The sequence below is a fragment of the Podarcis vaucheri genome, assembly GCF_965113315.1.
Source record: "Podarcis vaucheri genome assembly, chromosome: 2".
NCBI classification, from domain to species: Eukaryota; Metazoa; Chordata; class Lepidosauria; order Squamata; family Lacertidae; genus Podarcis; species Podarcis vaucheri.
Window position 1 is genome coordinate 64,526,665 of NC_138760.1, and position 862,279 is coordinate 65,388,943.

At 41.2% G+C, this 862,279-nt stretch overlaps 10 protein-coding genes and 2 long non-coding RNA genes across 62 annotated transcripts; 6 read left to right on the forward strand and 6 right to left on the reverse strand.

Annotated features, from left to right (window-relative positions):
• Positions 1-17,028: 17,028 nt before the first annotated feature.
• Positions 17,029-426,062, forward strand: SPOCK1 (SPARC (osteonectin), cwcv and kazal like domains proteoglycan 1; the record flags this gene model as incomplete). The annotated part of the gene is given in 12 exon segments (XM_082211637.1): positions 17,029-17,059; positions 17,062-17,297; positions 17,848-18,015; positions 149,490-149,535; positions 239,589-239,703; positions 285,824-285,956; positions 341,843-341,957; positions 400,900-401,016; positions 409,171-409,392; positions 412,018-412,080; positions 414,293-414,430; positions 417,284-426,062. Coding segments are annotated over 12 exon segments (1,575 nt in total). The 3' UTR covers positions 417,475-426,062.
• LOC309525903 (neuropeptide Y receptor type 6-like) lies at positions 398,595-610,628 on the forward strand. Of its 14 annotated transcripts, none has more exons than XM_082211666.1 (5): positions 600,673-600,723; positions 605,242-605,297; positions 606,244-606,370; positions 607,573-607,685; positions 609,314-610,628. In XM_082211666.1, the coding sequence occupies exon 5, from the start codon at positions 609,358-609,360 to the stop codon at positions 610,441-610,443; it is 1,086 nt and encodes a 361-aa protein (XP_082067792.1). In that variant the 5' UTR covers positions 600,673-600,723; positions 605,242-605,297; positions 606,244-606,370; positions 607,573-607,685; positions 609,314-609,357; the 3' UTR covers positions 610,444-610,628. The 14 variants fall into 14 exon arrangements, with proteins under 14 accessions (XP_082067797.1, XP_082067791.1, XP_082067801.1 ...); XM_082211672.1 differs by lacking the exon at positions 600,673-600,723 and adding an exon at positions 601,132-603,659; XM_082211673.1 differs by lacking the exon at positions 600,673-600,723 and adding exons at positions 601,132-601,904; positions 602,771-603,659 and having other exon boundaries at positions 605,242-606,370.
• KLHL3 (kelch like family member 3) lies at positions 538,434-590,928 on the reverse strand. 7 transcript variants are annotated; one of them, XM_082211600.1, is made up of 18 exons: positions 590,893-590,928; positions 588,310-588,365; positions 584,842-584,898; positions 583,114-583,321; positions 571,834-571,947; positions 567,589-567,695; positions 563,507-563,628; positions 558,758-558,920; positions 556,652-556,761; positions 553,834-553,950; positions 552,541-552,690; positions 551,016-551,133; positions 549,964-550,161; positions 549,304-549,444; positions 547,688-547,816; positions 547,022-547,162; positions 545,577-545,720; positions 538,434-544,513 (listed from the first exon to the last, which is right to left on the reverse strand). In XM_082211600.1, the coding sequence occupies exons 3-18, from the start codon at positions 584,888-584,890 to the stop codon at positions 544,485-544,487; spliced, it is 2,040 nt and encodes a 679-aa protein (XP_082067726.1). In that variant the 5' UTR covers positions 584,891-584,898; positions 588,310-588,365; positions 590,893-590,928; the 3' UTR covers positions 538,434-544,484. The 7 variants fall into 7 exon arrangements, with proteins under 7 accessions (XP_082067726.1, XP_082067728.1, XP_082067727.1 ...); XM_082211602.1 differs by having other exon boundaries at positions 549,343-549,444; positions 590,893-590,925; XM_082211601.1 differs by having other exon boundaries at positions 588,293-588,365; positions 590,893-590,911.
• Positions 593,624-596,544, reverse strand: HNRNPA0 (heterogeneous nuclear ribonucleoprotein A0). Its single transcript, XM_082211699.1, has one exon. The coding sequence runs from the start codon at positions 595,970-595,972 to the stop codon at positions 595,049-595,051; it is 924 nt and encodes a 307-aa protein (XP_082067825.1). The 5' UTR covers positions 595,973-596,544; the 3' UTR covers positions 593,624-595,048.
• A 28,860-nt stretch (positions 610,629-639,488) lies between the features above and the next one.
• Positions 639,489-698,862, forward strand: MYOT (myotilin). 20 transcript variants are annotated; one of them, XM_082211576.1, is made up of 19 exons: positions 647,119-647,181; positions 653,744-653,847; positions 654,108-654,169; positions 666,116-666,188; positions 666,299-666,431; positions 668,453-668,515; positions 669,507-669,648; positions 671,935-671,958; positions 672,940-673,059; positions 674,145-674,406; positions 683,521-683,685; positions 686,858-687,014; positions 689,046-689,147; positions 692,430-692,479; positions 693,261-693,393; positions 695,474-695,681; positions 696,534-696,699; positions 697,428-697,561; positions 698,259-698,862. In XM_082211576.1, the coding sequence occupies exons 1-19, from the start codon at positions 647,134-647,136 to the stop codon at positions 698,432-698,434; spliced, it is 2,322 nt and encodes a 773-aa protein (XP_082067702.1). In that variant the 5' UTR covers positions 647,119-647,133; the 3' UTR covers positions 698,435-698,862. The 20 variants fall into 20 exon arrangements, with proteins under 20 accessions (XP_082067720.1, XP_082067702.1, XP_082067715.1 ...); XM_082211589.1 differs by having other exon boundaries at positions 692,433-692,479; XM_082211587.1 differs by having other exon boundaries at positions 686,861-687,014.
• On the reverse strand, positions 647,195-663,188 carry LOC309525930. 3 transcript variants are annotated; one of them, XR_014216577.1, is made up of 3 exons: positions 660,664-663,188; positions 654,456-656,182; positions 647,195-647,475 (listed from the first exon to the last, which is right to left on the reverse strand). It is a non-coding gene; the product is annotated as an uncharacterized lncRNA (long non-coding RNA). The 3 variants fall into 3 exon arrangements; XR_014216578.1 differs by lacking the exon at positions 647,195-647,475 and having other exon boundaries at positions 654,177-655,307; positions 656,068-656,168; XR_014216579.1 differs by lacking the exon at positions 647,195-647,475 and having other exon boundaries at positions 654,177-655,307; positions 656,068-656,182.
• Positions 698,863-700,454: 1,592 nt separating the features above from the next.
• LOC309525946 lies at positions 700,455-704,023 on the reverse strand. Its single transcript, XR_014216598.1, has 2 exons — positions 703,945-704,023; positions 700,455-700,730 (listed from the first exon to the last, which is right to left on the reverse strand). It is a non-coding gene; the product is annotated as an uncharacterized lncRNA (long non-coding RNA).
• Positions 703,128-735,745, forward strand: PKD2L2 (polycystin 2 like 2, transient receptor potential cation channel). Of its 3 annotated transcripts, XR_014216563.1 has the most exons (16): positions 703,128-703,497; positions 704,486-704,587; positions 707,284-707,417; positions 710,021-710,277; positions 712,939-713,160; positions 714,123-714,351; positions 716,820-716,990; positions 720,515-720,696; positions 721,619-721,739; positions 724,423-724,524; positions 727,235-727,311; positions 728,441-728,495; positions 728,820-728,899; positions 729,978-730,098; positions 734,859-734,897; positions 735,516-735,745. XR_014216563.1 is itself a non-coding variant. In XM_082211608.1 (15 exons), the coding sequence occupies exons 1-14, from the start codon at positions 703,446-703,448 to the stop codon at positions 730,078-730,080; spliced, it is 1,887 nt and encodes a 628-aa protein (XP_082067734.1). In that variant the 5' UTR covers positions 703,128-703,445; the 3' UTR covers positions 730,081-730,098; positions 735,516-735,745. The 3 variants fall into 3 exon arrangements, 2 of the variants coding, with proteins under 2 accessions (XP_082067734.1, XP_082067735.1); XM_082211608.1 differs by lacking the exon at positions 734,859-734,897; XM_082211609.1 differs by lacking the exons at positions 704,486-704,587; positions 734,859-734,897.
• FAM13B (family with sequence similarity 13 member B) lies at positions 733,083-791,673 on the reverse strand. 6 transcript variants are annotated; one of them, XM_082211487.1, is made up of 24 exons: positions 791,310-791,672; positions 776,363-776,468; positions 775,177-775,366; positions 773,041-773,253; positions 771,548-771,722; positions 770,304-770,445; positions 768,839-769,002; positions 760,895-760,936; positions 758,987-759,133; positions 757,255-757,381; positions 754,553-754,617; positions 753,523-753,577; positions 753,038-753,185; positions 750,543-750,608; positions 749,013-749,220; positions 743,885-744,017; positions 743,434-743,515; positions 742,787-743,016; positions 741,624-741,707; positions 739,079-739,174; positions 738,266-738,349; positions 737,841-738,013; positions 737,201-737,302; positions 733,083-735,712 (listed from the first exon to the last, which is right to left on the reverse strand). In XM_082211487.1, exons 2-24 carry the CDS (start codon positions 776,378-776,380, stop codon positions 735,595-735,597), a joined length of 2,862 nt encoding a protein of 953 aa, XP_082067613.1. In that variant the 5' UTR covers positions 776,381-776,468; positions 791,310-791,672; the 3' UTR covers positions 733,083-735,594. The 6 variants fall into 6 exon arrangements, with proteins under 6 accessions (XP_082067613.1, XP_082067617.1, XP_082067614.1 ...); XM_082211491.1 differs by having other exon boundaries at positions 776,302-776,468; XM_082211488.1 differs by lacking the exon at positions 791,310-791,672 and adding an exon at positions 789,456-789,534.
• A 22,416-nt stretch (positions 791,674-814,089) lies between these two features.
• On the forward strand, positions 814,090-824,826 carry WNT8A (Wnt family member 8A). Of its 2 annotated transcripts, none has more exons than XM_082212058.1 (6): positions 814,090-814,290; positions 815,865-815,898; positions 816,113-816,251; positions 817,924-818,049; positions 818,376-818,518; positions 821,040-824,826. In XM_082212058.1, the coding sequence occupies exons 2-6, from the start codon at positions 815,884-815,886 to the stop codon at positions 821,607-821,609; spliced, it is 993 nt and encodes a 330-aa protein (XP_082068184.1). In that variant the 5' UTR covers positions 814,090-814,290; positions 815,865-815,883; the 3' UTR covers positions 821,610-824,826. The 2 variants fall into 2 exon arrangements, with proteins under 2 accessions (XP_082068184.1, XP_082068183.1); XM_082212057.1 differs by lacking the exon at positions 814,090-814,290 and adding an exon at positions 815,096-815,747.
• An 11,102-nt stretch (positions 824,827-835,928) lies between these two features.
• NME5 (NME/NM23 family member 5) lies at positions 835,929-846,419 on the reverse strand. Of its 2 annotated transcripts, none has more exons than XM_082213136.1 (6): positions 846,256-846,419; positions 845,459-845,620; positions 841,967-842,172; positions 839,844-839,944; positions 836,731-836,849; positions 835,929-836,200 (listed from the first exon to the last, which is right to left on the reverse strand). In XM_082213136.1, the coding sequence occupies exons 2-6, from the start codon at positions 845,585-845,587 to the stop codon at positions 836,120-836,122; spliced, it is 636 nt and encodes a 211-aa protein (XP_082069262.1). In that variant the 5' UTR covers positions 845,588-845,620; positions 846,256-846,419; the 3' UTR covers positions 835,929-836,119. The 2 variants fall into 2 exon arrangements, with proteins under 2 accessions (XP_082069262.1, XP_082069263.1); XM_082213137.1 differs by lacking the exon at positions 846,256-846,419 and adding an exon at positions 846,015-846,243.
• A 7,570-nt stretch (positions 846,420-853,989) lies between these two features.
• On the forward strand, positions 853,990-861,429 carry HNRNPAB (heterogeneous nuclear ribonucleoprotein A/B). Of its 2 annotated transcripts, XM_082213134.1 has the most exons (8): positions 853,990-854,172; positions 854,310-854,654; positions 856,487-856,655; positions 856,742-856,900; positions 857,564-857,695; positions 859,693-859,780; positions 859,874-860,026; positions 860,105-861,429. In XM_082213134.1, exons 2-8 carry the CDS (start codon positions 854,335-854,337, stop codon positions 860,170-860,172), a joined length of 1,089 nt encoding a protein of 362 aa, XP_082069260.1. In that variant the 5' UTR covers positions 853,990-854,172; positions 854,310-854,334; the 3' UTR covers positions 860,173-861,429. The 2 variants fall into 2 exon arrangements, with proteins under 2 accessions (XP_082069260.1, XP_082069261.1); XM_082213135.1 differs by lacking the exon at positions 859,874-860,026 and having other exon boundaries at positions 853,998-854,172.
• Positions 861,430-862,279: the final 850 nt, after the last annotated feature.

An 862,279-nucleotide genomic window follows, 5' to 3' on the forward strand; every position in this document is an offset into this window, starting at 1 on the left:
GGAACTCTCGCTAATTGGGTGTTCTGGGAAGATGGATTCCATCTCTCTCATTGCCCCTTCTTTACCAAACAGCTAGTTGGTGGGATTCTAACCTATAAAAAATTAAGAAAGGCTGCCTGCTCTGCTTTGTGAGTGCTACATTGGATTGAAGTTATAAAGTACAAGTGCATATGTGTGTACTAAATGGAAGAAGATATCTTTTTTAAAAAATAATATTTATTAAGTTTCCAACAAATTAAGCACAACACTACAAAAAAACAAAAAAAATACAATACAATACATAATATATAAATAATAATAATAATAATAATAATAATAATAATAATAAAAGAAACAAACAAGACAAAACAGAACAAAACAAAAACCATTTAAAATTTCAATTTCAACATCTTATCTTTCTTTCCCTTATTTCCTCGACCTCCTCACACCTCCCTTTTTTCTATTCCACTTCTGTTAATTGTTTCAGCAATTCCTTTCCATCTTCCTCTGTTTTATATCCTATACAGTGGTGCTTCGCAAGACGAAATTAATTCATTCCACGAGTCTTTTCGTCTTGCGATGTTTTTCGTCTTGCGAAGCACAGTCTGTCGCAACTGCGCCTCTTCAAGCGGCTTTAAGAAAAAAAGCGAACAAACTCGCAAGACGTTTTCATCTTGCGAAGCAAGCCCATAGGGAAATTCGTCTAGCGAAGCAATGCAAAAACCGAAATACCCTTTCGTCTAGTGAGTTTTTTGTCTTGCGAGGCATTCGTCTTGCGGGGCACCACTGTAGTTATCTTAACGCATTCTAACCATATTTTTCCCTTTAAAGCTCAATTAATCTATTTATACTTAATTCCAATTCCTATCCATCTTCCCCTGTTTTCTATCCTGTAATTATCTTAACACATTTTAACCTTATTTTCCTTTAATACTCTATTAATCTATTTATACTTAATTCCTTATAACATTTCTACTGAAGCCATATAACTTCATTCCAACGTTCTTCTAACATTCATTAATTTTGCAGTATTTCTGTAAATAGTCTTTAAACTTTTCCCAGTCTTCTTCCACCGACTCTTCTCCCTGGTCTCGGATCTTGCCAGTCTTTCCCGCCAATTCTATCTAGTCCATCAACTTCATCTGCCATTATCCAACACTTCTGTACTTCCAGGAGACAACCACTCTCTCAGCCAGCAAAGAGCAGGTGATTCACAACAAAATTTAAGGGTCTGGCAGGGCAGGTCCACCTCCTTCTTTAGCATCCGTCAATATCTTAAGTTTTACTCGAGGCTTCCTGCCCTGCCAAACAACTCCAAAAACATCCCTCTGCCACCTCCTGATACAATCCATCCCATCCCAAACTTGCACTGTTTGAAACGAAAACAACATCCCCGGCATCCCAGCAACCCTCATCCCCACCACAACAACTCGGCCCAACAATAGCAACTTCAGATTTGTCCATATTTCCCAATCCCCCTTCTCTTCAATCCAACGTCCTTCACAGTTACCCTTAAATAAATTCACATTTTTGGCGGTCATATTGGCCCCCAAAAGCCTCTTTCTCAACCGATGTTAGTCCAGTCTCCTCCTGAAGCTCTGTCAGGCTTTCCTTTCACAATTCAGGTAGGGCTCTGGTCCTCAAATTCTTCTGTTTTCCTTTAAGTTCCATCATAACAGATGTCACATCGAATTGCCTTTGAATAGATGGGGCTCTTTCACACTCCAGTTGTATTATTTTACATTCAGCAGCAAGGGTTTTCTCCCTGACTTCATCCACAGTTTGCCGTGTCGACGTAAATTCCTGTATCGATCTCTGAATGGTTTCTGTTTTAGTGTTCACCTTTTGTCCCAGATTGTCTATTTTCCTGTGAAGCTGTTCCAACGAATCATTTATTTTCACTAAAGCAACCACTATGGCCTCTTCTGTCGACATTTCACCTGTTTTTTTTCCTTTCCATTTACCATAACACTTGAGAAATTCAAGGTCAATCCAGAGTCTCACAGTTCTTATCTTGCAGCTGGAAGTCCCCCTAGCCCACCTCTTATAAAGTAACCAATTTCAGAGATTTCCACTAGGGGGAAACAATGTCCCCTTTAAACACAACTCATACAGTCCAAAGTTAATTTCAGATTTCAGATACTTTTTACTCCTTTTTAGAAGCAGCCGGAGACAGTAGAAACAATGTATTTCTCTTCCTTTGCTAGCTGTCAAGGAATGTTCTAAATGCTATCAATGAACATTCCAAAACGTCAGTCCTACTGGCAGCCCGTTTCCAGGGTCAGAGTGGCTTTATTTTAACTCCTTTCACTCTCTCCTGCAGGCATACTCAGTCCACAACTTCCCCCCCTCTTCTCCTGCCTCCAAGGGGGGTTTTGTGCTCTTTACCGATGGAAATTTAGGCTTTTACAAAAGGCTTTCCAAGACTTCAGCCTACAGCCTCCTTGCCTCAGTCTGTTTACAAGTAGGGAAGGCGGACTTCCTGTTTTGAACCTCCCCGTTTCGATGCCAAATTAAACTTTTAAAATCCGATTCTCCCATCTCAGCTCTACTCATGGGTAATTACTTTGGGGTCAAATTGTCCACAGGAAAAAGTCAATGCTCTCCGGCAACAGCTATGTGGCTTCACTCCGTGGAAGAAGCAGACGATTCAAAGCACCGCGCCGCTCACCCCACGTCGCTCCGGATCCCCAAAACCAGGCTTCCCCGCGAGTAGGGGAGGCGCAAAAGGTGCCCGCCGAATCCCACGTTCACAGGCTTCTCCCGCCTTTTTTTCGGGCCTCCGCCTTCGCCGCGGCGGTACAGACCCAAATTCCCACGGGGCAAGTTCCTCCCGATCAGAGGAACTCCGCCATTGCCGGGGGCACCAACCCGGAAGTCCTAAATGGAAGGAGATATCAACCTTGGAGAACAGATCACATATCTTTTTATTAAGAAAAGCTTCTGGGATCAGAGACACTATTTCTTTTTATTTTTCTATTTTCATATTTTTCCATGATGAACAATTACATTGCTAGTAATATGCCCATCATTGTGATTCATGAGACATGTCTGGAGGCAGGGCTTTTTATTTCAATGATCCCTGTGCTGCTGCTCTAATCCCATTCAGGGGGCAGAGGAAAGCTACTTCTAAGTTAAAATCAAAACCATCAGGAGATCAGAACAAGAATCTCTTACATAACATATAGTTTGACAGTAACTTGTCCAATTAATGTGAAAGTTACTTGAGAACTATATTTCTTGACTGGGGCCATGCATTATTGGTTATTTCTTTTTGTGTAGCTATGGCACATTTCTGCAGGAAAAAGAAAAGAAAAGAAAAGAAAAGAAAAGAAAAGGGAAATTGAAGGCTCCAGAGGCAGGTGGAATAAAATAACTTCCTGGGACACTTTTTCTCCCAATCATGGTAAATAACATCCCTGACATTTTTCAATGTTCATTTTTCAGTTAGTGCTGCATAGCATGGTTGTGTACAGAATTGCACAGAAAGACGAGCCATTTCATATAAAGTTTCAAAGGGTGGCACAAGGTAGGCCAGAAAAAGTTTGCTTACCAGCTTGTTTAGATTCCTTCTGTTACAAAGGCCTTCCAATAACAGAGCAGAGACTATTCACTTTTTAGGTTCATATGCAGAGCGGGGGGGGGGGGGGATGGACAATTGCAGCACTGTTTGTTCTTGTTGGTTTGCAGGATTGTATGTGTGTGTGTCCATCAACCATGTCAATGCAAAATCCTGTTTATTTTGAAACAGGCTGCTGATTCCCCAGACTGAGAAAGGTCATGTTTTCCTGTGGGAAACAAAAGGGAAATCTCCAAGTTAATTCAAATTAAAAAGAATGATATATGTATACCAAGAAGGGGGGTTTTAAGAAAAAATGATGCAATGTATATATATATATATAATAAAATTGTAAGGATGTTGTCAGAACTAAAGCATGAAGGCAGAAGAACAGGAAGGGGCCCCGGGTAAGCAGTGTAGGTGTTGGGTAGCCCAGGTAAGCTGCAGAATGAATCCTTTATTTGTGCACACACCTTCTCTGGCAGAAAAAGACAGGTAATTTTGAGGTACATATGTATATAGTTTTATTGCTACAAATTGTCTGATCATGAAATGCTAATTAATTAACTGGCAAGGATCATAACATGGATAGTCAAGCTGTAGTGTGGGTGTCATTTTGTAATGGGTCGATAATGATGAGTTATAGGCACAGACTGAAAGAAAACATCCTCTTCTGTGGGAGCACACCTTTCTATTAAGAAGCTAGGTAGGTAGCTTGGCACATCTTTTGGAGCATGTTTGTTTGGCCTGGAAAAAATGCAGGTTTATATAGCTGATTACTTCATAAACACCGGTTGGCTTGTTCCCTTGGGATGTAACAACAGAAAAAGAATACTTAATTCTTCGAACAAGCAATTTAATATGCCAGTTTCAGATAAAAATTCTATATACAATACATTTTCGGCTTTTGAGGGTTTTATTTTGCAGCCACTACTATATTTCCACAGCCCTCTGTTTCCTTTGCTTTTCATGCCAACATGTCTAAATTTCATCAGGATTTAGTATTTTAAAACCGTGCCTTCTAATCATGTCTCATCTTCCTTGTATTGTAATAGATGGTGCATGCTGATCGCCATGCCTTCCGCAAATTAAGATTTCCAGCTTTGGAGCCCTCCAGATTTTGTTTGTGGCATTTTGATTGGCTCATCAGTATTCCTAAGCCTTTTACACTGTCTTTGTTTCTCACTCTTTGTGGCCAAGTTTTCAGTTGCGAGGGACAAAAACAGCAATGGGAAATGGCTCTGCTAATCACAATACTGTTACTTCTTTTTCTTGATTTAGCTCATTGCGAAGTCTATCACAATAGCAGCGTTGCTGAATTCAAAACTAATGGTGGGCTCTCAGCCTCACCTGAAGAGATCCTCATCTCACAGTAATTGACATTCTCAGCACCTGCGTTCAGCATGGTGGCACTACTGGTGTGGTATTCTGGCATATTTATTTATTTTAAACATTTATATCCCACCTGTCCTCACACAGAGTTCCAGGTGGCTAACAAAGGCAAGTTAAATCAAATAGGAGTGAAACAAAAAAAAAGGACAAAAACAACAGAGGGGGAAATGTAAACACAAAATAAAAAGTAAAATCAAATATGGTTATTAAAACAATTTAATCAAGCAGTTTCAGCAAGGTAAAACAATTCAGTGCAGAAACTGAAAAACCATTTTTTTTCTATGAAGGGAAGCTTTTGACAACCCAAGAGAAGACCATGATAGAAGGAGGGAAGGGAGTTCCAAAGCCTGGGATGTTAAACTGAAAAGCCCCCCCCCCTCCTAATCCCAAGTATGCATACTTCAGGTGTAGACAACAGAATATCCAATGAAAATCTCAATAGACAAGTGGCAGGATCATATTGGAGTTGGGCTTTTGAATTAACCACGCACAGTCCCCTTAATGATAGTCCAGCCTCCAGGCTCCTCGGTCTCTCTCTGCCTTTGGACTAGGACAAACCTTGTTGTAGGCTTGTGTTTTTAAGGTCCTGCCAGGGAGCAACATATATAAGCCTGTTATGTTGTCAGCTTTGTGCAGAGCTGAAGTTCAACAGACCACACAATGTTGCGCTATAGATACAAATGTTTGTCATTGCCCTTCTGATGATGTCTGTCAGCCTTTTGCAGAATTTTGGAGGAGCATATGACTAACAGTAAGATCAGAGCCACTTATTGTTCTGGGTTAGTGTTAAAATATTATTAGTGCATCACCTAGAAAATGTACTATATGTGGGGCATCTAATAAATATTAAAGAAATTAGTGTGTAAGAGAACAAAGCAGTGAAGAATAGCATCTACTAAATATTTTTGAAAGTGATTTGTCTGTTTGTCCATCTGTTCTCAATAGGTTCAGCTGCCTCTCAAGATATCATTCCAAACTCAGGGTTCCTGTGGTGGTGGTTTTCATTCATACTGGGCAATAGGCCACCATTTTGGCTCAGAGGGACTTGATAAGAGCCAACAAACTGAAGCTCAATCCAGATAAGTCTAAGGCACTGTTAGTGGTTGGTTCCCTAGACTGGATAGATGGGGAGGTGGCCTGTTCTCGGTGAGGTTACACTCCCTCTGAAGGAACGGGTATGTAGTTTGGGTGTGCTCCTAGATCCTTTACTGTTGCTTGAGGCTCAGGTGGCCTCGGTGTTGCGGAGTGCCTTACATCAGCTTTGGCTGTGCCCTTAACTGAACAGGGATAGACAGTCTGAGCATGTTATACTGATCCTGTCCTGACTGCACTGGCTGCCAATTACCATATTTTTCCGTGTATAAGGCTAGGGTGTTTTTTTTTAACCAAAAAATTAGGTTTGAAATTGGGGCTCGTCTTATACACAGGTAGTGCTGGGGGGATGTTTTCTTAATTTGGAGTCCCCCAAAATAGAGGGCGTCTTATACACGGGGGAGTCTTATACACCGCAAAATATGGTAGTTTCCAGGTTTTGACCTATAAGCCTTTAAATAGCTCAGGTACTGCCTCTCCCCACATGAGAACAAGTCCTTTCTGTGGTGGCTCTCCATTTGTGGATTGCTCTCCTCAGGGAGGCTTACCTGGCACATATATTTAGGCACCAAGTAAAAAAGGATCTCTATAACCTGGCTTTTGGATAATTAATCTGTGGCCTTTAAAATTTGTTTGTGGGAGGGGTACTATTGGTTTGTTTTTGTTTTTATGTATTCTGTGTTATCTTTTTGTATTTTTGTATTGTGAACTGCCTTGTGATCTTTGAATGAATGGCAGTATATAACTTTAATAAGTAAAATTAATCTTTTTGGGTGCGACTTGGGTGTTTTCTTGGCATTATGGACCCAAACTGCACCAATTTGGATGCTTCTGAAGATATCGGTTTGACATGAAATGATGCAACTCTGCCAATTTGGACGCCTCTCAAGAGGGTTCCTGTTGTGGAAGCAGCAATATTTGTCTATGTTTGGATGCTGGCTGCCATTTCAAAGCAAGATGGCAGACCGAAATGTGACTTTGGTGTAACTTCACCCAATTTGCATGACAGTAACAAACAAGGTTTCCCAAGGTGGAGGAGGCATTTTTTGACTACATTCTGGAAGCTGTTAGGTGCACTGAGCTTGGCATTAGTATGTGTGCGCGCACACGCATGTGCACACAGCCAACACATACCCCATTTCACATTTTGAATGTTGGAAATCCACATTTTGAATGCTGTAAATGCAGTAGCTGGAGCGTGGAGTTTAAAAATCACAACATTTTGGGGTTCTTCTAATTCCCAGGCAGCGCCAGGTACTTCCTATTAGTAAGAATATAAAAGGAACCCTGCTGGATCAGACCAAGGATCCAGTTCCAAAACCCTGTTGCTCACAATAACCAACAAGAATCCTCTCCGAAGCCCACAGGCAGAATGTGAAGCTGATTGCTTTCTCCTATCTTACTTCCCAGTAGCTGAAACTGGAAGGTGCCTGAAACCAGTGATACTAGTAACCACTGATTGACTGCAGTGCTAATTCAGCAAGAAATATGGATATGTGCAGAACCCCACTTTTAAACCTGTCTGTCAAAGTAAATGGATTCAAACTGTCTGGCACCCTAAACCTGAACACAAACAGAAAATATTTTTGTAGGATTTTGAAGTGCGTGATTTGCCCCTCCTTCTGCAAGCAGCCTCATGAACATGCAGTGACACCAATCTACAGTTTATATGTTCCAGACTGCTCCTTGTTGGATCATAGCAGGTTGGTCTACAATTGTTGCTAATCATTATAATTTTGAATTTTTCAAAAAAAAATCATCTTTAGTATTTCATTACTAAATAACCTGCCATGGTAGAAATGATAAAAAACAACAACAACCAGTATATCAGAAAAGTCCTTTGGAAATAGGCACTGATTTATTCTTTTTTTTTTTTTAAGTAAGCATCACATCTTCAAGAGGAGCAATCATAATTTATCCTATCCTACCTACCCAAGGTACAATGAAATACAGTGAGATACTGGGGAAGATGCTCACAAATGTTAAGTGATGGATGAAAATAATGGGAACAATTTAACAAGACTGACTCAGATAGAAACTGGAAAGGGATGCAATTCAAGTCACAAAAGGACTTGAAAAAATAGGCTGGATTTCTTTTAAAAACTAAGGGTGGCATTCACCTAACAAACCCCATCAGCAGAATGCCTTCAGGGAACAGATATCAGCCAATTGATTAGAAACGACAGAAATAACTAAACTCAGTGGTGTGTACAGTATGAACAATGGAAAAGATATTATAAGCTCAATGTCTGACATACATTAGATTAAAGTGCCTTCAATTATAAATTAGATTAGTATTATAGCTGTTTGAACTTCTCACTTAAAACACCAAGGGGGGGGATACTACTTTTACTTTTATTTATTGTTAGCATTGCTGAAATGTTGGTTAAAGAATGTTTGTTTCACAAATACAATGAACCAGGTAATATCCAAATCATAAACCTTTCTTAAGAAAAGAAACAACAACTTTGTTTTTAAGTAGTTCAAATATTAGATTTTCTCAACCAGACAATCATAATTCATAACAAACAAGCAAAGCAAGTGATGTAAATGTACTATTCAAATACTTAAATTTACTTAATAGCTAATGCAAGACGAGTTTTCTTAAGTGTTGCTTAGCAATGGATTAAGATGCTTCATTCAGCATATCAAGGCAGGTTTGGGATAATAAAATTGCCTCCAAAAGAAAATAGTTTTTAAGGAGTTGTTCTTTAGTACTTGGATATAAGTTTTATTTATTATCCATTGCACCATAGCTTGTAAGTACTCCTGGATCCAACGCTGTCTTGGGAGACTCAAGTAGCCTTGGAGTAAAGTGTTAACTTCCAGCAACAGCTCCTTTTGCACAGAGATGACTTGACCCCTGTAGTCCATGCACTGGTAACCTTCAGACTGAAGTTGCAATGTGCTCACTTTGAGCCTGTCCTTGAAAATGATTTAGAAATCAAAATGCAGCAGGTAGATTCCATTTGGAACTGATATAGCTACACTGGTTGCCATTTTGTTTCTGGGCCCAATCTAATGTACTCACGTTTGTGTTTAAAACACTAAACAACAAATATCTGAAAGACCATATCCATCCATATCGATCTTCACAGCTATTAAGAGTCACAGAGGATGTTCTCCTGGTAACTCCACCACCCTCAGTGTGGGGAGTGGCAGTAAGGGAGAGGGCATCTAGATGATGCATCTAGCATCTTCATGGTACAGCTTCTGCCATATGCTAGAGACACACCTCTTTACTTTGGGCTTTGACATTTCGAGTATTTTGTTCTGTGGGGCTCCCACCCCTTTAACATTGTTCTGTTCCATTTGCAATGGTTTTATGTGATTTATAAATTGTATTTGTAATTGTATTTTCTATGCTGTAACTTATAGTGAAAGGTGGGCAAGAAATCTTTAAGCCCTTTTCAAGCTTCTGGGGTATTTTACATTCAAGAAGCATATAAATTTTATGAAATAAACAAATAAAATCGTAGTGTGTTTTAAAACATTTTAACAATTGTTCTATGTAAGCTTGTAAGCTGCCTTATGAGGATTATGCAGGTTCTAAAAATATGTAAATATATTAAATATAGGCTTAATGTAACATATAGTTTGACCCTGGAGAATAGAAGAGGCTTCCACTGACCTCCTACTTCAGAGATTGGGACCCTGGGCCCATCTGAAGTTTGGTGGTCTGAGATGATGGTAGTCATAGTTCAACAACCTCTGGAGGGTCTCGGCTTCCCCATCCCTGTCCTATGGTGACAGCTCCCTCACATGCATGGCTATGCCCACATGGGGATCGTTTTACATGACTGTAATTTGAATTGAACTAAAAGCAACCGACCAAAGTGATTAATAGATTGTCTGGCACACACAAGCATGCACAGACACCACCAACCAAATAAAACTTAGAATCTGCAAGCGTAAATCTATTCAGCAAATTCAAGTCTCTTAAATATTCATTAGAATGGATGCCAAGCTCAACCCGTGAAGGTGATAAGTGCTTTGGGAAACTGTCCAGTGAGGAGTGGGGATGGGTTGCGATGAGTTCTGTTATGTATAGGAATCCCTCAGAAATCAATTAAATCGTCCTAAAAAGGGCACTCAAATGAACCAGAGAGGCAAACCAACAAAGTAAAGTTACAGAGCAAGAGGCTGGTGTGTGGCGAAAGCTAAAGAAAAGGATGATCATATATGGAAGACATTAACTTCTCCTTCCTCTGCCGCTGCTTCAGTAACATGTACTAGATAAATAGGGCAGATCTCTTCAGCATCAGTATTTTTAAATGGTACTGGGGAGACAAACATACTCTGAGAAGAAGAGGAATGAATGGTAGCAGCCCTTCCATATCCTCCACCTGTTTTCTATACCCCTTGCACTGTACAGAAGCTTATTTAGTATGCTGGAATAGTGCCATCCATCCTAGAACAGCAAAAGGGTTCATGCCACACTGCTCTGGCAAAAGGAGAACGTACTTCTTTGTATTGTCACTGAGGCTGTGTCACACAAGATGCTCTGCTTGAAACCTTGGCCAGCCACTTCCAGTCAATGTAGACAATATTGAGCTAGACGTGCCAATAGTCTGACTCAGTAAAAGACAACCTCTTGTGTGCCTATGTTTCAGTGTCTATTGAAATCATCTGAACAAATTAATCAGGGCTAACCTAAGAGCCCATTGATTTTAACGGATCAGGGCCACTATCTTTAAGCCACTGATTTTGCTTGGTTTCTATGTGGGCTGGTTGGAAAAAAAGTTAAGTACTGCTCTTGATGTCAACAGGAGGCTTAGGATTAAACTATATGGTATGTTGGACCTCTGTGTTTAGAGTTCGCATCATATATTCCTTTTTCTTAAAACAGGCACTAGAGGGTCAGTTCAGATTAGGCTCACCAGCTGAAGCTGATTGAAGGCACTCAGTGCCACTGTGGCCCCAAGAGCCCCAAGCAGCCTTTCCCCTACACCAAGGCCCTAATCCAGATGAGTAGGGGAATTTGTGGGTGATTTTACAGAAATGAGATTACTTTGGGAGCTCTAAAGTCAGAACAATGTTACATGTAGTAGTCCATTGAATGCATGCTCTAATGCTAATCAATGGGAATTAATGGTATTTAAGGTTTGGATTTGGAATTATGCCATTTGATCAGTTTTGTCTCATTAATTGCCAAATGGTGATCTGACACTGACCATGCCATGGCAAAAGCTTCATTTGGAAATGCCATACAGTAAGAGTCTATATAGACTCCGCTGAAGATAGTTAATTTTAATTCAATCATTTAATTCATCTTAATATGCATTATTATGCACAATTCATTTTATCTTGGTTTATGCTATTTCTGATTAATGATGATCAACTTAAATGACAACACAGTTTTTCAGTTCTGCTCAAATTACAACTGTTGCTGGATTGGGATGGCATTGCCAGGAGATCACTGTAGGGCATCCATCGCTATGAGCAAACTATTTCCACATGCCATACATTTCTAAAAGTGATGTCTCTTGTTGGTACTGATGAGATTCATTAGTAAGCTCATAGGGATCAACGGTGTACTCCCTTAACATCTAGTCTGACTCATATCAATAAGACTTTCACAGATGTTCTTTATTGGTTGTGCCCTGTTGTATCAACAAAAGAGCATTTTGCTTTGAAAAAGTTGCACAGAAATTTGGCAACAATTTACATTTATTTATAACAACCTTTGCATGGTTTCCAACTTTTCCTCCCCCTTGCCCCCCACCCCCGCCGCATGCACCCAGCCAACACCTGTGTTGACTTCAAGCTTGGCAGCTGCAGTAAAGTCTTAAATTGGATTTTTTTTTCTCAGGTTATTATAACTAATTAAGGCTAATGAACTGTTTGCAGAATCTGCTAATTTGGTGGAGTCCAATTTTGCTGCTCCTATTAAAGTCAATGGGATTTCTCCCACTGGGCCATTGGGAGTATGCAATTTCAATACGATAGTATCTCTTACTGCTGAGTACAGGGGAAATCTGCAAAGTCTAATATATGGTCAGTGGTTCTCTGTTCTGTTAGCACGTTATTTTTCATGCCAAGTACCATTTTTCTTTAGTTCTCCTTTAATTATGTGGATATGGCAGACTCTTGACAAGATCCATGTCCTTCGACTGTAAAATATCCTTGCACAGCCATATGGGACTGAAAGCATGCCTGTCTTAACATTGTGGAAGCTATGAATTAAGTCCTTTTCACTGCCTGCTGCTTTGTTTAAAATGTGCTTCCAACTTCAGAGCAACAGACAGATAGGGGAAGAATTGCAGCTCAGTGAAATGTGGAAGACCATCTAAGAAACATTTCATTGCCTCATAATCATTTCCAGTAGGGGATAAATGAGCTTTTCTGTATTGCTCTGCATCACAGCTAACAATGCTGAAGTTGCAATCTTGGAAATCTCAAGGGTGTGGGGTGGAACCATAGTATGTGACTTCGTGCAAATGTCACAAATGGAATATCTATGCCATGTAGTCCTGAGGTCCAGTGATGTGTGCATGTAAATGATATGTGCATGTAGGTTAAAGTACTGGGGGGCGGGGGGACTAGAGATACCGTAATTTTTTGTGTTATTTCAGAAGTGTTTTCATTGCTAAAGAAACAACTCACTTTTAAAACCAAATACTAGTGTGTGTGTGTGTGTGTGTTTAAAAGTGGAAACTACTGCAATGAAAACAATTACAGTAATGGAACTGTAGCAGAATATGTGGATCTCTCTGCTCTACTTGCACAATCACTTTTTTGCACCCTGGTATGGTACTTATTTTTGGTTTTTGTGTTGGTGCTAGATTTGGGGGGGGGGACCCCGAACATAATTTGGCCCAAATGCCATATTTATTTGTTTGTGAATCTTAGCCTGGGACAAACAACCCTCTCCTGGCACCAACGAGCAGGAAAAAGCGTGCCTTGCTGTGGTGCATTTCCATGTCCAGAAGGGGGTGTGAAACAGCTTCATGAATTGTGTACATTTCCTACCCATAAATTACATTCCCCATAACAGGAATGCTCCTTGAAGACCTGAAGACATTACAAAAGTCACTACCCATTCCCCCACCCCAAAAAGTGTTATCCTTACTGTCTTTCCTTTTCAACAACTGTATTTCATGGAATTACAGTCATGTCCGACTCCCGAAGAGTCAGATAAGACTAAACAACAACAACATTTCATGGAATTGCATTTCATGGAATATTAGTTTCAGCAGCCTGTCACTCTATTATGATATAAGTAAGAATCATGATAGTCCAACAGGAATTAGGTAGGATTAGGGCTGTATTAAGCAGACATTTTATCCCTTTAGGAGGGCATATAAAAGGCCATGGTGATTATCAGCCAGTTGAAGGTGCAGGTGGAAAGATTTTCCAAGGAGGCATTGCTTCCTGGCCCTTCAGTCTGGCAAGTGGCCAAGGCAAAAGAATGAAATGAGGAAGTTCAACCTTCTCCCCATTTAGACCCAGACTTTGGGAACATGCCCTCCTACCAAATCTTTTACTAACTGAACACCCATCCTTGAACATTGCTTTTCATATGTGCCTTTCATACAAATCTCTGAGTGGTGCAAGGTTCCAAAGGTTCTAGGCACTTACCTAGGATTTGTGTTTCCTTTTGGATTGAGGCCCAGAGGCATCTTTGTGATATATGGTTTTTTTTAACATCTATATATACAACCCGAGCCTACGATGGAGGGGTTCACAGCAAGGTCTTGTTTCTTGGATTCAAACAGAAATCAAATGTTGCTCTGAGTCTTTCTTGGAGCTTTACTTCTAGGTCACATCACCCCCACACCCAACTCCAAACTCTGGCTTTGTCTGTTGAGGGAGCAGCCATTTGCCATCTCCCACCAGAGTCCCTTTATCCGCCATCACCTCACCAGAAAGCTGTGAGTACAGGGTACAATGAGTACCCTGTTCAGTGCCCCCCTCCCGTCACAACACTCTTCCTGCAACTCTCTTTTGTGCTTCCAGCCCCTCCAGCATTGTTGTAGCTACTTTCAGTAACTACAAAGAAAATGGCACATGCTAATCTAAAAATTGAATCTACAATATACAAGAAGGGAATATACATTGCTGTGCACCCCCTGAATTATAATTATGTTTCAGTTAGAGCTTTAGTTGGTGGTAAATATATTATTAAATCTACAGGCAAGGGTTTATATTTTTTTACTGCTACTGTAAGTAATAAACAGCTGTGATATACTGCAGCTGTTGAAGGATGTGAAACACTGTCAAAGATTAAACCTAGAATTGCACACTTAGTAGGATCAAAACGGATTAGAAGCATTTGAAATATGGAATTATGGCATAATTAGGCAAATGGGAACACATCTTTCTTGTGCAAACATAATCCATGTTACAATGTTCAGAATATACAAGCGAAGCACAAAACTGTTTGGTAAACTTGACAAGTATAGTAGAACAGTAGGGTTTCCAGTACCTTGAAGGTTATGTTTATATGTCACCCCCAGAATTTGCACCCTTTAAAAGTCCCAAGCCGATTATTTTGTTAATTGCCCACATCTGGCTCAGATCTATTTTCCACCTCCACAATTCAAATGTGATGTATTGCATTAGGCTTATGTGGATCAATGCCACCGTCCTGCTCATCCCTTCTTTTCTTGAAGTAAATATCACATTACACACCTTGTTTAAACTTCAGAGCTTCTGGGACTGGGTGAGGCCTGGGGGCACTCATGCTGGAGGGCATAACAGCAGGTGTGTAAGCAACTCCCATAGGTGCAGCTGTCATTGCCATGCTTTGCCACAACCCTACCTTGCCTTTGTTGGATCAACAGAATATGTTTGCATGGGTGTGACTGTACAGCACAGGAGAACAGAAGTAGATTAGGATCTACTTGGCATTTTCAAGTTTCAATTGGGACTATACAGCTTGGGACAAGGATCACCTCTCATATGCCCAATCAACAGCTTCAATGTGTACGTGAGAGCATCCTGCAGATACCATCTTTGTAGGAGGTCTATTCCTCACAATATAGGAATTGGGTCCTTGGTGTTCTGGCACCTACCTTTTGGAATTCCCTCCTGTTAAATATTAGACAGCAGCGTCCTCTGTTGTCTTTTGACTTTCCTCTTCAGAAGAAATTGTTCCCAGTCTGCACTGGTAATGGAAGTATGTTTAAATGCATTACCATTTGCATATTTGCCACCCTGATCTTCCTTGGGAAGAAGGGTGAGATATAAATTTAACTATAAACAATGTTTTCAACAATGGATCCAGGTGCACAGCCTGGGAGTCATTTTGGACTCACAGTTGCCCATGGAGGCACAGGTCAATTCTGTGTCCAGGGTAGCTGTCTACCAGCTCCATCTGGTATGCCAAATGAAACCCTACCTGCCAGCAGACTGTCTTGCCAGAGTGGTACATGCTCTGGTTATCTCCCGCTTGGACTACTGCAATGTGCTCTACATGAGGCTACCTTTGAAGGTGACCCAGAAGCTACAATTAATCCAGAATGCATCAAACATATGCAGAATGCATATAACACTGGTCTTAAAGGATCTACATTGACTCCCAGTACATTTCTAAGCACAATTCAAAGTGTTGGTGCTGACCTTTAAAGCCCTAAAAGACCTTGGCCCAGTATACCTGAAGGAGTGTCTCCACCCCCATCGTTCAGCCAGGAAACTGAGGTCCAGCACCGAGGGCCTTATTGCAGTTCCCTTACTGAGAGAAGCGAAGTTACAGGGAAACAGGCAGGGGGCCTTCTTGGTAGTGGTGCCCGCCCTGTCATCAGATGTCAAGGAAATAAACTACTATCTAACTTTTTGTCTGGCCCAGTCGGGGCTGAAGAGGTTGAGCCCAGTCGTTGGCACTGGCTCAAAGGCGAAGCTGACAAGAAGACATCTGAAGGCAGCCCTGTTTAGGGAAGTTTTTTAAAAATATTTGATGGTTTATCATGTTTTTAATATTCTGTTGGGAGCCGCCCAGTCAGATGGGCGGCATACAAATAATAAAATTATTATGAATTATTATTACCCTCCTCCCAGCTTCATTGCTGAAATAAAGGCTTGGGGAGTGTATTTTGTGGGTAGAAAGACTCGCTCACTTGTGATACAAAGCCCTGGTATGTGTACAGAGACACCCTATTCCTCAATTCTGAATACAGTGGTACCTCAGGTTAAGTACTTAATTCATTCGGGAGGTCCGTTCTTAACCTCAAGCACCACTTTAGCTAATGGGGCCTCCTGTTGCTGCCGCGCTGCCGGAGCACGATTTCTGTTCTCATCCTGAAGCAAAGTTCTTAACCTGAAGCACTATTTCTGGGTTAGCGGAGTCTGTAACATGAAGCGTATGTAACCTGAGGTATCACTGTATGTTCAGTCACTGCTTGGTGCCTTGCTCCAGTTCATGGAGTTAATACGCCTGTCCCAAAATAGATCCCACAAGCCCTAATTCTGCTTATACATTGCTATAGAGCAATGTATCCCAACCTTGGGTTGCCAGCTGTCTTTGGACTACAACTCCCATCATCCCCAGCTACCAGGACCAGTGGTCAGGGATGATGGGAACTGTAGTCCAAAAACAGCTGGCGCCCCAAGGTTAGGGAACTCTGCTATAGAGAAAGCACACCCACTGCTTTTTTCAGCCCTCAGTTCCTGCACTTCTCAGGTGGGTGCTATTTTGCCATTACAAGGGAATGTGTGAGTTCCGGCGCCTCTTTTTCTAGAACAATAGCACCGACCACACGAATGCAAGTCTCCCATGCAGGTGCTGAGCTCAACCGCTGAGGTCCCCAAAGTATTTTGGGTCCTCGACACAGAGCTTTCGCAAGCCAACTTCGTGGCCACTGGACCTCAACAACACACACCTGCATTTACAAACCCCAAGCCTTGAGAGCCTGACCCCTGGGGCAAGAGTGTTGCAAGACGCAGAGACGGTTAAAGAAGCTCTGCTGTTGCACACAGTACTTTTGCGTTGATGAGGCAGCGAGCAGAGAAAGTGCCAACATTTTCCCCAGCGGACGCCTCTGCAAAGGAGCTAGCTAGGCCCCGGGATGCAGCCCAGCCGGGAAGAGCCGGCTCCTTTCCTCCGCCTCCGCCATTCCACCGATCGGTCAGCAAGCGGCGCCAGATTTCGATGATTCACGCCGAGCCGGCGAGGAGGCACGCGCGCGCACACAGCCCGACACTTACACAAGCGCACACAAAGCGGCTGGGCGAAGCTGGAGCGGGGCTCCGACGCCGAGCCAGCGGGGAACGGCGGCGCAAAGCCAGGCGGAACGGGTGGCAGCGCGCGGAGGACGGCAAAGCCCTCTGGCCGAAGGTGAGTGCGCCTGGAATAGCTCGGCAGGGAAACTTGCAGGCTGCTTCTCGCGCCGCCTTCGAAAGGTACCCGCGTCTCCCTCAGAGCGCCCTTTGATTCCCTCAGCCCGAGGGGCGGCTGCTTTCCTTTGGGGAGGAGGCGCAGGGAGGGGCTCCCAAGGTAGGTCAAGCCCGTGAGGAGAATCCCTACTTCTGCCACTCAAACTTTCCCGGGAACCCGCCGCCCTCCCCTCCCGGTAGGACTGCTGCTGCTGCCTTGGCAGTTTTGGTTCCATCTCCAGGTTCCTCTGACGGAGCGCCCTGTGCGGCGGAGCTGCTCAGGAGACCGTCAGCTGCGTCTCCCATCAAATGCGTGGCTCACCCGCCTCCCTTGCCCCTCCTAGAGCTATTAAGCCGCTGTGTTTTGAACGCTTGCCTTTTTCTTTTTCTTGTGGACTGATTGACTGAGACAGGTATTTGTCCCTGTTCTCCCCACCACCACCACCTCCTCACCACCTTTCTTCTCTTCCTGCTTTCTCCCTCTCCTAACCACCCCGCGCCCCGTTTTGCAGATGCATAGGATATTGGCCATAGTTGTTTGGTGTTTTCTGCAAGTGGAAGGCAGGCATCCAGAAATCATCCCCGGGAGCAGCAACAATGGGAATTTCTTGGACAATGACAAATGGCTGAGCACTGTTTCCCAATACGACAAAGATAAATATTGGAATAAGTTCAGAGATGTAAGTACTCCTACTTTCCCCCCCTCCAAGCTGGTCCTTAGAGATCCCCCCCCCCTTGCTAGGGTCTGTCTGATGGTTCAGGTGTGTTGTTTCGGTGGGGTCAGAGGGATGGGTATATCTTTCAGTATATGTCAATGGTTGCTGTAGATTTGGAAGAAGATCCTCATCCTTTAAGATCAGCTGTGTTTCAGTCTTCTTACTATTAGTATTCTGTATATGGTTAAGGACTCATTTTCTTGGTCTTCAGTTTTTCCTTAGGGCATAACTTTCAGAGAACTTTCTGTGTGCCTGTGTTAAGAGATTAGTTGCTGTTAAATGCAACCTTCTGGGGGGGGGAGGATGCAAAACTATTTACCCACTCAAGCCACAAGGTGGTAAACACCTGAAGCTCTCTTCATGCACATGTGGCAGGAGACCAAAGCAGAAGATTCTATTATCTCAGTTCTGCTCTCAGGGGTATTTGTTATGGTGTCTGTATTTCTCTGTCTTGGCATACTAAACATTCAGGAATGATTTCAGCTAACATTGTTACTCCAGTTTATGGATTGTGCTGAAACTTCATGCATTTGTATGGGCAGGGAAAATGTATTTCATAAGCAAAACTTTAGGGAAAATGAACACTTCGAGAAATAATTCCATTGTGGTTAACTGCCCCAGGATCAGTAAGGGGGGGGGATGTAATGGCTTTGTTACTAAGGCTAGGTATTTGAGAAGCTTAATGTAACCCATTTAGAAATGTCTAAAGGAATATTGTGGTAAGCTATTAACAGATACCATTCCATTCCCTTGCAGTTGGTATAAGCAAGGGCATTCTGCCAAGTGGATTGTAGGGCTGGGAAGAATTGGTCACCTGGTGTTCTAAAAACAATGAGGCAGATTCACAGCAACATTTATCTGCTTATGTCAGGCCTTATGGGAAAAATAAGACCAGATTCTTAAAAAGATGGCATTTACTTGACTATGACTATTACAATCTGTTATTTACTGCAAGCAGTTCTCCAATTGAGTAAAGCCTCAGTTCAGTCCCATTGATGTTATTTTCATTTTTATTCAACTTCCTTATATATATTAAACAAAATTCTAAGGATACCTTGAACCATCATGATAAATGTATCTAAGCTGGAGGAGGTGTTATGATTCAGTTAATGTTTCTGACTGAAGAAGGATTGATCTTTATGGTCAGAAGTCAACAGGAATTTTGCTATTGAGTCTAGTGGGTTTGACTTGCAACCTTTTTAAGAATTTTATTTAATGAGTGGCCTTCTGCAGTCTTTGAGCGGATTCTCCAGGAGATGGCAAAAGATTCTCCACATCTGCTCATTTCAAACCACCACTATGCTTGGCCTGTGGTTGCTAACTGGCAAGGGGGAAGTGTGGTCTTTATCTGCCCCCTTAAGAAAGGTTTTATGTGCAGAAAAGAGAAAATTATACTTTCCATGGTATGAAACTAAATATATTTAGCAGTATGTAGGAAGCAGCAAGAGATAGCAGCATAGCTAATGGACTAAGTCCAAAAGTTGGCAGCCCTTTGCTTAGCACACATCAAGTATACTAGTAAGGAATGCAGGTTTATTTTGCATAAAATATGGGGAAGGAGATAAGTAAGGTGTGTAACACATGGATGCTACATTTATCTGTTTATATATTTATTGACCATCCATTAACAGCACTCTTGGAGTGGCTTGCAGGTGGCTCAAAACAACCTAACATTTAAAGGAGTTATAACACAAACACCAGTACGGAAACCAGTACAAAGCATTTGAAAAATATTCCTTCCACATACTTGATAAATCAGCCTTGCAAATAAGTCCACAGCAGTTCCTAGTCTATTAACCTACCTGCTCAATAATGCCATATAAGTAATTATTTTATGGCACAACCATAGCCTTCCAGTGTGAGGAGTCAGGTGGGGGTTATTCCAATTAAGGGCTTATCCATTCTTGTCCTGCTCCTCCTCCCACCCTCCAGGGGAAACTGCTCTTTAGTGCTCAGTTGGAGTAAATGGCAATTTGGTTTTTCTCTGGATTGAGACTTGTTTGGTTTTAGCACTAAAGAACTGATTTTTCTCTGCAAAAGGAGTAGGGCAAGGGGAAAACCACTCAGATCTATGCCTAGAAAGTGCGGGTCAAACAGAAAACTGCTTGGGCCAATCCTTTCTAGGCATGGGACAAGTAGAAGTACGACGGAATGAGTAGAAGTGTGAATGAGCCCTTCACTAACAAAATTATTACCTACTTGATCATCTTGTCGCAATTTTTATTTGTCATAGCATAGGTGAATGGGCAGGTGGGCTATTCTTGATGAAACTTTCTAGTTACTACATTTTATGTATTCCCACTGTGATTTTTGAAGACCAAAAGATAGTAATTTACATAAGCACATTTAAGAGTTGGTACGGTTTAGTGGATGCGAGTGAGCTGGGAAGTTGACCTGATTGGTTTCAACTCATTGTTTAGATTGGATTTGGATGTTTGAATTTTTCTTTTAAGTAAAATTACAAGCTGATTTTTGAAGTTTCCTCTGTTTTCAAAGTGGTTTGTTGTAAGCTGGCCGAGAAACACAAACACAAAATGCATTTTGCTTTGCATCTCATTTTTTAAATATATCTTTCATTATTCTTCTCCACACCTCGTAGAGGAGTATACAGTAGTTTTGGCTGTTTGATTGGTCCAGTATGCTGTGCTTGAAGAGAGCTATTTATTTAATATGATCTATTTTCCTCAGAGATGAAAGGAGGTAGCAAAGGCATACTCTACTATGACATTTGGGCCATTGAAATGAGCATTACCCGGAGCAGCTCTAACTCACGTCACTGGGCCTAGCACACCAGAAAACTCGTAGATTGTTTCTTAGAATGTCAGGAGAAGATTGCTCACCAGTCTTCATTTTTCTTCTTGAAGAGAAGTGCACATTATTCAAATTCTGCATGGCATATATCTTAAAAGGAGATTTGAGTACCTCAACTCTGGCAGTAGTAATGCTGTCAAAAGATTATTTATCAAAAGACAGGAAAACATTAGGGTTTAGTATGTAGGTGAATGGCCCTGTGTGTACTAAATCTTAAAACCACATAAGTAATTAACAATCATGCTTCTTTCATGACTTGGATATTTGGTGTTTTGAGCTATCATTTGGGGAATGCACTTCGTCAGAATAAGAAACTTAAGTTGCCAAACGAGATGTGCTGGGAAGTGTTTTTGCTTCAGTGAATGCCCTTCCATGAAAACATATGTTTTTCCCGATCCTATGAGCCAGCACATTTGCTTACCTCTGCCCTCAAGGCAATGAAATGTACTTTGGTGCAGTAGAAGAGAAAGGAAGAGCAAGCCATCTCAGATCCCTGTGGAACGTTGCTTCCCCCTCATGAACGGTTAACTAAATTTCATAAGGGATGTTTACACATTGAATTCAGGTAGTGTACAATCTCAGTATGCAGATTGTTGAGCTGTAGACTTGTTTATGCAGTTATTTGCATGTAATGCTTAACAAGTGCACAGTCTGTGTACCTGGGTAAATAATACCTGCACAAACCAACAGGCTGCACACTCTTTTACTTAAATGCTTGTGCATGTGTAGAAAAGGCTTTTACCTGGGTTCAGGGTAACATGTGAACAAACCCATGGCTTACCATTATCCATTTAAAGTCATAGCCATCTCTTTTTACTATCCTTTTAGTCTAGGCCTGTGAATTTTAATTATCCCACCACAATTGCAGTACTGTAAATAAAACCACAGTTTCTAAAATAGCACCAGGGTTCCAGTATGAGTTGTAATATATGATGCATTATGCCTGAGCAGGGAACTGCAACAAAAGTAGGGGCCAGGGGTTATGAAAGCTGGTCCCTCTCCAAGCATCCCTGTCCCCAACCTTGAGGAGGAAGGTCTGAAGGGTGTTTCTATCATCAGTGCACACACACACACTTCCCTCTCAGAAATAAAGGGAGGACTCTCTCACCAGATAGCAGGATGTGCATTTGCTTTTCTTCTCTTGTATCTTAAAGGCATTTTGTCATTAGATTGGGGAGTCTACTTCAATTGCCTGGGCTCCACCATACCTCTGTCTTGCCTCAGCATTCTAGGATGAAAACATTGATATCCAGCAAGGAGGATGTTAATAAAAACATACATATCCTGCAAGAGGATATTGACTAAGAGGGCAGTTTAGCACAGCACTACACCTCACCCCAACCCCCCATCACCAGCTAGAATCCAGAGCTTTCCACTTCCCCAGACTGGCACTTTGTGTTAACTTCCCCTGTTTCGATCAGTGGACTTTTCTCCTAGGATATGGAGAAGGAATGGTGTTTGCTACCACTTTTTTTAGTTTAGAGTGAATGTGATCCACTTCCATTGAGTTCCAGACCCTCCAAGTGTCCCTATTTTCCAGGGACAGTGCCGGATTTACAGAAGCCGACCCGGTTTCTTATTTGATCCTGGAATGTCCTGCTTTTCCTTAGGACATCCCTATTTCCATCAGAGAAATGTTGGAGGGTCTGGAGTTCTGGATCCGAATAAAAAATACCTTCCATGCTAAAATTTAGCAGCGTAGAACCCATTCATACTTTCAAGAGAGAGAATCATGTTTTATTTTGAAGGCCACTTCCTTGAATATAATAACTCAGTGGTCAGCAATCCAAATCAGATTCATTTGGCTTCAAAATAGAAGAGCAACTCATGGCAGGAAATCTAAATTAATAGTACAGCAATGCTTTAGCAGGAGTGATAATAGGCTTCTCCATTTGCTTTGTGCTCATAAATCAGTATTTGATAAATCAATTTGGAATAATGAATTTTAATCCAAGGAACACATATTCTGCAACTTGTGTATGCAAGAGCTATGAAAATATTTAGACAGAGAATATTTCTAGCTTCCAAATATATAAAAAAATTGGGGAGTCTTAGAGCATGCATTAAGAAAGGTGTCATGGTCAGTGCAAAACTGAAAAGCTTGAGTGATAACAGCAGAAACCTTGCAAATGTGTCAGTTTAGTCACATGTATTCAAATATTTGAAGATAAAATAGTCTAGGTTTGTATTTGCTTTATAATGCTTATATAGAATAAAGAATATGTTTGGCACAAGTTTTTAACCCAGTAATCATTAGCAGTGAAGATGTAAATGACCCACTGAGATCATTAGAAATGTTTTATTTTTAAAGCAGTTGGATTGTAGCCACAGAGGTCCAAGCAGTCAAATGATTATGTATTATGCCTGCATATAGATATTTTTCATATCTGTATTTCCTGCTGCTAGGTTATTGACATGCCCAAAAAAGTGTTTCTTCATATTGCAATGTTTGAAAGTAGAAAATACATTGGGTGCAATGGCTTTCAGGGAGCTTTCTTTTATACAATGAGAAATGTTGAACTGAATTATGAACAATTACAGTTATAGAACTGGACAGGGTTATCTCTGTATTTGCCAGTATGTTTTTAAGGTAGTTTTCATCAGCTTGGGCTGCATTTTTAAAAATTATGCCCATGTTTCAAATTTGTCTGTCATCTTAGAAAAAAAGTTATAGTTTGCTTTCTGGATGTTGGTTATAGGTACCAAAAATAGCCAAGCTGCAGGGAACTATAATGATGTTGAGATCATGCTATCTTCATGTTGTGGATGGAGAAAGAAAAAGAAATATTTCAGCTTTTGGTGAATTGTTGGGTAAAATAAAATGAAGAAACTTGACAACCTTTATATGGAAGATGGATGCCTTCGAGGATGATAAGGGGCAAATGGGCAAATTAGATCTTAGCCAGATGTGCTTGAGATGTGAATTGTTTTTAGATTGATGAAATCCTAAACCCTTGTTAAATAAGCAGCCTCTGGGCAAAATTCTCTTTTTCAGTAACATTGGCAAAACCTAAACAGAAATGAAACAGTATTGCCAAAAGCACTTCTGTGTATCTCCTCATTAAAAAGTTGGTAAGAGACAAAACAGGTTTGGAAAACAGACCCACATTCTAGTATACAACAGTGTAGCTGTGGGTTTGTATAGCTATAAAAGAGTCAGCTTTTGAAAGTACACTACTCTGTTGGGACTTGATGCTGCCCTCCTGCCATGTATTTGTGAAGAGACCATTTGATGTAGCAGCTGCAATATTAGGTTCAATATGAGAAACTTAAATTCATATCCCTGGAGAGCAATGAAGTTCCAGTGATGGTTATAATAAGTCACTTTCTTATTCTAAGGTCCTTTCTGGTCTTTTAAAGAGGCCCTGATACTGTCTAGTTTTGTGGAAAAGAAGCTTCCCACCCTTCAGGGCCATCTACACTGGCTGCCCCTCTTCTGGTTAGATGTTCTGCCTCCCTTACAGTTACATAGAGAATAAATCAGACTGGTAACCTCTTGCTGAACATATAATCCAATGTCATCCTGGTTTCTCTTTTCCTCTGCTCCCTTTGCTGACCTTTGTTCTTAATTTAGATTGTAAGTTCCTTGGGGCAGGAACCTGTCATCTTCATTTGTTACTCTGTAATGCTCCATGAAAAAGCAGGTGGTAAAATATTATAGAACCAAGAAGTAATATGAGGCTGGAGCTTAGTGCAGCTTGGGGACATCCCCAAGCTGTGCTAGTTCCCACTTTGCATGATCCATTGACCCCTAGCTGAGAGGAGAAGTGATGGCATTATTACTTCCTAACTTTGCTGAATGCATTGAAACATATAAAACAGGTATAGCAAAACAAGGGAATGCCTGCAGGCTGAGCTGGTTTCCGCCTTGCATGTGACGGGGCTTTATTTTTCTGTAGATTATCGGAGGTGGGGTAAATTTAGAGATCAGTTCAGAACCCAGAACTAACATCCGGAGGGATTCAAGGAACCGGGGAAGAAATTTCAGTAAATGGGATGCGGAAAGGGAAAGCAGTACATCATAAAAATTAAAAAACCAAGCACTGTAAGCATTTATGAGATGTTAGCATCCATCTGTCTTGAGAGACAATGGGGTGTGCCTCCGGGGGTGAACTCCAACTGCTATGTTAGCAGCACCAAAGTGACCTCCCTGTTGTGCAAGCCTGGGCAGTGTGTATAGAGGTCCTGGGCTGATGTCCAAAGGAAAGCAGAGCAATATGTTTGGCTGCAGGAGACATACAAGGTGCCATCCAACAGTCTTAGGGACTCTACTCCAGATTTGTGTAGGGTTTACTCCTTAGCCTTTTCTTCTCCTGAAGATATCTAGGAAGGCAGCAGAGGTTTGGGATCAGAATTTTCCTTCTCTTAGAAGGGCTGCCTTCCCAGGCTGACAAGCTTCATCTGCCCCTCCCTTCCCTCTACAGTCCATGCAGAAATCCCATCTTCTTGACTGTTGGACCCACTGTTGATCTAAGCTGCTCAATCTTCCAGAGCCTGTTTTCACATTCATGGGAAGTCCATAACTCGCTGAGGATTTGAGATCCATCGGTTACCCTCACCTGGTTTAGCCAACTTGTTTAAGCCCTTTCCTGGGGTGTAGGCGTGTTGAATGGTGATAGCTTCTAGAAGACACAAGTGAGATCTGAGTGCAGGGTGAGTACCAAAGGTGGACAAACTACCCCAGAAGGAGCATGATGTGTCCCCTACCACAGGCACTACCCCTCCCCTAACCATCCCATAAACCCCATAGTTTATGAACATGCCTGATCTCATCTCAACTTGCAAGCTAAGCAGGGTGCTTGGATAGGAGAAAACCTGAGAATACTGGGTGCTGTAGGCTTTTATCTCATGAAATGTATATGTTATATAATCTTGTTAATTAATTTGATCTAGTTTAAAATGACCTAATAACAAAGTTACTGTTTGTCCAGGATGATATAAAGCAGAATTTGGTATGCTACCTATACTTTTCAAGATCTCGTATAGTTAGCATACCAAACACTGCATATCTAATTAATTTTTTATATATACCCCTTCTCTCAATTATTTCCCAGACATTATACTCACCATGTTGTTAACCAGTGTATCTAAACCTTGATTTCAGTTTTACCAAATTACTTGCCCCTTAAATTCCTGAATATTGTCACTTCTTTGTTATTGCTTGAAGAACTTTGTTCTGCCAGTCTGACATTTAAAAAACTGAATGTTCATTTGAGCAGGGTTGCTATTCCATAGTGGGATTCAAGGGCAAGTGGCATTTTAAGAGGCAGCTTATAGTTAAAATAATTCCTAAATTTGTGCAGCAGAGGCTTTGTCAGGGAGGCATCTTGGGTTAGTAGACCAGTCTTTTATCTGTCACCTAAGCTGTTTGGTTTGTAATCCATTGTAGCAGAAAATCAGTCTCATTAAATGGGCGCAAGTGACTTAAATTAATTTGTGGAATCCTATTCATATCTACTCAGAAGTAAGTACTACTGAGTTCAGCTGAACCTACTACTCTTAGGCAAGTGTATAGTATTGCAGCCTTAGTTTACTTAATGATCTACAGTAAGCACCATAAATTCAGCCCGCTCCTTCAACATATTGAGCCCTTCTCTGTGTTTTCTCAGAATGCACACATTTTAACATGGGTATGAAAACTTTTTCTTCTGTATTTCTCCCAGGCTAGGACTCTGGAGAGTAAGACAGCAGATGATAGATGTATAAAAATGTCCTTGGTAGTGTAAACACTGAAGTCAGTTCAACTGTCTCCTTGTTTGGTGTGCTTGCTATATGCTTGTAGCAGGGCAAGGAGAGGACAGCGAAAAACTTTTGAGAGGCATTTGCAATAATATTGTGTTGTATCCAACTTAACTATTATATGCCCAGAACAACTTTTGCAAGGACAGTGGAACTTTCCCTCTGCCTCTTGCCCCTTCATTCCCCCAAAAATTCTATCTGCGGTTTTACCCAACCTATGGAGCAGACTTAGAGTCCAGGGGGAGCAGAGGGAGGGGGGGTTCTTTTGTGCTTGCAGAAGTCATTCTGTGCACAAAATGATTTAGTTTGGATATAAGCCAACATTATCACAGCACTATTGGGCAATATGTATTTATATACAATCTTACGTTTTTGGCCTGCTGTCTGAAATTGTCCTGTAAATAATTTGAGATTGCGATGAAAACCACAAATCTCTATTTTGTTAGTTTGGGGATATGTTCTTACAGAAGGTTCCAAAGCAAACTCTTAGTAGCACCTTTTTTTGCTAACAGAAGCACATGAATAATCCCCACACAATCAAGATTTTATAACTTGGGTATCCCAAGTGATAGCCAGCTTTCCCAAACCTATTATACTCAGAACATCCTGACCTGTATAAGAATTCTATTACTTTTCTAGTGCTCTCATATGTACCAGGATGCAATATACTGTGTCTTAGATTTCATTGAAGCTTTGCAAAGCTTATTCATTGTGCTATGCAAACACTTTGGTGTAGCTATGAGTAATAATCATAAAACATAGAAAAGAGATTGCCTTGTAAAGATAAGAAAATGAAAGATAATAACAAAATGAAATTGAGAATAACATTTTCAGTGAAGGTGTGCATTCTGTCTTCCAAATGTAATTGTATTAGACTTGGGAAACCTTGTTTCATGCATGCTTATCCAACTTTCTTCTCTTCCTCAACATAAGAAAAAATAAGTGTTACGGTGAAAACTGGGACCTCCTGTTATAACACCTAGGGGGGAACCTCGTGACCCAGAGTGTATTTGTAAATCCACCTAGGCTTCTTGGAGCTTGGGTTTTAATTCTCATGTAGATAAAGTTCCCATACTGTGGTTTAACTATGCTCAGTGGAAACAAAACAATGCCAAACCAAAACTAATGAATCTGGACTGCTTTCACCAACCGTAGATAAGATTAAGCTCAATTTAAAGTTTGGACGGCGTTCCGTGTGCGGCTCTGGCTTGCCAGAGCAGCGTTGTCACGCTGGCCACGTGACCCGGAAGTGTCTCCGGACAGCGCTGGCCCCCGGCCAATAGATGTGAGATGGGCGCACAAACCCCAGAGTCTGGCAAGTCTGGCCCGTTCGGGCAGGGGTACCTTTACCTTTACCTTTAAAGTTTGGACGACATGCTAAATTTTGGTAAATCTAAATGGAAAAAGAAGCTCTTGAATTCATTGCCACATGGCAGTTGTTGTCCATCACATCACACTGACGTTCAAGCTTCATTCTCGATAGATGAAATCAGATATAATTACATTTTTGTAATTTTATCAATGTATTATATGTTCATACTTTTTGGAGAGGGTTAAAGATGCATTTCATTATTGTGCACATGTTAGTAGTACTTTACATAAGTTTTTTGCTATTTCCAAATTCTAAGTTCAAATGTGGATTTGCAAATCCTTCTTTCTCTTATCAATATGACCTAGGCCTCCGTAGCTTCTGAGTGCTATCCAACTAACATGTCCATCAGTGCAAGAATGTCCCTTTCTGCAATGGAATTCCCCTTTCACTCCTTGCAAGCCTCACACCCTTGCGAAAGCTGTTCTGGAGGGTAAGGGGTAGCAAGAAAAACAGAAGATTGCAAAATTTGAACCTAAGAATCTTCTGCATGCAAACCATGTTCTCAGTGGCTGAGCTATATGCACCCCCTGCAATGAACTACTGTCCCAGTTGAAACTGAACTGACAGCTTCTCATTTCTAAGGCATACTTTCTTGATTAGGGACATTCCCATGGAATTCTGTATTAAACCTGAATATTTGCTCAATATTTTAACAGCAAGGCTTATTTTTATTATCTGATCCTTTGTAAGCTTAATATCACAGATGTATCAACCTGATGCCTTGCTCATCCTCATTGTTCTGTCCTCATCTGCTGCTTTTTATATAATTGGCCACAGAGGACCTTGTTTTAGCTTTCTGCTCTCCATTATGCTTATCATGCTATTATTGAATGACTTTCAAGGTAAAGTCTTGTACAGGTTTTTCCCCCTTCAAAGAGAACTGTTGGTTTCATCATTTAGTTGTTAAAGAGCATATAGAATTCAGCTTTAAATAGTTGGTACATAGAAGTAGTTTTAAAAGCTGCATCCACCAAGGTGAGCATGACTAGCTAGTTAGTTGTCCCCCAGGTTTCATAAGCCTGACTTACTTAAACTTAGAAGTCAGGCATTTAGAATTGCTGTTTCTATGCTGTGGAACACTCTTCCAGTAGACATTCAGCAGGCACCCTCACAGCGGACTTTCAGGTGTTTTTTGATTACCTTTCTTTATGCCAACAAGCCTAATTATTTGTTTAATTTTTCTTACGTCAAGCTTAATGACTTAATGATATTTTGTATTGTTTTCATATTTTATGTTCCATTGTATTTGTGATTGCTGTGCATTTCCTTGACATTTTATGAATGGCAAGTTTTAACTATTTCTTGTTTTTGATGCCTGCATGAGACCATGGAAACAGGTCAAACACCCAACAGGTCATGATACATAGCTAGTGGGATGCATTTGGCTTCTTTCCATACTTCAAATTGAGGAATAGGGTACTAGGAATTGCATCCAAGAGAAGGAAAACGTCTGCATAGCATATTCTAAGGCCCAACTGCTACAAGCTGAATTTTGCATATATAATTAATGCTGATATGCATTAATTCTTTCTGTAATCTGTAGGTGATAATTATAAAGCGCTTTGATCATAAGATGTACCTTTTAAATAATATGTATTGAATCATTAGTTTTAATTTCAGTACATGCTTTTTCAGTACAGTATATTGGCCAATTAAAACTTGTCCTGGAAAACTAGAGCTTTTTCACTTTTTCACTTCTGTAATAAAGTACTGGATGATCACTGGAAACGCAGTGTGTAGTATTATTATCCCATGTGTCTTTGTAATTATATGTGTGAAAGTGGTTTCCTTTTTTTGCGTGGTGTACAACTTAATCATCAATGAGCAAATACCTGCAAAATAAGTAATTTTCTTTAAATATTTTGACAGTTCACATTTCTTTCATTGTACATTGGTTCATTACCCAAATATCAGGGTGTATGTGTATAGCTATTTCAAAATCTTCAACACTTAAACCAGGCATTTCACTTCACACAGCATGAGGATCACCTGATCTAATCTTTAATAGTTTTCCTCCAGTTCTTACGTATTCCATACTGAAGTTCAGTGAAGTGGACACACTGTATTTATTAGTTTTAAACTGCAGTTTAAGATTGCAAACCACAAATAGCTCATTCTGGAATGATCCCAAGGAGTTAATTTGGAATACACCATAGAAGAAATATATTGTCATTGTGCCTTCCAAGTGACATTTAGTTTGGTCTCCCTTGTGTTTCTGAAAAATGTGAAACCTTACAGGGACTACTCTCCTTATTTCTACCTGTCCCAAAACTGAAACATCAGCAGGAGATGTATAAAACCATGCTAATCAAACCAACCCACTTGCAGATGTAGACTGACTAGTTTCTGCCTAACTCTCCTAACATCTGTGTCTACTGCACAAACTGTTATGTTGGCATTCAGTAAGTCCAGTTGCTTTCATCTGCAGTTTTATTTCTCTACAGATGGAAGAGGATGCTTTACTGCTACCATTTTAGATCCACAGTTGTATATAACTCAGTGCTGAGCTTTCACAATGATGATTATTCCAAATTTTGTAGAAACCACTAAATTTGAAGAAGAGCTGTGTGTGTCATAAATTAGTTTTCTACATTTAATTTTATAGCCATGTGTAGGAGTCCTGTGCAGTTACTTGGACACATTACTACATACACAAAACTTAAGAATGTACTATTAACAATAACTCATAATTTCCCTTTTTTCAATGATGGGTGGCATAAACATGTTTTAAATAACTAGAAATTATCTAAATTAGAAGTTTTTGAATACCAAACATTTCTATTAACTGTTGCTACTTCACCACCCTCTTATAAATTATTGTGTTTGTGCCCTTAAAAATGTATGTTGGTCCCTTTACCATATATTTTCTTTTAAAGAACTTGAATTTTTCAATAATGCACCCTTTTTCCTGCCTGGTTTTGATGCCACAAGGAGCTGTCCAGTGCTGAATAATTCTACAAGCACCTCATTGAGTTACTGAGGAAAGCCAGATTGTACAGGGTGAGTCTTTTTAAAAGAGGCCCCGTGGAACATGTGTACTCTGTATCCACGGGGCCTCTTTTAAAGGACTCACCCTGTATTACCAGAAGAGTGCTTTAATGTAGGAAAGGTAACCCAGTCACTGACTCCTAGGTATAATTAGCATTGTCCTTGGTATCCCCCACTCCACTACCATGTAGGAGCGCCTTAAGCAATATTTTGCTGAATGCATGTCAAACACCCCATTTTTATCATGTCATCTCTCCCTAGGAGAGCTGCACAACAGCAAACAACTTTAATATTAGTCCCCTCTCATTCTGTCTTGCCTGTCTAGGCTTCACTTTAAATGGAGAACTGCAAGTCCATTTGTGGAAGGAGCACATGTTAAATTACTAAACATTTTTGCTGAGGTAATGGCAAAAGTTTGTTACATTCGTAATCAGAAATGGAACAGATGGCAAAGTCCTAGTTTTACCCACTAAACATTCCAATAATACATACTTAGTTTACGTTGCTTAGGTTTATACAAAGACAAAACAGTGCTTTAAAACAGATACAAAGTACTAAAAGAAATACTTTTGGCTAATTGACTGAGCAAGCCAGATCAATGTGCATAAAATATACTGCCTTGTATAAAGCACCGTACTGGCAGGGTGATGAGAATTCACACTGTGAGGGTGGGAGGGGAGAAGCAGTAAGGATATAGATGCTGAGGGCCAGGATCTAAGAAGCATTGGGAGGGACAGAGGTATTCAAAGCAGAATAACTCATCCTTTTTCTGCTTGTCAACTTCCAGTTGTTTTTCTTCACAATTGTGACAACTAGAAAATTGAGCAACCCAGATTTTATTTAGCTGACTTTTACTGTATTTGCTTATTGGAAAGTGATACTTTTTTGTCAATTTTGAAATTCGTAACAGTTTCAGAGAAATTGGGATTGTATATCTGATGTGAAAAACATGTCACTAGTGCCATTATTTGGCCAACCTCTAACCAAAAGTTGTTACTTTTGTGTAATGCAGAATAGCAAAAGTTTTCAGTTTGGTCTTGATTTATCAGTGATATATTATAATGTGTTTACTTCCTCCTTTTGGGAAAACAAAAACATTTATTCTCATCTTTCCTGTCTTCACATTAGCTCTTTAAAGCCAGGAAATGTGTGAAGGAGTTTTGTGAGCATTTCACAGTGATACTAGTTCTACATAGAAAGCCAGAGGGCAAAACAAAGTGGTTTCTTTTGGTCCATGTAATCTACTTAGAAAGCAGTTGTAGCCTTACGGGCACAATCACAAGGGTCCATGTGAGCTACTGTTCAGGAAGATAAGATTTTAGATGCAAAAGCTGTGTCGTGATTAGTTGTGAGATGGTCCTTTGTACAAATTTCAAGTGGGGGAAAAATGAGTTTTTCCTCCCTTCTGTGTGAGAAGGAGAACCACTCTAAAGTACTCTATTTCTCTAATCTAACAGATATATTATTTTTATATCCTGAAGAGACTCGATGGATTATTGCATCCTGTCCTATATTGCCAGGATCAGTTGGTTTTATTTTCCCAATTTCTTCTTGGTTCACAATCAGATGGCTTCAAAAAAAGCCAAAGATAAACGACATTTTGGATGCTTATCTTGTAAGATAGCTTATATTTATCTTCAGGCTACAATGAATAGAGCATTCTGATAAACATAGCAGCCATGTTTTATACTGTGCTTTCATTCCTTGGACTTCTAAAGGAGAGAGAGAAAGAAATGATTTTGACAAAACAGGGACGGCATCTTCAGGTATATACAATTAGAACTTCTAAGTGTATAGTATATATTTCACTTCCAGATGAGTAATATTTTGTGATGCATGCCTCTGTTCTGTATGTTGAACTGTAAATTTTGATGCTACATTGCAGACAACATCTTCTGTGTGCCACTAGTAATGTCCTGTATTTCTTCACAACCAGAATCACAAGAAATGCAGAAGCAGAAATATAAGAGTTACAGTGTTGGGCAGGAACAAAGTTATTCTATCTCCTAGGGCAAATTGTTGGAAATAGTGGTCAGGGATGGTGAGAGTTGTAGCCAGCAACATCTGGAGAGCATCAGTTGCCCTATCCTCCTCTTGAGGAATCAAAGTTAAAAAGAAATACCACATACTTTAGATAGCAGCTGAGAAGTTCAGCTCAGCTTTAAGAGTTTTGTGAAGTCTTTTAAAGTAACAGTCCATGACATATTGCTCTAGTTTTGCATGGTGTTCATTTTTGTCTTTTATAAACATATCGGTTTATTTTATTGAGCTTGCAGAACTGGTGAATAAGTGAACTGATTCTTCTTAATTCGCTTTTTGTGTAAGCATTAAAAATATGTTTGAAATAATAAGAAATAGATGCTTAGATGTTTTATCACACTAGCTAGGCTCTCTATGAACACCAGAACTAAGCCTGTGAGCTAGTGACTTTTTTCATACCCACTCAATATAGGAATGGGCATATTTCTGCAGTATGGTAAGAGTAGCCCTAGATTGTATCCTACTAAATTAGTCGTGTTCATTAATTTCATTGTGTCTACTCTGAGTAGGATTTCTGAATTGCAAGGACTGTGTCTTGGAGTTTTCAATTGTTCGCTCTAGCCTGGGATCCTATGCACAGTAACAGCTAAGAGCAATTTCCAGGTAGGCATACAAGACTTGTGTTATAGCTACCCTCTTCTCAAACTTTTATTACTTGCTATTTTCTCATGAAGCATGAACTTGTACATGTTGAAATAGGGGTCCAAAGCTAGGGAACTAATACTGGCACAAGTACTATATGAATATATTGTATATATCATATAGTCCTAAGTGAAGCCAATCCCTGCCAAAAGAAGGGTTGGCAGTCAGAGTTGAATTTAAATGTGGTGTCAAATGCAAGCCCTGCTTTAAGCAGGAATCTTAGCAGCCCTACCTTGGTTTCAAGCCATGGCTGCAGTAGAAGAAAGGAAGAATCAGCAGTGCTCTTAGTGTTTGAAATTTGCCACCTGACATCTCATGACATCAGGTGATTAGGTGGCCCTGCCCACCTGTCAAAAGTGGCCTGTGGAGGGTGGGCCAGATCTCCCCTCTGACCTGTACACTGGCGCCAAGGATTGATTCAGATATTCTTGAAATCACTTCTCCACGTTTCCTTTTCTTGCTACACAGATAGGCAACTGTGAAGCACAACATCATCTCTTTCTTTTGGGTTATGTTAGCTAGAAGCGCATTTGGAGCAAAAAAATTGAAAAGCCTTTTCACGTCTGAGTGTCCAGCACAGAGTTCCTCTTGGCTATATACAGTTAGTTACAGACCTAGGAATTCCCAGTATCATGACCCTTTTATCGATCACCATACTTCATGTTATTAGTTTAGTCTGTTTGTGAACAAAGAACACTTTGCTAAAGGCTAGAAGGCAGGGTTTATTTGAGAGTTGCTGAGAATATCAGGTTTTTTAAAAGCTGGCTTCCCATCTCAGTTCTTTTTCTTTCTGTGCTTTTACTTTGCTCTCTTCCTTCTTCAGACATTGACAAGGCCATCTGAGCTCATGTATCGCTGTGGGCTAGACTTTAAACTGCTTCATGAGTCAAGTACCTTCAAGTTAATAGTCGTTAACTTAAACGCCTTCTGCACTATTTGGGGAGACAGCATAATCATTTCAACACACTTTTGGTCCTGTGGTAACCCTCAGTTGTACAATTGCATTCTAAATGTTTTCATTTGCTACTTTGCAACTCATCCAAGCTCTGAGCAACCTTAAACTTAGGGGACACATTTTCAAGCAATTTGTGGTCAAGTTCATACTTTAAGAGGACAACCACTGCACTGAAATATTTTAAACTGTCTGCTGTTCTGGAACTTTCTTATACATTTAAATGGTCATTTCCCTTAAATCCAAAAATCAAGGTGGGTACTACAAATGGATGTAAATCGTGTTGCAGTCTGAGGAGGAAAGAATAGTGCATTCCATATTCAGTCTCTATATTTCTTTTAGTACAGAAACAATCTCTACATGTATGTAACAGTGTACAACATGCTGATGGAGGTAAAGGGCAAGTCTGAAGTGAACTTGAGAATTAGATTAAAGTTTGCTTCAGATCTAGAAAATGGCTAAGAGAGTCTTCCTTGGTAGTGCATCATTTTAGTCCTGACTCCATGAGGCATAATGCCATCTTCTGCCTCTATTTTATGCAGGCTAGTATGTAGGACTGTGCATGCTAACCCCCTCCATAAGATGTGATTCCTCTGTAATTAATTATTACAACTATTTGGAGATAGACTTTCTGACTTTTGATAGACCATTTACAGTTACAGAGCAGCATAAATGACTACAAATTGTTTTGGGTCCACCCAACCTGTTCTGTAACAATTAGTGGCTATCTCAACTTCATCCCAATTCAGCACAAATCAGTACAAGTTGACCTGATTTGGTTTGTGAGTTGGTCAAATCAGTTGCATAGCCACAAGACAATTGCCTGCATGTTTAGGGGTTGTTGTTGTTGCGGGGGGGGTTGCGGGGGGGGAGTAGGTGGCAATACTAACGTGGAATGGCAGGCAATGTGTCCAGTGCTAGGGGTAAGACCAAGGGTGCAGTCTTGCTCCTTAGTACTTGCATGGTGCCCCTTCATATCTTTAATATATTTAGGGGCCTTCTGTGTTCTTATGGACAGATGACATTCTTATGCAACCTTTAATCAAATAAGATTCTAGGACAGTGTACAATACATGTAGATCACAAGCAGAAATCCAAATATCCTTTAAAGAAAACCCCAGAAAACATTGAGGCGTTGCATATAGTTTAATAATGGATGTGTTAATAATGTATAAAAACTTGTAAATCACATATAGCTCTTCTGGGAGGGCATTCCAAAGCCAAGACACACCATTGAAAAGGATGTATAGAGGACTTAAGGATTTTATCCTTAAAACTAATTTTCTAATATTTAAGCTACTGTTATTGGCTATAAAGATCAAGAGAGACATCTTTAAAAGTGCACTATCCATCAGACTCAGATTAAACTCAGAGAGCTAGAGGTGCAACAAATTAAATTGTAATTTATAAGCATCTGTAGCTGCCCTTTAGTTTTGCCCAGTTCTACCAGCACACCTGTCCTTCTAAGAGCAAAAGTCACTGGTTGACTTTCGTTTCACACCCACTCAATACCCTAAAGCAGGCTTGCCATCGCATCCATTTTTTTTAGGCAAGTTCCTATAAATATTCAACAAAGGCCTCCAGTTTGTGTTAGCAAAAAACTGTGTCCCCTGGAATTCATATTACATTGCAGTGTGTTGTAAAGAACTCTGATGAGGATGAAGTTCAGGCTGCTAACTCAAAGGGAGAACCATCAGTATCATACTTGGGGACCTCCTGGCCACAATGCCACCTTCCTCTGATTCAGATAATGAAGACTCTGCAACACCTGTCTCCCCCACCCTCGCAGAAGTAAAGTACTGCAGATTAAAGCCCTTGAACCTCTCAACTCCTCTAGCAGGTTAGAGCCTACCACACTCCAGGTCTGGTCAGCCTACACAAAGCTTCAGAATCTGTGTATCAAGCTTCATCTGCCATTTCCAGGCACTACTTGCTATAATGGAACTATCACTCACCTGCCACCGATGCAGTAAGAAGGACATGATTCATTGTGTATCCATTGAACTTTGTTTGATGCTTCCTTTCTGTGGGCATTCTACTAGGTGGTAATGATATGTGTATATTTCAGAATAAAGTTGATAACGAGAGAGAACACAAAAGGAAGCATTTGTTGCTCTAAAAGCATCAATCAAGAAAATATTAGGTGTAGCTTTTTAAATGCTCTAGGTAGCCTTGAAATAATTTGGAAGTTAATGATATATGCCAAATGCCAATATTATACAAGACCCACTTTTTATTTCTGAAGACAGAGAGGGAGAGTGATTGGCATCCTAATGAGAGTTGAGCTCTCTTATCTCTTGCAGCCCTGTGTACACTGCTGGAACTGGGACATATGCTTTAAAGAGATGTCTCATATTTTGAAGGACATTCCTGTTAGCAGAAAAACAGTGCACCATAAAATATTCTAGTTTCCTCTTACTTCAGAAAGCAGCTACTCTGTTGTAGCTCATCAAATATTTGTGCCATAGATATCCATGTTGTAAAACGTTTTGTTCACATTTTAAACATTTAGCTCAACAATAAATAACGTCTGTATGAAAGGGAAGTGGCACCTGGTTGAACATTCCACAGGAATACTGAACCTGCAAGTGCTTGAACAAGTAAAATTCCAAAAGTGTATTCATAGTGCTGGTGAAGGTGGGTAGTTGTTGCCATCCTAGGTAATATCATCTGATTAGTGCTGGAATTGTTGCTCTGGTAATCATTTTACATTCTTCCACCTGAGCAGAACCCTATTTAGAAGATGTGTTATCAGCACTTTGTTGTTGGGGTGCAGCCTTTAAGAGGATTACCCCATAGCAATTTGGAAATGCCCTTATTGAGCCTTTAGCTTTTGTAAAGTCAGCTGCGGTTCTGAAAATCCTAGATGAGGTCTTCCATTTCTATCCTATCCTATCCTATACTGTACTGTACTATACTATATATACATAGGAAAAAACCAAAGCAAGAAACAGTATATGTGCAATATGCTTTTATTGTATTATCTCTCTGTTTTCTAAGATGCCTTACTTTGTTTCCTAAGTTTCTACTGTTCTCTCTTAGATGCATTTCAGTAGTTGACTTGAAAAAAAGAATCCTCTCTCAAAGAAAAACACCTTTCAGCTTGTTTACAGTGGGAGTTAATGGTTCTTAAACACACACACACACACACACACACACACACTCCCCCCCCCTTTTTGACTTCTTTTAAAATGAGCCAACATGGTAACATCAGTTGAGTCATTCTCTGAGTCACATAACTAATCTTTGTTAAGCAAAGCTATTTACAGTACTTGTTTTACAGTATTTGTCTCACTTGGCAAGAGCAGTAATAGGGCTCTTATTTAATGGCGCATGGCAGTGGTTTTCAACCAGTGTGCTGTGGAACCGTGGGCTTCCTTGAATGATGGTCAGGGATGGTCACCGGCAACTCTGACCTCTGTCTCTGGCAGGCGAGGGACCCCAGCCAGCCAGTCCACCAGTCCTTGCTGTTGGGAATGGACAGACAAGTCCCAGGCCCCTGTGGGACATTGTGAGGAGGCACCTTTCTTTGGGGTGGGAGGCATTTAAGTTTTTAAAGAATCCAAGAGAGCCCCTCGGAACTCTGCAGGCAGTGTTCTAGACACATTGAAAGGTCTATTGCATGGGTAGGCAAACTAAGGCCTGGGCGCCGGATCCAGCCCAACCGCCTTCTGAATCTGGCCTGTGGACAGTCTGGGAATCAGGGTGTTTTTACATGAGTAGAATGTGTCCTTTTATTTAAAATGCATCTCTGGGTTATTTGTGGGGCATAGGAATTTGTTCTTTCCCCCCCTTTTCAAAATATAGTCCGGTCCCCCACAAGGTCTGAGGGCTAGTGGACCGGCCCCCTGCTGAAAATGTTTGCTGACTCCTGGTCTATTGGGAAACTTGTAAAGGTCCATTCATTGATAAAAACAACCACTAGAAGGAAAGGCTGGTGTGAATTTTAAAGGAAAAATACAAACAATAACACACACTACTTGCCCACCTCTTAATTATTTTAAGGGAGGAAAGAAACAAATCTCCTCTCCCCCACCTTAAAGGACCATGGATGAAAATTTATCTGTTTTACTTCCCTGACAAAAAGATTATTGGCCTATTTGTCTGCAATTTGGCAGGCTTAATTGATTGGGGAAGGGTTCCTGTGTCCATAAATTTCACTGACTTTGGTCAAAATGTGGAAATGTATTAGCTATTTTTAGATTCCTCAATATACTGAATGGAAAAACACAGCTTGTCTTGTACAAAGAGGCTCAGAACTGATGTGGAGACAGCACGGAGTGACTCAGAACCAGAATGGAATTTTTTAAAAGTACACAGGTGGAGGTCATATTGGGCACACTCCTAGTATACACAGTTTAGCAAAGGTGTACTTACAAACTCTAATGCAACTCGCACTTCTTTAATTAGTCTTGGGCTGCACTTGATTATTTGGGTTTTTTACTAACAGCAAAATGTGGATACCTGATTAAGATGCCATATGTACCAGTTTATGCAAATAACACCTCATGTGAACTGTTTTCAAAATTTTATCTCTCTCCACATAAAATTAAGTCAATGTTATAAAACCATTTATTTGAAATATGGCAAACCTTATGTGATACATTTTTAATTCTATGTTCATGTGATCAGAGTGGCTTAACATATAAAGACAATCATTAAGAAAGTGGAGCTAGACTAGTAAATTTCTGATCAGCTACATTGGCCACTGACATCAGAGATGCAGCAGATCTCATGATTGGACCAAACACCCATTTTAGGATTTTCTAAGATGAAAGACATGCCTCTGAAGCTTTTACTGGTTTCAGAGGTGCCCCCCTCCCCTGAATAGCTGAGGCTTTACACTGTCCTTGTGTTCCTGAAACCATCTGATCAGGAAACCAAGGATACTGTCTCTCAGAATCTCTCTTCTGCAAGGAATTTTGCACATGCACTGAAACCCAAAAGTCAACTGGAAAATGATGCCACCATTCTTTCCTTTTAACTTAAATGGGCTGAGAAGCCCTGCGGGGACTGGTCAATTCCATTTCACTAAATATATCCCATGATGGCTTTTCTATGGACTGAAGTGTCACATATATTCAGTCCAGCAGCATTCAGTGCACAAAAATGAGATATGGAGAACAACATGACTAGATCACAAGGCATCCTAGAATGAACCGATTGAAAAATATTACTTATTACTGAGTAATTCTAAAGTCAGAAAATGAAGCAAGTGGATATTTTTCTCACTGCAACATATTTCAAGGCAGCACACTGAAATGGTTATACATATTGGCCCTAAATAACCTTTGCTGTGGAAGTTTCCACAGTGCATTGCAAGATATATTCAGTCCTATTGTACGTGCATAGGATGAAGGCATTTTTAATGACTGAAGAAAGAGCTTGTTAGCTTTTTCACAAACCTTTTTGGGTGGTATATGAACATGCAGAGATCTGCTGCTGCACTGCTTTTGTTTTATTTGAACATATTATATGTAAAGTTATATTTCATCTGGTTGAAAAGTTGTATGGAAAGAATGTAACAAACGGCAAGAACTGAGATATGGCTTTGAAACTGTGCTCTGCAACTTAAATGACAAGGGAGTTGAAGGTGTGCTAAAGGAGGATAGGGAGATTGCTGATAAGCTGAATGAATTCTCTGCACCTATCCTCACAGCAGAAGATATTAAACTGTTCAGGCTGTTAAAACAAAAAAGGGGGAGGGAAAGAAAAAAGAAATTGCAAAAGGAAAGGAACAGAGTGAATAGGTAGTAAAATGGCAAATGCTGTTCATTGTAAACAAGTGTAAAGTGATACATGTGCTTGGGGTTGGGGGGGTGTTAATTTCACATACAAACTCACAGGCTCTGAACTGATGACAACTGATGAAGAATGAGACCTTGGGTTTGTGGTGGATAGATGGATGAAGATGTTGACCATGTGTGTGCAGCTGCAAAAAGAAAAGGCAAAGTCCATGCTAGGAATCATTAGGAAAGTAATTAGAAATAAAACTGCCTGTATCTTAAGGGCCATTATACAAATCCATCGTTCAACTCCATTTTAAATACTGTATACAGTTCTGACCACTTCTCCTCAAAAAGAATATTGTAGAGTTGGAAAAGGTTCATGAAAGAGTAACCAATAAAGGGATGGAGAAATTTCTCTGTGAGGAAAGGTTGGGGGCTTTGTAGTTTAGAGAAAAGGAGAATAAGAGGAAACAGATGTGTACAATATTTAGCATGACATGGAGAAAGTAGTAAGAGGAAACACTAGAACTCCTGGACATCCAGTGAAGCTGAGTGTTGGAAAATTAAAGACAGACAAAAGAAAGTACTTATTCACGCAGTGCCTAGTTAAACTGTAATTTGCTTCCACAAGAGGTAATGATGGTTTCCAAGCTGGATAACCTTAAAATATGATTCGACAGACTGATGGAGCATAAAGCTATCAGTGGCTGCTAGTCATGATACAGCCAGAGGAACATGCTTCTGAATGCAAGTTACTGGAAATGGAAGGGTGAAAGAGTACTGTTGTAGTCAGGTTCTGCTTCCAGGCTTCCCTTGGGTTTCTGGTTGACCACTCTGAGAACAGAATGCTGGACCAGGTAGGCCTCTCACCTGATACAGCAGGGCTAGTCATATGTTCTTACTTGCCATGATTCCACTCTGAGCTGACCGATGTCTAAAAGTATATCTGGGTGGGGGAAGGGGAAATGGAAATATGAATATCCTAAATGTCAAATGCAATGTTTCATTTAGAATTCTGTGTATGCTCCGGAGTTAGTATGACCCTGTTTTTAATCTGTATTAAACCCCATAGCAAGATTTTTATCTCTATTGTGTGCATGTGCAAAGTCATACATTTTCAATGATGAGAGCAAATTAATCAGAGCTCTCTCTTTTTTGGAGTTGAGGGAGAGAAGCATGTTTAAATAGGTTACTGAAAACATATTTCACTTGTTGTTCTTATTGAAAATATGATCAAACGATGAAAGGCCTTCCAACAAGCTTCATTTCATTTTCTAGTTTTTCTCCAAGGAGCCCATATAATTAGTTCCTTTTTCTGTGTACAGATAGAAAGCTTTCCCCTGGAGCTTAAAATGCACTGTGTGTTATTTTATCCTGGGTAACAAGATACTGTTGCAATTCCTGTAAGCATAACATGAATGTAGCAGCTTATTAAAACAATACATAATATAATTTCATCTATTAAGAAACACAAGATAATTTATTGTTATTGCTGCCCTAGATGCAGTTAGGACAGCATGGAGCATTTATGGTCTCTGCTGGACAAGTGGGGGAAGTAGAATAAATCTTCACAACTGTTCATTTAATGGTCACAATCAATCATTTAACTGTTCTCCCAGATAAGGCCATTCTGGACCACAGCTGAGACTTGCAGCCACAAAGATATACCTAGAATCTGGCCACCATTAACTGTGAGAAATGTTATGAGTCATACATTGCCACAGAATTTGCTTCCTCTGATTTCTGGGTGCTGGGGGAGTAAAGAAAGGCTGTTTATCATTTGACTGGGACTGCCCCTCTCTATATGAGAAGAGGGATCACGTGATTAGTTAAATCGGTTCTCTGTTCTTCATTGCCTTTTGATTCAATCCTTGGGACTTCAAGAAATGGTTATTATTTTTTAAATGTAATACTTGCAGACTTTTATCTATGCTTCTGGCTAGCATCTACTTTAAGCAGAGCCAACATTAATAGTAGACTGGTAGCAGAAGCACAGACTGCCAGACCCTGAAAAGAGACACAGAAGCCAGCAAACATCGCCACTCATTGCTGTCTTTGTTCTGCATTGTGCACATAATCAGACATATGCATAATGAAGTTGTTCCTCTCCTGCAAACAATAACAAGCAAAAGGGGACAGTGTGGTATGACAATGGCACTTTTAAATATAGGAGCCATCATCCTATGACTTTGCAATACATTCAGCCTCCTCTGTCAATTGAGAAGAAGGGAGAGGAGATGCTATGTTGGAAAACATCACTGCTTCCATTCATGGGAGCCAAAGCAATCTTCAGCTGCAGAAATGAGAGGGAAAGTAAAATGTGCCACAACTGCCGCCAAAGTACTGGATGTAGCCCTGGCTGGGAACATAAAATGCAGCTGCTCTGCTCACTCGTCCGCCACATGGATTGCTGGGAAGTTTAAATAATCCCCTGGCTGGACGTAATGTGTGGCAATCAGAGGTGATGAAACACTGAAGAGCCAGTTTCCAGACTCCTTCTCTGCACACTGAACCTAGAGTACCAGTTCCTAGAAAGGGACACTTTTTAGAAGTAATAAATACAGGGAAAGAGGCCCCAAAGACCATACAAATCTGGAGCCAGTCCTCCATTTAAAGCTGTACCATTATAGTTTCTTATTTACAGTACCATTTGGGGCACATTATTAAAAAACGAGTACCTGTGTTTTCAGGTGTTGGATGCTGAGTGGCATTAACTAAGAGCACAACTGATGAATGTGCCATTCCCAGCTAGGCTCACATTTCTTCGTTCCCTGCCCCATTACGCTTTGTGTTTTTGTTTGTGGCTGATTTGGTATACAGCTGTCCATGGTCATTCAAGTGTGTGGCGAGCTTCTTCCTCCTTGGTGTAAATAGATAACGGCTAAACACAAGGGGACGTGAGTGACACTTTCCATAACACAGTCCTGGGGTGTCATTTACACAGAAACAGTTTGCTTCATTTGAAGAAATCCTCTTATGGATTTTTTTTCTCTCCGCCTTTTGTCATGAAGAATGCTATGTGGCATTTGCTGATACATTACCCTGCATGACAGTGGAAATAACGTGCTGTCGGGTGTGATTAATAATGTGCTGCTAAGCTCTGTACAATTAAATGTTGCTACTTAATGAAATATAGTTAAAACCTGAAGCCAAAATCTAACTACTTTTGTGAAATGCTTTCATGACTCGGTGTGTAAAATGTATAAAGAAAAAGCACATTTCAGCCCTAGAGAAAAGAATTTGCTAGTCCATGGCTATGATGTCATCTATATTTTATGTTCCACCTTTGGGGATGCTACCTTTTGCATCAGCTTATAGCTAACTGAACTACTGTGTGTAGTGAGGCTGAAATTGATAGTGGTTGTGGCAGCTGGGTTAGTACCATATTTTGTATAGCAGCATTTCCTCAGCCAATGATGGGTAGAAGTGAGGCTATTGCAGTGTCATGGCTACTTCTAACTATGTAAAAGCCTCAGAATAATGGAGCTATAAACTTGGAAAGTGCATCTAGGAGTTTTCTAATTTACTCCTGCCCCCAAGTACAGGGTTGGCATTTATCGGGGTGAGTGTCTTTCAATACCCTATGTAAACCTAGTCAGCCCCAATTCAAGGCAGTAATACTGTCTGTTTTCAAGGAGTTCCACCAAAACACATCACATTATAGTAGATTGGAACAAGCTGAGGTAGATAGTAAAGCTAAGTAAGGTGTTAGCTAGGTACATGTGCCATTAAAGTTCTGGGTTTTTATACAAATTGCTAGTTTGTGGGATTAAGAATCCAGTGGGTGAGGTAGGGGGCATTTTAACCCTGTGCATTCTTCTTGGGCCCCAATTTGGATTGGCATTCATGGCTGCGATTTGTATTGGGGGTGGGGGCTCCCATTACTTAACATGTTTAAAATGTAACTTCTCTGAAACAGTAGATTTAGTGATGTGCAAATACGAGTGCCTTTTCTTGCAGAAATATGAGTATTAGGGATTAAATGGATATCCCCAACTCTCTGGGTTGCAGCCATAGTTTTCAGAAGGTGTACAAGCATTTTTGTAATGGTCCCATGACCCATTTATTTCTTCCATTGGACCACAATAACTCCTGCCTGCCATGTGGTGCATTGTCTTTCTTGACTTTCTTGAGTGCCAAGTGAAAAAGTTTTTATTCTGATAACTTGATGAGGGTTTTTTCCTCTGCTGCTACTGCTGTTTGTAAGCCAAATTTTTAAAAATGATTTTAGCAGACAGGCAAGACATAAATATCTTAATAAAAACTAGTATGAATTATATTTTAAAAACCTATGGAATATTTGGTCACCTGAAGAGTTGTTGTTGGGGAGTTGCTGTTTACAGAAAGTGCATGTGTTATTGGATTGGCACCTACAAATCTATTATATTGCAAGATAGCTAGCTTAGGAATGGAGACATGTTTGCACGTGAAGTCATGCAATGGTTTTCTGTAGAAAAGAAATTCTAAACACTATGAATGACTAGATTGTAGCATTTGAAAGGCCAGTGTCTTTCCTAGTTGAAAACATTATCACAGGCAAAAAGTGTCAACACTGACCTTGCCATTCCTGTCTATTTTCCTTGGGGCACAAGGGTATGAGCACATTGGAAGGTGTAAATTAATGCTCCTAGCACATGCTGAAAGTTTAATGGTAGGTCCCTGCCTCTGTATTTGGTAGATTCCTGAAAAGGCATAGTTAGCTTACGGCATGACCTCACTCCTACTGAAGCTAAAGGCAAATCTCCTACTGGCTTCAATGGTGCTGGATAAAGCCTGCAGAATTGATTTCCTATAGTGCCTGCGGTGCTCAGAGTTGTTAAAGAAGCTATAGAGTTTGGCACATTGTTCATGACTGCAATACTAAACATTTCTGAAACTCCTTATAAGAGAATTTCTTGCTTTGTGTTTTATGGCTTTCATGTAGAATTCTACTCTTGATGAAATTGCCTGAAATGGCCAGTAATTTTAATCAAGCAATTTAGTGTCAAATAGGCTGCGGCTTAATCCAGCAGTCATTTCTGCGTGCATGCGCAAGCAATCCATATAGGACTGATTTGGGATTTAACTTTAAAACTGTGGAAATAAAAAAGCTGCATCTTGCTGTTTAGGTTAACTTAGCAGTTGTAGAGTTTGCAAATGAATGATGGAACTGGTCATGTTCCTGTTGGGAAAAGGCTCAGCTGGTATATCAGATGCTCTGGGGGATTGTTCATTGGATAATCCTGTCCAGTTGAAGATCCTGCCAGAACCCTGGTGTCACTATGGAATGATGAGATTAAATGTACAGTTGACACAATTGCTCCTGAATGTCTTCCCCAGTGCTGTGGCGCCAAAGTGGCTACTTGCCCCAACCTCTAGTCTCTGCTTCTCAATTTGTATTGTATTATTTTATGTATTGTGGCTTGCTGTTGTTTTATTGATTATAGTTTAGAAATTATTTATTGTAACGAGTGGATTTCTGTTTAACTTTTATATGTTGATATTATTATTTTATACTATTCTAATAATTGTTGAATGTTACTTTTTTGATGTAGGTTGCTTATTTTAAAGTTTTGTTTAATTATCACATTTTTGTATTGCATTAGATTGTTACAAGATGTACATTTTTTGTTTCTTCAGCTTGTAAACGGCCTTGAGTACTGTAAGATAGAAAGACGGTATACAATTAACGATGGTGATGGTGATGGCAGTGCAGGCAGTGAAGAAGGCACATTTTGCAGTTTGCATTGCATCTTTTAGTAGGCGGCCAGTGAAGTTATTTCGGACTGTGCAGAGTTTATTGACTTGCAGTGTGGTGGAGGAACCTGTGGAGCATTCAAGGAACTACTGTGACCAACTGACTACAGATTGTTAGGATAAAAGTCACTTGACTTCAGAGGGGGAAAAGCTACCCCCTTCCTCGGGAAGATGGACGAGAGGCTTGTAGTGGGGCAGCTACAGGCATTCTTGGAGGACACAAACCGTCTAGACTCATTCCAATCTCAGTTTAGGCTGATGATACTTAGCTCTCTTTATCCATGTCGTCTGAATCAGGAGAGGCTGTGCAGACCCTGGACTAGGGCCTGGATGCAGCAATGAGATGCAACAAGGAACAGCAAGCAGAATTCCAGCAATGCTTTGATGATACAAGCACATCTACCAATAGTGGGAATTTGGCATAATTCTAGAATTGCTGTTCATATTTTTTAAAATTCCGTTTCATAGTCTAGTGAACTGCATCTCTGGTACTGTTCCTTCTTGCACAAGAAATTATTAACCACCTAGTTAGTTGTCACGCTCTAAAATATGACTGAATAGTAAATTATACTCCTGAGATTAAAAGACAACTTGATGTTCCACTTACACCCCTTCATGGGAAGCATTTTTTAAAAAATGGTATAATAAGTTTTAAATCAAATACAGATTAACAGACATCTGAAAATGAATCCAGGGAGAGCCTTTAAAGTCACCTTCATTTTTAATGGAGCTTGGCTAACATTCAGCACCTTCTGTATACAATCAGAATAAGATAGGGAATGAATATTCAATTTAAGATTTATTTACATATAATTCCACTCAGATGGGATTTAGAATTGCTCAACCAGACACTCCTGTCAGCTAGCAGCTAAAACCTGTCAGTCTCAGCTGTTTTGATTTGATGCCTCCATTCCTAATCATGATGTGACTGTGCAGCAGTATGTGGAGTAGGATTTAAATTTTAGTGAGAAGGATTAAAAATTTGATTTTAACTTCAGGCAGCTGAAATCTTGCTTTATATCAAAATATTTGAAGCTAGCTTTCAAGCAAGATTCATAGGAAGTGCCATGTATATGGAAACGTGATCCAGACCAGAGCTCTACATAGATGATAGAAATCAGGTCAGAGATGTATCTAAATCTAGGCATACTTAATGAACCTGACATAGTACACGAAGGCAGGAATGGAGAACCAGTGAGTCTCCTGATGTTGTTGGACTCCAGCTCCCAGCAACCAAAGCTGCCATGGCCAGTGGTGAGGAATTGTCTGGGTTGTAGTCTGGCAGCATCTGGAGAGTCATAGGCTTCACATCTCTGCACTAGGGTTTCCATAACCAAGAGTGTGTCTGTACTCTAAATGCCCAGGTGTGTTCTGCAATAGCACCTGCTGGCTTGTTTCTTACCAGTTCCTCCACATGTTCTTTTTCCCTGCCCCTTGAAATAAACAGAATGCTTACTTTTGTTGATGAGTTTTAGAACTCTTCTCTTCTGTCCTCCACACTCTGATTCAGGAAAAAACAAGCTGTTCTCGTTTATTATTGCTGACTATGTTTAGGGTAGGGGATGCGGGTGGCGCTGTGGGTTAAACCACAGAGCCTAGGACTTGCCGATCAGAAGGTCAGCGGTACGAATCCCCATGACAGGGTGAGCTCCCGTTGCTCAGTCCCTGCTCCTGCCAACCTAGGAGTTCGAAAGCACATCAAAGTGCAAGTAGATAAATAGGTACTGCTCCGGCGGGAAGGTAAACGGCGTTTCCGTGCACTGCTCTGGTTCACCAGAAGCGGCTTAGTCATGCTAGCCACATGACCCAGAAGCTGTCTGCGGACAAACACCGGCTCCCTCGGCCAATAAAGCGAGATGAGCGCGCAACCCCAGAGTCAGTCACGACTGGACCTAATGGTTAGGGGCCCCTTTACCTTTACCTTTATGTTCAGGGTGTTCTTAACTGCTCCCCGCAGTGTGTTTTCTAGCTGTAGTGATGGGAGTAGATATAGGTTGAGCACAGAGATTTCGTGAGATCTGATGTTTCTAGTGCAGAATGTCATGGGAATAGCTGCTTGCAAGGATTTCCAACCCATTACCAGAAACAATGGTCAACTCAGTATGGTCCACATTTGGTTAGGAAAAGCAGCTCTCTTGTTCACTTCCCTCTCCTATCATGCTGCTACAAAATAGTTCTGGAAGAAAGAGGGCTAAGGTGAGCCTTGCAAGGGGAAGAGGAAGGAAGCTGGTTATAATGAAGATTGAAAAGAGAAACGTTTGGAATGGACTAGGCAGGGGCAAACTTTGGTCTTTCAAATTTTCTGGCAACACACCTTAAGACTTACTGACTGAAGGATGCATAACTAACTCATCTGCAAAAGAAATGTGAATGTGTGTATGCATGTGTTCTACCCTTATTGTTGTATATGAAACTTATAAGCAGTGTCATGGCTCAGCAAGGATACTAATAGTCATAAATTGTCCTGCTTTATATATTCTTATTAAATGTGCTGGACTGTGAATTCAACTCTTGCATGCATAGTAATCCATGTCAGCTCTTGGTAACAGCTGTCACTAGGTGGAAGAGATCCTTTCACCTCCCTTGTCTCTGATTTTGTGCTGATGAAGCACAGTGTGCCAGCCATCTTAGCTGGGTGCATGCATGCAGCCCACTCCTGTGTCCAAACTTCTCTAGATCAGCCACATAGACTCCCTATAAAGGTAAAGGTACCCCTGCCCGTACGGGCCAGTCGTGTCCGACTCTAGGGTTGTGCGCCCATCTCACTTAAGAGGCTGGGAGCCAGCGCTGTCCGCAGACACTTCCGGGTCACGTGGCCAGCGTGACGAAGCTGCTCTGGCGAGCCAGCACCAGCGCAGCACACAGAAACGCCGTTTACCTTCCCACTAGAAAGCGGTACCTATTTATCTACTTGCACTTAGGGGTGCTTTCGAACTGCTAGGTGGGCAGGAGCTGGGACCAAAAGACGGGAGCTCACCCCGCCGCGGGGATTCGAACCACCGACCATACAATCGGCAAGTCCTAGGCACTGAGGTTTTACCCACAGCGCCACCCGCGTTACAGTATGTAGTCGAGAAAATGAAATGAAGGGGACTGAGGAAGGAATGGTTTGGGGGTTTTTTAACCCAAGTTGAAGGAATTATGAAATATGCCCAGGACCCCCTGCTTTCTTGGGTCTTCAGGCACATTCCAGAAATAAGAGAGGTGGCATTGTGTGCTCCATAATATGCTCAGCCTATTCTTTACCCGTCTTCCATGTCTGAAAGCCTCCCATCATGCAGAGCAATATCAATAGCTGGAGGGCTCTAGAGTGGATGATGTAAAGTGACTTGAGATTTTTCCAGGCTGAGCTGAGACTCCCCAATCCCCACTCTCCGGAGTGCTACAATGGCGATAATATCTGCTGAAGCCTGAAAATAGATTGAGGAATTCATTTCAGATGCCCCCATCTAATAAGAGATTCATTAAAATAGAGTGAGTTGAATCCATTCTTCATAAAAGCTTTCTTGCAGCAGAACCTAGTGATTCCACTCATCTGTAAGGTCATAGTAACATCACATACAAAATGGCGGGGGGGGGAGTTAATATACTTCTTAATAGTGGTTAATTAACCCTGGAGAAAAAAAGAATGTTGGCAATCCTATTGAGGGTACAAAAGCTAATCAAGTGAAATAATTTTCAAGTTGGTGATCTTAAAACTAGAACACAAATGTCCCTTCTCCTCTGGGTGATGATTTTATTTTTCTGCAAAGTTCCTTCTCCTTTTATTTTAGAGGTCATCAAGATTGGGTTTTAAAACCAACACACGGATCAGCAAATTCCCCATTTGGAACCTTCTGTCTGGAAGTGCTATCGGATCTATTTAATTAGGTTTCAGTACAGCATCTGTAGCACCAGTAAATTCCAATAATTAAGCTCCATGATTTCTTCTGTATTATAAATGTCACTAAAATTGCTGTTGCAGAACAGATAATTTCTTTTTATAATTGGAATTTGTCATGAATTGTTTCCTCACTTACCGCTATTACAAGTTACAAATAATTCTATATAATTGGACTCCTTTTATTATTTTAGTTTATTTCCTTTTTGGTTTTGTATTTTAAATATATAATGCTTTTCTGTGTTCCTATCGTCCAATGTGCCCCCTTTCCTCTACTCTGTACAGCATGTTGGTGAGCTGCCACATTAAGGCCTGTCTTGTAGATAAACTAGAATAGAATGGTTACTGCCACCTGGTGGTTGCTCTCTCCCAGTGTCCCAAAATATTTGCAACCTATCAGGAGTGGAATTAAGATCTTGGCTATTAAAATAGGTAAAACCTTTTTTGTGAACCACCCTGAGACCTCCGGGTATAGGGCAGTATATAAAACAAACAAACAAAAACAAACAAACAGACAATTAAAACAGTTTATTATTGATATTTTGAGGAGGGGGTACATGAAAAACATTGGTGCATGGCTGATTTCTCTTTTTTAGATTTGCATAATTGGAGCCAACATCTGTCATTCATGGACTAGGAAGCTTCCTTGTCAATAGCTCTCCAGAGTTTCAGACATGAGTCTTTCCCCCTGGAAATTGCAGAAATACATCTGGGAGTTTCTTCGAGCAAAGCATGCCCTCTACTGTTAAGCTATGCCCTTCCCCAGTGATTCGTATGATGTTGAAATCACAGTGCAGTCATCTGAGTTATTTCCTTTTGCCAAATGCAAAGAATACAAAGCAATTTCTGGTTCTTCTTTTTCCTATTTCTCTTGCTGTTTTATGCTGCCCAATGGAACTAGAAGTTCTGCTTGTTTACCAATCCCTTTCCAGAGCCATTTTAGCTCATGGGGTGAGGAATGTATTTAGTGTAACACAGCAGTAGGTAAATCTGTGTGTTGAAATCAAATAATAGTAACTCCAGATGTAAGTTGAAGTCAACTAATATCATCTCCAGTCAGCATTACCAGTGGTCAGGAGTTGTAGTCCAGCACCATCTAAAGCAGCCTATTTCTAAACAACTGGGTCCCCAGATATTGTTGGACTACAACTCCCATCATCCCTAGCTAGCAGGACCAGTGGTCAGGGATGATGGGAGTTGTAGATGACTGTATTAGGGGACTACAGAAATGAGGAAAAGAAAGGCATACAGGCAGGAAATGTGCAAATGGGTCCAGCAGAGGTTGGGGGCAGATGTAATTTCTGGAAAGATTGCGGCAGAACAAAGTAACAGTAAAGAGTCCAGGGTTCTATCTTATAAGAATGGGCAGAAGCTTTCCAGAGTTTTAGATAGGAGCCTTTTACCCAACCGTCCAGGGACTGGACCTTGGAAGTTTTACAATGTGCTCTATGCTCTATGAGTGAGCTGTGGCCTTTGTTTCTAGACGAGGCACAAATCAAAGAATCTTTAAACAGATGGAGCCAGTCTTGTGATTACTCCCAATGCCTATGTGATATGTCTGCCACAAGTACATGTAAACTTTCTTCTAGGAGACTTTTCAGGACTGAAAAATGTATTGTGAGCATGGGATACAAGATTTCCCAGGATTTCCCTGGAGGGGCTGAACTCAGCACATTAAAACAATAGAATAGAATGAGAAATTCCATGGGAAAAGAGAGAGAATTGTAGCTTTTGAAGGGGCCTCATAGGCCATCTAGTGCAACCCTCTCCTGGTTCTACTGGTCCATGTGATAGTGCAACTGGACTCCTTTGTAAGACATTGGAATGCCAATGATGTCCAAAGGCTGAAAAAAAGGACTTTTGCTATTTTTATTTGAGCTTTCTCAATTTTGTGAGGATGGGTGTTATGATTAGATGATACAAATATGTAAACTAAATAAGTTGAAGCAATTGCTGTGATAGAAACTTAAGGCCGAGTGTATCCAAATCTTAAATTAAGCTCTGTGTCTAGCAGTGCCAAGTCAGTAATACACATTAAAAGAAAATATTGATCAGATCCTTTGATACGATATGTTACATTAAGATTTATGTTGGATTTTTTTCCCTGGCAGGTTTCTATTAGTTCATTTTGCTGTGATAAGAACTTACACAAGACTGTGGCAAATAAAAAAAACCCAAACCATCCAGATCAATAAAAGCATTAGTAATAAATGCAACTCTCCTGGGTGAGCTAATCCATTGCGCTACACCAAAATGAAGTGTTGGTTGGAATATATTGGCCAGAAAAAGCGCATTATAGACCAATCAATACAGAAGCCCTCCAGATGCATCAGCTTAACATTAAGTGCTATTATTGGCCTTAATAAAATATGTGATACTCTACAGTAAATGCTGGGATAATGTGGTAGTAAAGCAGGTCTGAACTCTGGAAATCATTTTGCCTTAAACCTAGAGCTTATGATCTCCAGGAAAGTTAGGAGTGATCGCTCCCTGCCTACAATGGTCAGTGAAATCAATGAAACGGAGGAAAGTTTGGCTGGAGTGGGTTCTGCTATGGATCTTGCTTTGAAAATCTGGAAGTATACAAAAGCAACAGTGGGTCTGATGCCAGCTAGGGATCAGCAGCTTTGAGTTGCTATGTGCTGAATGCTAAAAGTGCTGACACTAAGACATAATACATAATTCTAAGGGAGCCTACGGTGTGTGGTATGCATTCCTGTGTTAATAAAGTTTGTGATGTTATTAGGTGTTTGTGGTTGGGTGCCAGTTTAGTACCTGCCAGTATATATTTACGGCTTTTGACAGCATGGAGAAGAAGGCTCTTCTTAAGTTATTTCCCAGTTGCCCCTGAATAGTTTAGAAGAGTTAGATAATCTAATAGTTAAGATACCAAGAAGAATCTTTATACGTTCATCATTTGGCTGCTCTGCAATGTGTTGTCAGTTGTATAAGAAAAGACAGGAATAATCCTTTCTGCATGGTAATTTGCAGTCCTGCTATATTCTAGAACATATTTCTGCTGTGTGTTCCATTAGCAGTATCATTCAAGTATCACCTCAGTGTTTAATTGTAGCTCTTTATTTTAGCAGTCGCATGCTGTTATTTGAACACAGTAATTATTTCCCAGTGGAATATTGCTAATATAACAAATGCAATTTCTAAACAAATACAGTCAATATTTTTCATCTCCTTTACGAATTTTGTCACTGTCTAGATGAGGATAATCAAATTCTTTCAGAAACATCAAGATTACTGCTAGTTTATAATATAACTTCCATACCATGTAATGTTGCAAATCTTGCATTCCTCCAGATGGCATCCTGTTTTAAATTGCATTCAGGAAGCTGCTTCAGTAAACTCTCCAGGTTTTGTCAGCAGATCATAATTGTTGCTGTAATGGAAACTGCTCTTGGCTATTTTATAGTATTTTTGAATTTTTAAACTTGGAAATGGCTTTGAGACTTTTTTTCTATGAAAATGATGACTAAAATTTAATAAATAGAAATATAATCAACTCAAACTCTTTATTCTATTATTATTTACTTCTGCTGCAGTTTGCTTTTTGAGTCCAAGTGTATTATGGTAAGTTAAAAGGTAAAGGACCCCTGGATGCTTAAGTCCAGTCAAAGGCGACTATGGGGTTGCGGCATTCTTCTCACTTTCAGGCCAAGGGAGCCGGTGTTTGTCCACAGATAGTTTTCCAGGTCATGTGGCCAGCATGACTAAACCACTTCTGGTGCAAGAGAGCACTGTGACGGAAACCAAAGTGCACAGAAACACCGTTTACCATCCTGCCGCAGTGGTACCTATTTATCTACTAAACTAGTGTGCTTTCAAACTGCTAGGCTGGCAGAAGCTGGGACAGAGCAGTGGGAACTCACCACCTTCAAGCGAATTTGAACCCCTGACCTTCCAATAGGCAAGTCCAAGAGGCTCAAGTGGTTTAGACCACAGCTCTGAGCACAAACATTCCACCCATCATAATGGGAGGCATGTCACTAGAAATAAAGAGTTCTGAAGTGCTTTTAGGCTATTTCAAGTAGACAGCGATGTCTGTTTAATTCAACTAAATGTAGAAATACTTTGCTATCCATGTTTCCTAATCAGACATTTAACAGCATTCTAGTCATAATTGAACTAAATAATCATATATGATCTTGGCAGGCAATTTTACTTTAACTGATGAATTTTGAGGAAAAGAAATTTGAGCCTCTGTAGTTGTTATCTGTGCAGGAAATGATCTGCAAGTGGTATGTAGTCCAGATTGCACCTTCAATCTTTAAAGAGTCCATCATATGGGGGGGGGGAGAGAGAGAGAGAGAGAGAGAGAGAGAGAGAAGAGAACAAACATATGAGGCCAAGACTCACTAAAAACCATGGTTTGTGACTGCATCTAAACTGGGCCTAAATGTCCTATTTTGAATCTGTTAAGTAGATAGAAAGGGTAAGCAGCTCAAAATCTTAGTATCGGATATAGCTGTTGGTTAATAGCTGCAGTGGATATGTAGCTTGCCATTTTTGGTTTAGATGGACAAGAATGTTTCCCAGCTGCCTGATCTTTTGATGTTGAAATGTCATCCAGGAGCATTCTTCTCAAGCCTGTATGTGGGCTATTGGTTCAGCTTCACCTCCTGCCTTGAGTTTTTTATATCTACGTCTGAAATTGTCTCTAAAAATCTTTGGACCCTACTTATATGTATACAGTACGCTTATTGAGAAGTCAACTGCAATGCCATTTCACAAATGCAGGCGCACTGAAGAACAAATCTGAAATGGCTCCTACTTGCACTAACAGGTACTTAGTTTCCGTACTGTTTAAACTTGATCTTTGGCAGCATATCAGGTCATGGCCTCATTAGTATCTGACAGTGATGTATGTCGATACATATTGGTTTCTGTTGTATTTAGTGGGAAACATTTATGTTCTCACCCATGATCACTGAACTCTTGATATAAGAAGGGTTCTGGGGCTACTCCAGAGTCCACAGGATACACTGCCAGTGTGTTAATACACAGTATATGTTTCTTCAAATTAGAAGATAGCAGCTGCATTTGCAGCATGTCTGTTAACTTACCTAAGCATGAATGTGAAGTTATTTGCAGCAGAGTCCACATCTTCTGTGGTTGACTCGAGTGGCGCTGTGGGTAAAACCTCAGCACCTAGGACTTGCCGATCGCATGGTTGGCGGTTGGAATCCCCGCGGCGGGGTGCGCTCCCGTCGTTCGGTCCCAGCGCCTGCCAACCTAGCAGTTCGAAAGCACCCCCGGGTGCAAGTAGATAAATAGGGACCGCTTACCAGCGGGAAGGTAAACGGCGTTTCCGTGTGCTGCGCTGGCTCGCCAGATGCAGCTTGTCATGCTGGCCACGTGACACGGAAGTGTCTGCGGACAGCGCTGGCTCCCGGCCTATAGAGTGAGATGAGCGCACAACCCTAGAGTCTGTCAAGACTGGCCCATATGGGCAGGGGTACCTTTACCACATCTTCTTTACTCATAAATAAGCACCACTACGTGTTCCCAAAGCTACCAGCATGAGTTTAACCAAACTGTGGGAGGCGGTGGAAGACAGGAGTGCCTGGTGTGCTCTGGTCCATGGGGTCACGAAGAGTAGGACATGACTAAACGACTAAACAACAACTTGTTTCCTGTATTTCATTTCAGCATGTAAACTAATTGTTTTTATTTATGCAAAAAGATGCATCAAAGGAAAGATTACCCATTTCATCTTTTAGCCCTGATCTGTAACATAGTGTTGTTCATAGCTAAACATTTACCATTGATTCAGTATTTAAAATTAAGATAATATGTGACCTTAGGCGAATAGCTTGCATTTCCATGACATATGATTATTGTTTTTCATTTTCCACATTATAATGACTACCTTGTCCTTTTCCATAGCTGCTTTGCCTGTTGCTTTTCCTCGGTCATTATACAGAGAAAAATAAAGGAAAGTATATCTTAAAAGTGAGAAATGAATAAGATTTAGGATTTAAAGTGTGATCTCTAGTTTCCTCTGCTTCAGAGGCTTAATTTTTCCCAGTCAAACTTCTTGGGAGCTGTAGGTAACCTGGTGGTTACACCTTTATCCATCTTTTGGAGCTTTGCCAGTGAGAATTTTCTATCATGAAAAATCCTGGTGGACCTTTTATGGTCCTGCCAGTTTCCAGCAGGTGCTCCTCCCACTTGGAAACTGCCTCTCCTGGAAGACCAAACTTAGCTTTCCCCCTGCCCTGCCCTTTCTAGCCACATTAAACTAGGTTTTTGCCCCTCTCTGCTTCCCAAGTAGCAAACGTTACACCTTGATCTTTCCATTTATTTGATAGCATTGTAGATGCAGACAGATGAAAGTTGGGTACAGCTGAGTATTTCACATTAATTAATGCTAGGCATTGTTGCTAAAATGCTTAGGTATTAGAGAATTTAAATTAGTACAGCTGGTAGACCCAGGAGGCAATCAATAACATAAAAAAAGCTGCCAACAGGTTAAAGTATCGAGATTTATTATGACTGAAAAGTTCAGTAGTGATACTTGAAGTCTGCAAATTCTGATATTGAGTTTTGAAGTGTTTTGCTTTTTGGGTTGTTGTTGTTTTTTGCCTATTAGGATGAAGTAAGGGAAGTTATAATATGCTGCCCCTTCCCTTAGCATATGGCAAAGATTTTTCATTTGCTCTGCACTTTTGCCCTGGGAGACCTGTGATATTTCTGAGTGGAAATTCTCTGTACTGGTCATCTTTTCTCTGGCAAAGCTTTTTCTCTGGCTTCAGGATACATTAGTTTTTGACACCCACAAAAATATATGATAAGAGAGAGAGAAGCATAAAAGGGTAACGGGTTCTAATTGCATAAGAAACCCAATAAATAAATAAATATTAATTAAATAAGGTATATAACAAGGCAACAGTAGCATTTAATAAAATTCCCTAAAAACTAGATAAAGCACTGAACAAAATTATATATCACAAATAAAATTGAGCCTTTAAATGCTTCTTTTAAATATAACTTTAAAAGAAGCATTTAAAGGCCATGACTATCTTTGCCCCAAAAATGACCTGACAGAGGAAACTCTATCATAGAATGGGTGCTGTTGCTGAGAATACCCTGCTTCTGCATTGTCACCAAGTGGCAAAACCCTTGTGGTTATTTATTTGTAGGAGAAAATGTGGTGTCTGTCTTGCCAGCAGTTACCTTCAGCACTGGAAGAATCCTTTTGGGGAAAGGGGTAGGGAAAGGAAATTTAGCTCTGAGGACATGAACCTGAAGGGAAGCATGATTTTATTCTAAACTGTCCCTAAAATGTAGGTGTAAAGTGATAGCAGCAGTGTTCTGTTGGAAGTTCCTGTGCTGCTGTGGCTTAAGTCATTGTCTTTAAACACTGTGACATCCCATGAAAGTGTAAAAAAGGTGGGAAAGCATAGTCTGATTTAAACATATGGTTAGAAGCAATAAATATCAACACCTCATGGAATTTAATGGATGGTAAGAGAAGACCCAATTCAATTTAGGGACATAAAAAGAGCCTGCTAGATCAGACCAGTTGTCCATCTAGTCCAGCATTCTGTTCTCATGGTGGTCAACCAGATGCATGTAAGAAAACCTTAAGCATTGTTGATGTTGCTGTTATTGTTTATTAAATTTATATACCGCTCTTCATCCTGTCTTTCCTTTTCATTCTTTCATTTGTTGTTGTTTTCTCTGCCTGAGAAGCAAATATGTCTGATGTATAATGGTTTTGGCTGCATATTGTGGTGACGATGATGATGATTACTGGTAATTTTTAACTATCTGAGTTGACAAATATCAAAATGAAAATTTTAGGTCCCTGAAGCTCAGAAAAACTAGTTGAATCGCTGTCATGTCTTAGAGACCCCCCCCCCAATGAGTTGCATTTATCTTTGAGTAGAATCTCTCATAGGAATGTTCTGTGAAATAAACACCATTCATAGTTCTTCTTCTTTTGCATGTTCAATGAACACATGAAACAATGAGGTGCAGGACAGAAAGGGCTGTCATTGGTGCCGTCATTTAGCCCATGTCTCTGACTTTTGCATTTAGTGTCAAAGGTCTGAAAAGCAGGAACAACTGAAAATCCAAGTGCCCCTTTGAGGACCTAAGCGCTTGTTGTGAAAGTTGGGGGCAGGACCAGACAGGTTTGCAACACTGGGGGATTTTTACCATACACGTGTTCGCCATAAACATGGCTATTCTATGAATGTGACCATAGTTTCAAATATATGACCAGGTAATAATGAGATGGTGATAACCACACATGCCTACTTTTAAAGGTTTCTGCTACACATGTATCTGTCAAGGGTATACTGTACATGGCAACATTTAGACCAGGAATGGATATGTTCTGATCCTCAAGATGCTTTTGGACTAAAACTCCCATCCATTTTAGGCAGCATGACCAAAAGTCAGGGAGGATAGGAATTTGCCACTACATTGGCTTCTCTTGATATAGACAGATTGAGAATATGCATTGGGCATGGGTAATAACATTGTTTAAATTATTAAGCCTGTGGAAGTTGTGTTAAATAAATACATATCTTTCCTATGCCGATTTTACTTGAGAAGTATTGGAAACATTTTCAAATATGGTGTTCACATCTTTCTTATAGCCTGAAGCACGTCACATAAAGGTGACGTTAAGCAGAAGGCAGAGAGCCTTAGGATGGCTTCAAGATTAAAGAAATTAATTGCTTTTACAGAGGGTCATGACGTTGTTACACTTGATCAAAATATTCATGTACTAGAGGAGTATATGATTTTTATAATCTGGTATTTGTACACTGTGGGGAAGCAGGGAAATGAGGGCAGCAACAACTGATGCAAACTCAACCTATGGTAGAGGACAAAAATAATATTTATGGAAGCATCACTACCATCTTTATCATCATCATCATCAGATTTATTTTAAAGAAAAACTGCTGAAAGCAGCTCTTAAGAACAGTGAGGACGAAAAAGGAGGATCAGTTTCAGGAAGCTGAAGAGTATTTCAATTTTTAATAAACACAAAAAAGATTATTGAGATTGGTTCTCTCTCTCTCTTTTTTTGTCTTTCATATGTTTCATTTTTGCAAGCGTTTCTCAAACTATAGTGTAGGTACATCAAAAATATAGTCATAAATGGGACTTCCGGGGTGGACGCGATCTGGGAATGGCGGATTCCCTCCGAGCTCCGGAGGGAATCGGCTCAGCAGGGGACGGGTCTTGCCGTGCCGGCGACACGGGGACCCTTAAAACCGCAGGCGCGGTGCCTGCGGACTGAAGACTCGGCGGGTGCCTTAAGCGCCCCCCCTGATTCGCGAAGAGCCTTTTTAAAGGCTGCGGAGGGGATACGGGGGGTGGCGCGGCACTGAGAGTCCATCGCTACCTCTGCTGAGCGAAGCCGCGAGCCATGACCGGAGAGCGCTGACTTCCTTCCTTGAAATTCGGCTGAAAAAACAACCCGTGAGTAATTTGGACTTGGCTTTTAAGAAATTTATCCACTGAATTTGAGACGATCGGGGGATGTGCTAAAAGGAAGTCCGCACCCCCTACCTTGCAGACGATCTAGAGCAACGAAAAAAGAACTAAGCTGGAGTGCCTACCCTGTAAAGGGTGAGTTTTAAAAAAGACAGTGACTTCCAAGATTTGGAAATTTTGAGCAGGAGAGAGGAGTGTTGGATGTTTTATGCTCTGTTGTAAACAACCCCCCCTCCCGGGCCCGGGAGCGTCCTGCTTTGGAGCTGGTTTAAGAAGTGCAGAGTTTGACAGCTGTCAAAGCTGTCAAACGGACTGTTAATAGTGGAAAATTGCTACCTAAGTTACCTCTGGATTAAAAAGAGTTACAATTGATCTAAAATTGTTGGAAATAAAGAAACAATAACAAGACAGAGGACTGTTGGGGGAAAGAATACTAAGTAACCAGATTCCCTCTAGAGGGAATTCTGTGGAACTACAATGGCTGTGGATGGAAAGATACTGGGAGAAATCGAAAGGATGTTTTATTTGGTTGGAATCTTACAAGAGCAGACTACGGCTATGAGTGAACAATTGATGACCTTGACTTCTGAAACAAGTAGTCCTGCTGAATGTAACGAGGACCTCAATGAGAAAGAATCCACAGCTGAACCAGAAATGATAATAAAAGAAGAGGAGAAGACAAAACAAGAAAGAGAAGAAGTGATGTGGGAAAATACTGAGCAGAAGCTGACGCCTGTGGAATACAAACAAGGAGATTATTGGAGTAAATCTACTATAAATCCACGAAAGATGCAGAAGACGAAAGTGGAGGCCCTGGGAGTCTATGAAATTAAGGAATTTAAAATAAAGAAATATAATCGGGGCCTCCACATAGACTCTGACTTTGATTACCTTCAAGATTCATGCCTTGTGGAAACTCTTCAGCAGCTGTTTGCAAATATGGGAAGAGACTTTGGATTGATGGTGAAAGAACTCTTTCGAGATGTGACGACTGGCATAAAGGATTACCAACAAGACCGGCGGAGAGGGACTGAAAGAGACTGGAGGGCCTCGGACGTGAGGAACCCGGGCTAATAACTGTTATTTTGGACATGCTTTGGGAAGGGACGCAAACCGGGGATGGGAGGGAGGGAAAAATTAAGTTCTAACAACACTCATGATTATGGGATTTGGTTAAAAAGATCATTATTCAAGACAAAATGGGAAATCGATGGAAGGGAATTGAGGTCCAACTTAGAAAAAATTAATTTTGTTTGCTTTTATAAAAGGACTAATATTAAGACAGGGAAATGCCAATTTGCTGACATAAATTTGGAAATGGGGATGCAAGAGAGGGGGTAGGGGGAAGTCAATGACCAGGGTTAGGAAATAACATTTTCGGGAAAGTATATATGTTTGTTGTTGTTTTCTTTTTTTTTTCTTTGTTTATGTGTTTACTTGTTTTTTGTGTTTTTGTTTTTGTCTATATAAAATGTGAAAACCCAATAAAATTTTTTTTTAAAAAAAAAATATAGTCATAAATACATAATTTCCACAAAAATAGTATTATACACCCACATTAGCAAACTGACTAATATTCATATTCATAGCTAGGCACCTAATAATATAAAAAGAGCCTACTGGATCAGACCAATGACCCAACTAGTGCATCACCCAGATGCCTGTGGGTATCACCTCTAGCTGCAGTAGCTTCTTTTGTGGCTAGAGAATGACAGGGCTATGCTCCTCTAGTTCAGGTGAAAATGGGCAGGGACAAGGTCTTCAATGACTCACTACAAGTCACTATTGTGCATAATGTGTTTTGAGTACAGCATGCTCTTAACTGGAGGGAACTGCCGCTACTTTTCTCCAGAATCAGGAGCTGCTTCCCCTTCTGTGATAAATGCTTCCATAAGGCAAGGGGTGCTTCCATAAAAGAGTCTTTCAGCTCCACTGAGACTTTGCTTTTTCATAATTATCTGGAAAAAAATTAAAATACACACAGGATTTAATATAATGCCATATTACATATTTCCCCATAGCCAAGATCTTTCTATAATTACTCGAAAGTTTTCCATTCAACCACATTCCTCAAAACTTCAAATAAAAGACCAAGTTCCTCTTGAACAGCCCTTCATCACATATGTTCAAATGACCATTAATTGTTAATAGGAATATATAGTTTATGCTTGCTTTACTGTTCAATGTATTAACCAAGAACTGGCTTTAGATGACACCGGTTTTATTTGAAAAGCTGTGTAGTTCTAGAAATGGTTATTATACCTATTGTCGCCTTTTCCTCATCTCCAAAGTGATGACTCTGTGTATGTGGCATGACTTACTGTTTTTTAAAGAAATAAAGTGACAGCTCAGAATTTCAGGGGGTGGATTCCTATTAAAAAATTGGGTGAGGTATGGGTCAAAACCAAGCATAATTAATAAAATGTACATTTCTGCCTCTCCCCCCCCCCGATGTTGCAAATACTAGTATTGTGCCCAAAACCTGACCTCCAATTTTTTGAAAGTTTTCTCCCATCACCCCACAGTGAAAGAGGCTTTGTTTTTCCATTTCATTTACAGAGGGATTTCCAGTCATTAGAATATCAGTGGAGATATACTGTATTTTTCTGTCTATAAGATGCCCCCATGTATAAGACGTCCCCTATTTTGAGGGACTCAGATTTAAGAAAATGGGGGGGGGAGATGTATCTGTGTATAAGACACCCCCTAATTTTTGACATTTTTAAGGGAAAAAACCTAGTCTTACACACTGAAAAATATGGTACTTTATTACAGTACAAGCAGACCAGTGGTAGAGTGTGTGCATTTCTTATTCATTTATTTATGTTCCTGGATTATTTTTTGTTCCCAGCAGCATTGTCTCTGAATTTTTTTTCCTTTTGGTATTATCATCAACATCCAACAACCAACCAAGTTGTCAAAGTACTGGTATTTCTCTAATTTAACTTAAGTAACAGCCTGGCCCACACAACCAGGAACTGCATCCATCTGTTCGGGTTTTTTATTATTATTATTAATCTTGTAGAAATATTTTTATGAGGCTGGCATAGAAAAGGAACAACAAAAATTTCATGTGGCTTTTCACCGATACAGGATTTGGAATAATTGTTCATCATTAAAATGTTGGTAGCAAAATGTCTGTTTATGGCGTTTGGCATCCACACTGTGTGTGTGCACGTGCTCGGGAAGATTTCCAAAGCCAGATGCACAGGCCTCTGTGCACAAAGTCCCCTTGCATTCCTTTCTCTGAGTGTGGTGTTTGCGAGTGAAGCTCCTTTAAGGAACAAGGAGCAAAGGGGTGTGGAACAGCAGAAGCTGGAAGATTAATCGTGATGGAATTCTTTAGTACTGAAGCAAAATAAAACATTTGTCATTTGCTTACAAGTTCCTAGCTTTGTTCTTTAATACAAGGAACAACACAGTGCTGGAAGCTGGGTCATTTTTGCATCAGGGTTGGAATGTGTTTTTCATTTATAAGGGAGAACTGGAAGGGTCATAATCAGACACCCTCATGAGAGGGGTGCTTAAATGAGCTTTATAACCATAATTTGCATAATCATATCCCTTTTTCTAATCCTTGGTGATGCACCAAAACACAGACCGTACTTGCATGCATAGATTTCCCGCTGCTTCCCCATTCCATTCAGTACATTACAAGGCAGGGCCTGTGTATCTTTACCACTACCCTTTTGAGCTTTCATTACTTGCCTCTGTGTGTTCGTATTTAGAATGTTTTATATACAAATCTGACTTTTAAAATGCAAAAGCATGATTGATTGATTGATTGAAAGTAGTACTTCAGTGGACAGCAGAACAATACTTAAGCTTGACAAAAAAAGTATTACTCTTATATGCTTGGCATAAGCACTGAACTTGTTATGTATTACTTTTGTGCGTAATCATTGTGTGTGTAATCATTTCAAAGATTACAGTATGAGAGGTATTTTGTACAAGTTCAATGTGACAGCTGTGGCTGTAGCAGACTATGCTCCTTTGCTGACCCTCACAGATTGATGCCAGAAGCTGGTTAACTATGTTCTTGGATGAAGTAATGGCAAATCTTTGACCCACAGCCAAAACAATAGATTCTGTAGATTCAGAAAAATAACTTGGGGATGTTGCTTAGAATAAATGTTTGTGCTGCATTAGATGTGCCAGTTTAAATATCAAGGGCTGCTTTAGTTTGTCCTCTCTCAGACTTCTTACTTTGTAGCAAACATCACTGTTATACAGCCCGTTTATGATCCCTCCATTTCATAACCTTAATGTCATCGGGCCTGGCTGCCTGGTAATTTTATATCCCCAAGGGGAAAGATTAGACCAAATGGTCAGTGTTTCATTGAACTTATTCATATGGACTGCTGAAACAACCTTTCTCAACCTAGTTCCTTATAAATGTTTTGGACTGCATGCCCCATCATCCTTGACAATCAGCCTTGTTGACCAAGGTGGATGTGAATCTTAGTTCAAAGCATCTGGAAGGCACTAAGTTGTGGAAAGCTGGCCGGAAAGACTGAGTGCACATTTACGCCTTCTTGATTGAGGAATCAGGAAAGGCTCCTGCTCACATGAAAACCTGTGTTTGATCAGCTTCTCATGCATAGGTTTCTTAACTGCAGATGTGGGAATCTGGGCAGGCCAGCAGTGCAGCATTTTCACCAGTGGTTATGTGGTGCACCCAAGGCTTTTTTTCAGCTGGAACTCAGTTCTGGCACCTCTCAGATGGGCTCCATTGCCATTATAAGACAACAAGGGAGGCATTCAGGTGAGCTCCGGTACCTCTTTCTCTAGGAAAATATCACTATTATACACACATGAAAGGAACTTGTGACATATGCAATTCTCTGTCAAGAAAAATGTAAGACAGCACAGCATTTTGCAAGCTATTTTATGTCAAGCTTTACAGGATTTCAGACAGAAGTGTTTCCAAGTGCTGCCCGGAGGTGCTAGGAATTTAACCTGAGACCATCTGCATGCAAACCCTGTGTTCTACCATTAGGCTAAGGCTCAAAAATTGAGAGCTTTTGCTGGCTCAGAGCAGAGTGCAGCATCCAAGTGGGACTATGTCCATGGTGTGTTTATTTGACAAGTTATGTTCATGTCACTAGGGTAGATTTAAAAGGCATTTGTAAATAGATGCAAAGGAGGTGTGTTACAGCACACATGTTTTAATGGCTGTAGAGGAGCTCAAATCTGCTTGCCATATCTCAAAAGTATCCTGATATATTATTTTTATCAAATTTCTATCATTATAAAATATGAGACAAATGAAAATATATAAGTTATGCAATCTTGTTATATGTATATTTACTTGGAGGAAAGTCCCACAGAATACAATGGAGTACTCATTTTGCTTTGTTGCATTGTGTATTGAATGTGTCTGATTAAGGCAACTATCATTTTACCCTTGGAGAATCATCAGTCGAAGTTCATCGTATATCCAGTGCTCTTGATAGTTCTTTTTGATATTCTTTGCTTTGGTTTGCCAACATTTCAGGATCAGATGCTGCCATTTGCATAATAGATTGTATAGCTTTTTCCTCTCAATTGGCAGTTGCAAGCATCATTATGTCAAATGCCACTTAGTGGAGCTTAAAACTGATTTAGCATGATTGAAAGCCCAATCTTGATATCAAAGATGTGGATGTTTTTGTAAAATGGTATGCTGATATTGCTTTGGAAAATGAATTGAGGCACAATTTTTCAGTTTCTCAATTTGCTTATGGCAGTAAGTAGCAAATGACAATACTGTGCTCGATTCATTTTACAAAACTAAGTGTCATTTTATTATCATGTCTCATGTTTATTAAGCTACTGTTAATAAAGCCTGAACCATTTTGCAAACCCATTCATGCACTATTCAGGAAGCAAGCCTTCAAATGAGTCAGTAGGGCGTAAGACAGTCATTTGAAACAATGGTGATGTAAAGGTTTGTGTCTACTGGAATGCTTAAGCTTTGCTTGGTAAATGGAATTGCTAAGCATAGATTAGCTGCATACATAATAAACAGTAGATAAATTGTGTATGGATATTGAAGCAAGCATATTTAAACTATTCCTTTGTCTTCTCTCTGTGAAATCATACAGCCATTACATAGTAATGTATCTTGAGTCTCAGAACATTCTTCACACAAAATAATATCCATAAAAAGGAGCAGCCTTTTTTTTTAAAAAAAAGTCTGAGCTTTTAAACTTTTGAATGCTCAGTAAAACATTTTATAATAGTCTGAGAATTCTCTTTGAGGCAAAGATGAATCTGTATGTTTTAAATCTGTTTTATAGTTTAACAACGTTAGCATTATATTCAAGATAAGAAAATCTTTTCAAATGCTTACTATATCTTTGTTGTGATGAAAAGGTTATATAGGCTCACTACCAACGTCTGGTGTACTCTGTGTTTAATTGTTTTGGGACGAGGCCTGCAACAAAAACATAGTTCTTCTGATTTTAAAGGAACATGCTAGCATTTCGCCCCCATACCAAGAAAGAAGACTCAAGACAACATGTTGGGTGGTTTTTAAAACAGCTTATGTTTTATAAAATACAATGAATTAGAAGATTTGCTGGTTTGCCAACTAACTAAATGCAGGCAGAGGAATCAACGATTACATGTGAGGAACGTATCCCTCATCCTCCAGTCATGTGAGCTACCAAATTATCCCCCCCCCCGCCAAGGATTGGGAGAAGTTTCACCTTGCTAAGTGAAACTTTGATAATTAAAGTTCAACCTGTGCACCTGGGCCCTGCTGTCCATTGTTTACCATGGTGCACAGGTCAGGCCCTAATGGCACCCCAAAGCCTCAGACTATTGAGTGATGACTGAAGGCTTCCCTTTATCCTCATAATGCCTAAGGTTGGCAGTGAATTAAGGTTTTACCTGCCTACACTGAATGCCAAACAGCCAAATTTTGCCAGATCAACACAAGGTGCTATACAGTGTGAAGTCTGTGAAAACAGGGAGACCAAATTGCTCATCAGAGGTTCCCCCAAAATTCCTACTCGGGCCCAGAAAAAAAGGCAGCTAGGCAAAGCTCACACTATAGAGGGAGGGAGGGTATTTCAAGGCAAAAAGAGAGGGAACAGGGGATGGAGCAGCCTTAAATGTCAGACAGTTCTGGCCTTTTGCTCTGGGCACTCTGGCTGGCCCATGTAACTCACAACCCTCTCCCCCCAAGAGAGATCAATTTGAGACTCTCTTTGCCCCCACTGAGAACACCATGACCATACATGTTCTATTTGCCTGTCTGCTGTCGTGTAAATGTTGGCTACTGTGCTACAAATGGGGAAGTAATACATTTGCCAAATCCAAAGGTATAGAAGGTACAGAAAGTGTGTTTTGGGGGCTGTAGCTATGACAAGCTACCTGTGCATTGCTCATTTGTTTCCACAGAATTCTCCAACTGCATAAATCTCCTGGCTTGCAGAGATGAGCTCTTACCTACTTTGCTTCTCCCTGGTCTTTTTGGCTTAGCAAGCTTCAACTTAGTGTGTCATTCAAACACAGGATAGTGTTTAATCTCTCACCTCATTGCCCATGGTTTTATAGCCTGATCATAGTGGTTGCTTTGTCATTTGAAGGTGTCCTTATACTCCCACCACATGGTTGTCCTTGGAGATTGGCATCCTTAACCTGAGAAGCAATAGATACAGGATTTAAAGGGACAGGTAAATAATTGGTTGGTTTTATTGGAGGAAGGGCAGGCTACAAGTGTAGTAAAGCAGTTTCTTCTCAAACTATAGTTTGTGATCTGTCTAGTTGGTAAATCCCATCAGATTATCTGATGGACCTGATAGCAGGCTAAGTGCATAGAACAGCCAAGAGGTCCATACTTTTCTATCTGCAGTTCTTGTCTATTAGTTCCTCCAATCCATTTTGGATGTCCTTTGCAAACATGGAGAAAAGGGAGGGGAAGCAAACTGTAGACATTTATTGGAAACCGAACCACATTTATTGGTTCTGCTCCATACTTTCCAGTCATTACAGAAAATTTCAGATGATGCTGTTACCTAGTGATATATTTTACATCACTATCAATCTGTGCTGGGGTGACTAACCTGTGGCCTTTCAGGTGTTCCTGGTCCACAGCTCCCATCATCCCTGACTGTTTGTTGCTCATGCTGGATGGGGCTGATGTGAGTTTGACTCCAAAAAGTATGAGGGTGGGGGCACAGGTTAGCCACCCTTGATCTATGCAAATGAGACACATAGAGCTGTCTTGTTACTGCACAGTTTTGGAACTCAGTGTTTCAGCTGTGTGTTGACTAGATGTTTTCTGTAACTTTTGAAGTGCTTTCATGTTTCCAAAGACATATATAGTAGATAGAGATACTATTGCACTCCACCCAAGTTTCTGTGCAGTGCAAGGTTCCAGGGATTCCAGGCATGCATTCCCAGGGTTCGTGTTTTCTTTTGGGAATGAGGCACAGCAGAAAATGTAGTGTCTTTATGATACATGGTGTATTTACACATATATACAACCTGAGCTGATCATGGAGACACGTACAGTATTGATACTCTCAAGAGGGTCTTGCTTCTCCCATAGCTGCAGCCATGGATTCAGACAGACACCAACCATGGCTGTGACTCTCTGCAGCTGGCTTGACTTTTTCAGATTGCAAACACTTCCCCCTGGGTCACCTCACAGCTAACTCTGAAACTACTTTTAAACTCTGCCTTGTCGTCTTATCTAAACTATGAGCTGAGGGAGGGGCTCCTCCCATTTTCTGTCTGGCACAGAGTCCTCTCTTTTTGGCTTTCCTAATGGCTCATTAACTTCCCTTTGTGTTTCTTAATGGCTTGTCTCCCATGTGATTTCCTGACACAGGGTTCTGGCCTGGTTTATCCAGTTTTAACACTCTAAACATAAATTAAAGTCTGGCATTTACGTAATCCAGGAATTTAGGGTGTCTGGCATGCAGAAACTCATATCAATACATACCATTTAGCCTTGGCCAATCACTGTGCCCCAGCAGCAAGTTTTACTGTAGTTTCACAAATATCCTTAAGATGTTTCAGAAAGTACTCAAGATTTCAGGTACTCCTTTGATACTGCAAACCTTAAAGGAGTGAAATTGTTCATAATCAAACAGTTTTCTGGGAGACAAATTTTCTAACGTGTTAAAGTTATGATTTCCTTTTCAAAAACTATCCTAGTTGGAATTGAAGGGAGATAGAGAAAATCAATTGCAATGTTATGCCACCTTGTCAGCCTAAATTTCAATTTATACTAAGTTCCTTATTGCACTTGACTTGATTCATTAGTACTTTATCTATTGCTTCAGAGATATCTATGCATATGTCATCTGTGAAGTTCAGTGTTCTCACATGATATCTGGCAAGCTTTCATTTTGATAAAGGAAAAGGGCATTATTAAAATATGTTTCAAACTATGATTTGTCCATTTTAAAACGATCAGCTGCAAATCTGGTGATGCAAATAATTTGATATTGAACCTTGGACATTGCTTCCCAATATGCAAAAATTAAATGATTCTGTTCCAGGGCAAACTAACATCACCAAGAAAGAGAGATGAGTGAGTGCATAATTTATCATCCCTTCCTTTACCAAATATACTACTTACCACCTGTAGGTTAAGAATTCTCATGCTACATTAAATACCTTGGTCACGCAGGACCTTGTTTTGGTGTTGCAGCAAAAACTGCACAATCTACTCTTAAATTTGCCATTATGTATTTATTATTTACAAATTACAATTTTCAAAATATTAGTTTCTTTTATTTGCAGTTTCCAAAATGCACAGTGGCCTTTAATCTAGTGCACCCTTTCTCAACCTTGGGTCCCCAGCTATTGTTGGACTGCAACTCCCATCATCCCTGACCACTGATATTGCTAGTTTGCAATGATGGGAGCTGTAGTCCAGCAACATATGGGGACCCAAGGTTGAGAAATCTGCTCTAGCAACATCAGTAGAACTGAAGCTTACTTCCAAAGTTTCTTTCAAGTTCCTTTTGGCAAGCTGGTACCAAACATATTGCTCTGCTTTCCTTTGGACCACATCTGTGAGGCCAAGAGGGGAGTTTTGTCTTCTCGGAAGCCCAGGACCTCCAAAGACCTTGTCCAGGCTCATGCCCCAGAGTGGTCACTTTAGTGCTGCTAACACAGCAAAAACAATGCAGGAGGCCACAGTTATGAGTTACTGGTTTCTGCAGCCACAGCAGGTGCCGTGATTCTCCAGTGGTTTTACTTCACCCCCAGAGGTCTGTTGAGACAGACAGATGCTAACAATTATTTGCAAAGCATTTCCACTCAAATGCTTTATCACATTTCAGATTAAAATTGTATATGATGAATGTGGCAAATTTGTTGACTCTGAAGTAAGCATTGGTGTAGTGCCATGATTAAAGCAAACAAAATGTTGCAGGGTGACGTGTATGTTTTGGAAGGTTGCTTCCAATTTGCAGACCCTGGCTTACAGATTGGCAGTGTTATATCTGTCTCTTACCACAAACTATATTTCAGATTTTGCATTTTTTAAAACTTCCTTTTTAAATAAGTCTTGTGTAATAAAATAAGAGGCATTTGCAGACATAGGCTCAGTGAACCAGGGTTTGGAGGTGTGAAGGTATCAGTAATGACCTGGGAATGAAATAGCCCCAACTTTTATTGATTACAGACAGTGGCGGAGGAACCCTCTCCGACACCTGGGGCAGCGCAGCCCATATGGAAGGTGCATGTGGCCTACATGCTTACCATACAGGCAGCGCACGCGTGGAAGCCCATACAGTTGCCGTGTGAGAAGCGGCATGTATGGACTGTGGGCGCCTTTGGCCGCTCTACAGCTGTGGGGAGGCAGGGGCCATCTTGTCACCCCTCCCAGAGAGGCACCCGGGGCTGACCGCCCCCTCCATCCCCCCTTCCTACGCCACTGATTACAGATGTATGTAGACTTTGGTATAGGCAGTGGGTATGTATCCTGAATCAGTCCTATTCAGTTGTTGGTTGATTGCTTCATTAGGATCAATCCTGCTTTAAAGGATTTCCCCCCTGACATAGATCAAATGGGGCAAACCTGCCAGGCCACCACTTGGAAGAGTGTTATGACCCATTAGCCCCTGTCTGGGCCTTCAGACAGAACTATCCCCATGGACCCTTTATTGGGGTACCCTAAACCTTTGTTCCAATTTATCTAAGGATCCAACTTAGGCCTTTTCCTCCGAAAGCTGTGACAGTAGCTATAAGGTAGGCAAAGCCCCCAGATAGGCCCAATTTATCTGCAGGCAAATTCCTCCCTTGCCCCGAGTACAGCAACTGATTTATTCCACAGCACGAACATGCAAAGCACTCTCCGCTTACCTTCAGAGAGTGCACAGATATACAGAGTGGGCAGGTGGGATATATGGCAGAGAGACATACCTGAGTGGAAACAGGCTCCCGCAGGTCTGTCTCCAAACACTATGCCCCCAAACCATCCCCGATCGGCCATCTTGAATTTGAACTTTTGGCAGGAAGCCTCCATGACTAGCCAAGACTGAAGACACTATCAGTCATGCAACAGAGGATCCTCAGTCCTTCTGCAGCTGTGCTGGACTGCAACTGCCCCTGCCAGAGATATGGTAAGCAGTGTTTCTAAGCTGCTTGTTCTCAATGCACTGAGGCTGCCATTATGAAAAGCAAGTCAGTAAGAACCTCCCCATAACTTCTTCGTCTAGATTATCGCTTCTCAAAGATACAGAAATCAGTCTTTATTTCTGTTTCCCAGAAAACTTTGAGACATTACATTCTGTTTGCATTTCCAACAGATTACAGTTGACAAGTGTTTGTGATTATCAGCTTAATCTAAAATGAACCTTCCTATCAAAATAACACAAAGGTAAATGCTCTGACAAAAAATAACTAAAATAGACACACAGCTTTGGCTTGGTTGCTCCAGGGGAATATGTCATGCATTGAAATTATGTTTCAAGAGAAAAGAATGATTATGATAGGAATTTTATTATTATAGAAAAGAACCTAATGGGTTTATACATGATGGGGAAATGCAATATCTTTCATCTAAAGGTTCGATCTTAATGCATGGGTGACTTTACCACATCAGCTAAATGTGAAAAAAGATGCATGTTGTGAGGTTAAGCATCTTGATTACAGCAGTCTGTTTTGCAGATCTGAGAAAAAGCCAAATAATGAGTCCCTTACATCTGATTTATTTATTTTAAGTAATTCATTCTTGCTTGCTTGCTTGCTTTTTCCTCTTTGTTTAGTCCCTGAGCTCTTTCTGAGCTTCCATATTTCTTAATTTCATGCCTTGTGATAACTCTTAGAAATTTGTTTTTTAAGTCACCCAGTTCATACGTTTACTGAGCTGGCAATAGTCTTTCTGTGTTGAAAGGACACGTACTCTCATTCCTCTCCACCAGTGCTTCCCAAAAGTTCCTCTTATAGGAACTGCAAGCTAGCTGCTGTTCAGGTCCAAATTAAGCAATTTCTATTTTGCATTTGGCCAATATGCTTTCAAGTCTGAATTCACAATATGGAACGGCTCCTGGCCCATATGTGTGTTTTATGGTGGTTTGCAGCAGTGTGAAAAAAGCAAGGTCCTGTTTGTGGTAGCATCTGCATATCAACACGGCACCATTGGCTAATGCACCAGGCAGCCACAGAGCAGCTGCAGTTAGAGCTAGATAGCTTATAGTACAATGTATTGTATTTTAAACATACTGTACTTTCCCCTGTATACAAGGTTGGCTGCATTTTTGGAGTTGTTCTTGTGCTCGAAGAATAGCTTGGTTAAGAATTGCAAACTATATGACACCCTCAACTTTTGACCCCACCCTTATTTTTGGCAAAACGCTTGTGGCTTTTAAGCTTCCAAGTCTGTATATGATCAGTTGAGCTGAGAAATACATATGGTACTTATGACCTTCTGGTTTTGCACTTTAGTATTCAAATGGTCAGGCTTCTGAGCTTTTATTGGTATCCACATAACTGAGAAATGTAATCTTTCAGGTTGCTAAATGTAAACAAGTTAATAAATCGAGGAACTGCAGGCTCAAGAACTATTCAGAGGAAGAAACATGTAACTAACTCTGTCTTCCTGCTGTGGAAAAATTGATTTCTCTAAAAAGTAGATGTCAGCAGATGGGCCAAACAAATTAAACCCAGTTGAAACAAATCTACATTGATAATTATACAAATCCCATATAAATTAACCAGTGAATACTTTGTCTGCTTTATTTCCAAAGATATAATGGCATGCTGGATAACATTTTATCCTAATATATATATATTTTTAAAGCATCTGTAAGGCTAGACCATGGAAGCTTGCCTCCAAACCCAAGTAATACAAATACAGGTGAGAGATTCAATGGCCTGTTCTTACTGCTGGAACATAAGCGTATACTGGGATATAACATTTGTGAAACTGAACTTTATATAGTAGATATATTAAAAAATTCAGATGATTAATGCTGCTGTATTTGTTCAAACAAAATGCCATCTAGTCATTTTAATATTGTGAAGTGATTAAACACAGGATTCTGTTTTTTCTTTAACATGCTCTGTCTCCTATGTCTATGAGTGGAAATTAAACAAAGAAAATGAACTTAAAAGAGATTTTTTAAAAACCAGTCCTATGAATATTCAAATAGGCAGACCAGAGAGAGAGAAATGAGCTGACTTGTTGGAGAAAGTCAGCATGTGGAAAAGGAACAACAGAGAAAAAATTGAAAAGGCAAACATTTCATTTAATTTTTTCTGTCATCTTACTCTGCCATCTAGGGAACCAGTAAGGCCAGCCTGGACAATTTCGATTTCCATGCCGCTGCTTGGCCCTAATTAGAGAGCTCCTTTTGGCTCACATTAGATTGGTTCAGAAATGAGACAAGCTATTTCCCTGAAAGTTGAGGCATGGCTCTGTTAGTTTCTGAAGAAATCTGAATTCGCCAGCTTATCCTTGGGGAAGCCCTTCAAAGGAACCCTTGATGTAAAACAACAAAGATGCTTCTCAGTTGCTTTGCCCAAGGCAGGGGTTCCCAAAGTGTGCTCTGTGGACCACCCATGGTTTGTGAACTTCATTCAGGTGGTCCACGATGCGATTGTAAAATTGTTGATGATGACAGGAGATGGCATATCCATCGTATTCGATGGAATTCAAATTTCCCTAAAATACAATATACAAAAAATAAAATGAAAGCAGCAATATAAATACAATTTAAAACCATACAGCATCTCACATAGTATATTACAATTGATATACTGTAACAGGCACAAAAATAATTAAGTGGAGAAAGTTTATGAACCACTGGCCTGAGATTTTTGTATTAATTACTCCACTTCCAGATCAGTAAAAAAAAAAAAAAATCCTCAGACAATCAGACTCACACTGTAAGAGAGATGGGGGGGGGGAGAGAGAGAGAGAAACTTTCCCACTTATTTTAAAAGTTACACTGTACAGCTGTACCTTGGTTCTCAAGCATAATCCGTTCCAGAAGTCTGTTTGAATTCTGAAAATGTTTGAAAACCAAGGCGCGGCTTCCGATTGCCTGCAGGACATTCGGGTTCCAAAGAACATTCGAAAACCGCAACACTCACTTCCTGGTTATCAGTGTTCAGGAGCCAAAACATTGGAATGGCAGTGCCTATCAGTTTGGGGGGGTGCCCCCCTCAAGGGGCGAAGGCTCCTCAGCCCCTAGGAGTTGGCTCTTTTGAATGAGGTTGCCCAGGAATGAAAACTGGAGCTGGAGGGTAAAAACATGAGAGCATTGGGACATGAGCAGAAGGACAGTTTTGAGCCTATTAATTCTCATCTGCATTGCCAAGTCCCGAAACTTAGTTTCATCAGTGTTTGTTGTCATAATAAAGGTATCACCACCACCATATCCCCAAATAAACCAAGTTAGTGCAAGTTTCTGGTCCCATCACCTGCTGGCAAATAGAAGGGGAAGAAATGGAGGCACTGAGAGATTTTACTTTCTTGTGTTCCATGATCACTGCAGATGGTGACAGCAGTCACGAAATTAAAAGACTCCTACTTCTTGGGAGAAAAGCAATGACAAACCTAGACAGTATCTTAAAAAGCAGAGACATCACCTTGCCAACAAAGGCCCATATAGTTAAAGCTATGGTTTTCCCAGTAGTGATGTATTGAAGTGAGAGCTGGACCATAAAGAAAGCTGATCGCCAAAGAATTGATGCTTTTGAATTATGGTGCTGGAGGAGACTCTTGAAAGTCCCATGGACTGCAAGAAGATCGAACCGATCCATTTTTAAGGAAATCAGCCCTGAGTGCTCACTGGAAGGACAGATCTTGAAGCTGAGGCTCCAATACTTTGGCCACCTCATGAGAAGAGAAGACTCCCTGAAAAAGACCCTGATGTTGGGAAAGATGGAGGGCACAAGGAGAAGGGCACGACAGAGGACGAGATGGTTGGACAGTGTTCTCGAAGCTACTAGCATGAGTTTGACCAAACTGCTGGAGGCAGTGGAAGACAGGAGTGCCTGGCGTGCTCTGGTCCATGGGGTCACGACTAAATGACTAAACAACAACAAGTGCAAATTTTGCAAGCTCAGGGTGAATCAACTGATTGAATCTTAACATCATATTAAATTGTGATGGTTAAAAATACCTTCTGGTAGAGCATTCTTCTTTTATGAACCTAAATATTTGTTCTTTGTATGGAATCCCATTTTGTCCAACTCTGACTAATATACAGAATATTTTTTGGTGAGTTGGGGAGCTTCATTTTTATGTGTTTCACAAATACTGGTCATCCAGAGCTCTGGATAGAAATCAGGATAAACTCTGAGAACTGTAGCAAATCACCCTGGCTTGCCCCCGCAATTGAGGAAGTTGGCGCTGCGCAACATGCTGATGTGTCATGTGCATGCTGTGCAGTGTGTGTGCATGACATGAGCACGTTGCACGGCTTTCAGGTATTTTGTGTGCATGTCACCATGGGATATCAAGGGGGCCCAGTCCCCTCCTTGAAATTTTCAGGGAGAAAGCCCCCCGGAATCCCCTAGATACCCCCTCCCTGAGTGTAACACATCTCTTCCAAAAACTCAGTTCTTCTTAATTGATATTGCTAATTTCACTCATACCTCTTTTTGCCAATCTCATCCACACCTCTTTTATCGCTTGTATTTCTTTGGCTCAAAGAAGTATGAGGCATTTTACAGGCTGTGTTGGATTATGACTTCAGAGAAGAAGTTTAACTTCCCTTCTAATTTGCATGCTTGCAGCTGCATCAGTTATAAGGCTTTCTAGGGCTTTGGATGTGACTTCAGGTCAGACAGAAAATGACTTGAACTGTTTAATTGAAAAAGGCCGAAATGTTCTTGTCTAGTTTTTCTGGTGCTACTTCCTTCTGTCCATAGCTATAGCCCTTATTGCCCTTGCACCTGTTCCTGGTATCCACATTTTTTATTGTTGTGCAGCTGTATTTTTGGTACTTCATTTGATTTTGATTTTTGCGAGCCACTTCGGGTTTATTTTTGGAGAGAAGAAGGATATGCTATAAAAAATAAAGTAAGTTTTTTTTTTTTACAGCTATGCATATTCAAAACACATCAGAGCACAGGAAGTAGCAGTCGTGCTATAGGAATAAGTGCAGCAGGAGGAGACCAGGTGTCTGTTTAGGCTTTTTGGAAGTCTAAATATTAGAACACAGAAACAAATACTCCTGAGTTGAAAGCAAGTGCAGATGCACTTGGATGTAAAACAAATGGGCAGCTACACTGTATTGCTTATGTCTGTACAGCCTGCTGATCCATTTTAATGCTGTGACTTGCTTTGTGCTCAATACATGCAATGTTTGGATAGCTGTCAAGCAGATGACTGTAGTTCAGTTCTCTGCATGGTGAGTTTTCATTGTATCATGTTAACTCTTTGGAATTGTTTGGGTGACTAAGCTTACATCACACCGAGACCTACACAGATGTTTGCTGGAGACCTTTGTCCATGCTGTGGTTTTCTCAGCTGCTAAATATGAAGCAATTAGTACTGATTCATGCTTTTTAAGTAGTGCCTGAAAATTCAGTTAAGGGGGATACATTTTGGGGGGGAGTGTAAATAAGTGGTGCAGCAGCAGTTTTAATAAGGTCAGCTGTAATGTTACATGAATTGATCCAGAGGGGGGTGGGAATTGTGTGAGTGACAACATGCATACTAAAAAGGGAGCTGTATAAATATTGTTGAATTCCAGAAAGGTTTTAACATGAATAAATTTGCATGAAAGAATACCTTGCATCCTCTCTGAATGAGGGTAGTGATTCAGCATCACAAGGCAGAAATAGATTTCTCTCTATATGCAAAATTTCCAGTAATCTGGACTTCAGCATTCTGCATGCTTACTCTCAAGAAAGTAGACATCCTTAGAATTGTGCTTTAAGACATGACCAGAACGACAGAGTGGGGCTATACTGCATTGCATAATTGTAAAGCAGCATGCAGAAATCGAATTTTGAGAGAATCAATCTACAGCATTCATAGGAGGTGAAAACAATAGTTGGGCCCAGTGATTTTGAATTCAGTGTTGCTCCATTGACTTGAAGGAAATTGACAATATTTGGGGCCATTCATAGCTTGCGCTAAAGATTTGTGTCAACGCACCTAATGGTATTCATATTTTATTGTTGCTGATCAAGAATTATTTCTCACCTTCATTGTATTTCTTCTGATTTACAGCAGCATGCTAGTGTGTTCCATTCAGTATTGATCAGGCTTGTATCTCAGAACCCATAAACAAATTAAAATCCATTTGCAACCCACCAGCTATACCTAAGAGTGCCATTGTGCAGCCCAGAAGACAGGTGGCTCTGTCTTGCTGTGACACCGGCATTCTTCAAAAAGTTGTCCATTGTTGAGGCCACAGCCCCTCTTTCTCTGGGAAAGGTGAAATAGAAGCCTCATTACTATGGGACCCTACTATGTAGTTTTTTAACTGGGAAGTTAAAAAGGACTTAAATATGACCAAGTAAGTTCCTTCTTCAGCTAATGGGCATGTCACTCAATCGTTCTCTTTGTCAAGTTGGCTAGATTTGTCACCCCAAAATGCCAGTCATTGTTATGATTCCCTGCCTTTTAGTGTTTTTAGCCAATGAATGAAGAGGCTAGTCTCTCCTTCTCCTTCTCCATCTTTCACCCCCACCTTTGGATATCTATTGTTCCAGTAATGAAATTGTTGTGATTATCTCTTACATTGGAAGCTAGATTTTCTTTAGCAATTTAAATCAGTATTCTTTGTGGCCACCAAATAATTTATGGATTTGGTTAGAAATGATCAGCTGGACTATTCTTTTCAAATAGGCTTTTAACCTCCAAGGGTAATGGAATGTACCTGTGTTTATGTTAGATAATGGTGCTGATTTCTTGTTTGTATTTATCTCTGCCTTCATGGTTGTGTTTAAAGGTAAAGGTACCCCTGCCCGAAGGCCAGTCGTGTCCGACTCTAGGGTTGTGCGCCCATCTCACTTAAGAGGCCGGGGGCCAGCGCTGTGTGCGGAGACACTTCCAGGTCACGTGGCCAGCGTGACGAAGCTGCTCTGGCGAGCCTGCACCAGTGCAGCACACGGAAACGCCGTTTACCTTCCCGCTAGAAAGCGGTACCTATTTATCTACTTACACTTTAGGGGTGCTTTTGAACTGCTAGGTGGGCAGGAACTGGGACTGCAGACGGGAGCTCACCCCGCCACGGGGATTCGAACCGCCGACCATGCGATCGGCAAGCCCTTGGTGCTGAGGTTTTACGCACAGCGCCACCCGCGTCCCTCCACAGCGCCACCCACGTCCCTTGTGTTTATTTTTAATTAATTCCCCACTTTAAGGAAGAATATGAATAAAAAAGTAAGTAGACAATCCATAAAATAGCATTAACTGTTAAAGCCTTCACGGATATAAATACCTCAGCCAACCTATTTATTAGGAACATCAAAGATTAGGTGGTTGCCCATCGTATGTTCTATATGTGTTCTTTCTTGAATGAACAGAACCTCTGGATAGAGCAGGAACATTTTGCCAGTGTGTATTTTCCCCCAACTAACTTTAGCCTCCCAATTCACAGGCTTTGTGTTTTCACCTAAAATAGCAAATGCCTGAGCAAAAGATCCACCTACATCTGTAATAAATAAAGCTATGGCCATTTTCAATCCAGATTGTGTTTACTGGATTGAGGGGGCCCCACTCTGACTGCTATTGCAATCACCTTGCCCTGATAAGCTGCGTTCTACAAGATGTGTTGTTTTAACGTTATGTTTCCTAACCTAGACTCCTTTGGGAGGAAAGGTGAGATACAAATGTAATAAATTTGGCACTAGCAAGACTCTCTTTCTCTGTGTCTCTCTGAGATACGGTTTGTTACTTTCAAACTTGTACCTTCCCGAATACACGAAACCAAGTTCTGAGTAAACCCGATATAGAAAGTTGCATGTTGAAATGAAAATGTGCAAGCCAAACTGCACCTAAGTTGCAGAGTTTCTGAATGCTTGTCACATGTCTACTTACTATTGGTTCCCAGTGGTCTAAACAGCCCACTGGATTCAGATGAATTGCTTACATTTTATTAAGTCTGGCAGTTCTGTATTTCACCATTGATTAGATGACCTAGGAGCACTGTAGGTTGTTGTCTGCGGATTGAAGAAGGATTGGCGCTGCCTGACAAATTAGGCTGAATTGCTGGGAAATATCAATGTATGCTTCCAAGGATTTGACAGAAATTAATAAAGTCAAAAGTTTATTCAAGGTAGTCTGTAACATAATGAGAGCTATTTATTTTCTTTCAGTCTAAGCAAAGCAAGGCACTATTTTTATTGGTGTAAAAAGCAGCATTTAAAAGTGACTGTCGCTTATTGTGAGCACAGTGCAACAACAACAACAACAACAACAATACCCCATCCAGCTTGGTGGCAATAAACTAAGCTAAGCAATATATCCCTCTTTGGATGACCTGATACATTATTCCCATTAAGAATGGAGATTTCAGTACCTATATTGAAAAGAGAAAGAGCCCAAAGTGTAATGCCTCATTCTTCCCCATATAATGTTATGAATACCAGTGATCATGATGGAGCACATATTTTTTCTAAACAACTGTGCTATATGAAGTTAACATACCCTAGAACTGCTTGGCAACTTTGAAGAATACGAACTGACCTGGCATAGTGATTTCTTTTAAAAATTGAGTCCTCTAACTGCATTAGTTAAGCACAGGATTCTTAACCAAAATGCCATATTTATTTTCCTGTGCTCTGAAAGTAATATTACAGATTTGGTTAAAGCAACGGCCTAAACCCTGTTCCATTACTTACACACAGTAGCATCCACACTTTAAAAAAAACCAAATGTTTCTGCAGTGGAAAATATTGGGACTCAGTCACCGAAACTGAATTTTCCAAAATTCGCAGCTTCACTCATACAGTTAACAGACTCCCAAACCTGTTCCTATGGCAAAGGATCAGGTGTGAAATCATGTCTCTCTGCTATGCATAGCCCGTTGGCAATCTTTGAGGTCACCAACCTTGTGAGCCTGTGGGCACATAAAGCATTCTGAGAGAGAGGAATTGTGGGCATCCAACACATTTCACCCCCTCTTTCCCATGTAAGAATTAAGAGGCCCACTTGCCACCTCCACACACATACTGCACACAGGTGCATAATATTACACACACATGCAGCACACACCATGCATATACAGATGCAGACACACAAAACATTCATGCATGCATTAACTAGACATACAGATATGCTCACTCAGTCCCATTCCCTACACCCAAACAGGCTTTTAAAAAGTATTCTAGCTTTTTCAAGGCTAATGGGAGGGTGATCTTCGCAGAGGAATGGGTTAAGCTCCCCCCCCAGCTTTAATCTCCACAACAACCCTCATAACAAATGTGAGCTTAATTGATGCTGGGGGATTCAGTTCATATGGAGGGGTCTCATCTAAGGAGTCATGACTCCACCCCCCAAAACAACTCCTTTTCAGGGGGCCTTTTTTGGGGCACAGCTGGGGAGGGCACAGTCTCAGAATGCACCCTTTGCCACATTCTGGCATGAAAGATGCTTTCCGTTGGCTATGATCTTCAAGCTATGATCTTCAAGCCTATTTTCAGCAGGCAGGAAGGCAGGTGGAGAAGCACTAGGGTCCTCTCAGTGTATGTGTGTGTGCATGCCAACAATCTCAACTTCACAGAGGTGGTGTGTCCCCTTGCGCCACTTGAGACAAAACAGGAAATGCTGCCCAGCACTGCCACCACCAGCAATGTAGAAACAGCTTCAGCATCTCATGAGACCTTGCTGGAAATCAGCACTGAAGCCAGCACTGCTTCTATGCCACCAACAGATGTGGTCTGCAGGGGCACTGCCTCAGGGACTTCTGCTGCCCAAAATGGCTGCTTCAACCCACCTCATGGGTGAGCCAGGCCTGCAATTTTAATATCTGTCAGTAGGACCTGGGATGTGCATGCATCTCAGGAAGAGACTTGGAAACCTTGTGATGCAAGAACCAGGTTCTAGGTTTTCATTTCTTTGACTATCATTTCAGGGATCATGGGGTTGGGGGGCAGTCTGTGGTGTGTGTGTGTGTGTATGTGTTAAAGTGAATGTCAGTTCAGAAATGTGCCACCCACACTTCCCTGAGCTGCTTCTGCCCCCTGTTGACATCTGTCTGTCTTGGGAAACAATGAGGAGTGTGCCTTTGGCAACTGAAGTCAAAGCTTCTGCCCCGCAACCTAATCTTACATTACCCGCACCCTATCTTCCCAGTGATGAGCTGAGTAGCAAGGGGACAGTGTGGGTCTTCATGAAAACAGCAGTCTATCCTACTTTTCACCACTGTCACTTATTCCTTTGGCTGATGTGGCCAAGGATCAGCCTCTGGAACACTCAGCCGTAAGTTGTGAGTGATTTGCGTGGCACTTTGGGGATAAAGTTGCTCAGCTCCATAGTGCGTTAGATATCTTGAGTAAGCAATCAGTGTGTAGTACAACTTAATGTTTAGGCTGCAACAAACAAATGTTGATGCAGTCTAAATTGGAGAAAGCAGGTCTAAAGTACAGTAGTGTTGTTTGGTTTTGTTGTTTTTTGGTGAAACCTAGGCTTATGCATGTTTACTCATAAGTTCCACTAAATTCAGTGGGGCATATTCACAAGTAAAAATTACAGCTTCTTGAAACTTCTTTTTAACTTTAAAAATACCACTTATTCAGTGTCCTTGAAATTACACGACCCATTTATTATTAATTTTATACATTTCACACCCCCTGGGATTTCTTCCAATATAGATCTCATGCCATAGACTCCCCAGCTGACAGGCTGTAAATAGTCTTCCTTTGAGGCTAATTGGCTATGATAGACAATTTTTAACCATCCATTCCCAAAATGGAATCTTAAGAAGTAGTCCTCTATTATCTGTGTTCTGTATGCTTTGTGATAAGTTTGTCATGGGGAGAACTGACAAGAGTGCCTATTAAACTGAAGTTCAAAGTATAGAGATCCTTCATCTGATCCTGCAGTTCTCGAACATTTTAGCCAGGAGGTATAGGTACAAACCTTTTGCATTCTTCATTTTTTATCTTCCATGGCAAAGTTTCATTAAAGCAACTGGAAAGGTATATCAGAATTTTTCTATATCAAAATATGAAGGGGAAAAAACCCTTACCTCTTACAAGGGCTTGTAGCTTCTGCACAAAAAAATAATGGTATGATAAAAGGTGTCAGAACAGGCTGGCGCTAGAGTTGAAAGAGTGATTAGAAAATAGTAATTCTAATCTAAAGAACATTCAGCGTGTTCTGCAAAAGAGGCTGCACTGTATCGTGTATTACTTTTCATATCTTCAGGAGATATACCGGCATATAAAGTCAAGCTAACTTTATGGTGATCTTAACAGCCAGAATTAAAGCACGTTCAGGCCTGTGGTATGGAACACTGTGAAGCAAGTGGTTCTGTGTTTCTATTCTGATATCCACATTAATTTTTACACAGAATGTATTGGGCATGTATATAAAATATTTGAATCATGCTATAGCGATTATAAAACGAGAGAAGGGGATTATTCTCTTATTGCCAGCAGAATAACTTTCAGCCACCACAGAATATCTCTTTCTGTTTGTGTGGAGTGATGTGTATAAATGGAGGGACCCAAGGTGTAAATCGAGAAACCCAAGGGAACATGCTTTGGGACCTCATTGTGGTGAAAAGTGGTTCGTTCGTGTGTGTGTGTGTGTGTGTGTGTGTTGAGTCTTTTGGTGCAGTCCTACTGGAAGCATTTTTCTGATTTGCTTATGTGTCAGCTATATGTGTTCTCTTGTTCCTTCTGTCATAGCAGGAAGAATCAACACTAGTCCTGCATATTATCTGAAGCTTGGTCCTTTTGATTTGTAGGATTGTGTGCTCCAGACATAAAGATTGTAGTTTATGCTCCCTGAGAGCTGCAACACTGCAGACTTCTGAGACAGGGTGTCTCCTCAGTGATAAACCCATAGACACTCTTGCTGGAAATTGACCGTTTTCTGATCCATAGTTCTCACAGAGATGGTAATCTTGTCTCTGGGCTGAACCACTTCAAGCTGCAGGTGAGACCTCACGCAGAACTGGGACCATGAAGGGGCTTTAACTATTTGCCTATGCCTTGGTCCCAATCTGAATTGCAGGTGTTTCTGACAGCTTTTTACAATTTGAGGAAGGTGAGAGATAAACCCAACCTCATAAAACCAACATACTTAACTCTAATTAATGCATGAGGGGATTGAAACCAGAGTATGCTGTCCTGAAAGATTTAGCTAAGTAACGCCTTTGGGAGGAAGGGCTGCCAAACTTTTTGTTCTCCTACTTTCCACAATTCTTTTTTTCTACCATGTAACCAACCAGTAAGGCTGTCTGAACTGGTTGCTCCAAGCCCAGACCTCATGACTTTGGTAAGCCATCTTTGTATTTCTATACAAATAATTTAGAAACATTTACTAATTTTGAAACTAATTTACCAATTTTGAAACTAAGTTGTACTGCCTGTCTTTTCTTGCTGCTATATGGAAAAGCACATGAATCTGATCTTTGCTTCGTTTGTAAGTAAATCATAATTAAGTTACCAAACATGTGGTCTCTTCTGATGCTAAGGGAAAGTGCGAAGCTTTGGAAGAAACCTAGAAGGGGATATTTTAAATGTCTAACAGCCTATATTTCCATGCTTCACTTTGCTGCATGTTTTGTGATTTTAAATCTTTGCTGGAGTTTCCTCACCAAAGAATACTTGTCCCAAACCTGGATTTAGGCATCCAGGGAATTCCCCTTTTGTTCTTTAACCAAATTTACTACTAAAAATCAACAGAAAATTTCCATCAATGGAAGCTTTTATTCCATTGCAAATAGCCTAGATGCCTTCCCCCCACCACACCACAATGTGGACCATGGATCAGAATCATGGTGTGGGCAGAGGTCTAAAGCCTGCTTTTAATAACCAGGGGAGGAAATGCATGTCTTGGCTAAAGATGAGAATAAAGTTTAGTCTAGCATGGCCCTAAATTTCTTCTTCTTTGCCAGTTTTTGTATTTCTTCTCCTGGATTTCTGCAGTGTCCTTCTAGAACAACTTATGTAATATACTCTTCTGTATTGAAAATAAATTTAAAAATTCTTTGTTTTCTGTGAGCCAGACAGTAGATGTTATTGATCATCAGAACTGATACCTCTGTGGTGGATTCCCTGTCTTTTACCCATTTTGTAGCATGAATTAGGGCTGCCCCATAATATTCATGTCCATGTAACAGGAATGGGGACTTGTAAGAAGATGATAATTTCTACATTGGCTCTAGTCTAGACATTCCTGAGTTTGTGATAAATTGGAAAGTTACATAAGACCTGATTAGAGTCTCAGCCAATGAGTGTGAAACAAAATGGGTGAACAGAATGCAGTGTAATAATCTAGACAGAAATGTCAGATTCTGGGAATTACAGCAAAGCAACGTGATATTTATGTAGTGAGCATTTTACTTGTATCACTGGGCTGGATCAGCAAAATATTCTGGTCACATGATTTCTTTTGCAGCTTAACTTATAGGGGGCATGAGGAAGCTTTTTGTGTCTTCTGTCTTCTATGAAGCATAAGATATCTGCTTTGAAGCAAAAATTATATTGTATGAAAGTCTCTGTTGAAGATTCATTCAGGGATTTTCATGCAATTCATTAAAAATTCCAAAGGACTGAATGTAGGTAAAGACAGTAAGAGGCTTTTGTGATAATTATCAGGGAAAAGAATTTTAACATTATAATTAACTATGGTGTGATTTAAAATAATTTACATTTGGGCTGTGAATAAATGGTTCCAGTAGATGTACTTCACTATCCATTCTTTTTATTTGCATTTTCACCCAAGAAAGAAGAGAGTAGAACATTTCATAATGGACTGAACTTGGAAATTGTAACACAGGTTTCTCCTAAAAGCTGGTAGTTTAACCATTAATTATAAAATTAGAGATTGAACTATCCTTTCTTCCTTTAGTGTTTGCCTTCAGAGCTTTCTCTCCCTTTGCAGAGGGGGCATGCAGAGAAGTAGCAGGTGGGAAAGTTGTCAACCTTTTCTTCACCTACCACTTCCCCCTCTCAAAGCACATAATAGTGACACTGAAAAAGCTCTGATTTATGTAGGTCAGACCTGGCCTGGATCATTTGTAATCTACCAAGCCAAAGGCAACTCACCAGCCTTGTACTGTGGCCTGTCAGGTGCTGGACCACTCAGTTGCTTGTCACCTGAGAGAGCTAGTAAAAACAGGATTATCAAGCCTCAGCCTGCTTGCCCAGTGGACTGCATTGGCCTTGGTATGCAAGCTTGTTACTGGTTAACCAAATTCTGAGAGAGTCAAAACACAAAGCAGAGTTATGCCTAACCAAATTATAATTCACAAAAAGCCTGGAAGAATAACAAAAAGTCTTAACTGCCCACCTAAAATATAAGTAAAAAGGAGAAGTCTAAATGTCAGTTAAGTCTTAAAGCTCCCTTGAGTTTGATGTGAAGATAAAATAGATAGGCGGAGAAAAAAAATCACCAAGCTCAACAGCAATAGATTTATTTAGTGCCTCTTATACTCCCCTGCCTCCAAGGAGTTCAGGGATTGATAAATAATAAGCAAATAAGAATTATGTTGAATCAAGCCAAAGGCTGATCTGATTTGTCAGGTTTCTCACAGGAGACAATAGTAGGGCTTTAACTAGGGGTACAAATAAAGCCCTTCATGGGCAGCAGCATGGTGTTTGTAGGTGCTGGGTTGGTAGCCCCCAGACTACAGCCTCCCCTAAGATTGGCAGTGGGTGAACCCCCTGGGGATCATTGGGGAGGGGTGCATGACTAGTAAAGAAAGAGGGACACCAGCAGCCTATTCTCTAGACTGAACCATTCGCTTGCTAAACTAAGGCAAGAGCTAATGTTTGAGGACAGAGGGAGAAAGCATTGAGAAAAACCAGCCGTAAACACTGCTGTTATATAATAATATGTAGCACTTCATTACTGTTCATTACTTTGAATTTATTTTTAAATTTAATATTGGAGCACCTTGAGCTCCCCCATCTTAAAAACACATTTTATGTTTGAATTTTCCACTATATCAGTGACTTTATATTCATTATCTTTAAAAGGGGTGGGGATCATCAGGTTGTCTTTATTTTTATTATGTATTTTGTGTTTTTTATATTGTGATTTTATGTTGTGAACCTCTCTGAGATCTATGGGTATAGGGTGGTATACAAATCTAATAAAAAAAATAGCAATAACAATAATCTCCTGTAACCATATGGGTATGGTTTTAAATTCCATTTCTTGCTTTTTAAAAAATTGAAGTTCAACTCAAGTTTGGGGGGAAAAATTGTCTGTCTAATACTTTTCCAACTATATTTTCCACATCATTGGCAAAAATGACTGGCTTATTTGCTCTCCCCCTTCCTGTCCACTGATTTAGCAACAAATTATCAATATCTTCTCTGGGTTAGCTTTTCAGCTGACTGTGTATTTGCCTAATGTTGCAGTACAACTCAATTTTTTATATCTGGAATTGTCAAGTTTCTTAGTGATCCTGATACACATTACATATAGATTCTTTCATCTTCTCAGACTGGTTAAACTATTAAAGAAAAAAAATCACTGGACACAATCCAGCCCACCTTAGTTCTGCGCAAGGAGGGCTGGGTGTAGATGCCTTCAAATGGATGCCTGGTGCTTATCATGAAGGTCTGCATACCATAATAGTGGCAGACCCTTCCATCCCACCCAGTGGGAAAGGGTAAGAATGACCTCGAAAGCTGCGTGAATGAGCTATATTGGAATTATTCCTATGAGAGATAGTCACATAAAACTTCATTATAGGATAGCAACGATTTCTAACTTAATATTGGAATACTTTGATTTGAGCATTGCGTAGAGCAAGCCAAATTCATATCTCTCCAAAGGGGTTGAATTTCTTTTTATCCTAAACTTTTCAACATTAATTTTAACTTCAAAAGTGTCATTAAGGAAGTTGTAATCAAAGCTATGATTAAAGTACAGAAATAAAAGATGGTATCGAATATTGCTATGTTCGCATAGATGTTTCTGTTTTACTTATGGGTATGTTTGATAGCAAATAGGGAGCAGGAGGCTCAGAATCCCTAGATGGGTCCCTAGATGGACATGATTTCAGTTTATGTTTAATGGACTTACATGCACATGGCCCCAGTCATGGGTAGTCCTGCTCCTCTTCATAGCAAATATAATTTCCTTTTCACTGAGTAAGACGATGCTATGGAGAAAGAAATCTGTTTTCCAAGAATTCCCTCCCAGGTCATAATGATGCTGAAGGTAATGTCACTGTTATATTGTCACTGACCCTTTGAAATTGTAGTTGGTTTAACTTACACCAACTATAGCAACTGTAAATTCAGTGCTGATCACAGGCCCATCACCATCTGCAAAGAAGAATCAATTGCAATAAACAATCAGGAGAATTCATTAGCCCAAGTAAAGAAGATACTTGGAAAAATAGTTTGTTTGATCAGGTAGTTCTGGTTGGTATATTACATATCCGTAAAAAAGAGTTTCATTCAATATATAGGGTTGACTTCAACAACTTTTGCACCTGTAAAGCAGCTGACTTGGGGCAGCTGGTCTGCTGAACTTCGTACATCTGTAAATTTTATTTAGGATACTGAGCCAGAGAAGTGTTCTCCCCCCCCCTTTTTTTAAACATGGCACTCAGTAATATCAAAAAGGAAATTTTGTCCAAGTGTAGTACAGCATTCATTTTATTTGATGGAGAAAACTTCCCTTATAGAGATTTGGGTTGCTCAAACTATCTACAAAATAATATTAAGATTTCCCCCTTGATTAACATTGATTACCAGGGAATCATTACAGTGCCAGAGGCAGTTTTCTTACATTAATAACTATTTTATATTTAATCATTAAATATCTGCTTACAGGACAATGTGCTCACATACACCATTTATATGATGTAACAAACAATAGCTTTACACAAACATTTAAATCCTGATTAGCTTTAAGCAGCTATTTCTATTATGTTCTGCCTTTGCTGGATGATAGTATAATCTTAGTGGTGCCGTTCAGCAGCTTTACTCTAGATTTTATATTGGTGTAAACAAAGGAAGCAGTTGGTGCTGCTGTTTTGACACTGAAGTTTATAAGATTTGATAGGACAGCCCATCACAACTGTGAGACAATAGTAGTGTTGACAAATATCTGAAGTCGATTTGTTTCCTTGTGTGATGCCAAAGGGCATGCTATCCAATGGTATCTGCAACTATGTTAATGTTGGAGGGGTGTTGGTTACAAATGTCTCTCATTTTTGTAATTTTTACTTGTGGTCATGTTTAGATGTCTTCCCTAGCTATTTAAAATCTATTGGGTTATACTCAATGCTAGTCCTGCTCATAGTAGACCCATTAATGTTAATCAACATGACTAATTTAGGTTCATTAATTTCAGTGGGTTTAATCAGAATAGAATTTAGTTGACTACAATCCCATTTTGACAACACTGTAGAGAATATTATTGCCCAAATAAGCATCTAGGGCTGGTAGGAAGCATAAGTATTGTTCGTAATTGTTCACAGATTACCTGGATAATGTTGAGTATGAAAATATCAGCCAGCATTACCAGCAGGCAGAGGTGATAGAAATAGTAGTCAAGCCATATCTTGGATTTCTATAGATTTTCACTTTCTCATCCAAGGCCTATCTCCTCTGGCTTAAATATATTTATCACTATAAATGATAGTAAGAATACAACATAGCTGAAAACTATGGAAGGAAATGCTCTCTAAGAGAAAGCTGACAAGGAAAATACTTGATCCTATTATGTGCCTGATCAGTCATTGGGAACAGAATAAGACCAAATTGGCCTAGGTTTGTTTTAAAATTGGATTAATTTGGGACATTTGTTCTCTATATTAATCTTATTTCAGGGGATCCTTTCTTGCACAGGATGTCTGCCAATCCCCGTGCTGTTTAACGATACCTAGTAATCATAGTAGGGACGCGGGTGGCGCTGTGGGCTAAAGCCTCAGCGCCTAGGGCTTGCCGATCGAAAGGTCGGCGGTTCGAATCCCCGCGGCGGGGTGCGCTCCCGCTGCTCGGTCCCAGCGCCTGCCAACCTAGCAGTTCGAAAGCACCCCCGGGGGCAAGTAGATAAATAGGTACCGCTTACCAGCGGGAAGGTAAACGGCGTTCCGTGTGCGGCTCTGGCTCGCCAGAGCAGCGTTGTCACGCTGGCCACGTGACCCGGAAGTGTCTCCGGACAGCGCTGGCCCCCGGCCAATAAATGTGAGATGGGCGCACAAACCCCAGAGTCTGGCAAGACTGGCCCGTTTGGGCAGGGGTACCTTTACCTTTACCTTTTAGTAATCATAGTATAAAAGCATGATAGTGGAATTGCTCAGAACCTGGGAATATGTGAGTGTACAGATGAGAATTGGGGTTTTTTTTCCACATTTCTTAGGAACAACTGTCAAGCTTCCACATCTTGGCCACTTGCATGGAGCTCTGTATAGCTGAGTATGCACTCTGCAAGATCTGACCCTCAGGATTGTTTTGCAGCCATCAGTGGAATTCTATATCCAGTAAACAGTGATTGAATAAGATTTGACATTGTCCTTTGTGTTTGTGTAAACACATAGAAGGTCTGGAGATGTTGCACAGCAGGGGAGCTGAGCAAAATAATGCTGCCTGTTCAGGAATTATTATTATTTTTCAATATGAGGAAAACATCTGATTCTGACAGCTTGTCTTCTCATAAAAGGAACAGTCTAGAATGAGGCTACAGTGGCAGAGATGAAAAATCTCTTCCCACCTTGTGTGGGCAGAAGGGACATGGATTGACCTTCTGCCATGTCAAAAGTGGGATTTCCCTAAGAATCTATGCTGGGGCTGATGTTTTTGAACTTGTTCATAAATAAGGTTGCCAAGTTCACAAATCATGCTACAGAATCCAAGGCGGTTAGAATAAAAATAAGAAAAGATTGTTAAGAGCTGCAAAAGGATCTCTCCAAATTGGGTGAATGGCAATAAAATGGCAGGTTTTGGTCAGTGTAGCTGCACATTGAGAATGGTGAGGGGTGGTCTTCAATGCACATAGGCAGTGTAGGGTCTTCAGAATAACTCAGTGAAAACATAAAGCCAGTGTGTGACAGCTGTGAAAAGGCAAATCCAATCCAATGACTCATTAGGGAAGGAATTGAAAATAAAACTACCATTACCCTAATGATGTTATACAACTCTGTGTTGCAATGGCACTTGGAATATTGTCTACCATTCTTGCTCCCTCGTCTCAAAATGTACAGATGGAAAGGGACAATCAAAATAATCAGAGTGACTTCCATATGAGGAAAGCTTATAACTTTTAGGACTTTTTAGTTAGAAAAAGTGAGCGAGAGATGTATAGAACTATGCACAGTATGGATAAAGTGGATAGAGAGATGTTTTTCTCCTTCCCATCCAATGAAGCTGAATCTTGGAATTTTCTTCACACAGAGTATAGATAACTAAAGTTATTCTTGATCACAAAATGCGGTGGTGGAATTATACAAGCTCATAGTAGATAACTTGACATCATACCATGTGTTTTCTTTTGTCAGATGTTTCTAGGAGTGAGAGGAGGCAATGTGTGCTTGTTGCTTTCAGCGACAGCTGTGCATTCATCTTATTTTACTTCTGTGCATGAAACACAAAGTGCATGTACATCTGTGTGTACCTATCTGATGCTGTACATAGTTGCCAAAATCCTTAGTAGGGATGCTCACCCTTGTTTGAATGATTTCCAGAAAGATTGAGGTGAGTAGGGCTGTGTTGACCTGGCTATAAAGGCTAAGAACTTACCTTTGGGTCCAGTGAAGGGGAAAATGGCAACAGAAGCTGTGATGGGCATTCCCAGAGATCTGGTAGATCATGTTTTCCCACCAGGAATGGAAGTGGGGCAATCAGTCCCAGAATCACCAACAGTAAAACACTATTTACTTTTCTGCTGGGGAGAAGGGCACAGTTTCATCCCCTTTCTTATGACTTCCTCTAATAAGAGGGCCTTCTCCCCAGGTGAAATTTTGTGAATAGCAGAATTTTTCTGCCAGGGATTCTGGGACTCGTAGTCCCAGTCCCATGTCTAGTGGTTTAAGCAGACTTTGGGAGTGCTCAACTCTGCCATTGCTTGGGAACTGGAGTACAGCACAGCAGTGAAAAGGTCCTAAATGTTTAACTTACAAAACATGTGCACCAGTGACTCCACAGGTTTCTATCAGACGCAGGGATAAAAGAATCCAATAAACTATTTGGATTCAACATCTTTTGTGTCTCCAGGACTTTAAAAAGATACTATTGATCTTTACCATCAGACACCCAGGCAATCAGTCATGTGCTGACAGTCACACATATGCAAACTAGAAGTTATCATATCTAGCAGTCTGCTCCCCAGAGAGATATTGATTTTGACTTGGTTTGGAGAGTTTTCCAAAGATACCCTAACAACTTTTCTTTTTTCATGCTGTAAATGATCTGTGTGGAAGGGACAAATATGCAGAGCTGGACAGCGCAATGCTTTCAGTGCTATCGACATGCTTGTAAAACCTCAGGCCCCGGAGGCTAGTTTAAAAGTGGTATTGATTTTTTTCAGGAAGGTTATTGAAGTCTTAAATGCTTAACTACATTCTTTCCATTCAATTATATTGAAATCACCAGTCTTAACAATTAGCCAAGTTGGTATTATTAGCTGTTGAGAAAGATTTATACTGAATCCACTGCACTGTCCTTCACAGAACATCAATAGTATGTATATTTTAGCCAAAAGTGTTTCAAAGTATACCATCCAACCAGGGTAATGGTCTTAAAAGCAGCACAAAGATCTCCCAATGTATTTTATTCTATAGCGTTCTAAGGCGGTTGCCTTGTGCACATTTCTTTCAATTGAACAGAGTGCAGCTTCTGAGTAAACATGCATAGCACATGGCTTTAAATGGGAGTGTTCTTAAATGTAATGTTTTCAGCATAGTTGTGGTAACATGAAAGAAAAGAGAGTAATCTCTTGTTCATTCAACTTTCAGTATCATTAAGTATTCAAATGCATTCACTTTTGGATAAGGGACTGGAATATGAACTGCGGGTTATATTATATTAATTTAATCAAGCGAAAATGCCAGTGCCGTATTGATTTCAGTGGGCTTTGGGTGGCTCCTATCAAAAGTGACAATAATGAAAATGTGTCACTTTCTACAAGCAAGGATAATTAAGTGCTGTAAATCATTGCCAAGAAAGATTATCAACTTTTTGCATTGATTATTATATGCCTGTTTATAAAAGATTAATTCAGCATTCAAACAGTACAAAAATTGAGACTGCAGATATTGGCCGGGTTTCAGTGCTCTCTGACCACCAGCACAAGGGCTGTTGCACTAGCATAAGGATGGAAGTAAAGGTTGTACAATATGAAATGCAGTTGCATTAGCAGAAGCTTGCTGCACAGCAACTTGAGCAAGTGGAAGTACTTGGGACTACAGCAGGACATCGAATTGGGCATAAGGTGCAGACCATTCCACTAGTCCAACTTGAAAGAAACATCAGTGGGTGAGGACAGTAGCTCTCAGACTGGACCAGAATCTCCAGCATCCACACTCCTCCAGCCTGAGAGATCAAATTGCCATTCTCTGACCCTGCTGTTGTGTGGCCCAACTAAGCTACACTAGATTCTGTGCCATTGGGGTCAAATTCAATGACTGTTAAGGCAGTCAGTGTCTCATTAACCAAAGAAGCTTTGCTCATTGTGAGGAGCTGGCTAATCAGATGGAGTTGCAGCTTTATCTGAGGCTCAGTCTAGGTTTGGTGTTGAAACCACAGTCAACCCTGCTACCTGATGCTTCAGCCTGTCCTCTGCATTGCTTGCTGTGTCATTGTTTTGACTGACTCACATCAAACCGGGATTTGGCTTGGCTTGGCTTGCTTCTCTGGAAATTGAACCTTGTCATTCTCTACCTTACCATGCTGGTTGTGCTGAATCCAAACCAGTCCATAGCCCTCACCACTAGAATCTCAAATGTCCAACTGAACCCCCCACCCAATGCTGGTCTGAGGAGTCCCAAATGTTTCTAACCAACTTTATGCAACCAGCCATTCTCCCGATTTCTGGGAAGGGTGCTGCTTGGGGTGCTTCCTACCTTTTTGGGGGGGTTGCTGCTGGTCACCTTTCCAGATGCTAGAAAAGGGTGGGGGGAACACACACACACACACACACACACAGAGAGAGAGAGAGAGAGAGAGAGAGAGAGAGAGAGAGATTTCAAAAGAAAATAAATCTATGAGAAAAGTATATGAACCATAAAATAGAGACATAATTTTGAGAAAGGCACCCCCTCCAATTCCACCTACATATATACCCTGCTTAAAAACATGCAGACAGACTAACCTGTTTTATTTTAAGGGTTGATTAAGCAATTTTTAACATTATTGCTTATGAACTGTGATTCTAAAGCAGTATAATTTTTTCTGTGGGATTATTTTTCTTTTCCCCTTGGTATTTGGATATTGTAGATGTAGGTTTATTGTTTGTTCTCAAGTTGCTATAAAAAAACTCTTTTTTAATTAAAAAAAATCCATATCAACAGCTATATAATCGCATTTGGCTCAGTTAGCTCAAAGTGAGAGCCAGATACAAACTATTTGAATTGAACTGTGGGTTTTGAAGCTACACTGATAAGGCTGGAGTTGCCTTCTATTAGAGGATGATAAATCATTCAGGAGAAATCTCAAGTTAGTTTAAACTAAGTCACGTAGGCAGTAGATTTGTTGTCAGAGAGAGAAGAGCTTATCACTAAAAGTGGGTTGAGAGCTGAAGCCAACTGTCTGCAAGTTGTAAAATGAAGCAGTAGCTCTTACAGTCCAAAACCTTGGAAAGAGAGGAAAATACAAAGTTTTTAAGCATGCCCTCAGTCTTTGAGGTTGTGGTGAAGCGTGTTATTTTCTCCTCTAATATGATATTCTCTGCAGGACAGCCGTAGCCCCAGGGAAACACACCAAACACTTAACAGAACTTAATCCGTGGAGAGTAGTTCAAGGTGGTGACACAATTCATTTTGCATTTTCTCTTCAATGATACATGGAAGTTTGTATGCTGCTAAAATTCATACAGAACTGTTTCTTTTTTATTTTTTTGCATTGTGACTGAAGGCATGATTCTGCAAAATGCTTGAGTTTCTCAGTAAACCTCTGTCTATAAGTTGTAGTGACATCTATAAAAGTAGCTGTGGGAGCCGAATTACAGGTTTTCCAGTGTGATACACTGCCTAATCCTGTATGGGCTTCTTGCTCTCGGGGGGCATAGATGATACACCACACATAAGCAGCAGCCTTACATATTCCACTTTAATCTGTTGCTCCTCCCATGATATGTGCTAAAACTCAACATGAGTATTCAATGTTACATATTTTGTTATAGTTATCCTGTTGTCATACTTATTCACTTAAATTGAAATAACACAGCACTTTCACCCTTTATTTATTTGTATGTTAAATTTCTCAGCTCCCTTTCAGCATAAGGTCCAAGGGCAGCTTACAACAATATAAGAATACAATATCATTTTTGTCAAACATGTCTAAAATGTTATGTTTCTTCCACATGATAGCAAATGCTTCCTGTCCCAAATTTCTGTCAGTGTTTTATAATCTCTGTACTTCTGATGGTGATCTTGGAGCTGCCGATATGAATGTTAATGTCTGGCAGGTATCCTCGCTGTGCTTTGCCAATGGTGTTGTGGAAATAAGGTTTAAGCAGCTCTGGGACTATATGTAAATAGGTTTCCTTGTAAATACTTAAGTGCAGGAATGCTTGTCTGGTGTTGAATTTTACACCCCTTCTTCACTTGTTCAGTTGAGAGGATGGAATCATTTCGCTTAATTCCAGAGAAGGTCATTAGTTTCTTGTTAAACTTTGTTAGTCTGTTTTTATTTTGCTTTTTGCTATTGGGGGGGGGGTTTCTGTTTTTGAAAATGATATTTCATTTTTAAATAAATGTTGTATTATAAGTACTTCCAACAATGCAAGACTACAATATAAAAATCAGTTAAAACAAATTATATTAGATGAGTGTGTGTGTGTGTGTGTGTGTGTGTGTGTGTTTCAGCTGTCAAAGACCTAGGTAATGATTCACAAATTGTCCTGTGTGTGACTGAGTTCTGTTCTAAGCCAAGTGAAGAGTGCTGGGTGGGTGCTTCAAAGGAAGAGGCCATGGGCGTATCCACAGAACAATTTGAGAAGCCCTTAAACATGTACCTTGGAGTCCATATCTCTCTCATATCTAAATGGGCCAAACATTTAGTATTACTATTTTTACAGCCTGGCATTATTCTCCTCCTAATGGTTAAACAACAAAACATGGGTTTGTCTGAGTTGCTAGGCTATACCTTGAGTGGAAAGCAGGCAGCATGGTGTATGTTTTAGTATTGTCACTATAGTATTACCCTAAAATATCAGGGCTCTAAAATGTGCAAGGAGCCTATACAGATTCAGCAGACTCTGATGATGATGATTGCCCTCTAGTTCCTGGCTAGGGGATAGCAGTGGTGTCAGCAGGGTGAGTACTTGTCTGCACTTCCTTTTCCATGTAATGTTAATCACATGCATAAAGGGGCTCCGGAACATGGCTATTGTCTTCGGCTCTCAGTGGTTATCCTACTGTTAAAACGAGGAAGATAACTAGAACTGACCTTCTCTATGCCTTGCATTGTTTTAAGCTTATACCATGCCACTTCTTATTCACCTCCTCACAAAATTGTCTTAACCTTTTAGAGCTTTTCTCATGTGGAAGACTTTCCATGCCTCCAGTTATTTTTGTTACCCTTGCCTGAACTTTCTCCAATTTGCCTCTTCCTCTCAGAAATGGTGTGACCAGAATTCAACACAGTACATTAATGTCAAGACTTATTAGTATAATATTTTTTCCTTCCACTCAGTGTAGCAGAACACTATGGCTTGTTTCTGAAATCATTGTCTTTGTTTAAAATCAGAAGAAACGTCACCAAAGTCTGTTGAGTAAAGTCTGATGAAGGTGGGTTCAGTAACAGCTTCTTCTTGTCTTTAAATAAATAAAATCTGCCCCAAACCCTTCCTTAATATCATTGTCATGTGGAGTTAAGAATGTATCCTATTAAGGCTATAGGAACCACATATAATCTTATGTAAGTTTTTCTACCTAAGGCTTCCCTGTAAGTCTCATTGAATTTAAGGGGGCTTGCTTTTGATTATTTGTGTATAGGACTGCACAGTGAATGGATCAGCCTACCCCTTTCACTAGTGGCAAATTTGCACATGGTTGTCATTTGTGGATCATTGTTTCATCTCACACACCGAATGTGCATTGACGAGTACAAGCCTAGATTTGGCCTTGCAAGTGTCCCATACCAGACTTTACCAATCTGGTGCCCTTCAGATTTTTGGGCTGCAAGTCCCATCAGCCCCAGTTCCATTCACCAAGCAGCTGAGAATGAGGACAACAATTTGAAGAGTAGATTGAGGAAGTTTGTCCTATCTAATAGAACCAGTCTTAATTCAGGTCCCATCAGTTTCATAACAAAGTCCCCTATAATATGCATTTACGGTGGTAAGGTAAAGGTAAAGGTACCCCTGCCCGAACGGGCCAGTCTTGACAGACTCTGGGGTTTGTGCGCCCATCTCACATCTATTGGCCGGGGGCCAGCGCTGTCCGAAGACACTTCCGGGTCACGTGGCCAGCGTGACAACGCTGCTCTGGCGAGCCAGAGCCGCACGCGGAACGCCGTTTACCTTCCCGCTGGTAAGCGGTACCTATTTATCTACTTGCCCCCGGGGGTGCTTTCGAACTGCTAGGTTGGCAGGCGCTGGGACCGAGCAGCGGGAGCGCACCCCGCCGCGGGGATTCGAACCGCCGACCTCTCGATCGGCAAGCCCTAGGCGCTGAGGCTTTAGCCCACAGCGCCACCCGCGTCCCCCTATTTACGGTGGTACCTCTGGTTAAATACTTAACTCGTTCCGGAGGTCCATTCTTCACCTGAAACTGTTCTTAACCTGAAGCACCACTTTAGCTAATGGGGCCTCCTGCTGCTGCTGTGCTGCTGCCGCACAATTTCTGTTCTCATCCTGAAGCAAAGTTCTTAATCCAAGGTACTATTTCTGGGTTAGCGGAGTCTGTAACCTGAAGCGTATGTAACCCGAGGTACCACTGTATTTTCTACAATTCAAGCAATTCCATTTCCACGACAGCTCACATAATTTTATCAAAAGAATTAACATCAAAAGATGAAAATATATTAAAGCTCTGAAAGAGACAGCAGTATAAAAAAGCAGATTTTTTTAAAAAAAAAAACCTTCCGAATAGTAAATGGCAACATCATTTATTTATTTATTTACAAAATATGTTTATGAATAAATTGTGATGCTTTGAAGAAATAGAGCTGTGTGTTATCAGTACGCTGATAACATTGTGCTCCTAAATTCTGACGTCTTCTAAAAGCTTCATATAGATGTTAAATAGCCTTGGCGACCAAATGTGCCCTCTGGAATCCCATAGCTCAAGTGCCCCCCAATGAAATTCTCTGGACTTGCCCATGCAGATAGGAATGAAACTACTGCAGTGCAGTGCTTCCAAAACTCATCCCACACCATCAGTTCAGATGGAAACCATTGCCGGTGATATCAAAAGCTGCTGAGAGAGTAAGAGTAGCACACCCCTCTTGATTAAGGTCATCTATCTGGGCAAGCAAGACTAATTCAGTCCCAAACACAGCCCTGAACATAGGTTGAAGGGGGTCCAGTTGTTGCAAGAGTTGCTGAAAATGTACCATAACCCTCTAATATTTGATGGTTAGAGATGGTTAGAGAAGCTAGATCATTTTTTCTTGGCAATAGCACAGTTATCTCTCTCTCTCTCTCTCTCCTCTCCCCCCCCCCCATGCAAGATGGTTATTATAATTATCACTATCATCATCACTGAAATAAACTTAAGATAGCAGAAGAGTACAGGTTGCCAAATGTATTTATGTGAAAATCAAATTTGGCCACACATTTTCATCCACACAAATGAATCCAAAAAAATCAAATTTCCACACAAGAGACTGTGTGCCTTTTATGTTCTGGTACCAATTTTGCAATAAGTTTTGAAACAAATGAGCCATGTTTGCAGAATTAAATTTGAGGTTCAGTTGATTTAAAGCAAGCTCCTGACAGGGAGTGTTATTTGTTTTTTATGAGCTTTATTAATAAGTAATAATTCTTAGAAACTATACAAAAGTTACAGTAGCACAGTAATCTAAATGAACATTACAGTATTAATTCTCCAAAGTACCTAATGTGAAATTATTAAATACTCCATAGCATTACTTTACAGATATATTTATAATATTTATTCTAACAAATACAAGACTTGGTAATAATAATAAATACTTCAACTGATGACCAGCTTGTTCTTCATTTAATCTCCCTCCTTTTCCTGGATATTTCTTCACTGCAGAACATCATGTGTTGTCTATAGGATACTTGTGCATCCTGTATGCTAATAAGGTTCTTAAAACAATACTTGCAAAGTAGTTTTGATGTTAAGAGATTGCCTTTATTTCTAAACCATAGAAAAGAAGTTAACTTTAGCAGTGAAAAGTTTTTTCCCCAGACTCTTCCAAATAAAACATTAGTCTTTTATTCTGTGGTGGTGTAGAAGGATAATACTGTGATCATTCTACTAGGTAATAGACTTTATCATTACTGGAAGCCAGTTCTTTATAAATTCATTTATCAACTCCCTGCACCCTCAGAGCTTTCCCCTTCTTATATCTCTGGGAATTAAATTTAGTTATAGCTGTGGTAATATTGCTTTCCTCTGTACATCATTTTCTCATGGTGGGAGAAGATGTTTATTCAGTCAAATAAAAAAGTGGTTTTCTGGCAATACGGTCAAAATGCAATCACCAAATAACTGTGTGATTGATGTGGATTCCAGTTCTAATATCTAAGGGACAATGAAGGCCTGTGGTGAGAACAGACGCAAAGCTTATTGTTCCATCTTTCTGACCTTTATGCTGAGATCCAGCACTCAAATGTCAAAAGGCTTGGAAAAGCCCGTCGCCAGAGATTTTGCTTTATGTTTTAGCTACATTTTCTACAGAAACGGTGGCAAGGGTGGATATGGACTTTTATATCCATTGGTATTGGTGCAATCCTTTCAGCTGAGGATGGATCAAGGTTTTATTGATTTGCCCTTGAGAATATGTGTCAGGAGTAGACCAACAGAGTGGAAATTAGTACACACTCTTTTTCATAGTCCTAGTCTTTGATTGCCTCTAAAAAAATCTAGGTTCCATTTCATTTCTTTATTTTTCTTAACATGATTTGTATGCAACTTAACCATCAAAGCCCTCTTACACGAAGCAATAAAAATAAATGTTAAAAGTATATGTTAAAAACAAGTTGACACTCCTGCCCCCCCACAAAGAGAACCAGCAGTTGCATTCACGATGTATTTGGGAAGGTGGTTTCTGTCAGTCAATCTTTTCTCCATAGCCTTGGGCACCTTTTGAAATATTGTCATCAAACTTGGCACAAGGTTTCTTGAGCTATAGTGGGAGTTAAGGTCTTGAGCTATGATGTTGGATGCCAGCGCCATTTTGAATCAAGATGACGGACTAAAATGTCACTTTGGCGTGACTTAGCCCATTTTTGGCTTAGGTTCAACCACCTCTTGTGATATCACCAAACTAATCATGAGGGTTCCTGAGGTGGGGGTAACAGATTATGTTTTTGTTGGAGTGCTGAGCACCGTTTTGAATCAAGATGGCAGACCAAAATGCAACATTGGTGTGACTTTAGGCATAGGTTCAGCTGCCTCTTGAGATATCATCACCAAACTCAGCATGCGGATTCTTATGCTGGGGCTGGGGGTCTTCATTGATGTTTGGATACCAGCCACGAATTTGAGTCAAAATGAGACTTTGGCGTATCTTCATCCATTTTTCGGCATGATGGGTCCAAATTCACAAATTAAACTATCCATTTTTTAACAACATCGTTTTTGGTTTCTACAAATTCCTGGGCAATGCTGGGAACTCCCCACTAGTACATAAAAATAAATAAATTGCATGCTAATATATATGTCAAAACTTCATATCTGAGTGGACTTTTAATTGGGTTTTTAAAAAGTTTTATTAAGATTTTATCTATTGTAATGAATGTCTATCAATAGGTACCTTCTATTAATTTGTGTAATCTTATAAAGCCAAACACGCGACATGAGCACATCTATATTTCCTTTTTGTGTGTACTGGCACTTGCTGCCATTCACTTATGCTGAATTTTCAGCTCCCATTTTACTTCTTTTTTTATGGAATTCTTTCATGAAATACCATTTAGTTCAACACTTTTAAACATGGGACGCAGGAAGCTCCCATAAAGATGCACCCTTGAAGTGTTTATAGGAATGAGCAACTTATAGACTCTGCCAAGTGTGCTAATAGCCCTTTGTTTGTTGTTAAGACATATTTTACAGTTCATTTGATTTTAAGTATTTCCTGAATAAAATGGCTTTTTTGACAGGTGTATAATAGAAATTTTTCTCATATACCTGAAGACAGGGCAGCTTTAAAATCATACCTCAAATTGACACTAAAGCAAAGAAATTATTTTCATACCTTTTTGACATGGCTTTTCACTTTGGAATTGAGTCAGCTACCTATAAGCATTCAATGAATTGATATATTATTGCCATGCTATTACTGTCAGTCATTGCTTTCTGGTGCAGCTGCATATATAAAGATAAATGAGTGATTAAAACAGACTTGCTACTGCATTTGTGCTCTCGTGAAATATATTGTTTGTTACAGCTTTAGGATATCCGGCTTCAAAGTGCATTTCAGATTTTCTTGTCGCTTGCCCGGGTTCTTTATTTGAACTTGCTAGCTAGCCTTTTGTTTTCTACACCTTCCCAGATTGGCATACCAGCTAGGACATGAGTGGCCTTCAAGAAAATATGGCATAGCTTTTAACAAAAGTGTTCTTGTCTAGCACTCCAGCCAGCCATGCTGTCCTTTAGGAAATTCTATTACATGGTTTATGTTTTCTTTTCCATCTAACACTAAACATTCTATAGCTATTGAGCATGCTAGTCAGCATGTTTTTGGGCTGTTCTTTGCTACCTAAGGTTTTTTGTTAAAATATTTTTTTTCTGTACTTCTGAAAACACCTGGGTTCACACAACTCTCTGATATATCCCTCCATCCCTAACTAATCCAGTTTTTGGTTCATTTTTGTCTGCACTCACCAGCTGGGTTCTCTGTTGGAAAGAGTGATATTAAGCTGTTAAGCACAAGGTCCCCATTTCAAATCCAGTTGCTGTGTGCAAAGTCTTATTCAAATCACATACTCTCAGGTTCAACCCTCCCCACATACAATCTGTGAGGTAGGGGCTGTATCATATCTGCATTACTGTATGTAACTTAGATTAATTAAGTCATATCAGTCTAACAAATAGTTTTTATTAACAGGCCAATCAAATCACATTAATTCCAAATCACATTAGTTCCAAATTATACAGCCAAATTTTTAAAATTTTGTTGGGGGTACCCATACTTCGAGCTCCGAAAGGGATCCAAACATCACTCTTGTTGCTGCTTTAATTACACAGTTCTGTCCAGTTCTGTCCAGATAGTCTCTTTGTTATTTTCCTCATCTTCTTGTTGTTATCATATATTCCTTTCTTTGTGATCTCTGATAATCTTCACAAGCGGGTTGAAAACAAACATATCCTGTGTGGATTTTACACTCTCCAAGAGCCATATCACATAAAGGACAGACGCCATTTCCACACCTCCACAAAAAAACATTCCCACAGTCTGTCCGTTGATTTTCACAGGCCTGCGAAACTGTATTTCAGGAGGCCCTGCGAGGTCAAATCCACATTCCCATAACCATACATTCACATTCCGATGACCATGGTCCTCCTCCCTCTTGTCCTCCTGTGAGCAGGCCTGTCTTAACAAATCTCCATTTGAAACTGCGTCACAAAGCTTTCTTTCCATCAAACGTTCCCACCAGTCCTCTCTTTGATCAGTAATTTATTTCCACACAGTTCTTAATCTCCTGCTTGTGATTAGTAATTTGCAACGATTCTTTCTCTCTGGGAGGGAGGATTATTAGGTACTCACATAAGACAAAAAAAGAAAAGTTTCTGTTTCGCTCCGACATACCGATCTTTTAATGATGAGTCTTCACTTGATTTATTGTCCAGCCCGTCACTCTGCTCACAGAGATCCCATTAATCAGCAGTCTTTACTTCCGATCTTCACTTGAAGTATGTGCATTTGCTTCTGTTTCCAATTATATATTTCGAGTTGATGCAAACCAGTGCGCGATCAGAGACAGCGTCCGGGAGAGCCAGACCCACCCAAGGGCTTCATGCCTAGTGCCCTCACCCCATTCTTTCAAATCTGGGGGTGAATTATGGGCACAGCAGGCAAGGCAGTCCCCCCCATTCCCTTGGGGGGGGGGCAAGGGAGGCTGCATACTCCCAAAACAGCCTCTTAATTACCTAGTGTGTGTCGGAGAGATGTTATTGTCGGCCATCTTCCAATGCGCCCCCTGGTGGACCCCAAGTCATATCAGTCTAACTATTACTTTACCGCATAATCAAAGGTGGTAAACTCTGGTCATCAGGATTGGCACACTTTTTCTGACCTTGATTCAATTTAAGCCCATTAAGCTCTTCTCTAATTTACTTCATACCAGAAAAAGCTTCATCTACTAAATTTCTGTGTGTTGTGCTACTTTTGAAGTCAGGCCAGTGAAATGTGTCTGGCCAGTAAATAAAATACTTTAGAAGCTTTTACACACTCAAGGACTGTGGGGGCTAATGTAATGCACACTGATGCTGTCTAAGTTGACATTGAAACTCCATGGCAGATATTCTCCAAGAGGCTCCATGAGGATTTTCTCAGATACTTGAACCCACTGTGCTGACTGTATACATTCTCTTCGGCACAGGTTGGCAACAGGCCAGGAGTACTACTTTAATCATCAGTAAACATCTGCCCAGCATTACTTCTGGTACTTAATGTAGTAGATCCCATATTTCAAAATTACTTTGATATCATAAATCTGTGCCACAGTTTTTTCTTCCAGTTTATAAATACCATCTGTGATATTGGCACCTTAATTTGGATTCAGCTTAATTTCCTCACACAACTAATATAATCAGAATGTGATTAATAATAAGACATTAGGAATGATGATGCTTCCATTATTGCAATTATGTATTTGTCAGCATATATTAGTATCGAAAACTACATTGTTTTGTTTCTTATGTTTTCACCTGGCATTTTAAATAAAAAGGAGCAACTATTTAGAAATGTGCAGAAGAATATAACAGGCAATAACACAATTGGATCAGATGATTAAGTAATGTATGACTCAAAAATATATAAGAACTAAAAGACGGATGCTTTTGCTTGGCAGGTTTCAGAAGTGGAATATATTTCTGCTCCAAAATCTGAAGTGAAGCAGTGTGGAATATTGGTATTTTATTAACATACTAACTCATAACTGTCAGGTGTCTTTGCGGTATGAAAAGGGGATGAATGAATAAGCAAACAAAAATGCACAGAAACTTAGAGAGTGGTCCTCGAATCTTATATAAATCATTGGAACTATTGTGAGGGAGAAATGGACTGTATTATGGTGAATACTTGTTGAAATTGACTGCTTTGAAAGTTAAAGTTATAGAAAGACTAGATTGAAGGCTAAGTTTGACTCATCCAAAATGATCAGCAAACTGAAATATCATTCCTAGCTTAATCCATGTTCTGTCCTTGGGATTTGTCTGAAACTGAATATTTCCTTTCTCCATGGGTTTTGAGGTGACAGAATTGTTTACCAGAATTATGCCAGGATCTGTTTCATCAACAAAACCTCTGAGCAAGTGTGATGAAGTGATTAAAGTATTGGACTAAGTGGTGGGAGATCAGGGTTCAAATCCCCACTTAGCCATGAAGCTTGGTGGGTGACTACATCATTCACAGGGCAGGATTTGCCTAACAACTTCCAGGGCTTTGGCTTCTGCAGTGGTGCTCTCCCCTTTATTCCTGTTCAGGAGAACCCCCAGAACAGTGTGGTGATGGAGGGGACGTTGCACCATCTTGCAAGTTGCAATGCTTGTGCTGATGGGAAGTTCACCATAGCATCACATTGAAATCCACTCAGTCTCTCAGCCTAACCTTTTCTCACAGGGTTGTTAATGGAGAGGGAGATGAACCATGTCTACCACTTTGAACTCCTCTACAGACCTAAAAGCAGGTTTTGACTCCATTCCCAAGTTTAACCTTATTGTTGATAAAATACTTTTCTCTCTTATTAAGGCTCCGCATAGTAATGTTATCATTGTTACAGTTAATGAGCCAGGATTGATGATATATGGTCAGACCACCTTGCCCCAGTGACCAACCTTACCTCTGAATTCTGCACCAGCAGAAGTTTTCAAATCGTCTTCAGAGGCAGCCCCACGTATAACACACTGTAGTCAAGTAACGTAGAGGGCCCTTGAGTATAGACAACAGAAGTTTAGGTTATCCCTGTACAGATAGGGGTGCAGCTGGGTTATCAGCCAAAGCTAATAAGAGGCACTCAGTGCCACCAAGGCCACTTTAGTCTGAAGCAATAGCAATGGATCCAGCAGTACCCCCAAACTGCTTACCCGCTTCCTCAAAAGAAGTGTAACCCCATCAAGAGCAGGCAACCTCCCATCCATCAGCTCTCAGGAACCACCCATGAAGAGTGCCTCAATCTTATCTAGATTGAGCTTCATTTTATTGGCTCTCATCCAGTCTGTTACTGAGGCAAGACAATGGTCCAGCACACCCACTGCCACACCTGCAGATGTAAAGATGCAGAGCTATGTGCCATCAGTGTGTTGCTGACAACATAGTCCAAAATGACCCCATCCTGCGGTTTCATGTAGATGTTAAACAGCATAGATAATAAAATCAAACCCCGAGGAATCCCATATTGAAGGCTCCCTGGGGCTGAAGACCACTCCCCAAGTATCACCCTCTGGAAACAACTATCCAAGTATGACCGGAACCACCGCTAAGCGGAGCCACCAACCCTTAGCTTGGACAGCCACTCCAGAAGGATATTGTGGCTGATGGTATCAAAAGCCACAGAGATGTCAAAGAGAATTAACAAGGACACAATTCTCCTGTCTCTCTCCCAAGAGAGGTCAGCATACAGGGCAAACAAAGCAGTTTCTGTGCCCAAACCAAACCTAAACACCAATTGAAATGGATCTAGAAAATCAGTTTCCTCCAAAAGCACCAGTATCTTGCCCACAACTCAGAACTTTGCCCAGTAAGGTGAGATAGGCAACTGGACGGTAATTACTTAGATTTTCCAAACCCAGGGAGGGTTTATTGAGGAGTGGCTTTACCTCTGCCTCCTTCAAACAGTTCTTATATACCTGGGTATAAGAAACACAGATAGATGAGTATTTACACCAGGGCAGAATCCAACCCAGATCTCGGCACATTTTAAGTCCATAAGATTCAATTGCCTACATATAAGGGATGAATATATTTATTTACAGGTGGAACAAGTGTCCTGAATCAATCAACAGCTTTTACAACTGATTGTAGATTCACAAATAAAATAATAAGTAACATTTTTTGTGCAATAAATTACAAAATCAAGCCAATTAAACAGAATGAAAGAACATGAAATAATCTGCTCTTTTGAAAACAGTTTGGTACAGTGTGAAATAACAAGGTGGATAAAACTGAAGGGGAACTGTGATACATGAAAGCCCATCAGTACATGAAATAGCAAGTCAGTTGATAGCATGTGCACATTATGCTGAAACTAAGTTGTAGTCTAACAGGAACGACATGTTCAGAATATCCTGCCATTACATATCCACTTTTTTGGATTAATGCCCTGAATTTGCAGCATCACACTTTAGCAAACTGAGAATTTCCATGGAAATAATACTCATCCCTACCATACCTTTATTTCATAATGCCCCATGAGTGAGAGTTACATTGTGGGGTATACAGAAAAGCCAACAGGATATTTAATCGTAGTACCTATTTACACTCAAAACTATAATCGGGATAGCACTTGTTTTTGATGTGTGTTTTCAAATCACATTGTCCCTAAAAATTAATTAATTAATTAATTCCTGGCTAGCACTTCAAAATGTGCTCATTTTTATAATAAATTTTATGGGCATATGGTATGTTTAAACAAGCAAATTGACAGCAGGTAGAGCCAGCCTCTTGGGAAATTGACATTCTTAGCACTCTCTTATCTACAAAGCGTGATTGCTTGGATGGTGATGCTGTCTGAAGATAAAATACACTACAGTACTGTGGGTAAACTAGCATGGGGAAATGTCTCAGCAAAAAAGCCTAAAATAAGGAAGTGGGGATCCTTCTGAAATTATGTTATCTGGTTACCATTATTACCATTGTAACAAATGTTAAAGAAATCTGTACTCTGAAAAGGAGAGAGTTCCTCAGAATCACAGAGCTTATGTTTATTTCCTTTTCTTACCCTGCAGCAAAAACGCTTCACCAGTAAATTTTAACACGTGAATGAACCAGCATTTTGAGTTGACTCTGGCATGACTGAATTACAAGGGGGAGCAATACTTTATTTTTTGATCAGCACTTAACCCATCACATTAAGTATAGCATGTTCTAAAAATGGTACGTACAAAGTAATGGCAACAGCCTTGCTACTAACAAGCTTCATTCTGAACTCATTCATTTAACCCAGGGAGGGGTTGTCAACCTGGTCCCTACCGCTCACTAGTGGGCGTTTCAGGATTCTAGGTGGGCAGCATAGTTGTCAACCTTCCCTTTTTTGTGGGAAATTCCCTTATTCTAGTGCCGTTTCCCGCTACTTCCCGCTGCTATCCCAGATTATTAGATATCCCGTAGACTGTCCCCGGGACAGGTGAGGCTGCTGATCCCTTATTTTCAAATCTGAAAGTTGACAGCTATGGTGGGCGGTTGGGGGTTCTACGGCACAAGCTGAATCCTTCTTCCATTGAGCACTGGTGGGCGGTAAAGAAATTTTACCATCAAGAAAGATTCATTAGTGGACGGTAGGTATAAAAAGGTTGACTACCCCTGATTTAACCCATTGTTAGACCCAAAGATCCAGGGATTAAAGTAAGGGGTGGATGGGTGGCAGATGTGGCTGGCAAATTCATTTCTTAAGCTCTAGCAGTCTTTATGTTTTCTTCAAATCTTGAAAGAGTAGCTATATAAAGCCTGCTTACATTACTCTCTGTGGTAGACATTCTATTTGGTGATTCTATAGCTCAGTGGCAGAGGTTATTTGCATGCATATGGTCACATGGTGGCAGTTAAAGGCTGCACAATACAAGGGCTATGCAAGAGTCATTATAAGGTGGTTTCATACCTTCGAGCCAAATACACATCTGGATTTTTGTCCCCAATTTTGTTTGTATGGAATGACCATCCACACTGGGCTAACTACATCTTTTGCTAATTTATCACTGGAAACTGTTTCCTTTTAAAGTATTGGGGGGGGGGAGGGAATGACCAGGTCCATGGTTCGAGCCTTTTACCATGAATGAATAGCTATGTGAACAATTTAAAGGAGTTTTCATAGGGCTTCTGATTTATGTGCTGCTGCTGCTTCATCTCTAAGAAAGTATAATACCAACCCTCTCTGAGCACGCTGCATTTAATTTACTGGCTTATTTATTAATACAATTAGTTTTGTGTTAATAATGACTAACTTGAGATGGATTCAGGTTTCTAGATCAGGATAGCATAAGTTATGCATATTCAGTGTTAGCACTCAAATCCAGATATTTGTATTAATAAATTCTTGCCGTGAGATAATTGGTTTGTAAAACATTTGATTCAACTAACAATTCTGTATTCCTGGGTGAAGAGCTGCAGTCAGTGTGTTTCTTTGCTCAGTACATTGGGTACATTGTTTGAACAGGAAACTAAGGAAGATGCTTTTCACACAAAACTGAACTGTTAAATATCTTCATCCTTTTGGATTTGATTCAAAGTATGTAGGGATATTTTTGCATCCAACTATAAAAATGCAGACAAAACAACTTTTGAATGAAATATGTGTTCACAAACACATTGAAGTTAAGGTTAATAAAAGAGATGGTAAAGGGATTAGGGGATCTATTGAGTAAGATCAACAATTAAAATTAATAGTGATTTGGCAGCCACAATCAAAGAACCCATTCACAGTTCAGTCAAAGTTCTCAATTTGTACTTATCACATCTAATCCTCTCATCCAGGTATATGAATGACTGGAACTTTGAGACATTAAACCACCTGAGAAAATGACTCCAAAAAGATGGTATAATTTGGCTAAGAAATGGTTTGATTACTTTGGCTAAGTAGTGAAGAAGGCAGAGAAGGTTGGAACAATTTTATTATTAGATAGAGAGGATTATTTTAAAGAGGTGTTTAGACATTTGCAGGATGATTCCTATTGTAAATTTATTACCGTTGATGCCACTAAACATATTTCTTCTATTATTACTACCATAGTGATTGAGAGCACTATGAAAACACACATACATTTCTTCAAAATACACATCCTCATGAACCAGTTTTTTTATATTTTCCCCAAGATACATAAACCTGGCTTTCCACCACGGGGGCGCCCCATTGTTTCTGGATCTGATTCAGTATAACAGCCTTTGTCTCAATATGCCCCTTTGTTTTTATAATATTTTCATATATAAAAGACAGAAATATTTTTATAAATAAGGTATAGAGCCTGTACATTCCAGAAAATGCAATCCTTGTCTCTATGGACATTAATTCTTCATATACTAGCATTCCACATGATGAGGCCCATGCTTATTTTCTTTTAGAACTGATGGATATGATTCAAGAAAAAAGAATATATATATAATATCAGATTTACTTTCAGATTAGAGGATGGCCATGGGTTCATTTGCCCCAGTGTGGCTAATTTATTTCTGGCATTTTTTGTTTTTTTGTTTTTTTAAATATTTTATTATTATTAAACTTTATTACAGACGCATAGACTTAAACATACAAAGAAGAAATTTATACAATAAAAAAACACGAAACAAACAACAAGATAAAACACATACATCTAAAGGAAAAAAAAAAGAGGGGAAAAAAACAACAAAGAAGAAAATTCCAATCACACCCTTACACACTTTGACTTCCATTAACCTCAGCTTTGGATTAAGTATTCTACATAAATCTTCTGCAGTTATTTTCATTTATCTTTACATGTCGTAGGAGTTAAACATCGTCTACTGTTAAATTGTTAATTCCCAAGTTGGTCTCAAGGTAACTTAAGAATTTGGACCAGTCTTCTATCTTTTTAATGGGGTTATCCCGCCTAATATATTGTGTAAGTCTCGCCAATTCCAAATATTGATACAATTTCACCTGCCACTCTCTCATTGTTGGTATTTCGGAGGATTTCCATTTCTTAGCTATTAAAATCCTCGCAGCAGTGGTGGCGTACTGGAAGAAGGTCTGGTCCATCTTTTTTATTTCCTCCCCAATCATCCCTAAGAGGAACGCTTCCGGTTTCTTGGGAAAATTGTACTTCAAAATTTTCTTTAGCTCCTCATAAATTTGTCCCCAGAAACCCTTCACTTCCTCACAGGTCCACCAAATATGAAGGAAGGTCCCCACCTTATCTTTACACCTCCAGCAAGTGTTGTCTGCTGTTCTATACATTCTCCCTAGTCTGGCCGGGGTCAGGTACCAACGGTACATCATCTTATAAAGATTCTCACGTAAGTCAGCACACACAGTAAATCTCATACCTTTCTTCCACAAAATTTGCCATTTGTCATAGCCTAGTTCATATCCTAGATCTTTATTCCATTTAACCATTACCTCTTTAATCAACTCTTCCTTATTTTCACTTTCCAGCAGTTGCCTGTACATTTTAGATAATAGTTTGTTATTACTCTCCATAATCTCCACTTGAAATCTAGATTTATTTTCTCCCATACCTATTCTCTTATGCTCCCTCCATAGTGCACAAACTTGGTGCAGGTGAAACCAATCCTTAATTTTCTCTTTCAGTTCATCCTGCGATCTTAATTTCCACCCTTCTTCTGACTTAATTAATAGATCCTCATACGTCCACCTTTTACCTATCATATTTAGTTTCTTTATTTTGATGATATCCACAGGTGAGAGCCACCGAGGGATACTTTGTTCAATCACATTTTTCTTCCTGTTCCAAACTTCTAAGAGTGATCCTCTAACTATATGATTATAAAAACCTCTATGGACTTTATCTTTTCCCTGCCAGAGGTAGGCATGCCACCCGAATCTTAAATCAAATCCTTCCAGATCTAATAAATCAGTATCTTTCAGGGTGGCCCATTCTTTTATCCAGAGTAGGCATGCCGCCTCATAGTAAAGTCTTAAGTTTGGTACACCAAAGCCCCCTCTTTCCCTAGAGTCCGTCAAGTATTTAAGTTTCACCCTAGGTTTCTTCTCCTGCCAAATGTATTTGGTCAAAGTCCTTTGCCAATTTTTAAGGCAGGTGGTACCTTTTATAACTGGTAGGTTCTGGAACAGGAATAACAGTCTCGGGAGGATACACATCTTAATCGATGCCATCCTCCCTGTCCAGGATAGGTTCAGTCTACGCCAGGTGTCCATATCTTTCTTAATTTCCTTCCACAATTTATTATAATTGTCCTCTACCAAGTTAATATTCTTTGGAGACAACCAAATTCCCAAATATTTCACCTTATTTACTGCTTTAATATCCACCTGTTGTTCCAGCTGTAATCTCTCCTGTGCTGTTAAATTCTTTGTCAGTATTTTGGTTTTTCCCCTATTTAACTTGAATCCGGATAATTTACCGAATTCTTCCAAGAGTTCTATCGCTCTGCTAGTGCTTTCAATTGGGTTCTCAAAAAAAAAGACCAGATCGTCAGCGTAAGCTTTTAATTTGTATTCTTTCTCTCCGATTCTTAGTCCCCTGATGTTCGGAGTCGCTCTTATTTTATTTGCGGCTGTTTCCAACACCAAAATAAACAATAAAGGTGACAGAGGGCAACCCTGCCTTGTACCTTTCATAATCGAAAAGTATTTAGTCAGATTGTTGTTAATAATCAGCCTAGCCTGCTGCTCTGTGTAGATCGCCTTGATGCCCTTCAGATAGGGGCCCCCTATTCCCACCTTGTCAAGATTTTGTAGCAGAAATTCCCAGGAAACACGGTCGAAAGCTTTTTCTGCATCAACAAAAATAAGGGCCGCTGGCACATCTGGTCTTGCCTCCAAATACTCCATAATGTCTAATACATGCCGGACGTTATCCCTTAATTGCCTACCTGGGAGGAATCCAACTTGATCTCTATGTATGTATCTATTTAATAATTTTTTAAGTCTGCCGGCCATGATATCTGCAAAAATCTTGTAGTCACAATTTAAGAGTGAAATTGGCCTGTAGTTTTTTATATCTGTCTTTTCGTTTTCAGTCTTGGGGACTAACGTAATGTACGCCTCCTTCCAGGAGCTGGGTATCCTCCCTTCTTCAAGAGTATTATTTATTACCTCTGTTAAAGCCGGCGCTAACAGGTCTACCAATTTTTTATAGTATATTGCAGGCAGACCGTCCGGACCAGGGGACTTCCCATTCTTCATCTTATTAATAGCGTCCCGAACCTCTTTTACAGACACCACATTGTTTAATTGTATACAATCCTCTTCTGTAAAAAATTTCCTTACTTCTTGGTCTAAATAGTTCTCTATTTCTGCACTGCACTCTTCTCCTTTTTCATACAGCTTTTCAAAAAAAGTAACAAACCTGTTTTCAATTTCCACTGGGTCTTCTATCGCTCTATCATCTACAATAAGTTTATTAATCGCATTTTGTTTCTTTCTTTTCCTAAGCTGCCATGCAAGTAACTTCCCCATTTTATTGGCCGACTCGAAATATTTCTGTCTTGTAAATTTAATTTTCTGTTCTACCTCTTGATTCAAAATAGCTGAGTATTGGGACTGCAGCACCTTCGCCGCTTGATTAGTCATTTCATCTGTCGGGTTAAGAGCCAGTTTCCTTTCATAGTCCCTCAATTGGGCCAAAATGCCTTCCTTCTTTTTTTCCCTTAGCTTCTTTCTATAGCTATTTTGCTGTATTAAAAAGCCCCTTAGGACAGCCTTACCGGCATCCCATACCAACTCTATTGGGGTGTCTCTATTCAAGTTTGTCTCCAAATACTCTCTCAAGGTTTTTTTGGCCATGTCCAATACTTCCTCATTCTCGAATAGATATTCATTCATCCTCCACCTGGGCTGCCCTTTCAGTTCATTTTTTATTTCCAGGGTCTCAGGGGGCAGTGATCTGACAGGGTCCTGGGTAATATCTCACATCTCTTAACTCTCCATACCATAGCCCTAGTCACCCATATCTGGTCGATCCTACCCCAGCTCTGGTGGGGCTCTGAATAATGGGTGAACTGTTTAGTGGTGGGATTTCGGTGCCTCCAGATGTCAATTAGATCTAAATTTTCCACTAACTCATTAAATGAGTTAGGGAGCTTCCCCCTATTTGCGTTCCTCTGGTTCTCACTTCTATCCACACTCGGTGTTGGGACCCCATTCCAGTCTCCCAATAAAATTAATTTATAAGGTTCCAATTCCAGCAGCATGCTTTCAAGTTTTTCAAAGAACTCTGTTCTTTTTGTATTTGGTGCATATACCGACACTACATTAATTCTTTCCCCTCGGAAATTTAATTGAATACCTAGTATTCTACCTTCCTCGTCTTTACAAATTTGTGTTGGTTCCCACCTTTCTTTGGCGTATATTACCACTCCTTTTTTTTTGTTTACATCCGAGTTTACAAATTCTACTCCCAGTTTTTTATTCACCAAAATATGTCTATGTCTTTTTGCTATATGGGTTTCCTGAAAACAGATTACATCATATTTCTTATTTCTCAAAGCTTTTTGAATTTTATTCCTTTTAACTTTCTCATTCAACCCATTCACATTCCATGATAAAAATTTTAAAGTGTCCAGTGTTGTCTTAGTTCTCCAACTACTTTACCTCAAATCAAAACTCGAGTTAAAAACCGGCGCCTTTGTTTCCTAGGAGCCCCTCCTCTCCAACCGCCCCTTCTCCCACTGCGGCTTCTTCATCTTCATCTCCTGAGTTTAACCCCCTCTCTCCTTGGTCTTTCGCGCTCCCCTCCCTCTCCTCTTCCTTTTCCCGACCATTCCCTTTTACCTCTTCTTTGCTTCGTACTCTATATTCTGTCCTTCCTAGCTCTTTTTCATATCTTCTCAAAAACTTCTCTGTTTCCTGTATGTCCGTTAGTTTGAATTTCTTATCTTTATAGAAGAAAGTAATCCCCTCAGGGAACTCCCACCTAAACTGTATTCCGTTTCTCTTTAAGACAGCAAGCACTTGTCTATAGCCCTCTCTTTTTCTTAATAATCTAATTGGAATCTCTTTGTAGATGATAATGGGCCTGCCTTCGATTCTTAGTTTGTTACGGTAGCTTGTCCTTAGAATTAGATTTCTCATTTCTAAGGAGTTGAATATCACCAGACAGTCTCCCAAAAAATTGTTGATTTTTAGGTGTTGTGGTCTGGACATTCTAAATGCATTATCTATTGTTGAAGCTATCTCTTCTTCTTCCAGACCCAGCCATTTAGAGAGCTCCTTAATCATTTTCTTTCTAACATCATCATTTCTTTCTTCTGCCACACCTCTAAATTTTAAGTGAAGCTGCTTTTGTCGCATATCGGTCATGGCGAGGTTGTCCCAGATCTTATCCTGTGCTTTATGTAATTCACCCAACTCTTCCCTCATCCTCCCTGTTTCCTTTTTCTGTTCTCTCATTTCTTTCTGTAATTTCTTGTTAGACTCCTCAATTATCTTAGATTTTACTGACAAATCTTGAATTTTGGATGAGAGCTCTCCTACCGCTTCCTCTATTTTTTTGTCAATCAGGTCTTGCATATCCCCTAGCCTATTTTCCATATATGTTTCATTTTGTTTAAATTCTTCCTTTATTTTAATCCATAAGCTATCTAGATCTTTAATCTCCTCTTGACGCGATATCTTTCTTTCCCCTGGAGTCCCGCCCGCTTTCTTTAAGTCCTTCCCCTCCTTCCCCATCATTATCTGTAACCCTCCCCCTTTCTTCACCGTTAATTTCTTCTTATAATCCTTTTTTTTTTTCTACAGTCCTAACCTTTCCTCCTTTCCTCTCAAAGAGCGCTCACCGGGGGTAATATATATAATATCTGGTCTAACAACGTCAAATACCCCTACAAACACATATAAACCCCGGGAGGGCAACAGTTCCGCGGTATGCTCTTTAAAAAAAAACAAAAAAACCCTGGGGAAGGTATCAGTCCAAAAGTATCAATTAGTCCGCTCCGGGCTTTGACCTTTTCTTTTAATTCTCTCAGTCCTCTCCAAGTCCTTTACGTACCCTCACCTGCGTCACGCTCAGCACCCAGTAAAAGGGTGTAGGGCAGAAAGAGTGAAGGGCAGAGGGAGGATGGGATAACTCTTAAACACGTATTTGTCCTACACCACTTCTTATCCAATACAATCAAATTTAGTCCTAATTGGTTTATACCCGACTCTTCAGAAACTTCAGGGAATTCCAGCTCCTCAAGGGCTTCAGGCACTTTAAGCACTTTACACACTATAGTCTCCTCTCACCAAGAAGTTGCAGTCCCGGTGGTGGTCACCGTTGCAGTCCCGGATTCAGTTTAGGCTCCCACTCAGGGTCACATTCCCCCTCTTCACCCCCTCACAGATCCAGCCCAGTCGTAGAAAGGGATCTGTACCGTTGGTTAACTCCGTGTCCAATTTCCTCCGCCAAAAACCAGCTGCTTATAATAGCACCCTGGCCAGCTGTTAGTGTCACTGCATGGGGCGTCTTTAATGTACCTCAGGCCGCAAACCGGATATCAGACCCCTGCCGCACCTCCCTTGTCGTGTTCTTACCAACTTATCCAAATAAATGTCCTCAAGGGAAGTGGGTAGCTTTGGAAAATCAAGGAGGTTCAACGACGTAGCCAAGGTAAAACCTCTCCGAAGGGCTTGAAAAAGCACTAGTCACAGTTTATACCCCAGGATTGGCGTTATACTTGTTTAATAAAGTCAATGAAAAACATTGTAGTCCGTATTTATTATCAATTCGGCTCTAACTCACTCAGTCAGACTATTCACTAACCTCCTCACTCCTGCGACTCCCCTTCTGCGCCATCTTGCCTCCGCTGCCGAGGAAAATCCCGAAAGTACACAAACAAAAAGAAAAAAAGAAAAAACCTGGGCGTCTCCTGGCTTCGCGTCAACTGTGCGCTTAACTAGTAAGCACTTCAAACCGGAGATAAAACCTCTTCATACGCCAGAGACCCCGTTCTAATCTCAAAGGAGTTCCGACGCTGCTCGCAGTTGAAGCTCTGGGTGTTTCGCTGTGGAATCGGCACTTCCCAATTTGCGCCAGCGGTCGCCGTTCTCTCGCGCTCTCTTCTGTCCTTCCCAGAGGAGGTAGGACGACCACGTCCGCGCTGCAGGTGGCCTCTCCCCCAAGGGTTCCCCCCCTGAGGTTTCGGGGTACGCTGCGCCCTTGCGTCTTCCCCACGCTCCCCACAGCGCCCAGAAAGCCGAGAGCTGGCTTTCTGTGCTTCCTCACTGCTCGCGTCCGGAACCGGAAGTCCCTATTTCTGGCATTTTTTGGAAGATAATGTAATTTGTGTTCCTATTCATAATCCCTTCTGTGTTAATATTTTATTTTACAAATAGTGTATTGATGTTTTTTATTCCCTTTTTGTAAATGAATAGCTTGCAAGACTTTTAAAACTGAATCAACACCATTCATATTAATATAAAATTTTCCTTTCATTCAGATCAACATAGTATTTAATTTCTAATGATGCTGAGGTGTACAGGCATCATAATCAATTATGAACTTTCATCAAGCCCACAGACAGGAACTCTCTCTTGGATTTCACATACTTTCATTCACTTCAGTGATGCAGAAATTTGCCTTATGGACAATAGCTTTGTCTTAATGTAACTCCTCAAAAGAAAGGGATTTTGCCACATGCACAAAAACAAGATTTAAACCTCCTTCCCTCACTCTGTTGGCCTTAATTCCATTCCATGGCAAACATGCTTCAAAGCCCTCAGCTGTGTCTCCTCTAGAACGCAGCAAATGTCTAGGTATTTGTCTGGCTATTTAAATACCAAAAGCTGGTTCGCCCTTCCACTTCTCCTTATGTATACTAAGCTTTACCAACTATATCATCCCTCTTCTAGTTTACCGCAAAGTAAATCAGTGGCTTTATGCTTGCTCTCTGTCTGTGAAATAATGTATCTCCTCTAATTTGTTTATCTTATAACATTTACTAATTCAATATTTATTTTGATGAATAATTGTTTAATAGGTATTTAATTGCTCATTTTCTGTATTTCTGTGACTACCACCACCTCAACCAAAGGACATTTCCATTACATGTGCAGGCCTTGGTTAGTTACTATGAGTGAACTATACAAAACACTGAGGGAAGGAAAATTCCAGTGCCAACAGAGTAAATTACACTGTGCTCCCACCATGCTGGGGCTGAGCTCAGAAATGATTAATGTAGTATAGATTTTGTACAGCAGGCCAGAAGGGGAAAGAAAATAATCCCTTCATTCTCACCAGGAGTCACACCCCTCTGTTTGGTGTGTTCATCCACACTTTGACTGTCCAAAGGATACAAAACAAATGGAGAAAAGGATATTGATCGCAATTCTGTTTAACTTCTGTTTAGGGAAGTTGAAATTAAAGTTTCATTACGGAAAGTACTAGAACCACAGTTGCAGTCCTGCACATGTTTTTGTGTGCTGAATGTGCAAGTTGTGCATGTGGCCACTGTGTGGTTGATTTACGCCCAGGATGTGTAGATTTCAATCTGTTTTGTTTATATATCACCAGATATATGGAAAATACACATTTCTTTAAGAAATCATTCCGCTTTGGTTTTTTTTTTCTTTCCTTTTAAACTGTCTTCTATGTTACCAGTAATTCTACAGTAATAAGAGAAACGCACACTCTCTTCCCTTACCCTAATCACATATTAACTAATACTGTTAGTCCTTGTCTAAACTTAAACCACAGATGTGGTGCATTTCTTAGTACATCCCACAGGACTGGGAAAGCTCATAAGACCCTGGGTATAAAGAAGACTGGGTGAGTGCAGGGGTTCAAAATTAGATTATGAGGTTTGCAATAGTGTTGTCTGAGAACCACTGTGATGTAGTTGTATCTGTATCTAGTATAGTGCCAACTTGAAATGCCTTCCCCGGTTTTGTCGTTCCTATTCAAAAGCTGAGAAGATCAGTATTTGGGCATCTTTTCAGGAATCCTATAAAGTTGGGACAGGAGGTACTGCATTCACACCAGTTGGATTCAGGATGAAACAATGCTTTTTACCCTCATTCTGTGACTTTCTGAGGGGAAAACTGGGGGAGCTAGGCACTGCCATTACCAGAAAAAGGTAACACTAGTGGTATCTAAAAAGGGGAACCAGGGGGAGCAGTTGCATGAAATATTTCACCTTGCCTCCATTTTCATCCCTAAAGCTCCACTGTTGTTTAGCTCTAGTAATGATCCTAAGAGAAAGCAATGAGCTTTACCCCCCCTTTTCTTGATATAATAATATAATAGAATTTATATTTTCCAAATACAATAGAAAGTGGGAAAAGATTAAAAACACTGCCAGCTCACATTATGAATAAGAATAGTCTATGAATTCCAATTCATAGTATAGTAGATTACTATAAGCATCTTATAAGTCCAAATAGGTATCTAAATGAGTTTGATTATTATAAGCCATGCTTTTGAACATAGAATTCTTAGTGTCGATGTAATTTTAAATATTAAAATCTGTGAATAATAGTTTTTTTAAAATAATTGTTTGACACTTAAATGTAACTCTTGCCAAACTTTTCCTACCAGATATTTTAGCAATTTCCCTATTTCTAGTAACATATGTGTGTTTTGTCTATCCAATAATGTATGGAACTGAATTATGTAACCTAAGATTATTTTGACAATGATCCACAATTTGTATTCTTTCTGTTCCTTGAGACAAATTGCCAAGTATAAAAAAACATTTCGGCTTTGTTGATTTTTTTATAAAAATAAAATGCACCAGAGTAAACACAACTTAATATAATACTGTTACATATTTCCACTTCATTGCTTTCATTATTGAGAAATAAGCAACAAAGTAAAGCGTACACTGTAATCCTAATCAAAAGTGAAATCTTGAGTTTATTTTCAGATTCAATATTTCTGTTTAGCTTTCCACACAATGCATCTACATTCTTTGAGGAGTGGGGTGGGGTAAGCTAGAAGGGTCCCCCCCCACTCCCATCCATTACTGGTATCAGATTGCAATTTAAATGAATTGGGTTTATGGATGGCTGCAGAAACTGTCTTTATTCACACTCCATAAACATCCATCAGACACTCTGCAGAATTTTACTGCAGCAGTAGGGGAAGAGCTAATCAGAATCACCCAGTGGAATGTTATGATAGGAAAAAGAGAAGAATAGATTACATATTTATGTAGTCTCCAGAAATGCATTTGGACAGAGAGAGTGCTTATAATGTAGTCGGCACTTCCATTACATGGCCAGCCATCCTAAGCAATAATTTGTGAGCTAACTTCACTGGAGTTAGATGTGGGATATTTTATCTCAGGTGAAACTTCTGTTAAACTTGGGACATGTATTGTCCTGAACATATTGAAGTTTTAATGAGTTTCCTCCATTACATTAAAAATACAATTTTTAGAAGGTGACATTTTATACTTGTAAAAATAAAGCAAGTTCTCTCCATCTTCTCTGCTGAAAGATCAGCTTCATCAGCCTTCTCCCTCAACTATCATCTACAGTAGTGATTCCATTAGACTGTAGGGAGGGGTGGCGCTGTGGTCTAAACCACTGAGCCACTTGGGCTTGCTGATCAGGTCAGTGGCTTGAATCCATGTGACAGGATGAGCTCCCATTGCTCTGGTCCCAGCTCCTGCCAACCTAGCAGTTTAAAAGCACACCAGTGCAAGTAGATAAATAGGTATCGCTGCAACTGGAAGGTAAATGGCGTTTCCGTGTGCTCTGGTTTCCGTCAGTGTTCCCTTGCACAAGAAGTGGTTTAGTCATGCTGGCTACATGACCCAGAAAGCTGTCTGTGGACAACCACTGGCTCCCTCGGCCTGAAAGCGAGATGAGCACCGCAACCCCATAGTAGCCTTTGACTGGACTTCAAGGGTCCTTTACCTTTTACCTTTTTAGGAGCGGGAGGGATATATGACTGTAGGACCTCTCCCTCAAATCTGATGAAACCTTTAGTTGTTCCTCTACTTGGAATACCTTCGTTTCAGGGACTTCCATTTCTTTTCTCCCCCCTTCTCAATTCCTTTTTCCATTTGTGTTGTGTCTTTTACATCATAAACCTGAAAGAGGTAACTGCCTTTCTACTAAGATTTAAGAGTTGCTTTGGAAGCCTTCCTTAGATAAACAGCAGAATAAAGATGCTTGTTAAGTAAAATAGATCAAGGAAGATTGTAGAATTTTATATTCAATTCAAAGAATACTGGAGAGAGAGAAATCTTTCCAATGTTTTTAAATATCCAAAGACTTAGTGTTAGTTCACACGTATGGCAATCCTTTCAAAAGTTATTATTTGTTACATTTCTTAGTCGCTTTAAAAAAACACACACAAAGGGACCCCAAGTGACCTACAACAATAAAGTTTTCCTTCCCTGAGCTGTTGTTTGAATGAATTTCAGAGGGATGAAGTAATATTTACACAGGTAGTATATATGCTGGTTTGTATACAGTATAAGAGGGACGCTGGTGGCACTGTGGGTTAAACCACAAGCCTAGGACTTGCCGATCAGAAGGTCAGTGGTTCAAATCCCCACAATGGAGTGAGCTCCCGTTGCTTGGTCCCTGCTCCTGCCAACCTAGCAGTTCGAAAGCACGTCAAAGTGCAAGTAGATAAATAGGTACCGCTCCGGCGGGAAGGTAAACGGCGTTTCCGTGCGCTGCTCTGGTTTGCCAGAAGTGGCTTGGTCATGCTGGCCACATGACCTGGAAGCTGTACGCCGGCTCCTTCGGCCAATAAAGCGAGATGAGCGCAACCCCAGAGTCAGCCACGACTGGACCTAATGGCCAGGGGTCCCTTTACCCTTTACCTTTTATACAGTATAAGACTGTGGTAATCCTTGCAGTTCTATCACAATAGAGGGAATTAGTGCAATCTTGTGTAATTGTGTATAACTACATAAGAGCGTAAGAAGAGCTTGCTGGAGCCATCCAAAGGTCCACCTAGTCCAGTGCTCTGTTTTTCTCAGTGGCCAACCGCATGATTCTTGGGAAGCCCACAAGTAGGACAAGAAGGCAATAGATGTCTCCTGTTCCTGCTCCTCAGCAACAGGTATCAGCTGCTTGATGATTACAAGTAGTCATCAGGGTTAGAAGCCATTGTTAGATTTTCTTCCAAGGATTTATCTAATCCCATTTAAAAACTGTCTAAGGTACACACAACACACACACATTGGAGAAATAGCTCTGCTTTTATGAAGGTCCCAGGTTCCATCCATGGCATCTCCGGGTGGGCTTGGAAGAAGCTCCCTGCCTAAAAGCCCAGAGAGGCAGTGCCACTCAGTGTGGACAGTATTAACTGGATGGACCCAATGGTCTGTCGCAGTGTAAGGCAGTTTCCTATAAGCTGAAGAACACTTGCATGAAAGAAATTAAACAGTAGAGTCACATGTGAATTAGCCTTGAAGGAGGTTGGAATTCTATAATCCAATGACAGTTTAACAGGTGGCTTAATAATGATCCCCAATGCTGCAGTCCTGAATTCAGTGAAACGTACTTCTGAGCAGACATGTATTTACATTTAAAAATCATTAAAACTTAAAAAAACATGGAAGCTGAGGACAAATACATTATTTTTAGAATTGAAACAGGGAGTGTAACTTCACATGTGCTGAAAATTTTGATCCTCCATCATTTTCAATCTTTTGATCAAGAGCTGTTTTATGTTGAAAAAGGATAATACTTTAGGCATATATACTTTTGTAAGTGATGTAGTCAGAAAAATTACCAACTTCCTTCCTTCCTGACATGGGGGGGGCAGAGCTGGCAGGGTTTTAAGAGACTTGTGCCTTTTGATAACATACATTTATCATGGATTTTTCAGTGAGTTTAGACCAAAGTAGTATTGATATTTATTCACACAATTAGCAGTTGCATCATTTTTGCATGTGAATGAAGTAGCATCTGCCAAGGATGCAGTGGTCCAGATCAGGTTCACAGGATAGGCTTTGATATTTTACCACACTCTCAGTCTTTACTGATCTGGATCAGCCCTCCCCAACCCAAGTTGTGTTAGGGAAACCAATCACATAATTGCTAATTGAGTGAATAATGTCAGGTCTAATTTGGCCCTAAGAAGTTGAGACGTAAACATGTTCAGCAAAGTTTGTCACCCTCAAAGACACAATCTAAACTATTAAGGGCATGTTTTTTAAAGAAGTGTTGAGCTGGTGAATTCTTTTGTACTGCCAGGGAAGTTTTGCCACTGAACTAGATCAAAGTGGTGATATGTCAATGTTGCGTTTGTATTGGAAATCCTACCTTAATGGCATTGTAATTGAGTGCCTCTTGAAACTGCATATGCAGCTATCCAAATGTTACTGTTAACTTTTAGGATGACCCTGAGTAAGATGACCATTTGCTAATTGGCTGAAAATATTGGCCAAGAGATTGACTTTTCTCAGATCTGAGGCTGAATCAGAGGGTGAGCATTGCTGTGTATAATTACCTCAGCAAGACAACATGCAGCTCAGGACACATGAAAATGAATTTGAGTTCACTTACCAATTTGCCCTTTTGACTGCCACAGAAAATTACATACAATTTGGCATGGCTGGTGGCCTTTTTAACAACATAAAATCGAAGTAGCAAAGACATTACTCTCCAGAATAGGAACTGCACTAACAAATACATAAAAACAAAAAGCTGAATGGCCAATAAGGCTCTAATGGGTACTGCTTTTTTTGGGGAGCCACCTGCATTTTAAGCCCCAGTTCAGGAGACCAGAAGCACACAAAAGCTAACTTGGCTGGCTAGAATTGTTGCAAATAGTCTCCTCAAACAGCAATAATCAGCTTGAAATAAAACAATAGCAGTAACACTCATCACTGGTATGGAATGGATAAAGATAATCCACATTCCTTGCATATCACATAACCCCTAAACTTCAAAATTTTCCAGTGGTTCCATACTTCTTGACTAGAAGTGCAAGCAGTAGCAGGTGGCATAGTGGGTTGGTGGCACTTGCCTGAGAGCTGAGTTGCTGCTGCTTACTGGGAAGAAGAATGGGAGGAGAAAGGCAGAGGTTGGCGTGGCTGGAAAAGATGACCTGACACACTGGCTAGTATGCCTACACCACACTGACCTTCCTCCCTCCCCTCTCATCCCCCTCTCCTTCCCAGGAAGCAGGCCCCCTCACCGTCCACTACTGAGTGTAGGTGAATCAGCCAGGTTATATGGAATAGCATTTAGAGGTCATGGAGGGGAAGGGGAGGGGAACACCCTCTTTGCAATGTTTATGGGACAGCTCAACTAAAGACCTAATTAGCTGATGAGAACTGACTGTTTTCTCTTGGCAAGCCCCTAATAGCACCATTTTATTCGGAAAGGCACAGAGTAATTTGACCAAAACAACTGCTGAGTGTCCATCCAGATTTCTCAGCAAATACTAATGATGCCATAATCTATGCTGCCCGCATGCCGCTGCAATAGTTAAAGGCTCTGGTATTCCCATTCATAGTAGTTTATATGAAAACTGCTCCCACATCAAGATGCATTAACAAGTCAATATGCTCTTCAGCTTACTTTAAATTCCAGAAACACAGGTTGTTAGATCCCTGTGCAAACTCAAATCTGACAGTAGTTTTCTACTTTTGCACATTTAATCTTCCATCAATTTCACTGCTCTCTGAATATTTCATCCAAGCTGAAGACTTTATCGCACAAGGAGCCTGAGATAGCTTGATATTATCTCATGGGAACACCTCGCTATTGCCTGGTTTACATCAAAGTGCACTTGATGAGTATTATGCCTTTGACACTGTGCAAGAGCAAGGGACACAGCACAGTCCCTTGTGCAAGTTCAAAGAAGCTGAAGCCTTTGACTCTTCACACTGAATAATCTGTACTAGCAGAACCTAGTTTTTTCTCCATTCCAGTACGCAACAACTTAGTTTCTCAATTTCAGATAAAGGTTTTCCAACCCACCAGTCAGAAATGCTTCAGCTGAGGTTACAGTTATCTCCAATCACAGAGAGCCTCAGCCTTTTTTTGTTGTGCTGTCAAGCTAAGATATGTTGTTGTGTGGGGTGGGTATTTGGCCAAGAGGATTTTGCTTCATTTTGCTCTTCTCTTACCTTCTCACATTCACAGTCATAGACATTTGCAAAATATACAATAATGTCACAGAGTCATGCTTTGAAAGCTCATCTTTTTTATCTAGCTGCTAGGACTATGGCAGCACTTTATATGCTATCTTAACTAACAGTGTGCCCATCTTATGTATGTTGCTATGAAGATATTCTGCAGTGGGTTGTCCAGATCCACAGGCCCAAAGGAGAGCTTGTTTGAGTGGTTTAGTGCAAGGATACCAAAGAAGAATGCCAAAGACACCAAAATGACCAGTTCTAAGGCTTCATTAGCTAAAAGTGTGAATTTACAACACAGCCTGCAAAGCCCTGCTGCTGTTATAGACTCAGGACGGACACAGAAGCAATAGGACTCTTTCATGTCTTAACTGTGAAGTGCTAATATATTAAGCATTACTTATACAAAAAGCAAGCTACATAAGCTGCACCAGTAGCCCAGTTAACTCATGCCTCGAATAGAGGCCCCTCCCCAATTCTCATCCATCTCTTGGATAAGGGAGTAGCTGACAGGCAGGCAGCATGAGAAGCCTCTCCTTTCCCAACTAACTGAAGAAGCTACATCTACATTTACAGCATGAAGAAGCTCATGCTGTAAAGAATTTGTTAGTCTACTGGTACGTCCAGACTGTTGCTGTTTTCAGGTGGAATTCAATCATGAACCAGCAAATTTTGTTTGTGCTATTATAGCTGGTTTGGCAGTCATTTTGCACAATCAATCTGCTTCCCACCATAACTAAAAGGAACATAGCTGTCAAGTGTCCCTTATTTGAAGGGACAGTCCCTTATTCCAGCGCCATGTCCTGCTGCTGTCCCTTATTGATGGATGTCCCTTAAATGATGTCCCTTAAATTTCAAAGGAAGCAGCTCCTCTCCCTCCCTCCCTCCCTGCCGGCCAGGGAGGAGGGAGGCTCCAACTGTGTTGCTTGGCTGTGTTGCTCACCCAATAAGAAGTCTAAGAATGACTGGGGGGTGGAGCTTGCATGCCTTGTGTGTGGCTAGTTAATGCAAGCTGAGGGGGTTATTGAATGCTGGACGCCATTTTGTTGCACGTGCTGCTGCAAACTTTGCAGTGCAAAGCCAGGCCGGAGAGCCATCTTAAGTTGAGGCTGCATAGGCCTTGTGGTGCATGTGATTCAGATTCTATTCAGTTGAACCTCTGGTTACAAAGTTGGTTGGACAGTGTTCTCGAAGCTACCAGCATGAGTTTGACCAGACTGCAGGAGGACAGGAAGACTGGAGTGCCTGAAACAGGTGAGGCTGCAGGTCCCTTATTTTGGCTGCTGGTCCCTTATTTTCGAGGCTGCTGGTCCCTTATTTTCAAATCTGTAAGTTGACAGCTATGAAAAGGAAAGGGATGGGGAAATATACGGGAAAGTGTGGGATAACAATTGCTTGATGCAATGTTATATAACTTCCCCACAAACAAATCAGAACAAATGCTCAAGTAAAAAGCTGATGTCATCTGACTTCCTTGCAACCTAAAGGGTTATTGTTGGTTTTTGTTGTTGTTGTTTCCTATTTAATGCTCTAGAGTGCCAGTTACAAATCATAAGATGGTAGTTCTGCAAATGGTCCCTATATGTGGCCTAAGCCATTTACAACAACACTCAAATAAACAAGTTTAAAATCAGATGGTACCTGACATCATTTGGCTTCTGGATTTTAGTGATCTAAGGGTGATGGAGAAAATTAACATATATAGCTGAGCTGACTTAGTAGATAGGAAACGCAGAAAAATAAACTTTGTTATGCTGAGAAAGAGACGTCGCCTTTCCTATCCTACTCACATCCTCAGCCTTTACTTATGCCAGCCCACACAACCTTATTTGCATTTCAAATATCTGGATGCACTAAAGGCAGCTAGACCTTCCAGCGTCACAAATGATGGGACATTTCAACTAGCAGGTTGCTGACAGCGAGTTCAGAAATTTCCTTTAAGGCTTTATTTACATTTGATTAATGCGCCTCACAGTTCTGACATGACAAGGAGTAGATCTCTTGGATCAGCTTTCAGGCTGTCAAGCTGAAACTGAAGCTTAGTGTTTTTCTTTCAGCATACTGCAGGTTCTTGCAAGTTTGGCTCTGCAATGATACTGTTAAATTTTGGGTCAGCACAGGAAAAAACGTACAGGGGGAAATTGGTGTATCCAAATTGGTCTTTCTTGTACAGTAGTAATATTCCAGGATATAACCCTGCTGCAAGGTTGCTGGCAGCTATCCGTGTTATTGCAAGCTCATGCAGTTACAGAATTAAAACATTTTGCAGGTCAGGAACCTAGGAATGCCTTACTCCTGGTCAGACAACTTTCCTTTGACCCCAGCATTGTCTACTGACTGGCAGTGGCTCTCCAGGGAATTAAGTAGAGGTTGTTCACACCACCTACCACCCAGTACAGTTAACTGGAGAGCCTAGGGATTGAATGCTGGGATGCTGTGCATGCAAAGTATGTGTTCTGCCTCTGAGCTATGGTCCTTCCTGATTTAATATTACATTTAGAATGCAATTGAATGCTCTCAGATTATCCAAAGGAAATATCTGGCATTGTGTAAATTAAAGACAATTTTGTATCATTAGGCTTTTTAAACTAAGAATGCATTGGAGGTTCTTACAATTCTTACTAACAAACGGTAAGATTTTAAAATGCCTGGTTCTTTTTATTATTATTATGGATTGCTTTGGGAGGTCATCTTACATGTACAAGGTGACTGCAGGCTCTTACTATTTTGTGGGAGGGATCTAAGTGCAAACTGGAAAGTTAGTTGCATAAAATTCCAATGGGTTGGTGCACTCTGTCACTCTAGAGCACAAATCTACTGGGGGCATGGAAAACTTTGTTGTAAGGAAGGTAATGGGAAAATGCACTGAAAAGTGTGGGATGAATGATTATTGAGAAGACATGCAAACACTCATCCAGCAAATCGGGATGAAGGCTCATTGTTGTATAACCACCCTTTATACAAATAAAAATAAACGCTCCATAAAGGCCAGACATAGGCTAGTCATTGCACAAACAAATCAGGATGATTGCTGAATAAACAGGTCATCTGGAACAGCCCACAGATACATGATTAAAAATAAAGTAGCATCACATTTCAATAGCATTCTGTAGTCTGCTAGGTTCAATTTCTAATGTGATCATTGCCTCTCCTTATGATTTAATTTCAGTTGCAGGGGCAGGGGGCTTATCAGCATATTTACATGTACACTCCTGTCATCATGACGGGAAAATGAACAGAAAGCCCACGGCAGCTGCACTGATAGGCGTTGTCATTGAGAAGTTAAAGGGAGGGGAAAGGGTACCTGCTGTCCTCTGTGGAGGTAAATGCACCTGCCGTATCCAAATCAGAGACCGATTTCCCACCACCCCTCTTAGGAGGAAATGAACCCCCACCTCTGTCCACTTTGCTGCAGTCCTAGTTTCATCTCTGCTATTCACAATCTTTCAGGTGGCAACTGTGCAATATGCAATCCCTGCTTAAGGCCAGAGAACTGTGTACAAATGTGTACAAATATAAGTGGGGGGGGGGTGTCTAGCAATCTCATAGTTACCCTTTCCTGACTTAATAATTTCCAGAAATCTCTGGTACATGAAGTAGCATTTTGGTGTATTTGTTTGAACTTATTCTTGTGAGTTTGAACTTATTCTTGGTAGAAATATCAAGATAATTGTCCCAATATTCATTTTCAGATTTGCAGCTTATTAGTCCATTCTTTGAAGGATGTTTGGAGATAACAATATGAATTATATCACTTTGAGTTAATCCCTGTTTTGTTTCTAGTGGGAAGAAAGTTCTTTATGATCATAAAACTGTTGTATTGTGGAGGAGCAGAAATTAGCATATGTACAGATTAGCCTACAAGATACATCAAGTCTCTCTGGCTTCCATCAAACTTCTATAAACATCTCAAGGGTTTGAAAAGCTTAAGAATATTAAGCCTGCAACTGTAAACTTTTAAACTTATCTGAATAGTATATTTCTGAAACTTTTTGAACTCATCCATATGAAATACAATGGGGACATCATGAGACAAACATTTTCAGTTGTGAAGGACTAGTCGGCTCAAAGTAATTAATAGACAGATTGTTACCCTTCATGTAGCTAGTTAAGTGTGTGACATCCTATTCTCATCTAGATCAGGGAGGGCAATTGAAGAAGTTAGGATGTAAATCAAGGGCTTACTATCTGCCCCTAGTCACTAGCTAGGCATCACTGTTCTGTCTAACCAAGAGGCAGTTTCCCATTCCCACATTGGCATAGCACTTCCTTATCCTAACATCCATCAAGCTGGAACTGGATACAACCAGCACACAGCACATTTGAAGGTTAAAGCAAGAGGTAGCCTAGTAGGTGGTCACCGGTTGGGCTACAGGTGAAGGTGGAAATTGTGGGAAGCAACCAGTAATTTATTTCCTATTGCTCGGAAGCCAAAAGAACACCTAGTGATTACTAGGCAGCTTGCACTCTACACTTACTTTCTCTAGAAAGCCCCTGTCTGCTTTCTGAAATAAGCCTGCTCCTGGAAAAGAACTGGCTTTCTGATTCTGCCAGCTGTAACCTGTGTTGCAGTCAGGCGCCCGCGGGGGCGGGGGAGCCTTGCTTAGAAGCTTTGTGGTTGGCACTAGCAATGCACATAGGAATCAGCAGATATGTTTTGGTCTACATTAACCCATACGTTCACTCTGCCCCTTTTCCACATTAATCTGTGATTTTTTAAATAGCACAGAGACATTTCTGTTAAAATATGTTTCAGCATATTCTCTCAAAATACGCATCTCTAAATGTATTTTGATGCAGTTCCTGGTTAAGAAAATATGTTGGAACATTTGTGAAGTGTGAAAACTAATGGATGGTGAAGTTCTGTTCCACACTTCAGTCTGGCCCCTCAGATCATCATGGTTTCTAGAAAGTTCATCAAAGATCTCTAGTTTGCAGTGATGCTGTAACAGCTTCATTTGCACATTTATTTCCACCTTGTTTGGAAGAGTTTATTTATCTATTACATTAATATCTCAGGATAGTGCACATGCGTCTCCTTCCCCCTCAGCCATTTTTATCTTCACAACAGCTGTGTGAGGTAGGTCAGAGTGAGAGGCAGTGACTGGACCATGTATGGTGCATTATACCCCTTTAACAAATTGTCTTATTGGTGTGGCATTGACTTCCTCTGTGGTTCGTTTCCTCAACTCCATTCTAGAAAGGAGTTCCTAACTGTGGTTACTCGTGACTATAATATATTGGGAGTAACCTCAGGTTACATTCGCTTCAGGTTACATACGCTTTAGGTTACAGACTCCGCTAACCCAGAAATAGTGCTTCAGGTTAAGAACTTTGCTTCAGGATAAGAACAGAAATCGTGCTCCGGCGGTGCGGCAGCAGCAGGAGGCTGCATTAGCTAAAGTGGTGCTTCAGGTTAAAAACAGTTTTCAAGTTAAGAACGGACCTCCGGAACAAATTAAGTACTTAACCTGAGGTACCACTGTAATTGCATGGCAGGAGCTATATACATGGTCCTAGCGTGATGTAAGAGCAACCAGGAAGATTGTATTAACCACCCTGGTGAGAGAACATATGAAGTGTGTTTTAATAGGACAACTGCATATTGGTGTTTACTATGTTTTGCTAAAAATAGAAGAATCAATTGTTTCAAGCCCTAAGTGTAAGTTAACAGCTTATTAGAATTCCAGGCTTCTCATGTTTGACAAGTTCTGCTGCTGTTAAATATCACATTCTCACCTTTGGATTTTCAATAGCTGTTTTGGTTTGTTTGACACACCTCCTGATTTTCAATCTTTTTTGCAGGTAGTAACTATAATGTCTCAAAAACAGGAAGACATTTCTGTCTTTATAACTTCAAGTTGAAAATTGCTTCTTGGTGATTCGGGAGCTCTATATTCTCTTGAGCAATAGCTATCTGGTTAGGAAGCCTTCTGAAATAATATTTTGTTTCATTTGATTTCCTTGTGTCAGAGGTCAGGCTATGCTGAGGAGAAAGGAAACCCTGACCTTTTATCACTGAAACACAGAGGAATGTATTCTGGAAAGTTCAACAGAATGACATTTTTTTCTCTGTGATCAGACTTCATTGCTTGTCTGTACTGGATTAAAGAAATGTGCAACTTTTGTACAAGGAAGCTGTTTTTAGTTGTTGAAGAGCTAAATCTCCACTTTTGTTGCTGTTTGCTCTGTTTTTTAAGTTTAATAATAATAAGAATAGTTTATTATTTATACCCCGCCTATCTGGCTGTGTTTCCCCAGCCACTCTGGGTGGCTCCCAACACAATATTAGCAGTAGTAGTAGTAGTAGTAGTAATAGTAAATACTACTACTACTAATAATAATAATAATGTGATAAAACAGGGCTGCCTTCAAATGTCTTCTAAAAGTCAGATGGTTGTTTGTGGGATTTTGGAGTAAGTATTTTGTATATTGTGAATACCATCCCTTTCCCGTGTCCCTTTGGTTTGCCGGGTTTTTATCTGGAGGTTTTGTGCTGCGTGATGGAACAATGGGTGATGTGCCAGGGGAATTTGTGGGGATGGGGTTGGGGACAGTTTACCTACTTCTGTTTTCCATGCTTTAAGCATGGTCTGTGTGAACCTGTTTAGTGTTGTGGGAATTTTCTTTAGTTTGTTTGGGAGTTATGGGTATGCTGTGGTGCAGGTATTTTCAATTGTGTCCCTCTCCAGGTGTACCCATTGTTTTGTCTCGTCTTCTAGTATATATGGGATTATGTGGCGTACTTGGTTGAAGACTGACTGAGTTGTGGATCAATCTCATTGCTATGCCTTATTAACTAGGCTAATATAAAAATAGGTGAAATTAAGGAAGCTTTTTCTTTTTTAAAGAGCAAGAATTTATTATAAGGTCAAGTTAAATATATATATATATAATTTGTCCATAGACTCTTTATTGGATGAGATAATTTTTGTTGATTTCTCTTCATACCCTTGCACAGTCTCTAATGCTGATTAGGAGGGTTCATTCTTCATCTGGAACTGTTTGGGGCCACTGGGGAAGAGGAATTGGTGAAAATTGATCTTCCTCCATTGTTGGTGCAAGTCTACTAAGTGCAACGCTTGCTCCAACTTGATAAGACTCTCTTATGACTTGTTTTTTACCTGGGTAGATAATCTAACTATTCAGTTTAAAAAAAAAGATAACAATACAAACAGAATATTGGGCTATACTTCCTATACAATGATGTGAAATCACATATATTTTTAAGTGGTTGATTTATTCCAGCCAACATGGTTCTTGACATTTTTGTCTTTACCCCATTACCCTGACATTTCTGCACATACATTAACTGCATTCTGTTGATGGAATATCTGGGATGCTGTTGTATTATTAATGGACGTATATGTGGGCACTGCCATTCCCAGTCTTGAATGAAGAAATGGGGTGTCCTTTTGACCCTGCTAACAATGGTACGAGCATTCATTTGGTTTTGTCCTGATCACTAACATGAAAAAGTGAAACTCCCTCCTTTATCTTCTTTCAGGAAGATAACAGGGAACAAAAAAAAACCCCATGTTATGTCTACCACCCAAATGCAATGTTTGTCCATATTCAGAGGCCTAGCTAATATCCCATCAAAATTGTGGTCTTGGGCATTAACCACTTAGCCAGTCATTTTCACACTGAATACAAATTGAATTGTCATTCAATAGCTGCAGCTCAAAGGATTGGGAATTACCTTTATACTCTGCAATGTAGAGCGCTCATGAGGAACAGACTATGATAAAAGTAGGTAGTCATATTCTACTCCCCTCTCCCCGCCCCAATAAAATTGAATCTGTCTCCACGGTAATTCTGCTCTGTGGATACTAACAACCTTTGCATTTGAGTCTCACTGCAATCGTTATTGTAGTTTAGTGGTGCATCCACTGAACCAGTATATTATGCTTTTTGTCTATTTATCTTATTTTTATTTCCTCTTTATTGACTATTCTAGCAAGCTCTTTCAAATTCAAACACTGTTCAAGCTTACAAAAAGTTTATCTTGGGAATATTATTGCCTCAAGCAGATGACACCATGCAATTTTATGGCTTATAACTTTTTGTCATTCATTATTAGTCTTCCCACACAGGTGCTACAACAGACACTGCTAATACATTTCAGTTATTTTCTGCCTTGCAATTTGAAAGTCCAGATACGTATCAGCAAGTGCGTATAAATATACTTTCAAACGTTTGGAGGCCAGTTCACTTAATTCACCTATCTGGAATTACATGTGATAGATATTCGGATCAACTTCACACAGTTGGAACAATCAATTTCTACAAAGAATGATATTTTTTGATAGCGCACAGCCTAAAAATAATAAAAATAATGGTAACATAGGTGAAGTCAACAAGCCAGCATTACAGCGGCTGCAGTAGGCCAGTACAGTTCCAGGTGATCTAGAGCCAATCGTGATCACCTCTAGCCATTCTTGTTCCTCTTTAGACCTTGAAATATTGACATGGCCCTTATTTGTTTGCCACAACCACAAGGTTTTGTGATAGCCCAAGCTTCATCTAGATTCCTAAGGAGCATGGCTGGAGACTTCCTCAAAGGCCAGGGGTGATGGTACTGCATGAAAAACAAATTTAGCAGATTAAAAGAACTAGCATATTGATATATACTTCCTTTCCTCAATGTGATTGGGAACCTACTACTAAAAAAGATGGGAAAGTGCTTCTCCTGCCCATAATCACACATATTTATGTGAAGAGAGGCCTCCCTCTATTTTATGACAACTCATTGTGTGTGGGAGAAGAGGAGGAGTAGGGAATTGTGTACATGTGTTCACAAGTTAGTTCTGGTGTCAGCTCTAGATGAATGGACAACAATATGGCAGGCATTAGTGGTACAACAACAAAACATGAACTGTGAAGTACTTCATGGAATGAAACAAAAAATAGTGATTTCACACAATGATTCAAGATATAAAGCTTTGTCCTCACACTTTAGGATAAAGAGGTGTTCCTTCCTGAGGTAAATTGCCATTTGCCACAAAAGTGAATGTTAATGAGTGATTGGTTCTTCCACAAGATCCTGGTCTCCCTTTGCCACATTCTTTGAGGCTGCTACTTAACTCTTTTGAGGGCAAGGAGACAGAACATTCTGTCATGCAGCATGTGAAAGTCTGTGTGGCTGTTAGTGTAAGAACACAAAGACTGAGGAGATGCATAAAAAGAAGGCATAAAGGGAACACATATACAGTGGTACCTCGGGTTAAGTACTTAATTTGTTCCGGAGGTCCGTACTTAACCTGAAACTGTTCTTAACCTGAAGCACCACTTTAGTTAATGGGGCCTCCTGCTGCTGCCACGCTGCCAGAGCACGATTTCTGTTCTCATCCTGAAGCAAAGTTCTTAACCTGAAGCAGTATTTCTGGGTTAGCGGAGTCTGTAACCTGAAGCGTATGTAACCCGAGGTACCACTTTAGTAGCAGGAGAACCAGGATATTCAATTGGAAAAATAGAAAAATCTAATTAAAGCGCGTGTGTGTGTGTGTGTGTGTGTGTGTAAGAAATTAAGGCCACAAATATAGATGTGGCAGAGTTTGGAAGCAGTGAAGTTTGGGAAAGAATCTGAGCAAAGAAACCAGTTGATATAAAACTACAATAGTCTAAATAAGAATATGGTTTTAATTTACTCTTACAAGGCAAGATAATAAAAACACCTGCCTATTTCACTGGACTGGCACCTTTAGATCATGTGCCAGTCCACTGAGTCCCCCCTTTCATATCTCTTATGGCTTCCCTTTATTTCTCCAGCAGGTATCAAACCCAACAGAAAGCAGTGGTCATGGGCTACAAGTGACTATGGTTCAGTCTCTTATCCAGTTAGTATGCTACTCTGATTTCTAATCAGCAGCAGGAAGAAGTTTATTAACTGATTAGTTTCCTGACTCAGAGCAACCTAAGTATTCAAGTACCTTCATCAGATTTCTAATATCAGTGTTTTCTACTATCAGTGAAGCTCTGTATAATTATAAAATGTGTGGAGTAGTACTGAGTGACCATAGCTAAAGATCCTTGAATCAAATTTGCTTTGTGTACTATTCTACACGCAAAGTTCACATGTGAACCTGATACTAGTTGACTGTCATCTAGAATTCATAATGATCCAACTATTGTTGGAAGTTTAAGATTGTAGTTTCCTGCTGGATAATTTGTTGCTGTTTATTGATGGAGGAGTTGGGTGGGCTATCTCTGTGCAAATTCCCATACCTTTTCGTTTAAATTATTGGCATGGTGTGCATGGTGTGCTCTTGTCTCTGACATGGCTATCAAGAAATAAAATGGATTCCGCTTGTGCTACTTGTATTAATACAGTAACATGGATTCATCTTGACCAATGTTTAACTGCTAAGCTTTCTGCTGGGAAGTTTTCAGGCATACAAGGAATCTAGGCATCTCACCTGCCAGAAGCAATAATTTCTGTGCAGATTTGTGTTAGGGGTGGCACTGTGTTAGAGGTGGCACTGTTCTACCTATTAATTTTGAGATGATGATAAGGTGATAATGACAGAACTTAGCATGATATTAAATTTGTGAATGGATGTAGAGAGGCATTAAAAGCTACCCAGCAAAGTCATCTAGACAGAGCAGTAATAATATTATCAAACTTTAGAGGAAAATAAGAGGAGGAAAGTTATTTATTAAGTATATTTTCAGCCTTTTTGATGTGTTCCAGTGGTTGGTTACAATATAATTGCACAAGAACCATTCCAGACACTTAAAGATACAGCATTGAAAGTTCAGTCATAAGAACCACCAGAAATGCAGTGATGGCATAAGTGCACAGAAAAATGAATAGGTCTTTGCCTGGTGCCAAAATCATATATGATTCTAGGGGAGGTTATTCTAGAGTCAAAGTGTTACCACAGAGAAGTCCCATGTGATGAACTGATGTATTTCCCCTCAGTGGTAGGACCCAGGCATGTTGATAGAAGGAGAGGCATTCCTTCAGATATCTGGTTCCCCAACTGTTTGGGGACTTCATAGGCCATCCTGGAAGCAAACAGGCAGCCAATGTAGATCTGTCAGGATTGGTGTTTTATGATCCCAGTTCTGAAAGAACTCTGGAGAAACAATAGGAATTAAGGGTTGGTAGGGACAAGGACAATAGTGATCATCAGATAGCAACACATGCTGGAAAGGTCTGGTGAGTAGAATAGCAAGCAGTAACTTGGGGAGCTATTCATCTTGGAATAGATTGTTACCTGGCTATTGCATTAAAACCCTTGAAGCATTTTCACACACACCCTCCTTTCAGAGTACTGCCTTCAACACTTTCTCCTTCCAGAGCTGGCATTTTTTCAGGCTCTTCATCTTTCTTACAGTGTGTTCAGCACTGGCCAAGCTGAAAGCATAATTCATCACTGCCATTACAGAAGACAGTGAGCCTTGGTATTGTGAGAAAACATGAGTTCACACCTAATAATGGGCTAAAAAAGATTAAATGAGATTTCCATTCCAGGAGATGGAAAGATATAAATTTAATATTAAAAGCAATAAGTTAAGTTGGGAAATAAGATTCAGGAATAATTCAGCAGCTACAAAAGTATTGTCTGATTATGTAGTTTTTATGAGCTATCAAAGTATTCAAGCGACAGTAGCTATGGTGGCAGGGTTGTTGTTTTTCAAAGGAAAGCATTTCTAATTAAATATACTTGATAATAAGACTAATTCAGTAAGCATGATGAACTAAGCAGGGGAATTGATCATGTATCTATGATAGCCATGGCTGGCAGAATCAAAGTGGATTTGGCAAGCTTATGCAATGAACTCTCTTCCAAAAATAAAAAATAAATATGGAATTTTTTTGCTGTTAGGTCCTGTAAGCTCTCCACAATCAAATCTCAATGAATATTCTATAAACAGTAGCCAGTTTATCACCTCCACACAAGCTTTGTGGAAACAAATCATACAGAATGCTGAAAGTGATCTAATTTGCAAAAGTGACAAATTATAGAAGGAAAGCAGTGGTAAACTGTTACAGGAAAAACAACAAATAATCCCGTGATACTTTTAAAACTAACAAACATGTCATAGCAGTAGCATTAATGGGCCAGAGACAAGGGTGGGGGAGAAATTAGATTCAGTTTGCATATAAAGGCGAACATACCTAATTCCCTGGAGCCGAATTGCCCAGGGGCAAAAAGCAGATCATGCTTTTTTTTTTTTTTAAGAGGGAAGTGGATGTGGAAACAAAGCCGCTAATCAGCAAGCAATCAGGGAGGGAGATAAGGGCATAGGCGCCGACTCCATGGGGCCTGAGGGGGCCCGAGCCCCCTCAAAAATTCGTTTGGGGGGCTCAGCCCCCCAATAATCTCGGGCGCCCCTCCAGCAGAGCGCCGCCGCCATCCCCCGCCTCCTCCCCACCTGCTCCCTCGCCAGCCAGACAGACAGCCAGCCGCGCGCCCTAGCCGGAGAGCCCCGGCCGTCCCCATCGCGCAATCGGCTGGATCTCCCTTCAGCAGGCCGTGCTCACAACTCGGCCCAGGGACCCCCCAGCAGCGGATCTCCGGCCCAGCTGAAGAATCCTGCAACAAGCCCCCTCCTCCCCAATCGCTCCGGCTCCGCCGAAATACTTTAAAACTCACTAATTTTCATCTAAAATTTAGAAAACTTCCCGGGGCAGGACCCCGGTATGGGCCCCCCCAATATTTTTTATAAGTCGGCACCCCTGGATAAGGGATGCCAGAGATAAAGGAGGCTGCCTGGGAGGGGGGAGGTAAAGACAGCAAACTTGAAAAGGGGGGAAACAGGAAGACTAAATCAATGAGGAGAGAAATTGGAAGAAAAGGAGGAGCAAAAAACTGCTCCAGCTAAGGAAAAGGCACTAAGGCAAACAAGAGGGAATGGAGTGTTGAAAGGAAGCAGCTGATTGGTGGGATCGGGAGAGAGATAAGGGACGCTAGCGGAGGCTGCCTGGGAGCGGGGAGGTAAAAGCCCATGGATCCTCAGGATTTTTACATTGGGTCACCCCAAATTCACCATCAGATCACATAGCATGTCCATGGCTACAGCCTGCACCAAAAAAAATCATACTTCCACTGTTTCGTTCAGAATATTTTTTCTTGTTTTCCTCCTCTAAAAGCTATGTGCGTCTTATGGTGCAAAAAAGATGATATATTCTAGATCAGAAAAGGTTGCCCGTCTTAGTTAAAGTTTGAAAATACGTTTTATATTGTTATTCAGTGGGGGGGGGGGAACACCCTACTAGTTAACAAAAGTTAAGTTTATCTCATGTTGGCTCAAGCTCTACAAGGCCAGGAAAGTGGAAGCTAAGGCTGATGTCTTAACAACAACAACAACAACAACAACTATATTTAACTGCTAACCACATGGCATCTCATTTTCAGACTGAGAGGAAGCCTTTAAATTCCATTATGTTCAGTAGGCTAGCACAGACAAATCTGGTCCAGATCTGGAAGCCACCTTCACAATCTAAAAGCTCAGGATCATAACTGATAGAGGTATCCTGGCTTCAGGACCACTTAGTCTCTCTTTCTTTCTCGCTGTTTCAGGATCAGTTAAAAATAAAGATTACACTTTAAAAACTAACAAACATGTCGTGGCATATTTACACAGTCTCTCATGCAACTAGTTAGTGCTTAGGATCCTTACAAGTACGGATACAGTAGCCCCGAAGTTTTTCCAGTTTATTGAAAGAAGCTGGAGGTAGGAGAGGAAAGAGACACCAGCAAGTCATTGCCTGTGTAAACGTTTGCAAGTGAATAGAAATGACCATCTGCATTCAGAAAGATTTAATTCTGGATAAGTCTGCTTAGGATTGCGCTTTATTCTTCTTATGTGAGATCTTATAGTTAAATTGCACAGTGAGAACAGTAGCTTGTATATCCTTGTGACTGTAAGAAGAAAGTATTGTGTGATCTAGCAATGCATGTGCTCATTCTGCCGCTGCCGCAGAATAACAGTGTTAACAGTGTTAACAGTAGCTTTGCAAAATAACAGTGTGCTTTGTGCTAGGGGAAAATGTCAAAAATCAGACAGAATGCTTGTCATCCTTATTTTGCACCAAAAATGAAACTTACCATTTTGAAGTGTCTTCACCTTTTCTGTCCATCCTGGAGAAATATGCTCATTACTGTGTTGTTGCTTCTACCGTGTTGTTCCCTGTTTAGGGAAGTTTTTAATATTTAATGTTGTATTTTGTTTTTAATATTTGATTGGAAGCCACCCAGAGTAGCTGGGGAAACCCAGCCAGATGGGCGGGGGCATAAATATATTATTATTATTATTATTATTATTATTATTATTATTATTATTATTATTTCTTTTAATACCTCATGTAGGAAATACCTCCAAAGGAGAGAAAAAAATCTTTTCCCCATAGATACATAGTCTTCATGGCATCCATATTCATATGAGAACACTTTTTGCTACTTTACTTACTGGAGAAGTAAAAAGAGTCAGGAAGAGTCTTGTGAGTAATGAATATTCACAAATTTTTGAATCCTGAAGAATTTTCAGGCAGAAGTGATCTGAGCGCTGTGGTGGACAAGGAGCAGCCCATGCTTCGTATGCCAGGTTCAAAAGCCAACATCTCCCATTACAGCAAGTAGAGTTGGGAAAGATGCCTATCCTGGGACCCTGGAGATATAGACTTTAAGCCTGGCTCTGCATGCATCTTCATCTGATTAGATGACCATGAGTCCAATTCCTAAAAATCCCTGCATCAAATAACCATTCATTCCATGGTCTAGAGTCATTACCATTTCTAAGTCTGTTTCATATCATAAAACTGCTCTGATAGAACATAGATAGATAGAACATAGATAGTGCTATATGTTTAGGTAAAGTGCATGACAATGGTACTGTATTGTTCAGAGTGTTGTATGGTCTTTGATGAAGGAAAAATTAGGGCCAGATTCAACTAACACGTACTAACAGAAGTTAATGCAATAGACCTTTCCCCCTCTCTCCTCTCTTGCGCCCCCACAGCTCCCCCACATCTGCTTCAAAGGGTCAGAAGAATCCCAGAACAGCATGCAGGAGAAGGAAAGAGGAGATTGTCTCATTGGGCAAACATAAACGTTTGCACTGATGAGACAATCTCCTTTGCATTAGTCAGCTCCCCCTTTTAGGAGGGGTTGCTTTGCGGGTGGGAATCCGGGTCCTCGCAGCAACCCTGGAGTCTTATATTAGTCACCTAGTTGTCGGGGCCGGGTATGAATTTTTCCACTAGGCAAAATTGGTTTTCACCTACCTAGTAGCAATTGTCACAACTTTGTAAGGTTAGGTATTGGGTAAGCCTTATTATGGGAGGAGAGGTTGTTGCCTCCACCTGCCCCTTCTCGTTAAGGGGATCCCGTTAAAGGGATCTGGGGGTGTGGTTCCTGTCCAAAGCCTGGGCGTGGGCTAGGGTCATGCCACAACCCCATCAGTGACCCTGGGGGTGCTCTTAATTGATGTACATCATAGGGCTCCCCCTTTCAGTGGTTGACCCTTAAGAGACTTCCTGCAGTTAGGCAGGAGTCAGGATATAGTCTTGCTTCACCCAATTGCCTAAGCCAAACCGCTCACATTTGTAACCAATAAAGTTGTGGCCTTATTTATCCCATTAACCCATATACTTGTGTTGGTGTATGGCGAGAGCTAGGGGGTCCAGGGCCTCGCCACACAATATTGTAGTCCATCCTTAAAGCTGAAATTTGTGTGCATTTTTAAATATTTGTCTATCACAAACAGCAGAAATTAGTTGGTCATTTATACAACTCCTTGAAAAACTTTCCACATAGTGTTTTCAGTTATCTCCATTGAGGTAGAACACTTGTAACACTAAATGTCAAAATGAGATAAACTTGTTGTACTTGACTGGTATTTGTTTCCCTATAGATTTTAACCAGTGGGGCTTGTAGTTCTTTGTGGAACATAATTACAATTTGATTTATAATTTAACTTGCAGGGAACCATGACTTCTGGAGAGCACTCGTTTTATCTGATATTAATTATTCTCAAAATGATTAAGAGTTAAGCCAATAAAAGCAAAACTTTGAGTTGCTTCCATAACACAAAGCAAAAACTATGGACATATATTTCATTACTAGCCATTGTTACCCATGTTACTTGCTCTGGGTAGCTCAATAGTGAATGAGGCTTTAATTTTATGTTCTTCTTTGACCTCATATATTTAGATATCATTCATGGGAAAACCAAGAAATTACAGGCCTGTTAAAGTCTGTCATTACGTTAGTGAAAGGCATTATTAAATCTCAAATTCTAAGTATATAGGCCTTGCTGAGGACAAATCAACATGGTTTCTGTAAAGAGCAGTTCTGCTTCATGAACATCTTTAGGGTTTTCTTAGAGAAGAAATGGCAGCCGGCAGCCACCAAAAGACCTAGGAGTGCCATGAACAGGTTCTGCAAACAAGCAGTGAGCCAATGGTGGTTCCAGGGAAGTTCTCATCCAACTAATCCCACAGTTTTAAGCTCCTCTAGAAAATGGCTTTGGAAAGACACAATTTTCAGGGAAGATAGTATAGGTGAGAGGAGGGATACTTAACTCTTGCCCCATACATCACTTCTTCACCACAGTGGCTGTCTACCTAATTAGGGTTCCTAACCCATGTCTTTGTAAGGGATATGTGAACACAGTCTTGCTCACCCCCCAAAATCGATGAGAATTTTTAGGGTGTTGCTATCGGATGTTGAAAGAAAAAAACCAATGCAAGAATGCTCAAAAGCATCAAATCTTATAAACCTTTAAAATCACCTTGATATCATAGCCTTAGGCTGTTATGCAACTTGACTGGGCCTGAGAAGGTTTGTATATTGGACTGCTACAGCTGGGGATCCCATGCTATCCTCTGCTTTGCAGAGGAGAAGTAGCCAGGGTTTGGACTGTCAGTTTCGCCTAGTTAGTGAAGAGACAAACATTTTATCTGCAGGAAGAGTCCATAATTTTAAAAGGCCTCGGAAATGAAGTATGTTAAAAAGGAAGAGGCTTAGAGGAATAGTCTGGTTAATTATTAGATCCCAAATAAGAGAGACTCAGTGTCATACTGTGCAGAAGTGTATGATTTTATCTTCATTGTTTAACAAAGTAAACAAAATTTATATATTTATAAACTTATGAAAAGCAAGCATTTATACATATAGACACATTCAAATGCATACCCAAAGCATCTTCAAACTGGTGACTCTACTAAAATTTCGTAAGCAATTGAGGTGCAGCAACCTCCGAGATCTTGATTCCCCCAGATCTGTACTGCTATCCAAAATCGTCCCTGCCATATATATTTTGCATTATCTTTTCATGTGCACAAGTAGTATCACCTGACTTCCAACTGCCTTGGCAAATGTATCAGCATGTCTTCAATTATTCCTTCTGCCAAAGGGTGGATGGAGGGATTTCAAGAAATATCCCAACAGTATATGCAATTCATTCACTGTGGAAACCAACCTAATTGAATGAATATTCTCCACCTCCCAAGAGACAGGGCAGAAAATGATAGCTAGGAAAATTACAGTGTGCTTAGAAGGTTGAGAGACTAACCTCTCTTACTAGAGCAGGCTCAACTGGGAAATCTCCATTTGAATTAAGAGGGGGAAATGTGTAATTTGCTGGTACTAGAGTTTGCTTTAAATGGGCATTAGACCTTGGGGAGATGTTTATGGTATAGGCTAGGTTGGTTTCAACAAGCAGCTGCTCCAACCTTTCTTTGATGTTGAGATGATTTTCAATATTACAAAGCAAGGACATCAAAAAGCACAGGTGTAACAAACAGCCTCAACAAAGATGGATGCTGGGTATTGTGAATGATATTGTGTGTGTTCTACTAGATAAAGATTTCACTGCACCCACACAGTATAGGTCTACAGTTAACTGTTTGAGGTAGCGTTCATGTTTTAACAACAGCAAGGTGTTGTATCTCCGTGAAGGCTACCCAGTGACAACTCACTCTCAACTCGGAGGTTCAAAGCATGAGGAGGCATTTATGGAACAAAACAATTTTTTTATTTAATTACAGTCAATGAATGTTTAACATTTTCTGGTTTCAAAAGTGTGGCACAAAACTTAGTTTAAAATACAAACTCTTTACATAGGAACTTTTAAACAGCAGTCTTTTACAAACCAAGTCACAGGTAGACAACACCCCCCGCACCAAAAGTCTATCAGTGTTCTAACCAGCAACACCCACTCTTCCTTTTCTTGGATTTAACTTGCCCTCGGGGAATGAAAACTGAGTTGCCCTGCCTAGCTAACTGCTCCCAGTTCTGATCCCAACTGTCCACACTGTTAGTCCCTCTCCCACTGAGAGTCAAATCCCTATCTTTGAGAGCCAATTCACTATCTGTCCCTCCTGACAGATACGTGTTAAGAAGACCGCTCAGACAGAAAGTCCCTATCTGCCTGTTAAACTGTCAGCAGCTCATTTAAATTCCACAGTCACTCTCCTGATTGGCTGATTGCCTCAGCTGCTATCACTGCTTCAGCTCCTATGATATTATTGATCTGCCTGGAAAGTAATGGTCACCAGGCCTTGGTCTGCTGTTCCAGGACACTGATGCACAAAAGGCCATTTCTTGCCATTTACTTAATGCAAAATTAAGATTAGCATTTCAGTCGCCAAATATGAGAATGTATTGAGAGTAGTACACTCGCTGTAGAGCTCTTTTATTCATCTCATTGCTGCTAGATTAGTGTACAATGGATAACTGCAATTTATCCAACATTTATAGTCCTATTTAGCTAATGTTTTTGCTATTCATAACCTAAGCATTTTATGTAAGCTTCCTTTTTTTGACAAGTTTGCAAAACATCTGTGAAATGTGTTCCTGTGTAATAAAGAGTTTACTTGCTTCAAGGAGTTTAATTATCAGGTTTATAAAGCAGAAGTTACAAAAACAAGAATGAGATTCTGGGTGGAGTTGCATATATTTGGAACTCATCAAAGTTAATCTGAGCAAGAATTTTTTTGTGATTTGATTTGACTTTACTTCTGTTGTGATCTCTATGTCTAGGATAGTTGCAGGAGAAGTTAAAGCTAATTTCACCTTTCACATGGTAAGGGGCAAAATACAGGCTGAAATCTTTTTAAGCAATCTATAAGCTGTTCCAGGGGCCTTTTTTAGATGAAGAGTGGAACAAACATTATTTTAATAAATGCTGATGGTGCTATGCCACTTGGTATGTGTATATTGAACATTATTAATGCTGCTACCCATGCCCACCTTCAAAGCTTTCACTCTGGTGTCTTACATTAGCAAGTATAATGTTCTGAAGACAAGTGTGTGAAATACAGGTGAAACTCGAAAAATTAGAATATCGTGGAAAAGTTCATTTATTTCAGTAATTCAATTTAAAAGGTGAAACTAATATATGAGATAGACTCATGACATGCAGAGCGAGATATGTCAAGCCTTTATTTGTTATAACTGTGGTGATCATGGCGTACAGCGGGTGACAACCTCAAATTAACAATCTCAGAAAATTAAAATATTAAATGAAATCAGCAAAACAAGGATTTGCAAATAGAGCAATTCTTCCCAGCATCCAGCACCCAAAGCTGCTGAGAACTTTTGAAAGAAAACATTCACTAATTGATGTGCAAAAGTGGAGAATGGAACTTAAGATTCAAAAAATGAGAAAGTGAAAGAAACAAAAATGGACAGATTCTCCTATCCCATACTATGACTGAGCAAGAATGAGTACTGCTGTCATAATACATTTGGACTCAAAAAGCCAACTGCAGTAAAAGTAAGTCAAAATAGAATAAATAAGAAAAGAAGAGCTTGGGAAAGGTGGGCAACAAGAGTTTGGGTGTATTGACTGGAATGAGAACACAAAAGAAACCTCCAGAGAATCCCACCAGAACTCTTCTTGCATCCTGCTCCTTAGAGACAGGACTTTCCTGAAGAAACACTGAAGAGCAAAGTTCTTTATTTCATCAGACCTCTTCTTCCCAAAGCACTGTGATTGAAGAGCACTGATAAAATTATTCCCTCAGATTACAAAATAGATCTGTAATCTGGTTTGGAACCCTCCCTTTCACATTTTCCCCCTATAGTAAGCTTAAATACATAGTTTGACTTTTTAGCAGATGCGCTGTAATTGTGTCTTTGACACCCACATCCCCAGTGCACCACAAAACACTTCAGGGGACATTGCTTTGGTTGAGGGCATGTTGGACAGATCCTGTTTCACCTTGAACAACATTATTATCCCTCCAAAGCATTCTGCTTGGGATTCATCTGGATCCCTGCACACCACTAAGATTAACATATTAACATTTTAAATTGGTATGTTTCAATATATTACAATTTATTTCTTATTCCCAATGGTTTATAATCCTCCCACCTTGCTGGTTTCATTACATAAATGTTACATGTCTAAATAATATGTACTGTTGATGTAAAGGTAAAGAAAGAAAGGTAAAGGCGGTGCTGTGGTCTAAACCACAGAGCGTAGGGCTTGACAATCAGAAGGTCAGTGGTTTGAATCCCCGCAACGGGGTGAGCTCCTGTTGCTCGGTCCCAGGTCCTGCCAACCTAGCAGTTCGAAAACATGTCAAAGTGCAAATAGATAAATAGGTACCCCTCTGGCGGGAAGGTAAACGGCATTTCCGTGTGCTGCTCTGGTTCTCCAGAAGCGGCTTTGTCATGCTGGCCACATGACCCGGAAGCTGTCTATGGACAAACGCCAGTTCCCTCGGCCAGTAAAGTGAGATGAGCGCCACAACCCCAGAGACGTCCGCGATTGGACTTAATGGTCAGGAGTCCCTTTACCTTTACTAGCCACTTATACTAGTGAATTAAGATTCCAAATGCTCAGATGGGCAAAGACCCTACTGAGGCCACTACTGATCAATTACTTTTAGGGAGTATAGTTCTAATTGTAATTAGCATTGGGGGGTTTTCTCCCTCCCCCTACCCTTTCTAACACAACTATGGCAAAATCATTCAACATAACATTAAGAGCTCATGAAAGATAAGCTCATTTCTGTTTAGTTTTCCTATACTTGTCAAGCATGACATTTTATTACAGTTTTGTTTTTTAGAAATAGAATTTTATTGCCTACAGAACTGTATATTTATTTAGGTAATGGAAATAGCTAGATGACTTGCAATGGAATTTAGAAAGTATAAATGGATATTCTGATTTTAAATTTTGTCTTGCATCAAATGTTTCTTTGAATTGTTGGGGGGGGGACTGAAAAATGTTTGCATTCTTTCCCAATATTTAAATTCATTCTTTTATGTTTCCTCATTTATTATGCTTACGTCATCAGGAAGTTGAGGTATGTTTGCTTCTTCTTCTTAACAATTGAATACCTAAAAGGTACTGCATGGCATTTTATACACAGTCAACATTTTAAATAATGGTTTAGCCTCTTTGTTCCAAAACTTGTTCATTTTCTGGTCTCTGGTCTATGAAATAGACTGGAAAGTATTGAGCAAGAGTTCGTTCTGTTTGGAAACTATATCAGGTGATATTCAACTAAGCTTTCCTCGGAGTAGACCCACAGAAATGAGCAAAATGTAGCTGAATGCTGCCCATTAAACTTCTGTATTGTCATCCCTGGTTTAACATCTAGGTACAAAATGGCTCTAGGCAAACTGATCCAGTAGGGAGGGAAGATCAAACTGGTACAGGCATTTAATCACACAAGCTTCACTAAGTGAGCACTCCTCGAACTTTTCCAGTGCTCAGTTAATAAAGCAGTAATAGCACAATAAATGCTGTTGTTAATCTTTATTTATTTAAAATATTTATAAAGTGTCTCCCATTAACATAGTATCACCACTTCAGTGTACAAGAAAGCATGTCCTTTTCTACATGCTAAAAGTTTATATATCAGAGAAGGTTTGTCTAAAAACAAAAACAAAAACCCCCACAGTTCCCTTATCTATGTATTTTCCCCCATACACAAACATGCTTTTATTCCTAAGAGACTTTGAGTTGTATTGAACATAGCATTAAAACTAAGGTTCCATCAGTGCCCCTCCTCCCCCTGTGTGCTCCCTAAATCTGTTGTTGGAGCTCCCCCAACTTTCCAGAGCAGAACTGGGGATAGCATTCTCATCACACTAGATGGAATCATTGTGCTGCCTTCCCCTACAGTGCAGTGGGTTAAATGAATATGTTCCTCTCAATTTAGATAATGTAAGTAATGAATAGCTTGGGGAAGAAAAGACACTTAAGAAATACTAAAGCATTGTATTTTGTAGAGGAATAAATTAAAAGCAATTAAGCTTAAAGCGGGGGTCAGGTCTAATAATACTTTTTGTGAGAGTGAAATATGCTTCTGCAAGTCATTTGTTCAGTTGAGCAGTAAAACTTCGTAGTAGTGAATCCACTGCATTAGAAGAAGCCCTGGGATGCAGAAGCTGCTAAAATAAAATGATGCTAGTTTAGAATATGTACATTGAAAATATCTTATTCTTAACTAGCTGTCATTTCCTGCTTCGTGTGATTAGATCTGCATTTGATCAATTTCCCACTCCAGCTCACACTTTTTATATACCGCTCTGCCCTTTTGTAAACCGCTTTGAGGTTTTATTACAATCAGGAGGTATGTAGATCTTATGGAAGGGGAAAAAACCCATTAGTATCACCTTCAAAATATGCCTAATGCCATATAAATTAGCAAGTTGCACACAAATTAAGCAAGCTTTGTCTGTAGGCTTGCAATCTAACAAAAAGGCACGATGATATTAGGGAGGAAATGGAAGAACGGTAAAAAGGGGTTGAAGAGCAGCAGTTGGGAGAAGCAAGAATGTAAAGGAGTTTTTACTTCATTGTAAAAGAGAGTCAGCTGTTAAATGGAAGAGCACTCCAGGGAACGAGAAATGGAAGTAGGTGGGGAATAGAAAAAGTGTACTTAGGTTTAACTAGGAAATTGGTACCTTTAGAGTGAAGGTTTTAGGAAGAAGTGTGTATAGAAATAAGAGATGATAGAGAGGCGAAAAGATAATGCAAAATTATTTAAATACAAGTAGCTTAAAGCACTGATGAGAAGGAAGAGGAACCAAGTGACAGGAGCAGTATAACCAGAGTGGGGTTGGGAATTGCATGAGCTGAAAGGCAAGTAGAATATATCAGGCAGGTGGCAGAGTTGAATACAGACTATAGAATTTTGAGAGCAGAAACAGCAATACCAACAAGAATAATGCTACAATTTATCTGTGCAGAAAATGGAGGAAATAATAATGACCATGAATAAGTGCAGTCTACTTCATTTGGTAGTGAATGGTTTATCTTAAAAGTTAAGACTTTGAAAGACCATGGACATATGGAGGAAATGAGAATGCCTAGATTTTAAGCTTGAGGAGAAAAAACAATATGAACATGCGTAAGAGAAAGTTCTGCATAAGAGGAAAAATCAGAAGCTCAATTTTGACCCAAATTAAGTTTGAGAAAATGGATATTATTCATATGAATATGAATACAAGGGTATCAGAAAACCGCAGGGGGTTGGAACATGAAAAGAAGAAATGGCTTGGGTGTAGGTGAGTATAGTTGCAACTCAATATAAATGTGTATGTGAGAGGAAAAAAGCAGATAAAAGAGCTAAAAGGGAGAATGTCAGGGATGAAAAGAAAAGGGCCCAGTACTCAGTTCTTTCAGAAAGCATAAGAGGTGGTTAAGCAGAACCATTGTTAGAAACTCTGAAGTAATGACAAGAAAGTTACTGCTTAACTCCAATACTCAAGCAAGCAATGGAAGTGGGTCAGTCAGCTGGACTAGAGGCTAAAGAACCAGAAGAAGGAATACAGAGAAGAGATATTGCTGCAATAAGATTACTAGAAATAGAAGTGAGAGAGTGAAAAGAACTAAAACCAATTTGAAAACGACCTATGGAAAGACTATACTTTCTAGAATTATCTCTGTACTGTCAAACAAGGGCTGTAATCAAAACATTTGGCCAAGTGAACTGTGAGGAGCAAACCTTTTCTGAGCTGGAAGCAAGTGGGCAGTGTTGCATTCATGTAGCTGTTACTTGCTATTTTTTGACCCTTAAGCTTTTTTTTTCTCTAAGAGGGTTGGAGGAAGAGAAGATAGGCTGAGCAGCTTTAAAAAAAAAAGTGACAACATTTGGAGGAGGGAAAGTAAGACATTGGAAAAGAGCAGTATCCTCAAGAAAGAGAGGAACAATGAGAGAGAGTGGGGAATGAGAATCAAACACTTTTTTTGTGTGTAACAAGGGTAGACTTACAGGAATGAAAAAGAGAACATATAGAGAAAAATTACAAATATGCAATAAAGAGGAATGCTAGGGCAATGGATGTCAGGAAGCAAGAGAAAATTGAGTGAGGGGCATGAGTAGTAGAGTGGAAAGAGAGAATCATGAAAGACAAATATGAGTGAATAATCACAGAAAAAGAAGCAAATAAGGAAACCTCAGCTAATACAGGAGAGGAGGAGGAGGAATGTAGATGGGGGTAAAGGGAATGGATTTTTAAAATCTGTTTTAAAATGCTTTCACCAAAAACTTCTGGAGGAAAGGATGAAAGGAGCACGTGAAGAAGTTATACAATGTTCACAGCAGCAGGGGACTGAAATGGAAAGAGAGATGAAGAGAAGCTCTCAGAATCAATTGACTGAAGGTTGCAAAAGGGACAAGTAGCAATAATTTTGCTTCATTAAGAGATAATAATTTGTTTTTTATTTGAACAAAATGATGTCCAATATTAGTGATACTCAGATTAGACTCACTGAAATCAATAGATTTTATAACTTAAATCCATTGATTTCAATGGGTCTACCCCAGAGTGTATTGGCTATAATCCAAGATCACTAAAATTACCACGTGCAACTTTAATTCATTTTTTAAAATGTAGATAAATGTAGGGGGTGGGTAATGTACTAAGGTTGACTAGTTAAACTGTTAAATTAAAGACAGCTCACTAAATCCTTTGCTTGTTAAGTAGTTGAAAATATTGGGTTTTTTAAATGTCATTTGCATGCCACCCTTCATGACTTCTTTATTATCCCAGAGTGCTTTACAGGAGAGGAATACCTAGTAAAAAAAACAACAACAAACCTGTGGTATTTTTATCATCTCTAGCACAGAAATATGAGGCCTACACCCAGTCAATTCTCTCCCATGCAGGATATGCACACCCAGGAAGAGCCATTTGCCATGCTTACAAAATCTGGTATTGTAAATTGAAATCCTGGTTGTGCATCTTGAGGAGGAAGAGCTAATAGCAGCCAATGTGTGGCCCTGTTGAGAAAGGAAGCAACCTCTGCCTCTGCTTGTCTTGTGCACACTACTTGCACAATATTACAGTTCCTTATGCATAGCTCTTAAACAGATGCCTTACCACAAAGGCCAGTTTCACAGACTTCATTTGTAAATATGTTGCTAGTGCTGATTTTTACAGGTATACATGCCAGAGACAGAGGAAAGGTCACTTACCACTAACGTGTGTAATGGGTAAAAGAACCTTTGCTATCAGATTTAGTCACTGCAGTTCATAATGCCTTTGCTTTGAATATGAATATCAGCAAATTAAAAAGCCCAACTGTAATATGAAGCATTATTACTTCCAGAGTTTTCCTCTAACTCAGATATAACCCAAGTTAACCCTTTTCCTTTCCCAATCCATTCCAGGTATAAATTTTGGAATGGAGTAAGGGAGAAAAGTGAACTGGTTATGGGGAAGGATTTCAACCATGTCATTCTCCACATTATGTCATTGGGTGTGCAATGATATCCTGAAAAAGTTTGGGATTGCACTCAAAAATAACCAAGATCTCTGCCGAGTTTAAAAGAAAATTGGTTGGGCTAGATGAGCCCAATTCCAAATGAAGCCGAGAGGAGTTTTCCCTTCACTGGTTAGGCTTCTTTGAAATTCCCTGGATATATACACAACCCTGGAGCCACTAAGATAGCACAGTATTTTGAAATATATCTTCATTTTCTGTGTTATATTTTGTGTGTATATGTTTGAAAGCAACATTTTAAATTTTTAAACTTTGTTTTATCTTGAGGCCAAACAGTAAATGGATTACAGAAAAAGAGTTTGCATGTTTGTTTAACAAAGAAATAAATAAAAGACCTGCCCAAAAGAATACCTACGTTTCATTTTAACAGTTTAACTGTTTTCACTCCTATTTTCTTCCCTTTAGGATGATTATTTCAGAAACTGGAATCCAAACAAGCCTTTTGATCAAGGTAAAAGAAATATTATATTCACTCTATAAAATTGCTTTGTTTTATAAGTATCAATATCCATAATGCTTGGTTTCTCAACAACATAGCTTCACCTATTGGTTTAAAACAGCTACTGACAGGAGCAGCCAGCCTGGCTTATTTCATAGAAATTGCTTACAAGGGTACCTGCACATTTTGCTTCACAACTTCCTTTTCCAGGAGGGCTAGAACCTTAAAAACACTAAAGAAAGCAAATAAATCTTAACATCTAGATGCTCTGCCCAGGAGCACCAGTGAAGGCCTTCACAGTTATCGTAGTGACTGTGGGCGCTAGGTTGGTGACCCCAGATTAAACAATAAAGTTCCATTCTTTCAACTATACCGTAGTCTCACTGAATTCATATTATTACAAAGGGTCAAAGTAGTTGCAACATGGAATTAGGATCTTCTGTGATACTTCTTTTACTCATTAGCAGCCCAGTGGGAATGCTTTGAAAACTGAGAAAGTGGTGCTTTGGAAGAGAGTGTCTAATTTACTGTTGTGCCTTTCCCCAATATAAATTACTTTCTCATGAAGACTGGTGCTTCGCATGTTCTGTAAAGATCTCATTTTTTGCAGTAACCTTTCTATGATCTCTCATCTGTATTGGAATAGTGTTGTGAAAGTAAAAAAAATAATGCACTGCAAAAAAAACAATGCATATTTGTTATGTTTTGTGATTCTTTCACTTGTAATATCTTTAAATGCATTTTGTCAAAGTTGCCAGTTTATGATGAAACAATTGTGCCAAACATGGCTTTAGAATTTCAACAGCATCATCTGCTGTATTTTCATTTTTCTTGCTACATTTCTGTTCTTTTTCCTTTTCCCTTTTTTGTGTGCTTGTGTGCAAGAGATATTTTAGCTTGCTTCCTCATCTGAAAATAAAAGGTCACCGTAAACAATAGTGTAATGCTACCCCTGGAAAGACTGCTGTTAAATGCAATTTTTGTTTCATTGTGAGTGCAAAAAAATCTCCCACAGCAAAGAGTACACCCATCAAATGTGCTAAAGGAAAAGGTGTCAGAGCTGTCTTGCTCTCATGTGCAGTATACAGAAATAAAAGAGTCAGTGCTGTGATGCAGTACCATATGTTGGCAAGGAAATACTGGTAAAGTGTTGATGAAATCTATCACTCAAGAAAACAATGTTACCAAATGATGGAATCATTAACCTAGCAGACCAAAACTCACCTGCCTTGAGGAAAGTAAAATGGTAAAGGAATATCTGGCCTGCCATTACTCTATAAATTCATATAGCCGAATAATAACCTGTCTATAACGGTAACATATGCCTGGATTCGTAAAGAATATAGAGCAGCACAGTATATTCACGATCCATTTCTAGTCAGATCAGTTTTGGTAAATCACAGATTCATGGAAGCCACAAGTACTTTAGGAAAGGTATTTAATAAATTCTGATTGGCTGGAGCACATAGAGATTCTACATGTGGGTAGTTTAGAAGTTTATCATAGCATCTAGAATTTCCAGAGACTCTACAGCAGTTTCTCAAACTTTTAGATCATCCTCCATCCTTAATGCCTGACTCTGGCTTCCGACCCTTTTATCTTTGTGCTGTCATCTGTTGTACAGATGAACATGCCAAGATCCTTGGTTATAACCTCATTTATACGGCCTGTTGCTGCTGCTTGTGTTGATCTGTGGGATACTAATCTGAACACTGGCACTATAAGAGGAATAGAACATATCTCTAATCCTATCCATAAACTATAGTCAGGAAAATACCGTTAACCACAAAGTGACTACTCTCTCTAGCTCCCTTCTTTTCAAATCATATTAGGATGTTATGAAAGTGGGGGTGCTGTCACAGTCCTCTGTCAGGGATATATAATGCACCCAGGTCTTGGCTGGAGGTCAGGAAGGCATTACTTGCTTAACGAACATACATATCCATGTTCCTTTCAAGGGGGAAACCACCATATTGAGAACCCCTTCTATACAGGGTTGTGCAGCAGATTCTTTCCAGATCTCATACGGAGAAGATAATAAGGCACATTAGCAGTCCTGCTGGGGTTGTACATATCAGTTTCTGCCAGTTGAGTAAAAAGCAAAAATCTGCAACCATTCAACTGGAAAGTAGTTTAAGTGCATATTATAAACTGATGGTACCACACTAGATTTCTAACAATGTGACGGCCACATTTCTCCCTTAGAACTTAACATTTCTGCTGCACCCAACAGCACGGCAGAAGAATACCATTCTGCACTGGTGTCCTGAAAACCCTTAAATAAGAAAAAAAAAGCTGCTTGAAATAGTTTTTCATTAAGACTCTGTTACTAGCAAGGAGAACATGTGGGACAATTAACCTTCCCTGGGTCTTGCCTCATTAAAATTTTAGCAGATGCTATTGATCATCTTTACACTGCATGGTGTCTACTGCAAACAAGCACTGCTGGCACTCTGGCATATATAAGAGGACAGCTTCCTAGGCTGGTGACCAGCATTATAAAGCATGCAGTTTTGTAAATTACTGTGCAGTAACCAACCAGTTCCATTACAAATTTTTAAAATCCCTGACATTTCACTGGCACATTACAGACAAATAGTATTCTCTTCCATATTTATTGCTGTATTATGTGATGTACATCACAGTAGTTACTGACCAATATGTGTCTGATGAAGTGCTAAAAGTATCCTTGAGATCCAATCATTTCTACAAAAACAGCTGGATTGTGCTGTTGTTCTACCTCGGAATTTATCTCCTGTGTGTTTCTGGATGCAACTTAAGGACAATCCACTCATGCAAGTTTCAGGTTTGCCACTACTGGAATACCAATGAAATACATCTCTGTTTGGATTAGATGTTCAACAGAATGTCTGTAGGCTACCTAAATCCCTCCTTAAGCCTTGTGTTTCCAGGATTTAAATTTGGTTTTTTTGTTTTTCACTGTTGATTGGCACAGGAATTACTTTCCTCTGTGGACATACAATGATTTGAATGTGCAATTCTTAATGCATAATTATCTCGTTCATGCAAAGAAGGTATTTGTGAAAGGACTCGCCCATTTTCTAACCGGTACATAATCACAAGCTTCCCGGCTGTATTATGTGGTGATTGAATGTGCGTGTGTAATGGTGATGTGTGTTGGGGTGAGTTCAGGAGGGCTCGGTTTCATTCTTTACTGAAATGTGACCATTTTATATAAGTAAGCCTTATGCTCCTGCATTGCATTGCTGGTTTTTATTGTCTTGTATTTCCTGGGATGCTAATGTATTTGTGCTCTTGGAATTCTAATGATGTCAAGTTCTCTCTCATATTTGTAATTGCCTTACTTTCAAGCCGCTAATCAGTTTGCTGTTATTGTGAATGCCACGTTTCCTCTCCAGGGCTTCTAAAGCTAGTCTGCACATTTTCTCCCCCTCTCTCTAAAAATCCAAAGCACAGCTATTGCACTCTGACATATAATCAGTGACCTGTTTAAAATTATTGATTTAAGCTGTTCAGAAATCAGACTTCATAAACTGGGCAGTTTTAATACAGATAATTGACTCTTGGCAGTTAGGTCCCGTTACCTTAGGCCAAAATAAAGCAGGGCAGGGAATGATAGTGTTGTTGATACAATGCTACACAACATACACCTCTGTATGTCCTAATTGTTAAGAGATTCATGTCAAAGCCTCCATTGTTAGATGGGCCAAGTAATCCTTCTTCCATAGTTTCCCATCATCAGAATACCACTCTGTGAGCTCCAAGTACATGTGAAATGAAGTCAGAGAAAAGGGCCCCATGTCATGTGTCTTATAGTCTCCCTATATGGGGTTTTATATTGGTGGTAGTGTGCTGTGAATGGGAGTTGTTATGCCATATCCTATGCTCTGCCACAGCAATATTGGTAGGATGGAAGGTGACCGGAGGTGGCTACTTTGTTTTGGGAGGTAAATTCCTTACACCAGGTTGGCAGCTTGTCTAAAGCTTTGCAGCCATGTTCTGGGTGCATAGAAGATTTTGCATAAGTGTGCCCTTACGCTGTCCCATCCACAGCTCACCCCAATTTCATCAACATACTTTCACTGGTGAAATAGCTCTGCAAGCAGAGTATTCTACAGGTATGTCAGAGGATTTCTACTGGCAGATCTGTCAGGACAGTAGCATATTTTGAGTTCCACCAGCATAATTAGGCTTCTGCCACTTCACAATATACCTCTGCTGGTGGATCGGACTCCACCCTGAAAGTCTCACATAATTGATCAGTAATCAGCAAAAGTACGTAGTTCTAATTTCAAAGTCTGGGTTCCTTTTAATGCTGGGAATGTGTATTTTTGACTGCTCGCTGTGACTAGGAAGTAGGATTGGGGGATAGGAATTGCACAGGTGGAAGGTTTGCCAACTTGAAGTCTTATTCCTGAATTTAAAGTGGAGGGGGGAAAGATATTGGCAGAACATGTTTATAGTCATAAAATGGAAGGGATTTATAGCCAACAATTAAGCTATTAAAATAACCATTAGGATTCTATTCTCCTCTGAGATTACAATATTGACTCACTTTTCTCCCCTTAGAGAATGTGGGAATTCTTTCACTTCATATGTGAGGACTTGACAGAGAATGAGAGAACAGGTACACAGGCAGGAGGATGAAAGGGAGATTTTTCTTCCACTGTTAGCCCCGTAGACTAACAATGGCACCCAGTAGAGATAGAGAAAACTCAAGGGTTGGAAGCTTAGAAGCCGCAACACTCCATGCTCTTTTGCTCTTGGATGTAACACATTCAGAATTAAAGATAGCTCCAGGGACTGGAAAAGAAACCAACAATCTGTACTTTGTCCAAAGCAGTTGTGGATTTGAGCCAAAAGAGAAGCGCACAATGGAGGTTTCTTCTGATATTATGGAACGTAGCAGTTACAAACAAATGCAGATGGCCCACACTGCCATGCTTCCACATCTTTCCTCCTTCATTCAGAATAAAAGGTTCAGATTTATATTGTAAGCCACTCTGTGATCCGTGGTATAGAAATGAAATAAATAAATAACTTTTCCAAATGAGAATATGCCTGTACCTGTCCCTGAGAATGGAGGGAGAATGCAGAGGTTTGGCTTTGCATGATAAAAGAGAAGTGCAGGGTATTTGTACTCCTCTCTGCCTGCCACCCATGTCCCATGATGATGGAGGTTTATTGCCTGCTAAAATAAGGAAATATGTACATAGGCCACAAATGCACCCCTGATTGCCTATTGGCAGGAGGTGTGACTTCACTGTCCTATTTCTTGTTCCTAGAAGAGCAGCAAATACAGCTTAGTCAAAATACCACTGCTTGCCCTTCAAGTCATTCCAGAACTTGGGTGTTGTGTAAATGTACCATATATTCCAGTTGTGCAGCCTGACCCCCCCCCCCCGCACTTTTTTGCAAATAGTGTCCTTCCTGTCATTTTTACTATAGCTGTTCTGCTACTGCTCACTGAACTACATTATAGGGCCGGCTCTCAAACATAAAGAAACCCATTAAACATGCTCTATGGACTTGAACAGTTCACCTTGTTACATTTGAGTCCTGATCCCTGCAATTATTTCCTCTCTTTTTTAATAAGATGGTGCCAGATTTTAAAGAAAGAGCTGGAAAAGTGGTTGTATACCTTTGCTACATACTTCATAAGTACAAGAGAAAAAGTCAACAGTAGGTGTAGCATAACAGCAACATTTCAGTGTAATCACTATGAGCAATAATAATAATATATGTAGATTATAGAGTGTTTGGCTCTATAAATAATAATACAGACATTTGCCCTATCCTCAATTCTCAATGCAGTAGAGATGATAAAGGAAGAGGAGTTGAAGGTGAAGGTAAACAAGGGAAGGATATGTTTTAGTTCAGTTATAGGTACTTCAGCTTCACCACACTAGAGGATAAGAACTAAGAAGTTGTGCCAACAAAGTTGTTGTTAAGAATAATATTTATATCCTCCCCTTCCTCCTGAAGGAGCTCAATAAACACATCAGTGGTAGAACAATACAATAAAACAAAATGAAAACAATCCTTGATTAAAAACAATTAAATATATCTGTATAAAAATAATTACAGGTGCAAATCAGCATAAAGATCTCCATTTAAAAGTCTAGTTGAAAGAAGAAGGAGATTTTTTTATGAAGGGTTTGAAGGAAGGATGTGCCATCAGAAATGTGTTCATTTTTATCAATGGTTAACTGTTGAAATGTTAAAAGAACATATATCCAGCACAAGAAATCTTACATGCTACTGTAGCAGAGGTTCATTTAAATTCTTAACAGATTTGCAGAATCCTAGATATGCAAGCAGATGCTGTTAATTTTTCTGGTAATGTGCACCAATAAAGAATAAACATTGATAGCCTTAAAATCAGTGAACCAATTTAGAATGGTTTATAATTTGTTTGCCATATGGCATTTTAAAAAGCATCATTACCCAAAAGGCAGAAACACTGGAAGTAATGGGATGCTTTTTGTACTGCAGAAATATGCTTTGAATTAAAAAATACTGGTCTCACTGAATGACCATTATTATTTCTAATAAGCAAGCAGATGGATACACTGAAAGAAGAAAACCTGTCTCGTAAATGAGACTATATCCAATTTCTCCAGAATGTTGGGTGCAAGAGATTATAGAACTGCCAGATATAATAGATGTAGGAGGTGCAAGTGTCATTCACCTATTTGGCAGGACCTTTCGAACTACATTTCCCACACGCTCCACGGCAGTTTCTGAAATTGCTCTAGTGAGGGTATACAAACATTTGTAATTAACCCCGAATAAGCAACCCAACCTCTCAAAGTTCACAGTTACATTAAAGCAAAATATCAACTTAAAAATGGCATGGTGCATGAATCTTCATTAATATCTTATTTCTGTATTGACTAAATACCAAGGATAGCATAAATGAAAAGGCTTGATGTCACGATGGGTCTCAGTGGTTCAGCAGAATTGGCTGCTTCCATAAAGAGCTCTCTGAGACCCAGGCTAGACATACTAATTGGGACTGAGGAAGGGGAAGTTTAAGTCTTTCCTTTCTTGCCATAGTCCTGACAGAAATCACTCAGTGACCCAGTTTGCAAGTAATGCTAATGCTGAGCCAAACCCTGTCTCAGAGTGAATGAACAAATGAGAGGCTTACAGAGTGATATCATAGCTGCAGGACTCCTCCCCACAGTCTGACCGCTACCACATTACCCAAGGCTAACAATGGGTTGGCTTAGTGTTACTGAACTAGGCTTCACCAACATTAATTGCAGGGCTCCATACCTTAAAAACAACTTAGGTCAAACTAGGCATGGCAGTGGCTCAGTTTACATGTAAAGCTAAGGCAGATCTTGTCTTAGTGCATGCAGGCTCCCAGAGAGATTATGATGCCTTTGCTGCTCCTCTGGTCCTCCTGCTGCTGTCAGCTAAGTCATAGCCATTAGTGTGTTACCTGAACCCAAGTTTATGGTTTTGTCTTACACAGTCTTTGCTTGCCAGCTTTCTGTTTGATTGAATGTTGAACTCTAGAGCATGGATAGCCAATGTAGCACCCTCCAGATGCTGTTGGACTACAACTCTCACCATCCCTGGCCATTGGTCATGCCGTCGGGGGCTGATGAGACTTACCGACTAACTACAGCATATGAGCGCATCGTTTCTGCTACTCCTGCTCTAGAGCCTGTACCCTTAAGGAAGACCAACCAGTTCCCAATACCAATATTCCAACTGGTGAAAATCCTCATCCATTGTGTTTATGGTATTCTGATTAGATCCACTAAGTTTGTTCTGGTATAAGCTTTCATGTGCATGCACACTTCTTCAGATACCTTCAGATGCTACTGGACAATTTTTTAGTCCCCTCTCCTGACTTCGTCAGACCAACACGGCTACCTACCTGATTAGATCCAACATCTTTGTATCCTTTTCATGGCTCCACCTTTTGAACCTTTTCTCATTCTTCCCTAATTTTGAACAGCCACTCCTATTCATTTTACCAGGCCAACTCGTAACTCGTTATTTCTTGCTATTTGATTTTCCACACCCTGTCATCAAAAATTATTCATTGCCTTTTAGCTCTGTGTTTTGTGCAGGAAGCAAATTCCATCTATGCATTCAGGTCATTATGCCTTCTTGTTCTCTCATGTGTGGAAGAGAAGAAGTGGCTGGCAGACACTTATGCCCCGTTTGCGGCACCTAGAGCTTTAACCCTCTATGCCTCTTGACACCCACAGCTAGGCAGTACAGCTGGTACTGCCTAAAAGGCCCAAGAATGCCAAAACTGTTCAGATTTTTAAAGGGCCAGTGAGCATGCAGTGTAGTAGATTATTCTCTCTTCCGGATATTGTCTTTTCCCCAAAAGGGGGGGGGCTGTTCTCAGACACAGGTATATACTATAGTAGCTCATCCTTTCTATTTTCACAAGATTCTTTTTTCCAAGAAGGAAGGATAATCATCAGAGATATCCAAGCATCCTTCTGCACAGAAACTCCTTTATGCTTCAGCTGGAAAATATGATTCATCCTCTGCTCCCTTGTTCTATTGGTATGCTAGCTGGTTTCTGGGCAGCCTTATATAAACTGGTGCATGTGAGACAGCAATATGCCCACTGGTCCAAGGAAGAAATGTCTCCAAGAAGCACGTTAAGGTATTTAGCATTGTATCAGCTGGGAGCCCCTGGCATCTGTGTACGATCATTAAAGCTTTTATCTACAAACACCTGAATGTAGATCAGTCCTTCCACTTTGCCATATGAAGTAAGAATAGGACCCACATCTTCCTAGTGTCTGACAGCTGAATTATGACCCACAAAATGGTTTCTCTCAGTACTTCTGGGGGGTGGGGGAGGGAGAGAAAGAGAAAGATGATGACTGGAGTTAATGAATATCCTTCCAGAAGGAGATAATGAGAGAATTGTGATGCAGGGCAAAATCATGGAACCTGCAATTATTTTTGAAGGCTTCAATTTTCGTTTAGCCCTAGCCAAGATGTGCTTTTTGAGAAGCCACTCATAAATCCATTTTCTGGAATTGTTTATTTCTGTATCTATTTTGCTCCCCATAAATGTGCAGTTTCCTAAAATCTTTCTGTTATTTCTGTTTCACTTGGCAGATTTTCTGTTTGGCCACTTATACCATCCCCCTCCCCCCAGTACTCTGGGTTTTGATGTTTATTAATAAGAGTGATTGCCCAATAAATCAGCTTTATTTTAATAGTGCTTGAATATGCAGAGAACAATAACTGAAACTGTGAATGAAATGAAGTACTTAGCATTAAAAAATATAGTTGGAATAGCTGTAGGCTCTGACAAACCACATATGAGCAAAATCTATAAGGATGTCTTCCTGTATTATTTAATTCTTCAGTACGCCATATCAGAATGTCTCTGTGTTTGACTTGCCATCAGATTTGCAATTCAGTTTGACATTAACAGAGCAATCCTAACCCCAGCCAGGCAGCAGCAGGGTGTGACCAAGCAGCACAGCCTCGGCTGCATCCACCACTCTGCCGCTTACACTGGGGCTGGGGTAGAAGACAAGGCAGGCAAACCAGGAGCGGACACAGCAGCTGAGCCCAATGATGGCATGGGATGGCAGAGGATCCAGCTCTGGGGATCCTATGTTGCCTTCCAACATGCTCTGTTTGGGGGAATTCCTACAGGTTGCACACTGGGGAACAGAAGACAGCAGAGCTGTTTGGGGCTGGGTAGAGCAGAGGTCGACAAATTTTTTTAGCCGCAGGCCGGCCGACTGTCCCTTGTGGTGGGCCGGAGAAGCGGCACCAGTGGAGGGGTAGCTGGAAGAAGAGGCGAAGAAGTAGTCCTCTCCCCACCCCCCAGCCCCAGCCACTGTGCTTACCTTCCCTGGGGCTACCACCACTACCACCACCACTGCTTCATGTGGGTAGGCAGAGCGAGCTCGGCCGCTCCGCTCTCTGGGCCACAGGAGCACCAGGACGGCAGTTGCGGAGGGAAGATTAGCGGTGCGAAAGGGCTGGATCCGGAGAAGGGCTGCTTAAAATGGCGCACAGTCAGGTTAGCCCAGCCCCCTTCCTCCTCTAGGCAGGGTGGGAAGAAGGAAGGAGGAAGGAGGTGCCGCCGTGGTGTGGGGGAAGGAATGGAATGGCGCAAGGGGAAAAAATGGCACAGCCTGAACGAACAGAATCCCCACGCCGATCCACAGACAGTCTGTGGACCGGGTCCTGAAAGCATTTTGGCCTGATCCGGCCCACAGACCTTAGTTTGCTGACCCCTGGGGTAGAGGGAGATTTCCACCCCATCAAATCCTGTGATAGCAGGAAGCCATGAGTTTAATTTCATATGGTGGTGGGATAAAAAGTTGGGGGGGAAATCAGGATCTATAGGGTCAGGTTCAAATGATGAATTTCAGCAGCAGAAGTCCACACAATGACTTCTGCTTGTGCAGTGGGTCTCCCCACCCCAGAGGTATAGGATTGCAATGTAAATATGTATTGTATACTAGTGAAAATTGAATTAAAGTTGCAATTAGGAAACATTAAGCACCAGTATTGAAACTGTCAGGCACCGGTATTTTGAGGAGTGTAATAATATTGCAAAGTATTATTGGCATCATCCAACCAAAGTTTATAAACAGCTTATGCTTAACCCTGTCATTGAAATTAATTGAAATTAAAAATGCTTAATTTTGGCTGTCTCAAGATTTATATATTCAGATGAGACACAAGATCTGTATAATTTGTGTTAACTTTCTGCTTTGATTTTTACATTCAATTTTCTGTGTGTGACCTTACTTAACCCAGAGTGTCTGTGTCTCAATTTGCTCATAATTAAAACAGAGGGTAATACTTAGGCTTGCACTCAGAAATAAAACACTGTGAAGTAAAATACTCCTGTTAAGTGGAGGGACATTATTTTAATGCTGTGCATATTTTTAGATTATAGATTCTGAAAATAGATGAAAAGCCTGATTAGAAACACAATGGTAATTTTAAATACCTAAATTGCCTTTGTGTCACACAGTATGATGTGCTATAAAGATTTATTTAGATTTTTTATTTATTTACTGTCTACATTTTTTATTAGAACAATAAATGAAGAGGTGAAATGATTTGGATGGTGAGGCAGCCAACATTTCGTTTAATATCCAGCCTGATCTTGATAGATTACCTTACTCATTTAGTATGCCTTTCATTGCAAAATAACACCATTACCACTTAAATAAATTTGCATTTCTTTTCTTGAACTAACAATGAGAAAATATCATTTTTTAAAGTATTTTTGGTGACAACTTCTACAACTTTCATGTTGTAATAATTTGAAGTGTCCAAGGAAAAGAAAGGCAAACCAAGATTACAATAAAAAGCTCGGATAACCCTTTCAACTATTAGACGTCCAGGTGCTATTTTAACACAGTGCAATTTGTTTTAATGCAAGCAGTAATGACGATAACTGCAAATCACTGCATCAAGAAGCTTTTAGAGACTGAGCGCATGAAACAGAGGTCAAATGTTCTATTTCCCGTTGTGAATTTTACATGAGTTTAATACATTGGCATTTTCAGTACTGAAACCTGTGAAATACTGGCCAATACTTCAAAGGCACAATCTAATAGAGCCTCATAAAAATTGGACTTTAAATGTGCAGATAATTTCCTCTTATATTTTCATTTGCATGGACCACATTGCATGTGCAAATAAAGCGTTTCCCTGCTTTCACATTCATATAGATGTATCCATTGAAGTTTTGTCCTCTAATATGATCAGTGCAGTTAGTGTCTGGAACACAGCGGAGGGAAAGAATTGGCAGCTCCAGCAGCATTAATGGTGATATCCGTCTTGCCCACAAAACAATGGAGACTGCCCGTCCAAACTAGGTGCACATCTGCCCATTTCCCTACTCTCCTCTCGTACAGAAGTTGAGTTTGATGCCAGCAAGTAACACTGTGGGTTCCCAGAAGAAGCAGAATCACCGTGTTGGATAGAGGTACCTGGACTGGGAAACCACCACTCCCACCCACCATAACTGGACAAAATACCAACATAAATCTACTGTCGCTTTGCTTCTTAAAGCTGCAGACAATACACAATTTTTGTAGAACATGCTTGATAAATTAAGAGTCTTGCCACAAATGTGTAGCATGGATAGATTGTGTAGTGCATTACAAATGAACTTTTGATCATATTATTACTTAAAAAATGCAGTAAGGCACATTAGAGCCAGTGTGGTGTAGTGGTTAAGAGCGGTAGTCACGTAATCTGGGAAACCGGGTTCGTGTCTCCGCTCCTCCACATGCAGCTGCTGGGTGACCTTGGGCCAGTCACACTTCTGTGAAGTCTCTCAGCCCCACTCACCTCACAGAGTGTTTGTTGTGGGGGAGGAAAGGAAAGGAGATTGTTAGCCGCTTTGAGACTCCTGAAGGGGAGTGAAAGGCGGGATATCAAATCCAAACTCTTCTTCTTCTTCTTCTTAAGTATTGCGCTCAGTGGGTTATACAATTAGCTCAAAGTGGAGATTCATGATGTGTTTATCTTGCCATAGTTGCAAATATTTTTATTTTCAAAAAACAAATACACAATGGACTTCATTCTGTTCACAGGATGGGTGGCCAGCAGAAGAATTTGTTGCATGGAACTGACTTCTTCTCATGTAACCCTATCTTCAAGTTATAAAGTAATGTGGCTGACAGTGAAATCTGTGTCATATTATATATTTAAGCTGTATTTAGAGCTAAGGGAAAGTTGGCAGTTCTCAGTAGTGTATGGATTTTATGTCTTATAAGACTGTGGCTCAATACAACTTCAAAACAGACCCTGCCTAAAATGTTTGTTTCAAACCAGTGCATTTCCATTGTCTAGTACATATCAAAAGCAATGCACAATCTTCTCAGGATCTGATATGCAGTTGGTGACTCTTAAGAATGCTGGCCTGTGATGACAGTTGGAAGACCCTGGTGCATAATATAGAAGGGGCATTGCCCATAAGCTGTCCATCTTCTTTGATGATAGATAGCTGAAGAATCTATTCCAAGATTGGCAAGCCCTGCCACAGTTCTTCCATCTGTGTATTTCATTGGAAAAACCATGAACAATGCTTTGCTTTCTTGTGCTCACTTCTGTGCTAAAATTGTAGGGGTAATTTCTCATCATAATTTTGAGTGCCAGCCCAGTGCCTGTAATGCCAGATGTTTCTGTTACTCGCCAGACTTTTCCACTCATTGGTGTCAAATTCTTTTAAGTCACTTTTACAAACATCCTTATATCAGTCAGAGCATTGAGGTCTGACTGGCTGGGCATATGGCAGGTGTATAATTGCTTCAGAACATGCACAAAGTAGAGAGTTGTGAAACATCCCAGAGAAATTTCACTAGAAGACCAGCTTGCATACATCTCTAGAATTGGCATAGTGAGTAGTGTGTCAGATTACAAATCTTATATGGTTCTATTGACCTAAATTTACAGTACACAAATTGGGGCGTGTGAATCGTGTTTCATACTATGTGCTTTATCAGTGAAAGGGCTAGCAAGACATAATATTTGAGAAGCTTTGCCAGAAACAACGTTGTGCTGTATTTTTAGACCTTAAAAAATGAAACTGTATCAACAGTTTGGTGCCAGCGTTAGAAGAAGAAGAAGAAGAGTTTGGATTTGATATCCCGCCTTTCACTCCCCTTCAGGAGTCTCAAAGCGGCTAACATTCTCCTTTCCCTTCCTCCCCCACAACAAACACTCCGTGAGGTGAGTGGGGCTGAGAGACTTCACAGAAGTGTGACTGGCCCAAGGTCACCCAGCAGCTGCATGTGGAGGAGCGGAGACGCGAACCCGGTTCCCCAGATTACGTGACTACCGCTCTTAACCACTACACCACACTGGCTCTCAATACATACACCCCCCCCCTTTGTCCTTCACCCAGAGAAGCAAGAGGCATTCTGAGAGTTCGATTATATATTCCATCCAGGCAAAACCAGACTGTGTCAGTGTGGGGTATGGCCTGGAGAGAATTCTGAGGGCCAGAGCTGAAGGTCTGCATTTGGCCCCTGGCCCTGAGGTTTCCCACCATTGAAATATATGCTAAAGTACATGATACATCTGTATTAGTTACATTCAGGCTTTCTCGTGTGTCAGTTTCTCAGATCAGATACACACAATCCCATTTTGTCAGTTTTCATTTGTTTGAATTACGAAACATCTAGTGATCTGCTTAAGAAAAAATGGTTAATTCACATTCTTTTTTTCTAGTTGCTATTGTAGTGGCAAAGCAGCTTATGCTTGAGAGTCATGGGTCGCCAAAACAGTGGAATAGCTGGTGTCCTTACAGTGATACTTTTCCCCATATAGCTCCCAGGGCATATAGTGAGCAGGTTAACCTTACAAAAAAGGATGCGGGTTGAACAAAGAGGTCACTGGAGCACTAAATCTTCATACCATAGTTTCCTAGTCTCCTCCTTGCTCAGCAAAGACAGCACACACACTCTGCCATCCCTCAAAGGTTAATATTGTGCTGTACGTTCAAGATGTAAGACATGGCATTCAAAACAATTTTGAGAGCTAAGGTTTGGCTCAGATAGCACACCAGCTTGTTATCTAGACATGGAGGTCATATGCAAGCTTAGTGGCAATGGTATGCATTTAGCTGTACCAGGTCATACGTTTTATCAACATATGTTCACGGTTTAAGTTAAAGGGCAGTCATTTGTGGTCATGACTAATGGTCTCAAAATAATAAGAAGTACAATTTAAGGATGCTCAGTGTAGATCATTATTTTCTATCCACATTCACTGTCATGTTTTAAAGGCAATATTCACTTCAAAAAATGCTATAATTTAATGCACTGATGGTGATGCTGATTCAATTTTCTGCTTGTATAAATATCTTCCAAATCCCTTATTATGAAAGAACATGGTTGGCCCTAGGTATAAGAATTCTTTTTCTAATCACGGAAGCAACCAGAACTAATGATTTGGTAATGACTCTGTCATTTGATAAACTGATCAATCTGACCTCATATACTGTACCGTGCCATTGTGTGTGCATCAATTAGTAGAAGGCATTAAATAAGACAAGATCTGTTAGTACTAAGCAGGATTAAAGGATTATTTAATGGGAGAGAAGCAATGAGGGTGAAATTATTTCAAACAATGAAGAAACCAGCTTGCTGAAAGCTAGGAATTGTAGCAAAACGTTGGTGAAGGCAATGACTTGCTTAGGTTTGAAGACGAACCTAGTTTTGATTCACTCATGTGCAATACCTTTTCATGTAAGAAAAACATAGCAAATTAATTTTGTTCATTAAAGTTGTAATGAAGAAAGTGTATGATCATCAGTGTGTAGCTGTCAGGGTGGTACGTTCCTCTCTTCACCACAATCACCACTTCCACAAGGTGAGGTTTTATGGTCTTTATACACAAGTATTTACAAAAGTCATTACAAGCTCATCACCATTAGTCTGAGTCCGAGAGATCAGATACCCCCAATGATTTACGATTCTGTTTCCAGCATCTAAAGTGTGGGAACTTTACAACTCTTCTTTGACTCTGTCTCTTTTCCTCCTGCCTGGCTCCAGCAAACATAAAACTCCCTCCAACTCAGAGCTTAACCCTCACAGTGCCTGCGAGACTGCTTGCTCATCTGCCACTTCTTCCTGCTTCTCTGCCTGCACCAACTCCAACCCTTCTCTGCTGGGTCCTGCTTCCCCCCACTGGCGGAGGAAGAGGAGGGCAGGGGGAGCACACCACCCCCGCAGCACGATCCCGGTGGGGTGCCATCGCGGCTGCCCCTCCCTCCACCTGTGCTGGGCACCACGCCCCCGCAGGTGGTGTGCCATGCCCCCAGGACGCATACCACGCCCCTACGGGTGGCACACCATGCCCCAGAACGCACACCCCACCCCGCCCCTGCCTGCTCTCTGCCCCCCGGTGCCAGGGCGTAAAGCTCCGCCACTGCTTCCTTCTCCTCTGTACCCACACTTTCCTCTGCTGCTTCTGGCTCTTGCCAAATGTTGTCTTCCATGTCTGGGGTCTCTGGAGCTCTGACTCAGCCCTGACAGTAGCAAATGAACTATTAACAGGAAAACATACTAACAGTGAATTCACCATTAAATTTACATCATACAGGTTTGATACGCAGGGAAGAGATCATTTAATTTTACATTTGTTTGCGGACCATTGATTCACCTATGCCAACTTATATTCACATAGTGATAGTACAAGCATAATAAAGTGATATTTCTTAGCTGTGGTTACACACGTTTTTTCATCCAACTCTGCCCCAGAGCAACTGATCCCCTGCCAAGTTAACCATCATGGGGCAATTGAAATTCAAATTACCCCTGCTTTGTGCCATGCCTGGCAGCTGGACCTCACTGTTACCAGTACAACAAGGAGGTGCCAGCCTGGATTCTGTGTTTTATTCTGGCTGGATAAGCAGTGGCAGCAATGGAAGTAGCATGGTGAAACCAGGCTGAGCCAGGCTGTCTGTCTTGGGCAGTCGCACACCTTCAGCCACTGTCGGGACATCCCAAATAACTGCACTAGTAGTGGCCTTATACTGCTGCTGAAGGGTTGCATCAGAAGGAACAGGTGGAGAAATAATAACATGGCATCCCATTTGAGCAAAGGACTCAATCAACACATCCTTGGCATGGAGAAAGAAGAGGTGCAGGTGTGCATCAGTGTGTTCTGCAGCCAGGGACCTCAAACTCCCACAAGCGCTTTCTAAAGGTCCCCTCTCATTGAACAGATACTTTAATTTCCTCTGGATTCATTACTTTAATGTGCAGCAAAGCTGGATCTTGTTTTGTATGGCTCATAGTTGCTGTGAGTAGCAGTTCAGGGGCAGATACTAATTCCTGAATCTCTGAGGAGATTAATGTTATAATATCCCATTGCTTAATCACGATGCATCTTACTGTGAACAGACATAATCCTGCCTATTTGGCAGGCTGGCTTCACATAACCATATTTCTTTCATTTGTTTTTCAGCTAAAGGTAAAAACAACTTCTACCGTTATTTAGGAAAAAGCTTAAGAATGTATTTCACTCAAGAGTGAGTAGCCTGACATAGGAAGGCCAACAAATAACTGCTTGAATTTTCTGAAGAAGTCTAGTTGCTGTAAAAAGAACTGGGAAGAGAGGATTTTGTGTGTGTGTTTGTTTGTGTGTGCGTGCATGTGTGTGTCTGTCTATCAGGAATGTTTTAGTTCCAGGTGGCTAACTTGTGGCTCCCTGTATTTTGTTGGACTCTGAACTACAACTCTCATCGCCCCTGACCATTGGCCATGGGGTTGGAGTTGACATCTGGAGGAACAGAAGTTCCCCACCCACTTGACTGTTTACACCTCAAGCCTGAGATGAGAACCATGTGAATCACATTGTGCCTGGCCATTGGGCTTCTGTATTGCCATAGCAGTAGTAAGCAGGAGTCCCTGGTAGACTACTTCACTAGCAACAGCAAAGGCATTATAGAGAAACAGAGCTGGGTGACTGGCAAGTCGTATCTTTTAGAGCCACCTGTGACACGCCCTTTGACCGCTCTACCCCAGTTAAGAAAACTAGCTGTGAACCAAGAAGCACTTATTTTAAATCTCATATTCAGTCACAAGCAAGGGCCCTGCCTTTGGAGAAGCAATGTTTCTCAGTTCCCTGTATGTAGTATGGAGACAGTAATATCGTACACATGTGGCAACTTACAAGGTTGTTTATAAAAATGACTGGTGCAATGTATGTAGAATACGGAGGGTCTAGACAGATTTAGCAACATTAAGACTGTTGAAGCAACCTAAAAGTGAGGGATAATAAAAACCATGGAAGCTAGAAACACTTGACCTGCATCTGTTTTACAATGATATAAATTAGAGCCGCACAAAATGGTCTGTTTTGATTGTTTGACCCTATGAAGGTGGGGAGCAGTAATATCCTGCCCCCAAAAAACCTTTTTAAATGTGTGAATGTTTACCCCCTTTCCCCCCAAAGGTGTTTGCTGCCCTTGTTTCTCTTATCTGATGTTCCTTTTTCTTGGTTAGCATTTATTTCTCCTTATCAGAGTGATCTTGAAAGTCCTGAGGTCATGGAGTAAATGTCCTGGCTTTCAAGAATGCTATTCAGCCAATGAGGTTTGGCTCTGTGCCAGCAACACAGAGGGCAAGTGAAGTTAGCTTAAAGAGAGGACAAAACTGCCTGCACATGTATGAATCTAAGTAGTCAGGTTACTGACAAAAGGAAGAAAGACAAGAGAGTGAAAACAATGTTCTCTGAATAGTTTTCGGTACATCTCTCAACAATCCTTTCTAAAAAAAACATTAAAGGGGAGGGCCGGTGTCTTTCAGTACTGGCTAATTTTCTTCTTCTTCTGAATGCTTCTCCTCCACTTCAGCTCAGCTGTGTATAGAGCAGCTTGGTCATATAAAGAAATCTGGTACTAAAGTACATTGGGACTTGTCATTTTGGAGAAACTAGTGATATAAACAAGCACTGGTTCTTCACATATTTAGAAGGCAATATATTTTCTAGGCCAACAGAGTATTAGCCTTTTGTTACTTGCAGTTGGATGTAACACAGTGCTTTGCCAGGGAAAAAAACCAACCTCCCAATGGAACTAATAAAACAAAGTGAAATAGCTTGAATATTATCACGCAGTTATGCTCTACTAGATACCTAGAAAAGCAATTAAAGGGACGCCATCAATGAGAGGACCCATTGGAATGAAAATGAAACCCAATATTACCATTGTTTACCTTAAGCTTCTCTGAACTGAAATTACTTTTTGTTGCTTCTGTATTCAAACACAATGACAAGAGCAATTTAATCTAATTTATGCCTTTTCAGAGGCTCCCGAAGGGAATGTTCTTGTTCCCAATCAGCCTTAGATTTATTCATCCATAATAATGAATAGTACTGTGATCAAAAATGCATCAATTTTAATACTGTCTTTCATTTCCAAAGCGTGCCACTTAGAATTTTTTCCTCCAAGGCTTTCCTCCCTCTTTCTCACCACCATTTATGGCTTTATTGAAAGTCTTCCTGTAGAACGCAATGTATGTTTTTCATGAAACCGCCATTTAGTCCTGAAGTGAGTGATTTACATTCTATAAAAGGTTGCTGGTGTAAAAAGCAGGCTCAATGGAATTAGAGTTGCAACTGAATTTAGCCTAAATGAAATACAGAGCTCCATCAAGACACAATTATTTCCCAAAATATGAAGTAACATGAGCTATATCTGTCCTACTTCAGAGGATTCAGACTCGCTTCTTTTGCACCTTTTAATTTGTTGGGGTCATTGTAGTGATAGAAACAAGAGATCTGATACAGCCAACCCAATGAGGAAGAACATTCCTGTGCTTTTTATTTTCTTAACTTACTGGGTTTGCCAAAGACGAAGCACAGCAATTAAAGCTTTGGAAGAAGGCATTGACCCAAAGGAATTTTTCTGTATATTTTACATGACCATGCAGACTTCAGATAACACAGACACATATTCCCAAGCAAGGATTCCTAACTGCACGGTGCTTGGAAGCAAAGGTAGTTTTAGTGCATTGTTTGCTGGAACTTGTTCCACTGTCACTTTAGAAAATGCAGAATTAGTTTATACATAGTGTAGACAACTGTGGAACTTTAAATATCCAGCCTTAATGCAAAATTGTAGATAGAGAACATCTGTTATGATTATGAACATTTAATATATTTCTATTAAGTAGTACTATACTGAAAATGGCTGGTGTATCTCTGAACGATTCATGAGTCTTGCCTTATCCAGTCATCATCTACTGGGACTTGGTCTTTTTGTATATTCAACTCTATTTCAGAGATGCAGCAGGGTTAACTGCCCTCATAGGATATATTTTGCATGCCAAGACTTTCCTCGTCTTGCCTCCTTTCAGTTTGGAGGCATGGTCACAGCCACCCAGAGACAACTTCCTTTCTGTTTCCACTGCCCAAGACAGAAATCTCAAAAGCGCTCTCTCTCGCTCTCGCTCTCTCTCCTTTCATGTGGGGTCTGGGTAGAAGTCAGATCCAGCAGAATGAAAATAGATCATCTTGAATTTGTATGATTTCACACAGAGTCCGACCTCCCCCAAATCCACCATTAAATTAAAGTTTACGCTTGTAGACTGGGGGTGGGGCAGGGTTGTTGAGTGGACTGTTTATCTACCTGTTGCTAGTTCTTATTAATTTCCTCACTATTTCAGTTCCCACGTGGGAAGAGATTTAGTCTCCCCCCCCTTCATTGGAAAAAAACACAAAATAGTACCACTCCCCTAGAACAAATAAAAGATAAAACACTTTCAAAATCCTGAGTGAAGTTACATGCAACTTCTTTGAACATGTAATTTGGTCCTAAGGATTTGGACTACTGGACGTTTTGTACCTGTCTTCAGTAGAGAAGGCAATCTTGAATGTTATATCTTAGACCCTAGGAATCACAAGTGACTTGTGTATTCTCTCTTCGCTTGTTTGTAGAATCACAAGCAGAACTTGTGCCTCTTCCTCCCTCAGAGTACATTTTAATTCAGGTGATGAGCAAGAGCAGCAGCACACATTCCTGCTTGCCCTGCAGGAGCTTCTCTGAGAATGAATTCTTTTGCCTGGGTACTAAAATGGAAACTATATTTTATGAAACAACTTTAAAAGAAATGAATGGTAGTGAAGGAGTAATAATAACACTCCTCAGTTTGCCTGTTGGTAGCTCTGCTGTGATATAGGTTTCCTTTTGTTTGTTAATTCCTGTAAAGTACTAGTTTGGGAAAGGTATCACTCCATCCTTGAACATGAGTTAAGAATTTGAGGTATGTACCAAGCAGTGTGCTGAAGTGGCATTGTTAGTGTCTGTAACATACCTCACAGATCTTTTGTGACGGTGAGCACAATCAAATTTTGTGCTATATAAATAATAAACAGTGGCAGTACAGAAAGGAGGCCACTCTTCGAAATGCTCTTATAGAGCAGTCAAGTGTTGACTTGATCATCCTGAGTTATTTACAGCCTGAAAGCCCGAAAACTGGAATCATACATAATGAAATTTAGCACAGAACTTGTTGATATATGTTTTGCATTTTGTGAACTGCAGTCCCCCTTAGTAAAATAGGGTTGTGTGGTATTTTTCACCTGAGCACGTGCTTCAATATTTTTTCTTGGTATGCTTTTTGTAATCAGACCTGCCAAATAAGTGTTGACACCCATAGAGTATCTGTTTAGTCCTAAAGACAGTGCGCGCTCTCTCTCTCTCTCTCTGTGTGTGTGTGTGTGAGAGAGAGAGAGAGAGAGAGAGAACACTTTAATTTGTGGCTGCTACATAATGACATTTTGAAATATGCACTGGCATTTCTGCTTGGTTGCTTCTCATCATTTTGTTTCCTTGACATGAAAAATAAAAGCTTACTAACTCTGGAAAGAATTAGCATGAAACGTGTCCATCAATCTCCATGAAGAAGCATTATGCTGTAGAATTATATTAACTTTGAAGTAAAGGTGGCATAATTGAACAGAAATGTGTGCAATCACTGATACCTGTATAATGAGAAATTCTCTTCAATACCATATTTGCTCTGTCCAAAATTTAATTAATTCTTACCTTGCATCTTTCTGTTGTTATACTTTTATTTTTTTATATAAAAATACATCATTCCAATATATAAATGTTATATAAATGTTTTGTGTTGTGAATAATTTTACTTTTTAGTATATTACACATTACTTCCTTTTTGGATAAAAGGGTCCAAATTTCCATATATTTTGGAAATGAATTTTAGATTATTAGAGTGGGACAATTTTTTTTCTCAACTAGTCTTTTATCTGATCTACCTTCCTGTTCTGGGAATCAGATATAGGAAAGGAAATAGAGCAATGGGAAAAGATTTGCAGCTCAGCATTTAAACTGACCATATGCATTATATTCCTTTATTTACTTCATATGTCAACAGAAAACTGTAAACAGTTTTCAAAGTCCAATGAAAGAAATCAGCATAAGAAACACAATTTCCACATTCTAAACCAAACAATTCTACAACTAGTTATAGTAATAACAATAATTATATATTAATAATTGTACACTATTAGATGCAAACTAGAACTGTGAAGAAATAGTGTTTCTACCCAGAATTCATGAAACAGACAAGTAGAAATATTTATGTTGAATTTATCTAATTGAATTCTATTTCATTTAGAGGGCTCTTTGCTGGTTTTCCTTGGGCAAAAAGGGAGGTGCTAAAGATGACTTTCCTGAGGACATTGGCTAATAAGGAAAAGAGTAATAGCTAGGACCTTGCTTTTTCTGGTTGCCTAGGCAACACAAGAGAAGGTTACTCTCTGCAATTCGTGTGCAGTAGAACCGCAGGCTGCAGCAGGAAACTAAGTTTGTCAAAGGCATTTCAGACTCACAACCACAAGTGATTCTGAATCATACTTACTTGGGAGTTAGTGGATTTACATGTGAGTAAATATTGTTCCTGTTGTAGATTGTGGTTATTGGATGGATAGCACGGATGACCCATGTGTTGAAATTTTCACTTAGGTACAGTCATTCAACTAGCCAATTTTTTGTTTGGTTGACTTGGTTATAAGAAACTCTGAAATAAAAAAAAATTGTTGTTAGAAATTCATTTTCTTCTTTTCTGATTCCTTTGCTTACAGTTTAAAATGCAATACTTTCTTGACAACTAAACTTTCAAACGGGAAGAAAGTGGTTTTGAGCACTTCTAGCCATGGTGGTAGTAAAAGAGATGGTTTGATTCCTGGTCACACTATTATTTTGAAACCTAAATAAATAAATAATATTTTAAAGCCAATTGGCTGGCAGTGAAGTTGATTACTCTGGAGGCTGTAATCTTGAGGTGGCTGGTGTCCATTGGGACTGATAGGGTCAAGCAGAGCCAACGAATTCTAAACTTCTCCCCATCCTCCTCCCTGACAAGTTCCACAAGGGCAACACTGAAACACTGAAGGACAGAAGCTGAGAGGCAGTGCTGTTAACCTGGACTAGTTGCAAGCAGGTAGGCCAAGCCAGGTGGGGCTGACTGGCTGAGGAAAGACTGAGTATGTGGGGCAATGCCCCATTTTTCTTAATAGAGCAGCCTCCTGTGGCAGATTTCCTCAGTGAGATGGGAGCTAGGCAACATGACCAAGTCAGGTTGCTGTTTTGTTTTATTATTATTATTATTATTATTATTATTATTATTATTATTATTAATACCCCACCCATCTGGCCGAGTTTCCCCAGCCACTCTGGGTGGCTCCCAATCAAGTGTTAAAAACAATACAGCATTAAATATTAAAACTTCCCTAAACAGGGCTGCTTTCAGATGTCTTTTAAAAATAGGATAGCTGCTTGTTTCCTTTAACCTTTGCCAACTCCTGCCTACCATTCAGGGGTGCTATATATGTGGCTTCATATCATATAAATCAGCAGCAAAGGTTCTTGATATTGGAGTTCCTTTGACAACTTATTCTATGATCTAAATGTAAACTAAAGGTGAGGGAACAATGGAAACAAAAACTGTATTTTTATTAACAAATACTCAATGAGGTATACAGCTTGACATTTTCACTATGAAGGCACAGTACTTATTTTCTATCACAAGTTGTGTTTCAGGTTTAAACAAGAACTTTTCTTATAATTCTTCACAACAGAACTGTTGCTGTTAAATCTGTTCCTTCCTAGAATGGCTGTCTGCTTTTACTTCCCTAGCCAGGCCCCATTTGCCAGTTCAACAGTTTTAACATCTTCACACTCTCCTGATTGGTAGTTTCTCCTCCTTGCCATGATTGGCTAAGGGTCTCCAGGAGGACAACCCAATGGTTTGTTTGTCACCCTTCCATTTCCAGATGCCATATATCCTGCAAGTAATCCTTGTGAGTTGCTTCTAGCTAGCAAGTTTGTTGGTGAGCTGAGATTAGAATTTGGTTCATAGCTCATGTGCTCAACCACTGTGCACTGCCATTCCACAGCTACACATTTCACTATAGCTAGGTATAGTTCTTCATCCTTTTATTTATTTTGTACAGTCCGTAAGTCAGTATTTCTGTGAAATACCAAGGTGATTAATTGTGGCATAATTTATTGTCTACATCCAAATAGCATTACTATATTGAAGCTTTTTCTGCAAAGGCATCACATTCTTAAGATACCAACTTCCATCTCATTGTCATTGGTTTTGAGAAGTATAGATGAATGGTGCCTTTATCCTAGTGCTGCATGGCCTATTGGAAGAGCTTTGGGTGCTTCATCCATTTCAAGATCAAGCTTGCGGGCTCATCTTCAGACGCAACTGTGTGTTAAAATTCATGAGAACTGCCTTTTAAGATTGGTTATGCCAAGAATGTAAATGCTGACTACTGTGCAAATAATTTGGAATTAAAGATTACTTAGCTTGACTATTACCAGCCTTGTTCCCATTAAAGGAGTGTATTTTATTTTAACAGATTGCCAGACAAATTGTTAGACTGATGAAAGCTTTTCCTGTAGGCAAGTGTGGAGAGTTTATATAAAATTTGTAAGGGCTATGAAATGTGGAGCAGCAAAAGACTTTGCAGCAAGCATATTGATGGCCTGGCCTAACAGCAATCCCTAGAATAGTGAATTTGGGATTATAATTCATTTTAGGTTACTATGGGTTAAAGATTTCCCTCTAAACCCAGTGTAAAGAGAGAGAGCCTACTTTGACTTTGAAAGCTATGTTCATAAGGTTAATTAGGGCGCAGTTGAAAGTGTGCTAACCTGCTGTCGACATTTGCAGACTGTCTTCAAATGAATTCACACAAGATTGGCCTAAAACAACCACATGACTCTATCATATTTCTGAATAGAGCGAGATCTTCAGACTCATGGGTTAACCACAGAGTCTGTCAGAAGGGCAAGTGGTTTCATCATATGTCATGAAACTGTATATCAGGCTTCCTCAACCTCGGCCCTCCAGATGTTTTTGGCCTACAACTCCTATGATCCCTAGCTAGCAGGACCAGTGGTCAGGGATGGGAATTGTGGTCTCAAAACATCTGGAGGGCCGAGGTTGAGCAAGCCTGCTGCATATTACATGCATGTTAGTATATAAAGCCCGTGAGCACTTGGGACCAGTTTTCTCATGGGATTGCCTTACCCAATATAAGGGTAACCACTTCGATATGCAGAACTGACGCTTGTAAGAAATTGATCCAGTGTGACAGGACCTACACTTTGGAGCTCCATTTCTTTTGACACCAGGCAGGCATATTTGCTGTACTCCTTTTGGCACTTGCTTAAAACAGTGTAGAAGTAATTTGTGTTTTTGTTTCTTTTTAGCTACTGTTGATTTTAATCATCTTTTGAATATTTTTAATACCATTTTTTCACTGTTTTTTTTAAAAAAACAATAATTACATTTTATTTTATTGTAAACCATTTAGATTGAATTTATTTACAATGAAACGATTTAAAATTTTTGATAAATAAAATGAGAGAGGTAAACCAGGGACAGAGAGGAGAGAATCTTTAAGGGAGCTGCATTGTTACAGCTAATACTTCTGGAAAAGCTTGCACATGAAAAGTGTTGCATGCAGTATCTGGGAATCTGCTAAACATATCACATAGAGTAGAGGTCAATAGCCATTTATATTTGTGTTTGAAGCATCTGAGCAAGAAATGAATATATTTATAGATTAATGAGATTGGAAGCAGGCAGCCTGCTTGAACTATTCTTGTCTCCTGCATTTACAAGTGTCTTTGTGTATAAAATGGACTGAGCGTGTGAATAGTGGATCAGGTTCTCTCTGGCTTACATGTGTTGGGTGTCATTTGTTGGGTGTCTAAGCCTAAGATATACCGCTTTGGTTATTACCATTGTTAAAGTGCTTATCAGCGATCATTCAACAATCATGTTTCATTCCAGCCCATGTGTGTCCTGGATGCTAAACACGGCTGGAACCAGGTTTGAGTCAGCAGTGAGGAGAAGCCTCAACCATTTTAATTTCCCACCATGCCTTGTAGGGTCATTAGACTGGATGCTCCGGGACACTGTGGAATTTTTTAATGATGGCTTAGAGACACCTGGCAAAAGGACCCAAGGACAGATTCAGTACCCCTGTTGGGATACTGGGGACCTGTCATCTGCCTGTGGGTGCCAGTCTTCAGCAAACCTCCCCTGGGTCGCAGCTTATGTTCCTGCTACTACATCACTGAACGTGTATGTACTTTTCTACTTCACAGGGTGCCTTTCAGCTAGAGTTTATATACACCTGTAAAGTACTCTGGATAGCAGGAATTGCTAAATGCAATTTGGGTTTATGTGAGCCTTCTGAACACAGCACTGGGAGCAAAATATTTATTTTGATGCCAGGTAAAAACAACAACACCTTTTTCAGGCTTTTAGCAGCTGGTGGATGAAGTCATTTCTGAGTTTGGATGCTGCTAATTATGAGCATTGTTTTAATGTTTATGTTTATTATGTATTACATCTTGTATTGCCTTATTCTGGTGTAAACTGCCCTGTGATCATTCTGGTGAAGGGGAAAATAGAGATAAATTCAACATTGTGCTAAGTCAATTGCTCTGTCAGGGCAAGCATTTCAGCTTGCCAGACAGAATGATCCCCCTCTCACCCTCTCACGACACACACCCCAAGCCAATTTTGGGGGGTGCAGGGGGCACGAAGAGGAGGACAGGAAAGCCCCCCTGTGCAAGCAGAAGTCCTACTGATGGGACTCATTAATTGAATCTGCCCATAAATAATATATAAATCAATCAATCTATAGCTATGTGACATTCAAATTCCTAGGAATCTCTTCCTATTTTCACACAGATATCTGCATCTGCTCTGACTGACAGTAGCACTAAAGCCTTTGGAAGCATTTTATTTTATACATTATGTACAGTAAATCGGGGGTGTTTTTTTGTTTTGTCAGATTCAATCAAGACTAATGGTATGTTATCTACTTCGCAAACTGGGAGAAGAGTCTCTTGATACTTGACTAAACAAATTGTTATGAAAATTGTATTCCCTGCCTGGGGTAATGTTCTTCTTCTCCTACTTGTACTAAGTAAATTTAGAGTGTTTTATAGAAAATGCAGAGGGAGGGGCATTTCTTTATGTTTTAAAATACCATACTATAGTAAGCAATTCATTCACAAATTACACAATGCTGCTTTCAATATTTCTACCAGGAGGTTTGCGGAGTGTTGTTTTTGTCTTTTGCAAATTTCACTTTTGCAGTGAATGCCATTTGTGAGCTATTCTTCTGTTATTGTTGGGAGTATGAATTCCTTACTGGATGTATTGAGAAAGCTGCAGCCTTTCCATTTAACCAGGGGTGAACAGAATGTTAATAGAATGATCTTTGGAACCATGTCTATCTATGATGAATCCATTAACCAGCTTATGCTGCAGAAAAAGAACTATAAATGCTATAACCTTGAGGGTTCTCACTGTTGTTGTTTTTTGTTTTCTTTCATATTTCTTTTCTCATAAAGGCTTAGAATACTATGCTTATTGTTGCCTGTTTGTTAACAGAAGTTAATGTTGTGTACAGTGTCAGTATTGCATGAATTACCTTCTAAAATGAAACATCAGCTGGGTAGATAGTTACCCAGAGAAATAGCAGAGGGGAATTCTCCATCACCACATAAGTGGTGGTAGAAAAGTGAATAGACTGAAGTCCATGGGCTCACCCATGGAGCAATGAGAAAAGCACAATATTGTTTGCCTAGAAGTAGTGCTTAGGAAAGGTTTGTTCCATTTATGTTTGGCAGAATTTCATAGAAGTAACTTAAGGCAGTATTGAGAAAGCCTTATGATTACTGACTTCTTTCCTTTAACCCACATACCATCTTGCCATAGTACAAATATTTAATTATTTTTAAAAAAGAACCTGTTATAGTTTCCATTGTGGTTTGGGAGCAGGGGTAGTTGAGTCAGGCTCTTGTCAAAGCTCATGGGTTTGCTTGCTCAGCAAGGCTTCCAAATGCTTAGCTTTAGAAGTAGCAGTTGAAATGAAGGGGGAAAGTACATAATGAATTGCTATGGTCCTGATGTGGTATAATGGGACTGTACAACACCTGACTGCAGGTAGAAGGATTTCACTTTTTTTTTAAAAAAAAGCCCCCCTAGACTCCAAAATGGGGGCATATATTTGTTATAGCACACGGTTGTAATTCTTAGTAGCTATTATAGCAAAGCAGGGAAAGTCATGGAGATCAGACTATCCTCAGCAGATTAGCCCTATTTTCTGAATCTTGACCCAAATCCATTGGAAATTCCATTGTTGTATTGCTTCAACCACAGACTGTAGAAAGATGAAAGTGTCTAGTGTTCCCTCTACAGCTGCATAGAGAGAAGGAGAATTTTTTAAAAAAACTTTGCAGCGGGGAAACTCCCTCCTATGACCTGTGCAAAATGCACATTAGTCCCCCCCCACCCTGTAATCCTTTTGTATTTCACATAGTTTACAGACCCTCAGCAAATGGTTTCTGCAGAGGGTACCTTTTCAGGTCTTTACTACAGGCAGATCAGTCATCCATATGTGATATGCATAATATAGGTCCATTCTCAGCACAGGAGGGAATTTGAATAGCTAGATCCTCAGACACTTTTAACCAGATGTTAACACTACTCGTTCCTGAGCTTTAATTTTTTTCAAAACGGGGTGAAGAGTATCATAGTCTAGCTTTCCTGTGCTACTGCAAGCTGTCGATCACAACTCCTGCACTAATTGTTTTTTAAAAACAAAAACCATCAGGGGGGAGGGAGCCCCACCTTTGGAAGACTGAGTGCTTTATAGATGTAGAAGCCAGTAAAATCTCAGGGACAACCTGAAATTCAGACCAATGTAGAGACAAAAATCTGTGCTGTAGTTGCTGAAGGAGAATAATATTCCATTGCTATTTTTAAAACAAGTTAGGAGCGAAACGAAGCTTTATTTCACCCGCGTGAAAGCCTCAGTTTGGTACACACACACACCCGGCACATTTGCGTACACACACACACACACACACACACACACACAGAGGCTGGGAGCCTCAATGGCACCCTTCTGGAGCCTCCACCCAGAGCAAAAAACCTGGGTAGTCCCCCACCCCCAGTGATGGCACCATTTAAAGTCATGATATAATGATCCAGCAGACAAACAAAATCTGATCATCTGGCTTTCCCAGGCACTTGACATTCACGCTTGGTAATCAAAGTAAGCAAGAGATGAGTCATTGCCCATGTTGTTTTCCAAATAACAAGCGTTCACGAATCCCTGTCTTATGGATGAATGGAAGTGTAACAATGATAATCTTTTTTTGAGAAAAGCATGAGGCAATATTCAGATTGCAAAGTCACACATATTCCTTCAGAAGGAAACAAAAACTAGAGAAGGTTAATGTTAAATGTAGCTTTCTTGCCCATGCTTAATCAACAGACTTAAGACTTCCAGTCTGTATTCTGCCATCTTATTAAAGAGAGAGAAGAGGGGGGATTTCCTAGTTTCATTGCTAGATTATGGGACATTCAGCTTTTTAACCATTTTACATGTGTAATGGAGGAGAGATATTTCAACTTCCCAAATCTCAAAGCATATAAGAGCATTTACTTTCATCTCAGACTTCATAGTGGTTCTCCAATTGTGTTATGTATAAACAGTTGTATTGTGTGTGTTAAATTATTACTAGTTTCTTGTGGGTACTATATAAGCACACAGAATATTTCGAATAACAGTTTTTTAAAAAAAGATTCTTGGTACAATCAGTGTGGGAAATACTCTTGAAGCACCAATGTATTCTTGTGCATACATTGGATTGGGGAGAACATAGCATGGCATGGATGCTTATTCTTCAAGCAGGAGATGAAAAAGTGGGAACCACAGATTGAAGGTGCCAACAGAGAGTAGGGTGACAGCAAAAAGGGGACTGAAAATGAGTGGCATAGGCTGTTTGGTAGAGAGATACAACTATATTAAATTAGACTAGAGCAGGCAGGGAAGGGAGGTCAGAAGCATATGCAATTCTGAGGAGTGAAACAATTGATCCATTAGTCATTTGAAATGGAAATTTTAGTTATTATAATTCCAGCTACTGTACATGTAGAATCAGAAGCTGAATGAAGGTTTGTCTCAATTTTGAAGGAACTAAAACTCACACAGTTCTGAATGTTTATGACACTGCCTTTTCAGGGGAGAAGTTTCCCAACAAAACAAAACTCTTTTCTATTACTTGGGTTGCACCTATTTCCCCTCTGATCTCCTGTTGTACAGTTGTGAGTGTGGAGCAAGAAACTAATTCCCATGATCAGAGCAGCAGGATATAGATCACACTGGGATATAGATTCCAACGCACATCATGTTCTGCATTGCATTGTTCTCAATAGAATCCATACAGTGGTACCTCGGGTTAAGTACTTAATTCATTCTGGAGGTCTGTTCTTAACCTGAAACTGTTCTTAACCTGAAGCACCACTTTAGCTAATGGGGCCTCCCACTGCTGCCGCGCCGCCGGAGCACAATTTCTGTTCTCATCCTGAAGCAAAGTTCTTAATTATACTGTATTGTTTAATTAGTGTTTTTATGGAGCAGTCAAGTAATTTCATTGTCCCCGAAGGGGGCAATGACAATAAAGATATTATTATTATTATTAACCCGAGGTACTATTTCTGGGTTAGTGGAGTCTGTAACCTGAAGTGTATGTAACCTGAAGCTTATGTAACCCGAGGTACCACTGTATTTGGATTTATTAATTTTATTCATTTCATAAAATTTATATGCTGCTTGATTGTAGAACAAAAACAACAATCCTCAAAGTGAATTACAGGGGAAAAACATGATTCATGTTCCTGTTTAAGAAGTGTGGATCTAAGCCCCTTGACAAGGACACATCTTCCCCCTGGATGCCCATGTTTTATAGTTTCACAGTTTTCCAAGAGATGCAGAAAATTATCAAAAGGGACTTCTTAGAATGTACACAGAATGCTGCCATTCCATTTCTGGTCAACATTAATTAGAAATCATGTGCCACTCTGAAAAATCTGACTTCAAAGCTTTAAAAATATATCTCAGATTTGTATATTTTACAATACGAACCTTAGAGAGCAGTGATATTTCCAAGCATGCCCCATTTTGCTGACGAATAGCATTAGGTAGCAATGGCTCTGGTAGAACATTTCAGTTTGCTGCTTGAAGATTTTAAGAAGTAATAGGAATAACAGTGGTTTGTCTTAATCTCTTTGATTTAATCTGATTCTGTTAAAATATGTTGTGCCATCAGTTGAGAATTATATGAGGAGATGAAATTCCAGTGTAAGGTTTGCAGATAGTAGTGTTACCGTTGAAACATGAAGGTGACCTTGGTCAAGTAAAAACTGCTGACAGGAGAAAAAAATCCTTGATGTTGACAGTGATCTACAGGAACTCTTATTTAGAAGTTTTTATTTTTCCTTTTCTTTGGGGTAGCTGAGAGCAGTATTGCGCAAGAAGTAAATGTATTGGAACAGGTAGCCTTGAAATTTTATATAACCATACAAAGAAAATTAACTGCTCCAAGGGCACTGCAAATTTCAGGTTGGATGTGGAGTTTTTATCCAGTATGGGAGAATGTAAGCAACTCTTTATTGGGTAAAGGCTTGTTTTAAAAAACAGAAAAAGCTTTAAGGTTCATTCAACTTTTTTATTGTGTAAACATCCTTGTACAAGTATTGTTTTTACTTCAAGTGGATGTTTAATGTTAGTAGAAATTTGTTCTACTTGTTTGACATAGGAACATGCCTCACATTTGAAAAAAATGGGAGGGGCTTTTGGGCACTGTGACTAATATGATAAGTCAGTGTAAAGCAGTGATGCAATGTTAGTGTACTACAGCCTCCATTGTCTCTCACCACCAACCATACTAGCTAGGACTGATGGGAGTTGGAGTCCAACAACAACTGTAGGGCCACAGGTTCTTTACCCCTCATGCTCATTTAATCATTTAAGCGGCAGGAGACAGAAATACAGTTTTCTAGCTATATGCAGTTCATATCAACTACAACAACACTCAAGATTATAAAGTTGATAGATCTCCACAGTAAGATGCTAGAAATGTTAGAGGGTGCCACAGTAATGGCATTTCCACCCCAGCCTGTCTCTGACAATACAAAATGCTTTGGGGTCTTAAGAACTACTAAATTGGCTCAGTATGACTTGCTAAGAAGATCACCCAACCTAACAAGGACCTAAAATTTTGAGGAGTGGAAGTAAGCCATTGTTCCTGTCCTTTGCCAGCTAAATGTGGTGTTTTTTTTGGGGGGGGGGACATTCTGCGAGGCAGTAGGAAATCCTAGTGTCTAATCCTAGTTGGGGTTTTCCCTAGGGTCAGTCAAAATAATGGTGTTTTTTGGAAAACTGAGATATCCAAAGATTTTGCAGTAGTGGGCAGTACTTGATAGTAGCAGTAGCAGAGTTGAAATCAGATGGTGTCTAACATGTAGCGGTTAGTAGCATCCTACAGCTGCTGGTGCCTTATGTAAAACATGCAGCAGCATTCAGAATTTGACAGATCTGACAGCTTGATCTCAGCAGACTTTAGTAATATTTATATTGACAAAAACGTGACTTTCAAATTTAGACGGCAAAGTGTGATTCTGAAATTCAAATGGAAAGGAAAACTTTGTAATCTGAAAAGCTGCTGCATTTTGAAATTTGGCATGTTTGTTTGTTTGTTTCCAAAATGCCCGTAACTGTGGTGGAAGCACCAGCAGTCTCACAGTTGGCTTTGTAGCTGGGCTGCGAATTATCGCCTGGAAATTCATTTCTATAATATATACTGTTTTAAGCATTGGCAGCTGTAGCTACATTGTCCTGATTACAGTTTGCCACTGTTTATGATTTCTGTAACACCAAGAGCCTGCTGCTCTCTGTGCTGCTGCTTCCTTTCTTGTGTAGCTAGCGTGTGGACTGCGAAAGGAATCAGCATCTAGAACTGTCAGTTCAGTACAGCACTTTTCAGTAGTATTCACTTAATCAAACCCAGTGAAGTCTGGCTTCAGGAGGATGAATATGTCTCTCAAAGTGACAGTGTACTAAAATTCCTTTTCATATCCTGACAGCAGCATACATGATGGAGCAGAATTGAAAGGCACCCCCTGATGTTCTCTCCACTTCTGTCTTTTTCTTTTCTTTTCTTTTTTTGAATTCATTTAATGTGTTCTGTTCTGATATTATAGCAATCATTAATTTGTACCTGGTGTTGTTATAAACATCATTTCTCAGTATTCTTTGAAATGCCACTCAGATGAATCACAGAGGTTGCATTTTCTATTAAAGAGTATGTATATTTGCATACACAATATTGTAGCAAATGCTTTAAATGTGGAAATTGTAATGAGTAATCTTTTAGACCCCTGAATTAAGAGCCTGAAGCCCCAACCCTGAAATATTTACAAACTGAGATTGAATCATAACTTTCCTGCTGAAATATTAAAGAGATTGAATCATAATCTTTTCTTCCACCATATAGATTTGCAACAGTCATATTGTGGAAGTTAATCACTGAAGCCCAAATCTTTAATCAATTCAGATATGTATGTGGATGCCCCATTGCACTGTATTGGGCTCCTCTGTGAATTATTGTTCAGACTCTAGCTCAAGTCCCAATCATATTTCTAATAGGTCATGGTTCTGAATCCATCACACATGCTCAGCATACAATGACTGAAATACATCTGAGCCAAAGAAGAATTCCTGACTTCTTTAGCCCAGCCGCATCCAGCTTCCCCTGCCTCATATGTCCTGCTAGTTTATCACCACCACAAAATGTGGTGCACAAGAAGAAGGAATAAGATGACTTTTGGACACACATGTATAGAAAAAAGAAATTCTCCTAAATATAGAATGTCAACCTTATGCAAATCTCCTTTGAGGGAGATACTGAAAATACAAAGAAATATCTAGTGTACACACGCATCATATGCATGCACGATAGGGCTAAAAATACAGCAAGAGAATAAATGGCTCTATGAATATTGATGAATTGTCAACATTTGAAAGTTGCTGGACAAGTGGTTCAAAAGGAATAAGCCCACTAAACTGGAAATGCTTGTTTTAGGAGTCTCATGCATATTCAATAACTAGATGTTTAATCAACTAATCAAAGCACTTCAGTAATTGAATGCTGATTGCCTGATGCACTAAGGGGGAAAGTCAGCTTTCCAACCATGGCTGAAGGTGGTCTAATAACTAATCATAGAAAGAGTTCTTTTTTTAAAAAAAAATTAGTTCTTACTTGTAATACAAATATTAACCTTTTAAAACACCATCCTCACCTATTGACTATTAATGTATTAATTTCCCCTGCTTTTTAGAGGTTCAGAAGTCACTCCTGCATTTGTATTATTGGGAAACAACACAGAAGCTTCATTACAAATGTAGAATCCCAGAAATAGGCATTCACAAAGTTTATGAATTGGGCAGAGAGACATCCAAAGAGGGGCTGGGGGAGAGGGAACTGAAAGTTGATGAGCCCTACTTTTTATGCAGCAGTGGAACAGAAGAGAGTGTTGGGTGTTTTTCTTTCCCCCTTGCCCCGCAGGGTTTTCATTCTGGAATATTGCTTCTTTCATTGGAAACAATCCACCAACTCCTTTGGGTCTGTGCTCTTCTCCCAGCAGAGTTTGCGGAAATAATTTTTCAGGTTCCTGGCACTTGTGTCATGGGATCTGACAGGGTTCCATCTTGCCCCACCCCCATTCCATTTAACCACAGTGTGAAGCCACCAGGAAGTGTTATCCAAAGCCTTGAAATAAAATATCAACAGTATTCAGACAATACATAGATCTGTTTTTCCATGTTATCTAATGCAGTTGAGGCAATGAAAGGGTCAAATTGTTGACAGAGCTCAGTAGTGTTCTGATGTGGGGAGGGCAATAAACAGAAGCTTAAACTTGATAAGACATGGGCATTGTGAGTAGAAGCCAGGATTCATTTGTCTGGTAAGGAGGTGAGGTTCAGATGGGGCTGTACTTTCCTGTAAGATCAGGTTTAATTGATCCAGCTCTGTCACTAGAGACACAACTGTACTTGGTGGCAGTTTTTGCTTTTTTCCACCTTAGACTGATAATACTGCTGCAATTTCTTCTAGACAGGAATAGTCTGGTTAACAGTTTTCTAGTATCAACCCGATCAGACTAGTGCAATGTGTTGTGCCTGCAGTTATCCTTAAATACAGTTCAAAGGCTGCATTTAGTTCATAATATGGCAGCTAGAATTCTAACTGGGATGGCTCACTGGGAACATTCCACTTTATTTCTAAAAATTAATTCAAGGTTCTTGTTATATCCTATAAAGTCCTTCATGGCTTGGAACCTAGAAACCTTAAGAGGTGTTCTCTTCCATATCAACCTGCACAAGAGAGAAGATCTTCCACTGAGGTCCTTCTCAGGGTGTCACTGCCATAAGCAAATAGCAGCAAGAGCCTTTTTTTTCATTATATAATTCTCTCCTCAGGGAAGTTAATCTGGTTACCTACACGGTGGTTGTTTGGGCACTAATTAAAACATTTTTTTCTTTTCCGAAACATTTTAAATGAAATGAAGTTTTTAGATGTGATGGATTAGAAAGCTACCGTATATTTTGAACACTAAGGGTGGAATTCAGTATTACTGTCTTATAAGTGTTTCTCCAAAAGCAATTGCAGAAGGCACATGGGGTGGGGGTGGGGAGCCCTATTGCAAGGCTTCCACTGACAGGGCTGGTTAGGTGAATCCCACTCTTCATAACTGGATCATAACCATTGCCAGAATTGATTTGGAAGCTGTAGCGAAGTTGTGAAGTGTTTCAATTGGGTTGCGGTTGGTTGGCTGTGTGCTTTCTTTTTATTGTAATTTCTTCTTTTGAACCAACTTGGGATGTATGGAGGTCTGTTTGTAAAAAGAGTGAGATACAAATATGTTTCATAAATAATTCCTTTTGATCCATATTATGCAGAGGCTTTAAAAGCTCATTTTAACCAAGCTTTTATGAGTTCTTATCTGAACTGGGCTTGTAGCAAACTGTGTGTGTGTGTGTGTGTGTGTGTGTGTGTGTACGTGTACGTGTGTACAAAATATACATGCATATACTGCATATACAGTAAGTATTATACCCAAGGCGAACTTTTCTAACTGTTGTATTAGTTTTGGTATTGCTGGACTGAGTACACTATTGCATGCAGAAGTTTTCAATAATGCTTTGCATGCTAACAAGGGAAATATTAAAATTCCCATAAAAACAAATTGAAATATACTAATGTTGCATTTTTGATAAACATTAGAGCAAGGGAGCATGCAAAGTCAATTCAAAAACAGATCCATGCAGCAGGGGTCCCTTTTTAATGTTATATAAGGGTGATGAGTGTGCATGATTTCTGCTGTGAGTACCTTGCTTGTGGGTGTGCTCAGGAAGACCTTAATGTTGTTTCTGTATTAACAAATATTCATCACTGGCATTTGCTGTTCAGGAATAATTATGCTTCTGTTCTTTGGGCGCTTTCAGAAATCACTGGTGAATCATGCTACATCCAGTGATGCTACCATATCTAAGGTGGAGGTTCAGACAGCCTAACGGTCTATCAACATTGGTTTGATTCTTTGACAAAACAAGCATTTAACAATAGGATCACAAGAAATAATCTAGCTATGCAATCATAACTCTGAAGGTGGGAATACACAGTAATAGGGATCAAGATTTGTCACATGAATTAAAGTCTGCTTTGTGTTAACTATGTAAACAGATGCTATCTTAGCCACTGCTTAGTGACACAAGTTTCAAAAAGCCCCCGGTTAGGAGCAGTAAACCAGTTGTATCAAAGTTCCTCTCAAGAGAACACAATAAATATATTTATTACAGAATGGCAAGAATGTGGCCCTCCAGTTGTTGCTGGACTTCAACTTCCATCCCTGACCATGCTGGCTGGGGCTGATGGGAGCTAGAACCCAGCAACATCTGGAAAGCCGTAAATTCGCCAGTCCTATTGAATTAGGACCAACAAAAATGTCACAAATTCACACTCTCTATAACTCCTCTAAAGGAGTGAGAAATTGATTACGATAGAAAATCCCAAAGCCTGTAACTGACTCAGAAACAACATGGCCTCTGGAGGCAGCATGTGTTCTACTTGATAAGGTTCCATAGGAATGCCAGACTGTCCTAGAATCATAGATTGTAGAGTTGGAAGGTATCCTAAGGGTCATCTAGTCCAGCCCCCATATAACGCAGGAATCTCAGCTAAAGCATCCATGGCAGATTACCATCCAACTTCTGCTTAGGAACATCCAAGGAAGGAGTCTACAAACTCCCATGGGAGACCATTCCACTGTTTAACAGCTGTCCTGTATGAGGCAGTACTGATGTATGGACACACAAGGGCTAGCTGGGAAGTCACTCATGCATACATAGAGATTTTTGTTTTAAAAAACAGAGTATTTATTTTTGAGGAGGGTTGTTTCATAACCCATTGGGATAAACTGTTGACTCAGTGGGAGGTGGTTTAAGATCTGCACCTTCCAGAATCATTCCGTGTTTTAGCATATTTTGACTTTTTAAAAAACCAAACCAATTGTTCAGCATTTCAGTATGACATTCAGTTTGTTTACTCCCCTTAGCGGCTTAGTGCACCAACTCTCTTCTGCCTTACATCTTCCTGCAACAAAATAACTCCCTTAAGGGAACAAAATATAAACCAGTCTTATTGTGAACATATATATGCAACACAGAGTGAATTCATCAAAGGCAGTAGGATTCAAAATATTTCTGTGAATATCTAGACGCCCAAGACTCAGACACACAATGAAGACCTGTAATCACTCCTCTTAGGGGGGGGGCATATTACAATCTGTGAAAATCTTCTGGGTTTCGAGCAAGGAAAGCAATAGTTTCTTTGGTATTTATAATAAGAAAAGAAGTTCATAGTAAGAAGACAATGCTCAAGAGCTGTGTGTGTGTGTGTGTGTGTGTGTGTACATGCACTTATTTATATATAGTGCCCTTGGTGCAACTTTACGTAGTTTCTTAAGCAGAAACACAAACAAGTCTCTGCCCTCAACCAGGGTATAATCTGAAACACAGAGACAATGGGGATAGAACCAAGGGTATGGAAGAGACACAAGGTTTGGAAAGCATTTTGAATACCACTCCTGTGTTTCTCTTTCCTCCTGTAGACAAAAATAGGTATAGATATATCATAGAAGGACCTTTCCAAGTTCTCTCCAATCAGATTAATGCAGTTGGTGACATTTATATAGCACTTGAAAAATAGACAAATGTGCAAAGTTCTGATAGTTATCTTTTAATACAGCTATTTTCCCAAAAGGATCTACAAAGCAGGAAGAGAGTCCTGGAAGAGAGGGGGACTTAAAGAAACTTCCTGGTATTCAATTTTCACAGTTTTCTGAATTTTAGAGATAATTCCCTCCCCTGAAATAGCACTCTATGGCAGTAACCTGTTTATCCCTTTTAAGTCACAGAACTTGTCGTCTAATGTAATCATGGAGATATGTCTTGGGGCAGGATTTGTGCACCAAGGCCAAACTTGTGTTGCTGTAGTTTCCACTCCAAAGCCTTAAATTAAACAAGTTTGAGTCACGTTAAAGGATTCCAATGTAGCGAAATAAAATGAAATAAAATGAGGAGCATAAGAAAGAAAGACAGGTTTGGAGTGATTCAGGGTGTTTATTGCATAGACAAGAAGGAAAGCATTTCAGCTGGAGTAGAATTACTTGTCCAAAATTGCAGTAATACTGATGAAAAGTTTGAACTGGGCTGCACTTGCGGTGAGCTGACTGTGTTATCATTTAATCATTGTGGATTAAAACACACACATGTTCTTTTTTTCCCCAACTGGTGGTCACAGCCAGGTGGAGATTTCATCAGGAGTCCCAGTTCAAGACAAGAGTTCAGGTTCAAAGTAGCACCATGGACAGCAATGAGTGATGCTGAGATTGAATACAAGGAGAGTCAAATGTTTTTTCAGAAGCCGAAAACTCTAGTTTGGGACTTAAATGTAGTTTGGTCTGGATTTGCCTCATCTGGAAGAAGACTCTTATAGTTAAAGAGGTCTTGTCTGATCTATTGGCCATTGGCTCTGATGGCATGGGAGAGACTGTGGGGAGACTGTAAGGAAGCTGTGGAAAGATGGGATCCTCATGAGCTGGAGCTTCTAGAAAAGTGTGGTCAGCCAGGTCTGGTGCTGAAGGAAATAACCTCTCCATCTCAATCACCTCCTGGTGGAGAATCTTACTCCAGAGCCATGACAGTGTAGAACATACCAACCTTTCTCTATGCAGCCATGTACCTATGCATTATGGTTCTTATTGTTATTATTTAACAGTCTATATATATTTTTAGTGATCAAAATCTAATGGGGGTGATATGTGAGCCTTTCATTAAAGATACTGAAATGACAAATATCTCCACTGTCATTTCCATTCTAGCTGTGGAGTATAAATTCCTTCTGTTCTGAGGAGGAGAGAGGAGTATTTATTGAATAAGCCACTGAGTGTTTTACAGCACTTCTCCCCCCCCCCAAAAAAAATAGTATTCATTTTTACATGCTTCTCTTCATTCTCACTGTATCTTACCTATTGCCTCCCTCATTATGTTTCAGTAGCATGTGGAAATACTAATAATTGTGTTGCTGTGACTCAGTAATATACATTGCCTATCAGCTGTAATTGTTTGTTTGGTGGTGGCATCTAGCATCTGTACAGTACAACGCTGTACATGTCTAGCCAGAAGCACTCACATAAGCAAGCAACTGTAATGAACGGACAGGACAGTGGGGAAGAGGAAGAGGATCCTGGTGAGGGTTGTAGCCAGGACTGGGACACACCAGGGAAAGCTGGAGATGGGGAAGAAGAAGTTGGTGTAAGGTTACCAGATTTTTTTCAACTTCAATTGATTTTGTATGGGGAGTGATTTGTAAATCCGGGAACTGTCCCTGGGAAACGGGGACGTCTGGTAACCTTAAGTTGGTGTAGTAAAAGTACTCATGGAGTGACAGAGGATGATGACAGGATGGGGTTCAGTGCACAGGAACCAGAGCAGCAGGACCCATCACCAGAGCCAGAGGGGCTGCTGTCTCCATGAACACTCTGAAGTATAGGGGCAGTGGATAGGACACTCCAGGAAGCTGAGGCAGGCAAGGGCCTACAGCCCAGCTCCCTGTAATTCCTCAGCTGGAATAGGCTTGGACAGGTGAGAGTCATGTGCCTCATCAAGCCCAGATGCTGCCATCAGCATGCAGAGTATAAAAGGGCAGCAGAGCTGAGGTGATGTGTCTGCTCAACTGCCCATGTTGATGGACCTCAGCAGGATGGTGTTTTGATTTGGACTTTCAGACACGTGGATTGACCTTGGACTGGACACTTGACTGACTGATTTGCTGCCAGGTAAGTCAGGGGTCCAGGACAACAAAAAACATCAACACTGGACCAGGAATGGTAACTCTCAAGTTCATGTAACTGGCCAGCCCTTTGGGTGTCTCCATTAGCCAAGACATTAGTGTGTGTACATGTGTATTTGCCATCAGTTACTGACTGCAAACATTTCAATAATAACACCCTTTGTTGTTCAAGATAGAATAAAATACCCCCCCAAAAAAATAATAATTCCCAACTGTTCTTTGTAAGAGATGAAATTGTGAAATTTGTGTGGGTGTGGGTGCCTGTGTCTGTCTGCCTTTCAGCATTCCTTGATCAATGTATATTCATCTATACATCTAAACAATGCTTCATTAATCATAGATGGTCTAAATGTAGCGCTCCATTTTGTTGTTTCCCTTCTACTATGAGTGTCATTTATTTTCATTAAACTTTTATCTAAATGAAAAACTATCCTTTTTCATTTGTGGATAGTTGAGGAATTTATTTGTTCCAGTAAAACTAGTTTAAAAGGGAGAAATTATAACCCTGCTATTTCTTTTTTTTAAATTAATATTTATTAATATTTGCATAGAGTTCCTATGCAACTGTCCTGCACAGTCTCTGACTTGCAAGATAGAGGCTATATTGTATTATATAGTGATTAGTATATAATATGTATGTATGATTCACAGTCATATATCTGCTCAGAAATAAGACCCAATGAGTTCAATGGTATGTGTTAATAGGATTAGCTAGATAAGTGTTAATAGGATTAAAGCCTTTGAGTTGGCTCTCAGTGTGCCAGCATCCAAATAAGAGTTGCACATAAACACAAGACTTATTCACAAGAGCATAAACTGAGGAGGAGCCATCATGTTGCATGGATTTGTGACTTAATTGGCATTCTGCTTGTGTGAGTAAGCTGCACACAAGAACACTGCTGCCCTCTCTGTGTACCATGGGAACTGAGTCTGGCTTAATTGAATTGATTCTGGCAATTGCAGAATAGTAAACTGTACCAAACCCTTTGAATACAAAAGAGCATTGTGCCTGCCAGAATAGTGAAGACTTATTTTCTGTCGTAGGGTAAAACTTCTATGCTGGTCTTTTTTGTGTCAATGCTCACTGTTTCACACTACCCATCATATAATTCCCAGCTGAAATGGGAATTGAAGGTTTTCTATTTGACCCATTTAGAATGGGTTTATAAGATAGCTGCAATGGAGGAGTGTGTCTTTGGAGGTGAAGTTAAAGCTGTTGGAAGGTTACAAGAGAGCCAGTGTGGTGTAGTGGTTAAGAGCGGTGGGCTCGTAATCTGGTGAACCGGGTTCGCTTCCCTGCTCCTCCACATGCAGCTGCTGGGTGACCTTGGGTTGGTCACACTTATCTGAAGTCTCTCAGCCTCACTCACCTCACAGAGTATTTGTTGTGGGGGAGGAAGGGAAAGCAGATTGTTCGCTGCTTTGATACTCCTTAGGGTACTGATAAAGCGGGATATCATATCCAAACTCTTCTTCTACAACACCTGCTGTGGCTGTAGAGACCGATACATCCTGTTGTGCTGCTGCAGATGCACAGTGATGTATTTTCTCTCTTTGCCCCTCCCAGCGGTCATTCCTCCTCTGGTCACTGCTGTGGTTACATGACCTGTCTCCAGGCATTGCAGTCATTTTCTTGACTGTTGGTTCAAAGGCTTTCTTCATGCCTTCATATATTTTGCAAGTGTTTCTTGTGTCAGCAGTGAGTTGAATGCTCTGGCACAGCTTTAGCCAGTAGTCATTGGCACACTGTCTACAAAACATTATTAGTAGTAGTAGTAGTAGTAGTAGCATCATTGCATGTCCAGGGCTTGAAACAGCAACAGTACATTAAAAGCATGCATAATAATGACAATCAGCTGAATTTTTTGAAATGAAACCAAATAAATATGAAAATCCAACTCTACCTGGTCAACTTAATCATAGGAACCAAAAGTCAGACACCCTCACCACCACTTTAGGAGAAGGCTAAGACTCTGATGTGGCCACATCTGCAGCACATGATAATATCAAAGCTGAGGGCACACCACCCTTCATTGAAGTGTCCTAGATCTCCTAACCTAGCACACAGTAAGTACGCTCAAGAAGGGTGCTCCTGGCAGAACGGAGATTGTGATGAGGAATTACTGTTCAGTCTTATGCAGTGTTGAGCAGAGTCAATTGTGATACTAGAAATGTGTATTCAAGTTGGAAGTTATATGGAAACCAATAAGTTCTTAATAGCGGGTCAACTTTATGGTGCTCTGTTTTTCTAGGGTTTAGTTGTTCAAACTGTTGACCCAAGAATTGCAGCCGTATTTCTACATATACATATACATATTTCTGCAGGTTTTGGTGTCTTCGGGTGTCTTCCCGTGTAAGAGTCGGGGTGTCTGTGCGACGTTTCGACGAGGTCTCACTCGTCATCTTCAGGCTGGTGCTTTCGGCTTCTTGTTACTGTTCCAGTAACAAGAAGCCGAAAGCACCAGCCTGAAGATGACGAGTGAGACCTCGTCGAAACGTCGCACAGACACCCCGACTCTTACACGGGAAGACACCCGAAGACACCAAAACCTGCATTCCTGTACCCGTGAAAATCTACGAAAGCAAATACATATTTCTACATATACATGCATTTCTACATATACATATACATATTTCTTTGTATTTTAAGATTTAAATAAGGAAGTACCGTACTCTGTGCACACACAGTGTAGTATAACTTATACACAAGCATATGAGCAGGCTGAAAAAGACAACAACAGACAGTTTAACATTCCTGTTTGCTTCTCTAGTGCAGTATTTTAATCCTGCAACTAGATAATTGACATTGGAGAGAGAGGAGCACACCAATGCTTGAGCTTTCTTCTTTTTATTTGTGTTACTTGACTGTAGGGCCTAGTGGGAACAAATAGGGGCTCATACACACAAAACATGATAGCACTCTAAAGTGCTAGGCAGGCAGCTACCCAACTAGGGTAGACTTCAATTAGCATGCATTATCCAGGGTTGCAAGAACTCTTCATTTTGGCAAGAGCTCAGGCATTCATTCTTTGCACTGGGAATTTGCTCATCTCTTTCAGAGACCGTTTAATGAGCTTTATTCAACACAACAATACAGAAAACAACTGTTCATGCTAGCTCATAAATAGATGGAAAACCAAGATACAACACAACAATTTTTTTGTTTTCATTTCCCCTTAATTATATCCCATTTAACTAAAATTACATCAATAGGTAGAAAATATTTTGGACGAATGCAGGAAGAAAATATGAATTTAGGTAAAATAAGTATTTAATCCAATTTAGAGAAGCAAACTTTCATGTTATTTATACAGATTCCTTTCTACTTATTTTGTCTTTCCCCCCATGTCAATAGCTACAGGGTTAATGTGGTGTAGTTTTTAGAATGCCAGGGTAGGCTTGGTGACCCCTGGGTTCAAATCCCCACTCAGCTTGGAAGTCCATTGAGAAATCTTGAGCAAGTCATTCTCTCTCAGCCAAAACCTCCTTCAGCACAGTAGTTGTGATGATAAAATGAAGGGGTAGGAGAAGACTCATATAGACCACTTTGAGATTTGTGAAAGAAAGGTGGGATAAAATATATAAATAATAAAAATTAAAATAATGTACAGTGGTTCCTCGAGTTACAAACGCCTCAGGTTACAAACGCTTCAGGTTACAAATGCCACTAACCTGGAAGAGTTACCTCGAGTTGAGAACCTTGCCCCAGAATGAGAACGGAAATCGTGTGCCGGTGGTGCAGTGGCAGCAAGAGGCCCTATTAGTGAAAGCACGCCTCTAGTTAAGAACAGTTTCAGGTTAAGAACGGACCTCCGGAATGAATTAAGTTCATAACTAGAGGTACCACTGTATGTTATATAAATACATCCATAATCTAGAAGTCTGAGAAATATATTTTATTTATCAACTTCTTGAGTAGCCTAAAGTCTTCACGGTACCACATTATTTTTTTATAAGTCCACTATATGATTTCTTTCCAAATTTTATATGGATGATGAGAAAACACCAGTTTTGTAATCTAATGAGTGCAGTCATGCCGCAGTACTTTTCTGAAAGATTTCGTTAAGTGATTATAATTCCTTGATCTGCCAATCTGCACATCAAAAGAATCTGCTTTGTTTAAATACTGTATCTACCAAGATTAATTTAACAGAACAGGTGAGGAAAGATACTCTACAATCTAGTAAATTTTAAATTTGGGGGCCTGTGTTAAAATCTCCAACAGCCCCATTTTTATCTAATGCTAGATCAGCAGCTGCTGTGGCAGCAGAATCCCCAGATGAAAGGCAGAAGAGATAAAAGGAAAAAAAGAATGTTTATTAATTAACTTCAGTTATTTAATGGGCTGCTCTTCCAATTCACTCTATCTAAAATTACTGGCATGTATTATGGTCTGCAGATGGGTTGACTGAGGGTGTGCATATGGCTGTGAATTTCTAGCACATAGATCATCATTTTGAGCATGTTGAATGACTGGATTCTGGGAATGGAATTGTCCACAGTTGTTTAATACAAAAAGGAACATAACGTGGTGCATTGCATGAATTGTTGCAATAATTCACATAAAGCTCTGTAAAGATTCACCTATACTTCTTTGTGTATTGGTGATCTGATTTGAAGAAAAAATACTCCCAAGTAGTAGTCATAGCCATAGTAGTAATATAATGCTTACAACAACAACAACAACAACAACAACAACAACAACAACAACAACAATAATAATAATTTTTATTTATGCCCCGCCCTCCCCAGCCAAGGCCGGGCTCAGAGCGGCTTACAAGCAATAATAAAAACAAGATGAATGATTACAACTTAAAAACATTAGATATTGATAAAATAATAAAATAAAAAGCATAATAGTATGACAAATTCTTCATGCCACTGGTGCAAAATATCACATTTTAAAATCATCCTATGTTTGCCACTCCCCCCTCTCTCTTCATTGCCTATGCAAAAGTTAAAGGAAGGGAACTCTGACACATTTTTTTTCATTGATTATTCTTGGAAAATGAAAAGGAGACATCGACTCTGCCTCTGTATGCAAAATCGAGCCATTAATTCTTTTTACTATGTTTTATTTAAGATTTGGTGCTACCTTGACCTTGTGTTGGCCTTCTGTGTATAGAATTAATTGTATAAAGATCAAGTGCTTAGTTTACCTCATTTTAATTCAAAAGTAAACCAATATATCCAACCATTGCTATAAATATAGAAGGGCAGTGTAAAAAATCTGACAAGTATTGAAGAAGCACATACTTACAAGCATTTTCTTCTAGAGAAGGTGTATAACAGGAACACAGGAAGCTGCCTTATATTGGGTTAGACCACTGGTTGTTGCACTCACAGAACAATTTCCATTTGAACAATTTCCTCTCCAGACCCCACCCCACCCCTTCAAATCTGCCCTAAGGGTTCCCCCAACCCCCCAGAGCAGATCTGAGGGTGAGTGGAAGGAGAAAAAGGAGAAGTTCTGTTGTGCAAATAGAAGTTGTTTGCAATTGCAGTGACTTAGTTGGATACAACTCTTAGGCCAGTGGGAATTTTTAAGTATGTGCAGAATTAGGCACCCCTGCTGCTGAGGGGTCACCAGGTGCATGGTATACATTGTTAACTAAGAGGATACCTTTGAAATGTGACTACAAACAATTAATTGATATTGTTGAATTCAAGTATTTTAATATCATTTATTCTACTCCCAAGTAAAGTCAATGGAGGCTGATCAGATAGAGTGGAGATCAGTAGCCTTCACTGGCACCCCGAGTTGCCAGACTGAGATACCTTCCCCACTCCACCTTTTTTAAGTAAGGGGTTGCCAACCCAACTCAAGCAAAGGGACGAGTATAATTATTATTTTTGCTCTGCAGCCAGAGCACTTGCAGTGGTTGGAAGGCCCCTGTCACTTCCATCTCCCCTTGGCTATGATGTTAACTCCTCCCTTCTTTTCTGGAGGGAAGGATTTCCTTGGGCAATTTTTGCAGGACGAACATGGAGAAGAAAGAATTGGCAAATGTTGAGGGTGTGGGGGAGTGCTGAGGTTGGTCCACTTCTGTTTTGGCTACCCATGAAGAGAGGAGCTATGAAGGGCTTTGCCTGTCTTGTCTTGGGAAGAGAAGCTTTCTTGTTGCTGGAGAGGCTTTTTGAAAATCAGGAAGAAGTGTCAGGGCCTCTTTTCCCTCCTCTTTGCTGCCCACATAATAGGGAATTGCTGGGCTAAATCCTGTATACCTAGTATGTTATCTCTACTTGCACAGTAATTTTTATAGAAATAGAGTAGCATTCAGAACTGATATCATCATGTGAAGTTTAAAACAGTAATCTACTGCTTCTTACCACTGAGTAGCTCACAGCTCAATCTGTCTCAGAAACCAATATACTGTAGCAAATATGGAAGTTCATTTTGCTTATCCCCAGCTTTCCTGCAGTACTAAAAATTAAGCTGACAAGGTAACAGCCGAGTTAGTCCTTTCCTTTGTTGGTTATTGGAATTAATGGCCTCAGTATTTTTTTCACAGGGTCTTCAGAACTGGCAGTATGCTTTTGCTCTGTGGGATTATCTTGTTCTGAACAGCTTGTTTAGCACTGATAATAGGTATGTATGTCTACAGAGTTGCCACAGAGGTGGTAACGTGCCTCTTGGTTTTACAGAACCAACTGGAGAACTTACTGGGAATGAACAACATTGTTGAACTATTGGTTCTGTGATCTCTTTTTGTTTTGGCAGTGTCTCTTGTCTGTGAGTGCAGACTCAAAACTGATGCCTGAGAAATGTACTTCCGCATTGTGGTTAGCAATTAACATTGTGTTGCCATTTAAACACAGCAAAAAAATTCAGAAAGTTGTGAAGTGGCTTCTGATTGCTCCTGCATGACATGACATGTTAGTGTTGTGTTCACTGTTGCTATCTGATGTTGTTCTACCCAATTGTGATCCTACTTTGCACCTCCAAGAAATTACAAAGGAACTCCTAAATGTTAAGTAGGAGGCTGTTTGACTGACCCTAGGAAAATGCACGAGGTACTGGGTGAAAAGTGCAATATAAAAAAAAATGTATGAAGTCAAATCAAATATTTGTTTGCCTGCTGGTAGCTAGGTGCTGTACATCACAAGACTTCACCAGTGAAGATCAGTGGTGCTACTAGAATTTGTTAAACTCATTGTGAAGCATCAACCTCATAGCATATGAAGGCTTCTGAAAAACTAGAAGGAAGCAATCCATCAAGCAAAGCTGCTGCTGCTCAACTTCCACCATGCAAGTTCAATTTTAAACTAATAGGACTTGTATGAAAATTGAAAGTTCAGTCCATCTTCCCCGGGGCTCCTAATGGTCTCCTGCCCAGAGACTGATCAGGCTGCTGCTGTGGAAATTTAGATGGCAAGCTTTTTGGATAGGAAACTGTTGTTTTGTCTATATTACTTTGTAAACCAAAATATACAGTGATATAATAAGAACTCAGCATGGTTTGAGCATTTCTCCAAGCTTACCAACTGAGGTGGCTATGAAAAGATTGCCTTAGAAGGCCACTCGTAGACCATAGCACTTAGGCTCTTCTACCTCATCTGTGAGACATGATAGGCAAGAACTGAAATATATTGCAATACTGCAGAGAAGAGTTTGGATTTGATATCCCGCTTTATCACTACCCTAAGGAGTCTCAAAGCGGCTAACAATCTCCTTTCCCTTCCTCCCCCACAACAAACTCTGTGAGGTGAGTGAGGCTGAGAGACTTCAGAGAAGTGTGACTAGCCCAAGGTCACCCAGCAGCTGCATGTGGAGGAGCGGGGACGCGAACCCGGTTCACCAGATTATGAGTCTACCACTCTTAACCACTACACCACACTGGCAGAGGTATTCATCTCTCACACTGACATTTTTTACTTACTTATGCACACATATGTTCTCTTTCACAGATTGTTGTAGTTTAGTCATTTAGTCATGTCCTACTCTTCGTGACCCCATGGACCAGAGCATGCCAGGCAGTCCTGTCTTCCACTGCCTCCCGTAGTTTGGTCAAACTCACGTTGGTAGCTTCGAGAGCACTGTTCAACCATCTTGTCCTCTGTCGTCCCCTTCTCCTTGTGGCCTCCATCTTTCCCAACATCAGGGTCTTTTCCAGGGAGTCTTCTCTTCTCATGAGGTGGCCAAAGTATTAGAGCCTCAGCTTCACGATCTGTCCTTCCAGTGAGCACTCAGGACTGATTTCCTTAAGAATGAATAGGTTTGATCTTCTTGCAGTCCATGGGACTCTCAAGAGTCTCCTCCAGCACCATAATTCAAAAGCATCAATTATTCGGCCATCAGCTTTCTTTGTGGTCCAGCTCTCACTTCCATACATCACTACTGGGAAAACCATAGCTTTAACTATACAGACCTTTGTCGGCAAAGTGATGTCTCTGCTTTTTAAGATGCTGCTAGGTTTGCCATTGCTTTTCTCCCAAGAAGCAGGCGTCTTTTAATTTCACGACTGTTGTCACAGTCTGCAGTGATCATGGAGCCCAAGAAAGTAAAATCTCTCACTGCCTCCATTTCTTCCCCTTCTATTTGCCAGGAGGTGATGGGATGGGACCAGTGGCCATGATCTTCGTTTTTTTGATGTTGAGCTTCAGACCATATTTTGCGCTCTCCTCTTTCACCCTCATTAAAAGGTTCTTTAATTCCTCCTCGCTTTCTGCCATCAGAAAATATAGGCAGAGTACAAATCTTCAGTGTTGTGCTGTAAATCAGAAACAAGCCATTAAAGGAAAGTCCAACTCACCTTAGCTTGTAATAGTTTGGTGTTGACATTCTCATCTACTGTCCCCCCCCTTTCTGAATTACCATACTTTTGCTGTATACACGTACACACATATATGTCTGTATACAAGTACTTCTTTTAAAAAAAACATTTTTGTGGGTTTAAATGTGCTTTATCAGTAAGTTTATTCTGTAAACTGCTTAGGGAGTTTTGTGATTAACCAGTATATATATTTTCCTAAATAACATAAATAAATGTCAAGTTGTGAAGAGATGGGAAAAGGGAAATGACAACCAAAGCATAAGCCAAGAATTGCTTCTAAGCTGCTCTTGTGTTGCTGGTATGCATTATGGGAAGCATAAGGAGGGGGCTTTGTCATGATTTGGAAGATTCAATTGTTTCATATCCATTATAGTTTCCAGTGTCCCTATCCACAGTGAAAGGTCAGAGCTGTTGTGTTTATCATAGAGACATTTCTTGATTCACATCAGGATTTCAGAATGCTCTGACAGACTAGTCCACCACATGACTTAAAGTAGTCTGGCAGTGCAGTGGGTTTTCTGGAAAGAAGAACACCAGTCTGCATGTGGCCTTACACAAGGAAATAGAACTACAATACACAATGTAGTCTGAATCCAGATTCTTATTTCTACGAGTTCTGTGCCTTGAAATAAACAGGAGCGTGCTCCAAAACCTGCATTACAGAAAGCTGGAGTGAAGCATCCAGGAGCCGGGAAGGCTAAATGATTGAAATCCTGAACAGAAACAATTTGTTGCAGTCCCACTTGCAATTTTGTAAAGTTCAATAATCCTAACTTTCATCACCTTGGCTCCTCAAGCCAAAAGAAAACTCAACCTCATTATTTACTTTCCTCATAAGGAAGGGACTCCAACCCCTCAGTCATTTTGGTTTCCCTATTCTGAACCCTATATATCTCTTCAAAGATAAATATATTGAATATATAAAGGCAGACATATACAGAGGAGAGAGGGGCAGGCAGACACAAAGTGCCTAGGGCTATGTTGTTGAGGTTGGTTTTTATTTAATGCTGTTAGTAGCCTTGTGAATTTTGTAAAGCAGGACACATGTTTTAGGAGAAAAGTATTTGTTTTAACGGCACTGGAATACATGTTGCTTTATTTTCAACATTACGTTCATCATTTTTCAGTGCCACATCATACTGTGTTGGTGTCTGCAGTGAGCTCTACTGCTTGGATAGCCACGGCCAGCTCAGATGCAACTGTGTGTATGTGGGAAGTTAGGTTTGTTTGGGGATTTTTGGTCTCAGTATTCTTCACTTAAACACACTGAATCTCATTTGTTTTATCCATTCACCCAATTTGGAAAGGTCATTTTGAAGCTCCTAACGTCACTTAGGGAATAGGCTGTAGCTCAGCAGGTACAGCATATGCTTTGAATGTAAAAGGTCCTAGATTCATTTCCTGGCATGTCCAGGTAGGACCAATGACTGTCTAGAATCATTGGGAGACACATAGACAGTACTGAACTGGAGGGGTCAATGGGTAGGACTCAGTGTAAGGCAGCTTCCCATGTTTTAAATATACTGAGAAAATTGTTGTCATCCACAGACTTGAGTGTCTCACTGCTCACCCCTGACTTGAGACAATTATGAACTGGTTGAACATTGTCTGTCTCAATAAAGATTCTTGAAGGACACACTATATCAGCAAAGCAGATGATTCAGGGGATTAAAAGCCTCTCTTGAAACTGAATGTCAAAAGCCACATTTAAAAGTTTTCAGGGGTTGTATTCTGAAATGTTTGAGTATGTGTGGACTTTCAAAATATTCCCTTTTAAGAGTTACTCTGGTGAAATCTGAATGATCTGAGAAAGAAAAAAGGAACTGTGTAACTGGGCAGATTTTTCATACGACAAGTTATTATCTTCTCTCTGCTTATGCAAATAAATAAATAAAAACCTGACATCCTCTGAGAATATGAGAAAGTAAGCAGAAAATTCAGCTCTGATGTTGATGGTTAAACCTGGAATCAGAAGCTTACTGGAAACAGAAATGCATTGCACTTCTTTTATGATGAGAGAACAAGACCTTTTCATAAGTCTAAAATAAATGAAATACTCTTGCAAAATTAGGTATATGCTTTTCATTTGCAAGAAATAATGGAGGGAGATGCTTTGTCTCCTGTTAATAACTTTACTTCAGTCTCCATTGTGGAGAATTAATGGACCACCACAGCAAGTTAGGCGAAAGTACTTGATTGTATACAAGAAAATGACAAGAGATTTTCATAGGGTCAGTGTTTATTGAATGGAGAGCAGTATGCCTCAGCTTTACATATAGAACCATTCTTGGAAGCATTTAGAAATATTGTGGTTAATATCAAGCAATGTTGAAATTGTTTATGCAACCGTTTACCACAGCCATTGTTATCTGTAGCTTTGACATGAATGAGGCGTGTTTAGTTGCCTCGTGTATGTATTTAGAAAAGCATTTATATCCTGCCTATGGCCTTTATAATTGTAACTATAAAAAACAGACAAGTCAAAAAGAGAAAATACCCTGGAGTCGGAGAGATGGTTACGAAACAATTTTAAAGAATTGAAATAGGAGGAAAATGGAGCCCACTTTGAAAGGAAGATGCATGGGGGACCAGTTTGACGCTGGGAAGCAAATAGCTCTTATAGGCCTCAGTGTCGGTGTAGCCGGTGTGGTGCCCTGCAGGTGTTGCTGCTCTACAGTTCCCATCATCCCTGACCATTTCCCATGCTTGCGGAGGCTGATGAAAGTTGAAATCCAGCAATATCTGAAGGGCAGCTAAAAGATAGGCTGCTCCAGTGGAAGAAATCAAGAATCTTGCCATGGGGGAGTAGCAGGCAGGAAAGTATCTCTATACCAATTTCACACTGTCTTTGTTGGGATGAAGGAGGAAAGGGGGAATTTCTGCCTGTCGGCCTTACAGGCCTGACAGGTATTATGGCAAGCCCTAGCCTAGGCATTTTCCCAAAGCCAAAGCCATGGTAGGAGTAGCAAGAAAAGGAAGAAATTGGGACTTCTTCCATAACTTGCGACAGATGCAAAGAGCTCTGTGGGCTTGGCACACAGAAATGTGCACAAGGCAAGGCAACAGACAAAGAATCACTTCACAGAGAGACACAATTTGATTAGAACTTTGATTTGATCGCCATTGAAATCTGGGTAGAGGCTCTTTGCCAAGCAGCAAGAGTCATATAACAGACATGGAATTCTATTCAGAACAACACAAAGAAGAACACATCTCAAGGGGAATGTGTTGTTGATGTTAGAATTAAGTGGGTTGTAACTCTAAGATAAGTTTATATTCAGAAGCAGCAGGGAGGGGAAAATGCAAACCCATCTTAGCTGGTACAGAAAAGAAATGCAAATGAGATGAAACGAATTTCCTTGAGACATCTAGATTCCCCGTCCCCCCTCCAAAAAAAAAAAAAAAATTGAATGTAGCTCTGATATGGCAAAGTGAATTTTGTTCCCTCCTCTACCCATGTAAGGGAAACACATTTTTTCTTTTTTCTTTTAAAAAAACAACGATCAGATGTAAGAAATGAAAGAGCGAAGCCAAAACCCTACATTTTACAGCCACATTTGTGGGAGCAATTTGGAAGCGGGTGGTGGACAAAATGGCAACAGCGAGAAGTTCTGTTTCCGGTGATTGGCAGCTGGTAGAAGACATCTGGGAATGGTAGTGTGATGATGAGGCATAGCTCCCAGCAGTTTTGGAGTGGGAAATGACAACCACCTGAAGCAGTACTTCTTACTACCACTGTGCTACAGGCACGGTGTCCCCTTTTCTCCCTTATATCATCTCATTGGACTTCAGCCAATCTGGTATTCCTGCTAGTGCATTTGTGCCAGTGGCGGATCTTGGAGTCTCACATTTCAGTGGCACCCTGTGCGATAGGAAAATTCTGCACTCCTCTGCCTCTCACGCTCCATTCTAAAACATAGTTGTGGCATCCCCAATGGTGCCCCCAAAGCTCTGCCCCCAGTGTGAACGACTATGCCTCTCTCCCTGTCCATCCTAGTATTCTGCACTTACTCAGGTGGCTGGAGAGCTGCTGCTGTTTGGAAGCCTAAAAGGATGTTTATCTTTGCATACCTGGATGTGGGACAAGGGCTTTAGGTAAAGGAGAAAAACCTTTCCTTGTCCCTTACCTCTACTGATGGTCTGACTGGGGATGTTTTTGTCTAAGAAAAAGCACGTTTATTAGTTAATGGAAAAATCATTTAATATGTGTGAATAGCTAATTATCTTTTTGCCTTTTATGTTTTTAATTTTTAATTTTTCTTATTCCCAAGACACTTGCAGCCATTAATAATTTAAGGAGTCTCTGTACAGTTGTGGAGTCTTACCTGGCAGGGGGAATACGTAGGGTTGTGAGTTTGGCTTTCTGATTACTGTGAATGGATCTATCACTTTGTTTTTGCCTGAAGTATCACCTGATTGAGGCCTGCGTTTGACAAAAGAACTTGAATGTTCCATTAAGGGCTGTGGATGTCTCCTGAATGGGTTATTCACCTGCAAGAGCACAGACTCAGCCCAGTGCTGTTTCAGTGTAGATTTCTGTGAGATCATATAAAAGCAGTTTCAAGTTTGGAGATGGGGGGAAATGGTAGTTGATTAAACTTGAATCGTTTTAGGGTTCAGTGTTCCTTGTGCCCTCCCTTTCTCAGTGGAGATCTGTCTATCAACATGAAATTATTTTTATTTATTTAGAATAATTTTTAATTTAGATCCCTAAGATGTGTATAGAAAAACAAAACAAAAGAAATCTCACCAGTATACAAGCAAAAAAATTAAAATCATGTATATATCTAATAAAACAAGTATGCTGAATTTAGAAAATTCAGTAGCAGTGGCAGGGAATATGTTTTGTATGTAGAAAGCTCAAGCACCAGTCCTTAGTATTTCAAGGTTCATTGGTTTTATTCTTCTTATATTCATCATATCGGTGCTATTTTCTCCTCATAAACAAGTTTATGCACATTTGGGTAACGTACACATTTTTTGCAAGCAATTTATCCTAATATAATGCAAATTGTACATTGTTTTCACCACTCTTCATTTTTGTGCATATTTTAAACTAATATATGCATATTCCTAATTATTGGTTGGTTGGACAACTGCATAGCAAGATTTAGATAAGTGTGAACTTTGAAGGATGGTTATAATTCAATTTTTGTATTGTTTCAGAAATTGTGAATTTGATAAAATCAGCTTTGAATGCAAACTGAATCAAATTTATCCCCCATCCCTAGCTGGCACCCATGGCACTCTTACCAATATACGAGCAGCAGCACCATTTTATTAAATCCAAAAATCACTGTCTAGAGGGGTCAGCAAACTTTTTCAGCAGGGGGCCAGTCTACTGTCCCTCAGATATTGGGGGGGGCGAACTATTGGAGGGGGTGAATGAATTCCTCTGCCCACGAATAACCCAGAGGTGCATTTTAAATAAAAGCACACATTCTACTCATGCAAAAACATGCTGATTCCCAGACTGTCCTCAGGCCGGATTTAGAAGGCGATTGGGCTGGATCCAGCCCCTGGGCCTTAGTTTGCCTACCCATGACTTGGTAGAAAACTCTAGAAAACTAGATCAGGGCTCATAATTAGGCCCAGCGTTGGTCCCAATTTGACCATTTCCCCCAAACAATGCCCTGTTCCATAGCTGATGTCATTTGTGGTTTCAGGTGTGGTGCAAGTATGGATGCAGCTACAGGGGAAACGTCAAGCGCTTATGATGAGCTCCCAAGTCTTCTCAGCAAGTAGGGCTTGTTCTGGTGTCAATTAGCTGACTGGCACTGACAGTGAGCCCCACAGGGACCAACTGTTCTACGGAATGTCCCATTGGGAACTCCTAGTAAAGACAAAGGGACTCAATGTCGGTACCAAACTCTACTGTCAATGAGTCCCTTTGAAGGCACACTTCCATTATCAATGCTGTGAGTTCTGCTTTGGCAGTTTGCAGGCATGGTTTGCACTTTGAAGGTGTGTGTGAATCCAAGCCATGCCTGCAAATGGACTTCAAAAGGACTCATTGGATCCATAGATCAGCTGAGCAGTGCTTCCAGTGATCTCCTTTGAAGACACACTTCCCAACCAAATCTAATAGATAGATATTAGTATTATGTGACACTGATACTGGTATTAGTGACAAATGCTGTTGGGGTTTTTTTTAAGTCCCAAAGTGAGTTTGAAAATACTCTCCAATTACAACAATAATTACCCCCACCACAACAGATTTGATGCTTAGTTCTTTAAGACTATGTATGAGTTGAAGCCTATTTTTCCTAATGTAGATAGGATTAATAATATTTCCCATCTTTTTAATAGGTAATGGATAAATTCAGTATTTTTATTTGGCATGTGTATTACTGCAATGTGCAAAAATAATTTCCTCAGCAAAATGCCTGTCATAAAGCAATATGTCTGCTTTAATAGCTAGGCCATGTAAAGTTTGTAAGACAGAACATTTCTGAACCAAGGGAAAGAGAAAGATGAATGCTGAAAATCTGAATACAGATGTGAAATGTGAATTTTTCAAATGTAATTTTAAAGTTTTTATTATTATTACCATCCATACTCATCTCTGGCATTAAATACGTGTGTCACTGTGTAGTCATAGTAGCATTAATTTTTAAAGCATCAAGTTTTTTAAAAAGCTGCTTAACTGCTGCAGAAGATGTCTATTATACTACAGTGGTACCTCTGGTTAAGAACCTAATTTGTTCTGGAGGTCTGTTCTTAACCTGAAACTGTTCTTAACCTGAAGCACCACTTTAGCTAATGGGGCCTCCTGCTGCCGCTGTGCCGCTGCCATGTAATTTCTGTTCTCATCCTGAAGCAAAGTTCTTAACCCGACTCTTCTGGGTTAGTAGAGTCTGTAACCTGAAGCGTTTGTAACCTGAAACGTCTGTAACCCAAGCTACCACTGTACTGTTGTACAAGCCCACATACAAATTAGCAGTTAGTATCTCACTGGTGAGGAATGACACTTTCTCTCCTCAGATGTTTTCCAATGACTGTTTCCTTACTTTGGAAGGTACAGACTATATCCACAACTAAACTTTGGCATTGTAGGAAAGATTCTCTCCTGCTTTTACTTTTAACCTGTGGTCGTTGGCTGACTGGAATTGTAGCATTTGCTGCTTGACTGGCAGAGCAAGACACAAAGTATGATTTGAAATTGCTTCACAGTACATATCTGTAATTAATCAGCGGAGGGCTCTGAGCTCAGGAGTCCAGTCAGCATCTCCTTTAAGATTTACTGTGTCACATTCAGAGCGCTATTCGTATCTCTGGAGGAAAACAAAAGTTCATCACACAGTCTCTCACACGCCTACACCTCTCTGCACACTATAGCAAAGCAAATAGGTTGCAACTGGGAGCACATGGGGTTGGAAGAAGGCATCAAATCGTGCTCCGACCTGTATTTGTTACAATCGGGGCTGTTTCCATTCTGCTGAAGTTTAGTTTCTGCCAAATAGTTTGACAGAATTATTTCTGCCAAATAGTTCCCCTGCACTTTGGTTTTTCATCTCACTTCCCACTGTTAAAAAAATATTATGCAACTAGTTACATGAGTTGCATTACTTTCATTTAAAATAAAAACATGAAAACAATGTTTTTAAAAGTCATTAATTACCTTTCTTGCAGACTTAAAAACAACACACCAAAGTTCTTTCTTTGGGAATTCTCTGTAATCGTGGGAGCCTGGGCCAGGTGGTTAGATATAGATATATATTGAAGAATAGATATAAAGCCAAGGACTGAAAAGTTGAAGTAAAGGAACAGAAGACAAAGGGGAAATATGAGCAATCAGGGGCGTGGATGAAATTGTACTTCAAGGTCAGAGTCTCACTCGAGGCTAAGAAATGGGAAAGAGCCTCTTAGTCAAGGCATGTTATGCAGCCACCTTGCTCAAACTATGCAAATGTGGGCCTGTTCAGGGTCTGGACACTGAGAAGCTGCCTTGGAACCCTATATATGCTACCTTCATTGTGAAAAAAAGGAAGTTTATACATGTACTAAGTCAGTGAAGAAACCTCCCATGCACTTAGGTATGTCCTGGGATCATTTTGTGAAGCTGCTTTCCACATGGTGCAGCCATGATTCTAGAGTTGCATAAGCAGGGCCACAGCTCTAGATGAACTGATCAGCAGGTGACAGGGCAGAGATATCCACCAAAGATCCTGGAAAGGTGGTTTTACATGTTTTAAAACTGTAATGGTTTGTCTGTTTTTATAATGATATGCTACTGTTGTAGCCTGTCATAGGGCCTTCAGGTGAAGGGCAGGTAAGAAATCATATATATAAATAAATATAGCTATCAACAATTTTGTGTACGTTTTTCATTCCTTATGACAATGAACCAATCCAAGGGAAGAAACCCCCTTACCAACATTATCTAAACTGCAAGGTAAATGAAATGCCTATAAATTCCTTGTCTCCACCGTAGAGGTAATACAGCCAACCTCTCTATAATTGGATTCACTTCATGGCAGCAGAGATAGCACAGAAATTTTGTTAGTATTTACCTTTGACTTATCAGCTAATGCATATTAATACAGGAACTGACTGAACTCATCCTGATTTTTCTTTTCTCCTTTAGGCCTTATTTCATTATCAGTGAGTTTCACTGGCACTGCTTTAGTAAATGTTCTTCTGATGCCTTTACAGAATATTATATATCAACTCCACTCTGTCAGTATAGTTTTGGAGTTTGTTTAACAGAGGCTTCCAATAGCTAGGCTCTGATTTGATTTCCACCTTCTAGTTTACCCTGTCATTAATAGGTAATGGAATAAGAAACAATTATCCCTGATGACTGATGATATGATAAATGAAGGTAAGTTCACACAACTAATTATCACGTGTTAGTTTATCAATTATACAGTGGTCAATGAACAGTTGCCCTCTCCCTTCCACTCTTTTTTTCCAATATAAATTTGGAAGCGCAGAGAGATTCATACGGGGCAAAAGGAATACATGCAGATAGTACATTCTTCTGGCAAAACAAGTGGGATAATGAAGTCGTCTATTGTATTTCAAGAAATCTAAGCAATTTATTCTTTTCAAGAGAGGGCAAGGATAGAACGAAATATATTGCACCCCTCCTGGTCTCCTTTGCAAATTATCAGTGAGCAATCTGAAAGCTCTTTTTTAAAGGCTAAGATAATTTCATCTAAGTGTGTTATTGAAATGCCAGTTTCCATTACCAGCAGCAGTCCTGCCCAGAAACATTGTGAAGGGTATTTTAGCATGTAATAGCACAGGTGTTTTAGCTTCTTAAATTTGCCTTTTAAATTTCATGAAACTGGATAGCATCAAATCTTTAGGGCTGTATCTGCACCCTTCATTTCTGAAATTCAGTACTTCACATGTTGCTACAGCACACTATTTACTGTGCATTATCAGCATTAAACGCAGCATAGTTTCACTACCATTTTCAAAAAGAGGACCTAGGTGTAAAGAATAACTGATTCCAAAGTGATAATTCTAATCTGTAATACAGAAGGCTCATTGGAGGCTAGAAAACTTGCATTGTTGCCCTAAAACTTTTCCTTTAACAAAAACAAACAGCCACCTTTCACTGGGAATGGTATTTCCTTACATCTGAATCCATACGCTTCCTAGCCTGGTCTTGTATCTTTTTGCAGTCATTGTGTAGAATGTCAAAACAGGCATGGGGATAAACATGTGCCCGTTTTTCACATGTTTTTCATGCAGAAACTCCCATGTTCAGTTTCTGGCATCTTAACGAAAGGAATCAGGTAGGAGGTGATGGGAATGACCTCTGCCAAAAATCCTGGAGAGAGGCACCACCAGGGTAGATGGTCAAGAAATCTGACCTAGCATAAGAGGGTCAGAAAGATTTGAAGGCTGTGATTTGGTGAATATATTCTGAGGCTGGTTATGATTGTGTACATAGCATTTCAACTCCATGGTAATTGGTAACATGTTGGTAATGAAATGTGTGTACACAGTGGTTGTTCAGCAAGTATCTGGGGTGAGTAGCTATTGTGTGAGCAGCTTAAGACACAGAAATCATAACACTGCGTACCCTCAGTTTGCAGGTGCTTAGGACAGCTGCAGACAGGAGAATATTTTTCCAGCATCAACCAAAAAAATTATGATGGAAAGATGCTCTGCAGCCTAGAAATTCTATTAATAAAATGTAATACAACAGCAAGAACATATGGTACAATAAAGTAAATAAAATTAGAAACAGAACTGTTAGAACCCAAAACTAAGATTTTGTCAAAGATGTATAACTTGCTGTTGAAATGGAATACTCAGGATGAAACGGTGAAATCTGCTATGATTAAATGGGCACAAGATGTTGAACATAACATAATGATGGCTGACTGGGAACAGTTATGGACCACAGGTATGAAGTTTACGGCATGCAATGCCTTAAGAGAGAATATTATGAAAATGATATATAGGTGGTACATGACACCAGTCAAGCTTGCAAAAATCTATCACTTGCCCGACAATAAATGTTGGAAATGTAAAGAAACTGAAGGTACATTCTTTCACCTTTGGTGGACGTGCCCAAGGATTAAGGCTTTCTGGGAGATGATATATAATGAAATGAAAAAGGTATTTAAATATACCTTCCTGAAGAAACCAGAGGCCTTTCTCCTGGGCATAGTCAGCCAATTGGTGTTACAGAAGGATAGAACTTTATTTATGTATGCTACAACAGCAGCAAGAATACTTATTGCAAAGTACTGGAAGACACAAGATTTACCCACCCTGGAAGAATGGCAGATGAAGGTGATGGACTATATGGAATTGGCGGAAATGACTGGCAGAATCCGAGACCAGGGAGAAGAGTCGGTGGAAGAAGATTGGAAAAAGTTTAAAGACTATTTACAGAAATATTGTAAAATTAATGAATGTTAGAACGATGTTGGATAGAAATTAAGTGGTTTTTAGCTGTAATTTTATAAGGGAATATGAAAAATGGATTACTAATAGGTAAAAATTTAATGTTACAATATTTTAAGATTAAAGACTAGGATAAATAAAGAGGGGAAGGATTTGCTGAACTAACAAATTGAACTGGAATACAAAAAAGGGAGACGTGAGGAGGTCCGGGAAACAAGCTAATGAAAAATAAGTAATAGAAAGATTGAGTTGTTTTTTTAACTGTTTTTTATTTTGTGTTTTTCTTTTTTTCTTCTTTCATTTTGTAATATCTTTAAAATTTTAATAAATATCTTATAAAAAAACCAATAAAGTATATTTCTTTTCCCAAATAAAGTTCTAGAGCACAGGTTAATATTTTATAACTTTCACCTTTTAAATATTTAGCTGATACGATTCTTCATATTTCAAATGAATTTATCGCTAGTCAGTATGCTAAGCCCTTTTATGATACATGTGGAATGCAAAAGCCTAAGATGTATGATGTAAAGAAAATGTTAACACGCTGTTAATTAAGGCCGGATCTTGAAGAGGGGCTGAATGTCTCTCTGCTGTTTCAGTGGGAACCAAAGGTGCTCTGGACATTCTCCAGCCTGACACTGAGCTGCCTGGAAATGAAAGTTCAATTTATATTAATGAGGAAAATTGTTCTTTGTGCAGTACATCAAGATGATAATCTGTAATTTATAGAATACACTGTGGGCAGGAGCATACAAATTTGAGGGCTATCAAGATAGCCGCCTGTCTCTCCATAGTAGTGGCTGGAAAGTGCAGGGTGGGGGAAGCTTATTGACAGAAGTTATATCACATTAACAACTTCAGCTATGTGCCCGTATCCTTTTATTGCTTTTAATTTTCCTGATGTAGTCTGATAGCATTCAGCAGAATCAGACCAGGACAATTTCCAAATCACTTTCTCTGGCTTGAAAGCACATGTTGAGAGCTCACTGCACTGTGAAGGACATGTTGGGAGCTCAGCCTTTTTTATATTAATGTCAGCGTACAAACTAATCAAATGTTGATATCGAATCTTGTCTGCGCTGGCTTGCTCACCTGCCCTGTTGCTTCTGCTGCCCATGCTGCCTTCTTTGGCAAGGAAGCAAAGCAGCAGCAGGCCTGCTATTTAGCTACCTTTTTGGTCCATTGAGGAAACTATGTTTGTGTTCTCAAGTCTGGAAAATGTCTAGCCTGAAGCCTGGCGAACAGAAATATGCAAGCAAACTAAGCAAGGCCTCCTCCCATATACCTTATCATGAGCCGAGGCTAACCAGAGACTTTAATGCAAGTGCTTTGTGGCTTTGTAGTACTGGGGAGGAGGATTGCCAATTCTGCACATCAAGGTCTTGCATATATCAACAATATTGTACCGCTTATCATTATTTCGTTGTCTGTTTCCCCACACACACACTTTGGGTCACAGCAATGGTTATCACTATAGCTGTGGCTGCTGGTAAAGAGGAACAGATTCTATCTAATGTTGTTCCACTTGTGCAACAGACTTCCACCTGTGCAATGTAAGTTTTCCCTTCTCTGCAGCTCCCGTCACCACCACATACACCCTCAATATATGCTTCAGAGTGTTGGGGGACCCTCCTGGGATATTTGGGGGGTACAGGAGTGTTGGGAAAGCGCTCCGGGCTATCTGCAGCCTCCCCCCCCCCCCCCCGGATCTCCAAGCGTCCTCCAGGGAGCATAGCCCTGGAAAAGGCATCACCTTCTTTTCCAAGGCACTCCAGTGATTTATGCACACTAGCCTTCTGGCTGAGCACAGCAAGAAGAATGAAGCATTGTAGTTCTAAACTACTATTTATTTAGACTATATTGCACAGACAGGGAATCAAGGTGCTCTCTCTCATCCAGGTCTGAGAGAGAACAGGCAAAAGTACAACACAAAGTACATACAGATAGGACTATACCTGGTTCTCACGCTTGCTCTCAGACAGACTGTGTGATTTCCACTAATCACAAAATATAGCCTCGGAGGAGTGAAATTACTAACATCCTCCCCCATTTAAAGTAACCGGTGCTTCATAGGCTAACACAGCAGTAAGTGAAGTTAGCATACAGTTGTCATACACATAGTATACCCCTGTACAGTGGCGTAGCGTGGGTTGTCAGCACCCGGGGCAAGGCAAGTAATTTGCGCCCCCTAACCCGTGGAGCCAGGTAGGGGCAGAGAGCTGCGAGTGTGAGCGAGCGCCCCCCAGATGTTGCGCCCGGTGCGGGCGCCCCCCCTGCACCCCCACGCTATGCCACTGCCCCTGTAGTACCCATTCCACCTTTGGAACTCCCTGTGACCAGATTGGTCTCGAGTTTGACCTCCTTGCACCTCTGGTTACCTCCCTTCCATGGTACTAGAGCCTTAGCTAACAAGGAGAACAGGGAAGGAAAGAGAAGTCTTGTTGTGTGAGTGGAACTCTGTACACATAGCTTTAAATGCAGCCCAAAGATATGAGAAATCCAGGTACAAAACTTTTTCACTCTATAAAGGTTCAGAGAATAACTCACTCTGGATCAGTTCATTGTGTTGCAGCCTAAAAAGCCTGCTCTGTGCTTCAAATCGTAGCTAGCATGTGCAGGCAAGTACTAGGCACCATAAACTTTGTGGAGACGTAGGATATAGAAATAGTTGTAACACTAGTCATATTAATAGTAGTATGTGACTAATCATTTCCATTTGCTGCATGTACTGGGAGCAATCAGAAGTCCATATGGGCTAGGAGTATCTATGGCTGCAACGTAACTGAAGTTCCCAAACCTATATTAGTCTCCTACTTCATAAAGTCATCATGAGCAGCAAATGAGCAAAAGCTATGTTAATGGAACCCACCCTGAGTCCTTGGAATAGTGTGGGAAAGAAATTTAAATAAGGTATAAGTAACAGTCAGGTTTACAGACTCTTGATTGTATGTTGGGTCTGTGAAGTGATTTCAAGTGAATCACAGCTACTTGTGCAACCAGATTGGATGTTTCTTAGCGTTCTAAGGTCTTATGTGACTTGGATATATGCAATGAAAACAAAAGGTGTTGAATGCTGTTCACAAAAGTGTTCGAAGTATTAGAGATAGGGAGTGAAGGTCAATCAACTCACTTTGCATGATCAGTTATGTTCCTCCAATACTCTTCTTCTAACGGTTGAAGCACTTTCAGTTTTCCCCGTCTCTGTCTTCCCATTTTGAAATGGTGACTCACCCGCTAGGTTGGTGGAGCACAGTATGTAAGGCCCTAAACCATTTACAAATGACAAGACATATGTTGGTGGCTGTTTAATTATCCCATTTCTGTGTTGCTCATTGGAGATTTGCCTTAGGAATTTTAGTTATTTCTGTTAGATGAACTGATATTTCACCCTTGCCTGAGGGCCTTTATAGGCTGTCATATTGTTTGGTGCTGTCACTTTGCATTGCATTAACTGTCCTGCTCTAATTTCCAGTCCTATCAAATTGCTAACCCCCGTCTCCTCCCCACTGTGCACATCTCCTTGGCAATATCAGTAAGCCTTTTTAAGGCTGGCTATAAACAGCCATGTTTCGGGACTACTTAGCTCTGAATAACATTTTCAGAACTATACACTGCAGAGGCTGCTGTTTTCTGTTTCACGTTGCTGCCTGCAACATATAAAACCTTAAAATAGATAACCTGTTGCCCTGAAAAGTAGGGAAGTGAAGGGATTCATTTAATTTTGAAGATCACTAGCATACAAAAGGATTAAGTCTGTGTGGGAGTATACCTGTACAATAGCCATACACAATAGGAAAAAGGTCAAAACCAGCCAGCATAATTGATCAGCGCAGTCAGTGAAATCAGCACATAATTGTTTATTAACATGTTGAGAGTTTATCAAGTACCCACTGGAAAAGCTCTCGGAATCTTTCATTTGGTTATACATAGTAGTTGGGGAACGGGGAGGGTAGGAAGAGATGAGACCAGTTCAAAACACATTTATCTGGCTCTGAACACTACTTACATAACTTAGCATTAAAAAGTAACAAAATAATGTTTTTCTTCTTCCCCATCTTGCTTTAATTCAAAGTCAGTGGTGCCCTTGGAGCAGATGTCAAGGTCCACACTTAGCAGAATGAACAGGAAAGCATCCAGTAGCACCAGGCTAGGCACACCACATTTTGAACTAACATGTATTAGCATCTAAAGAGCCCCCGCTTCCCCATAAAACCATAAAATCCAGAGTCTAAAATTACCTAAGTACACCATATTCAAATTGTACTGAAATCTGTATTCCTAGCATTTACATTCCTTTGGGACTCTCCATACTAAATTGTTCATCATTCCACCCCCCTCAAGTAGCTGCAACTTACATATAACTTACATATAACCCTCTTCTGAAGAAACACTTTTAACACTTCAGTTTTAAAAAACACAGTGTGAAAGTGGATCTCTCCTCTGTGTTCTGTGCTTCGCTTGTTCCCTTTTGAGATCATGGTAATACTTGGCAGGAATCAGCATTGCGTGCACAAGATTTAGCATCAAATCAATAATGCAGAAATATTCTTACACTGGAAATTAAGTAGCTTGTTCTGTAACCTCATGCATGCAGAGTTTTCTGCCCACCTACCACAGTATATAATCCTCATCTGAAGAAACAGCTCAGGTTTGCACCATGTTCCTCAAGCCTCATGTGAACCATGCACAGACTCAGCATCAGCACCCAGCACAGTCAGACAAATGCAGTTGTCTACATGCTCTGGGGCAGTGGCCCACAGTGGCTCCCACCTGGGCTGGTGACAGCCTCTTTTTAATGAACAATTTTTTAATTAAACCAGGATTTAGCAAAAGTATTTGGCAAGTCAACTACAGACTCTGTGGCTATCTTTTTCTTTCCAATGCCTCTAGGTCACACCCCAAATATGTAGCGCATGGCAACTCTTATGTTGGGGGAGGTCCAAAAAAAGACCACTCCCGGATTCTGCTATCGACTGAGCCAGACATGAGCTTTGGGGCTCTTGACTGTAAATAGTTAGCACCAAAATAAAGCCTGTAAAACACAGGTCGCAGTCCTGCCTGGTTACTCTTGAGCAACTGCAACAGCCACCTGATAATGCCACAGGGTCCACAATGGTGGCACTCACTCCTGCATCACTGTTGCCAAAAAGCCTCTGCAATGATATTCCAAATGGTTGGCCTACCTCTAAATCCCTTCATAAGTGTGACTCTGTTTTCATGCCACAATACAACAGAAAGCTCTATAGAGCCTGTGCTTTTACTCAGCTCACAGACAAGAGTCCCTAAGGAAGTGAGAAGATATTTTCATAGAAGTTGGAAGATACTCATGGCAGATAACGTTTGCAATGTTCAATCTCACTTGGAGAAGAAGCATCTAGGGAAATCTTTGTTATAAGAACCATGTTCTTGAAATTCTTCACCCCAAATAATTATCCAGATATTTAGACAGTTTGACAGATTCGTCACTAGCTGTAGGTTGTGTCTGAAAAGCATTTCACAGTCTTTATGGTAGATAAATAATCTCACATGATGTTAACAAAACAAGAAAGGGGTAACAAAGCAGTCCTTTGGTCAGAATGTATGCCTCTGTCACCTTATTTTTTGGATTGAGAGTGTACCACAGAATCTTCCTAGCTAACACCAGTCTCTTCTTGGAAATAGACAAATGACTCTAAAGTGACTGTGTTGTTGGAGAGTCTATTATACTTGCTAAGAAGTGTGGTTCCCCAGCTGACAATTCACCTTACATTATAGACTATAGGTACTGTCGTAATCTTGTGGATGATGAGAAAAAAACAAAGCATGGAGATTTGTGGCTCATTTTAAAAACTACAGGGCATGAAATTGATACTCTTATGAGGAACAGAGAGAGAAAATCCCTCATTAGCTTCTGTATGTCGGTGCAAAGCTTACAGTGACTTTATTGTTTACTGATGTGTTGGTGGATTTTTTTATGCATCTTCACAGTCGCACACTTAGACATTCCACAAGGAGTAATACTTGTGAAAGATTGACATTTCTCCTTGTTGTGGTTCGCAAATGGTTTAATTTTGTTTTTATGCAAGCAATAAACATGGCCGGAGAGTGATCATTACATAAATAGTTCCATTGAACACTTACCAGGTCAGAACCTCCAGAGACTTGTTTTACAGTGAAAATGTTTACACTACAGACCACAGGCGACTAAAGAGGAGTCCTTGCGTTTCAGATGGCCTAAACATATTGAGGTTAATCAGAATGTCCTGGCTTTACATGCCAATAAAGTGGCATGAACAGTTTGTGGATCAAGTGCTTAAATTCTGAAGCAATGCTTTAAATATATCCTTTGGGTTGTCCACTCAGGCATACATTCATAGCTCATATTAAACCCTAGTGCTCATTCTGAAACATAGTAGAAATTGTGACCCAGGATTGCAACCTGTCTTGGATGGGGTTGTGCTCTCTCTGAAATATCAGGTTTGCAGTTTTGGAGTGCTTCTGGATCCCACATTGCTCCTGAATGGCCCAATGGCTGCTGAGGCTAGGAGTGCCTTTACCAAAGCACAGCCAGTGCGCCAGATGCATCCCTTTCTTGGGAAATCAGATCTGATGCATGGTTACATATGCCTTACCAATATCTAGGTTAGGTTACTGCAACACACTATCCATGGCCCAGCCCCTGAAAAGTTCAAAAAGTGGCAGTCTGCGTAGCCGTTATTACACCAGTCTTGTTACAGTTGGGCTGGCTGGTGCTTCATTTCCATGCTGAATTCAGAGTGCTGCTTATTACCTACAAAGCCTTGAATGGCTTTGGAGTGAGGTGTTTAAAGGACCACCTCTTCCCACATAGACTTTCCCATCATTTGCAATCAGAATTGTAGTCCAGCAACACCTGGAGGGAGCTACCCGTGCCCTAATTGCACCTGTCACTACTAGATTCAATAGAATCTAGTATTTATTTCTGAACACTCAAGTCGTTGCTAGGATTTCTTTTTAAAGATGAAGACAAGAACTATACTTAAAAGTAAACCTGGGATTCTGAAGGTTCAGGCAGAGATCTCAAGGTTTGTTGCTGCTTCTTCATCAAAATGGTTCTTGTAATCATCCCACAATCCTTAGTTGATTTCTGTGCAACAGAAGTGGTGCCTATATAATGTGTGTGTGTGCCTGCACATAAAAGATATACGTAGTTAAAATGTGGGCCATGCTAGAAGCGGTGAGAGTGTTTAGTTCTGTTGCACTAAACAAAATTCAAAGACAGTTTGTTGAATTCTATAGACCAATAAGGATTTAAAATTATTGATTGCACTGAAAGATTCATATGATTCAACTCCAAGACTTGTGAATGTTGATTTTCCCTCTCCCAGTGGCTCAGATTATTCCAAGATAAGATTAATGAAAATATGGCTGGCCTATGTTGGGCCCAGAATTTAACGGGTGTTTTCCAAGTGTTGCCTTCAAGTACTTGCAGAAGCTTTACAGATTTTGTGTGACCTTGGAGAAAATGCTTACAAAACACTGATGTGCCTATGGAATTCAATGGAAAGAGACAGTGGTTTCCACTAATTTCAGTGGGCAAATTTAAAGAAGTGGCATGGCCACTAATAACAGAGGGGGGTGGTACAGTGAACCAGCCCTCTTTCACTTAGAATCTTTAGGAGTATGATTGCTCCTTGCATTTCACCATCCATTTTCAGCCATAGAGCATGCTTAAACCTGCCTTTTGAAATCTGTATATTGATTTAAACAAACTGGCATGCCTGGAAGCAGCTGGTGGGAGGAAAATAGCAAACAGACAAACCCAAAGATGATCATGTCACAGGGCTCTTCATTGTCAGGTCACTGCACCCACCACCACCCATATTTTTGGAGCTGCAATCTTAAAATCATTTGAGCCTTTGTGTATATATCAATTTCAATCTGAGAGCACTGCAGCTGCAAAATCAGCTGCTATGGGGTAAAAAGAAATATCCCAAGGGGGTCTTCGGTGGTGGGTTGCTTTTTTCTTTGCGCCTGGTGTTTTTGCAGCTACAGGCTTTGCAGCTCTAGGGCCAAAGGTGCTGGCAGGTATTGTCAGCAGTCTTGATCTTAGGCTGCAAAAGGCAGCCAACCCCAGCACAGCCTTGGGGAAGGGGAGACTGGCCTACGATGGAGCGCAAGCAAAGAATAGATAAGCAATTTCTCTGCCTCTGATTACAAAATACTTTGAGAGCAGCACCGTTGTTGGAAAATGGAATAGCATTTTTTAAAAATCTTGAGAGATCCTTCCACTGACTATCTGTGAAGCTATCTTTACAGCAGAGAACAATGAAATCAAGAAAAATAAAACTATCATATATTATTGCTATTGTTGAAAATACCTGGTCTCAGGAAATAAGCCTAAAGCTCCAAACTGACCACAGTGGAGAGTAAAAATGGGCTGCAAGACCAATTGGCATGCTGTCTCAAACCCCAAAATAGAACCCCCACCCCATAGGCACATCATGAAAGAGGGGATGCTGAGATCTTCCTTCTCCTTCAAAATGAGGGATTTCTCCCTTGTATTATATAGGGTGATTATTCTTGCTGTACACCTATTAGTAGGAATGGTGTACAGACCCAAGTCTGTTCTATCTTATTTCTGCATGTGTTCTAACTCAAGACTGCCTGTTCTGTTCTATTCTATTCTATTATATTCTATTCTAATATATAATATCAGCTGTCAGGAATGACTAGCACATGGAGCTCCTCCCATTGTACATTTTGAAAATAGTGTAGCATTTTCCCCTGGGAATTATGGGATCTGATGACATACCATTTCTCCCAAGGAGATTGTACAGAAAACAAGCATGACTACTCACATAGCTTTATGTGGGCTGTTTCCCAGTACAACCTTCCTGGGTATCGTGGGATGTCATCAGGACCCATTGCTCCCAGGGGTAATTGTTGCGTTATTTTCAACATGCATAATCCATGGTGTCTGGTGTCTGTTGGGGCTTGTAGTGCATAAGACAGGGGGACATATGAGGCTGCTGGTTCAGGCTAATGAATCATCTGGTCCAGCATCTTGTTCCCACAGTGGCCACCCAGATGCCAATTGGAAGCATGCAAGCAGGACTAAAACACATCAGCACTCTCCCATCCTGCAGTTTGTGGCCAACAATAAGTGGAGCCAGAGCCAGTAATAGGTGCAACCACAGCTAAGGATGGGCTGAGCAGACTAATTCTTATTTTCTCCCCATCCTGCTTCTTGCTGAATTCTACAATGGCAAAGAGCCCTTTTGGGTGACTGGTTTTATCTGGCGAGAGGTGGCCATTAGACAACCTCATCATGAAGTCCATCAGGAGTGTGGATTCTGAGGTGGACCTACATCCAATCTACATATTGGTCTGGATGGTACAGGTGAGATGAGTCTGCTGAGGAAACTGAGCTCACCAATTTCCAGCCCCACCCCTACCTATAAGTGTGCTATAATGCAAGATCAGTCTTTGGAGGTTTTCTGGCTGCCCTAAAATGACTCAGAGCATTAGTCTATTTAGCTCAGTATTCTTTACACACTGAATGATAGTGCCTATTCAGGGTTTCAGGTAGGAGTTTTCCACAGCCTGAGCTGGAGATGCTAGAGATGGAACCCAGGGCCTCTTGTGTGCATGTGCCTTGCCACTGAGCTGTGGTTCTTCTCCTTACTGTGTTTAACAGAACAGAAAACATCAGTTAAAATGTCCATGAGTAGCATATACAACCTTTGATTTTTAAAGTCCTCTCTTAAATTGTAAAATATGGGGATATTTATATCAAAATATATATTACCTGTAGAAGTTCATTTGGGGTTCTGGTTCATTTGTTTTAAAGAGTTGATTGTCCTGATTGAATGTTACATTATTTTCTGTCTGACGGATTTTGGTCTATCAATTATATCACAATGGCATGTTATCTCTACAGGGTCTGTATTTTAGTACAGTGATTTCTCTAAAAAGTGACCAAAAATGAACCTGGAGAAGCAAGTTTCATCCCTGAAGAACTGGATTTTTTTTACCCAGCATAATTTTTTGATTTATTCCTATATGCATACAAGTCACAAGCATAATAACGGCAGCACTTTAGCCATGTATAATAGCTGCTTTAGAAAATGTCATTAGAAATGTATGGTGCAAACTTTGAGCAGAAGAAGTGGGGTGGTGAAGATTCTGTGCTCCATCTATGAAGAGAGAGATCCATAGCATCCTATCTCCACAAACAGAAACAGTAATGCTTCTGATTACCACTTGCTGGAAACTTCAGGAGAGGAGAGTGCTGTTGTGCTCAGTTGTTGCTCATGGATTTTCCATAGACACCTTGTTGGCCACTGTGAGAATGGGATACTGGACTAGATGGACCAGTGGGTTGATCCAGCAAGCTCTTCTTATGTTCTTAACCCCTTAGCTGCCACTCAGCCTCACCCCCTGGAAGCATAGGCTTGCTCCCTAAAATATAAGTTCAGATCCGCCTTATAGGCCCAGGTTATTAAAAAATGAATCTAGATAAAACAGTGGTGCCTGGGTGATTTAATTTTTTTTTGGGGGGGAGATCATCCTCTGGCTCAAAGATCAGCATTATTCATTTCACAAAATGTACCTTGTATTCAGATACATTCCTTGGCAGTAAGAGTATTATTTACACGTCACTGGAATAATTTGACTCATTGTGGGACTTCCGGTTTCGTCCTATGTGGAGTACTGCATATGCCTAAATCCATTGAAATGTATGTGCTTACACATGCCTAACTCTGCATGGACTTGAGTGGTAGTTCTGCTGCATCATGCTAGAGAGAAAGAGACCGGGATGTGTGAATCATTTCTTCATTCATGAAGATTTCTAAAGGATGCTCTTATTTCCATATAAAAGAAACATGATTAATCTTTGAAATTTCCCCTCTCATTTTTGCATTTGGTTTTCTCAGTGAAGACTAAAATTAACATAATGTGGAAACAAGTCTTTAATTGTTGATAAAGGAAATAAAATGCTTCCCCACATTTCCTTGGTAACAGGCAGAAAGCTATGATGAATTATCATGGCTCTGAGCTCTGCAGGGGTTTCTCAGCTGTTTTGTATAATTTCTTTATCAAAAGTAAACAGAAACTTGGCTTATAGACGTGGTAGCATGGCAAAAGGTGCTCTGTGAGAACTCAGGTAACCTACAGGTAGGCATTATTGCTCTTATTTTAAATGTGGGGGGAAATGAGAGGCAACAGTCCTAAACCATACAATGGAAGAAGAGAAGCAGAACTTTGAATGGATTTTCTGCCACAGTGAACTAATACTTTATTTCTAGCAGTTCTGTCTTATATTCTCTGCCAATGTGGGGGTTGGTAGAGACAAAGTAGCTTGTTGTGTACATACTGAGATCCAAAGGACAAAAATAAAATCAGATTTGATGCCCACTTAACCTAGCAGTTTGAAAGCACACCAATGCAAGTAGATAAATAGGTATTGCTGTGGCAGGAAGATAAACAGCGTTTCTGTGTGCTCTGGCTTCCATCATGGTGTCCCGTTGCATCAGAAGCAGTTTAGTCATGCTGGCCACATGACCCGGAAAGCTATCTGTGGATAAATGCCGGCTCCCTCAGCCTGAAAGCAAGATGAGCACTGCACCCCATAGTTTGCTTTGATTGGACTTAACCATCCAGGGGTCCTTACCTTTACTAGGGAGGGAAATCAGTGATCTCTAGAGACAAAAGAGAATGGACTATAAAGTCATTGAACCCACCTCCAGATTCAAGAGTGTACTTGGAAATGTAGGTATATAACATTAAAGTGGATTAAAGTGTTTTGTTGCCGTAGCGCAAGAAATCCACTTTAAAAAAGAAACAAACCTTTTTGCATTTAGGAAAGTGACAAGGAATTGCTTTGAGAAGCATTGGATGAACAAATGATCAATACAAAGCCATAGAAACACCACACAAGCTAATGAGGATGGATGCTAATTGTCATATACGCGCCCCACAACAAATTGGAACAAAAGCTCAGTAAAGACCAGATATGGTCTAACCTCCTCAAGCAAATCAGGATGAATGTTTAATAAATAAGTCATTGGGAGAAACACTGAGTCTAGATACATAACTTCCTTCCTAAGTCAACCTCTGTTCTCTTCCCATTTCTTTTCTGGCAAATTGGCTGGATACTCCCCCCATTTGAAGCCCCATCCTCTCTTTTGTGCTATTTCCTTGCTAGTCAGATTGAGCCGGTTCTTCACTCAGTTTCTGTGTTGGGTTCTCTGGAGATTCCCCAGAGGCCGCGTATGTTACAAGAGACTTGTGCTGCATATTTATGGCATAGACAAAAAGTAACAGTTCAAGATGCTTTTCCTGCCCAGTGAGACTAGAAGCTATGCTATACTGCTTTCCCAAGAGGACTGAGTAACCACCTCTATTAGATGCTAACAAGGTGAAAAGCGTATGAAGACCACCAATTTTGTTCTCACTATTTCGTTGGAAGGAGGGGGCCAGAACCAGAAAAGCACCGTTGAAAGAAGGTGAAATATTACAGTTGCCCTGGATGTAGTTGAAAATATAACACAACCTATCATTATACCTAATTGCTTTTGTAATTCTGAGTGTGTTTTGGATGTATAAGATTGATTCCCTGAATGGGAATTACAGGCACAGTAATAACTATACCACATAGCTTGTCAACTCCCTATGCAATTCCACTCCGCATATGTGACTCAGCCTTTAGGGATATGAATTTTCAAAAGCTCATAGGGACTGTGGTGTTTACTAGGAAACAGCCTTATTATTCCTGCTGAAGTTCAGATTCATAAGCTTGATAATTTGTTGCTTAATTTTCAGCAAATCATAATGGGCTCAGGTTTATTAATGAGGGCTCCCCCCCCCCCCCGGAGACATAGTCTGCATGCAAATCTGGAAATTAAACATTCATGTGGTTCATATGTTTTCAGTAGATATAACGATATAAATGGCTACTGCAGAGCTATATTGTAGCTCTGGTTAGGATCTCTTATTTAAGAATGACAAAGAAACTATATAACCAAAGTAATTTATTCCAGTTACAGTGTATTATAACATGAAACTTGCAAGCACCTGAATGCAGCTCATTTGAATGCCTGCTAGCACCTCCTACACTCTCTCTTATTTAAGAACAATGAAAAAAATGACATAACCCAAGTAATTTGCTCAAGTATTGCAACATGAAACTTGTAAACTCCTGAAAGCGCCTTATTTGAATGTCTACTAGCTCATCCCCCACTACATTCTAAAATTTACCAGATATGGATGCAGACATGAACAGCTAAGTAGCAGCAGCAGCAGCCTTTCCCTGCCCTTCCCACCCTTAACTTTTTTAGACATCTAGTGTTATAAAGAATTATCCGCAACTTGAAAGTTTGCACACTGTCTTATGACATTTCTGTTCCTTCCCTGTATGGGGTTGGGGAGGGGGGCACATTTGCCACACCCTCCACCCCTGAAAGGAGGAGAGATGATCTCTTCCACAGGAGTGACATGAGCAACCGCATAGGGGTGATTTGCCCTATAGAGGAGAAGTAGAGATCAGACTACAGTGGTACCTCGGGTTAAGAACTTAATTCGTTCTGGAGGTCCATTCTTAACCTGAAACTGTTCTTAACCTGAGGTACCACTTTAGCTAATGGGGCCTCCCACTGCCTCCGCGCCGCCGCCATGCAATTTCTGTTCTCATCCTGAATCAAAGTTCTTAACCCAAGGTACTATTTCTGGGTTAGCGTAGTCTGTAACCTGAAGCATCTGTAACCTGAAGCATCTGTAACCTGAGGTACCACTGTATTTAAGCCCGCTCCATCACATGTTCTCCCCTCTTCTCACTGAATCAGGCTAGGGAGAGTGTGTTAGTGTTTGGCCCAATCTAGGCCAATGCCTAAGCCTTACTCTCCTCTCTCCCTTTTTTGAACATTATCTTATGACATTTTGATTGGCCTAATAAAGGTATTGGTCTAATGCTGCTTTGGGGGAGATTTCTTATGGGCCAGCATGACTACCATTGTTCTTAGTATAATATAGCTCAGTCAGGCATTGCAATCTTAGTTGTCTGGTTACATAGGTTCCATCTCACACCAAAGATTGTGGGTGCCCACAACAATGGGCTTCAACTTTGCCCATTGACTTTGAGGTGGCCTAGTCCCCACCAAGATATTATTGTGGGTGCTGAAGCACCCACGGCCCCCTGGAGTTGGCTCCAGTGTCCGATTAGGATTGTGTCATGGCTGGGAATCTCAAAAGACTTCTACCTTTTGTTAGCTCATGTCTCCTAATAATCATTGTAGTTGCTAATTGAAGAATGGTACCGCAGTCTGACCAAATGTAGGTACATGTAACTCGTTCGGTTTTCAAAGGAAGCTCAAGCATGTGCTTTAATCTCTAGCATTTCTATCAATGGGGTTTAGAAGCACAAAACTTTGGTCAGACCATGCCCTGCGCATCATATTTAATGGAGCATCAGAAGCATATAATTATCTTAACCTTCTTCAGCAACATTGTGGGGTGTAGAGGAGTCATCTCAAATGATTTTTATTATGACTGATGAAGTGGAGTCTAGCCCATGGAAGCTTATGCTACAATACAGTTGTTAGTCTCTTAAATTCCATGGGATTCTATGTTATTATTAGGGTTGCTTCTCATATTAGCCCTAATCCAGGTATCTGCACATACAGCTATCAAAGAAAGTGGTCTGCTTTGAAAGCCATATGTAGGGAAAGGTCTGAATTAGTAATTGCCAACTTAAACTGATAACTGTTGCTCAAGGCTACTGAACACTGGTCTTCAGCTGGTGGGTTGGGATTTGCCATTTTGTGGCCTGATCCAAGGTGGGTTGTAATAAGAGCACTACCACCATGCAGATGTATGGTAAAATATTACAAAATTGGTCTCCAAATGCATGTTTGTTTGTTTGTTTGTTTGTTTGTTTGTTTGTTCAGAAAGTCCTAGTTCCTGGGTGTGAAAAGGTTGAAGATACCTGTCCTAGAGGATGCATATGTGGAGCTCATTTAGCTCAGATGGCAATATGTCAGTCCTGAATTCTGGAGGTGGGGTTAGGGTATTTAGTGTACTCCACATGGTACCCTGTTGCATGCAAGACACAATGGAGCAACATGATTCTACACAGAGCTCTCCTTCTGGGCATGAAGTGATATGGCAAGCTTTTAAAAACATGGATGTACCCTTGAGAATCATATCTTAAAATATGAAAATGAAGCTCATGCTTGGAGAAATAGACAAACTGGTATGAAAAGGCTCTGACATGAGGAACAGGCTTAAACTCCAGCCTTTTAAGTAATTCCTCATTTGTATTCTCCATACTTTGCAGAGTTAATAATTGGGTAAACAGCCAACCACTGACCTTGTTTCAAATCTATTTAGTTTCAAACAGAGTTTGGCCTTGAGCTTATCAGGACATGTGGCATAGCTGCCATAGAGGGAGAAGCATCCAAGAACAAATTAACTCTCACAGACAGCAACTGGGACTTAAGGGACCAAGATGCTACAGATGTCAGATTATAGATTATTAGTCTAAAAAGAATGGTCTTTGCATCCATTCGTTAAATGTTTGCATTTCAGACCTCATCCTTGTTCCATCCTTTAGTTTTAAAGCTAAAATATACTGCAATAGATGCTTTTGCATTTCTTTGTTACATTTTCAAAAAGTAGCATTTCCAACTAACTTGATAGTTGCAGTACAGTGATTTAATAGTCAAATTAAGGCAGCAATTCTGTTCAGCCTTACATGGGAGTATGGCCTATTTGACTTATTTATTAGTAAAAATGAATAGGGTGGGGCTGTATGACTTTATTCTACTGTTTTTGCTCTTTCGTGTAAATCTGTTTTACATAATCTGTTAACCATCTTGGAACACTGAAGGGGCAAGGTTTGTACAATTAAACAACACGACAGCTGCAGAGAAAGCTGGATCCATCACTTACCCATCAACCTCTGACAAATACATGGGGTTTTAGCCAATGCTTTGTGAACAGAGTTCCGCTTGAGCAATCGGACTTCCTCTCCTTGTGTGTCCCTGAATCCTGCTCTGGAGGGTCTCCCAACCCCCTGAAGCAGTTTTTGAGGGTGCACAGATGAGAAGTGAGGAAAGGGGAAGTCCCGTGGCACAAGCAGGTCTGCTGTGCAAGTGAAATAGTAGCATTGGTTTGCAACCCACTGAACCCTACCTTCAGAGCAGAAATCAGGCCATCCAATTGCTTTCAAAGTTCTGTTCTGAAAGTTGGGCTCTTTTCAACGGCTTGACATCATACGCCACTGGTTTGGTGATTCATGTCTTGTTATTGGAGACAAGGAACTTGTTTCATTTTATCCAGGTGCACTTGCATACAATGTGTTTCCTCTGAGCCTTGTTCGCTACTTCTCTGTTTTGACATGCTGATTAATTTTCAGGATGTGAGGAAGATGTGACTCTTCATGAGATAAACTGAAGTGTGTGCCACACATTGATGTACTTAGACAAAAAAGGACCACAATTTTGCAAGGTGCATGTATTCTCAGTAAGTCCATAGATTGCTTGGATGTCATTTGCATTCTTGAAAACATTAATATTATTAATGCACATAAATGTTCATATCAGCATGAAATTCAGGACCATATATTTGTCATATTCATTGGTGTTTATCTCAGGCATCCAGCCTGGTGTTTTATAGCCATCACCTTTTATAGCTGCCTCTCGTATACCTTTTATCAAACAGGCTGTTATTACTTAGGTTTCTTATCACAGTTGGGAAGCAAATCTGCCCAGTCCTTTTACAGTATATTTCGCGTGGATATCCATCAGCACCTTCATACTTCAACAGTGAAAGGTTATTTTGGAAATGCCAATGTAAATAAAATAAGTGCATTTTCCTCTCTTTCTTACTGTTCATATGCTATAGTTTATATAAAACAAAGCACGCTGCAGAAAATGAGTAACCCAACAATTTAGTCTGTCTAGGTTGTATTCAACATACTGCTGGGTTAGGGTCCCATTAGCCAAAGGATTACTGCTAGTACAAAGGGACTTCTCCCTTTCCTCTTTCCACATGCCCCCTAATTCTGTTCTAAGGGTTTCTCCAACCCTCCAGAGCAGATTTGGGGGATGCATAAGGTATGTGCAGCAAGAGGGAGGAGTCTCATTGGACTAGCAGTACTCCTTGTGCTAACAGGTCAACTTAGTTGCATACCACCTTCTATTTTATTTTTATTTTTTACAATGTGAAGTTTACTTACTTGAAATTAATTCCTTCGTGTGTCTGAAGCATTCATATCCATGATCATACATTAGTTAGATCCATTTCTATATGCAAATGACTATAAGCAATAATGGGCTAGAGAGTGTTAATCAGAGCCTCTCCCTTTACAGTAAGTGGTACCTCGGGTTACATACGCTTCAGGTTACAGACGCTTCAGGTTACAGACTCCGCTAACCCAGAAATAGTACCTCGGGTTAAGAACTTTGCTTCAGGATGAGAAAAGAAATCGTGCTCCGGTGGTGCGGCAGCAGTGGGAGGCCCCATTAGCTAAAGTGGTGCTTCAGGTTAAGAACAGTTTCAGGTTAAGAACGGACCTCCGGAACAAATTAAGTACGTAACCAGAGGTACCACTGTATATGTGCTGCAGGAGGGGCACTGAGAATTTCTTTTACTAATGAAGCAGGATGGTTTATACCAGGATTTGTAGAAGGAACATACAAAAACTTACTTATATGCAACTTATTTTTTCCTCTAATTGGTGCTACTAAATAGCATTTTGTAAAAAAACAAACAAACCACTATATACTGTAACATTGCTATTGAGATCTTTAGATTACTTCTTCATCAAGCTCCATGTAAACTGTAATCAAGGCAATGTCTTGACTTACTAAAAGGCATTAAAAACATGTTTTATCTTGAATAACTAACTATTGACTGCATTGCTGAATGCTTGTTAGGACAAAGGATTAATGGTTTGGTCTTAAGGGTTCTGTTCCCTCTTTGTCACTGGCAATGCTATATATAGGTCTTGCTCCCATGAAGGTTATAACATTGGATTTTAATAGCATTTTAATTGGGCATTTCATCTTTTTTTATCATTGTCCTCCCAAGATGTCAGGATTCATTTGGCTATAAATACAAATAGACTGGACAGGGGGACATTTTTCTCAAGACCGCCAGTATTCTGATCAGCTTTTATTTTTTCACCAAGGCAATGTAAACTTTTCCTAAATCAGTTCTGTGGAGCACCTACCCAAACAAAGGGGAGTTGTTTAAGAGCTTTTATAGGGACTGGGACCCCATATATTTGGCTAGTTTGGGGTACAAGCCTTTCAACTCTTTTGACTGATGTTTTCAGACTCTGCTTGATATTACTTGTTTTCAGACTGTATTTTTATTTCACACACAGCTTTTCCTGGTTGCCTGAGTACTTTGGGACACAATAAGCCACACAGATAACTAATATATTGTTCACGGATTCCAGACTAGATTGAGGGGAAAGTTGAGCCAAACAGCCCTTGACAGACATGTGATTCACCATAAGTAAATAATAATAAATAGTGTCTGTTTCTTTCCCATTTTTAGAGACTGTTTCTCAGTGACAGGGATTTTCTCACCTACTTATTCTTGTTAACTCATAACATGTCCATTTGCATTAGTTGCTCTATGTGAGCAAGATGGCAATATACACAATGCAGAGCTGTACTGTAGGGCAGGGATGGGAACCTCAAGTCCTGGTGCCAAATGCAGCCCCAAATGCAGCTTTGTGAACCCCCAGGCCACAATCTTCATTGACCCTGCTCTGTGGCCTCCTTGAGTGCATTTCTAATCATGCTTCTGCTTGCCTCAAGAGGGGAGGTGTGGGGCAGCTGTAGAAACCTCTTTGCATGGCTGGAAGATAGCCTGCTGCACCAAGCTGTAAGTCACACCCCAATTAATCCCATCACCTGAGAGTAAGGGTGTGGTGTCAAGGAGACAGGCAATCAATTCGTGCATCCGTAGCAGCAACCAGATGAGAAATGACTGCTGGGAGGAGCATGGGGAAGAAACACCGTGGTGCGTCTGCAACAGCACAACATCATCTGCCCCAGCTGTCTTTACAGCCACAACAGGTGCTGTAACCATCCAATATGACCTCACCCCCAAATGTGCACACCTCCATTGTCTCTTGAGACTGACAGATGCCAACGAAGGGTGTGGTGCCAAGCCCCACCCGTTCAGACACACCACCTACAATGTTCTAAATACATTAGACGTGTCCACAAGTACAGGAGACTCCCACTTCAGACCTTCATCCTTCAGCTTGTGGAGGGCTATGATGTGCTGTAGTGTGTATGTGATTTTCAATCCCTAAATAGAACTAGAGTAAAAGCTGAAAGCTAGTTGTGAGCACTGAGACACACTGGTCGTGAGCGCTGAGACACACTGGGTATGTGGGTGACGCTGTGGTCTAAACAACTTAGCTTCTTGGGCTTGCTGATCAGAAGGTTGGCGGTTTGAATCCCCGCAATGGAGTGAGCTCCCATTGCTCTGTCTCAGCTCATGCCAACCTAGCAGTTCAAAAGCACACCAGTGCAAGTAGATAAATAGATACTGCTGTGGCAGGAAGGTAAATGGCGTTTCTGCGTGCTCTGGCTTCCATCACGGTGTTCCGTTGCACCAGAAGTGGTTTAGTCATGCTGGCCACATGACCTGGAAAGCTGTCTGTGGACAAACGCCCTCAGCCTCAAGCACGATGAACTCCGCACTCCATAGTCGCCTTTGACTGGACTTAACTGTCCACAGGTCCGTTACCTTTACCTTTTTTTTTACCTTGGGGGTCTGATATGAGGTAGCAGGTCTAGTGCCTACTGGGAGTGAGTATGCTGCTTGCTTTCACTTAATTTCTAGTTGTATATTTATTAATAAATCAGTTATTACAAAAAATGCCATAAGCTCCTGAGAATATTTTCTCCAAAAAGGAAGCCAAACCCGAGGAGTGTTGCTCCTGGAACATCTCAGAGCTCAGGGAAATAGGGAGTGTGTAACATTATTTTCCTTCAGTCATTTCTGAACAGATGTTCTTTCTTTGTCTTACACCAATAACAATTTCAAAGGGATTATTTGAGGCAACTCTTCTTGACATTTCATTATATAAAAGTCCTTTTGCTTTGGAGTGATCATGCTAGTTACAGTAGGGCAATATTGAAAACAGAGAGTGTTTACATAATGCCATATTACCTTTGATTGCCGGCTTTTAAAGAAAAGCTATACTGTATCGTTGTAAGCTGGATGGATTTTCTTAATAAAAGGATGGCTGTGAAGCAAAATCAAGTTCATAAATCATCTTGCAAGTGTGTTATAAAGTTCTGTAGAATTGTGCCTCTATCGCAGAAAGCTTTTGGGAGTATTTATTTGTTATCACCCTCACATGTATGAAGAATAGATTTGCTGTGTTGTGTGTTTAAAACATATCCTAGAGCTACAATATACTCAATATGCGAGCCCTCCAAAGGATTTCTACTATCTTGACTTGAAAAAAATTTCTCTCAGGTCTTATGTCTGTCTTTATAGCAGCTATATATAAGCATGAAATATAATGGGAAAGTAGTTCAAGCACTGTTGTTAGCTCTTTGTCCAGCAATGATTTGTATTAAGTTACTCATTTTGCAATAGGTAAGGGACAAAGCAGCCTGTATTATTCATAGCAAAATGTTCTGCTCTCTGGATCATAAGAAGGCAAGACAAGTAGGGGTCTGAAATGCAGCTCGCATTGCGTGTGTATGTATGTGTTTCTATTTATTTATTTATTTATATACCTACCTATAACAAATTCTGGTTGGTAGTTTGTTAAGGACCTAGTACAGTTGTTGGCGTTTACTTCCCAATTATTTCGATAGCTCTGAGAACGAGCTGCAGAGGATTTATAGATTTAATAAGGGGCTTAGAAAGCTATGAATAACAAAAGGTCAGCTGGAAAACACTGAAAGAAGATGCTCTCCCTGCATTTCACCCTTTAATACTTGAAGCCAGAAATTTGCTTGGATAGCTTGGCTTTGGACAGGAATTTGAAACACTGTACATAGATGGAAGAATCTTTTAATCTTGCCTTGGGTTTAGCTGACCTTTTGCCTGCCTTTCAGCCAGTGTGGCCTCTCAGCAGGTTTTGGTAGCCATAGAAACTCTATATCAAGTGAGTTGTTGACCTTGAGTTTAAACTTGCTCCCAGCCATGACATTCCTGTGAAATGTTCTTAATTCCTCTCATCTGTTGTGAAAATTTGTATTGTTTCATCTTGGTCAACTTAGTGAAATTTCACAGGCCTGGCAAACTCTTTATGTTCCCACCAAAGAAAAAGAAAGTTCACATTTTCAGGGGAGGTGTTATTTTTATTCTTTTAATTCCCTTTTCTGCCCTGCCACTAGCACCCTACACAAATATATTTTATGACCCATTTTATGACCCACTTTGTGTGTGCATGTAAACCAGGCATAGGCAAACTTGGCCCTCCAGGTGTTTTGGGACTACAACTCCCATCATCCCTGGCCACTGGTCCTGTTAGCTAGGGACGATGGGAGTTGTAGTCCCAAAACAGCTGGAGGGCCGAGTTTGCCTATGCCTGATGTAGACAGACAGACACACATACACCCTGATACCAGCTGAATGACATCTGTATGGGAAAGATTTGTACAACTGGCACTACCCATATGGTGCCGGTTCTTTAAACATTACCACAGAGCTTTGGGATGAAGCTATGGAAGGGTGGCTGCTACACAAGTTCTGAATCACAAAAGGGCACCAAAAAACAATTCCCAAGCCAAGAGAGAATACACATTTTAATATTCTGAGCTCCTTCCATACTGAGCAGAAGAAAAGTACTAAAGAACCACAGTTGTAACAGACGTCTGTTGGTTGAAGGAAATATTAACTGACTCAAGGATGCAGTCAAAACCAGCTCCCCTGGAGAGCAATTTCTGCAAGATTTGAGGGGCGCGACCCCATGAAGGGCTTCATACTACCTCACAATTCATGTACAGTTCATGTACAATTCATGTACAGTTTCTTAAACTGTGGGTTGCCCTCTCCCTGCACGCAGCACTTGCACACATATATAAGATTGGATCCAATGTACAAGCAGAATGGATATTTGCTCATGCAACAGCATTTTGCCTTTCTTGCCTCCTCCTCCCCTGCAGCCTCCCATCTTGGGGAACACTCTGGGCAGATTCTGGGGGCAAGAATGTCTGCAGAAGGGAGGAGGATAAGGTGAAATCCCATTGCACAAGCAGAACACTGAATTCAGCCTTTAGTTTACTCCTGGAGCACTTACAGTATCGCTCATGTGAGAGCGCTGCATTAAAAGGAGTCAGTCGCAGGTTAAGGACTCTGTAGACCAGTTGCTTGTTCACGTGACACACAGCACAAGTATTTTGCTTCACTGCATTTTTTTTTTACTGAAAATGTTGCTGTATTTCACGAGCAGGCAGAAAATAAGCATGTAATCATAGCCAAGCAAACCTGTGTGTTTAAAAATCAGTAGGCACAATTCAAATCTCCTATTGGGGCCTCAGAAAAAACATAAAAACTTTACAAGGTAAACGTGTCTTTCCAAAACGAGCTGTCGTTTTTAGTAAAAAGTGAGGTGAATACCTTATTTATTTATTTATTTTATTCAAATCAATGGTTATATTCCCATTAAAGAATCTGCATGAAATGATCAGTCACATGCCTTGAGTCCTGGCCTACTTATGCAAGCAAACGAAAATTGGATTGGGAATGACTCTGCTTCTGATGGCAACAGACTGCTCTTCTGAAGAAAACACCACATCATATACTGAGTGAATATAGAACAGTCTGTGCATTCCTCCATTTTGCAAACATATGGCCTTATGTTTCTCTGTCAGTTTTAGTGAGAATCACCCACAGAGAGAGAGACAGCTTACAATAATTTCTAAACACTGCAGGAATCTTCTGCTCAGATATTAGATTATATATTACACCCTGTTGTCTCTCAGAATTGTTTCTACAAATTATGTATCTTGACGTGGTAGATGCAACTCCAGCATATAGGTATGGTGGCTTCTTTGATACCAGCATACAAATGAAGGGTGGATGGGTGTGGAAACGTTGCCTTGTTTGAATTCTGTGGAAAGGAATTAATGAATTCTGAGTCATGGTGGTAAAGGGCGCTTCCTTTGAGTGGCGTGGCAAAATTTTGACTATTCTTTCATAAAACTGAAGCACAGCAAGGAAACTATCCATGTAACATCACCACTGTGAGCTGCTGTACCACCTTATTATAGCACTTATTTGCATTTCTCTTGCCAGGTCTTCATGAATAAATCCTTCATGCTCTTGTCTTCCTTCCTTCTCTTCTTCTTATGTGCCGAGATTTGCAACTGTTCGCTTCAAAGCTTTCACGTTCAACGCTTTAGGACACAAAGAACTGTGATGACAAAATACAGGATTTGTTTCTCTTTAATCTTTTTCCCATGGGTTGCCTTCCCCTACAGATGATGAGCATCTGCTCCTAGAAACTGATTAATGGCACATGATCCATCATTAACATATTTCAGAAAATGTCTCTTATCCTGTTCACAAGGCAGATGGGATTGAGGTGTTGTCTCTTAAAAGAGTGACCTAGCTTAATCCTTTAAGGTGCTAAAGAAGTACTATCAGTCCTAGGAAGTGTTCAATAATCAGAAAGAAAATACCACCTTTTTGTTTTTGTGCATCCCAAGTTAGTGGAGCTAAGTACCATGGTGGTATGACAGTTTTGGCTAAGCAATGGGTAAGCCAATATGGTGCCCTCCATAAATTGTTGAACTACAATTTCTGTTATTCCTGATCATTGGCTATGTAGGAGCTGGAGTCTAGCCATATCATTCCTAACAATGAGGAGAATCAGAAGTTCATTTGCTTACGATGATAATGATATGGAAATTATTTATGATTCAAGTATATAAATAAGTTAAAGCTCTCCAGTTCATTCTGCATAGGCCCAAGTACTTTGCTACTTTGAATATAAAGAAATCTGTCCTAAACTACAGTGGTACCTTGGGTTACATACGCTTCAGGTTACAGACTCCGCTAACCCAGAAATAATACCTTGGGTTAAGAACTTTGCTTCAGGATGAGAACAGAAATCGTGCTCCGGCAGTGTGGCGGCAGCAGGAGACCCCCATTAGCTAAAGTGGTGCTCCAGGATAAGAGCAGTTCCAGGTTAAGAACGGACCTCCAGAACGAATTAAGTACTTAACCCGAGGTGCCACTGTATAGGTGAAGCATTTTTTATTTGTCTAATTTTCAGCTATTGTTCTTTCTATCCATGAGAGGAGACAAGTGATAAATTTGAATGTTGCTATGCAGCAATGAATCTGAAGTGCTGTGATGAGTCAGCAACGGAGGGTTTTGTTTCCAAACTCTTCTTACAGCTAAGCTGAACCTGTGTTTACAAGTTCCTTCAAATTATACATAAATGTTTCCTTAATGGAAACTAATGGAACGTTGGCACTTAACCCCATAATGAACTTCTGATCCACCTTCTCATTACCTTCTCCTACAGACTTAATTGTATTAAGGTGCCAAAACTATTGACACTTTTTAAAATGTTTATTTTGAAGACTTCCAGTGACTTGTGCTAAATGTACCATATTCAGTACACTTGAACCAGTTGTGCTCAGTTACCCAGCCTACATTTCAAAGGGGTGTTAATGCAGAACACTATTGTAGTTCTAAATACCTGAGCCAACAGTGAGCAGCTACAATACTCAGCTCTGGGGGAGGGGACTGAGGAAATTGCTAATTGTGAGACAGTCATCTGCAAAGTTAATATTGGTGATAACTGAGCTGAAATACGGAACAAACAAAGGTTCCAGTGATTGTTTCTTAGGTAACTATTCCAGAATAGCTGCAGACTTTGCTAATGTGCATATGAATGTGGAACTTGGGGGCCGCTCTAGTAAGTGCAAGCAATGTGTGCATTTGTGCTTGTGTATGTATTTCAGATTTTTCACATGTGTATTTATTTATGCACATACTTTCTCCACCGTTTTATGTGCCCACTCCAGGTGCCTTGACTCAAATGCTTCCATTTTGCCTCCCTGGGAAGGAAAGCTAATAGAGATGTAGCTAACCAGGCAGATCAAAGTTTAAAAATTTCCCACTGAAATGCTCCACTGATGGACAACTGTGTGGCCCCTGTCACTATTCAGCTAGTATGGGACCTCCTCAGATTATAAATTCCAAGCCTTTCTCCTGTTTGCTGTAGTGGTTAAGAGCGGTAGTCACGTAATCTGGGGAACCGGGTTCGCATCTCCGCTCCTCCACATGCAGCTGCTGGGTGACCTTGGGCCAGTCACACTTCTTTGATGTCTCTCAGCCCCACTCACCTCACAGAGTGTTCGTTGTGGGGGAGGAAGGGAAAGGAGATTGTTAGCCACTTTGAGACTCCTGAAGGGGAGTGAAAGGCGGGATATCAAATCCAAACTCTTCTTCTTCTTCTTCTTCTGTTCTAACCAAAGCCTCACTATACCACCCTTTTGAATTGGCCATTGAGAGTCCTGAAAAATTAAATGACACTATACCATAAGTACCATAAATCCCACTGCAACCTAGACAGTGGGAAATAGCTCTCCTATTTCAGAACATCAGGCCTATTGGATCATGCCATCTAGTTTAGCACCCTGTTCTCACAGTGGTCAATCAGATGCCCATGGGAAGCACGCAGGCGGCGCCTTTGTTTTCTGTAACTCTTGATTAAGCACCAAAACACACACTTCTCCTGTATTTGTGCAGTCAGTATTCACAGGACTGGAACCCAGACAAAAATGGATCTAGATAACTTTCTAAAGTTATCTTTTTTCTTTTCTAAAATCATCTACAGCTGAGCCACATGATGAGGCACTTCATTCAAATAAATCTTGACTGGCCAGTAGTTGGCCATATCAGAAGAGTCCACTGTTTTAACTGGTTGAACCATTTCTTCCTTCAGTGCTGGCATTTTCTCCATCCACCCATTCTATTCTGTCTTGGCAGTTCTGGTTAGCAAAGCTGGGCAAGTGTTGAGAACGCAAGTCATACTTCCTAAGGACAACAAAACAGTTATCTCTGTTTAAAATAGATCCTGAACAACAGGGCAAGCAGACTCTTCAGATAGCAGACATTGGGCCACAGACAGCTGCTCGTGTCCCATCTCTGACACTTCTCCCAATTGAATTATGCAAGCTCTGAAGAGTGATTTGTGTTGAGATGCAGCAACGAGCCTTCTTTGCTGATGGGCAATCATTTTGCTGCACCGCTGCATCAGGAGTGATTCAGTGAGATCCAGTCATGCGTGATAGCGAGACAAATTAAAAATTCCCCACCCCAGTGAAGTCTGACATTAAGGACACAAGGCTCAGAGCAGTAAATAATGCAGATGGGTAATGGGTGACCTCCTTTGTGGGTGGTGTATTTTGGGCTCACAGGAGCAATTATTCGGTGCAATCCAGTGCATGTCTACACAGAAGTAAGTCCCACTGAGTTAAATTAAGATTATTCCAAAGCAAAAGGGTAAGCCTGCCTTGAACATAGTGGGACTTAATTCTGAATAAGCATGTTTAGGTTAGCACTGGCAATTACTAGTTTTATTCCTTAACAGTACCCTACCTTGTGTATTATTGCTTTGGATTGACAGTTTAAACAGTTCATCCTGATGGGTTCTTCTAGAAATTGGGGGGGGGGCAGGGTTTGCATGCGTAAACAGCAACAATATACAAGATAGTCATTATGACAAAATAACTGATTGTGTACATTTTACAGTATCAGCTGATTGTTGGCCCTTGCAATGCCTGACTTGATACCATGCCTTCAAAGTCCATTTGCAGCCACAGTTTGTTCTCCAGCTAACTCTGCAATTGGAAATGAAAAACATCTGTTTGCTGGCATAGTTTGAGTTCAAGCCACACCTGAAAATGGAGTACTTTCCTATCTCTTTACAGATATGGTTTAAATGCAAACCTGCAAACAGACTTCAAAGGGGTCCTGTGCAATCAGTGTTAATCAGCTCCACTGGTGCTGAGAGCAACCTCCTTTGAAGTTGTCATCTGACACCAGGTTTTGACAAATGGGAGGACCCACTCTCCTATCAAATTTGCTATTGGGGGAGGTAAGGATCCAGCCCACCAGCCAGATCCAACTCCACTTTTTTATGAGCAAAGTTGTTTGTAATCCAAATTTCTGGTCTTTCACCTTCTATTTTACACTGCCTGTCACGCCTCATTTCCAATGCTACCTGAATTTTGAGTATCTGGTGTATTGTGTCAATATGACTTCAAGACTTTCTGCTGAAACCTGCTTGATGTAGAGATTTACTAAAGGGCTAAAAATGAGGTAGAAAAGGGAAGATATTAGTAAAGGATGGAATGGCATCTTTCTGAGCGGTGGCAGAATGAAACTTGGCTTGAGAATGGTTACTGCATGAGATTTGGCTCCAGAACATTTCTCACAGGGTCAGATGATCAAAGTCTCAAATGGTTTCATTCCTCTTTCTATCCACTACTAATTTATCCTTGTCAGACATAATTTATCCCTGTGCCTCATAAGCATACATCTGAGAGCATGCAGTTTTCCCCTTAAGAATAGATGAAAGCCAATGTGAGGAACTCATTCACCTCTGTGAAATGCTGTGAATATGTATCATAGGTGGCAAAGTGCAGCTATTCTGCATATTAAATTGACATGTAATTAGATTAATTGGTGTGACTCTTCTGGGATGCCATGCCATGGCTATTATGCATGTGGTACATGTTCTGAAATACTATTTGCACAGTTTTAGAGTGACAGAAAAGCATTTCTAAAATTTCTTGGAAGATGGCTCTCAGTTAATCAGAACATGAATTTATGCACTCTTTATGGCTCAGCAGATATATTTACTCAGAAATCTATACAGAATGTCAGAAAGAGTTAAAGATTTCAGTGTAGCACTTAATGTGGGGAAGCACATTCTAAAATGCTTGAAAGTAAAACAAACCATTTCCATGCCATGAATTCCATTTTTCCAAATAATAAATTGTATTGAAAAATGTAGTAGAAACTTAGAAATATTACTGTATTTGCAATAGTTCTCACCTCAACAATGAAGCTTTAGAAGGCCATGGAGGGCGGACTCTCGGGCCCTCTCCTCTTCTACAACAGAGGGATAACAATACTGACCTTTCAAACATTGTTATTCTAAAGATAAATGAAGTAATAAATGTCAATTGCTTCAGGCTGCACAATTTCACTAAATAACATGAATGGGAAGCAGGACCATACTGCTGTCTCTCATTGAGTGAGCAGCCCAAAGCCTGATAGAACATGCAGCACATTAAGCCTTCTGCACTAGACAGCAGTTTGGGAGGGTGGCAGAACAACCACCAATGCCTGCTTGCATACCACCCGTCACCCACTTGTCCACTGCCCACCCATGGCTGCAATTCAAAATGAAAGCCAGTTGCAAGCCCACAGACTTCATCCTACCTAACTTCATTCAGCAAGTGAGGAGGAAGCAGCACCACACCTGCTGGCTGTGTCTTCCAGTGTCCAGACATTTGTCCAGGAGGTGATAAGAGTTTCTGAATGCACTGAGGAGTCTTTCATACATTCAGCCATGCATTCATAGACTTACACTGACAGTAAACACATGGACATTGGAGGCAGAGCATGCAAGAAGGATGCCGTGCTCGCCTGGTGCATTCAGTATGCACACAGGATGAGTGTATTTGAAGTAGCTTGGATAGAAAGCAACAATGCAAAAATTGGTCCAATAATAATACTGCTCTTGAGTTTCAGGCACTTCCCTTCTTCTACCCTTCTGTTATGTTCACATATTCATGCTGCATACAAAAAAGGTTTATCATAAGCTAAATGGGACATTTTCATAGGAGCCCCATCTAATTGTTGGCAGAACATCAGTGGGCTGCTTACAGTCCCTCGAGATCTTTTTTTGGATGTGAAAAGGTTTTAATCCTTGTGTCCTGGCAAAATTCCAGATTTGTAATTATTTTTCTTTCTGTGGAATTAAAAAGACAGCCTGCAGTTTAACCACGATATGACATTTATTAATTCCTTTGAATCTACATCCTGGATCGGTGCTGCCTTGTTCTGCGGAGATGGGTACCCAGGTGTAATTGTATTTAACAGGCAAATGGAGCGTCATCCGCATGTGTGTACAGAGAACTTCAAAGGTTCTTTTGGATTCTTTGTGAGTTAATGTTTAAAGGTGTGATAGCTGCAATAATGATAGTATCTCTATTCTACACTAGTATTTGCATGTCATGCTGGCACTAGCTAGATCTGGCATGCTGTGTTTTTGTTGATTTTAGAATTATGCTGAATACAAGAAATCACACATTGTAGTAATACAAGATTGCTTCTATTATATGGGGCTGAGCAATCACTACATGTCCTGCTGCACAGTAGCAATCATTAAGTAGCTGGCTGTACAATTGTTATTTCAATAGATAACTGTGGCATTTTGCTACAGTCCAGAGTTCCATGCATGATAGACTGGTGATATTCTAAGCAGTATTCTTCTTTTAAAAAAATATAGAGTGATCTATCTAAAAATAGTTTTAAAAATCAATTAGGATGTGGATGTTAAAATCAAAGGAACAATGCATAATGAATACAGAAAGCAGTTTTTCATGCCAAATATTTTGGAGTCCAGGGAGAATTGTGATTCGGCACCTAGTTTTTCATGCAGCCTGTTTTTGTTTCTGTTCCTCACCCTGAGCAGTAGGGCACCTTCACTACTTTTTTATTTATCATATCAATTGCTATTGGCTCTGTACTTATCTATGATCTAATAATAAATAGTTATGTCCCACTTAAATGGTGGCATGGGGAGGCAAGAGGTGGATTCATCCAGCTGTGTACAGTTCTGTGATTCTGCAGATCCAAGCAAAAGTCTATGTAACTAGCAAAAAACCTGTGATGTTGCAGTGGTTAGAACACAGGGCCTGGATAACAGATCTATGTAGCTTTGAATCCTAATTGGATGGCTATAAAGTACATTGGACTGTATCTGAGCATAATCTTTCTTGCAGAGTGGTGAAGATAAATGGGGTAAACATTTTTACACTGAAAAGTGTTTCCTCATGAGATGCTTGGCTCATTATTTTGGCTAACGAGGGAGGAGAGATAATTTTCTAAACTATTTCTTTATATCTTGCTTTTAATAGCTCTTGATCCTTCCAAAGACCCATGCTTGAAGGTAAAGTGCAGCCCACATAAAGTGTGTGTCACTCATGACTACGAGACAGCCATTTGCGTAAGTCGCAAACAACTGGTACACAGGTAAGAACGTTGTGATTTATAGTTTCAATTAAACAGCTCTGATTGGTTTTCAGAATATTCTGGGAGCTGAACCTATCAGTGTCCTGATGTTATGGCACCACATAGCCAATGTCAGTGAGAGGAAATGAAGCTCCTGATTTGGGAGAGAGAGGAAAGAAGGAAGAAGGGAGGCTTCCCCATAATTGAGACAATCAGATGGTTCCAGTCTTGATATGTTGTGTGGGTGGTTTCATTTTCTTGTAGCAAAACAGGAAGAATTGGTTTGGTTGCTTGAACCACAGGGGCCCAGTCCTTCTCTCCCTCGACACTGTTCACCCTGCACAGTAGGCAAACACTGTTTGCAACTCTCAGAAAATTATCATGTTTTTTGCAAGGGTCAAAAGGACCAGTGAAAAGTCTCCTCAGTGCCACCACTGTGGGTTCAGTTCTAATTGCAAGTGTATGAGAAAGAGGCTTCTGAGAATAATATAAAATATAGAATAATATAGAAGATAAAAAGTAAGAATGTCCATGTGTTACAAGAACTCGATCCTGACAGTATTAAGTATCCAGCAATTTGTCTGTTATGTTGACTCAATGCTGTTGAAGCCTTTGTTATGGACCAAAGAGGCAAATAGTGCGAACGTGTGTGCGTGTATGCATCTGCGTATGTTTTAAAGATCTGGACAAGTTCCCAGATAAAACATCTGTCCTCCTACATTGCAAATCAAGGCCTTCTGTTGAGTAGAGAGGCAGCAGGCAGCACTGGCAACTGCATTTATCCCAAAGAAGTGGAGCTAATCTTTCTTTCTTTCTTAAAAAAAAATCTAATTCCACTAGTTAGTTAGCTCCCTGTGGCAAATAGAAGCTGCAAAGTCATTTCTTCCATGCATGCTAAACTATAGTTGCTTCCCTCCTAATCTACAGGGTGTTTCATCCAACTGTGCCTAAAAGGAAAATTTAGGAAGGGAAGATACTAATCATTGCAATAATTTCTTATCCTTGACCACTTTAAAGAGATGAAGTAGCATTTGGGGCATTCTGTGTCCTTTTTAGGCTTTCTGGATGGGTTTTAACAGTGTGTTATTTTTAGTTTTTTCCTTCCTGTGTGTGTATATATATATATATATATGTACACACACATATATAGACACCATTTGCATTTTCTTTTAAGATTTGTTGAACATAAAGTCTATAAAATTGAACAATGTGTCATTAATCTTTTTTTAAAAAATCACCTATACATACCCATGCTTCACTCTTTTATGTTCATGCTTTACCAGAATGTTAATTAAGAGCTGACTTGCGTCCAAGCACTCATTTGGGGGCAGTTTTTCCATGTATTAAATGTCTGACCCTTTCCTTTTTATAGCCAAGACAAGGTGAAATGGCGCATGATTCTTGAGGCATTCCTCATTTAATTCTGAGCAACATACAAATGAGTAGCTATTTATGGTTTTTATATTTATATTTATATTTTATTTATTAAATTTGTATCCACACTTCATCTGAAGCTCTCAGGGCAGTTCACAGCATTAAAATACAAGATAAAAACACAAAACACATAAGAAAAACAAGAAGAAAAACAAAGTAAACCCCGCCGCCACTACCATCATACTCACATATACACACACGAAAGAGACTGGTTGAAAAGGCAGTTTTTGGCCTGGCACCGTAAAGGTGTATAATGAAGGTGGCAGGTGAGCCTCCCTCAGGAGGGCATTCCAGAAGTAGGGAGCTACTGCAAAAAAAAATCCTGTCCTCATGTTGCCACCTTCTAGACCTCTCATGGAGGAGGCACACGAAGAAGGGCCTCCAATGGTGATCCAGGTCAGTTCATAGGGGGAGAGGCAGTCAATCCAGCTGGATGCTTGCAGAAGCCCAGCAGCAGGACTCATCAATTGTCTTCTCCCATTGTTGTTTCCCAGGAACAGTTATTCAATGGTATAATGAAGCTGGAAGTTCCACGTAGCTATCTTGAGCCATAGCTACAGATAGATGCATCCTCCATCAACCTGTCTAATCCACATTTAAAGGCATTTACCACATCTGTGGTAGCAAATTCCTTAAGTTCATAGGCATTGTGTGAAGAGATACTTTAAATGTCCTAAATCTTTGTTTCAATCTATTAAAGCAGTGGTTTTTAACCAGTCTGCCGTGGCACCCTGGGGTGCCTTGAATGTTGGTCGGGGTGCTGCAGGCAACACTGGCCTCTGTTCCTCTTTCCTTCCATCCCTACATTGATGCTGTCTCACATCTCCGCCTCCCAAAACATTGCACAGCTGTTCGTTGCAGCAAGCCTGGCTACAAACTCCCCAGTCGAATGGTGCCTCTGGGGCTGGCCCAGGGGTGCTTCCCAAGCTCCTGTGGCGGGGGGTCAGCTCAGAGACAAGGAGTGTCAGCTGGACTGCCAAGGAGAGGGGAAAAGAGAGGAGGCTGAGGGAACACTCCACAAGGAAGGGTTCAAGAAGGGTTGAGGGGCTGCCAGCTCTGCAGACAGGGGGTAACATAACTGGGCTCCTGAGCCTCACAGGGGTGCTACAGAATGTATGTAGTTGGTCAAGGAAACCATGGACCCAAAAAGGTTGAAAACCTCTGTATTAAAGCACTCTTGGAACTACATTCAAACAACCAGGTAGGTTGCCGAAACTCCTTCTCTTCCTTTGCATGTTTGGGAAGGAGCTTAGAAGCTTCCCCTTCTAACTGTAGTAAATAATACTTGGCTTGTTTCTCTTAATGTAGCAAAATATGGTTAGCGCAAACCATAGTTTTCCCTCAATCCAGGATCCCATACCATGATTTGCCATACTGCCTTGAGAGCTATGTTTTGTGCAAACTGCAATTAGTTGTATTTGGACAAAATTGTAAAGTTATTGTTCGCTGAGGCATCTAAACTCTCATCACCTGTGAAGGAAGAGGAGGCAAGTGCCTGCAAGCCCAAATCTTAGTGCTCCACATTATTATACTGACAAACCATGATTTGTTATTACATCCAAATTGAGCCTCTAACCTCTAGACCCCAAGGGAAAACTTGAGAGTGGATCTGTATCCCTTCGGGAGAGCCTTTGAGGCTGAGCAGTACAGGAAGTGATATTCCCAGGGAAGGGCTGGAGTTCAGTGTTACAGCATGTGTCTTGCATACAGAGAGCCCCTTGTTCATTCCCTGATATCTCCAGATAGGCCTGAAAAAGTATTTCTGTTTGAAACCCTGGAGAACTGCTGTGAGTAGCTAAGCGTAGACAGTCATGAGCTAGATGTATCAATGTTCCTATTCATTTCCGTTAAACCTGTACATATTTCTTTTTCATCCACTGTGTATGGGAATGTTGTAATTCTAGTTACACCAACAAAGGCTGGAGCTTCCTTTGCCTGTGGAGACATTCTATAAATTTCAGTGGCTCAAAAGAAAACAATTCTGTAAACTACTGTTATTGGGATGTGTTTGCTAATGTACAGTTTCTCTAGCTACACTCCAAGTTACAAGAAAAAGGAGAGTGCTCATAACTACATTTTTATTTATACTGCTATGTTTTGAGATTTAGAGCTCTTTAAACTTTTGTTGCTGTAGAGTTGGTTTTAGAACCCAAAGAGAACATTCAAATATTGGGTTCATCCCTTACGGGGGAAAAGATCATTAGATTTCTTTGTAGCTGGGGAAGAGTGGAGAGAATATATTCTGGTTTCATTAAATGAACATATGAGCAGTAACCAGTAAGCATTCTTCCTCTCCGGTCTATCTTATAATACTTCCTAATTTACATGAAATTTGCACATGTACTGGAAGTGCAATGCGGGCCAGGACTGACTTCAGCATTTTAAAAGTTCTTCTTTTTATATTTATAATATAATTCCTTGCAGTACGTTCCATACTTTACTATTAAAGGTAAAGGTAAAGGTACCCCTGCCCGAACGGGCCAGTCTTGACAGACTCTGGGGTTTGTGCGCCCATCTCACATCTATTGGCCGGGGACCAGCGCTGTCCGAAGACACTTCCGGGTCACGTGGCCAGCGTGACAACGCTGCTCTGGCGAGCCAGAGCCACACACAGAACGGCGTTTACCTTCCCGCTGGTAAGCGGTACCTATTTATCTACTTGCCCCCGGGGGTGCTTTCGAACTGCTAGGTGGGCAGGCGCTGGGACCGAGCAGCGGGAGCGCACCCCGCCGCGGGGATTCGAACCGCCGACCTTTCGATCGGCAAGCCCTAGGCGCTGAGGCTTTAGCCCACAGCGCCACCCGCGTCCCTACTTTACCATTAGTACTCACCAATTGTACATTTAAAAGTACCCGATTATGGTTTATATGATCAGGAGAAAGTTGATCTGGAGGTCAAGGAAAAATGTATTACCAGACATGAAAAGAAAAGAAGAGAAACATATTGAAAAGCAGAAAGATGTATAAAGCACTGAATCTTTTGCCTATTTTACAAGATGGCTAGACAATTTATTACTATGCACTGGAGCTTCAAAGTTTATGACAAAGAAATAATAGCCAGCTAGAAATATCAAATGTTTTGGTTCTTTCTCTGCTTATGGAAAATTGCAATAAAATGTCTGTTGGGTAGATTCTGTTTGGACCTATTTTGCAGCAGTTTTGTTCAGTCAAATGCCCTTGAGAAGTTTATTTTTAAAATACAAGAAATGGTGTCTGCAATTGCCCCATTTGAAAGTATGTCATTGGTTGAATTTTAACTATGTTACAGATATAGTATGTTAGTTGTTGTACATTTCTGCATTGATACATGAATGAGTTCAATAGTAGGCAACGCTGAAGGTGTTATTTGAGCCAGATTGTTGATTTTCTTTAGAAAAATACTTCTAGTAGAGACACCCGTTTATCAGTTCACTTCCAGAACAGTTGTAGATACAGCTGGTCTGGATTCCTACACACTTTTTTGGGGAAGTGAAATTTATTTCTAAGTAAAAGTATTTAGATTCCAAATTTAAGAATTTTTTTTGAATTTTCTGATATTCCTTAATATTATCTGAGCTGTGCTTCACAATGTTTCCGCAGGAGTGGGCAGAAGGTAGATCAGAATCTACGTTTGTAGATTTCTGGGTGATTTGAAGTCACTCAACAGGATTTCTGACTCCAAAATGTCTAACAATTGAAACATTTTTATTCCAAATTAGGCTGCTGAAATGAATAAAGCTTTGGGAGAAACCTAGAATGGATTTTTGTGTGAACGGGCCATGAGCTCAGTTCTGGTACTGAAGACAAATTCTTCAGAGGTGCCCTGTTCCTTACTTCTAAGCCACTGTTTTGTACTTGGCTTCAGCTTGTTTCAGCCTGGGGTCCTGGGGAAAAATAAAGTAGATCCCACAAGCAAGAAGTCCACTCACCCCTGACTTACAGTCTAATTGCCTTTTATTGTCTAAAAGTCCCTTTTCCCCAAGTCTAATGTGTTATCCTTCTATCTGAATGCTTTAGCTTATTCCAGGGCAACTGGGGAGTCCTTTAGGATGTAAGCCTCAAATCTACTTTTCTTTCATCTTAAAAAAAAAATAATACGTCTCTGGCAATCAGGAAGTCATTTCACTGTTGTACTGTGGTACAGTTCTACTGCATTGCAACAATATGATTGAACAAACATCCATATTTTACAGATTTGGTAGCAAAATGCAGTACATGCCCCAATATGAATGTTTGTGATTTCTAAATAGTTGTAGCAGCTCTGTGGAAAGATGGCACTTCATTGTGCAAGATGTTTCACTATTAGGACTGCTTTGTGGAACATTAGCCAGTGTCCTGTGCTGTAGCAAACCAGAACTTTCTATCCTAAGCAGGGTGGGCAAGACTTTGTATGGGGGAACTAGATGAGAAACAGTAAGTTGGTCAATTCTTTAAGTGGGAGGCCATGTGCAATTAAGCCTCACCATTGTGAATAATCATAATCTTTTCATAAGGGGAGAGATGTGTATGTTGTTACCAAGTATTCATTTTACATGTGTCCCATGCCTTCTTGGCTCTAGAAATCTCAATACAAAACTGGAAAGCTTGCAAAACAGAAGCACAAACACCCAGGGCAAGAAAGCTTCCCTTGGCATTTATTGACCTTGATGAAATTGACCAATGAAATGCACACAGTGGGTATGCAAGCCAATGCCTTTCTCTACTGCCTAATTAAGCCACCCCGGATATTTCCTAGTTTACAGTGTAAGCTTAGCAATGGGGCTTACTTGCAGGTAAGTCTTGGTCATCTTCAATTCCTGAAGAAGGAAATGGCATGCACCAGCGCCACTGGAAGGCACATGAGTGCCAAATAGCATATGGGTCATTCCACATCATTTCAGCAAGGTCATGTCACCCTCCATCTCAGATGTTGATGAAATTTGGTTTACACCCTTCCCTTATGGTTGAAAGAAACCCCCTTAAATTTTTCCCCTCTATCTCAAATGATTTTAATTTTATAGCACTTCAAAATTTCATTAAATCTGCGTTGTCTGTCACTCTTGAGAACTTCGGCACAAGGTACCCTTGTGTACATTTTATTTAGTTTTCCCCCCATAACCAATGATGACCAAGTTTCATCAAAATCCGAGATGGTGGGTGACAAAACCCTTGTTTTTTGCATTGATTTGATGTGGAATAACCCATTAGGGATAGAATCCTCCGCTGTAAGTAGGTACACCGAATCATTTCTACACCACAACATTCCTTTGCCCTCAGCAAGAAAGCAATAACAATTTGGTTTACAGTACAGTGGTACCTCAGGTTACATACGCTTCAGGTTACATACGCTTCAGGTTACAGACTCCGCTAACCCAGAAATAGTGCTTCAGGTTAAGAACTTTGCTTCAGGGTGAGAACAGAAATCGTGCTCCAGCGGCGCGGCGGCAGCAGGAGGCCCCATTAGCTAAAGTGGTGCTTCAGGTTAAGAAGAGTTTCAGGTTAAGAACGGACCTCCGGAACGAATTAAGTACTTAACCCGAGGTACCACTGTACATAACTTTAGGGCCTCCCAGTACCATAGATTCTCCTCTTCCTTTGTTCTGGGTAAATTCCTCTCCTTATGTAGTCTAAGATTTAAAACTTCTCTTCTTTGAATCTTCAGCATAGAGACTATGAGGGATCTCCACAGATTTTTTTCCCCAGTCTTAGTCAGCCTGCCTCCCCCTCCTAGTTTTCTCCACAGTATCTCTTCTTCCTTTTTGTTACTCTATATTCTGTTCACTTTGGGCCTGAATTCCTCTCTCTAAGCCTTCATCAAGGGATGCTCTAATTTTCTTTTCCCCACTGTCTCTTTCCTCCTCTATTCCTCTAAGCAAGTTAAGCCAAGCCTGCTCCCAGCCAGCACTGTTTAAGTCTAACCTCTAACTCCAGTTTAACTCCTTGCATGCCTGCCTGGTATCTCTTGCCCTCCTTCCACCATTTGTTTTAGATCCTTTCCTCTACTGGCTTCTGAAGTTAAACCTGAGATTGCTGCTCTAATTTAAGCTGCCAGCATATCCACTCTTTTACTTCTGAAATAGTTTGCATACCAATCAATCTTTTTTCTAATGTTGTAATACATTTCTACATTATTTAATTCCAAACACTGAATTATTGTCTGGCTGATAAATCTCCCCGATGCTAGGGTGTTTGGAAGTGCCAGAAATAAAACTGCTAGCACATTTTGCAAAGCTAAGCAGGGTCTGGTATGGTTTCAAATTGGATGGTGGGCCACCGTGTTAAGATTCCAGATGACCTTCTGGGGTCCTTCCAGCTCTCCAATTCTATGATTCTGTGCTTCTAATGTTAATGTAATGAATATAGGGGTTGCTCGTGCGTAAGTTGCCGCCACTCCTGGCTGTGTTGCCTTGTTAAACCTTTCTGTCTGGACAGCCCTTCACTTCGTGGCTGCCTCAGTCGCTAGCAGAATCCGTCAGTGGGCGTCTCTTAAACCTTTTCCAGCATAAAAGCTGTTTGACGCCAAGTCTCCTCCTACTCTCCCTGCGTGGAAGTCTTCTGCACAGTGAGGGTGTGGGTAGCGGAGGACCCGTGCTCTCCCCGCTGGTGTCCGGCGAGGAGTCCTGGACCCTCTCGCCGATTCCCCCATCTGCCCCCCTTTATCCCTGGTGTTGCACTGATTTCGTTCCCCAGCTGATGAGCTGCCTCTCTCCCTGCTGGGTCCCTCTCCAGCATCACTTGGGAGCCTTTCCTCCGCTTCTGGCTCCGATGTCAGTTCCCTGACAGTTAATGTAAGTGTAATTTGCTCTATTGTACATCGAAAGATATATGTATCAGTTGAGTGTAGTATGCTTTGGATTCCATGTACATGTGTAGAAAGGACACATGATAACGTCTGTTCATATGCACTTTTGCAAAAAAAAAACCAGTTACCATATATTTCCCTGTATAAGATGCCCCCATGTATAAGACGGCCCCTATTTTTTGATCCCAAAATTAAGAAATAAATAATCGCAACATTCCATGTATAAGATGACCCCCAATTTTAAACTTAAAAAAATTGGAGGGAAATATAGTCTTATACAGTGGTAGCTCGGGTTACATACGCTTCAGGTTACATATGCTTCAAGTTACACACTCCACTAAGCCAGAAATATTGCTTCAGGTTAAGAACTTTGCTTCAGGATGAGAACAGAAATCAGGCTCTGGCGACGCGGCAGCAGCAGGAGGCCCCATTAGCTAAAGTGGTCTTCAGGTTAAGAACAGTTTCAGGTTAAGTACGGACCTCCAAAATGAATTAAGTACTTAACCCGAGGTACCACTGTACATGGAAAAATGCAGTATGTGCTTTTATGGGAGCAGGTAACAAGGTGCAGTAATGATCTGAACCCACTTGTGAACCAACAAATAAGAAAACCCTACCCTCATGAAAATTCCTGACCCTAGAGATGTAGTGCCAGTTTTGACAAGAATAATAAGGAAGATTTTACCCATCATTGCACCTAAACATCTCTGTTGATTATGCCAAAATATCCTAGAAGGAATACAGGTCAGTAGTTAGAGCACTTCAGTGTTTTGCTTCCAATAAGCATTCTCCCTTCTTCTTCATTCAAGCTCTTACTTGTCCGGCTATCTTCCCTAGCCATTATCTTACTATTAATCTTAACAGTTTGCCCATTTCAGAACTCAGTAGATAGTTGTCAAGTTATCAGTGTGTTGTTAACTGTAGCTGAGAAATCCACAAAACTGGTTCTTTGATTTGAATGCTTTTTGTCTTTTCCCCTGTTTTTGTCTTATTATCATCAAGCTCTTAAGAGCAGAAAAGGGCAATGTGAACTCCTTTCACACTGGGGACATCACTGTAAATTAGTTGTAAGTAGATGGTTGTCATAAGTGTCTTCCTTTGGACAAATCTTGAGAGACCACTACTAAAGAGCAATAAAAAGGTTATGCTAGTAAATATATGCTAAGATTCTTTTAGTGCATCTTTTGTGTTTAGGGAGAGAATTAAGATTACACATGCTGCAATAACTCTGACATTTTCTTGACTGATGAATGCTTCATTGAGCAACCTTCATGTTTCATTACTGCATGGTTTGACTACATTATTATTATTAATCATTTCAAAATAAACATCACCCATCACACCTATCAGTTTCCAGCATGGGCAAAAAGTGATACAAAGGCAGTCATGACATAATCTTGAAGGTTCTCACCATTTTAAATTGCACCAATTCCCTGTATACCCAACTCTACATTTCTTGGCTGTAAAAACAAAAGCTGTCCAGCATGACTCTTGCTTAAACTAGAGACCAGACATGATGCACTAAGGCAAGGTTGAAAGAAGTATTGTACAAGGCCTAGCAGAAAAGCACCAGGCAAAGGCATTCCTTTTCGCCCAGCCCTTTGGCAGATTTAACAGTCATAGAATCATAGAATCATAGAGTTGGAAGAGACCACAAGGGCCATCGAGTCCAACCCCCTGCCAAGCAGGAAACAAGTCTATGGCCTTTTTAATGTGTTGTGGAGTGTTATTGTTTTGTCATTGTTGTTGTCGTATGTATTTTGTGTTTTTATACTGTGAACCACCCTGTGATCTTCAGATGAAGGTTGGCATATAAATTTAATAAATAATAATAAAAAGAAAGGCATTGGAATATTAGGCACCATTATACGCTCCAATTATTTGACTCCCACCAGCATTCAAGCCAGTTGCATTTTGTACCAGCTGTGGATTCTGAACCATCTTAGTGACACCCCCACATAAAGTGCATTGTAGTAGTCCAGCATAAAGTAACCAGGGCATGTATAACTGTGCAAGATCCACTTTCTCTAAAGAAAGTCACAATTGGTGAATCAGCATAAGGCTCTGATACAAGGTACCTCTGTCTGCCAGTTTCCTAGTTCTTTCCTCAGCTAGACTATCAATAATAATAATAATAATAATAATAATAATTTATTATTTATACCCCGCCCATCTGGCTGGGCCTCCCCAGCCACTCTGGGCGGCTTCCATAAAAACCAAAAATACAGTAAAATATCACACGTTAAAAACTTCCCTGAACAGGGCTGCCTTAAGATGTCTTCTGAATGTCAGGTAGTTGTTTATCTCTTTGACATCTGATGGGAGGGCGTTCCACAGGGCGGGCGCAACTACCGAGAAGGCCCTCTGCCTGGTTCCCTGTAGCTTTGCTTCTCGCAATGAGGGAACCGCCAGGAGGCCCTCGGCGCTGGACCTCAGCATATGGGCAGAATGATGGGGGTGGAGACGCTCCTTCAGGTATACTGGACCGAGGCCGTTTAGGGCTTTAAAGGTCAACACCAGCACTTTGAATTGTGCTCGGAAACGTATCAAGACTTAGTTTGAGGGTCACAAAAATGTAACTGATTCTACTATGTCAATTGTCAGCTTTGACCCATTGGGTCAATTGACTAAAATGTTTCCGGCAAGAAGAGAGCTTCCATAATTCCATGGTTCGTTGTGATAGGGACATGCTGCCTAAAATTCCCCATAATGTTTTTAACATATTGATAGTTGTAACAGTTGTGAGTGGCATGGGGGAGTGTTGTCACTCGCCTGCCCTCCTGTTGGCTGCATTGCTGCTGCTGACCAGAAGCAAGGAGTAGGAGCAAGGTGGCAGTGAGGTTGGCGTGGTAGTGCAAATGCACCACCACCATGCCAACCTCCCCACCGTCTCACCCTAGCCTCTCTACTTCCCAGTAAGCAACAGCAGCATGAATGTCCAGAGGTCAGGTGAGCATCATGCTATCCGCTACTGAGTTATGATAACTGTGACGTAGCTGGCAGTGATGCTGAACACAACTATTTATTTTTATTGTTTATCCATGACTAAAATTGGCTGAGCAATTCACTCAAAAAGAAATTGTTATTTAATGTTCACAAATGACCACCAATGTTGCTTCAATAATTTTTTATTTATACAATAATCTACTTACAAGAGTTTCTAAATTTATTGCTTTCCCCCCTGTAAAGCCTCGGGACATGAATGTGTTGAGCAGGAAAGTCTTTTTAGTGCTAATAAAAGGCATGCTTTTATAATATTGAAATTGAAGTTTACAGGGAAGGGATTTTTATTAAAGCCTTTCTTCAATTCCTAACATCCATACTATATTGGTGGGAAAGTGTTAAACGTACAGCCTTTTAAATTACTATCTTTGGGCAGATGATATTACAAACTCCTGTAGCAGTATAAATTATGAACACAAAATATTTCATTCATATGAAATATGCAGATTACCCTCTTTAAAATATTGCAGTTCCCTTCAAGGTGGTCAGTATATAAAACCTTTTCTGCAGCTTTTTATCCGTTATGAATTAGAGTTTTCTTCTCATAGTGTTATATCATGTTAAACATAATCAGATGGTAACATTTTATTTTTTAAAAGTGGAATCTACAGAGGAGTGTTTTTATCTTTTTAACCACTTTGGAAAGGTCATTCTTCCTTTCTACACACAGGCCTAATTTGCCCAACTGTTTCATAAATTCATTCACAAACCATAACATGTGTGAAGTACCAACAATGGAATCTTGAACATTCTACATACCTATTGTTGGAACATGTTCCATTAATTTCTGGAAGGCTTACTTCTCCTCTGAGGTATGGTTGGTGGTATCTCTCTTTGCTTTTTGACACCAACCGAAAGTATGTTAGTTCAATCAGGGATTTATGGAATTGTTTAGTGTCCAGACTAAAGCACTAAGATGTATTTTAGTGGTTCTTGCTCCTCTGATCTGTCCCCCCCTCCATTTTATTCTATGATGGTCCTGTTGCTAATATCCCTTTTAACTGAAAGGTGATAGAGGGGGAGGTTCAGCACATGGGAATGGGTGTGCATGTTGTACTCCTTAAAGTTCAAACCTGCACCTAAACAGATGACCAAATCTAACAGGGGCATGGCAAAATTATGTGTGTTTTGATATGGGAAAGGCAGATCAATACTCCATTCCTATAGCCATCTTCCCTGCATTTACCAAAGAGCTGAATATACCAATTATGAATTTGCCCTCACTTGAGATCAAGTGTTCAAGTATCCCCAAAGCAGACTAGCTAAGTTGGTAGTGATCCAAATACAAAAAGGAACATAACAAGATCTATGTGTGTCCTGATGTTTCAGATTCCCCACGTCTCCAAAGCAGCTGTTGTCATTGCCTGATATACTGCCCCCAAATTCAGGGGTGGGTGGGGGTTTAAAAACTGATTCCAACACAATAAACAGAGATTTGTGTTACCAAACAACAACAAAGCTGTAGTGAAGTATATCCATGCAAAGGATCATTGACATCAAAGGCTCAAAACATAGATACCTTTAACACTGCACATTCAAAGGTCATGAGGCTTTCGACAGGCCAAGCAGGAGTCAATTTAGGCTTCGGTCCTGTAAACACATACCTGAAATGAAGCACTGCCAAACTACAGTGGTACCTCGCAAGACGAATGCCTCGCAAGACGGAAAACTCACAAGACAAAAGGGGTTTTGGTTTTTTGAGTTGCTTCGCAAGACGATTTTCCCTATGGGCTTGCTTCGCAAGACGGAAACGTCTTGCAAGTTTGTTTCCTTTTCCTTAAAACCGTTAATACAGTTGCGACTTGACTTCGAGGAGCAACTCATAGCACGTGGTGTGGTAGCCTTTTTTTGAGGTTTTTGAAGACTTTGGTGATTTTTGAAGCTTTTCCAAAACTTTTCCGACACCGTGCTTCGCAAGACGAAAAAATCGCAAGGCGAAAAAACTCGCGGAACGAATTAATTTCGTCTTGCGAGGCACCACTGTAAATGGGACTTACTTCTGAGTAGACATATGTAGGACTGTGCTGTCAAGAGTTGTAACACTAAATAATTTAGTGCAGACCCGGAGCTGTTGGACATGCAGAGATGCAAATGAGAGTCTCCTTCTCAGAAGGTGGGTAATTGTGCTGCATCTGGAATGATTGAATGATCCAGTTATAGTTTATGCAGCGATGTGGTACAGCTTCCCCTGTCAGTGGGGTCTTCTTTTATTTATTTATTGCAGGATACTAGCAGTTTTCTAACAGTAGAGCAGAGGAACAACTGGCTTAAACATAGGAAAATCCCAACAATGAATGCTGTATAAAGAACGTCGATTAAGCAGGGGTGGCCCAGCCCTTTTCACCACCTGAGGTGAAATGGGAAGCTGTCATACACATCACCACCACAGCCTTGCTTATTGGGGTTGTGCTGTGGCAACAGTCGCTTCCGGTGAGATCTCACAAGAGAAGATCTCACTGGAAGCCACAGCAGCAGCTGTGCAACCCCAGAGGTAGCAGAGGTGGGCAGGAGCAGTCTTCTATCCAGCTTTGCTTGCCAATTATTTGCTCTTTTAAGTCTTGCTGTGGTCCTGATACAAATTCCACCCACCTACAATCTGCTACTTACATTACGAGAAAAGCTTCATTGATGTGTACTGTGACTTCGCTCCTGATGCAAGTAGCAGCTACTAGGGGAATTGTTTTTTTATGGAGACCATATTGTAGAAGTTAAGCTCCCCCTCTCCATTCCTTGTGGTTCTATTGCTTCTCCTCCAATACCATGCTTTAAAAATATTTGCCTTAATTACAGTCACACTCTTTTTAAAGTGAGTTTTCACAATGTAATCTGATTCCAAGAGAAGTATCATCCAGCAATCACCAAACATTTCGGTTTTTAAGTATGAGGAAAGGATGTGTGTACATTGAGTGGTTAATGTGCATAACAACCGGTCATTATGCACATTCCCCAGGCCCCTATGCATAATGACTGGAGAATGTACAAAATATATTCAAATTCTGCAAGGCCTGTTGGAGAGTCTGTACACAATTCCCACTTGATGGTCAGACCATGAGTCCTGGTTAATGTGCGCAATGACTGGTTGTTATGCATATTAATCGCTCAACTTACATTCCTACTAACACACATATTCCTCTGGGGTTGGCAGTGTGGCACCCTCCAGAAGTTACTGGATTCCAGTTCCTGTAAACCCCAGTCAGACTCGGGGAAGATGAAATCCAAAAGCAACTGGATTGTTTGTTTGTTTGTGCACACACACATTCTACAAAGCTCATGGTAAAATCCTGAGCTGACAATACTAAAATAAAAGGATTTAATGCAACAACATTTTTCTGTTTGACATATGTGGTCTTACCACATTTATCTTCTAATCTGTTACTTCCTAGTACTTTCATTTTTCAGTTTCCTCTCATCTCCTTTTCAATTAATAAGCCTGCAATTGCCTGCTTAGCATTCTGCCAAAACTCATCACGAGTTCAACCCACAGATTTTCAATTTAGTCATTTTCTATCAGATTAATTTGACCAATGAACCATGAATGACATTATTTATGGGCATCAGCCATATAAGTGCAGTCTCTTTCAGGCTCTGAGCTTATGGGTTATATTAATGCTTGTCTAAGATTAAACCACATGGATTTGCTTGTTTAAAATAGATGCACTGATATGCCATTGTTTTAGTTATAAATTATTTCCAAAAAGGTCACTAATCAGGTCTGCACCATGGTCAAAGAAACGCACCATGTTTCACATTTAGGAGAAATAGATAGTTTCATACTGTGAAGTCAAAGAATGTTGAACATAAACTTTACAGGATCATGTGTGCCCTTTTTAGCTCCTTGGGGCAATAAGACACTGCTGTCCTGATAATTTCAATGCTACCCTCTTGCCATCTGCAGCAGTGGCCATGAAACAGAGCTAGCCAGAGGGCCGTCCCCCCGTCCTCAGTAAGCTACTGCAGCAACAACAGGTAGGGTGCAAGAACCATCTGCACCTTGCGGTACAGTTACTCAATATGTATTTTCATGCTTATGTAGTTTGCTGCCGCCGCCTGTTGATCTGTATGCACAAAGCAGCTCACAACATATCAAATGAAGAGCAATAACAATTTCAAAAAACATATTAAGAGCAATTACAATTAATCATAATGCCAATAGTGCATCGATGTGTGTAACATTCTGTAAAGCAATACCTACTTTAACAGGCTGAAATTAAACAGGGGAGAACATAAAACCTAATAGAGGAATAAAAGCAACAGCACAGATGGTCCAAAATAACTTCATACCACTAGGCATTCCACAAAGGTTCACAATTAGCTGACCTGTGTTAGATGGCACTTTTCCGCTCTTTCACCAGCCATCTCTTCTACCAGTTCATTCCCCATTTCTTACTGGGGGAATAAATATTACTCCTTCCCCCCCCCCAAGCCCCACATAGACTCAGTTTTGTTATTGCTCAATTTCTCTTATTTAGTTTGCTAGTTAATTAGCTGGGTGAGTTCATTGAGAGTCCTTATTCTCTGAGCTTCCAAAGTAGTTTGTAGAAAGAGTAGGACACAAATTATCATATGTAATCAATGGGTGTGTGCGTGTAAAATATATAGGTGGGTGATGAGCATTTCTGTCTTCTCTTTGTCACCAAATAGCATACCTTTATCTTATCTATACAGGAAACCTACTACTTGCTTATTTTTTCCCTTTTGCTTCAAACCTAGCCAAAGAAACTTTTAAGATTGTTTTTAACTTTTCTTGCAAGCCTGAATTCATTCTGAGCTTTGGTCTGCCTGACCTTCTCCTTGCAACTGTTGGCTACTCATGTATACTCTTTCTTCATGATTTCCCCTTTCTTCCATTTCTTATACATGCCCTTATTAAAGCTCAGCTCATTTGTGAGCTCCTTATGCAGCCACACTGGGGTTTTTTAGATGCCTCCCACTTTTCTTTCCTTCCGGAATTGTCTGTATTTGTGCCTTCAATATTTTGCCTTTAAGAAGTTCCCATCCATCTTGGACTTCCCTTTCTTTGAGTATTTCTGATCAGGGACTCTCACCTAGAAGTTCCTTAAGCTTGTTGAAATCAGGCTCCTTGAAGTCCAAAGTGCATGTCCGACTACACTTAGCTTTCCATTGCTTCTGTATCATGAAACACAAGAGAACACAATCACTTCCTCCCAAATTTTAATGCACTTCTACCTCATCAATCAGTTCTTCCCTATTGGTGAGGAGCAGGTCCAAGAGAAATGATACTCTTGTTCCTTCTTTTACCACCTAGGAAATGAAAATGTCAGTGTGGTAATTGAAGAATTTGTTGGTCCTTACATTCCTGGCAGAGTTTGAGTTCTAGTCCTGACACTGCAGCAGCTCGCTCCCAGGCCATGTCTCTTGGTTCTAAGCACAGCATGAGGCAGCACTCCGGGCCTCCCCCTCAATTTCCCCTGCTAAACACCCTCGCAGATGTCCCTGTTTACAAGTCCTGTTCATGATCTCCCATAGGATCAAAATCTGTGAGCTACCCTTTCTGATAGTTGCAACTAAACTACTTTACAGATAGGTAGCCATGTTGGTCTGTCATAGTCAAAATAAAAAAATTCCTTCCAGTAGCACCTTAAAGACCAACTAAGTTAGTTCTTGGTATGAGCTTTCGTGTGCATGCACACTTCTTCAGATACACTGAAACAGAAGTTGCCAGATCCTTCTATATAGTGAGAAGGTGGGGAGGGGTATTACTCAGAAGGGTGGTGGGAATGGGAGATTGGCAGATAGCTGAGATGAGCCTGTTGACGACTCTTAACGACTGCAATAGGTCTTACAGGAAAAGGCAAGGGGTGAGAAGGTGAAAAATGGCTTAGTCATGTATAATGAGATAAGAATCCAATGTCTTTGTTCAGACCAGGTCTCTCCATGGTTTTAAGTTTGGTAATGAGTTGCAATTCAGCAGCTTCTCTTTCCAGTCTATTTCTGAAATTCCTTTGTAGTAAAACAGCTACTTGGAGATCTTGTATAGAATGTCCTGGGAGATTGAAGTGTTCTCCTACTGGTTTCTCTGTTTTGTGATTCTTGATGTCAGATTTATGTCCATTTATTCTTTGGCGTAAGGTTTGGCCTGTTTGTCCAATATAGAGAGCTGAAGCACATTGTTGGCATTTGATGGCATACACAATGTTAGACGATGAGCAATTGAATAGTCCCGAGATGGTATATATCACAAAACAGAGAAACCAGTAGGAGAACACTTCAATCTCCCAGGACATTCTATACAAGATCTCCAAGTAGCTGTTTTACTACAAAGGAATTTCAGAAATAGACTGGAAAGAGAAGCTGCTGAATTGCAACTCATTACCAAACTTAAAACCATGGAGAGACCTGGTCTGAACAAAGACATTGGATTCTTATCTCATTATACATGACTAAGCCATTTCTCACCTTCTCACCCCTTGCCTATTACAGTCGTTAAGACCTATTACAGTCGTTAAGAGTCGTCAACAGGCTCATCTCAGCTATCTGCCAATCTCCCATTCCTACCACCCTTCTGAGTAATACCCCTCCCCACCTTCTCACTATATAGAAGGATCTGGCAACTTCTGTTTCAGTGTATCTGAAGAAGTGTGCATGCACACGAAAGCTCATACCAAGAACTAACTTAGTTGGTCTTTAAGGTGCTACTGGAAGGATTTTTTTTATTTTGACTAAACTACTTTGAAAGCTCAGCAGAGGAGTCTTGATGATTATGAGCTGCTGTTTGGAAGTGGGTGGGAGGGGAGAAGCCTGGTGGATGCCCAAGGAGCTGCTGTGCAGACTGTTTCTTAGTGAAACAATAATTGGTTCCATGGCATCTAGAAACATGCCTGAGAACGCTTAGTGATGTGCCCATTGGGGCCATTTTGTAGATTGGTTCCCACAGGACACTTCATTGTCTTCACAGTAAATACTCTCTGACAGTTCATCTTGGAGTCCCTTTGATTTTGTCACCATCTAACCTGCCTAGGAGCTGGGGACTTTGCAAAGAAATGACTGCATCCCTATAGTGTAAAAATAAGTGTTGCCTCATATATCTGAGTCAACATGACCCTATACAACCTGCCTTTAAACAAGTGTGTGTGTGTGCATGCGTGCATGCGCGCGCGCACACACACACACACGCACACTATTCCTACTGCTAGAGGCTTTTGTAGTCATGTGCAATTTTGTATTGATGCTTTCCTTGTTGAAATGGAAAATAAGCTGCTCCATTACTGTGTTCTTCAATGGGGTCCAGCTGTTTTCCCTGTGATGAATACCATGGTTTATATATATTAATTACACATATTCATTTAAAGAAAATACACATTTCTGTGTGATACCTTATTCTACAACTCCCTTGCATTTAAGAAAGTGCTTTTGTCTCCCAACAGCTGCCATCAGGAAATCAGTCATTTTGAAACTAATCTGAGCCCAAACAAAACTAGTTTTCTTGTTTCCTAAAGTATTTGCCTTTTCATTTTTTTGTTTTGTTTTGTGTACTCACTATGACTAAGAAAAACAACAATGATTGGTGTAGTTGTGTGTTTTTCGGGGGGGGGAAGCACATTTATAAACCAGCCTGAAGACACTTAAGTCTTAAAATTACACTTTTAAAATGCATTTTGTTTCAGCTTGATGCCTGTGGCTTGGTTGGTAGCCAAGGAAAATGCAATAGGATTTAAAGGCATAAAGGGTGATAAGAGTTGCAGAACTGGTTTATCATATATCTATTGAGAACAAGATTTTGAAAAGCAACCATGGCAAAATGACAGCTTGAGGAGAAGCACTGGAAAACCATGATTATTGGTCAAATTACACATAGGTCCTATCCAAATGCTCATTATGTGAAAATTCACTTATCTAAACACAAGGAATTAGTACCTAAACCTCACTATACACACAGCAGATTCAGCTATCTAAACAGCTGGACCTGTGTGTAGTGCTGTAAACTAATAAGGAGCCTTAAACAAGCCTTCCTTTTTTGTGTTTTGCTGGTGTGCAGCAGCTGTTTTGCCAGAAACAATAGTGGGAGGGAGGGAAGGAAGAGACCAATAAAAGAGCATTTTTTCACTTTATTGCTTGCCTTTTGCAAGGTTTCAGAGCATTTTCCTGGGTTTGCCTGGGCTTTTTCATCATTTTGGGCTCAAAGTTCCATGGTCAGGAACACATTAGAAATTTCTCCATAGGAACCAATGGAAATTGTCAACTCGTTGTGCAAACGCTTTTCTAACAATCACATTCCAGTCATGCAAAAATACTGAATGAAGGCCTAGAGGAGGCCAAAGTAGGATGTGGCCTGGGGAGAATCCTAAGGACCAGATCAAGGCACTTGGAGGGCCTCATTTGGCTCTCAGGGCTGACCCCTGTTGTTAACCATTCAAAATCTGTGTGAGTACTTTATATGAATGGTGTTTGAATGTTTGCATGTGATGATACAACGAGCTGCATTTAACAGTAATATGCTAATTTGATGCAACTATTTGTTTGAATGTATCCTAAAAGGATGTTTAAAAGTTTATTTTTAATATACTTTAGTTCAGCCATACTGGGGCCAGTCAAACTCAATCGACAATACCCGGCACAGCTGAATTCCAGGAGCTTTAGGATAATTAGAAAACTTCCCCAGGAAAAATACAACATGTCCTTTGTTCCCAGTTGCAACTCTTTCTTTCCTACTGTACACATAAATGTATGGTATTTACTTGTGTACATTGTAGTGTCTCCTTCCTTTATTTCATTCACTTGCATAGAAAAGCTCAGCCAAAGCCTTGAGAAAGAAAGAAAGTCTCCTGACCCCACAAGATGCAAGGAATTAAGATAGCCGTGAGCTGACCCTGGCTGCTGCAAGCCAGACTGGATGTGCATTAATAGGCTGCTGGTTGATCACTGTGTCCCTGTTTTGCAAGCTACTTGTGTGTGCATGAATAGCTTGCAGAATGCAGACCATGTTGTAGCATATTGCAATACTACAATGTATTATCAAGAGACACTCCAAATGAGAATTGCAGTTTTCTTCCAAAACTGAACTTTTAATGATTTGCCATGATACCTTTGTTCTGGTGGGCCTATCATAGTTTATACCATAACAACAAGAAGAAAATCCTAATAAAGACATTGCATATCTAGGATGGCAGTTTGGAGTGTTGTCTTGTTAATTTCCTTGACCTCTATCATTCGGCTTTTGATTACCAGACAACATATCTTCTTTCATTAACAATCCCCCCCCCCAAATCCTGAATAATTACCTGTTATCAGTAGTTACCATCAACTACCAGGGACTAATTAATGTCAGGAGTAAGTCAGGATGTTTAATTCATTCTAGAATTGTATTTTATGCCAATTCACTGGGTGTCAAAAAGATTGCTTAAGAACTTTCAGTACTAAGTTACATTACTCCCACTAGTAGCACAGTAGTGGGACTTCACAATGCCTAGAGATGTCAAATGATGATGCAAGCAACATTTGACTTTCTGAATGATTTCCTATGCCCAATTCTTTTTTCACCTTAATACTTGTTTTGCTTTTGATGCTTGGGTTTTCCATTTGCAGCGATCTAGTTCTACAAGAAGTCTGTTGTTGTTTGTTGTTTAGTCATTTAGTCGTGTCCGACTCTTCGTGACCCCATGGACCAGAGCACGCCAGGCACTCCTGTCTTCCACTGCCTCTGCAGTTTGGTCAAACTCATGCTGGTGGTTTCGAGAACACTGTCCAACCATCTTGTCCTCTGTCGTCCCCTTCTCCTTGTGCCCTCAATCTTTCCCAACATCAGGGTCTTTTCCAGGGAGTCTTCTCTTCTCATGAGGTGGCCAGAGTATTAGAGCCTCAGCTTCAGGGTCTGTCCTTCCAGTGAGCACTCAGGGCTGTTTTCCTTAAGAATGGATAGGTTTGTTCTTCTTGCAGTCCATGGGACTCTCAAGAGTCTCCTCCAGCACCATAATTCAAAAGCATCAATTCTTCGGTGAGCAGCCTTCTTTATGGTCCAGCTCTCACTTCCATACATCACTACTGGTAAAACCATAGCTTTAGCTATACAGACCTTTGTCGGCAAGGTGATGTCTCTGCTTTTTAAGATGCTATCTAGGTTTGACAAGAAGTCTAAACGATGTCTTTTATTTTATATTATTATGCTTCTTACATTGTACATGCTTCATACATTTACCAAGATGCTGCTGTCGCTGAACTTACAGTTGTCCACAGGGATATTTCCAGCAGCTGATTACAGGTGCCCTGTATCAAATGCTTCTGAGCAGAACAAGGTGAACATAGCCCTAGATGCAGCCTGCTGCAATCCATGGGAGCAAAGTTGTTTTTACTCCGGTCCTTCTAACTGATGCCTTCCCCTTCCATTGTTCCAAGGTGATAAAACTTACCTTCACTCAGGCAAAGGGGATTGCCCAGTTTTACTTTCACATTGAGAAAGTGACTGAGACTCCCAAACACCAGCATCCCCACTGGGAAAGAGAAGCTGCTTGTGCCCAGGACTACACATGCTGGGAGCTGATGTTCCAGTTCTCCACCACATCAGTAAGAAACTGATGCACTGCATCTGTCTCCACCTTCACCTGCCCATATGTACATTTCTTTAGAGAGAGTTGGAAGCAACACAAGTGCTCTTGCTGCTTCTTTTACCTTGGGCTTCCTTTGGACGAATGCAAAGGTGATGGTGCAGCCCTAGTGCTCTAGTCTTTAAAGTTAAGATAAACCAAGAACAAGTGTTACAGATTGTGTTTATCAATATTTTTGCATTTACATGTGTGGCATGTAATGTGTTTATATATTTATTCCATTTCTACTTCCCTTTCAATGCAGAAGGATCTCCAAAGCAGCTTAACACAACAATTAGAAATACTGCTATGCTAGTCACAGTCATTAAAACCACTTCAAAACACAAATTCCAAAACCTGTAAAATGAAGGTGTTTTTTTTTAAAAAAAAGCAGAGGTGTCCACTAACTGCACCAACCCACTATGCATGAAGTAGAAATGTTGTCATCCTCCACAGCACTTGGATAGCTTCGTGGGTGCTCTTAACCAGGGAGTTTTACAGATAAGGGGGAGCCGTTTAAAAAGCTCTGTTGCTTGTAGCTACCTTCTGAGGTACAGAAACCTGACACAAATAAAATAATATATTATTGGTTGGCCATAAATATAGTGGGAGATTTGTACAGAACTTATTTGGCGTTTAAACGATTAAAATTGGTGAATTTCAGAGCCTGTCTGAAAAAGACAAAAGCGCTCTGAAAAGTGGAGGCTCTTTTTGAAAATAAGAAAAATGAAAGCAAAACTAAGCAGATTGTTTTGTCTTGGCTCTAGCGTTAATGCCAAAGATATAATGAGATAATAAATCGCTGCAGAATTTGAGCTATATATAGAACAGAAAGAGCTACTTGAACTTCATCAGTCTGCAAATGGACTAAAATAAAGCTCTGAGGGAACACAGAAGATACAGCAAGTTGTAAGACAGCACATGTTGGAAGAGCTACCTGAGTGACAGGAAGACAAAAACTACAGAGAAGAACAAGACAGGTCCAGGGGGTGACATTTGTATAAAAATGTTCAGTCAAGATAACTACGATATATTTTTGTGCAGCAGAATGGATCAAGTCATGCCTTTTGTGACAACATTCCAACTCATGTCCCTCCTCACCCATCCCCTATTGCCCGTGGTTTGATCAAGGTTAAATACATGTTGGAGTTCCTTTTTAGCTTACGACTGAAGGGCACTGAACTATACAAGTAAATATAAGAAAGAGAAACCACCTTCCTTCAGACATCAAAGACTTATCCTTTGTCTTGGAAGTCCTGTGCAAGTTTCAGAGGAATTATTGGCATAGTCTAACCCTTAGGGAGAAGTCTTCACAACATTGGTATTTAGGCTATTCTAACTTGCTCAGGTAATCAGGCGACATTTTGAGAGGACGTAAAAGTATTATTTTTCCTAGGAGAATTTGAGCAAATTATTTCTGAAAAGCAAAATGAACACGCAGAAAAAGTTTCCCGTAAAGCTAGTCAAAACTCACTACAAATGAAAAAGAGAGATGTTTTCATGGAGCCCAACTTTATCTCAGAACCTGTTCCAGAGAAGAGGGTCAGAGAAAATAGGTTCTAGGCATTCATTTTACAACCTACCTTCTCTGAGCTTCTTTTTACATCACTCTTAAGCTGGAAAAAATTCCAGAGGCAGTTTATAGAGATCAGCTCTTTCCATCAGGTTTACAATCTAAACAGCATGAAACAAAAGGACTTTAGAAGGTAGGATAAAATGTTTAATACATGGCATTTGATTGCAAGATCATTATAAAAAATGTTTAGAACATAATTTTAGAGAATTTGCAAAATTATATATTTTGTACTAGTATCACATCACAAGTTATAATCTGAACACACACACACAAACACACGCACACACAACCTAAACACAGTTTCTATAATGTAAATATACTGAGTGATCTAGCATCAGTCATACTCATTGTAGACCCATTGAGAGCAATGGACTTCATTTCAGTGGGTATTTTCTAAGTATGAGTAGCACTGGATATCACCAATAGTTCATTTTGAAAATTGAATTACATTTTACTTTTTTTAAAATGGGATAAGTGGGTTGTTCTCAATGTAGTGCTACATTAATGTTCCATCAGCACAAAGATTTTTGCTTGCATAATGTAACATTCCTTTCCTCTCCTTCCCTGCATGCCTCCTAAATCTGTTCCAGGAATCCCTCAACCCCTTGGATCTGATCTGGAGAGGGCATGGGGTGCTGAGAGCAGGGAAATCCCATGGCATAAGCAAAAATTATTGTGCTGATGGGATGGGTTAGTTGAATGCCACCCTATGTTTATTTTAAAAAATAAAATATTGCATGCAACTTTCCCAACATTTTTCCAAAACAGCTTACTTGACACACAGGGAGAGAAATGCAGTTGTACCTCTGTGTGGAAATCATATATATTTTTGGTAGTGGACAGAAATTGTTTTTCAAATATCCTTATTGTTTAGTGTTCTGTAGCTTCTTGAGAATGCAGTGTTTGCCTCTTTAAGGCAAAGTGTCAGAAAAGGCAAGCATTTTGCTAGGACTTATTTAAGCTCATTATTTGTTTCACAGTGGTCTGAGAGGGTGTCAGATATTATGCAGCACATATGAAATGAAATATTTGGTTTCTTTCTCTTAAGAGCTAAGAGCACTTTTGTTTCCTAATTGTTCTGGGATTCCAAAACCCCTTTCCAGTTTAATTCATGCCAAAATTTATAATTCCTGAAAGTAGCTGGGGGAATTTTTCACATGTGCCCTTTACCTTAATCAGAAAATGTGTTGTGTGAGATTTTTGTAGTTTTATTTCTTTAAAAAAAAACCACTGCATTGGTGAAATTGGGCAAATGATATGTATCTCCATCTCCATTATTTTGGGTTTTGTATTGCTTTGTTTTAGGGGAGGGAAGAAAAGGCTTTGTTTGGTGGGCTTGGCTTTTATAAAATCTTACTTTGAAACAACTTCTGTAACCATCATTTGTAGATTGCCCAGTATTATTCATATTGATTCTAATGTAAGGGTAAAACAGAATGGCCAAGAATGTATTAGCAACAAAAGCAAGTCTTTGAAAGAGATGCATTCTAGTTGCCTTAAGGTGTTTGGGAGTTCAACTCCTGACTATTGGCCCCACTGGCAAGGGCTGATGGAAGTTGGAATCCTAAACATCTGGATGCCTTGTGGGGACGACTGCCTGGTTTTTGGTATGCAGTGGTGGTGTTTTAAGCCAGCAGGGGGGGGAAGCCTCCAAGAAGCAAAGTACTATCAAAAAACTTTAACAAAGTTGTTGCTTATGCTTTTGTGGCAGCAAGAATATGTTTACACTTTGTAATGGTGTATATGGTAACTATTCATAATAATAAGTAACTATAATAACTTACAATTTTATGTGCTGCATTTTGTATATTTGGCTTCATCATGGCTCATAGATTAGACCAGTATTCATTTACAATGGTACCTCGGTTTTTGAACGTCTCCGTTGAAGAACATTTCGGTTTTCGAACGCCGTGAACCCAGAAGTAAATGCTTCGGTTTTCGAACACGCCTCAGAAGTTGAACATGACACGCTCTTCCACTGAGCCAGTGTGGTGTAGTGGTTAAGAGCGGTAGTCACGTAATCTGGGTAACCGGGTTCGCGTCTCCGCTCCTCCACATGCAGCTGCTGGGTGACCTTGGGCCAGTCACACTTCTGTGAAGTCTCTCAGCCCCACTCACCTCACAGAGTGTTTGTTGTGGGGGAGGAAGGGAAGGGAAAGGAGAATGTTAGCCGCTTTGAGACTCCTGAAGGGGAGTGAAAGGCGGGGTATCAAATCCAAACTCTTCTTCTTCTTCTTCTTCTGAGTGCAAGATCCTGAGAACTAGCTGTCGGCTATTGAGTTTTCAGTTTTTGAACATTTCAGAACTCAAATGGTCTTCCAGAACAGATTACATTCAAAAACCAAGGTTGTGGGCTTCTTTGGTTCCTAGAGATGGTGGTTGTAAGCTACCACTTAGTGATAGCAGCTGGAAAATACAGTGTGCCCATGCGCCCCTCCATGGGACTTAATGTTCAAATCACACTGTTATGAAATGCCCCTGGTCAAATTATTGTAGACTGGAAGAGTTAAAACAGAGCACTTTGACTTTAAATATTAACATTTCTCCCATCCCGCAGGTTCTTCTGAAATTCTAAGCTCCCCTTGCTATTTTTTCTGCATTTTTGTTTTTCATTAACATTAGTATAAAAATAGTAATAAAAAGAAAACAGTTGTGTGTTTTTTAATGTATGAAGTCCAGGAAGGTTGTGAAGCTGTGTTGTATGTTCAGTAGATCACAATGGTACAAAACAAAACAACAAGGCTTTTTTTCCCCCGGGGTGGGGGTGTTGGGCCAGTGCCCCTTTAATATTTCAGTTTATCTGAGTATGCATGACACAGATCAGAAAGAAAGAAGAACAGATATCGCATGGAATGGTAATAATATGATCCTTTGAGCAAAGTAACATCCTTTTGAAAAGAAAAAGTTTATAAAGAGTCCAAAGCCAGCAATATACCAGCTGCTCCCATGACCTTCAAACAGCCTAGTTTCAGTCCAGAAAACAGCACCATTGGCAGGATGCAATAACTAGAAGGGTGTTTACATTAGAAAAATGGGCTCATAACACAGCAAGTCAGCACTGTGATAATAATTACTTGTCAAATGTTTATCTGGATAGCTACTTCCTTAACAATTGTAAAACCTTGAAGATAGATGAGTAGCCCCACATGGCCTTGCTTGCTGAGGAGTGCTGATGCTGAAGGATGATGATACCATGCTTGCTAATACTATCGGAAATGTTTTAGTTCTTCTACGGGGAGGTCTGGGTGGCAGAGTTTCAATGAGCAGCAGGTGGGAGGAGGATGTGGGTGCTAGTTGACTCCACAAGCTGACATAGATGCTTTTATTGTGCTGTATTTTGAAAGATGTAAAGAGCTGGATGTTGTCCTGACAGGAATGAGATGGAATGGTCCCCCGTGGGGCTGGATGTGCTGATTGACAGCAGTAGGGAGGAAATGATCACTCTTCCTCAAGGAATGCCCAAAGCAGTGCTTAATTCAAAGCGTATATAAATTTAATAAATAAATAAATAATAAACATAAATAAAAAGCATAGCAATTTGGTTCTATTTGCACAACCCTGTTAATTTTTTCTTACTTACACTTTGGAAGAACCAAAAGCCTTTTTTTCATAATCTAACCTTAGCATAGCTCTGTTGGACTGAATTACAGTGGTACCTCGGGTTACATATGCTTCAGGTTACAGACACTTCAGGTTACAGACTCCACTAACCCAGAAATAGTACCTCGGGTTAAGAACTTTGCTTCAGGATGAGAACAGAAATTGTGCTCCGGAGGCACAACGGCAGCGGAAGGCCCTATTAGCTAAAGTGGTTCTTCAGGTTAAGAACAATTTCAGGTTAAGACCGGACCTCCGGAATGAATTAAGTACTTAACCCGAGGTACCACTGTATATCTAGATTTTAAACATGTGCTTTAGCAGCTGTGCCTGATGCTCTATCACCTATGAAGTAGGAAGCATGAGTAAAGTCCCATTTAGAAGTGTCTTCTCTAAGTAATCATTATGTGGGCACATGGCTTCTGATGGCTCAGCTCTCCAAGTAGCCCACTGGGGTGGAGGAGCTCAGAAACTGAAAAGGTTCTGCACCCATGCCTTAGGTCCTTAGGGATACACTAGACAAGGGCACAACTCTCTTCCTTCCCTCAATTCAGAAGTCATCTAAAATGCATTTTTTTTTTCTGCTGTTCTTCACTCCTACAAGTCCCATAGCTGAGTCTGGCCTTTACATAACCTTACCTGTTGAGAGAATGCCTGTGTTAAATACTGTTATAGTCCTATTAGACAAACAGGTGTGATTTCACTGCTATTTAAGAGCTTTCAGTAGAAGTGGATTTGGACCATATATTGAGGCACAAACAGAACAACCAGAGCGATAATCAGGGGTCTTCTCTTGTCAAGACTGTTCTCAGTCATTGTGTATACTCAACAGCAAGCCAACAGGCCTGCAGTTTATTATTTCAGATGTTTCTGGGAGAAAACCAAGGGAGTAAAAGCAATCACTTGCCTGAAAGCGTGTAAAATGGCAAAATCATTAATTTCATTCAAATCACAGAAATACCATTCAAATCTTCTATGCTGATGGTGAAACAGCAAGACAAATCCTCCCATTTTTGTTATTATTCTTTGCAAATGTATATACTCCAGGTGGGAAATGACTAATTTGTGCCTTTCACTTTACGGTGTTAAATGAAGAGTTTATGTTTCATTCAAAATCATGCTTTATTGCTCACAAACAGAATACAGGTGGAGATTATTTTTTCCTCATGAAATGATATCTGTGCAGAGGGCTCTTACAGCAGCTGTGGATCTATGCTGCATTTATTTAAAAATTTAGAAGACTATTAGAATGTGCCTTACCCCCACTGCATCAGTAAATGTGCAGAACAGTGATGTAAGACGAGAACATAGCTTTGACATTTATCCGAGCAAATTCAGAATCTATCATTTCCTCTGTTGAAATCGCAAGAAACCTCTTACACAAGGTAAAGGCAAAAAGAGGCCAGGGACTAGTGGTTCTCCTGTTATAATAATAAGTTCCTTTCCAGGAGAGAAGAACACTGCGTGCACAAGGAGCAGTCACTTTAAACAAACAAAAAAAAAAAAACTTTGCTGTTTTTTTAACTATGAATCATTTCACTGGCAGTGAAATATTTGAATTCTACTTTGACTCTCAAAATATTTTAGTAGAAGTAAATATTTAGTGGCAGTTTTGCTCAATTTTTACTTATATTTTTACAATTCTCTCATTTGCTTTTATACACAAAGGGTGCCATCCTGTCCACACTTGCATGGGAGTAAGTCCCACTGAACTCAATAGGACTTACTTCTGAGACGACATTCATTTTCTTTTTTTATCAAACCCTGCCCTTTGTTGTAACCTGCCCTGGGGTCTACAAACAAGGAGCACAAAATTATTAAATATTTAAAGGAGTTGAAATAAACTTTCCTTGACCAGCAGTCTGTGGCCCAGGCATGTACTGTATCAAAAGCATGTCAAAAGACCCACCTTTTCAGTTTCTATCTAAAGCTAAGCCGGGTTTATACCAACCAAATGTCCCTGGCAGATATGTTCCAAAACTAAGAAGGCCCTGTGTTGAGTTATAGCTCATCAAGCGTCTCTCACAGATGGCACTGCCATCAAGGCCTTATCATCAAGTTATGGGGTGGTTGATCCAGGGAGAAGCTGCCTCATAAGTAACGGAGTCCTAAGCCGTGTAATACAGCATTTTATAGACTAAAAGTAGTGTTATGCCACTAAATTTGCCCTGCTTTGTGCTTTTCCTCAATCAAATGAGACAAGGAATTGCAGTTGAATTGATAATTCTATGTGTATACACACACACACACACACACACACACACACACACTGAGTGGAATGCAGAATTTTGTTCTATTTACCTTACATTCAAGGTTGTCATGGAGTGTTTGTGACTAGTGACCTTTCTTTCATTCTATAAACCTCCACGCGGTAGCCTTCTTGGCTGCTTGCATTTCCTGAGGAAATCCCAGGAAATCCTCAGCTGGGTTTTCACATAAGCACAGGAAAGCAGGAAGGCTGCCAAGTGTGCTCCTAACAGTTGTTTATTATTTTTTAAATAAAGCCATTTTACTTTTAAGTGAAGCCTTTTCTTACTAGAAATCAGTGTGGGAAGATAGTTTATAGAGGTTAAAAGAAAATCAATCGGCATACAAGATCAATTGGTATCCAGCATCCCATGCTTCAGTTAAAGCCCAGGGAAAGATGCCATGAGGTAACCCCTCCCATGAAGCTTTTTCCATTCAGGGATATTGGGCTGCAGAATGGTGGGGTAATGTTTAATAGAAACATTAAACATTGCCCATGGCCACTTTGCAACAATAAAAGTCAGCTCAACCGTGTACCCACCAAAATTCTGAAGAAATTCAAAGGAAATTTGAAAGCATCCCGAGACAGAGGGGAAAAAATTGAGGTCTCTTCCGCAGGGGAATTGATGATGACGATGTTGATGATGGAGAAACTGAACTAGATGTTTCAATACAGCACTAACTATAAAACATTGAATTGGGCTCAATTGGCAGTGAGTGCAAATGTTGTGGCACTGCATGTGAGCTCTTTGAAACTCTTTACCACTATATTCCCATTGTTTGTACAGTGGTACCTCTGGTTAAGTACTTAATTCGTTCCAGAGCTTCGTACTTAACCTGAAATTGTTCTTAACCTGAAGCACCACTTTAGCTAATGGGGCCTCCTGCTGCTGCTGTGCCACCGGAGCATGATTTCTGTTCTCATCCTGAAACAAAGTTCTTAACCTGAAGCACTATTTCTGGGTTAGCGGAGTCTGTAACCTGAAGCGTATGTAACCCAAGGTACCACTGTACTTTGAGTAAGCATGCATCAATAGGTCACATGTGTCAATATTATTTACATTGAATTTAGCTTGGATAAAATATTGGAACAGGTGTAGAATCAGCATAGGACATTATTTATATATTTAGACTTTTCCAGCATTGGTACATTTTTTCAGAGTTGTGGCTATAAAATAGTTTTGATTGTTGAACTGGTTTTGCTACTCTGATTTCCTGCATACTACATACTACATACTACAGTACATTGTCCCTCCCCCCCCCTTTTTTATATTCTTTAAATTCCCCATCATTTTAAGTTTAGGAATAGAGCAATAGCCCGTCCTTCAACATTTCACTTTGCTGAAGGCCAGAGAGACCAAACCAGGTTCCCGTCTGTCTCTTGGAACAAAAGAAGCTGATTGCAGAGGTGTCACCAACTGGTGCAACCCTCTGGCCAAACCGGAGTAATTCATAAGCTACTTGATTCACAAAGTTGAATGTCAATGCTAAATGCACTGTCTGTAGTCTGAATCCCTTTTTTAAAAAGAGAAAGAAATCTTAATAACCATTTTTAGAAATAGATTTACTTGTCTTCCACAGTAATCCCAAAGTCAGAATAGCTTTGCAGTTTGTTCACTTTGATTCCACGTTAATCACTTGTTACGTTTTAAAGGTCAATATGTAACTACTACTATTACATCTCAGAACACTAAAAAAGGCTTTGTTTACACATATTAGAATTAGACTCACTTAATATTTAAGTGTTCCTTTTTAAGGCAGATTGAATTCTTTAAAAAAAACCCAACGTAATTACAATTTTAACCCCCTTAATTGCTGCTTCAATTACTGATTTGGCTATTTTGAATCACCAGCAGCATAATAAAGAAAGTGGAAAGGTTGTCTGTGGATATTGTTTGTCATTTAAAATTATAGTATAATGGCTCAGCTCTTCTGTATCAGAGTCATTATGTTGAGGATGAAATTATTTTGCTTGTTAAAGCTTAATAGGCTCGTGTTACATGATAAGCTGTTTTCTAGAACACATGCACTTGGTTTTGTTTGTTTGTTCATTCCATATTCCATATAAAGGCATTCTATGAAAAAAACTGCAAGTCTCTACTTGTGGGCAGATTTCAAGCCTGCTACTGAATAAATTATAAACATCATACAGAATAGATTGTCTGAAGTGTTGGTCTGGAATTTTAAAGATGTTTTCTTCATCTTTTCTTGAACGAAATCTTAATCTGGACCTAAGCTGAAGCACAGTCAGTTTCTTCCCTTGTTAGACAAAATGAAAGAACATATCAAAGAACAGAAAATTGCATATTAAGAGCATGGTTTTATTTTATTACTTTTTCTGCTTCCTGCTTAGCTGGAAATCTTGGGGGAAGTGCTCTTGTGCTCAAATCCTGCTTGTGAGTTTCCCACATGTATCCAGTTGGTGACTGTGAGAACAGGTTTCTGGACTAAATAGACCATTGGCCTAGGCAGGCATGCTCTTCTCATGTTCTTACCCCAGTTGGATCTCTCTTGCAATAATCCTGCTTTTTAACTGAGTAGGTGTCAGGAGTAATGTTTATTTCAGTATTTTGGGGTAGATCTAGAACTGAAATAGATAGGTAGCCGTGTTGGTCTGTCATAAAGGTAAAGGTACCCCTGCCCGAACGGGCCAGTCTTGACAGACTCTGGGGTTTGTGCGCCCATCTCACATCTATAGGCCGGGGGCCAGCGCTGTCCGCAGACACTTCCGGGTCACGTGGCCAGCGTGACAAGCTGCATCTGGCGAGCCAGCGCAGCACACGGAACGCCGTTTACCTTCCCGCTGGTAAGCGGTACCTATTTATCTACTTGCACCCGGGGGTGCTTTCGAACTGCTAGGTTGGCAGGCGCTGGGACGGAGCAGCGGGAGTGCACCCCGCCGCGGGGATTCGAACCGCCGACCTTTCGATCGGCAAGCCCTAGGCGCTGAGGCTTTTACCCACAGCGCCACCCGCGTCCCGTTGGTCTGTCATAGTCAAAAATAAAAAAATTCCTTCCAGTAGTACCTTAAAGACCAACTAAGTTAGTTCTTGGTATGAGCTTTCGTGTGCATGCACACTTCTTCAGATATCTGAAGAAGTGTGCATGCACACAAAAGCTCATACCAAGAACTAACTTAGTTGGTCTTTAAGGTGCTACTGGAAGGAATTTTTTTATTTTTGAAATAGATAGTCAGCTATCTAATTTTCCTTACCCATTTACCTCCTGGGTTGCCATGCTAAGGATGAGGGATATGGAAGTCCAAAGGGCTCCTAGAACACCATATGTCTGGTCAAATGATGTGCACTGTGGAAGAGAAAGGAACCCTTACCCACTTGGCCCCTGCCCATTCAATAGGCTGAGATCATTCGCAACTGTGGGAGTTCACTGGGAGTTCAGACGAAGTAGAAGAAAGTCCAGCTCCAGCAGCTGCACATAAATCTGGACATAAAAATAATTATCTGCTTGACTGTTTGTGCATGAATTGAGCAGATAATGTGAATAAATTCTGTGAATGTTGCCATCACGTCTGGCTTGATGATTAAGTCAACATACATGAAAATGCCCCATCATCTTGAATGTGGAGTCATGTAATCTGTCAATCACCATTTCATTTGTGATTGCTGAACTCATTTGAAATTTCTCCAGTGTGAAATGACTTCTCCTTAGGTATTGTTGTTGTTTTTTTGTAAATAAATAAAAGACAGGTTAGAAAGCTTCATGGATAGAACAGATGGGAGAAAGAAACTAGAAGTACTGTCTTTGCTGGGGCAAAGCAAGCTGTTAAAACAGTTCCCTTACTCCTTTAAACTGCAAAGGGGGAGTGTTTCAGCAGCTTGGGTCCTAGGAGTGTGGTAAGCAGGGGTGGACCACCCCGTATGACCACCTGAGGTATAATGGGAATATGCTGCCCCTTGCCCACCGCCCACTACCACACACCACCTCACCTGCCACCCTGCCCTGCCTGCCCCACCATTTCTACTACTGCTGGAATGCCCCCCTCTTGCTGAACTTGCCAAGAGGGGGGCATTCGGCAAGACTTTGCTGCTCATCTTCTCCACCCCAGAGGTGGAGAAAATGAGTGGCAAGGCCACATGCTGGAATGCCTCCCTCTTGCTTAACTCTGTGTGAGGACAGCTGTTCTAGCAGCACTGGAAGTGGTGGAAAGGGCTGGGTACCACCTCTTGTACTTTTGCCACCTGAGGCAACTGCTTCTCCCCACTTCATGGGTGGGCCAGCTCTGGTGGGGGAGGATATAGAAGATAGATGCAATGGGAACTGCCTTGTACCACTTCAAACCATTGGCTTTCCATGGATTGAGGCAAGATTCTTTCCTAGCTCTACTGTATGTTCCTGGGGGTGAACCTGAGACCTTTTGCATAATAAGCACATGTTATACCACTGAGCTGCAGCCCTTTAACTCTAGGCTTTGAGCGTGTCTGCTTAAATGCATGCTTTCTCTGTGATCAATTCCCTCTTACACTTTGGTAGAACCACTTCCTTCCATGATTACCTGCTGAGCTGCCAAGCTAAGATCTGTCTGCCAACTTTTCTCTGCCATTAGTACTCACAGGCCTCTGCACATTTTGTGGATAAAATATATCTGCATACCTGGGAGGCCCCATGATATGTATGGATCTCCTTTCTTCTCATTCCCTCCTTTTTGCAGCCAGCTTATTCTCACATGGTATTTCCTGTTTGAAAACATGGGGTGTGATTGTGGTCTGCATGCAGTATACCTGTTCAACACTATATCCTATTTCAGAGATACTAGGCACCTCAGAGTCCTTTATCCCATTTCCAGCTGGGTGAAAACACTCACAGCAGAAATCTCAGACACTGCCTTAGTTCTTAACTGCTATACCTTATTATATTCTTTGTTGATTAGTAGGAAGGTGGTAAAGGTATAGCACCCCATCAAAATATTCATGAATTTGAAAATAAATTGCATGGAGATAAAGGTTCACATGTTTCTAGTTGCTCTTGAAACTTCCCCACCTCTTCCCCCCTGCATATTGCAAACATTTCCTCACTGAATAGAAAATGCTTTTCTTCACTATTCACTGCTGAGCCTGCTGCGGAATTACAGTAGATTCTTTCAACTGTGGATCTTAAAGCAAGGATTACAGGCTGTTAAGTTTTTCAGCAAAATAGAACTTCATTTGCCTTGGCCCAAGATGTTTCAACACATTTATTCATAAGCGGGATGATTGGCATACCAAAGTAGATTCACAGTGTGTATTTGCCCTTCCATTGAGAAGAGATTTGCAGTCTGTCAATTTAACTGTAGCCGACATTTCAGTCGAGGTTTTAATTTGTTTGTTTGGGATTTTGAATTGCTGTTAGGGGTTATACTCTTGAAAAGCATCCCTCCTCCCAAAAAATATTTTTATTCTTGCTCCATAAAGAAGAGTATTCACTTATTCGGTTCAGCAGCTAGTATGGTGTACCTTCCATACTCTTGCCATCAGAAATAGATCCCATCATTTCAGAAAACTATGTTAACACAATTAGAGTCAACCACAATGAAGTACCGTAAACTGTGTCTAACATACTTTGACTTGTGAGTCAAGGCCCCATGGCCTGCTTTATGATGAAATAAGACACATGGTATTTTAGGTTAATGGGCTAAAAATGGCCACGACTTTATTGGTTACAGAATGTGAGTAGTATTGGCTTAGGCACAGGATCTGAACAGACTACATTTGACTCCTGCCTGCTCTGTAGGGAGTCACACAAGAGTTAACAACCTGTAGGGGGAGCCTGTTGATGTAAATCAACTGGAAGCTTTCCCCTAGAGTCACCGGAATGTTGTGCCATGGCCCTAGCCACCACCTGGGCATCAGACAGGAACCATGACCACCAGATTCCTTTAACGGAACACCCATAAAGGGGAGGGGTAGGTGATGGCCACAGCCTCCCCTCCAACACACAATTCATTTTCCAATGCCTAACCGCCTAACCTTATAAAGTTGTGACAATTTGCTACAAAAAAACCAAATGGCTGGTGCCAATCTGCCAAGTGGCCCCTTCAACAGGCAACCAACCGAGGTCCATAGCAAGGTCAGGTGTGGAACGCATGAGAATAGAGGGAGGGAGGGAGGGAGGGAGATCCATGTGTGCAGGAAACAAACAGGCTGAGCCACAGTCCCGCACTCGTATTGGCTGACTGTGGGCCTGACACAGGCCAGGGACTCTCTGTGACGCAGTGGGCCATCCACGCCCACTGCAAAGCGTGGGAAGCGAGACCCGCTCACAGCCTCTCCCCTCGGGGAAGAAGAGAGGCTTTGTTGGCTAAAGTTTGCCTAATTGACTTCAGAAAGAGTGGTTTAACTGTCAGAATAAAAAAATGTAAGTGTGTTTTTACTTTGGAAACACAAACTGTTGTATGTTATTAAGGGCATTCTTGTTGCGTAATATAAACTCAGCTGGATCTGGCCTGCCAAACCACAGGAAGTGGTCCCACAGCTTTATCTCCAGATCTGATTGGGAGATAACATTTTAGAGTGATCCCTAAGTAGCAGACAGAGTGCTTTATCTCTCAGTTGGATAGGGAGATAAAAGATCCCTTTAGAGAGGTGCCTTCTAAGAGTAAATCCCATAGACAGCCTTCCTCCTCCTCAGCATCTTCAGTATCCATATCTTTGCCAGACCTCTGAGTCATCACAGAATTGTAGCCCCTCTCTTGCAGGGCACCTGACTGTGGCAAGCCAACTGGGCACATTGAGACTGCTTCCCCCGCCCTGGCCAAATTACAGCATAGCGCCTGGTCTTTATTAGTTGCCCAAGGACTAGTAAAATTCTACCTTCATTGAGAGAGGATGATGGTATCGGGATATGCCTTAATTTTTCTTTCAAGAACTAATGTTTGCTTTTGAGGCAGCTGTGAAGAGGGCATCCCAAGTCACAAGCCCTTTGCATTGTTTCTTTATTCTCTGTAAACTGCTGGGGCAGATCTTCAAATTTAGTGAACCACTCAAACCACTCAAAATGACTCTTAAAACTGTATTTCTAAATGACAAGAGGGCCAGAGGAGCAGAAAAATGTTATTAGCACTAAGATTCATCTCCTATTAAAGGCTACTCCTGAAAATGCCTCTCATATGAGTGTGAATGGGAAAGAGCATGAGTTTTCAGCTGGGGTGTGACGAAAACCTATGTAGAGACAGGACTAATTAAACTATCAGTGAAAATACACCAAATTATTTCAGATAGACTGAAGGTTTTTATTGTTTTGATTAGATTGTGATAAATCAAAAATTACAATGGAGGTGCACCCATAATAAATTGAAGAATTAGCATGTAGCATAACAAAGCTGTCAGGTTCTGGCATATGAATGAGAAGGCATCATCAGAATGCACTACCACTGGCTTGCCAGTGATGGGGTAGACAACAATGCTATGCTGTTTTAAAAAGAAAAAGGCCAAAGCTTTACTTGGTTGTATAATGTCGTGTGTGTGTGTGAGTGAGTGAGAGAGAGAGAGAGAGAGAGAGAGAGAGAGAGAGCGCTCCTACCAGTTACCTACAAATGTGTTGCAGAGCTGAAAGGAGGCACACTCTGCCCCCTGTCAACAGATTGGTGACATAGGACCACAGACAGACCACATCCTTGTATTTAAGAAAGAACATCATGGCAAAGGGAAGACCAAACTAGTCCTATCCATTGTGGCTTGAAGCTCCCATGGAAGGAGCAGCCTTGGCCCAGTATACCTGAAGAAGTGTCTCCACCCCCATCGTTCAACCCAGACACTGAGGTCCATCTCCAAGGGCCTTCTGGTGGTTCCCTCACAGCGAGAAGTGAAGTTACAGGGAACCAGGCAGAGGGCCTTCTTAGTAGTGGGGCCCACCCTGGGGAATGCCCGCCCATCATATGTCAAGGAAATAAACAACTGTCTGACTTTTAGGGACTTTCAGGGAAGTTTTTAATGTCTGATGTTTTATCACTTTATTATTATTGTTGTTGTTGTTGTTATTATTATCATCATTACTTATGTTGGGAGCCTCCCAGAGTGGCTGGGGAAAGCCAGCCAGATGGGCAGGGTATAAATATATTATATTATTATTATTATTATTATTATTATTATTATTATTATTATTATTGCTGCTGCTGCTGTAAGGCTTGCTTTCCTCTCACCACCTCTCCCCCCCCTTTTGTGAAGTATTAGAATCCGAACCTGGGAAAGAACTGTCTCAACTTTTGAGTCAGTGGAAGAAGATTGGGAAAAAATTAAAGTATACTTACAGAAATATTGTAAAATTAATGAATGTTAGAAGGATGCTGGAACGAAGTTATATGGCTTTAGTAGAAATGTTATAAAGAATTAAGTAAAAAATAGATTGTTAATGGACCAAAGTGGAAAATTTAAGGTTAGGGTGTTTTAAGTTAAATTTTAGAACGAAAATTGAGAAAGATGGAAAGGACTTGCTGAAATAGTTAATTGAACTAGAATACAAAAAAAGGGAGGTGTTAGGAGGTCAATGAAACAAGTATATAAAAGGTAAAGACATGGAAAGGTTAGATGTGTTTTTAAATGTTTTTGTTTTGTTTCTTTGTGGTTTTATTGTATTGTTTTTTTTTCTTTTTTGTTTTTTATGTATTGTATTGTATTGCTTTGCTTTGTTTAACTCTTTTTCTTCTTTTTGTAATTTTTGTAATTCTTAAACTTTTAATAAACATTACTTTAAAAAATAACTGTCTCAACTTTTAATACGTACAAAATTTAAGAAACTTTGGACAAAATTGTTAAACTTTTTTTAAAGAAGAAAACTACTGCTACTACTTATTACTATTTTGCTAATAAGTATTCATAATAGGTTGTATTCGTTGTTAGTTCTATGCAGAGTAAACCCATTTAAATTAATGGGCATGACTAATCTCAGCCAATGAATTTCAATGGATATACACTGCATAGGACTTACCAGTAGTTGGAGTCATCATGCCAAATAGAAAATCAAGTTGCTATAGTTATATCCGTTGTACAATGAAACTGGCAGCTTTAGCTTTAGGTGTGACTTTAGCCTTGTGCAGATTACATATTCAGAGACAAGGAAAGTGTGCCCTTTGGCCTGCCCTCCAACCTTCACATATTAATTCACCTTTGTGACCAAAGCAGACTCAGTACAGCATGCAGACTCAGAAGGCTGCATAAACACAGGGAACTGGGATGAATAGTACTGGTGGCACAACCCTGACCCTTCCTTTAGTTATTTTCTCTGGATATGTTGTCTGCACAAGGCTACTGAACCAATGGCTTGTGCTGCTGAAGCAAAACAGTGAAGAAGCTTCTAGGATCGACAAAAGCCATGGGATTCAGTTCAAGCAGGGTGAAAGGAACCATGCTTCACACCTGCTGGAGTGGCACATATTTATTTAAATCTTTGTTTTACAGCACCAGTCATGAAAATTCATAGAGGGGAAAAACAATAAAAACAACATTCAGTAAACCAAAACAAATTACATCAATAAATCAGCGAAAGCAACAGTCCCAGTAAACGGCCACTAAAATAAGCACAACTACCCTGAAAGTAAATAGTGTTAAAGATGAAAGGTCCTCTGAAAAGGGACAGCCTTCAACTGCCCCCCCCCCCAAAAAAAACCTAGCAGGGAGGAGACTATCCTCTCTTTTGGAGGATACTTCTAGAGCATTGGGGCTGATCCTTGTAGACTCCCCATAGAATGTTGCTAAGTTGATCCCAGAGAACACAAAACGAAGAAGAGATAAGAAAAGCATGCTTGCTTCTTAATGAGGTTTTCACAGCCATAACCAGTGCTTGCTGACTCTAAATGTTTACATTGTTTTTATCAATCTGCAATGCCATGGGTACATCCTTGCAATGAGTGTGAAACTAATATGGAGAAGGTTTGGGTGGGAGAAACCTAAGTTAAAATCCTCATCCCTGCCAAATTGCATGTTATAGCAGATCTTGAGCTGTAGCCATATATGGCTGGCCAATGCCATGTTCTTCACTTTTGCATTTCAGTGTAGGTTTGCTTACTTATACTGTTACTACATCATCTCAACATTAATTTACCAGCCTCTCGTCGGCAGTAGCCAACAACCTGGAGAACTGGGGCAGGGCAATGCATGATGTGACAATGGGAAGACTTGGGGTAAATGTTGGGTTCATTTGTCCTTGTTTGCTGTAATATACTCACTGAGGTAACTTAGGGCCCAACCCTACATCCCATAGTCACCAAGAAGTAAAAGATGCCTCTTAAGTGTTTTAAAAGTGGGTGAGAAGTAAATTGTTCAGCGTGAGTAATTGCACTTATCAATTGGTATTTCCCTAACTAACCTTTGCTTGTTTCTTCTTACACTCATATAGCCATTATTTCCTCCTATTTTTGGCATGCTGCTAGCTGGCTTCTTTTTGTTGTTGTTTGCTTTGGGGTTGCAAAAAAGCCTAAGATTCAGCAGCACAGGCTTTTCTCACATGCTTTCTTCCCAGATCCATTAACCACTCCCCCACCACAGTTTGACATAATAGGAAATCCAGCTGTGCAGGTGGGAAAGGAGGAAAGACCAAAGAACTCTGGGGAAATGGGCAGGAGAAGACATAGTTGTTGAGTCTCTCAATCAATAAATGTAAAGATATAGCAACAATTTCCAGGTTGTAACTGACAACCCTAGTTACACCTTCTGAACTACAGCTAATTAGGTCTTGGTCCAATAAATCATTTTAAAACATACATTTTTGCACAATGTGTCTCTCTGTTTCATGTCCACATAGTAAATTATTATAGGTATGAAAATGTTACAGGCATTAACATTGTTACAGGCATTAACATTTTCCAGCAATCCTACATGAATTCTATTTACCTACCAAGAACAGCCATAACTTGAACACTATCTCTAGAGAGATGTACAGCAAGAACCCTTCTATGCGTGTTTAAAATCTAGTCTTTTTAAACCTGTGAGATAATATGAATGCTGCATAGGTGATAACATCCCCAGGCAGGCAGAAATAAGATAATAAAAAATATTTTTTTCTGTCTGGGTTCTGAATGCTGGCAGGTCATACTTTTGACTCAAAGCACATACGCTTCTGGAACTGAGCAAGACAGAGAGATAAAGTTAAAACGAACACACGTCTCTGTCAAGCTGAAAAGACAAAACGTTCATAATAGAAGCCACTCTAAAGCTATTTTGTTTCTGACGTATTAGTGGAAACGGCATTAATACAATGCCTTTTCCACTTAAAAGATTTGCGATGTATTTTTTTTCTTTTAAAACCCTGTTATTAATAAATTGAAGTTGCTTATCAGACCATTTCTAACAGCTAGAAGAAAGTGAAATCTTGAGAAAAGCCAGTTTAGCTGATAACCATATTTTATACTTTATTTTAAATCTGAAGGTTTTTGGGGTTGAGAGCTGTTTTTCTGCCACCAAGTACTAAGTATAGATTTGGTGGTGGTGGTGGTTTTTTACCTTTTCACTTCAAAATGATCTGATTTGTATATTGAATATTATATGAACTTGTGCAAGAGGGCTGTGCAGTATTTCTGCTGAGAAGTTCTGGGTGAAATGACTAGTGGGTTGAGTGTGGCAATTAATACCTCACATTTGCGTTTGCTATATCTTAACATAACCTAAGCCCAACTTATGTTTTCTGTTGGTCTTTTGGTCTAAAAGCCCAATAGGGAATGCAATCCAGGCTGTTAGAGCATTTGGCAGGCTTCTATGTGATATAAAAGTTAAAACAACGATATATTTTTAGATGATCAATTCAGACTCACATCATAAAACTAGCACCTGCTATGCAAATTGTTCCCCTCGGGAAGTTGGCACTCTTATTTTTCCTTTTCCATAGCCAGTCCTCATTCAGCAACATTTCCCTCGCATTTTCAACTATAGAGCATGCCATAATAATATCCATCCTTGATTATTCTTTGGCATCTACGGAGCCGCATTAGCAATCACATTGATGGATTAAGTGGAACACATGAATGAAGAAGCAGACAATATTAACTAATTGCAGTTGTTGAGTAGATGGAAAAGAGATGGATGTGGTGTGGTAGGACTCAATCGATCATCAGCTTGAAGGAACAAGTAGAAGGTTATGACCCCTCATGGTTGGACTTTTTCAAACAAAAGCAATGTTGAACACCTCAGGGACTAAATGCCTATTTCAGCTGGTTTCTAGTTTTAGGGCTCTTCCAGACAAGTTGCTTGTTGAGCATTCCTTCTGCTGTGGTTGCTTACAGGTAATATGACATTGCTGTCATCCCTCACTTTCCAGTTCATTTTCCTGTCACTTTTCTTAATACAGAAATGTTGTTGTATGCAAGAGGGCCAAATTTGCTTTAATTGCACAAAATTTGCTGGCAGAGTACTGAGTATCATCTACAAAATAGTGTAGTCTGAAAGTAGCCTGAGACTATGTTTGGAAGTTAGCACTTTCACAGCATGTGTTCAACCAAATAGCAACAAACATGTTGCTTAAAAAAACACACACCATGCAAAGCATGACACTGCTCAGTAGCCATCTAACCAGGGCACTTCGTTAGAGTTGAAGATGAACTTGAATGCCACCTTTTGAAATGTTCAAGTTAATTAGCAACTTAATAATCTGCAACCACAGCAACTAATATTTTTTTTTTAACCAACCCATAAGATGGAGTAGTTGATTTCTTCTAGCGAGATTCTGTACAGAAAAACATATGTGCAAGTTACACAAGGGGACTGTGTGTGGGTTGCACATATGGCTTGCAAACTTTTCTTCCCCCTAATGCTCCTGCTCCTGTGATCTCAGGTCCCTGGTAGTCACACCTTCTTGTGCTTTTGCCTCCTAGCTATGATTATATGGCATGGTTTTTAAGATACTTAATTTTTTGCAGGCATTCTTTCGTGCAAAGATGTAGACATATTGTAATATTTGGATAGCATCACTGTGAGCTTTATGAATTTGGACCCACCCGATTTCACAAATCATTTGCAGAAGTTTTAATATGTATACCTCACCCTTTTTGGTTCAATCCAGAGTATTTTACTATTCACCTATCTTAATTAATGAGGAGTTAGTTTGTTAAGGAAAGTGAACGCATTCTAGAAGATTAACACTGCTATATACTGACAGAACTGGTTTTTGATACTAAGGCTTTGATTGCAGGCTTCTCTGTCTCTCTCTTTTTGGTTGGCTTTTTTATTTTATGATATCGTGATGGGGTTGCTTCTGTAGATGCAAGCTTCCTAATAGTACTATTTATCACTGTGACAAAGGCTCAAGCAGAAGAAAGCTTTAACTGAAATGAAAGAATAGCATTTTTATTATTTTAGCAGCTGAATGTGATATTACAAGAGAGTTTGAATTGTGCAGCAAATTGCAAACTGAGGCAAAATTGCTTTAAAGAGCATCCATATGTTTTTTCTAAACCATGATAAAGGCATTCGGTGATGTTTTAAAATGTTTTCCTTGTCTCGGCTAAACTGCTCTGATGTGCTTTCATATTAGGGCAAAGCAGTGGGATTGCTATTTCTTCCAAATGCTTGAGGTAGAATTTATATATTGTTATGAAACCTAGAAAGCCAGTAACACATGGAGCTACTTCACACATGATATTTACAGTCCCTCAATCATGGTTAAAGGGGTGGGCCATTAGACCTTGGGAGGCCCTCTGTCCTTACTAGAGCATATTTCCTCCATATGCCCTCCTATCCTTACCCTTGATTAGGTGTAATGTTAGCCAGGGCTTACTCTTAAGTAGGATTCAGGTTCATTATTTTTATTTTTTAACACAAAAACAAAGGGCTGATTTTTTACAAAAGCGTATGAGACATACAAATGGACCCTGGATGGGCGTGTCGTAAAACAAGTTAGTAATTGAAAATACTTGAGAATTACTTTTCAGTCCACTCTGTCCTGGTCACTTTGAATTCAAAATATTGCATTGAGTGCATGGACTATTCCAGTGGCGTTGCTGAGGTTCTGCTGTGCAAAGGATGGTGAGCATATACTTTTAGTTTGAAGGTGCCCCCAAAATGAAGGAATTACCAAAACTATGTACATAATCCAGGTGTGCATATTAGGAATGAATCAATCAATCAATCAATCAATCAATCAATCGCAAAAGAGGAGAGGACACAAACTATTTTTTTGAGATCTTTGGTGCCCCAGCAGTATAGGCTTTGTCTATATTCATCCTCAACAGATTATGACTACCTATCCCTGGCTTTTTTCTTGATAGCTCAACTTGCTCCTGGATTCAGCGACAAAGTCAACACCATCTTCTGTCACTTGGGTTAGAAAAAGCAACCAGCTACATTAAAGAGGCTTCTAGATCATAACTTGAAAAATTTGTCAAGTCTGACATATTGGGGGTGGGTTTTTTCACCACTGTCCTTTAGTCTAGAACCTAAAAGAGATCATTGATTTGCTAGGTATTTAGCAATTTTGAATATCCCTAGGTAACAGAAGAACATTTCCATGTGCTGGTTCAGTGCTTTGCTATCAGCATTTAGGGTCAATTTTCCAGGCTGCCCTTGGCACTTGACAGTTTGTCCCTTGCAAAAACAGCTCAGTTGAAACAATAGCTCATGTCCTCCTATACTGTAACTTTTATAGAAAGATACCAATCTGAGCTAAAGCTTTTAGAAGGAATTACTATAGCAGGCACCAAATTGACAATAGGCATTATCTCTATTTATAACTCTTTCTGATTATTCATGGATTTTCTTATACTCTCATGTTAAAAGGTGCATGCATGTATTGTCTTGATAACTGTATGTACTGTATTTGATGTTATGATTTGTAGACCAGATATACTGAAAGTGATCATAGAAAAGCACAACCTAAAACAATATAACATTTAGTAACCTTAATAATACTTAACTAGCACAACTATGCAAAATATAAATGAATCTTAAAAATAGAGTTGCCGTTACCCTTAACAATTATTTAAAAGGCTATCAGGAATGCCAGTCCTATTTTTAAGGTGCTTATATTTTATTTTTAGATAGAAATATAATATTTTTAAACAGACATTTATATGGCACTTTGTTCATTGAATGCCCTTTAACTTTAATTTCATAAATCATGCAGTGGTTGATTTTTCTTATTTCTCTTGGGCAGGATCAGTAGCCAGCTTCAGAACAATGGTTTCAAATCCTGGGTACTGCTAAATTCTGCTTGGCACCAAGACCTTGTGGATATGTTTGTATGCTAAGAAGGGATACATCTTTATTTAGTTGACCATGCTAATTTGATAAACTGTAACATAGCAAATGTACAAAACTACTCATACAGAGGAATCTTAGTATTGTGCGACTGCAACAGATCGGAGGGTGGGCACAATGTCAGTGGACATTGGACTGCCAAGTGTCAAATTTTATTTTATCCATGGTGTTATTCACTCCTGTATGAAAAAGGAGGCCATAGTTCTCATACCATTGGTGATTCAGGGGTAGCAGAGGCTTTCAATATCACAATATAGAATCTAAAATCCAACAAGTTAAAAAAGACCCTAGATCTGAAACCCTATAATGTAATAGTTAAAGTACTGAAGAGAGGAAATGAGAACATCAATGACACAGTCAAGATAGCGATTCATTTTTGAAGTTTCAGATATCCAGAGTGGTACATTGCAGGCTTTTCAGTAGGTTTAGAAACATTCATAATCCAAAAATGGGTACATTGCAAAGCACAAAGAAATGTGAACATTGTAGTAGATAAAGTCATAGGAGTGACCTCAGCTGTGCATTGCCCCATTTTAGAATATTTCCTATGAGATTATAAAATAAAATCAGCTTAACAATATATTCCTTAAATAGCAGGCCACTGGAAACAGAAATATAAAATCATAGTATCTAGCTCACTCATCAACTGAATGAGCTTCTCCGTACATACCAACTTTAATATTAAGCTAGTTGTCAACATTGGTTATACTGAATGGAGTTTTCTTCTTGTTACTTTTCATTTAAGAAGAATCCCTAAAATAGTTTAAAAGCATATAAAGCTACATTGTAAGGCTGTCTTCCTAGCTGAGTATTAGCAGCCCTGACTGGCAACTGCAATCCAGGGTGTCAGGCAAAAGTCTTTTCTCACCCTACCTGATGCCAGAATTCAAATATGGTGCTTTCTGCATGCATGTGCTCTAATAACATGTTAGGGAGAATGCTAGACAAAAAATGCTTACACTTAAAATTGTAGCTCTCTATGCATAATCTGTTTGGGACGCGGGTGGCGCTGTGGGTTAAACCACAGAGCCTAGGACTTGCCAATCAGAAGGTCGGTGGTTTTAATCCCTGTGATGGGGTGAGCTCCCATTGCTCGGTCCCTGCTCCTGCCAACCTAGCAATTTGAAAGCACATCAAAGTGCAAGTAGATAAATAGGTACCGCTCTGGCGGGAAGGTAAACGGCATTTCCGTGTGCTGCTCTGGTTCGCCAGAAGTGGCTTAGTCATGCTGGCCACATGACCCAGAAACTGTACGCTGGCTCCCTCGGCCAATAAAGCGAGATGAGCGCTGCAACCCCAGAGTCGGCCACAACTGGACCTAATGGTCAGGGGTCCCGTTACCTTTACTATGCATAATCTTAGCTTCACTTTCCCATTCAGTACATCAATCTCTTATCTAAAACATATAAAATACATTCTGGATATCCCTATCATCCACATTGTTATTACTGTACCTTAAATTGTTGTTGTTGCTGCTGGTAGTGCTTTTTTGTTATTATATGCTGTTTTTATGCTATTGCTAGTTTTCATGTTTATGATTTACTTCTGTCTTCTTCTGTCTCCTATGGCTTTTATTGTTTTTCTCATACAACCAATAACAGTAATCATTTTGTTATATAACTACTGGAAATAAACAATATTGCTTTGCCAACAATTATAAATTCACCCTTTAGCTGGCCCTGAAATGTGCTTAGGCAGAATTAGATCCAAAAGGATTCCATGCACAAAATTTAGATTGTTTTCAGGCTTCAATTTGGCAGAGACTTGTCTTAGTTGTCTATCACATTCACACAGACCCCTGCCTTCTCTTCCAGCCTTCGGCAAAAGAAAGGAAACCTTCCCCAGAGGCACTGGAATGGACCAGCTAATTTAGTAAAATGCAAGCCATGCCCTCTGATGCATTCCAGTGCGGTTTGTGGCTCCGATGGACATACTTACACAACAAAGGTAATGACAAAAGCGCTTCTGTCGTAATTCGGGCATTTGCAAAAGTACCATTTAGGAATGTGAGCTTTCAAACCCAAGCCATTTAATGAAACATGTAAGACTGTGAGTAAGGAAGGCTGTTACCCTGATGCTCCTCATGTCAACTGAAACTGCCAGTAGTTCAAGAGAGTTCCTCTACACCCCAGACTGGAAAGTGAAAGGGGGATCCACATTTAGAAGCATTTTTTAACGGTATTGTAAGATTGCCAGATTGGATGCCAAACTTCCTGCACAATGGAAATAACGTGGATCTTGTGTTTAGAGTGTGCAGAAAAAGCAGTAACAATTGATTGAAGACACCTGTTATGTGAATCTGTGGCTTTATGTTTCCCTATATTTCCTTTTCTTTATGGTGTAGCATAACGCATTAAAATGAACGATGTGCACTGCATTTATATCACTCAATGCATGGTTGTTAGAGAGTAAAAACCTTGGTGGGAAGTGTAACATTTGACTTTATAGTGAAAATATAATTCACTTGGTGTGCTGCATATGTCATATATATATTCTAAACCAGTACACCAAAGACATAGCTAAAATACTAAAGGATTTCCACATCTGAGAGCAGATAATGCAGTCAGTGGATATTTTTTATTGGCCTGATTATTAACGCCTTAGGTGTTGATTTGGTTAAAAAAAAATCACCTCCTTAGTCCTGTTTAATTCAAGTGTTGATACCTCACTTTTTAAGTGGAATTAAGATTTTCATGTTTTGTTCTTTGCGGTGTACTATGTTGGATTAATCATTTATTCATACATTCATTGCTATAGACAAATAATATACCCTATTCACAAAGGTTTTGCTTGGATATGATACTTTATGATAACAAGTCTGAAAACATAAATATAAAGAAGAAAAGATAAAATGCATCCGTATATACCATATAAAAAGTGCCCCAAAGGGCTGTAACTGTGGTGACCTAACTCACTTTAATGTATATTTAGCTCCTACATTGTATTAGCAAGTACCCAGGTGATAAAAATTGCATGATCCATGCACCAAGGATTTATCATCTATATCAAGATAGAGAAGTTTGGCTTCAATTGTGTAAAGGAGATGCCATAACAGAATCAAGCAGATGCAGTAGGTGAGGGTGTGAGAAGAAATGTGGGTTAGAATGAATATATAGTGATGGGGGTGGTTACCATGCAGCATAGTCTGTGTCCGGTCCAAGGCTGAAGCGGGGTCCAAGGCAGGGAGTCGGGCATGGTCAGGAACTCTGGCAGAAAGCAGGACAGGGTGCCGGCAGGAACAGGTAACCAACGATGTTGCTCCCGCAATCTGGGACTGGGCTGACTGGCCTTTATCTCCTCTGAGGCATAGGGCAGCCCCGGTCCACAGGTGACTCGCCTCTCCTGGCCTGGAGGCGATCACGCCTCCTGCGAGAACTTAGTTCCCTCCACCTCTCTGCCCTAAGCCTCTGCAGCTCAGGAGAGGCTGGAGGGTTACTGGACCCAGAGACAACCTCACCTTCCCCTGACGGGGCTGGGAGAGGAGCACCTGCAGGAAATGGGTACTCAATCACCTCCGGAGCCAGAGCGGATTCAGCTGGTGTCTGCTCCTGAGGATCCAGCACAGGTGAGAGCCCTTCACATTCAAGCCCCTACCCTGGCTCAGCCGGCCCTGGAGGTGGGGACTCCTGTACAGGCTGGGATTCCTCAGGTTCAGCCTCTGAAGCCAGTTCCCAGGCAATCACACAGAGCTAGAGAGGAGCAGAGCTAGGGGGGAAAACCTTAGTTTTTGAATTAAATGTGGAACATGACAACATGACAAAGAGGCAAATTGATAATTGTGGAGAAGCTGAGTTATCCATAGTGATAAGACAGACTAATTTTGCCAAGATATGCTCAATCAAGCACTAGAGGGCAAGGTGTATATTGGGAAGTTTCATTGGCTGAGCTAGCACTTGGCTGTCCATCTAGGTTGGGTGGCAAAATAACATCTGTGAGCTGTGTGCATGTGTGTGAATGTTTCCAAAATATTAGAGAATATTTAATCACATATAACGAGATAATCCCATAGTAACAATGAATTATTGCACTTGAATATGTGTTGTACATTTAAGGGAGCAGTCATAGCTTGGTGATATAGCACACTCTTTTTATAGGTTCAGTTCATATTATCCTCAGTGCCGGATTAAACCCTGTGAAGGCCCCTGGGCAGTCGAAATCTCGAGGGGGGGGGGCTTGCAAATTATATCTGAATCCTTTTTCTAATTTTATTTCAAGAGCAAATAAATATTATTTTGATCCATTGTTGCAGAGCCCCTAATAGGCCCATAGGCCAGTGCCTACTCTACCTATTTGGTAATCGGGCAATGAATATCCCCAGCCAAAAGTATGTCCAGTACCAGGACTGGAAAATGTCTTTTCCAGCAAACCATGAGAGTTTCTGTCTGTCTGGGGAGGCTGTACTGAGCTCAATGGACCATTGGTGTGAGTAAGACAGCTCCATATGAACCAGCACTTGCTTTCATATGGCACTTATGTATGCACCAACTAGATTCTCTGTTACTGATTCCTTTAAGTCTTCTTTCAAAAATACATTTCCATTCTCTTGTGATTATCTTGCTCTTCCATGCTCTTCTTAGCCACTTAGAATATGCTCAGATAAAACAAAATGGGATTGACTTGATAAATCCATGGTAAATGCCTTTTATTGTATATTCAGTCAATCTGTTCCACTGGCTTATCGTGCCTTTACTGCATGATTTAGGCTGAGCCCCAGATCTTTCAGAAGCCCCTTTGATTATTTATCACTACATCCAAATACTTTTTTGATCCAGAGCCATTGATATTGTTAGTTCACTAGCCTTCTCTGGCTCAGTTTTGATTCTGCTAGTTATAATGAAGACGTCTAATGCCTCCTGCTGTTGCCTATAGCTGTCTGGGAAAGGCAGGCTCTTCCACCCCTCATTCCACTTTGAAAGAGATCTAGGTAAAATCAGTGTGTGGATGGAAGGCCAGCATCTCACCCATTGGCATCATTTCCTCCTTACTTCCTATGTATTAGGTGTGTAGACTTGACAAGGTACATGTGCAATTATACGCAGCATGCTTGCAAGGTAGAGATTTCACAGGGTATAGATTTTCCATGCACCTTGTACATACATATGCTCTATTAGAAGAAACATGTGGAAGGTGGGGTCAAGAAGAAATAATTGATAATTAATAATTAATTAGTGTTTGGTGATTGGTGATTAGTAATACCACCACACCCATCTGATTAGGTTGCCCCAGCTATCTCCCAACTCCCCACATATTCATTCTACTGTGTTTTTATCTGTACAGGACTTAAGTCTTTTAATAATGTGTTTAAAGAATAATGTCCTATAATTCCCATTTCAGTGGCTTGTGGTCCCCACAAGGATTGTAAGGAAACTTATTTTGACACCAGTTTCTGGAAAATGCGGCATGGATGACTCTGTTAATTTCCCCTCAGTAGTGTACTATACGCCTTCCCATGTGCTGGGCAATTATAGTTTCATTGGCTTTCATCAAAATAAAAAAATTCCTTCCAGTAGCACCTTAAAGACCAACTAAGTTAGTTCTTGGTATGAGCTTTCGTGTGCATGCACACTTCTTCAGATACACTGAAACAGAAGTTGCCAGATCCTTCTATATAGTGAGAAGGTGGGGAGGGGTGTTACTCAGAAGGGTGGTGGGAATGGGAGATAGGCAGATAGCTGAGAGAGCCTCTTGACGACTCTTAACGACTGTAATAGGTCTTACAGGAAAAGGCAAGGGGTGGGAAGGTGAGAAATGGTTTAGTTATGTATAGTGAGATAAGAATCCAATGTCTTTGTTCAGCCCAGGTCTTTTCATGGTTTTAAGTTTGGTAATGAGTTGTAATTCAGCAGCTTCTCTTTCCAGTCTATTTCTGAAATTCCTTTGTAGTAAAACAGCTACTTTGAGATCTTGTATAGAATGTCCTGGGAGATTGAAGTGTTCTCCTACTGGTTTCTCTGTTCTGTGATTCTTGATGTCAGATTTATGTCCGTTTATTCTTTGGCGTAAGAATAAATTTCACCAGAAATTTAATGATTTTCACCCCACTATCAACCTTACAATGAATCAATCTATGCAAGAAATACATTTTTTGGACACTACTATAAAAATACAGGATGGGCGCATAGACACCACCTTATACCGCAAACCAACTGACCGACAAACATATCTACATGCCTCTAGCTAACATCCCAAACATACCAAACAGTCCATTGTATATAGCCAGGCACTACGTTACAGCCGCATCTGTTCCAATTCTACAGACAGAGACTCTCACCTAAAGGATCTACAGCAAACCTTCTCAGAACTAAAATACCCAGCAGATGAAGTTAGACAACAGATCAACAGAGCCAGACTGATACCCAGAGAGAACTTGCTGCAAGACAGACCCAAAAAAGAAAATAACAGAACACCTCTAGTCATCACATACAGCTCCCAAGTTAAAACAGTACAACGCATCATCAGAGATCTACAACCTCTCCTGGACAATGACAGTTCTCTTTCTCAAGCTCTGGGAGGAAGACCTTTCATTGCCTACAGACAACCACCCAATCTTAAACAACTCCTAACCCACAATAATACTACAACCAGACTTAACACAGACACTGGCACCAGAGCCTGCAATAAACCCAGATGCCAACTTTGCTGCCACATACACCCGGACAACACCATTACTGGCCCCAACAACATCACACATACCATCTCGGGACTATTTAATTGCTCATCGTCTAACATTGTGTATGCCATCAAATGCCAACAGTGTCCTTCAGCTCTCTATATTGGACAAACAGGCCAAACCTTACGCCAAAGAATAAACGGACATAAATCTGACATCAAGAATCACAGAACAGAGAAACCAGTAGGAGAACACTTCAATCTCCCAGGACATTCTATACAAGATCTCAAAGTAGCTGTTTTACTACAAAGGAATTTCAGAAATAGACTGGAAAGAGAAGCTGCTGAATTACAACTCATTACCAAACTTAAAACCATGAAAAGACCTGGGCTGAACAAAGACATTGGATTCTTATCTCACTATACATAACTAAACCATTTCTCACCTTCCCACCCCTTGCCTTTTCCTGTAAGACCTATTACAGTCGTTAAGAGTCGTCAAGAGGCTCTCTCAGCTATCTGCCTATCTCCCATTCCCACCACCCTTCTGAGTAACACCCCTCCCCACCTTCTCACTATATAGAAGGATCTGGCAACTTCTGTTTCAGTGTATCTGAAGAAGTGTGCATGCACACGAAAGCTCATACCAAGAACTAACTTAGTTGGTCTTTAAGGTGCTACTGGAAGGAATTTTTTTATTTTGACTATGGCAGACCAACACGGCTACCTATCTACTATTGGCTTTCATTTTAATCAAGTCCAGAATTCTTCTGCTATTGCTATTTTTTCCCTCCTTCTGTTGCATGTTTCTAGCAGGTTTGCTTGAAAATTTGGATTGAAGTTTCTGCAGGTGACAGTTATAATGAATAGCAATTTCTCAAAGGATATGTCAATCACAGCTACCAAACACAGGATTCTTTTGACCTTTATACTACAAGGAAGTGGTCCATTGTCAGAGTGCTTTCTTGTAATAGTACTTTGTTGCAAATTATGCAAAACAAATGTGTATCAGGTTTCACAGCTTGACTTGGGTAACATTAAAAATCTCTGACTCCAGTTTGTTGTTTCTTTCAATATAAACTTTTCATCACTCACCCAACATAAGTAGTATTTTTGTACAGTACTTCTCTTGAAACCAGTTCTTTCACATGTTTATTAGTAAATCATAACAAAGTCTTAGATTCTCCAAAAAAAATAAGCTAAAAGTCAGAATAGAATAAGAAAATTTATAAGAAATAATAATGCATACAAAAGACTTCGTGGTTTGCTTGTTCGGAGATTTCTAAACCACCTCTGAGGGTGCGTGGCCCTCACAAGGCACTGTACAACATTCTGCCACAAAAATATATGATATAAAACCATCTGAATAAAGCAATGTTTCAGCCGCGTTGTTTAAAACATGATACTACATAAAAACCATTGTTCCATTCCAAGTGACAGCTCAGCAGTATAAGGCAAAAGTTTATGTTCAGGCAAGCTGAACCAAGTAAGGAATAGTAGGGGAAGACTATTCACTGGCACATCAAGAGTCTATCTAATCCATAACTCACAATTGCCCCTAGACAACCTGACGTGCCTCAAATCATTGATGTCTCACTTGGGCTTTGCATAATACCTACATCCACATGTTGCAGCCTGTCTTGATCCCTAATTCTTCTCATAGTCCACTGCATTTCTATGGTACAACTTATAAATTTTGTAAATATGCAGATATATGGGGATGAGAATGTTATATCTACCACCATCTCAAGTAGGAGGGAAATCTTTTGAAGTAGAATGCCTGCTTACACTCATAGAGGATTCCCTCACAATTTAAAACCCAGTTTTCCAGTGTTCTAAATGTGTGTGGAGCCTCCATATGCACAGCAGTTTCTCTGCATCAGAAAATGACCCTCCAACTCATGGAGAGTGATCTGAGGAGTGACAGAGAGGTAGAGCATGTTCCTATAGTGTTTACTGAACTCATTCAAAGGATGTCTGAAGTGTGCTCATGTGTCTGAGATTCTGTGCAACAGACAAACTCCAGCTCTCTTCCCAGACACAGAGCGGCAGCAGAGGGTGATGAATTGTCCCGGACTTCATACTGAATTTCAGAGCCCTGTCCCATGATCCTCCCCATAGGGCAGACCAGGGTTATTGCAACTACAACATTTGATTAGCAACCAATGATCTCTGTATGTACATTTTGGTCATTGCACAGATTTTCCATTTTCTGGGCGCATAATTTTAGTTATATGGAAACCTTAGTATGCCATAGAAACCAACTTCTACCCTTTGCTGTTTGAAAATTTCTGTGTTTGCAATGAGTAAATGGTTTACCAGGGCCATTCTCTAAGGAGAAATGTAAAACTGACAAGTGTAATGCTGGATTCCCCCTCCCCCACTCTAATGTTACCCACATGGTTCTCAGCAGTGCCAGCTTTTATGGGCTTGGCATTTATTTCAGCTGTTTGACTTCACACAAGGTTTCATTTCCCAGGCAGTCTAAATTGTTTCAAGCAACTGCTGTGAAACTAAAGGTCAAGATTTAATGTCCTAGCAAATAAAATGTTGATGATTGTAAGTAATTATCAGGAAATTCTAATGCCTGCCCAAAATTTCAGGGAATGTTCTAGGCTTCAGCAAGCAAATGTCTTAATGAGCTTTACAAAATTCAGAATAGCAAAAGTGGCATTTGTGGATTATCATTGTTTTGAAATGTAACACAGAAGACACAATGCATCTGACATAATAGAGATAACACTGTCGTATCATATAGCTTCCATGTGTATCTAGAGTGGAGAAAATTAGTTGTCCTCCAGAGGCCAAACTTATCAGAAGAGCTAAGAATTGGTGTCCCTATCTAGGAACATGATTTGCAGGATCCCCTTTGTTGTCTATTTGTTAGTCCCCACACCCCAGGAATATAATGTCAGAATGCATGAATATCCACAAATATAAAGGATTTATCCAAAACAAAGTTAACACAAACAAAAATCAGAAGGAAGACACCATGGGACATCATGCATCTCAAGGGTACGGTTTCAGCATTACATTTATTGCATCTATCTGAACTAGTCAGTTATTTCCCATAAAGGTGCTATAAAATCCAGTATACCCAAAACATCATTTTTTGTGGAATCAGTCTCAGTTTTAAATCTAAGCACTACTTATTCTTCGAAGGACAATAAAACTGTGTAGTCCTTTTAAACTGGAATGCCAGTACATTACATGACGGAGTGGGTTTATGATAACCAAAGCCACTGTCAGATGAATATCAGCTCTTCGGTTGCTTTGGCTGTCCACAGCAGGGCAACCTCTTATAATAAATGGCCACAGTGTTTCTGTTTTCAAGCGCTCCCGTGGCTCCTACTGTGCTGTCAAAATTATTGCACAGACTGCAATCACACAACAAGCCACCACAGAGACTCTTTCCAGTTTCAGCAAAGGTTGAATCTCACCAGCTGCAGTTCTGTTGAAAGTTGTTGGCCAGAGGGGACAATGATATTTGTGAATTACTGTTTCGTCCTTGTTCAAACACACAGTACCTGGGCAGCTGCATGTAACCCAATTGTCAATAATGACGGCTGCATCCCAGCACATTCCCATTCGTCATTCTCTGGTAATGATGGATGGCGATGTTTGTACCATATTTTGTTGCTGTTGGTTGTTGCAGATTAACACCAGTAATAACATTTTGGCTTGCGGTTCACTCACTGGCAATCCAGCTTTTGTATCTGAAAATTGGATTTTGGATGCTTTCTGTCATGAAGCTGTAGAGCACACGGGTTGAGTACATAATAGCAAAACAAAACAAAATTCTGATGCCAGAGACTGACTTGATTTTGTACAATAATTATTATTTCAGAACATTTATGATAATTTTATAGAATTCTCCGCATTGAAAGTCTGGCACAAATGTTAATTACAATCTCATATAACGAACCAAAATCTGGACTTTGATATGCTACTCACAATAACAGTAGCAAGTCCTCCAAACCATTGGTGGCACCAGAGGGGGCGGAAATGATGGCTGCTCCCTGTGGTTATTTGAAGAACACTCACATTTCACATACAAATTGTAACTGGATCATAAACTTGAAATTAAAAATAAGGCTGCCATTCTAAGCATGCTAAATCCACCTAAGTAAACAAGGCATATTTCACATTGGGGCAAAGTTTGTTCCATTCAGTTACCTTTTCACACACACACCCTTTCTGGTGCCACCATTCTCAATATTGTACCACAGTGTGGATTTCCAGTTCATTTGGATAATAAGGCACTGAGACTCTGCACTGAATGGAAACAATGTCTATTAATGATAATGGCAGTAAAATGGAATTGCCAACTCAATATAGCATTTGCCTGGAACAGCAGGAGATCCAGGGAAAGAGAATTTAGCATACATTCCTGCTGTGTATTATATGATTCTCAAATCACATCCCATGATGCACGAGCTGGCAGGGTTCTAAATTCTAGAAGAGGAGGAAATTAAGAACTGCAAAGTATTCCTGGATTATCTCCATTTCCTGGACTTTGTTTGTGACAATATTGGGTGTACATCTTGGGTATAGCCTCTTTACTAAATTAATTTCAAGACGTTTTTATAGTTAAATGACACATTGTGGTTGTAGAGTTCACTTTAAAGAAAGTAATCTAAAAGATAAAAAATGTAACACAATGCAGTTTGTAGTTCGTAGCTCTTTCCAAGCTACAACTTCTCCAGTACCCTTACAAACTTATGGCTATTCTTTAAAGGACACATTCCCCTTTCCTCAAAAACAAAACAAAAAAACCCATAAACATCTGTCGGCAGCAGTTCTATTCCATCCAGTGGAACCTACCCACCTATATCTGATATCGCATTCAAAATTCATATTCTTGTACTTCTAAACAGACAGTGCACTAATTGTCAATTTGAAGATACCCCGGATCATATTCCTATACATCTTTGAATTGTCAAGTTCTTAGTACACCAAAATCGTAATTAAATTAATTAGACACTGGGGAAAGGCTGGGCGGCATATTACTTCTCAGCTTGACCTTGAACACATTTTTTGTGGAAACGAAGACCTGGGCAAATGACATTAAAACTAGTGATGGTGAACATATGGAGTGTGAGACCGGGGCTGTGCCTTCTGGCCCTTCTCCTAATCTCATGGTGTGGATCTTCTTTATGGACCGAATACACAAGTTGTATCCTGTCACCTGCCCAGGGCTGATGCTTCAATGGAGCTTGTTTTTAAGGAATTGGATTTAGGTTCAAAGCCTTTCCCTGCTTGTTGAAAGAATCATAAACCATACAACTGATGTTCAGGTAGAACTTTATCTTGTTCTCTGGCATCACACCAAGTACCAATTCATAGCATTTCCACCATAGTCTTCACAAATGAATTATGCCAGCAAATATTCCAGGCGTCTAAAAGGAATATGTAAGCAATTAGTTAGCACTTTTTCCTGAGCAACACATTAAGCAGAATAACTGCGTAGCTGCCACTTTTACAGGATGTGTAATTAAGCTAGTTAATAAAGCAATTACCTGAACATGACGATGACTGTTCTTCACTAATCAGAAAATGAAAATAAGGGTAATCTTAAATTACCAAATACTTCCTCAGTGACTAACAGCCCTTTCAGTGATTGGAAGGTACACATAGGTATAATTATTGTGCCTCCAAGTATGTACATTGTTGTTTGGCAAATTTAATTAAATGATTGTAAACAAATTAATCCAATTATCAAGCCTCTTGTTTGAAAATAGGAACAAAAAAATGCCCACTGTTGTCATAGCACTCACTAATTCGTCAAGAAAATTGGAGGCAAGCAGTGTTTCCAGAAATTTGGGAGGGGAGACGATGCAGTAGTTGATGCCTTAGTGAACCAGTGAATTTGAATTTCTCTTTGCTTTATTGTATTCACCAATGGTCACCTCTACACTGTCACTATTTTATGAGAGGGATTTAGTCACATACCAGACATTTAGGTTTTCACAGTTAAGTGGCTTAGAATGTTTCTGGTGTTCTAGCACAACAAATCCACTTTTTTAAAAAAAAAAACTTGTGGTAAAGAAAGCGACAGGAAATGAACTAAAAAGTGTGGAATAACTATTGATGGATGAGAAGTCACATAACCTCCAAGCAAACAGATCAGGTGGAATGTTCACTAAACAGGTTATCAGGACAAGCTATGCGTCTGCATATGTGACTCACTAACAATGGAGAACCTGCTTAGTCCATGATAGGCATTAATGGCCAGAATCAAAGGAAGATTGTGCTCCTGTATTTTTAATGGCGTGTAGAAGAGGAGAATTCCAGTAGTTGCAACTTTGCTCGCCCCAGGGGTGGATTTAGGGCTGTATGAACAGTGCACATGCACTGGGCGCAGTCTCAAAGCCAGATAAGTGACTCACTGGGCTTTGAGAAGGAGGCTTGAGGCTCTCACAAGGTCTTAGAGTCCTCCCCCTCCTTCCAAAAGCCAAGTTAGTGTTTTCCTGCCTTTGGGAAGGCAGCACAAGGATGGGGGGAGTGCGCCACTGCTTACCCAGCATGTCAGATGCATTTAGTACCTGTAGGAGTTTAGTATTAGACAACTATTTGTATCTCTTTCTGCCAAAGTCACAACAGCCAAGTAAAGCTGCTTCTGTTCCTAGACTGTACTGTATCACCCAGTTTACAAAAAACACACCCATAAAGCAGACCTGGGAAGCAATGAACTGGTAGAATGCTCATACAGTGGTACCTCAGGTTACAAACTTAATTCGTTCCGGAGGTCTGTTCTTAACCCGAAACCATTCTTAACCTGAGGCGCACTTTCGCTAATGGGGCCTCCTGCTGCCACCGCCACACGATTTCTATTCTCATCCTGGGTCAAAGTTCTCAACCCAAGGTACTACTTCCGGGTTAGCAGAGTTTGTAACCTGAAGTGTTTGTAACCCAAAGCATTTGTAACCTGAGGTACCACTGTATTTATCTTCAACCTGATTAGGCAAATTCAGAAAGCATGGGCAGGTGAGGTTCTGTGGAAATCTGGTAGGTGTCCTGCTCTGGCTCTAAAACACACAAGCAGAAGCTCTTTCTTATAAGGAAGGAAGGAATATCTACTCAGGCAGGTAACAGTGCAGCTTAGCAACAGACACATTGCTCAGGAATCATGGTTTAGGAGCTCAGGAGCAGGGCAAGAAGTTCTGAACTGGAAGAAAATGACAAAAATATCCTGACAAGTTTCCACACTCCATCTGCCAAGCTTTTAATGATGAGTGCTCACTCACCTTGTGGGAATATCAGGATTGCAAAGATGTACACGTGCTCAAAAACTTCAACCTTTACTGGCTGGAGGAACACAACGGTACGTAAGGGGTGTGACTACATCCACAGAACTTTTCTCAAGTTAGTTGCAACCCATCACCAGTGTGGATGGGAAAAACCACTCTCACTCCCTAATAACAGTGACATGTGACCAAAGGTGCAGTCAGTCCGTTTCAGATTAAAAACATCAAAGAGCAACTGTACCACTATAGAAGATGTACAGAAAGGCCCTGAGTCTTCTTAAGTCCCTTAAGGACACCAAGCTTTTCCCCTAAACATGATGTGCCTGCCTTTTTATTCTCTCCACCCAGAACCCCCTATCCAATCACAAGGTTCTCGGAATTCCGATATCTCATGGAACTATAACTAAAGACCAATAAGTTTAAATGGAATGGCCACTGAATGATCACACTTTGCCCTTTTTGGTTTCTACTGACCTCTTATCAAAATTGGGTTCCACAACTGTTCTAATGGAAAATCTGAAAAGATTCAGCCTCCTCTTTAGTAATTGTATCAGCCTAGCTGTTTCTTGCCAAACTGGCAACTGAAGAACCCCTATACAGCATATCTCCTTTATTGAGGTGACATATGCTAACCAGTTTTTATATCATAATATTGTAACATTGACTTTTCTGCTCAAAATGACAGCATTCCACCTCACTAGGCATAGGGAATAAAATGTCCGTGAAAGTAAGCGGAACTTCATTATCTTAAAATATCCCAAATATAAGACCATTTGCCAGTTCAAATGTTTATTGTTTGTTGCAAACCTACTTTATTTCCTCTTTGCATGCTTAGTATTTGTTTCCTTTACTATGTAATAAAGATTTCAATTGCCCTTTTCTGAGGTCCCAAATGTCTTTCTGATTTTGTTGTTGTTAAGATTGGCGTTAAGGTTGAAATTGCCCAATATTTGAGATCAAGCTTGATCAAGGTAGCTGAAACTAAAGAGGAATCTCACTGGGATGATTAAGTCATGCTAGGCTTCCTTCTGTCAACTCTAGTTGCTCCTTGTCTTAATGTAATAATCTAGTGTATACTTCACATGTCATCCCCCTTCTCTTCAGCTTTCCTGGGCGGCTAACTCACAAAGATCAAAGACAGAGCACACTATTAATCCACTGAAAGATGGTTGAGGAAGTGCTGACACAGGCAATAATAAACTATGCATTGCAACGTTTGACACTGTAAACAAACATCACCATCATCAGTGTAGCTGCTATAGCTTCCAAATAAATCTTGCAGCATTCCTTCAGGCTGTTTTTCACATCTGGATTATCATGCTTATGTAGCATGATGAGTGTAATGGCACTCAGTAACCCAAATTCTCATTTGAATTGGACCAAATTATTGCTTCTGTTGTAACTGGAGCAGCTCCATCACCCCTTTAGCATCTCACCAGTTTATACCAGAAGCATGGAGAAGGCAAGTTCTTTTTCAAGTCATCCTGGAGAGAAGTGCCAGCCTCCCCCATGGCTACCAAACTGAGACCCAATAAGAGGCAACTAACAGTGACCCAAATGAGGTCCAGCCGGGATGCAAGGACTAACAACAGGAAGTTCAGGTCCATCCATTCAATTTGATAGGTTCTACAGCATTATTGAAAATCGTTTCACCATATCTATATCTCTATATCTATCTATTGATTGAGCAATCAATCAATCAATCAATAGAAGATAGATAGATAGATAGATAGATAGATAGATAGATAGATAGATGATAGATAGATAGATGATAGATAGATAGATAGATGATAGATAGATGATAGATAGATGATAGATAGATAGATAGATAGATAGATAGATAGATAGATAGATAGATAGATAGATGATAGATAGATAGATAGATATAGATAGATAGATGATAGATAGATAGATAGATAGATGATAGATAGATAGATAGATAGATAGATAGATAGATAGATAGATAGATGATAGATAGATAGATAATAAATAGATCTACTGAAGTAATAAGCAGTAATATCCAATAAAACAAAGGGTTACTTGAGGATGGGATACGTTGGAAGAAGAAAAATATTACTGTACTGGTGAATGAAGCAAACTATAAGCTTCTAAATCCTAATGTGATAGTTAAATGGAGAGGATGGGGTAGCCCAGAATTATTAGTTTCCAAAACTGGGCTAAAATGCTTTGTAGCTGTGAGAAGATCTGTAGTTGTGATTTTTAGAAATATTTTACTTTCATGTTTGAAAGTGCCTCAGACGTATGTATCTGGTTATATTAGGGGGCTATTATGTGAATTCTCGTCATTGCATAGTTCAGGGGTCTGCAACCCGCGGCTCCGGAGCCACATGTGGCTCTTTTACACCTTTGCCGCGGCTCCGGGGCGGATACTAGCGAGGGGAGGAGGCGCATTGTGCGCCCCGACACTCCCCACTGTTGCGGGCGCTGTACTGGCTGTGACGTCGCATGGGGGCAGTGCGTGCGTTAGTCATGCACCGTTCCGACGTCACCTTCCCGCTCGCCCGCTACATTGTAAGGGGCATGTATTCTGGTCACTGCATTGAAAGGGGGCATGTACGCTGGTCACTGTTTTGAAGGGGAGTGAAGAACACACACACACAAAAAGGTAACTTGTTAATTTAATGTTTATTTCTATGAGGAGGAGTAATTCTGAGGGGTCAAACAAAGAAATAATAAAAAAGTGACAAAAAAGTTATTTTTATAATGACGAGTTTTGCGACTCCCAGGTTTTTTTTTTTCTTCAGAAATGGGTCCAAGTGGCTCTTTTTGTCTTAAAGGTTGCAGACCCCTGGCATAGTTTATATTGTTTCCTTTCCACTTCCTTTTCACCTGGCTTTTGAGTAATTGCTAAATTGGAAGGATTTTCACCCAAGGAACCAGTAAGATTCAGTGACATTCTTCCAATGTGTTTCCAGAAATTTAAAGAAGTAGCTCACTTTCTCCCTCAGATACTCAGCTTAGATGTGAAAAATTCGGCAAATCCCGCAGCCAATTACAATAATGGAACTCTTCCCTATTTCCAGATATATATTTTAAACAAAAACTGATATTTTTGAAAAGCAGAAACATTGTTAGAGATGCCTGTGCTTTGTTTGGCATTTAATAAGTGTTTCATTTTATATGCTGAAGAGGGTCTCCCTGCTCTCACACTCAACACGCAGTCTTTGGCAATGGAATTTCTGTTCTCTGTTGTGACTTATGATCCAAATAGTAAAAACTGACTGAGTGCAGGCTTTCCCAGACATTTAGCATGATCTAGAAAAAGAATTCGCCATACAGAAGCAGGCTCCTTCTTATGCATCTCTTCCTAACTCAGAATGGGTATAAATAATATGCGTATTCAAATTATTGGAATACACATCTAAGTGTGAATGCCATCTATTCACATTTACACTGCTTTTACTTGAGTGCACAGTTCAATGCTTATCACCATCATGGCAAAACTAGTTGTGTGTAAAATACCAATACTAAAGAGTGACTAGAGCAGATCAGGTGATCAACCTTTTTATTAAAAATAAAAAGTATGGAACTATCTAAATTCAGCATCTCCAGCCCCTTTGTATATGCACCTGGTGCTGATAAATTCAGGAGTTAATATGTGGCTAAGGAGGAAGGAAAATGGTGGGAGGAAAGATGGACTAGCCAACACAGGAAATTGATTAGTAGAGAGCCAATACAGTTCCTATTGATTAGTAGAGAGCAAAGCTAGACACCTACAAAAACAAGAGATACGGTGGAAATTTTGAACTTTGTGTATTTTAATTGCAAAATGGAACAAAGCCAGAGTCTAGAGATGATTCTAAACCTAAATCTATGTCCTTTATCTGTTCATATATTGAACCCTGGCAGTAACTTGTCACAGGATAGTTAAAGAGGAAAAGGTGCCTTACGGCCAGTCCTTAGATGAGCCATTCATTTTAGTGCTGCCAGAGAGCCCTTGTCCAGATGATGTGTGTAGAAGTCTGGTTTTGCCTGCCATCTCAGTGTCTTCATAAAAAATCTGAAACACTGGAGCAATCTATTTAAAGAAAAACAAAGTTTTTGGAGCTATAGCAGCTACTCCATTTTGTAGAGAGTTTTGACCAATCCATCATCAAGCAGGAGAGCTGTGATCTTTGCCTTCCCTCTGCGCATTTCCTACTATGGCATCCTGCAAGGATTGACAATATTATTAATGTATCATTATTTCCTGCCTTGAGTATGGCTGTTGAAATAGTTTTCCTCTGAAGGGAAAAGGATCCCTTCTGTAACTCACTGCTCAGCGATGACAGGTACCATTCAGCTCTCTCATCTTCACAACACCCCAATGCTAGCCTTTAAGTCCAACTCTGAATGTGTGTGTATGTGATAATACGAACTAAGCAGCCACCTGATCATTGATTCCTGGTGTTAGAGGAAAGCTTGTTTTCACTGGTTAGATGCTTATTGTCATTTATTTGCCAGGACTCTGCATACTCCTTGCATATGCATTTTGGTGGAATTAGGTACCTTTTAATCATTCCTTTCTTACTCCTTTTTAAGCCCTTTTGTTTGTGCAAAAATGCTTGGAGGTATAAATAAAATGTCTTGTGAGTCTTTATAAAACAAGAAGTGTTTCTAGAGCTTAGCAGATAGCATTTCAGTGTCTTGCTGTACACATGACTAGTATTCTTCCATAACTCTTCTTGTGCTGTCTCACCTCCCAGCTACTTGATTCCCCATCTCTTTCTGTTCTCTCCTCCCCAGTATCCCCTTCCACTCTTAACATCACCAAAATATGAACCCTAACAGACTTGTTAACATCACAATTAAAAAATTGTATTTACGCATTATTCATTCATTCATTACTGTATCTATACCCCCACCTTTCCTACAAGATGCTCAAAGTTGAGTCCATAGTTCTCTTCATTTGATCCTCACAACAACACTGTGGGGTGGGTTAGGTGACTGAGAGAATGACTGGCCCAGTGAGCTTCATGGATGGCATTATCCACAGAGGCATCCATTACTCAAATAAGTATATCATAAGACAGGCATAGACAAACTCCGGGCCTCCAGATGTTTGGGACTACAATTCCCATCATCCCTGAACACAAGTCCTGTTAGCTAGGGATGATGGGAATTTTAGGCCCAAACATCTGGAGGGCCAGAGTTTGCCTATGCCTGTCATAAGACACCGACCCAATTGCACCCTAATATTTAATCAGTGTCACTGATTAAATTCTAGTTAGTTCTGGCTAGGGAAAAAAGTCATGGGTTTTCCATGATTTGGTTGCAGTTTGAAGTTACATTTTCCAGCTACTTATTTTGGACTTCCCAAAGAAGGATGTAAGACCTAAGAGATCCCCTCATAGAAATTGCTTGCTGGAAGTTTGAAATTGCAATAAATTCATATCCCCTCTGTGAGCCTATGTTTTCTCCACTTTGTTTTGATGCTATAGCCTGTTTTCACTGCTCCTACTGTACCACTGAATGAGTAGATATGTTGACAAAGGCATGCATGCATGCATAAATGCACCCAGCATTGACATCATCATTGGATTGATGGACCAATATATCTGCAAAGCATTATATTGGAATTGTGGTCTTGTCTGACAGTTTCCCTTTAATTATTTGTCATGAGTTCCACCATCAAACTTTATGTAGCAACATGGGTTAAATTCTAATGACAGCATGTCTGTCAGCAAAGTGGAATGTACATAACCTTTTCCTGACATTGTCTAACACATTATTTTCATGTTTTTTTCCCTTTGTTTTTTGTTTGTTTGTTTTTTGGTGTTAATGTTGCATAGACAAAGCAATTTATAGATTTTTTTTCCCCTAGGGTGTTAAGGAATAGGTTTCTTACAGTTAGTTTTTTCTTGTGTGGTTAAGATGTTTTGTCAGTTTATTGATCCCTGCTTTTTATTCATAAACCTTTTATTTTCAGAGGCAAGTACTTTTTCACAGTTGCCTGGTTTTAATTGTGATCAGGAAGCCACAGGATTTTGAAGACAGTTTTTCTAGTAAATTGCAAGCCATCATCTTTTTGTATTGAATTAAAAATTAGAGGACAGTAATACAAAAGGAATACCCATTATATTTTATGTGCAGTAACCATTGCTCTGCTTGCTGTGCATGTATTTTAGTATTGTAACTGCCTATCAGAGTATTTGGACATCACAGGTGTGGAATTGAGGACTTCCGCAGGGCTAGAGAGGATCTCTGCCATCTCTACCAACACTAGCCAAGGATTGTACATCGCTGGCAGTAGAAAACAGCTCATATGCACAACCCTTCACCAGGGAGGGCTGGAAGTTTGGATGTCTGAATAGAAGTAAATGAAACTTGGGCACACTTTTGACACCCCCAGGTTTTCTCTCACCTGACAATGCCGTGGATTCATTGGGCAATGGACTCTGATGCACCTGAGTCCCCCCTTGCCACTTGGGAGGGGAACTCTGTTCCCATACTTAGCAGCCCTGCTGGTTCATTGTGGATACCTACTGACATCTTAAATATATGCCTGTTCTGTCTCGTTAGCATCATATCCGTGGGCAGTGCTATTTTTCTAGAAAAAGAGGTGCCAGAGCTCACCATGAACTTCTCCCTTGTTCTCTTAGAATGACAATGGCGCCCACCTGAGAGGTGCTGGATCTGAGCTCCAGTGAACTCTTGCTGGGAAAAGCCCTTGGTAGCAAAGAAATGGCCATTAGGAAGAGACTTTGCATGGAAGCAGACTTGATCCTCACCCGATGCTTAAGTAAAAATGGCTGTAATTGAGGGCACAGGGTTGAATTGAATGCTGTCCTACTCAGAGAAGACTCGTTGAAATTTATAAACATGACTAACATTTCCCACTTCTACAATATCCTTTTTGAGGGGAGACAATCAAAACAGCACACAGTATCAGTGGTGGACTTTGCGCCTTAACATTTCAGCAGCGTGCTCTGCAACACTAAAATGTGGTGACACCCCCACCCCCACCTCTCACCTTCTATTGCTCATCATTGTCTCAGTATCCCCTGCAGCACCAGCTCAGCTCAGCGCCCAGTGTGGGCGAAAACTGGTCATGCTCCCCTCAATCCGCCTCTGAAAGTATTCCAAATTTAGTCTCACTATGGATTTGCATAACAGCATTATGATACTGGCAGTTTTGTTTTCAGTCCTGTTCCTAATGATCCCTAACATGGAATTTGCCACAGCTGATGCACACTGGGTCAACATCTTCACCTAGCTATCCATCACAGTGTTAGGATCTCTTCCCTGGATCCCATTAGCATATATGTGGAGTTTGGAATTTTGGGTGCCTTTGTGCATCATTTTGCATGCTTACATTGAATTGCATTTGCCCTTTAAGTGCCCATTCACCCAGTTTGGGAAGATCCTTTTGGAGCTCTTCACATTCACTTTTTGCTTGTTTTTTCCCACCCTGAACAATGCGGTGTTAGCAGCAAACGTGGCCATCTTTCTGCTCACTTGTAACACCTGGTTATTTAGGAACAAGTTAAAAAGCACAGGTCCTGATACTACTCCTTGTTACCTCCCTCCATTGTGAGTCATATTGCTCCTGCACAGTAGGAATAAGCAGTCATCCATCACTTTTTCGGATGGAACCATCCTCCTTCTCCTCCCCTCTTTTGGAGGTTTTCCTGACCTCCCCAGAAATAATTGTGGGCTGTGGGAGGGGAAGGGTGAAAGCACCATTAGTGGGAGTCCTTGCACTGACTTCCACTAGTAGAGCTCAGTGGTTGAATTCTGCCCCCTGCTTCCAGTTCTTGAACTAGTTACTAATCTATAAGAGACTTGCCTTCTTATCTGCTAAACTGATGAGTCTTTTGTGATGGAATATATGTAAAATATGAGATAGTGAAGATCATGGCAAACTCTTTTGGGAGAGGGGTGGCTAACACCCCAGAGGACAGGATCACACTTCAAAATGACCTTGACAGATTAGAGAACTGGGCAAAAACAAACAAGATGAATTTTAACAGGGAGAAATGTAAAATATTGCACTTTGGCAAAAAAATGAGAGGCACAAATACAAGATGGGTGACACCTGGCTTGAGAGCAGTACATGTGAAAAGGATCTAGGAGTCTTGGTTGACCACAAACTTGACATGAGCCAACAGTGTGACGCGGCAGCTAAAAAAGCCAATGCAATTCTGGGCTGCATCAATAGGAGTATAGCATCTAAATCAAGGGAAGTAATAGTGCCACTGTATTCTGCTCTGGTCAGACCTCACCTGGAGTACTGTGTCCAGTTCTGGGCACCACAGTTCAAGAAGGACACTGACAAACTGGAACGTGTCCAGAGGAGGGCAACCAAAATGGTCAAAGGCCTGGAAACGATGCCTTATGAGGAACGGCTAAGGGAGCTGGGCATGTTTAGCCTGGAGAAGAGGAGGTTAAGGGGTGATATGATAGCCATGTTCAAATATATAAAAGGATGTCACACGGAGGAGGGAGAAAGGTTGTTTTCTGCTGCTCCAGAGAAGCGGACACGGAGCAATGGATCCAAACTACAAGAAAGAAGATTCCACCTAAACATTAGGAAGAACTTCCTGACAGTAAGAGCTGTTCGACAGTGGAATTTGCTGCCAAGGAGTGTGGTGGAGTCTCCTACTTTGGAGGTCTTTAAGCAGAGGCTTGACAACCATATGTCAGGAGTGCTCTGATGGTGTTTCCTGCTTGGCAGGGGGTTGGACTCGATGGCCCTTGTGGTCTCTTCCAACTCTATGATTCTATGATTCTATGAATATCTCTGATGCTCACATGCTTTGCACAATGAAACCCTGACCTATTACCGCTAAATAAGCAGTATACTGTTATTGATAACAGGAATAATAGTGTTAGCTGTTCTGGAGTTTCTTGCATAGTATCTTCCCAAGCAGTTGTTGTTGTTGTTTTATCCACTTCATTTATACACTGAACAGTATTACTGGCTGTTTCCCATAAACTTCACTCATGATGGCCTCTTTGGGTTTATTTGCCCAGTGGCAGTAAGAAATGTTAGATATTTAGTGGGAGAGAAAGCATAATTATAGGATTTGTTTTGAAAGGCATGGAAGAGGTGTGCTCTGAATGACAGCAGGCAACGTGCTTCATAATAACCTTCTGCATTAAAATTACAGTAGTTGCACAGGGAGAAGAGGCATTGAATAGGCTATGCCATGCTTACTTTGAATTAGCATGTCAGTAATGATGGATGGAGCAAACAAAAAACATTGACCTGTCACGTTATGATTATGAGCCGGAAAGCCTTAAGGCATTTGTAATTGGCTCCAACCAGCAGTGTTAACAAAGAGGAATTGGAAAATGAGATTATTAGGGTGATATGATCTTCTTTACATTTTTAGTATGCAAAAAAGAAAGAAATTGCAAGCTACTTTTTTTAAAATGTAAGCCATAAGGCTCACAATTGCAAACGATCATTCATTCCCTTGAAAAAATAGAAATAAAGGAATAGTGCCTTTTAAGCTGACAGTTTAGACCATGAAAAATACATGAGCTACTGGAAACTAAGACGCTGGGCCTCATTCTGAAACTGTATAGGAAGTTGGCCTAAACTTCTCTTTGCCCATACTAGGATTGATATGTGTTCATTTTTTCTATACATTATGCATCGTTCTCCAGAGGGTCTCTGTGGGTTTCAGTGTCGATGGAAATGACTGTTTTTCACTTGGTGAATTTTCAACATACAGCAAAGAAAGTAAATGTGTAATGCAATACATGCCCCCAATGCAAGAAATAAGCATTGATGTTAGAATTAGCATCATCTCATTCCCTGCCTAAAATATTTCTTTTAAAAAATAGTCCATAAATATTGAGGGCTAGATTCAACTCCTCAGTTCCATTAGAGGAAGCCAGTTCAAGGATTCCTAGCAGCATAACAGGGCTTCCCTCCTCCTCCTCCCTCTCAATGTCTCCTATGCCTCCCCCAAATCATAGAATCATAGAGTTGGAAGAGACCACAAGGGCCATCGAGTCCAACCCCCTGCCAAGCAGGAAACACCATCAGAGCACTCCTGACATATGGTTGTCAAGCCTCTGCTTAAAGACCTCCAAAGAAGGAGACTCCACCACACTCCTTGGCAGCAAATTCCACTGTCGAACAGCTCTTACTGTCCACTCTGAGGGGTTGAGAGAACAGTACATAGTGGAAAGGAAGAAGAAATTGTTCCATTGAGAAAGCAGAAATCCCTTAGCTCTACACTGCATTCTACCCTGACAGTGTATCATGCAGAAAAGAATAGAAACTAAGCTTTGGGCCACACCTGTGTGAAAGTATCTTGTACCAGGTGGCATTGAATTGTAGCCAATACTTCATTTGGGTACAGAATACTGTCAGGCAAAGTGCCCCCATGCCAATCATAGCAAATATATGCAGGAACAAAATATGGAACTGAGGTGGGCACCCCACAATCTAGACATCATGACTGCCATGTTTTTCATTTTAAACTAGGTCTTCTGTGCCATCAAAGTGGACATTTCTGTATGACAATTTTGTATGAGTTTCTTACAGAAGCCTGTTACAGGGACTGGACATGGGTGGCTAACCTGTGTCTCTCAAGATGTTGTTGGACTCCCAGCACCTATCAGAGCTAGCCAGTATGACCAATGCTCAGGGATCATGGGAGCTGGAGTTCAACAACTTATGAATGGCCACAGGTTGGTTTCACCTGCTTTAAAGTCTCGTCTTTGTCTTTTTGTTGTTACAGTCTGCCTTGTTCTGGAATTTCCCCCTAGTTATAGATGTTCCTACAGCTGCAGCAACATTCCATGCAAACCAGCTGGAAGAGATAAATCTCAACACACACACACTTTGTGGCTTGCAAACTCACTATTGCCTAATTTCTGGGTAACTACAGACTCATTTGATTCAGATTCAGTAAGGAGAAGCTGATCCTAGATGCTATTGGTGCAGGAGCAGTGGTCCACACAGCATTGTTACTTTCTGATAACAATCCATGCTGCTTGGATGTACTTTCATAGCTTACTTGTAAATAAAAGCTTTACAGAGCTTTTTTCTATTTGTAACTGAAGCTGCCCTAACCTCTGAATAGCTGTTATTCCTCTCTGACAAAGGGGAGCTGCATGCAGGTTGCTTACTCCAGCACTTGATCTCTCTGCCACAGCAGACGTGAACTCAGTATGAGGCCGGTATGAGGAAGGTCATAAAAATGTGCTCTTGCTTCCCCACCTGTTTATCTGATGCAAACAAATGTATTTGTAGGAGCAAATTATTCACAGGGTTTGGAGGAATATGCAGAACAAAGATCTCTTCCCGCAGCAGCAGAACAATTCTCTCTTAAGAATATGTTCTTTAGAGCATCTTTGAGAGCCTAATCCAGGAAAGATGACATGAGGGCTGTAACATACATATGTAGCATGCACATCATCAAGCACTCTTGGGACTAGGTAGAAAAGCACTTAGGCTTGATTAAGCAGAGGAAAGGAATCTGTGCATTTGTGAGCCACTTAGCCTTACCTTTTCTTCCTATCAAGATAAACCTCATTACCTCCACAGCATGCTGCCTCTCCATAGGTTTGGAATGATACTAGATAACTCCAGCAGCACAGCCAAGTGTTTTACATCACAAGCAAGTGCTGAAGTGGCATTTTCTGGCTCCTGAAGTTAGCAAATCTAAAAAGAAACACCAATAGGTCTCCCCAAGGGCAGCTACTGCCATTTCACACCAAAAGTAGCAATCTTTAAAAAATCAATAGGGTTTTCTTAAACACTGGAACAAAAATTGAATAGAAATATCCTTCAAGTTATTATTAATTTTAACCTTCAGATGTTTTATACTGCTGAACCGGTATTGCTGATGTCTCCTGTAGCCAGATCTCTTTTGGGGGGGCCAAGGAATTCAAGTGGGTTTTATAAAAGGGTTCTTAGCCTACATAGCAGCATTAAACTGAACAATGAAGCCAAAGCCAACAGATTTTAAGCAAGTCTTTCTTTAATTTATGGGTACATACTGATCCCTTTGGTGTGATTACTGTTGTAAATTAGATGAAGTGGAGAAAGACAATTTTATGTTGATAACTCAAGTGTAAGCTAAGTTTTCCTATTGTCATTTGCACTGTGTGCTTTGCAATCTTGGGCTGGACGTTGGCTGGCTTAGCAACTCATCAGAAGAAGGTAGGATTCCATTCTCATTTTTCATTAGTTGGGTAATGGAATGCAATTTGGCACAGCTGGCAGCTTCTGCTAAAGAAACGTCCTGTATTAAATGAGAATGGTGTCAAAAGGCCAGAAAGAACTGCAGTGCTGTAACAGCTCTCTGCAGAGAAGCTTGCATGTTGTATTTTTCATATATTAATATTTATTACTGACTTCACATTACTCTAGTACCCAAATACTCAGCAAAAAATCACAGAGAGCTTTTCCATCTCTTAACATCCCAGGAGCAAAGGGAGCAAAACATATGAGCATCACCAGAATAATTAAGGGGTTAAAGGGAGACCCTTTCAAGAGAATGAGGGCATTCCTCCTTTAATTTGATCATTCCTCAGGAACACCTATATTTATTTCCAACTGAATGATTCTGCTTGGTGAACAAATATTGGTTTAAACAATTAATTGGGTTTGTATGCCAGCTATGCTTACCAAAGCCACAGTTCCAGGAGTAACAGTATCAGGGCTTTAAAAGATAATTAGGGTTTTTTAGCTATTGATCCCACCCTGGGCCTGCCAAGCTCTGCCTTTGACTGTCATATACCTCCAGATTTAAACCTGCCTGCAGCTAGGAATGGATGAATCTGTCAATCCGGTAAGCCTTGCAGCCATGATGCATTCCCTTATGGCCTGCTCAAATTGTCCTCAAAACCATTGCCCAGATCTGCCCCAGGAGACCAACAATGTGCAAAGACGCAGCAGTTTGTTGTGGAATTGCAAAGCAACAAGGGTGGCAATGAGATAGCATGCCATTTCTATGAGAATACACACACACACACACCCTCAAGGAAGTTTACCTGGTGCTCGCTCTGTCATTTTTCAGCAGCAGGCAAAAATATTTTTGTTTCCCCAAACATTTGGGCTGTGTTAATGGTCCAGCTTCTGCCATCAGTTGGGTAGGGGTGGCTATTCTGTCTTTTAAAAGGTAACGGTACCCCTGCCCGTACGGGCCAGTCTTGCCAGACTCTAGGGTTGTGCGCTCATCTCACTCTATAGGCCGGGAGCCAGCGCTGTCCCCAGACACTTCCGGGTCACGTGGCCAGCGTGACAAGCTGCATCTGGCGAGCCAGCGCAGCACACGGAACGCCGTTTACCTTCCCGCTTTATCTACTTGCACCTGGGGGTGCTTTTGAACTGCTAGGTTGGCAGGCGATGGGACCAAACGACGGGAGCTCACCCCGCCACAGGGATTCGAACCGCCGACCATGCAATCGGCAAGTCCTGGGCGCTGAGGTTTTACCCACAGTGCCACCTGCGTCCCGAATTCTGTGTTTTAGGTGATTTCAAATGAAAACATTTAGTATACGTTTATTGTTTTTAACAGATATTTTATTCTGTAGTATTCTGTTTTACTTCTCATGTAAATCACGATGGGACTCCTTTTGGTTGTGTTAACTAAGCATAATAAACTAAAGTGATGAAGGTGACTCTACTACTTACCTTCTGGTTACTGAAATAGCTAGTAAGGGAAAGACGTTTTTGGACCTATGTTCTACCTTAGTTCATTATTCATCTATGGAGAGTGATTTCCTCTGGATATTTTGAAGATTCCTGCTGTGTAAAGAGGAACTGACCTTTTGCCATCCACTTCAAGCTTCTCACAGAATCAGAGCTTGCAGTATTGCATGCTGGTGCCCTTGGCTAGGGCACAGACAAAGAGATCTTTGAGCAGACCTAAGCAATTTTCATCTCTCTCCCCCCACCCCACCTCAAACTGAAACAATAGGAAGAGAAGAGACAGGAGACTACTGAGATTATACAGCTTGAAGGTAGGCATGCCATCCAGAACTGCTTTAGTTGTTAATTTCATGCCTGTAGGCAGCAGCATTTTCTAAGTTGGTCTTGGTTGATTTAACCAGCTTGGATAGCACTCGTTGGCCACAAGCCTGCACCTTTGATGTGTGTGTTCTTTTTCTGACCAAGGGAATATTCACAGTGGGTCCTCATTTGAAGCAAGATCCATCAAACATGTGAAACAGTATTTGAACTGAAACATAGCTCTCCTTCCAAATTTGCACTCGGCTCAATTTCGGTATGCAGTTTGCCAGTCAATATTTACGAAAACACATACATAGGAGGAAACTGCTTGCAGAAAAATGTGTACATTAATCAGAACGGCATCTAAAATGTGTTTCTTAACAACAACAAAATGCACTAAAATTATTGTTGTCATCCATCTGTCTTGAAAGATAATGGAAGAGTAAACCTTTGCAGGTGAAGTCAAACTGTTGGAAGGTTGCAGCGCCTGCTGCGGCTGTAGAGACATATTTTGTTGCATCTGGGGCAGATGAAGGCTGCTGTTGTTTGCAAAAAAAAATATGTGTACATAAGTCAAAACCGCATCTTAAACCAATGAGAACTGAATTTGAGATCCAAAAAAATGAGAAACTGGGATAACTGAAATTGACAGATGCTTCTATCACTAGTCATCACCACAGGAAAAAAGTATATTCCTGCACACGTGGGATCTGAGCTTCAGCGATGGGCACATATTCCTTTAATACAGCTGTCTAAAACAGCACTCTTACTCTGTTCTCTTCTCTAAAACTCATTTTCTTCCTTTTTGTGTGCAGATAAATCAGAATCCTTTCACAGATAACTTGTTCAGCTCACATTACACCCACTTCACCAGCCATAAAAGAAAATGCCTTCTGTCAATATTTGTGCGTGTGTTTTAAATACGTAGACTTTTATGTAAATGAGTAAGTTTTAAGGCAATGTTGTAACTACATCATACATTCTGCCTATCTACAGCTCTCGTCCTTTTCATTACTTTGCTGAAAGTGCAGAGCATAATGCAAAAATAATTAAAAGAATCTCCTTAAATATCATCATGCAAATGTAGCTTGGCGGCAGCAGCGTTTTCTGTAAATGACGGAAATTACTGCAGAAAGCACAGACGTTGTTGCACGCAGTGACGGGGTTATTACTGAGACAAAATTGCCGCACACAGAAATGTTGTTCATTTTCATCTTATGTCTCTCTGAAATGTCTTGGAGCTGTACTTATTCTTGGACCTCAATTTAAAACTCAGGTTTACCAAAGGAAAAGGCTACATCTCATCTGTGGAATTTATTTTTACATTGACCTGTGCTATTGACCCTGCCAAATGGGTATCACAAATCCACTTTAACACTTTAGTTTTAGTGGAGCCGAGTGCTTGCTCTTGGTCTGGGGCAAAAGGTTGAAGGACTTTGTACAGTTCTTGAAAAGAGGTGTCCAAGCTGTTTTAAAAGGTTCTTTTATAGTTAAAGAAATGATCCTTCCTCATTTTCAAAGTCCTGCTAACGGTTCAGGTTGTAAGCACATCTGTAACAACAAAAACAACAGTCGTAGTCAGAGCCACAGTAGTAGTCATAGGAAAAAAGAAGCAGCAGCAAATATATACTAGTTTCCCTGCGGATTTCAAATGCTGCACATACATTATCTCACATCAACCCTCTATTGCATTCGAAAGAGACAGGGTTGAGAAACGAAGCCAAAGGCAATCTAGTAAGTTTGTGGTTCATGTACGGTTTAAAGCACGGGCTTCCTGGCTCACAGCCACTGCAAATGCTGTTTGGGTTAGCAACTTTTAAAAGGAGGGGAGGTGGGAGTAAGGAGGTATATTTGAGATTTCCACCGCACTACATGAAAAGACTGAGGCCTGCACTAATTTGTTTCTCTGTACCTGAACTTTACCTACAAAAGTTCATGGTAGCTCCCAAACAAGAGCCTCAGCATATGCTAAAAGATAAAATAAAAGTAACTTATCACGGCAGACCAAGAGTTAAAACAGCAACAATAAAAATCAAGTGTTCGGTTTTTAAAAACAGCATTAGAAAGCCCTCCCAAGACAGCATTGCTGACCAGGGGGTGAAGTCAGATCTATAAGGAGGAAAGGCCTTAGTATCATAGAATTGTAGAGTTGGACAGGGTCCCAGGGTCATCTCATCCAACCCCCTGTGATGCAGGAATCTCCGCTAAAGCAGCCATGACAGTTGGCCATCCAACCTCTGCTTAAAAACTTCCAAGAAAGGAAAAGTCCACAACTATCAGGAGGCTTGAGGCAACCAGAGTGGGGGAGTCTAAACGCATCCAAATAAGGACTGATTATGACCCATAATAATAGAACATTGTGTTTATTGAAAATGAAAACTGGGAGGCAACGGAAATGGAAGTGGTTGGCTGGAAGTAGCAAAGGGTGGCCACAGCAGCAAGGAGGCTGCAAAACTCTTGATCTGCTTGTCAGGGAGGCTGTTTGCGAGAACATGCAAGGAGCTCAGAGCTGGGCAAGGTGGAGAGTAGAAAGCTTTCTATCTCTTCCTGCATTGTCCTTTTTGCCATTCTTCTTCATTTTCCTTCTCCAAAAGCAAGAAGCACAAGTAGGCATAAGTAGGCATACAAAAATGTGTGAGAAAACCCATCTCATTTTCTGAATAGGTCATTTCCTGAGAAACTATTGTTTACATGTCCCCAGCTTTAGGAAAAGAGAGTTGCCCATAGAAATGAATGTGAAAATCCAAGATTTTAACATAGCTGAAATTAGACATCGGTGCATCTATCCCCCCACCCCCACCCCGAAAAACACCTCCCAAGATGTAGCAGGAAAGATACCAGTTCCATGTATTTCTAAATCAGTTCTTATTTAGTGTGATGTGTTTTCCTTAAATAGCTTAGCTAATGCAAATTCCAAAGAAAATGCAGTTCAGTGTTTCCATATTGTAGGTTAGGGCATGCAGTGTAGTTCACACTGAATACTGCAGATCATGTGTGGAGTGCTTTATAACCACCCTTCAGAATCACCCATCTCTTTATGCTACACCCCGTGTAACATAAAAAAAATCTGGCGAGTACAAGACAGGGGAAGACTGGGCTATAGTTTTCTGGTGTTCTTTTTTAAAAAAATATTTTTATTACATTTTTCAGATACAAAGTCAGACATATACACACAGTATAAAAGATATAAGAAAGAAACAAAAGAAAGGGGGGGAAGAAAGAAAAAAATCCAACTTTCCAAAGCTTTTTTATACAACCAACTGGACTCCCCCACATCTCCCTCACCCTGCGTTCCTCACAATAAAAATATCAGCAAATTATTACCTTGTTTCATGTCTTATTTTATACCTTTCAAATATTATATTTCTGGATTTAAAGTACTTTTTATCAATTACTTATACCTTGAATTAAACATAATATTACTTTAAATTTCAACCTTTTCTTACTTATAACTTAGTTTCCTGTTTCACCGAATCCAATTGTTGAAGCTAGAATTTCCAAATCGTGCAAATTCTTAACATTCATGCAACTTATAGTATTTTTGTAAATAGTCCTTAAATTTTTTCCAGTCCTCTTCCATTGTTTCTTCTCCCAAATCTCGGATTCTGCCAGTCATTTCAGCCAGTTCCATGTAGTTCATCAATTGCGTCTGCCACTCTTCCAGTGTGGGTAGATCTTTTGTCTTCCAGTATTTTGCAATGAGTATTCTTGCTGCTGTAGTTGCATACATAAAAAATGTTCTATCCTTCTTTAACACTTTCTGGCCGACGATGCCCAAGAGGAAGGCCTCTGGTTTCTTGGGAAAGGTATACTTAAATACCTTTTTTAACTCATTGTAGATCATTTCCCAGAAGGCCCTCACTCTTGGACAAGTCCACCAGAGGTGAAAGAATGTCCCTTCAGCCTCCTTACATTTCCAACATTTGTTATCAGACAGGTGATATATTTTTGCAAGCTTGACTGGGGTCATGTACCACCTATATATCATTTTCATATAGTTTTCTGGTGTTCTAATTATGAGTGACCTGGAGTGCTTAGAGAAAGGCGAGATTTGGTTGCTGAAAAATGAATTTGCTATTCACCAGAAACTGGCAACCCAACAAAATTTATTAAGGCCAATATTACTAGAGTCAAAAGTATGCGTAACATTCATGAAGCTGCTCCCATTTCCCCTACTATGACCACATGCTAACTTTTATAAAGATTGCTTTGCCTGTGAGTTAGTTTTAATGTGGTTGCAAGCAGAAGTTAGTAACTGAATATGATGTGATGTTGTTTCTATTACTCCCTTTAACTGCCTCAGAAACTGCCCTGTTAAAGATAACATATACAGGGAGATAATTGATTGAATTAATTATGTGTAGGAATTACATGATTATGTGAGATAGCAACATCAGTACTATTTATTAGTTTTGAATACAGACTATCTGGAGCCATTAAATGACATATTGCATCAAGTTCTGTATTAATTTTTAATCTCATTTGTAGAGAGAAAGCACATACCTAGGACTGCATTAAATGCCACATAAAATTCAGTGGAGTACTTAAAGTCTGTGGTAGATCACGGTTTCGTATTGTTAATGGCCTTTACCCTGTAGATGTCAGATGTCCACTTTTTCTAAGGAAACCTAGTCTCTCATCCATAAGAGAACTGCTCACTGGAAATTCCAATTTTAAAGTCATCATGTGTAACATGTTTGAGGGAGACATGTCAAGGAGCAACATGGTGCCAAGAGGGGTTAAGCGCAGTTGTTGATGGAAGCATGAAATCTGACGATTGGGCATTTTTGTAGAACACACACAACCAATTTTGATTTGAAAGGAGCTGAAGTGAAAAAGCCATTTGAGCCTCTGCAGTGTGTTGGAATGAAACACAATCAGGTCACAATCAAGAGAAAGGATATCAGTTGCAGACTGCATTTTGCCTAGTTCCTATCTATACTATCAAAATATTTCTTGTAAAGCCAGACAAATGAAAGGCAAATGGCCAAAATCTATCATACCAAACCCTCTTCAGGAAAGTGCTCAGGTTTTTTTGTTATTATTTCAATAGGTTTTGTGCAGGTAGCAACAACAAAACAACAACAAAATAGGTTTCGTAATTCAGTACTAAAGTGTCTTTCGTTTCATTTTTTTTATTTGTAAGGCAAGGGTTATACTCTCCCCTAAAAGATGTCACATTTAATTTTTACCACTAATCTGGTACATCTGAGTATTTTGCAAAAGTGTGAGTCATTTTGCGGTATGTAAAATGCCCCGTCCCCATTGTTACAAGGTTTAGCTGCAGTTTTTTCTAAAGTATAAAGAAATAATTATAGTCTAAAGATGTATAGATGAGAAACATATTGTGCTATGTGATCTATAATTATTAGTGATGGAGGCAAAGTTCAAATTGGAAGAGCTTGGAATACAAACTCCCAGATCGAAATGCCTCAGCTAAACACCCTTTCAGATATTTTGCCTTTGTGTGGTAATCAATGTGTAAGTAGGGCAAGCCACACTTCCTGTGTTGTGGACCATTCTGGCCTCATCCCAATATCTGAAGTACCTTCAGATATTCAGACGATGTCTGAATAGGGGAAATGTGCCTAGACATTCCCTCTTCATACATTGATGCTCAATGTGTGGACATTGTGACCAGCTAGTTGGGCCCTGCTTGGGAATTGGTTACAAGCTTTTGTCAAAATTTCTGATACTGGCAAATATTTTATTTCGTTTATTACCTCAAGAGATGTATATACAATTTGATTTTATAAAACAAACAAACACCCCTCAAATATGAGCTGAGCTTAGATCCTTCCAGATCTAGTCCTGGGCCCATCAAGCTTTCTGACTGTCAGTCTTCCCCATTCCCCTTCTTTTCTCCCTACCTTACCTAGCAAAATCTTTCCTGATTCTCCTGCCCCTCTTTCTGGCTTTTAGAATGGAAAAAAAGAGTTCTCATCCATCAGATATGATGGACATATACATGTATTAGTGCTATGTATATAAATCAATACCATTCTGCCCAAAATACACAAGGTTATAGAATTAGGAGGATGCCATGAAGAAACCAGATACAAGCACAGCAAAAGATATGCTTTGAGTGAAAGACACCTGGAGGCATTATCAGTGGTGTGTAAGTGCATTGCTGATGGCTCTTTTGTGAAAGATAAGAAGAATCTGGTTTTAAAAGATTCTTTTGAATTCTTGGGGCAAGTCCTGCTAGTGGAAGCCTATGCAATGGCTTCCACTATAGTGTGCTTCTGGGGCAGGAAAAGAGGATCACTCCATCTGGCAAGCTGAAATACTTGTGCTGACAAAAAGGTTAGCATACTGTTGCACTGAATGCTTTCCTTGAACCACATGTATCTCAGTAAAGGTGTCAATTCTACTATACCTTAATACAAGTTTTAAAATTAATGTGTTTTTTAATGCTTAAAGAGTTATTGAAATATACTCGGAGTCGAGTTGGATTTCATGCTCTTTATTCAGCTCATAGTAGTGAGGAATGCAAGTCCCCACCCCCCACCCCGCCAAAGTGTCGGCTTTATACACATTATTTACACAATGGGCCCCACGTGATTGGCTAATTCCGGGATTCTCCTATAGGCCAATCAGGTTGCTTATTCCCTTCCACCTGGAGCTGGATTGGGTGGCTCCTGCGGACCAATCAGACTGCTGCATTCTGGATCCTATTGTTCTGGAACCAATCAGACTGCTGCATTCTGGATCCTATTGTTCTGGGACCAATCAGACTGCTGCATTTTGGATCCTATTCAACTCAGTACATAGAGTTCTTCCCAACAATTTTGTCACCATTCCAAGAACCCCTGCATGAGACCATGTGTGCCCATGTGCCCCCTGGGTTAAAAGCAAAACAAAACATTATTCTTTTTGAGTGCTGGGTGTGTGTGATGTTACTAATATAACAGGAGCAATTTAATTTGCCCCAGATAAAATTCCTTAGAATGGCAGAAAGTCTCCTGGAGTCGTTAGAACAATTTATATAGCCTGCAAAAACTTTGGTGCCTAGTTCGATTTATGTAAATTCAGCATGCACGCTTTTCAGACTTTGGTTTCAACAGTTTCAAATGGCACATTAGTTAAGGCTGCCATATTTCAAAAAGTAAAAACCAGGACACCCCGAAAATGGTTTTTTTTACATAAATTCCGTGTGTGTGTGTGTGTGTGTGTGTGTGTGTGTGTACACACTTGCCTAAGATCCAGGACAAATTCCCCCAGGACCTCAATTCTGCCTTTGAAATCCCGGACGTATGGCAGCACTAACGTTAGTTTGGTAGGACCTACACTCACTTTGTAGCCTTCTGGAAACCAGTTCTGTGTATAAAGAGACACATAGGGCTGGCGAAAACTTCAGAACCTTTGAAAACTATGCGCCTTTAGCTATTTTTATTTTAAAGCTACAAACATCATGGTGTAGTGATACTTTGATCTTTGTCAAAGGCTTGCCAGCAGCTTCCCTTCATGCAGGAATTCTCATTATGTATCATAACGCGGGCTCTGGTTCAGCAAAGTAGTCCTTTCAAATGCTAGCAGGTGTGCTTCATACACAGTAGTCAAGATTTGGGTGTGTCAGGCAAAATGAGTACAATTAGACCAGAAATAATTAATCAGCACAGCTGTTCAAGAAGTTCATCAGTCACAGATTGCCTTTGGAGCCAACCCTTTCAAAAGTGTATTCAGTGTTAAGGGTGATGTTGTGTGCAATTTTGTGCATCCTTTGAATCACATAGTGCACTTAATCTCCCAAATAATGTAAGCTGCTCCCCCCCCCCATGTTTTAGTGAAAGGGCAAGAGAGTTAAATGAGTAACAGACGACTTACATAAAATATACAGGGTTTTCAGTCATTCTCAGTACAAACAAGGACAAGAGAAGAATACCAAATGAGAGATAAACCGCAGAAAAAGTCAGTCTTGCATTTCAAAATGCATGTGGAATTCAAGCAGGCATTGAGCAAGACTTGGATAAAGAAGGGGGCATCTTTGGGCTGAATGCCAAACTCAGATGGTTCTCAATCAGGATATCAATTTCATGCTATATTTGTTGTTGGCTCAAGTAGTGGGCAGAATTCGTACACTGAAAAAAATTCATTCAAATTACGCTTCAATTCTTTTATAACTTTTATGTTGGCAAAGCTTTGTAACAAATTTAAGCCTTACTTAATGTGTTACACATCATTGTCATATGTTTTCTATTTCTATTCCTTTTTTTTTTTTTTTTTTTTTTTTTTTTTTGCTTCTGCAGGTTAAAATATTCATGCACATTTACAGAATGGTGATTTGCATCCCTCCACATCTAATCAGACCTTGGTAATGGTACCTAACAGATATATGGCCATCACCTGACTTCTGTTTGGGTTTAGCCTTATATGAGCACTGAATTGATTTTATGAATAAGGGCTTCTCTTTTATCTATTTCAAAGGTGGATGCATTTTCAAATGTTTACCTGACGTTTTATCTCACATATGCATAGTCGAAATTGTTTGTTTATGCTGTGTATGGGTGGAGAGCTTGAAACGTGAACCCCTTCTGCCTCCTGAAAAATCTGGCTAGTCAACTTTATTAATTAATTTTTTTACGCACATGCTTAAAAAGGATTTATGTTGGTTAACGTTGGTGGCATCAAACCTAAAGAAACAGAGAAGCCAGAGCAGCATAGTTTCACATGAGCAATTCAATATATTTTTCCCCTTGTATGCACCTTGCTGTGCATTATCTAGACATGCCGGTCATTTAATGAACACTATCTGAACCACAATCATTTTTACCTAGGTAGATCTTTCAGCTTCTGTGATTTTGTATTTTGTGGGAGGGTGTGTGTGAAACATTTGGCTATTGAAGTGAATTGACTTTGAATATGTAAATAGACTCCCCAAACACACATATTGTCAGCATGAAGCATGCAAATGAGACCTGCATGTTCTCTTTCCGAGGCTTCCTAGGAGGTAAATATTTGTAAGAGTTGCCTTGTTTGCTTTATTTCATTCACATTTAGCAGCACAGTGTTTTATCTATACTAGAAGAACTGGCCTTTTCCACTTCAAGGCATCTATTAATATGTATGAAGTCATTGAACATCTTATTGCAATAAAACATTTTTAAACTTCTGAGCCTTGGAGTTCTTCAGCAGATAACATCTAAGTCCTACTAATAACTTTTTTGCTAATTCCCAACTGTTTCTAAATTGTACAGTAAAAGATATCACATGTGCAGACTGATATACAGGAGACTGGAAATATGTGGAGCCCAGAAAGCAGTAATTCTGATACAATGTTAATTTCTGACTAATTTAGATTGTATGTTGTACCACGATTATAATAGCCTTTCATTAGAAATGCTTTTAGGTACAGAGTCTCTAGGCAAATTTAGTGTCTTGACCCACAAGAAGAGAAAGGGTAGCAAAAATGAATTGCAGAAAGGCTTTACAGTGGTACCTAGGGTTACAGACGCTTCAGGTTACAGACTCCGCTAACCCAGAAATAGTACCTCGGGTTAAGAACTTTGCTTCAGGATGAGAACAGAAATCGCGCAGCAGTAGCACGGCAGCAGGAGGAGGCCCCATTAGCTAAAGTGGTGCTTCAGGTTAAGAACTGTTTCAGGTTAAGAACGGACCTCCAGAACAAAATGTGGTGTAGTGGATAAGAGTGGTGGACTCATAATCTGGTGAACTGGGTTTGCTTCCCCGCTCCTACACCTGCAGCTGCTGGGTGACCTTGGGCCAGTCACACTTCTCTGAAGTCTCTCAGCCCCACTTACGGTAATTTTCGCTCCAAAACACACACTTTTTTGCTCCTAGAAAGTAAGGGAAAATGCTTGTGCGTGTTACGGAGCGAATGCATGGATCGGAGCCATGGCTGCCGTCAGTCAAGCAAAGCGGGAGCCGTTTACACGCTCTATGAGGCTCTCGCTTTGCTTGCTTTAAAGCGACCTGGAGCCGGGGAGGAGGGAGGGAAGGAGAGCCATGGCAGCAAAGCGGACACGGAGGAGGGACAGACGCTAGCAAAGGTCTGCACGCTCTCTAAACAGAGCAATGAGGCTGCAGAGGGACAGCAGGAAAGATAAAATTTAAGCAACCAGCAGCAAAATAAAACCAACCTCTAGCTCTGAGCCACGCAATGAAAACCAGGAAGTAAAAAAAAAAAGCTGGGGATGAGGGAGGGGGGAAAACTTTGCAAATCCCCCGCGTCTGGGACGGAACAGCTTGTTTTCAGGCAGGATAGATTTGAGCATTGTCTGGGTCCTAGTGCCCCTATCTCTTTTTTGTGCTCCAGTCTATTGCTGCTGGTGGCTGCTTATCAGTCAGGCTGCAAGGAGGAGCGCTTTTACACAGCTAATGGCAAATCCCCTGCAATCCAAGTCCTCCTAACTTGCTCAAATCTATTCTGCCTCAAAACAAGGAGCGGAAGGAAAAGGCTGCAAACTGTTAAATGGGAAAAAAACCCAGGCACAGGGCAAATACCTTAAGTATACCTTTAAAGCAACAGTGCTCTTTCCCTCCCTCCTCCCCGCTCAGCTCCCCGAAAAGCTCCTTCTCCACACACCCCCCACGTGTGCTCCTTGTCCCTTGAGTGCTTTTCCTTCCCTCCCGACTTAAAACGTGGTTACAAAGCACGGATCCACATGGATCCTCAGGATTTTTGCACTGGGTCACCCCAAATTCACCATCAGACCACATGTCTGTGGCCACAGCATGAACCACAAAAATCATACATCCACTGTTTCATTTAGAATATTTCTTTCTTGTTTTCCTCCTCTAAAAACTACGTGTGTGTTATGGTTGGGAGCGTGTTATAGAGCGAAAAATACGGTACCGCACAGAGTGTTTGTTGTGGGGAGGAAGGGAAAGGAGGTTGTGAGCCGCTTTGAGACTCCTTAGGGTAGTGATAAAGTGGAATATCAAATCCAATCCAAATCCAAATTAAGTTCTTAACCCGAGGTACCACTGTAGTTTAGCAAGGATGCATGTTGCAGAATACCTTATAAGAGCAGTAGACGTCATCAAACTTCTGGGAATCAATAATATGCATTTCCAAACTCCGCAAATAGCTCTGACTCTTTAATCCTATCCTCTGTGTATTCAGACCCATGCAGACCTTAAAAACTGCTTGCCGTATGGCAGTGCAGAATTTAAGAAGAGACCTACAAACAAACACACCAGGCCCTCCAAAAACTACACATATACCGCCACCAACCTTGAGCTACGAAAAAAAAACCTTTTCGAGGCTTTCAGACTGATAAACAAGAAATGTGTAGTTGTCATTTATGTGTCAAATTGCCCAAAGAACACAAAGGCATAGAGTGAACTAATGGCATGTCTTGTACAACCTTGACAAAAAGAAGGTTAATGAGAATTCTAAAAATATAATGTAAAAAATAATGTGCAATAATCCGAGTAGAGCCTACAGGGAACCAGAATAAGCCATAGTTCAACTTGCTTACAACTTTCATCACCTTTTGGGAAATATCCTTCAAATGCCACTGTATATCTTCTTTGAATGTATCATTTGGAAATATTCAGCTGTACCACACTGGAATTCTTCACCACAGAGATAAGAACAACAGCAGTAAAAATGAAATATTAAAAATGGAGACACTTACAAGATTCCTGGTATCTCTGCAAAATGTGGCTGTATGCACATTTAGTATTGTCGCCACATAGGACCAACAAAATGAAATTGTGCAATCTCAGTTAACATGAAACACTCCTTTTTTGTTTTTTAATCTGATTCTCATAAACCTACGTAAAAGTAGTGGCTTGTGCCCACTGGAACTGGTAGGTCATAGGGAAGGAGACAAATAGCAGATGGAGTTAGAGTCAATGACAGACAGAACCAACTAATTTTATCCCCATCTTCCTCCGTGATGGTCTCTACAAATGGACTGGATGTAAGTAAGGAAGCAAACAGCAGAGGACTGGCTGCATTTGTCAAGGCAAAGCCCCATTTGTCCTAATGGACCACCCTCCACAGCTACTAATATAGGAAAGAATGATATCACTGTGATGAAGGGGCAGGATTAAAAAAAACCCAAAGCCAGGAATTGAGGCTGAACCAACAACAAATAGATTGGTTCATTCATGAAGTAGTAGAAACAGAGAGCAGAAGTGATCACGGTCTGCATTCCAGAGAGGCCTATAGACCCGGGCACGGGTGGAGCTATGCTCTAAACCACTGAGCCTTTTGGGCTTGCCAATCAGAAGGTCGGCAGTTCAAATCCCTCGACGGGTTGCTTTGTCCCAGCTCCTGCCAACCTAGCAGTTTGAAAGCACGCCAGTGCAAGTAGATAAATAGGTACCACTGTAGTGGGAAGGTAAACGGCATTTCCATGCACTCTGGTTTCCATCACGGTGTTCCGTTGTGCCAGAAGCTGTTTAGTCATGCTGGCCACATGACCCAGAAAGCTGTCTGTGGACAAACACCGGCTCCCTTACCCTGAAAGCGAGATGAGCACCGCAACCCCATAGTCGTCTTTGACTGGACTTAACCGTCCAGGGGGCCTTTACCTTTTACCTTTAGACCCGGAACAGGGACCCTGTGGCTGTCCAGGAGTTGCTGAACTGCAACTGCCATCATTCTGACCGTTGGTCATAATTACTAGGGCTAATGATGGGAGTTGGGAGTCCAACCTCATCTGGGAGTTGTGTGGGCAAGGGCTTCCTATCACTGCAGTAGACTTTTTACACATGTAGACTTCACACATGCAGATCCATTACACATACACATGTGTGCCTCCATCACAAAATGGGTGCATCAACAAGCACTGATTTGCTTCTAATGAAATGAAAGCTTGTGCCATAACCATTTTGTTACTCTAAGTATTACGTGGCTCTCTCTTGTTTTGCCGCAACAGAGTAACCTAGCTGTCCTCTTGGACATATCACAAAGCATCTCTGATCAACCGTGGAGCTTTAACATCACCTCAAACATCACAGTTCTAGACATTTAGCTCAGCATATAACATGTGAATATGATTACCATTTGAATATGATATTCAGCTTATCACATGAAAGTGTGTAGGTGTTTTCAGAGCTGGCCTTATTAAAGGGGTCAGATGGGGGGAGTAGAGGGGTAAAGCATGATTCTCCAGAATTTCCATATTAAGCATATGAAAATATGTTGTAATTTTGGATGAAAAATGCAGTTAAGAAGTAAGCATGCTTCTCCTTTATTATATGATTTTGAACCTGCCTCTAATAAAAAACAAAACAAGCTTCTCTAGATCAATTATCTGAAATCATTGTGAGTTGTACATCAATTTCATTATAGTACTTTAGAAGTTTTGGAAGTTTTGTGGCAGAGCCATCCATTGTGGCAAAGTTTTGCAAGGCGAGGATGGATCATAAAAAAATCACAGAAAGGTACTTTGCGATATATGGCCCATTTCACAAAAGGGACATACGTCTCTTCTTTTGGGAGTTCAGCCGTGAAATAGCAGGAGATGTTCAGCTTGAAAAGTATATAAGAAATTGCCATTGAACTATTGGTTAATATTTTAGTTAGCGTGTTCTCAAACTGTGAAATAAAGGTTAGTGGTAGCCATTGTGTGGTTGTTCAATTAGAGGAACTCATCAAAAATAAGAAATTATTATGTAAATTACAAAATTGGGAAGATGCTAATATGAACATTTATACCCATATTTTTCTCCAAAATGCCTAAAGAGTAACCAGGGATTAAAGGAATCTCTACTAATTCTTATTTTTTCACACCTGTACCCTGTTTGCCTTTCAAAAAGCTCAGAACACTTTGCATATGCCATCACGGCAGTCCTAGTAGTGCTCAGGGTCAAACTGCCTGCTTCTGAATACTAGTTAATGGGGAACATGAGTGAGGAGGTTCAAATGTGATGCTCACGCCTTGCTTGCAGGCTTCTATAGGCATTTGGTAGGCCACTGTGGGGACAGGATATTGCACTAAATCAGCTTTTGGTCTGGTCCAGCAGGGCTCCTCCTATGTTCTTAAGCATATTTTCACCAATTACACTTGTGCTTTCAGAACATTCAGACCCTGTATGCTACTAATCCTTAAAACCAGTGCTTGTTTTCCTTAAAAAAATGTTTAGGGGTATTCTCGTTTTCCTACTCATATTGAAATACTGCCCATCAATGAGGCCAAACTTAGATTCACAAAATGTCTAGGGGTATGCATACCGCTGTATCTCCCCAGAAAAAAAGCTTAAAAAGTTAGTTGATTTCACCACTCCAGTGTTATGACTGGGATCTATGGCCTCCCCGCTTGCTAACAATGTTCTCCGCAACTGGTGTAGTGTTTTGTCTAAGACTTTGATCTTTGGTCAGATAAATTCCTGGTTCAGCTCTTCCTTCCACCAACCAATCTTTGGAAAGTTGTTTTCTTTTAGCTTTACATCAGCAATATGGGGACAACAATATTTATCTACATTGTAGGATTGTTGTTAGAATTGCTCTGAAGAATCTGAAGTGAGATAGATGATAGATATAGATAGATAGATGATAGATAGATAGATAGATAGATAGATAGATAGATAGAGATAATAAGCATAGCAATTCTATTTTCTGTCTACAGACTCTAGTTGCCTGCATATCTTTTCTATGAACCACCCTGAGACCTCCGGGTATAAGGCGGTATATAAATTCAATTAATAATAATAATAATAATAATAATAATAATAATAATACCAATGCAACTCCAAACTATGTGTACCCACAGGGAAAAAAATTAAAAAAAATATTGTATTTTTTGCTCTATAAGACTCACTTTTTCCCTCCTAAAAAGTAAGGGGAAATGTGTGTGCGTCTTATGGAGCGAATGCAGGCTGCACAGCTATCACAGAAGCCAGAACAGCAAGAGGGATTGCTGCTTTCACTGTGCAGCGATCCCTCTTGCTGTTCTGGCTTCTGAGATTCAGAATATTTTTTCTTCTTGTTTTTCTCCTCCAAAAACTAGGTGCATCTTGTGGTCTGGTGCGTCTTATAGAGCAAAAAATACGGTATACTGTTGGGAGAATGTTGTTTTATTTTCTCTTCCAGTTGACACCTAAATCACTACTTAAACAAGATTGGGTTTTCTACTTTTGTAAAATTGGTTTTTAGCAGGCACACAATTAATTTTAAAGATCAATGTATTTTTTAATTACCAGCTGTTTGTTTATGCCTAAAGCTAGTATAATTTAAAAACTGTTGATAAATGGGGGTCATGTAAAAGTGGACAAGGATTGATAACTCTGCCAACATCATTTGTATAGCTAAGACTTATACATAAAGTTACTGGACAAAGGAGTATTTAAGTGACATAGCATGGTGTACGTAAGTGATAAAACATGAGATAGTGATCAGAGGACTAACCAACTTAGGCTGCCCCACTAGCAAAAATTCTGTTATATGTAAGCTCCCATATGGGAGTAAATACAGTAGTCAAGGATGGCAGAAAAGGAATGGACATAGGTGGTCGAACTGTTTCTTGGGTATCTATTGACTAAAAATTAGACATGTAAACTTTTTATGATGTAAAAGATGAAGTTCAAACTAATGAACAGTCTATGGAATGAGGTGGCCTTGCATTGCAATTAACAACCCCTGAAAGTAGTACAACTTGTGTGCTTCCTAAATATAATTTCATATTGTAAGAAAAGATCAAATGAAGTATTTTCAGACTTGGCTAAAACCAATTTATTAAAGGCAGAGACACATGAATATGGCAAAGGGGATTAGCTGTGGTTGCTTTGTTTTGGAACTAAAACAATTTGTAAAGCATTTCTGTATGGGTTTCAGTCACAACTCATCCATTTTTTTCCTCCCAGACATTTAGTGTAGACCCGTAATGTGTTGAACTGCATTTTGCTTGTTCTTGTTCTTTTTTGCAGATTTTAATATTGTGCAACATGAAGCAACTGGATGCATAAAAACTGACTCTTAGTGGAATAAAACATTGCCCAGACCAATTTGATATTATTCAAAACTTTACTTGGAGACTTTACTTTCTTCAAATAATACATCCAAATAATACCATACAATATATTGTGCATGTTCGGCACAGGCTCAGCGTCTTATAAACAGACCTAGAAGCAAAGGTCTCTATCCTTACAGCCTCCATTTTGCCTGGAGCTGTATTCACTCTCAGAGAGGCTCATTTACAATCTGGGAACAAAGACTAAAGGCAACTCCCTTGTTTGCCACAAACTTTAATTTTAAAACTGTTCACAGTTAATCTTGTCAGGCTTTTCTGCATATACAGTGGTGCCTCGCAAGACGAAATTAATTCGTTCCGCAAGTCTCTTCGTCTTGCGGTTTTTTCGTCTTGCGATGCACGGTTTCCCATAGGAATGCATTGAAAATCAATTAATGCGTTCCTAGGGAAACCGCCTTCAGACCAGGTCCGGGGACAGTCTGTCCCCGGACCTCTTCTGAAGGCTGGGGGGGGGGACAAGGGCTTTTTTTCCCACCCCCAGCATTTTAAAAAACCCCGGGACAGCGGAGGACTTCTCCGCTGTCCGGACGATCTTAAAATGCTGGCGGGCGGCATTTTAAAATCGCCCCGGACAGCGGAGGACTTATCCGCTGTCCGGGGCAATTTAAAAGCCCCTGGGAAGGCAGGCAGGGGGGACAAAAACTTTTGCCCCCCACCAGCCTTCAGAAGAGGTCCTGGACCTCTTCTGAAGGCGAGCGGGGGGCGAAAGTCTTTGCTCCCCCCGCCTGCCTTCAAAAGGTGTCCCCGCGGCGGCGGGAGGTGTCCCCTGCCCCCCGCCCGGCTTCGGAGCACCGGGAGAAGCGATCTCCCCGCAGCCCCTTGCTGCAAAAGACGTCCGGGGGCAGCGGGGAAGAAGCGCTTCGCTGTCCCCAGACCTGGGGCTGCGGGGAGAAGATCGCTTCTCCCCGCCGCCCCTTGCTTCAAAAGAGAAGACCCGCTGTCCCCGGGGCAAGCTTCGTTTAGCGAAGCAAGCCCATAGGGAAATTCGTCTTGTGAGGCAACTCGAAAACGAAAAAACCTTTCGTTTTGCGAGTTTTTCGTCTCGCGAGGCGTTCGTCTTGCGGGGTACCACTGTATATTCAGTAGTGCACAGCAGTGTGGAGCAGCAGCACTTAACTGGCCTCACAGTGGGTGGGTCACTATTGCTTACCCAGAGGCACAGTGGGAGGAGCAAAGTGGTGGGGGAGGTCAGTGCTGTTAGAATGCAGCAGTAGAGCCAATATGACACTCCTGCTGGGGTGTTTGCACAGCACCAATCTCCCTGTGGCTCCTCCCATTCTCCCAGTAAGTGGCAGCAACTCTGCTGCCAGGAAGTCGAGTAAATGCCATCTGCTTTTGTGTGTGTGTGTCGTTTCATTGGCTGCCAGTAGTTTTGTTCCATAACTGTTTACTCTGAATTAAATGTTGCTTGTTCAGTTATTTTTGTAAATACAGGGATGTTAAATGCATTGGATTGGCAAATAGAGAAACTGACCTTGTTTTTAAACAATCTCTCCTATTAAATAGGCTGTGAAATGGAATACAGTCAGTTTCCAAGAGCATTTTGCACAAAAGATGTTCATTGAATATGCTCAGAAAGTAACTTTTGCATTTCCCCTTGTCCTTGAAAGGGCATATAGCTCAACAGTATTTTGTGTGCTGGCTATTATTTCTGTCTGTGGCGCTTTTTATTAGAGTGGGAGGTTCTACTGGTTTGGCACACCCAGAGTACAGCAACTGCTACAAGATTTGTCTGTCTCCCGACATATGACTCCCAAGAGTGTATCCTTTCTATTTCAGCAGTGCATGCTTTACTTCAGGGCATGGGGAATTTAGCAAATTATGAAAGGTATTCCTGTTGGCATCCATCTGTCTCAAGAGACAATGGAGTGTGCCTCTAGGGGTGAAGCCAAATTGCTGCGTTAGCAGCACCAAAGTGACCTCCTCAGGGTGCAAGCCTAGGCAGTGTGTATGGAGATCTTGGGCTGCCCAAATGCCCCACTGATGTTGTCCAAATGAAAGCATATAGGTATAGGTATTATACCTATTCATTAACTAAACTATCACCCTTGACTTTATTTGCCTATTATTGGTTCCATCAATGACAGACAATATTGTATGGGAGTGTAGGGCTCAGTAGTACAGTGAATACTTTCCATGCAGAGGAAGGACAGTTCAGTCTAGCATCACAATTTTTAAGAAAGCATATTGTGGTAGCAGGGGTAGCAAACCTTGGTCTGACATCTTGGAGAGTTAGTAGCTGCTAGAATCAACATTACTTGCTAAGAAACCTGACTTATCTATTCAACCCTTGTCCAAAAACATAGCTTACTTTACTAACACCTCTGGGTAAAAAGTTGACCCCTTAGAAATAGCTTGTTCTCACTAATTGGAAAATGATCTCATGACTTGCACCTGTGCTGAATCTTCAGCAACAATGGCAGTTAACTAATCAAAAGATACCTCAGCTGTGAGACAGAAGGCTCTCTCTAAAGTTTTGGAAGGTTACAGCTTGCTTGTACCTTGATTGGGTAGGAAGGCTTAGCTCAGTACCTAGGCCAAACTTTCTCTTTTCTTGTCTGGTGCCTCACACTTTGATTTCTGGCACCTCTGGTTATGTTTCTGTGTGGTCCGTTGCTCTGAATGGTTTATATTAGAGCCGGGTAAGTTATCTTTATTGGTTTTTGCTCAGTTTTGGTATTAACAACTATTTCTGTTTTCTCACTGGTACACAGTTTCTTTTTATGCTGCTTTTAAAAAATCATTTTAAATCCATATCTTCAACTCTTGTGTATTTTCTCAGTGAAAGCCTTGGCCCTGAGTCCAATTATCTTGGTCAAACTGCTACTGTGGAGCTTTTGTGGGCCTGAGGCTCAAGGACAGGAAGCCTGGTTTTTAGTTTTGGTAGCTGTGAATCTCAGCTGGTAACATCTGGGAGCCTCCTGGCCCAAACTGCGTTTTACCTTGCAGGGTTGATTCTTGATTCTGGTTACCTGGCAAATGAACAAGGGCTGGTTCCCAGGGTTTGGGGACCCCAGTAACCCGCCCCCCCCACACACACACAGACACACACTGCCTTTAAAGAGTATGATCTACACAGGCTTTTGCCTTGGAGAAACCAAACTGGTAATTAGAAATGTTAAAATAGACCACAGTCCAATAATAGCAAAGGAGTTTAAAGCAATATTTAAATGAAAGAAACCAAGTGCACTAGTAACCCATTATATAGTAATCAGTATGTTGGGAAAGAGAATAAGTATTCACATGTGAAAGTAGCAGAAGGCAGATTATTAGTCAGTTACATTATACAACCCACAGGAATCTGGTATGTGTTTTCAAGCAGGAAACATTGGCCCTTGTGTACATTCATTCTGCCTGAGGAAGTACCAGAAAATCATAAATAACAAAAGGGCATTTCTCTTCCTTAGAAGTGTGAGTTATGGGGTACAATTGCTGTTCACCTTTCACTGCTTGTTGAAAACTTATCCATTCACTCAAGCCTTTGTGTGGACTGATGCGATACATGTTTTAGAAATTGACTGCTGCTGCTTGTTAATGAAATACAGTTGGCTGCCAGTTGTGCAAATATTTAGTTGAGTCCAGCCATTATGTTTTATGTTTGCAAGGAGTCTTTGCCATCTTTTGTGTGGTTGCTTTTCAGTTATTTATAGTGTGTTATCATGTCCCCCTCAGTCCTCTTCTCTCATAAAAGGACTGTTGCCCACATTAAATGTTTTGTTTGCAGGTCATCCCAATGAAAAAAAAAAACCCTGCTGAAAACTGAGAGGATGAGGAAAAATGTGATCGAAATGGTGAGCTGTTGCTCTCCTGCACAATGCTTGAGAGTGTGGTCATACATTTGTATTACTGCGCTTTTGATCCCTGGCCTTCAAGCTGATAAAATCTAGCAGGAGGAGGTTGACTGGATGGATCCAGAATGGGTTCATGCCTTGCTATGGGAGGGAGTTTTGCCTACCACCTTGAAAGAGGTAGTGCAAACTCTCGTAAAGTGGTCCTCCATGGATCTGAAGGTTTTAGAAAACTGCCAGCCAATCTCTAATACTCTATTACTGAGCAAAGTTATTGAGAGGGTGGTGACCAGCCGGCTGTAGGTATGCCAGGAGGAAGTAGAGTATCTGGACCTATTTCAGTCTGGTCTTAGGTCTATTTTTTGGCACTGAAACAGCATTGGTTGCCCTTTGCCAGCATATAGATGGGGAAGTACAACCCTGTTGGTTCTCCTTAATTGCTCCATGTGTTTTCATACCATTGACCATGGCATCGTTCTGGACCATGCCCAGCTGGGACAGCAGCTGTTCCACTTTGCCCGCCTGCCCAGGGACCTGGTCCCTGCAGTACTCTCTGAAGTCCTCTTCGCTTCTGTAGCAGCAGGAAGGGTAGCATTTTAATGATGTGAAGAGAGCTGATGTGTGAATTGATTTAACGTTCCCCAAATGTGATGGCAATAGCATGTTAGTCTATATAGCCTCCTTCTGAAGAGGCTGCCTGGCCCTGAATCAGTTTAATGCTTTGGTTAAAAAGCTTTATTAAGTACCTGCTGGATTTTTAAAATCTCCTTTGGACTGGCATATCCTTGCTGTTACTGTGCACACATTTTTATCATAAAACCAATGTGATTAACTGAACTTCTGAACATTTCTGCTTCTCCCAGAATGAGCTGATCCTCCAGCTATTGCTCAGGACAATTTATTTGGCATTAAAATAGCATTTTATGCTTGAGCAATCCATCTGCTGGGCCCAAAATTAGCTGATTCTGCTAGGTATAGATGAGCAGTTTTATAGCACTCCATGATTACATACTTGGTTTTCAGCCCTGCTGAAACTAGAACAACTGGATGTTTCAACCAGTCTGTCAATTGTGGGTCTACATGCCCCCGCAATCACTAATGTAACAGACGCCTGCAGAAATCCAGGCTTTCTTGTGAAATCAGGAGAGCACTTAAGGACATATATAGGAAACAATAAACAGTGCTCTCTAGGTTAAGTTAATGCCAAGCTCACAAAATTCAAATAGATTGCTGTTCAGACTAAAAACTACAGAGGGGAACAACTTAAATCACAACAAAACAATAGGTCCTACAGTTCAAAACTCTGTGAGATTGTTTGATTTTCTTTTACCTCATCACATGTTAAAACTAGAAAGTGTATTCCCAGAGAGTAAGGGGAAATTTCCATTCACCGCTAAGCCCACAACCTTTGTTTCTACCAAAAAAAACAGGGGTGATATAAGGAAACCAGTAATTATTGTTGGTTCTGCACATTTCATAGCTGATAACCAGAAGTGTAGAGACTGTTGCAAAAGTGTTTAATTGTCCATTTATAACTGGAGTTGCAAGCATTCTGTTTGGAAACCACCATCCATTTCTTTGTGGTAGTTTGCATGATCCTGTGTCAGATTTCTGACCATAGCCAGAAGTGTAACAGGTTCAAGAGCTGTTGCTCCAGTTTCTCTCTGGGCTATCTTATTGTTCCAAATAACAGCTTTGGAAGTGGTGCTGGCTTGATTCTCAGAGTTCCTTAGCTCATCCATACACAGATGGCTGGTGGCAGCACAGGAAAACATGGCATTGGGAAAGGCAAGAGGCAAGAGTGGGCTTGTTCAAGAGCTGCAGTCACAGCCACAGCTTCTCACAGGTGCCATCAAGGCAGCAGCAGTAGAGCAAGTCAGGAGGTGGACTTCTCCAGATTTGTTTCTAGGAAGACTGCCTAGAGCCTTGCTCAGTCGACATTCCCATGGGGAGGATGGTGATAGTCAGACCATGCACTCTGGCTCCGAACTCTTTGGAGAAGGTATATGCAAATTGGTTCTGTACACAGTGTCAGCCTGTACACACAAAGGCTTTGTGAAGAAGTTCAGTTAAATTTGTAGAGGTCAGATCAGCAGACATGATTCACTAACACATTTTCATTATCAATTGTCATATGAAAATGTGTTTGTGTCTGTATATAGATACACACAGATGTGTACCTGTGCACACCCACTCACACACACACTGCTGATCTGGTTAGGTATGTGCTAGTTGTGATAAGCCACCCCAGAAATTCAAAGCCTGGAAACGCTCTGCTCCAAGGCTTCTCCTGTCTTGCTGAAATCCAATTCCGTAAGTCATTTCCACCATCACCACCTCCTACTTTTCCTCCATCTGCCCTGGAGACAGCATCTGTGAATCTATCAGCAGCCTATTTTAGGCAACAAGAAAGGCCATGACAATATGGTCACCTGCTGCCTCTTATTTGGTAGTGACAGCAATGCCTACACAGGTGTCCATGCCTCCAAGGGACCCATTCCTACAGATATTTCGGTGACTTCGGGGGGGCGGGGCGGTTACCGGAATTGTCTTCCCACCTAAAAAATGCACTCAGTTCATTGCCAAAGGATGTCTTTTGTCAATATGTACTGAGTCTCCTTTATGTGGAAGCTTTCCTAATGTGTACTGTTTTCCTAGCTGCTTAAGAATTGCTAGACTGCAGTGTAAATATGCACTGAGAGGGGAGTTTTTAATGTGTATTCGTTTACACAACAGTCAATAATGGTCTTTCATGTCAATTTACATTTAGATGCTAGTAAAACTGGTATTTCTGACCTAATCAGCTGTAAAATCTGCTTCAAAGAGGCAAATAACATCCACTTTAGAAAGCAAATTTAACACCCGCATTTCCCAGATGGCTAAATACATATTTACACAATAGACTGTGAATGTTAATTAGGGGGTCTTGGCCAGACCACCATTGCCAGATTTAATGCCTATTAATATTAATGGCAGTGGTGCATATTCACCTAGAGAACAGTGTTCTTAATGAGAACAGTGACAATTCCAGCCCAATGAAGTTCCCTGGCTGAATGCTCCTTTAGTTACATGGATGTAAATCTAGTTTAATATATTTAATAAATGGGAATAGAATGCAGCATTTGGAAGACTCGTGAATATTTATTATTCATTGTTTACTCAATAATAAGTCTTTGAAGCTCTTTACATAATACAGCTAAAATACATTAAAATGCTAAAAACATATACATTGCAGTTAAAGCAGCATGCTGGCCACCTTAAACCTGAGTTCAGAAACAGCAATAAATAAATAAAGAACTATATAACATGTGAAACATTTGTCAGTACTTTAAATAATGCATCATTCTCATGTTTTAAAAAGTAGTCTTCACAAGTTCAAGTAGTAAACTTGACAGGGCGAAAAACAGTACAGCAATTATAAAGAAACATTTCCCATTTGCAAGAGAGTGTTAAAAAAAATCAGTTTTTTAAATTTCTGCATTATTTTTTAAAAAACAAGGAAACCGCATTGTTTCTTGCAGCTATGTATTCCATGGCATCTTCCCCAGCCCCATTTAAGCCAGAAACATCAGAAGAGAAAGATTTATAATGGAAACATCGATAGAACTCTAGCAGACAGTGCTCAAATACATGTAAACAAAATCTCTTTCTAAAAGGGATGTCTGAATTCCAATTGATTCTAATTATCTGCTAAGAGACACAGAAAAGAAGGAAAGATTAGGGGAGGATGACAAACATCTCTATCCTGTAGTTTCAAAATTTCACAGCTTTTTCATGTAGCAGATGAGTAAAAGAAAGAATTTTTTAAAAAAAATCATTAGTGTCTGCTGCTGATATATTAAGCACACAGAAAGAAGCTAATATATTGAAAGGAAACAGAAAAAAACCCATAAAACAAGTTGCATGTTGACACCATTCTTTTGTGAGATTTAAATAAGACATATGCTATAAAACACAAGCATGTTGTAGAACATTTTTAGTTTGAAGTTGTGTTATTCTTGGCGTGCCATTTAGGAAGACGGTGAGAAACTTAAATAATATTGAATTGAAATCCTACACTATGGTTTCAAAGGATTGACAGCCTTTATTGATCATGCTCAGCAATCTTCTGGGCAACCCTAAGACATGAAAATGTAGACAAGGGAAAGTATAAAATTCAAATTTGACCCCATGGGCCTAGAGACATTATCAAGAGAGGGAAAGACTAAGCTGAATTCACATTCAAAGGAAGCAGCTACTGGCTTCTTTTGGAGGTGATGGCAGTCCGCTGGGGTCCTACAAAAGAGAGAAATATAAAATAGCGAGGAATAAATGTTTATGGTGTTACTTTATATTTCCCTTGAAATGTGAATATTTATGCAAAATGCATTGCTGTAGGTTTTCTGCAAATGAAAATTAAATCATCACACATGTAAGGTGGAAGAATCTCAGGGGCCCACTTTAGCCAAAATACACTCTCTAACAACTTGCCACGCAGACTCAACTGTTAAACCTAGCACCAGAATTTTCAAGGGCTGATTTCTGTCATGTTCTTCCACCCCACATGTATTTTATTGTATCAATGTATATTTGGCATCAAATACAGCAGATGATTTCCTCTTGTAGTAAAATGGTTTTGGAACACTTTGGTCTTTGGGGATCACTGTGAACAAATGTAGCTTAAAGCAGTATTGCATTTATCCATTGAAATGTGCCATAGGAGAAGTACAGCATCATTATGGAACTTCAGACAAAGACGTGTTAGCTATCACACTGGTATGAGGTCTATGGCTAGCTGTTTCTGTTTCTGTTCAAACATTGCCGTGAGTTCTATTGGAAAGAACAAAAATTATTCTGCCCGTTTTCTTCTTAAGTTGTAAAACAGGGGTTGTCAACATTTTGGGGCCATTGGGCACATTGAAACCACAGAATCTGTCAACTGGCATCAGACATACCCTGCAACCATGCACACACAGACTCATTGCAATAAAACTCCCAGACATTCACTTATTGCAACCACTGAAATACGCGCACACACTGCAACTACACATACACTAACTCCCCCTCCCCCAGCAGTGGTGTGGATATTTTCATTCCCCCCCCCAAAAAAAAAAACCACATAATGGGCATAGGATGATCTTCCTGGAGAGGGCAGGTGCGAAAGGGGGAATTACCGTCTTTTTCCATCTATAAGATGCCCCCTATTTTGGGGGTCTCAGATTTAAGAAAATAAGGGGAGATGGCCTAGAGTATAAGGTAAAGGTAAAGGTACCCCTGCCCGTACAGGCCAGTCTTGACAGACTCTAGGGTTGTGCGCCCATCTCACTTAAGAGGCCGGGGGCCAGCGCTGTCCGGAGACACTTCCGGGTCACGTGGCCAGCGTGACAAAGCCGCATCTGGCGAGCCAGCGCAGCACACAGAAACGGCGTTTACCTTCCCGCCAGTAAGCGGTCCCTATTTATCTACTTGCACCTGGGGGTGCTTTCGAACTGCTAGGTTGGCAGGCGCTGGGACCGAGCAACGGGAGCGCACCCCGCCGCGGGGATTCGCACCGTCGACCTTTCGATTGGCAAGCCCTAGGTGCTGAGGCTTTTACCCACAGCGCACCCACGTCCTATTTTTGACATTCTTTTTAAGGAAAAGAACCTAGTCTTACACACGGAAAAATATGGTAATCCAGCAGCAAGGCCGCACCACTTCCCTGTCTAGCGGTGTTGCAGGCAGGTCACATGCTATTACCATGTACAGAGGGGCGTGTCAGTGTCATAGGGGAGTTCCAGCCGCATCACGCCCCCAGTCGAACAATCTGGTTGGCCGTGGGGCATGGCTTACCTTATTTAAGCAGCCACATAGCCGGCGGATCTCCCTCTTGTTCCTCCTTCCCCGGATCTGCTTAATGCTTAGGTCTCTAAAACTTGGTTCATGGGAGGGGAGGTTGTGACCATCACCTGCCCCTCCTCTTTAAGGGTATTCTGTTAAAGGGATCCGGGGGTGCGGCTGTCATCCGAAGCACGGGTATGGGTAGGGCCATGCCATGACCCCATCGGGGACCCTGGGGGAGCTCTCAGTTGATGTACATCAACAGGGCTCCCTCTACTGGTGGTTGACCCTTACTGGACTACCTTTATGGCAGGCAGGAATCGGATATAGTCAGTTCAATTCTAGTGCCTAAGCCAATACCACTCCCATTCTGTAACCAATAAAGTTGTGGCCTTCATTAGCCCATTAACCTAAAATACTGGTGTCCATGTGTTTTATTATTCAACAAATGGGGGAGGGCTCGGGGCCTTGACACACAATTCTCCTCCATGCACACTGCTACAGCAATTGGACTACAGCAATCAGTGGCAGACTTTGGGCTCTCAAATTTCAGCAGCACCCTATGCGACACTAAAATTTGTCCCTCTTGCTCCCTTCTACAGCGTTCTTGTGGCACCCCCTGCAGTGAGGTGCCCAGTGCCACTACATCATCCTAAAACTACCTCTGAAACCATTATTATATTTTTCTCAAGTCTAATTACAGAGGGGAGGAGTGAAGGGGGGAATTCAACCGGGGCGGGAGAGTTCATCCTTCCCTCGCTGAAATTTCTCCTCCTTTGATGCAATTAGTCTTGAATAAGACCGTTATATATTGGCTCATGTTTATATCCTTCCCACAAAAGTTTTGTTTTTATCCTGACCTTTTATATCTTTTTTCTTGTTTTCTCTCCCCCTCCCCCCCCCCGAATGTCTTTGTCTTCCTATTAAGATGCCTTGAGTAGCTTTGTTATTTTTAACATTCAAATATCCTTCTTCTTGTGAGTGGATTCCAGCATACCCCGTGATGTCCACTTTAGGGTAGTTGCGTGTGGTTCTGTTGTAGCCACACTTGTCAGAACCATGCAGGCAAGCAAAATATCACAAAGTATCTCCTGAACAAAGCCTCAAGCAGATAGCTGGCTGTGTCAGTGAATTTTCTAAATCTGAAGGACAGAATATCATAGGGAGTATGCAATCACCAGGGTCTTCTGAAGTTCAGAAAGCGCCCAGGAGATAATGTCATTGGTACACAAAATGTTGTCAGAAGATAATGGTCTCCTGCTGCTAGATTAAAGCCTGGGAAGACTGAGCCCTCTTAGCAAAACTACACACAAGCAGAACCAAGCTACTGATGGTATTTTCAAAGTAGGAGGCATTTATCTTGTAACAACATCCTATTCCATTCACTCTGCTCTTTTGTTGTGGCAGAATAGAAAAGAACTGTGTCATTGTTCAGAATATGCCTTGCTGTTTTCTGATTGGTTCATCTTGCTTTCCAACCTTGCCATGATTCTTGGGCTGCTGTCCTAAGCATGCTTAAATGGATGCTTAAACCCCAATTTAAATCAATAAGGCTGCATCCTTAAACACATGTACTAAGGAGTAAGCCTGACTGAACACAATAGGACTGACTTCTGAGTATACCTATATGGGATTGCACTGTTATTACTGTCTTCCAAGCATTTTAATACTCTACCTTTCTATTTGCAAACACAAATTTATTTCATGTGAGGAACTCAATTCCTCTGAATATGATAAAACAAAAGGCATCTCTCAAACATCTATCCTCTGCTCAGCTGAATTTTATTATCGAGAATGTGTAAATACAAACAACCAAATACCACTGCTTGAAAAGGAATAGCACTGGTGGTACTTTAGTTATTTACAGACTAAATAGGCAGGGCATAGTTGAGTTTGGCAAGGGGTGTTTTTTATATCCAATATCTCCACCTTACACCAAATATTTCAGCTCAGTGCTGATCTGTGCTCTAATCAATCAGCCATGCTCAAGAGTAGATTATTGTTATGCTTTATATACCGTTTTAACTTTCAGGAGCATTTGGTACTAAATCTTCAGTATGCTGCGTTGAAACACTGGATCACTGATGAGCTCTCTTCCAGTGTCACCAGTCTGTAAAAATAACAGGTTGTAACCTTTTAAATTTTGCACAAAAAGGAATATCCCATGACTCTCCTCAATGGAATCATCACACCTATTTATGTATTTCATAAGATTTATACTCTGCTTGTGTTCCTTTCTTTTAAAAAATAAAAATAAAACAGTAAAAATCCATAAAAACAACTCTGTAAATCATTCAAAACAATTTATAGGATCAGAAATTGACTTCATTCTTTTTTTAAAAAAAGAATCAAACCAGAGCAATAACTAACAGCACAACCCTATGCATATTAGCTTGAGGTAAGCCATACTGAACACCGTGGAACTTATTTCTGAGTAAACATAGGATTGAGTTGTAATAATCTAAGCCTGAAATCCTATGCATACTTGCCTAGGAATAAGTTTCATTTAACTCCTTAGGACTACTTCTGAATGGATATGCATAGGATTGTGTTGTTAGACTCAATTTGGATTATCTTCCAAGTAAGGCAGTATTTTTTATTACCACAAGCTGGATTACACTTTGAAGATATGGATAGTAGAAGTACAGTGTTTCTGCTCATGAAGGAGTCCTAATGCTGTTATGTTAGGCTCAGACCAAGTCTTCCTCTACTTTTGTTCTAATCATCATCCTGACTTATTCATTGCCCCCAATCTTCAGTTTTTATATTAGGCTTGTTGTGTTAGGTCAAGACGATTGGCTAGCATGTGTTTTGTTTTGGTTTTTGCCTAATAGTATAACCTGTTAGTGGCTTTTATTAAAAGGGCTTTTTTGCCACATATGTTAGTCAGAGTGCCTTTTGCATATGCTCAGCATAAACCTGTTGTGAGGGAAGATTAAGTGGAAGGTGTTGAATGGAATGTTGGATGAAGTGAGAGTGAGTGACAGGCATATTTGGGTCGGTTAATAAATTATACTTGGTGGGTGTGAGAAAGCCATAAAAAGGACTGGGGGAAAGGAGAAGAGAGATATATAACAGTGTATTTTGTTTCAATTTATTTATTTTATTTTAGGTTTTGTTGTTAAGGGTTAATGCATTCCATCAGTATAATGAAAAATCAGGGGGCAGTAGGTTCTACATTTTTTTTAGTTTAAAAATGTCTCAACAAATAGATTTGAAACTTGCCAGTACAAGAAATGAAGATTTGAGGACTCTCCGTTACAAATTTGAGAAATGGCTTATTCTGAATGAATTAAAGGGTGTTTTTCTTCTACAGCATTTGCCGGGGTTGTTCTCCATAAAAATTTCTTCCTGTGCACTGTGTGCTTTGGAAAATGGGCTGCTGATTTAGGTCAAAAGGAAAGCCTAGTATTTGCTTTCACCTATGAGTTCTGTAATATTAATTGTTATTAAAAATGCTTTTTCCTGGCCAATGTTAGTCAATGGACCTATTATTCCATTGTTGCTAAGCAGCAGTTTTGGGTCAATCTTAGCCTCTGAAGTACAAGATTCTCATAGAATAGGCCTCACTCTTGAAGAGCTTACAGGTCAGGTCAGCCAAGAGGTGAGATGTTAGGTGTGAAAGGACAGGGAGAAGTAATCACAAGAGATGAGTAAAAATAGTTTGCGAGGCATGGAGGAAGAGGAAATGTCTTTAAGGTGCACAGTGGTGGGATTTCTAACAGGCAGCTTAAAGGCCCTGAGGAGTCTTCACCAAAAAAGGAAAAGATTTAGGTGGTAACACTGTGCTGTATCTGCTGAATTTCTTTGTTCTCCATTCCAACTTTTAAAGACCAGCCTTACCAGTGCTGGCCACTACCCACCTACCCTGCAAATTCAGGCCTTATCCTGCACCTTCAACAACTATAGAATATGCAGAAATTGGCTAGAGTGGTTGTAGGGCATGGACACCAACATTGTACTAATTGCACTTGTAACGCAAAGGTTGTGGTGAAGATGGAACTAACTACAGAACTATAGAATACCATACCATATCAATCTTGCCTAAATTGGAGGTCTTTAAGCAGAGGCTTGACAACCATATGTCAGGAGTGCTCTGATGGTGTTTCCTGCTTGGCAGGGGGTTGGACTCGATGGCCCTTGTGGTCTCTTCCAACTCTATGATTCTATGAAATTACACACCTGCAGCTTAGCAGTTGTAATTTCCTGACATTTTGGAGCTTGTGTAAAGATGGAAAGCCCTTAACACAACATATTAAAGCAAAATATTTTTCGTTTATTGAACAAACACTCAAAACTGGAATTCTGCCATACCATGAAGAGGGAGAAGGAATACCAGTGAAGTACAGTGATTGGCCAGGCACATGGATATTCTTTGGGAAATAAGCTCTTTAGGAAACAACTGCCACCTCAAAGGGCCTAACTATTTGGCAATGTGTAATTTCTCTCTCTTCCTCCCCCCCCCCCACAATTGTTTTACCTGAAATGAAAGGCCCTTGTTTTGTTTCTGTTGCCATTACAGTGCAAGTTGGAGTTTCATGCATGCACATCTGGCAAAAACATTGCAGCTCGCTGTGAAGGGCCTTGCCCATGCCTTCCGGGACAGGAAAGTCTAAAGCACAAGGCCGAGAAAACTGGTGAGTTGATCTGTTGACTTTGATATGAAATGTCTTTCTAATTACTTTTGCTGTTGGTATGCTGTCCGGTCCAATCCATATTTACTCTGAAGAGAGATCCACTGAGTTTGGCGAGACTTATTTTCAAGCATATGACTGTTGGATTGCAATCTATGTGGTGGCAATAGAATTACAAGTCCTGGGGCTCTTTTGTTATGGCTTGTGAAGAACGTGGGAAAGGCCTCTAGCCCAAGCATTCTGGAATCCTAGATGAGTGATTTTCAAATACTGAATGGGTCACTGGAGCCTTGCAGTTGAATTAAAATGCTACTGCAAGTTCATGTGAAGTGCAGTGCATCAGAAGAAGGTGGCAGGAATGTGTGTAACAGCTTCGTCAGTGTGGGAACCAGGGGTTGGGCTGTGGAGAGAAAAAATGCAACTTCCTATTGGTAGAACCCTCTGCAGAAATTTTCTGACTTTTTTAGAGCATTTGTCTTTGACTGGTGTTTTGGGACACGCTATGCAGCGAAATCCTATTCATGTCTAGAAGAAAGTCCTATTAAGTTCTGTAGTATAAGATTACATTCTGAAAGTGGGTTGCAGCACTATCACCATGCAAATAAATGTTTGAAAATTAGGAAGTGGGTCACCAAATGCATGTTTCAGCTAAAGGCAGCCCCTGAGTCTACTAAGAGTTAGGTTTACTGTTCTGCATAAGTTCTAAGAACACTTCTTGTTTCTCAAACATTCAGTGTTTCTCACTTTGCGAGACGTCATCAACAGGTGTGTTAAAAAATGCTAACTGGGCGATCAGCAGAGTGGCTAGCCCAGAGACCATTGCAGCATTCCCAGCTAGTGGAATAGAAGAAAACAGAGTGTCCATGTCTATCCTAAGCCTTCACTTATTGCCACCTCCACCAATGGCTTCTGGTTTTCCTCTCTCATGTCACTAATGAGCCTAATGAGGACACATGCCAGCCCTGTTTAGGTTTCCGAATCATTAACATGATGAGGGTTTGTGAGGATGAGCACACTGGCGAATGACCTGTCACTGCCCCTTTGCCCTACATTAGTTCAAAGAATAACTTCTGGGCCGGGAGATTTTTCTACTCATGCAGGTTCCTTGTGTGATTCAGAACCCTGATTTTCCAAGATTCTAAATTGCGCCCTGAAAATTGTAGAAAAGCAACCTATATCTAAAAGGATATCTTTATTGTATTATTATTATTATTTATTGTTTTTTAGTCCCAAGGAAGATGCTATTATGCTGCAGCATTTAATTCGGCTGCTCCTCTTAAAGAATGCATCATTATTTCCCCTGCTCACCACATTTTATCAAATTTTGAGAAAGCATTTTCCATGGTATGGTCACCCAATATTACACATGTGTTTGGTAATCCCTGATGTGGCTGGGATGGTTTTGGGGAAAAACTCACTGATAAATTGCTACATTTTTATTTTCTTTTTTTCTTCTCTTAAACAAATACACATGCACACCCATTGCCTCACATTATCTGCTCTCTCTATGCCCTTTCACATGCCCTTATCAGAGGCTGTATCATATTAATAAATCTCCAGTGACATTTTAAGCTCACAATTTCATTCACATAACAGAATAAATTCTAATAACCGTTAGGTTGATAAATGCAATTTGACAGGATGTACGTATTCAGCAGAGCAAGCTTTTGTTTTGCTTGAATCTCTGATTAGTTAATTCTGCTGTGCAGAGCACATTGTGATGTGTTCACTCTCTTTCTGGAAACACAACTTCTCAAGTGATTGAGACAATAATTATTTTGGAGTTGATTCTCTTAATGACCATCCTGTATGTTACTCTCACAATTAGTGCATGTGTGTAACTGATCTACCCATTTTTCCAATCACTGTACTGCTCTCTTATGTGGCTTGTGGTCGATGCAGGTGTCAAAATCCACACCCATCACGTTTTCCAGGTACTTGAAGGAGGACAACCCTATGCAGTCCAGTTCTAAGATTAGTGGTAGAAATGAGGGCCTTCTTTCCACTCCCACTACAACCAATGTGTTCTGTGGATGCACCGATGCCTGTCAATAATTAAAGTTATGGCCTAGTAATATTCCAAGACTGGGTCCTGCCTCTTTCTTGCCAATCACAATACAAGGGTGTTGCTTATCTCAGCCATCTCACAAAGGTGTCAGTTTTTCTTCTTCTGGCAACCAAGGTAGGCAGCAATAACCAGAAGCAGATTGGCTAGTGGGATGGAGCTACAGCAATAGCCTCCCAGCAGCACTGTTGTGGCTCCCTACCAGAATGGAAATGGTGAAACAGTGAGTGGCACCAATCCAACACTCCTACCACTATGCTCACACAGCCCCAACCACAGCTCTGCCTCGCTCTCCCTTCTTCCAGTAAGCAACAGCAATGCCACTGCTATGAGGCTTTTTCTCCTGCTACACCCACCTCTTGCAATGGAGGTGCCCACACAGATCAATATTGCTGCCTCTGCTGGCTAGGGAAAGCAGATGGCTGCTTCTTTTGAATAACTAAGAACTGTGGCAGTAAGAACTGTAACGAGCATCCTTATCTTTGAGAAGGGCCAGAAGGGCTCAGTGATGGAGTATCTGCTTTGCGTGCAGAGTGTCCCATAATAAATCTATGGCATCCATAGATAAAGCTAGGAAACACAACTGCCTGAAACACTGTAGAACCACTGCCAGTCAGTGCAGACAATATTGAGCTAGATGGACCAATGGTCTGCTCATGGAGGATATATTTCTCTGGCCAAAACTGCTGGGATAAAAAAAAAAACTTGATGAGGTTATTGCTGGTGGTTGTGCAGTTCCTGCATCTCTAACATTGCCTTTGAGACCTAGCCTCTGCCCACTCGCAGTATCTCCCTGATCACACCCACCCACCCACTTATGCACAGAATATTTTATAATGTCTCTCCCTATAAAGCTAGCAATTTGGTGTCCTGCCTGCATTTCTGTTATGTAATTAGCATGGTCCAGTTTGTGCTGAGGTAATGTAAATAGAAAGTCTCTCAGATATTAATTTATTTTCTCAATAAGAGTGTCAGGTACAAAATTCCTTTAACTGAAATTTGCTGACAGGTGATGCAGTATTTCCATCACTTATGAGAAGCTGAATTTGTGAAATATATTCAGACATGACCATATTGCTAAGCAGAAATAAAAGAAGGCAGTGCTGAAACTGGTGCTTCAATAGAGGGATGTTAGTGGGAAACTACTGAACAGAATTACAGTGCCAGAGTTCTGAGCAAAATGGAAGCATGCCTCACCAAACTGCTGCATAAGCTTTCTTAATCCATTTATATGAGTTAAATATATGTAATTTTAAACTTCTAATTTCCAGGCTTCCACTTTGTTCCGCATATGTTCACTTAGTTGAGCACAATTATGATTCTAAGTTAAAGGTATAAAGAAACATTTTATCTCCAGGGTGCTATTAGATTAGTCTTAAAAAAACAAAAACAAAAAATGCCATGTGAATGAAAAACACAGAGAGCAGTATCAGTGTGGCTTACCTGAGGTGGGATCTCAGATGATATTATTGGAAAATGTTTGCGATTTAAGCAACCACCATCTTACAGATCTTTCCCTTCTACTCAAAATTCTATTGTGCAATTTTATCCAGCCCATGTGGCTTCTTAATTCATGTGTTTTTCTAGTGGCAAGAGATCCCACTATAGGAAAGCAGCTAACACAACTCCCAGCAAGGCAAATGGGGCCTGACAGGTGTGCTTTGAAATAAAACATTGCTTTTAGTAACTTAGAGAATCTCCATGGAGCCTCAGATCAGAGAATCAGAGCTTCAAACTTAGGGGTGCAAAACAGCCTGATGGCCGCAGGCCAGTGGGGCAGCAACAGAGGCAAAAGTGGGCATAGGATTAATGTGAATCCTACCTTTGTACAGTAGGCTAGTTTCTATACACACTTACATACCCTTCTCTGTCCTCCAATCAGTCAAGCACATTCCACTTTCACCTTGATGAGAGGTCAGTGGCTCTGGTGGGAAGTGGCAGCTGGATTTGACATCCTTATTTAGAATCTGAATGGATCCACCATCGCAACCTGTGGTATGGCACCTTGGCCATACCAAGTCTAGTGCTGATGGTGCTGCAGAGCTGGCAAGGACACCATGAACCTGACATGGAACACCTGGGATCCACAAGTGCTTCCTGTTGCATGCCAAGGGGTGACAGGAATGGAGAAACAGGACCTTGGACAGTACCATTGCAGGCCATTACTGCTAACATTTGATGTGTGGTGCAGGAAATTTGGTGTAGCTCATTCATTTAGTCTGCAGCTTTCCTGGAAGTAAGGAAACCAGTATGCCCTGCATGAGACAAGATTATATAGCACTGGCCTGATTTAGCTGCAGAGACCTATACTATGAATGATTTGATTGGAGCTAAATTTGTAAAAATTATGCTGCACATCTTTCATGGGTCTCTTTCAGGATCTATTTTGCAAGCCCCATTGAGTTGAATGGAAGTGTATTAGCTGCAGTGCCTGATTGATTACAGTTCTGGTCTGAAGAAGGGTAAACTGGACTAATAATTTCTTTAATAATAGCTCCCTGTTAACATCAGCACCCAGTATCACTAAGGCATTCACATCATAATAATCATTTCATTTGAATTATAAGATGGTAAGAAGGAAAATTAAAGGACGATTTGTCACTGTAATGATATATGATCTCTGCATTGTCTGGTATTCTGCAGTAAAATCTTTGAAGAGACAAGCAAATTGTATTCTTTGGTCCCTGTGTTTTGAAAATTGGATTTTGCTCAGTTCTCCAAGAAGCAAAACCCTCATAGTGATGCTGTATTACAAATGGCATATTTTTAAAGTGAAAGCAAATGTTTAATCCACATTCTCTGCCTGCCTGCCTGCCTGCCTGCTTGTGGCACACAAACTTTGAAGTTCATCAAAACATGGGATCTGTGCTTCATTATTAACAACAGCACCAGGTCTTACAGTCTGTTTTGGTGACCATTTCCAACTCAGTTGTTGAAAGATAAAGTTTTATTTGTAATCAGCTCTTGTTAGCTGCCCTTTCAGACAGTATGCCCCTGCTTCCTGCAACAAATTCAGTACAGGAAATATTTCAGCAAGGCAAGGGAATGAATACTGAAGTTTAAAGCAAGAGTCTGTGGTCATTTAATAGTGTTGGAGAGGTTCTAGTCCAAGCCTATGTGCTAAGAGAGAGTTAATCACAGAGCAGTACTTGCCTCCCTATCTACCCACAAATCAGCACCACAGTGTCTTGCAGAGAGAGAAAATGGAATGGGGCAGGGTATCTCATGAATGACAGTAAATATTATGGAGCTGGTCCAAAGTTCCTTGGTTGCTCTGATCAGTGGCGTAGCGTGGGGGTGCAGGGGGGGCCGGCCGCACCGGGCGCAACATCTGGGGGTTAGGGTTAGGGGGCGCAAATCCACGGGTTAGGGGGCGCAAATTACTTGCCTTGCCCCGGGTGCTGACAACCCACGCTACGCCACTGGCTCTGATTTGGTATTCATTCATTTATTAAACTTTTGAAATTGCCCTTCAACCAAATGGATCCCGGGGCAATTAACAAGATGATAATGAGACACCAACTGAAAAAAAAGTTAAACAAATTATTGAAACAACACTGCAAGATATAGCAGCAAACATAAAATGGAGCTTAAAATCCACAACCTTCACAACACTGGACATTCTAACCAGTTTTCATCAAAAGCCAGATGGACAGATGTGTCTTGATGCATTGTCAGAAGCCCAGGAAGAAAGAATTCCACAGCTAGAGTCACTACAGAGAAGGCCCTGTTCTGTGCAACCACATAAGGGACAATCCCTGCTGGTGAGAAGAGAAATGCCCCTTCTGCTGATCTCAGATCTAGATAGGGGAAGGTGTTGTATCAGATCCCAAACTAATGTGACCTTCTTAAATTGAGCCCAGTAGCATTTAGCCAGCCAATGCAGATATATCAAAATAAATGTAACATGATTCCACACAGATGTGCTAGTCAGCATCCTTACAGAAGAATTATGCACTACCTGAAGTTTTTGGAATGTCCTCAACCCCACATAGAGCATGTTGCAGTAATCTGGATATTAGAGTGCTGAGTAAAGACTCCTCAGGCTTTGCAGATCCAGGGCCCACCTTATCATATTTGTGTCTCTAAGTCCTCTGCCATTATGGAAAAATGAGAGTTCTAGAGAGTTCTTCATGTGCCACTGGAGGGAAGCAGATGAGCATCACTGAATAAGTCTCTTACTGGCAGTGTTGCAGCTTCTGTTGAACTACTGTAATAGCAATTAAGCATCAGAATAACTTAATTTGCCATTGGTATGTTTGTTTTGTAAGGCTATAAAATTGGCACAAGTACAAAGCTACAGTTGTAGTTTTGCTGTTTTCATTTTCTTTTGTTTCTCACAACCTTTTATCACAAGGGGAACAGAATGTGTATTACAATAAATTTCACAAGCATCTATTGTTATCACAACTTCAGTTTGAGGCACTAGGCAAAACTTCTTTTTTTAAAGCTCTCTCGAGCTCTTAAATAAGTGACATTTCAGTTCCATAAAGTTAGCGTATAATACAAGAAGGGGCAATACTGTAAATTAAGCGATGACCCTTAAAGAAGAAACAGCTGGCAATCCCAAAGGAATATACCTTGGCAAGTGCTGAATTTTAAAATGGCAGTCAGTGTACTCGGCAATCTGTTTTTATGCCCTTCTGTAACCTCTGTCACCAGACTAACCTATAACAGTACTTCCTATGTCTTTCTAACTTTGCATTCTTTAGCGTGTCTAGGTGGTATTATACTATACTTTTTAAAAATACCAGTTTCTGTGTGTATTTCGTTTGTCCATGGATATATGCAATAATTCAGCAACAGCGGTCTTTACGACATAACATTTATGTGACTACAGCAACAGCAGTAAGTGGCAATGGGGCAGTTTCCTCCATTGCACCTGAGAGCACCAGTTATGGGGGTGCAGGACAGGCCATGTGATACATACAGCTCTGTCCTCTGACAAAAGAGTACATCCAGGGGGTTCAGGAACAACATTCAGAGGGCAGTGCTTGCCACCTAGCCACTACTGTCTGAGATGGTTCCTTACTCTGCCTAAAGGTAGGCCCAGTCCAGCCCCTTCCTGTTTTAATTCATATCAGGAAAATGGGGGGAAAGAGGCATTTGGGCCATACAAGTATATGGCATACCGATCTTCCAACTTCCTTTCTGAAAGTCCAGTCATTGTAGAATAATGCAAATACAGCTTATATTGACGACTTCCCCTCTAAATGTTACACACTAAAGTGCACATCCTGTTCACGGTGGAGTGACTATCCTATTGTTTCTGCTCAACTACCTGCCTTCTCCTCTATTGAGTAACAAGTCAGCTACATTTTATGAGCTAATCAATGACAGTTAACTCATTTCCATTCAATTTCAATGGAATTTCTTTAATCAGCATTATTTACCTAACATCCATCAGAATATAGTAAGTGGTTGTGCTGTATTTCAGAACCAAGAGAGAAAAAATTTCCCAGACATGAAATCGAAATGTCATGAGCCTGAATGCTGCAGGATGACATAAACCTTTAGGACTTCTGCTCAGAAAACTTTGACAGCCCCTAGAACAACAGCTTTATCTTTCTTTTTTTAAGAAGGAATTATAGAAAGGAGGAAGAGGAGCCTTCAAGAATCTATACATTCAAGTAACCTACACCAACTCAAGCTAATTCCCCTTTCAATACCATTATTGTAGTGAAGAACTGTAAAGCAAATTTCTGAACAGCCAGTGCTTGGACCACAGTTTTAAATCAAAAGAGCTTTAATAATCAGTATGACTCAGTAACATGAGTGTTATGGCAGCCACCTGTCTTTCACCTCAAAATGCCACAAAACCTCTTAACTGTAAGTCCCCACCCAACTTTCCTCATGAGTTTTGGAGATTTTGCCCTAAAGCCTCCCTAAAAGCTCCTATTAATAATGTATTTGAGTCATATCTTCAAAGGACACCCTACAGATTTAAACAGCGGCCCTTCTATTATACTGTTTTGGCATATATGGGCTGTTCATGGCTTTCCAATTTTCTCTTTACCTCACTTTTTTACTATATTGACTCACATTTGAACATAATTGTTAGAGACTATGCAGAGACCTAAGAATGAAGCTCAAGGTCTTGGAAATTCTTATAGCTTCAGTGGGGTACATTTTATAAAAAATGGTTCCCAATTCCAGCACATTATTAATGCTCTTCATGCAGCTGTAACTTTGTCTGTGCCTGATGCGGCACTCACCGATATTATACCAAATTGTTGGCAGATCATAATGCTAATTTGAAAACAAATGCTTTAAATGCTCTTTCTCTAAGTATGTGCCATTGTATGTGTTTTATTCTGGAACACTGGCTGCCTAATAAGCTTTATTGCATTTCGAAGCATAAACCTGGAATTGATCCTGCTCTTTGTAATGCTGTTTTTCCCAGAGGGGATATTAATACTTTACAAAAAGAAAATAAATTAAAATAGGTTTGTTTACTTTCAACAGCCCATCAAAGGAGCTGTTTCACTTGGTATGAACGAGATTGTCTTTTACACAAAGATGAAATAGAGAGCCAAAGTGTACTTTTCAGGGGCTATTTTGCATATTGAACTGTCTCAAAGGTATTCACAATAAGTTATAAGACACTTATGTAAGACAAGACTAGGGGTGCACAAACCTGTCAGTCTGGGTTTTTCTCCATTCTCTCTCTCTCCCCCCCTCCCCCCCCCCCAGTATTTGGGGTAAAAGCCTGTGTACTGCAATTTTGCCTGGTATATATTATTTTGTGGGCACTTTTCATTAATACAGTGGTACCTCGGGTTACAGACGCTTCAGGTTACAGACTCCGCTAACCCAGAAATAGTACCTCGGGTTAAGAACTTTGCTTCAGGATGAGAATAGAAATCGCGTGGCCATGGCATGGCAGCAGCAGGAGGCCCCATTAGCTAAAGTGGTACCTCAGGTTAAGAACAGTTTCAGGTTAAGAACGGACCTCCAGAACGTATTAAGTTCTTAACCCGAGATACCACTGTATACGTTTTCAGTATGCATTGTTTGGGTGGGGGGACTAGAAAACATGAAATTCAGAGCAATATGAATTCCGGAACCAATGAAACAACAACAACAACAATAATGCTCTAGGGGTTCTCCAGACCCCTCTGAACCAATTTCAGGGGGAGGAAGGCCACTCAGGGGTCAGGGGGAGGAGAGGGGAGAAGTCTTGCTGCACTGGTGGAAATATGTAAGCAGGTTTTAGATAGCAGGACTAGTTCATTGATTCCCACCCATAATATTTAGATTGGGATTATTGAAGATTAATTTCAGAGTACAAGCTTTCATAATTAAAACAAACCTGACTATTAGTATCACTTCACATGTTGCATGTTGCATAAAATGTTTGGAATGCGGCAAATCTGCTCTAGGAAATACATTATCATACTATAGGTACACACTGCTCAAAGAGCATTGACTGGCTCTGACTCCATGTTGAGTGTACACTCAGTGGCAAATCTGGGTTCTCCTTTGCTTCTGTGAAAAATGGTCCCTACCATACCTCCCAGAATTGCTTCACAATTGCTTTCTTCAAGGGTACATTGTAGAAGGTTTTACAAGCAAAAAGTGGGAATGCAAAAACGTGGTGTGTATTAAGTTATGTGGTCCTAGAGATACACTTGCAAAGAGGCAGGGTTGATTGTGTCTCCCTTCCAAAGGAACACTAGGCATTTACTTGACTTATTGGTAAAAGATTGGAGATTGTGTGTTCAAATCCTTCAGATGATCCAGTTTCCTGTAAGCTCCCCTGAACTGTGATTCTGAAAAGGAAAAGGAAAAACACTGCTGGGTTAAACTGCAGGTGACAGTCTTCTCAATGACTCTGCTGATCAATGGAAGTAGTAGCAAGGAGTATTAAGCCTTTTTCTGTTTCAATTGAGCCTTATTTGAGCAACAAGGTCTTCCTGAGCCTTGGTTATTCTTAAGTGATGACTCCTCTTTGATTCTGTCTCCTGATTTTTCCTACAGTTCTGATACGTCTCCTGATTTGTCCGCTTGCTCTGACTTGCTCTTCAGTTCTAACTCTTGGCTGGGCCCATGCCTCTTGGCAGACTGTATATGAAAGACAGTATATATCACATACCTGAGAACAGTGGTATTGCTGCTAGGATGTTATCAAATATTTTAGAAGAATGTGCATGTGTCCTGATAAACAACAACACGGAGGTTATATATAAGGACAGCTGAGATTCCCAGTTGTCACAGTTCCTAGAATGTCCTTGGGAAGGTGTCATGGCCTTATGCCCTGGCCAGCGATTATTGTAATCGAACCAATATGATGGTAGAGACCTGAGCAGAAAGACTATTTAGAACAGATTTTATTAAAGCAAAGCATAACACTGTGATATGATAAATTTTAAAATCGTAAGTTTTGTAACTTTAAAAATAATTTATGCTGCATATACACTTTTTATGGCTCAGCATCTGTTCACATTACAACTGCTTCAACTCACATAATTGGAGATAACAAATTCTGTACAGCTTAGGAGTTGACTGATCAGTGAGTTACTCCTATGTTCTCTCATAATGATATTTTGATGCCAGCTCATCTCAACACTGGAAGATTTGAATATTAAAATAATAGAATGCCAGTTTGGGGGCACAATTTGACTTCATGAAGATGGAAGCAATTTTAATCCTCCAGCAAACAAAATGCCTTGTTAGGCCTCAGGATTTGACCTTCCCCCAAGAAATTTCTCAAATGATGAGATTGTAATTTACTTAAGCAAAGTTGATAATCAAGAAACTTCTCAAAGGCATAACAAATACAAGATTATCAATTGACTCTTCTTATCTCATTGCCATTCATGGTTTTGATAACAGTACACATACTGAGAGACTTCAAAGAAGTGTGACTGGCCCAAGGTCACCCAGCAGCTGCATCACCCAGCGGAGACACAAACCCGGTTCCCCAGATTACGAGACTACCGCTCTTAACCACTACACCACACTGGCTCTCAGATGAATGTGGGTCTCAGTTCTGGTCCTTATGTAGCCAAAATGATACCATCTGTAGAGAAGAGAGAGATCAGCATGCTTGAATGAAGTACAAAGAGCCCTCCCAGGGGGTTGGACTCGATGGCCCTTGTGGTCTCTTCCAACTCTATGATTCTATGATTCCTATGACCAGGGGCCGAGGAATGGGGGGGCGGTGGCAGCAGACCGTCCCAGGTGTCTTCGCTGAGAGGGGTGACATTTGGCAGTCACAGGGGAGCAGCGCACCGAATGTCTGCCATCGGCGACTCGCTCCGCCCCTGTGGGCGGCTCACTCCACCCCTGGCTGCAGTGCCTCTCCATGCACCCGAGCCACTATCCCGCACCTGGGAGGGCTCCCTCCACGCCCTGCCTCCCTCAGGAACACACCCGCCCTGGGCAGTGCGGCCATATGCTCCGTCGCTGCATATGACCAGAAAGACAAACAACAATGCTGCAAAACAGTCCAGTGAGGACTGTGCATGCTCTGTGGGCACAGAATGTCAATTGAGTATTGCCAGGGTTTTTTTTTGGGGGGGAAGGCAGAAAAGCATGGGGAGGGGTGAAATGAAGTGGCTGGAGCTGAAAGGAAGTATCCCCACACTGCAATTTTTTGTGGCAGCCCCCAGTTGCACTTCCAGATTCCAGCGTGCTAGATAACAAGAGCGTGCACAGCACAACAGATGTGAATAAAACTTAGTTCATATTATATTAGTGATGTTAACTCATGGATATAGGCACAGAACCAATTTAAGAATAGAAAAGGAGCATACTGGAGCTGACATGCCAGTTGCCTGTTTCCAGGGGAGTAAAGTGGCCCCTTTGTTGTGGAGATTAATACGTACTATTCTAAGACATTGTTTGCATCTATTATTTCTGTTGGCTGGTTTTTGATCCCTAAAGTACTGGGATAAAAAATGCACTCTTCTTTGCTTGCGAGCACTTCCAAGCGCAACTGACAACAACATCCCAGTGAGTCGCTTATTTCAATTCTGGTATTTTAACTTAACTGAAGGAGTACCACAGCTAATGGAAATATTCCCCAAGCCTTGGATTATTGTACACGCCAACTTAGCAGCCTCAGGCTCTGAAAATATGGTTTGAATAAAAAATAATATTTTAGGAGTTTTAATACAGGCCATGATTAGATGTGCCTTGCCCCAGCAAGCATCTTCATAATTTTCAAGTCAATTTATTTTCCCTGATAGAAGGCTTTGAGTACTGTGTGAGACAGTTCTTCTAGCAATAGAAAAGAGCACAGAAAGATGGAAAACAATATGGACTCTGAAGCTGTGTCTGTAATGTTGTATGGATTATGCATGGAGCTTTGCCCTAGTGGGATATTATTGTAGAGATTTAAAACAATCCTTCATGCCCTTCAAAGAAAACTACTTTAATTCCGATTCTTTGCTCAGTGAGGTTCTCTGATGTTAAACCCAAAAGGAACATGTTTATCAACTGTTTTGGTGGGTGCAGAGGCAGGCCGGGGCCGGGAGGATGGTAGGGAAATGGCTGTTCCATTTTTCACTGAAAGGCAGTCCCATGTGTGAGAGCTTTTAAACCTTTATTTTGAATCTCTGGACACAATGCTAGAAGTAATGACAGAAAATAGTGCTTTTGGTGACTTATGCAAGTGTTGCTACCCTATGGAATACTAATACATGCAGCATATAAGATATAATTAGCAGGGCTGCCTGGTTAATTAGTTTTAAAATGTATACAGTATATATACATATTTAGTTTTGAAAAATGTATATATTGCTAATGTATTCCCCCCTCTCCCTTTAGTGTTAATGTATCTATGTTGGGGAAATTGCAAGTTGCTTTGGGTTGCCCTGAGCAAGATAAAGCGACTAACAAATTTAATTAATAATAACGCACATATAAAACATTTTAGCAGTGATGAGCAAGTATAAAACCACAGTTAAATCTGAGAAAGATATAAAAGCAAACATCTTGTGGGAGCTCTACAAACCTTTACATCAAACTTGCCCTTTCAGAAGAAAAGAGGGTAGCCATCCCTACTCCCCAAAGTGGTGAAATAAAATATGATAGCCAGTTTTCAAACAGCTTGTCAATCTCTCCTATACATACACAAGTTCGTTCTCTGCTTGAGAGATAACAGAACTAGATATGGTGCAGTCTGTCATATTCTGAGAAATTGCTGTTCGTCAGGCCCTCACACCTGAGGTGCTATCTCTGTTGTACTATCTAAGAGAAATATTTTTAGCTAACGATTCATCTCTGACTCTGGACTTCAGCTGCAGTAATGTGAGCAGAGGTGCCTGCTATACAAGGAGACCTGGTGTAACTAGTCTGAGAATCAGAGAGATTGCCAGATCATCACATTCAATCATTATGGCAGGATAAGACTAGGGAAGCAGACTTCACTTTTCTTCAGCTAGTTCTTCACTCAGTATCATAGTACCGTTTACCTGACATAATGTTTTCCCTCTACAGAAAAAATAAAATAACCATGAAAATAACAGAATGCAAATGAACATGAATTTTAAAGGAGGGATCAGTGATCTAGAGACTAGAGTGCTTCGTGATCTCTCCTTCAAATCCGTGTGGATATTGTGCTCCTCCAGTGAAATGATTTTCCCAAAGAAGAAAAACATTTGAAACAGAATCAGTCCACAGAGAACGATTATATTCCCATGAGCAATGCCATGTGTTCTTGACAGCATAGCTACAGTGGGTACTTCTCCCTCTGAAAGAATCCCATGTGGCACCAACTCACCTGGGAGATGATGCTATGGAGCAATTGAACTTATAGCCTTGGAAAATAGCTGTTGTTGATTCTCAGAAAACAGTGCTGCAGGTTTAAAGTTGTAGAGCAGGGCTGATGATTGTTACAATTGTGCACATACATGAGGTTATATCCCTTTAAAAGTGTTTCTTCGTGAATAGCCTCCAAAAGATAGTTTCAAAAAGAAATATATAATCTATCAGCCCAGTACTTGGTGCAGTTGTGTCATGTTTAGCAATTTACATTGAGCACAGCATATTCTTAGACTAATTCTGTGTGTGTGTGTGTGTGTGTGAGAGAGAGAGAGAGAGAGAGAGAGAGAGAGAGAGAGAGAGAGGTCTCTAGGCTCTTCAGAATTGTGGGATAATTGCCATTTGTTTTTCTCCTTCACCTTTTTGCTCTTTTGAAAACAACTAGCATTGCGCAAGGGGATTTCAGTGATGAAAGGTGAAGTGAAGACTCCACTGGCAATTGGATATTTTGGCTTAGTAGAGTCATTGCTGCTTGAAAGAGAAATTGGCTTCCCTGGAGAACATGTGGGCAATAAAGAAATAAAGTCACAGATGAGTTTGTATAAGAGCACATAAAAACTCACCCCTTTTGTCATAGTCATCTATGTGGGGAAACAGAGAACTAAATGGCTCACTAGTAGCGTGACCGTTATATTTGTTTAAGTCATTTTACAAATCCACACCTCTTTTAGAAGTGTTTATTTCCCTGAGGAGACAAGCAAAGGGTTCTGTCTTACAAGTCAAGTATGCCAGCCTGTAACAGGATTAAATGGTGCTTTGCTGTTGGACTGAAGCATGAAAAATGCCCTTAGCATTAGGTCAGGATGTGAGGAAGTGCTCTGGAGAAATCAAGCCGACCTGGGGGCTACAATTTTAAGCCTTGCCAGAAGATGTCTGTTTGGGCTTTCAGAACTGCTTAAGGAAGTTAGAGATCTAAAAATTCCCTTGGTGATTAGGTTAAATATGCCTTTGATAGTCCAACTGTTAATGTGTTAGTTTGTAGTAGCAAAATAATACCAGGTAGTTAACAAGTCACAAAGATGTGACCCTGTCTTAATTATCCACTGGGTTGTCTGTTGGTGCCTATGGCTTTAAATGCTCCAAGGCATTTGTTGGATGCATGCTTCCCTGGTCTACTGTGGGTCTCTTTTGCCCACCCCCCATGGTCAGCAAGAATGTGTGAATGGGAAAGAGGAGAGGCAAGAGCACTTGAACAGATCTGTCCCGGAAAATCTCAATGTTGAACTAACCCAGGGAAGCGTTTCCGATTCCCATCTTGCTCCTTGATTGGAACAAGAAGTGAGTGGAACAAGAAATATTGCCGTATTTTTCCGTGTATAAGACGAGCTTTTTTGACCCAAAAATGAGGTTCAAAATTTAGGGTCGTCTTATACACGGGTAGTGCTGAGGGGGGACAGGTGAATGATTTTTTGGCATGAGCCCAAGATTGTAAGTGGTGATTGGTCACTGGATTGTTGGGGGGGGGGGAATGCCGAAAATCACTCACCCACCAGAACGCAGCACACAACCGCTCGCGTCGCTTACAATTGCCACTTCCAATCTCGGGCTCGCACTTAAAATCTCGGGCTCGCACTTCGTTCCAGCGGGTGAGCAATTTTCGGCATTTGTCGCCTGATTGTTGGGGAGGGGAATGCCGAAAATTGCTCACCCGCCAGAACTCAGCACACAGCCGCTCGCGTCGCAGCTGCCCCATCGCTGCCATTAGCCCTCCAAATTCCGCTGCGGCAACCAACAGACAGCTGCCCTTGTCGCAGCAAGCGGGAGCGTGATTGGCAGCTGCTGGCGGCGATCAGGCAGCTGATAGGTGCTTTCTGCGACACAAGCTCCAAGTGACTGTGGAGGCCATTTCTGGATCCACATGTCCTTCCACAGGGGGGACATTCGTTTCTTGGTGGGAGTTGATCACGGTGTGGATTTGCCTTGAGACAGACTTTAAACCTCTTTTGTTGACCACCAGCATTACGCTTTCCGTTTTTAAGTTCGGAATAGAGCAGTTGCTTTGGAAGACGATAATCAGGCATCCGCACAACATGACCAGTCCAATGAAGTTGATGTTGAAGAATCATTGCTTCAACACTGGTGATCTTTGCTTTTTCCAGTACAGTACACTGGTATTAGTTTGCCTGTCTTCCCAAGTGATGTGTAAAAATTTTCGGAGACACGGTTGATGGAATCTTTCGAGGAGTTGGAGATGGCATTTATAATGCAATGTTGAACACATTTTATTGTCTGCATGCAACATGCCACCCTCCTCCTCCTGGCCACTTCAGGCTCAGAAATTGTGCTGTTTCATGCCTGCACCCTACTCCACTCCACTTCCATGCTCCATCTCCCAGTGTTTTTGGTTTTGCAGTCACTCACTATGTTTTTATGTACAATATATACATGGTCTTTTGTATGTAATAAATCAGGCTTTTAAAAAAAGGAAGGAAGGAGAGAGAGAGAGAGAGAGAGAGAGAGAGAGAGAGAGAGACTGGATATACAGGAGCAGCTGATGAGTAAGTTGTTGCTTGATAAAAAAGAAAACAGCAGTCCAGTGTGAGCAAAGTTTGATCACACCAGAAGCATTTGTGGCAAGAGAATGTGCTTTGAAGTGACAGCAGTGTTACTCAGCCATATTCAGGTGGTCTTGCCAATATCAGACCACACCTGGAGTACTGTGTCCAGTTCTGGGCACCACAATTCAAGAAGGACACTGACAAACTGGAACGTGTCCAGAGGAGGGCAACCAAAATGGTCAAAGGCCTGGAAACGATGCCTTATGAGGAACGGCTAAGGGAGCTGGGCATGTTTAGCCTGGAGAAGAGGAGGTTAAGGGGTGATATGATAGCCATGTTCAAATATATAAAAGGATGTCACATAGAGGAGGGAGAAAGGTTGTTTTCTGCTGCTCCAGAGAAGCGGACACGGAGCAATGGATCCAAACTACAAGAAAGAAGATTCCACCTAAACATTAGGAAGAACTTCCTGACAGTAAGAGCTGTTCGACAGTGGAATTTGCTGCCAAGGAGTGTGGTGGAGTCTCCTACTTTGGAGGTCTTTAAGCAGAGGCTTGACAACCATATGTCAGGAGTGCTCTGATGGTGTTTCCTGCTTGGCAGGGGGTTGGACTCAATGGCCCTTGTGGTCTCTTCCAACTCTATGATTCTATGATTCTATGATTCTATATTAAATTCATGGGTTTTGAAAGTACAAAATGGCACTATTTCCTTCAACGGGCTTTGTGAAGGAATGTAACTTTTCAGTTATTTCTTAATTCCGTTTTTGTTTGTAAAAATGGTTGTCTTCAGTTAGAGCAGGAGTGGGGAACCCCCAGGCCTCACTAGACCACATCTCTTCCCCCAGGCCACACTCCTCACTGGTCCAGATCTGCACCCTCTCAAGTGTTTTTGCCTGGCTAGAATGTGTTCTTGAACTAGATGGATGGTGGAGAAGCTATCGGACATGAAAGTCATGCACAACGTGTACTGAAAAGACTAGGTGGCTCCATTCCTGGGGATCAAGCTAATCTGTCCATCCTCAGTGAATTTAACATGAGAGACTCCTATGCAAGAGTCAGAAGCCCCCCTTCAAATGAGCCCCACCATTTGGTCCCTCTCCAACTTGCCATCCCCACTGGCTCCATCCTTGCACATTGGGTAGAGAGTGTGAAGGGAAGAACATAAGCATATTCAGTTGAATATGCATTGGCTCTTCCATGCAGTTCAGAGCCCACTGTGATCAGGCCTCCCAGTCAGATACAGTGTGACCTGGGTACCTCTTCAGACATTCTGCCCAATGTACAAAGGTCTGAGGATGTTGATGGAGCTCCACTCTTCCTCACACACCTTATTGGAATACAGGGTGAGGTTAACTTCTGAAATAGCCTGAAGCAGCCTGTGGTTTATGACCCCAAACTATCAGAATGCACCAGGCGTTTAGAGCTCTTATTAGTTAGCTAACTCTGGCAATTCAATATTGTAATGTGGAAGGTGACCTTAGGAATTGCTATGATGGAGTGTGTCAGGTGCTGTAGTGCTACTATCTAACTAAGCATGGTTTTACCCTTGGGTTACATAGGCCTTCAAACATTGTATAATCAAATAATACACCCATACAAATATCCAGTGTCATTTTTTTGACTTATGGTTGAGGAAACTGTTTTCTTGTCTATGCATTTATTTGTTATCTTTTTACCCTGCCTTTCCTCCCATTGGAGCCCCAGGTGGCATACATGTTGTATAAAATATATAGTATTTGGAGGGTTGGTGCGTGGATACAGATAACTGAGGTGTGTGTGTGTGTTGAGACAAAGAGACAAAGCAAATGCTGTTCACAAGCTGCTGTGGGTACTGTATGTCAGTGAGCTAGAGTTATAAAGGCACAATATATGTGGTTGCTCTGCTCTGAATAGTACTTTAGGTTTAGAAACCAAACTCCTACCTTTTTGTTGGAGCTAATCAAGCCTAAACTGTCCCCAAAGGAGCCAAGCAAAAATGGAAATGAGAGAAAGGTGATTAGATGTTACCGTGATGGTGTACAACAAAAGCTGATAGCTATCAGAAGGGAGGATGGATATGCTGCCATCACTACTTCAGTACAACAATAAAGGAAATCACAGTGAGATCATATAATTATGTTGCTAATTATATTGTTTCTCATGTTAGCAACACAGAAATCTGTGCAACATAATGTATCCTGGATAAAGGAATTGACTTGGAAAGGAGCCAAATGCAGACAATCTTATAGTCATGTTTTCTTTCTCCTCCTGCCACGTTTATTCTGTTTCTTTTCTCAGTACTATGAACCAGTTCACACACGAGAAGGCCTAGCCATGGGTGCCTTGGGAGTGTGCAGGTCCCCCACTGGGTTTGAAGCCAGGCCTGCAGAGAGATGCCATTCAAATGAGTTGCTGCCTTCATATCAGATATAGATAGATACAGATATGCCCTGATTTTTGCAAACCAGGGTTTCTCATCAAGAATAAGTGCAGCTCCATGTATTTCACCCATGGTGTATATTGCTTTGCAAATGTACCACCTTTTAATATAATTTGAAATAAAGAAGACATTCCAGAATGAGAAATTCTGAAACAATAACAGTAATACTGTAATATTGTGTTCTGTGAAGCTGTGTGTTCTCTGCCTGCCTGCCTGCCTGCCTGCCTTTGTGTGTGTGTGTGTGTGTGTGTGTGAGAGAGAGAGAGAGAGACAGACAGACAGACAGACAGACAGACAGACAGACAGAACCTGACAAGTCGACCCAAAAACTCATTTGGTACAACCTCCCTTTTTCCTCAGTAAATGTCTGTATAGCCTCCAAAATTCTTCATTATGATATGGATAGTTAGATAGTAAAATGAATAAATTAATAAAGGCAACATGAAAGGAAAGAAGGAATTGCTGTACAGCTGTATTTGTAAACTTCCTGGAAGATCTGAATTTATGATCAGTATACTATCCAGTTAATGTAATGCAACAGGTGTGGGGAACCTTTGTTCCTGAACTACAACGTCGTTGCCAGCCATTGGCCATGTTTTTTCTCGGGCTGATGAAAGTTGTTGTTCAGCACATCAGTTCTGATTCCAAGTGGGTCCGGGTTTCGCTCAGGCCACCAAGTCCCACCCCCGCCTTACCGTGGTGCGGGGTAGCGTCCCGTGTCACACTGAGGGTGTCCCAGCCATGTCATTGTTTTTTGGAGAATGTAGTAGAGATATCAAGGCATCACCTGCAGGTCAGCAAATGTCCCCGCTTCCCACTATAGTAATACAAATAAATAAGTAGAAGCTTTGTGGTGGGTGCCCATGTTCAATGCTGCTGCTTCACATAGGTATGCTTTTATGTGTGCATGAAGCCACAACAGTCTACACCAAGCATCCTGATTTTTAAGATGATCTGCTTGACGTGAATGTGAATGCCCATCATGCAAGTAAAGTTCAGGAAGCTGCAGAGTGAGTAAATAATGATGTGTGCTTAAGTTCCCTGGATGCTTATTATTTATCTATTTAATATGCTTTAAACAGCCTTTTGAATATGTAATCAGGGAAGCCAAAGAGAGATTAAAGGGTGGACCTTTCCTCCTCTTTCTATGCATGTACAGCAGGTCATTTTTTTAGCACTTGCTCTGAAGCACTTATCCCACCCACACAGCTGTTGACCGTGGCACTGTTCACATTGGCAGTTACCTGGAGGTGATAAGAGAAGCATCCCTAATTATACCTGTCAAAGTGCATGAGGCTAAGAGTAATCTCAAAACACATTCTAAAAGGATGAGGCCTTCCTGTGGCTATAATATGCACTCACCATTCAGTAAATAGCTGCCTTTGTGAATTAGGATGACATTCAAGATCCTCAATCTGCCCCTGAGCTGCCTCTCCCTCTTATTTTCCTTCTAACCCATTAAGGCAGACGTTAAGCAGTTCTGAAATGCTGTGTGTGAAAAAAGGGCACACATTCTAGGAGCAAATTGCAGGGTGTCTATATGACCTCAAAGGTTCACTGCTGTCTTTATCTTTTCATCTCAGACATGAATGTCATCATCGTAGGGATTATGCTGGATGACAGATTTACCTGCTTAAATACAGAAATGCCGGGGGAAAGAAATAACAGTCTGTTTACCCATCAATTTAAGAGCAGAGTGTGTGGAGATTTGTACTTCATTTGAGCCAGGTGTGAGGTTCCTACCTGTACATGATTTTTATTGAATGTTTATAATTCAGGAGCAATACCTATAAGTAAGTAAAAAAGAAAACCCAGTTTGGATGAAACTCTTCAGTGATTGTTTGTCTTGATTGTGTGACAAGTTTCAATCAATTGCCTTCAGTTCCAAAAATATGCTTTTGAGCTGGGGAGGCAATCAAGAGCAGTGGCAAATATGCTTCAGGGAGGGGGGGGGAGATTGTTTTGCAGGGTAAATAGTTCTGTAGAAAACATAATGTTGCTTTGTTTACCAGCCCCACTCCAAAAGCTGAAATTGCTGAGTAAGGGGATATCAGTTTATTTAGCATGTGTTCCATTCTCCAACACATAAGTGTTTCCAGGGTAAAAAGAATCTAGGCTTCCCATACGTCAGGAAAATTCCTGATATGTCCCTGTTTTCAGGTGTAAAAATAGCATCGGGGGGAATTTTGGCGAATGGGCAAATTGTCAGGGGGAACCCGGATGTACGTCAACGTGAGTCTGAAGGGCAGCAGTTGAAGAAGGAGCAAAAAGGGTTTTCTTGTGTGTGTGTGTTTCTTTGTGGCTGGTTAGCTGTTTTCCCTGTGTAAAGGTCAGAGGGGGCAGGGTTTCTGTTGAGGCAGGGGATTAGCTGTGGGAGGAGCTTATCAGAGTCTGAAGGGCAGCAGTTGAAGAAGGAGCAAAAAGGGTTTTCTTGTGTGTGTGTGTGTGTGTGTGTGTGTGTGTGTGTGTGTTTCTTTGTGGCTGGTTAGCTGTTTTCCCTGTGTAAAGGTCAGAGGGGGCAGGGTTTCTGTTGAGGCAGGGGATTAGCTGTGGGAGGAGCTTATCAGAGTCTGAAGGGCAACAGTTGAAGAAGGAGCAAAAAGGGTTTTCTTGTGTGTGTGTGTTTCTTTGTGGCTGGTTAGCTGTTTTCCCTGTGTAAAGGTCAGAGGGGGCAGGGTTTCTGTTGAGGCAGGGGATTAGCTGTGGGAGGAGCTTATCAGAGTCTGAAGGGCAGCAGTTGAAGAAGGAGCAAAAAGGGTTTTCTTGTGTGTGTGTGTGTGTGTGTGTGTTTCTTTGTGGCTGGTTAGCTGTTTTCCCTGTGTAAAGGTCAGAGGGGGCAGGGTTTCTGTTGAGGCAGGGGATTAGCTGTGGGAGGAGCTTATCAGAGTTTGCAGGGCATCAGTTGAAGAAGGAGCAAAAAGGGTTTTCTTGTGTGTGTGTGTTTCTTTGTGGCTCATTAGCTGTTTTCCCTGTGTAAAGGTCAGAGGGGGCAGGGTTTCTGTTGAGGCAGGGGATTAGCTGTGGGAGGAGCTTATCAGAGTCTGAAGGGCAACAGTTGAAGAAGGAGCAAAAAGGGTTTTCTTGTGTGTGTGTGTTTCTTTGTGGCTGGTTAGCTGTTTTCCCTGTGTAAAGGTCAGAGGGGGCAGGGTTTCTGTTGAGGCAGGGGATTAGCTGTGGGAGGAGCTTATCAGAGTCTGAAGGGCAGCAGTTGAAGAAGGAGCAAAAAGGGTTTTCGTGTGTGTGTGTGTGTGTGTGTGTGTGTGTGTGTTTCTTTGTGGCTGGTTAGCTGTTTTCCCTGTGTAAATGTCAGAGGGGGCAACAGAGCAGTTATACCCATCTTTTAGATTTAGGGGAGCTAGTCTCAAACGTTTGTTGGGGGAGACCTAGGTTTTTTTTGTGTGGGGGGGAAGTTATTTGTCCTGTCCTCAAGCTTTTTATGATGGAGGACCTCTGTAGCCACCCCCAACGACACGATCTCAAGATGGAAGGGGAGGGAACAGCTGCAGTCGCCTGCGATTCCTGCGCAATGTTTGCCATCTTGCCAAAGGTTGCAGGCAGCTTTACCTGCAGCAATTGCATGTTGATTGCCCTCTTAAAAGACAAAGTCCAGCAACTGGAGGAACGTGTAGCTACGCTCCAAAGAATTAGAGAGCTGGAGCTCTTCTTGGAAGCAACAGAGCACACCGTCTCCACCAGGGAGGAGACAGGGGACTCCCCTGAGAAGGAGGCTAGTTCACCAACACAGGAGCCAGATATATGGAGAAACGTGACTCAAAGAAGTAGGAGGCCCAGGGTTCACTCTGATTGTTTAGAAATACACAATCGCTTTGAGGTCCTCTCCCCTAGCATGGAAGACGAAGAGCAGACTCCATTTGAGGATCTCTCCCTCATTACAGTCGATCAGGTATATGAAGACGAGCAGCAAAGTCAGTCCTCAGGGAATGTGCAGGCAACCTTGGAACGGACAGCTCACGGAAGAACCCCGACCAAACCCAAGAGGAGGCGTGTAGTGGTGATAGGGGATTCCCTACTGAGGGGAACAGAAGCAGTGATCTGTGGGCCTGACAAGATGTCTCGGGAAGTGTGCTGTCTCCCCGGGGCTAAGATCCAAGATGTAACTGAACGACTGCAAGGAATCATAAAACCCACTGACAAATACCCCTTCCTCTTGGTTCATGTGGGAACCAATGACACTGCAAGCAATAGCCTCCAGAAGATCAAAAGAGACTACGAGGCTCTCGGCAGGAAATTGAAGCAACTAAATGCACAAATTGTCATCTCGTCTGTCCTCCCAGTTGAACGACGTGGCCCAGGGAGAGAGGGGAAAATAGTGGAAGTGAACAGCTGGCTTCGCAAATGGTGTAAACAGGAACGGTTTGGATTCTTAGATCACGGACTGCAGTTTCTTGAAGATGGACTTCTGGCAAGTGATGGGCTGCACCTCACAACGGTTGGGAGAAATGTTTTTGCCAAAAATCTCAGAAACCTCATCAGGAGGGCTTTAAACTGACTAATGTGGGGGAGGGAGACAGTGCTCCTGAAGGTAGGAGTCTATCAATTAATGAAGATGATCATCCAAATGTCATAGACCAAATGGAGCAAACAGCACGCGGACCTAGTGGAGGGAGGAAAAAATCCTTAAATAAGAGACACGGGGGAATGATTAATGGACTTCAATGTCTGTACACTAATGCGCAAAGCATGGGAAATAAACAAGATGAGCTTGAGCTCTTGGTACAGCAAACTAAATATGACATAATAGGCATCACTGAAACCTGGTGGGATAAGTCCCACGATTGGAATGTAATAATGGAGGGATACAATCTATTTCAGAGAAACAGACCAGACAAGAAAGGAGGAGGAGTGGCGTTATATGTCAGGGGTGTGTATACCTGTGAAGAGATCCAAGATTTAGAACCTCAAAGCCAAAGTGAGAGCATTTGGGTCAAAATTCAGGGAGAGAAGAATAACAGAGACCTCATTGTGGGAGTTTACTATAGAGCCCCAAGCCAAACGGAGGACATAGATGATGCCTTCCTGGAACAGATGGCCAAGCATGCAAAAGGAAGGGAGATAGTAGTAATGGGGGACTTCAATTACCCGGATATTTGTTGGACGTCAAACTCAGCCAAGAGCATAAGGTCAAACAGATTCCTCACTGGCCTTGCAGACAACTTCATTGTCCAGAAAGTGGGAGAAGCAACAAGAGGAACAGCCATTTTAGACCTGGTCCTAACCAATGTTGATGACCTGGTTAGTGGGGTAGATGTGGAAGGATCATTAGGCGCGAGTGATCATGCTCTTCTGAAGTTTACTATACAGCGGAAAGTAGCAGCCAAGCACACTAGGACTCAATTTCTTGACTTTAAGAAAGCCGACTTCATAAAACTTAGGGAAGTGCTGGGTGAGATCCCATGGACAGCAATACTAAAAGGAAAGGGAGTTCATGATGGCTGGGAGTTTGTTAAGACGGAGATAGTAAAAGCACAACGTCAGGCAATACCAATGAGACGGAAACATGGAAGGTGCCTAAAGAAACCAGGGTGGCTATCTAAAGAACTTTTAACTGAATTAAGATTAAAAAAGGATGTGTACAAAAAATGGAAAAGGGGGGAAACCACCAAAGAGGAATTCAAACAAATAACCAGCACGTGTAGACACAAAGTCAGAAAAGCTAAAGCACAGAATGAACTCAGGCTTGCTAGAGAGGTTAAAAGCAACAAAAAAGGCTTTTATGGGTATGTTCGTAGCAAAAGGAAGAACAAAGAAACAGTGGGGTCACTCAGAGGAGAAGATGGTGAAATGCAAACAGGGGACACAGAAAGGGCTGAACTCCTCAATGCCTTCTTTGCCTCAGTCTTCTCCGATAAAGAAGACAATGCCCGACCTGAAGAATTTGAAGCAAATGATTCAGCAAAGGAAACACAGCCCAGAATAACTAAGGAGATAGTACAAGAATATTTGGCTAGATTAGATGTATTCAAGTCTCCAGGGCCAGATGAACTGCATCCAAGAGTATTGAAAGAACTGGCAGATGTGATCTCAGAACCACTGGCAGTCATCTTTGAGAATTCCTGGAGAACAGGCGAAGTCCCGGCAGACTGGAGGAGGGCAAATGTTGTCCCTATTTTCAAAAAGGGGAAAAGAGAGGACCCAAATAATTACCGCCCAGTCAGTCTGACATCAATAGCAGGGAAGATTCTGGAGCAGATCATTAAGCAAACAGTCTGTGAGCACCTAGAAAGGAATGCTGTGATCACCAATAGTCAGCATGGATTTCTGAAAAATAAGTCATGTCAGACTAACCTGATCTTGTTTTTTGACAGAATTACAAGCCTGGTAGATGAAGGGAATGCAGTGGATGTAGCCTACCTTGATTTCAGCAAGGCATTTGACAAGGTGCCCCATGATATTCTTGTAAAGAAGCTGGTAAAATGCGGTCTTGACTATGCTACCACTCAGTGGATTTGTAACTGGCTGACTGACCGAACCCAAAGGGTGCTCATCAATGGTTCCTCTTCATCCTGGAGAAGAGTGACTAGTGGGGTGCCACAGGGTTCTGTCTTGGGCCCGGTCTTATTCAACATCTTTATCAATGACTTGGATGATGGACTCAAGGGCATCCTGATCAAATTTGCAGATGACACCAAACTGGGAGGGGTGGCTAACACCCCAGAGGACAGGATCACACTTCAAAACGACCTTGACAGATTAGAGAACTGGGCAAAAACAAACAAGATGAATTTTAACAGGGAGAAATGTAAAGTATTGCACTTGGGCAAAAAAAATGAGAGGCACAAATACAAGATGGGTGACACCTGGCTTGAGAGCAGTACATGTGAAAAGGATCTAGGAGTCTTGGTTGACCACAAACTTGACATGAGCCAACAGTGTGACGCGGCAGCTAAAAAAGCCAATGCAATTCTGGGCTGCATCAATAGGAGTATAGCATCTAGATCAAGGGAAGTAATAGTGCCACTGTATTCTGCTCTGGTCAGACCACACCTGGAGTACTGTGTCCAGTTCTGGGCACCACAATTCAAGAAGGACACTGACAAACTGGAACGTGTCCAGAAGAGGGCAACCAAAATGGTCAAAGGCCTGGAAACGATGCCTTATGAGGAACGGCTAAGGGAGCTGGGCATGTTTAGCCTGGAGAAGAGGAGGTTAAGGGGTGATATGATAGCCATGTTCAAATATATAAAAGGATGTCACATAGAGGAGGGAGAAAGGTTGTTTTCTACTGCTCCAGAGAAGCGGACACGGAGCAATGGATCCAAACTACAAGAAAGAAGATTCCACCTAAACATTAGGAAGAACTTCCTGACAGTAAGAGCTGTTCGACAGTGGAATTTGCTGCCAAGGAGTGTGGTGGAGTCTCCTACTTTGGAGGTCTTTAAGCAGAGGCTTGACAACCATATGTCAGGAGTGCTCTGATGGTGTTTCCTGCTTGGCAGGGGGTTGGACTCGATGGCCCTTGTGGTCTCTTCCAACTCTATGATTCTATGATTCTATGTGATGTAAAAAGCAGCAGAAACAGCCCCAAAAACTTAAAATCACTATTTTGTGGGGAGGTTTTCCCAAAAAAGCTCAAAATTTTTGGGGCCTTCCTAAAAAAAACCACAACTTTTCGGTGTCAGGAATTTTACTTCTGGAAAAAAATGGCAACTCTGTAGAATCAATAACATCAACATAAAATCTCATGCAACAACATAAACAGGACAGAGAAAGACCAGCAGGTTAAAACACATATGAAATGACTCAGCAGCGGTTTTAAGGGGGGGGGGCAGAAATGACATCAAAGTATGTGTCAGACACACATACCTGGAGAGAGCATTCCCTTAACAAGGCAATGAGGATGCTCCTTTCAGTGGTCCCCATCTTTTCCCCTGAAAATGTCCAAGGTATAATGCTGTTCTGAGGAATGCCAAGAGGCTGTCAGGCACTGTCATGAATAGTAAGTAAAAAGGACTGCCCCCTGTCACCACAAATGATAAGCCTGTCCCTAAATTTCAAAGAATTTTGCTCCCAACCAAAAAATAATCACCAGTTTCAGGGATTTCTGAATTCCCCTTGGCACCATAAATGTATGGTGTGAATGGGATCTTAATGTATATAATAAAGCCTGTAGCACAAGTGTGGTTAGGGATTGATGTTAGTCTTGTAAACATTCGGTATTTCGATTGTACACTTTTCCACTTGTTTCCCTCAGACTGCTAAGCCGGGGGGGGGGGAATGACCAGGCAGTCAAACTGCAGAACCGTGAAAAGGTCATATAATGAAATGTATAATGTATTTAGTGCGTATTACGCAGCTGTCTTCCCCTGAATTTATGGAGGGTTTAAAAACCTCTTGCAACAAAGATCATAATGGGAACTGAAAATGCCACAACATAAATTGATTTTGTGCTAATGATTGTGACAAGAATTGAAAATAAATGGATGCAAACATTACCTTTTACACTTAAAACCTGTCTTGAGACATTATGTAAATGTAATTGCATGGCCTGCTTCATATCGCTACTTCCCTAGCTTTAGAGATAGAGAGATGCACACATACACACGTATATGCAAAGAGATAGGGTGGGAAGAGACGGTTTTCTCACAGGTGTCTGTTTGGCCACAGTGAGAATACGATTCTGGACTAGATGGGCTGTTGACCTCATGCAGCAAACTCTTATATTCTTATGGATTTATAACATCAAATCAAACAACTTTAAACTACTCACTCCTATTGACTTTACCAAGAGGATATAACATGCTTTGGTGTATGATGGAAGACTAAAGTAAGAAGTCTCCTGTGGCTCAAGATCCACGCATGGAAAAATTCGATAATATAGCTTTTCCCCATTCATTGCATGGAGCAAGTAGCAGACCGGTCAGTTGTGAGGATTATGAGATTGTGAGTGTGCATCTCCTTTGTCTATTTATTTTAGCAGTTTACTTCCTACTTCTTTCCAGGGTGGCTTACAAAGAGTTAAAATCACAATGTCTCAAGGCATTACTTGGGCTTAAAGCTTAAGTTGCTTGAGCTCATTATTTGAGCTCTGAACTCAATTGCAGAGAGCAAAGGCTGTATGTGTACAAAAGGGGGCTATGCACAACCCACCCACGCCCCATTTCCCAAAATGCCCATGTGCACTACCTGTATGTGTGTGTATAGGGGGGAAGCCCTATGACATGCTCCAAATGCGAATGCTGCACATCATCTCCTCACAAATAATGGTTAAGCAGTAGTGGGACATAATGGCCTCTTTTTAAAATAACGTTAACCATTGATGAGATATAGATAGATACTTCAACTGTCTGCTAAGAGACAAACTAGTAAAAAGGTGAATGGTGAAGGTTAAACCTCGTGTGTGTGTGTGTGTGTGTGTGTGTGTGTGTGTGTGTGTGTGTGTAAAGTGGTACCTCGGGTTAAGTACTTAATTCGTTCTGGAGGTCCATTCTTAACCTGAAACTGTTCTTAACCTGAAGCACCACTTTAGCTAATGGGGCCTCCTGCTGCTGCTGCGGCGCTGCTGGAGCACTATTTCTGTTCTCATCCTGAAGCAAAGTTATTAACACAAGGTACTACTTCTGGGTTAACAGAGTCTGTAACCTGAAGTGTATGTAACCTGAAGCATATGTAACCTGAGGTACCACTGTACAGTCATACCTCGAGTTGAAGTAGCTTCGGGATGAATATTTTTGGGTTGCGCTCCGTGGCGACCCAGAAGTAACGGAGTGTGTTACTTCCGGGGTTTTCCGCTCACACATGCGCAGACGCTCAAAATGACATCATGCGCATGCGCGAAAGCAGCGAAACGCAAGCACAGTTGCATCTTACGTTTACTTCAGGATGTGTGTGTGTGTGTGTGTGTGTGTGTGTATAGATAGATATAGATATAGATTGCGTAAGATATGCATATGGTCAGAATGAAAGCTTTCAAGCTTCAGCAGTAAGTGCCACATTCAATTTCTTATGTTCAGGGAAGAAATTGTTACAGGAGTGGTAATGATGGAACAGGAGGTGGGGGAGGAAAATATGACAGTTAGATGAAAATTACCACATTAAGATTTCCCCCTATCTGCATTTTCAGCAGAACCCTTTGAAACCGAAACAACTAAATCATATGAAGAGCTATGGGATTTTAAGTTCTCTTGACTGTACTGTGCTAATTGGAAGGCTTTATGAAAGAGAAAGGGAAATAGACCTATCTGGAAAATGAGCATATTGTTGAATAAATAAAAATGAATAAGGCATTGTTGCAGTAAATTTAAGGCCTTCTGCAAAAAAGAAAAAAAAGGGGGGAGGAATTGTCTTCTTTAGGCCAAAATGATGAGAAATCTTGTGCAAAGGACAGCTACCCCATGAAAACAAGTTCATAATCAATGCAAGCTTGAGTGCAAGTGAATTCAGTTGCCTTATACTGCATCAGCCACTGGTCCTTTTAGCCCAATGAAAGGGGTCTTTCCCATCATCTACGTCTTGAATCTTCTTTAACTGGAGATACCTAGGATCAAATCTGTGAGCTTATGCATGCAAAGCATAAGCTGTATCACTGAGCTAGAGCCCCTACTCTTTACTCTTAGAACAGTAGATGAAAACCCTTTCTAAGCATCTCAGTGCTAAGATTGAAGATAAGCATCTATCTGCTTTTTAACAGTAAAAGGTAGCATATGGAGGCTCATTTCCAATTTTAGGCAGAGACCTATCTATGCTGTGGTTCCACAGCACTGCACTCAAGAGATAACAGCCTGCCTGCTCTTTAAAAGGCAGCAAACATGGACTTGGTGCTTTGGGACCACAGTGCTAAGTTCAGAGATAACTGTCTGCTACTACTTTAGTGTCAAAGACCAGGCAGAGGCTTATCTCCAGTCTTGTCACTATAGTCCAACAGCACTAAGATTAGGGAGAAAAGCAATGCATCCCAGGCTTTGACCATAAAAGGCAGCATTGCCACCCATTCCTAAAGCTAAAAGGTAAAGGACCCCTGACAGTTAAGTCCAGTCGCAAACGACTCTGGGGTTGCAGCGCTCATCTCGCTTTACTGGCTGAGGGAGCTGGCATTTGTCCACAGACAGTTTTTCCAGGTCATGTGACCAGCATGACTAAGCCGCTTATGGCGAAATCAGAGCAGTGCACAGAAATGCTGTTTACCTTCCTGCCAGAGCGGTACCTATTTATCTGCTTGCACTTTGACATGATTTCAAACTGCTAGGTTGGCAGGAGCTGGGACCAAGCAATGGGAGCTCACCCCGTTGCAGAGATTCGAACCGCCAACCTATCAACAAGCCCTAGGCTCAGTGGTTTAGACCTAAAGCTAGCAATGGCTAAAGATTTAAACTAGAGACTTCCTGATCTGTAGCTCGGTCTCTTGCAGTGCAGTCCTAAGTGTGTCTACTCAGATGTAAGTCCTATTAAATTCAGTGGGACTTACTTACAGATAAATGGGGTTAGGATTGCAGCCTTAACCACTAGATGCAGCACAGCACACTACTATATTATTAAATTCTGAAAATATGCATTGCCTGAAAAATTGGTTTCTGTTCATGATAACTTTATAGTGTCAGAATCATTTTGCAATGAGGATCTAATGCACGATGATCCTATGCAACATTCATTTCCAGGTGCACCCAACCCAAATACAGCACTATAATTTTAGTGGTAATTCTATGTGTCAGGCTATGTTAAAAAGACAGTATCCCATATGAAGTTTTTCACTGCCTTCATTCTGAAGCTCACAGAGGACCAGTGATTGTTAGAGGTTTTTGGCTAAGGCCAAGATGAGGACAGCCTTAGATCAGAAACCAAAGAAGCAGAGACCAGAAACAGAATAAGCAAAGTGAAAAACATTTCAAAGTGGCGCCATTATTATTCTTTATTTCCTCATTATTTTGCCATCTCCTTGAATTAAATTCATATTTCCCATAGGAATCACACCAATTTAAATAATCATTCCTTAGTTGAAGTCATGCAATTTCATCCTATTATTTTAATCCATTCATCTGATTACCAAAGTAGAGCTGATATTTAGTTTCCTTGTGTTACTACTGCAATCCAGTCACTAATTGGTGACGCCTGTGAAAGTGCTAATATTTTGCTCTATGAGATTGTAGCAGATAATTTGTTGTTCTGATTTTCATAGACAGATGAATATGATAAAAGGGTAACTTTCTCATAAAATGCCAGCATGTTTGATGCGGCAGACACATTTGACAAGTAAACAGGACACCTGATTTATAGTACACCATGTGGAACTTGCTGTGATTAGACTTTTAATGATGATAAAATGTTTGTGACTAAGACACAAGGAGGACAACCACATATTTTATTATAAACAAGAGCAAGCAGCAGAATCTGCCCACATCATGATATCTGTAGCAAGGCTTATTTTCTTCAACTAAGTTTACTCATTCAAGAAATAACATAACATGCTTAAAAGAATACATTTTTATTGACATTTATCTTGCCTAGAAGATACCAGATTTCTCTATAAAGAATTCATCTCACATTGTGAGCTAGATAAAATAAATTAACACGAAGAGGTTTTAGTCAATGCATTATGCATTGTTCAGATCTGCAGCCAGAATGTCAGTTTATACTTTTGCTAGTGGAAGGGAAGCTCTTTGCTTCTTAAGTGACCCACATAACAGACAGTACCCCAGCAAACAAGCCTCAGCCGTGGTCTACACATATACGGTTGGTTCAAAAACCACGGTGCAGCTTCTGATTGGCTGCAGGAGCCACATCGGACGTTTAGCTTCCAAAAAACATTCACAAACCGGAACACTCACTTCTGGATTTGCGACTTTCGGGAGCCGATTTGTTTGACATCTAAGGCATTCAACTACCAAGGCAGTGTTAAAATGGATTGCACCATGAGACTAAAAGTGGGGGGGGGGTTGATTTGGAATGCTCTCTTATTCCCTGCAAGAAGATGTAGCTATCAGGGGCATCTGTTGTAGCCATTCCCTTGTCCCTGCTGTGGTAGTTTACAATTTACAGAGTGATGTTATTGTTAATGCAGGGGCATATTTAGAAAAGTGATTTCCTGCCTGAAGCCTAAAATTTTGCTTTCCATTCTACCACCTCAGGACTCTACCACCTCATTCCAGAAATTGAGGGTCTCAATATAATACATATGCAGTTGACATGCAGCTGCTCTCTCTTTTTCTGAACCAGTGTATAAGGATAGTTCAGAAGTGAATGTGGACAAATTTAGGCTTAATCCAGACAAGTTAGAATTGCAGATGAACACACATACCAGGCTCCAGTTTCAGAACAGATTCTTACTAGGGATTCCTTTCATTAACATATACTGGTGTTATTTTTCTGGAGACCTTAACATGTGGGACACAACTTGCCCAACTAGAAATATACTTTGCCCCTTCTGTGCCCTCCTTCCAGAACTGATCTTTTTTTCCTGGTGCCACCACTACCTCCATCACTTTCTCCCTGGCTGTCTGGTATAGTCAAGGGAAGGACACCTATTTCTGCTGAAGGTGGTGCCTGCTCACAACTTAGGATAGGGGGTCCAGAAAAGCAGCCAGGGGAAACTAGCCTTGCCTCCTCTGGTGCCTTGTCTGGTGCCTCATCTCCCATTGCTTAATATAAAGATACAGCTGTTTATTGATTTCCCCATTATACTCACTGGGGAGGCATGAAACTTCAGTTTTCTGCACTGGGGTTCTAAATTGGACCTGCAGTGAAGTAGGCAGCCATCAAAGTGGTTCAAGCCAAACTGAGCTGATTTCTGAACTGGGAGACCTAATCATATTTGTGGTTGGTACACACCCCAAATTCCTACCCCACCTCTAATGAATCACCCAAGCTTAATTTTTTTTAAAAAAAATAATAAAATCATCCCACCCCCAGGACCTGGAATATCTGCTAAGTTACATGTTTGTTTGGCAGCCCCCTATAAAAAAGAAAATCCATTAAAAGAAATATTAAAATATTGCTCTGCTCAGCATGTGGAAATAATGGCTTTCTGCCTGCTACCACAGCCAGCCAGTTGACTTTCTGCACAGCCTGGTAAAGAGGAAGGTAGTTATTTGTTTGTAAAAACAAAGGCTGGCCAATCCACACGCTGCACATCTGGACAGGAAGCGCTGTTAGTCTAACCACCAGGCAAATCAGGATGAATGCTGAACAAACAGATTGTCTGGATGAGCCTTAAGTACTTTGACCATGACAAAGTGGATGTGTGGAGCATTTCCTGGCAGACACAGTTCTGTGGATCAGTAATAAACCTCTTATTGCCCAATTATCATGTACCAGTTGATCATTGGTATTCGCCAACTGCAAATACAGAATCTGAAAAAAAGCAAACCATCTGTTGTCCTGCCAGAGTTTGTGCCAAGGATTGGAATACCATTCGCTTGGAGTCATCCCATGCCCATGTATAAAGCACCACACACTCTGGATTTGTTCCTCTCGCTTTTGGCCAATGAGAGGGGTGAGGGAGGCAAATACAGATGTAACTGGATAACAGGAATGCCACCTGTCAGGAAAACTATTTGAATGCACTGCTGCCATTTGTGTGGTTTGTTATTGGTCCAATTCCCTCCACACAAAAGCTTCAAGGGAGCAGGGAGACCTCTGTTTTTATAGTAAAATTTGAGCAACTGTAGTTAATTTCAGGCTTAGCTTCCCTAGCTTTACGCCAGTGTAGAGGTTCCAAGGAAATGAACTGTCAAATGTAATTTTTGTCTATCTCTTAAAGGGAAAAAAAAGCTTGATGGAATTTTATGCTTATAGGATTAATCTGCCTAGCGGATCAGCCATACAACACAATTTTAATTACACTTACCATCCTTCACTGCATTCTTTCATTCTCTGGCTGAATCGTATCGGAGCGAAGGTCTGTGAGATGTGTTGAGGTCTGCTAAGCACCAAGTCTGAAAGTTTGCTTTGTCATTGTTTTAAATAAATAAAACTCACACTGGTGTTTTAGAGAGCAGTGGCAATTATATAAAAAGATGTTGCATATGTGGCAGACACAAGCTACATAAACTACTACATGTTTTCCTTTCCTGAGGGGGTTGAGGATACGGAAGAATCACTGGAGAACTTTCAGAAATGAATGACAACAAAGGAAGTGCAGAAGTGCTGAAGCAGACCAGAAGCATGTTATGGAAGATAATTATTGCCAGTTGTTCATTATGTATCATGCTATGGTTAAGTGAGTTTTATTGCCTTTATTTGCATTGTAACTAGAATTTTCCTGGTCGTCGCATGTCACTGCTGTATCTTTCCAGTATCTAAATGTAAATCTGTTCTAGCTGCCTTTATCAATTCAGATTTTTTTTTAAAAAAACCCACATAGGAAACAAATGAAGGCTTGTCACTTAAGATAACTATGAACTGACAAGTTTTTCTACACACATCATTTGCCATGTAAAATATTGAGGTGGCTACATTGCAGATGCCTCACTTAAATGCTGTTGCCTCATAAGCAGATAATTTTGTAACTTCATTTTACAACTGAACACACCCATACAATGACTTTTTTGTTGTTGTTCAAACTGAACTGAGAAAACATAGGCAAGGAGAATATTTATTTCTATGTAGTTGTGGTATTTCTGTCCTGCAACTTCTGTGCTGTGGTTTTTCCGCAGTCGGTATACCATAGTCACATTCATAACATACATTTAATGCGCATATAAAGTACATGAATTTCATTTAAAAAAAACCTGGAAACTGTAGTTTGTGAAGGGTCCTGGGAATCATAGCTATCTGAAGGGTAGACAACACTTCCCAGGATTCCTTGGGGGAAGCCATCTTTGTTAAGTGTGCTTTTAATGTATTGTGCGGATATGAGGCCAATCCACACTGTTTTTCTCTGATCACATTAAGGCAATGTTGTATGTATGATAAGTTTGTTATTTCTCAATGTCTGTAGTGTAGAGTCTTTATGGGACCCCATGTCAGGGAAGTGCAAACGGCTAGAGAGCCGGGGTGGGTGGGGGGAGAGACTAGCACTTACAGAGAGCCGAAAGAGCTTATTAGCAGCTTCTCATCTGACTCGGAAGAAGAAACAGGGAGGGGGGATTCAGAGCCCAGAAATAGCTATTCACTGAACAGAGGAAGTAAGAGGCGGGTCTTTTGACGATTGGCCTGCTGGGGGAGGAGGAGTAAGAAAAAGCCATTCGAGGCATCTGAGTGTGACAGGCACGGACATGCCTTTGAAGCTCTTGTAACCGTTTGAACTTTGTAAATAAATCTTCAAGACGGAAACTGGCTGTGAGCCTGGAGCTTTATCTATGCTAGTTTTGGCAGCATCAACCCCTTACACCCCACATAGAAAATTATGTCATCATAATATTTTATAGTGCCTTGGTTCGAATATACTGCTAGGATTTGCCTCCGTTCTGGGTTTTCCTACATGTAGTGTCTGAGCATACAAAAACCTTTGTCCGTGCTCAGTAGGGATGGTTGAAGCACCTGCCCTTACTCACAGGATTAGCAACCTGAAAAAGAAAATATTTAAGTTCTGCAAGTGGTTCTTCAGTATCCTTAACCCCCTCCAGAAAGGAAAACATGTAGTAGTTTGTGTTTGCCACATATGCAACGTCTTCATAAATAACTGCCACTGTTCTCTAAAACACCAGTGTGAAGATTTTGATCACCTGAAACAGGTGTATGCCTTGTCTAAGGTAACGTCTGACTGCAACTCCTAGTGATGCCTCTCCATGTACCAACTTTTCTCCTTGCCTAGTAATTTCAGTTCCCCATTTTCGCGGGACATCTGAGGTTGCATTCTATGGTTCCCACTTCATGTACAAGAGTGCACTTGTATTTTTATATCAGCTCAGTACTTCTCCAGATTTGCCCTTTGCCCTGTATTCATCTGCCCCTAGCATCACTACTTATTTTTCCCCATTTTAGCTAAGTCTCCCCCCCAATCAGCAAGCTTGAACTTTGTTCTTCCTAGGCATCTTCCTTTGAAATCCAGTTTGTCCCTCTTGCCAACAGTTAAAAAGAGTGTTTAAGATCAGAGTTTCAATATATCAAATAAAGCTTTCCAGAACAGGTAGGGGTCTTAGTGTCCTACATAAAGCATAGGATTATGAGAACTGAACAAAAGAAGAAATGTGTAAGGCTATAAAAGGTTTTTCTTCTGAATGGAAATCTTGGCATGTCATGTCCAAAACAAACTATACCAGTGCAAAGAAGGTCTAACTCTGTGGCATGCTTTACTGAGAGCTGTTCCATTCCACTCAATGGGATGCACTGTTGAGTACGTGTGCTTAGGACTGCAGCCTTAGTCTACCAATTTTATCTTTTAGGCAATCCTACTGTTTGCTTTTCCTGCTGAAATCCTCTTTCTTATCAGTGTGCCAGTTCTGCTCATTTTGCACACCATCGGGGGATCAATACTGAGTCCTAGTACAGCTTTTTTTGCTGCTTAAAGCCACCAGGAAGCTAATCTACAGGAACAGTCAAGGATTTCCTGAGACATAGAGGAATTCGTAGATGCCACTAAGGCTGCACAGGCTCGTGCTTATTTTATTTGTCTACAAATCTCTCTGTAGTTCTCAGCCATTGCTTTCAGAGATCATTTTTGATGCGTCATGAGCAGTGGGCAGATGGTCTTTTCAAGTGCAGTGCCTAACACTTCATCAGGTCACGTTTCCAGTGATCTCATTGAGCCATGGGTTGCACAGTCTTTATTGCATCTCCCAGCATAGGAATTAAAGGAACTGGCTATTCATCCAGCTCTTGGGAAGCAATAGTGGAAATACTGTAACAGAGAGAAGGGCAAAGAGATCAGGATTGTACAACAACTACTATCATAATAAGGTTTATGCAGCTTAAAGTAAAGACATGTGTCATAAATGTGAAAAATAAATTTTGTAGAAGACGTTAAAAGCTTTTGTGAAGGTACACTTATATGTTCAGGTAAAATTACTTTTGCTTTTATTAACTACACACACTCTCTTGCCACTAGTAGCCCCTTGGTTGCTTTGTTCTTTATTGCAGTGTGTACACAGCAGCCAGATGTAACTTCTTGTCACATGTGCAATCCTTAGCACTGTGAGAATTAAGACCCCTAATAAACTAGCCACAGAACTGCAGTGCTACATAAGTGAATTAGCATTTCAGACAGAATTTCATTCAGCCCTGCCAAAGTGGTGAGACCAGCATCCGAAACAAAAATTGGTTTACCGATGTCAGTCTCCAGTGAAGATATTTGACGTTGACCACTCCTCGCCCTGCTCCCCATAGTCACCTGTCGTCTTTCTGTGTGCCTGGCTTCCCTTCTTTGGGGATCGCCCTTCAATGACCGCTGAAAGGGGGCTGGTGAGGTGTAAACGGGAAGGTTGTATAAGCTGTGTGCCGATGGTGGTTAGCAAAGTTTAGGGGGTTTCAATAGGGGTGGAAGGTAGAAAGGATTGATGGGCAATGTGAGCAGGGCCACATACATAACGTGGCATCAGGTGCTTTATAAAATTGCATTGGCGAGTAATAGACGGGTGCCCGATCTCCCTCTAGGAGTGTGCAATCTAAACAAGACAATGGAAAAAAACAGAAGAGGGAAAAGAGACAAGGGTAATGAAGGGTGACTTGAATCTACTTCCTATATAGCACTCCTATACTCTTCAAAGTCCCATTGAACTGAGTAGTGCTTCTGAGTAGACATGGAGGGGTTAGAAGTGCAGAAATCAAAGACATTTGCAAACCGTTCTACATTCATAGCTTCATTGCTTCCAAATATATCACCATTTCTGAAACCAGTAAAATGTTTTATTCGTAGCTCATTTCTCTGTATCTGTGTGGCTTTTTAGATTTGGGATTGCTGGCTTTTCTAAGAGAAGTGAATTTATAAATGCTGAACGGGATAAGCCAGCTGCGAGAAGTCACAATTTTGTTTGTTTCTGAACTTTGTCACCCTGAGCAATCTGTCCATTTGGAGAGGGCAGGATACGGGGTAGATGGGTTATTTCCCTTTTATTCTTTCATAGCAAAAGGTCAGAGGACAACAGTTCTAAATGATAGGATGAGAAATGTCTCAATCTTCAGACCATTTTTCCAAAGTAATTTAAAAATGCTGCTCTCAAACTTCCATTGACTTTTATGGATTTTGTTTGATTTATGTAGACCTAGCTATTCATCTTCCACTCAGCTACTTTGCCCAGATTCTGACGGTGAACTTTTTTTACACTGGTCCCTTACATAATTAAGGAACAAGCCTGTTGTCTTCAGAACAGTGTGCAAAAAATATATTGTAGATATCAGTACAGTGGTACCTCAGGTTAAGAACTTAATTCGTTCTGGAGGTCTGTTCTTAACCTGAAACTGTTCTTACCCTGAAGCACCACTTTAGCTAATGGGGCCTCCTGCTGCTGCTGCGCCGCCGCACGATTTCTGTTCTCATGCTGAAGCAAAGTTCTTAACCCGAGGTACTATTTCTGGGTTAGTGGAGTCTGTAACCTGAAGCGTATGTAACCCGAGGTAGCACTGTACAGCCTTCTCTTCCCTACCAAGCTCTGTCTGCAGTAGGCATGACGCAGCATCATGGCTTGACCTTCATTTGAGGTTAGGGCCCACAAGCACCAGCTTATTCCTTTGCAACCTCCACGTGCATTCCCTACCCCCAGCCCTGCTCAGTTGCACATCCCCAAAATTCCTCCCACCTGCTCCACTCATAGAAGCCTCTCCTGACAGCCACTGTACAGTTAAATGAAAACCCAATGCATAGAAGCAGTATACCTCTAAATACCAGGGGCTGTTTCCCTAGTGCCCTGATTGTAGGTCTCCCAGACACCTTTAGAAATAATTGCAGTAATTTAAATAGAAACACAGCATATCTCACTGTGGTGACTTGTGGGTCTGTTCAGTGTGCTGACCAGGTCTTAACTGTTTGTGGGCAATTTCAAGGGCCCTGCTCATCCTTCTTCTGGCTCTTTATTATTAAACCAGACTTGGACCTGACAACCCTTCAGATGTCAGAGGTGGGAACTACAAAGGTCAGTGGTGATGGATTACAGATTCCATCATCACTAACCATTGGGTTCGTACATACAAATTTGCCATATGGTTGTACCCAGGATGGCCATGTGTCTTTATAGAGGACTGTCCTCTATTATTTGTTCTCTTATTTCAGGTATGATGAACCTGCACCCCCTACAGATGTTGTTAAAATTCCAACCCTAGCCCGTAGGGTCTATTATTAAAAATGATGAGAGCTATAGAGACACTGGTTTTCCATCCTTGTACTACAGACTTGCCAGAGAAGGGCTGACGAAATATTGAACTATGGAAGAACCCTAAGAAACTGGCGAGTATCTAGATCTAATAGAAAGAAAGGCAGACAAAGACTAGTATCATAACAGACTATGAGATTGCTAGTTGATACTAGTGTGTTTACATTCTGTGCACCAGTACATTGTTAAATTTGTCCTCCCCCCAATATTCAGCTAAATAACTATTTTGCTTCCACAATGTATACTTTATAGGTGTGTGTGGAGGATGATCCTAATGAGATCTGCTGATTGATTTTTCAGTTTGCTGACTTTTTCCATGAGTTAAGAATCAGGAGTCTCTATCCACTGCCCTCCAAGCTGAAACCTTGTCAACATTATCATCACCATTATTGAGTCGCTTCTTCTTTCAACCCAGTTCACATAGTTGATGGAGCAAGGAAGTGTATTTGCCTGCCCAGATGGGAATTATAATTATTGAAGATACCACACGGAGCTACTGTTTAGAATTTTCTGAATTTATACCAATTCCATATGATGAGGCAGCACCTCCCATCTGCGATCATCTGGCATGGCTGTTTGTTTGTTTGTTTGTTTGTTTTAATTATTGTTGCCTAGATGCCTCCCCCCCCCCGAATAATTCATTCCAATACTTGAAGTGACAATCAGCTGACAGTTTAAGGTTCATGGAATGCAAACCCCATTATATTTGGTTTAAAGTGACAACTGACAGAAAATTGTATTGACAGGCCATGATAGAGTGTGATTTCCAAACAGGAAGCAGTCTTCTTGAATTAATTAATGATAATAGAAGTTAATTTGGAAATTTTGGTGGTTCACAGTTCCCTGTCGAAATGCTTATCTGATTTTGCTTGCAGCGGTTGACTTATTCTGAATGAGATGTTTTCTCTTATAATTAAACTAAGAGATGCTGACACTTAAAGAAGTGGTGTGTTGGTTGCTGTATCAGCACTATAAACACTACAACATTTTCTATTCTAGCCTTGCAAGGATGTGAGCTCTGAATTGAAAAAGTAAATACCTCAAGGATTTCCAGTTTTGCCATCAGGTCTAACTTTACAGGTGCCTGCCTTTGCTGGGGGCTTTTAGCATCAGTAAGTTTCTATACATGTGTGGATTTTTGCTTCTTAAAGACCCATTAGAATCAGTGAAGCATCACAAAGCCTTAAAAAGCTGTTGGGTTGTTTAAATGTTAAAAGTAAAAAAGAAGATGTGCAGAGTGTTTGCTGTAGCAAGAAGTGCTAAATGAAAAAAGTGTAGACAGAAAGTATGTATATTCCAAAGAGGACTTTAAATGATCTATAGCATAGTATATAAATAAGACAAGTTAAGATCAGATGTCTCCCTTTCAAGACTTTTTCCCACTACGGTGCTATGTGTTGGTTTACTATAATGGCATTTGCTGTAAGTTTATAGCTGTCTCCAAAATTCTTTTATCATGATTCACATATACACTTCTTTTTCTTTGCTATTCTTCTACATCCCTCTTGAAAGGGGAATGAACCTTTGAAAGAGGTATGAATCACTGTTTTTTCCCTGATCCACTGGTTCCTACAGAAGTCTGAGTGGAATCACTGTTTCAAAAAATAAGCAAGAATAAACTTTGGCAGGCTGCTTAACACTGAGCATGAACTTGTCTTCATCAAAACCCATCTACACTTATTTTATTTTGCTGTACAACAAAAGCCCACTCTAGGTTTCCTGACATACATTAAGAATCTGAGTCAGTCCCTGAGATGTGCTTATTTAGTAGTGCTGAAGTTCATCTGATCAGGTAATGGATAATTTTTTTTTATCTCAATTGACAACCTGCTACAACTGTTCATTAACTAAGGATTTACTGCAGGTATTGTCAACTAGCACAAAGTTCTTCCCATATAGAGGAACCTCCAAGTACCTGGTGTGAAATCCCATGAACGAATGGAGAGGATTCTGTGCTAACATGTGTATCAGTTCATGTGGGGTGCTAGCCAAGGTCTGTCCACCCTTACAATTCCCCAGGCAAACAGAATGTTCCCTCCTACAACTTACAACTTTATTGTAGTATTGGGAAAGATGGCGAATGGGGAAATTCTTGACAAGCTTCCAAAGAACCCTAGTGCTCCCTGGAATACAGTTTGAAAGGCCATTTGCAGAAATGGTTACTTGTCTTCTATGAATCCCCATGTAACGATGTTTACTCTTGATGTTAAGTAGCATCAGCCTGAGTCATTTTGCTGCCTTAAGTGAACAAGATAGTTGTGGCGCCTGCCCTGTGGAACGCCCTCCCATTAGATGTCAAGGAAATAAACAACCATCTGACTTTTAGAAGACATCTGAAGACAGCCCTGTTTAGGGAAGTTTTTAATGATTGATGTTTTAACATATTTTTAATAGATTGTTGGAAGCCGCCCAGAGTGGCTGGGGAAACCTAGTCAGATAGGTGGGGTACAAATAATAGATTATTATAATATTGTTAATATGCCCTTTCCCTTCCATATACAGAATACAGTTCTACTGGCACCTGAATCTGGCAATGGTTCAGCATCCTTCACCACATTTGAAGGCAACAAACACTAGCTTAGGGAGCACAAGTTAAGCCATGTGACACACACAGCTCCAACACCCTGTTGTATTTTCCCCACTGCTTCACAGAGCACCTGCTCACTCAAAATAAATTCTGCAGTGCAGTGGTGATAACACCAGCGTGCATCATGTGAACAGAGCAAAGCACGCACATGCACAATGCTTGGCCTGGAGTGGCTGCCTCTCTGCCTACTAACTGTTGAAATAATGAAAGTAGGCCAAACAGGTAGACAATTCTGGCCAGCAATAAGGAAGCATCGTTGTCATCAGCGCAGGAGGGTAGGAACAACCAGGGAGTGTCATGTCCCCAGAGATGGGACTCTTTCTTTTCAGAGGATAAGACCATAGCCTCAGAGGAGGTATCAGAGGGGAGGGCAATGTGTGTCACCTTGAGCTCCTTGGGAGAAAGATGGGATGTAAATGTAATATAAAATAAAACTTTGTTCGCCAATCATATTTTCTAAGCACTCACAATTCAGTTATTGCTACTTTTTACTTCCAGACTAAGGGGAATTAATATTTCTAACCTGTCAAGTAGAACAAACATCATTTTACTTTCATAATAAACACAATATGAATAGAGAGAAAAGTCTAAACTCTGTAATAAAGTCCCACTTAAAGCCACAGTGTGTGATTTAGTTCTCACACGCTGAATACAATGAGCAGTGGAAGAGGCAATCTGTGCCATTTAGAGTAAGAAATAACTGAAATGTTTTACCTAGGCATTAAGGTTTTTTAAAAAAATAATAATAATATGAAGCGGATAATTTGGTGTCATTACAAAAAGCAAAAAGGCTTCTTCCATTTAGGAAGTCCAGACACCTTAGATTTCCTGTGCCGGCTGTATTGTTCAGTTAATACACAGTGCAAATGTTGTAGAACTTCTAATGCATTTCTTTTCTCCCCCCCCCCAAATAGCTGAAATATTATCATTTGGATCAAGGGAAACATTAAAGGCTGCTGGAATTTAGTAAACTGGACAAGCCTTAATTGGTTTAATAAGTAAATGTAATCCACTTTCGCAAGCAGGTTCTCATTCATTTCTCTTACAGTTCTAGTGCTATTTTGTCTCCCCTAGCGTTTCTTCCGGCTGCTTTTAAAGCAATTTGTTCTTTAGATGGGGAAAAATACAGGGCAGTTTGGCATGCCATATCCACATCAGGACAATGTGCAGGCACCTTTTAAGCAGCAGGGATAGCATGTATGAGAGTAGCAGATGCTTCCCCCTTTTTACCTATGAAAAGGTAGAGGCTGTATGTGATTGTAAGGATATGCCTCTTGACTCTCTTTTTTATGGTGTTTTGGCACCATTTGAAGACTTGGCTGTTTCTGCTGGTGTTTGACATACTTGGCCGAGACTATATTATCCCCCAAGGTATGTTTTTAGCTATTATGTCACCTTTAATAAATAAAAGAATATGGCTAGCAGGATGTGTGAGTATGGAAGACTCTTGTTTTTCTAAGTGTGTAAATGCAGTGAGATCCCCAGTCAGACATGGCTAAGCTATCCAGTGTCAGGGGTGTTGTGACATGTTTTGCTCCCATCACAACAATGTCAAAGGGCGCTGACTTTATGGCTGCCATTCACTCCTATTGAAAAACGTAAAGGGGTGCTACGGGAGGCATCAATAGTTTGAGAGGTAAAACTGTTCTCTTTTCTTATGTTCTCTCACCTGAGGCAACTGGCGGAAGTGATTTCCCCTCTAATGTATGGCACATCCTATTTGAATGATTAGAATTGCTTTTTCTAATCTTGGAAAAAGAACTGGGACCCATAGGAAGCATGCAGCTACAGCCCTTGAAACTACATCCCCTCCCAGTTGTGGCTAAATGCTCCTTTGATACACTGTGCCTTGTTCCATGTTGTAATGCTGGCTCATGAGAGGCTGCTAGGAAACTCTTTGCATGTACAGTGGTACCTCAGGTTACATATGCTTCAGGTTACATACACTTAAGGTTACAGATTCCGCTAATCCAGAAATAGTACCTCGGGTTAAGAACTTTGCTTCAGGATGAGAACATAAATTGTGCTCTTGCGGCGCGGCAGCAGCAGGAGGCCCCATTAGCTAAAGTGGTGCTTCAGGTTAAGAACAGACCTCTGGAACGAATTAAGTACTTAACCCGAGGTACCACTGTATAGTAAGGGACGCAGTTGGCGCTGTGGGTAAAACCTCAGTGCCTAGGGCTTGCTGATCGCATGGTCGGTGGTTCGAATCCCCGTGGCAGGGTGAGCTCCCATCCTTCGGTCCCAGCTCCTGCCCACCTAGCAGTTCGAAAGCACCCCTAAGTGCAAGTAGATAAATAGGTACCGCTTTATAGCGGGAAGGTAAACGGCATTTCCGTGTGCTGAGCTGGTGCCGGCTCGCCAGAGCAGCTTCGTCACACTGGCCACGTGACCCGGAAGTGTCTCCGGACAGCGCTGGCCCCCGGCCTCTTAAGTGAGATGGGCGCACAACACTAGAGTCGGGCACGACTGGCCCGTACGGGCAGGGGTACCTTACCAATGTATAGTATCATGCCTTGGTGCAGGAGCTGGGCAAATCATGTTCTCTTCACTGAGAGCATGTGTTGCAGCGAGATCACCATAAACTCCCCTTTGGTTGCTGGGACGGGTATGTTTGGATAGCCACAACTACCCGATTGGTTCCTCGGTTGCTGGGGCAGAATCTGGTCAATGGGATTTCACAAATAGTAGCCGGGGAGCCTCTTTTATACTGCTGCACGTTGTGTTGAGCTTCCTCTTTTTCACACCCTCCCTCCCTATATTTAGGGTATTTCTGACCTTGCTATGTCATTTGGTGTCATCTGTTTTGTAGCAGGGGCACGGGAGAAATTTTGCCATTTGGTGGATTGGCTGTTGCCTCTGTTTTTGCCTACCACGTAGCAAATCGTCACAACTTTGTAAGGTTTGCGGTTAGGCATTGGTTAAAGGTGTTCTTGGAGGGGATGTGGCTTGGCTGTGGCCTGCCCCTCCAATTGTGATGGCGTGGGTATTCCGTTAAAGGAATCCAGGGGCTCGTCTTGCTTTTGCCTGACCCCTGAAAAGGTGATAGGGCCACGCGAGAGCCCCTGGGAGCATGTTGGGGTGATCTTAATACTGCTCCCAGACCAATCGATCTCCCAGGGTGTTTACCCTTACTGCGCTGGCAGTTGTCAGTTCTGCTCCTGTCCTGGACAGGTTCAGATAGTTTGGAACCAATGCCTAAGCAAACCACTCACAGCCTGTAGTCAATTAAGTTGTGGCCAAAATTATGCCAAAAAACCTTAAACTAAAATTTGAGTCCTTTGTGTCTTTATTTGAGGGGGTTTTGGGGGCTCTTAACACGCAATATCACTTCATAGCTCTTTTAGCCCTATAGCTCTATGAATCTGTTCCCAGCTTTGTGTTTCTACATCCTCGTGAGTCGTGCAGTGATGTTGTCAGAAAATGAAGACATTCTACCTCAATAGCCCCCTTTTCCACTGGTCCTCTAGTGCATTCTTTTCCCTGCTGTTGCTGAAAAGGTACAAATTGCAAACCATGTGGAACCCAAAAGCCAGTCAGTCAAGACTTTGAATTCCTTCAAGAATTCCTGTAATATAGTGTATTGGGTGAATAAATCTGATAAATGGAACTACCCAGGCTTAACATCACTTTAGATATACAGTGAAGTCTTATAAAAATCCACAATTTTTTTTAAAAAAAATGTTAAGTACATACACTGCATGTCACTAAGCTGTTAGCAGTTAAACAGCCTCAGCCGTAATGCTGATGATGTATGCATAATGTAAAAGTTTTATCTAGAGCTCAGAATCCTTCATTATAAAAAAAATGCCTGGCTGGACCTTTTACAAGATTTGTTAATTGCAAACACTTTGGGTGCATTGATCCATAACCACTCTGATGAAATAATTATTCAGAACAGTACCTATGAGGACTGACAGGAGACTGGCTTGAAGAACCACACAAGATCTACATTTAAATGAGGGCTGTTGCCAAGCTCCCAGAACACTGCTCTTTGCTTGCATTTTCTTTCAATAACTACAGTTCCAACTATTTAATTTTCTCTAGAATGACTAACGTTTAAAGTGGATTAGGTGCTTTTGCTGAAACTGTCTTGAATACATGGACAGTTCACACACACACACACACACAGAGAGAGAGAGAGAGAGAGAGAGAGAGAGAGAGAGAGAGAGAGATATTTCTGGCTGTACAGTTACTTATTTGCCCTTCTGTAGATGAAAGCAGTTGTGCAAACATCAAAGGAATTGTTTGCTTTGTTGTTGGAATGGTGTGGGTTATGCTAGGGATGTAATGAGGTACATGTTTGGGCACCTTACATTTCCTTCCAATGCAGTTGTTCAACCAGTGGGGATATTGTAGTGCTTGGCTATCAAAAGTTAACTTACTATCCTGCTCCTTGACTTGTCAACTGTCAGACTTTAACTCTGTCAGACTTGCTAGAGGTCAGCTCAAAGTCTTGGTTATAAAATGCTCCCTTTATTAATGGTGGAAGGCTCAACAGAGAGTTTGCTACAAGATGGTGAATACATACGTTGGCATAATAAAAATTTCCTTCCAGTAGCACCTTAGAGACCAACTAAGTTTGTTACTGGCATGAGCTTTCATGTGCATGCACACTTCTTCAGAAACATCTTCAGATATGTTGGCATGTAAGTGTTCAAAGAACTCTGCACTATTTTAGTCAATAACATTAGCAGCTTAGCCAATTGCATACAATTGTGATTTTAAATTGGCCAGTGGAAATCCAGATTGTTGCAAGGAAAAATGGGGTGATTCTGTTCTTCCTCATTCCTGGAACATGGACACATGGCTAAAATCACCACAGTAATGTTGAGGGTTGGTTGGTTGGTTGGTTGGTTACATTCAATAGGTATATTATATGAAATAAATAAAATATTTCATACTTCACATTTAGAGAGAGGAGGACAGTTATAAGAACAGAGGTTAATTACCTCTTGCATACATGCTACAACAGATAATAAAAACACAACACAGCACTAAGGTGTGTAGAAGGTGCTGTGCTATTCTTCTCAAAGTGAGACAACAAGGATTCTTTACCTAGTGTATTTGGCTGTTGTCTGATCTTTAAGTATAGGTGTACCTGAGAGTTCTAGGGAAATTATAGGAATTTAAGTGTCAGCTGAGTGACACTTGGGCATCTCTACATTTCATATAAGTTTACAACTCCCCTCAAATTTGTAACCTGTACTTGGACAAATCAGGTATCCCCTTGTGCATATATTCTGATAGAATATATGGAATGGACCCTACTGTCTTTTGACTCCTCAAAACTAGCTTCTTGTAAAAAAAATCAGGACTTCTACATAGAAATAATAGGAAATTGAGGGATAGTTTGTGGAAATGTTCTATGAAAAGAACAAACTATGGCTGGAGAAGACAATGGATTGGATCCAGACTTGGGCTGCAATCCTAACTTTACCTACTCATCCTGTGTTGCACAATGAGCTTCCATTCTATGTGTATGTTGACTAAAATATATTAACAATGACTTCAACTTAGTTTTTTAATGACAAAAGCAATCCATTAAATAAATTAAATATTTGAATCCAGAAAATCAGTGCTAGGCCCCTTTAATAGTAAGGAAAAAGAATACTGTTATTAAGACTTTTTCAGGATTTACATAACCATTCTTATTGGTGCATGTGGCTGCCCATTTGCAGGATAGATTCACACTTTAGGGAATGTGACGGCCTAGACATAAAATTATGGTAATGATACGCAAGTAACAGTAGGTACTGCACCAGGTAGGAATTCTGACCTCCTCTGACATTTTGCTTTTTAATCTCCTCACCAGATGTCTACTTTATTATTAGCCCACTAGCTGAGGATCGATTTGCTTGCTCTGGATGCCTGTTTTGTTAGGAATCCTGACAGCCAACCCACCTCCCAGGGCAACACTTCCTGAAGCTGTTTATTTTTAAGTCAGAATAATTTCCATGTCTGTGTAGCTATAAACATTTTTTTTAAAAAAAAATCAACTGTTTTAAATGAAAACATAGTATCTATGTAGATTCCTAATCAACAAGCTACTAGTCACTTCTCTGGTTCCTGGGAGAGAAAATCATTAGGTGATGATTTCATCATATTAATGTTCTTTGCACTGTGTGGCCTCTGCAGCCAGCATAGGCTTATGTTGTTCTTCCTTACATGATTGTAACATAGACACAACTGCAAGCAAACACAGAGGTCAGGATCCACCTTCCTTTGTACAGCACAATTATTATGGATATTTTGGGGCCTCAAAAGCAACTAAACCACTTAAAGGACACTTTCTGCGACATCTTTCAAAGTCAGAGCAGGCATACCCTTTCAGGACAACCACAAATCTCTGAAGATATGTGCAAAAGCATTATCAGAATTGCCACTAATACATTTGTCTCCGAGACAGTGTCCATGCATAGCAGAACATACCTAGACATGAAGTGTGCAGAGACAGAGGGTTGTTCCATGTGTTTTCAGAAATAATTAATTAAAAAAAAAATTATTTGTACCCCACTCATCTGACTGGGTTGCCCCAGAAATGAGTGATGTGTTGTAGATCACCCCTCTCTTTGAAATGTTTTACGGAAGAGAGTTGTGATTTCAGAAGCTGGAAACCTCAAGCTGCAGCCCCCTTCTGCCTTATTTTAATTTGCCTTGATTTGAATGCAACCATGTCCCTACTGTTTGCATGTCCTGTCTTTGGGTACAGCATCGGAATCGTGCTTGCTTAGGAGCTGCTCTTCAAAGTGCCCTGCCAGCAGAAGCTTCATTCATTTCAATTTAGAAGGAACAGCAGGGTAGAGAGATTCTTTGTTCTTTCCATGGAGTTCTTTCCATTGCAGCTCACAAGGGAGCTGCGTTTTCTCCTCATTTGCACACACTCATTGCCTTTCTGTCAGGTTTTCAGAAAATTGCAGGGAGGATCCATTGGGACACCTCTAAATGCTGCCATCCCCATGATGCCCCAGAACACCTCATTTTCCTTTTGAAGTCTGTCTCTGTTTTCACATTTCAGAGTAATTCGCTGTATGACAACATTCTACTTTAATGAAGCCCTGGTGGTAGGAGACATGATAACATTCAGCAGGGAACATACAAATAAAAGCATAGAGGACGCACATAATATAAAATCAAAATCAGCTGGGCATGCAAAAAAGCTAATGGAGGAGAAAAACGGTTTTTGTAAGCATATGCTGACTTGCAACTGCCTCTTTTCATCTTGCTGGAGCCAAGTAGAATTAGATTTATGTCAGTTCAGCAAAGATCCCTTCTGGACAGCAAATTGGGGAGGGGGGAAATACACACGTGTGTTGATTCTCATCTTAGTTGGCCACTTACATGTTGGATTCTTAAGACCTATTCCCAATTACACAGCTTCTGATCTGTAATACACATCTGCCTCCTTTCTAGTTAAGTATGATACCTTTATTCAGACTGTTCCAAGTTCTGAGTGATATTTCAACTAAATCACAAAGCAGGAAATTACTTAAAAATTACAATAATTCAGTATCCATAACCACATAGATCCTGAGACAATTACTAATGAGTCTAAGGAAAGAGAATAAGCATATGTAAAAGGGTGAGACTTTCAGGTTCCTTTAATTACCACATATATTATTAGAGAGAAATGAGTCTTTGTATATCTATATCTATGTAATGCTGCATCACAATAAAAAGGGCATTTATCTTCACTGCATTCTTATTGACGAATGCACCTGCATTTAGGGGGGTGGGGTTTGTTCAAATAGTTACATATAACATTTGCTTCCAAGTTCTGTTTGCAGTCCTCCACATATTAACAAATAGCTTGGAAGCTGAGCTTTGAACAGCTAATCCTCTCTTATTCCAGTACTTAAGTTAAGCCAGCAATGCACAGACAACCTGTGACATTCCAGATACTATTGGATTCCAACTCATCCGAGCCCCATCCAGCATGGCCAATAGTTAGAAGTTGCCCACCCCTGCTTTAACTTTTGCTGTTTTATCTAGCAGTCCTCTTCCCTAATCCCAGATCTGTGGGAAGTTGGGAGCTGGCTGTCCTAAGGGAATGGTGCTGTGTGTGCTTTCCTGCTAGAGTGCAGGCTTATAGACCAATGCTTGGATCCAAGGCCATCTACTGAGGTCTAGCTGTGTAAATCAAGCCCATTCTTCTGGATGGAAATGCACCTAATAGGATTGGTAAACTCTGCTATATTCCAGTATATCCCTATAAAAGTAGTGTGACAGTGTTTAAGGAAATGTTGGGGACTCCAACAGGGTTGCTGGTTCCAGTCTCAAGACAGATGGTTTACTTTATATTCCCTGATGAAGTGGGGAGCTCAACTGATTCAGATTTGTCTATTCCTTTTTCATTGGTCCTTTCCTGAAGCCCATTGTTATTTCAAGCTGAGTAGAGAATAACCAAAAGGCCTGGGACAAATGGCCTTGGCAAGCAAGCAGTTGTATTTGGTGCCTTTTAAATTTGGTGCCTGTGAAAGAACAAAGCTTTGATGAAATGGACTGACTGTATGGGCCTTGCTTTTAGATGGACTATTATTGTGTATGATGTGGAAATGCAAATATTTCTTGCCTGTTCATTTGAGGATTATAGGGCTAACTTGCTATACCTAATTTACCCTGCGACTCAGATGAGAAAACAGTAGAACTCCATTGTGTGAAGGATTGCGGGCACATTTATTGTCTGAGGGGTTCCATGACTTCTTGTTGCCCGCTGGGTGAAACTTATGATTGGCAGGAGGCAGGTGGGCAAATGCTCTATTAATAGGTAGCCAGGGTTGGTTGGTTAGTTAGTTAGTTAGTTAGTTAGTTAGTTAGTTAGAGGATTAGTTCACTCAAGAGACAAAAAAAGGATTATGTGGGCTCAGAGAGAGTGGAGCAAATTATATGTACCAGGATTGGAGGACAAGATTCTACTCTAGGATATGCAATTATAAAGATGGAGAAATAATGATGCTTAACTCTTGTGTGTTCTTTTTCCCCGTTGGGAAATACTTTCTGTCCCTTTAACACAAATTTTTCATAAGCCAGTTATCTTTTCTTATTTTAACACCTCCATGCGTAGAAACCATAAACTACACCACCTTGAGAGGCCTAAGGGAAGTTTATAGGTTGATTTAAAAGGGGCAAGAGTGGGCTAACCAGAGAGGTGTACTACCTTTCCTCTGATGGCAGGGGCCCCAGAATGGCTGTGAGGTGGCTGTCACAGTACCAAATGCAAGTTCTGCTGGGATTGGTTCCACTAGGCAGCTCCCAGTTGGAGCTCCTTTATGTGTGTGTGAGGGAGAGTCAAGTTCCCAGGGTGGAGATGCTGTTAGATCCACCCCTTACTCTAGATCAGGCATAGGCAAAGTCGGCTGTCCAGATGTTTTGGGACTACAACTCCCATCATCCCTAGCTAACAGGACCAGTAGTCAGGGATGATGGGAATTGTAGTCTCAAAACATCTGGAGGGCCGACTTTGCCTATGGCTTCTCTACATCATAGGTCTTCAGTGAGTGGGTCATGGCCTGATCTATGGTGGGTCACAACTGCAGTGCTACAACCAAACCAATATATTGCTAAAAACCTTAGTGAGTCCTCAAATGCATGCTTGGGCTGAAAGTTGATCCTGGGTCTCAAAAAGCTGAATATTGCTGCTCTAGATGCCACCTGTGGCACAAAGTGCCTTTTCCCAGCTTACGGTAGTACATCAGCTATTATCACTTTTGAAAAAAGAAAACCTGACCACTATTATCTGCACCCTGTTCAAATCCAGATTAAACTACTACAGTGCATTCATGCCCTGAGGTGCCTTTGAAATTGGCTCAGAATGTGGCAGCTAGATGGTTGGCAGGTGCTGGTAGCCAGTTAGAAACCACAACACTAGTTTTAAAAGAGCTGCGCTGGCTTCCTATCCTGAGCTCAGCTCAGAATGTTTAGGGAAGCTTTTAATGTTTGATGTATTATAGTATTTTAATATTTTTTTGGAAGCCGCCCAGAGTTGCTGGGGAAGCCCAGCCAGATGGGCGGGGTATAAATAATAAATTATTATTATTATTATTATTATTATTATTATTATTATTATTATCATCATCATCATCATCATCATCATCATCATCATCTGAATAGCCCTATATAGCTTGGAACCCAGATTTCTAAAGGCCCATATGCCCATCTTTGAATAACATTCTCCAGAACCGCCGCCCCCCCTCTCTTTGTTTGAGGTGACAACTAGGGTGGTGACTTGAATAAAAGGCCTTTTTAGTGGTAGCAACTCAGCTCTACAATGCCCTCTCCAAGGTTTCTATCCAAACACCTAGCTTCATCAATCTGAGGCACCAGGTTAAATTTAAAATAGTATGCAAATGTGGATTTTCATGCCAGTTGTTTTAAATGCACATTAATGCGGAAATGTAATGGAAGAGATTTATGAATGAACACAGGGGAAAGTGATACAGATTGGAAATAAGATGATTCATCCCTTCCAGCTTGATCCAGTTTTCATGCTAATTTATTTAGATTTATATGTTAAGCATTGTGGTCATGAAATAAAATTACTTTGAAATTAAGTATGTCAATCCTCACATTAAAAAAACAACATCCTGTCTTTTCTATCTCAGTTTTCCATCTTTCATTTATTTTCCTTTCTTGGCAAGTTGATTCAGTCTTTGCCTATTATTTTTTCCTGTGGTTTTTAAAATGATGCATGCACACCACATACACATCTTAAAGGATCGGCAGATGACATGGATCTTCTCAATATGCAATGGGCTACAAGCCAATGCAGCTAACCCACGAGTAAAGCATTATAATGCCATACGCATGATTACACATATTATACTAAGTAAACAGCTCAGATTAAAATAAATGATTTGGCTCCGTACAAGTACAGTTGATAATTTCATATTTGCTTACCTTTTTGCTAAGTAAATAAATAAGAAGCACATCACAAGGAGACTTACTTCATTTCCCATGGGTAGGTAATGAAAGAAACAAATTATGAAAACATCTAATTTTTAAAGGAATTAAAATAAAAACAATAACCAGCTGGGATCTAATTAATTTCATATGTCAAACATATTTGAGTAGAGCTGCATGAGTTTCATTCTGCAGTTTTATTCTTATGAGCTGCCACAGAATTCATAATTGGTTACATTGAATGAAAAACATTGAATGAAACCACAGCAGTGTGGTTTTTTTCACTGAGCCATACATGCAGAAAGGTCCCACTAAAATTCAGAAGTCTAGCTGAGAGGGCAGAAATGAGGGCAGAGAGAGTTTCTTGTGTTTCTCCTTCCTTTTCTGTTTTGTTTTGTGTTTCCAGTGGAAGGGAAATAAACTACAACAATTCCAGGGCTGAGTTAGCATAGGTTTCTCCTTGGATTGAGAAGGCTTTGGATCCAAGTCCTCCTCCTCATCCATCCCACCAGATCCTCCAAGTGTCCCTATTTTCCAGGGGTGTCCAATTTAGAGAAGCTGTCCTGGTTTCTGATTTGATCCCAGAATGTCCCACTTTTCCTTAGGATGTCCCTATTTTCACTGGAGAAATTTTGACGGGTATGGCATTATTCAACCCCTGAGCCGTCTGAAGGCAATCCTGTATCGGGAAGTTTTTTAAATGTTTAACATTTTATTATGTTTTTATATGTGTTGGAAGGTGCCCAGAGTAGCTGGGGCAACCTAGTGATATGGGGAGGGGGTATAAATAGTAAAATGGGATTGTGGAATGGGAAGTCCCTATTTCCATCGGAGAAATGTTGGAGGGTATGCAGCACGTCCCTTTTCCCAGGCCTACCAACTCTGCTACTCTGATATCATTGGGGCTGCAAAGGTTTCTGCAGTGGTGGGGAGGGGAAAATCTGACATCAGTTCTCATTTGGAAGAGAGAGATCTGATGCTTCCTATGGAAGTTCATTACTTTCCTAACCAGTGGTGAAAACAAGAAAATAAAAAAAAATAGGATGTGATGCAGAGAATCTAATATTGTCAACATTATTATCTCCATAGTCAGCCTGTGCTTACTTTCAACCAGTTCAGACTGTGCCTAGCCATTGTAAGCACCACACTCTTAGGATAATTTTTTCACTGCTTATTCCCAAACAAAGACCATGTCCATTTGCCCTCAATGCAAACTTCACCCATTTCAGGCTAAGCTGGGTGAGCTGGCTTTGATTCACAATGAAGAATACTGATTTGCCACAACATCACCTGGCAAGCTACCGTACTTGGAAGGCTACAAACAGAACAAAGAATCTCAACCCGTATTTTTCCACTAAATTAGTTCTGTTTCTGTTCTCCTTAATGTACAGGCAGATTGTTTTCATGGTCATTAGGATTACTTCAACTCTCCAAGGAAATCACTCTTATTGTATAGATTGCTGCAGAGTATTCATGTTAAGCTTTCGTTTCTTTTAAAGAAGCAGCCATTTCCCTGAGAAGCCCTACTTATGTGTAAAGCTTAAAATATTTTTTCAGTTAAATGTGACATTTACCATTATCTTAATCTCGGAAAGACTGGCAGGAGGGGAGTTGGGTGGCTTCTCTTGGCCTTGCTTTTCTGTCTATGCATTGATCCAAGGTTGTATGCAAGTGGGAAAGACTTGCGCCATACGAAGTGGGAATGTGAATTTTGCAGCATCCATGATCACATGCACAGAAACCACATATGATGGTCAGATAAATGTGATAACTGAGAGCAGTGAAAGGCACTGGGTTTTGTTAAGACATTATGACATTCTTCCTGTAATGTTAGATGAACTGCAACAGCCCATGGACACATGCAAGTAATTGCATAATGTTGCAATCATTGGGCATCACATTTGCCTACTTCCCATTGGCACCAGTTGTATCTGTATACTCCTAACTTCCTTATGGTTTGAATTTTTGTACACCACAAGCTTTGCCCCAATCTTATGAAGTGCATCTTCTTTTTCCTCCCCATGTTGAGGCAAATGGGGCCCTGCTTTGGATGAGAAAAAAGTGGTATTACATTTGAAAAGGCAGTAAAGAATGAAGGGAGAGAGGGTGGTTGGAATATGTGTGGGATCTGCATTGGCATAGGAATAAAAGGGGTCACTAGTGGAAGGAAAGATGGGGAATGAATTCAGTTCAGCTAGCATTTAAAGGTGACCCTGCAACATTTGCATTTTCCAAAATGGCAAACTGAAGCACAGACTTCCTTCAACATTCTCGCAATTCTGCAATGTTCTTGCTGCAGCTATCCTGTTTTTGCAGTGAAAATGACTGCTAAAACAAAACAAAAAACCCCAAACACTGCTTTCTTTATCCATTGCCAAAATCACAGGAGTCCTGACAGAATAAAAGGTAACCAATTAATTGGCAACAACAACAGCAACAAATAAAAAACCTCATATTTTCTCACTAGAATAAATTTTGCAACTTGTCAGTGAGGAGAACTTGTAGCATCACTACACTACCATGCTAGAGAAAGCTACACAGAATTGCAGCCTGTTGTGCAGCTGTTGAAAGCAGAAGCACCATGCCAGAAAGGGAGAAACATCTGGCAAAGCATTACAGGTGGTGTACAATAGAGAAGTATAATCTTCCTGCCCAGTATGCTAAAATAGTTTGCATCAGTCTCTGATTAGCTTCCAGATTTCTGGGCATCTGAGTAAGCTGAACTGCCAAAACTTTCCAGGTTCTCACAGAATTAATTAACACTTGCATAGAAGCATCTGACAAGAACTAGGAAAGTAGGCTATGGCACTGTGCTTCTCTCTGTGCATCTTTGAACGGCAGCCCTCTGTCTTTGTGCTATTTTATCTCTGAGCTTTGTTCTTTAAAAACCCTGTTTTATGTAAGCTCCACATCAGAATGTGTTTCCTCTGTTCGGCTGCTTTGGCAGGTCCTGCATTCATCTCACAGCTATTACTACGCATCTTGTTGTCTCCAGCTTTATTTGCAGCACCAGGTGTAAATAAGTGACAGGAGGATCAGAGGTGGTTATCAGGACAGGCACTGTGCTTCTAGAAAGCTGGCCATTAAAACACCCAGAACATTGTGTATGATAACACTGGGGAACCACTTTGACATGAAATGTTTGTATCTAGAAAAATGTAGTTTCCCCAGCATTGAAGAATTAACAGCCTTTTTCTTCTTCCCTCTACAGGCAGTGGGGGATGGGGACAGGGACAGAGAACGTCAGTGTAAATACGCACATTTATTTTCATAAAAGAGCTACTTGCTTGGTTTTATGAAATGTCAGCAGTGAATATTAGGAAACCTGTTTCTAAAGTGCGTTCCCAGCTTCCCAACTGACTTTAAGTGGAATTTCTACTAGTACTAACAGGGGGAAAATATCGGAGTACAATCACATGTGCATGCACCCACCCACCACTGTGAGCATAACTCCCCATTTTCCTTCCCCCTTGCCTCCCCCAAACCACAGATTCCTAAGGGAAGACATTATTCCACAATTTCAAATGCAAGTCCAATGGATGCTGCTGTAGTTGATGTTCTGTCGAGTATGTGATGAAAGGGTACCATGTATCTATAAAATCACCCCAATCTCTCTTTCCAGCTAAGGCTTTAATTTTCTTGGTCATTTATATATTTTTTCTGAAGGTAATCCAAACTTTCGTTTCCACTGTGACATTTGCAAGTGTTCTAATTTTGGGCAACAAGTTGTCAAACTGCTACTTAAAGAAAAGCAATCAATTATTTGTATCTCAGCTTGACATTTTCATTTTTAAAGATTGTTACCAGTACTAAAGGTGGGGTGCAAATAACATTTGTTTTGTGATCAAACTTATTTCACCAACAGCATTTTTCCAAAATGGCTGCAATTTGCTGCAGGCCCATGGCATATGTCTATGTTCCAATCTCTTTACAGCCTCTCCAGCAAAGAGCAGAAATAGCTTCATTAATATGACTGCACCTCAAAGGTGTTAAATACCATCTGTGTAGCAGCTTAAGAGTATTCTGTTTTGTGAGCCTGGGCACTGAATTTAAGGGCTTTTTGCCCCACAGGCTCTGCCAATCTACCTCCTCAATTACTGTATCTAGATCAGATTACCAAGTATGATTCATCAAATTTGTTTGTCCTAATCGTATATCACTAATGATTTTATAAATTATTGATTATGCACGTTTAGATTCTGTGTTAGTAGTTAGATTTTCAAATTGTGTTAGAGTTCTGGATGCATGCACGATAACTGTTGGATATGCTAGAAAGTGTACCAGCCTTGGGCTTACAGGCTCCCTCTTCCACTTTCCCTTTCCTTTCACATACCAATACAGTGGTACCTCAGGTTACATATGCTTCAGGTTACAAACTCCGCTAACCCAGAAATAGTGCTTCAGGTTAAGAACTTTGCTTCAGGATGAGAACAGAAATTGTGCTCCGGCGGCGCAGCAGCAGCAGGAGGTCCCATTAGCTAAAGCGATGCCTCAGGTTAAGAACAGTTTCAGGTTAAGAACGGACCTCCGGAACGAATCAAGTACTTAATCCGAAGTTCCACTGGATTTCTACACTTCCTGACAAGCCATAATTTGCTCTCTCGTTGAAACTTGAGAGGGGGGAGTTTGAACAAACCAGAGTTTGCCCATGAGAACCAGGAAGTACAAAAATTGTGGTGCATGGGGGGAGGGGAGAAATTACCTCTAAGTGTTTTCAGCAGCCCAGAGTTTTTCCAAAGGGCTTCAACAAGTAAAACTGATGAGAAATGGGAAGTACTTTTTCATTATCAGCAGTTCAGCTTTTGGGAGGAAAGACTACTTCATGTCCTCAGATAATTCATTAATTAAGGTATTTTGCTCCTACGTGAAAGCAAACCAAGGAAGAGGAAGAATATAATAAATAAAATATAAGGTTGCATATGTTTCTGATAATAAAGAATAGAATGATGAATAATACATAGCCTTTTTGGTAATAAAAAAAGCATTCTTGTTAAAATTGCATTTCCCTTCACTATAATTTGCCAATTTTACATGCTTATGTCTTTGGTTAAGAAAAGAAAAAACCTTTGCAGAACTTTGAGATCATGTAAGAACAGCAAGTCTTAATTTCTTATTCAGTAGATTTTGTAGAGCCCAGTTTATTTGCTGGTGACTTGAGAATGAGTGTGAAAGTTACCATGATCTAGTGAATAGAGCTGACCTAACCAATGTAAGAGCCACCATAACCTGAATGTAGTCCACCAACCATATATAGTGGCCAACCAAGATGCCTGGACTTCCCCCACCAATTGTTTTTGGAGTCCCAGGCAGGTCACAGGTAGCAAAACACAGTTGTTTATTGTACCATGTAAAGAAATTGGTTTTTTGGCTGCTGAGCATATTTCACAAATGAAGTCTATGTTCTCTTGCCTTCTGATATGATCTTCAGTTGTATTGGTTCATGCAATTGATTTTGCCTTTGCCTTTGATACACTGTCCTTCTGTTGGCCATCCCTGTCGTTTGTCATGCTCTTTTTTCTTCTCACGGTTTTAAACTCTAAGGTCGTTGCAGCAAAAAAAAGAACCTGTCGTGTCACTTAGCTTTATAAAGCAGAGTGACATTCATGTGACTCTATCAGAGATAGTTGGAGGGGCTGTATTAAAATATGCAGTGAATGGGGATTCTCTGCTGTGGATTATTCTGTAAAGCATGTCCTATGCTACTAGAGAAAAACCTTCTTTTGTATCTGAAGAAAAGTTATTTAAATTTTAGAATGAGTTTATGACAAGAATGATAAAATGGCTTCAATCTGTGAATTCAAACACTGAAGATAATGCAAAGCTGGAACATTCTTTGTGTCAGGAAGCACTGTCTAATCCCCCCCCCCCGCTAATAAATACTGGATTCTACTGGGCACTAATCTCTTGGCAGAAATTTATGAGAAAAAATTAGATGTTTCCCAATAAAAATTTATAATGGAAGCAAGCAGTGTATGCTTTCATCCAGGTAAGATGAAGAAGCAGAGACACCCTTAAGAGGTTGCAAAGTCTTATTTGTTGTCAAATTGGAGAACATGACAGCTTCCATTAAAAGAAAGATTTCCTATTGCCATGACAATAGCTTTAAACTAAACCAAACAAGGGATATAAATTATTTTCAGGGTCTTGTTCTAATAGCAATGCTAGATGGCTTTCTTTTTTCCTATTGCTGTTTGATTGATGTTCTTTCTCAGAAGACCTAAAAGGTGACAACCAAAAAATTCCCACACATCTTGTGAGATGGATTTTTGTCTGGATTGTAAACCATAAATTGTCTCCCACTTAGGCAATATTCAAGTATAATAATAAATCTTGTCTTGCTGCCTTGAATTTTCTTGATAAACCCTTCGACCTGCTACTCCTTGTCTCTTTGAAATCTAAACGTCTTTGAATCAAAGTTTATTCTTCAAGAAACAGAAGAACAATAATCATCTTCTGTTAGGACATGTGTAGCATGTTCTCACTAATTTAATTGTTGTCATTTTCTTAACAGCTTGCACAGACAAGGAGCTGAGGACCCTTGCATCCCGCCTAAAAGACTGGTTTGGTGCTCTTCATGAAGATGCAAATCGTGTCATCAAGCCAACCAGCTCAGATTCAGCACAAGGCAGTAAGATGACACTCTAAAAATAAAGTTTGAGATAAGTTCACAAGTTCAGCAAGTCAACAATAACTGTAATGACAACTAATGAATCTGTCATTTAGTTATGCTGTGGTACATTCTCCTGCTATTTCAAACTACCCATTATTTTGTTTTATTTTTTGCATATAGAAACAGGGTTTGAAATTTAATCACCATTTGCAGTCTGTCAAGTCGGGAAACTGTGAGGTAGCTAATGGACCATCTAGGGAAGAACTGTACCCTGCAATGCATTAGACAAATAGGATAATACTTGGGGTTAGGCAAGGCTTACCAGGCATGGGCCGAATCACTCCAGTGGAGATCCTCTGTGGGCTGGGCCAGCGCAGTGCGACACCAGAAATCACTTCTGCACATGCCCAGATGCCAAAAATTGCACCTGTGCAGAAGTGATTTTCAGCATCTGGGCATGCGTAGAAGCGATTTCCGGTGCCGCAGACATGCACAGACGCGATTTCCGGTGTCTGGGCTTGTGCAGAAGCGATTTCTAGAGCCACAGAAGAGAGTCCCCATGCTGCGCTGCATAGTTTAGCACAGCACGCGGGAACTCACCAAGTGGGCAGCTCAGTTCAGGGGCGGTTCAGGGGCTATTTCCGGCCCATGGGCCTTAGGTTGCCAACCTCTGGGGTAGCGCAACGGCTGTGACTCCTGCTGGATATCAAACAAAGGCCTAATGTTCTGTTTCCTACAGTGGCCAGCCAAAGGCATATGGGGAACACACAAGCAGGACTGGGGGGAGTAAGGGGGACAGCTCTTGCCTGTTATTGTCCGCTAATAAGTAGTAGCTTGCTAGCTTGCTACCCACCCTTCAACAGGTCTTAACAATTTAAAATTCAGAAATTAAAAACAGGTAAAAGAAAATACAGCCGCAAGAACAGGGTGGGTCCTGAAAACATTCCTCTCTAGTGTAAAAGGCTATGATAAAGTTCTGGGTCTTCTATGTTCACAGAAAGCTGTTTAGGGAAGGTGTGAGACATACCACTGCAGGGAGTGAATTCCATAGCTTACAGAACCATCAAGCCTTGTAGACATTAATAGCCTCCGCCCCACCATGAATTTGTCTAATAATCCCTCTTTTAAAGACATCTCAACTGGTGAGTGCTGTGATTTAAAAATGTGTTGGTTCTGTGGAGGAAGGGCACATAAGGCGGCTAAATACAGTCTCTTGCCTGAGGGCCCACAGAATCTTGCATCCAACAGGTGCTGTGTCAAGGCTTTGTGCAAAAGGAACAGGCTTTCTGCTGCCCTACTGACTTTCCAGTAACTGACAGCATGCAGTAGGCAGGGAGCGGGGGGGGGGAGAGAGAAAGGGGCTTTCTGTCAGTCCTGTTACTCCTTCCCTCTAGTGAGGGGTGGCAGAGTTTGCTGAAACTAAGTGAAATGTCAGCAGCCTCCCACCTGCTCTCAACAGAATTTGTCAAACTTGGGCAATTTTTCAATCTGTAGGTTAAAAATTCACAGCAGGCTTTGTGTGCTACAAATATTCCCACGGCAGGCACTAGATTGGAAACATAATTTTAACAGAATGCTTTTTTATCCATTTATTATTAAGCATGCAACCGCCTGTCCCTGAGCAAGAAACTGCAAGACCTTTTCTGTGTGAAAGTGCCTTTTTTCTTGGGTTAATGAGTATTTAGGGAGGGAGGGTGCAGATTGTAGGCAGGCCTACGTGTTACCATGGAACAGCAATCCTGAGTAGAAGCTATTGGTGTGTAACTATATCTGGCTTTCCCCTCCATTTATTTTAATTATTTAAAAGGACAAACTGCATTTGTAATCTTTCATGAAAACCAAGAGGACACTAAAGATGTTCTTTTGGATAGCCCAAGCCCCTTTGAATGGTACACCTCTACAGTAATCCAACCCAGGAGCTTAGTAAATACTAAGTGCAGACTCCATGTTTGTGGACGGTACCGCGTCAAACTGCTTGTGGCAGAATAACAGAACTGAATGATCCTTAATATAAAACTTCCTGCTCACTTCCCACCCGTGCTGTTTGTGTGAACCAGGCATAAGTTTCCAGTGCTCGCGAATCTCCAGCCTTTCACCATTCTGCTTGCATTTTCCTCCACCGACGTGATCACTTCATTGACATGAGCTGTCAGGTTATGCTTATGGAGCCATAAGAAGCACATGTTTTTTTCACTGCAATCTATTTTGAGTATTTCTCTGTGGTTTTAAAGCAACTTCCAAATGATTGGAAATGATGGCTAAGATTTCTCTGGATACACTGCATCTGGAGGTGTTCCACTGAATGTTTTCCTGTACTGCAGTTTGATAGGATGCTGCTGTAAGGTAACGAAAACCGAGTGGCTCAGGTTCATCTGCAGGCAAAAAGTAAAGATTATAGTCTTCCTATTCATTCGTGAAGTGGAAGTATTGACACAGTTTTAAGTTTTAACTACTGTAATCTCATTCGCTGACCACTTTGGGCAAAGCTCTTTTCTTTCTTATTTCCAAGCAACAGAAACAAAGTTATTCAGAGCACCAGTGTTGTTGTTGTTTTTGCAATTAGTACCTTTTCTAAAGTGAGTGTTGTTGTTTTTTAAATGTCACTGGAAACTAGTTATTCTGTGCAGTGGAAGCCTATGCATGTTTTCTTGAAAGTAATTCCCACACTGTGTTCAGTGGGTTTAATGCCCTAAAAAGTGTGGTTAGGATCAAAGATGCAGCTAATTTAGCTTCAACAGCCCAATCTTAGAAATTAGAAATCAATTAAGTCTTAGGGATGGAGCCCATAGATCCACCTACATGTATACAAGATAAAGCATTCATGTGGCATATAAGCAAGTGTTGAGCACTGCATAGCTTTCTTTGAAAAAAATTATCCAGATTTGCCTTTTTGTCTCCCTTTTGGTTTGTTCATTCCACTAGTCCAGCACAAACACAAGGCCCCAATATATATAAACTGATATTTTATTTTACCTGCAAACAATAATGCAACATATACAATTGTTACAGTAAGGCATAGGGAATGCAAGTGTTCTTATCCATAGTTTTTTCTACTAAATAGTTGTTTCCATCCAAGTTATAACATCCATCTATATCCCATTCATTTAAGAGAACGAAAAATTTGCACATTTTTAAAGATTAGATCAGTAGTTATTCTAGTTCAGATGTGTACAATCAGTACACGGGTTCAGCTGGTGTGCCGTCAGAAGCTCCACTGAACTATGGTCTGTACCCACAAATTTATGTGTATCTTTTTCTATATTGAATCTGGAAATTCCAAAACTATTTATTATAAATTGTATTTTTATTAAGTCTGCTTCTGTCTAAACGGTGCATTGTGCCCAGTGTTTCAGTGTACAATTTTCTGTTCATTTTTACGTGTGAAATGTGTAGGTGAAAAGGTTTTGAGACAATAAGAAGCCTTTTACAAATAGGTCACTTATTTGAATCTGTTCCAGAATCTGAAGTGATTGGAAGCTGGGGTCTCTTGTTACCAGCTGTCCAAGACAATGTTACATGTAATGACTTAAGCCCACTTTTGGTTGAGCAGGTGTTTTGAGTCCAAAGAATCCCCTTCTCAACAGGCACTAATTAATAACCTTTCTAGAATTGCCTGCAAATATATCGAGATACTTGAATGACCTAAAAAGCTAGCGAGACTTTTGATCTTTGGCCTTATTATTTGAGGCTGTGGGATGAAGGGAAAAAGTGAAAAAGACAAAGCTTTCTCGATGCAGGCGTGTTTGAGCTGTAGCATTGAACAGGTTTCTTGCTTACTTCCAGCCAACATTTTAGGAGAGGAGTAGAGAACAAAGTCGATATCATATTTTGAGTGAAAGAAGTATATTAAGCTTCCCAACACATATAAAGAAACCTAACATTCAGCACTGTTGTCGTCTTTACCCTACTTTTCTTGCACATCCATCTCCTACACTTCTGAAAACTGGCTGAGCACTGCCATGGAAAGGAAATATATCAATATGTAAAAGGGTTCCTCCTTTTACATATACCCCATTAATGTGTATGTAACTGTATGCATTTTGACAGCCTGTATCTTGTTTATCAAATCATGTTTTTTTGTCATGACCCATCATTTGAGCAAACCTTTTTATGATCATTACACCAGTGATGTCAGAGGGATCTGTGTTAACAGTAGCATGCCCTTTAAAAGATATTCTTCACTGAGTATCCTACAGCACTATGATTTAGATTTAAATAGATATTCCATTCCCTGCAAAAGAGGAGCAACTAACAATAGGCAGGTGCTCAACTTTCTCACTGAAATCAATGGGGAGCTTGGCTGGGTTATGTCCAATGTTTCTTTTGACCACTGTATTATACTGAAAATGTAAAGCTACAGGCGTAAAATTCAGAATTACAGTTAATTCATTATGTACATGTCAGTATGTAGGAGCTGGAGCAGGATTTGGGCTGGGTTTTTATCCCTCGGATGGAACAGTGCAGTGCTGCTTGTGGTAAAAGCAGTCTGAGTAAGAAACCACTGTAGCAAGACTTTTATAGTGTGGTAGTTTTGGTGAGGTGTTTTCCATTATCTTAGTTCAGGATAACAATGTCCTATTGTATATTATATTCCTATTATATATATTATTCACACCTTGGAGTTACACATATCCGTTTAAGCATAGGTTGAATGGTCATCTGCCGTGGATGCTTTAGCTGAGATTCCTGCATTGCAGGAGGTTGGACTAGATGACCCTTGGGGGCCCCTTCCAACTCTACAGTTCTATGATTTTTATTTTTATTTCATTACATTTGTATCCCACTGTTCCTCAAAAGAGCACAAGGTGGCATACGCAGTTCTCCTCCCCATTTTATCAAGCCTGTGAGGCAGATTAGGCTGAGAGTGACGTATCAGATGTCTAAGAAAAGGTAATAGATTGATGTGGTGGTTTTTCTGTAGTTTCTTGAAAGTCACTGCTTTGAATAAATGTATGCCTCATTTTTTTCCCTTAAAGGTTTACTTGTCTAGAAAGAGGCAAGAAAGTGTACCTAAGACTTGGCAATCTTGGACTTGATTGTTGACACGGGCATGTCAAGTAGTGATTCAATCAAAGCAACTTTTATTCAAAGGCAGTGGAAATAAACACTTACTGCCACATCTCAGCACCATAATATACTTGAAAGGCTTTGATCCCTCACTTCCTTGCTTTAACCTTTTAAACAGCAATAACTAGCTAGCTAAACTTTTCATAAGACTTCTTTAAATGCCTGCATATTAAAGTAGCACATTATTATTTTCTAGTAGAAGTCTTGAGAGAAAAATTTAGTAGCAAAGCTTCTGCCACTGTTATGGGAAACGCCAGATGTAATAGGTATAAAGCTGTAGAGTTTACCTAGAACCACCTTCACCATGTTTATATGACTGTACCCACTTTTCTTCAGCATAAAGGTCCTCCCATTTTTTAAAACACAGTTCTACAACTTTATAGGAGAAGCCAGTGGTACATGGTCCTAATTAGTGTCCACCCCTCCCCTGCTGGATGCAACAAGAAAACTCCTCCCTCTCCTTTAGAAAGAATTTCTTTGTTTCTTTTAAAGGAATAATCAATGAATGGAGTAACACAAATTTGTTGCCACTGTTCCCCTGAAACATGAGAATGGATGGATGGATAAACTAGCATTTTGATTTGGTTGTCACCCATGCTGATCATTTCAGATGAAAAACCAGGGTCACCCTGCTGCTGAGGGATGCACTCGGAGTTCTCTTCTGCTCTCTATTATCTGTACATTATCTGAATTAAAGGCATTTCTAAAATGCTTAATATCTAAACAGCTCCAAGTGATATATAAAAATTCAACATAAAAACAATGAAACTGTATCACAGAAACTGGAAACCAGTAAAATGTTATTATAAAAAGGTGTAAAAACAGGAAAAAGCATCCCTGTGCAGGAACAATGGTAGAAAATGCCCTTTTTCAGGTCACTACCCTGTGATATTCTATAGGCTGCTGTGCCACAAGTAAAAATTCCCAAGACAATCTAAATGATCTTACAGGTCTGTACAGGGGCAAACAGGTATTTTTTAAGATATTCTTCAAATATCTAAAGGCTGTCACCTAGAAGATAGAGCAAGCTTGTTTTCTCTTGCTCCGGAGGGTAAGACCCCAACCAATGGCTTCAAGTTACAAGAAAAGAGATTCTGACTAAACATCTGGAAGAACTTTCTGGTGGTAAGAGTTGTTCAACAGTGCAACCAACCCTCTTGGAGGTTTTTAAGCAGAGCTTAGATGGCCATCTGTCATGGATGAGATTCCTGCATTGCAGGGAGTTGGACTTGATTACCCTCGGGATCCCTTCCAACTCTACAATTCATATGATTCTATGAAGCCTCATTCCTCATGTATCAATTGTACCCTATCCTACTGTAAGAGGAGACCGTGATCACTTAGCCTCCATTCAACACTTCTCAGTTTCTTCCAAAATTAAAGTATCATACATCATCATAATTTGTGATCACCAGGATCATAAGTACTTAATTTCACTCTGGGAACTCAGAGTCAACCAAGGAAATGAATAATGAATAACAATAGTAATTATGGCAATGATCTAAAATATGTGCAAGAAAAGCCCCTAGCCCATCTCTACAAAGCAAGGTACTGGAAAACTCAGACACTTGCTCTCAGGCCCCAGTCTCAGTTGTCTTTAGCTTGGAGGGAAATCGGTTTATCTTTTTGAAGTGGCGTGTAATAAAATAGCATTAATGTTTATATTAACTGAACACCTCTGATGATTCTTCAGTGTCACAGAGAACCCTCCATCAGTGTTACACCTAAAGAGCTTTATTCCAGTGTGATGCCTTTCTGATCCTCCACTTAAAATAGCAGATAGACTTCAGTTCTATTCTAGGCTTTCATGACAGTTCAGTCTAAGAAGTCTCCATCCTACCCTCCCACCCCCCACCCCCCGCAGTTATGAAGAAGCTCATATAATGGGGAAATCTTCATTTTATGCACCCTAAGGAAGTGACAGCTGTTCAAAAAGAGAAGACATGTTCTTCAATGGATTGGTTGTAATATGTGGTAACCAATGTACGATTTGCCACCATCAAACCAGAGCTAGGTGCTAAAAATACATCTCAGAAGGGGAAATAGATAGAAGACACTGGGTATACAAACTTGACTTTCTGAGCATTGCAAACAAATCTTTGACAAATTATGTGTCTTGCTTAACTCTGGGAGAAGCTATAGCAAGATGAGGTGTGAGTGGGGCATCCAAATGAAAAAGTTGCTTCACACTATGAGTTGGAGGTGGGTTTCCAGGATTACAAGCAGAGATGCCAGGGTTCTTGGAGAAGCAGAAAGTCCTGTAATTGTTTTCCTGAATCAGAAGCAAGCAATTTTTTTAAAAAAGCTTTGCCATAAAATACATGCTGGCCTGCTAATCGCTGCCATCAAATTGGAGAGCTAGTTGTTAACATGCAGAATGCAGCATTCAAAAGAGTGTATTGCAGAGAAGAAACATTTACAGAAAGAATTTTATCATTTTAAGGAATGTGAGAGGAGACTATAAAGAAATTTATTGGAGAAAAATGGGTATCTTTCATGATGTTTTCTGTTCTCTGATTCTAGGAAATTTGAGAATGAAGCAAATGTCTCCTCCCAAGTCATTACAGTGCTGCTTCTCTTTAAGAGGGGAGGGTGCTCCCAGACCTTGTTATATATTCCCCCTGCCCCGCACACGTGCAGCACTTTGCATTGTACATTAATAGAATTGCTGTGAGTAGCTTTGGGACTAGGTTTTGGCTGAAAAGCAGGATAATATGTGCAGGATAATAAATAAATGTGCAAATGCACAGAGAGGGCAAAATTGAATTCTGAACGAAAACAGGCTTCAATGAACTGTGAACCACTTACCTTGCCTTTTCATTCACATTTGTGAAACAATAATGAATGGCTATGACTGAGAGTATTATCCATCTCTAAGGTTTACCCTGCTGTCTTTTAGCCCATCCATTTCATTCACACTTTGTTCTGAATTGGGATCATCATGTTCCATTTTCTTACAAGTCAAGAAGGAAAGGTTAATCTGAAATCAATTTTGCCCCAGTTATCTGCAAGACTGAAAACAGAGTCAATTAGCAGGGCTTCTTGTTTCCAAGAGAAATCTGTATGTTTTAGCTCAGTCTAGGTTGTTTGCTCCTGCCTTTACAGGATTTGACACTAGCATATTACCAATCTGCAAGGATTCGTTGGGCTGGATGTTCAACAAACTGGATATGAACTATGACCTTCTCCTCGATCACTCAGAGATCAATGCCATTTATCTTGATAAATATGAGCCATGCATTAAACCGCTCTTCAACTCCTGTGACTCCTTCAAAGATGGAAAGCTTTCAAACAACGAATGGTGCTACTGCTTTCAGAAGCCTGGAGGTAAGTTACTAAATTTTGTACTAGAAAATTGACTCTGTGATTGCATGTTGATACTAAAATATTTATACAGGAAAACTAGCTCCCATGTAATATTAAAAGGCAAATGCATTATTAGGATTTGTATAAGGCACATCGTAAGGGACACGGGTGGCGCTGTGGGTTAAAGCCTCAGCGCCTAGGGCTTGCCGATCGAAAGGTCGGCGGTTCGAATCCCCGCGGCGGGGTGCGCTCCCGCTGCTCGGTCCCAGCGCCTGCCAACCTAGCAGTTCGAAAGCACCCCCGGGTGCAAGTAGATAAATAGGTACCGCTTACCAGCGGGAAGGTAAACGGCGTTCCGTGTGCTGCGCTGGCTCGCCAGATGCAGCTTTGTCACGCTGGCCACGTGACCCGGAAGTGTCTCCGGACAGCGCTGGCCTATAGATGTGAGATGGGCGCACAAACCCCAGAGTCTGTCAAGACTGGCCCGTTCGGGCAGGGGTACCTTTACCTTTACCTTTAAGGCACATCAACATACCTCACTCCTAATAAAGTTGGCATAGTTTTAAATTGATTAAGTGAGGAGACATGCTTGATTTTCATACGGTAAACAACACTGATATTATTACCACTCCACTTACTTGTTACGTATTGAGTGGAATTCAGTTGAGTAGCATTAGATGGCTAGAAAATCCTGGGTGTGAAAATCCTAGCATCAAATAGACACTGACACCTAAAACGTTGAACCTGGTTACTGAACACAGCAGGAAGCAAGTTTCTTCTCCCATATTTACAAAACTTGGCCACTGCCACTTCCTTAGTCCCTGCTTCTCCAGACCAGTTAGTTCCCATGGATCCAAAATACTTTCATTACCATGGCTTACAGTGCTCTCAGCCCTTTCAAGATAAATTGGAGGTGGGTTAGCAGCAGATCCAGTTGTTGCCATCCCCTTATCTTCTTTAAACCCTTCTAGCACTAGCGGAGAGCGCACTACTCCTGGCAGTGTGATCCCGGTGCGGTGTCATCATGGCTGCCCTCTCCACCCACACTGGGCACCACACCCCCACAGGCTGCGCACCATGCCCCCAGGATGCACGCCAGCCCCGCCCCAGCCTGCTCTCTGCCCCCCCCCCCCGGTGCAGGAGCATGAAGCTCTGCCACTGCCTTCTAGGCCAGCTGTATCCCATCAGCAGTGGGCCCAGAAGCAGGTGGGCTTTTGCCACCTGTGACTTGGAAATGGCTCTTCCCCAAGTGGATGGCTGGAGGGTTAGTCATTATTCTATGATTAATTTACTATTATGTACTTTGCTATGGTTTCTGCATAAGTATTGCCCTTCCCATTTCTTCCCTCCCCAAACATAACTTTGTGTACGGATGTGTTTTTCTCTTTTTTTGTGCAGTTTGTGTTTAATTCCATTTTTTATGAGATAATGAGAACAAGAGGAGAATGACTGGTAGTATTGTTTTGTTACTTTTAGCAATATCAGCCAGACAGTCCTCATTGCCTAGAAAGACAAGTTCTTCGACGTTTACTTTCCTCTTAGGTTCCTATTTTTTCTTGCTTCTCTTTTTCTGTTCCTCTCTTATAATTTGTTCATTCTTTTCTTTCCCAACATTTTAGTTTTCCTTTTAGAATAAATTTATTTCGAATCCAGGCATCCTTTAGTTTGCCTTTTCCATGTAATTCTCTCCTTATCATTCTTATCTTTCCCATTTTATTATTCTTTGTCCACAATTTTTGTTGTTGCTTCCTTTAAACATCTTCCTTAGACCCAAGCTTCCTTCCTCCTCTATTACTTACAAGAGCAGACCATGATTGTGCATAACAGAAGCTATTCAATTAAGTGGACTTAACTCCCATTAAAATTATTAAGTACATGATTTTATGTGAAGGCTGCAAACTTTTTAAATGCACTCTTTTGGGCACTCTCATGCCTCCTCCATATCCATCTTTGGACCTGTTGAGAGGAATAGAGATCTTCCATTGTTATATCCAGTATACATTTTACACACAGTGTGGCAAGGTCTCTGTCTTCCTGCTCTTCTATCCCTTGTGGGTGTGGAGTAGAAGTTGGTGGCGTCATGTACGTGGCATCCATTTAAACACACCAAAGTCTCTGTGTCCTCTTATCCATATATAGGCCAAAGAGTCTAGATTAGGTTCATGGCCTCCTACTTGGTGGCTAAAAAATGCCTGTGAGGTTCCTTTCACATGGTGGCCTCCTTGTTCCATTGGCTATGGAGGAGAGTGTGCCCTAGGAAATCTAGACTATGATCATGGTTTTCAATCTCAAAATTTGTTCTATTGGTATTAGCTTATTGCTTATGTCATTGCTTATAATGTGAAAATTAGTCTTTTAGCAAGCAGTAAATTAGCATCCTAGCTTTGGATCACGCTGGTGAAGGAAAGGAAAACTGTCTTAATAACCAAAATGGCCCCCAAACACACTTTTTAAGCAAAGCATGTTGTGAATTTTTTAATTAGTAAAGCTAATGGCATACATTTGTTCTGCAGTACAGTACAAGCATATGTGGTTCATTCATTCCCAGGTGTGCAATAGACTACCACTGCCTGTCAATTGCAAAGCTAATCATTAGAGAATCTGTCCCTTACCATCTGGAAACTACTCTCATGTATTTTGTTTTAGGTCTCCCTTGCCAGAATGAGATGAACAGAATTCAAAAGCTGGGCAAGGGGAAGAGCCTGATGGGTAAGTTCAGTTACTTGCCACTCACTCATTTAAGCTGCTAATTAAAGCTTCTGTTATTACTGTGACGTTACATGCTGTAATAGGGTCCCAACTGTGTGCTTGTGCCACTTCAGGAACTCATATAAATAACAGAACATCAGCCTGTGCTAAATGTGTTCCATGACTTGGCATACTAGGTAACATTATGCAGAACAGAGACTGTCTGTCTACTGAAATCTCAAATCAGTGCCATTAAATTGACACAGCACATAGATTTATTTCTTTATTGTTTGACAAATCCAAAGTAAGAAATAGGCTTATTGGATCTTCCCCTCCCCTAAAGTATAAATTGCACTTTTAAATGTGCTGTAATGATACACATATTAAGGTAATTTTGGTATGTTGAGCACATAATGCCATTGGGAAGTTGAAGAATCCATCTGTTAAACTGTAGGTGTATAATACTAACAGCTTTGGACACTATGGGCTTAAATCTGTGAATTTCAGCACATTTCTCTTCCACATTAAATAATTCATAATTGAAATCAAATAATACTTCCAGTAATGCACAGTGAAATTAATACAAACATCATTTTAAAGCAGCAATACTGAAATGCATACATAAATTGAAAACCATGCAAGTAGAAAAGGAAAGAAAAATCATTATGACACACAGGATATGTGCGGAGAGGCAGCATTTGTACTTTTTAATGCCTTGAAGTATCTGCACAAATATACTTTGCCTGGGGATTCTTATTGAAGGTGAAGGAAACACAGCGTGGCAGGGCAAGTTCCCCCTCCCTTCAAGAATATTATTTTCAAGTACTCCCCTCCCCCAGGACACATTTGGAGGTAGTAATAACCCTGATCTGTGGACAGAAGGTAGGTTTTGCTTTTATTCCGTTGTGCTCCTAAGAACAACCCGTTTACCCTTGTACTACATAGCTCAATGGACTCCTTTAAGGACTGAGTTGGTGCCATGTATATGTTCCTGCTTCCTTATATGAAAGTATTCCTCCCACAAAACAGAACTTAACAATGAAAATAGTGTAGAAAGGTATTCCATTGCTGTTACTAGGAAGCTACATTAAGCCCATGAGGCATTCCCATTATTCATGAGATCAAATTTATTAATCCATATAGCCCAGGGGCAAACTTTCTTAATGGTCATTTGCAACAAATTGGTAGGCAAGTAACTAATGCATGCATGATGTGATACGTAAATGAACTGCAGTTATAGCTGTTGTGACTCCTGCACCATGAGGAAGATAACAATGAGGAGGAAATAATTTTTGCTGAGATACTCATCCCATTCCCATGGGCCATTCTGACCTGAGGATGTAGCTCTTCCACATTCCTTAAACCTATTCCTTCCACAGTACAGGTCAGCACCTGCAAAATCAGACAAGGTCCCTTTAAATCACCACAGCCAACTCCTCAGAAAGGTGGGCCAATGGCTGTTAATGCCAGCGTACATAACGCCTCAGATATTCCTCATCCATGTGAAATGGAGTAAAATAGCCCTTTTGACGTTATGTGTGCACATTGCAGAGATGCATTGATCTACAGTACTGGTGAAGGAAGCCTTTTATTTATTTTGAGTAGTAAATCAAGTACTGGTAGTATCTCTCCAACAAAGGTGCTAGGTATTTTCTCAGATATAGCCAGACCCAGTAAAAGTCTGCTCTTCTGTGCCTGTAACAGAAGCAAACACTAGATGATGGAAACTGCTATATAAAACCCATGCTCAATATTCTTCTAACTGATCTTCAGGTAGACGTGGTTTGTATTAAATTTATGCAAGTACATTTGCACTGAATCCGTTGAAGCTGATGGCAGAAATATGAGCTTTCGTGAGAGAGGAACAGAGAGCCACAATGATAAACAGAACCAGTTGTTGTCACTGCACTTCTTATAAAATGAAGGCACTTTACGGTTGTTGTTGTTGTTTTTCTTTATTTCAAGATAAAAATTTGAATTGCAGCCCTTTTGCACCCTCACAATCTCTTCTAAATGCTATTTGTGTGGAAGAACCTTACTGACAAAAGAACTGGTGGTGGTGGGCAGGGGGAGGGAGAGAGAGAAACAGTATGCCTGACCATTTCAACCTGCTGTGCAAACAGTCAAAGAAAGCACTCCTTGAACGTCAGGGCCAGACAAATGCAAGTTTATCTTCCTGCTTAGCTCTACAAGTATTTGTATTATTGACAAGGGCACCATTTGCTATCCCTAGGAACTTTCATTCCACGGTGCAATGAGGAAGGATATTACAAAGCAACTCAGTGTCATGGAAGTACTGGGCAATGTTGGTGTGTTGATAAGTATGGAAATGAGATAGCTGGCTCAAGGAAGCAAGGGACTGTTAGCTGTGGTGAGTAATGGCATGCTTTTCTCAGATAAAATAAGAATGAGTGTTGTGAGAGCCCTTGCCTGCTGCTGCAAGCCTGACTATGAGTCTACAGAATGGCAAAAAGAGAAACCTATTAGCCATCATGACAAGAATCTTCAGGCCTTCATATTTATAATACAAATGTGCTCATACAAGTAAGCTCTCTTCCTGAGTAAGTGTGACAATACGAAATTGGCAAAAGCATTTGATGTTTTCTTTTCACCAGCTTACAAACTGCAGTAGTTTGTGCTGCTAAAAAAAATACACTGGTTAGGAAGTTATTGCAGGCTGATTATTTAAAAATCCAAAATTTAAAAATCAACATGTTGCTCCCTGGAACAGAAAGAACAAAATTAAGGAGTCCTGTTCATCAGGGCTGCCTGTTGAAAGAAAGACTTAACCCCATGGAGGTTTAATCTGAACAAACAATTGCTGCTGAAATTACCCCACAAGGAGCACATGTACACATAATATAAATGTGTGCCGTATATGGCAATCGCTACAGCTCTTCTAGTGGAGAAAATGAGTTTATAATGAAACATCTCGGCGTAAGAAAAATGTCTTTTTGGAACCTTTAAAATCCAAGTGCTACAAACATGTAGGGATGGAGGAGAATTACATTTGGTCTGCATTTCTTAGTGAACTGACCGAATTTGTACCTCCAGGAGAACTAATAGACAGGTCATAATGTAATAAGACTTCAGATTTTGCAGTTCTCTGAATTTTGCAATGCCGTTCAGCTCAAAACAAACCCAAATGTATTTTTATAATGCATATATTTAGGTAAGTTTCTTTAGAAATGTGTACATTGAGATAAAATGCATATTTAAATATGAATATGGATTTTTGTACAATTTAAAAACAACAACAACAACCCTACAAGTGCAGAAGCAGGATAAAATAAAATTAATGGGGAGCGGAAATGGGCAGATTCATCCAGTTTTGATAACCCTAATTTTGATAGCTATAGTCTTAATTTGAAGCCCTGAAGTTCCTATAAATAAAAGTTCCAGGCGTGACATTTCATCTTCAGAATTCAAGCACTGAAAACAATTCTAGTGGTATGCTCTTCCTTCCCAAAAATGCTAGAGAAAAGAAAGGTAGTAGCATTCTAACTTCCTTTTGAGAACCCTTTACACATCCAATTGTCTACAAGAGAAGATATGTGTAACTGCCATGAGACTCCTTTGTACTTCAAAGAATTATGGGGCTCATTACAGAGGCAGAGCACATTTCAAAGGGGCACAGCACAGAACCAGACCTGAATAGTTGCTCATGAGCCCCATAGCACATTCAGCACACCTCTACAGGTTCACAATGCGGGAGGAAATTGGCGGTGGTGGGAGCACCAAGGAACCCATTGTTTGAATGCCAAATTTTTTTGGGGGGGGAACAGTAGTAGACTCACAAGAGTATATAATGACATCAAAATAGCAAGGTGTCAGTTTCAATAGCCTTATTACAACCTAAGACAACATTGCACATGAAAATTTATCACCTTTGGCTGCCCAGAAAGAACATTTATTGTCACCTATTAGCAACACCAAGCCTTTTACCGTATTTTTTGCCCTATAAGACGTACTTTTTCCCCTCCAAAAATGAAGGGGAAATGTGGGTGCGTCTTATGGGGTGAATGCAGGCTTTCACTGAAGCCTGGAGAGCGAGAGGGGTTGGTGCACACCGACCCCTCTCGCTCTCCAGGCTTCAGGAGAGCCCCAGCGCCAGCCCCACAAGGTCGGGGGACAGAGGGAGGCGGAACGCCGCCATCCCGCTGTCTCCCGAAGTGGTTTGGAGGCTGACGGCGGGGAGAAGAGCGCTTCTCCCCGCTGCCTGCCCCACCACTCCTGGGACAGCAGGGAGACGCAGCGTGTCTCCCTGCTGTCCCCGGACCTGATTGCAAGGCGGGCAGGGGGGAGAAGAGCGCATCTCCCCGCTGCCTGCCCCACCACTCCGGGGACAGCAGGGAGACGCAGCGAGTCTCCCTGCTGTCCCCGGACCTGATCGCAAGGTGGGCAGGAGGGAGAAGAGCGCTTTTCCCCGCTGCCTGCCCCAAAAGCGCCTGGGGGGGATAAATTTTTTTTTCTTTATTTCCCCCCAAAAAACTTGATGCGTCCTATGGGCCGGTGCGTCCTATGGGGCGAAAAATACGGTATATATTGTATGTGTTTGGATTATTAGTGCATTTGGATGACTTTGTATGATTTTTATTGTTTAAACTTATACCAATAAAGGTAAACAAAAACAAAAATCAAAACACCGAGTTAAATGAACAAGTAAAGTGACAAGCAAATCAGCCTGGTTATTTTGAGGCAATAGAAATGGACCTTTCCAAATGTAACCCCTTATTTGTCTCAGCTCGCAGGGCTATGAGATTTTCTGGGCCACTTTACATTCCAACTTTTTCTGGACAATATCAGGACAGAAACAAAGATATCACTTGGTGATGTTTGTGGTGAGGTTTTTATGAGGTACGCAATTTACTGAGACCACCAACTCATTTCAGATCTCTTCGAACACTCATCAGATGGTGGTGTCTTTCAGTCACCATTGACCTGGAATGGATTTGAACCAACAATTTAGAGATGTAAGGTTCTGTCTTCAGCTATTGCTTCCTCCTGAAAACGTGTGGTTTTGTGGGTGTAGTAGAAGACTGTATATTACTCTGAGCACTTGACTGTGTAAAAATGTTTTACTATTTATTTATTTATTTTATTTTAAAAAGGCAGACATGTTGGGGGGGAGGGATGAATTAAATAGTTTAAATAATGAGAACATTGACATGTTTTGATAGAAAATTGGGCTTAAAGTATAACTGTGAATTCTTCCCGGTTGCAGAAGAGGAGCAAGAAACCTCGGGGGATTTCGGTAGTGGTGGATCAGTGATATTATTGGATGATCTGGAAGAGGAACATGAAGCAGCAAAAAAGGACCAAGAAGGGAAACAGAAGATCCATGTAAGAGCAGCTAATGATGATGATGAAGATGAAGATGACGACAAGGAGGATGAAATTGGCTATATATGGTAGTTCCCATAACTCTGAGGACTCATGTTTTGCACAATATCACAAGTCATTTCGTATCTCTGCAATGGTAACTGAAGCATCAGGCATTGCATATGGAGCTCAATTTAAACCCGTTTGGGCATTCCAATATGCACACAGGTATCCCTTACAATTGAGCTTCCCTTTCACTTTACTGCTGGGCGTAACTCCACAAGCACAATGGAGATGAGCATGCAGAGCTGAACCTGACATTGAAGTGAACTGGGAAGACCTTTCACATCTGGGAGCTCCTTGCACATGTGGGACTTGGCACACTCATGTGCATTGGAGCTCTTGTGGCCAGCAAACTGCTGGATGGAAGCAATTATCTCTCCACTCAATTTAATTTAGTACACTGTGTTTAATTTGGAAGACAGCTTTCCCACCTGACTAGCTATTTTTTGGCATAATTGTAAGCATTGTTCTATTTTACTGACATGGTGACTTTCATAGCTTAATCTGCTCACATGCGTCTTTTATAAAAATAGAATATGGAACATAGCAAGAGGGTCAGCACATCCAAGCACTGGGCTCTTCTGATGTTACTAGAACTAAAGTTTTCAATTACTTGATCTTTTTTAATTGTGCCATTTGTTGTTACTACTGTGGTTTTGCTACTTTAATGTTAAAAGCAGGTAGGGTTGGGGGTTTTTCTGTCTCGCCATCTGGAACTTGTTTGAAAATATCAAAATCGCCTTAACATTCTGATTTGGTCAACCACTGGCTTTAAGTCAGAAATAATTCCATTTTAGTTCCTCCTCCTTTTTCTTTAGCATGGTTGGCAGAACCACTGTCTTATTTTAGCAGAACTCAATGAAAGTTCTCCCCCGCACCAGGAGTGCAGGATAAGATCTCAGATGACTGTTTAATCAAAATTAGTTCACTTTAAGTTAAGCATCATGATCTTGATGATTGGTATAGTATATGCACACAACGTTTAGCAAAGGAAACAAGCCTGGAATGGCCTTTCAAAACATGTGAAAAAGGAATGCTTTGCAAATGCGTTTCTTTACAATCGTTTTTGCAGGCTTGCAAGTCTTGGATTTTGCTTTGATCAAGTTTGCACTAATGCTATGCAAGCTGCCTCTGCTTCCTGGATAGCATACCACTGGTTTTGCTGAAAACGCTTTTTCTTCATTTACTCTAAATGAATCCTCATTTGGAAGTGCTGAAGCTGTCAGAGGCACTAACCATCAGCAGTAATAAGCTGTCTTCCCTTTATTTTAAATTGTTGATATTTATTTGCTCTGTTTTAAAAAAGAAAACATCTTTAGGCAGTTGCGTTTCTGGTTAATATCACTTCTGGTTAATATGACATGTAATACTTACACATATGAACCAGAAGAGAATGTGATTAAAATATTCCACATAGTTATATCTCCATAGCAGCATCTCATTGTTCCCCATTGCCATTCAGTGTGGGGAAATGAATTTGCCATTGCAGACCTTTTATTATGTTAGCTGTCCACGCAAGGACAAAACATGATGAGCATCTATGATTGGTTGGGAGGGAAAAGATGGATTTGTAACAAGCCCCATCTTTTTCTCATTAAATGGAAGGAAATAAATGCCAGATAGGTCTTAAATTCTGCAAACACTAAGGACCATACCACTTTTGTTGATCAGGGCAATTATAGTGCTGTTATACCAGAACTGAACATGGCCTGTACACTTTAAAGAAAGCTTATATTTCTGTGAGAAAGTGCTAATTTTTTAGTGTGAATTTCTATACAGTTTTCAGGCGGCTGCACAATGGCATCTATCCTCAGACTATTGTTTGCTATGTGTGATACTCTCGTTTGTTTATGCCTTTTGCTTCTGGTGTGATGAAGTCTGGGGTTGCTGTTTTTTAACAATTCATTTTAACACAAGGTCTGGTTTGTTAATGAACCCTTCAAATAGTAACGCCAAATGTCATGATGTTAATATTACATTTCAGTTTGTTTTAATATTCCCAACAAGTGCATCCTAAATTTACTGGCTTTGTGAAATTATGATAATATCCAGCTGAGAAGTTACCTCCCAGATATACAGCCTTAGCCTGAAACCCTGAGCTCAATGGATTCCAGTAATTAAGTAAGTTGGTTGTCCTTTGACTTTTAAAGATGCCACTGCTACAATCCAGAAATGTACATCATACACACTTAAAAACTCTGCCGTTCCACTGAAGAAAATCCACACAATTGCTTTGGCCTTTCTGTCTTCTTTAGCCATAGTGATGCAAATTGTGTCCTGTGCTGTTGTGCTTAAAGTAGGATCCAATGCCTGGTGAATGAAGCCATTGGGCTCTGCCCTAATTGCCAGTTGACCTCTATCCCAATCCTCATCGAGGAATGCACTGTCCATTCCTTGCTATTGTAAAAGGACATAGGCTGTCATGCAAGGGGGCTGTGGATGCCCTGCTCTTCCTCAGCTTTGCCCATCTCCAAGTAAAGCCATGTAGCTATCCTGAATAGGCCAGCTACAACCCATTAAGGGGTAGGGAGCAGCTGCCGGTATACGACTACCCCACTCCTGTGAGTTACCATGTTCACAAAGCACCTCAGAGTACCAGCTAATGGCATTGTTATCCAGAGCTCACGCTTGAAAGTAAGTTGCATGAGATTAATGGGGCTTTCTTCCAAATGAAAGTGATGTTAACCACTAAATGTTTTAAGAATATGGGTTTTCTGGGGTGCACTCTTAAGCTGTATTTGAACACTGGCTGGACTAGTATACAATAAAAGTCACCTACTGTAATACCATCCAATTAGAAGCTGCAACATAACTATCATTTTCACCATACTGCTTACCTACTTAAATTAATAAAACCTGCAGAAGTCAAATTCACTGTGGTTGCAGAGAAGTGCTATTATCTTTTATATACTTACAGTAAAGTTTCCATTTAGCCTTTGTTCTTGCTACGCACGCAGAGGAGTGTGAATGCAGCTGCTTTCTGGGGAAGTCCATCATTGCTGGGGTCTGTGTGAAGATTGAAACCACATGGGTGAGGCCACTCACATGGGTCTTTCCCAACTGATCTGCCTTCTTCAGCTCCAAATCATAGCCAAGTCCTATTGAAATCAATAAAAAAGACTTAAATTAGCCATATCACACCTAACCTATTCTACAGATTTCAACAGGATACAGGAGACATTTAATTTCTGGAGCAGGGACATTTTATTTATGTGAGTAAAAAACAACAACCCTGCAGATTAAATCTTAAAGTCAGTTGTGGTGTTAATGATGTAATTAATCTCATTACACATAAACACACACACAAAAACCCATAATCCCTGCCTCCTCTGATGTTGCTTCTTAGCAGCAATGCTTAATTGCTGGGTTCACTGTCTTAAACACTATAACTTTTGATTATATGGGGTTTGTATATATAAAAATTAACCAACACAAAGTTTTTGGTTGTTTTTTCTTTTAAGAACCATTTGAAATTCTTTCCCAGCAATTCCCCACGCCCAAGCAAACCCATGATAATATAGATTACTTCATACATATCAGTATAGAATTCATTAACGAAAGTGAAAACAGGCAATGTCCTTAGATTCAACAATTTCCCTGAGAGTTAGTACATTTAAAAATAAGCTCTTAAAGACAAATTAAACTCAGTTTTGTCTGCAGACTATAATCATTCTCTAAAATTCTTGCGATTTGATTTCCTGTTTGTCTGGAGAGAAAAATATTAAAATCAGAAAAGGGTGAGGTACAAAAATACCATTTATTATTGTAACTAAAGGTGGAAAACCTGAAGCAGCAGCAATTGGAGACACGCCTACAATTTTGTCAGATTCTCAATAGCATTTGAAGGAAAAATGAATCCTTTGTAGTAAAGCCCTTAGCAAAATACTAGAGCAATGCCAGAGAAGCAGAATGAAGTGGGGCCTTCAGAGGCAATGAAAAGTTGCAGTGTCATCTATTTCATGATGACTCAGTTTCACCTCCTGTTGAACCATTTGTCTCCCCCATTGCCCATGTAAGATTCAGGAACTCGGAAAAGATGGCGAAGCTACATGAAATTTGACCAAGCAAGTCTCAGAAGCCTTTTTGTTCCATTATGCAACAGTGCAGAACTAACACAATCCAAAGCCACGACAGGTTCTCTTGAGTTCTCTATCAAGACACAGGATAAATGCTGTAATTCATTTCTCACTACATTTTCTGGGGGAGAAATAATAAATGTACCTACAATATTGGCTGACCAAGACATTAATAGGCCTCCTGTCCTCACCTCTGTGAAAATTACTTTGTTTATAACTTCTAATGGCTTTAACCTCTACCAGATAAAATATAATGGTTAATTTCTGCTATGCCATATAACAAGAACATACAATAGGTTATTTTATACAATAGTATATATAATTTTGATACAGTGGTATGCATCAGCAGTAGGCTCATTCAACAACAGTTTGGACCCAGCCTTATTGTGGATTTGTCTCAGAAAGTGCAGCTTTCCATCTCTATTTCATTTAAATCGTTTTTTTAAAGATCAGTAAGCTACATACAATTATCTACTAATCTTAGTGGCAGCTCCACATACTAAACTGCAAAGACTGCGGGAATTTTCGTATCAACTGACTTTATCCTTTTAATTGTAGTCTGAGTATATATTGCAGCCAGCAAAGGTGACCCATGCATAGAATCCAGCTTCCACCTTTTTGGATGTCATTGCATGTATACATAATGATGGTGCAAGAGAAAGTAAAAAGCACACCGAAAATCCAATGCCAAATTTGCAAGACACTGTGAAGCACAGAAGTTGCCAATATAGGCTCCACCCCTCCCCAGCTGTTGCTGGACTACATCTCCCATCAGTCCCTGCCAGCATGGCCAATGGTTGGGAATGATGGGAATTCCACCCAGTATATATATTTCCCAAGCTCATCAGATTCACCAGTTCCCTCACAACAAAATTAAATAGCTATGCACATTTATGAAGGGCTATGCTCTCCTATTCAAACATGAATAACCTTAATGTTACTTCAAGATGTTCTTGATGTTTATCTGAACAGAAAACAAGGCACAGCATATCTATTTGAGCTCAGAGGCTGGGGGAATTTTGCTTTTCAATATACATTTGTATTAGACACAGTTTAAAAGTAATGCAAGAATCTAGTATAAAGGAAAGTAGAAAAGGTGGTTAACATGGGGGGGTGTTCACTTTCAGTTTGGCAACCCCAGCCTCCTTAATCCTTCCCCAGTTCAGTAGCTTGCCCTGCTGAACCAAAAATAAAATGTTAAAAGCTCAAGTGCAGACGTGGCTCTCACCTTAACATTATTTGGGAACATGAATTAGGCATGCCATATCACTACCAACTGGTGCTTGAACTGTGGAATACATGCCATGGTTCATCCTTACTACTTCTGGTGATGTATGCATTTCCACTTCTCAATATTAGTAATATAAAATGTGAATTCAAAGGGTTTACTTTTCCACCAGTGAGAAGGGTCATAAGAAACCAAATGTAACATAATCTAATACATTATGGATCAGAGCAGAGATTTACTTCATCTAAATCAGTGGCATTCAGTATGTGCATTTGATTACAGAATGTGGCCATAGTCAGCTCATGCTATATACTATTGCATGATATTTGCCTTCATCTGATAAGTTAGGCTGAGAGCTTTGCACAACGTAAGTGAAAAAGCTCAAGTGCTTATTGAAAAAGAATCCTAAAATCAATGTCAAGGAAATGGTTGCATATTTCTACATATCAGAAACATCATTTGGAACAGCATCTTCATTCTTTATGTTAGGGTGATCGTTTTGACTATTTTCACAAACTACAACTCAAAATAGTGTTGTGGTTTTTCAGTCAACCACTATGCAATAAACTTTGTTAGCTCAACAAAAAATCCAGTCTGCAATTCGGCATACAGTGGTGCCTCGCAAGACGAAATTAATTCATTCCGCGAGTTTTTTCGTCTAGCGAATTTTTCGTCTTGCGAAGCACGGTGTCGGAAAAGTTTTGGAAAAGCTTCAAAAATCACCAAAAACCTCAAAAAAGGCTACCACACCGCGTTCTATGAGTTGCTCCTCGAAGTCAAGTCGCAACTGTATTAACGGTGTTAAGAAAAAGGAAACAAACTTGCAAAAAACGCAAGACGTTTTCGTCTTGCGAAGCAAGCCCATAGGGAAATTTGTCTTGCGAAGCAGCTCAAAAACCGCCAAACCCTTTCGTCTAGCGAGTTTTTCATCTTGCGAGGCATTCGTCTTGCGGGGCACCACTGTACATTAATCACAACGGTGTAATCCAATGTTGTGGGAGAAGGCCTCTGTTCAGACAGCAAGACTTCCCTTCCTCTCTTCCCACACCCATGTTCCCCCAAAATCTGCTCCAAAAGGAGATGGGAGGTGTGTATGATTTTATGCTGCGAACTGCCCTGAGATCTACAGGTACAGGGCAGAATACAAATTCAATAAATAATAACAACAGGTGACTATAGAGTGGGAGGAGCAAAAGTTGAAATCCTGTTGTGCAAGTGAACATCTGTTGGAGTCAGTCCAGTATCTTTTCAAGGATTACTAAATGACTTGAGTACTTATTTGAATACATGCTGTATCATTTTCAATTCTTCACAGCCCACTGAAAAGGGACAGGTCTCGTGACTATCCATGATTCAGGGGCATGTCAGGCTTCTTGGAAATCTATGTATACTTCAGATCGTAACTTCCCTTAATTTGCCCCCAGCACAGCTCCAATTCACCTCTAGCACACACCCTTTTCAGCCCTACAGATCAGTAGCATCAGTGGAGCAAGTACCATGGAAGTTTCTGCAATGGCAGGGAGGGTGCATCCAACATCAGTTCTCCCTCTCTCAGAGAAGAAGGTCTGATGCCTCCCATGGGCCATGGTATCGCAGGGTTGATCTTGCTATTTAAGGAAACAAACAACCCTCGCCATAATTACGCCTGTTGGTTTTCTGGAAATGCCTATACAATAAAAAGGTTGATTTGAAAACAAAACTTGATAATCCAATGGAATTATTTTATAAACCCGCAAACCAAAATATCAACAACACTGGTTATCAGAATCTTTGTCAAATTCTTGGCCACCATATTTGTTCATAATTAATACAAAAGTCAATATGGTTAATGCAAGTATCATTATATTCATATTTCAGAGTTCTTATTGCTTTCTCCCCACCCCATTTCACAGCATGCCTCAAGAAAAAAAAGTGATACTCCAGATCATTAAAATGTTAAAGAAATAAGGCCTTTAATGCAGTATACAGTAGAGCCTTATATCCCACAGCAGAATTACCTATTCTATTTCTCCCTTATGACAATCTAAAGCTTTTAACTTGCCTACAGCTTGACTTAAATTTCTGATTCCATTGGAAGCTAAAATACTGCATTTCCTTCAAATTACTGACCTTCCAAAAAGTTATGGACAATGAAAAAAAAACCTCCAGCACCAAAAAAACCAAGGCTACTCTGCAGTCTTCAAGCCAATCATTCCCTGTATTTAAATGACTTTCAAGGAAGTAAGCTTTGAAGGATGCATCCTATTTTTTTCATGATACTTTACAAAATAATAATAATATTTTGGAGCCTTGTTAGGTTTTTGTATTGCGCTTCGGTATGTTCTTTTTACAGATTTCACAAAAGGTAACATCTGTTCACTTCTAGCCTCCATTGTGCTTTGCATTCTTTCACACCTGATTTAAAACTACATTGTGTCCGCAATCCAGCACAGAATTAGGTGAGATAAACCCACTGATTTCAGTGGAGTTAAAATATAGCTAAAGGGCAATTCTATGCACACTAGAATATGTTGCATTGATTTAGTGGGACTTCCAAGTGAACGTACGTAGGATCAAACCGCCTCTGTGTTCAATTGTTACCTATGAGTTTATATGTAACAGTACTTCACATGCAACAGTCATATAAGAAGCAACACAATCTGCTAGTCAATACTTCAATATTAGAAATTTCATACCATTTTCTCCAGGTAGCAAATGACACAGAACACCAGCCAGCCCAAGTTAAGATGTTTAAGTCACACTGATGTTAGTTAATGGCAGTGTTAAGCATGTGGTTAATTTTCTCCCACTAAAATCAATGGGAACTCATTAAATTTGGCCGGATTGTGTCCACTAAATCTAGGGTCATTATTTGCAACAGACCACCAGAACTCCCAGTATTTGACTCTCTTTTTTTCCCATAGAAATTTGATGGCTTTCACTGCAGACTCTTCTTTCTGCCATTCAGTTTTCTTTTATTGCACAGACTGCTTTGTACTGTTAATACACATCAAAGAGCCCTTTCTACAGTAGGTGGTATTTGGTCTTTTTATACTTTTCTCAATGCTGCTGATGTCCGTTACTGTTTAATGTGTAGCGTTGTAAGGAGAGATCCAGATATTAAGTGTTTAAGTTTTATGTCCCTACTGTAGATGGAATGTACAGTATCATAGTTAATTAGAGTAGCATAGTAAATTATGAATGCTTTTTCCCCCATGAAGATTTAAATGGAATGTGAACATGTTGCTGATTTCCTTGGTTAATTGTAAATGCTGAATTGTAGTACTAAGTAGTTGCATTTTTGTCTGTCTCAATAAATTTTAATTTGTCTGTGAGTCCCCATTGTCTGACTTCTGTTTTGTTAAATTTCTGGAATATGATGAAGTAGCACGTACCACTTTGTCTGGAGTGGTATGAAGTAAAGATAGGCAAGATCTGGACCAAACTACCCTCCAGGTTATAGCAATCCATGCCTCGCTTAACCTGGAAGACAGATGGAGACCCTGTTACTACCTTTGCTACAATTTGTTGGCACTTTGTGAAATTGAACATATCTACACTGGCCTTTATTTAACTATGCATACCAACATCACTAGAACTGTTCCATGCATGTAGCTCTGGTGAAACAGACTGGCGGAACTCCCTTGTACTGAGTCAAACCATTACTTTATCAAGCTCAGTACTGTGTATAATGACTGTTCTGGCAGCTTCTCTACCCACAAATAGGGCTGATAGTTTTCACATCTCTCTAGCTTATACATAAGGCTTTCTTTAGCTGGACTGAAGTTAATGCCTTTAAAAAAAACACTTTAAGAATCCCCCACTAGGAAGATTAGCATTGCAAGGGAAAACCTATGCTGCGTTACCAGCTTATAATGAAAATAGTATAACTAAAGTAAGCAATTTGTTTCTGGGTGTGGGTGCTGCAATGCACATGAACTGCACAGAATGACTTTGCGATCTGTGCTGGAGAAAGCCAATTCCTCTCACCTGGAAATTAATTGCTGGTGGGTAAAACCCACCCACCTTGATTGATAAAAGGCATGTTATTCAAAGCAGGAGGAAAGGGCTCTAGCTCAAGTGCGTGGTTTGCATGCAAAAGCTCACAGGTTCAATTCCCTTGGCATATCCAAGTAAAGTTGGGAAAGTGTATGTCTATAACCCTAGGAAGCAATTGCCAACCACTCTGAGGGTTCTCCCGATCCTCCAGAGTGGTGTGCATTCTTGGCTAAAAAATTTAAAGCTTGCTGACATCTTTCACATGGCGGCTTTTTCCCTGTTGCAGGTTGTTACAAGCCTCCTTTACAGGTTTCTAAGAGGTCTTACAATGAGAAGCTATCTAAAACACTGCCTGCAGAGTTCTGAAGAATTTGGGGAGCAACGTAGGATTAAAAAGAAAAGCTTAAATGAAATTTTGAACTTGAAGCACAATGATGGAGGTTTTTCTTTTTTTTTTTTTAAACAACGAACAATTTAGATATCCTCTGTGCTCTGCAAGCAACATTTTCAACAGCCTCACTTTTTGCAAAGTCCATGGACAAAAAGGTAATACAGGGAAATACAGAACAGTTTTGGCACAGAAAAGTACAGAAACAGAACAATTGCTCTGTGAAGACCCCAATCTGACCAAAAACTATCCAGTTTTCAATGGGTTTTACATGCATACTCACCTACATGTACAGAGGAAAAATAGGTAAAATATATTTACCTCCTATTAGTAATTACAAAATATAATTGGCTATTTATTTTGCTGGCTGTTAGTTTGTTTGAATATTTTAAATCATTTCATAAAATTGAAAAAACAAGTCTTAGCACTAAGCAGTTTAGATCTGTGGTGGGCACAGCAACGGGAAAGACAGGATTTATTGCAGGTCAGGCCAGCTCTGCAGCAACAGCCCCACAGCTTGCCAGCACCCACTTCATTCTGCTCCTCAGAGAAGCCAGGCTTGCTGCCCACAGATCTTAGGTTGGCACAGCAGTGCTAGAAACATAAATTCCGGCAAGTAATGAAGAGCTACAGTGGCCTGGCTAGTAGTGTTGATAGCAGTGGTGGCAGTTGCAGGTAGGTAACAGGCTATTCGGCAGACCGTTTCATGGGTCCCTTGTGTGTGTTTATGTAGGAGACAAAGACTGAAGCCCTTTTCAAGAATTCTATACTTGCCTCAAACAAAACACGTGAGGGAGGAAGTGGAGACATGTGCCTAATTCCACTCCACCATTCTTTCGGTTGCCCTCCAATTCAGGGAGTGCGCTACTTCTGCGCCTCTTTCATCGTTCTGGAAAACCAGAGTTTTAAAGCATGTGGGGAGCTTTCTTGAGTACAGGAGGCTCCCAACTTCAGAATTTTCTTCACCATGATTTGGAGAATGACCTAAACAATGATGGAGGCAGACCTAACACACTCATCCCAACATGGTGCCTTCCATATGTTTTGAACTACAACTCCTATTAGCCCCACTCAGCATGGCCAATGGTCAAGGATGCTGGGATTTGTAGCCCAAAATATCTGGAGGTCACCACACTGATGACCTCTGCTACAGTCAGTCCTTGTTTCTTTCAGGGGGCTATTATCTTGATTTCATCACACTGGGATGTATTTTAAGCACAAAATTAAAAATAAATATTACCTTCTTGTGAGTTTCATTGATAAAACTTAGTCATAAACTCACCTTCAGTTTGTTCTTAGCTGTTTTTCAGCTGTTAGTAACAAAATTACATGTCAAATATATGTAAATTGCCAAACTGTAAGAGCATCCAAACTGTTCCCCAAAGCAAAAACCTGTCAAAGCTGTTCAAAATGTTTGTTATATTGTACTAAAGAGATTTGCTACTCTCACATTCTAGAATGATTCCAATGGAGAAGCCCAAACCACAACAATTGTGAGAACCTAATTAGGGATTAAATAAAGGTTCTTTCAAATACATATACTGTATTTTGTTACAGGCACAGATCCTTTAGGGGGAATTAAATGTTACACTAAGGTAAATTATTCTGTCAGGGCAAGAATTTGGGCTTGCCAGATAGAGTGATCCCCCCTTCTTCCCTGCCATGCTCTTCCAGCAGTTGTCCTCACCCCAATCTTGGGGGGCACAGGGGCGCACCAGGAGGGGGAGAACTCATTAGTTGAATGCCATCCTTTGTCATGAAAAGTGATGGAAATATTAAGGTTAGTTATGCACACAAAAGCCAGCATCAAATGAGCAGTCTATACTGGTTGTCCATACCACCATACCACTAATTATATACTGGGCAAAAGCCACTATGGAATCAATACAAGCCCTCTGTGCTTACATGCTGACTAATGTTTGCCGCCTTCCACAGATGTTTTTGTTAAAAGAAAAAAATAGGGTACTCTTTGGGAGATGGTAACATGCATGTATCGTGTAAGGTCTAGTTTGCCTAATTAGCAATGCACTCATATACATGTATACTCAGATGTAAGTCTCACTGAGTTCAAGTTAGTAAATATAGAACTGAGGCTTCGTTCACTTAAAGCAGCTGCATTAGAGAGACTAGCCAAAGCGCCAATCAATTCTTTCTCTACCAACTACTTTTCATGCAGAAACTAGCAAAAAGCGGCACTGATTGATTGGACATTGACAGAAGCAAAAGGAACTGACAGCACCTTTGCTTTTATTATGCAAGCTAAGTTATTTAAGGAGAGACGCCAAGGGCTAAATCAGGCACTTGCCGGCTCGTGCCTGACATTTAGAAAAGCCCACAAGAAAGTTCCCTCATTCTTATTCTCGTCCTGAATGCTCTTCCAATACTTTTCCAAGCTGGGGTTTCCCTGAAGGAGCAGCATGCCTTAGCTTAACAAAATGCACTGATTATTTCCAGCTTGTCAGTCTGTAATTTGAATTTATTGTTTGTGGGTTTTATTTACAAATGCTCATTACTCTCCCATTTTCCTCATCTATCCTCTAAGTTCCCTTCCAGCTTTTTCAATTATTTCCCCATATTGTCAGTTTATCAATTATATCACTAAGATTCATTCTTGGTGAACACAATTTGTTCCTATTGCATGAATTTTGACAGCATGATTCATTCTGGAGCTCAGTATGGAATTCAAAGACATGGTGCTTTTAGAGCAAAACAAATATGCAGGAAACCTTTTGCCCCTGAATGAAACATGTTGGCAGAATACATCAGGGGGGAAACTGTCTACATTCACACCACACTTTAAAGCAACAGAAATAGAGTAATCTCTGATCATATTAATTTCATTGCTTTATCTAACTTCTTTTAGTGTAGTAGGGTTGTGGTTTGGTATGCAGCATTATGCTAAAGTGCCAAAGTCCCACAATCTATTTGCCACCCATCTCCAGGTGAAAAAGATAGAGAGAGCACCATCAGGCTCTTCAAGAGTTCAGAACATCTCCCCTTGAAGTATAGGAAAAGCATTTGGTTGGTTGGTTGGTTTTTTAAAATTTTGACAGACTAAGGGAGAACATAAACAGAAGTTTGAAAAAATAAGAACTGTAAAAATAATAGATTTCTTATTTTCTCTCAAACTATTACAACTTAGGGTCACTCAATGAAAATGAATCTCAGTCTTGACCTTACTGTCAACTTGTCAGTCTTATTTCATTTATTTTATAAATATGTGTGTTTTCCCTTCCAAAAGTTTAAAGCAACTTGCAAAATATTTATTTAAAATCTATTGAAGATGAGAATACTCTTATCATTAAGACGAGTTACCAAAAAGAACCCAAACAGCTGTGGGGATGTGGTGAACTCGATTTACGGTTGGAAAAATGAGAAAATTGGGAAAATCAAGACCGACAGATTTGTCCACCTCTAGGGCAGAGCTAAAGTGCTCATCCCCACTGCCTCCTTCTCATGTGATCACTTCTCATGTAGTTTTCACATGAAGAGGGTATATAATACCATGTTCAGTTAACTAATGCAATTCAGTAGCACAAGAAGTGACAATAACCATTAAGTTAAAATGCTCTTTTTTTAAAAAAATCATTTATAGGAGAAAGGTATATCACTGGTTATTGGTGATTTAACCATTATAACTAAATGGAGCCACCAATGTCTGAATGGTAGATGCTGGGGACAGCCAAAAGAGTTCAGCTCTTCATCCGAGGATCATATTTACAAAATATTTATATTTATATTTACAAAATAAAGCCAAAAGTATATATAACATAGTAACAAATAAAAACAATACCCACCCCCAAGTTTAAAAGTCCATAGGTTGTTTAATTAGCTAAATGCCTGGGAGAAGAGGGATGTTTTTGCCTAGCACCTAAAGATGGGCAACAAAGGCACCAGGTGAGCTTCCCTGCAAAGAACATCCCACAAATGGAACCACCACAGAAAAGGCCCATTTTCATATTGCCGCCTTCCAGACCTCTCACGGAAGAGGTACATGAAGAAAAGCCTCAGATGGTTATCACAGGGTCCAAGTTGGTTCACATGGGGGGAGGTGGTCCTCTGCTGTTTGACTTCAGTCCCCATTCCCTGACCACGCTGGCTAGGGCTGATGGGAGTTGGAGTCAAACACCACACTGTCCATTTCTGGACTAGATGGACCTTAGCCTGTACAAGCAAAACATGCTTCACTGGTTGCTTTGACAATGCTGTTATGCTTTCTAAGTAAGTTTCTTGCGTTATGACTTCGCTTACAAACTAACCCACACTTCTATAGTTCAGCTTTATTTCAGGTTACCAAAGTAACAGCTCAATAAGGTTTTACAGGGCTGAAAAATTTTCAAAGCCTTGGAATTTCTTCAGATCAGATAAAGTTAAGATGAAGTGTGCTCCTTCGTTTAGTTATTCTCAATAAGGAACACCCAAGAGGATCTTTGTGTTTCATAACCAAGTGCTTTCTTTACAAAAGGAACACAAAAATGATGAGCTTCTCCCACATACACACATTTTTTACATAGCTCTGGGTTTCAAGTGGGCTGATGACAGAAGTGCTTCCTAGCCTTGCATGTAACAATAACAATCTGACTTTTAGAATCTATCATTTCCTTTCCCAATATCATGGGGTATGTAGAACCTGGTAATTTGCAAGGATCAGGATGTGAGGGACTTTATCTTTCCCTGCTGCATTCATTTCCGCATTTCAAGTGGTTCAAGGCACGTGCTCTCTGCTTTTACACATTTATTTAGATGGTGCGCATTTCTCTATATAGATCTTTCCCCACAACATTCATCCCAAGGCTGTGCAGTGTCTGCAGCTGATCTGGAGCTTGAGGAAGCACAATAGGGAAAATCTTCAAAATGACTGTCGTACATGGCATCAGAGAAGCCATTTGTTAAGCTTTACATAAGGCTCTGGTCTCTCATGGCCAACTTTGATTGCTTTCCAGATGGGAATGAAAAAGTAACCATTGAAATTCTCAGAGAAAGGGTGGGGAACACTTCAAAGGGCTAGCCAGTAGCATTTTCCTCACTATTTCCTGATTCAAATCTGTCCTCGCCTCAAAGCTTCTCCTCTAGGTATTGCTGAAGAATGCTTCAAAACCTCTCTGTGTGCAAGCCCCTTTTATGTCCACAGAGCCTGAGCCAATGCAAGGCTTTGAAGATCACACTGCTTGGCTATTCAGAGGGAAATTGGGGGAAAATGTTTAAAAAATGAGAAAACAGGTGATCAGCTGCTCTTTGCATTCGCCCGTCTTGAACGACTTGGGAAATTAAAAAGGAAAGATAGAAATATACGGTTCTTTCCCAATTCTGTGACAGACACAACAATATACAACCCAAGTGGCTGCTGCTATTGATTTTGTTAACGTTTTAAGAGGTAAAACGCATTTGTTACCCTGTTTCTTGGCAAAAAAAGGCACACTGAACATTCAAATCCTGTTCTCAATGCATCTAAAACAGAGCCTGCTCAGCACATGTACGCATTAAAAAAAATTCCGTGTCAGCTATCGATATCTGATTTGGTCAATTTAAGTTTCATCTGCAGAGTCTGTAGTTGAAAATACATTGTTCAATCAGCGCACTGTAGTCACCAAAAGCACCAGCCCTGTCATCTCTCCACCGTAATGTTCATAGCACTTAGAAGACCCAATGTGACATTACTGCAGCGAGTTTCCCTTTCTCTGCAAACAGTAGTCAATGAATTGGAACAAGGGCAGACAAGTTGGAGTGTGAGGTCACATCACACCATTTGCCGCTTCCTATATTACAGGGAAAACATGGAACTGGTGCTTACGACAAGACCCATAACGCACAGCTGCATTTTCCACAACTACCAACCAACCATGTTCTCAAAACAATATTTTATGATGGTAACAAGCAATGAGGGAGTCATAAAATTCAACCCTGAGATTTATTTTACTTTTATTATGTTGAGTACATTCACTCCTACCTATGAAAATTCTTCTAAGGAAGGCAATATTTCAGAGGAAGAAGAAACAATTTTCTTTTGTGATCCATTCTGCATTCATGGTATGAAAAGTTCATTTTATACAAGAATCCATTTCTTGTGGCTGAGGACAGTGTCAAAATATGTTTAAAAAGACATATGGGAATGAGTAATAGAGGCAAACACATTTCTGAAAGAATTTTGAGGCAACACTAAGAACATTTTACTATGGAAACAATAAATGAACTTTATGTCACTCTGAATTTTTGTTCAAAGGTAGAAAATTGAGAGGTAGGTACCATTTGGAATGGGTTTATTATATATCCCAATATAAGCAAATCTCCTTGCAAAATGGACATTTTTTCCAACTAAAAATGCAGTTTTAGAAAATAAAAGTTGAATATATGATATAAAACATTATAGTGTATCATATACTTGGAGGTACCCAGTAAAAACTAGTCTGGTTCATCAATTCCTAGTGTGTGTGTGTTTATGTTCACCAAATACTTGATTGTTCAGCTACTGCAAATCAAAGCTGCACAAACTACATGGATGCCCAGTTTGCACATAATCCTAAACCATTATTCAGCGTTATGAGGGTGAGCCTAGGCAAGTCTTGAGCTTGCATAATCCTCTATCCCTTATCCTCCTCCAGTGTTTCTGCAAGGAATAGATAGAAGATTCCTAATTCCTTTTTCGCTTAACCCCTGTTTAGCACTATGTCCACTAAACTGTGGTTAATCTTAACTATGGTTAGTGAAGACAAAATCTGCTTCCTAAATGTGTTTATGAAGAGGAATGCAGTTTCATGGTTTTATTTTTCCCTACGCAGGAGCAGTGACTACCTGTACAGCATTAGAGCAGTTGATGGACCCTCCTTACTCTGGCAAGAAAATGAGGCAATAATGAGGCATCTAAGATTTACCACAGTGTCTGACATATTTACATAAAGGAAGTCAGAAAATGAGGCCTATGGCTCTCAGACAAACCTAATATAGAATATAAAATTGATCCAGCAAAATCTTTTAAACTCCATCTCCCTGCCATCCTAGAGGTGTGAGGCATAGAGGAAGAGAGTGCATGAGCTTGAAGCTTACCATAAGTCATCCTCATAATGCTGTAATGCAAACACTCAAGTGTTAGGCTGCACTTCTGCATCAAGCATGTCAATCATCTCACAGTATTAAGCATCAGAGAAACAATTCTCAACTGACATTCTACATCTTGATCTTTTCTGTGAGGATTACGTAACCCTACTGAAAGACACCAGGACTTGTTATTTGAAATCATATGAACAAAGATTGTGCAAAGAACTAGTGGGCAAATGTTTGAAGAATGGGCAGGAGGCTCCTAGCACAAAGAAAGAATAATCCAAAGCAGTGGTGGCCAAACTTGGCCCTCCAGATGTTTTGGAACTACAATTCCCATCATCCCTGACCACTAGTTCTGTTAGCTAGGGGTGATGGGAGATGAAGTCCCAAAACATCTGGCGGGCCGAGTTTGGCCACCACTGATCCAAAGGGAAGGATGGTGAAGAAGCAAACAAGGCAGAGGTGCCAAATCCCAAAATCTGCTCTAGGGAAGTTGAATTCCCCTCAACAACAAAAATCCTTCTCAGTGGTTCCAACAGGAGAAAAAAAAATCAGTGTATCAGCTATATTTTCCCCAGTTCATTCAGGGTACATGTCAAACATACATCCTGGAACACTTGGTTTTTCCCCTCCACACTATTGGAGCACTGATGGTGTGAAAGGAGAGCTACAGCAGCAGCAATCAAACCTCCATGGGTGGATTTCCCTTTCTGCCTGTCAAAAAGTATCATAAGATTGTACCCCAACAATGTGATCCTGTACATGTTCTCTCAAAAAAAGTCTCACTGTGTTTGCTTCGTAGTGAGCATGTTGGGGAAGAGAGGCCAGGAAAGCCATTTCTTATCCCATGTAATCTTTTTTTACATGTCTTTATAGATAGGTTACAACCCAAACACTTAATGATTTTAAATGAAGTCCCATATGAAGAAATGCAAAGCTTTCTAAATGCAGCTCTGTGGAGTATAACATTTAAAAATGATCACTGAATATATTTTACAGAGTATCTGTTCAGAAGTACTGCAATCCAAGGATATACTTGGATATTACAAGCAATATTTGCACAGCATCCTAACCTATTTTCACCCAGCCATACTTGTGGTATCTTTCAGTCATCCACTGAATGTCCTAATGAATAGAATATATTTCTTCTGTCTTATGAAAAACAGGCAAAGACCACTTGCTGATTTATCAAAACTAACTAAAAGAAAAATCCTAAATGGTTACTTAAAGGGGCACTTTTTTGTAATTAGCTGAATAAATGGGATGGAAGTTACTATAAGCAACGGAAAAGTGTTTACCTAGACATCGGGAAAGTGCATATCAGCTCACTAATTGGCAGTCCCTTAAGACTATGATACAAACTTTGGGTATAAAATAATTTGCTTCATGCATCTCTTAATAAGTGAAGAAAACGCAGATAAAGATCAGTTTTGTGGATATAGCCACACAGGGAATTGAGAAACCTAATTGCTATTTTCACATTCATTCCCCCCACCATTTCTGTTTCTTTCCAGTGACCTACTCCCAAAACAAACAGTTGAGTTTAATAACAGAGCACCAAAGGCTTATTTCTCAGTCTGTTCCAGGAGGACGGTGTTTAACTTCTCACCTGCTTGAAAATTACTACTGAAAATTAGTACTGAAAGCAGTATCCTCTAACTATGCAAAAATGATTCACAGCCAAACAGCAGCCTTGGGGAAAAAACAGATGAGATAAATAGACAACAAGTTCACATATAGTGGTGTCATTGAAAGCACTCATATCCCATCACTTCACTCCTTTAGCTCAATTAAAATTAGTGGGATGGTAGACTGAAAAGTCCAACAACATTAGGGAAGGGCTTCCAGGGCAAACCCCAGAAGTGTCACCACCCAGTTAGCCTGCAGGGCCAGTGTTTCCCCTGGCCAGAGGATGTGGCACTGCCTTCCTTGGACTCATGGAGGACTCAGTGTGACCAGAGACTCCTCTGTTACATCACAGAAAAAACAAATTGAGGATGCTGGGCCCCTTTTAAGCAAGGCACTGTCTTCAAAAATAAGTAGGACTTTATAAGTGGCGGTTGTGCTGCAGAGAAAGAGAGAGAGAGAGAGAGAGAGAGAGAGAGAGAGAGAGAGGTGCTGTGGTCTAAACCACTGAGCCTAGGGCTTGCTGATCGGAAGGTCTGTGGTTCGAATCCCCGCGACGGGGTGAGCTCCCATTGCTCGGTCCCTGCTCCTGCCAACCTAGCAGTTCGAAAGCACGTCAAAGTGCAAGTAGATAAATAGGTACCACTCCGGCGGGATGGTAAACAGCGTTTCCGTGCGCTACTCTGGTTCGCCAGAAGTGGCTTAGTCATGCTGGCCACATGACCCGGAAAAACTGTCCGTGGACAAACGTCGGCTCCATCGGCCAGTAAAGCAAGATGAGCGCCGCAACCCCCGAGTCATTCGCGACTGGACTTAACTGTCCAGGGTCCTTTACCTTTCATATATATAATGACATGACTGAGGAGGTGCAGTTGTTTGCTGCTGAAGCAACATACGAGTTTGGTTTTCATAGACTACAGTCTAAGTACCTTCATTCAACTTGAACCTTTCCATACCTAACCCACTCCTGTCTCAGTCTGCCCTGTACCCAACTTGAACCTCAGCCTGCACCCAGCCTGAGTTTGGCCCTGCCTCAGCACACAGCACAACAGCTAGCAATGATCCTGACTAAAATCCCCTCCCTCTGTGCTGCTATTCATCTTTGGTAGGTGAGTGGGGGAATGCTCCCACTGTTGCCACTGGGAGTCCCACCCGCCAGGTGCAAAGCAGTGTTTTGTGTCCACAGGGTAGACTTCTGCTTCATGATTGAGCTAGGAGTTCCAGGAGACTCTTATGGGAGGACAGTTAGGGCAGTTCCACTAGGGTGGGATTATTACTTTATCTAAAAGCAAATTATGGTTAAAAACATCTTATTTGAATATATTTAACAGGGAGGGATCTTCTCCCCTCCAGCTTCTCAGTCTTCATAATGGATGGGGTATTTAAATACCACCTGATATTTAGTGACGTATGATTGTAGTCTGGTATACAGGTTTGCTGTTTTGATTTCATTCCGCAACCCTTTTTTTCATTTTCATTGTTACTTGCCTGTTTTCTCCTATGTCTACACATTTTTGTATGTAAAAGTAAAATTCAATAAAAATGTTTTCATTTTTAGATCTAAAAACACTTTAAAACATTGTTTCAATATTAAGCAATTCCCATGAACATTGATCACTGCTAAGTTTGAGAGTTAAATAGAGTTGTGGCCTATTTTAATCCAATTGATGGTGACCATCTGCAAAGAGTCACCTGCCAGTACAGCTCCTGCCTGCACAGCTAAACACTCGCTCCTTAGGCTACAGTTCCAAGTTCCTAAAGAGCAGAACCAAGCTGCTTGCATCCTTGCCAGTGCTGCAAGTAGCCCAGCAGAATGTTTGCAAAGGAATAATTATAGCTAATGTCAATTTCGACCTTTTGTTTGATCATCCCAAAGGAAAGCTGTGTTAATAGGTGAGAATTGCATCTCAGCAGACATCAGAGTTGCCAGGGGGCTCAGGAGCAACAGGATTGTTTCGGCTGCTGGGTCTTGGTGATAAATGAGAACTGAGACAACTGCTAGGAGATTTGCAGCATATTGGCAACAACAAGCTGATCAGGAGTGACATCAGCGTAGCTGTGGCATGGTGCCAGGACGCTACAAATCAGGCACATTTAGGCCTCTTCCTTTTTCTCAATTTGCCCACTGGGGAATGACAATTATTATGGCTAGCCAGGGTTTAGAATCATCCAACTTGCAATCAATAGTAAGTTATTGTATTGGCAGTTGCCCTGTGTTTGATGACAGCCTGACAACTTTCACAGCACTGACCTTAATGAATGGTCTCCGTGCAATGTCAAGTGGAAGCCAGAGAAGTGCCTTAGCCATGCTTTGCAGCAGGAGGATGATTATCATTTTCAAGTCATTTGAGAGACATAAAGGAGCAGAACAGAAAAGGGTTGTCATGTAACTTATAGGAAGTCTATGGGGACACACTCAAGAGCATTAAAATAAGGCTTCTTTCACCTTAGCGATCCTGACTTAAATGGGATGGTTATTGGCAAGTGAAAAGGTGGGTGTTTCCCTCCCTTTCAGTGTATAGTTCTATCTGTGAATATGGGACACACACACGTCACATAGATGTATTTTTGAAACTGGCTAGGAGGAGAGAGGGCCATTGCTTGTGGGCTTCCCATAGGCATCTGGTTGGCGGCTGTGAGAACTAGATGCTGGGATAGATGAGCCTTTGGACTGATCCAGCAGGGTTCTTTTGTTCTTATGACTTGAGATTGTTATTATAGAAGGAAAGGAAGTTGGATTATTCTCTTTAATTTTTCTGTACAAAAGTAGCTGCCATGTAGTTATTGGTGAGAACAAATGAATTTACAATACCACAAGTTAAGTAGATGAGAGAGTTGTTTTACTGTTTGCAACTTTTGTCTATTTTAATACCTATAAAATACTGAAGCGAACTTCAGTTATAAGGTGGACTATCAACTGTATAAATAAATAAAACACCTTCTAGCCTGCTGAGCTGGGAGAAGGGAGCCAGGCTCTGATTTTTAGTTTAGGTGTTAAAGTTAATAATGCATTTTTTAAATGTAGGCAGGCTATGTTGAAACTAGTATTTCTAACTGAAGTTACAATAACTTAAACAATAAAACAAACAATAAAAAAGAAAAGTTTAAAAGTTATAAGTAGTAAAGGCATGGGCAACAGCTGATCTCCCGGCCTCTGACTCTCATTTGTAAGATGAGAGTGAACAAGAATTCTGTCTTGCCATTTTGTCTTGTGAGCTGCCCAGTGAACTCTTATTATGGGGCACCAACATAAATGCAGAAAAATGAACAGATAAATGGTATGCCTTGATCAAATCATCTTTCTAAACAACAACCTGGAATTGCTTCTATGGCTTAGGCCACTGGTTGCTTTTGACTCTTTTGCCATGTTACACCCACTTGCTATGCACCTGCTAGATCCTTGATACATACTGCCATGTGAATCAAACTTTATGACCTGTAAACAGCATTAACCATTTTTTCTGGCATTCATTCATTTCACTCCTTTGTTAATTAACTGGGGAAGAATGGGAAGGGCATTGTTAAATACCCATGGGAAAAGGAGGGAGGGGATGGGCACAGGAGGGGAGAGGTGTGGCAAAATGGGCATGAGTGAAGGAGGCAGCATGATGGCACTTGAGGGCTAACAGCCTGCTTGATGAATAGCCCACAAAAACCTGGAAGAGAAAAGCCCCAAGGCAAGCTACTAGTTTTATGGTGCAAAATGCTTCTCTAAGCTGTTTTCCTAAGATATACTTCCTCCCAAATGCTAAGAAGTTAAAATCAGCATCTAAAGATAAAGCCAAACTTTATAGAGATGCTCAACCTTGTTTAGAGAAAAATTAACCCGGATTTTGTACTTATCACCATGCTCGATAACAGCTTAATCCAAATACATTCAACCTAATCAAATTACTATCTCTGAAGGCTACAGGGATAAATTTACAGTGTTGGAATCCTATTTATACAGTGAAATCCTTTAAACTAAATAGCTGGGATTGGACAGGGTAGCTAATAAATGAAAACATGCTGTACCAAATAAAATATATAGCCTATTTCATCTGCCTTAACAAAACTTATTTAGCTGGTAGGTTCACTGGAGTATCAAAGGAGGCCTGGAAAGGTGAAATTAATCATGGAAAAGTGAAGTGTAGCAAGAGGCTTATCGAAATCTTGATGCTGTAAAAGTTGCTAGTGGGGTGTGATTTCTCTGATGAAAATTTCATTTGCATCAAGAGCTTAAACATGTTTTTGCACTTGATGTTAATATCACACATAAATGTGACTGGATGACACTGTTACAAAGCAAAGCCCACTCAATGTGCAGGGCAGTAGAAGAGGAGGATGATTAATACTGATGAATGCTGTTTTCCTGACTCTTAGAATCCAATTAAATTGCTGAAGTCCTGAAGGTGAAGAGAGAAGAAATGTCTAGTTTCGACAGCAATAGTTTTATATATCCATTAAAACTGAGGAGAAACAGCGACTTCTAAAGGAGGAAGGAGACACTTCTTTTACTCATCTTATTAAACCCAATCTCCAACCCTTGTGCCCAAGGCTACCTTCAACATGGCATTTTTTGTTGTTTCCAACACAAGGGAGCATAATCTGCACTTCCCTGTTCTTAGCCTTAGCCAATAAGATGCATTTCTGTACCTATTTATCAGATTTGTGTTCTACTCTTTCTCCCCATTCCTCAGGGAACTATATAGGGGGGTTATCCACAGTACCCTCAACCACTCTCTGAAAGTACTCATCTAAGGAAGTTCATGCAGCAGGGCAAACCTGAGTTTTGAACCCTATTCAAAATCTAGCATTCAATCCACTATACTTCACCAGCACTGAGAAACTCATCAGAACCATCTACACAGATATAATCGGAACCAACCTGTGAGTTGCTGTTCTCAGGCTCTGACACGGCTATGATATGGACAATTCCAGCCCCAGCAACATTTCCTACAACAATGTTTGAAGCTGTCATATAAATGGTTGCTCCAGAGTAAGAAGGAATCAAGGAAGTCAGTTGTGCTCTTTGTCTGAAATGTGTTTAATAAAACATGACCTGGAAGCTGTCTGCGGACAAATGCCGGCTCCCTCGGCCTATAGAGCGAGATGAGCGCGCAACCCCAGAGTTGTCCACAACTGGACCTAACGGTCAGGGGTACCTTTACCTTTAAATGTTCTATATAAGTGAAATAATAAACTCTTTGGTAACATTTTGTACTAAAATAGTTTTACTATAGTTGTCCCAAGTAATTTCCCCCTATTTCTGTTTGACGTTACATCCAGCTGGGCATCTGATGACACATTTTATAATTTACCTTTAGAAATATTTTAATTGCCAGTTTCTCAAAATCCATTAAAGAGGCTCTCCATGTACCAGACTATATTTTAGTATTTATATAATCACTCCGCTGAAGGTAACTCCTTCCTATATTAGAAGGTCACTCAGTAAGACACTATTTCAGAAACTTCCTCTCTCCAGTATATCAGGTTTGGCTAATAAGAAAACTTAGTTATGACCTTTTAACTGTTTGTTAAATGTAACAAGAGGTCAATAAAAGATATACAAATTTTGATGACATTTTAAAATGTATCCCTTACACCAGAAAGAGGGAACCTTTTTCCAGCTGAGGTCTGCACTACTTTGATCAGAACCTGCTGGTTGTCCACACTGCAGCAAAGTTGGCAAAGCCAGAACAAGTGACAAAAGTAGAACATAAACATGAATATAGGGGCATTTCTCCAGACCCTCTGCCTGTATGCTTTCTCAATCTTACCCAAAGCTAAAAAGAACAGTGAGAAGAAATAAGACGACTGCCCAGGGTTCCTGACTACGGAGTAGAGGGCAAAGGCATTACAGTACTTCTCTATGGTCTCCATATACTGTACAGTGGTACCTCGCAAGATGAATGCCTCGCAAGACGAAAAACGCGCAAGACGAAAGAGTTTTCTGTTTTTTGAGTCATTCCGCAAGACGAATTTCCCTATGGGCTTGCTTCGCAAGACAAAACGTCTTGCGAGTTCTTGCGAGTTTGTTTCCTTTTTCTTAAAGCCGCTAAGCCGTTAATAGCCGCTAAGCCGCTAATAGCTGCTAAGCTGCTAATAGCCGTGCTTCGCAAGACGAAAAAACCACAAGACGAAGAGACTCGCGGAACAGATTAATTTCTTCTTGCGAGGCACCACTGTACTCAGATTTCTGAGCTAGTGTGACTATCTGCCACCATGGTCTCTTGGTGCTAAGGTTTAAGACAGGAAAAGCTGCTCTCAGCAATCCCAGATGGATTCTGACTTCCCAATGAAATGCTACTGTTATTTGTATTTGAACCGTAGTCCGGATTTTGACTTCTGTTATATGACCATGGTGGATGGGGCAGAAACTGTACAAGTGTCTGGAAACCTGTTTCTATTTTATTACCAAGTTAATGGCACACTTGTTGAAAAATAAGGGTGGTCTATTTCATCTTTTTCTTCATGTTTCTGCTGCACTGCAAAAGTGAACCTTACTCATGAGATTATTGTGATCATATGAAATTCAGACAAATACGTATTTGAATATAGGAACTGAAATTCATTGTTCCTACACTGCCTCCCTGTTTCATGCCATAACCACTTTCTCTTCCCCACCCCCTTTCCATTAAGAAATAAACTTTTCCCATCTACACCTTAAGAAATGCTGATGCAAAGATTGTGATGGGGCTTACAGAATGTTATCCTCTTCTGAATGATATGTATAGCTTGTTAAAAGTTGTTCCACCTCACTAAACATTGCTAATAATCAATTGCTATTTAATTAACCATTGACCAAATACATCTAAATTAAATCTTTATTGGAGACACTTAAAGTGCAGACAATACTTTTTATTAATTAACTGTGCTTTAAATATCTGAGTTTAGTACGCAAACATCCCTGTCTCCATCCCTTAGTATCCAAACATCCCTGTTTGGCTAGCATTGAATTGAGTTTGGTTGTACAGTATTATTACTATTCTTTGCAGCTGTTGTGAAGAAATTGGAACCAGAGTAAATGTTTCTCTTGCATAGCACTAAAAAAAAAAAAGCTTCATTTGCTCTAATTGTGGCTTATATTGTTTTTTATCACATCAAATCCTGCTTTAATCATTTATCACCCTTCTTTGCTAAGGCTGAAATCGGGTCTCCCACATACAGGTCTCCCACGTGACACTTACAACTATACTAACATGAAGTTGTCTGAGTTGGGGGGGGGGGTTGGAGAAGCAGCAATAACTGTACTCTCTCTAATTTTGTACTATGCAGCACCCCATAGCAGCCATTTTTGGACTGGTGCCCACAACACTGTCATAATTCAAAATGTGCCAACTGGTCCAAAAAGCTTGGTGATCCCTGGTCTAATTATCTCATAATTCTGAGTACACACAAAGCCAATGCACACTCTGCCTACAAACCATCAATCTAGAAGTAGGCAAAGTAGAGACGTTCTCCTCCAAAATTACAGATCAAATTCACACCCATCAGCAGTGTCCACAATTTAGCCCTGCCTGTTCTCTATTACACATAAGCTTTTATATGTTCTACATTACATATAAAATTAGGAGTTCTAATTTAAAAACGATTTGCCCTCAAAAAAAAAAAAGACAGCGCTGTGGTTATAATTTAAGCAGATGTTCTGTTAGTTTTTACCTAACCTTTTCTGTTACCTGTGCTGAACTTTAGCTTATTATTTCCAATGCAATGGAATATATAAATAGAAGCTACTGTAAACCATAAGACTGTCTGGTTAGGCTTCAGATGAAGTATCTGGTTTGAAAACTTATCTGTACCAATTAGAAAAAAGGAAAACAGTACCAGCTGGTGATCATGACCCTGGAACTTTCAAGGGAGACAACAGATGCCAAGTAAATGAAGCAAAACAAGGCAATATTCAGATTCCATTGAAGATTCTAGAGGATGAAAAGGTCAAATACAATCACTATTGTTGCACAATTGAAGTCACACTTTATGAGACTTGCTTGATTGGTCAATTAAGTGATCATAATTGCCTAAATAGGTATATGAATAAAAAATAATAGTTAGTGAAGCAAAATTGTTTTAGGTGCATGTGCATCCTAGTGAGCAATGCCATCATTATCAATATATTGAGGCCAAAAAACCCACTATTTTTTGCCATATTAGATGGCAGCAAAGCTTGGGCAGTTACTGAGCATTGCTGTCCTTTCATATATGGCTAGCAGCACAAGCCTATGAATGTTTGCTCAATCCTACTGAATTTGGTTAAATTTACTGCTAAGAACCTAAGCTGGGTTGTGTTAAGCTTAGGAGGTCACAAGTTGTACAGGGCTTCACACTTAGAACAGAAAGACAGTTTCATAAGGCTGTAATGGATTTATGAGAAGCATTAATGATACAGGAAACCAGGTTTCACCGGACATCAATCAATCAATCAATCAATCAATCAATCAGTCTTGCAGTTTGCCTTTGCACCATTAATTAAGCACTGCAGATTTCTTTTTTGTTTCTCTATCAGAGACTAGCTTTGATTTTATGGTGCTCTGGGGATTTGCTCCATTGTTAGAGGAAAAATCTCATGCTGCTGTTTATGATCATAGTCATAAAATAGTCCTTGATGGTTGTTGGGTAGCAGTAGCCTAAACAGACTCTTTTATAGCTCCCAATGAAATCTCAATATTTAGTCCGTCTGTTAGGTGGTAAAAACAGAAGTTGGTGCATCTTGCCTGAACACTTGAGGCTCTAATTATTGTCTCCACTGCAATCAAGGTTTAACTGCAATCACAGCAGTGTTTGTGACATATTCATTAGATTGTGTGTGCTACATTATGGTTACACCTTTTGGCTACATTATGTAATGTCACTGAAAGTTTCTCCAGACTCTACCAATGTCTTGGTCTATCTGCTGTAATAGACCAAGACTTAAACCAGACTACCATAACTAAAAATGACATCATACAGCAGTGGAGGAAGTCGCTTGGGCGCCTGGGGCAGCAGTGGAAGAATTCGCTTGGGTGCCTGGGGCAGGGTGAGGGCGGGGTGAGCCACCCATAGGGGCAGGGTGCACCACGGGGCCTCCAGAGTCTGCCTGCCTCCTCCCACTCAGTCACCCTATAGCTGTGGGGGGCAGCAGATGGACCGCTGGGGTAGCCCAGAGCCTACGCGGGCCAAGCCACCGCAACTCTACCAGGAGAGATGTGTGGCTCGGGTGCACTGCAGGCCCAGCAGTGAGTGCCGCCCAGAATTTTGTCTCTCTCTCTCTCACACACACACCCCTCAGTGGTGACACCCGGGGCGGCCCACACCCACCACACACCCCTTCCTCCACCCCTGACATCATATATAATTGAAGTATGTGTTATTTAACATATATATCACACATATTAACAGGCAACCACTATTATGACTATTTCAAGGCTTGCTTCCTCACTACTCATTTGCTAATTAATTGACATGTAAGTGAATATTCCAATGTCCCAATAACATTGAACCTAAGTTTGCCAAGAAAGAGTCAATGAGAGGAGAAACTGAAAACTATTTTGATAGCATACAACCAGGCAGGCAGCAATCTCAAATCTGGTACCATCTATTCCCACTTTTGACAAGCACTGAATTTTACTACCATGACCTTTGAATAAATCCAACTATGCGGCTCAGAAACTGTTAAGCTTTAAATTAGTATTATATGCTGAAATACAGAAGGATATTCATCCACACAACTTTCACATTCACAACCTACGGTGTCTCCCCCCCCCCCATTCTACACGTCCTTTTTTTAAAAAAAGCTGGCCTAACAAACTAGGTTTTTTCCTTTCTTTTCTTTTCTTTTCTTAAAATTGTTTGGGAACTTTAGTTTTTGTTTTTAACCAGGGGTAAAGAGCACTCCAGGGATTCTGGGAAGAGTAGCTTTCAAAAGGAGAGCTGTGGAAAAATCTGGTGAGTGAAGGAACTTCTGTTCATAACCCTCCATATCCTGTTGCACTAATTTAAGACTAATTAAACTCTGTTGCAAAAGAGACCATCTATTAAAAGCAGCCATGCACAATGAAGAAGCTCAAGAACCCAATTCTGTCACCTTGGTTCCCTCTCTTGATTAGAGGATAGTAAATAATTGGCTTTCTCCATTGCAAATAGTAAATCTGTAGGCCTGACACTTGGGGAGCAAAATCTAATCCTAGGACACCAGCATCCTTATAAAAGGAGAATCTGGATGAATAAAAAACGAGGAGGGGTATTCATTTTTCTGGAAGCTAGCAAAGGAATAAGCCACCTGCCTTTGCCATGAGGATTAGGACACAAAACACTTTTTTATTCTACAAGTTGATCACTCTCAGAAGCTGAAACCATAATAGCCTTTGTGTCATTACAAAAGCACTGCACATTCATGAAAAAGTGATTTGTGTTGGAAAGTAATCCAGAGTAAACTGAATTGAATATTTTATGGAAATTAACTAGGCTTAGAATTTTGATACATTTTGACTATGCAATTTTCCCCCTGTGTTGGAATCTCATGTACTTTAAATGATAGTTTAGCAAAAATGACAACCGAAAAGAATGATTTTTCAAGAGTTATGACATGTAACAGAGCAGCAGTCATTGCCTACCTGCAAAACAGACCATTGAAGCCAAAGTGCACAGAACCTCCCATTTAAAAATACTATTTATATGAGTTTATGGGTTAAGGGAACTTGGGAATTTAAATGTTTCTCTTTCTTGAAGTGGGCAATTATTTTGCGCAGGTTGATGTAAGACAGAACAAGCCACAGTGGAGCTCACTTTTGTATTTTTACAGCTTCAATTTCAAGTTGGTATCAGATGTACTAATCCCTTGGAAACTGCACATAAATCATTGCAATTCAATGAAAAGTAACAAAGAGTTTAAGAAAAAGCTCGAAAATATATTCTCCTAACAGTAGTGAATCGTGAAGGCAATTGAGAGAGAGAAATTGTCACTGGTGATGTGTGCAAAGTAATACAGAATAGTAGGAGGGGAGAACGTTACAGTAATTACAATCTATGGTGCAGACTGGGTCCAAAGGTTTCTGACATTCATCTATAAAATGCTTCCTCCAGTCTTCAGCCTAGTCCTCCCAACATTATTCTATTCTATTCTACTCTGTTTTTTTATTTAAGTTGTATACTGTCCGTCATATGAAGATCACAGGGCAATTCACAAGATAAAAACACTCCTCCTCTCCATTACAGTGTAGATTCCTCCTCTTTCTTTCTTTCTCTCTCTCTCTCTCCCTCCCTCTCTCACCCCCGCCTCCCAGGATTTTAACAGAGAATTCTACCCAGCACTAACTATGTCCTGCATAACCTGGACTAAGCCAGAAAGTGATGGAATCATCTAAAATGAAGGTAAGACTCTGTTTTAAGAATTCCTTTAAAACAAAAAACAAAACAAAAACCTCAGATTTTGACTCTCTGGTTACCTTTCTGATGCCATCAGAAGCCGATTTGCCTATTGTGTAGAGAACATCCCTGCTTTCCAACTCTACAATTCTATGATTCAAACACCTCACCCAAAATCTTTTTAAAGGTGCCACTTAAAGCAAAGAGTCTTCATCAGAGGAGAGAAATGATTCTCATCTCTCCCTTTGATCTTGAGGATCTGTCAATTTGTTCCCGTCAAGGTGTTGAAGGTGATATGGGTAAGGCATGCTCTATTTGCACAGAGCCATCCTCAGTACCCACCCAATGGTCAGAAAATCTGTTTCCACTGGATGGTGTAGAGAAGCCATCTCCTGCTGCAAGGAACTACAGTGGTAGCTCAGGTTAAGTACTTAATTCGTTCCAGAGGTCTGTACTTAACCTGAAACTGTTCTTAAACTGAAGCACCACTTTAGCTAATGGGGCCTCCTGCTGCGCCGCCGGAGCACGATTTCTGTTCTCATCCTGAAGCAAAGTGCTTAACCTGAAGCACTATTTCTGGGTTAATAGAATCTGTAACCTGAAGCATATGTAACCTGAAGCGTATGTAACCCAAGGTACTACTGTATTATATTGCCAACAGAGACACTGGTGGCGCTGTGGTCTAAACCACTGAGCCTCCTGGGCTGCTGATCAGAAGGTCGGCAGTTCGAATCCCCGCGATGGGGTAAGCTCCCGTTGCTCTGTCTCAGCTTGCCAACCTAGCAGTTCGAAAGCACACCAGTGCAAGTAGATAAATAGTTAACCCTGCGGCGGGAAGGTAAACACCATTTCTATGCGCTCTGGCTTCCATCATGTTATACCATTGTGCAAGAAGAGGTTTAGTCATGCTAGCCACATGAGCCAGAAAGCTGTCTGCAGACAAACGCCTGCTCCCTCGGCCTGAAAAGTAAGATGAGTGCCGCAACCCCATAGTCGCCTTTGACCAGACTTAACCATCCAGGGGTCCTCTATCTTTACCTTTTTTACCTATATTACCAACACCCATCCCGGCAATCCATTGCTAAGTACACAAGATCCAACTCTGAGATCCCTAACCCCTGGCAATATTCAGATCAGCTTTCCTTCATATCAGATTCACCAAATACTTGGTAAAATCAGATAGAGTGCAATTTTGAAAAATATTTCATTCGCATGCCTGAACCCTGCATACCTTAACCATAACGTACCCTCTGAATCTCATAGGTACCAGGTTCCACCTTAGTTGGCCATTCAGAATCCCTGACTGGTCATGCACTGAAACATTTTATACAATCCTCTCAAAGATGACAAACCTGCACACGGATCTTTCTTCAAACTCCAGCTGTGCTGGAAACCATTGTCCCTCAATTCTTTGGGGAAGGGCCATAATTCCATGATAAAGCATCTGCTTTGATTCAGAAAGTCCCCCATTTGCCCTCTGCCAGGTATAGCTGGAAAAAGACTTCTGCCTGCAACCCTAGAGAGCTACTACCAGTCAGTGTAGCCAATATTCAGCTAGATGATCCTATGGCCTAAGTATAAGGTAGCTTCCTATGTTTGTCTGTTTAGACCACTCCCCTTCCATGGGGGGGTGGAGTTGTGGACGGGCATCCAAGACCTCACTGTGACCTGGCAGGGGACAGAGTGATGCCGCCCTCATCATCGGGACTCCCAGCCACGTCATGTCCCCCGCTGACCAATCGGGTTAGCCGGGGGGGGCATAGCCTGACAAAGTAGCTTCCTATATTTGTTTGTTTACTTCAATTGACTTTCTACTCTGCTTCCTCTGCTAATGGTCTTCTCTACTTTCTTCTTTCTCTTATACAGTGGTACCTCGGGTTAAGTACTTAATTCGTTCCGGAGGTCCGTTCTTAACCTGAAACTGTTCTTAACCTGAAGCACCACTTTAGTTAATGGAGCTTCCTGCTGCCGCTGTGCCGCCGAAGCCCGATTTCTGTTCTTATCCTGAAGCAAAGTTCTTAACCTGAAGCACTATTTCTAGGTTAGCGGAGTGTGTAATCTGAAGCGTATGTAACCTGAAGCGTATGTAACCCGAGGTACCACTGTATGTAGGTCAGCAATGAAGGGTTTCTTTCAACATCTACAACAGAGCATGTCAAGGGAAGAGAGGCATGCTCTCTCTTTTCCCTATTTGGCCACAGGCCTACAACTATGGATCTCAAGAAAAACAAACTCCCTGTTGTTTTGTTCATGTAGACATTGAACCTGCATTGCAGCAGGAAGCTTAGGGAAGTATGGTGGTGACATTCTAGAGAGCAGCAGAGAGGCATATTCTAGGCAACTGTAATAGGTTATCTTTAGGACATGCAATGCATTAGCTGCTGCTGGGCGATACTGAGACAGAGAGCTTCTTGGGGAAAGTACCAACATTAGATGGCGGCTGAAGATAGAAAATTGGACCTCCAAGTCAATGAGCTTCAGTAACAAAGACAACTTCCTCATATTTCATATTTGAATGAAAATTACTCCACAGGTGGCTTCAGTGTTTTATTTTTCCATCCTAATTTGGTCAGATTCTTGTATCTTGGCACTTCAGTCTTTTACTGCAGATAATTTTCTACTAAATGAGGTTCTTGAATCTGAAACAAATACACCTCACAAAGCAAATGCATCTCTTGTCGGTCTGCATGACAAGTATTAAAATAAGCTTTGTAACAGTTCATGCAGGGAATATTTATACAAGAATGCTGCAGATGTTGTAAAGCAATGGTAATTGCCAAATCAATCATTCTTAACCTTTTGTCTCAGACATTACATAACGCTTATGTTAAAGCTTGGCTTAATTTTTCAGGGTATAAGTGGTGCTGTAATCATAGCTATAACGTACAGGTTCACTGGAGCCTTCGTTTTAAATGTACCGTTGTCAGTTTACACAGAAATCTGACTATAAACCATCTGTTGCTGAAACTGGTCATTATCAATTTTGTCAGTCTGTTACTAAGTTCTGCAGATGCTAACCAGTTGGAACCATCTGTTTGTGTCAAAAAGTAACAGTTCATTTTGAAGGAGAGAAAACTGGCATTATTGGAGAATACTTGCAATGTGCTCTTGACCTCAGCAGAGGTAGAGCAAACCAAGATATCAGAGTAACAGTCATTTGTGAAATAAGTATGCTAAAAGAAATGACTATTTGTATCTCACTTCCCGGCAAGGTCAACTTGAAGCTACTGAGTAACAATATTCTAGAAATTGACTTAATACTCGTTTTCTATTTCTGTAGATTGTGGCCTGAATTTCTGCACTGGATATAAGGGTTCCAAATTTGCCTTATGTTCTGAAGTCAGACTTGGTAATTCTAGCTGAATTTTTTGCCCTATGCTTCCTCCCTTCACTGTGATTAGATCACTCCCTCCCTTCCTCACATCACACACACACACACACACACACACACACACACACACACACACACCTCTACCTTCCACAACCCACTGGTGCAATATGATCTACCACCTTTGGGGAATCATTATTTTAAAGTGTAGCATGTTGAAGGGGTAATATTTTAGTTTGCCATGAGCTAGCTCAATTTTATGGGAACATAAATGAAATAATGAATTTATTTGATGGATCTCACAGCAAATGTCAAAATTCAACAACTTACGCAGGAATCTATCTTCCTAAAGAATGGGTTCTAGTGCACTAACGGCGCATGCAGGTAATGTATTTAAAATAATAAAGCAGAATGGGGCCTATTATCACTGAAGGCTCATTCTTTTCCTTGAGTCTCTGTCATGCCATTATTTATTATTTTCCTAGTTCACGTACAGCTGCTCAAAATCACAGGAATAAAAGCCCTGTGCTCAAAGAACTGGTGAGACTGAAAGATATTCCCATGAACGTTCACTGAAAACAGAACAAAGAAATGAACATGATAATGATCAAATTTCTAATCGGATACACTGTTGAAACCACAGGAGCTAGATACACTTCCATGACAACACTAACATGACAACAATAATATTTACTGCATGTAGCTCATGCATTCACGATTGCTTTCATAAATATCACAGCAACTAGTGAGCAGATTTTATCATCTAGTACTGTGGTAGAGGATGAGGCTATTCAGTTTTCCTGTTTAGTCATGCTCATGCACTCCATTTTGTATAGTACTGGTAAACTTTTTCAGTTTTTTAATTATTTTTAATGGTACAACAGTGCTTTCATAGACTACTGTCATGATTATGTAGATATTGTAAAGTCTGTTTCCTGCAAAAATGTAAGTAAACTGGAATATTTATTATTTAAAAAATAATATTCAAGATTGCAGTTGGAATAATAATAATAATAATAATAATAATAATAATAATAATAATTTATTTATACCCCATCCATCTGGCTGGGTTTCCCCAGTCACTCTGGGTGGCTTCCAACAAAATATTAAAAATACAATAAAGCATCAGAGATTAAAAACTTCCCTAAACAGGGCTGCCTTCAGATGTCTTCTAAAAGTTGTTTATTTCCTTGACATCTGATGGGAGGGCATTCCATGGGGCGGGTGCCACTACCAAGAAGGCCCTCTGCCTGGTTCCCTGTAACTTCACTTTTCGCAGTGAGGGAACCGCCAGAAGGCCCTCAGAGCTGGACCTCGGTGTCCGGGCTGATGGGGGTGGAAGGTAAGGAAATGGCCCCAACTATGAAATTTGCCACTTGAAGGAACTGCTTCACAGTGCATCATGGCATGGCTGGCCTTGGAGATAGAACCATCATTGCCCATACACCCTGAAAGCATCCTTAGAGATTATACAAATATATTCCAATCCCAACCAAAAGCAATCCCTGGAAGCTCAAACGGAATTAGTCTAACACCACTGCTGTTTAACTTTTATTATGTGCAAGTACTTATTGTTAACTTTGAGCTCCACATTTCTTTGTTCCTGCAAATATTGTAAAAATGAAAAGGAACAGTGTTACATAAAAGTACAAATCTGATCATATAAGCATTAACTCGGGGCATTTGGTGCACTGAGGAGAGATCCCAAGTGCTTCCTGGTTTAGTTTTCCAGAAACACAATTAGGCCTTCCAGGCAGGAACTTAAAAGATGTATAAGACCTGTGTGGGGCAAACTAATCATTGCTGGCTTCCCTCTCTCAATCTCTGCTTAAGAGTGGCAGGAGTGCGGTGCATTGTGCGCTTATTAAAGTACAAGGCCTTTGAAAAGAGACAGGTCCCTTACCAAAGCAGCAGCTTGAGAATTCTAGCCACAATACTGGCACACAGGAGACTTCCCCACACCCAGGGGTGGCATTCAAGGCAGGGACCCTATGTGGTTTTTATTACTTTGGGTTCCCATTTGACATACTGTGTTGGTTGCTTCATATCACCTGTAGGACCCTAAGCTTCTTCATGAAATAGTATTCTTCCTCTGCCGCTATACACTCTGCCGCAGAATATTTTAGAGATCAGGTCTGCATGAAGCCAATATGCTAATGTCATTTTGTTTCGGCCAACATTACCAGCAACAGAGGGTGAGGCAGCCTTTGCCAGTCTGGTGCAGCCTATGTATTTTGGGCTAAAGTTCCCATCAGCAAAAGCCAGCACAGCTGCAGCAGATGGGAGTTGTATACTTAACTATCCGGGATGCACCAAGCTGGCAACCACTGTGCTAACGGCTTCCGGAAATGGGGATAGAGGTTGAAATAGCATAGGAACAAGGCATGGAATTCAGCTTGCACACCAGATCCAAAGACTCTACTCACTGCAGGGAATACCCATAGTTTTGTGCTGTTATAAAGGGTTGCCAAGTCCCAAAGATTTTCTTTGACTCATTCTGATGCTTCCCTTCTTCCCTGGGTATCTGCTATGTGCTCTGCACACCTAACAATCAACTGGCAACCACAAATAAAGGTTGTCTGTCCAGAACTATCCAATTTTTTTCAAGGTTGGTTTGCTTCTTAGTTTTTTTTTGTTTTTTTTTTGTTCCAAAGCAATTTGAAAGTGACTGTACTAAAAACAGTAAGTTAACTATAGCCCTTAGGTTTACCCTAGCAAACCACAGATATCCCCCCCCCATGACATTGGAAAAGACATGTCTTAAAGCTGTAACTTCACCATAAATAACAGCTGGAACAAAACCACCCTAAACTGCTATGTATATACTACACACAGGAGCTAAATTCATCTGCAGTAGAGCAGCCAAAATGAATGACAGATTTGATTCATACGTTCAGCGTGAAAGATGCACAATTAGATGTACAATGATGTTTCTAGCCAGGAGTAATGCAAATTCATATATATCTAGTGATGATGTCAATATATGCTTAGCAGGAGATCAGGATGAACAACAAACATTTGAATGTTCATATACATCCAAGTGGATACTCTACTTGAACTAGATCTTATAAATCATAAAAACAATCTTTAAAATTTGTTTAGGGAGGAAATACAATAGAATCAGGAACCATCAACTCAATATTCATAACATTGTGCATGAAATTCTGCATGGGAAATAGTTACAGATGGTTTTGTCTGCATTTGGGAACTGCATAATCTAAGGACGGTAAATCCTTCCCAATTATGGTTTAACTTTGACATATGCCATGTATGTAGCCTGCAAGCATGACTGATCCAGTCAAATTTTAATTACGGTACAACCTCATTTATTCCCCTTCCCTGAGGGACATTCAAGTCATTCAGATAACTAATAGTTCAGGTACGTGGGGCAGCTACTTTTGTAAGGCAACACTGGCATATGGTGCCTAAGGAAAACACAATGAATTTGGGCAAAACTGTTTCTGGTATATTTTGCATGTCAAAATTTACCTTTAATGTCATCACCCCAAATTTCTGTCTATTATTTCCTTAGTGGTCATGAACAACTTACTCTGAAAACCAGTTCTGAAAAATGTCACACTCCCAACAAATATCAGTTGTACAGCAAAGCTTATTTTATGCATGTTTTTACTTGCAAGTCCCACTAAGTTCAAGTGTGCATGCATAGGTGTCCAGGCCACTTAAAATACTGCATTTGTAGGTGTAAGCTTAAGATATGTTTACACTTAAAAACATAAAGTTCAATTGCAACAGGTATCATACACTAGTCAGGGGTTTACGACTGGCTGCGGGTCCCTGATTAATGCACAGTCGGGGGCAAACCTCGAGTTTACGTTCATATGGTTCATATGGTTATGGTTAGAATCAAAGCACGACAAAGCTCCAAGGAACTACCCACTTCCTATTAAGGCAGAAAACAACCCTTTTGAGAGGGTGCAGATAACATCTGTAAATAACTACTTACATAAGCAATCTAAAATTCATCTAAAGTGGGGGTGCCCTGCTTTGGATACCTCATCTTAGATTGGATAGGTTTCTGCTAGCAGCAGGGCTGTTTTGCTCTTGACACCTTCATACATAGTGCAAAACTTCCTCCACACATGAACCCTGATCATTTAGTTATTTCCTTGCCTTTGAATTCTACTAGCACAAAGTAACTAGGAATTTCAAATCTGAAGGCTGGAGATTTTTTTAGTGTTTCTCTTATTCTTTTGCTATAATTGGGTTGTTGGTCCTTAGCATTATTAATGTGTTTTAACATTCTTAGTGCCTGATCAATTCTTTGTGCATTTTATACTTTTTGGCTTTCTGCAAGTCAAAAAGAAACAATGACACACTTTTGGAGCCAGATCAGAATATGTCTCCGATTTCATTTGTGTGTCAAGGCAATTGCGTATTCTAAATAGGGCAACAGTAGACAGAAAACTCAGTGCATCTTCCCAAATGTGAGCAACGAAGAAAGCTAGTTAGCCTTGCTCCGTTACTCATCCTAATTAAAATATGTGTCAAGAGTCTCAATTGACTTTTCTGCTCTTTTCTCTAGATACGTCACACTCCTTCCCACAAGAACAGCACAGAATGTTGATGCTTTTCTATTCTGCTTAATTTCTGAAATAAAGGGCTGGAGGACAAAGGACGAAATAGTAGCTTTTAAACACACGGCCTTTCACATGGACAGCCTTTCACCCAGATGATACTTTCTCTAATACCAGGTGTCTGGAGGTTACTATATTAATGATTGACAAAAGATGCTCTGTTCTTCTGGCGGTGGCTCAAATCCGGGAATTCCCAAATAACACAGATTAGCTTAACCCATTTCAATCTGATATTTAACCTGGTTTCGGAACTAAATCTGCCTTGGTTGCCCTGGCTGATAACCTTTGTGAGAAATAGGTGAATGCATACCTGCTGATTCTCCTAGGGTTGCCATATCCCAAAAGTGAAAATCCAGACAAAGCTGTTGACTTTTGGGGAGAAGATGAAGTTGAGATTTTTTGGGAACATCTCCCCCCCAAAAAAAGCCTTTGGGATTTGGGGGGATTTTTAAAGCATTTTTATTACAAAAATCACCCTAGTCGCTATATGTTCACCCAGACGCCATTTTGACGGTCTGATTCCCGGACATGTCCAAGAAAACCCAGACGTATGGCAGCCCTAGATTCTCCTAGACATTTTAGCAGCATTTGATACTGTCCATCATGGAATCCTTCTAGATTACCAGTCAGGAATGGTAGGAGGAGGCACCATGCTCCAATGGTTTTGCTCTTATCTAACAGGTCACTTCTAGAAATTGGGGCAGAGGAGGGATTGCTTTGTATCATGATATTATGCTGCAACGTTCAGAGTTCTATTTTGTTTCCATGTTGTTTAACATTCATATGAATCTGCTGGTGGAGTGAGGTGTCATTAGTATACAAGTGGCACCCAATTCAATTTCTCCTTCTCACCTCACCTTCTCACCTCATGCATACCAATCTCGATCCCCCTCATTCCTTTATAGATCTATAAAGCTTTCAAATAGAGAAAGATAAGGAGGTAAGATCCAGTTTGACATCTGATCACCAGCAATGTTAGACGAGCACAATAAATTCATTAATCTAAAGGTGATGCGGCAAACAGTAATGCAGGAATGATTTTAATAAAGCTAAATAAAAATTGTGATTGTGGCCTAATGATAACTGGAGAAAATGAGAACTGTAAGAGGTCTGCACTCTTAGCTGACAAACCTGCTTTGTTTCTTGTATTCTTTTCTGCTGGTGACCACGATAAATACTCTTTCCTGAGTGCCAATTAATTCAAGTCACAAACATCTGCCCTGGATTCTTGTAGGTAATTAGAATTGCAGGTTATCAACAGGAAGCTGGTACCCACTGGCACTTCAGATAATTGTCTTTCAATATTAGCACATCTCTGTCTCCCACTAAAGGTCACTGTGCATTCAATCAAGCTACCTCCATTCTCCTGTTTCATTTGCTAAAGCAGCAGCAAAAGTTACTACCATTGTCACAGATATTCCAAAGAGTCAGTGGAAAAAAGCTATGGGCATTGTAAGTCAGACACATGAGCAATGTAAGCTTTACAGCAGGTTGCTGTACTGGTTTTCTGAAATGGCTCGCTAGTTAATGAGAAAAACACTGAAGCCTAGTTAAATGCCCATGCACTTGAATTTAATTGGGGGGAAACCATATGGAGAAAATATATAATTATGATGGAGCAAAGCTACTGGTCATGCTCACCAGCATGTGGAATATTGGTAAAGCTGTTATTTCCCAGTGGACAAATTCTAAACATTCTTTTGCCTACTCTGTAAAGAGTAACTGCTTACCGTTACACTGAAGTTCATTTTTAAAACTGAACTAGAAACTGTTTGCATAAGAGCTTCAAAAATATGTTTCCTCCATCCAACGTTTTAAAGGGGGGGGAATTAAAAATGATGTACACAAAATACCAATCTTCTTTATAATAAAGCATAACCACATATTGGGAGGATGCAAATATGGCCAAAGATCATGCTTCAAATGAATGATTAGTATTCATATACCATATCAAAGTGTTCTAAGTGCTGAACATACATTTACTTACTCATTTAAAAATAATAAGATGTATTTTTAGTTTCTATGGAAGCCGCCCAGAGTGGCTGGGGAGGCCCAGCCAGATGGGCGGGGTATAAATAATAAATTATTATTATTATTATACCCCATCTTTCTAAGCAAATACCAGCTCAATGTAGATTACAACAATTTCCGAATAAAAACCGCCCAAAAATTTTAAAAATAAAAAACCACAAAACAAACTAAAAAGCAAAAAACAATGAGAGTAAAGTGCAGAAAAACAAAACCCACACAAGCAATGAAGAGCTAGATGTGCCTTTCTGGGTGTGGCATCTCCTTCCAACCCTATGCAGTACATTAGTATTATCCCCATAATACAGATGAGGCAAGGCTGAGAGAGGTGCAAGCCCATTGTCACCACCTGCTACCTGCAGGCACATGTTGCAGCCCCAGTGCCCGACAAGTGCCTTGGGCAGTTATGAACCACAAATTTAAATATTCCACAATACTCCACAGCTTGAAGTTACCCACCATTGCCATGAAGGAAAGCTATGGGAGAGGGGCACCAAAAAGTTACTGAGAACCCCCTCAGACCTGAGAGAGTGCCTTGTCTAAAACCACCTAATGAGTTCTTTATAGAGGCAACATTTAAACCAGAGACTTGGGGCTTATACCTCACACTCTCGGGACCAATTACATTTAACATTAATTGAATTCATGCCATTAACGTGCACAGGTTTTGTTGTGAAAATAGCAGTAATGGGGAAGCCAAGCACCAGTGGCCTGAAGAGGGCAGGAGAGTTTACCCCTTCCCCCCACTTATATGATGCTGACTAAAAATCTCCCCCATGCCATGGCTGTTTGCATAAGGAGAGAAGCCTTCGTTGGTGCCAATTGCAAACAATTGCAAACAATTGTTGGGAGAAGGGGAGGATTCTGATGCATACAGCAACTATGGATGCCATTTTCACTAAGATCATGTCAGGAGAAAAAGGGTTAAACTTAATCTCCTTGTTACCTGGTTCCCAATGCTACTATCTGCATAATGAAAAAGTTAATCACCTTCACCCAATTTAATGGCATGTCTTGCTTAGCTCTTAGCCACTTCAACACCAGCTCTCATCTGCAACTTAACATCTGTCCTTTGCAAAGCCTTAGACTTAGAATGTCCAGTCTTCAAAAATGGTGTTGCCCGTCAAGGCAAGAGATTCCTACCAAAAAGGGATACAGGAATTACTGCTGTATCAGGTCAAAGCAGAATTACTGCTATATCAGGTCAAAAAGTCAGCTGTGGGGCAGGACAGACTCTGAGCTCTCACTTTAGCAACAACCACAACCACCACCACATCTGTAGCCATTGTAGAACAATAATTAAGAAGCAAAATGTGCAGGCACCATTATAACCCATTGCATTGTGAAAAATGAATCTGCTTCTACCTTTCAGTGTTTTAGCCAATGAGTGAAGTCAGAACAGTGATTGATTAGTGCTATAAAGGTAAGTATTAGAAGCACACACCCTAAGAAAAACTGCTTTGATTTTTCTGTACAATCAAGCAGTGAATAAATTTTATGATATATCTAAAACAAAAGCTTTACTATGAACCAGGAAATCTGCAGACAATAGAAAAGAAACACAGGTGAAAAACTACAAATTAAGAGCTATGCTACCAACAGCATATGCTACTAATAGCATTAATAGACATCAGTTGTCTCATGGCAACTGCCTCCTCCCCCCACCCACCCCGCTAATTGACTACGAAAAATCCAACCTCTTTTTAAAAAAAACTATGGCGCTCCTGGAAGGAGGGGGGAATCACCACCTACTGAATGAGAGATACTGTGAGCAACATTTGCTTTCAAGAAAAAAATCAATATTAACTTCATAGAGTTCAAAACTTTTAACCCCTCTCAGGTGCAGTCTTATAATCAATGGACTATTTGGGCCGCAGTGACCTTCACTAGGAACATGCTCAGTAGTCAGCACACTGTGCAAACTATCTATTACCTTGCTGCCTAATTAAAGCTTATGCCTTGTAATGTCACTGGATTTTCCCTCTGGCTGAGCAATATAGTACACAGTCCCCCTTTGGCAAAACGTTGTCTTGTTAGATGTTAGGTCAGGAGTCCAGGGCAGAATGTACACACTTGAACAAAGAGCAGATTTAAATTGTTGCTGGAATTCAAAAGACACAAACTGTAGCCATAGATTCATAGGTTAATGCCCTCAATAGGAAATGGCAACTGTTTTGCCAGCTAACAAGAGACCTTTGTTTTATTTTGCAGTTTATACTATCATGCAAACTTATTGCCACTATTATGCTTTTAATAGAATCCTCCCTTTTGCCACCAATAGGATTCTCTCCCACGATATAGTAAGTCTTTACCACCTTCAGACTATCTGTCAGCTCAGCCTTGGGTCAACGTCCATTGGCCAGGTTCAGTGCCAAAGGGTTATTTTCCTTCATTTTGTACTGCACTCAATTCTGGCTGGAGCTCCCACTCAGAAACTCTCAGACCTCAATTTTGAGGTCTTGGTAGCAGACTCACACACAGTGCTGCTATGGCTAATCAACATTATTTATTCAAGTCAATAAACAGCAGCAGCATCAACAAGAGACTGGTAACTAGGACAAAACCATAAAGCTATAGACAACTCACCTCCTTCCAGTGTCCAAGTGTGCCAATGAAACTTTATGACCTCTGGCCTTACAGTTGATTCAAGAACACAGCTAGTGAAGCGAGGCCCCTTGCATGTTCCATGAAAATGCAAAAACTTGAGTGTTGCAATTCAGGTTCTCCAACAGGTGACAGCAATGAGTTTGAGTGTGCTGCAATTACTTCATCCAATCAAAGGCAAGTGGCTACAGAGAGGCTCCTGCAGCTCCTTATGTTCTTTGCCACTTCAGCCTTTAGGAAGTGCAAGCAAGACCCCAGATACTAGTGTGGATTACAAACCTCTCCATCCGGTAGTGATTTTGGTCAAAAAGGATGAGTCCGTTTACTAGTGACTTCAGCCAATAGAAACTGCAGCATAAGCTCTAGGTGGGTTAACAAATCCCTGCTTTTAGCATCCACCATAGCAATAGCTCAGCTCTTACACACCTGGTTATAACAAGATCTAACAACAATCAACTAGCTCTTCAGCTTTTACTCTACCATGGAAAAGAGCAGTTCCCAACAGAGGTGGTTTTAGGGTAGCATGACTGGTTCAGCTGCACTGGGCACCGGCACTGCAGGGGGTGCTGCAGCAATGATGTAGAACGGAGCGTGAGAGGTGAGGGGCATGAATTTAAGCATCACACAGGGTGCTGCTGAAATCTGAGAGCCCAAAGTCCACCACTGTTCCCAATTTTAATTTGCTTCTGTCCTCTCAGAGATACTTCCCTGACCACAACTATACACCTGTATTCCTAGTGACATTGGGCTCAAGGTGAACCAGTCTGACTCTTCTTACTTTGGTTCCAGTTACAGATAGGTAGCCGTGTTGGTCTGCCATAGTCAAAATAAAAAAATTCCTTCCAGTAGCACCTTAAAGACCAACTAAGTTAGTTCTTGGTATGAGCTTTCGTGTGCATGCACACTTCTTCAGATACACATGCACACGAAAGCTCATACCAAGAACTAACTTAGTTGGTCTTTAAGGTGCTACTGGAAGGAATTTTTTTATTTCTTCTTACTTTGTGAGGGTGGTTGTGGAGGAGCCCCCTACCAGTGTTGCTTGGTTAACATAGACATACTGCAGCACCACTCAACATCCAAATCAGGTTGCCATATGTCCTCTTTTTCCAGGACACACCCTCCTTTTCATGGGTAGAGCCGTCATAGCGATCCATAGTTAAAAGTAGAAGTTGGCAAATGTGTCCTCTTTTTTGCTCTTCAGAATATGGCAATCCTTTCAACGATGCCTCTGGGATTCCTTACAACAAGCATGCACTACCAGGCTCCACCACTGGGCAGCTGCACATATGCTACCTGCTCCTTCAGGCCAGAGGAAAGTTGCCTGGTGCTTCCTGGAGGTAGAGTGTTTCATTATTCAGTGCTCCCCCATGAAACAAAGCAAAACAAAACACTCCCTAAGATACTAAATCTAGTATAGCCATTGTTTTTAATATATAGAGTGGCCATGTGTCTTATTGTGACCTAGTCCAAGTCTGACATGTCCTGGGTGTATGCCAACGTGATGGAAAAAGCACAACAATTTGGGTTTGTTCCCCCCCCAAAAAAGCTCAACATTTTTGGGGTCTCCTCAACAACTTTGCAGGTGTCAGTAATTTTACTTTATGAAATATGGCAACCCAAGTTTAAATAAAAAGGGGAAGCAGGGGCTTGAATTGCCCATGAACTCTTAGTGCCTGGATGAAAACTGAGCTAGTACACAGGTTCTGGTATTCCCCATTATGGTGAGATTTTATTTCTTCTTAAATTATAGAATGTGTAAAATTGCATCTATACATATAAATTTCCTGTGATCATATTATGAAAAATATATGTGGACTCATGTCACAAACAAAGGGCAAATTTGGGGCATTGAAAAGCTAGTGGAACTCAAGGCAGTCAGGAAAGAAAAGTTGGCAATAGGCCTGGCTCTCGCATCAAAGCAGTTGTGTCATCAATGTCACAGAAAGGCAGGGGAAACATTGGCACATGAATTACCTGGCACAGTCATATGTGATTTCTAATGTTTGCAGAAAGCTTTTGCTTTTGAATGTGTGGAACCACCACCACTATAAAGAAAAGTAAGAACACTACTAGTGGACAGGGCTAAGTAGATCGACCATTTGAAGTCAACCAGATCCAGTGTGCTGAATTTGACTTGTATCTCTTGTTCTGGAAAGCAGATCAATCTGTTTCAGAGTCACTCTGCATCTTTCCAATTTGGCACATAATTTGGGACTGACTTAGATCTATTAAAAGTGAATCTCTGTCTTTCCCCCTTTCACTTCAATAGGGAATGCAATAACGGCAATAACTTTTTGCCTTTTCAAAGCGGATGAAATCTGGAGGCACAGCAGACCCGAATGAATTAAGTCTGCCAAATTGTAGGCAGATATGTACTAGGTTTTCATGCAGGACACATTTAGAGTGTGGTTTAAAATAAAATAAAATAAAATAAAATAATAAAGATAAATGAAAAGTTGATAGCTTTTCTATTTTTTTGCTAGAATTTGATGCAGTGGTTATCCCACAAGCCAGGTTTTACCATTTTGGGGTTGGTATAATGGGAATCAAAGTGGGTAGCAGAGACCATGGATTCTTATCAAAGACTGGGATGGGGAAACTATCACTCCCCCAAAAGTACCCTATTAGCCCAAGAGTCAGGGGGGTGTTCTGCTCCTCCCCATGGATATTTTAGGATACAATTGTGATCTATTGTCTTGCACAGAAGAAAGGAGTGGTGGAAAAATAACACCTGCCCTCAACCCTCAAGTGTCATGCTCTGCCAATAGTCACTAGTAGTGGGTGGACTTTGGCACCCAACCCACTGATTTTTGGGGGGGTGCATTGTAGATCTCCCCACTCTCTAGCATAGGGAATCTCAGTTTTTAATCCCCCCACAAAACACTGTGAGTGGAGTGCCATGGGAAAATAATTCAATAATTAAAATCTAGATCTTTCCACCAAAACAATAGATCTCCTCCCCCACCCCTTCTCCTCTGAAGTTCTGGGTTTCCCAAAGCAGCTTGGTTTAGTTTCTCAGGGGGGGAAGAAAAGGCATTGAGGTTCCTGGACAGCTTCGACAAAAAATTATCCTACTTTTGCATATTGCCTTTCAGAACGACACATAGTATTTCAGTGTCTCCTTTTTGCTCTGTCACCATTTTGCACCTGGTAAAGCCCTTCGGTTTTGCATTTATATTCTTCACGTGAAGATTTTCATCTTCTTCTTCTCCCTCTCATATCAACTTACTCATGGAGGGCAGGAGAAGAGAGAATTCGACATAGGTCTGTGCTTTCCAAATTGTGAAAAGCAAAAAAGGACTTCAATTTTCTTATTTGGTTTCCTTCTGCCTCCCAAAATTGGTTCAAATGAATGTATCTAAAATGGTTGCCATGGAAACCAATGGACAAGACTTTGATTGTCTGGGGTGGCATTTCATGCATTGCACCATGTCAAGAAGGAGGAAAACATTATCATTTGAGAGATGAAAGTGATTGGATGGGTAAAGAGGGAGAACACTTATATCTTGCAGCAAAGCAGCCTGATGTGAAACCGTCATTTTACTCAAATCAGGGTATGCCACAGATTTTCATGCTGCTTACAAAATGACCATTCTGTGTCACCAGATGTAGAGAGGCAAAATAATAATCATGTTAACCCTCACTTGATCACAATGACCCGGATTCCTGGCGCTTGGAGGAGTGGTTCGAACCAAGTATTTATGTGGTCAGTGGCATAAACAGTAGGGCGGTTCATAAAAACTTTTTTTAAAAATGCCTGCTCCAAAGGTCTTATCTTACTACACTAGGGATTATATACCGGTAGCTATATGTGAAATTTCATGCATATCAGTTAATATTTTGACCCTGCTCTATAAATTGAAATTTCAGCCTTTATGACATAGGAAAACTGCCAAGTAAACAGCTATTTTCATGGAGGAGGGTCAAGATATTAACTGATAGGCATGAAATTTCAGATATAGCTTTATAATCCCTAGTGTAGTAAGATAAGACCTTTGGAGCATGCATTTTCTAAAAAAAGTTTTTTTAAGAACCGCCCTAATAAACAGTGGCTTGTCACCATGGGGAAAGTAGAATTCAATGCATGGCATCTGTGAATTCAATACTCGTTTTTATCTTAAAGCTGTGAAATGGTTGCACCACGCTTCCCCTGTTCCCATCCACAGCTCCTCTACTACAGAGCCAGTGTAGCCTAGCTTTTCAGCCTTCTACCAATGCTGAGCACATTTATGCCAGAACAGGGGGGAGGCACCAGCATACTTGCCAAATACTGTCCTTACAATGGGGCTGGAATTAGGCCTCCAAGTGACAAAAGAAACCAAACTTCTTTTGTGCCCAAGATCCATAAGTTGAGTCACAATAAATAATCATCTATTTTTAAATAAAATTGTGTGTGCAAGCACATGCATACACATGCAGTACAAATTGCTAAGAGTCTGCTAATGACATTGGAAAGGCAGTGGTTAAGCTCAGTTGTATTTTAATAATAAGCACAGCTGTGTTAATTTCAAGCTCTGTTGGAAACACAAGAAAATCAATGTCTGACAGATAGTAAGGGGCATAGATAGGTCAGGAAAGATCCTTGCTTCTGGGAAGATTCTAGCAACAATGTGGAGCTAAAAATACAGTAGGATAATCAAAAGAAGCTATTTTGTAATGTTTTCTTCCCTCAAACTACTTTAAAAGAGGACACTGCAGATGTTATGACGCACTCACAGAAAGAGAGGTGAATAAATAAAATAGGTGCTAGCAAGGCGCAAGACCTTGTAAAATGGGTTTAATAGTTGGCTATCTCATATAGCTATCGTGAAAGTGAATACAATAAAGCACTTTGCTAATGGAAATCATAATGTTGCTCTAAACTCGGAGGGTGTTTTCCATTCACATCTGCTCTTCTACCCTATGGAAGGAATACAGGAAGAGGACAAAGGAGGGATTTGACTTCCAAGAACAAAAACCTGTTTCCACAAAGAAACTACATGGTGGGTCAAGGCCTAGATAAACTTTATAGACAAACCATCATTTGCATCAGCACATACTTTGCATCAAAACACTTCACATACGCTTTCATAGTAAAACGTACAACAGCTCTGAAAGGTGGGGTCAGTACCACAGATGAGAAGCTGAGAATGAGAAACGGCTGAACAACTGAAAACATTTTGCTCTTAGCCAGAGTAGCACTGCTTCTTTAAAACTTTCAACCTTTCCTACTCACCCCAGAAAAGATTTAAACCTCTTCTTTCCCTTTTTGCAGAAGTCTAGCAGCAAGTTCTCTCTGCGAAAGCCAAAGGGAATAGGTTTGCTGTATTTGACAGGCATTACAATGAACAGGCCAAGCTGGGCATATTCCTAAACAGGGGGCTGTTGCATATTGCCATGCTATCAACCAAAGATGAGGGAAGGAAATACAATTCAGTTGAGATTTTTATGCAACTCTACATAATCTGCATTTCCTGAAACAATGGAGGAATTGAAATCCAGTTATCCTTTGAAATCGGCATTCTCCACACTTAGTAATACAGCTCTCCAATCAAATGTGTACAAAAATCTCTATATTCAGAGTAATAAAAATATATAAAGTGAAAACAGCATACAAAAATCCATGTTTACCTAGTCTTTCCCTGCATGTGGCCAGTTCCAGAAAGTGTTGAGGGGGGGGGAGCCATGCAAGTAATGATAAAATGGAAGTTGCCTCAATTTCATAGACCTCCTAAAGAAGGATGTGGGATCCTAAGAAAAGGCAGAAGTGATCTCTTTTGTTTCATAAAATTTGCAGTCATGATAGGACTTTATCAACACATTGGAAATTTAATTCAAAGTCCACTGTAGTAGAAAAGAAGAACTGCAAGTCTTTTGAAAAGACAGGTTGAAACATCTGTACTTGCTGCTTTATCACACCTGTTGCACATTCAAAAATGTGCCTGCTTATGTAACATTAAGTGGGATTCTCTATAAACCTTGCTTTGCTTAATACTACAACTGTGCATAATATGGCACAGAAGAATGGGGGGGGGGGAATCAAGCTTGAAGAAATGTCCAAGTTAACTTTCAGATCTGACAGGTACACAAGTAGTTACTGCATTCCTACAGTGTACATTTTAATGCACTCTGAGGCAGCAATTCTTTATTTCGAAATGTTAGTTTACTTTGGTATTGCAGCATCCATGTTCAGCATTTTAGACCAAGGCTAACTAGAGATAGGAGAATGCAGACATAGGCATAACTAATGCAATGAATGACGGGCAGCTAATTTACACCAATATAGATAAAAATGTAAATTAAGTCCAAAGCTACACCAACTACCAGTGTTTGAAACTCATACTGTGAAGGCTTGTGGGCGCATTGCCTTTTACATCCTGCTTCCATACCAAGAAGCATCTGCTATATGTGCTTTAATGCAGCTGCCAGCCCCTCTCTAATGAAGGGGAAATAGTAATTTTCTTATTCTCCCCCTGTCAGTCCCTGTTGCTATGCCAGGTGGCTGTGCAGCCATTGTCAGCTTGAGTCTTTAGTTCTTATGGCTTCTATCTCCAACTAGTCTTAGACTGGTGGACGTGACTGCACACATTGTGAATTGAAGTACTGATGTTAGCAAGAGACACTGAGTTCAGAACACTGGCTTTACACTTATGCTGCAAAGACTGACATATATAAAGTCTTATGGTATAGAGTTCCATCTAATTCTGCCCAATATAGCAAACTCCTAGTCAGGGTGGTCCAACCTTCAGCCCGCTTTTCCTGCGGCCCTTAGAAACATTCAACAACAAAAATCTTTAAAGTCTTAAAAATCTAAGCCTGCTTATTGGTAACATTTTACATAAAATTTTATTAGAAGTTTTGATCTTGCGTCATACGTACACGCTCATTTACGGGGGGGAAATACCAACGACAACAATTAGAAAAAATATATAACTATGATCATCTTTAGGATATGGAAGTTTAATTCAGTGCATGGCCTACAGGTTCTGTGTCAAAGTACTCTTGTGGCCCAGTTGGTATGAAAAGTTGGACCGCCCTGTCCTAAGTCTTTATCTGTCCTTCATCCTTGGAAGTTAATCTTCAAAGCTTTGTGTAACAATGGTTTGTAATACATTGGTACCTCGGGTTAAGAACTTAATTCGTTCTGGAGGTCTGTTCTTAACCTGAAACTGAGGTACCTTAACCTGAGGTACCACTTTAGCTAATGAGGCCTCCCACTGCCGCCACGCAGCCGCTGTGTGATTTCTGTTCTCATCCTGAAGCAACGTTCTTAACCCAAGGTACTATTTCTGGGTTAGCGGAGTCTGTAACCTGAAGCGTCTGTAACCCGAGGTACCACTGTATAGTCCTATGCTCACATTAGATACACAACCTATTGTAGATGAGTTTGGGTTGCTCTCCCCCTGAAAGAGGTGGTATGTATATCTGGGGATACTCTCGGATCCAACACTGTCTCTTGAGGGTGTAATTGGCCTCATTGCCAAGGAGCCCCTTCCCCCAGCTACAGCTGGTCCATTAGCTGTTATCATTCCTGGTTGTATTACTGTAATGCACTCCATGTGGGGCTGCCCTTGTAGATAGACAAAGTGCACCTGTTAGGCTATAGAGTGGTGCAGCCTACTGGGATCATGTAACACCAATTTTGAAAGAGCTGCACTGGCTGCCAATATGCTAATGTAAGAACTGCTGGTAATGACCTACAAAGCTCTGTACAACTCAGGACCTATGCACCTTAAGGAGTGCATTTCCTCGTATCTACCCACCAATGTGTTGAGAAAGTTGAAGAAGACCCTTTTGGTTTTGCACAACCAGCTGAAATTCATTATGTAGTTACCCACACTTCTGAGTTAGGTAACTCCTAGCGCCAAATCTTTGTTGCCAGCTGAAGACCTACTTATTCCTTTGTTGGGTTATTAATGCCTTGTGTGTGTTTTTTCCTCTGTTGTTGTATGTATTGGCTTCTGTTCTGATTATCCGTTATTTATTTAATTATTTATTTATTTGCTTGCTGCATTTGTGTCCCACTCTAAGAGTGGTTCACATACAACCAATTTAAAACAAGGTGGCCCCCTGTCCACAAGCTTAGAAACTAAACATGGCATAAAGAGAGAAAGGGAACAGGAAGAAAAGAGGGGAGTGTGGAGACAACTAAGGCACCAGTTCTTAAAGTTAAATATTGATCAGCTGGAAAGAGTTCAGGGACAGGAGCTATCTGACAGCGCTGGCCTTTCAGCAGAGTTGATGAAATAAGCCCTATTTCTCACCTCTCCTGCTGAGGCGGTCATATTATTGCTCATATACAGCTCCTTTTCATGTATCATCTTTTAGGATAACTGTTAGCAGCTTGCTTTGTGATAGGAGGTGAGCTAAAATTAGTTGCAGCCAGGCTAAAGTTCAATACGGATAAATGCATCCTATCTCTAGGTAATCATAATAACAAGACATCAGCTCCCCTGTGGGAAATGTTAACTTAATTCTTTTAATCCCAATTAGCATGTCTACTCTCAAACCTGTCAACATGTCTAGAACTTGCTTCTCCAACTTATTCATTTTTAAAGGATATCCTGTGGCACTCTGGCTCCCAACTGAAGGCTGCATTCATCCTAACAGTTCACTTGCTTTTAACATGGAATTTCCCGTTGTAAATTATTGTCACAGTAGCATATACATTCATAGTTTTTTGGATAAATTGAGTTTATTTAATGGCCAGATTTACTAAAACTGCTTACGTAAGCCTAGGCATTAAATTGCCTTTGTTTTGCAGGGAGTTCAGATTTACTGTAGCCAAATGGTTTTGATGTATACAGAATCAATGGCCTCTGCTTAACCCACACTGGCTACAACATGGCTGATGGGACTAGCTTGCGATCAAAGTGTGAAGCGCAGTCTAGTCGTAGGGCAGCAGTTGAAGAAGGAGCAAAAAGGGTTTTCTTGTGTGTGTGTGTTTCTTGGTGGCTGATTAGCTGTTTTCCCTGTGTAAAGGTCAGAGGGGGCAGGGTTTCTGTTGAGGCAGGGGATTAGCTGTGGGAGGAGCTTATCAGAGTTTCTAGGGCAGCAGTTGAAGAAGGAGCAAAAAGGGTTTTCTTGTGTGTGTGTGTTTCTTGGTGGCTGATTAGCTGTTTTCCCTGTGTAAAGGTCAGAGGGGGCAGGGTTTCTGTTGAGGCAGGGGATTAGCTGTGGGAGGAGCTTATCAGAGTTTGTAGGGCAGCAGTTGAAGAAGGAGCAAAAAGGGTTTTCTTGTGTGTGTGTGTTTCTTGGTGGCTGATTAGCTGTTTTCCCTGTGTAAAGGTCAGAGGGGGCAGGGTTTCTGTTGAGGCAGGGGATTAGCTGTGGGAGGAGCTTATCAGAGTTTGTAGGGCAGCAGTTGAAGAAGGAGCAAAAAGGGTTTTCTTGTGTGTGTGTGTTTCTTGGTGGCTGATTAGCTGTTTTCCCTGTGTAAAGGTCAGAGGGGGCAGGGTTTCTGTTGAGGCAGGGGATTAGCTGTGGGAGGAGCTTATCAGAGTTTGTAGGGCAGCGGCGCGCGCCTAGCGGCGCGCGCAGTTATACCCATCTTTTAGATTTAGGGGAGCTAGTCTCAAACGTTTGTTGGGGGAGACCTAGGGTTTTTTTGTGGGGGAAGTTATTTGTCCTGTCTTCAAGCTTTTTATGATGGAGGACCTCTGTAGCCACCCCCAACAACACGATCTCATGATGGAAGGGGAGGGAACAGCTGCAGTCGCCTGCGATTCCTGCGCAATGTTTGCCATCTTGCCAAAGGTTGCAGGCAGCTTTACCTGCAGCAATTGCATGTTGATTGCCCTATTAAAAGACAAAGTCCAGCAACTGGAGGAATGTGTAGCTACGCTCCAAAGAATTAGAGAGCTGGAGCTCTTCTCGGAAGCAACAGAGCACACCGTCCCCACCAAGGAGGAGACAGGGGACTCCCCTGAGAAGGAGGCTTGTTCACCAACACAGGAGCCAGATATATGGAGAAACGTGACTCAAAGAAGTAGGAGGCCCAGGGTCCACTCTGATTGTCTAGAAATACACAATCGCTTTGAGGTCCTCTCCCCTAGCATGGAAGACGAAGAGCAGACTCCATTTGAGGATCTCTCCCTCATTACAGTCGATCAGGTATATGAAGACGAGCAGCAAAGTCAGTCCTCAGGGAATGTGCAGGTGACCTTGGAACGGACAGCTCACGGAAGAACCCCGACCAAACCCAAGAGGAGGCGTGTAGTGGTGATAGGGGATTCCCTACTGAGGGGAACAGAAGCAGTGATCTGTGGGCCTGACAAGATGTCTCGGGAAGTGTGCTGTCTCCCCGGGGCTAAGATCCAAGATGTAACTGAACGACTGCAAGGAATCATAAAACCCACTGACGAATACCCCTTCCTCTTGGTTCATGTGGGAACCAATGACACTGCAAGCAATAGCCTCCAGAAGATCAAAAGAGACTACGAGGCTCTCGGCAGGAAATTGAAGCAACTAAATGCACAAATTGTCATCTCGTCTGTCCTCCCAGTTGAACGACGTGGCCCAGGGAGAGAGGGGAAAATAGTGGAAGTGAACAGCTGGCTTCGCAAATGGTGTAAACAGGAACGGTTTGGATTCTTAGATCACGGACTGCAGTTTCTTGAAGATGGACTTCTGGCAAGCGATGGGCTGCACCTCACAACGGTTGGGAGAAATGTTTTTGCCAAAAATCTCAGAAACCTCATCAGGAGGGCTTTAAACTGACTAATGTGGGGGAGGGAGACAATGCTCCTGAAGGTAGGAGTCTATCAATTAATGAAGATGATCATCCAAATGTCATAGACCAAATGGAGCAAACAGCACGCGGACCTAGTGGTGGGAGGAAAAAATCCTTAAATAAGAGACACGGGGGAATGATTAATGGACTTCAATGTCTGTACACTAATGCGCAAAGCATGGGAAATAAACAAGATGAGCTTGAGCTCTTGGTACAGCAAACTAAATATGACATAATAGGCATCACTGAAACCTGGTGGGATAAGTCCCACGATTGGAATGTAATAATGGGGGGATACAATCTATTTCAGAGAAACAGACCAGACAAGAAAGGAGGAGGAGTGGCGTTATATGTCAGGGATGTGTATACCTGTGAAGAGATCCAAGATTTAGAACCTCAAAGCCAAAGTGAGAGCATTTGGGTCAAAATTAAGGGAGAGAAGAATAACAGAGACCTCATTGTGGGAGTTTACTATAGATCCCCAAGCCAAACGGAGGACATAGATGATGCCTTCCTGGAACAGATGGCCAAGCATGCAAAAGGAAGGGAGATAGTAGTAATGGGGGACTTCAATTACCCGGATATTTGTTGGACGTCAAACTCAGCCAAGAGCATAAGGTCAAACAGATTCCTCACTGGCCTTGCAGACAACTTCATTGTCCAGAAAGTGGGAGAAGCAACAAGAGGAACAGCCATTTTAGATCTGGTCCTAACCAATGTTGATGACCTGGTTAGTGGGGTAGATGTGGAAGGATCATTAGGCGCGAGTGATCATGCTCTTCTGAAGTTTACTATACAGCGGAAAGGAGCAGCCAAGCATACTAGGACTCAATTTCTTGACTTTAAGAAAGCCGACTTCATAAAACTTAGGGAAGTGCTGGGTGAGATCCCATGGACAGCAATACTTAAAGGAAAGGGAGTTCATGATGGCTGGGAGTTTGTTAAGAGGGAGATAATAAAAGCACAACGACAGGCAATACCAATGAGACGGAAACATGGAAGGTGCCTAAAGAAGCCAGGGTGGCTATCTAAAGAACTTTTAACTGAATTAAGATTAAAAAAGGATGTGTACAAAAAATGGAAAAGGGGGGAAACCACCAAAGAGGAATTCAAACAAATAGCCAGCACGTGTAGACACAAAGTCAGAAAAGCTAAAGCACAGAATGAACTCAGGCTTGCTAGAGAGGTTAAAAGCAACAAAAAAGGCTTTTATGGGTATGTTCGTAGCAAAAGGAAGAACAAAGAAACTGTGGGGTCACTCAGAGGAGAAGATGGTGAAATGCAAACAGGGGACACAGAAAGGGCTGAACTACTCAATGCCTTCTTTGCCTCAGTCTTCTCCGATAAAGAAAACAATGCCCGACCTGAAGAATTTGGAGCAAATGATTCAGCAAAGGAAACACAGCCCAGAATAACTAAGGAGATAGTACAAGAATATTTGGCTAGTTTAGATGTATTCAAGTCTCCAGGGCCAGATGAACTGCATCCAAGAGTATTAAAAGAACTGGCAGATGTGATCTCAGAACCACTGGCAGTCATCTTTGAGAATTCCTGGAGAACAGGCGAAGTCCCGGCAGACTGGAGGAGGGCAAATGTTGTCCCTATTTTCAAAAAGGGGAAAAGAGAGGACCCAAATAATTACCGCCCAGTCAGTCTGACATCAATACCAGGGAAGATTCTGGAGCAGATCATTAAGCAAACAGTCTGTGAGCACCTAGAAAGGAATGCTGTGATCACCAATAGTCAGCATGGATTTCTGAAAAATAAGTCATGTCAGACTAACCTGATCTCGTTTTTTGACAGAATTACAAGCCTGGTAGATGAAGGGAACGCAGTGGATGTAGCCTACCTTGATTTCAGCAAGGCATTTGACAAGGTGCCCCATGATATTCTTGTAAAGAAGCTGGTAAAATGCGGTCTTGACTATGCTACCACTCAGTGGATTTGTAACTGGCTGACTGACCGAACCCAAAGGGTGCTCATCAATGGTTCCTCTTCATCCTGGAGAAGAGTGACTAGTGGGGTGCCACAGGGTTCTGTCTTGGGCCCGGTCTTATTCAACATCTTTATCAACGACTTGGATGATGGACTCAAGGGCATCCTGATCAAATTTGCAGATGACACCAAACTGGGAGGGGTGGCTAACACCCCAGAGGACAGGATCACACTTCAAAACGACCTTGACAGATTAGAGAACTGGGCAAAAACAAACAAGATGAATTTTAACAGGGAGAAATGTAAAGTATTGCACTTGGGCAAAAAAAATGAGAGGCACAAATACAAGATGGGTGACACCTGGCTTGAGAGCAGTACATGTGAAAAGGATCTAGGAGTCTTGGTTGACCACAAACTTGACATGAGCCAACAGTGTGACGCGGCAGCTAAAAAAGCCAATGCAATTCTGGGCTGCATCAATAGGAGTATAGCATCTAGATCAAGGGAAGTAATAGTGCCACTGTATTCTGCTCTGGTCAGACCACACCTGGAGTACTGTGTCCAGTTCTGGGCACCACAATTCAAGAGGGACACTGACAAACTGGAACGTGTCCAGAGGAGGGCAACCAAAATGGTCAAAGGCCTGGAAACGATGCCTTATGAGGAACGGCTAAGGGAGCTGGGCATGTTTAGCCTGCAGAAGAGGAGGTTAAGGGGTGATATGATAGCCATGTTCAAATATATAAAAGGATGTCACATAGAGGAGGGAGAAAGGTTGTTTTCTGCTGCTCCAGAGAAGCGGACACGGAGCAATGGATCCAAACTACAAGAAAGAAGATTCCACCTAAACATTAGGAAGAACTTCCTGACAGTAAGAGCTGTTCGACAGTGGAATTTGCTGCCAAGGAGTGTGGTGGAGTCTCCTTCTTTAGAGGTCTTTAAGCAGAGGCTTGACAACCATATGTCAGGAGTGCTCTGATGGTGTTTCCTGCTTGGCAGGGGGTTGGACTCGATGGCCCTTGTGGTCTCTTCCAACTCTATGATTCTATGATTCTATGATTCTATGATTCTAATTAAGCTCCTTGGCAGATCAATTAAAGACTAAAATACTGTTACACTCCACTCCAATATCCAAGCAGTGCAAGATTCCAGGGTACCAGGAACGCTTAGCCAGGGTCTGTGTTTCCTTCTGGACACCAAGCACAGCAAAGGCTGGTGTCTTTATGACATATGGTTAATTTACACATACAGTGGTACCCCGCAAGACGAACGCCTCGCGAGACGAAAAACTCGCAAAACGAAAGGGTTTTTCGTTTTCGAGTTGCCTCGCAAGACGAATTTCCCTATGGGCTTGCTTCGCAAAACGAAGCTTGCCCCGGGGACAGCGGGTCTTCTCTTTTGAAGCAAGGGGCGGCGGGGAGAAGCGATCTTCTCCCCGCAGCCCCAGGTCCGGGGACAGCGGGAAGCGCTTCCCGCTGCCCCCGGACCTCTTTTGAAGCAAGGGGCTGCGGGGAGATCGATTCTCCCGGTGCTCCGAAGCCGGGCGGGGGGGAGGGAACACCTCCCGCTGCCGCCCGGCTTCAGAACGGTGCTCCGAAGCCGGGCGGGGGGGAGGGAACACCTCCCGCCGCCGCCCGGCTTCGGAACGGTGCTCCGAAGCCGGGCGGGGGACGGGAACACCTCCACCCGCCGCCGGGCTTCGGAACAGTGCTCCGAAGCCGGACGGGGGGGCGGGAACACCTCCCGCCGCCGCCCGGCTTCGGAACGGTGCTCCGAAGCCGGGCGGGGGACGGGAACACCTCCACCCGCCGCCGGGCTTCGGAACAGTGCTCCGAAGCCGGGCGGGGGGGAGGGAACACCTCCCGCCGCCGCCCGGCTTCGGAACGGTGCTCCGAAGCCGGGCGGTGGAACGGGAACACCTCCACCCGCCGCCGGGCTTCAGAACGGTGCTCCGAAGCCGGACGGGGGGGCGGGAACACCTTCTGAAGGCGGGCGGGGGGCGAAAGTCTTTGCTCCCCCCTGCCTGCCTGTCCCGGAGGGCTTTTGAAGGCAGGCGGGGGGGAGCAAAGACTTTCGCCCCCCGCCCGCCTTCAGAAGAGGTCCAGGACCTCTTCTGAAGGCTGGCAGGGGGCAAAAGTCTTTGTCCCCCCTGCCTGCCTTCCCAGGGGCTTTTAAATCGCCCCGGACAGCGGAGAAGTCCTCCGCTGTCCCGGGGCGATTTTAAAATGCCGCCCGCCAGCATTTTAAGATCGCCCGGACAAGAAGAAGAAGTCCTCCGCTGTCCCGGGGTTTTTTAAAATGCTGGGGGTGGGAAGAAAAGCCCTTGTCCCCCCCCCCCCAGCATTCAGAAGAGGTCCGGGGACACACTGTCCCCGGACCTGGTCTGAAGGCGGTTTCCCTAGGAACGCATTAATTGATTTTCAATGCATTCCTATGGGAAACCGTGCTTCGCAAGACGAAAAACTCGCAAGAAGAAAAAACTTGCGGAACGAATTAATTTTGTCTTGCGAGGCACCACTGTATACACAACCTGAGCCTGTTGTGGGGAGGTTCCCAGAATTACAGGTCTCTTTCTTCTCTCATAGGTGAATGGCTGCCACACTGGATCCAAAAACTGCCAACACACATAACTACTTTGCCTGTTTTTTCTTCTGCCTACCTCATCGCCTACTACAATTCTGCCACTCTCTCCTGGCACTCTGCTAATTGTTTCACATCTCAAGGAGGGGCTTTCCCCAGTTGCTGTCCAGCCCAGAGGTTCTCTGTTGTTGTTGGCATCTGTCTGTCTTGAGAGACAATGGAGTGAACCTCCCAGGTGAAGTCAAACAGCTGCATTAGCAGCACAGAAGTGACCTCCTAAGGGCACAAAGCTGGACAGTCCAGGCATCAAGATAGTAATGATGATGATAATTTATTGTTCATACCCTGCCCATTGGGCTGTGTTTTCCCAGCCACTCTGGGCAGCTTCCAACAAAAGATTAAAAATACATTAAAATATCAGTTATTAAAAACTTCCCTAAACAGGGCTGCCCTCAGATGTCTTCTAAACGTCAGTTGTTTATTTCCTTGACATCTGGTGGGAGGGTGTTCCACAGGGCGGGTGCCACTACCGAGAAGGCCCTCTGCCTGGTTCCCTGTAACTTTGCTTCTCGCAATGAGGGAACCGCCAGAAGCCAGTCTGGCTTATTTTTTAGCATGGCTTATATTTTAGCATAATAAATTCAATGTCTGACACCCAGGAATTAATGGGGTATCCACAATTAGAACGGGAGTCCAGCCACCTCAGAAACTTATACCAATATGATTGACTGATTAAACTCCAGTTATTGAGAGATTCCAATGAGTTTAATGGGACTTACTCCCTAAAAGGGTCGTGAAGGCTTGCCATCCCAAGCACACTTTAACATTTGTTGAATCTGAAAGACTTGCTTTTGGCTGGAATTGTGCCCGTTCACAGGAAACCACAAGGGTAAATACAGTGTTAAAAACTAAGGGAAAATGGCAGTTACATCTAGTGCTTTGCCCAAAAATCTTTTTTTACAATTCTCCATCAAATAATGATGAAAGTGCATTAGAAAAGAATTAAAGGCGAGATTAATTTTCATTGATATTCCTTCCCATGGGTGAGGGGAAGGGTCTTTGGGATGCATATCTTGCTTTTAAGCTGGCTTTTATATTTTGTCTCAGTCTTGGGTGGTTAGGAATTATTCCACTAAAAAAAAAATGAACTTGATTTCAGACCCAGCATTCCAACCACCCTAACATCTCCACTACTGCCACTAAGTCATTTGAATTGTGTGGCCTTCAAAGATGTTAAGCATCTCCCTACCAGTTACCTTTCCAAGTTACCATCAGCAAGTGAATTGAAGAGGTTTTATCCTTGGAGCAAAAAGTTCTTACACTCATAGCTCAGAGTTGAGACTAATTGGATCATCTAACTGGTCTGTGCTCTTTAATGAAACTACAGTATAATTACAGAATAGGGTAAAGCCATCAAATAAACTAATTAGGGGATCCGTGAGCCAAGCAGCCCAAATAGATGGAGCTGACCAAGCAAATTCCTGTTTGCAAAATCAAACCAAGAAGTAGCAATTACTCATCCTGTTTTTCCTCAGCTGTGCAAAGGGCACTTTGAGTTAAAGATAGATAAATTCATTACTCCTATTAGTAAAATGAGAAAGAAAGCCAATACCATTGAAGAGAATTTGTTTGGGGCTTAGCCATATAGGAAGCTTTCATTATAATCACTATCAGTGAAAGGCTCCCAGCTGCTTCAACATCAAACCAGTTGAAATAGAGAGTGGCCAGCTTACTCAAGCCAAAAACCGGGTCCAGATCCCAGTTGCATTGCTGGGTTCCAAGTGAGAACAATTTCAAACAACATTAATTTCCTACATGGCAAACACCTGTGTATAGAAAAAGGAATGGTCACATTCAATGTTCCCACATGTCTATTGTTCTGTCTGTACACAGTGAAATGGATGCATGTCTGATCCATAAATAACAATGAATATGTGTTATTCCTGCACAGAAGTGCTATCCATATAAAATAAACTTATAAAGATGTTTGCATGTACCTCAGATATCTCAAAGGCCTTACAGCGTTCTCTGTTTTGCCGAGAGTGCCACTTGCTCATAAGATTGTGTCCAAGAATGAAGCCTAACTATCAGAATCCACAGAAAGGTGAACGGCGAGGATACATAAAATAACATAACACAGTGTTGTTTAATTCAACACAAACATGAAAAATACATGAACTATACTTTTTTTCCAGATGTTCAAGTTTCAGAAACAATAATGGTGCAGTTGTTACTTATTTGCTATGCAGAGTCTAGAAACATCCCCGCCCCCTCCAGCCTGGTAATACTCCTCTAGTCCAGGGAGCAGGTAATGCTGTGGTCTAAACCACTGAGCCTCTTGGGCTTGCTGATCAGAAGGTTGGTAGTTTGAATCTACACGAACTGGGTGAGCTCCCATTGCTCTGCCCCAGCTTCTGCCAACCTAGCAGTTCGAAAGCACACCAGTGCAAGTAGATAAATAGGTACCACTGCAGCGGGAAGGTAAATGTTTCTGTGTGCTCTGGCTTCCGTTATGACATTTTGTTGTGCCAGAAGTAGTTTAGTCATGCTGGCCACATGACCCGAAAAACTGTCTGTGGACAAACGCCGGCTCCCTCGGCCTGAAGCGAGATGAGCGCTGCACCCCATAGTTGCCTTTGAATGGACTTAACCATCTAGAGGTCCTTTACCTTTACCTTTACTCCTGTAGTAGAGTCATTGCATTTTTTCGCATTGGTTGCATTATATGGTGTACCTTGAGGAACTGCACTTTTCCTCCAAGCTGTGAAATCCATGCTCTATGAAATGAGATTGTGTAAGTTAACACAGGCACATAATTGCCATTGGCTACTGGTATCATCATTTCAAGAGCAACCTTCTGTATTTCAGCTTGAAAGGCAAGTTATGATTGCCATACAAGCTAAAAAAAAGGTAAAGTTAAGTCCAGGTGCTCATCTCACTTTACTGGCCAAGGGAACTGGCGTTTGTCTACAGACAGTTTTTTCCGGGTCATGTGGCCAGCATGACTAAGTCGCTTCTGGCGAAACCAGAGCAGTGCACGGAAACGCTGTTTACTTCCCACCGGAGCGGTACCTATTTATCTACTTGCACTTTGACATGCTTTCAAACTGCTAGGTAAAGGTAAAGGTAAAGGGGACCCCTGACCATTAGGTCTAGTCGTGACCGACTCTGGGGTTGGGACGCTCATCTCGCTTTATTGGCCAAGGGAGCCAGTGTATAGCTTCCAGGTCATGTGGCCAGCATAACTAAGCCACTTCTGGCAAACCAGAGCAGCGCAAGGAAAAGCCATTTTCCTTCCCGCCCGAGCAGTACCTGTTTATCTACTTGCACTTTGACATGCTTCGAACTGCTAGGTTGGCAGGGGCAGGGACCGAGCAATGGGAGCTCACCCCGCCACGGGGATTCGAACCGCCGACCATCTGACTGCTAGGTACACCTACACAATTAAAGATGCAGGAGCCCTGCCCTGTTTTCATCTGGCCACTACAAAGTAAGTCCTACTGTGTTCAATGGTGCTTACTGCCAAGTAAAGTGTTCAACAAAGTGTTTTATGTTCCTCAGCTTGGAATGCAACATAGCACCAAGCATGTCATGTGTGCTCAGAACAAGGTCTGCTCATGCAACAAGACTTTTCACTTCTCTCTCCCCCCCCCACCCCCCGCACACATACACCCTAAAACCTGTTATGGAGGTTCCCCCGACCTTTCAGAGCAGATTTAGAAAGTGGGGTGGGGGGGGAGTTCTTTTGTATGAGTGGATGTCATTCAATGCATACAAAAACTTAGTTGAACCCTAAAGTGCTATCATAGAAATAGGTCATTTAGCCAGCATTGTTTCTTTGTTTTTTATAATGTTCAAATAGCAAGAAGCTTTCCCACTCCACCAAATTAGTCCACCATTTCAGCAAAATTTGGTGTACTTGTAAAATTCATTGTTATGTGGTAGTTCCTGTTATGTGGTATACAAAGCTAACTTCAGAGTGATGGCCTCTGCAACTCAACACAAGTGCAAGAAGAAGCTGTCCAGAGTGTTATAATTTAAGAGGCAAAATATTATAGTGATAGTGTTTTTATATTGTAAACTGCCCTGTGATCCCCAGATGAATGGCAGTATAGAAATTTAACAACTAATTATTATTTTTATTGCTAGGTGATGAATAAATAACTGAAAGATTAATACGAACTTTCTATGATCATGCAGTTTTCAGCTCAGATCCAGGAGTTCCCACCTTCCAGAGGTGTGTGATTTACATAGATTACCAACACTTTTGGCTCCTCTATAAACCCAAACATTAAAAATTACACTATCAGTTTTGTCACGAAAGAAGGCCTGCCCTATGGTATTGGCTTTCATGACTTGGCAAGGACACAACTTTGTTTTGATTTATTTATTGGTTGCATTTAGGCAGTATCCAAAGGGTAGCCTTTGTTTTCTGCTACCCTCCAGGCACTTACATTTGAAGTTTCTTTCATCAGTGATCCAAACTTTGTGCAGCAATACTTTTTTGCCTCCCAGTCATAAAATGCCTTTCAGAAGAAGGCAGCAGCTCCTAATGGATTTTCACACTGACTTCAGTATCTACAATGGCCACAATCCAATGCAACCTGTTGATTTCAAAGGGCTTAAGCATGCCTAACTCAGCACTGGATTGAAGCCAGTACTCCTTTGGCAGATGTTATGGCATAACTATTATCCATTCTAACTCTTCATTTCTGGACAAGAAGCAAAATCCTACATGCAGATTCTCTTCACCTAAAACTTGCAATCATTTGTAATACTAGAAAAGAGCTCCTGTAACAATGTAGCCATTGTAGCAATTTATAATCGTTAGATAATAAATGTCATCACGTGCCGAGACGCTGCAAATTCCTGTCCCCACTGCCTATCAATTAGACTTTTGCTGCAAGGCTTTGTTAATCATGAGTACTGGCTCCCTTCTCCTACAGAAATGTTGGATGGGTTTTTTTTGGCTAAGGACATAAAAACGTACAAGGACTGATGGGTGCCTAAGGACCTTCTGTTGATTTGCTTCTGTCATATACCCTATGCCTAATTTTTATGTAACTTATCTCATTATATCAGATGGCTCTGTAATCATGTTTAATTTTGGTTTACCCATGGTAGTTCAGTCTGGCTCCAGGCTTTTAATTACATTTTACCCTCTAAAGCCATTGATTCAGTCTAGACTTCAAAATATAATTTTCCTCAGCCCAATTCTTTTTGCTCAACATAACCTTTGATTTAGAAATCTTCACAGCAGAATTTTGCATGGCACTTTCAAGAGCCTGTCCTCTGTTAGATCAGAGGGTTGGTCCTTTGTAGAGCATGAACAGAAAGATGTAGAGATTAAAAATATGCTGGCAAGTAGCAAGCGGGATAAAAAGCAGAGAGGAACCCTGCTCTTTATTACTGAAAGAGAGGGGCAATATAAAAGCTTCTTGCACACTCTAATCCCCAAGAGAAAGCAGAGGCCTTGTTCAAATGTTAGCAGAGTGCTTTTATTGTAACTTGAACTTTCTAGTAGTATGCACACAGTACAGATGCACAGTATTCTAATCTCACATAAAGTAACCATGGTGCACACATGCCTGTTACATCACTTAACTCCATCTTATACTTGATGATTGGCAGCTGAAGGTGTGGATTGACTTTTACCATAGAAAATATGGTATTTCAGATTACCTAGACCAGCCTTCCTTCATCTGATGTCCTCCAGACGTTTTGGACTATAACTCTCATAAGCCCCAACCAGCATGATCAGTGGACAGGGATGATGGGAGTTGTAGTCCAACAGCATCTGGGGAAGGCTGACCGAGGCTGATTTTAATATTTCTCATTTTGGTCTATGATGGCTCGATCACATCAAAGTTTTTATCTAATGATGGCAAAGTAAGTGATAAACTTGCATGTGTGAACCTGCCTGGAGTAGAAACAACCATTCTCCAACCAGAACACTACCAAAAAATAATAATAAATAAATCCTGAGTGTTCAAAAACTGCACAGTATCATCTGAACATTACTTTCTGTTTGTAGTGCTTCACACTTTGCTTTCTCTTGCTCTTTATGTGGAGTATGCAGTGGTAAAAGTGAACACAGATTGCTTCCCAGCCGTGTGCAATCGGATCCAAACTATTGCAAGAGTTTTACTACTGCTGCTACTACAATAAGCATTCCATGATATACACAGAGATGCATACCTAGGAGTTGGTCAGGTTGGCCCTATCAACAACACAGGCTAGGGGGAGGCACAAAAATTGCACCTCTCTTGGTGCTTTGGCAGAGCAATCTGGACATTGACGTGGGCTGTTGCAGCAGCCCTGCAGAGCCACCTCCACGTTTTGCCGGAAGCACTGGTGGCTAGTTTGTGCAGTGGGACTCTCCATGAAGACACCGCTACTTGGCCCTCCATTCTAGCGCGGCCACTGCTTCCTGCCCTCTGCTCCCCCGATTGCCCCTAGAGTGGCCTTTCAGCATATGTGGTGATGGAGAAACATGCTTACCCCAGAGAGTCAGGGCCGTTGTCTTAAGTGGAGCTTCCTTCCAAGTAAAGTGTGCACTGGGACACAACCTCCAAGTTAGTGCCTTTCTGCTGGCACCTTGTTGGAACCAGCGGAAAGACAAGCGAGGTATTGTCAGAAGTTCTTGCCTGTGGCTTGCCCATTGAACTCGATGAGGTTTAGTTTTGCGTAGACATTTTATAGGATTGTGTTGCTAAACATCTAGTTTAAGAGTCATTTGCGATGACTGAATTTCTGGAGATGGGGGAGGGGGCGCCGCCGGTACAGCTCCTTGCCAAGGGCAGAAGGAAGCCTAAGTACGCCTCTGTATACAGATTACATGTAAGGGTAAGACATGGGAAATGTAAATGACAGTGTAGTGCCAGAGCATGTCACAATAACCTAGGAGGGTGACTCCACTCATCATTATGGGCTTCTTCTGATCAGGGACGGGGGAGAAATTAAATCCAGTCTGCATTTTAAGGGTGCACCTACTTAATTCACAATTTCCAAAACAATATGAGAAGGGAAATACAGTAATCTTTTGAAATTTGCACTTCTCCAGATTTTGCAGTAAAGGTCTCTAGACAAGTAGCATGTAAACAAAATGCATGTACTGGAGTAAAGTACCCATATATTAGTGTATATAACATAGCAAGATACATTATTTTAGGGAACATTGTTTTGCAAAAATGTGTCTATTGGACAACATTGCCTACACAGATGTGCATATTATAAGAAATTTACATTAAACAGCTGATGAATTTTCATAAAGACTTTAAAAATAAATTGCAAACTGGTGGGGAAATGAGAAGAACTGAACTTAAGACTGGAAAAAAGAGAAACTGAAAGAAGAAAAGGAGAAACTGAAAGAATCCAAAATTGGCAGATTCACCCTATTACTTCCTCTTTATATACCCAAGCTCACACTTCCTGGGTAGTTCTCTTCAGCACCTATCCTTGCTTTACTGTCTACAATCCAGGCATTGTTTGCTAGCCCCTTTTGCCACATTTTCCCACACCACATCCCTCCTTTTCCCACAGTAGGAGAATTATTATCACTGCCACAAACCAATAAAATGAGCAATGTGTTCCATCAGTGGCTGGCATGGCTTCTGTGACATGTTTGGTATGTTTCTGAAGCATAAACATACATGGGACAAGTTAAAAACCAATAAATGCTTGATCTCAGGTTGGAGCCCACTGCCAAGCAACAAATTGCTTTCCCTTCCTACTCTTCCATCTGTTCTTTAATGCCTTCCTCCTCACTTTCTCCCTTGCCACTCTCTCACTTTCTTTTGAAAACTGTCATATGGTTTAGAATCCTAAGGATTTGGGGAGTTAAAATCCTAAGCCACTTATGTGTTTCCAGAAACTTCACCCCCATTGCCACTACATGAAAAGTTATCTTCTTTCCTTGAGCGCTCACCTATTCCTGCTGATTATTAGAATTTTTCATCCCTTTTCTGCTTGTACTGACAAATTGCTGTCTTTCAGAAAACTCATTTTCAACATTTTCCTTTGGTGCTACAATTTTCTTTCTCCTATTCTTCAAACTTTAATCAAACCCCTCTCAATCTTGCACACATCTTCTTCTCTAGCCCATATCCACGCGTTTCCTCCTAATTTTGAATCTTGCCACTCAATCAACTTCTATTTCATCTGCCCAGACAGACCACGAATCTGTAATTGTCACATTGCTGTGCACATTTTGTTTTATCATATAGTTCCCTCCGCTTTTGGGCAAGCCTGTCAGTTCTCTTCTTTTCAGCCTCATCTTATATGGGCCTTAGCTGATTGATAACGCTTTGCGGTGATGGATAGCTCAATCATAACTCCATGCTTAAACCCTACTAATATACTTTAATTTTCAGCTCCAAAATATGGTGTAGTGCAAGTAAAATTCCATCTTGTTAAAGCTCCTGAGGCTGCATTAATCACAAGTGTGGCCCAATCATAGCAGTCTACTTTAGTTATAGCCTTGCTTTGTTCTGTTGCAATTAAAGTGGTCTACTATACTCGACAATTACACTATTTCCTCCCCTTAAAAAAAAAAGCACATTGGCTTGGATTCAAAACTGGCAAAGAAAGGGAAGTAGGGAGCATTAGCACTGTTCCATGAATTCTTGAGGAAGATCTAGTAAAAGACTTCTCATGATACAATACCATAATCTAATCAAGGGTTGCATTACAGTACACAGTGTCAATACCGGCTCTAGTGTGTGAATGCTAATGGACCAAAGATGTTGAGGATTAGTTTGTGTGAAGTCTTACACCAGAGCTTGTTTTTTTGTGCAGCTGGAGGAATTCCTCCAGATTTGGGGTCACTTGTCTCTTAGCCCAGTTCTTCCACGAGTAGAAGAGTATTATGGTCTCATGTATCAACCTAAATCTAAAACTAAATCACTAAAACTGTTGCAATGATTCTTGGGGTAGTCATTCCCTTCTTGTCCTTGCCATGCCTCTGTCAGAGGTTTCTCAGATGCCTCTATTGCACATCAAACTGAAAAGGAACAACTGAGAATATTTGCCATAGCAGCACTAAATACATTGAAAATAAGACAGGGTCGCAGTTCACCACATTTCAACCTAATTTCCTCTATTGTGTGGGAATGTTCAAGATGGCAGGAGAGGATATATTGTTTATTAATATCCTTTCTAACTTGCACTAGCAAGTTCCTTTACTTAGGAGAGAGCATTCCCCTTTACACAGCAGAAAACTAGTTGCAAACTTGAGTGAGTTTCTTAAGACAATACGCAATTCAATCTGGTTTGTCTGGATTGAAATGAGTTCTAATATTTTCCTGGTAAGACCCCTTGAATCCCTCCTAAAAGAATAAAGACACTACATTCTTATTCATAAGCAATAAAAAGAAAGTTTACTCATGATCAAGCAGAGCGAAAGCAGGCTTAAGGCTTAAAGTTACAAGCATATGCAAACAGGTTTACCCCGTATGTGGATTGACCTAATGACTGCAGTTAGCAGTCCAGAAAGTTCACAGGACGAAATGAAGATGAAAAAGAGAGAGGGGCAGCATGCCTTGGCCTTTTACTAGGTCTGGAAAGGTCACGCCCACCCACTAGTCACATGCAAGGAAAGATGCTCCAGGCCAGGAGGAACAGGAAATTTTGACTGGCTGGACCAAACATTCCCTTGCATGTCCACTCTAGCAAAACAAGGAATGTTGTATTTGATTGCTCCCAGTGGATTACAACCCAAAAATTCTGCAAAAACAAAAACACCCTCCCCTTTCAAAAGTCAAATAACACAAGTTCATTTTTAGTTTGATCATAAAATCCACTGCCTAGCTTTCTGAATGACAGTCCCCAAGCCCAGCACAGTGATTAAAAATTAAAATTTGTTCATCAAATATACTTTCAAATTATGCCTGTTGGAAGCACATCTATTGTCATTTCATTACTTGAAAAAGAGAAGGCAGTATTTAAAAATATATAATTGGGAATTATATTTGATTGCAACTCAGTTCTATCTCAGTTGGTTAACTGGGGAGTGTTCCTGCCTGGTGTTGCTATGCAAAATACCAGGAGGCTGGTGGAAATCCTAGAGTGCTCTCATTTTTAAAGCATGTGAAAAATACAGGTTTTTTTCTTAGAATTTTATTTGAATAATGCTTGTGATCAGAAACCATTGTGGACGTAGTTAATATTTATTTCAGAAAGTCCCCCATGATGCAGAGAAGCTGGTGAAATGTGGACTGGACAATGTAACTGTTAGTGGATTTGTAGCTGGTGGACTGATCATACCCAAAGAGTGCACACTAATGATTTCTTGTCATCATGGGGAAAAGTGACAAATGGGGTGGCAAAGGGTTCTGTCCTGGGCCCATTGTTGTTCAACATCTTTATAAATGACTTAGATGAAGCTGTTGAGGAGGTGCTCATCAAATTTGCAGATGACACAAAAATGGGAGGGGTAGCCAATATTGCAAAGATAGACTCAGTTTTCAAGTTGACCTAAACAGATTGGAGAACTGGGCCCAAACTAACAAAATGATTTTCATTAGGGACAAGCGTAAGGTTCTACACTTAGGCAGGAAGAACCAGCTGCACAAATATAAGCTGGGGAACACATAAATTCAATTAACAACAACAACAACAACAAATAAACATGCCGGGCAAGGAAGTTTTTGAAGAAAAGGAAAATAGCTGTCCTTTACAGTGAGCCAAAAAGAAATGGAAATATAAACCGTGGGTTAACCTGGACTTTTCAGTAAGGTACTATAAGCCGAAAACTTTTGTTGTTGTTGTTGTGTAAAAGTGGTTTTCTTTAGGGAGCCTGTACTGGCAAGTGAAGCCAATGACAAGAACCAGGCAAAGGCACACCTTCAAAGGTTTTAAACGTATAGACATGGAGTGCTGAGGAATGGTTCCCTGATCAGAAACCCTGAGTTGTCCACCCCAAGCCCTGCCTTATTTCTTTCCCCAAGCATCAAGCGAAGGGGGGGGGGGCTTAGAGAAACCAAGAGGGGTGAGGTTTAAGCGCACAGTCTATTCCAAGCCCCGGCAGCCTTTAAAATTTTACAGAGGGCTCCCGCTTCAAGTGCTACCAATGGAAGGGATGGCAGGGTAAATTAAACCCACACTAGAAGAGTAATAAATAAATAAATGGCAGGCACAATAAACAGCAGGCACAAACACACGCTGCAAGCACACACACACACACACACACACACACGACTTAAAATTAGAGAGGAACGGGAAAGGGAACCCTGAGGATCATCTAGTCCAACCCAAGCAATGCAGAAATATTCAGCTGTCCCAAACAGGGATCGAACTTGCAACCTAGGCATTATCAGTGCCATGCTCTAACCAACTGAGCTATCCAGGCTCTCAAGGACAATGGAGGGGGAAAACGCACCAGCACCCTGGCCAACAAATTAAAATGTAAGGCAAACCCACTCAGTCACCCAGACCAGCCATGCAATTGGACAGGTAAGGGCAATAGAGGGGAAAACGTACAAGCACCCTGGCCAGAAATTAAATAAAAACGCACTGCCACCAAGGCAGAGGCAGGGTAAGGAAAGCGAGGATACGAGGAAGAAAGAAAGACGGAGCCACACTCACACTCAGACCTCGCTGGGGGCACGTGCTGGGCAAGGGAACAAGCTGCAGCTTAAGAAAGGTTAATTCGCACTCAGGCCGCGCAAACAAATCAAGCACCAGGAGTGGGGAGGGAAATAGAAGGTTAAATGTAGGTTTTTCACACGGAAAAGAGGACACAGCAAGGCAAACCTGGCTGCCTGGGTTTTTAAAGTTAAAAGGCAAGCCAGGAACCAGGCAGCCTCCACACACAGAGACCCCTCCCCCGACTCCAAACCTCGTGGCTCTTCCCTGTGATAACTGAGATGACTCCTAGCTGATGACTCGCTGAGGGACGACGACGAATGAGGAGGAGGCGGAGCTAGCACCACAGCATTAAGCTGCTACACACGCCCCCCGGAGGCACCTGGTTGGCCACCTCCGGTGGGCGTGGGCGCCAGCCAGGTAGGAGGGGAGGGGGCTAATGCCCCCTACCAGGGGCGGGGCTCGGTCTCCCGCCCACAACCACTCCCCTCTCTTCCAGGGAGGAGAGTCTTTAACAACAACAATTCTGGGCTTACTCGTAATACATGTGAAAAAGATCTAGAGCTCTTAGTAGACCACAAACTTAATGCAAGTCAAAAGATTGATGCAGCAGTGCAAAAAAATATAATGCTATTCTAGGCTGCATCAACAGAATTATAGTTTCCAGGTCAAAGGAAGGGCATAGTACTGCTCTATTCTGCCACAATTTAAGAAGGATATGGACAAGCTGGAATGTGTGCATAGGAGACAAGATGATCAAGAGTGTGGAAAACAAGCCTTATGAGGAATGGCTGAATGAGTTGGGTATGTTTTGCCTGGTAAAGAGGAGACTGAAAAGACATATGATAGCCTAATAATAATAATAATAATTTATTTGTACCCCGCCTTCTTTGCATGTTACTTTCACTTGGGCTAATGTGAAAGGAGAATTGGTAGGTTATTATAAATGTGTTTGCAGAATCTGCATGGATTCTACCAACTAGTATTTATACAGTTCTGAATTCTAATCTATAACTGATGATATGCTTTTGTAGTGTTTACACATGAGTCATTCACTTCCTACGTAAGATGTTTAAATGCAGCACTCTGTTCTGGGCATTACCAGAAGTTATTTTTTCATATATTAACTTAACACGGCCCACTTACTGATATTTCTTTACTTATCTGAAAGTTTTCAAGGCTGTGATTTAATCTTTTTTCTTTCAAATATTTATTTTAAAGAGCCACCTTGCTAATAACCCCAAAACAAATCTACCAAGGAAGGGGGGGGGGGACCTTACATGTTGATTACTGCAAGGCCATTCTTTGACAGGCAGAACTTTATTTTTCATTTTAAACAATTCATCTTACGTCAATTGCTTAATATTGACTTTTTCTACTTCCTTTGAGAATGATGACCTTGTTGCAGCCTGACAATGCCTGATTTGCAGCCTGATTTGTTAGAAACCCTTTCTATCTTGCATAAATTGTGTTAAAGGGGAAAAAATGTATTTCCAATTTTAGTGCCAAATCCCCTCCCTTCCACCCCACCCCGCCACTTTTCCTCTCTATTTTAAACAGGCTTTCATTACAAGGGCAAATTCAATCATGTTTGCTTCAAAAAGAAGGGGTCAGATCTCAGTAGTGGCTGTAACTCTTTGCATGCATTAATTTATTTTAAAAAATATTCCAGACTGCAAAGAAAAATTTTGTGAACATAAATATAAAGCTAGACATTAACTAAAAAGCATTATTGTAATACCATTGTACACTTGTTGGACTGTGGGGAACAATGCAACAAAACTAAGTTGCAACTAAGTCAAATTGAAACAAATTAAAATTAAAAACAATGGAATGGTATTCAGTAGTAATTGACTTGTGTTGTGTTCCACTGAATTCAATAATAGTTATAAATATTTTTTTTTTGTTGGGATGTGTCTGTGGTTTTCAACTTAGCTTTCACTTTCCTACACCTTTATAGCCTTTTCCCCTCGTGTGTCCTTTAAACATACATACAACAGATTGTGTACTTAGAGATAAGCATAAGATGAAAAAATTCTCAAAGGGTTATAGTCAAAGTTAGTTCCACTCAGAGTAAGCCCATTAAAGTTAACGGAAATAAATAACTTGTATCAATTGATTTCAATAGGTCTACTCTGAGTAAAATTTAATTGGGGAGGTGCATAGCACCAGACATTCCCCCCGGCCCCCAGTTTGCTACAGGAAAGGATGTGAGGGCCATACAATGGGGAAGGGAAATGCGCGAACCTCTCCCCACACTCCTCCTCCTCCTCTATGCAAAGAGTATTAACTTGCATAATGGGCTTGCATAACAGAAAATGCAGTATGAATACTGGGAAGTAAAACACTGCCATATTTTCTGTTTCAAAACAAAAAAGGATTTTAAGGATACAGTGAATGAAGGGATACCGAAAGGTGTAAAACAAACAAAACAGTTTATGCTGTAACCAATAAGTTAAAAACTAGTTAGAAAGCCTCAGTCATATCAGACTTAAAAGTTTCACTTTGCCTACAGTTAAAGTCATCTTTCATCTGTAGTCCGTCCCGGTGTTCTTACTCTTCATGAAATGAGCTACTTTGGGAAAGACAGTGAGCTCCTGAGCTTGGACTAGATATCTATGTTTTAGATTTCACACACACACACACACACACCCTGCAAAAAAATGTCCACATTACCACTTTAGGAAAGGGCAAAGAGAAAATAAATACTTTAGGGTGTGTTTAACTCCATTCTACTCTTGTTCCTGACCTTTAAATTTCCCTTGCTGTTGGGCACTCAAGAGAAAACATTTTAACTGGTTGTTATATAAATGACTAAGTGACTGGAAACTAATTGTGGAAAGAAATTTTATTATATTTTTATTTATTTATTGCTGGTTGGTGGGTTGATTTTTCCACCCAGAAACCCATAACACAAAGTTTAACTCTTCAAGCTTTGTGTGTTTTTCAAGGGGAAAAACAGGTTGTCTACCCACAGGATCACTACAGTAATTATAGGGTGATTTCTTTCATGAAAAATCCACCTTCAGACAGAGAAAGTCTTCAGCAAAGAGTCTTCAGGGGGCTCCGCCAGATGAGCCTTTTGTTGTGTACTCACCCTTCCAAATTCACTGAATTTTTCAGAGGGTCCTATTCTTAAATCACTCCTGTTCTTAAAATAAGCTGTCATTCTTTAAATGGAGATTTCTGTTGTCTCTCATGTCTCAAATTAAAAAGACAATCTTAAAAATAACATCCTGGTGGATGGAGAAAACAGCCCAGGGAAGGCAGTACACCCATTTGCCCCACCCTGGCTACAGGGCTGAGACTAGATAGTAGGGATCACTAAGGGATCACTATGAAGAGAAGTAGGGTGTGAAAGTTAAAATGAAAAGGAATGTCCAATGATGAACTGAGCTCCCAACCTTCATAAACTGGCAACAAATCTTCTCTGCAGTAAGAGATAGAGTTGTGGCTCCGGGGAGAGGGGATTCCTAAGCTTCACCCACCACAAGCTGAGTAGAGGAATAGTATAACCAATAAAATTGACTAGCAGCAGAAGCTTGACAGATGAAAGAAAGCACTTATTCACATATTGCCCAATTAATTTGTGGAATTCATTCCAACAAGGATCTGGTGATGGTCCCTTGCTGAGATGGAGATTAATGCATAGGATAATAGGTTTATCAATGTTATCCATGACAACAAATTGGAGGAATCAGTTTACTTCTGAATACTAGTGAGAACCAAGGGTTAGTGTCTTCATGCCTGCTTGCGGGCTTTCTAGAAGCACTGTGGGAAACAAGGCCTTTGTCTGATCCAGCAGGGCTCTTCCCATCTTGCAATGTGGTATTAAGCTACCTATCTCAAGTTCATATTCTATCAGCATTAATAAGTGTTCCTTCGGAAATACTATTCATACATACTCTCTCAGCCATTACATAAAATCATCTTGTGCTATGTAAGAACAGAACACATAAATTCTAATCGCAGTCACAATTCCCCCTCAGTATTTGCTCAGCACTAAATCAACTCTTTATCTTTTCCCTTATTATTTTTCAGAATTGGCTCAAGTCAGAAAGCAAGAGAGAGAAAGGAAGGCACAGAATATTTTGAAATAAGCTCCAGCAATATATTTTCCCCCTGAATTAACATGATTTAAGTTCTGCCTCTGGACATTTAATTTCTACATAGAAATTAACTTCGTCAAAACTGCAGGGTGATTCAGACATAACACCACACCATTGTTTTGATATTAGTTGAACCAACAGGCAGGCACCTCAGGCTCACTTGCACACTTGCCTTATCCCCTTGTGGGGAGGCCAAGAGAACCCTGGGAACAGCAAATGAGGAGAAATCATTCTGTCTTACAAGCTTACAAGAGAGGAGAAATCATTCTGTCTTACAAGCTAGAATGCTCACCCCAATGGAATGATGGCCTTAGGCTTAGCACAACAGTGAATTTCTCTCAGACTTCGCACAAGTTTCTTTGCACACATTATTTTGAATGTATTTTGGAACAATTCACTCTACTCCACCCCAGGACTCCATGATCAGAAAGAACATATCTTTGTATCTGAACAGCAAACAGTGATGGGAAAAGTTATTTGAAAACAACTGAAAGCCAATTGAAATCTGAATTGCTTTTCTAGAGAAGACACTAAAAAGAAACACGTACACACGCTTCCCTGTACACATTCCATTTTGGCACTCAGTGTTATCTCTACAGGGACACATTATCACACAGACAAAGCTCCCTCTTTCCCAGAGATACCTTAGATTACCAAGATCATTTTATTTTCTGATAAAGCTTGACTCTAACAAGTAAAGCATATTTAATCTAGATTCCCAAACATGTTGCTATAAATAACCTGCAGTACTGCTGTTTACAAAGAGATGTGATACTTCTACCACTTGTTCACTTTAATCTGAGCTGCTCTTTGCGGTTTAAATGGCTTTCCTAATTGAATTCTACTGACAGTCTACTTTTCATCATGATTCATATTGTAACAGTGCTCGAAAACATCCAGTGTTAAAAGAGTTTCCATCAATTCACACAACTGCATGGAGGGGAAAGAAAAAAGAGGGGTGGTTCAGGTGTCTCAGAAATGTTTGCTAGTTAATGATATCGGAAATTAAATTAAATACAGAGCGTCTCATGCAAAGCAGCTCATCTGAAAAAGTTCTCAAGGCCAATTCACAGATCCCTCACCAGTTCTAAGTACACACAGTTGGTGCTTTTGCAGGAATCCATAACTAATTGGATTTATTTATGTATTGGGGAGACAGTTCGGGAAATTGGGAAGCTTGAAATCTGTAGTAGAGCTACTTAGCTATTTCCCTCGTCCTAATCAGTTTTAAACGTCACATAGGTGCCATGAATCATGGTAAGAACTGCAGCAGTTATTTCAGTAGGGCACGCCATCTCTATGGTCACAAAATGAAGCCCTTTGTAGAGGTAGGTTCATTTTGCTAACAAATCTGAAGTCATTTTGGCTGTACTTGTTCCTTGTCAGCAGAAATGATTTGATTCAGAAACAATACGCAGAAGAGGCACTACATTTTCGCTTTAGTACCCTATCTAGTGAAGCATCACACCTATCTCCATTTGTTGTATCAATAGCAGTGGTGCCCTCTGGATAAAAAGCCGATGTTAGATCTCAGATGTGCTTTTATTATTGTGGGGATGCCACAGGAAACATATTGCTCAGCATGAATTTGGCATGTTAATGAAATCAGGCATACCCAGGCATATTACATAGTGCTCTTCTGTTCCACACAAAGATGCATATGATCAAGAAGCAGCCATGAATCGCAGAAAGCACAAGTTTAAGACTAACACCCTAAGAAGTTAGCCCAGCGGCTTTAGTTTTGCTTGGACCCCATTGTTGCTTTCCCTTGCATGTGCATTTTCTCCTAAGTCTTGTTCATTTTAGTAGTGTCTCCTGAGAGGCAAACGAGGATCCCATGGGTCGAATTCCTTCCCCACAAAGAAAATGTAGACAGATGGAAGAGGTCCCATGGGAATGTAATTAGGTCATTTAAGCAGTAAGTAAGAGTGGGGTGGCGGGGCTGTGAAAGAGAGAGAGAGAAATATAAAACAAATACAGTAAGTGTCAGAGACATTTCACAGCTTAATAAGAAAATGAAGTCATTTTCATCTTTGCTTCACTCGGGTGATGCCCAACCACTGAATAGAAACATGAGGGTAAACCATCCGAGGCCACTAGATTTGAACGATGATAATGGATGCAAAGAAATTTGCTTAAAACAGGGTTACCTGGCTAGTTCTGGAAAAGCCTCCTCTACCTATCTGATTTGAAGCTGAAACATATTTTCAGCAAGTAGATTTACAGCTGCACTGTATGCCTCAGACTGCAAGTAGGGCATTCCACCTGCATTGTACAACAGTGCAGCACAACAACAGGTGAGGCTGCTGGTAGTGTGGTGTGGCTCTTGTTAGAATACCTGCTCTGTGACTGCAGTCATAAGATTGTTGTCTATCACATGACGGTGTATGTTTTGACTCCACAGAGTAGGAAGTGAAGAAGACAGGATGTTTGTGTTACTGTGTTCCATGAAGTGGGACTATTGTCCTTTGTTCTTTTGCTCTTTGCTGTCTGATGCTAGAGAGAGAGGGAGCCACGTTGCAGTGCTCTGTATGTGTTTATATGTCAATAAAGTAGATTAGCCAAAATGCTGAGTTGCTGAGGTCTGTCACTCAAGCTGCAAAGACTCTGCGGATCCCTAAGTGTGCCAATGTCTGTTGGCATCGGTCGCTGTGATGTTTGGGCTGAAGAAAGCTAATGAAGCTCCCGAACAATTGACCAGTTGGGCATGTGTCTCTGCCAGGGTCCTACTAGAGTGTAGGACAAGCTCCTGACAGCTCTCAGTTCTGTTGATGGTGGCCTAGCAGCACCCATAACCATCACCATGTGAAGTATAATGAGCATCAGACATTTCCTGAGATGAAGGGATGGCAAAATGTTTAACACTTGAAGAAATAATACTGTTGTTGGTTATGATCTGCATTGCTGACCTGATTATCCTGATATCTGGGATATGTGTGTAATTGGTTTTGATGCAGCACTCATACAGTTCCCTATTGTTTGTATTTTTTCCCCAAAATATGGCCAAATTATTGAAATGGGTGGAATGTTACCAAGGTGAGATCCCCTTTCCCCTGCTATTTTAGGGAGAACTCTACTGCACACATGCAACTCTTGCTATAACAATTCCTATAATACTTGAAGTCTAAATACAATCATGAGTGTTTTTCCACTGTGAATCACAAGGATCTTCAGATACCCAAGTGTTTTCTTGCCTTCAGGAAACACTTGGTGAGCTCTTCACTCAGATGAGTTTAAAACCCTTCTCACCTTCAGAAACCTTCTGAGGTCTTGCTTCCCATTAATCCTCTATCATCAGTTGTGTAGGTAGCCTCTCCCTTTCTTCAGTTACGGTAACCCTTTCCCTCCTTGACCTGCCACTGGGGTGGCTAGCCCCAGAGCTGCTGCCTTTTCCTTCCTCCCATGCTGTGTCCTAAGTCACTGTGACAAAGCTTGCTCATGGCTTTGCTCTCTTTCCTTTTTCTGCTACTCCTTCTCGATCCTTGCTTCCTCCTTGTAACCACCTATCTAAATGTGCCACCTATCATGACTTTATCCTCTATGTAGGACCAGAGGAGGAATGACTGCTGGGAGGAGCACAGAGAAAAAGAAATGCCACAGTGCACCTGTAGCAGCAAAACCAGGAACCTTCACCTGCCCCACCTACAATAAAACATCTCTCTCCCATATTGGTCTCTACAGCTGCAGCAGACACTGTAACTCTCCAACGGTTTGACTTTATCCTCAAACACATACTCTTCCATTGTCTCCCAAGACAGTCAGATGCCAACAACCACCTGGTCTAGAATAGTTGCAGATCACTACCAGTTGCTTTGCAATGCTAAACTTTTTTTAAAGGCAAAATCTCTTTGCTTTCCCCAATATAAAACTCATATTTCCTTATGTTTTTGGTTTTGGCTCCTGGTGATCCCAGGGTTAGTGCAGATCTCAGTTATGACTATGACTCACCTGCTCCTCTCTCCTGATCACTCCCAAGCAACCAACAATTGCCTGCCAGGGTAGATTCACACCTTAAGCGACAGCTGTGGCTTGTCTCCCTTGTGAAGGGAAGGTTCATGTATCTAACCTTGTACTGAACACATTATGGAGCTGCATGTATTCTTGAGAATTTGGTGTCTTCTGCAAACACCCGTCTATAGGAAGCAAGCACAATTGCCACCTGAAGTGTGAAATGGCCTTTGGTGAGAATGATTTCCTTAAAAGAATTTATGCCTTACAGAAGCAGCATGGAGCTACACAGGATGAAGGAGTAGTTGAAGATACACACAATTATTGTCAGAATCTTCCCTTGTCCTTTTTCTCTCCTTAAGCTGAAGAATGCAGCTGTGATCACAACAGCTAAAGAGACACAGCTGCAGATTCTTTTAGAGAGGCAGCAAACGTAAGATAGGAAAGTGGGGGGGGGGTGTAAGATGTTAAATGCTATCTTTTTAAAAATCAATTTAAAAACTTAGTGCATGTAGTAAGATAAAATCAGATTTAATGATGCTCCATGAGCGTCCTAGAGCAGACATGAACAACTTATGAGCCCAATTGTGATTCACAAAGTCAAATCCACTGGAAATTTGACAGATCTATTTTTGCCTAGAACTCTGAAAAACAGAGGGGTTGTCAAGTACCTTTAGGGGAAAATATAAAATTAGTGAGCTTTATTCAGCTTTGTGAGTCCCAAGTTGTGCAGAAGAGTGGCCATGTGTCCTATGTTACAGAGGGCCATCTTCTATTTGAAGGGCTACTATTTTAAAAAAAGCAGGGATCTTGAAGTTGCCCATCAGCTGCTAGGATGTGGACATCATACTGTGCAGGTTTACAGATTCCTTGGTCTGTCTTCCTCAATATGGTGACATATACTGTATTTCCGGTTTCTAAATTTGCTTCTATACATATAAATTTGCGTAAGCACATTTTAAACAAATCAATGTCCCTTTTTGGTGATATGTTTTCTCTTTTTAAGCAATGTTGAAGTAACCAAACTATTGTGTAGTCCTACAAGATTACTGTGAAGCTGCTTTTAACAAATCACAAATAACATCTGGTGTTAGCGAGTAAGGTCTCATGCATACTGTGATGATGAAGTGTTTTGTATGGAATGCATGCCACACTACCCAGGCTTGTGCCCCAGAGAGGCCACTTTGCTGCTGCTAATGCACCAAAAACAATGCAGGAGGCAGCAGTTGCAAGCTACCGTTCTCCGAGGTCACAGCAGGCACTGTAATTCTCCAGTGGTTTGACTCCTGGAGGCACACTCCATTGACTCTTGAGACAGACAGATGTCAACAACAATGTATTAGGGTCTCAGTAACCAGAGTCAATGTTTTTATTTCTTCTTCTCCTGGATGGTTTAGGTTAGTTCAGTTTCAATGCTATTTTCAAGTAAGAACGGCTTTGCTAATGCAAACTTTTTTAATAAAAAAGATATATATATTTCTCCCACCCACTCTACGCAGAGCCTGGAAGATCTCAAAAGCTATTCTCTTCCCATAACCATTATGTTTCAACAGGAGGCAGCAGCTGACTGTTGAATAAGGAAGTCTGCAATGGAACTGTGCAAACATAAAAGCAGTCAGTTCTTCCAAAAAAATAAACTTCTGCCACCTTATTTCAAAGGCCTGACCTCTAATGTGCCTTCACAGACTACTGAGGGAATTATATAAAAATGATACAGAACTAAGAAAGTCAAATTATTTTCCATGCTTTGATGTTTATGTGTTTTTTGCACTGCAGGGCACTTGTGAAATGTACAGGGAAAAGCTAGGAGAATGAGTGAATACTGCTCAAATAATTTGGGAGGATGGAACAGCAGAAAAGCCGCTTTGAACTCAGCCTGATGACATATCTTTTTAATCTTTCTGCTGTCACCTACCTATGCCATGAAAAAGTTGCTTTTACAGTGAACCCGGTTGTAAACACACAAATAAAACTCTGTAATACTTCTTCCTGCGAAATTAGAGGTGGGATACCTGTTCTCTTTCAAGGGTTTTGCAATCTCTCAGATTGAGGGGGCTGCACAAAAGTGGATGCTCCCTGGGCTCCTCTGAGAGGAGGGGCAATATATCAATTTAAATAAATTATCTAGTTAGAATAAAGGCTGCCATGGCGAACCCAGATTGAAACTCCAAATCCTATGTAGATCAAATTCAGAAATAGGCTTCATTGGGCTTCATGGGACTTCTCTCAAAGAGGTATAACAAAGGATTTTTTAAATTATAATTATTTAGTATAATCAGCCAATACAGCAACTACTGCTCTAGAAAGCAAGTATAAGTAATTCCTTTTTTGGCTTTAGTGCAACACACACACACACTTTCTTTAATGACGCAACTTCTGTCTCTGTGAATTATAAGTTTGCACACCTGTGTGGTCTACTTTGAATTTTCTCATTTTCTTCTGTAACGATCTATAAAGAAGCATGGAATCGAGATAACATTCCTCCAAGGTATTCTGTTGTGGTGAAATTGCATTTTCCCAGCAATAAACTACATAATGCTGCTTGGAAAATGTTATTTTCCTCAGCACTCAGTACTAGGGTTTCTGTTTCAATAACAGGTGCTATGTGAATGGTGCCTGCATAAATATCAAACACACATTCTGGATAGTGCCCAGGATGAAACTAACATCAAACAGCACAACAGTCTTCAACTATACAATTTTTTAAAAAAAATCTTCAGTGGTTTATTGTTCTTGTTGTATAGTACTCACATCTGAGGGCATTCATTTAGACCTTTAATTATAGCCCTTTTAAAGGCCTTAGCTTTAGCAAAACTATTTGCTCACTCACTGCACATAAATATGCCAGTCACATTTACTGCATTGTTTCCTGTTATCTCTTGATTTTTGAAGGCTGTACATACCCGTCACCTGTTCTTATGTACATGTCTGTCCTGATGAAAAGAACAGCATTACAGGATGCTGTTCAAAGTAGTTGTCTGGCACCAATCTCCCGCTCCATTAATATCAAGTAGACCATTACCTGGTGCAATGATGTGACATCCTACATTTCCCTACCCCACACATACACGTGTGTGTGTGTGTGTGTGTGTGTGTGTGTGTTGCAACAAATTGTTTATCCAATCTATATCCTGTCTTATAGAGACTGATTGATCTAGTACTATGAGCTACCTGAAAGAGGATTGTGCAAATGAAAGCAATGAAGGTGTGCTTTGCAAACCATGTAGAGCTCCATCAGGCACCTGGAAATATTTCAAAGAGCTTTGAGGACATTATTCTCACAAATATTAAGAGGAAGCAATTACTCCAGTAAGATCTGATCATTTTCAGCCGCAAGAAGGAAAGGTACACAGTATTGTAGGCTTCAGAATATAGATGGCACTGTAGCCATCCAAATAGGCGCTGCTGAAGGCCAATGGTATTTTTTCCCCTATGTGACTGATGGTCAAGTTATTTTTAAAAGAATAAAATATTAAGACATTCAAGGCTTTTATCTCTGAGCCTTGGAGACGGAAAGAAGGAATGCGAAAATAGGACGGTGACATGAGTTAGTCCCCAAATGTTCCTTGCCTGTAGCATAAGAAACATGTCTTAAGAACACCAGTAGCACTTCTGCTGAGAAAAGTGTCAGGACCCTCAGAGAGAGGCACAGGAAGGTCACATTGCACCTCACAAAGTCTTCACTAAGCACAATGTGCTATTTCCACCCCCACATGATCATCACCCACAATCATCACTATGCTTTCAAATTGCATTATAAACATCTTGCTCTATGAGCCTATGGCTCCACGTAATACTGATTTTTTTTAATAGCCTTATATGTTGTATTTCTTAAATTATTGGTATTATTATTAAAAATAAAAAGATTACAATAGATTGTAAACCTTATCCCTTTTTATAATTCTGTAAGATGTAACTAGTCCAAACCTTTACATATTCTTTCTAAATGTTCCTCTCGTTTCAATATATTATGAAGGATTAACAAGAGGAAATACCCCTGGTAGAAAGCATATATTTATGTGGAAATTGTTCACTTTCATTGTGTACTTTTTGATGTGTTTTATTGTTTGTTTAGGAATACTTTTGATATATTTCTAATTATGTAATTCTTTTCATGGCGTAAGCCACCTTGAGCATGGTTTTAACTCACGAAAGGCAGAATACAAAAAAAATTATGTAATGTAACATAATGTAATATGTTTCCTCCATATCACCCTCTTGCAAAACAGTGGAAGCAGCGTGAAGATTACATATCTGTCCATCCTTTTCATTATTCACTAATAGATGGGAAAGCACAGGATTTCCTATTGCGGAGGGGGGACAGACCACCTTTGATCCTCCAGACATTGCTGAACTACAACTCCCAACATCCCTAACCACTGGTCATGTTGGCTGTGACTGCTGGGAACTTGAGTCCACCAGTCTACAGGGCCATAGATCCCCCACCAGTGCCCTCTGACTCACATAATATTATAGGGTATGGCACTGATATCCACAGACATTACAGCTTTGGCAAGCCTGAGGCATGCAAAAGATCATGTGATTGCACTGCCCTGTTCTTTCAAAAAACACTGCTGTGACCAGGAGAACAATTCATACAGCCCTAACCAGCAGCAGCAAAGTGCAGCTGAGTAAAGTGTTGTTTATCTTATTAAGGGCAAACAATTATTTGGTAAACCTCTGGAAGAAGGTCAGGCTTATATTAAACTGTTCTGAGCCTTCTGCTTACAAAGTATAGAGAGAGGTTGTTCTTTTGTTGCAGGTGTTTTATGGACAATTGCCCATTTTCTGAATTGTTTGTGCACCTTTGTGTATGTTATGAATTCCTGGGTTGTTTTCCGTTTGTTCATTTGTTAATAAAATGAAATATAAAAATAACCTGCACCCTCCGACTCTGTAATTGCAACACAGCACCGCACAACGCTCTGCAGTGTAGTGTGTGCCTTAGGAAAGGTGTGGTGATATTATCAAATTGTTTTCCCAAGTGGCCAGACGATGGGTGTGATTCAACTAAGTTGTTGTGTGTGCAGAACGAGGTCTGTTTGCACAGTGAGATTTCGTGCCCCCCTCACTTGCACCCCTAAATCTGCTTTGGGGGTTGAGGAACCCCCAGAACAAGTTTAGGGGTGCATAGGACAGGAGAGGGTGGAAACTCCCATTGCACGAGCAGACCTCGCTCCCCACACGCCTATTCAATATTGAATAGTTTTGCCTGGAACAATGAAGCCTGTGAACGTACGCTGCATCTCAAGCGAGCCAGACACTTACATGTGCACATACAATCCCTGTTCCTCCTTTGAAATGTAGCAGATCCTAAATATGACTGATGGAACAGAACAGCCATTCATTGAGTTGTTCCAGCGTTTAAATGAAGTTACAGTACCTGTTCAGAAACTACGGTACCTGCAGAATTCCAAATGCTTCTGCAGATGAAAGGCATGTGGGGAATTGTCAGGACAAAAGAACACATCAGATCAGTTCAGAGGGTAGCATTCTTGCCTCTGGGCTATAAAGATTGTAGGTTTCAAACACACACAAGCATTTAGATATCCGTCTATCACTAGGGCAAGTGGGGTGGGGTAGGCAGGTGCCAGACGGAAAGAAAGCAAAATATTTCATACAGAGCTCTACAGATGGGCTTGCCCACTTTGTTCCTTTCTGGAGGAAAGCTGTGGTCTTCAACATTCAATTCAAAATCCACTTCAGATTTTGAAACTTAAATGTGTTTTGTTCCTTAACACTGCTAAATAGCAAAGGATTTTAAGCAAGGAGAGAGATAAAATCTCCTTTATCTCTATTCTGACCTCAAGCAACAGGAGCTTCCCTGCTCTCCAGGCTCTGAAGCTACTACATGAATAAAATACTGAATGAGATGAATTAATGTATTAGTGCACAGTCTCCTCAATGAGCATGCATGCACATACCACCTTGTCTATTGAGAATAATGAGATCTTACTTCCTGAACTTCCACTGTCCGAATTAAGGATGGTTATTTCATTGGACAGGACCTTTTCAGTACCTTGATTATAAAATCATTTGTGAGTTAGGGACACTATCCCCCTCCCCACCCCAATCCAGGTCAATTCCTTGAGACTACAAAGTATTTTGTTCTGCCAAGATTATGGGCAGAGCTGATTGACTTTGTTCATGTTGTTTCTCAAATTGGCTTTATTAATGTCAATGTACATATTTTATAGTGCTATATTTTCCAGCATGAACAGTCTTCAATTGTCTCATTAAGTAGAAACAGGAAGTGTGTTTTGTTTAAAAAAAATAAACACATCAAAAGCATATGGTTTGCCTACAACTGCTATTCACTAGCCTTTAATTGTGGCCTCGGCCCAGTATACCTGAAGGAGCGTCTCCACCCCCATCATTCAGCCTGGACACTGAGGTTCACCTCCAAGGGTTTTCTGGAGGTTCCCGCACTGCAAGAAATAAAGTTACAGGGAACGAGGCAGAGGTGGTCACTACCTCCCTGTGGAACGCCCTCCCATCAGATGTCAAGGTGATAAATAACTACATAATTTTTGGAAGACATCTGAAGGCAGCCCTGTATCTGGAAGTCTTTAACATTTGATGTTTTGTTATGTTTTTATATTCTGCTGGAAGCCACCCAGAGTGGCTGTGGAAACCCAGCCAGATGGATGGGGTATAAATAATAAAATTATTATTATTATAATTATTCCAAGTTTATGCTGGATCAGACTAAATGCTGGGTGATTCTAGGATGACAAAATTAACTTACCTCATTGCTGCATCTTCAGTTTCCCTCATGGAACTAATACACCAGTCCACTCACTTAAACTAAATCTCATAGAGGAATATTCATCAATGTTTATTCATGTAGAATGTGCACACTACATTAGCCACAGTCCTATAAATAAACACACTTTCTCATGCACATCACATTAATCTTGATCCCATAAACAAATAGCCAGAGATTTCTATGAGGCCCCCTGTAAAAAAGTTACTGTAGCAGAGGAAATATCTAGTCCATCTAACACATCTGGCTATAGAAGATGAAATCATATTATTTCACTTATTAGTTTATGATAGTAGGTTTATTGAGGGGAAACAAGAGTGGTTTTGTTTAAGGAGGATGCATGCATTTAAGTACAATAATATTGATTTTTAGCGTTGTTATGTTTTAATAGTTTGTGTTCCTGCCAAGAGCTTGGAACACAGCTTTTAAAAACAAATCCAAGTAAATAAAATTCACAATCACATGAGCAGAATCTGAATTCCTAGTTCACGCTGCAAAACAGCCCTTTACAAGATTAGGGAAAAAGTAGCATCATCTTGGAGTCACAAAGCATTAGATCTGTTTACACCCAAAATGCTTTAACTAACCAAATACAAAATAGAAATCAACTTGCCAGCAGCAGCTGAAAAGCTTTGGAATCAGCCTGAGTAGAAATAGACATCCCCTACACATAAATTCTTCAAACACAGCAAACATTTCAAGACTGCATTTGCAGATATTTTGATGTTAATGCTGGGAATTATCAGACCTGAAGAGAAATGCTGGTCTACCCACAATGTTAAAAGGGTATTGTAGGAGATGCACAGAAGATGTAGCCTTCCAAAGCAGGCACAGTCCTTCCCTCAAATATCCAATAAGAAATGTGGCTGTATATAATGGGGGTAGGGGGAGAGAAGCTTTGAAGGTCCACAGCAATTTCTTTCCACAGGAGCACAGCCACCATGGAAGGGCTTTGATATCATCATGACAATTTTGTTTCCAGTGCAGCTACAGAGCTATTTGTGGGGGTGAAGGGGACACCCCTACCTTTACACTGTTCTTAGATGTAAGATCAGGTTATTTGAGAGAGGGGGGGGACTCGTAGGGGAAGCATTATCAGAAAGTACAGGATGGGAGGAGTAAAGCACTGACGCTATGATAGCCCAAACAGTTCTGTTGAACTGAAGCAAGGTTACTTTGTGAATAAAGGCCTGCTCACCAGCAAGGCAGGGAAGCTAGGAAATGGGCTTGAATGAAGAGCCATGTATAAATGACAAAGAGTCCATGGGACTCTCAAGAGTCTCCTCCAGCACCATAATTCAAAAGCATCCATTCTTGGGCGATCAGCCTTCTTTATGGTCCAACTCTCACTTCCATACATCACTACTGGGAAAACCATAGCTTTAACTATACAGACCTTCGTCGGCAAGGTGAGGTCTCTGCTTTTTAAGATGCTGTCCAGGTTTGTCATTGCTCTTCTCCCAAGAAGCAGGCATCTTTTAATTTCGTGACTGCTGTCACCATCTGCAGTGATCATGGAGCCCAAGAAAGTAAAATCTCTCACTGCTTCCATTTCTTCCTCTTCTATTTGCCAGGAGGTGATGAGACTAGTGGCCATGATCTTAGTTTCTTTGATGTTGAGCTTTAGACCATATTTTGCGCTCTTCTCTTTCACCCTCATTAAGAGGTTCCTTAATTCCTCCTCACTATCTGCCATCAAAGTTGTGTCATCTGCATATCTGAGGTTGTTAATATTTCTTCCCGCAATCTTAATTCTGGCTTGGGATTCATCCAGTCCAGCCTAGCCTTTCGCATGATCACCAACAAAATAGTGTACCCAAAAAGTGCATATAAGGCAAAAGTGTGCATAAAAATGCTTATATTAGGGGAAATAATATTTTAAAATGCATTGTATTAAGGAAACATGCTTTCAGGAATGTGGATATTAAGCAAAATTACGTACCAAACATTGTGTAGTAGGATAAATTCGCTCTAAAATGCTGAATTTTCATGAGAATTTGTTTTAAATGCAAAAATATGGAAAGCTGAACTTGAGATTGGAAAACAGAGAAACTAACATTGACAGACTCATCCATCTCATCTACAGAGGAAGCCAGGAGTCTCAAAGACTAAGGAATAGAAACAGGGACGTATAGTATATTCCCAAGTGGTTGAGCTACTTCCAGATCACTTAGGAAACTGACATTTAGCACTGATTACCTGAAAAGTCTGAAAATTGCACATGTTACACTTTACTGTTAAAACTATGGATATTGTTTAGCTCACAGCAGGGCCAATATTCCTACTCTGGGCAAACTAAGATGCGTATAGAAAGTTGCTGCCCCTTCAGGGCTGGATTTGGGAGGAGAGGATGCTCCCAGGAATATGTGTCTATGCTTGCAGAATGTAATCTTCATTTACCAGTAGAGTCTCAACTCCCTACAGTGCAAGGCCATATGTGTTACTTACAGAGCATGACATCTTTCTTCTTAATAATGAATAATGACTGTAGCACAAGCATCACCTCACAGGTATCAATAGCTGTTTATTCCTGCCTCTGTGCATGCTGCCATTTAAGATTAATGTGTGTATTGTAGATTACTGCTCAGAGCTAACAGATAACTGAGCCCTGCTGAAGGTACTGGCCATCTCAAATCACATTTACAGCTAAGAAGAGATGGTTTAAATGAAACTACACAGGCAAAGCTTGTGAATACCTTGAAGTACAATAAAGTAAATGCTGGGGCAGGCTTCCTGTGGCTGGCATTTACAATATCTTATGGAATCCTGACTTCTACACTGGGAACCATAACACTTTTGCAAGACATAAAGCCAGACTATATAAATTATTTGTGAACACTTCAGAATACATGCATAGACCTGGCATGCTTGGAATGTAGGATAGTGGACCTATTGGCAGGAGTGGGGCATCGAGGATCAGATATGATTATTTCTCCTTCTTTATATGTTCCAACAAAATAATTCTTGTTTCTCTTTTGGTGATACCTTGTCTTACAAACTGACACTTGTAAAGCTACATATAAATTGGTTCATTAACAAAATTGACCTGCTAGTCCCTATTTCTTACCTACTTTTCTCAGGAGGATAGAATTAAACCAAAATTAATTGTTCCATTAAAAACAACATGCAGAAACGTGAACCTGTATAACATTTCATCTTTCACAGGTTCCCCTTGGGTTTACTTTCTATTAAATGGGTTGTCCTTAACTTTTCCATTAATTGACGTGGCTTTTTGGTTACAACACTAAGCAATTGAGGCTGTTTTTTATATTTTTACTTGGTGGAACTGCAGTTCTAAAAAGTTACCGTATATTTTTCGCCCCATAGGACGCACTTTTTCCCCTCCAAAAATGAAGGGGAAATGTGTGTGCGTCCTATGGGGCGAATGCAGGCTTTCGCTGAAGCCTGGAGAGCGAGAGGCATCAGTGCGCATTCACCCCTCTCACTCTCCAGGCTTCAGGAAGCTATCTGCAAGTCTTGCGAGCACAGCGGCAACTCCGCCGGGCTCACAAGGCATGCAGGCAGCAGCCTGCAGCCCCCGCGAGTGTCCGCAAGCCTTGCGCGCCCGGCAGGAGGTCCCGCCGAGCGCGCGAGGCTTGGGGCGGCAGCCTGTCGCCCGAAGCACGGGGAGCCCTCCGGAGGGTGCCCCGTGCTTCGGGCAGGTGTGCGCAAGGCTTGGGGCGGCAGCCGCGGCGGGGGGGAATATTTTTTTTTTATTCATTTCCCCCCAAAAAAACGAGGTGCGTCCTATGGGCCGGTGCGCCCTATAGGATGAAAAATACGGTACTCCCTTCTAATGCCAGGACTTCTACAATACTTCTAAATTAAAAGGTGATTTTAAATATTTTCACTGCACCATGGTCTTATATTGAGAAACATCAATTTATTCACTGTATACCCAGAGTTGAGTCCCAAAATATTAAAACCTTTTAAAATATCTTGGAACACTTGGATTTGGTTGCATGCAGAATCTGAGAAAGGCCCAGCAAAACATATCAAAATCTATTTAATTCCTTGATCTGTGAAATAGTAGCCTCCTCTCCAGCCGGGAAATTGAATCCAAGCCTGTCCGCCAAATTGGCCAATGGCAGGCAGGCTTAGTGGTGGGCGCCTCATAAGAGTGGGGTACAGATCATATCAGTTCATTTCAATTTAACATCCCTATAACTAGGTCAACTGGACTGAAACAAAGGAGCACTCACAATTAGAAAATGCATCTTACTGTTCTTTAGCCATGCGAAGGGAAGAAGAATTCCAAAACTTAGCCAGGCTGAGAGGAAGCATAAGTAGGTTTGTAATCATTCACCAAATTATACTTTGTATTCATGAAAAACACTTCAGGTAACCTGTCTGTCACATGCCCAGTGGAATCTGGGCTCAGAAAAACAGAGTCGCACAAGTTACTGTGTAAATTCATCTTCATACAGTATAGTATCATAAACCACCATTAGTGTGAGAATCAATTTCATAATGACCAGGAAAATATTGTAGACCAGATCATAAGAAGTTTCTGAAATGACATCAGGAGTCTTTGGAAACATAAAAGTTTCAGCTCTGCCCCAAACTACCAATTACTTTTTCTTTTTGAACTCTGTCAAAAAGATTGACCTCGAATATTCTACACAGCTTCAGTTAACTATGGATGGATTTATCACAGTTCTGCTGAGTGCATACAATCATGCCTTCTGTGCACTCAGATGGAGCTCTGAAAAGCCACACAAAGTTTCTATGAAAGACATCTAGCCATTAGTAAACACTTCATGTCCCCTACATTGATTTCTTTCTGAATCCATGACTTTAAAAAGCTAACCTATGCAACACATTTCAAAAACAAGACTGGAAGCTAAATGTTATAGCCATACTATACCAGCGAAAAACAAGTAAATTAATTTGTTTTTCCCCCAACAAGAAGATCCTTGCAGCTTTCAAAAATCTGTATCTAGGAAACAAATCTAGTGAAAGTTATCACTATGCTTACTTTCTCTCTACTTCAGACAGGAAGAAAAAATGCCCTGACCACTATGACTGCAGAAGCCCAAAACTATTCGGATCTTTTCCAGTCTGGGACATAAGTGGTTTTGGTCACCTTTGTGGACATCTGTGCCAGAATCTAGACGGAGGATTATGCTGTGGAATCTTGTTGAGATGTGACTTGGAGGTAATCATGGTAGCTCTGATCCTCAGCAAAAGGTAGGCTGTATGAGATAACTATTCAGTGGATTTGTAGCTGCTCGACTGACCGAACCCAAAGAGTGCTCACTAATGGTTCTTTGATAACACTGGGGGAAAGTGACAAATGGGGTGACAATGTCACGTCATACCTTTATTTCAGATTTCCCACCCTATCCAGAATGTGCAACAAAATGGTGTTGCTAAGTATACAGTATACTAGTACAAAAGCATCTGCTCATTCAGAAGCCACAGCAAAAGGAAAGAGCATCAAGCCCCTGTTAAAAGTCAGCCTGATACATTTTCTACAAAACTGCCTCAAAAGCCAGTTTATCTTCTTCTGGCATTTGCTAAATCTAGCTCTTTAAAGTCTACATGCTTCATGTTTGCTAAACGAAACAACTCAGAATTCCATGCCTGCAACAAATACCAACATTTTCAACAGGAAAGTGATGAGGAACAACCAATGCCATGATGTAAGGAAATACTACATGCTCAGTTAGTACCAATTAAGGAACACTCTGATACACAGAAAGATCTTTGTCTGTGTCCCTCTGGTGAAGGAGGGTCAACATTTACATCTTAGGGTTGTACTGAAGGAAAACAAAACAAATATGTTCCACCACTTAAAATCCAACACAGGTTATCACAGCAATCCAGAAATCTGTGTTTTCCGTGCCTGAGGGACTGCTCTGGGCTTAATTAGGTTTTGGTTTTACAAAAGCATCTGCTGCCTGTTGCACACTCTGCAAATCTGAGGGGACCACTACAGGCTTGGTATATGTTTTGTTTTTACAGAAAACAAAAACTTTATCAAGCCTTGAACAGCCCTATTGTCCCTTAGGCCTGCAATGCTGCATGTGCATGCAAATACAGAAGTAGTCGGAGAAAACTGCACAATGGACAACAACAAAGTGAGCAATCTGAGGGAGCCCGAACAGCCTATATATTCCTTGGCAAGCATTCATCTTTCCCTTTTACTGCAGCCAATTAAACATCAGAAGTTTGGTTCCCAAGCAAAAATGGGGTGGGGGTGGGGAACGATAAAGTCTATCTAGGCATGAAATACATCCAAACAATGACACCATCCTTATCTTTGACTGAGTTGTAAAGGAAAGAAATTAGGTATACTAAAGACCTTCATTTGTAACATAAAAACCTTCTCTGTAAGCTAAAGCCTCTCAGCATTCTCATTAGTCAAGATTCAGAATATAGTAGCAACTTGATACAAATCAATAGTGCTTTCTGCAAAGCCAGGTGCTACTCCAGCATTCACGGAACAGGCTTTCTTCCACTTTGTCCAATATAGTAAGGTACGTCAGAGTATTTGTAGCTATGCCAATTTCACAAAGTATCTAGGCTTTCTGCATGCTTACTTTGATAATCTAGCAGTGTAATGAACTGAGAGGCACTCCCAGCAGAGATGCAGTGCACCCCCCTAATAAAAGCAGCTACCACCTGCTCCTTTGATTTCCTTTACTTCCCAGGCAGAAGGGACTTAAAAGCTATGGTAATTTATCTGAGAGGGGGGAAGTACTTTTAGCAAGCTCTCTGGTATGCTCAGGTGAGAACCCAATCCATACCTTTCCTCCTGTGTCTCCTTTCAGCATGGTCGAGTAGCTCAAGCATTGAGTGAAATAAATCCAAGCTAGGCGGATTCGTCAACTCAAGGCTTCTCATTCAGGTAATCGCATTCAGTGTTAAAATGTAAACAAGTAAAGACATGGTAGCTACATCAAAGAAAGTAAAAAGTTGTTTATCCAACGAAGGCAATTTATTACAATCCTATTGCAGCTTGTTGTTGTTGTTTAGTCATGTCCGACTCTTTGTGACCCCATGGACCAGAGCACGCCAGGCACTCCTGTCTTCCACTGCCTCCCGCAGTTTGGTCAAACTCATGCTGGTAGCTTCAAGAACACTGTCCAACCATCTCGTCCTCTGTCGTCCCCTTCTCCTTGTACCCTCCATTTTTCCCAACATCAGGGTCTTTTCCAGGGAGTCTTCTCTTCTCATGAGGTGGCCAAAGTACTGGAGCCTCAGCTTCAGGATCTGTCCTTCCAGTGAGCACTCAGGGCTGATTTCCTTAAGAATGGATAGATTTGATCTTCTTGCAGTCCATGGGACTCTCAAGAGTCTCCTCCAGCACCATAATTCAAAAATCAATTCTTTGGCGATCAGCCTTCTTTGTGGTTCAGCTCTCACTTCCATACATCACTACCAGGAAAACCATAGCTTTAACTATATGGACCTTTGTCAGCAAGGTGATGTCTCTGCTTTTTAAGATGCTGTCTAGGTTTGTCATCGCTCTCTAAATCCTAACTTAAAGCCTCCACTGAACGAGGGAGGGGCTCAGGTCCTGTTCCTGAGACAAGATCTAGACTAGGAGTGGAGAACCTTTGGCTCTCCAGGTGTTGCTGAAATGCAACTCCCATCATCCCTGGTCATTGGCCATGCTTACTGGAACTGATGCGAGTTGCAGTTTCGCAACATCAGGAGGGTGGAAGGTTTCCCTCAACTGCTCAAGACAGTGAACAGAAATAGAGACCCCCCAAAAAGCATGGTGTGGTATCTAACATTTAATAATAATAATAATAATAATAATAATAATAATAATAATAATAATAATATTTTTTTATTTATACCCCGCCCTCCCCGACTAGGGCCAGGCTCAGGGCGGCTAGCACCAAATATGAATTACAATAAAACATAATAGGGAAAACAACAACAATCAAACAAACAGTTAATTAAAATACGGCTTAAAATACAGACTCATTTTAGTAGTAGCCGGTAAATCAAGACCATAAAGGGAGGAAACATCAGATATTCACCCAAGCCAGCTATCCATGCTGGTTGGGCCAGCTGGTTGGGCCAGCAAAAAAGCCAAGGGAAAATTTATATACCAAATCCCATATAAGGGGTCAGAGTGAGTCTAAGCCGAAGGCCAGGGGAAACAGCTCCATCTTGCAGGCCCTGCAGAAAGATGTCAAATCCCACAGGGCCATACAGTGGTACCTCTGCCTCTAGCAATATCGCAAACCAGCACCATTCCATTGTGACCTGTGTGCAAAATCCCCATCCATAACTATTACAAAACTAGTTCTGAAAGTTTGAGGAGCAATTTCCTTCTCTGTTACTAATAGATGGTTTGTTTTGTTTTGCATACAGCAATTTCAGGATTTTGGACTAAATTATCAAAACAGTGGATGCTTTGGATAGCAGCAAGAATTGTATATAGATAAACCCACCCACACACTGCTGCATACCTTAAATTAAAGAGTACAGTAAATCTATATTGTGCACTCTGATAACTCAGTAATCTAAAATACTTTCCCCAAAGCACACAGTTTATTATAATAACATCACTTCTGAAAGCTAAAGGTATTTTAAATGAAGCAAATAATGTTGGAACATGGCTGGCTCCAATCAGTAATGGCTGAAGATGAAAGTGGTGGCATGAAAGGTGCTGCAGAACAGGAGGCTATGATGGCTTCATAGCTGGGCAGGTAAAAGGGGGGTCTACAGTTTTATTTTTCTAGAAAAAGAGGTGCTGGGACTCACCATGAATGCCTCTCTTATTCTCTTACAATGGCAATGGTGCCCACTTGAGAGGTGCCAGAACTGAGTTCCAGTGAGTTCCAGCTTTGGATGTCTAGTAGTTTCAATGTCTGGGGAGGAGGAAGCTTTAGGAGATTGCCATGGGGTGGTCTGTGTGTGAGGGGTGCTGCAGAAAAGAAGGCGGATCAGAGGCATGGATGTGGGGTGAAGTTGAAAATGGGTGTGAAACAGGGCCGTAGAACAGAAGAGAGGTGTAGCTTCAGAAATGCAGCTAGAAAGGTGAAAAGACAGCTTAGTAGTTGCATGGGTGGGAATGGGAGACTCTAGGGGATGAATGTGGAGTAGGGAGTGGCAAGAAGAATGAGCAGGGGCACAGCCAAGAGTCATGTATATGAATGATATACATCATGTATGCCCTCATATCTAGATTTACATAATCACCATGCTACAACATGGTTGAAGTTAATTCCAAATAATGAATTGCTAATAAAAGTTTCCCAAGTCTCAACCTCAATAATTATCAAATGAAGAGGCAAGGAAATATACTGCTTAAAACAACTACTGGAAACCTTATTTGCTTTCTCTAACAGAGCAAGAAATATTTCAAGAAGAGAAACTTTCCAACCAGAGGAAGGACAAGGCAACCACATGCAGAATTGAGACTATATGCAGACTGAAAAAACCTCAGGCCAGGAATAAGTGGGAGGGTTGAGAATCTTAATTCCTTCTTGACAAATCAAAGTGGAACTATTAACTTTCCAGGAAATAACAGCACACAGTGTTCTGAAACTTTCAGCTCACACAACGAACATCTGCTCCAAACACTGATAGGAACAGGTGGGCAAATAACGTTGATGTGAATTATTCAAAACCAATTCAACCTGTGCTACTCTTGCAAATATCATGTGGGAGTGCTATAGAGGCAAGAACATTCATTTTCTATCAATGTAATTTATTTTACTGATTCACCTGGGACCACTTGATATGGAATGAGTGTCCTGCACAGACAGCACTTCCATGTTGAAAAACAGCACAAGCCACATATAGATTGTGGCATGTGTGTTGTATGTCTATCTGATTGCACTGCCACTCCCTGAAAAACTGACAAATGACTTCCCTGCTCATGTGCAGACAGAAAATCAGTGTGCACACAACTGCTGTGCAGGATGGTTACAGATGATGTACAAAGTCTTAAAACTTAGAACTGCTATCCCAGTAGGAAATCAAACATGTCTGAAGTGGCACTTATTTTCATGGGGGAAACAAGATAAATAGACAAAAGTTATAGAAGTAAGGGTTTTAGGTAACTAAAGAGCCAAACAAATAGTTCCATGAGGCCATGGGCCCTTTAGACTTGTCCCCCTGCCTCTAAAAGTCAATGTGGAAAGTTGCTTTTGAAACTGAGGTTTCAAGAACAGTTTACAACAGTCTCCTGTTCAAAGAAGGGGAAAGTCATATCTACCATTAGATATGCACACACTTCTGGCTGACTCTGTAGTAGCACCATATTAACATTCAGAGCTATTACAGATGGTAAAACAGAAAACTCTGCTTGTTTAATTTTCCCCTTCAAACTAATTAAAATTGTAACCCAGAATCAGTTTAATTAATTTTAGCGTATCTGGCAACATTACTGCAGTGGCCTGGGGGAGTGGTACATCTCTTTTGCCCCAAACTGAGCTAACAAATATTCCAAACAAAAGCAAAACCTTAATAATTTTGACTTCATTACTGACATCTCAATCCAAATGTCAGTGGAATTTGCAATGCTTAAAATCCTAATGGTAGTAAAGCTGAATAATTAGACTTAGGTCATAAGGACATCATGTTAGAACGGTAGTTTCTAAATAATTAAGAACTAGTAAATAGAAATACTGGAACACCATTTAAAATGCAATTGTGTGCACATCTACTCAGAAACATGCCCTGAGTTAGACTTACTCCTAGGTTGGATCTAGACACATCAAAAAAACGATGCAGTTAAACGTGTTGTAAACTTCATGCAGAAAAATCCCGTTGGCGAAAGACAGGAACCCACAGCACCATCTGACGTCACAGTGTTATAACGCATATAAAGCGCTTTATCTTTACGAATGTAGCTGAGTCCCTAGGTAAGTGTGCTGGAATGCAGTTTCAGGCTAAGGTCACTGCTATCCAAAAGCGTAAACTATTATAGTTTTATTGCAGATACTGAGCATCACCTTCTGCACCAACACAGTGTTGCCTAAACAATACTGAAGTTTGCTTTTTTAGCCTCCCAAAAATGTATTACTTTATAGATAATTGATTAAGACCACCATTAGTAAAAAAATATAAAATGTTTTATATTTGTGCAGGGAAGGCATATATAAAGGGTGATTTCAATATTAGCCATACCCACAGTAGACTCATTGAAATCAATATCTGTTGGTTTTAATGGACTGACTCTGAGTATGACTCCGTTGGTTATAACCCAAAATTAAAACAGTCCAGCAATGTTGCGTGTTGTATTATATCTGATAATCCTTACTTTAAGACTTATAAAGCACAAAGTTTTTAAAATTAATTTCCACATAATCATATATTCTCATATATTGATATTAAAATAATATTTAAGGGGGGAACCTCGCCTCCTGTTTGAATAGTTTCAAATTTGAGAAACATGGTTGGTATTTGTTTATGAACTATATTCATACAAAAATGTTCCAGATTTTGAATTTAAAAAAATTAAAGCATGACCAATATATTATTTCTAATATATACGGTATATATTTCCTTGCTTCAATATGAAGCAGAGTTAGAAGAAGTGAAAGAGTTTATAGTGTGCTGGGCCCAAGATGTCAGTATCAATATTCATATGCATCTATGGGAATATTTATGAAACCTAGAACATAGTTACTCATTAAATATGAATATTAGAGAAAATTACTTCAAAATAGTATTTAAATGGTATGTTGCTCCAGCCAAGAAAAGCAAAATCAATTGCAGACATAGCACCTTTACTGAAAACTTTAAAATGGGCAGATATTTTCCATATGTGGTACATCCAGGGGTGTAGGGAGGGGAGGCGGTGGGGGTGGATCACCCCGGGTGCCTCCACTGAGGGGGTGACATTCGGCCCGCCGCCCGCGACTCCCAAGCCTACCCCGAGCCAGTGGTAGGGGGGGAGCTGCATCACTTTGCCAGCGGCATTCCTGCCTTCCCCATATGTTTTGACAGCTTGGGGGAGGCTTGGGATTCACGGGCGGGCGACGCACCGAATGTCCGCCATGGGCGGCTCGCTCTGCCCTTGTGGGCAGCTCGCTCCGTCCCTGGCTGCAGGGCCTGCACACCACTCTGGGCACCTGAGCGGCTATCCCGCACCTGGGAGGGCACCCTCCATGCCATGCCCCCCCCCTCGGGAGCGAGCCTTGGGCAGCGTGGGCATATGCTCCACCGCTGGGTACATCTATTCTTTAGCAAAAGCATATTGGAGGGAAATTATATATATCACTAGAAAATATTTTAGGTTGTGTCATACCCTTGGACCTACTGTACTAATGTGACAGACTGCAAAGCCAGAGAACTAATTTCTTATACGATACCTGTTGCAGTGATATATCCAATATTAGTGTGTCAAGAAAATGTAAGATCAATATTAAAATGAAAATAGGTACTAAACATGACTGTCCTTTCTCACCATTGTTTTTTACTCATGCACTGGAGCCTCTAGCAACAGCAGTGAGGGAGGATTCAGAAACTGAGGGTTATGAAGTTTCTGGTGCACAACATAAAAATCAGTTTATTTGCAGATAATAGAGTTCTTTTGATTTCAGATCCAATCTCATCTATCACTAAGATTAAAACATTATTAACTCAGTACGAACATCTCTCTGGTTTCCCAGTCAGCTACTTTAAATCTGAATCCCTTTTTATAAATTTAGGAAAATGATATGTCTAAACGTAAGATATGTGCCAAATCAATTAAATATTTAGCAAATAACATTTCCAATTTTTTCATACATTATATCACATGAATTATAATCCAAGTATACAGAAATTGTGACCATACTTTTTATTATTAATTTTTATTGAGAATATTTCAGTTGAACAGAATAATGGAAAAAAATAATAAAGAAAAAGAAAGAAAAGAAAAGGCGTATTACATCACTATACAGGCAAACAACAACAATTCCATATATGTTTGTCTGGTATATAAGTATGTAAATGTTATTATTATTCAAATAGATAGATGGTTATTTATAACCTACTATATTTTTTATAAACAAGTTCCAAATATCGTTATACTTGTCCAGACAAAGTTTATGTAAAATAAACTCCACTGTCTATTTTATGTAGTAAAAGGTAAAGGTAAAGGTACCCCTGCCCGTACGGGCCAGTCGTGTCCGACTCTGGGGTTGCGCGCCCATCTTGCTTAAGAGGCCGGGGGCCAGCACTGTCCGGAGACACTTCCGGGTCACGTGGTGTAATGCTTCTAGGGGTTGCTCGTGCATAAGCTTGTCCCAACACCTGCCTGGGTTGCCTGAGTGAACCTTTCCTGTCTGGGCAGCCACTCACCCATGGCTGTCTCAATCGCTGGCAGAATCCGTCAGTGGGCATTTCTTAAACTTCTTCCAGCAAAGAAGCTCTTTGACGCCCAGTCTCCTCCTACTCTCCCTGCGCGGAAGCCTTCTGCGCAAGGAGGGCGTAGGCAGCGGAGGACTCTTCCTCTCCCTGCTGGTTCCCGGCAAGGAGTCATGCGACCGCCTCGCCGATTCCCCCATCTGCCCCCCTTCTCCACTGGAGCTACGCTGATTCCCTTCCCCAGAAGATGGGCTGCCTCTCCCACTCTCTGGGACGCTCTCTGGGATCCCTTTGGAGCTTGCTCTCTCCCTCCAGCACTGATGGCAGTTCCCTGACATGTGGCCAGCGTGACGAAGCTGCACTGGTGAGCCAGCACCAGCGCAGCACACGGGAACGCCGTTTACCTTCCCACTATAAAGTGGTACCTATTTATCTACTTGCACTTAAGAGTGCTTTCGAACTGCTAGGTGGGCAGGAGTAATCTGCAACAAATGTTTGAGCCCCATGCTGAAGGAGTGGTCAAATTGTTCTGATTTCCAAAGGGTTTCCTTTTTATTGAATAGCTGCAGGCATGATAACATGGAGGAAGCAGCAGACTATTGCTGCATTTCTGCAATTCTGGGCTGCATCAATAGGAGTATAGCATCTAGATCAAGGGAAGTAATAGTGCCACTGTATTCTGCTCTGGTCAGACCACACCTGGAGTACTGTGTCCAGTTCTGGGCACCACAATTCAAGAAGGACACTGACAAACTGGAACGTGTCCAGAGGAGGGCAACCAAAATGGTCAAGGGCCTGGAAACGATGCCTTATGAGGAACGGCTAAGGGAGCTGGGCATGTTTAGCCTGGAGAAGAGGAGGTTAAGGGGTGATATGATAGCCATGTTCAAATATATAAAAGGATGTCACATGGAGGAGGGAGAAAGGTTGTTTTCTGCTGCTCCGGAGAAGCGGACACGGAGCAATGGATCCAAACTACAAGAAAGAAGATTCCACCTAAACATTAGGAAGAACTTCCTGACAGTGAGAGCTGTTCGACAGTGGAATTTGCTGCCAAGGAGTGTGGTGGAGTCTCCTACTTTGGAGGTCTTTAAGCAGAGGCTTGACAACCATATGTCAGGAGTGCTCTGATGGTGTTTCCTGCTTGGCAGGGGGTTGGACTCGATGGCCCTTGTGGTCTCTTCCAACTCTATGATTCTATGATTCTATGATTCTATGACTATCTGAGAAAAGCCATGAAACTACGTTGTCATAAGACTGGCTCTTCTTCACCCTGCTAGGCTTGTATGGTTTTCTCCCATAGTATCCCCTCCTATGAACAGATGCCAAATTTTGCTTGTTGACTGTTTTATACAGTTTTCTCTGTATGCTAATAAAGATTGGTTGATTGATTGATTGATTGATTGATTGATGTAAAATAAAAAATTCAGAGTGGTTTCAAAATGAAATGTACATGCATTAAAAACAAATCCTGAGCTGAAGGGGCTAGCAGAAGTCTCAAGCAATGTCCATTTTAACTGAATGTAACAGCAAGTCACATCCTCACTTAATCACTGGGAAATGAGGATGCTATTGCCTAAATCATGAATAACTTGAAATAAAAATCCCATGAACACAACCCTTAGCTCACGGAGGAGGAGTGGATGATAAAATTATCAACTTCCTAATCATTAATGCTGTTAATTGCATTGGATGTCGACTGGGTGCTTCTTGATATGTGTGTTTATTTTCTCCCTAATCTTTGGTCCCATTCTCATACCCGAAAGTTGTTCGCATTGTAACAGCAGGTGGTAATAAGGATGTTAGATTCAGCTGGCAAAAAGCATAATGTGTGATGGAATAACTGCGTCACTTTCCGTATAAACTGGCAGCACAATCCTGTGGACTGTGCAGCTGTAACCAGCTCTAGTGTGACTTGCCCAGTTTCCAAGCATAAAAAGTTACCTGATTTAAGCCGTTATAGCTAGTGTGTGCTATAATGTCCAATTGGCCACATGCCTCTGCCTCTACAGCATGGCAGTGTGTATACCAAAGCAGCCCCCTGGCTCTTTAGCAGAATGGATTGGAAAGCATGTCTCAGTAAATGCATTGGGTACTTGGAGATGTCACTCTTCAAATTCAGTCACTAAAATTACAGTCAGCACATTCCAAGGCTGAAGAGATGGTGGAGCAATGCCAGACTTAAGACAGCTGGCCCCTCATAATCCCTCCTATTTCGAGAGGGGAGACAATCAATCAAATAATAGCTTCTCAGTGACTACTGTGACATCAGCCTTGTATGAATTTGCCTTGAAGTAATCTAAATAGAGAAAGTTCTGAAATACAACAGTATAAGGACAAGTTGACAGATATGAAGGAAGCAGGAACACAAGTCCCCACTGGGAAGTGGAAGAGTGGTAAAGACTGCAGACAGGGATAGGAGCAGGATGCGCACCTGAAAGCAGCCCCTTTCTTCCCCATGTCCAAACCCTTCATCAGGCTGCTTCTGGGGAGTCAGAAGCTGTGAGCAAATCCTGCTTCTATTACTGGGCTCAGGCAACAAGCATTCCCTCAAAGAACTGCCTCATTGCTCTCCCTGGCCTTCCTGATTTTCCTCAACCAGCATTCAGTTTCTCTGTCTGCTTCCACACACAGAACCCGATTGACTTTCCAAGGAGAACAGAGCATTACTTCCATGCTCAGAAGAAACTGCAAACAATAACCAAGAAAGTGTAACTGAAACCCAAATTGACTTTCCCAAGTCCCAGATCTATTTAATTTCTGTGTAACATAAATTTATCACACATTTTTGTTTAAACCTAGAGTTTCCAGTGAACCGGTTTTTTTAAGCATGGCAGGATCCAGTCCACCTTCTCTTTGACATTCATTCCGTTGCATTTGGGGGATGAAAGTTGCTCTCTTGGAAAATGTTATAAAGATTACTATCGAGGCTGGTTTTATTCACTTTTTGTGTCAGTGGTCTGGAAAAAAAATATGTAGCAAGGTGATAAAGAAAAGGATAATGGCACAAAGTGGAGGGGCGAATCATTGTCAATTTAAGAGGCAATGGTAATAAACTTCAAAATGATTTGGGCCATGCAGGAGTAGGCTGGTAAATGATTTATGTGGTTCACTGGAGAAAAATGGAAGGTGATGATTTAGGATATAGTGTTTGTCACAGGATTGGTTTAGCAAAAGTTTTCTGGTGAAAAGGACAAAAGTCACTGCACACAGTTCTCAAAATGCATAGAAATAACCACTGCTTTGCTTTAAAACAATGCCTCCCTCTTTTGATTTTTGGTGCATGCAGTAAGTAATGCAAAAGCTTGATCCATAAAACAGTTGAGCCATCATGTTGCACTTAAGGAACTTTGGGGCTACAACAAAAAGTGGAACTTCTCAGAATAAAAATATGTATATTATATTGTTTGCAATTCAGGATAAATATGCCTTTCTACCATGTGTATCCATGGGCTGGGTAGCCACTGTGTATATCATTTCCCAAGTCTAATATTCAAGACAAAGGAACTACCCCATCGTAATATGCACACATTTTCCTCTATGGAGATGACATCCATGAAGGGAAGTTAGTGGAAAAAACAGCTCTTAATCTCTGGATACAACCAGTTCAACTATAAGTATACCAACCCAAGTAGATCACAGCATCACTCTGTATTCATTGGATAAACTATACATAAGCACAAGAGTCTAATATGAAGCCTTATAAATCAATTAAACCATCTGACCTTCCTCAAATACAAAGAAATTTGGGTCCCATACAAGCAGTTAACTGGCACATATAAAGATACTGTATTGTTGAACTTATGAACTGGTTTCTGAATGAAATTTGCTGCTGTTCAATACTATTACAATAGAAATGTAATACTTCACAAGAAAGCACTGTATTTCTGTGCTGAATATGGCCATTTCTGCAACTGCAGATAAAACTAGAGATATCCTGGGAGGAAAACCACTGAGGGATCAAAAAGTCCACTACTGCAAAACCACTTCAGTTTATTTGGAGAAAATACGTTTTATTGGTGGTGGTAAAGGAAGTGACTTTTTGGAGAAGACAGCTAAATCATTGTGCTAAACCTGGCATAAAACATTTTATAGACAAGGGGCGTCCTGCCAGCCATGTACATAGTTACAAATGCTTGTTTTATTACTTTTCATTTAAATATCCTTTCCTACAACAAAATGGTGCTTATTCCCAAGTCAATGTCTTCAGCATTAAGGCAGCAGAACCAAACTCCATTTTATTCCTGAAGTCATGCTACTGCTTTGCTTAGGTGAGCATAAAATATCTGCACATGCTCATAATATTTCTATTTTTATCAGGGTTGGTCAACTGTTTCTTTTGGATTTTTGTTGTTACATAATTTACAACTGCTTGTGATACGTAAGAAGAGAAATGTTAATTACATGTTTCACAAGTTAATCAATGCTGTCTAAAAAAAGAGCCCACTTTGATGGGGTTTTTTTTTTTAAAAAAAACCATTAAGTGCAAGGTCCAAGGTGCAGGGGCATTTGCCACAGGGTCATTAAGTTGGCCTACAATCAGTTTTAAGCTAATACATTAATTCAATTGGGCTGAAAAGACAAGGAACATGATTCTGTGATTCACAACTATTTAAATCAGCATCCTTGAACTGAAGCAAGTTAACAACAACCAGCTAAATTCAAAGGGACTAGAACAGTTTAAGCTTGAATTTTGCTATAAGGAGCTGATGATCTGAGCCACAGTCAGCTCCAGGTCTTGTTTTTGCTGACTGTATAGAGCTTCTCCATCTTTGGCTGCAGAGAATATAATCAATCTGATTTCGATGTTGCCCATCTGGGGATGTCCATGTGTAGAGTCGTCTCTTGTGTTGTTGGAAAAGCGTGTTTGTGATGACCAGCTTGTTCTCTTGACAGAACTCTATTAGCCTTTGCCCTGCTTCGTTTTGATCTCCAAGGCCAAACTTGCCAGTTGTTCCTTTTATCTCTTGATTCCCTACTTTAGCATTCCAATCCCCTATAATGAGCAGAACATCCTTCTTTGGTGTCACTTCGATAAGGTTTTGTAAGTCTTCATAGAACTGGTCAATTTCAGTTTCTTCAGCACCAGTAGTTGGTGCATAAACTTATAGCAAAATTCAAGCTTAAACTGAAGAAAGTAGGAAAAACCACTGGACAGGTAAGATACAATCTAAACCAAATCCCTTATGAATACACAGTGGAAGTGAGGAACAGGTTTAAGGATTTAGATTTGCTGGACAGAGTGCCTGAAGAACTATGGATGGAGGCTCGCAACATTATACAGGAGGCAGCAACTAAAACCATCCCAATGAAAAAGAAATGCAAGAAAGCAAAGTGGCTGTCCAACGAGGCCTTACAAATAGCGGGGGAGAGAAGGCAAGCAAAATGCGAGGGAGATAGTGAAAGATACAGGAAATTGAATGCAGATTTCCAAAGAACAGCAAGGAGAGACAAGAAGGCCTTCTTAAACGAGCAATGCAAAGAAATAGAGGAAAGCAACAGAATGGGAAGAACCAGAGATCTGTTCAAGAAAATCGGAAATATGAAAGGAACATTTCGTACAAAGATTACCATAATAAAGGACAAAAGTGGTAAAGATCTAACTGAAGCAGAAGACATCAAGAAGAGGTGGCAAGAATACACAGAGGAATTATACCAGAAAGATATGGATGTCTCGTACACCCCAGGTAGTATGGTTGCTGACCTTGAGCCAGACATCCTGGAGAGTGAAGTCAAATGGGCCTTAGAAAGCACTGCAAATAACAAGGCCAGTGGAAGTGATGGTATTCCAGCTGAACTGTTTAAAATTTTAAAAGATGATGCTGTTAAGGTGCTACACTCAATATGCCAGCAAGTTTGGAAAACTCAGCAGTGGCCAGAGGACTGGAGAAGATCAGTCTACATTCCAATCCCAAAGAAAGGCAGTGCCAAAGAATGCTCCAACTACCGCACAATTTCACTCATTTCACATGCTAGCAAGGTTATGCTTAAAATTCTCAAGCAGTATGTGGACCGAGAACTCCCAGAAGTGCAAGCTGGATTTAGAAGAGGCAGAGGAACCAGAGACCAAATTGCAAACATGCGCTGGATTATGGAGAAAGCTAGAGAGTTCCAAAAAGACATCTACTTCTGCTTCATTGACTATGCAAAAGCCTTTGACTGTGTTGACCACAACAAACTATGGCAAGTTCTTAAAGAAATGGGAGTGCCTGATCACCTCATCTGTCTCCTGCGAAATCTCTATGTGGGACAAGAAGCTACAGTTAGAACTGGATACGGAACAACTGATTGGTTCCAAATTGGGAAAGGAGTACGGCAAGGCTGTATATTGTCTCCCTGCTTATTTAACTTATATGCAGAATTCATCATGCGAAAGGCTGGGCTGGATGAATCCCAAGCCGGAATTAAGATTGCCGGAAGAAATATCAACAACCTCAGATATGCAGATGACACAACCTTGATGGCAGAAAGTGAAGAGGAATTAAAGAACCTTTTAATGAGGGTGAAAGAGGAGAGCGCAAAATATGGTCTGAAGCTCAACATCAAAAAAACGAAGATCATGGCCACGGGGCCCATCACCTCCTGGCAAATAGATGGGGAGGCAGTGAGAGATTTTACTTTCTTGGGCTCCATGATCAGTGCAGATGGTGACAGCAGTCACGAAATTAAAAGACGCCTGCTCCTTGGGAGAAAGGCGATGGCAAGCCTAGACAACATCTTAAAAAGCAGAGACATCACCTTGCCAACAAAGGTCCGTATAGTAAAAGCCATGGTTTTCCCAGTAGTGATGTATGGAAGTGAGAGCTGGACCATAAAGAAGGCTGATCGCCGAAGAATTGATGCTTTTGAATTATGGTGCTGGAGGAGACTCTTGAGAGTCCCATGGACTGCAAGAAGATCAAACCTCTCCATTCTGAAGGAAATCAGCCCTGAGTGCTCACTGGAAGGACAGATCGTGAAGCTGAGGCTCCAATACTTTGGCCACCTCATGAGAAGAGAGGACTCCCTGGAAAAGACCCTGATGTTGGGAAAGATGGAGGGCACAAGGAGAAGGGGACGACAGAGAATGAGATGGTTGGATGGTGTTCTTAAAGCCACTAGCATGAGTTTGATCAAACTGCGGGAGGCAGTGGAGGACAGAAGTGCCTGGCGTGCTCTGGTCCATGGGGTCACGAAGAGTCGGACACGACTAAACGACTAAACAACAACAACAACAGAACAGTTTAAATGTGTATAAGGCAACTGTAGGTGATTTGTGAATCACACTGTAAAACCCTACCAGCCACACACAAACAAAAAATACAAAAACAGGAGGAAGACCTGTGGGTGATGCGTAAATCAATCTCCAGATCCACTGACATGATGATTAATCCCACCCTGTCAAGGGTCAAATTCCCACAGCATGACATTTTTGATCACTGAGACTTCAAAACACATCTTTTTGAGGCTATCAAACCAAAAGCAGGAGTTTAAATCATTAACAGCACTGATTGGCTGGGGGGGGGGGCATTTTGAACCACGGAGTAAAACAAATTGTGTAATTGCAGGGACTCAAGAACCAATGAAACTATGCAAAAACATACTGAATTAGGACGGATGTTGGAAGACTTGTCGTATGTTTCACCTGAGCCACAGACCTCCAACTATATCCCCAACAATATGCATGGAAATAAGAAACCCACTTTACATGCAGATCTGCCAGCTCTCCTTATTTTTATACTTATCTCCAGAATTTATATATATCACCTTTTTGTCACGCAGTGTATCCGGCAGAACACCATGGGAGAAATACTAAATTTGAGAACTAACCTCTCGTGCTCCCACTTGAAAAACTGATTTCTCAGCTTCATCTTCGTTCTGGACAATTTCACCGTCACCAGAGTATCCAAATCCATCCGTTTATCAATTAGAGCAGAACTAAACTGAGCTCGTTAGATCAAAGTGAAGACTTTTGAAATGCTGTTCAGCTTGCTGGTATTGCTGCGCCTTGATGTGACCACACTACAACTTTCCCTGACCTGCGTACCTTTTTACTGTCTGTCATTTGCCTGGATCAGTGGATATGAAATTTGGTCACATCACATATTTTGTATTAAGAAACCGTACCAGGGGAGAGAAGAAGAAGTGATATAGAGCTTCTGTTTTAGATAGCTGGTGTGCATCTCCAGCGATTTCTGGTTCTTAGATAGTGTTGCCCTCAGATTTGGAGGGGAACCTTTCTGGGACCCCCATATGCTGCTGCTGTGGGGTGCCTCAGATGCTCGAAGCCTAGTTCTTCTCAGCTCTGCAGTGGGGCTAGGCTACCCAGTTTTATCCCATGCCAACTGTGGTATTTCATAGTATTTCACCTTTTGTCACTGGGAGCAGTATCTTGGCATATTCCAAGCATGGCCTGTTGTATGGCCCTTCGACAGAATTTCTAAATAGCTGGTCAATTTGTATTTGGGGGGGTTGGTAAAAGGGAGACCCCTAAGGACATATTTCAGTCTGGGTAAGATATTAATTTCAATGCTGTGAATCCCACCCAGTCCTGAAGAAGCTCTGCAAAAAGGAGACTATTAGCATTTAACTATTGTAACATATTTTGACCCTAAATTTATTCTTGACCGTGTTCAAGATTTATCACAGAAAAGGAAATATCCTAAAAACGTTGATCTGATAGCAAACAAAAAAGGCCTGTCACATGCACAGTATTCAAGATGCAGCTTTGTTCAGACATATTAAGTAAGCACAGCATGCACATGAAAGTACCTTCTCCCTATGATGTACATACACTTATGAATAAACATTTTTATTCTTGGCATGGGCACAATGATGCCAAAACATTTGAAGCCACGATTAAGTATCTGCAGGCAGGCATCGTGGATTCGCAGCATCTGCAGAATTAATCACGGGGAGCACAAATAAGACTGAGAAGCTTACTGCCTCAAACAGATTTTTAAGAAGACTTCTTTATGCTTACTCTCCTACCGTGCTACATCAGGTTGGGGAATGGTGGGATGACCTAGGAATAGAGATGGAAGAACCAGCTTTTAGCTGTTCCTTGTCAGTTTCACTAATGCTCACAGTTCTGCCCCATTGTGTGTGTGTGTGTTTTCTAAAAGAGCATGCACAAAAATACACACACAAATTGTATGCATTTTGAACACATTTTTCACATAAAATACATGCTTTTGTGTGCACTTTTGGGGACTGAAACTGCATCGTGAAATCAGGAACAGTGCATAATCTGACTGACAGCAAGCCTGCGCATGTCATATTGGGTCTGCAAAACAGTGGACCAAATGACCTGTCCATGCTGATCCCTACCCAGGAAGCCAAAGTGGAATGGAGCTGGGAACAAATCTGAAGCCAATACATGTGAGTTTTAAAAGGACTAAGCAATAGGAAATTTGAGTGGGGACACTGAAAAAGGGTTCAGACAGAAGCTGTAGAGTAACTGCTTCTATGATTACTGTCTTGTAAAAAATAAAAAGGAAGATCTGCCATTTTAGGATCACAACTCTAGATGTAGGGGACTTCGGTTTTCCTTACACTTTGATCTTTGGCATGTCCTCATGATTTGTGATGTGAGCAAACAGATCTTAGAGACAAGCCCAGAATTAGTCCCAACAATGTAAACTACAGAAATAACACTTCCGCACAGCTTTTTAGGTCCTCTTCTTCCCTTTGGCAAATGGCTATATTGTTGAAATGGCAACAAGATCGCACTGGCCTATTTATTCTGAATGTTTATAAGTGATGTCAATAAAGGTTTGATGATGATGACAATGATGCCGATGATGATGATGATGATGATTTTAGGCTCTAATTAGTGTCACTTAGCTGTCCATTATGAATTTCCAGAGTAGCCTTTGATGCAGAGCAATGTGGCATGTGCTAGCAGGAGACTATTCACCCAGCTGGTTTTGCCATCAGCTATCATGTTATGAAATAATAATAATAGTAATCCTATTATTCATAAATACAAAAACAACAGACTGAGAAACAGTTCCACATTGACACTAGAGTGATAAATTGACCATTTACTAAAAAAAAATAAAAAAATCCAGCACGTGTAGCTATTGTGTACTGGTGCCATCTTGTGGTGGAGAGACAAGAGACTAACAATTTTATACATACCTGTTCAGAAGTAGGTTCCAATAGACTTACTGTGTGTGTATGGACTGCAGCCTAAAGGCTCTACTGCCATCAAACAGGAAATAAAGAACAGTTCTTACTCTCTAGTTTTTAGTGGCTGTCCATATCACTTGACCACTGGTTTCTAATGTCAAGTATTCCACAAAACCCATGTATAATCATGGTCCTTTTTAAATGCATCACAATGGGAAAGAGATGTGGGCCTTTAATTGTCACAGTGATAGCAAATGTGTTCGCCAGGCCTACAACACATGCATTCTTTGCTTGGCACCTCCTGTACTGCTGTGCAGTCAAAGCCACATTGACACACATTTACTATTCTCTTTTATGTATGGCGTATTTTAGTTGTTGTTTGATCTCATTTTCAGCTATCTCAGTTAAGGCTTAAAGCCAGTAACTGTTCATTTTAATGTTTACTACTCACATATGAGCGCTGTTCACTGTAACTGCTTGCTTATGTTGGTCTGACTCCATTCTCAGTTGATTAACTTTAATTAGCATAACTCTCTATTTAATGTACAAAATTAATGCTTTAAATAATCTATATTTTAATCACAACTGATCATGTATATTTTGATTGGTCCAGGGGCCAGTCCTAGTTGCTGGCAGTGCCACATGTTCAGGGTGTGCTTGCACCAACATTTTGAAATTCTGTCCCTTTGGCAATTAGACAGGTGTCTTCTACTCTGTGTTGTAGACACATGTTGAAAAACCTCTCCTTTTAATCAGGTCCCCAGCAGAATTGTTGCTTTTAGTTTGCAACCATTTCTATCTATAGCACAATATTTTCATGATTTTTTTATATCTTATGTATTTTTATATGATCCAGTTCACTGCTTAGATGTATATTGAGTGGTTTATAATTTTTTTAAAATAAATATGTAAGAATTTATCTCCTAGACACATCTCCTATGTGTTCTTCTTACGTATGTCTTACTTAACAACTAACAAGGATTAACCACTCCCATATCTTGAAGGATGTTGCTCTGTTGAAACAGACTGGTGTTTACTCTTGCCTACAAAGAGCGGCACAGAGTATTTTTCTTTTTCTGTGTAATATGTGCTATAATTAGTGATAAGCATAAAAAGGAGAGGGGGAGAAAATTCAACTAATGACATGTGACAGAACTTCCTTTCCTACTCCATTCCAGTACACCCTACTTGTCCACTGCAGCCAAGGTGCCCATAAGGATCCACTGACAGTTCTGTGCTTGGTTGCCTTGCTTCCACCTGAGCTGAATTTCTGATTCACGTCAGAGGCACTTTTTCCAGTGCAACTAAAATCTGCACATTACTAGCCAAGCAGAACCACCAGCAACATGGTGCATCTTGCCTTTGGCTCCTACATGGCAGCTATTGTGACAGTTGCTTCATTCATAGGAGAAGACATGACAAAGATAAATGTGGAAAACTCACCCACTGAAGCACCAGCCTGTCCTTCTCATCTGCTGCTCCAGAAGGCTTTTAACAGTAATTCAGAGCGAGGCAAAAAGGTCGGGTTTCTGTATATATAGATATAATGCCTTTCAGAAATAGGCTAGTTTGCTACACACACACAAACCATATATATCTATTCTGGTTAATATTTTCTTCCTGAGGATTTAAATTGGCAATGGTTTTTATTAATTGCTTGTGGGTACCTTTTATTGCATATAAATTTTAAAATGCCAGTATGGGAATCTGTCATACAACAGACTAGCTATAGCCACACTTGAAATTCTTGATGATCAGCCTCCGGGCACACCACTCATTTTGCTACTTATACCTTCATTATCAGTTGACTCATTAATCATAACCTTCGCTTGTAAGGCAGAGTGAATGGCCAGAGGCAGCACTTAAGAAGCTAGAAATCTCATGCTTATTTTGTTCAAACACAGAATTATAAAGAAACATCCATCCCATCACTACTATATATTGATTTTTTTAAAAAAGGATCACCACCAATTTTAAATATATATATTAAGACCAATTGATCCATTAATTTTATGGTTATTAAATCCCAATTCCATTTAGTTGTTAAGAGTAGGAGACATCATAAGCAAGCTACTCAAAAGAAGGAGGGAAGGTGCCTTATTTATAAATGATATACTCCGAATTCAAAATAGATGCGGTGAAAAGGCATATGCAATAATATCACTCTCCTGCAACCCTGACAGACCTATACTGAGGCAGTCTCAAAATAATAGCAATTGCCAGTCAATATGAATAAGTACCTTAGAGCTAAAGCAAGCACATAGATTCTACTCCTGTCAGTTTAAACTTTATTCACATTCATGTAGTGCAAAGCCCTAAAACTTGAATAGGTGATAGCACATAAATTACTAGGTGTCTACTTAGAGAAAGCTTCTTCCAGCCCATTTTCTACATATGTTTATCCAGAAATAAGTTGCACTGACTTCCACTAAGATTCCTCCCTAATACATCTGCATAGAATATATGTCTGGATCACTTTTAGCGAATTTTGACTCATATGTTTACAAAGGCTCTGGAATGACTAACAATTGTGCCATTTAACCTGTTAGTCCCAGATCCATGGAAGGAAGTTCTTTACAGTCTGCAAGTTCATACATATTCAGTGTCACTCTCTTTGTGATGTTTTCTCTCAACTTCCAATGCTGTACCCTTAACAAAGAAGTATTCCAAGGTCAAGCCTTGATGCCAATTAAGATTTGTTCATGGGATTTTTCTAAATTTCGGGGATTTTTATTGAGAGTTCTTTCAAGGAAGCCAGTGGACAGCTGGTTAACCAACAATAACACAAAATGAGGAAATGGACATTGGTTTGTAGATTGATTGCTAAATATTTAATTGTCTTATCTCTGTTCTGCACAAACTGCAAACATTTATATTGCAGCCAAAAGTTTCCCCAGGAGAAGTCATAGCCTTGTGGTTTACATATTTATCCGTGACATGCAATGCAAGTTCACAATGTCTGCATACATCACAGCTTCAAAACCGTGGCTTTAGGAAGCTGTGCACATCGCGAATCTAGCATACAGTGCAGAATTTTAGTATCTTGAGAAACTCGCACATTTCTAACCCCTACAGGAAAAAAGCTTGAGAGTACGTAGGCTTTAAAAATCACAATAGTAACCCTCCCTTCCCATTCAACACAAATGATTTTCTAAACTGGACCCACTCTGGAGCATTCTTCCATCTTTTAAAAAGCTGCGAGGATGATTGATGCTGCGCTGTACACAAACACTTAGGATTGCTGCCTTTTTTCTGACACCTGCCTCCCAGGATTTCGCTCATAGCCTGTGGCCAAAGTGCTCCGTGGAGGAACGGAGCGAGAGGCATAGCAACTGCTTTCTCACTTGGTGCTTCAGGGGCATTTAAACTTTAAAGCATAAAAGCAGAGGAACATTCTCCGGATAAAGACTCGGTTGCCTCCTAGTTGCGTCCCATTTTCCTGACAAACTAGCTGTGTGCCATTACAGTGGTACCTCGCAAGACGAATGCCTCGCAAGACAAAAAACTCGCTAGTCGAAAGGTTTTTCCGTTTGCGATTTGCCTCGCAAGACGAATTTCCCTATGGGCTTGCTTCGCAAGACGAAAACGTCTTGCGACTTTGTTAAACCGTTAAAACCGTGCTTCGCAAGACGAAAAATTCGCTAGACGGCAAAACTCGCGGAACGAATTAATTTCGTCTTGCGAGGCACCACTGTAATTGGTGAGTGTGAGGCAGAAAAGCAGCTGTGCCTCCTTCTGGCACGGGGAAGTAGCTGGCCAATCCCCTCCTGCAAGGATCCTAACTGCCCTCAAGGCAGCTGTGGATGCCCTGCCCTCCTGGCCTGGCCCTTTTCACTTGCTCCGCACGCTGGGAGAAGCACTCCTCTTTATCTAAGGCAAGAAAGCCAGAACCACTGCTGCGGCTGGCTGTTAACTTTGAAAACTTGTGCCTGAGCTTGCTTTTCCCTTCTCCCTCCTGTTCCTTTTCCTTCCCATAACATGTGTTTTTAGGATGCGAAACACACTACTTCCCTCAACAAATTCTAGGCACTGCAGTTTTCCCCTCACAGGGTTACAATTTGCTGCAACCCTTAACAAACTACAGTGCCCAGATTCCTTTGAGGGAAATAATATATTTCAGGCGTGCTTTAAAGATATACTATATATGGTCTGCCTTACTGCAGACCAACAAAACTAAGCCTGCGAGAATCAAGAGGCTTCAATTCTTGCCTGACTCACTGCTATTTTTCTAGAAAAAGAGATGCCAGGACTCACCATGAGTGCCTCCTTTGTTCTCTTAGAATGGCAATGGTGCCCACCTGAGAGGTGCGGGAACTGAGTTCCGGTGAGTTCCAGCTGGAAAAAAACCCGTGACCTGACTCAATTTACAAAACAATAAACTTGATTTGTCTATGCATCCACTCCAAACTTCCATGCCTGTTAAATTATACTGGCTGCTACTGAGTTTATTAAGCTATGCCACAGGAGACAGAAAAGTAGAACAGAAACATACTTCTCACTGCAATTCTTACAACTTATCTCAAAATGGCCGCTGCCCCATGAGCTACCTTGCTGCACATACCCACTCACATAACATGTTGGTTCCTACTGTCATTACACCAGTTATCAAGGAAATAAATAAAATATTTACCAGTATTTAGCCTGCATAGAGAAGAGCATGCAGGGCCCACTACAGTGCTATACTCACCAACTAGTCAAGGCAACCAGTACTTCCTGTTTCCAGCAAAAATGGGATTGGTTGCCCCTTGTGCCTATCACAAAGTCAAATGTCACCTCCCAAAATTATGCCACACCTGCCAATTTTCAGCTCCTAAAATTAGTATCTCCCTCCCTTTCCTGTCCTGCATCTACATGTGTCGCCTGCAATTTGCAAATTAACAGTCCCACAGGTGGAGATGTCTGAATTTAATAGAGGTTGCTGCCCCTTGCCACAGAGTAGAATAAAAGAACACACATCAGCACGTCAAAAGCCACATAATGGAAGGACTGGCCCCACTACAGCAAATAGTTCATTCTGCAAAAGCTGCATTAGTGGCACTCAGCAGGCTAAGCAGTTATTTAAAAGATTAATATTCACATCTGCAGACTATGAAGTTGTCATCATCACACAGTTTTTTCCTATGGAGTTACAAGTTCTGTTGAGTCTAAGCAGTTCTCCATTCCTCAGCTGTTATGCATTTTTATTGTTCTGTGGGAACAAGCACACATACACACATTTCTCTGTAAATCACCACTTCATATAAATTGAGGCCATTAAGCTAATCTCCTGCTCATCATGAAACCTTTTCCTGTTTGATGGCCTATATTATTTTTATATGATATCATCAAGCAAATTATGTATTTTTAATCAGCTTGGTGAGGTTTTTTTCTTTTTTTGATAGAATTTGATATTCCAGACTTGAACGCCGGAGCATACCCTGTGTTACAATGATGCTACGATACCCAATTTCCTCAGGAATCGTATGTTTTAATGACAAGACTGTGTTTACACATAACCACTTGGTTTGACAATACCTTTCTGCAGTCTCCTTTACTCTCCTCAGTTGTCCTGAGCATATGCAACAGGTATAGCTCCTGCTCATTTTAACTCCAATGCAGCCCCTCCAGATGTTGCTGAACTACAACTCCCATCATGCCTGACCATTAGCCATATTGGCTGGGGCTGACAAAAAATCATAGTCCAACATCTGGAGGGCCACAGGTTCTGCCCCACCCCCATTTTAGATGGCAAAGCAGAAATTGCAACAGTTTTAAGTTGTGGAAGCCTCATCTGTTGAACCTCTGGGTTATCATAAAGCTATTTAAGGTTACAGAAGCCTGACCAGAAAAAGGCAGCGACACTAATCCATACTTATCTTTTGCCTCACGCTTTCTAGGCACAAGTCTGCACTTTAAAGCTTCATGTCTGAGCACTTATTTTATGTTATTTTTGGTCTGCCACTCGCCCCAGGAAAACTCACTCTTTACTGCCAAATTGGAACAAATGACAATTTGAGTTTTCTGTGGATTACCATTTGCTTCAGTTCAACAGTAAAGAGTGGGTTGTTTTTTGTTTTTGTTTTTTTACTTTTGGCAGGGAAAGCACTAGGGGCAGGGGGAGCACTCAGACATGGTCAGTGCTTTTTTCTGGGGGGGGGCGCAGGGGGATGCATACCCCTAAACATTTTGTGAATCTAAGTTTGGCCTTATTGAGGGGCAGTATTTCAATATGAGTAGGAAATGAGAGTACCCCTAAACATTTTTTTAGGGAAAAAGCACTGGACATGATGCTTTAAAGCGTGCCTAGAAATGTGGCACAAAATTAAGTTTGGATGACCCCTAACTCTGCCTCCTAGGAACACCAAGGCCATAGCAATATGATTAGAGTGATGGACAACTATACTGTTGCTTCAAAGCTTTTAAAGAGGCAGAAGGCCCACCCATCTTCTGTAATGCATCCATTTTCTGTCAAGAGCTTACATAAAATCAGTTCCTAACAGAGGGATAACTAGCACCAAACTAGAGCCAGTTTGGTGTAGTGGTTAAGAACGGTAGTCTTGTAATCTGGGGAACCGGGTTTGAGTCTCCGCTCCTCCACATGCAGCTGCTGGGTGACCTTGGGCCAGTCACACTTCTTTGAAGTCTCTCAGCCCCACTCACCTCACAGAGTGTTTGTTGTGGGGGAGGAAGGGAAAGGAGAATGTTAGCCGCTTTGAGACTCCTGAAGGGGAGTGAAAGGCGGGATATCAAATCCAAACTCTTCTTCTTCTTCTTCTCTGTCATGGCTGGTTCCAAATTTTATGGGAATTCCTCATTTATTAGATGGCTTAGAGCAGTCTATCTGCTCTAAGCCATCTGGGGTTGATGAGAGACATGGCCCAAAACATCTGGAGGACTCTTAAACTGAGTTTGCCCATCACTCTTTAAAAATCCCATTCAACGACACAGAATCATTTAGGAAGTCACTTTCCACTGCAAAGGTGCTTTTGATTATGTTGAGTGTTCAATGCCGGTCAACAAATATTATGCACTGTAGCGTACAGTGGTGCCTCGCAAGACGAAAAGAATTTGTTCCGCGAGTCTTTTCGTCTTGCGATGTTTTTCGTCTTGCGAAGCACGGTCCGTCGCAACTGCGCCTCTTCAAGCGGCTTTAAGAAAAAAAGCGCAAGACGTTTTCGTCTTGCAAAGCAAGCCCATAGGGAAATTCGTCTAGCGAAGCAGCGCAAAACCGAAAACCCCTTTCGTCTAGCGAGTTTTTCGTCTTGCGAGGCATTCGTCTTGCGGGGCACCACTGTATTTGGAACAGAGAATGGCAATGCAGAGGTATGATATTGCTCCTGGCAACAGAAAACATTTCCAGGAAACTGAGACTGCAATGAAATGCTATCAAATTATTGCTGCAATTGCCCTTGTTCATGGATGAGCAATGGGTCGAGACCAATACCCAAGAGGCCAACAGCCTGAGGGAGTAGAACAAAAGCATGTGGAAGTCAGTTCTTAATGCCCCAGAGTTGAAGAACAAAAGGAGTAGATAGAGCACTTGCAGCTGGTCCTCCGTCCTTAGCTTTGAATGCCAGGATGGAAAGCCTTCCTAGGTCACATTAGCTATCAAATGCAAGCCATATTAAAAGAGAGGTAACCCCAAAGAACATTTGAGGTTTCCCTGGCTAGAAACAGGTCCCCAAGGAGGTGACAAATGCTCAAAAGGAATCTGACACAAGGCAGAAAATAACCTTTTTTTTAATGGCAAGGGATACTCCGATTGTCTGGGGATTTGCTCTAATGACAGTTTACTTTCCTTTAGCAAAAACAAACATGTCAAGCAACTCCAATGAGGTAAAAGACTGCAGTGCAGAAAGAATTCAGCTACCAGAAATGGAAGGCACAAAAATTTCTCAAACCAAAAGGCAGCCTAAAGTCACTTCCAGACAAAGAATATACAGTATTGTCCTGGTTTGATTTCACACAATTTTCATTATATGTTACCATCAAGTGGTTGTTACCCCGATCATTCCTGTAGTTTTCCATCACTTTTCTCACTGCAGAAGGTCCAGGTGATTTGTTGCCATTTGCTCCATTTAGCCGGTGTTGTTCTTCATAATGAACCTACTGTCCTTTCTTTGTGGCAGGTTATGAAGGTGTGCTCTTGTTGTGCAAAGGGTATATACTGGCACCTGAACAACAGCGCAACTGTCTGGAAGGGCCCTAACTTTTTCATACTTTGTTCTCCCTCCATTACATCAGGCTTGATCAAGTGTTTTCTTACGGTCTTACGGGAGTGCTTGTATTCTTTTAAAAAGCCCTGCCTGTTCTTCCAACTCTAGGAGATAATGAATTAAAATTTACCTTTGGGGTTGGTGGAGTGAACAGGGCTGTGGAGAATAGCTGCAACAATATTCAACTTTCAAAGGGAATTACCCACTCATTTAGGTTGCAAGCCTAGACACTTACCTGGGAGCAAGTCTCATTGAACAAAATAGGGTTTACTTTCAAGTATACATGCATGGGGGGATGTGGGCGGCGCTTTAGGTTAAACCAGAGCCTAGGACTTGCCGATCAGGTCAGCCGTTTGAATCCCTGTGAGCTCCTGTTACTCGGTCCCAGCTCCTGCCCACCTAGCAGTTCAAAAGCATGTCAAAGTGCAAGTAAATAGATCTACTTCCTGCTCAGGCGGGAAGGTAAATGGCGTTTACGTGCGCTGTTCTGGTTTGCCAGAAGCGGCTTAGTCATGCTGGCTACATGACCCGGAAGCTGTACGCCGGCTCCCTCAGCCTGTAAAGCGAGATGAGTGCCGCAACCCCAGAGTCGTCTGCGACTGGACCTAATGGTCAGGCGTCCCCTTACCTAAACATGTGTGAGATTGCTGTGTTACTGTGCTGGTGTTAACTGGGAAATGTGGCACTGCAAAAATGATTGCTTTCATGTGGTCTATGTTGTAAGTACCGTAGAATGAGTAGTTTGCAAATTGTAAAATAAGTAATGTTTGACTAAACGCTTAAAGAAACCACACATGCACATTATTCTGATAAAAAGAGCCCTGCTGGATCAGGCCAGTGGCCCATTGAGCCCAGCATCCTGTTCTCACAATTGCCAACCAGATGCCAACAAGAACCCCACAAGCAAAAAACAGCATTCTCCTGATCTGTGATTGCCAGCAACTGTTTTTTTAAAAAACAGGGATTGTGGTGATGAAGAGTACCAAGCGGCAACTCGGCTCCCTCAGCTGCCATGGCAGCTATAAAAAAGACAAGTAGCATGCCAGGGATAATTACAGTTCTGGTCAGCTCACCTCATAAAGAATATTGTAGAATTAGAAAATGCTCAGAAACGGGCAGTCAAAATAACCAAGGGACTTTTTAGTTTCGAGAAAAGGCAAGTGACACAATAGTTTATAAAATTCTGCAAAAGTATTTCTTTCTCTCTCCCTTTCTCACAACACTAGAACTTGTGAACATCCAATGAAGCTGAATGCTGGAAGATTTGGGAAAAATAAAAATAAAGTACTTCTTCACACAGCACACAGTTAAAACTATGGAAATTGCTCCCCCACAGGAGGCAGTGGATGCAATTTGGACACCTTTAAGGGGACTGGACAAATTTATGGATACGGCAGTCAATGGCTACTAACCAGAATGGCTTGATTCTGCCCCCACTGTAGGGCCAATATGCTTCTGAATACCAGTTGCTGATAATCACAGGTGAGCAGAGCTGTTTGGCATCTGGTGAGAACTGGATTTGGGACTGGGTGGGCCTTTAGCCTCATCTGGCATTCTCCTCTTGGTGGTATACTGTAGTATAAACTCCACTCTTTATAGGATTTACAGGAAAGGTGGTTACAAAGGTTGTATGTGTGTTGATATTACTATTAATAGTTTTATCATAATGCATAGGGCAACCACAATGAAGTGCACCATCTGCTATGGTGATGACTTAGTCTGACAATAGCAGGCATCCATTATTTTTAACATCTTGGTCTCCAGTCAAGGAATGAAATGGACTTTGGTCCCAACTTAGCCTATGGGACATGTAGGTAATAAACTGGTATTGTACATATATCTGTGCAACTCTACTAAGTGCTTCTCATATAATTCATGCTTTAAGTTAACTATGTGGCGTTAACACCAACTGGGGAAAACATAGCAAAAAAAAATAGTCTACTTGAACATGATAATTCTAGTGCACACCACTATTATTATGCTAACCCACAATTAGGAGAAAGATTCAAATTTGGGCAACTATTAGAAAGGTATTTTGAGAAAGAGAATTTTAGTTACAGCAGCTGCTCTACACATTATTCTTCTTTGGGCTACAGTGACCTCCAGTGTCTGATTTTAGATGGCACTTTCTAAGGACAAAGGCTTTCATCATTATTTTAGCACCCATTTTTTCCAACTGCCACTTATATACAAGAAAATGAAAGGATTCTTACTGGAGATGCTATACCCTTGGAATTTTAATAAAAAAATTCCTTCCAGTAGCACCTTAAAGACCAACTAAGTTAGTTCTTGGTATGAGCTTTCGTGTGCATGCACACTTCTTCAGATACACTGAAACAGAAGTTGCCAGATCCTTCTATATAGTGAGAAGGTGGGGAGGGGTATTACTCAGAAGGGTGGTGGGAATAGGAGATTGGCAGATAGCTGAGATGAGCCTGTTGACGACTCTTAACGACTGTAATAGGTCTTACAGGAAAAGGCAAGGGGTGAAAAGGTGAGAAATGGCTTAGTCATGTATAATGAGATAAGAATCCAATGTCTTTGTTCATACCAGGTCTCTCCAGTGAGAGCCAGTGTGGTGTAGTGGTTAAGAGCGGTAGTCACGTAATCTGGGGAACCGGGTTCGCGTCTCCGCTCCTCCACATGCAGCTGCTGGGTGACCTTGGGCCAGTCACACTTCTTTGAAGTCTCTCAGCCCCACTCACCTCACAGAGTGTTTGTTGTGGGGGAGGAAGGGAAAGGAGATTGTTAGCCGCTTTGAGACTCCTGAAGAGGAGTGAAAGGCGGGATATCAAATCCAAACTCTTCTTCCTTCTTCTTCCATGGTTTTAAGTTTGGTAATGAGTTGCAATTCTGCAGCTTCTCTTTCCAGTCTATTTCTGAAATTCCTTTGTAGTAAAACAGCTACTTTGAGATCTTGTATAGAATGTCCTGGGAGATTGAAGTGTTCTCCTACTGGTTTCTCTGTTTTGTGATTCTTGATGTCAGATTTATGTCCTTTTATTCTTTGGCGTAAGGTTTGGCCTGTTTGTCCAATATAGAGACCTGAAGGACACTGTAGGCATTTGATGGCATACACAATGTTAGACGATGAGCAATTGAATAGTCCCGAGATGGTATGTGTGATGTTGTTGGGGCCAGTAATGGTGTTGTCCGGGTGTATGTGGCAGCAAAGTTGGCATCTGGGTTTATTGCAGGCTCTGGTGCCAGTGTCCGTGTTAAGTCTGGTTGTAGTATTATTGTGGGTTAGGAGTTGTTTAAGATTGGGCGGCTGTCTGTAGGCAATGAAAGGTCTTCCTCCCAGAGCTTGAGAAAGAGAGCTGTCATTGTCCAGGAGAGGTTGTAGATCTCTGATGATGCGTTGTACTGTTTTAACTTGGGAGCTGTATGTGATGACTAGAGGTGTTCTGTTATTTTCTTTTTTGGGTCTGTCTTGCAGCAAGTTCTCTCTGGGTATAAGTCTGGCTCTGTTGATCTGTTGTCTAACTTCATCTGCTGGGTATTTTAGTTCTGAAAAGGTTTGCTGTAGATCTCTTAGGTGAGAGTCTCTGTCTGTAGAATTTTAGACTGACTGCTTTCTAATTGAGGGTTCTGGAGCATACATTTATCAGCTTTTGGTTATAATTGCTACATGCCCTCAAAACCAGAAAATTTAATTAGACACAAATACACAGATGAAAAAAAGTACCTGAAGTGACACGTGGGAGAAATCAAGGGAGAATACTTTAGGAACTGCACTGTGCAGCACCTCGGTTGTTCAGATGCGCCCAAAAATTATATCAAGCAACTTATCTGCCACTCTGTACTATAAGTGATAGAAAAGTCAATCAAAAGCGAAGGTAGCCGTGTGGGCTGATAGGGGGGGAAATCCAAAATCCGTGTTAGGAAAACACCTTTATTAGGCCAACCAAAATGTCACAAAATAGCATCCAAAATTTCTAAGGCTAAATGGTAAACAAAGCAACCAAGGAGAAGAGGACAGAGTTTGAGTAGTGGTAAAACCATTAAATCTGCACCTTATAAATGTCGTGATAGAATGTGGGACGTTGTGGTAGACATCAAAAATTTTATATTTATAACCTACAGCATTTTAGGTCTAATGTTCCTGTGGGAATTTCAATATCAGTGATGCATAGAAGAGCTTAGTACATGAATTGCATTTTTTTTCCCAAAATGTGTGATACTTCCCTTCCATCCCCTCCAGACATAATGTTGCTAAAGGAGTGGAGCAGTAGCCTCTAAAACATATGGGAAAGAATCAGATGCTCCTCCACATGGAAGAGAATGTTTTCTGGAAAATAATACCAGTCTTTTGTAATTCTCTACATTCCCTTAAAAAAATCCCACCTTTCTGACAGAATCCTACGCCCATCCTGCTAAGTCCTAACCTAGCAACAATAAATCAGTGGGACAGCAAAGCTCATATTGTCCATTCCCCTGCCAGTCCCAGGATTAGTGGGACACAGAACTATTTTCATCACTGAAAGAGAAAGAGGCTGCATTAGGATGCAACACTACACCATGCTTTAGCATTCCAAAAACGGGCCTTCTCCTGAATTGGGAATGGGGTGGGGATACATCCAAGTAAACATGCCCAGGATTGCACTGTAGGTGGTAGCATTTTCACATTAGGGAAACTTAAGTAAAGTCACTTGCAGCTTGTTGGCCTGCAGCCCTAACTAAAACAGGTTTACTGGGAAGTCAGCCCATTAAACACAGAAGGAATTGCTTCCAAATAAACTCACAAAGGATCAAAGTATTGGGTGATTTATACCATCCACCACACTGGATATTTGTCTTACAGAGGTGGGGGACCTTTGGCCCTCCAGATGTTACTAGATCCTATTGCCATCATCCCTGACCATTGATCATACTGTCCAGGGCCAACGAAAGTTGGCTTTTCAGATTTCAGGCTGCAACAAATCCTTTTAGGAAAAAGAAACACACAATGGCCAATTCCTCATCTCTGGAATTACATAAATCTGCTCAAGTCTGTCTTCCACCTACAAAGGAAGCTGTGTTTTGCCTAAGGATGGAGAAAGACCTGGGTTGTGCAACATGTTCATGCATACCAGCATTTTAGCTAACTAAAATTGGAACCATAGGACAGTACTGATAAAAAATGCATCTTGGTAACCAATTTACATGACAAACTACCACTTTTATACAGCTTGTGTGATACTTCATATTAGTGACCACATACATCCAGGTCACCATCTGAGCACCAATTGATGGGAAAGCGAGACACAAATTTAACAAAGAGGGGCACAGCAGGCCTGTGCTTGTCAACTACAACAAAAATCTTCAACAGATTTTTCTTTCCAAGTAAAATAAATTTGCCCATGCCATGTGATAAGCAGTGCATCAAAAATCTCAGGATTTTTTTCAAGTGACTATCCATTGCCTGCTTAGATACGTGCAGGTTTTGACCTCTTGGTGTACACATGCAGAAAATAATTAGGATTATTGACAGTGAATAATTAATAATTCTATGGTTGTATTATTTTGGTCCTACATTTCCATTCACTGTAACTCCAAAACATTGGCAGAATCAGAATAAACACAAGATCAATTTCATTTGCTCAACTTTATTCCACCCAAATTCAATGTCCTTGAGAACAGATTTGACCTTTTGTTGTTAACATTTTTGTGGAGTTTAAATTCTAGGTTTTGCTTCTGAAAAGAAACAGAATTGCATCACAAACCAGTTGGTCCCATGGCAGTAACCAGCAATTATAAGGAACTAACCAATAGATGTAATGTGAAGAATGATCTTAACGAAGGCTGCAATCCTACATACACTTACTTTCAAATAAGTTCCAATGAACAATGTGGGACTTGCTTTTGAGTAAGCGTGCACAGGAGTGGGCTGTAAACCTAAGAAATATTAGCATGTTGAATTAATTTGTATATGGATCACAGCTACATTTTCTCAGTCTATTTTATTATTTTTTTTAAAAAAATCTGTGCATTCAAGGTGAATGCTGTTACAATCTTCTGTTAGCCTTAAAACATATTTTATACAATATATTTACAAATTAAACTTCTTAGCATTATCACTACTATACAAGAAAATAAAATAATTTAGGATCTCATGAAAAAAGGTTTACTGTATTCTTATGCCCACAATATATTAATCAAACAATGAGCTCATTCCACCATAGTTTGGTATTGCGTGCATGAGCAAAACCATCCCTGGGGCTTGCAGGGTCCCTCCTCCCCTTGCATGGTCAGCCCCAGTATGTAGAGGGAGTGCCGGAACACCAAGCCTGCACAGTCCCTGCCAGAACCAAGTGCCTTGGACAGGATCTCCAGCCAGTCTAACTAGCAGCTGGCTAGCAGCTGTCAGAAAAGCTTCACCCAATGGGATTTCGCCCTTACCGGCTTCCAGTTGTCATAGTATCCAAACATGGCAAACTAGGATATGCTTCAAACATAAGTCTTGCTCAACCCTGAACAGGAAATCATCGTCCATGTAGGAGACACAGGGCTGTGCATGCCCCACACTCTCCAGTGTCCCCGTGTGCATCTTCTCCACCCTCTCTGTTACTGATCTTCCTGTTTATCTGAACCCTTTTACCACTGCTGACTTGAGCAGAAGTAGAAACCTCTGTGCAATCAGGAACCACAAGGGGGCTTCTATTTGTATTCAAGGAAATGCTGGTAAAAGCCCCTTTCGGACCTCTCCTGATAAACACAGGAAGACTGAAGACTGAGCAAGAAGGGCCAGGACAGCATGTGACCTTGTGTCTCCTACATAAGTGGACGTTTCCTGTTCAGGCATAACACCTGAGCAGGGCTACAGCTTGCCCATAAACCGGGATCAAGCTGTGTCTTGAGACTGGGAAGTCAGTTTATGGAAGTCAGTTTAGAAACTATGCCAAACAAGGAGAGAAATACATGTACATATCTTGAAGCTAAGCTTGCTCATACACATGACACCAAACCATTGTTTCACACTGCATATAAAATGTCGCCACTATATTTTTCAGCAATGGAACATTTTGGCAAAGCTACCATTCTTACAGGGTTGACAGGCTATTCCCTTTTACTATTAAATAAAACCTATGAATGGCATGGCAATGTAACAGAATGGCTACATTTAAATAGTGTCATTTAAGAAAATTCAAAATTTCATATCATTCCAGATGCTTCAAATGTGAATCAACTTTAATTACACTGTATTATTCTATCTATTTGTCCTATGAGTTAATAGGGAGAATGAGCTAATAAGCTTTTGGACAAATATAGCTGCTCGGTTGATAAGCTTCCTAAAACAGAGTATTTTAAGTCATTGGTGTACAAATAGTGCAAAAAGTAAAACTTCAGTTTTTGTGGCTTAGTTGTGCAATGCTAGCCACAGTCACAGTTAAATATAAAATAGGATCCAGTTGAAATGAATTACTCGGGCAAACTTGCACACAAAATTCAAACAGTGCTAAAAGACTGGGGCAATAAAAATAGCTTCATTTCAGATTTTTGTAGAAACAGTGCAGTGCTGAATACCCCTGAAGATAATGCTTTTGGCTATATCCAAAAGCTGACTGTCTGGAAAACTCCTTTAATTTTTGAGACTGAAAAACAGGTTGAAGATATGCTACGAAAGCAATTTAAATGAGAAAGATGTGGGGGGGGGGGGAAGGTACCACAGGCATACTAGCAGTTTCCCTTTGATGTCATGCCAAATTACTTTTTAAGAATTTAAGTGCATGTGGGAGTTCTGTGATGGGAGTTTCTGGGAAAGGATGTCTGCAAAGCATTTGTCGTCACATGCAGAGCATGGATGCGTCCAGGTTTTGGGCCTACACACAACTCTTATGGAAGTTCATCTTATCATCTCATCACAACCTGATAAGCCAGCTTCTGGATAAAAGATTGCCCAACATTTTAATCAAAGAGTATTTGTAGAAACAGATTTATGAATTTTGGGTATCTCCGAACACTGTCCAAGGAAAACCTGTAAAAGGAGTTAGAGGACAACCAAACCTATTACCATTATTCTGACTTTTAACATTTAGCTTCAGAACATTATGTTCAAGTATGAGCAAGACATACACACAGAGAGAAATAACAGCAGTATTAGTACACAAATACTTTGTGCACTGTTTGTCCAGCCCAACAGTACAGAAAGTGAATCACAACTCAAAGTTCAAAAAAATGAATTCAATTGTTTTCTTATAAATCCAGCAATTTATGATGTTACTAATCATGGAAGAAACAATACACTGTTAATTAACATGAAGTCCAGAAGTGTCCTTTTCATAAAATCAAGAGAAGCCAAAGGATTTTCCCTTTTTCAAGCAAAAATATACAAGACACCATACACAAATGGCTGATGAGAACTAGGCCCATGGTGTAAGGATTAGACACTAATCATAATGCCACCAAAATCAAAGGAGATCCAAGAACTCTTCAGAATTATCTTACAAAAATAGCTGCATTAAAATTTGCAAGCTCTAAAGCTATTATTTTCAAGCCCTATAAAAAGGCAACCTTTGAAAGGATCTGGCTCAGATTATCGGCACAGTACAAATATTAAAAATGCACACACAATGCGAGATATTTCAAATGCGCTTTAAAGGGACTATTGCAGCTGGTTTATTATGTAGCAATAATATTGCATAGCTGGAAAATGAGGTCACTTGACTTGCACTAACTGCAAGTTTACACACAGAAGTGACATATACCATTTGCTAGTGGGTAAGTGACTGAGAGCAAGGCCATTTATGGTCCTGACTATTTATGAATACTCAGTACACCATGGTTTTTTTTGTAATTTCTCCAGGTGTTACATGGACATAGGTGCCATTTCGGAATGAATCATAGATCAGGTTAACCTAAAAAATTCACTGCCTGTCAAGGGATATATATGACTGGCATACAGTTTTGGTGGTGAATGGAGCAGAAAAATCAATTCATGTTCAGTACATGTGCATCTGTGTCTGACAACTGAGTCATCAAATGAGGTAAGGGTGTACTCTTAGTGTTTAAATGATCCTTCAACCAATATGAGAGGGCAAGATTTCATAGTATTTAAATGGCCTTAAGTGATTTACACATTGCATTTCTTCATGTGGAGGTTGACGGAATAATCTTCTGCCTATTGAGTGATCTACATCTGCTATTGTGATTGAACAATGCAATCCTTTACATGTCTATTCAGAAGTAAGTTCCACTGAATTCAATGGAGATTAACCCCAGGTAAGTTGATATAGGGCTGTGGGGCCCTAAAGACTGCTGCTATCCTGTGGAGAATCTCCACAGTGCTCTCAAGACATTCAAAGCAACAAAATAGAAATTCTCCACACTAGAGAAGTATAAACAATGCAGAGCATTAGAGCTGCAGCCCAGAACTCATACAGAGAGAGACCAGGGGCTATATGTAGCAGACTAATATCCTCCACACAGAAAGAATAATGCATAAACAGGTCCTGAAAAGAGATTTCCTACCCCAACCCTGGAAGCAATTCATTGGCTGCTGGCTGCATTCTCAGAAATACAAAGGGTGAAACACATGTAGAAACTGCCATGTTCCTCTTTAAAATACTCAAGTGTTGAGCAAGCAACAACCAGGCTCACTTGTGTTTTGAAGAGCGATTATGCACCCTGTATGTGCATTCTTCAGGTGTATTTTGTACTATAGTATCTGTGCCAGAGTACAAAAGGTATCATGAGATGTAGCACTGAGACTCTTTTAAGGAAATTGTTTTGTTTTTATATCCAATTAAGGGATGAAAGCCCTTGTCAAAAATAATAGAATCTTACCTTATTAACACTTGTTCAAAGCAAGTTCAGTTATATATTCTACTTCACTCTTGATATTTGGCAAGTGATAAAAAAGCTGTCTATCTACATAAGAAATAAGTTAAGTGCTCTTCGGGAAACACACACACACACACACACACACACACACACACCACCTTTAAAACGCACGTAGTAAGGGGTTGAAAGAGAAAGGAAGGATATACTTCCTTGTTAATCTTTTGTGGCTGCTTTCCTTAGCATTACACATCCCAGAAGAGCTGGAACTTACAAGAACACAAACTTTCTAGGAACAAAATAATTCTCAGTTGGATGATGACAGTGAACATAACAGAAGCTTGGAGGTTTTTAGATTTGAGTTGAACCAATTAGCTAGACCCAGCTTTCCTTATTTCTCCCAAATCACTTCTCTCTCCCTTTTGGACTAAATGCTTAAAAGTTTGAGTAACTTCAGTACACAGCTATAAGGAAAACATAGTGAATATTTGAAAGGTCAGCAGTTAGGAAAAATGGCTGGAAGAATTACCGTGCAATCCTATACATGTCTACTCAAAAGTAAGCTCCACTGAGTTCAACAGAGCTTACTCCAAGGTGATTATGCACAGCACTGCAGCCTACATGATGGAAGCATAAGACACTTAAAGGTTTTTAAATCTTGGGCAACTTGTGGTATTTGGCCAAATGCAAGAGGTATATAGGGATGGGTGAAGTTCTAATCTAAACTTGGCTAGCATTTACTAGATTATTATTCCGGATAGAAGGCTGACCACCCAGTTTGTTATTCAGAAGTCCCATTTGCTCAGATGGGCTTCCCTGGTACTCTCAGCCTTTGCTCATGACAATATCATCCATGTACAATATCATCCTACAAGTCACTGTGCTGGATGCAGCTCTCCAAACCTGGCTGTAACCCTGGAATCCACTACTGAATCCCACCACCACCCTGGAAATCTGATGACATCCATAGTTGATGAATTTAAAATACTCTTCCATGGTACCCAGATGCCCTTTAAAAAGCAGGGTTTTCTGAATTGTTGGCAATAGTCAAGGTGACACCATGTTATGACTCCCCACCCTTTTCAATGTCAACTGTGGTCAGAATTAATTTTGAAATAGCAATACCTTCCCCACCACCACCAGCCCGCCTCTAGAACCTTACATTTTAGTGCGGTTACTAGTCTTTGGGTAGTTCACGTATGCTTTTACCCTAGAGAAAGACGCTGCTTGGCTCATCCGACCACATATACAAAATAGGTTTGAAAATTGCAGTTCTACATCTAGGATAAAATTCATACAATGTACACATCCAGTGTCCTAAATAACACATTTACAGTAGTCAACTAGTGTATGTACATATGATGGGGGCAATATACCATATGAGCTAGAGCTCCCAGTCTTATTTATTCAGGTCTGGTTTCCTTTCGAGGGTTGTTTCAAAAATTCCAGTCTCAGTAGTAGATTTGTCTAAAAGGTTTGGTAAGTAAATAGAACATATTATAGTGTATATGCTACTTCAGTAGTGAAGTATTCCAAAATACCCTTTCTCCTGGTTACATGCCATAGAGATACATTTCCTTGCTCTTGAGAAATTCAGTTCAAACTCAAGTCTTGGCTGTACATAAAACAGCAGATTGCACCAAGAAAAACAAGCAACACCTCATTTCTGGAACATGTTCACAGCAAGACTTTTCACGTTGCTGCACTGCCCATTGCTGAGCAGAGGTTGATGGTCTTAGCACATACTTGTCATGCTAGGAGTGCAATATTAGTGTGGCAGTTAAGAGTCAGATTTCAGTATCTTCCAAAACCCACCAAGCAAGATGGTCATTATTTCTTGTCTTTGCAGTCACTTGAACATGTGTCACAATGGTTTATGGATCACAGCTACACCTACAAGGGAAGAAAGTACACATGCATTAAATTTATATACCGCCCTTGATCCGCAGATCTCAGGGTGGTTGACAACATAAAATTACACAAAACCACAAAATACATAGTAAAAATAAGAAAAAGAAACCAATAATCCCCCTCCTACAGCACATTTAAAAGGGCATTGTATGTCAATCAGCCCAAGGCTCGGTTGAAGAGAAACATTTTTACCTGCCACCTATAGGTATATAATGAAGGCACCAGGCGAGCCTCTCTGGGGAGAACATTCCACAAATGGGGAGCCACTGATGAAAAGGCCCGTTCTCTTGCTGCCACTCTCCAGACCTCTTGTGAAGGAGGCACACAAAGAAGGGCCTCAGAGGATGATCTTAGAGTCTGGGAGGTTCATATGGAGAGAGGCAGTCCTGGAGGTATTTTGGTACTGTGCCATTTAAGGCTTTAAAGGTCAAATTCAGCAAAACTAGGCCTGGAAACCAACTGGCAGCCAGTGGAGTCAGGCCAGAATTGGTGCAATATGCTGAAACTGTCTTGCCCCTGTGAGCAACCTGGTCGCCAAATCCTGTGCTAGTTAAAGTTTCCAAACCATCTTCAGAGCCAGTCCTATGTATAACATGCTGCAATAATATAACCTAGAGGTTACCAGAGCATACACAACAGCAGTTAGGATGTTCCTGTCCAGATATGGCTGTAGCTGGGCCACCATGCAGATGATTTTTGGAGTAACCTTTTACTTGCACTGGGACTTATAGAAAGCTCAAGATACACTTGGGGTACTGACTCTTTTCTGACCAGAGACTCTCTTGCCTGTAATGGCCACACAGCAGGTAGAATTTAAACAGATGCATCTTTGCCAGATGAACATCAGAGATGGGGAAATACCATCTGCTGGATTTCTGCATGCCAAGCAGTAGCACGTTAAAGGCCCAGGTTCCTTTTGGAAGTGAAATTTCTCTACCAGGAAAAAGTGTTGCTAACCCTGCCAAGAAATCACAACAGAGATTTGAGAAATGCGGATTCATCCAGCCCATCCTTCTGCTTCCACCTGGTTCAATGTACTGCTTACCTGCATAACTTCTTCCAGTGCTCATGTTTGTTGGTAATAATGTCCATTTATCAGTGACAGGATTATAGTATTCTACAGATGCCAAATTGCAAGAGCCATCATCTCCCCCGACCACATAGAGAAGACCGTTCACTGAACACACACCTATGGAGGAAAAAATGTATTATTTTAAGTTTACATGGCTGTGGCATGGCGGGGGAAGGAACTCTAGCATTCAGGCTGGATTCACTCCAGATCCTTCAGGAAGCCCCAAACAAAGTATGAACCATTGACACTGAAATTTTGCGCTCTAATTGTACTTAGAAATAATATATCATTAATTTTCATAAGCTGTTCTTGTGGCAAGGTGAGAGGTATTTTTATAATATTTAGAAATGCTCAAAAAAATAGAAGTCATTCATTTTTGTTAATAAGCACATAATTTGTTCAATGTTATCACATTCACTTCATAACTCACATCAATGAGGGGGTTTAGTGGGGATAGGGGGTTACTTTGTTTTTTCCTGTCACCTGCGTACAAGCAGTTGCCATTTCCCTTCCCCAGAACACTCCAGTATCAAAAGGGATTTGGGGAAAATAACATGAGGGATATTTGGAGATAGCACCAAGAGGACATCTGGAAAAAAGCATCCCTGAACTTATTATGTATTTGGACATCTCTTTAGATATCGTAACCAAATTTTGCATGGCTGTTTCTGAGATCAAGGAGGTTTCCATCTATGTTTGGATACAATTGTACACCATTTTGAAACAAGATGGCAGAATGAACCTTTTTAAAACAGCACTCATTTTAACCACTGATTTAAGAACTACACTGATTTTTCTTGTTTCACAGAACTCCTAAGCAATGCCAGTTACAAAGCAGCTAGCGACTGGCATATAGATAACAAAGACCTTTTCCTGTTGGAATTTGTTTTGTAACAAATGAAAAATGAACCAAATTAGCTCCATTTGCAACCCTGTTTAAAGCACTGGGCACAATTCAAGGACTGGGCAGCAGGAACAGCGAGGATAGGGGATTAGGAGCTCAGCCTTCTGACCACTGGAGGTTGTATGAAATAAATGAAATACCCTTTTATTTCTATGCTTTCTGATGACAAAATCTGTTCCATACTTGAATGTTCTCTGTGAAGTCACGAGAGCAAGAAAAATGTTCTTGTAAAGAGAACAGAGGTTCTGGAATTCATAAACTCCCTCTGCTAAATTCCATATTCCTTGTTACTCACTACAGACACAGATGCATAAAACACATGCACCTTCAAGACTTCCTGTCTTATAAAGTATGGAGATGTAATTTTAAATACCTAGAACAGCAAGATACAGCTTATAAAACTGAGGTTTTTGCTTCAGTATTACTGTAAGCTTCTTTGAAAGGTTGCTTATACCTGAAGGGCAATATATATAAGTGTGCTGTGGTTGCTTGCAGGAAATTAAAAAATAAATACCTGCATTTCTTCTACACATATTCATATCTGCCACTTGTTTCCACGTATTTGTTCCAGGATCATATACTTCCACACTTTTCCTCACCAAAGGGCCATCATGTCCCCCAGTAGCATACAGCTGTCCACTAAGTACACCAACACCTGCAAAACAAGAGGACAGCAACTCAGAGCATAAGTTACTCCTAAGCGGCTGTTTCATTCAACAAACCCATCATAAAAGTGAGCTAAATATTCAATGGAGGAGTTTTCCTCACATGTCCCAACACTGGGATCCCTCGCAGAAAGACAATTCATACCCTTATGAAGCCCCTTGCAGAGAATGCCTAAGACCCGAGGCAGATGTCTTGTTAGAATAAAGTTATAAACACAAACAGAAAAGTAGCCGGTCCCTGGTGGGCCCCCACAGCCAGCTTAGCCCTCCGAGGCCTGGAGCAAGTGTGCCTGGCCTGCCCCCAATCCTGCACAGGCCTGCCTTTATACTACGATTATAGGCCTAGCATTTGAAAACAGTATGACAATACCGTATCATTAGTCTTATCACACATTGCCAGGAAAGGGGCAACATACATGGTACTATTTTCAAGAGCTCTTGTAACAAACTTAGGTACTGCTCAGGGATTTAGCTGTGACAACTACACAAGGAGGAAAAACAGCACAGTAAGGTACCTGCACCACTGCGGCGAGTACTCATATCCGACACATATGCCCACTCATTTGTAGCTGGATTATACTGTTCTACAGTACTAAGGCACTGACGTGATGCTCCATCGTAACCACCAACAGCATAGAGTTTACCTAGAAAAAATGAATATGCAGCACTGAACATCAACAGGAGCAGTTGGCAATATTAGCACTTCAGAACATTTCATCATTGATCATTTGTACCATGTCAATTACACAATCCTTTTGTGATAGCCGCCTACTAGCTTGATAAATACCTGTACGTATAACATGTTTCAGTTGACCTTCATCATGTATAGCAAATGCTCAGATCAACAAGTGAAATGTTCTCAAGAATAGTTCGCTGCAGAAGGTTGTTCCATTATTTGCCATGTTACAAAACGGGTGAAAATGTACTTCTCCCTGATCCAGTGCAAATCTCTTTAAAACCCTGCTGTTTCTACCAAAGTTTCATTTGGGGAGAAGACCTTTTCGGCCATCTGTATTTAGAAATCCAACAAAAAACCTCTGGAAATAGGGAAAGCGTCATACCAAGCTTCCACAGTGAAATATAGAGAACCATTTAGCAGGGGAAATACTTAGGTAAGGATAGTTGGGATGACTTCTCTGAGGGCACAGAAAAAAGGAAGTTTAAAATCATTGTCAGAACTTACAGAGTATGAAAAATTCCCAAATTCCTGACACACCTTGCACATCTCCCCGCTTCAGAAGATGTGAAACATCTACTTCCCACAAGATGGAGACACAGAGCCACGGAAGAAGCCATTGATAGTCCTTCCAGTTCTCTTCACACTGAGTGTAACGAAGTAGCTCTCACTCAGCTCATTAAATTTTGTATTGTGAATAATAACAATTTTATTATTTATACCCCACCCATCTGGGTTTCCACAGCCACTCTGGTTGGCGGATCATATCGCGTGGCACACGGAAAACCAGTGAAAGGCAGGAGGGGGGGGGAATCTGGGGTCCAGGGACTCAAGGACCCTAAATGGCCCTCAGGACTCTTCCTAGGTCACATCTCCTGCTAGCCCTACTCTGCACCCACTTAAAATGCATTTGTCAAGGTGGAATTTTTCCTTAAACTGTGACAATGCCTCTTGCTTGCCTGGATTGAGAGATATGGGGGTGTAATAAGAAAAATCAGGAAAGGTAAGGGTTCACATCTACTGCCCAACCTACTACAGCCCCCCCCCCCATAAGATAGTCCATAAGAATGTGGTGCTTGGCATTGGGCTGAAAAATATTCCTGACTCCTGGTTTAGGACCTAGGCAGAACTGTGAGACTGACATTGCTGAAACTTACAGAATTCAGTGATTTTGTGGGTGAGGCATACTCGGCATCAGTGCAGACTAGACAGACTAGGTTTTGTCCCTCCTCCCAGTACCTTGATACCTGCCAGATAAACTTCCCAATGCAGCAGAGAAGGGGGGGAACCCCACAACTTAACAACTAAGCTGGCTCAATCACTACTGTACTCAGCCTGTTCCCATTCAAGGTAGGAGAGTGATTTTTGGAACACGCAATGTAGTCCGACAATGTTTAACTGCCTTAATTTTTTTGTCTTTAAAAAAGTTCTTGCTGCTAGGCTATCACACTTAACTGTGCTGCTGCGGCCAATACAGCAGTTTGCTGTCTTTACCTTCCACGACCCCAACTCCAACGCTGCTTCTTCTTGTGTTCATAGGTGCCACAAAAAACCACTCATTGGTCTTATGGTTATATGCTTCCACAGATGCAAGACCTATTTTTGAAAATAATATTAAGGCAAGTTTTCTACATCCTTAATTTAGCAGAGTATAATCCCTCCTTTGTCACAGTTACCATCCTGACTTAATTTTTCCAGGCAATACTCTTGTCTTAATCTTTCCAAGACAAAAAGGGGAAAGGATGCAGGTTGAGACTACTTCAGGATCAGGAACTGGACACTAAACCCAATACTAATAATTTTGCACTGAGAATCTGTATCTCAAAATACCACCCCAGTTCTCATCACTTGTGATTACTCAACAACCATGCACTGAAAAAATGACTGGGAAGTGCAACCCACCCACGAATTTCTTCCATCCACTGCAGAAAACTACGCCAGACATAATAAAACAGGTTGTAACAAAGATTTTTGCTTTGTTGTTTTATAAAAAAGAAGATTTGAAATGTAGCATCAGGAGCACTGAATTCCAAGGAAGTTCTACAGTTCTTGTAAAGTGTTTAAGAGCAAAGATATGAACAGCATTCACCCAGTTTTGTTTGTTTAGCAACCTACCTGTGCTTCCATCAAATCCACCAACAGCATAGAGGAGTTCATTTAGCACAGCTGCTCCTAAAGTGCTTCGTCTTTCTTGCATGCTGGCTATTGACGTCCACAAGTCTTTCACTCCATCATATACATCTACTGTTCGGACTCGTAAAGAGCCATTAAAACCTCCCACAGCATAGACCTTGCCTGCCATGAATACCACCCCTGTTAAAAACAAATTGGGAGACAGAAAAATGGAAGGCAGGTCATGCCTATAGGACAATTATTTTCTTTCTCTTTTTCCTACCAGAACTTCAGGAAGGTCACCAAGCAATATTCCAGTATGGTGACAACTACATATGGAACCTGTAAAGTTTGAATGCTGCTTGTTTCATGAATCACGTCTATGAGATGGAAAGCCTGGCATTGGCATGGAATCTCTCTATTCAATAGGTCTGATCCATGGGAAAAGCAAGCTTTCAAATGTTATGGCCTCATATGGCACCATTACCATAGTGAAGCATTTCACTATTTCATACATTACATAAAAAAGGTTGGGTTTGCCAACTAATGTACGCTCAAACAAGGGGAATAGAGCACAATATCTGAAATCACGTTTGTTGCACTCATGCTATGTATGTTCAGCTTACACAAAAGTATTGATATGTGAAATGGCTCTTCCTGGCTGCTGAAGTACATGAGACTGTTATTACTGGGTGGAATTCAACAGAGCGCTGAGGAGATTGTTCTATCAAAACAAGCATAACTGCCTGCCAGACACAACTAACATAGCAAAAGCTGCCGAGAGACCAAGCAGAATCAATGGGGTTGCACTCCCCCTGTCTCTCTCCCAACAAAGGGTGACAGAGATATGTTCCATGCCAAAACCAGGCCTAAAAACCAACTGAGATGGATCTAGAAAATCAGTCTTATCCAAGAGAGCCTGGCTCTGTTAACAGAGAAGGGCTAACTCTAATGTTTTACTTTAGACTAAAATTCAACTGAATATATAAAATCCGTCCTAAATAATTTTTGTGATTATGACTGAGGCTATTTTTTTTAATAGGGAAAATATTTACCTGCTCTACATCTCCGAGAAGGAAGTTCAGCAACTTGATCCCATCGCTCCTCCTCAAAATCATAACACTCTACACTCCGAATGGCTTTAGGTGCTTGCCCACCCACCACCATCATTACCTTGGTAGGAAGGGAGAAAAGTTAGCATGAGAGCATTTTCAACAGCAAACAGAAATCCTTGATCTTATCTGGGGCCTTAAATGGCAATAGGACACTATCAGCTATGTGAGAACTCACCCAAGGAAAAAAAAAGCAAAGTTTACTTCAGATGCATGAGAAGTTGGCATTTGAATGATATTGAACTTGGAAGTGCAGTCAATACATTATTGGATAAAATACTGATTGAAGCCTTTGGGCAAAGCCTATGTACTCTAGCATTCACAGATTATCTAGCTTCCTTTGCAAAAGGTAATTAGTTCAGATCCCAGAAGAGCTACATTTTAATAAAAGCATTTGATAACAGCCTGGCAATGATATGAAAATTCTAAGAACAATGGAAACGCTGATGGTGCTTAGTATCAAGAGAGACTAGTTTTAACAAAGGGAGATTATAATTCCCATGATAATGGGGGGAGGGGGAATTACTTGAACAAGCATTTAATGGCTCTGTGTTTGCTTAGATTATATATACATACACCATGCTTTTTTTCTTAAAAAATGTTTAGGGGTACACTCATTTTCCTACTCATATTGAAATACTGCCCCTCAATGAGGCCAAACTTAGATCCATAAAATGTTTAGGCGTATGCATAACCCTGCGTCCCCACAGGCAAAAAAGCACTGTACACACACACACACACACACACACACACACTGTGTATGTGTGCATAAACCTAGCTGCATTCAAAATGGCAAAGTTTTCAAAACACATGCACATACTAAAACCATAGTGCTCCTTTACTGGCTGTTTGCTTTGAGAACCACTTTAACCCAGCATCCCAACACCATCTGGGATATAACAACACACAACAACAGAGCAAACTTTCCCTTTTTGCCTCTGACTGGCATTTCTCCATGCAGTATGTGGCAGAGCCAAGTTTATGGAACAGTGGCTGATTGCAATGGGTTCTGAATCAGCTTTAATAGAAAAACTAGAATAGGAGTAGCAGTAGTTGTCAAAACATGAAACCGCAACATTTCTCTGTTTGGTAAGAAATTATTCTAGCAATGGTGTAAGAGGACTGTTGGTTTGCTAATAAACTTCTTCCATGGGTTGATTCACATATGCCCCAGTCAAAAAACAAAAACAAAACATGTGCCACCATTACCACCTATAGGAACTTCAGCAAAGTTGAACCATTTACCCATGTCAAAGTGGGAAGTCTCTTTCCAACATGCTGACAATTTAATGGACATTCATGTGTGCAAAAGGGCAATGAACACTGTGTGCAGATATGTGTGCATACACCCAATCCTCCTTCAAGGGGGAATGATCATGCAATTCTAACCACTGTGCATATGGCCATCCATGTAAAGGGGGCATGTGACCATCATCTTGGGTATTTCAGCAAGAAAAACATAGCTTACCTTTGGCAGACTGACTGGGGTCCTTGGTTTTGTTCTAGGATTCTTTATCAACTGCCGTTGATCCAGAGGAAGCAAGTGGTATTTCATGGCCTCAATAAGGAAATCTTTACATGTGTTATTGTTCTTGATTAAAGCTTCTTCTTCAACTGTCTGAAGACACCAACAAAGATATTAGTACAATGGCTATAATCAGACTTCTTTAAAAGTGTCACTAGCAGGCCGCTGTAATGCTCATTCATGATTTCGGTGTAGCAGTAGAAATAAAACCCCAAACTGCTTCTTCCACATCATTATCCCATTCCCCTATTTCACTCACTACAATATTATCTACTTCAACTGTGCAGTAATGCTTGTGTTCTGTTAAACTGTGCAAGCTTAGTATAAATGTTTTGATTAGTGCATAACTACAGCAATCCCATCTTAAAATATTTACAACACTACTTAATACAAGCTCCAGAAGGCAAGGAACTATGAGATCTTATAACTTGGGAGACAAAAGCTTTGAGATATAACACACACACACACACACACACAGTGGCAGCAATCCAAAACCTCACATGTTTGGGGCTCAAGTCACAATCCAGAAAAGACAGAGCTCCACAAATGCATAGGGCTCCTTCTCCTTTAGAAGTCAACAATGCAAAAGGCTGTGTTTTGAATGTTCAGCTGCATAATTGAACTGTGACTAAGATTAATTTGCACTAGCAGTTCCAGACATGGTATTTTAAGGAATCAAAACATTCACACAACTTCAGAAACTGACAGTAATGAAACGACAAGGAGATATGCATGCTTGTGTGTCAGCAGCTCCAATCCCCAGGTTCTTTTTAAAAATTTGGAATCTTTTTTTAAAAGAAAAAAAAAACACAGTTCTGGGGGGGGGGAGCTTGGAAATAACTATAGTGCACGCATATAGATACTAAACAAAGAGAGTGGCCATCTTCGCATAAACTGGCAGTACTTTTCTCCAGTGCTTCCCCACTTGATCTATCAGTGAAGCAAGCTCAACAACGTATCTGCTAAAGACAAATATCCCAAATTTCTATACTATCAGGACACAAAAGTGACAGCTTTACACTGCACCAGTTTTTATGGACAAGGTTAGCTCTCATTCTCTGCCCAGCAGAACCTTCAAGTGAAAAGGAGATTCAGAACATGTTTATCTGCTAGGATGGCACACACATAATTATGAAGGCTATCCAAGGTTCTTTTGATTGATGGCAAGCCACAAACAAGCAGCCCAAGCGTATATTATTAAACTTTTAGTGCTGTAGATATTAGAAGAACACTAACCTGTACAAGGTAATCTCTGGGCAAGAGAGGGAGGCGGACATGTTCCATCAACTTAGCCATGTGTTCCAAGCGAGACTCTTTCTCATAGTTTATCCAAGAAATGACAGCTTCAAACACCTGGAAAGAGCAATAAAACACCTGTCTTTAAAAAGGGACATAAACCATTCAATCTAACCTCAAGCAGAGGTTCAGCAAGTAATGAAATAGGTTTGGAAAAACCAACTAAAGGTATTTTCAAAAGCAAGAAGATATGATAAAAAGATGGATTTAAAAAGAATCAAAACTGGCTTATTTTATTGTGATTGTATGACCAACAAACTTTGTATTAAATGTCTACTGTACAATCCCGACCACAAAGACTAGCTAATGCCATGAATATAAGTACTGCACAACTTAAATGCTGTTTTTTGTTGAGCTCAGTCCAATGCCCAACAACTTGAAATATGTGTTTCAATGGGAGTCTTTCATGACATGAACCTTCCAACTGAAAACATTTATGATACTCATGGGCATGAGAAGGAACATTCAAGAGAAAGGATGTTCTGATGACTTACTATGTAATAGAACGCATAGGCCAGCTGGGACTTTTGGACTTAAGTGGTGATGGCATCTGTGCACATAAATGCATTGGCACTTTTTAAAAACCGTATCGCCTGGCCAATGTAAATTAGGGATGGGCATTAAATTTAAAGTGGCGCTAATTGCATTCTATTCCGCTTGCTGTACTATCTACAGAAGGTTAATTAATTGCTCATTTAACTCTGTTTTAGAATTGAGAACTTTGACCTGTGTGTCTTCTCACCCCTTCAACTTAATTAGTGGCTGCTGAAGAACTGCCCTTCCTTTCCCCACTGCACAAGATACTTAGCTGCATTTAGGTGCTCTGTGACTTCATCTGCATCAAATCTTTCCTTAGGGCACAACGGTCATAACCTTGCTGGGTTACCAGATATCACATTCCTTTAATTTACGCATTTTACCCTTTCCAGAATTCCACCTTTGCTCTTGGACCACAAGAAGCAGAGGCTTTTAATCACAAATATGTACAAATCAAAGCTAATATATCATGGGGCAAATTTAATTTGGAACTAGCTATTAAAGGGACAGATTTTTTTTTTTAAGAAGTACCATACTCACTTTATTTTAAACTATTGCTCAGTTTGCTGTTTTTCACTTGCACCAGAGTTATACTAAAGGCAGGTGATTCAGTCCTGCTGAACTGTAACCTGCCTGGAAACCATATGCAAGCTCTTTGAAAAGAGATCAGTGTGCAAGTGAAATAATAAATTAAATATTTAAAACTATTTCTGAAATCATTAAAAATAGACTGGAAGGAAAGAGACTTTTATTTTTATTTTACTTCTGACACTGAAGCTTTTATCTGTCTGTATAGTAGCATGCTAATACAACACAGTTCACTGTAAGACATCTTGTGTGTCTATACAAGACTTGTTCCCTGCACAGTAACCAATATAAATGACTGTGGTTTATTGGAAATAAAACAAAACACAGTCTGTGGCTGGGATGTAAAACTAAGCCACTAAACATTCTTATGTGGGATAGGACTAAGCCATTTAGCATGTGGGAAGGGGCCAATGTATACAGCAGCCCTTATTGCTTACCTCCAAATAAGAGTGATCAATACAGTGGTACCTCTGGTTACGAACTTACCGTATTTTGCGCCCCATAGGACGCACCGGCCCATAAGGCGCACCTAGTTTTTTGGGGGGGAAATAAAGAAAAATATTTTTATTTTTCCCCCCAGGCGCAGGGCTGGGGCGGGGGAAGCCCGAGCTTCCCCCAACCCCAGCCCCCAGAACAGGCTCGTGGGAGGGCTCCCGCAACTTGCGCAGAGCTTCCTGAAGCCTGGAGAGCGAGATGGGTCGGTGCGCATCCAACCCCTCTCGCTCTCCAGGCTTCAGCGAAAGCCTGCATTTGCCCCATAGGACGCACACACATTTCCCCTTCATTTTTGGAGGGGGAAAAGTGCGTCCTGTAGGGCAAAAAATACGGTAATTCGTTCTGGAGGTCCGTTCTTAACCTGAAACCGTTCTTAGCCTGAGGTACCACTTTAGCTAATGGGGCCTCTTGCTGCCACCGCCGCTGTGAGATTTCTGTTCTCATCCTGAGGTAAAGTCCTTAACCTGAGGTACTACTTCCGGGTTAGCGGAATCTGTAACCCGAACTGTTTGTAACCTGAGGTGTTTGTAGCCCGAGATACCACTGTATCAGAAAGTTTAAGTAATCACATAAAGCTTATTTACCGTATTTTTTTGCACCATAACACTCACTTTTTTCCTCCTAGAAAGTAAGGGGAAATGTCTGTGCGTGTTATGGAGGAAATGCCTACAGGTGGCATGCCTACGGATTTTCCTCCTCTAAAAACTACATGCGTGTTATGGTCGGGTGCGTGTTATAGAGCGAAAAATACGGTAACTATGCTTAAAATGCTTTTCCCTATAGACCCGAGTGACAGGTGGTTCAGCATGCTTGTTTGACTGTCTTGATCCAAGACAGCAGTTTCTAAACCAGGAACCCTCCAAATACTGCTGGATTCCCATCAGCCCCAGCCAGGACAGCCAGTGGTCAACAGGAGACATAGTCCAACAACATCTGGAGGCCACAGGTTCTCCACTGTTGCTCTAGATACACACGGTTCCCCCAATGAAGCGCCACCTTAAATGTTTTTAAAGTGTGTCTATTTCTGGAAATATTGGGGACTATCTGCTTCTAGTGCCCATATATTTTGTCATTCTTTTGCTGAAAACACTGCAATATTGTTATATTTCTGCATCACAGACTGTGCAGCGGGCCAAACCTTTTCTTCTGATGAAACGGTTAGCTTGTCACTTGATATCAAACTGCAAACTTGGTCTAGGCTAAGGCTAAGGAATTCTTCACCAAGCATCACCTCAGGAAAATGCTGCTCTGTTCAAAACAACCAAAAGTTGAGAAAATGAAGGTTACAATGAGTCTAAAGAAGGGACTAGTAGAAGCAGTAAATTATATTGCAATTTTATGTTGTGAAATAAGAAGAAGAAGAATGACATAGCCTGCACAAAATTACCACAAGCAAGGAAAGAGGGACAACTCCACAGCCACAGTGATAAGCACAGCCTGCTGTTGTGCACATGAATCTCTGTATTCAAAAACAACAAGCCCATACCTTGGGGTAGCGCACATACATTGCTTGCCAAAGGTCACTCCTGTCTGAAACACTGCTGTCATAAGTGTTTGCAATTCTGTTATATGGACCAGTGGCCCTGGTTCAGTATAAAGCAGCTTTCCTATGGGCAGAAGCAATCAGAGTTGCCTGTAATAGCCTGGGAAGCTGCCTGCTACAGAGGTGGAGTTCTCTATTAGCTATTGAAATGTCATCCCTGTATTTGCCAGCAGGTGGCCCTTGCAAAAACAAATCTCAGCCAAACCATGCACAATACACTGGTCTACAGGCCACCCTTTAGGGCAGAAATGTAGGAGTGCGATAATAATTTTGCAAAGGCAGAAACTTACACTTATGAGGCCCATGTCATTTACTTTAAGTCACTTTTTCAAAGGCGATTTTTTTTTCTAGTAAGTGACCTCATCTGCTCCCTCTTACTCACTTTTAACATGCAGATATTTTGTTTGACCCAGTTAATGTATAGCCAAAGCACTTGGATAGCATTTTTTGAACGACTTTTCATTAACATTACATAGGATGCTGAAGTAAAAGGGCTCATGAAGGCCAATAAAACAACAAAAGCAGCTCTTATAATTACCTAACAGCCAGATCTAAACTGAACGCAATACTTGCCTGGTTAAAGATTAAACAATTCTAAAAATCAAACCTTGAAGAGTGAGCCATTTGTCCCAGACACCAGTTTCTCCTTTGCTTATTATGCTGCAAGCAAGTGGCTGAAAAGGTTTCATCTGGATGTGCAAGTAATTTGATTCTAGGGTGGCCATATTTGTACTACTTCCTAGAGGCCTGTACTATATCTGAAAGGTTGTCAGAGGACAGTCCTTTATTTGAAGGATGGTCTGGTACAAGTCTGATTTAAATAAGAGAATGGCGAGACCTTGAAGTTGCCCATCAATTGTTGGTGCCTGGATGTGGAGCAGGAACATTTGTCACCATCTTCCTCGTCATGAAGAAATACACTGTATTTCTATTTAAATTATAGTAATTATTTCTAAATTTGCATCTGTACATATACATTAGCATATGAAAATTTTAAATGACTGTCTTCTCCTGTTCCCTCTTTTGCAGTTACTCATTTCATCTATTTCTGGTGCTGCATTAAGTGGCTATCTTATTTAACACCTGTCATTTTCTAATCACTGTGTTTCTAAGCACAACTGCAAATGTCACTGTGAAGGCGGCTAACTGAAAGTAGGTCTAACATCTCAGAGTGCAAGATCCTGCTTCACTGTAAGGAATTTTAAGCCTATGTGTTGGAAACACTTTATCTGAAGGCTATCAAAAATTTAACGGACAGCCAAAAGATGTTCCTGGGCTCTGTATTTCTGTCTTGCCCACTGGGCATAGATCCGATTCATATTTTGAAAATCAGTAACATTTTGAAAATCAGTAACATTTCCAAATAATAGAGGGTAGGCGACACATAACATTGCTGGTGCAGTCCTCCTGTATCCATCATGGATGCTACCAAAGGCAGTATAAAGTCCAGGATGAGCAGGTACATCAAACTATGGCTTTAGTAACATAGAAAATATCGTTGCATCTCAGTACAAAACTGGAACCAGCAGCTGATTTTGAAAATGACAAAAATTCTAAGTATTTCTACCCTTTTATGTAGATTCAATCATCTGCTTCTCTGCCTCCTCCCTCATTCTTTGCTTATGAGGAAGCAAGCAGGAAATTGTCCTCCAGGCATCAATATTTCAAAACAAGAGACAACTTGGAGGCGTGTTTGTTCACCTGCATAGGCGTTGGCCTGTTGCAACAGTTCAGTGCAAGTATGCACATCTGCAAAGGCGCGAATACCAAGGCAATTCGTGGGATGGAGCTGAGACTGAAGAAAGTCACAACAGTTTTGTCGAACATCCATTAGCTGCAATAGGCTGGCTGCTGGTAACAAAACCTGAAAGGCAGAGGAAAAAATGGCAGAGAATGAGCACTATACTTCGCCTTCTTGGATAAATATTCTGTTGCAACTTGCTACAGCACAGTTGAGGAAGAGACAACGAAGCCATTTCAGAGTCAGAGGACACACTACACATGACCAAAAAGAGAGATCTCATGCAGGCAGTCATCCTTTTTGATATCTCCCTTTCCCTTCAAAGAGGATGAAGATGTGGGACAGAATTAATAGTTCTGATATGTACGTCATAGCAAATCCACCTAAAATTACAGGATTTCTCATAAAGATTAGTATATGGAGTAGGTGGTGTTCTTTAAAAAGAAGATAGAATACACTGTGCTATTTTTACTTCTGCATTTTTGAAATTATCCCCCACTGAATAAATCATTGCTCATTACCTCATTCTTCACAGCATTTTGATTTTACCACTATGTTCAGGCCACGTCCCCCATTTGATGTTTTTATACCACACTGTAAGTGTGCACGGCTTCCTTATGGTGTAGAAAGGGCTACATGCTATTGCCCTGCATGTTTTACAAGCCATGCTCTCCCCCAGAACATACATTACAAAGCTGATACAGCCTTTACCCTCAGGAGAAATTACATACAGTCATTGTAATGAGCAATAATTTAACATGTACAGTAGTTGCAGCCCTGTTGCTAATCATGAATACAAAGAATGTGGTCCTCAAGGTCAAAGAAGCCAGTCACCAATAGAAACTTTACATCTCCACAAAAAAAAACACTTCTTTATGAATGGCACTGGTACATCAGCACCTGCTGTCCAACTTCACTGTGAATCATTTTCCATTACAGGCAGCAAACTGTTAGTATATCCAAAGGGCTCATACTGCTGAAAGAATCATATCTGTATGTGACATTCTGGTGATGTCAATGATATCTACAGTACTGAATGAAGGCAGATTGAGAAGATGGCCTGGGGCACTTACATTTGTTTATCTGCCAGGAAGACTCCTCACCAGCTTTAGCAATGAAAAAGCCGTTTTTTAAAAGGCAAGGGCCTTTTAAAAGCTAAACAGTATTAATGTCACTCTTTCCCTCACTGCTAAATATGCATTTACTCTGTTGGAATCAAGCAAACTCATAAGCAGGTCTCCAAGGAATGATCTAGAAAAGCATGACAAATATCGTTAAAGACTTACCTTGCCATTACACTGTGTTGGCAAGAAGAAAACTGTGTTCATCCACTGCCTCAACTCACTTCATCCCAAAAGAACAGTAGTAAAACTGCAACGTGCCCTGGGGTGCATTCACTGTACTATTCCAGCAAGAAAAATCCAACCCAGCTGGATCACACAGGAATATTACAAATCAGTAACTTTTTCAGAGAATGCTAACCCCCAACAGGCAACAATAAAACACAGAAATTAATTAAGCTATGGGCTCTGGCTCCCAAACACTTTTGATTCCTAGCACAGATTAACTTAAATTAGCAAAAGGAAACTAATAACAACTGTTTCTTTTTTCCAGCAATTTCCTAGAACTGCTTCGGTGTATTGGAATTCCACTAATATGATACAAGCTTCAGTGTAGTTTTTGAACAACAGTTCCAAGTAAAGGGCAAATTCACATCTATGCTAATTATCTGTGAACCACATAGCCCCATTTCTTGCTACAAAGATGGCCTAGATTGCCTACCAGGGCAGTAGTTCAGACTCATACTTACCCTCCTTTTCTTGTGCATTCCAATTCCCTTCCTCACTTCCCAGTTTGTGAGAACTATGTCTCAAACAAGGTCTTTCCTGGTCCACAGCGCTGGACCCTGTTATTACTGAACACTTGTTTTTATCTGGTTTTATCATGCTGTGTTATTGTTTTTATATTGCAGGCCACTTTGAGACCTTTAAACACTAAGCGGCCTGCATTGCAGGGGGTTGGAACAGTTAGAATTGTATAGCCAGAAGCGACCCTATAATTTAAAGGGCTTTCAAACAAGCATATAACAACTATAATGTTCCATGGCATACAAATCAGATAAACTATGGTTAACTACAAACTACAGTTTGCATCCAAACAAGAACTGGAAACCACAGATCAGACTGGGATTCTGGTTTGTAGTAAAACTATGGCATACTACGATAACCATAGGTAAAGGTAAAGGTACCCCTGCCCATACGGGCCAGTCTTGACAGATTCTAGGGTTGTGCGCTCATCTCACTCTATAGGCCGGGAGCCAGTGCTGTCCGCAGACAATTCCGGGTCATGTGGCCAGCGTGACGAAGCCGCTCTGGCGAGCCAGAGCAGCACACAGAAACACCGTTTACCTTCCCGCTAGTAAGCGGTCCCTGTTTATCTACTTGCACCCGGGGGTGCTTTCGAACTGCTAGGTTGGCAGGCGCTGGGACCGAGCAACAGGAGCGCACCCCGCCGCAGGGATTTGAACCGCTGACCATACGATCGGCAAGTCCTAGGCGCTGAGGTTTTACCCACAGCGCCACCCGCGTCCCTCACGATAACCATAGTTTGCCTTATATTCTGATGAAATGGCAAACTAGGTACTGAGAACCAAACAAAGAGAAGGAATGTGCGAGCGCACAAGGAATGGTGCCAACATCCTTGGTTGTGATGTCTGAACAAGATGCTTTGCCATTCCTCCCCCCCCACCCCACCCCATATAAGAACAATAATAATTAACTTTTAAAATTCCACAGATTGCTTATATACTGAATGTGAAATTCTTCAAACATTCTAAATTGTTACATAAATGACTGGAGCCAAATGACTGCTGCTCTACAGCATTTGATACAATTATTCAGCCGTGACAGAAATTAAACTGGGTTGGGAATACTTGTATTAAATAGCAGAGCAGGGACCGCCTGGGACAAAGTGGCACTGGCCTGCAATGTTTCCACTAAAAATACGCAAAGACAGGCAGCAGCATTATCCAATGGTGCAAATATCTAAGGGCATTACTTGTGAATCCACATGATCTTTCAGCAGCAGGCCTGTCCGTTAAGACAGAGTTCAGGACCTTCAACAATTATATCAGTAAAGCATTCAGCCATATCACTTTTCAAGGGCCAAATCCAAATTATCAAAACACAGAAGACTGGCACTGATTTAAGTTAAAGTGCTTTGACCCAGGGTGCTTAACTTGTACCTAAGTGATTGTCATGATCTACATTATCTTCTTATAACCCACCAAGGAACATGAGAAACTGCCTCACCCCAAGTCAGACCATGCCTCACCCCAAGTCAGACCAGGTCCATGTAGATCAGTAATGTCTACACTGACCAGCAGTGGATGGATCTCCAAGGTTTCACACAGGGGTCGCTCCCAGCTCTCCCTGAGATGCCATGGATTACATCTGGAATCTTCTGCATGCAAAGCACATGCTCTCTTACTAAGCTTTGGTTGATATGTTCCAAAAACTCAAAGGGCTCTGAGGGTTAAGTGAAGATAGGGCAGCCAACATGGTGCTTCCCAGATGCTTCAGACTACAACTCCTACCACCCCGACTACTGGCTAAGCTGGCTGCTGGGAATTGTAGACCACAGCATCTGCAAGGCACCAAGTTGGCTACCCCAATGTAAAATCTTCTGATAAAGGTACCCCTGACCATTAGGTCCAGTTGCGGATGACTCTGGGGTTGTGGCGCTCATCTCGCTTTATTGGCTGAAGGAGTTTGCATTTGTCTGTACACAGCTTCCGGAGGTCACATGGCCAGCATGACTAAGCTGCTTCTGGCGAACCAGAGCAGCGCATGGAAACGCCGTTTACCTTCCCATCAGAGCGGTACCTATTTATCTACTTGCACTTGACGTGCTTTCAAACTGCTAGGTGGGCAGGAGCTGGGACCGAACAACAGGAGCTCACCCTGTCGCAGGGATTCGAACTGCCGACCTTCCGATCGGCAAGCCCTAGGCTCAGTGGTTTAGACCACAGTGCCACCCACATCCCAAACCATGAATATAAGCTCTTAAATTCTCTCTCACTCTACAATTGCAGTAGTGTAACATTACTGATTCCTGATTTTACATCAATGCTGTACAAAATCTTTTAAATGCACAATATTTTTGCCCCTTGAATACTAAATCTAAGCAGAGACAGCTGGAGAATGGAGAGAAAAATATTACCAGTGTAATCAAAGTATTTCCCACATATTATAGACTTAATCCTAAATGTGTGTAGAAAGCTACCTTAAACATCAAATTTGCCATTCAGTTACAATGTGACTACCCAGAAGATGCCCTCTTTAGAGAAGACGTGTAGAACATAATTTAATTTTATAAAGAAACATTGCAGAATTCTATTGCTGAACATAATGGTTGTAATGATGGTGATATGACCTGATTTCCAGGCACATCCTGAAAGATCTCTAACTTCAATTCCTAGGTAATCTTTTATTATTGGAGTCATTTTAATCTCACCTTTAAAAATGAAAAATTATGAAGGCAACTTACATAAGTAAAACACTAAAGCAAGTTCATCATAAAAACTATATACAAGAAAAGGCAGAAAATCACTCATGGTAAGCCTTGGAAAATAATTTTTTTTAATTCAATTTATCGATCTCCCCAGGAAGGGAGCCATCACTAAAAAGGCACCTTTAAGCTCTCCTCACCTGAACATTTTCTTCTGTGACCTCTATCTCAGCGGTGTAGATGTAATCAATCAGCTTACTTAAGGTTAGTCCATCAACATCTTTGATCTCGATCTTCTTTGCTTTGCTTTCAGTCATATCTCCTGAAATTCAATTTTAAAAATAATTTTAGCACATTCTAAACAGTGATCCCATTTCTAGATGTCTAAGAAATACTACCAAGTTTATGATTCCCACTTTCAAAATTACTTTAAAAAATCTGTTTGGCAAGTTAAGGCATCTCTGCTGCACAGCTTTGAGAACAGATAGCTACAGTTCATATAACTGAAAAGCCAATATTCTTTTCTTTTTTTAACAATATGTTTTAAAGCAGCTGGCCCTGTTTGATACTCTTCCATGAAGAAAGACAGAAATATTCTTTGTTCCCTTTTCTACATTCTTAAAAGGAACAGAAGCCAACAGGCTACTATCGTTATACTCACTCAATAGGATTGCTCTTCCTTTGAAGAAAACCTGTCTACAAAAGAAAGGAATTGGTAACTTGCATATATCTTAAGATTCCATGCATTTATTTTGAAGTAGTACGTTCCACTGGAAAGTACGTCCATGTCTATATTCCGTGACATAGCCTTCAAATGGGAGGTCTGTATAAGGGACAGGCCAGAATATCTCGTGTCCACTGCAAGTTGTACCAAATGTATGTACTTTTGAATGGCTTTTCTCTTATGTGTGTGAAACAATAGAAGTTATTATGGTGGAAGTTGCAAATTCAATTAATAGCTTTCTATTACTAGTTCTACTAGCGTGATATTGTCATGCTTCACAGTTCTACTCCTGTCTTAACCAAGTGGTAAGGATTCCCTACATTTGCTGACGTGGTCAGGTGGTCACCTGCACTAGTGATCCAGGGCAATTGACATCTGAGGAGGGAAGGCACTCCTCCAACCTGCAGTGTTCTATGGCTGGAGTCATCTTCTGAGGTAGTGATGGGGAACCTGTTGCCCTCCAGATGTTGTTGCACTACAATTTCCATCACTCACCACTGGCCATGCTGGCTGGGTATGATGGGAGTTGAAGTCCAACAAGCTCTGGAGGTCCAAAGGTTTGCCATGTCTGTTTTAAGAAATACCATCCCCTGCTTTTTCATGTTGCAAAATACCAAGTGTTATTTTTTTAAAAAAAAAGATTGAAATACCCGTATCTCTCGTGGAGGAGGCACACATAGAAAGACCTCACATGATTATCACAGGGTCTGGATTGATTTATGAGGGGTTTGGCGGTCCTTGAAGTATGGCGGTCCTGAGCCATTTGAGGCTTTATAGGTCAAAACTATCACTTTGAATTGGGCCCAGAAACTAATTGGCAGCCAGTGTAGTCCAGCCAGGATCGGTGTAATATGCAAGCCAACTCAATTTATACAGTGTGATTGCTTAGTTGTGAAATATATACAGTCCTAGATGTAGGTAGCTGTTTGGGGCTTTAACAGAGGAGCTGCAATTGGTCCACTTACTAAGAGGAAAAATTCGCAATCTCTTATCATTTGCACAAGCTGCCGCCTCATCCGTGGAGGGAGCAGCTTGAGGGTGGGCGTTTGAGCTCATACTGCATTTATTTTTGCTGGCTCTTCTTTATAAGTGCTATAGAAAGAGAGAGCGCTGATGTCAGGCAAGGCTCTTTTGAGCTATTTGTGTATTTGATGTATTTGTACAATAGCTGAATACCTCTAACTTTAGATCAGTTGTGCTTGAAAGCTTGAGACTAGGTTTTATTAAATTGTTGTATAATTTCCCCTCTTTTCTGTCATGTTATGCAGCTGAAGGTCAGAGGTCAGCAACTAAATCAGCACTGAACTGGCCTGTGGGCCAAACACTGAACTGAGGGGGTCACAGTTTTCCTCGATCTCATTCACTGGTGGAAGAAGTATGGTAATTGGAAAGGAACTGTTAGGGTGGCAGGCGCTGCCCTGTGGAACTGCCTACCAGTAGAGGTTCAGCAGGATCTATTCCTCCTTGCCTTTGGATGTCTTTCGTTTAGACAGGCCTCCTCAACGTGAATTTCTTTTATTTTAACCAATTAGAATTTATTTATGCCTTTTCATTGATATTTCTGTTGATTTTGTTTTTATATACAGTATTCCCCTTTGCTATTTTTGTTATGGAAGTACAGATTATGACTTCATAAATAAATGAACCCATAATAAAGCTGTCTCATACATGGTCTGAAAATTTGCCCATCTGGCCCACTGCAGTCTTCTCTGACTAGCAGTGGCTCTTCAGGGTCTCAGGCAAGAAGGAAAGCCTTTTCCTTCACTTGTTTAATTTAACTAGAGATCCCAGGGATGGAACCTTCTGGCTACAAAGTACATGCATTACTAGAATCTTTCCTCTTTTCCTGCCATCTTAGGCCAAGAAGGACTGTGAAGAGGCTGCTGTTACAAGTTCATACTGGCATCCATAGTGAGTATTAAAAGGGAGAAGGGATGAAATAGGGGCAATCACATGTGTCACTGCTTGGCAACCACATAAGCATCTTTTAACTTAGTTTATTGTTAATCAAGAAGCAGAAAGGGATAATGGCATGGTAGCATGGCAACCACATGACTTTTACCTCCCCTGTCCTGCTGTTTTGAATTAAGATTAGTACAGAAGTGGTTGCCACTGGTGCACCTTAATTTAAAGTGACCCAGTGATGATTAGGATTAGGTCCCAACCTCTTCCATCTTCACTCTGGGGTCAGAAGGCGTGCTTAAAGAGCCAGATCCACCAACTGCTCACTAATTTAGGTCCTTACCTACATTTCACCTTTGCAGGAGTCAACCTGAACAAGTAGTATCAGCACAGCTATTAAAATGCACTTTAAACTAGCATCTTGCTACTTCTAAGGGCCAATTCTCACAAGACAAGCGTCTTACATGGAAGTGTTCTGATTTTTAAAAAAAGCAAAACCCTACATGGACCCCACATGTTGAATGTCACATGAGATGAGTACACAGATGTCTGTCTATTTTGCCACTCACCACTTAAACAAGGAGGAAAGTAACTATGGTTTGCAACTGCAATAGTTATTGCAAAAGCAGAAAATCCACACCTTACCTCAAAAGCAAGCTATCAGATGTAAAATATATTAATGATGCTATATACTTCCACAATTAAATTAATTACCAAACCATTTTCTGTAAAACAGTCATTCAAAAATCTGTGTTATTCCCCATGCAGTGTCTTTTGTTCTCTTGTAGCAAAATTCATAAGGACTAGTTCACATGTTAAAGCTGCTACATACAGAGGGTGAGACAAAGCAAAGAAAGAGAGGCAAAGTAAATGTGGTGGTGGTGTTTTTGCAGGAATCAGAGACAGCACACAGGCTGAATCCCCACAAAATATCCCTCAAATCTCAGCCTCAGGCTCACCTACAAACCTGAGCCCAGGCCCATGGTAGCCTTAACCTGAAAATGGTCTCCATTATGGAGCTTACCTTACTCCGATCTTTGACATGCCTCACCAGTACAATCAAGTCTGGGATGAATGCTTCTAATGCTGGATACATTAACAGTGGTGCCTCGCAAGACGAAATTAATCCGTTCAGCGAGTCTCTTCGTCTAGCGGTTTTTTCGTCTTGCGAAGCAACCCTATTAGCAGCTTGGTGGATTAGCGCTATTAGCGGTTTAGCGGCTATTAAAGGCTTAGCGGCTTAGAAAAAGGGGGGAGGGGAAAAAATCGCAAGACTCGCAATACTTTTTCGTTTTGCGAAGCAAGCCCATAGGGAAATTCGTCTTGCGAAGCGCATCGAAAAACGGAAAACCCTTTTGTCTAGCGGGTTTTTTGTCTTGCGAGGCATTCGTCTTGTGGGGCACCACTGTATCTGGAAAGGCACACAAATGGCTGTTTACATAGTAAATTATAAACCTCATGTTTACTTCCCCCCGCCCCCCATACAGAACACCTTTAAAAACAGTCACAGGCCTATACTCAAACCCTAATGGATACCAAATAGAACTAATCTGCATCTTAGAATCTGCACCCTACACTAGCACCCAACACATAGCTTGACTCCAAATATATTTTAATCAGCAAATAACAGTTATTTGCTCAAAGGCCCAAAGATACCTGTAAACATTGCACAGAAATACGGACTGCAGGCTGCCAGGACAATACGATGGGCTTCGATCTCAACATCTTCAGCAACAATCACCACATCACAGAGAAGCCGCTTGCTGTGAAGACACCAAAAAATCATGGTTTCAGAACGTACTTCCAAACTGCGCTTTCTATATGCAGACTTGAGATGGTCTAGTTTCCTTGAATGACTCTTCTGCTATACAGCACTATTAAGGGGGATGAGGAGGTGCTTGCTGTAGCCTCTATAGGCAGCCCTCTGGAATATTCAGTTCATTTTTAATTAACAAACATGACAATTTAGCTAGATTTCAAGGTTATAGCCTCACAAATCTTATTTCAATATGTGGGTAAATTCAAGATCCAAGTGTTCAAACATACAAAGAACTGTTAAAAAAAACCCTCATCCATTTTGATGAATACTGAGCTGAATATATTTATATCTACAGCTTATGCAAAAGGTTTTTTTCCTCTGTAATTATGTGTAGGTGTCTTAAGACCAGTAATCCATTATTGGATGTCAAGTAATTTTTTAATAAATGGGAATAGCATGAAGAAACATCTTTGGAGGGGCTTTGTCTTTTATTCAAAGCAGTTGGTAACACAGCAGTAGCGTCATCAGTCTTGCATTGAGTCTCCTCCCTCTTCAAGCCCTTTCAAAATAATTACCCCCAAAGAGAACATACACTTACCTCAGACCTCCTGCATTGTCCTCAAAACAGAGGCTAGACCACACACGAATGGTAGAGAACCAGTGCCCCCCCACCAGATGATTCCCAACACTGCCATGCCTGCTACCAATAGGCCTGCTAGGAGGAAGAGACCATTTGTGATGGCTGCCAAGAAGCAGATGTTGGCAACTTATTTCCCTCCCAGCCTTTCTAGTTTGTACATGTTCCCAGTACAAGGGGTTTGCAAAGGGACTTAGTGGGCAGCAGCAGCAAAGGCCACTGTAGCTCAAATTGTGCATTATCTGCTTGGGGAGGCCACACACAAAAAGGACTTGCCACTGGGATATCCTGGGTGGAGAGGCAGCAGATACAGAGAATGAATAGTAAGAGCAGGCAACACAATAGAAAGGGGTAAGGAAACTCTCCTCCCTCCCATGCCCCATACACCCCCCACTGATCCCCTAAAATAGCATCCTAGCCACATAGCGCACACTAACCTCCAGCCACTAGGGTTCTTGCAGCACACAAGTCTAGCACAGTACACAACAGCTAGGGAAGGGAGGGGACTCCACAGGTTAAGCTAAGAAGGAGGCCTCTTGCTGGCTTTCCGCTACCAAGGTCACCATGTCTGGACAAGGGCCACCTGTTCTCAGTCTATCCTCTGTGACAGTGAAGGCTCAAAGCACAGCTGCTATCACTGACACTAGCCAGTCCAGGAACTCCAAGCTAAATGGGAAGGTGGAAGCACCTGTTATTGACATAATACCTACCCACTATATACTTTACAGTGTGGGGAGGAGAGGAATGCAAGGGACTCTGCCTGAAATCTTATAAACTAAGGGACCCGATGCATTTGTGGCCGCTTGACCTCCTACAGGAATGGCCACTGGCTGACCCAGCAGAGATACGTATAGAGTAAAGTGCGGCTCCCCCCCCCCCCCGCTCGCCTGTCCCCAGTCATCATTAAGTTCTCACTGGTCCAGACTTGCCATGTGCGTAATATTGCCATGGAAATCAGCCTTTGCTAAAAACAACAGATTTAAGGCATTCAAGCAAATGCCACAATTTAGTTCTACTACAGCTCAGCAGCAGCAGGGAGCCAAAAGCATAAATCGGTAATAAGCACACAAGGAAAGAGACAACAGAGGCTTAAGGGCAGCTGTAGTCTTACATGTTCAAAAGGGCATCATGCACAAGAGAAGCCATTAGTTTCCACAAAGAGCAGCACTGTCATACGCTCCCCTATTATCCCCCACTGCACTCAAGTTACAAAAGGAATAAGTTAATATTATATCACTCCAAGTACATATTCCACATAACTTAGGCAGCCAAGTACTCAGGCACATAAGCAACTTTACTCCAGTCCCCTCCTGTTCTGTGACAGCAGACTAGAAGTAGAAGCTATCAGCCCCAAGATAACGGGGGGGGGGTAGGACTCTTCACATAATGCTGGTGCCCCTTTTGACATTACAGACATGATGCGGGGAGCTGCTGTTCCATGTGTTCATCTGATAGCATTGCCATAACGCTTAAAAGCACACCACCATTTGGATCATTATCAAGGAATTTTTCCAGCAATTTGGTGGCAAGCCTTTATGCATTATAGCATCTGCAGCAATTCCGCAACCACCTCTGAAGAGTGCTATAGTCCTGCCATGGTCAGAGTGTATTGCAATTCAAGAAAAGTCGTACCACTGAAGTCAAACGGAATCCGTTCTGGAAGTCCATTCAACTTCCAAAATGTCCAGAAACCAAGGCGCAGATTCCAATTGGCTGCAGAAAGGCAGCCAAAATGGCTGCCTTGAATTTATGTTTCCTAGGGGATCTGCATATAGTATATACCATATCATAGGCAATACAATACGATTTTGCTGCACATGTTGATATGCACAAATCTGTTATGAGCCAATCAAAGTCAAGCACTTTTATGTATGAGAAACTAAATCTCATCGGATAGCAGGGAATAAATATCTGACCCACAAATAACTCTTTAATCTATCCTGGGCACAACAGAGACATTTTGGATTTATTTACTGCATCTCTAAAGAATGTATGGCAGGCAGATATGTAATCAGATTAAGCTCAAGAAAAGATGACAAACTCAGACACACAGACCCCTATCTTAATTACATACATGGTTATTGTTTACCCTAGAGCCAATTTTTATAGACAAATGCGGGGCCAATGATGGACTGAACAAGGAATTGTGGTATTTAAAGCAAAATAGACTTAACAGTAGAATAACATAGGAACCGAAACAGGCTCTTTTAGCCAACATGAAATTTCTAACTGGTGTGCAAAAGGATTGGTAGTCAAACAGAAATCAATTTGCCCTAACCATTTTTCTTTGCAATTAGGCGTAGGTGTTATAATACGTGTAACACTAGATTATCACTTTTTAAATAACTTTGATCTTCTGGAAATCTTGATTATGTGGTGATTTGCACCAAATGAAAAAGCACACCGAGCATTCTTTTTATTTAAAGAGAGATTCTTTTACTGTGGGAACATTTGAAAATGTTTAAGTGGGTTTATTAAAAAAAAATGTTTTTAGCAAAGCAGCCACAAGCATGTTTGTGTAAAGGGAAGCAGCAGCAAAGGCCTCCAAACATATAATACTATGCTTGCTTCTTTCTACTGAATTACCTGTCAGCTATTTTGATTTGTACTGAAAGTACAGTGGTGCCTCGCAAGACGAAATTAATTCGTTCCGCGAGTTTTGTCGTCTTGCGATTTTTTTTGTCTTGCGAAGCACGGTGTCGGAAAAGTTTTGGAAAAGCTTCAAAAATCACCAAAGTCTTTAAAAACCTCAAAAAAGGCTACCACACCGCGTTCTATGAGTTGCTCCTCGAAGTCAAGTCGCAACTGTATTAACGGTGTTAAGAAAAAGGAAACAAACTTGCAAGACGTTTCCGTCTTGCAAAGCAAGCCCATAGGGAAATTCGTCTTGCGAAGCAGCTCAAAAAACAAAAAAACCCTTTCATCTAGCGAGTTTTTTGTCTTGCGAGGCATTTGTCTTGCGAGGTACCACTGTAGAATAATTCCAAGCCATTTCAAATATCATAATATGCTTGATATCCTCCTGTGGCTGACTTCAATATCACAACACTCACACCAATAACGTCACACCAGTAACACTGGGGGCAGCAATGCTCCTGAATACCAGATGCTAGAAACCACAGGAGAGGAGAATGTTCTCGTGTCCAAATCTTGTTTGATGGTTTCCCCCACAGGGATCTGGTTGGCCACTGTGAGAACAAGGATGCTGAACTATAGATAGGCCACTGGCCTGATCCAGCAGGCTCTGTTTTGCATCAAGCGACTGATCTGAATAACGTAAGAACTTCCCACACTAGCATAAAAGCACCATCCTTGTGTGAGAACTACCTGTGTGATCTGGGAGACCGCCATAACACAGAACTTCATATTTTGAGACACAACCCTGCTTCAAAGCAATGCCTGAACTGAACCTCTTTTTTACAAAGTAAATATGTAGCTTAGATGCCTCCTGTTCAAACAAACAAACAGCAAGTGCATGACAATGCAAATTGAGCACAAGAAGTACCTCCTTAGTTCATTCATGACTTTGAATGCCTTTCCCATGTGACAAGGATTGATGGTCACTGTTCGCTGGTCCTTATCTTCATCTTCCTCAAGTGGTTGGGGGGATCTCTTGATGCTAAAGACAAGGGGAGAAAGGAAGTTGAATTTTTTTTAATTCTCAAGAAATAAGGGAAAATATGACCCAATAACAATTCATGCAAAACTACTGGCATGCTCAGTGACTGGTATCACAGTTTCATGGTTTTATCTGGCATTGGCAGCTGTCTCCACTATGTTCTGAAGTGTAACTAGAGCACCCTTTTAAGATCTCAGCTATGCTGTACATACCTTCTACACAACTATGTGAAATATGTGCTAGAGAGGCATGCACAAGTTTTTTTTTCTGAACTGATACAAATATTTGTGGATCCTAGACTTGGGCATTTCACATTTCAAGTAAGACATATGCATATCTACCCACTTCTGAAAAAATTAAGAAAGGCAAATGGAAATTGATCATTTGGGTTTCAAACTACAACAGTCAGATTACAGTGGTTTTATCATTGATCTCTTATCTACTGAACACACACCCCAAAAAAAGTCAGCCCAATACTTTTTATTAAACCTAGAATAGGCAAGTGTATAAACTATTCTGCCCATTACCAAGACGCAGGAACAGTGTGAGTCACACATCCTTTTTCCATGCATCCAAGCACTGTGCAAAGGAGAACTTGCACATTTTCTCTGCAGGAGTCACGTATACATCCTCTATAGTTAACATGCAAAACAACCCAATTAATCCTTCTGCCCAAGACTGAAGGTCAGTTCATGTTACCTTAAAAGGAATGAATGTAGGCGTACAGAATGAGTTTTTTTCACTACATGTCCAGTTCCTAATGTTTCAATAGATGTACATCTATTATGTGGGCACAAACAACTGTCAACGCGCAATGGAAATCAGGACTTAGTTAAGCAGTAAAACAAAATGCACAGCCACCTCACTATATGCCATAAAAATTAGTCCATGTGTCCTTTCTGTGTAATTTCATGGTCTTATGAACTGGACCTTACATAAAAGACCCAAAACCCTTTTTAATTTAAAATGCATAAAGTTACTCAGAGTTAATGTATTTCCTTAATGTAAAAAAGGCAGCTTATAGATCTAAAGGCAATGGAAATAAACAAAATAATCTTGCCAAACCAGTTTCCCCTCTAAACAAAAAGACAAAACAAAACACATTCCCTAAGAGCACTGCCAATACAGCTGTATGCAAATACTTCCGCAAAGGGCCTGAACCATTTCCTAAAGAGAGAGGCCCAATTTAAACATAATGCTGGGCAAGACAGAATTCAGCCATGGGGTGTTCCATACACCGGCTTCACATTTAAACTAGGCCATCAGCCCCTGCACATGCAAGCCACAGACCTCTGGTGTGGTAGCAGTGTATGCACAAGGAAAGGCAACACAGTTCACAAAAAGTGCTGGTGAACAGAATGCTGCAGTAAAGTTTGCCTTACACACCCAACATATAGGTTAAATCGTGCTCGAGATTCCTTTCATAACATTTTGTAGAATCCTTCTTGCTGTTCCAGATATATTTCTGCAAACCTTACTGTAGCTCTGTTTTTATCACTACCAGTATATATTGTTAACAAAAAAAAGGCCCATGAAATACCAGGAAGGAGGCTGAGGTGAAAGGAATGTTCCAGTATCTTACCTCATCCCTTTCTAGTACACTCTATCCCTTTCAGCCACCTCTTCATTCTCTCTCTCTCTCAAACACACACCATATTTTTCCATGTATAAGACTAGTTTTTACCAAAAAATTATGTTTAAAATTGAGGCTCGTCTTATACACAGGTAGTGCTGAGGGGTTTTTTCTTAATTTGGAGTCCCCAAAAATAGGGGGTGTCATATACATGAGGGCGTCTTATACACAGAAAAATATTGTGTGTGTATACACACACACACACACAGAGAGAGAGAGAGAGAGAGAGAGAGAGAAAAAGAGAGAGAGAGAGAGAGAGAGAGAGAGAGAGAGAGAGAGAGAGAGAGAAAGAAAGAAAGAAATACCCCTGTGGCACTCTCCTCCATCCACCCATCCAAACAAGCCTCTGGTTCTTTCCCACAATACAGTACTTTAGTCTTCTGTATAGGAATGAATGACAGTTACCTACTTATGTAGAGGGGAAAGTAGATGTATGGCTGGGACAGTTATTATAGCAGAGGCTAAACCCTTTCTTAGCCCCTCATGTTCTGAGGCATTAAGAATCCATATTGCTCCTAACTGCACACCTGTCTTCCTCAGTAATTCTAAAGGAGGCCTGAGTCCTTACTTGGGATCTCCAGTATAGCCCATGACAGTTAACAGACTTCACACCATCAGGGCTTCTCCTTAGCTGGGGAAAGAGAGCTTTGCCTTCCAGTGACTGCTACCACACACCTCAACACCAGTTTCTTCCCCACTTCCATTTAAATTAGCTGCACAGCGGTCAATGAATATGGTACTTGGAATATGCCAGGATAGCATAGGCTACCAAGGCAAAATTGATGTGAATTGCAGAGGCAGCAATTCCCTTTGCTCCTGGGAAAACAAACATGGGTGATGGGAATGTTCAGGATGTCGGATTGAAGCGGCTGCTGTAGGAAGCAGTGCTGTGCAATAAATCGCCGTATCGTTGAATACCGGTATTGAAATAACATCGTGGTAAGTGATAAGGCAATATAGTGGTGAACAAAAGGTGAAGACTTAATAGCTGTGCTCTCTCCCTCCTAACCAATAAGAAATGATGACAAGTGATATGAAATGGTGATAAACCCTCACACCTCTACATCAAAGCAATTAAGCTACTTGAGGAGGGGAAGTAGCAAGGTCAATGGGGGGGGGGTGGCACAGAGAGAGATCACGGCCTAGAAAGTACCCCAAAGTAAAGACAACAAAGACAACACTCAGAGGGCTACATTCAGTCCTAGGCCTGAGGGGTCATATCAAAAAATGTTGTCCTGTGAGCAAAAGGACTTCCACCAGCAAAACAGGATTTCCACTCCTGCACCAGAGGGTTGGGCAAACCCTTGGAACAAATTGGGGGGTGCCGGGGTGGAGGAAGTCCTTGTGCTAACTAGACAACTTTGCTAGACTCAAGTCATGGAACCCCACTCCTATTCTACAGAAAGAAAAGCTTTCCACCCTGGTTTATATGGTGGGAACAAGGACTGCTCAGGTGCTTGGAGAAATGAGAGGTAACTGGAAGACAAGGAGCATAGTAGCACAAATGTTGGGGTAGCACACTGGAGCTGAATGGCCAGTCGAAACCAGGGTGGTCCTGGCAACAATATTGTTGGGGTGGACCCAATGCACCTGCTCAGAGAAGCGTTGGACCCCCTGAACCCATTTGAGTTTGAGATACCTAGAGTAGAGCAGGTTAGAAGGTTGAAAGATTGTTGGCAACTGGCTAACAACTGCTTCTTCACCCTGCTCTCTCTTTCCACAGTCACAATGTTTTAAAAACTTCAGAACTTACGTTCAGTTTCCTGCTTCACATTTCAGCCTCCACCACCAACCTGATAATTCCACAGCACTTTCATGGATGCAAGTATGTCCACTTTGAAATCACATTTGGAATTCCTTAACAGAATTAACCAACAAACAAAATGTTTCCCCATGACCCAAGCTCCCTAGCAGCACTGCTGGCATATTTAAAATCAGCAATTTGGATATTAACATTCTGTGCTCTGTTTATATGCCTCTGATGTATAACAGGCCTGCTTGTTTTAAAGCCCTGCCACTTCACAAACAGCAAACCCTTCAGCTTTCATCCTTGGATCATACAGAGATACAACAGAATTAAACCTGATAAGAGTAACTGGGAAGTAGGAAAATCAGAGAAAGACACAAGCAGAGGTGGAATGGGCTGCCTCCTTTATAAGCTGGCGCTTTCTGTTCACAGGAACATTTAATTAATTAATTTCTCCTGGCATACTAGCAGTTCTTCCACAATATACTACTTTTGCACCCTAGCATACTACCTTACTTTCAGCACAAGGCTCTTCCTCCCCCGCTGCCCGCCCAAGAGGAAACATGTATACTCACCAAACAGACCCCATGTTCTCTAGTCTTTTTGCCTCCAATCCCTACAAAGCCCACAGATACGTGCAGCTCTTCCTGCTTAATTTACATGCCAGCCAGCACATTGTGAAAGCTCAGTTCTACTGTTTGCCTGACAATTCACCCTTTCACGCCAATGTTTGAGGACAGTGATGTAAAAGCCTTTTAAGACAGAGCAACATTCACTTTGGTGTTAGCAACTTTTTTTCTGCAGGGTTCCCCACCACACATGCAACCTATATGTGCATAGAAAAGTGCAGACACTGAGTGTACATAGGGCTACGGAACAGGTCTTGCCACTCCCACCCGCACCTTACCTTCATGCACGTGCAGGCATATGAACAGTATTGTTGATTATGCTATTATAAATAGCAATGAATATGGTGTTTGTCAGGCTGATCACTTGATATTGATGGTACTGCTAATATAAATGTGGAGGGGCAAAGGGGGTGTTGAGGCACATAATGAGTCATTAGAAAGTTGAACTGCTTTTACCCACTGAACAAAAACCCTGAAGATGATCTAGTAACCTGTGAATTGACACAGAAAGTATTGGGTGGTGCATTTACTTCTAGTTCTGCAGACAATAAAAAGCACCCAGGGACCTTGCCCCATTGGAGCACCTGCTGGTAAATGCACCAAAGTCTCTCCAGGGACTTGTTTCTAAAGTTTACAAAATCAGATGTAACCATAATGTCCCTAGAAGAGCTGAGTACAGTGGTACCTCCGTTTGCAGACGGGATCCGTTCCAGTGGTCCGGCCGGATCCTGAGGTTTTTGCAACCGGAAAGACCATTTCTGCGCATACACGCGCGACAAAAACCCGGATAGACTTCTGGTTTTGCCGCTTACATATCCTGAAGTTTATGTAACCAGAGAGATACGTAAGAGGAGGTACAACTGTATTATTTGGGAATATGACACAATGAATTTTGGCTGCATAACCTTTATTAGATGGTTACGAGGATTCAAATAACAATTTGCAATAAATATAAAGGTATCCTGGTGGCAGTGAGGTGCTGGATATTTCTGGAAGGATTGTCATTAGAAACCTAGTATGAATTGGTTTGGACACTTGCTTTTGCTGAAAAGCCGATGTGTCAACTGAAAGCAGCCAAAAGACTAATGGACTGGGACTCATTCTGTGGTACACAGCACAGCTTTGTTAAGCATCCTTCAGACGCAAATAAGGCATTGGAGGGACTTGCTTGAATGATCAAGAAAACATACCACTGTCACTGCCTAATCTTATTACCCAGTCACACGCAGCTGATTTTTGTGGTGCCGTTTTGTTAAACATACAAGATACTCATTTTTAAACCTATTTCTTTCAAGGTTTTAAATAAAAATTACAACCACCAAACAACTGCTATTGCTGAAATATTTCAGTCATTGATCAAATTAGTTTTTCTTGCTCCTATACCCATACTACCACATATAGTAAGTGATTCAACAATCATATGAATTTATGCTCATTTGTCACACACCTGGCAGCACACATGGAGAGCAAGTCCTTTCCTACACATTTTAACATGAGTAGCATTGCTCCATGCACTATGAAGAATTGGTTTTGAACAACATTCCAGAAAGGAGATCACTGCTGCTGTTGACAGCTCAACAATTTTCATCAGGACTGTCAAGTTAATACTATGGTCCTCAACATTTAATTCTTTCTGCATACTCCCACTGAAGAACTGCAAGTGGACTGTGCTACTGGGAAGGCCATTGGGATTTGTCTTTGATCACTAGAATAGGGTTGAAACAGAAATATGATCACTGAAACAACAGAGAAGGCGGCACTGGGGGAAGAATACTTGCAAATAGCTATGAATATAGGGTATGGGGGGGTAGAGAGAAAGAATCACTTCTTTTCAAGCAAAAAATAAATCTAAACAGCTTTTTGTTTAGCACTATTTAGATGCAATACTGCCATAAGATTTGATAAGACCAAGGCAACACTTTTATGCATTTTATGCAGCACTTTTTATGCATTCACTAGTTCTGACTGCATATTGGCCAGAAAGGGAATCTCATTGCTTGGGGTACGTGATCAGCTTTCCAAAATTTCAAAGACACTTTCAGCATTGAAAAGCAGAAACAGCTTGAGCAGCTTTTTGGCAAAGTCAACTGGTACTTTGCACCAATGCACAATCATAACAGTGAACGCATGTCAGTGAGAAGGGAAAGACATGTAGAGGAACCCAACACTTTCCATGAATAACAGATGCCTTGAGACAGCACACATAGCACACATGCCATCTACCAGGCTATCCCCGTAGGGAGGCAGTCACTAGTGAAGGTACTCCCATCTGTCAGCATGGGCCTGGAGTCAAGAGCAACATGGAGTTGTAGAAGCCACATGGGATTAGTCTTCCACAGTCTCAGAATTGCTTCCATGAATGCATTAACTATGGATGCAAGACAGCCTGTTTTGGCAACTGCTTCCATCAAAAATATGAACTGCAATGCACATCTGCGTGCTCAGAAATAAATCATTACATGGCCCAAGTACTGTAAATAGTTCCTTGCAGGGTGTCTATCATTAGTGGTGGTGTTCAGCAAAGCAATATGAGAGTCCCCACAGCAGCATTTCTGCAGCCTGATGCTATTAGTTTGTTGTGGATGACAACCCCTGCTGTCAGAGATGATGGAAGTTGTAGTCCAAAACATCTGGAGAAGGCTTCCCAATAGGGTTTCAGACTGATCTATAGATAGAAGTTAAAAGTGATTACGGAGGTTCATCCCTGCTATCCTCACTCCTCCTTCCTCTAATTATTCCACTGTCAAAATTCAGTTTCCAACTTTCTTAGGGCTTGAAATCCTCACCTTGAGCTCACCAGGTGACCTAAAGGAAGACCCTCTCTCTCTCTTTCTTTCTTTCTTTCTTTCTTTCTCTCTCTCTCTCCCACAACCAGCAATTTGGGGATAATACTACTTTCCTACCTTACAGGGGAATTTAAAGTTTACAAGACAGTGGGTGTGCAACACTCTGATTACTCAAGAGGGATTCAATGTTTTAGCAGTATTGCACACATTGGTTATAATTAGCATTTCTAGTATCATCAGTCATCGTCACCACCACTGTCATTCCTACATCCAGGCAACTGAACTCAGCTCCAACAATTTCAGCAAAGTAGCAATGCTTGGAGCTCTGGGATTTCCAATACTTTTTTGCATCCCGGTTACTACAAGAAAGGAAATGAATGCATCCCTTCCAGTCATCCCACTCCCTTTCCTGCCTCTAATGCCATTCATTTCTCACAAGTTGAAGCCAGAAAGAAAGTCTGACATGCAGTCCACCCCCCATACCCTGATGTATATTTTTCTTCAAGTCAGTGCCCCTAAGTTAAGTGGAACTTCATCCCCAATAACTGTTTGTTCAAATGTTTGTTCTCTATGTTCTAAGAACAGGCTGGGGGTTTTGTTAGTGCTGCCCAACCATCACCTGAGCTGTCCAAGGTTGCACAGAACTTAATGCTCAGGATCATATTTTTATATGCATAGCTGTATTCTATTATAACTTCTTATGCGAATCAAGCGGATACATATTTCTATGAAGCCTGCTGAACAACTACCTTTAATAATATATCCACAGCTACCCCAGCTATGGCCCCATGAAACAGCTCCTGGTTCTACTGTGATAGCTGCCTGCAACTTAAGTCTATTAAATGTGGTCGTCTCTCATTCTGAAACCCCATATACAGTTTATAACAAAGCTGCTTCCTTCTCACAAATTTATTCCATCACGAACAAATGGGCAAAGTCCTCAGATTCCAAACTCATAGCAATTCCAGTAGGAGGTCAAAGCTCTCAAAGAATCTAGGAGCAAGTGTGTACATCAAGATAACCCAGTGAACAGGGAATGAGGCTGAGCTACTGATAGTGTACACTAAGTCCACAGTCAAAAGCCCCCATCTCTCCCTCTCTCTGCAATTATTGGAGAGATGTACAGATATACCATAAATGTGTGTTGACACCAAGGATTAGAGACCAGTAGACTGTGAGTAGAATAAAACGTTTTGCCGATACGGTTTTGCAATAGGCACTGGATGGATCTCACCACAATCTTTAGCACAATCTTTAGCACATGCCAGGAAAATGAGTTCTGAAGGAAAGAGAGAAAGACGATCTTGCAAGCCTGACAATGTTCACTTACAGTGGTGCCCCGCAAAACGAATGCCTCACAAGACGAAAAACTCGCTAGACGAAAGGGTTTTGCGGTTTTTGAGCTGCTTCGCAAGACGAATTTCCCTATGGGCTTGCTTCGCAAGACGAAAACGTCTTGCGTTTTTTGCAAGTTTGTTTCCTTTTTCTTAACACCCTTTATACAGTTGCGAGTTGACTTCGAGGAGCAACTCATAGAACGTGGTGTGGTAGCCTTTTTTGAGGTTTTTGGCAATTTTTGAAGCTTTTCCAAAACTTTTCCAACACTGCTTCACAAGACGAAAAATTTGCTAGACGAAAAAACTCACGGAACGAATTAATTTCATCTTGCGAGGCACCACTGTATTCCTCTCCAAACACTGGGTATCAAACAGAGCAAAGTGCTTCCTCGTGATACATTCCCACACTGACATGGGATTTATTTAAAATAAAGGGCAGGTTACAGTAAAGAAATATAGGTGAATACAGTCGTACCTTGTATCCCGAACGCCTTGGTACTCGGATGTTTTGGCTCCCGAACGCCACAAACCCAGAAGTGACTTTTCTGGTTTGCAAACATTCTTTGGAACCCGAACGTCCGACAGGGCTTCTGATTGGCTGCAGGAGCTTCCTGCAGCCAATCAGAAGCTGTGCTTGGGTTTCCCAAGGTTTTGGAAGTCAAACGAGCTTCCGGAAAAGATTCCGTTTGACTTCCAAGGTATGACTGTACTGAAACCACATGACTGAGCTTATTCCCACAGGTCTTCCAAATAACACACACAGACACTCCATGAGGCTGAAGGACAACAATTAATGGAAAATGTCTACATGACCATAGTAACACATGTGGGTGCAGTTATTTGGACATATAGTGCAGCTCAGTGAAAATACACCATAAGGAACAAGCTCTGACACAGCTCTGGGCATATGAAAGTGGGATGTTCCACTGATTTCAATGAGGCATTGGATCTCAACCTTTAGAAAGAAGTATCTGAAGCAGCATTCCATCACAAACCGAAAGCAGCAAAAATTTAAATCATACTATACTATGGGAAGGATCTGCATCTCATGTTTCTACTGCTTCCATACGCAGCAGAGCCTCAACTTTTTTCCCTTTTCTGAAGGCATCCAGTTCACAATGTGCAGAGGAAGTGCTCTGCACATCCTGTTTTTCCAAGAAACCAAAACCAAGTATTCTTTCCATAATTGTTTCACGCAGTTCAAATCCCGTCACAATGCAGGAAAAACACATTTCTATTTTGTAAAGTGGAAAACACTGCTACACCCTCTCACTGTGTTCCAAGTATTATGTTTTATAATCTTAGTTAAGCATCACGGATATTGTAAATGAACAATACAAGACAAGGCCCTTCTATTATGTGTACTGTACCTATTATTGTTTGCCTTTTCGTGTGCTATGTTACAGGTCACTGGTGGTACTGGTTTTGTCTCTACTTTAGAAGGAGACATAGGCATTATCTCCACAATGGATCTGTAAATGTTCTACACTCATGTTGGTTTAAGTGTCTAAAATACTGCCAGACTGGTTAAGATTTAAAAGATCTGAAATAAGCAACCAAAAGCGAGGAAAGCGTGCTCAGTATCGTTTTGGCAGTTACTACCAAACTGTAATCGCTGGCTCACTTTGCATGTCTTTCCTTATATAATTAACTCTGATTTACATTTCTTTATGGAGCGGAAGTCTATCATGTGACCAGAATCACATCACAAGATCAATCGTTGTGTTGATCAACCACAGTGATGATCCGATCACATGACGTCCTGCATATCAGGGAGCCACAGGTAGATCACACACAGCCATTATCTGTCTGCACATGCCAAAAGCCCCCCCCCTACCTCATACCCCAAAATAAGTCAAATCAGCAACTGTGACAAAAAAAAACCTGCAGCAAGCAATAGTTACTAACATGCCACAACAGGAGACCAGATTGTGTGAATCAACCCTGTGTTACTTTACTAAAAATTCTAATGTTTCCATAGCAACTGTTTGGACTCCCACAAGCACACTTCCTGTACTTTTTTTTTTTTTTTTAGTTTTATTAAATCCAAACAAGTTAGCCTTTCACCTATGTAATTGCTGTGCCAAGGAACGAAGCAGGCATGTATTTGCGGATTAGAAAGTGAATTCCAGAACAGCTGAAAAAGGGGGAGGGGGATAAATTAAAAGGGAAAGCGGAGTTCAAGCTGGAGCCAGCAGACCTGAATTTAATCACTGCCCCTCCATTCTTAATGTGTGGCCGGGCTACTGCCTGCTGTTCACAAGTCAGACTTCTCACTTAATCACATAGTTGTATTCTATTGTGCAAACGAAGCAGATATAGAATTCTATCAAGCAGATATGAGGATTACCACCTTTTTTATGTGGTTATTAAACTCAAAACAATTAAGTTAAAAGCCTGGCCCGATCGAGGAGGAATGGTTGCTCTCAAAACGACGATTGCCTCCTTCAAGTAGCAAAGACTCTTAAAACTGCACAACCACAGGGCGCCCCAGGTCAGCCGCTTGCAAAGCGATTTTCAAGTCTGAAAAACACGCCGAAAAGAAGCGGAAGGAGGGAGGCAGGGACGGAGAGAGGAAGAGAGAGAGAATTTCAAACCAGGGCCATCGGAGGCAGGAAGTAGGGAAGGGAGAGAGAATCTGGAAAAGTGATGAAGGATTCCGCGATGAATGAGTCCGAGGTGGGGAGGGGAGGGGAGGGGAGGGAGAGAGCTCGCACTGTGCAAACATCACACATCTCCAAAATACAAATAACAAGACAGCCTGCCAGCGAGCAGCAGGACTGACGATCCTTTGGGCCACGACAAACAAACGCACGCAAATGAACCGCGCCACGCGGAAGGTTATTGCAGCAGCTAACTTTGGGAGTGATGCTAAATGGATCCGGCAGGGCTGCCCTCCCATGGGGATCGATCGGCCCACCGGAAAGCTCGGCATAACCTGCCACCCCTTCCCTACGCAAACACAAAGGCGCCTGCACTCTTCCAGTCGCGGACAAACACACACTTAATTCCCTCCCCTCCGACCCGCACAAACCTCTCGTCGTCCATTGTGCGCAGCCGGAGTGGAGCTTGAACTCTGCATGCACCCTCGTCTCCTGGCCTCGGGCAACGCCGCCGCGTCTCCCACCGTTGTCCTCCTTGATCGGGGCGCAGCGAGCCGGCCGAATCAGTCAGCGCCTGTGATTCAGCATGGCTGCAGTCGGCTCCCCTCCTTCCCTCCGCGGAGCTGCTTCCTCTCGCTCCTAAAGCAACAGCAGCAGAGCTTAGCGTTGCAGCAGCAAACAGAACACTCCCTACCCAGAGCTCCCCGCTGCTGCTGCTGCTGCTCTTGCTTCAGCCTCGGCAGCCCACTCCCTTCTGCCTCGCCTCCTCCCGCTCCAAGCTTGCTACTCTACTAGTCTCCTGGCAACAGCAGCTGTGGGCATAGGTGCATTTGCACCGCCCCAGATGCTGCATTTGCACAGTGCATCCTCGGGGCCTTTTTTTATTTTAAACATACACACACTTGGCAAATGCAAGAGAAATCACGTGCTCTTCTCCTGATCTGGTAATTCACCCTGCTCCCAGAACTGACGCTTTTTTGGTTGCCTTCTCTCTCTTTTTTTCTACAGGATGCATTTGCATTGCATCACTTACCTATCTGGATTTTGATCCCGTCCTGTTCTAAAGTCCCCCAGCAAAGGGAGCCACCTACTTAACACATAGGTAAAAGGCCGGTGAAAAGAGTAAATATTAACATCCAATGACACCAACCCTAGAATTAAAAAGTATTTCAGAGTGGGTGAGGGCAAACTGATGCAAGTATTAGAATGCAAAGCTACTGCCCACCCTTTCCTCATCTGAACCACTGGCAAGGCTCTCCTCTTGCAGCCACAGAAAAACATCCTGGGAAATCTAGGCTGTATTCCTAAACTAAAAAGCATTCCCCACTGAACTTGGAGCATGCAGGTGACCAAGTTCCCAGTGGGATTTGACTCATCCTTAAATGCCATACAAAGCTCAAGCACACTTGCTGAGTTACAACGTTTCTTGTAATCACTGCAGCAGGGATCAAGCCTGCAGATTCCCGTTGCAAATGTGTTCTTACCTTCACTAGTTTGCCTGTTTTTCTTATTGAATAGTTCTGTTTCTGTTTGTTTATTTATAAATCTAATAATCCTCATTATTGAATTTGTATACTGCCCTTCATCTGAAGATCACAGGGTGGTTCAAAACATAAAAATACAACATGAGAACACAAAATACACAAACAAACAAAAGCAATAGCCACCACACCGCCTGGTTGAATAGGAACATTTTCACCTGGTGCCTGAAATATGTAATGAAGGAGCCAGGCAAGACTCCCGTGGGGGGGGGAGCATTCCAGAAATGGGGAGCCACCACAGAAAAGGCCTGCTCTTGTTTTGCCACCCTCCATACCTCTCGTGGAGGAGGCACACAAAGAGGGACCTCACATGATTATCACAGCGTCTGGATTGATTTATGTGGAGTGAGGAGCTTCTTGAAGTATTGCGGTCCTAAGCCGTTTGAGGCTTTATAGGTCAAAAACATCACTTTGAATTGGACCCAGAAACTAATTGGCAGCCAGGGCAGTCCAGCGTGTAATATGCCCCCGTGTTTTCAAAAAGAACAATCAAAATCAAAAATTTCATAACCCATTATATATTAACCAAACAACTACACAGCTCTGTCTTTGCAGTAGATTTTATATATTGTCACACAAACACGCAAATGTAAGCAGTTTTCTGAAATATTTGAATACCTGTCTGCTGAAGGACCAAACAGCCTGTTCTTTCATCTGTCCTATACATTTCCACTCCTACAAAGAGAAAATGGAACATGTCAGAGGAACACTGTTGGTTTGCCAAGACTAACATAGAGTAGTAGTGGGTAAGAGTGAGCTTCTGAATCCTTGGTTATAACTAAGTGATCTTAGCCAGGTTGCAGTTTCTCAGCCTGTTTACCATATGAAAAATGGTTAATTTCCATTAGCGGTCAGGGTACATCTTTTGTCAACAGAATACAAATGTTTTGCTTCCCTGCAAACTTACATATGAGTCCTTTCTCTTGCCTACAACAGGCTTTTTTTTCCTAGGTGTGCTTTTCCTGCAGTTTGTTCACTTTATTGCTGTCCGCCTGAAACCATTCAGCAATTTAATTTTTGTCCATATTGCATTCCAGCTATAATGTGCTACAGTGTGCAGAAATAATGTTTATTTAAGCATTTATTATTGATACTACATGCTGCTTGTATCTTGGTCTCTCTACCACACCTGTTAGAAACCAAGGGCAAGCGGACTACAATCTTAGCATGCATTTAAAGAACTTGCACATGAAAAAACAGGTCATGCCCAAATACGTATTGGACAAAGCATTTCAGCATGGTATTAAAAGTATCCTTTGTCTACTTCCAAACTCCCTTCAAAGCTGAACCAGTGGAAGTTGTTTTTGCTAGAATTCCCATGCACTGCCCTTCCCTATTAGCGCTGCTATAATTCTAAATGTACTTATTTTGATGCTCCCATTGAAATTTCTAGTTAATATTTTTAGAGTCAACGTTTTAAGCTAGCAAGTAATTTGGAAAGCTGTTTGAGAGGACAAGTGGAACTTCCTTATCATCTCCCATGTTTAATTAAAAAAAAACTCCTAAGGATAACTTTCTTTCCAATGGGTTTCCCCGTTTTGGACAAGAATTCAACAAGCAAAACATTTTGTTAAACAGAAATAGTGATAGCACACAATTAAATACACACGAGTTATCCAAGGTGGGGAGAAGGGCAGCAGGGAGACATTGACTGTACAGTGGTACCTCGGGTTACAAACACCTTGGGTTACAGACTCCACTAACCCAGAAGTAGTACCTCGGGTTAAGAACTTTACCTCAGGATGAGAACAGAAATCGTGCGGTGGCGGCGCAGCAGGAGGCCCCATTAGCTAAAGTGGTACCTCAGGTTAAGAACGGTTTCAGGTTAAGAACGGACCTCCCGAACAAATTAAGTTTGTAACCAGCGGTGTTGTTGTTTAGTCATTTAGTCGTTTCCGACTCTTCGTGACCCCATGAACCAGAGCATGCCAGGCAGTCCTGTCTTCCACTGCCTCCCGCAGTTTGGTCAAACTCATGTTAGTAGCTTTGAGAACACTGTCCAACCATCTCGTCCTCTGTCGTCCCCTTCTCCTTGTGCCCTCCATCTTTCCCAACATCAGGGTCTTTTCCAGGGAGTCTTCTCATGAAGTGGCCAAAGTACTGCCTTGTCATGGCGAAGGGCTTGTATAATTCAGAGAAGCTATGAGCTATGCTGTGCAGGGCCACCAAAGACAGACAGGTCATAGGGAAGAGTTTTGACTAAACGTGATCCACCTGGAGCAGGAACAGGCAAGCCACTCCAGTATCCCTGCCAAGAAAACTCCATGGACAAAAACAACCAGAGGTACCACTGTACAATTAAGCAGGGTAGAAAAGAAACCACATTTTGAAAACTATTAAACTCCTCAAAATATGAGGTGTGGATGATGGCTGTTGAGCAAGGACTCTAGGCTCTTATTAATTCCTCCTTGTCCTATAAGACATAAGAGCGCCCCATAAATTTTCTACGTTCAAATTAATCACAGCCACATAAATGTGTTACTGTACTGAGGTTGATTTCAGCGTGGATAAAATGACCCTTTCAGCGCATACCTGATGGAACATAAAGTACAGTGGCATCCACCACTCACATTTGAAACTTTGGAATAATGTTTTCCCATAAAACTCTGTGAGACATGGGTAGGTAGAGGAAACTGTGTGAAAACTAACAAAAACATTTTAAAATAAACATGGATAGTATGCTTAATGCCTTGGAGAACTTACAAGGAGAAGCAGACCTAAATGTTAACTGAAAGCTTCCATAGTATAAGGGTGTGAGAGATTATTTATGAGTCCTACATACATAACTGCAATATTGCCAACTGCAGCTCTGTGCCTTAAAAGCTGCAAGTACCTCTTCTCACATAACTGTAGTCCTAGATAGATGGAAAAACACTCTGCCATACATCTATTTCCACATGTTGAACCCAGTGTGCTCCTGTTTTGGATTCTAGCCAACCATGTCCTCATTTGAAAGAGTCCATAATAGTTCCCATCCCAACTTTTCCAATTTCCCTCCAACAGTTGGCAAGCTCAGGGCTTGGAAGGTTGTTTTAAGGGGATTTCACCATTTTAAGGAATTTTACCCTTAACAATTATTCACACTTCTGCAAACCTTAGGGTTCTTGTAGCCTGTTGATACCTCCTTCTTGTGCATGGCTGGTGTAGTGTTGGACACACAAGGAGTGACACACAAGAGTCACTGTTAAGTTTTCACAAGGCCTTGCAACAAAATGTTGCACAATATCCCTGGATTTTCCTACCTGTAGCTGAAGGGCTTGAAAAATAGAAGCCGCATCTAAGACTGGGTAACTGATCTGGCCTGGGCTTTTCACCATGTGCAGAAACTGTTTTTGAACATTTAAAAGGGAAACCATTCTGCACCAAAATCAATGGAGCATGAGGGTTTTAAATGCAATTCAGTGCTTGACTTGGCCTGGGAGAAAGTCTGACCTTGACTGCAACTCAAGCATGGAGGGTTTTTGTGTGGGAATCCAAACCCACTTCACAACTACCGTAGTCTGCAACATTAACAGTGGACTGCAGTGCCAGGGACACTGTAAACTACTCTCAGGAATGAGGCACAGCAGCAAACTACACTGCAGTTTTATACTGCCCTTAGCTCAACCTGCACTTTGGAGATAAAATCAATGAGTGCCGCATTTGCTTTGGAATCTCTCTCTCTCTCTCTCTCTCTCTCTCTCTCTCTGTGTGTGTGTGTGTGTGTGTGTGTTTTCACACTAATTAAGAACTAAGTTCAATATACTTTGGGGTAGGTTTTTTCAAAGGGAAGCAAAGTTGGATAGACATGCTGGTGCCCAATCCCAGATAAATTAAAATCCTATGTATCTCTATTGACTTTTCTGGCCAGCCCTGGAGCATTTTAAAACAGGTAACCTGATTTGCAGCAGAAAGCAGTGTGTCTCCTCCAACCTCTCCATTCCATTTCCCCCACCATCTGGTTTTCCAGGTGCTCCCCCATCAGTATTCCATACCCACTGAGAACATGCTCAGTTTCATGGGGCTATTGAGGGGTGGGAATGGGCAAGGGTCTTATAAAGAAGTTTTGTACATAAGAACTCAGTATTACACTCAGCCTGCAGCTACCTCCTTTTGGTTTGTGGGCTCTACCGTTTTCGCCACATAAGCGCAGGCACTCTCCCCTAAAGATCAAGAGAGAGAAAGAAAGATTGTTTTAAAGTGAAGGGCAGCATCATCAAAAGTATAGGACTCTCTCAAAAATCTTACCCTAGCAACCCTAATCAAGACAGTATAAAGGACCTCTTAGCTTTCATAAATTAATTCACATGGAGACTGATCTTTTTCTGGAACCTCTGTAATCCTAGCTCTGACACTGTGTGTTAGAATCACTAGCAATCCAAATCTTCAGATTTGCTGTGCCAGCAAATGAATGCTTAGTATTATCACACTAGCGCCAAGGATTGAGATTTAGGCAGAGTAAGCTTGAAGTAGAAAGAAAATTGGCATTTATTGCTTACATTATTCAGCCACTTGATTTCTCTCTTGAAATCGTTCACACAAACCTAGCATTCTGAGGACTAATCCTAAAGCTGCGGGCACGCTAATCCACTTGAAGCGCAAAAATATAGTTTCTCTCAACCTGTAATTGTTCATGTTTGTCCTCACATGCTGCATTGATTCTAGATCCTGCTGACCACAAGGATGGGTGTGTTTATTTGATACACATTTGAAAACCTTCTCCTTGGTAAGGTTATGGGTGGTTGTGGTGACATGTCTTCAACGTATGTATTATTTTTTCCCTTGGCCTTATTTATGTGGGGCTTTGTTTTTCTTTGTAAGTCCCATTAGGTTGCCTTGGGCAAGATAAATCAACTAACGGATTTAACAAGTAAATAAGTAAGTAAGTAGGTTATCCACACCTTTTCCTCCTTGCACACTCCCTTAGTGAATGGAGGAGGAAGTGGTGATTGTGGTCTTGGTATACACCCATCTGTGTCATTGGGCAGTAGTGGATACACCCCCATTGTCAGGACTGCCTACATGTGGTTTCAAAGCGATATCGAATAGGATCAGTCCACAATGACTTTTTAGTTGAAAAATGAAACAATTGTCTCAAGAAGTGCTTCTTAGAGGCAAAAAAATATGCATCAGATCTAGATTATGTGTGGACTATTTTACAACTATTGTTTCTACTGATTCTAGAATAAAATAGCCCTAGGCTACAGAAGTACACACATTTTGGACTGCACTGAACAGACACTTATTTCTGAGTAAAGACACGCGATTGTAAACCTGGCTATTTTAAAAAGAGATACTAAGTTTGAAAAAGAATTTACAACATGGAATAGATAAACCTCTGGGTCCCTTCCAACTCTACAATTCTATAGGTTTTAATTCATTCATGCACTCTCCAAGTTGGTCAATATGGACTTCGTGTTTTTCTACACATTCTTTTTTCAGACATTATAAAATTGTCATTCTTCTGAAGCAGCAGCAGCAGTTGGTCATAGGCAGCTAGAGGCTGCTTTGGATCAGAATTTGACCTCACAGGTATCTATTTATATGACTGAAGTCTATGGGTCAACATTTCTTTGTGACATATTTGTATTCTGAAAATCAATCACTACATCCTAGTGCAGCAAATATTCACTCTACGTAACAGCCATTTAGGAGCTGAACAAAATATAAACAGATCTATAAACTCTTGCATGTTGTAATCCGTTGACCTATTTTTTATGTGCAGCGGTTTATGAATACTTTGTAAGTGTTGAAAGTCATAATTTTCCAGCATTCTTGCATAGCCCAAATTACAAAAGAGGTTAAAGATCAAATATTATTCTATAGGACTATTTGGACTGAGTAGCGCCAAGATCAGATCAGTTGTTCCCCTGGTTGCTCATTGGTTAATGATTGTTTTATGCTGCACAGCAGTGCAGGTAGAGTTGTGCTTTCACAGGTAATTTTTGGATAAGCTTATGCAAAGCTGACTTTCATTAGAGGTCTCTTGGTCCCATATGTTTGCTTCTTTTAAATGAACTCGGACTAGAACTCACCTTTCCCTGCAGATCTATGCTCTCAGAAATTATTAAAACTGATAGTAAACCAGATGCTTTTCCAGGCAGTTGAGGTACTTGTATGAATAAGCACCACACAACTGAGCAATTATAATTAATCCCAATTAATTCTTTAGCATTTTCAGCAGTTAGGAACAATGCTAAATTTGGTAAGATCTATGAGACAGAGCATTAAAAAGGTCAGTTAGTTGTAGAAACAGTCAATTCAAGTCCACCATTGCTGATGACCTTAAGTAACTTAGTATCTCTCAGCTTAATCTCTGATATTTGATCTCATGGCTCCTTCACCAATGAAAATCCCTATGTAATGAACATACATGTGCAAATCACCATCAAGTTTAGGATAAAAAAAAACCTGTTAGTTATTTATACCAAACACTGAGAACAAGCTTAGTTACTAAGCATTCCTCTCATTTGCTTTTATAAGCACACACTACATGTGAACACCATCTTAAATTGTTGTTAATGTTACAGTATATATAAAATGTGAATATTCAGAAGAGGCACTGTTAACCATATGTGATAAATAGTATGTTGACTTCAAAGTTTAATCTCATAGCTCATTTATATGTTGTATAAATTATTTCTAATACACCTGCTTACTAAAATTTCAATTTCTGAACTAAAACCATACCTTTCCTTCAGGGTAGCATGACAAGATGTATGGGATTACAGCATCTTGCATGAAATGTGTCACAATCTGCATTGTTGACCGAGAGCTTTTCAGCATATCTATCCCAAGAAAGCTGGGGGGAGAGTTCAAGGGCCCTCTTCCATTCATGTAAACATGTAAGAGACAAAATCGAGACTCCAGAGCTAGATCTAATCCAAAGAAAACACAGAGGATCTATGGAGAAACAGTCTGCCAATATGTGAAGCAGCCAGAGCGGCGAAGACAAGACAATGCACGAAGACCACCAAATATCAAAAGTTTAAATGTTTTAGAAACTGAATTGTAGAATTTAAGCGCACAAGTTGTTTCAAGCCAACATATTCACATCAAGCTTAATTTTGCCTGTGTTCATTTCCTTTCATATACAGCTGATATATGAAGGGGGAGAGAAAGCAGGCATCTCTAGACACAATGATGATTCTAATTGACCAGATAGTAGGCAGTGAATTATGAGGCTAAAAATAAAAGCACAGGGTTGAAATTTATTTCCACTTCACCAAGTTAATCACTCATTAGACCGACTGTTCAAACTCATGAGCAACTAAGCCTCCAGCCCTCATTTCGGCAAACCCCCCACTCTTATCTTTAAATGTGACATCTCAGTGAACATTAAAACAAGCAGGTTTCCAATTTTGTGATCCCACATATAAAACACAGGTTAAGGTAAACTACTACCATTATTAATCCTGTCAGGAACCATACCAGAATATTGGGTCTCCAATACTGTCCTCTTATGTAGGTATCAGTTACTGCAAAGGGGGTGGGATCAGAGTACTATAGTTGCTTCTTTCATCCAATGTATTCACCGTATCTGGCACGTGTATAATTAGAACAAACCACTATAGAATTTAGACAGCAGTTAGAAATTGCCCAAGATTGTTAACATACTGCATTTGATTTTAATTAGACCTAGACGTACATTACATGTATTGGAGCTTGGCACACAGCTTCTGTTCTTAAACTCTTTCAAGAAAACTGCCCGTTTTAGGGAAACTCAGTTGAACCGGGGGCGGGGGGGCGGTGTGAGATGACACAAGATACACTGGTCTTAACAGTACAGTACTGAATTGCAAAGTATTAGATCATTTGTACATTTCTCCATATACAGGAATGCTTTAGTTTCAGGTCTCAGAAGTGCTGGTAGTCAACCTATTGAAATTGAAAGTGGCCTCTTTTTTGCATCAGGCACTTTCAGCCTTCAACTTTTACTGTTTACAACATATGGCACACTCTCTTAGAGCAACGGCAGCTAAAGAAAACTTTATGGGCAGCATACACCCATTTTTATAACTGTTAACAGTGGTATACCACCAGCATTTTCCTTTTAGGAGGAATATACATAATCATGCTGCAGCTTATAAACAATAAAGCTTTAGTGCTAAAGACTAGACTACCAAAGTATTACACATAGCAGCATGAAGGGACTAGCACCATATATAGTCACTACCAGAGATGTTACCACCACTGGTTTGATATTCACTCCTTTAAGAGTCTGATCACAATATTCCCATTATCAGATGCTGTAATATTGCATCAGGTACAGTTTTAATTCCTTTAGACATGCATACTCGAGCATTACTACCCAACTACTGAAAATATGACTGGCAAAGGGGATCCAAAATGCCACCCACATGTGTTTGTAAAAGGCATTCCCAGTTCCTCATTGGATTGTTCTCACCTTTCATTCTTGGCATCTTCAGCATTTTCCTAATATTAAGTCCATAACTTACTAAGTTTTGGATGCCAACTTTTCTTTTAAGCCTTTAAAAAGCAGAGATCAGACCACCACAATTACAGACAGAAGCTATACAAAAAAGCCGTTCTAGGCATTTTGTCGGAACACTCAGAGGTCAGCCCTATCTGCATGACCTTTCTTATCTTCCTTGTAAGGAAGAACAAAACATTGAGAATACCTAATATTTTAAAAAGTGGAGCCCGTTTTGCTTTAAGGTGTCTTAGCCCATTTTTCCGAGACAGCATAACTGTTTCTAACTAACCTTTCAGAGGACTGAGTTTTAGGTTTTTTATATTAAATAAAGAAAAACACACTGCTGTGAAAGACCTGCATACAGAACATGTAGTAATTGATAAAAAATATTATTCTGCTATAGGTGCAGAATGTGGGTATTATGCATTCTTAGTGTTTTGTGAAGGAAAAGCATTAACATGCTATAAAAAAAAATGTTTAAGAATTGATGTCTCACTGCTTTTTAAGTTGGTAACTTAACACATGGTAACTGACCAGCAATTGACCTGTGTGCTTTTATGCATCTAAACCAAGAGTTAGCAAGTCAAGCCAGTTTATTGTTGTACACTCACTTGATGTAACTGTACTTCTAGAGCAAACTACATCAACTAATGAAACATGTTCTTTCAGATGTCTTCAACTGAATAAGTAGCCATGAACTTTCTCCAAGGCAATAACCAATGCAAAACTACTTCAACCACTATAAAAACCTAGTAGAAATTACTAACTCAACCTTGCAGTAAATCTTTAATAAAAGCCTGACTGAAAGCTTTTTTGACCAAATACCATCTAGCTTGTTTCAGAAGCTAAGTCCTATGTAAAAGTTTGAGCCAGAAGTTCAAAAGCAAAGTAGTTTAGAGAAGGCCATAAGACTTTGGTTGAAGTCTGAATATTTTTAAAACAGGAACATTTTAGCCATTTCATACATACTCACTGAAGCATGTGAAGAATTCAATTCTTTATTTGCAATAATCCATAACTAGTCTATATTTCTATTGAGGAAGGCAGTTTCTCTCTAGAACATTGCTAATAGAACAACAAACTTCAATTCTACTGTGTGAAAGGGCTACAAATACATCAAGCAGACTACAGAGATTTTGATTTACAACTGGCACCTAGATTACTGGCTCATTTATCAATCACCTAGCACAAAATTTGAAGACTGGGCAATTTAATTATTTAATCAAGAAATTTACTTATGGGTATGTCAGATGTATTTCTTTTCAGCCAATGTCCAGGATTTTTGTTGGCATGCAGATTTGACCTTTGCAATTTAAAGGACTAAGTGTCTATAGATTTGAGAGCAGTTTTGGTCTATTGTAGTAAAGCTTATAGCAATGGTCAACTATTCTGCCAGCAGGTGGTGCTCTACAAGATTCTTGGCTCCTTTAATAAGAACAAGACAGAATTCAGTTGAAATGACTTCACTATGCAAACAAAGTACTTTTAACAGAAGAGAAAGCATCCTCCCCTATAATGGGTCGTTTACAGGCAAGCCAATAAATAACACAATGTGAAACTGAGCAATCTGAAAATTTGAACACTTATATGAAAAAGCACATGCTCTAAATGTGTCAGAACGACATATGTTGATGGAGAACAACCTGTACAAAAAAACAGACTAACTGTGTCAGCAAGGCAACTGCCCAATTACAAAACAGTGGATGTACAATAAAGTATTTTAACTGACTACATCCACCCGTGGGCATTTCAAAAATTGGTGCATATCTCTTAAGTATTAAATCCAATCTAGTGGGGCAGCAAAAAAGCTGAGACCTTTACTAGAAACACATGTAGAAATCTGAGCAGAAATAACTTGTTTGACTAAAAAAGCCTTTGCTTGAACTGTATGGAATGAACCCTAGGAAAAAAGACATGTAAAGGTCAATGAACACAATGATTTATTTAAAAAATAAAAATGTAAAAACCATTTCTCTCCCCCCTCCCCCTTTACAGCCACGGGAGCAGAGCAGATTTTGTAGAAAAAAATGTGTAGGTATCCAAGTCCTTACAAAGTTAATTCCCCTTTCCCGCCCAATCCCAAATAAACCAAAATTAAAACGGTATCTTATTCCTAGTATAAAAACGACCAATGTCCAAGCAATAAAAAAATAGAGTCCATCAATGACTAACACAAAATCGTTGTGTGTGAGGCCCAGTCCATCTTCGGAAAGAAGTGAAACAGGCAGCAGAGCGACTCCAACAAGAATAATTCGAGAGCAGCTCCGCATCACGGAAGCCTTTTCGTACGGAGGTGCCCCCTTAGGGCGAAGAGCAGGGGAACTATTAAGAACCTGGCCCGGTACAACAGAGGGCATACTCCATGCAGACAAAACCGACACCCCCAGAACAGTAATGGGCATTTCCCGCTTAGAAGGAGCCGCCGTAACCTCCCCCGCCATAACCGCCTCTGTACGGTCCACTGTTACTGCGGGGGCCCCAGCCGCCGCCCCCTCCGCCCCCCGCGCCGCCGCTCTTCATGGGGCCGTAGGAAGACTGGTGCTGGCTGTAGCTGCCGAAGCCGCCGTACCCGTTGCCGTAATCGCCGCCGCCGGCTCCTCCACCGTATGAGCCGCCTCCGTAGGATCCGTAGCCCCCGCCGCCGCCTCCTCCGCCGTAGCCACCATAACTGTTATAGCCGCCGCCGCCGCCTCCTTTGGAGAGCCCGTTGTGGTCCCGGTTGCCTCCGCCTCCCCTTCCTCGCCCCCGTCCGCCCCAGCTCGACCTGGAGGAGCCCCCGCCGCCGCCTCCGCCCTGGATGTCTTCCTTAGGCACGGCCTTCTTGACCTCCACGCGGTGGCCCTGGATGGGGTGGAACTTGACCACGGCGGCCTTGTCGGCGGCGTCGTGGTTCTGGAAGTAGACGAAGCCGAAGCCGCGCTTCTTGCCGCTCTGCTTGTTGGAGATGATCTCGGCTTTCTCCACGGGGCCGAACTGGCTGAAGTGCTCCACCAGGTCGTTCTCGCCCAGGTCCCCCTTGAGGCCTCCGACGAAGAGCTTCTTCACCTTCGCGTGCGCCCCCGGCCGGGCCGAGTCCTCGCGGGAGACGGCCCGCTTCAGCTCCACGGCGTTGCCGTCCACCGCGTGCGGAGAAGCTGCCATGGCGGCGTCGGCCTCCTCGACCGCCGAGTACGTGACGAAGCCGAAGCATCGGGAGCGCTTGGTCTGCGGGTTCAGCACCACCACGCAGTCAGTCAGGGTCCCGTAGGCCGCGAAGTGCTCCCGCAGCCCGGCCTCCGTCGTCTGCACGTTCAGCCCGCCAATGAACAGCTTACATAGCTGGGAGTTCTCCATGCCGGAGCCGCGGCCCGCCACACGCCGCCTCCTCCTCGCCGCTGCCGCCGGTAGGGGGCAGCTGCAGCCTACCAGTACACCGGCGGGTGCGCTATAAGGTCCGTTCGGAGGGCCACCCGAAGGCCTAGGCTTCCACCGGTAGAGAACGGAGAAAAAAGGGGGTGGGGAAAAGGAAAACGCACAAAATGGCGGCTTCCACTCCTCCTTAGGCGCGCTCGCAGCCGGCGACTGAGGCCCACACACAAAGGAAACGGCGGGTGGCCACGCCCACCTTGGAAGCGCGAGGCACGCCCCCACCCCTCCGTTTCCCCTTGTGCCAAATGAGGCAAAGAAGAACCGTCGCCGTCTTTTGCGTCACTTTGTTGAATGACAGCTCTGAGAGCCAATTGGGAGGGGTTCTTTGTTTTGGGGTTTTTTTGATTTTTTTTACCACAAGGTTTTGCCGGGGAAGGGGGAGCTTTTTAAAACTAAGCTGCTGAAAAGGCCCGTGAGTGACGTCCCAAAGCACCTATCGCGTTCCGATCTTAAGACGGCCTCGTGCCGAAGGGGAAGCAGGGAAGAGAGAGAAGCCGCGCGGTCATACGGCGGCGTTCAAAGCCAACAGCCAATGGGCATTCCCGCTTGCTAGCGCGCGCTCTTTCCCTCTGGGGCCCCTGCCGGTTGGGGGCGGGTAGAGAGCGCAGAACTCGTTTGAAAAGCTGAGCGAGTGCAACCAACGACGCCTCGTTCTCGGCAGCATCGAAGAGGAGAGGTTATAACGGTGCCGTTGAAGCGAATGCATCGGGTACAGGTTTCCACGTGGAAATCTGTACACCATGTTCTTCGTTTCTGACGGCGCTTCTGCTAACTGTTGGCTTATGTGTACGCGTGTACTCACACGTACACACACCGCGTGTGCGGTGCAAAGAGGTTTTGGCTGAAGCTTAAGTTCATAAAGAAGAGCCTGCTAGGTCACGCCCACCCGGTCCAGCAAACTGTTCTCAACAGTGGCTGAACCAGTTGCCCGTGGGAAACCTGCAGCAAACAGGATTCTGTTGTTGTTGTTGTTTAGTCGTGTCCGACTCTTCGTGACCCCATGGACCAGAGCACGCCAGGCACTTCTGTCCTCCACTGCCTCCCGCAGTTTGATCAGACTCATGCTGGTAGCTTCAAGAACACCACCCAACCATCTCATTCTCTGTCGTCCCCTTCTCCTTGTGCCCTCCATCTTTCCCAACATCAGGGTCTTTTCCAGGGAGTCTTCTCTTCTCATGAGGTGGCCAAAGTATTGGAGCCTCAGCTTCACGATCTGTCCTTCCAGTGAGCGCTCAGGGCTGATTTCCTTCAGAATGGAGAGGTTTGATCTTCTTGCAGTCCATGGGACTCTCAAGAGTCTCCTCCAGCACCATAATTCAAAAGCATCAATTCTTCGGCGATCAGCCTTCTTTATGGTCCAGCTCTCACTTCCATACATCACTACTGGGAAAACCATGGCTTTTACTATACGGACCTTTGTTGGCAAGGTGATGTCTCTGCTTTTTAAGATGTTGTCTAGGTTTGCCATCGCCTTTCTCCCAAGGAGCAGGCGTCTTTTAATGGCTGCTGTCACCATCTGCACTGATCATGGAGCCCAAGAAAGTAAAATCTCTCACTGCCTCCATTTCTTCCCCTTCTATTTGCCAGGAGGTGATGGGCCCAGTGGCCATGATCTTCGTTTTTTTGATGTTGAGCTTCAGACCATATTTTGCGCTCTCCTTTTTCACCCTCATTAAAAGGTTCTTTAATTCCTCTTCACTTTCTGCCATCAAGGTTGTGTCATCTGCATATCTGAGGTTGTTGATATTTCTTCCGGCAATCTTAATTCCGGCTTGGGATTCATCCAGCCCAGCCTTTCGCATGATGAATTCTGCATATAAGTTAAATAAGCAGGGAGACAATATACAGCCTTGCCGTACTCCTTTCCCAATTTGGAACCAATCAGTTGTTCCATATCCAGTTCTAACTGTAGCTTCTTGTCCCACATAGAGATTTCTCAGGAGACAGATGAGGTGATCAGGCACTCCCATTTCTTTAAGAACTTGCCATAGTTTGCTGTGGTCAACACAGTCAAAGGCTTTTGCATAGTCAATGAAGCAGAAGTAGATGTCTTTCTGGAACTCTCTAGCTTTCTCCATTATCCAGCGCATGTTTGCAATTTGGTCTTTGGTTCCTCTGCCTCTTCTAAATCCAGCTTGCACTTCTGGGAGTTCTTGGTCCACATACTGCTTGAGCCTTCCTTGTAGAATTTTAAGCATAACCTTGCTAGCGTGTGAAATGAGAGCAATTGTGCGGTAGTTGGAGCATTCTTTGGCACTGCCTTTCTTTGGGATTGGGATGTAGACTGATCTTCTCCAATCCTCTGGCCACTGCTGAGTTTTCCAAACTTGCTGGCATATTGAGTGTAGCACCTTAGCAGCAGCATCTTTTAAAATTTTAAACAGTTCAGCTGGAATACCATCACTTCCACTGGCCTTGTTATTAAACAGGATTCTAGCCCCTCCTATTTCCAGCAACAAGCATTAGTGCCTCTCGTCATGGAGACAGCATAGGCACCGTAGCTAGTCACCATGGATAGCCTTCTAATCCCCTATTAAAGCCATTCAAGTTGATGGTCATCACTGCCTCTAACCTCTCCCTAGGAAATAAGAGGAGGAAGGCTGCCTTTGTACTGGAGCGTCCTAATATACTGTAATGCCTAAAGTTAGATGTGTCCAATCTGCCAGATAACTGCAAAGTGCACAAACACAGCAGTAGGATTAAAACCTATGTGACTGCTCTGGGGATTTCAGAGCACTGAGGATGACAAAAAGCCTGCCTGGGTGTCAGTAAAATTTACATAAACCTAAAGCATCCCTTTACACTGTATTACACCTTGCTGTTTAAAAGGATCCTGGGATGGCATTGATTGATTGGTCGCTTACATCCTCCCAACCAATTCCATCCCTAGAGTTTAGACTCTAGGGCTGAAAGGAAGCCAGAAGCAGCTTAACTCCCAGTTACAGCTGTTGCAACAGTGAAGCTTGTGCAAAGCTATCTGCAGTCAGCATTCCATGGTAGCATGATGACAGTGTTCATTTGCAGCCTTCAGCTGTTTTGGGGTGGATCTGGAGTGTATTTTTAAAAAACTCCCCTCCCCCATGCCCTGGATTCCCCCACTCTACAGGAATGCAAGGAGAACCTGTCCTCATTTGGGTGCCCAGTGGATCATTAAACACATCCCACTGTATGAGAAGAGTAATGTTTCAGCTCTTTGTCCAAAATGATAAAAATAGCCCGTGACAATATAATGCTAATGATTGGACAATTTAGAATCATCAGCAAACTTGGCCACCTCACTGCTGCTCACTCTACCCCTAGATCGTTTATGAACAAGTTAAAAAGTACAAGTCTCAATACCGATCCCTGAGGGACTCCACTTTTTACTCTCCATTCAGAGAAGTATCCATTTATTCCTATTCTTCTTGCATCCTAACTAATTCCTGATCCACAAGAGGACCACTCTTATTCTTTGACTGCTAAACTTACTTTAGGAGTCTTTGGTGAGTCTTCTACAGTTTGGCACACCTTATGGAAACACCACATCCTGTAAATGCACAAATATTTGAAAAACATTTTCATAAGTTTGTTATAAGAAAATGTTCAGAAGTATACATGGTACTTTGATGTTCATCTCTCACTGATTTACTGGTTAGCTATAGATCGCGTGAAAATATCTTCCTGACTGAGGTTTAGAGTTTGGAAGTTTGAACCATTGAATTATTTTGCCACCTGATTTTATACACACACACACACACACACACCCCTTTAATTGCTGGGGGTTTGGGGGTGGGGAAAAGAAACCTTTAAAAATAAATGTACATAGGTTTGCAATTATCCCACCATCTTTTCTTTTTCTTCTTTTTTAAAAAAGCATCACAAATACCATTATGCAGCCACATGGTGGCAGAGCAGTATAAAATATCAGTATGATCAGTATGCATTCATGAAGATGGATCAAAGATGTAACCAGCTTTTAGTAGTAGAACTGGAACACTTCGCTTTTTTTAATTCCTGCTTGTGCCGGGGGTATGTCAGAAAGAATTTCCAACAGTATTCTATGTCACACACATAAATGATTGCAACACAGCTCTGCACCACAACTGGAATCCACCATACAATCTGGTACTATATTCCCAGCAATACCAGTGTGTTTGCACAGTCTCCTATGAGGCATTTGTGTGACAGTATTTCTCAACAGAAATGGATAAACTGCATGGGTAAGTCGCTTGGAGACTATAGGTGACTATTGCTGAATTACAACTTATTACCAAACTGAAAACTATGGAGAGACCTGGTCTGAATAGAGATATTGGACTCTTGTCTCATTACACATGCTAAAGCTATTTTTGGTCATCTGCATACTATCCTTTGCTTTTTCCTGTAGGATTAATTGCAGTTGTTAACAGTCGTCAACAGGTTTACCATACCCATTGAGCCAATCACCCATCTCCTACTACCCTTCTGAGAAATACCCCACCCCACCCTCCCACTATATATAAGGGTCTGGTGACTTCTGCTTCAGTGTATCTGAAGAAGTGTGCATGCACATGAAAGCTTATACCAGAACAAACTTAGTTGGTCTATAAGGTGCCCCTGGACATTTTATTTTTATTTTGACCTCAGATTCTGCTTATCAATTCAGGATGGCAAAGTTTCCTGCCTCATTTTCCCAAAATGTCCTGGGGCAGGCATAAGTAAGTACAAGAAAAATGCAGGTACAAAACAGTACATTATAAATACTTCAAAAATGCAGTATCTTCATATTCCTGAGTAAAGTTAGATACACAAAATAACTGATAAATGTGCATTTATTTTACCAAAAACAATAAACCCCACATAGTGATTGAATGGAAACTCAAACCAGCCTGTGTGTGTGTGTGTGTGATGCTGCAGGATACCCCAAGGGACTAGGGTCACAGCTATAGGAGATAAGCCTTATCTAAAGTACTCACCAACACTGGCAGGATTTCGGATGCAGCACAGTCCAAACAAACCAAGGTTAAGCACAGAGTATCAATCTAAGTCCATACATGAGCCAGAGGCAGATATAGGCAACACTCCAATATCAATATCACTGGGAGTTCAGACAAGGTACACCAAAAGAAAGGCAACTAAGAACCAAATATCGTATGTTGCTTTCAAGACTCAAGAATGAGGTCTTATATACTCTGACCTCCTAAACCACACCCTAAGCACACTGAAGGCACATCAGAGGTTGCTTACTCATGAGCAAGCCCCACCTCACCCTCACTCACAATTAGACTGACAACTCTGGGTTCGGATCCAAAGCATTTGGTGCCGGCCACCTTCCATCCTGACAACTCCAGGAGTTCATCAGGTTTCAACCCAGAGGACTCCTCAAGCAGATCTTCAACACTGGGTTATGGGAGAGGATTGCCTGCTCTTCAGGGTCCTTGACCTGTGATGTATCTGGTTCATCCCCTGAGGACTCAGTGTCTGGTACTAGGTCAGGGCTAGGCATGACAATGAACATGTTGGCCCATGTAGTCTGCCTTCAACCTTCATAAGCATTTAGTCAATGAGCTGTAATTGAGTTGCTTGGATAGCCTTTAAACTCCTTTGAAGAGAAGGCACAAATTGTTGTTGCTGCTGTTGCTCTTCAGGCAATTATCTCAAAACGGAAAATAAATTCATCTTAATCTGAGGTGTAAAAATAATATAATGTAGGAGACAGCCAGATCTGCATTGTTGCGCCATGAGGCAAGAACACTGTCGGCCCTACCATTTGGTCAAGTGAGGCAGTTGCAGATGCAGGGGCGCAGCAGGAACTCCTACAGCCCCCTCCCCCAGCCGTTCTCCATTGTTGAAGATCAGAGCCTGTCAGGCATCTCCTAAACTAGTCTGCTGCCCTCAGGTAGATTTGAGCGTATGGTCCTGTTGTTAGTGCTAAAGTAATATTCAGCTGCCCATCCAGTCAGTTTCTGCACATGAAATGATGAGTAAGAAGGTGACATTTTGTCAGACAGTAAAGTATCTTGTTCTGGGCCTGGCTACTAATGTTGACAGAACTATGGGCAGGGCCTCTCCCACAGATCTTGTCACAAGATGGAAGGTGATAGGAAAGCTGGTCCTTCAGTCACTTGGGCCATAAGCCATATAGGACACATGCCCAATCCTACATTGCAAACAGTGGCTAAGGGGGTCGTGCCTACCTTGATTGTCTACGCTTTGCTTCTTTCCCCATACTACCACTTCTTAGGATATGAGAGCCCAGAGGAAGCAGTAGCAGATACTGAGCTCTGTGCACCTTCTCTTCCTCTTAGAGCTACAGGAGACTAAGATCTAGGGGATCCACCTGCAGTGTAATTCATAAACATTTCTACCAATGACACAGGCCGATTCAAGACATTTTGCTGCCTGAGATGGAACAGTAAAAGAACCCCAGGCAAAGTACATAGCACACAAAGACTGAGGATTATTGACTTTTCTGTTTTTCTGGGAAATAGTAGGCAGAGGTAACCCTAAGGAACCTCTCATTTAGCAACTGTCTATGCTGAGAGGAGGGTGTCTGGGAAATGACACTAAATGAGGCCTGATCTTATCCAGGCCAAGTCTAAGTGCTAGATAACCATCAGTTGTTCAATTGTTTTAATGGTGGATGGTATGAATAAACTGAACATTAGATAAAAAGAGTCAAGAATAGATTTCTGTTGACAGAAGAAATCTCTAGCTGGCCCCTGAATGTTACTGGAGATAATGGTGTGTTTTTCTGTCCTCTAGAACAAAGTTATTGAATGGGAGGATCAGAGTAAAGGATGAATACCCACACACTTTAGCTAAAATTTCCAACTAAGAAGTTTGGTGCTGAAGAGAAGCCATATTGCATGGTTCAAGTCTGATTAAGTTTTATATTGTTACTGCCTTTAATCTGGGCATTCCATTATCAGTTGTTACATGAAGAGGAAATGGAAAATCAGGACCATACTGCTGATGTTTCCTGCTTTATGAAAGACAAATTCACCTTTGCTATACTGTCTTTGGGTCTAACACTTGGCATGGATTCTATTTAGCATGACTTTATCTGCAATATGCTCTTAATTCTTTCTTATCAGATTATAGTGATTATAAAGTTAGCTCCCTAATGAAGCGTGGCTATGGCCCCATTCAGCAATCTATCTGTGTTTACCCAGTGCTAAAGGCTAGTTGGATGTCGCTTTTACTCACCAATTAAAAATGTCAAGGATATTCAAATAACCCAAACATAATTCTGCTATTCATTAACCTTTTTTGCAAACAGACTTAATATGGGGGGGATTATTTTAGTGCTATTTTTGTTAGTAGTCCCATAAATGCTAAGAATTGCATATCAAGATTAATTACTTATTTAAACAACCATAAGGTCCTGGTCTAACTATATTGACTGGTAGCCAAGTTACTCCTTTGGAAAACTGAATATAGGTGACAACCATCACTGATCAGCAAATATTCACAGGACAATAAGAATGTAAGAAAGAGCCCTTCTGGACCAATCCAACAACCCATCTAGCACAACATCCTGTTTTCACAGTGACCTGATCAAGGATACAGCCCAACAACAGCACTACCACCCACAAAAACTGGTGATCTTTATATATATAAATTATTCCCCAGATGCAGTTTTGGGTTGCAGGTAAGTTCCAAAGCTGAAGGCTACTTCCCCCAATGCCATATTCATTCTTAAATAAAGAATGAGATGCTGCTGAATATAAGAGGCAGGGGCAAAACATTTAATCCCATCTCTGTAGACTATGCAATGTAGAAGTCCACTCATGTACCCTTTCCCTAATCCTTCCTAGCTTTTCAGTACCATCTGTACCCTATGGATGGAGAGGAAGTGATAAGTACAGTGGTACCTCGGGTTACAGACGCTTCAGGTTACAGACGCTTCAGATTACAGACTCTGCTAACCCAGAAATAGTACCTCGGGTTAAGAACTTTGCTTCAGGATGAGAACAGAAATCTTGCAGCGGCAGCGGGAGGCTCCATTAGCTAAAGTGGACCTCAGGTTAAGAACAGTTTCAGGTTAAGAACAGACCTCCAGAACGAATTAAGTTCTTAACCTGAGGTACCACTGTACCTCACACATATCTAAAGGGGGAAAGGACACAACTATGCTTCCTTTCATTATGTCCATGATGAGAGGTATACATTAAAATATTTAACATTGTATAGCGGCACCCTCTACTCATAGGGCCATTAGGTGTGGTAAACATAAAACAAATGAGGAATCCTATTTTGGTGTCAGTCCCTGCTATATGTAATATGCATAATACATATGTGTAATAAATATGACTAGCTTCCCATTTCAAACTGTACAATTTTAATAACATCAATAAGATCTAATATCACAACTAATGCAATAACTGAGCTGTGCAATCTCAGCCTGTCCATGAACTCAATCTACTCTTGCCCCTCCCCCGTACCTTCAATACCCAAATAGTGATGTTTACTGACATTACAGGGTTGTTGTAGAATTACCGAGAATTGTTTGTGAAGCAATCTTGCTATACTGTATATGTCCTAAGTTTTATTAGCTTGTCTCTTGAATATTAGTGTCTGTGATTCTAGACCTTCTAGACAGCAAAACAGTCACTGCATATATACCACACTGCTCAAAAAACAGTGAAAAAATCCCAGTTAATTTGAACAGCTTACACATAACAATAAAAAGCTTACAGTGGAAAAACAACCATGGTTTTAATTGTGCACCGCCAATGTCTCAGAAGAATAAAAGCCCAATCTCTCATCAACACAGTATATTGTATATTCCCCATATTTTAACACTGCCACATTTTACAATGGACCAATAAGCCAAATGTAAATATTTACACATGTGAAATCCAGCATGGATTTTTTTTTAAGTAAGCAAACATTCTGTGGAATAGATAACTGCAAATCAGGTTGCAAGATAATGCCTGAAAAAAACATTAATAGAAAAAGTGGTCCCCATGACTACTGGCCTCTCCTACTCGCTGCCTCCTTATTGGTTTCTCTCTAGAGCTTGCATTACTTCTTAGTTTCTCTCTCAGAGCAGTGGCTCTTGACTGTGGTGATTTCAGTTCTCGGAAAAGCTCAGAGCATCAGTTTGCTTCAGAAGACCGTGAACCAAAGGGGCTTTGCCTTTGGTTGTAGTTAAAAGGGTCAAAATACCTCCGATTCCTCTCCAAGCAAAATGTATGTCGACTGATTTTGTCAATATTTAATATGAAAAGGGAAAGAAGACTGGTCAAAGCAAGGGAGAGGAAGTGTTGTGTGGATTTTCCAAAAGGTAAGAAGTTGGGGCATTCATAAGACTTTGTTATTTTTTCTCTTTTACTTGCCTTGTGGCCAGGATCCAGCCCTCCTGTGCGTGAGTGGCTGCTGCTGGGAAGGTGAGGTGAAAAAGTCCCGATACACAAGTGGGGCTTTATGTTCAGCACCATTTTGGATCCTTGTAATTGATCACAGTCTTATACAGATGTGTAGTTTGAAGTACCTTCCTTCCCGCTCCGATGTCTAGAATTTAAGATTTCATATTATTTCATTTGAAATCTTACATTGGTCATTTTGGGGAGGTGATATCCGAGCCTAAATAATTAAGAGTTCAACTTTAGAAAGCAATTGTGCATGAGAATGAGAATGAATTGATTGGCCGAATTTTATGTTCATGTGATGTAATAACTATATTTTAACAGCTGCTTGAATTAAAGCTGGGTGGCAAATAACTTTTTCTCTTGTATCAAAATAAAAAACATTGTCCATGTGAATCTTTATGGAAAAGAATCATTCATTAATGCTATATTTATGAGGAATACTCTGTGTATTCCACATACAGAATACTTGACAGTAGACACCGCAGTATGTAATCATCCTTGGTATGAACATAGAATGTTGGTTTCTATCATCAGTTTTCATAAAACTAAAATGGAAATAATAATACTGATTGCATAATGCATTGTGTGAAGAGAGACAATGTTCCTCACCTTTGATTAGAGATTGAAAAAGGGCTTCTCTCCTCCCTACATTGTTTGGATCAGGTATCTTCAACCTTTTCAGTCCCAGGAGCCACTTCTAACCCAAACATGCATCTGGGAACCTGTTTCTTAATCCTTTATTATATAGTAAAGTAGTGATTCTGTTGCAACCATTCTTGGATCAGGCTGCAACCCACTAGCAGGTCCTGACCCACTAGTTGAAGACCCTTTGCACATCCCTGATACAGTTTTGCACCTTAGTTTTCAGCACACAGGTCGTCAGAAAATTCTGCTGCTTTTGGTTTTTCATTCTCAATGCCTTCTTCTACTGAGTTCTGTGGTTCCAGGACTGCATACTTAGGAAACTGCTTATTCCCGAGGAATCTTGGTAAAGTTCCATTCTAGCATTACTTTGAAGTAAATAAATAGTTTCAGTATTGTAGCTCCTGGCCACACTCCTACAATGTGGGTTGGGAACATATAAGATGTTATACTCCACTTCTCTCCACCACACACACACACTGTCTCTCACTAACACATACATTTTTATTTTTCAGAATTCCTATTATATATCAAAAAGTAATAAAATGATATATATGCAAGGTAAAAAAAAAAGAAAGGCAGAAGCTAGAAATAGAGCATGTAAAAATAATTTTTAATAATTGAAGTAACAACAACTGATATGATGGAAGCAGCATTGTAAAGAAATTTTAATTTCATGACTTCTGGCATAATGAATAAAAGTAATAAAGGAAAACCAGATATCACAATTTTATTATTGAGAAAGTATTTCTATTTCCATTTTGTTACGTTTGCATACCTCTCCCCAACAAAAGTAACTGTCTGTTTAATATGTGAATTTTCTTGCATGTCATAAATCTGAATGTGCTTGGTAAAACTGAAACTTAGGTACAAAATACCAGCTTAAAACACAGACTGGCCTCCCCCCCCCCTTCTTAATTCAGATTTAAGCTGGTTTGAATGAAAACACATCAAAAAGCAGTATTTCATAAGAAACAACATGATATATAGGGATTGTAGCTAATATCGTGTGTACGCCATTTCCCAAGCTAGTAGCGGATTCCAAGCTAGCACACTGGATGCAGAGTAAACAGGACTGTGTACACAGCCTCAGCTAAAAACAAAGCACCCACCTGCAGAAAGTCTTTGGTTTAACACCTGGTAGGTGATAACTTGGTTTACAGTACAGCAGCTGCACCTCTGCATTCACGCAGTGGAGGAGATTCTGGTTTCATCCCTTCCCTTTTACCCCCTAACTATCCACGGTTTATGTGTTAACAGTGTTATCCACCTTTTAAGAGTTCTTTTGTGCCGTATATTCCAACCCTAAAGTCAAAGATTATTGCACTCCAGCTCTGCCTAATTGCGCTCACCCACACTTTTAAGAGAAAAGTGCCATGAAGAAAAATCCTAGAAGCAGTACAGCCATTAAAAAGTACTGAGGCAATTCAAAGGCCCACATCTGACTAAATGGAATTTACTCCATGAAAGCTTATGTGACCATAAAAAAACCATTACAGATAAGAATGACTGTCTGTTTAATTTGTGTTTCCTCTTAAATTTATACAGCTTGCAGCTTCCTCATCTCGGCTTTATCTTGTAACAGCAGGATACTCATTGACAGAGGCAAAGACTCATTGATCCTGGCTTACATTTCAGTGTCACTTCATTAATGGACCACGGTGAGTTATATTTTGGCAATTCAGAGGAAATGCCGGTGTATCAAGGCTCTGGAGACTCTGAAAAGTTTTGCTTTAACAGTGAAAGATAGGCAAATGAGAATTTATTGGGCTACATTCCTCCTTAGGTTTGGTAGCACAAACTCACACTGCGAAGAAACGTGCTGAAGCTTAAATCCAAAACAATGAGCTGACACACTGAGCTGAGTTTTTGCCTGAATATACGTGGGGCTTCTGGAGGGGGAAGAGAAATCTCTAGACCACACTTTTCCCAGATATTTTCCTGGGCTAGCCAGGTGTTATCTGCCTACATATTGCACTTGCAGGCCTCCAACATCCTCTGTACTTAGATGTTGACCCCTTTGTCCATCCACTCTCACTTCTGAAACTCAACTTTAAAACTGATAATTTGATAGGTGTCTTTATGTGTCCATACTAACTACCTGGAGAAACACTCTCTCCCAGGCACCTCTCATCCCTGATCTGGTGAGGCCAGCTGTAATTGATAAAGTATTGTTGTATCAATATGGCTCGATACTGAATTATGGTTTTAATGCTTTTATTGAATCTTATGGTTAAATGTGCATGTCGTAAACCAGCCTGAGATCTTAATTGACAAAGGGCAGTTAGTAGGTAAATAATGCCAATGAACTCACTAGCCATATTAAGTATCACATCATTCCTCTACAGGACCTTTTTAGGATTTAGCACTTGAAGGTGCAAGACAGCATATGAATATGAAACCCCTTTGCAAAGTGTCAGGGTGACATGCACTGTAAGAAACTGGATTTTTATTTTTATTTTGGATTTAAAGAACAAGAGTTAGAATTTTGCACTCTAAATAATCTGAATAGAAAAACAATTATATGGGTTAAACAAATAAGCAGCAAAGATCTTCATTTGTGTACTTTATTCTGATAGGTGTGTGTGCGTGTGTAGAATACGGATATTGCTGTTAGGCACTGAGACAACAGGGAGGCAGCAGTATGGCACTGAGTTGCAATCCTAAACATACATACTAGAAAGTAGGTCACATTGATTCTTAACGCACTTACTTCTAGTAAACATGCTTAGAATTGGACTGTTGAGATCTGATTCAGCCGTTCCAGCACACGTGCAGAGATGATTATCCCTTCAATTTCAGGAACACTCCCATACATACACACACACACACACACACACCTCTGTTGCCTGTGCAAAGCTGTCAACAACAGTAAAGTAAATCCGGTGTGTCAGCTCACATGGAGCTCAGTGTATGAACTAAATACCACTTTATCTAGGGCAACTGATAGGATGTAGGTTCAGTCTTTAAGTCTATGGGTTTAAAGACAGCAGTGTCATTTTTCAAAATCCAAGTTTGCAGTTTGGGAGAAGAACAAGAAATTATGCCCCCAAAAGGTTAATCCCAACAGTGTGTAATTGAGTACATGCCCACTCCCAACACATGTATGTTCAAAATTCATCCAGGATCATATATCACCAGGAAATGGTTCTCAAAGGGTTTGTTTTTCTTGAAGTATTCCTGCTGCTGAGACACTCCAAAAAAGCAATTAAATGAAGCAAAGGACATTGGAAAAGAGTGTGTGTGTGGTGGTGGGGACTTTCCATCTAAATTATGTTTGTGATTTCAGGGGTGTTCCATGAAGGATAAAACAAAAACATTCAAGAGCCTGGCATGGATCCGTCTGTTGCAAACAGCAGTAAGTTGCAGCTTTCACACTTTGAATCCTGCTTGCCGTCTATTCCTGCAATCTTCTTGCTCATCACAGCTTATGCTGTAGTCATGCTGGTGGGGCTCCTTGGCAACCTTTGCCTAATTATTATCATCAGGAAACAGAAAGAAAGCCAGAATGTCACCAACATTTTGATCGCCAACCTCTCCCTATCTGACATCTTCGTTTGTGTCATGTGCATCCCTTTCACTGTTGCGTACACTTTGATGGATTACTGGGTGTTTGGAGAAGCCATGTGTAAAATATCTAATTTTGTACAAAGTATGTCTGTCACTGCCTCTACATTCTCACTTGTGTTAATTGCTGTCGAGAGGTATCAGTTAATAGTAAACCCGCGAGGTTGGAAGCCTAGAATTTCACATGCATTTTGGGGAATTATCTTCATTTGGGCCTTTTCTATAATACTGTCGACTCCTTTTTTTTTATTCCACCAAGTCACCGATGAGCCCTTTAGAAACCTTTCTTCCCACAGTGATATTTATATGAACAAAGTTGTCTGTGTTGAGGTATGGCCATCCCTTGAGGAGAGGCGTAGCTTTACCACTACAATGTTAGTTTTCCAGTACTTCTTACCATTAGTTTTTATTTTCATCTGTTACATGAAGATATTTGTGTGCCTTCAGAAGAGGAAAGGTAAAGTGGATAAGATAAGGGAGAATGAGGTCAGACTAAATGAGAGTAAAAGGATTAATATTATGTTGATTTCAATTGTTGCAACCTTTGGGGCATGTTGGTTACCGCTGTACATATTTAACATTGTGTTTGACTGGAACCACGAGGTCCTGATCAACTGCAACCATAATGTGGTATTTACTTTGTGTCACTTGGTAGCCATGATTTCGACGTGTGTCAATCCAATCTTCTATGGATTCCTCAACAAGAATTTTCAGAAAGATTTGGCTAGTCTGCTTCACAATTTCAAATGCTATGAATCTCAAGGGTTGTTTGAGAACATCGCCCTTTCAACTCTGAACACCGATGTGTCAAAGGGATCCTTTAAGCTGAACAACGTGCCTTCAAATATCTGAAATGGGCAACCTTTGAATCATTTACATGTCTTTGTCATGAATTACTTGTACTGCCAAGTTACTCTTATATGGAAGTGTGGCCTTCTGGCTCTTGTCAGCAAAGTCCTGTTCTCAAAGTGAAATCAAAAGCCTACCTGAATATTAATGTATCATTCAAATGAATAAAACAAATTGGATTGATAATATTTATTAACACCCCCATATTTATTAAAGACCTTTACAGGAGCTTCCAATGTTGCAGTGCTAGGAAACTGGAAATGTGCGAAGGAAAATCTGGAAAAGGAGGTACCGTTTGGATTGGAAGATGATGCAATATCCTGTGTGGGCTGTACCACCTGCGTTTTCCTCATGGTTCTCCTGGTCTGCCTGAATCAGTACTTCTGACAAAGGCCCCTTGACTACCTTAACATAATACCAATAATTAGTATCTTAAGCAACTGACTCTTATTGTCTGAACTCAAAAGATAATCGCCTTCTAAGAATTCCTTATGTGAAGCCATTTCCCTTTCTTTTCCCTTACTGTGCCCCCCCCCACTCTGTTCTCAAATCTGCTCTGGAAGGTGGAAGGAACCTAGAACAAATTTAGGGAGTGTGTGGGGGAGGTGGGGACAGGAATCCCATTGCACAGCAGAAACCATACTGCTCACTATGCACATTCAACTACTATGTTGAATACAACCCATCATCTGTCCATTGATGCACTAGGTAATATGTCATTCTGACAGGTGCTAGATTGTATGAAACTCAATAACTGTGCATGCAGGACAACTTCTGTGAGTGCAATGGAACTTGCTCTCTACCCCCCAACACACTCCCTTTACCAAATCTGCTATGGCTTTCCCCCCAACGCTCTGAGTCCCATCAGTGGGAGCCCAGCACAAGGATCTATAGCTGGGATAGCTTTGTCAGTTTGAGCACCACCTTGGGCAAAGGATTCCTACATTGCAGGGGGGTTGGACTAGATGCCCCTTGTGGTCCCATCCAACTCTACAATTCTATTATTCTATGCTTGTCCCCACTCTCCCTCATCACATGATGGATTAAAACCCCTGAATAATGCTTGCATATGGTAGAAATTGCCTGCCCACCTAGCAGTTTGAAAGCACATCGAAGTTCAAGCAGATAAATAGGTAATTCCAGCGGGAAGGTAAACGGCGTTTCCGTGCGCTGCTCTGGTTTCGCCAAAAGCAGCTTAGTCATGCTGGCCAAATGACCCAGAAAAACTGTCTGCGGACAAACGTCAGCTCCCTCAGCCAGTAAAGCGAGATGAGCGCCATAACCCCAGAGTTGTTCACGACTGGACTTAGCTGTCAGGGGTTTACCTTTATGGTAGAAATGTTTGAATATGTATCCTCAATCCTGAAATGCAATGAATATGTGTTCTGACCACTTCCACCACACTTTGCAATGTATGTCTGCCTCTAGTCTGACCACTATTGTTGAAAACAATGTAAGGAATGATCAGGGTTTTTTTCTTTTCAATTAAGGTAATTCTGTTCTTTCATTCATAGACATGGTTGTTGTATTTTTACTATGCTGGTTCCTATGTCCTGAATAGCAGCCTGACATGCAAAATTAAAGAAGATAAAGAGATGGGGGTGTTTTACATCCTAAATGTCTGCATGTCAAGCTAGTATTCAGGATACAGGGAAAGGATGATGACCTGAAATCCTATTGACAGAACTGTTGCCCTATTGATATAACTCAATAGCATATCACTGATTTCTCTGGCATTTGCTTTCAAATAAGTACACCTAGGATTGCAGACTGGGAGAATTTATGTTATGTTTCATCCTATAATAAAATACAGGAGTTTGTAAGAGAAGTTCATTTTCCTGCAACACTTCATCGTTTTTAATGTAAAAAGCCTACCTGTGCTGCCCTCGGGCAGGGTGTAATACTGCACCCATATCTTTCATCTGCAGCTGAATTGCTGTATCTTTGAATGCCCACATTCTTTTCTAAAAAGGAATACATGCTTTTCCACCTTTGTTTGAAAACATGAATGTGACAGAAACGTTTCCAAAACAGCCATTAGTTTAAGACAGATAGATTGGAGCCAGCCACAAGAAGCTATCCTGTTTACAAGGCAAAGACAGGTTTGAACTGCTTAAAACATCATGAATCCAATGGAACTCTGAAGAGAGAAATCCAGTTAAAGTGAAACCAGATAGAACATTTCAGACTAATACAGAGTGAAAAAAGAAACTAATAACATGAACACTTGATACCTGAGTGCAAACTATATTTCTATGAGAAGCAGCTGCCTCATCTAACCTCTATGTGACTTCAGACTGGTTTTATTGACAAATAATGGTACAGTAATAGTATCTGTGGTAATGTACATTTGACTGGAACTGTTTAGATGTCATTTCTATTTATGATTCTAACAACATGTTTCAACTGTGGGGAACTGTTGGTTTTTACATCTATTTTTTTGTATACCAAATGTTGTACAACTTTATATTAGTCTTGTGGTTTCGAGTGCTAAATTTTGTATGCCACTGTGAGCCATATAAATATTCACTCTGAAATATATCAATTACTGTATATCAAAATAACATAAAGATTGCCTTGCTGAGGATGTTCAAAGATTCATAAACGCCAGGACTATGACCAGGCTCCAAAGAAGTAACTGCACTACTCTTTAGGGCTCCAAGTAAGCTTCACACTGCAGTCCTAAGCATGTTTACTCAAATCAGCTGATGAAATGAAAGCCGTATATCTCACCTGGGAGGTTCAACATGAAATGAGGGAAAGGCACAGGAGGAAGCAAGACTGGCTGGCATTCAGCCTTAAATATATTTACTTGCAAATCAGTTGACAAGTTAGTGCGCTTAAGGTCACAGCCCAAAGACCAAAGAGTGTATAGTTATAATTATAGCTGTCCATTATTTACTGGTAATATTTACTAAATGGTTGGGGAAACTGTGGCCCTCCATAAACTATACTTCTTGAATCAGCCCCACTCAACATGGCCAGTGGTCAAGGATGATGAGGGTTGTCATCCGACACTTTCAAGATGGCAACAGGTTCCCTATCCCTGTGCTAGAAATGTGGAAACAGAGCTGACTGTCTCTTTAAGACCCACACACACTCCCATTTATCCTGTGATTTCAAGTCACAGGTCTGAGAGGATTGGGTTTTTTGGTCCCACTGCTTTCCCTGGGAAAATCTGCTGTTTACTGCTGAACTGGGAAAACGTTAATCCGCAGAAAACATAGAGATGGAATTTTAACCCCTTTCAGACCTGTGACTTGAAATCATAGGACAAAGCGTGGACGGGCCCCTGGTTTCAGGGCCCTTTTAATTTGGGAGGTGGTAAAGCCTGGAAGTGAAAAGATGGAATATATCCATTGTAGCACCTTTGGATATATTAGAAAGATTTTTAATATCTATCTCCTGCAAGTTTTGCTTGCTTTTGTTCAGTACAACTTTAATGGATAGGATTCCTTATATCAGTGGTTGTTAGTTATGTAATGAGCACATATGATAGCAGAATTACTAGTGTGTATTTTCAGTGTGTTAGCTTGCTGCTGTGTTATTGACAGAAGGTAAAAGCGCAAATGCATTATACGCTCCTGCTCTGGGAAGCTCATTGTTAAACATTTCAAATGACATTAAGTCCAAATAAATTTCCAAGTTTCAAATCCTGCCTCTCCAGCTGACTGAGTTTTACTCCTGACTTGCAGAAACTCGGAAGTTTCGCTTGTGGGCACAGAGGATCTTGTTCCATTGCTATCACACATTCTAAATGAGACTCACACTGTTTTCAGGTGGGATTCGATCACACATTAGCAAATTCAGATCGCACAATTGAAGCTGATATGGTGCTGTTGCATAACAAATCCACTTCTCTGCAAAACGGGACTGTCTTCATCTTAAGAAACGTATGGGGAAATGCACTGGAAAATGTGGGGTAACATTTGCCTGTAGCAATGTCATTTAACCTCCCTATGAGCAAATCCAGATGGGTGCTCAATAACCAGGTCCTCTGGAAGCAATGTGAGTTTAACCGAGAGTGCCTTCTTAACAACCAAGCTTGTGCCACTCCCACATTGTCTTTCTCAATGCCTTCTGCTATTATTCATCCATTTATTTATTTCATAAAATTTATACACTGCTTGATGTTAAAAGACCTCAAGGAGGTTTACAAGAAGATAAAACAATAAAATCAAGAAGAATTTACAACCCTACTTTGAAACATACAGAAGTTAAAACACCAAAACAGATTACAATTATCTCAACTTTCTAAGCCTCTGGGTAAAGGTAAAGGGACCCCTGATCTTAGGTCCAGTCGCGAACGACTCTGGGGTTGCGGCTCTCATCTCGCTTTATTGGCTGAGGGAGCCAGAATACAGCTTCTGGGTCATGTGGCCAGCATGACTAAGCCGCTTCTGGTGAACCAGAGCAGTGCATGAAAACACCATTTACCTTCCCGCCGGAGCAGTACCTATTTATCTACTTGCACTTTGACGTGCTTTCAACTGCTAGGTGGGAAGGAGCTGGGACCGAACAACGGGAGCTCACCCCGTTGCGGGGATTCAAACTGCCAACCTTCCGATCGGCAAGCCCTAGGCTCTGTGGTTTAGACCACAGCGCCATCTGCGTCCCTAAGCCTCTGGGTAGGTTTGTCTAAACAATAAAGTTTTTAGCAGGCTCTAAAAAGAGTGCAGGGGGACGCGGGTGGCGCTGTGGGTAAAGCCTCAGTGCCTAGGACTTGCCGATCGTACGGTCGGCGGTTCGAATCCCCGCGGTGGGGTGAGCGCCCGTCGTTCGGTCCCAGCTCCTGCCCGCCTAGCAGTTCAAAAGCACTCTTAAGTGCAAGTAGATAAATAGGGACCGCTTTATAGCGGGAAGCTAAACGGCGTTCCGTGTGCTGCGCTGGTGCTGGCTCGCCAGCTGCAGCTTCGTCACGCTGGCCATGTGACCCGGAAGTGTCTTCAGACGGCACTGGCTCACGGCCTCTAGAGCGAGATGAGCACGCAACCCCAGAGTCGGACACGACTGGCCCGTACGGGCAGGGGTACCTTTACCTTTAACTTAAAAAGAGTGCAGTGAAGGCACCAAGGCATTAACACCTTGAAATGCAGTGAGGTGCCCCTCACCCCGCTGCCTTTCAAGTTGTATTTCCACATGGCTGTGTACACCAGAGAGGGGGCAGAAATGCCTTCAAACATTAAGGCTACAATCCTAAACACGAACTAGAAAGTAAGAGCCATTGAACTCAGTTAAACTGGCTTCATTCTGAGCATACAAACATTTGTTCATTCTGTTAGGCAGCAATCCCATCAGCAGTTACCTATATTCAAGTCCAGCTGAACTCAGGAGGACACTTGCTTCCAAGCAGGATTAGAAATGTAGGCAGTAGGAGTCTGAGGGCCAAATTAGACATGGCAATTGCAGTTCCCGGGTCACCCTCAAAGGTAGCCCCACATAGAGTGCATTGCAGTAATCCAAGCAGGCGATAACTAGAGCATGCACTACTCTGGTGAGACAGTCCGCGGGCAGGTAGGGTCTCAGCCTGCGTACCAGATGGAGCTGATAGACAGCTGCCCTGGACACAGAATTAACCTGCCCCTCCATGGACAGCTGTGAGTCCAAAATGACTCCCAGGCTGTGCACCTGGTCCTTCAGGGACACTGTAGCCCCATTTAGGACCAGGGAGTCCCCCACCCCCTGTCCCCCCAAAACAGTACTTCTGTCTTGTCAGGATTCAACCTCAATCTGTTAATCGCCATCCATCCTCCAACTGCCTCCAGGCACTCACAGAGGACATTCAACACCATCATTGGTTCTGATTTAAAATAGAGGTAGGTAATAACAACAACAACAATAATGGAGGAGGAATTCAACATCCATTTCAGTTTGCTAGATTCAACAACCCCCTCTCTCCTTCCCTCATGCACTGTTCTGAGAGTTCTCCCACACACACCTAAGCCAATTTTGGGGAGCATGGAGGGCAGACAGGGGTGAGGGGGAAAGCCCTGTTCAGCATGCAGAAATCTTTGCTCAGGGTTTCCACTGATGAGACTCATTGGGTGAATCCCACTCCATAACAATAACACCCTACTCAGGCCTCACACTCACATGTAAGTAGAACACATGAGTGGAGGCAGTGAGGATAAGTATTCTACATCTGGGGCTACTTATCTCCCCTGCCATCCATAATTGAAAGGAAGCCATCTGCAGTGCAGACAGAGCCTCTTGTATTTGTGGAGACACTCCAATCCCACCAGGATGTAGAATGGTGTTTTTCTGGGCTTCTGCTTTGGGTCCACACTCATGTGTTCTACATACTCGTAAGTATAATGCCAGATTAGTGCTAGTGCCTCATCCATGTGCCAAAACCACTCAATTCTAACCATCTAGCCAGCCTTGCAGGTAGGATTTCTGGGAATGCTAGGCATCCTTCCTCAATTTTAAGCATACTACCAAACTTACCTAAATTTGGCACCCAGGACTGCATGACTCCATTTCCCAACATTTTCAGAAGGTACTTGTGTCAGCTTTTTGCCACAAACACTGCAAAGAATCTTGTGCCACCTTAAATACTAGCGCACAGGTTTTGTAACAGATACACATACGCCCAAGAGACTCAGTGGTTTAGACCACAGCGCCACCCATGTCCCTTTATGTGTTCTAAGTACAGTACAGTACTGGTACTCAAGGGATACTTTTAAAAGGGATATAAACTTTGTTTTACCACAGAAACGAGAGTGAGAAATTAAGGGTCAACAAACCAATCTTTGTGCTTTTATAACCTGAAAATCAGATATAATTTTTTTCAACTGAGCATTTATTTAGCCTCCTGAACTAGTATTGTGCTTTTTGGACAGCAGCAGTTAATTTGATTTTTGGGTTGTGGTAACATATAAGGCATTCATACTGCAGCTGCTAATTCAATTTCCTGAAAGGTAAGAGGCACACATACAACAGTTCTGTATTCTTGAAAATTTAATTTGATGCTCCAAAATATTTTTTAATAAGATTTGACACAATAGTTTGTCCTTGGGTTATCAGACATTCAGAATATCACACAGCTGAGTGACCTCAGTTTCCTTTTCCTGTACCATTCCAAACTTAGGCTGACACAACTTGTGCCTAGAAATGTTTCCTCTCAGTAGGCTTTACAGCTACAAATCCAATTTTTCCTCAGAAGTCTGCTTCAACATGCCTGACCTTCACTGCAATGTGTCAGTCATTGCATAGTATATTGACAGCACCGTCTCCTTATCTTTTGGTTCAGTTCCCCCACAGGGAATCCAGATGTGAACATAACAGAATGACTCAAAAATAAAGACAAAAAATTATTAAATGAGGGATTATGGATTATGCAACTGATATATAAACCAGCCATTTATGTAATTAGGGATGGTGGGTGAAGCAAGAAGGAAGTGGTTTAATGTCTTGAATACCAGGAGGGGGTGGGCAAGGTGGGGGTGATAGTCTGTAGTAGCAAAAGTGACAACGGGACTACTTGAGACACCATAAAAACTAACTTTTGTTCCAACAAACATTTGTAGGTCCACTTCTCAGACTTTATTAAATTTATCTAGTCAGAAGAGTACTGTATCTTTAATGCAGCCTAATGGCTTTGCACATAGTGCCACTTACCGTACCCAGTGGGATTTTCTGTACTTTTTATTTAAACCGGAGATAGGGTGCTATGTTGCAAAACATGCATTATACAGGGTGAGAGTGATCTGCTCTCCCAGGAACATAACCTAACCCCCCTCAGGCTGCAAGAACTCAGTGAGTTATTATTTTGAACCTGGCCTGAGTACCTAGACATCCTTATATACTGAACATATGTATATACGTATTCGGTCCCATAAACCTTACACAATTTCGTATTTCAAATACTGTAATGATAATTCAATCAGGCTGTGAAATATGGGCTGATATCCTGAACAAATCACAGAATCATAGAGTTGTAGAGTGGGAAGGGACCCGAGGGTCATCTAGCCCAACCCCCTACAATGCAGGAATCTCAGCTAAAGCACCCATGACAGATGGCCATGCAACCTCTGCTTAAAAACCTGCAATGAAGGAGAGTCCACAACCTTCTGAAGGAGTCTGTTTGACTGCTGAACTGCTCAGAAATCCCAGATATCCTGCAAGTGCTTAACTTAATTTAGAGCATTACGCACCAAAGGATTCCAGAAGACTACCATTGCACATATCTACGGTGGGAGAATCTGGGGCAAATGAAGTCCTGTGATAATGTTGAGCCTTAATGGACTGGTGCCTGCAGGTAACATTATACCTACTTAGCAAGATGCAAAGCAAATTTAACAGAAGTATCATTTGTTTGATTATTCTAAGTATTATAATTATAAAGAGTTGTTATTTTTATATTGGCCTTCAGTTATATTTCCAAGACGATTTTACAAAAAGAACAACGACAACTCAAACAAAATACAAGGTATAGAAAAGGCAAAATTCACAAACTAATAAAGGCAGCACAAGTGTGAAAGTCGTATGCTGACCATAGAAATGTTTGGCCTTTGAGGCTCCAACATTGGTGCAAAAACAAACAAACAAACAAAGTGTTTTCAAGCAGTATAAAAAATGAGCATGTATAAATTATACATTTTAATGTACCATACAGTGAAAGAACAGAGCTCTTATGTAAACAACTGTGACTGGTCAATGGAATGCTTTCCCTCGGTATTTCATAATAAAGGCTGTTCTGAATCAAATATTATTTTCCTTTGGGAGCCCAGGAACTCACATTATTATTTTTGAAGAAAAGGCTGCTTTAAAAAAGAAGAAGAAGAAGAAAAGAAGAACTGCAGCAGTGGACAGATTGCTTCTTAATAAGGCTCGAACATTTGAGCCCCTGGAGCAGCTTCTTTCATTACAGCTCCTAGCTTCCCTTTTCCACTCCTACTACGTATTCCAAAAAGAAAAAGAAAAGAAAAGCCAAACTATCAGTTATTTCTTTTCTCCCAGGAGGTTAAGTAGGACACATTGTGGCCGTGCAGGCAGAGTGGGAGGGCAGCAAAGCAGATTGCTTAAATCCCACTGAAATCAATGGGATGTGAAGAACCACAGACCTAGCAACAAGTCCCATTGTCATAAGGTCTCCATTTGCTTCCCTCTGCCCCCATTTTAGCATGAATGAACAGAAACCTGTAAAACAAATAATGAAATACAAAACGACATTCAGCTTAACTTATACACAATGTTCTGAAGGCTACAGAAGATGGAGAAGCACTCTGAGGTGAAATGGTGTGTGGTGGAGTGAAGGGAAGGGTGGAGTTTGAGGGTAAGTATCCCAGATGCAAACTGTTTGTGTGGGTGGCAGTGGAGTTGGGGCACTGCCCACCTCCTATCCTATCCTATCCTATCCTATCCTATCCTACAGAAGTGCTGTTGAAAGGACGCTAGATAGCTTAGTGATAAAACTTTAGAAAATCCTGTACCAATGGTATTTAACAACTCCATACAAAGTAGAATGTACCAAACAGCAGAACTTTAACTGCTAAAAATGCAATGTACGCCAGGCAGATTTTAAGCATCTATTTGGGCACTGCCTTTTTTATGTTCAATAATCTAGATTTACTGGAGCACAGCCTGTAATTTTATTGCAGAAATAATTACCGTATTTTTTGCACCATAACACTCACTTTTTTCCTCCTAGAAAGTAAGGGGAAATGTCTGTGCGTGTTATGGAGGGAATGCCTATGGGTGGCGGGGGGATCTGCTGCAGTCATGAGCAGAGGATCCATGGTTCCCCTTCCTTCCCTCCTCTGTGGCTCGCTTTGAAACAACAAAGCGGGAGAAGAGCCGCTGAGTGGGGAGGAGAGAGGGACAGAGAGCCTGCTTCTTTAAAGGAGCAAAGTAGGAGAGGAGAGGAGCCTTCTCCCCTTATACCCCTCTTCTTCATTATTAGAAGCATCCTTCTCCACCCACCCCACGCGTGCTCCTTGACCCTTGAGTGCTTTTCCTTCCCTCCCCACTTAAAACGTGGTTACAAAGCATGGATCCACATGGATCCTCAGGATTTTTGCACTTGGTCACCCCAAATTCACCATCAGATCACATAGCATGTCCATGGCTACATCTTGCACCAAAAAAATCATGCACCCACTGTTGCCTGGGGCCGCAGTGGTGCAAAAACGTGGTTACAAAGCATGGATCCACATGGATTCTCAGGATTTTTGCATTGGGCTACTCCAAACTCACATGTCTATGGCCACAGCATGAACCACAAAAATCCACTGTTTCATTTAGAATATTTTTTTTCTTGTTTTCCTTCTCTAAAAACTACGTGCGTGTTATGGTCTGGTGCATGTTATAGAGCGAAAAATACGGTAGATAGTCATTGCCACAAAGCTGCAAAATATTACCATGAAATTATTTAAAAGACAGGAAGTCTTGGGAGTACAGCATTATTAAATTTAGTCTCTGCTGCTATAGCTTGGGGCAGGGAAGACAGCACCTCAAGTTTCAGAAAGGTTTTAAAATATCCAGGGAATTGTAACATTGACTAAATTGACATATGCAGAACGGCAACAGATTTCTTTGAATGATGGGTTTTTAAAAAAAATATTCTGGAAGGACTATGCACCATGATTTGGTTAAAACTGAGGTAAGCAAAGGGGTGGTTTTTCTGCATTTCACTAAGGGCCCCCTACTTGTTCCACTATAATCTGAGTACTGGTTGATCTAGACTGTAGGTGTCAGAAATACTGAAACATGCCAATACTTCAAATTATACAGCTGACTGGATATCTATTCCTTTAGAGCTGAGTTAGGTATAAGTTTGGCTGTGCTGGAAAGTTTTAGATTTTATTTGAGGGAAATCACATGTTCTTCCATTTAAGACAACCCACTGCATATTCAAAACATAGTCTTAGCCAAATAAAAATTGACCTCATAATTACTCTGATGTATTTCAGCTGTAAAGGGCCAGCTACAGTACCTTGCACATTTGATGTAAATCCAGTTATCTCGGTGGGAATTACTTCAGAGAATAAACATGTACGGGATTGTGTTGCATTTCTCACAGCAGAACGCACTTTCTAGGCTGCACAGTTTCTTGCGGTCCATCATGTTAACTACATTGCTTCCATGTGAACAGCAGGCCATATAATCAATTGACTTGCCTTGGTCAAGGCAGCTAGACAGTGTGGACGTTGATACAACCATTGATTGCAATGTGGGTGTACGGGCTATTCGGCATTCAGATGATATTTGCTTAATTATTCACGTTAGAAAGTCATTCTTAATACCAGATGGTTGATAGACGCAGGCAATTAAAACGCCAGGTAGCAGAGATATGCTGGGAACTTTCCTCTTTAAACAGAAGAACCAGCATGCCTACTCACCTTTTTAGATCTCTCATGCAATCTCCAAACTGAATGTCTATTTTCTCAAAAGCTGGTCGGCTTTGTTCAGAGGCATTTTATGGAGTAACCAGGGAATCCACTGATTTAGTGTCTGTGACAAAGAATGTCATTTGCAAAGTAACTCTTTCCCATTATTTGCACGTTCCACAATTCCATAGGCTCATATCTTATCTACTGTTTAGCAACAGGGTCATTTTGTTCCTTTTTAGTAGCAATAGTAAAGGGAAGAAAAACATTATTTTCCCTCTGAGATGAAATTGTACAAATTGTGCTTAGGGTACTTTGAAAAAGGAGTTTTAAATACACACACTAGATAGAAGCTTCTTGCAAGAAAGACATTTGCTGTTATACTGTTTTTTCAGGGCGGGGGGAATGCAACAGCTCTTTGATTAGAATGAGACAATTGTACAAGATGCCATTTCCCTGTAGCATAGCTGAACTAACTGAAAAGTAATAGTCAATAAAACATTTCACTTCCACCAGAATAAAATGTAGCACCAAATTATATGAGATTCTGGCAGCCCATGTTAGGATAGGTTCACTGACAGATTTGTAGAAAGCAGCCAAACCCTTCTTTTACCTATTTACCCCATCCCCTGCAAAACCTGACTTTTTAATCTGTTTTCTCCCAGAGGAGCTCTGTGACAAAAAAAGAGCAGCTTTCAAAGGCTATTTGGGAGAGGGAACTTTGGTGGGGCAGAGTTCAGCTCCACTAGTTTCAGACTTGGATGTAGATTGTTGTTCAGCCAAGGCTATCACAGTGTCTTGCATCATGCTCCTCCTCTTATTATTCTGATCACTAGTAAAACTGGGTTATGCACTTTGCCTTTGGAATGTGAAAGTTATTTAAAATGCCATCTGTCAGTGTATTTTCAGGCCAGCTGTCCTTGCAGAACTCATACCTACATATGGACCATTACATACAGAGGAAGTAAAACAGACTGCACATGTTTCAAACAGATTCAACCCAAATATACCTATTCATCTCAAGAATCAGTCTCTGGTAAACGAACAAAGAACCAACAAAAAAAACAGTTCCACAAGGTTACCACAGTTCTACCAGCGGTGAATAGTGCTCACAAGATAGATCTCAACGCTGTTGTCGAGAAATTCAAAGGTTTTTAAAGAGCCTTTTTGAAGTGATACGGTGATGATTGAACAAGTAAATGCATGACTATTCATGTGGCACTTAAAAAATAATAATAAAGCTAGACATCCCACCTGAAGCAGAGGTAAGAAGGGCAAGACTTACGCTGAGCCAACAACACAAACCTATGCCTCCTGTTTCCTACTGCCTTGTTCTTTCACACTGAGCTACCAATCTGGTCGTTCCCCTCACAAAAACTGAAATACAAGTGTGTACCCCAGTGAAGCCCAGTGACGGTACCTATGGCCCTCCAGGTGTTGTCAGACACCAACTCCCACCAGCCCCAGCTTGCAAGCCCAACAGTCAGAAATGCAGAGAGTTTGAGCCCAGCAGCGTCTGGAGAGCCACAGCTTAGCTGCTGCTGCTGCTGCTGCTGTAGCCAAAGCTATGTGCAAACCTCCAAACCATTGGTTCATGGAGGACTGCTCTGAGAGAGCCGCTGCTGGCTGTTACTGACAGCCCATGTGATTCTGTGTGAGGTGGGCTCCTTGATGCCCAATTGGCATGTCCATCATTGTTAGGTATCATTTAGTGCTAATATGGAAGCTTTGCCATGTATTGAAAGCTTATTTCAGTGGCGCTCTGGTCAAACTACCCACACTCAGCTGTGTATGCTGTTGGTGTCTATATGGCAATTTTCCTAACTAAGCAAGTATGTGTCATCTACATCGGGAATAACTAAGGTGGTGTCTTCCAGATGTCGTGGACAGCAACTCACATCAGGTCTAGCTAACACAACCAATGATCAGGGATAATGGGAGTTAACAACTTCTGGGGGGAACCACATTAACTACCTCTGACATACATTGGACAGGATTCACCTAATGAGTCCCATCAGTGGAGGTCCTGCACAATGATATAGAGCTGGGAAAGCTCTGTCAATACAGCATGAGATTCTTAATCTCAGAGTCGCCGGCAAAAGATTCCTGCACTGCAGAAGATTGGATTAGATGACCCTCATGGTTCCTTCCAACTCTACAATTCTATGATTTTATTACTACTGCTTCTCCAAAAGGACTCCACACACACACACACACATGCCCCATGAAATTGGCTCAGAGGGTTCAGGAGAACCCGCAGAAGAGTGCACAGGGAGAGGAAATCATTCTGTTTGGCAAGCTGAAATGCATGTGTTGATGCAACAGGTAGAAGCAATGTTGAATTCCTCCCATTATCTCCGTAATGTAAAGAGGCTGATATTATTATCTTTTTATTACAAATAGGAACTAAGGTCATAAATAGATGATAACTTAATAACATGATAAGCACTGTTTTCTTTTTGTGTAGAGCGTTCTGATGATAGTTGGCTGCAGTAATGTATGTGATTTGCATTGTAGAATGATTTGCGTTGGTGACCCCCATCAAAGAAGCTCAACAACTCTTGGCAATCCCCCCCCTCCAATTTTTTTGTTGCGGTCCAAAAAAATACAGGTCGTCTTATACATGGATGCATGTTATACACAGAAAAATACAGTGATTCTTTGTTGTGTGTCTAAGATCTGAACTGGAATCCAACCAGAACTTTTCCCCTTTAGGTCAAAAAATGAGCTCTGCAAATCTTGCCATGATGAGTAGACATACCTCTTTCTATTTGAGGAGATCAAAGTTCCACATCCTTGCATTTGAGTGCCAGACTTGTTCGTTCTGTAGCTTCTGCATTGTGAGAACGCAGAGATATTAAGCAGAAGTTGTCGTGTTTCAAACCCACCCAGCTCTTAACAATAACAAGCTGCTTCTCAAACTGGAGCACTAGTAATCCGGTGGTATGTTCCGTTTGGGAAAGTTGATAAAGTGGATTCTAAATGCTCCATTAGGGGATTATTTACAGTTTTCCATCTTTGCAAGCATTTCAGTTAACATGTGTTAATGAACCTTGGCTCTGCATCTTGTGAGCACCCCTTCTTAAGCATTTATTCGCTTGGCAATGAGAATGGAAAATACCAGCAGCAGTCTTAGGATGAAAAATGTCCAACATTTTGCTGATGCAGTGTGTGTGGAGGTGTAGTGGTAAATGTACACAAGTTATAGGCTCATGCTGCAGGGATCCTCCATAAAAACCATCCAGTTAACATTTCAAAGAAGCAATTAACTGTGTTGAGAGATAAATTTCAGCCTTATGTCAACACAATTCTCTTCCTCATTACTAATATACACGATCTCTTTATTTAATGAGATTTGGAAGGCTAAAACAATAAATGTCCTCAATACTTTTTCCTAGCAGGTCAGCTAGTTCTTGACGGGGTCCGAACACATCCTTTTCCCTCTTCCCTCCACCCAAAAAATTCATTAGCATACTGCCCAAGATGTCATGTTTAAAGCACTAGCCATTCATTAGTAGGATGAGAGAGGAAATCTTATGCATACAACCCTGGTCTTTTTCTGTACTTGTGACATCCTTGACAATGCCAGCTTCTATGGTCTGGATCCAGAGGAACATCTTTAGACAGTTCTAAACTGTATACATAATACAGAATTAAATAAAGTCAGGTTTGGGTTATTGTAACCTCAACACCTACTGTGGGGTAAGATCACAGTTAACAAAGGGGAAGGTCCCCAACAGTATAACAGACAAAATCGCAGGAACCTCCAAAACAATGAAAAGCTGGTTAAAAGTGCCTTATATGTGGCTTCCAGTTTCCGCCTGCACCAGGAATGGAGGTCTCCCTCAACACTGCAGGGACAGACAGAGATAAGCAAAGAATGATGGGGGAAACTAATTCTTTGAATTCCTCTCTGGGTGGGAGAGAAACAGGCTCTCACCTGCAGAGTGCCCTGTGATCTGGCACTCACTTCCCTATAGAATGCAAGGGCAGACGAAGGCACTGGGTGCATGGAGCACTCTGACTGCTGCAACACACACACACCCAATCCATTCCCGGAAGCAGAGGATATCCTGCTAATTGGGCTCTAACTGGAGTAAAGTACAGGCGCATGCTAGTGGTGAAGAGAAGACAAATTGCGGAACATCTCGGCTACAAGGATTTAAAGGTTGAGATAAGGTTTCATTCGGTGCCAGAGTTGGCGAGGGGAGGGGAGTCTATGGTTGTTTTTTTCAAAGTTTTACTTCTACATTCGGCAATGCTCCTCGGAATGGAAGGTTAAAATGTAATATAAAAAGTGAGGGTGGAAAAAACTGGATTAATAACATAGAATTTAACATCAAACTGGAACTGTGTGTGAGAGAGGAATAGAATGGAGAGAGAGAGAAAGGAGGGGAAATTTCACCCTTTGAAAGGACTATGTTGGAATATAGAACGAAACCACCCCACACTCCATTATTTGCAAAGGAATTTGAAATATACTCAGAGTTGAGTGTGGATTTCATGCTCTTTATTCAGCTCATAGTAGTGAGGAATGAAAGTTCCCCCAAAATATCTGCTTTATATACATTATTTACACAATGGGTCACTCGTGATTGGCTCCTGCAGACCAATCAGACTGCTGCATTCTGAATCCTATTGTTCTAGGACCAATCAGACTGCTGCTTTTTGGATCCTATTCAACTCAGTATATAACAGAATGTGAAGGAGACTGAGACAATTTGGAATGTAACTGGAAAGATAACTGACTATAACTTTTCGGCTGAAAGAAGGAAAGGAGTCTGTCAGCTGCAAGGTCAGAGGTTTTCATTGGCAATTTGAAATCAGACTGCTCTTCCTGGGTTGGAAAAAAAATGGTGAGGTCAGTTTATTTGTTGGAACAGAGTGGTCTCTAACAAGCTCCTGAATAATGGGATGAAGCGACGCAGAGGCTTTTGGAAAACTGTGAGACAACCACTTCCCCCAAGTCATGATGGGAAATATCAACAGTTGCGTGTCAAGGTCCCCAGGGCCACCCCAATAACTCACACATCACACAGAATTTTTGTTTAAGGTTTTTGGCATAATTTTGGCCACAACTTTATTAAAACACAAATTTGTGAGTGGTTGCTTAGGCATTGGTTGCGACTATCTGCCCCCACCATGGGGGACAGACTGACATTCTGCACAATGCGAAAGTCAGAATAGGGGAATACACTTGGGGGTAACCACGGAGCAGGGAACCTGCCCTAACCCCAAATGCAACCAGGAACTCATTGCTATGGCCCAAGCCCCCTTGGCAGAGTGGACAAACAATAGTTAGCCCCCAATTCCTTTAACGGAATCCCTTGCAGCAGCAGCATTAGAGGGGCAGGCACTCAACCTACCAAGGGCAGGCACTCAACCACTGCCCCTCAACCAACCAAACCATAAACCAATGCCTAACCGCAACCTTACAAGTTGTGACGATTTGCTACGCAGTAGGCAAAAACCAAATGGCCCCAGCCAATCAGCCAGATGGACAAAATTCCTACTGGGCTCCTGCCCCAAGAGCAGACAACCCCATGACAGGCATAGCAAGGTCAAAGCGAACAACCCTAATTCTAGGGAGGGGGGGACGGGCAATCCGATGCACGGTCAAAAAGAGGAAGCCCTAGCCTCGTGCAAGGAGTTTTAGCATTTCTGGCTGTCAATCAACAAATGGCAACATTAACTTCTTCCCAACAACAAGGGAAACCCCAATCACATCAGTGGCCAATGATCAATTAGCCCGCCCTCAACTTTGGAGTGTCCTGGCGGCCCCCACCGCAACACATGCTCTCCATGAAGGAGAACACGCTTTGGAAGAATGAAGGACACAACACAATAGCTGGGACTACATCATGGGGGGGGGGGAATTACCACACACAGGAAAGAACAGTGATTACAGACTGAGTACCTCACTTGAAACTAAAAATTACTTAATATATTAACACGAATTTAAACCATCAGATTGTGGCTGTTGTATAAAGGATTACTATCTTGAAGGGAATGTAATTGAAATTATTAAGATTTTGGAACACAGAAAATAAAATAAGAAACAAAGATTCGAAATACACAATCGCTTTGAGGTCCTCTCCCCTAGCATGGAAGACGAAGAGCAGACTCCATTTGAGGATCTCTCCCTCATTACAGTCGATCAGGTATATGAAGACGAGCAGCAAAGTCAGTCCTCAGGGAATGTGCAGGCGACCCTGGAACGGACAGCTCACAGAAGAACCCCGACCAAACCCAAGAGGAGGCGTGTAGTGGTGATAGGGGATTCCCTACTGAGGGGAACAGAAGCAGTGATCTGTGGGCCTGACAAGATGTCTCGGGAAGTGTGCTGTCTCCCCGGGGCTAAGATCCAAGATGTAACTGAACGACTGCAAGGAATCATAAAACCCACTGACGAATACCCCTTCCTCTTGGTTCATGTGGGAACCAATGACACTGCAAGCAATAGCCTCCAGAAGATCAAAAGAGACTACGAGGCTCTCGGCAGGAAATTGAAGCAACTAAATGCACAAATTGTCATCTCGTCTGTCCTCCCAGTTGAACGACGTGGCCCAGGGAGAGAGGAGAAAATAGTGGAAGTGAACAGCTGGCTTCGCAAATGGTGTAAACAGGAACGGTTTGGATTCTTAGATCACGGACTGCAGTTTCTTGAAGATGGACTTCTGGCAAGTGATGGGCTGCACCTCACAACGGTTGGGAGAAATGTTTTTGCCAAAAATCTCAGAAACCTCATCAGGAGGGCTTTAAACTGACTAATGTGGGGGAGGGAGACAGTGCTCCTGAAGGTAGGAGTCTATCAATTGATGAAGATGATCATCCAAATGTCATAGACCAAATGGAGCAAACAGCACGCGGACCTAGTGGAGGGAGGAAAAAATCCTTAAATAAGAGACACGGGGGAATGATTAATGGACTTCAATGTCTGTACACTAATGCGCAAAGCATGGGAAATAAACAAGATGAGCTTGAGCTCTTGGTACAGCAAACTAAATATGACATAATAGGCATCACTGAAACCTGGTGGGATAAGTCCCACGATTGGAATGTAATAATGGGGGGATACAATCTATTTCAGAGAAACAGACCAGACAAGAAAGGAGGAGGAGTGGCGTTATATGTCAGGGATGTGTATACCTGTGAAGAGATCCAAGATTTAGAACCTCAAAGCCAAAGTGAGAGCATTTGGGTCAAAATTAAGGGAGAAAAGAATAACAGAGACCTTATTGTGGGAGTTTACTATAGATCCCCAAGCCAAACGGAGGACATAGATGATGCCTTCCTGGAACAGATGGCCAAGCATGCAAAAGGAAGGGAGATAGTAGTAATGGGGAACTTCAATTACCCGGATATTTGTTGGACGTCAAACTCAGCCAAGAGCATAAGGTCAAACAGATTCCTCACTGGCCTTGCAGACAACTTCATTGTCCAGAAAGTGGGAGAAGCAACAAGAGGAACAGCCATTTTAAATCTGGTCCTAACCAATGTTGATGACCTGGTTAGTGGGGTAGATGTGGAAGGATCATTAGGCGCGAGTGATCATGCTCTTCTGAAGTTTACGATACAGCGGAAAGGAGCAGCCAAGCATACTAGGACTCAATTTCTTGACTTTAAGAAAGCCGACTTCATAAAACTTAGGGAAGTGCTGGGTGAGATCCCATGGACAGCAATACTAAAAGGAAAGGGAGTTCATGATGGCTGGGAGTTTGTTAAGAGGGAGATAGTAAAAGCACAACGTCAGGCAATACCAATGAGACTGAAACATGGAAGGTGCCTAAAGAAGCCAGGGTGGCTATCTAAAGAACTTTTAACTGAATTAAGATTAAAAAAGGATGTGTACAAAAAATGGAAAAGGGGGGAAACCACCAAAGAGGAATTCAAACAAATAGCCAGCACGTGTAGACACAAAGTCAGAAAAGCTAAAGCACAGAATGAACTCAGGCTTGCTAGAGAGGTTAAAAGCAACAAAAAAGGCTTCTATGGGTATGTTCGTAGCAAAAGGAAGAACAAAGAAACAGTGGGGTCACTCAGAGGAGAAGATGGTGAAATGCAAACAGGGGACACAGAAAGGGCTGAACTCCTCAATGCCTTCTTTGCCTCAGTCTTCTCCGATAAAGAAAACAATGCCCGACCTGAAGAATTTGGAGCAAATGATTCAGCAAAGGAAACACAGCCCAGAATAACTAAGGAGATAGTACAAGAATATTTGGCTAGATTAGATGTATTCAAGTCTCCAGGGCCAGATGAACTGCATCCAAGAGTATTAAAAGAACTGGCAGATGTGATCTCAGAACCACTGGCAGTCATCTTTGAGAATTCCTGGAGAACAGGCGAAGTCCCGGCAGACTGGAGGAGGGCAAATGTTGTCCCTATTTTCAAAAAGGGGAAAAGAGAGGACCCAAATAATTACCGCCCAGTCAGTCTGACATCAATAGCAGGGAAGATTCTGGAGCAGATCATTAAGCAAACAGTCTGTGAGCACCTAGAAAGGAATGCTGTGATCACCAATAGTCAGCATGGATTTCTGAAAAATAAGTCATGTCAGACTAACCTGATCTCGTTTTTTGACAGAATTACAAGCCTGGTAGATGAAGGGAACACAGTGGATGTAGCCTACCTTGATTTCAGCAAGGCATTTGACAAGGTGCCCCATGATATTCTTGTAAAGAAGCTGGTAAAATGCGGTCTTGACTCTGCTACCACTCAGTGGATTTGTAACTGGCTGACTGACCGAACCCAAAGGGTGCTCATCAATGGTTCCTCTTCATCCTGGAGAAGAGTGACTAGTGGGGTGCCACAGGGTTCTGTCTTGGGCCCGGTCTTATTCAACATCTTTATCAACGACTTGGATGATGGACTCAAGGGCATCCTGATCAAATTTGCAGATGACACCAAACTGGGAGGGGTGGCTAACACCCCAGAGGACAGGATCACACTTCAAAACGACCTTAACAGATTAGAGAACTGGGCAAAAACAAACAAGATGAATTTTAACAGGGAGAAATGTAAAGTATTGCACTTGGGCAAAAAAAATGAGAGGCACAAATACAAGATGGGTGACACCTGGCTTGAGAGCAGTACATGTGAAAAGGATCTAGGAGTCTTGGTTGACCACAAACTTGACATGAGCCAACAGTGTGACGTGGCAGCTAAAAAAGCCAATGCAATTCTGGGCTGCATCAATAGGAGTATAGCATCTAGATCAAGGGAAGTAATAGTGCCACTGTATTCTGCTCTGGTCAGACCACACCTGGAGTACTGTGTCCAGTTCTGGGCACCACAATTCAAGAAGGACACTGACAAACTGGAACGTGTCCAGAGGAGGGCAACCAAAATGGTCAAAGGCCTGGAAACGATGCCTTATGAGGAACGGCTAAGGGAGCTGGGCATGTTTAGCCTGGAGAAGAGGAGGTTAAGGGGTGATATGATAGCCATGTTCAAATATATAAAAGGATGTCACATAGAGGAGGGAGAAAGGTTGTTTTCTGCTGCTCCAGAGAAGCGGACACGGAGCAATGGATCCAAACTACAAGAAAGAAGATTCGACCTAAACATTCGGAAGAACTTCCTGACAGTTAGAGCTGTTCGACAGTGGAATTTGCTGCCAAGGAGTGTGGTGGAGTCTCCTACTTTGGAGGTCTTTAAGCAGAGGCTTGACAACCATATGTCAGGAGTGCTCTGATGGTGTTTCCTGCTTGGCAGGGGGTTGGACTCGATGGCCCTTGTGGTCTCTTCCAACTCTATGATTCTATGATTCTATGATTCTATGAACCTATCAAATCTAGCGCATGAGGAGGCCACTTTAACTAAATTGTATAATTCGGTATATAAATAATTGGTTTTTAAAATTGTATTAATTGGATAAAGTTGGCATTGTTATAATGAGGCTTTTGTTGGAATGATATTGGAAAATCAATAAAAGTGTTTATTTTAAAAAAGGTGATTTATATGTAGACAAAACAGGGCAAGATTGCATGCGCGCGCACACACACACACACACGTAGTAGCTACTGTTGTGTAAAATAAAAAGGTGTAATGACTCAAGTCACAGATTCCACACCCTCAGGTATGAGGCCATTTATCTGACTGGGAGGAGAATGTGTCCTCTGTGCCAGACAGAGGTTCCAACGCCCATTATGCCAGCATCTCTTCCAGCCTGAAGGAGCTGCATTACCATCTTCAGCCCCCAGCTCAGAGGCCACGGCAGACCACACTACTAGAGCCCACAGCTCCCAAAGCAGGCTGGTTTCCTTTAAGAGCAGAGGCTCAACTCCTTAATGGCAGAGCTTCCTTCAAAGGAAGCTGCAGGCCTGTTTAAGGACCAGTCTGCAGTTGCAGGCTGCTGAAGCAACCAACATTCAAGGCTGTTTTGTTTGTGTGGCAGGTCAAGTGCCACTGAGATCTATCCAAGGTGTTGCCAAATTTGCTTGTTTGCCTTTTGGGCTTTGGGATTTGCCTGACCTTGCTTACTGCACTTACCCTCTTTTTTGTTCTGACCCTTGCCTTGCTGGAACTTGCTTTTTTCCCCTGGAACTGGAGCTAGCAATATGTGACTTGAAACTCTTTCCCCTTAAGATTAATAAAGGAATGCCTCCAGACTCACAAAAAAGAATATGAGTCTATGTATCCACTGTTATTGTCCTGCTAATGATTTTCTCCCATTGTTGATTAAACTTATTTTCCAGCTAAGCTTCTATTAAAATACAGAATATTTTTTAGAAGATTTCTTCTATTGATTTTTTATTTATAATTATTATTTCAAATTTAGTCTTCAAGGTTCCATTCCTGTCCCTTAGGTTTGTTGCATGTAGTTCAACAGAAAATCCCAGAACCATGGAATGTTATTATTGTCTATGCTTAATCTAATTTCATTTAAGCTCAAGCAGCTGCCACCCTGTATAACCACATTAAATCTTGTTAAGCCATGTTTTATCCAATTACTTTAAAACCAAGATATAACAAATTCATGATTACATATGAAAACAAAGTTAGCAATGATATTCTGTAGCCAGAAGTGTTTCTTTTTTAACGTGCAAAACTCTAAAAAAAATGCTATAAAATGGTTTTCATGTAGAATTATACTAAGCAAATTATATACTTTGTTATAAAATCATGGTAAAAGAATGAAAGCAAAATCTTGCTCTTAAATTCCCCATGGTTTACTCATATATGCTGTTAATCATTAGCTGCATTCAGACATCATCATCATCATCATCATCATCATCATCATCATTTTATTACAGTGGTACCTTGGTTTACAAACTTAATCCATTCCGGAAGTCCATTCTTAAACCAAAACCATTCTTAAACTGAGGCGCACTATCCCTAATGAGGCCTCCCGCTGCCGGTGCCCTTCCACTGTTCTGATTCCGTTCTTAGACCAAGGTAAAGTTCTCAAACCAAGACACTATTTCTGGTTTTGCAGAGTTTGTAAACCAAATTGTTCTTAAAATGGACTGTTCCTAAACCGAGGTACCACTGTATTTATACCCTTCTCATCTGGCTGGGTTTCCCCAGCCTCTCTGGGTAGCTTACAGCATAATAGTAAAAGCGCGATAAAATATCAAACATTAAATACTTCCCCAAACAGGGCTGCCTTCAGATGTCTTCACCTGAAGACATCTGATAATGATGCCATTTGTCATGGACGCTTTAGGTGAGATTCCTGCATTGAAGGGGTTAGACTAGATGACCCTTGGTTCCCTTCCAACTCTAAAATTCAATGATTCTATGATTCTACCATTACAGAAATTATCTAGAGGAACCTTAGGCTTGTGTGCTGCCCCTCCCCTCCTCTAGCATGGCCACAAGATCAGAAGCTGTCACTTCTATTTTAACTAACCAGTTTAGCATTATGTCCGAACCTGGAAACAAAGCAATGCCAGATCTTAGTTGATAAAAGCAATGAACCACAGCTTAGGGTTCAGATGTAATGTTTAACTGTGGTTGATTGAAAATAATTTGGATCAGGGGTGTAGGACCGCAAGGATTAAACCCATCCTCGTCCCATACTATGGTCCCAGTCCAAGCCAAACCAACTTCCAGCTTATTAGTAAAGTAAATTATGTGGAGGGACCCAATTATCAAAGTCACCTTTGTCACTAAATCTTGGAGGGAAGGGGGGGAACGGTTCCCTTGCATTTTATTTCATGGATGAGGAGCTTGTGGCACTTCATACAGTATGTTGGACTACAACGTCCGTCATCCCTGAGCACTGGCCCTACAAGCTGATGGGAGTTGGAACCCAACAACATCTAGAAAGCCAAAGGCTCACCATGTCTACTATAAAGAAAAATACATTCTGAAAGGCACTGGCATACTTCTATGTCTACTGAGAAGCAAGGACCATTTTGTTCAGTGGGGTGTACTCACAGGTAAGTAGGTGTAGCAATGCTTCCTAAGACACAGGATGGACTGCTTTGTGGCATAGACACAGGGGGAGAAGCATTGCAAAGTGGGAATATGAGGATATTTGCTTTTAACTGGCCTTTTGTTTGTTTTTTTACTTATGATTTTTATTGTCTTATTCTTTTTGTAAACTGTTTTGAGGTTTTTTCTTATTATAATCAAGCAGCATATAAAAGCTGTGAATAGAGAATAAGTGCACTTCTTCAGTGAAATAGACCTGCTATTTAGACAGGCTACGGAGTCCTATCATTAGGCAGAGTGAGGCGGCTGTCTCAGGCAGTAGTTGTGGAGGAGAGAGCAGCAACAGCCATTCCCCTGCTCTGCACCCTATAAACTCTCACATCATGAACACTGAAGTGAGATTCTACTTCCAGTCCAGTCAGTTTCTGTATCTTGGACTAGTGGTGGCACCATCTTGTCTTTCACTTCAGACAACAAAACCTCTTGGGCCATCCAAGGGTCTGCCAGGGTTGTTTTAGGTGTAGGGCACGGTGCCTGGGATCTGGGCTTTGTGACCATTCAGTTTGTGACTCCATGGCTAAAAAAAGCCATTGGGAAACTCAGTTGGCCTTATATCTGAGAAAACAAACACTCGGGATCCTAATCAGGCAGAGCAAACCCTAATCATGGCTGGGAAACAGCAGGGAGAAGGTGGATGGGGACACTCTCCCCTCCCAATTTATCACTGAGGGGCCCAAGGAGCAGCCCCCTCAGTGAATCCTCAGGGGTTTGAATTCACTTTATGCCTGAGTGCCGTTAAACACTTAGAGACAGGGCCTATTAAAAAAGAAGCTGGCAACCCTACTCATCGTAATTCTCGGGGCGGGGGTGTGGAATGGTAAGGCATGAAGGAACGCAGGACACCAACTTTGCTGCTGCTAACTGACTATGTGCACAGATTGTTTGAGCACTCCTGGAGTCAGGTAATCTAAACAACATTACTCCATGAAAAAGAAGGATTCATTTGTGGAACCTCCTACTGAGAGTTCTACCCTTGAAAAAGTGGCCTGCCAAAAAAGGATTTTTTAAAAAAGAAAAGAAAAAAAGCCAAGCGCATGTACATTAGTTTTCCCTGTTTTTTCTGTCAGTGGGTGGAGGTGGGAGGAAACAACAGGAACCCCAAGCAAATCATGCATTTTACAAGAGGCAGAAAAACTTTTCTGTGCTCTATTAATGGTCAGATGTTCCTTGGGTGGCCTCTGCATAGCTTAGCATCTTCTGCTTCGCATCTCCAAAGCCAGAGCAAGCCACACAAAGTTATACACCAAGAGTTGCTTTAATCTTGGATAACTGCTCAGCTCAACTCTGTCCCATGAGATGGCTTAAAGAACACAACAGTTAAAACTTGCTGATGTACAAACCAATAGGCATCAGAGGGCAGAATTCAGCTGCTGCTTGCACAGATTGATTCCACTCATGCAACAGTACTTTCCTCCCTCTCTGCCCTCTGTGCTGCCTAAATCTGCTCTGGAGAATTGGGGGGAAATCCCAGAACAGATTTTGGGGGCATGCAGGGGAAGGAGGAGGGGAAATCTAATTGCACAAGCAGACCTTGTTCCCTGGACATATATCCCACTTAGTGGTATGTTGAATTCCACCCAGAGTCATCTCTGGGATCTCAAGATAAGTTTTCTGTGTTCACCTTTAGTGGCAGAATTGTTTGTGTTTGTGCAGTGGGAACATTCGTACTTGGGGTGCCTTCATGTTCTAGGAATTGCTTGGAGCAAAGTAAGATATTGCAGCATGGGAGCAAGAACAGATTTGATGCATTCACAGGATGGGCCTTTGGCAAATAATGGCAGATGGGTTATATGGCCAGTGAATGCATACAGTAATGCTTAATCTCTATGTCCGGGAGGTAAGTCAGTTACCTGCTCCAGATGGGTTTGCACTCTCTTTGAAGGAACAGGTATATAGTCTGGGGCTGCTCCTGGGTCTGTCTTTGTCATCTGATGCACAGGTGGCCTCAGTGGCTAGGAGTGACTTTTACTAGCATCAGCTGGTAAAACAACTGCAGTCATTCTTGGACCAAAATAGTTTGGCCATGGTAATCTTGGCACTGGTAACCTCAAGAATGTATTACTGCAACACGCTCTATGTTGGGTTTCCCTTGGGCTTAACCTAGAAGCTGCAGCTAAATTGTTGACTGGGACACCCCAATGACACCATATAACACCTCTGCTGAGGGAGCCGCACTGTCTGCCAGTATCCCACTGCCTGCAGCTCAATGTTTTATATTTAGTATTTAAAGCCCCACACAGCTTGGGACCAGGATATCTGAGGGACCAATATATTCCTGCCGGGCAACAGCAGCCCTCAGGTGGGGAGCTGCTGAGAGTACCATATGCTCCTGTGATGCACTTAGCCTGTACTAGGGATTTTAGTGCTTTAGCTGCAGCTCTCTGGAATCAATTACCAGCCAAAATCAGATAGCCACGTAGCATGATGTTTAGGTACCTACTGAATAAATTTTTGTTTAACAAGGCTTTCCTGGAATATCAATTTTATGTCTGAAGTTTTTTTTAGAGTTTACTGTTTAGAGTTTATTGTTTTTAGAGTTTGCTGAATTTATTTTATTATTTTCAGAGCATGAGCTTTTGTTTTTCATTTTTTTATCTTGTACACAGCTTTGATGGCCCTACAGATTTGTTTATTATCATATTGCAGGGGGTTGGACATTATGACTTGGAGTCCCTTCCAACTCCACAATTCTACGATATTATATTATATTATATTATAATCAGCATCACCAGGAAAATAACAAGAAAAGGGAATAAAGGGAAATCTAAATACTGAAAAGAAGAAAGCAACACAAGGAGGAATAATGTCTGCAGGAAAACCAAGCCTACCAACTTGGTAGATGGAGATTTAATAGCTGTGACAAGTTGGCAATTCTGTTATGATATCATTAAGGCTGATTTGGGAGGCCTTGATTGTGGAAAAGAAGAAACAGGAAGGGAGGGCAATAAAAGGTGGTGGCAATGTAAAATCATTAAAAAGGCCTGGGAGAAGGTATACAAAGATTGGAAAGGACTGTGGAAAATGACTGTTGTTAAAAAAAATTGAAGTTATAATATTGAGATGTACAGGTTTTGTTGGACTTATTGAACGGAAGACTTTGTTCCTGTACTCAAGTGTGGACGCCAGGCCAAGCCCAGCCAGCCCCTACAGAAGGAAGAAGCCTCTGCCAAAGAAGATAAAGAAGACTGGCAAAATAAACTATTGAATTACACAGGACAAACTAGTTAACTTGAAACCCAAAAAAGAAAGAAAGAAAGAAAGAGGACTTTGAATTTTTAAAAAAGGGATAAATGTTGAATGTATAGATTTAAAGTTTTGTGTATAGATTTCTACATTATTATGACTTTCAAAACTCACTTGTAATAAGATGAAATAAATTTAAAATTGAAATATTAAGAGTATAAGGTTTCAGTACATGCGTGAACAAATATTAAGCATTGAAACCAAGATGGGGAAGTGAGGGAAGTCAACCAAAATCATGGTTTAAAAATTTGTTGATGGTGTTCTTGTTGTTACTTTTGGAAAATTTAATAAATTGTTATTTTTAAAAATGATATCATTAAGGCTGCCATCCTAGTCACATTTACATGGGAGTACGCCCCACTGAACTCAACAGGGCTTCCTTCTGCGTGGACATGCATAGAACTGCCATGAAAGTTAACAGAAATCATACTTTTCTCTGATACATACTGGAAGTTGCAGAACCTCTTTTGTCAGTAGCTGACTACCTTTCTTCTATTTTCAAAGGATAGATATTATTTTTTGGTGCATGAGTCAATACAGTATGTTGAAACAAACTCTGAGGCCTGCTGGCCAAGAGAGACTTCAGGGTCTCTAAAGGCCCCCACCCCCTGGCAGTGTGGAAGTTCAGGGAATAATAAACATGTAATAAAGGTATAGGGATGAAGTAGAATCGGATTGAAGTAGATTGAAGTAGAGTTGAACCATGTTGATTGAATTCATGGGTGGAAGTTTGCTGCCATCTGCTGCTTAAACATAAGAAAAAAACGTCCAGATTTGTATAGTACTTTGTTGTAATAAGAGATCCACCAATTAATGTGCTTCATAATAAACTACAGTGAAAATATCAGTGCACTTTCTGGGGTGTTAATGCTGTGAGCCCCTCCATCATAGGCTCAGGTTGTATATATGTGTAAGTGAACCATATATCACAAAGACACTACAATCTTCGCTGTCCCTCATTCCAAGGAAACCAAACCCTGAGTAAGTGCCTGGAACTCCTGGAATCTCTCACAGTTTGGAGATTGGAGGGGCATGCAACAATATTATACAAGACTAATCTGGAAGACAGCGAGAGAACCTGTGGCCTTCCAGAGGTTGTTGGACTATGGCTTTCATCACCCTTGACAATTGGGCCTTGCCAGCTGGGGCTGATGAATATTGGACTCCAATCACACTGGGAGGGCACCAGTGCTATTCTAGAAAAAGAGGTACCAGAACTCGCCATGAACGCCTCCCTTGTTCTCTTATAATGGCAATGGCGCCCACCTGAGAGGTGCCAGAACTGAGTTTCATTTGGGGAAAAAAAGCCTTGGGGGGCACCAGAGTCCCCACAACTGATGCAGAAGTATAGAAGCTCTATCCTTTCTCACGCTTCTCTCCAGGTAATAATGACAATAGATATTTTTCATAATCACCACAGCAAATTGATGTACATCCCAAGCCTATACATGCTTACTCAGAAGCATCAATGAGTTTGACCGAATTTATTCTCAAATAGCTGTTGCATTTGACTGCAGTCATATTTTATTAATGGAGTGAGCATTCATAAACGGTGGGTTTAAAAACAGAGAGAGAGAATAAATTGTCTCTTGATTATTTCTACTAAGAAACCTTGAAACATTTGATTGAGGGAACACAAATGTGTTTTCACAGACATAAGCAGAGAGAGTGAGAGTGAGAGAGAGCAGCTGTTGGATTGGATCCCACACATTCAGGAGCGGTTTTGCAAGGCCTAAAAACGGAAACTCTGCCTGTCAAGAAGCTAAATTTATTTGATCTCGATTGAGTCAGAAGCAGTTTGGAGCCTGTGAAGTAAATGTAATCCGATGAAGACTTTCATGCTTTCATCAAGCTTTTACATTTCTTCCTCAGTTTCTCAATTTTGCCTCAAAAATAGAGGTAAAATTGATGCAGGGCTAACAGAGGCATAAAATAGAGCTGAAGTACACGCTGAGGAACCTCAGGTGACTGGGAGGAATCCCCATGTTCATGAGGCCAATACAAAACAAAAACAACAACAAAGTGCACACTGGGACTATCCTGTTTACTTTTCTGCCCCAGTGAAAGTGCATGGGAAACTCCTGTCATGTTTATGTGACTGGGATGCAAACCTCTCTTCCTGAGGGCGGATGGAGGCAGCAGAGGTGGAGGCAGCTACCTGAGGGCCTCCGCAGAGCAAAGGTACGTGAGGGGAGTGAAATTGCACCGCAGGAGAAGGAAGAACCATAAGGAAACAACACTTAAGGTCAGAGGGATGCTAACAGAAAGAGAGGTAGAAATAAAGCAGAGGATTAGACAAATCCATGCAGGGTAGCCCTATCAGGGGCTACAGGCCATGATGGCTATCTCCTGCCTTCACTGTTGGAGGCAGCATGCTTCCCATTGCTGGAAACCATGGGAAGGGAGAGTGGGTAAGAAGATGGACATCCTTTTATTTTATTTAACACACACACACACACACACACACACCTTGCCTATACAGAATTGCCTTCAGATGGCTCGGGGGTCAGGTAACTCCATATGCTCCAACATCCCTCCAATGAAAACAGGGACACCCTAAGGGAAAGTGGGACATTCCAGGATCAAATCAGAAACTGGGGCGGCTTCTCTAAATCAGGACATCCCTGGATGAGAAGCAGAAAGCTGCCAATGGCTGGGGAAAATATCAGTTGTTAATAAAGACACACTCTGGAGTGCTGGATTTTGTCCATCGTTTCAAGCTAGGGTAGTTAGTCCTTTTGACTTTGGGTGGTGTAACTTTTCATTTTACGAATTAATCCCTGAAATTCATGCTCATTCATGGGGCATTTAATAGGGGCATGTATTTAATTGAATTAAGATATGAATCATAGAGGGGGAAACAGGCTCAATGCTGAGGTATATCAGTGAATGCTATCTTCAGTTGCATTAATTCCCAAGGTTTGTATTTCAGTAAACTTCCATTGGTTTCAGTGAGGGGAATAAATCTTGATTGGAACCCATCTTGATTGAGGCTCCTAAAATTTAAGGATTCCATCAGTGAACTTGTTTGGAAAGAGTACAGGGAGATTTCCAAAATCTTTATGCATCCAGCAGCTTTCATCATGTCACAAAGGATTAAAAATGCAAGGGATTTCAGTGCACTAAGTAAATGGGAGCATCTTATAATATACAACAACTGGCGATCTAAAGGGAAGTCTTGTGGAATAATCCAAACCAGGTGCAAATAATGACAAGGTATTCCCCCCCCCCCGGTAATGATTTTCACACAAAGTGACAGGAGACACCACAAGTGTGGGGGCAATTCTACGATTTTATTTTTTAAAACTTCAGCAGTGGAATTTTTGGTCTTCACATAAGTAATCAGAGACAATCCTGATAAAGCAATGTGGCTCATTGGTTCCAATGGATAAATTTAAAAATGTATATAACACGAGCAGGCATACATCTGGCAAGATCATGCCCAAAGTCATTGTGTTCAGGTATCAAAAGGTGCCTGGACAGGACAGAAATGTCATACAACCTGTTCAGCAGCTTTAGGCTTACTGGCTTGGATCAATAAACAATAGGGTTGCCATAATTTCTTTCAGTCTTAAGTTCAGTTCTCTACATTTCCAAATCAGTTTGTGATTTATGTTTTTTAAGTCCTCATGAAAATTCACCAGTATTTTGGTGTGGTACATGTTTATTGAGATACATGTTACACTTCAACCTAACAGAACAATTTCCCCCTCTATTATTATGCATTGTGTATGTTATTTTCACTAATAAATATATTTTTATGCACATCCTACCCCAGTACATGCATTTTGTATGCATTATTTGGCCGGAGAACTGCATTGTAAAATTCATAGAATTTCAAGTTTCAAAGGATGACTGTGTTTTGGTTCACCTAGTGCTTTGGAAAGGTAGGTTTTGCCTTTAAATGCTGTTTGGATCAAATTGTTCCCCCATCCCTAGCTGTTAGTCTTAGTCCACAGCTTACTCTGTCCCTCTTACCTCTTCTGGAACCTGGAAGGTAAGGGGACAGGTTTGTTTCACAGTCTCAGGGCCAAGCCTTGGATGCCCAGATGCAGCCTCAAGGACCAGTAAACATTATGCATCAAACTGGAAACACCAAAGCATGATAGGTAAAATTTGTCAAAGCAAATCTGCCCGAAAACTAACTCTCATATAGTGTAATTAGAAATGGATTGAGAGCATACAAGCAAGCAGAGGAAGGATATTTCTCATGTTGTAAATATTGGAAAGAAAGTGTTGCTATTGTCCAGTGTAATTTGCAAAGATGGTTATGGGACTGAGAACTGAAGGAAAACATTTAGGTGCACCATGCTGATGGATATTATAGCTGAATAACCAGGCAGCATTTCCGTGGACTGGCAAGTATCCAAACATGTCCCAAGGCTCCTCAGATTAGCAGTAGGCACTCATACACATCTTGGGGTGACATTAGTTTAAATGAGAATCCTTGAACTTTAGCATCACCTGGGAATGTATATAAAGCAGCAAATCACTTGAGAGGCTGCTAGAAAGCATGCCTGTTGGATCATTCAGTGAGCTAGGAGGATTTCCTGAAGAAGCAAAGGTGTTAGTCTAACAACCAGGCTCAGGGGGTTAGAACTTTGACAGAGCATGGACTGAAATTTCCACCAGGCAATTAATGCTTTTGGTCATGGAAACTGTATAACAGATGTGAGGAACCAGTGATCTTCCAGATACAACTTCCTTCACCCAGTATACCTGAAGGAGCGTCTCCACCCCCATTGTTCAGCCCAGACACTGATGCCCAGCTCTGAGGGCCTTCTGCGGTTCCCTCACTGCAAGAAGTGAGGTTACAGGGAATCAGGCAGAGGGCCTTCTCGGTAGTGGCCCCCGCCCTGTGGAACGCCCTTCGATCAGATATAAACAACTAATCTAACTTTTAGAAGACATCTGAAGGCAGCCTTGTTTAGGGAAGTTTTTAATGTTTGATGTTTTACCATGTTTTTAATATTCTGTTGGAAGCCGCCCAGAGTGGCTGGGGAGACCCGGCCAGATGGGTGGAGTATAAGTAATAAATTATTATTATTATAGCTCCCATCACCCCTATTAGCCATGCTGATGTAAGTTAGGAATCCAACAACATATGGAGTCCACCGTATGAAGCTCCTATATTCTGGAAATCAATCTCATATTAACCCTAGGCTCACAATTTTTGTCTTTACCCCATCATATGAACTCAGGAAGCTGCCTTATATTGAGTCAGACTGTTGGCCCATTTGGTTAGTACTGTCTACACAGACTGGCAACGTCTCTCCAGGATTTCAGATAGGCGTCTCTGCTAGCCCTACCTGGAGATGCTGGGAATTGAACCTGGGGCTTTCTGCATGCAAAGCAGATGCTCTGCCACTAAGCTACATTACCTATTGCTCTACACATCCCCACTATTTCCTGGCCAGGGTTAGGATTATTTGGTTATTAACCCTGTGCTAGTTTCCTATGATACTTGTTTGCTTTTAGAGCCTGTGACAGAAACAATTGGTGGGGGCCATCCTAGCCTCTGCTTTTGGGCCCATCGCTGGGTTAAGTCCTGTAGAAGCGTAAGGTTTCTAACAAGAATATTTATTGACCTTGAAATAAGGTTTCCGGAGGATGACTCTACATTAGGAGCCAAGTTAAGGGCATGGTAAGAGTCACATGAAAGCAATTAACCAAATGGATGGGAGAGACAAAATCTGAAGTCTAAAGAAGTTAAGGATCAATTTGTGGAAGGGGAGTTTATCAGTAAAAAGACTGGCTATTGAATGGTGGCGGAATTCTAGACGTGAGTTAAATAATAGAAACTGAGTAGGCATTCATAATACACTGCTGTGGGTTTTTGTTTTTTTAACTCTCCCTGCATTGATGGCTGTCCTGCTCGTGTTAATATAATAGAGCATGGGATATGGTGTAACTCCCCACCAGTCATAGCATACCAGCACCAGTTTATCAATCTCATACACTGTGGGGTGAATGTCAAATGCTTTCTCCTGGGTGTCTTCGTTGATGATGATGGGTGTTTCGTGGCCACCCTCCATCTATTTCCCCTAGGTGAGGGCTTCAGTTGTCCTGATCTTTCCATCAGGGGTGTGTGGAACTATTTTCTCCTTGAGGGAGAATATATATATATATATATATATATATATTTGCTTTCGTAGATTTTCACGGGTACAGGAATGCAGGTTTTGGTGTCTTCGGGTGTCTTCCCGTGTAAGAGTCGGGGTGTCTGGGCGACGTTTCGACGAGGTCTCACTCGTCATCTTCAGGCTGGTGCTTTCAGCTATTTAGTTGTGCTCTGGCTTGGCTTCGTGTATAGGGGCGAGCTGTGATTTTGTGCCTTGTGCCAGCCAGATCTGTGTAGGGATTGCAGGGGGGTGCAGCATCCGGAGGTGCCACTATAGTTTGGCTACTGGATGGAGTCTGTAATATGTCTGTGGAGAGGGTCTGGGTTTGGGTCTGGTGTGGTTGATTGGTGACGGCGTTCTGTGTGCCTCTGGTTCTGGTGTCGGTTTTTGTGGGGAGGGCTAATTTCCAGATGTCTGGCAGGCCGGATGCTGCACCCCCCTGCAATCCCTACACAGATCTGGCTGGCACAAGGCACAAAATCACAGCTCGCCCCTATACACGAAGCCAAGCCAGAGCACAACTAAATGCAGCACAGCCATCTTCTCAGAAAAACTCTTCACAAGCTCAAGAGGTCAAGACACGAAAGCTTTAGCAACTAATCTACACTTAATGACCCACCCAGTGGTATTCAGAATATCACTCATGAAATCACTCAAGATATCCCTCAAGTAATTAAGGAACAAAAGAAGAAAAGGCACACTAATCTAGGAACTTCCTCTCTGCCCAGAACGTTGGAGGCTATACACCACACCCCTCAACAGTATTTATAGGAACTCAAACACCAGATTCTGCTCTGTTCCAGTAACAAGAAGCCGAAAGCACCAGCCTGAAGATGACGAGTGAGACCTCGTCGAAACGTCGCCCAGACACCCCGACTCTTACACGGGAAGACACCCGAAGACACCAAAACCTGCATTCCTGTACCCGTGAAAATCTACGAAAGCATATATATATATATATATATATATATATATGCAGGTTTTGGTGTCTTCGGGTGTCTTCCCGTGTAAGAGTCGGGGTGTCTGTGCGACGTTTCGACAAGGTCTCACTCGTCATCTTCAGGCTGGTGCTTTCGGCTTCTTGTTACTGGAACAGAGCAGAGTCTGGTGTTTTACTGCTCTGTTCCAGTAACAAGAAGCCGAAAGCACCAGCCTGAAGATGACGAGTGAGACCTCGTCGAAACGTCGCACAGACACCCCGACTCTTACACGGGAAGACACCCGAAGACACCAAAACCTGCATTCCTGTACCCGTGAAAATCTACGAAAGCAAATGCTTTCGTAGATTTTCACGGGTACAGGAATGCAGGTTTTGGTGTCTTCGGGTGTCTTCCCGTGTAAGAGTCGGGGTGTCTGTGCGACGTTTCGACGAGGTCTCACTCGTCATCTTCAGGCTGGTGCTTTCGGCTTCTTGTTACTGGAACAGAACCAGTTCTGTTCCAGTAACAAGAAGTAACAAGAAGCCGAAAGCACCAGCCTGAAGATGACGAGTGAGACCTCGTCGAAACGTCGCACAGACACCCCGACTCTTACACGGGAAGACACCCGAAGACACCAAAACCTGCATATATATATATAATATATAGATATATTCATTAATAACAATCCAATAGAGGCCACATTAATATAATACCAAATCATACGACATCATAATACAATCAAAAAAGCCAATTAATCAGTTCCGAATTCAATGTTGTTGGATGACTTCCCGTGTTCCAGTTATCAGGAGTTGATGTTATCCCTTGGCCCTGCTCCAGTTTCTCTTAATTAGTCCAAATACAACAATTCCGATCTTAATTCTTTGTTTTAGCAGCCACTGGTGTGGTGACTTTCATTCGTATTTAATAAATCCATATCCATTAACTTGCAGAAGGAATTTATATGATGCAGTTATCTGTGTGAAATATTTGTTTACCTTCTTATTTTCCTTCATGTTGTAATCAATCAATTCTCTTCAACCTTGCCCCTCCCCTGAGAACTCATTTATTAGTAAGCCATAATTTCTCCATTTTGCCTCTCCAAAACCGAAAGTACTCTAGCATCCGGCTGCGACTCCTGGCTTACTTCCAGCATTTGTCTCCTTTGACCCAACCTTCTAATGAGCTGGTGTCTCGCCGAAACCACAATAAATCAGAATTAGAACTCTCTTTAGTTGGCAATGCCACAAGTCATCACAGTATTTCACAGAGTCTATTCTTTCAAGCCCTGCCAACCTAGCAGTTCGAAAGCACGTCAAAGTGCAAATAGATAAATAGGTACCGCTCTGGCAGGAACGGCACTTCCGTGCACTGCTCTTGTTTTGCCAGAAGCGGCTTAGTCATGCTGGCCACATGACCCGGAAAAACTGTCTGCAGACAAACATCGGCTCCCTCGGCCAGTAAAGCGAGATGAGCGCCGCAACCCCAGAGTCGTTCACAATTGGACTTAACTGTCAGGGGTCCTTTACCTTTTTATTCTTTCAAGCATTCCATAAAGAAAATTCTAAGTTCTTGTTGAATCCCATATATAATTGTATATCCCATATATGAATCCCATATATAATTGTAATTCATTCAGTGAAGACTTGCCGACTCATAGCACAACAAATATAATGTAAATATAATGTGAAAAGAGAAAAAGGCTCCTCTTCCATTACGTAGCATTCCAATTACGATGAGAGTACTCTCCAGATCAAAACTTTGGCACTCAGTGGCTGATTCATTTAGCAGGTTATCTTTCTCCTTCATCCAGAACATGTCTGTTTCTTAAGTCCAAATTCAGATCCTTCTTAAAAGAAACAGAAGTACCTCTGCTCATGGCGACCGCATTGGGGAGTTTCCAACATGTACAGTGCTATGCACTCTGCATCCCTGCCTCCGCTTTCCATTGGAACAAGAGGCAGTTATCGGACGATCCGTGAGTGAAAGTTGTAAGGATAATTACTCCCAGATTATCCTTAATTAACTGCACGGCTGGCATCTGCTATCGTGGGATCCGCTGTTCGCCATGGTGGCAGCACTGGAAGTCCTCTCATTGGGGGACTTTGGGCCAGTGATCCGGGAGCGTGCAGGTATTAATTTGTGTCTCTCCAACCGTACCAGTAGGCAACCCATTTCAGTAAACAATATATGATGATAATAGGAGGGGAAATGTCCCAGTGTGGATCTGAACCAATGATTCCGTGATCAGATGTGTTTGTGCATTATTAGAATGGAGCTTTAGCATTGGCCACTGCCTTTACTTGCTTCTGTGCATTTCTTGCATATTAGAGCCACATGGGACGCCACCTCAGTCTTCATGGATTGGCTACTTCCATGTCCATGTGGCATGTGGGCTTCATTGCTGGTCCAACCACTGATTGGTAGGCTGCAACAGTGTCTCCAGGAATGCTGGGGACATAACATTTTCTGTATTTTCTGTTTTTCATTTTCCCACCTGGGCTGAGCTCATAGTGGATACGGTGACCATCCCACAAGTGTAGTGACAGTGTAACTCCAGACCCAAAGGAATGTGAGTAGAGGATTGCTGTGCCCATAGAGAAGCTGAGCAGAGCTGCAGTAGACTCTTAGTGAAGACCCATGACCTTTCGACTTCAATTGAAGCCAGTAGATGAGTTCATTGTGCAGGTATTTACACACGTATCCATGCAATCTGCCTGCCCAGTGGCAATACACACAGAGACCCTCCAGAAGGAAGATATACTTTTTTATACATTTTACATTTTTAATATTTTAACATTTAATATTTATCAACCCCTTGCAGTTGGTTAACATTCTTTAAATGGGTTATATTTCCAAAAGATGTTGTTGATAGGTAATCTTCTCGTGAAGAGAAGCCAAGGCAATCAAGAAGAGGAGGGGATGGGGGAGAACCTCAAGTATCCAGACTCTAGGCCAGCTGCTTTGCTTCTTTTTCTTACCCTGTGAAAAGTTTGAAATTGTTTGAATAGTTGTCCCCCCCCCCGCCGCCCCCTTGCCATCCTTGCATTCAAGCCCATGTCAAAAGTTCACTGTGTAATTATGATGCCAAGAGGTGAATAATAGTTGGAATTCCTTGTATCAGACTACCCTGCCACAGGATCTGAGTGAATCCTGTTGACTTCAATTACTGCCCAGGAAAGAGGATGGGTCTTCGAAGGGAAGCACACATTCTTCTAAGCTCTTCAGGCATAAGAAATTATTCAAGAGGCAACGGCACCCCCAAACAAGCAGCTGCAGCTCACACTTGACATATGCGGGTCATACCCAGTAGTGACAAATGTTGGTGTAAAGTTACTGATGATTTGCACACCGGCTGGGAAGCATGTACTGTAATTTAGCCTGTCGTGGTAATTTAGGAAGTCATAAACTGGTGGTGTTTGAATAGGGCAGATGAGTGGAGTGAGGGGGTGTCGTAGGTTAGGGTAGCCCACTGAATTCAAGACAGGAAAACAACCAGTCGTGGAAGTGAGTGGGTACAGTTTGGTAGGGACAGTTCAGTACCTTTTTTTCTGGCGGGGATGCAGGGGTATGCATACCCCTAAACATTTTGTGAATCTAAGTTTGGCCTTATTGAGGGACAGTATTTCAATTATGAGTAGGAAAATGAACGTGCCCCTAAACATTTTTTTGGGGGGGGAGCACGGGGGGGTAGTGTATCTACATATGGGTTAAAGATTATGTGTGTCACAGGAACCTGGCAGGATGAGAGAGTGGCTATAAGCTTGAAAAGTCTCTGGGAAGTTTTCACACTGTTCTCAGAATGCTGGCAAGGGATATGGTGGGGGAAATGCTTACTTTTTAAAAAGAGAGATGCTGTGACTTAGGCCTGGATGGAAGCCATGCCATCTGTCTTGGAATATATTAATTCTATGTCTAAAGGGGGCTGGACTGCAGTTGCTGAGGGCAGAAGGAAAAGGGTATCTCTCTACGCTATTTCAGAGCTACTTTTCTTTATTCCTTTGCGTCGGTCTTTCTAGTCAAAGATGACTAGGAGTGATGCTAAATTCCTTAGTGTAGAGGAGTATGTGTGGGTGTGTAAAACCCACAACATCAGTAATGTCCAGAGGAGGTTCTGTGCACTCTACTTAACACCACTGAAAGTAGCATAAGTAACTTTTACTTTTTACTGAATCGATCGAAAATGTAACAGGTTTTTTTATACTTTGTGAAACACTTAGAAGCTTATTTTGGAATTAAGTAGCATAAATAATAAAAACCATCACCCTCATCATCATAGAATTGTAGTGTAGGAAGGGACCACAAGGGTCATCTAGTCCAACCCTCTGCAAGGCAGGATCTTTTTGCCCAACATGAGGCTTGAACCCATGATCCTGAGATTAAGAGTCTACTGCTCTACTGACTGAGCCATCCCAGGGATATTATATTGCACATCTTTTTTCAGAGCAAGTTATTTTTACTTTTATTGCATCCCAACTCTGGATAGAAATATGAACTGTTTAACAAAAACAAATGCAGGTAAGGTACTCCATTACCTAGTCCACAAATGTGTTAACTGTCTTTACCATTGAGCTAAATGACCCTTGTGGTGCCTTCCAACCCTTCAGTTCTAATTATTATTATTATTATTATTATTATTATTATTATTATTATTATACTCTGCAGCAGGCATGAAGAACCTGTGGCCCTCCAGATGTTGTTGGACTACAGCTCCCATGATTCCTGACCACTGGCCATGCTGGTTGGGGCTGGTTGGAACTGGAGACCAGCAATATATTGAGGGCTACATGTTTCCCATTCCAGTCCTGCAGGTCAATACCAGGGATAAAGAATTCTGGGAGATTTTGGCTCTTCTGTGCTTGGGACATAAGCTTTGCTCTGCACACATCTTTGATCAGAGCACTAGCTGAACATTACCACCACGTTAAAATGGGACATAAAGCTCTTTAAAAAGCAATGTCTCCACCCAACTGCAGTCAAGTATCGGCAGAGGTGGACTTCCCAGAGTGAGGATGAAATTTGGCGCCCCCTCCCGCCCATTTATTATTTTCACAGCAAATCCTTTTGGAACTATTTGTTAAAGAGCCGTCCTCCTCTCACCTTCCATTCTGCACATGTACTCAATTGTACTACAGTGGTGCCTCAGGTTACAAACACCTCGGGTTACAGACTCCACTAACCTGGAAGTAGTACCTCAGGTTAAGAACTTTACCTTTACCGCCCTAAATTCATAGCTGTCAACCTTCCCTTTTTTTTTTTTTTTTTTGGTGGGAAATTCCCTTATTCCAGGGGTCTGCAACCTTTAAGACAAAAAGAGCCACTTGGACCCGTTTCCAAAGGGAAAAAAACTGGGAGCCGCAAAACCATTGCGACATTTAAAACAAATATATCTCCGGAGCCGCGATCTGACAGCGGGCGGGAAGGCGACGTCGGGACGGTGCGTGACTAACGCATGCACCGCCCCCATGCGACATCACAGCCAGTACAGCGCCCGTCACAGTGGGGAGTGTCGGGGCGCACAATGCGCCTCCTCCCCTCACTAGTATCCACCCTGGAGCCGCGGCAAAGGTGTAAAAGAGCCACATGCGGCTCCGGAGCCGCGGGTTGCAGACCCCTGCCTTATTCCAGCGCTGCTTCCCGCTGCTATCCTGGATTGTTAGATATCCCATAGAGACTGTCCCCAGGACAGGTGAGGCTGCCTTATTTTCGAGGCTGCTGATCCCTTTTTTTCAAATCTGAAAGTTGACAGCTATGCCTACATCTGGCACTGGAAAATTAGGGTGGGGAGAAGGGCTGCCTTTTATTTTGCACATAATTACCTGTGTAAAGCAAAAGGCATTATTTCCATCAACTACCAGAGATGGATTGGTTAGGAGGCTGTGGAAATGCCAGTGGTGTGTTTTGTTTTATGTGCCTGCATCAGCATGGGCATTTGTGTGAGAAAGTGTATGTATGTGTGTGAGAGAGAGCAGTGAAAGAGAGGGAGAGAGTGCATTGTGCCTGAAAGTCTGTTGTGTGAGCGTTCACTATTTATGTGGTGAATGTGCATGTATGGTGAGCGTAGGTGTATATGGTCTGCAAATGGAGTGTGCATTTATGTCTATGCATATGTACATGCATTGCCCACAATCACTGCTGGCATGCAGCCATTGGAGGGGTGGCTGACCATTAATGCGGCTCTCAAGTCGGGAAATGTTAGCCACCCCTGATCTAAAACATAAATCAGCTGATTTTTTAAATTTATTTTTTTTCTGGGAGTTGAAAGGCTCAATGCACACTCAGTGACCATTTATTGCTGTAGAAAGAAGCACAGAGGATACTAAGGCTGCAGTTTGTTGCTCTGATTAGTTCAAGTGAAAATGTTGATTCTTCTGCTCTCGTGCACATCACATAAGTGTGATATCTCTCTGTCCCATTTTGGAATGGTTTATGGGGTTTTTTAATTGCAGTGATTTTTATTTGTTTTAAAACCATATTTTTTCTGTTTGTCGTAACCCACCCTGGGATCGACCTCATGGTGAAGCGTGAGTTATAAATCTTATACATACATACATACATACATACATACATTCTTACATGTTAATACTGATTGCTGATGAATACTTTTTTATTTGTAGTTTAATTCCAGCATTGTAAGGGTTAATCTGGTAGGTTTGCTTTCACTTTAATTCTTTGATGAGCCTTTAGCTTACAGCTGCGTTGAGCCTTAGTGTATGTATTTGTGTGTGTGTGTATCTGTATATAGTCTTGGAGTAATCCAGTTGCTCTGGAGGGTTGGTTTTTTTAGAGAAGCATTTAAGAAACCATTTTTTTTGGTAAGTTTAAAGGCTTCAGTGTGCAAACTGGTTGCTATTTTATTTGCTTTAAAAAGTGGCTTTGCAATCTGTTTCTAGTTATATGGCTTCAAGAAAGTTTATAATTATATATTTGTTTATATATTTTATCATATATAAATTATAGCAATAGCAAATATAGTGTGTGTGTGTGTGTGTGTGTGTGTGTGTGTGTGTGTGTACACGTATATATACACATTATATTTACTACCACTATAATTTCTTTTAGGTATTTATGCTTATAAAGAGCTATAATTATAACTTTGTTGGTTTTACAATGAGAACATGTTGAGTCTTAGAGTCATCCTATACATGGTGACTATGAGAGTAAGCTCCATTGAGTTACAGGGACTTGCTTCCTAGTCAGCTGATTATGTTTGATGGCTGCCTTGCAACAATTCCATTATTAAGGAAGAGGCTTCTGGAACATATGTCAGAAAACAAAGGCAAAGGAACAATGGCTTTTCCAAAGCCTCTGAGCCCAAGACTTTGACTGAGGCATGTTCTGAATGCAGGTACATATCTATCAGTCTATGAAGTGACTGCACACACCTCCCAGTACTTTTGTCATCAGCAGCTGCTGCTTAACGACAGTCTTATCTCATTTCCTCAGAATGCATTTGAGGTCGTGCACAATGGCATCATCGGGGTCCTTCAGTCTGTAACAGGACTCCATTTCTGAAGATTTAGACCTAATGAATAAGTGGTCACTGTGGCCTGGCTGTTGTGGGGGGGAAAAAACATTTCTGCATGGTTTGGGCAGCACCCTATTTTTGGTAGTGTATGGACACATCACCCACATAGGTTGGTTAAACCGTGTCAGCTGGCATGGAAAGGAAGCAGGGTGAGGCTTCCTGCATATGTACATTTACTGTACAAATGTGTGTGTAGTTAGGTTATGTGGGGTTTTTTTGGAAGCTGTCTCATGAACTGAGTCTTCGGGTGAGTTAGGCTCTTGGGAAGTTCTGCTTAGGGTGACTGGTGATCGGCAGTGACAAAGACAACTTTATTTTCAGACAGCAGAGGTATTCCAGGTTGCAAAAAGCCTCGTGACGGTGGAAAGGCCTCATCCAGAGGTTTAATTCCTTCTTACCCTTCTTCTGCCATGGTCTTCAGTTGAGGGAACCATATGAACACCAGTATTGAAATTACTGATGTAACCAGTGCTCTTTTTTTAGGGGGTACTCAAGTGTACACAGTACTGGCACCTCTTTTTGCTGTTGTTAAAAAGTGTGGCACTTCCTTCAACAATTTCATGGTGGGTACCAGCACCTATTTTTCTAGAAAAAAAGCAATGGATGTAACTGACCTTTAAATTTTGTGTTGACTCCCAAGCTTTCTACTTGGGTGGGCTAGTGGTCTGGAAGAATAACATAAATTAAGGCTGCAATCCTAGACACTTAGCCAAGGAGGGACTTAACTTCTGAGTTAAGGATAACACTGTAAAGCTCTCTGAACTGTTTCCAACTTTTGCTTTCTGTGCCAGTCAATTCTAAACTTAGCTTTAACTGTCTTCTTGTTGTATTATACGTTTCTAGACACATTCTTGCCCAAGAATTAGATATGTTTAATATTAAATGCTAATGTATTGAGGTGTCACTGGTAGTTGTGCACAGTAGTGCTGTGAAAACAATGTTCAATTTCATGTTCAGATAAACAATTTTTTTAAAGCAGGAATTCAGGCTCAATTAAATGACTCGATATGCTTTCTCTATTTCCTGGAGGAAGCAAATAAATGCAGAATGGTGTGACATACTTATCTACATTTAAGTCATTTCTGTTCCTCTTAAAATAGAGACTGCCTTGAAATTTCCTTAGCTGCTGGTTTTACACATGCATGTGCTGATGTCATGCAATTTGTTTACAGACCTTGTTACCCAGAGGTTAGTATACGAATTAGCTCAACAATCACTTTCTGGCAGTGACAGTTCAGGCCCTGGTGTTCTACCTAGTAATCTTGAGTCAGCTGACAAAAAGGCAGAAATCTGAGCATACCCTGAGATCACTTCCTCAATTTATCCCTAAGTGATTAGTGTGACACCCAGTAGCTCAAGGGTCTACCAACGGCTTAGCCTCTGCTCATGGAAGGCCACCCTTTGAAAACTTTTGCGGTGCGATTTGCATGCAACATTTTCCAAGGAGATTGATGAGTCTCAGCAGGGACACTCAGGTTTGAACAGTAGAGTCCTTTCTGGAAGATTGTATGACCAGAATTTTTTTGTATTTGTTTTTACTGCTTATACAAACACAAACAGGTATGTAAAAACAGCATGTCATTTAACCATCGGGCAAAAAAAATTAAAAATCTGATCACAGCTTTGTGATTACAATGCTAAGCCCTGACAGTGCTTTGGGGTGTTGTACACCTTTTGTGTTTTGTAATAAGGAGGTTGCGTTGCTCTTTGTTTGTTTTTCAGGTGCAATGGCAGCACGTTAAAAAACCAAAGCACAGCTTCCAGGCTTTCGCTTTCAGCTGGAAGAAAGACCTTTGCTTTAGTCCTGCACTTGAGCTGCTTGACAGGCCAGTAGATTTATGCACCATCAGCTGCTTCTATATTAAATGCTACACACATAGTTAAAATTAGAAGTTAATCAGATCAGGTTTCCAAGAATGGATTCTGCTATACATCCCTCAGACAGGCCGGATCCATGGCCTGGGCTTCCTAGCGCTAATGGATAGATTGTCTGGCAGGAATACAGACCTCTGCTATTCCGTTAATCCAAAAAATCCGCATCCACTTGCTATCAAAACACCTAATTATGTTTGTGGTATATTTTCAGGCACTGCTGCACTCCTCTAGGAAAGAACTTGCAAAGAAGCAGCACTCTGCAAAAGGCAAAGTGTAAACATGCAATTTGCTTTTATAAAAGATAGTATATTTTACTGTGGATTTAGTGGCCAGAAAGACAGTGTATGTATAAAAATTCAGAGGTGTGTTGTTGTTGTTGTTGTTGTTTTGTGGGGGGGGGAGGTAGTGGGAGGAAGACAGCAGCTGATGTGCAAGCCCAACCTAGACAACAACAGGATAGCCATGATTCGTTGTTGTTCTCTTGCAAATGCCATATCGGTTCTGACTTTTACTTTCAGGAATCAGTATGAAGAAGAACAAATACATAGATCACACTCACCTTCATTTTAATTGGGCGGCCATTTGTTCATCTTTGATTCTGAATATTTCAACCTCTTAGCTGAGTAATGATGCCCACAGAAAACTTGCATCCACAGGGTAAACATCGGTTCAGTGTAGCCCTCCGTATGCTGCAGCACACTGTCCATTATATACTCCAATCCATTTATCATGGTTCTTACTGGTGCCTATCCTTCATTCTTTGAGCCCCATGGGATGATTGATCAATTCCGATTTTATTAGCTTTTTTTGAAATATGTGCTTGTGAAGAATACATCTAAATTCAGCACAGCATCCTCTAAATTTGCAGTGTTTGGTGTATTTTATATTCTCTTTGAATCATTAGATTGTCTCTGCTTGAAAGTGCATGGGTTTGGCAAGATTGCATTATTCTTCCATTTTAGTGGCTTTAAGTTGACCTGTGATAAATCCTTGTTTTCTCAAGTTGCAATGTTTTCCCATTTGAAGACAGCTGAATCAGTTGTCTAAGTGTCTGAGAAATTAGGTTTTGGACTTATTTAATGAGAAGTGAGATAAACCATTTGTCATGAGAGCACATTATGGCAGTGAATTTCACCAAGTGCACAGCTAAACATTATATATAGACAATTTCCTGTTCAAAAGTGTGCTAGCCCTTCCAAGGCAGTCAGCTAAGGTAGGAAACAATGACCTGTGCTCTCATACAATCTGCAATAGGAGCACTGTATTAACAAAGGACTCTGCGATTACAACCTTAAGAAATAGTCTGTTACAAGATGCTGAAAAACATATCTCTGTATGCATCAGTGGCTCCCTGTTGCACTTTGTAGAATGATTACAAGTGTTTGCTTCACATTCAGCCATTTTCACAGACCTGTGAAAAGATGGATAGTATTACTGCAATGTGCTGTGTGCAGTGCCACTCTTGAAGACTTCTTAGAAGCCACAGCAGGTGCGGCTTGCTCCAGTTTAGCAAGTGTTTGCTGTTAGGACCATATCCATATTACTCAATTTCTACAAAAAGAAGAGACTCTGGCTTCCTACCTGCGTCCGGGTGCAGTTAAAGCTGACATTCCATTAGAAAGCCCTACATGGCTTGAGTTGTAACTCTTGTAAATCCTTGCTCTTGGTGAGCTAAACTAATGATGGGGGGGGGGGAATGTAGCTGAAGCTTTTGCAATATAAGGGCTGAAGTTTGATTTGTACAGTCATTGTATAAATTGGTTTACCAAACTGTATATGACAGGGATTGGTGACTACCAAGTAGGGAGCTGGAGCCTACCAGTGGGTTGCAATAAGGCTTTTGTACTCGAGAACAAATGGCTCAGAGCAGCAGCTACTAGGTCAGGTGATGAGATTACTAGACCTTCAGTCCCTCACCAAAAACCATTTTGTTGTTGGAACAAAAACGTTTTGATTTGTGGCTCAGGCTGGATCATAGGAAGATGCCAGTATTCCAAATTAGACGATTGGCCCATCTAGCTCTGTATGCCCACACTGACTAGCAGCAGCTCTCCAGCGTTTCAGACAGGGAGTTTTTCCCACTCCTTCCTGGTGAAGGCAGCGGCCAAACCTGGGAATTCTTGCATGCAAATCATGTCTTCCACCACTGAGCGACACCCCCAAGAATGTACCTGTGTCCTGCTGAGAATATTATATTTCCTCTTGCACAAATTGACAAAGTTTGTTACTTGACAGGGTTATCCACAAGTGCTAGGAGTAGCAGCTGCCAGATCTGTAGAACAGAAACTAGAACATTCAGGTGGGACCTGCACTAAAACGTTTCACTGAACAGCACTCCTGTTCAAGATGTCAGCAAGCCACATGCTTTTCCAGAGTACTGTACATTTCCCCAACACCACTGCCCAGCAGACATTCATTATGGCCTCTTAACGCATACAGTTTTCTTTGGGCTGTTCTGGGATTCGCACCCCCACCCCCTTGGGTTTTTAAGTACTTCTGCAAAAACTTTGTTTCCCTTAGGCCTGCTGATACCTCCCTCTTGAGCATGGTTATACCAGGTCTGTTGCTTGGAAAATGAGTTTTGCTATTAGTATATATGATTTGGTGCCAATGGAAGCTTGCCTTCTGATGCAAATAGCTGTCATCAGGACCATGGAAGGAGAATGGTTGAACTCTCCCTCCTCACCCAGTCCCATTTCTGTTCTCTCTCTCCTCCCACCTCCTGCCTCAGGCCAGCGGCTAATCAAACTTTTTAAAAGCATGCACATTAACTGCATTCACACAGTGTTGTGTCATTTCAGACTATAGAATTGTAGAAGAGCAGGAGCCACAATGTTTGTGTCAAATAGTAATTCAGGACTGCTTGTGGGACAGCTAAAGACTACCTCATCCCAGGATAGCAAAAGTACTGAATCATGCTCATAACCAATGTCCACAATCTTAGCAATGTCTCCTTGAGTTACATGTTGGCCTTTATATGGATGGAAGCACCCAGGGAGTGGGATTCTCCCCCCCACCCCCACTTCTAAGGTGAATTTAGACCTAGCGCTTGGCAATGGGTTCTTAAAGTAGCAAATAAGGGTTTTCCCCCCAAACTATTTATTTCAGATTTCAAAGTACTTTTGAGCAGTTGCATAGCCCTGTGAAAGTTTCCTCAACACTTAAAAGATTCTCTGAGAGACCAAGGAAAACCTGTTTCTGATGACATTTTGAGGATGGCCAGTTTGTGTGGAATTTCTGAAATGTTTATAAAGAGCACAAAACTAGGAAATACCTTTTTATGGCAGTAAGAAAAAACAAAATGCAGGTATTAAAAACAAAAAGCCAGCACAATTAAGGAATCAGTGGCTTTAGAAATGAAATTGCACCTTCCGGGTTAGCGCCATCGGCAATGGCGGAGTTCCTCTGACCGAGAGGAACCCGCTCCGTGAAAATCGTGTCTTGCCGCCACGGCGAAGGCGGAGACCCTTCAACAATCTCAGGCGGAGGAAGCCTGGGAACGTGGGATTTGGCTGACACCAGGAGCGCCTCCCCTACTCGCAGGGAAACCCTTTTTTGGGGATCCGAAGCGACGTGGGGTGAGTGGCGCGGTGTTTTGAATCAACCGCTACTTTTACGGAGTGAAGCCGCACAGCCGTTGCCGGAGAGCGCTGACTTTTTCCTGTGGACAATTGGACTCTAAACAAGTACCCGTGAGTAGAACGGAAAATTGGATTAAGAAACATTTTAATTTGGCACTGAAGCGGGAAGGTTCTAAACAGGAAGTCCGCCTCCCGTTTTTGTAAATAGATTGAAGCAAAAACTTTACAAGCTAAAGTCTGGAAAGTCGTATATAAAGGTCTAAATCTCCTTCAGTTATTACCACCAAAACCCCTCTTGGAAGCAGGAGAAAAGGGGGAGAATCTTAGATTGTTCAAGCCTGCAGGAGAGAGAGTAAAGAAAGATAAATTCCCACCGTCTCAAACCTGGGAACGGGGTGTCAGAGTCAGAAATTTATGGAGAAGTTCATTGACTGTGAATGGAACGTCTTTTGACAGATAGTTAAAAAAGAGAAACAAATTGATTCCAATGTTGCCTTTTGTATTCAAAAGAAACAAAATATTTGAAAAATGAAAGTAATTTTCTTTTGTTGGTTCTGCTTTCAAAAGATGGATACAAATAGAAATTGTCTCCTCTAGAGGGAGCTTGTTAAATTGTTGCTGGAGTCGATCTGGGGATTTCACAGCTGTGGAGATTAGGATCGTGAGACCAGACTCTGACCTTGAATAAAAATGTGTTTAGAAGACGTTTTGGTGCTTGCTTTTTGCAAGACAAGCGCTTTGCTGGAGCAGATGCATGAGAAGATGGATTTGATGACTGTTGCAGTCAAAAACTTTGGACAAATGGCGAATACCCATATAGAAACCATTCAGGAACCAACCCAGGAACCTGTTTTGACAGGGCAAGTGCAAGTGCAGAAGATAATGGAGGAGGTTGCTGTTGAACCTCAAGTAACACAAATGGAGAGACTCGAGGCCTTGCAGGAGCATAAGCCGCTGTTCTTGAAGTTTGAATCTAGAGTGGACCAGGGGGGGTCTGGAGTTGTGAGGGCTCTTAATTTTGGAAGGACTTTGAAACATGCTCTTAAATACTTTCTGGATTACAGTGTTGACTGTGGGGAATGGGACTGTGGGGAATGGGCTGATCTGCTGAGGGGAGATGGAGATATTTTTGGATTGGAGTTCCCCCGAGGCCTACCCCCCCCCCAATGAGAAAGGAAAGAAATTAAGAAAAAGATCAACAAAAGACAAAGTAAAGTGCAGGTATAAACAAGAAGAAGATCTGCAGAAGGGACATGGAAAAGACTTAAGAGCCTCGGCCATAAGATCACCAGGTTGATGGACTAGATGGAATGGACAAGAAGGACTGGCAAAACCCGAGACCAGGAAGAAGAGACGTTGGATGAAGATTGGAAGAAAGTTTTTAAAAATTTATTTTGAGAATTAGTGTAAAATTAACAAGTATTAGGAAAAATGTTGGAATGAAACTATTTGGCTTTAGTAGAAATGATATAAGGAGTCATGTACAAATAAGTATTAAGTTTTAAGGTTTAAGGTTTTTTTATGGTAAGATAAGGTTAAAATAAATTAAGGTAAATTGAATGACAGAATATAGTGAAAGATGGAAAGGATTTGCTGAGTTAATTAATAGGTTAGACCGTTAAGATAAATTATATAACAAAAATTGAGAAAGATGGAAAGAATTTGCTGAAACAATTAATTAAATTAGAATACAAAAAGGAAGGTGTGAGGAGGTCGATGAAACAAGTAAATGAAAGATAAAGATATGGAACATTGGATGTTTGTTTTAATGTTATTGGGTTTTTTCTGTATTGTTGTATTGTTTTTTATGCTTTTTATGTATTGTAATGTATGTCTTGTCAATTTTTTGTTGTTCTCTTTTCTTCTTTTTTCTGTAATTCTTAAATTTCTAATAAATATCATTTTAAAAAAGAAAAAGGAAAAAAAATAGAAAAGAAATTGCACACAGAGAATGGACTGTTCCTAACCAAATATCTTTATTTTAGATTCAAGGATGCAGACATCTTTAAAAAGCACAATTCAAATTGTACTAAATAAATGCTAAGTTAATTTTTCTATCATCCTCTATTTGGCTTGCAACTGAGCTGTTCTGACTGGATGTTGACTTTTAAATACCCCTCTGCCCTGTTAGCATGAATTTCTTGGCATTTCTTCTCTTCTCCCTGTCATAACTTAATGTGGGCATATATCCCCTACATAAGGTAAAGGGTAAAGGTACCCCTGCCTGAACGGGCCAGTCTTGACAGACTCTGGGGTTTGTGCGCCCATCTCACATCTATAGGCCGGGGGCCAAGTGTCCGAAGACACTTCCGGAACGCCGTTTACCTTCCCGCTGGTAAGCGGTACCTATTTATCTACTTGCCCCCGGGGGTGCTTTCGAACTGCTAGGTGGGCAGGCGCTGGGACCGAGCAGCGGGAGCACACCCCGCCGCGGGGATTCGAACCGCCGACCTTTCGATCGGCAAGCCCTAGGCGCTGAGGCTTTAGCCCACAGCGCCACCCGCGTCCCTTATCCCCTACATAGTCACCCACAAAAGAACATGTTCCAGGGATTTTCTTGCATCCTTGGGGAACCCACCGACTTTCATTAATTTTTAGAGAAGCAGCTCAGGGAACAAGCATGGAGCAGTTACTTTCAAAGGGGTTGCTGACAGATGAGCAAATGAAAATAGCTGGGGGAGTAGAGATCAAATTAAGAACTCCATAGAACAAACAAAAAAAGCCCCGTGGATCCAAGTGTCTATTATTGCCTTGCATTAGTGGTCAATTGACTAAAAGAAGGAAGAAAAAGAAGTCCTGAAAACCATAGAAGCCATGCAGGGGAAAGGCACAGATAAGTATCTATCACACCCTCTGGGGCCAGTGATCTCCAGTCCTTAATTCCAGGTATGTGAGATCTAGCTAAGAATATGCAGTGATGAGGAAGATACCTTACAAATTTGTCCCTGATTTCCTAATCTGGATTGGTTTGTTAACGTACAACTAGCTGAACTGAAAACATACTGAAAGTCTACTTGCCTTTCTCCTGGGTGCCAAGTAAGGCCATCTATTTTCCATTTTGTTCCCTTAATCCTCTCCACGTTTAAAAATCTCAAATCCAAGAGAGATTTTATCTTGCATCATTTTAAAAAAAAATGTGGAGAGCCCAACCAAGTTAGTTTTGAGTTAGTACAGTCATGTACCTACCTCTGAGCTCCAACTTCTTACTGGGCCTCTGGATGCATCACAATACAATTCAAGAATCTGGAGAAGAGGAAGCATCTACAGGCGCTTTTCACATAAAGTTCTTCACAGGTGCTACTACTGGTGGAAATATGACTGGCAATATCATGTCTGACACCACCAGCAGGCAAATGATGATGATGATGATCAAGGAAACAGTAAAGGGCCACCATGAAAAAATTCCCTTGGATTTTTGCTATTGTTGAATGGCTTTAACAGATCTGCCAAAAGGTAAATCTTTGCCACTAGGAGGCTCTGCAAGAATAGCTTCTTAGGAAACATAATTCTTTACTAAACAACTAAGATCTGACGGTGGAGAGGAGAACTATCCTCCCTGAGTTACATACTATTGTTTCTGTATTAGTTCCATTTTGGTATATGGTTATTTCCCTGCCCCGCCCCCTTGTCACTGGATGTCTTCCAACAGCGGTTAATTTCCTCTGAATGGGAACAAACATTCTGCAGGAATGTGGTTTCTAGTGACAGATTAGCCTTATAACACTCTAAGTCTATGTCGTGTAGTTTTCCTACCTAGAAACATAGTGTTGGAAGGAGCCACTAGGGTCATCTAGTCCAACCACTGCAATTTAGGAATCTTTTGCCCAACATGGGGCTCAAACCCATGACTGAGGTTAAAAATCTCATTCTCTACCAACCGATCTATCAAAATTGCCAGTGCTTAGCTCTCAAATATCACGAGCCTTCTCATGGGATTAGCAGTACAAGTAATGACATGTTTTTAGCTGGCATCTCTATTATATGCTATGTCTTCTTCAAAGGCAAAATATCCAGGAGCCTTTTAAAAAAGCTGGATCTGTTCTTTAATGCTATCAAATACATTTTTAAAGGCTTTGTAAAAGTTGGGACCTACAAACCTCACACACTGAATGCTTACTGGGCTTTCTACATCTCTATGCTGTATACAGGAGTCTCTTGTGACTAGCATTTAGCACGTTTTAGAAATTCATTTGAGAACGTTAATTCTCTTCCTTCTTGTCACCTGTCATGTTGGCTCAGATGATCACATTAAGCTTTTACTTCCTTGCTCTATATATTCCTGTTCATCTGTAAAAAAAATACCAGATGAGCAAATTCTGTAAGAAAATCCTCTTACAGAATTGATTGCCATAGGATATTGTGATGTCTCTTAGCTGACCCCTACTGCTGATTCAGAACTTCTTCAGGGCTACATTTGATTGAGAAAACACAAAACTCTCTTACCTTAGCAGCCTTGTTGGAATCCAAACTCAGAATAATAAGGCCAACCACAAATAAAATGACAGAAAAATGCATAATTAAAATAGATAATTCAGTTAAAAATGCAGCTTTTAGTTCATATTTGTTCTGCATCATCAGTGACCGGAACTAATATACCACCATTACGTAAAATATGAAAAATAACATGGCAACACCAGCCAGACTTCAATTTTGTGTTTTCTCAATGCACTGGAGGCAACTACCTTGCATTTTGCGATTTAAACAAACATGCAAAGTGAAAGACATACAATCAGAGGACTAAGTTCATGTTGTGTAAAAGTCTATAGCAAAACTCCCATTTGATTTTATTGGTTTTAGGTGAACCACTCATCTGTTAATGAATGCCTTTGTTCCTTCTCAGTTTTACAGTCATGATATATCAAATTCATGAGATAGTAACATTTATGTTACTAAATAGCCCATGGATCTTTGGAAAAGTGGGTCTTTTAAAACATCCCTTTGTTTCTAAACGTGTGTCACTAGTCTTTCCAAGTAATATATGAAGTATTTTAATTAAAAATCAAAATTCCTTGTAGATTCTCTCATTGTTGGTAAATAAACAAGGAGATTTTAGAAAAGTGACTTGTCTCTTTGGGTGAATTAAGGAATAGCCATGTTACTGTTGAACTACTTGTAACTCCCTAACTCAGCCTTGAGGCATCTAAAATTGAACCACAGGCAGTACTTCTATCATATTGCTTCTCCAAAAGCATCCTTATTCATTCAACTCCTGTGTCCATTCAAACCTGGAAAGGGATGTAAAGGTAATGTGCATAAAACAAAATGTAAGAACCCAAATAGAATTTTAAAGCACTGTACACCATAGATGTTCAGCATGCAGACAATCCTGTTAAAATAGCAATTCAATGAGATTTTTGAATGTGGTTTGCATAATTCATCATATTCATAGTTAGTGGAAGACTTTACAGATAGACCATGTTTATTTAACAGCACAAGACACACCCATGCATTAGAATGAATCCTGTCTTACCTCTTTACCAGGGGGTTTCAGATATTCCTTTTCCCACCCCCACCCTTCACCCAAATGAGTTTATTTCAAAATCTACCAGAAGAAATGTTAGTTGCTACAACAGATTTAATAGTCTGTCTGATTTTCAGATCTCTGGCAAAGTGCTTCATGAAGCCTTCATAATATTTTCCTAACCCTCTCTGTATTACATCTGTCCCTGTCCTGGAGACAGCATAATTGTGCAAACATCTCAGCTATTCAGGTAGTCGTCATTATTGTTTGTGTCAACAGCATGATTGGTATGTACCTTATTATAATCTTGGTGTTGGGTTGCAAAGGTCCTCCTCTCTTCATCTGGCTGAGTCTAATTCCGTCATCTTCACTAAGATCTAAAGTTACACCAAGTAAAGGTTGCCATTTACGTGGAACACTGAGGTTGCTAAAATGACTCCCTTAGGTACAGTCTATGCTATTTCTTCTTCCAAGGACACAGTCAGGACAATGCAGAGGTTTTTGCCAAAGCAAATTAGAAACTCTTGATGTACAGATACGTGGAGTAAAGCACCAGTTTTGTTTCTCCTTACCAGTTATGAATATGTTGTACTGTTACATTGATGAAGCTGTTCTTGAGTAATGTGAAATTATTCAAATGTGATCTTAGCTTCTTGGGTCAATTGGTAGCAGGACGATTCAACCTTGCATCATCACATTTTTGACAAATCTGATTGTTAAAATTAATCACCAAAGTTTCCTGGTAAGCTACACCCTGTTATAACTTTGTTCCCATAAGTGTAGAGTACCCAATGGAGGCTGAAATGCCCAGTACAAGGTTAGTTATATTACAAGTGTGCTAAAGTGTCTGTGGAATTGAGTTCTTTAGGGTGGCAAGGAAATTGGTTCATTGGGATCTCTCATCTGGGTTATCTGAGAGTGTTTCCTCAGCTCAGAATCTTCTTAAACTAGAATAGATCTGAATTGTAGAGAGCCTTATGAGCTTTTACACCAATTGATGTATCCAATACAGCGGTACCTCGGTTTACGAACTTAATCAGTTCCGGAAGTCCTTAAACTGAAACCATTCTTAAACTGAGGTGCACTTTCCCTAATGAGGCCTCCTGCCGCCGGTGCCCTTCCACCATTCGGATTCCGTTCTTAGACCAAGGTAAAGTTCACAAACTGGGACACTACTTCCGGTTTTGCGGAGTTCGTAAACTGAATAGTTTGTAAACAGGGCTGGTCTTAAACTGAGGTACCACTGTAAGTCCTACTCAGAGCAGACCCAATGAAATTAATGTACCTAAGTTAGACCTGTCTATCTATTTCACTGGGTCTGTTCTAAATAGGACTAACACTGGAAACAACAACCAATTTTGATATTTTATTAAATTATTCATAAACTGTCCTCTATCCAAACATTTCACTGTGGAGCATTTTATTGAAATTTGCACACAGCAAAAGAGTGAAAGAAGAAAGCATGTCTTTGGAATGTTGTAACATTCTAAAATAAAGTCAAGATCCAGCTCTTCATTTCTGGTTTCAATGGCTCTTGCAATTTCTAACGTTATTGTCATTTTAAGATATTCATCACCATTTTCTTTTATTCAGGTTGCAGTGCTAAGGACCCTTATTTCCAGGAGGTAAAACCCACTTCCTGAAGCAGTAAATGCTATTTGAGAAGTTCAAAGAAATAACTAAGAACATCTTAAGGAAAAAGTAGCCCCAAAGTAGACTTTGAAAATTGAGCTATAAACATTTCCATTTAAACATTATCGTGTAACATCCCATATTACATGGCAATAATGTAATCCTGACATGCCTTCCTATTTAGCATGTTTCTCTATTATTATTATTATAAATTATTATAAATTATTAACTTTCTTAACGATACTGAGACTGTTCATTTTATTTCTGTTCCATACCTAGTAGTTATTATTATTTTTATAAATAAAGGTGGTGTACACAGTTCTGTCCCTCCTCATTTACTCTCCACAACAACCCTATGAGGTACCTAGGTTAGACTGAGAGGCAGTGACTGGCCCAAGGTCACCCAGTGAGCTTCATGGCAGTGTGGAGTATTCAAGCTTTGGTCTACCAGGTCCTGGGGCAACCCAGGCAGGTGGGTTGGGAATAATAATAATAATAATAATAATAATAATAATAATACCTACACATACACACACACCCAGTGATATCTGTAATGACAAATCTTTACATGGCCAAGAGTGGCATCACTGCAGTCAGGGAGTAGTGCAAACTCCTGGCAATACTGTGCCACACTGAACTTATCTATTTAAAGAGCTAACAATTACACAGAGGAGGAGAGAGTGAGGTCACTTCTACACCAAAACATTTAAAGCACACTTGTGGCTTCCCCACAAAGACTCTTGGGAACTGTCGTTTAAGGGTGCTGAGAGTTGCTTATTGCTTTATTTATATATTATATTTGTGTCCCACCCTTCTTCCCAAAGGAACCTGCAGCAGCAAACAGCAAGATGTTAAAGCAGTACAATTTAAAATCAAATAAAAAAAACCTCACACATTTAAAACAGTTGCTTTGAAGCCCCTTACAGAGCTGCAATCCCCAGTGCCCAAAACAAACTTGAGTCATTGGGATTCTTTGGGGGAAGCTATGACTGTTTCAAGTGGTATAAGAGCGCTTTAAATGTTTGGTGTGGATGTGACCACAGGCAGAGAACTGGATCGAGAGCTGCCAAGCCTAAATTTAGGGCTCTTCCTACAATGCATGTTTGCTGCAGGATTTGCAGTACAATCAGGGGCAGCTTTTCCTGTCCCTGCAAGACACTTTGGCAGGGATGGTGGCCAAATGTTCCCTGCCAGCTGCACAAATATTACTAGCCATGGTTAAGTCTAGATATCTGTCTTGGTCCAGAATTCTTGGAGGTTGCCTGCAGTTATAAGAATAACATATGATTAAAAAAAGCTTAATCTCTAGAGGACCTTTCAAAAAGTTGAAGAGGCTGCAGCATTGTATTTTCACTTATGTTTTCATCCAGAGGTGATACTGCTAGAATTGTAATAGTGCCGTCCTTTCCATGGCATGCTGTCTGCCTGACATTCAGTTTTCACCATCCCAATCTATTAAACTTGCTCACTGGTTCCCCTCAGGGCGAGGGAAGATAAAGTGAATTATGTTTAACATACAAGCCTGATTGATCTTGTTTCCTCTAGGTTTACAAGGAAATCCTGACCAAGCTCTTCTCTGTGAGTGTCAGCATACTGGCTGGGCCAGAGGAATGTCACAGTAAGTGAAGAAGTTCTCCATTGTATGCATAATCACCCAATAAAAACGTATGTCCGTCTCCCAGTAAGCTGTGCTTATTATTGTTTCTCCCCTGCCCTCAATACACTTAGGACCGAGCGGAAAACTTCCAGCCTGTCACTGACCATTGGATCACCAGCCAGTGGAGAGTTTAGCAGCAGCAGCAGCAAAGCATGTTGCAGTTATTCCACTTTAATTCAGCCGTTATCCGCTGACCCTCAAAGAGTAGGTTAAACACTTCCTGTTCCCTTTGCATTAATTTTGGCAAAACGTTGACTCCTGCATTGAAATTCCAGTTTGTCTGCATTGGTTTATTTCTCCCCCCATTTAAAACATGTCTGGCTGGGGTTGGGTTTTTTTTTTTTTTTTTTTTTGGCATCTATCAATGAGAGGATTAGAAGCAGTCATGTGGCTACCCTGGAGCTTAGCCATTTGTCATATTCTTCCAAAGACATTTAAGAAAGGACAGTTGGATCAAAGCAGCTACTTAGTATAGAGATGGAGAATTCAAAACATCCAGGGATTTAAATGCCTTTCAAGTTGTTAGGGGAAAGTGTGGGGAGAGATTACATCGGTTTCTTTTTATAAGATTCTGCTAAAGTAAAAAAGCAAATATATTATCAGTGGTAGAATTTTTTGTACACTATATTAACTAGTAGGCAGTTTCAGGCAGCCCCTATGGAATTGGCTTTCTTGTAACGAAGTTTTAGAGACATAAATATCTCTTTACAAATGTACAAGTTGTGAATGCAGACAAGCACGCAGGTACCACAAATCCTGAAAGGAGCATGGAGTCTCCCAAAAACAAACATAGCATGTCTACAGTTTGAAGCTTGTTCTTTCCAACTCCCATCCATGTATGTGTTGTTCACAAGTTAGTATCCACCAGCCATCAAAAGCAACTGAAGGTTCTTCTAGCCATTAATGACCATTGAATAAACTCATTTAGCAAAAAGCTAAAGAAAATATATTTATTGACACAGGTGCATCCATATGTCCAAATCTACAGCAATCAGCATAATTTGCCAATGTTTCCTTCCTTATTTCAATAGTCGATAGGAAGAAATCAGTTGTAAAAATGTAAAATATTCTGATGACTTGGTTCTTCATCTGTCAAAGGCAAGAGTTCCTACTTATTCCAGAATCCCAAATTTCTATATTGCAGCTGAAATACTTTCCAAAAGGCAGATTTCCCCAACTGGTGTCCATCAGATGTTTTACTGGCTGGGGCTGATGGTAGTTGTAGTCCAAAACATTTGGAGGGTACCAAGTCAAGGAAGCATATCTAGAAGCCGTGGACACTTAAGTACCAAGGACTAGGTCTGGTTTACATGTTAACAGTCATAATATGATGGTTACCACATAATTGACTATTCCTGTTCAGCAGCTCACAGTGCAAGCTAGTTGATTTCCATAAGCGATGAGAAGAACCCCATGCCATGGAGGGTTGTGTGCCGCCACAACTCCCCATTACCATGACGCTGCGAGAATCCCAGGCTGCTGACCTCTTATGATGGGACAAGCAGATGAGCTACGTGACTTGTTCGAATTAATAGTATTACATTGGCATATCTAGGACACACATCTAAAACTTCAAGTGGAGATGCCTTAATACAGTGATGGCCAAACTTGGCCCTCCAGCTGTTTTGGGACTACAATTCCCATCATCCCTGACCACTGGTTCTGTTAGCTAGGGATGATGGGAGTTGTAGTCCCAAAACAGCTGGAGGGCCAAGGCATCACTGCCTTAAAACCATAACTCATTCATTTTCTTCCATAAAACTTCCATTTTTCTTTTTTCTAATAAGGGATTTTTTTCTATTTTTTATTTTTTGGTAAGGAGAGCATAAATCATTATTATCAGAAGAGAACTGTATCATAGATAACCTAGTGTGCAAACTCCAGATAAAGTTCTTAGAAGTTATTTTTTCCTTTTGTCAGAAGTGAACGATATGCAGCTTCTCTGGAAATAATAATAATAATAATAATAATAATAATAATAATAATAATAATAATAACAATAATTTATTTATTTATTCATACATACATACATACATACATATATACATACCCTGCCCATCTGGCCACTCTGGGCGGCTTCCAACAAAACACTAAAATACAATAACCTATTAAACATTAAAAGCTTCCCTAAACAGAGCTGCCTTCAGATGTCTTCTAAAAGTTTGGTAGTTATTTTTCTCTTTGACATCTGGTGGGAGTAATATATCTTTTTTTTTAACATACAGATGCAAAACCCATCAAAAAACCAGACTGGATCCACATATGAAGCTGCCCCTGTATTTATAAAGGTAAGTAGCATAATCTAGACAGCAGCAGATTGTAGCCAAAGGTGCTGTGGCAGGAGCAGAAAGCATTTCTGCTCACAGGAGACAGGTTGCTAAATCTCCCTCCCAGGATTTGATTGCTATACAGTGGTACCTCGGGTTACAGACACTTCAGATTACAGGTGCTTCAGGTTACAGACTCCACTAACCCAGAAATAGTACCTCGGGTTAAGAACTTTACTTCAGGATGAGAACAGAAATCGTGCGGTGGCAGCGGGAGGCCCCATTAGCTAAAGTGGTACCTCAGGTTAAGAACAGTTTCAGGTTAAGAACGGACCTCCAGAATGAACTAAGTTCTTAACCCGAGGTACCACTGTATAGGAAATGGAATGCTGGGCTAGACATCCTTTGCAGGGCTTTTGTGTTAATCTGCTTCCCCTGGGAATCTACCTACAGATGTTCCCTCTTGCTCAGTGATATCTCTTTGAAATATTCTCCATATTTCAAAAAGTGAAAATCCACATCTGCAGCTAGAGGTTTTATTTAAGTGGTATACAAATTCTTTTAAATAATACTGTTCATTTCCTCTTTATTTTGACAATCTCTCTACAGTTGAATTACAAAAATCTCTAAGCAGTGTACAAGAAAATAAAAATCCAGTTCCAAACTGTTGATCCCCCGTTTCTCTCTAAGCAAAGTACCGTATTTTTTGCTCTATAAGACGCACCAGACCACAAGACGCACCTAGTTTTTGGAGGAGGAAAACAAGAAAAAAAATATTCTGAATCTCAGAAGCCCGAACAGCAAGAAGGATCGCTGCGCAGTGAAAGCAGCAATCCCTCTTGCTGTTCGGGCTTCTGTGATAGCTGTGCAGCCTGCATTCGCTGCATAAGACGCACACACATTTCCCCTCACTTTTTAGGAGGGAAAAAGTGAGTCTTATAGAGCAAAACATACGGTAAGTGTGGGGAAGTCTTATGCCATGCCTATTTACAGTACTTTTTAACTCCTTCAGGGTCTTCAAAACATTAGCACTACCAACGGCCAGCTTGTGGTGTTTGAATGTCGAATACGGGCATCACCCACTCTTCAAGTTCACTGGTACAGAGAGCACAATCAAATAATCGATTCTGCAGACTTCCGAATATTGAGAAAAAGTAGGTTTCCTGATTTTTAAGAAAACTTCTGTATCTACTACCCAAATTTCCAATTTCAATTTATAAAAGAAAAAAGATTGTTTCTATCTGTGGAATTTAGCAAATCTAAACAAGCTGTAATCTGCAAAAATGTCTCAAGTTTGTGTACAGTGTTCAGCAAATCCTGTTGAAGTCAATGAGACTTAAGCAGCCAATAGTTGAATAGCACGGCAAACCTAACAATTAAATAGCTACTTGCTGAACAAAATGCAGTTAAATATTACAAGCTTCTACCATGTTTACTCAGATCTCATTGATGTTTCAAGGAAAATACGCTATTGGATTAATATATGTATGACTGCATTATAACCAGGTGTTTATGGGGTTGTGTGACTGCTGCTGAACTGCATCTCTCCTGTTGGTGTCCATGGTAACATCTAGTAAAAGAAATACATGACTGTCCTGTTCAGCATTTCCCCATTATCTGCAAGTATCCGCCAATGAATGGGAACAGGGATAGAGGCGTGCTGAGCCAATGCCTTTTCATGTGTTTTCTTTTGCTAAGGAGAGTTTAGATGATATTGGGAAGAGGCATGTGGATTGGCAGCAGCCAGATGTCTGCATAATATCTAGTTAGCCCCCAAAAAGCTTTTATTTTGGCCTTTTGGTAACGGAGCTTTCAAAAGTGTGGCCCATGGACTTAGGCTGTGTACATGTGACATTTTATTCTAGAATCAGTGGAGACTATTTGTTTTTGTCTACATAGTCCACACACAATCTAGATTTTTTTGCCCTTGAAAAGCACTTCTTGAGAAACCAGCTTATTTCTGAAAATAAAAGCTCACTGCAGATTTAGTCTGCATTACCTCATAGTGTGTCCATTTGGAACAAGATCAAAATAGATACACGTGGTCTTGAGTCTTGGCAGCAGGTGTGTGTGTCCACAGGTGCCCAACATTGTAGGTAGCGTATAGCAAGATTGCAATCAAGGGGAAGGTTTTCAAACACATATCATGTACCCTCTTTGGACAACAAGATCTGAAATCAATCTAGATTAAGGTTACCAGATTGTTTTCAATGAATCTGGGGACGCTTTTCAACATCAATGGATTTTGTATGGGGACTGTCCCCGGGAAACAGGGACGTCTGGTAACCTTAATCTAGATTAAAAGCATGTGGAGGACAAGCATGTCTAATTCCAGACTGAGAGAAACTACATTTTTATGCTGCAAATGAATTAATGTGCCCACATATTCCTGATTTCTAGTTAATTAAGACAGAAATGAAGAAAATTGCTCAAGCAAAATTATATGCAAATGTCTCCTTCTACCACAGATACATATGTAAAATAACAATTAAACTATTGTGTATTCCTGTTGTTTTGGGGCCTAATGCTAGCTTAGGGTTGACAGAAAACTAATTTTGCTCTACAGCCTCATGGAAGACCAACAGGTCTGGTAATGCTGGCAAGGAAATAAGTGCTTAGTTGTATCTTAAGGTTCACAGCTTGTGTCTTTCAGATCTTAATTTTCAGTAGGCTTCACTAAACTATTAAGATCAATAGTCTTTCCATTGATTGAAATGCAGTACAGATTGCACTCTTGGCATAATTTGATTGAAACCTAAGGTCAAAACCTAATAGTATTGACTATTGTTAAAGTGTTTGATTAAGTGGCTTTGTCCCAAACCGTACAGGAAAATATTTGATATGCAGTATATGCTGAGGCACTGGAGATCAGTACTGAATAAGAGCAGCAATTTAACCTCTGCTCTGTGCTTTTCCCAGACTTCAAGCACGCTCTCTCAGTTTCAGCTCTTTTCCAACAATGCATCCCTCCTCCAGCCCACCTGCTGGAGGTAAAAACAGGTGGGACTGTGCAACCCTGGGGAAAGGAAGTGGGACAGTCATTAAAATGAGAACAAATGGGTTGTATTGGATGACAAGTAGCACAGATTATAAACTGATAAGAAGGCTATTATGAAATGCTAAGCCTGCATGGCATTTCAAACTGCATCAGTACCAGAATCAAGCCTCATCTCGTATGTCCCTCATATTAAATGACATTCCACATACATCTTCAAGAGGCTCCAGTGACAGATGCGTTTTTCATCAGTGGGACTATCGGTATAGTATATTTATTAGGTTATGTATCTTGCAACAGTATTTACTAGAGTCATTAGAAACCTGTGTATTCAGCTTGTTGAACTGCTCTTAGTGCTAGGAACTTTGTCCTGAGCATAACAATTAAGCCATTGTCCACACTGATGTTCGCTCTCTCTGTCTGTCTCTCTTTGTGTGTGTTTCAGAGGCTTGTTCATCCCTGACCCCTGGTAAGTAATTCTAAAGGACTAGGCGGGAACTAGTTGCTGAAAACCAGGCACATCCAACAACTAGTGACCCCAGATGAGAATGTGCATCCAGTCAGTACAATGAGGCTTAGCTGAGCGCAGCAATACAGAAGTGTCCCTGCATCAGTTACAACATGCACAGAATCTGCTTTGGTGTGCAGATATTTCTTGCTGCATCTGAGAGATATTGCTCAGCAAGCTGTATGCTGTATCATCAGTAAGAAATTCTGCGGCCTTCTGTGTAAAAGTGACACAACAGCAAGCTACAAAGTGCACATAATACTCAATTTCTTATATGTCTGTAGCCTAGCTGTACTAGTAAAGAGGTGTGTTGGTGTCTAGCTCAATGCTTTGAAGACAGTCCCATTTAATTACCCATTAATATTAATATTAAATTAATTACTTAATTTAATTACTTGAATTAGTTTACTCCCATGTGTCATCCCTTCACAGCTGTTTTCATGAAGGCAAACCACATTCTACATTCACCAGCCTGCATTTGTATGGTGGTCTCCTGGGTTCAGTTCTCAAAGCTTGAATGGGGTTAACATTTGCAGAGGCTTACATTTAGATTAAACACATGTATTCTTGCTGTTTTAAAGGCTCTGCAGTTGCTATTTGATTGGACCTTGCCTATTCATTTTATTTTGTCATAATTTGAGTTTGTTTAAAATCGTGAATTGTTTTTTGCGAACTGCCTTGGGAAAGTAGTCTTATTGAATATAGTGAACAAACAGAATCTGCTTCAAATTTATAAGAATAACCATGCCTTAATTGCCAGAATAAACCATGAACTTCGATAGTGCTGCCTTTTTACCCGAGAAGTACTTTATTTCCAGCAATAAAATCTCAGTTCTATAGAAAATTAGGTCAATTCTCACTGGTAGTATGGGAGAAATGGTAATATAGCTATGTTTAAAAATTCATTTTTAAGTGTCTCATTCAGCTATTTCCTCCTTCCAGAGGAAGTTTGCACCTTAGTGATTACAGAAGCATTTCCTGAAGATTCTGGAATATTTAAATGCATTGCTGAAAATGAGTTTGGTGCAGTAGCCTCCAGTGCATACCTTTTTGTTTCCCAAGGTAATTGCAGTTTCTTCGCCCTCTCAGTTTTGGTGGGAGGGTAGGATGCTGTTTCTTCTCTGGAAGGATCACTTCTATTTCCCACTCGTGCAAAACAGCGTTAATTAAGCCTGGAATAGCTTGTTGCCAGCTGTGCAGCAGAGCAAAATGATCAGACTATATATACACAATCTGAAAGCTAAAAATGATTGTTTTTAAATATATCTAGTGAAGCTTTAGACACACAACTTGCCTGGTCTAAAAACACTTTCTGAAAACTGAGTGCCTAGAGCACGGGTAGGCAAACTAAGGCCTGGGGGCCGGATCCAGTCCAATCGCCTTCTAAATCTGGCCCACGGTCTGGGAATCAGCGTGTTTTTACATGAGTAAAATGTGTGCTTTTATTTAAAATGCATCACTGGGTTATATGTGGGGTATAGGAATTTGTTCTTTTTTTTCTTTTTTCAAAATATAGTCTGGTCCCCCACAAGGTCTGAGGGACAGTGGACCGGCCCCGAGCTGAAAAAGTTTGCTGATCCCTGGCCTAGAGAATTAATGGAGGGCGTGTTAAGCAGTTAACATTATAAAAGCTAAGCAAGCCTTGCATTGCTCACTACTGATAGCCTTGGACTTCCATGCAAGTTGTTCTGAACTTTCCAAAGAATAATATGTATACTTTGCTTTAATTAACTAAATCTAAATCAAGGCATATCAATGGAGATTTGTTTGGTGCAATTCAAAGACAGTACAAGACGCTTTTGTGTTTCTTTACAGTCCCTACCATTCTCTTTTTTTATTTCTTTAAAAGCCTGCTCTTATTATTGGTTCTGGATTCTTTAATGGATTCCACAAGGATTCCCATCCTTAGTTTCTCTTTTCAGATAAGAACTGTCAGTTTATAAATAGTTTTAGTTGTTTTAGTTTCACTCAAAATATGCAAATCCTTTTCACCAAGAAGATAGGGTGGAATTTCCCTGATGAGTAAAGAGATTAGAGAGAGAGTTACAATATGGCTGTTTAGAAATCGCTTTCCCACCCCAAACTAGACAATAATACAATGGTGTGAGTCAGTGCTTTTGGTTTTATATCTAAATTGTGCTTTTCAGGAACAGAGGAGATTGAAGGATTTGAAGTGGCTCCCTCACTGTCAGCTACACCAGCCACAATGAACGTCCTCTCTACACCAAACAGCCAATGTGTAGGAATGGGAAGTGATGTAGACAACAAACCTTCCAGTGTTACACTACAAAAGTCTTCTGGCTCATCAAGTCCAGAGGAACCTGCAGGTTCCTGGTGGCGAAACTATGGTGACGAGAGCAAGGATTTTAGTGACATTTATGAAGAAACTTCAGATAACTCATATCATAGGTAAGTCAAAGCAAAGATTCTAATGACTCTTCTACTCAACTGTAGGAACTGCTTCCACTATAAATCACTGCAAACAATACCCTCCCCCTCCCAAAAATTACCGCAGATCTATAGGATATGAATGGATTTTGGAAGCACAGTTTCTGGTTTGCCTGCAGACAAATTGACCTTCTAGTCTAGCCATGCAATTGCAGAGGCAGCTAGCTTTATATGCTCATAGACATTTTAATTTGGATGAGTTAGCCACAAAAGTCAGGCAGGTTGCTGAATAAAGTAAAGGGTAAAGGGACCCCTGACCATTGGCTCCAGTCGTGGCCGACTCTGGGGTTGTGGCGCTCATCTCGCTTTATTGGCCAAGGGAGCCAGTGTACAGCTTTCGGGTCATGTGGCCAGCATGACTAAGCTGTTTCTGGTGAACCAGAGCAGCGCACGGAAACGCCATTTACCTTCCCGCCGGAACAGTACCTATTTATCTACTTGCACTTTGACATGTTTTCGAACTGCTAGGTTGGCAGGAGCAGGACCGAGCAACGGGAGCTCACCCTGTTGCGGGGATTTGAACCGCCAACCTTCTGATTGGCAAGTCCTAGGCTCTGTGGTTTAACCCACAGTGCCACCCATGTCCCATTGTTGAATACAGACCCTTTAATTCAGTGGTAGGGTACAGCACAATAATGGTAAGCACAACTGCAAACATTGGCCACAGATTTTCCAAAATATGACTCAAATTAAAACTAATTTTGCTCTCTGAGGTTAAAAGATCAGCACGGTAGCAGAAAGAAAGAAAAAGAAAAACCATAGAAAATTATTGTCTATGCATAAAACTAAAATAAATACCTGAACCCATGTCAAGTTCACTTGAGAACTAACACTTCATTGAGATAATATATTTGCCTCAAGAATGTCCGTTTCCTGTGATAAAAAACAATGAGTAGTTCAGCTGAGTGGAATATCCTATTTTTAAATTTGGTAATCAACATTTTAAAAACAATTACCTGTTCTGAATGCACCACTACAAATGAGCCAAGAGCCCCCAGTGGAATGATTTACACCTCTATAAAATTAATTTCAATAGCATGGCTATCTATAAATTAGAAATTTTAATTCTTTTAATTTTGATGACACCAAATTTTGATTTGGTTCTTAAAACCAATTTGGTTTTTCTGTCTAACATCGTATCATCTCAGGGTGGCTTACAATATAATAAAACAGGAAGACAGCACTATGATAAGACTTAATTCAATGAAACTTATAAAAGCAGTATAAAATACGAAACCACAAACTGGGCTCTTCACTTGCCCAAAGAACCACAACTCATGCTCTTCACTTGCAATAGCAACATATTTCCTAATGATCTCCCAAACCCCCTGGCAAACATGAGTTTTCACCTGGCACCAAAATCCCAATGCCAGTCATGACTCTAGGAAGAGGATATTCTCTTGCTAGGATGCCACCACAAAGAATGCCTTATCCCATGTCACCACATAATGCACTTCAGCTGATTGGTAGAACAATGAGAAGGGCCTCCACTCCAGAACTAAAATAATGGGCAGGCTGATGCAGGGAGAGGCATTATTCAGTTGTTTAGATCCTAAGATGTTTAGAACTTTGTGGATATACACCTTCACCTTGAATTCTACCTTCACCTTCTTCTTCTTCTCTTCTTTGGCGATCACTCATAGCAGCTGAGTAAGATTGTCTCCAGAAACACAGTTTTAACAATGAGTCCGTAAGTGACTGTGGAGGCCAATTCTGGATCCACACGTCCTTCCACAGTGGGGACGTTTCTTCTGGCTCCTTAACAGATTTATTGTGTGCCATAGCTAATGTTGTAATAAGCCTTTAAGGAACTATGAGACTCTTTAGAATTTCAGAAAGCCAGAGTTGTAGAATGTCCTAATTCCTTATGATACCTGAAAGTACAACCAGATCTCTCATGAGGTGGCCATCATATGATCATAGTAGTAGTGGTTGTTTTCTGTCTCTGGCATAAAGGTGTTTTGGGCCAGGCTTTATTTTCTAGTTTCAACATTGTGATGGCAAGTTCAGGATGGCTTTTTACAGGGTTGTTTTAGAAGAGGTAGATACTGGAGTCTTGTATTTCTGTATTAATCTTTATTTACACATTAGAGCATACAGGCTTTTTGAAGCTGATGGTTATACTAGTTTCCTTCTATGCCTGCTAATTCTGACTTTTGACTGAAAAGGCTTGGTTTCAGTTACATAGCCAGTTTCCTTTTCATAATCACTATTTTCTTTAGGTGGAATTTTATGCTAATCGGTACCCAATTAATGCTTGCTTGATAGAATGAGTGTCCAAAGTACTGGTATGTGAGCTTAATTTTACATTTCTAATCAGAACCTTAATACGGTAGTTTTCTCTGTAAAAGATAAACAATCCAAAAAGGAAGTAGGTACTTTTGGTTTATGCATTTAAACTTTCCCCTTCGCTACCAATATAGATCAAAGCAATACTGCATTAACATATTCTTTTGAACTGCAAATTCAGTGAATTTAGGGTGTAACATTGGAACTGTTATTTGTAGTGGAAATTGGGGGAATAAACCTTTAGGTTTTTGGCTGACCTCAGTTACAATTTCTCATCCCTGTTTGTTCCTGGATGGAACTTCTCACCTCCTCCAGTTGTAGCACAGAAGTTGTTATTCTTCTGTAGCTCAAAGCAAGCAGCTCAAAGCATGCAATGTGAAACTGCAGATTAAATGGCCTAAACCTAACATGTTTATTCAGAAGCAAAGCCCAGTGATTTTCAGTTGGTTTTACTTTCATGTAAGCATGCTTAGGTATGCAGCCCAAGATAGAACTTTTGGACAGGAAGTGAACATGCTTTACTACAGTGGAGAATGTATTGGATAATGCTTGGAAAATGATATATGTGACCGGGTTGCATTTGGACCCAGTTTAAAGATAAAGGGACCCCTGACCGTTAGGTCCAGTTGTGGACGACTCTGGGGTTGCGGCGCTCATCTCGCTTTACTGGCCGAGGGAGCTGGCGAGTCATGGTCTGTATGACTAAGCTGCTTCTGGCGAACCAGAGCAGCGCACAGAAACGCTGTTTACCTTCCCAAAAGAGCGGTACCTATTTATCTACTTGCACTTTGACGTGCTTTCGAACTGCTAGGTTGGCAGGAGCAGGGACTGAGCAACAGGACCTCACCCCGTCGCAGGAATTCAAACCACTGACCTTCTGATTGGCAAGCCCTAGGCTCTGTGGTTTAGACCACAGCACCACCCGTGTGCCTAAAACCCAGTTTAGTGCACCCTAAAACAAGGCTAGGGAACCTGTGGTCCTCCCGTGACATTGGCCTCCCAACTCCCACCAATCCTTACCACTGGCCATGCTGCATGGTGCTGGTGGGGAGTCCAATGACAAATGGAGGGCGAACGGGTTTCTCAGAAGCCAGGCACTATATTGTAAAGGCTGCCAGTTTCCAGACAAGCTTTGTTTCTTATGATTTGTGGTTGCACAGCTGGACTTTTGTCACTCCAGCATCATATTAGTGGGATGCTCTTCCTAAAGAGGTCTGCACACCCACCTCAATGCCAATGAGCAAACTTAATGATTCAGAAAAGCCTTTGGGGTTATTTGAACTAGGCTGAACAATCACGATGGCTTCTACGGCTTTTTGGTGGCATTTATTTTGTTTTTACCAGTTGTATGGATTGTTTGCAAGCTGCTTTGGTCATCCGCCTCCCAAAAGGTGGACTATAAACGTTTTATTAAATTAGTAAACAATGCAAGACTTGGAATGCCTTCTAAGCACTGTTTATGAAAAATACTTCTGAGCTCTATATGTATTTAGCCATATCTGGAGACCTCAGTGCACATGCCACTAAAAAATAGGTGGGGCATTCTGAAAATGTCAAATCGGGGGCATTCTGTGTAAGTCTGGATTATAATGCTGCAGTCGAACCCCTTTAAAGGAATTCAAGATTTCCGTGCAAATCTTAGGCTGGAACTTCTCCAAGGAGGAAGGGAAGAAGCATTGCCGTCTGTGCACTGTGAAGAAAATCCGAGACTAGATGCCCAGAGAAGAAGGGGGGGGAATCACAAGTTTTCCTTTTTTCGGCGCCTAAACAAGGTGGTTGTGTGAATTGGGTGGGAAAGCGAGGCTTTCTTTCACGTCTCTCCACCATAAGCTAAGCATCCAGACACCTCGTCGGTTGGAACCGTCTGCCGAGACTCCCTGCGAGGGAGGAAGGTCAGAGCAGTGCTTGAACAAAAGGAGCGCCGGCAGGGCTAGGTTGGAAATCTGATCGGGTGCGACACAATCTCCCCTTGTCTCCGCTTCAGAATCAAAGTCCCTTCGACGGCTGGAATGGGGGGGGGTGTTTTATTTCGAAGGGGCTGCTCAATTTGCGAGAAGGGCTAATCCAGCGCACTAGTTTATTCTGCCTCGTTAAACTCTTCTTCACTTCTTCACCTTCGCGCCTATCCTTCCACAGACAGGTGGAGCAGCTTCAGGTCGTCCCTTCTCTTAGCTGCCTTGAGCGAACCCGCTTTGCCCAGTTAGATCATAATTTTAGCTTTCCCTCCAGAGCCGGGTTTTGGTTCGGAAAGTTCACCCGGTTCAGCAACGCTGTTCTCTTGGAAGAGGCCCGCGGAAGTTGGAGCCAGAGGATCATGTGCAAAATTTAGGCGCAGTTGGCAACCGCAGAGCATCCGGGTGCGCAGGGATGGTAACGCTCCCGAGGATGCCCTTGGGGCGGTGGGATTAGTTCGAGGCTATTCCGGGCTCGGGAGGCTGTGAGCTGCAATTTGCTTTGAATTGTAGTCCGGTGATGATCGGTGGGCGTCTTTTCCCCGGGGGTAGGGGGGGGGGGCCTTCAGTGAGATGGCCGGTACTGCAGCCTCAATCGATGAATGAAAAGTTGTGTTCGCAGTTGGGAGCACTTCTCTTGCAAATGTGTTCTTTTTTCTTTCTGTTTTAAGGGAGCCTTTCTCGCCAAACTTACTTTATTTCAGTCTGTCCTCCCCCAAATCCACGTGCTATATACGGACATGTTAAAAGTTACGCTTGCTCCCAGTAGGACATTTTTCCTTGCTTTGCTTTCTCCCTTCCCAGTATCGTTGCCCGCGCAGGCGCCATGGGCGGGGAGGGGGGGTAGCTGCCCCCCCATCAAGTAAATAAATAAATAAAAATTACTAACTAAACTAACTGACCAATTGCAGATAATTTGGTTCTGCCCCCCCCCCCAAAAAAAAACGCAAGGCCTCCCCACCCCCAATAAATCTTGGCTACGTCCATGACAGGCGCAACGGTTTTAAAGTCTTTTGCACCCCTACTCGGGAGTAAGCCTGATTGAATCCCTTGGGGTTTACAAGAATAAATATGCACGATATATCGGCTTGCCTAACAGAATCGCTCGGCAGCCTAAGGAGAGATGACCGTGGTAGGGCGGGGGACTTTTATTCTGACACTTTAGCCTGGGTAGGTGGACAAGCGGGCACATTGGATGTCATTATTTGGCAGCAGATAAAAGTCACTGGCCTTATTAATACTAAGCAGAGAGCTACTATGATTGTAGTCTGTGTTAGTGAATGGCTGGCTTCCCCCACCAGCACTGGTTAAAAACACCTCAGGTGGTACCATCTTTTGACAACAGGTAAGACTCTTTTGTTCCTCCCCTCCCGCCTTGCTTTTAAACCTCTGGAGCGGCAAATGCGCCGCTTTTAGAGGCTCCCGAGTGCTTAGCATGCAAGTATTGCGTTAGGCTGCAAAAAGTGCATCTTGTAGAGAGTTAAGACCCACAGAGCCCAGCGAGAGTCTTGAGTAAAAACTCGTTTAGGATCTCGCTGTTAGTAATGGATGCAAGGTGCAGTGGAACCTTCTCTTTTAAGATGAGTTGGAAAGGGAACGTTTTGTATTTGTGCTCAGTAGGATATGTGTAAATAGCAAAGTCAATTATATTAGGATCTCACCGGCTCGGTTTGTTTTGGGGTCTGGGGGACACCTTGCAAGTTTTATAGCAGGGGTGGGGAGGAAGAGTAGGTGTTTTAGGGTGGTAGTGTAGTATTAAAGTGTTCAGCCTTCTTCGCCATGCCGACTTGAAGGTGATTTTGTCTTGCATTCCTGAAATATTCAGAGAGGAAGAAGTGGGAGACTTGTTGCTTTCTTTTTCATAATTATTTACTTAGGGTTGCATCTTCTTTTAAATATTGAAAGGAAAAGGCTTTATATACAGCCCACCCCCCTCCCCTTAATAATTTGATCTCACTGGGGAATGTATGACCTCATGGAACCTTCTTTAGGTTCTCCTGTGAAAAGAAGACAATGTACTGTATTTACACACACACAAATATATATAGCAAAACAGCTGATCTGGGACTCCGCAGGGGGAAGCAGCTGCTGTGCTGGTAGTTTCTGATTTGGAAAAATAGCTGATGGAGAAAGGGTTAAGTAGCTCTCCCCCCTACTATTCAACCCTCCTCCTAGAGGTCTTTTCACTTAAAAAAAAACAGTGTCATGCATGAGATTTGGGGAGCTTGCAGACAGGTGCTTGTGGGATGGGTGCTCTTGATGTATGCATTTTTTTGCGGTTTCCACACAACACTGTTGGTATAAGAATGGCAGCCTGTATTCTTCCCCCAACCTCATCAGGATTTACCCTTTCTGGGTTTAAAATATATCTATACTGTATATCTAATTAAGTTTTCTAAAAATTTGCCAACAACTCAATACAAATCCCTGTCTGGAAGCACCTATGGGGTTTGCTGTACAGGTGGGTTTTCCCAGTAACACATTAAATTGTTGGTTGTATTGATTTAAGTATTCCCCATAAGCAACTTCCTGAATTTTTGCTCAGTTTAAAAAAATAAAACTTTTTCTTTATCTATAGCTTACAGTTTGTATATGAAGAGTCATGTTAACAGGAATTGTTGCTAACTAAATCTGTAAATGCTTGCTTCTTGTAACATCCATATGAGCATGTGCCTGAGGGTGGCTATGACTGCTAGTTCGGACAGAAAATTAATTGGGTGAACATAATCTCTTGTATAAGGTTTATCTTTTGTGGGTTGCAAAAAGTTGTGGTTAATTAGGTAATTCTAATCTATAAATCTTACATAATTAAAGTTGTTTCTGCATATTTGCTGCTCACTGATTTTGGTAGTTCTCTATAAATTGTTGATGAAACTGGACTCTAAATCTGAAAGTGAGGTCTAAACTTTTAATTTCCCAGATGACCCACTAGCTTCCAAGGAACTACCTGGAATGACTACTTGGCTTTAATTATTATTATTATTATTATTATTATTATTATTATTATTATTATTATTAATTTATACCCCGCCCATCCGGCTGGGTTTTCCCAGCCACTCTGGGTGGCTAAATTTATTTAGTTGTGTATATAAATTTCTGTAGGTTTAGCACAAGCCAGAAAAAGCAATCTCACTCACCCAATTAATTTCAGTGGGACATCAGCAAAACATTTTCTGGTTAGAACTTGTATCCATAGTTGTAAAATTACAGCATAAAGAAATCTTGGTTGTTGAGAAGGCTAACAATGAGGAACCATGTTTTGTTAACCCTAATATACTAGTATATTCTGTAACTTTTTTTTAATGAATTCAAGTCAATTTATGTGAGATGCATTAGAGCAGCTCATATACTTTTAGTGTTCTCGGCTTTGAATATTTTTTTTTTTCTGATCTGCTTATGCTTTCTTCTGACACACAGCAGCTAGAAGCATCCCTTATAATGAAGACAAGATTGGTGCTTGTTCATTGTACATACCTTTTACTTTCACACAAGTTGTGAAGCCTCTATGGAAAATTAGTGTTAACGTTCTATAATTATAGGTCATTTATGGAACCAAAGTTTTGCTTTGTTTTTGGGGTCTCCAGTAGTTGACCGCTACATTGTATGCTGAGCACTGTGATCATTTATTTAATGGGCTAGTATCTTTTAGTGGGACGCGGGTGGCGCTGTGGGCTAAAGCCTCAACGCCTAGGGCTTGCCGATCGAAAGGTCGGCGGTTCGAATCCCCGCGGCGGGGTGCGCTCCCGCTGTTTGGTCCCAGCGCCTGCCCACCTAGCAGTTCGAAAGCACCCCCGGGTGCAAGTAGATAAATAGGTACCGCTTACCAGCGGGAAGGTAAACGGCGTTCCGTGTGCGGCTCTGGCTCGCCAGAGCAGCGATGTCACGCTGGCCACGTGACCCGGAAGTGTCCCCGGACAGCGCTGGCCCCCGGCCAATAAATGTGAGATGGGCGCACAAACCCCACAGTCTGGCAAGACTGGCCCGTTCGGGCAGGGGTACCTTTACCTTTACCTTTATCTTTTAGTGGTAGCTACAGGGGTAATCCAACAAAAGTAACTCATTGAGTTCCATTGATTTCAGTGGGTGAGAGGTTTTAGGATGTTTGTAATCAACGTGTAAATTAATACAGTATGTAGTAATACTGTAAATTAAAGCAAGTGCATTCACTATTGTATTTTGGAGAGCTGAACTTTCAGAAGCATGTAAAGTGGAAAACTTTCAGTAAAGAATTAGCAGGGGGGAAAGAAGTTAGACAGGTATACTCCAGGATACTTTAGGTACAAGACGTTATATTTTGTCAGGGTTGGGCAACCATTGGAACCTTCCAGTCTGATAAGTCTACATGACATTTTGCTAGTCATTGTGGCATGCAATTTATTTTTTATTTGTATTGTTTTCCTAAAGGAATTGCCATCATCAAGACAGCCACACTCTGCTGAGGCAGGGATTCTGTTCCACCCAGGAACCTAGCCGAGAAAGGCCACAAAATTTATCAGCTTATTCTTTCCAGCCACCAACCCAAAGCCCTTTTTGCACCTTCTAAAACACAGGACAATTGTGAAATCTTCCCCATGAGTGTCAGTAACCTCCCATCCGTGTCCTCTATGTATCAACCAAGCATGTTTAACTATGAGCGTCCAAAACATTTTATCCAGTCTCAAAATACCTATCAAGGGAAACCACAGCCTCCAGGACCAGAAACCTCTACTACGCTTCCAAGCAGGCAAACCAAACAGTCTTCCATTCTAATCCAGCCTTGTAATCCTAATGAGAAGAAGTTTTCTTCCTCTTCATCGCTGAGCTCGCCAATCTCACTCTCCTCACCTTCATATAGTGCTTCATTTCCCGTAACACCTGCATCTGCACAGTCTCCTGCTAGCTCCTCATCTGGGCAGAGGATTTCATCCATGCATAACCAGTCCCCTGCGGCATTCCTTTGCTCCGTGTTGCCCTCCCACTTTGATTATAATAGCCAAGGTCCTTCCTCAGTGGAGTCAAAGTAAGTATGTTCTTTCCCTTTGAAGTATGTGTATGTATGGCTCTTGAAAATCCTTGGCCTGTTTCATCCTGTTCTCCCATGTACTGTACTCAGCTTCAAGTGTTGACTCTGGAGACAGGAGGGGAAACCAGGAATGGCAACCTTGAGAAGTGCCCTTCATTTTGCAAAGTCTGCTTTTGCTTTTCTAAATGCCAAGGGATGGGAGGTAGGAGACATGAGACTTCCCAGAGCTTAGCATAAGAAAAGACAGGAAATGGTTGAAAAATAAAAGTAGTTGCAGAATATCCCATTCTGTTTTTTAGTTGGATACTTAAACCAGGCCCCAAATGCATGATTATATCTGTGCTCTTCACCTCTGTCTCCCCACCCTGGCCTCCTGGTTGGCGTATGACAAAAGCCATGTCTGTTAAGGCAGTGTTCCCCAACCCCCGGGCCGCGGACCGGTGCCGGTCCGTGGATCAATCGGCACCGGGCCGCCTGAGGAACTTCAAATCATTTCACTGTGGTGGGCGGCCGAGGCGCGGAGCATTGCGCCCTCCCAAGCCTGCCCATTGTGTGACAATAGCGAATGAAAATTCGCTATTGTTACACTGATGCTCCTGGCCAATCAGGAAGCAGGTCCTCACGCCATTGGCCGAGGAGGAGGCGCCACGGGAGGACTGAGGACTCGAGGTCGGAGACGCGGGGACTGAAGAGACATTTACCGGTCCGCGGCGATAAAAAGGTTGGGGAGCACTGTGTTAAGGGATCCTTTTAAAAGACAGGATAAATTATCTTAAGCCAGATACGTATCCCTTACATTTTTCCAGGTTTTAAACATGAATTGTGGCTCTGTCTTTTTGTGAAAATAGGTGGGGGGGACTGCTTGACTGATTTATATGTTGATTGACTTTAGTAGGGCAACCCCCACCAAGCAAATTTGCTACAATCCTAAGTAGACTCAAGTCCAGTTGAACTCAAGAGTTACTTTTGGGTAAAACCTGCTTAGGACTGTACTGTTAAATCATAACCAAAGTTAGTCTTTCAATGTGTTTTGGTTTCGCCAGAAGCAGCTTAGTCATGCTGACCACATGACCCAGAAGCTGTACGCTGGCTTCCTCGGCCAATAAAGCGAGATGAGCGCCGCAACCCCAGAGTCGTTCGAGACTGGACTTAACTGTTAGGGGTCATTTACCTTTACCTTTTTTTTACTCCCCAGTGAGGATGTCTTGGATTTCAGCCCTAGCGATAATTCCTCGTAGAGTAGGAATTATCAAGCCAAGCAAATTACACGAAACAAGTGGAATTATTCCCTGGGTACAATCTATCCCTCAGTGGCAATATATCCTGCTGCTCTCCAGTATATTATGGTTTTGATAATGTATATTTAGAGCAGACAAATATATAACACAGAAAATATATTGTAGGAAATTGAAAAATGAAAACTCTCCCCCTGCTACCCTTAAATTCTTTGAAATGTTTTATTGACAGTCAGCTTTTTTGAAAAACAAGCTTCATACCAATTAGGATAAGTGTTTTGTTCCCAGAATAAAGGACAACTCTTGGTATTGCCCAGACAGAACGCAATGTTCCACCTTCCTTGTCTCTCCAAACAACCCTTTCTTGCTATGCTGTGAAAAGCTGTGGCATTCATATTCTACATAATATCTGAAGGGCACAAAGGAGCGCCAATGGCAGGAGTGTTTCCTAATCATAATAGGGCTGAAATGCAGGTGCTACAAAGGCAAGAATTTGTCTGTAAGGGTTACACATTTCTGCATTAGCCAGCATAATACACAATACGTATAAAATACTTTGCATTCCTTTAATGCTTTTCATTATTTTGCCATTATTTAAGTTCTCAGAGGTGGATAATCCTCCAAGACTAGGACTGCAACCTTAAGTATGCATACCTGGAATCAAGTTCTATTGCAATCAGTAGGACGGAATTGCAAGTAAATGTGTACAGGAGTTGAGTGTGAGACAACAGACAGAAGACCCAGTGGTGGACTCTTTGGGGAAGTAGCATGCAAATATAGTAGAATCAGGATTCCTGGTGTTGGTGAATCCTGCTGTGAAATTACTAGGAGTGAATTGCCAAGAAGATCTGAACTAAAAATGCAAAAAATTCAGGGCTCACAGATTAATTGAGAGCTAATCCTGAGTCTTCCTTCATAAAATAAAAAGATACTCTTGCAATTATCTGTTCAGAGACAGATTCCTTGTGTCTCAGTCTTAAAAATAAATCAAAAGTTCAATTTTGGCCGTACCGGATGTCTTGTTGGCACATGACTTAGCTCTCTTTTCTATAAAAAATAGTCCTAGGTTGCAGAAAATGAAATGACACAAGTAAGCTACTGGCAGTACAGTGGTACCTCAGGTTACAAACTTAATTTGTTCCGGAGCTCCGTTCTTAACCTGAAACTGTTCTTAACCTGAGGTACTAATTTAGCTAATGGGGCCTCCCACTGCTGCTGCACTGCCGGTTCACGATTTCCGTTCTCATCCTGGGGCAAATTTCTTAACCCGAGATACTACTTCCGGGTTAGTGGAGTTCATAACCCGAAGTGTTTGTAACCTGAAGCATTTGTAACCCGAGGTACCCTGTACTCAATGTATGTACCTATTGAGGCAACATTCAGTATATGCACCTATTAGTGTTAAGTAGCTTGGAGAATGCCCAGAAAATAAGGGGCAGACCAATAGCTTGTGCCTTCTTCCAAACATTAATTATAATATGGGGTCAAATATGTGGCAGGTGCCATTGCCACACAGTAAACTGCATAAGCCTTATTCACATCTTACTTTCATGTAGCATGTTACTGTGATTACTTTAGAACTGGGTCTAAAGTGCCACTTGTTTGGATCACACATACCTGCTGCACGTGAGCAGGAACATGTGTGTTTGGTTTTCACCTCAGACAACCATGAGCAGCACGTGGTTGTTTGAGGAAGGAGACACCACATCAGAAGTGTGGCTAAAAGCACAGCCCCACTTGAAAGTAGTTGCAGTAATAGCCTGTGCATGAGTAACATGTGACTATGGCTACCAGTGTGTCTACATATGGTGTTGGTGTTGTCTTCTGGCACAACAACTGAGTAGCAACACAAACTTCTAATGGAGCTGCCTTCAGTAGTATGTCTTGTATCCATCTCTAAATAGCTACCAGTTTCACCTTTTCCCTTAAATTAGCAGTTATTCGAAGCCTATGTACAAGAAGCAAACCAGCAGCACCAAACCAGTGCAGAAGACATCTGACAGAGAGATACAAGGAACGAAAGACGCCCTCATTCAAGACTTGGAAAGGAAACTACGATGTAAAGACAGCCTTCTCCATAACGGGAACCAAGTAAGAGATGTATATTATCTGGCAGAGGGGAACTTGCAAGTTAAGTGACTGAGCTGGATGGCTCTGAGCTTAGTTACCGTGAAGTTTGCATCTTAAGCCAGGCATAGCCAATGTGGAGCCCTCTGTCTTAACTCCTATCAGTCCAAGCCACTAAAACATGAGGGCACCATGGTGTCTCCGCTGCATTAAACCAATTTAATTAGCTATAGCTCGTTTCTAAAACTTGTTTGATGTGTGATCAAATATTTATTTCATGAATTTTATATATTAAAAACATGAAAAAAATCAGCAATAAACTAAAAACGGATTACAACATACACCAGTATACTACACATCTGGGGAGACTTGTTTAATAAATATGATTTTAGTAAGTGCTAAAAGAGCATGTTGAAGGCGCCTTCCTGGTGTCAGTAAGCAGGGAGTTCCAAGTGTAGGTAATGCCACACTAAAAGATTGATTTCTTACAAATGCAGAATCGATATTATGTGACACCTATAACACCTGTAATGTATGTTGAAACTGCCATTCAAACTGTGTCAATTGAGAAAGACATTCTCTAGATTAATTTAGGAGTACTTTTAATACTAAAGGCAATCATTTCAGAATTGGGAATGATTTCACTGAAGTGCTGTCCTCCAGAGCTATTGAGCTCTGGCAACAGAGTGGCTTCTTAGAGATAAATTGGCCCTTGAGTCACCAGTGCTTAATTTCTGATCAAGTGCCATTCATGGATGTAATCCTATAATTTACAGTTGATGCCAAAGCCATAACATGATCAAAGTCAAAGCTAAAATCCTATGGCAAGGATGTGAGAGAGATTAGTTCAACCACCAGGACCTCAACCATCAGAGTATGTCAGACTATATTGTAGCAGACAATTAACTACAAGGGTCCCGCTGAAAATGTCACTTCTGTGTTGAGTTTTCCCCTGATGTCAACATCAGCTTACCCTGTATATGTCATTAATATGTTTTTCCATAGCAGTCATCTAGGAGAAGGTGAGGGTAGCAAGCACATTATGATTTTGAGTAGATTGAACTGGATTGACACTGGGTACATTGAATTAGACATTGAAAGAGGAGAAGGAACTCCACACAAGGCTGTTACTTGCCACAGTAACCCCTTGGTTTTACCCTGCTTACACCTATTTGCACAGAACACTTGTAGTATACTAGCTTATTATTGCTCTTGCTTTATGTATTGGCCCAGGCTGAATATATCTCAAATGAGTTAAAGCTTCTATTTATCTTCCCAGATCAAGTATTTTATAGTTTGTTCATTCATCAGGTAGCTTGAATTTGTAACAACCATTAGTAATTTGCAAGTACAGTACTCTCAAGCTGTGTGTATGGGGGGGGGGATATCTGCCTGGATCAGCTGTATGTTTAGTAATAAAGGTAAAGTCCAGTCAGAGTCGATTGGGGTGCGACGCTCATCTCGCTTCAGGCCGAGGGAGCCGGCATTTGTCCATAGATAGCTTTCCAGGTCATGTGACCAGCATGACTAAACTTCTTCTGGCGCAACGGGCACTGTGACGGAAGCCAGAGTGCACAGAAACACCGTTTACCTTCCCAATGCAGCTGTACCTATTTATTTACTTGCACTGGTGTGCTTTCAAACTGCTAGGTTGGCAGAAGCTGGGACAGAGCAATGGGAGCTCACCCCATGGCAGGGATTCAAACTGCCGATCATCCAATCAGGGAGCCCGACAGACTCAGTGGTTTAGACCACAGCGCCACCCACATACCTGTTTTGTAATAAGTCCTTCCTTGGCCCAAGCCCTGAGAGACATGCATGTGGAATGGAATCCAGAGCTAGTTTTATTCTTGCTAATGTGTCCCTTCCTTGGTTCTCTTGACTGCAGTGAAGAGATCCCCTGAGTAAATCAAGTATTGGAATACTTTAAGGAGTTCATGGGCTTGTCTTGTAGTTATCTCTTAATGTAGTTAGCTCTTTTATGCTGAATAGGAATTAGAAGTTCAAACAGCATTAAACAGCCTTTTCTAACTAACCTTTTCTTTTGCTACACAGCGTTTAAGCTACGAGGAGAGAATGGCTCGCAGGTTACTTGGACCAGAAAATGCTGCATCTGTGTTTGAACCACAGAGTGAAGAAAATGTACAGGATGCACAAGTAAGGTTTTTTTCAAAAAATTGTTCACAGTCCAGAACATAAATTGGGATTTGCAAAAATAAAATAGGAGTGGGGGTTGGTATCATAACCGATAATAGTCATATTTGTTCCTACTGTCATCCATCAACCTAGCAGAATTTTTTTCTGAACAACATTCAAGGGATGGATATTAGGATTCTTCATATGAGGAATAAAGATACATTACATTGCCCAAGACAAGACATGGATTAAGTAACACTTGTATCCTCCCGCCATAGTTTCCCATGTTACCATGGTAACATAAGGATAAGACCACTTCACAAATGGCCCGTCATGGTTCACTGTAATATGCATAATAAATGCATATTCATAATAATAAAGATATATGTAGGTTAAATGTAGGAAAGGAGGAGTACTTGTAGCCATCTGTGGGTTCCCATGCTGTCTTAACCCGCACCATGAGATGATTACTTCAGCTGACACGTATAGTTGGCTTCTATAATGGCTAGCACATCTACCTTGCTTCTAGAATTTGCACCGGATAGTGATTCCTTACTGCATAGAAAATGCTAAATGGTCACCTGGAAGATCCAACAAAGCTGTCAGACCTCTTTGTCTTTCACCTTGAGGTGATTTCTCTCCCACACCGAATTATTGTGACTCAAATATAATTATAAAATAAATCCCAATAGTACAGCAAAATTTTGATCCAGTTCACTGTGGCAGATGCTCATAGTGTATTGCTGCTCAGATGTGGCCACAGTGACTTTCCGTAGCCAGCAGGACACAGGAAGAAGTGGAGTGATGGGAAGAGAGCACACAGAGCCAAGGAAGTTGTAGGAGTGATGCAGAACACAGCATGCAGAAGGATGATGGTGAGCAGAATGGGCTGCACTGTATCACTGAGCATCCTAAGTGCAGATGCTTCTCTTTTTCAATGGAACAATTGAGCCAGGAAATGCGCTTCCCCTCTGCTGTTGGAACAATGGGATCTGACTGGGGCCCCATATACACTACCAATTTAAAGCAGTATTGTGCCACTTTAAATAATTTTGTCGTTCCCAAAAGAATCCTGGGAAGTGGTTTGTTAAGAGTGTTGACCCCTATTCCCCTCACTGAGCAATCTTCAAATTAATTTAACAATCAGTGCCTCTTCTCAGGGAACTTGGAGAATTGTAGCTCTGTGAGGAGAAATAGAGGTCTCCTTTAATAGCTCAGGACCCTTAAAAAACTACACTTCCCAGGGTTCTTTGGAGGAAGCCATGACCATGTAAAGTGGTGTGATGCAGATGGGGCCTGAGACAAAGGCTGAACTTGGCCCCACATTACCAGTATTTGCTCCATTGATGTATAGAAAAAATGGGGGGAAATGATTGTGGGAACTATATCTGTGGCCATGGTTAAATCCCAGGTGGAGAATTTATTTTCTAGTATGCTTTGTCCTAGCTGCTGCTGTCAGTGGCCTCTTCAGCTACTGGATTTATGATTTATTGATGGTTGATTAGGATTTTAACTGGCCCAGCTTACTCCCAGTACTGGACAGAGTGGTATGGCAATTAAATGGGGAGAGGGGCAGGAGACAAGACTTTTACTTAAGGTTTTGGTAGGGTAACAGGTTAAAACAGTGGGGGGGGTTTGGGGGGGAGGGAACCAAATATTACATTTAAGTAGCTAAGATAAGATAAAATAGAGAAATGCATCCAGCTATATCTATAGGAGATGTTTTCCTTACCAAGACAATACTTATCAATTTGCACCTCCAATTTCCACTTCGGGATCACTTTTTTATTTTTTCTTCCACTCCTTTCTATTTCAGTATCCACCTGCTCCCTAACACTTTTCATTATTCCAACTCCCTTAAAAGTGTTTTCAGCCCCTTCTATCTCCTTGCAGCTGTTCAACTCTTCAGGTTTTTATCTCTCTGTCTTCCCAACTTTCTGACTGATTTCCCTTCTTCTTGGAGTTTAATGGTGCTGAAAGGCTGTAGGAGAGTCTCTGTTACCACCACATTAGTCATAGTGTTATTGCACCTCAGTTATAATTGTTTAAAATCCTTATATCTCTCAAAAACCTCCATAAAGTCTCTTAACACTGGACCCTGAAGACAAATTTGCAATGCCAAGTCATTATGTTTATGACAGGTACCCTATTTTGAACATAACTTATATAAAAGATATCTCAAAGAAAAACTTTTAAACACAAGGAGGAGAGTTTTAGTTAAGTGTCTATTTCTTCTTTAATTTCTAGGTTGCTAGGGGAACCTTTAACCTACAGTATCCCACTGTACAAAATTCTCTGAGCAAAACATCCTCTTGTACTTTTAACCTGCCTGTGAGCTTTTGACTCTCCCATGCACAAGAGAGTTTAAAGTGAAAAGGACCATTTTATAAACATCAGTTCGAAATAGCTAGAAGTCCTATTTCTTCACAATGTAAAATATTGTCAGATATCTTCTGAAAATGCTAGCCGATAGCTCATTGGTGTAGCAAAATAAAAATACCCATGTTAGATAGTTCATGAGCTTACTCTGGTGTAAAGGTTCTCTTGACTGCTAAACCAGTGTTCCAAAATGCAACTATCAGATGTGAAGAACTTGACACAGTGTTAATATCGTACTGTGTTGGATATACAAATACTTAGAACTGTTAGTGCTGCACTTCCTATAATTAACTGTCCTCATTGCTAAAATGGCAGGAATACCACTGTGCCTGAATTATACCTTGTATTGAATTCAATTACATCTGTTCTTTAAAATGCTAAGATGAGTTGGGTTAGTGAGAGAAAAATAAAATAAAATCCCAGTTGCTCTTATAAAGCCTGTGTGATTTGGTTCTAGCGCTGTGACCTAATAGGGAAAATATTTTCCAGCTTAAGATGTGCTGATTGCCATTGGTACCCTTTTATGAGTGTGCACAACAGTGTGCTCTTGCCAATACTTGACTTCTATTCCTGTTCAGCTGAAGGACACTGTGTCCCTAGCTCTCATTTCAGATACTCCAGTGGGATAATAGTCCCCCCCACCCCACCCCACAACAAAGGTGACATGTTTGCCAAAATAGTTTGGACCAATGGAAAGAATTGTGTCATTCCTCTTGCGCATGACTCTGGCTCACATTTGTGACTGCTGATTATGATGACTTTAGGGGATCAATTTCTTTCATAGTCTGCATTAGAAAGTGCTTGTGGTTTTAAATGAGCAGTTTGTTTCTCCAGAAAGATTTAAGCTGTAGGATGTTCAATTGAGAGTCCATGATATGTGTTCATGATTAAAGCAGTGATCATTACCTCTTCTGATTTTTGCAGCAGCAGAACTTGGAAAGCACACGACTGCACGTTCCTTCAGCACAAGCAAGGTACATGTTATGTGCACATTAAGCTGCAAAGGTGTATGCTAATGATATGAGATCTGATCCAAACTGCATACACTGGTTGTGTGAACTGTTACCGATAGTGGCCCTAGAGCAAGCGTAGCCATCATAGTGCCCTTTGGATGTTCTTGGACTACAGCTCCCATCAGACCCAGCTAGCATGGCCAATAAAAAGGGATGATGGGAGCTGTAGTTGAGCAACATCAGAAGAACACCACATTGGCTACCTTTCCCCATGCTTTGAGAGCCTTGGGCAAGAGAGTCCTTTGGAGTCCCTTAAAGGTATGAAAGCAAGTCAGGCATCCACATCATCTGGTCCAGCTGCTTGCCACGTGGAAGGTCTGAAGTGGGAAGCCTGCTCATAATCATATGAAGTTGAATGCCCAATGGGGACAGAGTTTTTAAATCATACACTTCAGCACATATGATTGATTCTAAGTTCGGGAAAACATGTATTATAAACAATGTAGTTCAGTCTTCCTTTAAGGGGAAACTGTGTAAGGCACAAGATAACACATTAAATACCATGAGACCAAAGATGGGAGTCATTCTATGAAATATGCATGAGTTATTCTCTTCAACAGTCCTAGATAGTTTATTGCCATAATGAAACTGCAAAACTAGAAATACAATTTTGCCTCTTTGGAAACTTATCGTCACCAGGCTATCGTGCAATGGAACTATTAACACATACTTACTGTGGGTGTGTAGGGGGAGAAAGATTATTATAGGAATACTTTATTGCCTTGTTGATGTGCCCTTTTAGGAGCAGGCCATCTTCAAGAGGGGAGAGGAATGAGCAAGGGTCAATCCAGGAGAAATTTTTTCAACCACGTTTTGTACAAGTGCCTGAAGACATAACAGTTGAAGAAGGAAGATTTTGCAGGATTGATTTCAAGGTAATGTATGATTTCAAGCCACTTTCAGCACAGCTGTCCCTCCTAATAGATTTAAGCAGTTCTTTTTTCTGGGGGGACGCAGGGGTACGCATACCCCTAAACATTTCGTGAATCTTTGTACTTTTGTCCATTTACTGTATTTATTTTTCCCGAATTGAACTATAAAATAGTGATTTTCTTGAGTCAAAATAAGAGTACTCCTAAACGATTTTTTAGAAGAAAAAAAAGCACTGGATTTAAGAATTTCCTTGTTGGACCAGACCATGGTCCATTTTGTTCAGTGTTCTGTTTCCAGCTATGGTCAGTCCCATGGTTCCTAGAAGCTCACAAGTGGGGCACAGAGGTAATATCCTTCTGTTTTTGTTTTACCCAAACCTCTGAAGCTTTGGAGGTATATTCAGTGGCGTAGCGTGGGTTGTCAGCACCCGGGGCACTCTCTGGCCTGTGTCACCTGCCGCCGCTGCCAGCTTCTTCTTGCTGCTGCCTGGTCTGGTCTGGTGTGGTTCTCTCCCGTGCTCAGCGCTGCGCTGGGCAGCCTCTGCACTGTCCCTCCCCCAGATAGTCCCTCGCTCTCTCTCCGCACCGCACGCCTGGCACCCCCTCCCCTCCATAGTGGGCGGCGACCCGGCGGCTCGGATCGGATTCGCACAGCCAGCACTGCAGTGAGAGAGAGTGAGTGAGCCAGGCAGGAGCATAGAGCTGCAACTGCGAGCGCCCCCCCCAGATGTTGCGCCCGGTGCGGCCGCCCCCCCTGCACCCCCCACGCTACGCCACTGGGTATATTGCCTCTGATCATGGAAACAGGATTAAACCTACATCCTCCATGAATTCATCAAATCTCTCTGTAGCCATCTAAGTCGCTGGCCACCACTGTATCTTCTGTTAACATATTCTGAAAGTAAATTATGAAATTCCAGTAAGAGGAATTTAGGGTATGATTGGAAACCTTCCTGGGCTGCCTGATCAGCCACTGCCACAAGGCAAGGCATTTTTAAAGAAACATATTAACACTGCAAAAATGTGGAGCAGTGTATCTTCTGTAAACCGAGTGCATACTGTGGTTTGGTTTGTGCTGTGCCTGGTAATCTTCACAGAAATGAGAGTCTAGGCACAATTTGCTAGTGTTCTTGTGACCTCCCCCCTGCGCTGCCTTTTTTGTGCTTGCATGTTGACAAAATCTGATAATGGGCAGAAAGGTCTGAAGTTTTGCAGGCCACTGAGCATTGCCCCAGTTATCCCTTGTGACCTAGTTTTGTGTCATACAATTTCTTTCACACAGCCAATGTCGCACCACTATGTGTTGTATGTATTTTTATAGCACAGACCCATTTTGTGAATAGAAACCACTCCTTGTCTTGTTTTTGTTATTTTGTTAAACTATGACATTTATATATGACAATACTAGAGTCTTTTGTAGACCATGTGGTATGAACGTAGCTCTGTTTCTGCTTTACAGTTGTACCTTGGAAGTCAAACGGAATCCGTTCCGGCAGTCCGTTCAATTTCCAAAACATTCGAAAACCAAATTGCGGCTTCTGATTGGCTGCAGGAAGCTCCTGCAACCGATCAGAAGCCGCGGAAGCCCCATCGGACGTTCAGGTTCCAAAAGAACGTTTGCAAACCGGAACAATCACTTCTGGGTTTGCAGCGTTTGGGGGCCGAAACGTCCAATTTCCAGGGCGTTTGACAACCAAGGTACAACTGTATATGTTGCAAAACTGCAACCCAGAATAACATGTACTACACAAGTCAGTCACAATGTGTGCAGTGATTCTGCATATATAGAGTATCAAATGAACACTCATTGATGTTCCCATGCAGACTTGCCGTTTGGCATGAATTAAAGGTAAAGGTAAAGGTACCCCTGCCCGAATGGGCCAGTCTTGACAGACTCTGGGGTTTGTGCGCCCATCTCACATCTATTGGCCGGGGGCCAGCGCTGTCCGGAGACACTTCCGGGTCACGTGGCCAGCGTGACAACGCTGCTCTGGCGAGCCAGAATTACATGGCATGAATTACAGTACCACAATACCTTTATCTGACACTACCCCCTTAGTATCTATTGTCTTTCCCCTTGTAGGTCAGCGGCCTCCCAACTCCAGATGTGGCATGGTATCTAAACGGAAGATTAGTTCACCCAGATGACTTCCATAAAATGATCGTATCTGAAAAAGGCTTCCACTCATTCATTTTTGAAGTTGTCAGGGTCTATGATGCTGGAACATGGGAGTGTGTGGCTTTCAATCGTGCTGGAGAAGCTTCCTTTACAGTAAAGCTAGATGTCATTGGTATGAGAGAGCTTTGTCTATTTGAAAACAAATTTTTGTTTCTTTACTTCAGCTGGTGCATTCTGTTACAAATATCATTTCCTTATGTGCTCTTCATTAAAGGCTGTAGAAGAAAAGAAATTTTCTGGTTCAAGATGTCAGAATTTTAAATGATCATGACCTAAAGTCATACCTTGTGTGCATGACTTTCTAACAATGAAATTTATAAATGTTATCTACAGTGACGGGATTTCTCATTCCACTGAAAGTGGGAAGCCACTACTTAGCCTCAATATATGAGTTTGAGAGCTGTTCTTCTACCCCTACTCTTTTGGGTACAACACCAAATGAAGTGTAGAGCTGGCATGGATGCACAGCCATTGATACTAAAATAAATAGGATGACTATGTTCATAGCAGGGCTTCTGGATATGAAGTGAGTTCAGAAAGGAACCACCGATGCATGCAGGTGTGTCATGCATCGCACTGTCCAGGATATATTTTTCATTTGCAGCGAAAGAGGGAAACCCCAAGCAATTGATGGGGGAAAGCTGCAAGCAAAGAGATAGAAGAAACTGTTTAACATCCTAAATTAAACAAATATTGAACATCAAGTCCTTCAGCAAGGGACTTCAAAATGCAGAAGCCTAGGTCCTTAGTTCTGCTGTGTCCACTTCCCTTCTACTTTCTGTTAGCTTCTGTATTTTTGAAATTACCAGATGAAGGACCTGATAGATTTTAATATGCTGGATTATAAATACATTTGGGATATTAAAAATGGTTTTGTTTTTATTTGCCTTCACTTTTAGTCTGTCATGGCTGTAAGATGTCATCTTTTGTCTTTTTTTTTTTTTTAATCCAAACTTCTATCTAGCTCGAGAACATCGGAAAGCCCCAACATTCATCTTTAAACCTCAAAGCACAAGAGTTTATGAGGGGGATTCGGCCAGACTTGAATGCCAAGTGTCTGCTATCCCCCCACCACAAATATACTGGAAGAGAAATAATGAAATGGTACAATTCAATACAGACAGAATCAGGTGGGTATCTGTATCAATGATGGGCCTCTCAGCTGTTCAGGAGTCAAGTTGAATCCAATACTGTTGGTGGGTCTAGTTTGAAGGTTTACAAACTGGTATGTGGTGCTTTTGGCTCCAAGCATCGGGGAAAAGGGAATTGCTGTGATTTTCAGCGTCATCACTCTACAACAACAAAAAAGTGTTGTTCAAAAGACTGTACTATAGTCTGCAGTGTAGGAGAGCATTTTTGCTTTAAGCAATCTTGAGCTAGATGTGGACTAGATGTTGAATGTGGAGAATGGGCCCTCCAAAGTGACTGCATAATGGGAATTTGCAAAATATTAGAAACTGTTAGACCTGAAAAGTGGGAGGGGATCTGCAAGATGAGGACTTGCTTACATGGCCTGATACTACTTTCAGCTCAAGGGCACTGCTGGACATTATCTATAGCACCCCCTGGGTATGGTCTGAAGGGGCATGAGACTGTCATCTTGTTGAAGCTAAGTAGGCCTGCCCAGGATCTTGGTGGATGACCACCTGGAAAACACATTCATGCTGCTTTGAGTTCCATGATGGAAGAAAGGCAAAACAGAAATATCAGCAAATTTATATATGCAGCTGAATATAGGTCTGTGTCTTAGAAATACCTGGCAATGCTTAACAAGAATGATTTTCATGAAGTATATTAGTCTTAAGGTAAGAGAGGGGACTGTAATCTTCAATTTTTTGGTCATTTTCTCTTTTCCTAGTATGTTTCATGATACCTCTGGGAAGGTTTGCTTGTTGATCCACAATGTAAATAAGAAAGATGCTGGTTGGTACACAGTATCTGCTGTCAACGAGGCAGGAGTGGCAACATGCCATGCCAGATTGGACGTGGCTAGTAAGTACTTCTTCTTTTTCTTCTTCTACATATATGAATGTTGATACTACCCCCCCCCAAAAAAAATAGGTGAACCCAGGCCAATTGAAACGTGGGTGGCGCTGTGGGTTAAACCACAGAGCGTAAGACTTGCTGATCAGAAGGTCGGTGGTTCGAATCCCCGCGACGGGGTGAGCTCCCGTTGCTTGGTCCCTGCTCCTGCCAACCTAGCAGTTTGAAAGCACGTCAAAGTGCAAGTAGATAAATAGGTACCGCTCCGGTGGGAAGGTAAACAGCGTTCAATGCGCTGCTCTGGTTTGTCAGAAGCGGCTTAGTCATGCTGGCCACATGACCCAGAAGCTGTACGCTGGCTCCCTTGGCCAATAAAGCGAGATGAGCGCTGCAACCCCAGAGTCGGTCACGACTGGACCTAATGGTCAGGGGTCCCTTTACCTTTACTTAATTTTGCATACAGTTGGACTGAAGATGTGAAAGATGGAAGGTATCGATGCACCAAGTATATGAACCTGTCTAATTGGCATGATTGCCTAAACTCCCTTTATGTGTCTTGCATGTAGTACAGATGATCTTCCCTTCTGATGTAGCAAGCTGAAATGGGGCAATTTACTTGATTGGACTGTATCCCACTTTTCTCTCTCCCACTTTTTAAACAAAGTAACCTGAATTATTTCTCTTTGCTTTCTAAAATCTATTTCAGCTCACACATACAAGCCAGTTCCAAACCCCAAACCACTGAAGGTTCGACCAACTTTTAGCAAATACTTGGCACTCAATGGTAAAGGTTTAGATGTGAAACAAGCTTTCTTCCCGGATGAAGGAGAGTTTCAGCGTATGGCTGCACAGTCTGGACTCTATGAGAGCGATGAACTTTAACTGGCAACAGGGAAGAAACTTTCACTCCTGCAACAGACGTTTATGAACAGCACATGCAGTTAAGGGGTTATTGCGCTGATAAGCAAACATACCTAATATATTTTTATTTATTATTTAACTCCTGCTCTTAGTTCTGCTGTTGTGATTATACTAAGTCTGATTTTTATAAATATGTGTGACTGTAGCAAGAAGGAGATCCAAATGTTTGTATTTTTAATTTTAAAGGCCAAGAAACAAGGCCAGTGGATGATCATGAAAGTGTAGATGGTTTGAATGCATCTAGATTCAGTCACAATATTTTTATTTGTACTGCTTTGTTAATACCATGCCCCATAGTATTATAATTTTCTGCTGCCTGGCTATTAAACATAACTTGAGTGCTTTTAATGAAAGTTTTATGTCTGATGCAAATAAAATTTTAAATATAAGACTTGTCATGTGTTTTATCCTTATAAGTTTTGTGAGTTGTTGTTTTATTATTATGTGAGCTTTGGGTATTCTCTGTTACAGAAATTCTCAACAAAATTGTCATAAACAGTACTTGACTAAAGAAAATTGTCATTAGTATTTGAGTTAAAGCCAGACAAAGAAGAGAGTATAAAAATAAATCTAAAGGAACTGCACAACTACCGTCAGGCCATAAACAATACAGTATGTTGAATATTTATTTAATTTGTATTCTGCATTTCCAAAAGCACTCAGGCTGGCAAATATCAAAACATGAAACAGTGCAATTTAAAATAAAATAGAAAGAACATAAAAAATAATATTTAAGATAAAGTAATATTTAAAATAAAATGATATAATAATATAATATTAAAAACATTAAAAAATTCAGCATTGCATATTAAAAAAAATCAGCATTCCATTTGCTCTTATGAACCAATATTTTGATGCTACATTTTGGGGTATGTTGGTTGGTTTCACTGGCCTGGTTAGCTGCAGTGCCATGTTGAGCTAAGTCATGGTTTGGCTTAGCATGTCCAAACCTGGGCTCATATTCTCCCTGGGGAAGAGCAAAGTTGCCATGATCTCCTCTCTGGGTGCTCATAGATTTTAAGAATTAGTCCGCTGGATAGCAAAACTTCAGACATAAGGAAAGTAGACAATGGAAGAGTTTTCAACTCCCCCAGTGTCTTGCTTTTGCTTTTTTAGAACCCTACTAGCTTCCCTTAAAAATACTAAAATAGTTAACTAAAGTGCTGGATTCACTGTAATTAATGAGTTTTGACAGACTGAAGGAAAGTCAGCTTCCTGCAGATTGTGAAAGCAAAGTCTAAGTGATTTAAAACCCTTGCATTCAGGCTATAATAACTTGCAAGACATTGAATGTACTGCTGCATGACACCTTCAGTCTCCAAGCTGTGGGGTTCCAGATGCTCACCCCAGGGTTCATGTTTCCTTTTGGAAATGAGGCCCAGCAGAGACTGGTGTCTTTATGACATATGGTTTATTTACACAAAAACAACCTGAGCCTATGATGGAGAGGTTCACAGCATTAGTACTCGAAGAGGGTCTTGCTTCTCCCATAGGTGCAGATTTGGATTCAAACAGACATCAAACATCCTGCACTTACCCTCTCTCCAGCTTGCTACCTTTACCAGACTGCAAGCTTTTCCCTCCAGCTCACGTCCAAGCCAACTTTAAGACTCTACTTCAGACTCTGGCTTTGTCTTCTAACTAACTCCCATTTGCCATTTGGCACAGAGCATCCTCTCTTTGGCGTTCCTAATGGCTCATCAGCTTCCTTTTGTTCTGGCTTATATTTTAAAATACTGGACCCAGGAATTTAGGGGAATTTGGTACCCACAAACTCATAATACTACAAATACCATGAGCTTTCAGAAACTTTATTTTATGGATTGTGCGACGTGGTTTGTAAGAAACACTTGAAGTAGCATCGTTCTAGGTACTCCCTAGGCTGAGCTGCTCTTAAATCCCCCTTCCATTTGCCGAGTCATAGATTCCTTGGAGTGGAATATCTCTAATAGTTAACCATTAACATGAATAATAAGAAAAATTTTGTGAGATACACAGGCTGAGACTTTTAGGACTTTTCTCAAAGGCAGCTATTTCATAATTGGGCCCCAGCAATGTGGTTCTTGCAGCTCCATTCCATCTCTGCCCTCCCTCCGTTGGTCAGCCATCTATGCCCATGGAGCATACCCATAGGCAGTGTTGGGGTTCTTTCTGCTCCATTTAGGTCTCCTCACTCCTGTTTCTGTAGGTGGAGGACACAGCTGCACTGAATTATTTAGTTGCTCCATTGATGTCCACAGACAGGTCTCTTCTGGGCCTGGAGGCAATGAAAACTATCTTGTGCGAACCAAGAAGTGACATGCAGGATATGAGATGCTTCTTTCTACAGTTTTTATATACAGTATTTCTCTGTTCCCATCAAGAGTCTCTCAACATTCTATGTCACTGAATTAATGGAATGAGTTGGTTTGTTCCTGGTGGGGTGGAGGTAAGGAATCCACACAGGTTTTTTTCTGCCAATTTTTCTGTACTTACGGTATTTATACCTTGGGGTTAGTCTGTACCTGCCAATATTTCTCAGTATTTCGTGTGTTGGGTGTGGTTTTGGCTGCATAAGCATGAGCACAGGAAGACTCAATATAGAATATAAGGTAAAGGTACCCCTGCCCGTACGGGCCAGTCTTGACAGACTTTAGGGTTGTGCGCTCATCTCACTCTATAGGCTGGGAGTTGTCCGCAGACACTTCCGGGTCACATGGCCAGCGTGACAAGCTGCATCTGGTGAGCCAGCGCAGCACACGGAAACGCTGTTTACCTTCCTACTAGTAAGCAGTCCCTATTTATCTACTTGCATCCGGGGGTGCTTTCGAACTGCTAGGTTGGCAGGCGCTGGGATCGAACGACGGGAGCGCACCCCGCCACGGGGATTCGAACTGCCGACCATGCGATCAGCAAGTCCTAGGCGCTGAGGTCACAGCGCCACCCGCGTCCCTGAATACCCACAGCGGCACCCGCGTCCCTCAATACCCACAGCGCCACCCGCGTCCCTCAATATAGATAATAATTTATCATATATTGTATATTGCATGGCATACAACATAATCATAACGCTATATAATCCATGAAAACACAAAGTACATTTCTAAAAAAATTTGCAACCAATGCTTAAAGCAAGGAGAGTCTAGCAAAAAGCATAAAAAGCTATACATTAAAACTAGCGACAATAAAGATCAGTGTTACACATTAAAAGCCCAACCATGTAATAACTTACATTATACTGTATGTTTTTAGTTTTAAAAGTGTAAAGTGGGATTATACATCCAAGAAATAACGTATGACAATTCAAAAATAGTGAAAAAGTTCATGCAGGTTCTGTGTGCACCTGTTTAGTATCAGGGTGCCTCAGTCATTATGATTGTGTGTCTAACTAGAGGCATCTTAATCTCTGAAGCACAAAAGCAATGTGTATCAGAAACAATGTGCTTGGAAAAGGTGGGGTGACAAAATGGATATGCTGTCCAGTGACTTTGTTCCACACAAATTCATACAGGCAAGAGAAATATGCTTTGGGTTTCTATAGGGCAGATTTCCACATTTTAAAAAATATGTCATTGCAGATCGGGCCAACTAAGGAATCCAGGTGCATGAAGAAATATCTGACATGAGGTTGGAAACTAGTTTCAGACTTCATGGGTATGCAAAACCCTGCTGGAAATGGCAATTGTAGTAGGATACTGTGACTCAGATATTTATTTCTGATTTATGACTGCTCACAGGGATGCTGGGACATTCCATTTGAAGATATTTTCAAACACCTAATCCTTTCCCACCTGATCTTACTTATGAACTTGCTCTATTAAAGTTATTTCTGTCTTCAGTAAGAAGTGGTTTCTGAATATTTAAAAACCCAAAATTACAGAGAGAAGACAGGAATCAGCAAGAAAGCATATTATTATACTTTATAAAGATAATAATATAATATTTTAGAGATCAATGGCATGATTTGAAACATCCACATCAATTAACCTCCCAATATTACTGGCAGGATGAAGCTCTTCCAAATTCAGAACTTTCCAGACAGGCTGATTAAACATACTATGCCGTCAAATAATAGTTGCTGGGAATCACAAGTGTGGAATGTGTTGTTGCGTTCATGTCTTACTTTGTGACCTTCTCACAGAGATATTGTTGGCCACTATTGAAAACAGGATGCTGGACAATGACAGGGCTTTCAATCCATAAGAAGATCCAGCAGACCTCTTTTTATACAGTATTATTAAAGTAGGCTTGGGCTTCTGTAATTTTATATTGAGAAGAGGGGATTTTGGCAGGTGGAGCTGCTGGTTTTAGATATGACCAGCTCCACTTTGGAAATCCACACAATTCCCAAGGCTGTAACCTTAACTTATGCTTTCTTCCTGGAACGAGTCCCATTCAGCAACATGAGGCTGACTTCCGAGCACCTGATATGCAAAACGGTAGAAGGAGCCTCGGCCACCTGTGCACTTGGCGAGCTACTTTTACTGCAGAATGAAGTTTATACCGAATGTTATATTTGAGAGCCAAAGTGGACCTGGGAAAAACCAGTGTTCAAATCCCCACTTGGGCATGAAGCTCACTGGGTGACCTTGGGCCAGTCACTAACTTACGTCCCTCACAGGGTTGTCGTGTGGATTAAATGAGGAGGGCAGAGCAATCCCGCTCAGAAGTATGCCTCATATTTTTCCATGGGCTTACTCTCAGGGTGGCAGCTTTATTTCCCCACGGGAGTGATGGGTTAAGGGGGCTAGCATTAGTATGTATGCACCCCCAGCTGTAATCCATCTTTGTGGGGTGGAACTTGTGGTGGGAGCCCGCCTGCCCGACGAGGCACCGTGGCGCGGTAAAGCGAAGGCGCGTCGCGCGTAGAGAAGCAGCCTCTACCCCGCCAAGGCAGCCGGCCCGTTCGTTACTTCGAACCCGGCGCGGGGCGGGGGCGAGGCAAGCGCCCCGCGAAGGGAAGCGGCTCCTCTTCTCCCTCCCGAGAGTCGCCATGGCTGTGTCCACCCAGGACTCGTCCGTCCTAGAGCGGCGGAGCAGTTTCGGTGAGTAGTAATGGCTGCTGGGGCGGAAGAGCCCAACGGTCGGGTAGAGGGCCGAACTAGGCCTCTGCTCGCTGGCTCAGCGCCTTGACTGGCCTCTCCCCCACGTTGCCTCTAGTCAGGGCCACAGGCCGCCCGGTCCTTCGCTTCAGGGCGACATTGCCATTCCCACTACTTCCTATTCCCTGCCGAGTGATAATACAGTACTTATTCTTCTTATGATGGAAGGTTTGGAAGAGGGAGGAGGAGGAGACGCCTCCCAAGCTAGGCCTGAGGACATGGAGTAAAAAAATAAATAAACCAGAAATGCCGCTGCTGTTCAAAACGTGTATACCACTTCGACGACGCCAACCCCCCCACCCCAAACCATTTCCCCACAGTCCCATTGCTGGCAACGTGGCTTGACAAGGTGTCCGCATACCCTTCCTCCCCATACAATCAAATTCATACATTTTGTATGCGGAGCTTAAGGAAACAAGTACGTAGAGACTAGTTGGATTGCACCAAATGGCATTTGGTTCCTAGCAGGAATAGCCAGGCAGATGCTACTGGCAATTCAGAAGCAGGCCATGCAGGCGCTCCTGTTTAACTCAGTGAGGCTTTCTCCTAGGGAAGTGCAGCTGGGTTTGCCATGCATTTTAAAGTACACGATTCCCCTCAAATAATTCTGGGAACTGTAGTTTAAGGGTGCTAGGCACTGCAGCTCTGCGCAAGGTAAACTACAGTTTCTAGGTTTGGGGTGGGGTGGGGGGTGTATTTTAAATGTATGGCACATAGATAGCCTTACTTGCATTCAGCGCTATCAGAAGCTAGTTGATATATTTAAGTATATATCTGTCTTTTACCACAGTCTACAGATAATTGAATATTTATTTTTCTGCAACTTAGAAGCGTGCTTTTGTTTGGTTAGGTTTGATCATTCATACCGCAAACTTTTAATTAGTTTTTCACATTTTCTTTGTGTTCTTTCTGAAAACTTCATATTTTATAGGGAGTATTAAACCTCGACTGACTCATAGCAGAGAACTTGAAATGAGAACTACCTTTCAAGAGCTACTGATTTACATAATTTTCCTTACAGATCTATGTATATGTAAGTCCATGGGGAAAAGGGGATTGTTAACATGCAAATGCTGCTCCCCCCCCCCGAAAATATTTCATGAGGTGCAAATAATGAATTACTTAGTTTGCAAGCCTATGCAACTTGAAAATGGTATAAATGTAGGGTGGGGTGGGGAACCTTAGGCCCGGGAGCTGAAGGGGCTCCTCAAAGCTTCTCTACCCAGCCCTGGAAACTCTGTCCAGACTACAGTCCTCACTGGATGAGTTTCACAACCTACTCGAACTGTTCTTGAACTGTGTCTTTTAAGTGTGATAATGCCTCTTGTTTGCCTAGGACGATGATGGAGGTGTGGATGTGAGCTAATGGTTCCTCATCATGGGGGGGAAAGTGACAAGTGGGCCCATTGTTGTTCAATATCTTTATAAATGACTTGGATGAAAGTGTTGAGGGGATGCTAATCAAATTTGCAGATGATACCAAACTGGGAGGGGTAGCCAATCCTGCTGAGGACAGAATCAGGATTCAATATGAGCTTAAAAGATTGGAGAACAGGGCCAAAACTAACAAAATGAAGTTCACTAGAGACAAATGTAAGGTTCCACCTGTACACTTAGGCAGGAATAGCCAGCTGCACAAATAGAAGATGGGGGACACCTGGCTTCCCAGTAGTACATGTGAAAAGGATACAGTGGTACCTCGGGTTACATACGCTTCAGGTTACAGACTCTGCTAACCCAGAAATATTACCTCGGGTTAAGAACTTTGCTTCAGGGTAAGAACACGAATCATGCTCCGGCGGCACGGCAGTAGCAGGAGGCCCCATTAGCTAAAGTGGTGCTTCAGGGTAAGAACTGTTTCAGGTTAAGAACAGAACTCCAGAACGAATGAAGTTCTTAACCCGAGGTACCACTGTATAGAGATCTAGTAGACATGAGTCGATAGTGTGATACAGCAACAGAACAGCGCTAATGCTATTCTAGGCTGCATCAGCAGAAGTATAGTGTCCCTATCAAGGAAAAAAATAGTCTCGCTCTATTCTGCCTTTGTCAGACCATACCTGGAGTACAGTGGTACCTCGAGTTACAAACGCCTCAGGTTACAAACGCTTCAGGTTACAAATTCCGCTAACAAATTCCAAGGAAGAGTTACCTTGAGTTGAGAACTTTGCCCTAGGATGAGAATGGAAATCATGTGCCGGCGGCGCAGCAGCAGCAAGAGGCCCCATTAGTGAAAGCACGCCTCTAGTTAAGAACAGTTTCAGGTTAAGAACAGAACTCCAGAACAAGTTAAGTTCATAAATAGAGGTACCACTGTACTGTGTCCAGTTCAGGGCACCACAATCTAAGATGGATATTGACAAGCTGGAGTATATGCAGAGGAGGGTCACCAAGATCATAGAATCATAGAATCATAGAGTTGGAAGAGACCACAAGGGCCATCGAGTCCAACCCCCTGCCAAGCAGGAAACACCATCAGAGCACTCCTGACATATGGTTGTCAAGCCTCTGCTTAAAGACCTCCAAAGTAGGAGACTCCACCACACTCCTTGGCAGCAAATTCCACTGTCGAACAGCTCTTACTGTCAGGAAGTAAGATGATCAAGGGTCTGGAAACTAAGTCTTGTGAGGAACAGTTGAGGGAATTGGGTATGTTTAGCCTGGTAAAGAGGAGACTTAGAGGAGTTATCTATCTTCAGGTATCTAAAGGGGTGTCACATGGAGGATGGAGCAAGCTTGTTTTCTCCTGCTCCAGAGACTAGGACCCGAAGCAAGGGATTGAAGTTACAAGAGGAGATTCCAACTAAACACCAGGAATAACTTCCTGATAGTAAGAGCTGTTCAACCGTGGAACAGACTCCCTTGGAAGGCAGTGGACTCTCCTTCCCTGGAGTTTTTTAAGCAGAGCTAGGATGACCATCTGTCATGTATGATCTAGTTGAGATTCCTGCATTGTAGGGGGTTGGACTAGATGACCCTCGGGGTCCCTTTCAACTCTACAATTCATTGATTCTCTGTAGAACACTGCATTGCAAGAGCTGCATATTTTCCATATACTGTATTTTTACGTGTATTAGATGAGTTTTTTTGACTCAAAAATTATGTAAAAAACCTGGGGTCTGCCTATACATGGATAGTGGGGGGGGGGGTAAGCTGCGCACTGCCAGCCAGCTGCTTGGGGAGTGCGCAGCTCTCCCTCATGCCGCTGTGGGAGGAGAGCGTTTCCCGCAGCAGCATGGAAGGGAAGCTGTGCGCCTGCCAGCCATCTGGTTGGTGGACATGCAACTCTCCCCCATGCTGCTGCGGAAGCGTGCGCTCTAGGGAGCATTTCACAGCAGCTGGGGGAACTGCGCAGCCAGCTGGTTGGCGGGTCTGTGCTCTAGGGAGCGTTTCTGCCCGCGGTGGCGTGGGGGGAGCGGCTATCCACTTTGCCAACCCCCAGCAACTGCGTGCAATTAACCCTTAGAAATGCTCAACAACTTTGGGCCACTCCCCTCATTTCCTTTAAATTTAGTCCCCCAAAATACATGGGGGCGTCTTATACACAGAAAAATACGGTAACTGAGGTGATAACTGGCTATTTGATCTTTCTGACCTATTACTAAGACTCCAGTACTTTTGTTTTGGGGTCCTACTAATAAACATTAGGTGTTTGATGTTTGCTAATATGAAGTGTCTTCCCATTTCTCTTTGTTGCTTAGGATTTTATCCTGATTTCTTTCTTTTTAGTGACATTTGGAATGGTGAGCACAGATATGTATTATCTGAACAAAGTTATGGCAGATCTCTTTCTAGAAACCCCTCTGTCAGATAATGATCGTACAGACTTCAAGTCTATGAGCAGCATTACTGACTTTTGGCAGGTAAAGGTTGTTGTTTTTTAAATGAGAAAAACATAACTTGATGATAATAAAAATAAACCTGATTTTTGGCACAGGTTTTTGTAGACACATGGTTTCTGTAATCTGCTACTGTCCTATCACCACTAGACTGTTTCACACTATAAAGTTAAGAGTAGGTTTGGGTACCCTCAGAAACTGCCTCGATTGCTGGAAAAGGGTTTGGGGAAAATACATCAAGAGATATGTAGCAGTAAAGTTGGGGACTTGACTTTTTTTGGCATTAAGTCCTGCCAGGTAGCAGAACTTATATGACTTACTTGCTCTACTTTTTATCTTGCTGTCATCACAATTTGTTGCTATCTAGGATTAACACCATATTTTACCTTGGCGCAGTTATAATCAATTTTGGATTACTTTATGTAGTACTTTTCCTAAGTGTTCCAAGCACTTAGTGTACACGAATGTATACTATCTTAGTAACCCTTACAACAGCCCTGTACAGTGGTACCTCTGGTTACGAACTTAATTCGTTCCGGAGGTGTATTCTTAAGCTGAAACGGTTCTTATCCTGAGGCGTGCTTTCGCTAATGGGGCCTCCTGCTGCACACACGTGCTAAAGGCGCACGATTTCTGTTCGCATCCTGGGGCAAAGTTCGCAACCAGGAGCAGCTACTTCCGGGTTAGCAGAGCTCGTAACCTGAAGCGTTCGTAACCAGAGGTATCACTGTAATATAAAACCTTGTGATATGTTGTATGCAAATGGGGTGACTACATGGGAAGAGGTGTTCAAACCTTACACCTGCTTTTTGGATAGCTGCCACATGCTCATTTATTATTATTATTTATTAAATTTATATGCTGCCCTGTACCTTCAAGGCAGTTTACAACATAAAATTACAATAAAAATACATAATAATAATAAAAAAGACAACTCAATAATCCCCCTTCCACAACACATTTAAAGGGCATTAGATGTCAATTAGCCAAAGACATGGTTAAAGAGGAACGCTTTTTCCTGGCATGTAAAGATGTATAATGAAGGCGCCAGCCAAACCTCCTTGGGGAGAGTATTCCACAAATGGGGAGCCATTGTGGAAAAGGTCCTTTATCATGTTGCCACCCTCCAGACCTCTTGTGGAGGAGGCGCATAAAGAAGGGCCTGAGATGAAATGATTTCAGGGTCTGGGTAGGTTCATATGGAGAGAGGCGGTCCTTGAGTTATTGTGGACCTGAGCCATTTAAGGCTTTATAGGTCTAAACCAGTACTTTGAATTAGGCCTGGAAACTAATTGGTAATCAGTTCTGTCAGACCAGGATTGCTGTAATATGCTCAAACTGTTTTGCTCCGGTGAGCAGCCTGGCCGCTGAAGTTTTTGAACTGTCTTCAGAGGCAGCTCTACATATAACGTGCTGCTCCATCCTTATGAACTTACCTAACCTAGAGGTTACCAGAGCATAGACAACAGTATTTAAGCTGTCCCTGTCAGGATAAGGGCACAGCTGAGGCACTAGCTGAAGCTGATGTCACGTGATAAAGTGCTTTACAACAGCCTTCACCTGAGGTCTGTAATGCTTTTGTCTGGTGCTGAGATGAATCTGGTGTCATTAATTTCTGTGAAGAAAGATGCAATTTAAGTAATCAGTAATATGTTATAGTTTCACAGTTTGTTATAGTTTAGAGTTTACTGTAGATAACAAAAAGATGCTGAACACAACCCAACAGCTGCTGTGCAAATGCAGGGCCTCTGGTTTTACATAAATCTATGCATGAACAGAACATTATTGATGTGTTCTGTGTGCATGAGGCACATCCCTTAACAGAAGACATCAAGAGGTGTCTGCATTTATAGTATTTTAGACCATCACCAGTGTTTTTAGTGAAATTCAGTGTGCCATTATAAAGAATTAATATTGAAAGACCTTTGGCCTTGTTTGCACATTACGTAGAATTATGAGTTGTTTCACTTCCAACAAACCATGATCTGTAGGCAAGATTTGTTATTTGCTTACGTAAAGGGCTGTCCAAGGCATTTTGCAAAGGACAAAGACTCCCCTCCCCAAGCCCTTTACGTGTACAGAAGCTGTGTGGAACACTCAGCTCTTGATTTTCAACAGGGAAGAATAACCAGAAGGCTCAGGAGAAATGGTTGGGGCAGCAGGTGCTGCCACCTGCAATATTTGCTTTCTGTGATGATTGCCTCATTTTGTCTAACAGTTTGGTTGAACAAAACAAACCTTGACACCTGGTTTCATACATAATAGTAAGCTAAGGATCTTGATTTATTTCTTCAATGTTCTAGCAAGGAGGAGCAAAGCAGCTCAGATTAGCACATTCACAGTAAACTATTAACTGTGATTGACCAGGATAGGTGGAGTGACCCTAGACCTCTTAATCTGCCAAGTGAAATCAATTGGTGGTTTTTTATAGTAGTCCAAATAAGATGTAAAAAACAAACAAAATAGATAAACAAACATTTTATAAGGCCATTGTGCCTCCTAGATTCCCAGGTGTAACAGTGGGTTTTCAAATAATATTTGATTCCAAGTAAACGAGTTTCAGATTCAAATTCAAAACGAATTTCTTCTGGTAAAAGTTTATTTTCTGCTTATTTCATGCATTGTAGTTTATAGAAGGACCACTTCTGGATGGCCTTGATTGGGGCACTTCGTACAACAACGATTCCACACCCAATGAAAGAAACACCACACTTATCTACTATGAGAATTTACTGTTAGGAGTACCTCGAATTCGACAACTAAAAGTCCGTAACAACACCTGTTCTATCTATCCCTCTTTCCGGGCATTTATGAAAGAATGTTATGGTAAATATCAGTATTTACATGAGGATAGACAATCATTTGGCTTTAAGAATGCCTCTGAGTAAGTATCGTGACATTTTATTTTCCTTGCTCCTTCTGACTGTATCTGAACATACTGTACACATACTTTAGCAAAATAAGTTTAATAGTGGGATTTGGCTTCCTTAGGGAGCACTGAGAAATTCTGTTATTAATGCATTTGTATTGTAAATAAATGAAACAATATGTGTCAAGGGGCTCAAGTAGTGGCACCCTGCTGATTTGCACGTACATCAGCTTGTCCCGTATAAGGGTGAATCAAACGCTGCCTTAGTTTAGACAATATTTGCACGAGCCTTGTGCCTGTGCTACCCCCTCCCTCCTTCAGTGCTTCTAGATTGGAATTTATTGTGGAATTGGTGTTGTTCATTGTTTTTGCATGGTTCACACAACATCATAATAAAAATGCCAGTCCATTTCCCCTTTCTGTGGAAACTCTGAAGTAAAAAGGAGCCAGTATGCACCTACAGTCACTGCTGGTATGGAACACATTAGCACATATTTTTGGCACATAGTTTGTCATATGCGGTCCCCTACTTCTGTTTGCTTCTCATTCAAGTACAATCTAGCCTTTTTGCTTCTGGTGGCCACAATGATGTGACTGTGACTGTTTCCACCAATTGCTGCATGCAGAAGGCATGTTCACAGTTCATATATCAGAGACCTCTATATTAAAAATAAAATTTGGCTCATCAGGAGTTCTGCTAAATCTTTTAGCCAGCTGTTTGCCACATGAGTAAGAAGAAGTAAGAGTGGGAGGATCATGGGGCCCCATGGCCGCTAACGGGGGTGTGTGGCTTTTATGGAAACCCTGCCAACCAGCACAAAGAATGGCCATGGCTATTGCAAATTGATGAGACCAAACTAGGCCCAACTTGCTTTTAAAAAAGGACATTGTTGTGTTAAACTTTCTACAAGTTGTCCAGGAACAAACATTAGCCTCAGTGACCTAGAATTTCATGGTTCCTGCCTAGATCCCTTAAATATAATTGTTTCAGTGGTACCATATTAGTGTTAAAGCTTCCGGGCTAGGAAAAAGAAAGCAAGAGAATGCATGACACCTACCTGAGTACAGCCACATCAGATTGATTTTTTGGTGTGTGCGCTAGTGTCATTCCCCCACCTACAACCCACCATTTTGCCCATGGTGAAACATACTAGTTATGCTTCTTTGTATGTTCTTCTTGCGGTTTTGTTTTGTCTTTTTAAGAGGAAGGTATGCGTGTGCAGATACAGAAATAACTGCATGTATGTCTAGAATGGAAACGAGCCGTAGATGGTGAGGGAGGAGTGACTGAGAGGAAGGAGAAAACAAAATTACAGATACATTCCATCAACTTCCACCTATTGGTGTGGATAGCAACCAACAGAATAGCGATTAATTGCCTATTAAGATTGAAAAAAGGGGAATGTATGGAAACTAATCTGCCAGCTGCACTCACAAGAAAATTAGGTCTATGTGAGTCCCTTGCTTCTCAGTGTACCGGGACTGAAGACTCCTAGGGTTTATTAATCATGATTTTCAGTTACATCAAAGTCAGGAAAGTATCGTTACCAGGGCTGGAACCAACTTAAGATCTGAAACAAACTTTGAACCATGTTTTCATAGACTGGTTTATTCCAATACTGGTAAACATTGTTTGGTTTTACTCAGAGTAGATGCATTGAAATTAATGGACCTAACTTAGTAATGTTCATTAATTTCAGTGGGTCTACTTTGAGTAAAACTTTGTTGAATGTCGCCCCAGTGTCTGAATATTTATTTTAAATTACCCCAGATAATAGATATTTGTTTTATGTTTTTAAAATGTTTGCTAAAGCACCTTTGTTGATATTATTTGTAAAATTGTTTTGGTATTGTCTTAGGTTGCCACCCGTTTCAGGCATATAAATTGATATGTGAGGTATTTATATATTTAACAACACGGTATATTCCCTGTGCACTGTGGGATGACTATAGGGTTCAACACAATATTATTGCTCTGCATCCCCTGCCACACATTCAAAGCCATATGTGCAGTTAGCCCAACAGGCTGTTATGGGAAATGGCAAGCCTCTACACAGCTTACATTTCCCAACACAGCCCTTCCACGCTTCTTGACCATACCATCTTGGTGCACTGCCTGTATGTACAACTGAAGTTATGCCTTTACCTGTACTTTTAAACCACATTCAAGCACATTGTTTCCTTCAAGGAATTCTGCAGCTTACCCCTCACAGAGTTACAATTTCTAGCAACTCTTAACAAACTACAGTGTCCAGAATTCTTTGAGAATGTGCTTTGTACTATATACACAGCCCACAAAAAAAGAATTAAGGCTGTATACCAAAGTAGACAAGATGTCATCCATGGAATTTTGCATTCATGTGATTGAATTTTTAAAAGTAAATAGCAGGATGGGATAGGGGATGGAACTATCTGGATTGGGAGCCTGGTGAGAAGGGGAACTTTAACCCTTCACCCCCCTTGCCCTGATCTAGATGATCTAGATGGGGGTGGGAGAAAACTGGTACGAATGAGATTTTTGTTTCCACCGTGAATAGCAGGTGTGCAGTGTTCAATTAAGTATTTCTGTTAAAAAGGCACTGGAAAGCTAAGAGTGATTGAATAAATCCTTGGGGAGTAAATGGGGGGGGGTGCTTTCTGTAAACTGAAGTGCCTCAATTCCCTTCTTTCCTACAGGTGGCATTATTCCACTTCTAAATCACTCTCCCCATGGCATTGGGGCCTTATTGGGCTATACAGTAGTGGAGGATTTATGTTCACCTTGCCCAAGTCAAAGGCAGAAAGTGCAGCAAAACTTGCTTTCCTCAAGAAACATAACTGGATCACCAGAGGAACAAGGGTTATCTTCATTGACTTTTCAATGTATAATGCCAATGTAAACCTCTTCTGTGTGGTCAGGTGAGCTCTTCTGTTTGCTGTTCTTAAAATTCAGTTTTCAAGATAAAGTAATCGCATTACCAGTCCTGTTGATAAAGTAATAATGGCATGTTCTACTCTGTTGCTGAATGGACGAATCTCACCCTGTGCAGGCTACTTAAAATTGTGGTACATCTACTACGCAAATCAAATCCTTCTTCTTTCCACTCCTTCCAGTTGCTGCTGGTTTAGCATACAAACTCTTCTAGCCCTTGACTTTTGCTTTGCCTTTTCAGGCATTAAATCTAGGGTGCCGCCACTGCATGGACTGTATCTCATTTCATTTCCTAAAAGTTCCACTGATGCCAGAGTTTGAAATCTTGACTGAATGCTATAGAGCAGCAGCTTTTTTTTGGATCCACAAAACCGAAACATGTTAAAACTTGTCAAGAAACAAAACCCTCATTATATCTAGAGCAGAAGTGGTTGGCTTTTCTTGGTTCAGTAGCTACTTACATCCTTAGACAGTTCTCTAGGTGCATGCTAGTGGTGATTGTGACCAAAAGTGGGTATGCGCATGCTATACTCACACAAGCACAGAATGCATGTGTGCACGCTCACATAGGTACAGAGCCCTTACTGATCTACTGAGGAATGGAGTTATTGCACCTTCCCTGCTCATCAAATGAAGTGGAAGGGTGTGATATGCATCTTCAATAGGGCACTGGACTGGGCCGAGGGGTTTAAATCTCTTGGCCCACTGCAGTTCATGCCTGTTTATATTTTTTATTCCTTTGCCACCACTACCAAAATTTGTGGGGTCTTGGGGGCCAGAAAAACTTGCTTAGGGGACTACATCAGCCCCCCAAGCCAGAAGTTAGCTGCAACTGATCGAGAGGTAATAATAGTTCAGGGGCCTTTGAAATTACCCCAGGTGAGCTTTGCAGTTTGGAATCAGTCTTATGTGTTACTGGATAGCATCCTCCTTTACTTTCATTTCACAGGCTCATTGTGGAATTTCCTGCAACAGGTGGTGCAATCCCCTCCTGGCAGTTCCACTCTGTAAAGCTTCTCAGATACGTCAGCTATTACGATTATTTCCTGGCCTCTTGTGAAGTCATTTTTTGTCTTTTCATCTTCACTTTCACCATCCAAGAAGTTTTAAAATTAAAGAAACAGAAAAAGGACTATTTTAGAGATGCCTGGAACTGGCTGGATGTGTTACTGCTCCTGGTAAGTCTCAGAAATTACAACAAAGAATTATGACAGAAACCATATTGCTGTATGGGGACAGGATGCTTTCCATTATGCCACTAGAGAGAGCTGGGAATACTGGGAAGAGGGGTAGATGTTCCTTTGGCAAGGAACATTCGCAGCTTCAAATTTAGTATGTTTCTGCCCCTTGAGAAACATAGCAGTTAACTGTGTTTTACACATGGCAATTCTTTTCTGAAAACCAGGCCAAAGCAGTCAAAATGCAAGGCTCACAATCAATGTGTACATTCAATGTTTCCTGGCCATCTACAACTTAGCTTGTATATGATTTACAGTAAGCATACTGGTAATCAGAATAATTTTGTTTCCCTGCTTTCCTTAAAGTAAAGTGCTTGAAAAAGTTCTTAGTGTTTTATTTTTCCACAGTTACATAAGAACCTGGCTACATTAAATTTATTATATTCAGAGTGGTGCTGTATTTATGTTGAATCCATTGGCATGGATAGCAATCCCTGCTCAGTCTTGGTTTCCTTGGGTGCCACTAGATCAGTCAGATAAAATGTTAAACTTTGGCTTTTCATTAGAAGAATGTGCCAAGAGCCTCAGGGCTCATGTGTTTCCCTTTTCCTCCAGATTTTGATTCCATTATTCACTAGCTAAGGTTTAGTGTTATGTCAAAAACTGAAATTAACCTATGATTTAATGCAGTGCTTCTTTCTGGGGGTATGGAGGGGTACACATACCCCTAAACATTTTGTGAATCTATGTTTTGCCTCATCGAGGGGCAGTATTTCAGTATGAGTAGGAAAATAAGAGTACCCCTAAACAATTTTTATAGAAAAAAGCACTGGTTTACTGAAAGAAACTAACTTCAAACTTTTGTTTATTAAGGTGGCTCCTTTCAAAAACCATAGCTAAGTTCAACCATAGTTCAGGCATAATGCTAAACTGCAGCTAATTGAAAATTGAAGGGAAAGCTTTCAATTGTCTCTTTGCAGTCTGCTTTCACCCATTTAGGATGAAAAAGCAGGAATTATAGGACAGATATCACCTTTCTTTTGGGAGGAAAATTGATACCTAAATTAGGAACAAGCTTGTCTGATACCTCTTTTGGGCCTTTAGCAGGGATAGGATTATTTCTTGTTTTCTGCTGTCTACTACTCCCTAGTAATTGGGATACAGTAAAAAGAGAGTTCCCTGATCCCCACCCATCCATCCTGGGGAGAGCATTCCACAAGGGGAGAGCCACCACAGAGAAAGAGCCCTCTTGGCCTCTCATGGAAGAAATGTCTCAGATGATGATTGCAGTGTCTGGGTTGGTTCATGTGGGGAGAGGGGTGCAAACTTCCCATCCTCGAAAAGCCTGTTGTGTCATGGCAAGAATTTTGCGGTCCCCAAAAGGCGACATCAGATGGATAAAGAATGGCAGCTCTATAACAATAGCTAAAGAAACAGAGTCCCTATCTTTTTTCCACCGAAAAGGTTTCCACTTTATCATTTTAATGGCCTGTCGGTATTTTGGGGCATTCCAGGTGACAGCAGAGCTTTAAGAAAGAGACAGATGCAGAGATAGATAGATAGATAGAGAGACAGAGAAGGGATGTGAAAATCTAGTTCAGAAGGTGGAGACTTTTTCAGCAGTATCTGGAAAAAGGCAAATCATTATGTCATCATCCTGTCAGCACAGGGAGAAGGGCTGTTTTCAGTCTCCGAGGTTGCTACACAAACATGTAAATACATTTGCTTGCAAACTGTAATAATTACAACAGCAATTCTTAATCCTTATTTTGTATGTAAATAAATGAAATTCTGGGACGCATACAGAAATCTGAGGGAAACTCACCCCACACAGAATCCTTTTAGGGGAAACCATTCTAAGGTAGTAATAAAACTTAAATGAGTTCTTCATGTACCCTAAAACATTCCATTTCAGGTGACAACTAAGATGTGAGTATTTTTACATGCCTGAAGAAAAATATTAATGTTACCCTCATGGTGAAGAAGAGCATGAGTTATGGTGTTTCATAAAATAAAATGCTCCTTATATAGATACTCAGATACCCAGAGGGCCTTCTCGGTAGTGGCGCCCGCTCTGTGGAACGCCTTCCCATCAAAGAAATAAACAACTATCTGACATTTAGAAGACAGCCCTGTTTAGGGAAGTTTTTAATGATTGATGTTTTAATGTATTTTTACTCCTTTGTTGGAAGCTGCCCACAGTGACTGGAGAGGCCCAGCCAGATGGGTGGGTGGGGTATAAATGATAAATTATTATTATTATTATTATTATTATTATTATTATTATTATTTATTTATTTATTTATTTATTTATTTACTCCCTACATACATTTTAATGCATATTTGGCTTATAGGCAGATATGGTTGACCTCTCGTAGCCCTTTATCAATCAACTTCATTAAGATATGAAGAATATATCAGAAAAATATAAATTGTAACCTCACAAACGTTTGCTTTTCCCCCTCCAGTTGTCTGTTTTTGCTATTTTCTTCAATGTTTACCGAACTATTGAAGTGTCCAGGTTGATGGAAAGTCTGCTCTCCAATTCAGAAGCTTATCCAGACTTTAATTTCCTTTCATTCTGGCAGACCCGTTACAATAATATGATTTCAGTGAATGTATTTTTTGCATGGATAAAGGTACTGCTGCTCACATTGCTAAATATATTAACAATGTTTTATTTTCATACTTCTCACAGAAAATTTTCAAATTTTCTCTTAGAGATTTTAAAGAGCTATCTGAAGAATGTTTGCATAGGTGTTTATAGATATTTTCCTCTTTCCTCCACATTCATAATCTCTGCCAAGGCTTATCCCTTAGGGGACTATAGTACATTATTTGTCAGGGAGACCCTCAAAAATGCCACTTTAGTAACATCCACTGTCATGTTCTTTATCACCTTCCTTCTAAAATTGCAGCCTACTTAAAGTATAGGATTGGGGAAAGCTGCTGTGTAGTATTATGGACTGCTAATGTGACCATGAAATGCCTTGCATTGCTTTAAGAAAATGGGTTAACTTTTCACTAATCCTCCATTAGCCAAAGCTGGTCATACAGTCACACTTGCCCTAGCAGTTACTCCAAATTCCAAATATGTCCGTTGGTCCAAAAAGATTAGAACACCCTGTTCTAGTGTAATGTTCAGAAGGGAATTTCCATGGAGAGAATGTCATGTTCCAGTTAAATAAAGAGCTTGTGCATTTCCCACATTTATTTTCCCTTTTAAACTTAAACTGGAAGTGCCATAAGAGAAAGTCCCCATTGCTTGCTCTTCTTTTGCAGTTTCAGTTAGGTTACCAGAGTAGCATGGGATCTCACACTAGGGACCAATGTAATGTTTGAAATTGGGCTTAAAGGTCCACCGTTCAGTACGTCCAATACTGATTATTTTAATTTATATAAAGAGTTATATAGAATCTCCAGCAGAAATCCTTCCTCTGGAAAAGGGAACTGTGTGAGCACTGGAAGTGATCTATAAGCACTAGAAGAATGGGATATAATTTTTTATAAAAATTCAAAATAATACCGTATTTTTCGCTCTATTGGACGCACCGGACCACAGGACGCACCTAGTTTTTAGAGGGGGAAATCAAGGAAAAAAATATTATCCCTCCCCCCAGCCCCAAAGAGCAACGGACAGGCTGCGCGCAGCCTGTCTGCTTCTCCCAGAGCTTCTTGGGGCTGCGGGGGAAGCCCGGGTTCCCCCACCAGCCCCAAAGAGCAAAGAAGCCAAGACAGCGCACGGGATCCATAGCCGCGCAACCTCTCCAGCCAGGAGCTAAACCTCTCCAGCGCGGCTAAAGAAGAAGACAAGGCAGTCCAGGGCAGGCACTCACTGCCCTGGCTTCCTCTTTAGCCTTGCACAGCATCTTTAGTCTTGCACAACGGGATGGATTGCGCCCGCTGTCCACCGGGGCTGGACTAGATGACTCCTGGGGTTCCCTTCCAACCTTGCAATTCTATGACCTCGGAAGGTGTTTGGGGTCTCCACCACTGGAGGCTTTTAAGCAGCGGTTGGGGGACCATCTGCCTGGCGTTCTTTAGCTGTGATTCCTACATTGTGAGGGGGCTGGGCTAGATGACCCTCAGGTGGCCCTCCCAACTCTATACAGTCCTACAGTTCTGCAGCAGGAGATCCACAGCCACTTAGAATCATAGAATCATAGAATTGGAATAGACCACAAGGGCCATAGAGTCCAACCCCCTGCCAAGCAGGAAACACCATCAGAGCACTTCACACAATGCCCACACCATCAGAGCACTTCACACAATGCCCACTCCCAATTTTCATCTGAGAGAAATGTGGCTTCAGTGTCTAGGTAGGTACCCCCCTACTTGCCACACTTCCCCCACCTCACTTAAGCTGAGGGAATTCCTGCCCAGAGAAGCTCCCAGGTGAGGCAAGGGTTAAGATCTACCTCTGGTAGATCTCTTGCGGCTGGAGAGGCGGGCAAGTCTAAAGAGGAAGCCAGGCAGCGAACGGGATGGATCGCGCTCGCTGCCCCGGCTTCCCCTTTAGCCTTGCGAAGCCTCCCACCCCCACCCCACCCCCGGAGAGGCGCGCAAGTCTAAAGGGGAAGCCAGGCAGCGAACGGGATGGATCGCGCTCGCTGCCCTGGCTTCCTCTTTAGCCTTGCGAAGCCTCCCACCCCCCCCCCACCCCCGGAGAGGCACGCAAGTCTAAAGGGGAAGCCAGGCAGTGAACGGGATCCATCCCGTTCACTGCCTGGCTTCCTCCTTAGCCTTGCGAAGCCTCCCACCCCCACCACCCCCGCTGGAGAGGCGCGCAAGTCTAAAGGGGAAGCCAGGCAGCGAACAGGATGGATCGCGCTCGCTGCCCTGGCTTCCTCTTTAGCCTTGCGAAGCCTCCCACCCCCACCACCCCCGCTGGAGAGGCGCGCAAGTCTAAAGGGGAAGCCAGGCAGCGAGCGCGATCCATCCCGTTCACTGCCTGGCTTCCTCTTTAGCCTTGCGAAGCCTCCCACCCCCACCACCCCCGCTGGAGAGGCGCGCAAGTCTAAAGGGGAAGCCAGGCAGCGAACGGGATGGATCGCGCTCGCTGCCCTGGCTTCCCCTTTAGCCTTGCGAAGCCTCCCACCCCCCCCACCCCCGGAGAGGCGCGCAAGTCTAAAGGGGAAGCCAGGCAGCGAGCGCGATCCATCCCGTTCACTGCCTGGCTTCCCCTTTATACTTGCGAAGCCTCCCCCCCCCACCCCCGGAGAGGCGCGCAAGTCTAAAGGGGAAGCCAGGCAGCGAACGGGATGGATCGCGCTCGCTGCCCTGGCTTCCCCTTTAGACTTGCGAAGCCTCCCCCCCCCACCCCCGGAGAGGCGCGCAAGTCTAAAGGGGAAGCCAGGCAGCGAACGGGATGGATCGCGCTCGCTGCCCTGGCTTCCTCTTTAGCCTTGCGAAGCCTCCCACCCCCCCCCCACCCCCGGAGAGGCGCGCAAGTCTAAAGGGGAAGCCAGGCAGCGAACGGGATGGATCGCGCTCGCTGCGCTGGCTTCCTCTTTAGCCTTGCGAAGCCTCCCACCCCCACCACCCCCGCTGGAGAGGCGCGCAAGTCTAAAGAGGAAGCCAGGCAGCGAACGGGATGGATCGCGCTCGCTGCCCTGGCTTCCTCTTTAGCCTTGCGAAGCCTCCCACCCCCACCACCCCCGCTGGAGAGGCGCGCAAGTCTAAAGGGGAAGCCAGGCAGCGAACGGGATGGATCGCGCTCCCTGCCCTGGCTTCCTCTTTAGCCTTGCGAAGCCTCCCCCCGGCTGGAGAGGTTGTGCAAGGCTTTTCTAGAGGAGGGAGAAGGGACTGACTGGCGGCGTCAGTCCCTTCTCCCTCTTGGGGAAAAGCCCGCAAGAGCCGCGCGAAGCTTGTGTGGGGCTCTTGAGGGCTTTTCCTGTCTGCCTCCTCCCTGCATTCGCTCCATAGGACGCACAGACTTTTCCCCTTAGTTTTTAAGACGGGAAAAGTGCGTCCTATGGTGCGAAAAATACGGTATGTCTTTTATAAAGAACTTTATTTCTCTAGTTATTTCATTTCAGGCTCACCTGAATATTCATCCAGTTTAGTATTGGTTTCCTGCCAAATTTAAGCAGGTAACTTGGAGCCCCTTCTGTTGGCTTGGTCTTTGTCCCACCACAATGTATCCTGTTCTGTTTTCTTCCAGATATTTAAATACATAAGCTTTAACAAGACCATGACCCAGCTGTCTTCCACTCTATCCCGCTGCGCTAAAGATATCATCGGATTTGCCATCATGTTCTTTATCATCTTCTTTGCATACGCACAGTTGGGTTACCTGGTCTTCGGGTCTCAAGTGGACGAATTTTCCACTTTTCAGAATTGCATGTATGGAGTCTTCCAGATTGTCTTCATATAGTTCTGTGATTAGTTGGAGCAGAATTTTCTTAAGTGAAGTGCTAAGAGTGCCTGAGATGTTTGATAATGGCATGTTGTGGGATATCTGAGCTGCCTGGTAAAAGTATACAGCTGGAATGGGCAATGGTGGCACAGCAAATCTTTACTGGGTGGGCAAAGTGACCCATTTACTCACAGCCATTTTAAAGGAGCTCGGACCTGAAACAACAATATATCACCAAACCCTTCCCGCTTCAGTTCTCATCCAGGTACAGGCAGTGGCGTAGCGTGGGTTGTCAGCACCCGGGGCAAGGCAAGTAATTTGTGCCCCCTAACCCGTGGATTTACGCCCCCTAACCCGTGGATTTGCACCCCCTAACCCTAACCCTCAGATGTTGCGCCCGGTGCGGCCGGGCCCCCCTGCACCCCCCCACGCTACGCCACTGGGTACAGGGAGACATGATGACTGTGAATGAACATTTCTGCATGCAGGGCACAAAGTGGATTGTTACCTAAGCCAGCCTTTCTCAACCTGGTGCCCTCCAGGTGTTTTGGACGAGATGCTTTGACCCCAGCCAGCATAGCCAATGGCCAGGGATGATGGGAGCTCTCGTCCAAATCATCTGGAGGGCATCAGTTCGAGCAAGGCTGTTCTAAACTTTTGTGTCTAAATTGTTTTGCCACTATACACTCTTTGGGAGCTATGCTGAGGAGCAAGGTAAAAAATCTTAATAATAATAAAATCAGCTAGTCACTATAGAAATAGGTTTGAAAGCTCAGAAGAGATAATCTATGGAAGCCAGTGGTTGATATTTTAAAACTGAGTATAAGCTGTATCATAAGATTTAACTCAATATAAATTGTAGAAGAATATTGTATACTGACCGTTTCTATATTTTTTCTCCCTCTCTAGTTTTACCCAATTTCGCATCGTGCTTGGAGATTTTAACTTTGCCGAAATAGAGCATGCAAATCGAATTCTTGGGCCAATATACTTCATCACATTTGTGTTCTTTGTGTTCTTCGTACTGCTGGTAAGTAGTGTTTTAGATAATTCCAATTAAATACAAATACATATACAAGCAAGCAAACAAACAAACAAACAAAGTAATTAAATCTCTGTATTTGGGCTGGTGTCAGAGTAATAAAACATAGTACACATGCTCATAGTTTTATGGGACAGTGTTTAAATGATCATATATTGGCTTAATATGCTGAGATATCAATGTGTGTTTTGTTAGCATAGTCAAGTACTGTTCTTTTCAATTTGCAGTGCAAACAAATAAACCAGGAAAGCTTCAATTAACCATATTCCAAGCCACAATTTGAAGTTGTTTTAATACTGTGGTTTGTTCTCAAGCTGGTAACCATAGCTTCATGGCTTAGATAAAACTGGCAATTATGGTTAATTAGAGACTTTCCAGTTAATCATGGCTTGTGCAAAGTGAAGAGTGAAAGCAAAAGTCGTGTTTATATCTTTGCTTATTAAGCTGAAAGACTATTGTTATATATATTTCACCAAAGTTGTCATATTTTAATGCAAACCATGAGCACCAGAAAGCCAACAACAAAAGCAACAACAGTATAATCCTATGCATGTCTTATTTGGAAGTAAGTCCCACTGAGTTCAGTGAGACCCACTTCCAGGTATCTGTGTAAGCTGGGTTGGGAATTGTGTGGCCCTCCCAGTGGTGTTCAGCTCCCTTTGGGCCCTAGAAGTATGTAACAACAACAACAACAACAACAACAACAACAACTATTATTATTATTATTATTATTATTATTATTATTATTGATATGCTTCCCATCTGACTGGGTTGCCCCAGCCACTCTGGGCAGCTTCCAACAAATTAAAACATTAGACACAGTAAAACATCAGACATTGAAAGCTTCCCTATACAGGGCTGCCTTCATATGCCTTCTAAAGGTCAGATAGTTTATATCCTATAGAATTGGCCTGAGACCACTCACTTACAGAAGTGCAATATGGTCTACCTTCTGCTGGAATTTCTTTTGAGAGATACATTTGTAAAGCACTGAGGCATGACTTTAAATTATTCTGCTGTTTAAGCATTCAGGGCTGACACTTACTTCAGCAGTCCTTGCAGTGCTAAGCTTAGTAATGGTTTGTTAATGAGTCAGGGAAAAAGGAGATGTGGCAAGGAAGCAGGGATGCAACAAGAGGGAGATTGAGAGATGGTAGACTGCAAACGTTGTGGAGCAAGGAGCTAATTTTAGAAAGGCTTACCATTCTTATTTGTCTATTCTCTCAGGTTTAGCGGGTAAAGTTAGAGAACTCGAGGTGGGGCATGAGTTTTCTTTTTTTATACTTTGTTTTGATTATGTTGCCCTGCCAATTTACTGTGATAAACCTTGAATACTGAATAGCAGAGCAAGTTGCTTATGTAAAAGTAGGCATGATTATAAAATGTAGGTGCACATTTTCATATTTGCCACTGGGATGTTAGAAGATGAGAAAACTAAATCAGTCAGTCATCCCAACCTTATTTTTCCCAAATAGAGGTTTGTAAACATGGGGTGCTTTTGTTAAGGCTGCAGTCTTATGAAGTAAGCCCAGTTGAATTTCCATTGTAAGACTTTGCTTACATCCATGCTGCATCATTTCCCCATTATCTTTTGAAATCTGACCTACCCACTTTCCTATTCCTGTGCATACCTGGGGGTCTTTTTGCACACAGATAGCACACAACTTTACTTGTAAGCCAATTCACAGCCTATGCTGAGGGGCAGGTTCAAGCACTTAGTCTGTCATCATGATGAGCAGCAGTGTGACATACTTATTTAATTGGAGATGGTTAAGTACAGTGGAATAGGGGATGCAGGTGGCGCTGTGGTCTAAACCACAGAGCCCAGGGCTTGCCGATCAGAAGGTCAGCAGTTCGAATCCCCGCGACCGAGTGAGCTCCCGTTGTTCGGTCCCAGCTCCTCCCCATCTAGCAGTTCAAAAGCACATCAAAGTGCAAGTAGATAAATAGGTACCACTCCAGCAGGAAGGTAAACAGCGTTTCCATGTGCTGCTCTGGTTCTCCAGAAGCAGCTTAGTCATGCTGGCCACATGACCCGGAAGCTGTCCGCAGACAAACGCTGGATCCCTAAGCCTGTAAAGCGAGATCAACGCCGCAAACCCAGAGTCATTTGCAACTGGACCTAACGGTCAGGGGTACCTTTACCTTTAAGCACAGTAGAATACAGAATGGAATCTTTTCACCAGTAAAACATCCCTGCCCCTCATTTCAGGTGGCATGGACAGTGTATCTTGTAGTAGTCATCCAAACATCATGAGGAAAATTGCAATCAAGTTTGATTTGTACCTCATTACTAAGGTACTAAACATGACACAAAATTTTGAAGTAAAATGCTCATCAAGGGCGCTAACCAGCAATTGATGTGATCCCCTTGGACAAACAGAGAAAAAAATAGTGGGTGTAGTCATCATATTAATATTGGAACTTTGGAAGGAGTTGTAAAATTAATAAAAACTACTATTAGCCACTATCTTGCAAGGTTGGTGAGTTGTCTTCTATTATGAATGTACTAATTTTTCTTATTCACTACACCTTGCAAATATTGTTGACTCTAATCGCTGCTCTGTTGTATTGACTAATCTGACATCATCCGATTAAATAACCATTGAGACCCCTTCCTCTAAGTTCAGCCTCTGATTTTGTGACTCAAAATTCTTTCTCTTTTGCACAGAACATGTTCTTGGCAATCATTAATGACACATACTCTGAAGTGAAAGCTGATTTTTCAGTCATCCCAAGCAGAGAATTTGAGATCAGTGATCTTATTAGACAGGTAAGCACCTATAGGTGTTTGTTCATAGTACCATTGTCAGCAACAAAATAATGGCTGCTTGTTAATCATATATTGGCTTAATAGGATGAGATGTGAAGAAGTTTCATTTTGTACCTGCAGCCACTTTGCTGCTCCTTTTGTTAGAGCAAGTAAACAAGACAGGAAATCTTTCCATCTCATCCTGACTGGGAAATTAATGGTTAATGGTTTCAGGACGAACAAGTATATTAAGACTCATATAATGGTTTGGAGTGGTTTAATATCCTGGCTTGTTCCAAAGCTATCATGAGGACAAAATGGGAAATTATAGTTAATGGAAAATTTCCTGGCTTATTTTCTGTTCACACAAAGGGAAGAGCTAAGTGGTTGTGTGTGTGATCAAAAGCTTGTTCATATGTCAGCTTAATCATGTGACTATATTAATCATAGATAATAGAATCTATAATGAGTAGTTACTGACTACTTGCTTTATTCATAAAAACCTTTAAGGATCAACCCGGTACTACTACCTATAGTTCCAATTAACTGAGATGCAATTCACTTGGCTTCAATGGGTCTGTGGTTCCATAGACAATGAATGGGGTTTTGTCACTTCATTGTTTGGGTTGCATCTCCTAATCAAGGAGTCATTTCTGGTTGGCTGCATTTGTGAGGCTGGGAAAAATAAGAAAGTCACCACATGATTCCAACCTGATCTTCGTATTTAGGGGCTCAACCATCCCTTGGGGTTGGTTGATAATCCCATCCATTGGGATTATGTGGTACACCTTTTGTGACTTGTGAAAACTCCTTGCATCACTTTATATTACCCATGTCTTCTTTTTGAGCATATGATATTTTTAAGCAGGTTACTAGCAATGCCCCATTTGGTTGTGCAGAGTCTGGTGATAGGGAGAAACATGTGTTTGGTGTGGCTGATGAATATGTAAATCTAGTTTAATTGAGAATCTCATGTGAGATTGGCTTATTTAAGAGCAGGGGTTTTTATCAGCCCCCCAAGTCGCTGTTATTTATTATTCATTTGCCAGGTGTATATTTGCAGTCACTGCATATTCAGAAACTACAAACACTTTCTGCCTCATGCTTGTGTAGACACCTTGTTCAAAGCCTGATTAATCCCAAATTCACCACTGTAACATACTACCTAATGCAGCTTCCGTTGACTTTTTTTCTTATCCTTATTCTTGGGATTTTGAAGAAAGGCTGCTTTATTTTAAGCAACCGAGCATCTAGAGGATGAAAACAGAGTGCAGAAATACACATCCTGTGATAGGATGTTCAAGTGACAGGTGTCATAATTTCTAACATCTTGAAATAAAAGCATTCCCTCATTTTTAAAAGCCAAGGATTGCTTATTGCTCATATATGATCATGGGGAAAATATTAAGGAGGCTCATTTATAAAAGATACCATGGATATTTCCAGTACATAGAACTCCCACCCAAGTTTATTAAAGCTGTTTTTCACAGCCCAGCCTCTATTTAGCACTGAATGTATTGAGACAATGGTTTTTAATATATGCATACAACAACTAAAATCTGTGAGGACAGTTACAAGAATGGTTGCCAACTTTTTATTCCACCCCCATACAATTTTATTAAAGTTTTTCCATAATACAATAAAAGAAAAGAAGCTAATTAAATAAAAACAATAATAAAAGAAAGATAAAAGAAAATGCAGAGTCCTCTCTCAAAGGTAGCTCTTAACCCTCACATAGAAAGAGGTAGACTTTCCCAGCTCTCACCAGGGAGCTTTCGTTTTTTCTCCTATTTTCTCACCCTGGCAGATCTTCCCTTCCCTGCCTCTCATTCAGGGTCCTTCACAGCACTATCCATCACCAAGAATGGTTTCCAAGGTTTTTCCCCTGATGTTTCAGTTGTGTGTGTTTTTACCCAGTATGCCGCTTAAAATTAATCTCCAGAATCACTTATAAAGAGTACCACTTTTTACGCTTCTGTTTATGATTCTATGATTCTTCCTCACAAGAAATTTGTGTGTTCTAAGTTGTGCTGGAGACAGATCTGAGTAAGTGTTACCTTTCATAGTTTAAAAATAGACGAGAAGAGGCAGCTTGCTTGTTTGGCACAGTAGCCAAAGATGGTGCATACTGAAATTGTTTTGCATTCACCAGAGCTGCATCCAATTTAAGGGTACAATTCTCTGTCCCTGGAATGGCATCCCAGTGACTATAGAATTTTATAGCTTTGACTGTATCTGGGCAGAGCAGGACTTCAACTATTCCTCCTCCAACAGTAGGAAGGTATATATCTGTGGATCCAGGAAATCTTTGCATCCTCTGAACCCAAATCCTTTCTGTTCCCCTGCTATGTGCCCAGGATGGGTTTGGGGAAATATGTCAGCCCTCCAACCAGTCCCATCGTTTCTACCCTCACCAGCACAAAACGGTTGTTACTCAGGATTTGATGGGTCTATGTTTCCCCTTCTCATTGGTTTCCTCTGCCCATCTGCCTAATACATCAGCATTCCCTCTTAAGACGCATACATACTGCAACTTCGAGGCTCCAACATCATTTTCAGCTTTTACTCTTTCCCCACCCTGTTTTGCTTAACATCCGTTTGAAAAAGTTTCTGACAACTCAGAAGCTTATTCACTATTTTGTGACATTTCAGTGAGATATAATGAATATATTGCCAAGCTGTGATTTTGGGAGATATTCACCTAACAGTGCTGTCTTTATATTATACTTAGAGTTACAATAAAGCTCTAGTCAAACTCAAACTGAAGAGGCAGACATCACAGACAGAAGACTTGTATGGAGTAAGCAGGTAGAAATCACATGCGCACCTCAGTTGTCAAAACCTTGAAACCAAAAAAGTATTTGCTATGTTAGCTGTGTTTTTCAAGCTTGCAATCAAATCTAATGTGCACCCTAATTTTCATGACGTAATTAGGCCAAAAAAGGTGTTTATTACATTCGAGTAAATACAGTATATATCCCATATATTATTTCGATAGAAAGAAGGCTCACAAGAGAATTCCGTTGCTATTGCAGCATATGGTAGAATCCATGTTCTGTTGCAGTCAGATGGCAAAACTGATTACAATGCTGCTAGACTGCATGTTAAAGTTTTGAAATAAGGGGGTGGGGAATCTACTCCCAGTCCTGTCACATGTAAATTTAATGTCAATCAATCTAGATGTTTCCTGAAATGTATAGCCATTGCCATCCTATGTCTGTTCTTATCTCTTGGTTGAATATGTGTTATTGAAAGTAGTGTTTTCTTTCTACCACATCTTACCACTTCCTTGGTTGCTGTATGCGAGGGGCAGGGAAATGCTGAACGGCAATAATAATCATGTCATGCATCTTCTTTAACTAGATATAATTGTGATGTGGGAGATGTGGGTGAGCAGTGGGGTAACTTTTTAGCATTAATTGACTGATTAACTGCATTCAGGCTTTTTGGGAAGAAGTGGGGACTTATTTCTTTTCACACAAAATAAGATCTACATTTTACACCAGGTTCCATTTTGTAGTTTGCTGACATCAGTTTCACTCAAAGCTGTTTCACAGCAGCGAGGAACCTCTGGCCCACAAAGGCTGCTTTGAGCTGGTGTTGCCCACCTCTTACTCCCCTGAAGTCATATGACGTGAGGTGTGGGACTGATAAAGCCATGAATGCCAAGGGACTGTCGGGAGAGCACACTAAGGTGTGTACTCCTAATTGCTCCTTTCCTGTGGGACTTGCATTGAATGCTGTATGCGAGCACTACTGCCTTTTACAGGGATCCGATCACCCAACATCATAAGATATTGGATGATTGGCCTATAGTGTGTTGGCCACTGCTTGATCCAGCCTACTGGACCAAAGTGGTTCTCCACCCTTGCTGTATCAGGAAGTGGCCATAATATGGACTGTAATTGTGTACTGTGTTTTATTGCATGACAATTAGAAGCTCCAGGACAGATATGAATAAGAGCCTCTCCAGAGTTGGTAGTTTGGACAAGGTAAGATTCTTCTGCTCTAAAAACTTGATGCTGAATTCTGCACACAAGACTACAGACACGTTCCCTCTCTTTTTGGCTGTTCTCTGGTAGAATCTAGCATTCATCTGACCCTGCACACATTCTTTTCTTCAGGCATTGTGTGTTTGTATGGATCAGTAATAGGAATGTGTTTTAAGGACAGAAAATGCCTAGTCCTTTCTTCTTTTATACTTCTGCACTTTGTATAATGCGACTTGAGCATGTGAGCAATGCAACACGTGAACATGGGAAAGTGACTTAATGATGGCTGTTTTTCTTTGTGTAAACAATATTGTGTCTCTACAGGATGTTTCCAGGAAACGGAAAGCTTATGGTAGCTCATCCGCAGGACTTCAGAATGCAGTTTCTTACACTGAATTTCAAAGGTGTGCTGCTTAGTGTCATAGCCACGGTTGTCTTCAACCCTTTCAGGCTGGGATTCATGTTCATGCCAAATGTATTGGAGACCCACTTCTTGTTAAGCCCCCCCCCCAAGGAAATGCTGAGCTCAGGAGGGGGGAGTGCTCTCGTGCTCAAATCCTGCTTGTGGGTTTCCCACAGGCAATTGCTTGGCCACTGTGAGAACAGGATGCTGAGCTGGGTAGGCCATTGGCCTTAGCCAGCAGAATCTTTTGATGTTCCTACATCAGATAGTAATCCAGTAATGGGGTCATGATACACCAGTTGAAAACTAATGTATGAAGAGACAGTGTGATCCTCATTTGGACACTTTTCCACCCCAAACAACTTATTTATTCGTTTTAAAAAGCATGCTCCTGATGGGGTCATCTGACCTACCCAGTTGGAACTCCATAATGCAGCGGATCCCTGCCCATGCAGGGCTGCCTCAACGCTTCTCAAAAGCACTGTTTCACATAGCCACCACCACCCCATTTAAAAGAGAAGGGGGGCAGCTGCTTCAAACAGTGCTTCTCCTTTCAGAGGTCCATGGGAAGTTGATCTTTCCCAAAGGTAGCTACTTCCAAAAGTAGCTGCTTTCTTTAGCTGCACATACTTTGTTCCCAGGAAGGAACAAGTGCACCCAAACAGCCCTTTTCAGGCCATCCCATGTTACTCCTTTCAACTTCTGATTTGGGAAGTGGAAATGGGCTGCAGGGATGGTGTCAAAGAGTAGCACTGGGAAGGAGAAGTGGCTTCCATTGGACAGAAACCTATTCCCCCGCAAGGCACACTCCTACTGCCCATCAGCTCATGGGTGGATTGGAGAGCACCTTGCTCCAGCAGAGGAACCACCAAGAGCCTACATTAAGCTCCCAATTGTTATTTTGAAGCCCCACCCTCCACCTAACATCATGTAGGTATAGAGCAGGTGGGTGTGGCTTCCCAAAAATGGCTAGTTGAGCCAAATGAGGAGGCGTGGCAGGCTAAAAATGATTCTAAAGCCCCGCAGATGAGTTTTCTATTTGTACGTTTTGTTGGATTTTGATTTTTTCCTTGTTCTAGACTTTCCAGATATACAGCAGAAATGGAGAAACAACTGAAAGAAGTGACCTATAAGCTTGACATGCTTATGAACGCTGCTCCTAAAACCACAGTCTCACCATGAAAGCTACAGTAGGGAAAGGTAAGAGAGCAGATTTTACAATTGGGACCCAGTCTGACTGAAACCTTAGATGCAACTTCTTATGCCTTTCAGAAACAAGGTTGCCCAACGTGTCTCAGTATTTGTATAGCTGCAGCACTGGGAAAACGTTCTAGACTCTAGAATGTAGATGTTGAAAGGAATCCTTCCCCAGCTTATGCATTACCCCCTCCATTCAAGTGGCGTGCCAGTTGCCTGGCTGAACACCACATAGATTCTGAGAAAAAGCTACTTCATAAAGTTAAAAAAAAGGAAAGTTCCAACCAACCAACCAAAGTCTAAAGATGGGGTTGCCCAGGAGCTCTGATTGCTTGCCTCCTACTACTAAATGTAAGGCAGAAGAGCTGCTTTTGGCATAACTTCTTTTGTCAACAGTAGCTTAACAGGAAGCGAGAACTGTAGGCATGTTACATAGCCATGAACATGCACTGAACACCTTCACCTACTGTTTTATTATGTGGCTGTTTGGGGACACTGTACTTAAACCCAGGCAATCAGGTTGCAGCTGTGGGAAAACACATAAGAATAGAAATGTTTTAAAAGATAAGGCAAAAGTGTTTTCCTTCATTCTTTAGAGCAGCATTAGAGGGGCAAAGAATAAATCTCAATTTGGAACTGCTGGGAGCAGGCTGTCAAATGCTATAGGATACTAAATAAAGTTGTTTAGTTTTGTATCTATTGTATTCTATATTCCGAAGCCAGTTTGAAAAAAATGATATATTATATATCCCAATCCAGAAAAGGCAATTGCCACATACTTATCAGAAACCATGGACATACCTTAGAATTCCCAAGATCCCACTCCCCAAATTCATCCTTTAATTGATTTTATTTCTGGATGTAAGAATTAAACAATTTTTAAAATTGTAGAATTGCTAATGGGAAAGTCTTTTGGAAGGCAGTATTTAGAATTGCTGTTTTCACCACACCCATGTTTATTATATGTTGCCCCCCAGAGGGTTGACCATGGTGGCTGGCCTTCAGCACAAAAAAGAGTTAAGCCTGCCATAGATACACATCTGAATGTACCTTCAAATAAAAATGTTACTTTCAATAGGACACATTCATCACCCCCATGTCAGTGCAGCTCCAGGTTTGTGTCTGCTTCCCACTGAAAGTAACGGAGTACTTTGTGTGTATGTGCGTGTCCCCAATGGTGAAGTGATCTGATTTACACTCCCATCTAGTGTTTTGTGGACCAGGGTAAGACTGGAGAAGTCAGTTTCTAAAGATAATGGTGATATTTATTTTGTTTTGCATTTGCTACATTGTTCTGAAAGCTCAATTAATTTAAAAGTGGATAAATAATGTAAGACAATTGTCATCATTTAGAATATCCTATTTACCTCAGTAACCAAATGTCACCTGAAAAATAATGCCTCTGGATATCATTCAAGCTTGAAATTTTATCCCCAGGGAAAGAAGGCACACGGCCGTAATACAGTCACTGAGAATACCCTTCTCTGTGCCCTTGGCTGGTAGTGCAAAGAGGATGCTCTCAGGTACTTGTAACGGTAGCAGGGAGGTGTTAAGTATGAAACAGTGCACTTTGCACTAAAAAAACCTATGTCAATACCACTTATTTCCTGTGACTTACATGAATTAAGGAAATTTACAAACATTTGCTCCCTGCAATCAATTCTGCTCCTATAGATGAGGATGCTCAGAGCTATGGAGGGGAAAAGTAGAGGGTTTTTTTAGTGCATTAGCATCAAGGCCATATTGCATCAAAAACTTACTTCCAGCAACCATCTCCCAAGCTTACATTTGCTCATGGAAAAGGACTTTCTTCTGGCAACAGCCTGGTCCCATTTTTTAAAGTATGAGCAGCTGAAAACCATGGTTAACAATAAAGGAACCCTGGAAGGCTAGTATACATACATGGCTGAGACCCTCCCTTTAACAGGTACTGCTAAATTCTACACCCAATCAGCATCTTGTTTTTAGTTCTTGAGGGATTTTTTTTTTAATCCTATGTTTCCCAAAGCTCTTGCAACTGCCGCATCATTTTAGATGGATCAGTTGTTTTTACTGCAAGCGATATTTCTTTGTGGATCAACAGAGGGCTCCAAGAAGGATGTGTTGCCTGCCTTGCAGCTCAGAAACACAAAACTGCACTTCAATGCTGTTTTCTTGAACAGAAGAGAATGGATCTCTGTCAAGTATTAGAACATGATTAGGTGCATGATAGTAATAACAAGAACTTGTTAAGCAACATAAAAAAATTCCTTCCAGTAGCACCTTAAAGACCAACTAAGTTAGTTCTTGGTATGAGCTTTCGTGTGCATGCACACTTCTTCAGATACACTGAAACAGAAGTTGCCAGATCCTTCTATATAGTGAGAAGGAGGGGAGGGGTATTACTCAGAAGGGTGGTGGGAATGGGAGATGGCAGATAGCTGAGATGAGCCTGTTACATGATGAGATAGATCAGCTATCTGCCAATCTCCCATTCCCACCACCCTTCTGAGTAATACCCCTCCCCACCTTCTCACTATATAGAAGGGTCTGGCAACTTCTGTTTCAGTGTATCTGAAGAAGTGTGCATGCACACGAAAGCTCATACCAGGAACTAACTTAGTTGGTCTTTAAGGTGCTACTGGAAGGAATTTTTTTATTTTGACTATGGCAGACCAACACGGCTACCTATCTGTAATTGTTAAGCAACAGTCTAATATGGAGGTTAATGGGAAAAACCAGACCAAAAAATCAGGTGGGAAGGAATGACTTGCTGGCAGGAGTACCCCCAGATACTGCCCCATACCCTTGAGACAGAGAAGAAAAACTGCACAGCTCACCAAAACAGGGTGGACCTTGGATACATCCACAAAGAAATTAGGTTAACAAATTCAGATGTGGAAAAAATCAGGTCTGTAGAACACAAGAATAACCTTGCTGAACATTCTAGAAGTATAATATAATAAACTGCTTCCAGTCGGCAGCACTGTAAAAATTAGAAGAGTGTGCACAATGAATATATTTATTTATTTATGGGTCACCTTTCAACCTGAAGGCCTTTAAAGCAGCTTACAATGTAACAAGATAAAAAACACAAGTACATGCTTGTTTCTGGTGAAACTGCAACTACCACCAGTTCTGAGACTCTAAGCCAGGACTACATGTTAAAGCCAAACAGTAGAATTATAGGCAACAGCACACAGGATTAAAACAAACAATTGTTAAAACCTTGTTTAAACGCCCTAGAGTCAATTAGGAGAAACAACACATGTTCCACACACGCACACATACACACACCACAAACACACAATGGAGTATGACAATAAAAGATCCTTTTATTATAAAAATCTATACAATGAAATACCAGACATAGCAATCATTTATATCTGGTTTATTTATATATATATTTATATATCTATATATCCACATATAGTTTTTACTTATACCAAAGTAAAACTATGTTATATCACAAAATGCCTAACACTACCATTTATTGCTCAATAAGATGGCACAACACACACTCTTAGCATAACTGATGCCATGCTAGCTACGATACTGAACAAACAGCCAAACACTGCATAACACACCAAAGCAGCTGTTAATTCTGAAGTGGAACCAGTCTGATCACTCACTTTATAAAAATATTGGAATCATATAGATTTAAGCATTATAAAGGAGGAATATATTATTTAAAACATTTAAATAGTGCATATTGACATTTTGCATGTGGTATATAAAACATTCATGTACAACACTGTACAGTACACATAAGTTTCAATGTTTGGGTGCACCTGTGTCTGCAGATTGATAGAAAACAAAGTGAAGTGTACATTGCACAATGGAGCTGAATAAAAGCCACAGATGATCTCCAGATTAATTTCCAAACTTGTAATTCACTACTAAAAAAACCCTTCTAGTTGTATAAAAAGGCAAAGCATTTGAATATAATCTCATTTCAGTGCTCTTGGGTTCCAAAATTACATGCCTATAATCACAGTAAAAATAGAGAGACATAGCAAACAGGCAAGTATGGAGTATTGAAAATCTACTTTCTATCTATTCCATGTTAACACACTGACCTGATGAATTACATGCTAGCCACTTATTTCACAGACATTCATTTTTTGGTCTTTCAAAAAGCAATGAGAATCAATATCTGTGTTGACATTAGCTGTTCATAACACATGCAGCAAATAGGCACATACAAAAACATGGCCACAGTACAAAAGATATCAAAAATGTGCCAATTTCAACATTTAGGGCTCAGTCCAGTTGTGCCACAGATGCAGCACCCACATGCAAAGAAATCCCATGACACTGCCCTGTTCCTCCCCATTCAGTGTGCACACACTGGCACTCAATTCATCAAACCATTTTTAAGGGCCTGAGGTACAGTGTCTGCACACATGCCATAAAGGCAGGTGGTAAAACGGAGTCTCTGACCTTTGATAATCTCTCTATGTGCAGACTGTATGTCCACAGTAGGCTTGGATAGAGCCTTTCAGACTGCAGATTTAAGTGGGGCGGGGAAGGGATTGAGAAGAACCATTAAAGGCTACTGTCATCTATACTAGGCAAAATAAACATCACAAAAATGTTTCAATTCTGAAGCTTCATCATGCAATAACCATATGATATCTGCTTATTGCCACAAACAAATTACTTTTCCTTCCATTTTTACAACAGTGACATAGCAGAGAGGCTTTTCTCAAACTGTGTGTCTACCTTGAATCCATCACACTAATGATTTTATTTTAGCCCTTGGTAAGATATGCTTATTTCAGATACAACAGAGCTGAGCACAGACACTCTCCCATACAAAGGTAAGATGCAATATCCATTTGAGATCACACACTAAATCACCATCAGCTGATAAATTAACAGTAATGCAAGTCTTGTAGGCAATATGTGATATAAATGTTCAGGTTTTTCCAAGTTTTAAAAATACAACAAGCAAGGTCACTTTCTGGTTTGTCCATTGTAATCTGAAACTGAAGACCAAGGAGCTTTAAGTTGCAAATATCTACAGACCATAAACCATTCTATCGTATGAAAAATGTCATTTGAAATCAAACAGAGTTATTCCGCAGCGGTCCTCTGAAAGGCATTTCAGTTCAGTTTGGTGTTGAAAAACACAGTTGTGTTCTTAAATTTGCTGCCATTGTTCCCCAGCATAAAAAGGCAACAGAGGGAGTTCAGTACAACACTAACAAATGCAGATGAAACGAAGTTAGAAGGTCCAGAGTTTCTGAATGGTTCTAGTTCTACAGTCTTTTGGGAGGAAGATGCATTTTTAATTAAAAGAAACAAGGAAAATGTTTTCTAAAGTTGGACAGAGCAGTCTTACTTTTTTAAAGTTTTTTGTTAGCTTTCTAGATAGGACCTACTTGCCTTTCAAATGTGGCACCATAAAATGTACAAAAACTGCATTCTTTCAACAGCGCAAGACAAAAGTGAACACCTAACAGTACTATGGACATCATAAGAAAACAACCTTTCACTATTATGAAGAAACTTAATTTATTTTGAAGAATCTTGTTTGCTGATAAGGACTTCAAGAAGCCGCAGTTTGGCTTTAACTTTCTTGTACTCTCTGTACTCATCAAGCATGGGAGCACGATCTTCTTTCTGAACATTTCTGGAAAAATAAAGCCAATGCAACATTTAACAATTCTGACCAATTTTGTTGGTTTGAAATAGATTGGGGATGCATGCAGGCTAGAGGTGTTTCATGTTATACTGGTGAACTGGAGGTGGTGCATCTGTCATCCTTGACCCTGTGCTTCATTCTAAGCATTTTTAGGCAAAAGCTTGTATTTTCTGAAGTACAAACATCAATTCATGGAAGGAACCTAGTAATCAGAGATATATTGCTTCTGAACATGGAGGTTACATTTCTATCAAAGGTAAAATATTAGCATGTGATAACAATTTAAAGAAGTATCAAGAAAAGGAAATACATCTGCAGCACTCTACTCATAACAGTGTGTAGTTCATTTTATCTGTTGTTCTCATAAGGTTTTACAAATTGTCTATAAAAAGTTAACTTTGTGGGTTGTTTTTTTTTTAAAAAAAGGTTAAAAATCCATTTAAATGAGTAAGAGTAGCCAAGCCCGTTCTCATTCCACCCAAGTCAGTGCAAAAATGTTACAGGGTGGAATTCAAACTAGTGCTAATTGCATTATAAGCACAAACATTTCTGCTTGCCTAATCAAACTATCTCCTCTGTTTGCATGCTGTTCTGGGACTTCTTTCAATCTCCCAAGAACTGGCTGGGGGGGAGAGAAAGGGGAAAAAAATATATTGTGCTGCCTCTTACTAGCATAGCTATTTAGTTTAATCCAGTACATAACGTTTAACAAGGCTGCATTGTCATCATAGCAAAGTTGAGAGATGCAGTTGACAGTAATACTGAAGTTTTATTATGCTACATTTCTCAGTATCTTTATGGAATGTAATGACTTATTTGATTGGCAAGCATTATGTGTAATGAATCTGAAGCCCCCTCCAGCTTCCTTCACAGAACCTATTTCTTGCTGAACTGAGGTAAAAATGGCTAGAATCCAATGGGAAACATGTACTAAATTTTATTATTTATTTTAATTGGCTATATTTATACAAATATTCATTGAAACCAAATAGTGTGGCTGATGATCCTACTAAAATAGATGAACATTGGAGGCCACATTTGCAAAATCCAATCAAGGGACCCACTGTTGCAAGTAAACATAGAAGCTATGTGTTTCGAAACCTAGAAGCTATGGCTTCCAAACAAGCCAGGGTATAAATCTATGGTTTAAAGTTGGTTTATGAATCCTGGTTTGTTTGAAAGTCTTAAACCAGAGTTCCCAGTTTGCACCTAGTGTAAAGCTATAGTTAACTGTGGATTCCTTGTTTTCCCACTTGTACAAAGAGAGAAGGCAAGGGGGCTGCATGCAACTGCATAAAGCAAGTGTATCCTGGCTTAGTAAGAGTCATGTGAACTGAGTCAGTGTTAGGTTGTCATTTTCAACACTGTACATTACTAGCATAACTAATGCCTTCATCGACAAACACAATTGCATATTTGTCTCATCTTCATTATGAGTAAACTTCTGGGCCTACAATCATTGTATATTCAACTAACCTTCCATTCTGCTGATAAAACCCTTCTTCAAATTCCCGTAGAGTTTTGCGCAATTTCTTTTTTTCAGCTCTGGCTTTCCAAAGTTGCTCCAATAATTCAGGCCTATAAAATTATTTAAAAATGCATAGGGTAATCAAAACCATCATGGGTATTCCACCCATCAACAAAGCAATAATATCAATGCCCCTTGCACAACATTTTCCAGGTGCCCGACAGCCGGCTGCAGCACTGAGTATAGCATAGCTGCTTTCTGCAGTCATCAGCTATGCAATCAAGTTCACCATAGGGGAATGGATTGGCTGTGTGATGATGTTTCTCATGGGGAACTCGGTCACACAGCTGATCCAGCTGCACCTCTGCTTGCGCCACACCTGATGTGATTTTGGGAGAACAGCCTCTCAGGTCAAACTGGGATCAGAGCTGGGCCAAATCTGGCCCATGGGATCCTCTGATTTAAACAACTAAGTAAAATGATTTGGCTGACCTGTTAGAGGAGGACATTGCAAATGAAAACCCTTCACTGTTCCACCTCACAGCCCATCACGATCCACAAGTGTTTTTTTTTTAAAAAAAAGAACCAGCTGTTTTGATTACAAAGCTACATTTGTTGTGTGGTGCTCACATGGTCGCATTTACGTACATGGAAGCTGCACGTGTACTCGACAGACGAAGCTCTCGAGTCAATTTCTCTTGACTTTCTTCAACATCAGATTCTGAGTTTTCAACTGGACTAGTAGTAATAGACTGCATTTGGGTGTTAGTTTTTAAGAGATCAGTGAACTCTGATGACACATCACCATCTTCCTCCTCTTCCTGAAAAATAATAAAATTGTTGTTCAAACATGCATTAAGTATTTCAACCACCTTGAAATACTTCAAACATGCATTAAGTATTTCAGTTACCCAGTAAAAGACACATTCATTCTGCACACACATTCAAGCTTACATTTTTGTTACAATTTGAGGTGTAGAGATGTGTGTATTAATGTGAAATGCTGCAGTTAAATTCAAGTGTACACTATAGGCCCTTATGGGACCTCTGTTGTCTTTGGATAGATAAAATACCTTGATTTCTTCAAAGAAGTGGGCTGTTTCTCCTTCAATGATAGGTTGTAACATCTGACCTCGTCTTTTGGTTGATGGTGAGCCCTAAAATATACGTCACAATATGTTACGCAATATACAAGAAATCTATTATTTTGTTCAACTTACGTTTTGGTTGAGTACAGCATTATTTTATATTTTGCGCTATGTTGGCTAAGCAGCACATTCAACCCTAGTCAACATTTATCTTCAGGCATTTGTTCCCAGCATAAAGTGAGAACAGTAAATCTTACATGCAAACCAATGCCCAATTCTCAACTACTGCACAGGAAGCTTTACAGTGTGTCTAGAGAAAGACCACCATGTTAAAAAATGGTAGTCATTTCAGACAAAGGTCAGTATAACAAATATTGATGAATGTAGACAAATAGACACATTTAACATTTGCTACAGCTGAGAAACTAACATCTTAAGAACTGCTGAGAGTTGGAACTAGTTTCATTACCCGATTATTGTTATTGTTATCCTACCCTTCCAAGTAGCCCAGGGTAGTAACCACCAAAGTAATAAAAATATTTTAAAAAATAAACTGAATACATATTCAAAACATTTAAAAACGAAAAGCTCTAAAAAATTTAAAGGCATTAATAATTTGCAAATCCAAAACTAGGAAACCATATGAAAACAAGTGTTTCACTAACTAGCTTGGGAACACCTGTTTTGAGCATAAGGGCTAGTCCAGAAGGGAGACATCTAGCAAGATGAACACTCATTGTTGAGGCAAGTACACACCAATCAGTTGGAAAATGTATGAAACACTGATTAACTACTTACAAGGATGGGAGTAATGCTCGCTCGAGTTAACATTTGTTTCACAAGCCTGTATCTGTCATAGAGAGGTTTAACAATATGCCTTTCTTCTTTGGAGACCTGAGTGAAAGCAGAAATGGGTTATCTAACACTCAAAACAAAACAGGGTATCTTCACTACTAAGAGGATCACATGATGTCAGAGTCTCCTTGCTCACTCATTGTCCTGAAGTGGTCCAGTTGATATGCAATGCTAAGCCATGATTTAGCACTATGTGAACATGTTTCCAGCAGCCTGAGCAAAGTACTGGGAGTAGGGCTTCTGCCAACTTTTGTTTTACTTTAAACCATTTTGGCCTATCATTAGATATGATCCTGTTTTAAAACAATGACTGTTCACACATAAAACATGTTCAGTCCACTCCCTGGCCTGGTCAGTTTTTAAATCTGTGATTTTAATTTGGAGCTGTGAGGTCCATAAGCACAGTGCTCATACACACAAACCACAATAAGCCAGGAAGTCTAGCTTATCATTATTAACAAATGTGGCCAATTATGAGCTGCTAAACAAGCCAACTTTGATCCATGGGTTGGTTATAGAGCTGGCTTGCTTAACAGATTACTGTTTAAATCAGGGTTTGTGGTTCATACACGATGCTAAGCAGTGGTTATTTGGCAGCAAAATTAAACTCAGCAAAAGCTTTCCTCCCAGTCACATGGGAACCCAACACTTCACTCAGGCTAACGGAGTTTCGTCCTGATAGTGCTTCCCCCATTGTTTATCACAACAAGTAAACATGAGCATTATCTGGTGACGCTTCAAATAGCTGGAGAATACCAAAACTGCAAGTTCGCAATTTAGGTGTGGACAATAAGTAATCACAGAAAAATAAAGCTTTCCGATACTGGTAATTTTGCATCTTGCTACTGAATGCGGGTGGCGCTGTGGGTTAAAGCCTCAGCGCCTAGGACTTGCCGATCGAAAGGTCGGCGGTTCGAATCCCTGCGGCAGGGTGCGCTCCCGTCGCTTGGTCCCAGCGCCTGCCAACCTAGCAGTTCGAAAGCACTCTTAAGTGCAAGTAGATAAATAGGGACCGCTTACTAGCGGGAAGGTAAACGGCGTTCCGTGTGCTGCGCTGGCTCGCCAGATGCAGCTTGTCACGCTGGCCACGTGACCCGGAAGTGTCTGCGGACAGCGCTGGCTCCCGGCCTCTAGAGTGAGATGAGCGCACAACCCTAGAGTCTGTCAAGACTGGCCCGTATGGGCAGGGGTACCTTTACCTTTACTGAATGTGAATTCTGTAGAAAGTGTGTACTTTGCAATGTTTTATACAGACTAACCTCCTCCCTACAGCGCCAGAAGAAGGCTTATTTATCTGTTATTTATTTATACACAGCAGAAAAAATACCAAACCAGTGAATGAAAACAAAAATACAATAGAACATCAGCTCAGAATATTACTTCCCTCCTCAGTGTTAACAGTGTTTAAAGAGCTGCCCTTTGAATCTTATTTTGCAGCTCATTCTTTGAGCCTCTACATGGCACACAATAAATCTATATGCTATTTTAAGAATCATTTGGTAATCATAAAATATGAGAATTATTTGAGGCAGGTGTTCAGTGATATTTCATAACCATAATAATAATAATAATTTTATTATTTATACCCCGCCCATCTGGCTGGGCCTCCCCAGCTAATCTGGGCAGCTTCTAAAAAAATATTAAAATACTATAATACATCAAACATTAAAAGCTTCCCTAAACAGAGCTGCCTTCAGATGTCTTCTAAAAGTCTGGTAGTTGTTCTCTTTGACATCTGGTGGGAGGGCATTCCACAGGGAGGGCGCCACCACCGAGAAGGCCCTCTGCCTGGTTCCCTGTAACTTGGCTTCTCGCAGTGAGGAAACCGCCAGAAGGCCCTCGGTGCTGGACCTCAGTGTCTGGGTAGAATGATGGGGGTGGAGACGCTCCTTCAGATATACTGAACCGAGGTCGTTTAGGGCTTTAAAGGTCAGCACCAACACTTTGAATTGTGCTCAGAAACGCACTGGGAGCCAATGTAGGTCTTTCAAGACCGGTGTTATATGGTCTCGGCGGCTACTCCCAGTCACCAGTCTGGCTGCCGCGTTCTGGATTAGTTATAGTTTCCGGGTCACCTTCAAAGGTAGCCCCACATAGAGCGCATTGCAGTAGTCCAAGCAGGAGATAACCAAAGCATGCACCACTCTGGCGAGGCAATCCACAGGCAGATAGGGTCTCAGCCTGTGTACCAGATGGAGCTGGTAAACAGCTGCCCTGGACACAGATTTGACCTGTGCCTCCATGGACAGCTGTGAGTCCAAAATGACTCCCAGGCTGCGTACCTGGTCCTTCAGGGGCACAGTTACCCCATTCAGGACCAGGGAATCCTCCACACCTGCCTGCCTCCTGTCCCCCCAAAACAGTACTTCTGTCTTGTCAGGATTCAATCTCAATCTGTTACCCGCCATCCATCCTCCAACCACCTCCAGACATTAACCACATTAACTGTGTATTAAATAATTGCAGAGAATGAAATAATGAATATTACCGGTCGTCCATGCTGACTTTCATAGTACAAGAGACTTTTTTGGAGAGACGTTTTTTCTTCTACCAGATCATCCTTCGTCATTTTCTGTAACAAGAGAGACAAGTGTCTTACTCTAAATATGCTCTTTAGTGTAAGCTTCCTTCTGAAGCTAAAATTATAAAAGACAAGACAGCTATACTGAATATATTTTATAAATATACGGCCCAAAAGCTCCAAAAGAGTTCAAAACTCAGATAATGGCACCTGCTGCATGAGGCTTCTCCTACTGTCAGGAAACTGTACCCTAATACCAAATGACAACTCTTACTCCATATGTGCATTTGAGACTTTGCAATAGTTTGTGCAAGTGTCTGCTTATAAAATTAAAATACAGTGAATGATCACTGTAATCTAGTGCTGCATGTTATACAGTTGACTCTCATCTTGTGTGGGGGTTACGTGGCCTTGGGTTTGGCATGCAAAGCCAAAATCATTAATAGTCAAAACAACCCTTTAAAAAACTCTCCCAAGGCCACTGAAGACTCTTGTAATCTCTCCAAAAGCCGTATGTGCTCTCCCAAGGCCACTATAACCTCTCCATGCACCTCTGAATACTCTCCCAGTATGGTGGGTGGGATTGCCGTCATCCCCCCTGCCCCCCCTTTTTGGACAAGCATGTTAAGCTACAATCGCACAACTTAAATGTGCATAAGTTGCAAGTCGACTGCCTTAGGAAATTTGCAAGTGCTGTAAAATAAGATGAACTGTACTATTTTCATTTCTTCAAGTGCAACAATACAAGTACAAAATAGGCATATATACAGTGGTGCCCCGCAAGACGAATGCCTCGCAAGACGGAAAACCCGCTAGACGAAAGGGTTTTCTGTTTTTGAGCTGCTTCGCAAGACGATTTCCCGTATGGGCTTGCTTTGCAAGACGAAAACGTCTTGCAAGTGTTCCAATTTTTTTTCGCTCCCCCCCTTTTTCTAAGCCGCTAAGCCTTTAATAGCCTTTTAGCTGCTAATCCGCTAATCCTTTAATAGCCGCTAAGCCTTTAATAGCCGCTAAACCGCTAATAGCGCTAAGCCACTAAGCCGCTAATAGGGTTGCTTCGCAAGACGAAAAAACCGCTAGACAAAGACTCGCGGAACGGATTAATTTCGTCTTGCGAGGCACCACTGTACCTTTATATCTTCTGGAAGGCAGCTTTCAATTCGTTTTTCCTTCAGCCTTTTAAAAATGAGTTCCACTGTGGCCTCCTTGGTAGGCTTCCTTTCTTTCTGTGCAATCCGGTGATCATCTTCATTTTCTTCGTCTTCATGATCCAAAGATGAGCCGAAGCTTTTTGGAAGAGTGTTACTTCGTGGCCGTGTCTGAGGTATGAATTCTCCATCTGAGCTTTTGTGCTTTGCATCTGTATTCAAGAAAGTACCAAACCCAAAGTCAAAGTCAATTACTTGAGACAACACAGAAACAAGAAACTTATTCATTAATATACAGTGGTACCTCGGGTTAAGTACTTAATTCGTTCCGGAGGTCCGTTCTTAACCTGAAATTGTTCTTAACCTGAAGCACCACTTTAGCTAATGGGGCCTCCTACTGCTGCCGCGCCGCTGGAGCCCAATTTCTGTTCTTATCCTGAAGCAAAGTTCTTAACCTGAAGCACTATTTCTGGGTTAGCGGAGTGTGTAACCTGAAGCGTTGGTAACCTGAAGCGTATGTAACCTGAGGTACCACTGTATAATCAGAGTGAAAAATGAGTCACCCTTCTCTCCAGTAAGGTCCAATGAAAGGTGTGAAAGCCCAAGAAGATGAAACACAAAATTCTTACCTTTTATTTGCTTTTTCAATTTGGTAAGCTCTGTCATCCATTTTAAAACCTTTGGATTTGCTGCAATATCAGAATACGACGGCTGAAAAGAGATATGTATAGCATTAGGATTCTCAGAAATCACACACACACTGAATTTAACAGGGTTGACATCTTCATTGGAAGAGTTCTCCATGCCCCTTGCTGGACAAAGTAAGTAACAGCAGCAAAATCTGGGCTTGTGTTTTTCATACACCCGAGCATGCAACTTCTTTGGGTCAGAGAATTAAGAACCTAAGAAGTACCATGCTGGATCAAGCCATCTAGTTCTGCCCAACCCCCAATAGATTTTTTGGGATACAATTGAGACCTTTTCACTGACTACAATACAGGAATACATAGAGCCATGTGAAAAACAAAACTTTTAATTTTGGGAATGCTAGCTAGCTACCAATGTGTAACAGCAGCTTACCTTGAAATTTTTGTCTTTTTCAAACTGCTCCTCAAACTGCCTTATTTTTTTCTGCAGCTTTTTGACTAGCTGATAAGGAGTCTTGTCTTCCCTTCTGTCATCCTTAGAACTATTAAATGATGCTCTTCGAGTTCTGCATTTAAAGGGCAAGGTTTTAGATACTGAATACACATATTGTAAAATGCACAACACTGGAAAACAGTGAGCAGGTGTACATTTATATTTCTATCACAAAGGCCAGAACAAAAATAGTCTCACCTGTTAACTTCTCTCACACAACATTGTCACTAATTCCTCACTAAAGCTGCATTTTGCTCAGATGAGAACATGGCAGGTGAAAAAGCTGTCAGTCAAGTGCTTGAGTCACTCATAAGGGCCACCCCTTCCTCTTGCCACAAGATGATTGATATCTTCCAAAAGCTGTAAACCATAACATCTAAAAAACTATTAAACCGTTGCAAACCCTCCTCTATGGGAAAAGTACAACTCTTTCACACCACAACTTAAAAGGTATCTGGTAAAAGCAGTAACAGAAAATGATGTATTCTCTCTGACACCATTATCAAATTGTTTATAATGCAGGGATTAATGGAACACTATCTTAAAAGCTCATTTCAACTATTATTTTCACAATAGCATTGTTACTTAGCTCAGTTGAATAAAAGCTAACAATTCAGATTCAGAGCCAACCACTCCTACAAGTGCTGAATTCTATGCATGATTTTAGGATTCTTAGTTTCAAAGCATCAGATGAAGAACTGGAAATCAAACTGGCAGGATATTCCCGACAAAGTTTTATAGCTTTTCTATGCCTTTTTCTTAATGTATTCTATTTCCTCCCTCCTTGTAGTGATGTGACCTGCAACAGCTACCCCATTTTAAAGGGTGCATTAGATGTTCTCTCTACAGCCAGACGACAAAAAGACACTAAGATTTGGAGCTTATGCTAGCTAAAAGCAAACACTAAGGGCTGGATTCAACTAACACATCCCGCAGCAGAAACCTGCACAAGGACTTCCACTAGAGCAATGGGGCTTTCCCCCCTTCTCCACACACTCTCCCAAATTGACTCAGGAGGGGTTGGAACTTCTCGAGTAGCACAGATTTCACCTCAGTGTTGTCAACAATTCACCCTTCCTATTTTGCCTTCTTTAAGACTATTTTACTCTCTGAATAATATTCTGATCAATATTCTGCCGGAAAAAAGTTAATCTCCCTTTACAGCCTCAAATTCAAATGGTGCACTTGAAAAGTGAAAACACTGGAAGCACATAAAAAGAGGAAGAGAGCAAAAAAGAAAGAAAATCAACACTGATGAAAATAAGTACCATTCATCTCAGAACCATGAAGATATGCATGTAAATATACAAATTTTTGTCACTGGTAACCTGAAAATTGAAGTTTTTCTCCCTAAAACGTGTGTTTGTTTTGTACCTTTGGTACAGCCTTTCCCCTTCCAGACTTAAGAAAAAATTCTCTAATGCACCTTAGCTACTAATTCTTTATTGCACAAGTCTGCCCACCTGGTATATATTTACTCATTATGAGGTATGCCGAAGCATTATGAATGTTACAAAGTTCAGTTTTAGGAGGAAGGAGAAGCCAAGGCTTAAGACTATCTTAAGACTATTTTGTCCCAATGCACATGCAGAAATGGAACATCAGAACAGATCATTAGCTTCAAAGATGGTATTATGGCTGCCAGAAAAGCCACAATGAAACAAAATGAATAAGCCACAGGTTGAAACAGAGAGTAAAGAAAGAGCTGCGAGTAGAGGTGCCCCTCTGCCGATCCTTCGGACCCCCTGGGAAACTCAACAAACTTGTTGTACCTAGAACTGGGTGTGGAGAGTGCAGCTGAATGGGACACAGCTGGAGGCAGCCTGCTGAAGTACCATCCACCTTGGGATTACTCATAAAAAGCAAGACTAGAATGAGAGACTACAGCCACAACTGCTGTTTCTAGGAACTCTCCTCGCTGTGAAACTTTTGTGGTTGAGCTGAGTGTTTGTTTGGACCCTGGGTGAAAACCCAGAGGATGAGAGGGAGGGTGTGTCAGAAGGAAAATGAACTGATACTGATTTATATACATTAGTAACTGTGTTAATGTAATGTTTTTATATGTAACTATTTTTGTAACAATTTAAGTTGCCTGTTGTTGCTCCAGTTGTCTGTAAACCGCTTAGAGATATTTTAAATATATTAAGCAGTACAGAAATTAAATAATCATCAAATAACCAGCAATAGGATACCTATGAATCTAATGAATAGGCACTTGAAGAAAAATGTCACTGCTAATCATACCATGATTTGTGATGATCTCAGGATCAAGATGGTAACAACTCTAAATGTACCAAAGACTCATCTGGTGCCGACAACATAGGAAGAAACAAGATTTTCTGCAGCAGGGGCAGTTAAGTCCAGGGAAGTGAAAGTAGTACTATTTTAAATTGATGTTTTGGAAACGTAGTCACAAATTTGGACAACTGACGACATGCTGTGATCCAGGCAGATTAAGAAGTTATTTCTTACTGAACAACACAAATACTGCTCCATGCACCATGGTACCATATAAAACATAAGCTCCAAGTATTTTGTTAATACTAGGGGGGAAACCTGACAAGGTTTGAGTCAAAGGTTGTGTAGAAAATGCTTATGCATGCTTATGCAAAGTGCACATTGTTAAACATAGTCTCAGAAGACATATTTGCATGGGGTCAAAAGTAAAAGGCAGCAGAGAAAAAGATACAGAACAAGTGTATCATCAGGCAAGATCTCCGAAGCCTGAATTCCCTAGCACCTGCTTAGCAAAATGAGTAACAACTATGCATTTAAAAAAGAAAAACAAATGGACATCACCATTTCTCCATAGATTTTCCCAGACCTCTATTGCTCTGAGGCAAAACCAACCAATTTCCATTTTAATTAAAGCCAAGGGACCTTATTGCTGTAAACACCAAGATGAAGGCTCTACAGATGTAGGTGCTATAGGTCTATGGTCTGCCTGGCTCCAACAAATGTGCTTAAGAAGCAGTGAAGAATGGTAGTGAAAAATACAAGTACACAGGGAAATGAGATCTTGAGAATGGCAAACAATTTAGCTAACACTGGAAAAGAAAAGGAAAAAAAAGCTGACATGTTAGGAAACAAACACTGCTCTCTAAGTTCAACACTATGGACTGTATCTAAATTTCTCTCCGCTACCCCAATTCATCACCAAAATTTGCTGCAGGGGGTCCCCCCGTCTGGAGATGGTTTTGAAGATGACAGTGGGGAGGAAAAGGGCAAATCCCAATGTGTGAGTGTAAGTTTGTTCCATTCATGCAACAGCAGTGCTAGACACAACCCTTAACACTTTTTGCAGCTATAAATATGTTTAGGAGCACTGAAGTCAGTTGTAGCATTGTAAAACGAAGAAAGCTTGTGGCAAGAAGATGGTTCAAGCCCACATGAGGCTTAAAGCCTTGACTGAGTATGCTTTCCATTGTTCTTCCACTTCAGAAAAAATTGAAAAAACTTTGTCATGACAATGGTTGGTTTATGTATAATTTTCATAACCAGAAAAGTATTATTGTACAGTGGTGCCTCGCAAGACGAAATTAATCCATTCCGCGAGTCTCTTCATCTAGCGGTTTTTTCGTCTTGCGAAGCAACCCTATTAGCGGCTTAGCGGAATTAAAGGCTTAGCGGCTATTAAAGGCTTAGAGGCTATTAAAGGCTTAGCGGATTAGCGGCTAAAAGGTGATTAGCGGCTTAGAAAAAGGGGGGGAGCGGGAAAAAATCGGAACACGTTTTCGTCTTGCAAAGCAACCCCATAGGGAAAATCATCTTGTGAAGCAGCTCAAAAACGGAAAACCCTTTCGTCTAGCGGGTTTTCCGTCTTGCGAGGCATTCGTCTTGCGGGGCACCACTGTATAACAATGCTCAATAACTAACATGAATCAGAACTCAGGGCAAGGCAAGTCTCTATCATTAAAATGATATAACATTTTGCCTATTATGGGTGGGTTCAGTGTACTCTAGAATGCCTCTCTCTACAACCACAGTGCAAAATCTGCTTTACGTTAGCTGGAAACAGGTGGAAAATCCACACACACTAAAAGTCAGACTAGATAGCATCACAACAATGACCATGTAGTTTAAGCATAAATGGATTGGATCCAGACTTAGTTATGAACAGAAGACCAGCTCTGCTGGATCAGGCCAAAGCCCATCAAGTCCAGCATCCCGTTCTCACAGTGGCCAACCAAATGCCTATAGGAAGCTGAAAAGGAGGGCCTGCCTGCAGAAGCCCTCTCCCCACGTGCGATTCTCAGCTGCAAGTACTCAAAGGCATTATGCCTTCACCGGGCGGAATAAAGCCATCATAGTTAGTAGCCTTATTATCTATAAATTGGTCTAATCCCTTTCAAAGCCATCCAAGTTGGCAGCAAAAAACATAGTTTATGCACCGTATAAAGAGGTACAGGATGGACCTGCGTACTAGTGTTATGAGAGAAGATGAAAAACATCTTCATGTCCACTTTCTGTACACTTTGGGTGGAATTCAATGTTGCTCTATGGCGAACTGCTGCCTGCCCGATGGAATGATCGATCAGCCCCGCTCCTTTCACCAATGTGCTGTTCTAGGAGTTCTCCTGACCCCCCCCCAGGCCAATTCCAGAGGTGTGAGGGGGAGGGAAGGAACTCTACTGCACAAGCAAAATCCCTTGTACAGGCTTTGCAATGACAGATTAGGTGAAGACCGCCCCATGTTATCTTATACACCTCTATTGTGTCCCACCTTACTTCTCAATGAAAAAGACGAAAATGCTCTAACCTTTCCTTGTAGTTACAACTTTGACTAGACCCATTGGATCCAGTAGGGCTTAAGTTAGTCCTGATTAGATTTCAATGAGCATATTTAATGGATCCAAATTAAAATCAGGTTTGAGATTTCTACATACTAGGTACAGAAGTCTCCCAAGTCTGCAATGCAGGAAGATGGACTAGATGACACTTGGGGTCCCTTCTAATTCTACAATTCTATCTCAGCTTTTATACCAAAACACCTCTTTTCTAAAGAGAACTGACTCCAGACATGAGAATTTGATCTTATGTAGCTTAGTTGTGAGCATTAACTACCTACCTAACAAAGGAAAGTGCTTTAGATGAAGAATCTGCTTTTTCGGGATCATGCAAAAAACGCTGGCTTTGTCCAAAATCCAAACTCCGATGTGACAATATGGGATGACTGTCTTCTTCCAGAGGATGATTCATTCTTCCAGCTTGTGGAGAAAGCTGAGCTTCTCCAGATTCACTCTCTTCCTGCCAAGATTTAAAAGCAGGAAACGGCTCTACAAAAGACAATGAAATAAAAAGCAAATGGCACTTAGGTATTATAGGGTCACAAGAAAACCAAGTGTGCATTAAATAGTATGCTTATACACAAAATGAATAGTGAAATGCACTGGAAAGCTACATGTCATAAAGCAAACAAAAAAGAAATAGCCCAATACACCCAAAATACATATACAACAATATTCATGAGTGTATACAACTTACGCATTTTTCTAAATAGTCAGCATGCATTACTTTAAAAAGTTGTACAATTCTGCACAACAAATTATATACAGTGTGCATTTTAGATAACACAACAAAGCCAGTGGGATGTTTAATCCACTGGCAGCAGATATTTTCTGTAAAAGCAATAAAAGGCACACTGAAATAGTTCAAGTGCAACATTAAGTGCATTGATCCATCTACATGAAGATAATGAATACGATCTTTTACAATTCTTAGGTTGCAATCCTATATATGCTTGACTAAGAGAAAGTCCCATTAAACTCAACAGGGCTTACCTCTAAGTAGACATGTATAGGACTGTACTGTTAGAAAACAAAACAAAATCAACTATGCTTCAGTATATAAAGAGTTCTGACTTCCTTCATGTGTTGATATATAGGATTAGTTCACTAGTCTTAGAGCGATGCTGAAGGAGCATAAATTGTTTTCAAACATGAAAAAAAGAACAGAATAAAATTCCAAATTTGAGGGGGGAAATGATTTGTTGATATGTTTTATAAAACAATTTCTGCTTTAAAGGAACTGAAAGATTAAGTAAGGGATCCCAGGAAACAAAATCCTTGTTAATGTCCCTTAAAAATTTGTATCTACATCTCTCTTAAGGGCTTTTTAGCTGTCTGCTTAGCTGCTATCAGGATAAGTATAGCCACCATAATTTCCAGTGCAATTCTTCTACTTGAATGCTAAGTTCAAAGAATATGGAATGGTAACACAACAAAATGCTGAGTGACCCACTTGTACCTGCTTCCCACCGAGTACAAAAATGCCTTTAAGGAATCACCGTCTTGAAATAAAAGATGCCGGGTTTAAAAAACACAAACCAAGCATGTCCTCATGTTGTGAGCATGGTTGTCCATCTAGCAGATTAATAAACACTCTGACTGGTAGCAGCTCTCCAAGGTCTCAAGCAAAGGTATTTCCAGCCCTGCTGGTTGGAATGCTTTACCTGAACCTGGAACCTGATGCAGGCAAGGCATGTGCCTCTGTAAGTGAGTTATGGCTCTTCAGAAGGCAGCAGGTAAAGGGGTAATTTGAAAGCAACCATAACCATGAAAAAATGTAGATAACTGAATGTATGGCGAGCCATACTTACCCTCCCCTTCTGTCTGCAGATGCATTGTTTTGAAATCAATGAGGGGAAAAGTGATAGGGCATGGTGCTAATAAATGAAAAAATGGCAAAAAATACTGAAGTGAACACATCGCACAGTTAGAACAAACCATACATAACATGTAGGAAGTACAGCACAAGGAAAGTCTTCCAACTGAGTGGGCCAGGTGTGAGCACTCCATTCCCAATGATGTGGGACAGTTGAAGGTGCCCAGCACCACTCAAGATTAGGCCCTTTATTAATTAAAAGCCTTTCCAGGAGGGTTGGATCAGAGGTGACAAACAAAAAGCCACATGCTTTCCCATGTTTTAGCAAAACACATTTTTAAAGGAAGAGGATTTCCACACAAGACAGTTTTTGCTCATATTTTTAAAGACAGTAATAGCAATTCAAAATGCAGGGAAATAATTAAATTATTTGTGCACTCAATACATGCATTTGTTTAATTAGAATGATAAATGTTAATACTAGTTGAAGCAGATTTTTTAATCACAACATACTAAGCAGACCTCACTCTGCAAACCAATGAAGTAGACCAGGATCCCACAGGCTTACACAGGAAATCCAACTAGTCTAACATAAAAAGTTTAGCATACTAGAATTCTAATTGATTTCGAGAGAACAGAAAATGACCAGATTTAGTCCAGGGTCCAAAGGACCATGCAAGACCTTCCAAGAGCACAAAGGAGGTACAGAGTACAGCAGCAAACATACTAAGAAATCCTACTTGCCACGTGTTTTCTTCTAAAAGCAACCTGACAAGCTGACATTCCTACCATAACAAAGGACTGTTGTTGCTTTTAAAGCAGATATTTGGGCACAAAGTACACTTCTTATGCTTAGATTCAGGGGGAAAATGGGGATGGAAGCTATCACCTATGTAGGAAGTAAATCTATGCTGGGATTAATATTGGTACACATCCACACACTGGCTCAGCTACATGGTTTGGTATGTGTGCCTTCCTCCAATATTCCTGGCTTTCAGCATAAAGTTTCCCCTTACATCCAGACTAGCAAACAACCATTTGTGTTTGTTCTGCAAATTAGGATCAAATGCTAATTTATTGGACACGTGCAAATCACAGTTTTCCATATGGTTTGCTGAAAACAATGAAGTCCTTAATTACTCTAAATGTATTTGGAGAAGGTAGATGAGGGAGTGCAAAAGTCAGACTCCTTCCAGGGTCATTCTCATAGTGCCAAATTATGGCTTGGCGTTACATCTGATGCAATAGCATTCATACTTTTTATAATCCAAAAAACAACAACCGAAGACTGAAAGTTTCATGTCTGTGTTCCTGGTGTCCAGGTATTCACCTTTCCCGTTCTATAAGAAACTCCCAACAATTTTTATTTACTCCTTAGTGTAAAAAGAATAGCCCAAAATGCCTGATACTACACAAGAACACCAGGTTGATTTTTAAATTATACACAAAACAATATCTATACCTCAAATTGATATTAATATTGAGGTTAGTTGAATTACGAGTATTCAAATTTGTTATACAACAGGGCAGTACTTGCTTCATAAGTAAGCACTAACACTACATGCCATTGTATATCATTTAGGGCTGCACTTTGTACCAAAGTTAAAAACTGTGGCTACGAAGCCTTCTGGTTTGGCCATTATATGGCCTACATGCTCCTTTCTTGTAGGAAAAGAAAGAAGAGAGGTGTGAATTCTGCTTGGCCAAGGCACTCAAGGCACCTCAGGAGCACAGCATTCAAGGAAGCTTCCACTCATTTCCCACAGTATAGGAGGGCAAGGAGTATGGCTGCTCTGATGGCTGCTTGGGCTCAGGTGTTCTAGGAATCTCATATGCACAGTGATCTGGGAAACTGCTCCCATTTCTGCTGCTGTGTTCAGGAGAGCTCAGGGTTGTGCTCAGGTCCTGCTTGTGGGCTGCACATAGGCACCTGGATTGCTACTGTGATTACAAGATGCTGAACTAGAAGGGGTGGGGTGATTGCTGATTTGACCCTGTGAGCTTGGCACAGACAACCTTCAGTCTTTGTCCCCATCCTTGACCTGAAGAGGCATGAAGGATTCGCTGCATAATTTCTAGGATGATCCCCGCCTACCTTGTAGCTTAAAGATTTAGTAGTGGATTCGCCAGAGGGTTACAGTATACTTGCCATGCCAGCTATATACAGAGTTCTCTACTCTAAAAAGGTGACTCACTGGAAGCACACACATGTTGTACAGGAATGTTAAAAGCATATGAATACTTTTAAAGGGCTTGAATAAGCATTAGGTTGCTTTGCTTTCGGTTATATTTAGGATAAACTGAGTGGCAGCCTCAACATAACTATCATTCTTGCCATCTATTTTCTCTTCACACTTATTCCAAACAGCTACTAGTTCATTTCTTAAAATGCTATGAAATCATCCAAAAGTTAATGGAAAACAAATGCAAGCTTCTGAAAAGTTTCAGAATTACTCTGTTCTTCAAAAGTATCAAAGGATTCAGAATTACCTTCCCATATGTCACCACCATTCACATTCTTCAAATCAAGATGTGGTACAGGGACACACAATGTGGCTTCGGGAGCATTGTTATTTCTGTTTTTCAGTTCTTCCAACTCATTTTTGACACTTGGATCACAAACTTTGCTAATAAAACCCTGTAAATAAACATCACAGTTATTCTAATCACTCTACAGTGGAGTTAACAAGTTTCAGTCTCCAGCAAAAAAAAAAAAAAACAACCAAAAATTTTAAAAACCCTCTGAATTAATTTCAGTGTTTTTCTGTCTAGAAGATCTATGAATGTGAATATAACTAAACATTATGCCAATGAACTCCACACATAAGCAAACACTCTCTCCCTCCCCCCCATAAGCAACCACTCTGGCACAAAGGAAACACAAGACTCTTAGGGAGAGTGCACATTTAAGTAAGCAAGCATGTTTAACATTAAGGCCTAGCTTTACAAGGAGAAATAAAGAAGCAACTTCTTACCAGAATCACGTGTGAAGTCATTTTGTCGCCATCATCAAATGATGTACAATCTTGCCTATAAACAGAGTCTTATTATTGTTTGAGCAGATTATTACTTCAAAGCATCTGTGAAGACAATTTATTCTTTTATACCACACATATAGGCTCAATTCAGACATCACACTAAACCATGGTTTGTGCCAATCATGATTCAGAACCCCAATGAACAGTTTAAGCTTCCAAACAATCAAGCAAACGATCATTTAGAGATACTTGTCTGCTTTCGTTTTTCATCTGCCCAACACTCTCATCTCTAGATGTAGTAGCCTTGGAAGGTGGATCAATAGCAGTAGCCACAGCTATTGTTCGTCAATTCAGAGGTCATGCGAAATCATAATTAGCAAAAACCATGGTTTGGAAACCCACTAAAAATGGCTTTCAGTTCTAGTTTGTCAACTGATTGCAAACCATGGTTTGTCAATTCAGACATCATGCGAAACCATAGTTAAACTTCCTTAACCATGATTTATCTGAATTGAGCCAGAATGTATAGCAGGAAATTGGCTAGAGGAGACATTTGGGGTCAGAGCCACAAGACCTTCTGATACATTAATAACTGCAAGTACAAGAACTGAGTTAACAGAAAGGCGAAAAGGTTGCTAGGCCAGATGATAGGCTTAAATTAAATTAGTATTAACTTGACTGGCTTTCCCATTTCCCTACTCTAATAAAACAATTAATAATCACAAAAACCTGGACACTTAAGCAGTCCACATAAAATAGAAAATAAGGGTGCTGGTAGTATCAACACTATTTTTAAAAGCAAATGACTTTAAAGTCTAAACTTGGATAAAATAAGTGCCAATTTTTCTCCATTATTCTGACAACAAATAGAAGTACTCATGCCAGTCAAATCACTTCTGGATGATGACTCAATTTTAATTTTTTTTTTTATCTCAACAAAAATTATTCAGCATTCACAAAGCTGATATTAGAAATGCAAACTGTCACATCCCCCCCCCAATACTCTCATTTATACTAAAATACATACTTATCTCCAACAGGCTCTTTCGCGTCTTCTGTTCCATCACATGGCTGCAATAATATGCCTGCTTCCTATTTAGGAAAAAAACACAGACTTCAGCATGATACTTCAGACTGAAACATCCACATCTTATTTTTAAAAAATAAAAATAAACCAAGCTTAAGGTTTTATGTGTGGTCGACCCAAATATACATTCAGTTCCTTAACTTTGTACAAATGTGGCCAAACCACAATTAGAAAACATTAATATAACACAAATAGACTGTTCATTTTTAGCCCTCTTCGTATATCTAGAAAACAGATTTTTTCATAAGGGGCTACTGACACATATTAATTGCAGATTTGAGGCCCAGAGATCTGAACAAAACAATAATGACAAACATGATGAGGACTTGTCCTCAGCTTATGTAAAATGACTCATCAGTTGGACACACTAAAAGGTACAATTAATCCTTGTTACTAAATAAAGCAGCGACAAGGATAAAATGAGATGCTTGCTGCTGGCAGCAAGCACTCATACTATGTAAAGCAACAACAGAGGAACACATACTTTTACTCATTAGTAACAATAACAGATTTATAGATGTGAATTTTACTAACAACACTTATTTCTGCTATAATGCATTTTGAGCTCCCTAATCCTAATCCCAACTACATATAACAAATTGGAAACTGCTGAGAGTCATGAACTATTTCTTTTTCAGAGGTGTAGCTAGAACTGCCAGTAGCCTAAACTAAACTTATCACAGCTTCTTCAGTCCCTGTTGACATTTTGAAAAGTGATTAAGGAATTCATACATCCTACCAAATTCAGCGCCAAGCAGCTGTCCAGATTGCTAATGCAGCCTCCCAACTGCACCCCTCAAATCCCTCCAAAGGGACTGAGCAGGCTTCAGGCTGTTTACATCTAAATGATCTTCCTCTTTTGACTCTTAATTTTATTTCTCTCCTTTTCCTCTGCTATGTCCCTTGTGTCAGTATCTAAACTTCAAGTCCCTTTTGGCAAGAACCTATCTTCTCCTTTGTGAGGTTTCATATACATTGATGACACAAAAACAACTCGATATAATTTGTTTCCCACTATTTTTGTGGGTTCTGGACTATCTATGTGGAACTTATGCCCAGTGCAGAGATCGTACATTGATTCAGTTTGTGAGTATTCCTTGTGAAGGTGCTAACTGTGCAATATTATGAGCTCAATTTAATAATATATGGGGGGGGGGATTGAGAGAGAGCTTAAAGAATCTGGAGAGAAACATTCTGTTACGCAGAGCACTATTTGGGCTTTATTGTTTCAAACAAACCATACTTATAATTTACAAATTTGTTGAATTTAGATGACACAACAAGCTGTGGTTAAATAAAAAAACAGAAGCCAAAGCTTCTCCTCTTCATGGTCATGTTGAAAGAGAGAGAGTGGGGTTGTGAGATCCCAAGGGAAGGCTACATTTGTTCCTGTCACAATAATTATGGTTGTCCAAATATTGTATAACCTTGATGTGGAAAATTAACTTTCAAATATTTCAAAATACAGTACATTTGCAACTATTTGGTACAAGAGTGCAATCATTTTGCCAACCACAGCGAAACACTACAGAACAAAGCTTCCAAATCCTATTTGCTTTTCACTTGCCTCAGTTTCCACCATTTTCTGCAACAAGTGAAAAGGTGAAAAATATTTGTGAATATACACTGCAAATGAGCAAATGAAAGGAGCTGAGAAGCTTGTTTCATGCCAAGCTTCCATTTTTTGAAGTTCATGGAGTGTAGTGGAAATACACCAGAAGATCCATGGTATTTTGAGGAGACATGGTTGGCCTGGCACAATTAGTCCTTCATGTCATCATAGAGGCTACCAGAGAACAGGCACTCTCTATTTCTCTTAGCCTCTAGGCTGGTAGCAGGTGACGTTATTGCTGAATCATGCTGACTTGTCTTCTTTCCCAGACTAAAGTGCTAATGTGGGGAGCATCCCTTGATTAGAGATAATACAGCTGTGGTACATCAAAAGGACCTCAGAGTTAATTTCATTGCTTAGCTGTTGGTTTGTCTGATGGCACATACCCAGACCATAAGACCCATGGTGCTAGGTCTGGATAGTTAAACAATCACACCTCATGCCACGTGACTTAGGACAGATAGGATAAAAACCCTGAAGTTTGACCCAAGTAGTGAGCTTTGGCGCAAACCTGAAAGCCTTCATGACCCATCGACTAGCTTGTGGTCTCTCCGCTGCTGTATCTTTGGAGCTCTAAGCAGATGAATGGGGGTGTTATCTGCTTGCTTGTTTTGCCATTAACTCTTATGAATAAATTGCCATAAATCTTAGACTTCCTCACAACCCGTGTCTACTTCTGAAAACCCTGAAAAAGAAACCCCTTGCACTTGGCAAAGCATGAAGCTTTAAGTAAAATTTCCAAGAAATAAACTGGAGAAACTAGGGAAATAAAATCGAGTGCTTCTACTGTACTGCTGCCGCAAGAACTCTGGTTAGTAGATGGGATATCAAAACTGCAAGTTACAAACAAAAACAAATAAAATAGCTTATTGGGATGGAGTTGAACAAAATATATAGGTTCAGGACACCTACTTTTTCCAATGTTGCTAAAAAACATGTGCAGTATAGTTCTATGCACATTTACTAAGAAGCAAATTCCACAGGATATTGTGATATAAGATGCACAAAGCATACTTCTGTGCTACATTACCTGATAATTTTCCTTTTCCTCAGACACAGGCTGCATAACTTCATTGTCTAAATTAGTGCAATCCACAGCTTCAGAGCAGTTGCCAAGATTCTCACCATCTTTAGTAATATTCTTTTCAGTATCATCCCTAATATCAAAACAAATATATATACACTTTTTTAAAAATGCTGCAATTATTAGAAGTTAAAAAATAATAATGCTGGGAAAATCCTGGGGTACAATTACCGTATTTTTCGCTCTATAACACGCACCTGACCATAACACGCACATCATTTTTATAGGAGGAAAACAAGGGAAAAAACATTCTGAATGAAACAGTGGATGTATCATTTTAGTGCTTCATGCTGTGGCCACAGACATGTGATCTGATGGTGAATTTGGGGTGACCCAATGCAAAGATCCTGAGGATCCATGTGGATCCATGCTTTTTAACCACATTTTTGCACCATTGCAGCCCCAGGCAACAGTGGGTGCGTGACTTTTGGGGGGCAGGCTGTAGCTATGGACATGCTATGTGATCTGATGGTGAATTTGGGCTGACCCAATGCAAAGATCCTGAGGATCCATGTGGATCCATGCTTTGTAACCACATTTTAAGTGGGGAGGGAAGGAAAAACACAGAAGGGACAAGGAGCATGAGAGGGGTGTGCAGAGAAGCAGCTGGCTAAGAATGCAGGAGAAGGGTATAACGGGAGGGAGGAAAGGAAGGCAAAAGTTTCCCCCACCCACCCACCCAAGCCAGCCAGCTCGCGCGCGCTCTCTCTCTCTCTCCCACACCTGCATGTTTTCCGGCTGGAGCACGGAGAGGAATTAGAAGGAAGGACGCTCTGCTTTCCCCTCTTCTTGCCTGGAGGGGAGGGGCTTTCCCTGCTCTTTGTTCCATTTGTGCAAACACAGCAACGAAACAGAGGAGGATGGGCAGTAAGACCCTGAGGCAGAATGCAGGAAAGCAGCCGCTTCCTCTTTTCAGGTTTCCCTTCTCCGAGACGCGCGATTTGATTTTTGCCTCCACTCGCGCCAGTCGGCTCCAGGGACCACACATTCGCTCAATAACACACACAGACATTTCCCCTTCCTTTTTAGGAGAAAAAATCTGCGTGTTATAGAGAGAAAAATACGGTAGGTTAGAAGACGTTCACAAGTCAAACTGCTTTCAGAAAAGAAAAAAGGGGTTATTTAAAGGATCACTGATATATCTAAATTGTCTCCTCTGGCACAATTCTTAATTTACTATTAGTTACAGGTAGTAATTTTTTTCTTTAAAAATGTTTAGGGCTACTCTCATTTTGACTCAAGAAAATCACCATTTTATAGTTCAAATTGAGAAAAATAAATACAGTAAATGGACAAAAGTACGAACATTCACAAACTATTTAGGGGTATGCGTACCCCTGCATCCCCCCACAAAAAAGCACTGGTTACAGGTATTGCTCTTGAGGGAAACCTGTATTGCTCCTGTCAAGTACACGCACAGACAGCAGATAATGGAATAAGCTTCCAGGGCTGCCTTCACACAGTAATCAAGGAAATTCAACTACTAAGTTGTTCGGATCAGCAGTGCCAATACTTATAACACAGAGCTTAGTTACACAAAAGGCCAAAATATTGCTCTGCCACGTAACAGTTGTATTTTTATTTACTCACCGCCAGTTTATATAACATGATGTTGCTATAAAAAAAAATAGTAACATATAACAGTAAAATATAATCCAGTAGTAAAATGTCAGCTTACTGGTTGTTAGATCCTTCATCCCCCTTAATATTTGCTTCTTGGCACACCATTTGGTGGTGGTGTAAATTCTTGAGATCTTGATCTATGCTGCTCTGCAGATCAAAGAGATGTTGTTCCACAGCTGCTCTAATTGTTCTTTCCAAGATGCTTTTAAAAAAAAGAAGTTATGTTTTAGTAGCAATCTAATTTATCCACATAGTATATTCTCATTTCCCAATTCTGTACCAGGCAGGCAGAGCACAAAAAAAGCAGACTTGAAAACCGGAGTGCTCAGCACTCATGTGCGTGTGAGCACACACACAGTCACATCTTTCAATTCACTATAATCGATTTACTTAAAACTGTATTGTATTAACTTTTTGCAAGACTACTCATCTAAAGAGCTTGGGCAATTAACAAACACAGCTATCAAATAGTACATCCAAAATATATTCTCAACAGATTATTCATTAGATTAAGAGGATATTTACCACCACATTGTGGTGTCATTTGGGTATTTTAAGTCATATGAAAACCTACTCTGCTATACATTAAGAAGGTAGTATAACTCACATAAACTAAGTCTCTTATCCAATAGGTTGGTTTCTAGCTTTCTGGCCGGCTGGGCTTTCTATAATGCATAGACTCCAGCTTAAGGTTCTATTGTTTCAGGACTTTCAGGACTTTAACACTGGTTAGGTTTCCTAACGCTTATTATTATTATTATTATTATTATTATTATTATTATTATTAATACCCCTCCCCAGCCAAGGCTGGGCTCAGGGCGGCTAGCAAGCAATAATAAAAACAAGCTGAATGAATACAACTTAAAAACAAGATTAAAATACAACATTAAAATATTGAAACAATAAAATATTAAAATGCAGCCTCATCACAGGAAGAGAAAGGAAAAAGGAAAAAGAAAGAGGGGGAGGGAATCAAATTGGCTCCAAGCCAAAGGCCAGGCGGAACAACTCTGTCTTACAGGCCCTGCGGAAAGAAATCAGATCCTGCAGGGCCCTGGTCTCATGAGGCAGAGCGTTCCACCAGGTTGGAGCCAGTGTTGAAAAGGCCCTGGCTTTGGTTGAAGCCAATCTAACTTCCTTAGGGCCCAGGACCACTAGGGTGTTGCTATTTATGGACCCTGAGGCTCTCCGTGGGGCATCCCGGGAGAGGCGGTCCCGTAGGTACGAGGGTCCTAGGCCATGATGAGAGGTGGGTGTCAATTTTAATATGGACATCTGCCTACTTATATGTTTTTTATTCTAAAACTGTCAGCTACATCTGACCCAATAATGCTACTTGTAAAATTAGCAACATGGACTCAAGTTCACTCAAAATACACCTGTTGCCACAAACCACCTTGGTCGTTGGGCTCAGGTGTTGTTATGTCATGAAATCTCTTGAGGGCTCAGAGTAAAGGTATCAGCAACATAACAGTGCAGTGAGCGTGGAACTGAATGGTCAATTAGGTAGGAAGAAATATTTCGAAATGGTACAGAGAGAGTCAACACTGGCAAAATAAGAGAAAACAGAGGCAAGAGTGCTCAGAAGAGAAGTAAGGAGCAGAAGCAGGATGGAACAGCTGAAGCTGGAAACCTAGGCTGAGAAATAAGCACATGAAGTATTGTGGCATATAGAGGCTTAAAAGAAAAAGGTGCAATAGAGTAAGAAAAAAGGAAAATTGGAGGGGGAAATAACTCAAAGGTTATGGACTGTTAGAAAAGGTAGTGAATAAGTAGGGTTATCTGGAGTATCAAGAAATATGGAGGGGGGATTTAATATATGGACTTTAAGTAGCCATTCAATTCTTAGCTAGAGGTGTCTCTTTATACTGAATAAACTAATGCATAAACAGTGCAACGCTTCCATAACAGAACACAGTCCAATTAAGAGTATTTTCGATTCCTTTGGGGAATTTATACTTACTCTGCAGAGGCTGGCAAGATGCTTAAGGGAGAGAGATGAGCACTGAAATGAAAGAGAAATAATGGTCTCCCTTTGCCATGTAACATTTCAACATCAAACAGGAGTTCTGGATTAAACCTAATGGCGTTTTTCAGAACTGTACATATTCTATCTTTAAAAAATATAAATCAGGTGTCACCAACCTTTTTGGGCCCATGGTCACATTTGGAGTGCGCTAAGGTCACCACCCCCTCTGGCTGCTTGTCTGCCTCCCTCTCCCAGGCAGAAAGAAAGTGCACACTTTGCTTGTCCATAAGGTTTGGGTAAAGGTCAGAATTAAAATGCATCCCTCTTGAATTTGTCTGATTTTACAAAGGGTCTACAAGTCCAGAGCTTGCCAGCACCACAAAAACATTTACTGAAGATACAGATCCTCATGGATCTTCATGGGTTTAACATAGGTTGACAACAGTGCTATCAAAACCTCACAGAACAAATCTATAGACAGAGAGCTGACCTATGATTTGATGGTCTTTAAGGGGTTTTCTCGTAAAAATTAAGAGGCTTAATTAAGAAGGTAGAGTTTTGTTCTTCATTTTTAAGTAGACTGATATAAAGCAGACCTCCCAGACTAAGATAGGAATCAGAACATAATTATTTCTGGGATATTTATACCACGCCTTTTCCCCTGACGGGACTCAGTGATCGTTTTCTTGGCAAAATCTTAGATTGTGATGGGAATATAAAATGGCATGAAGGGCCCAATCCATTTAGTGTATGGTAGAAATATACAACGTCAACAACATCACCACCACCACAATCTTTTAAACCTCATGCCTACATTGGGGGGTGGGGAGGAGATATAGTGGCAGTCTCAGCCTTTGATGACTTGGGAGTTCCACAACAACCATGCAACTCAATCCCCTAATACAGGGGTTTTAAAAATGTGGCCTAATATATGGTGAGGTGAACTGATGCAACCAATTAAATGGTAGCAGGATACTGGATCAAAGTCATTAAGACTGTCCATATGGCAGCAATCCCAGCTAGGTCACTTAGGTATTAGCAATTCTAGCCAGGTCACATTCAGATCATTGGTCTCACAACTATCTTAATACTGGCTGGCCATGTGCCAGTATTTCTAGGGGGAGAAGGTTTTCATTGATGTAACCACAAATTGTACTTCTAGTCCTCAAAATTATCTCCATAGTTAAGATTGCAATAAGGCAGGCATCCCCAAACCTGGCCCTCCAGCTGTTTTGGGACTACAACTCCCATCATCCCTGACCACTGATCCTGTTAGCTAGGGGTGATGGGAGTTGTAGTCCCAAAACAGCTGGAGGGCCAAGTTCGGGGATGCCTGCAATAAGGCATCATCTGATGTCTCTCAAAGGAGATGAGCTGCTACTTGTCAGAAGGTTCAGTGACCAAGGACCCCACCCCCAGCTTACAAACAAATACTGTACAGCTGATAAAGCATTCCAGTGTCGAGTCGCTTTAATTCCCTTGGCATAATAGGGTCCATGTTTTGTAACCCTGTCTCATGTTTAACCATTGTGTCCATGCTATAATAAATAGTTCAAGTCACTACCTTCCACACATTCACCTACCTGTGGTTTTACTTTGGTTTTATTTTAAGGCTGGTTTTGTTTGACGGTGATCTGTAATTGTATGTGGTCTATGCATATTGTCATCAGATCTTGTTTGATAACGCTATTTTGCAGAATTTTGTATAACCTCTCTTTTAAAATTAAATTTTTTTAATAATAAAGAGGAGTTGGTGTGCTATCCACACTAACTGTCTTCATTCACTATACAAAGAATGAATTCGTTTTCTGAGGGTGTGTTCTTATGTAACCACCACAGTATCATCCACATGAGAGGGAGGTAGGCTCAGGGCAACCCCAAAGACGTGCAGAAAAATAAAAGATCTTTAAAAAAGAACTAAAGAGGGGGGTATCAAAAACAGCCCAACAAGAATGAAAATCTAGTGAGAATGGAATGGTAATTGATTGCTGTCGGAAGTGGGGGGCATGGCATGCATGAAGGGCATTCTATGGTGCAATATTTTGTCGCAGGTCACACTTGTTAGGTTGTGCTACCTAACACTGACAGGAGGCAGAATCTTAAAAAATGGCATTTTGCCATATTTACGATTTAAGTCCAGAGGGAGCTTGGACATGGGACAATTTTGCTGGATAGAACCCTCGACAATTGGTGGAGGGGGTATGTTACCAGAGGACTTGAAGAGCATGTCTTAGCTGTTGTGTCTTTAATAAATGAGATAATTAGTAAAATTCAGGAGTGTAATGCATAAATGTTTAGCGCTTAGGTTCCATCTCTCCCTGCACCTCCTAACTATAAATCCTATGAATGTTTTCTTATGCAGAAGTCAGTCCCACTGAATTTAATAGAGCTTACTTTCATGTAGGTATAAAAAAACTGCTGCCTTAGTTTGTGGAATAGCTGCAACTTAAGAAGCATTATAACTGAAATGAGAAGGAAGGTGGAAAATATGCTGTTAACAAACATATTAATACTCTTAAAAATGCAACTCTTTGGGACATTATCTATAAAGGATGGATCCAAAATGTAAAAAATATGGTTTTATCATGAATCTTGAATACAGGATATATAAGGGGGGGGGGAGTACACATATATAGCTTTTCCAAACTTTGTGGGCAGAAAGCTTCACTGAACTTGAAAACCCAAATGTGAAATGCTGGCACATGCCAGAATAGTTAAGAAGGCAAAAGTCCTTCACTTTTGCAATAAAAATTTATTAGACAGGGAAATTAAAAGTATGTATATTATGCACTAGATGTATGTGGGTGGCGCTGTGGGTTAAACCACTGAGCCTAGGGCTTGCCGATTGGAAGGTCGGCAGTTCAAATCCCTGCGACGGGGTGAGCTCCCGTTGTTCGGTCCCTGCTTCTGCCAACCTAGCAGTTCGAAAGCACATCAAAGTGCAAGTAGATAAAAAGGTACCGCTCCGGTGGGAAGGTAAACAGCATTTCCGTGCGCTGCTCTGGTTCGCCAGAAGCGGCTTTGTCACGCTGGCCACATGACCCGGAAACTGTCTGTGGACAAACGCCAGCTCCCTCGGCCTGTAAAGCGAGATGAGCGCCACAACCCCAGAGTCGTCCGCAACTGGACCTAACAATCAGGGGTCCCTTTACCTATATTATGCACTAAAACCCACACTTTCACAACATTTGTTGTTTTCAACCAGAAAAGGTGAAAGTTACATAAATATTTAAACTGTTAATAAAAGGGCAGAAGGCTGAAACCTCAGTGTACTGCTCTCTCTAAGCCACTAGAAACCAGATTTTCACAAGGGCTTGTAAAAGGCAGCAATTCTGAATGTTCTCTTCCAATCTCTCCAAACTGGAGTCTTTAGAAAGCTGATAGGAAAAAAGAATTGGTGATTACCTTCAAGAGTTTGAGATGGGTGGCAAAGGGAGGCTTAAAGTCTTTTGGGGAAAGTTGTGGTCAGCCCTAAGCATATGACAGTGCACAATGGGGCTCACCCAGGGATTACTATATGAAAGCATTATCAAGTCAGTAACTTAACAGCAACCACCTAATCAGCTCTTTGCAGTATTTATATTGGAACAAATAATATGGATCATTTTCTACTCTATTCCCAACAAAGTGGCTGGAAATATCAGTGACTGCTCCTTCTTCCCAATTTATAACATATCAGTGTGTTATGTATAAAGTACTTCTTACACATGGTAAAATACTTACAATTTCTCCATATTTGGAGTGGGGGTGGGTCAAGAGGAGGGAGAAAATAGTTGATCCTGAGCTTGATATTTGCTTTAAAAATAAACTATTTTTAAAGTAAATTATTTGTGTTCTATTTCCTGGAGTTTTACAAGTTATTGTTATTGTGACTAAAGCCAAAACTCAGTGTTTTTGTTTCACATCACAATACTACTCTATGCTACTTATCTTGTTACTAAGCTAACCTATTCTGCTTTTGCTAACCAGCTGTTTATTTCAGAACTGGTACATTTAGAGTAGCTAATATAACATTTCATTTTTTGTACATTTAATATGAACAAACACTTAACCACAAAATGCTTTAGTTTAATGCCATTTTTTCTCTCAGCTGATTACACTGTATGCTTAGTTACCACCAATGGTATTAGTAACTGATGAGCTACAGGACAGTAATTCCTGATGGCAAAATGTGAGGGAAATTAAAAGTAAGAAGTTATAAATGAAAAACAATTAAAAATATGCTCCAGCCAACATTAAACAGTATGCCATTTATTAAGTAGATTACTATATAGCATATTTCAAATGCTATATATACTACAGCTTTCGTTTAAGCCAAAAATTCCAAGAAGCACAGAGAAAACAAAAAGGGAATTATAATGAAGAACAATCCTTATTTGTAGGAATTCAAATTTGGGTTCTGAAACATCAAATCACAATAGGCATGCTGCTAGACTAATCAACACCAGAACCAAAATATTCTACAATTTTCCTCTTCCTATTACATTTTCTTCTCTCTCACCCCCAGCACCTCTACTTATGCAATGCAGTGAAGATTCTCAGAAAAACAAGTGTATTGAAACAGCACTATTTCAAAGACTAAGGAATCCTATTACTAGTTCAAAGTCCCTCTAATCAGTTTAGCAGGATTTGATAAGATGCTACGCAGCACATAAATGTATTATGTATCCTATCAGTGCCCCTCCAAACATTTGTATTTCAAACAGCAGCATCATTTCGGTTGACTGCTGATGAAGAATGACGCAGCAAGATACCAGCATAAACATTTTAAGGGCAAAGCACTTTGGATTTTCTTAAGCACTGTCATTTTTAGTAACAAAAATAAGCAATTAGGAAAATATTCACAAGCTTACTTTATATAGCTTATTATTGCATGCAAGTTGTTTTATAGTGCAGTGTATGCCTTCAAAAATATTTGTGTTTAGCTACTAAAAAGTTAAGTCAGTCTTATCAAACTATCATTTTAAGTTGATTTACCTGTGCAGTAGAACTTTGTAAGCCATTCTGATTATTTTTGCTATTCCAAATGAGCATTTGATGTAAAAACACTTCATTTGAAAAACTATACAGTATGGCAATCTCTGTTGACTATCCATTCTGCTTGCTTGATCTCAATAGCTGCCTGTAAGATGGCACTATTGGAGTGCTGCACTAAGCCCTGCAGTCTACATAGAAATAGACTGCAACATGAGGTCACTACTGACAATAAGCTGCCCAATCAACATTTTAGCTCTAGTATGCTTTTCATTCTATTACTTCTTGGTGCAAGATGGTGGATCGTAAGTACTTTTGACCAGATTAGCACCCACTTCCTCAGTATGATCGACACATTGAAAAGAAACCAGAGAATATTCAGAGGAAATAATATGATATGGGATATATATATGAACCAATAGATAAAAAGAAAAAAGAAAAACACTGAGTGGAGTTATCCTAATTTCAGCTTTTCTCCACCATGTTTATTAAAGAGTCCTTGATGATTTAGCTACAAAGAATAATGGGAGAACTAACAATATGCTCAAATTGCAAGAGAGCTAGCTGAAGTAGTTAACAGGAGAAAAGCTCTTAAAAGTTAGCAGCAGTGGGCTATGAAACATGTTTATCAGAACAAATACTCCAGCTGTTTTAGAGGAGGATGAGCACCTATTCAGAATTATTTAGGTACAGGAAATGTTGTCCATGCGGAATTTATATGATATTAAGGTATACAGAATTCTTCTGAAACACGGGAATTCAGATTCTCCTTTTGTTAAAGCATTTAACAGTATCAACGAAAAAGTGATTATCTAACTCAATCATAATTTTTACATTACACAAAATTATTCAGGCTGGAAAACTAAGCTTTCAGAGAAAGGGAGACCATTAGCCACAGCCAAAAGCAGCAATACAAATGTCAAAACAAAGACCACAAAAAGCCTCCACCTTCAACTTCACAATGGAATGCTTATTCTGAAATCAATCACAGCATAATTATTATAGAAAGTGGATAGTTATGCAGTTTTGCAGGTTTTTATCATACCTTACTCACATCATTACTAAAAAAACTGCTACAGCAATGCGCTTCAAAAAGTAATGACCAGACTACAACTGGCATCAGGACTAGGTCTCAGGTTTGTATGCTCCCTCTTCTTGCTCAGATTCTCTGACTTGGTTCAAGACAACACTCCTGCTGTTACCATAGCTTTCCTGGCTTAAATATATGTGCAAGCCAAACCTGGCCCACAAGCCTCTATTGAGAAACAGTTTGAAGTGATTTTTAAACCTGAATTTGTCCGTTTTAATTTTTCTTTAGTCATTTGTGTTCAGAAAATTTTCTGAAAAAGGTTTGTGACATAGTTACTCTCTGGAGGAAGCAGGCCCCACCCCCTGCCCCGTTTAGCAGGCTAGACACTCAATACACACTTGCCACTGCAGAAACTGCTTGATTTTCTAAGGACACAAGGCTTATACAATGGCTCCAATACAGTGGTACCCCGCAAGACGAATGCCTCGCAAGACGGAAAACCCGCAAGACAAAAGGGTTTTCTGTTTTGGAGGCGCTTCGCAAGACGAATTTCCCTAGGGGCTTGCATCGCAAGACGAAAGCCCATAGGGAAATGCTGGCGGTCGGGAGCAAAGACTTTCGCCCACAGCCGGCCTTCAGAAGAGGACCTCTTCTGAAGGCCGGCGGGGGGCAAAAGTCTTTGCTTCCCCCCCCCACCTGCCTTCCCCCTGCCTGCCCCGGGCGATCTTAAAATGCTGGCGGGCGGGAGCGAAGCGTTCGCTGCCGACCCCCAGCATTTTAAAATCTCCCCGTGTCCCGGGGATATTTTAAAATGCTGGGGGTCGGGAGCGAAGCGTTCGCTGCCGACCCCCAGCATTTTAAAACGCTGTTCCGAAGCGGGGCGGGGGGGCGGGAACACCTGCCCCAGCCGCCCCACTTCGGAACGCTGTTCCGAAGCGGGGCGGGGGGCGGGAACACCTTCTGAAGGCGGGCGGGGGGCGAAAGTCTTTGTCCGCCCTGCCTGCCTTCCCAGGGGCTTTTAAATCGCCCCGGACAGCGGAGAAGTCCTCCGCTGTCCCGGGTTTTTTAAAATGCTGGGGGTGGGAAGAAAAGCCCTTGCCCCCCCCCCAGCCTTCAGAAGAGGTCCGGGGACAGACTGTCCCCGGACCTGGTCTGAAGGCGGTTTCCCTAGGAACGCATTAATTGATTTTCAATGCATTCCTATGGGAAACCGTGCATCGCAAGACGAAAAACTCGCAAGACGAAGAGACTTGCGGAACGAATTAATTTCGTCTTGCGAGGCACCACTGTACTGGAAAAGCAGCGAGGACTAGATATGAAACAGCAATATGGGTTGTAACAATACAGGAGGAAGATGTGGAAAAAGAGCAAGTATTATGGAAATGGTATAAAGCTAGAGAGGATTAGTCGTCTGGGATACTACATAGCAATCATATGATGAAATCCAGTAGGTTTGGTATTATTTTGACCTCATCTTAAATTTATGCATTATTTTTAATATTTTATTTCCTTAAAATAGAACAAAAAAACTTCTTTTTTACCATGAAGCCCCACTACATGCAAACTGAAACTTCACAAAATTCTATTTTCATTCAGATGGAGTTTCTACATCTTGCACTTGTGTTCACTCAGCCAGTAAAATCCATGTTCATTATAATATTCTTTTTCTTCCAGAATATATAATGTCCATTTGCACTCAAATAGTTTAAAAAATATATAGAACATAATACAGACAGGAGGGAGGTCTAGGCACAGGTCTACTCCTAACTTAAATCAATATAATATAGAATGGCTAAATGAACTGGGCCTGCTGAATTCTTCAGTACTGATTGAATCAAAAGCACAACAAAACGTGAAACATAAGCAGCTATATTAAAGTAGTCAGGAAGCAGCACATAATCTAGGGATGGTGTCCATACTAGGAACCTTCATACCTTGTTGATGCTGAAACGCTACATGACTCCAAGATGCTCTCCATCATTTCTTGGGGCTCCATCTCCTGCCTGTATTCTGGGTCCTCCATGTTTTCTTCTTCTTCTTCTGGCAGCTCTTCAGACTGTTCAAGCTTTATATCTTCTTCATCCAACAGATCATTTATCTTCAAAAACACACACCAAGTGAGACCATGATTTCTTAGAAAGACGGATTATTAAATTCCAAAAGTGTGAGAAGTGTGCTCTAAAAATAAAATCGCTTAAGCTTTTTTAGCAGGCATTTTGTGATTCAGATCTCAGCACCAACATAGAAAACAAAGCCAGCCACTAGATATATTTTCTAAACAAACATTTTCCACTATAGCCATATCACCTACTGTCAAAGCCCAGATATGAGGTAGTTTCAGTCAGCTAAGATATTCAATTTTAAACTATTGTACAGCTAGAGAAAAAGCACTAACTCCCCATTATGGGATTAAGGCCACTGGGACATGTAACCCATTGGATAGCCATGTTCTCAGGCAGTAGTCTTTCTACCTACCCCATTTTTAACTGGCAATGCCAGTGATTTAATGAAAAGTGGTTTCAGAGCCAAAACTACACTTGTACACACAATCGAGCAGTGCTTTGCTTGGCTGGCTAAAGCAATCCTATACAAAAACTCACCCAAGATTTACTTGTTGCCACATCACTGTGGGAGACAAATTCAATTCCTCATTTATTACAAAATAACTCTAGTCCTTAGTTAAACTGAACCACCAAATAACTCCAACTCCATTCTCCATTCAACTCCATTCTCCGGGTGCATGGGCATGAATAAAGGGCAAGAAAAAACCGCAGATAGGTGGAGTTTACATTGATGAACATGCTATAGAAGTTCTAAAAAGAGGCCCTAACATCAAAGCACAAGCGTAGTTTTAGCTCTGAATACCCCATCTTTAGAATCTAGATCACTGCACTAATATTTTAACTTTCCCAAAGAAATAACTTTGTTTTCTCAAGTCTAAGCCATAATAAACATGATTACAATTCCTTAACAATACACAGCAGAGGTAGTCAAGATGGTGCCCTCCAGATTTTGGACTACTGCCTTAGGCATACCTAACCATCAGCTATGCTAGCTGGAGCTGATGGGAGTTGGGAGTCCAACAAGATCTGAAGGGCACCAAAAATTTGCTCCACAGGGTCAAGTGACTCTAGTGAATACAATACCTAGGAGAACACATACCCCCTCCCCAGAACTTTAATTTGGAGAAGATTAGAAATAGGACTCTTTACCAAGCAGCAGCCAACCAACAATTTCTTCCAAGTTCTCTACAAATGTCAGAGGATCTGGGGGAGGGGAAGGTTTTGGCTGCAACCTCATATAAACTGCTGACTGGTAAACAAAACCACTGTAAGCAGACTCTTACCTATAATCTATTATGAAGTCTTTTATTAAATTGAAGCTGTACACAATTCTTACCTGCTCGGTTACTGAACTTAAATCATTAGATGAAAAATCTTCCTCTTCATTTTCAAAGAGTTCATCATAATTCTCTAACAGTCCCGCCATTATTCTGCTAACAAGTTCTTGCTCCTTCAGATCCTCCACATCTGTGTAAATGCTGACAAGAAAGGCCAAAACTAAATATATGATTTCTGAATCCAATTCCTCAAAGGTTATTAATATGTTCCTACAAGGGACTTTGGGGTGGAGATCCTCAAGGACATAAAGGAACTGTCTGTGCACATCCTGAAACTGTACATCCTTCATTGCTGGCCACTTAATTATTTAATTAATTTCGTATACTGCCCTCTACCCGCAGGTCTCAGGGTGGTTCACAAGATAAAGACACAATATAAAAACACAAAACACACAATAAAAATAAAAACAAAAATAAGCCCAACCCATAGGAAAGGCCAGGCGGAGTCTGCACTATTGGGCGCCCCTACCTAAAGACACCCACACCCACCACCATGTTAGCCCTCCTCAAGGAAAACGCTGGGCAGGGAAGCTTTTTGGCAACACTGTCTGAAGGTTTAACAGCTCCTGTTTGACAAAGCCTTTAATACCTTTGAGACACAGCTGCTGCACAATCCCTACCTTCCTCCCAACTTTGGAGCTGACACTGCTTAAATAATACCTGCCCAACTCTTCAGCTTCAAAGTTGGAAGGCCGGCCACATGTCAAGCTCGCCAGAAGGTGGCATCACAGTTGCTGTGACATACTGAGTAAATATGTTGAGCATCCAATGCAACATGAGGAACTACGAATAGAAGCACAAATGGTGGTAGGTCCAATAAGTGGAAGCAAACATCATAATCTTGGGATGGCAACCACAAATAAAATTAAGTTTTTGGGAATTTAATTTGATTTGATCGTACAGGAGAAAAATCAGCTTCTTATAGCTTTATATAATTATCCACTTCACAACACATGCAGGCAGGATTAATACTATAAATATTAAATGGACTAAAGATCAAGCAAACAGTTGTTAAATTAGGATAAACTTTTTTATTTTAAATACTAGAATTCAGGAAGATATTGGAAACATTCAACTTTGGTTTAATCATTTTCAATGGCATTTTATGTTCCTACAGCAGCAAGGAATAAAAAAAAATACTGCATTCATGGAAGAGTGATAGGAGCTAAAGTTAGAACAAAAATGCATGTTTACTGCAAAGTCACATTCAAAGTAGCCAACATGTTCACATTATCTAACTTACTGAAAGATATCAGGACCAAAAACTGCAGCTAGAGAACTTGCAGACCAAATCTCTTCATGATGTGTTGCTACATTAGCTAAAAATCTACACAGAAACTTTAACAAACTGTAATTAAGAGGCGGAAGCTGCTGCAAGAGAAACCTCAACTTTCTTCCAAATTCATCTTCATTAAAATCTGTAAAATGTGACAGAAGTATTGTTAATAAATGCTAATATGACTTTCAACATTTAACAAGACAGATTTAACTTCAGTAGTACAAATGTGTAACCAATGTGATTAAAAGTTCCACTTGATTCCTTGGAAATGCTCAGGTTTTTGTTTTTTTTTAAAGGTTCAAAACTTGAGCAGTATTCAGCACTTACAAGTTTCATATTAAGAGAACATTTCCCCTCGTTTTGTACTTTTTCCTTTCCCAATCGATTTGATATTTCAGTGCATTCCTGTACTGCTAGCCACCTATTCCTTGTGAAATTCCAGCATTATTCTTTGACACAGTTCACAGGAAGACAAACCTACGGCATAGTGCAAATGAGCATGTTCTTGAACAGTTCAATGAGGATTTTCTGCTTCTCAAGTCCAGCTCATGGTTTGTCTTAACACTACATCCAACACCAAACTCAATCCAGATAAGCCGCAAACTGTAGTCAAGGTTTGCTCTATGGCTTACTGCTTGTGATTTATCGGGGCAGGGGGAGAATAAACCTCAAACATGGGTTCAGGGGTAACACTAACATAACAGCAGGACCAGAGGAGCAGCAAAGCAGTCACAAACTTCTCTCTGGGAGCCCAGATAGTTCATTTGTGCATTTGTGGTAAGTCATAGTTTAGATTAGCATTATGAATGAACTGCGTTTGCTGAACTTTAGTTCTGATGGAGTGTTCCAATAACCACTCTATGTCCTGGGCAAAATAGAATCTAGAATAACAAACCTGGATATCCAGTCTTTTTCTTAACGTCTTAAACCTTTCTTTAATTTTATCTAATAAATTTGGTGGATTTTTGTAAATGTCAAAGACCCAGTTTGAATGAACACAGAAGCTATGCACCAAGGGAGAGAGGGATGTACCAATCATACTCGCTGAACCTCTCCATCTTGCCTCCAGACCTGCCATGACATTTTTGTGTTCTGAGTGAATTTAAAATCAACACACACAGAACCAAACTACATGGCTGTTAACCTACATAAAACCCATAAATCAACTACATGACTCAGAGTTATGGATGATGGATTATACGTCATGCTATAGCAAATATTCTGTTTGCACATTGATTAACTAACTGGTAAGCCAGAGGCGGAACAAATGCATGCTGGTAATCTGGTTCTGCTCCCTGACCACATGTAGCTTCTAAGTTCATCCAAACCAGATCAAATTTCCTAATTATCTTCATATAAATGTGGGGTTTCATACAGAAGAAACCCACAGCCACCCAAAAGTTTTGATATGATTATTTCTTGAAGCTATTCAATCCTTAATAAAAGAATTCCAATACCTTGAGAAAGTTGTATCAAATGCATATGTAGAGTGCTAGGAATAACTGGTTCTGGAAGTGCTTGAAGAAAAAATCTAAGAAGACTAATAGCTGAAGGTACATCCGCTTCTTTAACCAGATCCACATCTTCTCCATTGTCGTATCTTTGCCGAAGCCACTCCACTGTTTCTGCATTTCCATTGACTTGAAAAAGTCCTTCTTGCTCTAGACCTCCTTAAGTTAGAATGAAAATACAAAATTCAGTACAACTGCTTATTTCAAAAGGTGCATATCTTACAGCATTAAGTGTGATCCTGTGTGAAAGAAAGAAAATATTTTTTAAAATAAAACTTACTGTAATGCTCCCCAGTCAATTACACTATTGATGTATGATATCTGATATAGCTATAACCCCATATTAATTGATTAATCACTTCCATAATATCATGAAGTTCCACATACGGTGCAGAGAAAGGGGAATGCTCAGGAGAGCCTTTCAAGCCCTTTCCTAGCTCAACAGCTGCACAACTGTGGTGCTGCCAGTTGGGTCTTACTATCTGGTAGTTGATATCACCACTCACCCACTCATTCTTGCAACCCAGATGGGAGGGGTTCTGGGCGGTGCCAAAGCAATTACTTTTACAGGGGCTCTGAGCCAGAGCCCTTGATCTGACCTGTTCACAACCTGATGGGGCAAGCAGAGCTAACTTTGAGCTGTGTTATCTTACTCTGGAGATCAAAGCAGCTTGCTCATTTCCCCGTCAGACACCCTCACCTTCCTAAGGCCCAGGAACTCTGAAACCAATGCACCTTGTATTTCACAGGCAGTTCCCTCAGAGTGTAAAGGCAGCTCATTCTCCCAAAGTCTCTCCCACAGATGGAAAAACATGCTTGTCTCTTAGGACTCTGATCCTAAACTTTCAGTAGCATAAATTCCATGAAAGCATAAACTTTCAGTAGCATAAATTCCATGAAAGCATAAACTTTCAGTAGCATAAATTCCAAGTGTTTAGACACATAGGGATTCTAGAATCCTGAAGGTGGCAAACATTATTAGAAATAAAAGGCAGGAAGAACGTCAAAGCAGAATACAAAATAAATCAGAGCACTTTGGCTCTAAAACTGACTAATCCCAGCGTATTCACTACTACATAGTCATTCTGGTCTACTCACAAGTAAGGGGGATGGTCTGCTTCCTGGTAGTATGGGGGACCCAGTCTAGACCCTGATGGTAGGAGGGACACAAGCTGCAAGAGCAGCTCAGCTGTTAAAGACTCTATCCCTCCCTTTGGAGGGAATGACAGATAATTAGTCAAGTGGGTCATCTCTCCCAGGTAGATGAGCATCTGCATAGAACTGACAGGAAATATGTAACAGGATGGTTTAGAGAAACAAAGCGGGAAGACCAATGTCTGTCTTCACTGCTGACTGTACTTCAAGTCTTATTTACAGATGTGAGCAGCTTCCTATGGATTGGCCAGTTTTCAGATACCACTTGGGAAAACTAGATTAGCGTCTATAATTATATTTGCAGTGCTTTATTATTACCTCATTTCTTGTGTGACCTATGAATGGGGGGAAGGGCTGTAGCTCAGTGGTGCAGTACATGCTTCACATACAAAAGATACTTGGTTCAATCCCTGGGAGCTCTAGGAAGGGCTAGGAAATCTTCCCTATCTGAAACCCTGGACAACCACTACCTGTCAGTGCAGGCAATATTGGGCTAGATCAGCAATTCCAAATTAGCTAAGTACTGCAGACTCCCTGTTTTTCAAAAGCCAAGCAATGCCCCCCCCCCTTACTTTTGGGTGGGTTACCTGGACTCCCTGGGGTCTGAGAAACATCAATTGGGATCCCCTGGGCTAGATGGACCAATCCAATATGAGGAAGCTTCATAGGTTTCTAGAGTCCCTCCAAACAAAAACTGATAAAAAGAGATGGCACCAGCCACCACCTCAAGATGCACTTTGATGTCAGTGAAAATGTGTTTTTAAATGGATCAAACAGGGCTGCAGGACAGGGTATGATACCGTTCACTTTCATAAAGTATAATGATGGAAATCTAAGTTCATAAACTCAAAGCAAGTTTACAAATGAAAAATATTGATAGTTCCAGACTTTAAGTCTGTAGTTAAGGCACAGCATGATGATACATACCATGTTCCTCAATATAGTCCACAACATGGCGGACTATGAATGGAACTTCACTGCCTGGCTGTCCTTCCTGCTGGAGTTCATCGAGTGGAATTCCAAATATTTTGTTAGTGAGAACAGAGTTGCAGTTACTCAAAGAAGGGGAGGAGCTCTTCCTCATATCTTTATGCAGCCCAATATCAAAGCTGTCTTTCTGTAAAATACAGTTGCCTTACATTGAAGTCCAACATTAAATACCAATTCACACATAAAAATACATCAGTTAATGAATAAACTTTAATCAGAAACTAGAACCCCAGCTATGAATCCCACACAAACTATCTTCCTTTAAAAAAAAAGATTTACTCTAAACCCAGAATGTGATAAAACTGAAACAGAGTAACCACACAATGATTTTAGTTCCTGCAAAACAAAGATATATAAAACTGGCAACAATAGCTGCTAGAATTATTGCAAATAATAAGCAGATTTAATCACATGTAGTGAGCCTGCTAAAAGCCCCAAAATGCTGAAATACAATAGAAACTGACTTTTTTTTATTTAAAAAAGTGTCACTTCAATGGATCAACTTTTTGTCAACTTAATTATGTGCCAATTGTACTATACTGTATCCATTGGTTACTACCAGACTAGTTTACACCAGGCATTAGAAATGCATATTACAGTGGTGCCCCGCAAGACGAATGCCTCGCAAGACGGAAAACCCGCTAGACGAAAGGGTTTTCCGTTTTTGAGCTGCTTCGCAAGACGATTTTCCCTATGGGCTTGCTTTGCAAGACGAAAACGTCTTGCAAGTGTTCCTATTTTTTTCCGCTCCCCCCCCTTTTCTAAGCCGCTAAGCCGCTAATAGCCTTTTAGCCGCTAATCCTTTAATAGCCGCTAAGCCTTTAATAGCCGCTAAACCGCTAATAGCGCTAATCCGCTAATAGGGTTGCTTCGCAAGACGAAAAAACCGCTAGACGAAGGGACTCGCGGAACAGATTAATTTCGTCTTGCGAGGCACCACTGTACTCCTAAACAAGAGCAGCTGAAGAGATTCCGGAAAATTTGGCTTGGCCAAAATAAACCAAACTTTAAACTATTGTTCTAATAATTTCTTAAAAGAAAAAGAAAGTTGAGAAAACCTACCTCAGAGCACTTACACACCTACGTTTACAAAATATTTTCTACGCCAGCTACCCTTACTGACCAAGCATTCTTTTGTCATTTATGGCTGCTTGAGGTTATGGCAGAAGATCAGCCTGTAGTTCCTCATTGAAGAAGAGCAGAACTCGATCAGTACCTCAGCTGTTAATCTGGAAAACAAAAAGAAGCATTTAAGTACTCTAAATTTTGCGATTATTTAAAGAGCAAGGTATAGAGGCTGGGGCAGGGAGAGAAGAAGAGTCCATGGCGGAGCTACCGCCATTTCCCATGGCCTGCGTCGCTTGATGCAACAAGGGCAAAAGGTGGAGAGCAGATGTCTCATTCCGTAATTTCTTTCTCCCCTCCCATTGACCACAAATTTAATTATTTCATTCCATCATGAATCACCTCCTGAGATATAATTTGAAGCAATTTAAAAATAAAAATACCAACAAAAACAATTATAACAATTTCATACATAAAACAATTGAGAGACTTAAGTACACCACCTTCAGGACTGGGATATTTTTAGGGTGTATCAGAGGAACAAGGGAGGTTCTGTGGATCCGCAGTCTGTGTCTGACAGGTCCAGTCTCCCCACCCCTGACAGAGCACAAGTGCTTTCCACCAAACAGGGATCACACAACAAGCCTTCCTCACTGCTGACAGAGTAACAATTCAGCTGCATCCAATGGCCCCAATACACCCTCCTAGAGAGCATACAGGTTGATTCAATATTTTATTTTTAAATGTCTCGGAACAAAGTTTAAAAAAATGTGAATACTAGATCATATTATGTATATGACTATCAGAAATTAGGTGATTTAATAGTCTGATCAAATCTCCAGACTGATCTGCAAGCACAATTCTCACAAAATTTCCATTCAGTCCACCCCAGTTTCACTCCAAAGTAAATAATGTAGACATGCTGCTGCTGTGGCATTGTAACAAATGCATAAGTTCTTGTACTCATGCAGACAATGACCTGTTTCAAATGCAGTGCTAAACCATGGTTTAGTGATGGACAAGCTTGCACAAGTCTGAGGCTCACATACTGTCCTGTCCTTTGTGCATGCAAGGAGGAAACTGAAAGTCTGTTTTAGAACTAACTCCAGTTCTAGTATTTCAAGTTCATGCAACTGTAGTTTGTTCTTAATACATTTAGTTAACAAATTGGGATATCAAATCCATAAATAACCGATCTAAGATATGGAAACTGTCCTCATGAAGATGATTAAAAATAATCTTTAAAAATGATGTCTTAAATTTTGTTTAAATTTCAACTATAGGAAGTACACAACTATTGTAAAACAAAATATACATTTTAAATGCTATAATTATTTAAAACCCTACATGTTAAACCCTTAAGTTATTTTAAACTCCAACTTAATCTACATTAAAAGCAGCTAAGATTTTCAGAAATTACACAAGATAAAATCAGAAATGCATCCATAAATTGTTTTTTAAAATTATTTTTAAAAATTGGAGGCAGCATAAAAACCTATTAATATTAATCTTGCTCAAATAAAACAGTCTTGGCAAGATGGTGCAAAGTCAAAAGAAGAAGCCACACAAACCACCCATGCTAGTTCACTCCACAACTGGGCCACAGAAAAACCACAGACATCAATATACATACATCCAAAAACACCATGCCGTTTAGGGCTTTCATAGATAATAACCAGAACCTCAAATTGTGCTTCGAAATATTCTAAAGCAGACACCATATACTCACACTTATGTATTCCCATAAGCAACCTAGCTGGAGTATTCAGGACCACCTGAGGCTTACAGAGATTTTTCAATAGCAGCCCTATGTAGAGAGTGCTACAGAAATAAAATTTCAATGTAGCTGAGCTGTGCGTCATCAAGACAAATGGGGAAGGGCCATAGTTCAGTGGAAGAGCATCTTCAGTGCACGTAGAAGGTGCCAAGATCAATCCCTGGCATTTCCAGTTAAGGCTGGGAATGTCCCGTTTTAAACCATGGTGAACCTTTGCCAGTTGGTGTAAACAACACTGAGCAAGACGGACCAATATTCCTATGATCTGACTAGAAATGAGTCAAATGGAAAGCTACTTTAATGTCACCTTTTTCATGGGGATTTACACTTAAATGACACTGGTCATGAGACCTACTTAATAGCCTACAGATAATGTAGTTACAAAGTTTTAAGTACAATGTTTGTTACTAACAATTATCTTTAATCTGATAGTAACATTTACAAGCATGAAACCATTTCTTAGATTATCAAGGTTCCTAGAAATACTAGACTTTGTATGTCTTACATTAAATAATGTAGTTATCATATATACAAAATCCTTTTTAAAAAGCCACTTACTGAGTTTCTTCTTTGAGTCCAGCATAAGCCAAAAATGGAATCCAAAGTGGAACTATATATCCTTCTTGTAATGGAAGGACCTGCTAGGAGCTCAGGGCAATGACTACCCACCCTGAGGTGGATTGAGGTTACTTAAGAGATAATGATTTGCCCAAGGCCACTCAGGGTTGAAAACATATCAAAGAGCAAAACTGTGCCCATTGCACCACAATGGTTCCTGCTAAAGTTACGTAAGGAAAAAAATAAATGAGCTGTAATCTTGGAAACAGTCGTGGAATGGAGAACATGTTCTCTGATACAGACAGCAAGATCTCTAGTACTTGTGAGGAGGCAGTTCCCACCTGCTCCAGCTGTCCATGATGGAACTCACTTAACTTGTTCTAATATTTGTTAATTATCCCTACTGACTCATATAGAACAAGGTAAATAGACTGCAATCCTATACCATACTGAACTCAATAAGACTCACTTCTGAGTAGACAGGTTAGGATTGTACCATAAATTACCCCCAGTATCAGGGGGATTTAATCTCCATCAGCATTTTGGTAAATCAAACAGGAGTATAAAAAACTACTATTGCTGTGATATGAATTCTAACTCAAATCCCATCCCGCAAAGAACATTTTCACATAGTTCTATAACTATGCTTTAAATAATTCTGTATAGTAAAAAATATAATACAGACCATATGATGGGTTGGATCCAGACCTGTGGTTCTGCAAACACAAGGATTCTCCCATTTGCAAAAGCAAGGCAGATCGATCAGAGGTTTCTGCTCCACAAACTGGATGCTCTTACAGGCAGAAGGCAATTTTCACCTAATCCCCCTCTCACTTGCAGACCACCTGTCATGCTGTTCCAAAGGGACTTCTAACTCACCAGAGGAGATATTCAGGGGCACTGCATCTGGAGAATTTGGCAATAATTGTTTCTCTCATTCCCACCTCATTTCCAGTCACTGAAGTCCTCTCCATAGACACACCCCTATCTACTGCGAGTTGAGGTTAGATCCACGTTAACAATCAGAATCAATATATAATTCAAATCTGTTAACTATCAGATTTGGTATAATGCAGGACAAAGGATCTCTATAAACTAACAATTTCATCAGTATTTTTATCAGACATGTTATTGGCCCTCAGAGGGGTATACATGCAGTTTTAGAGATGCTAAAACTTTTGTAAGATGTTTGAATAGTGCAACAGACTGTTCTTCATGTGGCCTCTTAGGAGTAAAAGGACTGGGCTATGTAAATAGCAACTGGCTCATTTTCAAGTGGCACTAGCTGAATTATCTCGAACCAAATAGCTACACTGAAATCCTCAAAACAGCTGGGGGGTACACACACGTAGAACATGCTTCCTGTCACAGGTATCAGACCTTCAAGTAGAATGAGTGTGTATGCTGTAAGCGCAGATTAACAAAGTACCATCTGTCACAATGAATAGTTCAGAGGGGCAAAACAAAGTATTGTAAAATCAGTTCACCCAAAAGCTGAAAATCACACATTAATCAGCTATGCTATTCCTCCTCTAACCCTACTTCTGTCACCTACATCAAGCCTTCTACTATTTACCAAACTCACATTTTGGTCTGGTGGGTAGCTGGCCATTAACTGAACATGTCAAGACACAACAAGGGAAATACTGTAGTCTAATAGTAGAGGCATCTGCTTTGTGTACAGAAAATTCAAGCCTCAGCATCTCCAGGTAGGGCTTGAGAAGACCCCTGTCTGAAGCACTGGAGAGCTACTTACAGTGACTTACAGTGTAAACCATGCGTTTACACCAAAACCAAAACTGGGCTTTACAAGCAGATCAGATCCTTAATTTTGCCACACATACCCCCATGGTCCAACCTTGACAGGTGAGCAAGAACACCCACCAATTACATGATGTCATAATTACGGCTAGTGACTGACACCTGTCAAAGTTCAAAAGAGGCCATTATATTTAATCAGCTGATCAGCAATTAAAACAACTTTCTTTGAAGACATGCTTTTAGTGCCAATCATCTGACTGGGACTGGGAATGCACCTTTAGAGAAGTTTGCTGTAACTTCTGATCAGCTAACTGGTGGATACAAAGAGCTCATTTGATGCTTCTGCAGAGGGCAGAATGCTCATATAAACAGAACATTTCCCCCTCTGCAGAGAAAGTGGTTTGGATTCAAAGTGCTTCCTCCAACTCTCTTGGCAGTTACAGTTGATCTTAGCTGATTGACAGTTGTACAGGGCTGTCCCCAAACCACAACAATCACCTTATCATGTCCTTGCAGAGAGTCCTGCACTTTGCTTAGAAGCCCTGACAATCAACTAATTTTATCTGTCCTATACCTCGTGTCATATATGAAGTCAGGTGCAGGGCAAGTGGGCAATAAATAGTAGAACAGTGTCACAAATTGTAGGGCACAGGAATTTGTAAGGTCCTCCTTAAATTGCCATGTGTAGGTCAAGTGGGCATAGCTTGACCAAAACTGCCTGGCATGCCAAGTGGGGAGTGGTTTCCCAACCCCTTGTATAGTCAATACTGAACTATATGGGCTGACCTGGTATAATGCAGCTTTCTATGTTCCTTTGTAGAGTTCCCTCGCTTCTTCCTTAATTGGCTGGGGCTTCAAATCACGTATAGGAAAAGGGACAAGGCATAACTATTGAGTCTTCACAAAGAATATACTGAGCTATCTACCAACTAAGTAATTCTTTTTCCCACCGCATGAAAAATATTGCTCTGCTCCTGATCACTGTTGCAGGAAAGTTCTGGTGCACAGTCACCAAAACAAACATGGAATTTAGGGCTCCTGCAAGCACATAGTAGGAAAAACAGAAATCCATAATTTTTGTAGTCCAATCAACGTAGTACAAGCAGACTTCCACTCACACAACAGCACTTCCATTTCCTCGCTCTCCCCATATGCCACCAAAATCTGCTCTGGAGAGCGCCCAATCCTTTGAAGTCTATCTTGAGAGCACACAAAGGGAGCTAGTGGGCACAGGCTAGGAAGAGAAAGTTACATTGCACAAACTTAAGTTTATTACACAAGTTGAACTGCAGCTTTGGATACAGCCCATCATAGCTTGAATGGAATCATGGACAAACAAAAGTTATTTCAGTTATTTACCGTATTTTTTGCACCATAACACTCACTTTTTTCCTCCTAAAAAGTAAGGGGAAATGTCTGTGCATGTTATGGAGGGAATGCCTACGGGTGGCATGCCTACAGATTTTCCTCCTCTAAAAACTACGTGCGTGTTATGGTCGAGTGCGTGTTATAGAGCGAAAAATACGGTATATTCTACCTTTCAGGATACAATCCTTCCGAGGCAACTTACAAGAATCATTAATCTACTTTTTAAATTTATCTTTCCCCAAACACAATATTTGGGACATTTGGGGCAAATCAAGAGCAAGTAATTCCATCTAGAAACAAAACCTAACATTATCATACTACATTGTACCTCAATCATAACAGCTAATAGGCGATAGGTGTGACAGTTAATTGTATGCACAAACACAGTTGCAGGAGTCACGAAGTTAATAAAACGTGCATAATGTTTCAACATAAAGTCAGTAAACTTAGGCAACATTATATCCTGAAAACAGAACAGTTTAACATTTAACAATTATTAAAGAGTGCTAGCTTTTAGAGGGATCTTTCATTGTTCCACCACTACAAAAAAAGCAAAAGTTACCGTATTTTTCGCTCTATAACACGCAGATTTTTTCTCCTAAAAAGGAAGGGGAAATGTCTGTGCGTGTTATGCAGCGAATGTGTGGTCGCTGGAGCCGAAAAATAAGGCAAAAATCAAACCGCGCTTCAGGGAGAAGGGAGCTCCGTGAGACAGGAAGTTGCTGCTTTCCTGCATTCTGCCTCAGGGTCTTACTGCCCTCCCTGCTCTGTTTCGTTGCTGTGTTTGCTCAAACGGAACAAAGAGCAGGGAAAGCCCCTCCCCTCCAGGCAAGTAGAGAGGAAAGCAGAGCGTCCGTCCTTCTATCCTCTCCCTGCTCCGGAGGAACAATGTTTGTGAAGGGAAGAGAGATTACAGGTTCGGCTTAAAATTCTGATTTGACTTCCTGCTTTTTGTTTTTGGAGACACACAGCATTCAAATATGCTTTCTTCCATTTAAAAGGATGAAATCCTTAAACAGTGGCTGGCTTGTGTGGGTGGGTGGGGGGAAACTTTTGCCTTCCTTTCCTCACGTTATAGCCCTCTCCTGCATTCTTAGCCTTCTGTGTTTTTCCTTCCCTCCCCACTTAAAATGTGGTTACAAAGCATGGATCCACATGGATCCTCAGGATCTTTGCATTGGGTCACCCCAAATTCACCATCAGAGCACACAGCATGTCCATGGCTACAGCCTGCCCCCCCAAAATCACACACCCATTGTTGCCTGGGGCTGCAATGGTGCAAAAACGTGGTTACAAAGCATGGATCCACATGGATCCTCAGGATCTTTGCATTGGGTCAGCCAAAATTCACCATCAGAGCACATAGCATGTCCATGGCTACAGCCTGTCCCCCCCCCCAAAAAAATCACGCACCCACTGTTGCCTGGGGCTGCAATGGTGCAAAAACGTGGTTACAAAGCATGGATCCACAGGGATTCTCAGGATTTTTGCATTGGGTCACCCCAAATTCACCATCAGATCACATGTCTGTGGCCACAGCATGAAGCACAAAAATGATACGTCCACTGTTTCATTCAGAATATTTTTTCCCTTGTTTTCCTCCTCTAAAAACGATGTGCGTGTTATGGTCAGGTGCGTGTTATAGAGCGAAAAATACGGTAATTCAAGTCGCTCATTCTCATTAGCTCCGTAATCACAATTCAACAAATAAAACTTTGCCATCACATGTCATGAATGCACATTCCATCATGATTCGGAGTGGGGGGTGTATTCAAAAAATCTGTATACTTATTCTGATTAGGAAAATTTACAGCACTCTTCTGTGCAAGTTTACTTGGAAGAGATCACACTGTGTTCAATGAGATGTGCTCTTTAGCAAGTGCATTTAAGAGCAGCCAAACTACTGGAAGTCAATTCAGATATATGTCAATGAAAATGCCAGTACAAGATTCAAAGAAGCCAGCAATTAAGCAAACTGATAATCATTGTGGCCAGCAAACATGTTTCCTACTTACATTTAGAAGATCTACCTGCACGAGGAAGATACTATACAAAACTGGGAGAAGACAGTGAAAACCTAGAAACAATAATCTGCAGCTTCAATATTTAATCTGTCTTACTTAGAATCATAGAATCATAGAGTTGGAAGAGACCACAAGGGCCATCGAGTCCAACCCCCTGCCAAGCAGGAAACATTTTATTAATTATCCAGAGTCCAATACAGTTTTAAAAATGTGGACTGTGTAGTATTTATATTTGAAAGGCTAAAGAGTATGTCAAAAGGAATAGATTATAGGATCATAACCGAAGTATTTCAACTCTCATTCCTTCCAAAGCCTTATTTCTAAATATACATACATTAGTAATTCCTCAACGTTTAATCATGTTTTCAAAATAATAGCCAAGGTATTTCTTATATTAAAGAGCTCCCCCTACAGGCAACACGTCCCATATATGGAACCTTGCAGCATCAGCCTATGACTGCATCACATCTGTAGAAGAACTTTGTAACAGAAAGGTAAGGTTGCAATGCTTTGTCATTCTTTGTAAGCCTGTTGCACTTCCAGAAAAGTGTAAAAGCACTTGTTCAGAATTCAAGTCACACACATTCATTGAAAGGAGTAATCTACCGATTACTGAAGAAACTGCTAAAGTCGAGTAAACTGTTAAAAAAGAAATGTATTAAAAGCCTAATTTCCCACTCAAATTTACATTATACCAAAAAGCAGCATTAACAGAACAGTATTTTGCAAAATAAGTAAGGAGTGCTTGATGGAAAAAAAATAAGGGCTTTTCAGTGAAATACAACATATAAATAAATAGGAGCACAACGTAACCTAAATTGGGCAAACGAGTTTGTAAGGTCCTACTTAAATTTGTAATTACATAATTGCTGAACATATTAACATTGAAGTATTCCAAATGGTGTTATTTCATAGAATGTACATTTTGGATCTTGATTTCTGACAAGACCAAAGACGTATGCACTAGCTAATGAACAAGCAAGCAATAAATGAGTTAATTTTGCTTTCAAACAAACTTATTTAACAACATATCAAAGAATAGAGATAATCCCAAAGTTTATCAATTTTATTACAAAAAACTCAACAACATGTACTACAGTTGGGAACTATGATTCTGTTCTGCCCAGGGTTCACTGAACTAGTACCCAGAATGCCACCGAATATATCACAAAGAGGCATACATGAGTATGGAACTAGATTCACCCACTGTGAGACCTCCCCCACCCGGGACAGCCCCTAAACCTGTTCTAGGGGTTCCTCCAATCCTCCTAAGCAGATTTAGGGAACGCACGAGGTGAGGGCTGGGGTCTTACTGTGAGAGCAAACCTAGTTCCCCACGCACAGCAACTTAGTTGAATCCTACAAAGTAGAACCTATTTCTAGGGAGCACAGAAATTCAGCTGGAAAGGAGGGAAACTGTTCAGAGTCCTGGTATATATGTAAAAAAAAATTGAATGAGAAAAAATTGTTGAAAGCTTTCGTTTTTTGTACTTCCCATATTAACAGAACAAGATTTTCTACCACAATTTTCTACCTTGTAACTTAGAAGGTACGCTTCCCTGTAGAAGTGGAAGAGAACCCTAGAGAGCCAGTTACAGTGTACACAGGGGTTGTCAACCTGGTCCCTACCACCCACTAGTGGGCATTTCAGGATTCTAGGTGGGCAATTGGGGGTTCTACAACACAAGCTGAATCCTCCTTCCATCAAGCACTGGTGGGTGGTAAAGAAATTTTATCATCAAGAAAGATGCATTAGTGGGTAGTAGGTGTAAAAAGGTTGGCTACCCCTGGTGTACACCAACCATACTGAGCTAGATGGAGCAGTGGTCTAAGTATAAGGCTGCTTCCTATATTCCCTATGTAGAATTGCTCGTGAATGACAGTAGCTAAGGTTATTTGTCAGACTCAGCCTCTAGTGGAGTTACAAGTTAAATTATTATTAGGCTCCACCACTCATAAATATATCTCTTCTTGCACCAGATGCCCATGATTTCTGCTTCCCTTCTGTTTCCACAAGGCAACAAAAACATTAGAAGCTTCCTATCCAGCTTCAAGATCATTACAGACTTCACTGTACAAGCGTGGCAGGGAAAAGCAGCCCCCAAATTGGCTGCATTTTCTCATTATGAACTGTGCATTTCTCTTATTCTCTACCCAAAGGGTGATGCTGAAAGTATTCAGATGTGTGTCATAATACCTCAGAATCACTTCATCAAATTACTGCAGAGCTGTAGCAATAAATACAAAGCTTTAAATTCACATCATATGCATTACCATCATATCACTTCAGTAGTGTGCTATAGAATACATATCCACTGTGATTTCTTATCAATGAACATATACATAAATTAGGAATTCTCCAGGATATACAGACAGACATTTCCTCCTCCTAATTACTAGTACTTATCACTATATGATAAGGATTTGCAGTCTTGGGAACTCAAATGAAAGACTGAACTAACCAAAAACAGAAAGAAAGTTAGGAAGAAAGAGGAACAGGACCAAGCCGTTATAAAACCAACATGCATGTAAAAAATTAATAATGGTAGAGTCTCCAGAGAAATGAGAGGCCAAATGAAATTTCAAGCAACCCAAATGCAACAATGTCACAAAAACCAGAATAGAGGAAACTGAAAACGATCCCTTCTAAAAGTGAAGATGACAAAGAATACATTCATGCTACATTACTTAAGATCAGAAAAGGAAGCAGATGAATGTCTTGGATTTCATTTGTTGGTTAAAAGAAAGAAAATAAAGAGACAGTATTGATGGACAGTTGAAGAATAGTGTGGATAACCCGGTGGAAAAGAGGACTGCACCTTCAATAGTTGTGTAGAAGAGGAAAGTTCAGCCAGTGTAGCTCATATGCAAACTATGCCGGTTGAAATTCCCTCTTCTACACAACTATTCAAGGTACAAGAGGGCTTATCTACTCTTCCACCTGGGCAGCCTAGCACAATTGCTACGAACTACTAGAACAAGCAAAAAATTAAGTACCGGTAATTCAAAGGGAAAATAGACGTTATTACAAAGCTGAAATTCCTAACCAGACTTGCATCATCTCTGGTTTAAGATGGTTTGAGAAAACAGCACATTAAGTACACTGGAATGTCACTAATGTGTAAAATAATATTATGAAAGTCTAACATTTATATTTCATAGAATTATTAAGTCTTTAGGCCATCATTATAGAATCATAAACTGTAAATTGGAAGTGATGCAGAGGGTCATCTAGTCCAACCCCCTGCAATGCAGGAATCCTGCCCACAGCCATCCCTGGGTGGTAGTTCTCAAATTTCAGCAGCGCCCTGTGCAACACCAAAATTTCCCCCTTCCTTTCTACGTAGTATTTGTGGAACCCCCTGCAACACCCCTGAGGCTCTGTGCCTAGTGCAACCGAATCAGTCACACTCCCCTAATCTGCCTCTGATGGATGGACTCACACCACCAACCAACCTTCAAGTTTGAAGAACTTCAAATAACCTTTTATTGGTAGAAAAACACATGTTATGTTCTTTGTTACCTTAAGCAATTGCTACCCCGCCATCTCTCATCAATCTCTCTCTTTAAACAACTATGCATGCAGGTTTTACACATTTTTGTCAATTGCAGGCATGAAAACTATGCCTGCCTTGAAATATCATATGAAAAAAGCACAAACTATCTTTCAATACCAACCTTGTATGACTCATGCCTACATTAGCTACAGCAAGCTTTTATAGCACAATCCTACAAATGTCTATTCAGCAGTAATTTCAATGTGGCTTACTCCTAGGTTAAAAGGTATAGGAATGCAACCATCATTGTTCTACCAGTGTATGATGGTCATAAAATATATTACAATGGACGCTGAACGTGAACGTGATCCGTGCGGGGAGCACGTTTGAAACCCGCAGCGTTTGCAACCCGCAGCGGCACATCTGTGCACGTGCGGGTTGCAATTTGACGCTTCTGCACATGCGCCAAAACCCAGAAGTAACCCGTTCCAGTACTTCCAGGTTTGGCATGGTGCACAACCCAAAATCATGCAACCTGAAGCGTCTGTAACCCGAGGTATGACTGTACTTTAGATACGACAGGACTTCAAAGTATATTTCAATATTAAGTATAGACAATGCGGTTGGTGCTGTGGTCTAAACCAATGAGCCATTTGGGCTTGCCAATTGGAAGGTCAGCAGTTCAAATCTGCATGACAGGGTGAGCTCCTGTTGCTCTGTTCCAGCTTCTGCCAACCTGGCAATTTGAAAGCACACCAGTGCAAGTAGATAAATACTGCTGCGGCTGGAAGGTAGTGTTTCTATGCACTCCGGCTTCCGTCACGGTGTTCCATTGTGCCAGAAGCGGGGGGTTTTCATGCTGGCCATATGACCTGGAAAGCTGACTGTGGGCAAAGGCCAGGTCCCTCAGTCTCAAGCGAGATGAGCGCCACACTCCATAATTGCCTTTGACTGGACTTAAGCATCCAGGGATTCTTTACCTTTACAATAGATAACTGGATATCAAACATATATGTATCAAATGATACTGTATTGCACTATGTGTGATAAAGCTTACTAGCTAATTAAGGTTCATCATTACTGTTGGATTTATTCAGGGTTTTGCAAAATACGGTACTGAGATGAATTCTCACCATTATGCAGGTTTAAATCAAAGTGCATATGAAATAAACAAGATGGAAACTTTTCTGCTTTTCAATAATGTTTTGCTGAAGACGCCCAGTCTGAAGCACATGCTTCAAATTAGAGGCCATTAACACAAGCATCCATGTAACAGCAAGCCATGGGTAATGTAGAGAAAATATTAAATCTTTTGGCCTTTACAGCCTTTCTTGCACCTCAAATTACAATTTCATGCTGTTATTGTTCCCAGTAGCTTCTATAAAATTCTGATTTCATTTTTAAATAAGGGGCTATAATCAACAAAGTCACTGCACAAAGGGAATAAATTTTGTTCACGCAACTGAACTTTCCCATGTGCCCCATCACCACCTGTAAGCCCACCCTGGGAGCTCCCCCATCTCACTTGAGCATATTTGTGGGTCGGGGTACAGAAGCATGTGGGTAAAGGAGAGAGAAAGTTACTGGATTCAACCCTAGATTATTTTTAATGAAACAATATTGAAACACCACTTTTTATAAACAAAAATTATTATTCACCCCACCCAGAAACAAGTATTTTCTCATTAACTATTAGTATTAATAAAATACTGTGATGTGGTGGTTAGAGTTTAGCTTAAATGAGGAGAACCATGTAAGACACCTTGAGCTCCCTGCAGGAAAGGTGGGATATAAATGCAAAAAATAAAAATGTCAATCTCAGAATCAATTTCCCATGCATTTCTGGGTAGAAGTTTGGGCACATAATTATAGCAGACACAACTGCTGCAGGTTTGTGGTTTTATGTTGGTGGTTTATGTAGGAAACATTTCAAGTGCAGATTCATTCACTCATACATCTTTAAATATGCATCTGGGAACATGCTTGATGTAACTACATGACAAAGTCAGACCAAATGCAGGGGTTCCAGAGAATCTACCACAGTTGATGTCAGCATCCTTTTTTTCTTCGTCTATTTTTAGGTCTAGAACTGATAAAACAAAAGTTGGGTGAGGTGACTGCAGCTGCTGCCACCACCATCTTCTACACTACCCCCAAATGCCCTACCTTACTGATCTTCAACGGGTGGGTCAGGACCCACTACCAGGTCATAGCTTCTCTAAGGTGAGTCACAGCAGCAGCAGCACTATACAAATATATGGTTAAATAAATTAAGAAATGGGTTCCCACATGCGTGTTTGGGTTTAATTATTGTTAGCTTTATTAAATGTATTACCCATCATTCAACAGCAGGTCCCAGGCTGGGTTAGAACAATTTAAATTTAAAATGTGTCCCATCTAAAAAACTTGAATACAACCACCCTATTCGTAAAGTACACTACATCAGGGTTCAGATGCATTTTGTGGAAATGAATGTAGTGGCAACTGCTTCAGCCAAGTTGCCTAGCACTTCTTTACTCAAAGGTGGACTAAGGGCCTATCAAGGGAGCTAGAGCTGCATTGCACCCGTTCCCACTACTGACCATCTCTCTGAACCAAGCTTGCTACGGGTGTCCAAACTTTACACATTTGCTGCTTCAAACACCCAGCAGTCTATTTTAACTGGATATGAAGCATAAACTGAAAACTCCAAATATGCTTTCCTTGGTGGTAGAGAAAAGCACAAACAGGTGGAATATTTACACCCGAGATATCAGATGGACATATTTTGCCCACAGAAGGGATTAAAAGTACTTTTAAGCTTCCCAACCTAAGGTAACAACAATTTGTCTGCCAAAGAAATAATTCTGCATCGGGATGCATCCTAGGGGATAAAGTTTAAGTACTGTGCTAGCCAGCCTGCTGAGACTTACTATCCTTTCATTCAACCTGTCAATGCACTGTCAAACATACCCAATAGTTCTTTGCAGATAAAAAGGTAAGTAAAGGTGGAAAAACTAATATACCCTTATTGGTCTCATTAGGAAACTCCAGATATGCCCTTGTGAAGTTTGAGGTTCCATGAGAGCTTAACTAAGTTATCTTTGGATTTGTGCACTGGGAAGTTTTCCAGTAGGTCAGATTGACAAGTGACTCAGGGGCTGGGACACCTTCAACTTGTAGCACATTTCGTCCACTGAATCACACAGGGCTATTTTGTTCTAGTGAACCTTTCTGTGCTGCACCTGCTCTCTGTTTATGACACCTGATCTGAATCGCACAGCTTCATCTACACAGCCTGATAAGCAGGGGCTTGACGAAATGGAAGCTTTGATCCTTTGAATCCTAGCAGTTTACTTCCAGGAGGGAAGTAGCCTCTGTCCTATTTCTGGGGTTGGAGATCTCGGAGAACACATTCAAACGATGCTTAGGATTAGGAACATCACATTCCAAAAGCTGGTGGCTAATTTATTCACGTTACTGACGTCTCCAAATTGCTTTCTGTACCCATTGAGTGTGCAGAGAACCACCGTTACCCGAGTCCACTGTAACCAAATAGCCAATCGCCCTTTTTTAAAGAGATGCACCGCCACCCATACGTGCAGTTAGGCTTTGACCAAGTTATCACGATTTCATTGCGGGAGGTGTGTGTGAAGAATCATCACTCCCGCTTCAACAGTCTAACCCTCAAGGACGATCGCATCACCCTCTCCAAAAAATGGGGGGGGGCATAACCCCCAACTCCTGCTCTTCTGACCCCGAACCATTTCCTGCCCTCGCCAAAGCCGGTCACGTTCAGACCTACAAGACAACCTACCTGCAGATTTACCCCCCCCCCAAAAAAACCCATCGCCTTTTTCCAGCATCTAGGTCTCCCACCCCTTCCAATCCATACGAGACCTCCTCCTTCGCCTGCAGTCCTCCTCCACCCCCAGCAACAAATGCAGTTCCCATCCCCCCAAAAATAAAAATAAAAACCTTCCCGTCTCCCCCCCCGCCAGCCACTGCCCTGACGCGCATGCGCGATGGCGGCTCCCTCACCGTTGCCGGGTGACTCTCCCCTCGGCCCTCAGTTTCAGCAGCAGCAGGTTCCTCCGACTCTTTCCGTTCGAGGGCCCGGCTTGGCTGGGCCTGGCTCGGCTCCACAGAGCTGGCTCTCCGGCGGCGGCGGCGGCAGCCGAGGGTAACGAGCGTGAAGCTGCCGTCCCGGTCCCGGCCCCGCCCCTCAAGGCCACACAAATACAGAAGGTCTGGCGCGCGGCAGAGGCAGCCTCAGTCTCCGTAGCTGAAGCTTCTCCACTGACGGACTCTTCAACTGTAATGAGCAGAAAGCGGCAGACCAGGAAAGGAAGTGACGCGCGCCTGATTGACAGGGAGCGGCGCGCGGGCATCGCCCCTCCGCTTAGTTCCTACTACTACTCCCCCCCACCCCACAACCCATCGGCAGGAAGTGACGTAATATAACGAGGGAGGCGCTCATAAAGGAGCTCGCAGGGAGAGGCAGAGGGAGTTAGATGGAAGCCGCGAAGAGGGAGGGAGGTGAGAGAGGAGCGTATAAGCCCTGTGGTTGGCTTTCCCCCACCCGACCCCCTGTCAAATGTTTCCTTTCGGCCTAGCAGGCGGAAATCCAACCACTGTAGCTTTCCGCGAGGGGGAAAGTGTCACCTGTTGAATTAACAGAAGTCTTACTGGATCGTGCCCATATTCTCTGCAGCAATTAAATGCAGAAGCTTGCACTTCCCTGTTTAGATATTCACAGCTGTCAACAGGGATTAGATTCCACACATCGGTCTTCCCCCCCCCCAAAAAAAGAAGAAGACGGGAAATAGGGGATATCATAAAATCCAACTTATGACCACTGTGATTGCAAGTATGAACTAAATCCATGTATTTAAAGCCGTTTGTACTCTACTGTTTTCAGGTAAATGGCTCCCAGTGTGGCTTAAACATCAGTTCAAAAAGCAAGATGGCCCCTGTCTTCAGCTCTGCCGTCTGAAAGACATGGCACAAGAGGGGAAAGGGATGGGGAGGGAAGAGGAAAACAAGCGCACACCCGTTTTTAAAGTTACAAAACTTGTAAAAGCAACCTGCTGGGATGGAAACAGTTCAGGAAGAGAAGGTCTCTCAGCTGTCAGAGACAATGGAGTGCCCTGGCTGCCCTGGTTTCACTCTACTGCAGCCTGTGGAGTGGTTGCTATTCACCGACAATTGGAGGAAAGCAAAAGGGAGACCCAGAAACTGTCAGGTGATGAATTATACTCTACAGTAACTAACATCTACCAAGTGGCTACCCCTGTGAGGGTAGCACTGTCACATTTTCCAGAAGTGTCAGGCTGTGGGTAGCCCTCGGATTTTTAGGTGGAAATGAGCAAAACCCATAGATCTGCTGAGTTAAACTGGAAGGGCATATTTATTCCTGAGCCTCCATGGGATCTTTCTATCTGGCAAGAAGTCACAGATTTGCTTGTGAAGTAGTCCAGGTGGACAGGAGTCTCATGCTGGCCAAGGTACAATCATTGTCTTAGCACACTCTTTTACCTTCTTTCAGCTGGAAAAGATTTTGGGTCTCCCAGAAATTACAAGGAGAGCAAAAAGGTGCATATTTTTTGTCAGCACACCAGCACACTCTCCTTCTCATGTTCACACAGGAATCATACCTTAGCAAACCACACTGCAGATGGGATCTATGCTTTCTTACCCATAATAACATATGAGTAATAAAGCATAGATCCCATCTACACCTCCTTTAGCCCAGGTCCCCATACATCTCTAAAAAAAGGTGGCTGTTTTGCCTTTAAAACAGCCGTTATAATGAGAAAAGTTTGGGGGGGTGCTACGTTAAATTCTTCAGAGGAGCAAGCCCTTATCTGATAAAATTATTAAAACCAATAATTCTAACTCTAATGTATCTTACCACACCATGGTTTTTGTTTTTTAATCTGTGAGTTTTCTTTGCAACAGTAAGTTGGTCGTATCACCCTGAGTCTGTAATCTTAGCTGAGGACTTTCTAACTCTTGAAAGCTTAGCATTATCCTTATTTTTCAAATTTTGATCCAGTAATCCTAGAGAGGAAACAGAGAGCAGTGACTAAGGTTTTCTGGAAACTAATGAATCAAAATTTGATTGATTTGGTATCCATTCATTGTGTTACTAATTTATTTAATGAAACAATTTTTAGAAATTGGTGTGTGTGTGTAAGCAAAATTATAGTACCCAAAAATTTTCCACCCCACATCACTGATGGAAAACAGTAGTTGATCTGAGAAAGAAAGGAGGAGGAAGAAAATGGCAGGTTAATTTACACCACTATCCTTTGTTGTTTAGTCGTTTAGTCGTGTCCAACTCTTCCTGACCCCATGGACCAGAGCACGCCAGAGCACGTCTTCCACCGCCTCCCACAGTTTGGTCAGGCTCCTGTTTGTAGCTTCGAAAACACTATCCAACCATCTCGTCCTCTGTTGTCCCCTTCTCCTTTCCCAACATCAGGGTCTTTTCCAGGGAGTCTTCTCTTCTCATGAGGTGGCCAAAGTATTGGAGCCTCAACTTCACAATCTGTCCTTCCAGTGAGCACTCAGGGCTGATTTCCTTAAGAATGGATACGTTTGATCTTCTTGCAGTCCACGGGACTCTCAAGAGTCTCCTCCAGCACCATAATTCAAAAGCATCAATTCTTCGGCGATCAGCCTTCGTGATGGTTCAGCTCTCACTTCCATACATCACACCACTATCCTAAAAACACTTAAAAGTAATTACCATTGACATCCCTGGAGTTTACTTTCAAGTAGCAGTTTTGGCATGTTGGAAGTTAATGTTTCATTAATTTTATGTAATTGCTCCTAAACTGCATGTCTGCACTGAGCCATATGTTGTGATTTCAGATTCTTGTGTGTGTTTATAGGAAGGGCTATCTTGTTGCTATAGGCAACTGTTAAGAGCATTGCAATGATCAAACTTCTAGGAAGCCAACACAACTAACTTCGTTATGAATCTGCTTGCTGCATTTATATACAGGTCCCTTCTGCCAAGGCACTCAATACTGTTTACAATTTAACATACCAAGAAAAAAAGAAAGATACAAAACATAAAACTACAGGATTGTCTCATTTCATCGGTGGCCTCTTTTATGAGAGCCTGAGCTGTCTTGCTTCCACTCATGTCATACAAGTCTTGTAACATTATGATAACTGTTGAGAGGTTCACTGATAATGTCAGAGTTCTGCTGGGTTATTCAGGTCTGTAAGGGCCACAAACATCTGCAATTGTGACATGAAAGCTGGCAGCATTAACCCCACCATATGGGAATCCCTTGCATATGTCTGCAATGCCTGGAGACAGACAGGTTGTTCATCCATAGCAGTGATCAGAGGAGGAATGACCGGTGGGAGGAGTGCAGAAACGGCATGATGCACCTGTAGCAGCAAAACTGGACACTTTCATCAGCCACACCTGCAATAAAACATGTTTCTCCTGCCTTAGTCTCCAAAGCCGCAGCAGGTGCTATAACTCTACAATGGTTTGACTTTACTCCTGAAGGCTTACTCTTCCATTGTCTCCCGAGGCAGATGGGATGCCAACAAACAACAAAGGGCTACACATGACATGTAGCACACATGTCCCTGTAAGGTAAACTCAGTTCATTTGCTGCAGCCACATAGTACACATGTTAACGTGCAAAGTGGTCCAACTTTGCCATCTGTATAAGGTATAGGAGACTTCTCTGACATGGCACAGTTTGGGGAAGGAAGACTAATTGTAGAAGAAGAATGCCGGAGATAGTTCATCTGGTAGAGCATGAGACACTTAATTGCAGGGTCATGGGTTCAAGCCCCACATTGGGCAAAATATTCCTGCATTGCAGGGGGTTGGACAAGATGACCCTCAGGGCCCCTTTCAACTCTACAGTTCTCTGGTTCTATGAATGTATTGTTGGTTGTGGTTTTTCTTGCTGTGGGAGCTTGCTTTCTTTGTTGAAGAGCTGGGTAAATATTAGAAAGGGCCAAGTAGCGAAGGCACATAACCTGCAACCTTGATATGCAAGGTCGGTAAAGGTAAAGGGACCCCTGACCATTAGGTCCAGTCATGACTGACTCTGGGGTTGCGGCGCTCATCTCGCTTTACTGGCCGAGGGAGCCGGCGTACAGCTTCCGGGAGGTCATGTGGCCAGCATGGCTAAGCTGCTTCTGGCGAACCAGAGCAGCGCACAGAAATGCCATTTACCTTCCTGCCGGAGTGGTACCTATTTATCTACTTGCACTTGACATGCTTTCGAATTGCAAGGTAGGCAGGAACAGGGACCGAGCAATGGGAGCTCATCCCATCACGGGGATTTGAACCGCCGACCTTCTGATCGGCAAGTCCTAGGCTCTGTGGTTTAACCCTCAGCGCCACCCGTACACAGCTGTTAAAGACCTTCTATTTCTCACTAGGTGTTTGAAACAGGTTCCGTAGTGCCCTTTTACTTTGAATGTAGCACATCCTAGTTTTCTTTTGTTTTAAATTTCTGATTGCTTCTATTCCTTTAAATCGCAAACGGGTTTCTCAGCCATTGGGGTTACTAAAGTAAGAAAAATACGGTGGTGCTGACCACATCCTTCCTTTGTTTACTGTAGGGAAAAAAGGAAAAAAGAAAACCCTGGCACACCTCAGTTCTACCAAACTGGATGGGCTGAGGGTGGAGTGGACTTTGATTTGACTTAAGGATGACTGCCAGAGACAAGCAGCCATCTGCACTAGAGCTTCCGCCTCAAGACAAAGGGTCTACAGTTTTAACTCAAGCAAATCCAGATTGGTAGTGGCAAGAACAGGAACTGGAGGACAAAGGTCAGCAACGTGGAGCAACATGACCCACACACTGCCCCTTCTACACGCCCACGATTCATTGTCTTCTTGTCTGGGAACCTGTTTCTGTTCTCCAGATGAGATATTTTTGCTGGCAACAAAAGAGAACAAAAGACACAAGAAGGAATAAGATCCTTTCTTGGAAGATGTTCTTCTTGTTCTGTTTTCCTTGTCTCCATGCTAAAATCTTGCAAAGCAAGCTAACAATAAATGCAGGCATGACAGGAATTCATTTTGTATCCAGGAGGTACAGAGACCTTTTTGTTTTCTATGTGAGTTAATATAGACTCTTGATGGACTAGTCCCAATTTTATTGTTTTTTGAAGATATACATTTCCTCTAAGGGTTTCAGTCCTCAGGAATACACACACACACACACACACACACACACACACACACACCACAATAGTTGTGAATATAAAATGCTTCCCCCTCCTATCAAGTGGGATTGTTATTCCAAGGCAGCACTAATGTGATTATAAAATCACTTGTATCAGCTTATTGGTTCAGGTGCTTTGATCTACCAGAGTGTCTGTTCGGCTAAAAACCCCATTAGAAGGCTTCTACCTGATCCATGTAGTTCTATATGCCTTTTCCTGCTTTTGCATCCATTATCTATCATACTGCCGATCTTCTCACTATTTTTATTTAAAATATTTTTAAACATCACAATAACAAAACCTAAAAAGGAGAGCTGTACACAATATTGTGTAGGACTACTGACTGGTATACTGATTAGGAAAATGGCTGTAGTGTTCTTTTTTTGTCTTTGTTCTTTGTTCTTTTTGCTACTGAAAATAAAGTAGCAAAGTCTGCTATGAGGGTGAGGAGGCACTTGGCTGAGTGCTGAAATACTGTATGCCCTATTTCTGAGAACTCTCCTTAGCTGCCTGTTGACCGGTCTCATTTGATGCCCTTCAAAACCTTCCCCTTGCATTTGTAAACTACGGTAACAGTTTTCCTCTTTGTTTCAGTCAAAGCATTTCCTCATGATTATCAGCACAATCACATGATTGATATTGATTGTATAAAGCCTAACCATGTGATCATAAAAGCTGGTGCTCAAGGACATACTTCATTTTAACTCAGCAGCAACCGGGTATCTCTAGATAGGAAGCCTTTTGCCTAGATCCCCAATGTGTTGGCTGCAGGTACTAGATGCCAGCTGACAATTTAAACTAGATTCATATCTCAGTGTAACTAGCAGAAAAATTGGTTGGCATCTGTCTGTCTTGGGAGACAATAGAGGAGGAGCAGAAAAATTACGTACCACTTCATTAAACTTTACTTTGTTTCTTAGGAACTATAGAGTCACATTTTGGGTTGGCAGACTTTAACCTTCATCCCTCTGAAGCAGATAAATTCATAGTACATTTCTTTGTCCAGCAGAATATCTGTTCAGATATTGCCTTCCTTGTGGCTAATAAAATACCACTGCAATTCATGCTGATGAACTTCGTGTAAGGAGCTGCCCTAGAGAGGCTAAATAATCCATAAATATTTTCATTGTTTTACATGGTGTTTTAAATTTAATTTAAGTGCGAACCACATTGAGAGGGCTGCTGGCCCTGAAAAGCAGTATAAAAATACCTACATTATATAAATAATTGGGGCTTTTTTTCAGCTGCAATTTGCCAGAACTCAGTTCCAGCACCTCTAAGGTGGGTGACCTAGTCATTATAAAAGAACAAGGTAGGTGTTCGTGGTGAGTTCCGGTACCTCCTTTTCTAGAAAAATAGCACTGTATAATAAACAACCTCAATGCTAGAGTGTCAGATCTGACTGCAGGTCTTGTGAACATAAAGTGAGGTTTTCCTGCTCCCTAATCTTGTATCCAAAGTCAGCTCGTTTAAAGTGTTTTTGTAAATTTGCATAAGCATTAGTTGTCAACTGCCACCGCAGCAAATAGGCCTTAACACCCAATAAAACTTTTCTTACCATCTGCTAAGCATTGGGGTTGGGGGCACTTCAGTTCCTCTTATTAAACCAAAATATCCATTTACCAGTAGCATGTTTTAGCACATAGGTAGGTAAGTGTGCAGCATCAAACCCACAGACACATTAATATATCAAGTATTTGATATAATAAAATGGTATATCAAGCATATTGATTTATTACATGACTTTTAAGTCATGTAATAAATCATTTTAAGCATTTACATGACTTGAGAGCCAGTGTGGTGTGGTGTAGTGGTTAAGAGCGGTAGTCTTGCAATCGCTTCCCCACTTCTCCACATACAGCTGCTGGGTGACCTTGGGCCAGTCACACTTCTCTGAAGTCTCTCAGCCCCACTCACTTCACAGAGTGTTTGTTGTGGGGAAGGAAGGGAAAGGAGAATGTTAGCTGTTTTGAGACTCCTGAGGGTAGTGATAAAGCGGGATATCAAATCCAAAATTTATTTATTTATTTATTTTTGAGTTACCCAAGCTACTACAGTGTGACTCTGGCCAAACCATGTGCCTTCTATGCAGACCTCAAAAGAAGAGGAGGATGTGAAATTACCTGTTCCCATTTGTTAAAACTTAATTTGAGCACATGAACCAAACAGCTTAAAAGATAGCAGGAGCTTGTGAGAAGCTAGTCATGGAAATATATGCTAGGGAGAAGTTTCCAGTTTCTCGTGCAAATGAAAAGTAATGTGGCTCTAAGAGTGGAAATCAACATAGTGTTCATAGGCCTGCACACAGGGTACAATTTTGCTCACAGAAACACTATCAAAGCTTCTGGAAATTCTCGCACTCTGTGAGTGTTTAGGCTGTGTTAGGAAAAGGAAAAATGTTGATTGCATCCAAACAAATCTCAGTTCTAATTGCTGCTCCTTAAGATGAAATATATCTACTTAGTTCAAATACTACCTACGTTAACTTGTATAACTTTGCAACATGCTTTTGTATTTCCCTAATGTGTCAACAGAAAACCCACAGTTTCCATCATCACAGTGTTTTAGCCTAATATAACCGAGGAAACAACCTTTACTCATAACTGTTCATGTCATACAGAGGAGAAATCCAGGTATCTCCCTCCTGTTCATTATATGTAAGTGATTATTAATGGTCTAGTAATTCATTTGTGTGTGGATTTTAAGTGGATTACAAATCCCAGTGACGACTTTGCCTCCATATCTACTGAAATGACACTGTCACGGGACCAAAGAACATCGGAAGCTCATTCATTTGTACATTTTCTAATGGGATATCTGACATCGCCTTCTGCATTTTATTAAGGACAAACCAGACTGTCTACGCAAGGAAATTAATGAACACAGATCAGACATAAATGATGGGAATATCCAGAACCAATGAGATACCATTTCAATCTTCCTAGCCATTTTTTAGTGAATTTAAAAGTTTTGTATGCCATCAAAGCAGTTTCACTAAAGTGTCAGGGTCAGTACGTGCACTCCCCCCCCCAAAAAAAGAAATGTTTGAAAGAATTCAACATGTGTTATTCAAAACAAAACAAAACAAAACACTGAGGCATCAATATAGTAATCATGGGAAAAATCAGAACTTTGTCAGACTTCCCTATACTACACTACACATTTCCCACCATTTTTCCCTCCTCTCTTTATTCCCACCTAAGCAAGGAGGCATCCTACTAACACAGATTGAAATAATGTGAGGAAATCATCCTGTCATGCGTCACACATGACATACATGCAAGTACATTTTGATTTTATGGTTTAGAATTGCTTTTATTTTGAATTACATCTAGTGGGCACCATAATCTTGTCAGTGTTTAGGACCTCTAACAGTCTTAATCCAGCCCTGAGAATGGGGGGGACTGTGTGAAGCTGCAGAGTTGTAATACATCTTTTACACTATCAGACTTTGACTCATTCAAGACAGGGAGCAGCTAGCTGAACAGATAAGGCAACTGTCTTTAGGTGTTTATACTGTTCTGCTTTTCATTTTGCTGTTGCCAGATCATAACTTACTGGGAAAGGGTCACACCCATTTTGTCTGCACCTTTTAATCCTTTGAATTAACTTTATTTGCATCTGTGCTTTTTATAGTAATGATACACACCTGCATTGCTGGGCCCTCTGGCTCATTTTGTAATCACACTCTCTTCACTCACCCACCTGCTTCATCTGTCTGATTTGGAGGGCAAGGGCAAATGATAGTTTACTTTCTGATGCACTGGCAAATCGGTCGTGAAAGGAAGAAAACTGGAGTGAACAAGAGAAGGAAGGAGAGAGCCTGAGACCACGTTAAATGTCAAACTCTAGTATGGCATTACACGTGAACCAAGCCTTTGTCTTTCATGCTATAACTGAAATACATTTATCTGCTTAAATTTAAACCTAATAACTGCAGTCAAAAACAAGCACATTTGGTCTCACAGGTGGGCCATCAGAATGCAGATACAGTCATATGTTCCTTTCAGATTCTAACAACAGCAAGCCAGGATTTACTGGATTTCTGTACAAGACTGTTCACTTGTAAAATTGTTACAAGCAACTATTAACTTTCCTACTGCAGTAACTTGCCATACTTGGTCCTTCCACGCCACACATAATAGAAACACTACAGCATGGCAATGCATTGCAGTAACACCTTTTTGCTAGCAGATGCTGGGATGTTAATGGTTCCCTCTTATTCCCTAGTAGTTGTAACAGCTAGGCAAGGAAATACATGGGTCTGAAAATGCAGAGCTTTAAAATGAATACTGTGCCTATGGGGTTCCTATTACTTATGTACTCCTACAACCTATAGCAGAAGGCCAAAGGGAGAGTGGGTTTGTGGATGATTGCTAGTCATGAAAATTTTGGTTCCTGTGACCCAGCCCTCCTTTGACTAAGGCCAGCTCCCTCATTTCCATATTACAAATATAAAGCAAGAGGGGGAAGTGTTGGTGGCTGACCTTTGACCAGGGCGGGCTATCTTAAATAAAAGCATCTTACATCATTGAGTTAAATAACCAGGGGGAAAGCATGTTTAAACCACTTATTTAAATCAAGTTCCCCATTTTCAGATCCACCTATTTCACGTCTAGCTTTTATAAGGTCAACATTGAAAGGGGAACTGGGAGTACATTGTGGTGTGATTGTACAAATGCATAAGGTACATCGCACAGAAAGCATATTGTACCAAGAGAACAGTGTCCATTCATAGAATTGTAGAGTTGGAAGTTACCCCCCAAGGGTCATCTTGTCCAACCCCCTGCAATGCAGGAATCTCAACTAAAGCATCCATGGCAGATGGCCATCCAAACTCTGCTTAAAAACCTCCAGTGAACGAGCACCCACCACCTCCCAAGAAAGTACGTTCCACTGTTGAACAACTCCTACTGTCAGAAAATTATTCCTGGTGTTTAGTTGGAATCTTCTTTCTTTTAACTTGAATCAATTGGTTCAGGTCCTAGCCTCCAGAGCAGGAGAAAACAGGCTTTCTCCATGTGACAGCCCTTGAGATAGTTGAAGATGGCTATCATATCTCCTCTCAGTCTCCTCCTTACCAGGCTAAACATACCCAGCAGCAGTTTGACTTCTGCCCCAGAGGCACACTCCATAGTCTCTCAACAACAAATGTCCATTAAATACTTGCTTAGGAAATATATGCAGGAACCAGCTCGAGGAATGGAGACAAGGTCTCCATATGGGAGCAGGAATCTTCTGTACATAGGAAATGGGACCCCAACATGGGCTATTTGTTTCATTTGTACCTCACTTTTTCTCCAGTGGGCTCAGGGTAGTAGATATGCCCCCCCTTGCATTTTATTCTCATAACAATTCTATAAGGAAGGTTAGTCTGAGACTCTTCCATTGGTTCAGGATTGCCTAGTAAGCTTCATTGTCTGAGTGAAGACTCCAAAGTCTAAGACTCTAACCAGTACACTACACTAGCTCTCCGATGCCTACTGTAACAGGCAGTGCCGGTGGTAGAAGGATTCAGCTCTAGGGTCAGGGAATATGAGAACCCCCTCCTGCAATCATTGACACACCCCAGGTGGGTGTTGTTGAAATAACAGCAAGATGTAAGTGTTCTTCTTTCTTGCTTATTTCATCACATTCTGACCATCTTGACCTCCCACCCAGGGGCAGAGGAAGGGGGTTCGGTGGGTGTGGTTCGCCCTGGGTGTCACCACTGAGGGGGGTGACAAAATGCCGGGCGGCACTCACCACAGGGCCTGCAGCCTGCCTGAGCCACGCCTCAGCAGCTTGGACGTGTACAGGCTCCATGCTGCCCAAAAGGTCCGCCCGCTGCCTCCCTCCCCTAACTGTAGGGTGGCTAAGTGGGAGGAGGCATGCAGACTCTGGAGGCCCCGCGGTGCGCCCCACCCCTATAGGCGGCTTCCTTTTCCCTGGGCGTGCTGCCCCAGGCACCCGAGCGGCTTCCTCCACCGCTGCTCCCACCCCCAGCCTCAAGAACAATTGAAAGGCCCCTGCCTCTAATTGGGGGGGGGGGGCGAATACTGCATTTTAGCCCACTGCCACATTATGGGTTGAGATGTAGAGCATATCCATTGATTTGAGTGCATCATCCCTGAGTATGACTTAGCTGGTGGTCACCCTATCTAAAGAAGGGCTTCCCCCATCTACTAATCTGTGTCTGCTCTCCAGTACTCCTCAACGGCTAGGGCAGGTCTGCCCCCTTTATACCCATACAGTGGTACCTCGGGTTACATATGCTTCAGGTTACATACGCTTCAGGCTACAGACTCCGCTAACCCAATAATAGTACCTCGGGTTAAACAGAAATCGTGCTCCGGTGGCGCAGCGGCAGCAGGAGGCCCCATTAGCTAAAGTGGTGCTTCAGGTTAAGAACAGTTTCAGGTTAAGAACGGACCTCCGGAACGAATTAAGTACTTAACCCGAGGTACCACTGTATATCTATATATCTATAGCCCCTTTGTTGGACAGTTCTTACTGTGGAGCCGTTCACTTTCACTAATGAGCAAGATGGATATGCCTGATTCTCCCCATCTCACCCCACCCCCATATAATTAGTTATTAAGATGCAGGTTCAATACATGGCAAAAGTGAAGATAAAACAGAGCTTTCTGCTTTTATGCAGGGTGATATCCCACTCCCCATCCCCGCCAATCCTGTCCCCACTCCTGCTATACCCAGCCTGCTCTGTGAATTAATCTGTTGTCGTTTGCAGAGCTACACTAGCAGCAAGCTTATCAATATTAATTCAGTTGGGCTGAGATGGGGAGGAGGAGGGATTTTAGTATGACCTTTCCAAGCCCATGCTGGCTCAGACGGTCAAAAAGCAGCTGAGGAGAGAGAAGCAGGGCAGGTAATGGCATGTGGCTTTAGTATCTTTTCTGCCATCGTAATCCAAAACAGCAATAAAATCATATCACTTTTCACAGTCAGTATGAAAGAGCATATTGTGTTGGTAATCTTTGGGCTGGATTAATTCCTGGCTGAAACACCCTCACCCTCAGGGTGTGTTGTGTGTGTCCTCTGTTTCTGTAAGAGAAAACCACCGGCAACCAGCACAAAGGAAGCTGAAATAGGTGAAGTGTTTTAATGGCAGAATGTTTATTTAATCAAAATCATTCTGCATGAAGTGCGGTGAGCAGTGAAGAGGGTGAGAGGGAACAAAGCAATCCACATCTGTCATTCTATTGTTGAGCACAATTGTTCACAGTAGCTAATTCAGACGTTTGCTTTGTCGTTGTATTCTGTTAGAAAGGAACTGGGGTGTTTTGATCTCATTACAAATGATATCCCTTGAATAGGTTTGTAAAATTATTGTTGATTGCTAAAGGATATTCTAGAAAATAATTAAGGATGTCAGAAATCTGATTGCTGTGCATTAGCACTGTGCTTTTTCATTTTCATTTTCTTTATTTGTTTGCTCCAAGATGAAATACAATAGCTTTCTGCCCTTATTTATTGTTTTCTGTTGGTGCTTAAATGCATAAATAATTTCTGGTATCTTGTGATGCAAAACCTGTGATGCATGCTGGATTTAACAAAGAAAAACTGATCCAGATTATTATTTTTAATGTGTTATGTGTGGTTTGTAATGTGCACTTCTCTAACGAAGCTGAGGGTGTGTTTCTCCTTTCTTTGTCAGGATCCATCATGTCTGACAAACCAGATTTTGCAGAAATTGAAACATTTGACAAAACCAAACTGAAAAAAACTGAAACCAGAGAAAAAAATCCACTGCCCACCAAGGAAAGTAAGTAAATCTAATTCAGCCTGGATGTACAATTAATAATTTGCTAAATGTGCATAATAAATAAATACTCAGAGAGCCAATAGTCCTAGTTCCTCAGGAATAACACTTTTAAGTAATTATTAATTTGCATTTGTTATCTGCATGCACTTAACTAATTTAATTGGCCAATATAAATAATAGCTATTGTGTCTTTTAAACTGTGTGCACTGTTTGCTAAAGGAGATAATATAAAATGGACTTTGTGCAAGTTATTTGACCGGTATGTCCAGAAGCATGATAATAATATAGATTTCAAATCTAAAGTTTCCTCTAATAAATCACCATAGAGGCAGACATGTTGGACAGTTACAGCATGCCCACACAAAGGATGCTGTGAAATTATATAGCCTGACAGCTTTATTGTGTCATTAAAACTTACACCAGTATTCCACTACAATAAATCTGCCAGTTTTTCAAGTGATGCAAAACTCTTTTATTTTTGTATTTAATAAAAAGTACACCATTTAATAAAAAGTACACCTTATTATTATATGAGACAATTACATTCCATGGTTGCTTAGTGCTGCCCTCTTCCGGATTGTATCTATCACATCTACTGTATAGTATTTGATGAAGTAAACTCCTGCCGACATTTATGCCGCAATCAGTTTTTTAGGTGCTGCAAGACTGTTTGTTGTTGCTGCTGCTGCTCTTTGAGAATTTAACAAATGTAGAATTAATCAGGTTATATATTATCCCTGTTTTACTAGTGTAAAAATCAGAGTTTTAATTTTGTTCTGTAGCAGTAGTCAGCAAAAGGATTAAACCCCAGGCCTTCAGAGCTGCTTGCATGACATTTAGGAGAAAGCTGATCTAATCTCTCCTTAGTATATGAAGCTTTTAAAAAAGGCATTTGATATAGATTGCTGGCTCATCTGTTGGTAAGAATGTCTCTCTAGCCATTCAGTTTGTGATACAGCCAGTGCTTTTTTTCTGGGGGTACGCATACCCCTAAACATTTTGTGAAATCTAAGTTTGGCCTCATTGAGAGGCAGTATTTCAATATGAGTAGGAAAATGAGAGTGCCCCTAAACATATTTTTTTTTTTTTGAAAAAAAATCACTGGATACAGGCATAGACCCTTGTGCCCAATACTATTTTGGGGGAAGTTGCTATAATTCTTAAGGACAGACCTGTACTGGATCTACCCTTTACAGCAGGGTAGGGGAACCTGTGACAACATGGTGCTCTCTAGACATTGTTGGACTACAGCTCCCATCATCCCTGATGGTTGGCCATACTGGCTGTGGCCGACATACACAGTTGACATTATATATGATGCATATTTATGTACATCACAATGGAGAATATTAGGTCCTGGTTATTTATAACAGAGGCAAATAACAAGAGGTCCGGCACGGCAGATTTTTGCAATGCTTGGAAACTACCACTAGCATAGCCCAGCATAACATAAATCCTCACTGCATTGCCCACCTATAAGTAAGACCATCAGAGCAGAGACTTTGGGCTCAAGGCCAGCAGCCCAATTAATACAGCAAGCCGGAGGGCTCGCCACATTTCAAACAGGCTAACATCAACCATCATTCTCTAAATGCATAGGCTTCTATTCCTGCAAAACTCACCGAGATTTCCAGCCGCCGCCCTCCATGCCCAGTAATACAGTATTTGATTCAGTAGAGATTGTACAGTTATTAATGACAGCAGTCTGTGGACAGAAAGGGCTTTAATTACATTTGTTTTGACAAATTGGTGGTGAAGAAGAGGTTATTCTTTGATAAGTGCTTAAAAAAAACACAAGGTGCTTTACAAGTGTCCAATGTTGGCAAACGAGATTTCTCTTGTTTTCTTGGCAGCCATTGAACAAGAAAAGAAAAGCAAAAACACACCCTGAAGTTGGACCAGAAGATATGGCCAATATATCCTGCTGTGGGGTTTTAAGTTCTAAGTTTTTTAACTTTGCTATTCATTGACTTGGCTCAGCTTTTCTTCTTCATTTTCAAAGCCCTTTTTTTTCTTTATTGGTGCAGCAGAGATTTTTTCAAGCAAATGCTCTGAAATCAATCAAATCTGATTTTTATAATTCCCCAAAGGGACTGCAATCCTGTGTCCAATGTACATATGACAATTTGTCAAAGATGTACGCTTTCGCTGTCTGTCAATAGAAAATATTATTTTCATATAGTATCCTCTGTAGAACCTCACAATAAACCACTTTTATGTGTTATCCTTATTAAGTATTGAAACACGCTGGCACAAAAGAGTTCCACATCCAGAAAAGCCTATCTGTGAATGCTCTCAGAAATAAGATGTAACTATTGGGCCACAGTTAAATATCAAATTTACAGGGAAATATCTCTTGTGGGAAGGGATCATAAAAGATAAAATGAATTAAGGTTTGTTTATATAATCATTTATCAGAAAGTATAGTCACTGCATTATGATATCCTTTCCCTTTTCTTTTTTTTACCAAAGTGAAACTTTTGTATGTCCCACATGGTCAGATTCCTACTTAAATATGAACCAGACGGCTTTGCCTTCCGATAAATAATAATAGAAGCTTAATTCATATTTTATTCTTCTTTGTTACATGGTACATGAAAAACTTGTTTTCTGATACCTTTTTTTGACATACCTCTACTTAGAAACCCTAGAACCAAAGGCCATTCAATGAAACTGAATGGTGAGAGATTGAGAACATACAAAAGGACGTATTTCTTCACAGGACATATAATTAAAACTTACGGAATTCAGTGCCAACAGCTTTAGCCACAAGAGGGAGGGGTAGAGCTTGCAGTACTAAACTGCTCCACAAGAGGGTAGTTAGCCATCATCCTAATCATCCAAGGTGTTTTCCAAACCACGTTTTAGGAATGGAAGAGAAAATATATACTGTTTCCAAACCTGGAGTGGAGATTGGATTCTTCTACAGGGTGGAGAATAAGGCCTGGTGGCCAAGAACTTCTGGCTGGCAGATTGTCACCTTTCTTTACTAAGAAGTGAGAGAGAGAGAGAGCAAGCATGCATGCATGCATAGAATCTAGAAAGCACAAGCCACTTAAAAATTAAATATTATTATCTGTAAAACAGTTAAAATAAGCCACATACATTCCTTGGCCTTACTTGTGCCGTGTGGATGTGGAATTCCAGGGTTCTTGCACATTCTGTTTCAAATGCAACAGCAGTGATTCATCTGCACATAGCTCAAGAGCAACTGCTTTGCTTGCAGAATGCCACAGGATTAATCCCTGGCATCTAGAAGCGTGGCTGGGAAAGATCCAAGTTTAAAACTTTGGGAAGCCACTGCCAGGCAGTGTACCGGGTATCTTGAACAGCTCCCCCCCCCCCCGATCAAGTAAAACAATAGAAATACTTAACTAACTGACCAATCACATCAGTTCTGCCCCCCAAAAGTCCTGTCCCCCTAACAAAAATCCTGGCTTTGCCCATGGTCCAAACCCCTCCAATGCAGGAATCTCAACATATGGTTCCCCATCCAATTTGAAACTATACCTGCTTAATATTTTTGCAAATGTTCTAGTAGTTTTATTACTACACCACTAAGATGGTTATCAACACACTTCTGCACCCTTTCCTGAAAATCATCTATAAATTAAGGCTGTTCTCAGGTTAGGAGAATATAAGTTTCAGTCTTAGACACACAACCACTCTTCCTCAGATGACCTGTGCAGATCAGTATTGCCCCTTCCCTACTTATCAAATAATCCATCTGATGACATGGGAGCGGCAATTTGTTCCCTTGCCTTCATAGGGCTGAACTCCATGGAGAGGTTTAAATCTCTAGGCTGAGTCCAGCTCCACTATGGTAATTGTAATACAAATCGCCTTCTCCTCACTCATCAGATTGATTGATGAGGGAGGAGGGGGCAATTTACATCATCAGGGTGTTGGACTGTGCCTACTTTTTTGCGTCTGTCACTAACAAAATTGGTGGGGTTTAGGGGGATCTTTAAAAAAAGGAGTGAGTGATGGGGCTGATTAGCAGCTGGGCTTCTGGTTAGCCATCACTGCTGCTGAAGGAATTTGGTAAATATGGTGCATATGATTTCCACAAGGAATTTCACACAGAAGTCACTGGGGTAGCAGCATTGCAGAGGAATGTGCTCAGATTTTATCAGTTAGGCCCCTTATCTGCTTATTGCAACCTTCTCGAGAAAAGAGAGGATGCCCATTTTGGAAAAGCATAAAGGGGATATCTGCCAGTCAGTTGGTCAGATTTCTATTTTATTTTTTGTAATAAAGGGGCTGTCCTTCACATTGTCTAAAACAATAACATTCTTGGGTTTAATGTTAGTAGTGTCCTGCTAACATTACCTAGGTTGATGGCTATCTGACCCTAGGCTATAGACTGCCACCTATCAGACGCCCTACTATGATGAATGTTTAACATAATTCAATTTGCACACTAGATACGTCTTATCATAAAGCTTCAGTCCATCCCCAAAGGTTCTGCCCAAAGCTCCAAATTCCTGCTGATAACATTTCTATAGAAAGCTTCTTTGGGGACCTAAGACTGCTGGGACAAACAAAGATAAGTCATGTGTTACTCATGGTCACAGAACTAAAGGCATTTCATTGTACAGCAGGTATAATTGTGTAGAAAGACACATTCATTTTCATTTTTTTTGCATATAATGTATGGGAGATTTGAAGGATACTTGTTAGAAAGGAGACAGTAAGACTTCCACCTGCCCTGTTAGGCTTGCCAGCTCTCCCAAACTCTGCATCTAAGAAGTAACTTCCCTTCCAATTGATTTAACACTGTAGTATTATAAACTGGGATAGGAGAGATAAAGATATCTCAAGTACCTAAACCGGTATTATAGCCTTGAGCTGCAGTTGTTGTTTGTGCCATCTGCAACAACCCTACTAGTACCAGGTCTGCTATTTGAACTGCAAGAGAGCAGTAACATAGGAGTCAGCAGTCATTCTAAATCCACAGCATCTGCAAACACCTGGAATCTGGATGTCCTGGTGCCAATAAATTAATCACAAGAAAATACATTGGGAGTGGATGCAAATTTCTCAGATCAGAAGTCCAGCCTTTGGAAAGATATTTGAAAGTTCCAATGATTGTTCTGAACTCTGTTTTGACATAATGTTTTGAACTAGCGCTATATTCTGATAGGAGATGAGTGAAATATTTCATGCCACATATTTGCACACCTTCTAGATCAGGGGTGGAGGGCCTGTGGCCCTCCTTCAGTATTGAACTACAGTTCCTATCATCCCCAGTAATTGGTCATGCTGGCAAGTGTGATAGAATCTAAGACTATCTGGAGGACCACCTTGCCGCTGTCTTGCATCCTCTGAGGCTTGGGTGTGGAGGGATTCCATTCATGAGATTGTCTGCTAACAAGTTGTGTTTAAATGCCCTATTCAACAAAGCAATTTCATCTATAAACATCCAGCGGGAGTCTCTCAGTCAAAAGAAGCATCATACTAATTGAGAAGGAAATGTTCACTGTGGCAAAAATCTACAGGAAGGGGGGGGCAGGGAGGAGAGCAGGTATAATTCTCACTATTTATGTAAAATTAGGTTTCCAACATGTGTTTCAAGCTGGTGGTCTTCAGGGTCCATATAATTACACATCAATATTTTGTGAGCAAACTATATATATATGAGAAACACAAACAAACAAAAAATGGATAATGTTAAAAGGATAGTACTGAATGTAGGGTTGATTACAGTGCGATTCTACAATATCTGCCAAGAAGGAAGCCCCACTGAGTCCAGCAGGGACTCCTCTCAGGTAAGTGGATATGGGAACACATATTTAGTGCCTTTAAATGGGAAGATAGCACATTGCTCTTGAATGTCTTCAGATAGTCATCTCCAATTATATATGTGACTACAAGTGGTTAAGTTGAAAACAAAGCAGTGCAGGGAAATGAGTCATCCAAGAAACCTTCCCCACCCCGTTGTGAGTTTCTGTATACAGTACAAATAAAGTATATGGCATCACACATAGGGGATGTATTCTGGCCTCCCATGGAGAGCAATGCAGATGAACACAATAAAAAAAGGCCTTGTTATAGGTCTTTAAGGAAGGGGAGAATCTTTCTAATTACCCAGGTGTTGTTGTTGTTATTGCAGAGCTTTGCAATGTAGGATCCGATGCCTGGGCAAGGGAGCAAAAGTTGGATTTTTTGGAGGCGTTACCTGCTATATATATATATAATTTTCAAATGTTCCTCTCCACTTTTCACACATTTGCGCCATAGCGGAATAGTTGTAACTATCATTCTATTCAGTTTCTGCCAACTATCCCAACCGCATATCCCTGACACAGTGAGACTGCCACCTTGGACACACTTATCTTGGAGTACCTCCTATTGGAATTGTTTTGAATTTATGAGTAAACCTTGATAGAATGAGGTTTCTCATGGCTGCATGTAGTTTCATCATTTTTTCTTTTTCTTATAGTTTTTAAAATCGTTTGATTATAGGAAACAATTAATATTCCAAAATAGCATATACAGTACAACATGAACACAACTAAACAGTATAGCTGCATATAACAATTCCTTATAAAATCGAATCCGAGGTGCAGGTAAGGAGAAAGATCTCTATGTTATATTTTTCCATTTAGGCAATACAGTACAGGGGACTACCCTGTAAAACTTATTATCTCCCAACTTCTGACTGCTGTTATACTTTCCCCACTTTTTATTGACTTTAGGATAAGGCCAGTATAGAACCTCACTGCCCCTAATCCTGTAGGAACCAGATGCCAATACCATAAATATAGCTAGATCCATGGGATACCAACACATAGAATACATCACCCAAGATGATGTGATGACCACAGGCTTCATTCATTCATTTAGCTAGGCAGGCAGTGCTTGTGAGCCATTCAATAACAATACTGGCTTACAATAACAAGCCACAAGGGGTGGGGGAGAGACATTAAAATAATTAATAAATGGCTGTAAAGGGGGGGGGGAGGGAAAGTAAACTCCCAGAAGACAACTCTGTCAAAAGAGATTAGCCATGAGAACTCAGAATCCCATATGCAGTCTTACTCCAAGCATTCCTGAGGCATATGGCTGAAAACAGAGTGCTTGGGTTCTTGGTCTGATCCAGCAGGATAAGGATTCTTGTTATGTTCTTACCTTTTGTCTAATTCTGCTGTACAGAATCTTCAAGTTCCATGGTAACTTTCAGGATTTTTTTGCCTTCTTTACTGACCTCCACCAAACTATTAAAGATCAATTCAGGACTGCAGTTGGGGAAATAAATGCAGTACTGTACACAAAAGCAGCAGGTGCTTCTGTTGTATTGTTGGGGACTCTAAAGCGGGAGTGGGGAACATGTGGCCCGCCAAATATGGAGGTTTCATTTGACTTAGAACAATACCATTATCATCCTAGTCAAAGGATGAGGAACCTGTGGTCCTCCAGATGTTGTTGGACTCCACTTTCATTCAACCCTATCCAGCATGGCCAATGGTCAGGGATTATGGGATTATAGGAGCTGTAGTTCAGCTACATCAGGAGGCCCTCAGGTTCTCTACCCATTGTCCTAGTCAGTAGGCTGCTTTTCAGTAGATCTAGGGTTAGGTTTGCCCCGTTAAGAAGACAATTTCACCTTTTCCCTGGCAGAGAACGTCTGCTTTTTCAGTGTTGCACCACAGGAAGAATTTCAACAGTTGAAGCCTCCACTATTTCCTTCCATGCTAGGAAAAGCAACTCATTGCATTGCCCAACAACATTGTGAGAATGAGAGGTGGGCTCCCTCTTCACTACCAAAAACAAACTATCCTTTCCCTCCAAGGGCTTCCCATTGCTGCTAATCACTTCACCACCGCAGGGCTGTGAAAAGCCCAGATTGCAACTAGATTAATTTACCAAAAACAGTTAACATTTTTATCAGAGGAGTCAGCTACATTCCACTGAAAGTGTCTGACTGATGTTGAACAGTCTATGAAATGCAACCAGGACTGATGGGTTTCCAATGAAATCTGACACTCTGCAAAACTTACCTGGCTTCAGGCTATGAAGAATGTCAGCATTATTGCTAGTCTTCTCAGTTTAGTACTGTTTATATATCGCCTTTCTTCTGCAATGGAAATCTAGGCAGCATACATGGTGTTTCCTGGTGGTCAACTATCCAGGTACTGATCAGACCCGAACATGCTGAGCTTCCTTGAATTCCTGGGTTCAGATTCTTACACAGCACTGGGGAATCATAGAATTGTAGAGTTGGAAGGGACCCTGAGGATCATCTAGTCCAACCCCCTGCAATGCAGGAATATTCAGTTGAACATGTGGCCCTTCTGATGCTGGGTACCACAATGGCCACGGTGGATGTGCCTGATGGGAATTGGAGTCCAGCAACATATTGAGAAGGGACGCGGGTGGCGCTGTGGGTAAAACCTCAGCGCCAAGGACTTGCCGATCGTATGGTCGGCGGTTCGAACCTCGCGGCGGGGTGAGCTCCCGTCGTTCGGTCCCAGCTCCTGCCCACCAAGCAGTTCGAAAGCACCCCAAAGTGCAAGTAGATAAATAGGGACCGCTCTCCAGCGGGAAGGTAAAAACGGCGTTTCCGTGTGCAGCGCTGGTGCTGGCTCGCCAGAGCAGCTTCGTCATGCTGGCCACGTGACCCGGAAGTGACTTCAGACAGCGCTGGCTCCCGGCCTCTTAAGTGAGATGGGCGCACAACCCTAGAGTCGGACACGACTGGCCCATACGGGCAGGGGTACCTTTACCTTTAACATATTGAGGGTCATAAGTTCTCAATCCTTGATGCAGACTGAGTACTAAGATAGATGATCCAATGGGTCTGGATTTATCTACCGCAGCTTCCTAGGCACCTAATTTAGAAGTCTTAAGTCTTCATAAAGATATATTATCAGAGTGTGCCTGCAGCTATGAATTTCTGACACAATTTACTATTCAAGTACTTAGTGATTAGGTAATTGTTTTTGGCAAAATGCAATGGACGAACACAAACAGAACATAAAGATTAGATAGATAAGGATTTCAGACTTTTAAAACAATTTTTTTTTGAAGGTGCTAAATAATCACTTTTATGCGAAAACCCTCTTCAGATTTGCCAGCCATGTTCCCATCAAGCTCTTTATTATAAACAGGCCCTTTCCCGGGCTCTCTGGAAGGAGAGCTATCTTCCCAGGATGTTAATGATTAAGAGAGTGACTCCAGCCAGAGTTTTGTCTTCCCTGCAGGAATACATTCACTCTGTGAAAGCTCTGGGCTCATTAAGAGGTATTTTGCATTCATTACATTCTCACTAGCCCACTGTTTTAATCCTCTGGTTGCAAATGTTTGTTTGCAGCTTTGCCAGACTGGCTCCAGGTTTCCCTTTCACATGATCTTGGGTGATGATAAGTTCCTTCTATTGCTTGCTAATAAACTTGGAGTCAAGGGGAAATTGTCTTTCAGAGGGAAGAAGCCCAGGGCCTGCCCTGGCCATGTGGCTTATGCTGCAGTATGGAACTGGCTACCAAAACAGCTGGTGAAATGTTTCAGTGATGCCTTGTTTCATAGGCAAGGAATTTTACACTCTGTGTATATGTATGTTTTCATATTTACATCCCACCTTTCCTCCAAGAAGGTCAAGGTGGTATACATAGTTCCCCTCCTTCCCATTTTACCTCACAACAATCCTATGAGGTAGATTAAACTGAGAGATACTGACTGGCCCAAGGTCACCCAGTGAGCTTCATGGCTGGTTTCATATTATGAGAAGTGGTGTCTTCTGTTTCACAAAAGTTGTACTTTTTTTTTTTTTTTTTTTGCAGAGAGATTCCTTGAGAACAAGTTTAATTGCAGATACTTGAACCACTTTTTCTGGAGTTATTTAATGGAGTTTGGTTATGTTATTCCAGAGTAAATTGTTTTAGGAGTTCAGCCAAGTGGTACTAGTCCTGGGTTCATATCCCAGCTGACATTAGCTCAGTTAGTGATCTTGGAAAAATAATTACCGGTGTCATTTTTTCATCCATAAAGTAGGAATTAAAGTCATCTGCCTCACAGAGTGATTAAGAAAATAAACAGGTGAGTGAAGTATTAATTGTTTTTAGAAAATCAAATGAATATTGCCCTATCTATAGGATGGGCATTGCGTCTCATACAGATCATGTCTGATGGAAACTTAAGAACAGATGTGAACTTTATCATAGTTATACTGGCATAGGGAGCCGAAAATGGGATTTATCCTGCAAAATACTCAGAAAAGCAGATTGTCCCTAAGCTTTTCACTACATAGTCTTTCAGGAGTTAGATCCACTGAACAAAGGAGCATTTGTTTCTGAGTGCTTCCACTCTAAAATGAATTTTTCCCCCCCATGCCAAATGATGCTCCCACTCACAGCTTTCCATAGGCCCAGAAGACAGTGTTCTGTGGCAGCTGGAAAACTAATCTATTGCATGATGAGCTTAATAAATACTTTCCTTTTGCATATGCTAGAGAAAAGTCCATTGACAATTCCCAGTCACTTCTGCTTTAGATGTTTGTATGCAAGGGAAGATTCCCTGAAATTGCCAGGGTCTCTATTCTGCTTGTCCAAAGTCAAGTTATAAAGAATGGATGGGCTTTTGTGCAAAAAAGTACAATCACCAGCTTTTATTTTCTGGAAGGAACCTGTCGCCTTAAGCTACTGCATGCTGAGGAGAAACTAATTGGGTAAAAGCAGGATTGCCAAAGTGCCTGGCCTAAGCTGGTACTGATACTTTTGAATGTTCTAAGCCTTAGAATCTGCTGCTGCTGCTTGTTTTTGTTTTGTTTTTTAAATCTTAGCTGAAACCTCAAGTCTATGGCCAAATCCACAGCACATTAACTGTGGGATGGCTCCTGCAATGGCTATTGGGACTTCATTGGAATCATCAAGCATTGTAGCCATTTTTCCCCCAGAGAGAGAAAAAATAAAAATAAAAATAAAATAAAATAATAGATCCTGATTTTGGGGGAATGGCAGAAGAGATGGTGGTGAGAGACCTTGGCTAAGGAAGGGGAGGTGTTTGTTTGTTTTAAAAGAGAAAGCAAGTGCACTTCAGCTAAAGTCAAAAGCTCCCTTAATTGAATTAAAAGTTCTCTATTGTTAGGCAAGTTTGCCCTTCTTCAGAATCACTACAGAGATTCAGATGGCAACTGCCTCCCGGCCTTTTGAAGTGCACCATCAGGCGGTTCCTTTGCTATCTTTTCAACCATTGGATCAGAAGCTCTTTTATCATTGGGCAGCAAATAGACGCCCTTCAGGAGCTCAGCTTATAAATAACTTGGGATTTTGGTTGCTGTAACTTTCTTTATTCTGGATTATCTCTCATTTGGCATAGAAAAAAAGGATCTTAGCTGTGTGTCCTCCTCCCCGCTCCTATCTAGAAAAAGCCTATGTTGTCTGGGGGGGAAAGCTTTTGGATCTGCTAGTGGAATACAGAGTCACCATGAAGAGGGGCACCTTTGCCATCCTTACTGTTATTGGAATTTACGGAGAGATCTTCAGGATATCAGCATGGTAGGAGCTCAAGCCTCACTGCTACTAGGTGGTTCGCACCCACTTCAAAAAGGATGGCCTTAAAATTCTGTTCAATGAGGTGTTTTATTGTTGTTTTTCTCTCTTTCCCTCCTTCAGGTCCGTGAACAACTTTTTGATGTCAGGAACCCAGGTAATTCCCACCCACCCCTTTTCAATATTGTGAGTTTAAATAGCTTTCAATGTAGTCTGCTTGAATGAAGTAACCACATCTGCTGATACAAAGCTACAATTCCTTGTGCAGAATGGAGGGGAACTGGATAGAAACTGGCTGTTTCAAGGATGTTTGGGGGGGGTTGAGAGAGAAAATAAACACCTCCCTTCACCTCTTTTTTGGTCTGTTAAAGGCATATTTGACATATTCGTCCAGTGTGGCTGCTGGTGCCCTACGTGGAATTGAAGAGTGTAAGTACCAGTTTGCCTGGGAGCGTTGGAATTGTCCTGAGAGCACACTGCAACTCTCCACTCACAATAAGCTGAGAAGTGGTAAGTGGATTTCTGCATGTCCTTTCCTACAGTCAGGTCTGTCTGGGTTCTGTGGTGGGCAACTTCTAATGAGGAAATGTGGGCTTGTTCAGGGAAGTTTTTAATATGTGACATTTTAGTGTATTTTTCATCTTTGTTGGAAGCCGCCCAGAGTGGCTGGGGAAACCCAGCCAGATGGGCGGGGTACAAATAATAAATTATTATTATTATTAATCCTGGAATGTGTGAAGAAATGAACAGACGAAAATGCTTTTGGAACACATTCAGAGTTGGGGGTTTTAAAATGAATAAATTATCATTTATTGCGTCTCGCCTCACCCTTCTTCTAAGGAGATGAGGCTGGGGCACAAAGTTCTTTTGCACCCCTTTCACCTTTCACAACAACCACCTTGTGAAGTAGGTTAGACTGAAAGTGAGCAACTGGCCAAAGGTCACCTAGTGAGCTTCGTGGCTGAGTGGAAATTGGAAGTAAAGTTTCTCCAGCTCTTTTCTCACAGTCTAACCACCATCAACCTGGCTCTCATTTCCATCACCACTGAAGAACAGGGAAAGTGCTTCCAGATCAGGGGGTACTTTTTCCCGAGAGACCTCTCCCTCTCAAAAAATAACACATTGGATTTACCCAAGAACATATCTATATATTTTAAAGCTACAATCTCTCTTCCTATTTATCTTGTTTGAAAAAAAAGTCAAACTATCTTACAAAATGCAAATGGAAGGAATCCATCTCCAGAATAAGAAGAGCTAAACAAACAAAACAAAACTGCTGTGTTTTTAGATGATTTCTGATATTTTATTATTTATTGTTATTTCATTTTATAATGTATGTCATTTTAGTTTTAACATACTGTTTTAAGGCCCATGTGTTTGCCGTCCTGGACTTCTCTAGGAGGAGGTGTGGGGTATAAATTCAATAATACATTAAATGGATGGGTGCAATTCTGTGCCAGTCTACTCAGAAGTACATCCCATTGAATTCAATGAGATGTACTCCAAGATAAGAAGGTATAGGATTGAAGCTTCAACAGTAATACAAGAATAAGTGAACTTGTTTCAGCTCCAGCTTTCTGAAAATAATTACCAGCTGAAGTACCTAGTACTGTATCTTCATATTTAGGTGGCTACATTTTTGTTTAAGACATTTTTGTTTAAGAATGGTTTTATTGTTTTTAGTTTGAGTCTGTATCTTTGGTATTTTATCGTATTGCACACAGCTTCTGTAGCTTTTAACTATAAAGTGGTATATAAACCTGCGAAATAAATAAGTATTAGCAGCAGCAGCTTTATTTCCCAAGAGCTTTTAGAACAGTACCTTCTCTGTACTTTCGCCAAACAGGCATGCCAACTTTGTATGACATGACTCTAAAGCAAGATAGTTTACCAGCCCAATAGCTGGGATATAAAAGTTTTGATCATAGACTTTTTTGTTTCTGTGTTAAATGATTGTATATATTCCATAATGCTCTGGTGCTAGTGATACACAGACCATGTTTAGTGCAAAAAAATAAAACCTGACCTAATGCTTAGTGTCAAGTATTATATATCAATGCTCATGTTATAGTGGATTTATAAAAGGGATCTAGAGACCAGGAAAGAGTAGAAGAAGAAATGTAGGGGACAATTTTGGCCTTTTCTTTTCTTTTCTCCTGATGCTGACTGGTCCTTCTTTCAGCTACCAGGGAGACGTCTTTTGTTCATGCCATTAGCTCAGCTGGTGTAATGTACACTCTTACCAGGAACTGCAGCATGGGAGAATTTGAAAACTGTGGCTGCGATAACTCAAGAAAGGGACATGCAGGTGAGACCTCATCTTGGTGGGCATAATTCTGGAATGAGTTCATTACGTTTTGCTTTGCTTTTCACACTTCTAGGTGGCAGAATCTCCATCTCCGCGCTTTGTGCCAGCTGTTTTTGGTTGCTAAATCTGGCTTCCCAATAGCAAGAAAGATACAATTCAAACTAAATTATAATTAAAATATATTTCTTAGCCCCTACTTTCATTCTGGTCCAAACCTGGCTATTACCCGTTTCCCTGTTTCTTCTGTGATACCTCCATGTGCTCAAACCCATTTCTGTTGGAAGATTCATACCAATTTGCAAATTATGTTATTTTTGTCCCCCCAGGTGGAAAAGGATGGGTTTGGGGAGGCTGCAGTGACAATGTAGAATTTGGTGAAAGAATTGCTAAAAAATTTGTGGATGCTTTGGAGACAGCACATGATACCAGAGCTTCAATGAATTTGCACAATAATGAAGCAGGGAGACTGGTAAGTGAGAAAATATGTAGTCTTCATTTGAAAAATACTTCTTTTAGAATGTGTAAATGGCCAAAGAGATGAGTGACCTCAGAGTCGCCCCTTCAGGCTGTCCTTTTCTGAATAAGTTGACTGACTCACTGATTTCATGGGCTGACTGGAAATAAGGGTTGTTCAACACTGAATGCGGGCAGAGTCACCTTATCAGGCCCTCAGGGTGAATTCCTGATTAATTTTACCTGCTTCTTATTTTCTGAAATAGAGATGGGGCATACCTAATTGTTTTAAGCAGGATGGAGAAACTACCACTTCAGTGGGTTACTTTAAAAACAAAACAAAAAAACCCTTACAATTGTATTCGGTTGCAACAAAACAAGAAAATAGTAAAAATGTATTTATTTATTTCATAAAATTTATAGACCGATTGATTGTAAAAAACACACACCCTTAGAGCAGTTGACAAAAACTAGAGACAGTAAAATCAAGAAAAATGTACAACCCCACTTTAAAACATACCAAAGTTAAAATGCTGAAACAGATTAAAATCACCTCGTTTTCTAAGCATCTGGATTGGTTTGTCTAAATAGGAATGCTTTTAGCAAGCGCCGAAAAGAGTGCAGGTCTCAATAGGCAGGTAGTTCCACACTGTAGGTGCTGCCACACCAAGCAGTCAAGTTCTTACAAATGTGGAACAGGTATTATGTGGCACCTGTAGTAGTGCCAATTTGGTTGAAGCGGTCGAGGTATGGCATAGGTATGGTAAAGTGATCTCATAGGTAAACTGGTTCCAAGTTAAGAGTTTTATATACTAAGAGCAGTGGGGGGGTTTTTCCTAAAAAAGTTAATGGGTACTCTCATTATGCACTAACTGCAGATTCCAGATTAAGCACGAGGGGAGCCCCACATAGAGTGTATTGCAGTAATGCAGTAGAGTGCATTGAAGTAACCAATGCATGAACTGTTGTGGCAAGGCTTTCCTGTTCCAAGAATGGCCATAGCTGTCGAACCAGCTGCAGTTGGTAAAAGGCACTTGTAGCCACTGAGGCTACCTGAGCCTCCAGTGACAGAGCTGGATGCAGAAGCACCCTGAAACTGCTCCTTCAGGAGACAAGCAACCCCACCTACGGTAGAAAACTGAACAATTTCTCAAACACAAAAAACAAAAATATACACTTTGCTTCTATCCATATGGCTACCAGACCCATAATCGGCTGAGCAAAATTGTTGCCTGCTCTCTGTTAGGTGGATCAGTTTTCTGATCTAGGCTCTCTGGTCATGGTTCAACCTAGTGGCTTGGACAAGTCTCATCATGACTCCTCCTCACTCTGTTTCAAAACAAGGGAATGTTTTTACACAAGGGTGATCAGTTCTGTTTGATTAGTGTGATGCAACTGAAATTTAAAAGAAGCAAATTTCTGGTTTAATCTCTGTTGATATATAACATGACTTTAAACAATTTGTTCTGTTAAGCACATTTTTGGGTGAAATGAAGATTAACCTCTTAGGCAAAGGACTAGCATCCTATACATTCCTGATAGAAGCATGCCAGTCTTGAGTATCTTCTGGACTGAAAATTCAAGCTGCAATTCCATGCCTACCGGGGAGTAAGCCCCACTGAACACAGAGGAATGATTTTTGAGGAACATGCATTGGATTGGATGGCATGGCATGCTGCTTCCATCTAAAACAACTCCACATAATTAGGAAATTTAGCTCCTGGAAAATAAATACTTTTAAGATGTAGGAAAATAACTTTTAAGATGTAGGAAAGCTTCTGATAGCATTATTCCAAATCTTGGTCACCGAGGCCCAGTGTTGGCATTCATCATGGTGGGCTCAACATGGTTATCACTGGTCAGCAGCTTCCTTAATTAAGAAATAAATATTAAAAGCTTTTAATGGCATGGTGCTAAACCCAGGGCTATAAATGGAAGCACATTTTGCACAGGCTGCAGGTGCTATTAACTTAATTTCTCCAGAATTACTACTATATTGGGGTCTAGGGGCATTCTGGGTAAATTAAGCCCTGATGGGAAGGAAGACAGTTGCTGTTTATCATGCACTTTATACCTGCCTAAATTCCCTCTCCCACACAACTTTTAAAAATGTGAGCAGTGCTTTTTTTCTAGACTTTTTAATAACAAAAAAGAGGTTTTGATACTGCGTACCCTTGAGTACCCCCTGGGGAAAAACCTGCACTGGGTCCTCTTTTGCTTGCAATAAGGTGTCCTTCAGATGTTATTTGACTCCCCATCAGCCACAGCCAGGAATGATGGGAGCTAGAGTCCAGCAACATCCGAAGGGCACCTGTTGGCTTCTCTCCTACTAAGGGCAAATGAAGATGGCCACTATTACAGCTGCCTTGCCTGGTGCTTCTCTTCTCTGTGTCTCACTAAATGTTATGGCCCACATCCTCTCTCTGCCCCTTGCGATGTACATCAGTGTGGAACTGGGGGGTGGGCACAGAGGGCACATTTCTCAGGCTCATTCCAGACTTGGTGTTTTTAATTGTTCTCCTGTCTCTCCTCCCAAGGCTGTAAAAGCAACCATGAAGAAGGTTTGCAAATGTCACGGGGTCTCCGGGAGCTGCAGCATCCAAACCTGTTGGCTGCAGCTTTCAGATTTTCGAGAGATTGGAAATTACCTGAAGATCAAATACCGCCAGGCTCAGAAGCTGGAGACAGACAAGAAGAGAATGAGAGCGGCAAACAGTGCAGACAGTCGTGGAGTCACACTCGAGACCTTCAGCACCCTGCTATCCGGTGAACTTGTCTACTTGGAGGACTCTTCTGACTACTGCGTCAAAAACATGACCTTGGGCCTCCGCGGCACTGAAGGACGAGAATGCCTGCAAGGCGGTACAAACCTGTCCCAGTGGGAGAAGCGGAGCTGTAAAAGGCTCTGTTCAGAGTGTGGGTTGAAAACGGAGGCTAGGCAGACAGAAACAGTCACCAACTGCAACTGCAAGTTCATCTGGTGTTGCACCGTGAAATGTGAACAGTGCAAAGAAGTAGTCACCAAACATTACTGCTCCAGACAAGACAGCTCTTCCTCCAATAACACTCGGAGGCGAAACAAAGGACGCAAATCAGCAGCTGTCTAACTACTACCTGTGACAGCCTTCCAGCGAACTGTTAAATGATCACATTTCAGGCATACAGTATTTTTTTTACTTGGAGCATCCAGAAAAGCTTTATATATTTGGACCATGCTTACCCAAGTCCCCCCCCCATTCTGGACACATCTTCAATTTGACCAATATTTGGAACAAAACTGGTACTCATTCAATGTATTTGTGCCACTCCCCACCCCCCACAATAATATACTCCACGCCACTTCTGCTTCAGGTACCTATTTCCCTACTCTCACACAATTTAGAGCAATATTCTGCCCTATAAAGCATCCCGATATTATAAGGATCTGTGGTCCAGGCTGGAAACTGGGATTTTTGAGTGTTTTAACTTTTCTCTGGTGTGTAAGGGGGACAGGCTGTTGGAATAAGATAGCCACATATCCCATACCTTCCAGGAATCCACGTGCATACGCAAAAAATAATAAAACTAGGAACCCCCAGAAACAGGCCCCCACAAAGAGGAAAGTGGCGCAAGGGCTCTGGCAGGGACCTAGAGCCCTTCCCCCACTTCCCAAAGCCCAGTGGGAGCTAAAGCCTGAGAGCCCTCACACTGCCTTCTGAAAGCTGGGGATCACAGCTTTGCACAGGTGGGGTGAGGGGAATATATAAATTGAGAGTGGATTTCTGCAGCTCTCCATTTATTTATTTATTTATTTATCCCCCTCCCTCCCCAAACAAAGCTGCGATCGCGTAAGTTAAACAAGCGTAAGATGCAAGTTACCTGTATGCTCCTTAAGCTTAGATTGTATACTTCCAAGGTTTTCCAGTTTACTTCTAAAGCTTCATAGTTAGCTGTAAGTGCACTTGTAGTCACTTTATTGTCTGTTTCTGGTTGAAAAGCCTTCCTTTTTAGAAGTACCAAATGCAAAGGTATGAAGTCCAGATTTCAATATTGTCAAAGCTAAAATGGTAGAACAAATTTTCCCAGGTCCGGTTTACAAAGTCAGGGAAAATCATTTACCATTATTATGGAAATGCCTGATGGTTCTCTTGTGTGCAGCCTGGTTCCCATTAATATTTTCTCATGTGGTTGTAGTAGCGCAGCTGCTTGTGTGTATGGAAATCTGAACGTGTGAACTGTTGCACAGTGATTTTCACACCCACCATGTGATGAGATCATGACAAAATTAAGTTATGTGGGATCTAAAGCAATAGGGACTTAATGGCCATTGTGTTTTCAGCAAGATAGGTTTTTGCCTCTGCAAGTTATTGCATGTATACGATGTATGTACCTCACCCCTTCAGGCAACCGAGTTGCATGCAAAATCCGCCAAAATAACACTTGATGGAGAAATATGGGTTGTCTGAATCCTTACAACATACACTATGTTTATTCTTGAATGTATCTAATGGAATTCACAGGAAAGTGTAAAGAGTCGGCTTCTTCGTAATGCTGCATGTGCATCGATTGTAAATATATATATATTTTTAGAATGTGAAACATATGCACTTTTTGATGTGAGGAATTTAGAGTCCCTAGTTCTCCCTGAGGTGGGGGTAGAATACATGTCTGGGCTAAACCACTTCACACTGCATGTGGTGTTGAGGCCTGCATGGCAGAATATCTCTTCATACCAAAAACATTAATTTCATACAGAAAACAATCTCATAGAAAAAGGTTCACATGCAGACTTCGTTCAAAATACTAGTTTTCTGTATGCAAGCTGTGTTTCTGTATGGAGAAGTGTTCAGTCAGAGGAGCTCCTACCCAGGGTCTGAAGTGGTATGGCAAAGATCCAGTTTTACCACCTCACTTGAAAATAAGCCATATTTCCCCCCAGTTAGAATACACCTACTTTCTCCAACCACCACAAAGGTGGCTTTGTGGACAATATTATGCTTCACCTTCAATGCATTTTAAGTGTACTTTTCACAAAGTCATTGCAGTGGATAACCAAGCAACTTTTAATTCTCTGTTTCTGGACGAAATGCTGTGCTTTGGTGTCCTTTGCCACCTAAAATCACAATAAATTCAACAGCTATCAATTTGGTGCACTTTGGTAGCTGATCAATGTGTCCTGTTTTGAAGAGATTATTATAAGACAAGTGAAGCTGAGGCTTATTTTGCATATTATTTTGCAATAAACCCTTTTTAAAAAATAAAACGAATGTTTTCTTTTTAATTTTGATTTTTTTAAAAAAGCTGCTAAAAAGCTGCTTAAAGTCTCTGTGTGTGCCATGTGGAGATAGCTATATACCTATGCACACACAATAATGCTACCTTAAAAAGAAGCGGGGGTGAAGAGGGTTGCTATGGCTTGGATAGCAGCCCACAAAATTAAGCCAGACAGTGACTCTCAACAGTCCCTTTTTCTTTAGGATATAAATCGGGCAGAATACTAGATTGCAAACATTGGCCTAGTAAAAGTAAATTTCCCTTGTCGCTTTAATTTGTCTATTGTCTAATGTTATTCAAACAATGCCGGCTCCAATTGTGTTTGATGTGGTAAATATCAGGGCTTGTTGCAAAATTCTTTATTCTAAGGAACAAGATTAACCCTTTGAACTGGAGAGTATAAGTGAAAACTTGGAGGCAGTTGTGAATGTATCTGTGGGCTCCCTGCTGTTTGCTCCTATAAACAACCTGAAGACATGCATGCCTGGGAGGGCAAGAGGAGACACTGGCTTCAGCCAAATTGGCCTCTTGATTAAATGTGTATTCCAGATCTCTTCCTGGATTCAGCTGATTATTTTGGTGCCTCAAGAGGCTATTTCCCCCCACAAGGTTTATTAGCCATTTGCCCTGCTAGATATTTGGTAGATGACCTGTGTCAAAGAACAGCTAACTTGGCTAGTTCTCAATTCCTACCTTCCCCCTTGGGGTGCCAGATATTTTAAAGCAGGTCTGACCACATGGCCCCAAAGGATGATAACCAATGGGTGCCTTCTGCTATTGACTCCATTAGATTATATATTTCTAAAATTTTAATCCAGTGCAAGGTTGTCACGTGGCTATTAGTTACCAGTTGCTGGAAACCAGGCTCAGATTCTGCTGGAGGGCTTCCCAAAGGCATCTGGTTGGCCACTTTAAGAACAGGATGCTGGACAAAGTGGGCCTTTGGCCTGATCCAGCAGGCGGCTCTTCTTTTCTGACTGCTGAACATACTTTTCGACAATTTTGAGTCCAGCATTCTGTTGTCATTTCCATCAACCTTGGTACACGCTAAGAATTACACATGTTGCCATGGCTAATGCTTCAAGCTTCAGAGACTGGATGATAAAAAGTATGCTGCTTACTTTCAAATGGCTGCATGTCGTAATTGAACTATATCGTGAGAGGGATACAACCTGAGCCTGTAACCACATTGTGGAGACAGGAGGGCCACTGTGGGAACAGGAATAGCCCCAGCATTACAACTTCTCTCCTGGGTTTGACTGGGAATATGTGTGTGTTACGCAACTGCGTTTCCTCTGGTGGTTATTATCCCAAGGTAATTTTAAAGACCAACAGATGGATAATTATCATAGAATACAGTTTAGGTTACATTATTCTTCAAGGTAAAACCAATGGTGAAACCTAAATTTTCACCTTACTCGTGTGAGCAGAGATGGGCAAACAGCAAATTAAAGGTTTATATTAATATCAGAGAAAGTGATTACAGGAATATTTCCTCAGGATATCTGTGATATTTGCAAGTGATCATAGGGGACCATTGCCACTATTTGCTTAAGAAGGGCAGGCAAGCTGAATGTACCGTGGCAGCTGCCTCTTCTCTTATATCCCCAGCCATCTATATGGACCATTGGTTGGGGAAAACAGAAGTATACCTGATTAACAATCCACAATTTAACTAAAGAAACACCAGAAGATTAATTTCTGCTGTCAGCAAAGCATCCTGTTATATTCATTCTAGGTTTGTTCCTTGGTGCCAATGACACACTAATGATGGGTCGTTGCGTTGTTGTTTTTACCCATCTTAGAATAGAGACAGAAGAATGTATTTATTTTTACACCATTCATTTCCTGCATTTCCACATGGGGTTAGCAGTTGTATGAAGTGAATATTATGGCTCCCAATGCAAAGGCTCTCCATCACTCAAGCTGACATCTCCTCTCTTGAGGAGAATAAGTGACCTTTTCATATGCAGCTTAACTAGCCGGTCACACCACAACTAAATTGGGAAAAGCCATGGGTCACATCAATTCCTGGAGGCCTTAAAAACAAAAGTGAGAGGCTCTTTTCAACTTGCAAAAAAACCAAAACAAAACAAAGAAAAACCTCCCTTAACATTACAAAGTTAGAGGGTTGTAATTGCCATTTCTGATAGCCTCTTTTCCAGCATGAGCAGAGACAGGTGCACAACACAAAATGGTGGCTAGGGGGTAATTATCAGCTGTGCAGGATTTTCAAAGCAGTCCAATAAAAGTTTGATGATGCCCAGAATTAAACTCAAATGAGGATGTGGATGAGGGCTGACCAGATAGCTGAACTTAAAAGAAAGCGATATAAGAGTCCCTTTCAGAGGCATTTGAAAATATGCAGTGAAAACAGGTGATGGAGGAATGGGATTTGGGTGCATTAGTTCCAGCTTCTGGGTCAACTTCAAAGGCAGCCCTACATAGAATGGATTGCAGTAAGCCAATCTGAAGGTTACCAGCATTTGGATAGCAGTGGTCAGGCTATCCAAGTCCAAGAAATGGCCATAGCTGTCATATAAGTCAAAGCACTCCTAGCCACTGAGGGCACCTGGACTTTTAGTGAGAGAGATGGATCCAGGTAATTAACCACTTATTGGGGCTTGGGAACCATCCCACTCCCAGAAGGCTTCTGTCTTGTCAGGATTCAGATTCAATTTGTTGGTTCTAATCTAATCTACCAATGAATCCAAACACCAGGCCAGGGTTTGCATTGCCCCTTCCAGATCACTCGTTAAAGATAAACAGAGCTAGGTATCATCAACAAAAGGAAGACACGTTACCCCAAGTCTCCCAATAACCACTCCTAATGATTCTATATAGATGATAAATAGCACTGGGGACAGTAGTACCCTTTGGCTCCCCACAGCACAACTGCCTCGGGTCCGAACTATAATCACCCAATGTTATTCTTTGAAATTGACTCTGGACTGGACTAGGTAAAGGTACCCCTGACCATCAGGTCCAGTCGTGACCAACTCTTGGGTTGCGTGCTCATCTCGCTCAAGAGGCCGGGAGCTGGCGCTTGTCCGCAGACAGCTTCCAGGTCATGTGGCCAGCGTGACTAAGCCGCTTCTGGCGAACCAGCGCAGCACACGGAAACGCCGTTTACCTTCCTGCTGGAGAGCGGTCCCTATTTATCTACTTGCACTTTTGGGGTGCTTTCGAACTGCTAGGTTGGCAGGAGCTGGGACCGAGCAATGGGAGCTCACCCCGTCGCGGGGATTCGAACTGCGACCTTTCAATCAGCAAGTCCTAGGCACTGGTTTAACCCACAGCGTCACCCGCGTGCCCCCTGGACTGGACTGGACTAATACAAAACAGTGGCTTGAGCAAGGTCAGGAGGATACCTTGATCAAGGATATCAAAAGGTGCTGAGAGATCAAGTAAGAATAAGAGGGACACAGTCCTCCTGTCCTTCTCCTCATAAAAGTCATCCATCAGAGCAAGGAAGGTCAATTCCATGTCTCTCCCTCCTCAAACACCTACTCCCAAGCACATGTTGTAAGAAATAATTTCTTAGTTCTTAGTTCTTTCTTACTTTTCATAGGTGTGTCTGGAAGGCAGAGGGGCAGGGTAATGTGAGGAAATGGGTGAACATGTCTTGCATGCTATTGGACAGTCTAGGCTTTGGACCAAACTTGCATCAAGAAAGCTCTGCTTCTATGCATCACCAGATAACATACAGGAGTTTTTCTACGGTTCTTTCAAGATTCTTTCCTGCTTAATTCAACAACATAAAGCACTTGAAATTTGCACTGCTGGCAAATGAATATGGGCCCATTTACAATGGACATAATACTCCAAGCCAACAATATTTGAATCCGGATTTCAAACATGACAAAATTTGGAAGGAACAAATCAGATTCAAGGTAAATCTCCCCTGCTATCTTTTAAATGTGCAGCCATCAGCTGATGGGGTGTATGCTACCTTTCAGTGTACTTAATCAGGAGCAAGAAAGAGACCAAGAGAGATACTGTAGCTTTATCTCATTATATCACCAGAGAACCATCACAAATCACTGTATGATTCCTTCTCTGACAGTTGGAAGCACTAAATTGTGCCTCTGTTATCCAGAACTCCCTAAACTGACAAATACAGGCCAGAAACTTTAAAGAGAAAGATAGTGTAAATCATTCTAGAGGAGGTCTACAAAAAGCTTAAGACTTCCTGGCCTGTAATAGTAATAATAATAATAAAGGGTCACTTAACAATGAGGAATCTAGTTTACAGCATCCCTCTGGGGGAGATTGCCAAAGATAAGGGTGGTGGTGGTGGTTATGGAATTTCCCTCAACTTTGGCAGCACTGACGAAGATTAAAATCAGGAGGTAAAATGTTTTTAAAATAGACCAATAATCCAGAGAGAGAGAGAGAGAGAGAGAGAGAGAGAGAGAGAGAGTGCCAGAGCTGGGATAGATTCAGAAAATACAACATACTCCACCTGTTGATGTTGAGCGCTCTCTAATTTTCATTTCCCCTTTGCTCCCATAGAATCCTCTTTTAAGGGACTAGCTCTCACTGAGGCAGTCAGTCTGTATCTGGGTGGGCTGTACCACTTCAGACTCATTGCCTGTGGGAAGCTCCCACGTTCAAATTAGGAAAATCATTCACCCTTGCAAAGTGGAATACTGTATCAAGAAGGGCTCTAGGTTAGATGAGTGCCTCACATGCTAGTTTTCTATCTCAAGCTTCATTCTGCATGAAGTACATTCTGGACACAGGCTTACCCCCTCAGTGAGAACTAGGCCTAGCCAGCCTTAAAGAGTGCAGAAAGCCCAGGCATTTCTGTTCATTGTTTTTTTTTTTTTTTAAAGACAATAGCCCTGTTCAGAGAGGGCACAATTTTGATTGTGGTGGCCCCTTCTATAAACCCAGCAACCACATGCTTATGTGTTAACCATGGTTTACTTCTGCAGTGAGCAAATAGTCCAGTACAGTGGTACCTCTGGTTACAGACGCTTCAGGTTACAGACTCCGCTAACCCAGAAATAGTACCTCAGGTTAAGAACTTTGCTTCAGGATGAAAACAGAAATCGTGCAGCGGCAGGGACGCGGACTTATAAAAAATATTGGGGGGGGGGGCCGGGAAAGCTCATGAATAATAAATAAGCTCATGAATATGCAAATAAAGTGGCGCCGCCTCCTCATGAGCGAATAGGGGAGAGCGTGCTGCGCCTATTAATCAGCTCCGGAGCGGAAATTGGGTGGAGCTTTTGCTCGGGAGGGAGGGCAGGAGGCATGCAGCCCGACCCTGTGCATTTTGGGCTGGGGGAGGGGCGGCGATGGCGCTCTGCTGGAGGGGCGCCGGAGATTATTGGGGGGGCAGAGCCCCCCCAAACGAATTTTTGAGGGGGCTCGGGCCCCCTCAAGCCCCATGGAGTCGGCGCCTATGTGCAGCGGCAGCAGGAGGCCCCATTAGCTAAAGTGGTACCTCAGGTTAAGAACAATTTCAGGTTAAGAACGGACCTCCAGAACGAATTAAGTTCTTAACCCGAGGTACCACTGTATTTGTAATTGTTCTTCTAACCCAGGCTTCCTCAACCTCAGCCCTCCAAATGTTTTGAGACTACAATTCACATCATCCCTGACCGCTGGTCCTGCTAGCTGGGGATCATGGGAGTTGTAGGCCAAAAACATCTGGAGGGCTGATGTCAAGGAAGCCTGTTCTAAACTGTTACTGAGTCCAGTTTTCTTAGCAGTCTGTTAGCATTTTTTGGAACACATTATGCAGACTTTATTTTCAACAGAGCTTGGTTGATACCCACGCAATGCAGAAACAGGCTTCTCAGGATGGGCAATATGTTTCATTCAAATTAATTTCTTTCTAAACAGCAGCAGCAGCAGCAGCAACAACAACAACAACCATAAATTACTTGAAAACTATCAGACTGATTCTAAATGTATGACCCTGAAGAGCTATCATTTTATATGTGCATAGTGCCATAGGAAATTAAATGAGAAGTTTCTTCCTCAGCCCTTTGCACTCCTTCAGATTTGAGATGATGGCACTATTCAAGGCAAGCAGTAAGGTGCCTGTTCACTATTTGCAACACAAAGCCATACATGGTCAAAACTCTGTTGGCCATTTTCACACATTTACATAGAAAACCCTAGAGGAAAATATACCATGGGATACCCTAGTTTGGCATAACTCGTTAGGAACTGAATTAACTCGCAATAACCTAACCAATTAGCAGGGTTACCAGACACAAATTAAAAAATAAGATTCTATGGCCTTTGCTCCTGTGTTTTTCACAGCAACCTGACACAATGACATTTATCAGATTGCTTTGTCCACGGTTCCCTTTCCTTCGCAGGAGAGCAATGGCTGGCTATGGCTTTTGGTCCCTGTTGTCTTATGAGTCTGGCAAATGGCCAACAGCATCTATTGCATCAGAAGACAAGAGTGACATACAGCAGGAACAATACAACTCTTACATGGGAACAACCTTTAAAGGTAAAGGGACCCCTGACCATTAGGTCCAGTCGTGGCCGACTCTGGGGTTGCGGTGCTCATCTTGCTTTATTGGTAGAGGGAGCCGGCGTACAGCTTCCGGGTCATGTGGCCAGCATGACTAAGCCGCTTCTGGCGAACCAGAGCAGTGCACGGAAACGCCGTTTACCTTCCCACTGGAGTGGTACCTATTTATCTACTTGCACTTTGACATGCTTTTGAACTGCTAGGTTGGCAGGAGCAGGGACCGAGCAACAGGAGCTCACCCCGTTGCGGGGATTTGAACCACTAACCTTCTGATCAGCAAGCCCTAGGCTCTGTGGTTTAACCCACAGCGCCATCCACGTTCCATGGGAACAACCCTTACATGGGAACAACTTTCAGAGCCATGGTAGTACAGCAAAAAAACAAGAAGTCCTGTAGCACCTTAAAGAGCAACACATTTACATTCCACTTGATTAGATGCATTTTATACTTGCAGGAGAGTAAGTTGAACTGAAATTGGTGGACCTCATTTCCAAGTAAACAGGGACACACAGATAAGTGCCAAGGCCTGGGCACTTGACCTGGTTATGCAACTGTTCATTGGCACTGAGCGTGGAAAGGGCAGTTATAGGCAAGTATTAGAATCTGAATATAGTTATTATTCTATGTTGTACAGAATATAAAATGCTGTGGTTGGTGTTTTTTTTGCTATCTAAACATGTAATACATTTTATATTTACAAGATACTTAATCCAACAAGAGGACAGAAAATTGGCTGAGAAACAAAAAGAGCAAATATATTATCTGAAGAGCCAAAATATTATCTGAGCTGATATCAAACAAGCAAGTGAGAGCCAGAGCTTGATGGCAAATTGATTAGCCAAAATCTTATGCAAATTTTGAATTCTAGCCAAGCCCCGTCCTAGTCTTGATTTATTCCAATTCAGAAGAAGGAACATCCATGTACATTCTTTGGGGATTTTGAAATTCTAGAACATGGCATTTTTAAAATAAAACACTCCCACACAAAACATAGGATATCAGGGCACCTTAGAGAAAATGAGCTGGTTTTTAACAGAATAAGCTGACCCTCAACATTTTTGCATAATGCAAGCCTATAAATTTGAAATAATTATCTGCCAAAATGTTCCTTCTTATAAGGATGTATATATTAGAATAGCCCCAGTATATGCAGGCCTTACTCATTTACATTTCAGTAGAAACCGATGGCATTTTCTCCATCATGCAAGGATTTTGGGGTACTATCGTCAGCCTTATGTCCACGTAAGCACATAAACTGGCTCCAATCCTATGCATATTTGCCTGAAGGTATGCCCCAATGAACACAGCGTAGCTTATTTCTGTATAAGCGTGCACTGTACTGCATTAGTAAAATGCCAGCAGAAATCGTTCTACAGTTGCGCTTAGTTTTATTCGTGGCCATAGTGAAAGAGACATTGCGAAACTAGTTTTCAGGCAGGTGCTGTGAAGAGCAGAAATAGGCCTTCCACATTTTAGCAGCCTGGTTTGTGGCTATGCCTTTCACAGTTTGTTTGCTAAATTAGGTATTATAAAAATAGCTGGTGTGATTGAGAGGATGTGTTAATCTCCGTGGCTTTACCATTTCCCTGTAATGACTGTTTTATGTTGGGTACATGGTAAAATGTTTTATGGTGCAGGCAGGAGATTTATTCACATACATATGCTAAAGGTTCCTTGGAATGTTCTCACATAGAGAGCAAAGAGCCCTCAGCACAGAAACGAGATGCATTCAAAATATTGCTGTCATTTGTACTCCCAACACAAATGCCACCCAGCAAGAAGGAACTATTACAATCCATAAACAAATGTCAACTAGCCCAAATAAATGCAGCTTCTAGCTTCTGTTTATTTACTTATACAAATTATATTGCTCCTCCCCCCTTCCAATTGTTAAGGACAGAATAGTAAACATATTGTGGCAAATAACTCTCTCTCCCCACAAAATGCATCACTATATATTTAAAACAAAACAAAAAGGAATGCACTATAGAATCACAGATTTGCAGAGATGGAAGGGATTCTGAGGGTCATCTAGTCCCAACCCCCTTCAATGCAGGAATCTCAACTAGATAAGATAAGATAAGATAATATTTATTGTGGCCATAGGCCCATACAGGTAAAAACAACACATAAGTGACAGCTTATGCCGTGGGGAGGAAAAAAAAAAAAAACTAGATTATCCATGACAGATGGTCATCCTAGCTCTGCTTAGAAACCTCCAAGGAAGAAGATTCCATCACCTTTTGTGGGAGTCTGTTCCACTGTCAAGCAGCTCTTATTGCCAGAAAGTTCTTCCTAATGCTTAGTGGGAATCTCGTTTCTTGTAATTTGAATCCACCAGTAGTTTCCCGACCATTTTCTAATAGTCAACAACTGAATTCACTATATAGCAGATGCATCCTATTTCTATTCAGATTGATGGCGTTTTTGACGCTGACCTCAATGTGATTGACACTTTGCAGGAATGTTGCTCTTCTTTCATTGCTTCTATGCTTACTCAAAACTCAAATGGTTTGGGTAATATCTTTGATTTGATGAGTTTATAACTGAAGTTACTCAAGCCAAACATTTATGTGACACAAGGCATAATCTGAACTACATATGAAGTTCTACATATTTACCGAGAGTTCCACTGATTACAGCCTATTTTTTCTGTGTCCAATGCAGTAACCCTTCATGAAATTACTACCCCAGGAGATCTTTTTTTGCAGTGCCATTCTGCAAGGGGGAAATTCATGCCATAAAACTGGAGACATTTTCAACCCTTTAATGTTCTCATGATGAGAGGTATCATTCCCCCATTTGTCTGCAAGCTGTTCTTCCCGCCCACTTGCCATTAACTGCTGCCACAATGCTGAGAAGAGCAACAAGGGACTTCCCTCTGAGTTGATGGTAGTGTCACTCTATCATGAGCTGGCAGGGGGTGGTACCACAGCAATTTGGTCAGCAGCCATTCTCTAGGACGCAATACTTATCAATCACGTCTCTGATGTGTTTGGGACTCCAGGGGGCTGGATACTTTTCTGGTCAAGAGGCAGTAACAGAGAGCTCAGAACACTGGAGGAAGCCACTCTACATATGCACATATACAGGCATGATTTGTTGTACTATGATCCTGTTTCAAGGGAAGAGGAATTCTCTTTCTGTTAACAGAACAGCAGTTTCTGGGCTTCCCCTTTTCTCTGTACCCTTGCAGCTTACCGGTATACCCAGAACAAACTTAGTTGGTCTCGAAGCTGCTACTGGACATTATTTATTTATTTATTTACTTTAGCAGCATTATGTGAGGGTCTGCACGTTCTATGTATTTGAACTGACATTTGCAAATAAACAACATCAAAGTGCAAAAATGATTCAATATGGTTTTCTAAAATATTCTCATTCTGTAGACACGATGCCAGGTGTGTATGTGGAACATTTCACACCTGAAATGTTCATGGCCTAAGACTAGTAGGCAGACACTTTAGCCCTCTTTGTAGCCAAAAACATCTCTAGCTAGAGCTTATACCCCCCACTTCTCTAGGTCTGCCACCCATCAGTAGAATAAAGCAGTTTATATTCCTTGATCTGGAACAGCAAGTTCAACAAAACCAAAGTCTTCTGAGTTTGGCTCTAGAGAGCATCAACTCTCCAAACCTTAGTTTGAAAAGCAGAAAAGTTGGTGTCCTTAATCTGGTCTTTTCATGTCAGCTACTTTACTCAATTAATTTATTACAATGCAACGGCCAATCTGCAATTCTAATCCTTAAAGGGAGGGGGTCAAGATTAGCCAATTTAGGATCCTAATCTCTAAAGGGTGGCCAAGATTAATGACTACTGTACGGGAACTCAGGAGATAAGTGCTATTAAATGGGTCAATGGATTTAATTTTTTTCCAGAGAGTGTTATTGATAACTATAGCCTAGGAATTTAATTTCCCGAGTTTGGCTTCTTTACACAGGTTGATGATAAAATGTACAGTGCTTTGAGCTCCTTGGGGAACGGGACATAGATAAAAGAATGAATGGGTGATTTAATAAACACAATCAAATTAACAGCCACAGCCCCCAGGTGTTGAGATGACCCCTTAGGCTTTCTGAGTTGCATAGAAGCCTGAATTTAATCAGGTGTAGCTTTTCCCATCATGATGAAATAGTGATTAGAAGTAACACCTCGAGGAATGTTCTCTTGTTGCATCACTTAAAGGAACTGGTTTCCAGTGAAGGTCATGACTTAGTGCTCCTATTATCCTAGGCTGAGATGGAAATTTCATGTAAACTGTGAGTTGTTTCCTTTGTGCATTATAATTAGGTGCTTTTATTATGTTATTTGAGTTCCATACCTACAGACATGGCTGATCGGGCAGACATCTCTACAAATGGGAGATGGAAGACCATTTTTTAAAAAAAGGTATAAAGGGACCCCTGGCCATTAGGTCCAGTCGTGACCGACTCTGGGGTTGCAGTGCTCATCTCGCTTTATTGGCCGAGGGAGCCGGCGTACAGCTTCCAGGTCATGTGGCCGGCATGACTAAGCCACTTCTGGCGAACCAGAGCAGTGCACGGAAACACCGTTTACCTTCCTGCTGGAGCGGTACCTATTTATCTACTTGCACTTTGACGTGCTTTCGAACTGCTAGGTGGGCAGGAGCAGGGACTGAGCAACGGGAGCTCACCCCGTCGCGGGGATTCAAACCGCCGACCTTCTGATCAGCAAGCCCTAGGCTCTGTGGTTTAACCCACAGCGCCACCCACGTCCCATGGAAGACCATTTTTACAGATTCCTGGTTTGTTCGTTCATTCATTCATTCATTCATTCATTCTCTCTCTCTCTCTCTAAGCTCTAAATAGGCAAGGGGCCCTCCTTATATCTATGGCTATTAATAAACATTGGGATGTCCAAAAAAGCAATAAAGATGACACAGGTGGCTTCAGTGGGGAGGAGGGATTGAAGAAAAATAATCAACCTCCCTATTTCATTAGCAAAGGTGTCTTCCTGGATCTGGGAGTATAAGGGCACAATTGGATTTAACCCATATATTTTAGACTGGTGTAAATATATAAGAAACAAGTTGGAAATAGTCATTAGAGTATTTGTGTGCAAGGCCTACTGCACAGTTAGTGTAGGAGGCTTGAATACATTGTGATATATACATAATTTGTTTTAAAGCAAGTGTATAAACAGCAGCTATGTGCTCCTATCTTTAGAGGAATAGGGGTTTTTGGGGTGACAGAAAATTGATTGAATCTTCCATTGATGTCATTCCTGAAGTTTTACAACTCTAGATTTTTGCAGGTCATCAGAGACTAAAATTAAACAGAGGAACTACTTTGGGTGGAAAGAGCTCTCCTGGGTCCAATCAAGGGCCCATCTAGGACAGTCTCCTGTTTTCCACAGTGGCCAACCATATGCCTTGAGGAAAGCAACAAATTGGGCAGGGGGTGGGCAGTAGCTCTGCTCTGTTATTTCTTTGAATAAACATATTTGACTTTGGATAAACACTGGGACTCAAGATGTTATTGCACAAATTGTCGGTCAAGTGTAACATCTGCAAAGAGCTGTACAAATTGAAACAAGAACTGGTTAACAGCAGTATAAATGAAAAGAAGTCACCTCTCAGCTGATCGCAAACCCAAAAGCAATTGTGGGTAATTTACTTTAACCCAACTCTTACATTATTTGACATCCATTGTTTGCTACAAATGGTTCTTTATTCAAGTTCCAAATATAGATTTATTTATACTGTATACTATTTTCAAACTATTTCATGTTAATATTAATAAGAAATGCAAAAGACAGTAGTCGGCAAAATCTAAATAATTATGTTTTTAACTGACAGTCTCTCAAGAGTTTCAACATCTTGCAATTGACTTTTCCTCCTTAAGGTTCCTCTATAATCACATTATGTCGCAATTTAGGTGTGTTTGGATTATGTTCAATTAGCCAATCAGCCAGCCATGTCTATAGAAGAAAAAAGAAGAAACAGGTTATCTTCAATTTCATTTCCATATGAACAAAATATTTGCTGATTGGGAGAATTCAAGTCCTGCATCTCTGCATATTGAATCTCACTCAGAATGAACCCAAGTTACCCAGTTTCCCTAAATAATTCCCATTTCCTCAACTGATTCTTAAAAGGGGAACACTTCTTAAAACCAATACACTTTGCTTCCAATGATTCTCACCTTTGTTGTTGTTTTTTAATGAACCTGTTTGTCTGAGGAGTTGAGGAAGGAGGCAGGCAGTCTAGACTGCTCCTTACATGCAAAGAATAATTGATCATGGGTATTCTGGCTTGATGGATCCAAACTAAATATGCAGATAGAAAAGTACTGCTCTTATTTGCTGTCAATTTTTCTTTTGCATTCCCATTCTTGATACCACATAGGCATGCCTCATAGGCAGTGGGGGTGGAATTAGGTCCCTCCGCACCAACCCGAGACCATCAACTGTGTTCTAGGCTTGACAGTGACAGTCATTGTGATACATACAAAAGGATCTGCTGGTTTCCTCTTGCACAGTTCCGTAAGTCCTTTCAGCAGGGTGGGGGTGACATAAAGGCTCAGGTAATCCTTAGCAGCTTGCCCAACTGGGATTGGTTCAATAATCACTAGGAAAAGGAATTACATATTTTACTGCCAACGTATTGAACGAGATTCAGCTAAAGAGCCCTGCTAGTGGAAACCTGTGGCAAACACTTCTGCTAGCACAAGAAGACTTCTTCCTTCTTTCCCTGCTCCCCAAAGTGGCTCTGGAAAAGCCCGAGGAGGCAGATCACTTCACCAGGCAAGGAGAAACGCTTGTGCTGACAGAGCAATCTACTTAACACAATGTTGAATTCCTCCCACAGATATAAAACTATATAATCTATTACCTTCAAATGTTGAACCTATTTTAGGCTTGTTCTCTATAGTTATTAGCAGCTAAGCTATTTTATTTCTCACAAACAATGCAGAGAACAGATACAGTGTGTTGCTCCCAATGTCATACAGCATGAAACTTTACTGAATTCATTGTCTTATCACATAATGAAATTATTCTACAGAAACAAATAATAACAGCTGACCTTGGGATAGTGGCGGGGAAAGCTATCCTAAGCCACCTCTAATTCATCAGATAATGAACAAAGGCATTTCCAGATGGTCAGTTTCTAACATGATAAATGTGTAGTTAGTATGAGATCCTGGTATTTTCTTTCAAATGGTTCAGATTATATTCCCCTGCCCCCAGACCCTGTTCAGACAAGGCTGGAAGTAGACCTCATGCTCACAGAGTGTAATGTCTGAATTAGAAGAGCCCATCCTAAGAGCCCTGCTGGATCAGACCAAAGTCTAGCATCCTGGTCTCACAACTGGAAGCCAGATGTCCATGGGAGCTCACAGCAGGACCTGAGTGTGAGAGTATTCTCTTCTCTTGTGACCCCCAGAAACTAGAGGCATACTGCTTTCAACAGTGGAGGACAATAGCCATCATGGTTAGTAGACATTGATCGCTTTAACCGCTGTGAATTTGTCTAATCTTTTGAGAGCTGTCCAAGTTCGTGGCCACTGCTTCATCTTGTGGGAGAATTCCATAGTTTAACTATGTACTGTGTGAAGGACTTTATTTCATCTGTCATGAATCTTTCAACATTGTTTTGTTGGAGGACCCCAAATTCTAGTATTATGAGTGGGACTACTTTCTCCACACCGCATATAATCCCATGCACCTCTGTCATGTTCCACCCTTTTTCTAAACTCATTAAATCCGCAAATGTTGTAAGCTTTCTAGGCTCTTGAATTGTCTGCCCCCTTCTGAAGCTTTTCCAGTTCTATGGCATCCTTTTCGAGGTAAGGCAACTAGAAGTGTACTGATGTGATCACACCACAGATTTGTATGATGGCTTTATCATACTGGCAGTTTTATTTTCAGTCCTTTTCTAATATTCCTATGCACATTGGGTCAACATCTTAATTCAGTTATCCACTATGACTCCCAAGGTCTCACTCCTGGTCAGTCACCACCAGTTCAGACCCCATGAGCTATATGTGGTATTAATCCCGCCCCCTTATATGCATCACTTGTTTACACTGAATTGCATTTGCCATTTACCACACATTCACTCAGTTTGCAGAGTTCCTTTCGGAGCGCTTCTTGATGGCTTTCTGTTTTAACCATGCCAAACAATTTGGTATCATCAGCAAACTTGGCACCTTGCTGCTCACCTCTAACTCTAGTTCGTTTATGAATAAAATAACAACACAGTTCCCCATACCAATCCTTGAGGGCTCCATTTTCTACTGTTTATCTTATCTCCAGTGCTATCATGAAGCCGTTGGGAGCGGTCATTGGGAGTTTGGGGGCAAGGTGCCATCAGTATGATGATGACATTTAGCTCTATTTCTCCATAATATCTCAATCAGGAGAGGCCTTGTAGGCCCTGGGCCATTGCCTGATTACAGTGGTGAAATGGATGAGGAAAAATAAGCTGAACTTGAATCCTAGCAAGATAGAAGCACTGTGGCTGAGCAGTTCCTCACTATCCTGCCATTTCAAGAACCTCAATATAGTTTTCCTGTTGAATGTGAAAATAACTGAAAATCTGCTTGTTAACATTCATCTAAACAAAAACTGCAAAGCTTGAACACAGCACATGGATAAACCCTAGATTTGTTTATCTTATTAAAAGACCTTAAGGCTAAAGGAGCCATAGGGGCTGATTCTTCAGCACACTGTTGATACAGGACAAAGCTGATTGGGGTTATCTACTTTGGAACTTGTATCAAAGGGAAGGATTAACATATAATCTATCCAATTTATAAGAGAAAACGTATTTTATCTCCAGGGGAGTTGCTAGCGCCAGCCACATGAAAGACTTCTACTATTATATGGGACATCTTTTAAAAATGCTTGAATCATAAATATTGTCTGACATATACAAACTGTACCAGATTTGAGAAGTTCAGAAATTACAAAAATGCTTCCATCTGAAGCTGTAAAGCTGACAAAGCCAATATAGGGCTTCCAGATGTTGTTGGACTTCAACTCCCATCAACCCCAGCCAGCATGACGAAAGGTCAAGAATGATGGGAGGTGTAGTTCAGCAACATGTTGGCTGCTTCTTCCACAAAAGGTCAAATATAATCCTTTGCTTGCTTACAAAAAAAACCAGGCAGACACATATACGCAGCAAGGCACATCATTTTGCAGTATGGTTTGCAAAGGGATGGGGAACTTCTGGCCCTGTGGGACTCCAGGTTCCATCACTCCTGACTGGTGGCTAGGCCTGGGCAATGCATTGATACATCGCCTGGGACTGGTACGAGGGGCAGAATGCGATGGCAGCTTCACTCACTGGTATATTGTGAGTGAAAGCACGGCCGCTCCTGAGTCCTTCTGCCACCAGCGCCCTGAGGGAACAACAAGCTGTAGCGGTGGCTGTTTCACCAGCAATATACCGCTGAGTGAAACCGCCATCCCAGCTCTGGCCTCATACCAGTGCAGAGGGAGAAACAAGCTGCGCTAAAAGGTAGACTATATTTGAATGAGGCAGGTGTGGAGGGAGGGAGAGAACAGATGGTTTTCCTCTATGTAATGCTAATTCTAGATGGCAATAATTATGTACCTTCAGGAAACATGAACCGGATCTCTCTTTCAGCTGAGGAAAAGCTGGTGCTGCCATGAAGTCCATTCCTTAGATCATCTGTCCCATAAATTGCTCTTAAGCTACAAACCATAGAGACGTGTTAATATATTCAGTCACTGGTATAATAATAAACTTCTAATTAACATGTTTAATTGGGTTTTTTTAATATAAAAAATAACTTGGTCTATTAAATTGAAAAAATGTGCATAAAAATAGTAAGTCACGTATATAACATAAAGGTTGCCTCTCCTACTTCACTCCATTATTACTCTGCTCCTTTCTCCAAGGGCAATCAACCTATAGATGTATCCTAAATTGAAGAAGTATAGGTGGCACAGACTGGTTGGGCTGACTGTATCCAGGCCTTACATGCCTGGACTTGAATTTGCTAAATATGTTTGATCTGGAAGTCGAGAGGCAGCTGGATATGGTAGAACCAAGGTTTTTGATGGAGGGGAGCCATGCCTGTAGAATACCCCCTCCCTTTGCCCAGTAGAAAACCATTTGCCTGGTACAGACATCCCAATGGGCAGAGGTTACATCTGTTGCCAAAGTGCCTGGCAGAATGGCCCTGAAAGGGTATGCAAGCAGGGGGAGGGGTGTGCTTGGTCGCATCAAAGCCCCACTCAAAGCCAAAACTAGGTGGATCCTTTGCCAATGAAAGGGCTGGTAGAAGTGGAAACAATGGGCAGGCCTGATTTGGGAATAACCGACCCCACCCTTGCTGACAATAGGATGGGTGTGCTCTTGAATGCAGCAGAGCACCGTGGCCAATCAATGCACAGTGGCACATAAACCCTGGATATACCGTATTTTTCGCCCCATAGGACGCTCCGTCCCATAGGACGCACCTAGTTTTTTGGGGGGGGAAATAAAGGGGGGGGAAATTCCCTTTATTTCCCCCCCCAAAGCAGGTCGGGGAAACAGAACCAGGTCGAGGAACAGCGGGATGGCGGCGCTGCGCCTCCCTGCTGTCCCCCGAGCTTGTGGGGGCTGGCTGATGTCTGCCCTGCGCGAGGGGCGCTCTGCTTCAGGGAGCCCCGCCCGCCGGGCAGCAGGCTGCTATCCGCAGCATGGGGAACCTTGCCGGGAACTCCGGCAAGGCTCCCCACGCTGCAGATGTCTGCCTGGCGAGGGGGGCACTCTGCTTCAGGCCGCCCCTCGCGCCGGGCAGCAGGCTGCTATCCGCAGCGTGGGGAGCCTTGCCGGGAACTCCGGCAAGGCTCCCCACGCTGCGGATGTCTGCCTGGCGCGGGGGGCGCTCTGCTTCAGGGCGCCCCTCGCACTGGGCAGCAGGCTGCTATCCGCAGCCTAGACATCCCTGCCGGACCTCCCATAGGGCTGCCTAGGCTGCGGATGTGTTCCTGAAGCCTGGAGAGCGAGAGGGGTCGGTGCGCACCGACCCCTCTCGCTCTCCAAGCTTCAGCAAAAGCCTGCATTCACCCCATAGGACGCACCCAGATTTCCCCTTCATTTTTGGAGGGGAAAAAGTGCGTCCTATAGGGCGAAAAATACGGTATTATCCCTTCATGTGTCAAAAGCATAGCTACAAACACAAATGGTGGTGTGTGGGTGGCCGCAGGAAGTGTGGTGACAGTGCTCTTGGAATCCTGTTGTGGCTATGTGCTTTGTTTATGGTGTCACCCTGAAGCATGTGAAACGTGCATGCGTTGCTGATTGAGGCAGTTGTGTTGGATGCGGCGGGCATGCTTGCTGGGTGGTGTGTTTAGATTGGCGGCTGCTGGTGGAATTGCTATGGATGTCATGGACACGTCTTTGTGGCATCTACTGAGCTTTGGGGCATTCCCCTGGCTATGGCCCCAGCAGCTAACAGGGTTAGGAGGTAGTGGTGTTTGCACTGGCAGTTTGTCAGTGGTCACACTGCATGATGGAGTCCCATAATTTGATTTGCTCTGCCTGTAAACCATAAAAAATGAATTTGTGATAAGCTGGCCCTGTGAATTATTTTGAACTTCACTCTCACAACCCTACACCCATTTTGTAAAAGAACGGTTATAACATTGAAAATATTATATCCATTAACTTCAGCTGGACTATTTGGGGGTAGGTGGTTCGTAAGTCCTGTGAATGGAGTACTTTACCTGTCAGGAAAATTTTCCCTGGCTACTATGGTATTTGAGGGCCCAAGCAGGTCCTTCCAATACGAGATACCATTATGCCGAGCGAGAACCATCGCAACTAAAGGTCCAGAACTCATATAAGATGTTAAGTTAGGAAAGAACATTTTTCCATACTGTTCAACATAGAAATTGCTACACTGCTCTGGGCTTAGTTGGAGCTTTCGTTTCTGTAAAAAAAAGAGAGAGAGAGAGAGAGAGGGAAAGAGAAAAAGCTCCTTAAAACCATTGTTCCAAGATAATAAAGCACTACAGTTAGCATTAATATATCTTATTACTTAAGTATTGGGTTTATGGGGTGCTAGCAGAGGGGTCATACCTCTCATGGGGACACGTCTTGTTTCTTCTGGGATAGTTTGTCCACCTTTAGTTCCCACCCTGCACTCAGCTCTCACCTGTGGCTCCTAGAAACTGCCAGCATGCGACTGCAGCCACATCATGGAAAATGACTTCGATTAGCCGGCTAATCCATGTGAGAACAACTGATGGGTTAAAAAACCCTTGGTGAGTTAGGGACTTCCCCTGCATGTAAAGACAGGCTCTGGCAGACTGAGCAGGTGGGATCAACACAACAGTAATGAAGGCACATGCTGTAGAGGGAAGTCAGGGCTCGTCTACCTGGTAAGGTAGCCCATCTAGGAAAAGGAAAACTCTGATTCTAAACCTCTGCTGCCTTTTGCTATATGTTTGGGAGAAATCCAGAGTGGAGACTCTAAGATGGTGATATGGTGTCTTGTATGTCTTTTTCCGGCAATTCCTGCAGCCAAGCTGGTACCAGACATATTGCTCTGCTTTCCGCTGGACTACATCAGCAAGGCTGAGAGGGGGGTCTTGCCTGGGCAGCCCAGGACCTCCATACACGCTCCGCAGGCTGGCACCCCAGGGAGGTCACTTGGGTGCTGCTAACGCAGCAGTTTGATTTCAACCCTGCAGACGCACTCTCAAGACAGACAAATGGTGGCAAGCATTGGTCTTTATTTTCCAGCAATCTCTTTTCCAGAGCCAGGCCTACAAGTGAGGAGACCACCTCAGGCAACATGAGGGGAAGCAGTGGCCTCCTGGCTGTTCATCCTAAGCTCCCTCACCCCAAGCCATTCCCCTCTGACAGAGTTGCGTATGCTATGCGACTTGTTGCATGGCCCTCTAAACTAGCCTGAAGTGTTGGGGAAGATGCTATCCCTTCACAATTGTGAAAGTAAGATTCAGCTGCCAGTCCAGTCAGTTGTCAGTACATGGAATGGGGAGCAGATGCTTTCTTGTCCTTACCCTAGGCAGCAAAAGGCCCTGCTTTCCCAATACTTCTACAGTACAGCCTGATACCTGCCCTAGGCTCAAAAGTGAAGGGAGGAAAGGAAAAAGCAGACAAGATTGTGCTTGAGATCTTGATCAATGGACGCCACCTGGAGTTCAATGGAGGAATTACCAATGATCCAGTTTTGGGCCTTTAATACTATTGATGTTGATCACAGGGTGCTGGTGACCTTGGCAGCAGGACTGGATTATTCCCACCTCTCCCTTGCCATGCATGGTTCCCTTTCATGTTTACTACGTTTGGCCTGAACCACACAAACTGTTCCACATGAAAAGCAATTTCTGTGAAGCAGCTCCCAACATGGTTGTGGCAATTTTTCTATTTTATCGCATCACCGCAAATTCTCTTTTTCAAGCATTTGTGGACCTACTTCACACAACTATCCTGCAGCAAGTTTCACGCAGTTGCACTTCTAAGCAGCTAAGCCACATGGTGCTGGTATAAATCAGGCCAATATAAGGCAATTTGGTAAGCCTGTTTGGAAATATGGAGTCCGATGCCACCAGTAAGTTGATGAATGATGATACCCAGATCTCTTTCTTTTTCCTCTAAAAGATAGAACACCTGCTTTCCACAGTGAAAGTGCGAGGTTCAGGCCTTGGCATCTCCAGGTAGGGTTAAAAAAGACACTCATGACTGAAACCCTGGAGAACCACTGTCACTCGGTGTTGAAAATTCTGAGTTAAGTGGACCAGTGGTCTAACTTGTCATAAGGCAGCTTCTTTGGTCTCATCTGAGGTCTTAGGAGGATCTGTAAGCAGATGTGGTTGGAGTTTTTCCCAACATCAGATTTTCTATAGAAAGGGTCAATCCATTCTCAATAGTCACATTATCTGATACAAATCAAACATATTAATTCAACTCAGCTCACTTGGCTCATGGTAAGTTTTCTTTTCTTTGTAATAAAGCATATTACTGTTCAAATTTTGTGCTAGTATAACAAGTGAAATATACCGAGAAGAAATATTTTGGGAAGAACAATGATTAACTACTTGTTTGCAAAACTGAAACTGCGTGTTTTTTCTTAAAACCAAGACTATAGCTATGCAATAGCGACATCAAGTGGCCAGTTTCAAACATTAGTTTGCTATTGCAAACTATGGAAGTAGAATTAAGTTTTAGCAGTCTTAGCCAACAGCAAACATCTGCCAACACATTTGAACAATAAAAATATTTGTTGTGATAGTGTGTGAATGATGGTGTATAATGAGTCTGAACTGGTGTTCACCTATTTTGAGTTTGAGTACTGTGAGGCAGAAGAATGTTAATTTGACATGACAGGTGCTTATTGTGGGATAGGTGCTGCTGGTGCATGCACATTTTTTGCTGCATCTGCACAATGTCTGTGGTATCAAAGTCCTAGCCCATATCTTGCACACACACCCATTTAATTTGGTTTCATCATTTCTACAGAAAATCCAATGTTAAAAAAAAGAACTGATGCCAATAACCTGTTTGTTATATCTGAACAATTTGTTTAAGTCACTGCCTTGAAGAAACCATAAAACTCTGGAGGTAGTGGATAAAACCAGGTACAAACTTAATCCATTCCGGAAGTCCGTTCTTAAACCAAAGTGTTCTTAAACCAAGGTGTGCTTTCTCACAGCAGCGGGGGACTCAATTTACACTCATCAGGAAGTAGAACATGTTCTGCTTCCAAGGCAAAGTTCACAAACCAAAACACCTACTTCTGGGTTTGCAGCGTTCTTAACCCAAGTTGTTCATAAACTAAGCTGTTCTTAAACCAAGGTACCACTGTACTGGCTTCAGCTGGCAGGGCTGCCTACCACTCACTGCTGCGCAGAAAGGATCCTGACTTTTGATATTTTCATTGTTATTGTATTAATGCATTTTCACTGATGTTTCTTATAAGTCACCTGCAAAAGTTATATCCTGCAAGGCAAGATACAAATACATAATATGAATAAACAAATAAACAAAAGCATATTCTAAGTATACAGTGTTCTACTTGAACACAAAAATATTTGTTTATTATAGAGATTATAGAGACTGCTTGGTATGACTAGCAGATCAAAAGCATAATTTTAAATCAGGGCAAGGACCTTGTAATTATATGATTTGCTAATTTTAAACACACTTCGATTTACACTTGACTACATGAAACGTCTTTCTTTTCAGGTTACCTGAACAATGGTGAATCCAGATCTGAGAATTATATCTTCTATTTCTTCTTCTTTGTTGATGATATCTGGTTTAATGATGGCCAGGGTTCTTTCAACATAAATCTGAGGATCGGGCATTAATGCCTGCATCTTGGCAGTTAAAATCCAAGTCCTCTTCTCTCACTGAAATGATAACATATGTTACGGCTGCTACATTTTACTCTCTAGCCAGGAGGGTGAATTAATATTCATCTGGCCACTTCTGGGTAATTACAGCAATCCCAAAATTACATTCTCCACCGCCAACCTGTCTGAACACACAACCCGATCCTACGTGCGCATTTACTTGGAAGTAAACCCTGCTCAATCCCAGTAGGTCTGTGGCTCCTGCCTCAATGCTGCTGCTCTTTTAATGGTTTTGTGAGCAGCTGCTTAAACAGCCAGAGATCACCCGGCTCCCCTCGCCGAGTTACAGAGCTGCAAAAAGGGTCACCTGCAGTTAACATGCAATCTTACTCGCCTCTGTGCATAACAAACTGCCCATTGTGGATCCAGACCCAATCCTATGCATGCTCACTTGGGAATAAAGCCCGCTATATTGGGGGCAGAGCGGGGCTACTTCTCGGTTACGATGCGCAAGATTTATTCTCTCTCTCTCTCTCTCTCTCCTTTGTCCCCTCTTCCCCTAGTGGTCGTCTCGCCCCTCGTTGCTCCTCCAAGCTGCCTGGACCCGTCCATTGTGAGAACGAGGTAGCAACCCGCCCCTCCTCTGGTCACCCTGCCCCGAGGGCCAAAATGAGCAAGCTGGATGATCTCACCCCGTTATGAGGTCCCAGAGTCCGTCCTCCTCTTCTTCCTCCACGCAGACGTCACTCCGACCCGCGAGGAGTCCCCTCTACGCGCTGACTGATTAGCCCAAGGAACCCCAGGCTCGGTTGCCGGGCAACAGAAGAAACCCAAGCTAAAGCCAGCACCTACGGCGGCCGACAAGGCCAGTTTGCGTCGTTCTCCTTTGACAGGCAAATGTGGTTGGAGCGACGGCCGGCCGGCCGGCTGTAACGGATGGAAGGTCTGGGCGAGTGGGAACAGTATCTGCTTAGTGCGGCCGCGTTTGTAAGAACTCGATCGTTTAGCGTGGGGGCCCCGACATTTTGAAACTTCCTGCCAGGGTTTTTCAATGTGTTCTTTTCCGAAGCCATCGTTATTTAGACAAGTTTGGACAGATGTTTAGAAAATTTGTACGGGTTTTAATTTGTTTTAGCCCATTCTGCTGCTCCCTCAGCCAATAAAGCGAGATGAGCGCTGCAAAACCAGAGTCGTCCGCGACTGGACCTAATGGTCAGGGGTCCCTTTACCTTTACCTATTGCTTTCTGCATGTTTTAAATTATGGTTGTAGTGATAATTTTTGGGTAAACTGCTTGCAGGTAGTCCCCCCCCCTTACAATCAGTCTGTATACAAAGGTAAAGGGACCCCTGACCATTAGGTCCAGTCGCGGACGACTCTGGGGTTGCAGCGCTCATCTCGCTTTATTGGCCGAGGGCGCCAGTGTACAGCTTCCAGGTCATGTGGCCAGCATGACTAAGCCACTTCTGGGGAACCAAAGCAGCGCACAGAAACACCGTTTACCTTCCCACCTATTTATCTACTTGCACTTTGACGTGCTTTCGAACTGCTAGGTTGGCAGGAGCAGGGACCGAGCAACGGGAGCTCACCCCGTCGCGGGGATTCAAACCACCGACCTTCTGATCAGCAAGTCCTTTTTGTGAAATAATAATGAAATAGCTAACCGCAACATCGGTATGCAAAGGTCCTTGCTGTTCAGACCAAGCAGGGCTGCTGGGAGAGATCCCTGCCTGCAGACCCTGGAGAGCTGCTGCCTTTCAATGTAGACAATACAGTACTGAGCTAGATGGTCCCGATGGTCTGATGCGGTATAAGGCAGTTCCTCAGGATCCTAACAGCTGCAGCAACAATAGTCCATGTACATGGCACTTTATAAACAATGAGAGCATAGATCAGTCTTCCTCAACCTTTGGCCTACAACTCCCATGATCCCTAGCTAGCAGGTCAGGGATGATAGGAATTGTAGTCTCAAAACATCTGGCGGGCCGAGGTTGAGGAAGCATGGCATAGATCCTTGTCCCTAGTGTGTATGCAGCCTAAGCTTTGTTTTCTTTCTGTCTGTTTAAAAGTTTTTTTTTACCCTGTTCTTCAGCTGAAAAAAGGCTGCCAGAACAACATATTAATTATATATCACTTTTCATCACCAAGTGACCCCAAAGCAGTTTGCATTTAAAAAATATTCAATAGATTTATATGGGGCTTAATTATTTTATTTGCATTTCTAAGTGGTGCACGTAAAAAAAATAATCCATGGAAAATGGGAAAATAAAGCAGTTAAAATACCATCATCAAATACTACCTGTTCATAATATTAGTCATAATATTAGTAATAAGAGTCCCTGCTCTCAGGCTTGCAGTCTGACAGCAAAAGGAAAAGGGAGGAGACACTGGGAGCAGGGAAGCAAGTTTAGGCACTTTTTTGTTACAGAATTATAGTGGCCATGTGTCCTTCAAATGGAGGGCAGTCTTCTATTTGAAGGTGTCTTCTTTTTTTGAGGTGGTGTTCGGTCCAAGCCTAGTGTAATGAGCCATAAAAAGGGAAATTAACAGTTCAACAGTTAGCACTTGGACAGCAGAATGAGCTGTCAGATCACCTGGCACACAGTTCTAATCATAGCCTTCCTCACAATGATGAGATGTACTGTATTTATAGTTAATCATTTCTAAATTTGCATCTATTACTATTAATTAGTACTGTATATGCAATTTTTATGCAAACATAAAACATACTTTTTGGTTATTCTTTCCTCTTTTTTGGCATTGAATATAAGTGACCACTCTATACAACACCACAGCTCAGTTGTAGAGCATCTCCCTTGCATGCAGGGAGGTCCCCAATTCAATCCCCAGCATCTCCAGGTGGGGCTAGAAAAAGGCCCTGCGCCAAACCCTGGAGAGATGCTGCCAGTCAGAGTAGACAAGACAGTGAGATGGACAGTTGCTTTTGTAGAGTTCTTGTAGTGACCAGCTGGAATGTAAAGAGCTCAAGGAAAGAAGGAGCCTAAAGCAGCTGGCCTTTCAGTAGAGCAAATGAAGATGTTCTGCAGTCCCATCTCTGTCTTATAGCTGTGTATAAGTTATCCTGTTGTGAATGCCAGATGCTGATAGTTCAAGCTGAATTATGTTTTATCTGTTTACCATGTTTTGTCCATGCTCACGCCTGAGTCCAGGAGCATGCCCAAACTATAAACCTGTGACTTCAGGTGGAGTGTTACTCCCATCCAGCACATGCTGGATTCCTTGTTCTGCTTTCCAGCTGACCATAGCACTTAGTCTTATGTGGATGAAGTTGCAGTTTGTTCACCTTCATCCATTCCATTACTGATGTCAGATACCAGTTTAGAACCGAGACAGCTTCCTTGGATTTAGGAGCTGGGTGTCATTAGCATTTTCATGTGAATGTTAAGTAGTATGGGGACAGAAGAGAACCCTGAGGGACCCTGCAGGCCAACAAGCAAGGTGTTGAACATGTCTGTGGGAAGACACAAGCAGGATCTGAGCACAGTATCTCTCTCTCTACAGTTTCTAGCAACTGGTATTCAGAATTCTACAACTCTGTCTCTAATGGTGGAGGTAGAACATAGTTATTGTGGCTGGTAGCCACTGATAAAAGGTAAAGGTAAAGGGACCCCTGACCATTAGATCCAGTCGTGGCTGACTCTGGGGTTGCGGCGCTCATCTCGCTTTATTGGCTGAGGGAGCTGGCGTACTGGTTCTGGGTCATGTGGCCAGCATGACTAAGCCGCTTCTGGCGAACCAGAGAAGCGCACGGAAACGCCGTTTACCTTCCCACCGGAGCAGTACCTATTTATCTACTTGTGCTTTGATGTGCTTTCAAACTGCTAGGTTGGCAGGAGCAGGGACCGAGCAACAGGAGCTCACCTCGTTGCGGGGATTCGAACCGCCGACCTTCTGATCGGCTAGTCCTAGGCTCTGTGGTTTAACCCACAGCGCCACCCGCGTCCCTGGTAGCCACTGATAGCCTTTGTCTAAATCTCTTTTAAAACCAAATAAGGTGATGGTCACTACTGCCTCTTATGGGAGACAATTAGTTTAACGAAGTGCTGTGTGTTTATTGTCTACAACATTGTGGTATTACTGGATTGTTGTTGTTTTTTACTTTGAGATCCATTTCAAGAGTGCTGAGGCTAGAAAGATGGATGGATTTTTTGTTTAAATAGCAAACCAAAGGCTGCACACTTGGGCACACTAACTTCAGAACTGAGTTCAGTGGGGCTTACTCCCAGGTAACTGGCATAGGACTGCATATTGAGCATGTCATTTGTCTGTTACAGCCCAAAACTTACACATACTTACCGGTACTTGAAAGTAACTTATATAAAGATCAAGGGGAGCTACTCCCTAGTAATTGTGCATGAGGGATTGTAGCCTTCAGAATTTTTTGCTTTTGCAAAAAGTACTGTAAATCCCAATAAAAAAATTCCTTACAGTAGCACCTTAAAGACCAACTAAGTTAGTTCTTGGTATGAGCTTTCGTGTGCATGCACACTTCTTCAGATACAGAACTTGTAAATCCCAAGTTCAATATACAACTGAACTTGCTTCCAAGTAAATGTGCATAGGATTGCAGTCTTGCTTACCAGCAATTGAAAATTATCTAAATGTACATCTCATTACAAGCGGGCATATCCTCTAACATTTGGCCCACAAGGATATTTATACAATTCCTCCTTGTAGCCAGAAGAAACAGGAAGTGGTTGGGACATCTATGTTCTGTACTGATCTGTCAGATGCCTTAATTTATACTAATCTAATAAGCAGTTAACTGCATACCATGTATTCCATTGTTTCACAGATTATTCCAAATTATGTTTACTCAGCAGTGATACTGATTTCAGTGGAACTTATTTCCCAGTAAGTTATTTATTGTTCCATCAGCCACAGATTTTCTCCATAAAAACAAGTATTGACATATTGCATATACTACTGGCAAAGTATTTGTCACAATCTGAAGCTCAATTTTAATTTTGGCCATACAAGTCACAGGGAGACATTGGTTTTTGGAGAGAATGTAAAGCCACTGCAGTCAGGTGAAAACAATTTGTCCCTTTCCCCAAAACTAGTATCACTAAAGAACCAGTCGCCTCTTCCCTAGCCAGCTAACCTCAGTTATAATTTGACAGGTTTTTAGAAAAAAGGGCTTGAAGCTAACAGGCAGTTTAACTGAATGAGCTTGCCTTGCACTAACATTCTAAGTACCTGTGTGCTTACACATATTTCAGAATAGTCTTACAGGAATATTTCTTCGAAGTGCTATTCTTTGCATACACACATTCTTCATGTCCATTGTTCTTTGCTTCCTTACCAGTTCTACAGCAAATATAGATTTGCTCACAGCAGGACACCTACCTGTGAAAAAGTGGGAGACAGGAATGTCTTGCTGAGTTGATGGTTGCAGATGCTGTTTGGAGCAGAGACACCCCCCTCCCCCCTAGAGCTAAATCAATAGAACCTGGAGTCCTGCGTAGTTTCTGGCTTTGTGGAGACAATGTGTTATAAGAAAGATGTTAGGCTGACTGAAGGAAATAAGAGCAGGAAAGGAGGACAGGGCAGGGCAGGCTATGAGGTGTGAGAAAAATAAACAGGGATAAGAATGGCTTTTCTGAGGCAGAATAATAATTATTTGTTTATTTATTTTCAAAGCGGAGCCCAAGTGCTCTTCAAAACGTTTTATATGGGCTATAAGCATGTTATGTGCGAAAGCATTTTATATATGTAACATTTGACCTAGTCAGTCAAAAGGACTTCACATTGCTCAGCAAGATAGAACGCTCACTTAAGCTTCACAAGATGATTGTTTTCTTCAATGAGAACATGTGTGGCACCATCCAATATGATGGCTCATCCTCAGATGCCTTGCCTATAAAGAGCAGTGTGAAACAGGGCTGTGTTCTCACCTCAACTCTCTTTGGCATATTCTTCTCCCTGATGCTCTCATATGCCTTCAGCTTGACTGAAGACGGGGTGTACTTTCAATCAAGGAGCAACGGGGGTCTGCTCAACCTGACATGTCTCCGTGCCAAGATGAAAGTGTGGCAGGTCCTTATCCAAGAGATGTTGTTTGCAGATGACACAGCCTTGACAGTGCACTCCAAGGAAGCTGTACAGAGACTCATCAACCATTTTGCCGAATATCGCATGAAACCGAAGCCTGATGAAGACCAACATCCTGGGCCAAGATATATAGTTGCAGTCTCAGCCAAGCGGTACACAAGATTCCAGAGATCCTGGCACTTAACCAGGGTTTGTGTTTACTTTAGAAAATTAAGGCACAACTGAGGCTATAGTGTATTATGAATTACGGTTTATTTACACATATTTACAACCTGAATCCTTCAGTGGAAGGGTACAGAACATTACACCTCAAGAGTGTCTTTTGTTGCTCCCTCAACTTCAGTAAGCTTGAGTCCATGGCAGAAACCAGCCATGCTCCCTGGCAGGGACATACCTAGGGAATGGCTAGGTTAGCGCTAAAATCACACCACTCCACTCTGGTTCGGAGTAGCCATGAGTCTGCTTGCCCAACCATGCACTCCCTGGGCTGTTCCTCCACTGCTCTGGGCAGTCAACATCTCCATGCCAAGGGTGCAAGGGGACAGGGAAAGGGGTGCCAATATAGTTCCTTGCCAAGCACCTCTGTTCCTGGTCTCCTGGTGCAGCCTATTGCCACCTGTCACTCTGGCAACTTCAGTTTCAAAAACCTGCTGCAAAAGGCACTTTTTCCTGTGATGACATCACACCCTCTGCAACTGGTTCACAAATTTAGTTATCTTCCCTTGAAGGGCTAGTGACTGGCTATCAGCACCATCGTTTCTTCAATGGCCCACCCATGGCTAGCCACCACCAACCTGGCCTCATGAGGAAGTAACTTGCTAAATTAAATAATTTATCAGTTTGCTCACCTTTTACTGAATCTAGGGATTTGGGAGGTCTTGCCACCCCATCTCCCAACATAGAGAAACATTATTTTATAATAGAGTGACCTAGCTGATAATGCTGGCAAAGAGGAAATTCCTAGAATAAAGATATGCTTTATTCTGCTCCTTAGAGAGGCAACTGTGCTGAGATTGGATTCCCCAATTCTTTGGATGTATTAATGCTTGTGTTAACCTAAGGGTGTGTGCCTTTAGGGGTATTCTGCCCCCTTAGTGGCACAGAATGTAGTGTATGTAAAAAGGAATGGCCCTGTCAGCATGGAAAGGGAAAAGAAGGCACTTCAGGACCCCACTACCCCTCTTTATTCGATGTATTCCTTCACAGGATATAAACCTGAAAGGCCAAAGAAAGCTAATCCAAGTTGCAGCTACCTCTGCTGCTTGGGCAGCCAAGTGGCTTGCGAGAATCAGACAGCTGCATCCACTCATTTGCCCCCCCCTCCATCGTGTCTAGTTCTCAGGTGAGGAGTCTCAATCCCCACAGCGACATGGGGGGGAGGAAGCAGCAGTGGCTCATCCTAGCAGCAGACCCTCCAAGTGTCCTTATTTTCCAGGGACATCCCTGATTCAGAGAAGCCGTCCGGGTTTCTGATTTGATCCCAGAATGCCCCACTCTTCCTTAGCATGTCCCAATTTCATCGGAGAAATGTTGGAGGGTATGGCATTATCTGACCCCTGATCCGTTTGAAGGCAATCCTGTATAGGGAAGGATTTTTTTTATGTTTAATGTTTTATTATGTTTTTATATATGTAGCTGCCCAGAGTGGCTGGTGCAAACTCAGTAAGATGTGTGGGGTATAAGTAGTTAAATTATCATTATGGAGTGGGGCGTCCCTGTTTTCATCGGGGAAATGTTGGAGGGTTATGTAGCAGTGACCTCGTGCTTCTAGGCGCTGCAGTGGGCCTCACCCCAATCACCGGGCCATATTCAGAGAGCGAGCACAGCGGAGTGACAGCAGCAGCTCCGATCCCCGTTGCTCCCTGGTGTGGGGGAGAGAGCGAGCGAGCGGGAGCAGCCGGCGTTTCCATTCCCTCAGCCTTCCGCTCTGGGCGGCGAAGCGGGCGGTTTTGGCCTGCTGGGGAAGTGCGGTGGGGAGGCGCCGCTCGGGGCTGTGGGGGCTGGTCGCTGCTGGTGCCTCAGAGCAACCAGCTATGCTTATTCGGGGATATTTGTGTTGAGAGATTAAAAGTGCATCCTCCCATACGGGAATTGGTGGTCTCAAGGGGAAGGGGGAGGACTCCTTCGCGCTCTCTGCCTTTTTAACTGTGAGGCCTCTAGGTTTCTATTTCGACATTCCAGCAGGTTAGCCGCAGGCCTAGGCCAGGCCGCAGAGCTAGGAGTAGGAGGTGAAGAGAGCGCATGGGCCTACCCGCGACGTATGAGAAATGCCCTTCTATGCGGGTGCCTGCTGCGCTAGGCCAATGAGCGGGAGGCTTGCTGGAGGGTGCCCGCGCGGCCCCGAGGAGTCTATAAAAGGAAGCGGCGCGGGAACGTGCTTTTCCCCCTTCGGGTAGCGCCGAACTGCCTTGTCTGCTCGTCCGTCAGGAACTGCGCGGGAGGGGCGGAGCAGCGACTGACGACTACGGCAGCAAGAGGCTGGTGGAACCGGATCGCGGGGTCGCCTGAGATCGTGAGGGGAGCGGCTCTTTAAACGTGAGTTCCTAGAGCCCCCGAGAGGGGAAGGCGGGTGGTTGAGAGGCGGCTTGGGCACCCGGAGAGGCGCCTTCCTTCCCCTTGCTAGGCCCCACTGACGAGAGGGCGGGGGACTTCCGTTGTTGTCGCTCGCGCAGGTTCGAGGCAGCGGCAGCATCGACCATGGCCGAGGTGGAGCACCAGTTCGGCGCCACCCAAAATGGGCACGAGGCGGCGGCGGCGGCGGCAGCAGCGGCCGAGAGTTCCGCCAGCGGCGGCGATGAGGAGCAGCAGCCGGACCAGCAGCTGGAGGAGGAGGAGGAAGAGGAGCTGGCGGCGGTGGCCGTAGCCGAGGAAGAAGAGGAGGAGGAGGCGGCGGCGGCGGCGACGACGGAGGAAGAGGCGGCGGCGGGGCAGTCAGAGGCTTCGGCGGAGGCCGCTGGGAGCCAGAACGGAGCCGAAGGCGACCAGATCAACGCCAGCAAGAACGAGGAGGATGCGGGGTGAGCAGGGCTGCTTCCTAATTTTATCTTCACCTTTATTTTTCTGGTCGCGTCAGGCGGGCCGGGCCGTAGAAATATGCTCGGGATGACAGGCCCGAGGCCCTGTCGCTTCGTCTCAGCCCTGCGCGCCCTTTTCCTGTTTGGTGCGGGCTTTTGTTTGATTGTGGGGGTTTTTTGGACAAAGGGTAGCTGTTGCGCTATAGCGGGGCGGGGGCGCGCGCTTCGCTTCCCTCGCGACTTTGCTTTTGGGGCTGAAGCGCACAATAAGCCGGGCCTGGGCTGCGGCGGCGGGACCTCCTCCTTTGTTCTGGAGCTGCCTTTTGTTGGCGCCATGTGGTGGTGGGGGAGGGGCTGGGCGCATTTTTTTTTGCTTTTCGGAGCTGCGGCGAGTTTTTCCTTGCGCGCCTTTTTTGGCGCGAGCTCTTAGCGGTGTATAGGGACCGCGTAATAGGGCTGCAGATCTACAAAATTTGAAGAGAGATCTCATCTCCCCCGCCCCCTTCTCCCCCGCCTGCTTGCGTGCTTTCCTCAAATACACAGACTCGCTTCCTCTTGCCGCTTGACGGAAGTCGACGGTAGTTGGGTGAAGCGCGGGACACTTTCCATAGGTGCGTTCTTGTTTAGGAAGTTTGATATCTTAAAAAGTAGCTTCCTTGAAGTGAAACAGCAGTTTGCCTTCAATTCTTGGACCACATTTGACCTTCAGTTCTGCCCCGTGTCCCCCACCCCCATTTTTTAATGTTTCCTTAGCGATTTCAGTTGAGAGACACTCTTAAAAAGCAATTGGACAAACTAAAACCCCTTGACTTTGCTCCATGCTATTTTATTGGCTTTGCAGCAATGGAGATGCTTTTTAAGCTTTCATACTTAAATGGGCAACGTTTTTTGTGAAACAGGAGCAGTGACTGTATAAACAAACATTTGCTTACAAATATTTATGCTTTAAAAAAGCATCATAGTACTTTTTGCTGCTGCCAGGTAACACTCTTTCTCTCTTTAGGAATAGAACACAAATTTTATGTACAAGTAAACAATATTCCAGACTGCTTAGCAAATGCTAAATAGAATTTCACATGGTCTCTTACCTGAACAGTAGGATAAACACTGACTGTAAACAGTCAGTTGATACTTTTTTAACTTCGTAAGACTATGCTTTTTATTTCTTTTCATTTTATTAACCATTTGGGACTAACTTGTTTGAGTGACGCTCCTATGACCAGACTCATCTTAGGAACGGTTAAGAAATGTGTTGTGAGTAGTGATTCCCAATACAGTATGTAGCTTAATGAAACTGCTAAGTCTTATTTCTGTTGTGTCAGTAACATAGGACATTCAAATCAACATAAGGTTATGATGCACAAATTTGGTAGGCTTCTTTTACATGCTTGAAATGTCAGAGGAGTATGCAGCATGTCCATAAGTTTCTAAAAGTATTGAGCAATAGAGAATAGTCATAGAAAGTAAAACAGGTACTCATTTATACCTGTTTTGATGAGACTAGAAATGACAATATGAGTTGCAATATTTTTTCCACTTACAATATCAATGTGTAGCATGCATAGTATTTTAACCTTGTATTTAGTTTTTGTTACAGACAGCTGAAACCTGAAATAGACTGATTTGGGAAGAAACTGAACTTCTAATATAACACTTTGTACTTATTTTCTGGTAGTTAAATCTAAATGCATATTTGGGAAGTGAGATTTAATGTCACAGTTTAAAGGAAATAGATGACATCAGTTGCCTGTTTATGTTGACTTTCATAATTGTAAGCGCCTTAGGCTATAGCATTTTGCAGCTGCATTAAAGTTAACATTTAAACATTATTTCAGGAAAATGTTTGTTGGTGGTCTCAGTTGGGATACAAGCAAAAAAGACTTGAAAGACTACTTTACAAAATTTGGTGAAGTGACTGACTGCACAATAAAGATGGATCCTAACACAGGCAGATCAAGAGGTTTTGGATTCATTCTGTTCAAAGAGGCAGCAAGTGTTGACAAAGTGAGTTGAAAGGATTTAAATCCTAACATTTTAATACTTTTGTATATCCTGCCAGTTTCATTCTGATTTATTAAACTACTTTGTAGGTTTTGGAACAGAAAGAACATAAATTGGATGGCCGAGTGATTGATCCTAAAAAGGCAATGGCAATGAAAAAGGATCCTGTGAAGAAAATATTTGTTGGTGGACTTAACCCAGAAGCAGCAGAAGACAAAATCAGAGAATATTTTGGAGAGTTTGGAGAGGTGTGTAATCAGGGGAAGAGTTTAACTAGAATAGGAACTAAGAAAATAAGAATTATGTTGAAACAGACCAAAGGCCCACCTAGTCCAGCATCCTGTTCTCACACAAGAATTTCAGATTCAGAATTACATAATTGGAGATATAGGGTATACTTTGAGGTCTAGAGTCATATTGACTGCTACATGATACATACACATTCATGCACCTGATATGCCAGTCTTTCAACCAACCCATAGTTGGGAAAAATATGGGAATTGGAAATGCCCTGATAGTCCTACGTAAAACCATGTATCACTGCATACTGTAGTAGCTAGATCTGACACTGACTGATGCAGTCTTAAATGATACTGCTTTTTAGGATCTTAAAACCTTTCCTGATAAACACTGTTCAGTCTGAGGGATTGAGCCTTGGATGTAATAATTTGACAAGTCAGTGGACCAAAGGCCTCCCCCCATTATGGTTTCATAAAGCACTAACCATTTGCTTATGAGACTCAGTTGTTGCTTTCTTCCAAGAAAATCTTAGAACTTAACCATTGACTTCAACTTATGTTAACACTGGGCAGTTGTACACTGAAATCTGAGACTTGTAGGGTGGGGTTATAAGGTACAGTAATGCAGTGAAATTTATGAAACTTTGAATGGAAATTACTATGTTTCATTAGATTGAGGCAATTGAACTACCAATGGATCCAAAGACCAATAAAAGAAGGGGGTTTGTGTTCATCACCTTTAAAGAAGAAGATCCAGTGAAAAAGATTTTGGAGAAAAAATTCCACAATGTCAGTGGTAGCAAGGTGGGTATTCATGTTTTAATGAACTAACTTTAAGATTTTTTTAAGGGGCTGTTCATACAGTGGTTAATTTGTGTTTATGTGAAAATACAGTTGGAAAAGATTTACTGGTGCATAGCATTTTTAGTTAGTTAGTTAGTTAGATTGTTTGTTTGTTTGTTCAGAGCTGAAGACACCCTTGTTCTAAAATACTACCTCTGGGTATATAAGCTTTCAATCTTAATATTTCCTCAACAACCATGCCTATTAACTAGGTCCCATAACAACTGAAACCTGATTGTGGTTGATCTAATCTACTTGTATATGTAGGATCATTATAAGACACACAAGTTTGTTTTTCTTTTTCTCCTCCCTTTCACACAAGTGTTACACACACACAAGCTTGTGTAAAGGCCTGCGATGATCCCTGCACACACCATGTGTTACAGCTGGATGAAGAAAACAAGTCTGTTCTATTCTATGAGCGTCTTTGTGCATGAAAGCTGTGCACAGGGACTGAACTGAGCCCATAGGTTTGGAACGTAATAATGCCTACAGTCTTTTGCTCATGCAGCCCCCATGCCACCTGCACAATAGAATTACATCTTAAGAGACAGCCAAAGAATTACATGCAATTTGTACACATTTAAGTAAACAGTGTAAGATCACTAACTTGAAAGTTTAAGGCTGCAATACCACAAGCACTTATTTGAAAGTTTTCAGAGTCTAGTGTTTCCAGAAACAAGAGCTGGTAGTTACTTAATTAATTAAGAGCACAGGGCTCTTTGATTTATGTTATACTGGATAGCATTTCCAATATCTAGCACAGGAGTAGGCAAACTCGGCCCTCCAGATATTTTGGGACTACAACTCCCATCATCCCTAGCTAACAGGACCAGTGGTCAGGGATGGGGGGATTTGTAGTCCCAAAACATCTGGAGGGCCGAGTTTGCCTATGCCTGATCTAGCACCTATCTTGCTAGTCCCTGTGTCTAGTAGAAGCCAAAAAAATTATTAATAGTTTTTAGCCACAGATGTCAAACCTTAAGATAGAATGGTCACTTTTAAGAGGCCAGTGTAATAATTTATGGAGTTTGGGACCTCCTTTACAAGTTTTATAGACATTAAACCAATGTTTTTAAAACATCTATTGGATTTTAAGATAAATGAACCAAGGAAGGTTAACAAAATAGTTTTATATCATGTCCCTTCTGCAATTGCCCTTGTTCCTGAAAAGCTGCTTGAAATCCCAACTCAGGCAACAACACTTTGTGTGAATGGATCTCCACTCTGCCCAGTTTTATGTACCCCACATTGTTCAGGAGTAGCAAACACACCCCTTTCCATTACTCTGGAAATACTTTTTGGGAAGAAATCGGGGACAAAGGGGCAGTAATCTTTACTTCTATTATTTTCTGTAGTTTTACTTACCTTAAGTGGTTAAAAACATACTTTTGGGAGGAGAAACCTAACTTAATTTTAAAAATTGATTAAAATACATAATCTTACCACCATATTCTTTATAAGGCGAAGCTTACATTGTTTAGGATGTGCTTTGCCATACCAAAGAAGTCAAAGGAGGTTGCCTAACTGATCACAGAGGGGACTGTTTTGAATGGAAGCATTTGATAGAAAACTTTTAAAGGGAAATTGCATGCTGTTGACTTAGAATCCTAGGACAGCAGGTTGACATGCATAGCATTGTTATTTGGAGGGCAGTTGTGCATGGAATAAATGGACTAAAATAGAGAGGCTGCCATCAACTTTAATCATTATAAATTCTAGTGATTTGAGTCTTTTTTTAAGATGCACACTGAAGATAAGTGTTTAAAAGTCCTGCTGTCCTGCCTCTTTCCATCCACTAGCTAGAGATTCAGATGAAAACTTGAATCTACTCTGAGCCTAATGTATGTTAATAACATGTGGGAATTCTATTCAAATTAAAAAATTACATTATTTCAACCATAGATAAATGTTGGAAGGAAGTGTTTGAAATACAAACTTTGATTTCTCCCCCCCAGTGTGAGATAAAGGTTGCACAACCGAAAGAAGTGTATCAGCAACAACAGTTTGGATCTGGGGGTGGCCGAGGAAGAGGTGGAAGAAGAGGTACGTATTATGCACAGTACGTTAGTATGGACACATTCTAAAACAAAACTCTATACTAAAATGGGATTTTGTGGATGGTTTTCCTTTCTATAGCTCAAAGTCAAAATTGGAGTCCAGGTTATGGCAATTACTGGAACCAGGGTTATGGGAGTCAAGGATACGGCTATCAGGAAGGTTATGATGGCTATGGAGGCTATGATTATTCAGGATATGGGTATTTTGGATATGGACCGGGCTATGATTACAGTAAGTAAAGAGAACTGTATTAGGTATATGCAAGCATAACTTAATAGCAGTTTAATGCATTTGATCTCTTGTTTATAGGTCAAGGCAGTTCAAATTATGGGAAAGCTCCAAGACGTGGTCATCAGAATAACTACAAGCCATATTGATTAAAAAGGTATTCAGGTATGCAGTGGCACGCTGTAATGCAGAAAACAACTGCATAGGTTTTGTACTCAATGCTGTAGATGGACATTACAATTATGTACCAAAATTAACTTTACAATACATTTCTATGGCCTGTTATGTGTATCTGAAGAGCTCCCTGGAAATGTCTTTGTTTAATATTTACAGATAATAGTTGTCTAGACAGTGTGGTGTGTAAATTTCAGCCTTGCTGAAGATTAATGATTTTATTGATAGGTTAAATTGAAACTGATTTTGATGGTCTGCTTAAAGCTGCAGCTCTGCATCTAGGGACTGCTTCTTGGAGTTAACTATGAACTACGTTATTCCAGTTGTACAGAATGAGATGCATTTTAGGGAACCAGTGTCACTTTCCACCTTTTTATTTTGTATTGGTTTTGTGTCATACATTTCCTCTAATGGAAGTGTTAATTTTACTGTACTTTTTGGTACCTTTTTGGAATCTAATGTATTGTAAGGTATTTTACATGTGTTCTGATTCACCATGACATGGATATTGATGCTATCTTAGCTTTTGAATAAAAAAGCATAATCTAGTATCCTGTGCCATTATTCCAGCTATCCTATTGTAGCTCAGGGGAAACGCCTACTAGAATTTCAGTAGAAATGATGGTGGCTGGTGCATAAATTTCAGGGTTCAGATTTGGAACATGTTCTAACCCTAAAATTGATGAGTGATCAGTGAGTTTGGTTAAACAGTTATGGATTCAAAGTAGTATGTATTACAAAGCTAAGAAAAAAATGGTAATCAGAATAGGTGTTGAGATGCTTTCAGGCAAATGCATGGACTTACTGGATAACTGCATCTGATTGGCTTCAGTAGGAATTAGGGGACTAGGAATCTACTTGTAAAATTAGACATTTAAACCAGTGTGAGGCTCAAGGCTGTATTTACACACGCAAGAAAATGTTAGACATGTTTGCCACATCAAAGTCTGATTTTGTTGTATATTTGAGCTCACTTGAGCTGCTTTTAGAGATTGGGAAACATGCTTAGTACTATATATACAACCCCGCCCTCCAGCATCTCATGTAGTATGTGCATTCTGTCTGAACCACCCAGTAGGCTTAAGTCGATAAATGACAGACCACACTTAAAACTTGTCAACCTGCCTGGCTTTGTGCTCTTGTGTGCTTTATTAACTATTGTTTAGAATTTAAGCATTTAATGCTAAAAATGCTAAGATAATATTAAAGATGCCTAAAAAGTTGGATTTTCAGTACTACTTTTGTTTCTACTTTCTATCTTATAGCAGCCTTCAATTTTTATTATTTTGGCAAAAATTAGATCAACTAGTATGGCCTGGACTTTGTAGACGGAGAACCTTTTCACATTTTACAGCATGCTAAGCTGCCTCAACTCTCATGGTATTTAAAATATGCTGTACTGAATGCAAAACAACATAGCGCTGCTGTAGCCTGCTGCTGAATCATAATTAAGGTAATGGGAAGGCTGTGAGAGATTGTGTTTTCCTCTTAATACAAATGCTTCCTCTTTCACTATTGAGCATATTTAGTGTTAACTTTGGTTGTGACATTGGCTTTAAATTTTGGTTAGCATTAGCTATGGTTTAAAAGTATGTTGCCAACTATGATTAAAGATGAGAAGGAAGTGGTTGGTCATGTAACAACTGCACCAATCTGTAAGCTGATTTTATTTTCTAAGTTCAGCTCTAAGGAGACCCAAATTAGGCCTAAATATTACAAGTTCATGGCTGCTGAATGTAGCATAGCTCTAGTTACTTGGTGTGGTTTTTTTTACCATTTTCATAGACCCCATAGTTTGCTTGTTAAAGCATGAGTGGTTGCAGTGAACAGAGCCTGAAAGAAAAGACTGTGATTTAGCCTTTTTATAGCTAAATGTAATCTATTCATTTCTAAATTGTCCCATGCAAAAGCTAAAGGTTCCTATAAGCAAACCCTACTGACCCGAAAGCAGGTTGTCTCAACTATCATGAGGCACTACTCTGGGGTTTTCTTCTTCCACTTAACCTCCTGCGTGGTGGGGGCAGTTCTGCTCTCTGCATCATGCAATTATGGATTGTTCCATACTCTTCCATTCACTGAGTC

What these genes read in the sequence shown, in the direction of transcription:
- KLHL3 (XM_082211600.1), bottom strand. Translation starts at nt 584,890, where the DNA reads ATGTATAGGACAGATGAAAGAACAGGCTGTTTGGTCCTTCAGCAGACA. An exon ending in CCGTTTCATCAGAAGAAAAG is followed by an intron (nt 553,951 to 556,651) that starts GTTTGGCCCGCT and finishes TGCTCTTTCCAG; the next exon opens with GTGTTTGAAGCTGTCATTTC. An exon ending in CACTGGAAGAAGTTATGCAG is followed by an intron (nt 544,514 to 545,576) that starts GTAAGCAGTACA and finishes CTTCCCTTGTAG; the next exon opens with GTGTAGCTGTGATCCATAAA.
- HNRNPA0 (XM_082211699.1), bottom strand. Translation starts at nt 595,972, where the DNA reads ATGGAGAACTCCCAGCTATGTAAGCTGTTCATTGGCGGGCTGAACGTG.
- LOC309525903 (XM_082211671.1), top strand. Translation starts at nt 609,358, where the DNA reads ATGGATCCGTCTGTTGCAAACAGCAGTAAGTTGCAGCTTTCACACTTT.
- MYOT (XM_082211576.1), top strand. Translation starts at nt 647,134, where the DNA reads ATGACCTTTCGACTTCAATTGAAGCCAGTAGATGAGTTCATTGTGCAG. An exon ending in CACTCTGCAAAAGGCAAAGT is followed by an intron (nt 654,170 to 666,115) that starts GTAAACATGCAA and finishes TGTTTCCTCTAG; the next exon opens with GTTTACAAGGAAATCCTGAC. An exon ending in TATCCGCTGACCCTCAAAGA is followed by an intron (nt 666,432 to 668,452) that starts GTAGGTTAAACA and finishes TTTAACATACAG; the next exon opens with ATGCAAAACCCATCAAAAAA.
- PKD2L2 (XM_082211608.1), top strand. Translation starts at nt 703,446, where the DNA reads ATGGCTGTGTCCACCCAGGACTCGTCCGTCCTAGAGCGGCGGAGCAGT. An exon ending in GGCTTTAAGAATGCCTCTGA is followed by an intron (nt 710,278 to 712,938) that starts GTAAGTATCGTG and finishes TCTTTCCTACAG; the next exon opens with GTGGCATTATTCCACTTCTA. An exon ending in TCAGTGATCTTATTAGACAG is followed by an intron (nt 724,525 to 727,234) that starts GTAAGCACCTAT and finishes TATTATACTTAG; the next exon opens with AGTTACAATAAAGCTCTAGT.
- FAM13B (XM_082211487.1), bottom strand. An exon ending in TGGTGGTGACATATGGGAAG is followed by an intron (nt 750,609 to 753,037) that starts GTAATTCTGAAT and finishes TTCATTTATTAG; the next exon opens with CACCATGCCCTATCACTTTT. An exon ending in CGAGCATTACTCCCATCCTT is followed by an intron (nt 738,350 to 739,078) that starts GTAAGTAGTTAA and finishes CGTATATTTTAG; the next exon opens with GGCTCACCATCAACCAAAAG.
- WNT8A (XM_082212057.1), top strand. Translation starts at nt 815,677, where the DNA reads ATGAAGAGGGGCACCTTTGCCATCCTTACTGTTATTGGAATTTACGGA. An exon ending in ATCTTCAGGATATCAGCATG is followed by an intron (nt 815,748 to 815,864) that starts GTAGGAGCTCAA and finishes TCCCTCCTTCAG; the next exon opens with GTCCGTGAACAACTTTTTGA. An exon ending in CTCAAGAAAGGGACATGCAG is followed by an intron (nt 818,050 to 818,375) that starts GTGAGACCTCAT and finishes TTGTCCCCCCAG; the next exon opens with GTGGAAAAGGATGGGTTTGG.
- NME5 (XM_082213136.1), bottom strand. Translation starts at nt 845,587, where the DNA reads ATGCAGGCATTAATGCCCGATCCTCAGATTTATGTTGAAAGAACCCTG. An exon ending in CCGGTTCATGTTTCCTGAAG is followed by an intron (nt 836,850 to 839,843) that starts GTACATAATTAT and finishes TCCTTTTCCTAG; the next exon opens with TGATTATTGAACCAATCCCA. An exon ending in GGAAACCAGCAGATCCTTTT is followed by an intron (nt 836,201 to 836,730) that starts GTATGTATCACA and finishes TTTCTTCTATAG; the next exon opens with ACATGGCTGGCTGATTGGCT.
- HNRNPAB (XM_082213134.1), top strand. Translation starts at nt 854,335, where the DNA reads ATGGCCGAGGTGGAGCACCAGTTCGGCGCCACCCAAAATGGGCACGAG. An exon ending in AGGCAGCAAGTGTTGACAAA is followed by an intron (nt 856,656 to 856,741) that starts GTGAGTTGAAAG and finishes ACTACTTTGTAG; the next exon opens with GTTTTGGAACAGAAAGAACA. An exon ending in ACAATGTCAGTGGTAGCAAG is followed by an intron (nt 857,696 to 859,692) that starts GTGGGTATTCAT and finishes TCTCCCCCCCAG; the next exon opens with TGTGAGATAAAGGTTGCACA.